At 45.4% G+C, this 1,153,433-nt stretch overlaps 1 protein-coding gene across 1 annotated transcript; it reads left to right on the top strand.

The window, feature by feature from the left end:
- Nucleotides 1-815,170: 815,170 nt before the first annotated feature.
- LOC141084438 (uncharacterized) lies at nucleotides 815,171-830,173 on the top strand. The gene is made up of 4 exons (XM_073569162.1): nucleotides 815,171-815,365; nucleotides 827,926-828,078; nucleotides 828,259-828,618; nucleotides 830,138-830,173. Exons 1-4 carry the CDS (start codon nucleotides 815,171-815,173, stop codon nucleotides 830,171-830,173), a joined length of 744 nt encoding a protein of 247 aa, XP_073425263.1.
- Nucleotides 830,174-1,153,433: the final 323,260 nt, after the last annotated feature.

The raw sequence follows: 1,153,433 nt of genomic DNA, 5'->3' as shown, positions 1-1,153,433 counted from the left end.
AGGGCCCCTCATAGTACGCCGGTGTGTCTGACAGCGAGTGGGCCCCCCACCGTCAGAGACACTTTATTGTACTACGAGGGGCCCTGTGCCAGTGCCATCGCCCAAGATTAGGCCCACCCACCTGTTCAGGGCAATGGCACTTGCCTGGGTGTGACCCCGGCCTTGGGGGGGGTCAGCCCAGTTAGGGTGGTTGAAAAAATGGCATATGTTGATGTGTAGGCTGTACATTCAGCCGCTGCAAATGGAGGAAGTTGAGAAGTACGAGGAAGAGGAGGACAAAAGAGAGACATTTTTATTGCCATCTATGTGTCATCAGGGGAAGGTGGGACAAAATCCTTTGAAACCCATGCATGGTTCATTTTAATGAAGGTTAGATCATCAACATTTTGGGTCAACAGATGGGTCTTTTTTTCTGTCAGGATTGATACAGCAGCACTGAAGACTCTTTCAGTTAACACACTAGCAGCAGGGCAAGCGAGCTCCTGTAAGGCATATTGTGCCAATTCAGGCCAGGTGTCCAGGTTACAGGCCCAATAGTCAAAGGGGAATAACCTGTGAGGGAGAACATCGATATGGGAGGAGAAGTAGTTTGTAACCATAGTTGACAAACTGCTGTCTCCTGTCACTTGCAATCGATTCTGTATTAGCAGTCGTGTGAGCGGTACTTGAAAAATCAGTCCACAACATGATCATGACACCCCTGTCTCCAACACCACTTCGGCTGTGTGCACCATGAACACCTCTTCCATATTGACCTCTACAGCTTGTGGGAGAACCAGCACCCCTGCTGTGTGCTGGGAATGCCTCCAACAAACGGTTTACCAGAGTTGCTTGTTTGTTAGGCAATATTATCTCTAGGTTCTCCTGTGGCATGATGCTCTATAATTTGCCTTTATACTGTGGGTCCAGGATGCTGGCCAACCAGTAGTCGGCATCCTTCATCATTTTCACAATGCGGAGGTACCGTTTTAGGATCCGCAAAGGCATAATAACACATGTGGGCCAATGTTCCAGGTGTCAATGATGCACTGTCAGTGGTGGGTGGAGGAGCACTTTCTTGGAAATACACATCCCTCCAGTCACACACAAACCCTGGACCTGACCTTGGCATGCCAACATTATCTCTTGCCTCCTGAGAAGCATCCTCCTCCCCAAAAAAATCATCCCCCTCATCCTCCTCCTCCTCTTCTTCCTCCACCTCATCCAGGTCAGTTGCCCTTGCTGACAATGGCTGACTGTCATCAAGGCTTCCCTCCTCCTCTTCTTCCTCCTCTGCTGCAGACGCATGATCCTTAATGTGCGTCTAAGTTTGCATTGGCTTGCAGGCTTTATCTATTTTGGCCAAAATATTAACCAATACCTCATTTAATGTACTCATTGTATGCATTAATTTTTTGCACCTATCATATCAGTTTTTGTAGGATGCAGCCAGGCCTCTTTCTGTTGGCTTGGTCTGGGGCGTCTGTCACTGTGTTTTGCATACTATAGTGCTGGAGCAGCCCGCCTGATAATACTATGGGCGTCATTAATAGGTTGCAAGTCAGACACTTTGCATCACATCTGCCTGTGTGACTGCCATCCAAAGCAAGCCTTTATCTATGTGTATTTTTTCTACTAGGCAGCTAACCCCTCCATGGTCTGGTAGGTGTGGGGTGGTTGTTTTATCAGTGGATTGCACCTGTGCTGCGCCTTGCCTTTATTAGAGGAGGCTGTCTGCATCCTGCTATATGTGCATTTGTTCTTCAGACAAGATTCAGGATTTGACTTGATAACCCTGGTATGGTATGTGAAAAGAGCTCCATGGAGTAATCTGAAGTGTGTGCTGCAGCATCCTTCACTTTTCGTGTGGGTGTGTGGGGAAAGGTGTTGTTCCTGACCAGAAGCCTGCATTGACGACTCTGTGCTTGCAGTATTTGTAACTTCAGAAGAGGAGGCAATAGAGCTGGAGGCTGTTTCGGCAATGTAAACCAAAACCTGTTCCTGATGCTCCGGCTTTAAAAGAGTTTTACCTACTCCCAGAAAAGGGAACCTTAAAGGCCTTCTTGTGCCAGATGATGACGCAGGCTCAACAACTGCTGCCTTAGCTACTATTGTGCTTTTGCCATAACCAGCAGATCCATCACCACCATCAGTACCAGCTGTGCCCCCACGCCCACGTATGCAGCCTCTTCCACCATACCTCCTCATGTTTGGGAAAATGTACCAAAAATACCAGCAGAGATATGGTACTGTATGAGGAGCGTACAGCTGTGTAAGGTGTATGTAAAAATGTAAATCTCTGTATATATTTCGTTACTCACAGATGCTCTCCCAGTATGTATTTGACCGTAATCCAACCAGCAGATATACGGCACTGTATCAGAAGTGTACAGCTGTATACGTTTTTGGTGAAACTGTCAATCTCCATATATTTGTTTCAGGAGTCACATACAGATGCTCTGGCAGTATGTATTTGACCGTAATACATCCAGCAGATATACGGTACTGTATGAGAAGCGGACAGCTCTATGCGGTGTATTGAAAAATGGAAATGTCCGTATATATATATTTCTGGAGTCTCACACACACGCTGTGTCTGTATAGATGTGACCGTAATGCAAACGACAGATATACGATACTGTTTGAGAAGCAGACAGCTCAATACGGCGTATGGAAAAATGGAAATGTCCGTATATGTATTTACGGAGTCTCACACACACACGATGACTCTGTATAGATGTGACCGTAAAGCGAACAGCAGATATACGATACTGTTTGAGGAGCAGACAGCTCAATGCGATGTATGGAGAAATGGAAATGTCCCTATATGTATTTATGGAGTCTCACACACACATGATGACTCTGTATAGATGTGACCGTAAAGCGAACAGCAGATATACGATACTGTTTGAGAAGCAGACAGCTCAATATGGTGTATGGAGAAATGGAAATGTATGTATTTGTATTTACGGAGTCTCACACACACACAATGACTCTGTATAGATGTGACCGTAAAGCGAACAGCAGCAGATATACAATACTGTTACAGAAGTGGACAGCTCTTATACGATGTATGCAAAAATGGAAATGCCCGTCTATGTATTTACGGACTCACACACACACGCTGTCTCTGTATAGATTGGACCATAATCCAAACAGCAGATATACGATACTGTTTGAGAAGCGGACAGCTGTATATGGTGTATGAATGGACAATTTTAAATCTCCGTCTATTTTTTTACGGAGTCAAACACAGATAGCATGTATTGGTCAATGATACCAGCCGGAACACGGTAGTGTGTGAGGAGCGTACAGCTCTATACAGTGTAGGTATGGAAAAATGAAAATCTACATCTATTTTTTCCGCAGTCACACACAGATGCTGTCTCTGTGTAGATTTGACCATAATCAAGCAGCAGATATACAATACTGTTTGACAAGCGGACAACTAGATACAGTGTATGTATGGAAAATTTTAATTCTCGGTCTATTTTTTTACGGACTCAAACACACACGCTGTCTCTGTATAGATTTGACCATTATCAAACAGCAGATATAGGATACTGTTTAACAAGCGGACAGCTCGATAGGTGTATGTATGGAAAAATTTTAATTCTCCGTCTATTTTTTAATGGAGTCACACACACACGCTGTCTCTGTATAGATTTGACCGTAATCAAACAACAGATATCGTATACTGTTTGACAAGCGGACAGCTCTATACGTTGTATGTAAAAATTGAAATGTCTATATATGTATTTACGTAGTCTCACACACACACACACACTGTCTCTGTATAGATTTGACCGCTATACAAACAGCAGATATACAATACTGTTTGAGAAGCGGACAACTCTATGTGGTGTATGTATGGAAAAATTAAAATCTCCGTCTATCTTTTTTACGGAGTCACACACAGCATGTATTTGTCCATGATACCAGCCGGTACACGGTAGTGTGTGAGGAGCGTACACCTCTATATGGTGTGTGAAAAAATTTATGCATAGTATCTACTCACTAACTGTGCAGACAAAAGGAATACAAGTTTTTTTTGCTTTGAAAAAAGCAGTCTGCACACCAGTGTGCACACAGCAGTGCAGCTATCAGGGAGCCATATAAGGCAGCATAATCACCAACAGAGCTGCTGCACACAAAAGTGTGAAAAAATAAGCGCTCGGTAACTGTGCAGACAAAAGGAATAAAATTATTTTTGCCTTGAAAAAAGCAGTCTGCACAGCAGTGTGCAAACAGCAATGCAGCTATCAGGTAGCCTTATAAGGCTGGTTTCACACTTGCGTTTGCTTTTTGCGCAAAAAAACGCATGCGTTTTTTTCCCCTATACTTTACATGGGTGCGCATACACATGCGTTTGTACATGTTTGTATGTTCATGCGTTTTTTTGTAGTGTGCGCTCGGGTGCACAAAATGCATCCGGTTGCATTTTTTCGTGCGTCCGACTTGTTCCAAAAAAACACATGCGCACGCAATGCGGTTTTTTTTCACCCAAACACCCATTATAGTCTATGGGTGCGCTGACATGCGCATGGTAATGCACACGTCAGCACAAAAAAATGCATGCATTTTTTTTTAAAAAATGCTCAAAACCACAAAAAACGCACACAAACGCATGATGCGTTTTTAATGTGCGTTTGCACTGCGCACGGTGCGCAGCACAAAAAAGTGCAAGTGTGAAAGTAGCCTTAGGCAGCCTAATAACCACCAGAGCTGCTGCACACAAAAATATCCTCCCCTCTCACTGTACACTAAGTGTTGTGTTGTACAGTGAAAATCGCTATTAGCAGAAGCACAGTTTTTTTTTTCCTGCCTAAACACTCTCCCTATTGAGAACGAGCAGCAGCAACCTCTCCCTATGCTAAGATCGGCAGAAGTAAGATGGCAGTCAGTGTTCAGGGCTTTTATAGCCACTGTGATGCCACACAAAGCCAGCCAATCACTGCAATGCCCTTCTCTAAGATGGTGGTGGCCGCCCCCATGTAATCACGTTGCCCACAGTGTGCGTCCTTGATCATTGGCTGAGAAGAGGTGCTGGAAGCATCATGGGAAACATGGCTTTGGCGCTCGAGTCGGCGACCTCATGGCCGACCTCACGTTATGGTCGGGTTTCAATCGGTGAAACTCGACTTTAGCGAAAGTCGGCGACTTTTGAATTTGACCGACACGTATCGCTCAACTCTAATTACCAGTACATAGCATTATAGGTACATAACATTACAGGTGCACAATATTACTGGTCCATAACATTACAGGTCTATAACATTACAGGTCCAATTAACTTAGCGGCTTAAACCATTTGTCTTGCCATGCCAAACTTCCAATGTCTGAAACAAAGTAGGCAGGAAATTTATCCCTCATTTGACCAACTTCCACTGTAGTGCTCAGTGGGTGAACTTGGTAATCCTGCAATGTGGTAGTAACAGGTTCATCAAGTTCTAAGTGGTGTCGCTCTTTCACCAGGATGTAATTGTGCAGAACAACACATGCTTTCACAACCTCATCAATTGTCTCAGTTTTTAGATTGATGGCTGTTCCAAAATGCACCATTTAGATACCAGCAATCCAAAGGCACACTCCACAAATCTTCGTGTCCTTATCAGTCGGTCGTTGTAAATCAGGGTCACCAACAAATGTTCCTCTGCAGGAATTGCTCAATGTAGCTGTGTGTCCTGCCTGGTGATGGATCCTCGGACACATTGCAGCAAGTTATCGAAGCTCTGGTCTGACATTCTCATGTACTCAAAAAAGTTCTCACGCAGCTCAGTGTACAATCAGTGGTAGGCTCCACGGCTCTCTCGGATTTCTAAGATGGGGTGTTGCCAAAAGTGATGACGACGTCTTCTCCATCTTTCTCTTCTTCTTTCTTCTTCACAAGCCTCAGCAAAGGCAAGAGCCAATTTCAAATCAAGATTAAAAAGGAAGCTCTCCACGCTAAGATCCATCTTGCAGCTGGATACAGCAGCAAAAGACGAGGATTTCATCAGTGCAGTGTGTCTATATATACAGTAGAAATCTCATGAAACATGCACATTGGGTGTCTGGTGTCAAGGAAATTCTACTGGAAAAGCACTGGAAATATCGAACGCATGCGCAGAAACAGCGCAAACACAGGCAAAAACGCATAGAAACGCAAGCACACGCAGCTTTTTTTGCCGTCATGCGTAAGATGATGAGGATAAAAACGCTGCATAAAGATGCGTTTTGCATGAGGTTTGCATGCATTTGTGCATGCGGAAGATACACTGCGGACTCAAACGCTAATGTGAACCTAGCCTAAGAAATGTTAAGTCACACGCTGCAATTCAAAATAGAATTAATAATTTTATATCACTAATGTCATTATATTATGTATCCAGATATACTGTATTATAGCAGTCAGAGGACTATGTTTCTCACAGAGGATTAAAAATCCCCAGCAGAGATATAAAGTTAAAGGGAATCTGTCACCAGGTGTTTGCTACATCATCTGAAATCGGCATAATGTAGGAAAAGAAACCCTGATTCCAGCGATTTATCACTTAGTTTACTGCGTAAAGCAGTTGTGATGCCATCAGAGTTTTTAAATGTAGCACAGTTCAGAAATCTGGCCCCTTCCACACCAGACTCTCTGTGTACATTGTATGCTGACAGTAAGCTGTTAATCAGTGGTGGGGGAGTGGTTAGACCATGAGGCATGTGGGCAACAAGTCTAGACAGTGATAATCTCCTGCTGATAAAACGCTTATTGTATTGAAACAACAGCACACACAGCCTAGTAAGTAACACCCCTGAAATCAGTGTCTCATCCCCTACCTCATGCTGCAATCTGCTGACTTGATTCCCTTTAATTTTTTACAATTATAGATGACTGCAACCACTACTCCAGAAGGCTCAGGAAATGACTGCTTACTGTGCTAGTATTGAGTTCAATGCACGTTTGCAATAGGCTCCTAGGCACCCTCCGGTGGTGGCTGCAGGCAATTGGAACTAATCTAACTATCCAGCAGATTTGGAACTTTGTATGGAAAACATAAAACTTCAATTAATATAAATTTTGGGCCTTCCGACAGGACAATAATCCCAACATACTTCAAAGTTCACCAAGCCATGGTTCCTGTAAGATTCTGGAGGGGTCTTCACATTTTTCTGAATTAAACCCCCATAGAAAATCAGTAATCATATTTGAAGAAGTTGGTTGCATCATATAAACCCTAGAATATTAGTGAACTGGGGGGCTTTGCCTTTGAGGAATGGACTAAGATGCCTCAGGAACCTGACATAAGTCTGTACCTGGTTATGCATCACATTTGTAGCAGATAATAGCCAAAGTTACTATACTAACTACTAAAGACACTTGTCATGAAGGGGGTGAATAATTCTGACACTGCAGTAGTCCGTAAAAGTGACATTTTGTTCTGTGTTCTCAAACCACCTGTTATATTAGTTGAGTCTTGCTATTTAAATTGCTCTGGCGTGATCAGCTTATTGCAAATACAAAAAGGTGCTAAATTTTGCTATTTACCATATTTTGCAATGGGGATTGAATAGTTTTCATTGCATACATATACTATATGTATATATGTAGCAGGTAAAGTAAGCATTGATCATGTCACCAATTTTCTATTTTCCTTGGTGCTATTGACATGAAATTCTCACCATATGTCACTAACAACCCATCCAATTTACACAGGCAAAGAAATCAAACCATACATATCCATAAATGAAGTTATGTGTAATATATTTATTAAAAAAGCAGGAGCAGCACCAGAGTTAGGTAGGTGATGAGCCTCTCTGGCAAAAACCAAACCGTCCAGATAAAAAATAGTGAATAGAGGCAGCACACCAAGGAATGTGGAAAAGAAAACAGTGCTTTATTAGCCCATATTGGCAGTGGCAAAGTTTCAGTTCAGAGATATGAAATTTTCTGAAGCTTGAGAAGTGTTCATACCTCAGAACCGAAACATTGCCATTCTATTATAGGCTAATAAAGCACTGTTTGTTTTTTGCCATTTTGCTTGGTGTGCTGCCTCCTTTCATTACTATATACAGTGGATTTTTATCTATTTTTTTTACTTTAGAACCTGTGATTACATATTTTTGTAATCCGTAGTAAATAGTTTAAGTTGGTGAAATGTGGAAAATATAGGCATAAATTAAATGTATGGGATCAAACAACTAAACATTAGCATGTGCAAATGCATTCACCCTTTTTGCGATGAAGCCCCTAAAAATTTCTGGTGCAAGCAATTACCTTCATATGTCACATGCTAAGAGAAAAGAAATCAACCTGTGTGCAATCTAAGTGTCACATGGTCTGTCTTTATATACACACCTATTCTGAAAGGCCACAGAGGCTGCCACACCATTAAGTAAGAGGGACCACCAACCAAACACCATGAAGACCAAGGAGATCCCCAAACAAGTCCGGGGCAAAGTTATTGAGAAGTACAAGTCAGGGTTGGGTTGTAAACTTAGTAACATAGTTAGCAAGGCCAAAAAAAGACATTTGTCCATCCAGTTCAACCTATATTCCATCAGAATAAATCCCCAGATCTACATCCTTCTAAAGAACCTAATAACTGAAATATACAATATTGTTAGCTCCAGGAGGACATCAAGGCCTCTCATGAACCCCTCTACTAAGTTCACCATCACCACCTCCTCAAGCAAGGAATTCCAGATTCTCATTGGCCTAACAGTAAAGAATCCTCTTCTATGTTGGTGGAAAAACCTTCTCTCCTCCAGACGCAGAGAATGCCCCCTTGTAACCGTCACCTTCCTTGGTATAAACAGATCCTCGGAGAGATATTTGTATTGTCCCCTTATATACTTATACATGGTTATTAGATCGCTCCTCAGTCGTCTTTCTTCTAGACTAAATAATCCTAATTTTACTAATCTCTCTAGGTATTGTAGTTCCCCCATCCCCTTTATCAATTTTGTTGCCCTCCTTTGTACTCGCTCTAGTTCCATTATATCCTTCCTGAGCACCGGTGCCCAAAACTGTACACAGTACTCTATGTGTGGTCTTACCAGGGATTTGTACAGAGGCAGTATAATGCTCTCATCATGTGTATCCAGACCTCTTTTAATGCAACCCATGATCCTGTTTATCTTGGCAGCTGCTGCCTGGCACTGGCTGCTCCAGGTAAGTTTATCATTAACGAGGAGTATTGTGTGCAATTTTGGACGCCGGTGCTCAAGAAAGACATTACTGAACTTGAAAGGGTTCAAAGGCGGGCTACTAAAATGATAAATGGAGTTGGTTCACTACAATACCCAGAAAGGTTATCAAAATTAGGTCTATTTACTCTAGAAAAGAGAAGACTTAGGGGAGACCTAATATATATATACAAGTATGTATATATGTGGGTTTTTTGCCTTCCCCAGGATCAACAATGCAGAACAACTGCACTAAAAATAGGCTGAACTAGATGGACATAAGGTCTTCCTTCAGCCTTCAAAACTGTTATGTTACTATGTTATGTTATGAGGATCCCTAAGTCCTTCTCCATGTCAGATTTACCCAGTAGTTTCCCGTTCAGTGTGTAATGGTGATATTGATTCCGTCTTCCCATGTGTATAACCTTACATTTATCAGTGTTAAACCGCATCTGCCACCTTTTGGCCCAAGTTTCCAAAAAAAATAACCTAATCTCTGATGATCCCCAGGAGCAACATCAAATCTATTATCATCAAATGGAAAGAACATGGTTCCACAACAAACCTGCTAAGAGAGGGCCACCCATCATAACTCTCAGCCCTGGCAAGGAGGTTATTAATCAGAGAGGCAGCACAGAGTCCAAAGGTAACACGGAAGGAGCTGCAGAGTTCCCAAGCAGAGACTGGAGTATCTGTCCATATGACCACATTAAGCCGTACACTCCATAGAGGTGGCCTTTATGGAAGAGTGGTAAGAAAAAAACCTTTACTTACACAGAAAAATTGTAAAGCTCATTTTGAGTTTGCCATAAGACATGTCAGAGACTCTTCAAATGTATGGAGGAAGGTGCTGTGGTCAGATGAGACCAAAACTGGCCCTTTTTTAGCCATCAAGGTAAACGCTATGTCTGGTGCCAAACAACAAATTCATCACCCCAAGGACACCATTCCCACGGTGAAACATTGTGGAGGCAACATCATGCTCTGGGGAGGTTTTTCTGTGGCAATTACAGGGAAAATGGTCTGAGTCAAAGGGAAGATGGATGGTGCAAATAACAGGGATATTCATGAGCAAAACCTGTTTCAGTCTGTCAATAATTTGATATTGTGACAGAGGTTTACCTAGAACAAGACAATGACCCAAAGAATACTGCTAAAGCAACACTCGAGTGATTTAAGGGGAACCATGCAATTGTTCTGGAGAGGCCGATTCAACGCTCAGACCTTCATCTAATCAGAATATGAGGTCTGACTTGAAGATTGCTATTCACCAGATGAAACCATCTAAAGGCCCCGTCACACACAGTGAGATCGCAGCGAGATCGCTGATTTTGTAACGCCACAGCGATCTCGCCAGCGACATCGCTGTGTATGACATGAATCAGCGACCGGCCCCCCTGCTGGGTATCGCTGATCGCGCTCGAACGTCCTGTGCCGTTTTTTGATCGTTGGTCTCCTGCTGGCCAGCATGCATCGCTGCGTGTGGCAGTGAGAGACCAGCGATCAGCGAAGCTGGGAGCAGGTATCTAGGGAAACCAGCGGGTATCCAAGAGCCGTGCGGCTCGCTGGTCCTGATCGCTGGAGGGGCTGTCTATGTGACAGCTCACCAGTAGAGTTGAGCGAAACAGGTCGGTCAGATTCAAAAATCGACGACTGTCGCCAAAGTCGGGTTTCGCTGATAGAAACCCGACCCTAGCGTGAGGTCGGCCATGAGGTCGCCGATCAGCGCGCCAAAGTCGCATTTCAAATGATGCTTTAAGCGCCTTTTCTCACCCAATGATGGAGGACGCACACTGTGGGCAACGAGATGACATGCACAGTGGCCAGCACCATCTTAGAGAAGGGCATTGAAGTGATTGGCTGGCTTTGTGTGGCATCACAGTGGGTATAAAAGGCTGTGAACGCAGACCGCCATCTTACTTCTGCCGATCTTACACTTAGGTAGGAAGGAAGGATCATCCCCGCGCTCCCGCAAGAAGATTCCAAAAATTGTAGAGGTTTCAGCGTGGTTTATTCTACGCGTTTCAGGGTTCAGGTGACCCCTTCATCTGGACATACCACAAATATTGTACAAGAGTCATAGGCATACAGGATTTAAGTACACATCAGCATTTGAAAACGACACCCAATGGATCAGATGACACCCAGTGTCAAAGTTCAGGCTCATCAGAAAGTTCACATGAAGATTAAAAGTCATCAGAGAAATACAAATTAATATCTTACACAGTTAACCTTATTTTTGTTTGTAGGATAACAAAATTGAAAAAGAGAGATATCATGGAAAGAGAAAAAAAAAGTGACGAGAAACAGTCTCACTGAGAAAAAAAGGTGGAATCAAACTCACATAGGAGTTATAGAAGAAATTCAGAGGTGAAGGCATTTACTTTGAGCTACTGAGCTGGAGGGATGGACTCTTGAAGAGCACAGATTGCCAACGTTGAACCATAGTTAAAATACTTTTTTATTAATAAATATTAAAAGAAATTTTTTATATATATTAAAAAGGATTTTGAGTTATTTTTAGATTTACAAATTTTCATAAGGAAATTAACCCTTAAAAGACATTTTTTAATGAAGGAAATTAAATCCACTCCTCTAACTAACACAGAAAATACTGAGGAAACACATGAATTTTTTCACCTGAATGTGCCTACTAAGTCTAAATTTTATTCTGTTGAGGACAAAAGTCAACATTTTAGCGACCTTGTATTGAAACAATTTGAGATCTCATTACTTAAGGGGTGGCTTCTAGTATTTTTAATAATAAAGAAAAAAATTTTCTGTGCATAAAAAACCCTAGTATTCCATTCTTCTACCACCTTCTCAAAGTGCACAAAAATTTGCATAATCCGCCAGGCAGACCCATTATTGCTGGCATCAACTCACTAACATCTAAAGTTGTGGCCAAAAGTATTGACACCCCTGCAATTCGGTCAGACAATAATCAGTTTCTTCCTGAAAATTATTGCAAACACAAATTCTTTGGTATTATTATCTTCATTTAATTTGTCTTAAATGAAAAAACACAAAAAGAATTGTCCTAAAGCCAAATTGGATATAATTCCACACCAAACATAAAAAAGAGGGTGGACAAAAGTATTGGCACTGTTCGAAAAATCATGTGATGCTTCTCTAATTTGTGTAATTAACAGCACCTGTAACTTACCTGTGGCACCTAACAGGTGTTGGCAATAACTAAATCACACTTGCAGCCAGTTGACATGGATTAAAGTTGACTCAACCTCTGTCCTGTATCCTTGTGTGTACCACATTGAGCATGGAGAAAAGAAAGAAGACCAAAGAACTGTCTGAGAACTTGAGAAACCAAATTGATCATGCTTCCTCACAATCTCAAGGCTACAAGTCCATCTCCAAAGACCTGAATGTTCTTGTGTCTACCGTGCGCAGTGTCATCAAGAAGTTTAAAGCCCATGGCACTGTGGCTAACCTCCCTAGATGTGGATGGAAAAGAAAAATTGACAAGAGATTTCAAAGCAAGATTGTGCGGATTTTGGATAAAGAACCTCGACTAACATCCAAACAAGGAGAGGGAGGACTGGGAGCTTGCATCACATCCAAATGAAAACCACTTTGGGCTGAGTTCATTAATCCACAGGTGGGTGCATGAATACACTGGTGAGCACACCTATGACTAAGGGTGCCTTTGTGCACCAGAAACGCGTCAGGTGTTTTTTGCATTCTAATATGGCATATTAGCCTAATAAAGTTTTTTTCATTTATGCCGGTGTGCTGAACGAACTTTCTTCTTCTTGTTAACATCCAAACAAGTTCAAGCTGCCCTGCAGTCCGAGGGTACAACAGTGTCAACCCGTACTATCCGTCGGCGTCTGAATGAAAAGGGACTGTATAGTAGGAGACCCAGGAAGACTCCACTTCTTACCCAGAGACATAAAAAAGCCAGGCTGGAGTTTGCCAAAACTTACCTGAAAAAGCCTAAAATGTTTTGGAAGAATGTTTTCTGGTCAGATGAGACAAAAGTAGAGCTTTTTGGGCAAAGGCATCAACATAGAGTTTACAGGATAAAAAAGAGGCATTCAAAGAAAAGAACACGGTCCCTACAGTCAAACATGGCGGAGGTTCCCTGATGTTTTGGGGTTGCTTTGCTGCCTCTGGCACTGGACTGCTTGACCGTGTGCATGGCATTATGAAGTCTGAAGACTACCAACAAATTTTGCAGCATAATGTAGGGCCCAGTGTGAGAAAGCTGGGTCTCCCTCAGGTCATGGGTCTTCCAGCAGGACAATGACCCAAAACACACTTCAAAAGCACTAGAAAATGGTTTGAGAGAAATCACTAGAGACTTCTAAGGTGGCCAGCAATGAGTCCAGACCTGAATCCCATAGAACACCTGTGGAGAGATCTAAAAATGGCAGTTTGGAGAAGGCACCCTTCAAATATCAGGGACCTGGAGCAGTTTGCCAAAGAAGAAGATGTCACCTTATTTATTGTAAATAATCAAGTATGTAGTAAAACGTTTTTTAAGAAAGTCGATACTAATGGGTACATTCATGTTAGCAGTGGGCATTACAAAAAATGGCTCAAAAATATCCCTAATAACTAGAGTTGAGCGAAACGGGTCGAAAAATTTCAAAAGTCGCCGACTTTTGGCAAAGTCGGGTTTCATGAAACGAAACCCGACCCTAGGATGAGGTCGGCCACGAGGTCGGCGACTTACGCGTCAAAGTCGCGTTTCAAAAGTTTGTTTTGCGCTCTTTTTCAGCCAATCAGGATCCACGGACACTGTGGGCAACGTGATGACATAGGCAGGGGTCACCACCATCTTTCAGAAGGGCATGCAAGTGATTGGCTTGCTTTGGTGGGCGTCACAGGGGGTATAAAAGGGCGTGCACGCCGACCGCCATCTTACTTCTGCCGATCTCAGTATAGGGAGAGGTTGCTGCTGATTTTGTAGGGAGAGCGTTAGGCAGGGAAGAAGACAAAAAAACTGCTTCTGCTGCTAGCGATTTGGCCTGCACAACACACCAGTCACTGTGTGTGCAGTGCAAGGGGAGGCTATATAGTGGTGTATCAGTGGTGTTGGTTGTTGGGCTGCCTTCTAAGGCTTCCTGACATTCCTGCATTGCTGTTTACCCACTGCTCCGCAAACTGCTTTTTTAAAAGCAATCCCAATTTTTTTTTTTTGTCCTGCTGAGAAGAAAAAAAAACTGCTTCTGCTGCTAGCAATTTGGCCTGCACAACACACCAGTCACTGTGTGTGCAGTGCAAGGGGAGGCTATATTGTGGTGTATCAGTGGTGTTGGTTGTTGGGCTGCCTTTTAAGGCTTCCTGACAGGCTGGCATTGCTGTTTACCCACTGCTCCGCAAACTGCTTTTTTAAAAGCAATCCAATCTCCCTTATCCTCTAGTCACTTTTGTCACAGCTGTGCCATCGAGCCTGTCACATAGCGCTCAGATATTCATTGGGCCTCACACAATCCAAAAGTGTCCAGTGTCCAAAAGTGTGTGCAGAGATTCAAAATCTCCCTTATCCTCTAGTCACTTTGGTCACAGCTGTGCCATCGAGCCTGTCACATAGCGCTCAGATATTCATTGGGCCTCACACAATCCAAAAGTGTCCAGTGTCCAAAAGTGTGTGCAGAGATTCAAAATCTCCCTTATCCTCTAGTCACTTTGGTCACAGCTGTGCCATCGAGCCTGTCACATAGCGCTCAGATATTCATTGGGCCTCACACAATCCAAAAGTGTCCAGTGTCAAAAAGTGTGTGCAGAGATTCAAAATCTCCCTTATCCTCTAGTCACTTTGGTCACAGCTGTGCCATCGAGCCTGTCACATAGCGCTCAGATATTCATTGGGCCTCACACAATCCAAAAGTGTCCAGTGTCCAAAAGTGTGTGCAGAGATTCAAAATCTCCCTTATCCTCTAGTCACTTTGGTCACAGCTGTGCCATCGAGCCTGTCACATAGCGCTCAGATATTCATTGGGCCTCACACAATCCAAAAGTGTCCAGTGACTAAAAGTGTGTGCAGAGATTCAAAATCTCCCTTATCCTCTAGTCACTTTGGTCACAGCTGTGCCATCGAGCCTGTCACATAGCGCTCAGATATTCATTGGGCCTCACACAATCCAAAAGTGTCCAGTGACTAAAAGTGTGTGCAGAGATTCAAAATCTCCCTTATCCTCTAGTCACTTTGGTCACAGCTGTGCCATCGAGCCTGTGACATAGCGCTCAGATATCAGTGGGCCTCACACAATCCAAAAGTGTCCAGTGTCCAAAAGTGTGTGCAGAGATTCAAAATCTCCCTTATCCTCTAGTCACTTTGGTCACAGCTGTGCCATCGAGCCTGTCACATAGCGCTCAGATATTCATTGGGCCTCACACAATCCAAAAGTGTCCAGTGTCCAAAAGTGTGTGCAGAGATTCAAAATCTCCCTTATCCTCTAGTCACTTTGGTCACAGCTGTGCCATCGAGCCTGTCTCATAGCGCTCAGATATTCATTGGGCCTCACACAATCCAAAAGTGTCCAGTGTCTAAAAGTGTTTGCAGAGATTCAAAATCTCCCTTATCCTCTAGTCACTTTGGTCACAGCTGTGCCATCGAGCCTGTCACATAGCGCTCAGATATTCATTGGGCCTCACACAATCCAAAAGTGTCCAGTGTCTAAAAGTGTGTGCAGAGATTCAAAATCTCCCTTATCCTCTAGTCACTTTGGTCACAGCTGTGCCATCGAGCCTGTGACATAGCGCTCAGATATCAGTGGGCCTCACACAATCCAAAAGTGTCCAGTGTTCAAAAGTGTGTGCAGAGATTCAAAATCTCCCTTATCCTCTAGTCACTTTGGTCACAGCTGTGCCATCGAGCCTGTCACATAGCGCTCAGATATTCATTGGGCCTCACACAATCCAAAAGTGTCCAGTGTCCAAAAGTGTGTGCAGAGATTCAAAATCTCCCTTATCCTCTAGTCACTTTGGTCACAGCTGTGCCATCGAGCCTGTCACATAGCGCTCAGATATTCATTGGGCCTCACACAATCCAAAAGTGTCTAGTGTCCAAAAGTGTGTGCAGAGATTCAAAATCTCCCTTATCCTCTAGTCACTTTGGTCACAGCTGTGCCATCGAGCCTGTGACATAGCGCTCAGATATCAGTGGGCCTCACACAATCCAAAAGTGTCCAGTGTCCAAAAGTGTGTGCAGAGATTCAAAATCTCCCTTATCCTCTAGTCACTTTGGTCACAGCAGCTGTGCCATCGAGCCTGTGACATAGCGCTCAGATATCAGTGGGCCTCACACAATCCAAAAGTGTCCAGTGTCCAAAAGTGTGTGCAGAGATTCAAAATCTCCCTTATCCTCTAGTCACTTTGGTCACAGCAGCTGTGCCATCGAGCCTGTCACATAGCGCTCAGATATTCATTGGGCCTCACACAATCCAAAAGTGTCCAGTGTCCAAAAGTGTGTGCAGAGATTCAAAATCTCCCTTATCCTCTAGTCACTTTGGTCACAGCTGTGCCATCGAGCCTGTGACATAGCGCTCAGATATCAGTGGGCCTCACACAATCCAAAAGTGTCCAGTGTCCACAAGTGTCTGCAGAAATTCAAAATCTCCCCTGTCCTATAGACACCTTGTACCTTGTTTTACATTACTATATAGTTTGTTGGATTTTGTCTACATTTCTACCAAAAATGAGGAAGGGTGGTGGAAGAGGCCGTGGAATTGGGCGGGGGTTGGCAGCTGGTAATGATGGTGTTGGTGGTGGATCTGATGGTAGTGGCAAGAGCAAAATAGGACCGAATGCAGGAGGTGTTGAGCCTGCGTCATCGTCTGGCTACATAAGGCCTCGAACGCTTAGTTTTCTAGGAGTTGGCAAACCGCTTTTAAAGCCAGAGCATCAGGAAAAAGTTTTGTCTTACATTGCTGACTCAGCCTCCAGCTCTATCGCCTCCTCTTCTTCAGTTGTAAAAAGTAAAAGCACTGAGTCGTCATTGGAGGCTCATGTTCATGAACCACACCTTTCCTTGTGTCCTTCACCCCAACCAAGATTGAAGGATGACACAGGCCATACTACTGATTACTCCATGGAGCTGTTTTCACATACCATGCCTGGATTATCAAGTGAAATGGTGAATTACCCAGGCCAAGATGAATCTGACATGGAGTGCACTGATGCACAGCCGCTGATGGATGATTCTGCTGGTACATTCACTCAGAGCACTACATTGTCCTCGCAGTGTACAGAGCCAGATTCTGACCCTGATGAGACTCAGGTGCCCCTTCCCGCACACTATACCACCATACACGGTGACACAGAGGAAGGTGCACATGACATAGAAGAGGAGGTGATGGATGACCCAGTTGTTGACCCAGATTGGCATCCATTGGGGGAAGAGGGTGCTGCTTCCAATAGCTCAGATGAGGAGCATCCACAGCAGACATCGACATCGCAACAGCTGTTATCTGGCAGGCCCGGAGCACTCCAAAGGCAGGTTCCAAACATCAAAAGAGTTGCTGGACAGCTTGTCCAGAGGGTCAAAAGATCACAGCGTGCTAGGCCGCAAAATGTCTGCCAAAGTAGGAAGAGTGCAGTGTGGCACTTTTTTGAACAAAATCCTCATGATCAGGCCAAGGTTATCTGTAAGAAGTGCGCAAAGACCTTTAGCCGAGGGAAAAATCTGAAAAATTTGAATACCAGTTGCATGCTTAGACATTTAACCAGCATGCACTTGCAAGCATGGACACAACACCAAACCTCAAGTGCCACATGTGCAACTGATCACAACGAAGGTAGTCAGCAACGCTACATTGTTTCCCCCACTGTAAGCCCACCGGTTAGCACAGCAGCAAATGTTGAGGTGTCGTTGCAAGGCCACAGCAGTCAGGGAATCCCACTGTTATATCAACGAAAGACTGATTCTAGGCCATCAGAAAGAACACCAACTCCATCACCATCATCAACCCTCTCTCAGTCCGCCCTGTCCACCGCTACTTCCACCATATGCAGCTCTCAAGTCCAGCTCACCCTCCCAGACACTATGAGTAGGTCAAGAAAGTACTCAGTCTCTCATCCGCGTACACTGGGTTTGAACGCCCACATTGCCAAACTAATCTCGTTTGAGATGATGCCCTTTCGGTTGGTGGAAAGCACAGCTTTCCGCGAACTCATGGCCTATGCAGTACCACGCTATGACCTACCCAGTCGCCACTTCTTCTCTCGCAAAGCCATCCCAGCCCTCCACCATCATGTGAAAGACCGCATTGTCCATGCACTCAAGCAGTCAGTGAGCGGAAAGGTGCACCTCACAACTGATGCATGGTCCAGTCGGCATGGCCAGGGCCGTTACATGTCCATCACTGCGCACTGGGTTAATGTGGTGGATGCAGGGTCCACAGGGGACAGCGGTGGTGGGACAGTGCTGCCTAGCCCACGGTATAGGAAACAGTTGGCTGTAGGCGTTCGACCCTCCTCCTCCTCCTCCTCCTCCAGAAGCGAAAGCTCGTCCACAGAGCGCAGTCGTACGAGCACTCCATCTGCAGCTGCCACTGTTGCACACGAGGTGTCCCCCTATCGAGCAGCTAGTGGAAAGCGTCAGCAGGCTGTGTTGCAGATGATGTGTTTGGGCGACAGACACACCGCCGAGGTGCTGGCCGAGTACTTGAAGCGACAAACTGAGTCATGGCTGGGCAGTGTACATCTTGAGGCAGGCAAGGTAGTTAGTGATAACAGCCGTAATTTTGTGGCAGCCATAGCCCTTTCAAAACTCAGCCACATACCTTGCTTGGCTCACACCTTGAACCTGGTGGTGCAGTGCTTCCTCAAAAATTATCCGGAGTTAACAGCCCTGCTCCAGAAGGTGCGAAGACTGTGCGCGCACATTGCCGGTCGCCTGTACACTCCGTTCGTATGCAGAAGCTGCAGCGATTGCTCCACCTTCCCAACCACCGCCTCATTATCGACATTGCAACAAGGTGGAACTCCACCCTGCACATGGTGGAGCGGCTGTGCGAGCAGAGGCAGGCCGTAATGCATTTGTGGGAGGATACACGGCCAGGCACTTTGAGAGCAGACATGGAGTTGACAGGTGTGCAGTGGTCGAAGCTGAAAGACCTCTGTAAAGTCCTTCAGTGTTTTGAGGAATGCACACGGCTGGTAAGCGCAGACGACGCCATCCTAAGCATGAGCATCCCACTTATGCATCTGCTCATGCAAACTTTGACGCACCTTAAGGAGCAGGCGTCTGCAGCCAATGTTGATGAGGAGGAAGAGGAGGAGGGAATCCTTGATGACATTCAGCCATTGTCTGCTCAGGGACCTCTCCTGGACGAGGTGGAGGAAGAAGAGGAGGAGGAGGAGGATGATGATGGGGATGATTACTTAGGGGAGGAGGATGCATCTCGTGGGGCAAGTGAAAATGTTGGCGTGGCAAGGTCTGGTACAGGGTTTGTGCGTGACTGGAGGGATGTGGATTTGCCAGAAAGTGCTCCTCCAACCAGCACTCGCAGTGCATCATTGACACCGGGAATATTGGCCCACATGTCAGATTATGCCTTGCAGATCCTAAAAAGAGACCCCCGCATTGCCAAAATGATGAACAATGACAACTACTGGTTGGCCAGCATCCTGGATCCACGCTATAAAGGCAAATTACAAAACATCATGCCACAGGAGAACCTTGACCTAATATTGGCTAATAAACAAGCAACTCTGGTAAATCGGTTGCTTGAGGCATTCCCAGCACACAGCAGCGGTGATGGTTCTCACACGAGCCGTACGGGCCGGGGGCAGCTTGGCAGAGGTGTTCGTGGTGCACACAGCAGAAGTGGCGTTGGAGACAGGGGTTTCATGACAATGTTGTGGACTGATTTTTCAAATACCGCTCACACAACTGGTAATACTGCATCGATGGAAAGTGACAAAAGACAGCAGTTGTCAACTATGGTTACAAACTACTTTTCCTCCCATATCGATGTTCTCCCACACAGGTCATTCCCCTTTGACTATTGGGCCGCTAAACTGGACACCTGGCCTGAATTGGCCCAATATGCCTTACAGGAGCTCGCTTGCCCAGCTGCAAGTGTGCTATCGGAAAGAGTCTTCAGTGCAGCTGGATCAATCCTGACAGAAAAAAGGACCCGTCTGTCAACCCAAAATGTGGATGATCTAACCTTCATTAAAATGAACCATGCATGGGTTTCCAAGGATTTTGTCCCACCTTCCCCTGATGACACATAGGGTGACAGAAAAATGGCTTGCTTTGGTCCACCTCTTCCTGGGACTTCACCTATTTCGCCTTTTGCATCAGCTGAATGTCCAACATCAACATATGCCACTTTCTAAAACTCCCTAACTGTGCTGCCTCCCCCCCATGGCCGGGGTCACCACCTAGCGCACGACACCGTGCGAGTGCCGTTGCCCTGGACAGGTGGGTAGGCCGACTCTTGGGCGCGGGCACTGGCACAGGGTCCCTCATAGTGCAATCAAGTGTCTCTGACGGTGGTGGTGCACACCCGCCGTCAGACACACCGCTGTACTATGAGGGGCCCAGTGCCAGTACCGACGCCCACGAGTGGGCCCCCCTTGCTTGGGCAGGGCCCCAGCATTTGCAATCTTTACCTCTCCCTGCTCCTCCGCTGTGTAATCTGGGCCGTCAAATCCATACTGTGCCTGACACCGTCTGAGCCTGCCTCCTGATGTATAGACATATATTTTGAATGTGTACGCTATCCATACATGTTATCCGGGGAAACGGTACCCTTTCTAACCTTTGTGCAATCACGTGCAATCCATACTGGGCCTAACACCGTCTGAGCCTGCCTCCTGATGTATAGACATATATTTTGAATGTGTACGCTATCCATACATGTTATCCGGGGAAACGGTACCCTTTCTAACCTTTGTGCAATCACGTGCAATCCATACTGGGCCTAACACCGTCTGAGCCTGCCTCCTGATGTATAGACATATATTTTGAATGTGTCGCTATCCATACATGTTATCCGGGGAAACGGTACCCTTTCTAACCTTTGTGCAATCACGTGCAATCCATACTGGGCCTAACACCGTCTGAGCCTGCCTCCTGAGACATATATTTTGAATGTGTACGCTATCCATACATGTTATCTGGGGATACGGTACCCTTTCTAACCTTTGTGCAATCACGTGCAATCCATACTGGGCCTAACACCGTCTGAGCCTGCCTCCTGATGTATAGACATATATTTTGAATGTGTACGCTATCCATACATGTTATCCGGGGAAACGGTACCCTTTCTAACCTTTGTGTAATCACGTGCAATCCATACTGGGCCTAACACCATCTGAGCCTGCCTCCTGAGACATATATTTTGAATGTGTACGCTATCCATACATGTTATCCGGGGAAACGGTACCCTTTCTAACCTTTGTGCAATCACGTGCAATCCATACTGGGCCTAACACCGTCTGAGCCTGCCTCCTGAGACATATATTTTGAATGTGTACGCTATCCATACATGTTATCTGGGGATACGGTACCCTTTCTAACCTTTGTGCAATCACGTGCAATCCATACTGGGCCTAACACCGTCTGAGCCTGCCTCCTGAGACATATATTTTGAATGTGTACGCTATCCATACATGTTATCTGGGGATACGGTACCCTTTCTAACCTTTGTGCAATCACGTGCAATCCATACTGGGCCTAACACCGTCTGAGCCTGCCTCCTGAGACATATATTTTGAATGTGTACGCTATCCACACATGTTATCTGGGGATATGGTACCCTTTCTAACCTTTGTGCAATCACGTGCAATCCATACTGGGCCTAACACCGTCTGAGCCTGCCTCCTGATGTATAGACATATATTTTGAATGTGTACGCTATCCATACATGTTATCCGGGGAAACGGTACCCTTTCTAACCTTTGTGTAATCACGTGCAATCCATACTGGGCCTAACACCGTCTGAGCCTGCCTCCTGAGACATATATTTTGAATGTGTACGCTATCCATACATGTTATCCGGGGAAACGGTACCCTTTCTAACCTTTGTGCAATCACGTGCAATCCATACTGGGCCTAACACCGTCTGAGCCTGCCTCCTGAGACATATATTTTGAATGTGTACGCTATCCATACATGTTATCTGGGGATACAGTACCCTTTCTAACCTTTGTGCAATCACGTGCAATCCATACTGGGCCTAACACCGTCTGAGCCTGCCTCCTGAGACATATATTTTGAATGTGTACGCTATCCATACATGTTATCTGGGGATACGGTACCCTTTCTAACCTTTGTGCAATCACGTGCAATCCATACTGGGCCTAACACCGTCTGAGCCTGCCTCCTGAGACATATATTTTGAATGTGTACGCTATCCACACATGTTATCTGGGGATATGGTACCCTTTCTAACCTTTGTGCAATCACGTGCAATCCATACTGGGCCTAACACCGTCTGAGCCTGCCTCCTGATGTATAGACATATATTTTGAATGTGTACGCTATCCATACATGTTATCCGGGGAAACGGTACCCTTTCTAACCTTTGTGCAATCACGTGCAATCCATACTGGGCCTAACACCGTCTGAGCCTGCCTCCTGAGACATATATTTTGAATGTGTACGCTATCCATACATGTTATCTGGGGATACGGTACCCTTTCTAACCTTTGTGCAATCACGTGCAATCCATACTGGGCCTAACACCGTCTGAGCCTGCCTCCTGAGACATATATTTTGAATGTGTACGCTATCCATACATGTTATCTGGGGATACGGTACCCTTTCTAACCTTTGTGCAATCACGTGCAATCCATACTGGGCCTAACACCGTCTGAGCCTGCCTCCTGATGTATAGACGTATATTTTGAATGTGTACGCTATCCATACATGTTATCCGGGGAAACGGTACCCTTTCTAACCTTTGTGCAATCACGTGCAATCCATACTGGGCCTAACACCGTCTGAGCCTGCCTCCTGAGACATATATTTTGAATGTGTACGCTATCCATACATGTTATCTGGGGATACGGTACCCTTTCTAACCTTTGTGCAATCACGTGCAATCCATACTGGGCCTAACACCGTCTGAGCCTGCCTCCTGAGACATATATTTTGAATGTGCACGCTATCCATACATGTTATCTGGGGATACGGTACCCTTTCTAACCTTTGTGCAATCACGTGCAATCCATACTGGGCCTAACACCGTCTGAGCCTGCCTCCTGATGTATAGACATATATTTTGAATGTGTACGCTATCCATACATGTTATCCGGGGAAACGGTACCCTTTCTAACCTTTGTGCAATCACGTACAATCCATACTGGGCCTAACACCATCTGAGCCTGCCTCCTGAGACATATATTTTGAATATGTACGCTATCCATACATGTTATCCGGGGAAACGGTACCCTTTCTAACCTTTGTGCAATCACGTGCAATCCATACTGGGCCTAACACCGTCTGAGCCTGCCTCCTGATGTATAGACATATATTTTGAATGTGTACGCTATCCATACATGTTATCTGGGGATACGGTACCCTTTCTCACCTTTGTGCAATCACGTGCAATCCATACTGGGCCTAACACCGTCTGAGCCTGCCTCCTGATGTATAGACATATATTTTGAATGTGTACGCTATCCATACATGTTATCCGGGGAAACGGTACCCTTTCTAACCTTTGTGCAATCACGTGCAATCCATACTGGGCCTAACACCATCTGAGCCTGCCTCCTGAGACATATATTTTGAATGTGTACGCTATCCATACATGTTATCCGGGGAAACTGTACCCTTTCTAACCTTTGTGCAATCACGTGCAATCCATACTGGGCCTAACACCGTCTGAGCCTGCCTCCTGATGTATAGACATATATTTTGAATGTGTACGCTATCCATACATGTTATCTGGGGATACGGTACCCTTTCTCACCTTTGTGCAATCACGTGTAATCCATACTGGGCGTGAGAACGGCTGGCGAGCTGTTAAGCAAGCTACAGCACCTGTGGTTTGCACACGTAATTTTTTCATTTTTTCAGGAATGACGGTTAGGCCTAATTCCGGAACTGCGGTTGACCTGCACTTACTGGGAAATCATTGTTCGCGGGTAATAATTGTAATCAGTGATCCCCATCATTAACGTTGTTCAGCGGGTTATCTGCACCTGTAAGCGACAAACGCTGGCCTTTTCAGTGTAGCACACATGCAGCCACGGACATGTAAGGGCATGACACACCAGTTATTGGCCAATCTCATGTGCCAGAGCCTCACGTGTCCCTCTAGTAAGCCGGACTCGGACCGCGGGGCATGACGGAGTCTCGTTCGTTAACGGAATTAAGCTTGCAATGTGTGCATCTGTTCTGTAGCTGGCATGGTTGAGGTTTCCCAGGTGGAGTCGAATTTAACCATAGGCTCCACTCCTGGTGGTGCCCTTCTTGACATTCCTTTAAGGTTCAGCTTTGCAACCATACTGCCCACGTAAAACAAACACTTTGCCTTCATGAACGCTGTTTGGAGGGTCATGACTCGTGGGAATAACGCCGCCCAATCAGTTAACCTGCTAGAGAGATCCTTCGTTGCTCCCAAGCATGACATCACACTCCCTAGGAAGAAGGTAATGCCACTGTGGCGACCGTACTCCTGGGGGCGACACAAGTGCACTGATGCCCAGCCACTGCTCGATGAATCTGCTGGTACATTGACCCAGACCACTACATTCCCCTCGCACGCTACACGACCTGAATCTGACCCTGATGAAACTCAGGTTACCCTTCCCATATACAGTTCCATCTTACATGGTGACAAAGAGGAAGCTGCAGATGAAAGTGCAGGTTCGGCCCACCCGCCATCAGACACACCACCGTACTATCAGGGGCCCTGTGCCAGTGCCGTCGCCAACGAGTGGGCCCCCCCTGCTTGCCCAGGATCACAGCACTTGCAAAGTTGAAATACTGTGCAGTGAGATGGAAGATGGGGACGACGAGGAGTCCAGACAAGTACAGGGATTCCCAAGCGAGGAGACTTATTTGATTGTTTTCAATGTTGGGACAGCAATTTTTGGGGAGCACTATACTCTGGAGAATGATAGATGGGGCCCACCATTCACTGGAACATTCCAAAGGTGGACATCAGACACTGGAGCAGCATTTACAGGGCCCATTATACACTAGAGCATTAGAAATGGGGCCCATTATGTTTGGAGCATTATTTGGGCCCATAAGACAGTGGAGCTTCATCCATGGGGACCAACATATACTGTAGCATTATGTGGAGCTCATCATATACTGTTTCAAACATTATATGGGACCAATGATTCTGTATGGAGAAATAGATGGGCCTCGTCATGAGATGTAAAAAGTGAGGTATTTTTCATTGTACTATACCGCTATTTCTCTGCCGTATCGGAGCATGATGAGTTGTGGTATGTGTTAAAGGGGCGCTCTTTCGCCCAGGGCACATGAAAACCTGCAGCCAGCCATCCCCCCCACAACTTTAGCCAAATAACCCCCATTTTTCAGTGCATAACTTGTATTATGAAGTTAATTAAGGTTGACAAGCTTAAGTAAGAAGAATTGATGCTTTTGGCATTCAAATGGGCACTGTAGGTGTGTTTCCTGTCCTCCTCTCACTGCCGACTTTTATTCCTCATTGACTTACATTGGATTTCGTGTTTCGGGACGACCCCGACTTTTCCCTATAATCGGACGATCTTGCTCGACCCGACTTTTGGAAAAGTCGGGTTTCACGAAACGAAACGCGACCCTAAAAAACCAAAAGTCGCTCAACTCTACTAATAACCACTTCCGCCGGATTAGAAAAAATTGTACCTCTGCTGATGATTTTAAGGAACAATCTAATTTATTGAAGAATAAATTTGCTCTCCAAAAATATCCTTCTTATCTTATTTCTAATGTCTTCAAAAACTTGGCAAAACTAGATCAGTTCTCGTTACTTGCACATAAATAAAAAAAAACATTCTGGACAAGCATGTATTAATAATAATAATCTCTATTTTTTTAATTTTTTTAATTTATTTTTTTTTATTTTTATATAGCGCTAACATATTATGCAGCGCTTAACAGTTTGCACACATTATCATCACTGTCCCCGATGGGGCTCATTACACGATATTCTGATGAGCACAAAAATATTCGTGATATTCTTAAAAAAATTGGCATATTTTGCTGAACGACCCTATATTGAATAAATTCCTCCCAAAGAATCCCTCTATCACATTCTGAAGGGCTTCCACCATCAGGGACCTAATAGCCCCCAGTCGCCTGAAAAGAAATATTAATGTTAATGAGGTTGCAAATAAGGGCATATTTAAATGTGGCACCAAGAATTGCCTTTGCTGCCTCAATATTAATCACAGAACTAAGAATATTATTTCTTTCACTACCAAAGAGAGTTTTGTGGTCCCCTTTTTCTTGAACTGCAACTACGACTTTGTGATTTATGTTATTGAATGCCCCTGCGGAAAAAAATATGTCGGGAGAACCACACAAGCATTACACCTCTGACTTAATTTGCATCAATATAATATCAAAAATGGTCTACTTACCCATGGCCTTTCTAGGCCCTATACCTTGTTACATAATAAAGATTTTAAAGCCCTAAAAATCAATCCTATTGATCACATCCCGGCACATATCCCCAACAGAGTCATGAAGCTGAACAGAAAAGCGGTTTATTGGATTTACAAGCTTGGCAGCCTGAAACCTCATGGTCTTAATGAAATTACTGAAGTTTTTATCTGATTTTCAATAATGTATGTGTGCTGACTATTTTTTCATATATATTGTTATTTTTTTATATATATATTTATTATTAACATTTTTATATATTTGTAGATCTAAATATTACACACATGATTTTAATACTAAGTTTTAATGGTTGTAAGGCTTTGCTTATATTTTTATGTGCTTCTCAGTGTGATGAATAAGTTTCTGTGCCTCTCTAGGAAGCCAAACCCTTTTTGCACTCTGCTGATGCTTGAACCTGTCAGCTCTATTCCATATGATTGGAGAAACATTTGTCCTCTGGACGCTCCATGAATTGATCAGATGTGCCTGTTTCCTCTCACTCCTAGTGAAGTGATCCTCTCTTTGGATCCTAATCCTTTTCTGCTAGTCTTTAAATTTACACCTCTCTGAGTGTTTACTCGAATGCTTCTAAATGGACATGCTCGGTCTTACTAAATATTGATACATACACATTAACCTTTTCGATATCTCCATGTGTTATATAAATAATTTCCGCATTAACCGGCTCCTTTATGTCTGCTCCTTATCAGTGACAAAATGAAATTAAGTTCTAGAGATCTTCGTATAGAAGTTTCCTCAGCTCAGGATGTCCCCTGACTTTGAAGTTGCTTCTTGGCAGCACGGAGAAGCTGTTTGCGCTTTCACATTTTAAAAGCTCTTTTTTTTTAAGCATCTCTCTCCTCAGTTTAATTCAGGATCCTATAAACTCATTTTATAATTGTTTTTTATATTCTAGACCAGAGCCTCATTTGGTGTATGCTTCAGTGTTTTAACTCCCCATTTCTTAATTATTAGTTTGTTTCAACTATATTCTCTCCCCTTTTCATTCAAGAAAATTTCTTTTTGTGGTATAATATACTTCCAAATAACTTGACAAACACATTTCCACTTTTAACATATAAAAAAATTCTGTTAATATTTATTACTAAAGTATTTTAACTATGGTTCAACGTTGGCAATCTGTGCTCTTCAAGAGTCCATCCCTCCCGCTCAGTAGCTCAAAGTAAATTCCTTCACCTCTGAATTTATTCTATTACTCCTATTTGAGTTCGATTTCACCTTTTTTCTCAGTGAGACTGTTTCTCGCCACTTTTTTTTCTCTTTCCATGATCTCTCTCTTTTTCAATTTTGTTATCCTACAAACAAAAATAGGGTTAACTGTGTAAGATATTAATTTGTATTTCTCTGATGACTTTTAATCTTCATGTGAACTTTCTGATGAGCCTGAACTTTGACACTGGGTGTCATCTGACCCATTGGGTGTCGTTTTCAAATGCTGATGTGTACTTAAACCCTGTATGCCTATGACTCTTGTACAGTATTTGTGGTATGTCCTGATGAAGGGGTCACCTGAACCCTGAAACGTGTAGAATAAACCACACTGAAACCTCTACAATATTTGGAATTCTTCTTGCGGCAGTGCGGGGATGATCCTTCCTTCCTACCTAAGTGTATGCTTCAACCAGGTCATAATAATAATATAATAATAAATTTTATTTTTATAGCGCCGACATATTCCGCAGCACTTTACATTTCAGAGGGGATTTGTACAGACAATAGACATTACAGCATAACAATAATCACATACAGTAGATTATAACAAATACCAAGAGGAATGAGGGCCCTGACATGCACTGACCTGTGGATCTGCAGCAGCCACCATTAATATATGTCTTTCATTCACTCTCACCAGGTGAGTAGTTCTCTTGGTGGGCAACTCTGTGTAATGTTTGATAAGACCCTATTTGCACTTTTGTGTCTCCCTCTTTTCTCTTCTGCCAATCTTACAATAGGGAGAGGTACTGCTGCTGATTCTGAACAGGGAGAGCGTTAGGCAGGGAAGAAGAAAAAAAAAACTGCTTCTGCTGATAGCGCTTTTCACTGTACAGTTAGTGTGCAGTGAAAGGGGAGGATTTTTGTTGTGTGCAGCAGCACTGGTGGTGATTAGGCTGCCTTTTAAGTCTACCTGCTAGCTGCATTGCTGTGTGCACACTGCTGATCAAACTGCTTTTTTCAAAGCACTCCAAATTTTATTATTTTGTCCTGGTGAGTTACTGAGCGTTCATTTTTTCACACTCCGTCTAGCGGTGTATGCTCCTCACACACTACCGTGTATTCCGGCTGGTATCACGGACAAATAGAAGCTACCTGTGTGTGACTCTGGAAAAAAAAGCCGAGGAGTTTTTCCGTTTTTCTAGACCTACACCTTAGAGTCGTGTCCGTTTTTCAAACAGTTTCGTATATCTGCTGTTTGAGTACGGTCAAAACTAGACAGAGACAGCGTGTGTCAGTCCGTATACAAATACATGGAGCTTGACAATTTTCCTTACACACATCGTATAGAGCTGTCCGATTCTCCAACAGTATTGTATATCTGCCGTTCGCATTACAGTCACTTTTATACCTAGTCAGCGTGTGTGTGACACTCCTTAAATACTTATACGGAGATTGTTAGTTGCACAAAAATCGTATACCGCTGTACACTTCTGATACAGTTCCGTATATCTGCTTGTTGGATTATGGTCCAATGCGTACTGTGAGAGCGTCTGTGACTAACATAATATATACGTTGATTTAATTTGTTTAATGCACCATACACAGCTGGACGCTCCTCATACAGTACCATCTCTCTGCTGGTATTTTTGGTACATTTTCCCAAACATGAGGAAGTATGGTGGAAGAGGCCTCGGACGTGGGCAGGGGGGCGCAGCTGGTACTGATGGTGGTGGTGTATCGGCTGGTTCTGGCAAAAGCACAATAGCAGCTAAGGCAGGAGGTGTTGAGCCTGCGTCATCCTCTTGCCCAAGAAGGCCTGTAAGGTTGCCTTTTCTTGGAGTAGGAAAACCGCTTTTAAAGCCGGAGCATCAGGAACAGGTTTTGGCGTACATTGCCGAAACCGCCACCAGCTCTATTGCCTCCTCCGGAGTCGTCAGTGCAGGGTTCTGGTCATGAAGAACCCCTTTCATTGTGTCGCTCACCCCCACCAAAAGTTGAGGATGCGGCAGGCAACACTTCAGATTACCTTATGGAGCTCTTTTCACATACCATGCCTGGGTTATCCAGTCAAATCCTGAATTCGCCAGTCCAAGATGAATCTTACATGGAGTGCACTGATGCACAGCCACTGCTAGATGATTCTGCTGGTACATTGACCCACAGCACTACATTGCCCTCGCAGTCTATTGAGCCAGAATCTGACCCTGATGAAACCCAGGTGCCCTTTCCCGCATACTATACCACCTTACATGGTGACACAGAGGAAGGTAAAGAGGAAGGTGCAGATGACTTTGAAGAGGAGATGATGGATGACCCAGTTCTGGACCCAGATTGGCATCCATTTGGGGGAGGCGGGTGGCGCTGGCAATAGTTCAGATAAGGAGAAGGATCCGCAGCAGGCATTGACATCACAGCAGCGGTTATCTAGCAGGCCCATAGCTGTCCTAAAACGTGGAACAAAAACTAAAAGAGTTGCAGGACAGCTTGACCAGACGCTCAACTTAGCACAGCGTGCAAGGCCAGAAAATGTTTACCATAGTAGGAAGAGTGCAGTGTGGCACTTCTTTGTCCAAAATCCTACTGATGAGGCAAAGGTTACCTGTAAGAAGTGCGGAAGGACCTTTAGCCGAGGTAAACAACTCAGAAATTTGAATACCAGTTGCATGCTTAGACATTTAATCAACATGCACTTGCAAGCGTGGATGGACTGCAAAACCTCAGGTAGCACATGTGCACCTGCTCCGACTGAAGGTAGCCAACAACGCTCCATCGCTACCCCCACTGTAAGACCATGGCCACCAATAAGCACACCACCAGCTCTAAATGTGGAGGTGTTGCCGCAAGGCCAAAGCACTCAGGGAATCACAATGGTTTTGTAACACAACACTGAATCTAGGCCATCACCACCAACCCCCTCTCACTCCATCCGGTCCACCGCTACTTCCCCCATATGCAGCTCTCCAGTCCAGCTCACCCTACCAGACACTCTGAGTAGGACAAGAAAGTACTCATCCTCTCATCCACGTACACTGTGTTTGAACGCCTACATTGCTAAATTAATCTAATTAGAGATGATGCCCTACCGTTTGGTTTAAAGCGAAGCTTTCCGCGACCTCATGGCCTACGCTGTCCCACACTATGACCTACCCAGTCGGCACTTCTTTTCTCGAAAAGTCATCCATGCCCTCCACCGGCATGTGAAAGACCGCATTGTCCATGCACTAAAACAGTCAGTGAGTGGAAAGGGGCACCTCACAATGGATGCATGGACCAGTAGGCATGGCCAGGGCCGTTACATGTCCATCACTGCGCACTGGGTTAATGTGGTGGATGTAGACTCCACTGGGGACAGCAGCGGTGGAACAGTGCTGCCTAGCCCACGGTATAGGAAACAGTTGGCTGTAAGCTTTCGATCCTCCTCGTCTATCAGCGAAAGCTCGTCCACAGAGCACAGTCGCACGAGCACTACATCCGCAGCTGGCAGTGTTGCACACGAGGTGTCCCACTATCGAACAGCTAATGGTAAGCGTCAGCAGGCTGTGTTAAAGATGATGTCTTTGGATGACAACAGACACACTGTGGAGGTACTGGCCGACTACTTGCAGCGACAAACAGAGTCATAACTGGGCAGTCTACATCTTGAAGCAGGCAAGGTAGTCAGTGATAACAGCCATAATTTTGTAGCAGCCATAGCCCGTGCAAAACGCACACACATACCTTGCCTGGCTCACACTTTCAACCTGGTGGTGCAGTGCTTCCTTAATAATTATCCAGAGTTAACATCCCTGCTCCATAAGGTGCGAAGACTGTGCTCGCACCTCCGTCACTCGGCCATACACTCCAGTCGTATGCAGAAGAAGCAGCGATTGCTCCACCTCCCCAAGCACCGCCTAATCATAGACGTTGCAACAAGGTGGAACTCCTCCCTGCACATGGTTCAGAGGCTGTGCGAACAGAGGCAGGCTGTAATGCATTTGTGGGAGGATACACGGGCAGGCAGTTTGAGGGAAGACATGGAATTGTCGGGTGTGCAGTGGTCAAAGCTAAAAGACATCTGTAAAGTCCTTCCGTGTTTTGAGGAATGCACACGGCTGCTAAGCGCAGATGATGCCATCATAAGCATGAGCATACCACTTATGCGTCTGCTCATGCAAACTTTGACGCACATTAAGGATCAGGCGTCTGCAGCGGAGGAGGAGGGAAGCCTTGATGACAGTCAGCCATTGTCTGGTCAGGGAACTGTCCTGGATGAGGTGGAGGAAGAAGAGGAAGAGGATGAGGAGGAGGATGAGGGGGATGATTATTTTGGGCAGGAGGATGTTTCTCAGGGGGCAAGAAAAATGTTGGCGTTCCAAGGTCAGGGACAGTGTTTGTGCGTGACTGTAGGGATGTGGATTTGCCAGAAACTGCTCCTCCACCTACCACGGGCAGAGCATCATTGACATCTGGAACATTGGCCCACATGTGCAATTATGCCTTGCGGATCCTAAAAAGGGACCCCCCGCATTGCCAAAATGATGAGGGATGACGACTACTGGCTTGCCAGCATCCTCGATCCACTCTACAAAGGCAAATTACACAACATAATGCCACGGGAGAACCTAGAGATAATATTGGCAAACAAACAAGCAACTCTGGTAAACCGTTTGTTGGAGGCTTTCCCAGAACACAGCAGCCAGTGCTGGTTCTCCCATGAGCCGTAGTGGGCACAATGGAAGAGGTGTTCGTGGTGCACACAGTAGAAGTGGCATTGGAGACAGGGGTTTAATGACCATGTTGTGGAATGATTTCTCAAGTACCGCTCACACGACTGCTAATACTGCATCGATTAAAAGTGACAGGAGGCAGCACTTGTCAACTATGGTTGCAAACTACTTCTCCTCCCATATTGATGTTCTCCCTCACAGGTCATTCCCCTTTGACTATTGGGCCTCTAAACTGGAAGCCTGGCCTGAATTGGCACAATATGCCTTACAGGAGCTCGCTTGCCCTGCTGCTAGTGTGTTATCTGAAAGTCTTCAGTGCTGCTGGATCAATCCTGACAGAAAAAAGGACCCATCTGTCGACCCAAAATGTTTATGATCTAACCTTCAATAAAATGAACCATGCATGGGTTTCAAAGGATTTTGTCCCACCTTCCCCTGATGACAAATAGGTTACCAGAAAAGTGCCTCGGTTTTTTCCTCCTCTTCCTCGGACTTGCCCAATTACGCCCTTTGCAGCAGCTGAATGTCCAGCCAACACATCTACATATGCCAATTTTTAAACCTCCCTAACTGGGCTGCCCAACCCTCCCCCAACAGCTGGGCTCAAGACCTGGCGCACCCGGGCAAGAGCCGTTGCTCTGAACAGGTGGATGGGCCCACTCATGGCCGACGGCAATGGCACAGGGCCCCTCATAGTACAATACAGTGTCTCAGACGGTGGGAGGGCCCACTCGCCATCAGACACACTAGCGTACTATGAGGGGCCCTGTGCCAGTACAGTCGACCACGATTGTGCCCCCCTGCTTGGTCATGGCCACTGCACTTGCAAGTTGCAATACTTACCTCTCCCTGCTCCATCCCTGTGTAGTCTGTGCAGTTAAATCCTTCACAGGGATGGCCACTAGAAATTTGGTGTATTGATCAATGATGGTTAAGATGTAGCTATGGCCTGTTCTGCTGGCCTCTACCTTCAGATGATCAATGGCTACCACTTGAAATGGACGTCAACTTACAAGTGGATGCAGTGGTGGTTTATGATCACCTTTCACAGTTGTGATAGTCACAGACGTGTGACATTCCTGCCACCATTTTTCAATGTCTCCTCTCATGCCAATCCAATAGAATCACCTACAGCCTGTGGCTTCTGTCTTTTGCACTCCAAAATGATCAGACACATCATGATAGGCAGTGAGGACCATGGGTACATCTCTCCCTTTGATCACAATTTGATGGAGACGAGTAACGGTGATGTGATCCACGCTACTGTGATAAAGCAATGCTTTCTTCACAAAGAATCTTTTTCACTTTCTACACAGACACAGTAATTGAGGGTCTGCATCGCCTCTGCAACATCTACCGGGAGGTTTTCCCGCTATGAGTAATTCCAAAATTTCTGCTAACACTCGACTTTGTGTCTATACTTGTATCCATGTATTTTCCAGTAGCGGAGATTCTTGACTGGCTTACTAAGATTGAAATATATACGAAGATTTAAAAGTACCACAACACTGTATACTGGTGTACGCTATGAATACCTTCCCCTTTTTCTCCTTTTTTAATTCTGGTGTAATACATAGTGAGCCTGTGAGTGTCTGTGTCTGACTCCGGAGGTATAGACGGAAATTTAACCCTAGACTGGACACACCTGGTATGTGCAGATACAGTACCTTGTTTCAAAAATTTGTATTAAGGTATCATCTGTAGGATAACCAACTGTGGGGGGACCCTCTTCTTGCCACAGACAAACACGAGACTGAGACAGAGTTTGTATTGATCAGGTCCGTTTTTAGTGCCCATCCTTCTGTCAACAACAGCAATTCACCACAGCCATTTCACATTTCTTTGTACACAGACCCCGGTACCTTCACTTCCTTTGTAACTATAATCGTGGCGTCCTCTGTGGCTCTTCCACTGTGGCTGGCCTAGGCCCAACCACCACAGCGCTGCACCAGTCTGAGCACACGTCTGTATGATAGCCCCAGGCCGTCTTTCTCTGCCGCTACCGTCCTCTGGGACAGTCCCCCCCATGACCGCCTCAACTGTCAGTCCTCTCTGGAGCCTTTCCACTGTCTCTATTTCCTCAGCAGAACTTTCTCTTTACTGTGCTCCTTTCACTGACTGACTCTTCCAGAACCTTCCCTCAGCCTTTTATATTTCCAGTTCTAGTAACTCCGCCCACCATCACCTAACCGTTTCTCTGACCAATGGGCAGTTATTCAGTCCCACTCCTACACTCTCCACTGCCCTCCAATGGGCAAGCTAAAACACTGCACCCTTTCTCTTTATCTTAGCGGTTTCAAACCTACATTGCGCTATACCTCTGCTTCTCACTACAGGCTGGTTTGTCTGTCAGTCCACCTTCCCTACATCATCCATAGTGAGTGAGCGTGTGTGGGTTACGCCTTCTATATATACAGTGAATCGGAGAAACAAATTTTTACACTATACTCGATACAGCTCGTATCTTGTTATACAGTACCTTTGTTCGACATTTAGCATTGCGGTCAAATCCATACTGTGTAAGCGTCTGAGAGTGACTACGGGACTATTTATATGGAGATTTCAATTTTACCCTAAAAATATATATACTTGCTATCTTGTTATCCAGGACCTTTTTTACAACATTTTTTATTATGGTCAAAACCAAACTGAGTGAGCCTCTGAGGGTGACTACGGAAATATATACCGATATTTTCAAATTGGCCAACACTGTATACAGCAGAACACTTCTGATACAGTAACCTTTTTAGCTATTTAGATTCTGGTGTAATCCATAATGAGTCTGTAAACGTCTGTCTGTTACTCCGGCAATATATTTGGAACTTTAAGATTACCCCAACACTGTATACAGCTGTACGCTTGTGTTACATAACCCATTTACAGCTTTTCATATTCTTGTGTAATCCATACTGGGACTGAGAGCGTTTGTGTCTGCCTCCTGAAATGTATATGGAGAATCAGAATGTTTACACTATACTATATACCATGTATCTGGTGATACTGTACCCTTTTTCAACTTGTTATTTTATTGGGTAATCCATACTGAGCCTGTGAGCGTCTGTGTATGCTTCATGAAATATATATGGAGATTTACTGTTATCCATAGACTATATAGAGCTGTATGCTTCTGATACAGTACCATATATCTGCTGGTATTTTAGGTCCATTTTCAAAAACATGAGGAAGTATGGTGGAAGAGGACACAGATGTGGGCATGGACGGCCACCTGGTACTGATGGTGGTAGTGGTGGTGCATCTGCTGGTAGTGCCAAAAATACAATAGCAGCTAAGGCAGGAGGTGTTGAGCCAGTGTCATGGTGTAGCTCTGGAAGGCCTGTAAGGCTCCCTTTTCTGGGAGTAGGTAGACTGCTTTTAAAGACGGAGTATCAGGAACTGGCTTACATTGCTGAAACAGCCTCCAGCTCTATCGCCTCCTCTTCTGAAGTTGTCAAAAATGCAAGCACTGAGTCGTAACTGCAGGCTTCTGGTCAGAAGCAACCCCTTTCCTTGTGTCCTTCACCCACACCAAAAGTGAAGGATGTGGAAGCACACAACTCATATTACTCCATGGAGCTCTTTTCACATACCATGCCTGGGTTAATTAAAAATAGGGCCCATCATGTACTGGAGAAATGTAAATGGGTCAGATCAGACACTGGAGCAGCATCTAAGGGGCACATTATACACTGGATCATTACAAATGGGGCCCATCATTTATGGAGCATTATTAGGGCCCATGATACACTGGAGCATCATCCATGAGGCCCATCATGCACTGGAGCATTGTAAATGGGGCAGAGCAGACACTGGAGCAGCATCTAAAGGGCCCATTATACACTGGAGCATTACAAATGGGGCCCATTTTATATGGAGCATTATTGGAGCCCATCATACACTGGAGCATCATCCATGAGGCCCATCATGTACTGGAGAATTGTAAATAGGGCAGATCAGACACTGGAGCAGCATCTAAGGGGCACATTATACACCGGAGCATTACAAATGGGGCCCATTATATATGGAGCATTATTGTAGCCCATCATACACTGGAGCATCATCCATGAATCCATGAGGCCCATCATGTACTGGAGCAATATAAATGGGGCAGATCAGACACTGGAGCAGCATCTAAGGGGCAAATTATACACTGGAGCATTACAAATGGGGCCCATTATATATGGAGCATTATGTGGAGCTCATCAGATACTGTATGGAACATTATATGTGACTAATTATTTGGTATGGAGAAATATATGGAGCTCATTATTCTGTATGGCGCACAATGTGGTGGTCATAACACTGTATGGAGTAATATACTATCCTGTTTTTGAGCTGTTGTACAATTTAAAATAGATCAGTCATATCATGTAAGCAGTGAAGTATGTGTCATTGTACTATACCTATATTTCTGTGGCGTATCGGAGCATCATGAGTTTTGGTATGTGTTAAAGGGGCGCACTGACACTCTTTGGCCCAGGGCACAAGAAAACCTGGAGCAAGCCCAACCCCCCCCAACAATTTTAGCCAAATAACCCCCTGTTTTCAATGCATAACTATTATTAGGAAGTAAATTAAGGTTGACAAGCTTCAGTTATAAGAATTGATGTTTTTGGCATTGAAATGGGTACTGTAGGTGTGTTTACTGTCTTCCACTCCCTGCCGACTTTGCTTCTCCATTGACTTGCATTGGGTTTCATGTTTCAGTTGGCCTCCGCCTTTTCCCTATAGTCGGCTGATTTCGTTTGACCCGACTTTTGCGAAAGTCGGGTTTCATGAAACCCGACTCGACCCGAAAAAAGGCAAAGTCACTCATCTCTACTCACCAGCGATCAGCTAACTATGTCCCAGTGATCCCATCCATGTTGGATCATTGGTGAGATCGCTAGGACATTGATAGGTGTAAGGGGGCCCTAACTTGAAGGAACTGGAGCAGTTTTGCCTTGAGAAATGGGCAAAAATACCACTGTTAAGATGTGGAAAGCTCATAGAGACTCAACAAAGTACTGACTTTAGGGGGATAAATATTTATACACAGTAAAGTTTTCAGGTATTTTGTCCTATTTGATGTTTGGTTTACCATCTCAATTGTAAGCATGTCCTTTACATGAAGTAATGTAAACCCTCAAAAGAACCAGCTAAATTCCAGGTTGTGAGGGAACTGTATATATATATATATACAGTCATATGTTAAAGTTTGGGCACCCCTATTAATGTTAACCTTTTTTCTTTATAACAATTTTGGTTTTTGCAACAGCTATTTCAGTTTCATATATCTAATAACTGATGGGCTCAGTTATATTTCTGGATTCAAATGAGGTTTATTGTACTAGCAGAAAATGTGCAATCTGCATTTTAACAAAATTTGACCGGTGCAAAAGTATGGGCACCTCAACATAAAAGTGACATTAATATTTCGTAGATCCTCCTTTTGCAAAAATAACAGCCTCTAGTCGCTTCCTGTAGCTATTAATGAGATCCTGGATCCTGGATGAAGGTATTTGTGACCATTCCTGTTTACAAAACAATTCCAGTTCAGTTAAGTTTGAGGGTCGCCGAGCATGGACAGCCCGCTTCAAATCATCCCACAGATGTTCAATGATATTCAGGTCTGGGGACTGGGATGACCATTCCAGAACATTGTAATTGTTCCTCTGCATGAATGCCTGAGTAGATTTGGAGCAGTGTTTTGGATCATTGTCTTGCTGAAATATCCATCCCCTGCGTAACTTCAACTTCGTCACTGATTCTTGCACATTATTGTCAAGAATCTGCTGATACTGAGTTGAATCCATGCGACCCTCAACTTTAGCAAGATTCCCGGTGCCGGCATTGGCCACACAGCCCCAAAGCATGATGGATCCTCCACCAAATTTTACTGTGGGTAGCAAATGTTTTTCTTGGAATGCTGTGTTTTTTAGCCTCCATGCATAACGCCTTTTTGTATGACCAAACAACTCAATCTTTGTTTCATCAGTCCACAGGACCTTCTTCCAAAATGTAACTGGCTTGTCCAAATGTGCTTTTGCAGACCTCAGGCGACTCTGTTTGTGGCGTGCTTGCAGAAACGGCTTCTTTCGCATCACTCTCCCATACAGCTTCTCCTTGTTCAAAGTGCGCTGTATTGTTGACCGATGCACAGTGACACCATCTGCAGCAAGATGATGCTGCAGGTCTTTGGAGGTGGTCTGTGGATTGTCCTTGACTGTTCTCACCATTCTTCTTCTCTGCCTTTCTGATATTTTTCTTGGCCTGCCACTTCTGGGCTTAACAAGAACTGTACCTGTGTTCTTCCATTTCCCTACTATGTTCCGCACAGTGGAAACTGACAGGTTAAATCTCTGAGACAACTTTTTGTATCCTTCCCCGGAAAAGCTATGTTGAATAATCTTTGTTTTCAGATCATTTGAGAGTTGTTTTGAGGAGCCCATGATGCCACTCTTCATAGGAGAATCAAATAGGAGAACTACTTGCAAGTGGCCACCTTAAATACCTTTTTTTATGATTTGATACACCTGGCTATGAAGTTCAAAGCTCAATGAGGTTACAAAACCAATTTAGTGCTTCAGGAAGTCAGTAAAAAGTAGTTAGGAGTGTTTAAATCAAGAAAATGATAAGGGTGCCCATACTTTTGCACCAGTCAAATTTTGTTTTAATGCAGATTGCACATTTTCTGTTAGTACAATAAACCTCATTTGACTCCAGAAATATAACTGAGTCCATCAGTTATTAGATATATGAAACTGAAATAGCTGTTGCAAAAAACAAAATTGTTAGAAAGAAAAAAGGTTAACATTAATAGGGGTGCCCAAACTTTAACATGTGACTGTATATATATATATTTTTATATATACACACACATATACAGTATATTTACAATAGGGTATGTGCATATGTCAAGTATTTGGATATTGCTGCAGCAAAAGCAGGTCTCCCGTCAGAAAAACGCTGTATGAAATCCCCAATTCTTGCATGAGATTTCAAAAATCTCATTCACTTTGCTGGTACAGTAAAGTGCATAATTTTTGCTGGGAAAAAAAGGCATGATAAACAAGGCAAAACAACAATGTATGAAATTACCCTAAAGATTGCCTCTAACAATTACGTGGATGATCATTTTAGCTATAGCACACGTCTTAAAATAAAGGTTCTTGTCAAATTTATAGTCGTATCCCTGGATTCAAAGCTGAAAACAATTCTACTTTGTGAAGACTCAAGGACGCGTAGTTTATTTCCGGTTATTATAAAACAAGCAGTGCTGTCTCTCGTCTTTCCTGTATGCAAAGCTTTGTTTTGACTTTTCAGTATTACCTGTAAAGTGAACACTGAAAACATGGCCACTTTGCAAGGTATTATCCTAGTCGATCTTTTCAGTAATTGCCTTGGCCTTCACTGGTTGTTCCACTGGATTCAGCGCATTCCCTTTCATAGCTCTGATGGTGTACACAATATTTCCTTTATGACACTATTCTATAGTCAGAGTTCTATCACCATTCATTCATTTCTTATGTCCTGTGAAATAGCTCCAGCACACACTGTGATTTGATACACTTCTCTCTAATGATACATGAAAATCTATATCATGTATCACAGAAAAGACACAATTTCATTTCGAAAAAGAAACCACCTCTAAAGCTACTTTTAAGGAACAGAATTCTTTTACCTAATATAATAACATTCGATAACATGCGGCACATTCTCCATAGGTCTTCATCTTGAAATCCAACTTTAGCAAATAAAGACAAGGTTATTGAGTCTTCAGGATAGGACTTATTAAGCGTTACAGGTTTTGAACATCTTAACCCCTTAACATATTTTTGGTTTAGCATTTTCATTTTTTGCTCCCCTTCTTCCCAGAGCCTTCTTCTTTATTTTTTGGTCAATATGGCCATGTGAGGGCTTGTTTTTTGCTGGACAAGTTGTACTTTGGAACGACACCATTGGTTTTGCCATGTTGTGTACTCAAAAATGGGAAAAAAATTCCAAGTGCACTGAAATTGCAAAAGAGGTACAATCCCACACTTGTTTTTTGTTTGTTTTTTTCCACCATGTTCACTAAATGCTAAAACTGACCTGCCATTATGATATCTCCAGGTCCTTACGAGTTCATAGATACCAAACATATCTAGGTTCTTTTTTATTTAAGTAGTGAAAAAAAATTCAAAAGTTTGTTAAAAAAATATCATCTCCATTTTTTGGGATCTCAGGTTGGGTCAGGGCTTATTTTTTGCATGCCAAGCTGCCGTTTTTAATGATTCCATATTGGTGCAGATATGATCTTTTGATCACCCATTATTGCATTTTAATGCAATGTTGTGGTAACCACAAAAACGTAATTCTGGTGTTTTGACTTTTTTTCCTGTTACACCATTTAGCGATCAGGTTAATTCTTTTTTTTATATTGATAAATCGGGTGGATCGGGTAATTCTAAACGTGGCGATACCAAATATGTGTATGTTTGATTTTTTTATTGCTTCATTTTGAATGGGGCGAAAGTGGGGTGATTTGAACTTTTATTTTTTAATATTTTTTAAAACATTTGTTTTTTCTTTTTGCATGCTTCAATTGTCTCCATGGGAGACTAGAAGCTGGACTTGTCTGATCAGCTTTGCTACATACAGGCGATGATCAGATCGCCTGTATGCAGCAGAATTGCTCACTTGCTATGAGCACCGACCAGCATCTGCTGGAGACCTCTGGTTGTCATGCCAACATGCAATTATGTGACAGGGTCACCAATGGGTGGGATTTCCTGAGCACTTGCCGGAAGTGCGATTTAAATGCCGCTGTCAGTGTTTGACAGTGACATTTAATGGATTAACAGCCGTGGGTGGATAACGATTCCACCTGCGGCTGTTAGAGGCACATGTCAGTTGTTCAAAACAGCTGACATGTGCCAGAAAAGATTTGTGCTCGGCGCCGGAGCCTTAAACAAAGGGAGGGATTTTGACATTGGCATACTATTGCGCCCGATATAGAAAGGGGTTAAAGGGATTCTGTCACCAGGATTTTGGTACTTAATCTGAGAGCAGAGTAATGTAGAGGTAGAGATCCTGATTCTAGCAATGTATTACTTACTTGGCTGCTTACTGTAGTTTATATAAAATGAATGCTTTATTAGCTGGAGATTATAACCACTAGAGGACTATTTGGCCTGCAGCCATGTAGTCAACCACGCCCTCAACATGGATTGGTAGCTTTCTGCCTAAGCACAGTGTACACCGAAAGCTGACAATAAGTGGTGAAGGAGGGTTTATACAGAGCTCAGCATTCAGAAAACTGGCAGATCTACAATAGATAAAACAGTTTTTAAATCAAAACTACAACACCCAGTAATGTAAGTGATATATTGCTAAAATCGGAGTCTCTGCTCCTAAATCATGCTGCTCTCAGAATTTTATACCACTGAGCAGTGAAGAAAGAATAAATTACATTTTTACCACTAAAATGTTGTTTTAGTCCCAAGTTTTTAATTTTTTAAGGGCTAATAGAAACAAAACTGAGGTCCATTTTTTCCTGAGTGCACTAATACCTTACTCGTAGTCGGGAAATATTTTTCAGGCACAGTGCAAAGCTCAGAAGGCAAGGAGCGCCAGATTTTCCTTTTATGGTTTGCAGGTGCCATGACCCACTGGGAGAGCTCATGAGGTGCCAGAACAGCAGAGCCCCCATTAGTGACCCCATTTTACAAACTACACCTCCCAATAAATTCATCTAGGGGGTGCAGTGTTCATATTGACACCACAGGTGTGTCACAAAATTTTATACCATTGGGCAGTGAAAAAAAAAATAACTACATTTTTGCCAAAAAAATTTTGTTTTAGCCCCATATTTTACATTTTCACACAAGAAGTGGGTAAAAATGGTAGCAAAATTTGTCCCACAATTTCTACTGAACATGTCAATACCCCATATGTGGCTGTACAGTGCTACTTAGCCATATGGAGAGACTTGGGAGGAATGGAGCGCTATTTGCCTCCTGGAGCGCAGATTTTCCTAGAACAGTTTGCTTTGCCATCTCCATATACAGAGCCCCTAATTGCTAGAAGAGCAGAATTCCCCCTCAAGTGACCCCATTTTGGAGACTATTCCCCTTGGAGAATTTATCTACAGGTGCAGTGACGATTTTGACTCCATGGGTATTTTCCAGAAACAAGCAGCAATGCATGTTGCAAAAATTGCAAACTGCCATTGTAGCGACCAGTACGCTGTGGTGACCAGTATGTTGCGGTCACCAGTACGTTATGCCCAGCGCGTGCTTCTGGTGACAGGCACCTGTAAGTTAGGCGGGCTCTCATCGCTTCAGAAATGTCAAATATTGGACGCAATATGTGCTTTAGGTAAACTGTGGGACTCAGAAAGAAGTAGATGGAGTGGTGATGCTTTACATCAATGAGCTTAGTCCTTGCACTAATCTTCTCATTGCTGGCAAGTTTAATGCATCCTTGGTTGTCCTGATAGATAACTGTTGGTTGAGCGAATGGCTTGCCGAAATCTTCCAAAAGTTGTTTCAAACAAATTACTTCTTGATTTGCATAAGCAGCAGACATATATTCTGCTTCTGTAGAAGATAATGCGACTGACACTTGTTTTCTGCTGGACCAAGAAATTGAATTTTCTCCTAACTTGATCAAGTAACCACTTGTTGATTTCCGATCACTTGAATCTCCAGCCCAATCTGCAACCATATAACCTCTGAGAGTGAGATCTCCTGATGTAGATATCTTAAGATTTAGCCTTTGAGTTTCTTTAAGATATTTAAAAATTCTCTTAATTGCATTCCAGTCTCTTTGGTGTTGCTTGCTTACACTTCGGCAGAGAATTCCAACTGAGGCTGTGATTTCCGGATGAGTTGTGATTGCTATGTACAGAAGTGCCCCCACTGCTTGTCTGTAACTCTCATTGCTCTGTAACAGATCTTCTTCTCCTTCCAACTTTAAGTAGGACGGATCCATTGGTGTTGACGCACCTTTGGCTTCTGACATTCCAAACTGGTTTAGGATTCCGGAAATTTTAGAACTTTTATTGAGAAGAAAACTCCCATCTTCCTCTCTCTGGATTTGGATTCCATAATAATATGTCACACTTTCAAGGTCCTTAGTCTCAAAGTGCTGTTTGAGAATTTCATCTAGCTTTGCAATTTCTTTAAATTGTGGTAGCTTAGTAAGCTCCCATGTCTGGAGTTGGTGAACGGACTCCATCTCTTCATTAGCAGCATTTATCTACTTCTGTTTCTCGTGGACAGGCAGTTTTTGCATCTCTTGCCATGACTGTGGCTCTGGTTCAGAAAGTGTTCTGACCATATAAGAAAGGCGTCTAGCTGAGATACCTTTGTTTGGCCTTTCTTATCTCCTGACTGGAGGTTGACTTGTTTCTTCTATGTCTTCCTTGGTGGCTTCAGAGCTTATCCACACTTCAGTGTTTTCTTTTTCTGTGCCTGGGTTTGGTGATTGCGATTCTTGTTCTTGCTTTTTAGGTTGAATAACTGGTGTAACTTCATGGAATTTGAGCGATATAGAGTTTTCATCAAGCACTACATCTTTGCTCATTGCTATTGTGTTGGTCTTTGAGTGCAGGATTCTGTATCCCTTTTGAGTTTCGATATAGTCCACGTGGACTCCATGCTTTGCGTGTGATTCCCACTTGGATCGTTTTTCTTTGGGCACATACATAAATCCTGAGGTGCTTCAGGTTAGGCTTCTCCCAGTTACATAGCTCATATGGAGTTTTATTTATGGCTTTACCTGGAACTCTATTTTGAAGATAGCAAGCTGTTATGATGGCTTCTCCCTAGTACGTTGTAGGTAGATTCGCATCAAACAACATACTTCTTCCACTTTCACAGAGAGTACAGTTCTTTCTCTCTGCAATGCCATTTTGTTCTGGGTTGTACGGAATGGTAGTCTGGAACACGATTCCATCCTTTTTCAAAATGGTTTGCAAAAATTAGGTCTATTTACTCTAGAAAAGAGAAGACTTAGGGGAGACCTAATATATATGTACAAGTATATCAGAGGGCAATACAGAGATCTCTCCAATGAACTGTTTGTACCAAGGACTGCGGCAAGAACAAGGGGGCATTCTCTTCGTTTGGAGGAAAGACAATTTCTGCACCAGCATAGAAAAGGGTTCTTCACAGTAAGAGCAGTGAGACTCTGGAATTCTCTTCCTGAGGAAGTGGTGATGGCCAAATCACTGAATGAATTTAAGAAAGGAATGGATGCTTTTCTTGTGAGTAACAGTATAGAAGTGTGAAGGGTTAATACTAAAATCAGAGTTGAAGTTTCGTTCTATCCATTCTCTGTAGGTTTTGTTTCTCCGTTTTTGTTGTTGTAAGATAAATTTTTGTAATTGGCATGGGCTGTCATGAAACCAGACTGTTCCCATCTGTATAAGATAAGGGAGGTGGGAATGTAAAACTCTGAAGAATATGCCATTATACTACTTTCTACGCTATCTAGGTACGGACATATATGTAGTTTCTGGTTTTCTTGCAATATTATTGGCTTATAAAGTGAAATGATGCTATTGGTACTTGAGAACCTTGCATAATTAAGCAAAAGATTATAAAAGATGTGACTAAAATAAAGGGGCTTAGTGATCTGCCTCGATCCTCCCGTACAGAGACCCCTGTCTCCGTGTGGTCATTTGAGTTGCTAGCAACACTGGAATAATTTGGAAATCACTGGCTCAACCGTGAAGGGTTAATTTAGCCCTCCCAAAATAGCTACCTCGACAGTGGCGCCCAAACGTGGGGCCCCCCGGACAGGGATGCCTCTGCCCCCGGAGGACAACAAGACAAAGGACCCTCGGAGCGGACACAGGTGTTGGAAAATTGGGACTGATCACCCCCCACAACCACGGTAAGTTGGCAGTTATACTGTTCAGACTGACCGTTGGTGTGGTTTTCCTGTGCTTGTTGCTACAAAGAGGATCTGAGGTTTGTCCCCTGGTGGGGTGATTCATGGGTGGAATCATATAGAGGTGCAGTCCCGTTGGGGGCCCAGTGCTCGAACCGTACCTCATAAGGGACGGACACCCCGGATTGACCAGTGATTGTGACTCTCTTTATAGTCAAAATATACTGAATTCCTGGTCATTGTTAGTTATCAGGCGTGGTCATGTGATCGAAGACTGGGTAGGATACGTAACTCAGGTATATATAGAAAGATATATATACCCAGAGGTGTCCGGAGGGATAGTCTGAGACGCCCTCCTCCTTTCACTGAGTACCGCGAATTTTGGGCTTCCCAGAGGGGGTTGACCCTGTGGAACAAACGGAGACGGCTGCTCCAGTATTGTGCACAATTTGTCAGGATATTTAGCTCTAAAGGAGAGAATTATGTTTCAGGTGAAGACTGTGGAAGAAAATGAAAAGTTTGGAATTGTGTGAAGGATCAGATACTGTTAGTCTTATGATTTAAAGACGAGGAAAGAAATGTGTCAGGAATGCAGGAAAAATATTTTCGATTCTGGGATTTCCTAAGGGCGGGAGGTTGCAGCCTACGCTATGGGACGAAGGAGTTAAAAGGTTGACTGATGATGGATTATTTAAAGGCGCTGAGGAATTCCATGGCTTGGCACATGAATTGTATAATGAAGGTTATGTGGACATTGAACAGCAAGTGAGTTCTGATTGTTTCTGTTACTATGTGGAAGAAAGAAAAATTGTCTATTATGACAGGGACGGGATGATTTGTGGTTCAAGCAAGTGACTGTGGTTTGACAATGTGATTGATTAAAGAAGGAACTAAGATTGATATTAATGTGTTAGGGAAATAGTTAAAAGTGATGATTTGAAACAAGAGGTCTCCCTGCTAGATGACAATTGTACAAGGAGACCGAGAGTTGCAGCCCCCACCTTTGCTGACAGCACCTATTATACGCAGCCAGCCTCAATCCCCGTTCACCCGATCCAGAGGAAAAAAAAAAGTTTTCAGAAGACTTTAACCTGCTGTTCAGAAGAGAGAGAGAAAAAAAAGGCAAGCTAGTAGCTGCAGCTGCTTCAGTACCCCCTCCCATCTTAGCCCACGCCATATCCCCCTTCGCCCCCACCGCAGCTGCGAGCACACAGCAAACTCTGCCCCCCCTCAGACTTCAGCTAGTGGGAATCTTGCTCCTCAGCCCCTCCCTGCTAATTCTCGTTACTGCTCAGTTTGTAATCTCTCTCATATGGCCTGTAAATTTACTAGGGGTAGATTTATTATCACAGTTCCGCTTCTGAATACAATTCCAAGATGATGGTCAGATGGTTTTTTTTTGTTATATTATCCCTATGTAGATGAAGACAGTGAGGAAATCTGTATTTTGCATGCCCTTCTTACAGTTATGATGGCCCTGATAGGCCAAGGTCCACCCCCAATATTGCCTGAGGATCAGTGACTCACCCCATACCTCTCAGAGATACCATCTAAATTCTGGTCAAAAGGGCGAAATGATATAGGGAAAATGCCAGTAGAACCAGTAATTGTTTCTCAAACCTGGTGCCTAATCCACATACTTTTTTGTCCCAAATACCCCAGGATGCTGCTTGGTTTACAGTTATTGATCTTACCAATGCCTTCTTTAGCATTCCGTTACACCCAGACTGCCAGTTTCTATTTGCATTCACTTAGCAGGGACGACAGTTAATATGGACAGTTATGTCACAAGGGGCCCAAAACAGTCCCAACCAGTTTGCAAAAAAAATATGAGCAGGTGTCTTTTGCCATTTCTGCCATTGTTAGCCTCCTTAAAGCATCTGGCAGCACTGAACTGTCGGGTTTCGGCCTCGAAACTTCGGTTCTGCCTTGGTCAAGTGATATTCTTGGGTCACTGTCTCCTTCAGGGTGCCAGACACCTCGCAGAAGAATAATAGCTGTCAGCTCCCTTCCTATCCCAAAAGATGAAGCTGAACTCCAGCGTTTTCTTGGACTATGCACTTATTGTTGTCAGTGGATACCGGATGCATCCCGCATAATGCAACCCCTTTACTACGCCTTGAAAGACGGTATAATGAACTATAAGGAAAGATGGCAGTGATGAGGATTACCTCCAATATGATTGTTCCCAACTTCTGACAGAAGAAACAGCTACTCCACCAAATGTCAGTGAGAATCCACTCCCAAATCCTGATCTGGTGTTATACACGGATGGTTCAAGATATGCTGACGAGTTTGGTAGATTCCACACGGGATATGCTGTTACCAGAGGACACTGTACTGCATGCAGCTGCACTCCCGCCTTCACAGTCAGCACAAGAAGCAGAACTCCAGGCTCTGTCTACTGCATGTACTTTGGCCAAGAACAGACGGGCTAATATATACACAGACTCACGGTATGCATTTGGTATTGCTCATGATTTTGGGGCTCTATGGGCCAATCAAGGGTTTATTACTACTGCCGGAACCCCAGTGAAAAATGCTGAAGATGTTAAAACCCTCATGGGCTCAATCAAATTACCTACTCAGGTGCCTATTATCAAAGTTAAGGCGCACGGTCCTAGGAACAGTCCACAGACTGTTGGCAACGCATTTGCAGATATGCAAGCAAAAGCCGCCGCTCTCTTACCCGTTGAACCAACCATACCAACTATGGTGACCACACGCTCTCAGCATAAACAGTTACAAGAAGCATTGACCCTACAAGAACCTGATGATCTACAACAGACTGAAGATTTCTGTCGGACCCCGCGAGACCGCTTAATGACGATGCAGAGAATGTCTCCAAAGGAAGAGGTGAAGCAATGGAAGACTGATGGGGCATGAATGGATAATGGTCTCTGGAAAAAGGACCAACTCATGTGTCTCCCTAAGCGGATGTACCCTGCTATTGCCATATGGGCACATGGACCTATATATCAAAGAAAGAATCAGGCCCTCGCACTGGTGCAAAAATTCTACTGGGCCCCGGTTCTCCAGTTGGAAGCATTCCCTGTTACCAACATGACTGCAAAGACCACAACGAAGAAACTGGTGATGGAAGTTATATGCAGATATGGGATTCTAGAAGTTGTTAAAAGTGATCAAGGCCCGGCCTTTTCTTCTCATGTGCACTAAGAAGTTCTGACAATGCTTGGATCCACTGTAGCCCTCCATACTCCATACCACGCACAATCCAGTGGGAAAGTTGAGAGGTTGAATGGCACACTGAGGGGACAACTGACCAAAATGATGCAGGAGACTACGGCTCCATGGCCAGAGCTCCTACCCACTGTACTATACCACATCCGTACTACCCCTATTGCAAAATATGGCCTGTCCCCATATGAGATATTGTTTGGTACTAGGCCCCCAGTTGCAAATTTCCAGCCTCAGCAGTTATCAGAAGAAACCGACCATGTTGTTCAATATGTTATTCTGCTTAGTAAAAATCTTGATAACACCTATGTTCTAGTTTCCATTTCTTTTCCAGATTCAGCAGAAACCGACACCTGTCATAACCTGAAGCCTGGTGATTTGGTAGTCGTGAAGAAGCATGTCAGGAAGCACGGACTAGAACCCTTGTATGACGGTCCCTATCAAGTTCTCCTCATCACCCAACAAGCCAATAGCAAATGAAGGGACATAATGTTTTGGTTTTTCGCATTTTCCATATTGTTATTATTGGTAGAAGTTAAAGTTAAAGTTAGAAAATATTCAATGACTCAGAGATCAATACGATAAAGACAATGATTGTAATAGGGACAGTTGGTGGTCAGACACTTTCTCCTTTCTCAATCCAGCCAATTGGTTTAAGGGAATTGGGGGCTGGATAGCTGGGATCTAACAAAGCTTGTTACACACTGCTGCCTGTATCCTTGTTTTATATGTGATACTAAAACTTGTTCTTTGGTGTATTTCTGTATGTATTAGGTAATTCTGCACCAAAACAGCTAATGATGATACCAAAGGCGTCGTTGTCCCTGCTCTTCTCTGCACCGATCTCAAAAGGCAACTTGATGAAGATGTTGAAGCTAAGCACATGGCTACCTACAAAAGATCCCCACCACTGTCATCAAAAATTGTTATTCGTGAACTGCCGTATACAGGGGGGACAGGTGCGCCGCGACAGCCATCACTGGTAACACGGCATCAGTCATGTGAAGACCAGTACCCCTCAAGCTGTTAGCTTGGGATAGCACCTCTGATGCTGCATATGTGTTAAAAAAATTTATCTAGGGGGAATGTGAAGGGTTAATACTAAAATCAGAGTTGAAGTTCGTTCTATCCATTCTCTGTAGGTTTCGTTTCTCCGTTTTTGTTGTTGTAAGATAAATTTTTGTAATTGGCATGGGCTGTCATGAAACCAGACTGTTCCCATCTGTATAAGATAAGGGAGGTGGGAATGTAAAACTCTGAAGAATATGCCATTATACTACTTTCTACGCTATCTAGGTACGGACATATATGTAGTTTCCGGTTTTCTTGCAATATTATTGGCTTATAAAGTGAAATGATGCTATTGGTACTTGAGAACCTTGCATAATTAAGCAAAAGATTATAAAAGATGTGACTAAAATAAAGGGGCTTAGTGATCTGCCTCGATCCTCCCGTACAGAGACCCCTGTCTCCTTGTGGTCATTTGAGTTGCTAGCAACACTGGAATAATTTGGAAATCACTGGCTCAACCGTGAAGGGTTAATTTAGCCCTCCCAAAATAGCTACCTCGACAGAAGGTTACGAATAACATAATATTATAGGTAGATGGTTGACCCAGCTTAGGGGAAGGAATTTTTTTCCCTATAGAGAGAATTGGTTTCTACTCTGTGGGTTTTTTGCCTTCCCCAGGATCAACAATGCAGAGCAGCTGCACTAAAAATAGGCCGAACTAGATGGACATAAGGTCTTCCTTCAGCCTTCAAAACTATGTTACTATGTTTCTATACCACTTGTATATTTGATTCCATTATCTGCACGCAGGGCTTTTGGTATTCTTCCAAATTTGTTAAACGCTACAGCAAGATATTCTTCAAGTTTCTGTGGAGCTTCATTTTTACTGTGAAGCAGGTAGGCGACAGTATATCTGGAGTAGTCATCAATAAATGTGAGTACATATCTCTTCTTGCTAGAAGTTTCAACACTCATTGGACAGCATACATCTGTATGTAAAGAGAAAACCTCAAAGGAATAAAGCACATAAGGTACATAACCGAGGATCAAAAAATGTATTCAAATGTTGTGCGCATATAATAATGTTATGGGATTACATGGACAGAATATTAGGACATAATCGGTATAGCTGAATATAGGAAACAAAGAAAATAAACAAAAACAACAGTCCAAGAAGTCAAAAGAATATTTAACTTTATTGCACAAGTAAGATAGATCAATGTGGTAAAGGTGGGAAAACACCGGAAGAAATTGGACACATCACAAGGGAGGACGGCAATATCTACACAAAAACAAATTAAGAATAAACCGACAACACATGACCATAGTCCTATCAGTAAAAATATTTTATTTAATAGTACCATAAAAACAAGGTTTAATTGGTAAAAAAGGCAAAGCATCAAGTATACATAATCATATAAATAGAAATTAAAGGGTCAACTAACCATATTGTTGAAAAGAGGTTACATATGTATGTAGGGTCCCATACCACAGAAAATTATTGAAAAAATATTGAAAAAATATATTATGTGACCGCTGGAGGCAGTGTACCAAAATCATGATATACTCATGATACAATAGTGTTGCATAAAAATATATATAATAGTGCCATAAAAATATGTGATTATAAACATGTGTTAACACAACAACATACCAATAAAATAAAGTGCAACATATGTGCAACCAAAAACACAATTTGTGTAATAAATGGACAATAAAGTGCAAAGTGCAATAGTGTCCAGCAGGGGTTGCTACACAGAGATGAAATTATGATCTTGTGACCATGAACGTATACCTCTTAACAAGTGAGAGCATGTAAGGGCGCAATTCGGAGATAAAAAACCACCACAAATAGTACTAGAACAATCAGAAAACGGAATGGTTGCTGCCAACAACCAGACTATACTGTTAAATAGTTATACCTGTGGACTTATAAATGCTCCTACACACCAGAGGTAGCTGCCCTTCCCCAACGCGCGTTTCGGCCAATTGCCTTCGTCAGGGGGTGGATACTGGCAGAAACCAATAGGTATTTATGTACCAAACAACCAATCATAACTCGTTAAACAAAATTTAGACCAATCACGGTCAAAAAGGCGTGGTGCTACAGTTATTATTAAAGTGTATGCATATAATGCATACGACCTATATAGAATGAAACTGCCACATCTAGCATTGAGATACTACATAATAATAAACTGCAGAACCGTCAAGTCATAAGACACTGCACAGATCGCAGTTTATATGATAGCTGACATTGTGTATCAGACAGCCAATCATAGTCCTTAAAACAGAAATTGGGCCAATCAACATCCAGGAGGTGTGGCGCTTCAAACAGTCACTCAGTTTGTACAACATTGCACCTATAACTGGTATCATACTAGACAACCAATCATAGCCCTTAAAACAAAAAATGGGCCAATCATAGTCTAGAAGGCGTGGAACTTCGAACGATATCTCCATTTAGGCAAAAGTGTAGAAGCTTATATACATACTTAGTAGTCACTGCATCAAGCAGATGAAAATCACAAATGACGCCACCTAGCACATGACTATGCAGTTTAGAGAAACCGCCACTGTATGATAACTAAAATCCTGCAAGGCTAAACCAAAGGCCACAATTAAGTCATACTGCCAGATAAATATTTCTCTTCCACCAAAAGGAGATCTATCACATGTATCACATAACTATACAAGTTATAATCAATAGAAATATATCATTTAATTACTATAAAAATGTAAATAGGAGAGGCATCTAGATGGTAATTAACACCGATAGTTGTAGTGTGCAAAAAAACTATACATCTGTAGGTCTAAATGAACTTAATAGCCAACGGTTGCTGCGTATTTGTACAAAACCGCAGTGTCTGAATATCACATCCATAACAATGTTAATTCACTTGCTACTTAAATATAGATACAACTGTCACATACCCCAAGAAAGATTATTGAAACCAAAATCTATTATGTCTACATATGCATATAACTTGAAATAATGTGGACCCATTGCATAAGAAATGTCAATCACAGACATAGCATAAGTTGAAATACTGCATTACTCAGTTGATGGCAGTGAGTCGACGCACATGACGCAAAGAACAGCAGGACACTCCAAAGAGCCACGTCAGCCTCCCCACTGAAACCATGTTGCAGAAGGGAAGTGAAAGACGCGACACAGTGGAGGCCCATGCATGCCCAATTGCAGCACGCGCGTACCTGACACAACAGATGTATATGCAGTACACAGACAATGATATTAGTGTTAATTGCACCTTATATAAAGAAAAATACAGAGAGAAAAATTTCATTCATCTTGAGGGACTTCAAAGATGTTCTCAAGGTCCATGTTGACAGTTGTAAACATTTGGATTATGTAGAGTTCTTCATATTATATAGTATGCATATAGTTCCAGCCTCCAGGCAAATATTTCATATAGAGACAACCACGTACTGAAAAAACTGTTAAAATAGATAAAAAGTATAAAATGTAAAAAACATATATTTTCATGTTGGTACATAAAAAAGAAGAAATATGATAAAAATAGTTATGAGAAAATACTAAACTAATGAATTCAGAGAAATGGAGCAAAACTATTATGCTCATTGAGACCAAATGGCTGGACCGTATTAAGTGTCCATATCCATTTGGTCTCACACTGTGCAAGTTTTTGACTGACCTTCGAACCTCTGATGTTAGTAATCAAAGTATCTATACCACAAACTCTTAATTGTGTACTATCACAGTTGTGGTATATTTTAAAATGTCGAGGAATAGTTTTCAAATTGTCCAAATTATCCTCTTTCTCAGCCGCCTTAATGCCGAGAACATGTTCTCGAACTCTAACTTTAAGTTGTCTCGTTGTCATCCCTACATATATTTTTTGACATGGACATACAGCAAAATACACCACCGCTTTAGATGCACAAGTGATATGGTGTCTGATCTTAAATATACGATCCCCCACCTGATTGAAAAACGTATTAGTACGTTCAATGTTGGTGCAGGCCACACATTCCCCACACGGAAAACAGCCAACATTAATTCTGGAGAAATTATCCAAAAAGGTTTTTTTGGGGACAGGTACATAATGGCTCTTAACCAACATATCACGTAAATTATCAGAGCGTCTAAATGTAATCTGCGGTTTTCCTTGCAAATAGTTAGCTAATATTGGATCAGCACAAAGCACTGGCCATGACTTCTCCAAACATCTTCTAATCACTTCAGACTGGGCATTAAATTTTGTGAAGAATCTCACTTTGTTGGATGTATTCTCCTTTTTACTGTTATATAATAGCGAATTCCTCGTTGAGTGTTTAGCTCTTAGGTCAGCTTTTTTCACCATCCGGTGGCTATACCCTCTAGCATAAAATCTGCTCTTAAGCTCACATGCCCTATCTTCAAAAACTACATCTGAGGAACAAATCCTCCTTAACCGGAGGAATTGGCCAGTGGGGACTGACCTAATGACAGATCGTGGGTGGGCTGATGTGGCATGTAGTAGAGAATTTACAGAAGTTGGTTTTCGAAAAATGTCTGTTTGTAGGACATCATTATAATCACGTTTAATAGAGATATCCAAGAAGTCAACACAATCAACTCGGGCTGAATAAGTCAAATGTATGTTGACCGCATTATCATTAAGGCTTAGCATAAAAGAATCTAAAGTATTCTGGGTACCCTGCCAGATCAAAAGGATGTCGTCAATGTACCGCGCCCAAAAGGGGACGCGGTCCATTGACGACAAACAATCTGACAAAAAGAGGTCCCTCTCCCACAGCCCCAGGAACAGATTAGCGTAGGCTGGCGCAAAGGCCGCACCCATCGCAGTGCCCTGGAGCTGCAGGAAGAAGGACCCCTTGAACGTAAAAAAATTATGCGATAAGGAGAATTCCAACAGCTGTAGGATAAATTTTACCATCTCACTTTCATAATTGGAGGTTTCAAGAAAGAATTGTACTGCTCGTATACCATCGACATGTTGTATATTAGTGTACAGTGATTCAATGTCACATGTCACTAATAAGGTATCTTTCCCAATGTGTAACCCATCTACCTTTTTCAGAATGTCAGATGTATCCTTTACATATGATGGGAGGGATTCAACCAATGTCTGAAGTTTAGCATCAATAAACCGATTTATTAGTTCCAAATAACTCCCTGTCCCTGATACAATGGGCCTACCAGGTGGTGATGTTTTATCTTTATGGATTTTTGGTAATAAATATAAAGTGGGGATGATGGGTTCAGAAACTCTCAGTGCCATATATAGTTCTTTAGATATCACCCCATCATTATGTGCTTGCTTCAATGTTCTATCCAATTCTGCTTCAAAACTATTAGAAGGGTTATAGGTTAATTTTTTATAATATTGCTGGTTCTTTAACTGGTGAAAAACCTCTTGCTCATACTGTTCAGATGGCCAGATGACAATGTTACCACCTTTATCTGAGGGTTTAATCACTACATCATCCCAACTGCGGATCTTCTCTATTGATCTACGTTCCTCACCTGATAGGTTATCCATTTTGGCATATCTTGGTATAGATTCCAAATCTTTAGATACGAGCTTGACAAATAAGTCTACATTAGGGCATGTTGATAGAGCTGGGAATTTCTTAGATTTTGGCTTAATAGAGGCTGGAATGATGTCACTCTCGAGAATATTGTGCTCTTCTGCCAATCCTTCAAGATTCCTTAAAGCCTCCTGCTCCTCTTCTGTGGGGAACATATTACACAAGGTTTGGTCATGAAAATATTTTTTATATATTAGTGCTCTGGCAAAAATGTGTAAATCTTTAATTACAGTAAATAATTGAAAATCAGTTTTAGGTGAAAAGGATAACCCTTTAGACAGGACACATATATCTGCTTGAGACAGTACATGTGTACTCAAATTGATTACCTTCATATCTCTTTTCTCCTTATTAGGGGAATCCTCATTGCTACGTTTCAATGAAAAATGTCTCTGTTCCCGATTACGTTTAGGTCTTGCTCCAAACCGTGTCATCATATTGAAGGAGGCTGAAGAATTGGCAGAAACATCACTCATTGAGGTACCAGATGATACTGATGGAGTCCTCTGATTTTTGAAATTAACTCTACGTTTCCTCCATCTATAGACATTATTTGTTTGAAAGTCTCTACTATCTCGATTATATTTAGTAATTTGAGATTCTTGTATATTCTTAACTAATGCTTCTACAGTATATGTTTGTCAACTTGTATATTCATTTCTTGAAAATGTTCCAAGGATAGCTCAGATTTCGCTTGTTTCAATAAATCTTCCAATTTGTTATCCAAATCTACCAATGTTTTGTTGTTGGACTCAATCAACATCTCCATAAACCGTTTCGACGTATTATTACATAGTTCCTCCCAATTTTTTATGAAGGTTTCGTCATCCACAGGATAAGACGGAATTACTTTAATCCGAAGACCTCTGGGGATTAACTGTTTGGTAATATAATTTTCCAAAAGTGTCTTATTCCACCAGAGTCTTGTTCTTTTAGATAATATTTGTTTAACAGAATTAATAAAATCCACATTTCTCTGAATTGTGTTACACGACTCTGGTGGAATAAGACATTTTTGGAAAATTATATTACCAAACAGTTAATCCCCAGAGGTCTTCGGATTAAAGTAATTCCGTCTTATCCTGTGGATGACGAAACCTTCATAAAAAATTGGGAGGAACTATGTAATAATACGTCGAAACGGTTTATGGAGATGTTGATTGAGTCCAACAACAAAACATTGGTAGATTTGGATAACAAATTGGAAGATTTATTGAAACAAGCGAAATCTGAGCTATCCTTGGAACATTTTCAAGAAATGAATATACAAGTTGACAAACATATAGAAGCATTAGTTAAGAATATACAAGAATCTCAAATTACTAAATATAATCGAGATAGTAGAGACTTTCAAACAAATAATGTCTATAGATGGAGGAAACGTAGAGTTAATTTCAAAAATCAGAGGACTCCATCAGTATCATCTGGTACCTCAATGAGTGATGTTTCTGCCAATTCTTCAGCCTCCTTCAATATGATGACACGGTTTGGAGCAAGACCTAAACGTAATCGGGAACAGAGACATTTTTCATTGAAACGTAGCAATGAGGATTCCCCTAATAAGGAGAAAAGAGATATGAAGGTAATCAATTTGAGTACACATGTACTGTCTCAAGCAGATATATGTGTCCTGTCTAAAGGGTTATCCTTTTTCACCTAAAACTGATTTTCAATTATTTACTGTAATTAAAGATTTACACATTTTTGCCAGAGCACTAATATATAAAAAATATTTTCATGACCAAACCTTGTGTAATATGTTCCCCACAGAAGAGGAGCAGGAGGCTTTAAGGAATCTTGAAGGATTGGCAGAAGAGCACAATATTCTCGAAAGTGACATCATTCCAGCCTCTATTAAGCCAAAATCTAAGAAATTCCCAGCTCTATCAACATGCCCTAATGTAGACTTATTTGTCAAGCTCGTATCTAAAGATTTGGAATCTATACCAAGATATGCCAAAATGGATAACCTATCAGGTGAGGAACGTAGATCAATAGAGAAGATCCGCAGTTGGGATGATGTAGTGATTAAACCCTCAGATAAAGGTGGCAACATTGTCATCTGGCCATCTGAACAGTATGAGCAAGAGGTTTTTCGCCAGTTAAAGAACCAGCAATATTATAAAAAATTAACCTATAACCCTTCTAATAGTTTTGAAGCAGAATTGGATAGAATATTGAAGCAAGCACATAATGATGGGGTGATATCTAAAGAACTATATATGGCACTGAGAGTTTCTGAACCCATCATCCCCACTTTATATTTATTACCAAAAATCCATAAAGATAAAACATCACCACCTGGTAGGCCCATTGTATCAGGGACAGGGAGTTATTTGGAACTAATAAATCAGTTTATTGATGCTAAACTTCAGACATTGGTTGAATCCCTCCCATCATATGTAAAGGATACATCTGACATTCTGAAAAAGGTAGATGGTTACACATTGGGAAAGATACCTTATTAGTGACATGTGACATTGAATCACTGTACACTAATATACGACATGTCGATGGTATACGAGCAGTACAATTCTTTCTTGAGACCTCCAATTACGAAAGTGAGATGGTAAAATTTATCCTACAGCTGTTGGAATTCTCCTTATCGCATAATTTTTTTACATTCAAGGGGTCCTTCTTCCTGCAGCTCCAGGGCACTGAGGTGGGCGCGGCCTTTGCGCCGGCCTACGCTAATCTGTTCCTGGGGCTGTGGGAGAGGGACCTCTTTTTGTCAGATTGTTTGTCATCAATGGACCGCGTCCCCTTTTGGGCACGGTACATTGACGACATCCTTTTGATCTGGCAGGGTACCCAGAATACTTTAGATTCTTTTACGCTAAGCCTTAATGATAATGCGGTCAACATACATTTGACTTATTCAGCCCGAGTTGATTGTGTTGACTTCTTGGATATCTCTATTAAACGTGATTGTAATGATGTCCTACAAACAGACATTTTTCGAAAACCAACTTCTGTAAATTCTCTACTACATGCCACATCAGCCCACCCACGATCTGTCATTAGGTCAGTCCCCACTGGCCAATTCCTCCGGTTAAGGAGGATTTGTTCCTCAGATGTAGTTTTTGAAGATAGGGCATGTGAGCTTAAGAGCAGATTTTATGCTAGAGGGTATAGCCACCGGATGGTGAAAAAAGCTTACCTTAGAGCTAAACACTCAACGAGGAATTCGCTATTATATAACAGTAAAAAGGAGAATACATCCAACAAAGTGAGATTCTTCACAAAATTTAATGCCCAGTCTGAAGCGATTAGAAGATGTTTGGAGAAGTCATGGCCAGTGCTGTGTGCTGATCCAATATTAGCTAACTATTTGCAAGCAAAACCGCAGATTACATTTAGACGCTCTGATAATTTACGTGATATGTTGGTTAAGAGCCATTATGTACCTGTCCCCAAAAAAACCTTTTTGGATAATTTCTCCAGAATTAATGTTGGCTGTTTTCCGTGTGGGTAATGTGTGGCCTGCACCAACATTGAACGTACTATTACGTTTTTCAATCAGGCGGGGGATCGTATATTTAAGATCAGACACCATATCACTTGTGCATCTAAAGCGGTGGTGTATTTTGCTGTATGTCCATGTCAAAAAATATATGTAGGGATGACAACGAGACAACTTAAAGTTAGAGTTCGAGAACATGTTCTCGGCATTAAGGCGGCTGAGAAAGAGGATAATTTGGACAATTTGTAAACTATTCCTCGACATTTTAAAATATACCACAACTGTGATAGTACACAATTAAGAGTTCGTGGTATAGATACTTTGATTACTAACATCAGAGGTTCGAAGGTCAGTCAAAAACTTGCACAGTGTGAGACCAAATGGATATGGACACTTAATACGGTCCAGCCATTTGGTCTCAATGAGCATAATAGTTTTGCTCCATTTCTCTGAATTCATTAGTTTAGTATTTTCTAATAACTATTTTTATCATATTTCTTCTTTTTTATGTACCAACATGAAAATATATGTTTTTTACATTTTATACTTTTTATCTATTTTAACAGTTTTTTCAGTACGTGGTTGTCTCTATATGAAATATTTGCCTGGAGGCTGGAACTATATGCATACTATATAATGTGAAGAACTCTACATAATCCAAATGTTTACAACTGTCAACATGGACCTTGAGAACATCTTTGAAGTCCCTCAAGATGAATGAAATTTTTCTCTCTGTATTTTTCTTTATATAAGGTGCAATTAACACTAATATCATTGTCTGTGTACTGCATATACATCTGTTGTGTCAGGTACGCGCGTGCTGCAATTGGGCATGCATGGGCCTCCACTGTGTCGCGTCTTTCACTTCCCTTCTGCAACATGGTTTCAGTGGGGAGGCTGACGTGGCTCTTTGGAGTGTCCTGCTGTTCTTTGCGTCATGAGCGTCGACTCACTGCCATCAACTGAGTAATGCAGTATTTCAACTTATGCTATGTCTGTGATTGACATTTCTTATGCAATGGGTCCACATTATTTCAAGTTATATGCATATGTAGACATAATAGATTTTGGTTTCAATAATCTTTCTTGGGGTATGTGACAGTTGTATCTATATTTAAGTAGCAAGTGAATTAACATTGTTATGGATGTGATATTCAGACACTGCGGTTTTGTACAAATACGCAGCAACCGTTGGCTATTAAGTTCATTTAGACCTACAGATGTATAGTTTTTTTGCACACTACAACTATCGGTGTTAATTACCATCTAGATGCCTCTCCTATTTACATTTTTATAGTAATTAAATGATATATTTCTATTGATTATAACTTGTATAGTTATGTGATACATGTGATAGATCTCCTTTTGGTGGAAGAGAAATATTTATCTGGCAGTATGACTTAATTGTGGCCTTTGGTTTAGCCTTGCAGGATTTTAGTTATCATACAGTGGCGGTTTCTCTAAACTGCATAGTCATGTGCTAGGTGGCGTCATTTGTGATTTTCATCTGCTTGATGCAGTGACTACTAAGTATGTATATAAGCTTCTACACTTTTGCCTAAATGGAGATATCGTTCGAAGTTCCACGCCTTCTAGACTATGATTGCCCCATTTTTTGTTTTAAGGGCTATGATTGGTTGTCTAGTATGATACCAGTTATAGGTGCAATGTTGTACAAACTGAGTGACTGTTTGAAGCGCCACACCTCCTAGATGTTGATTTGCCCAATTTCTGTTTTAAGGACTATGATTGGCTGTCTGATACACAATGTCAGCTATCATATAAACTGCGATCTGTGCAGTGTCTTATGACTTGACGGTTCTGCAGTTTATTATTATGTAGTATCTCAATGCTAGATGTGGCAGTTTCATTCTATATAGGTCGTATGCATTATATGCATACACTTTAATAATAACTGTAGCACCACGCCTTTTTGACCGTGATTGGTCTAAATTTTGTTTAACGAGTTATGATTGGTTGTTTGGTACATAAATACCTATTGGTTTCTGCCAGTATCCACCCCCTGACGAAGGCAATTGGCCGAAACGCGCGTTGGGGAAGGGCAGCTACCTCTGGCGTGTAGGAGCATTTATAAGTCCACAGGTATAACTATTTAACAGTATAGTCTGGTTGTTGGCAGCAACCATTCCATTTTCTGATTGTTCTAGTACTATTTGTGGTGGTTTTTTATCTCCGAATTGCGCCCTTACATGCTCTCACTTGTTAAGAGGTATACGTTCATGGTCACAAGATCATAATTTCATCTCTGTGTAGCAACCCCTGCTGGACACTATTGCACTTTGCACTTTATTGTCCATTTATTACACAAATTGTGTTTTTGGTTGCACATATGTTGCACTTTATTTTATTGGTATGTTGTTGTGTTAACACATGTTTATAATCACATATTTTTATGGCACTATTATATATATTTTTATGCAACACTATTGTATCATGAGTATATCATGATTTTGGTACACTGCCTCCAGCGGTCACATAATATATTTTTTCAATATTTTTTCAATAATTTTCTGTGGTATGGGACCCTACATACATATGTAACCTCTTTTCAACAATATGGTTAGTTGACCCTTTAATTTCTATTTATATGATTATGTATACTTGATGCTTTGCCTTTTTTACCAATTAAACCTTGTTTTTATGGTACTATTAAATAAAATATTTTTACTGATAGGACTATGGTCATGTGTTGTCGGTTTATTCTAGATTTGGTTTATGACTGTCCTTTTGTTGCTATAATATAGTCTGGGGTGGTGTATGCACCAATTATACCAAAATTGATTGGTCTCCCACTATATCCCCTTTTATTTGCTTATTTACAAAAACAAATTAATAAATAGAATGATAAAAAAATTAATTTAATGGATTAATAAGTGACTACAAGGTTGGCAGCAAAAGAATGAAAAATCAAAAAAATAAAAAAAAATCAGAAATTCAAAATTGAGGAATGAAGCGGTGCCTCTGTGCAAAAGAGCACTTCTGTATGTATCAGATCCAGTGGCTGTGCAGATCTAGTGGTGCTTATTTTAGGAAAGGATTTTCTGGACATTTTCCCTTTAAGACAGCTAGTGCACTTCATCACTTGACTACACTGGTTGATTTCAATACCATTTGCAAGTTGAGCTAGTACTTCAGAGTCTCTGTGCGCAAGACGTCTGTGTCATACATGAATACAGTTCTTATGTAGCTCTTGCCTAGCACTGTACACTCTTTCTTTGCATTTTAACTGATAAAGTTCATCTTGGATTTTTACTAATGCAAGAGTGTGACCCTTCTTTGAAATGTTGCAGCTGTTATCTCTAAGGGTATGTACACACGTTTCGGATTTAGATGCGGATCTGCAGTGTTTTTGGCAGCATGGATTCGCATCAAATCAAATTCAGGTTTGTTGCACACATGCTTCGGAAAAATCCATGCAGATTTGCAGCACTTTTTCCGCAGCATGTCAATTCTTTTTGTGGATCTGCAGCGTTTCTGCACCCATTGACTACCATTGAGTTAGGCACATCCGCAGCAAAACCACAGGAGTAAAAAAGATCTGCGGATTTGCTGAGGATGTGGGTGCGAGAAACGCTGCAGATCAGGAGGAGGGAAGTGTGTGGGGGGGTCTGCGTGTCTGTCTGTGTCTGTGTGTGTGGGTTTGTGTGTCTCTGTGTGCGCGTGGGTCCCTGTGTGTGTGCGGGTCTGTGAAAGCAGCCATTGTCTGATGGGACTACTGCTCCCATCTGGCTATGAATGCTCACAGTGATAGCATTGCCGATGATGGGACAGTAGTCCCATCAGACAATGCATGTGTTCAGTAGTAAAAAAACAAACAAAAACATACAGAACATACAGTACATATATACAGTATATACACATACATTACAGACAGTACATACAACATATAACATAGAGAACATACTCACCAATCACCTAGTCCCCAATGCCCTCAATCTCCTGTAATAAAAATAAAAAATAATAAACCAACCTATACATTACTGTTCTGCCATAGTCCAGTTAATAATGAGGGTCCAAAGACAATTTCCTTTGCAGAACACTGATATCAAGTGATGTCAGTGCTCTATGGGGGCTTCCGCGATGAACTGACAGGCAGAGGTAATCCTCCACATTGTATCCCTCCATCGCCGGGAGAGATGTCCCCTAACCCTAAGCTTATTCTCTCACTGGCAACGCTGTGTGAGAAAATTCTCATGCAGCATTGCCGTAAAGTGAGAGGATGAACTCAGGTAACCTCTTCAGTGATGCACTGCAGGAGCCATTGTCTCCTGTTAGTGAATCGTGAGAGGCCCTGTAGAGCAGTGACATCACCCAATGTCACTGTTCTATAGGGGACATCGTCGTGGAACGCTCATTATTAATTGGACTACGTCGGAACAGGGAGTATTTGTTTATTTTTTTGCAAGAGATAGAGGGAGCCACATGGATTAGGCATCTAATAAATATGGCAAAACTGTGTAGTGTTTTACTTCCTTAAAAGACTTTTTCTGTCTGTGTCTTTTTTAACCCTTAACAACGATAGGATTAGTAATGGATAGATGTCTTATTGATGTCTTATTGATGCCTCTCCAATACTAACCGGGCTTGATGTCACCTTTCAATACAAAGGTGACATCAACCCCATAAATATTACTCCATATGCCACCGCTATCTATCTTTCTATCTGTGTGTAAACATTATTCTTCAATGGAGTATGCAAAATAAGAGGTTGGACAAAGAAATGACATCACAACTCTTTTTTGTTGCATATTAGAGCTTTATTAAGCTTACAAAAACGCATACAAATCTGCATAAAAAAAAGTGTGAAAATCTGCATCAAAAATACATAAAAAATGCATGGATATTTTGCTGCATTTTCTGCCAAGAGATGCAGATTCTGTGCAAAATATTCCACAGGCAAATCTGCAGCATGTGCACATACCCTTAAAGTAACTAAATTCCCCTTTGGCTTGAGCATATTTACTGACAGAAGATTGCTTTCAAGGCTAGGAACATAGAGAACATCCTTTATTGGGATCTTTCTGCTTTGTGCTGTGGAATCTGGAAAGTGGAGCTACCGTAGCTATCTCCTACTCCTTCTGAAGTCATATAGTGACCTGTTGTGAGCTCATTTTCTCGTTCACCTTTGATGTCCGATGAACTCCCTCTGCAGGTGAAAGGAGGTGGTGAAACTGATTGGGATGGGAGAAACCTGTCACCTGAACAGGTGGATTGCGATTGGACATCTGGAATCTCTGAGTGGATATAAGGCAGCCGACGCACTGTAGGGTTGCTGGTGATTTCTCTGCTCTGAGCTCTGGCCTCCAGTTCAGTTCCTGTCTTCTAAAGCTAAGTTTTGCTCTGTTATTGTTCCATGAGATTTTGTCTGATTTGCTTAGTTTTGTGTTCTGCCAGCCCCGGCTGGGGCTCTGCTGAATTTCCATTTTTGTCCCTGATCGATTAAATCTCTTTTGCTCTGTCTTCAGAATATATCGGAGTGCTGATATAGGGATTTTGAAGTCTAGTGACTTCAGGGCCGTTTTTCCTATCAGACGTGTTGGGACATTTTTGGTAGGGTTTTTGCGGATTGCAGCCAGTATCTTTTCTGTCCTTTCCTATCTAGTTACTTGGGCCCCATCATTTGCTCTGCCTGTCTTTCTGTCTGTGTTTGTGTTTTCATCTGTTTTCACCGACAATACATGTTGGGGGCTGTCTACTGCTTTGGTGTCTGCTCTGGGGCAGTTTAGATTTCCCCTTTCTTTCTTTAGGCTTATTTAGTTCTCTGGCTGTGAAGAGGTGTCTAGGACCACCGTAGGAACGCTCCATGGCTACTGTTAGTTGTTGTGAATAGGATCAGGGGTCTGCAATCCGCTAGCTACCAACCTCTCTGGTTTTCTGGACTTAGCTTGCATTTTTGTTTTTTCCTCCTCCGGTGACTCATTCATAACAGTGACCATTAGCTAAGATGACCTTTTCTGACTTGCTTTCATTAAGGTCAGTGAAGAAATCCTTGTTATTTGTCATATGACTGCTTTCATCAGAATCTATACACATTATATGCTTTGCAGATGGGCCTGTACTGGCATTAAATGCAGTTTCAACAGATGCAGAATCTTCCTTTACAGCTGTTTTAACCCTTTGATGACTGTTCTACTTTTTAAGCTGAGTCATTCTTGCTTTCCAAATTCTGCAGTCTGCTTTAAGGTGGCCAGGCTTTTTACAGACAAAACATTCACGATTTTCTCTTAGATTGCTCTTATATTTATGGAAATTCTGTGTCTTTAATGCTGTTTCTGCTCTGTATTCATTAGTGCTGCATACATGCTGCGTTTTTCTCTTGAATTCATCCTCAAGTTTGCCTTTAACATACTCTAGTGTCAGCTCATCATCTGGCCGTGCATCTAGTGCAGTCATGAGTGTGTCTTAACTCTCTGGAAGACCACTTAATAGATATGCAGCAACATAAAAATATTCAATTTTTTCTCCAATACCCCTAAGATGCGCCACAATTTCTAAGGTGTTTCTTATATAGTCTTGCATATTCTGTCCATCACTTAGCTTAGACTAATGCAGCTTTCTCTTGAGACAAAGCTTATTGCTGAGATTTGATCTTTCATGCACTTTCTGTAACTCATCCCACATCTCCATTACAGTTGCATACTTGCAAATATGCACAATCTGATTATCACCTACACTGAGAGAGATCATGCTTTGTGCTTTCTGATCCTTCTCTAGCCAGTCATCTGGTAATGGATGATACACTTGTTCCTGAGTATATTTCCACGTACCTTCTCTTATGAGCAGCATCTTCACCTTGAATTTCCAGGACTGGTAGTTCTGGTTAGTGAGGCTTGGCACTGAGAACTTGACAGGACTGCTGCTAGTGGACATCTTCTATGTTGCTCTGTGCTGCTTTTGCTCTGGGCTTCTGTTGCTGTGTTACTCTGGGGTGGTATGTCACTCTGGGCCCATAACCTGTTGGCAGCGGATTATTCAGGTTATTATCCAAGCGTGTGACAACAGAACTTCTTTAATCAGGAACAGTCAGGAACAATATATGATAAGCTTAAAGGGAATCTGTCACCAGAAGCTGGCAGCCTATGTAAATGGCCTGTGTCCGGTCCGATGGGTGGTGTTTCTTCTTCTTTCTCCACCCCATGCATGGTCCATGGCCCCTGTCCACGATCTTTGCCGATATTAGAGAAGTTCAACTCCATAGTTTGCGTGTGCGCAAAGCAATCTTGCTTCGCACACGCGCAGTATGCTTTGTTCAACTGCGGACAAAGCCGAAAATCATTACTGCGCATGCGCTGGTACACTATGTCCTGGAGCACAACGAAATACTTCCGGGACATAGTGTACCGGCGCATGCCCAGTAATGATTTTTGGGTTTGCCCGCAGTTAGGCAAAGCATACAGAGCGTGCACAAAGAAAGATTGCTTTGCGCACGCGTGAACTATGGAGTTGAACGTCTCTAATTCTTGCAAAGATCGCGGATGGGGGCCACGGATGGGGTGGAGAAAGAAGAAGAAACACCGCCCATCAGACCGGACACAGGGCTTTTACATAGGCCTCCAGCTTCCGGTGAAAGATTCCCTTTAATAGATCAGGAATAAATCATTTGTGTGTCTCTATCTGTGCATCATCCTCCAGCAGGCTGCTTCCCTCATACACAGACACAGGAAAAACATGAAATGCAGTCACATGCTATCCCTGTGTGAGCCTCTGGGAGTTTTTTTTACTTTATAAACAGCATACAAATCTAGCAACTAAACACTCATAGACAGGAATGGAGTTGTTGCACCAAACATATTCCAACACTTTATCATGATCTTGACACAGAATGAGTACATCTTTTTAAAACAACTCAAGTAAAAGCTACTTTTTATATATTGAAAACCCTTCCCCTCCTCGCTGGATCAAACCCTTTTTACCTGTCTTGGAAATTTTGTTTCTCTTTCAAGTGCATCACATCATCAAATGAATGGTGTCATTTAAAAGTACAATTTATCCAACAAACAACAAATCCTCATGCAACTATGTGAAGAAAAATAGGTACCACTGTGCACTTCGAATCTTTTTTATTTCTATCTAACATTTCCTGATACTGTTTTGGCTTGTCCATCAGCAGACTACAGTTGTGCTCAAATGTTTACATACCCCAGCAGATTTTTTGCTTTCTTAGCCTTTTTTCAGAGAATATGAATGATAACTAGTGTTGAGCATTCTGATACTGCAAATATCGGCCGATATTCGCGGTATCGGAATTCCGATACTGAGTTCCTATACTTTTTGCATATCGAATACCGGAATCGGAAGTTCCCATAATGCTATGAGCCAGTTTGATTTGATTCAGCCAATGAGGAATCCTAAGAAGTGTGGGCACATCCTGTTAGGCATGTAGGCATGTTAACTAATGGCATGGCTGTGATTGGCTGTGAGCAGACCACCCAGCTGCTCCTCCCTCAGACACATGCTGAACAGTGATCTATGGAAAGTGAAACTAGTGAGGGAGGAGTAAACGACCAGTTCTCATTTCAATGCCAGAACACCCCCCTTGGACGTTTATCTTAGAAGCAAGAGATTATATCTTGGAAACCGTGCAGACTAGCCACAGAAGGTAAATTACTTATTGTCAGCATTCTGCAGCCTAGATATGCACTGAGATTATGTGAAAAGCCTCGGTACCGGGCCCGTTGGTTTCAATGGGAAATGTCATGGTAGCTGTTACCTGGTCCGTGACCCTGGGCGTCCATTGTAAAAGGGAAATGTTGAACGTGTGGATGACGATTAAAGTTTATGAGTGAATGATTCGTGACGCCACCTGTGGTGTTCGGCAATGAAGATGTTAAGCCGACGCTGCAGACAGATCCTCTAGGACAGATGGTGTGGTGCAGTTTTGATGTTGTGGCCCTCCACAGTTAGGGCTATAGTCCCAGGGCAGTGTAGATGGAGAGGTAGTGAAGAGACATAGATGGTGCAGTGCCAGGCACAGAGATGTAGCAGTGCTGAGTGTGTTGGCGCTGGAATAACTGGAGGACACCAGGGCATGTAGTTCCAAAGCTTTACTCACAGTCTGTTGTGCATACAGGGGCCCGCATCCGTGCCGTGTCCTCCGGGTCAGGGGCTCAGTCAACCTCCAAGCTAGATGAAGCACTCCACTCCAACACTCCGCTAACATGTGCCTTTTCTGAACGTCTCCCTCTATTGCTACACAACCCCTTTAACATAGTCAATATCTTTGTAACTCCGAACGTCTTAATAAAAAATTAATTCCTGCTATTCCATTTGATTGGGCTAAACCTCTATGCCTTTAATGTCTCCTCCACCTCCCCCAATACATTCTACATTATTCTTAGTTGTTTTCATTCATGTAGAATTAACCTACAAGGAAAGAAAGAGTTTATTTTAATTACGATATTTCTGTCCCATTGACTTGCATTGGTTTCCGGTATCGGAATCGGCGATATCTGATATTTTTGGGGTATCGGTCCGATCCAATCCGATCCGATATTTCCCGATATCGGTAGGTATCGCTCAACACTAATGATAACACCAAAACTTTTTCTCCACTCATGGCTAATGGTTAGGTGAAGCCAGGGCTGGAATGGGACAAAAATGCAGCCCTGCCACACAAACCCCACCATCCCACATACTATAGCACTCATCAGCCCCAGTGAATTTTTGCTACACTTTGTCGTCCCCTCATCACTCTATTAAAGGAGTTATTTGAAGAGCCACATGTTAATGGCGTCACAGTGCATATGATTGACCACAGCTCCATTTACATGGTGCTCTTCAAAGCTACGTTTCCTAGGATCATGAGGGTCCCAGCGGTCAGATCCACAACAAACAGAAAGTCATCCCCTATCCAAAAGATAGGGGAGAACTTCCGAATTTGCATTACCCTCCATACAGTATTATGGTATTGGTACCACATAGTAACATAGTAACATAGTTATTAAGGTTGAAGGAAGACTTTAAGTCCATCTAGTTCATCCCATATCCTATCCTAACTTGCCCTAACATGTTGATCGAGAGGAAGGCAAAAATAACCCATGTGGCAAACAGTAAGCTTCACATTGGGGAAAAAAAATTCCTTCACGACTCCAAATACGGCAATCAGACTAGCTCCCAGGATCAACGCAATATTAAGGAAACTAGTGTATATACCCTGTAATATTATACTTTTCAAGAAAGGCATCCAGTCCCTTCTTAAATTTTAGTAGGGAATCACTCATTACAACATCATATGGCAGAGTTCCATAGTCTCACTGCTCTTACAGTAAAGAATCCGCGTCTGTGAGTATGCTTAAACCTTCTTTCCTCCAGACGTAGAGGATGCCCCCTTGTCCCCGTCACAGGTCTAAGAGTAAAAAGATCATTAGAAAGGTCTTTGTATTGTCCCCACATATATTTATTCATTGTAATAAGATCACCCCTAAGCCTTCGATTTTCCAAACTAAATAACCCCAAGTGTAATAACCTGTCTTGGTATTGCACACCCCCCAGTTCCCTAATAACCTTGGTCGCTCTTCTCTGCACCCGCTCCAGTTCAGCTATGTCTTATACACCGGAGACCAGAACTGTACACAGTATTCTAAGTGTGGTCGCACTAGTGACTTATATAGAGGTAAAATTATGTTCTCCTCATGAGCATCTATGCCTCTTTTAATGCATCCTATTTTATTTGCCTTTGCAGCAGCTGCCTGACACTCGCCACTAAATGTGAGTTTGTCATCCACCCATACACCCAGGTCTTTTTCAGTGACAGTTTTGCCCAGTGTTTTACAATTAAGAACATAATTATACATCTTGTTTGTTCTACCCAAGTGCATGACCTTACATTTATCCCCATTAAAGCTCATTTGCCATTTATCAGCCCAAGCTTCTACTTTACATAAATCCTCCTGTAATATAAAATTGTCCTCCTCTGTATTAATTACCCTGCAGAGTTTAGAGTCATCTGCAAATATTGAAATTCTACTCTCTATGCCCCCTACAAGGTCATTAATAAATATGTTAAAAAGAAGTGGGCCCAAAACTGACCTCTGTGGTACCCCGCTGCTAACCGTGACCCAGTCCGAGTGTGCACCATTAATAACCACCCTTTGTTTCCTATCCCTGAGCCAGCTCTTAACCCACCTACACATATTTTCCCCTATCCCCATTGTTCTCATTTTATGTATCAACCTTTTGTGTGGCACTGTATCAAAAGCTTTTGAAAAGTCCATGTACACAACGTCCACTGCATTCCCTTGGTCCAGTCCTGAACTTACCTTTTCATAAAAGCTTATCAGATTAGTCTGATAGGAACGGTCTCTTGTAAACCCATGTTGATATTGGGTCATAAGGTTATTCTTCTCCAGATAATCCAGTATAGTATCTCTTAGAAAACCCTCCAGGATTTTACCCACAGTTGAGGTTAAACTTACTGGCCTATAATTTCCAAGTTCAGTTTTTGTCCCCTTTTTGAATATTGGCACCACATTTGCTATACGCCAGTCCTGTGGTACAGACCCTGTTATTATGGAATCTTTAAAGATTAAAAATAATGGTCTATCTATGACTGCTTAATTCCTGCAGTACTCGGGGGTGTATCCCATCCGGGCCCGGGGAATTGTCAATTTTAGTGATTTTTAGACGCCGCCCTACTTCCTGCTGGGTTAAGCAGGTGACATTTAATGGAGAATTTTTACCCCTGATCATGTTATCCGTCATGTGATTTTCTTGTGTAAATACTGTTGAAAAAAAGTCATTTAGCATATTGGCTTTTTCCTCATCCACCATTTCACCCAGACTATTTTTAACGGGACCAACACTATAATTTTTTAGTTTCTTCATGATTTGCTTTTTACAGAATGTATTTAATTTTCTGTATTTATTTAATGCCTCATCACTACTTGCTTTAATTCTCTAAATGCTTTATTTTTATCTTTTATTGCACCCCTTACAGCTCTATTTAGCCATAGTGGTTTCCTCCTATTTCTAGCATGTTTATTCCCATATGGTATATAGTGTGCACAGGTCCTATTCAGGATGCTAATAAACGTCTCCCATTTTCTTTGTGTATTTTTATGTCTCAGGATATCGTCCCAGTTAATTGCACCAAGATCATCTCTCATCCGTTGGAAATTTGCCTTCCTGAAGTTTAGTGTCCTTGTGACCCCTCTACTACACTTCTTACTAAAGGATACATGAAAACTTATTAATTTGTGATCACTATTACCCAATTGACACTCATCCCTTACATTTGATGTGTGGTCTGGCCTGTTGGTTATTATTAGGTCTAGCAGTGCCCCCCCTCTTGTTGGGTCCTGAACCAGTTGTGAAAGGTAATTGTCTCTCATAGTTGTCAAAAACCTATTACCTTTGCTGGAACTGCAGGTTTCGGTTCCCCAATGTATATCAGGGTAGTTGAAGTCCCCCATAATAATGACTTCTCCTTGAGTCGCAGCTTCATCTATTTGCTTTATGAGGATATTTTCTGTTGCTTCCATTATTTTTGGAGACTTATAACAAAGCCCTATCAGTAATTTATTATTTTTCCCCCTCCCCTTATCTCTACCCACAGGGACTCTACATTTTTATTAGATTCATATATATTATCACGAAGGATGGGTTTTAAGGATAATTTTACATATAAACACACGCCTCCCCCTCGCTTATTTGTTCGGTCATTTCTGAACAGACTATAGCCCTGTAAATTAACCGCTCAGTCATGGCTCTCACCCAGCCATGTCTCAGATATCCCCACCATGTCATAATTATGTTCCAACAACATTAACTCCAATTCCTCCATTTTGTTAGCGAGGCTTCTGGCATTAGTATACATGCACTTTATTTATCTCTCTGTACCTCTATTCTTTCTTAAATTATTAACTGTTCTAACCCCACCCCCAATTTCATTATTTGTGCCCAAGTCGCTATCTGCACTGTCTTCCCCTCCTATAAAAGGAATATCCCCCCGTCCCTAGATAAAACACTCCTCCAACCTTCTAGCCATTTTCTTCCCCAGCACAGCTGCACCCTCCCCATTCAGGTGCAGCCCATCCCTAGCGTAGAACCTGTAGCCAACTGAGAAGTCGGCCCAGTTCTGCAGGAACCCAAACCCCTCCTTCCTACACCAATTCCTGAGTCACTTATTAACCTCCCTAATCTCCCGTTGCCTCTCTGGCATGGCACATGGTGCAGGAAGTATTTCCGAAAATACCACCTTGGAGGTCCTTGCTTTAAGCTTACAGCCTAATTCCCTGAAATCATCTTTAAGGACCTTCCACCTATGTCTAACTTTGTCATTTGTGCCAATGTGCACCATGACCGCTGGATCCTCACCAGCCCCTCCCAGTAATCTGTCAACCTGATCAGCGATGTGTTGGACTCGAGCGCCAGGTAGGCAGCACACCGTTCGACGATCCCTGTCTTTGTGACAGATTGCCCTATCTGTTCCCCTGATAATTGAGTCTCCCACTACCAGAACCTGTCTGGCCTGCCCTGCTCTCCTATTTCCCCCCTTACTGGAGCAGACACTCCTCCGGCTTTCAGAGGACATGCCTTGCTGCAGCAGTGCTACTCCTGCACTAACACTCCCCTCATCTGCCAACTTAGCAAACTTATTGGGGTGTGCCAGATCAGGACTAGCCTCCCTGGTGCTCTTCCCTCTACCCCGCCTTCTAACTGTCACCCAGCTAGCTGCTTCATTGTCCTGCAGCTCCAACCTAGCATCCCCCCTCATCTATCCTATTGTGCGTCTGCTCAGTGAGCAGAAGACTCCTTTCCATATTGTCTATGGATCTCAGTGTTGCCAGCTGCACATTTAGATCCAGTATCTGGGCTTCCAAATGCACAACATGCTCATATCTCACACAGCAGTATGCACCCTCGACCGGCTGTTCAAGGATTTCATACCTGCGGCAAGACGTGCACTGGATGGCATTGGCAATAGTGGAGCACATCCTAATGGGGATTGCACCAGACAAAAAGATAAGCAAAAATAAATAAAAAGTATTTTTAAAATATAACAGCAATTCAGTAATACCTCCCTTGGAATCTCCCTGAATCCAAAGTCACTGAATCACAAGTCACACACTTACCACAGTTCGCACTTACACGGCAGTCACACTCAGCTCGTTCACACTCGCTCAGGCAGAAGATTTAAAAGATTTTTTTTCCCTTTTACCATCACACCACCCTGCTGCTCAATGCACTTCCAAAAGGAGTTGAGCCCCAGCCAGCTGCCCCTTATAAAGCCTTAATTATGAACTCCCACCCTTAATTAACCCTTAATTGCCCCATGTTAGGGCAAGTTAGGATAGGATATGGGTTGAACTAGATGGACTTAAAGTCTTCCTTCAACCTTAATAACTATGTTACTATGTTACTATGTAGAAAGAAAGAGGGGACAGAAAAAAAGAACAGAGAAAGAGAAAAAAAGAAAGAGGGGAAAGAAAGAATATAGAGAGAAAGAAAAAAACAGAAAGAAAGAGGGGAAGAAAGAAAGAACAGAGAGAGAGAGAAAGAAAGATGGGAAAGAAAGAGCAGAGAGAGAGAGAAAGAACAGAGAGAGAAAGAGGGGGAAAGAAAGAACAGAGAGAAAGAAAGGAAGAATAGAGAGAGAAAAAACAGAGCGAAAAAGAAAGAAAGATTACAGAGAGAAAGAAAGATTAGAGAGAGAAAGAATAGAGCGAAAGAAAGAAAGAAAGAAAGAGAGAAAGAACAGAGAGAGAGAAAGAGGGGAAAGAATTAAAGAAAGAAAAGAGAGGGAGAAAGAAAGAAAGAACAGAGAGAGAACGAGGGGAAAGAAAGAAAGAAAAGAGAGAAAGAAAGAGGGAAAGAAAGAACAGAGAGAAAGAAAGAAGAAAGAAAGAAAAAGAACAGAGAAAGAAAGAAAGAGTGGACAGAAAAAAAGAACAGCGAGAAAAAAGGGGAAAAAAGAACAGAGAGGGAGAGAGAAAGAAAGAGGGGAAAGAAATAAAGAGAGAACAGAGAGAAAGAAAGAGGACACAGAAAGAAAAAAAGAGAGAGAAAGAAAGATGGGAAAGAGAAAGAGATAGAGAAAGAAAGAAAGAGAACAGAGAGAGACAGAAAGAAAGATTAGAGAGAGAGAGAAAGGAAGAGGGGAATGAAAGAAAGAACAGAGAGAAAGAAAGAAAGAAAGGAAAGAACAGAGAGAGAAAGAAAAAAAGAAAGATGAGAGAGAAAGAAGGAAAGAACAGAGAGAGAAAGAAACAGAGAGAGAAAGAGATATTCTATAAAGATACTATAGCAGCCCGGCTCCCATTGTAGTGCCCACCTGAGCCTCCCGGTCCAGGACATATCATGATCCACTCACATGGCCGGCATCCCCGATTCCAAGGCAATCCTGCTGTCTGCGATGTTGGAGGAGGACACGTGATGGATCTGAAGCATTCCCTGAAGTGCCTCCATGGTTCCGTCACAATCTCCTCCCAAAATTACCTAATTTCCGGTCAGCTTCTAGCACATCACTTCCGGTAGAACATCACGTGCGAGTTTTAAAGTGCTCCTTGGGGCTCCGCTGTGTACTCCTGTGTCCACAGGAAAAGTAAGCTCACAGCTGGGGCAGTCTCTCTCTCAAAATCGGAACTGTCCCGCTGGATCCGGGACAGTTGTGATGTATTAATGCTCCCCACCATACACCTCGTACACGCATGGCTCCGCACGCCTCATACACACATGGTTCTGCTTTGTATGCCTCGCACACACGGCTCTGCTCCGTACACTTCACGCAAACACGGCTCCACTCAGTACACACATGGCTCCGCTCCGTAAAACTCGTACACTTGCGACTCTGCTCCGAACACCTTGTACACACACAGCCACGCCCTGTACACCACCTTGTACACACATTGCTCCACTCCGTAAACCTTGTAGACATGCAGCTTTGCTCCATACACCTCGTACACAAGCGGTTCCGCTCCATACACACAGCTCCACTCTGCTCCATACACACCCGTATCTGCTCCGCTCCGTAAACACAAGGCTCAGATTCGTAAACTTTGCACACACAGGACTCTGTTCCATACACCTTGTACACACACAGCTCCACTCCGTAGACCTTGTACACATCTCCATTCCATACACCTCGTACACCTCCGCCTCCACACACCTCGTACACATGCAGCTCCACTTTGTACACCCCGGACACACCTGGCTCAGCTCTGTACACCTTGTACACACCTCCGCTCCGTACACCTTGTAAACACATGGCTCCGCCCTGTGCATCTCATACACACCCGGCTCTGCTCCACTCCGTACACCTCGTACACATCTTACTCCGCTCTGTACACCTCGTACACCTCTGGCTCCGCTCCGTACACCTCGTATGCCTCCGGCTCTGCTCCATACACCTCATACACCTTCGGCTCCGCTCCGTACACCCGGCTCTGCTCCACTCCGAACACCTCGTACACACGGCTCCGCTCCGTACACCTCGTACACACACGGCTCCGCTCTGTACAGCACGTACACATCCGGCTCCGCTCCATACACCTCGTGCACATCTGGCTCTGCTCCGTACACTTCGTACACACATGGCTCCACTCCGTACACCTCATACACACACGGCTCCGCTCTTTACACCTTGTACACACCTCCGCTCCGTACTGTTGTGAGTTCATTTTTCCCTTCACCATTGAGGTCTGATGAACTCCCTCCTCTAGTGAAGGAAGGTAGTGAGACTGATTACCAAACACCTGGGCAGCTAGAGGATGACTGGGTGGCTGGAATTGAGGACTGGATATAAGGCTGCCGACGCCCTTCTTCCTGGCTGGTGATTTTCCTGCTGGATTCTTGGAGACCAGTCTGATTCCTGCATCTCAAAGCTAAGTTTTTCTTCTTTGCTTTGTACTCTTCAGTTTTGTTTTTGTTTTGCCTTGTTTTTTGGGAGTTCTGCCATCCCCGGCCGGGGGTGAGCTGAATTCCATTTTTGTCTTTGATCTGTTGATATTTTGCTCTGTCTTCAGAATATACAGTCATATGTAAAAGTTTGGGCACCCCTATTAATGTTAACCTTTTTTCTTTATAACAATTTTGGTTTTTGCAACAGCTATTTCAGTTTCATATATCTAATAACTGATGGACTCAGTTATATTTCTGGATTCAAATGAGGTTTATTGTACTAACAGAAAATGTGCAATCTGCATTTAAACAAAATTTGACCGGTGCAAAAGTATGGGCACCCTTATCATTTTCTTGATTTGAACACTCCTAACTACTTTTTACTGACTTCCTGAAGCACTAAATTGGTTTTGTAACCTCATTGAGCTTTGAACTTCATAGCCAGGTGTATCAAATCATGAGAAAAGGTATTTAAAGTGGCCACTTGCAAGTAGTTCTCCTATTTGATTCTCCTATGAAGAGTGGCATCATGGGCTCCTCAAAACAACTCTCAAATGATCTGAAAACAAAGATTATTCAACATAGCTTTTCAGGGGAAGGATACAAAAAGTTGTCTCAGAGATTTAACCAGTCAGTTTCCACTGTGAGGAACATAGTAAGGAAATGGAAGAACACAGGTACAGTTCTTGTTAAGCCCAGAAGTGGCAGGCCAAGAAAAATATCAGAAAGGCAGAGAAGAAGAATGGTGAGAACAGTCAAGGACAATCCACAGACCACCTCCAAAGACCTGCAGCATCATCTTGCTGCAGATGGTGTCACTGTGCATCGGTCAACAATACAGCACACTTTGCACAAGGAGAAGCTGTATGGGAGAGTGATGCGAAAGAAGCCGTTTCTGCAAGCACGCCACAAACAGAGTCGCCTGAGGTATGCAAAAGCACATTTGGACAAGCCAGTTACATTTTGGAAGAAGGTCCTGTGAACTGATGAAACAAAGATTGAGTTGTTTGGTCATACAAAAAGGCGTTATGCATGCGCTGTATTGTTGACCGATGCACAGTGACACCATCTGCAGCAAGATGATGCTGCAGGTCTTTGGAGGTGGTCTGTGGATTGTCCTTGACTGTTCTCACCATTCTTCTTCTCTGCCTTTCTGATATTTTTCTTGGCCTGCCACTTCTGGGCTTAACAAGAACTGTACCTGTGTTCTTCCATTTCCTTACTATGTTCCTCACAGTGGAAACTGACTGGTTAAATCTCTGAGACAACTTTTTGCATCCTTCCCCTGAAAAGCTATGTTGAATAATCTTTGTTTTCAGATCATTTGAGAGTTGTTTTGAGGAGCCCATGATGCCACTCTTCATAGGAGAATCAAATAGGAGAACTACTTGCAAATGGCCACTTTAAATACCTTTTCTCATGATTTGATACACCTGGCTATGAAGTTCAACGCTCAATGAGGTTACAAAACCAATTTAGTGCTTCAGGAAGTCAGTAAAAAGTAGTTAGGAGTGTTCAAATCAAGAAAATGATAAGGGTGCCCATACTTTTGCACCGGTCAAATTTTGTTTAAATGCAGATTGCACATTTTCTGTTAGTACAATAAACCTCATTTGAATCCAGAAATATAACTGAGTCCATCAGTTATTAGATATATGAAACTGAAATACCTGTTGCAAAAACCAAAATTGTTATAAAGAAAAAAGGTTAACATTAATGGGGGTGCCCAAACTTTTACATATGACTGTACCTGAGTGCTGATATAGTCTTTTGAAGCCTAGCGACTTCAGGGCCTGTTTTTCCTATCAGTCGGTTGGCTCATTTTGATAGGGTTTTTGCGGATGGCAGACAGCACCTTTCCTATCCTGTCCTATGTAGTTAGCTTGGGCCCCATCATTTGCTCAACCTATCTTTCTATCTGTGTTAGTGTTTTCATCTTGCTTCACCGTCATTATATGTTGGGGGCTGCCTATTGCTTTGGGGTCTGCTCTGGGGCAGTTTAGTTTTCCCCTTTCTGTCTTTAGGCTATATAGTTCTCCGGCTGTGATCGAGGGGTCTAGGGCACCATAGGAACCCCCCACGGCTACTGCTAGTTGTTGTGGATAGGTTCAGGGGTCTGCAATCCGATAGCTGCCATCCTCTCTGGTTTTTCTGGACTTAGCTGGTATTTTGTTTTTTCCTCCTTCGGTGACTCATCATAACAGAATCACCAGCCATACCGCAGATCCTAGGGTACTCAATAGCAGGAGAGAATTGTGAAAAAAAAAAAAGAAAAAAAAAAGTGTCAGAATTTTTTTTTTTTGTGTGCATATTTTTTCCTCTATATCTCTGAGGCCGTAGGGGGAATTTTTCTCTCAATAGAGTTGAAGCAATTGTCTGATCGTGTGGAGCAGCTCGCTGCTGAAGTGTGGGGAATTTCCGCCTATCTTGCTCATTCACATGCTGCTGAACCAAAGATTCCTTCTCCTGATGTATTTTTGGGGGATCGGTCTAAATTCTTGAATTTCAAGAATAATTGTAAATTATTTTTTGCCTTGAAGCCTAACTCGTCGGGGAACTCTGCGCAGCAGGTTAAAATTGTCATCTCTTTGCTGCGCGGCGATCCCCAGGATTGGGCGTTTTCTTTGAAACCTGATGATCCTATTCTGAATAATGTGAACGCATTTTTTCAAGCCTTGGGTTTGTTGAATGATGAACCTAATGCTATTGATCAGGCTGAAAAGACCCTGTTGGCATTAAGCCAGGGTCAGGATTCGGCAGAGTTGTACTGTCAAAAATTCTGAAAGTGGGCGGTCCTTACTACCTGGAATGATGGTGCCTTGGCAGCCCTCTTTCGGAAGGGTTTGTCAGAAACTGTGAAAGATACTATGGTGGGATTTCCTGTTCCCTCTGGTCTTGACGATTCTACGTCATTAGCCATTCAGGTGGATCGGCGTTTACGTGAACGCAAAACTACACGAGAGATGTTACCACCTGTTGAACAAATGTCTGAACCTATGCAATGTGATAGAGTTTTGTCTAGGGCGCAACATCAGGAGTTCAGAAGGCGTAATAAGCTGTGTTTTTTTTGTGGAGATGCTTCGCATATTATTTCTGTCTGCCCTAAATGAGAGAAACGTTGTGCACACACGTTTTTTGTGGGTGGTGTTCAACCTAAGTTTCTTCTGGCAATTACTCTGATCTGCTCCCTGTCCACATTTTCCACCAAGGCTTTTGTGGATTCAGGAGCAGCTCTGAACCTGATGGACTTGGATTTTGTAAAACGTTGTGGATTTCCTATGACACCTCTGCGGACGCCTATCCCTTTGAGGGGTATTGATGCTACTCCTTTGGCGAAGAATAAACCTCAGTTTTGGACCCAGGTGGTAATGCGGGTCGCCCCAGACCATCAAGAAAATTGCAGATTTTTGGTGTTGCATAATTTGCATGATACCATTGTTCTGGGGTTTCCCTGGTTGCAAATCCATAATCCAGTTCTGGATTGGAAATCTTTGTCTGTGGTGAGTTGGGGTTGTCGGTGTGCCTTAGTGATGCTCCTGTTTTCTCCACCTCTCCCCAGTCACATGATGTTCCTGACTATTTGGCTGACTTTTATGATGTATTTAGTGAGAATGAGTCTGCGTCTTTGCCTCCTCATAGGAGTTATGACTGTGCAATTGAGCTGAACCCGGGGTGTAAATTACCCATGGGTCGGCTTTTCAATTTATCTGTACCCGAGCACGAGGCTATGCGATCCTATATTAAGGAGGCATTGGAGAAGGGTCATATTAGACCATCCTCTTCACCCTTAGGTGCTGGGTTTTTTTTCGTGGCTAAAAAGGATGGTTCATTAAGGCCTTGTATTGACTATCGTGCCCTCAACAAAATTACTGTTAAATATCAGTATCCGTTACCCCTGATTTCTGATCTATTCTCCAGAGTTAAAGGTGCTTGCTGGTTTACCAAGCTTGACCTCAGGGGGGCGTATAATCTTATTCGCATTAAGCATGGGGATGAATGGAAGACGGCGTTTAATACTCCGAAGGGACATTTTGAGTACCTGGTGATGCCTTTTGAGCTCACTAATGCCCCTTCTGTCTTCCAGTGCTTCATGAACGATATATTCCGAGACTTTGTGGATAAATTTTTGATTATCTATCTGGATGATATTTTGATCTTCTCCAAGAATTGGGACTCTCATGTGGAACATGTTCGGACTGTGTTCCGGATTTTGAGGGAGAATTCCCTGTATGTCAAGGGATCGAAATGCCTTTTTGGGGTACAGAGGATTTCATTTTTGGGATTTATTTTGTCTCCGTCAACTATTGAAATGGACCCGGCCAAGGTACAGGCCATTTATGATTGGGTTCAGCCAACTTCTTTGAAGGCCCTCCAGAAGTTTTTGGGTTTTGCTAATTTTTATCGGAAATTTATTGCTAATTTTTCTGGTATTGCCAAGCCATTGTCGGATTTGACTAGGAAGGGTGCTGATGTGCTGAATTGGTCTCCGGAGGCTGTTTCTTCCTTTCCGGAGCTGAAGCGAAGATTCACTTCTGCTCCCGTTTTGCAGCAACCTGATGTCTCATTCCCGTTTCTGGTGGAGGTGGACACTTCTGAGATTGGTGCAGGAGCGGTGTTGTCCCAAAAAGATCCTGTGACATATAAAATGAATCCTTGTGCTTTCTTTTCCCGAAAGTTCTCCCCATCCGAACGTAACTATGATGTGGGGAATCGGGAACTGTTGGCCATGAAATGGGCATTTGAGGAGTGGAGACATTGGTTGGAGGGAGCCAAACACCAAGTCGTGGTCCTTACTGACCACAAGAATTTGATTTACCTGGAGTCGGCCAAGCGCTTGAATCCTAGACAGGCTAGGTGGGCCTTGTTTTTCACACGTTTTGATTTTGTGGTCTCTTTTCTTCCGGGCACTAAGAATGTCAAGGCAGACGCCCTCTCTAGGAGTTTCCTTGCTGATTCTCCTGTTGTGACTAAGCCTGATAACATCTTAGGCTAGGGGGTAGTTCTTTCTGCCATCTCGCCCGACTTGAGACGTGCTCTGGAAGAGTTTCAGGAGGACAAACCTGAGCGTTGTCCCAGTGGAAAGTTGTATGTTCCTGACCAGTGGAGGAAGAGAGTGATGTCTGAAGTTCATTGCTCTGCATTGGCTGGTCATCCAGGTATTTTTGGTACTAGAGATCTGGTGAGTTGATCTTTTTGGTGGCCCGCCTTGTCTCGTGATGTCAGGAATTTTGTGCAGTCCTGTGGGACTTGCTCCCGGTCTAAACCTTGTTCTCGCTCTAGTGGCTTGTTGATGCCTTTGCCGGTGCCCAGGAGGCCATGGACCCATATTTCAATGGATTTTATCTCTGATATGCCTGTCTCTCAGAGAATGACTGTTATTTGGGTGATTTGTGATAGATTCTCTAAGATGGTCCATCTTGTACCACTCCATAAGTTGCCATCTTCCTCTGAGTTGGTGCCCTTGTTTTTGCAACAGGTGGTTCGCTTGCACGGGATTCCTGAGAACATTGTATCTGACAGAGGAGTTGAGTTTGTGTCTAGATTTTGGAGGACTTTCTGTTCCAAGCTGGGAATTCAGTTGTCCTTCTCCTCTGCGTTTCACCCTCAGACCAATGGGCAGACGGAGAGAACAAACCAGACTTTGGAGTCGTATTTGAGATGTTTTATTTCTGCCGATCAGGATGATTGGGTTTCATTTTTACCCTTGGCCGAATTTGCTTTAAATAATAGAGCTAGTTCTGCCACTTTGATGTCACCTTTTTTTTGTAACTTTGGTTTTCACCCTCGATTTTCTTCAGGGCAGGTGGAGCCTTCTGCCTGCCCAGGTGTTGACACTGTGGTGGAGAGAATGCACCAGATCTGGGACCAAGTAGTGGATAAGTTGTCTCTCTCCCAGGAAAAGGCCCAGCGGTTTTCCAACCGGCGTAGGACCGTTGGTCCCCAGTTTAAGGTGGGTGATATGGTTTGGTTGTCATCAAAAAATATCGCTATGAAGGTGGCTTCTCCTAAGTTTAAGCCTAGATTTATTGGACCTTACATGATTTTGGAGATTATTAATCCGGTCTCTTTTCGGTTGGCTCTTCCTGTCACATTTAAAATTCATAATGTGTTTCATAAGTCCTTGTTGAAGAGGTTTGTTGAATCAGTAGTTCCTGTGGTGGCACCTCCTGACCCTATATTGGTTGAAGGTAACATGGAATATGAGGTAGAGAAGATACTGGATTCCCGTCTGGCTAGATGGAGACTCCAGTATTTGGTTAAGTGGAAGGGTTATGGTCAGGAGGATAATTCCTGGGTCTCTGCCTCTGATATTCATGCCGAAAGATTGGTGCATGCCTTTCATCGGGCTCACCCGGATCGCCCTGGTGGCATGGATGAGGGTTCGGTGACCCCTCCTCAAGGGGGAGGTACTGTTGTGAGTTCATTTTTCCCTTCACCATTGAGGTCTGATGAACTCCCTCCTCTAGTGAAGGAAGGTAGTGAGACTGATTACCAAACACCTGGGCAGCTAGATGATGACTGGGTGGCTGGAATTGAGGACTGGATATAAGGCTGCCGACGCCCTTCTTCCTGGCTGGTGATTTTCCTGCTGGATTCTTGGAGACCAGTCTGATTCCTGCATCTCAAAGCTAAGTTTTTCTTCTCTGCTTTGTACTCTTCAGTTTTGTTTTTGTTTTGCCTTGTTTTTTGGGAGTTCTGCCATCCCCGGCCGGGGGTGAGCTGAATTCCATTTTTGTCTCTGATCTGTTGATATTTTGCTCTGTCTTCAGAATATACCTGAGTGCTGATATAGTCTTGTGAAGCCTAGCGACTTCAGGGCCTGTTTTTCCTATCAGTCGGTTGGCTCATTTTGATAGGGTTTTTGCGGATGGCAGACAGCAGCTTTCCTATCCTGTCCTATGTAGTTAGCTTGGGCCCCATCATTTGCTCAACCTATCTTTCTATCTGTGTTAGTGTTTTCATCTTGCTTCACCGTCATTATATGTTGGGGGCTGCTTATTGCTTTGGGGTCTGCTCTGGGGCAGTTTAGTTTTTCCCCTTTCTGTCTTTAGGCTATATAGTTCTCCTGCTGTGATCAAGGGGTCTAGGGCACCATAGGAACCCCCCACGGCTACTGCTAGTTGTTGTGGATAGGTTCAGGGGTCTGCAATCCGATAGCTGCCATCCTCTCTGGTTTTTCTGGACTTAGCTGGTATTTTGTTTTTTCCTCCTTCGGTGACTCATCATAACACCGTACACCTCGTACACTTCATACACATGCGGCTCCGCTCAGTACACCCCGTACACACCCGGCTCTGCTCCACTCCATGCACCTCGTACACATCCGCCTCCGCTCTGTACACCTCTTACACACGTGACTCCTCTCCGTACACCCTGTACACACCCAGCTCTGCTCCACTCCGTACACCTCGTACACATCTGGCTTCGCTCCGTACACCTCGTACACACACGGCTCCACTCCGTACACCTCATACACACACGTCTCCGCTCTGTACACCTCGTACACACACGGCTCTGCTATATCCACCCTGTAAACTCCTCCTGACCTCACACAGAAACTTCCCTCATCCAGCACCATGACAACTGACACAGCAAACTCCTGCAGACCCCAAGAGGCAGGGCTGTGCACACAGGACCTGTGATGAGGTCACAGGAGGGGAGGAGTCAGGGTGTCACATGATCAGGGGTCTCAGACAGATGCCTTTGATCATATGACCCCCTGACTCTTTCCCTCCTGTAACCTCATCACAGGTCCTGTGCATAGAGAAGAGAGCCTAGCGACGCTGCGAGGGGCTGCGGGGGGATCTCTGTGAGGGCGAGGATGGGGTGCATGGGGGGGCGTGGCGGCTTATCTCCCTGCAGTGCGGGAAAGAAAAATCCCAGGAGGGTTGGGAAGCTATAACCACGCAGAGGGCCGGCGGCAGGAAGAACAGCCAGGTCAGTGGCCGCATCAGCTGGCAAGCGGCCAGATGAGCGGGCGCTGCCAGCCCACGGCCCACATGACAGCGACCCAGCGGGAAAATGCCCGCTTGGGCAGATTATCAATCCGGGCCTGGGTGAAGCCATTTATTGCCAAACTATTGTGTTTTCTCTTTTTAAATCATAATAACAACCCAAAACATCCAAATTACCCTGATCATATGTTTACATACCCTGGTGATTTTGGCCTGATAACATGCACAGAAGTTGACACAAATGGGTTTGAATGGCTATTCCCAACCACTAATCATGAGTGGAGAAAAAGTTTTGATGTTATCATTCATATTCTTTGAAAAAAGCCCAAGAAAGCAAAAATGTTGCCGGGTATATAAACTTTTGAGGACAACTGTATGTTTAATACCTTTTCCTAGACCTAGTTCCCACTAGGTATCCATTCTGAGTATTGTGACTGCATTTTATTGTGCACTCTTTTCTCAATCTGTATATTTACTTGTGGTTCTAGTATGTCAATACCCATTGGTCTGATATTTTGTGTCTTAACTTTTGTATATATCATTTTAATCATTATATAATTTAAATTGATTCAACTTATTTTCCATTGTTTTTTGTACCTTTCACTGTTTCATATAGTTTTCTCATATCATTGTGCTTATTGGCACGTCACTCTATTCTCACTATTCAAACTGTATGTAGGTTTGTCTTAATAAATATTCACTGGTAAGAGGAATAGATGTGGAACAAAAATATTCACCTAAATTTTGGCACAAATTTCTGGCACAAACTAAGTCAACTAATAGTTGGTGTAAACTTAGACCAGACTTTTGTTAAAAAATCACCAGGTTTGGGAGTAAGATTCATAATTGGTTCTATTGTTACCTTTATAAAAAGAAATTACTATTGCGATAGTAGTCAGATCACTTATTTCTTTGTTTTCCTTGAGATACAATTGTTACCAATATACTTTTTATTCTTAGATGTATCGTTATAAAATTGTGATTTTCCCACCAATCCAATCCTTTCCTTATATTATTGATTGATATTGGTATTTTTTGGATTACTCACAAATCATATTTTCAATTAAATTGATTGATTTCTTTTTTTTTTTGTAAATAACCCAATTTGTAATGTCACCACTGGCCGCTATAAAGGTAAGAGGTGATATCCTGTTTAAATGTATCTGATGAAGGACTAGGATAAACTCCGAAATGCGTTATTTCAATAAAAGCTCGATTTCACTCCATCTTTGCATACTTTGCATCCACTGGCAGTGCCCGGTATACACTGCACATTTTTATTGCCATTCCATGATATGATATGTATGTGGCCTGGTTGAATGATTGTCACATAAGAACAGACAAAAAGGTTGATTCATCAAAGCTTTTACATCAGAAAACTCATAAAACGCTTTGAAAAGTTGCAAAATTTTTGCACCAAAAATTTGCAACTTTTGTCATCTCTTTGCCCTTTCGAAGTAGGTCTTGCAAAATGGGTAAAACTGGAAGGAACTGGGGTGGGATGTAGCATGGCTTCTCCCACCCGTCAAGTGTGTCAGCGTTTCTTATGCCAGAAATACTACTCCAGTGAAAAGATATCTAGCACTCCGTGAGTGCACTATAATCTTCAAATTTATTTCAGGACCATAAGTATAGACAGGACAGCTCAGTAAAAGTAACGCATTTCGACCAGAAGGTCTTAATCATGGTACTTTAGTCTGTCACTGAGAAGATGCGCTGAATTCATTAAGTGATAGTGCCTCTTAATTAATTTGGTGCATGGTACTCCAGCCAGCTATTCTCAATGAATTGACCCTGTAGTAACTGTTTTTGTTCTGACCCAAAGTCACAATTTCCAGATCACCAATGAGGCCAAATTAAGAGATTAAACACTCAAATAATGAGCGCACGGAGAAAATATTATGCTCACAAGTGTGCATTCTTTTCTACAAGCAATCGTTCTTTGAGGGCCTAATCTCTTAATTCGGCCTCACTTGCGATACTGCACATACTGACTTTGGGTCAGGACAAAAAAACCTACAACAACTTTTTAGTTCATTAAAACTGTATAAAAGTAAAATTATTTTTGTTGCCCAGAACAGCCAATCAGAGCACTGCTTTTATCTCCTAAACTGCTCTGGTAATGTGAAAGCTATGCATTGATTGGTTCCTATGAGCGACAAAGGCAACTTGTCTGTTAAATAGCTGTGAGAAATCTTCCTCCAACTTTATACAAATATTGTGTACAATACCACCACTTGTCTTTTTCTCAGTGGAGTTTTAATCTTCCAATTAGAAATCGTCCAGACCTGAATAAGTAACATGATTCTTTATTGATCATGCCGGCATGGAGAGAGAATGACAGCCACACTAGATGTGAGCAGTCACCTGTATGACTCAATACATATTCTTAGAATTTAAATAGAACAAGAGGAGGGCGTTCAAAATACAACATTTGCAAAATAGTGCATGTGTTGGAATATGCTTAACTGACAGCAATCCTTATCTACGTTACCAGAGAAGTAAAGGAATGACAATTTATTTTGTACGTAAGATAAGGATAGCAAACTAAGCATTACACCCATGTCTTCACATTACATCAGCTGAAAAGAGTTTCTAAGTCAAGAAACTTAAATGTCATACATGCAATCATGTGCATATATATACACTCACACACATACACGTATACATTATACAATATATATATATATATATAAACATGCACATAAAAGAAAGAACTTTATTACAATTATAATAACATTCCCTCATCTTGTAATAAAATCTTTTATCTGTACACATTGGAGACAGATTTCTTTTTGTCAGACTTCACAGAAGATCTTCATATAATCTAGAGAGAGAGTAATATGTTCAGTATATTTATCATTAAGTCCCAAAATTGTCATTGTTTCGTTGGATTCCAAAGTCTCCATTCGTTGATACATAGTTTTTGTTATGGCAAAGTCAGTCAGTCTTTGAACAAGTCCTATAATGCATAGAATAGCACAGCATCCACAAACAATCAGAACTCTGGCCACAATTGTAAGAGATATCAACGCAGAAGTGAATAATCCGGACTCTTTCCCAAACCATCCTTCGGTCCAGGAAGTGAATATATCATCATATCCAGAGATTCCAGCTAATTCATTAGACAGGGCAGTCAGTCCATCAAGAGCTTTGGAGATACTTCAATCAGGATCTGTATTAGGGATAAAGGTGCAACAAAACCCTCCAAACATTTTATATACACCTCCCTTTTCTGCTATGAACTTGTCTAATGCCATCCTATTCTGCCAAGCCATGAGAGAAGTTGGTCCTAATTACTCAGCTATCCCTTTAACTAAATCTCGGGTATAATTAACAAATCTCTGCTGGTTATAGTATAAATAGGCATAAAAAACCTTGGTGGCAGAGAAAACGCCAGTTGGCAAAATGCCAATATAACCTCAGCAGGGAAGCACAATACCCACTCAAACAAGACATGTGTGCAGGAGAAAAAAAGAGCTACTAGATACAAATATAGATGTATACTAGAGGCAGATGCATAAACCATGCATGCATGCGTTACAGATACTCCCCTTGAGAAAGCGGTGCTTAATGCACGCGAAACGTGCGTTGGGGCTTCAATACCTGGTCCTGGGTCCTCATTCTGGTGTCCTTTACTTACTTGGTGAGTTCTCAGTCCTCTCTGGTCTCTTATTGTGTATGCTGTTCGTGGCTTTGGTTGGCATGGACAACCCATTAGAACTCTATTTCATGATATGCACTTGCTAGTAATCTTATTAACATATTGTTCTGATTCACAAATGAGTCCATTTTTTCTGAGCTCTCCCTTGGTATTAATATCTTTAATTGGTGTATGCATCTGCCTCTAATTATTTACTACGGCTTATTTGGGCACCATTGTTCCCCTTGCGATGCACCCCGGTTTTTTCCTGCTGCAATCCTATGTCCTAAATCGTATGCAATGATACTTTTGTATGTTTTGACTATTTGTCTAATAAAATGATACACTTTTATACATCTATATTTGTACCTAGTAGCTCTTTTTTCTCCTGCACACATGGTTATAGTATAAGTAGTTTATCCAATCTACATTTTTTTTTATAGTCACCCACCAAATTATGGATTCCCACCCGGCTGCTACCTGGTTCCTAGCCTTGTACTCGTTGGGCACTCCGCTGGGATCTCCAATGTCATCTATGTAGATACTAGGATGGAAGGATCCTTGCAGAGTTTCACGCTTCTGTCTCTTCCCACTATGTACCTTTGGCCATAACCCTGTTGACAACAGGTGGAACAACATGATTAGCTGGACCACCGCACAATCCCCTCAGGAACCATGTGGTAATCCGGCTCTTATCCTTTTATCACCGCATAACCATCATACATCTGCTCTCAGGGTAGTCTGGTTTGACTATATGGCTGAGTAGTTGGCCCTGTGGGAGACAATGATCCGTTCTCTACAAGAGTCGCCTTAGAACTCTCCGTAGTTGTGCCCATGCCCTGGAAGACTAAAACAAGTATAGTTACCAGGAAAAACAATCACCAGTAGTGTTGAGCGATACCGTTCGATACCCAAAAATATCGTATCGGATGGTATCGCCCAATACGAAAAAAATATCGGGTATCGCCGATTCCGATACCGGAAGTCCCATTCAAGTCAATGGGACTTCTGGTATCGGAATTAAAAAAAAGCCCTTTATTTCCTTGTTGGCTAATTCTACATAATTGAAAACAAATAAGAATCATGTAGAATGTATTGTGGGAGGTGGAGGAGACATTAAAGGCATAGTGGTTTATTCAAATCACATGGCATATCATTAATTCCAATTTTTTTTTCAAGACGTTCGGAGTTAAAAAGATATTGACTATGTTAACTTTTTTATATTTTGTATATGTACGTTTCACAACTTCCATGCTCTTCACCTTCTTTTGTACTTCTCCCACACTTTCTCCTTCATGATCCGCAGCAGTAGAATTTTTTTCATCAACTTTTTCTTCACCTTATTCATCTTCTTCTTCTTCACCTTCTTCCCATTATTTTTTTTTTCCATTCTTCATATTCTTCTTATTCAGCCATTATTAATTTTCATATGTTATTTCTTCATCTTCTTCCTATTCTTCTTTTTCTTCATTTTCTTATGGTGATAGGCATTCCTGTAGTACTTATCTATAAAAGTTATAAGATTACACCTTATGTTCTGCCTGTCACAAAAGATTTACAACAGGATTTGTCCGCATTCAGTTTGGCCTGCAGCAGCAGGCATTTTCCATGGGTACCACGAGGAGGAGCGGACTCACCCCCATTTACTGCTTAGTCTTCTTCTGCTTATAATTTTGATTTCTTCTATGCTGATTTTTAGTCTTATGCTTAATGTTCTTCTGCTTTCTGTTCTTCTGCTTTTGCTTCTTCTGCTTCTTGTTCTTCTGTCTTTTGTTCTGTATCTTGGTGGTTGTCTTCATGTTCTTTGTCCTCTTGGTCATATTATTTAGGGTCATATTTCTGGTCTTCTTTGGTGTGGTCTTCAGGGTCGTCGTCATCAGGGTCGTCGTCATGGAGATCAATAAGGATTAGCAAAGACAATTTCAAAAAGCTTGATCTTGGAAATGTAGCAGAAGGTACAAGGAGGCTGAGAAACTGGCGAGAACCAGCTGAAAGTACTGGAACCCATAGTGCAGCAGAAGGAACAAGAGCTGTTATGAACGAGTCACCGTAGGAGGCAGACACAAAAATAGAAGCTACGTCCAGAAAACCAGAGAAGTTGGCAACTATCAGATTGCAGACCCCTGAACCTATCAACACAACTAGCAGTAGCCGTGAGGGGTTCCTACGGTGCCCTAGACCCCTCGATCACAGCCGGAGAACTAAATAACCTAAAGACAGAAAAGGAAATCTAAACTCCCCCAGAGCAGACCCCAAAGTAAAAGGCAGCCCCCAACATATAATGACGGTGAAGCAAGATGAAAAAACACTCACACAGATAGAAAGATAGGCTGAGCAAACAATGGGGCCCAAGCTAACTAAAAATAGGACAGGATAGGAAAGCTGCTGTCTGCAATCTGCAAAAACCCTATAAAAGACAAAGCCAACAAGCTGAAATGGAAAAAAGCCCAGAAGCAGCTAGGCTTCAAAAACTAAATCAGCACTCAGGTATTTTCTGAAGACAGAGCTAAAGGAATTCAGCTCACCCCAGCAGAGAATGGCAGAAATCCAGCAAAACAAAGTCAAAGCACAAATGCAAAAGGCAGAGCAGAAAACTTAGCTTTAGAAGAGCAGGAATTCAGACTGGTATCCAAGGATCCCACAGAGAAATCACCCGCAGGGCAAAAGGGCGTAGGCAGCCTTATATCCAGTCAGTAACTCCACTCAGCCAGTCATCATCATTAGGCCCAGATGCTTGATAATCAGGCTCACTACCTTTCTTTACCAGAAGAGGGAGTTCATCGGGCCTCAGTGGTGAAGGGGAAAATGAACTCACAACAAAGAGCCAATGGCACTACTGAGGAACAGCTGACGGTGCTGGACCCCGGTTACTATGCAGGAGGTACCTGTGCTAGAAACCACTACCAAGGACCAGCTGACGTTGCTGGACCTCGGATACCGAGATGGAGGCACCTAGGCCAAAGGCGACTGGCGAGAACCAGCTGACAGTGCTGGAACCCGGATGGGTAGCAGAAGGAACAAGAGCCAATGGCACTACCGAGGACCAACTGACAGTGCTGGACCACGGTTACTAAGCAGAAGGTACCTGTGCTAAAAAACACTACCAAGGACCAGCTGACGGTGCTGGACCTCGGATACCGAGATGGAGGCACCTAGGCCAAAGGCTCTGGCGGGAACCAGCTGACAGTGCTGGAACCCTGATGGGTAGCAGAAGGAACAAGAGCCAATGGCACTACCGAGGACCAACTGATGGTGCTGGACCACGGTTACTAAGCAGAAGGTACCTGTGCTAAAGAGCACTACCAAGGACCAGCTGACGGTGCTGGACCTCGGATACCGAGATGGAGGCACCTAGGCCAAAGGCTCTGGCGAGAACCAGCTGACAGTGCTGGAACCCGGATGGGTAGCAGAAGGAACAAGAGCCAATGGCACTACAGAGGACCAACTGACGGTGCTCAACCACGGTTACTAAGCAGAAGGTACTTGTGCTAAAAAGCACTACCAAGGACCAGCTGACGTTGCTGGACCTCGGATACCGAGATGGAGGCACTTAGGCCAAAGGCTCTGGCGAAAACCAGCTGACAGTGCTGGAACCCAGATGGGTAGCAAAAGCTACAAGAGCCAATGGCACTACCGAGGAACAGCTGACGGTGCTGGACCACGGTTACTAGGCAGGAGGTACGTGTGCTAGAAACCACTACCAAGGACCAGCTGACGTTGCTGGACCTCGGATACCGAGATGGAGGCACTTAGGCCAAAGGCTCTGGCGAGAACCAGCTGACATTGCTGGAACCCGGGTGGGTAGCAGAAGGTACCCATCCAAAGCAAAGTAGCCAGGCCGCAAGCCGGCCACAGTTACCGAAACCCACAGTCCTACAGGGGGTCCATGTCCCATTGGCACTACGGATCCAGCCTTCAGTGCCAGATCCCGCAGTCCACATAGGAGTCACCTAAACTGCAGGCACCGTAGAGTCGGCTAACCCGGCCGCAAGACGACAGGACAACGGATTGGTGGCAAAGTGAAATTGACACTACCTGGAAACAGCTGGAGTGCTGGAACCAGGCTGGGCAACAGGGAGTACCCGTGCCAAAGACACTGCCGAGCACCAACTGGCGTTGTTGGAGCCCACTGACAATCATGGTGTAGGCCGAGGCCTACTTGGTGGTAGTTTTATATCGGTTCCGGACTACAGCTGACTGTCAACGTGCTCCAATTAGGCATCTGCCTCCATTCTGTTTCCAGGATTTCACGTGACCACCAACACCGCCAGTTTATGCGTACAGTAGCCGTCTGCCCAAACCACACGTGTTCCTGTGTTACTGGGATTCTGTAATGTCAGCAGATCCCCTGATGTGTGTCTGCAAATGTCTGCTGCTCTGTCCACATTCCCACCACTTGTAGTGAGAAGGTGGACAGCGCAGGAGACAGTGCCGGACACACATTGGGGGATCAGCTCACGTAACAGAACACCAGGAACACAGGAACAAGTGTGGAATGCGTGGACGGCAACTGTGAGCAGGAACTGGCGGTGTTGGAGGTCAGGGGAAATACTAGAGACAGAGCGGAGACAGAGGCCAAATCAGAGAATGTTTAAATCAGAAGTAGTTACAATTTGGTGGCAGCAGCAGTTTGCCCTCCACACAGCAGGGGATCAGCTGACGTTACTGACCCCCACTTTCACACGAACGAGTGTTTTTTTCTGTGTGGACAGCACTTCCGAGCAACAACTGACGATGTTGGAGCCCAGGGATAGTCATTTTGTAGGCTGAGGCCTACTTGGAGGCAGTTTAAGATAAGACGTTGTTTGAATTTGGAGGCAGCAGGAGAGTTTGCGTACACACAGCAGGGGGATCAGCTGACGTTACCGAACCCCACTTACACATGAGCGAGTGTTTTGTCTGTGCGTACAGCACTTCTGAGCACCAACTGGCGGTGTCAGAGCCCAGGGAAAATCAGGTAGTAGGCCGAGGCCTACTTGGAGCCAGGTGTAAATCTGAGGTACTTTGAGTTTGGAGGGAGCAGGACACTTTGCCATACACACAGCAGGGGATCAGCAGATGTTACCGAACTCCACTTACACATGAGCGAGTGTTTTCTCTGTGCGTACAGCACTTCTGAGCACCAACTGGCGGTGTCGGAGCCCAGGGAAAATCAGGTAGTAGGCCGAGGCCTACTTGGAGCCAGGTGTAAATCTGAGGTACTTTGAGTTTGGAGGGAGCAGGACACTTTGCCATACACACAGCAGGGGATCAGCAGACGTTACCAAACCCCACTTACACATGAGCGAGTGTTTAGTCTGTGTGGACAGCACTTCTGAGCAACATCGGGCGTTGCTGTAGCCCAGGAAAAAAAGTTCAGGTCATAGAAACATGAACACAACAGGAGACCTGGATCCTGTTGCCAGCCAATTATTTACTCTGGAAGAGGACTGGCAATTTCAGGTGAGATCCAGGCCTTGTTCATTTTCACAAAAGTAAGCCGGTCAACATTATCGGCGGATAGTCACGTGCGACGGTCTGTTACCACACCACCTGCAGCACTAAAGACACGTTCCGATAATACACTGGCAGCAGGGCAAGCCAGCACCTCCAATGCATACTGGCTAAGCTCTGGCCATGTATCCAGCTTAGAGACCCAAAACTTGAACGGGGAAGAGGCGTCTGGGAGTACACTAACAGGGCAAGACAAGTAGTCTTTCACCATCTGACGGAAACGTTGCCTCCTGCTGACTGGAGCCGTCTGTGATGGTGTAGCCGTTTGTGGCGGTCCCACAAAACTTTTCCACATTTGGGCCATACTGGCCTTGCCTTGTCCTGCGGCACTGCCTCTGCTACCTCTTTGTGCAGAGCTTCCTCCACTGCCTCTACCCACGTGGCTGCTTTGAAAAGCACTACCAGCAACACTTGCGGGGGGAATGGAGAACATGATGGCCTGCACAAGTGTTTCTTGGTACTCCCGCATTTTACGCTCCCGGTTCAACTGTGGTATGAGGCTTTGTAAGTTGTCCCGGTAGCGAGGATCTAAGAGGGTGTACACCCAATAATCAGCCGTGTGGAGAATGTTGGCGATGTGGCGGTCATTTAACAAGCACTGCAGCATGAAATCAACCATGTGCTGCAGACTGCCAACTGGACCGGAAACGCTGTCCCCAGCTTGAGGCAGCATCTCAGCCTGCTCAGCATCACCCCACCCTCGCTGTACACACTGACTACTAGAGCCTTGTGTATCTCCCTCCTCTGGAGAGATGTGTTCCTCCTCCTCCATTGACTCCTCGTCATCCTCCTCACTAAGTGTCCCCTGCCTGGGCCTTTGTGTGAAAGCACGTTGCGCAGACTTGCCAGAAGCAGATGGCATTTCTGACTCCTCATCCTCGACCTCTTCAAAAACCTCCTCACCTAGTGCTTGTAAGGTTTTTTGAAGCAGACAGATAAGGGGGACAGTCATGCTGACTAGTGCATCATCTGCACTGGCCATCCGCGTGGAGTCATCGAAGGCACGCAAAACTTGGCAGATGTCCCTCATAGTGGCCCACTCAGTGGTGGTGAAGTGTGTCCGGCGCACAGTGCGACTTGTTTGCGCCTGATGCAGCTGGTACTCCATTACTGCTGCCTGCTGCTCACACAACCGCTCCAACATATGTAACGTTGAATTCCACCTGGGTGGGGAGGTCACATATGATGCGATTCTCTGGCAGGCGGAATCGGCATTGCAGAGATGCAATGCGCGATCTTGCCATGCTGGAACGCCGCAAGTGAGCACACTCTAGGCGAACCTTGTGCAGCAGTACATCAAGATCCGGATAGTCCCTCAGAAAGCTCTGCACGACCAAATTGAGCACGTGTGCCAGACATGGTATGTGAGTGAGGTTGCCTAGGCCCAGAGCTGCCACTAGATTTTGGCCATTGTCACTCACTACTAAACCTGGCTGGAGATTCGCTGGCACAAACCACACATCACTCTCCTGCTTGATGGCATTCCAGAGCTCCTGTGCTGTGTGGCTCCGATTCCCCAATGAAATTAATTTAAGGACGGCCTGTTGACGTTTGGCCACACCTGTGCTCATATCTGGCCTAACAGGCTCATGCAGTGCTGATTCCGAGGAACTAGAGTAGGAGGAGGACTCAATATGTACAGACTGCATTCCTGCAATCCTTGGAGTTGGCAGAATACGTACAGAGCCACTCTCCATATCTGTACCCGGCTCCACAACATTGACCCAATGGGCAGTAAGGGACAGGTATCGTCCCTGTCCATGACTACTGGTCCACGCATCGGTGGTCAGGTGGACCTTGCTACTGACGGCGTTTAGTAGCGCATTTTTAATTTTTCCCTCCACATGCTTTTGCAGGGCAGGGACGGCTTGCCTGCTGAAATAAAAGCGGCTGGGCACATTGTATTGTGGAACTGCCAATGACATCAAGTTCCGGAATGTGTCAGTCTCCACCAGCCTGAATGACAGCATCTCAAGGGCCAGTAGTTTGGCAATGCCGGCATTCAGAGCCAGTGCTTGGGGATGGTTTGCCGAGTATGGCCGCTTTTTCTCCCATGCCTGTGCTACCGATTGCTGGTGAGTGGCCTTGGAGTGTGCTGATGACTGACAACATGGTTCAGTGGGTGGAATTTCACTGGGTCTCTGGACAACAGTGGCAGAGGTTCTTCCATGGCGTTCCAGTGAGGAAGCCGAACCAGCTGTGTGTGAGCTGGAGTAAGAGGCCCCAACACGAGCTGAAGAGGTGGTAGGTGCTGCTGAAGGTTGGCCTACATCTTCAGTGTGTCTGTGTAACTCCACCTCGTGCTTGGTACGCACATGTTTCCACATATTTGTGGTATTGAGGTTGCTCACATTTTTCCCTCGTTTAACTTTCTGATGACACAACTTGCATTTGACAAAGCAAATGTCATCTGCAACTGTGTCATAAAAAGACCACGCACTGCGGGGAGCACCCGTTTTGTGTTTTGGAAGAGGATTGCTCCTCACTAGTGTTGAGCATTCCGATACCGCAAGTATCGGGTATCGGCCGATACTTGCTGTATCGGAATTCCGATACCGACTTCCGATATTTTTTCAATATCGGAAGTCGGCATCGGAATCGGAAGTTCAAAGTTGATTGACAGCCTGACGTCATCATGATGCGCGGTGTGTGCGCATCATGATGCGCCGTCATTTCGGGCCTTCCGGGGGTCTCTGCCGGCCTGCCGGGGGGCTGTGCCGGCCTGCCGGGGGGCTGTGTGGACTGCCCGGGGTCTGTACCGGCCTGCCGGGGGGCTGTGCCGGCCTGCCGGTGGTCTGTGCACCCTGTGGGGGTCTGTACCGGCCTGCCGGGGGGCTGTGCCGGCCTGCCGGTGGTCTGTGCACCCTGTGGGGGTCTGTACCGGCCTGCCGGGGGGCTGTGCCGGCCTGCCGGGGGGCTGTGCTGATGTCCGGGGGTCTGTGCAAGCATCGTCCGATGGGACTACAAGTCCCATCTGGCGATGCCTGCTACCATGACAGTGATTGACACATTAGCCAATGATGGGACAGTAGTAGTCCCATCATCCGGCTAATGTGTTAAATGTTAAAAAAAAAAAAAAAAAAAATACTACATACATACTACATGCATGCTACATACATACTACATGCTACATACATACTACATACATACTACATACATACCACATATATACTACATACATACTACATACATAACACATATATACTACATACATACTACATATATACTACATGCATGCTACATACATACTACATGCTACATACATACTACATACATACTACATGCATGCTACATACATACTACATGCTACATACATACTACATATATACTATATGCATGCTACATACATACTACATGCTACATACATACTACATATATACTACATACATACTACATACATACTACATGCATGCTACATACATACTACATATATACTACATGCATGCTACATACATACTACATGCTACATACATACTACATATATACTACATACATACTACATACATACTACATGCTACATACATACTACATATATACTACATGCATGCTACATACATACTACATGCTACATACATACTTCATATATACTACATGCATGCTACATACATACTGCATGCTACATGCATGCTACATACATACTACATACATACTACATGCTACATACATACCACATATATACTACATACATACTACATACAATACATTCATACAATACATACATAGACATACAGTACATATAACATAGAGTAACATACTTACCAATACTTGTCACATTGTTCCCCGAAGCCATTGTCTTTTACGGAATAAATATTAACATAACAAACCACAAAAATACTCACCCACGATCTGAAGCAGTCCACGAGTGTGTCCCACGACGATCTTGGGTAGAGAACTGCAGCATCAGCTGTTGCTGCCGTTCTCTACGGGCTGCAGGAATCCAATGACGGAAGGTAGGTATCCTTCCGCACTGTATTCCTCCGCCACTTAAAAAAAAAAAAAAGTCCCTAGTCTCACTTTATGCCATTGCTGCGTGGGAATTTCACACACAGCAATGGCATAAAGTGAGACTAGGGACTTTTTTTTTTTTTTAAGTGGCAGAGGAATACAGTGCGGAAGGATACCTACCTTCCGTCATTGGATTCCTGCAGCCCGTAGAGAACGGCAGCAACAGCTGATGCTGCAGTTCTCTACCCAAGATCGTCGTGGGACACACTCGTGGACTGCTTCGGATCGTGGGTGAGTATTTTTGTGGTTTGTTATGTTAATATTTATTCCGTAAAAGACAATGGCTTCGGGGAACAATGTGACAAGTATTGGTAAGTATGTTACTCTATGTTATATGTACTGTATGTCTATGTATGTATTGTATGAATGTATTGTATGTAGTATGTATGTAGTATATATGTGGTATGTATGTAGCATGTAGTATGTATGTAGTATGTATGTAGCATGCATGTAGCATGCAGTATGTATGTAGCATGCATGTAGTATATATGTAGTATGTATGTAGCATGTAGTATGTATGTAGCATGCATGTAGTATATATGTAGTATGTATGTAGCATGTAGCATGTATGTAGCATGTATGTAGTATGTATGTAGTATGTATGTAGTATATATGTAGTATGTATGTAGCATGTAGTATGTATGTAGCATGCATGTAGTATATATGTAGTATGTATGTAGCATGTAGTATGTATGTAGCATGCATGTAGTATGTATGTAGTATATATGTAGTATGTATGTAGCATGTAGTATGTATGTAGCATGCATGTAGTATATATGTAGTATGTATGTAGCATGTAGTATGTATGTAGTATGTATGTAGTATGTATGTGGTATGTATGTAGTATATATGTAGTATGTAGCATGTAGTATGTATGTAGCATGCATGTAGTATATATGTAGTATGTATGTAGCATGTAGTATGTATGTAGCATATATGTAGTATGTATGTAGTATGTATGTAGCATGCATGTAGTATATATGTAGTATGTATGTAGCATATATGTAGTATGTATGTAGCATGTAGTATATATGTAGTATGCATGTTGCATGCATGTAGTATATATGTAGTATGTATGTTGCATGTAGTATGTATGTAGTATGTATGTTGCATGTAGTATATATGTAGTATGAATGTAGCATGTATGTAGTATGAATGTAGCATGTATGTAGTATGCATGTTGTATGTATGTAGCATGTAATTTTTTTTTTTTTTTTTTTTTTTTTACATTCAACACATTAGCCGGATGATGGGACTACTACTGTCCCATCATTGGCTAATGTGTCAATCACTGTCATGGTAGCAGGCATCGCCCGATGGGACTTGTAGTCCCATCGGACGATGCCTGCACAGACCCCCAAAGCCTGCACAGCCCCCCGGCAGGCCGGCACAGCCCCCCGGAGCCTGCACAGCCCCCCGGCAGGCCGGCACAGCCCCCCGGCAGGCCGGCACAGCCCACCGGAGCCTGCACAGCCTCCCTGGCAGGCCGGCACAGCCCCCCGAAAGGCCCGTACAGACCCCAGAGAGGCTGTACAAGGGAAAAACAGGATTTTTCTTATTCCGATACCGGAAGTCCCATAGACTTGAATGGGACTTCCGGTATCGGAATCGGCGATACCGATACTTTTTTTTTAAGATCGGCCGATCCATTCCGATCCGATACTTTGAAGTATCGGACGGTATCGCTCAACTCTACTCCTCACGGGTACCAAAGTGGAGGCCACAGGCAACCAAGTCTGCCCCCGCCCTCTCCCTCCTCTTTTGGCCGTTCCGTGATTCTCTTCCTCAGAGCTGCTCCCACCACCGTCCTGTGGCTGACGCCATGATGGGTCAAGGACCTCATCATCTCCACTCTCCTCTTCAAGCACCAGCTGGTCCTGGGTTGTCTCGCCAGCACCGTATGCACCAGAAATTGGCAACTGAGTCTCATCATCATCAGATGAGTACTGAGGTGTGCTGACAATAGGCACTGGCCCACCTCTTCAGATTCAGAGGGACAAATCAGTTGCGCATCACTGCATACTCCCTCTTCTTCACGCTCTAGAATGCTGCTTGGCTGGCCACCTCTTTCCAAGCCAACAGATTCTGAGAACAGAAGTAAAGATTGAGATGGCTCCTGTCCAGGGCTCTCAGACTGCCTGGGCAATTTGGCAGGTGGTGAAGAGACAGATGGTTGCTCTTCAGTGCTCTGGCCCTGGGAGGATGCGGAAGTCATTGAAGTGGATGCGTTAGCTGCCACCCATCCGACAACGGCTTCAATTTGTTCGTCACGCAGCAGTGGGGTACGGCGAGGTCCTACAAAGCTGCGCATGATGGACTGTTGCCTGGTAAAAGTGGGGGATGCCGGGTCACTGGTGGCTGCAGCAGACACCGAATCCCCACGTCTTCTCCCTGCTGAATCCCCCCAGTCCTCTCCCTGCTGAAACTCCACGGCCACGACCACGTGCCTTACTCCCTGCCTTCTTCATCTTGGTAGACTGATAAAGATAGGCAGAAAAGTAAAAAAGGGGGGGCTTAGTGTTCTGATTCCTGAACACCTGCTATCCAGTATAAGAAACACTAATTTTGCTAAGAGTGTGTGTACTACACTTTAATATGATCTAATGTGGCCTACACAACTCTAAAGTGGAGTGTTTGGTGAACTTTATTTCCTTTTTTTTTGGGGGGGGGAATAAAAGGATGTGACCAAAGTTTGAAAGCTATAGTATCACAAACTTTTTGGAGCGATTACAATGCAGGAAGCTAACCTACAATACAATTGATGAGGCTCCAAAAAATAGGGTAATACTAGTCTGGCTGACCCTGAAGGGCACAAGCCAGCAAAAAGGCTCCTCTATCTAATCCTATATAGTGTTTGCAACCAACCAATGACAATGGATGCGGATGGAAGCATACTAATATAGGAGCAAAAATCTGGACAAATTAGCTGTAAAAAAAGGACTATGTATGAGGCAGTGACGCACGCTGAGCGGACTACAACCAGCGGTGGCTGTAGAACACACTGCAACGTGAGCTGCACTCACACACAGAGAGACCTATCAGACAGCCAAAAACAGTGCAGAGAAATGGGCTATAGCACTGAAAGGCTGCTGAAAGGCTCCACTGTCCACTCCTTTAGTGTTTGCAACCAACGTATATGGATACGTATGGAAGCACACTATACAGGAGAAAAAAAAAGCAGCAATAAAAGAAAAATGTGTATGAGGCAGAGACTCACGCTGGGTGGCCTACAAGCAGACGTGCCTGCAGGACACACTACACAGCGTGGGTCTGCACTCACACAGCCCTTGCAGACAGCTATTAAAACAGCGCTGCTGGGCTACAAAAATGCTACAGTGGTGGATTATGTAGCCTGGGTAGAGCAATAGATATGTTTGATGATCGCTATTTCTAACTGTCCCTCACAGTCTTCAACAGTAGCCTGTCCCTAACTGAATTCACAGCAGAGTGAACCCGAAATGGCGGCTGCTGCGGTTTTTATAGTGCATCATGACATCTTTTCAGCAGCCAATCACAGCCATGCCAGTAGTTAACATGCCTACATGCCTAACAGGATGTGCCCACACTTCTGAGGATCCCCATTGGCTGAATCAAATCGAGCGGGCTCCTAGCATTATGGGAACTTCCGATTCCGGTATTCGATATGAAAAAAGTATCGGAACTAAGTATCGGAATTCCGATACAGCGAATATCGGCCGATACCCGATACTTGCGGTATCGGAATGCTCAACACTAATCACCAGTGGTGGGATATCCGGTTTCTCAAGTGGGGGAAATAAAAATGTTAATATTTTACATTTTCTTTCCCTTTCTTAGCAGATATAAGTTTTACTATATAACTTAATTTTTTAAGCCTTTTGAAATGTATTTAAGCCATTCTAACCATTCATTCTTCTCCTCACAGGCCTCTCTCTAGAGCTAGCTTATCTTCATAAGTTAGGTTGTAAAATCTAACTATGGGCCCTATGGGCTCTATTATGGTTCTCTCTGGCATACCTTGCTTGGATCTATGTATGCTATTATTCTGAACTTCTATGTAGAAATGTCCTATTGGGTCTGTTACTGATATATCAGCTCCTTTGATCCCTCATCTTAGGGTTTTTTAAAGTTCTCAGTAGATGAATACAATTATTCTTATTTGTGCAAGGGGATCTCCTTTTTCCTAATAGAGAATCTGGCTATTAAATCTGTGTAGCCATAAGGTTTATACCTATAGTCTCGGGCTACAGTTGTCCATGCTGCTTTACTCCAGTCACACACATTCATTCCCTCTGCTATTAGACTTCATAACACAAACATACTTATTGTATCAGACTGCTAGTTTGATAGCTTGCTCCCTATCTCTACATCCTTTATACAACAGACAGAAATGCACTAAGATGGTAGCTTCCTGTCCAATTTCAAAAGTAAGATTTAAAGTCTTAAATCTGAAACCATTCTGTCACCGTGGACTTTCCTCTCCTGCTGGGTCTATTACTCTCCAATCTCCCATCACTATGGTCACGAAGAATATACATGTGACTAACCCTGATGTATACATTCTAGATCTGACCGTCTTGTCCGGGTAGGGGAATGAATGGGAGTCTTCACCAGTTTGAGACAAGCTTTCCCTTGTGGAAAACCTCCCTTTGTAGCTGGATTTTCACAATCAAGTCAGATCCTACTCTGTCCCTACCTGTCTGACAAGTTTACAGTGTGAGAGATGGATCCAAGAATCTTGACCGCAGTAGGAGAAATCAACAGGACTTGGTAAGGACCTTCCCACTTAGGATGGTGTCAGTGTCTCTTCTTTCACACTTTCACAAGGACCCATCCTGCAGGTTTCACAATCTCAGGTTTTTTTAGTGGCTTTCCTGGAACAAAACTAAGAGTAGAAACTTCTTTGTGAGTTAATATCTTAGCCATATATTCTGCTAATGTAAAATCAACTTCCGAATCTATCCTTCTAAAGGGTTTTAGCTTAGGTAACAGAAAAGGTCTCTGTGTGACATGCATGTTTAGTACAATCAATAGGAGCCAGTACAACCAATTTTTTTCTGTTTCCTGCATGTTCTTTGTCAATTTATTTTTCAAGATCCCACTGTGTCTCTCAACCAGTCGGACTCACTGAGGATGATAGGCACAGTAGGCTTCTTTTTTTTTTTTTTTAATTCAGTTGACAATGTTCTGGCTAATAATGGCATAACTTAGTTTATTATATAGTTTCTGGAACCCCAAATCTGGGTATGATTTCCTTTAGAAGAGCCTTCGCTACCATTAATGCATCAGGGTGGACAGCTGGAAAAACTTCAATCCACTGGAGCGTGGCCTGGGATCTGAGCATGTAGGCAGCAAGAGCTCTAAGCTCCCACAGTCACATTCTAAACCTACAAAATAAGCATGCATAGGGTTAACCAAAATAACCTTGCTGGACCCTATTTTATTTATGAACTTTGGGTGCCCATTTTGAGACAAAACGCAGGACTCTGGTCCAAAGAGGACTGAAGAAATAAGCTTTTACATGTCTGGATGGCTGCGGTGCAGCAGAAGCTGAGGGACATCACCCCACATCATCTGCCCTCTTGTGAAGAGACTGGAGTGCAGGCGTGAGCTGTACTGAAGCCAGGATTGATCTGGAGTATCATTATTGGTACTGAGGACTTTATTTGGATCCCCCCCGAGTAAGGCACAACGGAAATCCAGCTGGCTGCATGGATTTCTGCCTTTGGTGTGTGGAGGATAACAGCGTGGCTGTGGCGGAGGGATACAGACTCCTGCATGTTCATCCCTGTTGATTTACGCCTGAGTGCTGCTGAATTCTAACTGCTGTAATATCGGGGTGAGGTTAGTGGGGACAGAGGAGCTTCTCTTGACATATTCTAGCATGGCACGCTGAAGAGGAAAATAAATACACCGGCGGGGACTCTTTCTTTGCCACGGAGCGGAAGGGCGGAGGGATACCACCTGACCTCTAGGACCAGACCCCGGAATCGGCCAAGAACAACACTATACAGCCTCATAAAGGACCGGATCAGACTAGCACCAGGGGAGCCACTAAAAACTGCTGAGGTGAGGCACAACTGAAATCCGGTCACTAGAACCGGACGCTGCCCACTGAGCATAGCCCCAATAGAACTCAATGGGAAGTAGCTCTGGCTGTGTCCAGCCTGTCAGCGTTGCAGAAAGTGGACGTCACAGCACCTGCATCACACAGCAAGCTGCCCCGGTTACAAAAGGTCAGCTATACTCCCGCTATACTGTGCGGTGCAGCAGGCAGTTAACCCCACGTGTACTGGGGAGAAGGATATAGCAATATATAACAATAACTATAACAATAAATAATAATAATAATAATAATAATATAGACAGCGGGGAGGGCCATCACTATCCCTACACAATAAAGGAATACTGACTATTCTACACTTACCAGTGGCGCAGACTTATAGCACAATAGTGACTGCAGTTTCTGGCTGGTGGCCCCCTATACTCATCTGTGCAGTGCACCATAATAAAGGATTATCCACTCTTCAAGCAAGGATCAGAGCTACAGTGGACTGCTTGCATTATTATTGAGGAATGGTGTGACTTTTAGCGCTCTTACTGCGGGTTTCTCAGTTGACTCCTTTTCTGAAACTTGTTTATAGACCATTTTACTTAACTTGTCTGATTGATCAAGCTAAAAGGGTCATAGACTTGAGGCCAGGGAAGGCTGCGTGGCAAATTAAGATGCAGTCGGGCAGGAGCAGAATTAATAATAGCTCACAAAGGGTGACGAGGTACAATTTGGGGGCATATTCAAAATCCTATGCGGATATCCCTAATGTGTTAAGCCCCACAAAATCTAGGTCACCTCTGAAAAGAGGTGAGCCAAAAATGCCTTATATAAAACAATCCCATAACCTTACACCTGTCAAAGCTACAAAAGGGGGGTCAGGTATCAAAACACTGCCTAAAACACAACCTGAAACACTTCAAAGAAAGAAAAATTTGGGGGGACACATTAAAACTCCACCTCCAAATCAGCCCCTCAAGGAGGAAATGGACACTTCCAAATCAAACAAAAGGAAGGGCCCAGACGATCAGGAAAACACCGGGAGTCTTTCTTCTGAGGACTCCGACAGTGTCTCAGCTGACTATACCCCAAACACAAGCCCTGAAAGGCAGAGGCCTAGAAGGGACACTGGGGGTCCATTTCCTTCATTTGAGATTCCACCTCCATCCATTAACCTGGGGGAATACAAGTGGTCCAATAAGCAAGCCACCGAAGGATTCATGGCGGATCTCTTCCATTCCTTCAGTGATGCCCTAAAAATAGGGTTTGAGACTCAGGCTAAAGCCCTACAGGAAACTTGCAGGAATCTTAGCCAAAAGGTTGAGAAATATGAGGTAAAGATGGTACAGGCGGAGAGAGACATAGTCTACCTCTCAAAGGAAAATTCTCTCCTCAAAACGGAGGTTATTTCCCTTAAAAACAAATTAACGGATCTGGAAGACAGAAGCAGGAGAAATAACTTAAAAATACAAGGTATTCCTGAGTCGGTCTCCCAGGCAGATCTTTCAGATTACACTAAATATTTATTCAAAAAACTATCGCCGAAATTGACAGAATTAGAAGTAAATATTGATTGTATACACCGCCTCCCACGTCCAAAAGGGGTCCCAAAGGAAAAGCCTAGGGACACTATCCTCAGAGTCCATTTTTTTGAAACCAAGAGGTATGCGATATGGAAGGAGATCAACCGAACCCGTGCCGAGTTGGTATGCTTCTAGGAGGTTAAACTGGCCTCCAATCGACAGCCAGTTTTCCACTACAAGAACTTTCCACACATGTACAAGTCACTGTCCACAAAGAAAAAGGCTGGGGTCATTACACTGGTAGGTGGCACCGTTCCTTTTCAGCTCATGAAAGAGATACCAGACTCGTTGGGCAGGTTTCATATACTCATATGCTTACTCCATGAAAGGCCATGCACAATAGTGAATGTATACGCACCTAACAAGGGACACATTCAATTCTTGAGCAAGCTAATCAAAAAAATAGACAGTCAAAACAGGCGATCTTATCTTACTAGGTGATTTTAATATTGTCCCAGATAGTAGCATTGATTCATCATTAGTTCGCCATAAGGTTCCAGCTTTAAAAAACTGGTTAATTCAAAATTAGCTTTATGATGCTTTTCGTTGCTTGAACACATCGTCTCGTGAGTATTCTCACTTTTCAGATGTACATAAGACAGCATCTAGAATCGATATACTACTTACTAATATATTTACTATAACCAAAATTAAGGATATACGGTTCATGCAAAAGACCATCTCAGATCATGTCCCGGTTCTCGCTGAGCTCCTCGTGGGTCCTCCCTCTGACAAGCCATCCCGCTAAAAACTTAACTTAGCCTTATTAGATATACCAGAGTACAAGCAAGAGACAGAAAACATTCTCTTAAACTACTTCAAGGAAAATGTATCTGGTGAAGTAGATCAGCAGATACAGCAAACAAGAACATGCAGCAAAAGGACAAACTAATCAAGGATACTAGATGTGGTAAAGAGGACTCAAGACAGGGTACAAAGAAGGAAGCTAAGAAAAATGAAGCAAAACTTCTTTCCTGCATGTTGACCAACGCAAGAAGCCTGACCAATAAGATTGAAGATCTGGAGTTGGTAATGTATGAGGAAAAATACGGCATAGTAGGAATAACTGAGACATGGTTAGATAACAGCTATGACTGGGCGGCTAACTTGCAAGGATATGATTTGTTTAGGAGGGATCGTAAAAAAAGGAAAGGGGGTGGAGTCTGTCTATATATAAAGTCCACTTTAAAGCCCACACTAAGAGAAGATATACAAGAGGGAAATGAAGAGGTGGAGTCTCTATGGGTGGAGATACACGGAGGGAAAAGTAATAAAATCCTCATAGGGGTTTGTTATAAGCCACCAAATATAACAGAAGACACTGAAAATGTATTATTGAAACAAATAGACAAAGCAGCAAATCACAATGAGGTGATTATTATGGGGGACTTCAACTACCCCGACATAGACTGGGAAACTGAACCCTGCGTATCTCAGAAAGGAAACCAATTTCTGTCAGTGACCAAGGATAATTATCTGTCACAACTTGTGCAGGGCCCAACTAGAGGGACAGCCCTTCTGGACTTAATTTTAAGCAACAGGCCAGATAGAATAACAGAAGTACGAGTCGATGGGCACCTAGGGAACAGTGACCACAATATAATACAACTCCACTTGTCCTTCAGTAAGGTTCCCTGGAAGGAGGTTACGGAAACGCTGAATTTCAGGAAAGCAAAGTTTGATCAGCTTAGAGAGGACCTTCGCCGAATTGATTGGGAAATTGTCCTCAAAAATAGGAGCACAGAAAATAAATGGGAAATATTTAAATCAGTTTTACACACCCACTGCGAGCTAGCCATACCGTACAGAAATAAAAGGGCTAGGAACAGGAGAACACCAATGTGGCTAAATAAGAATGTAAAAAGGGCAATAAATAACAAGAACAAGGCATTTAGGAAGCTAAAACAAGAAGGCAATGAAGAAGCATTAAAAAGTTATAGAGAAAAAAATAAAATGTGTAAAAAACAAATACATTTAGCAAAAGTGGAAACTGAGAGACTGATTGCTAAGGAAAGTAAAACAAACCCGAAACTATTCCTTAATTATATAAACAGTAAAATGATTAAAATTGATGGTGTCGGCCCTTTAAAGAACAGTGAGGGTGAAATCATAGAGAGCGATGTGGGAAAAGAAAATGTTTTAAATACTTTTTTCTCAACAGTGTTCACAAAGGAAAAGGATTTGCCAGGGGAAATGCAGAGTGATAAGGTAAACTCCCCATTAAGTATTACCTGCCTGAGGCTACTTTCACACTCACGTTTATTTGTGGTGCGTTTTTTACGCACACAGACGCATGAAAAAAACGCATCATGCGTTTGTGTGCTTTTTTTGTGGGTTTTGGTGCATTTTTTTAAAAAAGCATGCTTTTTTGCGCATACGTGCGCATTACAATGCGCACGTATGCGCACCCATAGACTATGATGGGTGTTTTGCTCTATGCGTGCGCATGTGGTTTTTTGGGGCAAGTCGGACGCACAAAAAATGCAACAGGATGCATTTTGTGCGCCCGAGCACACACTACAAAAAACGCATGCGCCTACAAACGCGTACAAACGCATGTGTATGCGCACCTAAAAGATAGGGGAAAAAACGCATGCGTTTTTTTGCGCTAAAAAACAGCGAAAAAAAACGCAAGTGTGAAACCAGCCTAACCCAGGAAGAAGTGCAGAACTGCCTTAGCAAGATTAAAATTGACAAATCACCAGGCCCTGATGGCATTCACCCTCGGGTATTAAGGGAGTTAAGTAATGTGATAGACAGGCCTCTATTCCTTATATTTAAAGACTCTATAGAAACAGGGTCTGTTCCTTTTGATTGGTGGCAAGCAAATGTGGTACCAATATTCAAAAAGGGGTGTAAAAGGGAACCTGGAAACTATAGGCCAGTAAGCTTAACATCTGTTGTGGGTAAAATTTTTGAAGGGTTTCTAAGGGATACCATTATGGAATATCTCAATGTTAATAAATGTTTAACTACATATCAACATGGATTTATGAAGGATTGCTCCTGTCAAACTAACCTGATCAGCTTCTATGAGGATGTAAGCTCTCAAATGGACCAAGGAGAATCATTGGATGTCATTTATCTCGACTTCTCTAAAGCATTTGACACTGTCCCACATAAAAGATTGGTAAGTAAGATGAGAAAGCTTGGGCTAGGGGAAAATGTGTGTAGATGGGTAGGTAGCTGGCTTAGTGATAGAAAACAAAGAGTGGTTATTAATGGTGCATACTCAGATTGGGCCAGGATTACTAGTGGGGTACCACAGGGTTCTGTATTGGGCCCCCTACTATTTAATATATTTATTAATGAGCTAGTGGATGGCTTACACAGTAAAATATCAGTATTTGCAGATGATACAAAACTATGTAAGGTAGTTAACACAAAGGAGAACAGTTTGCAACTACAGACAGATTTGAGTAAATTGGAGAATTGGGCTGAAACGTGGCAAATGAGGTTTAACACAGATAAGTGTAAGGTCATGCACATGGGAAGGAGAAACAGATGCTATAATTACATACTAAATGGGAAACTGCTGGGGAAATCAGACATAGAAAAAGACTTAGGCATCTTAGTCAATAAGAAGCTAAATTGGAGTGCCCAGTGTCAGGCAGTTGCCACCAAAGCAAATAGGGTCATGGGATGCATTAGAAGAGGCCTGGGGACACGAGATGAAAACATAATTCTCCCTCTGTACAAATCACTCGTCAGACCACACTTGGAGTATTGTGTGCAATTTTGGACGCCGATGCTCAAGAAAGACATTACTGAACTTGAAAGGGTTCAAAGGCGGGCTACTAAAATGATAAATGGAGTTGGTTCACTACAATACCCAGAAAGGTTATCAATATTAGGTCTATTTACTCTAGAAAAGAGAAGACTTAGGGGAGACCTAATATATATGTACAAGTATATCAGAGGGCAATACAGAGATCTCTCCAATGAACTGTTTGTACCAAGGACTGTGACAAGAACAAGGGGCATTCTCTTCATTTGGAGGAAGGACAATTTCTGCACCAGCATAGAAGAGGGTTCTTCACGGTAAGAGCAGTGAGGCTCTGGAATTCTCTTCCTGAGGAAGTGGTGATGGCCAACTCACTGAATGAATTTAAAAAAGGAATGGATGCTTTTCTTGTGAGTAACAGTATAGAAGGTTACGAATAACATAATAATATAGGTAGATGGTTGACCCAGCTTAAGGGAAGTAATTTTTTTCCTTATGGAGAAAATTGGCTTCTACTCTGTGGGTTTTTTGCCTTCCCCAGGATCAACAATGCAGAACAGCTGCACTAAAAATAGGCTGAACTAGATGGACATAAGGTCTTCCTTCAGCCTTCAAAACTATGTTACTATGTTATTATGTTAGTTCATGGTCTGGAACGCCCATAAGGCGGTCCTGAGGGGATGCCTTATGCAGATCCTCTCTAAACATAAGAAGAGAAATAGGGAAAAAAATTACAAACCTACAGGCCCAAATTAATTATCTGGAAAAAAAACAAACCAGCTTGAAAGTTCCTTCCTGAGATTTTGAGACTTAGACAGTGTCTGAGATCTGAAATCTACCAGGAATACGATGCAGCCATCAAAGCATCTAGGTATAAATTGTATGCATCTCTCAACAAGCCTACCAAGTTTATGATGAGGAAATTAAAAAGAGAAAGAATCAAGAAAAGGATAACTAAGATTGTATCTCCCTCAGGTGACTCCAAAATTCACCATAGGGACATTGTCAATTCTTTTGCAGATTTCTTTAAAAATCTTTATAACCTGAAAGATGACCCCCAAACACCGGTGGTTAACTCGAATTTTGTGGATTCTTTTCTACAGAGTATCGATTTACCAAGAGTTGATGAGCTGGACTTGAATTATGTCAATAACCCTTTTACAGAGAGTGAAATAGTTGACGTTATCAAGAAAATGCAGTCCCAAAAATCACCAGGGCCGGATGGCTTCTCTGGGGAATACTATAAATCCTTTTAAAAAATTCTGGCTCCACAGTTAGCTTCTGTCTTTGATCTGGCATCCTCTCGGGGCGCCTTCCCAAAGGAGATGTTAGAGGCAACAATTGTCATGATTCCAAAGGAGGGGGAGACCCCGAGAGGATACAGAACTATAGGCCAATCTCGCTCATAAACAGCGATATTAAATTCTCAAAGATCATCGCAAACCGACTAAAAAACATCCTTCCACGTCTGTTGATGGATGATCAAATAGGGTTCACAGAGGGCCGCCAGGCCTCAGACGGGACTAGAAGGGTGTTGAACCTGATAAATTTAGCTAACAACTCGAGAACCCAAACTGCTTTTCTGGCACTGGACGCCGAGAAGGCGTTCGATCGACTAAACTGGCTTTATTTAAAAGCATCTCTCGCTAGATTTGGCTTTGACGAGAAGTTTCTATCAACAGTCTTCGCCCTATACTCGGGTCCTAGTGCAAGGATCTATGCAAACAACTTCCTTTCCGACTCGTTTGACATTACTAATGGCATGAGACAGGGGTGTCCCCTGTCTCCCCTTCTATTTGTGCTTGCTATAGAGCCCCTAGCCGAAAAAATTAGATTAAACAATGATATTAAAGGCTTTGAACTGCCATCGCAAAATTTTAAAATTGGGTTATTCGCAGATGATCTATTCCTCACACTTCGTGATCCCGCAAATTCCATTAAAGCCCTTTCAGATGAACTAGAAAAATTCACTAGAGCATCCTATTTTAAGATAAACCCACACAAATCCAAATTTATAACTCTAAACATGAAACACTCCGAAATTAACGAAATAAAGACTCAAACCCAGTTAATTTGGGAGGAGAAAGAGATTGTCTTTCTAGGGATTAGAATAGCAGGATCAATCCAAGCCACAGTTAGGGCCAATTTAGACAGCATTATAAAGACTATTACAGGCAATCTACTCTTTTTGGGTCAGCTAGAGACTTCCATTTTTGGGAAGATACTGGCAGTCAAGGCCTTTATCCTTCCCAAAATTTTATACATATTTAGGACTTTGCCAGTTAGCTTTCCGCGACAAACCATTGATAAAATTCAAGAGCTCATCCGACTATTTATTTGGAAAGGTAAGAAACCAAGACTATCTGCAGACTTACCTTATAAAAATAAAAAACATGGGGGTGCAGGACTGCCCAACATATACGCTTATTATCAGGCCTCACTTATTAAACAGAGCTAGCACTGGTTTACGGAAAATATGACACATCCAGCTTGGTATGGCTTGGAGAGAGATGCTAGGGATAAAGGTTCCACGCAAAAGCTTTTCTTTTACTTCCTTCTGCAAAAGCCCAGTGCGAACTCATCGCATCCTATATTTCGGTCAATAATCTCAGCCTGGAGGGAACTCATTAAGACAACTAAAAATATCAAAAAAACAGAGCAAATCTTAAAACTACCCCTATCTTCATTGGCACTGATGGATGATCTCCCGATACCGGAGGTATGGGGGAAATCTGGAATTAAAAAGGTGGGGGATGTTTTTAGTGGAGTGGAGTTCTTGAAATTCAGTGAGATCAGGGCTAAATATAATCTACCGTCATCTGAGCTGGTCTTTTACACCATGTTGAAAGACAGAATTTGGAAAATCATAAAAGGGAAGACTTTAAATTATGAAATGCTATCTTCACTATTGTGCAACCTTAAAAATAAAAACCTCTGGAGTCTGCGTAATTTGTATAGATCTGTTGTCAAGGACCTAACGAGCCACAAAAGCATATAAATGAAGAGATGGGAGTCCGATTTAGGTGCTGATATCCGTCTTGAGAATTGGAACGATGCCATCAAAAACACAATTCCAACATATCAATGGGTCTTCACGAGGGTTATTTTAAACTGTTAAATAGGTGGTACTATACCCCGACAAGGTTATCACATTTTAACACAGAACTATCTTCCTTGTGCTGGAGAGGCTGTGGACATCAAGGGAACCTCTACCATATACTTTGGGTTGTTCAAAAATCAAAAACCTCCGGTTCCAGGTCACACAGCACATTAACCTCATTGCTAAGGACTTCACAATTACGCCTGAAAGAGCACTTCTTTCATTAGACATGGAACAATTTGACATTATTATACACATCCTCTTAGTGACTAAGACCATGCTAGCACAATGGTGGAAGAAAGTCGAGATTCCTAAGTTTTCGGACATACTTGATAAGATAGGCCAACATAACGATTTAGAACGCAGATTTGCAATTAACAACAATCACATCCACAAATATACAAAAAAATGAAAGGCTTGGAACAACAAATTCCATATCAAATAGACCTGTTAAGAGGTATTATATTTTGAGGCCTAAGCAAGGCTGTTGAAGTTCCGGGATGTTGCATTTCCTTCCAAGAATGTTAACCCATAATAAGGATTGGCGATTTTCTTTTCCTTTTATGTTGTTATTCGCTATATGCTATTTAATGCCTATTTGTGGGTTCTCTAGTTTTAAATTTTTTCCGTACCTGTACAAGGTTCTTTACTTTACATTCTCTTTCCTCCCTTCCTACCTTCCTTCCCTTACCCTGTTTAATTACTAAAAACCAATAAAATTATTTGAAAAGAAAAACTTCAATCCACCTGCTGAAAGCATCTATAAGTAATAACAAGGCAGTACTTTTTCCCTCACACTTGTTCAATCAAATCCATACAAATGTGTTGGAATAAGTATTTAGGGTGAATAAATTGTCCTCTCTTTGGTCTCAGGTTCCCTTAGGAATTATTTTTTTTGCACAAGTAATGTAGGTTATACAAAATTTTTTAATAGTTAGTAAAGCCATATGTCATAAATACCTAAGATATGATCTCTACCATCCCTCCTGTTGAGACATAGCTTATGCCATGGCTCAATACTGTGATATATCTTAGGAGGTTAATAGGCAGTTTATACATATAGGTCATCTTTAAAGATAACCCCTTTTTGTTACCAATTTATTTTTTTTATTTTTATTTTTTTATTATTTTTTTAAATGCCAATAGCATGTCATCCACATATAAGAGTATCTGGCTACCTTCTGGTGACTAACATGGAGCTAGGTTAGCTGACATTACCTGGGAAACAATAGTAGGTAATTCACAGTACCCTTGTGGGATTCTGGTGAATGTATACCTGCTCCCCTTATATGTGAATACAAACCAAAACTGGCTATCTGGATGTACCAGGATGCTGAAGAAGACATTACTGACATCTATCACTGTAAAGACCATATTTTCCGGCCTCCGGTCATTCAGCAGAGTATGGGGGTGTGGCACTGTGGGGGCTCTTGGAAACACAGCCTCGCTTACAGATGGGGGTGCCCTCCCTACTGGAAACAAGGCTGTGTTACAAGGTGAGCTGGACAGTGTATAATCACCTCTTTTATCAATCCCACATCTGCAGGTCATGTGGACCACAAAGATTCTGGGTATGTGGTCTATTCTTACTCTAATTCTAGGAAAGGAACACCATTTCTCACTCATTCCCCTGCCTCGCTGCAGGTGGACACTGGGTTTAGAAATGGTGTTCCACTTTAGTACTTGTGAACATGCCTGCAGTCTGGCAATGTAAAATGAGCCATCACCCAAATCCTCCCATTGTTATTTTCCTTACACTCTTCAACAAAATCACCAAGGAATTTCCATGATCTACTTTACATCTGGAGAGGGAAACATGTGGCACAGTGCCTCTAAAAAGCAAAAACAACAATTTAATTTGTTCTGAAAGTTTATACAACTGACGGCACAGTTCCCTTTATGATCTCAGTATAGAGTGTGAAAAGAACAATCTAGAGCATATTTTCATATTTACATCAGGACCCTTAAAATACCTATAGTACATGGTGCAGTGTAGTCTTGGGTAAAAAAATCTACATTTGTGTACCTTTTATCTCTTGCTTCCTTGATTATTAAGGACTCAGTAATTAAGGATGGTACTGCAGTTATTAGATCTAGACTGTAATAATATCTGGATTCCCCATACCCCTGGAGCACCATTGTCTCAGCTATGGATGTTACCTATAGTCCTGCAGCAGTAGGAATTATTCCCAGGCTCAGGGCTTGCATCATATCCCTCCCACACAGTTGATAATATAATTTGTGCAACTGCACTTTTACCTGTGCTGGAGACCGGTATCTGCACAGGCGTAGACAATGGTTCTGTGTGTCTTACCATGTGCTCCTTTTACCATTATGCAGGCAGCAGAGAGTCCAATAGTCGGCATCTCTTCTGGAAGCACTAAGGTTCGAGTGGCTCCTGAGTCAACAAGAAAAGTGACCTCATAGCTTCCAACAAGGAGAGTTACTTCTGGAAATACCGTGTTTTATAAATTTATTTCTACTTTAGTCAAATTAAATTTTTCCTCTCATTACACTTTTCCATTTCTTGTACCAAATCTTTACATTTTATCAAAGTAAGTTTATCATCAAATACAACCCATCTGTCAAGAGACACATTCAGCTCTTCTAGTGGTCCCTTCTTATCTTAAAACCACATTCCAAAACATTTCTCATGTTCACAGCTTATCTCACCACCTGAGGACTGTTTGCTCTTGGTGGTGCTTTCTCCTAGTTTTTCAAGATTAAAAAGTCATTGTCAGGGATATACAATTTTTACTCTCTATTTGTTATAATATATACAGTAAGAGTTAGGCCTATAAGTTACCAATAAGCGCACACATTTCACATCTGATCTGAAGACTTTTTTCTCTGGGTACCTGATGAAAAAGGACCATATCCGGTTTCATTCCAGGGATACCTTCTTGGTACAATCTTAATAACTTTCCAGACATCAGATGAAATGGTCAATAACAATCCTGCCTTACAATAAGGACAAGACCTTAAAGTATAGCTATGGGACAAAGTCCCATAAGGATGTTACATGAAATTCTTAAACACAAAAGAACAAACAAGATGAGGACTATACAATATACCGTTGTGGCCAAAAGTATTGACACCCCTGCAATTTTGTCAGATAATACTCAGTTTCTTCCTGAAAATGATTGCAAACACAAATTCTTTGGTATTATTTTCTTCATTTAATTTGTCTTAAATGAAAAAACACAAAAGAGAATGAAGCAAAAAGCAAAACATTGATCATTTCACACAAAACTCCAAAAATGGGCCAGACAAAAGTATTGGCACCCTCAGCCTAATACTTGGTTGCACAACCTTTAGCCAAAATAACTGCGACCAACCGCTTCCGGTAACCATCAATGAGTTTCTTACAATGCTCTGCTGGAATTTTAGACCATTCTTCTTTGGCAAACTGCTCCAGGTCCCTGATATTAGAAGGGTGCCTTCTCCAAACTGCCATTTTTAGATCTCTCCACAGGTGTTCTATGGGATTCAGGTCTGGACTCATTGCTGGCCACCTTAGAAGTCTCCAGTGCTTTCTCTCTTTTCTTTTCAAAATTCTTTTTATTAAAGAGTAAAAATAAGACATTCACATAAAGGTTACGATTCCTACACATGAAACGGGATTAAATAATGTGAAATGAGCAGTATGAGAACAATCAAGGTGAGAAAAGAGGTCCGCACCATGATAGTGATTCAGTCCTCAGAGAACCGGACGAACCGGTTATGGTGCGGAGGGTAAGTCCATTGCAAGAATAAAATAATACATATTTGAGTCCGTTCAGGTGTACCAATCTTGCCTGAAAATCAAAGTGTAGAGAATCATCTATAGATATAAATACGAAAAAAAAAAAAAAAGGAGAGCAGAGAGTAAGACTAAAGAGAGAGGAATGGAGATAAGAATAGGTACAGTAAGAGGGGAAATAGTTGGAAAGGGGGAGGAAGAGGATAGGAGGAGGGGGGTAGGCACGGTAGGTCGTGGAATGCGATAAAGTAAGATTTAATTTATTTAGTAAGGGATGAGGATCTATAGTTAACCCATGGTTGCCAAATGTCCAGGAAGGAAGCCTGAGCGTGGTTCACCAGGGACACCGTTTGTGCCACATGATAAAGCAAGTGAACCTTATCCTGGAGTTGCAGTAAAGTGGGAAGGTTAGTAGTTTTCCAGTGGACCGGTATTAACAATTTGGCTGCAGCAAGAATATGTTGGGCCAAAATCGATGCCTTTCTATGTTCAGGCCAGATCAAGAAATTCAATAAAGCTGTCTCTGGTTTCAGACTCAGTTTTTTCTGTACCACGTTATTAATAAGGCGCTCAACTTGTTGCCAGAATTTAAGGATGATGGGGCATTGCCACCAAATATGAAAATAGCTGCCAGTACCCGTTCCGCATCTCCAGCACGTAGGTGATGCATCTGCACTCCAACCAGAACTCCGGAGTGGTGTATGAAACCATCTCGTGATTATTTTGAAAGAGTTCGCCTGTGCTCGGACACACTGGATCGGGCCATGGGAGTGCTTATAAATATAAAGAGTCTGGGCCGGTGTGAAGTGATAACCTAAGTCTCGTTCCCAATGAGAAACATATGCTCTCTTCGGGCAGGTATCAGAGGGCAATAAGGTCCGGTACACAGTAGAGAATATTTTCCTTTGTCTAGAGATTCTGGTGCAAAGCATTTCATAGTTAGTTAGAACTCTGGATAGATTGGTATGTTTAATATGTCGTTTTATAAATTCTTTGATGGAGCCGTATTGGACAAAGTTTAAAGATGATAAACTTGGGTGATGCTGCAATTCCAGTAGAGGGGCGAGCGATCCCTCCTGTAGTAAATGATCAATAGAAATGTTAGAGTACTTTAGACAATCTCTAGTTTGCCCTGAGTGTGGCATTGAATGGGCTAGAATGTCCGAGAGTCTAAGTAAGGGGGAGAGAGGTGGGGTTAAGATGTCTATGGAGTCTTGCCATATTTTGAGTGTGGCTTTAGTATGTGAATTTAGTAGAGGAGTGTTAGGTCGATTATGGGACTGTATTAGGAAAAGGGATCTGAGAGGAAGGGGGGCAAGTGCCTCCTCAACCTCGATCCACTGCCTATCTTTGGATCCTCGTATGATGTCCACCGTAATAGACAAGATTGCAGCTCTATAGTAGCGTCTGATGTCTGGTGCGCCCATCCCCCCACATGTCCTTGGGAGCATCAGCAAGCGGTAAGATATGCAGGGCTTTTTACTCTTCCACATATATATGGAGAAAAGGGAGTTCACTTTCTGAAGATTAAACAATGGTATTTTTATGGGTAACATCTGAAATAAGTAGGTAAATTTAGGGAGAATCAGACTTTTCATTATATTCTTCCTCCCCATCCATGAAAGATAGGAGTCTCTCCACTGCTTAATGAGACTTACTGTGGAGTCAAGCAGAGGGAGAAAATTCAATTTAAATAAATCCCGGTCTGATCTACCTATCTTCACCCCAAGATATGTGATATGGGACTTAGGCCAAGTGAACCGGTATAAAGTTTTCAGTTTTGTTAGGGAGTGTGTGGGGACATGAAAGTCCAGAGCTTCCGATTTGGACAAATTTATTTTGAAATTAGAGAGGTTGCCATATTGCTCCACTAGCGCCATCAAAGCAGGGAGACCCTTTAGAGGATTGGATAAGAGGACTAGAAGGTCATCAGCAAAAGCTGCCGTTTTAAAATGAGAGTTGTATATTCTGATGCCCTCTATCCTCTGATTTTCTTGTATTGAAATCAATAAAGGCTCCATTGCCAGGACAAACGACAGTGGAGACAACGGGCATCCCTGTCTGGTCCCATTGTGGATGTTAAATGTGTTCGTCAATGAATCGTTAATCTTGATGTGTGCAGTCGGGTTTTGATACATAGCCATAATGGCTGTAACTAGCGCAGATGGCAAGCCGAAGCATAAGAGCGTCTCCTCGAAATAAACCCAGTCCACCCTGCCGAAGGCCTTTTCAGCATCTGTACCCAGCAAAACTAAAGGGATCTTGTGAGCTTTGGCATATTGAAGGAGGTGTAGAATTTTGTGAGTATTATCCTTTCCTTCTCTCCCGCCCACAAAACCAGTTTGATTCAATGAGATCAGATCTGGCAAGAACTCGGCAATCCTACGTGCAAACATGCTGGCCAGTAGTTTCAGGTCAACATTCAACAGAGATATGGGTCTGTAGCTGCTACATAAGGTCGGGTCCTTGCCATCTTTGTGTATTAATTATATTTTGGCTTCGACCATTTGTTGTGGAAGTGGTTGACCCTCAAGTGTATCGTTACAGATCTTCAGGAGATGGGGCAAGAGGAGGGGGGCGAAAGTTTTGTAATATTGTGCCGAGAACCCATCTGGGCCAGGGGCTTTGCCTTTAGGACACTTTGACAGGGTAGACTGGAGCTCCTCCAGAGTGAAAGGTTTAGTTAGTTTATTTTGTTGAGATATTGTTAATGTAGGGAGATTCAACATCTGCAGAAAGTGAGCAGTGTCTGACCTTCTCTGCAGCATATGAGCCCCCATGTCACTTGGACGAAGATTATAGAGCTGTGTATAGTATTCCAGAAAGGCCGTCTCAATATGGGTGGGGTTCTGTGCTGTAACACCATGGGAGTTCATGATGGAGTGGATTTGGGTACGGGCTTGCCTTTTACGGAGCTGGGATAGAAAGAATTTGGAGGCCTTATCTCCATGCGCAAACATTCTATTTTTCCATGACGTATACATTTTCGCCGAACTGGCATTAAGAATATCTTTCAATTTTTGTCTCTTGCGAGTGATGGAGGCTAGAGTTGTATGGGCAATGGTTTTTTTGTGTCGCATGTCCAGCTCAGCTATATCGTCGTTTAAGCTCTGGACTTCCTGATGTCTCTTTTTATTGTAATAAGATGCAATGGAGGTAAGTTCGCCTCTCAGCACTGTTTTATGCGCTTCCCAAAGGGTCTGGGTGGAGGTCCCATCTATTTCGTTTTGTTGGAAGTATTGATGAAGTCTTTTATTAAGTCGTGCCCGAATATCAGGTAAGCCCAGCAGTGATTCATTTATTTGCCAAGACCTGGTACCTGAGTGCATTCTGGGTGTAGAAATTGATAATAAAATAGTGGCATGGTCTGAGTAAGCGTTCGGGGTTATGTTTGCAGTAGACAGTCTTGGCAAGAGCGATCTCGGCACAAAAATGTAATCTATACGATGATAGGACTTATGGGGGTTGGAATAGAAAGTGTAATCTCGTGTGGAGGGGTTTAAGTATCTACATGAGTCAATTAACTGCATAGAATTAAGAATAGTACGCAGTCTCATCAGATCTCTAGGAGAGATAGCGCTTTTTTGTTTGGAACTGTCCAGCATAGGTTCCATTGCAATGTTTAGGTCTCCTCCGATCAAGGGCACACCCTCTCTAAAACTCTCTATCTTTTTTAGGGTCGATATTAACCATTATAACAGTTTTTTATTGGGTGCGTACAGGCTACAAAGAGTCATCAACGAGCCATTGAGTACACCTTTAACACTTACGTAACGCCCTTGAGGATCTATGAGGGATTCTCTGAATTGGAACGACACTCCCCTCAGTATAGCGACGCAAACTCCCCTCGAACCAGACTGGGTTGAGGTGGCATGATACCATGTGTCATAGCTTGATCGTTCAAAGTTCGGTAGTCTATTAGGTTTAAAATGGGTCTCTTGGACAAATATCATGTCCGCCTTTTGTTTTTTAAGTCTATATAGTGTGGGGTGTCTGGAGCCCGGTGAATTTAGGCCATGGGCGTTTAGGGATGCAAAAGTAATTACCTTATCGGTGTCCGGCATAGTGATATAGAACAATCTTGTCTGGTGTTTCCCATAAAAAGATGCTGTTTGTGCCTATAGGGATTAGGAGGTGGGAAGGGATAGGAAGAGTGGAAGGAGAAGAGAAAAGTCTAGAAACCATAGAGAGATGGAAAAGGAGAAACATTAGTTTTGTTAAAAGAAAACTATATATAACATTTTCAGATTCAAACTCAGATAACATATATAATGCGTGGCATTGGTAGCCAGTTTTGGGGACCACGTTCAACATACAAAGCTATATTTAACTAAGTCATCCTTGTTGAGCAATGCGTAACAGGAGCTACTTGAAGTAGCGAACAATGGAGCCAAGGACTGAAGGGGAAGGGGCAGAGCGAGACAAATAGCATACTTAGGGCTTCAAGAAAGAAGAAAAGCCGCAACCTGTTTTTGGATCCCTTGACCGAGACTAACAGCGTCCCAGGAGAAAGAATCAAAACAGTTTTCCCTTCCTTAAATGACTAGGAAAAGACAGGCGACAAAATGGAACAACATTGAGTGCAAATACCACTCAGGTGTCCTCATCAGGTATTTTAGGAGTTGGAGATTTAGCTGACTTTCTCCTCACACGCTGTGCCCTTGGGGTCGTTTGTTGCCAAGGGACTGGGCTCGGAAGAGGTTGAATCAGCGTCGCAGAACGGAATGTCTCCAGATCCGGGCAGGATTCAAGAGTTATGCCAAGTTTTTTGCAGGCAGCTCTAACATCTGCGGATGACCTGGCGACGATCTTCATGTCTCCTGCCATCACGTGGACTCCGAAAGGGAATAGCCAATGGAAATGGTGACCCCTCTGCAATATAGCCTCCGTGAAAGGTTTCAACAACCTTCGTTTTTTCAGAGTAATAGCCGACAGATCCTGAAAGAGCTGGATCCGTGTGCTCTCATAGATGATCTCCTGCTGTTCCCTTGCTCTACGCAGAATCAGATCCTTGACTCGGTAGTCCAGAAAGCGACATAATACATTTCGGGGCGCCTCTCCTTGGGGTGGTTTGGGGCGGAGGGCCCGGATTAGCTCAATATCTCGGGTATCGTCGTCAGCAAGCAGGCCCCTGAAAATCTGTAATGCAGCTTTGCCCAAAGCCTCAAATGCCACAGATTCGGGAAGGCCTTTAATCCTAATATTGTTGCGGCATTCTCGGTTCTCGTGATCTTCCAGGGTATTATGGATTAGATGTAGTTGCCGTTCATGAGTGTTCAGGCTATCAAGCAGCACATTGGATTGCTGTGAGAATGCAGTTTGGGACAGTTCAAGCGTTTCCAGTCTGTGGCCCTGTTGGGTTAGGTCATGCTTTATCTCTGCCAACTCACGACCAATTGGTTCAAGGGCTTTAAACAATATACACTTTATGAAGGAGCGGGTAACCATGGGGTCTTTAGATGAGCTCTCTCCATCTGTGTCACTCTCCACCTCAGAGTCAGAATCATCTATGTAGGACATTGACATTGTTGAGTTTGTTGTAGTGCCCTGTTTCTTTAAAAATTGGTCAACATCAGTTTGGGTAACAGATTTCACAGATTTAGATGTATTTTTGGGGGGTTTAACACTCGACTTCCCCATAGTGTTGCAGGAATGCTCTGTATAGGAGACTATAGTCAGGTTATGGTGCAATGGCTCCCCTTGCTGGCTAAGGGGTATTTAATACGACATTGTTTATCAGTCAATGCTTTATGGTATGAATCCGGGTATAATACTGGTAGATCCTACTGGTTAAAGTTTGGTACACCAGGAGTGGAGAATAAAAAGCTGTACAATCCACTAAGATGAGAGCTTATTATGGTGTGTAGTAAAGCTCTATGCACAGCTTCTCTATTGCCTCCTAAATACACAAGACGTCAGTCCAGGGACACAGCTTGCAATCCCAAAAGCAGCCCAAGCAGTGAGCTAGAGCTTCTCTGAGCAGGGCTATAAAGGGTTAATCTAGGTAACAGTGGCTCTGGTTACTGTCTGTCTCTGCCTTACACAGGCTGATAACCTTTGATGTTTATGGTCCCAGAGCAATTAGGAGAGAAAACAGACCTAGCAATATCAGTTGTCAGCCTGAATTTTCAGCAGTTTTAAGTGCCAGGGTCAGCGGTGTTGAAGTTCAGTAGCACTTCTGCTGTATCTCCCAACTGCTGTTAGCCTGTGCTCCTTGTGTTAATAGTGGTGGGACAGGAAGTGAGGGTCTCTCCCCCTGCTCTCCGTGCTTCTTTTATCTCCGCTTATCTTATCTCTGCTCTCCGCTGAACCACCCCAGACCCGACAGGTCCTGTGCACAGCTGCTGACGATAGCTCAGTATGTAACTGGAAATATGCGGGCTGGTGATGCTGGGTGTCAGGGAGCAGGGAGGAACCCAGACAGTCCAAGATGGAGAGGAGGGGGGGCGCAGCAGTCACCAACCTGGGGAGAGCGTGCAGAGGTTCGGCAGTCTACCAGATCCAAATCCTCCAAGACCCTGATGTTACAGGTGGCAGCTGGTGTATTTTTGATGGCAAAGTAGGTGTTCTCCAAGGCTGGATGGCTCGGATGGTGGAGTGTGACAGGAAGCTGTGTTAGATGCGACCTCCCTGGTAAGCGGCCTTCTTGGATCTCCCAGTGCTTTCTCTCAAACCATTTTCTAGTGCTTTTTGAAGTGTGTTTTGGGTCATTGTCCTGCTGGAAGACCCATGACCTCTGAGGGAGACCCAGCTTTCTCACACTGGGCCCTACATTATGCTGCAAAATTTGTTGGTAGTCTTCAGACTTCATAATACCATGCACACGGTCAAGCATTCCAGTGCCAGAGGTAGCAAAGCAACCCCAAAACATCAGGGAACCTCCGCCATGTTTGACTGTAGGGACCGTGTTTTTTTCTTTGAATGCCTCTTTTCTTCTCCTGTAAACTCTATGTTAATGCCTTTGCCTAAAAAGCTCTACTTTTGTCTCATCTGACCAGAGAACATTCTTCCAAAATGTTTTAGGCTTTTTCAGGTAAGTTTTGGCAAACTCCAGCCTGGCTTTTTTATGTCTCGGGGTAAGAAGTGGGGTCTTCTTGCGTCTCCTACCATACAGTCCCTTTTCATTCAGACGCCGACGGATAGTACGGGTTGACACTGTTGAACCCTCGGACTGCAGGGCAGCTTGAACTTGTTTGGATGTTAGTCGAGGTTCTTTATCCAATATCCGCATAATCTTGCGTTGAAATCTCTTGTCAATTTTTCTTTTCCATCCACATCTAGGGAGGTTAGCCACAGTGCCATGGGCTTTAAACTTCTTGATGACACTGCGCACGGTAGACGACACAGGAACATTCAGGTCTTTGGAGATGGACTTGTAGCCTTGAAATTGCTCATGCTTCCTCACAATTTGGTTTCTCAAGTCCTCAGACAGAGCTTTGGTCTTCTTTCTTTTCTTCATGCTCAATGTGGTACTCACAAGGACAAAGGACAGAGGTTGAGTCAACTTTAATCCATGTCAACTGGCTGCAAGTGTGATTTAGTTATTGCCAACACTTGTTAGGTGCCACAGGTAAGTTACAGGTGCTGTTAATTACACAAATTAGAGAAGCATCACATGATTTTTCGAACAGTGCCAATACTTTTGTCCACCCTCTTTTTTATGTTTGGTGTGGAATTATATCCAATTTGGCTTTAGGACAATTCTTTTTGTGTTTTCTCATTTAAGACAAATTAAATGAAGATAATAATACCAAAGAATTTGTGTTTGCAATCATTTTCAGGAAGAAACTGAGTATTATCTGACAAAATTGCAGGGGTGTCAATACTTTTGGCCACAACTGTAAATCCTTGAGCACAATGGATTTCTACCCACTTGTATGAAATCTAACAAATATCAGTGAAATTCATATGTCAACAAGAAGATAAGAAATCAATAGCAACAATTCAGTTACTAGTATCCAGGATCTAAATAATCCTCACTGATTACACTATGTCCTAGGTATTTACCAGCTTGTAGCTCTATATCTTGCCACCTCCATCCAGTGAAGGCCTGTAAGGGGCAAGTGTGACAACACAATGTAACAAACAAGAAAGATCCCCAAGGAAAGGGGTCACGATGGTAAATGTGGTCACTGATATGACAAAGATACATATGCTCACAAGGACTTTTGACTAGTGTAACAGTATAAACACACAACATACAACAACTTCCACGGTTAGGGACTGGACATACACATATACACAGAGAAATATAAGACAAGAGATTAAAGTTGGCTCTTACTCCTAGACCTGAAGTGCTGAGATAAAGACTAATGACACCGCCCCTTTATATCTAGAGACATTCCCGTTCTTAAAAACAGGTATTGAGAGCACCACAGGTGCACTCTCCTCAGTGATAATTATAAGATCTTAATTGACTGCCTCAAATTTGACTTTGTGTCGACGCTTTAAACATGGAGGTTTCAGTCACTCTGTTATTAAAAGAAAAACACATAGCAATACAACATGGAATATTCTCTATGGGGATCAGGTGGCATGTACCTAGGTGTTTTATACCACTATAATAACCTATGATTTGTCTCCAGTCCACACAGGACTGTCAACCACACCTACTGGACTCCCTTATACACTCAGGATTTTATATTTCAATCCTTATACATTCACTCAAGAGATCATTCAAGGAGTCTCATATGTAAAATAAAACATATAGTTATGGCATTTTAATTCTATATAATTTTACAAGTCAGACAAAACAGCACATTTAACAGAAAACAAAGTACAGAAGACAAAACAGAATACCGGCAAAAATTAATCTTATACCGGATTCCTTAATCCGATGAGAATCTCCCTCGATTCTTCCATCTAGATCAATTTAACGTGCACACGGAGTTTTTTATTCCACAGTATCCTTCTCACACTGGCTTTGTACCCATTCTATGGAATATCTTACAAGAACAAACAAACCCCAATCACTATGGAGCTTAGCAAATTACAGGAGTTTTATAACCCCAATTGCATGTAAACAACTTCCAACTTACAGGAGCCTACAAACCCCAATTGCAAAAGTCCACAATCACAGTCCCCATTCAATTTCTAGAATAACATTCACACTGAATTAACAAGGTTACCGAATATAATGAAAATTATTAAATGTTCTTTCCTGTATTCAGATACAGACGATTCCCAGAGATCCTTAGACTATACGAAATCCGTCACTATCCCTCAGTCCGGGATAACTGATAATGCCCCTGATGACGTCTAATGTTAAGGCGGAGGACTTACTTAAGGAGTTCCAGACTCCCCCGTGCACGGTTTACAGTCCTCACCGGTGAGGAAAAGATGTTGGATTTCCCGACCAACGCACCAAATGTCAGTGGAGTTTCAGTCTTCCAATTAGAAATCGTCCAGACCTGAATAAGTAAGATGATTCTTTATTGATCACGCCGGCATGGAGAGAGAATGACAGCCACACCAGATGTGAGCAGTCACCTGTCTGACTCAATACATATTCTTAGAGTTTAAATAGAACAAGAGGAGGGCGTTCAAAATACAACGTTTGCAAAATAGTACATATGTTGGCATATGCTTAACTGTCAGCAATTCTTATCTACGTTACCAGAGAAGTAAAGGAATGACAATTTATTTTGTACATAAGATAAGGATAGCAAACTAAGCATTACACCCATGTCTTCACATTACATCAGCTGAAGAGTTTCTAAGTCAAGAAACTTAAATGTCATACATGCAATCATGTATGTGTATATATTGTGGTGTAGAAACCACTGAGTCCGCTAGGGGACGCTGTGTGGATGTCCCAGGAGAAAGGATGAATGGCAGAATACTGAATGGCCGTTAAGTATCCCAAAGTGGGTGGCTTTGGGATGGAGACTTATGTGTTGATCAACAGTGGTACTGCTGAGTTGTTGTTTCAATATGTAAGGGAGAAGTCTCCAGGCAACTAGAGAGATGGGTGGGCCTGGTTACCTACAAACCCACCCAGGGGGTGTGTTTAAAGCAATATTGTAAAGAGTGTGTAAAGGCTTGAAGGACCAGTGACGAGGTCAGAGTCATGTGACCCGGTGGGCGTGGCTATGGACCATATAATGTGGCCAGGGTAGGTCACATGGGGGGGTGAATGCTGGGACCTGGTTGGTCCAGTGTGGAAGGTCCCGCTGAGATGGGGCTTCCTGCCTGACAGCACGTGTGGACGCTGGGTTTAATGGCTGCAAGTGCCTGAGAGTTCCCTGGAGGGAATGAATGTCTGCAGTATGGAGAAGAAGCCATGATAGAACCCTGACGGGGTTAGATACAACTGTGAGGCTGAAAAGCCTGCGTATTGGACATTGCTAACAGAGTGAAGCTCTGTCATTGATGCTATGCCGTTTATATATTGCTGGTCATGGTTTATGATGTTTAACAAACCGCATGGACCGTTCTGAGTTTATGGAAAACCTGTGCCGGATCTGATTTTGTGGCTGCCAAGCGAGTGATCCCCTACTTAAATGACAGCGCTACCTCACAATATATATATATATATATAAATATATATATACACATACAGTATATATACACACTCACACACATACACCTTTTGCTTTGATTACTGCTTTGCACACTCTTGGCATTCTCTTGATGAGCTTCAAGAGGTAGTCACCGGAAATGGTCTTCCAACAGTCTTGAAGGAGTTCCTAGAGATGCTTAGCACTTGTTGGCCCTTTTGCCTTCACTCTACGGTCCAGCTCACCCCAAACCATCATGATTGGGTTCAGGTCTGATGACTGTGGAGGCCAGGTCATCTGGCATAGCACCCCATCACTCTCCTTCTTGGTATATATATATATATATATATATATATATATATATATATATATATATAAACAAGCACATAAAAGAAAGGACTTTATTACAATTATTATAACACTTTTCTTTAATGTTTGTCTTTCCATTAGGTGTTCACCACATTGCATAGTCTTTAAAAATCAGATTTTATCTAATGAAGAAAGGATAGTCATACTAAAATGAAAAACTTTCAGAGTACTGTTTTACAGAAACATAACTGGGTGAAAATGAATTACACTGAGGGTGGACAGCATCAATCACTGTCATGTACTGGAGCGGTATATGGAAAAAAGAAAGCAGTATTGTCACCTTGGTTGTTCAAGCATAAAACCTACTTAAAATGATAATGAATAGCTCCAAGATAGGAAATAAATGGGGATTTCTGTTACACAGGTTTATTTAATAGTAATGTAAGATGTAATAATCATAGCTACAGAAAAAAAGGCTGGCACAACGAGTGCATAAAATAAATGGCAGAAATATTGTACAAGGAAATATAGTGGTGCAAAGCAGCAGCACATTGAATTCAAGAAATTAGATTTAAAATTTTGATCTTTGACCGTACCCAGAGAGTTGTGGTGAGTGACTGCTACTCTTAAAAGATTTTAAGGTTGAAGGTAGACTTAAAAGGGTGTTCCAATCTTCAGGATCCTATCCGAATATGTAGTAGATATTTTTATTTTAAAGATGAAAATAATCGGGTGCCTCTAGTGGTTACATACAATCCAAATCTAGAGGTGCTAAAGGGAGCTGCACAGAAATTACAGGCTTTACTACAAAAAGATGTCCGATTACAATCCATATTTCCTGAACTCCCACTGCTGTGTTTTAGGCAGCCCCCAAATTTAAGAAGATTCATTGTCAGAAGCTCCCTGTCCTCTCCAACAGCTGCAGGAACCTTTCCTTGCAACCAGAAAAAATGTAAAACCTGTCCATTTATAATGATCACGGACAAGATAAAGATCCCCAACTCACATCAGGACTACAAGATCCCAGGTACTTTCAGCTGCATCACATCTAATGTGGTATACTTAATTATTTGTACTAAATGTCCAACTGGGGGTCTGTATGTGGGGGAGACAGGGCAAAATGTTAAAACAAGGATGAATTCTCACTGCCACACAAAAAGAGAAAAAAGAATGGATCTACCTGTGGCCAAACATTTTTGTATGCCTGATCACAGCACCGTGGACATGAGATTACTTGTATTAAAAGGTAGCTTCAAAATTCAGAGAGTGACAATCTTTGACACACTCAGTGCAGGAATAAATGTGTTGCATGGATTTATGTCTTTTTACATCAATTAAGGAATTTGCTCTTCAGACCTTGTGGGGGCATCACAACACAGAACCAGACCCCAATCAGAGGACAATAAAACTTTCACACTTTTTATCTATGAACTGTTCCAATATTTATGACCACATCCCTCTCCCATAATGATAGCTCTGCTTCATGTCATTTGTCTTATCTTTTGCATTATTTCTCTGCTGTGTTGTGTATAAATATGTGATTCTTCAGATTTTGCATTAGTCAATGCCTCATGAAGAGACCTGAGTAGTCTCAAAAGCTTGCAATGTGTCACCATCTTTTTCAGTTAGCCATTACAAGGTATCAACCACTGAGGACTTTCAATTTCTCTATATAAAAATTAAAGTGTGTGTGTATCACCAACCAATCACAAAGCATCTTTTATTTCACCAGAGCTGTTCAAAAGAAGCTTAGCTGTGATTGGTTGCTATGACCAACAGTTTTCCCACTTGACAACACCTCAGCAGACACTGACATGGTGGGAGAAATCTAGCATCCCTGGCAACATAAGCTCCCAGCCATTGTCTGCCCCCCCTGAAAGGAGCAGAGAGCACATGACAGAAATGAATCCCCCCTCCCGTGCCCATATACCCATCACACATCCTCCATCCCGTAGGCATATCTTCCCTCTTAAAGGGATCATTGGTATGGAAGTCAGAGCAAATCCATCCAGCGCTTTGGTTTTGACCCCAGGCCTCTCTTAAAGGGATCCCTGGTATGGAAGTTAGGGTAATTCCCTCAGTGGTCTGATTCTCACCCCAGACTTCTATTAAAGTGATCATTGGTATGGAAGTTAGGGCAATTCCACTCAGCGCTCTGGTTCTGACCCCAGGCTGATGGGATGATGTGGGATATTAGGGGTAGTAGTCCGATGGCTTTGACGGGATGATGTGGGATATTAGGGGTAGTAGTCCAGTAGCTCTGGCTGATGGGACGATGTGGGATATTAGGGGTAGTAGTCTGGTGGCTCTGGCTGACGGGATGATGTGGGATATTAGTAGTCCGTGGCTCTGGCTGATGGGACGATGTGGGATATTAGGGGTAGTAGTCAGGTAGCTCTGGATGATGGGATGATGAGATATTAGGGGTAGCATTCCAGTAGCTCTGGCTGATGGGATGATGTGGGATATTATAGTGAATGTGGCTATGCGGAGTGGGCGGGGCTATACACTCAGCTATATATATAATTAACCAAACTCGGACTTACATAAACATTAGCCGAAAGAAGAGTTCCAGATTTCATTAAAAATTCATTTAATTTTATTAAATTATTAAAAATCCCATACAAATAATAAAATATACAAAGTATATATGAGCGCCCAATCTAGGAGGGAACAACCACAAGTGTAAAAATATCCACAAGTGTGAAAATATCCGGCTGCTCAAAACACCACTGCTAATACATCCACCATATACTGCAATTAAACATCCAGTAAAAACCATAAAGTAAAACGGGACTTATTACCAGGAAAGGCAGAAACCAGGCGAAGGCAGCAGCGACACTGTGGATGCGCGTCCCTCCTCACCCCGATGCGCGTTCCACATCCAGCTTCTTCCAGGGGCCCATATATATAAATATATATAATCATTATAATTTGCTATAATAACTAATCGTAGTTAGTTACTATGCCTGGGCAGCGCCAGGCTCTTCAGCTTGTTCTAAATATTTTTCTATATACTGGCTAACATGGTACAAAGATATATATCATTACTGTATCTTCATGTGCAGGCATTTCAGGACCTTAGGTATCCATGGTTTCAACCACTAGCAACTAGCTAACTAACTGTAAACATATCAGTGGTCTTAACCATGAATACCTAAGGTCCTGCAATGCCTGCACGAGGAAAGAGACATATCAAATCAGAAAAATTATGCAATATTTCCAATTGGAGGTGTTTGCTACTATTATTATTATTATTACACCTACTATGTATTGGAATAGGATCTTGGAGATGGGAATACTCCTTTAAGTCCATCAAATTCAGCCTATAGGCTAACATATTGTTCTTGAGGAAGGCCAAAACCGCAATGGGCGGATACTAATATTTTCATTCTTTCCTGACTCCACATATGGCAATCAGACTAGTTCTCTGCATCAATGTCCCATCACAGAATCTAATGTCCATAACCTGTAATATTATATTTGTAATGAAAGGCATCCAGGCCAGTCTCGAATTTTAATACTGATCCAACCATTACAACATTATGTGGCAGAGAGTTCTATAGTCTCAGAATGGTCTCTGGGGAACTCTGCAGGACTAGACAGAGATGGGAGGGACCCATGTTTACTTTGCACCAAGAACTTTGAAAACCCTATTTTAACATACAAGTGTAAAGTCCCCTGTGGAATTACTTGGAACAAACATGTCAGGATGTGCAATAAGTGAAAGTGGTGGTTCTCCGTTGTATGGACAGCTGTGGACTGTCAAGACCGGAGTACTTGGGGTTTGAGCCGTATGTAGCCACTATTGGGATCTGTAAGGCTAGATGGCACCCCTTTTTATCCTGGATGAATTCTACCAGGATGAAGTACACTTCCACCTGCGAGAAAGAACACGGAATGGGTGAAAACATTCCCTACTATAACTAACCATTGTGTGATTTACTGATTTGTACTGATTTGAACTCCTATGCTTGCCATTTGGCATGGTCTGATTTTGTTAATCATGATCTGACCAATGTCTGCACTTATCTCACGATATCATTGATATTTGGGTAGAAACAGAGATATATGAACAATTACAAATGTTATTGCAATAGAATATTTTTGTCTCAGCCGCAGCGTCCAGATGTTACAGCATAGTGGAGGGGATTTTAAATCCCGTCTTCACTATGCGTACAAACACGCAGGTGACACACCCACAAAACCGAACATGCGGCGCGTCTTTATAGACCGCAGCATGTCTATTTGGGTATGTTTCCATGGCGTGTATTAGCAGCATTTTGGACGCAGCGGAAAGCACCACTCCGCTCGAAGCCCTGCCCCCTTTTTGACAAGCTGTGATACAGCATGTGCTCATTGAACACATGTGGAATCACCGCATCCTATCCATAGACTGGGCTATTTATCTTGCAGAGACGGAGCGTCTCCATAAGATAAATAGACATGATGCGGTCTATAAAGACGCCCCACATGTCCGCTTTCGTGGGTGTGTCACCTGCATCTTCTTCATACGCATAGTGGAGATGGGATTTCATAAAATCCCCTCCACTATGCTGTAACATCTGGATGCTGCGGATTGAGCGCTGCGGCTGTACGCAGCGTTCAATCCACAGCAAATCCTGATGTATTACGCCACGTGGAAACATACCCTTTATCTTGCTGAGACGCTCCATCTCCGCAAGATAAATAGCCCAGTCTATGGATAGGATGCGGTGATTCCACATGTGTATAATGAGCACATGCGGTATCACCACGCGTAAAAAAGGGGCAGCGCTGCGTCCAAAGTGCTGCTACTACAGCGTGGAAACATACCCTTAATGTATAGAGCCTCTAAATGCTGATTTATGCTGTCCTAACCACTGGCACCATGAATCAGATGATGGTGACAAGGTGACTAGCCCAAGATGCAGGTGCCCACTTATTAGTCCACGTCACCTGAGCCAGACTGATAGGGAGTGACCTGTCAGTTTAGTTGAGCAGGTAAAAGTGAAAGGGTTCAGGCCACTTTGACTAGTCACCATGCCATTAGCCACACTTTATGTGGTACATAAAAGTGTGATACATTATGTTCTCTGAAATACCATAATGTATCAGAGGAAAACAAAGATGTTTATAATGTAGGAGATGGTCTCTGATTGTCAAAAATAATTATAGCGCCACATGCTACTTGTGATTTTACATAGTTTGTGTAGGGGCTATGGAGGTGTAGAAATTGGTACTTTGAAGGCCCAAAGTCCTATTTGCCACCTAAGGAGACATGAGTAAGATAAATGCCATTAGATAGGTGGAAGAGCTGCTCAAATTTTGAATTGATGCTCAAGAGTTACAAGTATTGTCTCTAGATTTGTGGAGATATACATATGCAAATTGCCTCTTCAGAGAGAAAGAGGACTTGAACTCTATAGTGCCACCTGTTGGAAGCAGCGATCTTACAAGTCACAATCAACCCTTTAACGAGTCTAGTAATATGACTTAGGCTATGTGCACACGTATGCAGAAAATTCCTGACTGAAAACCGGACTCCTTCCCAGAAGACGCATGGTTTTTTTTCCACGCGTTTTCCTTTTTTGCATAAAAAACACGCATTTTTTATGCGTTTTTTTCCGGAGCGTCCCCAGGCTCATTGAAAATAGTTAGGAACGTGGCTTTGTCCTCGAAATTAATGAGCATGCCGCGTCCTTTATCGTGATGCGGTTTTTTTTGCAGAAAAAAACGCAACAATATGCACAAAAAGTGCAGAATTCATTAAAATGAATGGGATGCTTCTTTTAAGCGTTTTTGCCGGTAAAAACGCTTGAAAAATGCAAAAAAAATGCTTACGTGTGCACACACCCCTAGGGTAAAAGCCAACTCAGTATCTCAATTTGCAGACATCGTGTTTCGAGCTATTGGCTCTCGTCAGTGCAAAGTATGAGGACTGATTTGGCTAGGTGAGAGGCTCTGGACTGAGGTCTAAGGGGTAAGGTTTCTCCTGGTGGAGAGTGACATACCAGCTCTGGCTTGTCAAGGTAAGGAGGCTTATTCCCCGTGCAATGCTCCTCTGGGAAATGTAATATGCAAATTGCCTCTTCAGGGAGAAAGAGGACTTGAACTCTATAGTAGCGATCCTACAAGTCACAATCGACCCTTTAACGAGTCTTGTAATATGACTTAGGATAAAAGCCAATCAGAATCTCAATTTGCAGACACGGAGACCATTGCAAAATAAATAGAATCCTCATCAAAATATTCATAACTTTAAATTGATTTGCAGCTAGAAGATTTTTATGTCAATAAGCTATTTTATATATTATACCTTTTATTCCTGCATTTCTATGAGCGGCAATGATTACTGTATTTCGATATGCAGCAGCATGTTCTAACACTTTGATTCTCAAGTGATTCAACTGTCAAGCTTAGGAGACATGTTAGAGATTAAGCATGGGAAAATAAAAAATGTCACAATCAGATAAAATCAAGTCTACATAACACATAAATTGGTGGAGCACCTGCTAATGAGGGATAAGTGGTAACGATTTCCAGAGTACATACTTATCCAAAGATTTATATTTATATGTCTATAACTATAACTATTGCATGGCAAAAGCTGAAAAACATTAATGAAAACATAGAAGCGAATTTATAGCAAACTGTAGACTCGTTAATTTGCTCGAAATGTGCATGATTTCCTATTAGCCCTTAAAGAGAGCCTGTCATCATGATTCAGCATGTTAAAGTAAAGGTATGGCCATAATAGTATGAAACCAAGAGAAACACACTGGAGTACAAAGTCCATAATTATAAAAATTAATAAATTTTATTATAATAATTTAAAATAATACAAACAATAAATACATATAATACAATATAGAGATCAGGCAATAATGGCTGGGGTCAATAATAATAAAGTTAGAGCAAATTTGCCTACAATACAGGCAGCATATAGGGCTTAATAAGCTCACACCTATAACAATAACAGTCTAAATACAAGTGTATAAACCATAATCTAAGGTGTAATGAAATGATCAAGCAAAGTGCTTACCCATGTAAACTGCCCAGGACCACAGACCGCCGCAACCGACGCGCGTTTCGCTCACTCTTTTTCAAGGTGCGATGAGGTTGTTGCTTAATCAGCATTTCAAGTTTGGGTTTCAAATATGCAAATTGCCTCTTCAGAGAAGAAGAGGACTTGAACTCTATAGCGCCACCTGTTGGAAGTAGCAATCCTACAAGTCACAATCAACCCTTTAACGAGTCATGTAATTTGACTTAGGATAAAAGACAAATCAGAATCTCAATTTTCAGACACGGTGTTTTGAGCTATTAGTAGTGTTGAGCATTCCGATACCGCAAGTATCGGGTATCGGCCGATATTAGCGGTATCGGAATTCCGATACTGACTTCCGATACTTTTGTCATATCGGATTCCGGAATCAGAATCGGAAGTTCAAAGTTGACTGACAGCCGAAATGACGTCATCATGATGCGCCGTCATTTCGGGCCTTCCGGGGGTCTCTGCCGGCCTGCCGGGGGGCTGTGCCGGCCTGCCGGGGGGCTGTGTGGACTGCCCGGGGTCTGTACCGGCCTGCCGGGGGCTGTGCCGGCCTGCCGGTGGTCTGTGCACCCTGTGGGGGTCTGTACCGGCCTGCCGGGGGGCTGTGTCGGCCTGCCGGTGGTCTGTGCACCCTGTGGGGGTCTGTACCGGCCTGCCGGGGGGCTGTGCCGGCCTGCCGGGGGGCTGTGCTGATGTCCGGGAGTCTGTGCAGGCATCGTCCGATGGGACTACAAGTCCCATCGGGCGATGCCTGCTACCATGACAGTGATTGACACATTAGCCAATGATGGGACGGTAGTAGTCCCATCATCCGGCTAATGTGTTAAATGTAAAAAAAAAATATATACTACATACATACATACTACATGCATGCTACATACATACTACATGCTACATACATACTATATATACTACAAGCATGCTACATACATACTACATGCTACATACATACTACATATATACTACATGCATGCTACATACATGCTACATGCTACATGCATGCTACATGCTACATGCATGCTACATACATACTACATACATACATACTACATACATACTACATGCATGCTACATACATACTACATGCTACATACATACTACATGCATGCTACATACTGTACATACTACATGCTACATACATACCACATATATACTACATACATACGACATGCATGCTACATACATACTACATGCTACATACATACCACATATATACTACATACATACGACATGCATGCTACATACATACTACATGCTACATACATACCACATATATGCTACATACATACTACATACATACTACATACATACTACATGCATACTACATACTACATGCTACATACATACCACATATATACTACATGCATGCTACATACATGCTACATGCTACATACTACATACATACTACATACATACTACATGCATGCTACATACATACCACATATATACTACATACATACCACATATATACTACATACATACTACATACATGCTACATACATGCTACATGCATGCTACATACAATACATTCATACAATACATACATAGACATACAGTACATATAACATAGAGTAACATACTTACCAATACTTGTCACATTGTTCCCCGAAGCCATTGTCTTTTACGGAATAAATATTAACATAACAAACCACAAAAATACTCACCCATGATCCGAAGCAGTCCACGAGTGTGTCCCACGACGATCTTGGGTAGAGTACTGCAGCATCAGCTGATGCGACCGCTCTCTACGGGCTGCAGGAATCCAATGACGGAAGGTAGGTATCCTTCCGCACTGTATTCCTCCGCCACTTAAAAAAAAAAAAAGTCCCTAGTCTCACTTTATGGTAAAAGCTGTGTGGGAAATTCCCACGCAGCAATGGCATAAAGTGAGACTAGGGACTTTTTTTTTTTTAAGTGGCGGAGGAATACAGTGCGGAAGGATACCTACCTTCCGTCATTGGATTCCTGCAGCCCGTAGAGAGCGGTCGCATCAGCTGATGCTGCAGTTCTCTACCCAAGATCGTCGTGGGACACACTCATGGACTGCTTCGGATCATGGGTGAGTATTTTTGTGGTTTGTTATGTTAATATTTATTCCGTAAAAGACAATGGCTTCGGGGAACAATGTGACAAGTATTGGTAAGTATGTTACTCTATGTTATATGTACTGTATGTCTATGTATGTATTGTATGAATGTATTGTATGTAGCATGCATGTAGTATGTATGTAGCATGTATGTAGTATGTATGTAGTATATATGTGGTATGTATGTAGTATATATGTGGTATGTATGTAGCATGCATGTAGTATGTATGTAGTATGTATGTAGTATGTATGTAGCATGTAGCATGTATGTAGCATGCATGTATGTAGCATGCATGTAGTATATATGTAGTATGCATGTAGTATGTATGTAGTATCATAGAATCATAGAATCATAGAATCATAGAATCGTAGAGTTGGAAGGGACCTCCTGGGCCATCTGGTCCAACCCCCTGCTCAAAGCAGGATTCGCTAAATCATCCCAGTCAGATGTCTGTCCAGCCTCTGTTTGAAGACTTCCATTGAAGGAGAACTCACCACTTCTCGTGGCAGCCTGTTCCACTCATTGATCACTCTAACTGTCAAAAAGTTTTTTCTAATATCTAATCTGTGTCTCCTCCCATTCAGTTTCATCCCATTGCTTCTAGTCTTTCCTTGTGCAAATGAGAATAAAGTTGATCCTTCTACAATGTGACAGCCCTTTAGATATTTGTAGACAGCAATTAAGTCTCCTCTCAGTCTTCTCTTTTGCAAACTAAACATTCCCAAATCCTGCAACCTTTCCTCATAAGACAGGGTTTGCAGACCGGTCACCATTCTGGTCGCTCTTTTCTGAACTTGCTCCAGTTTGTTGATGTCTTTTTTAAAATGTGGTGCCCAAAACTGGACACAATATTCCAGATGAGGTCTGACCAAAGAGGAGTAGAGGGAAATAATGACTTCACGTGATCTAGACTGTATGCTTCTGTTAATACATCCTAGAACTGCATTTGCCTTTTTTGCTGCTGCATCACACTGTTGACTCATATTCAGTCTGTGATCTATTAGTATACCCAAGTCTTTTTCACATGTGCTGTCACTTAGCCCTATTCCTCCCATTCTATATATGCTTTTTTCATTTTTATTGCCCAGATGTAGTACTTTGCATTTCTCCCTGTTAAAAACCATTCTGTTAGTTACTGCCCACTTCTCCAGTTTATTTAAATCTTTTTGAATCCTCTCTCTCTCTTCTCTAGTATTAGCTATCCCTCCTAGCTTTGTGTCATCAGCAAATTTAATCAGTTTACCCTCAATTCCTTCATCTAAATCGTTGATAAAGATGTTGAACAATACAGGGCCCAGGACAGAGCCCTGTGGTACCCCACTTGAGACATTCTTCCAACTGGATGTGCAGCCATTTACGACCACTCTTTGGGTCCGATCACTAAGCCAGCTATGAATCCACCTAACAGTTGCCTTGTCCATTCCATACTTAGTCATTTTTTCAATAAGGATTGTATGAGAGACTTTGTCAAATGCTTTGCTGAAGTCAAGATATACTATATCTACAGAATTTCCTTGATCCACCCAATCAGTGATACCGTCATAGAAGGAAATTAAGTTAGTCTGACATGACTTATTAGTTACAAACCCATGCTGACTCTGTTTGATCACTTCATTCTTATCCAGGTATTGACTTACATGTTGTTTAATAATTTGTTCAAAGATCTTTCCTGGTATAGAAGTCAGACTCACCGGCCTATAGTTGCCTGGGTCCACCTTCTTCCCCTTTTTGAAGATAGGAACAACATTTGCTCTTCTCCAGTCTTCTGGCACTTCTCCTGTTCTCCAAGAATTTTCAAAGATTATGGAGAGTGGTTCAGAAATTTCTTCTGCTATCTCCTTCAGTACTCTGGGGTGTAATTCATCTGGACCTGGAGACTTGAATTCATTTAGGTTAGCTAAGTGTTTCCTCACTATCTTTCTGTTTATAGATATCCTGGATTCTTCTATTCCCTTAATAGGACAGTGAATAACAGTTGGTGTTACATTTCCTTTCTGAGAGAAAACAGATGCAAAATAGGAATTTAAAAGTTCAGCCTTCTCAACATCCTGTCTTACCATTTCATCATTTTCATCCTGTAAAAATCCTATAGCATCTTTGACTTTTCTTTTACTTTTGACATATCCCCAAAATCCTTTATTATTGCTTTTGACATCTCTTGCAAGCCTCAATTCATTTTCAGCTTTAGCTAATCTGATTTGTGCCCTGCAGATTCTGCAGACAGCATTATATTCTTCTTTAGATATGCCTCCCTCTTTCCATTTTATAAACATTTTTTTCTTCCTTTTTAGCATGTGCTTAAGTTCTGTGTTCACCCATCCTGGTTTCCTTAAATGCTTCCTATTCTTCCCTCTTTTCGGAATTGTTAACAACTGTGCTTTGAGAATTTCATTTTTCAAGATTTCCCATCCTTCCTGGACATTTTTGTCTTTAAGGATATCCAGCCATTGGATCCCTCCAATTATCTTTCTGAATCCCTTAAAATCTGCCTTTCTGAAATCTAACCTTGACGTCTGAGTCTTCACAGGTCTTCCGCCTCTAGTTATCCAAAATTCTAAAATAGCATGGTCGCTACCTCCTAGGGTTCCAGCCACTTTTACCTCCTCAACCATTTCCTCCCTGTTTATAAGGATTAGATCCAAGGTAGCAGTTCCCCTTGTTTTCTCCCCTACCTTTTGGAAGATAAAGTTGTCAGCAAGAGAGGATAAGAATTTCCTTGACCTGTTAGTTTTGCCTGAGAGAGATTCCCAACAAATGTCTGGATAGTTGAAATCTCCCATGACAACTATGTCATATTTTTTGGAGAACTTGGCCATTTGATGCATAAAGAGTTCATCCATATCTTCAGCTTGCACAGGCGGCCTGTAGTAAATGCCTACAATGGTGTCCTTTCCATTGTTCTGTCCTTGTATTCTTACCCAAACAGTTTCCACAGAACTCCCAGTCTCTGAAGCTTCAATCTCTGTGCAGATATATGCATTTCTAACATACAATGCAACACCCCCTCCTCGTTTATCAAGTCTGTTTCTTGCAAATAAGTTGTATCCTTCTAGTCTTGTATTCCAATCATGTGTATCGTCCCACCAAGTTTCAGTGATTCCAATGACATCATATTTCTTTTCCTGTGTTAGTAGTTCCAATTCTCCTTGTTTGTTGCCCATGCTTTGTGCATTAGTATAGAAACATTTTAGTTTGTGATTGGTTTCTCTTTCTCCAATATTGTTATTAATTAGATTCTTTCGTCTTTGTTCTTCCTTTCCACTTCTATTAGCAGAGTTCTCAATAGCATTTGTCAGGTGTATGGCTTTTTCTGGTCTTTTGCTTCCCTTCCCATGTTGTTCTAGTTTAAAGCTCTCCTTACAAGTGTAGCAAGGCGACTTCCAAATACATGCTTTCCAGTCTTCGTAAGGTGCACCCCATCTCTAGCAAGTAGTCCATCGTATAAGTAGTTCACTCCGTGATCCAGAAATCCAAATCGTTGCTGACGGCACCATCGACGTAGCCAGTTGTTCACCTGCAGAATCTTATTCCACCTCCTTGTTCCATGGCCATCCACTGGGAGGATGGAAGAGAAGACCACCTGCGCTCCCAGTTCTTTCACTTTCTTGCCTAAGTCTTCAAAGTCTCTGCAGATGGTTTCCAGGTCGTTTCTTGCGGTGTCATTTGTCCCCACATGTAGTAGCAGGAATGGGTAGTCATCTGTAGGTCTGAAGAGTCCTGATATCCTGTCAGACACATCTTTAATTTTTGCACCTGGAAGACAGCACATTTCTCTTGAAGTTATATCCGGTCTGCAGATAGCGGCCTCTGTTCCTCTCAACAGGGAATCCCCCATGACCACCACTCTCCGTTTCTTCTTCACAACGTTTTTCTTTCTCCATCCAGGAGGACTCTGAAGGCGTACAAGGTTGCTGTTTGTTGGCAAAGTCTTATCCTGATGTATTTCTTCATCATTTTCCTGCGTGAGAGCCTGGTACTGGTTTCTGAGCAGTATGGGTGCTGACTGCCTCCTGATCCTCCTGCTTCTCTTGGTCACATGTCTCCATTCCTCTGTTTCTTCAGGTGCACTTCGAATTTCTTCTCTTTCTGTAACATGAAGAGATAATTCTGCTCTGTCCAAGAACTCTTCACCTTCCTTAATGATCTTCAACGTAGCCAACCTCTCTTCGAGATTTTGCAACTTTTCCTCCAACAGGGACACAAGCTTGCATTTGTGGCATGTGAAGTTTGGCTTTTCCACTGGTAAGTCTGTGAACATGTAGCAAGAAATGCAGCTCACCAAATGGCTCCTGGCCTCTTCCATCTTGAGATTTCTTAAAAACGATGAAAGATGAGCCAAATGATCTCCTCAAGACTCTTCCCCTGGTTTTCCGATTTCCTCTTTTCAGCTGCAACGGCCAAAACCCAGTGATCGTTGAGCTCGCGGAGACTCTTCACTTATCCCAGAAGGCACTGGGAATATGCAAATGATCTCCTCAAGACTCTTCCCCTGGTTTTCCGATTTCCTCTTTTCAGCTGCAACGGCCAAAACCCAGTGATCGTTGAGCTCGCGGAGACTCTTCACTTATCCCAGAAGGCACTGGGAATATGCAAATGATCTCCTCAAGACTCTTCCCCTGGTTTTCCGATTTCCTCTTTTCAGCTGCAACGGCCAAAACCCAGTGATCGTTGAGCTCGCGGAGACTCTTCACTTATCCCAGAAGGCACTGGGAATATGCAAATGATCTCCTCAAGACTCTTCCCCTGGTTTTTTAGTATGTATGTAGCATGTATGTAGAATGCATGTAGTATATATGTAGCATGTAGTATGTATGTAGCATGCATGTAGTATGTATGTAGTATATATGTGGTATGTATGTAGCATGTAGTATGTATGTAGCATGTAGTATGTATGTAGTATGTATGTAGCATGTAGTATGTATCATGCATGTAGTATGTATGTAGTATGTATGTAGCATGCATGTAGTATGTATGTAGCATGTAGTATGTATGTAGCATGCATGTAGTATATATGTACTATGTATGTAGCATGTAGTATGTATGTAGCATGCATGTAGTATATATGTAGTATGTATGTTGTATGTATGTAGCATGCATGTAGTATGTATGTATGTAGTATTTTTTTTTTTTTTCTTACATTTAACACATTAGCCGGATGATGGGACTACTACTGTCCCATCATTGGCTAATGTGTCAATCACTGTCATGGTAGCAGGCATCGCCCGATGGGACTTGTAGTCCCATCGGACGATGCCTGCACGGACCCCCGGACATCAGCGCAGCCCCCCGGCAGGCCGGTACAGACCCCCACAGGGTGTACAGACCCCGGGCAGTCCGCACAGCCCCCCGGCAGGCCGGCACAGCCCCCCGGCATGCCGGTACAGACCCCCACAGGGTGTACAGACCCCGGGCAGTCCGCACAGCCCACCGGCAGGCCGGCACAGCCCCCCGGCAGGCCGGCAGAGACCCCCGGAAGGCCCGTACAGACCCCCGAGAGGCTGTACAAGGGCAGGAAAGGGTTTTTCCAATTCCGATACCGGAAGTCTCATAGACTTGAATGGGACTTCCGGTATCGGCATCGGCGATACCGATACTTTTTTTTAAAGATCGGCCGATCCATTCCGATCCGATATTTTGAAGTATCGGACGGTATCGCTCAACTCTAGCTATTAGCTCTCGTCAGTGCAAAGTATGAGAACTGATTTGGCTAGGTGAGCACTGACAAGAGCCAAAATGTGCTTCTTTCTCCATGCCGTATGAGCCACATCTTTCCCCTGAGCCCATAATTTACCATGAAAACTTCTAAAATCTATCTTCATAGATAAGATGGATTATTAGCTCACTGAGGGATGATGTTTAAAGTGGATTTGTCAGCAGGATTTCACCCCAAAGCTATTTATATGCACATGTAGCTCTTTCAAAGACAAGTTCAGAAACACCTTTTCCTAGACAGTCCGTTGATCTATTACAGCAAAATCATCCTGTGAATTAATATACATATTTGGCTGTTGATTTAAAGCCTCTGTCACCCCAGCTCCTTCCCTTGCCCAGCTCCGCTTCCTCCTACTTGACAGGAATCTCCTTTCCCTGAAATCATACAGCATAGAGTCTGTCAGTTAGGCAGAAGGTGACGGTGCTGGGTGGGATTTAGAGCTGGAGTGACAGAGGCTTCATGTGTACAATAGTTCTTCAGCTTTATTTTCATATCAATTCAAAAGCTGATTTCTGAGTAACTGTCTAGCGGTATTGCTTGACTTGTGCTTGAAAAGGCTATTTGTTCATATGAAAAGTCTGGGGGTGAAATCACGCTGACAGATTGCCTTTAATACTGCCCATAAAATTCTTTAGAGCAGGGAGAGAAGGAGGAGGAGGTAAAATCAGCTCTACATAGACGCAGATGAGGAGAAACACAGACACGATGCTGCTTTCTAGTAAGTGTTTATGCCACCCTAGTGCTGGAATTAAGCTGTATAATGTCCTATATGCTGCTTTTGCTTTTTAGTATGTTCTAACGAAAAAGGAGAGCAGAAATCTCTAGTGTCTGTGTAGGATATATATGAGACAACATGGCAGCTTGTCACCATCCACTAAATCTGAGATGTCTGAAAGTCAGAGAGAGACCCTGCAAAGTGGAAAAGTGGTGAAAAGTCCAGGCTGCAAGTCATAAAATGACCAGAAATGGTGTTAGCACTTCATACACTCGTCAGCATAATCTGAAAAGTCTTCTGAACTGCCAGGAACAATTTAGTACCAATGTCAGTATGACACAAGACTGATTATAGAAGTGATTTCTTATCCAGAATATTCAGTGTAAAGAGGAACATTTCTCAGCTAAATCGACTATCAGCTGTAAAGTGAAATAGAAAAGGTTCCCTTTCTAAATAATTGACATACATTCATGAGTGTAGTTTTCCCTATTGTTTCTGTGCCTGCCAATTAAATATAATGAATATGTAGGGGACAGAGTTGAATGATGGACTACAATTGAACAGATGATAGGGGAAAATATAAGGGCTATGATTAGGAAAACAGTAAAAGGACAATTAAGCATGTTGGGGGCTCTAACTTGAGCCTGTAATCGTTATATAATCCACTATAATACAATATATACAGATTACTCTAGGTGTTATACAGTTCAGGCGATTCACTTCACTGTTCTGTTACTCATTTAAAGCAAACTGGAAGCGCCCAATATATTGAAAACTAAAGTATTCCCAAACCTCCACGGTTTCCGTTGATTTATTTTTTTACACCACGCATAGCTCTAATATATTGCCAATTTCCTCAATGTCACGCGCACTGCAGCTTCTCAGAAAGTAGAATTGTTCTACTTGATATCTTTGCTAGCAAGACAGACAGTCGACTGATGTTCAGACAGATTAAGCAATTTTCATATAAAAGGTGGGACTTAAATGCAATATTCACAGGCTTTTTGCTACCTTATCTCTGAGCCTCAAAATATAAGGACAGAGACCCTAATTCCAGTGATGTGTCACTTAATGGGCTGTTTGCTGAAGTTTTGCTACTGCAGATCTAGCGGTTCTCTGAATGCTGAGCTCTGTATTACTCCACGCACACCACTGATTGGCAGCTTTCCATGTGTACTGTACATAGGCCAATCAGTGGTGGGGGTGGGGTAAAACAGAACATATGAATATGGAGGACTAAATGGCAGCAGGTTTACTGGTCCTCTAGTGATAATCTCCTGCTGATAAAACAGGGATTTTATCAAAATTACAGCAAGCAGCCCAGTAAGTGATATCACTGGAAACAGGGTCTCTGTCTTTACATTATACTGCTATAAGATTAGATGGTAAAAATCTGGTGTGGATTAAGGCTGCATTCACACGTTGCGTTTTTGCGGCGTTTTTCCGCTGTGGAATCACCGCAAAAACACAAAAAAATGCATCCCATGCAATCCTATGGGATTCCGCAATGCTGTGCTAATGCTGCGGATTTTTCCGCTGCGGAATCGCATAGCAGAAAAATCCACAGCATGCCCATTCTTTCTACGGAATCCCGGCGATTCCGCATCCATAGGAATGTATTGATCGGCTTACTTTCCGCATGTTGCTATGCCCACCATGCGCAAAGTAAGCGGATCATGTGCGGATGCTACCCAGGGTCTGGAGGAGAGGAGACTGTCCTCCAGGCCCTGGGTACCATAATCCTGTAAAAAATAGAATAAAAATAAAAAATAGTGATATACTCCCCCTCCGGTGGCCCCCGAAGTCCTTCCCTCCCATCACCATGCTCCCGGCATCTTCCGGTCCCAGTAATTCTTTGCGCGAATGACCGCTGATGACGTCGCGCTCTTGCGAGAGTGATGTCATCTCAGGTCCTTCGCGCAAAGCATTGCTGGGACCGGAAGATGCCGGGAGCGCAGCAGAACAGATCGGGGGCCGTCGGAAGGTGAGAATAACAATATTTTTTATTAGTTTAATATCCTACCTAGCAAATTCCATGTGATGCTAATGCTTGTTTTCCGCGGGAAAAATGCATTCGAATTTGCATGCATTTTACCAGCGGCGGGAGTGCGGAAATGTTGCGGAAATTTCGGCAGCATTTCTGCAATGTGGGTACTTAGCCTAGGTGTGTCTCCCCTCATGCAGAAGGGAAACATGAAAACTATGAGGACTGCTGTTGTGTAATGCACTGATGTTGATTCTTGGTGCCTCCACTGCCCCTACTATCGGGTCCTCTGCAGTCAGCGGACTAGCAACTTATGGTCCATTACCTGCAAAGAGGAAAGTAAAGGTTTAATTTTACACACTTGGGGGTGCATGTGAGAAACACCCAATTACACTTTTGTGCACTAATAAGGAACACACAGCTAATTTAATACAGTAATGAGAGAGGGGGCAATTTTTTTACTAAGAAGGCCAAAATGATTCACTTGTAATGATTCATATGACTCATTTATTACTTACTTTCTCGTGCTGGAGATGGGGTTACTGTATAAGAGCCTAAGGAATTCACAATAATCCTTAATTATACCGGAGGATGACAATTCTCGGAGTTGTGACATTTCATACATTTGCTGAGACAGTAAAGGGCATGAGAAAAAAAAGCAGAGGAAGGTTGGGAAGGAGCAGTAGTGAAAACGCTGTAAGATTATTCTAATATGGATAAAGGTGTCATTATCTCTTTGATTAGTTATGACTCTATGAAAGCACGGAGATCGGCATCACTAGTCTCACATGTTTACTTTGATTTAGAAACGGATGCCACTTTCTGATCAGTTTCTCAGGTTCTTTTGGCCAAAAACTTACCAAGAAAAATGGTAAACTAAATATGATTGACTATGAATGCTCCCTATAGACTATTTATCCGAGAGCCTCATCTCATCTTATGTGGTGTACTAACTATTGGCAAAGAATATCTTCAATTACCTGTTGATTAATTCCAGTTGACGAGAAATGACAGAAGTCAGATTAGGATCCACGGTCCATAGTTTTACAAGGGTGTGAAATGGCTCGCACTAATATTCTGCATGAACGTACTGCACCACCATGATTGTGCAGAGAGAAAATATGAGCCATTTGTTTATGACGCCAGAGTGAAATTGAAAGTCATTTGTCCTAATTATGGACTCTCCCTCTTGTTACCCACAAATATATGAATAAATGTATTCAAAAGCTTTCATTAGTCACTTTTTCCATACAAAATTCCGACATAACAAGAATTTCCAGGATTTATTCATGTTTACAAATCGAAAAAAATTCATTACTGACCCCTAGTTAGACGAGGTCACCGTGATGTTCCATCAATAGTGCTATTCTATCACCAATCCACTAATTGTTACCTTGGAAGGGATGTGAAAATTAGATATTGGGGAAAGTTTATACATTTTGACAATAAGTATTGTGGTGTAGTAACCACTATGTCCACTAGGGGGCGCTGTGTGGAGGTTCCAAGGGAGAGGATGAGTGGCAGAACCCTAAAGGATGGTTGTGTATCTCAAAGGAGGTGGCTTTGAGATGGAGACTTAATTATGCGTATTGATCAGCAATGGTATTGCTGATCTGTTATTTCAAGGTATAAGGGAGAAGTCTCTAGGTAACTTGGGAGTTGGGCGGGCCAGTTACCTACAAACCCACCCAGGGGTGTGTCTGAAAACGCCTGTATTAATAGCTATGTGAGTGTGTGAAGGACCTGTGATGAGGTCATAGTCACGTGACCCGGTGGGCGTGGCTATAGACCATATAATGTGGCCAGGGTAGGTCACAGGTGGTGAATGCTTGGACCCGGTTGGTCCAGTGTGGAAGGTCCCGCTGAGACGGGGCTTCCTGCCTGACAGCACGTGTGGACGCTGTGTGTAATGGCTGCCAGCACCTGTTAGTTCCCTGGAGGGAATGAATGCCTGCTGCATGATAAAGGAACCGTGAGGTTACCCGGACGTGGGTGAGATAACTTGGGGCTAGGAACCCTGCACATTGGATACTGCACAGCTTATTTTACTATAGGACATTGCTAACATGGACGCTATGCAGTTAAGTGAACTTTCTGTTGCTGTCCTGGTTTATGAGGATTAATAAACCGAAAGGACTGTGTTATGGTTGATGAAAACCTGTGCCGGAACTGTTTTATCGCTGCCAAGCGACTGTCCCCCAACCATGAATGACAGCGCTACCTCACATTTGGTGGAGAAAGCTTTGGGCAATGTTGTAGCCTTGTTGCTGGGAGCAACGGAAGAGGACTGCAAAGTCAGTTGCTAAGGGCAACGGTTTGCAAAAAACGCATGTTGCAGTGCTGGCAACGCTGAGCCAGGAATGCTGACAGCCTAGTGAGTAAGGCACTGTCCGGATCGGTGAACCCAGTGCGGCCGTTTCCCCAGGGGAAAGAGACTGGTGTTTACTACAATACTCTGCTGTAGAGGGGTCCGAGAACCTGCGCGGCCAGCATGTGATGGTTGTGAGGAAAAAAAAAACGTGTTTACTGACCGGGCTCAGTGAGCAAGAGACTGGTGATTGCTATAGGGTGCCTCTGAAGAGAAGAGGTATCCGAGGACCTGTGTGGCAGACACAGGCAATGGACTGGTGTTCGTGGTGTACTGACCTGGGTCAGTGGTAAAGACTGTGTTCCTGGAGGGTCAGTGTTGGGAAGAGCCCTGGAGCACGTGGTATGACCTTGGACCTGGTGAGGCATAAGTGTTGGGCAGTCTCAGGCCAAGACGGATGTCCTAAATAGCACCCGCTAAGCCCCTGGACCTGGTGAGGCCGGTGTGTTGGGAAACCCTGGAAAGAGGGTCGGCCCTGAATAGCACCCGGGGCGCCCTGTGTGTTGTACAGACTCAGGCGGAGATGGTACGTCCTGAATAGCACACAGACAGTACACGTGAGCTTTGTGTTGGTGTGGCCGGCGTGTTGGGAAACCCTGGGAGGAGGGTCGCTCCCTGTATAGCACCCGGTGCCCTGTGTGTTGGACAGTCTCAAGTGGAGACGGTACGTCCTGAATAGCGCACAGAATGGACACGTGCGTTGAGTTTTTGTGTGGTTTTTCTTCTCAGCTCAGCCTGCGGTGGCTCAGTGGGAGTCAAGAAGGTGACAAGTGGCTTGATGTGGCTCAGTGGGGTCACGAAGGTAACAAGCGGCTTCCGGTAACTCGGCAGGGTTACGAAGGTGACAAGCGGCTTCTGGTGGATCGGCGGGTCCACAAAGACGGCGCAGCAGGAGCTGTAGTGACTCCAGCTGCTGTGTGTGTGTGAACAGCAGCCGGTGGTGTTGGTGATCGGTGACAGCATGAGCTGTGGTGGTGCCAACAAGGACTTGTGTGGTATCGTTAAGACATAAACTGTGTTGTGTGAACTTTGGTCTGAGAAGACCGGTATAACGGACATGGGGAGGTCCTGAAAGGGGGTGGAGTCCCAGAAGGGGGCGGTGGCCCAAATCGGGGTGGTAACCCAAAAAGGGGTGGAGTCCCAGGAGGGGGCGGTAACCCAAATTTGGGTGATTCAGGAAATGGCAGCACTGGTTGACTCAGTGGGTATGTCTGGAAAACTGCAGTGTTCATGTATGTCATTTCCAGAATGTGGGATATTCTTTCCGAATGATGATGGGCCGCAAGTGTGTACCGTGATGCTACACCAGAAAGGGATATCGGGATGGTTGGACTCAAAGAGTCAGGTGACTCTGGTAGGAACTCCTCTCACTCTCTATCTGACTGGGAAAATGGTCCAGGTTCGCTGTGCACATGGGGTCACAGTGAACTATGCGGTAGACAGAGTAATGTTTAAGGAGTTCGGAGGCAGTAAGTGCCACGGTGGCAGTATACCACCAGACTTAGTTTATGCCTTGGAGTGCGGACGGGACTTGGTCAGGTTTGATGACCTATGCCAGGAGGATAGAGACGTGTCTACTGTAGGGCTAGCAGACACTGAGACGCTGATGCCTCCTAACGTGGACAGGCCAGATGTAGGGGCGACCGGAGAAAGAATGGCGTCGGACGAATTTACTGACCTGACGTTACCTGAAGGGTACATCAGTGTGAATGAGAAGGGTGTGGTAAACCAAAAGAGCAGAGCTGACACACGGATAGAGAGTGCCTTGGGGGTTCACAGTACGGTGTGGTGTGACTGTGACGTGTTGTTGCCAGTAGCCACCCCTAGGACAGAATCTAGTGCTGTGCTGACTGAAACTCGTGACAGGACGGGTGGTAACCTGGTCGAGAAGATAACGGGAGTAGAGATGCAGTCAGAGGATAACTGGGGGGTTCACTTGACTGACGGGACTAACCCAGGGGTACCCTCAGACGATATGATTAAAGAAGTAATGGTGCAACACATACTGGCCAAAAGAGAACTAGAGCAGGAGATACAGTTAATAAAAGAGACAGTGAAGGAACAGCTTGAGCGAGAAAGTGTGATGAGACTAACGGCCAAGCACAGAGTGGAGGAGCTTGAGAAAGAAGTCCTTAAGCTCAGAGGTCACCTGTCAACGTGGCAAGGTGTGAACAACACCTTAAGAGAGGATGTGGTAGGGCTTGAGAAAGAAGTCTTGGAGCTCAGAAGTCATCTGTCAACGTGGCAAAATGTGAACAAGACCCTTACAGAAGAAATGGAAGAACTCAGAGGAGTATTTAAAAGTCTTCTGCGGGAGAAGTTGGATGAAGACTTACCGCGGGTGAGCGTAAGTGATAACAGGACTGAACGACCAGTAGCCCTTGGGGCAAAGGGTCTTGAAGGGACCAAGTCATATGAAATTGATGACTTAAGAACGGAAGAAGACAGTCACCTGGTCGGGTCAACGGCAGTGAGGGAAGTGTCCGTGGTAAAGCTAGAGACTTCGGTCCAGGAAGAGAGCAAGACCACAACCTTCCAGTTGGTGATTGACGTACCAGAGGACATGCGAGAAGTCTGTGCGGAGGAAGGTGTGCATGAGGCTTTCAAAGAAGCGGTCAAGGCGTGTGAGGTGCACTGGGCACCTGAGACTTGGCAGTTGGTGATAGTATCAGACAGAGAAGATATATCTAACCGAGTAGCTGTCCTAAAAGATATGCATCTGCAATGTCTCTACACCAAACAGTAGGTCAGGCAGAGTAATGTGAAGGCTGCTCGATGCCTAGAGATAACAAGGGAGGCTATGGATCAGCTGGGTTTACAGAAAGATGTGGTGCCGGTACCCAAAGCTCTGATTGGGAGAATCATTGGAAGATCCGGGAAGGTAATGCAAGACCTTGTAAATATCTCCGGTGTAGTGAGAGTAAGGATCCCTCCTGATGATGAAGACCAAGTATCTAGTGAAGTGGGTAGGATTCCCATCCTAGTGGTTGGCTCCGGGGAGAGCCTGAGAGACTTTCGGATGCTATTGGAGTATCGAGTGAGGTACCTGCAAGAGATTGAGCAGTTGAGGCAGGACCGCCGGCGAATTAATAAAGAAGTACGGAATACCAGGTGGCGGCCGCCTGCAACCCAACAAGATGTAAGGACCCAGAGAGTTCCGCCAAGAAGTGACAGGGCAGATGGCTGAAGAATGTCAGCAAGTGGTAGTTCGACTGGCAGGATAACGTTGAGAAACCGTAGTTCCTGTGAGACCCTGAATGAATCAGACTCAGGCCAGACAGTAGGCCTGATTAAGACTGATGACCGTACCAACCGGGGGAGCTGGTCGGGGAACGGAACAAACAGTGAGAGGAAGGTGGTGACTGGACTGTGTCTGATGACGAACTGTAACTGGAGGGTCAAAGAGCAGGACCGATATTCTGACCGCTGGGGACGGGGGAGGCCTAAAGTAGAGAGGGGGCCGTATGACAGGTGGAAAAGGTTCTCTCGATCTGTAGGGCAAGGTGTGGTGAGTGCCCGGTCTCGAGAGCCTGATGTAATGTTGTGTGTTCAACCCCACAAGTTTGAACAGAGGGGCAAGGTATGTGGTGTAGTAACCACTATGTCTGCTAGGGGGCGCTGTGTGGAGGTTCCAAGGGAGAGGATGAGTGGCAGAATCCTAAAGGATGGTTGTGTATCTCAAAGGGTGTGGCTTTGAGATGGAGACTTAGTTATGCGTATTGATCAGCAATGGTATTGCTGCTCTGTTATTTCAAGGTATAAGGGAGAAGTCTCTAGGTAACTTGGGAGTTGGGCGGGCCAGTTACCTACAAACCCACCCAGGGGTGTGTCTGAAAATGCCTGTATTAAAAGCTATGTGAGTGTGTGAAGGACCTGTGATGAGGTCATAGTCACGTGACCCGGTGGGCGTGGCTATATACCATATAATGTGGCCAGGGTAGGTCACAGGTGATGAATGCTTGGACCCGGTTGGTCCAGTGTGGAAGGTCCCGCTGAGACAGGGCATCCTGCCTGACAGCATGTGTGGACGCTGTGTGTAAGGGCTGCCAGCACCTGTTAGTTCCCTGGAGGGAATGAATGCCTGCTGCATGATAAAGGAACCGTGAGGTTACCCGGACGTGGGAGAGATAACTTGGGGTTAGGAACCCTGCACATTGAATACTGCACAGCTTATTTGACTATAGGACATTGCTAACATGGACGCTATGCTGATTGTGCGGTTAAGTGAACTTTCTGTTGCTGTCCTGGTTTATGAGGATTAATAAACCGAAAGGACTGTGTTATGGTTGATGAAAACCTGTGCCGGAACTGTTTTATCGCTGCCAAGTGAGTGTCCCTCAACAATGAATGACAGCACTACCTCACAGTATATAAAATCATTTTATTCTTTTTTTTACAGATTGCTATTTTGTATGTTTTCTTTAATATGGAATAAAAATCTCCTCAGTTTCAAAATTCCAAGCATTATATATTCAATTTTTGACCATCTACAGACAACACTATCACCACCACTATGTATGAATTTACATAGTTCTCATTGAGCTCATTTACAAGTTGAATAATGGCACATGACAGCAAAGCATAACTGTGACGGGTTTACCACAACAGAGAGGAGCCAGAAGACCACAGCGTCTGATTTCTCCTACTCCAGCACTGATTACAAGCACTTCACATTCTTATTAAATGGGGAAAATTTCTTTGGGCAGTGCAGTGGTTAATCTGCTCTGTTGAGAGCTCCTCAAGCTGTGCACTTTTAGCCACTTCCCTCTCCTATTTAATCTGGGACCTGGTTAGCACTTATTGTCAGAGCTAGCTTTTGCTGTATGGCTAGAGGTTGTTGTTGGTGGTTATTGGAGTAGGTGGCTTTCGAATTTATCTGTGACTTGTAGTGAAACCTCCACCAGTAGCTGGCGCTCATAGCAAGTGAGCATTTCTGCTACAGAGAGCATGGCTGCAAAAATGTTTAAATCACCCCCTTTCGCTTCATTCAAACATTCAGATAAAACACAAACAAACACAAATTTGGTATCACCGGATTTAGAATCGCTGAATCTATCAATATATAAAAAGAATTAATCCAAATGATAAACGGCATAACGAGAAAAAAAAAAAATCAAAGCGATAGAATTACTTTTTCTTGGTCGCCGCAACATTGCATAAAAATGATATAACAGGCGATCAAAAGATCGTTTCTACACCAAACTGGTATCAATAAAACCTTCAGCTTGATACACAAAGAATAAGCCCTCACCCAACCCGAGATCATGAAAAATGGAGACACTACGGGTCTTACAAAATGGAAACTTATTTTATAAAGTTTGCATTTTTTTTCGCCACTTAAATAAAAAAGAAATGAGTAAAAGGAACCAGGGACACTAACATAATCCAGGATATTTGCTGCAAATAATATGACAATACCACAATTTTGTCCAAGTAAAATTATTAAAATAAAATATCTAATTTGCGCTATATATAACCTTGATTGTAAAAAAGGTGGGGGGGTTAGAAATTAGCACTGACGGATGCAAAATCCTTAATTGCTATATGATGTAGTTTGTGCTAATATGTATCTTTTATGCCATGAAGAGGAAAGGGAAAATACAGCATGAATTATGCAAGACTCTATAAAAGCTGATTTCACATAAGGGATGAATACAAGTTCATAAGTAGTGTGACCTTTGTGGAAGCAAATGCGTTCACTGAATAGATAGTCCCAGCTTAAAGCAACATCCTTTCAGGGAAAGTAGTAAAAAGGGTCGTATATAGCCTTATGGGGCACTGTCCCGGCCGGTGACAGGCGTCTCTCCTGGAGTGTACCCCACTTGCCACGTGAGTGCAGCATCCGCGATCACAGACAGCAAGGTGCAATAGAAAAAAGTTCAGAAGAGCTGCAGGACTTGGCGTGACATCACGGTCTGTCTACGGAGCAGAAACAGGACCAAAATCGAACGTGTTTCGGAATTCACTGATTCCTTTGTCAGGGACGGTCCAGTAAATGTCATAGGCGCTTATAAAGCATATGGAACATATGACCCTACATTATGTATTGAAAGCAAACAATTCAATTTCACTGTTGAGGCCATTTGGTATTAACCCCTTCCTGACATCCGACGTACTATCCCGTCGACGGTACCCGGGCCCGTATGACCGTGGACGGGATAGTACGTCTACCGCGATCAGCGGCGCCCACGTGGTGAGCGCCGCTGATCGCGGCCGGGTGTCAGCTGATTATCACAGCTGACACCCGGCACAATGTGTCAGGGGCGGTCACGGACCGCCCCCGACACGTTAACCCCTTGCACACCACGATCAAACACGATCGCGGTGTACCGGGGGTTAAAGGGAAGCATCGGCAGGGAGGGGGCTCCCTCCGTGCTTCCCTGAGCCCCCCACGGCAGCGCAATGTGCAGCGCTGCTGCGGGGGGCTCCTTTCCTCCAGGCCCCCAAATCCAAGATGGCGACGGGGGCCTTCGGGGGCCTGAGGAAGCTGGCTTCCTCAGTGCCTGCAAAGTGCAGGCATGAGGAAGCCTTCTGCAGTGCCTGTGTCAGATCGCTGATCTGTCACAGTGATCTGTGATGTGACAGATCAGCGATCTGTCACAGGACAGTGATGTCCCACCTGGGACTATTTAATAAAGTAAAAAAAAAAGTGTAAAAATAATTTTAAAAAAATCGCCAAATATATTAGAAAAAAAAAAATATTCCCCCAATAAATCCATTTTTTGGAAATAATAAAAAAAAAAACAATAAAAGTACACATATTAGGTATCGCCGCGTCCGTAACGACCCGCCCTATAAAACTGTCCCATTAGTTAACCCCTTTAGCGAACCCCTTAAAAAATAAAAATAAAAAACGAAGCAAAAAATAATGATTTATTATCATACTGCCAAACAAAAAGTGTAATAACGCGCGATCAAAAAGACGCATATAAATATCCATGGTACCGCTGAAAACGTCATCTTGTCCCGCAAAAAATGAGCCACCACACAGCATCATCAGCGAAAAAATAAAAAAGTTATAGCTCGCTGAATAAAGCGATGCAAAAATAATTATTTTTTATATAAAATAGTTTTCATTGCATAAAACCGACAAAAACATAAAAAAACGACCTAAATGAGGTATCGCTGTAACCGTACTGACGTGAAGAATAAAACCTCTTTATCAATTTTACCGCACGTGGAACGGTGTAAACGCACCCCCCCCAAAAGAAATTCATGAAACGCTGGTTTTTGTTCATTCTGCGTCCCAAAAATCGGAATAAAAAGCGATCAAAAAATTCCACGTGCCCGAAAATGGTACCAATAAAAACGTCATCTCGTCCCGCAAAAAATAAGACCTCACATGACTCGGTGGGTCAAAATACGGAAAAATTATAGCTCTCAATATGTGGTGATGCAAAAACTATTTTTACAATAAAAAGCGTCTTTTAGCGTGCGACAGCCGCCAAACATAAAACCCGCCATAAATAGTAAATCAAACCCCCCGTTATCACCCCCTTAGTTAGGGAAAAATAATAAAATAAAAAAAATGCATTTCCATTTTTCCATTAGGGTTAGGGTTAGGGCTAGGGGTGTGTTGGGCTAGGGTTAGGGCTAGGGCTAGGGTTAGGGCTAGGGTTAGGGCTAGGGTTAGGGCTAGGGTTAGGGTTAGGGGCGTGTTGGGGTTCGGGTTGGAGTTAGAATTGGGGGTTTCCACTGTTTGGGCACATCAGGGGCTCTCCAAATGCAACATGGCATCTGATCTCAATTCCAGCCAATTCTGAGTTGAAAAAGTCAAATGGTGCTCCTTCCCTTTCAAGCTCTGCTATGCGCACAAACAGTGTTTTACCCCCACATATAGGGTATCAGCCTACTCAGGACAAATTGCAAAACCATTTTTGGGGTCCAATTTCTCCTGTTACCCTTAGGAAAATAAAAAATTGGGGGCAAAAATATCATTTTTGTGGAAAAAAATGATTTTTTTATTTTCACATCCGAGTGTTATAAACTTCTGTGAAGCACTTGGGGGTTCAAAGTGCTCACCACACATCTAGATAAGTTCCGTGGGGGGTCTAGTGTCCAAAATGGGGTCACTTGTGGGGAGTTTCAATAGTTTAGGTACATCAGGGGCTCTCCAAACGCACATGACACCCGCAGACCATTCCATCAAAGTCTGCATTCCAAAACGTCACTACTTCCCTTCCGAGCCCCGACGTGTGCCCATACAGTAGTTTTCTCCCACGTATGGGGTATCAGCATACTCAGGACAAATTGGACAACAACTTTTGGGGTCAAATTTCTCCTGGTACCCTTGGGAAAATAAAAAAATGGTGACTAAAATATCATGTTTGTGGAAAAAATACGAATTTTTTATTTTCACGCCCGGGCGTTGTAAACTTCTGTGAAGCACTGGGGGGGTCAAAGTGCTCACCACACATCTAGATAAGTTCCTTAGGGGGTCTAGTTTGCAAAATGGTGTCATTTGTGGGGGGTTCCACTGTTTTGGTACATCAGGGGTTTTCCAAACGCGACATGGTGTCCGATCTCAATTCCAGCCAAAAACGTCAAATGGCGCTGCTTCCCTTCCGAGCTCTGCCATGCGCCCAAATAGTGGTTTACCCCCACATGTGGGGTATCAGCGTACTCAGGACAAATTGCACAATAACTTTTAGGGTCCTGTTACCCTTGGAAAAATAAGAATTGAGGGTGAAAAGATCATTTTTGTGGAAAAAATATGATTTTTTAATTGTATGGCTTTATGTTATAAACTTCTGTGAAGCCCATGGGGGTTCAAAGTTCTCACCACACATCTAGATAAGTTCCTTAGGGGGTCTAGTTTCCAAAATGGTGTCATTTGTGGGGGGTTTCCACTGTTTTGGTACATCAGGAGTTTTCCAAACGCGACATGGTGTCCGATCTCAATTCCAGCCAAAAACGTCAAATGGCGCTGCTTCCCTTCCGAGCTCTGCCATGCGCCCAAATAGTGGTTTACCCCCACATGTGGGGTATCAGCGTACTCAGGACAAATTGCACAATAACTTTTAGGGTCCTGTTACCCTTGGAAAAATAAGAATTGAGGGTGAAAAGATCATTTTTGTGGAAAAAATATGATTTTTTAATTGTATGGCTTTATGTTATAAACTTCTGTGAAGCCCATGGGGGTTCAAAGTTCTCACCACACATCTAGATAAGTTCCTTAGGGGGTCTAGTTTCCAAAATGGTGTCATTTGTGGGGGGTTTCCACTGTTTTGGTACATCAGGAGTTTTCCAAACGCGACATGGTGTCCGATCTCAATTCCAGCCAAAAACGTCAAATGGCGCTGCTTCCCTTCCGAGCTCTGCCATGCGCCCAAATAGTGGTTTACTCCCACATGTGGGGTATCAGCGTACTCAGGACAAATTGCACAATAACTTTTAGGGTCCTGTTACCCTTGGGAAAATAAAAATTGGGGTGAAAAGATCATTTTTGTGGAAAAAATATGATTTTTTAATTGTACCGCTGTACGTTATAAACTTCTGTAAAGCCCTTGTGGGTTCAAAGTTCTCACCACATATCTAGATAAGTTCCTTGGGGGGTCTAGTTTCCAAAATGGGGTCACTTGTAGGGGGTTTCCACTGTTTAGGAACATCAGGGACTCTCCAAACGTGACATGGCGTCCAATCTGAATTCCAGCCAATTTTGCATTGAAAAAGTCAAACGGCGCTCCTTCCATTCTGAGCTCTGCCATGCGCCGAAACAGTCGTTCCCCCCCACATATCAGGTATCTGAGTACTCAGGACAAATTGCACAATAACTTTTGCAGTTCAATTTCTCCTGTTACCCTTGGTAAAATAAAAAAAATTGAACCTGAAGTATTTTTTTTTTTTTTTAAAAAGGTAGATGTTCATTTTTTTTTTAAATATTCAAAAAAATTCCTGTGACGCACCTAAAGGGTTAATAAACTTCTTGAATGTGGTTTTGAGCACCTTAAGGGGTGCAGTTTTTAGAATGGAGTCACTTTTGGGTATTTTCTATCATATAGACCCCTCAAAGTGGCTTCAAATGTGATGTGGTCCTAAAAATAAAATGGTGTTGTAAAAATGAGAAATCGTTGGTCAACTTTTAACCCTTATAACTTCCTAACAAAAAAAAATTTTGGTTCCAAAATTGTGCTGATGTAAAGTAAACATGTGGGAAATGTTAGTTATCAAGTTTTTTGTGTGCCGTATCTCTGTGATTTAAGGGCAAAAAAATTCAAATTTGGAAAATTGCGAAATTTTCAAAATTTTCGCGAAATTTCCGCTTTTCTCACAAATAAACGCAAGTTATTTGAATGAAATTTTACCACTAACATGAAGTACAATATGTCACGAGAAAACAATGTCAGAATCACCGGGATCCATAGAAGCGTTCCAGAGTTATGACCTCATAAAGGTACAGTGGTCAGAATTGTAAAAATTGGCCCGGTCATGAACGTGCAAACCACCCTTGGGGGTGAAGGGGTTAAGGTGTCAAGTTCAAAAATCCACCTGCTTTCCTCTCTAGACATTTGGTGGATATAGTTGCCTTTCCTCCAGCTTCTCTTAACTATTTTGTTGCCAGTAACTATGGTGCCTTTCACTGAGCCTCCATGATGATTCAAAAAAGATTAGATAATGGATGGCCGGTAAATTTGTTACTGATGTTGTGCAAGTGCTCACTTATTCTGACACACATTGGGCGTATAGATCGCCCTACATACAATTTGACGCAAGAGCATTTTATACAATATATTACCCCCTGCGTAACGCATGTAATGAAATCCTTAATTTCAATTTCAGTGGAATTATTGAAAATATTCAATTGTTTTTTAGTGTCCAATTTTTTACATGGTTGACATTTTTTTACATGGAAAGAAACTGGACTGTTAGAAGGCAGATGAAACTAGGGGTTCAGAAATAGTAAGGGCTATTAGATTGCCAAATTATTCACCTTTCTATTTATAAATATTGGCCGTTCTGGTAATTCTTCCCCAATAATTTTATCCTCCTTTAGGATACCCCAATGCCTATTTACAATTCTCCTAAGGATATTAGTATTGGCATTAAGTTGAGTTATATTGGGGACCTCATCAGTTAGTGAGTAGTTGCTTTTTTTTCACCTTGATTTGGAATAATTGTGTCCTTGGAAGTTTTCCCACTACCTGTCTTGTTTGGATCAGGGAATTTGTGTCACACCCTTTGTGAGAAAATTTTTTTATCAGAGTATCCGCCTCTAAGTTAAAATCATGCGTTTTTGAACAGTTTCTGAGAGCTCTTATAAGTTGGCTCTTGGGAACATTTACAAGCCAGTTGGGGAGGTGGAAAAATGTTCCCAAGAGCCAACTTATAAGAGCTCACAGAAACTGCTCAAAAACGCATGATTTTAACTTAGAGGCGGATACTCTGATAAAAAAAATTTCTCACAAAGGGTGTGACACAAATTCCCAGATCCAAACAAGACAGATAGTGAAAAAGCTTCCAAGACACAATTACTCCAAAACAAGGCGAAAAAATGCAGCTACTCACTAACTGATGAGGCCCCCAATATACCTTATATACTCGTGTATAAGCCGACCCCCCTAATTTTGCCACAGAAAGCTGAGAAAACGTATTGACTCGCGTATAAGCCTAGGGTTAATGGTGGTCCAAGAAGATGCTCCATAGATAAAACCCCCTCATACTGTATACTGCTGCACAAGGGTTAATGCTGGCCCAAGAAGATGCTCCATAAATACCCCCATATGTTACTGCACAAGGGTTAATGCTGCCCCATAAGATGCTCCATAAATACCCCCTATAACATGCTGCTGCACAAGGGTTAATGCTGTCCCATAAGATGCTCCATAAATACTCCCCATAGGCTGCTGCACAAGGGTAAATGCTGCCCCATAAGATGCTCAATAAATACCCCCCATAATATGCTGCTGCACAAGGGTTAATGCTGCCCCATAAGATGGTCCATAAATACCCCCCATACATTGCTGCTGCACAAGGATTAATGCTGCCCCATAAGATGCCCCATAAATACCCCCCATATGCTGCTGCACAAGGGTTAATGCTGCCCCATAAGATGCTCCATAAATACCTCCCATATATTGCTGCTGCACAAGGGTTAATGCTGCCTCATAAGATGCTCCATAAATACCCCTTATTTGCTGCTGCCGCTGCTGCTGCAATTAAAACAAAAAAATGACATACTCACCTCTCCGTCACTGGGGGCCAGGTGCCGGTGTTCTGAGCCCCCGGCACCGGCGATATTTACCAGTCCCTGTTCCATCACCATCCACTGCTCTGTCTCCCATTTCTCTGTAGTGACATTTAGCAGAGGACGAGCACTGACTACATCATCGTGCCCTCTGACCTGAATGTCACAGCAGGAGGACCCGGAGACACAGCGGTGCACAGCGATGGGACGGGGACAGGTGAAAATTGCTCTGCCCCGTCATACTCACCCCCTCCTGGCGCACAGTCTTCTCTGCAGCTCCTGCTTCTCCCTCGGTCGTCTGCTTCCTGCATTCAGCGGTCACGTGGTACTGCTCATTAAACTCATAAATATGCGCATATTCATGAGTTTAATGAGCGGTACCACGTGACTGCTGAATCCAGGAAGCAGACGGCCGAGGAAGAAGCAGGGGCCGCAAAGACATGCCAGGAGGGGGTGAGTATGGCATCTGATATCCCCGCTCCCCCTCCCCTGCCCACCCCCTCAGTATATGACTCGCGTATAAGCCGACAGGGGGACTTTCAGCCCCAAAAAATGGGCTGAAAATCTCGGCTTATACACGAGTAAATATGGTAACTCAACTTAATGCCAATACTAATATCCTTAGGAGAATTGTAAGTAGGCATTGGAGTATCCTAAAGGAGGATAAAATTATTGGGGAAGAATCACCAGAATGACCAAAATTTATATATAGTTATATATAGAAAGGTGAATAATTTGGGCAATATAATAGTCCCTACTATTTCTAAACCCCTAGTTTCATCCGCCTCCTATCAGCAACAACAGTCCAGCTTCTTTCCAAGTAAAAAATGTCAACCATGTAAAAAATTGGACACTAAAAAACAATTGAATATTTTCCATAATTCCACTGAAATTGAAATTAAGGATTTCATTACATGCGCTACGCAGGGGGTAATATATTGTATTAAATGCTCTTGTGGAAAATTGTATGTAGGGCGAACTATACGCCCAATGTGTGTCAGAATAAGTGAGCACTTGCGCAACATCAGTTACAAATTTACCGGCCATCCATTATCTAATCATTTTTTGATTCATCATGGAGGCTCAGTGAAAGGCACCATAGTTACTGCCAACAAAATAGTTAAGAGAAGCTGGAGGAAAGGCAACTATATCCACCAAATGTCTAGAGAGGAAAGCAGGTGGATTTTTGAACTTGACACCTTAATACCAAATGGCCTTAACAGTGATGTCACGCCAAGTCCTGCAGCTCTTCTGCATTTTTTTCTATTGCACTTTGCTGGCTGTGATCGTGAATGCTGTGCTCACGCGGCAAGTGGGGTACACTCCAGGTGGGACGCCTGTCACCGGCCCGGACAGCGCCCAATAAGGCTATATAAGACCCTTTTTATTACTTTCCCTGAAAGGATGTTGCTGTCATGGTCCTGTTGGGGTCGGCGTGCAGCCACCGCTGAGCAAGGACTCGCCCACACTGCAGAGGGGCCCTGGGTCAGACACGGCCAGACAGTTCAGGCAAACAGGACCTGGAGGAGCTGAAGTCAGTGAGCAGTGAAGGACCTACGGTCATGTGACTGCAAGGGGGGTGGCTTAGCATCCTGCTGCCAGAGATGGCAGGACACTAATACAGGAATACTCAAAGTCAGACAAAACTGGGTTATACACAGAGATAGCAATAAAGTACCAGGGATGAGACAGAACGGAGAGTCAGGGCCAGGCAGTGGTCAAAGTCAAACAGACATAGAAGGTACCAAGCAGAATCCAACAAGCAGTATCCAGAGAACAGACCGAGTCGTACACAGAGTATCAGGCAAACAAGAACACAGCACAAACACACTCAGGGGTCAAACACAACTCTGCCAAGGGCGAAAGTATAACTGACGGGGATGGGCGCGTCCTGAGGCTATTAGAAGCTTTGCCAGACCCAATGAGAGGCCACAATAATAGGCCCCAGGTGTGCAGGTAAGAGCCTGCACTGGGATCATAACATTTAACCCCAGAAGTGCCAGTCATCAGCACTGGTTCCAGATATTAACCCCAAGTGTGTGAGACAAACCCGCACTGAGATCATGACAGTTGCTTTAAGCTGGGACTATCTATTCAGTGAACGCATTTGCTTCCATAAAGGTAACACTACTTATGAGCTTGTATTCATCCCTTATGTGAAATCAGCTTTTATAGAGTCTTGCATAATTCATGCTGTATTTTCCCTTTCCTTTTCATGGCATAAAAGATACATATGAGCACAAACTACATCATATAGCAATTAAGGATTTTGCATCCATCGGTGCTAATTTCTAACCCCCCTCCCTCCTTTTTTTACAATCCAGGTTATATATAGCGCAAATTAGATTTTTTATTTGAAATAAAAAGAACCTAGACATGTTTGGTATCTATGAACTTGGAATGACCTGGAGAATCATAACTGCAGGTCAGTTTTAGTATTTAGTGAACATGTTGAAAAATGTTTTACAAAAATTATTGTGGAATTGCACTTTTTTGCAATTTCACCACACTTTGAATTTTTTTTCCTATTTTTCAGTACACAATATGGTAAAACCAATAGTGTAATTCAAAAGCACAACTCGTCCCGCTAAAAAACAAGCCCTCACATGGCTATATTGATGAAAAAGTAAAAAAAGTTATTGCCCTGGGAAGAAGGGGAGCGAAAAACATTTAGACTTTAGATAACTTGAAAAAAAACAAAGTTTGTCTTTCACTCTAAAGGGATTATGAGCTAGGCTGATAGAATTTGGCAGTAAAGTAACACTTTCAGTAAAAAGCTGCATTTAATTCCACAGGAATCATTACTAGATGTACCGCCACAAATTGGAAACACTAATAACTGCAGTTTAGGTGCTGTATTGAATGTAAAGTTATTCCCAAACTATTGTGTAACAAGCATAAAATATCATGACCTCCAGATTGTGAGGCTTGGCTATGGAACTTTGTAGTGGAGGAGAGCCCAGTGACAGATTGGAGCTATCCATGGTCCTGAATTAACACCATATCCTGTGTAGCAGAATACAATACACTATAGAAGTACTCGTTTTCTGAAGTTATAAAATATAACTGGCTGTGCTTCCAGGTTTTGGCTTTTTTTGTCTATGTTTAACATGGGCATTGTGGACTTTGTATTGGCTTGTTATGATTTTAGCCTTGTTTTTTGTGTTTTTGTTAAGCTGGCAATAACCACAGATGTCTAAGCTACACATCTCCTGGTGTTCAGAGCACAATGCAAGCTATGAACTACCCTTTTCCTTGAGAGGCAAAAATGGGTTCATTACTGCTTCCAGGTTTAAGTATATATCAATGACTTAACCATCTAATACCTGATAGGATCACCAGCCATTGTAAATTCATATGCAATCCATAATTGCATTGTCCTTGTTGTCTAGATTAAAAGATGTTCAATACATATCTCAAGTTTTCAAACTGATCATGGTAGAATATCTGTGATGGTCTTTGGAGCTTTTATACAGTTGATATTCCATTATGCCAGTGCTCACCTTCCTTCTAGATTTTTTTAGTTAGGACACTGACGATGAGTTGATCACAAGGTATCCTGAAGCTTGAACCCGCAGTCATCAGCTATAATCTGTAATGTGCAAAGCCAAAGAAAAGACAATGTGTGCACATACCCTAATGAAAATAAATAAGTAAAAAAGCAAGCGCATTAATTAACATAGGGTATTTAGTAAACCCTGTTTTTGAGCAAAAAAAGTATAAAGCTGTTGCACCGCGACAAGGTATACCCAATTGGGACAGTAACTACACTCTCTAATGTTAAAACCGACCTAGTGTGAACAGTGGCAGAGAGTCACCAGGTCCCAAACGGACACCCAGCTTTGGAAGGACTATATATGAACTGCCCAGTTCGGTGAAAAGAGGGCCACACCCTATTTGTACTGAATACAAAAATACTAAAGAAACAAAACAGAAAACTGAGCCGGAGTATGACTTGAAAACATGCATGATGTAAAGGCATGTTCACACTGGCCATAGAAACAAGCAAAACCAAAGAAAAGACAATGTGTGCATATACTCTAATGAAAATAAAGAAGTAAAAAAGCAAGTGGATTAAATAAATAAGATAGGGTATTTAGTAAACATTGTTTTTGATCAAAAAAAGCATAAAACTGTCCCACCGTGACAAGGTATACCCATTTGGGACAGTAACTACACTGTCTAATGTTAAAACCTATCTAGTGTGAACAGGGGCAGAGAGTCACCGGGTGCTGTAATGTGCAGCACCTACAGATGGAGTTGTGCTTGACTACTGCGGAGAAGTACACCGCTAGCATAGCACATGGTTGTTATTTGCATAGATGGCCACTTATTCTATTTTAATCAGCAATAGCCACTCTGCACACATAATGTAGGTTCTGTGTCCCAAAATGTTAATGATGTTGCCCTTCTCCTGTAATCAAGACATTACACTATGTTATTAAATTGAAAGTTAAATGCATGGGCGAGCCAAGTCCTCAAGAATAAAGATGCTGTTAAATTACAGCTGTTGATACTAAATATGTAACCACGTTATTGTGAGATTCGGCCAGGGCGGTAGTCGTGGCTGAGGTAAACGGCTTAGGGCCCAACTAGAGGGACAGCCCTTCTGGACTTAATTTTAACCCCTTCCTGACATCCGACGTACTATCCCATCCATGGGACCCGGGCCCCTATGCCCATGGACGGGATAGTACGTCTACCGCGATCAGCGGCGCCCATGTGGTGATCGCCGCTGATCGCGGCCAGGTGTCAGCTGATTATCACAGCTGACACCCGGCACAATGTGTCGGGGCAGTCACGGACCGCCCCCGACACGTTAACCCCTTGCACACCGCGATCAAACATGATCGCGGTGTGCCGGGGGTTAAAGGGAAGCATCGGCAGGGATGGGGCTCCCTCCGTGCTTCCCTGAGCCCCCCACGGCAGCGCAATGTGCAGCTAGGTTAGGGTTAGGGCTAGGGTTAGGGTTAGGGGTGAGATTAGGGTTAGGGGTGTGTTGGGGTTCGTGTTGGAGTTAGAATTGGGGGTTTCCACTGTTTGGGCACATCAGGGGCTCTCCAAATGCAACATGGTGTCTGATCTCAATTCCAGCCAATTCTGAGTTGAAAAAGTCAAATGGTGCTCCTTCCCTTCCAAGCTCTGCCATGCGCCCAAACAGTGTTTTACCCCCACATGTAGGGTATCAGCCTACTCAGGACAAATTGCAAAACAATTTTTGGGGTCCAATTTCTCCTGTTACCCTTAGGAAAATAAAAAATTGGGGGCAAAAATATTTTTGTGGAAAAAAATGATTTTTTTATTTTCACATCTGAGCGTTATAAACTTCTGTGAAGCACTTGAGGGTTCAAAGTGCTCACCATACATCTAGATAAGTTCCGTGGGGGGTCTAGTGTTCAAAATGGGGTCACTTGTGGGGAGTTTCAATAGTTTAGGTACATCAGGGGCTCTCCAAACGCACATGACACCCGCAGACCATTCCATCAAAATCTACATTCCAAAACGTCAGTGCTTCCCTTCCGAGCCCCGCTGTGTGTCCATACAGTAGTTTTCTCCCACATATGGGGTGTCAGCATACTCATGACAAATTGGACAACAACTTTTGGGGTCCAATTTCTCCTGTTACCCTTGGGAAAATGAAAAAATTGGGGACTAATTGATCATGTTTGTGGAAAAAATACGATTTTTTTATTTTCATGCCCTGGCATTATAAACTTCTGTGAAGCCCTTGGGGTTCAAAGTGCTCACCACACATCTAGATAAGTTCCTTAGGGGGTCTCGTTTCCAAAATGGGGTCATTTGTGGGAGTTTCCACTGTTTAGGTACATTAGGGGCTCTCCAAAGGCAACATGACACCCGCAGACCATTCCATCAAAGTCTGCATTCCAAAACGTCACTACTTCCCTTCTGAGACCTGATGTGTGTCCATACAGTAGTTTTCTCCCACATATTGGGTGTCAGCGTACTCAGGACAAATTGGACAACAACTTTTGGGGTTCAATTTCTCCTGTTCCCATGGGAAAATAAAAAAATGGTGACTAAAAGATCATGTTTGTGGAAAAAATACGAATTTTTTATTTTCACGCCCGGGCGTTATAAACTTCTGTGAAGCACTGGGGGGTTCAAAGTTCTCACCACACATCTAGATAAGTTCCTTAGGGGGTCTAGTTTCCAAAATGGTGTCATTTGTGGGGGGTTTCCACTGTTTTGGTACATCAGGGGTTTTCCAATCGCGACATGGTGTCCGATCTGAATTCCAGCCAAAAACGTCAAATGGCGCTGCTTCCCTTCCGAGCTCTGCCATGCGCCCAAATAGTGGTTTACCCCCACATGTGGGGTATCAGCGTACTCAGGACAAATTGCACAATAACTTTTAGGGTCTTGTTACCCTTGGAAAAATAAGAATTAAGGGTGAAAAGATCATTTTTGTGGAAAAAATATGATTTTTTAATTGTACGGCTTTATGTTATAAACTTCTGTGAAGCCCTTGGGGGTTCAAAGTTCTCACCACACATCTAGATAAGTTCCTTAGGGGGTCTAGTTTCCAAAATGGTGTCATTTGTGGGGGTTTTCCACTGTTTAGGTACATCAGGGACTCTCCAAACGTGACATGGCGTCCGATCTGAATTCCAGCCAATTTTGCATTGAAAAAGTCAAACGGCGCTCCTTCCATTCTGAGCTCTGCCATGCGCCGAAACAGTCGTACCCCCCCACATATCAGGTATAAGCATGCTCAGGACAAATTGCACAATAAATTTTGCAGTCCAATTTCTCCTGTTACCCTTGGTAAAATAAAAAAAATTGAACCTGAAGTATTTTTTTTGTGAAAAAAAGTTAGATGTTCATTTTTTTTTAAATATTCAAAAAAATTCCTGTGACGCACCTAAATTGTTAATAAACTTCTTGAATGTGGTTTTGAGCACCTTAAGGGGTGCAGTTTTTAGAATGGTGTCACTTTTGGGTATTTTCTCTCATATAGACCACTCAAAGTGGCTTCAAATGTGATGTGGTCCTAAAAATAAAATGGTGTTGTAAAAATGAGAAATCGCTGGTCAACTTTTAACCCTTATAACTTCCTAACAAAAAAAAATTTTGGTTCCAAAATTGTGCTGATGTAAAGTAAACATGTGGGAAATGTTAGTTATCAAGTTTTTTGTGTGCCGTATCTCTGTGAGATTTTCGCCAAATTTCCGTTTTTCTCACAAATAAACGCAAGTTATTTGAATAAAATTTTACCACTAACATGAAGTACAATATGTCATGAGAAAACAATGTCAGAATCACCGGGGATCCATGGAAGCGTTCCAGAGTTATGACCTCATAAAGGTACAGTGGTCAGAATTGTAAAAATTGGCCCGGTCATGAACGTGCAAACCACCCTTGGGGGTGATGGGGTTAAGCAACAGGCCAGATAGAATAACAGAAGTATGAGTCGATGGGCACCTAGGGAACAGTGACCACAATATACTACAATTCCACTTGTCCTTCAGGAAGGTGCCCTGGAAGGGGGTTACAAAAACGCTGAATTTCAGGAAAGCAAAGTTTGATCAGCTTAGAGAGGACCTTCGCCGAATTGATTGGGACAATGTCCTCAAAAATAGGAGCACAGAAAGTAAGTGGGAAATATTTAAATCAGTTTTTCACACCCACTGTGAGCTAGCCATACCGTACAGAAATAAAAGGGCTAGGAACAGGAGAACACCAATGTGGCTAAATAAGGATGTAAAAAGGGCAATAAATAACAAGAACACGGCATTTAAGAAGCTAAAGCAGGAAGGTAATGAAGAAGCATTAAAAAGTTATAGAGAAAAAAATAAAATGTGTAAAAAAACAAATACATTTAGCAAAAGTGGAAACTGAGAGACTCATTGTTAAGGAAAGTAAAACAAACCCCAAACTATTCTTTAATTATATAAACAGTAAAATGATTAAAATTGATGGTGGCGGCCCAAAAAAGAACAATGAGGGTGAAATCATAGAGAGCGATGTGGGAAAAGCAAATGTTTTAAATACGTTTTTCTCCACAGTGTTCACACAGGAAAAGGATTTGCCAGGGGAAATGCAGAGTGATAATGTAAACTCCCCATTAAGTGTTACCTGCCTAAGGCTGGTTTCACATTTGCGTTTTTTAGCGCTGGAAAAAAACGCATATGTGCGCATGCGGTTTTTCCCCTATATTTAACATGGGTGCGCATACCTGCGCGCATGTATGCGATTTTCATGCGCTGCGTTTTTTTGGGGTGTGCGTTTGTATTTTCCAGACGCAGCATGTTGCATTTTTTGGCCCTGCAAAAAAGCGCATGCGCACATATGCGCACGTTTTGCGCTAAAAATGGCCATTATAGCCTATGGATGCGCATATGTGCGCACTGGCATGCTCATGTATGCGTTTTTTTGCACATGCGTTTTTTTTTGTTAACCATGGAATTTAGGGGTTTGGGTTAGAGTTAGGGTTAGTTAAGGGGGTTTAGGGTTAGGGTCAGGGTCAGGGTTAGGGTTGGGGTTTGGGTCAGGGTTAGGGTTAAGTATGGTTTGGTTAAGGGTTAGGGTCAGGGTTAGGGTTAAGTATGGTTTGGTTAAGGGTTAGGGTCAGGGTTAGGGTTAGGGTCAGGGTTAGGGTTAAGTATGGTTTGGTTAAGGGTTAGGGTCAGGGTTAGGGTCAGGGTTAGGGTTAAGTATGGTTTGGTTAAGGGTTAGGGTCAGGGTTAGGGTTAGGGTCAGGGTTAGGGTTAGGGTCAGGGTTAGGGTTAAGTATGGTTTGGTTAAGGGTTAGGGTCAGGGTTAGGGTTAGGGTCAGGGTTAGGGTTAAGTATGGTTTGGTTAAGGGTTAGGGTCAGGGTTAGGGTCAAGTATGGTTTGGGTCAGGGTTAGGGTTAGGGTCAGGGTTAGGGTCAGGGTTAGGGTTAGGGTCAGGGTTAGGGTTAAGTATGGTTTTGTTAAGGGTTAGGGTTAGGGTCAGGGTTAGGGTTAGGGTTAGGGTCAGGGTTAGGGTTAGGGTTAGGGTCAGGGTTAGGGTTAGGGTTAGGGTCAGGGTTAGGGTTAGGGTTAGTTAGGGTTTAGGGTTTGGGTTAGGGTTAAGTATGATTTGGTTAAGGGTTAGGGTCAGGGTTAGGGTTAGGGTCAGGGTTAGGGTTAGGGTTAGGGTCAGGGTTAGGGTTAGTAAAGTCATGGTTTGGGTTAGTGTGAGGGGCCACCTAATGTTGGAAAAAAACGCAAACGCGGTAAAAACGCACTAAAAACGCATACAAACGCATAAAAACGCTGCGTTTTTTTCATGCATGCTCATAAAAATGCTTGAAAAAAACGCAGCAGTTGTATGCTTTTGTATGCGTTTTTTCAATGCGTTTTTTTTGCGGGAAAAACGCGCTGCAAAAAAAAGCAAGTGTGAAACTAGCCTAACCCAGGAAGAAGTGCAGAACCGCCTTAGTAAGATTAAAATTGACAAATCACCAGGCCCTGATGGCATTCACCCTCGGGTATTAAGGGAGTTAAGTAATGTGATAGACAGGCCTCTATTCCTTATATTTAAAGACTCTATAGAAACAGAGTCTGTTCCTTTTGATTGGTGGCAAGCAAATGTGGTACCAATATTCAAAAATGGGTGTAAAAGGGAAACTGGAAACTATAGGCCGGTAAGCTTAACATCTGTTGTGGGTAAAATTTTTGAAGGGTTTCTAAGAGATACCATTATGGAATATCTCAATGTTAATAAATGTTTAACTCCATATCAACATGGATTTATGAAGGATCGCTCCTGTCAACCTAACCAGATCAGCTTCTATGAGGATGTAAGCTCTCAAATGGACCAAGGAGAATCATTGGATGTCATTTATCTTGACTTCTCTAAAGTATTTGACACTGTCCCACATAAAAGATTGGTAAGTAAGATGAGAAAGCTTGGGCTAGGGGAAAATGTGTGTAGATGGGTAGGTAGCTGGTTTAGTGATAGAAAACAAAGAGTGGTTATTAATGGGGCATACTCAGTGTAACGGGGTCTTCCAATCTCAAGTACCTCTTTCAGTACCACCCCGTGTTTCCGGAGGTCCACTCTGCTTTGGCTGGAGTCTGAATGAAGGACGCTGGCTGGAATTCCTTTGTTACATGGGCGCATATAAAAGATCACTGCTTCTCCATGTATTTCCAGTCTGAAAACACTTTACTCACAGGACACAGAATATATCACACAGATACAGAGGGCAGGCCAATAGAAAAGCGGCAGGCCAGACATACATTACAATAGCCGCAGGTGGCCGGAGCCTGCTGATATTTACTGTGGGAATTACAATGGTGAGAGGGGGGCGGCTGGGCGCAGCCTGTGGGCTGATGCATTAGGGACATGCATCTCCCATGGAACCTATTATACATACATATAACTGCACAACATATTCTGGGTGCTGAGTGGTTCCATAACGCGGCTCCCCCTTTTCAGCGGCGCGATCGGCATACACAGTCTGATCCTTAACTGATCGGTTTGGGGATGACCGAAGTTTATGGGGTTGGTACAAGTTCCGTTTGTCGACTTAGTCCATCGGCGTTACCGTTTTGTTTGCCGGGTCTGTAGTGGATGGTGAAGCCCAGAGGTTGTAGGGCTAAACTCCACCGCAGCCATCTGGCGTTGTCTCCGGAGACCCGATTAAGCCAGACTAGGGGATTATGGTCCGTCAGGAGGGAAAACTGTCGGCCATACAAATATGGTTGCAACTTCTTGAGTGCCCATACTACAGCCAGGCACTCCTTCTCGATGGCCGCATAGCTTACTTCACGGGGCAGTAGTTTCCGACTCAGGTAAGCTACCGGGTGTTCTTGGCCGTCTGGCCCGACTTGGCCAAGAGTTGTTAGTCAGTACTGCCCCCAATCCAAACATAGAAGCATCTGTGTGAACAAGGAAACGTTTAGTTGGATCGGGTGCGGCCAATACAGGGGTATTGGTGAGGGCGTCCTCTAGTTGGCGGAAGGCTTCCTCACAGTCTGGGGTCCAGGTTACCTGGCGGGGTTGGTTCTTATGGGTCAGATCAGTGAGGGGCTTGGCTACGCTGCTGTAATTGGGAACGAATTTCCTGTAATACCCCGCTGTCCCTAGAAAAACGCCATGACCTGGGTTTTAGTGCGTGGGGTGGGTCATTTGGCTATGGCCTCAATCTTGGCTGGTTCTGGTCGCTGTTTCCCACTTCCCACTCAATGCTCTAAATACTGAACCTCTGCTTTGCCCACGTGACACTTGTTTGGGTTCAGGGTGATTCCGGCCTGGTGGATCCTGTCCAATACTGTCTCAATGTGATTTAGATGCTCTTCCCATGTCGCACTGTAGATGGCGATGTCGTCCAGATAGGCACAAGCATAGTCCTGGAGACCATCCAGAAGCCGGTCAGCCAGCCTCTGGAAGGACGCAGGGGCATTCTTCATCCCGAATGGCATAACTCGAAACCGGAATAAGCCTAATGGGGTGACAAATGCCGACTTGGGAATAGCATCAGGACTAAGGGGAATCTGCCAGTAGCCTTTGCATAGATCGATGGTGGTCAAATACTTTGCCCCCGCCAGCCGGTCTAACAACTCATCCACACGCGGCATGGGATATGCATCCGTCACTGTTTTCTCATTGAGCTTAGGATAGTCTACACAAAACCGGGTAGTCCCATCCTTCTTGGGCACTAACACTACGGGGGGGATGCCCAGGGACTGACTCTTCAATGACCCCTAAACGCAACATCTCTTGTTTCTCGTCGCATCCCCTCTCGTACAGACTCAGGGACGCGGAAGGGGTTTTGTCGCGGGGGGGTCTGATCCTGGGTCTCAACCTTGTGTTGTGCCAGGCGAGTGTACCCTGGTCTCCCCGAAAACATCCTCTGTCACTGCCTCAACAACTCCTCCACCTGCTGTCTCTCCCGGGGGCCTAGGTCTTCACCCAAGTGTACCTGGTCCCATGTTTTAGACTGAGTCCTTTCCCCTAAGACATCCGGCAAGGGAAGTCCGGCTAAATCCTCTGCTTCCGGTGCACAGATGGCCACTACCTCTTCAGGGCGCTCCCGGTAGGGCTTCAGCATATTCACGTGGAACATGCGGATAACCCTGGGGTCGTCACAATCGGCGACATTATAGGTTGTGTCGGCTATTTTCCCCACTACCTGGTAGGGTCCCTGCCATGCAGCTTGGAACTTGTTCTGCTTAGTGGGCTCTAACACCAGGACCTTCTGTCCTATTTCCAAGGTGCGCTCTCTGGCCCTCCGATCGTACCATACGCGCTTGTGCCGCTGGGTTGCCTGTATGTTCTCATGTACAGCCTGGGTCAGCTCCTGTAGTCGGTCCCGGAATTCCAGCACATAGGGTACAATAGGTACCCCTTCTATGAGGCCCTCCCCTTCCCAGTGTTCTAGCACTAAGTCTAGGGGTCCCCTTACCCGTCTCCCGTATACCAGCTCGAACGGGGAGAACCCCGTAGATTCTTAGGGCACCTCCCGATAGGCAAACAGGAGGTGTGGCAAGAATTTCTCCCAGTCCCTGTAGGTCCTGGTAAAAGTCCCAATGAGCTGTTTTAATGTCCCGTTAAAGCGTTCACACAACCCATTGGTTTGCGGGTGATACGGGGTGCTTCTAATGGACTTTACGCCGCACAGCTTCTGCAGTTGGTTGGTCACCTCTGCTTTAAACTGGGTACCCTGGTCCAAGATAATCTCCCGGGGAAATCCAACCCGTGAGAAAACATGAAGCAGGGCGGCCGCCATCGTCTCTGCCAGTATGTTAGGTAGCGCAACCGCCTCTGGATACCGTGTGGCGTAATCTACCACTGTTAATATATACCTTTTCCCTGACGGACTGGGTTTGGCTAACGGCTCTATCAGATCGACCGCTACTTGGCTAAATTGTTTCTCCACAATAGGGAGGGGGCGTAATTTGGCCTTGCATCGATCCTCCTCTTGCCAATGCGCTGACAACTGTCACAGGTCTGGCAGTACTGACGAACATCATAGGTTACCCACGGCCAAAAGAATTTGTGTCAGACGATGCCTGCTGCGACTGACGCCGAAGTGCCCGGCCAAGGGTATGTCACGAGAGATTCGCAGTAACTCCTGCCTATACTTCTTGGGAACTACCAGCTGTCGTTTTATAGTGGAGCTCGTCCCTGTGTGGTGCTGCTCTGTGATCCGGTAGAGGAGTCCCTGCTTCCATACAAACTGTTCCCCTTCCAGTACCCCTCTCCCCTCCTGTGCCTTCCCACGATATCCCTCCAATGAAGGATCCTCAAGTAACTCCCTCTTAAATTCATCTGGGGTGGCCCAAGAAATGTGTCTGGCTATGGGAATACGTGTAGGGCTGGGATGTCTTACCTGGACCTCCTCTGAGTGTGATTCCGCCTCCACAGCTCGAGCTTGTCTCCGGGTGGTCACAGGATATGTCTCAGCCAGAGGGGCAACCGAGAATGCAGACAACATGGGCCCCAAGTCATTTCCCAGCAAGACGTCTGCAGGCAAATCCTCCATCAAGCCGACCTCAGCAAGGCCATCCCCGACTCCCCAGTTCAGGTGAATCCTGGCAGTGGGCAGTCGATGTATAGCTCCCCCTGCTACACGGACTGCCACTGTCCGGTCCGTCTTCTCTTGGTCCCGGACGAGATGAGGCTTCACAAGGGTCAAAGTTGCCCCGGAATCTCTTAGTCCCTGCATACGTTTCCCATTAACCCACACGACCTGTCGATGCTGTTGTCGATTATCTGCCCGGGCTGCCTGCACGGGGTCTACTTCATGCAGCACTTCCTCCATCTCTTCTACCCCTTGGTTAGTCGTAGCCCCCAATGCCGGGTCAGCTTCACCTTGGTAGCAGTGTACAGAAGCCCGGCTGAAGGTAGCTGTTCCCGCCTTTGGCCACTGGGTATGCTGAGTCCGGTTGGGACATTGTCTTTGCAGGTGTCCCAGCTGATGGCAGGTGTGGCATCGCACCCCAGGGGGACTGTGGTAGGCCGGGTTTCTAGCTGGTCCCCCTACAATCTTCGGTGGTTTGGGGCCCTCCAGGTCCATGGGCGGGCCCCTAGTAACAATCTTTGATCCGGACAGCTGAGGCCTCCTGGCATCATGATGTTCATCGGCCAGATGAGCGGCTTCCTCAAGAGTCGTTGGCCGCCTGTCCCGAAGCCATTCCTGTGTCTTGGGCGTTAGTCCATTAAAGAATCGTTCTAACAAGAAGAGCTGGAGGACGTCCTCCTTAGTGGTTGCTTGGCTCCCTTGTACCCACTGTAGCAGTGACCGCCGTAATTTACAGGCCCATTCTGCGTGGGTATCAGTTATGCGTTTTATAAGTCCGCGGAACTTTTGGCGGTATGCCTCTGGTGTCAGCGCATACCGGGCCAAGATCACTTCTTTGATCCACTCATAGTCCATACAGTCCTCATCAGGTACCGTGCGATAGGCGTCCGCTGCCTGGCCTGTCAGCTTGCTGGCCAGAATCTGAACCCGTTCCTCCGGCTTTACTTGATGAAGGGCACACTGCCGCTCAAAGTCCTGCAGAAAGCCATCAATGTCTTCCTCTGCCTCCCCCAACTGTCGGAAGGCATTATACTGGATCTTTTTGTGGCTTACTGTTGAAGGTACCTGGTCGAAGGCCAGAGCTCCCCCTGCTCGCTGACTCTCCTCTCTCCGCTGTGCCATCTCCATCTTGGCCAGCTCCACTTTGGTCCGCTCTGCCATCTCCATCTTGGCTAGCTCTATCCTGGTCCGCTCGGCCATCTCTTCCTTCAGATCAGTACGCACATCAGCCATCACCTCTCGTATGATCTCTACTGCAGGGTTTGGGCCATAGAACGCCAGTCTGTTCTTTACCTCCCTCTGGAATTCAGTCTCCTCCACGTTCACATTGGGGGGCGCTGCACTGTCATGTTCCATGATGGCTGCTATCAAATCTGCTTTTGTTTTGTTGCTGGCGATCAACCCTCGGGCTTCCACCAGATCTTTTAATGTAGTCCTCTTTAACTTCTGGTAACACTCAGATTGGGCCAGGGTTACTAGTGGGGTACCACATGGTTCTGTATTGGGCCCCCTACTATTTAATATATTTATTAATGATCTAGTGGATGGCTTACATAGTAAAATATCAGTATTTGCAGATAATACAAAACTATGTAAGGTAGTTAACACAAAGGAGGACAGTTTGCAACTACAGACAGATTTGAGTAAATTGGAGAATTGGGCTGAAAAATGGCAAATGAGGTTTAACACAGATAAGTGCAAGGTTATGCACATGGGAAGGAGAAACAGATGCTACAATTACTTACTAAATGGGAAACTGCTGGGGAAATCAGACATGGAAAAAGACTTAGGCATCTTAGTCAATAAGAAGCTAAATTGGAGTGCCCAGTGTCAGGCAGCTGCCACCAAAGCAAATAGGGTCATGGGATGCATTAGAAGAGGTCTGAGGACACGAGAAGAAAACATAATTCTCCCTCTGTACAAATCACTCGTCAGACCACACTTGGAGTATTGTGTGCAATTTTGGACGCCGGTGCTCAAGAAAGACATTACTGAACTTGAAAGGGTTGAAAGGCGGGCTGCTAAAATGATAAATGGAGTTGGTTCACTACAATACCCAGAAAGGTTATCAAAATTAGGTCTATTTACTCTAGAAAAGAGAAATCTTAGGGGAGACCTAATATATATGTACAAGTATATCAGAGGGCAATACAGAGATCTCTCCAATGAACTGTTTGTACCACGGACTGTGACAAGAACAAGGGGGCATTCTCTTCGTTTGGAGGAAGGACAATTTCTGCACCAGCATAGAAGAGGGTTCTTCACGGTAAGAGCAGTGAGGCTCTGGAATTCTCTTCCTGAGGAAGTGGTGATGGCCAACTCACTGAATGAATTTAAGAAAGGAATGGATGCTTTTCTTGTGAGTAACTGTATAGAAGGTTACGAATAACATAATATTATAGGTAGATGATTGACCCAGTTTAGGGGAATTAATTTTTTTCCCTATGGAGAAAATTGGCTTCTACTCTGTGGGTTTTTTGCCTTCCCCAGGATCAACAATGCAGAACAGCTGCACTAAAAATAGGCTGAACTAGATGGACATAAGGTCTTCCTTCAGCCTTCAAAACTATGTTACTATGTTACACCCTGGTCTCCCGTCAAATACACATCACAGTTCTCTTTCAGCATACATGTTGCTCCATTCTTCTCATCATCAGGGCTTTCCCTAGGTGGCTGTATCCTTTTTCCAGAAATTCTGGTACAAACGGAGTCACAGTCCAATTTCAATTAGAAACAAGAAACTTTACACTGATACGTCCTCAGTCCGTTCACTTCAGTTGCAGCGTATACATCAGGTAACACACAGTTTGCCTTCTTCTCTTTCCCTATGTCCTCTCTGTCACCTTTCAGAACGTTTCCGGGTCGACCCATTTCGGTTAGAATCACAGCATCCTCCCTGTACAACTTTGCCATCTTTTGGAGTTCCCCTGTCTGTTTTGCCCCAGACAAAAGGGCATCTGCCCACATAGCAAGCTGACACATGATGAGCCAACTGTGTTACTGTATGGCTACCAACTAGTTTGGCAAAGCCTGACTTGCTGCAAACTCTGTTATTTTGAACTTCGTTGCTGCATACTACGCTTATATTCTCTTTGGGCCTCCAGCCTGGAACGATTGGGCTGCTATCTTCAAAATGTTATTGGGCTGACTGCCCTGTCAGGGCTCCCCTAGCCCAAATGACAAAAATGCCGAATGCTCCCTGGCTTACCCCCAGTTACCCCAAGTTACCACCTCCTACATTTAACTATATACATCCTGAGCATAACTCTACCCCCATCTAGAGGACTAAATAGGGTACTGCACTTTCAATACCATAAGGCAATTATCAATCAAGAAGTGATGTAATAGCCTAAGCATCCTAACTCACAATTTCCTAACAATCTATTTAAAATTGGTTATTCTAAACTAAGCAAGCGTTCATTCTTCAGTAGTTTAAAAATGTTCAGCAAAGGAGAAAATCCTACTAACCTGGCAATACAACACCACCCCATGCATGGCTGTTATAACTACAGCATGAAACACTGGTACTTCTTGGTTATACATTGGTGACATTATTGTGGTTGTGCAGGACTAAGATAATGATGACCTATACTCACAATAGGTTATTTCCATTATTTCAGATTGGTCTGGATGTGACAACTGTCACCCTGAACACTTAGCTGCTTCCTGGAGCCATGGTTGCCAGAAGTTCACAGTGTATGGAGTCAGAACACCACAGCCCATTAGATTGTGCAGTTGTGAGGGTGTAGAGGATGGCACTCCACCTCTGATAACTACTGATGTTTAATTTGTGTAAAATGTACAGTAGTTTACTGTTATCCTGCTGTAGGCTGCAGTTCCTATTAGGTATGACAGAGTTAAGGGCCCCGTCACACATAGCAACGCACCAGCGATCCAGACAACGATACGACCTTGTCAGGATCGCTGGTGTATCACTACATGATCGCTGGTGAGCTGCCAAACTGGCAGCTTCACCAGTAATCGGCACCAGCGACACGCGGGTAACAAGCGACGCACGTCGCTTAGTTACCCGCTGTGTATATTAGAAACCAGCGCGCTGGTGCAGAGAGCTGGTAACCAAGGCACACATCGGGTTTCTAAGCACTGCGCGGTGCTTAGAAACCCGATGTGTACCTTGGTTACCAACTCCCTGCACCAGCGCGCTGGTAACCAAGGTACACATCGGGTTTCTAAGGGCTGCGCGGTGCTTAGAAATCCGATGTTTACCTTGGTAACCAGCTCCAGCTCGCTGATCGCTGGTCTCCCGCCTGTCACACGCAGTGATGCGTGCTGGCCAGCGGGAGACCAGCGATCAAAAAATGTCCAGGCCATTCGAGGACGATCAGCAATACCCGGCAGGGGGGCAGGTCGCTGATAAGTGTCACACACAGCGATCTCACTGGTGAGATCGCTGTTGCGTCACAAAACTTGTGACTCAGCAGCGATCTCATTGTGTGTGACGGGGGCTTTAGTGTTGGGCTGGCCCACAGTGGGGAGGAGAATTGGTGATCTATGGTTTAGTTGGAAAGGGATTAGCTCAGATAAAGATTAGGAAGAGAAAAGACACCCTTCAAAATAGGTGATCAACACCGTGTGTGTGTGTGTGTGTGTGTGTGTGTGTGTGTGTGTGTGTGTGTGTGTGTGTGTGTGTGGTGTGCCAAAGACATTAGAAAGCAAAGAGAAAGAGATCAAGGAAAATTTCCATTGGTGACACTGGAATTTTGTTTAGCAGGCATGTCTAGGCGAACGTTCCACTTGGAACTTTATCAGAGTCCCTAAGAGCCTCAAGGAACCTACTAGTGCTGGCAAGGCCTTGGAAGCTGCAGGTCAGAAAGAGACAGAGTCAGCAAGGCTGGGGACACACTCAGTAAGGTGATATCCAGAGGTGCATCCTTACGTGGATTCCAAGAAGTGAATGGAAGGGTAGTGGTCACAGGAAAGCACAACTTAAAGTGACTCTATATACTGGAAGGATGAAGGTCCTCATCTCACTCTGCTATGTACCAAATGTGATGCTGATCATGCCTATCAAAACTGTGTCACTGTACTGTACCAAGGAAAATGATGACAACTGCATCTTCTGCTATTCATTGTGTACAAGACAAACTTTATTAAAGAAAGATTTTGTTTTATGGACTGGTCTGGTTTCCTTATTGTGGGGTCAATAGGAACCAGAGCTGTGCAATGTGTGGCAGACCAGGGATGGGAGGTGTCCATTACAGAAACATGGACACACACAGACACACCAAATCAAGCGGGTCGAGGCACGCAAAACAAGTACCTTGGCCTCTAGTACCGCCCTGAGCCACGTTACACAATGATCTTTTTTTAAAGGGACTCTGTTAGCACAGGATGACTGTTCATTCTAAAATCTGTCACTCAGTGCTTCATGGCAGGACCAATCTTTTAAATACACCTTCCCACCAGCTTGTTTTTCCTCTATCTCTACCCTCCCTTCTTTGATTGACAGCTCTGGATTCATAGGGTCAGAAAAGGGTGGAGATAGTTGGAAACCAAGCAGGTGTGAAGTTGTTTTTAAATGATTTGTCCCACCATGAAGCACCAAGAAGCTGTACTTGATTTTAACAGTCATTCTGTGCTGATAGAGGAGTCCCTTTAAAGTGAATGTGATCTGAGTATCCAAGAACAATCCCTATGTCATGCTGCTGCAATGCAGGTATAAGCAAGCTCCATTAGATGGTAATGGAGTGGAGGGAGGACTGCACACAGCAAGAGCAGAACTACAGTGCAGCAGTAAGGCCACCACTAGGTGGCAGCAGAATAGTCAATCAAGCCGGGTCGATATTAGTCTGTAGCGCAGAACCAAAGGAATAAACAAACAGAAACAAGTCAGAGTCAGAAACAAGCCAAAAGGGTCAGTACCGGTCAGGAGCGGATATGCCAAGAGACGGATAAGACGAGACAAAACAGCAGGTCAGAGTCCAAGCCATGTCAAATACCAGAGAGTCAAAACACGAGAAGAGGAACACAGAGACGGGAAGGGAAGAGGGGGAATAAACAGACATGGGTACAGTCAGCAAAAGCAGCAGGACAAATCAGGGCAAGCAGAGTCAGCTACTCACGCCGTAGGAAGAAACTATAACTGACACCACCTGCAGGATGCAGTGGAGAGAAATAGCAGGCCTGAAGCCAGAATGAGGCAGAGAAAAGTTAATCCTTGACATGATCAGACCCGTAAAGATAGACAGGATACAAATCCTGGCCTGGATCATGACACCCTACATAATAAGAAAAAATATAGCTGCACTCTAAAATACTAAGAATAATAAATTTAGAAACTTGTGTGGAAAGGAAAAAGTGGAAAAATCTGCTATTGCTATAGAAAATGTAGAGTAAAATTAAGGTACTACTAGCACATAAATTGGCCAATGTATGTGAGACAACAGCCATCATCAAGGCGTGCCTAATTGTTGGCTCTCTAACCTGACAAGTCACTTCTCCTGGGCTGAAAAGCCTACAATTGATAGGGCAGGAAGGCACCATCTAATTAAAATCACCTTAGCCTGATGGGAGTAGGAGCACACATGTTATAGGGGTGTGCTCACATTTAGAAAATTGGAAATGCATTACTGCCATATAAAAAAAGGTAAATGCTACATTATGTACATGTGGAATATTGGAAAAATGGAACTACACTATTGCTATAGAAAAATTACAGTAAAAAAGGTGCTTAGTGCATACATTAGTAAATTAGCCAATATATGTGATCCCAGCAGCCATAATCAAGGATTTCCTAATTATTGGGTGACAAACTAGTTTGAATGAGCTGTTCAGTTTTTCCCTTTGAAGCAAACTCCTATGAGATGCACTCCTACTTCCATCAACCTAAGGTGATTGTATTTAGCTGGTTCCTTCTTGCCCTATAAATTGTAGGCTTTTCAGACTAGAAGAGGTGACTTATCACGTTTGGCACCCAACAATTAGGTACGCCTTGGCAATGGCTGTTGGGCCCACTTATATTGGCCAATTTATGCACTAAATACCTTCTTTTACTGTAATTTTTTACAGCATTATTGCAGTTCCATTTTTCCAATATTCCATATGTACATAATGTAGTCTTTACCCATGTTCTACAGCAGTAATGCTGTTCCAATTTTCTGAATGTATTATTCTTAGTATTTCAGAGTGCATCTATATTTTTTCTTAGCATTATTGCTTTTGCTGACACTTTTACACACTAGTTTGGATGTTCTGGTCAGATTTTCTGATTACAGCAGATCCCTACATAGTTTATGGAGCTGCGGTGATACAGCTCTGTATGCTGTAAATCTCTATCCATCGTGGCCTCAGGTATCCGTTTAGTAGTTAGGGGTTCTGGGTGTGTGATCCTGATTGATCTGACATTTCTGACTTTTTAGCATTTGGAAGGTGATAAACCCTTTCAGTGGATAGAAAAAAAAAAATCACAGAAATTGCAAAAAACTGTTAGAAATTACAAAACAGCTGAATCCGCTTTGGTCGATAAATGTTTATTGATTGAGATATATGGCTAGCATAAAGGCTTTCTCTGCATAGACTCCAGATTGTACAAAGCCAAATGATAGCTCACTGCGGTCTCTGGCAAGGTTACTGTTTGCTACACAATTGGTCCCCGCTGTTGTAACCTCTAATCGACCAGTTTATAATTACCGCATTATTAAGCTTTAATGCTGAAGTCAAGGTTTATTACTTACTACAGGGCAATGCACTTCTGTATAGGCTTCATTGCCTCCAGCATATAAGCATGCTTGTTCTTTGACCACTGCGACAATAACGATTACTGGAGGCAAAGGAACATATAATAAAACAAGGTTTCTCGAACAATCCTTAGGGCAAGACTCGCTTGGCAGACGCGGACACTACAGCTATTAACTGCGCACGTTTTTTTTTGTTTTTCATTTACAGAGCAACGTTAATTAGTGAAATAGGGGATGCTAAGAATTAATTTGATGTATTGGCTGCAGGCTGGACCTTTGATGCAGAAAGCAGCATTGGACGGAGGTGGGTCGTGCGCTGTTACGAGATAAATATAGTGTATGTCAGAAAATTGCGGCCAACTGTGACAAAAGGCCAATAACTAAATACAAAGTCGACAACGTGGACAAATAGAGTGATTTTCTTTTTATTATGAATCTATGTTTTCATGGTTTATCCTTTATCGCTTTGTACGACCTGAGGCACACGGAGATACAATGCCGAGAATGGATTTCTTTAATTTGTTAAGATCTATTGTTGCTATTCACTGTTTGGGAATGTGCGCACATTGAATTTGATTTCTCGAGGCTTTTATGGCAGTGTTCTGTCGTAAAAAGCTGCATAATTTTGGCCCGACTTTAGGCTGTGCTAAAAATGTACGACTTTTGGCATTCTGATGCCATTTTTGTCCCGATCCAACAAGTTTAGAATGGCGACCACAGCTCTTCACATTCAAGAGGTGTGTGTCTCTTTGTGAACCAGGAGCATCAGATTCCAGCACGTCTCTTCATGAAGACATGCTTGAACAACGCTGGTCTTGACCAAATGGATTTTCCAAGGCGATGATGCTGCAGGAAAGCCCATATGATGTTTTTCTTGAAGTTTGTATTAGGGCTTATGCGCATAAAAATATGACGAATGCTGTAGGTTGTTTTGATGTCAACATGTTATTCTATGGGGCCGTACACATGTCTGATTTTGTTCTTGGACTTAGTCAGCCTGAGGAAAAAATTGGCAACATGCATGAGTTGCACTGTCTATGGGTCCGCGGAAAAAAAATTGGACTGCACTCGGATGACATTAGAGTCATCCAAGTGCCGTCTAAATTACACAGAATAACAGAATGGAGTAAGTGGAGACATTTTTTATTTTCTTCTCCGCATCTGAGAATTTCGGATGACAAGCTGATCAAACTCTGATGAAACTCTAATTAGAATTTTATCTGAGTGTGATTAGTACAATTGGATCGATTTTCTCTGATGAGAAAATACGTTTGTTTGGTCCTAGCCTCAAGATGCTGATGACATCTTTTTTCTACATTCTATGTAGAAAATAATGGCGGCTTCCAAGCCACCAGAAGAATGGACCTGTCATTTTTTTTTTTTTTACTGCATAACAACTTTCAAAGCCTGAAGTGGTTAAAAGAAGTGAGAAAAGACTCAATATATGCACATCAGGTCATTTTTTCAATGCAGTGTGTATATTCATTCTTTGTAGGCTTTTTAGTTTAGGTCCTAGGCAGTATCCACCTGAAAAAAATGTCATGTGAGCATATCCTTTATGTGGAAAGAATTTTTTCACTTACCAAAGCAATATAAAATACATTAGGAGGGTTGCTCATATTGGCAAATTCCCTTTAAGGCTATGTTAACACGTTGATTTTTTTGCTGCTAAAACCTGATTTCTTGGCAGTAAAAAAGCTGCAACCAAAAAGCTAGCTTCGCTGCGGTTTAGGATCCCAAGTTTAGCTGTGCTTCTAGCATACAAGCATGAAAAATGCATCGTGTTACGGTGCCAGGAGGTGGCAGAGACCCTCAGTCACCCCCTCCTTCCTTATACATTAGACATGTGTCCCCCTGTGGTGCTGCCAGTGTTAGTTATGTATTAATGTGTCTATATGTCTATTATGGTACTACTGTTTATTGTGTGAAGTTCCCTTTAATACTGTCTGTGAAGTGTACTGCAATATGATATATGTACCTATGTGTAGATTAGGGACACAAGTGGTTAACCAGAGGAGAGTGGGTCAGCAGCCTCAAAGGAACAGGAAGTTCCTGCTCCCCAGTCAGAGCCCGGGCAGAATTGCCTAAGGCAAGACATGTTTCCCCGTCCGGGACAGAAAGGACCCCCGGCTGGGGAATAAAGGCTGCCGCAGACTGCTGCTTTTACCTGCAAGGCAGAGTGGACAGACCCCGGGACCGTCTTCAGAAAAACTGTTGAGGCACTCCCAGTTTGAAGGGGAGTCACTTTTACTGACTGGCCTCAAGTAACTGCAGGGACAGAGCAGGAAGCATTATTTCATGTACAGTAAAGTTTCCCCTGTTGGATCAAAGCTGTGCCTGCTGTGTCTTTCCTGGATCTTCACCCTCAGTGACTGCAGAGAGAGTGGAAAGAAGGTAACTAGTTGACTGTGCTGTAGGATTGGGACCACACCTGTCTTTTTCGTGTGTAAGGTGCTGGGGTGCTTCTGGACTGTTGCTTTATGATACTCAGTCATGACTACCACCCTCGGTGACTGCAGAGAACGTGGAAAGAAAGTAACTGACTGTATTGTAGGATTGGCACCGCACCTGTCTTTTTCATGTGCAAGGGGCCGGGGTGCTTCTGGACTGTTGCTTTAAGAGACTTGGTCATGACTACCACCCCATGCCACTTTGTTACAAGGGCACCAATGCAAAATGTGTAAAGCCATAAAGCAATTTTAGAGAAAAAGGGAAAATTCTTAAAATTATTTAGTGGAAAAAGATTCTTATGTCTGAACAAAAAAGTTCATGAAAAAATAATTACAAATGTAACAACAGAAGGTTGGATTTAAATTGGTCTGGAATAGTTTACCTAAGACATTGGCAGAGCATTTTGTGGGAGCAGACACTGTTTACTTTTACGCATTGGCTAGGGCCATTGAATTGGTCAGGCAATGTTTAGTTTTAGGCTGGAGTCACACTAGCGAATAAATCGGACGAATGCAATGCGATAACAAATCGCATTGCTTTCGTCCCAATATTATTCTATGGTTTAGCTCCCATCATCCGATTTTTTTTTTTTTTTTATCGGATCTGTTCCTCGGACCGGACCGAGACAATCGCAGCATGCTGCGATTGTCAGCGATTTTCGGATCGGATTTGCCAATGCAAGTCTATGGGTGCGATTAAAAATCGGATTCAAAACGGACCACAAGTGTGACTTGCAATTAAATCGCAACACTTCTCCTGGTCCACAGGAAATAGCATCAGGCATTGGCAGGAAGCTTTGGGATGCAAATTTCACTTGCAGCATAAAAAATACCAGGAAGAACGCCTCCACCGAGTCCTCCATCATGTCCACGCCAGTCAATGTGGAAATGCTGATAGTTCTGGTCCAGGAGAGGCCAGAATTATGGGACCAGAGAGATCCCCACTGTGCTGACCGGACACGCAAGGAGGCAGCGTGGAGAAGAATCTGTGCCCAGATGTTAAGTGGCTATGCGGCAAGACCTCGGGAGGAGCAGGAGCAAATTAGTAAGTTAAATAATGTGTAGTGTTGAGCATTCCGATACTGCAAGTATCAGGTATCGGCCGATATTAGCTGTATCGGAATTCAGATACTAACTTCCGATACTTTTCTCATATCGGATACCGGAATCAGAAGTTCCCATAATGCTATGAGCCCGCTCGCTTTGATTCAGCCAATGGGAATCCTCAGAAGTGTGGGCACATCCTGTTAGGCATGTAGGCATGTTAACTATTGGCATGGCTGTGATTGGCTGCTAAAATGATGTCATGATGCACTATAAAAGCCGCCGCCGCCATTTCTGGTCACTCTGCTGTGAATTCAGTTAGGGACAGGCTGCTGTTGAAGACTGTGAGGGACAGTTAGAAATAGCGATTCTACCAAACATATTGTGCTTTTCCCTAGCAGCAGTGTTCACAGCTGTCTGCAAGGGCTGTGTGAGTGCAGCTCACGCTGTGGAGTGGGTCCTGCAGCCATGCCTGTCTGTAGGCCGCCCAGCGTGCCTCACTGTTGCCTCATACATATTTTTCTTTTTGAGCTGCTTATTTTTAAAAAATTCTATCTAGTGTGCTTCCATCCGTATCCATATACGTTGGTTGCAAACACTAGTAGTAGACAGCGGAGCCTTTCTGCAGCCTTTCAGTGCTAGTGCCCACTTAGCTGCACTGTTCACGGCTGTCTGAGAGGTCTCTGACTGTGTGTGAGTGCAGCTCATGCTGAGTAGTGTGTCCTGCAGCTACGTCTGGTTGTAGGCCACTGAGCGTGCGTCACTGCCTCACACATATTTTTCTTTAATTGCAGCTCATTTTTTCTTCTCCTATTAGTGTGCATCCATCCCTATCCATCTACATTGGTTGGTTGCAAACACTATATAGGAGTAGATAGAGGAGCCTTTTTTTCTGGCTTGTGCCCTTCATCTGCAGCCAGATTAGTATTACCCAATTTACTTGGAGCCTCATCTTTTGCATTGTAGGTTACCTGCCTGCATTGTAATAGCTCCAAAAAGTTGGTGATACTATCACTTTCAAATCTTTGGTCACATCCTTTTAGTTTTTTTTCACAAAAAAAAAAAACAATAAAGTTCACCAAACACTACATTTGAAAGTTGTGTAGGCCACATTAGCTCCTATTAAAGTGTAGTCCACACACACACACACACACTTCATAAAATTAGTGTTTCTTCTACCTGTAACCAGCTGTTCAGGAATAAGCACACTAAGCCCCCCCTTTGTACTTTTCTGCCTATCTTTATCAGTCTACCAAGATGAAGAAGGCAGGGAGTAAGGCACGTGGGCGTGGAGTTTCAGCAGGGAGAGGACGTGGGGATTCTGCAGGGAGAGGACGTGGGGATTCTGCAGGGAGAGGATGTGGGGATTCTGTGCCTGCTGCGGGCACCAGTGAGTCAGCAGCCCCCAGTTTTAACAGTCCTTTATGCGCAGCTTTGTAGGACCTCGCCGTACCCCACTGTTGGATGGCAGCTAACGGATCGACTCCAATGACTTCCACATCCTCTCAGGGCCAGAGCACTGAAGAGCAACCATCTGTCTCTTCACCACCTGCCAAAGTGCCAAGGAGTCAGAGAGCCCTGGACAGGAGCCATCACAGTCTCTACTTCTGTTCTCTGAATCTGTTGGCTTGGAAAGAGGGGTCCAGCCAAGCAGCATTCCAGAATGTGAAGAAGAGGGAGTATGCAGTGATGCGCAACTTCTTTGTCCCTCTGAATCTGAAGAGGCGGGTGGGCCAGTGCCTATGGTCAGCACACCTCAGTAGGCATCAGATGATGACGAGACACAGGTGCCACTTTCTGGTGCGTACGGTGCTGGCGAGACAACCCAGGAGAAGCAGCTGTTTGAAGAGGGGAGGGAAGATGATGAGGTCCTTGACCCATCATGGCGTGAGGAACAGGAAGGTGGTGGGAGCAGCTCTGAGGAAGAGATTCCTCGAATGGCCAAAACAGGAGGGAGAGGGACGGGGCAGACTTGGTTGCCTGTAGCCTCCACTTCGGCACCCGTTAGGAGCATTCCTCTTTCAAAAGGCAAAACGGGCGCTCCCAAGACTTGCAGTGCGTGGTCCTTTTTTGACACAGTTGCAGATGACATTTGCATTGTCAAATGCAAGCTGTGTCATCAGAGAATCAAAAGAGGGAAAAATGTCAGCAACCTCAATACCACTAATATGTGGAAACATGTGCGGACCAAGCACGAGCTGGAGTTACACAGACACACTGAAGATGTAGGCCAACGTACAGCACCACCTACCACCTCTTCAGCTCGTGTTGGGGCCTCTTCCTCCAGCTCACACACAGCTGGTTCGGCTTCCTCACAGGATCGCCAAGGAAGAACCTCTGGCACTGTTGTCCGGAGACCCTGTGACATTCCACCCACAGCACCACGTTCCCAGTCATCCTCACACTCCCAGGCCACTTGACAGCCATCAGTAGCACAGGCATGGGATAAAAGGTGGCCATACTCGGCAAACCATCCCTGAGCACAGGCTCTGAATGCTGGCATTGCCAAACTACTGGCACTTGAAATGCTCTCATTCAGGTTGGTGGAGACTGACACCTTCCGGGACTTCATGGCATTGGCAGTCCCACAATACACCGTGCCCAGCCGCTTTTATTTCAGCAGGTGAGCCGTCCCTGCCCTGCAGAAACATGTGGAGGGAAAAATAAAACATGCGCTACAAAACGCCTTTAGTAGCAAGGTCCATCTGACCACCGATGCATAGACTAGTAACCATGGACAGGGACGATACCTTCCCCTCACTGCCCATTGGGTCAATGTTTTGGAGCCTGGTACAGATCTGGAGAGTGGCGCTGTACGTGTTCTGACAACTCCACGGATTGCAGGAATCCAGTCTGTACACATAGACTCCTCCTCCTACACAAGTTCCTCAGAAACAGCGCAGCAGGAGCCTGTTATGACCGATATGAGCACAGCCGTGGCCAAACGTCAACAGGCCGTACTCAAAATGGGGAATCGAAGCCACACAGCGCAGGAGCTCTGGAATGCCATCAAGCAGGAGAGCGACGTGTGGTTTGTGCCAGCGAATCTCCAGCCGGGCTTGGTAGTGTGTGACAATGGCCGAAAGCTGGTGGCAGCTCTTGGCCTAGGCAACCTCACTCACTTCCCATGCCTGGCACATGTGCTGAACTTGGTCATGCAGAGCTTTCTGAGGGACTATCCGGATCTTGATGCACTGCTGAACAAGGTCCGCATAGAGTGCGCTCACTTGCGGCGTTCCAGCACGGCAAGATCGCGCCTTGCTGCTCTGCAGCGCCGATTACGCCTTCCGGAACATCGCATCATATGTGACCTACCCACCAGGTGGAATTCAACGTTACATATGTTGGAGCGGTTGTGTGATCTGCAGGCAGCAGTCATGGAGTACCAGCTGCATCAGGCGCAAACAAGTCGCACTGTGCGCCGGTCACACTTCAGCACCACTGAGTGGGCCTCTATGAAGGACATCTGCCTCGTTTTGCGTGCCTTCGATGATTCCACGCGGATGGCGAGTGCAGATGATGCACTAATCAGCATGTCCGTCCGCCTTATCTGCCTGCTTCAAAAAACACTGCAAGCACTAAGGGATGAAGTTTTGGAAGAGGTGGAGGATGAGGAGTCCCAAATGCCATCTGCTTCTGGACAGTCTGCGCTACGTGGTTCCTCACAAAGGCCTAGGCAGGGGACACTTTGTGAGGAGGAGTAGATGGAGGAGGAAGACATCTCTCCAGAGGAGGGAGGTACACAAAGCTCTAGTCAGTATGTACAGCGAGGGTGTGGGGTGATGCAGAGCAGGCAGAGATCACGCCACAAGCAGGGGACAGAGGTTCTTTGGCAGTTGGGAGTCTGCAGCAAATGGTTGATTTCATGCTGCAGTGCCTGAGAAACGACCGCCGCATCGCCCACATTCTCTATACGGCTGATTAATGGGTGCACACCCTCCTAGATCCTCGCTACCAGGACAACTTGCAAACCCTCATACCAACGTTGAACCGGGAGCGTAAACTGCGGGAGTACCAAGACACACTGGTGCAGTCCATCATGTTTTCCATTCCACCCGACAGCAGTGGTGCTAGTGCTTTACAAAGCAGCTCTGTGCCTCGAGGCAGTGGAGGACACTCGGCACAAAGAGGCAGCAGAGGCAGCGCCTCAGCACAAGGCAAGACCACTATGGCCCAAATGTGGCAAAGTTTTATGTGTCCGCCACAATTGTCTACACCATCACAGACGGCTTCAGTCAGCAGGAGGCAACGTTTCCATCAGATGGTGACAGACTACATGTCTTGCCCTGTCAGTGTACTCCCAGATGGCTCTTCCCCCTTCAAGTTTTGGGTCTCTAAGCTGTATACATGCCCAGAGCTTAGCCAGTATGCATTGGAGGTGCTGGCTTGCCCTGCTGCCAGTGTATTATCGAAACGCGTCTTTAGTGCAGCAGGTGGTGTACTAACAGACCGTTGCACGTGACTATCTTCCGATAACGTCGACTGGCTTACTTTTCTGAAAATGAAAAAGGCCTGTATCTCTCCAGAATGTGCCAGTCCTCTTCCCGACTAAATATTTGGTTGGCAACTGTATCCAGGTCTCCTGTTGTGTTCATGTTTCTACCACCTGAACTATAATCCCTGGGCTTCAACACAGCCAGTTGTCGCTCATATGTGTCGTCTGCACAGAGAAAAACACACTAGCTCCTGTGTTAGCGGGGTTCAGTAAAGCCAGCTGCTCCCCTGCTGTGTGGACGGCAATGTCTCCCTCTGACTTCACATGTCCAAAAGATCAGGCCTCAGCCTGCTCCATGCCTCAACCTGGGCTCCAGCAACGCTAGTTGGTGTTCAGAAGTGCCGTCTTCACAGAGAAAAACACACTAGCTCATGTGTTACTGGGGTTCAGTAATGCCAGCTGATCCCCTGCTGTGTAGATTGCAAAGTCTCCTGCTCCATCCACATGCCAACAACATCAGGCCTCAGCTTGCTCCATGCCTAATCCTGGGCTCCAACAATGCCAGTTGGTGTTCAGAAGTGTCGTCTTCCCAGAGAAAAACACACTAGCTCCTGTGTTAGTGGGGTTCAGAAACGCCAGCTGGTCCCCTGCTGTGTAGACGGCAATGTCTCCTGCTCCATCCACATTCAAACTCTTACTGATTTTTAACTGTGCTACACTTAGGCCTCTGGCTCTACTGTCTCTAGTATTTCCCCTTGGCCTCCAACCCCGCCAGTTGCTGCTCTGAAGTGGCGTCTGCACAATCCACACTTGTTCCTGGGTTACAGGGGCTCTGTCACGTCAGTGGATCCCCTGATATGTGTCCGGCAATGTCTCCTGCTCTGTCCACAGTCCCATTACTAGTAGTGGGAATGTGGACAGAGCAGGAGACCTTGCCGGACAAACATCAGGGGATCCACTGACGTGACAGAGCCCCTGTAACCCAGGAACAAGTGTGGATTGTGCAGACGCCACTTCAGAGCAGCAACTTGCAGGGTTGGAGGCCAGGGGAAATACTGGAGACAGTAGAGCCAGAGGCCTAAGTGGAGCACGGTTACAATCAGTTGTAGTGTACAACCGATCTAAAACTTGCTCCAAGTAGGCCTCAGCCTGCTCCGTGATTGATCCTGGGCTCCAACATCGCCAGTTGCTGCTCAGAAGTGTCTTTGGCATGGGTACTCCCTCCTGCCCAGCCTGGTTCCAGCGCGCCTGCTTTTTCCGGGTAGTGTCAACGTCACTTTGCCACCAATACGTTGTCCTGTCGTGTTGCGGTCGGGTTAGCAGAGTCTATGGTGCCTGCAGTTTTGGTGCATCCTATGTGGGCTGCGGGTTCTGGTAATAAAGGCTGGTTCCGTAGTGCCAATAGGACAAGCACCCCCTGTAGGACTGTGGGTTTCGGTAACTGCGGCCGGCTCACGGCCTTGCAACTTTGTTTTTTTCATGGGTACCTTCCGCTACCCATCCGGGTTCCAGCACCGTCAGCTTGGTCTCGGCAGTCCCTTTGGCCTAGGTGCCTTCTTCTCGGCATCTGAGTTCCAGCAACGTCTGCTGGTCCTTGGTAGTGCTTTGTAGCACAGGTACCTCCTGCTTAGTAACCGTGTTCCAGCACCTTCAGCTGTTCCACGGTTGTGCCATTGGCTGTTGTTCCTTCTGCTGCCACTCTGGCTTCTAGCACCATCAGCTGGTTCTCGGTAGTTCCATTGACTCTTGTAGCTAATGCTACCCATCCGGGTTCCAGCACTGTCAGCTGGTTCTCGGCAGTGTCTTTGGCACGGGCACTCCCTCCTGCCCAGCCTGGTTCCAGCACGCCTGCTGTTTCCGGGTAGTGTCAACGTCACTTTGCCACCAATACGTTGTCCTGTCGTGTTGTGGTCGGGTTAGCCGAGTCTATGGTGCCTGCAGTTTCGGTGCTTCCTATGTGGGCTGCTGGTTCTGGTAATAAAGGCTGGTTCCGTAGTGCCAATAGGACAAGCACCCCCTGTAGGACTGTGGGTTTCGGTAACTGCGGCCGGCTCACGGCCTTTCAACTTTGTTTTTTTCATGGGTACCTTCCTCTACCCATCCGGGTTCCAGCACCGTCAGCTTGTTCTCGGCAGTGCCTTTGGCCTAGGTGCCTCCTTCGTGGTATCTGAGTTCCAGCAACGTCTGCTGGTCCTTGGTAGTGCTTTGTAGCACAGGTACCTCCTGCTTAGTAACCGTGTTCCAGCACCGTCAGCTGGTCCTCGCTAGTTCCATTTACTATTGTTCCTTCTGCTACCCATCCGGGTTCCAGTACCGTCAGCTGGTTCTCGGCAGTTCCTCAGCCTTCTTGTACCTTCTGCTACTTTTCCAAGTTCAAGCTTGTGGAAATGGGTTTTGATTCTCACTCTGGATCTCCCTGACAATGACCCTGAAGACGACGACCCTGAAGACCACGCAGAAGAATACCTAAAAGATGACCCTGAAGAAGATGACCAAGAGGACAAGGAACATGAAGACAACCACCAAGATGCAGAACAACTAGAGACAGAAGAACACGAAACATAAAAACCAAAAGCAGAAGAACATTAAGCATAAGACTAAAAATCTGAGCAAATGTTATTATCTAATTTATAAGTAGAAGAAGACTAAGCAGTGTATGAGGGTGAGTACGTTTCTCCTCGTGGTGCCCCTGGAAAAGGCCTGCTGCTGCAGGCCAAACTGAACGCGGACAAATCCTGTTGTAAATCTTTTGTGACAGGCTGAACGGAAGGTGTAATCTTCAAACTTTTATAGATAACAACTACAGGAATGAAATAGAAGAAGAAGAAGAAGAAGATACTGCTGCTGAAGATGATGAAGTAGAAAGTGTGGGAGAAGTAAAAATGAAGGTGAAGAGCATGGAAGTAGTGAAACATACTGTACATATCTGACAAAATATTAAGGACTTTAACATAGTCAATATCTTTGTAACTACGAACGTCTTTAAAAAAAACAAATTACTGCTATTCCATTTGATTGGGCTAAAACTCTATGGCTTTAATGTCTCCTACACCTCCCACAATACATTCTACATTATTATTAGTTGTTTTTCTTCATGTAGAATCAACCTACAGGGAAAAAAAGGTTTTTTTTTTAATTCCGATATTTCTGTTCCATTGACTTGAATGGGACTTCCGGGATCGGAATCGGCGATACCCGATACTTTTTTTAGATCGGCCGATCCATTCCGATCCGATATTTTTCAGTATCGGGTGGTATCGCTCAACACTAATAATGTGTACACATAATCAAAAACCCTAATGTAATGTGCTCAATGTAAGTTACAAGATGTGGCGTCATTGCTCACATATCTGTACCAAATTCCTACGCCGTTTAATGTGTGCATATTTTCAACATCTAAATTACACCTCCCTGACTGGTGGCCCCATGACGATTTTTGGTCCTAAAAATTTAAACACTTAGCTAATTGTTCTGCCACCAAATGCAGTGCTCTCCTTGTTTTTTTGTCCGTATCTTAGCCAGTATATATCTTTTGTTTTTTGACTCAAAATATAATAGATGTTAGCATCATTACCACAGGTTTTTCTACATTTTCTTTGAAATTCGGTTGTTTAGAAGGTCCTTTGTAGTAGGCCTCAACCTGTTACTTATTTTGGTAGTATTGGTGTCGAGCCATCAGAAATATTCATATAAGTTTCAAAATGTGTGCCTAAGCATATGAAAACCGTTGATAACATAGCCATATGTGTGGTCTTAGGAAATCCTGTGTTTTGTTTCACATTGTAGTGACTGATGTGACAAGGCGTTGGTGCAGCTGTAGGGACACATATAGGTGGGAGAGACAGCTGAGGGCCCGAAGTGGAGCAGCCGGAACCACTAAGAGGAAATACCTCTACTTCGACCGCCTACATTTCCTTGCTCCTGTGATGGATCTGAGACCGTAAGTGCAGGGTTTAATGTAGTACTTTGTATTTTTGCTATGAAAACTCTAAATATTTTTATTTTTTTTAATTGTAGCACCGAGTCAAACCTCACAGAGAGGGAGACGGGTTCCGACTCTGAGGTGGTGATTGATCCAGAGTCGGATGTTGCTGCAGGGTCAGGCCCATCTGCAGGACTTCCCAGAGCCACACCACCACCACCAAGGTCACCACCACCAGAATCTGGTAGCCAGGCAGCACAGCATGATGACCAAGGCAACAGTAGCAGCCCCACCATGCCTCTGGATCCCTCTCCACAGCCTTCTGCCCTACCACGACGAGGCAGGCGCAGGAGAGAAGGAGCACCTTTGGGAACAAGGATGCAGGTTAACCGAGGTGTCTTGGACTACTTGTCCACAGCTGCTCATGATGATGTGGAGGAGGCTTATGGGCACAGTCTGGCACAGTACTTGAGGGCAATTCACCGTGGGTACAGGCTGCGTACCAGAGGGGCTTTCCAAATCGTTTTGGATGCCAGCACACCACCCAATAATCCCCACACTGTGTTTCAGTTTCTGGAAAGGTGGCAGCTGTCAGATGAAAATCAAATTGATAGGCTGGTTGGACTTGATGTGAGAATTTAACCATCCTTGGAACCTGTTCCTCCTCCTCCTCCTCCTCCGCCACGGGTGCCAAAACCTCCACCTCAGCCTGCACACATCACCAATGTGGCTCCACAGGTCCAATTTATGGGCCAGGGTGCACATGCCCAATATGGCCACTTTAACGTACCCAATGTTGGAGGGTGGCCCCAACATGGGTATGTTAGACATGGCCATATTGGGGGATATGGGCAATTAGGGCAGCCCTACCATGACTACCCCCACCAATTTCAAAATTACCCCTACCCAAACCCCCAAATAGATCCTGCCAGGATGCAACAGATGGCACAGCCAACTGGCAGCACACGGGGGGACAGAGATCTGGCCCAGCAACCAAGGGCAAATGTCCAAACTGGACCCCCACCTTCACCACCCCCAACCTACCATGACTTGTAGGTTTTCCTTTTGGCTTTTTTTTAAGGTTGTCTGTTTCTTTTTTGTGTCTGAATGTTAACTACTAATGTGCTGCTAACATGCCATATGGCATTAATAAGGTTATTTGCTTTCAGCATTCCCAAAAAACAAAAACAAGTAATAAACTTGTTAACATTCACAACTTGTGCCTGTTCCTGTTCGTACATGTTCTGTAATGTGTTAGCTAGATCTACTAAAAATTAGTCAGAAAAAAAACACAAAAGGCCAAGCAAAAAATCTTTATGAGAACACAACACAACCAAACCACTGCATAGATAAGGCATCATCTTGCCAGGGAGTAGCACCCTGAGGTGTTAGAAAATAAGTAGTGAACACATCACGTACTTTGAGTCCGAAAATTGGACGACAGGGTGGGATTACATGTGTCCTAGGCCTAGACACATTTGCAGACTCAACTTCAGCATCAACATGTGAGGGGCAGTCATGAATTCTTGTGAAGTTATGTAGGATCACACAGGCTTTAATAACTTCATTGACATTTGCTTCACTCAGTTGAATGGCGGACTGTAGGACCCTCCATTTTGCCGAAAGAATACCAAAGGCGCACTCCACCAGTCGCCGAGTGCATGATATTCGACGCCGGCGGTCAAGGGTTTGTCGAGGATATGGCCTCATGACATGTCTGGTCAATTGTAATGCCTCATCTGCTACAAGAACATAAGGCACTGGATCCAGATTTGAGTCTGGAAGCTGACGTGGTGGTGGTAGATCAAGCTCATTATTACGCAGCCGCCGACCCAAAATGGAAGAATTGAAGACTCTGGAGTCTCCAGTTCTTCCATAGGCACCAATATCTACAATTATAAACCTGTAGTGAGTGTCGACCAGAGCCAACAATACTACAGAAAAATATTGTTTATAATTATAGAATTGGGACCCTGAGTTCGGCGGCTTATGCACACGGATGTGCTTCCCATCCAGGGCTCCAATACATTGTGGAAACTGGCACGTGGCCTCAAATCCACGGGAGATATGCAACCAGTCTGCCATTTTGGGCTCCGGCATTACCACATGATGGAGTCTGGACCAGATTTCGGAGCATGTAGACCGGACAATGCCAGAGAGTGTTGATTTCCCAATTAAAAATTCTAAATGCAGACCAGCATATGAAAGGCCAGCTGAAAGGAAGCTAAAAAATAAAAAAAAAAAACCTTGAGTACACAGCCCAACAAACAACAGAGAAAGCTTAAATCACATTTAAAGTCTATGAATTCTAAAGTAGGAATGATCAACATTAAATTACATGCCATGGCTTGGTTCAGTAATACACAAGCATATAATGCTTATTTGGAAATGTGCTAGAAAAAATGTGATCAAAAATGGAAATAATAAATAAGGTTCAAGGTCTGGTAAGGAAATATGCTGCTTCACACATCATCAACATATTGCTTTAAGACATACCGTTAGGTGAGGAGTAGACGCTCCTCTGCAGAAATAGCTTTGCGCATCCTCATGTCCTGAAACGTGATCCCAGGGCGCACAATCTCGAGCAAAAGATCAAATGTAGCAAGGCTCATCCGACAATATTGAAAGAACTTCTCCGGATGGCTACGCAGAGATGTATAGAGACGATGGAAATGGCCTTTAGATATCCTGCGTATCAAAAGCGGATGGACCCACATTCATCTACGCCTCCTCAGATCCACATTCACAGGCTATTGCTCCCCAAAACATCGGGATTTAACCCAATAGAAAAGAACACGCTCAGTGGTGTTAAAAGTCAGCCTATCTGTCATGTTTAGCACAAAGCAGAGATAACAAAATCCAAGCACTGACTGTTTGGCAAAGGTAGCAGGCTCACACCTGTTGTAGAGCCCATAAATATAGGCGGGATGATTTTTTAAATTAGTTTCAGGCCTAAAAACCGTTATTTTTTCCATTTTTTAAGGCTCCGAAGAAAAATCGCCAGACGGATGTCAAACGGATGCTTACATGCGAATAAAATCGGATCAATGATGAAAAATCGGATCACAGACGGATCACAGGTCAAGAAACCTTGGTGCGATTTTGGTACGTAAAAATCGGACAGATTTTTTTATCGTTTAGTGTGACTCCAGCCTTACACATAAGTCGGCCACTAAATTGCTCAGGTAATTGTTTACTTTAACACATCACTAATTTAATTAATTTCTTCTAATCCTAACTGCCATTCTCAGGTGAGGAGAAAAAGACATTTTGGTTTAGGATATATTCACACGTTGCATTTTCATTATTTTTTTTAATGCAAATTTTAAGCTGCGTTTTACGGTACCAACAATAGCTTTGAGATTTCAGAAATCTCAGGCACACTCATTGTTTGTTTGTTTCTTCCTGAGTTGGAAAACTGCTGCATTTTTTTAAAACTGCAGCATGTCATTTCTTTCAGCTTTTTTGCAGCATTTATTCACCCATAGAATGCAATGAGTTGGTTGAAAAAAGCTTGTACAGCAGTACGTGAAACCCATTTATTTTTGTGATTTTCCAAAGTTTAAAACATAATGTGTCAGTCTCCTCACCTGAGAATGGCAGTGAGCCCATTTTTCTTCAAGAGCCTACTTATTTTTCAGAGAGTCAAGTATTTCAGCGGATATTATTTGTGGGTTTTTCTTTGCATCCTGAGCAATTTTCCTGGCATTTGTCACAGGTGAGGATGTTACCTTTAGCAGCGATTCAAACCCATTTGTGCCAACTTCTGTGCATGTTATCAGGCCAAAATCACCAGGGTATGTGAACTTTTGATCAGGGTCAATTGGATGCTTTGGGTTGTTATTATGATTTAAACAGAGAAAACACAGTAGTTTGACAATAAATGGCTTCACCCAACCACTAACCATGAGTAGAGAAAAAGATTTGGTGTTATCATTCATATTCTCTGAAAAAAGGCCAAGAAAATTATGCCGGGGTATGTAAACTTTTGAGCACAACTGTATGTCTTGCATTGATGACCTAACACCTTGCATTGTTCATGCTTTTGTGGTAGAGGCAAAGCTGATCTTTAGAATCCTGAAAAACATCAAGCATCAAAGCCAGCTTTTTGAAAGCAGCTTCTTTACTGCCAAGAGAGCAGGTTTTGCCTGCAGAGAAATGCAGCAAAAATGCAACATGCAAACATAGCCTAAAATTGAGAAAATCACAAAAACAAATCGGGTTCACATCCTGCTTTTTTGCACTAAAAACTCAGTAAAAACCGATGGAAATGTTTTTTTGCTGCATTTTTGCACTTATTCATTGCTTTTTATGGGTGAAAAACCACTGCAAAAATGCAGAAAGAAGTGACAGGATGCAGTTTTTAAAAAAAGCAGCAGTTGTTCAATTTAGTCAGGGAAAAAAAACAATGGGTGTGCATGAGATTTCTGACATCTCATAGCTTTTGCTGGTGCTGCATAAAGCTCCTTATAATATTTTATGATTTCTCCTCAATATCTCTGTTTTTCCATATGTTCTAGGCAGATTCATGGAATGTGACTTTTATGAAAAGTCACATGCTTTGTGGCGCATCACACTCCAGCCCCTGCCGGGAATAAGGTTTCTGGAGGAGTTTTCAATTTGGCTCATATTTGCGTCTTTTCAAAGGACTTGAGACATTTGGCGCTGAAACATCGGAACAAAACCAATGAAGACAAAAAATCAAGAGCATGTTTGAAGTTGTGGCGAATTCATGAACTGCAAGCGCTATTTTGAAGAACACAAAAAATATCAGCAAATACTACAAGACAACAAAAAAAAGTGACTTCAGTATATTGCAAATGATGGATAAGGCTCATAGCATTTATCAAGCTGGTCTGCAAACCATGCCCTATGGGGAATGGTTGCAGGATTCGGGAATGTTTAGCTTGCAAAAGAGAAGACTGAGAGGAGACTTAATAACTGTCTACAAATATCTGAAGGGCTGTCACATTGTAGAAGGATCATCTTTATTCTCATTTGCACAAGGAAAGACTAGAAGCAATGGAATGAAGCTGAATGGGAGGAGACACAGATTAGATAGAACTTTTTGACAGAGTGATCAATGAGTGGAACAGGTTGCCACGAGAGGTGGTGAGTTCTCCTTCGATAGAAGTCTTCAAACAGGCTGGACAATCTGTCTAGGATGATTTAGTGAATCCTGCTTTGAGCAGGGGGTTGGACCAGATGGCCCAGGAGGTCCCTTCCAACTCTACCATTCTATGATTCAAAGCTATTGTTGGAAAAATTAAATCACCTGTCAAGTTTAGAGCCTTTCCCCCTTCGAAGATATCCAAGTGGATCAGATTGTGTCTGGGAAGGCTTTCTCCTCACATGTGATCTGGCTCATTGGCCGACATGAGACTGGAAGCTTGAGTTGGAAGACCAGCAGTCAGTCCATGCCTTGCAGTCTGTGGGTGGACTCTAAAACCAACCTACCAAAACGCCAAAAATTTGTTATTTCCTCTGTACATGGAAAAGTTTTTTTTGCTTGCTCAGTGGATAGAACTGCAGCCTTGCAATGCTGGAGTCCTGGATTCTAATCCCACCAAAGACAACATCTGCAAGGAGTTTGTATGTTCTCCCCGTGCTTGCGTGGGGTTCCTCCAGGTTCTCCAGTTTCCTCCCACATTCCAAAGACATTCTGATAGGGAATCTAGATTGTGAGCCCCTATGGGACAGTGCCGATAATGTATGTAAAGCTCTGTAGAATAAGATAGCGCAATGTAAGCAAAGCATAATAAATAATAAAATGTTAATGAAGTCATCTAGTGAAAGTCAGTGCAGCAGAAAAAATAAGTAGCAATAGAGAATTGCAATATTTCGGCACTTTCTCCTAAAGACCATGTTGTCAGGTGTAATAATATAAGCAGATAAATTATACACTGATATAAAATTTAAAATTAATGCATAAAGTTACCTACACGGGCTTTTCATAGAAGATCGAATTAACCTTTTTTTTCCATGAGTCTCATTTTAGTGGTGTGACTTTATACTGAGGGCTGTCAAGTATGCAGATTGCGTGCAAGAAAATCCTCTTATCTCTAACAGCCTAGAGTCTAAAAGACCATTGCAATTACATTGAACATTCAAGTACATAATGTTATTCTTCTCCTCGTTTACCTGCTTGTTTTGTGGTGTTAAAATATTGCAACAGTGAATTTATTGTTTTTTCTTAAAGGGGTTGTCCCATAACTAACATTTCCTAACCTGCTTACAGGATAGCTGACAAATGGCTGCTTGATCCAGAGATCAGGGGTCTCAGTATCTTCCATGTGAATGAAGAATTACTGTGCATGTGAGACCACTATGACTACATTCAATCAGTGAACTTTTGGACCTTTGTCTTCATGATTTCCCTGTCCCAATTATCCTGCATTAGAGAAGTGCTTAACCCTTTCGCGCCTGAGCCTGTTTTTGCCTTCGTGACTAGGCCAATTTTTTCAATTCTGACCAGTGTCACTTTATGAGGCCATAACTCTAGAACGCTTCAACGGATCCTGCTGATACTGACATTGTTTTCTCATGACATATTGTACTTCAGGATAGTGGTAAAATTTCTTAGATATGAACTGCGCTTATATGTTAAAAAAATCGAAATTTGGCGAAAATTTTGAAAATTTTGCAATTTTTAAACTTTTAATTTTTATGCCCTTAAATCAGAGTGTGATATAAAACAAAATAGTTATTAAATAACAATTCCAACATGTCTACTTTACAACTGCACAATTTTAGAAACATAATTTTTTTTTTTTAGGAAGTTATAAGGGTTAAAAGTTGACCAGTGATTTCTCATTTTTACAACAAAATTTACAACACCATTTTTTTTTTAGGGACCACCTCACATTTGAAGTGAGTTTGGGGGGTCAATATGACAGAAAATACCCAAAAGTGACACTATTCTAAAAACTGCACCTCTCAATGTACTCAAAACCACATTCAAGAAGTTTATTAACCCTTCAGGTGCTTCACATGAATGAATGGAATGTGGAAGGAAAAAAAATAAGCATTTAACTTTTTTTCACAAACATTTTACTTCAGAACCATTTTTTTTATTTTCACAAGTGTAAAAACAGAAAATGAACCACAAAATTTGTTGTGCAATTTCTCCCAAATACGCCGATACCCCATATGTGGGGCTAAACCACTGTTTGAGCACACGGCAGAGCTCAGAAAGGAAGGAGTGCCGTTTGACTTTTTCAATGCAGAATTGGCTGGAATTGAGATAGGACGCGATGTCGCATTTGGAGAGCCCCTGATGTGCCTAAACAGTGGAAACCCCACAAGTGACCCCATTTTGGAAACTAGACCCCTTAAAGAACTTATCTAGATGTGTCGTGAGCACTTTGAACCCCCAAGTGCTTCACAGAAGTTTATAACGTAGAGCCATGAAAATAAAAAATCCACAAAATGATCTTTTAGCCGCCAATTTTTTATTTTCACAAGGGTAACAGGAGAAGTTGGACACCAAAAGTTGTTGTCCAATTTGTCCTGAATACACTGGTACCCCATATGTGGAAGAAAACTACTGTTTGGGCACACGGTGGGGCTCGGAAGGGAAGTAGTGACGTTTTGGAATGCAGACTTTGATGGAATGGTCTGCAGGTGTCATGTCGCGTTTGCAGAGCCCCTGATGTGCCTAAACAGTGGAAACCCTCCACAAGTGACCCCTTTTTGGAAACTAGACCCCCCCAAGGAACTTATCTAGATGTTTGGTGAGCACTTTGAACCCCCAAGTGTTTCACTAAAGTTTATAATGTAGAGCCGTGAAAATAAAAAAATCATTTTTTTTTCAATTTTTTATTTTCACAAGGGTAACAGGAGAAATTGGACCCTAAGAGTTGTTGTCCAATTTGTCCTGAGTACGCTGGTACCCCACATGTGGGGGGAACCACTGTTTGGGCACACGGTGGGGCTCGGAAGGGAAGTAGTGACGTTCTGGAATGCAGACTTTGATGGAATGGTCTGCAGGCATCATGTTGCGTTTACAGAGCCCCTGATGTACCTAAACAGTGGAAACCCCCAATTCGAATTCCAACCCTAACCCCAACACACCCCTAGCCCTAGCCCTAGCCCTAACCCTAGCCCTAACCCTAGCCTGCCTACCTGCTTTTTTTTTCTTTACTTTTTTTTTTATTTTTGTGTTTTTTATTTTTTGTATTTTTGACTCATAGTAATGCCACTTCTCCTCTGATCTCACACTGACAGATGATCAGAGGAGAAGCAGCATTACTATGTGACAAGATCGCTGCCCGGCACATAGTAACGCCACTTCTCCTCTGATCTCACACTGACAGATGAGCAGAGGTGAAGCAGCGTTACTGTGTGACAAGATCACTGCCTGGCACAGCTGTGCCAGGCACCGATCAGCTGTGCCAGGCAGCGATCTAGTCACACAGTAACACTGCTTCACCTCTGCTCATGTGTCAGCATGAGCTCAGAGGAAAAGTCGCGTTATAATGAGGGAGATCGCCGGGAAACAAGCAGCTTTCCCAGCGAGCTCTCTCATTGGCTGCTGTGACGTGACGTCATCAGGACCTGAACCAATCAGGTCTCGATGACGTCGGGGGTCCCAGCATGCATTGTGCACCGGGAGCCCCGCGTTATAAGGTATGAGGGGGTCCCGGGGGGCACAAAACCGCCGACAGTATATAAACGTCGGCGCTGCACAAAGCCCCGCAAGCGCCAACGTTTATCTACAGTGGGCGGTCGGGAAGCGGTTAAAGGCTCTATAGCAGAAAACTTGTAGCACTGCACTTATTACCTTGGATACAGGCCACCGATGATAGACTGCAGAGGTGTCCACTAACCAAGGCCTTAAAGAGGTAAAGGTCCTACAATGCTTGCACATGAGGAAAAAGACATAGCGAATCAGAAAAACTACACTACGTTGCTAATTGGAGGCATTTGCCAATATTAATATTACACCTTCTACATATTGGGATAGGATCTTGGAGATGGGAACACCCCTTTTATGCTGTAAACTATATAATTAAAAAATGCTGCATTCTTGAGAAAAAAAAGTTTTTTTCGTTTTTTTTGTGCAAAAGTTTCTCTTTTTCCATAAGCTTTTTGCAATTTTACCTACAAGATGATGAGAGAAAGAAAACAGTCATTTTTATACCTAAGAACTACTGTAGTTTTAGTGTATTAAAAACAGCTTTGCACAGGTAGGAGTAGTCATAACTAAGATCACCACCCCATATGTACACGAACCTTGCCTCTTCTATCAGAGATATTGGCCCAAGAATTAGAGCGAGCCATTAGGCATGACTGCTGGGCTGTGTCCTTGTAAGGAGACTTAAGGGCCTTTTACACATAGTGAGATCGCTAGCGATATTGCTAAAGTGTCACAGATTTTGTGATGCAACAGCGATCTCGCTTTGTGTGACACGTACCTGCGACCGCCCCCCTCCGCTGGATATCGCTGATCACGCTCGAATGTTCTGGGCCATTTTTTCCTCGTTGGCGTACCGCTGGCGCCAACTAGTGACGCATGGATGCAGGCGGAAGTTGTCATCATCGCTGCAATGTGACAGGTAAGAGCGGCCGCCGACGGATCGCTTATCGCTACTGCGTCGCTGGTGAGATCTGCCTGTGTGGCAGCTCACTGGTGACCATGTAGAGATGCACCAGCGATCCTGACCAGGTAGTATCGTTGTCGGGATCATCCTGTCATCCTCATCATCCTGTCAGGGGAACGAAGCTCCCACCCACCAGCCCCCTTTTTTAATGTTTATCTCCTTTGTCGTGTTTTATTTGAGTGAAAATCTCCCAGTTTTCTGGGTGGATAGGTTTAGTATTATGATTAATTTGTTGGTCTATTGGTTATTAATTTATTAATTTTTTAATGGAGTTTTCAGTTACCCTAAATAAACACCACGGCCATTATTCCTCCACATTTTGGTGTCTTGTGTTTTTACTATTTTATTTATGGGTTTTGTGTTACCATGTTCGCACTGACTTGGAACAGCTCAATAGATAAGGTATTTAGCACATAAAATCTGATCTCGTCCTACTCTCTCCTTGTCTTTGGACCTATCCCCAGCTTCCTAACTTGTAAAGAGATGTGGAATACGTTGGCGCTGTAGAAATAAAAATTATTATTATTATGTTTTATAAATATAAATCTGACATTGTTTAAGCATGAGATCCTCTGACTTTTGGGCGTTTTCCTCTTAACCACTTTAGGAAAAGCAATTTTCCATTTTTGCACTTTTTTTTTTCCTCCACTACTCCCAAGAGCTATGCTTTGTTTTTTGGGTGGCAATTATTAGTTTTGAAAGACATTATTCAGTTTACCATATAACGCACTGTATAACATGGAAAAGATCAGAGTTTGGTGAAAAACATACAATTCTGCCATTTTTGTGGGGGCTTTGTTTATACAGTGTTCATAATATGGTAAAAAGTGACAAGTAGTGGGATAGTCCAGGTCAGTAATATTACTGCAATTACCAGCCAAATTCCTTTTATTTAAGTGGTGGTGAAACAAGATTCTGAAGTTTGCAAAAAAAAAAAAAAATCATTTCTGTTGCTATTTTCTAAGACCTGTAATGCAGGTAAGGAGATGTTTGAAGGGTTTTTTTTTGTGTGGTGAGCTGTAATTTTTACTGATATCATTTTTGGATCAATGTGACATTTTGATCACTTTTCATTGTATTTATTTAGGCAGATGTGGTGACTTAAAGAACACATTTTTTATTTTTTTTTACTTTTTCTCATTAAAAGGTATTTACTAATCGAGTTAATCAATTTTAAATTTTGACAGCTCAGAGTTTTTGGATGTGGCCATACCAGACATGCTTTTTTCTATTCTTTTATTTTTAATGGGGAAGAAGAGCTGGTTCAATAATTTTTTTTTTTTCAATGAGTTTATTTAAAAAAAAAAAAACATTTTTAAAAGCATTTCTTTTTACTTTATCTGTTAGGCCGGGGTCACACTGGCGAGGAATACGGGAGAGTGAGAGGCGCAAAAAGCACGCATTACACACAGACAAATGATTCGCTATGAGGCAGCTCCCATCAGCCGTATATTTCTCCTCAGTATCCTACGCTCCGTGCCACTCGCAGCATGCTGCGATTGTCAGCGTACTACGCCCGTAGTACGCCAATGCAAGTCTATGGGTGCGCAAAAAATACGGATTACACACGGACCACACATGTGACTTGCGAGAAATATGCACCAGGTGTCTTTAGAAACCCTGTCATAGGGCTCCATTATATGTCCATTTTGCAAGCCTGCGAGAAAATCTCGCCATACGGATGCCATACTGATGCCATACGGATGCTGACATGCGCAAAATACGCGACCACACCTTGATTACGGATGACATACGGAGCACTATTTAGGGGTCTGTCATCCGTATTACGCATGTAAAATACTGACCGTATTTTGCGCAGGTTAGTGTGACTCCAGCCTAAGTCTCTTAACAATATTGCAGTATGTAATGAAGATCATGGCCTTCTTTGAAGCTCAGCACATAGTTGAGCTTCGAATGAGTACCAAAATGGCACCCTGCTGTCATAGTACCCTGGGCTAGATCACATCACAGGTGGGGCGATGGGAGTTTGAGCACATGCACCAGCTGTGGCATCATTAAAATACTGCTGTCAGAGATTGACAGTAGCATTTGAATTAAACAGCAGCGGCTGGAACTCTGTTCTGACCATGGCTGCTAAAGACAGATGCCAGCTATTTAATATAGCTGGTATTTGAAATATGTGGAGAGAGCTTAGCTCCCGATCCCCCTCCATGCAGGGCACCCAAGCCCAGGCTCCTTTCTGCAATAATGTCCCCCATCCTGGGCTCTTTTCCATCCTTGCTCTTTCCTGTAATAATATCCCATGTGCAGCCCCTTTCTGTAATAATATCAACTATTGTGGCCCAATTCTGCAATAATGTTCTCCGTTGTGGCTTCTGTCTGTAATAATGTCCCCCATCCTGGTATAATTAATTACCCCAATACTGGTAAAATGTCCACCATCCTGGTATGATGACCTTCCATTATGGTAAAATGACCTCCAGTGTGGTAAATTGTCCCCCGTCATGGTATAATGACCCCCATGTAGGTAAAATGTTCCCCATATTAGTAAAATGTCCTCCATCCTGGTAAAATGTCCATTCTGCAGCTCTTTTCCAATACATTAAAAGATATTCAAACCTTCCTCCACCCCCACGATGTGTGGCATCCTCCTTGGCATGCTGGCACAGGCAACACGTTACATCACTTGTATGCGCCGCCCATGACATGCTAGATGAAGTCAGCTGCTGGCCTCTGATTGGCCAAAGGCATGCATTGCAGTGCAGGGAGCTGGTGGGTCTCTGCAACGCAATACATTTCAGCTGAATGTACTGTATGTCTGAGGATGCACATCAAGGCTAAATAGGTGCTAGCGGGAACCATGACAGTACGGGCCCGGTCTCACTCTCTGCAACTGTGGTCATTACACCCCTGCCACCTGAGGTGCAATGGCAGTGTCACACAAGGTGCTTCATCTAGCCATATTAATCAACGTTCTACACCAGAAATGTTATTAGAGTGGTGTCCACTACCATAAACAACATGTCTGTTTTTCTGTGTATTTCATAGAATCATAGAATCATAGAATCGTAGAGTTGGAAGGGACCTCCTGGGCCATCTGGTCCAACCCCCTGCTCAAAGCAGGATTCGCTAAATCATCCCAGTCAGATGTCTGTCCAGCCTCTGTTTGAAGACATCCATTGAAGGAGAACTCACCACTTCTCGTGGCAGCTTGTTCCACTCATTGATCACTCTTAGTTTGAGTAGCTGTCACTAAGAAGAAGATGAACAAACTGAACAGCACAGAATGCCCCAACACTGGAAACCACTGACAAAGTTACAAGAGTACAAGCTCAACTCTACCTCATTTTGCACTTTGACCTTTATGACTATCCTGGCAAAATTAGGGCTTTTGGCAACCTGCATTCAGTGCCCAGATCATATTACTATAAAATGTTCCACATAGCATCAAAATACTACTGTGCTTATACATTATACTATTCAATGCCTACTGCCATCCATTGTACAAATGATATTGTAAAAACAACTAAATAGTACTGTATGGTGTTTGATGATAAAGTCCTTGGTGTTTAAACAAAATCTGTCAGCAGCTTTTTGCTATGTAACCTAAGGACAGCATGGGACAGGGTTTAATTCACAGATGTCAGTGATGTGTCACATATCAGGCTGTGTGCTGTTGTTTAAATAGACTGAAGGTTTGATCACCTGGTGATTATCATTGCTGTGACTAGTTGGCACCCTCATATGATAAGCACCTCACTGTCTATAGACTATGTATATAAAGAGTCTGATGTGGGCAGAGCAGATTTCTCACCTCTGCTACATTGCTAAATCTAAAAACTCTGATGTCAGAATCGATGCACCGAGTAAATTAAGTGATACACCATTGGAATCAGTGTATCTTTCTCTACATCATGCTGCTCTCAAATGAGGTAGCAAAAACTACATGATGGATTCACTTTAAGAGCACAGGAGGTTTGCATGCTATATTTACATGTTGCTCCATGTTATTGTTCTTGGACATCCTATGACACAAAGGTCTTGTCAATTTGCCCAGTTTGCTGCATTCAAAACCTAGAAAGTTAATCTTACAAGGGCCATCTGCTTTCTATGTCCATTCCAGTCTTTTGCTCTGATTTTTTTTCAGCTTTTAACAGAACTCATTTTTATGGAAAAGATAAAGTTATTTTGATGAAAAAAAAAATCCTATTTTATCGAAAGGGAACCTTATTCATGACACTATACATGGGATATGCTAAATGTATGTTGCCTTAACATTAAAATATTTTTTCCCTGGTGAATGGAATAATGTAAGCTATGAATGCGAAATATAAGGTATAATGTTCGCTATAGGATGCATGCTGAAAATTCCATATCAAAGAATTATCTGAAAGGCAAGACCATTTAAATGTATGCGAAGAATACAATGAGAATATATTTAAAGGAAATTATATGTGAAGCTATTCTGAATTCTAGCAGTATCCCAGCGCTCTCAGCTCAGTTTCTTTTCTAATATAACAGTGAGAATTATTTACAAACGCTGCATTATCCAAAGGAGAATATTTGCATGAACAATTATTTTTTATTTTCCTGGAGCAGTTTATAGGACAAGGGTCATTTACAAGCCACAAAGTCTGCAGATTCGCATTGCTATTTTATGAGTGTAAATATGCCTGTCACATTTTAATACTCATTTAAGTGTGTGAGCAAGTAACTCCTGTAATCTTAACAGCGGGAATCGTAGAAGATGTGATATGCTCCTAGCATTTTCTTTATGCACTGATACTTTATTCTTATATCACCATTTGGAGAGGCTTTTGTCAAGATATGTAACAACTTTCATACTGTCTCCAATAGCTCAATCGTCACCGCACACAAAGAACAACATAAAAAAAACATATCCAAAGTATGTACCATGGAGGGGGCTGGGACCCTCAATTGCCTTCTCTCTCCTATATACCAAGCATGTGTGTCACATGCGGCACCCTAGATGCTCACTAATGTCTTATACTGTTATGTCATGTATTAATGTTCTCATAATGTGTAATGTGACTGTATTTTTACTTATTTAGCTTAGGGACAGAATGAGTTAACAAGTTTGGAATAGCTAAAAAAAGGGGATTGAGCAACAGGCTTACAGGAAAAGGATTTCCTGTTCTTAATGCAGAGCCCGGGCAGGCTTGCCCAGGGCAAGACTCTCTCCACAGCCAGGAACAGAGGGTGCCCTGGTCAAGGGGAAAAAAGCTGCCATAGACTGTCAGGCAGTGTGGATGGGACCTGGTATTGTGGGAACGTCCCCAGAAGGAGTATGGGTTCCCAAACCTGGATGGGAGCCTTTGAGGTCATGCAGCCTACTGAAATTTCAGGGGCAGAGCAGGAAGCATTGTGCTGTTTGCAGTAAAATTTTCCCATTGGAACAGAACTGTGGCTTGTGGTGTTTTCTGAGTACTCATACCCAGCAACTGAAGTGAGCGTGTGATGAAGGTAAGTGACTGTACCGCAGGACTGGAATTCCAATTGTCTTTTCATGTGCAACATGCCAGGGGTGTTCACTGACTGTGACTTGGTAAACTCGCCCACAACTACCACCCCATGTTACCTTGTTACACATGTGTGGGCACAAAGTAAAGAGAGTCCCTGTGCAAAAGCAATATATGGGCTCTTTGCAGTGCAATAGCTCATCATAATGCACAACTTCACCTGCTTTGGAGGTGGAAGTGGCCCTTGTGCTGCTTCACATGTTGCACCAATGTTTGTCTGCCCCTGCAAATTGCACAGTGAAACAATTACCACAATTTAAACAACACACTGATTGTATCAAACAATGATACATTCCAAATACACATACTGATGGCTCAACTTATTAGACTTATTAAACTCAAGAAAAAGCAAAATGAGCATATACCCTGTAGTAAGTAAATAGTAATAGTACATGTAAATAACATAGGGTACTTAGTTAACACTATTTTGATAAAAATGTGTAGAAGCCATCCATCTGTTACAAGGTGTATCCAATTGGGACAGTCGTGCTTTATTTCTAGTATTAAAATCTTACCCTGTGTCAGCCGACCTCAAAGTAGATAAGAGACAGCAGGACAAGGGCTGACTGTTCAGACACCTTCCCATGTGAAGTTGTGGAGACATGGGGGTCAGCGGGTGCTCTAGTTCCCTGACCCGAGACTGCATAGACCAGGTCTAATCCCACTGAATGTCTGCTCTCCTTTTTACCATGGGCATAATACTATTCTGACAACACAGGGGAGGGTAAAACAGTATGGCAATACTTTATTGAACTACTAAACAATAACATTTAGAACAGTCCCAGCAAAATGTCAAAGATGATGCAAATTACAGAGTCTCATCCTTCCGCTGACTCGCTAGGATTAGAGTAGTTGCAAATTTGGGATTCCAGGGCTGACTACCCCCAATAGTGGCACACTGCTTTTGGCAGGCAGCCACAGAGAGGAGGTAACAACAAGCTTAGGAAGCTGACAGTCCAATGATGTACGTGGCCAGGTGACCAGAAGGTCATAACCTGGCTTCTCCAAACATCTCCATGGAGCCAGGTGACCAGAGGGTCCCAATCCTGGCTTTCCCAAACATATCCATCTGTTCAGTAATGGTTAATGCAGCAGATCTTTGTTCTTTTAGCTATGGTCCCCTAAGCTGACATCGTGTAGAATGTCAAATGTGTGTCCCTCTTGATGGAGCCATGTTGTCGTGGTAGAGTATTCACTTATGAAGTCATGGTGTCCTGGTGTTGATCTGTCAAGTCTCTTTATTCTTCTGGCAGAAAGATAGAAATCCCTTTTTATACCCACATCTGTGGCTCAGGTCATCATCCATAGGTCACGAGGGAGTTGGGATGAATTTAACTGTCACTGTTTTAGTATTTAATCAGTCTGCATACATTGTCCTTCTCTGTTTTGCAGGTCAACAAACTAGCTGTCCTGGTACAATGTGTAATCAACATATTAACAAACATCTAGTTTTCAATTACCCTGCATCCCTGTCATCCAAGTTAAAATACAATTCAACGTTAAAGTCTCATATAAATAATAGTCTGTGCTTCTGACCAATCAAAAAAAACATAAATTCAAAAGTCAACACCATCTGGATAATTAAGATTAAATGATGTGTCATCACAGAAGCTATATAGATGAGATGACTAGCTCAAAACGGAGGCCATGCCCCTGCTTGTGAGATGATTTTTACCATTGTTTGATCGCAGTAAAGTAACCAAAATACCCTATGTTATTTACATGTACTATTGCTATGTACTTATTTACTTACTACATGTTATATGTTCATTTAGTTTTTTCTTGCGTTTTGCCGGTGAAATGGCTCCACTGTGATCGTGGTCTTATACATTGCACATATACCAACTTATGCTCTGGCTCATTTCTTTGTTTTTTGCGAAAGTTTCTTGTACTTTGTACAAATGGCCCTTTTTGAGCTAGACATTTCATCTATATAGCTTCCTATTGGCAGATGTCTGAACAGTCGGGCTCTTGTTCTGCCCTGTCCTTATCTACATTGAAGTGGCTTGACACAAAGTAAGTTTTTAATACTAGAGACATAATTAGACCATCCCGATTGAGTACACCTTGTCACGGTGGGATTGCTTTTATGCTTTTTGATCAAAATAATGTTAACTAAGTACCAGAGGCGTAGCTAGGGTTTTTGGTTCAGGGGGTCGAAACTACTGAGTGGGCCCCTAACCAGATAGCCTTGATTATAACCGGGTGATGCACCCTAATAGTGGAGGAGAACCTCAGCAGATGACCACCCTGTTGCTGAAAATAATCTAATATAAAAAATTATTATTATATTATAATATATAAAGCTCAATGTGTGTATGTACAGTGGGGAAAAAAAGTATTTAGTCAGTCAGCAATAGTGCAAGTTCCACCACTTAAAAAGATGAGAGGCGTCTGTAATTTACATCATAGGTAGACCTCAACTATGGGAGACAAACTGAGAAAAAAAAATCCAGAAAATCACATTGTCTGTTTTTTTTTCATTTTATTTGCATATTATGGTGGAAAATAAGTATTTGGTCAGAAACAAAATTTCATCTCAATACTTTGTGATATATCCTTTGTTGGCAATGACAGAGGTCAAACGTTTTCTGTAAGTCTTCACAAGGTTGCCACACACTGTTGTTGGTATGTTGGCCCATTCCTCCATGCAGATCTCCTCTAGAGCAGTGATGTTTTTGGCTTTTCGCTTGGCAACACGGACTTTCAACTCCCTCCAAAGGTTTTCTATAGGGTTGAGATCTGGAGACTGGCTAGGCCACTCCAGGACCTTGAAATGCTTTTTACGAAGCCACTCCTTCGTTGCCCTGGCGGTGTGCTTTGGATCATTGTCATGTTGAAAGACCCAGCCACGTTTCATCTTCAATGCCCTTGCTGATGGAAGGAGGTTTGCACTCAAAATCTCACGATACATGGCCCCATTCATTCTTTCATGTACCCGGATCAGTCGTCCTGGCCCCTTTGCAGAGAAACAGCCCCAAAGCATGATGTTTCCACCACCATGCTTTACAGTAGGTATGGTGTTTGATGGATGCAACTCAGTATTCTTTTTCCTCCAAACACGACAAGTTGTGTTTCTACCAAACAGTTCCAGTTTGGTTTCATCAGACCATAGGACATTCTCCCAAAACTCCTCTGGATCATCCAAATGCTCTCTAGCAAACTTCAGACGGGCCCGGACATGTACAGGCTTAAGCAGTGGGACACGTCTGGCACTGCAGGATCTGAGTCCATGGTGGCGTAGTGTGTTACTTATGGTAGGCCTTGTTACATTGGTCCCAGCTCTCTGCAGTTCATTCACTAGGTCCCCCCGTGTGGTTCTGGGATTTTTGCTCACCGTTCTTGTGATCATTCTGACCCCACGGGGTGGGATTTTGCATGGAGCACCAGATCGAGGGAGATTATCAGTGGTCTTGTATGTCTTCCATTTTCTAATTATTGCTCCCACAGTTGATTTCTTCACTCCAAGCTGGTTGGCTATTGCAGATTCAGTCTTCCCAGCCTGGTGCAGGGCTACAATTTTGTTTCTGGTGTCCTTTGACAGCTCTTTGGTCTTCACCATAGTGGAGTTTGGAGTCAGACTGTTTGAGGGTGTGCACAGGTGTCTTTTTATACTGATAACAAGTTTAAACAGGTGCCATTACTACAGGTAATGAGTGGAGGAAAGAGGAGACTCTTAAAGAAGAAGTTACAGGTCTGTGAGAGCCAGAAATCTTGATTGCTTGTTTCTGATCAAATACTTATTTTCCACCATAATATGCAAATAAAATGAAAAAAAAACAGACAATGTGATTTTCTGGATTTTTTTTTCTCAGTTTGTCTCCCATAGTTGAGGTCTACCTATGATGTAAATTACAGACGCCTCTCATCTTTTTAAGTGGTGGAACTTGCACTATTGCTGACTGACTAAATACTTTTTTTCCCCACTGTATGTGTGTGTGTATGTATGTTCGTGTGTATGTCCAGGATTGGCATCCGCACCGTCGCAGCTACAGCCACAAAATTTGGCACAGTCGCACGTCTGGACCCCGAGAGCGTCATAGGCTATGTTGTGAGGCAAAACTTTAACCCCGCGCATTCCAATTCACCAAACAATTTTGCCCCTATCTACATAATGGGGAAAAAGTGTGCGTGAATCAAGCCCCACCCCTCATTATGATGTCATAATGGTTTCCATGGCGACACTGATTCATTATAGGTTGCAAGCCCGCCGCTCATTATGATGTCATAATGGTTGACTATGGGATGGAGGATGTATGATGGGTATATGGGCACTGGACTATGGGATGGAGGATATGTATGACGGGTATATGGGCACTCTACTATGGGATGGAGGATATGTTTGATGGATATATGGGCACCGGACTATGGGATGGAGGATGTGTATGATGGGTATATGGGCACGGGCCTATGGGATGGAGGATGTGTGATGGGTATATGGGCACGGGACTATGGGATGGAGAATGTGTGATGGGTGTATTGGCACTCGACTATGGGATAGAGGATATGTATGATGGGTATATGGGCACAGGCCTATGGGATCGTGGATATGTATGTTGGGTATATGGGCACGGGACTATGGGATGGAGGATAATTATAATTTGCTATAACTAACCACAGTTAGTTACTATGCCCGGGCAGCGCCGGGCTTTTTAGCTAGTCTCTATATAAAGACCAATATTGATATTACCGCCATATGGTCAGTGGTAGATACCAGTCATACAGAACATATAAGAGATCATAGCACAGTTACCGATAGTGACTTACAGCTGACGTTCTTTCTAATGGAATCGTTCATTTTTCACGCCTTTTCCATCTGGCCCAGACCAACATGACAACTCCTCCATCCAGGACTTGGCTACAGAGAATACAACAACACATTTCACATTTTCAGCACTGTCCAAAACGGGACTATTCCCAACCTACACAAACTCCTCATCCTTCTGATACACCAATTTTGAGTCTCTGCTGCCGTTTCTGTTCCTATTTCTTAACCTACTGTATGGTTCTGTGTGACCTCTAAATTCTAAAGCAACCCTCTAGAAAATAGTAATGCCGGGTGCAAGTACCTTTGAAAACAATGCCCACATTTTGTCCCCTAAAAAGTAATATTGTTGTGTGCCCCTTTGACAGTCACAATAACCTAAGTTCCCTTATAACAATAAGTGCCCACTTAAATTTAATAATGTCCCAAGTCTCCCCCTGTACAGCTCCCCTATACACAGTATGATGCCCTCTTATACACAACATAATGCCCCCTCACTGTGTGTGTATATGTGTATATATATATATAATATATATATACTGACCCCTCAATATCCCCAAACTAATGGCTCCAACACTGTATGATAGCCCCGTCACTATAATCCCCACACAGTATGATGGGCCCCTAGAAAGTCATCATATAGCATAATGCACCAGATAGTCCTCAATATAGTATAATGCATTTGCCATAGGTCTCCACCCTCTGTAGTATAATTCACCCCCATAGCCACCCTCTGTAGTATAAATCACCCCCATAGCCTCCCTCTGTAGTATAATGCACCCCCATAGTCACCCTTTGTAGTGTAATGCACCCCCATAGCCACCCTCTGTAGTATAAATGTAGCCCCATAGCCACCCTCTGTTGTATAATGCACCCCTATAACCACCCTCTGTAGTGTAATGTAGCCCCATAGCCACCCTCTGTAGTATAATGCACCCCCATAGTCACCCTCTGTAGTGTAGTGAAGCCCCATAGCCACCCTATTTAGTGTAATGTAGCCCCATAGCCACCCTCTGTTGTATAATGCACCCCTATAACCACCCTCTGTAGTGTAATGTAGCCCCATAGCCACCCTCTGTAGTATAATGCACCCCCATAGTCACCCTCTGTAGTGTAGTGAAGCCCCATAGCCACCCTATTTAGTGTAACGTAGCCCCATAGCCACCCTCTGTTGTATAATGCACCCCTATAACCACCCTCTGTAGTGTAATGTAGCCCCATAGCCACCATCTGTAGTATAATGCACCCCCCATAGCCACCCTCTGTAGTATAATGCACCCCTATAGCCACCCTCTGTAGTGTAATGTAGCCCAATAGCCACCCTCTATAGTATAATGCACCCCCATAAACTAAATTCTCACCTCTCTTCCTCCTGGTTCCTGCGCTGCTCCCGCTCATCTCTGACTGCAGGCATCGAGTACTGAAGTCATCGTGCCCGCTGTCAGTGTCGGCGTCGGTGATGTCAGACACAGACAGGAGGATGATGGGAGAGGCCTCTCTCATCACTGTGGTCAGCTGTATCGGCTAGATTTCGATACAGCTGAACCTGCGATGACTGGCGGGAGGCCCACTGCGGGCACCGGGCCCCCCTGGCTGCTCAGGGGACCATAGCAGCCGGAAAGCAGTGCAGAGAGATGGAATCTCCCCTCTGCAGCAGAATGTAACTGGGTCCCGGGGCTACCACACCCTCTTCCCGGCCGGTGGCTATGTTACTGCTAAGTACCCTATGTTATTTATGTGTACTATTTACTTACTACAGGGTATATGCTCATTTTGTTTTTTTGGGGGGGTTTGTATGTGACATGGCCAGAGTGTTAACGTGCTCTTATATATTGCAAGTACCCAGACTTATGTTGCGGGTAATTTTTTTTAGGTTTTATTAGACATATTAGTCTAATGATTCATGTTAAGGTGTTTAGATACCGAAAAGTATATTGATGGAGTGCTAGCCAAAATACATGTTATACAAATGCAATTAAAAAAAAGGAATGATGAATACAAAATATCGGTGGCACTTCATAAAATTTAAACTATGTAAATCTTTATTAAGTAGCTGAAAAGATGGTAACAAATTGCAAGCTTTCGAGACTACTCAGGTCTACGAAAGCTTGCAATTTGTTACCATCTTTTCAGTTAGCCATTAAAAAGTACCAACCACTGAGGACTCTCAATTCTGAATATTTTTCTTTCTTCTGGCTAACACGGTACAAAGATATATATCTTTCCTGTATTAAGCAACAAACACCTAGACAAAATAAATAAAACCATATAAAATCATGCACAATTCTAAAAGTTTTTATTGGTATTGTCTAGGTTTTTGTGCTATGTTACCTAATAAAAATGTACATTGTTTAAATTTAGAAAGTGCAAATGATCTTTTGTGCAAATGATCTTTTGTAAGTGTCTTCCTCTTTTTTTTAAATTGAAGATGTTGGATTTGCCTACACCACCCAAACTGCCCTCTGTTCTAACCAACTAACCAACCTCACCATTAAAAGCTTGTGAAAAAATTATTGACGTTTAACAGGGTGGTCACTTCCACTGAACCTGAATTCACAATATTACTATCCAGACGCAACCTGTTGCATTTTTGGGTCCGCCAAAAGGCGTCAAAATAACGCATTACAGTCTATGGGAACACAGGCGTGCACATGGACATGCGTTTGTCTGTGTTTTGGATGTTCTCAGAGTGTGGTAACGCCCTGACTGACTTCTGCAACGTATTTAAGGTTTCCTGGATCACTTTGTGTCACTTCCCCTGACGAAGCCGCACAGGTTACGGCGATACGCGTGGGATAATGGTCCTGGGTATGGCATCCGTGTATCTTTATTTCCATTGCGACTATTGATTGTCTTGGTGGCAGTTTTAGATACTGTTTTGCCTTACTACATGTCCTGGCACCACTGACATGTGGAGTTAACTTCTCTTTCCCCTTCTCCTTGCTATCTGGGCTTATTAGGGTCCTAGCATGAAAACTATATAACATGGATTTTTGTTTGTGGTTGCTTTATTATGGGCTGGGCTTTGTTTAGGGTTATTTAGTCCTCATGAGCCTTGGAATAGGGAGGTATACTGCTATAGTGCTATAGTGTCGCTGGATTATATGCTCACATTATATGTACTTATATGTATGACTTTTGTATTGATATGCATTTTAGGTACCATGGATGCCATAGTTTTGTGATTTTATCATGTTTTTATTGTGTATAACTCTTTTGTATCAATAAAAATTACTTATTTCAGTCGTCACTTTAATTGGTGCAGTGTGCGCTTTTTTTGCAGTGGTGATTTTTCTTTTCCTTGTTCTATTGTCTGTGTTTCCGTGCGCATGCGTTTTTGGCGTAAACATGTGTAGACACTGGTTTTAACCCCTAGAGAACGAATGCGCGTAAAAAACGCAAACGCATGCAAAAACGCATGATGTGTTTTTTGCATGTGTTTCTATTGAGCACGATGCGCTGTGCAAAAAAACGCTAATGTGAAATTAGCCTTATTCTGTCAAACTCCTGTTTTGACAAAGGAAGAAAATACATTTAAAACTTAACTGTACCTATAGTTTGGACTGATTAAATTGGTCACAAACCAGAATAGCGAAGCTAGATTGTAGAGTTTATCCCATCAAGTTATCACTGATATCCACAAAATAGTTGATAACTTTCTCATTACAGCGTGTTCATCAAACCCATGAATATAGCTCTGAAATAACGCATTTACTTGTTACGGTACTGCTGGAGAAGGCTGAGCACTGTACTCGTCCATCTCTGTCTGTCCCTTGATTATCAATAATAAATAGTCAAACGGCATCTCAGAGTCCCAGTCTAATACAGCTATCCTCTGCCAGCATTAATGCAGGCTCAGCTCCTGAGCCTGCATCAAACAAAGGGATGGCATACCAAAACATAATATGTCAGGAAAGGGTTGAATGGGTTTTTCACCTATGGGAACATTTTTTTTTTTATACTTGAATGCATTTTGGGCTAAAAATAATTTTTGCAATTGAGAATCATTAAAAAAAAATTCAATTTTTGCCTTCTATAATCTCTGTGTTGCATAGTTACATAAGTTGAAAAAAGACCTAGGTCCATCAAGTTGTACCGTCTATTGCTGGCTTCAAAACGAAAATTGAGAACCAGTCTGTCAGCCCACCATAACGGACTGAGAATTTGTAATGCTTTTATCTGATTTTTTTATGGAGCTATTAGCTGATTTATGTTCACAGACCACATCAAAGTTGAATGTGCAGGGAAACAAAGACTGGTATAAAATATTTACTGAAAGTCAAGTGAAATTTTTTTATTGCCCAAAATACATGATTTAAAGTAAAAAGAAATTGTCTCCACAGGTAGTTTCATTTTTATTGATATTATATGTTTCGCATTGAGGGAGTTAACTGACAATTTTTCTAAAACACAGCAAAAACCTGTTCTTTCCAAAGTGGAATAAGATACATTTAACAAAGACATTTCATGAAAATTATAGAGAAACACTAACAGCTCAGAGATCTGACTTATTTAATCATAAACATTAGGACCTGAAGCCAAATCTAACAATCCAATGAAAGGTCAATATCGCAAAGTACCTCAGTTTGGAAATGTAATACCTATGTCTGTCACATATCACTACAATTACACCTGAAATCTGAACTCTACAAACTATATGTTTTCCTATGCACCATATTCTAGGATTTTACATTAAGGTGACTGAAAAATTACAAACTAATTGTGCAAAAGCTGTATGACCGAGCCAAATGAAAGTGCAGATATAAAGCAACCACCTACCAGACATTAATGGTAGACTGAGGCATAGCTAGAGTTGTAGTTGTATGTGGGGGGTAATACTTCTGAATGGGCCCCTAACCAAGTAACCAGTAGTCTCCACACTATACGATGATTCCCCTTGTAGCCACCACATTGTATGGTGGCCTGCACTGTAGCCCACACGCTGTGTGGTGGACTCATAGTAGCTCTCACACTGTAGGATGGCCCCCTTACTAGCCCCCACATAGTTATGATGGCTCACATACTGTATGATGCCTCTTGCAGTAGCCAACACACTGTATGATGGCACCACACTAATCCCAACAGTGAATGATAGCTCCTTTAGCAGTCACTCTGTTCTATGATGTCCAACTCAGTAGCATCAAAACTGTATCATGGCCCCCTTAGCAACCCCCAATATGTATGGTGGCACCTTCAGTAGTACCCATTGTTACAGGTTCTGTAACACCCATGCTGTATCATGACCCTCTTAGTAGCCCCCACTATAAATGTGGACCTCCCCTTAGTAGGCCCCACTTTGTATGAGGGCTCACTTAGTAGTCCCAACTCTGTATGAAGGCCACGTTTTAGCACCCACCGTGTATCATGACCTCATTAGTTGTCCCAATGCTGCATGAAGAAGACCCTCTTAGTAATCCCCACACTGTATCGTGGCCCTTACATAATATTAAAATAAAGAATAAACATATATTCACTTAACCACAGCTACTCCACTGGCAGGTAGCGACAGGGCATGGCCTGACCGAAGAGGTGATATCATGACAAGCACAGGACATCAAAGTTTAGGTGTGATGATGTCATTACGGTGCTCCACTCGAGACCTGTCATTCTGCAGGCCATAGACCTAAAGCCACCTACAGAATGGAGAGCATTAGTGTAGGGAACTGTGTATCCCTGCTCTATGGTGTGTCATCAGAGAACAGCACTGAGGGAACAGCCTGTGGACAAAGAGGAGCGCTGAGATAACAGCTTGAGCTCAGAGAGGGGTACCAGTAAGACTGCTTGAGGGCAGAGAGCAGCGCTGAGGAGATGTCCTGAGAGCAGAGGATAGCGCAGAGCAGATGAACTGAGAACAGAGAGAATACTGAGAAGACAGTATGAAAGCAGAAAACAACACCGAGGATATGACCTAAGGGCAGGGAGGAGCACTGTGGAGAAGGCCTGTGAGCAGCGGATAGTGCAGAGCAGATGGTCAGAGAACAGAGGGAACGCTGAGAAGACAGTAGGAAAGCAGAAAACAACACCAAGGAAATTACCTAAGGGCAGGGAGGTGCACTGTAGAGAAGGCCTGAGAGCAAAGTGGAGCTTTTTGGTGACAGCCTGAGTGTGGACTGATACAAAGAAGAACTTCAGTTTGAAATGTTATGGACACCTAAACAGAAAGTTGATAGAGCTCTCATTATAGTCTGTGGAGACAGTCAGACTCTTCTGTGCATTAGATTACAATATTGCTATCCATTGTTCTACTACTATAATGGACAGGACAATCAAAAATGTTTAAAAGTAATGTGAACACAGTCTTCAAGGGGTTGCTAACACTTTTTAAATTTTTCTAATGTGACCAGGTGATAATGAAATCGTAAATGGGTGTTGCTGTGGCTGTAGTAAAGGGCATGTTCTAAAATGTTGCCAATTTTGCTATGCGCTCCACATATTCTATCCCTCTTTCTCATCTTCAAAAGATGGGAGGTGTACAATGTAATGCACAGCACAAATTCTTATTTAGATGGATTATCTTTTTATTTTATTTTGATCATGAGTAGTGATGGGTGAATACCTGGATGTTCTGGTCCGGTGAGTTCAGCCAAAATTTAAAAAAAAAGTTTGGTTTGAGTACCAGAACAGTACCCGAACCCAGGCCCCATTCATTGTTTGCCATGTTGTCATCTGCATGACAGTGCTGCAAACACTGCCTCTGATCGGTGGTAGCATTGTTACTGGTGGTTAGACAGCTGCAGTTCTCATGCTGTCAGATGACAGCGTGAGCCAGCAACTGTGACCGATGGTAAAAAGTTTACCTCTGTTCACAGAGGTGTTGGCTGAAGAGAAAGTGCTACCATCAGCCTACGCCTGTTGCCACTAATAACAGCAAGATAAGTTGCGGCTAATTGGAGTATTCATCAGCCAACGTCTGTGCTATAAATAAATAAATTTTAAAAGATGGCGTGGGTTTCCCTCTAATTTTGATAACCAGCATGGCAAAACTAACAGCTGAGGGCTGCAATCCTCAACTGTCAGCTTTATCACTGCTGCTTATCAAGAGGGGTCCCGGCACCTTTTTTTAAACATTTATTTCTTTAAATAAAGAATTTAAAAAAATGGCAAGGAGTCCCCCATTTTTGACAACCAACCAAGCTAAAGCAGACAGCTGGGGGCTGTTACTCTCAGGTTTCTTAAGGGGCCATAGTTATTGCCCCCTCAGCCTAAAAATAGCAGCCCCAGAAAAGGCATGCTTCAAACTTGACCTGTGGTGGTGGCAAGTGGGGTTCATATTTATGGGGTTGATGTCACCTTGGCATTTTCAGGTGAAATCAAGCCCACAGTTTAGTAATGGAGAGGCAGCCATAAGATACTAACCCCATAGTCATATAGTCATGGTCAGTAAAAAAAACACCCAGTATGAAAGCCCTTTATTTAAAAAAAATATACATTGTTTTATAAATTTATTAAAAAATAACAAACAGTAATACCCATCTTACACCCATTCTATTAAAGCTCTGGTTTCCTGTCCTGTAAAAAAACAGAAAATAGTAAACAACAAAAATACTTAATTAACGCCCATTTGATTGCAGCCCTAGTCTCCTGTAAAAAAAACAAAACAAAACAAAAATAAAAAACAATATCCCTCACCTGTCAGACATACTGTCCCACAGCATAATCCAAGTCTGCAGTAATTAGTTTTCAATCTGGACGGTGCCAAGATGCGACTGTTCAGACTGAAAACCATGGGAGAATGAGCTGCTGCGAGCTCCGTGTCAGTGACTAGTGGTGACATCATCAAGGTTACCACAGGTCACTGAGGCTTCTTTCCCAGATGGGCTGATGAACTGTGGTGGCATCAGTGAGATCACCGCCAGCACTGTGAGAAAAAGTCTCATGGCGCATCGCTGAGCTCAGTGAGTTCATGACAGTTCACCTAAGAATTTTCTCAAATGTCACTGCTATTTGACACACATCGATGTCAGCATGTGACCTCTGATGTGTCGTGGTCAAATTAAAGACAATGCTAATATGAAGCCACAGAAGGATGTCTCCAGGAGAGCGCAGGAAGATGAGAAGAATTTTTTTCCTATGTGAATGGGCAGGGTAGTGGACATAGGGACATAGGATGGGGCAGCACAGGAATGGGGAATACAGTTGAAACCAGGGTATTTGTCTTATTATATAGTGTAGGTAAACTTCTGTTTTACTGCTTGGGGCTTTCGGGTTTTAACGAAATGCAGGCGGAACCCCCCAAGCAGCACAGAGCCCCGCTGCAGCCACACTACAGAGTCCCGACACCACTACACCACAGAGCACAGGGAGGCTGCATTGGGACCGCCGCCACCGGACTGCCGCAACAAGATTTGTAAGTATTGTGACCAGAGCACAGCCACCTCATAGAGCACAGCCACCCCACAGAGCACAGCCACCCCATGGACACAGCCACTCCACAGAGCACAGCCACCCCACAGAATTTGGACTGTAAGACGGACCCCCATTTGACACATTATTTTTTTCCCCTATTTTCCACCCCAAAATTTGGGGTGCGTCTTATGGTCCGGTGCGTCTTATAGTCCAAAAAATACGGTATAAATTTATGGTAGAAATTAGCAAAACCCAAAAACTTCTGAAGAGCTTTCAGAGAAGTGGGCTGAACCCAATCATACATGGCCTGTACCTTGGCTGGGTCCATTTCAATAGCAGATGGGGACAAAATGAATCCCAAAAACGAAATCCTCTGTACACCAAAAAGACATTTCGATCCCTTAACATGCAGAGTATTTTCCCTCAAAATCCGGAACACAGTCCGGATATGTTCCACATGAGAATCCCAATCACTGGAAAAAATCAAAATATCATCCAGATAAATGATCAAAAAGTTATCCACAAGGTCCCGGAAAATATCTTTCATAAAAGTTTGGAAGGGGCAATAGTGAGCCCAAAAGGCATCACCAGGTACTCAAAATGTCCCTCCGGAGTATTAAACGCTGTCTTCCATTCATCCCCGTGCTTGATGCGTATAAGATTATACGCCCCCCCTGAGGTCAAGTTTGGTAAACCAGCAAGCACTTTTAACTCTAGAAAATAAATCAGAAATCAGGGGTAATGGGTACTGATATTTAACAGTGATTTTGTTAAGGGAACGATAGTCAATACATGGCCTTAATGAGCCATCTTTTTTGGCCACAAAAAAAAACAGCACCCAAAGGTGAAGAGGATAGTCTAATATGACCCTTCTCCAATGATTCCTTGATATAAGATCGCATAGCATCATGTTCAGGTACCGATAAGTTGAAAAGCTGACCCTTGGGAAATTTACAACCAGGCATTAACTCAATTGCGCAGTCATACCTCCTATGAGGAGGCAAAGACGCGGACCTACTCTCACTAAATATATCAGAAAAATCAGCCAAATAGTCAGGAACCGACCATGCTGAGACTGAGGAGAGGTGGAGAAAACAGGAGTGTCAAGAACACATTGACAACCCCAACTCACCACAGACACAGATTTCCAATCCAAAACAGGATTATGGGCCTGCAACCAAGGAAAACCCAGCTCAACAGTATCATGCAAATTGTTCAACACCAAAAATTTACAATTCTCTTGATGGTTCAGGGTGACCCGCATTATTACCTGGGTCCAAAACTGGGGTTTATTCTCCGCCAAAGGGGTAGCATCAACCCCCCTCAAGGGAATAGGGGTTCTCATGGGGCACCATGGGGAAACCACAACATTTGGCAAAGTCAAGATCCATCAGATTCAAGGCTGCTCCTGAATCAACAAAGGCTTTAGCAGAAAATGTAGACAAGGAGCAGATCAAGGTAACTGCCAACAGGAACTTAGGCTGTACACTGCCCACCGCAAATGCGTGAGCAAAACGTTTTTCTCGTTTAGGGCAGACAGAAATAACATGAGAGGTGTCCCCACAAAAGAAGCATTACCTATTACGCCTTCTGAACTCTTGACGTTGTTCCCTAGACAAAACCCTATCACATTGCATGGGTTCAGAGGTTTGTTCAAAAGGCTGCACCGCCTCTCGCGTACTTTTACGTTCACGTAAACGTCGAGCAATTTGAATGGCTAATGACATGGAATCGTTAAGACCAGAGGGAACAGGAAATCCCACCATAACATCTTTTACAGTTTCTGCCAGACCTTTCCGAAAGAGACCTGCTAGGGCATCATCATTCCATTTAGTAAAGACCGCCCACTTTCAGAACTTCTGGCAACTCCGCAGCATCCTGACCCTGGTTCAATGCCAATAAGGTTTTCTCAGCTTGATCAATAGCATTAGGTTCATCATATAACAATCCGAGGGCCTGAAAAAACGCATCTATATTAGCCAGACTAGGATCTCCAGGTGTCAGAGAAAAAACCCAATCCTGGGGATCGCCACACAGCAGGGAGATGACAATTTTAACCTGCTGCACCAAGCTCCCCGATGAAATAGGCTTCAAAGCAAGAAATAGTTCACAGTTATTCTTGAAATTCTAAAATTTTGACCGATCCCCTGAAAATACATCAGGAGTAGGGATCTTTGGTTCTACAGCAGATGATTGAGCGAGATAGGCAGAAATTCCCCAGACTTCAGCAGCGAGCTGTTCAACACGATCGGACAATTGCTTAATCTCTATTATGGAAAAAAATCCTCCCTCGGCCCCAGAGAAAAAGAGGAAAAAATGCATTAAAAAAATTTGACATCTTTTTTTTTTTTGTAATTCTTTCCTTCTTTTGAGTACCCTAGAGTCTACAGTTGGGCTGGTGATTCTGTTATGAATGGGTCACTGGGGAGGATGGCAGGAACAGGCTAAGCCACCAGAAAACCAGAGAGGTTGGTAACTAAGAGGATTGCAGACCCCTGATCCTATCAACACAACTAGCAGTAGCCGTGGAGCGTTCCTATGATGCCCTAGACTCTTCATGACAGCCGGAGAACTAACTAAGCCTAAAGCCAGAAAGGTGAAATCTAAACTGCCCTGGAGCAGATCTCCAAAGGAATAGACAGCCCCCAAACATATATTGTCGGTGAGACAAAATGAAACACAAACACAGGCAGAAAACAGACTGAGCAAACGGTGGGGCCCAAGCTGTCAAGCCAGGACAGAAAAGATACTGTCTGCAATCGTGCACAAAACCCTAAAACATTCCAACACTTCTGATATACAAAAAACCTGAGGCCACACGACCTCACCAGTCACCACCGCTAGATCAGCACTCTGGTATAAACTGGAAGCAAAGCAAAGATGCTAACATAACAGGGGACTGAACAAACTGACACAAGCTGTAACATATGAAGCAGGGCCCAGCGCTGCCCCCAGCAGGGAGTATGCTGAACCCTAGCAACAAAGCAGAAAGCAAAAAAAAGGCACAACCAGATTAGAAGCAAAGGATTAGCAAAAGAATCACTTAACTGAACCATGCAGATCAGGCAGGGGACAAAAGAACTCCAAATGCACAAGGAGGAAAATCACCAGCAACCTCCAAGATCAGCCAGCTCAATTATATGCTCCCAGCGAGTAATCCCAGGTTCCCAATTACCGTCGTCAGGTGGGGAACTTCCATCAACCTGGCCAGCTCCACTACTCTCAGTAACCACCAGAGGGAACAGAGGAAGCTTCGGCTCAGAAATTCGAGCAAGGAAATTCACAACATGCCCCCATTCATTCTTTCATGTACATGGATCAGTTGTCCTGGTCCCTTTGCAGAGAAACAGCTCCAAAGCATGATGTTGCTACTCCCATGCTTCACAGTAGGTATGGTGTTCTATGGATGCAACTCTGCATTCTGTCTACTCCAAACATGGCGAGTTTTGTTTCTACAAAACAGTTCTACTTTGGGTTCATCAGACCATATGACATTCTCCCAATACTCTTCTGGATAATCCAAATGTTCTCTATCAAACTTCAGGTGGGCCCGGACATGTACTGGCTTAAGTAGGGGGACACGTGTGGCACTACAGGATTGGAGTACTGGCGGCGTAGGGTGTTAGTGATAGTAGGCTTTGTTATGGTGGTCCCAGCTCTATGCAGGTCATTCACTAGGTTCCCCCCGTGTGGTTCTGGGATTTTTACTTACCTTTCTTGTGATCAGTTTGAACCCACAGGGTCAGATCTTGCGTGGAGCCCCAGATCGAGGGAGATTATCAGAGGTCTTGTATGTGTTTCATTTTCTTATTTTTGCTCCCACAGTTGATTTCATCACACCAAGCTGCTTGCCTATTGCAGATTGAGTCTTTCCAGCCTGGTGCAGGGCTGCAATTTTGTTTCTGGTGTCCTTCAACAGCTCTCTTGACTTCACCATAGCAGAATTTGGAGGGTGACTGTTTGAGGTTGTTGACAGGTGTCTTTTTATACTGATAATAAGTTAAAATGTGGCACCCCAGGCAGGGGCGTACAGTCAATAGTAGCAGACCACGCAGCTGCTATGGGGCCCGAGAGGTGTGGGGGCCCTAGGTGAGGGGTCCCGCGACAGCCGCTGCGGTTTGGCAGCTGTGCTGTGCTGACACAGTACTATCTCCTTTAATTAAATGTAAGTGATGGCTGACAGCCGCTGTATACCCCCCTGGTTGGGCCCCTTGAAGCTCTCCTTTCCTTGTTTCCTGGTCAGCAGTTGGCTGTAGTCTCTGGCTGGATTTGCATAAGAATGCCATGCCTGCATTGCCTGAAGCAGGAAGCAGAAAACATTCATCATGAGCCTCTCTCACTCAGGGACAGGGACACACACAAGACAGTGACTCGGTGAGCCTGGCTGGGGGTGGATTTTTTTGTTAAATGTGTCTCCTCACTGTGCTGTGTGTGATATATAGCGTCCTGTGTGCGATATGCAGCGTCCTGTGTGCGATATTCAGCGTCCTGTGTGAGATATACAGCGTCCTGTGTGAGATATACAGCGTCCTGTGTGCGATATACAGTGTCCTGTGTGCGATATACAGCGTCCTGTGTGCAATATACAGCGTCCTGTGTGCGATATACAGCGTCCTGTGTGCAATATACAGCGTCCTGTGTGAGATATACAGCGTCCTGTGTGCGATATACAGTGTCCTATGTGCGATATACAGTGTCCTATGTGCGATATACAGCGTCCTGTGTGCGATATACAGCGTCCTGTGTGCGATATACAGCGTCCTGTGTGCGATATACAGCATCCTGTGTGTGATATACAGCATCCTGTGTGCGATATACAGCGTCCTGTGTGCGATATACAGCATCCTGTGTGCGATATACAGCATCCTGTGTGCGATATACAGCATCCTGTGTGCGATATACAGTGATATACAGCGTCCTGTGTGTGATATACAGCGTCCTGTGTGCGATATACAGCGTCTGCTGGCAGCCTGGCACTTTACATTTACAATGGCTCTGGTTGCACTTTGCACCTTGGGGGGGGGGGCCCGGCTGCATGCACTGTGAAGGGTGGAGGGGACCCTGCATGCACTGCAGGTGTGTGTGTGTGTATGTATATGTATATATATATATATATATATATATATATATATATATATTACACACACACACCAGTGAACCACCAATGATTTATTCTGCCTTGCTAAATGTCTGTGATATATATTGACAATCAATCAGCTACTTGTTGGCCAATAGCTGATAGCCCATTTTGGCGTTTCTTATGCTCACAGGATGATCAGTATAGATTGTTTTGTGTGCATAGATTATTATTGTTCTCAGCAGCACATACTGGTTACAAAGAAGGATGTGTTACTGAGTGAGATTATTTTTAAGCCAGATTGAAAATCATTTTAGTGCAGTATTTATGAGTTCCTGGACAGTATTTGGGCCCTTGTGCAGTATATATGGGCTCCTGGACAGTACTTGGGCCCCTGTGCAGTTTATATGGGCTCCTGGACAGTATTTGGGCCCCTGTGCAGTATATATGAGCTCCAGGACAGTATTTGGGCCCCTGTGCAGTATATGTGAGTTCCTGGACGGTATTTGGGCCCTTGTGCGGTATATATGGGCTCCTGGACAGTACTTGGGCCCCTGTGCAGTATATATGAGCACCTTCCATTTTGACTTTTACAAGGAATATATCAAATTGGATGTAAGTGTTTTACTTTTTCTTTTACTCAAATGAGAAAAAAAATCAAAGACTAGCTGTAAAATTAATTGTTTGACCTATAACATGCATGCCTGGAGTTCAGAGCACCTGTTGATTTTTCTTTATTTTTTTTTGGGAGGGGGGCCCCATTCAGACTTTTGCTATGGGGCCCCATGATTTCTATGTACGCCCCAGACCACAGGAGTCCGGTTGCCACAGTGGCATTGCCTCCCTCACAGGGGGTGATGTCATGCCTGGAAGCAAGGAGGGCTTCCCTAGCCAGATAACACCAGCAAACAACACCTTTCCTGACTCCAGACCAGAAGGCGGAGCACAAACCCTGGTTTCAGGAAAGCTTCTGTATTAGTTTTGGTCTGGAGGCAGGGTTAGTCAGTCTGGGAGAGTCTGTACAGGGGACAGGAGCTGTGAGGAGCTTGTCCTAAGAGCAGAGTGAAGACAGAGGAAAGTGGAAGTTTAGGAAAGCCTGGGGATTGACGCTGTGACCAAGTTCACTCCAGAGTAGAGTGCTTGACATCGGACGCCGGAGTCCATTGCTGCACGGGTACAACAGTTCCAGCAGCCAAATCCAGAGGACAGGAGACTGCAGACCTCCTGGCCCCATCACCCACCTGAAGGCACAGCAGCATACCAGAGTCGGAGCCACCACGAAGTAGTGACACCTGTAAATGGCTCAAGCTGCCTGCCATACAGGCAAGGACTAAAGAACAGTAAGGATCAGAGGACTGAGCATAGCTTCAGGCAGCAAGGACCTCAGAAAACAGCGCAGTAAGGAGGCCTACAACACCATCTGGCTTAGGTGATCCTAAATTGCTTCCAGGCTGCCTGGATCTCCATTACCATCTGTAATCCGTGCCCTCGACTGCACCACAAACCATGAGTGAAAGTGTGAAGACTGCACCCTGCTGTGTCCTCAGAGTTATTTACTGCACCATCCCCTCAGCACTACAACCATCACTCTGCACTACAACCATCACCATTGTCTTTAACATCATAAGTGCCCTGGGACTTGGCTCTACTTGTGGAGAGCTGTACCAACTCTGCTGCATCACCATCAGCCCCAGCGGTCTCTTTAAGCAGCGTCGGCTATCCCTTGTCGAATACCACAGGTGGTGTCACGAACTATATCTTTTAAACTTTATTCCCCATTTATCATCATTTTCATTGGATGCCCAGGGCAACGGACCGGGTCACTGCTGCCGTGACACATCCCCTTAAGAACCGGCCCAGTACTGAGCACCCCACGGCCCTGGTGGGCGCTCCACAAACAGGTGCCATTACTACATTTACAGAGTGGAGGTCAGAGGAGCCTCTTAAAGAAGAAGTTACACATCTGTGAGAGCCAGAAATCTTTCATGTTTTTAGGTGACCAAATACTTATTTTCCACCAAAATTTGCAAAATAAGTCTTGCCAAATTAGACAAGGTGATTTTCTGGATTTGTTTTCTCATTTTGACTCTCATAGTTGTGGTCTACCTATGATGTCAATTACAGACTTCTCTCATCTTTTTAAGTGGGAGAACTTGCACAATTGGTGGCTGACTAAATATGGGTGTGGATACATAGAGGCACATGATGGGTGTGGATACATAGAGGTCCACGATAGGGCAGAGAAATAGGGTCCAGGATGGGTGTAGAAGCATAGAGGCCTAGGATGGTGGATACATAGGGGCCTAGGATAGGGAGATACATAGAGGCCCTGTATGAGGGGGGCACATAGAGGTCTAGGATGGGAGGAATACATAAAGGCCCAGGATAGGGGGATATATAGGGGCCCAGAACCCCAAGATGGGGGGATACATAGGGGCCAAGGATATAAGGGGATACATACAGATCTAGGATAGGGGGATACATAGGGGCCCAGGATGGCTGTGGATACATAGAGGCCCAAGATGAGGGGGATACACAGGGGACAAGGATCAAGGATGGGAAGGGAGGTGCATAGGGGACAAGGATGGGAGGGGGATACATAGGGAATCAGAATATTGTTAAAATCTAATTCATTTTGACCATCCGCCATCTTGTTGTGGTTTTCTGGCTGCTGGTCTTTTTTTCCTCTGGTCCTGGGATTGTCTTTGGTCAGGCAATTGCATCACCCTTTATTACCTAGCATCTGCCTCCCAGTCCTTGCTGGACAACAGTGTTAATCCGCTAGTGTTTTGGCTAGGTGCTTTGATTGCCCTCGGTGTGTGATTTTGTGCAGTTCTGGGTCCTCTAGTTCTGCCTGTTTTTGTTTTTCCGTTCATTTCTGCAGCTTCCACTATTTTCCTCCTAGGAGGTTACCTGTTTTGTTCCCAGTCCCTAGATCATACAGGGATCCCCTTCCCCCTACCTATAGGTCTTTGTTTGAGTTTAGCCTAGGAAACATCAGTGGATCTCTTCACAAGGAATAGGTCACCCACTCCATCGTAGGGTTCCAGCCTAGTCCTAGTACAGGGTCAACTTTTCCCCCTACTAGTGGACTTTCACAAGGGAAAAAAATCCACCAGTAGTGGTGAACATTCATGGAAATGACATTGAGATAGTTGACACCTATAAGTACCTTGGTGTGATTCTCAATAATAAGCTTGACTGGGCCCATCACTTGGATGCTGTGTACAGGAAGGGCCACAGTAGGCTTTATCTGCTCAGAAGGCTGAGAGCCTTCGGAGTTAGGGGGGCACTCCTTGCATCCTTCTTCAACTCTGTTGTGGCATCAGTCATTTTCTTTGGTGTGGCGTGCTGGGGTAGTGGCATATCAACCGGGGACAGGAATAGGCTGGACAAACTGATTAGAAGGGCCAGCTCTGTCCTGGGATTCCCATCCTATGCATGAGACCGTGACAAAGATGTGCAGTACTGTCAGTGACCGGCTACTTCATCCTAAATGTGAGAGGGAGCACAATCGAAAGTCCTTCCTTCCTGCTGCAGATAGGCTGGATAACCAGCACTGTCCAAAACGGAGGACGACCCAAACAGTGAACTGATAGATCCAAAGTTGTGATAGTCCGGTTATATCTTTTTTTTTTTTTTGTATATGTACCTACCTACTGTCAATGTAATGCCTTTATGCATCTGTATCTGTACTTGTTCCTGCCTTGCTGCTGTAATGCTCTGAATTTCCCCATGGTGGGACGATTAAAGGATTATCTTATCTTATCTTATCTTCTACCCTAGTCCGGAGTTGCAGATCCTTAACAGATATGGGGAATACATAGAGATCCAGGATAGAGGGGATACATAGAGGCTCAAGATGTGGGTGGATAAATAGAGGCCCAGGATGGTTGTGGATACATAGAGACCCAGGTTGGTGGGATGCATTGAGGCCCAGGATGGGGGTGACACAGAGGCCAATGATGTGAAGGAATATATATAGTCCCAGGATGGATGTGGATACATAGGGGTCCAGGATGGGTGTGGATACATAGGGGTTCAGGATATGGATGGGATACATAGGGGCTCAGGATGGGTGTGGATACATAGGGGCCCAGTATAGGGGAAATACATAGGGGCCTAGTATGAGAGATATAATTAAATAAAGGGGGCCAGGATGGGTGACAATTACAGTATGGCTAAAAAAGAAAAAAAGCACTACTGGAATAATGCACACCACAGAAAAATATATATAGAAAATATAAATCACAACAATTTTATTGACACACAATTACAATTAAAACACACTTAAAAACATAGAACTGTGTCCACAGAGAAAAAATGATTCAATAATGACTCCCATGCATGAGAGTGGGCAGTAAATGACCCCAAAATAAACTCTCTCCTAGCGGCTCATGAGGCTAAAGCAATACATATAAATGTAACCTGTCCAATAGGACCTGGAAAGCTTGGTGGGATTATTTTCCCTTTGGGATTATTATTCTAAGGGGACAGCAAGGAAAAATACAAACTGTCTCACCAATCTAATAACCGGAGGACAATTTGAACCCAAAAGGAAAGCTCAAACAATGAAGACACATTCCAAAAAAAGGCCCAGTGTCAGCATATTACCAGGAGAGAGTCAGGAACCCACTGCTCCCAAGGGTCAGAGATCTGAGTGGACCGCAGATGTAACCCCAGGCTTATCGTCCCCTCAAGTGAGGCTTCATCAGGGGAAGTCAGGGGAATTACTGTATGGGTGTCAGAATGAGGTACATACATTATTAGTTTATGGTGGCAAGCGGAGACATAATTACTGTAGGGGCCAATTAGGGGATATTACCGCTGTAATACCATTTACTTTTGAGGATACTGTCTTCCATGGAGGAACAAAAGGGGGGGTCCTGTTACTCTGCAGGACAGAACTATGTTGCTTTTTTTCTTCATCTGACGTAGTGTAGAAATTGAAGAAATATTGGAGAATGTGCTCTAGAAGCGATCAACTGTAGATAACTGATTATTATTTTCTACAGAGACAAGTCCTGGATGGGAGATGTGATGATGGTCTGTGCCAAATAAAGAAGAAAAGTGAAGATGAAGGGTTTGAACTAGAGATGTCACTGGTGAGTCAGTGTATTACATGTACACTTATATATTATATAGTATATACAGAGCTCCTGGGTATCACAGAATCATAGAATGTTAGAGTTGGAAGGGACCTTCAGGGTCATCAGGGGAAAACCACTGCTTAATGCAGGATTCACTAAACCATCTTAGACAGATGTCTGTCTAGCCTCTGTGTAAAAACTTCCATTGAATTAGAACTCACCTTCTCTCACGGCAGCCTGTTACACATATTGATCACTCTCACAGTCAAAAAGTTATTTCTAGTATTTAATCTGTATCTTCTGCCTTTCAGTTTTATTCTATAGCTTCTCGTGTTTTCATGTGCAAATGAGAATAAGGATGATCCATCAGCACTGTGACATCCTTTAAGATATTTGTAGAAAGCTATTAGGTCTCCTCGTAGCCTTCATTTTGCAAGCTAAATATTCCCAAATACTTTAACTGTTCCTCATAGGACACACTTTGCAGTCTGCTCATCATCCTGGCAGCTCTTCTCTGAACTTGTTCCAGTTTTTTAATGCTTTTTTTACAATGTGGTGCCCAGAACTGGACACTGTATTTCAGATGAGGCCTGACCACAGAGTAATAGAGGGTAATAATGACTTCATGTGATCTAGACTCTATACTAGGGGAAAATGTGTGTAGACGGGTAGGTAGCTGGCTTAGTGATAGAAAACAAAGAGTGGTTATTAACGGTGCATACTCAGATTGGGCCAGGGTTACTAGTGGGGTACCACAGGGTTCTGTATTGGGCCCCCTACTATTTAATATATTTATTAATGATCTAGTGGATGGCTTACACAGTAAAATATCAGTATTTGCAGATGATACAAAACTATGTAAGGTAGTTAACACAAAGGAGGACAGTTTGCAACTACAGACAGATTTGAGTAAATTGGAGAATTGGGCTGAAAAATGGCAAATGAGATTTAACACAGATAAGTGTAAGGTTATGCACATGGGAAGGAGAAACAGATGCTACAATTACTTACTAAATGGGAAACTGCTGGGGAAATCAGACATGGAAAAAGACTTAGGCATCTTAGTCAATAAGAAGCTAAATTGGAGTGCCCAGTGTCAGGCAGCTGCCACCAAAGCAAATAGGGTCATGGGATGCATTAGAAGAGGTCTGGGGACACGAGATGAAAACATAATTCTCCTTCTGCACAAATCACTCGTCAGACCACACTTGGAGTATTGTGTGCAATTTTGGACGCCGATGCTCAAGAAAGACATTACTGAACTTGAAAGGGTTCAAAGGCGGGCTACTAAAATGATAAAGGGAGTTGGTTCACTACAATACCCAGAAAGGTTATCAAAATTAGGTCTATTTACTCTAGAAAAGAGAAGACTTAGGGGAGACCAAATATATATGTACAAGTATATCAGAGGGCAATACAGAGATCTCTCCAATTAACTGTTTGTACCAAGGACTGACAAGAACAAGGGGGCATTCTCTTCGTTTGGAGGAAAGACAATTTCTGCACCAGCATAGAAGAGGGTTCTTCACGGTAAGAGCAGTGAGGCTCTGGAATTATCTTCCTGAGGAAGTGGTGATGGCCAACTCACTGAATGAATTTAAGAAAGGAATGGATCTTTTACTTGTGAGTAACAGTATAGAGGGTTACGAATAACATAATATTATAGGTAGATGGTTGACCCAGCATAAGGGAAGGAATTTTTTTCCCTATGGAGAAAATTTGCTTCTACTCTGTGGGTCTTTTGCCTTCCCCAGGATCAACAATGCAGAACAGCTGCACTAAAAATAGGCTGAACTAGATGGACATAAGGTCTTCCTTCAGCCTTCAAAACTATGTTACTATGTTACTTTTAATATAGCCAAGAACTATGTATGCCTTTTCTGCTGCTGCATCATACTGTTGACTCATATTCAGTCTGTGATCTATTAGTATTCCCGAGTCTTTTTCACAAAGGGAAGATTCTTAATTTCCAATAGAGATTAATTATTTGGACGTTTAACTCTTGACTGTCCTGTGTCTGATACACAGCAGTAAATATGTACTTACATACGAAAACGAGTAATTTCATATCCTAAGGCCACATTCAAATGTTCAGTATTTGGTCAGTATTTTACAGCAGTATTTGTAGCCAAAGCCAGAAGTGGGTGATAAGTACAGACGTGGTGACGTGTTTCTGTTATATTTTTCCTCTGATTATTTCACTCCTGTTTTTTGCTTACAAATAAGTTATGTAAAATACTGAACATTTGAACGTGGCATAAGGGTAAGTTATTGATTTGTGGTGGATGACTGCTGTGACCAGACTGCTCAGTAGAATCGGAAACTTTCATCGCCATTAGACTTGAGTGGCAGGTAAAACTTGACCACTGATCCATTCAGTCCCTCTGTGGATGCATGCACTGTGCTTGGCTTTTTCTGAAAACCCCAAAGAGGATGAATGGAGCTGCAGTAAGACATCTGACCTGCCTCTGCATTTTAAAATGGGAATAAAATGGGAATAAAAGTTCCCCATTCTTCTGATCAGTGTGGCTTCCAATGGTCCGATTCCACCAATCGATAAGTTATTATTACCCATCTAGCCTGTGAATCGTTGATTATTACGTGTTTTCACTAAAGAACATCTTTTAGTAAACTGCTGTAATTGTACATCCCATTTAAAGTATGTGCAGGAGCCTTCTGTGTTTTACCGCCGACGCTGCACTATAGCAGGGATAACAGCTAAAAGATATTTGGCATTTATGACATAATATTATTCATCTTTCAGCTCCCATTTTAACTGCCTGGTTGTTGCATTCTTTTGTCTCACTTCTCTTTCTGCTTTTTTATTATGATCTATTTCTTCTCACATCTACTAGCATTTGTCAGAACATTTTGTTGAACTCATTTACCTAGACCTTCCTACCACAAATGAATTGGCTCCTGCTGGGACATGTTTTTGAGTTTATTTCACTTAGACACTACTGTGCATATTTTACTCCAATGTGGTATATTATATGTCTTTTTGGCTGTATACACATATTTTAACCGATTTCTGACATCAGACGTACTATCCTGTCCATGGGACCCGGGCCCCTATGCCCATGGACGGGATAGTACCTCTAGCGCGATCAGCGGCGCTCACTTGGTGAGCGCCGCTGATCACGGCCGGGTGTTAGCTGATTATCACAGCTGACACCAGACACAATGTGTCAGGGGCGGTCACGGACCACCCCTGACAAGTTAACCCCTTGCACACCACGATCAAACACGATCGCGGTGTACCGGGGGTTAAAGGGAAGCATCGGCAGGGAGGGGGCACCCTCCATGCTTCCCTGAGCCCCCCACAGCAGCGCAATGTGCAGCGCTGCTGCAGGGGGCTGCATCCCTGCAGGTCCCCGAATCCAAGATGGCGACGGGGAGCTTCGGGGGCCTGCAGGGCGCTGGCTTCCTCAGTGCCTGCAAAGCGCAGGCACGAGGAAGCCAAGTGCAGTGCCTGTGACAGATCGCTGATCTGTCACAGTGATCTGTGATGTGACAGATCAGTGATCTGTCACATGACAGTTATGTCCCCCCTGGGACAATGTAATAAAGTTAAAAAAAAAGTGTAAAAAATAATTAAAAAAAAAACGCTAAATAAATTAAAAAAAAAATATTCCCTAATAAATTCATTTTTTGGAAATAATAAAAAAAAAACAATAAAAGTACACCTATTTGGTATCGCCGCGTCCGTAACGACCCACCCTATAAAACTGTCCCATTAGTTAACCCCTTTAGCGAACCCCTTAAAAAATAAAAATAAAAAAACGAGGCAAAAAATAATGATTTATTATCATACCGCCGAACAAAAAGTGCAATAACGCGCGATCAAAAAGACGCATATAAATATCCATGGTACTGCCGAAAACGTCATCTCGTCCTGCAAAAATGAGCCGCCATACAGCATCATCAGCAAAAAAATAAAGTTATAGCTCACAGAATACAGCGATACAAAAATAATTATTTTTTATATAAAATTGTTTTCATTGCATAAAAGCGCCAAAACATAAAAAAAACCTAAGTGAGGTATCGCTGTAACCGTACCGACCCGAAGAATAAAAACGTCTTATCAATTTCACCGCACGCGGAACGGTGTAAGCGCACCCCCCAAAAAATAAATTCATGAAACGCTGGTTTTTGTTCATTCTGCGTCCCAAAAATTGGAATAAAAAGCGATAAAAAGATGTCACGTGCCCAAAAATGATACCAATAAAATCGTCAACTTGTCCCGCAAAAAATAAGACCTCACATGACTCGGTGGGTCAAAATATGGAAAAATTATAGCTCTCAATATGTGGTGATGCAAAAACTATTCTTACAACAAAAAGCGTCTTTTAGCGTGTAACAGCTGCCAAACATAAAAACCGCCATAAATAGTAAATCAAACCCCCCGTTATCACCCCCTTAGTTAGGGAAAACTAATAAAATTAAAAGAAAATGTATTTATTTCCATTTTCCCATTAGGGCTAGGGATAGGGCTAGGGCTATAGTTAGGGCTAGGGTTAGGGCTAGGGTTAGGGTTAGGGCTAGGGCTAGAGTTAGGGCTGAGATTAGGGTTAGGGGTGTGTTGGGGTTATGGTTGGAGTTATAATTGGGGGGTTTCCACTGTTTGGGCACATCAGGTGCTCTCCAAATGCAACATGGCGTCTGATCTCAATTCCAGGCAATTATGCGTTGAAAAAGTCAAATGGTGCTCCTTCCCTTCCAAGCTCTGCCATGCACCCAAACAGTGTTTTACCCCCACATATAGGGTATCAGCCTACTCAGGACAAATTGCAAAACAACTTTCAGGGTCCAATTTCTCCTGTTACCAGTAGGAAAATAAAAAATTGGGGGCAAAAATATAATTTTTGTGGAAAAAAATGATTTTTTTATTTTCACGTCCGGGCGTTATAAACTTCTGTGAAGCACTTGGGGGTTCAAAGTGCTCACCACACATCTAGATAAGTTCCGTGGGGGGCCTAGCTTCCAAAATGGGGTCACTTGTGGGGAGTTTCAATAGTTTAGGTACATCAGGGGCTCTCCAAACGCACATGACACCCACAGACCATTCCATCAAAGTCTGCATTTCAAAACGTCACTACTTCCCTTCCGAGCCCCGACGTGTGCCGATACAGTAGTTTTCTCCAACATATAGGGTATCAGCGTGCTCAGGACAAATTGGACAACAACTGTTGGGGTCCATTTTCTCCTGATACCCTTGGGAAAATATAAAAATTGGCGACTAAATGATCGTTTGTGGAAAAAATACGATTTTTTTATTTTCATGCCCGGGCATTATAAGTTTCTGTGAAGCCCTTGGGGGTTCAAAGTGCTCACCACACATCTAGATAAGTTTCTTAGGGGGTCTAGTTTCCAAAATCATGTCATTTGTGGGGGTTTCCACTGTTTAGTTACATTAGGGGCTCTCCAAAGGCAACATGACACCCGCAGAGCATTCCATCAAAGTATGCATTCCAAAACGTCACTACTTCCCTTCCGAGCCCTGACGTGTTGCCATACAGTAGTTTTCTCCCACATATGGGGTGTCAACATACTCAAGACAAATTGGACAACAACTTTTGGGGTCCAATTTCTCCTGGTACCAATGGGAAAATAAAAAAATTTGTGACTAAAAGATCATATTTGTTGAAAAAATACGATTTTATTTTCACGCCCGGGCGTTATAAACTTCTGTGAAGCACTGGGGGGTTCAAAGTTCTCACCACACATCTATATAAGTTCCTCGGGGGGTCTAGTTTCCAAAATGGTGTAATTAGTGGTTTTTTTTTACTGTTTTGGTACATCAGGGGCTTTCCAAAGCGACATGGTGTCCGATCTCAATTCCAGCCAAAAACGTCAAATCGCGCTGCTTCCCTTCTGAGCTCTGCCATGCGCCCAAATAGTGGTTTACCCCCACATGTAGGGTATCAGCGTACTCAGGACAAATTGCACAATAACGTTTAGGGTCCTGTTACCCTTGGAAAAATAAGAATTGAGGGTGAAAAGATCATTTTTGTAGAAAAAATATGGTTTTTTAATTGTACGACTGTACGTTATAAACTTCTGTGAAGTCCTTGGGGGTTCAAAGTGCTCACCACACATCTAGATAAGTTCCTTGGGGGGTCTAATTTTCAAAATGGTGTCATTTTTGGGGGGATTCCACTGTTTTGGTACATCAGAGGCTTTCCAATCGCGACATGGTGTCCGATCTCAATTCCAGCCAAAAAAGTCAAATGGCGCTGCTTCCCTTCTGAGCTCTGCCATGCGCCCAAGTAGTCGTTTACACCCCACATATGATATATACGTATCAGCGTACTCAGGACAAATTGCACAATAACTTTTAGGGTCCTGTTACCCTTGGGAAAATAAAAATTGGGGGGGAAAAAACTTTTTTGGGAAAAAATATGATTTTTTAATTGTACCGCTGTACGTTATAAACTTCTGTGAAGCCCTTGTGGGTTCAATGTTCTCACCACATATCTAGATAAGTTCCTTGGGGGGTCTAGTTTCCAAAATGGTGGATTGTTTGTAAGAAGGTGTGCATATGGCAGTGGGTTTTTACACTGCACTTACAGTATTTAGCATATGAGTGTGCATGGTGTGTGCTAGTCTCAGGCTGGTTTCACATTTGCGTCTGTTTGCGCAGCGTTTTATCCTCAGATATCCGAATGTGTCATGTTTTCTTATCTTTAACATGGTGTACGCAGGGACATGCGTTTGCATCAGTTTGCATGCATCAGCGTACGCATGCATTGTTTTTCAGTGTGTCGTGGGGTCCGGCGAACGCAACATGTTGGATTTTTTTGTAGCGGCAAAAATCCGTCAAATATACGCATTCATGCGCATGCGGATGAGTGCGTCAAATATACGCATTGCTGTGTATGGTTCTAGACGCATGCACTTTTTTAATGAGTTGTTCCAGGAAGTGATTCAACCACCTGCTAATTGATAGCTCTATAAAAGGAAATGTGGACACAGCAAGGCCATAACTCTTTGGACTCTGAACGATACCACAACACTGGCTATTTAAGTGTAGAACCTTAGAAAATGTCTCTCTCACTGCTGTTTGTACTTTGTATTAATTTTTTTTCTGCTTACTTTTCAATGTGTCGATTGTCCTGGTGCAGTGGTTGGCTCCTGGTTGGCTCCTGGTGCAGTGGGTTTCTCCTGTTCATCTCCTGGTGCTGCTTTCTGTCATGGTGAGGACAACACTGTCTATGTAAGTATAGAAGTTTTGTAAATGTCTGTCTCTCTGAATGCTTTTTCTGTTCCTTGTAGAATGGCCGACTCTCTGGTGCCGTGGTTGTCTTCTGGTGTAGTGATTTTCTACTGGTTGTCTCCTGGTGCTGTGGTTGTCTCCTATTGCTGCCGTCTGTCCCTGGCCTGTGCTGACTGCTGTGCTGTTGGACTACTGCCTGTAGTGTAAGTATTGGTGTCCATGTTTTTTTTTGTCTACATTGTTTTTGGATCTTAAATTTAATTTTTCTTCTCTGTTCTTTTCTGTAGTGTTTCACTTGACTGCTACCTGCTCTTCAAAATGTCCTTAGGCGAAGAACTGACTTCTTCCCAGGGTGGACCCGACAAAGATTATGTAATCACTAGAGCTGAGCGACTTTGGTCGGATCGGGTTTCATGAAACAAAATTTGTTTCAGATGAAACTGGTCCGACTAGGGCAAAAAAAGTTGGAGCTTCGTCTGAAACCCGATCCCAATGCAAGTCAATGGGAAATAAAAGTTGGCAATGAGCGGATGACATTCATCCACTCAATGCCGACTTTTATTCCCCATTGACTTGCATTGGGGTCGAGTTTCGGACGAAACTCTGACTTTTTTTTGCCCTAGTCGGACCAGTTTCATCTGAAACAAATTTTGTTTCATGAAACCCGATCCGACCAAAGTCGCTCAACTCTAGTAATCACATTTGCTATACTGATTGGTGTGTATTTACTTGCAATACTACACATGTGTTAAATAATGTAATTCTTTTACAGTTACCTGCCACTGATGAAGAGCAGGAGCAGTCGAGTGGAGATGATTCTTCAAAGGGTTGTTGGGGTCATGTGTCTCAGGAGGAAAGACAGGGTGTAAGTAGTCTTTTCATCAGAGTTGTAATCGAATTTTTTTTTCAGTTTTACTTAAAAATTTGTTTTCCTATTTTATCTATAGGTTTCACAATGGGAAGAAGCCACACTCAACATTGACAACGAGCGACTTATTCATCTTGTGCAAGAGCGAGTAGCATTGTGGGACACCAGTGACCGTCAGCACTCCAACAACGTGGTGATTCGATGGCTCTGGGAAGAAGTGGCAACATCGCTGATGCCTAGTTGGGACCGTGCCACACTGCATGCCAGAACAGGTTTTGGTAAGTATTGCAATGTGGTCTGAACTTGCAGTGAACCTATGAATGGATGTGCATTGTTTTCTAATTTTTTTTTCCCCTTCACAGTGAAGCGAATCAAAATCCGTTGTCATTCGATGAAGACCGCTTCAACAAGGACATGACAGAGGAGGTTCGGGTTCAAAGTGGTTCTGCTGCAAGTTTCCGGAAATACATGTCCCACCGGTACCTTGCCTTTCTGAGGCCTGTGCTTGCTCAGCGAACGTAAGTATATTATTATTATTTTTTCTTTTTAATAATGTTTAATTTTTTTCCACACACAGAACCAGGAGCAGCACAACAGAACCTTGATTTTTGCACTAATGTTTTTCTCTTTTCCACACAGAACCTGGCGCAGCACCATACAACCTGGACCATTCTTTGTTGTAGCAGCCCCTCATCTACCAGCCACTGAACAGACGCAGTCCCAATCATCCACCAGCGATGGAGTAACCTTGCAGGCTTCACAGGCTGGGGAAGAGGCAGCCGGTCCATCAGATTTTCCCCTCTCCCAGCCCTCTGCCGCTGCTTTTGCTGGGTCTTCTCGTCAGCGGCAGGGGGCCTGAGAGAGATCAGGCATGCCCAAGTTTATGCAATTAAGCTCGGCCTTCCAGTATGGGATTAGGTTGATTGCTGACAGAGTGAAGAGTGGGTTCAAGGAAGTCAACAAACGCCTTGACAGCCTGGAAGCCGACCTTGAGAGACCTGCGCAACATTTTTGTTCTGCAATTGAGCAGAGTGTGTCGGAAAACCTTACGCCTCAGCTCCAGCTGAACGTCATGCAAGCCTGCCAGGTTGCTTACAGTCATATATTACAGCAGCAGCAGTCACAATACTACAATCAACAGGCCGAAGGATCCTACAATCAACAGGCTGAAGGATATTACTAGCAGCCAATCTACTTTCCAGCTCACACAGCACTGAACTATCCACCACCACCACTGAGCGACCACTATGCCAAGTTCATCAACCCTGCAGCCGACAGCATCCAACTTGCTCCAGAGTCTAGCACCCATGCAGCCAGCAGTATCAATGAAGCTGCCCAGTCCACCACCCCTGCCCAGTCCACCATCCCTGCCCACTACAACACCCCTGCAGCCAGCAGTATCCACAATGCGGCCCAGTCCAGCACCATGCCAGATGACTGCTACAGAACTCACCACTCCTACTCGGCCAAGAAAAGCGAGGTCCAAAAAAAACATCTTGCCACCAGGACCAAAACCAGGAGCCAAAAAACTATGCCCACATTGAACAAACCACCTCCACCCTCACCTACCAACTTGTCACTACCTTTCCTTATGTCTCTATCTGTTCCTTCCAGTTTGTCTATCAATTCCCATGTTTCCACTTTGTCATCTATCCTCAATGTCTCCACTGCCATTCCTGATCCAATCCTTCAATTTGTTGCCCCTTCCCTGTAACCCCTTCCTCATCAACTACCACCCAATCCTCACAGCTCCACACCCCCAAGGTCCACCCTATCTCACTCAACCCTCACGTATATCCCAAATAAAAAAACAATCACCCCAACCTTAACCCTTATGTTTTGTTAAAATTTTGAAAATAAAAGTTTTCTTTTATTTTGTTAGCACTATATCTTGTGTTATTTGTATCTTTATGTGCCGCCGCCGACACAAACACACTTTATTTTTGAGGGAAGGTAGTTTATTATTTAACTCAGCAAATGTTAGGGGTACATTTTTTACATTACATGTACATTTTTACATTACAGGTACATTTAAACATAACAGGTATGTAATATTTGACATTACAGGTATGTTTTAAACATAACAGGTACAAAACATAACAGGTACATTTTACTTAGTGGCTTAAATCATTTCGTCTTGCCATGCCGCACGTTCATTATCTGAAACAAAGTAAGCGGCAAACTTACCCCTCATCAGGGCAACTTCCACTGTGGTTCTCAGAGAGTGAAATTGGTAATCATGGAATGTAAAAGGTTCCTCAGGTTATAAGCTTGGTCACTCTTTTACCATAATGTAGTTGTGCAGAACAACACATGCTTTCACAACCTCATCAATAGTGTCAATTTTTACATTAATGTATGTGCACAAAATGCGCTATTTTGATACCAGCAATCCAAATGCACACTCCACAGTTCTTCGTGCCCTTGTCAGTCTGTAGTTGAAAATTTTTTTGTGTGATTTAACTTCCGACTTGAGTATGGCTTAATGAGTTTGTCACACATATGGAAAGCCTCATCACCAACAACAACAAAAGGCATTGGTGGTCCATCAGTGTTGGGAAGAGGTCATGGTGGCGGAAAATTAAAATCATTCCCATACAGACATTGGCCCATGTCAGAGTTTTTGAACATCTGCGAGTCATTTCCTCATCCAAATCTACATTCGGTATCAGCAATAGCCATTAGAACAATGGAAAAGTATTTTTTATAATTGAAGCACTCTGCTCTACTTTTAGCTGGTTTCATAATCCTAATGTGTTTTCCCTCCACAGCCCCCAAACAGTTAGGAAAATTACAAATTTCCTGGAATTTGGAAGCATTTTCAATCCTGAGTTCACTTGTGGGTTGGGGGAGGAATTCTTGACACAGAATGCCAACTAAAGCACGACAAGTGTCTACAATAATCACAGAAAAGGTTGATACTCTAATCCGGAATTGGAAATGTAGCGATGAAAATGTCTCTCCAGTAACCAGGAATCTGCGAAAAAGAAAATGAAAAACAAAAATTAGTACACTTCTTAGGGTTAGGGATTGGGTTAGGGATAGGGTTAGGGTTATTTGTGACAGGAGTTTCTTTTTCAACACTACGTACCTCAGGGTGACCAAGAGACGTTCCTCAGCAGGAATTGCTCGACGGGGCTGTGTGTCCTGTCTGGCGATGGGTCCTTGGACAGGTAGCAGCAAGTCATGGAAGCTCTGTTGCGACATCCTCGTGTAGTCAAAAAACTTCTCTGAGATTTGCTGCAGCTCGGTGTACAAAAAGTGGTAGGCTCCACTGCTCTCTCAGAGTTAAGGATGGGGTGTTGTCAATAGCGATGACAATGTATTCTCTGTCTTTCTCTTCTTCTTTGTTCTTGAGAAGCAAAAGCAAAGGCATCAGCCAACTTCAGTTGTAAACCCAGATCTTCTAGGAAGCTGTCCAGGTCAAGATCCATCTTGCAGCTAGATACAGCAGGCAAAGACAAGAATTTCATCAGTGCAGTGTATATATATATATATATAGAAATCCCATGAAACATGCCTACTGGGTGTCTGATGTCAAGGAAAAGCTACTGGAAGGCATTGGAAATTTTTAACGCATGCGCATAAACAATACAAACGCATGCAAAAACGCATTCACACGCATGCAAATGCAGCGTTTTTTGGCATCATGCGTAAGATGATGCGGATAAAAAACGCTGCGTAAACATGCGTTTGCATACATTTGGGAATGTGGATGATATGCTGCAGACTCAAATGCAAATGTGAACCTAGCCTAAATTAGTAAGCAAGGATATGAGCTGAATATGTGTGTGAAGGTATGTCTGTCCCTGACTGTCCATTTGAGTAGGGAAGAGATACCACTGGTGCAACTTCAGGACCAAGAAGTAACGAGACCCACTTCTATCGTTGAAACAGGTGGAATGGTGCATTATGATGAGCTGTTGGACTGCAATGCGCCCGTATATTGTTCTTGGACAGGGGTCCACTTCTGTCTGTGTCTTCTCTTACATATCAGTGAACTAGTTTAGCAGTGTCCTTAGTAAAGAAGTAAGAATTTAGTTTTCCTTATACTGTAGTTGGTTTATTTGATTTAAATGAAATCGATATAGCTGACAATGTGGGACACAACCTCATAAAAGTAGTAGGACATTAACAAATGTAACAGTTTTCCCGAACACTGTGAAGCACATATCCTGAGCTGATTTTTGTTCAGATCTCTAGGAATACATTATGTCTGTTACATTCCACAGATTAATCCAGCAAGCTCTGAGAAAAAAAACAATTATTTTCCTAGAAGCTTGTACACTGTATAACAGCATTATGCTCACCTAAGGGGGCGGATAGATATAATTTTCAAAAGGAGGATTAAGCAGCACGGTGACTGCAAAAAAATGAAATGTAGCATGAAAACAAGCAGATATCATTAAGAGCAACACTATTTTTGCAATTATATTTTCCAAACTCTAGGTGAGGTTATTCTAAAATCAATGACACAAGCAACATGAAATATCTTCTACACCAATTGCTGTCAGTGGAACTGTAATTGCGGAAACAATTCATGTAGCTTAGTAGGTTTCCAAATCAGTTCTTTAAACATTACTCAGTAGGCTGTGTTTAACCAATTTTGTGAACCTGCACTAGATACTGTATGTACTGTTTTAAGATCGCACCTATATGATTATAGCATCATAAACCATAGCTAACGACTTTTCCTTAATTGAAGAAAAAATTTAAGTTTTTCAAAGTTCAGCTCTGAGGGTGTTATTTGAGATCTAAGTTACTGTTATATTATTGAACAGGTTAAAAGTGTTGCTTGGTCTAAAACTACTGTACAAGTCTGCAGTCACTCTATAGTCACATTGCACACTGGGAAAATTCTATGGTGTCGGCACTAGTGATGAGCGAATTTGTTCAGAAAACAATAGCCAAACATAAATTCGGCACTAGTCAAGGGCGAGCACTAAAATGCTCGGGTGCTCGTTGCTCGGGTCAAGCAAACTGGAATGCTCGGGTGCTCGACCCGAGCAACTAGTCCAATGTAAGTCTATGGGAAATTCGAGCATTTTTCCGGCGGACCCTACGGCGGTCTGCAGAGGTACTAGAAATTGCGGAAATTGATGGGAACAGTGCTCAAATGACATGGGAACAGCATGAGCAAGACCCCTGGAAGCATTTCTGACTCCCAGGTCACTGCTGTGAACAATGTTGTCAGAGTCTTACGCCACTTTTACAGACTCACAATAAAACATACAAAAACTAAACCAAATTGGATTTTATATGTTAAGGAATATCCTTTCCAAGGTAATGGCTTGTATATAAGGCAAAATAAATAACCAAAAACAAAAATGCTCCTCCACACGTTGGGCTATGTTCACATGTAGCGTTTTTGATGCATTTTTTAACTTTAGCATTGCTTTCAACCAAGACAAATGTATTCACTGGGAAATGTCATTTTAACATTTTACAACATTATTTGGCCATGTGATGTGTGACACATCATCAGACACATCCTGTTTCATTTATGAAGGGACTCTGAAAGTCACAAAACCTATTTTTATAGGGCTCTCAGGCGGCCTTTACTATTCTTAAAGGGCCAGCAGCTAGCCCTCACTATTCTTAGAGAGCCATCAGCCAGCTATGCTTTGTTGTTCCCATTGTTAAACAGTGGGTCTCCTATACTGTTTTTGCGTATGCAGTGAGAGGCAGGGCTGCCCAAAATTTGAACGCACCTCAATACACCTTTGAAGAGACGTACATACCCATTATTAGAAAGTGGGTCTCCCATAGTGTTTGCCTATGTAGTGAATGCAAGGGCTGCCAAAAATTTGGAGGCACACCAATGCCCCTTGGAAGAAACGTGGAGGAGGGCCTCATAAAAAAAGTGCCCATTAGAAAGGAGCGGGTCTCCTATACTTGTAATGCCCATGCACTAAGTGTATGGGCTGACAAACATTTACCCCTAGAGGGTATACATGAACATACTGTATAACAAATTGTTTTTACGTGCATCATAAATACTCTTTAAAAAAATGATGTGGGCGTTGCATCATGGACCACAGTCACCCTGGTAATCTGGTGGTGTAGGATGAGGAGAAGGAGGAGGACAACAGCAAATAGCCAAAATCAGGAAGCATATACCCATGTGTGGGTGTGAAGAGGTGCATGGGAATAGATCTCCCAAAAAAAGACACTGGATTTGAGTTTATGTTACACTGCTATCATTCGGTGGTGTTGAGAAGTCTGGCCCAATCCAGCCCTTGTTCACTTTTATAAGTGTCAGCATTTTCAGTTGACAGGCAGATACTCTTATCAGTTATAATTCCCCAGCGGCACTAAAAACCCACTCTTACAAAATGCTAGCGGCAAGGAAGGCCAGGACCGCCAAGGCGTGGAGAACCAGTTCATGCCACATATCCTGCTTGGATACCCATTAATTATAAGGCACAGAGGAATCACGGAGGATGTTGGTACGGTCTGCAAGGTACTCCCTCAGCATCTTCCTAAACCTTGCACTCCTTGTGAGAGTACCCCGCACCTCAGGGCCTGTGTGATGGGAGGGTCTGAGAAAACTCTCAGAACTTTGACAGTGTACCCCTGCCTCTATAGAATTGGAGTTGTGTCTCTCTTGCCTGTACTCCTTTATTGTCCAACGAATTGTGACCTCTGCCACCAGCGTACTGCCCCATTTTAGTACACCTGTCCACCTCAGGAATAAGAAATAGAAAGTTCTCCTTGTAGCGTGGGTCTGGAAGTGTCACCAACCAGTATTGACTGTCACCCAAAATTTTGAGAACGCGAGGGTCATGGGAAAGGCAGCGCAACATAAACTCAGCCATGCATGCCAGACTGCTATCAGGCAAGTCTTCCATGTCCTCACCAAGAGTACAACTCACCATGCTCTCCTCCTCCTCCTCTTTCACACTGTCCTCAGGCCATCCACGCTGAACAGACTGTATGACCGTTGTACAGGTAGTAACATCTATAACGCATGAAACTAGCTCCTGTTCTTCCTCCTTTTCTTCATTGTGACCCAATCCACATTAACGTGAGATGAGGCTGGGCTGTGCGTAATAACCCTGTATGGTTCCTTGCTTCATCACATTGTGCTCCGCCTGCAATACATCCTCTTTGATTGTGAGCAGAGAGCATTTCAGAACACAGAGAAGTGGGATGGTGATGCTAATTGTAGGGTCATCGCCGCTCACCATCTTGGTGGAGTCCTCAAACTTTTGGAGGATGGTACATATGTCTGACATCCATGTCCACTCCTGAGGTCTTATGTGTGGAGTCTGAACTGAATTCTGACGGCCTTATTGATGCTGGTAGTCAACAACCGCCCTCTTCTGCAGTGTAGCGTTCCAACATGTGGGGACATCACGCACCAGTCGGTGAGCTGGAAGCTGTAAATGCTGCTGAAGCACGGAAGGGTGGCAGAAGCTGTAGCTAACTTTCTAAAATGGTGGCGTACTTTCACAAGCAGTTCCAGCAGCTCCGGGTAGGCTTTGAGAAACAGGTGAACCATGAGGATAAGCACATGGGCCTGGCAAGGTACTTGTGTGAGCTCGCCTCCCCTCAGAGCCATCACCAATTTCCGGCGATTGTCACACACGACCATGCCTGGCTGTAGGTTCAGCGGTGTCAGCCACAGATCTGCCTGCTCTTTCAGAGCTGTCCATAACTCTTCAGCATTCGGGGGTTTGTCACCTAAGTATATTAGCTTCAGCACAGCCTGTTGTCGCTTGGCTGAGGCAGTGCTGCAGTGCTTCCAGCTTGAGACTGATATCATTTTGGAGATGGATTTAGTAGAAAACACCGTGTGCACTACTGTAGTGGTGCCAAGTTAGGTTCCCAAACCATATAAGATAAAATGAAAACCTGGCACTCAACTTAATGCTTGGTGAGGCAGTTTATTGTAGTACCAGAAAACGTTTCGGTCGATATAGACCTTCATCAGTTACGTGCTAGTATGTTTGAAAGTAGCTTGAAGGAGGGCGCTTTTTATGTTATTCACTGCTAACGCCAGTAATCAAATGGTCAGAAAGCTGCTGTAACGCAGGATAATCTTAATAGCTGAAAATATCAGCGCAGCCTGTTCCTCCTGGACGTGGTTACCACGTCCAGGAGGAACAGGCTGCGCTGATATTTTCAACTATTAAGATTATCCTGCGTTACAGCAGCTTTCTGACCATTTGATTACTGGCGTTAGCAGTGAATAACATAAAGAGCGCCCTCCTTCAAGCTACTTTCAAACATACTAGCACGTAACTGATGAAGGTCTATATCGACCGAAACGTTTTCTGGTACTACAATAAACTGCCTCACCAAGCATTAACTTGAGTGCCAGGTTTTCATTTTATCATTTTGGAGATGGAGGCTGAAGATGAGGAGGAGGATGAAGTGCAGGAGCTGTAGTCTGTGGGGGCAACCCTGATTGACCTAGGGCCCGCAATCCTCGGCATTGGGAGGTCGTGTTCCATCCCAAGGTCGGACACGGTCCCGGCTTCCACTAAGTAAACCCAGTGTGCCATCAGCGAGCTGTACCGTCCCTGCCCACAAGCACTTGTTCACGTGTCTGTGGTTAGGTGGACTTTCCCAGTAACTGATTTGTTGAGGACATGGCTAATGTTGTGGGACACGTGCTTGTGTAATGCGGGGATGGCACACCAGGAGAAATTGTGGTGGCTGGGGACCGAGTACTGAGGGACGACTGCTGACATCAGGTTGTAGATAGCTTCCATCTCCATGAGCCAAAAAGGCAACATTTTGAGTGCAAGCAGTTGCGAAATGTGGAATTTTAGTAGTGTGGCCTGTGGGATGTTAGCTGTGTATTTGCACTTGCGTTCCAAGGACTGGGGTATGGACAACTGAATGCTGTGCTGGGACAAGGACATGCATGTGCTTGCTGATGGTGCTAGTTGAGTGTGTGCAACGACAGATGCAGGGCAGGAGGCATCTTCGCATGCACCATGGACAAGGGATTGGCTCTCACGCACAACAGCGGAAGAAGCAGTGGTGTCACCTGCAGACACTGTTCATGGACCCTGGAGTTCGGCCTACAAAGTCAGCTGTTTGCTGCCATGTGCCTGATCATGCTGGTGGTGGTCAGGCTGGTAGTTTTTCTACCCCTGCTGATGGCAGGTGGTGCAAATGGCCTTTTGGGGGTTATCGGCAGAGTGTCACAAAGTGACGCTTCCCTGCGAGTGGTCCGGCAGCGGATGGCGCAACGTACGGTGAGGAAGCCTCGAACCACCAGAGTTGACCTTTGCAGTCACCTGATCATCAGGTTTATGGGAAATGCAGCCCGATGAAGATGACAATAACATAGACTCTGGAGACGCCACAAATCTCCAGAGCGCCGACCAGTGAAATGTGTTGTGTACGTGCATTACTGGGGGTAACTCCAGCTGGAAAGTCCCCAGGCTGAGAATGGCCAACACCCGTTACGGCCTTATCACCCTAGAACTCCAGGTCCCAGTAGCATTCGTCCACCTGATGTTTTTGGTGGACACCCACACATACTCATTCACACACAGGTCCGGACCTGAACGTTTATTTCCATGCATGCGTTTGCCATAAGATGATGAACTCTTTGAGAAACTGACAACAGAGGTGTCTCCCTGCATCACTCGTACCCCCACTACCCACAGAGGGAACCACCACCCTTCCCTGACCCCTCCTCCTACGAGGACTCTGAGATGCAGGTTTACTTGTGGCAGCTCCTTAGCTTCCTCCAACGGAGGCAAAAGGGTAGGTTTAAGAAGGACGGTAGAGACAGTAGCTCTCAGGCAGCAGTCTTTGCAAGACTGATCCCAACTGACTACCTCCCTGGACTGCCAATCTATGACCCAGTTCTGTTTCTTCAGCCAGGAAAGGCCGAGGATGATGGGAGTTTGCATACCCTCCAAAACGTAGCATGACAGGGACTCCTCATGAAGAGTCCCTATACGTAGCTTAATATCTATGACTTGCGTCACTCTCCGCTGGCCAAGAGGAACAGAGTCAATTGTTTGAAGCTAAATGGGTCTCGCCAGCATCCTACCCACCAGGCCATGGGTCTGAACAAAGCGAACATCCACCAAATTGACTCCTGCTTCACTATCCACGAGCACCGGTACAGTCTCAGTAACCCCATCAAACACCACTTCAGCAGGTAAGGTACACTGAGGTGAAAAGAGGGAGGAAATATACAAACCCTGATCACCTCCGTCCACGTGACCAGGGGGACGCGGCTTCTTAGATGGTAAATGTACTTTGGCTCGAGCTGGACAGACATTGATAAAGTGACCAGTCTGACCACAGAAAAAACATGCCCCCATACCACGGTGAACCACAGGCAACTCTGTTTGACATGAGACTCCTCCCACCTGCATGGGTTCGTCTGCACCGATGTGTCTACCTCCCTAGTAAGGACAACAGGGGGCAGATTTGGTGTATGTCTCTCCCTGAGGTATTTATCCACCCAAATAGCAAGGGCCATGGTGGCTTCCAATGACCCGGGAGTAGTGTATGCACCAGAGTATCTTGTAGCCTAGGTGACATACCCTGACAACAATGGTTCCTACGGGCAGGGTCATTCCACTGCATGTCAGTGGCCCACCTCCTTATCTCTGAGCAGTACTCCTCAGCTGGCCAGGCCCCCTGCTTGATTTTACAGAGACGAGACTCAGACAGGGAGATGCCATCAGGATCCCCATACACCAGTGCCAATGCCGCTAAAAACTCATCCACCCACTGAAAAGAAGGGGAATCGGTCAGCAGGGAGAAGGCTCAGGATTGGGGATCACCCTTGACAAGGGAGACTATAATCCCCACACGCTGTTCCTCATTGTCTGAGAAACGAGGGCCTAGCCTAAAGTATAATTTATAGACCTCCTGAAAAATCAAGAATTTATCTCCCCCACCAGAGAACCTGTCAGGGAGAGATATCTTGGGTTCCGGCTGAGCATGCACCTGAGCCGAGGCACAGAACCCTGACAACTGCTGAATCTGCTGCACCACCTGACACCGCAGCTCCTTCACTTCATCAATGAGCATCTGGATCAGCTGGGCAAATGCCTGTATTTGAGCCAAGGGTTCACCAAGCAAAATTACAAAATTATTGGTTGGTGATAATGTCAAGAAGTGACACGACCCAACGGGTGGACGGCACAACGCACACACACAATGGGATGGTATTGGTGAGAGAAAGGCCATACTAATAGGGAAATGAGGGATGGTCACCACCTTAGCTCAAACCTGAGCATGTCCCTGCACTCCCCTAATGCCCTAAGTGGGTCCTTCCCCCCCACCGCCGTCAGGATACCTCATCCCTCGCTGTCACCTCACACTGCACTGGCCAGTGCATTGGTTGGCAAGGGGCGCTAGCCTCACCACTGCAGATAGTACACACAGGGGACATTGACAAACACGAAAGGGGACGAGGAAAAAACACCACACTTAGCTTCCAGACACCATTGCCAAGCTCCACACCGCATATGACAAAGAAGCCGGACTCCCAACTCCAAAAACAGCAGACACCAGAAAGCTGCCACTGCTAGGCTGGGCTCAATAGAGAAATTCTATCAACAACAGTCAGATGATGCATCAGGTGACCTTTTAAAGGATAGTGGGTGTGGTCATCATCCACATCAGCTGACCCAGCAGCAGTGCAGTTACACCAGATTGCCAGCGGGGAAAAACTGACATTAACCCCCAATGGACTGAAAGGAAAAAAGCTACAATTAAACAAAGTGGAACCAGAGTTGCCACAAATCCAAAAATGGATTGACACAGAGTCTTTAAAAAACAACCAGACTTGGGAAGACCTAACAGTTGTACTGGCAACTTCCGTCGTGTTGGTTTTGCGGGGAATGGTTGCCCACCTTCTGTCTGTGGCAGGACCGGTTTTAGGCAAAGTGGGGCCCTAGGCAAAGTTTAAAATGGGGCCCTAAATGCTAGCATATTGCACATCACACAGAAGCATTTTGGTTGTAGTTACATGCGCTGAGTTCAGGCCGCTAAACAAGCATGATCAACAATATTGAAATCATTCAACACTTGTTTCCCGGCCTCTTTCCACCGTCTGAGAAAGAATGATGGGGACAGAACAATCACTAATAGATCAATCTGTCCCCATAAAAAAATCATGTTATCAGCAGCACATCTACAGTTTACACTGGTGATGTGCTGCTGAGAACAATGATTTTTGTTCCGGCATAAACAATCCACTCACTCGATGAATAGGCAGCATTTTGCCTGTTTAGTGTAATACACCCCATAGTCCTCCATGTATTATAATGTGCACCACAGTACTCCATATTGTAAAATGCACACCCCATATTCCTCCATATAATATAATGTGCCCCATAGTCCTCCATCTAATACTGTATATAAAGCTCAATGTGGGTATGTATGTATGTGTGTGTGTATGTCCGGGATTGGCATCCGCACCGTCGCAGCTACAGCCACAAAATTTGGCACAGTCACACGTCTGGACCCCGAGAGTGTCCTAGGCTATGTTGTGAGGTGAAATTTTAACCCCGCACGTTCCAATTCACCAAACAATTTTGCCCCTATCTACATAATGGGGAAAAAGTGTGTGGGTATCAAGCGCCGGGCTCTTCAGCTAGTATATTATAATACACTTCCTGTAGTCCTCCATATATTAAAATACACTCTTCAGTCCTCCATATATTAAAATACACTGCTCAGTCCTCCACATTGTATAATAAATTCCTCATAGTACTCCATATAGTAAAATGCACTGCCATAGTCATCCATGTAGGACAATTCACTTCCCATAGTATAATGCACCCCATAGTTCTTCATATAGTATAATGTATTCCCCATAGTCCTTGATACAGTAAAATGCAGCCCACATATAGTATAATGCAGCCACCCCATAGAGCATAATGCAGCCACCTCACAGAGTATAATGCAACCACCCCACAGAGTATAATGTAACCCCCCATAGAATATAATGCAGCCTCACTCATACAGTATAATGCAATCACCCCTCATAGAATATAAGTATAATACAGCCCCCATAGAATATGATGTAGCCCCGAATAGAATACAGCCCACCTCCCATAGAATATAAAGTAGCCCCCATAATATATAACACAGCCACATAGTATATAACACATCCTCCCCTATATAATATACCCTCATAGTATATAGCACAGTCTCCCCATAGAATATAATATACCCCCCAATAGTATATAAGACACCCCACATAGTTTGTAACAAAGCCCACATAGTATATAACACAGCCCACATAGTATATAGCACAGCCCACATAGTATATAGCACAGCTGTGTAGTACCTAACTCAGCCCACATAGTATATAGCACAGCCCACATAGTATATAACACAGCTCACATATAGTATATAGCACAGTCACATAGTATATAACACAGCCCACATATAGTATGTAGCACAGCCCACATAGTGTATTGCACAGCCCACATAGTATGTAGCACAGCCCACATAGTACATGACACAACCCACAAATAGTATATAACACAACCCACAAATAGTATATAGCACAGCCCACATAGAGTATATAGCACAGCCCACATAGAGTATAGCACAGCCCACATAGTATGTAGGACAGCCCACATATAGCACAGCCATGTAGTATATAACACAGCCCACATAGTATATAGCACAGCCCACATACTATATAACACAGCCCACATACTATATAACACAGCCCACATACTATATAACACAGCCCACATACTATATAACACAGCCCACATCACCCCCCCAGAATGTCCCCACAGTCCAGTACTCACTGTTATAGTAAAAAGAAAAAACACACTCCTCACCTCTCTTCATACCCGCTATGTAATCGCGCACCCACAGTGTCAGAGGCAGAGTGGGGAATGATGGGAGAGGGAGCGTCAGCTGACGCTCTCTCCTCCATCATTACCTTGAACTGTACCGGCAGACGCCGGTATAGTTCAATGCAACAGCCCCTGCCTCATGGGTCCCATAGTAGCTGCGTGATGTTCCGCTAGCTGGGGACCCCTGGGGGGAGCGGGGGCCCTAGGCAACTGCCTGATCTGCCTTCCCCTAACGCCGGCCCTGGTCTGCATACACCACACTGCTTCTTCCTGCCTGTTGGGGTGCTACGCCTCCCTCCCCCTGTGTGCTGCTGTCCTCGCTCTGCATGTCCTCCTGCCAGGTTGGGTCAGTAACTATATCATCCAGCACCTCGTCTTCCACTTCCGCACCCTGGTCCTCCTCCTGACTTTCTGGCAATTGTGTCTCATCATCGTCCACCTCTTGTGACACTTTCCAACTGTTGTCTTCATGTGACAGTGGCTGCTCAAATATTTGGACATCGCTACATGCGATCTCCTCTTGCCCCGCTTCAAGTGGATCGTGCGAGAGGCCCCAATCTATAAATGGATATGTGAACAGCTCTTCAGAGTGTCCAAGTGTGGGATTAGTTGTCTCCAGGCACTCATCATGGTGGGAGGAAGGAGGATCAGGGTGAGGAATATGCAGTCCAGACTCACCGCTACTGAGACTTGACCGTTTGGAAGACAGGGTAGTGGTGGTGGCAAAGTGTCTGGAAGCATTAACTGCTATCCAACCAACAACCTTTTGACACTGCTCTGGGTTCAAAAGTGGTGTTCTACGTTTCCCCTAGTAATTGGGACAGGAAGGTCAGGCAAGAAGATGTGGGTGTTTGTTGTGGCACAATTTCAGCTTGCCCATGGCCTCGGCCTCTGCATGCACCATCCCCATCACGTCCAGTTCCCCGTCCCTTGCCACCCGCCTTGCCCATTTTAAATGGAGAACAGTATTTTCCACGTTCACTACAAATGGTTGAATTTGGAGTGAACTTATATGTGATCCCTGTGATGAAAAACCAGTTTTAAATAGCTTGCCTGTAGGTAACAATTTTTAACAGAAAACTGGTGTCAAAAACTTTGCTAACACACTGCACCAAAAGTTAAATGGAGGCCAGAAATGACAGAATTTGGAGTGCACTTATATGTGATCCATGTGATGGACAAACCACAGTTTTAAATAGATGAATTTTTAGCGCTGTATTATGGAAAGGATTTGGCTGTATTCTGCAGTGCCAAGAAGCAAATGGAGCAGGAAAACGGTGTTCTCTGGATTGCTTTTGAAGCAAATAATCAGGATTAAATCAGGATTCAAAAAAATATTCCTGGCCCCTGATACCTGGGGCTATGTCTAGAAATATCTGTAAAAGCAGCAGCAGCAGCAGACAAAACTTAAATGGACCCTCTTGCTATATGCACTGTAGTCTGCCACATACACTGCCTGCCTGCCTAGCACTGATATCTATGCAGCTGGATTAGTCCTCAGATGACTGTTAGTTGAGATGGATATGTGTATAATATGGTGTGGTATACCTAAACTAACTAAAAAACAAACAAATCTCTCCCTAGCTCAGCAGCACCTCTGCCTATACTGCCTGATTCCGGAGTTGACTGTGACGAGCATGGGGGTGCCAGGTCTGAAATAGACCTGATGACGCTGTGCGGCCAGCCAATCAATGTAATGCCACAACCAACATGGCTGCGGCATTACAGTGTATGGCAGGCAATCCATGCATGTTCATTGGCTCTCTAAAGAGTGCCAAACATGCAGGGAGGGGACACAATCTCCCGCCAAGCAACCCCAGAAATACTCGGCGAGCTTCAAGCATCTCAAGCAGCGAGATGTTCGGGCGAGCACCGAGTAGTGGCGAGCTTGCTCGCTCATCACTATTCGGCATGAATATGGAACATTTGGATTTTTGATCGTAAAAACGAGCCCAATTTTATAAAATTGGGAAAAATTGGTAACATTCGGTGAAAGTGCGGCAAAATATTTCCGTTGCCACAAAAGTATTTTCAGCAGTTTATCAACAGTAATGGTGATGTATCATGAGCGTTTGGCATGTGTTTGATGAGGGGAGGGGTTTGCAGAGCTCAGAGGTGCCGTGCTCTTGTAAGTAGTCATTTTTTTCCTATCTTTATGTGTGCGCATTGCGGCTAGCATATCAGGGCACAGGAAACACCCACAATGTCCTGACACAACAGCTTGTATCACTGGCTGCAGAAATCACATTTCCCTCTCCATATAATTAGCGGACATCTTGTTTTAGCGCCATTTTGACACTGTAACAATGCAGAGAGGCTGCTCCTGACGCTGGCACTGTTAAAAGCAAGATTTTAGCTAGTTAAGCAGTTGTATATCAGTCAGATAGTTTAGCTAGCTAGTGCGGCAGTTAAATTTGCCTTACAGCACTTTTTTTTGGCCATTACTGAGGCCCACAGACAAAGCCAGCAGGGCACATGTCCTACAAGTGTGTTGTGCACTGCTTCTATTGTGCTCCATGCACAAGTATATAATTCTAATTAATATTTTTTCACAAGCTAAATGTGAAACAGCCTGTTGTATCCCACCTTGTCATTTAGTGCTGTGGTGATATCAGGGCCGTATTTAGAGTTTATGCTGCCCTAGGCACTTTTAGTGCTGCCTCCCCTGTTGGTGGGAATGACTAAGGCTGGAGTCACACTAGCGAGGAATGCGGAAGAGTGCTATGTGAGAAAAAAATCACATAACACTCGGACCAGTATTAATCTATGGGACAGCTCACATGGCTCCTACTACCATATGGAGAACACTCATGTGATTCTTGACCATCAAAATCGGACCGATTTTTTTATACGTTAAGTGTGACTCTAGCCTAATTCAGACCCTGTCGGCAGTGACTTAGGCTACTTTCTCATCAGCGATTTTTTTTCCATTAGCGGCAGATCCGGCAGTTTTTCAGCATCTGCCGCATAACGGATCACTTACAGCAACACTGCGCTCGGCCTCATTCATTCCCTATGGGATTGCGGACATGTGCAGCACTTGCGGTTTTGCCACGATCCGGCAAATGCGGTACTTGCAGCAATGGAAAAAAATGCTGCTAGCGGTGGTTTTTTGTGTCACCGCAAGTTCAAAACCGCAAGTGCTGTGCATGTCCGCAAGTAGCCATCACTACCTGTCCCTAGTGAATCAACCACAGGGCATGCTGGGATTCACAGTCCCTACAGTATCAACCACTGGGCATGCTGGGATTTTTAGTTCTACAACATCCCCATTATTAGAATAACAGGACATGTTGTAACCTGTAGTTATCCTGCAGCTGCAGAATAAAAGGCAGGGCGTGAAAGGACAAGTCCCCCTTACACAAAGACTGTTTGGGAATGCTGGAACTTATGGCTCTACAGCAGCTCCAGAATCATAAAAACAAGACATGCTGGTACATATACAGGGGCGGACACATAATGCAGAGGCCCCCTTATAGTGATCAGGACATGGTTAAAGGGAATCTGTCACCCCTTTTTTTGCCCTATCAGCTGCCGGCATTGACATCAGGGGCTTATCTACAACATTCTGTAATGCTGTAGATAAGCCCCCGATGTAACCTGAAAGATAAGAAAAACACGTTAGATTATACTCACCGGAGGGGGCGGTCCGGTCTGATGGGTGTCGCGGTCCGGTCCGACGCCTCCCATCTTCCTACGATGCCGTCCTCTTCTTCCCTTCTTGTAGTAGCTCCGGCGCAGGCTCACTGCTCTGCCCTGTTGAGAGCAGAGCAGAATACTGCAATGCGCAGGAGTCAGACCTCTCCCGACGCCTGCGCACTTCAGGACTCTGCTCTGCCCTCAACAGGGCAGAGCAGTGCGCCTGCGCCGGAGCCACTAGAGGAAGGGAAGAAGAGGATGGCATCCCCAGTTACTAAGCAGGAGGTACCTGTGCTACAAAGCACTACCAAGGACCAGCAGACGTTGCTGGAACTCAGATACTGAGAAGGAGGCACCTAAGCCATAGGCACTGATGAGAACCAGCTGACGGTACTGGAACCCGGATCGTTAGCAGAAGGTACCCATGACAAACAAAGTTGCAAGGCGGCGAGCCGGCCGCAGTTACCGAAACCCAAAATCCTACAGGGGGTGCTTGTCCTATTAGCACTATGGAACCAGCCTTTATTGCCAGATCCTGCAGCCCACAGAGGAAGCACCTAAACTGCAGGCACCATAGAGTCAGCTAACCAGACTGAAGCACGACAGGACAAAGTTTTGGAGGCAAAGTGATGTTGACACTACCCGGAAACAGCTGGTGGGCTGGAAACAGGCTGGGCAGGAGGAAGTACCTGTGCCAAAGACACTACCGGGAGCCAGCTGGCAGTGCTGGAACCCAGGGTAAATACTATAAACAGAGTGGAGACAGAGGCCTAATTGGAGCAAGTTTAAAATCTGTAGTTGTGTGAGTGTGGACAGAGCAGGAGAAATTGCCGGACACACAGCTGTGGATCAGCTGACATTTCTGAACCCCAATAACACTGGAGCATATGTTGACTGTGCAGACGGCACTTCTGAGCAGCAACTGGCGGTGTTGGAGGCCAGGGTAAATACCAGAGACAAAGTGGAGTGTTTGGTTAACTTTATTTACGTGTTTTTTTTCACAAAAAAAAAAGGATGTGACCAAAGATGTCAAAGCGATAGTATCACAAACTTTTTGTAGCTATTACAATGCAGGAAGGTAACCTACAATGCAATAGATGAGGCTACAAAAATTAGGCTAATACTAATCTGGCTGGGGCTGCAGGGCACAAGCCAGCAGAAAGGCTCCTCTGTCTACTCCTATATAGTGTTTGCAACCAATCTACCTGGATACGGATGAAACCACACTAATAGGAGAAATTCAGGAAAAATAAGCAGCACTACAGCAAAAAAGGACAATGTATGAGGCAGTGACGCACGCTGAGCGGACTAAAACCAGAGGTGGCTGCAGAACACACTGCAGCGTGAGCTTCACTCACACACAGAGATCTCACAGACAGCCATGAACAGTGCAGAGAACTGGGAACTAGCACTGAAAGGCTGCAGAAAGGCTCCGCTATCTACTCCTATAGTGTTTGCAACCAACCAATATAGATGGATACGGATGGAAGCACACTAATAGGAGAAAAAATCAGGAAAAATGAGCAGCAATAAAACAAAAAAAGGACTATGTAGTATGAGGCAGTGACGCACGCTGAGCGGACTACAACCAGTGGTGGCTGTAGAACACTACAGCGTGAGCTGCACTCACACACAGACCTTGCAGACAGCTGTGAACAGCGCTGCAAGGCAAAAGAAAGCTACAGGGGTTGATAAAGTAGCTAGCCTGGTTAAAGCACTATATAGCAAATTGGTATCTCTAGCTGTCCCTCAGAGTCTTGAACAGCAGCGTCCTTTCCCTAACTGAATTCACAGCAGAGTGAACCCAAAATGGCAGCGGCGGCTTTTATAGTGCATCATAACATCATTTCAGCAGCCAATCACAGCCTTGCCATTAGTTAACATGCCTAACAGGATGTGCCCACACTTCTTAGGATTCCTCATTGGCTGACTCAAATCAAACTGGCTCTTAGCATTATGGGAACTTCTGATTCCGGTATTCGATATGCAAAAAGTATTGGAACTCAGTATCGGAACTCCGATACCGCGAATATCGGCCGATACCCGATATTTGCAGTATCGGAATGCTCAACACTTATCTCCACACTTTTTTTTATTAATTAAATAAATAAATTGAAAAAATGGCGTGGGGGTCCCCATCATTTTTTAGAATAATCACACTAAAGCAGACATCTGGGGAATGGTATTCTCAAACTGGTAAGGAGCCATGGATATTGGCTCCCTCAGCCTAAAAATAACAGCCTGCAACAGCCTCAGGAAAGGCTCATCTATTAGATGCACCATTTCTGGCTCTTTGCCTGGCTCTTGCCACTTGCCCTGTAGCGGTGGAAAGTGGGGTAATATTTCTGGGGTTAAGTTAATAATGGAGGAGCATCTATAAGACTCCTATACATTACTGATCCCATAGTCATATTGTAAATATACATACTGTGTTTGTTATTTTTAACCCTTTCCCGACCCATGACGCCTACGTAGGCATCATGAAAAGCTGTGCCATTATGTCCCATGAATGACGCCTACGTAGGCGTCATGGTATAAATCACCCTCCTGTGGGTCGGGTGACCAGGGTCAATGAAAGGTCACCTGACTCGCAGGCACAGGACCCTTTGTGCTTCACCACAGTGGGGGTGGCTTAGCCCCCTGCTGTTAGGCGTCAGATTCCTGCGTTGGCTCTGCAGGAATCCAGACCCTCACATTCTGCAGTCTCCTGCTGTTTATCTACTGCAGAGTAGATTGCAGAGGAGATTGCCTTGCAGCAAATCTCTCCAGAGGCTAAGTCCTTCTGTCCATCTTCTGAGCATGCTCATGAGATGATCTCCCATTGGAGATCGGGAGTCATGTGCTCAGGTCCTGCTTCAGATCTCATTGGTCCAGCTTGGAGATCTGGAGGCTTCCGGAAGGTCCCGGCTGCTATAAAAGGCGCGCATGGCTGTTCCGCCATGTGCTAGTATAGTGATACTTGCTGCTCTGTGAATGAGGATGGATGCATGATTCTGGTGAATGACTCAATTGAAACCCCTACAATCTGATATTACATTTGTGGTTAGAGATTGAGTTTAGTACCAGCGCCAGCGCGTCTCTGCTTCATCATTCCACAGTTGCTAGCGTCCGACATTGCGCTTGTGTACTAGCATTGTCGTGTAGCAGCAGTATCCCACGCCGCGCTGCCGTAGCAGCATTCCTTGGCATCCGCAGTTGCGACGTCGCACACATGGTAGGTCTAGAGGGGCGCAGTCCCGCTGTCCTTGGCTCTGCTCCTGTGACCTGATACCATGTGTGCAACTATGCTGGGCACTGTGACTTTAACAGGCTCAGCCCTATTGTATTTGTCTTGTGTTTGGCATCTCTGTGACTCAACAGAGATTGCTCTGTGCACCTGGGTGAAGTTTAACCCCATGCGCACCTCCGCCATATTGCTCCTGCCACCACTTAGCAGCAGTTATATCACCTACTGCACGGTGGATCCCGAGCAGCGAATGCACTTTATTAGTTTTTTTTTTATTTAGTGCGTTCCGCCGTTCCTAACATTATACTAGCGCTAGGGTCTGGCTAGTGATGGCAGAACAGCAGCAACTGTTACAGTGTATTCGGCAGCTTGAGGGCCGGTTGGCCACTCTTGAGAGGGCTCTCTCAGCTGCACAATCCACTGAAGCTGCTGTACAGGCAATTACAGACGCGGTTTCACGTATGTCCGCGCCCTCCCTCGCACCAACAGTTACCCGCCTCCCGTTGCCCGATAAATTTTCTGGTGATGGTGCCTCCTTTAGGGGTTTCATCAGCCAGTGCTCTATTCAGCTGTGTCAGGGTCCTGACAGTGCCGGCGTACAGCCTCCGCTAAGCAGGGACTCACCCGCACCGTAGGGACCCCTGTGGACAAGAACAGCCGGACAATAAAGATGCACGGGACCTGAATGTAGAAGTTTAGAAAGCAGGCACAGGACCTACGGCCATGTGAACGGTCATGTGACTGCAAGGGGACGGGGCTTAGCGTCCTGCTTTCAGAGGAGGAAGAAAACTCAGAGTCGGGCAAAGCAGAGGACAGGCACAATACAGGCAAGCGAGGTACAGGAGGGATAAACAGACAGGAGGTCAGACAAAGCCAAAGGTCATACACAAGATATCAGTACAGTACCAGGGATGAGACAGAACGGACAGTCAGGGTCAAGCAGAGATCAAAAACCAAACGGACATAGAAGGTACCAAGCAGAATCCAAAGCGATATCCAGAGAACAGACCGAGTCATACACAGGGAATCAAGCAACCAGAACACAGCACTAACACACTCAGGGGTCACCACACAATGCCAAGGGCAAAAGTATAACTGATGGGGGAATGGGAGCTTCCTGAGACTATAAGAAGCCTCTCCAGAACCAATGAGAGGCCACCCTAATAGGTCCCAGGTGTGCAGGTGAGAGTCTGCACTGCGATCAGAACATTAACCCCAGAAGTACCGGTCACCCAGCACTGGTATTATGACAGCTGGAGCTACTGGCTGCGCGATTCCCTACGGAGCGGGCCAAGGTGGGGTTTATTGTTTCCATTCTATCGGGCAAGGCATTGGAGTGGGCTACGCCACTGTGGGAGCGTGGTGACCCAGAGGTCCGGACTGCTACTCAGTTTTTAACAGCTATTAAGCAGGTCTTCCTCAGTCCACGGGTCATGCACAACACCTCTCTTCAGTTTCTTGTTTTAACTCAGGGTTCTCTCTCCGTTAGTCAGTATGCCGTCCGTTTTCGGACACTGGCTTCCGAGCTGGAGTGGTCTGACAAAGCCCTCATCCCTGTGTTTTGGAGAGGTTTGGCGGAGCATGTTAAAGATGCCCTCTCCACCAGAGAGGTTCCTGCAAGTTTGGAAGAGCTGATTGCCATTGCCACCCACATTGACCTCCGTTTTTCGGAGCGCGGTATGGAGCATGCTCAATCCAAGCGGAAGGTTACCTCAGCTCCCAATTTTTTTGAACCTCTGGAACAACCCGAGCCAGAGATTCCACTCCCGGAGCCCATGGCGGTGTCTCGCGCCATTCTCGAGGAGGTTCCGGCACAAAACTCCATTTGCGGTGGCCACCATCAACACGCTGTTTCCCAGGACAACAGTGCCCCGCAATGGCCAAATTCTGTGCCGCCGGGCAAGTCCTTTGTTCCTCCCCGCCATCGGCCGAGGGTTCTCGCGTGGACACACGCGTCAAGGATGGGTGGTCATTGCAGCTATATGCAGACCACAAAACTCCTGGCAAGGTCTTACTGGTGGCCGCATAGGGCTCGGGATGTTAAAAAATATATTCGGGCCTGTGCCTTTTGTTCCCGGAGTAGCCTCCTTAAACGGAGATTGGTGATGTCCACCGGCACACGGCGGCGTTCCACTTTAACTTCCGCTCCCGTTGTCTCCCACGTGTCCCTTCTCAAATATGGCGATCTTGCCGCCCCTGATGCCTTCCACGTGTCCCGGGTTTCTCTGTCATCTACCGGGACATCAGACTTGCCTTCGGACAAGTCTGAAGCCTATACCTCTGATGGGCACAAGCTGGTGGATCGGAAGGCTCAGGGAGGAGGGGGCCCTAGGAGGGGGGGGTAATGTTAGGCGTCAGATTCCTGCGTTGGCTCTGCAGAAATCCAGACCCTCACATTCTGCAGTCTCCTGCTGTTTATCTACTGCAGAGGAGATTGCAGAGGAGATTGCCTTGCAGCAAATCTCTCCAGAGATCGGGAGTCATGTGCTCAGGTCCTACTTCAGATCTCATTGGTCCTGCTTGGAGATCTGGAGGCTTCCGGAAGGTCCCGGCTGCTATAAAAGGCGCGCATGGCTGTTCCGCCATGCGCTAGTATAGTCATACTTGCTGCTGTGTGAATGAGGATGGATGCATGACTCTGGTGAATGACTCATTTGAAACCCCTACCCTCTGATATTACATTTGTGGTTAGGGATTGAGTTTAGTACCAGCGCCAGCACGCCTGTGCTTCATCATTCCACAGTTGCTAGCGTCCAACATTGCGCTTGCGTACTATCATTGTCGTGTAGCGGCAGTGTCCCACTTCATGCTGCCGTAGCAGCATTCCTTGGCATCCGCAGTGGCGACGTTGCACACACGGTAGGTCTAGAGGGACGCAGTCCCGCTGTCCTTGGATCTGCTCCTGTGACCTGATACCGTGTGTGCAACTATGCTGAGCACTGTGACTTTAACAGGCTCAGCCCTATTGTATTTGTCTTGTGTTTGGCATCTCTGTGACTCAACAGAGATTGCTCTGTGCACCTGGGTGAAGTTTAACCCCGTGCGCACCTCCGCCATATTGCTCCTGCCAACACTTAGCAGCAGTTATATCACCTACTGCACGATGGACCCCGAGCGGCGAACGCACTTTATTAGTTATTTTTATTTAGTGCGTTCTGCCGTTCCTAACACCCGTGGATACGATCGCTTTGATTGGCTGTTGAAAGTGAAACAGCCAATCAGAGCGATAGCAATATTTCATCAATGAAATTTGATGAAATATTACAATCCAGCCATTGCCGATGCTGCAGTAGGATCGGACATGGCTGGAGACCGCGATCAGACCCCCCCACACTGGCTGGGGGGGTGATCGGCCCCGGTGATGGACTGACGGCAGCCATGGACTGGCGACAGTGATCGGCTGCCGCCATCACTATCTGCTCCCCCTCCTCTTCACTCTGCTCCCCCCGCAATATGATCACCTCCCCTCCCCCCAGTACCCTTCGAGTCCCGCTCTGGCTCCTGGTGTCCCACCATCCCAGATCATGGGTGCCACCATCTTTGAAAATGTGCGCCCGCTGGAATCTGCCAGCTGCAGATCATTCAATTATTTTGATCACTGTGATAAACTCTCACAGTCATAAAAATAAAAAAAGTAAATAAACCACCCCCATTATCACCCCCAAAGGTAAGGACAAATAATAAAAGAAATAAAATATTTTTATTTTTCCATTAGGGTTAGAATTAGGGTTAGGGTTAGAATTAGGGTTAGTGTTGTAATTAGGGTTAGAATTAGAGTTAGGGTTGGAATTAGAGTTAGGGTTGGAATTAGGGTTAGGATTAGGGTTAGGGTGGGATTTAGGGTAAAGATTAGGTGTGGGTTTTGATTAGGGTTAGGCTTGTGGTTAGGGTTAGAGTTGGGATTAGGGTTAGGGGTGTGTTGGGGTTAGGGTTGGAGTTAGAATTGAGGGGTTTACACTGTTTAGGCACATCACGGGGTCTCCAAATGCGGCATGGCATCACCATTTATTCCAGCCAATTTTGCGTTCAAAAAGTCAAACAGTACTCCCTCAATTCCGAGCTTCTGTGAAGCACTTGGTGGTTCAAAGTGCTCACCACACATCTAGATAAGTTCCTTGGGTGGTCTAGTTTCCAAAATGGGGTCACTTGTGGGGGGGTTTCCACTGTTATGGCACATCAGGGGCTCTGCAAAAGTAACATGACGCCCGCAGACCATTCCATCAAGTCAGCATTTCAAAACGTCACTACTAGAGTTGAGCGACTTTTGGTTTTTTAGGGTCGCGTTTCGTTTCGTGAAACCCGACTTTTCCAAAAGTCGGGTCGAGCAAGATCGTCCGATTATAGGGAAAAGTCGGGGTCGTCCCGAAACACGAAACCCAATGTAAGTCAATGGGGAATAAAAGTCGGCAGTGAGAGGAGGACAGGAAACACACCTACAGTGCCCATTTGAATGCCAAAAGCATCAATTCTTCTTTCTTAAGCTTGTCAACCTTAATTAACTTCATAATACAAGTTACGCACTGAAAAATGGGGGTTATTTGGCTACAAACTGTGGGGGGGGAGGGCTGGCTCCAGGTTTTCATGTGCCCTGGGCGAAAGAGCGCCCCTTTAACACATACCACAACTCATCATGCTCCGATACGGCAGAGAAATAGCGGTATAGTACAATGAAAAATACCTCACTTTTTACATCTCATGACGAGGCCCATCTATTTCTCCATACAGAATCATTGGTCCCATATAATGTTTGAAACAGTATATGATGAGCTCCACATAATGCTACAGTATATGTTGGTCCCCATGGATGAAGCTCCACTGTCTTATGGGCCCAAATAATGCTCCAAACATAATGGGCCCCATTTCTAATGCTCTAGTGTATAATGGGCCCTGTAAATGCTGCTCCAGTGTCTGATGTCCACCTTTGGAATGTTCCAGTGTATGGTGGGCCCCATCTATCATTCTCCAGAGTATAGTGCTCCCCAAAAATTGCTGTCCCAACATTGAAAACAATCAAATAAGTCTCCTCGCTAGGGAATCCCTGTACTTGTCTGGACAGGTGCTGTAGCTTGCTTAACAGCTCGCCAGCCGTTCTCACACCCAGTATGGATTACATGTGATTGCACAAAGGTGAGAAAGGGTACCGTATCCCCAGATAACATGTATGGATAGCGTACACATTCAAAATATATGTCTCAGGAGGCAGGCTCAGACGGTGTTAGGCCCAGTATGGATTGCACGTGATTGCACAAAGGTTAGAAAGGGTACCGTATCCCCTGATAACATGTATGGATAGCGTACACATTCAAAATATATGTCTCAGGAGGCAGGCTCAGACGGTGTTAGGCCCAGTATGGATTGCACGTGATTGCACAAAGGTTAGAAAGGGTACCATATCCCCGGATAACATGTATGGATAGCGTACACATTCAAAATATATGTCTATACAGCATGAGGCAGGCTCAGACGGTGTTAGGCCCAGTATGGATTGCACGTGATTACACAAAGGTTAGAAAGGGTAACGTATCCCCGGATAACATGTATGGCTAGCGTACACATTCAAAATATATGTCTATACAGCATGAGGCAGGCTCAGACGGTGTTAGGCCCAGTATGGATTGCACGTGATTGCACAAAGGTTAGAAAGGGTACCGTATCCCTGGATAACATGTATGGATAGCGTACACATTCAAAATATATGTCTATACAGCATGAGGCAGGCTCAGACGGTGTTAGGCCCAGTATGGATTGCACGTGATTGCACAAAGGTTAGAAAGGGTACCGTATCCCTGGATAACATGTATGGATAGCGTACACATTCAAAATATATGTCTATACAGCATGAGGCAGGCTCAGACGGTGTTAGGCCCAGTATGGATTGCACGTGATTGCACAAAGGTTAGAAAGGGTACCGTATCCCTGGATAACATGTATGGATAGCGTACACATTCAAAATATATGTCTCAGGAGGCAGGCTCAGACGGTGTCAGGCACAGTATGGATTTGACGGCCCAGATTACACAGCGGAGGAGCAGGGAGAGGTAAAGATTGCAAATGCTGGGGCCCTGCCCAAGCAAGGGGGGCCCACTCGTGGGCGTCGGTACTGGCACTGGGCCCCTCATAGTACAGCGGTGTGTCTGACGGCGGGTGTGCACCACCACCATCAGAGACACTTGATTGCACTATGAGGGACCCTGTGCCAGTGCCCGCGCCCAAGAGTCGGCCTACCCACCTGTCCAGGGCAACGGCACTCGCACGGTGTCGTGCGGTAGGTGGTGACCCCGGCCATGGGGGGGAGGCAGCACAGTTAGGGAGTTTTAGAAAGTGGCATATGTTGATGTTGGACATTCAGCTGATGCAAAAGGCGAAATAGGTGAAGTACCAGGAAGAGGTGGACCAAAGCAAGCCATTTTTCTGTCACCCTATGTGTCATCAGGGGAAGGTGGGACAAAATCCTTGGAAACCCATGCGTGGTTCATTTTAATGAAGGTTAGATCATCCACATTTTGGGTTGACAGATGGGTCCTTTTTTCTGTCAGGATTGATCCAGCTGCACTGAAGACTCTTTCCGATAGCACACTTGCAGCTGGGCAAGCGAGCTCCTGTAAGGCATATTGGGCCAATTCAGGCCAGGTGTCCAGTTTAGCGGCCCAATAGTCAAAGGGGAATGACCTGTGTGGGAGAACATCGATATGGGAGGAAAAGTAGTTTGTTACCATAGTTGACAACTGCTGTCTCCTGTCACTTTCCATCGATGCAGTATTACCAGTTGTGTGAGCGGTATTTGAAAAATCAGTCCACAACATTGTCATGAAACCCCTGTCTCCAACGCCACTTCTGCTGTGTGCACCACGAACACCTTTGCCAAGCTGCCCCCGGCCCGTACTGCTCGTGTGAGAACCATCACCGCTGCTGTGTGCTGGGAATGCCTCAAGCAACCGATTTACCAGAGTTGCTTGTTTATTAGCCAATATTAGGTCAAGGTTCTCCTGTGTCATGATGTTTTGTAATTTGCCTTTATAGCGTGGATCCAGGATGCTGGCCAACCAGTAGTCGTCATCGTTCATCATTTTGGCAATGCGGGGGTCCCTTTTTAGGATCTGCAAGGCATAATCTGACATGTGGGCCAATGTTCCCGGTGTCAATGATGCACTGCGAGTGCTGGGTGGAGGAGCACTTTCTGGCAAATCCACATCCCTCCAGTCACGCACAAACCCTGTACCAGACCTTGCCATGCCAACATTTTCACTTGCCCCACGAGATGCATCCTCCTCCCCTAAGTAATCATCCCCATCATCCTCCTCCTCCTCCTCTTCTTTCTTCACCTCGTCCAGGAGAGGTCCCTGAGCAGACAATGGCTGAATGTCATCAAGGATTCCCTCCTCCTCTTCCTCCTCATCAACATTGGCTGCAGACGCCTGCTCCTTAAGGTGCGTCAAAGTTTGCATGAGCAGACGCATAAGTGGGATGCTCATGCTTAGGATGGCGTCATCTGCACTTACCAGCCGTGTGCATTCCTCAAAACACTGAAGGACTTTACAAAGGTCTTTCATCTTCGACCACTGCACACCTGTCAACTCCATGTCTGCTCTCAAAGTGCCTGGCCGTGTATCCTCCCACAAATGCATTATGGCCTGCCTCTGCTCGCACAGCCGCTCCACCATGTGCAGGGTGGAGTTCCACCTTGTTGCAATGTCGATAATGAGGCGGTGGTTGGGAAGGTGGAGCAATCGCTGCAGCTTCTGCATACGAACGGAGTGTACAGGCGACAGGCGGATGTGCGCGCACAGTCTTCGCACCTTCTGGAGCAGGGCTGTTAACTCCGGATAATTTTTGAGGAAGCACTGCACCACCAGGTTCAAGGTGTGAGCCAAGCAAGGTATGTGGCTGAGTTTTCAAAGGGCTATGGCTGCCACAAAATTATGGCCGTTATCACTAACTACCTTGCCTGCCTCAAGATGTACACTGCCCAGCCATGACTCAGTTTGTCGCTTCAAGTACTCGGCCAGCACCTCGGTGGTGTGTCTGTCGCCCAAACACATCATCTGCAACACAGCCTGCTGACGCTTTCCACTAGCTGCTCGATAGGGGGACACATCGTGTGCAACAGTGGCAGCTGCAGATGGAGTGCTCGTACGACTGCGCTCTGTGGACGAGCTTTCGCTTCTGGAGGAGGTGGAGGAGGAGGAGGGTCGAACGCCTACAGCCAACTGTTTCCTATACCGTGGGCTAGGCAGCACTGTCCCACCACCGCTGTCCCCTGTGGACCCTGCATCCACCACATTAACCCAGTGCGCAGTGATGGACACGTAACGGCCCTGGCCATGCCGACTGGACCATGCATCAGTTGTGAGGTGCACCTTTCCGCTCACTGACTGCTTGAGTGCATGGACAATGCGGTCTTTCACATGATGGTGGAGGGCTGGGATGGCTTTGCGAGAGAAGAAGTGGCGACTGGGTAGGTCATAGCGTGGTACTGCATAGGCCATGAGTTTGCGGAAAGCTGTGCTTTCCACCAACCGAAAGGGCATCATCTCAAACGAGATTAGTTTGGCAATGTGGGCGTTCAAACCCAGTGTACGCGGATGAGAGACTGAGTACTTTCTTGACCTACTCATAGTGTCTGGGAGGGTGAGCTGGACTTGAGAGCTGCATATGGTGGAAGTAGCGGTGGACAGGGCGGACTGAGAGAGGGTTGATGATGGTGATGGAGTTGGTGTTCTTTCTGATGGCCTAGAATCAGTCTTTCGTTGATATAACAGTGGGATTCCCTGACTGCTGTGGCCTTGCAACGACACCTCAACATTTGCTGCTGTGCTAACTGGTGGGCTTACAGTGGGGGAAACAATGTAGCGTTGCTGACTACCTTCGTTGTGATCAGTTGCACATGTGGCACTTGAGGTTTGGTGTTGTGTCCACGCTTGCAAGTGCATGCTGGTTAAATGTCTAAGCATGCAACTGGTATTCAAATTTTTCAGATTTTTCCCTCGGCTAAAGGTCTTTGCGCACTTCTTACAGATAACCTTGGCCTGATCATGAGGATTTTGTTCAAAAAAGTGCCACACTGCACTCTTCCTACTTTGGCAGACATTTTGCGGCCTAGCACGCTGTGATCTTTTGACCCTCTGGACAAGCTGTCCAGCAACTCTTTTGATGTTTGGAACCTGTCTTTGGAGTGCTCCGGGCCTGCCAGATAACAGCTGTTGCGATGTCGATGTCTGCTGTGGATGCTCCTCATCTGAGCTATTGGAAGCAGCACCCTCTTCCCCCAATGGATGCCAATCTGGGTCAACAACTGGGTCATCCATCACCTCCTCTTCTATGTCATGTGCACCTTCCTCTGTGTCACCGTGTATGGTGGTATAGTGTGCGGGAAGGGGCACCTGAGTCTCATCAGGGTCAGAATCTGGCTCTGTACACTGCGAGGACAATGTAGTGCTCTGAGTGAATGTACCAGCAGAATCATCCATCAGCGGCTGTGCATCAGTGCACTCCATGTCAGATTCATCTTGGCCTGGGTAATTCACCATTTCACTTGATAATCCAGGCATGGTATGTGAAAACAGCTCCATGGAGTAATCAGTAGTATGGCCTGCGTCATCCTTCAATCTTGGTTGGGGTGAAGGACACAAGGAAAGGTGTGGTTCATGAACATGAGCCTCCAATGACGACTCAGTGCTTTTACTTTTTACAACTGAAGAAGAGGAGGCGATAGAGCTGGAGGCTGAGTCAGCAATGTAAGACAAAACTTTTTCCTGATGCTCTGGCTTTAAAAGCGGTTTGCCAACTCCTAGAAAACTAAGCGTTCGAGGCCTTATGTAGCCAGACGATGACGCAGGCTCAACACCTCCTGCATTCGGTCCTATTTTGCTCTTGCCACTACCATCAGATCCACCACCAACACCATCATTACCAGCTGCCAACCCCCGCCCAATTCCACGGCCTCTTCCACCAGCCTTCCTCATTTTTGGTAGAAATGTAGACAAAATCCAACAAACTATAGTATGTAAAACAAGGTGTCTATAGGACAGGGGAGATTTTGAATTTCTGCACACACTTTTGGACACTGGACACTTTTGGATTGTGTGAGGCCCACTGATATCTGAGCGCTATGTGACAGGCTCGATGGCACAGCTGTGACCTAAGTGACTAGAGAATAAGTGAGATTTTGAATCTCTGCACACACTTTTGGACACTGGACACTTTTGGATTGTGTAAGGCCCACTGATATCTGAGCGCTATGTGACAGGCTCGATGGCACAGCTGTGACCTAAGTGACTAGAGAATAAGTGAGATTTTGAATCTCTGCACACACTTTTGGACACTGGACACTTTTGGATTGTGAGGCCCAATGAATATCTGAGCGCTATGTGACAAGCTCGATGGCACAGCTGTGACCTAAGTGACTAGAGGATAAGTGAGAGTTTGAATCTCTGCACACACTTTTGGACACTGGACACTTTTGGATTGTGTGAGGCCCAATGAATATCTGAGCGCTATGTGACAAGCTCGATGGCACAGCTGTGACCTAAGTGACTAGAGGATAAGTGAGAGTTTGAATCTCTGCACACACTTTTGGACACTGGACACTTTTGGATTGTGTGAGGCCCAATGAATATCTGAGCGCTATGTGACAAGCTCGATGGCACAGCTGTGACCAAAGTGACTAGAGGATAAGTGAGAGTTTGAATCTCTGCACACACTTTTGGACACTGGACACTTTTGGATTGTGTGAGGCCCAATGAATATCTGAGCGCTATGTGACAAGCTCGATGGCACAGCTGTGACCTAAGTGACTAGAGGATAAGTGAGAGTTTGAATCTCTGCACACACTTTTGGACACTGGACACTTTTGGATTGTGTGACGCCCAATGAATATCTGAGCGCTATGTGACAAGCTCGATGGCACAGCTGTGACCTAAGTGACTAGAGAATAAGTGAGATTTTGAATCTCTGCACACACTTTTGGACACTGGACACTTTTGGATTGTGTGAGGCCCAATGAATATCTGAGCGCTATGTGACAAGCTCGATGGCACAGCTGTGACCTAAGTGACTAGAGGATAAGTGAGAGTTTGAATCTCTGCACACACTTTTGGACACTGGACACTTTTGGATTGTGTGAGGCCCAATGAATATCTGAGCGCTATGTGACAAGCTCGATGGCACAGCTGTGACCTAAGTGACTAGAGAATAAGTGAGATTTTGAATCTCTGCACACACTTTTGGACACTGGACACTTTTGGATTGTGTGAGGCCCACTGATATCTGAGCGCTATGTGACAGGCTCGATGGCACAGCTGTGACCTAAGTGACTAGAGAATAAGTGAGATTTTGAATCTCTGCACACACTTTTGGACACTGGACACTTTTGGATTGTGTGAGGCCCAATGAATATCTGAGCGCTATGTGACAAGCTCGATGGCACAGCTGTGACCTAAGTGACTAGAGGATAAGTGAGAGTTTGAATCTCTGCACACACTTTTGGACACTGGACACTTTTGGATTGTGTGAGGCCCAATGAATATCTGAGCGCTATGTGACAGGCTCGATGGCACAGCTGTGACCTAAGTGACTAGAGAATAAGTGAGATTTTCAACCTCTGCACACACTTTTGGACACTGGACACTTTTGGATTGTGTGAGGCCCAATGAATATCTGAGCGCTATGTGACAAGCTCGATGGCACAGCTGTGACCTAAGTGACTAGAGGATAAGTGAGAGTTTGAATCTCTGCACACACTTTTGGACACTGGACACTTTTGGATTGTGTGAGGCCCAATGAATATCTGAGCGCTATGTGACAAGCTCGATGGCACAGCTGTGACCTAAGTGACTAGAGGATAAGGGAGATTGGATTGCTTTTAAAAAAGCAGTTTGCGGAGCAGTGGGTAAACAGCAATGCCAGCCTGTCAGGAAGCCTTAAAAGGCAGCCCAACAACCAACACCACTGATACACCACTATATAGCCTCCCCTTGCACTGCACACACAGTGACTGGTGTGTTGTGCAGGCCAAATCGCTAGCAGCAGAAGCAGTTTTTTGGTCTTCTTCCCTGCCTAACGCTCTCCCTACAGAATCAGCAGCAACCTCTCCCTATACTGAGATCGGCAGAAGTAAGATGGCGGTCGGCGTGCACGCCCTTTTATACCCCCTGTGACGCCCACCAAAGCAAGCCAATCACTTGCATGCCCTTCTGAAAGATGGTGGTGACCCGTGCCTATGTCATCACGTTGCCCACAGTGTCCGTGGATCCTGATTGGCTGAAAAAGAGCGCAAAACAAACTTTTGAAACGCGACTTTGGCGCGTAAGTCGCCGACCTCGTGGCCGACCTCATCCTAGGGTCGGGTTTCGTTTCATGAAACCCGACTTTGCCAAAAGTCGGCAACTTTTGAATTTTTTCGACCCGTTTCGCTCAACTCTAGTCACTACTTCCCTTCCACACACCGACGTGTGCCCAAACAGTGATCCCCCCACATATGGGATACCAGCATACTCAGGACAAACTGGACAACAACTTTAGGGGTCCAATTTCTCTTGTTATCATTGTGAAAATAAATAGCGGGCTAAAAAATCATTTTTTGAGGAAAAAATATTTTTATTTTGACGGCTCTGCGTTATAAACTTCTGTGAAGCACTTGGGGGTTCAAAGTGCCCCCTATGCATCTATATAAGTTCCTTAGGGGGTCTAGTTTACAAAATGGGGTAATTTGTGGGGGAGTTCCAAAGCTTAGGCACACAGGGGCTCTCCAAACAGGACATGGTGTCCGCTAACGATTGGAGCTAATTTTCCATTCAAAAAGTCAAATGACGCTCCTTCCCTTCTGAGCCCTGCCGTGCACCCAAACAGTGGTTCCCCCCACATATGGGGCACCAGTGTACTCAGGACAAACTGGACAACAACTTTTGGGGTCCAATTTATCCTGTTACCCTTGGGAAAATAAAAAATAGCGGGCTAAAAAATTATTTTTGAGAAAAAAAAAGTGATTTTTTTATTTTCATGGCTCTGCGTTTATAAACTTCTGTGAAGCACTTTTGGGTTCAAAGTGCTCACTACACATCTAGATAAGCTCCTTGGGGGTTCTAGCTTCCAAATTGGGATCACATGTGGGGGGTTTCTACTGTTTAGGCATATCAGGGGCTCTGCAAATGCAACATGACGCCCCCAGAACATTCCATCAAAGTCTGCATTCCAAAATGGCGCTTCTTCCCTTCTGAGCTCTCCCATGCGCCCAAACAGTGGTTCCACCCCCAGATATGGGGTAATAGGTATACTCAGGACAAATTGCACAACAACTTTTGTGGTCCAATTTCTCCTGTTAGCATGGGAAAATAAAAAATAGCGAGCTAAAAATAATTTTTGAGGAAAAAAAATGACTATTTTATTTTCACTGCTCTGCGTTATAAACTTCTGTGAAGCACTTGGGGGTTCAAAGTGCTCACCACACATCTAGAATAAGTTCCTTCGGGGGTCTAGTTTCCAAAATGGGGTCACATGTGGGGGAGCACCAAAGTTTAGGCACACAGGGGCTCTCCAAATGCGACATGGTGTCCGCTAACGATTGGAGCTAATTTTCCATTCAAAAAGTCAAATGGCGCTCCTTCCCTTCCTGGCCCTGTCGTGCGTCCAAACAGTGGTTTATGACCGCATATCAGGTATCGGTGTACTCAGGAGAAATTGCCCAACAAATTTTATCCTGTTGCCCATGTGAAAATGAAAAAACTGAGGCTAAAAGAAAATTTCTGTGAAAAAAAGCACTTTTTTTTATACGAATCAATTTGTGAAGCACCTGGGGGTTCAAAGTGCTCACTATGCATCTAGATAAGTTATTTTGGGGGTCTAGTTTCCAAAATGGGGTCACTTGTGGGGGAGCTCCAATGTTTAGGCATGCAGGGATTCTCCAAACATGACATGGCAACCGCTAAATAGTCGAGAATATTTTCCATTCAAAAAGTCAAATGGCACGCCTTCCCTTCTGAGCCCTGCCGTGTGCCCAAACAGTGGTTTATTACCACATATGAGGTATCGGTGTACTCAGGAGAAATTGCCCAACAAATTTAAGCATCCATTTTATCTTGTTACCCATGTGAAAATGAAAAAATTGATGCTAAAAGAAAATTTTTGTTGGAAAAATTAAAATGTCCATTTTTCCTTCCACGTTGCTTTAGTTCCTCTGTAGCACCTGAAGGGTTAATAACTTCTTGAATGTAGTTTTGAGTAGCTTGAGAGGTGCAGTTTTTAGAATGGTGTCACTTTTGGGTATTTTCTGCCATATAGACCCCTCAAAGTGACTTCAAATGTGAGGTGGTCCCTAAAAAAATGGTTTTGTAAATTTTATTGTGAAAATGAGAAATCGCTGGTCAACTTTTAACCCTTATAACTTCCTATAAAAAAAAAAATGTTGTTTCCAAAATTGTGCTGATGTAAAGAAAACATGTGGGAAATGTTATTTATTAACTATTTTGTGTCACATAACTCTCTGGTTTAACAGAATAAAAATTCAAAATTTGAAAATTGCGAAATTTTCTAAATTTTCGCCAAATTTCCGCTTATTTCACAAAAATTATTGACCTAAATTTACCACTAACATGAAGCCCAATATGTCATGAAAAAACATTCTCAGAATCGCTAGGATGCGTTGAAGCGTTCCTGAGTTATTACCTCATAAAGAGACACTGGTCAGAATTGCAAAAAATGGCCAGGTCATTAAGGTCAAAATAGGCTGGGTCATGAAGGGGTTAAATAAAAAAGTAAAATGGTGTGTGACGACACAGCATTTTTTCTTAACTAACCAGACATCTATTTTCAGCAAACAATTTATGTGTTTCTTCCTTGTTGGTCCAGTGTCCGAAATGTTGACCCTTCTTGTAGGTTAAACTTGATATTTTTAAATGTATGAATGGCTAAAGTTTTGCATCTATTATCAGCTCCTACAACTTCTCGCCTACTATCTTTTCAAGACAGTGATGCAGGGTCATTAAACATTGACGTTTGCTGATATGTTGATTACACATTGTCCAGGCCTGCCAGTTTATTGACTTGCAAACAGATGAGGAAAAACTATGCAAATAGATTACATAATCAAACAATGCGAGTTGGGCTGATCACCATTCTCCCCCTTCAACTGTGAATGCTGGTTTGAAGGACATTTGTTAACTATAAAAAGGATAGATACCGCCATTTGCAGAGATGTCTCCTGACATGCAGACGCCCAAGAGAGCAAAAGGACCAGACAGTCTCCACAGGACAGCAGCCAATACATCATGGCTCCATCACAAGGGACACAGATTTGTCATTCTACAGAATGCTAGCTTAGGGGACCATGGCCTCACCTGTAAAAATACAGAACTGCTCCATTGCTCCATTGCTGGGGATTAAGATGCGAGACTCATCCGAGTTTCTCAAATGTGTGATCCCGGCCTTAGGAGTATATGACAAATTATGTGTCAAAGTTTGCTTGGTAGATCTTCTATACCTAGTGAAAATAAATCTAGTTGTGCAGTAAGTGGGATATTAACATTCGCTAATTTAAAGAATAGGTTGAGCAAATCTATCCCCATCTTCCTCAAAACAGGACAATTCCAAAAAATATGAGATATGTTCCCAATCTCTCCACAGTTCCTCCAGCAGAGGGGAGAATGAGCAAGATATATATTAAACAGAGTTCTTGAGGAGTATAATACAATAGCATTGTTAGCAGTATAATGCGCAATTTTTTTTTTACTCAAATTTGTCGACTTTGTCAAATTTTGTCAAACAATTAGATTAATGCCAAATAAATTTATGTGAATGACAATACTGGAGAACTTAATAGTTGTAATTCCTCGGAAAATACACATAGGGTAGATGAGAGAGAGAGATCTCAGCTCACCATAACAGCTGACACTGTATGGGTGAGTGAGAGAGAGGACACTACTGACCATAAGAGCTTACACTCTTTGAGCAAGAGAGAGAAAGAGAACCCCACTGATCAAAGGATCTTATACTGTACAAGAGGTGGAGACTAAAGGTCCCATCTCACATAATGAGATCATTAGCAAGATCACTGAAAAGTCACCGATTTTGTGACGCAACAGTGACCTCGCCAGCGATCTTGCTAGGTGTGACACATAGCGGCGACTGGCCCCCGCTCTGGATATCGCTGAGCGTACTTGAATGTCCTATGCCATATTTTGATCGTTGGTGTCTCGCTGGACTGCATGCATCGCTGTGTTTGATGCCGATAAGCAACCTCGTTGGCAACGCAGAGCTCAGGGACGCAGGTGTGAGTAGTCAGATAAGCTGCTGTGTGACAAGGTACCAACGACCGCCGAGGTCGTTCTACGGATCGCCGTATTGTTGCTGCATCGTTGAAGAGATCTGCCTGTTTGGCAGCTTACTATTGACCATGTAGCGACGCACCAGCGATCCTTACCAGGTCTTATCGTTGTCGGGATCGCTGGTGCGTCGCTATGTGTAAAGGGACCCTTACACAGTGACTCTGGAGATGGAAAACGACTCTGTTGTACATACTGTGCTCCTATGGAAACTATTTCTCAGGTATTGACCACCACTGTACAAAGTATGATAATCCACCAGATGTTAAAGCTGTAGGGCATTATGGGGAAGTCCTGCACGGCAGTGCAAAATGACGTTATGCCACTCTCTGTCATTTCAATAGTGTAGAAAATGGTATTGGGCAAGTTTTGCTTTCCGATTCATGAATCAAATCCCCAAAATGTTTAGGAATCACGGAATGTAAGGAAATTCAACTGAAACTTGATCTTCCATGAATTTATCCACTTATCTCTAGTTAGCAGAGAAGGGAGTTAATAAAATGGTCAAGATATTTAAAAACCAGAACATAATGAGGAGAGCATTTTGATCAGTGCTATTTCTGTGCTTTATTTTACCTATGTCACTTCAGACAATCATAGCATAGTAATATTACTATATACATCCTGATTTTATACAGTGTATATAATAAATAAAATAATAAATAAATACCAATGCAACTGAATGTGTTTTTATGACTCTTTTATTATAAAATAATAAAGCAATATTATTAATAACAAGACAGAAGTTGTTTACCCCAGCATGGGAGGATCTACTGTACAATACACCACTGATTACAGAAAGCGAAGGTATTAAATGAGTGACACTCTAACAATACCATATAAACAGCATGACCTTTTTTATTCAGTGAGGTTTGATGTCAGTGGTAGATTTGACGTGCATGCAAATTTGGCCGCTTGAAAAACAAAACAGAGTCTAGAATCATATTCAATATGACCTGGAAAGAGTGAAAAAATGTTACTGTAGTGTTTGAGGTATAGAATGCACTGGATGATAAATACACTCCGTTCTTCTACTTTGTGTTATTTATTAATTTGGCACACGGTTGCCTTTAACCCCTTTACCCCTGAGGCTGTTATCAGCTTCCTGACCATTCCAAATTTTACAATTCTAACCAGTGTCAGTGTTTATGTGGTAACAATTCTGGAAAGCTCAATGTATCCCATTGATTCTAAGAATGTTTTTTCGCGACACATGGTAACATAGTAAACATAGTAACATAGTTAGCAAGGCCGAAAAAAGACATTTGTCCATCCAGTTCAGACTATATTCCTTCTAAAGAACCTAATCACTGTAAGATACAATATTGTTATGCTCCAAGAAGACATCAAGTCCTCTCTTGAACCATTCAACTGAGTTTGCCATCAGCACCTCCTCAGGCAAGAAATTCCAGATTCTCACTGCCCTAGCAGTAAAGAATCCTCTTTTATGTTGGTGAAAAAAACTTTCCTCCAGACGCAGAGAATGCCCCCTTGTGACCGTCACCTTCCTTGGTATAAACAGATCCTCGGAGAGATATTTGTATTATCCCCTTATATACTTATACATGGTTATTAGATCACCCCTCAGTCGTCTTTTATAATCTAAACAATCCTAATTTTGCTAATCTCTCTGGGTATTGTAGTTTCCCCATCCCCTTTATTAATTTTGTCACCCTCCTTTGTACTTGCTCTAGTTCCATTATATCCTTCCTGAGCACCAGTACACAAAACTGTACACAGTACTCCATGTGCGGTCTAACCAGGGATTTGTACAGAGGCAGTATAATGCTCTCATCATGTGTATCCAGACCTCTTTTTATGCACCCAATGATCCTGTTTGCCTTGGCAGCCGCTGCCTGGCACTGGCTGCTCCAGGTAAGTTTATTATTATCTAGGATCCCCAAGTCCTTTCTCCATGTCAGATTTACCCAGTGGTTTCCTGCTCAGTGTGTAATGGTGATATTGATTCCTTCTTCCCATGTGGATAAGACTTTGCCCACAAACAGCATCCTTGTACGCCCTCAGAATCCTCCTGGATGGAGAAAGAAAAATGTTGTGAAGAAGAAATGGAGAGTGGTGGTCATGGGGGATTCCCTGTTGAGAGGAACAGAGGCTGCTATCTGCAGACCGGATATAACCTCAAGAGAAATGTGTTGTCTTCCAAGTGCAAAAATTAAACATGTGTCTGACAGGATATCAGGACTCTTCAGACCTACTGATGGCTACTCATTCCTGCTAATACATGTGGGGATAAATGAAACAGCAAGAAATGACCTGGAAACCATCTGCAGTGACTTTGAAAACTTAGGTAAGAAAGTGAAAGAACTGGGAGCGCAGGCGGTCTTCTCTTCCATCCTCCCAGTGGATGGCCATGGAACATGGAGGTGGAATAAGATTCTTCAAGTGAACAACTGGCTACGTCGATGGTACCGTCAGCAAGGATTTGGATTTCTGAATCACGGAATGAATAACCTATACGATGGACTACTTGCTAGAGATGGGGTGCACCTTACGAAGATTGGAAAACATGTATTTGGAAGTCGCCTTGCTACACTCATCAGGAGAGCTTTAAACTAGAACAATGTGGGAAGGGAAGCAAAAGGCCAGAAAAAGCCATACACCTGACAAATGCTATTGAGATCTCTGCTATTAGAAGTGGAAAGGAAGAACAAAGACGAAAGAATCTAATTAATAAAAATATTGGAGAAAGAGAAACCAATCACAAACTAAAAAGTTTCTATACTAATGCACAAAGCATGGGCAAGAAACAAGGAGAACTGGAACTACTAACACAGGAAAAAAAATATGATGTCATTGGAATCACTGAAACTTGGTGGAATACAAGGCTAGAAGGATACAACTTATTTGCAAGAAACAGACTTGATAAACGAGGAGGAGGTGTCGCATTGTATGTTAGAAACGTGTATATCTGCACAGAAATTGAAGCTTCAGAGACTGGGAGTTCTGTGGAAACTGTTTGGGTAAGAATACAAGGACAGAACAATGGAAAGGACACCATTGTAGGCATTTACTACAGACCGCCTGTGCAAGCTGGAGATATGGATGAACTCTTTATGCATCAAATGGCCAAATTCTCCAAAAAATATGACATAGTTGTCATGGGAGATTTCAACTATCCTCCTGACATTTGTTGGGAATCTCAGGCAAAATTAACAGGTCAAGGAAATTCTTATCCTCTCTAGCTAACAACTTTATCTTCCAAAAGGTAGGGGAGAAAACAAGGGGAACTGCTACCTTGGATCTAATCCTTATAAACAGGGAGGAAATGGTTGAGGAGGTAAAAGTGGCAGGGACCCTAGGAGGTAGCGACCATGCTATTTTAGAATATTGGATAACTAGAGGAGGAAGACCTGTGAAGACTCAGACGTCAAGGTTAGATTTCAGAAAGGCAGATTTTAAGAGATTCAGAAAGAGAATTGGAGGGATCCAATGGCTGGATATCCTTAAGGACAAAAATGTCCAGGAAGGATGGGAAATCTTGAAAAATGCAATTCTCAAAGCACAATTGTTAACAATTCTGAAAAGAGGGAAGAATATGAAGCATTTAAGGAAACCAGGATGGATGAACACAGAACTTAAGCACATGCTAAAAAGGAAGAAATAAATGTTTCTAAAATGGAAAGAGGGAGTCATATCTAAAGAATATAATACTGTCTGCAGAACTTGCAGGGCACAAATCAGATTACTAAAGCTGACAATGAATTGAGGCTTGCAAGAGATGTCAAAAACAATAATAAAGGATTTTGGGGATATGTCAAAAGTAAAAGAAAAGTCAAAGATGCTATAGGATTTTTACAGGATGAAAATGATGAAATGGTAAGACAGGATGTTGAAAAGGCTGAACTTTTAAATTCATATTTTGCATCTGTTTTCTCTCAGAAAGGAAATGTAACATCAACTGTTATTCACTGTCCTATTAAGGCAATAGAAGAATCCAGGATATCTATAAACAGAGAGATAGTGAGGAATCACTTAGCTAACCTAAATGAATTCAAGTCTCCAGGTCCAGATGAATTACACCCCAGAGTACTGAAGGAGATAGCAGAAGAAATTTTTGAACCGCTCTCCATAATATTTGAAAATTCTTGGAGAACAGGAGAAGTCCTAGAAGACTGGAGAAGAGCAAATGTTGTTCCTATCTTCAAAAAGGGGAAGAAGGTGGACCCAGGCAACTATAGGCCGGTGAGTCTGACTTCTATACCAGGAAAGATCTTTGAACAAATTATTAAACAACATGTATGTAAGTACCTGGATAAGAATTAAGTGATTAAACAGAGTCAGCATGGGTTTGTAACTAATAAGTCATGTCAGACTAACTTAATTTCCTTCTATGACAGAATCACTGAGTAGGTGGATCAGGAAAATGCTGTAGATATAGTATACCTTGATTTCAGCAAAGCATTTGACAAAGTATCTCACAAAATCCTTATTGAAAAATTGGCTAAATATGGAATGGACAAGGAACTGTTAGGTGGATTCATAACTGGCTTAGTGATCGGACCCAAAGATTGGTCGTAAATGGCTGCACATCCAGTTGGAAGAATGTCTCAAGTGGGGTACCACAGGGCTCTGTCCTGGGTCCTGTATTGTTCAACATCTTTAGCAACAATTTAGATGAAGGAATTGAGGGTAAACTGATTAAATTTGCTGATGACACAAAGCTAGGAGGGATAGCTAATGCTAGAGAAGAGAGAGAGAGGATTCAAAAAGATATAAATAAACTGGAGCAATGGGCAGCAACTAACAGAATGGTTTTTAACAGAGAAAAATGCAAAGTACTACATCTGGGCAATAAAAATGAAAAAAAGCATATACAGAATGGGAGGAATAGGGCTAAGCAACAGCACATGTGAAAAAGATTTGGGTATACTAATAGATCACAGACTGAATATGAGTCAACAGTGTGATGCAGCAGCAAAAAAGGCAACTGCAATTCTAGTATGTATTAACAGAAGCATACAGTCTAGATCACGTGAAGTTATTATTGCCCTCTACTCCTCTTTGGTCAGACCTCATCTGGAATACTGTGTCCAGCTTTGGGCGCCACATTTTAAAAAAGACATCAACAAATTGGAGCAAGTTCAGAAAAGAGCGACCAGAATGGTGACCGGTCTGCAAACCCTGTCTTATGAGGAAAGGTTGCATGATTTGGGAATGTTTAGCTTGCAAAAAAGAAGACTGAGAGGAGACTTAATAGCTGTCTACAGATATCTAAAGGGCTGTCACATTGTAGAAGGATCATCTTTATTCTCATTTGCACAAGGAAAGACTAGAAGCAATGGGATGAAACTGAATGGGAGGATTAGATATTAGAAAAACTTTTTTGACAGTTAGAGTGATCAATGAGTGGAACAGGCTGCCACGAGAGGTGGTGAGTTCTCCTTCAATAGAAGTCTTCAAACAGAGGCTGGACAGACATCTGTCTGGGATGATTTAGCGAATCCTGCTTTGAGCAGGGGGTTGGACCAGATGGCCCAGGAGGTCCCTTCAAACTCTACGATTCTATGATTCTATAACCTTACATTTATCATTGTTAAACTGCGTCTGCCACCTTTCTGCCTAAGTTTCCAAGTTTTCTTATCCAGATCCATCTGCAGCAGGATACTATCTTCTCTTGTATTGACTGCTTTACATAGTTTTGTATCATCTGAAAATATCATAGCCTGATGAAGAGACCAGCGTAGTCTCGAAGGCTTGCAATTTGTTACCATCTTTTCAGTTAGCCATTAAAAGGTATCAACCACTGAGGACTCTCAGTTCTAAATATTCTTCCATCTACTGGCTAACACGGTACAAAGATATACATCTTTCCTATTCTTTTTACTGTTAATTGCTCCTCTAACTTCTTTGTTTAGCCACATTGGGTTTTTCCTATTTCTTGTCCTTTTATTCCCACAAGGTATAAACCACTTACAGTGCCTATTTAGGATGTTCTTAAACATTTCCCATTTATTGTGACTACACACAACCCCAGATATTACCGAGGGAGAAGACGATAAAGTGGCAAAAAAATTTTTTTTGTATAAAATACCTTTATTAGGAACAGACATAAAAATGGGTAAATTTCCACACAATGGAATGCAAAAAAAGAGCATACCAAAATCCAGGACTAAATCTATGACATGAATGTGAAAATGCAAATGAAGAAATATTTTTGAATGAAGAAATGTATCAAAGTGGGAGGCAATTATAATTCATAATATGCAAATCTGACAATTATGAAATAGTTATCACAACAATTTTAATGCAAAGTGCACTGTAAAATAAATCACAACTGATGAAATAGCAATGAATGTAACAATAAATAAATATAGCCATCCCTGAAAAAAGGAACATATATGAAATGCTCCTATGCTGCTTTATTAAACATGATTATATAATGTGAGCAAAAATACATGATTATGGTAAATATGCAAAAAAAATCAGAATAATCTGCAAAATTCACAAAGTGATTTGTGCAAAAAACACTATATAATCAGTAAGGCTGGTTTCACATTTGCGTTTTTTAGCGCTGGAAAAAAACGCTAACCTGCGCATGCGTTTTTTCCCCTATATTTAACATGGGTGCGCATACCTGCGCGCTTGTAAGCGCATGTATGCGATTTTCATGCGCTGCGTTTTTTTGGGGTGTGCGATTGGATTTTCCAGACGCATCATGTTGCATTTTTTGGCCCTGCAAAAAAGCGCATGCGCACATATGCGCACGTTTTGCGCTAAAAATGGCCATTATAGCCTATGGATGCGCATATGTGCGCACTGGCATGCTCATGTAAGCGTTTTTTTGCATATGCGTTTTTTTTTTTTAACCATGGAATTTAGGGGTTTGGGTTAGAGTTAGGGTTAGTTAAGGGGGTTTAGGGTTAGGGTTAGGGTCAGGGTCAGGGTTAGGGTTGGGTTTTGGGTCAGGGTTAGGGTTAAGTATGGTTTGGTTAAGGGTTAGGGTCAGGGTTAGGGTCAGGATTAGGGTTAAGTATGGTTTTGTTAAGGGTTAGGGTCAGGGTTAGGGTTAGGGTTAGGGTTAGGGTCAGGGTTAGGGTTAGGGTTAGGGTCAGGGTTAGGGTTAGGGTCAGGGTTAGGGTTAAGTATGGTTTTGTTAAGGATTAGGGTCAGGGTTAGGGTCAGGATTAGGGTTAAGTATGGTTTGGTTAAGGGTTAGGGTCAGGGTTAGGGTTAGGGTTAGGGTTAGGGTCAGGGTTAGGGTTAGGGTTAGGGTCAGGGTTAGGGTTAGGGTCAGGGTTAGGGTTAAGTATGGTTTTGTTAAGGGTTAGGGTCAGGGTTAGGGTCAGGATTAGGGTTAAGTATGGTTTTGTTAAGGGTTAGGGTCAGGGTTAGGGTTAGGGTTAGGGTTAGGGTCAGGGTTAGGGTCAGGATTAGGGTTAAGTATGGTTTGGTTAAGGGTTAGGGTCAGGGTTAGGGTTAGGGTTAGGGTTAGGGTCAGGGTTAGGGTTAAGTATGGTTTTGTTAAGGGTTATGGTCAGGGTTAGGGTTAGGGTTAGGGTCAGGGTTAGGGTTAGGGTTAGGGTTAGGGTTAGGGTCAGGGTTAGGGTTAGGGTTAGGGTCAGGGTTAGGGTTAGGGTTAGGGTTAGTTAGGGTTTAGGGTTTGGGTTAGGGTTAAGTATGATTTGGTTAAGGGTTAGGGTCAGGGTTAGGGTTAGGGTTAGGGTCAGGGTTAGGGTTAGTAAAGTCATGGTTTGGGTAGTGTGAGGGGCCACCTAAAAATGTTGGAAAAAAACGCAAACGCGGTAAAAACGCACTAAAAACGCATACAAACGCTTAAAAACGCTGCGTTTTTTTCATGCATGCTCATAAAAATGCTTGAAAAAATCGCAGCAGTTGTATGCTTTTGTATGCGTTTTTTCAATGCGTTTTTTTGCGGGAAAAACGCGCTGCAAAAAAAAGCAAGTGTGAAACTAGCCTAAGCACCATAAAAATAGCTGTGCAATAAAAGCAAAAAAATATCCGCATTGCTTGCAAAGTGGCGTGTGCAAAAAAAGGGGAACATGAAGGAAATGCTCCTGTGCTACTTTGTTAAACATGATTAAATCATGTGTGCAAATAAGCAAAATTATGGTGAATGATGATTCTATGATGGTGAATGTGCAACAAAGAGAACTCAGAAAAGTCTACAAAGTTCACAAAAGTAATTAGTGCAAAACACGCTCTGTATTCAATATCACCTTACTGATCATGTCCGTGATATGGTTAAATGTTAGCTGCTCTGGTGATGCGGCAGCTCCGGATTGGCACGCAGGCAATGCCTGGACCGACTGGGCGTGAGTGTTTGGGGTGGAGCCTAGCATATAAAAGGCTCTCAGTGGCACACGCGGGTGTGCTAGTGTAATTTTGTGTTTGGTGTGTGTGGGTGGATACTCTACCACTCTGTCTTCAAGTTTGTGTGTGTCTGTCTATGCTCTAAGACTGTACACGTTGGCACGCAGGTAGCACACCTGTGCGGTTTTGTACCCATGGCTCAACGCCTGAGTCTCTAACCTGCTACATGCATAGAGTGCCGGTCAGGCACAAGTTCAGTAGCATCAGGACTGGGGTAACTAGCCGCTTTTCTTTGCATCTGTTTCGTTCTTGTGTGTGGTAAGCACGGTTCAGTTACAGAGCAAACTCAACCCTTATGTTTTATTTCTCTTTGAAGGCAACAGGGTATTGTACCTATCGCCATAAGAGTCCTTTCTTTTGGCTCAGCATTTGCTTAATTTATGTGTGTGGTTAGCACAGTTTAGTTGCAGAGCTAGCTCAATCCACGTGCCCATATCCCTGTGACATCAACAGGGTAGAGTACTTACTATTCTTAGTGTAGCACCTCTCAGTAAAGTAAATGAGCTTGGTACTCTGCGCTCCGTTCACACTGTGTGACGTTAACACAGTGTGCTTTGGGTAACGCTTGCTGTTTTGGTCCATCATTATCCTCTCTAGCAGCAGGTTACATCTCTGCACGGTGGACCCCGGGTTGCGATTGCACTTTATTATATATTTTTGTTTAGTGCAATCCGCCAACACCAACAGACAAATTAGACAACAAAGTTAATATATAACATTTATCACATGTCTACAAAATTTAAAAAGCTAATTTTTTTAGGGACAATATCCCATTTGAAGTGACTTTGAGGGGCCTATTTGACAGAAAATGCCTAAAAGTGCCATTATTTTAAAACTGCATCCGTGAAAGTATTCAAAAGCACATTTAATAAGTTTATTAACCCTTCAGGTGTTTCACAGGAATTAAAGCAATATGGAAGGAAAAAAGAAAGTTTAACTAGTTTACCACTGGTTACAAGCATTAGTTGATGACAGAGTTCTACTCCCATCAGCCAGTGTGACATGACTTTACATCATGCATGTTTTCAAGTTATACTGCAGCTCAGTTTTCTGTTTTTTTCCCACTATATATACTAAGGGACTGTGCTATACATAATAAGTGAGTACACTATATACTAAGGGACTGTGCTATACATAATAAGTGAGTCCACTATATACTCAGGGACTGTGCTATACATAAATGAGTCCACTATATACTAAGGGACTGTGCTATACATAATAAGTGAGTACACTATATACTAAGGGACTGTGCTATACATAATAAGTGAGTACACTATATACTAAGGGAATCTGCAATACATAATAAGTGAGTCCACTATATACTAAGGGACTGCGCTATGCATAATAAGTGAGTACACTATATACTGAGGGGCTGTGCTATACATAATAAGTGAGTGCACTATATACTAAGGGACTGTGCTATACATAATAAGTGAGTCCACTATATACTCAGGGACTGTGCTATAAATAAATGAGTCCACTATATACTAAGGGACTGTGCTATACATAATAAGTGAGTACACTATATACTAAGGGAATCTGCAATACATAATAAGTGAGTCCACTATATACTAAGGGACTGTGCTATGCATAATAAGTGAGTACACTATATACTAAGGGACTGTGCTATACATAATAAGTGAGTACACTATATACTAAGGGACTGTGCTATACATGATAAGTGAGTACACTATATACTAAGGGAATCTGCAGTGCATAATAAGTGAGTCCACTATATACTAAGGGACTGTGCTATGCACAATAAGTGAGTATACTATATACTAAGGGGCTGTGCTATACTTAATAAGTGAGTACACTATATACTAAGGGACTATGTTAGACATAATGAGTGAGTACATAATAAGGCTACATCCCTGTATCTGTGTGCAGTGTTGGTGTGCTGCCCACTTTTACAGAAGCATTGAGCATGTCCTATTCTGATCTTCAAAATAGGATCAGAACAGAACATTCTCTGACCCTCATAGATTTCTTTCTCAGATCTGTGATTTTTATGAATGTGTGAATGGACTGATATAGAAGGTTAATGTTTTTCCTTCTCTGCTAGAATTTGTTTTTATATTGTTGTAGCCTTATAGTCTCCGATTCAAGGATTTTATACTTCTTATCTTATATAAATTTAAACCTCTATGAGTCCGTGCACCATCTGATAAAAGCAAACAGACATTTCACATAAATGTGAGAATGTAAAATAAGGGATTTTACAAAAATCACTATCACTCCACGTCACAAAGTGCAGATACAGAATAATATCTACATGCAGGCACTTACCGCTAATGTCTCGTCTGATTAGAGCCACTTTATCCTGTTTCTTCTCAATCTGGTCAGACCTTCATGTCGACAGCTCCCAGCCACGACTCGTCTTGTCACGATGATCTTCACAGCCCTGAAAATAACAAGGTCACATACAGTCGGGGAAATAAGTATTTGATCCCTTGCTGATTTTGTAAGTTTGCTCACTGTCAAGGACATGAACAGTCTATAACTTTAAGGGTGGGTTAATTTTAACATTGAGAGATAGAATATAAAAATTAAAATCCAGAAAATCACATTGTATAAATTATATACATTTATTTGCATTTTGCATTGAGAAATAAGTATTTGATCCCCTACCAACCATTAAGAGTTCTGGCTCCTACAGACCAGTTAGACACTCCTAATCAACATGTTACCTGCATTAAAGAAAGCTGTCTTACATAGTCACCTTTATAAAAGACTCCTGTCCACAGACTCAATTACTCAGTCAAACTTTAACCTCTACAACAAGGGCAAGACAAAGAGCTCCGGCCCCGCTGCACATGCGATATGTCCGCCCCAGTGCATATCCAAACGGCAAGACTTAGGAGGGGCAGAGCGCTATTTCACTTTTGGAAAGCACATTTTCATAGAAAAGAGCAGGATCCCCTCTATATTGACCCCATTTTGGAAATTACATCCCCCTGGGAATTTATCTTTAGGTGTAGTAATAATTTTCAATTTTGAAGCAAGCAGCAGTAGATGTTGCTGAGTGATAAATGCACATCTGCAATTGCAGTGTCCATACATTGCAGTGCCTAGTATGTTGTAGTGCCTGTACAGCTTTTACTTCTGGAGACACGCACCCTATAACTTAAACAGGCTCTCATGGCTACAGAAATTCCAAACATACGGATGCTAAATGTAGCTTAGACACACTGGGGCTCAGAAGAAAGAGAGGCATTTGGATTAAGGATGGCAGAATTCACTGGACTTGTTTTGTGGACGAGTAGACAAATCCCCTATTTGGGGATTTGTTCTTTTGAGAAATTGAGCTGAGGCTTTTATTAGGAATAGAGTTGAGCGAAACGGGTCGAAAAATATCAAAAGTCGCCGACTTTTGGCAAAGTCGGGTTTCATGAAACGAAACCCGACCCTAGGATGAGGTCGGCCACGAGGTCGGCGACTTACGCGCCAAAGTCGCGTTTCAAAAGTTTGTTTTGCGCTCTTTTTCAGCCAATCAGGATCCACGGACACTCTGGGCAACGTGATGACATAGGCAGGGGTCACCACCATCTTTCAGAAGGGCATGCAAGTGATTGGCTTGCTTTGGTGGGCGTCACAGGGGGTATAAAAGGGCGTGCACGCCGACCGCCATCTTATTTCTGCCGATCTCAGTATAGGGAGAGGTTGCTGCTGATTCTGTAGGGAGAGCGTTAGGCAGGGAAGAAGACAAAAAAACTGCTTCTGCTGCTAGCGATTTGGCCTGCACAACACACCAGTCACTGTGTGTGCAGTGCAAGGGGAGGCTATATAGTGGTGTATCAGTGGTGTTGGTTGTTGGGCTGCCTTCTAAGGCTTCCTGACATTCCTGCATTGCTGTTTACCCACTGCTCCGCAAACTGCTTTTTTAAAAGCAATCCCAATTTTTTTTCTTTGTCCTGCTGAGAAGAAAAAAAAACTGCCTCTGCTGCTAGCAATTTGGCCTGCACAGCACACCAGTCACTGTGTGTGCAGTGCAAGGGGAGGCTATATTGTGGTGTATCAGTGGTGTTGGTTGTTGGGCTGCCTTTTAAGGCTTACTGACAGGCTGGCATTGCTGTTTACCCACTGCTCTGCAAACTGCTTTTTTAAAAGCAATCCAATCTCCCTTATCCTCTAGTCACTTTTGTCACAGCTGTGCCATCGAGCCTGTGACATAGCGCTCAGATATCAGTGGGCCTCACACAATCCAAAAGTGTCCAGAGTCCAAAAGTGTGTGCAGAGATTCAAAATCTCCCTTATCCTCTAGTCACTTTGGTCACAGCTGTGCCATCGAGCCTGTCACATAGCGCTCAGATATTCATTGGGCCTCACACAATCCAAAAGTGTCCAGTGTCCAAAAGTGTGTGCAGAGATTCAAAATCTCCCTTATCCTCTAGTCACTTTGGTCACAGCTGTGCCATCAAGCCTGTCACATAGCGCTCAGATATTCATTGGGCCTCACACAATCCAAAAGTGTCCAGTGTCCAAAAGTGTGTGCAGAGATTCAAAATCTCCCTTATCCTCTAGTCACTTTGGTCACAGCTGTGCCATCGAGCCTGTCACATAGCGCTCAGATATTCATTGGGCCTCACACAAGCCAAAAGTGTCCAGTGTCAAAAAGTGTGTGCAGAGATTCAAAATCTCCCTTATCCTCTAGTCACTTTGGTCACAGATGTGCCATCGAGCCTGTCACATAGCGCTCAGATATTCATTGGGCCTCACACAATCCAAAAGTGTCCAGTGTCCAAAAGTGTGTGCAGAGATTCAAAATCTCCCTTATCCTCTAGTCACTTTGGTCACAGCTGTGCCATCGAGCCTGTCACATAGCGCTCAGATATTCATTGGGCCTCACACAATCCAAAAGTGTCCAGTGTCCAAAAGTGTGTGCAGAGATTCAAAATCTCCCTTATCCTCTAGTCACTTTGGTCACAGCTGTGCCATCGAGCCTGTCACATAGCGCTCAGATATTCATTGGGCCTCACACAATCCAAAAGTGTCCAGTGTCCAAAAGTGTGTGCAGAGATTCAAAATCTCCCTTATCCTCTAGTCACTTTGGTCACAGCTGTGCCATCGAGCCTGTCACATAGCGCTCAGATATTCATTGGGCCTCACACAATCCAAAAGTGTCCAGTGTCCAAAAGTGTGTGCAGAGATTCAAAATCTCCCTTATCCTCTAGTCACTTTGGTCACAGCTGTGCCATCGAGCCTGTCACATAGCGCTCAGATATTCATTGGGCCTCACACAATCCAAAAGTGTCCAGTGTCCAAAAGTGTGTGCAGAGATTCAAAATCTCCCTTATCCTCTAGTCACTTTGGTCACAGCTGTGCCATCGAGCCTGTCACATAGCGCTCAGATATTCATTGGGCCTCACACAATCCAAAAGTGTCCAGTGTCCAAAAGTGTGTGCAGAGATTCAAAATCTCCCTTATCCTCTAGTCACTTTGGTCACAGCTGTGCCATCGAGCCTGTCACATAGCGCTCAGATATTCATTGGGCCTCACACAAGCCAAAAGTGTCCAGTATCCAAAAGTGTGTGCAGAGATTCAAAATCTCCCTTATCCTCTAGTCACTTTGGTCACAGCTGTGCCATCGAGCCTGTCACATAGCACTCAGATATTCATTGGGCCTCACACAATCCAAAAGTGTCCAGTGTCCAAAAGTGTGTGCAGAGATTCAAAATCTCCCTTATCCTCTAGTCACTTTGGTCACAGCTGTGCCATCGAGCCTGTCACATAGCGCTCAGATATTCATTGGGCCTCACACAATCCAAAAGTGTCCAGTGTCCAAAAGTGTGTGCAGAGATTCAAAATCTCCCTTATCCTCTAGTCACTTTGGTCACAGCTGTGCCATCGAGCCTGTCACATAGCGCTCAGATATTCATTGGGCCTCACACAATCCAAAAGTGTCCAGTGTCCAAAAGTGTGTGCAGAGATTCAAAATCTCCCTTATCCTCTAGTCACTTTGGTCACAGCTGTGCCATCGAGCCTGTCACATAGCGCTCAGATATTCATTGGGCCTCACACAATCCAAAAGTGTCCAGTGTCCAAAAGTGTGTGCGGAGATTCAAAATCTCCCTTATCCTCTAGTCACTTTGGTCACAGCTGTGCCATCGAGCCTGTCACATAGCGCTCAGATATTCACTGGGCCTCACACAATCCAAAAGTGTCCAGTGTCCAAAAGTGTGTGCAGAGATTCAAAATCTCCCTTATCCTCTAGTCACTTTGGTCACAGCTGTGCCATCGAGCCTGTCACATAGCGCTCAGATATTCATTGGGCCTCACACAATCCAAAAGTGTCCAGTGTCCAAAAGTGTGTGCAGAGATTCAAAATCTCCCTTATCCTCTAGTCACTTTGGTCACAGCTGTGCCATCGAGCCTGTCACATAGCGCTCAGGTATTCATTGGGCCTCACACAATCCAAAAGTGTCCAGTGTCCAAAAGTGTGTACAGAGATTCAAAATCTCCCTTATCCTCTAGTCACTTTGGTCACAGCTGTGCCATCGAGCCTGTCACATAGCGCTCAGGTATTCATTGGGCCTCACACAAGCCAAAAGTGTTCAGTGTCCAAAAGTGTGTGCAGAGATTCAAAATCTCCCTTATCCTCTAGTCACTTTGGTCACATCTGTGCCATCGAGCCTGTCACATAGCGCTCAGATATTCATTGGGCCTCACACAATCCAAAAGTGTCCAGTGTCCAAAAGTGTGTGCAGAGATTCAAAATCTCCCCTATCCTCTAGTCACTTTGGTCACAGCTGTGCCATCGAGCCTGTCACATAGCGCTCAGATATTCATTGGGCCTCACACAATCCAAAAGTGTCCAGTGTCCACAAGTGTCTGCAGAAATTCAAAATCTCCCTTATCCTCTAGTCACTTTGGTCACAGCTGTGCCATCGAGCCTGTCACATAGCGCTCAGATATCAGTGGGCCTCACACAATTCAAAAGTGTCCAGTGTCCACAAGTGTCTGCAGAAATTCAAAATCTCCACTGTCCTATAGATACCTTGTACCTTGTTTTACATTACTATATAGTTTGTTGGATTTTGTCTACATTTCTACCAAAAATGAGGAAGGCTGGTGGAAGAGGCCGTGGAATTGGGCGGGGGTTGGCAGCTGGTAATGATGGTGTTGGTGGTGGATCTGATGGTAGTGGCAAGAGCAAAATAGGACCGAATGCAGGAGGTGTTGAGCCTGCGTCATCGTCTGGCTACATAAGGCCTCGAACGCTTAGTTTTCTAGGAGTTGGCAAACCGCTTTTAAAGCCAGAGCATCAGGAAAAAGTTTTGTCTTACATTGCTGACTCAGCCTCCAGCTCTATCGCCTCCTCATCTTCAGTTGTAAAAAGTAAAAGCACTGAGTCGTCATTGGAGGCTCATGTTCATGAACCACACCTTTCCTTGTGTCCTTCACCCCAACCAAGACTGAAGGATGACGCAGGCCATACTACTGATTACTCCATGGAGCTGTTTTCACATACCATGCCTGGATTATCAAGTGAAATGGTGAATTACCCAGGCCAAGATGAATCTGACATGGAGTGCACTGATGCACAGCCGCTGATGGATGATTCTGCTGGTACATTCACTCAGAGCACTACATTGTCCTCGCAGTGTACAGAGCCAGATTCTGACCCTGATGAGACTCAGGTGCCCCTTCCCGCACACTATACCACCATACACGGTGACACAGAGGAAGGTGCACATGACATAGAAGAGGAGGTGATGGATGACCCAGTTGTTGACCCAGATTGGCATCCATTGGGGGAAGAGGATGCTGCTTCCAATAGCTCAGATGAGGAGCATCCACAGCAGACATCGACATCGCAACAGCTGTTATCTGGCAGGCCCGGAGCACTCCAAAGACAGGTTCCAAACATCAAAAGAGTTGCTGGACAGCTTGTCCAGAGGGTCAAAAGATCACAGTGTGCTAGGCCGCAAAATGTCTGCCAAAGTAGGAAGAGTGCAGTGTGGCACTTTTTTGAACAAAATCCTCATGATCAGGCCAAGGTTATCTGTAAGAAGTGCACAAAGACCTTTAGCCGAGGGAAAAATCTGAAAAATTTGAATACCAGTTGCATGCTTAGACATTTAACCAGCATGCACTTGCAAGCGTGGACACAACACCAAACCTCAAGTGCCACATGTGCAACTGATCACAACAAAGGTAGTCAGCAACGCTACATTGTTTCCCCCACTGTAAGCCCACCGGTTAGCACAGCAGCAAATGTTGAGGTGTCGTTGCAAGGCCACAGCAGTCAGGGAATCCCACTGTTATATCAACGAAAGACTGATTCTAGGCCATCAGAAAGAACACCAACTCCATCACCATCATCAACCCTCTCTCAGTCCGCCCTGTCCACCGCTACTTCCACCATATGCAGCTCTCAAGTCCAGCTCACCCTCCCAGACACTATGAGTAGGTCAAGAAAATACTCAGTCTCTCATCCGCATACACTGGGTTTGAACGCCCACATTGCCAAACTAATCTCGTTTGAGATGATGCCCTTTCGGTTGGTGGAAAGCACAGCTTTCCGCGAACTCATGGCCTATGCAGTACCACACTATGACCTACCCAGTCGCCACTTCTTCTCTCGCAAAGCCGTCCCAGCCCTCCACCATCATGTGAAAGACCGCATTGTCCATGCACTCAAGCAGTCAGTGAGCGGAAAGGTGCACCTCACAACTGCTGCATGGTCCAGTCGGCATGGCCAGGGCTGTTACGTGTCCATCACTGCGCACTGGGTTAATGTTGTGGATGCAGGGTCCACAGGGGACAGCGGTGGTGGGACAGTGCTGCCTAGCCCACGGTATAGGAAACAGTTGGCTGTAGGCGTTCGACCCTCCTCCTCCTCCTCCAGAAGCGAAAGCTCGTCAACAGAGCGCAGTCGTACGAGCACTCCATCTGCAGCTGCCACTGTTGCACACGATGTGTCCCCCTATCGAGCAGCTAGTGGAAAGCGTCAGCAGGCTGGGTTGCAGATGATGTGTTTGGGCAACAGACACACCGCCGAGGTGCTGGCCGAGTACTTGAAGCGACAAACTGAGTCATGGCTGGGCAGTGTACATCTTGAGGCAGGCAAGGTAGTTAGTGATAACGGCCGTAATTTTGTGGCAGCCATAGCCATTTCAAAACTCAGCCATATACCTTGCTTGGCTCACACCTTGAACCTGGTGGTGCAGTGCTTCCTCAAAAATTATCCGGAGTTAACAGCCCTGCTCCAGAAGGTGCGAAGACTGTGCGCGCACATCCGCCGGTCGCCTGTACACTCCGTTCGTATGCAGAAGCTGAAGCGATTGCTCCACCTTCCCAACCACCGCCTCATTATCGACATTGCAACAAGGTGGAACTCCACCCTGCACATGGTGGAGCGGCTGTGCGAGCAGAGGCAGGCCATAATGCATTTGTGGGAGGATACACGGCCAGGCACTTTGAGAGCAGACATGGAGTTGACAGGTGTGCAGTGGTCGAAGCTGAAAGACCTCTGTAAAGTCCTTCAGTGTTTTGAGGAATGCACACGGCTGGTAAGCGCAGACGACGCCATCCTAAGCATGAGCATCCCACTTATGCGTCTGCTCATGCAAACTTTGACGCACCTTAAGGAGCAGGCGTCTGCAGCCAATGTTGATGAGGAGGAAGAGGAGGAGGGAATCCTTGATGACATTCAGCCATTGTCTGCTCAGGGACCTCTCCTGGACGAGGTGGAGGAAGAAGAGGAGGAGGAGGAGGATGATGGGGATGATTACTTAGGGGAGGAGGATGCATCTCGTGGGGCAAGTGAAAATGTTGGCGTGGCAAGGTCTGGTACAGGGTTTGTGCGTGACTGGAGGGATGTGGATTTGCCAGAAAGTGCTCCTCCAACCAGCACTCGCAGTGCATCATTGACACCGGGAACATTGGCCCACATGTCAGATTATGCCTTGCAGATCCTAAAAAGGGACCCACGCATTGCCAAAATGATGAACGATGACGACTACTGGTTGGCCAGCATCCTGGATCCATGCTATAAAGGCAAATTACAAAACATCATGCCACAGGAGAACCTTGAACTAATATTGGCTAATAAACAAGCAACTCTGGTAAATCGGTTGCTTGAGGCATTCCCAGCACACAGCAGCGGTGATGGTTCTCACACGAGCCGTACGGGCCGGGGTCAGCTTGGCAGAGGTGTTCGTGGTGCACACAGCAGAAGTGGCGTTGGAGACAGGGGTTTCATGACAATGTTGTGGACTGATTTTTCAAGTACCGCTCACACAACTGGTAATACTGCATCGATGGAAAGTGACAGGAGACAGCAGTTGTCAACTATGGTTACAAACTACTTTTCCTCCCATATCGATGTTCTCCCACACAGGTCATTCCCCTTTGACTATTGGGCCGCTAAACTGGACACCTGGCCTGAATTGGCCCAATATGCCTTACAGGAGCTCGCTTGCCCAGCTGCAAGTGTGCTATCGGAAAGAGTCTTCAGTGCAGCTGGATCAATCCTGACAGAAAAAAGGACCCGTCTGTCAACCCAAAATGTGGATGATCTAACCTTCATTAAAATGAACCACGCATGGGTTTCCAAGGATTTTGTCCCACCTTCCTCTGATGACACAAAGGGTGACAGAAAAATGGCTTGCTTTGGTCCACCTCTTCCTGGGACTTGACCTATTTCACCTTTTGCATCAGCTGAATGTCCAACATCAACATATGCCACTTTCTAAAACTCCCTAACTGTGCTGCCCCCTCATGGCCGGGGTCACCACCTAGCGCACGACACCGTGCGAGTGCCGTTGCCCTGGACAGGTGGGTAGGCCGACTCTTGGATGCGGGCACTGGTACAGGGTCCTTCATAGTGCAATCAAGTGTCTCTGACGGTGGTGGTGCACACCCGCCGTCAGACACACCGCCGTACTATGAGGGGCCCAGTGCAAGTACCGACGCCCACGAGTGGGCCCCCCTTGCTTGGGCAGGGCCCCAGCATTTGCAATCTTTACCTCTCCCTGCTCCTCTGCTGTGTAGTCTGGGCCGTCAAATCCATACTGTGCCTGACACCGTCTGAGCCTGCCTCCTGATGTATAGACATATATTTTGAATGTGTACGCTATCCATACATGTTATCCGGGGAAACGGTACCCTTTCTAACCTTTGTGCAATCACGTGCAATCCATACTGGGCCTAACACCGTCTGAGCCTGCCTCCTGAGACATATATTTTGAATGTGTACGCTATCCATACATGTTATCCGGGGAAACGGTAGCCTTTCTAACCTTTGTGCAATCACGTGCAATCCATACTGGGCCTAACACCGTCTGAGCCTGCCTCCTGAGACATATATTTTGAATGTGTACGCTATCCATACATGTTATCCGGGGAAACGGTACCCTTTGTAACCTTTGTGCAATCACGTGCAATCCATACTGGGCCTAACACCATCTGAGCCTGCCTCTTGAGACATATATTTTGAATGTGTACGCTATCCATACATGTTATCCGGGGATACGGTACCCTTTCTAACCTTTGTGCAATCACGTGCAATCCATACTGGGCCTAACACCGTCTGAGCCTGCCTCCTGAGACATATATTTTGAATGTGTACGCTATCCATACATGTTATCCGGGGATACGGTACCCTTTCTAACCTTTGTGCAATCACGTGCAATCCATACTGGGCCTAACACCGTCTGAGCCTGCCTCCTGAGACATATATTTTGAATGTGTACGCTATCCATACATGTTATCCGGGGAAACGGTACCCTTTGTAACCTTTGTGCAATCACGTGCAATCCATACTGGGCCTAACACCGTCTGAGCCTGCCTCTTGAGACATATATTTTGAATGTGTACGCTATCCATACATGTTATCCGGGGATACGGTACCCTTTCTAACCTTTGTGCAATCACGTGCAATCCATACTGGGCCTAACACCGTCTGAGCCTGCCTCCTGAGACATATATTTTGAATGTGTACGCTATCCATACATGTTATCCGGGGATACGGTACCCTTTCTAACCTTTGTGCAATCACGTGCAATCCATACTGGGCCTAACACCGTCTGAGCCTGCCTCCTGAGACATATATTTTGAATGTGTACGCTATCCATACATGTTATCCGGGGAAACGGTACCCTTTCTAACCTTTGTGCAATCACGTGCAATCCATACTGGGCCTAACACCGTCTGAGCCTGCCTCCTGATGTATAGACATATATTTTGAATGTGTACGCTATCCATACATGTTATCTGGGGATACGGTACCCTTTCTCACCTTTGTGCAATCACGTGTAATCCATACTGGGCGTGAGAACGGCTGGCGAGCTGTTAAGCAAGCTACAGCACCTGTGGTTTGCACACGTAAGTTTTTAATTTTTTCAGGAATGACGGTTAGGCCTAATTCCGGAACTGCGGTTGACCTGCACTTACTGGGAAATCGTTGTTCGCGGGTAATAATTGTAATCAGTGATCCCCATCACTAACGTTGTTCAGCGGGTTATCTGCCCCTGTAAGCGACAAACGCTGGCCTTTTCAGTGTAGCGCACATGCAGCCACGGACATGTAAGGGCATGACACACCAGTTATTGGCCAATCTCATGTGCCAGAGCCTCACGTGTCCCTCTAGTAAGCCGGACTCGGACCGCGGGGCATGACGGAGTCTCGTTCGTTAATGGAATTAAGCTTGCAATGTGTGCATCTGTTCTGTAGCTGGCATGGTTGAGGTTTCCCAGGTGGAGTCAAATTTAACCGTAGGCTCCACTCCTGGTGGTGCCCTTCTGGACATTCCTTTAAGGTTCAGCTTTGCAACCATACTGCCCACGTAAAACAAACACTTTGCCTTCATGAACGCTGTTTGGAGGGTCATGACTCGTGGGAATAACGCCGCCCAATCAGTTAACCTGCTAGAGAGATCCTTCGTTGCTCCCAAGCATGACATCACACTCCCTAGGAAGAAGGTAATGCCACTGTGGCGACCGTACTCCTGGGGGCGACACAAGTGCACTGATGCCCAGCCACTGCTCGATGAATCTGCTGGTACATTGACCCAGACCACTACATTCCCCTCGCACGCTACACGACCTGAATCTGACCCTGATGAAACTCAGGTTACCCTTCCCATATACAGTTCCATCTTACACGGTGACAAAGAGGAAGCTGCAGATGAAAGTGCAGGTTCGGCCCACCCGCCATCAGACACACCACCGTACTATCAGGGACCCTGTGCCAGTGCCGTCGCCAACGAGTGGGCCCCCCCTGCTTGCACAGGATCACAGCACTTGCAAAGTTGAAATACTGTGCAGTGAGATGGAAGATGGGGACGACGAGGAATCCAGACAAGTACAGGGATTCCCTAGCGAGGAGACTTATTTGATTGATTTCAATGTTGGGACAGCAATTTTTGGGGAGCACTATACTCTGGAGAATGATAGATGGGGCCCACCATACACTGGAACATTCCATAGGTGGACATCAGACAATGGAGCAGCATTTACAGGGCCCATTATACACTAGAGCATTAGAAATGGGGCCCATTATGTTTGGAGCATTATTTGGGCCCATAAGACAGTGGAGCTTCATCCATGGGGACCAACATATACTGTAGCATTATGTGGAGCTCATCATATACTGTTTCAAACATTATATGGGACCAATGATTCTGTATGGAGAAATAGATGGGCCTCGTCATGAGATGTAAAAAGTGAGGTATTTTTCATTGTACTATACCGCTATTTCTCTGCCGTATCGGAGCATGATGAGTTGTGGTATGTGTTAAAGGGGCGCTCTTTCGCCCAGGGCACATGAAAACCTGCAGCCAGCCCTCCCCCCCCACAACTTTAGCCAAATAACCCCCATTTTTCAGTGCGTAACTTGTATTATGAAGTTAATTAAGGTTGACAAGCTTAAGTAAGAAGAATTGATGCTTTTGGCATTCAAATGGGCACTGTAGGTGTGTTTCCTGTCCTCCTCTCACTGCCGACTTTTATTCCCCATTGACTTACATTGGGTTTCGTCGCTCAACTCTAGTAAACAATAATTTAACTTTTATTTAAAATATTTTTTTTGTAAACTGTTTTTAAAGTTAAAAAAACTTTTTTAATAAAGGTTTGAAACCAACTGGCATTTTTATTACAAAATACATCATAAATCTGTGTAGTGTGGGGTGGAAATACTGCTGGAGGGGCTGCGGGACACTTCGACAATGGGAGTGTGGAGAGAGGACTGGGATCGTGGTGGGGAAGGAACAGTTAGAGGTGATGGTGTGGAAAAAGCTACAGAATGGGTGGACATGTGGGAGGCAGAAGAGGTGGTGGGCGGTGGAGTGGAGGGTTGGGAAGGGACTGTAGGAGCAGATGATGTTGATGGAAAGTTGTATGGGGAAGGAGTTTGGTACGGGGAAGGAGTTTGGTATGGGGAAGGAGTTTGGTACGGGGCAGGTTGCTGGAAGTGGGGAGATGTCTGGTACTGGGGAGGTTGCTGGTACTGGGGAGGTTGCTGGTACTGGGGAGGCTGCTGGTATGTAATAGGAGGGGGAGGATGGAAAGTGGCTGGAGGGGGTGCAGATGTAATAGGAGGGGGAGGATGGAAAGTGGCTGGAGGGGGTGCAGGTGGAGGAACTACAGTGGTGGGAGGAGGAGGTTGGGAGGTAACCTGCTGTAGAGCACCGTGGCACGAATGCATTACATGCATCTGCTGGGTAGGAGATAGCGTTTCCATGCGCTCCACAACAGACCTGAAAAAGGTGTGGTTTGGCGAAGATCTTGCTTCTGAATGCATGGTTTGCAGAAGTGTCTTCACCTCCAGAATGCTGGAGTTGATCTGCTGATAGCCTGCGGAGATTTGCTCTGACAAGACTTTTAGACAGTTCTGGAAAGATGCATTCAGATGCAAGAACTCTGGCGCATAAGTCTTTTCCTGACCCCTCTGCCGCTGCCGCCCAGTACCCGCAGGTGTACTAGAGGTGGCAGGGGCAGAAGGGTGGGGTAAAGGGAAAGCGATCTCCTCACCAGCAGCTTCATGTAATGTAGGCGGCCACGATGCTCCTGTGCTGGTGGATGGGACAGATGGGTCGAATGTGTGGGAAGGCTGGGAAGGTGCAGATGTACCGGGGCGGTCGAAGTGTCCCTCGGTGCCGGTCTCCTCATGGATCGCCTCAGAAGGGTCCAATCGTGCAGGCTCCCGAGTGCTGCTCACCGTGCTCCTGCGTCCTCCAGATCCACTCGGGGCCCGCATCTCTTTATTGAACTCCTTCTTGAAACGATCCCTCACAGACCGCCACCGATTCACAATTCTGTTCCCTGAAACGAGAAAGGAGTGGTTAGTATACAACATCAGTGTTTCCCAAACTCCAGTCCTCATGGTCCCCAGGGGTCATGTTTTCAGGATTTCCATAGTAAATAGAAATCCTGAACACATGATCCGTGGGGAACACGAGGACTGGAGTTCGGGAAACACTGGTTTACATCAAGCAACCGGTACTGTATATACTTACGCTCTGTAATCTGGGCCCGAACATCGAGGTCCTCCCAGCGGCCCACAAGGAGCGAACAGATTTCCTCCCAGAGTCGTCGGGTAACGATAAGGTCAGCGTGGCGGCGGTCAGCCATATTCCAGAGCGGCTCCTTTTCTCTGACGAGATCGATGAGGTGGTCCACATCGAGTCCTCCATCCTCACCATCAGAGTCGGGAGCACGCTGTGAAGGCTGTTAAAGAAAAAGACAAAAATAACATAATTAGCCTCCACATAAGAAATGAAATAAAAAGTGCAAAAAAACAAAGCAAAAATATTTATACTTACACCCTGGTGACCGCCGCGTTGCTGTCGCCGACGACCCTGGGAGGCACTGCGAGGACCTCTTGGCCGAGCACCAGATTGGGAAGACTAGAGAAGAAAACAAAAAATGTTATGTCTTTGGATGTAGGCATTTGTTTGCTGTGTGTGGTCTGCAGAACATTGTTTTCTATATGTTGTGTGTAGTGTGATGTTGTGTTTCTGCGTTTGATGCAAAAAACTTACCAATTGTGAGCCCACTCCAGGTGTCTGTCCACCCCTTCCTTCTTCTTCTGGGAGCTCCTCTTCATCTTGTGAATCCTGTTTTGAAATAAAAGGCAATGAATAGACATATATTACAGAGAAGATGGATTTTGGAAATAAAAACTTACCGTCAAACGCTGACGATGCGAGGGAGGGCTACCAGAAGATGATGTGCTGTCTTCCTGGTGGCCACACTCCATGCCTGTGGGTGGTGTTCCAGCTGCTGCCATTGCTGCTGCTGCTGCTGCTGCTGCATCTATTGGGCGGCTGTTGAATAAAGAGAAACAAAGGGCCAATGAATATCTTGATATTCAATAGCCCTAGTTTGGAGGAATGGGGGATTTGATAATTACCGTCTCTCATCTGCTGCTGGCCTCCCCTCCTCAGCATGTTCCATTTGCTGCTCCATTTGGGGTGGTGGTGGTGCTGATGGTGCTGCAGTGGTCTCCTGCCTTCTCCTGCTTCGCTTGGTTGCTTTCTTGGGTGGCATGTTGGGTGTGGCTGTGGGTCCCACTGTCTTGCTTTTATATATGTCTTGTGGGCAGAGCTACTGAGCATGCTCAGACCAAAAAACTGGATCCGGCCGGCGCATTGCGGCGCTCATAGGCTTTCATTGTGTGAAAAAGCCGGACGCGCCGGATCCGGCGTGTCCGGCTTTTTCGCCGGAGACAAAAAAACGTTACAGTAGCCGTTTTTTCCAGACGCCGGATCGCGACACATTGCCGGATCCGGCGAAAACCGGATGAAACGCATGGCCATCCGGCGCGATCCGGCGCAAATGCAAGTCAATGGGGGGGAAACCGGATCCGGCATTGCATTTCGCCGGATCCGGTTTCTGTCAAAAGCGCCGGATCGCGCCTGACGGCGAAAACCTGATGTGTGAAAGAGGCCATACTTTTGTGAAAATGAACAAGGCCTGGATATCACCTGAATTTGCCAGTCCTCTTCCAGAATAAATAATTGCCTGGCAACAGGATCCAGGTCTCCTGTTGTGTTCATGTTTTTATGACCTGAACTTTATTTCCTGGGCTACAGCAATGCCTGTTGTTGCTCAGAAGTGCTGTCCACACAGACAAAACACTCGCTCATGTGTAAGTGGGGTTTGGTAACGTCAGCTGATCCCCTGCTGTGTGTATGGCAAAGTGTCCTGCTCCCTCCAAACTCAAAGTACCTCAGATTTACACCTGGCTCCAAGTAGGCCTCGGCCTACTACCTGATTTTCCCTGGGCTCCGACACCGCCAGTTGGTGCTCAGAAGTGCTGTACGCACAGACAAAACACTTGTTCATGTGTAAGTGGGGTTCGGTAACGTCAGCTGATCCCCTGCTGTGTGTACGGCAAACTCTCCTGCTGCCTACAACTTCTGACTACCTCTGATTTAATATGTTCTCTGATTTGCCCTCTGTCTCCACTCTGTTTTGAGTATTTCCTCCGGCCTACAACACCGCCTGTTTCTGCTCTCAAGTGCCGTCTGCACAATCCACACTTGTTCCTGTGTTACCTGGGTTCTGTAACATCTGCTCATCTTCAGAGGTGAGTCCGGCAATGTCTCCTGCTTTGTCTACATTCCCACTACTTGTAGTGGAAAAGTGGACAGAGCAGGAGACATTGCCTGACTCACCTCTAGGGAGAAGCTGCTGTTACAGAACCCCAGTAACACAGGAACAAGTTTTGGTTGTGCAAACGGCATTTCAGAGCAGCAAATGGCGTGGTTGGAAGCCAGAGGAAATACTCGAAACAGAGTGAAGCCAGAGGCCTAATTGGAGTACGTTGACAGTTAGTAGTAGTCTAGAAACAATCTAAAACTGCCACCAAATAGGCCTCAGCCTACTACCTGATTTTCCCTTGGCTCCGACCCCGCCAGTTGGTGCTCAGAAGTGCTGTCCACATAGAAAAAACACTTGTTCATGTGTAAGTGGGGTTCGGTAACATCTGCTGATCCCCTGCTGTGTGTACGGCAAACTCTCCTGCTGCCTCCAAATTCAAAAGTCTTATCTTAAACTGACTCCAAGTAGGCCTCAACCTACAAAATGACTATCCCTGGGCTCCAACATCATCAGTTGTTGCTCGGAAGTGCTGTCCACACAGAAAAAAACACTCGTTCATGTGAAAGTGGGGGTCGGTAACGTCAGCTGATCCCCTGCTGTGTGGAGGGCAAAGTGTCCTGCTCCCTCCAAAGTCAAAATACCTCCGATTTACACCTGGCTCCTAGTAGGCCTCAGCCTACACCATGATTGTCCCTGGGCTCCAACAACGCCAGTTGGTGCTCGGAAGTGCTGTCCGCACAGAAAAAAACAAACACTCGTTCATGTGAAAGTGGGGGTCGGTAACGTCAGCTGATCCCCTGCTGTGTGGAGGGCAAACTGCTGCTGCCTCCAAATTGTAACTACTTCTGATTTAAACATTCTCTGATTTGGCCTCTGTCTCCACTCTGTCTCTTGTATTTCCCCTGACCCCCAACACCGCCAGTTCCTGCTCACAGTTGCCGTCCGCGCATTCCACACTTGTTCCTGTGTTCCTGGTGTTCTGTTACGTGAGCTGATCCCCCAATGTGTGTCCGGCACTGTCTCCTGCGCTGTCCACCTTCCCACTACAAGTGGTGGGAATGTGGACAGAACAGGAGACATTGGCAGACACACATCAGGGGATCTGCTGACATTACAGAACCCCAGTAACACAGGAACACGTGTGGATTGGGCTGACGGCTACTGTACGCATAAACTGGCGGTGTTGGTGGTCAGGTTAAATCCTGGAAACAGAGTGGAGACAGATGCCTAATTGGAGCACGTTGACAGTCAGCTGTAGTCCGGAACCGATACAAAACTACCACCAAGTAGGCCTCGGCCTACACTATGATTGTCCCTGGGCTCCAACAACACCAGTTGGTGCTCGGCAGTGTCTTTGGCATGGGTACTCCCTGTTGCCCAGCCTGGTTCCAGCACCCCAGCTGTTTCCAGGTAGTGTCAATTTCACTTTGCCACCAATCCGTTGTCCTGTCGTCTTGCGGCCGGGTTAGCCGACTCTACGGTGCCTGCAGTTTAGGTGACTCCTATGTGGGCTGCGGGAACTGGCACTAAAGGCTGGATCCGTAGTGCCAATGGGACATGGACCCCCTGTAGGACTGTGGGTTTCGGTAACTGCGGCCGGCTTGCGGCCTGGCTACTTTGCTTTGGATGGGTACCTTCTGCTACCCACCCGGGTTCCAGCACTGTCAGCTGGTTCTCGCCAGAGCCTTTGGCCTAGGTGCCTCCATCTCGGTATCCGAAGGTCCAGCACCATCAGCTGGTCCTTGGTAGTGCTTTCTAGCACAGGTACCTCCTGCCTAGTAACCATGGTTCAGCACCGTCAGCTGTTCCTCGGTAGTGCCATTGGCTCTTGTAGCTTTTGCTACCCATATGGGTTCCAGCACCGTCAGCTGGTTCTCGGCAGTGTCTTTGGCAAGGGTACTCCCTGTTGCCCAGCCTGTTTTCAGCACGCCTGCTGTTTCCGGGTAGTGTCAAGGTCACTATGCCACCAATCCGTTGTCCTGTCGTCTTGCGGCTGGGTTAGCCGACTCTACGGTGCCTGCAGTTTAGGTGACTCCTATGTGGGCTGCGGGAACTGGCACTGAAGGCAGGATCCGTAGTGCCAATGGGACATGGACCCCCTGTAGGACTGTGGGTTTCGGTAACTGCGGCTGGCTTGCGGCCTGGCTACTTTGCTTTGGATGGGTACCTTTTGCTACCCATCCGGGTGCCAGCACTGTCAGCTGGTTCTCGCCAGAGCCTTTGGCCTAGGTGCCTCCATCTCGGTATCCGAGGTCCAGCAACGTCAGCTGGTCCTTGGTAGTGCTTTTTAGCACAGGTACTTTCTGCTTAGTAACCGTGGTCCAGCACCGTCAGTTGGTCCTTGGTAGTGCCATTGGCTCTTGTTCCTTCTGCTACCCATCCGGGTTCCAGCACTGTCAGCTGGTTCTCACCAGAGCCTTTGGCCTAGGTGCCTCCATCTCGGTATCCGAGGTCCAGCACCGTCAGCTGGTCCTTGGTAGTGCTTTTTAGCACAGGTACCTTCTGCTTAGTAACCGTGGTCCAGCACCGTCAGTTGGTCCTCGGTAGTGCCATTGGCTCTTGTTCCTTCTGCTACCCATCCGGGTGCCAGCACTGTCAGCTGGTTCTCGCCAGAGCCTTTGGCCTAGGTGCCTCCATCTCGGTATCCGAAGTCCAGCACCGTCCACTGCTGGTCCTTGGTAGTGCTTTTTAGCACAGGTACCTTCTGCTTAGTAACCGTGGTCCAGCACCGTCAGTTGGTCCTCGGTAGTGCCATTGGCTCTTGTTCCTCCTGCTACCAATCTGGGTTCCAGCACTGTCAGCTGGTTCTCGCCAGAGCCTTTGGCCTAGGTGCCTCCATCTCGGTATCCAAGGTCCAGCAACGTCAGCTGGTCCTTGGTAGTGGTTTATAGCACAGGTACCTCCTGCAAAGTAATCGGGGTCCAGCACCGTCAGCTGTTCCTCAGTAGTGCCATTGGCTATTGTTCCTTCTGCTGCCACTACGGGTTCCATTACTGTCCGCTGGTTCTCGCCAGTTTCTCAGCCTTCTTGTACCTTCTGCTACATTTCCAAGATCAAGCTTTTTGCAATTGTCTTTGGTAATCCTTATTGATCTCCATGACGACGACCCTGATGACGACGACCCTGAAGACCACACCAAAGAAGACCAGAAATATGACCCTAAATAATATGACCAAGAGGACAAAGAATATGAAGACAACCACCAAGATACAGAACAAAAGACAGAAGAACAAGAAGCAGAAGAAGCAAAAGCAGAAGAACAGAAAGCAGAAGAACATTAAGCATAAGACTAAAAATCAGCATAGAAGAAATCAAAATTATAAGCAGAAGAAGACTAAGCAGTAAATGGGGGTGAGTCCGTTCCTCCTCGTGGTGCCCCTGGAAAATGCCTGCTGCTGCAGGCCAAACTGAACACGGACAAATCCTGTTGTAAATCTTTTGTGACAGGCAGAACGTAAGGTGTAATCTTATAACTTTTATAGATAAGTACTACAGGAATGCCTGTCACCATAAGAAAATGAAGAAAAAGAAGAATAGGAAGAAGATGAAGAAATAGCATATGAAAATTAATAATAGCTGAATAAGAAGAATATGAAGAATGGAAAAAAAAATTAATGGGAAGAAGGTGAAAAAGAAGATGTATAAGGTGAAGAAAAAGTTGATGAAAAAAATGCTACTGCTGCGGATCATGAAGGAGAAAGTGTGGGAGAAGTACAAAAGAAGGTGAAGAGCATGGAAGTTGTGAAACATACATATCTGACAAAATATAAAAAAGTTAACATAGTCAATATCTTTTTAACTCCGAACATCTTGAAAAAAAAAATTGGAATTAATGCTATGCCATGTGATTTGAATAAACCACTATGCCTTTAATGTCTCCTTCACCTCCCACAATACATTCTACATGATTCTTATTTGTTTTCAATTATGTAGAATTAGCCAACAAGGAAATAAAGGGCTTTTTTAATTCTGATACCGGAAGTCCCATTGACTTGAATGGGACTTCCGGTATCGGAATCGGCGATACCCGATATTTTTTTTGTATCGGGCGATAACATCTGATACGATATTTTTGGGTATCGAACGGTATCGCTCAACACTACTTATCAAGAAGCACTGTGCCTAAGCAAAAATACTCTACAAACAGTAAAACATGCTCACCACACACGTGAAGGGAGGGAATAAGCGGGTGCTGTCATGGGTTCCTAGAAACATCATTATCGGTAAGTAACTAAGTTATTCTCTCTCACCCTTGACAGCACCACGAAGAGAATTACAGAGACTGGTAGTTTAGGGAGGGACCACAGCCTGAAGGACCCTTCTCCTGAAGGTCAAGTCAGACATAGAGGCTAGACCTAATCGATAATGTCTGAAAAAGGTTGAAAGTGATGACCAGGTGGCTGCCTTACAGATCTGTTTTATCAATACCTCAGATCTCTCAGCCCATGACATCGCCATTGCTCTTGTGGAATGGGCTCTCAACCCTTCCGGGATGGTATTCCAACTGGATTAATAGGCCAGGACAATCGCATCCCTTATCCACCTTGCCAGGGGTACTTTTGGATGCTTTGAGTCCCTTCCTGGACCCCTGGAAGCACACAAAGAGAGAACCTTCCTTCCTACACCCTTTGGTGGCCTCTAAGTACTGAACTAGGCACCTCTTCACATCTAGGATGTGAAATCTCTCCTCTGCCCTATTCCAAGCATTTGGGCAGAAGAAAGGAAGGACTACCTCTTGGTACCTATGAAAATGTGATGCCACTTTAGGTAGATAGGCCAGGTCAGGTTTTAAGATGACTCTATTTTCTAAACTTTTTGCAAATGGTGGCACTGCTGATAGAGCCTGAATATCGCTCACTCTATGAGCCGATGTTAGCTCCACCAGAAGCACAGTTTTTAATGACAAGATTTTTAGGGGTGCTGACTGAATAGGCTCATATGGGGAACCTGTTAGTGTGGATAATACAAGATTCAGGTCCCACGATGGTAACTTCCGGCTAACTATTGGCCTAGACCTGGTTGTGGCCTTAATAAATCGTGCTACCCAAGGGTTGCCTGCCACATCATGGTTATAAAGGGCACCTAAAGCTGCTACTTGTACCTTTAATGTATTAACCTCCAGCTCCTGCTCTAGGCCTCTCTGTAGAAATTCAAGAATTTTATCAATCTGGACCCCATCCTGGACTCTTACCCCGGAGGTGGACAGAAATTTTTCCAAGTTTTCCCATAAGCTCTTCTCATAACCAGTTTCCTACTCTTTTGTAATGTAGTAATCAGGTTCTCCGAGAACCCCCTTTCCCTCATCAGTGACCTTTCAAATTCCATGCTGTTAAATGGAGGTTTATTGCCCGAGGGTGTAACACCGGCCCTTGAGACAGTAGATCCGGGAGATCTGGTTGGATCCAAGGGTCAGTAACCGAGAGCATTCTCAATCCAAAGAACCAAGTTCTTCTGGGGCCTAAAGGGGCTATTAATATCATTCTTGTTCTGTCCTCTCTGTCTTTCCTTATGACTGCTGGAATGAGAATGATCGGGGGAAAGGCATATGTCAGGTTCTGGGTCCATGGAAGCCTAAAGGCATCCAGAGACCGAGGATTCCCAGTGGTGTTTAGGGAACAGAATGTTTCCACTTTTTTGTTTTTGAAGTCGGCAAACAGATCTATGTCTGGGGTTCCCCACATCTCTACAATCCGTCGAAAAATGGACTGCTTTATGACACATTCTCCCTGCCGCAATTGGGTGCGGCTCAGAAAGTCTGCTGTCATGGTTTATTCAGAATGCTGGGCAGGCGGTGTAGGGGATAATTGGTAGAGCCTCCTGTGTCTGGGGAGGGTTTTTATAGCTTCAGGTGAGGACCCTCCCCTGTCGTTTATACTCCTAGTTTGAGTGTGCCCGACCCTGCTCCGTTTGTGCTCTCGCCTGTCCTGGTAGGATTGTTTGGTGTATGATCTGGTTTGGCCTCGGTTTACGTCTCTTTGATTCTGATTTTGCACTTGTGTGTCCGTCCCGTGTATGACCCCTGGCTTTGTCCTGACCTCCCTGTGATCACCCCTCTGGTACTTCTGCCTCCATCTCGTGTGTGACCTCTGCTACGCCTGACTATTCTCTGACTCATGATTCTGTACCTTGTCTGCCCGTACTGTGTATGACTTCCGTTTTGCCCGACTCTAAGTTTTCTACCATCTCTGAAAGCAGGATGCTAAGCCCCACCCCCTTGCTGTCACATGACCGTAGGTCCTGTGCCTGCTTGCTAAAGCTTCAGCGTTCAGGTCCTGTGCATCTGTACTTTCTGGCTATTCATGTCCCCGGGGCCCCTACAGTATGGGTGAGTCCCTGCTCAGCGGAGGCTGCACGCCGGCGCTGTCAGGAGCCTGATATCTGCTCTCTGGTTCTCTGTCCCCTGAATATGTAATGCGGAGAGAGATAGTAGGTTTGCCTCTGTTAGACTGAGGATTTTGGAGGGCGTGTTCATTAGGGCTCGGGACCTGGTTTCCCCTTGATGATTTATATAGGCCACCATCACTTGATTGTCCAAAAATATGCAGACATGATGGCTCTGCAGCAAGGGTAGAAAATGTGCTAAGGCATAGCCTACTGCCAAAAGTTCCTTCTGGTTTGAGGAGGCTTCTAGTTCCTGACCTCCCCATTACCCCTGAGCAACCTTGCTCTCCATGTGTGCTCCCCAATACATGGGACTGGCATCCGTGGTAATTATGTGTGCTATTTTATCACCCAGGGGATCCCTTTGGATAGGTTGTCTGTTTCCCCACCAGGCTAGGGAATGAATAGTTTTGGAATTTAGGGTTATGTTACCCTGTAAGTGGCCTCTTATTGCTAACTGGTTGGCTAATACATCCCATTGGAGATCCCTCATGTGTAGCTGCGCCCATTGGACCGCCGGCAGGCAGGCGGAGAAAGTCCCCAGCAGTGACATTGCTTTTCTTAGTGTCATGGAGAGGTTCTGTATTGCTCTTGCCACTATTTGCGCAATTTCCTCTTTTTTTGTGATCTGGGAAGTGGCACTCTTGCTTGTTTGAGTCCAGCATTAGCCCTAGGAACTCCTGTACTTTGCTGGGCTCCAACCTTGATTTTTTTCAGGTTTAGAAGCCAGACGAGGTTTTGTAGAGTGTCCATCACCCTGTCTCTCTGTTGCTTGCATATTTGGGCCGAGTAGCTTGCTATTAAGAAGTCATCCAGACATGAGATTATTAATATGTCCTGCTCCCTTAGGTGGTCCATCATTTCTGCCACTAGTTTTGTGAATACCGTGGGGCTGTAGATATTCCAAATGGCAAGGCCCTATATTGGAAATTCCCTTATCTCGCCATCTATTGAGACAGCTAGTCTGAGGTATTTTTGGGAGTCTTTGTGAATGGGGACATGATAGTACGCATCGCTGAGGTCTAATACCATCATAAAGCAGTTCGGGAACAGGATTTTGATGGTGGACTTTTTTGTTTCCATTTTGAATCTTTGATTTTTGACGTATCTGTTTAATTTGCTGAGATTTATGATTGCTCAGAAGGTGCCGTCCGGTTTGGTCACTAGAAAAAGAGGGGACTAGAACCATCTGCCCGTCTCCTGAAGGGGAACCTCCTGGAAGACTCCTTTTTTAAATAAACTTAGGACCTCGCATTCCTGAGCTTTTTGCTCTCTTGTAGAGGATCTTAGTGGAGTCACCACGTATTTTTGAGGTGGGAGAGAAAGAAAGTCTATCCTTAGGGCCGACTTGATCAGATTTAATATCCAAGGGCTGTTTGAGATTTTCCTCCAGGCTGGAATGAAAAGGGTAAATCTCCCCCCCACCCTAGGCAAACTGTCACTTAGAGGGCTTCTTGTCTCGGGAAGAGTTACCGAAGAGGAACCCTCTATCTCTCCTTTTTCTCTTGTCCCACTTCTCTTCCCTGGGTGGCATTCTCTGAAAGAACTTTTTGTTCTGAAAGGACCTCTTAAACACTCCAGGCCCCAGGTTTTCAAACCCCTTCTTCTTATCCCCTGCCTTCTGGAGGATATCATCTAGCATCTCACCGAATGGGAACTTCCCTTCACAGGGGATTGAGCACAGCTTCATTTTAGTTTGTAAGTCCCCTGGCCAGCCTTTGAGCCATAATGTTCTTCGGGCTGCGTTCGACAGTGCTGCTGCTTTGGATGATAACTGTACTGAGTCGGCTTATGAGTCCGCCAAGAAGGCTGCAGCTCCCTTTATTACTGGGATAGATTCCATAAGGGCTCTGGAGGTACATGTTGCCGCTATGGCTGGCCTAAGATTTCCTCATGCTGATTCCCAAGCACCCTTCAGGAAGGTATCAGCCTTTTTATCTAAGGGGTCTTTAAGAGTACCCATGTCCTCAAAGGGGAGAGCAAAATTTTTGAGGCCTTGGCGACAGCTGCGTCGAGTTTCGGGGCCTTGTCCCAAGATGTTGCTGCCTCTTCATCGAAGGGATATTTTCTCTTAAGGGAAGGGACCATGGAGTTTTTCTTATCTGGCTTCTCCCATTCTTTTTTGATCAGTACGTTCTCATTCAGTGGGAACACCCTGTTTCTTTTGGCCCAGTCCCCCGGACATTATGTCCTGGACCGACCTATCAGGGCGAGGGTCCGACACCCCCATGGTAACCTTACTGCTTTTACTAGTGTGTCGACCTCCTCTAGGGGAAAACAATGATGCCCTCCCATTTCCTCATCTGAGGAGCAGGTGTCCGAGGTATGTGAGATAATTTTCCCCGATGTCGAGGAATCTGAATGGGAACCCACTACAGTGTCCTTTTTTACTTTTTCCCCCTGTTTTAGGGATGTAAGGGCACTCTGAACCTCCAATCTGATTATAGCTCTTAGGTCAGAGGTCAGAGGCGAAATCCAGGGTTTCCTCATAAAGCACCTCCTGTATGCATAATTCGCAGAGCTTCTTATCCCATGACACTAGTGAGGCTCTGCTGCAAGTGGGGAATTCCCTGTTCTTCCTTTTCTCCTTCTTTCCCTAATAAGGGAAAGGAAGCCTATTACAATGGTGAACATTCTCAAAGATCACTCACCAGATATGCGCGGTTGCAGGTACCGGTTCGGGAGATGGAATCAAGTCCTGTATAGGCTGATCCAAGGATGGTGACTTGCTCCTTGCAGCTAACCTGTTGTGCTGTGTGGAATGGTTGCTGCAACGGCCGTCACGCCTATCTCACTCCTTCTGCCGGTGATGGTGGTGCTGTTTCTGCTGCTTGGTCTGCTGCCTGGGCTGCTGCTCCTGCTCCTGATGCTGGTCGCTGTCCCTCCATTATGCACAGGACACTTCAGCCAGGAGTATTCTCAGCACTTCCTAATTGAATTTCCCCGTGTGTGACATCACATCGTCTCCCATGCTGCACCACTCTCTCCCGGGGAGCGCGTAATGCGCATGCACTGACCTGGGGACCCGGAAGTCGCCGTCCATTTCCAGGGCAGCGGCCATGTTGGTACACCTCTGTACCTGGCGCTGACCGCGCGTGTGCACTGGGTCCCGCCAGCCCCTACCTCTTTTCTGGAGTGGCGGCTCCATCCTCTCCCCCGCTCACCCCGCAGACAATATCGGCCCCAGCGGTGGCAGCTTCAGGCACTGCACCCATTGTGACAGGGGCCTCCCCGCTGTCAGTGCTGGGATGGGTCAGTCCCAGATCTTTTCCTTCTTCCCAGGTACGTTCATCTGTAGGTCACCCGTCAGGGACAGGAAGCCAACTGGGGGAGAGGAGAGGTGCCGCCCTTTTTATCTGTAGGTTCCTGTTCCTGAAGGGCAGATCCCCTCTCTCCATGGTGCTGTCATAGGTGAGAGAGAAAAATAAAAATTCAATAGCTCTCAGAATAAGTTACATCGAATTGTAAATAAGATGCATAACAATTTTTTAAATAATTTTTTTTATTGTTTAAAAGTAGCAAAATATAAAAAAAATGATGTTAATGTGACATAGCTGTAACCGTACTGACCCAAATAATAAATCTGCTTTATCATTTTAAGACAAGGTAAACAGCATTAAAAAAAACACACAAAACAATTCTTGAATTGCTGATCTTTGTTCATGCTGCATCCCAAAAATCGTAATAGAAAGTGATCAAAAAATATTCTGCACCTGAAAATGATACTAGAGTTAAGGAATTTATAAATCGCAACACCACTTATGTAGTATATTTATTAATTTGCTTAATTTGTAAAATCCAATATGTGAGATGTACCACTAATCAATTGAAAGTCAGGATTAGACCCCATCTATCTGATGCAGCTAATGTTAAGATGGTAAAATGCTCAGTGGCTTTTTCATTTTTCATTACACCCAAATGAAGACATCACTATGTGCAGGGTTATTGGAATAGAAAAGGTTTCTAAACTCTGGAGATGTGGGGACCATCATAGAAAATGTTTAAATATTCGAATTGTGGTGGATCTATATGTTGCAAACGAGAGCACCTTTAGGGATGAATATTAAACAGAATTTGACATATCATTATGTATAAATTTCTAAATTTATTGCAGCCGTCAAACAAAAAAAGAAAGTAGAAATTTTATATGTCTAGCCTGTATATGTGTGTTCTATTGTATTATTTTATTTAGCTTATATTGAAAGTTAATTAAGTAATGGATATTTATCAACTCGTGAAGAATGCTATTAGTGATTATGTGGTAACAATCACATGGCTGGTATAGGAGTTGATATAGAAGGTTGTTTTTTGGTCAGCATGGTATGCAAGGATTAAGGACTGCGTTCGAAACGCGTCTGCCCATAGAACTTTTCCCAGAGTGCGGGCTTTTGACTTTTATGCTAAATGGATTACCTATTTTAAATAATTTTCCTAATAAAATTTGAAAGCTGTGAACAAACTGACTGAGGTGAATTACCTATTGGACTGATTGCTTTTCCTGCTGCACTGCAGTTTCCATGCTCAGAGTTCTGGATATTTTGATGGTTGAGCTGACTTTTCTGTTTCTTCCCATTTTTATTTATGTTCTACTTTTTGATTGCGTTATATTCCACTTTTTGTTCAACAGCATGATTAAAAAGCATTTTTTGCCACTTTTTTATGGTGTTCACTAAAGGGGTTAACTAGTGTGACAGTTTTATAGGTTGGGTTGTTCCAGATGTGGCAATTCCAGATATGTGTACTTTATGTGTTTATTTTTGTGTTTAAATAAATATATGCATTTATTGTTATAATATTTTTTCTTTTTTTGTTCTTTATTTTGTGATTTTTCATATTTTTGCAACTTTTATTTTCTCTTTTTTACTGTGCCCCAGGATCGGACATAAACTTCCAGTTGTCTGATCGTTGATCTAATATTCTGCAATGCTTTTGCGCTGTACGGCATTAGATAAGGCAGTGTCACACAGGGAGGCATGTCAGCTCCTGCTCTCAGCAGGAAACTACAAGCCACTGTACCTGGGTGACCAGGGTGACCTTTGTCCCAGAGTCTCCAGGAAACCCATTGGCACAATGTGATCGCAATTATGTTGTGCTATTTGGAGCACAGAGGCAGCTCCCTCTGCTATGCCAATCGATGTCACTGTCACTATGGGCAACGGCATCAGAGGAGTTAATAGACCGCGATTGATGCTAGCACCAATCATGGGCATTGCCGCAGCGTGTCAGGTATGATGTATATGTATGTGTATGATGATTGCGCTGACTATGATAAAGAGCTAGGGTGATCATCGCGCCGTACTTGTAAGGTGGTTTGTGGGAACACACTTCCTGCATTGCAGTACATGAATGATGAATGTCATGAAGGGGTTAAATAACAAGGACATATATTTTTCTGAAGTTGGAAGAATAAATAAATGCAGAAGATATTGGTCATGTACTCATATGCTCCAGAAGAAATGGACAAAATGTAGCCATACCAGTAAAAGACATATTGGATGTTCCTAGTCTAAGAGGAGGACTTTTATCTGTAAAGCGTATGACAATTGGAGGACTAACTAGGAAATTCCAAGGCGTCAAGTGTGGTAACCCTGATGGAAATTGGGTGATCTTTGCCATAGTGGTTTAGCTCTTATAGCAAACACAGCAAAGGAACAGGAGAGTCTTAGCACACATAAACACAAATGGCTCAATTCTTTAAAGCTTTATATCAATTATCTGGCTAAATAAAGCTTTGAAAAGTTGTCTAATTTTGACTTGAGCCTGAGCTAAAAATTCTGAAAGTTTTGCTGTTTTATAGCCAAAAAGTGGGCAGAGCTGGGTTGGAAAAAGGGGTTGGTGTTTTCTTGGAGAATGATTTGCGGTGAGGCGCACACAAGGTGTTTGCCACTTATCCTGTGCTCCTGATTCATGAGGAGGAGTATGACTCCATGACATCTCCTTTTGTTTACGCCAGTCTTGATGAACAGGGCTTAACATTATGCAAATGTGGAATGGACTTCAAGGTCAAAAACATCGAGAAAACACTAAGGAACGGCAAAACAGAATTGCAGTGTTCATTAGAAATAACCGAATCTCATGAAATTTGCACAAATATAGCAGGAAATTCAACTCACATCTTATTTATGCACTAAGGTATTTCCAAATGGAGAGATTGAAAAGTAAAATAATATTATGCTGCCCTCACCTCTTACCTGACCTGGCATGATAGCTGCCCATCTGTACCTTTGGTGGCTTGTTTTCTCTCGCCGAGTCTGGTCTACTTTCCACCTTCAGTGTTCCTCACTCTTTGTTGCCTCCAAATTCATTATGAAGCGCTTCTTATTGGGTTTGGTGCCTCTTGTACGCCATCAAGACTGGCGTAGCGTGTGCGTGCTCTACGCCAGTCTGAATTAATCGGACACAATGTTTTTCTGTTTGTCCAGAAAAACGATAGCTGGTGAAACTGATGAATTCCCATGAATAAGTCATGTAATTGAACATTTTACGAAGTATTTCCATTTTTATGCCTCAGAACACAGATTATCATTCAAAATGATAGGGATGAACACAGCATGGTGATTGCTATTATCTTACATTTACCCTGCTAGAATCTCATTAAACTTTTATATTTAATTGAGATATATATATATATATATATATATATGTATAGGAATATGCAACTGTTACAGAACCACTCAGCACCCAGAATATGTTGTGCAGTTATATGTATATATAATAGGTTCCATAGAGATGCATGTCCCTAATGTGTCAGCAGTGTCCGCCCTCCCCCCACCTTTGTAATTCCCACAGTAAACATCCACAGGCTCCGGCCACCTGCGGCTTTTGTAATGCATGTCCGGCCTAAGGGGAGCCGTGTTACAGAACCACTCAGCACCAAGAATATGTTGTGCAGTTATATGTATATATAATAGGTTCCATGTGAGATGCATGTCCCTAAAGTATCAGCAGTGTCCACCCTCCCCCCACCTTTGTAATTCCCACAGTAAACATCTGCAGGCTCCGGCCACCTGCGGCTTTTGTAATGCATGTCTGGCCTGACTCTTGTCTATTGGCCGTGTGATATATTCTGTGTCCTGTGAGTAATGTGTTGTCAGACTGGAAATACATGGAGAAGCAGTCATCTTTTATACGCGCCCATGCACTCAGAGGAATTCCAGCCAGCGTCATTCATTCAGACTCCAGCCAACGCAGAGCGGACCTCCGAAAACACGGGGTGGTACTGAAAGAGGTACCCCAGCTTGGTAGACCCCGTTACACTGGTGGCAGCGACGGGATATGATACCCCTTCTACAGGAGAAAAGGAATGAATGGAAAACAACTACCAGAAGTTAAAGAGGACTACATTAAAAGATCTGGTGGAAGCCTGAGGGTTGATCGCCAGCAGCAAAACAAAAGCGGATTTGATAGCAGCCATCATGGAACACGACAGTGCAGCGCCCCCCAATGTGAACGCGGAGGAGACCGAAATCCAGAAGGAGGTAAAGAACAGACTGGCATTCTATGGCCCAAACCCTGCAGTAGAGATCATATGAGAGGTGATGGCTGATGTGCGTACTGATCTGAAGGAAAAGATGGCCGAGTGGACCAGGATAGAACTAGCCAAGATGGAGATGGCAGAGCGGACCAAAGTGGAGCTGGCCAAGATGGAGATGGCAGAGCGGAGAGAGGAGAGTCAGCGAGCAGGGGGAGCTTTGGCCTTCAACCAGGTATCTTCAACAGTAAGACACAAAAAGATCCAGTACAATGCCTTCCGACAGTTGGGGGAGGCAGAGGAAGACATTGATGGCTTTCTGCAGGACTTTGAGCGGCAGTGTGCCCTTCATCAAGTAAAGCCGGAGGAACGGGTTCAGATTCTGGCCAGCAAGCTGACAGGCCGGGCAGCGGATGTCTATCACACGGTACCTGATGAGGACTGTATGGACTATGAGCAGATCAAAGAAGTGATCTTGGCCCGGTATGCGCTGACACCAGAGGCCTACCGCCAAAAGTTCCGCGGACTTATAAAACACATAACCGATACCCACGCTGAATGGGCCTGTAAATTATGGCGAACACTGCTACAGTGGGTACAAGGGAGCCAAGCAACCACTAAGGAGGACGTCCTCCAGCTCTTCCTGTTAGAACGATTCTTTAATGGACTAAACCCCGAGACACAGGAATGGCTTCGGGACAGGCGGCCAACGACTCTTGAGGAAGCCGCTCGTCTGGCCGATGAACATCATGATGCCAGGAGGCCGCAGTTCTTCGGATCAAAGGTGGTCACTAGGAGCCCACCCATGGACCTGGAGGGCCCCAAACCCCCGAAGATTGTAGGGGGATCAGCTAGAAACCCGGCCTACCACAGTCCCCCTGGGGCGTGATGCCACACCTGCCGTCAGCAGGGACACCTGCAAAGACAATGCCCCAACCGGACTCAGCATACCCAGTGGTCAAAGGCGGGAACAGCTACCTTCAGCCGGGCTGCTGTACACTGCTACCAAGGTGAAGCTGACCAGGCATTGGGGCTACGACTAACCAAGGGGTGGAAGAGATGGAGGAAGTGCTGCATGAAGTAGACCCCGTGCAGGCAGCCCGGGCAGATAATCGACAACAGCATCGACAGGTCATGTGGGTTAATGGGAAACGTATGCAGGGACTAAGAGATTCCGGAGCAACTTTGACCCTTGTGAAGCCTCATCTCGTCCGGGACCAAGAGAAGACGGACCGGACAGTGGAAGTCCGTGTAGCAGGGGGAGCCATACATCGACTACCCACTGCCAGGATTGACCTGAACTGGGGAGTCAGGGATGGCCTTGTTGAGGTCGGCTTGATGGAGGATTTGCCTGCAGACATCTTGCTGGGAAATGACTTGGGGCCCATGTTGTCTACATTCTCGGTGGCCCCTCTGGCTGAGACCTATCCTGTGACCACCCGGAGACAAGCTCGAGCTGCGGAGACGGAATCACACTCAGAGGAGGCCCAGGTAAGACATCCCAGCCCTGCACGTATTCTCATAGCCAGACACATTTCTTGGGCCACCCCAGATAAATTTAAGAGGGAGTTACTTGAGGATCCTTCATTGGAGGGATATTGTGGGAAGGCACAGGAGGGGAGAGGAGTACTAGAAGGGGAACAGTTTGTATGGAAGCAGGGACTCCTCTACCGGATCACAGAGCAGCACCACACAGGGACGAGCTCCACTATAAAACAACAGCTGGTAGTTCCCAAGAAGTATAGGCAGGAGCTACTGCGAATCTCTCATGATATACCCTTGGCCGGGCACTTCGGCGTCAGTCGCACCAGGCATCGTCTGACACAAAACTTCTTTTGGCCGGGGGTAACCTATGATGTTCATCAGTACTGCCAGACCTGTGACAGTTGTCAGCGCATTGGCAAGAGGGGGGATCGATGCAAGGCCAAATTACGCCTCCTCCCCATTGTGGAGGAACCATTTAGCCGAGTAGCGGTCGATCTGATAGGGCCGTTAGCCAAACCCAGTCCGTCCGGGAAAAAGTATATATTGACAGTGGTAGATTATGCCACATGGTATCCAGAGGCGGTTGCGTTACCTAACATACTGGCAGAGACGGTGGCGGCCGCCCTGCACCAGGTTTTCTCACGGGTTGGATTTCCCGGGAGATTATCTCGGACCAGGGTGCCCAGTTTACAGCAGAGGTGACCAACCAACTGTGGAAGCTGTGCGGCGTAAAGTCCATTAGAAGCGCCCCGTACCACCCGCAAACCAGTGGGTTGTGTGAACGCTTTAACGGGACATTAAAACAGCTCATTGGGACTTTTACCAGGACCTACAGGGACTGGGAGAAATTCTTGCCACACCTCCTGTTTGCCTATCGGGAGATGCCCCAAGAATCCACGGGGTTCTCCCCGTTCGAGCTGGTATACGGGAGATGGGTAATGGGACCCCTAGACTTAGTGCTGGAACACTGGGAAGGGGAGGGCCTCATAGAAGGGGTACCTATTGTACCCTATGTGCTGGAATTCCGGGACCGCCTACAGGAGCTGACTCAGGCTGTACGTGAGACCATGCTGGCGACCCAGTGGCGCCAGCGCATATGGTACGATCGAAGGGCCAGAGAGCACACCTTGGAAATAGGACAGGTGGGGGGAGGGCGGACACTGCTGAAACATTAGGGACATGCATCTCACATGGAACCTATTATATATACTGTACATATAACTGCACAACATATTCTGACGGCTGAGTGGTTCTGTAACACGAACTATATAGGTTGGCACAGCCTATCTCCATTATCCTGAGCTGTATATTAAGCTAATTAAAATCCCCTTGCTTATTTCTTTTAATTCAGGACTGAGGTATTTCGGTTCAACATCGCAGATTTGAGTGTAATCATTTTTTTCACCATCGGTTTCTCGATTAAATTTATATTATATACATTTTATCTATTATATCAAGTGCAGTGATGGGAAAAAGTATTTCCAGACGTCCTTTGTTATCATATATTTGTCAAGTTTAATGGTTTCTATTCAATAAACTAATTAAATATAAAACAACCCTGAGTAAGTGCAGCTTAAGCAATGTTACTGCTTTTATTTAACATTCTGCTTTGAACATTATTTTATAGTTTTAATTTACATAAAAAGTTCTGCAACTTTGTAAATGCATGTATTACTTCCAGGAAGCACAAATAGAAAAAGGCATAATGGCATTCATTTTATGAAGTAATGGCTATGGCTTTTTACATTTAAAGGTTAATCTGGTTGGTTAGAATTATAGTTTTTAAATGTTACAGTTGTGTTTCTACTGGCGACAAATATGTAAATCTAGTGCTAAGAAGTTTGGTTAAAGGGGGAGTTTCAACCCTTTCTCATTAATGAATGTATTGTGCATATGGGCCATAAAAACTAAATAGCAAAAACTTATTCACACTTGGAGATGGTTGCAGAAAAACACAGCACCCACCGAAAATAAAACACTCCACAACCATGTGGCAGCATACAGTTTTGGGAACATGATAGGTCTCCTTTAACAGGAGTTTCTTCACCTTCCTTTTAGTTATGTATGGCCCGAGTGTGATTGATATATACATACAGGTGCTTCTCACAAAATTAGAATATCATCAAAAAGTTAATTTATTTCAGCTCTTAATACAAAAAGTGAAACTCATGTATAGAGTCATTACAAACAGAGTGATCTATTTCAAGTATTTACTTCTGTTAATGTTGATGATTATGGCTTACAGCCAATGAAAACCCAAAAGTCATTATCTCAGTAAATTAGAATAATTAACAAAAAAATCCTTCAAAGGCTTCCTAAGCGTTTAAAAAGGTCACTTAGTCTGTATCAGTAGCTCCACAATCATGGGGAAGATTGCTGACTTGACGACATATGTCCAGTAGGCAGTCATTGATACACTCCACAAGGATGGTAAGCCACAAAAGGTCTTTGATAAAGAAGCTGGCTGTTCTCAGAGTGCTGTATCCAAGCATATTAATGGAAAGTTGAGTGGAAGGAAAAAGTGTGGTAGAAAAAGGTGCACAAGCAACTGGGATAACCGCAGTCTTGAAAGGATTGCAAAGAAAAGGCAATTCAAAATTTTGATGAGATTCACAATGAGTGGACTGCTGCTGGAGTCATTGCTTCAAGAGCCATCACACACAGACGTATCCAGGACATGGGCAACAAGTGTCACATTCCTTGTGTCAAACCACTTATGACCAATAGACAATGACAGAAACGTCTTACCTGGACCAAGGAGAAAAAGAACTGGACTGTTGCTCTGTGGTCCATCAAGGTACCAGAGTCTGGAGGAAGAGTGGAGAGGCACACAATGCAAGCTGCTTGAGGTCTAGTGTAAAGTTTCCACAATCAGTGATGGTTTCGGGAGCCATGTCATCTGTTGATTTAGGTCCACTTTGTTTTATCAAGACCAAAGTTAGCGCAGCCGTCTACCAGGAAATTGTAGAGCACTTCATGCTTCCCTTTGCCGACAAGCTTTTTGGAGATGGAAATTTCATTCACCAGCAGGACTTGGCACCTGTCCATACTGCCAAAAGTACCAATACCTGGTTTAAAAACAACAGCATCACTGTGCCTGATTGGTCAGCAAAGTCACCTGACATTAACCCCATTGACAATCTGTAGGGTATTGTCAAGAGGAAGATGAGAGACACCAGACCCAACAATGCAAATAAGCTCAAGCCTGCTATCAAAGCAACTTGTGCCTCCATAACACCTCAGCAGTGCTGCAGGCTGATTGTCTCCATGCCACCCCGCATTGATGCAGAAATTGATGCAAAAGAAGCCTCGACCAAGTATTGACTGCATTTATTGAACATACATTTCATAGGCCAACATTTCGGATTTTAAAATAATTTTTCAAGTTGGTGTTATAAAGAATTCTAATTTACTGAGATAATGACCTCTGGGTTTTCATTGACTGCAAGCCATAAACATCACAATTAACAGAAATAAATACTCAAAATAGATCATTGCTTCACTTTTTGCATTGAAGAAGTGGAATAAATTAACTTTTCGATGATAATCTAATTTTGTGAGAAATATATATAAATTGTTGGTACCCTTTGTTTAAAGAAGGAAAAACCCACAATGGTCACAGAAATAACTTCAATATGATAGAAGTAATAACTAGAGTTGAGCGATTTTTGTTTTTTTAGGGTCGAGTTTCGTTTCGTGAAACCCGACTTTTCCAAAAGTCGGGTCGAGCAAGATCGTCCGATTATAGGGAAAAGTCGGGGTCGTCCCGAAACACGAAACCCAATGTAAGTCAATGGGGAATAAAATTCGGCAGTGAGAGGAGGACAGGAAACACACCTACAGTGCCCATTTGAATGCCAAAAGCATCAATTCTTCTTACTTAAGCTTGTCAACCTTAATTAACTTCATAATACAAGTTACGCACTGAAAAATGGGGGTTATTTGGGTAAAGTTGTGGGGGGGAGGGCTGGCTCCAGGTTTTCATGTGCCCTGGGCGAAAGAGCGCCCCTTTAACACATACCACAACTCATCATGCTCCGATACGGCAGAGAAATAGCGGTATAGTACAATGAAAAATACTTCACTTTTTACATCTCATGACGAGGCCCATCTATTTCTCCATACAGAATCATTGGTCCCATATAATGTTTGAAACAGTATATGATGAGCTCCACATAATGCTACAGTATATGTTGGTCCCCATGGATGAAGCTCCACTGTGTTATGGGCCCAAATAATGCTCCAAACATAATGGGCCCCATTTCTAATGCTCTAGTGTATAATGGGCCCTGTAAATGCTGCTCCAGTGTCTGATGTCCACCTTTGGAATGTTCCAGTGTATGGTGGGCCCCACCTATCATTCTCCAGAGTATAGTGCTCCCCAAAAATTGCTGTCCCAACATTGAAAACAATCAAATAAGTCTCCTCGCTAGGGAATCCCTGTACTAGTCTGGACTCCTCGTCGTCCCCATCTTCCATCTCACTGCACAGTATTTCAACCTTGCAAGTGCTGTGATCCTGAGCAAGCAGGGGGGCCCACTCGTTGGCGACGGCACTGGCACAGGGCCCCTGATAGTACGGTGGTGTGTCTGATGGCGGGTGGGCCGAAACTGCACTTTCATCTGCAGCTTCCTCTTTGTCACCGTGTAAGATGGAACTGTATATGGGAAGGGTAACCTGAGTTTCATCAGGGTCAGATTCAGGCCGTGTCGCGTGCGAGGGGAATGTAGTGGTCTGGGTCAATGTACCAGCAGATTCATCGAGCAGTGGCTGGGCATCAGTGCACTTGTGTCACCCCCAGGAGTACGGTCGCCACAGTGGCATTACCTTCCTCCTAGGGAGTGTGATGTCATGCTTGGGAGCAACGAACGATCTCTCTAGCCAGTTAACTGATTGGGCGGCGTTATTCCCATGAGTCACAACCCTCCAAACAGCGTTCATGAAGGCAAAGTGTTTGTTTTACGTGGGCAGTATGGTTGCAAAGCTGAACCTTAAAGGAATGTCCAGAAGGGCACCACCAGGAGTAGAGCCTATGGTTTAATTCGACTCCACCTGGGAAACCTCAACCATGCAAGCTACAGAAAAGATGCACAGATTACAAGCTTAATTCCGTTAACGAACGAGACTCCGTCATGCCCCGCGGTCCAAGTCCGGCTTACTAGAGGGACACGTGAGGCTCTGGCACATGAGATTGGCCAATAACTGGTGTGTCATGCCCTTACATGTCCGTGGCTGCATGTGCGCTACACTGAAAAGGCCAGCGTTTGTCGCTTACAGGTGAAGATAACCCGCTGAACAATGTTAATGATGGGGATCTGTGATTACAATTATTACCCGCGAACGCTGATTTCCCAGTAAGTGCAGGTCAACCGCAGTTCCGGAATTAGGCCTAACCGTCATTCCTGAAAAAATGAAAAACTTACGTGTGCAAACCACAGGTGCTGTAGCTTGCTTAACAGCTCGCCAGCCGTTCTCAGGCCCAGTATGGATTACACGTGATTGCACAAAGGTGAGAAAGGGTAGCGTATCCCTGGATAACATGTATGGATAGCGTACACATTCAAAATATATGTCTATACATCAGGAGGCAGGCTCAGACGGCGTTAGGCCCAGTATGGCTTGCAGGTGATTGCACAAAGGTGAGAAAGGGTACCGTATCCCCGGATAACATGTATGGATAGCGTACACATTCAAAATATATGTCTATACATCAGGAGGCAGGCTCAGACGGTGTTAGGCCCAGTATGGCTTGCAGGTGATTGCACAAAGGTGAGAAAGGGTACCGTATCCCCGGAAAACAAGTAAGGATAGCGTACACATTCAAAATATATGTCTATACATCAGGAGGCAGGCTCAGATGGTGTTAGGCCCAGTATGGCTTGCAGGTGACTGCACAAAGGTGAGAAAGGGTACCGTATCCCCGGATAACATGTATGGATAGCGTACACATTCAAAATATATGTCTATACATCAGGAGGCAGGCTCAGATGGTGTTAGGCCCAGTATGGCTTGCAGGTGATTGCACAAAGGTGAGAAAGGGTACCGTATCCCCGGATAACATGTATGGATAGCGTACACATTCAAAATATATGTCTATACATCAGGAGGCAGGCTCAGACGGTGTTAGGCCCAGTATGGCTTGCAGGTGATTGCACAAAGGTGAGAAAGGGTACCGTATCCCCGGATAACAAGTAAGGATAGCGTACACATTCAAAATATATGTCTATACATCAGGAGGCAGGCTCAGACGGTGTCAGGCACAGTATGGATTTGACGGCCCAGATTACACAGCGGAGGAGCAGGGAGAGGTAAAGATTGCAAATGCTGGGGCCCTGCCCAAGCAAGGGGGGCCCACTCGTGGGCGTCGGTACTGGCACTGGGCCCCTCATAGTACAGCGGTGTGTCTGACGGCGGGTGTGCACCACCACCGTCAGAGACACTTGATTGCACTATGAGGGACCCTGTGCCAGTGCCCGTGCCCAAGAGTCGGCCTACCCACCTGTCCAGGGCAACGGCACTCGCACGGTGTCGTGCGCTAGGTGGTGACCCCGGCCAAGGGGGGGGAGGCAGCACAGTTAGGTAGTTTTAGAAAGTGGCATATGTTGATGTTGGACATTCAGCTGATGCAAAAGGCGAAATAGGTGAAGTCCCAGGAAGAGGTGGACCAAAGCAAGCCATTTTTCTGTCACCCTATGTGTCATCAGGGGAAGGTGGGACAAAATCCTTGGAAACCCATGCATGGTTCATTTTAATGAAGGTTAGATCATCCACATTTTGGGTTGACAGACGGGTCCTTTTTTCTGTCAGGATTGATCCAGCTGCACTGAAGACTCTTTCCGATAGCACACTTGCAGCTGGGCAAGCGAGCTCCTGTAAGGCATATTGTGCCAATTCAGGCCAGGTGTCCAGTTTAGCGGCCCAATAGTCAAAGGGGAATGACCTGTGTGGGAGAACATCGATATGGGAGGAAAAGTAGTTTGTAACCATAGTTGACAACTGCTGTCTCCTGTCACTTTCCATCGATGCAGTATTACCAGTTGTGTGAGCGGTATTTGAAAAATCAGTCCACAACATTGTCATGAAACCCATGTCTCCAACGCCACTTCTGCTGTGTGCACCACGAACACCTCTGCCAAGCTGCCCCCGGCCCGTACGGCTCGTGTGAGAACCATCACCGCTGCTGTGTGCTGGGAATGCCTCAAGCAACCGATTTACCAGAGTTGCTTGTTTATTAGCCAATATTAGGTCAAGATTCTCCTGTGGCATGATGTTTTGTAATTTGCCTTTATAGCGTGGATCCAGGATGCTGGCCAACCAGTAGTCGTCATCGTTCATCATTTTGGCAATGCGGGGGTCCCTTTTTAGGATCTGCAAGGCATAATCTGACATGTGGGCCAATGTTCCCGCTGTCAATGATGCACTGCGAGTGCTGGTTGGAGGAGCACTTTCCGGCAAATCCACATCCCTCCAGTCACGCACAAACCCTGTACCAGACATTGCCACGCCAACATTTTCACTTGCCCCACGAGATGCATCCTCCTCCCCTAAGTAATCATCCCCATCATCCTCCTCCTCCTCTTCTTCCTCCACCTCGTCCAGGAGAGGTCCCTGAGCAGACAATGGCTGAATGTCATCAAGGATTCCCTCCTCCTCTTCCTCCTCATCAACATTGGCTGCAGACGCCTGCTCCTTAAGGTGCGTCAAAGTTTGCATGAGCAGACGCATAAGAGGGATGCTCATGCTTAGGATGGCGTCGTCTGCGCTTACCAGCCGTGTGCATTCCTCAAAATACTGAAGGACTTTACAGAGGTCTTTCAGCTTCGACCACTGCACACCTGTCAACTCCATGTCTGCTCTCAAACTGCCTGGCCGTGTATCCTCCCACAAATGCATTATGGCCTGCCTCTGCTCGCACAGCCGCTCCACCATGTGCAGGGTGGAGTTCCACCTTGTTGCAATGTCGATAATGAGGCGGTGGTTGGGAAGGTGGAGCAATCGCTGCAGCTTCTGCATACGAACGGAGTGTACAGGCGACCGGCGGATGTGCGCGCACAGTCTTCGCACCTTCTGGAGCAGGGCTGTTAACTCCGGATAATTTTTGAGGAAGCACTGCACCACCAGGTTCAAGGTGTGAGCCAAGCAAGGTATGTGGCTGAGTTTTGAAAGGGCTATGGCTGCCACAAAATTACGGCCGTTATCACTAACTACCTTGCCTGCCTCAAGATGTACACTGCCCAGCCATGACTCAGTTTGTCGCTTCAAGTACTCGGCCAGCACCTCGGCGGTGTGTCTGTCGCCCAAACACATCATCTGCAACACAGCCTGCTGATGCTTTCCACTAGCTGCTCAATAGGGGGACACATCGTGTGCAACAGTGGCAGCTGCAGATGGAGTGCTCGTACGACTGCGCTCTGTGGACGAGCTTTCGCTTCTGGAGGAGTAGGAGGAGGAGGGTCGAACGCCTACAGCCAACTGTTTCCTATACCGTGGGCTACGCAGCACTGTCTCCCACCACCGCTGTCCCCTGTGGACCCTGCATCCACCGCATTAACCCAGTGCGCAGTGATGGACACGTAACGGCCCTGGCCATGCCGACTGGACCATGCATCAGTTGTGAGGTGCACCTTTCCGCTCACTGACTGCTTGAGTGCATGGACAATGCGGTCTTTCACATGATGGTGGAGGGCTGGGATGGCTTTGCGAGAGAAGAAGTGGCGACTGGGTAGGTCATAGCGTGGTACTGCATAGGCCATGAGTTCGCGGAAAGCTGTGCTTTCCACTAACCGAAAGGGCATCATCTCAAACGAGATTAGTTTGGCAATGTGGGCGTTCAAACCCAGTGTACGCGGATGAGAGACTGAGTACTTTCTTGACCTACTCATAGTGTCTGGAAGGGTGAGCTGGACTTGAGAGCTGCATATGGTGGAAGTAGCGGTGGACAGGGCGGACTGAGAGAGGGTTGATGATGGTGATGGAGTTGGTGTTCTTTCTGATGGCCTAGATTCAGTATTTCGTTGATATAACAGTGGGATTCCCTGACTGCTGTGGCCTTGCAACGACACCTCAACATTTGCTGCTGTGCTAACCGGTGGGCTTACAGTGGGGGAAACAATGTAGCGTTGCTGACTACCTTCGTTGTGATCAGTTGCACATGTGGCACTTGAGGTTTGGTGTTGTGTCCACGCTTGCAAGTGCATGCTGGTTAAATGTCTAAGCATGCAACTGATATTCAAATTTTTCAGATTTTTCCCTCGGCTAAAGGTCTTTGCGCACTTCTTACAGATAACCTTGGCCTGATCATGAGGATTTTGTTCAAAAAAGTGCCACACTGCACTCTTCCTACTTTGGCAGACATTTTGCGGCCTAGCACGCTGTGATGTTTTGACCCTCTGGACAAGCTGTCCAGCAACTCTTGTGATTTTTGGAACCTGTCTTTGGAGTGCTCCGGGCCTGCCAGATAACAGCTGTTGCGATGTCGATGTCTGCTGTGGATGCTCCTCATCTGAGCTATTGGAAGCAGCACCCTCTTCCCCCAATGGATGCCAATCTGGGTCAACAACTGGGTCATCCATCACCTCCTCTTCTATGTCATGTGCACCTTCCTCTGTGTCACCGTGTATGGTGGTATAGTGTGCGGGAAGGGGCACCTGAGTCTCATCAGGGTCAGAATCTGGCTCTGTACACTGCGAGGACAATGTAGTGCTCTGAGTGAATGTACCAGCAGAATCATCCATCAGCGGCTGTGCATCAGTGCACTCCATGTCAGATTCATCTTGGCCTGGGTAATTCACCATTTCACTTGATAATCCAGGCATGGTATGTGAAAACAGCTCCATGGAGTAATCAGTAGTATGGCCTGCGTCATCCTTCAATCTTGGTTGGGGTGAAGGACACAAGGAAAAGTGTGGTTCATGAACATCAGCCTCCAATGACGACTCAGTGCTTTTACTTTTTACAACTGAAGAAGAGGAGGCGATAGAGCTGGAGGCTGAGTCAGCAATGTAAGACAAAACTTTTTCCTGATGCTCTGGCTTTTAAAGCGGTTTGCCAACTCCTAGAAAACTAAGCGTTCGAGGCCTTATGTAGCCAGACGATGATGCAGGCTTAACACCTCCTGCATTCGGTCCTATTTTGCTCTTGCCACTACCATCAGATCCACCACCAACACCATCATTACCAGCTGCCAACCCCCCCCCCAATTCCACGGCCTCTTCCACCAGACTTCCTCATTTTTGGTAGAAATGTAGACAAAATCCAACAAACTATATAGTAATGTAAAACAAGGTACAAGGTGTCTATAGGACAGGGGAGATTTTGAATTTCTGCAGACACTTGTGGACACTGGACACTTTTGGATTGTGTGAGGCCCACTGAATATCTGAGCGCTCTGTCACAGGCTCAATGGCAGAGCTGTGACCAAAGTCACTAGAGGATAAGGGAGATTTTGAATTTGTGCACACACTTGTGGACACTGGACACTTATGGATTGTGTGAGGCCCACTGAATATCTGAGCGCTCTGTCACAGGCTCGATGGCAGAGCTGTGACCAAAGTCACTAGAGGATAAGGGAGATTTTGAATTTCTGCAAACACTTGTGGACACTGGACACTTATGGATTGTGTGAGGCCCACTGAATATCTGAGCGCTCTGTCATAGGCTCGATGGCAGAGCTGTGACCAAAGTCACTAGAGGATAAGGGAGATTTTTAACTTCTGCACACACTTGTGGACACTGGACACTTATGGATTGTGTGAGGCCCACTGAATATCTGAGCGCTCTGTCACAGGCTCGATGGCAGAGCTGTGACCAAAGTCACTAGAGGATAAGGGAGATTTTTAATTTCTGCACACACTTGTGGACACTGGACACTTATGGATTGTGTGAGGCACACTGAATATCTGAGCGCTCTGTCACAGGTTCGATGGCAGAGCTGTGACCAAAGTCACTAGAGGATAAGGGAGATTTTTAATTTCTGCACACACTTGTGGACACTGGACACTTATCGTTTGTGTGAGGCCCACTGAATATCTGAGCGCTCTGTCACAGGCTCGATGGCAGAGCTGTGACCAAAGTCACTAGAGGATAAGGGAGATTTTTAATTTCTGCACACACTTGTGGACACTGGACACTTATGGATTGTGTGAGGCCCACTGAATATCTGAGCGCTCTTTCACAGGCTCGATGGCAGAGCTGTGACCAAAGTCACTAGAGGATAAGGGAGATTTTGAATTTGTGCACACACTTGTGGACACTGGACACTTATGGATTGTGTGAGGCCCACTGAATATCTGAGCGCTCTGTCACAGGCTCGATGGCAGAGCTGTGACCAAAGTCACTAGAGGATAAGGGAGATTTTGAATTTGTGCACACACTTGTGGACACTGGACACTTATGGATTGTGTGAGGCCCACTGAATATCTGAGCGCTCTGTCACAGGCTCGATGGCAGAGCTGTGACCAAAGTCACTAGAGGATAAGGGAGATTTTTAATTTCTGCACACACTTGTGGACACTGGACACTTATGGATTGTGTGAGACCCACTGAATATCTGAGCGCTATGTCACAGGCAGAAATTGGCTAGTGTATCACAAACTACAAGGTGTATGTAGAATTGGGCAGAATAGGAATCTCCCTAGAGTGCAGGTCTGTAAGAACGGACCATGTCCTCGACTTATTCTCACAGAGTGACACACTGATAGCTTCACTGTGGCTGTGATAACAGCCGTTACACGGTACTGTGTGAGGAGCGTACACCGCTGTATGGTGTGAAAAAATGCACGCTCAGTACCTCAGCAGGACAAAAATAAAAAATTGGGATTGCTTTTAAAAAAGCAGTTTGCGGAGCAGTGGGTAAACAGCAATGCAGGAATGTCAGGAAGCCTTAGAAGGCAGCCCAAAAACCAACACCACTGATACACCACTATATAGCCTCCCCTTGCACTGCACAGTGACTGGTGTGTTGTACAGGCAAAATCGCTAGCAGCAGAAGCAGTTTTTTTTTCTTCTTCTCAGCAGGACAAAAAAAAAAAATTGGGATTGCTTTTAAAAAAGTAGTTTGCGGAGCAGTGGGTAAACAGCAATGCAGGAATGTCAGGAAGCCTTAGAAGGCAGCCCAACAACCAACACCACTGATACACCACTATATAGCCTCCCCTTGCACTGCACACACAGTGACTGGTGTGTTGTACAGGCAAAATCGCTAGTAGCAGAAGCAGTTTTTGGTGTCTTCTTCCCTGCCTAACGCTCTCCCTACAAAATCATCATCAGCAGCTCTCTCTATTCTGAGATCAGCATGAGTAACATGGCGGTCGGCGTGCGCGCCCTTTTATACCCCCTGTGACGCCCACCAAAGCAAGCCAATCACTTGCATGCTCTTCTCAAAGATGGTGGTGACCCCTGCCTATGTCATCACGTTGCCCACAGTGTCCGTGGATCCTGATTGGCTGAAAAAGAGCGCAAAACAAACTTTTGAAACGCGACTTTGGCCGACCTCATCCTAGGGTCGGGTTTCGTTTCATGAAACCCGACTTTGCCAAAAGTCGGCGACTTTTGAAATTTTTCGACCCGTTTCGCTCAACTCTAGTAATAACTAAAAAAATCTATGATAATGAACAAATGAAACGACAGACATTGCTTTTCAACCATGCTTCCACAGAATTTTTTAACAAATAAAACTCATGAAAAAGGCCTGGACAGAAATGATGGTACCACTGAAAATAATGTGACAAAAGGGACATGCTAAATCACGGTGTGTCCTCTAATTAGCATCACAGGTGTCAACAATCTTGGAATTAGAGAGTCAGCCTGTATAGAAGACTACAGATACTCACTGTGTGTTGTTTGGTGACATGGTGTGTATCACACTCAACATTGACCAGAGGAAGCGAAGGAAAGAGTTGTCTCAGGAGATTAGAAAGAAAATTATAGACAAACACGTTAAAGGTAAAAGTTATAAGACTATCTCCAAGTAGCTTGATGTTCCTGTGACTACAGTTGAACATATTATTCAGAAATTTAAGATCCTTGGGACTGTAGCCAATCTCCCTGGACGTGGCTGCAGGAGGTAAATTGATGACAAATCAAAGAGATGGATAATACGAATGGTAACAAAACAGCCCAGAAAAGCTTCTAAACAGATTAAAGGTGAACTTCAAGCTCAAGGAACTTCACTGTCAGATCACACCGTCCGTCATTGTGAAAGCCAAAGTGGACGTCATCGGAGATGACCGTGGACACCATTGTTGAAAAAAATCATAAAAAAGCCAGAATAGAATTTGTCAAACTACATGTTGACAAACCACAAAACTTCTAGGAGAATGTCCTATGGACAGATAAGACAAAAATAGAACTTTTTGGCAAGGCACTTCAGCTCTATGTTCACAGACGGAAAGATGAAGCTTATCAAGAAAAGAACACTGTCCCTACTGTGAAACATGGAGGAGGCTCTGCTATGTTCTGGGTCTGCTTTGCAGCATCTGGCACAGGGTGTCTAGAATCTGTGCAGGGTTACTGAAATCTCAAGACTATCAAGGGATTCTAGAGAGAAATGTGCTGTCCAGTGTCAGAAATCTTGGTCTCAGTCACAGGTCATATGTCTTGCAATAGGATAATGACCCAAAACACACAGCTGAAAACACCCAAGAATGGCTAAGTGGAAAACATTGGACTATTCTGAAGTGGCTTTCTATGAACCCTGACCTAAATCCTATTGAGCATCTTTGGAAAGAGCTGAAACATGCCATCAGGAGAAGACAGCCTTCAAAAACGAGACAGCTGGAGCTGATTGCTCTTGAGGAGTGGGCCAAAATACCTGTTGAGAGGTGCAGAAGTCTCATTGACAGTTAAAGGAATCGTTCGATTGCAGTTGTTGCCTCAAATGGTTGTGCAACATTATATTAAGTTAAGGGTACCATCATTTCTGTCTAGGCCTATTTCATGAGTTTTATTTGAAAAAAAAAATTCTGTTGAAGCATGGCTGATTGGGCATAAGGTGAGTATGTGGTTGTTTATTGTCTTTTACAGGTGACAAGAGCTTCAATGGAATAGGCATAAGGTGAGTATAACTTTGTTTTTTATTTTAAAAAAAATTGTGTAAAACAGAGGGCTGATTTTTATTTCAAATATCAGATTTTAATAATGCTGTATGTTTATTTCCAAACTTACTATGGGGTTAGTAATGAGGCCGTCTTTTAGATGCCTCTTCATTACTAACCCCTGGAGTTGATGTCTCTGGAGAATACAAAGGTGACATCAACCCCACAAATATTACCCACTTACCACCGCCACAGGGGAAGTAGGAAGAGTGAGGCTATGTGCCAGATTTGGTGCATCTTATTGATGCAACATTTATGGGATGGCTGAGAGATGATGTTCTTAGCCTGAGAGGAGGGCCAATTTCACTGGCTATTAATATTAGTCCACAGCAGTCTGTTTAACCTTTGCTGGTTTGAAATTACAGAAGAACTCTATGACCCTATGTCATTTTTTTTCAGGGATCCTCCATAAAATGGCAGCTTTGAATTGTTGTGTAACTATGTGCAGCTGTAAGAAGACACCTGACTCTGAAGGTGGTCCCACCTTTCAGCTGCAAAGGCAGAATTCACAACCCCACCAACAAGCTAGAATCCATCTCCTACAGGAAGACTCCCTGTGGATTCAAACCATGAGGTTTGCTTTGTTCCAACAAGGATTTTAAAAGGAGTACATACGCTTATCTTATGTTCTGTCCAGACACCGGTTATATTTCCGAGATCCCCAGAACATGGCGAACGCCCAGCTGAGTCTCAACTCGTTCTAGCACCCAAGAGCATAGTGATTTCTAGAACAGTCTGGAATCATTAGTGGACTTCATGTCCAGATTGGAGAGCCAACGGTGTGCCTAAACAGTGTAAACTACAGACAAGTGACTCCATTTTGGAAAATAGACCCCTCAAGGAATGTATGTATTTACATGTATGATGAGCACCTTGAACCCCCAGATGCTTCACAGAAGTTTATAACGTTGAGCTGTGAAAATAATAAAATAACATTCTCCCCACAAAAATGTTGTTTTAGCCCCAAACTGTGCATTTTCATAAGGGTAACAGGATAAATTGCACCATGCAATTTGTTGTGCAATTTCTTCTGAGTATGCCAATGCCCCATACAGTATGTGGGGGAATATTACTTTTGAGGCACAGTGCAAAGCTCAGAAGGGAAGAGGCACCATATTGGAGTTTGGATTTTGATGGAATGTTTGAGGGTGCTATGTCACATTGGCAGAGCCCCTAAGGTGCCAGAACAACAGAATCCCCCATGTGAACTCATATTACAAACTACACTTCCCAATGAATTAATCTAGGGGTGCAGTGATCATACTGACACCACAAGTGCCTCACAGAATGTTATACCATTGAGCGGTGAAGAAAGAATAATTACAGTTCTTCCACGAAAATGTTGCTTTAGCCCCAAGTTTCTATTTTTTCTTACGGCTAATAGGAACTTTTTTTTCGACAACAAACTGAGGTCCATTGTTTCCTGACTGTGCCAATACCCTAAATGTAATCGGGAAATATTTTTCAAGCACAGTGCAAAGCTCAGAAGGCAAGGAGCGCCACATTTTACTAGTATGGTTTGCAGATGGCATGACCCACTGGTAGAGCCCATGAAGTGCCACAACAGCAGAACCCCCATAAGTCACCCCATTTTACAAAATAGACCTCTCGAAGAATTCATCTAGGGGTGCAGTGATCATATTGACACCACGGGTGTGTGTCACAGAATTTTATAACATTGGGCAGTGAATACAAAATAACTATATCTTTACCACCCAAATTTTGCTTGAGCCCCAGATTTTACATTTTCATGCAAGAAGTGGGTAAAAATGGCACCATAATTTGTACTACAATTTCTACTTAACGTGGCAATATACAATATGTGGCTGTACATTACTACTTTGCCATATGGAGAGACTCGGGAGGAATGGAGCGCCATTTGCATCCTGGAGCGCAGATTTATCTAGAAGTGTTTGCGGACTCCATATACAGAGCCCCAAATTGCTAAAAGAGCAGAATGCCCCCTCAAGTGACCCCATTTTGGAAATTATACCCCTTTGGGAATTTATCTACAGGTGTAGTGCCGATATTGACTCCATGGGTATTTTCCAGAAACAAGCAGCAATGAATGTTGCCAAGTGAAAATTGCTCTCTTTGCTGAGATCAGAACGCTGTAGTGACCAGTACATTGCAATCACAAGTATGTTATGCCCAGCCCGTGCTTCTGGAGACATGCGCCCATAAGTTAGGTGGGCTCTCATTGCTTCAGAAATGCCAAACATGTGGATGCTATATGTGGTTTATTTACACTGTGGGGCTTACAAGGAACGGGGTATTTGGATTTGGGAGCAGAGAATTTGCTGAATTTCTTTTGGAGGGTTAGGCGTTATTTCAGTAACAAGGAAGCCCCCTATATTTCCATTAACAGATGACAGATTTGAGTGAAGACCTACTTTTTTGTGGATTAAGTTGAAGCTTTTATTGGGAACATTTTACATAATGTTTGAGATCACATTTATCCGGCTCTGTACGCAGACCACTTTATTTGGGGTTTCCATCTAAATCTCTGAGTGACGTGATTCAGATGAAACCCCTGAGGGATCCATTCACTATAATGAGGCAGAAGAGTTACTCTGGACTCCATATGGCCTCTGTTCAGCGATGTCCTTTTCAAAAGTGCACAAAACTGTGGTCGACGGCACTACAATACCCAGAGAGATTAGCAAAATTAGGATTATTTAGTCTAGAAAAAAGACGACTGAGGGGCGATCTAATAACCATGTATAAGTATATAAGGGGGCGATACAAATATCTCTCCGAGGATCTGCTTATACCAAGAAAGGTGATGGTCACCAGGGAGCATTCTCTGCGTCTGGTGCGTCTGGAGGAGAGAAGGTTTTTCTACCAATATATAAGAATATTCTTTACTGTTAGGGCAGTGAGAATCTGGAATTCCATGCCTGAGGAGGTGGTGATGGCGAACTCAGTTGAGGGGTTCAAGAGAGGCCTGGATGTCCTCCTGGAGCATAACCATATTGTATCTTACAGTTATTAGGATCTTTAGAAGGACGTAGATCGGGGGATTTATTCTGATAAAGGCTGAACTGGATGGACAAATGTCTTTTTTGGGCTTTGCTAACTATGTTACTATGTTACTTTTAAGCAATCCTAAAAAGATAGAAACCGCCTCATTATAGGGAATCTTCCTCTAGGAGTTCAGTCTCAGTCACGTATTTCATAGATTTAAATGGAATCCCTGGTGTAAGCGTTCAGCGCAGAGAGCAAGATAAATGTGCGCTAAGCGATTTTTTTGGAGGCAAAATGAAAAAATCAACAGCAGGTGAACAATTGGTTTTATTTATTTTTTTTGCCATTCCTCGTGCGGTATAAGTGACTAGGCAACTTTATTCTTCAGGTCAGTGTGATTAGAGATACCAGATTTATATTTGTTTTTTATGTTTGGCTGCTGTCACACACTAAGCAATGCTTTTTACTGCAAAAACTATTTTTTAGCATCACCATATTTTGAGAGCTATAATTTTTATATATTTTTGCCGAAGGAGTCATGTGATGGCTTGTTTTTTTGAGGGACGAGTTGAGGTTTTAATTGGTACCATTTTCAGACACAACAATTTTTGATCATTTTCTATTCTGAGTTTTGGGAGACAGAAAGAACAAAAATCAGCCATTCAGGAATTTATTTGGTTGGTTATGTCACTCTGCATGTGGTAAAATTGATAGGGCAGTTTTATTCTTCAGGTCAGTACCATTACAGAGATATCTCATTTATATCTTTTTTATGTTTTGACGCTTTTACACAAAAACTATTTTATAGAAAAAATAATTATTTTTGCATCGCTTTATTCTGAGAGATATAACTTTTTTTAATTTTTCCGCTGATGGAGCTGTATGGGTGGCTTGTTTTTTGCGGGACAAGATGACATTTTCAGCGGTACCATATTTATTTATATCCTTTTTTTATTATGTTTTATTCCACTTTTTGATCAGCGGTATGATGATAAAGCATTTTTTCTGCTTTGTTTTTTTTATGGTGGTCACTAAAGGCATTAACTAGTGGGACAGTTTTATAGGTCAGGTCGTTAAAGGGAATCTATCACCCCATTTTCGGCCTATAAGCTGCGGCCACCACCATCAGGGGCTTATCTACAGCATTCTGTAATGCTGTAGATAAGCCCCCGATGTAACCTGAAAGATAAGGAAAACGAGTTAGATTATACTCACCGGGGCTGTAGATAAGCCCCTGATGGCGGTGGCCGCAGCTTATAGGCCGAAAATGGGGTGACAGATTCCATTTAATACCATACATACTTATACATGTCCAGGATTGGTCTGTGTGGGTTAGGTATTTAAGTATTATCCTATGCAGTGTTAGCAGCATAAGTATATTCAACAGTCTATAGATTGCTGGATTGTGTATTATCTAGCAGACTCTCATCTATTCATTACGGCCTGTGGGTATACTTTTTAAGTATTACACTTCTCATTTGTGGATCTCTTTCTGTATGATTTATCCCAAGTGGATTTTTAATTGTTTTTATTTTGTGTTTTCTTGTCTTCAAATGAAAACTTTGTATTTTATTATTCAATAATTTTTGATGATCCTTGTTTTCTTTGAATGTAATTTTCATTTTTTACTGATGTTTTGCGTGACATGCAATAGGTGATCCCAGTGTGCTTATTTGTGTTGATGGTGCCCACTTACACATTTTGTACATGAATGGCTTCAGGAATGTACACACATTAAGTTATTAAAGAAAAAAAAATGAAAAAAAATTACACTCCATAGCTCCTCCCACCTATACAGACCCCCACCCCTCATAAAACACGTCCTCCCTGCTCATCATACTGCATCACTATCCTAGACAAAGTCAAAACAAAAGCATTAGTGAAAACATATTCATTTACCGAACTGTGACCAAATTTTCTCGACTTTGAGGAAAAATGCTCAACTCTAATGGTCACCCATAGAGTGTTACATGATTTGTGGTGCATTTCTGCATTTATATAATATTTCAAAAGAGCATAGAAAGATGTTTCTGGATTCAATTACACACCCAAAGAGTATTATGTGCTTTTTGGTACATTTCATTAGTACATATTTATAGCACTCCAAAAAAGCATAACAATTTATTTCTTTATTCAGTTACTTACCTGTAGAGTATTAGATACTCTGTTATACATTTCTGTGGTATGTATTTATAACGCTCCAAAAAGGCACAGCAAAAAAAATTTCTGGACTCAATTACTCACCTATATAGAGTAGTATTATGTGATTTGTGGTACATTTCTGTGGTATATATTTATAACAATCCAAATAAGCATAGACATTTTTTTCTGGATTTAATTACTCACCCATATAGTATTACATGCTCTTCAATTACTCTTACACGTGCTACTGTATATGATACATTTCTGTGGTATTTATTTATAACACTTCAAAAAAAGCATACTGTAGAAAAATTCTTCAAGATTCAATTTATCACCCATAGAGTATTACGTGATTTATGGTACATTTTTTGTGGTATATATTATTCACCCATAGAATATTACAAGCTCTGTGGTACATAGCGGCGGTAAAGTCCCAAAAAGCGCTTAGACTGCTGCAGTTGACCAATTTCTTAATTTATAAAAATAAACTTGGTTTCAAGAGACCTAGCAATTAAAAAATGTTTAAAGCGTGCAGTAAGGGATGGGGAAGTGGAAGTAATGAAAATGGTGCACAGAGACGCCGAGTATTTATTGCAGATGCGACTATGGCAAATGCTGTAGCACAAGAAACACACCTATCCATAACACATACTTTCCTGTTCCACTTTGCAGGTGGGCACGCTACACCACTAGAGTTGAGAGACTTTTGCTTTTTTAGGGTCGAGTTTCGTTTCATGAAACCCGACTTTTCCAAAAGTCGGGTCGAGCAAAATCGGCCGACTATAGGGAAAAGTCGGGGGTCCGACCGAAACATGAAACCCAATGTAAGTCAATGGGGAATTAAAGTCGGCAGTGAGAGAAGGACAGGAAACACACCTACAGTGCCCATTTGAATGCCAAAAGCATCAATTCTTCTTACTTAAGCTTGTCAACCTTAATTAACTTCATAATACTAGTTACGCACTGAAAAATGGGGGTTATTTGGCTAAAGTTGTGGGGGGGTAGGGCTGGCTCCAGGTTTTCATGTGCCCTGGGCGAAAGAGCGCCCCTTTAACACATACCACAACTCATGATGCTCCGATACAGGAGAGAAATAGCGGTATAAAAAGTGAAGTATTTTTCATTGTACTATATCTCATGATGAGGCCCATCTATTTCTCCATACAGAATCATTGGTCCCATATAATGTTTGAAACAGTATATGATGAGCTCCACATAATGCTACAGTATATGTTGGTCCCCATAGATGAAGCTCCACTGTCTTATGGGCCCAAATACTGCTCCAAACATAATGGGCCCCATTTCTAATGCTCTAGTGTATAATGGGCCCTGTAAATGCTGCTCCAGTGTCTGATGTCCACCTTTGGAATGTTCCAGTGTATGGTGGGCCCCATCTATCATTCTCCAGAGTATAGTGCTCCCCAAAAATTGCTGTCCCAACATTGAAAACAATCAAATAAGTCTCCTCGCTAGGGAATCCCTGTACTAGTCTGGACTCCTCGTCGTCCCCATCTTCCATCTCACTGCACAGTATTTCAACCTTGCAAGTGCTGTGATCCTGAGCAAGCAGGGGGGGCCCACTCATTGGCGACGGCACTGGCACAGGGCCCTTGATAGTACGGTGGTGTGTCTGAAGGCGGGTGGGCCGAACCTGCACTTTAATCTGCAGCTTCCTCTTTGTCACCGTGTAAGGTGGAACTGCTTATGGGAAGGGTAACCTGAGTTTCATCAGGGTCAGATTCAGGCCGTGTAGCGTGCGAGGGAAATGTAGTGGTCTGGGTCAATGTACCAGCAGATTCATCGAGCAGTGGCTGGGCATCAGTGCACTTGTGTCACCCCCAGGAGTACGGTCGCCACAGTGGCATTACCTTCCTCCTAAGGAGTGTGATGTCATGCTTGGGAGCAACGAAGGATCTCTCTAGCAGGTTAACTGATTGGGCGGCGTTATTCCCACGAGTCACGACCCTCCAAACAGCGTTCATGAAGGCAAAGTGTTTGTTTTACGTGGGCAGTATGGTTGCAAAGCTGAACCTTAAAGGAATGTCCAGAAGGGCACCACCAGGAGTGGAGCCTACGGCGTAATTTGACTCAACATGGGCAACCTCAACCATCCAGCAACAAAAAAGATGCACACATTGAAAGCTTAATTCCGTTAACGAACGAGACTCCGTCATGCCCCGCGGTCCTAGTCCGGCTTACTAGAGGGACACGCGAGGCTCTGGCACGTGAGATTGGCCAATAACTGGTGTGTCATGCCCTTACATGTCCGTGGCTGCATGTGCGCTACACTGAAAAGGCCAGCGTTTGTCGCTTACAGGTGCAGATAACCCGCTGAACAACGTTAGTGATGGGGATCTGGGATTACAATTATGACCAGCGAACGATGATTTCCCAGTAAGTGCAGGTCAACCGCAGTTCCGGAATTAGGCCTAACCGTCATTCCTGAAAAAATGAAAAACTTACGTGTGCAAACCACAGGTGCTGTAGCTTGCTTAACAGCTCGCCAGCCGTTCTCACGCCCAGTATGGATTATACGTGATTGCACAAAGGTGAGAAAGGGTACCGTATCCCCGGATAACATGTATGGATAGCATAGTGTACATATTCAAAATATATGTCTATAGATCAGGAGGCAGGCTCAAACGGTGTCAGGCCCAGTATGGATTACACGTGATTGCACAAAGGTGAGAAAGGGTACCGTATCCCCGGATAACATGTATGGATAGCATAGTGTACACATTCAAAATATATGTCTATAGATCAGGAGGCAAGCTCAGACGGTGTCAGGCCCAGTATGGATTACACGTGATTGCACAAAGGTGAGAAAGGGTACCGTATCACCGGATAACATGTATGGATAACATAATGTACACATTCAAAATATATGTCTATAGATCAGGAGGCAAGCTCAGACGGTGTCAGGCCCAGTATGGATTACACGTGAATGCACAAAGGTAAGAAAGGGTACCGTATCACCGGATAACATGTATGGATAGCATAGTGTACACATTCAAAATATATGTCTATAGATCAGGAGGCAGGCTCAGACGGTGTCAGGCCCAGTATGGATTACACGTGATTGCACAAAGGTAAGAAAGGGTACCGTATCACCGGATAACATGTATGGATAGCATAGTGTACACATTCAAAATATATGTCTATAGATCAGGAGGCAGGCTCAGACGGTGTCAGGCCCAGTATGGATTACACGTGATTGCACAAAGGTAAGAAAGGGTAACGTATCACCGGATAACATGTATGGATAGCATAGTGTACACATTCAAAATATATGTCTACAGATCAGGAGGCAGGCTCAGACGGTGTCAGGCCCAGTATGGATTACACGTGATTGCACAAAGGTGAGAAAGGGTACCGTATCCCCGGATAACATGTATGGATAGCATAGTGTACACATTCAAAATATATGTCTATAGATCAGGAGGCAGGCTCAGACGGTGTCAGGCCCAGTATGGATTACACGTGATTGCACAAAGGTGAGAAAGGGTACCGTATCCCCGGACAACATGTATGGATAGCATAGTGTACACATTCAAAATATATGTCTATAGATCAGGAGGCAGGTTCAGACGGTGTCAGGCCCAGTATGGATTACACGTGATTGCACAAAGGTAAGAAAGGGTACCGTACCACCGGATAACATGTATGGATAGCATAGTGTACACATTCAAAATATATGTCTATAGATCAGGAGGCAGGCTCAGACGGTGTCAGGCCCAGTATGGATTACACGTGATTGCACAAAGGTAAGAAAGGGTACCGTATCACCGGATAACATGTATGGATAGCATAGTGTACACATTCAAAATATAATTGTCTATAGATCAGGAGGCAGGCTCAAATGGTGTCAGGCCCAGTATGGATTACACGTGATTGCACAAAGGTGAGAAAGGGTACCGTATCCCCGGATAACATGTATGGATAGCATAGTGTACACATTCAAAATATATGTCTATAGATCAGGAGGCAGGCTCAAACGGTGTCAGGCCCAGTATGGATTACACGTGATTGCACAAAGGTGAGAAAGGGTACCGTATCCCCGGATAACATGTATGGATAGCATAGTGTACACATTCAAAATATATGTCTATAGATCAGGAGGCAGGCTCAGACGGTGTCAGGCCCAGTATGGATTTGACGGCCCAGACTACACAGCGGAGGAGCAGGGAGAGGTAAAGATTGCAAATGCTGGGGCCCTGCCCAAGCAAGGGGGGCCCACTCATGGGCGTCGGCACTGGCACTGGGCCCCTCATAGTACGGCGGTGTGTCTGACGGCGGGTGTGCACCACCACCGTCAGAGACACTTGATTGCTGTCATGTCTCCGTCAGATTTGGGGCCTGCTGTTCCGGTCGCAGCCACTAGGAGGCACCGGGCCGCCACTTTGCCATCAGACTCGGGGATGGCTGTTCCTGCCTCGGCCACTGGGAGGCGCCGTGGTTCTATTACATCGCCGTCAGACTCAGGGCCTATGGTCCCAGCTTTAGCCACTAGGAGGCGCTGGTCTGTCACGTCACCGTTGGATTTGAGGCCTGCTGTTCCGGTCACGGCCACTAGGAGGCGCCAGACCGCCACTTCACTGTCAGACTCGGGGACGGCTGTTCCTGCCTCGGCCACTGGGAGGCGCCGTGGTCCGCCCGTGAGTTATGGTGGTGACAGAGAAGTGGCTCCTGCGCAGGCATCTGGTGGGTGCAGGCTCCGCCCCTCTGTCAGTCATCAGGGGGTTACTGCAACTCCATCTGGCCTGGTCCTGGGGGCGGCCCTAATGACATCACCAGTCCAGGAACCTGTGAGGGATGACCTGATCCCTCAAATACCTTGGGACTGGTCTTGCAAGCCGCCGGATATATTCTTGGTTCCCCTGTGTGTTACTTAGTGATTGATTTCTGTTTGACTCTGACCTCAGCCTGGATTTCTGACCCCTCTTTTGCCTGACGATTCTGTACTTCTGCTACTCTCCTGGTTTGTGACCTTGGCCTGGATATTCTGACTCTGCTACTTCCTAACGATTCTGTACCTCTGCTGCCCTCCTGGTTTTTGACTCTGACCTTGGCCTGAAATTGACTCTGCTATTGCCTGCCGTTTTTGTACTTCACTTTGACGACCGTCCTGCTCTGGCTGCTGCTCCTATTCAGACAGTACCTCCTGGGCTCTGTTGTAAATCCAGATCCCTGTATAGGGGTAAAGGGTATCAGTGTTTCTCGGGGTGTTGCCTGGCTGCAGCCCAGAACCGCAGACGGACGTTACATTATATCCGGCCATAAAATTAACTGCTTCTTGTGTATATACCCAACATATACAAAAGCAGTCTCCCTGAACTTTTTTTTTCTTCTTCTGACTGAGCTGATTTTTAGCCTGAACACCTGTTGCAGTGCACAGCCTGGAAGATCTCTCATTTTCTTGGACAACTATGCGGCAGTCTGGAGTCTTCAGGGAGAGAGCTGCACCTCAGAGATCCATGCTCCTGGCACGTCGACCTCTGGGCAACTATTCTGGCTATGGTTGCCCAGGGGCTCAGGTATTGCCCGCAGATGCGGCTAAAGTTTTATTACCCATTTCAGTTTCATGTGGTCAGAAATCGCTGTGTTTAAACGCGTATGTGGATAGTGGCTCTGAAGGAAATTTTATGGATTACTTGACTGCTAGGAATCTGGGTGTAACTCTACTAAAACTTAATGCCCCTATTAAAACCACGGCTATTAATGGCACGTCCATTATTCAGGAGGGGGTTAAGTTTGTTACTGCCAAGGTTGCTATGTCTGTGGGAGCCTTACACACTGAGCTGGTGTCATTTTTTGTGATGGACAATTTAACCTCTGCAGTTATTCTGGGTATGCCATGGCTACGCCAGCACAATCCTGTCATCGACTGGCACTTGGGTGACGTTGTACGCTGGAGCCCACAGTGTCAGAAAAATTGCATATCCTTGGCAGTAAACCAAGTTAAGGTTAAAACCCCCCACATACCATTTGCTTTCAGAGATTTTGAGGATGTCTTTTCTATTGTAGAATCTGAAAAGCTACCCCCTCACAGAGAGTATGATTGCCCTATTGATCTGATTCCGGATGCCCGTCTCCCTAAGGGAAGAATATTTAATCTCTCTGGCCCAGAGCGTCAGGCCATGAATGACTATATTGCAGATAGCCTAAGAAAAGGGTTTATCAGACCATCCATTTCTCCAGTTGGGGCCGGGTTCTTCTTTGTGGAGAAGAAAGATGGTGGTCTCAGACCCTGCATTGATTATCGGGAGTTGAATGCAATCACTATAAAAAACCAGTATCCGCTTCCACTCATCCCTGATCTTTTTAATCAGCAAAAAGGTTAAATCCTAGACAAGCAAGGTGGGCATTGTTTTTCTCTAGGTTTAATTTTATAATCACCTTCCGCCCTGGTACAAAAAATGTGAGGGCCGATGCCCTCTCTCGCAGTTTCTGCCCCTCACAAGCCGAGGACTGTGAACCAGTTCCGATATTGGCCACTGGGATTATTGTGTCCGCAGTGTCATTTGACCTTCTGGAGGAGATCCGTAAATCCCCAGAACAAGCCCCTGACACTACGCCACCCAACAAATTGTTCGTTTCGCCTGCATTTCGCCTACAAGTGCTTAGAGAATCACATGACTCTGTTTTGGCAGGCCATCCTGGTCTTAATAATACCGCCAGATTGATAACTAGGAATTTTTGGTGGCCGACGGTGGTTAAGGACTGCAAAGAATATGTCTTAGCATGTGAGGTCTGTGCCCGCGCCAAGTCCTCCCATACTCGCCCTGCCGGCTGGCTCCAGTCCTTGCCCACCCCCGAGAGTCCATGGACCCACATCTCCATGGACTTCATTACGGACCTTCCGTCCTCAGATGGAAAGACGTGTATCTGGGTGGTGGTGGACAGGTTCAGTAAACAATGTCATTTTGTCCCCCTGTCGGGGTTACCTAACTCGGAAACGTTGCGTAAACTGTTTATTGTACATGTGGTACGTTTACACAGTGCCCCGGTCAATATTGTGTCTGACAGGGGTACCCAATTCGTGTCAAAGTTCTGGAGGGCGTTCTGTAAACGCATTGGTATTGAGCTATCTTTTTCCTCGGCTTACCACCCTGAAACCAATGGGCAAACCGAACGTGTCAACCAGGCTCTGGAGCAATACCTTCATTGCTACATCTCAGAACACCAGTCCGATTGGGCAGAACATCTGCCACTAGCCGAGTTTGCCCTAAACAATCAGTATCAGGACTCCATTAAGTCTACCCCCTTTTTCTGCAACCACGGGCTGCATCCGCGCTTTGGCTCATTCTCGGCTAGAATGTCGGAGCTTCCTGGGGTAGAGAAAAATATTCATCGTTTAAAAACCATTTGGTCTGAGGTAAACTCTAACTTGAAAGGGGCCCGGGTTAGACAGTCCTCGGCAGCGAACAAACGGCGATCCAAAGGACCGCACCTGGGAGTTGGAGACAAGGTTTGGCTCTCCACCAAAAACATCAAGCTTAAAGTACCGTCTGCCAAACTGGGTCCCAGATTTATTGGTCCATACGAGATTATAGAGGTGATTAACCCGGTGGCCTTCCGTTTAAAACTCCCTCAGTCTTTCAAATTACCCAATGTCTTCCACAAGTCTCTCCTCAAGTTGTATCGCTCCCCAATTCACCCTGTCCCGTCCCCTCCTCCTCCCGTTTCGGTCGGAGGGTCCTTGGAGTATGAAGTCCAGGGTGTCCTTGACTCCCGCCTTGTAAGAGGGTCAGTACAGTATCTGGTACACTGGAGGGGCTACGGCCCGGAGGAGAGGTCCTGGGTCCCTGCGCGGGACATCCATGCAAAAGCACTAATTAGAAGGTTTCACCTCCTTCACCCTGACAAACCAGGTTTTGAGGGTCCGGAGGCCCCTCTTGGAAGGGGGGGTACTGTCACGTCTCCGTCAGATTTGGGGCCTGCTGTTCCGGTCGCAGCCACTAGGAGGCGCCGGGCCGCCACTTCGCCGTCAGACTCGGGGACGGCTGTTCCTGCCTCGGCCACTGGGAGGCGCCGTGGTTCTATTACATCGCCATCAAACTCAGGGCCTATGGTCCCAGCTTTAGCCACTAGGAGGCGCCGGTCTGTCACGTCACCGTTGGATTCGAGGCCTGCTGTTCTGGTCACGGCCACTAGGAGGCGCCAGACCGCCACTTCACTGTCAGACTCGGGGACGGCTGTTCCTGCCTCGGCCACTGGGAGGCGCCGTGGTCCGCCCGTGAGTTATGGTGCCCTATTGGTCAAACAATCAGTAGATTTGGTTTCCAGTACCATCTCTATGCTGATGACACCCAATTATACGCTTCTTCTCCTGACATCACGCCAGCCTTTCTAGAAAACACTGGCGATTGTCTAAATGCTGTGTCTAATATCATGTCCTCACTATATCTGAAACTGAACCTGTCAAAGACTGAACTCCTTGTGTTTCCTCCCGCTACTAATGTACCTACACCCGACATTGCCATTTCCGTCTGTGGTTCCACTATTACTCCCCAGCAACATGCCCGCTGTCTTGGGGTCATACTTGATTCCAAGCTTTCCTTTGCCCCCCACATTCGATCACTGGCTCGCTCTTGTCATCTGCACCTCAAAAACATTTCTAGAATTCGACCTTTTCTTACTTTTGACTCTGCAAAAACTCTTACTGTTTCTCTTATTCATTCTCGTCTCGACTATTGTAACTCTCTTCTAATCGGTCTCCCTCTTACAAAACTCTCCCCTCTCCAATCTGTCTTGAATGCTGCAGCCAGGATCATATTCCTCACCAATCGTTACACCGATGCCTCTACCTTGTGCCAGTCATTACACTGGCTACCCATCCACTCCAGAATTCAGTATAAACTTATTACCCTCACCCACAAAGCCCTCCATGGCTCAGCACCACCCTACATCTCCTCCCTTGTTTCAGTATACCACCCTACCCGCGCCCTCCGTTCTGCTGATGACCTGAGGTTAGTATCCTCAATAGTCAGAACCTCCCACTCCCGTCTCCAAGACTTTACACGTGCCGCGCCAATTCTTTGGAATGCACTTCCCAGGCCAATACGATTAGTCCCCAATCCCCACAATTTTAAGCGTGTCCTGAAAACGCATTTATTCAGACTGGCCTATCGCCTCAACACATTAACCTAACCTATCCCTGTGTGGCAGAGCCAAAAGTTTTACCATAACCAGGTTCCCAGCATCATGTTCCCACATGCTTTATGCATCCATTAGCCCTCTGTGTCTGTACTGTTACACACTTAACATTATGGCTGGTCCATACAATCAGGGCAACTGTTACCACCCACCTTTCGTGTCTACCTCTTTCCTCATAGACTGTAAGCTTGCGAGCAGGGCCCTCACTCCTCTTGGTATTTGTTATAATCTACTGTATGTGATTATTGTTATGCTGTAATGTCTATTGTCTGTACAAATCCCCTCTGAAATGTAAAGTGCTGCGGAATATGTCGGCGCTATAAAAATAAAATTTATTATTATTATTATTATGGTGGTGACAGAGAAGTGGCTCCTGCGCAGGCATCTGGTGGGCGCAGGCTCCGCCCCTCTGTCAGTCATCAGGGGGTTACTGCAACTCCATCTGGCCTGGTCCTGGGGGCGGCCCTAATGACATCACCAGTCCAGGAACCTGTGAGGGATGACCTGATCCCTCAAATACCTTGGGACTGGTCTTGCAAGCCGCCGGATATATTCTTGGTTCCCCTGTGTGTTACTTAGCGATTGATTTCTGTTTGACTCTGACCTCAGCCTGGATTTCTGACCCCTCTTTTGCCTGACGATTCTGTACTTCTGCTACTCTCCTGGTTTGTGACCTTGGCCTGGATATTCTGACTCTGCTACTTCCTAACGATTCTGTACCTCTGCTGCCCTCCTGGTTTTTGACTCTGACCTTGGCCTGAAATTGACTCTGCTATTGCCTGCCGTTTTTGTACTTCACTTTGACGACCGTCCTGCTCTGGCCGCTGCTCCTATTCAGACAATACCTCCTGGGCTCTGTTGTAAATCCAGATCCCTGTATAGGGGTAAAGGGTATCAGTGTTTCTCGGGGTGTTGCCTGGCTGCAGCCCAGAACCGCAGACGGACATTACAATTGCACTATGAGGGACCCTGTGCCAGTGCCCGCACCCAAGAGTCGGCCTACCCACCTGTCCAGGGCAACGACACTCGCACGGTTTCGTGCGCTAGGTGGTGACCCCGGCCATGGGGGGGAGGCAGCACAGTTAGGGAGTTTTAGAAAGTGGCATATGTTGATGTTGGACATTCAGCTGATGCAAAAGGCGAAATTGTTTAAGTCCCAGGAAGAGGAGGACCAAAGCAAGCCATTTTTCTGTCACCCTATGTGTCATCAGGGGAAGGTGGGACAAAATCCTTGGAAACCCATGCATGGTTCATTTTAATGAAGGTTAGATCATCCACATTTTGGGTTGACAGACTGGTCCTTTTTTCTGTCAGGATTGATCCAGCTGCACTGAAGACTCTTTCCGATAGCACACTTGCAGCTGGGCAAGCGAGCTCCTGTAAGGCATAATGTGCCAATTCAGGCCAGGTGTCCAGTTTAGCGGCCAAATAGTCAAAGGGGAATGACCTGTGCAGGAGAACATCGATATGGGAGGAAAAGTAGTTTGTAACCATAGTTGACAACTGCTGTCTCCTGTCACTTTCCATCGATGCAGTATTACCAGTTGTGTGAGCGGTACTTGAAAAATCAGTCCACAACATTGTCATGAAACCCCTGTCTCCAACGCCACTTCTGCTGTGTGCACCACGAACACCTCTGCCAAGCTGCCCCCGGCCCGTACGGCTCGTGTCAGAACCATCACCGCTGCTGTGTGCTGGGAATGCCTCAACCAACCGGTTTACCAGAGTTGCTTGTTTATTAGCCAATATTAGGTCAAGGTTCTCGTGTGGCATGATGTTTTGTAATTTGCCTTTATAGCATGGATCCAGGATGCTGGCCAACCAGTAGTCGTCATCGTTCATCATTTTGGCAATGCGGGGGTCCCTTTTTAGGATCTGCAAGGCATAATCTGACATGTGGGCCAATGTTCCCGTGTCAATGATGCACTGCGATTGCTGGTTGGAGGAGCACTTTCTGGCAAAACCACATCCCTCCTGTCACGCACAAACCCTGTACCAGACCTTGCCATGCCAACATTTTCACTTGCCCCACGAGATGCATCCTCCTCCCCTAAGTAATCATCCCCATCATCATCCTCCTCCTCTTCTTCTTCTTCCTCCACCTCGTCCAGGAGAGGTCCCTGAGCAGACAATGGCTGAATGTCATCAAGGATTCCCTCCTCCTCTTCCTCCTCGTCAACATTGGCTGCAGATGCCTGCTCCTTAAGGTGCGTCAAAGTTTGCATGAGCAGATGCATAAGTGGGATGCTCATGTTTAGGATGGCGTCGTCTGCGCTTACCAGCCGTGTGCATTCCTCAAAACACTGAAGGACTTTACAGAGGTCTTTCAGCTTCGACCAGTGCACACCTGTCAACTCCATGTCTGCTCTCAAACTGCCTGGCCTTGTATCCTCCCATAAATGCATTATGGCCTGCCTCTGTTCGCACAGCCGCTCAACCATGTGCAGGGTGGAGTTCCACCTTGTTGCAATGTCGATAATGAGGCGGTGGTTGGGAAGGTGGAGCAATCGCTGCAGCTTCTGCATACGAATGGAGTGTACAGGCGACCGACGGATGTGCACGCACAGTCTTCGCACCTTCTGGAGCAGGGCTGTTAACTCCGGATAATTGTTGAGGAAGCACTGCACCACCAGGTTCAAGGTGTGAGCCAAGCAAGGTTTGTGGCTGAGTTTTGAAAGGGCTATGGCTGCCACAAAATTACGGCCGTTATCACTAACTACCTTGCCTGCCTCAAGATGTACACTGCCCAGCCATGACTCAGTTTGTCGCTGAAAGTACTCAGCCAGCACCTCCGCGGTGTGTCTGTCGCCCAAACACATCATCTGCAACACAGCCTGCTGACGCTTTCCACTAGCTGCTCGTGTGCAACAGTGGCAGCTGCAGATGGAGTGCTCGTACAACTGCGCTCTGTGGACGAGCTTTCGCTTCTGGAGGAGGAGGAGGAGGGTCGAATGCCTACAACCAACTGTTTCCTATACTGTGGGCTAGGCAGCACTGTCCTACCACCGCTGTCCCCTGTGGACCCTGCATCCACCACATTAACCCAGTGCACAGTGATGGACACGTAACAGCCCTGGCCATGCCGACTGGACCATGCATCTGTTGTGAGGTGCACCTTTCCACTCACTGACTGCTTGAGTGCATGGACAATGCGGTCTTTCACATGATGGTGGAGGGCTGGGATGGCTTTGCGAGAGAAGAAGTGGCGACTGGGTAGGTCATAGCGTGGTACTGCATAGGCCATGAGTTTTCCACCAACCGAAAGGGCATCATCTCAAACGAGATTAGTTTGGCAATGTGGGCGTTCAAACCCAGTGTACGCGGATGAGAGACTGAGTACTTACTTGACCTACTCATAGTCTCTGGGAGGGTGAGCTGCACTTGAGAGCTCCATATGGTGGAACTAGCGGTGGACAGGGCGGACTGAGAGAGGGTTGATGATGGTGATGGAGTTGGTGTTCTTTCTGATGGCCTAGATTCAGTATTTCGTTGATATAACAGTGGGATTCCCTGACTGCTGTGGCCTTGCAACGACACCTCAACATTTGCTGCTGTGCTAACCGGTGGGCTTACAGTGGGGGAAACAATGTAGCATTGCTGACTACCTTCTTTGTGATCAGTTGCACATGTGGTACTTGAGGTTTGGTGTTGTGTCCACACTTGCAAATGCATGCTGGTTAAATGTCTAAGCATGCAACTGGTATTCAAATTTTTCAGATTTTTCCCTCGGCTAAAGGTCTTTGCGCAATTCTTACAGATAACCTTGGCCTGATCATGAGGATTTTGTTCAAAAAAGTGCCACACTGCACTCTTCCTACTTTGGAAGACATTTTGCGGCCTAGCACGCTGTGCTATTTTGACCATCTGGACAAGCTGTCCAGCAACTCTTTTGATTTTTGGAACCTGTCTTTGGAGTGCTCCGGGCCTGCCAGATAACAGCTGTTGCGATGTCGATGTCAGCTGTGGATGCTCCTCCTCCTCATCTGAGCTATTGGAAGCAGCACCCTCTTCGCCCAATGGATGCCAATCTGGGTCAACAACTGGGTCATCCATCACCTCCTCTTCAATGTCATGTGCACCTTCCTCTGTGTCACCGTGTATGGTGGTATAGTATGCGGGAAGGGGCACCTGAGTCTCATTAGGGTCAGAATCTGGCTCATTACACTGCGAGGACAATGTAGTGCTCTGAGTGAATGTACCAGCAGAATCATCTATCAGTGGCTGTGCATCAGTGCACTCCATGTCAGATTCATCTTGGCCTGGGTAATTCACCATTTCACTTGCTAACCCAGGCATGGTATATGAAAACAGCTCCATTGAGTAATCAGTTGTATGGCCTGCGTCATCCTTCAATCTTGGTTGGGGTGAAGGACACAAGGAAAGGTGTGGTTCATGAACATGACCCTCCAATGACGACTCAGTGCTTTTATTTTTTACAACTTCAGAAGAGGAGGCGATAGAGCTTGAGGCTGAGTCAGCAATGTAAGCCAAAACTTTTTCCTGATGCTCTGCCTTTAAAGCGGTTTGCCAACTCCTAGAAAACTAAGCCTTCGACGCCTTGTGGAGCCAGACGATGACGCAGGCTCAACACCTCCTGCATTCGGTCCTATTTTGCTTTTTGCCACTACCATCAGATCCACCACCAACACCATCATTACCAGCTGGCAACCCCCGCCCAATTCCACGGCCTCTTCCACCAGCCTTCCTCATTTTTGGTAAAAATGTTCACAAAATCCCACAAACTATATAGTAATGTAAAACAAGGTACAAGGTTTATATAGGACAGGGGAGACGTCGAATTTCTGAACACACTTGTGGACACTGTTGGATTGTGTGAGGCCCAGTTAATATCACACCGCTATGTCACAGGCTCAATGTCGCAGGTGTGAAAAATGTCACTATAGGACAGGGGAGATGTAGAATTTCTGAACACACTTGTGGACACTGTTGTGTGAGGCCCAGTTAATATCACACTGCTATGTCACAGGCTCAATGTCGCAGGTGTGAAAAATGTCACCATAGGACAGGGGAGATGAAGAATTTCTGAACACACTTGTGGACACTGTTGTGTGAGGCCCAGTTAATATCACACCGCTATGTCACAGGCTCAATGTCGCAGGTGTGAAAAATGTCACTATAGGACAGGGGAGATGTAGAATTTCTGAACACACTTGTGGACACTGTTGTGTGAGGCCCAGTGAATATCACACCGCTATGTCACAGGCAGAAATTGGCTAGTGTATGACAAACTACAAGGTGTATATAGAATTGAGCAGAATAGGAATCTCCCTAGAGTGTAGGTCTGTAAGAACGGAACATGTCCTCGACTTATTCTTACAGAGTGACACACAGATAGCTTCGCTGTGGCCGTGATAACAGCCGCTACACGGTACTGAGAGGGGAGCGTGCACGTACACCGCTGTCCGGTGTCCGTTAAATTGTCAAGCTCCGTGTTTTTTTAAGTATACGGACTGACACACGCTGTCTTTCTATAGTTTTGAATGTGATCAAACAGCAAATATACTTAACTGTTTGAAAAGCAGACAAAACCAGAAGGTGGAGGTCTGTAAGAATGGAACATGTCCTCGACTTTTTCTTAGAGTCACACACAGATAGCTTCACTGTGGACATGATAACAGCCGTTACATGGTACTGTGTGAGGAGCATACACCGCTGTATGGTGTGAAAAAATGCACGCTCAGTACCTCACCAGGACAAAAAAAAAATTTGGATTGCTTTTAAAAAAGCAGTTTGCAGAGCAGTGGGAAAACAGCAATGCAGCTATCAGGAAGCCTTATAAGGCAGCCTAACAACCAACACAGCTGATCCAGCAAAATATAGCCTCCACTTGCACTGCACACACAGTGACTGGTGTGTTGTACAGGCAAAATCGCTAGCAGCAGAAGCAGTTTTTGGTGTGTTCTTTCCTGCCTAACGCTCTCCCTACAGAATCATCATCAGCAGCAGCTCTCCCTATTCTGAGATCAGCATGAGTAACATGGCGGTCGGCGTGCATGCCCTTTTATACCCCCTGTGACGCCCCCCAAAGCAAGCCAATCACTTGCATGCCCTTCTCAAAGATGGTGGTGACCCCTGCCTATGTCATCACGTTGCCCACAGTGTCCGTGGATCCTGATTGGCTGAAAAAGGGCGGAAAACAAACTTTTGAAGCGCGACTTTGGCGCTAAAGTCGCCGAGCTCGTGGCCGACCTCACCCTAGGGTCGGGTTTCGTTTCATGAAACCCGACTTTACCAAAAGTCGGCCACTTTTGAAATTTTTCGACCCGTTTCGCTCAACTCTATACACCACTTCTGAAGCCAGAGCAGTGTGAACAGGTGGTCAGTTGGATAGCAGATAATGCTTTCAGCAGGCTTGGCAGCACCACTCAGTCTTACATGCGGTCCAGTCTCATCAGCCAACAGTTTGGATCACTTAATCCTCACCCTGATCCTCTTTACTCCCACCTTGTTGAGTGCCAGGAGACTTGTGATCCCACACTAGGACACTCAGAGGAGCTGTTTGCAACAACATTTCTTGCTTGTTTCCTCTCAATCTGCATGCTCCAAGAGGGACAGGAGGACATGCTATTTAGTGATGCCCAAAACTTAGAGCAGCCAAAGCCTCAAGAAGATAATGGTGAATAACAGCTTTGTCTAATATTCAAATTTGTTTGGTGATCTTAGACACTTAAGTGTGACAAATATGCAAGAGAATAGGAAATCAGGGAGGGGGGGAAAACACTTTTTATCAACTACATATTTGGGGTCATCGTCCTGTTGGAAGACCCATGACCTGGGTTGCAAACACAGCTTTTTGACACTGGGAACTACACTGCGACCTAAAATCTTCAGATTTCATGATGCCATACACACAGTCAAGTCACCCAGAGACAGATTAATAACCCTAAAACATGTTTGAATCTCCACCATATTTTATTGTAGGTACTGTGTTCCTTTCTTTATAGTATATCTTGACTTCAGCAAAGCATTTGACAAAGTCTCTCATACAATCCTTATTGAAAAAATGACTAAGTATGGAATGGACAAGGCAACTGTTAGGTGGATTCATAAGTGGCTTAGTGATCGGACCCAAAGAGTTGTCGTAAATGGCTGCACATACAGTTGGAAGAATGTCTCAAGTGGGGTACCACAGGGATCTGTCCTGGGCCCTGTATTGTTCAACATCTTTATCAATGATTTAGATGAAGGAATTGAGGGTAAACTGATTAAATTTGCTGATGACACAAAGCTAGGAGGGATAGCTAACACTAGAGAAGAGAGAGAGAGGATTCAAAAAGATTTAAATAAACTGGAGAAGTGGGCAGCAACTAACAGAATGGTTTTTAACAGGGAGAAATGCAAAGTACTACATCTGGGCAATAAAAATGAAAAAAGCATATATAGAATGGGAGGAATAGGGCTAAGTGACAGCACATGTGAAAAAGACTTGGGTATACTAATAGATCACAGACTGAATATGAGTCAACAGTGTGATGCAGCAGCAAAAAAGGCAAATGCAATTCTAGGATGTATTAACAGAAGCATACAGTCTAGATCACGTGAATTCATTATTTCCCTCTACTCCTCTTTGGTCAGACCTCATCTGGAATATTGTGTCCAGTTTTGGGCACCACATTTTAAAAAAGACATCAACAAACTGGAGCAAGTTCAGAAAAGAGCGACCAGAATGGTGACCGGTCTGCAAACCCTGTCTTGTGAGGAAAGGTTGCAGGATTTGGGAATGTTTAGTTTGCAAAAGAGAAGACTGAGAGGAGACTTAATAGCTGTCTACAGATATCTAAAGGGCTGTCACATTGTAGAAGGATCAACTTTATTCTCATTTGCACAAGGAAAGACTAGAAGCAATGGGATGAAACTGAATGGGAGGAGACACAGATTAGATATTAGAAAAAACTTTTTGACAGTTAGAGTGATCAATGAGTGGAACAGGCTGCCACGAGAAGTGGTGAGTTCTCCTTCAATGGAAGTCTTCAAACAGAGGCTGGACAGACATCTGACTGGGATGATTTAGCGAATCCTGCTTTGAGCAGGGGGTTGGACCAGATGGCCCAGGAGGTCCCTTCCAACTCTACGATTCTATGATTCTATGATTCTATGACCTCATTCCACTTTTGGTAAACAGTAGATTGATGTGCTTTACCCAAAAAGCTCTATCTTGGTCTCATCTGTCCTCAAGATGTGTTCCCAAAGGGATTTTGGCTTACTCAGTTACATTTTGGCAAACTACTGTTCCAAAAAGGATTTTGGCTTACTCAGGTACATTTTGGTTAAACTGTAGTCTAACTTTGTTATGTTTTTACATCAGCAGTGAGGTCCTCCTGGATCTCCTGCCATAGTGTTTCATTTCATTCAAATGTCGATGGATAGTTTGTGCCGACAGTGATGCACCCTGAAGCTGCAGGACAGCTGGAATTTGTTTGGAATTTGATTGGGCCTGCTTATCCACCATCAGGACAATCCTGATGTGTTGTAGCTTTTCATCAATATTTGTCTGCCGTCCAAATCCAGTGAGATAAACTTCTTGATTATGTTGTGGACCATGCACAAAGGAACATCAAGATCTCTGGAGATGAACTTGTAATCATGAGATTGTTGATATTGTTCAACAATTTTGGTTCTTCAGTCCTCAAACAGTTCTCTTCTCTTTCTGTTTTCTGTTATGATAGAGTGACCGTAGGAGGCAGACACAAAAATAAAAGCTGCGTCCAGGAAACCAGAGAAGTTGGCAACTATCAGATTGCAGACCCCTGAACCTATCAACACAACTAGCAGTAGCCGTGGGGGGCTCCTACAGAGCCCTAGACCCCTCGATCACAGCCGGAGAACTATATAGCCTAAAGACAGAAAAGGAAATCTAAACTGCCCCAGAGCAGACCCCAAAGTAAAAGGCAGCCCCCAACATATAATGACGGTGAAGCAAGATAAAAAAAACACTCACACAGATAGAAAGATAGGCTGAGCAAACGATGGGGCCCAAGCTAACTAAACAGGACAGGAAAGGAAGGTTGCTGTCTGCAATCTGCCAAAACCCTATCAAAGACATAAGCCAACAGGCTGATATGGAAAAAGACCCTGAAGCAACTAGGCTTCAAAAACTATATCAGCACTCAGGTCTTTTCTGAAGACAGAGCTAAAGGAATTCAGCTCACCCCAGCAGGGAATGGCAGAAATCCAGAAAAAACAAAGCAAAACAAAGTCAAAGCACAAATGCAAAAAGCTGAGCAGAAAACTTAGCTTTAGAAGAGCAGGAATTCAGACTTGTCTCCAAGAATCCCTCAGAGAAATCACCCGCAGGGAAAAGAAGGGCGTCGGTGGCCTTATATCCAGTCAATAACTCCACTCAGCCGGTCATCATCATTAGTCTCAGGTGCTTGATAATCAGGCTCACTACCTTTCTTTACCAGAAGAGGGAGTTCATTGGGCCTCAGTGGTGGAGGGGAAAATGAACTCACAACAGTACCTCCCCCATGAGGAGGGGTCACCGAACCCTCAACCACGCCACCAGGGTGATCAGGGTGAGCCCGATGAAAGGCACGAACCAATCTTTTGACATGAATATCAGAGGCAGAGACCCAGGAATTATCCTCCTGACCATAACCCTTCCACTTAACCAAATACTGGAGTCTCCGTCTAGCCAGACGAGAATCCAGTATTTTCTCTACCTCATATTCCATGTTACCTTCAACCAATACAGAGTCTGGAGGTGCCACCCCCGGAACAACAGGTTCAACAAACCTCTTCAACAAAGACTTATGGAACACATTATGGATTTTAAATGTGACAGGAAGAGCCAAACGAAAAGAGACAGGATTAATAATCTCCAAAATCTTGTAAGGTCCAATAAATCTAGGCTTAAACTTAGGAGAAGCCACCTTCATAGCAATATTTTTTGATGATAACCACACCATATCACCAACCTTAAACTGGGGACCAATGGTCCTATGTCGGTTGGAAAACCGCTGGGCCTTTTCCTGGGAGAGAGTTAACTTATCCACCACTTGGTCCCAGATCTGGTGCATTCTCTCCACCACAGTGTCAACACCTGGGAAGGCAGAGGGCTCCACCTGCCCTGAAGAAAATCGAGGATGAAACCCAAAGTTACAAAAAAAAGGTGACATCAAAGTGGCAGAACTAGCTCTATTATTTAAAGCAAATTCGGCCAAGGGCAAACACGAAGCCCAATCATCCTGATCAGCGGAAATAAAACATCTCAAATACGACTCCAAGGTCTGGTTTGTTCTCTCTGTCTGCCCATTGGTCTGAGGGTGAAAAGCAGAGGAGAAGGACAACTGAATTCCCAGCTTGGAACAGAAAGTTCTCCAAAATCTAGACACAAACTGAACTCCTCTGTCAGATACAATGTTCTCAGGAATCCCGTGCAAGCGAACCACCTGTTGCAAAAACAGGGGCACCAACTCAGAGGAAGACGGCAACTTAGGGAGTGGTACAAGATGAACCATCTTAGAGAACCTATCACAAATCACCCAAATAACAGTCATCCTTTGAGAGACAGGCATATCAGAGATGAAATCCATTGAAATATGGGTCCATGGCCTCCTTGGGGACAGGCAAAGGCATCAACAACCCACTAGAGCGAGAACACGATTTAGACCGGGAGCAAGTCCCACAGGACTGCACAAAATTTCTGACATTACGAGACAAGGAGGGCCACCAAAAAGACCGACTCACCAGATCTCTAGTACCAAAAATACCTGGATGACCAGCCAAAGCAGAGCAATGAACTTCAGACATCACTCTCTTCTTCCACTGGTCAGGAACATACAACTTTCCACTGGGACAACGCTCAGGTTTGTCCTCCTGGAACTCTTCTAGAGCACGTCTCAAATCCGGCGAGATGGCAGAAAGAACTACCCCTTCGCCTAAGATGGTAGCAGGCTTGGTCACCACAGGAGAATCAGCAAAGAAGCTCCTAGAGAGGGCGTCTGCCTTGACATTCTTAGTTCCAGGAAGAAAAGAAACCACAAAATCAAAACGTGTAAAAAACAAGGCCCACCTAGCCTGTCTAGGGTTCAAGCGCTTAGCCGACTCTAGGTAAATCAAATTCTTGTGTTCAGTGAGGACCACGACTTGATGTTTAGCTCCCTCCAACCAATGTCTCCACTCCTCAAATGCTCATTTCATGGCCAACAGTTCCCGATTCCCCACATCATAGTTACGTTCAGATGGAGAGAACTTTCGGGAAAAGAAAGCACAGGGATTCATTTTAGATGTTACAGGATCCCTTTGGGACAAAACAGCTCCTGCACCAATCTCAGAAGCATCCACCTCTACCTCGAACGGAAGTGAGACATCAGGTTGCCGCAAAACTGGGGAGGAGGTGAATCTTCGCTTCAGCTCCTGAAAGGAAGAAACAGTCTCCGGAGACCAATTTAACACATCAGCACCCTTCTTAGTCAAATCAGTCAATGGCTTGGCAATACTAGAAAATTTTGCTATAAATTTCCGATAAAAATTAGCAAAACCCAAAAACTTCTGGAGGGCCTTCAAAGAAGTGGGCTGAACCCAATCGTAAATGGCCTGTACCTTGGCCGGGTCCATTTCAATAGTTGACCGAGACAAAATAAATCCCAAAAAAGAAATTCTCTGTACTCCAAAAAGGCATTTAGATCCTTTGACATACAGGGAATTCTCCCTCAAGATCCGGAACACAGTCCGAATATGTTCCACATGAGAATCCCAATCCTTGGAGAAGATCAAAATATCATCCAGATAGATAATCAAAAATGTATAGACAAAATCTCGGAAAATATCATTCATGAAGCACTGGAAGACAGAAGGGGCATTAGTGAGCCCAAAAGGCATCACCAGGTACTCAAAATGTCCCTCCGGAGTATTAAACGCCGTCTTCCATTCATCCCCATGCTTAATGCGAATAAGATTATACGCCCCCCTGAGGTCAAGCTTGGTAAACCAGCAAGCACCTTTAACTCTGGAGAATAGATCAGAAATCAGGGGTAACGGATACTGATATTTAACAGTAATTTTGTTGAGGGCACGATAATCAATACAAGGTCTTAATGATCCATCCTTTTTGGCTACAAAAAAAAAAACGGCACCTAACGGTGACGAGGATGGTCTAATATGACCCTTCTCCAACGCCTCCTTAATATAGGATCGCATAGCCTCATGCTCGGGTACAGATAAATTGAAGAGCCGACCCTTGGGAAATTTACACCCCGGGCTCAGTTCAATTGCACAGTCATAACTCCTATGAGGAGGCAAGGACGCAGACTCATTCTCACTAAATACATCATAAAAGTCCGCCAAATAGTCAGGAACATCATGCGACTGAGAAGAGGTGGAAAACACCGGAGCCTCACTAAAGGCACACCGACAACCCCAACTCACCACAGACACAGATTTCCAATCCAAAACTGGATTATGAATTTGTAACCAGGGAAACCCCAGAACAATGGTATCATGCAGATTATGCAACACCAAAAATCTGCAATTTTCTTGATGGTCTGGGGCGACCCGCATTACCACCTGGGTCCAAAACTGAGGTTTATTTTTCGCCAAAGGAGTAGCATCAATCCCCCTCAAAGGGATAGGCGTCTGCAGAGGTGTCATCGGAAATCCACAACGTTTAGCAAAATCCAAGTCCATTAGGTTTAGGGCTGCTCCCGAATCCACAAAAGCCTTGGCGGAAAATGTGGACAGGGAGCAGATCAGAGTAATAGCCAGAAGAAACTTAGGTTGAACACCACCAACAGAAAACGTGTGTGCAAAGCGTTTCTCTCGTTTAGGACAGACAGAAATAATATGCGAGGCATCTCCACAGAAAAAACACAACTTATTACGCCTTCTGAACTCCTGACGCTGCTCTCTGGACAAAACTCTATCACATTGCATAGGTTCAGACACCTGTTCAACTGGTGGCAACACCTCTCGTGCAATCCCGCGTTCACGCAAACGCCGATCAACCTGAATGGCTAATGACATAGAATCGTCCAGACCAGAGGGAACAGGAAATCCCACCATAGTATCTTTTACGGCTTCTGACAAACCCTTCCGAAAGAGAGCAGCCAAGGCATTATCATTCCAGGTAGTAAGTACCGCCCACTTTCGGAATTTTTGACATTACAATTCTGCAGAATCTCGACCTTGGTTCAATGCCAGCAGGGTCTTTTCAGCCTGATCAATAGCATTAGGTTCATCATACAACAACCCCAAGGCTTGAAAAAATGCATTCACATTAGTCAGAATAGGATCATCTGGTTTCAAAGAAAACGCCCAATCCTGGGGATCGCCACGCAGCAAAGAGATGACAATTTTAACCTGCTGCGCGGAGCTCCCTGACGAGTTAGGCTTCAAGGCAAAAAATAATTTACAATTATTTTTGAAATTCAAAAATTTAGACCGATCCCCAAAAAATACATCAGGTGTAGGAATCTTTGATTCGGCAGCATGTGAATGAGCAAGGTAGGCGGAAATTCCCCGCACTTCCGCAGCGTGCTGCTCCACACGATCAGACAATTGCTTTATCTCCATTGAGAGAAAAAAAAATTCCCCCTATGGCCTCAGAGATATAGAGGAAAAAATATACACACTTTTTTTTTTTTTTTACAATTCTTTCCTGCTATTGAGTACCCTAGGATCTGCAGTAAGGCGGGTGATTCTGTTATGATAGAGTGACCGTAGGAGGCAGACACAAAAATAGAAGCTGCGTCCAGAAAACCAGAGAAGTTGGCCACTATCAGATTGCAGACCCCTGAACCTATCAACACAACTAGCAGTAGTCGTGGGGGGTTCCTACGGAGCCCTAGACCCCTCGATCACAGCCGGAGAACTATATAGCCTAAAGACAGAAAAGGAAATCTAAACTGCCCCAGAGCAGACCCCGAAGTAAAAGGCAGCCCCCAACATATAATGACGGTAAAGCAAGATGAAAAAACACACACAGATAGAAAGATAGGCTGAGCAAACGATGGGGCCCAAGCTAACTAAACAGGACAGGAAAGGAAGGTTGCTGTCTGCAATCTGCCAAAACCCTATCAAAGACATAAGCCAACAGGCTGATATGGAAAAAGACCCTGAAGCATCTATGCTTCAAAAACTATATCAGCACTCAGGTCTTTTCTGAAGACAGAGCTAAAGGAATTCAGCTCACCCCAGCAGGGAATGGCAGAAATCCAGAAAAACAAAGCAAAACAAAGTCAAAGCACAAATGCAAAAAGCTGAGCAGAAAACTTAGCTTTAGAAGAGCAGGAATTCAGACTTGTCTCCAAGAATCCCTCAGAGAAATCACCCGCAGGGCAGAAGGACGTCGGCGGCCTTATATCCAGTCAGTAACTCCACTCAGCCAGTCATCATCATTAGTCTCAGGTGCTTTATAATCAGGCTCACTACCTTTCTTTACCAGAAGAGGGAGTTCATCGGGCCTCAGTGGTGGAGGGGAAATGAACTCACAGCAGTTTTCCATGCTTATTGTGGCACACACAAACACACTTTAAATATTAAGTCAACTTCTCCCCTTTTATCTGGTTTTCAGGTGTGATTTTCATATTGCCCACACTTACTTGCAACAGGTGATTTTGAACGTATATAACAAAACATGTTTAAATTAATAATTTTCTTGGAGAAATATTTCTCTTCCTGGAACAATTTGAAGGGTGCCAACACTTTTGTCTATGACTGTATATGTTTTAAGTCCTCTATCATCTAGATTTATATCTTAGTTTTTTGCATATTTCCTGTTGTATAATCCAAATTCTTCTATAAAATGAGTATTCAAAACTCTGAAATTGTATTGCTGTTTTTGTCAGGGCTTTTTCTTGCCTTTTTCTTCTTAATTCTGGTTGCTTTGGATACAATGGCTCATCTTCACTGTGATATATGTATCCTAACATCTGTTCTAGCTTGTACTGTAGCTATGAATTGAGCACCCGTAATGAACTTCTCTCTGGTAATAGGAAAACAGCTGAATTCCAAATTTAGCTATATATATGAACTGAGCGGAATTCATTATGTAAGTCACCATCAGGAAAAGATAAGTAAATCAAAGTAACTTCAAATTACTCAGCTTTTACATATTACAGTTGTTTAAAATTGTTTTTCGAAAGTGGAAATTTTCTTTGAGAAATCTTTTTTAAATTAGCAACATATGAAAAATGGTCATTTTGTCAACACTTTAGTTAGTGTATCAGGGATGGACACAAAGGAGGGCCCTTGTTCAATAATAGTGTATGGAAACTTTTCAGTCTAATCGCCCAACATAATGCACAATTCCACCTACTTTAGAGGTGGGAATGGGCCTCGAGTCCTTACCTTTTGGGCCCCTGAGCAGCTACATTGGTGGCACCAATTATAAGTCCAGCCCTATTATGTACTGTATAGTGACCTATGGCCACAAAACTCTATAGCTTTGATTCATCAAAGCAATTTCTGGAGTAAATTGCTTTGAAAAGCTGCAAATTTGCTGTACAACTTGGAATAGTGCAAAAATGTGACTTTTGGTGTTTTGATTCCAGTCTCTATCAGTTATACTAAAATAGCCAGAGATGGGACGTGATAGATAAAAGTCTAAGGGAGTCAGATTGGGAGACCTTGGTGGCCATTCAACTGGCCCACGATGACCAATCCACTTTCCAGGAAACTGTTCATGTAGGAATGCTCGGACCTGACACCCATAATTCATGGTATGGTATGGTATATGGGGTACAAAGATAGTGGGGCCATTTTTCATCAATGGAAACCTCAGTGCCACTGGATATCTGAAATTGCTGCCTGATGATGTGTTGCCCTCTTTATACACGGAAGATGGCACGTTCCCTGAGCTTTTCCAGCAAGATTGTGCACCACCACAATATGGGTGTCAGGTCAGAGCATTCCTACAAGGACTAGACTAGCATTTCTTCTGCATTGATGCTATCAGTGTGTGAAGAGAGGGAGAAGAGGGTTGCATTAACAATCCAACACAATGGGCAGCACTTTGAACACATTTTATAAGTGGTCATAAACTTGAAAATAACTCATGAAAGAATAAAGTTACATTAAAACCAAGCACTCCATTGGTTTTCTTGTGAAATTCCCAATAAGTTTGATGTGTAACGTGACCCTCTACCCATTGGAAAAAATAAAGTTGGATCCAAAAAACGGCCGACTTCAAAATGACCACCCATCTTGAAAAGTTTCCCCTCTCCCATATACTAATGTGCCACAAACAGGAAGTTGATATTACCAACCATTCCCATTTTATTTAGGTGTATCAATATATCAATATAAATGGCCCACCCTGTACTTCAATCAATGGCCAGCAGTCATTCCATGAATGCAACCCAGGGGCTCGAACAGGTCTCAGTACAGGATTTGCATAGACACTGTTAAGGTAATAGCTTTCTCCAAGTCTGTTTGTGGAAGCTCAATTTTGAGTTGTTATATATATTACAGATTCAGGTCAGGGATGATTAGCAATGCAAAACACCAAAGAGAATCATTAGACCCCTATTGAATATCAGCCGTAGATAATTTACTGATGGGTGTTTTAACTCCTTCATAATGCTTTCAACACCAAACTGGATAATTCTGAGACTTAACATGAGTATTAAGGTAAAAAATGTCTGTGTGCTATAGCTATATCCTAATATAATGGATTGGGAGCCATAACTTTCAGAACATAGTAGGGCACGGAAATAAAAGACTAGATGTAGAAAGAAAGGTCACGCCAGGGTTGAAGAAAATAAGCTGCAGAAAAGGAGAACACAAATATGTAATCTGTGGATATAGATAAGCAAGAAAATTGTATTCCGTCTAATAAGGGCCCGTTGGTTGTAACAGGGGTTTCCAGGCTCTGGAGGACAAGTTGGTATTACATTTGAAGCCGAAGATACAGGCAATTTAAAATGATTGAGGCTCTCAGACAAATTATGCTGTCTCAAAGGTGTACTGTACTTGTATGGCCTGTGATGGCGTCACTGTGGTCATAGGTCATTACAAACCTCCTCTCTCTTTGAGACCTCAAATGTGATAGAAACTTTTAAATGTACAAGATGCATGAATTATTTATATTGCATGGGGTCAGGCACACAACTATATTATAGCTCCACTTTGAGAAAGGCCATAATTGGGCTTACAATTAAGTATATAGTGCTTCAGCTGTGCTTACTTATACATTTGATTTATTACAGTAGCATACTGATATGCTCTTTGCAATAATGGAATTCTTTGTGTCTGTATCTAGGAAAGTATAGTTTCGTACATTAGGTACCCAATTGGAGCCTTTAGTAAGTAGCGGTAAGAGCGAAATTCACTTTCTTCTATGCCTTTTGAACTCCAAATATTAAAGTATGTTTGAGAACATGAGGAAATCAATTTAGCACAACCATGAATGGTGTATTAAATAGGACTTCTGCTTTATTAGCACATGTTGGCATTTAAAGGAAAATGAGAAAGGAAAAGTTCCCTCTGAACTATAAGCCAAAAGCTAATAGGAACTTTTGGGGAGTGAATAGAAAAGTGTTATTTGATCACCATGACACAGAAGTTATAAGACAAGATGGATACCACAGTCACAAAATGGATTCTGTTCTCTCACAAGGGTATGAGTTTGTAATGATGCATTGTTTAACTGCAAAGGCATTTTTGGAAAACCCCATCCACTGGCTGCAGTTTGTTTAGAAAATCAATTTGTTCATTGTTCGTTGTCTGCGGGTTCAATACAGAGTTTCTGCTGTTGTTCCTGTGACTGTTATTGTCTGTGTTGCTAATGATCAATGACTCAGTGATCTGTTATGATTAGGTAACCGAGGAGGATAACGGGGAATAGATTAGGCAGATAACCAGAGAGGTTGGTAGCTAGCGGATTGCAGACCCCTAAACTGACAACACAACTAGAATTAGCCGTGGGACGTACCTACGATGTCCTAGACGCCTCGGCACAGCCACAGAATGAACTAAGCCTAAAGTGAGAAATGGGAAAGCTAAACTGCCCCGGAGTAGACCCCCAAAGGAATAGATAGCCCCCGAACGTATATTGCCGGTGAGAGACAAGATGAAGCACAAAACACAGGCAGAGAATAGAGTAAGCAAATGATGGGGCCCAAACTGTCTAGATAGAACAGGACAGGAAAGGATACTGTCTGCAATCATGCAAAAACCCTAAGAAAAGTCCAACACGTCTGATATGCAAAAATACTGAGGGCACACAACCTCTCCCCCACTAGATCAGAACTCTGGTGTGTACTGGTTACTAAAAAGACTAACATACGCTGTAGCATATGGAACAGGGTCCAGCACAGGTCCCACCAGGGAACCAGGCTGAACTAACACCAGCTAAGCAAATATCAGTGACTAGCAAAAATGGATACAATGCAAAAAAAGATTCAAGAAGACAAATAACTTATCTGAAAGATGCAGGACGGAGCAGGAGACAAGCAGACTTCAAAATATGCTCAGGGAGCAAACCAAATCACCGGCAAGAGCTGAGGGAAGGTTGTTCACTTAAATCTCCCCAGTCTGTAACACCTGACCTCCAATCATCCAGCTCAGGTGATTGACTTCTGTCAGCTAGACCAGCTCCATTACCAGGAGCAACCACCAGAGGGAGCCCAAACTCAGAAGCCATGTCAAAAGTGTTCACAACAGTGATCTCAGCGGCTCTGAGTGACCTCTGCTATCAACTTGGATAGAGCCACCAAGTCCAGTCATTGGCTGCAGCGCTGTCGAAGTAATGTCAGTGCTGCATAGGAAAACAGACACTCTGACCAGTGACCATGACTCTGTGATTTGCTCACCATCCCCAGGTCTAATGTTGATTTTTTTTTTTTTTAATTGCAGCTGGGGCAAAGGGGGTTTCCTAAACTGGAAAACTCATTTAATCAGCAATTGCTGTAGTGTACACTTGCATATTAGGGTCGAATCTTAGGTAATGTAGCTGGGAATATGGAAACTTGTGGCTACAAGTGTCAGTCAACAACAAGAGGGCACAGGACCAGAGTATGTTCACACAATATTAAGGGGTTAAAAGCAGTACAGTAGAACTGCAAGTTCCAGATTTGTTATCCTTATGGTAGGCCAGAAATGATGTATCAGATATTGTCCTAATTTCATAGTGAAAACTCAGAAGATTCTATTATAATTTTGATTCAATTTTCATCTGTGTTCCGTCTGCGTGTCTGTTTTTTCATACATGTGATGTCTGTGTGAGACTTATTTTTATTCAGCTATACAAAAAAGGACATAATCAAATACAGTTTCCTATGTTTAAAATAGAAATGTATCTATAAGAATGGATGCCACTCAGATATTCCATGAAAGTAGTGCATGCTGTGGTTTTTTTCTCCTGGACAGTTGGGCCTAGAGATAAATTGTTAACCTGAACAGCACTATTGAATAACATGGGTTTGTGTCCTGTCTGTGTTCTCTCCAATCAAATATCTGATTTATTCATCTGCATGAGATTTTTAGGTTGAGGTCAAGATCTGGGTGTAGATCTATAAGTCACAGAAAAATCAATAGGACAAGTCAATAGATAGAGCACACGAGCAGAACTAGAGACTATACAGGCAATCAAATAGGAATGAAACTGACCAGAAGCATAGAATCAATCCAACCAGATTTTTACTCTCCATTTTGCCAAATAATGTGAAACTGAAACTGTCAGCCAACTCTGCAAGCCAAGCAGAAATACGCCTTAAAACAACCCCACAAATGATGAATCGGGATCATCGAGCATGCATATTGTTGACAGTACAGTGCCTTTTAATATGGCTTGATTTGCCACCAACAATGATTGCTTTCATGTCTACATAATCAATCTATATCATAAAATTAGTATTTTGCTTGATCACCAAACCATAGAATGTTAGGGTTGTAAGGGACCTCCAGGGTCATCGTGTCCAACCCCCTGCTCAATGCAGAATTCCCTAAACCATCTCAGACACTTCTATGCCTGCTGGAAAAAAAAAAAACTTTAAGTGATCATGGATGACGTGATGGCACATGAGAAAGAGGAGCAGAAGGAACAGGTACCACTCACACCGTTACCAGGAATGCTGTCCACATATGACTCGGAGGGTGTGTTCCTATACCAACAGCAGCCAGGTACAAAACTGTCCAGCCAGAGAACAGTATTGGAGAATGAGAATAAGGAGGAACCATGTTCATAGCGTGGTGGCAGCTCATGGGCATCACTGGAGCGTGGCTGGAGGACCCAGACTCATATGGAGGACCCAGACTCATATAGAGGACCCAGACCATACACCTCCCAGCCAGGACTGCTGGTCGTTGCCTCTGTGCAGCTTGGCACACATGACAGCCGCGTTGCCCAGATTGTTACCACTGCTGATTAGTGGATGGCCACCCTGCTAGATTCCCGTTACAAAGACAATGTACCATCATTACTTCCTTTACTTCAGCGGGATTGAAAATGCGTGAAGACAAGCGCAAGGTGATAGAGACACTACTGACTGCGTTCCCACCTGACAGCTGGGGCTCAGTGAAAGAAAAAACCAGAGGAGGAGGATGTCGCCAACTAAACCATCTCATAAGTAGGTACAATCATGCAATCAGTGACATTACAGGCTATGGTTTTCAGGGTGAACGCTTTCAGATGCAAGTTGGTAGAACAGCAAAAACAGAACCCAGGAATCCAAGTTCCATCAATGTGTGCACCACAAGGGACCAGGAGATTAGAGTTGTTTTTTACCTGTCATGCATGTAATTTATTCTGCATAATTTATTGTCATTTGCGGTAGCCTATTTCCCCACTGACAGGAATGGCTGAAGGAAATGAAACATTAATATATTAATACAGAAATTCCTCAGCGTGCCTCTAAAATATTTGTATCTAAGGCTTTTATGAATTTGCTTTTTGTAAGCTTGTATATACATATCCAAATCTCTCTTGTATTCTTTAACCCTCCGTCAGGCGCAATAGATCTGACAGGCACACAGTAATTAGTTTCACTTCTCTCTCCTTGCCCACTTATCAGAAAACCCCACCCCTCCTAGTTATCTCCTGACTCTACAGGCTCTCTGAAACCTGATATCACAGTGACTCAGCAGACCTTCTAGTGAGCAGATATCAACACTTTGGCTTCTCAGGCACATTGCGCCTGATTTCAACACAAATTGAAAGGTTAGTATTTTCTTTTTTTATTCATCACGATTGTGTATTTAGCTTGTTTTATGAAGGATTAATGCTAAGTTAGTGTACATAAGTACTGTTTTCTTAGACAAAAGGAGGGTGGCTTCTAAGGCACATTGCGCCCTAACACATAGTCTTTCTCTCTTGCTTCAGATTTTCTGCTGCAATGGCCAGAAAACAGTATGATTCATCTAAACCCCTTCATTTAGAAGAAATGAAGATTTTTTTGTTAGAAGATGATGAGGAAGAACCAGCAGTAACTGAGGATTTAGAGGAATCTAGTGACATTTCATCTGAAGATGAGGTAGCAGAATGTAACACTGATTCTGGAACAGAGCAGGATGGTGATGACACTGATACAGAGGAAACAGACACAGATCTAGCTTATTATTTGGGCAAAGATAAAAATACAAAGTGGAACAAAAAGGCACCCAAGAACAAACAGCGCAGAGAATCCCACAATATTATTACACACCTTCCTGGAGTTATTGGTAGTGCTAGAAAAGCTAAAAACTGCAGTGGAATGTTGGAGTAATCTAATTACAGATAGCATGTTGGAAACTATTGTTCGGTTCACTAACCAGTATATTGACACAATCAAAGAGCAATTCTCCAGAGAGAGGGACATCAAAAACACTGATGTGATTGAACTCAAGGCATTTATTGGCTTGTTATACCTAGCTGGTGCTTTCAGAGCAAATAGGCAAAGTTTGGAGGAGCTGTAGGGGACAGACGGTGATGGCATCGAAAAATTCAGCCTTGTGATGAATCTGAAACGATTCAAAGTCCTGATCCGTTGCCTCCGTTTCGATGATCTTCTGCTGCAATTGAAACCACTGAAGATGAGTAGAAAATAATTAAGTAACATCTAAGTGCAATATCCTTTAAGTTTTTTTCCATAATTTTATATTTAAGCAATAGTTAAGTAAAGATAACTGGAGCCTATTTGGCGGTACTACCGAAAAGTGGTACTTTTAGTTTTAATAAGTTTATGGTTAATAAATGTTTTTTTTTGCATCTGATTTGGTGTAATCTCTTTTAATACATTCCTATGAAGGTCACTGACTACTTCTATAGTCCTGAAATTGAAATATGTAGCTACTATAGGTGGTTTTCTGACCTGTGCTTGTCAGGCACATTGCGCATGAACTGAGGAGAATCTATATTGCGCCTGACGGAGGGTTAAAGAACATCAAATCTCCCTGAGCAGAAAAACACCCAATTAGAGTGAAAAGTTCACACTGAACATGCCATTGAAGTGGGAAAAGATTGAAGGCCTCTCAATTGTTATAAATATATTAATGCCCTAGTTTCTACTCTCTGGCTCAGTGATTGTCTGATTTGTCCATTGATGGTAGGTAATCATGATGGAACGGATCGGAAGGTGCAATTATCTTTTCACATTGTTCTATACAAATCTCCCAAGAAGCATTTTAGGTCAAATGAAAAGTGAAACTCAATTCACTCAATCCATTGATTGCACAAATATCGCAAAACTGATGTGAAATGAGACCTTATCACTAAGTGAAAAGTAATTTATCGACCAAAGAAAATAGTTGCAAATGGTAAACTTACCGTAATTGACACAATTCTTTATACCTTTTTTACAAACTGAAACTCATCATGAATTATCAGAGTGTGACGTTAATAGAGTTGAGCGACTTTTGTTTTTTTATGGTCGAGTTTCGTTTCGTGAAACCCGACTTTTCCAAAAGTCGGGTCGAGCAAGATCGGCCGATTATAGGGAAAAGTCGGGGTCGTCCCGAAACACGAAACCCAATGTAAGTCAATGGGGAATAAAAGTCGGCAGTGAGAGGAGGACAGGAAACACACCTACAGTGCTCATTTGAATGCCAAAAGCATCAATTCTTCTTACTTAAGCTGGTCAACCTTAATTAACTTCATAATACAAGTTACGCACTGAAAAATGGGGGTTATTTGGCTAAAGTTGTGGGGGGGTAGGGCTGGCTCCAGGTTTTCATGTGCCCTGGGCGAAAGAGCGCCCCTTTAACACATAATACCACAACTCATCATGCTCCGATATGGCAGAGAAATAGCGGTATAGTACAATGAAAAATACTTCACTTTTTATATCTCATGACGAGGCCCATCTATTTCTCCATACAGAATCATTGGTCCCATATAATGTTTGAAACAGTATATGATGAGCTCCACATAATGCTACAGTATATGTTGGTCCCCATGGATGAAGCTCCACTGTCTTATGGGCCAAATAATGCTCCAAACATAATGGGCCCCATTTCTAATGCTCTAGTGTATAATGGGCCCTGTAAATGCTGCTCCAGTGTCTGATTCCACCTTGGAATCTACCAGTGTATGGTGGGCCCCATCTATCATTCTCCAGAGTATAGTGCTCTCAAAAATTGCTGTCCCAACATTGAAAACAATGAAATAAGTCTCCTCGCTAGGGAATCCCTGTACTAGTCTGGACTCCTCGTCGTCCCCATCTTCCATCTCACTACACAGTATTTCAACCTTGCAAGTGCTGTGATCCTGAGCAAGCAGGGGGGGCCCACTCATTGGCGACGGCACTGGCACAGGGCCCCTGATAGTACGGTGGTGTGTCTGATGGCGGGTGGGCCGAACCTGCACTTTCATCTGCAGCTTCCTCTTTGTCACCATGTAAGATGGAACTGTATATGGGAAGGGTAACCTGAGTTTCATCAGGGTCAGATTCAGGCCGTGTAGCGTGAGAGGGGAATGTAGTGGTCTGGGTCAATGTACCAGCAGATTCATCGAGCAGTGGCTGGGCATCAGTGCACTTGTGTCGCCCCCAGGAGTACGGTCGCCACAGTGGCATTACCTTCCTCCTAGGGAGTGTGATGTCATGCTTGGGAGCAACGAAGGATCTCTCTAGCAGGTTAACTGATTGGGCGGCGTTATTCCCAAGAGTCATGACCCTCCAAACAGCGTTCATGAAGGCAAAGTGTTTGTTTTACGTGGGCAGTATGGTTGCAAAGCTGAACCTTAAAGGAATGTCCAGAAGGGCACCACCAGGAGTGGAGCCTACGGCGTAATTTGACTCAACACGGGCAACCTCAACCATGCCAGCTACAGAACAGATGCACACATTGCAAGCTTAATTCCGTTAACGAACGAGACTCTGTCATTCCCTGCGGTCCGAGTCCGGCTTACTAGAGGGACACGTGAGGCTCTGGCACATGAGATTGGCCAATAACTGGTGTGTCATGCCCTTACATGTCCGTGGCTGCATGTGCGCTACACTGAAAAGGCCAGCGTTTGTCGCTTACAGGTGCAGATAACCCGCTGAACAACGTTAGTGATGGGGATCACTGATTACAATTATTACTCGCGAACGATGATTTCCCAGTAAGTGCAGGTCAACTGCAGTTCCGGAATTAGGCCTAACCGTCATTCCTGAAAAAAATGAAAAACTTACGTGTGCAAACCACAGGTGCTGTAGCTTGCTTAACAGCTCGCCAGCCGTTCTCACGCCCAGTATGGGTTACACGTGATTGCACAAAGGTGAGAAAGGGTACCGTATCTCCGGATAACATGTATGGATAGCGTACACATTCAAAAGATATGTCTATACATCAGGAGGCAGGCTCAGACGGTGTAAAGCCCAGTATGGCTTGCAAGTGATTGCACAAAGGTGAGAAAGGGTACCGTATCCCCGGATAACATGTATGGATAGCGTACACATTCAAAAGATATGTCTATACATCAGGAGGCAGGCTCAGATGGTGTAAGGCCCAGTATGGCTTGCAAGTGATTGCACAAAGGTGAGAAAGGGTACCGTATCCCCGGATAACATGTATGGATAGCGTACACATTCAAAAGATATGTCTATACATCAGGAGGCAGGCTCAGACGGTGTTAGGCCCAGTATGGCTTGCAAGTGATTGCACAAAGGTGAGAAAGGGTACCGTATCCCCGGATAACATGTATGGATAGCGTACACATTCAAAAGATATGTCTATACATCAGGAGGCAGGCTCAGACGGTGTCAGGCACAGTATGGATTTGACGGCCCAGACTACACAGCGGAGGAGCAGGGAGAGGTAAAGATTGCAAATGCTGGGGCCCTGCCCAAGCAAGGGGGGCCCACTCGTGGGCGTCGGTACTGGCACTGGGCCCCTCATAGTACGGCGGTGTGTCTGACGGCGGGTGTGCACCACCACCGTCAGAGACACTTGATTGCACTATGAGGGACCCTGTGCCAGTGCCCGCGCCCAAGAGACGGCCTACCCACCTGTCCAGGGCAACGGCACTCGCACGGTGTCGTGCGCTAGGTGGTGACCCCGGCCATAGGGGGGGAAGCAGCACAGTTAGGGAGTTTTAGAAAGTGGCATATGTTGATGTTGGACATTCAGCTGATGCAAAAGGTGAAATAGGTCAAGTCCCAGGAAGAGGTGGACCAAAGCAAGCCATTTTTCTGTCACCCTGTGTCATCAGGGGAAGGTGGGACAAAATCCTTGGAAACCCATGCATGGTTCATTTTAATGAAGGTTAGATCATCCACATTTTGGGTTGACAGACGGGTCCTTTTTTCTGTCAGGATTGATCCAGCTGTACTGAAGACTCTTTCCGATAGCACACTTGCAGCTGGGCAAGCGAGCTCCTGTAAGGCATATTGTGCCAATTCAGGCCAGGTGTCCAGTTTAGTGGCCCAATAGTCAAAGGGGAATGACCTGTGTGGGAGAACATCGATATGGGAGGAAAAGTAGTTTGTAACCATAGTTGACAACTGCTGTCTCCTGTCACTTTCCATCGATGCTGTATTACCAGTTGTGTGAGCGGTACTTGAAAAATCAGTCCACAACATTGTCATGAAACCCCTGTCTCCAACGCCACTTCTGCTGTGTGCACCATGAACACCTCTGCCAAGCTGACCCCGGCCCGTACGGCTCGTGTGGAACCATCACCGCTGCTGTGTGCTGGGAATGCCTCAAGCAACTGATTTACCAGAGTTGCTTGTTTACTAGCCAATATTAGGTCAAGGTTCTCCTGTGGCATGATGTTTTGTCATTTGCCTTTATAGCGTGGATCCAGGATGCTGGCCAACCAGTAGTCGTCATCGTTCATCATTTTGGCAATGCGGGGGTCCCTTTTTAGGATCCGCAAGGCATAATCTGACATGTGGGCCAATGTTCCCGGTGTCAATGATGCACTGCGAGTGCTGGTTGGAGGAGCACTTTCTGGCAAATCCACATCCCTCCAGTCACGCACAAACCCTGTACCAGACCTTGCCACGCCAACATTTTCACTTGCCCCACGAGATGCATCCTCCTCCCCTAAGTAATCATCCCCATCATCATCCTCCTCCTCTTCTTCCTCCAACTCGTCCAGGAGAGGTCCCTGAGCAGACAATGGCTGAATGTCATCAAGGATTCCCTCCACCTCTTCCTCCTCGTCAACATTGGCTGCAGACGCCTGCTCCTTAAGGTGCGTCAATGTTTGCATGAGCAGACGCATAAGTGGGATACTCATGCTTAGGATGGCGTCGTCTGCGCTTACCAGCCGTGTGCATTCCTCAAAACACTGAAGGACTTTACAGAGGTCTTTCAGCTTCGACCACTGCACACCTGTCAACTCCATGTCTGCTCTCAAACTGCCTGGCCGTGTATCCTCCCACAAATGCATTATGGCCTGCCTCTGCTCGCACAGCCGCTCCACCATGTGCAGGGTGGAGTTCCACCTTGTTGCAATGTCGATAATGAGGCGGTGGTTGGGAAGGTGGAGCAATCGCTGCAGCTTCTGCATACGAACGGAGTGTACAGGCGACCGGCGGATGTGCGTGCACAGTCTTCGCACCTTATGGAGCAGGGCTGTTAACTCCGGATAATTTTTGAGGAAGCACTGCACCACCAGGTTCAAGGTGTGAGCCAAGCAAGGTATGTGGCTGAGTTTTGAAAGGGCTATGGCTGCCACAAAATTACGGCCATCATCACTAACTACCTTGCCTGCCTCAAGATGTACACTGCCCAGCCATGACTCAGTTTGTCGCTTCAAGTACTCGGCCAGCACCTCGGCGGTGTGTCTGTCGCCTAAACACATCATCTGCAACACAGCCTGCTGACTCTTTCCACTAGCTGCTCGATAGGGGGACACCTCGTGTGCAACAGTGGCAGCTGCAGATGGAGTGCTCGTACGACTGCGCTCTGTGGACGAGCTTTCGCCTCTGGAGGAGGAGGAGGAGGAGGAGAGTCGAACGCCTACAGCCAACTGTTTCCTATACCGTGGGCTAGGCAGCACTGTCCCACCACCGCTGTCCCCTGTGGACCCTGCATCCACCACATTAACCCAGTGCGCAGTGATGGACACGTAACGGCCCTGGCCATGCCGACTGGACCATGCATCAGTTATGAGGTGCACCTTTCCACTCACTGACTGCTTGAGTGCATGGACAATGCGGTCTTTCACATGATGGTGGAGGGCTGGGATGGCTTTGCGAGAGAAGAAGTGGCGACTGGGTAGGTCATAGCGTGGTACTGCATAGGCCATGAGTTCGCAGAAAGCTGCGCTTTCCACCAACCGATAGGGCATCATCTCAAACGAGATTAGTTTGGCAATGTGGGCGTTCAAACCCAGTGTATGCGGATAAGAGACTGAGTACTTTCTTGACCTACTCATAGTGTCTGGGAGGGTGAGCTGGACTTGAGAGCTGCATATGGTGGAAGTAGCGGTGGACAGGGCGGACTGAGAGAGGGTTGATGATGGAGTTAGTGTTCTTTCTGATGGCCTAGATTCAGTATTTCGTTGATATAACAGTGGGATTCCCTGACTGCTGTGGCCTTGCAACGACACCTCAACATTTGCTGCTGTGCTAACCGGTGGGCTTACAGTGGGGGAAACAATGTAGCATTGCTGACTACCTTCTTTGTGATCAATTGCACATGTGGCACTTGAGGTTTGGTGTTGTGTCCACGCTTGCAAGTGCATGCTGGTTAAATGTCTAAGCATGCAACTGGTATTCAAATTTTTCAGATTTTTCCCTCTGCTAAAGGTCTTTGCGCACTTCTTACAGATAACCTTGGCCTGATCATGAGGATTTTGTTCAAAAAAGTGCCACACTGCACTCTTCCTACTTTGGCAGACATTTTGCGGCCTAGCACGCTGTGATGTTTTGACCCTCTGGACAAGCTGTCCAGCAACTCTTTTGATTTTTGGAACCTGTCTTTGGAGTGCTCCGGGCCTGCCAGATAACAGCTGTTGCGATGTTGATGTCTGCTGTGGATGCTCCTCATCTGAGCTATTGGAAGCAGCACCCTCTTCCCCCAATGGATGCTAATCTGGGTCAACAACTGGGTCATCCATCACCTCCTCTTCAATGTCATGTGCACCTTCCTCTGTGTCACCGTGTATGGTGGTATAGTGTGCGGGAAGGGGCACCTGAGTCTCATCAGGGTCAGAATCTGGCTCTGTACACTGTGAGGACAATGTAGTGCTCTGAGTGAATGTACGAGCAGAATCATCTATCAGCGGCTGTGCATCAGTGCACTCCATGTCAGATTCATCTTGGCCTGGGTAATTCACCATTTCACTTGATAATCCAGGCATGGTATGTGAAAACAGCTCCATGGAGTAATCAGTAGTATGACCTGCGTCATCCTTCAATCTTGGTTGGGGTGAAGGACACAAGGAAAGGTGTGGTTCATGAACATGAGCCTCCAATGACGACTCAGTGCTTTTACTTTTTACAACTTCAGAAGAGGAGGCGATAGAGCTGGAGGCTGAGTCAGCAATGTAAGACAAAACTTTTTCCTGATGCTCTGGCGTTAAAAGCGGTTTGCCAACTCCTAGAAAACTAAGCCATCGAAGCCTTATGGAGCCAGACGATGACGCAGGCTCAACACCTCCTGCATTCGGTCCTATTTTGCTTTTGCCACTACCATCAGATCCACCACCAACACCATCATTACCAGCTGCCAACCCCCGCCCAATTCCACGGCCTCTTCCACCAGCCTTCCTCATTTTTGGTAGAAATGTAGACAAAATCCTACAAACTATATAGTAATGTAAAACAAGGTACAAGGTGTCTATAGGACAGGGGAGATTTAGATTTTCTGCATACACTTGTGGACACTGGACACTTGGATTGTGTGAGGCCCACTGAATATCACAGCGCTATGTCACAGGCTCGATGGCACAGGTGTGAAAAAAGTGACTACAGGATAAGGGAGATTTTGAATTTCTGCAGACACTTGTGGACACTGGACACTTGGATTGTGTGAGGCCCACTGAATATCACAGTGCTATGTCACAGGCTCGATGGCACAGGTGTGAAAAAAGTGACTACAGGATAAGGGAGATTTTGAATTTCTGCAGACACTTGTGGACACTGGACACTTGGATTGTGTGAGGCCCACTGAATATCACAGTGCTATGTCACAGGCTCGATGGCACAGGTGTGAAAAAAGTGACTACAGGATAAGGGAGATTTTGAATTTCTGCAGACACTTGTGGACACTTGGATTGTGTGAGGCCCACTGAATATCACAGCGCTATGTCACAGGCTCGATGGCACAGGTGTGAAAAAAGTGACTACAGGATAAGGGAGATTTTGAATTTCTGGGAGATTTTGAATTTCTGCAGACACTTGTGGACACTGGACACTTGGATTGTGTGAGGCCCACTGAATATCACAGCGCTATGTCACAGGCTCGATGGCACAGGTGTGAAAAAAGTGACTACAGGATAAGGGAGATTTTGAATTTCTGCAGACACTTGTGGACACTGGACACTTGGATTGTGTGAGGCCCACTGAATATCACAGTGCTATGTTACAGGCTCAATGGCACAGGTGTGAAAAAAGTGACTACAGGATAAGGGAGATTTTGAATTTCTGGGAGATTTTGAATTTCTGCAGACACTTGTGGACACTGGACACTTGGATTGTGTGAGGCCCACTGAATATCACAGTGCTATGTCACAGGCTCGATGGCACAGGTGTGAAAAAAGTGGCTACAGGATAAGGGAGATTTTGAATTTCTGGGAGATTTTGAATTTTTGCAGACACTTGTGGACACTGGACACTTGGATTGTGTGAGGCCCACTGAATATCACAGCGCCATGTCACAGGCTCGATGGCACAGGTGTGAAAAAAGTGACTACAGGATCAGGGAGATTTTGAATTTCTGCAGACACTTGTGGACACTGGACACTTGGATTGTGTGAGGCCCACTGAATATCACAGTGCTATGTCACAGGCTCGATGGCACAGGTGTGAAAAAAGTGACTACAGGATAAGGGAGATTTTGAATTTCTGGGAGATTTTGAATTTCTGCAGACACTTGTGGACACTGGACACTTGGATTGTGTGAGGCCCACTGAATATCACAGCGCTATGTCACAGGCTCGATGGCACAGGTGTGAAAAAAGTGACTACAGGATAAGGGAGATTTTAAATTTCTGCAGACACTTGTGGACACTGGACACTTGGATTGTGTGAGGCCCACTGAATATCACAGCGCTATGTCACAGGCTCGATGACACAGGTGTGAAAAAAGTGACTACAGGATAAGGGAGATTTTGAATTTCTGCAGACACTTGTGGACACTGGACACTTTTGGATTGTGTGAGGCCCAATGAATATCAGAGCGCTATGTCACAGGCTCGATGCAGCAGGTGTGAAAAAAGTGACTACAGGATAAGGGAGATTTTGAATTTCTGCAGACACTGGACACTTTTGGATTGTGTGAGGCCCAATGAATGTCAGAGCGCTATGTCACAGGCTCGATGCAGCAGGTGTGAAAAAAGTGACTACAGGATAAGGGAGATTTTGAATTTCTGCAGACACTTGTGGACACTGGACACTTTTGGATTGTGTGAGGCCCACTGAATATCAGAGCGCTATGTCACAGGCTCGATGGCACAGGTGTGAAAAAAGTGAAGTGTAGAATTGGGCAGAATAGGAATCTCCCTAGAGTGTAGGTCTGTAAGAACGGAACAAGTCCTCCACTTATCCTTCCATAGTGACACACAGATAGCTTCACTGTGGCTGTGATAACAGCCGTTACATGGTACTGTGTGAGGAGCGTACACCGCTGTATGGTGTGTGAATAAATGCACGCTCTTTACCTTAGCAGGACAAAAAAAAAATTGGGATTGCTTTTAAAAAAGCAGTTTGCAGAGCAGTGGGGAAACAGCAATGCAGCTGTCAGGAAGCCTTAGAAGGCAGCCTAACAACCAACACCGCTGATCCACCACAATATAGCCTCCCCTTGCACTGCACACACAGTGACTGGTGTGTTGCACAGGCAAAATCGCTAGCAGCAGAAGCAGTTTTTTTGTCTTCTTCCCTGCCTAACGCTCTCCCTACAGAATCAGCAACCTCTCCCTATGCTAAGATCGGCAGAAGTAAGATGGCGGTCGGCGTGCACGCCCTTTTATAACCGCTGTGACGCCCACCAAAGCAAGCCAATCACTTTCATGCCCTTCTGAAAGATGGTGGCGACCCCTGCCTATGTCATCACGTTGCCCACAGTGTCCGTGGATCCTGATTGGCTGAAAAAGAGCGCTAAACAAACTTTTGAAACGCGACTTTGGCGCGTAAGTCGCCGACCTCGTGGCCGACCTCATCCTAGGGTCGGGTTTCGTTTCATGAAACCCGACTTTGCCAAAAGTCGGCGACTTTTGAAATTGTTCGACCCGTTTCGCTCAACTCTAGACGTTAATATTCCATGGCTCTCGTAGAATTACTCTTTCTTCATTTGCTTCAAGAATCCTAGCAAACAGAAAATGTATTAATGCAATGCATATTAAGCTGGATAGACAATTGGCACTTCCTACGGGATGTGCTCTTTTACTGTATTAAACAAGCAGCAGGCACACAGCGGGACATTTATGGCACATGGAAATGCAGGTGCATAGCAGATTTTGCAGAAAGCTTTATTATTATATTTGTGTAGTGACTAACAACCAAGTATAAAACATGAGTCTTTCTATATAATAATTGCGATTTCTATAATAAATCTAAATTACTTAAAGCAGCACTCCAGCGGTTTTTTTTTTTTCATTGTAGCACTGGAGTGGTGCCACTAATCTAAGCTCCCTGCCCCTAGTAATATACTTAGCAGCCGTCATCTTCATCTGTTATCGGCACTGCTCAGGTCGGTCTCCAGCAGTTTGTGACCTGCCGAAGCGCTCAAGTATTTGCTGGGCGATCCGGAAGTCACAACTCAACGTAAGTCTATGAGAGCCAGAATAAAGCCACAACGAGACTCTCACAGACTTACACTGAGATATTGTGACTGTAACTTCTGACTTGCGGTCAGTAAGCAATTGCAGTCACAAGATGGCAACACAGTACTGAAACGTCACCAGAAAGAGCTGAAGATGGCGACTGGAGTGGAGAGTATAATACTAGGGTCACAGAACTTACATTAATGTAGTTGCCCCACTCCAGAGCTGAAATAAAAAACGCTTGAATAGTGCTTTAAAACAGCAATCTAAACCTAGATATTAACTTTTAAACAAGAAACATAGGCCCCAATTCATCAAGACTAGCAATTTACATGACGGTGTTGGCAAGGGGACTTGGTGGAGTCAGAGGCACCTTCACACAAATCTTACTCTAGGCAGGGACAAACGTAAGATTAAGATTTGTGGAATATCCCACAGATCATCATGAACTACATGAGCACTGCCACACCCGATCCCACCTTCTTCCTGCCCAGCCAAGCCCATTTTGCCAAAACCCCAAAAGTCACAAATTTTTCATGAAGCATAATATTGTGGAAAGATTTTGCAAATTTTCAAAGTGTTTTATGTCAGATTTTTGGTGTTAACACTTTGATGAATTGGGGCCATGGTTTTTTAACTATTTGTTAATCTGTAACATTTTCTGAATCATCCTAATACAGTTTTATCTAAATCAGGCTGAAAACAAAGGGGTTCCATCTATTGAACTCTGCTGCAGTTATTTGTCTTACCGCCATACAAAAGTGTCACTTGTGTTTCACATCCTCCTGGGAGATCTGAGGTTAGAAGACCACTTCGTAATGTGGATCGCAGATCTTCCATTTAGGGAGGAGCCACACTACTGTAGAATACATGGGAGTGCTATGCTGTGTCCAGTATTGATCTATGGGGCAGCTCACATCACCGTTTATTTTCTTGGGCGTATTCAGCGGGTGTGTAAAATCGCAGCATGCTGCAAGTGTCACCGAGACTTGGCCGACACTCGCCAATACAAGTCTATGGGGGCGAGAAAAAAAAAAAATCACACAGCACTCGGACCATGCAAGTGCTGTCCAATTATTACGCACTGGTGTCCTTTGAAAAGCCGGAAATTCATATGCCGCATACAGTAAAATCACACTTACAAGTTGGAATAGAATAGATATATACATATAGAAAACATGGATACTGTATATAGATGTTAGTGACACACACATACAGTGGGGAAAAAAAGTATTTAGTCAGTCAGCAATAGTGCAAGTTCCACCACTTAAAAAGATGAGAGGCGTCTGTAATTTACATCATAGGTAGACCTCAACTATGGGAGACAAAGTGAGAAAAAAAAATCCAGAAAATCACATTGTCTGTTTTTTTTTTCATTTTATTTGCATATTATGTTGGAAAATAAGTATTTGGTCAGAAACAAAATTTCATCTCAATACTTTGTGATATATCCTTTGTTGGCAATGACAGAGGTCAAACGTTTTCTGTAAGTCTTCACAAGGTTGCCACACACTGTTGTTGGTATGTTGGCCCATTCCTCCATGCAGATCTCCTCTAGAGCAGTGATGTTTTTGGCTTTTCGCTTGGCAACACGGACTTTCAACTCCCTCCAAAGGTTTTCTATAGGGTTGAGATCTGGAGACTGGCTAGGCCACTCCAGGACCTTGAAATGCTTCTTACGAAGCCACTCCTTCATTGCCCTGGCGGTGTGCTTTGGATCATTGTCATGTTGAAAGACCCAGCCACGTTTCATCTTCAATGCCCTTGCTGATGGAAGGAGGTTTGCACTCAAAATCTCACGATACATGGCCCCATTCATTCTTTCATGTACCCGGATCAGTCGTCCTGGCCCCTTTGCAGAGAAACAGCCCCAAAGCATGATGTTTCCACCACCATGCTTTACAGTAGGTATGGTGTTTGATGGATGCAACTCAGTATTCTTTTTCCTCCAAACACGACAAGTTGTGTTTCTACCAAACAGTTCCAGTTTGGTTTCATCAAACCATAGGACATTCTCCCAAAACTCCTCTGGATCATCCAAATGCTCTCTAGCAAACTTCAGACGGGCCCGGACATGTACAGGCTTAAGCAGTGGGACATGTCTGGCACTGCAGGATCTGAGTCCATGGTGGCGTAGTGTGTTACTTATGGTAGGCCTTGTTACATTGGTCCCAGCTCTCTGCAGTTCATTCACTAGGTCCCCCCGCGTGGTTCTGGGATTTTTGCTCACTGTTCTTGTGATCATTCTGACCCCACGGGGTGGGATTTTGCGTGGAGCACCAGATCGAGGGAGATTATCAGTGGTCTTGTATATCTTCCATTTTCTAATTATTGCTCCCACAGTTGATTTCTTCACTCCAAGCTGGTTGGCTATTGCAGATTCAGTCTTCCCAGCCTGGTGCAGGGCTACAATTTTGTTTCTGGTGTCCTTTGACAGCTCTTTGGTCTTCACCATAGTGGAGTTTGGAGTCAGACTGTTTGAGGGTGTGCACAGGTGTCTTTTTATACTGATAACAAGTTTAAACAGGTGCCATTACTACAGGTAATGAGTGGAGGAAAGAGGAGACTCTTAAAGAAGAAGTTACAGGTCTGTGAGAGCCAGAAATCTTGATTGCTTGTTTCTGACCAAATACTTATTTTCCACCATAATATGCAAATAAAATGAAAAAAAAACAGACAATGTGATTTTCTGGATTTTTTTTTCTCAGTTTGTCTCCCATAGTTGAGGTCTACCTATGATGTAAATTACAGACGCCTCTCATCTTTTTAAGTGGTGGAACTTGCACTATTGCTGACTGACTAAATACTTTTTTTCCCCACTGTATATATTTATTTATATTGCACAGATAGATACAGTAGATAGATATCTAGATAGAAAGATAATAGATAGATAGATACACAAAAAAAACCTGACCAGCACATTCCAAGTGTGAATAGGTGCAAGCTGCAGTGACTGCAAAACATATAAAAAAAAGCACAGCAGCACCCTGTGGATGCAAAGATATATAATGTCAATGGAAATAAAAACTTCCAAACGCTCTGTCCCTCAGCAAGATGTACTTACAAAAGCGAAGGTTCTTAGCGCATGATTTGGCCAATTCATGTGTGCCCGTCAACCGCGGCAAGGTGACACTTCTCTGACGGGTCCTGTGTGAACCCTACCATATCCTACTCTATATGCCATTTTCAGGGTAAAAAAAAACAACATTCTATAAAGGACAAACATGTCTCTCCTGGGCTGCAAGCCTACAAGTGAATGGGCTAGTAGAACTGGTTGAGAACACCTGCAGGTTAACGGGAGGAGTGCAAAGGTCAAGCACACACTCCTATATTTAGCTATACAAAAAAACCTGACCAGCACATGCCAAGTGTGAATAGGTGCAAGCTGCAGTGACTGCAAAACATATATAAAAAAAAGCACAGCAGCACCCTGTGAATGCCAAGACATATAATGTCAATGGAAATAAAAACTTCCAAACGCTCTGTCCCTCAGCAAGATGTAGGGTTCAGACAGGACCCGTCAGAGAAGTGTCACCTTGCCCCGGTTGACGGGCACACATGAATTGGCAAAATCATGCGCTAAGAACCTTCACTTTTGTAAGTACATCTTGCTGAGGGACAGAGCGTTTGGAAGTTTTCATTTCCATTGACATTATATGCCTTGGCATTCACAGGGTGCTGCTGTGCTTTTTTGATAGATAGATAGATAGATAGATAGATAGATAGATAGATAGATAGATAGATAGATAGATAGATAGATAGATAGATAGATAGATAAGCCGGCAATTCATTTGCCGTGTTCTGTAAAATCACTGCAGGAGTCAACAAGAAGAGATGGATTACATAAAGTAAATACAAATAGAATAGGTAGATATATAGATGTCAGTGACATATACAATTAGTACAGTATGTGCAGCATACTGTACATGTATTTAATTAATAAAAAAATATTTTTTGGACTCCAGTGCATTTTTTGTAAACAGCAGAGGGAAGGTCAATAACTGGGGGCAGATGTTTACAGCTTGGGAAGGAGGTAATACCCGTGGAGCTTCCTAGGTTATTAATATCAGCTCACAACTGTATAATTAGCCTTTACTGGCTATTAAATGGGGGACCCCCAAAAAAAGATGTGGGGTCCCCCTATAATTAATAACCAGCAAAGGCTATGCAGACAGCTGTGTGCTGATATTAATAACCTAGGAAGGGGCCATGGATACTGGCCCCCTCAGGCTAAAAACATCAGCTCTCAGCCACCCCAGAAAAGGCGCATCTGTAAGATGTGCCAATTTTGGCACTTAGCCTTGCTTTTCCCTTTTGCACTGTAGCAGTGGCAAGTGTGGTGATAGTTGGGGAGTTGATGTCACCTTTGTATTGTCAGGTGACATCAGGTTAGTAATGGAGAGATGTCAATAAGACGCCCTCATTACTAACGCCATAGTCACATTGTAAGAAAGCACAGATACCCATAAAAAAGTTCTTAATTGAAAGAATAACATAGACTCCTTTAATATTCTTTATTAAACCATACTTATGACCACACCTATTTCCTCGATGCCCTTGTCAACTGCAAAAAAGGTAAAAAAACAAACAGTATTCCTCACCTTTTCGCAGAGATGCTTTTAATCCATTAGTCCCATGACGAGTCCAGCTCTGCTACATCTGATGCTCAGTGTCTCTCTGTAAATTACTATTTCCTGTGTGAAAGCACCGCTAGCGTGTGAAAGTTCTTCTGCTCTTGGTGCCATCTGACAGGTTCTGCGAGTTCACAGCAAATGAACTCACTTAAACTTTCTGACGTCATTGCGAGCACCATGCAATGATAGGAAGGTCACTAACATCCGTGTGTCAGATCAGTAAGAGTGTCTAGTGTTCCCTTTATTTTTTTGAGCAGTGTATATACATATACAGTATACATTTATTCTATGTGCATATATCTGTTCTGTCTATTCTATTCTAACTTGTCACTCTGTGATTATACTGTACGCGGCAAATGAATTGTCAGCTTTTCATCTATCTATCTATCTAATATATACACATGGTCAAAATTGTTGGTACTCCTTATTTAATGACAGAAAAACCCACAGAAATTACTTGAAGCTGACAAAAGTAATAATAAATAAAAAAAATCTATGAAATTGAACAAATCAAAGTCAGACATTGTGTGGTATCTCACAAAGTGGCCATTTGTATGGGATACCGGATATATAGTGTGTTGATATAAATACTGTGAATTTTTTTGTGGATTGTGCATTTTGAATGCATTGTGACACCTGCTGACATGCAACACAAAAAGGGTTCTATCCCCTCCCACGCTTGATCACGTGACCCAGCTCTGTGTTAATATGCAGAAGATTCTGGAAAAATTCCTCAGGGCAGTCAGCCAATGACTGCAGCTCTACAGTCACATAGAAGGGGGAGGAGCCAAGTCCTGGGGGAGAGTTTTAAAATTGAAGTGACAGTTGGTGGTCGGACATCTTAAGAGAAGGAAGCCATTTTGTAGAAAGAATTACCTCAGGGAAGAAACAGAGCACAGTGCTGAAGAGATATTCAGACTTAATAAAATAAGAGGTTACTAAGGTTTGCCTGTCTGCAGGTACATAGCTATCATCAACCATGAGTGTAATCCTCTACCTCAGTTTACAGCTGTTTGTAAATAATAATTTTCCCCATTAACATCAATAAAAAGTCTTCTGTTTCAAGTTCTTATGGCTGCTTCATGACTGGGACTCAAATGCACTAATTACTACCACCATCAACATCTTCTGCCTAGAGGCAGTTACTGTATACACATTGTATTGTGGCGTTTCCTGTGTGTGTGTGTAATCTGAGAAGGAAAGACTTTTCTTCTGACAGAAAGCTTGGCCACTGTGAGATACTTCATACCCTGTCAGGAGTACAACCCTCATTCATACACCACATGAGAATGCGACAATTGCTTTCAACCTTGCTTCCACATAATTTAAAAAAAAAATAAAACTCATGAAATAGGCCTAGACAGAAATGATGGTAACCCTGAAAATAATGTGACAAAAGGGACATGCTAAATCGCGGTGTGTTCACTAATTAGCATCACAGGTGTCCACAATCTAGGAATCAGTGAGTGGGCCTGTATAGAGGGCTACAGATACTATGCTGTTTGGTGGCATGGTGTGTATCACACTCAACACGGACCAGATGAAGCGAAGGAAAGAGTTGTGTCAGGAGTACTGTTGAGCATTCCGATACTGCTATATCGGGTATCGAATCCCATAAAAGATGATCTCTTTATTGAATACAAATTTTAAAATGCATCTACTACAATACATAGGAGCAAAAAATTGCACACAACAGGTGGTCACACAATATATAGAGGCATACAGTCCGAACCCTCCGCAACAACATATATTTACCTACATTTCCAAAAATTCGGTGTGGGCAAATAGAAATAGAATAAAGTGCACATGGCGCGTAGGTAGGATGACTATGGGTATGCTAAAAGTTATGATACTTAATAATAATCAATCAGCTAGTGCCCATATACCATAATAGGGAAATTACTATAACATAGAATTAGACTCCCAAATACCTCACATACACTAACCATAGCAATACAAAGGCACAGATGAAATACCGTTATTCAAACGGCACACAATTATTTATATACCATATGCTATAATGGCCAGAGCAATGCCCCCTTGGGGTAGGCTGACGGTCTGGTCCTCTGCAACATCTCCGGTCAATAGGTAATGTAGATTTTGGTGTTTGGTTGCTTTTTTACACTTGCGATCATTCTGGTGCTGCATCCAGCATGTGCAGGTGGACATTGTGGACACTATCTATTAATCACGTGCTACATTTATTGCTCTGGTGTGGTATTGAGCATTGCTCTGGCCATTATAGCATATAAATAATTGTGTGCCGTATGAATAATGGTATTTCATCTGTGCACATCCTGCTATGCATGTTAGGCATGTTAACTAAAGGCATGGCTATGATTGGCTGCTGAAATGATGTCATGATGCACTATAAAAGCCGCCGCCATTTTGGGTTCACTCTGCTGTGAATTTACTTAGGGACAGGACGCTGCTGTTCTGACTCTGAGGGACAGTTTGAGCTAGCGATTTGCTTTATTGTGCTTTACCCAGGCTACTTTAGCAACCGCTGTGTGAGAAGCTTTCTTTTGCCTTGCAGCGCTATTCACGGCTGTCTGCGAGGTCTCTGTGTGTGAGTGCAGCTCACGCTGTAGTGTGTTCTGCAGCCACCTCCGGTTGTAGTCTGCTCAGCATGCGTCACTGCCTCATACATTGTCCTTTATTGCATTAGTGCAGCTCATTTTTCCTGATTTCTCCTATTAGTGTGGTTCCATCCGTATCCAGCTAGATTGCTTGAAAACACTATATAGGAGTAGATAGAGGAGCTTTTCTGCAGCCTTGCAGCGCTGTTCACGGCTGTCTACGAGGTCTCTGTGTGTGAGTGCAGCTCACGCTGTAGTGTGTTCTGCAGCCACCTCCGGTTGTAGTCCGCTCAGCGTGCGTCACTGCCTCATACATTGTCCTTTTTTGCATTAGTGCAGCTCATTTTTCCTGATTTCTTCTATTAGTCTGGTTCCATCCATATGCAGCTGGATTGCTTGAAAACACTAGGGCATGTAAGGGCAAGTTAGGATAGGATATGGGTTGAACTAGATGGACTTAAAGTCTTCCTTCAACCTTAATAACTATGTTACTATGTTGCTATATAGGAGTAGATAGAGGAGCCTTTCTGCTGGCTTGTGCCCTGCAGCCCCAACCAGATTAGTATTAGCCTATTTTTTGGAGCCTCATCTATTGAATTGTAGGTTACCTTCCTGCATTGTAATAGCTACAAAAAGGTTATGATACTATCGGTTTTTCATCTTTGGGCATATCCTGTGTCTTTTTGTGAAAAAAAAAAAAGTTAATAAAGTTCACCAAACACTCCACTTTACAGTTATGTAGGCCACATTAGCTCATATTAAAGTGTAGTCCACACTTTATAAAATTAGTGTTTCATATACCTGTTAGCAGCTGTTCAGGAATAAGCACACTAAGCCCTTAGTATTTTTCTGCCTATCTTTATCAGTCTACCAAGATGAAGAAGGCAGGGAGTAAGGCACGTGGTCGTGGGCGTGGAGTTTCAGCAGGGAGAGGATGTGGGGATTCTGTGCCTGCTGCGGGCACCAATGACTCAGCATCTCCCAGTTTTACCAGAGAACAGTCCTTTATGCACAGCTTTGTAGGAGCTCGCGGTACCCCACTGCTGCGGGACGAACAAATTGAAGCCGTTGTCAGGTGGATTGCAGCTATAGCATCGAATTCAATTAGTTCCAGATCCTCTCAGGTCCAGAGCACTGAAGAGCAACCATCTGTCTCTTCACCACCTGCCAAATTGCCCAGGCAGTCAGAGAGCCCTGCACAGGAGCCATCTCTACTTCGGTTCTCTGAATCTGTTGGCTTGGAAAGAGGGGGGTCAGCCAAGCAGCATTCAAGAATTTGAAGAAGAGGTAGTATGCAGTGATGCGCAACAGCTTTGTCTCTCTGAATCTGAAGAGGCGGGTGGGCCAGTGCCTATGGTCAGCACACCTCAGTACGCATCTGATGATGAGACTCAGGTGCCACTTTCTGGTGCGTACTGTGCTGTCGAGTCTACCCAGGAGAAGCAGTCGTTTGAAGAGGGTAGTGTAGAGGATGAGGTCCTTGACCCATCATGGCGTGAGGTACAGGAAGGTGGTGGGAGCAGCTCTGAGGAAGAGATTCCCCGAACGGCCAAAAAAGGAGGGAGAGGGAGGGGGCAGACTTGGTTGCCTGTAGCCTCCACTTCGGCATCCATTAGGAGCATGCCTCTTCCAAAACCCAAAACGGGTGCTCCCAAGACTTGCAGTGCCTGGTCCTTTTTTGACACAGTTGCAGATGACATTTGCTTTGTCAAATGCAAGCTGTGTAATCAGAAAGTGAAAATAGGGAAAAGTGTCAGCAACCTCAATACCACAAATATGTGGAAACATGTGCGGACCAAGCACGTGGTGGTTACAAAGACACACTGAAGACCTAGGCCAACCTACAGCGCCACCTACCACCTCTTCAGCTCGTGTTGTAGCCTCTTCCTCCAGCTCACACACAGCTGGTTCGGCTTCCTCACAGGATCACCATGGAAGAACCTCTGGCACTGTTGTACAGAGACATAGTGTCATTCCACCTACAGCACCACATTCCCTGTCATCCTCACGCTCCCAGGCCAGTCTACAGCCATCAGTAGCACAGGCATGGGAGAAAAGGTGCCCATACTCGGCAAACCATGCTCGAGCACAGGCTCTGAATGCTGGTATTGCAAAACTACTGTCCCTTGAAATGCTCTCATTCAGGCTTGTGGAGACTGACACCATCCGTAACTTCATGGCATTGGCAGTCCCACAATACATCGTGCCCAGCCACTTTTATTTCAGCAGGCAAGCCGTCCCTGCCCTGCAAAAGCATGTGTAGGGAAAAATTAAACATGCGCTACTAAACGCTGTCAGTAGCAAGGTCCACCTGACCACCGATGCCTGGACCAGTAACCATGGACAGGGACGATATCTTTCCCTCACTGCCCATTGGGTAAATGTTGTGGAGCTGGGTACAGATCTTGAGAGTGGCGCTGTATGTGTTCTGCCAACTCCAAGGATTGCAGGAATCCAGCCTGTACACATTGACTCCTCCTCATACTCCAGTTCCTCTGAATCAGCGCTGCAGGAGCTGTCACAGTCTACCTCCACATGGACCCGTGAAGACTTACCTGTTACGACCGATATGAGCACAGCTGTGGCCAAACGTCAACAGGCTATATTGAAATTAATTTCTTTGGGGAATCGAAGCCACACAGAGCAGGAGCTCTGGAATGCCATCAAGCAGGAGAGCGACGTGTGGTTTGTGCCAGCGAATCTCCAGCCAGGCATGGTAGTGTGTGACAATGGCCGAAATCTGGTAGTAGCTCTGGGCCTAGGCAACCTCACTCACATCCCATGTCTGGCACATGTGCTTGACTTGGTCGTGCAGAGTTTTTTGAGGGACTATCCGGATCTTGATGCACTGCTGTACAAGGTCCGCATAGAGTGCGCTCACTTGCGGCATTCCAGCATGGCAAGATCGCGCATTGCAGCTCTGCAGCGCCGATTCCGCCTTCCGGAACATTGCATCTTATGTGACCTACCCACCAGGTGGAATTCAACGTTACATATGTTGGAGCGGTTGTGTGAGCAGCAGGCAGCAGTAATGGAGTACCAGCTGCATCAGGCGCAAACAAGTCGCACTGCGCGCCATTCACACTTCACCACCACTGAGTGGGCCTCTATGAAGGACATCTGCCACATTTTGCGTGCCTTCGATGATTCCACATGGATGGCGAGTGCAGATGATGCATTAGCCAGCATGACTATCCCCCTTATCTGCCTGCTTGAAAAAACACTGCAAGCACTAAGGAAGAAGGTTGTAGAAGTGGTGGAGGATGAGGAGTCACAAATGCCATCTGCTTCTGGACAGTCTGCGCAATGTGGTTCCTCACAAAGGCCCAGGCAGGGGACACTTTGTGAGGAGGATGAGGAGGAGTCAATGGAGGAGGAAGACATCTGTACAGAGGAGGGAGGTACACAATGCTCTAGTAGTCAGTATGTAGAGCGAGGGTGGGGTGATTCAGAGCAGGCAGAGATGACGCCTCAAGCAGGGGACAGTGTTTCTTGGCCAGTTGGCAGTCTGCAGCACATGGTTGATTTCATGCTGCAGTGCCTGAGAAATGACCGCCGCATCGCCCACATTCTCAACACGGCTGATTATTGGGTGTACACCCTCCTAGATCCTCGCTATCGGGACAACTTACAAAGCCTCATAACACCGTTGAAACGGGAGCGTAAAATGCGGGAGTACCAAGACACATTGGTGCATTCCATCATGTTCTCCATTCCACCCGAGAGCAGTGCTGCTAGTGCTTTACAAAGCAGCTCAGTGCATTGAGGCAGTGGAGGAAGCTCTGCACAAAGAGGGAGCAGAAGCAGCGCCTCAGCACAAGGCAAGACCAGTATGGCCCAAATGTGGCAAAGTTTTGTGTCCCCACCACAAATGTCTACACTATCACAGACGACTCCAGACAGCAGGAGGCAACGTTTCCGTCAGATGGTGACAGACTACATGTCTTGCCCTCTCAGTGTTCTCCCACACGGCTCTTCCCCCATCAAGGTTTGGGTCTCTAAACTGGATACATGGCCAGAGCTTAGCCAGTATGCATTGGAGGTGCTGGCTTGCCCTCCTGCTAGTGTATTATCGGAACGTGTATTTAGTGCCGCAGGTGGTGTACTAACAGACCGCCGCATGCGACTATCCTCCGATAGCGTTGACCGGCTTACTTTTCTGAAAATGAACAAGGCCTGGATCTCGCAGGAATTTGCCAGTCCTCTTCCAGATTAAATAATTGGTTGGCAACCGTATCCAGGTCTCCTGTTGTGTTCATGTTTCTACCACCTGAACTGTAATCCCTGGGCTCCAACACCGCCAGTTGCTGCTCAGAAGTGCCATCTGCACATTCAACACTTGCTCCTGTGTTATTGGGGTTCAGTAACGTCAGCTGATCACCTGCTGTGTGTCCGGCAATTTCTCCTGCTCCGACCACACTCACACTACTACAGATATTAAACTTGCTCCAAATAGGCCTCTGGCTACACTCTGTTTCTAGTATTTACCCTGGGCTCCAATACCTTCAGTTGCTGCTCAGAAGTGCCATCTGCACAGTCAACACTTGCTCCTGTGTTATTGGGGTTCAGTAACGTCAGCTGATCCCCTGCTGTGTGTCCGGCAATTTCTCCTGCTCCGACCACACTCACACTACTACAGATATTAAACTTGCTCCAATTAGGCCTCTGGCTACACTCTGTTTCTCCTGTAATCCCTGGGCTCCAACACCGCCAGTTGCTGCTCAGAAGTGCCATCTGCACAGTCAACACATGCTCCAGTGTAATTGGGGTTCAGTAACGTCAGCTGATCCCCTGCTGTGTGTCCGGCAATTTTGCTTGCTCTGTCCACATTCACACTACTACAGATATTAAACTTGCTCCAATTAGGCCTCTGTCTACACTCTGTTTCTACTGTAATCCCTGGGCACCAACACCGCCAGTTGCTGCTCAGAAGTGTCTTTGGCACGGGTACTACCTTCTGCCCACCTTGGTTCCAGCAAGCCAGCTGTTTCCGGGTAATGTCAACGTCACTTTGCCTCCAATACGTTGTCCGGTCGGGTTGGCCGACTCTATGGTGCCTGCAGTTTAGGTGCTTCCTATGTGGGCTGCGGGATCTGGCAATGAAGGCTGGTTCCATAGTGCCAATAGGACAAGCTCCCCCTGTAGGACTGTGGGTTTCGGTAACTCCGGCCGGTTCGCAGCCTTGCAACTTTTTTTTCATGTGTACCTTCTGCTGCCTATCTGAGTTACAGTACCATTAGCTGGTTCTTTAGAAGTCAATCTTGAATATGTCCCCCTGGGTTCCAGTAACGTCAGCTGGTTCCAGGCAGAGCCTTTGGCTTAGGTGCCTCCTTCTCGGTATCCGAGTTACAGCAATGTCTGCTGGTCCTTGGTAATGCTTTCTTGCACAGGAACCTCCTGCTTAGTAACCGGGTTCCAGTACCATCATCTGGTCTTCGGTAGTTCCATTGGCTCTTGTACCTTCGGCTACCCATTCAGGTTCCAGTACCGTCAGCTGGTTCTCAGCAGTTCCTCAGCCTTCTTGTACCTTCTGCTACATTTCCAAGTTCAAGCTTTTTGAAATGGTTTTTGGTAATCATTCTGGATCTCCCTGACGACGACCCTAAAGACGACGACCCTGAAGACCACCTCGAAGAATACGACAACCCCGAATATGACGACCCTGAAGACCACCCCGAAGAAGACCAAGAAGATGACCCTGAAGAGGATGACCAAGAGGACAAAGAACAAGTAGACAACCAACAAGATACAGAAGAACAAGAGACAGAAGACCAAGCAGCAGAAGAACAAGAAGCTGCAGAACAAAAAGCAGAAGAACATTAAGCACAAGACTAAAAATCAGAGCAAAAGATATTATCCAAATTATAAGCAGAAGAAAACTAAGCAGTGTATGGGGGTGAGTCCGTTCTTCCTCGTGGTGCCCCTGGAAAATACCTGCTGCTGCAGGCAAAACTGAACGCGGACAAATCCTGTTGTAAATCTTTTGTGACAGGCAGAGCGGAAGGTGTAATCTTCATACTTTTATAGATAACAACTACAGAAATGCCTGTCACAAATAAGAATATGATGAAGAAGAAGAATGAGAAGAAGATGAAGAAGTAGAATATGTAGAAGAATAATAGCTGAATAAGAAGAATATGAAGAATGTAAAAAAAAGAATAACAGGAAGAAGGTGAAGAAGAAGAAGATGAATAAGGTGAAGAAGAAGTTGATGAAAAAGATGTTGCTGCTGAGGATGATGAAGGAGAAATTGTGAGAGAAGTAAAAAAGAAGGTTAAGAGCATGGAAGTAGTGAAACATAAATATCTGACAAAATATAAAAAAGCTTAACATAGTCAATATCTTTGTAACTCCGAACGTCTTAAAAAAAAAATTTAATTCCTGCTATTCCATTTGATTGGGCTAAACCTCTATGCCTTTAATGTTTCCTCCACCTCCCCCAATACATTCTACATTATTAGTTGTTTTCCTTCATGCAGAATTAACCTACAAGGAAAGTAAGGGTTTATTTTCATTCCGATATTTGTGTCCCATTGACTTGCATTGGTTTCCGGTATCGGAATCGGCGATATCCGATATTTTTGGGGTATCGGTCCGATCCAATCCGATCCAATATTTCCCGATATCGGAAGGTATCGCTCAACATTAGTCAGGAGAATGGAAAGAAAATTATATACAAATATGTTACAGGTAAAAGTTGTAAGACCATCTCCAAGCAGCTTGATGTTCCTGTGACTACAGTTGTACATATTATTCAGAAATTTAAGATCCATGAGACTGCAGCCAACCTCCCTGGACGTGGCCGCAGAAGGAAAATTGATGACAAATCAAAGAGACGGATAATATGAATGGTAGCAAAAGAGCTCAGAAAAACTTCTAAACAGATTAAAGGTGAAATTCAAGGTCAAGGAACATCAGTGTCAGATCGCACCATCTGTCACTGTATGAGCCAAAGTGGACTTCATGAGAGACAACCAAGGAGAACACCATTGTTGAAAAAAAAATCATAAAAGAGCCAGACTGGAATTTGCCAAACTACATGTTGACAAGCCACAAAGCTTCTGGGAGAATGTTTGGACAGATAAGATGAAAATGGAAATTTTTGGCAAGGCATATCAGCTCTATGTTCACAGACGGAAAAATGAAGCATATCAAGAAAAGAAACTGTCCCTACTGTGAAACATGGAGGAGGCTTTGTTATGTTCGGGGGCTGCTTTGCTGCATCTGGCACAGAGTGTCTAGAATCTGTGCAGGGTACAATGAAATCACAAGACTATCCCCACTAGCCACGTTACAGGGCAAGTGTGAAGACCGAGGCTAAGTGCCAGAATTTGCGCATCTTAGAGATGCGTTTTTTCTGGGGTGGCTGAGAGCTGATGTTTTTAGCCTGGGGGGCCAGGATCCATGCCCCCTTCTTTGGCTATTAATATCAGGCCTGCAGCTGTCTGCATAGCCTTTGCTGGTTGTTAATTATAGGGGCACCCTACCTAATTTTTTTACGGTGCCCCATTTTAATAGCCAGTGAAGGCTAAGTATACAGCTGTGAGCTGATATTAATAGCCTGGGGAGTTCTATGAGTATTACCCCCTTCCCAGACTGTAAACATCGGTCGCCAGCTGTCGGCCATCCATCTCTTTTATCCTGTTGGCTCCTGCTGTGATTTTACACTACCACGACTGCTGAATTTGCCAGCTTTTCTTCTATCTATTCAATATACATACATATATATAGATGTCACTGACCGATCACAAATCCGAATGTAGCATATTCGTGTTAAATTCATGTTTGGCGATCATTTCTTTTGTGGTGTTGCTATCAGTGTGTCAAGTGTGGGAGAAGAGGGTTGCATTGACAATCAACACAATGGGCAGCAATTTGAACACATCTTATAAGTGGTCAAAAACTTGTAAATAACTAATGAAAAAATAAAGTTATGTTAAAACCAAGCACACCATTGTTTTTCTTGTGAAATTCTAAATAAGTTTGATGTGTCACATGACCCTTTTTCCATTGAAAAAAACAAACTTGGATTCAAAATGGCTGATTTCAAAATGGCCGCCATGGTCACCACCCATGTTGAAAAGTTTCCCCCTCCCATATACTAATGTGCCACAAACAGGAAGTTGATATCACCAACCATTACCATTTTATTTAGGTGTATCCATATAAATGGCCCACCCTGTAGTATTGGTATTACATGGAATGTACTATAAAATATCAATAATTATACTAAATGTTTATAATCAAATCGTCATTTCCGTTTTCCATTTGTATTTGTTTTGGTTTGTCAGCAGGGCCTAATAAGCCTTTCTTTCATTTCTTATGGTTTTACTTTTAAGTATCTTATTTTGCAGCATCTGGGGACTAACCATTGATTTCAAGATCATGAACGATGTTGTGTCTTCAACCATTCAACCCATAATGAGCATACTAACTATCATTGAGCTCCATTTTATTAATCCTCATGAGATTCAACACCTTGAAGCGCTGCAAACTGTAATAAGATTAGGATCCTACACTTCCAAATTAGATTACAATCCACAGTGCCATATCGATCCATAGGTTTGAGAATGATTGAGCGGCACGAAAAGGAATGGTTTAGCTGTCATATGAGCAATGATAAAAAATCAAGAATGACTTTCGAAAAGGTTCTAAATTGTTTGCTTCCACTTTTGCGCAACATATAAAATCAGTCCTAAAAAAAATCAATAATCACATATCAGTTCCTTGGTCTCCTGGGTCAGAAACAGGCCTGTATTTTGCAAAAATATGAAATGCTCTATATATCGGTAATTTTTTTGTGCTTCCATATATAACAGAAGTTATGACTTTCTATCAGGTCTGTTTTAATATATATACCAACAGTGCCCAATGGTGCCCATCGACTAATTGTGACACCTGCCATGGTTTCATGATAGTGTCTGTTACTTTTACGCATGTGTAGGGTTCTGCAGGTTCGCCGGATGCAGTGACGAGACACTAGACAGATGGTGGTTGGTGAAATAACCTTTTTTTATCAAACTAGCCGCTGGGGCATTAACTGAACAAACAAGTAATACAGGGACAAACAGTCCACGCAGGGACTCAACAATCTTAACAACACTATTGCGGTACTTAGCCTTCCAGGGGCTGACAGGTTCGTGAAAGTGGCAGCGTAGAGGTCGCTGAGGCGGCTGTCCTAACGCCTCGTTACTCCTGGGAGGGATGGGGCTCAACAGGCCCTGAAGAAAGCAATACTGTTGGGGCGCAACAGGCCCTGAAGAAAACGAGACCATTGGGGCGCAACAGGCCCTGAAGAAAACGAGACCATTGGGGCGCAACAGGCCCTGAAGAAAGCGCTGCCGCTGGGGCGCAACAGGCCCTGAAGAAAGCGCTGCCGCTGGGGCGCAACAGGCCCTGAAGAAAACGCTGCCGCTGGGGCGCAGCAGGCCCTGAAGAAAGCACTGCCGCTGGGGCGCAACAGGCCCTGAAGAATACGCTGCCGCTGGGGCGCAACAGGCCCTGAAGAATACGCTGCCGCTGGGGCACTACAGGCCCTGAAGAAAGTGCTGCCGTTGGGGCGCAACCGGCCCTGAAGAAAGCGATGGAGGAGGCGGGCGGTGATGATGCAGTTCCCCAGAAGACCTGTAGCCGTCTTTTATCAAGGAGTCTCTCCCAAAGCTAGGGCAGCGAGCCTTTTATCTCGCCTGTGATGAGGTGGCGTATCTTCAGGCCGGTGACGGCCGGGTCGGCGTGATGGGGGAAGGCTGGGGGCAAGTGCCCAGGCCTCTGTGGCCTGGTTACGGGTACTCACGGCCACAACCTGAGGTAAAGTTCCTCTCTCGCCAAGGCGGGGGGGTAGCGGGGATGATTTTCTCAGAACGGGAGCGGGGAGCAGTCTCTGGGAACAGTCTGTCAAGTCTCTCTTGTCGTTAAATGTTCAGCTTTCTCCTCGCAGCCTCCTCTCGGTGCCCCTGCAAGTCACCGTGCATCCTGCCTTCACTCTCTCTCTTCCCCAACTGCCACTTCTGCGCGTCCCCTGCTCCTTTTACCCTAGCCCCGCCCCCTGTTGCCCTGACAACCCCAGTCTCATGTCTCCCTTTGTAATCCTCCTGATGTGATTCCTTCAATAACTCTGATGGCGCTCCCCTTGGTTCCGGCCCAATCACTATATGGGGGTCCTCCTCCCCACATTCCTCCACCCTGTAAGCTCGCCAGTCCTCGGGCGAGGGAGTTAGTCTATTGAGATTGGGCTGTAAAGGTGTCAATATTCGTTGCCATACGAACTGGTCTTGTTCATACCGCTCGGGAGGTTTGCCGGCTGTTGACCGCTCGGAGCGTCTAAGTTCGACTGGGGTGGAATCTTCTGGGGTGGAAAATTCTGGGGTGGTGGACGTCGGTGGGCTGCAAGATGCCAGTGGGTTAATTGTGTCAACTGGCTCATTATTGGGTGGAGGGCCCTTGGGAACTGGAGGGAAATCCTCGTCGTCCAAGTCCCAGTATATGGACTCCGGTTCGGATGTCTTCGGGACGGGTTCCGGTTGCTTCGGGTCGGTGGAAATACACGGACGTAACATATTACGATGTACAATGCGGGTGGGCAGTGTTTCATCCTGCTCGGGCCATATTTCGTACACAGGTCCTTCTGGATGGATACGGCGTAGTACCCGATAAGGACTCTCTTCCCAATGTGACTCCAGTTTATTCTGGGGGCGTTGATCTAGTACAAGCACACGGTCTCCGCTTTGGAGATGGGGAGGGGAGGTTGTATTCTTCCCTGGGTGTTCCCAGTCTTGAAGTTTGGTATGTACAATTCGGTGAAGAGTTTGCAACCTGTGGCGATGATTTCGGACCCAAGACGACACTCCGGTCCAGGGCCGAGGCTCTTCGGGGTCCAACTCTACCTCCGTGATCCCTTTACCCTCTTGTCCGAACAGCAGGAAATAAGGAGTATAGCCCGTTACTCGATGTACCCGATTATTATAAACCCACACTAATTCAGAAACGTATTCAGGCCAACGAGCGTTCTTGTCACTCTCCAGAGTGCGTAGCATTTGAATCAATGTTTGATTAAATTTTTCACAAGCCCCATTCCCTTGCGGATGATATGGTGTGGTCCGGGATTTATCAATCCCATAAAGATGATGTAGTTCCTCCATAACTTTCCCCAAAAAACATGCTCCCTGGTCGGAATGTATACGTTGAGGACAGCCGTACACTTGTATAAAGTTTCTGCAAATTGCGGAGGCGGCTGACTCCGCGGTCTGGTCTCGAGTAGGGGTGACCACAGCGAATTTGGTGAAATGATCCACCATGACGAGGCAGTGTTCGTATCCCTGGAATGCGGGACCAATGTGCAGATAATCCACCGTCAGGAGCTCAAAGGGTTCTGAAGTCACAATCGTCTGTGTTGCGGCCCTCTGAGCAGGCGGTTTGGCCAATTCACATAAGCGGCAGGTTCGGCAAACTTCGTCCACAACAGCCGACAAGCGTGGGTGATAAACTTTCTGTTGTAACCATTGCAAAGTCTTTTTGACTCCAAAGTGGGCCCCTTTTTCGTGAGCCTCTCGAGCCAGTTTGTGTAGTTGTGCTCCGGGTGTAACCACCTGCCAAACCGTCGTTGAGATTGTTTGCGAAGTGATTTTACGGTACAGTAGTCCCTTTCGGATAATCAGTCTCTCCCATTGTCGCAGCATCAGCGACAGGTCTTGGGTCAAAGCTTGTCGTTGAGTATCAGTGGGTAATTGACCTGCGGTGACCCATGTCCGGAGAAGTCCAACTTCTTCATCTTCTTGTTGCTGTTGTATCCACTTATCACGAGATTGTTCCAGGATCCCCCTGTGGGCCTCTGGGGAAGATACTTGTGCATCAACATTGGTGAGCACGGCAGCGGTAAGAGCGAAAGGTATTTCCTCTCCTTCTAATTCTTCGTCTCGATTCTGTCCGGGAGTTGTATGTCGAATCCTAGAGAGAGCATCTGCATGAACATTCTCGGCCCCTCTTTTGTAAATAATCTTGTAATTGTACTTCGCCATTCGGGCCACCCATCGCTGCTCCAAAGCCCCCAACTTGGCGTTTTCCAAATGAGCCAGTGGGTTGTTGTCAGTTCGCACTACCACCTCGGAGCCCGCTAGGTACTCTGCGAATCTCTCCGTCATAGCCCACACCACTGCGAGGAGCTCGAGCTTAAAAGAGCTGTAATTGTCAGGGTTACGCTCGGAGTCATGGAGTGAACGGCTTCCATATGCGATCACCCTCTCCCGGCCATCCTGAACCTGTGACAACACAGCCCCTAGCCCGTGAAGACTCCCGTCAGTGTGCAGGATAAACGGCTGAGAGAAATCCGCATAAGCCAACACTGGGGCATCCGAGAGTGCAGCCTTGAGATCTTGGAAGGCCTCTTCCTGAGGGTGTTGCCACTGGATTTTTCGCCCATTGGCCCCAGCGGGAGCCCCCTTCAGCAGGTCATGCAGGGCTCGAGCTCGACATGCAAAATTCTTTACGAAACGATGGTAATATCCAGCTAACCCCAGAAAAGCCCACACGTCTTTCACCATCTCGGGGGTAGGCCATTCCTGGATAGCAGCAATTTTCTCCCGGGATGGCCTCACACCCTCTGCCGAAACGACATGACCCAGATACTCAATCTGAGAGCGAAATAGGTGGCATTTCTGAGGCTTCACCTTCAACCCGTACTTTTGCAGCCGGCTGAGTACCTGTCCCAACCACTTCAGGTGGTCCTCGAAGGAGGCGGCATAGACAATGATGTCGTCCAGGTAGATCAACATGGCCTCAAAATTGAGATCCCCTAGACATCGCTCCATCAATCGCTGAAATGTCCCGTGGGCGTTGGCCAGCCCGAATGGCATTCGATTAAACTCAAACAGTCCCATGGGCATTATGAACGCCGTCTTAGCTCTGTCCTCTTCTGACATGGGCACCTGCCAGTACCCACTAGCCAAGTCCAGGGTCGAAAAATATGTTGCTTTGCCCAATGCAGACAGAGATTCTTCTATGCGGGGCAGTGCGTATGAGTCTTTAATAGTGCAAGCATTTAATTTACGATAATCCACACAGAATCGTAGTGTACCATCTTTCTTCCGGACCAACACGATGGGGGCCGCCCAAGGGCTTTGACTTTCCCGTATCACCCCCTTTTGTAGCATCTGAGCCAGCAAAGTTTTCACCTCTTGATAGAGTTGTGGCGGAATCTGTCGTTATCATTCTCGGATAGGGGCCGCTCCTGCTGTGGGGATCTCATGAGTGATGGCGGTGGTACACCCAAAGTCGTCCTCATGACTAGCAAATACTTCATGGTACTGTCCCAGCAATGCTTTTGCTTGTGAAAGTTGGGCCGCAGTTAGTCCAGAAAGCTCGGCCCGCATCTGCTCCAAAATATTTCGGCCCTTCTCTTGTGTCGAGACTTCGTGGGCCTGTAAGGTTCGTATTGTTACCTCCCAAGGATCCTCGGGGTGTACTCGTAATTGAACCGCAGGAGCGGGCAGCACTTCTTCTAAAGGCTTTACTAGTTTGGCCAGTACAGTCCGTGCTTTCAGAATGGTATCTCGGTCTTCAAGGTTAACGCAGCGAACCAGGACAGTTCCTTTTCGCACCGTAGCGAGGGAACGGGCCACCAGTATGCCAGGACGTAAGTGCTCTGAGTGACACGGCTCCACCTGCACCTCTACGCCTTCCAAAGGTATCGGGGCCCAAATTGGCAGGGCTACCACTGTCTGTCCAGGAGGCAGCAGAAGCAGGGGTGCCGCTGACGTGATGACCTTGCCCAGAGCCTCACCCTCCTGGCAGTCCCGATGCACCCGCGCACCTCGCACCAGCTGCTGGAATACCTGTCCCTGAGCTGTGCGAGAACCCCACTGCTTCAGTGTCCTTTGTGTGGGATCATTAAGCAACAGGTTACCAAACTCTTTTAAAATATTCATGCCTAGGGTGACGGGGTGTCGTTGATCAGCTTCTCCTTGAGTCAGCACCACCCCTCTGCGGCCGAGGGGTTTACCACACAACATCACCTGCACCCACACTACCCCAGCAACTGGGACCGGCGGTTGGTTGGTGGCTACTAGTCTAATCATGGGCCCCCACTGAGGCCTTGCTGCCTCCGGAAAGTTTTGTTGAAAGTACACTGCGGGCATAGTTGTTACTTGTGACCCCGTGTCCACCAGACACCGGACGGCTCGGCCCTCTACTTCTGCCCAAACTACCGGACACTTTGCTACCAAATCTTCGGGACTTCCACCACCCCTAGTTGTGGTTTTCGGCTCCGAGCGACGTCCCCCCAGCACGGAGCCCTTTAGTTTAATGGCCGCCAGGGTGGGTATCTCCCACGCCGTGGACACTCTCGGGCGAAGTGGCCTGGTTCTCCACACTCATAACACCGGGCCGGTAGAAATTGACCACCCCTCGGAGAGCGTGACCCCAAGGGACCGGGATTAACACTGGATCGCCCAGTCTCCGGTTCGGTTCTTCTCTTTACTCCAGCCAACTCGCTCTTAATATTTTTCAATTCTCGCTTCATCTCCTCCACCCACTGAGGTTCCTCAACTGTGACCGAGGAGGCCTCCACACCTTGGACCTTCCCCACGGGGACCGCCATCCCCTGCTCTTGCTCCCGAACCCGTGCCTGACTTCCCACTTCTGAAAAGTCTATTTGGGGATTCATTCTGATCTGTTCCTGTAATGCCTGCTTTATCAGTGGATCTCGCAGTCCAGTCACCAGTAGGTCACGTAGGGTAATGTCAACAGTTCCTACCCCTACCCCGTCTTTTCTTTCAATAGCCGTATGCAACTCTTGGAGTACATTCATATACTGAGTAATCGTCTCCCCCACTGCCTGCATTCGGCTAAACAGACGGGTCCTTAACTCTCCCACATTAGTGGGATCCCCGTGGGTCTGTTCCACTATCTGCAACACCTTTTCAAAAGTGCTGCGGTGCCCTGGAGGTTTCAACATCACTGACCTCTGCACCTCCCCGTCTAGGGCCATGAGTGCCACTTCAGCTTCCAGGTCAGGGATCATTGGGTGCATCCGAAAGAGCCCCCGCATTCGCTCTGTCCAGCTCCATAGCATAGTATTGGGCTGGAGAATCTAGGCAGGTTGTTCAGCATGGCCCCCAATGAAATGCTAGTACAGGGGCCCTCATTATTTACAGAGTCTACAGCTTCCCCCTGACCTGCGCCACCACCGTCTACGCTCGGAGACTGCATCCTGCCGACTACGCCAAGTGTAGGGTTCTGCAGGTTCACCGGATGCAGTGACGAGACACTAGACAGATGGTGGTTGGTGAAATAACCTTTTTTTATCAAACTAGCCGCTAGGGCATTAACTGAACAAACAAGTAATACAGGGACAAACAGTCCACGCAGGGACTCAACAATCTTAACAACACTATTGCGGTACTTAGCCTTCCAGGGGCTGACAGGTTCGTGAAAGTGGCCGCGTAGAGGTCACTGAGGTGGCTGTCCTAACGCCTCGTTACTCCTGGGAGGGATGGGGCTCAACAGGCCCTGAAGAAAGCAATACTGTTGGGGCGCAACAGGCCCTGAAGAAAACGAGACCGTTGGGGCGCAACAGGCCCTGAAGAAAGCAATACTGTTGGGGCGCAACAGGCCCTGAAGAAAACGAGACCGTTGGGGCGCAACAGGCCCTGAAGAAAACGAGACCGTTGGGGCGCAACAGGCCCTGAAGAAAACGAGACCGTTGGGGCGCAACAGGCCCTGAAGAAAGCGCTGCCACTGGGGTGCAACAGGCCCTGAAGAAAGCGCTGCCGCTGGGGCGCAACAGGCCCTGAAGAAAACGCTGCCGCTGGGGCGCAGCAGGCCCTGAAGAAAGCGCTGCCGCTGGGGCGCAACAGGCCCTGAAGAAAGCGCTGCCGCTGGGGTGCAACAGGCCCTGAAGAATACGCTGCCGCTGGGGCGCTACAGGCCCTGAAGAAAGCGCTGCCGTTGGGGCGCAACCGACCCTGAAGAAAGCGACGGAGGAGGCGCGCGGTGATGATGCAGCTCCCCAGAAGACCTGTAGCCGTCTTTTATCAAGGAGTCTCTCCCAAAGCTAGGGCAGCGAGCCTTTTATCTCGCCTGTGACGAGGTGGCGTCTCTTCAGGCCGGTGACGGCCGGGTCGGCGTGATGGGGGAAGGCTGGGGGGAAGTGCCCAGGCCTCTGTGGCCTGGTTACGGGTACTCACGGCCACAACCTGAGGTAAAGTTCCTCTCCCCCTGCCAAGGCGGGGGGTAGCGGGGATGATTTTCTCAGAACGGGAGTGGGGAGCAGTCTCTGGGAACAGTCTCTCAAGTCTCTCTTGTCGGTAAATGTTCAGCTTTCTCCTTGCAGGCTCCTCTCGGTGCCCCTGCAAGTCACCCTGCGTCCTGCCTTCACTCTCTCTCTTCCCCAACTGCCACTTCTGCGCGTCCCCTGCTCCTTTTACCTTAGCCCCGCCCCCTGTTGCCCTGACAACCCCAGTCTCATGTCTCCCTTTGTAATCCTCCTAATGTGATTCCTTCAATAACTCTGATGGCGGTCCCCTTGGTTCCGGCCCAATCACTATATGGGGGTCCTCCTCCCCACACATGCGGTACTCGTCTTTCTAATAAATGTGAGAATAGCCAATGCAGTTCACTACACTGGTTTTACTATTAAACTCCTTGCGGTATCTCTTGTATTTTAAGGAATTTTAATATTTTGGAGAACATTACATAGTTATTTGTGACATAGTTATAGTAGCATGTGTTCCTGGTATAAATGTCTAATTTCCAGGTGGATAAGCTCATTGGGAGGGTTGTAGAGAACAGCTGGAGAATGCCTTGTTGATCCTCTGGTCTGATCTAAGATGATAAGTGCAATAAATAAATTGGCTTTCATTTAGTTTTTCATTATAAATCTCACAAAACTTTATGTAATGTGTATGGTGTTTCAGGTTTAGGCTGTATTTGGTTGACAAACCTATCTATAAAAATAAAAAATTCAACGGGTTGGTGTTTATAAAGTTGGGTTTGTAATATAGTGTAGGAATTAACAATAGTGGTAGAAGAATGGCTGAGAACTTGCTGCAGGAGAGCATGAGGAAGGAAAATGCTAATGGCCAACTATGAGGCATACATTACAGTGATTTTCTCTGCTTTAGAGGGACACTGAATAAGGGAAATTATGCAAGAAGAAAATGTGCCAGCTTCCAGTCCAATTATAGTTTAAAAAACATATGCTTTAATGTACTGTAAGTCAATTAAAATACATGCAACCCTGACCACACTTTGCAAAACAGTGTGTATGGGGCTGTGGGGAAACCTCCAGGAACACCAAACGCGTTTGTTCTTATATATGGTCTAAATCAACACCAAGTTTAAGAACGCAGTGTGTGTTCAAAACGTGTTCCTGGATATTCTCCCCAGAAGTCCATACACACCTTTTTCCAAAGTGTGTTCTGGGTTGCATGCATTTTAGTTGACCTACATTAAAGGGTATGTATTTTTTTTAACAATAATTGAATTGTAAACTGGATTGCTTTCTTCCTGCACCTTTACTGGATGTAGTGTGATCACGCTGATCCTCATCGTCTGGCTATACCGTCCTGGATACATCCTTAGGGATGAGCTGGTTACATTTTTCCTTTTCACTTGATTATATGGGATATTATGGCTGGTGCTGTTTTGGGGTAAAGTCGTTGATGCTGTGGAGCGCGGTGAATAAAACATTTTTGGAAGGCTTTTTGGACAGACACTGGAGCTTATTTTGTGAGACGCTTTTGGAGATTAATTGTGGCTGGTGTTAAATAAAGGTTCAAGAAGGACAGAAAATGACATTGTGCCTGGACATTGTTGTGGTAGGCACTGCAGCAAACATGGTGAAACATCAAAACCACATGTGGTTTGGTGAAATCCAACACACTAATCTTTCATCTGCTCTCTCTGTGTTTATCTGTGTTTCTTATTCATGTATTGAAAGTAACATGGTGGGGGCGTGGCCTAAGCTCAGCACCATGGCGGTTGTGTGAGATTGAAGCTCCCGTTGGACTATACAGTGAAGCGAAGACAGTTATTATAAAATTGATGGAAATACACTTAAAACGCTCCAAAAACGTTAACAACCACCAGTGAGTCTTTGGAATACTTTATTTAAAGCTTGTGACATTTTTTTTTTTTTTCTGATTGGCAGCCATAACTGACTGACAAGAATCGGTGTGGTGTGAGGTGATCCTGTCAGTGGGATGATACCAGGTGTGAAAGGATTCCCCAGGTGAAGAAAAACTTACATCAGCGCTATTTATTTCACAAAGGAATCTATATATTATATGCTGCCATTATCATTGACACCATTTGAATAAGGACGTTTGCTGAGGGGTCAGGCGCCATTTTGAAAGATTGGGCCCTCCCTGTCCGACGTTCATCTGCCTAGAAATCACCTTGTTAAGTCGTGGGACATCTGTCTTGGAGCTGCTGATGCTGCTGGGGGAGCTGTTGCAGTCTTTTCAGTGAGGCCGGCATCTCCTGAGGTGAGGACAAGCACTAACGCGGCTGAAAGACATAACCGGAAGTGACGCCGCAACCATTGTTTCTGTAACAGACCGCGAATTTTACCTCGCAGAAGAAACCAGAGGGAGCGCCTGAGGTGATGAGGTATACTTGCCCTGGACTCGTCGGGACCGTGGGGGAAGCTGCCGCAGCATTCTCAAGCTGCCTGGGAGTTTTTCTGAGGTAACGAAGCGGTGAGCGTCCAAACAACAAAACTGGAAGTGACGCGTCCGCCATTGCTGGAAAAGGGAGCGAAGTTTATTGCACTGAAGAGACCAGAGGTTGGAGTGTGCGAGGAGAGGTACCAGTGAGTGAGGAGCCAGGTAAAGCCGAATCTTAACTAAGACACAGAGGAAAGAAGAAGAAAGATAAAGAAGAAGATTAGAAGATAAGAAGAATAACAAGAAGTTTTTTTTTTTATGCAAAAGCAGCTATAATTTAACCTTTTAATAGTCCTGTTAGGGCTCTGGTAAACAAAGACTGAACTTTCTTGCTTGGTTATAGCCAAATACAGGAAACTTTTTATCTCTTTTTCCTTTTTTTATTTTTTTTATATATTTATCTATTTATTTTAGGGGACTCAGCATTAACTTCATGTTTTTACATCCACAAACTGGTCCATTAATTTATTGACTTGGACATTAAAGGGGGGTATTGTGCTGAGTTGCCTTATAGAGGAGAGTTCATTTCACACTTTGGGCATCATAGTATATGTCCCTATATATTTGGTTTGTGGGTAAAGCCCCCGTTACACACTGTGATATCGCTAGCAATATCGCTGTAAAGTTACTGATTTTGTGACGTAGCAGCGATATTGCTAGCGATATCGCTACATGTGATACTTACCTCCGACCCGATCCCCCGCTGATTATCGCTGATCGCGCAAGAAGCTCCTGGACCATTTCTCGTCAGGCGCTTCCTGCTGGGCTTCCTGTGGTGCCGATGAGCGACGCGTGGAGTCGGGCGGGAGGACGCAGGATCGCCGCGTCTGACAGGTAAGTAGCGACCCCTGACCCCTGCGATGTCGCTGGTGAGATCTGCCTGTGTGGCAGCTCACTAGCGACCACTTAGCGATGCACCAGCGATCCATATCGTTGTCGGGATCACTGGTGCATCGCTATGTGTAACGGTACCCTAAGTCTGGCCAAGGTTATTGATGCATATGTTTGGCCTCTCACTTCATATGTTGCCGGAAGTACCTCTAAAATAACTACAATACTATATATGCTCGCAAATTGTTGTCTCTCTCTTTTCTCGACTAACATATCACTAAAGAAGAGTCACCCGGCTGATAAACATTGGATGTAATTATATGCTTAAGTAAACTATTTTGTCATTGAGTTTTATAGATTTTTTATGCAAAAGCAGCTATAATTTAACCTTTTAATAGTCCTGTTAGGACTCTGGTAAACAAAGACTGAACTTTCTTGCTTGGTTATAGCCAAATACTGGGCACTTTTTATCTCTTTTTCCTTTTTTTTTTTTATATATATTTATCTATTTTTTTTAAGGGACTCAGCATTAACTTCATGTTTTTACATCCACAAACTGGTCCATTAATTTATTGACTTGGACATTAAAGAGGGGTATTGTGCTGAGTTGCCTTATAGAGGAGAGTTCATTTTACACTCTGGGCATCATAGTATATGTCCTTATATATTTGATTTGTGGGTAAGTCTGGCCAAGGTTATTGATGCATATGTTTGTCCTCTCACTTCATATGTTGCCGGAAGTACCTTTAAGATAACTACAATACTATATATCCTCGCAATTTGTTGTCTCTCTCTTTTCTCGACTAACATATCACTAAAGAAGAGTCACCCGGCCGATAAACATTGGATGTAATTATATGCTTAAGTAAACTATTTTGTCATTGAGTTTTATAGATTATAAACTGCTTATAGAAATCTCATCCTAGAGAGATAAATTGCTAGAAGTGTTCACCATTTAATATCTTTTAGTCTCCAGAGAGTTACTCAGTTAACTCTTTTCTGCAATTACATTTATATACTGGGTGATAATTCTCTTTATAGAAATCTCATCTTAGAGAGATACATTGCTAAAAGTGTTAATCATTTAATATATTTTAGTCTCTAGAGAGTTGCTCAGCTGACTCCTTTTTGCAATAACATTTACATATTGTGTGTTAACCCTTTTATATAATTCATTATATAAATTTCATCTTAGTGAAATAAATTGTTGGAAGAGTTGACCATTTCACAAGGCTTGAGGAAATCATGTTGAGTCATATCACTCAATTCTCTATTTTATTCCATGCCATAATTTAGTTTTAGTCTTCCTGTCATACTATCAGGCTCGGTCTGGCTTGGCGGGGTACCGGGAAATCTCCCGGTAGGCCCTCCCCTTGGCTGTGGGAAGGAGCCAGCCAGTAGGAGTAGAAAAAAAAAAAGGGCGCGGGCCCTTTAAAAGACCAGGGAGGTGCGCACGCAGCGTTCATTACCTGAACCGCTGCGGCGTAAGTCCCGATTGATAGTGGCATGTGTGCGCCCAGCGTATGACGTCAATTTCATGCGACGGGCGCACACATCCACCGCTGGCCTCTGCTATGTTGGCGGCCATTTTGCAATGAGCGCGCCGGCCGCCGACCTGCAGAGGAAGAGGATTACGCCAGTGCCACCACTGGGAGCGCAGGCAGGTAAGAGTGAAAGATTTTTTTTTTCCCTTCTCTCTCGGGAGGGGGGCCCTGGAAGGATGCACATAACGGGGGGCCTGCATGGATGCAAATAACGGGGGGCCCTGGAAGGATGCACATAACAGGGGGGCCTGGGAGGATGCACATAACGGGGGGCCTGCATGGATGCAAACAACGGGGGGCCTGGAAGGATGCACATAACGGGGGGGCCTGCATGGATGCAAATAACGGGGGGCCTGGAACGATGCACATAACGGGGGGCCTGGATGGATGCACATACAGGGGATGGGGGGTAGATGGATGCACATACAGGGGGGAGCCTGGAAGGATGTACATACAGGGGATGGGGGGTCCTGGAGGGATGCACATACAGGGGATGGGGGGCCCTGGAGGGATGCACATATAGGGGATGGGGGCCTGGAAGGATGCACATACAGGGGATGGAGGGCAGCTGGAAGGATGCACATACAGGGGATGGAGGGCGGCTGGAAGGATGCATATACAGGGGATGGGGGGCCCTGGAAGGATGCACATACAGGGGATGGGGGCCCTGGATGGATGCACATACAGGGGATGGGGGGCCCTGGAAGGATGCATATACAGGGGATGGAGGGGGGCTGGAAGGATGCACATACAGGGGATGGAGGGCGGCTGGAAGGATGCACATACAGGGGATGGGGGGCCCTGGAAGGATGCATATACAGGGGATGGAGGGGGGCTGGAAGGATGCACATACAGGGGATGGGGGGCCCTGGAAGGATGCACATACAGGGGATGGGGGGCCCTGGGTGGATGCACATACAGGGGATGGGGGCCCTGGAAGTATGCACATATAGGGGATGGAGGGGGGCTGGAAGGATGCACATACAGGGGATGGAGGGGGGCTGGAAGGATGCACATACAGGGGATGGGGGGCCCTGGAAGGATGCACATACAGGGGATGGGGGGCCCTGGGTGGATGCACATACAGGGGATGGGGGCCCTGGAAGGATGCACATATAGGGGATGGAGGGGGGCTGGAAGGATGCACATAAAGGGGATGGAGGGGGGCTGGAAGGATGCATATACAGGGGATGGGGGACCCTGGAAGTATGCACATACAGGGGATGGAGGGGGGCTGGAAGGATGCACATACAGGGGATGGGGGGCCCTGGAAGGATGCACATACAGGGGATGGGGGGCCCTTGATGGATGCTCATACCGGGGTGGAGGGGGGCTAGAAGGATGCATAAACAGGGGATGGGGGCCCTGGAAGGATGCACATACAGGGGATGGGGGGCCCTGCAAGGATGCACGTACAGGGGATGGAGGGGGGCTGAAAGGATGCACATACAGGGGAGGGGGGTCTGGAAGGATGCACATACAGGGGATGGAGGGGGGCTGGAAGGATGCACATTCAGGGGAGGGGGGTCTGGATGGATGCTCATATAGGGGAGGGGGGCCTGGATGCAGGCACATACAGGGAAGGGGGAGCCCTGGATGGATGCACATAAAGGGAGGCTAGAATGGATGAATGTACGGGGGGGCCAGAATGAATGAATGTACGGGGAGGCCAGGATGGATACACATATGGAAGGGAGCTAGGATGGATACACATGGGGGCCAGGGGTAGGACAAGGGGCCAGGATGGATACACACACAGGGGAGGGGCAGGACAAGGGGCCTGGATGGATACCCATTCGGGGGGGCAGGATGGATACATGTGGGGGGTCCAGATGGATACATATGGGGGGCCAGGATAGATACAGTATATGGGGGGCAGGATAAGAGACAAGGATGGATATATGAGGGAGCCAGAATGTATATATGTGGGGGGCCAGGATGGATTTATGGGGGACAGGACAAGGGACCAGGAAGCATATATATGGTGGGTCAGGATGCATATATGGAGCGGCTAGGATGGATATATGGGGGAGGGGCAGGACAAGGGACCAGTAAGCATATATATATATATATAGGGGGGCCTGTACGGATATAAATGGCAGGCCAAGATTCATTTATGGGGCAGCCAGGATGGATATATGGGGGAGGTGGTGGCCAGGAAGAATATATTGAGGGGGGCAGGATGGATATATATGAGTGGGCAAGAATTCATATATGGGGGGAAGGGACCAGGATGCAGATATATGGGGGCCCAAGATAGATTTATTGGTGAGGGGGGCAGGGCAAGGGACCAAGATGCAGATATATGGGGAGGGGCCAGGGTGGATATATATGGGAGGAAGGTTGCATATATGTGGGGCCAGGATGGCTATATAGGGGGCAGGACAAGGGACCAGGAAGGATATATGCGGGTCCAGGAGAGATATATGGTGAGACAGGGCAAGGGACATATGAGGGCCAGTATGTATACCTGGGGAAGCGGGATGGATATCTGGGGGCCTGTCTGGACAAGGGACATAGGGGTTCAGGCTGGGTGAGATTATAAAATAAAGGGGGCCAGGATGAGGGACTTTATAACTGTTTGGGGGCCAGAATGAGGAACATGCTATATTAGTTTATGGTGACAAGTGGGGAACATAATTTCTATAGGGTCCAATTAGGGACATTATTACTACTGTAATATAATTTACTTTTTAGGAAATGATTTTCCATGGAGGGAACAAAAGGGGATCTTGTTACTGTGCAGGGCGGTACTACATTGCTTTTCTTCTTCATCTGACATAGTGTAGAAGTCAGGGAAAAAGTAAGGAAAATGCTCTGGAAGCGATCAGCTATTGATGACTGTGTTATTTTTTGCAGAGACGAGTCCTGGCTGGAAGAAGTGACAGCTGTCTGTGCTGGATGAAGAAAAGCAAAGATGAAGGACTTCAACTACAGACGTCACTGGTGAGTCAGTGTATTACATGCACACACACACTATACACTATATACTGTGTACAGAGCTCCTTTGTATAATGTTACTGGTGATCACTGTATTACCTGCACACTGTCATGATCCAGGTTGAATCTGACAGATAAATGCGCAAAGTAACCTTTTTTCCCTTTGGCTGCGTGCCAAGGTTTGGTTTTTGCACCCGGTGGCCATTAGGATTATTGCACTGTGGTGTCTTTTGTTCTAAATTTGCCCCAACGGTGGTGGTGAGCATCATTGCACTTGGTTACTTTAGTTTGTGCACGCAATTATGTAACAGGTGTGATTGCTCTATAAGAGAGTATAACGTGTGTCAATCACGGTTGGTGATTAGTCCTCAGTTTCATGCAATCCTGGGTGAAGGATGGAGCTGAAGGAGAGACCCGGGCAGCTCATTGAGAGTCTTGCAGTAGCAGCTATGGTGTTTGCGAGGAGGGCTGGCATGGCTTGGTGGGGTTGCAGCTGTGGTGTCAGCAAGGAGTTCTTGCATGGCTTGGTGGAGTGGCAGCTATGGTGCAGAGCTGCACTCATGATGCTGGATTCGGCTGCTGGAAAACTGGACTCAACATGCTGGACTCTTGTGCGGGAAAGCTGGACTTATATGCTGGACTCTGTTTTCTGGACAGCTGCACACAGGTGGTGGACTCTGTTTGCTCCAAGGCTGCACTATGGTGTTGGATCCGGTCGGAGGAAAAGATGCACGCAGGTGGTGGGCTCTGTTGCTGGGAGCATATGCAACAGAGCAAAGCTAAGTGGTGTTCTCCTGTTTTGTCTCTTTCCTTGTGTGTGTTTAGTGCAGTGGTGGGATTAGTTTCCGCACCGTCCACTTCACTAGTGAAGGTTTAGTTGGAGGGCAAGCTAGGGTTTGAAGGTATCCTGAGCGGCGCCCGGTGCGGAACCGGCCTAGGGAACGTTAGGAGTGTAGAGACACTGACTCAGGGGAGTGCAGAAGGTCTCCTCTTCCCCGTTTCCCTATCGCAGGGCCACCATTGTTATTTTTACCCAGGTTTTCCCTTTATTGTTTAATTTCGCCTTACTGGAGGCGGGTTTTCCAGACTTACATGTATTTCCAAAATTCGCCTGTTGGAGGCGACGTATCCAGCTGCACGTGTTATTATTTAAATTGGAGGCGGTGTATCCAGGGTCACGCGTGTCATCTAAATCCGCCCTGCAGGAGGCACTGTGTCCAGCCACGCATGGCCATGACACACACTATAAGCTATATACAGAGGTCCTGTGTATAATGTCACTGGTGATCCCTTTTATTACCTGTACACTGACACTATATACAGGGGTCCTGTGTATAATGTCACTGGTGATCACTGTATTACCTGTACGCTGACACTTTAAATAGAGGTACTGTGTATAATGTCACTGGTGGTAATAAGTGTTGTTAGTATTGTGGTTTGTATTCATAATCAGTATTGTATTTGGTCACAATGTGGTGGTAATTTGTGGTCTGGTCATGGTGTGGCAGTATTTCTCCTTGTATGTGGTATTATTTGGTCCCTATATGCTGGTAATATGTCATATTATTCGGTCACTATGTGGTGGTAATATGTGGTCTGGTCATGGTGTGGTGGTATTTGTCCCTTGTATGTAGTATTATTCGGTCTCCATGTGGTCTGATCATGGTGTTTTGGTATTTCTTCCTGTATGTGGTGGTATTGGTCTTGGTATAGTGGATTGTGTTGTGTATGTTTGTCATTTGTTCTCTCTGATATTATTTAGGAGAAGATTCTTTATTTCAACTAGAGATTAAATACTGTTAGGCGTCGGATTCCTGCAGCTGCACAGCATGAATCCAGAGTCATACATCCAGCGGTCTCCCATTCCTTTCCGACGACTCAGGGACATGCATAGCAATCTCAGTGATCCAGGCGCTCTGCTCAAACCAGGTCTCTGGGTCTGTATGTTGCTGCCACCTATGGACCAGCAATGGTAGTGCAACCTGCTTTGCAAGCAACCACTCCAGAGGCTAAGTCCTCTCGCCGTGCTACTGGGCATGCCCACGAGACGATCTCCCAGTGGAGATCGGGGGTCACATGCTCAGGCCCTTGTCCTGATCTGATTGGCCCATCTCAGAGGTCTGGAAGGTCCTGGAAACGCATGGCTATAAAAGGCTAGTATAGGCTATACTTGCTATGTGTGAATGGTGACGGATGTATGAGTCTGGTGACTGACTCATTTGAAACCCCTTCCCTCTGATATTACGCATGTGGATAGGGAACTAGAGAGATAGTCAGCTCCAGTCAGTGGCAAGCTATAGGCCACAATGCATACCACACCTCTGCACTAGCATCCGATGGTGTCACGCCTCACGGCACTATCGTATAGCGGCAGTGGTTAACGCCGCGCTGCAGTTAGCAGCACTTACCGGCGTCCGCAGTTGCGACGCCGCACACATGGAAGGTCAAGACGGACACGGACCTCTGTCTTGGGCCATGTCCTGTGACCATATACTGTGTGTGCATGCCAGCTAAGACCTGTGAAGCTAACAGGCTTGACGTTTATGCTTTAGGGCCTCTGTGAGGTTAACAGAGTCTGCTCTGAGCACCCTGGGTGACGTTTAACCCGAGTGCAGTATACCGCCATATAGTGAGTCCGCCATTACTCAGCAGCGGTTGTTTCACCTACTGCACGGTGGACCCCGGGCGGCGAACGCACTTCCTATTATTTATACTTAGTGCGTTCCGCCGTCCCTAACATTATACTAGCGCCAGGGTCTGGTTAGTAATGGCGGATCTGCAGCAGCTGCAGCGGTACATTCGGCAGCTGGAGAGCAGGTTGGCGGCTATCGAGAGCTCCACCTCAGCTGCGAATGCTACGGTAGCCGCTGCTCAGGCAGTCGCAGAGGCTGTCTCACGCGTGCCCAAACTCACGCCTATGCCGACAATATCTCGCCTCCCACTTCCTGACAAGTTTTTGGCCTTTTCCGAGTGGAGACATCTCCTGTAGGGAGCCTGGTTTCCCTTCCAAGTGTATATGGACCATAAATATCTGGTCTATTTACAAACGGCCCAGCTCTTGAACTCTCGTCAAACTAGGTGGTCGCTCTTCTCCCACTTCTGCTTCACCTTGCACTATCTCTCTGGAGAGAATAACGTCCTTGCGGATGCTCTGTCGCACTCGGTGGTCTCAGCGGAGGAAGGGGAGGCTGAGCCATGGTTAATGCTCCCTCCGGAGAGCTTTACGGCCGTGGCTCCAGTTGCTCTCGAGTCAGTGCCACCGGGCAAGACCTTTGTGCCTCCTCAGCTACGGCCGGAGGTTCTCACCTGGGCGCACGCGTCCAGGGTGGGTGGTCACTTTGGCAATAAGGAGACCACAGAACTCCTGGCAAGGTCGTATTGGTGGCCGCACATGGCTTGAGACACTAAGGAATACATACAAGCATGCGTCTCGTGTGCACGGAACAGGTCCTCTAGACAGAGGTCGGCTGGGTTATTGTACCCTTTGCCGGTGGCGGATAGACCTTGGGAGATGGTTGGCATGGATTTTGTGGTTGGCCTGCCCAAGTCTGGTGGCAGTATGGTCATCTGGGTGGTCACCAACCATTTTTCTAAAATGGTGCATCTGGTGCCACTCGCATGGTTGCCTTCCGCTTGTGATCTTGACACACTGTTCATAAAGCATGTATTCCGTCTGCATGGCATGCCGGACAAAATTGTCAGTGACCAAGGTCCCCAGTTCGCGTCCCGGTTTTGGAGGGAGCTCTGCAGCCTACTCAGCATTAAGCTAAACCTGTCCTCCGCTTACCATCCCGAGACGAACGGCTTGGTTGAGAGAGCAAATCAAACCTTTGTCACGTACCTGTGGCATTTCATCTCTGCCAGGCAGGATGACGGGGCATCCTTGCTACCATAGGCTGAATTTGCCCTGAATAATGCAGTGGCTGATTCCACTGGTCAGATGCCGTTCGTTTTAAATTACGGCCAGCATCCGCGTGTCCCTGTCCCGATGCCAGTGTCATCCGCTGACTCCAGGGTGGCAGACTGGACAGTGGAGGCTCACAACATTTGGGATCGCACTCAGGATGCTATTCGTGCCTCTAAAGAAAGAATAAGGGCATCTGCCGACACACATTGGCGACCTGCTTCAACCTTTTCCCCCGGCGACTTGGTGTGGCTCTCTGCTCGAAACATCAAGCTGCGGGCCGAGTCCTCCCAGGTCGCGTCGCGAAACATCGGACCTTTTAAGGTTCTCGAGCGAATTAGCTCGGTGGTCTACCGCCTGGCTCTTCCTCCACATTTAGCCATTTCAGACGTTTTCCATGTGTCCCTTCTCAAACCTGTTCACATGGCCCGGTTCTCTGAGTCATCTGCCTGGTCATCAGACTTGTTTTTGGACGAGTTTGAGATTTACGCCATTGTGGGACGCAGGATTGTGCATGGCAAAAAGTTTTATTTGGTGGATTGGAAGGGTCATGGTCCAGAGGCCCGGACCTGGGAGCCAGTGGAGAGCATCCACGCTCCGCTCCTGATCGCAGCCTTTGAGCATAGCTGGGCTCAGAGGGGGGGGCCCGAGGAGGGGGGTAATGTTGTGCATCGGATTCCTGCAGCTGCATCGAGCGGTCTCCCATTCCTTTCCGACCGCTCAGGGACCTGCACAGCAATCTCGGCGATCCAGGTGCTCTGCTCAGACCAGCTCTCTGGGTCTGGTTATTGCTGCCACCTCTGGACCAGCAATGGTAGTGCAACCTGCTTTGCAGGAAACCACTCCAGAGGCTAAGTCCTCTCGCCGCACTACTGGGCATGCCCACGAGACGATCTCCCAGTGGAGATCGGGGGTCACATGCTCAGGTCCTTGTCCTGATCTGATTGGCCCATCTCAGAGGTCAGGAAGGTCCCGGAAGCGCATGGCTATAAAATGCCCGCATGGCCGCTCGCCCATGCGCTAGTATAGGCTATACTTGCTATGTGTGAATGGTGACGGATGGATGATTCTGGTGACTGACTCATTTGAAACCCCTTCCCTCTGATGTTACGCATGTGGATAGGGAACTAGAGAGATAGTCAGCGCCTTTCAGTGGCAAGCTATAGGCCACAGTGCATACCGCACCTCTGCACTAGCGTCCGATGGTGTCACACCTTACGGTACTATCGTATAGCGGCAGTAGTTACCGCCGTGCTGCAGTTAACAGCACTTACCGGCGTCCACGGTTGCAACACCGCACGCACGGTAGGTCAAGACGGACACAGACCTCTGTCTTTGGCCATGTCCTGTGACCATATACCGTGTGTGCACGCCAGCTGAGACCTGTGAAGCTAACAGGCTCGGCGTTTATGCTTTAGGGCCTCTGTGAGGTTAACAGAGTCCGCTCTGTGCACCCCGGGTGACGTTTAACCCGAGTGCAGTATACCGCCATATAGTGAGTCCTCCATTACTCGGCAGCGGTTGTTACACCTACTGCACGGTGGACCCTGGGCGGCGAACGCACTTCTTATTATTTATATTTAGTGCGTTCTGCCGTCCCTAACAAAATACTGTGTACACAGCGGCAGAGATGCACTTACAGGGGGGTTTCATATGGAAAAAAGTAATCATCTCTCTACAGGATAAATGATAAAGTATTGATTGGTGGGGGTCTGACTACTTGGACCTCTTCAGCAAAATGTGGAACTTTTTATCCCCATTAGACTGGAGTGGCATGTCCGACTTGACCACTGATCCATTCTTTCCCTCAGTGGCTCCACTTGTTTTTTTTGTAGACGCTCCAAAGAGAATGAATGGAGATTCGGTCAGATATCCCACCTGCCGCTTCATTTTAAAATGAGGATAAGTGTCCTATCAACGATAAAACTTTTTCATTCTTCCGATCGGTGCAGTTTCTAATGGTCGGAACTAAGCGATCACCTATCCTGTGGAGCCCATGGATCGGTGATAACTTGTTCTAACCAAAGGACCCCATTAAAGTAAACTACTGTAATTATACATCCCATTTGTGGTGGCGCACAGTAGATGTACAGGAGTCACCTGTATTTTACAGCCGATGCTCCACTATAATGGGGATAACGACTGACAGATATTTGTATATAGCTGCAAGGTGGGCCATACTGTTGATTAGTGCATAACAATCCTCATACTTTATGCTAATATGGTGTGGGAAGTTCTTTTCCTTAGCTATAATTTTTAACTTTATTTTGCTCACTGTACTTGCCATTTCTCAACATGGCCTCAGGTAATGCTAGATTCTAATCTTCAACTACTAAAATCCCCAAAACTTGGAGTTTTCCGCAAACTAGGCCAACAGCTGACCTATCTAATTTGGTCAGTCTGATTAAGTCTAGGTCCCCATTAAAAGGGGAGATGGTAAACAGGCTCCATTGGCGGGCACCTCCACTGCATGCCATGGTAAAACACCTAAGGGGAAACAGACACAGAGAGAGCTTCTTTCTGAGTTTCAAAATCTTTCGCCAAAGTCATCTCAAACCCCTGAGGTCCACGGGGATGAACTCCACAGTGACTTGTCACAATCCCATAAGAGGAAGAATTTGGAGGGGGGTAAACATGACAAAGGTGCTACTAATCCGGATTCCGATAGCACGTCAAGCGAATTCTCTCTAGCAGTCCAGTAAAGCCTCTCCCTAAAAAGGGATGTTCTGTGGCCACATGCCTTGATACCCAAACTCTCGACATAGTCAACAACGAAAGGTTTCTTAGCTCAAATAAGCCAGTATCTGAGGGGAGTTTGGCGAATTTCTGTAAGTCTCTTAAAGACACTATCGCTGACGGATTCGAGTCACAATTCAGGACGTATGTGATAAGTTTACTAGTAGATTTGAAATTAATAAAAGCAGGATATTGCAAGTCGAAGACAGGACGGAGACACTTGAGTGACAGAATCTGTCATTGAAGGAGGAAATCTGCTTTATAAAATCTAAGCTGACGGACTTGGATGACAGAAGCCGTCGCAATAATCTTAAATTTAGGGGGATTCCGGAGTCTGTTGCCCAGGGGGATCTCTCAGGATATGTTAAGTCCCTCTTCAAGAAAGCAATCACCTCACTGTCTGACATCCACTTAACAATAGACCAGATAAGATATATAGGCTGCCTCGGCCGAGGGGCATCCCTCAGGATAAACTGAGGGATACTATCTTGTGGCTATTGTTCTTCGAAACTAAAGAAAAACTCTTAAAACTGGTTAGGGATAGAGGGACACTCCCAGCCCCCTTTGAGCATATCAAGGTTTTTGCAGACTTTTCCTGCAATACGATGGAAGCAAGAAAAAGATTCATAGAGGTTATAGTTAAGCTACGAGAACTGGATATCTCTTATAGATGGGGTTTCCCCACAAGGCTCATAGTCTGGTACAAGGGGAAAAACATTTCCTTGTTGAACGATGAAGAAGGTAAAGACTTTCTTGCTCATGCTCAAAAGGAGCTGAAAGACAAAGGATGAACTAGGTAGATAAATTCCATTTTAAGAATTATAACTAAGTTAATGTGTCACGCTCGCGCCTTGGCTGATTGGCGCGAGCCGGGGAGTTGTGGCCCCACTGTGACACAAACCAGACTACCCTGGAAGGGACGTGACTACGACAGCTACCTCCGTCTTCACTGGAGCCTCTGATGGTGAGGTCAGGCTTGTGCGGCAGATAGCTGTCGGGTGCCACTCCAGGTTGGTGTCTGGCTGTGGCTACTGATCCCACTTGGGGACAAGTCACTTGGATAGAAGCTACAGACAGGCAGGCAGGTAGGCACGATTGGCACGGCTGAGACACTGGGCAAGCAGGCGTGGCTTGGAGACACTGGTTAAGCAGGCGTGACTTGGAGACACTGGGTAAGAAGGCGTTGCTTGGAGACTCTGGGCGGGCGGGCATGGCTTGAGACAGGACAGGCAGGCACAGCTTGAGACACAGGACAGGTGGGCACGGCTTGAGACACAAGACAGGCGGGCACGGCTTGAGACGCAGGACAGAAGGGCACGGCTTGAGACACAGGACAGGCGGGCACGGTATGAGAAGAAACAGGTAGGGGCCTGTTCACACAGCAGGTGCAGGTATCAGTATGGACAGGAAGGAGTGGAATATGAGGGACAGGTTTGGACCTGTTCACACAGCGGGTGCCGGTATGGATACAGGCAGGAAGGAGGAGTATGTTGGAACAGGTTAGGAACTGTTCACACAAGAGGTGTAGGTATGCATACAGGCAGGAGTGCGGAGTAGGTGGAGCCACAGGAGTGCAGAGTAGGCGGAGCCGCAGGAGTGCAGAGTAGGTGGAGCCACAGGAGTGCAGAGTAGGCGGAGCCGCAGGAGTGCAGAGTAGGTGGAGCCGCATGAGTGCAGAGTTAAGCTGAACCACAGGGTCTGCGGAGAGAAGCTGCAGCAAGAGGTTCTGCAGTGGCAGCAGGAGCGAAGCAAAGCGGAACCACAAGTTCTGTGGAGAGAAGCTGCAGCAAGAGGTTCTGCAGCAGCAAAGCAAAGCTGAACCACAAGGTCTGTGGAGAGAAGCCGCAGCACATGCTTACCTTTGAAGCGCACTTTGTAATTGCTTTTTTTATATGGTACAACCCAAAACTATATGGCTGTTGCTGCATGTTTATTAAACTTTATTTAAAAAAAATGAAAAAAAAGCAATAAGAGCAAAAGGTTAAAGGTTTATGAACTGCTTGGCTACATTTAATGATCGGAAGAGTCACAACGATGCTGCTGACTGTTGCCGCAAATTATTTTCAATGTGTGTACTTACATAGTGACCTCTTTATTTAGCATTAGGCTTTTCTGTCAAGGGTGGGTGATTTTAAAAATATTGGTTACACTTGTTAACAAAAGTTTACAGTGGCTACGGAAAGTATTCAGTAAATTCAAAAAAGTTATTTTTTTATCATTAATGTACACTCTGCACTCCATCTTGACTGAAAAAAAAACAGAAATGTAGAAAATTTGCAAATTTATTAAAAAAGAAAAAACTGAAATATCACATGGTCATAAATATTCAGATCCTTTGCTTGGTATTGAGTAGACGCACCCTTTTGAGCTAGTACAGTCATAAGTATTCTTGGGAATGATGTAACAAGTTTTTCCCACCTGGATTTGGGGATCCTCTGCCATTCTTCCTTGCAGATCTTCTCCAGTTCCGTCAGGTTGGATGGCAACCATTGGTAAACAGCCATTTTCAGGTATGTCCAGAGATGCTCAATTCGGTTTAGGTCAGGGCTCTGGCTGGGCCAGTCAAGAATGGTCACAGAGTTGTTCTGAAGCTATTCCTTTGTTATTTTAGCTGTGTGCTTAGGGTCATTGTCTTGTTGGAAGGTGAACCTTCAGCCAAGTCAGAAGTCCAGAGCACTCTGGAAGAGGTTTTCATCCAGGATACCTCTGTACTTGGCCACAATCATGTTTCCTTCAATTGCAACCAGTCGTCCTGTCCCTGCAGCTAAAAAACACCCCCATAGCATGATGCTGCCACCACCATGTTTCATTGTTGGGATTGTATTGGGCGGGTGATGAACAGTGCCTGGTTTTCACCACACATAGTAATGCAACCCATATCCCTCACGCTCAAACACATTGCACTATGCCTACAATGAAAATCAGCGAAAAATCATATAAGTATAACTTAGCTCATAGCCATTATGGTGTCGCCTCAACGCGTTTCCCTCCCACGCAAGGAGTTCATCAGGAGGCTCACGATGTCCTTAGATGCTCCCTCAGAGCATCGGTTGTTGCGCCTGGTTGCATGGGTTACATTATTAATGGCCTTTATTTCATGGGGGAAAAATGTTATTATCATGCAAATGACCTCTGAATTGGTTGAGACCTGTATTTAGAAAGAGATTTAATCTGATCTCCCATAGAAGCTATCAGTTGCAAATTTGATATATATTGGTAACTAGAGTTGAGCGAAACGGGTCGAAAAAATTCAAAAGTCGCCGACTTTTGGCAAAGTCGGGTTTCATGAAACGAAACCCGACCCTAGGATGAGGTCGGCGACTTACGCGCCAAAGTCGCGTTTCAAAAGTTTGTTTTGCGCTCTTTTTCAGCCAATCAGGATCCACGGACACTGTGGGCAACGTGATGACATAGGCACGGGTCACCACCATCTTTCAGAAGGGCATGCAAGTGATTGGCTTGCTTTGGTGGGCGTCACAGGGGGTATAAAAGGGCGTGCACGCCGACCGCCATCTTACTTCTGCCGATCTCAGTATAGGGAGAGGTTGCTGCTGATTCTGTAGGGAGAGCGTTAGGAAGGGAAGAAGACCAAAAAACTGCTTCTGCTGCTAGCGATTTGGCCTGCACAACACACCAGTCACTGTGTGTGCAGTGCAAGGGGAGGCTATGGTGTATCAGAGGTGTTGGTTGTTGGGCTGCCTTCTAAGGCTTCCTGACAGGCTGGCATTGCTGTTTACCCACTGCTCCGCAAACTGCTTTTTTAAAAGCAATCCAATCTCCCTTATCCTCTAGTCACTTTGGTCACAGCTGTGCCATCGAGCCTGTCACATAGCGCTCAGATATTCATTGGGCCTCAAACTGCTTTTTTAAAAGCAATCCCAATTTTTTTTTTTGTCCTGCTGAGAACAAAAAAAAACTGCTTCTGCTGCTGATAGCAATTTGGCCTGCACAACACACCAGTCACTGTGTGTGCAGTGCAAGGGGAGGCTATATTGTGGTGTATCAGTCGTGTTGGTTGTTGGGCTGCCTTTTAAGGCTTCCTGACAGGCTGGCATTGCTGTTTACCCACTGCTCTGCAAACTGCTTTTTTAAAAGCAATCCAATCTCCCTTATCCTCTAGTCACTTTGGTCACAGCTGTGCCATCGAGCCTGTCACATAGCGCTCAGATATCAGTGGGCCTCACACAATCCAAAAGTGTCCAGTGTCCAAAAGTGTGTGCAGAGATTCAAAATCTCACTTATCCTCTAGTCACTTAGGTCACGGCTGTGCCATCGAGCCTGTCACATAGCGCTCAGATATTCATTGGGCCTCACACAATCCAAAAGTGTCCAGTGTCCAAAAGTGTGTGCAGAGATTCAAAATCTCACTTATCCTCTAGTCACTTAGGTCACAGCTGTGCCATCAAGCCTGTCACATAGCGCTCAGATATCAGTGGGTCTCACACAATCCAAAAGTGTCCAGTGTCCAAAAGTGTGTGCAGAGATTCAAAATCTCACTTATCCTCTAGTCACTTAGGTCACAGCTGTGCCATCGAGCCTGTCACATAGCGCTCAGATATCAGTGGGCCTCAAACAATCCAAAAGTGTCCAGTGTCCAAAAGTGTGTGCAGAGATTCAAAATCTCACTTATCCTCTAGTCACTTAGGTCACAGCTGTGCCATCGAGCCTGTCACATAGCGCTCAGATATTCATTGGGCCTCACACAATCCAAAAGTGTCCAGTGTCCAAAAGTGTGTGCAGAGATTCAAAATCTCACTTCTCCTCTAGTCACTTAGGTCACAGCTGTGCCATCGAGCCTGTCACATAGCGCTCAGATATTCATTGGGCCTCACACAATCCAAAAGTGTCCAGTGTCCAAAAGTGTGTGCAGAAATTCAAAATCTCCCCTGTCCTATAGACACCTTGTACCTTGTTTTACATACTATATAGTTTGTTGGATTTTGTCTACATTTCTACCAAAAATGAGGAAGGCTGGTGGAAGAGGCCGTGGAATTGGGCGGGGGTTGGCAGCTGGTAATGATGGTGTTGGTGGTGGATCTAATGGTAGTGGCAAGAGCAAAATAGGACTGAATGCAGGAGAGTTGAGCCTGCGTCATCGTCTGGCTACAAAAGGCCTCGAACGCTTAGTTTTCTAGGAGTTGGCAAACCGCTTTTAAAGCCAGAGCATCAGGAAAAAGTTTTGTCTTACATTGCTGACTCAGCCTCCAGCTCTATCGCCTCCTCTTCTTCAGTTGTAAAAAGTAAAAGCACTGAGTCGTCATTGGAGGCTCATGTTCATGAACCACACCTTTCCTTGTGTCCTTCACCCCAACCAAGATTGAAGGATGATGCAGGCCATACTACTGATTACTCCATGGAGCTGTTTTCACATACCATGCCTGGATTATCAAGTGAAATGGTGAATTACCCAGGCCAAGATGAATCTGACATGGAGTGCACTGATGCACAGCCGCTGATGGATGATTCTGCTGGTACATTCACTCAGAGCACTACATTGTCCTCGCAGTGTACAGAGCCAGATTCTGACCCTGATGAGACTCAGGTGCCCCTTCCCGCACACTATACCACCATACACGGTGACACAGAGGAAGGTGCACATGACATAGAAGAGGAGGTGATGGATGACCCAGTTGTTGACCCAGATTGGCATCCATTAGGGGAAGAGGGTGCTGCTTCCAATAGCTCAGATGAGGAGCATCCACAGCAGACATCGACATCGCAACAGCTGTTATCTGGCAGGCCCGGAGCACTCCAAAGACAGGTTCCAAACATCAAAAGAGTTGCTGGACAGCTTGTCCAGAGGGTCAAAAGATCACAGCGTGCTAGGCCGCAAAATGTCTGCCAAAGTAGGAAGAGTGCAGTGTGGCACTTTTTTGAACAAAATCCTCATGATCAGGCCAAGGTTATCTGTAAGAAGTGCGCCAAGACTTTTAGCCGAGGGAAAAATCTGAAAAATTTGAATACCAGTTGCATGCTTAGACATTTAACCAGCATGCACTTGCAAGCGTGGACACAACACCAAACCTCAAGTGCCACATGTGCAACTGATCACAACGAAGGTAGTCATCAACGCTACATTGTTTCCCCCACTGTAAGCCCACCGGTTAGCACAGCAGCAAATGTTGAGGTGTCGTTGCAAGGCCACAGCAGTCAGGGAATCCCACTGTTATATCAACGAAAGACTGATTCTAGGCCATCAGAAAGAACACCAACTCCATCACCATCATCGACCCTCTCTCAGTCCGCCCTGTCCACCGCTACTTCCACCATATGCAGCTCTCAAGTCCAGCTCACCCTCCCAGACACTATGAGTAGGTCAAGAAAGTACTCAGTCTCTCATCCGCGTACACTGGGTTTGAACGCCCACATTGCCAAACTAATCTCGTTTGAGATGATGCCCTTTCGGTTGGTGGAAAGCACAGCTTTCCGCGAACTCATGGCCTATGCAGTACCACGCTATGACCTACCCAGTCGCCACTTCTTCTCTCGCAAAGCCATCCCAGCCCTCCACCATCATGTGAAAGACCGCATTGTCCATGCACTCAAGCAGTCAGTGAGCGGAAAGGTGCACCTCACAACTGATGCATGGTCCAGTCGGCATGGCCAGGGCCGTTACGTGTCCATCACTGTGCACTGGGTTAATGTGGTGGATGCAGGGTCCACAGGGGACAGCGGTGGTGGGACAGTGCTGCCTAGCCCACGGTATAGGAAACAGTTGGCTGTAGGCGTTCCACCCTCCCCCTCCTCCTCCAGAAGCGAAAGCTCGTCCACAGAACGCAGTCGTACGAGCACTCCATCTGCAGCTGCCACTGTTTCACACGATGTGTCCCCCTATCGAGCAGCTAGTGGAAAGCGTCAGCAGGCTGTGTTGCAGATGATGTGTTTGGGCGACAGACATACCGCCGAGGTGCTGGCCGAGTACTTGAAGCGACAAACTGAGTCATGGCTGGGCAGTGTACATCTTGAGGCAGGCAAGGTAGTTAGTGATAACGGCCGTAATTTTGTGGCAGCCATAGCCCTTTCAAAACTCAGCCACATACCTTGCTTGGCTCACACCTTGAACCTGGTGGTGCAGTGCTTCCTCAAAAATTATCCGGAGTTAACAGCCCTGCTCCAGAAGGTGCGAAGACTGTGCGCGCACATCCGCCGGTCGCCTGTACACTCCGTTCGTATGCAGAAGCTGCAGCGATTGCTCCATCTTACCAACCACCGCCTCATTATCGACATTGCAACAAGGTGGAACTCCACCCTGCACACGGTGGAGCGGCTGTGCGAGCAGAGGCAGGCCATAATGCATTTGTGGGAGGATACACGGCCAGGCACTTTGAGAGCAGACATGGAGTTGACAGGTGTGCAGTGGTCGAAGCTGAAAGACCTCTGTAAAGTCCTTCAGTGTTTTGAGGAATGCACACGGCTGGTAAGAGCAGACGATGCCATCCTAAGCATGAGCATCCCACTTATGCGTCTGCTCATGCAAACTTTGACGCACCTTAAGGAGCAGGCATCTGCAGCCAATGTTGATGAGGAGGAAGAGGAGGAGGGAATCCTTGATGACATTCAGCCATTGTCTGCTCAGGGACCTCTCCTGGACGAGGTGGAGGAAGAGGAGGAGGAGGAGGATGATGATGGAGATGATTACTTAGGGGAGGAGGATGCATCTCGTGGGGCAAGTGAAAATGTTGGCGTGGCAAGGTCTGGTACAGGGTTTGTGCGTGACTGGAGGGATGTGGATTTGCCAGAAAGTGCTCCTCCAACCAGCACTCGCAGTGCATCATTGACACCGGGAACATTGGCCCACATGTCAGATTATGCCTTGCGGATCCAAAAAAGGGACCCCCGCATTGCCAAAATGATGAACGATGACGACTACTGGTTGGCCAGCATCCTGGATCCACGCTATAAAGGCAAATTACAAAACATCATGCCACAGGAGAACCTTGACCTAATATTGGCTAATAAACAAGCAACTCTGGTAAATCGGTTGCTTGAGGCATTCCCAGCACACAGCAGCGGTGATGGTTCTCACACGAGCCGTACGGGGCGGGGGCAGCTTGGCAGAGGTGTTCGTGGTGCACACAGCAGAAGTGGCGTTGGAGACAGGGGTTTCATGACAATGTTGTGGACTGATTTTTCAAATACCGCTCACACAACTGGAAATACTGCATCGATGGAAAGTGACAGGAGACAGCAGTTGTCAACCATGGTTACAAACTACTTTTCCTCCCATATCGATGTTCTCCCACACAGGTCATTCCCCTTTGACTATTGGGCCGCTAAACTGGACACCTGGCCTGAATTGGCACAATATGCCTTACAGGAGCTCGCTTGCCCAGCTGCAAGTGTGCTATCGGAAAGAGTCTTCAGTGCAGCTGGATCAATCCTGACAGAAAAAAGGACCCGTCTGTCAACCCAAAATGTGGATGATCTAACCTTCATTAAAATGAACCATGCATGGGTTTCAAAGGATTTTGTGCCACCTTCCCCTGATGACACATAGGGTGACAGAAAAATGGCTTGCTTTGGTCCACCTCTTCCTGGGACTTGACCTATTTCGCCTTTTGCATCAGCTGAATGTCCAACATCAACATATGCCACTTTCTAAAACTTCCTAACTGTGCTGCCTCCCCCCCCATGGCCGGGGTCACCACCTAGTGCACGACACCGTGCGAGTGCCATTGCCCTGGACAGGTGGGTAGGCCGACTCTTGGGCGCGGGCACTGGCACAGGGTCCCTCATAGTGCAATCAAGTGTCTCTGACGGTGGTGGTGCACACCCGCCGTCAGACACACCGCTGTACTATGAGGGGCCCAGTGCCAGTACCGACGCCCACGAGTGGGCCCCCCTTGCTTGGGCAGGGCCCCAGCATTTGCAATCTTTACCTCTCCCTGCTCCTCCGCTGTGTAATCTGGGCCGTCAAATCCATACTGTGCCTGACACCGTCTGAGCCTGCCTCCTGAGACATATATTTTGAATGTGTACGCTATCCATACATGTTATCCGGGGATACGGTACCCTTTCTAACCTTTGTGCAATCACGTGCAATCCATACTGGGCCTAACACCGTCTGAGCCTGCCTCCTGAGACATATATTTTGAATGTGTACGCTCTCCATACATGTTATCCGGGGAAACGGTACCCTTTCTAACCTTTGTGCAATCACGTGCAATCCATACTGGGCCTAACACCGTCTGAGCCTGCCTCCTGAGACATATATTTTGAATGTGTACGCTATCCATACATGTTATCTGGGGATACGGTACCCTTTCTAACCTTTGTGCAATCACGTGTAATCCATACTGGGCGTGAGAACGGCTGGCGAGCTGTTAAGCAAGCTACAGCACCTGTGGTTTGCACACGTAAATTTTTCATTTTTTCAGGAATGACGGTTAGGCCTAATTCCGGAACTGCAGTTGACCTGCACTTACTGGGAAATCATTGTTCGCGGGTAATAATTGTAATCAGTGATCCCCATCACTAACGTTGTTCAGCGGGTTATCTGCACCTGTAAGCGACAAACGCTGGCCTTTTCAGTGTAGCGCACATGCAGCCACGGACATGTAAGGGCATGACACACCAGTTATTGGCCAATCTCATGTTCCAGAGCCTCACGTGTCCCTCTAGTAAGCCGGACTCGGACCGCGGGGCAAGACGGAGTCTCGTTCGTTAACGGAATTAAGCTTGCAATGTGTGCATCTGTTCTGTAGCTGGCATGGTTGAGGTTTCCCACGTGGAGTCGAATTTAACCGTAGGCTCCACTCCTGGTGGTGCCCTTCTGGACATTCCTTTAAGGTTCAGCTTTGCAACCATACTGCCCACGTAAAACAAACACTTTGCCTTCATGAACGCTGTTTGGAGGGTCATGACTCGTGGGAATAACACCGCCCAATCAGTTAACCTGCTAGAGAGATCGTTCGTTGCTCCCAAGCATGACATCACACTCCCTAGGAAAAAGGTAATGCCCCTGTGGCGACCGTACTCCTGGGGGCGACACAAGTGCACTGATGCCCAGCCACTGCTCGATGAATCTGCTGGTACATTGACCCAGACCACTACATTCCCCTCGCACGCTACATGGCCTGAATCTGACCCTGATGAAACTCAGGTTACCCTTCCCATATACAGTTCCATCTTACACGGTGACAAAGAGGAAGCTGCAGATGAAAGTGCAGGTTCGGCCCACCCGCCATCAGACACACCACCGTACTATCAGAGGCCCTGTGCCAGTGCCGTCGCCAACGAGTGTGCCCCCCCTGCTTGCTCAGGATCACAGCACTTGCAAGGTTGAAATACTGTGCAGTGAGATGGAAGATGGGGACGACGAGGAGTCCAGACTAGTACAGGGATTCCCTAGCGAGGAGACTTATTTGATTGTTTTCAATGTTGGGACAGCAATTTTTGGGGAGCACTATACTCTGGAGAATGATAGATGGGGCCCACCATACACTGGAACATTCCAAAGGTGGACATCAGACACTGGAGCAGCATTTACAGGGCCCATTATACACTAGAGCATTAGAAATGGGGCCAATTATGTTTGGAGCATTATTTGGGCCCATAAGACAGTGGAGCTTCATCCATGGGGACCAACATATACTGTAGCATTATGTGGAGCTCATCATATACTGTTTCAAACATTATATGGGACCAATGATTCTGTATGGAGAAATAGATGGGCCTTGTCATGAGATGTAAAAAGTAAAGTATTTTTCATTGTACTATACCGCTATTTCTCTGCCGTATCGGAGCATGATGAGTTGTGGTATGTGTTAAAGGGGCGCTCTTTCGCCCAGGGCACATGAAAACCTGGAGCCAGCCCCCCCCACAACTTTAGCCAAATAACCCCCATTTTTCAGTGCGTAACTTGTATTATGAAGTTAATTAAGGTTGACAAGCTTAAGTAAGAAGAATTGATGCTTTTGGCATTCAAATGGGCACTGTAGGTGTGTTTCCTGTCCTCCTCTCACTGCCGACTTTTATTCCCCATTGACTTACATTGGGTTTCGTGTTTCGGGACGACCCCGACTTTTCCCTATAATCGGACGATCTTGCTCGACCCGACTTTTGGAAAAGTCGGGTTTCACGAAACGAAACGCGACCCTAAAAAACCAAAAGTCGCTCAACTCTATTGGTAACCCACCCTCATTGGTCTGAGACTTGCGTGGGGGATATTTTTGTGTCAGCAATTTTTTAATAGGGTGTAATACAATTGCTGTTTTTTGGTCCTATATATACCCTTATAGAGAGAGATTGTTGATACCATCATCATGAGGGTCAGTAATGGATAGCCTACATGGAGCGGGGACACCAGAGTAACTTAGGGTGAAACAGCTCCGCTGTCAGGCAGGGATAGTTTTTCGCCCATACACTATGTTCCCATAAAATAATGATTGCTCCAGTTACTGTTTTCCATACGTATTTAGTTTTTTGGTGGTTTTTGGCATGAGTCTTACTAAATATGAATTGTTGTACTCAGCCATTTTTGCTCTGTAAATTGATATATTGTACATAGAGAAATTAACAGGGCGAGTAGGGATAGCCACCGTGGAGCGGGGGCGCCATTTTGCGTCCAAGAGGGTGCCAACCCCCGCTGTTAGGTAGGGACTAAGCACAGGGCCCCATAGGGTCAAAATAGAGTATATATTCCTACCTGACGTGGTAATACCATTCATTGGAAGGAGCTGGATCTTTTTGTAAAATTGATCCGTGTGTGTTTGTTTGTGCCTTGAGAGATTGTCAGTGTACTACGACCGTAATACGCCAATGCAAGTCTATGGGTGCACAAAAAAAACGCATTACACATGGACCACACGCGTGACTTGCGAGAAATACGCCAGACTTCTCCTGGTGACAGGAAATGGGCCAATCCATCATCAGGAAACTTAGACATGCAAATTAGCTCAAAAGCGCTCCAGAGATCCAGGAAGTACGACTCCACGGAGTCCTGCAGCATCATGTCTAGCCATATTAATGTGGAGCTCTTAATTGTGTTGGTCCAGGAAAGGCCCGAACTTTGGGACCAAAGAGATGCCCATTATTCAGACTGGGCCCGAAAAGAGGCGGCATGGAGGCGCATCTGTGTGCACATGTTTCCAGACTTTGCCCAATGGCCACGTGAGGAGCAACAACATATTCGTAAGTAATTGCCTTTTTTACCAATCAGCTTAAAGGCCAGAAGTGAGCTTTTAGAAAAGTAGCCCCTACAATCCTATACTGTGTATGTAGGTATCCCTATTTGAAAAATTTAGCTAAAAACCACCCCCTACTAGGCCACATGACTATGTGAAATGTTAGGAATATTGCTTGGCACATTTCACAAAGGTGAAAGTCCATTTTCACTTCACATTGCAGTTGAGGATGTGATGAGATGCTGGCACATCTGTGACCATTACCTGTGGGAAAGACAGCAGAGGGCCAGGAGTGGGGCAGCAGCACCGACCAAGCGTAAGTACAGACATCACACCACATGACACATATGCATTTTAGGGTCAGAGCTACATTTTTTTTTTTTTACATTTCCTAACAGAACTCAGTCCAACCTCACAGAGAGGGAGACAGGGTCGGATACTGAGCCCATTATAGATCCGGACGGGGGATATTGAAGAGGTGGCTGGCCCATGTTCTGACCCGAGCTTTTGCAACCCCCAAGCTCCACCAGCACTAGGACCAGCATCAGGTTCTGGACCTGGTCCAGAGTCAGCAGAGCCACCAGCAGCCAGCAACGTAGAAGACCCTGGCAACAGCAGCAGCCCTACTGGCCGTCTTGAGGGGTCCCCCCAGTCTGCAGCCATAGGCCGCCATGGGAGACGGAGAAGAGACAACACTGCCTCTGATACCTGGAGGCATGTAGACACAGGTGTCCTCAATTACCTGTCCAAGGCTGCCCAGGATGAGGGTGAAGAGGCATATTCCCGAAGCCTGGCCTGGTACCTCCGCCCCCTACCCCGTGAGGTGAGGCGACGTGTGCGAGGATCCATTCAGATCCTAATTCATGCATGCACACACCCCAATGACCCATATGGGTTGTTTGAGTATCTTGAGAGGTGGCAGCTCTCAACCCCTAACCGTCTCCGCCTTGCCCGACAACCAGATGTGCATGCTCAATTAGGATCTGAAGTTCCGCCTGCACGTGTGCCTACACCTCCATCCATTCCCCACCCCCAAACCAACCTTGGCAACAACAGGGCCAAATGACAGCCTATAATCAACCTGCCCAATATGGCCACTTGTACAGACCCGGTGTTGGAGGCTGGCCCCAACCTGGGTTTGGACAACATGGTCATATTGGGGGGTATGATGGATGTGGCTACAATCAGCCACAGGATTTTAATAGCCATTATTCTTATGGTGTCTTTGGTGCGCAGCTACATGACCATGGCCTCATATTCCCACAGGGCCAAGAACAAGCACCCCAACAGGGTGATGATCAAGCTGGGCACCCCAACCCCCAACAAAGAGATGAAGGCCTCCCGTCATCACCTCCGCCAAGCTACCAGCAGTTATAACAACAAAAAGTTGTTTATGTTTTTGTGTTAGAAAAATATTTTTTCTTGTTACCTATTTGGGTGTCCAAATAATATAATGTTCTATACAGAAAAGGCTAAATGGCCAGGGCAATATCTGCCATATGACCAAAATATGGTCAACAGTATTCTAAGTTATTTTTTGCATTTATAAAAAATTTGAAAATGCAACTTTGGCCCTCTTCTTGAATTATTTTAGGCATTTGAATAAGTAACTCAACTTTAGCCCATATAAACCAAACACACAAATCATAGAATAGCAAAAAAATAGATTTATAAACACACACACAAGAGCCTCACAACATACAGTTGTGGCCAAAAGTATTGACACCCCTGCAATCCTGTCAGATAATACTCAGTTTCTTCCTGAAAATTATTGCAAACCCAAATTCTTTGGTATTATTATCTTCATTTAATTTGTCTTAAATGAAAAAACACAAAAGAGAATGAAGCAAAAAACAAAACATTGATCATTTCACACAAAACTCCAAAAATGGGCCAGACAAAAGTATTGACACCCTCAACATAATACTTGGTTGCACAACCTTTAGCCAAAATAACTGCGACCAACCGCTTCCGGTAACCATCAATGAGTTTCTTACAATGCTCTGCTGGAATTTTAGACCATTCTTCTTTGGCAAACTGCTCCAGGTCCCTGATATTAGAAGGGTGCCTTCTGCAAACTGCTATTTTTAGATCTCTCCACAGGTGTTCTATGGTATTCAGGTCTGGACTCGTTGCTGGCCACCTTAGAAGTCTCCAGTGCTTTCTCTCAAACCATTTTCTAGTACTTTTTGAAGTGTGTTTTGGGTCATTGTCCTGCTGGAAGACCAATGACCTCTGAGGGAGACCCAGCTTTCTCACACTGGGCCCTACATTATGCAAGGAAACTATACTTGTTATCATATGTGTTCTCAACAATGTGTTCTGGGTACATTGTAAACAAGGTTCGACCCTGAGGTGATGGTGGGAACCAAATGAGCTCCATAGAGTCACATATTGCTGTAAATGGTATAAAAACATTCCTTGTATTTCCTTACGTCAGATAAAGTGATTTGACCACGGCTTGTGTGTTGAAGTCTCTTTGTCTCCAAGCGCTTGCAACAGGGCGAAAAACCTGGTAATTCGGACTCACTGGTGATCTGGCACAGCTTACGCTTGGTCAGAACAAAAGCAGCTACCAACGTGTGGCCATGGAAACCAGCCTATTCGGAATCGGTATGTGGGAGCTTCCTGGGAGGTTGAAAATGCAGATTCCAGGCTGCAGCAGGTGAGAACATTTATTCTTACATTGATTCTGCATCTGCAACCTTTCTAAGGATGTCTACATATCTCTGGGTAAGACTGTACAAACACGGTTCAAAAGAACCCACATCACCAGTGAGTGGTGAGTATGTCTGTATGAGAGTTGAATAATAGAGTAATAAGATAATAACTGTCATCTGTATTATCTGTTAAACTGTTCTGGCAATATACTAATATGCAAACTGGTTGTGTACTGGTGTACTGGGTAGCACAAAGTCTGGGATAGACTCTGTGCAGTGGTTATTTTGGATTGCCAGTAAATTTGTATAAGGCTGTGGTTTTTGGTTGCTCCGGTTTTCAATGTTTCTTGTTGTTTAAGAAGTTGGCTTTGGTGTTCTCGGAGTGTCAGTGGACACTGCTGCAGGTTAAAGTGTCAATCAAATCCAAAGTGCAAGATAGTCAGGCTGTGTGAATCCTTGTATATATGTCTATGAGAACCTCTGAATAAGATGAGAGATGAGTAATTGAGTATAAAAAATCCCTGAATGAGCACGTATGAATGAATCATCACACATCATTTTTGTGTCAAGAGATTTGTTACCTTTCTAGTTGTGGTGGAATCCCGGACAGATGCGTTATAGATATTTCAAATCTACATCTGAGACTGAATGAATTGAGTAATGATATAGCTTGTGTTATATGTGGCATTACATTGTAAAGTTTCCTGAATGCATTTGGCCAGAAAAAGGGCAAGACTCAGTTAATCTCATTATACAGTTATCTGCTCTTACAGTGAAATCCCGTGATTTTGAGTTTCTTTGTAGAAATTGATTTTGATAAGTCTAAAGAACTACGGAATTCTGTGAAGGACGCTGCATTCTGATGGGAGGGGGGAATGATACCGCTGCGCAGTTTTTCTTCTCCCTTCACTCTTATCTCTGCTGAGTGTGAGCTGCGCTCAAAATTCTCTGTAATTCTATCCGTAAGGTACGCGCTGAAAGATTTGTGCATTTTAAAGCAACAGTACTTAATTGTGGAATACTTAATAGCTCTTAATACTTAATTGTGGAATACTTAATACTTAATTAATGTACTTAATAGTGGAATGAAATTTTGTAAGTTGGAAGATTGAAAGTAAAATATGGTGCCTGATTTAGAAGGAAATTGTAAGTGATTGTTTGGTCATTAATGTTTTGAACCTGCTTCTAGTTGTGGCCTTCTTACTTTAGTCAGCGGGTTTTTTTGTTGTGGGTGAGAGGCGAGGGCAAGGAGCCCTCTGGACATACCTTGGCAGGCTCGCTCTGACTTGCTACGTGTGGCCGCCCGTAGATATGGTTAGGCACACTAGAGGGGCATTTCAGAATAAAGGTGAACTGTCTAAAGTTGAAGTAGCCTTCCCACAACAATCCATGGAGCTGGACTGGAAGGATGAAGGCGTGTTCCTATTCTAGCCAGCTGATCTAACGGGTGAGAGGCAGAGAGCCTTCTCGTTACATCCTGTAGATCTACCGGGTGAGAGGCAAGGAGCCTTCCCGCTACACCTTGGCAGGCTCGCTCTGACTTGCTACGTGTGGCCGCCCGTAGATATGGTTAGGCACACTAGAGGGGCATTTCAGAATAAAGGTGAGCTGTCGGTAGAAAAAAGGTTGAAGCCATGGCAACTTTTTCTGTGTACAGTTGGTGCCCCAATGGCATCCAAGACAGCTATGCAAATTGTAAAAGACAGAGACGAAAGGAAGCAGTGAAAACAAGTGGGACCAATATTGAAAAAGGCAAAAATACCAGAGTGTGAATGTTTGGATGTACAAAAAGGCACAGACAAGGGAAGAAAATAGCAAGTGAATGAATGATGCTTGAGAATGTGCAGCAGTATGGAAGGTGTATTATGAATGTTTTGATTGACAAAGTGTAACCAGAGACCCAGTCAAAACAGATGGACTTGTAAACATTGTGATCAGACTCAGACAAACCCAGACTTAATCACTACTTGTGTGACCTGTGCTACTGACCTAAGCGAATTGCACTAAATCCTATCCAGACAAGATCATAAGAAGCTGACATAATAGTGTGGATAGTGGGTAGTGGGGACATTGACCTTCGAGGAGTAAGCTGACAGTAGACATCAAACGACCAACCCCATCAGGACCTAGAAGTGCGACTAGAATAAGAAAGATGCAGGTGTATTATCCCTGGAGCCCCTCTGACCAGCTAGCTTTGTTGAAGCAGTTGCCTGACCCTGAGGACCAATCATTCCCGTTTTACAGACACATAAAGGAAATACAGCAGACATATAAGTGTACCTGGGCAGACCTAGAGAGGTTGGTGAGTTTAAAGGCAGGTGACGCACTAAGACATATAATTAAGACACACACAGATGTGGCAAAGAATCAGGCTTGGGGCATGGATGATAAATCTGCACGGTCTGGGGAGACGTACTGTGAGTCACTAAGACAATGGGCTACAGTGGAACAATCAGAGCAGTCCTTACTCCTGACTAATGTGACACAGCAAAAAGGAGAGAGTGTAGAGATGTACTTTGGAAGGTTACAGCTGAAATGGGCAGACATGGGGTACATTTGCATAAACCCACTTGATGTTAGAATACTGGTGAATGCATTCATTGACGGTATGAACAAAGACTTACGAGACGCAGTACAGACAACCAGACCTGAATGGAGATATGTAGATCCGAAAAGACCTCCTTAAGGTAGCTAAAGAAGTTGAGCAAACAAGGACAATAAGACAACCTGTCATGTATGCTGGAGCACAAGGAAAAAAGTGGAGACGTAATAAGGGACCTAAGGACATAGAAACAGTGAGGTGCTGGAATTGTGGTACTTACAATAATTATTGTTAGTGACAATACCCCTATGAATTTACTGGGAGCAGATGTGCTGAGTGCGATCCCAGCCACCATACAGTACTCTCCTGAGGGTATTACAGTCACAAGTCCCCTCTCAGATAAACATTTGTGTAAGATTGCGGCAATGGTGTATATGACAAAAGCGGTGAAACTAACACCTGACACCAAAATGCCTGAGGATGAAGAAATGGGACAGGTGCCCTACACTGTTTGGGCAAGGGGGGAAAAATGATGTGGGTAGGTTGCCCATTCCCCCTGTCATGATTAAATTGAAAAAAAAAAAAAGGAACCACTCCTCCTTGTTTTAAGCAATACCCCTTGAGCCTAGCCAAATCAATTGCCCCGAGCAGAGATATTAGAGAGCATATTAAGGCAGGGGTTCTGGTGCAAAGAAACCCCCCATGGACTGCAAAGATCTTCCCCCTGCGACACCACTTTGTATCCCATTAGGAAAAAAAGGACTCAAGGGTTTGCTGACACTTACAGAAAGGTTCATGACTAGTGTTGAGCGATACCGTCCGATACTTAAAAGTATCGGATCGGATGTTATCGGCCGATCTAAAAAAAATATCGGGTATCGCCGATTCCGATACCGGAAGTCCCATTCAAGTCTATGGGACTTCCGGTATCGGAATAAGAAAAACCCTATTTTTGCCTTGTACAGCCTCTCTTGGGTCTGTACGGGCCTTTCGGGGGGCTGTGCCGGCCTGCCGGGGGGTCTGTGCAGGCTCCGGTGGTCTGTGCCGGCCTGCCGGGGGGCTGTGCCGGCCTGCCGGGGGGTCTGTGCAGACTCCGGTGGTCTGTGCCGGCCTGCCGGGGGGTCTGTGCAGGCTCCGGTGGTCTGTGCCGGCCTGCCGGGGGGCTGTGCCGGCCTGCCGGTGGTCTGTGCAGGCTCCGGTGGTCTGTGCCGGCCTGCCGGGGGGCTGTGCCGGCCTGCCGGTGGTCTGTGCAGGCTCCGGTAGTCTGTGCAGGCATCGTCCGATGGGACTACAAGTCCCATCGGGCGATGCCTGCTACCATGACAGTGATTGACACATTAGCCAATGATGGGACAGTAGTAGTCCCATCATCCGGCTAATGTGTTGAATGTAAAAAAAAATAAAAATAAAAAATTACATGCTACATACATGCTACATACATACAACATGCATACTACATATATACTACATGTAACATACATACTACATACATGCTACATACTACATGCATGCTACATACTACATACATGCTACATACATACTACATACATAATACATATATACTACATGCATGCAACATACATACAACATATATACTACATGCATGCAACATGCATACTACATATATACTATATATACTACATGTAAAATACATACTACATATATACTACATGCATACTACATACATACTACATACATGCTACATACATACTACATGCATAATACATATATACTACATGCATGCAACATACATACAACATATATACTACATGCATGCAACATGCATACTATATATATACTATATATACTACATGTAACATACATACTACATATATACTACATGCATACTACATACATACTACATACATAATACATATATACTACATGCATGCAACATACATACAGCATATATACTACATGCATGCAACATGCATACTATATATATATACTATATATACTACATGTAACATACATACTACATATATACTACATGCATACTACATACATACTACATACATGCTACATACATACTACATACATAATACATATATACTACATGCATGCAACATACATACAACATATATACTACATGCATGCAACATGCATACTACATATATACTATATATACTACATGTAACATACATACTACATATATACTACATGCATACTACATACATACTACATACATAATACATATATACTACATGCATGCAACATACATACAACATATATACTACATGCATGCAACATGCATACTACATATATACTATATATACTACATGTAACATACATACTACATGCATGCTACATACATACTACATACATGCTACATACATAATATATATACTACATGCATGCAACATACATACAACATATACACTACATGCATGCAACATGCATACTATATATATACTATATATACTACATGTAACATACATACTACATATACACTACATGCATACTACATACATACTACATACATGCTACATACATACTACATACATAATACATATATACTACATGCATGCAACATACATACAACATATATACTACATGCATGCAACATGCATACTATATATATATACTATATATACTACATGTAACATACATACTACATATATACTACATGCATACTACATACATACTACATACATGCTACATACATACTACATACATAATACATATATACTACATGCATGCAACATACATACAACATATATACTACATGCATGCAACATGCATACTACATATATACTATATGTACTACATGTAACATACATACTACATATATACTACATGCATACTACATACATACTACATACATGCTACATACATACTACATACATACACTACATGCATGCAACATACATACTACATATATACCACATGCATGCAACATGCATACTACATATATACTGTATATATACTACATGCATGCAACATACATATATACTACATACAATACATACATATAGACATACAGTACATATAACATAGAGTACATACTCACCGTCACTTGTCACTTTGATCCCCGAAGCCATTGTCGCCTGAGGAATAAATATCAAAATAAAAAAACACCAATATACTTACCCCGATCCACAGAAGTCCACGAGGGTCCCACGTCCATCTTGCGTGGAGAACAGCAGCATCAGCTGATGCTACTGTTCTCTACCAGCTCCAGGAATACAATGACGGAAGGTAGGTATCCTTCCGCACTGTATTCCTCCACCACTTTAAAAAAAAAAAAAGTCCCTAGTCTCACTTTATGCCATTGCTGCGTGGGAAATTCAACACACTGGAGCAGACACCTGTGGTGAGGACAATAATTGCTTCCGCATATACACTCGCGATCAAACACATGTTAATGATATGGTGTACCAAGATGGTGTTGAAGGCTGTAAATCATCTACGGGTAAAATAATAAGGAAAGAAAGGGGTAAATGTACATCTGGTATAAGTGGAAAATAAATGAATAATACTTGGTGTGCCCGTAAGCCTACAGTAGGTCAGGACTTTTGAGTTTATACCAATGTATACAGACCCCTGGTAACGTTTGTGTTCTCCCTGACGGAGTATTCTTGGTTTGCGGACATCGTGCCTACAGGTGGGTGTGTCCGGACATAAGAGGGGTTTGCACTCTTGCTAAACTGACACCAGCCACTTTCATAGTTCCTCATAGTAAAATAGAGACTGCAGCAGTTCCAATTCATACCTTGCATAGAAGGACTGCAGACAATAAGCCCCGGCCAAATGGTAGGCCGCATCTAGTAGAAATGGGGATAACAAATAAAATATTCAGTAGTATGCTAATATACCCCTTCATAACACAACTGTGGGATAAATTAGTGGAAGCTACCGACTACCTGGACAATCAGATTTTCCAGATTCTTGAAGTTCTTAATGAAACTAATACAATACAGAGACAATTAATCGTAGTTACTAACCAACATACTATAGTACTAGATTACCTGACCGCAAAAGAAGGAGGCATGTGTCAAATAATTGGTCCCACCTGTTGTAATTATATCGACCCTGCTTGCAATCTCCAGATCAGGGCCAGTATAGACAAAATAGGTGAACTCAGAGACCAATGGTTAAAACAACACAGTGCAAACAGAGACTCCTGGTGGGGTTAAACATTCTTTTTTCTAAATCCAGCAAATTGGTTTAATGGCCTTGCAGGATGGATTTTTTTTTTGGCATTATATAGACTTGTATGCAAAGTTTATTGTTTTGCTTATTGCTTTATGTAGCCTTAAAAGCGCTAAAATATATGTATTACTTAAGCTACTGAATAATGTATGCGGAAAAAAAGGAATCTAAGGCTGAGCCTTCTGTAGTGTATCATAGACCCCAGGTGGCCATTGCTGATGGGGAAAGTGAGTGTCCACACTGAGGGTGGATGGGAGAAGCAGGTAGGAAGCCCCCTTATGGGTACTAGACTCATGAGACAGTAGCTCCTTTGTGGACATCAGCTGACCCTGTGGCAAAGGTTATACCATTTACAAAAGGGGGAAATCGATATAGAAGAGTTAATGGTTTGCCTTTATATCCCTTTAATTGCCTTTAAGACTTCAATTGCCTTTTGCCTTATTATTGCTATGTGTTATTCTTATGTAGACTACTAGTCTCTGTCTTCAAGGAAACTATACTTGTTATCATATGTGTTCTCAACAACGTGTTCTGGGTGCATTGTAAACAAGGTACGACCCTGAGGTGATGTGGGGGCCAAATGAGCTCCATAGAGTCACATATTGCTGTAAATGGTATAAAAACATTCCTTGTATTTCATTACGTCAGATAAAGTGATTTGACCACGGCTTGTGTGTTGAAGTCTCTTTGTCTCCTAGCGCTTGCAACAGAAAGGGCGAAAAACCTGGTAATTCGGACTCACTCGTGATCTGGCACAGCTGATGCTTAGTCAGAACAAAAGCAGCTACGACAATGCCATGCACACAGTCAAGCAGTCCAGTGCCAGAGGCAGCAAAGCAACCCCAAAACATCAGGGAACCTCCGCCATGTTTGACTGTAGGGACCGTGTTATTTTCTTTGAATGCCTCTTTTTTCTCCTGTAAACTCTATGTTGATGCCTTTGCCCAAAAAGCTCTACTTTTGTCTCATGTGACCAGAGAGCATTCTTCCAAAATGTTTTAGGCTTTTTCAGGTAAGTTTTGGCAAACTCCAGCCTGGCATTTTTATGTCTCGGGGTAAGAAGTGGGGTCTTCCTGGGTCTCCTATCATACAGTCCCTTTTCATTCAGACGCCGACGGATAGTACGGGTTGACACTGTTGTACCCTCGGACTGCAGGGCAGCTTGAACTTGTTTGGATGTTAGTCGAGGTTCTTTATCCAACATCCGCACAATCTTGCGTTGAAATCTCTTGTCAATTTTTCTTTTCCGTCCACATCTAGGGAGGTTAGCCAAAGTGCCATGGGCTTTAACCTTCTTGATGACACTGCGCACGGTAGACACAGGAACATTCAGGTCTTTGGAGATGGACCTGTAGCCTTGAGATTGCTCATGCTTCCTCACAATTTGGTTTCTCAAGTCCTCAGACAGTTCTTTGGTCTTCTTTCTTTTCTCCATGCTCAATGTGGTACACACAAGGACACAGGACAGAGGTTGAGTCAACTTTAATCCATGTCAACTGGCTGCAAGTGTGATTTAGTTATTGCCAACACCTGTTAGGTGCCTCAGGTAAGTTACAGGTGCTGTTAATTACACAAATTAGAGAAGCATCACATGATTTTTCAAACAGTGCCAATACTTTTGTCCACCCTCTTTTTTATGTTTGGTGTGGAATTATATCCAATTTGGCTTTAGGACAATTCTTTTTGTGTTTTTTCATTTAAGACAAATTAAATGAAGATAATAATACCAAAGAATTTGTGTTTGCAATCATTTTCAGGAAGAAACTGAGTATTATCTGACAGAATTGCAGGGGTGTCAATACTTTTGGCCACAACTGTAGATACAGCCTGATCTTGCCAGGTAGTAGCACCATGAGGCGAAACAAAATACTGGGTGAATACATCACGTACTTTGAGTCCTGAGAGAGGACGCCGTAAAGGGAGCACATGTGTCCTAGGCCTATCCCCATTGTCCACCACACCTTCAGTCACATCAGATGAGGAGCAATCATGCAGTCTAGTGAAGTTATGGAGGACCACACAAGCTTTGATGACCTCATTGACGTTGGCTTCACTCACCTGAATGGCAGACTGGAGGACACGCCATTTGGCATAAAGAATGCCGAAGGCACACTTCAAAAAATCCTGTGCCAGTGGTCAAGGTTTCTGCGTGGGTATGGCCTCTTGACATGCCTGGTCAATTTGAAGGCTTCATCCCCCACTAGGACATACTGCTTCTTGATTTGAGTCTGGCAGCTGACGTGGTGGTGGTAGGTCCAACTGGTTATTGCGCAGCCGCCAACCCATAATGGAAGATTTGAAGACTCGAGAGTCTCCAGTTCTTCCATAAGCCCCAATGTCTACAATTATAAACCTGTAGTTACTGTCAACCAGAGCCAACAAAACTACAGAAAAATATTGTTTATAATTATAGAATTGGGACCCTGAGTTCGGCGGCTTACGCACATGGATGTGCTTCCCATCCAGGGCTCCAATACAATTGGGGAATTGGCAGTGCAGCTCAAATCCCCTGGCAATCCTCAACCAATCTCCCATCTTTGGCTCTGTTATGACCAGATGATGACGTCTGGACCAGATTTCAGAACATGTAGCACGAACGATGCCAGATATTGTCGATCGCCCAATCAAAAACTCCAGATGGAGTGCGGCATAAGAATGGCCAGTTGTGAGGAACCTACAATTAAACAAATGTAGATAATATATACATTAATACATGCTAAAGGATATACACATTACATATAGATCAGCAGAACATTGTGTAAGTAAGAAGCTAGGCGAACAATACATATACACATGTACCACGGCTATGTAATGTGGAATAACGCATCAAAGTCTTCTAACTTTTAGAGCATATATTTAAACCAATTCATAATGTTACTTGGCCAAAAAGGTGTTACTGAGTAAGAGAATTCTTGGGGAAACTAATCATCTACATACATTCTGTAGCTGAGGAATACATACCGTAACGTAAGGAGAAGCCACTCCTCCGCAGAGATACATTTGTGCATCTGGGTGTCCTGGAAGGTGATCCCTGGGCGCACTGTCTCCAACAAAACATCAAAGGTAGAAACGATCATCCGACAATAGAGGAAAAACTTGTCGGGATGCGTCCTCAGACCTGCATAAAGCCTGTGAAAATGGCCTTTATTGAGGCGTTGTCTCAAATGCGGATGCACCCACATTCATCTCCTCCTCCTCAGATCCACAATCACGGGTTATGGCTGGCCAAAGCGCCGGGACAAAGTCCAGTTGAACAGAACATGGTCAGTTGGGGTGAACTGAAGTGTATCTGACATGTTTGCTAACAACCACCAAGACACCAAGCACAGCACCAAAATGGGCAGATTGGAGGCTGCCACCTGATGTTGAGGCAATAAATAGGGTTGGTGCTGATGATTTATATTATGTGCAGGCCTCAGAACCGTTAAATGTCCATTTTGCAAGGTTGCAAGAAAAAAACGCTATACGGATCACATACGGATTACATATGGATGCTTACATGAGAAAAATATGCGGCCACACCCTGACAATGGATGACATACTATTTAGGGACCATTTATGCTTATTACGGCCATACAATACGGTCCGTATTTTTCGACGTTGTGTGTGACTCCAGCCTGACTCTGAGATATTAGTGTCACGACTGCAGCCGCAGACGCGGCCTAGCAGGCGCCTCCACGCCGATGGCGAGGGGCGGGCATCCCCCGGGGACGCAATATGGACCCTCTATACCACAGAGGGGGACCCGGGCCTACCCGAAATAGGGAAGGGTAGCGACCGGGATACTGTGGCAGCTGAGCATGTGGACAAAGAGGACGTAGGACTTGATGACACCGCACAACTTCAGGTATAAATAAAGTAAAGTTTACTTAATGTAAAGTCACAGTACATAGACAAAACCAGGACACACAAGGTCATCAGGACATCAGGACACACGAGGTCATCAGGACATCAAGACACACGAGGTCATCAGGACATCAGGACACACGAGGTCATCAGGACATCAGGACACACGAGGTCATCAGGACACACGAGGTCATCAGGACATCAGGACACACGAGGTCATCAGGATGCACAAGGTGATCCAGATGCAGGCAGGACATCAGGGTCACCCACAGGACATCAGAGTCACCGGCAGACATCAGACGGGAGTCGTTTGGTTCCGGACATCCAACACGACCTTCAGGCACCACTGCAATCATCCAGCTCCAGGCAGCGGTCATCAGGTTCCAGACTGCGGTTGTCAGGCTCCGGGCATCGGACCTAGGAAGGAACTCAAGCGTTATGGTGCTAACACCGCAGGATTGCTGGGCCTGCATGGAGCTAGCACCGCATGGTAGTCAGAGCACAGCATAGTAGATGCTCAGCAGGAACACCGGTTACAAGAGTCTCAGAGTCACTGGGTGCAGGACTCCAAACACAGAGGGATTCCAGGAACACAACATAGCTGACAGTTCAGACATGGTCAGGTACAGGATCAAGGATTCAAGCCCGGATATACTGCCTCCGGGGTAGGGCGAAGGAACAGGACAAAGCAGGAATCAAGGCAGGGAATTTGGTACCATAACCGAGACAGACAAGGTCCACAGACATGAGACACACATGGCAAAGTCCAGGAGCTTTGTGAATGTGAGTAGCTCTGGCCCCACCCATAGGACAGGGTGAGCTTATAAAGGAGCTGCCCCTCAGCAATTGGCTGGGGACAGCATTTCAAGTACACACACTAACCCTGATAAAAGCAGGGAAGGTGTGGCTGCGCACGCCCTAAGCACACACAGAAACCACTGCAGCACAATCAGTGCAGGAACTGCAGCTTAGAGCACCTGGCCATGGCTGGCAGCCAAGACACATGTGGAAAGTCATGCACGAGCTGCAAATGACCTCACAACCCATAGACAGCTTCCACAGCGGCGACCAGGGACCGCACATGTGAATGGTCAGCAGCAGAGCAAAGACCTAACACCACATGTGCAGCTATGCAGCAGAGCAGGGAATTGAGCAGGCTCTATACAGGTAAAAGCCAGCAGTATCCCAGCTCAATTAGGGGGAAAGGAGTAAGGGGTTAAAGCAGAAAACATGCATTGTCACGCCGACAACCAAATACAAACAGAACGGCGTGACAATTAGCATGAGATCGTTCCTGCACTTTGTAGCAGTGATGTGAGAAAGGTAACCGGAGTTCATAGCTGATGAACTTGATCACCTCACTTGCGGCACCACTCGCTATGTGATAACTATATGACAGCATGAAAATCGCAGCGCTCTGATTGGCGGTAATGAAATTATCACCATTCAAAACTGACAGTGTTTCTTACACTGTCACACAGATGACAGCATGGGAAACAGCAGATGATTGGGGTGGAAAAACAGTAACACGGACTTCTTGGAGAAATTGTATGGAGGGAGGCCACGTCCACTAGACAAACAAAAAAGGCAGCTCTCTGTAGCGCCATAGAATGCAAATATGAAATAGGAACATTGAATTGCATTACTGCATTAGAAATATGAAAAATTGAGAATGTTTAGTGCTTAAATTGGCCAATTCATGTGCACCTGGTAGCCACTATAAGGTGATTCTTGTTTTCCAAGACCTAACCTAATGCCAATCCTCTCTTAGACTAAAGTCTTCATCTGTATGGGAACCTAATGTGAATCATCTCTTAGACTGAAATCTATATCTCTGTGGAGGGGTAGTGGCCCTGCTGTGATTAAAACACCTGAGGCTAAGAGGAAGAGTGCTCAGTCAGAAGGCTAATGAATACAAATTTCAAATTGCCTTAAAGTGTCTTCCAGGTACGCATGAATTGGCCAATTTATGCACTAAGCATTCTCAATTTTTCATATTTCTAATGCCATAATGCAATTCAATTTTCATATTTCATATTTGCATGCTATGGCGCTACAGAGTCCTGCCTTTTTTGTTTGAGTGCATATGAGTTGATGACTTTAGGTAAGTACCTGTTCACACTTAGTTTATGTTTGGATGTGATGGTCAGTTTTTAGAAATTTAGCAAGATCGTCCGATTATAGGGAAAAGTCGGGGTCGTCCCGAAACACGAAACCCAATGTAAGTCAATGGGGAATAAAAGTCGGCAGTGAGAGGAGGACAGGAAACACACCTACAGTGCCCATTTGAATGCCAAAAGCATCAATTCTTCTTACTTAAGCTTGTCAACCTTAATTAACTTCATAATACAAGTTACACACTGAAAAATGGGGGTTATTTGGCTAAAGTTGTGGGGGGGGGCTGGCTCCAGGTTTTCATGTGCCCTGGGCGAAAGAGCGCCTCTTTAACACATACCAAAATTCATCATGCTCCGATACGGCAGAGAAATAGCGGTATAGTACAATGAAAAATACTTCACTTTTTACATCTCATGACAAGGCCCATCTATTTCTCCATACAGAATCATTGGTCCCATATAATGTTTGAAACAGTATATGATGAGCTCCACATAATGCTACAGTATATGTTGGTCCCCATGGATGAAGCTCCACTGTCTTATCGGCCCAAATAATGCTCCAAACATAATTGGCCCCATTTCTAATGCTCTAGTGTATAATGGGCCCTGTAAATGCTGCTCCAGTGTCTGATGTCCACCTTTGGAATGTTCCAGTGTATGGTGGGCCCCATCTATCATTCTCCAGAGTATAGTGCTCCCCAAAAATTGCTGTCCCAACATTGAAAACAATCAAATAAGTCTCCTCGCTAGGGAATCCCTGTACTAGTCTGGACTCCTCGTCGTCCCCATCTTCCATCTCACTGCACAGTATTTCAACCTTGCAAGTGCTGTGATCCTGAGCAAGCAGGGGGGGCCCACTCGTAGGCGACGGCACTGGCACAGGGCCTCTGATAGTACGGTGGTGTGTCTGATGGCGGGTGGGCCGAACCTGCACTTTCATCTGCAGCTTCCTCTTTGTCACCGTGTAAGATGGAACTGTATATGGGAAGGGTAACCTGAGTTTCATCAGGGTCAGATTCAGGCCGTGTAGTGTGCGAGGGGAATGTAGTGGTCTGGGTCAATGTACCAGCAGATTCATCGAGCAGTGGCTGGGCATCAGTGCACTTGTGTCGCCCCCAGGAGTACGGTAGCCACAGTGGCATTACCTTCTTCCTAGGGAGTGTGATGTCATGCTTGGGAGCAACGAAGGATCTCTCTAGCAGGTTAACTGATTGGGCGGCGTTATGCCCACGAGTCATGACCCTCCCAACAGCGTTCATGAAGGCAAAGTGTTTGTTTTACGTGGGCAGTATGGTTGCAAAGCTGAACCTTAAAGGAATGTCCAGAAGGGCACCACCAGGAGTGGAGCCTACGGTTAAATTCGACTCCACCTGGGAAACCTCAACCATGCCAGCTACAGAACAGATGCACACATTGCAAGCTTAATTCCGTTAACGAACGAGACTCCGTCATGCCCCGCGGTCCGAGTCCGGCTTACTAGAGGGACACGTGAGGCTCTGGCACATGAGATTGGCCAATAACTGGTGTGTCATGCCCTTACATGTCCGTGGCTGCATGTGCGCTACACTGAAAAGGCCAGCGTTTGTCGCTTACAGGTACAGATAACCCGCTGAACAACGTTAGTGATGGGGATCACTGATTACAATTATTACCCGCGAACAATGATTTCCCAATAAGTGCAGGTCAACCGCAGTTCCGGAATTAGGCCTAACCGTCATTCCTGAAAAAATGAAAAACTTACGTGTGCAAACCACAGGTACTGTAGCTTGCTTAACAGCTCGCCAGCCGTTCTCACGCCCAGTATGGATTACACGTGATTGCACAAAGGTTAGAAAGGGTACCGTATCCCCGGATAACATGTATGGATAGCGAACGCATTCAAAATATATGTCTCAGGAGGCAGGCTCAGACGGTGTTAGGCCCAGTATGGATTGCACGTGATTGCACAAAGGTTAGAAAGGGTACCGTATCCCCAGATAACATGTATGGATAGCGTACACATTCAAAATATATGTCTCAGGAGGCAGGTTCAGACGGTGTTAGGCCCAGTATGGATTGCACGTGATTGCACAAAGGTTAGAAAGTGTACCGTATCCCCAGATAACATGTATGGATAGCGTACACATTCAAAATATATGTCTATACATCAGGAGGCAGGCTCAGACGGTGTCAGGCCCAGTATGGATTGCACGTGATTGCACAAAGGTTAGAAAGGGTACCGTATCCCCAGATAACATGTATGGATAGCGTACACATTCAAAATATATGTCTCAGGAGGCAGGCTCAGACGGTGTTAGGCCCAGTATGGATTGCACGTGATTGCACAAAGGTTAGAAAGGGTACCGTATCCCCAGATAACATGTATGGATAGCGTACACATTCAAAATATATGTCTATACATCAGGAGGCAGGCTCAGACGGTGTCAGGCCCAGTATGGATTGCACGTGATTGCACAAAGGTTAGAAAGGGTACCGTTTCCCGGATAACATGTATGGATAGCGTACACATTCAAAATATATGTCTCAGGAGGCAGGCTCAGATGGTGTTAGGCCCAGTATGGATTGCACGTGATTGCACAAAGGTTAGAAAGGGTACCGTATCCCCGGATAACATGTATGGATAGCGTACACATTCAAAATATATGTCTATACATCAGGAGGCAGGCTCAGACGGTGTCAGGCACAGTATGGATTGCACGTGATTGCACAAAGGTTAGAAAGGGTACCGTATCCCTGGATAACAAGTATGGATAGCGTACACATTCAAAATATATGTCTCAGGAGACAGGCTCAGACGGTGTTAGGCCCAGTATGTATTGCACGTGATTGCACAAAGGTTAGAAAGGGTACCGTATCCCCGGATAACATGTATGGATAGCGTACACATTCAAAATATATGTCTCAGGAGGCAGGCTCAGACGGTGTTAGGCCCAGTATGGATTGCACGTGATTGCACAAAGGTTAGAAAGGGTACCGTATCCCTGGATAACAAGTATGGATAGCGTACACATTCAAAATATATGTCTATACATCAGGAGGCAGGCTCAGACGGTGTCAGGCACAGTATGGATTGCACGTGATTGCACAAAGGTTAGAAAGGGTACCGTATCCCTGGATAACAAGTATAGGTAGTGTACACATTCAAAATATATGTCTCAGGAGGCAGGCTCAGACGGTGTTAGGCCCAGTATGGATTGCACGTGATTGCACAAAGGTTAGAAAGGGTACCGTATCCCCAGATAACATGTATGGATAGCGTACACATTCAAAATATATGTCTATACATCAGGAGGCAGGATCAGACGGTGTCAGGCACAGTATGGATTGCACGTGATTGCACAAAGGTTAGAAAGGGTACCGTATCCCCAGATAACATGTATGGATAGCGTACACATTCAAAATATATGTCTCAGGAGACAGGCTCAGACGGTGTTAGGCCCAGTATGGATTGCACGTGATTGCACAAAGGTTAGAAAGGGTACCGTATCCCTGGATAACAAGTATGGATAGCGTACACATTCAAAATATATGTCTCAGGAGGCAGGCTCAGACGGTGTTAGGCCCAGTATGGATTGCACGTGATTGCACAAAGGTTAGAAAGGGTACCGTATCCCCAGACAACATGTATGGATAGCGTACACATTCAAAATATAAGTCTATACATCAGGAGGCAGGCTCAGACAGTGTCAGGCACAGTATGGATTGCACGTGATTGCACAAAGGTTAGAAAGGGTACGTATCCCCAGATAACATGTATGGATAGCGTACACATTCAAAATATATGTCTATACATCAGGAGGCAGGCTCAGACGGTGTCAGGCACAGTATGGATTGCACGTGATTGCACAAAGGTTAGAAAGGGTACCGTATCCCCAGATAACATGTATGGATAGCGTACACATTCAAAATATATGTCTCAGGAGACAGGCTCAGACGGTGTTAGGCCCAGTATGGATTGCACGTGATTGCACAAAGGTTAGAAAGGGTACCGTATCCCCAGATAACATGTATGGATAGCGTACACATTCAAAATATATGTCTATACATCAGGAGGCAGGCTCAGACGGTGTCAGGCACAGTATGGATTGCACGTGATTGCACAAAGGTTAGAAAGGGTACCGTATCCCTGGATAACAAGTATGGATAGCGTACACATTCAAAATATATGTCTCAGGAGGCAGGCTCAGACGGTGTTAGGCCCAGTATGGATTGCACGTGATTGCACAAAGGTTAGAAAGGGTACTGTATCCCCAGATAACATGTATGGATAGCGTACACATTCAAAATATATGTCTATACATCAGGAGGCAGGCTCAGACGGTGTCAGGCACAGTATGGATTGCACGTGATTGCACAAAGGTTAGAAAGGGTACCGTATCCCCAGATAACATGTATGGATAGCGTACACATTCAAAATATATGTCTCAGGAGGCAGGCTCAGACGGTGTTAGGCCCAGTATGGATTGCACGTGATTGCACAAAGGTTAGAAAGGGTACCGTATCCCTGGATAACATGTATGGATAGCGTACACATTCAAAATATATGTCTATACATCAGGAGGCAGGCTCAGACGGTGTCAGGCACAGTATGGATTTGACGGCCCAGATTACACAGCGGAGGAGCAGGGAGAGGTAAAGATTGCAAATGCTGGGGCCCTGCCCAAGCAAGGGGGGCCCACTCATGGGCGTCGGTACTGGCACTGGGCCCCTCTTAGTACAGCGGTGTGTCTGACGGCGGGTGTGCACCACCACCGTCAGAGACACTTGATTGCACTATGAGGGACCCTGTGCCAGTGCCCGCGCCCAAGAGTCGGCCTACCCACCTGTCCAGGGCAACGGCACTCACACGGTGTCGTGCGCTAGGTGGTGGCCCCGGCCATGGGGGGGAGGCAGCACAGTTAAGGAGTTTTAGAAAGTGGCATATGTTGATGTTGGACATTCAGCTGATGCAAAAGGCGAAATAGGTCAAGTCCCAGGAAGAGGTGGACCAAAGCAAGCCATTTTTCTGTCACCCTATGTGTCATCAGGGGAAGGTGGGACAAAATCCTTGGAAACCCATGCATGGTTCATTTTAATGAAGGTTAGATCATCCACAGTTTGGGTTGACAGACGGGTCCTTTTTTCTGTCAGGATTGATCCAGCTGCACTGAAGACTCTTTCCGATAGCACACTTGCAGCTGGGCAAGCGAGCTCCTGTAAGGCATATTGGGCCAATTCAGGCCAGGTGTCCAGTTTAGCGGCCCAATAGTCAAAGGGGAATGACCTGTGTGGGAGAACATCGATATGGGAGGAAAAGTAGTTTGTAACCATAGTTGACAACTGCTGTCTCCTGTCACTTTCCATCGATGCAGTATTTCCAGTTGTGTGAGCGGTATTTGAAAAATCAGTCCACAACATTGTCATGAAACCCCTGTCTCCAACGCCACTTCTGCTGTGTGCACCACGAACACCTCTGCCAAGCTGCCCCCGGCCCGTACGGTTCGTGTGAGAACCATCACCGCTGCTGTGTGCTGGGAATGCCTCACGCAACCGATTTACCAGAGTTGCTTGTTTATTAGCCAATATTAGGTCAAGGTTCTCCTGTGGCATGATGTTTTGTAATTTGCCTTTATAGCGTGGATCCAGGATGCTGGCCAACCAGTAGTCGTCATCGTTCATCATTTTGGCAATGCGGGGGTCCCTTTTTAGGATCCGCAAGGCATAGTCTGACATGTGGGCCAATGTTCCCGGTGTCAATGATGCACTGCGAGTGCTGGGTGGAGGAGCACTTTCTGGCAAATCCACATCCCTCCAGTCACGCACAAACCCTGTACCAGACCTTGCCACGCCAACATTTTCACTTGCCCCACGAGATGCATCCTCCTCCCCTAAGTAATCATCCCCATCATCATCCTCCTCCTCCTCTTCTTCCTCCACCTCGTCCAGGAGAGGTCCCTGAGCAGACAATGGCTGAATGTCATCAAGGATTCCCTCCTCCTCTTCCTCCTCATCAACATTGGCTGCAGACGCCTGCTCCTTAAGGTGCGTCAAAGTTTGCATGAGCAGACGCATAAGTAGGATGCTCATGCTTAGGATGGCGTCGTCTGCGTTTACCAGCCGTGTGCATTCCTCAAAACACTGAAGGACTTTACAGAGGTCTTTCAGCTTCGACCACTGCACACCTGTCAACTCCATGTCTGCTCTCAAAGTGCCTGGCCGTGTATCCTCCCACAAATGCATTATGGCCTGCCTCTGCTCGCACAGCCGCTCCACCATGTGCAGGGTGGAGTTCCACCTTGTTGCAATGTCGATAATGAGGCGGTGGTTGGGAAGGTGGAGCAATCGCTGCAGCTTCTGCATACGAACGGAGTGTACAGGCGACCGGCGGATGTGCGCGCACAGTCTTCGCACCTTCTGGAGCAGGGCTGTTAACTCCGGATAATTTTTGAGGAAGCACTGCACCACCAGGTTCAAGGTGTGAGCCAAGCAAGGTATGTGGCTGAGTTTTGAAAGGGCTATGGCTGCCACAAAATTACGGCCGTTATCACTAACTACCTTGCCTGCCTCAAGATGTACACTGCCCAGCCATGACTCAGTTTGTCGCTTCAAGTACTCGGCCAGCACCTCGGCGGTGTGTCTGTCGCCCAAACACATCATCTGCAACACAGCCTGCTGACGCTTTCCACTAGCTGCTCGATAGGGGGACACATCGTGTGCAACAGTGGCAGCTGCAGATGGAGTGCTCGTACGACTGCGCTCTGTGGACAAGCTTTCGCTTCTGGAGGAGGAGGGTCGAACGCCTACAGCCAACTGTTTCCTATACCGTGGGCTAGGCAGCACTGTCCCACCACCGCTGTCCCCTGTGGACCCTGCATCCACCACATTAACCCAGTGCGCAGTAATGGACACGTAACGGCCCTGGCCATGCCGACTGGACCATGCATCGGTTGCGAGGTGCACCTTTCCGCTCACTGACTGCTTGAGTGCATGGACAATGCGGTCTTTCACATGATGGTGGAGGGCTGGGATGGCTTTGCGAGAGAAGAAGTGGCGACTGGGTAGGTCATAGCGTGGTACTGCATAGGCCATGAGTTCGCGGAAAGCTGTGCTTTCCACCAACCGAAAGGGCATCATCTCAAACGAGATTTGTTTGGCAATGTGGGCGTTCATACCCAGTGTACGCGGATGAGAGACTGAGTACTTTCTTGACCTACTCATAGTGTCTGGGAGGGTGAGCTGGACTTGAGAGCTGCATATGGTGGAAGTAGCGGTGGACAGGGTGGACTGAGAGAGGGTTGATGATGGTGATGGAGTTGGTGTTCTTTCTGATGGCCTAGAATCAGACTTTCGTTGATATAACAGTGGGATTCCCTGACTGCTGTGGCCTTGCAACGACACCTCAACATTTGCTGCTGTGCTAACCGGTGGGCTTACAGTGGGGGAAACAATGTAGCGTTGCTGACTACCTTCGTTGTGATCAGTTGCACATGTGGCACTTGAGGTTTGGTGTTGTGTCCACGCTTGCAAGTGCATGCTGGTTAAATGTCTAAGCATGCAACTGGTATTCAAATTTTTCAGATTTTTCCCTCGGCTAAAGGTCTTTGCGCACTTCTTACAGATAACCTGGGCCTGATCATGAGGATTTTGTTCAAAAAAGTGCCACACTGCACTCTTCCTACTTTGGCAGACATTTTGCGGCCTAGCACGCTGTGATCTTTGGCCCTCTGGACAAGCTGTCCAGCAACTATTTTGATATTTGGAACCTGTCTTTGGAGTGCTACGGGCCTGCCAGATAACAGCTGTTGCGATGTCGATGTCTGCTGTGGATGCTCCTCATCTGAGCTATTGGAAGCAGCACCCTCTTCCCCCAATGGATGCCAATCTGGGTCAACAACTGGGTCATCCATCACCTCCTTTTCTATGTCATGTGCACCTTCCTCTGTGTCACCGTGTATGGTGGTATAGTGTGCGGGAAGGGGCACCTGAGTCTCATCAGGGTCAGAATCTGGCTCTGTACACTGCGAGGACAATGTAGTGCTCTGAGTGAATGTACCAGCAGAATCATCCATCAGCTGCTGTGCATCAGTGCACTCCATGTCAGATTCATCTTGGCCTGGGTAATTCACCATTTGACTTGATAATCCAGGCATGGTATGTGAAAACAGCTCCATGGAGTAATCAGTATTATGGCCTGCGTCATCCTTCAATCTTGGTTGGGGTGAAGGACACAAGGAAAGGTGTGGTTCATGAACATGAGCCTCCAATGACGACTCAGTGCTTTTACTTTTTACAACTAAAGAAGAGGAGGCGATAGAGCTGGAGGCTGAGTCAGCAATGTAAGACAAAACTTTTTCCTGATGCTCTGGCTTTAAAAGCGGTTTGCCAACTCCTAGAAAACTAAGCGTTCGAGGCCTTATGTAGCCAGACGATGACGCAGGCTCAACACCTCCTGCATTCGGTCCTATTTTGCTCTTGCCACTACCATCAGATCCACCACCAACACCATCATTACCAGTTGCCAACCCCCGCCCAATTCCACGGCCTCTTCCACCAGCCTTCCTCATTTTTGGTAGAAATGTAGACAAAATCCAACAAACTATATAGTAATGTAAAACAAGGTACAAGGTGTCTATAGGACGGGGAGATTTTGAATTTCTGCAGACACTTGTGGACACTGGACACTTTTGGATTGTGTGAAGCCAACTGATATCTGAGCGCTATGTGACAGGCTCGATGGCACAGCTGTGACCAAAGTGACTAGAGGATAAGGGAGATTTTGAATCTCTGCACACACTTTTGGACACTGGACACTTTTGGATTGTGTGAGGCCCACTGATATCTGAGCGCTATGTCACAGGCTCGATGGCACAGCTGTGACCAAAGTGACTAGAGGATAAGGGAGATTTTGAATCTCTGCACACACTTTTGGACACTGGACACTTTTGGATTGTGTGAGGCCCAATGAATATCTGAGCGCTATGTGACAGGCTCGATGGCACAGCTGTGACCAAAGTGACTAGAGGATAAGGGAGATTTTGAATCTCTGCACACACTTTTGGACACTGGACACTTTTGGATTGTGTGAGGCCCACTGATATCTGAGCGCTATGTGACAGGCTCGATGGCACAGCTGTGACCAAAGTGACTAGAGGATAAGGGAGATTTTGAATTTCTGCACACACTTTTGGACACTGGACACTTTTGGATTGTGTGAGGCCCACTGATATCTGAGCGCTATGTCACAGGCTCGATGGCACAGCTGTGACCAAAGTGACTAGAGGATAAGGGAGATTTTGAATCTCTGCACACACTTTTGGACACTGGACACTTTTGGATTTGTGTGAGGCCCAATGAATATCTGAGCGCTATGTGACAGGCTCGATGGCACAGCTGTGACCAAAGTGACTAGAGGATAAGGGAGATTTTGAATCTCTGCACACACTTTTGGACACTGGACACTTTTGGATTGTGTGAGGCCCACTGATATCTGAGCGCTATGTCACAGGCTCGATGGCACAGCTGTGACCAAAGTGACTGGAGGATAATGGAGATTTTGAAATTCTGCAGACACTTTTGGACACTGGACACTTTTGGATTGTGTGAGGCCCAATGAATATCTGAGCGCTATGTGACAGGCTCGATGGCACAGCTGTGACCAAAGTGACTAGAGGATAAGGGAGATTTTGAATCTCTGCACACACTTTTGGACACTGGACACTTTTGGATTGTGTGAGGCCCACTGATATCTGAGCGCTATGTCACAGGCTCGATGGCAGAGCTGTGACCAAAGTGACTAGAGGATAAGGGAGATTTTGAATCTCTGCACACACTTTTGGACACTGGACACTTTTGGATTGTGTGAGGCCCAATGAATATCTGAGCGCTATGTGACAGGCTCAATGGCACAGCTGTGACCAAAGTGACTAGAGGATAAGGGAGATTTTGAATTTCTGCAGACACTTTTGGACACTGGACACTTTTGGATTGTGTGAGGCCCAATGAATATCTGATCGCTATGTGACAGGCTCGATGGCACAGCTGTGACCAAAGTGACTAGAGGATAAGGGAGATTTTGAATATCTGCACACACTTTTGGACACTGGACACTTTTGGATTGTGTGAGGCCCACTGATATCTGAGCGCTATGTGACAGGCTCGATGGCACAGCTGTGACCAAAGTGACTAGAGGATAAGGGAGATTTTGAATTTCTGCAGACACTTTTGGACACTGGACACTTTTGGATTGTGTGAGGCCCAATGAATATCTGAGCGCTATGTGACAGGCTCGATGGCACAGCTGTGACCAAATTGACTAGAGGATAAGGGAGATTTTAAATATCTGCACACACTTTTGGACACTGGACACTTTTGGATTGTGTGAGGCTCACTGATATCTGAGCGCTATGTCACAGACTCGATGGCACAGCTGTGACCAAAGTGACTAGAGGATAAGGGAGATTTTTAATTTCTGCAGACACTTTTGAACACTGGACACTTTTGGATTGTGTGAGGCCCACTGAATATCTGAGCGCTATGTGACAGGCTCGATGGCACAGCTGTGACCAAAGTGACTAGAGGATAAGGGAGATTTTGAATCTCTGCACACACTTTTGGACACTGGACACTTTTGGATTGTGTGAGGCCCAATGAATATCTGAGCGCTATGTGACAGGCTCGATGGCACAGCTGTGACCAAAGTGACTAGAGGATAAGGGAGATTTTGAATCTCTTCACACACTTTTGGACACTGGACACTTTTGGATTGTGTGAGGCCCAATGAATATCTGAGCGCTATGTGACAGGCTCGATGGCACAGCTGTGACCAAAGTGACTAGAGGATAAGGGAGATTTTGAATCTCTGCACACACTTTTGGACACTGGACACTTTTGGATTGTGTGAGGCCCAATGAATATCTGAGCGCTATGTGACAGGCTCGATGGCACAGCTGTGACCAAAGTGACTAGAGGATAAGGGAGATTTTGAATCTCTGCACACACTTTTGGACACTGGACACTTTTGGATTGTGTGAGGCCCAATGAATATCTGAGCGCTATGTGACAGGCTCAATGGCACAGCTGTGACCAAAGTGACTAGAGGATAAGGTAGATTTTGAATCTCTGCACACAGTTTTGGACACTGGACACTTTTGGATTGTGTGAGGCCCAATGAATATCTGAGCGCTATGTGACAGGCTCGATGGCACAGCTGTGACCAAAGTGACTAGAGGATAAGGGAGATTTTGAATCTCTGCACACACTTTTGGACACTGGACACTTTTGGATTGTGTGAGGCCCACTGATATCTGAGCGCTATGTCACAGGCTCGATGGCACAGCTGTGACCAAAGTGACTAGAGGATAAGGGAGATTTTGAATTTCTGCAGACACTTTTGGACACTGGACACTTTTGGATTGTGTGAGGCCCAAAGAATATCTGAGCGCTATGTGACAGGCTCGATGGCACAGCTGTGACCAAAGTGACTAGAGGATAAGGGAGATTTTGAATCTCTGTACACACTTTTGGACACTGGACACTTTTGGATTGTGTGAGGCCCAATGAATATCTGAGCGCTATGTCACAGGCTCGATGGCTCAGCTGTGACCAAAGTAACTAGAGGATAAGGGAGATTTTGAATTTCTGCAGACACTTTTGGACACTGGACACTTTTGGATTGTGTGAGGCCCAATGAATATCTGAGCGCTATGTGACAGGCTCGATGGCACAGCTGTGACCAAAGTGACTAGAGGATAAGGGAGATTTTGAATCTCTGCACACACTTTTGGACACTGGACACTTTTGGATTGTGTGAGGCCCACTGATATCTGAGCGCTATGTGACAGGCTCGATGGCACAGCTGTGACCAAAGTGACTAGAGGATAAGGGAGATTTTGAATCTCTGCACACACTTTTGGACACTGGACACTTTTGGATTGTGTGAGGCCCAATGAATATCTGAACGCTATGTGACAGGCTCAATGGCACAGCTGTGACCAAAGTGACTAGAGGATAAGGGAGATTTTGAATTTCTGCAGACACTTTTGGACACTGGACACTTTTGGATTGTGTGAGGCCCAATGAATATCTGAGCGCTATGTGACAGGCTCGATGGCACAGCTGTGACCAAAGTGACTAGAGGATAAGGGAGATTTTGAATATCTGCACACACTTTTGGACACTGGACACTTTTGGATTGTGTGAGGCCCACTGATATCTGAGCGCTATGTCACAGGCTCGATGGCACAGCTGTGACCAAAGAGACTAGAGGATAAGGGAGATTTTGAATTTCTGCAGACACTTTTGGACACTGGACACTTTTGGATTGTGTGAGGCCCACTGATATCTGAGCGCTATGTGACAGGCTCGATGGCACAGCTGTGACCAAAGTGACTAGAGGATAAGGGAGATTTTTAATTTCTGCAGACACTTTTGAACACTGGACACTTTTGGATTGTGTGAGGCCCACTGAATATCTGAGCGCTATGTGACAGGCTCGATGGCACATCTGTGACCAAAGTGACTAGAGGATAAGGGAGATTTTGAATCTCTGCACACACTTTTGGACACTGGTCACTTTTGGATTGTGTGAGGCCCAATGAATATCTGAGCGCAATGTGACAGGCTCGATGGCACAGCTGTGACCAAAGTGACTAGAGGATAAGGGAGATTTTGAATTTCTGCAGACACTTTTGGACACTGGACACTTTTGGATTGTGTGAGGCCCAATGAATATCTGAGCGCTATGTGACAGGCTCGATGGCACAGCTGTGACCAAAGTGACTAGAGGATAAGGGAGATTTTGAATCTCTGCACACACTTTTGGACACTGGACACTTTTGGATTGTGTGAGGCCCACTGATATCTGAGCGCTATGTGACAGGCTCGATGGCACAGCTGTGACCAAAGTGACTAGAGGATAAGGGAGATTTTTAATTTCTGCAGACACTTTTGAACACTGGACACTTTTGGATTGTGTGAGGCCCACTGAATATCTGAGCGCTATGTGACAGGCTCGATGGCACATCTGTGACCAAAGTGACTAGAGGATAAGGGAGATTTTGAATCTCTGCACACACTTTTGGACACTGGTCACTTTTGGATTGTGTGAGGCCCAATGAATATCTGAGCGCAATGTGACAGGCTCGATGGCACAGCTGTGACCAAAGTGACTATAGGATAAGGGAGATTTTGAATCTCTGCACACACTTTTGGACACTGGACACTTTTGGATTGTGTGAGGCCCAATGAATATCTGAGCGCTATGTGACAGGCTCGATGGCAGAGCTGTGACCAAAGTGACTAGAGGATAAGGGAGATTTTGAATCTCTGCACACACTTTTGGACACTGGACACTTTTGGATTGTGTGAGGCCCAATGAATATCTGAGCGCTATGTGACAGGCTCAATGGCACAGCTGTGACCAAAGTGACTAGAGGATAAGGTAGATTTTGAATCTCTGCACACAGTTTTGGACACTGGACACTTTTGGATTGTGTGAGGCCCAATGAATATCTGAGCGCTATGTGACAGGCTCGATGGCACAGCTGTGACCAAAGTGACTAGAGGATAAGGGAGATTTTGAATCTCTGCACACACTTTTGGACACTGGACACTTTTGGATTGTGTGAGGCCCACTGATATCTGAGCGCTATGTCACAGGCTCGATGGCACAGCTGTGACCAAAGTGACTAGAGGATAAGGGAGATTTTGAATTTCTGCAGACACTTTTGGACACTGGACACTTTTGGATTGTGTGAGGCCCAAAGAATATCTGAGCGCTATGTGACAGGCTCGATGGCACAGCTGTGACCAAAGTGACTAGAGGATAAGGGAGATTTTGAATCTCTGTACACACTTTTGGACACTGGACACTTTTGGATTGTGTGAGGCCCAATGAATATCTGAGCGCTATGTCACAGGCTCGATGGCTCAGCTGTGACCAAAGTAACTAGAGGATAAGGGAGATTTTGAATTTCTGCAGACACTTTTGGACACTGGACACTTTTGGATTGTGTGAGGCCCAATGAATATCTGAGCGCTATGTGACAGGCTCGATGGCACAGCTGTGACCAAAGTGACTAGAGGATAAGGGAGATTTTGAATCTCTGCACACACTTTTGGACACTGGACACTTTTGGATTGTGTGAGGCCCACTGATATCTGAGCGCTATGTGACAGGCTCGATGGCACAGCTGTGACCAAAGTGACTAGAGGATAAGGGAGATTTTGAATCTCTGCACACACTTTTGGACACTGGACACTTTTGGATTGTGTGAGGCCCAATGAATATCTGAACGCTATGTGACAGGCTCAATGGCACAGCTGTGACCAAAGTGACTAGAGGATAAGGGAGATTTTGAATTTCTGCAGACACTTTTGGACACTGGACACTTTTGGATTGTGTGAGGCCCAATGAATATCTGAGCGCTATGTGACAGGCTCGATGGCACAGCTGTGACCAAAGTGACTAGAGGATAAGGGAGATTTTGAATATCTGCACACACTTTTGGACACTGGACACTTTTGGATTGTGTGAGGCCCACTGATATCTGAGCGCTATGTCACAGGCTCGATGGCACAGCTGTGACCAAAGTGACTAGAGGATAAGGGAGATTTTGAATTTCTGCAGACACTTTTGGACACTGGACACTTTTGGATTGTGTGAGGCCCACTGATATCTGAGCGCTATGTGACAGGCTCGATGGCACAGCTGTGACCAAAGTGACTAGAGGATAAGGGAGATTTTTAATTTCTGCAGACACTTTTGAACACTGGACACTTTTGGATTGTGTGAGGCCCACTGAATATCTGAGCGCTATGTGACAGGCTCGATGGCACATCTGTGACCAAAGTGACTAGAGGATAAGGGAGATTTTGAATCTCTGCACACACTTTTGGACACTGGTCACTTTTGGATTGTGTGAGGCCCAATGAATATCTGAGCGCAATGTGACAGGCTCGATGGCACAGCTGTGACCAAAGTGACTAGAGGATAAGGGAGATTTTGAATTTCTGCAGACACTTTTGGACACTGGACACTTTTGGATTGTGTGAGGCCCAATGAATATCTGAGCGCTATGTGACAGGCTCGATGGCACAGCTGTGACCAAAGTGACTAGAGGATAAGGGAGATTTTGAATCTCTGCACACACTTTTGGACACTGGACACTTTTGGATTGTGTGAGGCCCACTGATATCTGAGCGCTATGTGACAGGCTCGATGGCACAGCTGTGACCAAAGTGACTAGAGGATAAGGGAGATTTTTAATTTCTGCAGACACTTTTGAACACTGGACACTTTTGGATTGTGTGAGGCCCACTGAATATCTGAGCGCTATGTGACAGGCTCGATGGCACATCTGTGACCAAAGTGACTAGAGGATAAGGGAGATTTTGAATCTCTGCACACACTTTTGGACACTGGTCACTTTTGGATTGTGTGAGGCCCAATGAATATCTGAGCGCAATGTGACAGGCTCGATGGCACAGCTGTGACCAAAGTGACTATAGGATAAGGGAGATTTTGAATCTCTGCACACACTTTTGGACACTGGACACTTTTGGATTGTGTGAGGCCCAATGAATATCTGAGCGCTATGTGACAGGCTCGATGGCAGAGCTGTGACCAAAGTGACTAGAGGATAAGGGAGATTTTGAATCTCTGCACACACTTTTGGACACTGGACACTTTTGGATTGTGTGAGGCCCAATGAATATCTGAGCGCTATGTGACAGGCTCAATGGCACAGCTGTGACCAAAGTGACTAGAGGATAAGGGAGATTTTGAATTTCTGCAGACACTTTTGGACACTGGACACTTTTGGATTGTGTGAGGCCCAATGAATATCTGATCGCTATGTGACAGGCTCGATGGCACAGCTGTGACCAAAGTGACTAGAGGATAAGGGAGATTTTGAATATCTGCACACACTTTTGGACACTGGACACTTTTGGATTGTGTGAGGCCCACTGATATCTGAGCGCTATGTGACAGGCTCGATGGCACAGCTGTGACCAAAGTGACTAGAGGATAAGGGAGATTTTGAATTTCTGCAGACACTTTTGGACACTGGACACTTTTGGATTGTGTGAGGCCCACTGAATATCTGAGCGCTATGTGACAGGCTCGATGGCACAGCTGTGACCAAAGTGACTAGAGGATAAGGGAGATTTTGAATTTCTGCAGACACTTTTGGACACTGGACACTTTTGGATTGTGTGAGGCCCAATGAATATCTGAGCGCTATGTGACAGGCTCGATGGCACAGCTGTGACCAAATTGACTAGAGGATAAGGGAGATTTTGAATATCTGCACACACTTTTGGACACTGGACACTTTTGGATTGTGTGAGGCCCACTGATATCTGAGCGCTATGTCACAGACTCGATGGCACAGCTGTGACCAAAGTGACTAGAGGATAAGGGAGATTTTGAATTTCTGCAGACACTTTTGGACACTGGACACTTTTGGATTGTGTGAGGCCCAAAGAATATCTGAGCGCTATGTGACAGGCTCGATGGCACAGCTGTGACCAAAGTGACTAGAGGATAAGGGAGATTTTGAATCTCTGTACACACTTTTGGACACTGGACACTTTTGGATTGTGTGAGGCCCAATGAATATCTGAGCGCTATGTCACAGGCTCGATGGCTCAGCTGTGACCAAAGTGACTAGAGGATAAGGGAGATTTTGAATTTCTGCAGACACTTTTGGACACTGGACACTTTTGGATTGTGTGAGGCCCAATGAATATCTGAGCGCTATGTGACAGGCTCGATGGCACAGCTGTGACCAAAGTGACTAGAGGATAAGGGAGATTTTGAATCTCTGCACACACTTTTGGACACTGGACACTTTTGGATTGTGTGAGGCCCACTGATATCTGAGCGCTATGTGACAGGCTCGATGGCACAGCTGTGACCAAAGTGACTAGAGGATAAGGGAGATTTTGAATCTCTGCACACACTTTTGGACACTGGACACTTTTGGATTGTGTGAGGCCCACTGATATCTGAGCGCTATGTCACAGGCTCGATGGCACAGCTGTGACCAAAGTGACTAGAGGATAAGGGAGATTTTGAATTTCTGCAGACACTTTTGGACACTGGACACTTTTGGATTGTGTGAGGCCCAAAGAATATCTGAGCGCTATGTGACAGGCTCGATGGCACAGCTGTGACCAAAGTGACTAGAGGATAAGGGAGATTTTGAATCTCTGTACACACTTTTGGACACTGGACACTTTTGGATTGTGTGAGGCCCAATGAATATCTGAGCGCTATGTCACAGGCTCGATGGCTCAGCTGTGACCAAAGTGACTAGAGGATAAGGGAGATTTTGAATTTCTGCAGACACTTTTGGACACTGGACACTTTTGGATTGTGTGAGGCCCAATGAATATCTGAGCGCTATGTGACAGGCTCGATGGCACAGCTGTGACCAAAGTGACTAGAGGATAAGGGAGATTTTGAATCTCTGCACACACTTTTGGACACTGGACACTTTTGGATTGTGTGAGGCCCACTGATATCTGAGCGCTATGTGACAGGCTCGATGGCACAGCTGTGACCAAAGTGACTAGAGGATAAGGGAGATTTTGAATCTCTGCACACACTTTTGGACACTGGACACTTTTGGATTGTGTGAGGCCCAATGAATATCTGAGCGCTATGTGACAGGCTCAATGGCACAGCTGTGACCAAAGTGACTAGAGGATAAGGGAGATTTTGAATTTCTGCAGACACTTTTGGACACTGGACACTTTTGGATTGTGTGAGGCCCAATGAATATCTGAGCGCTATGTGACAGGCTCGATGGCACAGCTGTGACCAAAGTGACTAGAGGATAAGGGAGATTTTGAATATCTGCACACACTTTTGGACACTGGACACTTTTGGATTGTGTGAGGCCCACTGATATCTGAGCGCTATGTCACAGGCTCGATGGCACAGCTGTGACCAAAGTGACTAGAGGATAAGGGAGATTTTGAATATCTGCACACACTTTTGGACACTGGACACTTTTGGATTGTGTGAGGCCCACTGATATCTGAGCGCTATGTCACAGGCTCGATGGCACAGCTGTGACCAAAGTGACTAGAGGATAAGGGAGATTTTGAATTTCTGCAGACACTTTTGGACACTGGACACTTTTGGATTGTGTGAGGCCCACTGAATATCTGAGCGCTATGTGACAGGCTCGATGGCACAGCTGTGACCAAAGTGACTAGAGGATAAGGGAGATTTTGAATTTCTGCAGACACTTTTGGACACTGGACACTTTTGGATTGTGTGAGGCCCAATGAATATCTGAGCGCTATGTGACAGGCTCGATGGCACAGCTGTGACCAAAGTGACTAGAGGATAAGGGAGATTTTGAATATCTGCACACACTTTTGGACACTGGACACTTTTGGATTGTGTGAGGCCCACTGATATCTGAGCGCTATGTCACAGGCTCGATGGCACAGCTGTGACCAAAGTGACTAGAGGATAAGGGAGATTTTTAATTTCTGCAGACACTTTTGAACACTGGACACTTTTGGATTGTGTGAGGCCCACTGAATATCTGAGCGCTATGTGACAGGCTCGATGGCACATCTGTGACCAAAGTGACTAGAGGATAAGGGAGATTTTGAATCTCTGCACACACTTTTGGACACTGGACACTTTTGGATTGTGTGAGGCCCAATGAATATCTGAGCGCAATGTGACAGGCTCGATGGCACAGCTGTGACCAAAGTGACTAGAGGATAAGGGAGATTTTGAATCTCTGCACACACTTTTGGACACTGGACACTTTTGGATTGTGTGAGGCCCAATGAATATCTGAGCGCTATGTGACAGGCTCGATGGCACAGCTGTGACCAAAGTGACTAGAGGATAAGGGAGATTTTGAATCTCTGTGCACACTTTTGGACTCTGGACACTTTTGGATTGTGTGAGGCCCAATGAATATCTGAGCGCTATGTGACAGGCTCAATGGCACAGCTGTGACCAAAGTGACTAGAGGATAAGGTAGATTTTGAATCTCTGCACACAGTTTTGGACACTGGACACTTTTGGATTGTGTGAGGCCCAATGAATATCTGAGCGCTATGTGACAGGCTCGATGGCACAGCTGTGACCAAAGTGACTAGAGGATAAGGGAGATTTTGAATCTCTGCACACACTTTTGGACACTGGACACTTTTGGATTGTGTGAGGCCCACTGATATCTGAGCGCAATGTCACAGGCTCGATGGCACAGCTGTGACCAAAGTGACTAGAGGATAAGGGAGATTTTGAATCTCTGCACACACTTTTGGACACTGGACACTTTTGGATTGTGTGAGGCCCAATGAATATCTGAGCGCTATGTCACAGGCTCGATGGCTCAGCTGTGACCAAAGTGACTAGAGGGTAAGGGAGATTTTGAATTTCTGCAGACACTTTTGGACACTGGACACTTTTGGATTGTGTGAGGCCCAATGAATATCTGAGAGCTATGTGACAGGTTCGATGGCACAGCTGTGACCAAAGTGACTAGAGGATAAGGGAGATTTTGAATCTCTGCACACACTTTTGGACACTGGACACTTTTGGATTGTGTGAGGCCCAATGAATATCTGAGCGCTATGTGATAGGCTCGATGGCACAGCTGTGACCAAAGTGACTAGAGGATAAGGGAGATTTTGAATTTCTGCAGACACTTGTGGACACTGGACACTTTTGGATTGTGTGAGGCCCAATGAATATCTGAGCGCTATGTGACAGGCTCGATGGCACAGCTGTGACCAAAGTGACTAGAGGATAAGGGAGATTTTGAATCTCTGCACACACTTTTGGACACTGGACACTTTTGGATTGTGTGAGGCCCAATGAATATCTGATCGCTATGTGACAGGCTCGATGGCACAGCTGTGACCAAAGTGACTAGAGGATAAAGGAGATTTTGAATATCTGCACACACTTTTGGACACTGGACACTTTTGGATTGTGTGAGGCCCACTGATATCTGAGCGCTATGGGACAGGCTCGATGGCACAGCTGTGACCAAAGTGACTGGAGGATAATGGAGATTTTGAATTTCTGCAGACACTTTTGGACACTGGACACTTTTGGATTGTGTGAGGCCCAATGAATATCTGAGCGCTATGTGACAGGCTCGATGGCACAGCTGTGACCAAAGTGACTAGAGGATAAGGGAGATTTTGAATCTCAGCACACACTTTTGGACACTGGACACTTTTGGATTGTGTGAGGCCCACTGATATCTGAGCGCTATGTCACAGGCTCGATGGCAGAGCTGTGACCAAAGTGACTAGAGGATAAGGGAGATTTTGAATCTCTGCACACACTTTTGGACACTGGACACTTTTGGATTGTGTGAGGCCCAATGAATATCTGAGCGCTATGTGACAGGCTCAATGGCACAGCTGTGACCAAAGTGACTAGAGGATAAGGGAGATTTTGAATTTCTGCAGACACTTTTGGACACTGGACACTTTTGGATTGTGTGAGGCCCAATGAATATCTGATCGCTATGTGACAGGCTCGATGGCACAGCTGTGACCAAAGTGACTAGAGGATAAGGGAGATTTTGAATATCTGCACACACTTTTGGACACTGGACACTTTTGGATTGTGTGAGGCCCACTGATATCTGAGCGCTATGTGACAGGCTCGATGGCACAGCTGTGACCAAAGTGACTAGAGGATAAGGGAGATTTTGAATTTCTGCAGACACTTTTGGACACTGGACACTTTTGGATTGTGTGAGGCCCACTGAATATCTGAGCGCTATGTGACAGGCTCGATGGCACAGCTGTGACCAAAGTGACTAGAGGATAAGGGAGATTTTGAATTTCTGCAGACACTTTTGGACACTGGACACTTTTGGATTGTGTGAGGCCCAATGAATATCTCAGCGCTATGTGACAGGCTCGATGGCACAGCTGTGACCAAATTGACTAGAGGATAAGGGAGATTTTGAATATCTGCACACACTTTTGGACACTGGACACTTTTGGATTGTGTGAGGCCCACTGATATCTGAGCGCTATGTCACAGACTCGATGGCACAGCTGTGACCAAAGTGACTAGAGGATAAGGGAGATTTTTAATTTCTGCAGACACTTTTGAACACTGGACACTTTTGGATTGTGTGAGGCCCACTGAATATCTGAGCGCTATGTGACAGGCTCGATGGCACAGCTGTGACCAAAGTGACTAGAGGATAAGGGAGATTTTGAATCTCTGCACACACTTTTGGACACTGGACACTTTTGGATTGTGTGAGGCCCAATGAATATCTGAGCGCTATGTGACAGGCTCGATGGCACAGCTGTGACCAAAGTGACTAGAGGATAAGGGAGATTTTGAATCTCTGCACACACTTTTGGACACTGGACACTTTTGGATTGTGTGAGGCCCAATGAATATCTGAGCGCTATGTGACAGGCTCGATGGCACAGCTGTGACCAAAGTGACTAGAGGATAAGGGAGATTTTGAATCTCTGCACACACTTTTGGACACTGGACACTTTTGGATTGTGTGAGGCCCAATGGATATCTGAGCGCTATGTGACAGGCTCGATGGCACAGCTGTGACCAAAGTGACTAGAGGATAAGGGAGATTTTGAATCTCTGCACACACTTTTGGACACTGGACACTTTTGGATTGTGTGAGGCCCACTGATATCTGAGCGCTATGTCACAGGCTCGATGGCACAGCTGTGACCAAAGTGACTAGAGGATAAGGGAGATTTTGAATTTCTGCAGACACTTTTGGACACTGGACACTTTTGGATTGTGTGAGGCCCACTGAATATCTGAGCGCTATGTGACAGGCTCGATGGCACAGCTGTGACCAAAGTGACTAGAGGATAAGGGAGATTTTGAATCTCTGTACACACTTTTGGACACTGGACACTTTTGGATTGTGTGAGGCCCAATGAATATCTGAGCGCTATGTCACAGGCTCGATGGCTCAGCTGTGACCAAAGTGACTAGAGGATAAGGGAGATTTTGAATTTCTGCAGACACTTTTGGACACTGGACACTTTTGGATTGTGTGAGGCCCAATGAATATCTGAGCGCTATGTGACAGGCTCGATGGCACAGCTGTGACCAAAGTGACTAGAGGATAAGGGAGATTTTGAATCTCTGCACACACTTTTGGACACTGGACACTTTTGGATTGTGTGAGGCCCACTGATATCTGAGCGCTATGTGACAGGCTCGATGGCACAGCTGTGACCAAAGTGACTAGAGGATAAGGGAGATTTTGAATCTCTGCACACACTTTTGGACACTGGACACTTTTGGATTGTGTGAGGCCCAATGAATATCTGAGCGCTATGTGACAGGCTCAATGGCACAGCTGTGACCAAAGTGACTAGAGGATAAGGGAGATTTTGAATTTCTGCAGACACTTTTGGACACTGGACACTTTTGGATTGTGTGAGGCCCAATGAATATCTGAGCGCTATGTGACAGGCTCGATGGCACAGCTGTGACCAAAGTGACTAGAGGATAAGGGAGATTTTGAATATCTGCACACACTTTTGGACACTGGACACTTTTGGATTGTGTGAGGCCCACTGATATCTGAGCGCTATGTCACAGGCTCGATGGCACAGCTGTGACCAAAGTAACTAGAGGATAAGGGAGATTTTGAATTTCTGCAGACACTTTTGGACACTGGACACTTTTGGATTGTGTGAGGCCCACTGAATATCTGAGCGCTATGTGACAGGCTCGATGGCACAGCTGTGACCAAAGTGACTAGAGGATAAGGGAGATTTTGAATTTCTGCAGACACTTTTGGACACTGGACACTTTTGGATTGTGTGAGGCCCAATGAATATCTGAGCGCTATGTGACAGGCTCGATGGCACAGCTGTGACCAAAGTGACTAGAGGATAAGGGAGATTTTGAATATCTGCACACAGTTTTGGACACTGGACACTTTTGGATTGTGTGAGGCCCACTGATATCTGAGCGCTATGTCACAGGCTCGATGGCACAGCTGTGACCAAAGTGACTAGAGGATAAGGGAGATTTTTAATTTCTGCAGACACTTTTGAACACTGGACACTTTTGGATTGTGTGAGGCCCACTGAATATCTGAGCGCTATGTGACAGGCTCGATGGCACATCTGTGACCAAAGTGACTAGAGGATAAGGGAGATTTTGAATCTCTGCACACACTTTTGGACACTGGTCACTTTTGGATTGTGTGAGGCCCAATGAATATCTGAGCGCAATGTGACAGGCTCGATGGCACAGCTGTGACCAAAGTGACTAGAGGATAAGGGAGATTTTGAATCTCTGCACACACTTTTGGACACTGGACACTTTTGGATTGTGTGAGGCCCAATGAATATCTGAGCGCTATGTGATAGGCTCGATGGCAGAGCTGTCACCAAAGTGACTAGAGGATAAGGGAGATTTTGAATCTCTGCACACACTTTTTTACACTGGACACTTTTGGATTGTGTGAGGCCCAATGAATATCTGAGCGCTATGTGACAGGCTCAATGGCACAGCTGTGACCAAAGTGACTAGAGGATAAGGGAGATTTTGAATTTCTGCAGACACTTTTGGACACTGGACACTTTTGGATTGTGTGAGGCCCAATGAATATCTGATCGCTATGTGACAGGCTCGATGGCACAGCTGTGACCAAAGTGACTAGAGGATAAGGGAGATTTTGAATATCTGCACACACTTTTGGACACTGGACACTTTTGGATTGTGTGAGGCCCACTGATATCTGAGCGCTATATGACAGGCTCGATGGCACAGCTGCGACCAAAGTGACTAGAGGATAAGGGAGATTTTGAATTTCTGCAGACACTTTTGGACACTGGACACTTTTGGATTGTGTGAGGCCCACTGAATATCTGAGCGCTATGTGACAGGCTCGATGGCACAGCTGTGACCAAAGTGACTAGAGGATAAGGGAGATTTTGAATTTCTGCAGACACTTTTGGACACTGGACACTTTTGGATTGTGTGAGGCCCAATGAATATCTGAGCGCTATGTGACAGGCTCGATGGCACAGCTGTGACCAAATTGACTAGAGGATAAGGGAGATTTTGAATATCTGCACACACTTTTGGACACTGGACACTTTTGGATTGTGTGAGGACCACTGATATCTGAGCGCTATGTCACAGACTCGATGGCACAGCTGTGACCAAAGTGACTAGAGGATAAGGGAGATTTTTAATTTCTGCAGACACTTTTGAACACTGGACACTTTTGGATTGTGTGAGGCCCACTGAATATCTGAGCGCTATGTGACAGGCTCGATGGCACAGCTGTGACCAAAGTGACTAGAGGATAAGGGAGATTTTGAATCTCTGCACACACTTTTGGACACTGGACACTTTTGGATTGTGTGAGGCCCAGTGAATATCTGAGCGCTATGTGACAGGCTCGATGGCACAGCTGTGACCAAAGTGACTAGAGGATAAGGGAGATTTTGAATCTCTGCACACACTTTTGGACACTGGACACTTTTGGATTGTGTGAGGCCCAATGAATATCTGAGCGCTATGTGACAGGCTCGATGGCACAGCTGTGACCAAAGTGACTAGAGGATAAGGGAGATTTTGAATCTCTGCACACACTTTTGGACACTGGACACTTTTGGATTGTGTGAGGCCCAATGAATATCTGAGCGCTATGTGACAGGCTCGATGGCACAGCTGTGACCAAAGTGACTAGAGGATAAGGGAGATTTTGAATCTCTGCACACACTTTTGGACACTGGACACTTTTGGATTGTGTGAGGCCCAATGAATATCTGAGCGCTATGTGACAGGCTCAATGGCACAGCTGTGACCAAAGTGACTAGAGGATAAGGTAGATTTTGAATCTCTGCACACAGTTATGGACACTGGACACTTTTGGATTGTGTGAGGCCCAATGAATATCTGAGCGCTATGTGACAGGCTCGATGGCACAGCTGTGACCAAAGTGACTAGAGGATAAGGGAGATTTTGAATCTCTGCACACACTTTTGGACACTGGACACTTTTGGATTGTGTGAGGCCCACTGATATCTGAGCGCTATGTGACAGGCTCGATGGCACAGCTGTGACCAAAGTGACTAGAGGATAAGGGAGATTTTGAATTTCTGCAGACACTTTTGGACACTGGACACTTTTGGATTGTGTGAGGCCCAAAGAATATCTGAGCGCTATGTGACAGGCTCGATGGCACAGCTGTGACCAAAGTGACTAGAGGATAAGGGAGATTTTGAATCTCTGTACACACTTTTGGACACTGGACACTTTTGGATTGTGTGAGGCCCAATGAATATCTGAGCGCTATGTCACAGGCTCGATGGCTCAGCTGTGACCAAAGTGACTAGAGGATAAGGGAGATTTTGAATTTCTGCAGACACTTTTGGACACTGGACACTTTTGGATTGTGTGAGGCCCAATGAATATCTGAGCGCTATGTGACAGGCTCGATGGCACAGCTGTGACCAAAGTGACTAGAGGATAAGGGAGATTTTGAATCTCTGCACACACTTTTGGACACTGGACACTTTTGGATTGTGTGAGGCCCAATGAATATCTGAGCGCTATGTGACAGGCTCGATGGCACAGCTGTGACCAAAGTGACTAGAGGATAAGGGAGATTTTGAATCTCTGCACACACTTTTGGACACTGGACACTTTTGGATTGTGTGAGGCCCAATGAATATCTGAGCGCTATGTGACAGGCTCGATGGCACAGCTGTGACCAAAGTGACTAGAGGATAAGGGAGATTTTGAATCTCTGCACACACTTTTGGACACTGGACACTTTTGGATTGTGTGAGGCCCAATGAATATCTGAGCGCTATGTGACAGGCTCAATGGCACAGCTGTGACCAAAGTGACTAGAGGATAAGGTAGATTTTGAATCTCTGCACACAGTTATGGACACTGGACACTTTTGGATTGTGTGAGGCCCAATGAATATCTGAGCGCTATGTGACAGGCTCGATGGCACAGCTGTGACCAAAGTGACTAGAGGATAAGGGAGATTTTGAATCTCTGCACACACTTTTGGACACTGGACACTTTTGGATTGTGTGAGGCCCACTGATATCTGAGCGCTATGTGACAGGCTCGATGGCACAGCTGTGACCAAAGTGACTAGAGGATAAGGGAGATTTTGAATTTCTGCAGACACTTTTGGACACTGGACACTTTTGGATTGTGTGAGGCCCAAAGAATATCTGAGCGCTATGTGACAGGCTCGATGGCACAGCTGTGACCAAAGTGACTAGAGGATAAGGGAGATTTTGAATCTCTGTACACACTTTTGGACACTGGACACTTTTGGATTGTGTGAGGCCCAATGAATATCTGAGCGCTATGTCACAGGCTCGATGGCTCAGCTGTGACCAAAGTGACTAGAGGATAAGGGAGATTTTGAATTTCTGCAGACACTTTTGGACACTGGACACTTTTGGATTGTGTGAGGCCCAATGAATATCTGAGCGCTATGTGACAGGCTCGATGGCACAGCTGTGACCAAAGTGACTAGAGGATAAGGGAGATTTTGAATCTCTGCACACACTTTTGGACACTGGACACTTTTGGATTGTGTGAGGCCCACTGATATCTGAGCGCTATGTGACAGGCTCGATGGCACAGCTGTGACCAAAGTGACTAGAGGATAAGGGAGATTTTGAATCTCTGCACACACTTTTGGACACTGGACACTTTTGGATTGTGTGAGGCCCAATGAATATCTGAGCGCTATGTGACAGGCTCAATGGCACAGCTGTGACCAAAGTGACTAGAGGATAAGGGAGATTTTGAATTTCTGCACACACTTTTGGACACTGGACACTTTTGGATTGTGTGAGGCCCAATGAATATCTGAGCACTATGTGACAGGCTCGATGGCACAGCTGTGACCAAAGTGACTAGAGGATAAGGGAGATTTTGAATATCTGCACACACTTTTGGACACTGGACACTTTTGGATTGTGTGAGGCCCACTGATATCTGAGCGCTATGTCACAGGCTCGATGGCACAGCTGTGACCAAAGTGACTAGAGGATAAGGGAGATTTTGAATTTCTGCAGACACTTTTGGACACTGGACACTTTTGGATTGTGTGAGGCCCACTGAATATCTGAGCGCTATGTGACAGGCTCGATGGCACAGCTGTGACCAAAGTGACTAGAGGATAAGGGAGATTTTGAATTTCTGCAGACACTTTTGGACACTGGACACTTTTGGATTGTGTGAGGCCCAATGAATATCTGAGCGCTATGTGACAGGCTCGATGGCACAGCTGTTTCCAAAGTGACTAGAGGATAAGGGAGATTTTGAATATCTGCACACACTTTTGGACACTGGACACTTTTGGATTGTGTGAGGCCCACTGATATCTGAGCGCTATGTCACAGGCTCGATGGCACAGCTGTGACCAAAGTGACTAGAGGATAAGGGAGATTTTTAATTTCTGCAGACACTTTTGAACACTGGACACTTTTGGATTGTGTGAGGCCCACTGAATATCTGAGCGCTATGTGACAGGCTCGATGGCACATCTGTGACCAAAGTGACTAGAGGATAAGGGAGATTTTGAATTTCTACAGACACTTTTGGACACTGGACACTTTTGGATTGTGTGAGGCCCAAAGAATATCTGAGCGCTATGTGACAGGCTCGATGGCACAGCTGTGACCAAAGTGACTAGAGGATAAGGGAGATTTTGAATCTCTGTACACACTTTTGGACACTGGACACTTTTGGATTGTGTGAGGCCCAATGAATATCTGAGCGCTATGTCACAGGCTCGATGGCTCAGCTGTGACCAAAGTGACTAGAGGATAAGGGAGATTTTGAATTTCTGCAGACACTTTTGGACACTGGACACTTTTGGATTGTGTGAGGCCCAATGAATATCTGAGCGCTATGTGACAGGCTCGATGGCACAGCTGTGACCAAAGTGACTAGAGGATAAGGGAGATTTTGAATCTCTGCACACACTTTTGGACACTGGACACTTTTGGATTGTGTGAGGCCCACTGATATCTGAGCGCTATGTGACAGGCTCGATGGCACAGCTGTGACCAAAGTGACTAGAGGATAAGGGAGATTTTGAATCTCTGCACACACTTTTGGACACTGGACACTTTTGGATTGTGTGAGGCCCAATGAATATCTGAGCGCTATGTGACAGGCTCAATGGCACAGCTGTGACCAAAGTGACTAGAGGATAAGGGAGATTTTGAATTTCTGCAGACACTTTTGGACACTGGACACTTTTGGATTGTGTGAGGCCCAATGAATATCTGAGCACTATGTGACAGGCTCGATGGCACAGCTGTGACCAAAGTGACTAGAGGATAAGGGAGATTTTGAATATCTGCACACACTTTTGGACACTGGACACTTTTGGATTGTGTGAGGCCCACTGATATCTGAGCGCTATGTCACAGGCTCGATGGCACAGCTGTGACCAAAGTGACTAGAGGATAAGGGAGATTTTGAATTTCTGCAGACACTTTTGGACACTGGACACTTTTGGATTGTGTGAGGCCCACTGAATATCTGAGCGCTATGTGACAGGCTCGATGGCACAGCTGTGACCAAAGTGACTAGAGGATAAGGGAGATTTTGAATTTCTGCAGACACTTTTGGACACTGGACACTTTTGGATTGTGTGAGGCCCAATGAATATCTGAGCGCTATGTGACAGGCTCGATGGCACAGCTGTGACCAAAGTGACTAGAGGATAAGGGAGATTTTGAATATCTGCACACACTTTTGGACACTGGACACTTTTGGATTGTGTGAGGCCCACTGATATCTGAGCGCTATGTCACAGGCTCGATGGCACAGCTGTGACCAAAGTGACTAGAGGATAAGGGAGATTTTTAATTTCTGCAGACACTTTTGAACACTGGACACTTTTGGATTGTGTGAGGCCCACTGAATATCTGAGCGCTATGTGACAGGCTCGATGGCACATCTGTGACCAAAGTGACTAGAGGATAAGGGAGATTTTGAATCTCTGCACACACTTTTGGACACTGGACACTTTTGGATTGTGTGAGGCCCAATGAATATCTGAGCGCAATGTGACAGGCTCGATGGCACAGCTGTGACCAAAGTGACTAGAGGATAAGGGAGATTTTGAATCTCTGCACACACTTTTGGACACTGGACACTTTTGGATTGTGTGAGGCCCACTGATATCTGAGCGCTATGTCACAGGCTCGATGGCACAGCTGTGACCAAAGTGACTAGAGGATAAGGGAGATTTTGAATCTGTGCACACACTTTTGGACACTGGACACTTTTGGATTGTGTGAGGCCCAATGAATATCTGAGCGCTATGTCACAGGCTCGATGGCTCAGCTGTGACCAAAGTGACTAGAGGATAAGGGACATTTTGAATTTCTGCAGACACTTTTGGACACTGGACACTTTTGGATTGTGTGAGGCCCAATGAATATCTGAGCGCTATGTGACAGGTTCGATGGCACAGCTGTGACCAAAGTGACTAGAGGATAAGGGAGATTTTGAATCTCTGCACACACTTTTGGACACTGGACACTTTTGGATTGTGTGAGGCCCAATGAATATCTGAGCGCTATGTGATAGGCTCGATGGCACAGCTGTGACCAAAGTGACTAGAGGATATGGGAGATTTTGAATTTCTGCAGACACTTGTGGACACTGGACACTTTTGGATTGTGTGAGGCCCAATGAATATCTGAGCGCTATGTGACAGGCTCGATGGCACAGCTGTGACCAAAGTGACTAGAGGATAAGGGAGATTTTGTATCTCTGCACACACTTTTGGACACTGGACACTTTTGGATTGTGTGAGGCCCAATGAATATCTGATCGCTATGTGACAGGCTCGATGGCACAGCTGTGACCAAAGTGACTAGAGGATAAGGGAGATTTTGAATATCTGCACACACTTTTGGACACTGGACACTTTTGGATTGTGTGAGGCCCACTGATATCTGAGCGCTATGTGACAGGCTCGATGGCACAGCTGTGACCAAAGTGACTAGAGGATAAGGGAGATTTTGAATTTCTGCAGACACTTTTGGACACTGGACACTTTTGGATTGTGTGAGGCCCACTGAATATCTGAGCGCTATGTGACAGGCTCGATGGCACAGCTGTGACCAAAGTGACTAGAGGATAAGGGAGATTTTGAATCTCTGCACACACTTTTGGACACTGGACACTTTTGGATTGTGTGAGGCCCAATGAATATCTGAGCGCTATGTGACAGGCTCGATGGCACAGCTGTGACCAAAGTGACTAGAGGATAAGGGAGATTTTGAATCTCTGCACACACTTTTGGACACTGGACACTTTTGGATTGTGTGAGGCCCACTGATATCTGAGCGCTATGTGACAGGCTCGATGGCACAGCTGTGACCAAAGTGACTAGAGGATAAGGGAGATTTTGAATTTCTGCACACACTTTTGGACACTGGACACTTTTGGATTGTGTGAGGCCCACTGATATCTGAGCGCTATGTCACAGGCTCGATGGCACAGCTGTGACCAAAGTGACTAGAGGATAAGGGAGATTTTGAATCTCTGCACACACTTTTGGACACTGGACACTTTTGGATTGTGTGAGGCCCACTGATATCTGAGCGCTATGTCACAGGCTCGATGGCACAGCTGTGACCAAAGTGACTGGAGGATAATGGAGATTTTGAATTTCTGCAGACACTTTTGGACACTGGACACTTTTGGATTGTGTGAGGCCCAATGAATATCTGAGCGCTATGTGACAGGCTCGATGGCACAGCTGTGACCAAATTGACTAGAGGATAAGGGAGATTTTGAATATCTGCACACACTTTTGGACACTGGACACTTTTGGATTGTGTGAGGCCCACTGATATCTGAGCGCTATGTCACAGACTCGATGGCACAGCTGTGACCAAAGTGACTAGAGGATAAGGGAGATTTTTAATTTCTGCAGACACTTTTGAACACTGGACACTTTTGGATTGTGTGAGGCCCACTGAATATCTGAGCGCTATGTGACAGGCTCGATGGCACAGCTGTGACCAAAGTGACTAGAGGATAAGGGAGATTTTGAATCTCTGCACACACTTTTGGACACTGGACACTTTTGGATTGTGTGAGGCCCAATGAATATCTGAGCGCTATGTGACAGGCTCGATGGCACAGCTGTGACCAAAGTGACTAGAGGATAAGGGAGATTTTGAATCTCTGCACACACTTTTGGACACTGGACACTTTTGGATTGTGTGAGGCCCAATGAATATCTGAGCGCTATGTGACAGGCTCGATGGCACAGCTGTGACCAAAGTGACTAGAGGATAAGGGAGATTTTGAATCTCTGCACACACTTTTGGACACTGGACACTTTTGGATTGTGTGAGGCCCAATGAATATCTGAGCGCTATGTGACAGGCTCGATGGCACAGCTGTGACCAAAGTGACTAGAGGATAAGGGAGATTTTGAATCTCTGCACACACTTTTGGACACTGGACACTTTTGGATTGTGTGAGGCCCAATGAATATCTGAGCGCTATGTGACAGGCTCAATGGCACAGCTGTGACCAAAGTGACTAGAGGATAAGGTAGATTTTGAATCTCTGCACACAGTTTTGGACACTGGACACTTTTGGATTGTGTGAGGCCCAATGAATATCTGAGCGCTATGTGACAGGCTCGATGGCACAGCTGTGACCAAAGTGACTAGAGGATAAGGGAGATTTTGAATCTCTGCACACACTTTTGGACACTGGACACTTTTGGATTGTGTGAGGCCCACTGATATCTGAGCGCTATGTCACAGGCTCGATGGCACAGCTGTGACCAAAGTGACTAGAGGATAAGGGAGATTTTGAATTTCTGCAGACACTTTTGGACACTGGACACTTTTGGATTGTGTGAGGCCCAAAGAATATCTGAGCGCTATGTGACAGGCTCGATGGCACAGCTGTGACCAAAGTGACTAGAGGATAAGGGAGATTTTGAATCTCTGTACACACTTTTGGACACTGGACACTTTTGGATTGTGTGAGGCCCAATGAATATCTGAGCGCTATGTCACAGGCTCGATGGCTCAGCTGTGACCAAAGTGACTAGAGGATAAGGGAGATTTTGAATTTCTGCAGACACTTTTGGACACTGGACACTTTTGGATTGTGTGAGGCCCAATGAATATCTGAGCGCTATGTGACAGGCTCGATGGCACAGCTGTGACCAAAGTGACTAGAGGATAAGGGAGATTTTGAATCTCTGCACACACTTTTGGACACTGGACACTTTTGGATTGTGTGAGGCCCACTGATATCTGAGCGCTATGTGACAGGCTCGATGGCACAGCTGTGACCAAAGTGACTAGAGGATAAGGGAGATTTTGAATCTCTGCACACACTTTTGGACACTGGACACTTTTGGATTATGTGAGGCCCAATGAATATCTGAGCGCTATGTGACAGGCTCAATGGCACAGCTGTGACCAAAGTGACTAGAGGATAAGGGAGATTTTGAATTTCTGCAGACACTTTTGGACACTGGACACTTTTGGATTGTGTGAGGCCCAATGAATATCTGAGCGCTATGTGACAGGCTCGATGGCACAGCTGTGACCAAAGTGACTAGAGGATAAGGGAGATTTTGAATATCTGCACACACTTTTGGACACTGGACACTTTTGGATTGTGTGAGGCCCACTGATATCTGAGCGCTATGTCACAGGCTCGATGGCACAGCTGTGACCAAAGTGACTAGAGGATAAGGGAGATTTTGAATTTCTGCAGACACTTTTGGACACTGGACACTTTTGGATTGTGTGAGGCCCACTGAATATCTGAGCGCTATGTGACAGGCTCGATGGCACAGCTGTGACCAAAGTGACTAGAGGATAAGGGAGATTTTGAATTTCTGCAGACACTTTTGGACACTGGACACTTTTGGATTGTGTGAGGCCCAATGAATATCTGAGCGCTATGTGACAGGCTCGATGGCACAGCTGTGACCAAAGTGACTAGAGGATAAGGGAGATTTTGAATATCTGCACACACTTTTGGACACTGGACACTTTTGGATTGTGTGAGGCCCACTGATATCTGAGCGCTATGTCACAGGCTTGATGGCACAGCTGTGACCAAAGTGACTAGAGGATAAGGGAGATTTTTAATTTCTGCAGACACTTTTGAACACTGGACACTTTTGGATTGTGTGAGGCCCACTGAATATCTGAGCGCTATGTGACAGGCTCGATGGCACATCTGTGACCAAAGTGACTAGAGGATAAGGGAGATTTTGAATCTCTGCACACACTTTTGGACACTGGACACTTTTGGATTGTGTGAGGCCCAATGAATATCTGAGCGCAATGTGACAGGCTCGATGGCACAGCTGTGACCAAAGTGACTAGAGGATAAGGGAGATTTTGAATCTCTGCACACACTTTTGGACACTGGACACTTTTGGATTGTGTGAGGCCCAATGAATATCTGAGCGCTATGTGACAGGCTCGATGGCAGAGCTGTGACCAAAGTGACTAGAGGATAAGGGAGATTTTGAATTTCTGCAGACACTTTTGGACACTGGACACTTTTGTATTGTGTGAGGCCCAATGAATATCTGAGCGCTATGTGACAGGCTCAATGGCACAGCTGTGACCAAAGTGACTAGAGGATAAGGGAGATTTTGAATTTCTGCAGACACTTTTGGACACTGGACACTTTTGGATTGTGTGAGGCCCAATGAATATCTGATCGCTATGTGACAGACTCGATGGCACAGCTGTGACCAAAGTGACTAGAGGATAAGGGAGATTTTGAATATCTGCACACACTTTTGGACACTGGACACTTTTGGATTGTGTGAGACCCACTGATATCTGAGCGCTATGTGACAGGCTCGATGGCACAGCTGTGACCAAAGTGACTAGAGGATAAGGGAGATTTTGAATTTCTGCAGACACTTTTGGACACTGGACACTTTTGGATTGTGTGAGGCCCACTGAATATCTGAGCGCTATGTGACAGGCTCGATGGCACAGCTGTGACCAAAGTGACTAGAGGATAAGGGAGATTTTGAATTTCTGCAGACACTTTTGGACACTGGACACTTTTGGATTGTGTGAGGCCCAATGAATATCTGAGCGCTATGTGACAGGCTCGATGGCACAGCTGTGACCAAATTGACTAGAGGATAAGGGAGATTTTGAATATCTGCACACACTTTTGGACACTTTTGGATTGTGTGAGGCCCACTGATATCTGAGCGCTATGTCACAGACTCGATGGCACAGCTGTGACCAAATTGACTAGAGGATAAGGGAGATTTTTAATTTCTGCAGACACTTTTGAACACTGGACACTTTTGGATTGTGTGAGGCCCACTGAATATCTGAGCGCTATGTGACAGGCTCGATGGCACAGCTGTGACCAAAGTGACTAGAGGATAAGGGAGATTTTGAATCTCTGCACACACTTTTGGACACTGGACACTTTTGGATTGTGTGAGGCCCAATGAATATCTGAGCGCTATGTGACAGGCTCGATGGCACAGCTGTGACCAAAGTGACTAGAGGATAAGGGAGATTTTGAATCTCTGCACACACTTTTGGACACTGGACACTTTTGGATTGTGTGAGGCCCAATGAATATCTGAGCGCTATGTGACAGGCTCGATGGCACAGCTGTGACCAAAGTGACTGGAGGATAAGGGAGATTTTGAAACTCTGCACACACTTTTGGACACTGGACACTTTTGGATTGTGTGAGGCCCAATGAATATCTGAGCGCTATGTGACAGGCTCGATGGCACAGCTGTGACCAAAGTGACTAGAGGATAAGGGAGATTTTGAATCTCTGCACACACTTTTGGACACTGGACACTTTTGGATTGTGTGAGGCCCAATGAATATCTGAGCGCTATGTGACAGGCTCAATGGCACAGCTGTGACCAAAGTGACTAGAGGATAAGGTAGATTTTGAATCTCTGCACACAGTTTTGGACACTGGACACTTTTGGATTGTGTGAGGCCCAATGAATATCTGAGCGCTATGTGACAGGCTCGATGGCACAGCTGTGACCAAAGTGACTAGAGGATAAGGGAGATTTTGAATCTCTGCACACACTTTTGGACACTGGACACTTTTGGATTGTGTGAGGCCCACTGATATCTGAGCGCTATGTCACAGGCTCGATGGCACAGCTGTGACCAAAGTGACTAGAGGATAAGGGAGATTTTGAATTTCTGCAGACACTTTTGGACACTGGACACTTTTGGATTGTGTGAGGCCCAAAGAATATCTGAGCGCTATGTGACAGGCTCGATGGCACAACTGTGACCAAAGTGACCAGAGGATAAGGGAGATTTTGAATCTCTGTACACACTTTTGGACACTGGACACTTTTGGATTGTGTGAGGCCCAATGAATATCTGAGCGCTATGTCACAGGCTCGATGGCTCAGCTGTGACCAAAGTGACTAGAGGATAAGGGAGATTTTGAATTTCTGCAGACACTTTTGGACACTGGACACTTTTGGATTGTGTGAGGCCCAATGAATATCTGAGCGCTATGTGACAGGCTCGATGGCACAGCTGTGACCAAAGTGACTAGAGGATAAGGGAGATTTTGAATCTCTGCACACACTTTTGGACACTGGACACTTTTGGATTGTGTGAGGCCCACTGATATCTGAGCGCCATGTGACAGGCTCGATGGCACAGCTGTGACCAAAGTGACTAGAGGATAAGGGAGATTTTGAATCTCTGCACACACTTTTGGACACTGGACACTTTTGGATTATGTGAGGCCCAATGAATATCTGAGCGCTATGTGACAGGCTCAATGGCACAGCTGTGACCAAAGTGACTAGAGGATAAGGGAGATTTTGAATTTCTGCAGACACTTTTGGACACTGGACACTTTTGGATTGTGTGAGGCCCAATGAATATCTGAGCGCTATGTGACAGGCTCGATGGCACAGCTGTGACCAAAGTGACTAGAGGATAAGGGAGATTTTGAATATCTGCACACACTTTTGGACACTGGACACTTTTGGATTGTGTGAGGCCCACTGATATCTGAGCGCTATGTCACAGGCTCGATGGCACAGCTGTGACCAAAGTGACTAGAGGATAAGGGAGATTTTGAATTTCTGCAGACACTTTTGGACACTGGACACTTTTGGATTGTGTGAGGCCCACTGAATATCTGAGCGCTATGTGACAGGCTCGATGGCACAGCTGTGACCAAAGTGACTAGAGGATAAGGGAGATTTTGAATTTCTGCAGACACTTTTGGACACTGGACACTTTTGGATTGTGTGAGGCCCAATGAATATCTGAGCGCTATGTGACAGGCTCGATGGCACAGCTGTGACCAAAGTGACTAGAGGATAAGGGAGATTTTGAATATCTGCACACACTTTTGGACACTGGACACTTTTGGATTGTGTGAGGCCCACTGATATCTGAGCGCTATGCCACAGGCTCGATGGCACAGCTGTGACCAAAGTGACTAGAGGATAAGGGAGATTTTTAATTTCTGCAGACACTTTTGAACACTGGACACTTTTGGATTGTGTGAGGCCCACTGAATATCTGAGCGCTATGTGACAGGCTCGATGGCACATCTGTGACCAAAGTGACTAGAGGATAAGGGAGATTTTGAATCTCTGCACACACTTTTGGACACTGGACACTTTTGGATTGTGTGAGGCCCAATGAATATCTGAGCGCTATGTGACAGGCTCGATGGCACAGCTGTGACCAAAGTGACTAGAGGATAAGGGAGATTTTGAATCTCTGCACACACTTTTGGACACTGGACACTTTTGGATTGTGTGAGGCCCACTGATATCTGAGCGCTATGTGACAGGCTCGATGGCACAGCTGTGACCAAAGTGACTAGAGGATAAGGGAGATTTTGAATCTCTGCACACACTTTTGGACACTGGACACTTTTGGATTGTGTGAGGCCCAATGAATATCTGAGCGCTATGTGACAGGCTCAATGGCACAGCTGTGACCAAAGTGACTAGAGGATAAGGGAGATTTTGAATTTCTGCAGACACTTTTGGACACTGGACACTTTTGGATTGTGTGAGGCCCAATGAATATCTGAGCGCTATGTGACAGGCTCGATGGCACAGCTGTGACCAAAGTGACTAGAGGATAAGGGAGATTTTGAATATCTGCACACACTTTTGGACACTGGACACTTTTGGATTGTGTGAGGCCCACTGATATCTGAGCGCTATGTCACAGGCTCGATGGCACAGCTGTGACCAAAGTGACTAGAGGATAAGGGAGATTTTGAATATCTGCACACACTTTTGGACACTGGACACTTTTGGATTGTGTGAGGCCCACTGATATCTGAGCGCTATGTCACAGGCTCGATGGCACAGCTGTGACCAAAGTGACTAGAGGATAAGGGAGATTTTGAATTTCTGCAGACACTTTTGGACACTGGACACTTTTGGATTGTGTGAGGCCCACTGAATATCTGAGCGCTATGTGACAGGCTCGATGGCACAGCTGTGACCAAAGTGACTAGAGGATAAGGGAGATTTTGAATTTCTGCAGACACTTTTGGACACTGGACACTTTTGGATTGTGTGAGGCCCAATGAATATCTGAGCGCTATGTGACAGGCTCGATGGCACAGCTGTGACCAAAGTGACTAGAGGATAAGGGAGATTTTGAATATCTGCACACACTTTTGGACACTGGACACTTTTGGATTGTGTGAGGCCCACTGATATCTGAGCGCTATGTCACAGGCTCGATGGCACAGCTGTGACCAAAGTGACTAGAGGATAAGGGAGATTTTTAATTTCTGCAGACACTTTTGAACACTGGACACTTTTGGATTGTGTGAGGCCCACTGAATATCTGAGCGCTATGTGACAGGCTCGATGGCACATCTGTGACCAAAGTGACTAGAGGATAAGGGAGATTTTGAATCTCTGCACACACTTTTGGACACTGGACACTTTTGGATTGTGTGAGGCCCAATGAATATCTGAGCGCAATGTGACAGGCTCGATGGCACAACTGTGACCAAAGTGACTAGAGGATAAGGGAGATTTTGAATCTCTGCACACACTTTTGGACACTGGACACTTTTGGATTGTGTGAGGCCCAATGAATATCTGAGCGCTATGTGACAGGCTCGATGGCACAGCTGTGACCAAAGTGACTAGAGGATAAGGGAGATTTTGAATCTCTGTGCACACTTTTGGACTCTGGACACTTTTGGATTGTGTGAGGCCCAATGAATATCTGAGCGCTATGTGACAGGCTCAATGGCACAGCTGTGACCAAAGTGACTAGAGGATAAGGTAGATTTTGAATCTCTGCACACAGTTTTGGACACTGGACACTTTTGGATTGTGTGAGGCCCAATGAATATCTGAGCGCTATGTGACAGGCTCGATGGCACAGCTGTGACCAAAGTGACTAGAGGATAAGGGAGATTTTGAATCTCTGCACACACTTTTGGACACTGGACACTTTTGGATTGTGTGAGGCCCACTGATATCTGAGCGCAATGTCACAGGCTCGATGGCACAGCTGTGACCAAAGTGACTAGAGGATAAGGGAGATTTTGAATCTCTGCACACACTTTTGGACACTGGACACTTTTGGATTGTGTGAGGCCCAATGAATATCTGAGCGCTATGTCACAGGCTCGATGGCTCAGCTGTGACCAAAGTGACTAGAGGGTAAGGGAGATTTTGAATTTCTGCAGACACTTTTGGACACTGGACACTTTTGGATTGTGTGAGGCCCAATGAATATCTGAGAGCTATGTGACAGGTTCGATGGCACAGCTGTGAGCAAAGTGACTAGAGGATAAGGGAGATTTTGAATCTCTGCACACACTTTTGGACACTGGACACTTTTGGATTGTGTGAGGCCCAATGAATATCTGAGCGCTATGTGATAGGCTCGATGGCACAGCTGTGACCAAAGTGACTAGAGGATAAGGGAGATTTTGAATTTCTGCAGACACTTGTGGACACTGGACACTTTTGGATTGTGTGAGGCCCAATGAATATCTGAGCGCTATGTGACAGGCTCGATGGCACAGCTGTGACCAAAGTGACTAGAGGATAAGGGAGATTTTGAATCTCTGCACACACTTTTGGACACTGGACACTTTTGGATTGTGTGAGGCCCAATGAATATCTGATCGCTATGTGACAGGCTCGATGGCACAGCTGTGACCAAAGTGACTAGAGGATAAGGGAGATTTTGAATATCTGCACACACTTTTGGACACTGGACACTTTTGGATTGTGTGAGGCCCACTGATATCTGAGCGCTATGGGACAGGCTCGATGGCACAGCTGTGACCAAAGTGACTGGAGGATAATGGAGATTTTGAATTTCTGCAGACACTTTTGGACACTGGACACTTTTGGATTGTGTGAGGCCCAATGAATATCTGAGCGCTATGTGACAGGCTCGATGGCACAGCTGTGACCAAAGTGACTAGAGGATAAGGGAGATTTTGAATCTCAGCACACACTTTTGGACACTGGACACTTTTGGATTGTGTGAGGCCCACTGATATCTGAGCGCTATGTCACAGGCTCGATGGCAGAGCTGTGACCAAAGTGACTAGAGGATAAGGGAGATTTTGAATCTCTGCACACACTTTTGGACACTGGACACTTTTGGATTGTGTGAGGCCCAATGAATATCTGAGCGCTATGTGACAGGCTCAATGGCACAGCTGTGACCAAAGTGACTAGAGGATAAGGGAGAATTTGAATTTCTGCAGACACTTTTGGACACTGGACACTTTTGGATTGTGTGAGGCCCAATGAATATCTGATCGCTATGTGACAGGCTCGATGGCACAGCTGTGACCAAAGTGACTAGAGGATAAGGGAGATTTTGAATATCTGCACACACTTTTGGACACTGGACACTTTTGGATTGTGTGAGGCCCACTGATATCTGAGCGCTATGTGACAGGCTCGATGGCACAGCTGTGACCAAAGTGACTAGAGGATAAGGGAGATTTTGAATTTCTGCAGACACTTTTGGACACTGGACACTTTTGGATTGTGTGAGGCCCACTGAATATCTGAGCGCTATGTGACAGGCTCGATGGCACAGCTGTGACCAAAGTGACTAGAGGATAAGGGAGATTTTGAATTTCTGCAGACACTTTTGGACACTGGACACTTTTGGATTGTGTGAGGCCCAATGAATATCTCAGCGCTATGTGACAGGCTCGATGGCACAGCTGTGACCAAATTGACTAGAGGATAAGGGAGATTTTGAATATCTGCACACACTTTTGGACACTGGACACTTTTGGATTGTGTGAGGCCCACTGATATCTGAGCGCTATGTCACAGACTCGATGGCACAGCTGTGACCAAAGTGACTAGAGGATAAGGGAGATTTTTAATTTCTGCAGACACTTTTGAACACTGGACACTTTTGGATTGTGTGAGGCCCACTGAATATCTGAGCGCTATGTGACAGGCTCGATGGCACAGCTGTGACCAAAGTGACTAGAGGATAAGGGAGATTTTGAATCTCTGCACACACTTTTGGACACTGGACACTTTTGGATTGTGTGAGGCCCAATGAATATCTGAGCGCTATGTGACAGGCTCGATGGCACAGCTGTGACCAAAGTGACTAGAGGATAAGGGAGATTTTGAATCTCTGCACACACTTTTGGACACTGGACACTTTTGGATTGTGTGAGGCCCAATGAATATCTGAGCGCTATGTGACAGGCTCGATGGCACAGCTGTGACCAAAGTGACTAGAGGATAAGGGAGATTTTGAATCTCTGCACACACTTTTGGACACTGGACACTTTTGGATTGTGTGAGGCCCAATGGATATCTGAGCGCTATGTGACAGGCTCGATGGCACAGCTGTGACCAAAGTGACTAGAGGATAAGGGAGATTTTGAATCTCTGCACACACTTTTGGACACTGGACACTTTTGGATTGTGTGAGGCCCACTGATATCTGAGCGCTATGTCACAGGCTCGATGGCACAGCTGTGACCAAAGTGACTAGAGGATAAGGGAGATTTTGAATTTCTGCAGACACTTTTGGACACTGGACACTTTTGGATTGTGTGAGGCCCAAAGAATATCTGAGCGCTATGTGACAGGCTCGATGGCACAGCTGTGACCAAAGTGACTAGAGGATAAGGGAGATTTTGAATCTCTGTACACACTTTTGGACACTGGACACTTTTGGATTGTGTGAGGCCCAATGAATATCTGAGCGCTATGTCACAGGCTCGATGGCTCAGCTGTGACCAAAGTGACTAGAGGATAAGGGAGATTTTGAATTTCTGCAGACACTTTTGGACACTGGACACTTTTGGATTGTGTGAGGCCCAATGAATATCTGAGCGCTATGTGACAGGCTCGATGGCACAGCTGTGACCAAAGTGACTAGAGGATAAGGGAGATTTTGAATCTCTGCACACACTTTTGGACACTGGACACTTTTGGATTGTGTGAGGCCCACTGATATCTGAGCGCTATGTGACAGGCTCGATGGCACAGCTGTGACCAAAGTGACTAGAGGATAAGGGAGATTTTGAATCTCTGCACACACTTTTGGACACTGGACACTTTTGGATTGTGTGAGGCCCAATGAATATCTGAGCGCTATGTGACAGGCTCAATGGCACAGCTGTGACCAAAGTGACTAGAGGATAAGGGAGATTTTGAATTTCTGCAGACACTTTTGGACACTGGACACTTTTGGATTGTGTGAGGCCCAATGAATATCTGAGCGCTATGTGACAGGCTCGATGGCACAGCTGTGACCAAAGTGACTAGAGGATAAGGGAGATTTTGAATATCTGCACACACTTTTGGACACTGGACACTTTTGGATTGTGTGAGGCCCACTGATATCTGAGCGCTATGTCACAGGCTCGATGGCACAGCTGTGACCAAAGTAACTAGAGGATAAGGGAGATTTTGAATTTCTGCAGACACTTTTGGACACTGGACACTTTTGGATTGTGTGAGGCCCACTGAATATCTGAGCGCTATGTGACAGGCTCGATGGCACAGCTGTGACCAAAGTGACTAGAGGATAAGGGAGATTTTGAATTTCTGCAGACACTTTTGGACACTGGACACTTTTGGATTGTGTGAGGCCCAATGAATATCTGAGCGCTATGTGACAGGCTCGATGGCACAGCTGTGACCAAAGTGACTAGAGGATAAGGGAGATTTTGAATATCTGCACACAGTTTTGGACACTGGACACTTTTGGATTGTGTGAGGCCCACTGATATCTGAGCGCTATGTCACAGGCTCGATGGCACAGCTGTGACCAAAGTGACTAGAGGATAAGGGAGATTTTTAATTTCTGCAGACACTTTTGAACATTGGACACTTTTGGATTGTGTGAGGCCCACTGAATATCTGAGCGCTATGTGACAGGCTCGATGGCACATCTGTGACCAAAGTGACTAGAGGATAAGGGAGATTTTGAATCTCTGCACACACTTTTGGACACTGGTCACTTTTGGATTGTGTGAGGCCCAATGAATATCTGAGCGCAATGTGACAGGCTCGATGGCACAGCTGTGACCAAAGTGACTAGAGGATAAGGGAGATTTTGAATCTCTGCACACACTTTTGGACACTGGACACTTTTGGATTGTGTGAGGCCCAATGAATATCTGAGCGCTATGTGATAGGCTCGATGGCAGAGCTGTGACCAAAGTGACTAGAGGATAAGGGAGATTTTGAATCTCTGCACACACTTTTTTACACTGGACACTTTTGGATTGTGTGAGGCCCAATGAATATCTGAGCGCTATGTGACAGGCTCAATGGCACAGCTGTGACCAAAGTGAATAGAGGATAAGGGAGATTTTGAATTTCTGCAGACACTTTTGGACACTGGACACTTTTGGATTGTGTGAGGCCCAATGAATATCTGATCGCTATGTGACAGGCTCGATGGCACAGCTGTGACCAAAGTGACTAGAGGATAAGGGAGATTTTGAATATCTGCACACACTTTTGGACACTGGACACTTTTGGATTGTGTGAGGCCCACTGATATCTGAGCGCTATATGACAGGCTCGATGGCACAGCTGCGACCAAAGTGACTAGAGGATAAGGGAGATTTTGAATTTCTGCAGACACTTTTGGACACTGGACACTTTTGGATTGTGTGAGGCCCACTGAATATCTGAGCGCTATGTGACAGGCTCGATGGCACAGCTGTGACCAAAGTGACTAGAGGATAAGGGAGATTTTGAATTTCTGCAGACACTTTTGGACACTGGACACTTTTGGATTGTGTGAGGCCCAATGAATATCTGAGCGCTATGTGACAGGCTCGATGGCACAGCTGTGACCAAATTGACTAGAGGATAAGGGAGATTTTGAATATCTGCACACACTTTTGGACACTGGACACTTTTGGATTGTGTGAGGACCACTGATATCTGAGCGCTATGTCACAGACTCGATGGCACAGCTGTGACCAAAGTGACTAGAGGATAAGGGAGATTTTTAATTTCTGCAGACACTTTTGAACACTGGACACTTTTGGATTGTGTGAGGCCCACTGAATATCTGAGCGCTATGTGACAGGCTCGATGGCACAGCTGTGACCAAAGTGACTAGAGGATAAGGGAGATTTTGAATCTCTGCACACACTTTTGGACACTGGACACTTTTGGATTGTGTGAGGCCCAGTGAATATCTGAGCGCTATGTGACAGGCTCGATGGCACAGCTGTGACCAAAGTGACTAGAGGATAAGGGAGATTTTGAATCTCTGCACACACTTTTGGACACTGGACACTTTTGGATTGTGTGAGGCCCAATGAATATCTGAGCGCTATGTGACAGGCTCGATGGCACAGCTGTGACCAAAGTGACTAGAGGATAAGGGAGATTTTGAATCTCTGCACACACTTTTGGACACTGGACACTTTTGGATTGTGTGAGGCCCAATGAATATCTGAGCGCTATGTGACAGGCTCGATGGCACAGCTGTGACCAAAGTGACTAGAGGATAAGGGAGATTTTGAATCTCTGCACACACTTTTGGACACTGGACACTTTTGGATTGTGTGAGGCCCAATGAATATCTGAGCGCTATGTGACAGGCTCAATGGCACAGCTGTGACCAAAGTGACTAGAGGATAAGGTAGATTTTGAATCTCTGCACACAGTTATGGACACTGGACACTTTTGGATTGTGTGAGGCCCAATGAATATCTGAGCGCTATGTGACAGGCTCGATGGCACAGCTGTGACCAAAGTGACTAGAGGATAAGGGAGATTTTGAATCTCTGCACACACTTTTGGACACTGGACACTTTTGGATTGTGTGAGGCCCACTGATATCTGAGCGCTATGTGACAGGCTCGATGGCACAGCTGTGACCAAAGTGACTAGAGGATAAGGGAGATTTTGAATTTCTGCAGACACTTTTGGACACTGGACACTTTTGGATTGTGTGAGGCCCAAAGAATATCTGAGCGCTATGTGACAGGCTCGATGGCACAGCTGTGACCAAAGTGACTAGAGGATAAGGGAGATTTTGAATCTCTGTACACACTTTTGGACACTGGACACTTTTGGATTGTGTGAGGCCCAATGAATATCTGAGCGCTATGTCACAGGCTCGATGGCTCAGCTGTGACCAAAGTGACTAGAGGATAAGGGAGATTTTGAATTTCTGCAGACACTTTTGGACACTGGACACTTTTGGATTGTGTGAGGCCCAATGAATATCTGAGCGCTATGTGACAGGCTCGATGGCACAGCTGTGACCAAAGTGACTAGAGGATAAGGGAGATTTTGAATCTCTGCACACACTTTTGGACACTGGACACTTTTGGATTGTGTGAGGCCCACTGATATCTGAGCGCTATGTGACAGGCTCGATGGCACAGCTGTGACCAAAGTGACTAGAGGATAAGGGAGATTTTGAATCTCTGCACACACTTTTGGACACTGGACACTTTTGGATTGTGTGAGGCCCAATGAATATCTGAGCGCTATGTGACAGGCTCAATGGCACAGCTGTGACCAAAGTGACTAGAGGATAAGGGAGATTTTGAATTTCTGCACACACTTTTGGACACTGGACACTTTTGGATTGTGTGAGGCCCAATGAATATCTGAGCACTATGTGACAGGCTCGATGGCACAGCTGTGACCAAAGTGACTAGAGGATAAGGGAGATTTTGAATATCTGCACACACTTTTGGACACTGGACACTTTTGGATTGTGTGAGGCCCACTGATATCTGAGCGCTATGTCACAGGCTCGATGGCACAGCTGTGACCAAAGTGACTAGAGGATAAGGGAGATTTTGAATTTCTGCAGACACTTTTGGACACTGGACACTTTTGGATTGTGTGAGGCCCACTGAATATCTGAGCGCTATGTGACAGGCTCGATGGCACAGCTGTGACCAAAGTGACTAGAGGATAAGGGAGATTTTGAATTTCTGCAGACACTTTTGGACACTGGACACTTTTGGATTGTGTGAGGCCCAATGAATATCTGAGCGCTATGTGACAGGCTCGATGGCACAGCTGTTTCCAAAGTGACTAGAGGATAAGGGAGATTTTGAATATCTGCACACACTTTTGGACACTGGACACTTTTGGATTGTGTGAGGCCCACTGATATCTGAGCGCTATGTCACAGGCTCGATGGCACAGCTGTGACCAAAGTGACTAGAGGATAAGGGAGATTTTTAATTTCTGCAGACACTTTTGAACACTGGACACTTTTGGATTGTGTGAGGCCCACTGAATATCTGAGCGCTATGTGACAGGCTCGATGGCACATCTGTGACCAAAGTGACTAGAGGATAAGGGAGATTTTGAATTTCTACAGACACTTTTGGACACTGGACACTTTTGGATTGTGTGAGGCCCAAAGAATATCTGAGCGCTATGTGACAGGCTCGATGGCACAGCTGTGACCAAAGTGACTAGAGGATAAGGGAGATTTTGAATCTCTGTACACACTTTTGGACACTGGACACTTTTGGATTGTGTGAGGCCCAATGAATATCTGAGCGCTATGTCACAGGCTCGATGGCTCAGCTGTGACCAAAGTGACTAGAGGATAAGGGAGATTTTGAATTTCTGCAGACACTTTTGGACACTGGACACTTTTGGATTGTGTGAGGCCCAATGAATATCTGAGCGCTATGTGACAGGCTCGATGGCACAGCTGTGACCAAAGTGACTAGAGGATAAGGGAGATTTTGAATCTCTGCACACACTTTTGGACACTGGACACTTTTGGATTGTGTGAGGCCCACTGATATCTGAGCGCTATGTGACAGGCTCGATGGCACAGCTGTGACCAAAGTGACTAGAGGATAAGGGAGATTTTGAATCTCTGCACACACTTTTGGACACTGGACACTTTTGGATTGTGTGAGGCCCAATGAATATCTGAGCGCTATGTGACAGGCTCAATGGCACAGCTGTGACCAAAGTGACTAGAGGATAAGGGAGATTTTGAATTTCTGCAGACACTTTTGGACACTGGACACTTTTGGATTGTGTGAGGCCCAATGAATATCTGAGCACTATGTGACAGGCTCGATGGCACAGCTGTGACCAAAGTGACTAGAGGATAAGGGAGATTTTGAATATCTGCACACACTTTTGGACACTGGACACTTTTGGATTGTGTGAGGCCCACTGATATCTGAGCGCTATGTCACAGGCTCGATGGCACAGCTGTGACCAAAGTGACTAGAGGATAAGGGAGATTTTGAATTTCTGCAGACACTTTTGGACACTGGACACTTTTGGATTGTGTGAGGCCCACTGAATATCTGAGCGCTATGTGACAGGCTCGATGGCACAGCTGTGACCAAAGTGACTAGAGGATAAGGGAGATTTTGAATTTCTGCAGACACTTTTGGACACTGGACACTTTTGGATTGTGTGAGGCCCAATGAATATCTGAGCGCTATGTGACAGGCTCGATGGCACAGCTGTGACCAAAGTGACTAGAGGATAAGGGAGATTTTGAATATCTGCACACACTTTTGGACACTGGACACTTTTGGATTGTGTGAGGCCCACTGATATCTGAGCGCTATGTCACAGGCTCGATGGCACAGCTGTGACCAAAGTGACTAGAGGATAAGGGAGATTTTTAATTTCTGCAGACACTTTTGAACACTGGACACTTTTGGATTGTGTGAGGCCCACTGAATATCTGAGCGCTATGTGACAGGCTCGATGGCACATCTGTGACCAAAGTGACTAGAGGATAAGGGAGATTTTGAATCTCTGCACACACTTTTGGACACTGGACACTTTTGGATTGTGTGAGGCCCAATGAATATCTGAGCGCAATGTGACAGGCTCGATGGCACAGCTGTGACCAAAGTGACTAGAGGATAAGGGAGATTTTGAATCTCTGCACACACTTTTGGACACTGGACACTTTTGGATTGTGTGAGGCCCACTGATATCTGAGCGCTATGTCACAGGCTCGATGGCACAGCTGTGACCAAAGTGACTAGAGGATAAGGGAGATTTTGAATCTGTGCACACACTTTTGGACACTGGACACTTTTGGATTGTGTGAGGCCCAATGAATATCTGAGCGCTATGTCACAGGCTCGATGGCTCAGCTGTGACCAAAGTGACTAGAGGATAAGGGACATTTTGAATTTCTGCAGACACTTTTGGACACTGGACACTTTTGGATTGTGTGAGGCCCAATGAATATCTGAGCGCTATGTGACAGGTTCGATGGCACAGCTGTGACCAAAGTGACTAGAGGATAAGGGAGATTTTGAATCTCTGCACACACTTTTGGACACTGGACACTTTTGGATTGTGTGAGGCCCAATGAATATCTGAGCGCTATGTGATAGGCTCGATGGCACAGCTGTGACCAAAGTGACTAGAGGATATGGGAGATTTTGAATTTCTGCAGACACTTGTGGACACTGGACACTTTTGGATTGTGTGAGGCCCAATGAATATCTGAGCGCTATGTGACAGGCTCGATGGCACAGCTGTGACCAAAGTGACTAGAGGATAAGGGAGATTTTGTATCTCTGCACACACTTTTGGACACTGGACACTTTTGGATTGTGTGAGGCCCAATGAATATCTGATCGCTATGTGACAGGCTCGATGGCACAGCTGTGACCAAAGTGACTAGAGGATAAGGGAGATTTTGAATATCTGCACACACTTTTGGACACTGGACACTTTTGGATTGTGTGAGGCCCACTGATATCTGAGCGCTATGTGACAGGCTCGATGGCACAGCTGTGACCAAAGTGACTAGAGGATAAGGGAGATTTTGAATTTCTGCAGACACTTTTGGACACTGGACACTTTTGGATTGTGTGAGGCCCACTGAATATCTGAGCGCTATGTGACAGGCTCGATGGCACAGCTGTGACCAAAGTGACTAGAGGATAAGGGAGATTTTGAATCTCTGCACACACTTTTGGACACTGGACACTTTTGGATTGTGTGAGGCCCAATGAATATCTGAGCGCTATGTGACAGGCTCGATGGCACAGCTGTGACCAAAGTGACTAGAGGATAAGGGAGATTTTGAATCTCTGCACACACTTTTGGACACTGGACACTTTTGGATTGTGTGAGGCCCACTGATATCTGAGCGCTATGTGACATGCTCGATGGCACAGCTGTGACCAAAGTGACTAGAGGATAAGGGAGATTTTGAATTTCTGCACACACTTTTGGACACTGGACACTTTTGGATTGTGTGAGGCCCACTGATATCTGAGCGCTATGTCACAGGCTCGATGGCACAGCTGTGACCAAAGTGACTAGAGGATAAGGGAGATTTTGAATCTCTGCACACACTTTTGGACACTGGACACTTTTGGATTGTGTGAGGCCCACTGATATCTGAGCGCTATGTCACAGGCTCGATGGCACAGCTGTGACCAAAGTGACTGGAGGATAATGGAGATTTTGAATTTCTGCAGACACTTTTGGACACTGGACACTTTTGGATTGTGTGAGGCCCAATGAATATCTGAGCGCTATGTGACAGGCTCGATGGCACAGCTGTGACCAAATTGACTAGAGGATAAGGGAGATTTTGAATATCTGCACACACTTTTGGACACTGGACACTTTTGGATTGTGTGAGGCCCACTGATATCTGAGCGCTATGTCACAGACTCGATGGCACAGCTGTGACCAAAGTGACTAGAGGATAAGGGAGATTTTTAATTTCTGCAGACACTTTTGAACACTGGACACTTTTGGATTGTGTGAGGCCCACTGAATATCTGAGCGCTATGTGACAGGCTCGATGGCACAGCTGTGACCAAAGTGACTAGAGGATAAGGGAGATTTTGAATCTCTGCACACACTTTTGGACACTGGACACTTTTGGATTGTGTGAGGCCCAATGAATATCTGAGCGCTATGTGACAGGCTCGATGGCACAGCTGTGACCAAAGTGACTAGAGGATAAGGGAGATTTTGAATCTCTGCACACACTTTTGGACACTGGACACTTTTGGATTGTGTGAGGCCCAATGAATATCTGAGCGCTATGTGACAGGCTCGATGGCACAGCTGTGACCAAAGTGACTAGAGGATAAGGGAGATTTTGAATCTCTGCACACACTTTTGGACACTGGACACTTTTGGATTGTGTGAGGCCCAATGAATATCTGAGCGCTATGTGACAGGCTCGATGGCACAGCTGTGACCAAAGTGACTAGAGGATAAGGGAGATTTTGAATCTCTGCACACACTTTTGGACACTGGACACTTTTGGATTGTGTGAGGCCCAATGAATATCTGAGCGCTATGTGACAGGCTCAATGGCACAGCTGTGACCAAAGTGACTAGAGGATAAGGTAGATTTTGAATCTCTGCACACAGTTTTGGACACTGGACACTTTTGGATTGTGTGAGGCCCAATGAATATCTGAGCGCTATGTGACAGGCTCGATGGCACAGCTGTGACCAAAGTGACTAGAGGATAAGGGAGATTTTGAATCTCTGCACACACTTTTGGACACTGGACACTTTTGGATTGTGTGAGGCCCACTGATATCTGAGCGCTATGTCACAGGCTCGATGGCACAGCTGTGACCAAAGTGACTAGAGGATAAGGGAGATTTTGAATTTCTGCAGACACTTTTGGACACTGGACACTTTTGGATTGTGTGAGGCCCAAAGAATATCTGAGCGCTATGTGACAGGCTCGATGGCACAGCTGTGACCAAAGTGACTAGAGGATAAGGGAGATTTTGAATCTCTGTACACACTTTTGGACACTGGACACTTTTGGATTGTGTGAGGCCCAATGAATATCTGAGCGCTATGTCACAGGCTCGATGGCTCAGCTGTGACCAAAGTGACTAGAGGATAAGGGAGATTTTGAATTTCTGCAGACACTTTTGGACACTGGACACTTTTGGATTGTGTGAGGCCCAATGAATATCTGAGCGCTATGTGACAGGCTCGATGGCACAGCTGTGACCAAAGTGACTAGAGGATAAGGGAGATTTTGAATCTCTGCACACACTTTTGGACACTGGACACTTTTGGATTGTGTGAGGCCCACTGATATCTGAGCGCTATGTGACAGGCTCGATGGCACAGCTGTGACCAAAGTGACTAGAGGATAAGGGAGATTTTGAATCTCTGCACACACTTTTGGACACTGGACACTTTTGGATTATGTGAGGCCCAATGAATATCTGAGCGCTATGTGACAGGCTCAATGGCACAGCTGTGACCAAAGTGACTAGAGGATAAGGGAGATTTTGAATTTCTGCAGACACTTTTGGACACTGGACACTTTTGGATTGTGTGAGGCCCAATGAATATCTGAGCGCTATGTGACAGGCTCGATGGCACAGCTGTGACCAAAGTGACTAGAGGATAAGGGAGATTTTGAATATCTGCACACACTTGTGGACACTGGACACTTTTGGATTGTGTGAGGCCCACTGATATCTGAGCGCTATGTCACAGGCTCGATGGCACAGCTGTGACCAAAGTGACTAGAGGATAAGGGAGATTTTGAATTTCTGCAGACACTTTTGGACACTGGACACTTTTGGATTGTGTGAGGCCCACTGAATATCTGAGCGCTATGTGACAGGCTCGATGGCACAGCTGTGACCAAAGTGACTAGAGGATAAGGGAGATTTTGAATTTCTGCAGACACTTTTGGACACTGGACACTTTTGGATTGTGTGAGGCCCAATGAATATCTGAGCGCTATGTGACAGGCTCGATGGCACAGCTGTGACCAAAGTGACTAGAGGATAAGGGAGATTTTGAATATCTGCACACACTTTTGGACACTGGACACTTTTGGATTGCGTGAGGCCCACTGATATCTGAGCGCTATGTCACAGGCTTGATGGCACAGCTGTGACCAAAGTGACTAGAGGATAAGGGAGATTTTTAATTTCTGCAGACACTTTTGAACACTGGACACTTTTGGATTGTGTGAGGCCCACTGAATATCTGAGCGCTATGTGACAGGCTCGATGGCACATCTGTGACCAAAGTGACTAGAGGATAAGGGAGATTTTGAATCTCTGCACACACTTTTGGACACTGGACACTTTTGGATTGTGTGAGGCCCAATGAATATCTGAGCGCAATGTGACAGGCTCGATGGCACAGCTGTGACCAAAGTGACTAGAGGATAAGGGAGATTTTGAATCTCTGCACACACTTTTGGACACTGGACACTTTTGGATTGTGTGAGGCCCAATGAATATCTGAGCGCTATGTGACAGGCTCGATGGCAGAGCTGTGACCAAAGTGACTAGAGGATAAGGGAGATTTTGAATCTCTGCACACACTTTTGGACACTGGACACTTTTGGATTGTGTGAGGCCCAATGAATATCTGAGCGCTATGTGACAGGCTCAATGGCACAGCTGTGACCAAAGTGACTAGAGGATAAGGGAGATTTTGAATTTCTGCAGACACTTTTGGACACTGGACACTTTTGGATTGTGTGAGGCCCAATGAATATCTGATCGCTATGTGACAGACTCGATGGCACAGCTGTGACCAAAGTGACTAGAGGATAAGGGAGATTTTGAATATCTGCACACACTTTTGGACACTGGACACTTTTGGATTGTGTGAGACCCACTGATATCTGAGCGCTATGTGACAGGCTCGATGGCACAGCTGTGACCAAAGTGACTAGAGGATAAGGGAGATTTTGAATTTCTGCAGACACTTTTGGACACTGGACACTTTTGGATTGTGTGAGGCCCACTGAATATCTGAGCGCTATGTGACAGGCTCGATGGCACAGCTGTGACCAAAGTGACTAGAGGATAAGGGAGATTTTGAATTTCTGCAGACACTTTTGGACACTGGACACTTTTGGATTGTGTGAGGCCCAATGAATATCTGAGCGCTATGTGACAGGCTCGATGGCACAGCTGTGACCAAATTGACTAGAGGATAAGGGAGATTTTGAATATCTGCACACACTTTTGGACACTTTTGGATTGTGTGAGGCCCACTGATATCTGAGCGCTATGTCACAGACTCGATGGCACAGCTGTGACCAAATTGACTAGAGGATAAGGGAGATTTTTAATTTCTGCAGACACTTTTGAACACTGGACACTTTTGGATTGTGTGAGGCCCACTGAATATCTGAGCGCTATGTGACAGGCTCGATGGCACAGCTGTGACCAAAGTGACTAGAGGATAAGGGAGATTTTGAATCTCTGCACACACTTTTGGACACTGGACACTTTTGGATTGTGTGAGGCCCAATGAATATCTGAGCGCTATGTGACAGGCTCGATGGCACAGCTGTGACCAAAGTGACTAGAGGATAAGGGAGATTTTGAATCTCTGCACACACTTTTGGACACTGGACACTTTTGGATTGTGTGAGGCCCAATGAATATCTGAGCGCTATGTGACAGGCTCGATGGCACAGCTGTGACCAAAGTGACTGGAGGATAAGGGAGATTTTGAAACTCTGCACACACTTTTGGACACTGGACACTTTTGGATTGTGTGAGGCCCAATGAATATCTGAGCGCTATGTGACAGGCTCGATGGCACAGCTGTGACCAAAGTGACTAGAGGATAAGGGAGATTTTGAATCTCTGCACACACTTTTGGACACTGGACACTTTTGGATTGTGTGAGGCCCAATGAATATCTGAGCGCTATGTGACAGGCTCAATGGCACAGCTGTGACCAAAGTGACAAGAGGATAAGGTAGATTTTGAATCTCTGCACACAGTTTTGGACACTGGACACTTTTGGATTGTGTGAGGCCCAATGAATATCTGAGCGCTATGTGACAGGCTCGATGGCACAGCTGTGACCAAAGTGACTAGAGGATAAGGGAGATTTTGAATCTCTGCACACACTTTTGGACACTGGACACTTTTGGATTGTGTGAGGCCCACTGATATCTGAGCGCTATGTCACAGGCTCGATGGCACAGCTGTGACCAAAGTGACTAGAGGATAAGGGAGATTTTGAATTTCTGCAGACACTTTTGGACACTGGACACTTTTGGATTGTGTGAGGCCCAAAGAATATCTGAGCGCTATGTGACAGGCTCGATGGCACAACTGTGACCAAAGTGACCAGAGGATAAGGGAGATTTTGAATCTCTGTACACACTTTTGGACACTGGACACTTTTGGATTGTGTGAGGCCCAATGAATATCTGAGCGCTATGTCACAGGCTCGATGGCTCAGCTGTGACCAAAGTGACTAGAGGATAAGGGAGATTTTGAATTTCTGCAGACACTTTTGGACACTGGACACTTTTGGATTGTGTGAGGCCCAATGAATATCTGAGCGCTATGTGACAGGCTCGATGGCACAGCTGTGACCAAAGTGACTAGAGGATAAGGGAGATTTTGAATCTCTGCACACACTTTTGGACACTGGACACTTTTGGATTGTGTGAGGCCCACTGATATCTGAGCGCCATGTGACAGGCTCGATGGCACAGCTGTGACCAAAGTGACTAGAGGATAAGGGAGATTTTGAATCTCTGCACACACTTTTGGACACTGGACACTTTTGGATTATGTGAGGCCCAATGAATATCTGAGCGCTATGTGACAGGCTCAATGGCACAGCTGTGACCAAAGTGACTAGAGGATAAGGGAGATTTTGAATTTCTGCAGACACTTTTGGACACTGGACACTTTTGGATTGTGTGAGGCCCAATGAATATCTGAGCGCTATGTGACAGGCTCGATGGCACAGCTGTGACCAAAGTGACTAGAGGATAAGGGAGATTTTGAATATCTGCACACACTTTTGGACACTGGACACTTTTGGATTGTGTGAGGCCCACTGATATCTGAGCGCTATGTCACAGGCTCGATGGCACAGCTGTGACCAAAGTGACTAGAGGATAAGGGAGATTTTGAATTTCTGCAGACACTTTTGGACACTGGACACTTTTGGATTGTGTGAGGCCCACTGAATATCTGAGCGCTATGTGACAGGCTCGATGGCACAGCTGTGACCAAAGTGACTAGAGGATAAGGGAGATTTTGAATTTCTGCAGACACTTTTGGACACTGGACACTTTTGGATTGTGTGAGGCCCAATGAATATCTGAGCGCTATGTGACAGGCTCGATGGCACAGCTGTGACCAAAGTGACTAGAGGATAAGGGAGATTTTGAATATCTGCACACACTTTTGGACACTGGACACTTTTGGATTGTGTGAGGCCCACTGATATCTGAGCGCTATGCCACAGGCTCGATGGCACAGCTGTGACCAAAGTGACTAGAGGATAAGGGAGATTTTTAATTTCTGCAGACACTTTTGAACACTGGACACTTTTGGATTGTGTGAGGCCCACTGAATATCTGAGCGCTATGTGACAGGCTCGATGGCACATCTGTGACCAAAGTGACTAGAGGATAAGGGAGATTTTGAATCTCTGCACACACTTTTGGACACTGGACACTTTTGGATTGTGTGAGGCCCAATGAATATCTGAGCGCAATGTGACAGGCTCGATGGCACAGCTGTGACCAAAGTGACTAGAGGATAAGGGAGATTTTGAATCTCTGCACACACTTTTGGACACTGGACACTTTTGGATTGTGTGAGGCCCAATGAATATCTGAGCGCTATGTGACAGGCTCGATGGCACAGCTGTGACCAAAGTGACTAGAGGATAAGGGAGATTTTGAATCTCTGCACACACTTTTGGACACTGGACACTTTTGGATTGTGTGAGGCCCAATGAATATCTGAGCGCTATGTGACAGGCTCAATGGCACAGCTGTGACCAAAGTGACTAGAGGATAAGGTAGATTTTGAATCTCTGCACACAGTTTTGGACACTGGACACTTTTGGATTGTGTGAGGCCCAATGAATATCTGAGCGCTATGTGACAGGCTCGATGGCACAGCTGTGACCAAAGTGACTAGAGGATAAGGGAGATTTTGAATCTCTGCACACACTTTTGGACACTGGACACTTTTGGATTGTGTGAGGCCCACTGATATCTGAGCGCTATGTCACAGGCTCGATGGCACAGCTGTGACCAAAGTGACTAGAGGATAAGGGAGATTTTGAATCTCTGCACACACTTTTGGACACTGGACACTTTTGGATTGTGTGAGGCCCAATGAATATCTGAGCGCTATGTCACAGGCTCGATGGCTCAGCTGTGACCAAAGTGACTAGAGGATAAGGGAGATTTTGAATCTCTGCACACACTTTTGGACACTGGACACTTTTGGATTGTGTGAGGCCCAATGAATATCTGAGCGCTATGTGATAGGCTCGATGGCACAGCTGTGACCAAAGTGACTAGAGGATAAGGGAGATTTTGAATTTCTGCAGACACTTGTGGACACTGGACACTTTTGGATTGTGTGAGGCCCAATGAATATCTGAGCGCTATGTGACAGGCTCGATGGCACAGCTGTGACCAAAGTGACTAGAGGATAAGGGAGATTTTGATTCTCTGCACACACTTTTGGACACTGGACACTTTTGGATTGTGTGAGGCCCACTTATATATCTGAGCGCTATGTCACAGGCTCGATGGCACAGCTGTGACCAAAGTGACTAGAGGATAAGGGAGAATTTGAATCTCTGCACACACTTTTGGACACTGGACACTTTTGGATTGTGTGAGGCCCAATGAATATCTGAGCGCTATGTGACAGGCTCGATGGCACAGCTGTGACCAAAGTGACTAGAGGATAAGGGAGATTTTGAATCTCTGCACACACTTTTGGACACTGGACACTTTTGGATTGTGTGAGGCCCAATGAATATCTGAGCGCTATGTGACAGGCTCGATGGCACAGCTTTGACCAAAGTGACTAGAGGATAAGGTAGATTTTGAATCTCTGCACACACTTTTGGACACTGGACACTTTTGGATTGTGTGAGGCCCACTGATATCTGAGCTCTATGTCACAGGCTCGATGGCACAGCTGTGACCAAAGTGACTAGAGGATAAGGGAGATTTTGAATTTCTGCAGACACTTGTGGACACTGGACACTTTTGGATTGTGTGAGGCCCAATGAATATCTGAGCGCTATGTGACAGGCTCGATGGCACAGCTGTTACCAAAGTGACTAGAGGATAAGGTAGATTTTGAATCTCTGCACACACTTTTGGACACTGGACACTTTTGGATTGTGTGAGGCCCAGTGATATCTGAGCGCTATGTCACAGGCTCGATGGCACAGCTGTGACCAAAGTGACTAGAGGATAAGGGAGATTTTGAATTTCTGCAGACACTTGTGGACACTGGACACTTTTGGATTGTGTGAGGCCCAATGAATATCTGAGCGCTATGTGACAGGCTCGATGGCACAGCTGTGACCAAAGTGACTAGAGGATAAGGGAGATTTTGAATCTCTGCACACACTTTTGGACACTGGACACTTTTGGATTGTGTGAGGCCCAATGAATATCTGAGCGCTATGTGACAGGCTCGATGGCAGAGCTTTGACCAAAGTGACTAGAGGATAAGGTAGATTTTGAATCTCTGCACACACTTTTGGACACTGGACACTTTTGGATTGTGTGAGGCCCACTGATATCTGAGCTCTATGTCACAGGCTCGATGGCACAGCTGTGACCAAAGTGACTAGAGGATAAGGGAGATTTTGAATTTCTGCAGACACTTGTGGACACTGGACACTTTTGGATTGTGTGAGGCCCAATGAATATCTGAGCGCTATGTGACAGGCTCGATGGCACAGCTGTGACCAAAGTGACTAGAGGATAAGGTAGATTTTGAATCTCTGCACACACTTTTGGACACTGGACACTTTTGGATTGTGTGAGGCCCAGTGATATCTGAGCGCTATGTCACAGGCTCGATGGCACAGCTGTGACCAAAGTGACTAGAGGATAAGGGAGATTTTGAATTTCTGCAGACACTTGTGGACACTGGACACTTTTGGATTGTGTGAGGCCCAATGAATATCTGAGCGCTATGTGACAGGCTCGATGGCACAGCTGTGACCAAAGTGACTAGAGGATAAGGGAGATTTTGAATCTCTGCACACACTTTTGGACACTGGACACTTTTGGATTGTGTGAGGCCCACTGATATCTGAGCGCTATGTCACAGGCTCGATGGCACAGCTGTGACCAAAGTGACTAGAGGATAAGGGAGATTTTGAATCTCTGCACACACTTTTGGACACTGGACACTTTTGGATTGTGTGAGGCCCAATGAATATCTGAGCGCTATGTGACAGGCTCGATGGCACAGCTGTGACCAAAGTGACTAGAGGATAAGGGAGATTTTGAAACTCTGCACACACTTTTGGACACTGGACACTTTTGGATTGTGTGAGGCCCAATGAATATCTGAGCGCTATGTGACAGGCTCGATGGCACAGCTGTGACCAAAGTGACTAGAGGATAAGGGAGATTTTGAATCTCTGCACACACTTTTGGACACTGGACACTTTTGGATTGTGTGAGGCCCAATGAATATCTGAGCGCTATGTGACAGGCTCAATGGCACAGCTGTGACCAAAGTGACTAGAGGATAAGGTAGATTTTGAATCTCTGCACACAGTTTTGGACACTGGACACTTTTGGATTGTGTGAGGCCCAATGAATATCTGAGCGCTATGTGACAGGCTCGATGGCACAGCTGTGACCAAAGTGACTAGAGGATAAGGGAGATTTTGAATCTCTGCACACACTTTTGGACACTGGACACTTTTGGATTGTGTGAGGCCCACTGATATCTGAGCGCTATGTCACAGGCTCGATGGCACAGCTGTGACCAAAGTGACTAGAGGATAAGGGAGATTTTGAATTTCTGCAGACACTTTTGGACACTGGACACTTTTGGATTGTGTGAGGCCCAAAGAATATCTGAGCGCTATGTGACAGGCTCGATGGCACAACTGTGACCAAAGTGACCAGAGGATAAGGGAGATTTTGAATCTCTGTACACACTTTTGGACACTGGACACTTTTGGATTGTGTGAGGCCCAATGAATATCTGAGCGCTATGTCACAGGCTCGATGGCTCAGCTGTGACCAAAGTGACTAGAGGATAAGGGAGATTTTGAATTTCTGCAGACACTTTTGGACACTGGACACTTTTGGATTGTGTGAGGCCCAATGAATATCTGAGCGCTATGTGACAGGCTCGATGGCACAGCTGTGACCAAAGTGACTAGAGGATAAGGGAGATTTTGAATCTCTGCACACACTTTTGGACACTGGACACTTTTGGATTGTGTGAGGCCCACTGATATCTGAGCGCCATGTGACAGGCTCGATGGCACAGCTGTGACCAAAGTGACTAGAGGATAAGGGAGATTTTGAATCTCTGCACACACTTTTGGACACTGGACACTTTTGGATTATGTGAGGCCCAATGAATATCTGAGCGCTATGTGACAGGCTCAATGGCACAGCTGTGACCAAAGTGACTAGAGGATAAGGGAGATTTTGAATTTCTGCAGACACTTTTGGACACTGGACACTTTTGGATTGTGTGAGGCCCAATGAATATCTGAGCGCTATGTGACAGGCTCGATGGCACAGCTGTGACCAAAGTGACTAGAGGATAAGGGAGATTTTGAATATCTGCACACACTTTTGGACACTGGACACTTTTGGATTGTGTGAGGCCCACTGATATCTGAGCGCTATGTCACAGGCTCGATGGCACAGCTGTGACCAAAGTGACTAGAGGATAAGGGAGATTTTGAATTTCTGCAGACACTTTTGGACACTGGACACTTTTGGATTGTGTGAGGCCCACTGAATATCTGAGCGCTATGTGACAGGCTCGATGGCACAGCTGTGACCAAAGTGACTAGAGGATAAGGGAGATTTTGAATTTCTGCAGACACTTTTGGACACTGGACACTTTTGGATTGTGTGAGGCCCAATGAATATCTGAGCGCTATGTGACAGGCTCGATGGCACAGCTGTGACCAAAGTGACTAGAGGATAAGGGAGATTTTGAATATCTGCACACACTTTTGGACACTGGACACTTTTGGATTGTGTGAGGCCCACTGATATCTGAGCGCTATGCCACAGGCTCGATGGCACAGCTGTGACCAAAGTGACTAGAGGATAAGGGAGATTTTTAATTTCTGCAGACACTTTTGAACACTGGACACTTTTGGATTGTGTGAGGCCCACTGAATATCTGAGCGCTATGTGACAGGCTCGATGGCACATCTGTGACCAAAGTGACTAGAGGATAAGGGAGATTTTGAATCTCTGCACACACTTTTGGACACTGGACACTTTTGGATTGTGTGAGGCCCAATGAATATCTGAGCGCAATGTGACAGGCTCGATGGCACAGCTGTGACCAAAGTGACTAGAGGATAAGGGAGATTTTGAATCTCTGCACACACTTTTGGACACTGGACACTTTTGGATTGTGTGAGGCCCAATGAATATCTGAGCGCTATGTGACAGGCTCGATGGCACAGCTGTGACCAAAGTGACTAGAGGATAAGGGAGATTTTGAATCTCTGCACACACTTTTGGACACTGGACACTTTTGGATTGTGTGAGGCCCAATGAATATCTGAGCGCTATGTGACAGGCTCAATGGCACAGCTGTGACCAAAGTGACTAGAGGATAAGGTAGATTTTGAATCTCTGCACACAGTTTTGGACACTGGACACTTTTGGATTGTGTGAGGCCCAATGAATATCTGAGCGCTATGTGACAGGCTCGATGGCACAGCTGTGACCAAAGTGACTAGAGGATAAGGGAGATTTTGAATCTCTGCACACACTTTTGGACACTGGACACTTTTGGATTGTGTGAGGCCCACTGATATCTGAGCGCTATGTCACAGGCTCGATGGCACAGCTGTGACCAAAGTGACTAGAGGATAAGGGAGATTTTGAATCTCTGCACACACTTTTGGACACTGGACACTTTTGGATTGTGTGAGGCCCAATGAATATCTGAGCGCTATGTCACAGGCTCGATGGCTCAGCTGTGACCAAAGTTACTAGAGGATAAGGGAGATTTTGAATCTCTGCACACACTTTTGGACACTGGACACTTTTGGATTGTGTGAGGCCCAATGAATATCTGAGCGCTATGTGATAGGCTCGATGGCACAGCTGTGACCAAAGTGACTAGAGGATAAGGGAGATTTTGAATTTCTGCAGACACTTGTGGACACTGGACACTTTTGGATTGTGTGAGGCCCAATGAATATCTGAGCGCTATGTGACAGGCTCGATGGCACAGCTGTGACCAAAGTGACTAGAGGATAAGGGAGATTTTGATTCTCTGCACACACTTTTGGACACTGGACACTTTTGGATTGTGTGAGGCCCACTTATATATCTGAGCGCTATGTCACAGGCTCGATGGCACAGCTGTGACCAAAGTGACTAGAGGATAAGGGAGAATTTGAATCTCTGCACACACTTTTGGACACTGGACACTTTTGGATTGTGTGAGGCCCAATGAATATCTGAGCGCTATGTGACAGGCTCGATGGCACAGCTGTGACCAAAGTGACTAGAGGATAAGGGAGATTTTGAATCTCTGCACACACTTTTGGACACTGGACACTTTTGGATTGTGTGAGGCCCAATGAATATCTGAGCGCTATGTGACAGGCTCGATGGCACAGCTTTGACCAAAGTGACTAGAGGATAAGGTAGATTTTGAATCTCTGCACACACTTTTGGACACTGGACACTTTTGGATTGTGTGAGGCCCACTGATATCTGAGCTCTATGTCACAGGCTCGATGGCACAGCTGTGACCAAAGTGACTAGAGGATAAGGGAGATTTTGAATTTCTGCAGACACTTGTGGACACTGGACACTTTTGGATTGTGTGAGGCCCAATGAATATCTGAGCGCTATGTGACAGGCTCGATGGCACAGCTGTTACCAAAGTGACTAGAGGATAAGGTAGATTTTGAATCTCTGCACACACTTTTGGACACTGGACACTTTTGGATTGTGTGAGGCCCAGTGATATCTGAGCGCTATGTCACAGGCTCGATGGCACAGCTGTGACCAAAGTGACTAGAGGATAAGGGAGATTTTGAATTTCTGCAGACACTTGTGGACACTGGACACTTTTGGATTGTGTGAGGCCCAATGAATATCTGAGCGCTATGTGACAGGCTCGATGGCACAGCTGTGACCAAAGTGACTAGAGGATAAGGGAGATTTTGAATCTCTGCACACACTTTTGGACACTGGACACTTTTGGATTGTGTGAGGCCCAATGAATATCTGAGCGCTATGTGACAGGCTCGATGGCAGAGCTTTGACCAAAGTGACTAGAGGATAAGGTAGATTTTGAATCTCTGCACACACTTTTGGACACTGGACACTTTTGGATTGTGTGAGGCCCACTGATATCTGAGCTCTATGTCACAGGCTCGATGGCACAGCTGTGACCAAAGTGACTAGAGGATAAGGGAGATTTTGAATTTCTGCAGACACTTGTGGACACTGGACACTTTTGGATTGTGTGAGGCCCAATGAATATCTGAGCGCTATGTGACAGGCTCGATGGCACAGCTGTGACCAAAGTGACTAGAGGATAAGGTAGATTTTGAATCTCTGCACACACTTTTGGACACTGGACACTTTTGGATTGTGTGAGGCCCAGTGATATCTGAGCGCTATGTCACAGGCTCGATGGCACAGCTGTGACCAAAGTGACTAGAGGATAAGGGAGATTTTGAATTTCTGCAGACACTTGTGGACACTGGACACTTTTGGATTGTGTGAGGCCCAATGAATATCTGAGCGCTATGTGACAGGCTCGATGGCACAGCTGTGACCAAAGTGACTAGAGGATAAGGGAGATTTTGAATCTCTGCACACACTTTTGGACACTGGACACTTTTGGATTGTGTGAGGCCCACTGATATCTGAGCGCTATGTCACAGGCTCGATGGCACAGCTGTGACCAAAGTGACTAGAGGATAAGGGAGATTTTGAATCTCTGCACACACTTTTGGACACTGGACACTTTTGGATTGTGTGAGGCCCAATGAATATCTGAGCGCTATGTGACAGGCTCGATGGCACAGCTGTGACCAAAGTGACTAGAGGATAAGGGAGATTTTGAATCTCTGCACACACTTTTGGACACTGGACACTTTTGGATTGTGTGAGGCCTAATGAATATCTTAGCGCTATGTGACAGGCTCGATGGCACAGCTGTGACCAAAGTGACTAGAGGATAAGGGAGATTTTGAATCTCTGCACTCACTTTTGGACACTGGACACTTTTGGATTGTGTGAGGCCCACTGATATCTGAGCGCTATGTCACTGGCTCGATGGCACAGCTGTGACCAAAGTGACTAGAGGATAAGGGAGATTTTGAATTTCTGCAGACACTTTTGGACACTGGACACTTTTGGATTGTGTGAGGCCCAATGAATATCTGAGCGCTATGTGACAGGCTCGATGGCACAGCTGTGACCAAAGTGACTAGAGGATAAGGGAGATTTTGAATCTCTGCACACACTTTTGGACACTGGACACTTTTGGATTGTGTGAGGCCCAATGAATATCTGAGCGCTATGTGACAGGCTCGATGGCACAGCTGTGACCAAAGTGACTAGAGGATAAGGGAGATTTTGAATCTCTGCACACACTTTTGGACACTGGACACTTTTGGATTGTGAGGCCCACTGATATCTGAGCGCTATGTCACAGGCTCGATGGCACAGCTGTGACCAAAGTGACTAGAGGATAAGGGAGATTTTGAATCTCTGCCCACACTTTTGGACACTGGACACTTTTGGATTGTGTGAGGCCCAATGAATATCTGAGCGCTATGTGACAGGCTCGATGGCACAGCTGTGACCAAAATGACTAGGGGATAAGGGAGATTTTGAATCTCTGCACACACTTTTGGACACTGGACACTTTTGGATTGTGTGAGGCCCACTGATATCTGAGCGCTATGTCACAGGCTCGATGGCACAGCTGTGACCAAAGTGACTAGAGGATAAGGGAGATTTTGAATTTCTGCAGACACTTTTGGACACTAGACACTTTTCGATTGTGTGAGGCCCATTGAATATCTGAGCGCTATGTGACAGGCTCGATGGCACAGCTGTGACCAAAGTGACTAGAGGATAAGGGAGATTTTGAATCTCTGCACACACTTTTGGACACTGGACACTTTTGGATTGTGTGAGGCCCACTGATATCTGAGCGCTATGTCACAGGCTCGATGGCACAGCTGTGACCAAAGTGACTAGAGGATAAGGGAGATTTTGAATTTCTGCAGACACTTTTGGACACTGGACACTTTTGGATTGTGTGAGGCCCAATGAATATCTGAGCGCTATGTGACAGGCTCGATGGCACAGCTGTGACCAAAGTGACTAGAGGATAAGGGAGATTTTGAATCTCTGCACACACTTTTGTACACTGGACACTTTTGGATTGTGTGAGGCCCAATGAATATCTCAGCGCTATGTGACAGGCTCGATGGCACAGCTGTGACCAAAGTGACTAGAGGATAAGGGAGATTGGATTGCTTTTAAAAAAGCAGTTTGCGGAGCAGTGGGTAAACAGCAATGCCAGCCTGTCAGGAAGCCTTAAAAGGCAGCCCAACAACCAACACCACTGATAAACCACAATATCGCCTCCCCTTGCACTGCACACACAGTGACTGGTGTGTTGTGCAGGACAAATTGCTATCAGCAGCAGAAGCAGTTTTTTTTTCTTCTCAGCAGGACAAAAAAAAAAATTGGGATTGCTTTTAAAAAAGCAGTTTGAGGCCCAATGAATATCTGAGCGCTATGTGACAGGCTCGATGGCACAGCTGTGACCAAAGTGACTAGAGGATAAGGGAGATTGGATTGCTTTTAAAAAAGCAGTTTGCGGAGCAGTGGGTAAACAGCAATGCCAGCCTGTCAGGAAGCCTTAAAAGGCAGCCCAACAACCAACACCACTGATACACCACTATATAGCCTCCCCTTGCACTTCACACACAGTGATTGGTGTGTTGTGCAGGCCAAATCGCTAGCAGCAGAAGCAGTTTTTTTGTCTTCTTCCCTGCCTAACGCTCTCCCTACAGAATCAGCAGCAACCTCTCCCTATACTAAGATCGGCAGAAGTAAGATGGCGGTCGGCGTGCACGCCCTTTTATACCCCCTGTGACGCCCACCAAAGCAAGCCAATCACTTGCATGCCCTTCTGAAAGATGGTGGTGACCCGTACCTATGTCATCACGTTGCCCACAGTGTCCGTGGATCCTGATTGGCTGAAAAAGAGCGCAAAACAAACTTTTGAAACGCGACTTTGGCGCGTAAGTCGCCGACCTCGTGGCCGACCTCATCCTAGGGTCGGGTTTCGTTTCATGAAACCCGACTTTGCCAAAAGTCGGCGACTTTTGAAATTTTTCGACCCGTTTCGCTCAACTCTAGTTGAAACCAAGCTCTGGCGCCGGCACTCCGGAGCAGAGCGTGCAGCCGCACAGCAATACATGGAGCTGCACGCTCCGCTCCGGAGTGCCGGTGCCAGAGCTTGGTTTTAACCTGCGGACTCGGCCGTATATCGCTGTAGTGTGACTCCAGCCTCACACATACATACCCATTTGGTCCCAGGTCAGAAATTGGCGAATCCACACAGCACACAGGGTATGCATTGATGGGATTCATAAGTCTGCAGTCACACAAAAGTATCGATTTGGACCAGACAATCCCTTTAATGTTTTATCACCTAGAGATTATCATTGACAAGAGTACAGCTTCTGAGCTTGCTAGTTTGGCCTCGCCCCCTCCTCTAATAAGCAGCTTACTATAAATAGACAATATCAGTAGAAAGCTGTAGGGTGGGTGGGGTCAGCTCCCTGAGCTCTGCAAGATGCTACATCTAAAAACTCTCATTGTGGCACAACTGCTGCATCAAATAAACTAAGTGATACATCGCTAGAATCATTGTCTCTTTTCCTTCATTATGCTGCTCTCAGATGAGGTAGCAAAATGTGCTGCCAGATTCTCTTTAAGTTATTTTACACTATTTTGTATTTACTTAATTATTTAAGATTTTTCTTGAATTCTGTACTTAGAACACAGGTAATCTGATGTGGACTTGATGGAGCAAAGGGAGATGTTATCCGTTGAGCATCTAATTAGTATTACAACTTGCTACAACTAAGAGGAATTCATAGCAATAAAGGCTCTCAACAAATTACTTTACTTTTTCAATTCGTTTGTAAACTAAATCATATATTATGTTTTTATTATATGTATCTTCTATTTTCCCTATGAGAAAAAACAGGAAATCACCTGTGTACATGCAGGACATCAAAACAAATGGATTCCATGCAGCTACTGTAATAGTTCTTAGGAAAATGGACAAATATTTTGGGTCATACCTGACAATGTTCTGGGTGCCCTGTTCTATAGAAGTGAGAAAATGGAAAACGGTCTGAGTAGCGCAGGAAAGAGACTCAGACAAGAGATTGGGTTAAACCACAACGTGTTTCGACGGAGGATTCGTCTTTATCAGGTGGAAACTTCCTCTTGATGAAGACGGATCCTCTGTCGAAACGTGTTGTGGTTTAACCTCATCTCTTGTCTGAGTCTCTTTCCTGCGCTCCTAAGACCGCTTTTCATTTTCTCATTGCTCCTATCCTCCATTGGAGGTTTTCGGCTGGAGCTGCGGTGGAGACCTGACATCCTTGTCTGCCCCTGGGTTGCTTCCTAAGTGCTCCTTTATGACCGCTTATCACTGACTCCTGTTCTATAGAAGATCCCATTTCTGAATATTTTGTAATTGCAAACATATCGGCACCAGCTGTGATTATATTGGCATAAGTAAGGGATCCTTGGTGGAAACCAGTAACATGAATTATAAGCAGCTGGTACCAATGTTATTGCCCCCACTTACTATCCATGTAGATACCAGCAGTCTCTTCCATCAAAGCAACATCTGTTTTCACTCTTCCTGTTGTGCTCTTTTAAAGGGAATCTGTCACCCCATTTTTGCTGTATGAGCTGCGGCCACCGCCATCAGGGGCTTATCTACAGAATTCTGTAATGCTGTAGATAATCCCCCGATGTAACCTGAAAGAGAAGAAAAACAAGTTAGGTTATACTCACCGGGGGGCAGGGGCGGGTGTGGTGGGTGTCGAAGTTCGGTCTGGCGCCTCCCATCTTGTAGCGATGATGTCCTCCATCTTACTTCTGCCTCGGCTCCTGTGCAGGCATACTTTCTCTGCCTTGTTGAGGGCAGAGTAAAGTATTGCAGTGCATAGGCGCCGGGAAAGGTCAGAGAGGTCCGGCGCCTGCGCACTGCAGTACTCTGCTCTGACCTCAACAGGGCAGATAAAGTACGCCTGCGCAGGAGCTGTGGCAAAAGTAAGAAGGAGGACGTCATCGTATGAAGATGGGAGGCGCCGGACCAGACCGTGACACCCATCGGACCGGACCTACCCCTCCCCCCGGTGTGTATAATCTAAATCGTTTTTCTTATCTTTCAGGTTACATCAGGGGCTTATCTACAGCATTACAGAATGCTGTAGATAAGCCCCTGATGATGGTGGCCGCAGCTCATAGAGCAAAAATGGGGTGACAGATTCCCTTTAATATAGTGTTCACATTTTCAGCTGCTTAATGATCTGTTGGTTTGTAGTTGGTAACTACCAGATTATTTGTAATAACCCCTTGAGGATGCAGACAATTTTGTTATTGTTTTTCCTTTTTCAGGTACCAACAAACACAATTACATCCTTTTATGGGGGAGTAAATGTGCCAAGCCATGTCACTTTGAAAGGAGTTGTAGTTTCAATTATGTCATTTTGGTGTGCAAAAAAAAATCAACTTTGAAAGGCTACCTATATCTTATTGTCATAGTCCCCCCAAAAAATTCATAAAAAAACATTTACAGTTGCAGTAACTTTAAGGAGAGAAAACAGTCAGTTGTACCAATGGATGCCACCAACTTTACAGATCATAGCATTTAAGGGGTTAATCATCCATGCTCTTAGTCCTGGCCCTTTCACGATTTTTATGGGTTCTACAGAAAATTTCTACAGCAAAGCTGTAAAATGTGTAAGAAATCTCCATTGCTAAATCGTGTAGCGTTACCTACTGCAGAAAGGATGATTGTTTAAAACAAATAAATATTTAACAGTAAAGGCCCCATCTCACATAACGAGATTGTTAGCGAGATCGCTGAAATGTCACAGATTTTGTGACGCAACAGCGACCTCATCAGCCACCTCGCTACGTGTGACACATAGCGGCGACCGACCCCCCCCGCTGAATATCGCTGATCATGCTCGAATGTCCTGGGCAATTTTTTGATCGTTGGTGTCCCGTTGGCCGGCATGCATTGCTGTGTTTGATGCCGACGAGCGACCTCGTTGGTGACGCAGAACTCAGGGACGCAGGCGTGAGTCGTCAGAATAGCTGCTGTGTGACAAGGTACCAACAACCGCTGAAGGTCGTTCTACAGATCGCTGTATCGTTGCTGCGTCGTTGAGGATATCTGCCTGTTTGACAGCTTACTATCGACCATGTAGCGACGCACCAGCGGTCCTTACCAGGTCGTATCATTGTCGGGATCGCTGGAGCGTCGCTATGTGAAACGGACCCTAAGACTATTAGTTGTATTGTAAGGGGTACATGGGCCAGTTTAATGCCCTGCACTCCTTGCATACATCTCCAGCGTGCAAATATGTTCCTGACAGAACCAGTATATTTCATGTGTCATGTAATATATATAGCTTGAGTAGTGTTGAGCATTCCGATACTGCAAATATCGGGTATCGGCCGATATTCGCTGTATCGGAGTTCCGATATTTTTACAATATCGAATACCGGAATCGGAAGTTCCCATAATGCAATGAGCCAGTTGTGTTAGCCATGTTAAGTAATGGCATGGCTGTGATTGGCTGCTGAAATGATGTCATCATGATGCGCGGTCTTTGCGGGCCTGCCGGTGGTCTGTTCGGGCCTGCCGGGGGTCTGTGCGGGCTGCCGGGGGTCTTTACGGTCCTGCCGGAGGTCTGTGCGGGCTGCTGGAGGTCTGTGCGGGACTGCCGGGGGTCTGTGCGGGCCGCCGGGGGTATGTGCAGGCCTGTTAGGGGCCTATGTGGGCTGCCAGGGGTCTGTGCGGGCTGCCGGGGGTCTGTGCGGGCCTGCCGGTGGTCTGTACGGGCCTGCCGGGGGTCTGTGCGGGCTGCCGGGGATCTGTGCGGGCCTGCCGGGGGTTGTGTGTGTGTGCAGGCATCGTCCGATGGGACTACAAGTCCCATCGGGCGATGCCTGCTACAATGAGAGTGATTGACACATTAGCCAATGATGGGACAGTTGTAGTCCCATCATCCGGCTAATGTGTTGAATGTAAAAAAAAAAACATACATACTACATACAGATTTGAGTAAATTGGAGAATTGGGCTGAAAAATGGCAAATGAGGTTTAACACAGATAAGTGTAAGGTTATGCACAAGGGAAGGAGAAACAGATGCTATAATTACTTACTAAATGGGAAACTGCTGGGGAAATCAGACATGGAAAAAGACTTAGGCAACTTAGTCAATAAGAAGCTAAATTGGAGTGCCCAGTGTCAGGCAGCTGCCACCAAAGCAAATAGGGTCATGGGATGCGTTAGAAGAGGTCTGGGGACACGAGATGAAAACATAATTCTCCCTCTGTACAAATCACTCGTCAGACCACACTTGGAGTATTGTGTGCAATTTTGGACGCCGGTGCTCAAGAAAGACATTACTGAACTTGAAAGGGTTCAAAGGCGGGCTACTAAAATGATAAATGGAGTTGGTTCACTACAATACCCAGAAAGGTTATCAAAATTAGGTCTATTTACTCTAGAAAAGAGAAGACTTAGGGGAGACTTCATATATATGTACAAGTAGAGTTGAGCGACTTTGCCTTCTTTCGGGTCGAGTCGGGTTTCATGAAACCCGACTTTCGCAAAAGTCGGGTTGAACGAAATCGGCCGATTATTGTGAAAAGTCGAAGGCCGACTGAAACACGAAATCCAATGCAAGTCAATGGGGAAGCAAAGTCGGCAGGAAGTGGAGGACAGGAAATACACCTACAGTGCCCTTTTGAATGCCAAAAACATCAATTCTTATTACTGAAGCATTTCAAACTTAATTTACTTCATAATACTAGTTACGCACTGAAAAATGGGGGTTATTTGGCTAAATTTGTGGGGGGGTAGGGCTGGCTCCAGGTTTTCATGTGCCCTGGGCCAAAGAGCGCCCCTTTAACACATAGCACAACTCATGAGGCTCCTATACGGCAGAGAAATAGCGGTATAGTACAATGAAAAATACTTCACTTCTTACATTTCATGACTGATATCCATTTTAAATTCTCCAATACCTCCCAAAACGGACAGTATATTACTCCACACAGTATTATGGCCACCGCATAGTGCGCTATACAAAGTAATGAGGCCCATATATTTATCCATACAGAATCATTGGTCCCATATAATGTTTGAAACAGTATATGATGAGCTCCACATAATGCTACAGTATATGTTGGTCCCCATGGATGAAGCTACACTGTCTTATGGGCCGAAATAATGCTCTATATATAATGGGCCCCATTTCTAATACTATAGTGTATAATGTGCCCTGTAAATGCTGCTCCAGTGTGTGATGTCCACCTTTGGAATGTTCCAGTGTATGGTGGGCCCCATATATCATTCTCCAGAGTATAGTGCTCCCCAAAAATTGCTGTCCCAACATTGAAAACAATTAAATAAGTCTCCTCAAATAAGTCTCCTCACTACACTAGGGAATCCCTGTACTAGTCTGGGCGTACAGACGTGATGTCATTGCGCTCTCTGATCAGAATATCACTGTCAGGAAACGCGGAAGACGTCATGGCGGTGGAGCAGGGAGAGGTAAGTATCTCAACTTTGCAAGTGCTGTGATCCTGAGCAAGCAGGGGGGGGCCCACTCGTTGGTGACGGCACTGGCAAGGGCCCCTCATAGTACGGCGGTGTGTCTGACGGCGGGTGGGCCGAACCTGCACTTTCATCTGCACCTTCCTCTTTGTCACCGTGTAAGGTGGTACAGTATAAGGGAAGGGTAACCTGAGTTTCATCAGGGTCAGATTCTGGCTGTGTAGAGTGCGAGGGGAATGTAGTGGTCTGGGTCAATTTACCAGCAGAATCATCTAGCAGTGGCTGGGCATCAGTGCACTTGTGGCGCCCCCAGGAGTACGGTTGCCACAGTGGCATATCCTTCCTCCTAGGGAGTGTGATGTCATGCTTGGGAGCAGCGAAAAATCTCTCTAGCAGTTAAACCAACACGCAACACATTTCCCACTTCAGGCCAGCAGGGAGACCTCTGAACCTGACTGCTGAGGAGCTACTCTCTGTGGTCGGGTGGAGGTAAGTTAGGGCAGTCTGTGAAGGGAAGGGGAAGTGTGTGGACGTGAGAAGGGGAGCTGGAGGATGAGCAGAGTTAAGGCTCACTCCTAGCTGGAGCGCATGGTACGGATTCCGGTCTCCGAGTTTGTAGGGACACTGACGTTCCAGCAGCAGAAACCGGAGGAAGTAGCAGCTGTAAAAGCTCTGTACCCAACTAAGGCTCAGAGGCCCCAACAGCGACGTGTGGGAGCCAGAAGGAAAAGGCTACGGCTGCCTGCCATACGAGAAAGTTCCAAGAGAGAGTCAACAGGGGGAACTTCATTGAACTCAGCACTGCGAGTACCTCAGATAAGCGCTAGAACGGAGGCCGCACTACCTATCTGCAGAGAGAGAATTCCAAATTGGCTTTCAGGCTGACCAACTCCTTCTCCATCTGTACTCTGGGTCCTGGACGGCATTTACCAAGTCCAGGTAAAGGAACTGCATGACTGTGTCTGTCCTCTTTCTCCTGCGCCTGGCGCACGGCTCTGCTACATCCTGCACTGCACACCATCTACCAACTCTTTCATCTGCCCTGCGACAACGGCCCTACCTGTGCAGGGCTTCTACATCTTACCTGCAGCACAACATCTGTCCCAGAGAAGCGCCACTGCAGCGCTGGTCAATCTAATCAGAAGTCACAGGTGGCGTCACGTATCATTCACCTATAAACGTAATTCACCCCTTTGCATGGATGCCCAGGGCCACGGAATGGGTCACCACCACCGTGACACATCCCTGTGAGACATCGGCCCGGTACCGATTAACCCCTCTGCCCTGGCTAGCCACCCACACTCCATGTCAGATTCATCTTGGACTTGGGAATTCACGATTTGACTTGATAACCCAGGCATGGTATGATAGAAAGAGCTACATGGACTAATGTGAAGTGTGGCCTGCTGCATCATTCACTTTGGGTGGGGGTGCAGGACACAAGGAAAGGGGTTCTTCCTGACCAGGAGCCAGCAGTTGACGACTCAGTGCTTGCATTTTTTTAAACTTCAGAAGAGGAGGGCATATTTGCTGGAGTCTGTTTCGACAATGTAAGCCCAAACCAGTTCCTCATGCTCTGGCTTTAAAAGCGGTTAACCTACTCCCAGAAAAGGTAGCCTTCCAGGAGTTCCAGAGCCAGACCATGACACAGGCTCAACACCTCCTGCCTTAGCTGCTATTGTGCTTTTGCCACTACCAGCAGATGCACCACCACCATCAGCACCAGCCGGCCCCCCCACGCCCACGTCCGCGGCCTCTTCCACCAAACTTCCAAATTTAGCACAAAATAGACACAAAATAACATCACATATATGGCAATGGCATTGTATCAGAAGCGTACAGCTCTATTCAGTCAAAGGATAATTGTCAATCTCCATATAGCTCACAGGCTCAGTATGGATTACACAAGAATATAAAAAGTAGACAAAGTGTACAGTATCATCAGATAGCAGGTATATATAGCATAGTTTAAACATTAACAATGTACGTCTATATATCAGGAGTAGTGTTGAGCCACCCCGCTAGTGTTTTGGTTCGTCGCACAGGAGGCAAGTTCGTTGAATGTTCATCGAACCACATTGAAAACAATGGCAGGCAAACACAAACACATACAAACACATAGAAAACAATTACAAAACACCTTAAACGGTGTCCCAAAGCCGACAAAATGATCAGAAGACAAAAATAACATATGGAAAAGGGCAACTACATTTAGAAAAGAGGTGGAGGAGTAAAAGGAGGAGGTGGAGGAGACACAGATATAGGCTTGTCATGCCCTTATGAAGTCAAGAAAGGCTGGACTAAAAATGTAAAAAACAAACCAAAAAAAAAAAAAAAATGAAATCGAACACGATCATATACCATCGGACTTCCCACCAATAAATTATGCCAACTGGTGATCGGGCAGCATTATTCCCACGAACATCCAAACAGCGTCCATGAAGGCAAAGAGTTTGCTTTCCGGGGGCAGTATGATTGCAAAGCTGAACCTTAAAGGAATGTCCAAAAGGGCACCACCAGGAGTGGAGCCGGCGGCTTCATTGGACTCCACCCGGGAGACCACTATCATGCAACCTCAAGAAAAGATGCACACATTGAAAGCTTTGTCAATTCTGTGTGTGGTGTGGTATGTCCGTTTGTAGTTGTGCTAGCGATTTGTCAGCTTTATTCTGTTAACGAACGAGACTCCGGCATGCCCCCGCGGTACGCATCAAGCTTACTAGAGGGATACGCGAGGCTCTGGCACGCGAGATCGAGCAATATCAGGTCTATCATGGCCTTACATGTCCGGGGCTGCATGCGCGCTACACTGAAAGGACCAGCTTTTGTCGCTTACAGGTGCTGATAACTCGCTCAACACCGTTAGTGATGGGGATCTGTGATTCCAATTATTCCCCGCGAACAATGATTTCCCAGTAAGTGCAGGTCAACCGCAATTACGGAATTAGGCCTAACCAGCATTCCTGACAAAATGAAAAAATTACTTGTCCAAACCAAAGGTGCTGTAGCTTGCTTAACAGCTTGGCCGCCGTTCTCAGGCCCAGTATGGATTCGACAAGATTCTAGAAAGTTAATAAAGGGTACAGTTTCACCGGATAACACGTATATATGTAGCATTGTTTACACATTAAAAACCTATGTCTATAGATCAGGAGGCAGGCTCAGACGTTCTCAGGCCCAGTATGGATTTGACGTGATTGGACAAAGGTGAGAAAGGGTACAGTTTCACCGGATAACACGTATATATGTAGCATTGTTTACTCATTAAAAACCTATGTATATAGATCAGGAGACAGGCTCAGACGTTCTCAGGCCCAGTATGGATTTGACGTGATTGGACAAAGGTGAGAAAGGGTACTGTATCACTGGATAACAGGTATGTATAGCATAGTTTACACGTTAAAAACCTATGTCTATAGATCAGGAGGCAGGCTCAGATGCTCTCAGGCCCAGTATGGATTTGACCAGATTGTACAAAGTTGAGAAAGGGTACATTATCACTGGATAGCAGGTATATATAGCATAGTTTAAACATTTAAAATCTCCGTGTTCTCAGTATGGATTAGACAATAGTCTAAAAACTCGAAAAAAGGAAATATATTTGAAGACTAGACCAGTATACACTTTTGGTGGTATTTTTTAATCTTCATTTATATTTCTGTCTCAGTAAGACAGTCCAGACTCTCCGCAATAGGAAATGAAATGCATGCAATTACTGACATAAAGTCTAGTGATTGCAGAAATCTAGGAATTACTATTCACAGGAAAAACTTCCGTCACAATTCTCAGAGGCGATGCTGACCCTCAATTAATTAGTGTGTGGACACAGCAAAAACCTTTGTTTGTGAAGAAAGTCTTGCTGTATCGCAGTACCGTTGATCCCATCGCCGTTACTCATATCCATCCAATTTTGATCACAGGGAGAGATGTAAACATGGTGCTCACTGCCTATCATGATCTGTCACATAACTTTGGAGTGCAAAACACAGAAGCCACAGGCGGTAGGCGATTAAATTGGATTGGCATGAGAGGGCACATTTAAAAATGTGCGCTGGAATGTCACACGTCTGTGGGTAGGAAAACTGTGAAAGCTGATGACAAACCACCACTGCATCTCATTGCGAGTTGACGTCCATAAGAAATGGAAGCCGTTGATCATCTGAAGCTAGATCCCGGCCAGCGGGACAGGGCATAGCTACGTCTTAACCATCATCTTCTATCAGTTCACCAAATTTGTAGTGGCAGTCCCAGTGAAGGATTTGACAGCCCAGAATACACAGCGGAGTGTTGTGAGTTCATTTTCCCCTTCATTACTGAGGCCCGAGGAACTCCCTCTTCTGGTAAAGAAAGGTAGTGAGCCTGATTATCAAACACCTGAGGCTGATGATGATGACTGGCTGAGTGGAGTTACAGACTGGATATAAGGCTGCCGACGCCCTTCTGCCCTGCGGGTGATTTCTCTGTGGGATCCTTGGAGACCAGTCTGAATTCCTGCTCCTCTAAAGCTAAGTTTGCTGCTCGGCCTTTTGCTTTTGTGCTTTGACTTTGTTTTGCTTTGTTTTTCTGGATTTCTGCCATTCCCTGCTGGGGTGTGCTGAATTCATTTAGCTCTGTCTTCTGAAAATACCTGAGTGCTGATTTAGTTTTTGAAGCCTAGCTGCTTCAGGGCCTTTTTCATATCAGCTTGTTGGCTTATGTCTTTGATAGGGTTTTGGCAGATTGCAGACAGCAGCCTTCCTGTCCTTTCCTATCTAGATAGTTGCGGGCCCCGTCTTTGCTCAGTCTATCTTTCTGTCTGTGTTAGTATTTTCATCTTGCCTCACCGTCATTATATGTTGGGGGCTGCCTATTGCTTTGGGGTCTGCTCTGGGGCAGTTTAGATTTCCCCTTTCTTTATTTAGGCCTATGTAATTCTCCGGCTGTGATCGAGGGGTCTAGGGCTTCGTAGGAACCCCCCACGGCTACTGCTAGTTGTGTTGATAGGTTCAGGGGTCTGCAATCTGATAGTTACCAACTTCTCTGGTTTTCTGGACTTAGCTTGTATTTCTGCTTTTGCCTCCTACGGTGACTCATTCATAACAGTGGAGGAGCAAGGAGAGGTAAACATTGCAAATGCTGGGGCCTTGCCCAAGCAAGGGGGGCACACTCGTGGGCGTCGATACTGGCACTGGACCCCTCATAGTACGGCGGTGTGTCTGACGGCAGGTGTGCACCCCCACCGTCACAGACACTTGATTGCACTATGAGGGACCCTGTGCCAGTGCCCGTGCCCAAGAGTCGGCCCACCCACCTGTCCAGGGCAACGGCACTCGCACGGTTGCGTGCGCTAGGTGGTGACCCCGGCCATGGGGGGAGGAGGCAGCCCAGTTAGGGAGGTTTACAAAATGGCATATGTTGATGCGGGACATTCACCTGCTGCTAAAGGCGAACTTGGTCAAGTCCCAGCAAGAGGAGTACCAAAGAAAGCCATTTTTCTGTCAACCTATGTGTCATCAGGGTAAGGTGTGACAAAATCCTTGGAAACCCATGCATGGTTCATTTTAATGAAGGTTAGATCATCCACATTTTGGATCAAGAGACGGGTCCTTTTTTCTGTGAGGATTGATCCAGCAGCACTGAAGACTCTTTCCAATAGCACACTTGCAGCTGGGCAAGCAAGCTCCTGTAAGGCATATTGGGCCAATTCAGGCCAGGCGTCCAGTTTAGCGGCCCAATAGTCAAATGGGAATGACCTGTGAAGGAGAACATCGATATGGGACGAGAAGTATTTTGTAACCATAGTTGACAACTGCTGTCTCCTGTCACTTTCAATGGATGCAGTATTACCAGTCATGTGAGCGGGACTTGAAAAATCAGTCCACAACATGGTCATGAAACCCCTGTCTCCAACGCCACTTCTGATGTGTGTACCACCAACACCTTTTCCAAGTTGCCCCCGGCCCTTACGGCTCGTGTGAGAACCATCACCGCTGCTGTGTGCTGGGAATGCCTCAACCAACCGGTTTACCAGAGTTGCTTGTTTGTTAGCCAATATTAGGTCAAGGTTCTCCTGTGGCATGATGTTTTGGAATTTGCCTTTATAGCGTGGATTCAGGATGCTGGCCAACCAGTAGTCATCATCGTTCATCATTTTGGCAATGCGGGGGTCCCTTTTTAGGATCTGCAAGGCATAATCTGACATGTGGGCCAATGTTTCCGGTGTCAATAATGCACTGCGAGTGCTGGGTGGAGGAGCACTTTCAGGCAAATCCACATCCCTCCAGTCACGCACAAAGCCTGTACCAGACCTTGCCACACCAACATTTTCTCTTGCCCCACGAGAAGCATCCTCCTCCCCTAAATAATCATCCCCATCATCATCCTCCTCCTCCTCTTCCTCTTCTTCCTCCACCTCGTCCAGGATAGGTACCTGAGCAGACAATGGCTGACTGTCATCAAGGCTTCCCTCCTCCTCTTTCTCATCATCCTCGGCTGCAGACGCCTGCTCCTTAATGTGCGTCAAGGTTTACATGAGCAGAAGCAAGTGGGATGCTCATGCTTATGATGGCGTCTTCTGCGCTTACCAGCAGTATGCATTCCTCAAAACACTGAAGGACTTTACAGAGGTCTTTCAGCTTCGACCACTGCACACCTGACAACTCCATGTCTGCCCTCAAAGTGCCTGCCCGTGTATCCTCCCACAAATGCATTATGGCCTGCCTCTGTTCGCACAGCCGCTCCACCATGTGCAGGGTGGAGGTCCACCTTGTTGCAACGTTGATAATTAGGCTGTGCTTGGGAAGGTGGAGCAATCGCTGCAGCTTCTGCATACGATTGGAGTGTACGGGCGACCGGCGGATGTGCGAGCACAGTCTTCGAACCTTATGGAGCAGGCCTGTTAACTCCGGATAATTATTGAGGAAGCACTGCATCACAAGGTTCAAGGTGTGAGCCAAGCAAGGTATGTGTCTGCGTTTTGAAAGGGCTATGGCTGCCACAATATTCGGCCGTTATCACTAACTACCTTGCCTGCCTCAAGATGTAGACTGCCCAGTCATGATTCAGTTTGTCGCTGAAAGTAGTCGGCCAGTACCTCCACGGTGTGTCTGTCGCCCAAACTCATCATCTTCAACACAGCCTGCTGACGCTTTCCACTAGCTGATCGATAGGGGGACACCTCGTGTGCAACACTGGCAGCTGCGGATGGAGTGCTCGAGCGACTGCGCTCTGTGAACGAGCTTTCGCTTCTGGAGGAGGAGGAGGAGGGTCGAACGCCTACAGCCAACTGTTTCCTATACCGTGAGCTAGGCTGCACCGTCCCACCACCGCTGTCCCCTATGGACCCTGCATCCACAGCATTAACCCAGTGCGCAGTGATGGACACGTAATGGCCCTGCCCATGCCTACTGGACCATGCATCAGTTGTGAGGTGCACCTTTCCACTCACTGATTGCTTGAGTGCATGGACAATGCGGTCTTTCACATGAAGGTGGAGGGCTGGGATGGCTTTGCGCGAAAAGAAGTGGCGACTGGGTAGGTCATAGCGTGGTACTGTGTAGGCCATGAGTTCGCAGAAAGCTGCGCTTTCAACAAAGCGATAGGGCATCATCTCTAACGAGATTAGTTTGGCAATGTGGGCGTTCAAACCCAGTGTACGCGGATGAGAGGATGAGTACTTTCTTGTCCTACTCATAGTCTCTGGTAGGGTGAGCTGGACTTGAGAACTGCATATGGTGGAACTAGTGGTGGACATGGCGGACTGAGAGAGGGTTGATGATGGTGATGGAGTTGGTGTTCTTTCTGATGGCCTAGATTCAGTCTTTCGTTGCAAAAAGAGTGTGATTCCCTGACTGATTTGCCCTTGCGACAACAACTCAACATTTGCTGCTTGGGGTGTGCTAACTGGTGGGCTTACAGTGGGGGAAACAATGTAATGTTGCTGACTACCTTCTTTGGGAGCAGTTGCACATGTGGTACGTGAGTTTTGGTAGTCCGTCTATGCTTGCAAGTGCATAGTGGTTAAATGTCTTAGCATGCAACTGGTATTCAAATTTCCCAGATTTTTCCCTCGGCTAAAGGTCTTTGCGCACTTCTTACAGATAACCTTTGCCTGATCATTTGGATTTTGTTCAAAAAAGTGCCACACTGCACTCTTCCTACTAGGGAAGACATTTTGAGGCCTTGCATGCTGTGCTATTTTGACCGTCTGGCCAAGTTGTCCTGCAACTCTTTTGGCTATTGTAACCTGTTTTTGGACTGCTCCAGGCCTGCCAGATAACAGCTGTTGCATTGTCGATGCCCGCTGCGGATGTTCCTCCTCCTCTTCTGGGCTATTGGCAGCGGCACCCTCTTCCCCCAATGGATGCCAATCTGAGTCAACAACTGGGTCATCCATCACCTCCTCTTCAATGTCATGTGCACCTTTCTCTGTGTCACCGTGTACGGTGTTATAGTATGCGGGAAAGGGCACCTGAGTTTCATCAGGGTCAGATTCTGGCTCAGTACACTGCGAGGAAAATGTAGTGCTCTGAGTGAATGTACCAGCAGAATCATCTATCAGTGGCTGTGCATCAGTGCACTCCATGTTAGATTCATCTTGGCCTGGGTAATTCACGATTTGACTTGATAACTCTGGCATGGTATGTGAAAACAGCTCCATGGAATAATCTGTAGTGTGGCCTGCCTCATCCTTCGATTTTGGTTGGGGTGAAGGACACAAGGAAAGTTGTGGTTCATGACCATGAGCCTCCAATGACGACTCAGTGCTTTTATTTTTTTAAATTTCAGAAGAGGAGGCGATAGAGCTGGAGGCTGGGTCAGCAATGTAAGCCAAAACTTGTTCTTGAAGCTTCGACTTTAAAAGCGGTTTACCTACTCCCAGAAAAGGGAGCCTTCGAGGCCTTGTGGAGGCAGACGATGACGCAGGCTCAACACCTCCTGCATTAGGTGCTAATTTGCTTTTGCCACTACCAGCAGATCCATCACCAACACCAACACCATCATTACCAGCTGCCAACCCCCGCCCACTTCCACGGACTCTTCCACCATACTTCCTCATATTTGAGGAAAATGTCCCCAAAAAACCAACAACTCTATGGTCCTGTAAAACAAGGTACAAGGTGTATATAGCAGTGGGGAGAATTGGAATCTCTGTAGACTTCAGGACACAGTTGGATACTGTCAGGCCCTGTTTATATTACACCGCAATGTGACTGTCAGATTCTGGATGGTCTTAGAAAGTTGTATAGAGGACTGTTGAGAATTGGAATCTCTCTAGACTTCAGGACACAGTTGGATTCTGTCAGGCCCTGTATATATTACACCGCAATATGAGAGGCAGAAATTGCCTAGTGTATGACAGACTACAAGGTGTATATAGAATTGGGCAAGAATTAGAATCTCCCTAGAGTGTAGGTCTGTAAGAACAGACAAACTCTTCGGCTTTTCCTTACAGAGTCACACACGTATATAGCTTCAATTTGGCCGTGATAACAGATATTACACGGTACTGAGAGAGGAGCGTACACGTACACCGCTGTACGGTGTATGTAAAATTGTCAAGCTCCGTGTTTTTGTATACGGACTGACGCACGCTGTCTCTCTCTAGTTTTGAATGTAATCAAACAGCAAATATACTAAACTGTTTGAAAAATGGACAAAACTCTAAGGTGTAGGTCTGTAAGAACTGACAAACTTGTCGACTTTTCCTTACAGAGTCACACACGTATATAGCTTCAATTTGGCCATGATAACAGCCATTACACGGTACTGAGAGAGGAGCGTACACGTACACCGCTGTACGGTGTATGTAAAATTGTCAAGCTCTGTGTTTTTGTATACGGACTAATGCACGCTGTCTCTCTCTAGTTTTGAATGTAATCAAACAGCAAATATACTAAACTGCTTGAAAAAACTCTAAGGTGTAGGTCTGTAAGAACGGACAAACTCCTCGACTTTTCCTTACAGAGTCACACACGTTAATAGCTTCAATTTGGCCGTGATAACAGCCGTTACATGGTACTGTGTGAGGAGCGTACACCGCTGTACGGTGTGTGAAAAAAATGAACGCTCACTACCTCACCAGGGCAAAACAATACAATTTGGATTGCTTTTAAAAAAGCAGTTTGAACACCAGTGTGCACACAGCAATGCAGCTAGTCATAAAAAGCAGGCTAATCACCACCAGCGCTGCTGCACAAAAGCAAAAATCTTCACCTTTCGCTGCACAGTAACTACAGTGAAAAGCGCTATCAGCAGAAGCAGTTTTTTTTTTCTTTTTGCCTCCCTAACGCTCTCCCTACAGAATCAGCAGCAGCAGCAGCTCTCCCTATTCTGAGATCAGCATGAGTAACAAGGCGGTCGGCGTGCACGCCCTTTTATACCCCCTGTGATGCCCCACAAAGCAAGCCAATCACTTGCATGCCCTTCTCCAAGATGGTGGTGACCGCTGCCTATGTCATCACGTTGCCCACAGTGTCCATTCTTCCTGATTGGCTACAAAAGGGCGCTAAAGCATCTTATGAAGCACGACTTTGGCACTAAAGTTGCCGACCTCGTGGCCGACCTCACGCTAAGGTCGGGTTTCGTTTCATGAAACCCGACTTTGGCGAAAGTCGGCGACTTTTGAATTTGTTCGACCCGTTTCGCTCAACTCTATGTACAAGTATATCAGAGGGCAATACAGAGATCTCTCCAATGAACTGTTTGTACCAAGGACTGTGATAAGAACAAGGGGTCATTCTCTTCGTTTGAAGGAAAGACAATTTCTGCACCAGCATAGAAGATGGTTCTTCACGGTAAGAGCAGTGAGGCTCTGGAATTCTCTTCCTGAGGAAGTGGTGATGGCCAACTCACTGAATGAATTTAAGAAAGGAATGGATGCTTTTCTTGTGAGTAACAGTATAGAAGCTTACGAATAACAGAATATTATAGGTAGATGGTTGACCCAGCGTAGGGGAAGGAATTTTTTCCCTATGGAGAAAATTGGCTTCTACTCTGTGGGTTTTTTGCCTTCCCCAGGATCAACAATGCTGAACAGCTGCACTAAAAATAGGCTGAACTAGATGGACATAAGGTGTTCCTTCAGCCTTTCAAACTATGTTATGTTACTATGTTATGTTACATACATACTACCTACATACTACATATATACTACATTCATACAACATACATACATACTACATACTACATATATACTACATATATACTACATTCATACAACATACATACATACATACATACTACATTCTTACTACATACATACAACATACATACAACATGCTACATACATACAACATACACACAACATACATACTACATACATACTACATACAATACATTCATACATTCATACAATACATACATATAGACATACAGTACATATAACATAGAGTACATACTCACCATCACTTGTCACTTTGATCTCCGAAGCCAGTGTCATCTCACTGTAAAAAATATTAAAATAACAAACAACCAATATACTCCCTGATCAGCAGAAATCCACGAGTGTCCCTCGACGATCTCCTGCAGTGCATCACTGAGAGGTTACTATAGTTCACTGGTCTCACTTTATGGCAAAAGCTGCTTGGGAACTTTCTCACACAGCAATGCCAAAAGTGAGACTAGGGACTATGATTTACAGTGGCGGAGGAATACAGTGCGGAAGGATACCTTCCTCCCATCATTGTATTCCTGGAGCCCCTAGAGAGCGGTCGCATCAGCTGATGCTGCTGTTCTCCACGGGAGATCGTCGTGGAACACTCGTGGATTTCTGCGGATCAGAGAATATATTGGTTGTTTGTTATTTTAACATTTTTTACAGATGACACTGGCTTCGGGGATCAAAGTGACAAGTGATGGTGAGTATGTACTCTATGTTACATGCACTGTATGTCTATATGTATATATTGTATAAATGTATGAATGTATTGTATGTAGTATGTATGTTGTATGTCTGTTGCATGTTTTATGTATGTTGTATGTATATAGTATGTATGTAGTATGTACTATGTACGTATGTATGTTGTATGAATGTAGCATGTATGCAGTATGTATGTATGTTGTATGAACGTAGGATATATGTAGTATGTATGTATGTTGTATGAATGTAGTATATATGTAGTATGTATGTAGTATGTATGTATGTTGCATGAATGTAGTATATATGTAGTATATATGTATGTTGCATGAATGTAGTATATATGAAGTATGTATGTAGTATGTTTGTATGTTCTATGAATGTTGTATATATGTAGTATGTATGTAGTATGTAGCATGTATGGTTTTTTTTTACATTCAACACATTAGCCGGATGATGGGACTACTACTGTCCCATCATTGGCTAATGTGTCAATTACTGTCATTGTAGCAGGCATAACCCGATGGGACTTGTAGTCCCATCGGACGATGCCTGCACACACACACAACCCCCGGCAGGCCCGAACAGACCCCCGGCAGCCCGCACAGACCCCCGACAGGCCCGCACAGACCCCCGGCAGGCCTGCACAGACCCCTGGCAGCCCGCACAGACCCCCGAGAGGCCCGTACAGACCCCGCCCGCACACACACGCACAGTCTTCGCCCACGCACTGCCCACACTCTTCCCCCCTCCCGAACTGGATGTGCAAGCAAAGAAAGGGTTTATTTTCATTCCGATATTTGTGCCCCATTGGCTTGCATGGGTTTCCGGTATCAGAATTGGCAATACCCGATATTTTTGGGGTATCGGTCCGATCCAATCCGATCCGATATTTCCCGATATCAGAAGGTATCGCTCAACACTAATCTTGAGTATTACATTGTACTTGTGCTTATATATTAGGGTGTGTGCACACGCTGCGGATTCTCCTGCAGTTTCACAGCGGATTTGGCTGCTGCGGATCCGCAGCAGTTTCTGCTGCAGTGTACAGTACATAATATCCTATGGATATTAAAGACCGCAGTGCAGACGGTGCAGATTTTTCCGTGCGGTTTTCCTGCGGTTTCTAAACGGCAGAAAGAACTGACATGTCAATTCTTTCTGTGGATTCCGCTGCGGTTTGCCATCTCCTCCATTGTGGAGATGAAAAACCGCAGGGCAAAACCGCAGGCTAATCCGCAGGTAAAACTGCAGGTCTTTTGACCTGCAGATTTACCTGCAGATTTTACAAAATCCGCGCGGCCAAATCCGCACCCCAATCCGCACATACCCTTAGAAATGTACTGAGGATCATGTGTAGAATAGATATAGGGATAATATAGGATGTAGCTCAATAGGGGGAGCACCATAGAATAGAATAGGGATTAGATAGACCAAAAGGATTAGATTAGTTAGGAGGGGTTAGGAAGAAAGACTAGTTGGGAAGCTTCCTGGAAAGCGTCAGTTGGAGTGTGGAGAAGGAGGAGTGTGAGCCAGAAGCAAGGACAGGACAGTCATGTCCAGGGGGGAAATGATTAAGCAAGGAGCCCAGCAGTCCAGGGCCTAGAGCTGACAGTAACACATGGTGAGGAATTTCATGGCAGCATAAGAATGGTAGCAGCTAACTTCGTGGGAATAGCCCTAAAGTTATGTGCACACGTTGCGGAACTCCCGCGGAAGTTACCACGAGAATTCCGGCATTCCATTCCATGGGAAAATCGCATTTTAAATTCCCACGGAAAAACTAGCATTTTGCAAGCGTAATTAGCTTGCAGAATGCTAGCATTTTCTAAGCGATCTGTAGCATCGCTTGGAGAACTGATTGACCGGTTGGTCACACTCCTCAAACATAGTGTTTGACGAGTGTGACCAACTTTTTACTATTGAGGCTGCCTATGCAGCATCAATAGTAAAAAGATCTAATGTTAAATATAATTAAAAAAAATAAAAAATTGGGTTATATTCACCTTCCGACATCCCGCGCAGCATCCCCAGGCCTCCGCGATGGTCCGACAGGTCCCATTCCCAGTGATGCATTGTGGCAATGACCTTTGATGACGTTGCGGTCTCGGGAGACTGCTAAAGCATGGCGAGACGCGACGTCAGCAAAGGTCATCGCAATGCATTACTGGGAACGGGAGCTGCCGCGTGTATCGCTGAAGCCTGGGGACGCTGCACGGGACGTCAGAAGGTGAATATAACCCGATTTTTTTTATTTTAATTCTATTTTTTACAGGGATATGGTACCCACAGCCCGGAGGACAGTCTCCTCTCCTCCGGACCGTGGGTACCATCCGCAAATGTTCTGCTTACTTTTCGCATGGTAGCACAGCCACATGCGGAAAGTAAGCAGAACAATGCATTTCTATGTGGATGGAATCGCCGCGATTTCGCAAATTAATGAGCATGCTGCAGATTTTTCCGCGCTGCGGGAAAATCCGCAGCATTAGCACAGCATTGCGGAATCCCATAGGAATGCATGGGATGCTGTTTTTTTGCGTTTTCGCAGCAAACTCGTGCGGTAAAAACCGCCGCGAAAACACGAGAAAACCAGAACGTGTGAACGCAGCCTAAATGTCTGAGGCCTAGGGCCTGGTAAGGAATGGAAGAGCCATTTCTCAACTTCACGTCTGGAAATGGAAGCAGGTGGGGACCTCCTGAAGCAGGTTAGTCTGACCAGTAAGGAAGCTGCGGGACCGGCGGATCCCGTGGATATTCTCGAAGGAGAGAGGGACAGTACAGGGAACGGAATGGTGATATTCTGCAAAGAACTTTGTGCTGTTTCTGTGACTAAACTGGATGAGCTGAGTAAAATTGTTTTGTTGAAGATGATCCTGGACTCTGACTGTCATTGTGTGATGTTAAAGGAAAAGGACTCCCGGCACTGTGAAATGGACCCTGACTTGCAAGTGAGTGAAGTACCATGTGTTAATAGAGCTGAGGGCCAGTTTATGCCAGTGCTGCCACTCTCAACCGTAACTACCCCCCTGGCCTCCGTTTCAGTATCAACCAATCAAAGCTCAGCTTTCTTTTTTCCAGAGTAGTTTAATAAATAAAAGCTGAGCTCTGATTGGTTGCTATGGGCAATAAAGATAGTCTTATTATTAGTTTTGATATATAAGGCATAATTTTATTTTTATTGTGACTCACTTTTTGCAATGCTGCATACTAGCCTCTGTAAGAGAATGGTTAGCCATGATGTACTGAACAGCCATGATAGAGCGAGGCAGCCATTTTGTCAGTATTACACAAGTTGTAAAGGATCTACTTCTACAAAAGAACTAATAAATGGAGGATGGAAAATGAGATCATGTCTCCTAGCAACCTCAGCAGATGTGCATAGAGGAAGATTGGATCAATAGGGGAATAGGGTCACCAAATATATGGACAGTATGCTTATACGTGATAGTGTGGTAGCGAAGTGTAGAGTAGTTAAAATGTCAGGATGTAAGAATTTATGGACCTAGACTGGAGACAATGATAAGATTTTAGGACAGTAGCCATAGATACCAATGACTTATGGGTTTTAGTGTTGCTTGGAGAAATGTTAATTAATATCTTCGTATTATGTCATTATATTCTCTTTCCTAAACCACGTTTCTGTAGATTACCATGAAAACGCCTTAGAATTATAATGTTAACGCCCTCTGCGGCAAAATGCAGCTTTCTTTGTTCTGATAATGTATAAGAAGCCCCTGTTACTGTCGATCGGGGCCATTCCATCGCCATCATGCCACTGTGCCTCACCATGGCCAGGGCACAGAGCCTTATCATCGCCAGACTTCCTAGCGAATCTCTGCCTGTCTGTATTCCTGTTTTTGCCCGCATATTCCAACTCCTCTGTTATTCTGTATCTGTTTTGCCGTGTATCTCCGAATAAACCTTCAACCTCAGCTTGATAAGAGATTGTCTGTGGAACTTCTTCCCGACTCTTCCAGCTCTCAATAGAACTTTTTCTTACAAGTGGTGAGCCAGCCAGGAGGAGCAGCTCCGGAGAGCTGCCTCCAGAAGACCCACCGGAAGAAGCTGCAGATGAGGGCTTGGAGGTGGGAAGATGAAGAGAAAAAATAAAAGAAATGCGTGTGGCCACACGTGAAACCGATCAAAGTAAGCCAGCCTGAAGGAGAACCTCTCGTGATCGCTCCGAGACTGCCTGCCCGATTTTTTTTATAAGAAAACGTCGGACAAAAAAAAAAGACTATAAAAAGATGAGTAAGTAAGAATAAGCTATCTACAAGGACGTGAGAATTTTTTTGTGTGCCCGGTAGCAAGAAGCTTTAAAAGGGCGTGGGGAGATGCCTGGCAAGCTAACGAGTGAGGCTGGAATCACGGCTGCACCTCTTTTGATATCTGGTCGACTTCCAAACAGCCGGCAGGAGGTCTTCCATTCGAGAGAGGTGTGAGTATCTAACTTTGCTTAAATTGCATTTGTTGATACTAGAACAGAGTAAAACTCGTCCTTGTAGACCACTGTAAATATGGAGTGGTTACGGAAGCAGGCAGAGAAATATGCTGGCACACCCCAGCTGGAGGGGGTTAATGTGGAAACCACGTGGTTAAATTGTATGCGATGGTTTACCACAGAGAACAGGGAACTAGATAGAAAAAATTTGCTAGGTTAAGCTAATAGCCAAGTAGTGGCTTTGTGTAAGACAGTCATAACTTTTGATCAGGCTCTTGATAGGTAGCTTACACAGCAATATGTTAACATGATCACCCGGGGAGGGGCAGCGTATAGAGAGAGATTAGAAAAGCTGAGTGAGATGCTGGAGCTAGCACGGAAGCACAGAGAGGAAGGGTGCGAGCAGCAGCTGAGAGCAGTTATGTCACAGATGGACACTGCATCTTCGAGACACAGTGCTGATGTAAATACAGTTGTAGACAGGAGTAGAGAGTTAGGAGAATGAGTGAAGTAGTACATAACCAGATATAGTGTCCCAACAGCTCCAGCTTATGCAGACACAGTTGAGGAAAGATATATTGTCCCGACAGCTCCAGCACATGCAGACCCTAGGTTAGGTGTGATGCTGCTTCTACCCCGAGAGAAAAAATCCCAGGCCAAATGTTCCTGGTCCATCTTAAATTTATTTAAAAAATGTTGCCTAATTGGGAGGAAAGTAAGTGAGTGTTTTGTTAGGACGATGCAATCCGAGGTGAAGGGTGATGAGCCTAATGTTTTTGCGTGCCACTCTCCTCGGGGTGTATCTGCTGATTCCGGGAGGCCAGGAGTTCCGGGGGGTACGGCCAGCTGCCGAGAATGGGCAGGTCCCGTTCGGCAGAGCCCCCACGGGATCCCATGAGAGTTCCTCCCTTGTGTTATTTTTGTGGACATCTGGGACATGTTAGACGTTTTTGTCCCAGCCTTGTGCCAGGGATTGTTCCCCGAGAACCCCGGGCACCATTTAACCCCCAACAGACCCGGGAGTTCTCTAGACCACCTTTCGGAGCTAGACCTCCGTATCCAGCAGTGAATGACCCTAGGCAGTATCAGCAGTACAACGGTCTTCAAATGGTTAACCCATTCTCACAGGAGCCTTCTGCTCCTGCTCCCTCCCCAATAGCTTTCACTCATCCGCGCCCGGAGGTCCATGCTATTCAGGGAGGGGTCACTCCTCCTCGTCCCTATGCTCCGCTGATCACGGAGCTACGGGAACATGAGGACCGGACCCTGACTAAGGATCTCTTTGGGGCGGAGGTGGAGGCTGTTGGACGGAAGCCGTGTTCAGATGGGGATGATGTATTTTTCGGGCTTCCCATGACAGGTAACACTGATTGATGGAGTGCTCCCCCTGTTCCCCTTACCCTCCTTGCCACCCTTTCCCTGGGCAGGGACGGTAGACCTTATGTCAGAAGGAGAATAGAGGGGCTGCCTTGGGAAGACATCCTCATCGATACAGGAGCCTCAGTTTTAGTAACAAGACACAAATTGCAGTCACCCCCTGGACTGCCTGAGACTACCAATTTTGGTAGAATTTGGGGGCTCCTATATTCAAGCAGTAATAAGTCGTCCAGTGAACCTGAGATTTCAGGACACAGGGGGATCGAAGCAAAGGGGTCTTCGATGCGCTTTTTGGGTAAACCCACAGTTACGGTCCACTATTCTGGGTACTGATGTTTTGGGAGCAATGGGAATTGTTGTTGATTTATGTAACAAAGTTCTGTGGCGGAACAAAGAAGCCACTATCTGTTCTGTAATTGTCCCTGTGGAGGAGGAGGAGAGTCATAAATTACCCATTGCTAGTTTCAGAGCATGTACTGGTGAAAATGTTGAAAATGCTGACAATGATGCTTTAAAGAATGAATTGAAGCAAAAGTTCCCTGAATTGTGGATCTCAAAGAAAACTGATTGTGGGTTAATGCAAACTCAGGTTAAAATTGATGGTGAAAAACTGCCACCTTTCCAGCATCAGTACCGTATTCCTGAGGACGCAATCCCTTACATAAGGGTAGCAGTCAGTGAATTGGAGAAACAAGGTGTTGTTGTGAAAGGTAATTCTCCATGTAACAGTCCTATTTTACCTGTAAAAAAGGAAGATGGCAGTTTTCGAATGGTAGTAGACCTGAGACTTGTAAATAAGTACACTCCCTCAGCTGCTCACCTTGTTGCATCTGTCCCTGAAGTTATGTCGCAGCTGAGGAGTGGTTGTAAAGTATTTTCTTGTTTGGATATTGCACATGGCTTTTTCTCAGTACCCCTAACACCTGAATCTGCCCTCCGCTTCGCATTCACTTTTGAAAATGTGCAATACTTGTTCACGCGGCTGCCCATGGGATTTCACAGTTCTCCTGTGTATTTCCATCAGGCATTGGCTCAGATATTAGAACCCCTCGGGTATGGAGACAAAGTCTTACAGAATGTGTATTATTTATTGATTCAAACTGTCGATGAATGTGAACACAGAGAAACCCTTGAAAATGTTTGTCAGGCTTTACAAAATGCAGGACTCAAAATGAGTCTGGATAAAGTACAATTGATGAAATCAGAGGTTAAATTTCTGGGTGTGTCTGTCTCAGCAGAAGGAAAGAAGCCCATGCATGATAGGGTTAAAGCTATTCAGGCTGTCCCCCATACCAACTAACATTACTGAACTCAGAAAATTTTTGGGTCTTATTAATTTTTCCAGAGATTTTATTGAAGATTTTGCTTATTTGGCTAAACCACTGTATGATTTATTGGAAAATGTTGATAATGACTTTGACCTTGTTAATGTAGAGGGAACCGCCTTACAGGCTTTTGAGGGATTGAAGCGCGCCCTTACGGCAGCTGCTGCATTGATTAACCCTGACCCTTCCCAGCCTTTCTACATTCAGACTCACACCGGTGATATCTCTATTTCTTCGGTGCTTCTACAAAAATGGCCCAAAGAAAGCCCAGAAGTGTCTAGTCAGTTGTATGCCTTAGGTTATTACTCTAGGTTGCTTACTCCCGTGGAAAAAGGATTCACTCAGTGCATGAAGCACCTACTGGGCGTGCACTGGACTATGAATCAAGTGAGACATATAGTGGGATTTGCTCCTTTAAGTTTACAAACCACGCATGTCACTTTAAGAACTTTGCTGAAAGGAAAAGCTTCAGGGATTAATTCACAGAGAATGGCCCAATGGATCATTGATTTTGAGACTAGAGACTTACAAGTCGAAGTGGGTGAGAAATATCACTTAGCCCAGATGATGCAGTATGCAGGAAAAAGTCACGATTGTCAAATTGAACAGGCTAATGTTACTCCCTCTCCCTTCCGAGCAGACTTTCAAGAGGGAATCCCCTGTGCCTATATTGACGGAGCTCGCTATTGGCATGAGGGGCATTACGTCACAGGCTTCGCTGTGTGGTTTCCAGCTAAGCCATTGCTGCTGCAGTATAAACTCCCAGGTCATTTCTCCGCTCAAAGAGCTGAGTTGGAAGCAGCTTTACAGGTCATTCTCGTGTGTCCAGGGCCAATGAATATCTTCAGTGATAGCGCATATGTCGTGTCGTCACTCACTCTATATCTTAATGTATGGGCCCTTAGGGGTATGGTTGATTCTCAGAACAAGCCCTTGCAGCATGCAGACATTCTAAAACAAATTGAGCAACAGGGTAAAGAATTCCCAAAATTATGGTCCTTCTGTAAAATCAAGGGACACCAGAGGTTGATTCCTGACCCCCACATCCTTGGCAATGCATATGTAGATCATGCGGCAAAGGAGGCTGCACTTACAGGCGATGACAAATATCCTCAAGAAGTCATCGCTGCAGTCACTGAGAAACCCCAAGAGCCCCCCCTTGTCTTTTCTCCTCTGCAAGATCTCATAAAGGCACAGGAGAAGGAGGGTGACTCATCCCTGTTCAATTCCCTCGAGTCCCTGCCCATTGAGGGGGAGTGCTTGTACTACAAACGGGTTAATGATAGACTTGCGCCTTACATCCCAACAACAATGATTAAGTCTTTGCTCAAATTTTCAAGCTAAAAAGGTGATTAAAATGGTTCATATCAATCAGTGTAGACTTCTTAATTATTTTACTGAGATTTCTGGTAAGGACTGATACTCCACTCTTAATTTTCTATTTCCTCCAGGTCCGCTGAAGATTTTCATATTTGACTCCTGGGACCATGAACCTATTGGATGATCAGGAGAAGATGTTTCACACTATAACAGTGGTACTCTGATAGTGTGAGAGGGGGAGAAGATCAGGAAAATCCAGAAGACAAAGAATGAGAAGAAAAAGACCAAAAGACTTGACTATTGTGCAACTTATTTTTTTCGGGACTATTTGAATTATTTTTTTATTGTGCTTGTGCTATTTTTAGGGACATTTGCCTTACACACACGTGCATAAAGTGCTGAATTACCTCAATATTCTTATTTTCAGTAATTCACCCATGAATATTACAGTACTGTATGTTGTACTCTGGATAGAGTACAAGAGGGGGACTTGTAAGAGAATGGTTAGCCATGATGTACTGAACAGCCATGATAGAGCGAGGCAGCCATTTTGTCAGAATTACACAAGTTGTAAAGGAATCTACTTCTACAAAAGAACTAATAAATGGAGGATGGAAAATGAGATCATATCTCCTAGCAACCTCAGCAGATGTGCATAGAGGAAGATTGGATCAATAGGGGAATAGGGTCACCAAATATATGGACAGTATGCTTATACATGATAGTGTGGTAGTGAAGTGTAGAGTAGTTAAAATGTCAGGATGTAAGAATTTATGGACCTAGACTGGAGACAATGATAAGATTTTAGGACAGTAGCCATAGATACCAATGACTTATGGGTTTTAGTGTTGCTTGGAGAAATGTTAATTAATATCTTCGTATTATGTCATTATATTGTCTTTTCTAAACCACGTTTCTGTAGATTACCATGAAAACACCTTAGAATTATAATGTTAACGCCCTCTGCGGCAAAATGCAGCTTTCTTTGTTCTGATAATGTATAAGAAGCCCCTGTTACTGTCGATCGGGGCCATTCCATCGCCATCATGCCACTGTGCCTCACCATGGCCAGGGCACAGAGCCTTATCATCGCCAGACTTCCTAGCGAATCTCTGCCTGTCTGTATTCCTGTTTTTGCCCGCATATTCCAACTCCTCTGTTATTCTGTATCTGTTTTGCCGTGTATCTCCGAATAAACCTTCAACCTCAGCTTGATAAGAGATCGTCTGTGGAACTTCTTCCCGACTCTTCCAGCTTTCAATAGAACTTTTTCTTACAGCCTCCAGTGATGATGGGTCATCATATGTGACCACTATAGTCTGTGGTCATGTTTTGATAAGGACAGTCATTGGTGAAGCCAAGTATTCAGAATTTGGTACAAGACTAGCATCAACATAAGTAGGCCAAGGGATAGGTGCAGTGATTATTCTGTTTTTCTTTGTTATAGGATGACTACACCTGACAATTTAACTTCAGTTCTGCAGGTAATCTTCAGCAAAGTCTGCAACAAAATTATATGTTTGTGGATTTTTACTTCCCCATTGAGGAAAAGTGTGAAAATTCATAACAAATCTTTGCAGCAGAAATTGTTTCCATGGTGAAATTTTTTTAACTGTCATGATTCCTCTGCTCAGAGTGTCTGGGACTGTGATGGGCAGCTCTGGCATGCTATCCTGTACTGGGGTGTGCTGAGCTGTCAGTGCTTTGATTGACAGCTCGGTTGACCTATCTGACTGGAAGGTGCAGAGACTTCCGCAGGTGCTCCATATTCTTGGTAATTGCCTTGTTATTTAGGTGAGCTGCCTGGCCCAGATCATCGCCAGTCAAAAGCTTTTTCTAGGCTGGAGCTCTCTGGTGTGTTCGCCTGTACTGTAAGTTCTGATCTTCTTCTGCTGCTGACCTTTGGACCGTGTTCAGACTACCCATTTATCATTACCCCATTGCATCTGATATTCTGCTGCTGACCTTTGGACCGTGTTCAGACTACCCGTTTATCATTGCCCCATTGCATCTGATATTCTGCTGCTGACCTTTGGACCGTGTTCAGACTACCCGTTTATCATTGCCCCATTGCATCTGATATTCTGCTGCTGACCTTTGGACCGTGTTCAGACTACCCATTTGTTATTGCCACTTTGCATCTGATATTCCATTGCTGACCTTTGGATCATGTTCAGACTACTTGTTTGTTATTGTCCCTTTGCTTATCTGCTGTTTCCCTGGCATTCTGAGTGACCCTGGCATGTGACCTGGTTTGCGACTTCCTATATTCCCTTTGTTTACTACGTGATCTTTTGGTATTGACCCCGGAACGTCTGACTGAGCTTATTCACGGCCTAGCCGTGGGTTGTGACTAGCGTCACATTAGCAATCAGAGGTTGTAGTTTTATATATAAATGTAAAAAAATGAAAAAAAAAATCAATCCTTTATTAAGTTTATGGAAAGAGTACAGATGAGCAGATCAGGCAAAATTATAATTCGCCTGTTATATAGGCAAAAAAAGACCTACTTCAACCTTTCTCCACCAATTGTACATTTTATCACTAATTTAACTATAATGTTATGAGTATCCAGGAAATCATCCAGCCCTTTTTTAAAAGCTGTCATAGTGTCTGCCATTACTACCTCCTGTGGTTGGGCATTCCACAGTCTGATTGCTCCAACTGTAAAGAACCCTTTCTTATTTAGCTGCCCCCTGGATGCCCCCTGGTCCTTAGTATGGTCCATGGAAGGAATAAGTCACGTGCCAGTCCTTTGCACTGACCACGCATATATTTATACATGTAGTATGCATGTAAATTAGATCTCCTCTGAAGAGTATTTTTTGTAAACTACAGCTATTTTTGTTGACGATGCGGCGAACAAAACAAGTTGCAACACAGTGCGTTCGACGCAGTTCGCCGCATCGTCAAAACGACGCATCCGCATACATCAGTGCGGCCTGTGTGCCCAAAGTTAAAGATAGGTACACAGGCTGCATGCAGACATAGGCGGAGCTGACCGGAGGAGGTGCGGCAGTGGGCGGAGCTTCACGAAGGAAGTCCGCAGCCCTCCGCCGCTCTGAGGAATGGTAATGTGAACCTAGCCTAAAGAAGCCCAACTTTTCCAAGGTCTCATCACATGAGAGACCTTTCATCCCGTGTAATAATCTAGTTGCCCGTCTTTGAACTGACTAACTTCTGAATGTCCTTTCTAAAATGTGGAGCCTAAAACTGAATCCCATACCTCACCAGTGATTTGACAAGTGGTAATAATTAGGGATGATCGAATAGCTTGGGATAAGTCTTATCTGAATAGCTATAGTGCTTACCAAATAGCTGCATTGGGAACCCTGATACCTGGAGTGCTCCATAATGAGCTGTTCAGTGCCGCAGCTGCATGTGTCACGGCTATGTAACAGTCACAACACATCCATGAAGACCCTGATTGCAGTCTCTCTAATTTAATTATTATTACAGGTATAGTCAATCAATAAATTAGATTATTTTAATTGTTTTAAGAATCAGGCAGCAAAGAAGCAGAGAACAGAAGCAAAAAGTGCTATTTAGGCTAGGGATACACATAAAATATACCTGCAAGCAAGTCACGTAGATAACGTTTGTGAGAGCAGAAAACATTTTTGTGACTTGTTGTTATGCAACCACTTAAGGCTACAGGATGGCTTCATTATTGCATAATAAGGTGTGTAAAGTTGAAAAATGCTTCATCTGTAAATTTTCAGGGAATTGAACGGAGAAAAATATTTTAGTCCAGATACACAAATGTGCAAAGTTTGTGCAGCTCACTACTATGAAGCTGTGCCTCTTCGGTTTGCTGTCGTGCAGATTCCATCATGTCCCATATGCAGTGAGAGAAATAAGTATTTGATCCCTTGCTGATTTTGTAAGTTTGCTCACTGACAATGGCATGAACAGTCTATAATTTTAAGGGTAGGTTAATTTTAACATTGAGAGACAGAATATCAAAAATAAAATCCAGAAAATCACAGTGTATAAATTATATAAATTTATTTGCATTTTGCAGTGAGAAATAAGTGTTTGATCCCCTATCAACCATTAAGAGTTCTGGCTCCTAGAGACCAGTTAGACGCTCCTAATAAACTCGTTACCTGTATTAAAGACAGCTGTCTTACATAGTCACCTTTATCAAAAAAACCTCCTGTCCACAGACTCAATTAATCATTCAGACTCTAACCTCTACAACAAGGGCAAGACCAAAGAGCTTTCTAAGGATGTCAGGGACAAGATCATAGACCTGCACAAAGCTGGAATGGGTTACAAAACCATAAGTAAGACGCTGGGTGAGAAGGAGACAACTGTTGGTGCAATAGTAAGAAAATGGAAGAAATACAAAATGACTGTCAATCGACATCGATCTGGGGCACCATGCAAAATGTCACCTCGTGTGGTGTCCTTGATAATGAGTAAGGTGAGAGATCAGCCTTAAACTACACATGGGGAACTTATTAATGATCTCAAGGCAGCTGGGACCACATTTACTAAGAAAACCATTGGTAACACATTACACCATAAAGGTTTAACCCCTTAAAGACCGTCGATATGCCTTTTAATGGCGGTAATTGAGTGTACTAAAACCACAGCGCCGTTAATTCACGGCGCTGTGGAGAAAGTACATAGCGCCCCCCAGTGTCGGTTTTTCTCCGGGGTCTCGGCTGCCAGGGGTAGCAGAGACCCCAGAGAACACCACTTTTGCGATCGCCGTTATTAACCCTATAATGGTGACCGCAAAAAAAAAAAGAACCCGCGATTATGCATTAAATTTCTTTTTCCTCTGATGTGATTGCACATCAGAGGAGAGAGAAATAGGGTCCCCGATTCCCCACGGTACCTCTCTGTGGTCCTCACTTCCCTCCCGGTGGTCCCGTGTCCCGTCGGCGTCCTCCGATGGGCGCCGCCATCTTGAAAATGGCAGGCGCATGCGCAGTGCGCCCGCCGGGAATCTGCCTGCTCTGGCTGGCAGATTCCATTCATTATTTTGATCACTATGATAAATGATCATAGTGATCAAAATAAAAAAAATAGTACATAACCCCCCCGTTTATCACCCCCTTATATAGGCAAACATAATGAAATAAAGAAAATATTTTTTTTTTCAGTTTTCCATTAGGGTTAGGGCTAGGGTTAGGGTTAGGGTTAGGGTTGGGCTAGGGTTAGGGCTAGTGTTAGGACTCGGGTTAGGGCTAGGGTTAGAATTAGGGTTAGGGCGAACTAGGATTAGGTTTAGAATTAGGATTAGGGTTGAGATTAGGGTTAGGGTTGGGATTAGGGTTAGGGGTGTGTTGGGGTTAGGGTTGGAGCAAGAATTGAGGGGTTTCCACTATTTACCAACTTTTGGGGTCTAAAAATTGGGGTCTAAAAATCACTTTTGTGGAAATAAAAAAGACTTTTTATTTTCACGGCTCTGCGTTTATAAACTTCTGCGAAGCGCTTGGGGGTTCAAAGTGCTCACCACACATCTAGATAATTTCCTTAGGGGGTCTAATTTCCAAAATTGGGTCACTTGTGGGGGGTTTCCACTGTTAGGCCCATCAGGGGCTCTGCAAACACAACATGATGCCCACAGACCATTCCATCAAAGTCTGCATTCCAAAATGGCACTCCTTCCCTTCCAAGCTCTCCCATGTGTCCAAACAGTGGTTCTCCCACACATATGGGGTATCAGTGCACTCAGGACAAATTGCACAATAACTGTGGGGGTATGATTTCTCCTGTTACCCTTGTAAAAATAAAAATTTGGTGGCAAAAAGATCATTTTTGTGGAAAAAAAATGGATTTCTTATTTTCATGGCTCTACGTTATAAACTTCTGTAAAGTACTTGAAGGTTCACAGTGCTCACCACACATCTGGATAAGTTCCTTAATGGGTCTAGTTTCCAAAATAGGTTCACTTGCTGGAGTTTTCCACTGTTTAGGCACATTAAGGGCTCTCCGAATGCAACATGGCATCTGATCTCAATTCCAGCCAATTCTGTGTTGAAAAAGTCAAACGGCGCTCCATCCCTTGCGAGCTCTGCCGTGTGCTGAAAAAGTGGTTTACCCCCACATATGGGGTATCAGCATATTCAAGAGAAACTGTACAACAAATTTTGTGGTTGATTTTCTCTTTTAACACTTGTGAAAATAAAAAAAATTGGTTCTGAATTAAATTTTTTGCAAAAAAAAGTTAAATGTTAATTTTTTCCTTCCACATTGCTTTAGTTCCTGTGAAGCACTTAAAGGGTTAATAAACTTCTTGAATGTGGTTTTGAGCACCTTGAGGGGTCTAGTTTTTAAAATGGTGCCACTTTTGGGTATTTTCTGTCATGTACACCCCTCAAAATGACTTTAAATATGATGTAGTCTCTAAAAAAAAATGGTTTTGTAAATTTTGCTGTAAAAATGAGAAATCATGGTCAACTTTTAACCATTATAACTTCCTAACAAAAAAAAATTTGCTTCCAAAATTGTGCTGATGTAAAGTAGACATGTGGGAAATGTTATTTATTAAGAAATTTGTATGACACATCTCTCTGATTTAAGGGCATAAAAATTTAAAATTTTAAAATTGCAAAATTTTCAAAATTTTTGCCATATTTCCGTTTTTTTCATAATAAACACAAGACTTATCGAAGAAATTTTACCACTAGCACGAAGTACAATATGTCACGAAAAAACAATCTCAGAATCAGCTGGATCCATTAAAGCGTTCCAGAGTTATAACCTCATAAAGGGACAGTGGTCAGAATTGTAAAAATTGGCCTGGTCATTAAGCTGCAAACTAGCTCTGTCGCTAAGGGGTTAAAATCCTGCAGTGCCCGCAAGGTCTCCCTGCTCAAAAAGGCCCTTCTGAAGTTTGCCAATGAACACCTGGAAGATTCGGTGAATGATTGGGAGAAGGTGTTGTGGTCATATGAGGCAAAAATTGAGGTCTTATGCATTAATTCAACTTGCCGTGTTTGGAGGAAGAGAAATGCTGCCAATGACATAAAGAACACTGCCCCACTGTCAAACATGGAGGTGGAAACATTATGTTTTGGGGCTGTTTCTCTGCTAAGGGCACGAGACTACTTCACCGCATCAATGGGAGAATGGATGGAGCCATGTACCAAATAATTCTGAGCAACAACCTCCTTCCCTGGCAGGACATTAACCCCTTTACCCCCAAGGGTGGTTTGCACGTTAATGACGTTAATGACCGGGCCAATTTTTACAATTCTGACCACTGTCACTTTATCAGGTAATAACTCTGGAATGCTTCCATGGATCCCGGTGATACTGACAGTTTTCTCATTACATATTGTACTTCATGATAGGGGTAAAAATTCTTTGATATGATTTGCGTTTATTTGTGAAAAAAAATGGAAATTTGGCAAAAATTTTGAAAATTTCACAATTTTCCAAATTTTAATTTTCATGCCCTTAAATCACAGAGATATGTCACACAATATCCTTAATAAGTAACATTTCCTATGTTTACTTTACATCACCATGATTTTGGAACCAATATCTTTTTTCGTTAGGAAGTTATAAGGGTTAAAAGTTGACCAGCGATTTCTCATTTTTACAACACCATTCTTTTAAGGATCACATCACATTTGAAGTCACTTTGAGGGGTCTATATGACAGAAAATACCCAAAATTGATACCATTCAAAAAACTGCACCCTTCAAGGTACTCAAAACCACATTCGAGAAGTTTATTAACCCTTCAGGTGTTTCACAGTAATTTTGGAATGTTTTAAAAAAAAAAATGAACATTTAACTTTTTTCACAAAAAAATTACTTCAGATCCAATTTTTTTTATTTTCCCAAGTGTAACAGATGAAATTGGACCCCAAAAGTAATTGTGCAATTTGTCCTGAGTATGCTGATACCCCATATGTGGGGGTAAACTATTGTTTGGGCATATGGCAGAGCTCGGAAGGGAAGGAATGCCGTGTGACTTTTTCATCGCAAAATTGGCTGGAATTGAGATCGGACGCCATGTCGCCTTTGGAGAGTCCCTGATGTGCCTAAACAGTGGAAACCCCCCACAAGTGACCCCATTATGGAAACTAGACCCCCAAGGAACTCATCTAGATGCGTGGTGAGAACTTTAAACCCCCAAGTGCTTCACAGAAGTTTATAATGTAGAGCCATAAAAATTAAAAAATCATATTTTTTCCACAAAAATGATTTTTTGCCCCCAATTTTTTATTTTCCCCAGGGTAACAGAAGAAATTGGACTCCAAGAGTTATTGTGCAACTTGTCCTGAGTATGCTGATACCCCATATGTGGGGGTAAACCACTGTTTTGGTGCATGGCAGAGCTCGAGAGGAAAGGAGGACAGTTTGACTTTTTCAACGCAGAATTGACTGGAATTGAGATCAGGTGCCATGTCGCATTTGGAGAGCCCCTGATGTGCCAATGTAGGGGGGTGAAGTATAAGAAGGACAAGAAAGGGTTTACCTCCTCTGCTCCATTCCCGTAACCATATAGCTGCGCAGTAGGGTTGCCAGGGGGAAGACTCTTGGACCTGGACCGACTGCATCTCTTCAGGACGAAGAAGCAAAACATGCGTTGGGGCGACGGGGAAGCCAGTGTGACCTATACACATTATGTAAGTCCACTAAGGAATACATGCGTATTTAATTAGTGGCATAGTATGGTTTTATCCATGGTGTTAGTTGATACACATATACTAGCGGCATGTTCTGAGACTAGAATCTCTATGTACTTGTACACAGGCTATGCCTGTTTGAAAGAAAGAGGTTTTTCCTTTTATTTGGACAAGCTTATCTAGTTAATTATACATTACAATTGCCCATAGATGCTGTCTATATATGCTAATTGGTGGCATGTTTTGAGATTGAACTCTGTATGTACTCATTCACAGGCTGTGCCTGTTTGAAACAATTTAACTGTGCATGTTAATTTTTTTACCCTGGGCAAACATGCAGTATGGCTCCCTGTTTGGATCGCAGTATTCCTATTATGTAATTGTATCTGAACATTATCCTGATTGTATTTAATAAAATTTGTAATTTTTGGCAATTTAAACTGTGCTCTGTGGTGGTTGACTAATATTGATTGGAGTTTTTGCCGTTCTAAAAATTGATTTGGGTTGCTTTTGTGTTATTATCACGTTATTGACTTGCATCCTACCTCATGTTGAAATGTGAGGTCTTGTCAGCAGGAGAAGATCCAGAAGAGACTAAGACTATTGGAGTCATGGTGAAAAGTTGGTTAGTCTTAATTGTAGATAAAACAATAATTAACAAACTACTTCGTATTAATTTTGAAATTCAACTCTATTGAATCACACAATGGGAGCTTTTTTTGTGATAGGAGTTCACATTGAAATTTTTAACATGTTGTCCCATAGGATGTGTATTTGTAGCTTGACATTTATATTATCCCAATTCAGGGTTAACATATTTTCTTATTGGTGTGATCAATATGTGACTTTACTAGATTAATGACTAATAAAATAAAGTAGCACTCTGTAGCACTATAGCATGCAAACATGAAATATATGAAATTTGAATTGCATTACTGCTCTAAAAAAAATAAAAAATTGAGAATACGTAAAGCATAAATTGGCCAATTCATGTGTACACGGCTACCGCGTTAAGGCGATTCTGATTGCTGGGGCCTATCCTATTTGAAACTTCACTCATGGGCTGATAGCCTACATTTATATGGGTAGGTAGGATTCTGCTGTAATTAAAACCAGCAGAGGCTGAGGGGTGGAGTGCTCAGTCAGAGAGCCTATGTATACTAATATCGTCACTTCCAAACAGAAATCAGTTGTGTACAGGTGCTTACTAAGAGTAGCCATCTCTCTATATAACTAACAAAATAAAATAATTCAAATTTCATGTTTGCCTACTATAGTTCAACAGATTGCTAAGTTATTTTGATAGTTATATATAGAGATGGCTACTCTTACTAAGCACCTGTACACACCTGATTTCTGTTTGGAGTTATAGTCTTTTTATATTACATTACTAGATTATTGGGTGTTGTATTACTATATTAGTAATTGTGTTAGTTTTTGTATTATATACGATTAAGAGTCAGTTAGACATGAAACGCGTCAGAAATACCTTTTGTATATCTACGCTACATATTGCAGTTTAATACAGTTAAGTATGAGCCCTAATATATTATTAAAGTAGTAATACAAACTTGGGCATGAGTCCTGAATGTATTTGAGCGGACTCCAAGACTTGGTCGGTCTAAGAAGAAACAGTGCACCAACTAAGATACAAGATCTATATAGCAGTGTAAAGAGTTAATGTGTAGTTGGACTTAGCTCTGAAATCACAATGATGGATTAATCCTTTAAAGCAGCAGTGCAAAGGTTTTATTATTAATCAGCCGTAACACAGGTCTTCCCATTCCATTCAAGAAGTTATTAATCAGAGTACTCAGTCAGATAACCACTGCTGTGAATAGCTGGAAAGCGCACTTTTCAGTTTTCAATTTCTATGTGACAAATTTTCCAAGCAATCACCTGGAATTTACTTGGAGAAAAAGCTCAGCAGGAGGCAAATCTAACATCATTTTCCTTTTAACAACTTTCATTAAAACCGCATAGCAGTTTTATGTCCATATTAATAAATGTTTTAAAACAAGTAACACAGAACAACTGAGCCACTTTACTACGGATGAACATTAAAATAGTGAAATAAAATCAAAGTGTATGTGTCAGCACTAGAGTTGAGCGAAACGGGTCGAAAAAATTCAAAAGTCGCCGACTTTTGGCAAAGTCGGGTTTCATGAAACGAAACCCGACCCTAGGATGAGGTCGGCCACGAGGTCGGCGACTTACGCGCCAAAGTCGCGTTTCAAAAGTTTGTTTTGCGCTCTTTTTCAGCCAATCAGGATCCACGGACACTGTGGGCAACGTGATGACCTAGGCACGGGTCACCACCATCTTTCAGAAGGGCATGCAAGTGATTGGCTTGCTTTGGTGGGCGTCACAGGGGTTATAAAAGGGCGTGCACGCCGACCGCCATCTTACTTCTGCCGATCTTAGTATAGGGAGAGGTTGCTGCTGATTCTGTAGGGAGAGCGTTAGGCAGGGAAGAAGACAAAAAAACTGCTTCTGCTGCTAGCGATTTGGCCTGCACAACACACAAGTCACTGTGTGTGCAGTGCAAGGGGAGGCTATATAGTGGTGTATCAGTGGTGTTGGTTGTTGGGCTGCCTTTTAAGGCTTCCTGACACGCTGGCATTGCTGTTTACCCACTGCTCCGCAAACTGCTTTTTTAAAAGCGATCCAATCTCCCTTATCCTCTAGTCACTTTTGTCACAGCTGTGCCATCGAGCCTGTCACATAGCGCTCAGATATCAGTGGGCCTCACACAATCCACAAGTGTCCAGTGTCCAAAAGTGTGCGCAGAGATTCAAAATCTCCATTATCCTCTCGTCACTTTTGTCACAGGCAGCTGTGCCATCGAGCCTGTCACATAGCGCTCAGATATCAGTGGGCCTCACACAATCCACAAGTGTCCAGTGTCCAAAAGTGTGCGCAGAGATTCAAAATCTCCATTATCCTCTCGTCACTTTTGTCACAGACAGCTGTGCCATCGAGCCTGTCACATAGCGCTCAGATATCAGTGGGCCTCACACAATCCACAAGTGTCCAGTGTCCAAAAGTGTGCGCAGAGATTCAAAATATCCATTATCCTCTCGTCACTTTTGTCACAGGCAGCTGTGCCATCGAGCCTGTCACATAGCGCTCAGATATCAGTGGGCCTCACACAATCCACAAGTGTCCAGTGTCCAAAAGTGTGCGCAGAGATTCAAAATCTCCCTTATCCTCTCGTCACTTTGGTCACAGCTGTGCCATCGAGCCTGTCACATAGCGCTCAGATATCAGTGGGCCTCACACAATCCAAAAGTGTCCACTGTCCACAAGTGTGTGCAGAAATTCTAAATCTCCCCTGTCCTATAGACACCTTGTACCTTGTTTTACATTACTATATAGTTTGTTGGATTTTGTCTACATTTCTACCAAAAATGAGGAAGGCTGGTGGAAGAGGCCGTGGAATTGGGCGGGGGTTGGCAGCTGGTAATGATGGTGTTGGTGGTGGATCTGATGGTAGTGGCAAGAGCAAAATAGGACCGAATGCAGGAGGTGCTGACCCTGCGTCATCGTCTGGCTACATAAGGCCTCGAACGCTTAGTTTTCTAGGAGTTGGCAAACCGCTTTTAAAGCCAGAGCATCAGGAAAAAGTTTTGTCTTACATTGCTGACTCAGCCTCCAGCTCTATCACCTCCTCTTCTTCAGTTGTAAAAAGTAAAAGTACTGAGTCGTCATTGGAGGCTCATGTTCATGAACCACACCTTTCCTTGTGTCCTTCACCCCAACCAAGATTGAAGGATGACGCAGGCCATACTACTGATTACTCCATGGAGCTGTTTTCACATACCATGCCTGGATTATCAAGTGAAATGGTGAATTACCCAGGCCAAGATGAATCTGACATGGAGTGCACTGATGCACAGCCGCTGATGGATGATTCTGCTGGTACATTCACTCAGAGCACTGCATTGTCCACGCAGTGTACAGAGCCAGATTCTGACCCTGATGAGACTCAGGTGCCCCTTCCCGCACACTATACCACCATACACGGTGACACAGAGGAAGGTGCACATGACATAGAAGAGGAGGTGATGGATGACCCAGTTGTTGACCCAGATTGGCATCCATTGGGGGAAGAGGGTGCTGCTTCCAATAGCTCAGATGAGGAGCATCCACAGCAGACATCGACATTGCAACAGCTGTTATCTGGCAGGCCCGGAGCACTCCAAAGACAGGTTCCAAACATCAAAAGAGTTGCTGGACAGCTTGTCCAGAGGGTCAAAAGATCACAGCGTGCTAGGCCGCAAAATGTCTGCCAAAGTAGGAAGAGTGCAGTGTGGCACTTTTTTGAACAAAATCCTCATGATCAGGCCAAGGTTATCTGTAAGAAGTGCGCAAAGACCTTTAGCCGAGGGAAAAATCTGAAAAATTTGAATACCAGTTGCATGCTTAGACATTTAACCAGCATGCACTTGCAAGCGTGGACACAACACCAAACCTCAAGTGCCACATGTGCAACTGATCACAACGAAGGTAGTCAGCAACGCTACATTGTTTCCCCCACTGTAAGCCCACCGGTTAGCACAGCAGCAAATGTTGAGGTGTCGTTGCAAGACCACAGCAGTCAGGGAATCCCACTGTTATATCAACGAAAGACTGATTCTAGGCCATCAGAAAGAACACCAACTCCATCACCATCATCAACCCTCTCTCAGTCCGCCCTGTCCACCGCTACTTCCACCATATGCAGCTCTCAAGTCCAGCTCACCCTCCCAGACACTATGAGTAGGTCAAGAAAGTACTCAGTCTCTCATCCGCGTACACTGGGTTTGAACGCCCACATTGCCAAACTAATCTCGTTTGAGATGATGCCCTTTCGGTTGGTGGAAAGCACAGCTTTCCGCGAACTCATGGCCTATGCAGTACCACGCTATGACCTACCCAGTCGCCACTTCTTCTCTCGCAAAGCCATCTCAGCCCTCCACCATCATGTGAAAGACCGCATTGTCCATGCACTCAAGCAGTCAGTGAGCGGAAAGGTGCACCTCACAACTGATGCATGGTCCAGTCGGCATGGCCAGGGCCGTTACGTGTCCATCACTGCGCACTGGGTTAATGTGGTGGATGCAGGGTCCACAGGGGACAGCGGTGGTGGGACAGTGCTGCCTAGCCCACGGTATAGGAAACAGTTGGCTGTAGGCGTTCGACCCTCCTCCTCCTCCTCCTCCTCCTCCTCCTCCTCCAGAAGCGAAAGCTCGTCCACAGAGCACAGTCGTACGAGCACTCCATCTGCAGCTGCCACTGTTGCACACGAGGTGTCCCCCTATCGAGCAGCTAGTGGAAAGCGTCAGCAGGCTGTGTTGCAGATGATGTGTTCGTATGCAGAAGCTGCAGCGATTGCTCCACCTTCCCAACCACCGCCTCATTATCAACATTGCAACAAGGTGGAACTCCACCCTGCACATGGTGGAGCGGCTGTGCGAGCAGAGGCAGGCCATAATGCATTTGTGGGAGGATACACGGCCAGGCACTTTGAGAGCAGACATGGAGTTGACAGGCGTGCAGTGGTCGAAGCTGAAAGACCTTTGTAAAGTCCTTCAGTGTTTTGAGGAATGCACACGGCTGGTAAGCGCAGACGACGCCATCCTAAGCATGAGCATCCCACTTATGCATCTGCTCATGCAAACTTTGACGCACCTTAAGGAGCAGGCGTCTGCAGCCAATGTTGATGAGGAGGAAGAGGAGGAGGGAATCCTTGATGACATTCAGCCATTGTCTGCTCAGGGACCTCTCCTGGACGAGGTGGAGGAAGAAGAGGAGGAGGAGGAGGATGATGGGGATGATTACTTAGGGGAGGAGGATGCATCTCGTGGGGCAAGTGAAAATGTTGGCGTGGCAAGGTCTGGTACAGGGTTTGTGCGTGACTGGAGGGATGTGGATTTGCCAGAAAGTGCTCCTCCACCCAGCACTCGCAGTGCATCATTGACACCGGGAACATTGGCCCACATGTCAGATTATGCCTTGCGGATCCTAAAAAGGGACCCCCGCATTGCCAAAATGATGAACGATGACGACTACTGGTTGGCCAGCATCCTGGATCCACGCTATAAAGGCAAATTACAAAACATCATGCCACAGGAGAACCTTGACCTAATATTGGCTAATAAACAAGCAACTCTGGTAAATCGGTTGCTTGAGGCATTCCCAGCACACAGCAGCGGTGATGGTTCTCACACGAGCCGTACGGGCCGGGGGCAGCTTGGCAGAGGTGTTCGTGGTGCACACAGCAGAAGTGGCGTTGGAGACAGGGGTTTCATGACAATGTTGTGGACTGATTTTTCAAATACCGCTCACACAACTGGTAATACTGCATCGATGGAAAGTGACAGGAGACAGCAGTTGTCAACTATGGTTACAAACAACTTTTCCTCCCATATCGATGTTCTCCCACAATGGTCATTCCCCTTTGACTATTGGGCCGCTAAACTGGACACCTGGCCTGAATTGGCACAATATGCCTTACAGGAGCTCGCTTGCCCAGCTGCAAGTGTGCTATCGGAAAGAGTCTTCAGTGCAGCTGGATCAATCCTGACAGAAAAAAGGACCCGTCTGTCAACCCAAAATGTGGATGATCAAACCTTCATTAAAATGAACCATGCATGGGTTTCCAAGGATTTTGTCCCACCTTCCCCTGATGACACATAGGGTGACAGAAAAATGGCTTGCTTTGGTCCACCTCTTCCTGGTACTTCACTTATTTCGCCTTTTGCATCAGCTGAATGTCCAACATCAACATATGCCACTTTCAAAAACTCCCTAACTGTGCTGCCTCCCCCCCCATGGCCGGGGTCAAAACCTAGCGCACGACACCGTGCGAGTGCCGTTGCCCTGGACAGGTGGGTAGGCCGACTCTTGGGCGCGGGCACTGGCACAGGGTCCCTCATAGTGCAATCAAGTGTCTCTGACGGTGGTGGTGCACACCCGCCGTCAGACACACCGCTGTACTATGAGGGGCCCAGTGCCAGTACCGACGCCCACGAGTGGGCCCCCCTTGCTTGGGCAGGGCCCCAGCATTTGCAATCTTTGCCTCTCCCTGCTCCTCCGCTGTGTAATCTGGGCCGTCAAATCCATACTGGGCCTAACACCGTCTGAGCCTGCCTCCTGAGACATATATTTTGAATGTGTACGCTATCCATACATGTTATCCAGGGATACGGTACCCTTTCTAACCTTTGTGCAATCACGTGCAATCCATACTGGGCCTAGCACCGTCTGAGCCTGCCTCATGCTGTATAGACATATATTTTGAATGTGTACGCTATCCTTACATGTTATCCAGGGATACGGTACCCTTTCTAACCTTTGTGCAATCACGTGCAATCCATACTGGGCCTAACACCGTCTGAGCCTGCCTCCTGAGACATATATTTTGAATGTGTACGCTATCCATACATGTTATCCAGGGATACGGTACCCTTTCTAACCTTTGTGCAATCACGTGCAATCCATACTGGGCCTAACACCGTCTGAGCCTGCATCATGCTGTATAGACATATATTTTGAATGTGTATGCTATCCATACATGTTATCCAGGGATACGGTACCCTTTCTAACCTTTGTGCAATCACGTGCAATCCATACTGGGCCTAACACCGTCTGAGCCTGCCTCCTGAGACATATATTTTGAATGTGTACGCTATCCATACATGTTATCCAGGGATACGGTACCCTTTCTAACCTTTGTGCAATCACGTGCAATCCATACTGGGCCTAACACCGTCTGAGCCTGCCTCATGCTGTATAGACATATATTTTGAATGTGTACGCTATCCATACATGTTATCCAGGGATACGGTACCCTTTCTAACCTTTGTGCAATCACGTGCAATCCATACTGGGCCTAACACCGTCTGAGCCTGCCTCATGCTGTATAGACATATATTTTGAATGTGTACGCTATCCATACATGTTATCCAGGGATACGGTACCCTTTCTAACCTTTGTGCAATCACGTGCAATCCATACTGGGCCTAACACAGTCTGAGCCTGCCTCATGCTGTATAGACATATATTTTGAATGTGTACGCTATCCTTACATGTTATCCAGGGATACGGTACCCTTTCTAACCTTTGTGCAATCACGTGCAATCCATACTGGGCCTAACACCGTCTGAGCCTGCCTCCTGAGACATATATTTTGAATGTGTACGCTATCCATACATGTTATCCAGGGATACGGTACCCTTTCTAACCTTTGTGCAATCACGTGCAATCCATACTGTGCCTAACACCGTCTGAGCCTGCATCATGCTGTATAGACATATATTTTGAATGTGTATGCTATCCATACATGTTATCCAGGGATACGGTACCCTTTCTAACCTTTGTGCAATCACGTGCAATCCATACTGGGCCTAACACCGTCTGAGCCTGCCTCCTGAGACATATATTTTGAATGTGTACGCTATCCATACATGTTATCCAGGGATACGGTACCCTTTCTAACCTTTGTGCAATCACGTGCAATCCATACTGGGCCTAACACCGTCTGAGCCTGCCTCATGCTGTATAGACATATATTTTGAATGTGTACGCTATCCATACATGTTATCCAGGGATACGGTACCCTTTCTAACCTTTGTGCAATCACGTGCAATCCATACTGGGCCTAACACCGTCTGAGCCTGCCTCATGCTGTATAGACATATATTTTGAATGTGTACGCTATCCATACATGTTATCCAGGGATACGGTACCCTTTCTAACCTTTGTGCAATCACGTGCAATCCATACTGGGCCTAACACCGTCTGAGCCTGCCTCATGCTGTATAGACATATATTTTGAATGTGTATGCTATCCATACATGTTATCCAGGGATACGGTACCCTTTCTAACCTTTGTGCAATCACGTGCAATCCATACTGGGCCTAACACCGTCTGAGCCTGCCTCCTGAGACATATATTTTGAATGTGTACGCTATCCATACATGTTATCCAGGGATACGGTACCCTTTCTAACCTTTGTGCAATCACGTGCAATCCATACTGGGCGTGAGAACGGCTGGCGAGCTGTTAAGCAAGCTACAGCACCTGTCCAGACAAGTACAGGGATTCCCTAGCGAGGAGACTTATTTGATTGTTTTCAATGTTGGGACAGCAATTTTTGGGGAGCACTATACTCTGGAGAATGATAGATGGGGCCCACCATACACTGGAACATTCCAAAGGTGGACATCAGACACTGGAGCAGCATTTACAGGGCCCATTATACACTAGAGCATTAGAAATGTGGCCCATTATGTTTGGAGCATTATTTGGGCCCATAAGACAGTGGAGCTTCATCCATGGGGACCAATATATACTGTAGCATTATGTGGAGCTCATCATATACTGTTTCAAACATTATATGGGACCAATGATTCTGTATGGAGAAATAGATGGGCCTCGTCATGAGATGTAAAAAGTGAGGTATTTTTCATTGTACTATACCGCTATTTATCTGCCGTATCGGAGCATGATGAGTTGTGGTATGTGTTAAAGGGGCGCTCTTTCGCCCAGGGCACATGAAAACCTGCAGCCAGCCCTCCCCCCCACAACTTTAGCCAAATAACCCCCATTTTTCAGTGCGTAACTTGTATTATGAAGTTAATTAAGGTTGACAAGCTTAAGTAAAAAGAATTGATGCTTTTGGCATTCAAATGGGCACTGTAGGTGTGTTTCCTGTCCTCCTCTCACTGCCGACTTTTATTCCCCATTGACTTACATTGGGTTTCGTGTTTCGGGACGACCCCGACTTTTCCCTATAATCAGATGATCTTGCTCGACCCGACTTTTGGAAAAGTCGGGTTTCACGAAACGAAACGCGACCCTAAAAAACCAAAAGTCGCTCAACTCTAGTGGTGTGTAATATTTACCTTCTAGTGACCATTTTTTCCCGGAGGAACGACAGGGCTTGTGCGTACTTGTACTTGCTCCTGCGTCCTCCAGATCCACTCGGGGCCCGCATCTCTTTATTGAACTCCTTCTTGAAACGATCCCTCACAGACCGCCACCGATTCACAATTCTGTTCCCTGAAACGAGAAAGGAGTGGTTAGTATACAACATCAGTGTTTCCCAAACTCCAGTCCTCATGGTCCCCAGGGGTCATGTTTTCAAGATTTCCATAGTAAGTAGAAATCCTGAACACATGATCCGTGGGGACCACGAGGACTGGAGTTCGGGAAACACTGGTTTACATCAAGCAACCGGTACTGTATATACTTACGCTCTTTAATCTGGGCCCGAACATCGAGGTCCTCCCAGCGGCCCACAAGGAGCGAACAGATTTCCTCCCAGAGTTGTCGGGTAATGATAAGGTCAGCGTGGCGGCGGTCAGCCATATTCCAGAGCGGCTCCCTTTCTCTGACGAGATCGATGAAGTGGTCCACATCGAGTCCTCCATCCTCACCGTCAGAGTCGGGAGCACGCTGTGAAGGCTGTTAAAGAAAAAGACAAAAATAACATAATTAGCCTCCACAAAAGAAATGAAATAAAAAGTGCAAAAAAACAAAGCAAAAATATTTATACTTACACGCTGGTGACCGCCGCGTTGCTGTCGCCGACGACCCTGGGAGGCACTGCGAGGACCTCTTGGCCGAGCACCAGATTGGGAAGACTAGAGAAGAAAACAAAAAATGTTATGTCTTTGGATGTAGGCATTTGTTTGCTGTGTGTGGTCTGCAGAACATTGTTTTCTATGTGTTGTGTGTAGTGTGATGTTGTGTTTCTGCGTTTGATGCAAAAAACTTACCAATTGTGAGCCCACTCCAAGTGTCTGTCCACCCCTTCCTTCTTCTTCTGGGAGCTCCTCTTCATCTTGTGAATCCTGTTTTGAAATAAAAGGCAATGAATAGACATATATTTACAGAGATGATGGATTTTGGAAATAAAAACTTACCGTCAAACGCTGACGATGCGAGGGAGGGCTCCCAGAAGATGATGTGCTGTCTTCCTGGTGGCCACACTCCATGCCTGTGGGTGGTGTTCCAGCTGCTGCCATTGCTGCTGCTGCTGCTGCATCTATTGGGCGGCTGTTGAATAAAGAGAAACAAAGGGCCAATGAATATCTTGATATTCAATAGCCCTAGTTTGGAGGAATGGGGGATTTGATAATTACCGTCTCTCATCTGCTGCTGGCCTCCCCTCCTCAGCATGTTCCATTTGCTGCTCCATTTGGGGTGGTGGTGGTGCTGATGGTGCTGCAGTGGTCTCCTGCCTTCTCCTGTGCTTGGTTGCTTTCTTGGGTGGCATGTTGGGTGTGGCTGTGGGTCCCACTGTCTTGCTTTTATATATGTCTTGTGGGCAGAGCTACTGAGCATGCTCAGACCAAAAAAACCGGATCCGGCCACCGGATCCGGCTTTCGCCGGATCAGGCGCATTGCGGCGCTCATAGGCTTTCATTGTGTGAAAAAGCCGGACGCGCCGGATCCGGCGTGTCCGGCTTTTTCGCCGGAGACAAAAAACGTTACAGTAGCCGTTTTTTCCAGACGCCGGATCGCGACACATTGCCGGATCCGGCGAAAACCGGATGAAACGCATGGCCATCCGGCGCAAATGCAAGTCAATGGGGGGGAACCGGATCCGGCATTGCATTTTGCCGGATCCGGTTTTTGTCAAAAGCGCCGGATCGCGCCTGACGGCGAAAACCTGATGTGTGAAAGAGGCCTAATAGAATTAGAAGGGTTATATTGGGCGTCGGATTCCGGCAGCTGCACAGCAGGAATCCAGAGCCATACATCCAGCGGTCTCCCATTCCTTTCCGACCGCTCAGGGACCTGCACAGCAATTTCGATCCAGACACCCTGCTCAGACCAGCTCTCTGGGTCTGGATGTTGCTGCCACCTCTGGACCAGCAATGGTAGCGCAACCTGCTTTGCAGGAAACCACTCCAGAGGCTAAGTCCTCTCGCCGCGCTACTGGGCATGCCCACGAGATGATCTCCCAGTGGAGATCGGGGGTCACGTGCTCAGGTCCTTGTCCTGATCTGATTGGCCCATCTCAGAGGTCTGGAAGGTCCCGGAAGTGCATGGCTATAAAAGGCCCGCATGGCCGCTCGCCCATGCGCTAGTATAGACTATACTTGCTATGTGTGAATGGTGACGGATGTATGATTCTGGTGACTGACTCATTTGAAACCCCTTCCCTCTGATACTACGCATGTGGATATCTGCACCTTCAACCCAATTCCACCTCTTCCCTCCCTAATCCTCACCTCTTTTGAAGTCCACTCTGTCCGCATCTACTCTCCCTCCAAACTCCAAGTGGCCGTCATATACCGACCTCCAGGCCCGACCACTGCCTTCATTGACCAATTCTCTACCTGGCTTCTTCATTTTCTTTCAACTGACACCCCCACTATCATCATGGGTGACTTCAACATCCCCACTGATACCCTTCAGTCAGCAGCCTCCAAACTCCTGTCCCTTACTTCATCCTTTGGACTTACTCAGTGGTCCTCCTCAGCCACACACACAGATGGACACACATTAGTCCCGTCTCTGCTCTCTTTCTAACTTCACCAAATCCCCTCTCCCTCTGTCTGACCATCGTCTACTCACTTTCTCATCCCTGTCCTCCTCACCTGGCATCCATGTCCAGCAATATGCACACCCCTGCAGAAACCTTGCACACCTAGACACCCACGCGCTCTCTGACTCTATTCTACCACTGGCATCCATATCCTCACTCCATGACACAGACAGTGCCACTGCTTTCTACAATGCCACTCTCGCATCAGCTCACGGTTGCCCCTCTCGTTCATGGCAGAATGCGGCGTATCAACAGACAACCCTGGCACAATAACACCACTAAAAAGCTCCAGCAAGTGTCCAGGATTGCAGAGCGGCGCTGGAAAAAAAACAAATTCGCAAGATGACTTCACCACATTCAAACAGGCAACACTCGATTTCAAATCTGCCCTCACCTCTGCTAAACAGGCTTACTTCACAACCCTCGTATCTTCCCTATCTTACAACCCAAAACAGTTATTCAAAACTTTTAACTCCCTCCTCCGCCACTGCCTCCTCCAACCTCCCTCATCTCTGCCGAGGACTTTGCCACACACTTCAAAAATAAGATTGACCAAACAAGGCAAGTCTTCATCACTCAACCACCACAAGCCCTTTGTATACCAGACCAATGCCCAAACCCCATAACCTCACTCTCCAACATCACTGAAGGGGAGCTTAATCGCCTCTTCTCCAAATCGCACCTCACAACCTGTGCACTTGACCCCATCCCATCCCACCTCCTCCCCAACCTCACCACCACACTTATCTCATCCCTAACCCACCTCTTCAACCTATCACTAACGTCCGGTACCTTCCCTTCTGCTTTCAAGCATGCCACAATCACGCCTATCCTTAAAAAGCCAACCCTCGACCCAACCGCTATGTCCAGCTATCGCCCAATATCGTTGCTCCCATTCACTTCCAAACTCCTGGAACAGCATGTCCATGCTGAACTTTCCTCCCACCTATCATCTAACTTGCTCTTTGACAATCTACAATCTGGTTTCCGCCCCCATCACTCCACTGAGACAGCCCTGACCTACTTACAGCCAAATCAAATGGACAATACTCTATATTCCTGCTTCTAGACCTGTCCGCTGCATTTGACACAGTTGACCACTGCCTCCTACTACAGATCCTCTCCTCCTTCGGCATCAAAGGCCTTGCCCTATCCTGGATCTCCTCATACCTTTCCAACCGCACATTCAGCGTCTCCCACTCCCACACCACCTCCTCATCCCACCCTCTCTCTGTTGGAGTCCCCCAAGGCTCTGTTTTAGGACCCCTACTCTTCTCAATCTATACACTTGGTCTGGGGCAACTCATAATGTCCCACGGATTCCACTACCACCTTTATGCTGATGACACTCAGATCTACCTCTCTGGCCCAGATGTCACCTCTCTGCTGTCCAGAATCCAAGAGTGTCTATCAGCCATATCATCCTTCTTCTCCTCTCGCTTCCTCAAACTCAATGTAGACAAATCTGAACTCATCATCTTTCCTCCATCTCACAGATCTTCTTTACCCGACCTAGCTATAACAATTAATGACATCACACTTTCCCCAGTACCAGAAGTCCGCTGCCTCGGAGTAACCTTTGACTCTGCCCTGTCCTTCAAACCGCACATCCAAGCTCTTTCTACCTCCTGTCGCCTCCAGCTCAAAAATATTTCCAGAATCCGTCCTTTCCTCAACCCTCAATCTACTAAAATGCTTGTGCATGCCCTCATCATCTCCCGCCTCGACTACTGCAACATCCTTTTCTGTGGCCTCCCTGCTAACACCCTCGCATCTCTCCAGTCCATCCTTAACACTGCCGCCCGACTAATTCATCTCTCTCCTTGCTACTCCTCCGCTTCTCCCCTCTGCAAATCTCTTCACTGGCTCCCATTCCCTCAGCATATCCAGTTCAAATTACTAATTCTGACCTACAAGGCCATCTATAACTTGTCTCCCCCATATATCTCTGAACTAATCTCCCGATACCTTCCCTCACGTAATCTCCAGTCCTTTCAAGACCTCCTTCTCTCCTCCACACTTATTCGCTCCTCACCCAACCGCCTCCAAGACTTCTCCCGAATAGCCCCTATTCTCTGGAATTCTTTGCCCCAACAAGTCCGACTATCAACCAGATTCGGATCCTTCAGACGGAACCTGAAAACCCACCTCTTCAAGAAAGCCTACAGCCTGCAATTACCCCGCTACCTCCTTCTCTCTCACCACTACCGGTGATATCACCTCAACCAATACCGGAACTGCTGCAACCCACCAACCTACTGTCTCCTTCCTCACCATCCTGTAGCATGTAAGCCCGAAAGGGCAGGGTCCTCTCTCCACTCTGTATCAGTCTGTCATTGTTAGTTTGTTTACTGTAAGTGATATCTGTAATTTGTATGTAGCCCCTTCTCATGTACAGCACCATGGAATCAATGGTGCTATATAAATAAATAATAATAATAATAGGGAACTAGAGAGATAGTCAGCGCCAGTCAGTGGCAAGCTATAGGCCACAGTGCATACCGCACCTCTGCACTAGCGTCCGATGGTGTCACACCTGACGGCACTATCGTATAGCGGCAGTAGTTACCGCCGCGCTGCAGTTAGCAGCACTTACCGGCGTCCGCGGTAATGACCCCGCGCGCACGGTGGGTCAAGACGGGCACCCCGGGTGACGTTTAACCCGAGTGCAGTATACCACCATATAGCGAGTCCGCCTTTACTCAGCAGCGGTTGTTACACCTACGGCACGGTGGACCCTGGGTGGCGAACGCACTTCCTATTATTTATATTTAGTGCGTTCCGCCGTCCCTAACATTACACTAGTGCCAGGGTCTGGCTAGTAATGGCAGACCTGCAGCAGCTGCAGCGGTACATTCGACAGCTGGAGAGCAGGTTGGTGGCTATCGAGAGCTCCACCTCAGCTGCGAATGCTACGGTAGCCGCTGCTCAGGCAGTTGCAGAGGCTGTCTCATGCGTGCCCACACTCACACCTATGCCGACAATATCTTGCCTCCCGCTCCCCGTCAAGTTTTCGGGTGACAGTGCCACCTGTAGGGGATTCGTGAGTCAGTGCTCTATCCAGCTTGAGTTACTGGCTGCACGGTTCCCTACAGAGCGGGCTAAGGTGGGGTTTACTGTTTCTCGTTTATCTGGCAGAGCATTAGAGTGGGCTACGCCATTGTGGGAGCATGATGATCCCGTGGTTCAGGGGGCTGCTCAGTTCCTCGCGGCTCTGAAGCAGGTATTTTTGGGAACACGGATCACGCACGACACCTCTCTCCAATTATTGGCCCTAACACAGGGGTCTCTCTCGGTCAGCCATTATGCCATCCGATTCCGGACATTGGCTTCCGAACTAGAGTGGCCCGATAAAGCACTCATCCCTGTGTTTTGGAGAGGGTTAGCTGAGCATGTCAAAGATGCTCTAGCAACCAGAGAGGTCCCCACAAGTCTGGAGGAAGTGATTGCCATCTCCACCCGCATTGATCTCCGGTTTACGGAGCGCGGGCTGGAACGTGCACAATCCAGACGAAGAGTTAACTTGGCTCCCACCTTCACCGAGCCGCTAAGATCTTCCGCTCAGGAGCTTACATCCTCCAAACCTATGGAGGTGTCTCGCGCCGGCTCCAAGCCACGTCCGGTGCGAAGCTCCGCACGTTGTTACCAATGCCGGCTGTTTGGTCACTCGGCTAGTACGTGTCCTCTGTGGTCAGAAAAACGATCATGTCCAGTGGTCGTAGGTGGTGGTCAGACAAATATGAAACCCTTTTCTCCCAAAGCGGTATTCCGAGGGACATTAGATAGTGGGGCCTCTACCTGGGAGGTAGAGGTTACCATGGATTCCAGGACTGAGGGGAACTTTATGTCTTCGACCTTCGCTTTTCCACTGGTGTTACTGCCTCAACCTCTGACCATCAGGGTGGTTAATGGTGCACCTTTACCATCTCAGGTGACCCACCAGACAGCCCCACTCGGGCTCTCAATCTCACCCTCTCATCGTGAGATTCTGTCCTTGTTCATTTTGCCAGATGGCATCGACCAGGTGCTTCTCTGAGTTCCCTGGCTCCATTGTCACTCCCCTCATATTGATTGGGCTTCGAGGAATAAACTGGGCTGGAGCAAGGACTGTGAGGGAAGGTGCCTGAAGGGCAGTGTTCAGGTAGCTTCCACTGAAGAGCCCGCGGATCTTTCCGCTCTTCCTAAACCATACCACCAGTACGCGGACGTCTTCTCTAAAAAATCTGCAGAGACGCTCCCGCCGCACCGTCCTTACGATTGCCCGTTAGATCTTGTGCCAGGCATGGAACCTCCTAGAGGCTGTGTGTATCCGCTGTCACTCCCTGAGACATAGGCTATGTCTCAATATATCCGGGAGAACCTGGCTAGAGGTTTTATCAGAAAGTCGGTGTCGTCGGCTGCTGCAGGGTTCTTCTTCGTGCAGAAGAAAAGCAGAGAGTTACGTCCCTGCATTGACTACAGAGGTCTTAACGCCATTACAGTTAAAACAAATACCCTCTCTGGTTGATCTCTGAGCTATTTGACAGGTTGCAAGGGGCCCGGATCTTTACGAAATTAGATCTACGGGGGGCGTACAACCTTATCCGCATTCATGAAGGAGACGAGTGGAAGACAGCCTTTAATACCAGGGATGGCCACTATGTATATCTGGTCATGCCCTACGGCCTTTGTAATGCGCCTGCTGTCTTCCAGGATTTCATGAACGATGTGTTCCGCGATATGCTCTCCACCTTGGTGGTGGTCTATCTGGATGATATCCTCATCTTCTCGCCAGATTTGACTTCCCACCGAAGAGACGTCTGCAGGGTCTTCGATTGTCTGCGGGCGAACTCTCTTTTCGCCAAGCTGGAGAAGTGCCAGTTTGAGCAGGAGTCCTTGCCGTTCCTGGGCTACATCATCTCAGCCCAGGGGTTGGCTATGGATCCGTCCAAACTGCAAGTGGTAATGGACTGGCAGGAACCACACTCACTCAAAGCGGTGCAGCGCTTTCTAGGGTTCGTCAACTATTACCGCCAGTTCATACCTCACTTCTCCACACTGGTAGCTCCTTTGGTTGCTCTCACAAAGAAAGGAGCTAATCCTAACGCTTGGTCTGAACAGGTCTCCAAGGCCTTCTCGTCTCTAAAATCCCATTTTGCAGGTGCTCACATCTTACACCATCCCGATGTGGATAAACCGTTTATCCTGGAGGTGGATGCCTCTTCCGTCGGTGCAGGAGCAGTCCTTTTCCAGAAGGATGCTCAAGGTCGGAAGCATCCCTGCTTCTTCTTCTCTAAGACCTTCTCACTGGCGGAGAAGAATTACTCCATCGGGGACAGGGAGCTCCTAGCAATGAAGTTGGCCTTTTCCGAGTGGAGACATCTCCTGGAGGGAGCCCGGTTTCCCTTCCAGGTGTATACGGACCATAAAAATCTGGTCTATTTACAAACGGCCCAGCGCTTAAACTCTCATCAAGCTAAGTGGTCGCTCTTCGTCTCCTGCTTCTACTTCACCTTGCACTGCCACTCTGGAGAGAAGAACATCCGTGCAGATGCTCTCTCGCGCTCGGTGGTCTCAGCAGAGGAAGGTGAGGCTGAGCCACGGTTAATTCTCCCTCCGGACAGCTTTACGACCGTGGCTCCAGTTGCTCTCAAGTCAGTGCCACTGGGCAAGACCTTCGTGCCTCCTCAGATACGGCCGCAGGTTCTCACCTGGGCGCACGCGTCAAGGGTGGGTGGTCACTTTGGCAATATGCGGACTACAGAACTCCTGGCAAGGTCGTATTGGTGGCCGCACATGGCTCGAGACACTAAGGAATACATACAAGCATGCGTCTCGTGTGCACGGAACACGTCCTCTAGACAGAGACCGGCTGGGTTATTGTACCCTTTGCCGGTGGCGGATAGACCTTGGGAGATGGTTGGCATGGATTTTGTGGTTGGCCTGCCCAAGTCTGGTGGCAGTACGGTCATCTGGGTGGTCACCGACCATTTTTTTAAAATGGTGCATCTGGTGCCACTCGCACGGTTGCCTTCCGCTCATGGTCTTGCCACACTGTTCATAAAACATGTATTCCGTCTGCATGGCATGCCGGACAAAATTGTCAGTGATCGAAGTCCCCAGTTGACATCCCGGTTTTGGAGGAAGCTCTGCAGCCTACTCAGCATTGAGCTAAACCTGTCCTCCAATTACCATCCCGAGACGTATGGCTTGGTTGAGAGAGCCAACCAAACCTTGGTCACGTACCTGCGGCATTTCGTCTCTGTCAGGCAGGATGACTGGGCATCCTTGCTATCATGGGCTGAATTTGCCCTGAATAATGCAGTGGCTGATTCCACTGGTTAGACGCCATTCCTTCTAAATTACGGCCAGCATCCGTGCGTCCCTGTCCCGATGCCAGTGTCCTCCGCTGACTCCAGTGTGGCAGACTGGGCAGTGGTGGCTCGCAACATTTGGGATCGCACTCAGGATGCTATTCGTGCCTCTAAAGAAAGAATGAGGGCATCCGCCGACACACATCGGCGACCTGCTCCAACCTTTTCCCCCGGCGACTTGGTGTGGCTCTCTGCTCTAAACATCAAGCTGCGGGCTGAGTCCTCCAAGTTCGCGCAGCGATACATCGGCCCTTTTAAGGTTCTCGAGCGAATCAGCTCGGTGGTCTACCAACTGGCTCTTCCTCCACATTTAGCCATTTCCGATGTTTTCCATGTGTCCCTTCTCAAACCTGTTCACATGGCCTGGTTCTCTGAGTCATCTGCCGGGTCATCAGACTTGTCTTCGGACGAGTTTGAGGTTAACGCCATTGTGGGACGCAGGATTGTGCGTGGCAAAAAGCTTTATTTGGTGGACTGGAAGGGTCATGGTCCAGACCTGGGAGCCTGTGGAGAACATCCACGCTCCGCATCGTGGCCTTTGAGCGTAGCAAGGCTCAGAGGGGGGCCATGTTAGGAGTTGGATTCCTTCAGCTGCACAGCAGGAATCCAGAGCCATACATCCAGCGGTCTCCCATTCCTTTCCGACCGCTCAGGGACCTGCAAAGCAATCTTGGCAATCCAGGCGCCCTGCTCAGACCAGCTCTCTGGGTCTGGATGTTGCTGCTACCTCTGGACCAGCAATGGTAGCGCAACCTGCTTTGCAGGAAACCACTCTGGAGGCTAAGTCCTCTCGCCGCGCTACTGGGCATGCCCACGAGACGATCTCCCAGTGGAGATCGGGGGTCACATGCTCAGGTCCTTGTCCTGATCTGATTGGCCCATCTCAGAGGTCTGGAAGGTCCCGGAAGCGCATGGCTATAAAAGGCCCTCATGGCCGCTCGCCCATGCGCTAGTATAGACTATACTTGCTATGTGTGAATGGTGATGGATGTATGAGTCTGGTGACTGACTCATTTGAAACCCCTTACCTCTGATACTACGCATGTGGATAGGGAACTAGAGAGATAGTCAGCGCCAGTCAGTGGCAAGCTATAAGCCACAGTGCATACCGCACCTCTGCACTAGCGTCCGATGGTGTCACGCCTGATGGCACTATCATATAGCGGCAGTAGTTACCACTGAGCTGCAGTTAGCAGCACTTACCGGCGTCCGCGGTAGCGACGCCGCATGCACGGTGGGTCAAGACGGACACCGACCTCTGCCTTGGGCCATGTCCTGTGACCATATACCGTGTGTGCACGCCAGCTGAGACCTGTGAAGCTAACAGGCTCAGCGTTTAAGCTTTAGGGCCTCTGTGAGGTTAACAAAGTCCGCTCTGCGCACCCCGGGTGACGTTTAACCCGAGCGCAGTATACCGCCATATAGCAAGTCCGCAATTACTCAGCAGTGGTTGTTACACCTACTGCACGGTGGACCCCGGGCGGTGAACGCACTTACTATTATTTATATTTAGCGCGTTCCGCCGTCCCTAACAGGTTAGAGAAACTTAAAATTATGTCGTCTGCAAAAAGACCTATTTTATATTGATTAGCTTGGTTGGATCTTATATATTCGACCAATGGTTCATCACTAAAGCGAATAACAATGGAGAGAGTGGGCATCCTTGTCTAGTACCATTTGTTATCGACACTGGATTAGAAAGATGATTGTTCACAAAAAATTTTGCTGAAGCACACGCATATAATGCCAAAATCGTTTTAATTATTTGTGAATTGAATCCAAATTTAAAAAGAGTGGTAGTCAAAAAGTCCCAATTAATCCTATCGAAGGCTTTTTCTTCATCTAAAGCCAGTAATATAGAAGGAATTTTGTTATGTTTAATAATTTTAAATAAGAATCCTTCTAGTTCCATCGCTGGTTTGTCAGCCTTCAAAAAACCCCAACTGATCTTTATGGATGATTTCTGGTAGGATTTTCTTAAGTCTATTTTCTATTATTTTTTAATAGATTTTCACATCGGTGTTGATTAGTGAAATGGGTCTGTAGTTCTTAACTGATTCCAAATCACCCTTAGGTTTTGGTATTAAAGTAATAGTGGCCTGGAGCATCACCGGGGGAAATTCTCCAATTTTTGATGCTTTATTCAAAACATCTACCAAATGAGGCACCAGTAAGGATGCAAAGAGTTGGTAATACTCATTGCAGTATCCGTCGGGTCCTGGAGATTTTTTTTGTTTCTAATTTTTTAATAACTTCCTAAACTTCAGATTCAATGAAAGGAAGATTCAAAAGAGACAATTGCTGATCAGATAGAGTGGGTAGTTTTATACGGGAAGAAACATATTATTTGTTTGTTAGGTTGTTGGGTATCTTCCTCAAATTTGAGGGTATTTAAGGTCATATAATATTCTGCAAATGCATTAGCAATGTCTTGGGGGTGTTCTACCAGGGAACCTTTGTGCTTAATCTTATTAATTCTATTTTTAACTCTTAAGGATTTAAATTTTTGGGCCATTAATTTTCTCAGTTTATTAAAAGAGGAATAATAATTGGATCTCATAGTACTAGCAAACTTCTCATATTCACTGAAAAGGGCTGATCTTAATTGAATTCGTAGCCTAAGAATTTCTGAATGAATATCTGCTGAGGGGGAGGTTAATTTCTGCTGCATCTTTTCCATATTATTTTACGTCGTGAGCGCCGCTGATTGCGGGAGGGTGTCAGCTGATTATCACAGCTGACACCCGGCACAATGTGTCAGGGGTGGTCACGGATCGCCCCCGACACGTTAACCCCTTGCACACCGCGATCAAACACGATCGCGGTGTACCGGGGGTTAAAGGGAAGCATCGGCAGGGAGGGGGCTCCCTCCGTGCTTCCCTGAGCCCCCCACAGCAGCGCAATGTACAGCGCTGCTGCGGGGGGCTCCTTCCTTGAAGGCCCCCGAATCCAAGATGGCGACGGGGACCTTCTGGGGCCTTCAGGGAGCCGGCTTCCTCAGTGCCTGCAAAGCGCAGGCACGAGGAAACCTGCTGCACTGCCTGTGACAGATCACTGATCTGTCACAGGACAGTGATGTCCCACCTGGGACAATGTAATAAAGTTAAAAAAAAGTGTTAAAATAATTTAAAAAAAATCGCCAAATAAATTAGAAAAAAAAATATTCTCCCAATAAATTCATTTTTTGGAAAAAAAAATGAAAACAAAATAAAAGTACACATATTTGGTATCGCTGCATCCGTAACAACTTGCCCTATAAAACTGTCCCATTAGTTAACCCCTTTAGCGAACCCCTTAAAAAATAAAAACAGAAAACGAAGCAAAAAATAATGATTTATTATCATACTGCCGAACAAAAAGTGCAATAACGCGCAATCAAAAAGACGCATATAAATATCCATGGTACCTCTGAAAACGTCATCTTGTCCCGCAAAAAACGAGCTACAATACAGCATCATCAGCAAAAAAATAAAAAGTTATAGCTCGCAGAATAAAGCGATGCAAAAATAATCATTTTTTATATAAAATAGTTTTCATTGCATAAAACCGACAAAACACAAAAAAACGACCTAAATGAGGTATCGCTGTAACCGTACTGACCCGAAGAAAAAAACCGTTTTATCAATTTTATCGTAAGCGGAACGGTGTAAACGCCCCCCCCTAAAAGAAATTCATGAAAAGCTGGTTTTTGTTCATTCTGCGTCCCAAAAATCGGAATAAAAAGCGATCAAAAAATGTCACGTACCCAAAAATGTTACCAATAAAAACGTCAACTCGTCCTGCAAAAAATAAGACCTCACATGACTCAGTGGGTCAAAATATGGAAAAATTATAGCTCTCAATATGTGGTGATGCAAAAACTATTTTTACAATAAATAGCGTCTTTTAGCGTGTGACAGCCGCCAAGCATAAAAACCTGCCATAAATAGCAAATCCTACCCCTCGTTATCACCCCCGTAGTTAGGGAAAAATAATAAAATTAAAAGAAAATGTATTTATTTCCATTTTCCCATTAGGGTTAGGGCTAGGGTTAGGGCTAGGGTTGGTTTAGGGCTAGGGCTAGGGTTAGGGCTAGGGTTAGGGCTCAGATTAGGGTTAGGGGTGTGTTGGGGTTAGGGTTGGAGTTATAATTGCGGGTTTCCACTGTTTGGGCACATCAGGTGCTCTCCAAATGCAACATGGCATCTGATCTCAATTCCAGCCAATTCTGAGTTGAAAAAGTCAAATGGTGCTCCTTCCCTTCCAAACTCTGCCATGCGCCCAAACAGTGTTTTATCCCCACATATGGGGTATCAGCCTACTCAGGACAAATTGCAAAACAACTTTTGGGGTCCAATTTCTCCTGTTACCCTTAGGAAAATAAAAAAATTGGGGGCAAAAATATCATTTTTGTGGAAAAAAATGATTTTTTTATTTTCACGCCCGGGCGTTATAAACTTCTGTGAAGCACTTGCGGGTTCAAAGTGCTCACCACACATCTAGATAAGTTCCGTGGGGGGGGTCTAGTTTTCAAAATGGGGTCACTTGTGGGGAGTTTCAATAGTTTAGGTACATCAGGGGCTCTCCAAACGCTCATGAAACCCGCAGACCATTCCATCAAAGTCTGCATTCCAAAACATCACTACTTCCCTTCCGAGACCCGACGTGTGCCCATACAGTAGTTTTCTCGCACATATGGGGTATCAGCGTACTCAGGACAAATTAGATAACAACTTTTGCTGTCCAATTTCTCCTGTTACCCTTGGGAAAATAAATAAATTGGGGACTAATTGATCATATTTGTGGAAAAAATACGATTTTTTTATTTTCATGCCCGGGCATTATAAACTTCTGTGAAGCACTGGAGGGGTCAAAGTGCTCACCACACATCTAGATAAGTTCCTTCGGGGATCAAGTTTCCAAAATGGTGTCATTTGTGGGGGGTTTCCACTGTTTTGGTACATCAGGGGTTTTCCAATCGCGACATGGTGTCCGATCTCAATTCCAGCCAATAACGTCAAATGGTACTACTTCCCTTCCGAGCTCTGCCATGCGCCCAAATAGTGGTTTACCCTCACATTTGGGGTATCAGCATACTCAGGACAAATTGCACAATAACTTTTAAGGTCCTGTTACCTTAGGGAAAATAAAAATTGGGGGTGAAAAGATCATTTTTGTGGAAAAAATATGATTTTTTAATTGTACTGCTGTACTTTATAAACTTCTGTGAAGCCCTTGTGGGTTCAAAGTTCTCACCACATATCTAGTTAAGTTCCTTGGGGGGTCTAGTTTCCAAAATGGGGTCACTTGTGGGGGGTTTCCACTGTTTAGGTACATCAAGGGCTCTCCAAATGTGACATGGCATCCGATCTGTATTCCAGCCAATTTTGCATTGAAAAAGTCAAATGGAGCTACTTCCCTTCTGAGCTCAGCCATGCGCCAAAACAGTGGTTCCCTCCCACATATCAGGTATCAGCGTACTCAGGACAAATTTCACAATAAATTTTGCAGTCTAATTTCTCCTGTTACCCTTGGTAAAATAAAAAAAATTGAACCTGAAGTATTTTTTTGTGAAAAAAAGTTAAATGTTCATTTTTTTAAATATTCAAAAAATTGCTGTGACGCACCTAAAGGGTTAATAAACTTCATGAATGTGGTTTTGAGCACCTTAAGGGGTGCAGTTTTTAGAATGGTGTCACTTTTGGGTATTTTCTATCATATAGACCCCTCAAAGTGGCTTCAAATATGATGTGGTCTGTAAAAATAAAATGGTGTTGCAAAAAATGAGAAATCGCTGGTCAATTTTTAACCCTTATAACTTCCTAACAAAAAAAAATTTGGTTCTAAAATTGTGCTGATATAAAGTAAACATGTGGGAAATGTTACTTATCAAGTTGTTTGTGTGCCGTATCTCTGTGATTTAAGGGCATAAAAATTCAAAGTTGGAAAATTGCGAAATGTTCAAAATTTTTGCCAAATTTCCGTTTTTTTTCACAAATAAACGCAAGTTATATGAATGAAATTTTACCACTAACATGAAGTACAATATGTCACGAGAAAACAGTGTCAGAATCACCAGGATCCATGGAAGCGTTTCAGAGTTATTGCCTCATAAAGGGACAGTGGTCAGAATTGTAAAAATTGGCCGGTCATGAACGTGCAAACCACCCTTAAGGGGTTAATATGAGAAATACGAAGCAGAAGGCCTCTAATTACCACTTTATGAGCGTTCCATATAATAAATGGACACATCTTGTCCGTTTTAGTTTCTTGGAAGTAGTTAGACATGGCTGAATCAATTTCTTCCATGAATTTTGGTTAATGTATCAGGAAGGAATTGCACTTCCAAGAAAACTAGACTGAGTTGGTCTACCCAGTACAATTTCACAGACCATTGGCGAATGGTCTGAAAACATTTTAGGAAGAATCTCTACTTTTTTGAATTTAGATATTGAAAAGAAATCCGTTAAGATTAAATCGATTCTGGAAAATGTCTTATGAGCTTCCGAGTAAAAGGTGTATTCTAAAGATGAGGTATTTAGACATCTAAAAACATCCAAATACTCCTGCCTTTGCAGCCAGTTTTTCAAAGTTGGAAATAAACCTCTTGAGGGGGAAGTGGAATCAAGCAAGCTGTCTGGGACGATATTAAAGTCTCCCAGCAATATAGTTGTACCTTTTTTAACCTCTTGGATTTTCTCATCAAATTATCAAAAAATGCATCTGAGCCTTATTGAGTGCATAGATATTGACAATTGTTGTTAGGTGGTTATTAATTAAACATATGATAATCAAATATCTGCCTTCATCATCTGTAAACTCATTCATTTGTTCAAAAGATATAGAGTTTTTAACTAATATAATTATTCCTGCTTTTTTTCTTTACATTTAAAGATTTATAAATATACAGATAGTTTCTATTTTCTATTTTCGGATGTCCATCCCTGGCTAACTTAACCTCCTGAAGGCATATTACATCTGCCTTACTATTCCTAATCTCTCTCCATTTAACATGTCTCTTCCTTGGACTATTTTAACCCCCTTACGTTTAACAATAAAAATTTTATATTCATTAATTCTTAAATAAACCTGTAAGGATAGTTCAATTCACTATCCTATTTAAACCAAATAACTAACACAAACACTTAACCGCAAGTAAGGGTCCCGTTTCACTTAGCGACGCACCAGCCATCCCGACAACGATATGACCTGGTAGGGATCGCTGGTGCTTAGCTAAATGATCGCTAGTAAGCTGCCAAACAGGCAGATCTCTTCAGCGAAGCAGCAACGATCCGGGGATCAAACACAGAGATGGATGCATGCTGGCCAGCGGGACGCCGACGATGAAAAAATGGGCCAGGACATTCCTGCATGATCAGCGATATCCAGCAGGGGGGCCGGTCGCTGCTGCGTGCCACATGTAGCGAGATCACTGTTGCGTCACAAAATCGTGACGCATCAGCGATCTCGCTATGTGAGACGGGGCCTTAAGAATAGTTCAATTCACTATTCTTGATAAAGAGGAAGAAACCACTGCCTTGATGGATATTCTTCCTAATGGGAAAAGTTCCACACTCCAAGGTTTCATCTGCATTATTATAAGAGTTCTTGACTTATAGAAAAGTTCCAAAAAAGACAAATAAAAAGGATTCAGTTCTTATAGCTTATCCTGGTGGTCCTTCTTCTTTGTCCAGAGATTACAAAAAGGACCTTCCCTCTTGTGGAGAAAAGATTGGAATAGTTTTTTCCTTATAGTTAACCAATAGCTTAGTTGGAAATCCCCATCTATATATAATTCCCCTTTTTATTAAGGCTACTTTCACACATCAGGTTTTCGGCGTCAGGCGCGATCCGGCGTCGTGCCGGAATGCCGGATCTGGCAAATGTTTTGTAAAACCTGATGTGCCGGATCCAGTTTTCTGCCGGATCCGTCTTGTTCTTGACAGACAAAACCGGATCCGTCTCATCCGGTTCATCCGTTTTTCTATCCGTTTTTCGACGGATTACGCCGGATCTGGTTTTTAAAATTGACCCTTGTGGCCTTCCGAACGGGATTGGCTACTGGAAAACTATATATAGCATGTTCCTACAGCCCTTCTTTGACAGGTTGTAGAGGAGAAAGTGCAGGTTGGAGAGAAGAGCAAGTTACTGGCGAAGATGGATGTTGTCATTGGAAATATTACCACTAGAAGTTCTGTGACGGTTTCAGTAATGAGGGACAATTTTGCACTATACTTTATGTCACCTCAAGGCAGAGTACACTGGCAGGATGACAGAGTGTGAAAGATTTGTGCCCTAACCAAACTTGTGTACCTTCTGGACCAACAGTATATACCTTTGCCAACCAAAGTTGGCTATCTTGTCATGGTCTTACTATTTTTAGCTTTAGGCCACAGGTGTGTACCTGGTTGTGTTTTATGCAAAGTATTTCACCTTTTAACAAAAGTTGTGTACATTGTTAGGAAATCACCAACAATAAACACAACTTTTCAGGTGAAATACTTTGCTTCAAACACAACCAGGAACACAACTGTGGCAAAAAGCTAAAATTTACCCACAGTTATATACCTGGTTTTGAATACCTTTTTACCTTTTAAATACCCTGTATTTAACCTTTTTATTAAACATATTTCGCCGCAGAAAGAAATGACAGACAACCAGTGTAAACAATAATTTAACTTTTATTTAAAATATTTTTTTGTGTAAACTGTTTTTAAAGTTAAAAAAACTTTTTTAATAAAGGTTTGAAACCAACCAAATGGGCATTTTTATTACAAAAAAAACATTATAACTCGGTGTAGTGTGGGGTGGAAATACTGCTGGAGGGGCTGCGGGACACTTCGACAATGGGAGTGTGGAGAGAGGACTGGGATCGTGGTGGGGAAGGAACAGTTAGAGGTGATGGTGTGGAAAAAGCTACAGAATGGGTGGACATGTGGGAGGCAGAAGAGGTGGTGGGCGGTGGAGTGGAGGGTTGGGCAGGGACTGTAGGAGCAGATGATGTTGATGGAAAGTTGTATGGGGAAGGAGTTTGGTACGGGGAAGGAGTTTGGTACGGGGCAGGTTGCTGGAAGTGGGGAGATGTCTGGTACTGGGGAGGTTGCTGGTACTGGGAAGGTTGCTGGTACTGGGGAGGTTGCTGGTACTGGGGAGGTTGCTGGTGCTGGGGAGGTGGATGGTGCTGGGGAGATGTCTGGTACTGGGGAGGTTGCTGGTACTGGTGAGGTTGCTGGTATGTAATAGGAGGGGGAGGATGGAAAGTGGCTGGAGGGGGTGCAGATGTAATAGGAGGGGGAGGATGGAAAGTGGCTGGAGGGGGTGCAGATGTAATAGGAGGGGGAGGATGGAAAGTGGCTGGAGGGGGTGCAGGTGGAGGAACTACAGTGGTGGGAGGTGGAGGTTGGGAGGTAACCTGCTGTAGAGCACCGTGGCACGAATGCATTACATGCATCTGCTGGGTAGGAGATAATGTTGCCATGCGCTCCACAACAGACCTGAAAAAGGTGTGGTTTGGCGAAGATCTTGCTTCTGAATGCATGGTTTGCAGAAGTGTCTTCACCTCCAGAATGCTGGAGTTGATCTGCTGAAAGCCTGCGGAGATTTGCTCTGACAAGACTTTTAGACAGTTCTGGAAAGATGCATTCAGATGCAAGAACTCTGGCGCATAACTCTTTTCCTGACCCCTCTGCCGCTGCCGCCCAGTACCCGCAGGTGTACTAGAGGTGGCAGGGGCAGAAGGGTGGGGTAAAGGGAAAGCGATCTCCTCACCAGCAGCTTCATGTAATGTAGGCGGCCACGATGCTCCTGTGCTGGTGGATGGGACAGATGGGTTGAATGTGTGGGAAGGCTGGGAAGGTGCAGATGTACCGGGGCGGTCGAAGTGTCCCTCGGTGCCGGTCTCCTCAGGGATCGCCTCAGAAGGGTCCAATCGTGCAGGCTCCCGAGTGCTGCTCACCGTGCTGTGGAATAAAGAGAAAAAAAAACAATTAAAATACTGACATGGTATGGCCCTGGCTGAAAAAAAAAAGTTACATCTAACATTTTTTTTCACATGTGGTGTGTAATATTTACCTTCTAGTGACCATTGTTTCCCGGAGGAACGACAGGGCTTGTGCGTACTTGTACTTGCTCCTGCGTCCTCCAGATCCACTCGGGGCCCGCATCTCTTTATTGAACTCCTTCTTGAAACGATCCCTCACAGACCGCCACCGATTCACAATTCTGTTCCCTGAAACGAGAAAGGAGTGGTTAGTATACAACATCAGTGTTTCACAAACTCCAGTCCTCATGGTCCCCAGGGGTCATGTTTTCAGGATTTCCATAGTAAATAGAAATCCTGAACACATGATCCGTGGGGACCACGAGGACTGGAGTTCGGGAAACACTGGTTTACATCAAGCAACCGGTACTGTATATACTTACGCTCTTTAATCTGGGCCCGAACATCGAGGTCCTCCCAGCGGCCCACAAGGAGCGAACAGATTTCCTCCCAGAGTTGTCGGGTAACGATAAGGTCAGCGTGGCGGCGGTCAGCCATATTCCAGAGCGGCTCCCTTTCTCTGACGAGATCGATGAAGTGGTCCACATCGAGTCCTCCATCCTCACCGTCAGAGTCGGGAGCACGCTGTGAAGGCTGTTAAAGAAAAAGACAAAAATAACATAATTAGCCTCCACAAAAGAAATGAATTAAAAAGTGCAAAAAAACAAAGCAAAAATATTTATACTTACACGCTGGTGACCGCCGCGTTGCTGTCGCCGACGACGCTGGGAGGCACTGCGAGGACCTCTTGGCCGAGCACCAGATTGGGAAGACTAGAGAAGAAAACAAAAAATGTTATGTCTTTGGATGTAGGCATTTGTTTGCTGTGTGTGGTCTGCAGAACATTGTTTTCTATGTGTTGTGTGTAGTGTGATGTTGTGTTTCTGCGTTTGATGCAAAAAACTTACCAATTGTGAGCCCACTCCAGGTGTCTGTCCACCCCTTCCTTCTTCTTCTGGGAGCTCCTCTTCATCTTGTGAATCCTGTTTTGAAATAAAAGGCAATGAATAGACATATATTACAGAGATGATGGATTTTGGAAATAAAAACTTACCGTCAAACGCTGACGATGCGAGGGAGGGCTCCCAGAAGATGATGTGCTGTCTTCCTGTTGGCCACACTCCATGCCTGTGGGTGGTGTTCCAGCTGCTGCCATTGCTGCTGCTGCTGCTGCATCTATTGGGCGGCTGTTGAATAAAGAGAAACAAAGGGCCAATGAATATCTTGATATTCAATAGCCCTAGTTTGGAGGAATGGGGGATTTGATAATTACCGTCTCTCATCTGCTGCTGGCCTCCCCTCCTCAGCATGTTCCATTTGCTGCTCCATTTGGGGTGGTGGTGGTGCTGATGGTGCTGCAGTGGTCTACTGCCTTCTCCTGCTGTGCTTGGTTGCTTTCTTGGGTGGCATGTTGGGTGTGGCTGTGGGTCCCACTGTCTTGCTTTTATATATGTCTTGTGGGCAGAGCTACTGAGCATGCTCAGACCAAAAAAACCGGATCCGGCCACCGGATCCGGCTTTCGCCGGATCAGGCGCATTGCGGCGCTCATAGGCTTTCATTGTGTGAAAAAGACGGACGCGCCAGATCCGGCGTGTCCGGCTTTTTCGCCGGAGACAAAAAACGTTACAGTAGCCGTTTTTTCCAGACGCCGGATCGCGACACATTGCCGGATCCGGCGAAAACCGGATGAAACGCATGGCCATCCGGTGCGATCCGGCGCAAATGCAAGTCAATGGGGGGGAACCGGATCCGGCATTGCATTTCGCCGGATCCGGTTTCTGTCAAAAGCGCCGGATCGCGCCTGACGGCGAAAACCTGATGTGTGAAAGAGGCAATGTGATGTCATTAAAATTCCTTCTCAAAACATGAATCTAGCAATGAGTGCATGGTAAAAAGGAGCAGGAAAGATTATAATTCATAAGGCAATAATACCTGACTAGATGACTGTAATATACTGTCCCTACTGCGACAGCTCACTTTACACGAATTGCAGATAAGAGTACTATTATTAGAGAATAGAATAAAATGTAATTAGCACTGGGGAATATAGTGGAACGTTTTGCATCTACTCACCCTGATATGGAGGAGACCAAGATCTTCTTTACTTTCTGTACAATGTCTCCTGTCCCAGCTGTGAAATCCTCTATACAGTGTGAGCATTCCCTATGTGACGACCACCTGACAGCCCACAACAAGGCACTGGATCATATAATATTAGAACAGACTGACTCTTTTGGTTTCCAAAAATGGTTGCTCTACTAGAGCGTGGTGAGCGCCGCTGATCGCGGCCGGGTGTCAGCTGATTATCACAGCTGACACCTGGCACAATGTGTCAGGGGCGGTCACGGACCGCCCCCGATACGTTAACCCCTTGTACACCGCGATCAAACACGATTGCGGTGTACCGGGGGTTAAAGGGAAGCATCAGCAGGGAGGGGGCTCCCTCCGTGCTTCCCTGAGCCCCCCACAGCAGCGCAATGTGCAGCGCTGCTGCGGGAGTCTCTTCCCTACAGGTCCCCGGATCCAAGATGGCGACGAGGACCTTCAGGGGCCTGTAGAGAGCTGGCTTCCTCAGTGCCTGCAAAGCGCAGGCATGAGGAAGTCTGCGTCTATGCCTGTGACAGATCGCTGATCTGTCACAGTGATCTGTGATGTGACACAGTCACAGGACAGTGATGTCCCAACTGGGACAATGTAGTAAAGTTAAAAAAAAAAAAAAGTGTCAAAATAATTTTAAAAAAATCGCTAAATAAATTAGAAAAACAAAATATTCCCCAATAAATTCATTTTTTGAAAATAATTAAAAAAAACAATAAAAGTACACATATTTGGTATCGCCGCGTCCGTAACGACCCGCCCTATAAAACTGTCCCATTAGTTAACCCCTTTAGCGAACCCCTTAAAAAATAAAAATAAAAAAGGAAGCAAAAAATAATGATTTATAATCATACCACCGAACAAAAAGTGCAATAACGCGCAATTAAAAAGACATATAAATATCCATGGTACCACTGAAAACATCAGCTTGTCCCGCAAAAATCGAGCTGCCAAACAGCGTCATCCGCAAAAAAATAAAAAAGTTATAGCTCGCAGAATAAAGCGATGCAAAAATAATTATTTTTATATAAAATAGTTTTCATTGCATAAAACCGCCAAAACATAAAAAAACGACCTAAATGAGGCATCGCTGTACCGTACTGACCCGAAGAATAAAATGGCTTTATCAATTTTACCGCACGCGGAACGGTGTAAACGCAGCCCCCCAAAAGAAATTCATGAAACGCTGTTTTTTGTTCATTCTGCGTCCCAAAAATCGGAATAAAAAGCGATCAAAAAATGTGACATGCCCAAAAATGGTACCAATAAAAACGTCAACTCGTCCCGCAAAGAATAAGACCTCAAATGACTCGGTGGGTCAAAATACAGAAAAATTATAGATCTCAATATGTGGTGATGCAAAAGCTATTTTTACAATAAAAAGCGTCTTTTAGCGTGTGACAGCTGCCAAACATAAAAACCGCTATAAATAGTAAATCAAACCCCCCATTATCACCCCCTTAGGCTAGTTTCACATTAGTGTTTACGGCCGCAGCGTCGGGCTGCGCATAGCCGCCACTAAGCCCCGCGCCCTGCCGCGCCTCCGCCGGTAGCTTCGCCTACGGGCACATGACGCTGCATGCATCCTGCGTCCCCTATCTTTATCACTGGGGACGCAGGACGTGCGCAGTATGCGTTTGGCGGCACATGCGTCCTTTTGATGGTGCGCCGACCAGCGCCAAACGCAACCTGTTGCAATTTAGCTGCTCTCGGTGCACTGTCAAAAGGACGCATGTGCCGCCAAATGCATACTGCGCAGGGCCTGCGTCCCCAGTGATAAAGATGGGGGACGCACGACACATGCAGCGTCATGCGCCCATAGGCGGAGCTAAAGGCGGAGGCGCGGCAGGGGGCGGGGCTTATCGGTGGCTGTGCGCAGCCCGACGCTGCGGCCGTAAATGCTAATATGAAACTAGCCTTAGTTAGGGAAAAATAATAAAATAAAAAAAATGTATTTATTTCCATTTTCCCATTAGGGTTAGGGTTAGGGCTAGGGTTAGGGCCAGGGCTAGGTTTAGGGCTAGGGTTAGGGCTACGGTTAGGGCTAGGGTTAGGATTAGGGCTAGGGTTAGGGCTAGGCTTAGGGCTGAGATTAGGGTTAGGGGTGTGTTGGGGTTAGGGTTGGAGTTATAATTGGGGGGTTTCCACTGTTTGGGCACATCAGGGGCTCTCCAAATGCAACATGGCGTCTGATCTCAATTCCAGCCAATTCTGCATTGAAAAAGTCAAATGGTGCTCCTTCCCTTCCAAGTTCTGCCATGTGCCCAAACAGTGTTTTACCCCCACATATAGGGTATCAGCATACTCAGGACAAATTGCAAAACAACTTTTGGGGTCCAATTTCTCCTGTTACCCTTATGAAAATAAAAAATTGGGGGCAAAAATATCATTTTTGAGGAAGAAAATTATTTTTTTATTTTCACGCCCAGGCGTTATAAACTTCTGTGAAGCACTTGGGGGTTCAAAGTGCTCACCACACATCTACATAAGTTCCGTGGGGGGTCTAGTTTCCAAAATGGGGTCACTTGTGGGGAGTTTCAATAGTTTAGGTACATCAGGGGTTCTCCAAACGCACCTGACACCCGCAGACCATTCCATCAAAGTCTGCATTCCAAAACGTCACTACTTCCCTTCCGAGCCCCGACGTGTGCCCATACAGTAGTTTTCTCCCACATATGAGGTATCAGGGTACTCAGGACAAATTGGAAAACAACTTTTGGGGTCCAATTTCTCCTGTTACTCTTGGGAAAATAAAAAAATTGGAGACTAATTGATCATGTTTGTGGAAAAATACAATTTTTTTATTTTCATGCCTGGGCATTATAAACTTCTGTGAAGCCCTTGGGGGTTAAAAGTGCACACCACACATCTAGATAAGTTCCTGAGGGGGTCTAGTTTCCAAAATGGTGTCATTTGTGGGGGGTTTCCACTGTTTAGGTACATTAGGGACTCTCCAAAGGCAACATGACACCTGCAGACCATTCCATCAAAGTCTGCATTCCAAAACGTCACTACTTCCCTTCCGAGCCCCGACGTGTGCCCATTAGGGTGACCGGATCTCACATGGGGGGGAAAAAAATGTCAGAATCTTGTTCGTCTGGACCCCACAAAACGATTCCCCTTTCCAGATATTGAGAGAGCCAAAATTTGAGCTCGATCAAACGACGTTAACCCGTGCCGCTCGTCGCTCAAAGTTTGAAAAAATCCAAATTGAGGTATTTTAAGATTTAGGTATTTTGCATAGTCTGTTAGACTATAAAGAATGTGACGACAACATTGCAGAAATAGCCCTGACCAAATTTTCGAACCATTTGTGGTATTTGAATGCAGAGTTGGTGGGATTATCGTTTTTTGATCCCACCATTACAGACAATGAAAAGTTGTTAATGGCTAATAAATTGCTCAGTAGCACAGATGAACCATCAGAGCACGCTAACCTACATGAGTTGATAATTTTACATAGTTATCTAATCTATTCTAGAGCTTTTGTTAAAGTAGTTTTTGAAACGTCAGAATATAATGCTCGGCATTTGCTTACAACTTGCAGGACATATTGCTTTTGTTCTTCATCTTTTGTCAGAAGGTCGTTAAAGTCGGTTACTTCCTAACTCTTTTAATTTTTCTTTCCTAACTTTTGGATTTACAACCCTAGCGTGCTCTGATGGTTCATCTGTGCTACTGAGCAATTTATTTGCCACTAACAACTTTTCATTGTCTGTAATGGTGGGATCAAAAAACGATAATCCCACCAACTCTGCATTCAAATACCACAAATGGTTCGAAAATTTGGTCAGGGCTATTTCTGCAATGTTGTTGTCACATTCTTTATAGTCTAACAGACTATGCAAAATACCTAAATCTTAAAATACCTCAATTTGGATTTTTTCAAACTTTGAGCGACAAGCGGCACGGGTTAACGTCGTTTGATCGAGCTCAAATTTTGGCTATCTCAATATCTGGAAAGGGGAATTGTTTTGTGGGGTCCAGATGGACAAAATTCCGACATCGATTTTTTCGGTCACCCTCGTGCCCATACAGTAATTTTCTCCCACATATGAGGTATCAGTGTACTCAGGACAAATTGATCAACAACTTTTGGGGTCCAATTTCTCCTTGTAACCTTGGAAAAATAAAAAAATTGGTGACTAAAAGATCATGGTTCTGGAAAAAATATGATTTTTTTATTTTCACGCCAGGGCGTTATAAACTTCTGTGAAGCACTGGAGGGTTCAAAGTGCTCACCACACATCTAGATAAGTTCTTTGGGGGGTCTAGTTTCCAAAATGGGATCACTTGTGGGGATTTTCACTGTTTAGGTACATCAGGGGCTTTCCAAACGCGACATGGCGTCCGATCTGAATTCCAGCCAATTTTGCATTGAAAAAGTCAAACGGCGCTCCTTCCCTTCTGAGCTCAGCCATGCGCCGAAACAGTGGTTCCCCCACATATCAGGTATCAGCGTACTCAGGACAAATTGCACAATAACTTTTGCAGTCCAATTTCTCCTGTTACCCTTGGTAAAATAAAAAAATTTAACCTGAAGTATTTTTTTTGTGAAAAAAAGTTAAATGTTTATTCTTTTTAAATATTCTAAAAATTCCTGTGACGCACCTAAAGGGTTAATAAAGTTCTTGAATGTGGTTTTGAGCACCTTAGGGGGTGCAGTTTTTAGAATGGTATCACTTTTGGGTATTTTCTATCATATAGACCCCTCAAAGTGGCTTCAAATGTAATATGGTCCGTAAAAATAAAATGGTGTTGCAAAAATGAGAAATTGCTGGTCAATTTTTAACCCTTATAACTTCCTAACAAAAAAAAATTTTGGTTCCAAAATTGTGCTGATGTAAAGTAAACATGTGGGAAATGTTAGTTATCATGTTTTTTGTGTTCCGTATCTCTGTGATTTAAGGGCATAAAAATTCAAAGTTGGAAAATTGCGAAATTTTCGAAATTTTCACCAAATTTCCGTTTTTCACAAATAAACACAAGTTATTTGAATGAAATTTTACCACTATCATGAAGCACAATATGTCACGAGAAAACATTGTCAGAATCACTGGGATCCATGAAAGCGTTTCAGAGTTATAACCTCATAAAGGGACAGTGGTCAGAATTGTAAAAATTGGCCCGGTCATGAACGTGCAAACCACCTTTGGGGCTTAAGGGGTTAAGGAGTGAATATCCTAGATTGGTAATATGCATGCACTTAGTATATGGACAGTATAACATTTACCCCTGGGGAGTATACATATATATAAAAGAATGTTAGAGGTGGGCCTCTCAAAATTCTTCATGCGGGCATCATAAACACCCTTACAAAAATTATAGTGAGGGTAGCATGATCACCTTGTTGATATGGTGGTGGAGGAAGAGAAGGAGGAGGATGACACAAAAAAAGCAAAATCCTGATGCGTATACCCATGTTTGAGTAGGAAGAGGTGCATGGGAATAGACGAAAAAAAAAAAAATAAAAACACTGTATCTGAGAAGTCTGGGCCAATTCAGCCTTTTTTAATTTTGATAAGAGTCAGCCTGTCAGCATTTTCTGTTGGCAGGCAGAAGCGCCTATCGGTTATAATACCCCTGGCGGCACTAAAAACTTGGCCTCTGACAAAACACTGGCATCAGGGCAGGCTAGGACCTCCAAGGTTTAGAGAAATAGTTCATGCCATGTGTCTAGCCTGGAAAACCAATAGTTGTAAGGCACAGAGGAATCACGGAGGACATTGTTACGGTCAGCATGGTACTCCTTCAGCATCTTCCAAAACTTTTCACTCCTTGTCAGAGTACCTCATGCATCAGGGCCCTGGTGAAGGGAGGGTCTGAGGAAACTGACCCGACTTTTGATAGTATTCCCCTGCCTCTGCTTCATCTGGTGAGTGTCTCTATCATCTCTATTCCTTGGTTGTCCAAGGAACTTTTACCTCTACCACCAGAGTTGTCAGATGGGAGTTTTCTTAATAAGTCTTCAATTGGGCTTTCTGGTACTGCAACATTTTATTAGACCTCTTCACCATTGGAAGAAGAGATAGAAAGTTCTCCTTGTAGCATGGATCTAGAAGGGTGAACAACCAGTAACTATCATTGGCCAAAACGCGTACAATGCGAGTTTTATGATTTTTATGGCATTGGAGCATAAACTCAGCCATGTGTGCCAGATTGCCAACTGCCAAGACTTCCCTGTCCCCATCAACAAGATGACTGTGCATCTTCTCCTCCTCCTCCTCCTCCCTCTCCTGCTCATCTTCAGGCCATCCACGCTGAACAGACAGGATGAAGGTGGTGTGAGTAGTACCATCTGTATTGCAGGCAACCAGCTCCTCCTCCTCATTATCACCAAATCCGCTTTGAGAAGATTAGATGAGGCTGGGCTGTGTAGCATCATCCTGTATAGTTTCTTGCTCCTTCTCAACTTGCTCTGCCTACAAAGCCTCCTCTTTAATTGTGAGCAGCAAGTATTTCAGTAGAAAGAGAAGAGGGATAGCTATGCTGATTATGTCATCGTAACCGTTCAACATCTTGGTCGAGTCCTCAAAGATTTGGAGAACCACACAGATCCATGTACATTCAACACCTCTTATGTGTGGGGGCTGACCGGAATACCGACGGGCATGTTGCGGCTGGTATTCTACTACAGCCCTTTGCTGCTTACAAAGGCTTGCCAACATATGTAAAGCTGCCAACATATGTAAAGTTGAGTTCCAACAAGTGGTGACATCGCACACCGGTCGGTGAGCTGTAAGTTGCAAATGCTGTTGCAGCATAGCCAGTGTGGCGGCAGCTATAGCTGACTTGCAGAAATGGGCATACACGTGGCATATTTTCACAGGCAGCTCAGGAAATCTGGGTAGGTTTTGAGAAACCGCTGAACCATTTAGTTGAGCACGTGGCCATGACATGGAGTGTGTGCAAGGTTGCGAAGTTTAAGAGCCGCCTCCAGGTTATTGCCATTGTCACACAAAACCATGCCTGGTTGTAGGTTCAGCGGTATGGTTTGTTAGACCTTTCAACAACTCTGCGGTGGTGTGTGGTTTGTCAAGATTAGCTTCAGCAGCTGCTTGGCTGAGGCAGTGCTTCCAGCTTGCGACTGATGTTGACGTTTCTGAGATGAAGGGTGAGAAGGAGGAGGTGCAGGAAGTGCTGTAGAAGGTGGGAGAAACCCTGATTAAGCCAGGGTCCCCAATCCTCAGTGTCGGCAGCAAGTGTTCTGTTCCAGGGTCGAACTGGATCCTGGCTTCAATAATGTTCACCCAGTGTGACGTCAGGGAAATGTAGCATTTGAGGTTAAATGGGAAAGGAGGATGAAACTCAGCAAAGACTCCTAGTGAATAAAATTCCAAAATGTATTAAGTGAAAAACATAATTAAAAACAAAACCTGAAACTTTTCTGGCATCTCAGTGCCATTAGTCATAGGAGACATAATAATATCAGCATGGCTATATATATACAGTGGGGCAAAAAAGTATTTAGTCAGTCAGCAATAGTGCAAGTTCCACCACTTAAAAAGATGAGAGGCGTCTGTAATTTACATCATAGGTAGACCTCAACTATGGGAGACAAACTGAGAAAAAAAAATCCAGAAAATCACATTGTCTGGTTTTTTTTTCATTTTATTTGCATATTATGGTGGAAAATAAGTATTTGGTCAGAAACAAGCAAACAAGATTTCTGGCTCTCACAGACCTGTAACTTCTTCTTTAAGAGTCTCCTCTTTCCTCCACTCATTACCTGTAGTAATGGCACCTGTTTAAACTTGTTATCAGTATAAAAAGACACCTGTGCACACCCTCAAACAGTCTGACTCCAAACTCCACTATGGTGAAGACCAAAGAGCTGTCAAAGGACACCAGAAACAAAATTGTAGCCCTGCACCAGGCTGGGAAGACTGAATCTGCAATAGCCAACCAGCTTGGAGTGAAGAAATCAACTGTGGGAGCAATAATTAGAAAATGGAAGACATACAAGACCACTGATAATCTCCCTCGATCTGGTGCTCCACGCAAAATCCCACCCCGTGGGGTCAGAATGATCACAAGAACGGTGAGCAAAAATCCCAGAACCACGCGGGGGGACCTAGTGAATGAACTGCAGAGAGCTGGGACCAATGTAACAAGGCCTACCATAAGTAACACACTACGCCACCATGGACTCAGATCCTGCAGTGCCAGACGTGTCCCACTGCTTAAGCCTGTACATGTCCGGGCCCGTCTGAAGTTTGCTAGAGAGCAATTGGATGATCCAGAGGAGTTTTGGGAGAAAGTCCTATGGTCTGATGAAACCAAACTGGAACTGTTTGGTAGAAACACAACTTGTCGTATTTGGAGGAAAAAGAATACTGAGTTGCATCCATCAAACACCATACCTACTGTAAAGCATTGTGGTGGAAACATCATGCTTTGGGGCTGTTTCTCTGCAAAGGGACCAGGACGACTGATCCGGGTACATGAAAGAATGAATGGGGCCATGTATCGTGAGATTTTGAGGGCAAACCTCCTTCCATCAGCAAGGGCATTGAAGATGAAACGTGGCTGGGTCTTTCAACATGACAATGATCCAAAGCACACCGCCAGGGCAACGAAGGAGTGGCTTCGTAAGAAGCATTTCAAGGTCCTGGAGTGGCATAGCCAGTCTCCAGCTCTCAACCCTATAGAAAACCTTTGGAGGGAGTTGAAAGTCCATGTTGCCAAGCGAAAAGCCAAAAAAATCACTGCTCTAGAGGAGATCTGCATGGAGGAATGGGCCAACATACCAACAACAGTGTGTGGCAACCTTGTGAAGACTTACAGAAAACGTTTGACCTGTCATTGCCAACAAAGGATATATCACAAAGTATTGAGATGAAATTTTGTTTCTGACCAAATACTTATTTTGCACCATAATATGCAAATAAAATGAAAAAAAAACAGACAATGTGATTTTCTGGATTTTTTTTTCTCAGTTTGTCTCCCATAGTTGAGGTCTACCTATGATGTAAATTACAGACGCCTCTCATCTTTTTAAGTGGTGGAACTTGCACTATTGCTGACTGACTAAATACTTTTTTGCCCCACTGTATATATATATATACGTATAAGAATGAAAAACACAAGTGTGATGGTAATTGGGGATTGATGAAAATGAAAATGATGTTGTGTGTGGACTGATGTGTAATTGGGTGTATTGAGCTGTCAGCTTTAAAAAGGAGCAGGTGTTCATGAAATGCAGGAAAGATGGAGATCTTGGTGCAGAGATCTTCAACTGTGCATGCACTTCCCCCGGCAGCCATTTTCCTTGAGTCCACCACAATGTAAACCAAGGAAGTGCGGGGGCTCCGGGCTTTCACAAAATGTTGGCGGAGCCCCCGCATCACCGGACACCCACAGTGTCTCATCTCCAAACACAGCCTCATCCCAGCCTGCAGCAATGAGCCACTCTTGCCTCCTCCAGGAGCGACCCTGGGACCCTGCTTCACCGCGGCCGGTAAAGCGGTAAGGTATATTCGAATTATAAAATGCACCCCCATTTTTCCACCAAATTTGGTGGAAAAAAGTGCGTCTTAGGCTGGTTTCACACTAGCGTTTTTTAGCGCAGCGCATCATGCGCATGAGTCCTGTGCCCTATCTTTAACATGGGGGCACATGGTCTAGCGTTTGTATGTGTTTTTGTGCGCATGCGTTTTTTTGTAGTGTACGCCTAGGTGCGCCGGACGCAACCTGTTGCATTTTTGGTCAGTCCGACCTGTGTAAAAAAACGCATGTGCACGCTTGCGCACGGAATGTGCAAAAAAAACACATTACAGTCTATGGGACTGCAGGTGTGCGCATGGCTACGAACTGGTTAAAACGCATGCGCCTAAAAAAGCAAACACATGCAAAAGGCATGATGCGTTTTTTGCATGCGTTTCTATTGCACACTGTCATGATCCCACCGCAGCCACCAATATGTCAGCGGACGGAGGGACGCGACGCACTGCCGGCACATGGCTATCACAGGCACAGTGGGGGCTTATCTTAGTTATCCCACCACTGGCACCATGTGACAAAAATACAGCAAGCTAATCTTGCCCCAACAATTTATCGCAGGAGGGTTATTTTAGATGCCCCACCACTGCTAACAACCTTCCAAGAACTGCAGGGATTTATGGATATCCCACTTTCTCAGTTCCACTTTGGAACTTGCAGCTCTCCGGCGCCCCCTTATCCTCTGGTCAGTCAGGGAACTACACCTAGGATAATTAGTCACTGGCCGGCTGCTTCAATGAGGTCTGGCCACCCAGCACGCTGCAGTGAGGGAATTATCAATGCTCTGGCCGCAGCCACCCAATTAGCTTATCAAATCCCTTTCTGTTACAGCCAGCTGTACCTGGGGCCCAAATCACACTTTGCCGCCACCAGCTGCGTTTTACTTAATCAGTGAGTTAATTAAGAGGGTCTGTAGCAAACCCCCAAATTAGTGGTGATTATCTAAAAAAAGCGCATAGTTCGTTTCTTAGAGCATTATGACAGACTGATAATTTTACGATTTATTCCCCAAAGAGGACAGTGATTACATAGATAAAAAGTTGATACAAAGTTGAGACATTAAATATGTACAAGGCAAATATAAAATAACAGCGATGAAAGCAGAAAGTACACTTACAGTTGCTCAATTGTCCTTAGGCAAGCCATGTGCTAGAGGGATGGACAGCCAGCCACACATCCCCAGACATCTGCAGGTCTTTTCAGCATGAAAACTCCAGCTCAACTGACTCTCTTGCTCACTGGCATGCTTTATGACCTCTGCTGATTGACCTCACAAAAGAGGTCGTTTGCATAAGTTCAGCCCCCCTTTCTTCAAGTTATGATTTGGCTACAAAACTTATCATGACTATATCTAGCTGAGGAAAGCTCATATAAACATGCATATGGTATCATTGGTTGTAGTGTATCGAATACAATACAACAAAATCAAACATGCAGTAGATGGGACACACCGTTTGGAAGTAATTCATATCTCAGTTTCTGAGGGTCCGAGAACTTCGCAAGAGCTACCGTAGCGAAGCTGGGTCCGCTCAGATCACAGAAATGTCTGTTTCATTTTTCTGCTGCGACCGGAGCCCGTGCTAGCTTAGTTTACTATCTCTCATAGTTTTATTCAGCCGCATGTCTCAAACAAAGAAATTCATTTCACTTAGCTGTGTGGGTGCGGGGAGAGAAGGGGGAGAGAAGAATGTACACTGAAGCTTCAGGTTTCACCGAGATGCAGGCAGGCAGATAGCTGTGATAGGCAGATTTTCTCATCAGTGAGTAGAGGACTGGAAGATTCTATAAAGTACCAGCAAAATCATACCTTACTACAACATTACACCATGCGCACCTCAGCTGGTTCACCTCAGCGAGTTCACCCCGGTGGGACAACCCATCGGCATTACCATGTTCGTTAACCTTTGCGTGTTGTACGGTAAAGTCGTACTGTTGAGGGGCAAGGCTCCAGCTGAGCAACCTTCCGTTGGTTCCAGACACTGTGTGCAGCCAGCTCAGAGGGTTGTGGTCAGTTACCACCCTGAAGGTGCGCCCATACAGGTAGGGCTGCAAATGCTGAAGTGCCTACACCATGGCCAGGCACTCCTTCTCAATGGTGGAGTAGGCCACTTCCCTCTGCAAAAGTTTCCAGCTCAGGTACAGCACGAGGTGCTTCTGGTTCCCCGAGTAGACCTGGCTGAGCACAGCACCGAGGCCAAACTCGCTGGCGTCGGTCTGTACCAGAAACGGGTGACTGCTGTTGACTGCTTTCAACTCTGGAGAGTTGCACAGGGCTGTTTTCAAAGCTTGGAAGGCCGCCTCACAGTCATTTGTCCAGTTGACTGTTTGGGGTAGCCTCTGCTTGGTAAGGTCGGTCAATGGTTTTTGTTATGAATGGGTCACCGAGGAGAAAAAACCTAAACAAGCTAAGCCCCAGAAAAAACAGAGAGGTTGGTAACTATGCAGATTGCAGATCCCTGATCCTAACCACACAACTAGCAGCAGCCGTGGAGCGTGCCTACGATGAACCTAGACGCCTCATCATGGCCGGAGGACTAAATAAGCCTAAAGCAAGAAAACGGGAAAACTAACTGCCACAGAGCAGACCCCAAAGGAATAGACAGCCCCTACACATGTACTGACGGTGAAACAAGATGAAAACACAAACACAGGCAGGAAAATAGGCTGAGCAAACGATGGGGCTCAAACTAACTAGAAAGGATAGGAAAGGAAAGACACTGTCTGCAATCTGCCAAAAACCCTACAAAAATAATGTCCAACACGTCTGATAACAAAATTAACCCTGAAGTCACTAGACTTCTCCCACTATATCAGCACTCTGAAATATTCTGAGACAGAGCCAATCTAGTAAGGGACAAAAATGCAAATTGGCAAATACACATAAACAAGAGTGGAAATTCAGCCGGGGCTGGCTGACCACACAAAAAACTGAATAGACCAACAAAATCAAGTGTGAACATTAGCAGAAAAACTTAGCTTGAGCTGACTGGAACAGAGCGGAGAACCAAGACCTGACAAGCCAGAAGGAATCATCAGCACCAGAATAGGGCGTCAGGTGTCTTAAATCCAGTCTGAGATTCCTGAGGTCCAATCGTCATCCTCCTTATCAGGTGGCAGATCTCCACTGATTAACCTTCGTCAGGCTGCATCATTTTACAATGTTAACAGGCTGCAGAGGTACAATTGTACCTTCATATATACCTCCACTGTGGGAAGACTTTCTCCTTTACTTGGTTTCAGAAACTATAGTTCATTCAGCTACAAATGTTATGCTGATATCTATTGGCCAGTGTTGCTACTGCTCACTTATGTTGCTGTCAATTAAGTTGATTCAAACTGGGAGTGGCTTCTACTTCTCTTCCTGCCTCCCTCCTCTCAGTAGCCATTTTGCTGTTCATCTCATTGCTGTGAGCACACACATTTCTAGGCTTGTTAAGTCATCAATTTCTTGGATGCAAAGGTAGGAAAGTCTCACAGCATCTAACAGCCAGTTATACCTTCATTCGCCTTATGTGGGGACAGAACAGTCAGAAATTGTCTTTGAGCCTGGACTTGGCTTACATATATTTTGTATGAAACTTATCACTATAGGTATGATTTTTATACGAAAAATGGATAATAATTAGTATCTACATATTGTTTTACAATGTTTTACTTATATTCAGCACAAAATAAAGATGGTGGCTCTGTTACAATTTTCCTATTGGTCGAAAAAACAGTCGAAGATGGAATGAAAATTGTGAAACTGTATACGGTTTACATAATATATAAATGACATTTATAAATAATTATCACTAGAAATAATTTACTTTTTTATCTGCACTTTAGAATCGAGTTTCATTCTACTTGCCACGTGTTACTGAACTAAATTACGAAGCCAAAATTCATCTACCAAGTCATCATGAGTGATAGTGATGCTGGATCTAGTTTCCGCCATAGTCCAAGAAAACGTGTTTGCAGGTTAGTATCATTTTGTGAAAAGCCAATAATGTAGTATTGTGTAGTATTTCGGAAAATTATTTATTTTTCATTTTTTCATATTTACAGATTTACGTCTGACGAAATAATGCAAATGCTAGAAGAATCTGATTCTGAGCATGAGGAAGAACCATATGTTGCATCTGATGATGAAAACTATGTACCACAAGTGGATGTTACTGAACAAGATTCAGACATTGAACAAGAAATGGTCATAGAGCAGGAAAAAGAATACGACTCAGACGAAAGTGTTGAGGATGAGTCTGTGCCTCAAAGTGCAGGCGACATTTGGACTGCTAAGGATAAAACTCAATGGTGTAGTGATCCACTGCCAAATGCACAAACAAAATCTCGTAATGTCCTACGACAAAGAGGTGGCCCAGCAGCAATCAGCAACCTGTATACAGCAAAAGAGATATTCAAGTCAATCATGACTCCTGAGATGTGTGACATCATATTATGAGAAACGAATCGAAAGGCCAAGAGAGTTTGTGATGCTTACAACAACGAACTGGTACAACGTTTTCCTAATTCTTCTGAACGGCCACCACAAAAAACATTCAAGCAATTTACTGAAACTGAACTCCATGCATTTTTGGGCATACTGATTGCTGCTGGTGTGCACAGAGACAACAAAGAGAATCTGGAGGAAATGTGGAATGTTGTTGCTCTGCCTCTTATACGTGCAGCCATGTCTCATGACCGCTTCAAGATGATACTCAGATTTATCAGATTTGACAGCAAAAATACACGTGCAGAACGTGTGCAAACAGATAAAGCTGCACCAATACGGGACATCTGGACAATGCTGAACAGAAATCTGAAGAGCGCCTACAAGCCATATAATTGTATCACCGTCGACGAGCAATTATTTCCATTTAGAGACCATACTAAATTTACCCAGTATATACCTTCAAAACCAGCTAAATATGGCATAAAGATTTTCTGGGCTTGTGACTCGTCAAACGCCTACCCATTGCAAGGTCAGCTCTACACTGGGAAACCAAATGATGGTCCTCGACAAGTAAACATTGGTGAACGAACAGTATTGGACCTAGCAAGCTCGTATAAAGGCTCTGGAAGAAATGTCACCACTGATAACTTCTTTACAACCATGGAACTAGCTAAGGTATTGAACTCCTGGAACATGACACTAGTTGGTACAGTGAGAAAAAACAAAAGGTTCCTACCTAGCAACATGCAGCCTGCCAAAGAAAGGCCTGTAAACTCGACAAATTTTGCCTACAATCATGATGCAACAGTCTGTTCATATGTACCAAAGAAGAACAAATCAGTCGTGCTTCTATCATCTATGCACATGACGGGAGAAGTTGAAGAGACACTAGCAGCCAAGCCAGAGATAATAAAATACTACAACAAAACAAAAGGCGGAGTTGATGTTATGGATAAAATGTTGGGAGAGTACACTGTGAAACGACGAACATTGCGTTGACCTCTGGCATTTTTCTACAATATGATTGATGTCACTGGGTTTACATCCTACATCAGCTACAGAGAACACAATCCAAGCTTCAGGACAAAGGATCAACGAAGAAAGTTCCTGAAAGATCTCGCAAATCAGCTGTGTATGCCTGCAATTGAAGATCGTAGTACAAACCGAATGATGATGAGAAACCATTTTCTTCGAGATGCAGTAGAAATGGTGCTTGGACGATGCATTCTGGTAGCATCGCAAGCAGCAGCTGGCCCTCAAATACCTCATGGTAGTCGTGGACCCTCCCCTGTTGTTGGTAGTTGCTATGTCTGCCGAGACTTGAGGCGAAAACAACGTAAGACTAGAAAGTCTTGTGTGGTTTGTGTGAAACCCATTTGCGATGAACACTCGGTAGCAAAGACAACATGCATTACTTGCGAAGAAAATCAATAAAAAAAGTTTCTTACATTTTCTTTTATAATGTAAATGAACAGTTTTTTTACTTGTTTATAATAATAAAATAGCATTATCATTAAAAAAAATATTATTCTTTTTCCCTTGCATTATCTTCATTCAAAATATATGAGGGTACATTTGTAACTATGCAGCTTGTTATGGATGCAAAAATATCTCGACCCCTTATCTCGGAAGGGGGTGGAGATATTTTATTGAAATTTGGCCAATATATTCTGGACCAAAACTGCAGAGATGTCACGAAATTTCAGCCCTCTACGGCTTTTCGAAAAAAAGTTATTGCAATTTTAAAACGGAATAGGTACAATTGTACCTACTCAGTCGGACAAAGGTTAAATCAGCCTCACTACCTCCTGTTACCACCAGAGGGAGCCTGGAAGGAGAACTCACAACTGGTAGACCAGAAAATGAACTCACAACAGGTAGGATTTCCCAGGGAGATGCTTACCGATCAAGGGACCCAATTCATGTATCACCTAATGGAGGCTCTCTGTGAGAAAACCAGGTGAAGCACCTGGTATCGAGTGCGTATCATCCACAGACCAATGGTTTGTGTGAATGCTTCAATGGTACCCTCAAACAGATGCTCCGCATGCTGGTTGAGACCCAAGGGTGCGACTGGGAGTGGTACCTCCCACACCTGCTGTTCGCTTACAGAGAAGTTCCGCAGGCCTCGACGGGGTTCTCTCCCTTCAAGCTCCTGTATGGCAGGCGTGTCCGGGGACCCCTTGGGTTGATAAGAGAATCCTGGGAAGATGAGCCAAACCCCACAGAAGTGTCCATCGTGGTTTATGTCATGCGCTTCCGTGACAAGATGCAGACCTTGACGCAGTTGATGCATGACAACATGACGCAGGCTCAGGCTGACCAGAAGCACTGGTACGACCAGAACGCCCGGGAGCGGACCTACCAGGTGGATCAAAAGGTGTGGGTGCTGGTCCCCGCACCAACGGATAAGCTTCAGACAGCCTGGCAAGGCCCATACGTCGTCCACCAACAACTCAACCCGTCACCTACGTGGTCATGCTTGACCGTGCTCAGGGTAGGCGTAAGACCTTTCACGTCAATATGCTGAAGGCTCACGACGAACGTGAAGCTTGAGTCCTACCGATCTGCAACCTGTCCGAGGATGGGGAGGAAGATCCCCTCCTGGACATGCTGGCCCAAGTCACGGCCAATGGGTCCATTGAGGACATGGAGATAAGTGATTTGTTAAGCGTACCCTAGCGGTCGCAGTTGTTGGCCACCCTGGAACCCTTCCGGGTCGAATTCACCTACCGACCTGGGAGGACGGAGTTGGTGGTTCATGAGGTGGACACCGGGAATCACGCCCCACTACGGCAAACACCTTATCGGATCTCTGAGGTGGTGCAACAAGTCATGCGCCAAGAGATCGATGAGATGTTAAGGCAGGGGAATCAGACCACCCAGTTCTGCGTGGACTACAGGGGGCTCAACGCCATCACAACCTCTGATGCCGCGCATCGAGGATCTGCTTGAGCGGTAGGCAAAGTACATATCAATCATGGATTTGAGTCGGGGATACTGGCAGATCCCCCTGAGCCCTGTGGCGCAGGAGAAATCCACCTTTATCACTCCCTTTGGACTGTATGAGTCCACAGTCATGCCCTTCGGCATGAAAAATGCCCCTGCCAATTTCCAGCGGAGAGTCAACCACCTGCTCCGGGGACTGGAAGAGTACACGGTGGCGTACTTGGATGACATTGCCATCTTCAGTTCCACCTGGGAGGAACACCTTCAGCATCTCCAGGAGGTGCTCAAGCGTCTTCATCAGGCAGGCCTGACTATCAAGCTGGGAATGTGCCAGATGGGCATGAGCGAGGTCCACTATCTGGGGCACCGGGTAGGTGGGGTTTCCATGAGTCCGGATCCGGAAAAGGTGGACACAATTGTGTCCTGGCCCACCCCCAGGACCAAGAAACAGGTGAAGTCCTTCTTGGGCACTGTAGGGTACTCTAGGCGGTTTGTACAGGACTATAGCGCCCTTGCAAAACCTGTTGTGAGTTCATTTTCTGGTCTATCAGTTGTGAGTTCTCCTTCCAGGCTCCCTCTGGTGATAACAGGAGGTAGTGAGGCTGATTTAATCAGTAGAGATCTGCCACCTGATAAGGAGGATGACGATTGGACCTCAGGAATCTCAGACTGGATTTAAGACAGCCGACGCCCTATTCTGGTGCTGGTGATTCCTTCTGGCTTGTCAGGGCTTGGTTCTCAGCTCTGTTCCAGTCAGCTCAAGCTAAGTTTTTCTGCTAATGTTCACACTTGATTCTGTTGGTCTATTCAGTTTTTTGCGTGGTCAGCCAGCCCCGGCTGGGGCTGTGCTGAATTTCCACTCTTATTTATCTGTATTTGCCAATTTACTTTTTGTCCCTTATTAGATTGGCCTCTTTTTGCTCTGTCTCAGAATATTTCAGAGTGCTGATATAGTTGTGCACTGTAAACAGTATGTGATAAGACTCTTTGTTAGGGTCCCAGCACACCAAGCGATATAAAGCAGGTAAAGTGCAGCCCCCCTCCTCTTACCTCCAACAGATCACTTTCTTGTAGTGCAGTAGAAGCCTCTGGTTTTGGAGCTCAGAAAGTTTCTATTTCCAGACAAAAGAAAGCTGACTTCTTCCTCCAAAGTCTCTCCAGCAATTAGGACAAAAAGACCTGCGATGAGGTCAGAGACACATGACTTTGTGAGGGAGCCTCCCTTCCAAGATCACATGATCATGTTGTCATGCAGAACCCACACTGTTCCCAGCAATAGCAGAGTCATAAAAGTTCTTCCCCAGCAACAATACAGACAAAAAGAAAGACTGAGTATCACATGTAAACCTAGTACATGCCTAAAAGGCCCCAGGTGCGTGAATATGGGGTAGTCCCCAAAAAAGGTTGTTATACCGAAATGTCTGTAACATAAAAATATATGAATAACTGGAAATTACTAACAACTATATACCTGAGGATTACCTAGAATTTCCAAATTCTAACTAAAGTTCTTTTACAGAAAATAGAAAACAAGTAACCTGGCAGGCCTGCGAGGCCCCAGGTATGCGTTCTAGGGTTAAATATCAGTACCCGTTACCTCTGATGTCTGATTTATTCTCCAGAGTTAAGAGTGCCTGCTGGTTTACTAAGCTTGACCTCAGGGGGCGTATAATCTTATTCGCATCAAGCACGGGGATGAATGGAAGACGGCGCTTAATACTCCGGAGGGACATTTTGAGTACCGGGTGATGCCTTTTGGGCTCGCTAATGCCCCTTCTGTCTTCCAGTCCTTTATGAATGATATTTTTTGTGACTTTGTGGATAAGTTTTTGATCATCTATCTGGATGATATTTTGATCTTTTCTTGTGATTAGGATTCTCATGTGGAGCACGTCCGGACTGTGTTCCGGATTTTGAGGGAGAATTCTCTGTTTGTTAAGGGATCGAAATGCCTCTTTGGTGTACAGAGGATTTCATTTTTGGGATTTATCTTGTCTCCGCCGACTATTGAAATGGACCCGGCCAAGGTACCAGCCATTTATGATTGGGTTCAGCCTACTTCATTGAAGGCCCTCCAGAAGTTTTCGGGTTTTACTAATTTCTATCGTAAATTTATAGGTAATTTTTCTGGTATTGTCAAACCACTGACTGATCTGACCAAGAAGGGAGCTGATGTGCTGAATTGGTCTCCTGAGGCTGTCTCAGCATTTCAGGTGCTTAAGTGGAGATTTACTTCAGCTCCAGTTTTACGGCAACCTGATGTCTCACTTCCATTTCAGGTGGAGGTAGATGCTTCTGAGATTGATGCAGGAGCTGTTTTGTCCCAAAAAGACCCTGTGACTTCTAAGATGAATCCCTGTGCCTTCTTTTCTCGAAAGTTCTCCCCATCTGAACGCAACTATGACATGGGGAATCGGGAATTGTTGGCCATGAAATGGGCATTTGAAGAGTGGAGACATTGGTTGGAGGGAGCTAGACATCAAGTTGTGGTCCTCACCGATCACAAGAATCTGATATATCTGGAGTCGGCCAAACGCTTGAATCCTAGACAGGCTAGATGGGCTTTGTTTTTCACGTGTTTTAATTTTGTGGTCTCTTTTCTTCTGGGCACTAAGAATTTTAAGGCAGACGCCATTTCTAGGAGTTTCTTTGCCAATTCTCTTAATGTGACCGAGCCTACTACCATCCTAGCTGAGGGGGTAGTTCTTTCTGCCATTTTGCCCGATTTGAGACGTGCTCTGGAGGAATTTCAGGAGGACAAACCTGAGCGTTGCCCTATGGGAAAATTGTATGTTCCTGACCAGTGGAGAAAGAGAGTGATGTCTGAAATTCATTGCTCCGCAATGGCTGGTCATCCAGGTATTTTTGGTACTAGAGATTTGGTGAGTCAGTCTTTTTGGTGGCCTGCCTTATCTCGTGATGTCAGGAATTTTGTACAGTCCTGTGGGACTTGTTCTCAGTCTAAACCCTGTTCTCATTCTGGTGGGTTGCTGAGGCCCCTGCCGGTGCCCAAGAGGCCATGGACCCATATCTTAATGGATTTTATTTCTGATCTTCCTGTCTCTCAGAGAATAACTGTTATCTGGGTGATTTGTGATAGATTTTCGAAGATGGTCCATCTTGTACCACTCCCAAAGTTGCCATCTTACGCTGAGTTGGTACCCTTGTTTTTACAACAGGTGGTTCGGTTACATGAGATTCCTGAGAACATTGTGTCCGACAGTGGAGTCCAGTTTGTTTCCAGATTCTGGAAAGCCTTTTGTTCCAATCTGGGAATTCAGTTATCCTTCTCCTCCGCGTTTCATCTCCAGACCAATGGACAGACTGAGAGAACAAACCAGACCTTGGAGTCTTATTTAAGAAGTTTTATATCTGCTGATCAGGATGATTGGGTCTCATTTTTGCCCTTGGCCGAATTCGCACTGAACAATAGAGCTAGTTCTGCCACTTTGATGTCACCCTTTTTCTGTAATTTTGGGTTTCATCCTCGATTCTCTTCAGGGCAAGTGGAATCTTCGTCCTGCCCAGGTGTGGACACTGTGGTTGAGAGAATGCAGCAGATATGGGACCAAGTGGTGGATAAGTTGTCACTCTCTCAGGAAAAGGCCCAGCGTTTTTCCAACCGGCATAGGACCATTGGTCCCCGGTTTAAAGTGGGTGATATGGTTTGGTTGTTGTCTAAGAATATTCCTATGAAGGTTGCATTTCCAAAATTTAAGCCAAGATTTATTGGACCTTATAAGGTTTTGGAGATTCTTAATCCTGTCTCTTTTCGATTGGCTCTTCCAGTTACGTTCAAGATCCATAACGTATTTCACAAATCTCTGTTGAAAAGGTTTGTTGAGCCAGTGGTTCCTATGGCAGCACCTCCTGACCCTGTGTTGGTTGAAGGCAATGTGGAATATGAGGTAGAGAAAATATTGGATTCTCGTTTGGTTAGACGGAGACTCCAGGATTTGGTCAAATGGAAGGGTTATGGCCAGGAGGATAATTCTTGGGTCTCTGCCTCTGATATTCATGCCAATAGATTGGTTCGTGCTTTTCACCGGGCCCATCCTGATCAGCCTGGTGGCGTGCATGAGGGTTCGGTGACCCCTCCTCAAGGGGGGTACTGTTGTGAGTTCATTTTCTGGTCTACCAGTTGTGAGTTCTCCTTCCAGGCTCCCTCTGGTGGTAGTGGTAGTGAGGCTGATTTAATCAGTGGAGATCTTCCACCTGATAATGAGGATGACGATTGGACCTCAGGAATCTCAGACTGGATATAAGACAGCCGACGCCCTATTCTGGTGCTGATGATTCCTTCTGGCTTGTCAGGTCTTGGTTCTCAGCTCTATTCCAGTCAGCTCAAACTAAGTTTTTCTGCTAATGTTCACACTTCATTTTTTTGGTCTATTCAGTTTTTTGTGTGGTCAGCAAGCCCCGGCTGGGGCTGTGCTGAATTTCCTCTCTTATTTATCTGTATTTGCCAATTTGCTTTTTTTGTCCCTTATTAGATTGGCCTCTTTTTGCTCTGTCTCAGAATATTTCAGAGTGCTGATATAGTGGGAGAAGTCTAGTGACTTCAGGGTTAATTTTGTTATCAGAAGTGTTGGACATTATTTTTGTAAGGTTTTTGGCAGATTGCAGACAGTGTCTTTCCTATCCTTTCTTGTTAGTTTGTGCCCCATCGTTTGCTCAGCCTATTTTCCTGCCTGTGTTTGTGTTTTCATCTTGTTTCACTGTCAATACGTGTGTGGGGGCTGTCTTTCCTTTGGGGTCTGCTTTGGGGAAGTTAGTTTTCCCCTTTTCTTGCATTAGGCTTATTTAGTCCTCTGGCTGTGACGAAGCGTCTAGGTTCATCGTAGGAACACTCCACGGCTGCTGCTAGTTGTGTGGTTAGGATCAGGGATCTGCAATCTCCATAGTGACCAACCTCTCTGGTTTTCTGTGTCTTAGCTTGTTTTGTTTTTTCCTCCACGGTGACCCATTCATAACACCTACCCTTGAAAAGATGGTCACCAGTGTATCAGCCACCATATCCGCCCTGGTTGAAGACAGAGCTACTGCCTCTGGGTACCGGGTAGCATAGTCTACCATGGTGAGAATGTATTGCTTTCCAGAGCTGCTGGGGATGGCCAGCGGTCCTACAATGTCTACCGCAATTCTCTGGAAAGGCTCCTCTATCACCGACAAAGGGATAAGGGGAGCCTTAAGAGCAGGCCCGGCCTTACCCACTTTTTGACAGGTGTCACAGGAGCGGCAGTATTGTGTTACATCCGTCCACATCTTGGTCCAATAGAAGTGTTGAGACAGCCATGCCTTTGTTTTGCTGATCCCCAAGTGTTCGGCGAGTGGAATCTCATGGGCAATCCGCAACAACTCAGTTCTGAACTGATAGGGGACAACCAGCTGTCTTTCCCTCAATCACTTCTTTTCGGATTCTCCGGGTACTGTCTCCCGGTACAACCTTCCTCGTTTCCATAACACCCTCTCCTTATCAGGCTCAGAGGTGGGAGTCTTGGCGAGATCTCTCAATTTCTCCAGACTCGCATCTGAGTGCAGAGCAGCCTGGAAACTCCTTGCTGGAGGCTGCCAGAAGTGACGTCAGGGTCCCTTCCTCACTGGGACCCTCTGGAACCTGCTCTGGCTTCACCTCTGGTTCAGTCTCTCCTGTAGCAGAAGAGGGTCCAGAAGACAGGGCGCTACCTGTGATCTGGGCACTCTGACTGCGTGTGACAGCTGCTACGTATGCTGTCTCCCTGGGGATTTCTACAGACCCACCCGTCGGCGCTGCTATGGGCTCTACCTCCCCATCCACCCCCAACACTTCAGCAGCAGTGCTACTTATAGGCCAGTTACCTTCCTCGGTGGCACTGGTCAGTTGCATGGCATTACCTTCCTCATGGTCCCCATGCACCTCCCCATTTCCTTGAGCACTGTTGCTTGCTCCTGCCAGGGGTTCCTCAGCCGTCTCACTCCGCAGAGTGATGGGGCTGAGCACTCCGGTAACTGTGGACATATCTACCGTTTCAAAGAAATGGTTAACAGGTTCAGTCGGCACAGATACATTATCTTCATCATTCCTAGGGAAAGAATGGTTATCAGATTTCTTTGGAACAGTTACATCACAATCAGCATCATTCCTGGGGAAAGACTGGTTATTAGTTGCATCATTACTCATCAAGGCATTAGCAGGTAACACATTCAGTTTCCCATCATAATCAACATCATCGTCATCATGGCTAATGTTACCCTTATCATCAGATTGGGGAGGGGTGTCAGGGACATAGTATACAACCATCCTCCCCAAGTCAGTCCCCAATAAAACATCAGTGGGCAGGTTTTAAAACACTCCCACTTCCCTCACCCCGCTCCCAGCACCCCAATCAAGGAATACCCGGACCACTGGCAAGGGACAACGGGTGCCTCCAATCCCGGTAACCGTCAGGGTTTTCCCCTCTACAAACTCTTCAGGGGCCGCCAGTCCAGGACGGATGAGGGTTCGTTCAGCCCCGGTGTCCTTGAGGCCTTTAGCAAGATGGGTCCCCACCTGAACAGATTGAACATTGTCGCCAATCCTCTCAACCACACCTCCCACCAAAAGAACAGAGGTGTTGGGCCCAGAGGCCTTGTCTGGGGGGTTCTTCGGCCTTTCCGGACAGGTGAACCTGAGGTGACCAGTCCGATCACAGTTGAAACACTTGCGACTGTCAGTAGTAGGTCTGGTTTTGGCAACAGGGAAAGGGCCTCCGGAGGGATGGCTAGCTGGGGTACTGGGGTTGGTTGTAGGCTTAGCTCCTCTCCAGCTGGTGGTGACTGGCCTCCGCGTCTCTGGCTTCCAGTTGGCCTCATAGTTGTCGGCGTTCTGCGCCGCTTTGTCCACATTCGTTGGTTCACGGTCCAGGATGAACTGTTGGACCTCAGCTGGGCAAAGATGCACGAACTGGTCTTTGATCATCAGGTCCCGTAGCAGCTTAAAGGAGTTAACTGACAGTCCATGGATCCACTGGTCAAAGTGGGTCCTGAGTCCTTGCACCACATCGCTATAGCTATCGTGTGGGCCACGTTGGAGGTTCCGGAACTTCTTTCGGTAGACCTCAGGTGTCAGACGGTATTTGGCGATCAGAGCTTGCTTGATGGCATCATAGTCGTCATCGTCTTCTGGCGGAAGAGAAGCAAATGCCTCCAGAGCTTTGCCTTTTAGCCCTGGGGTCAAGTACCGGGCCCATTGGGCCTTGTCCAGACGGTACTGTCTGCAGGCTTTCTCAAAGGCTCGCAAAAACGTGTCCAAGTCACCGTCCTTTTCCATCAAGGGAAAATGCTCTGGCCGGGGTTTAGGACACTGGACGCTGCTGGGCTCACTGCTTCGGGCTGTGGGGGCATTCCCCCCCGCTGGAGCACCTCCAGTTCATGGGCCCTCTGCACCTGGTGCTCGGCTCTCTCAGCTTCTCTTTCGACCTGTGCTTGGCGCTCAGCTCTCTCCTGAGCATGCTGGATCAGCTTCAGACGTCCATCATGGTCTTCGGCAGGGAGCTGCTGTAGAGCCATTTGCAGATAGCGGTCCAAAACTTCCTGGCTGCTGGTCCGGCCGACCTGCACCATCTGGACCTCTGCGGCCGCATGTTGTGAGTTCATTTTCCCCTTCACTACCGAGGCCCGAGGAACTCCCTCTTCTGGTGAAGAAAGGTAGTGAGCCTGATTGTCAAACACCTGGGGCTGATGATGATGACTGGCTGAGTGGAGTTAATGACTGGATATAAGGCTGCCGACGCCCTTCTGGCCTGCGGGTGATTTCTCTGTGGACTTCTAGGAAACCAGTCTGATTCCTGCTCATCTAAAGCGAAGATTTCTGCTTTGCCTTTTTGCATTAGTGTTTTGTTTTCCTTGCTTTTCTGGATTCTGCCATTCCCTGCAGGGGTGAGCTGAATCTCCTTTTGCCTGTTGCTCTGTCTTCAGAATATTCCTGAGTACTGACATAGCCTTTTTTGAAGCCTAGCGTCTTCAGGGCCTTTTTTACTGTCAGTTTGTTGGCTCTTATTTTCATAGGGTTTTTTCACGGATTGCAGACAGCAGCCTTCCTGTCCTTTCCTATCTAAGCTAGCTTGGGCCCCATCTTTGCTCAGTCTATCTTTCTGTCTGTGTTTTGTTCTTTCTTCTTGCTTCACCGTCATTATATGTAGGGGGCTGCCTTTTGCTTTGGGGTCTGCTCTGGGGCAGTTTAGATTTCCCTTTCTGTCTTTAGGCTATGTAGTCCTCCGGCTGTGATCGAGGGGCCTAGGGCATCGTAGGAGCCCCCCACGGCTACTGCTAGTTGTGTTGATAGGTTCAGGGGTCTGCAATCCGATAGCTGCCAACTTGTCTGGTTTTCTGGACTTAGCTAGCATTTCTATTTTTGCCTCCTACGGTGACTCAATCATAACAGAATCACCCGCCATACCGCAGATCCTAGGGTACTCAATTGCAGGAAAGAATTGTATAAAAAAAAAAAAAAAAGGTGTGTATATTTTTTCCTCTATATCTCTGAGGCCGTAGGGGGAATTTTTTTTTCTCTCAATGGAGATAAAGCAATTGTCTGATCGTGTGGAGCAGCTCGCTGCGGAAGTGCGGGGAATTTCCGCCTACCTTGCTCATTCTCATGCTGCTGAACCAAAGATTCCTACACCTGATGTATTTTTTGGGGATCGGTCTAAATTTTTGAATTTCAAAAATAACTGTAAATTATTTTTTGCCTTGAAGCCTAACTCATCAGGGAGCTCCGCGCAGCAGGTTAAAATTGTCATCTCTTTGCTGCGTGGCGATCCCCAGGATTGGGCATTTTCTTTGAAACCAGATGATCCTATTCTGACTAATGTGAACGCATTTTTTCAGGCCTTGGGGTTGTTGTATGACGAACTTAATGCCATTGATCAGGCTGAAAAGACCCTGCTGGCATTGAACCAGGGTCGTGATTCTGCAGAATTGCACTGTCAAAAATTCCAAAAGTGGGCAGTACTTACTACCTGCAATGATAATGCCTTGGCTGCTCTCTTTCGGAAGGGGTTGTCAGAAGCCGTAAAAGATACTATGGTGGGATTTCCTGTTCCCTCTGGTCTTGACAATTCTATGTCTTTAGCCATTCAGGTTGATCGGCGTTTGCGCGAACGCAGAGCTGCACGAGAGGTGTTGCCACCTGTTGAACAGATGTCTGAACCTATGCAATGTGATAGAGTTTTTTCCAGAGAGCAGCGTCAGGAGTTCAGAAGGCGTAATAAGTTGTGTTTTTTCTGTGGAGATGCCTCGCATATTATTTCTGTCTGTCCTAAACGCGAGAAACGCCTTGCACACACGTTTTCTGTTGGTGGTGTTCAACCTAAGTTTCTTCTGGCTATTACTCTGATCTGCTCCCTGTCCACATTTTCCGCCAAGGCTTTTGAGGATTCGGGAGCAGCTCTAAACCTAATGGACTTGGATTTTGCTAAACGTTGTGGATTTCCGATGACACCTCTGCAGACGCCTATCCCTTTGAGGGGGATTGATGCTACTCCTTTGGCTAAAAATAAACCTCAGTTTTGGACCCAGGTGGTAATGCGGGTCGCCCCAGACCATCAAGAAAATTGCAGGTTTTTGGTGTTACATAATCTGCATGATACTATTGTTCTGGGGTTTCCCTGGTTACAAATTCATAATCCAGTTTTGGATTGGAAATCTGTGTCTGTGGTGAGTTGGGGTTGTCGGTGTGCCTTTAGTGAGGCTCCGGTGTTTTCCACCTCTCCTCAGTCGCATGATGTTCCTGATTATTTGGCGGACTTTTATGATGTATTTAGTGAGAATGAGTCTGTGTCTCTGCCTCCTCATAGGAGTTATGACTGTGCAATTGAACTGAGCCCGGGGTATAAATTTCCCAAGGGTCGGCTCTTCAATTTATCTGTACCCGAGCACGAGGCTATGCGATCCTATATTAAGGAGGCGTTGGAGAAGGGTCATATTAGACCATCCTCGTCACCCTTAGGTGCCGGGTTTTTTTTGTAGCCAAAAAGGATAGATCATTAAGACCTTGTATTGATTATCGTGCTCTCAACAAAATTACTGTTAAATATCAGTATCCGTTACCCCTGATTTCTGATCTATTCTCCAGAGTTAAAGGTGCTTGCTGGCTTACCAAGCTTGACCTCAGGGGGCGTATAATCTTATTCGCATTAAGCATGGGGATGAATGGAAGACGGCATTTAATACTCGGGAGGGACATTTTGAGTACCTGGTGATGCCTTTTGGGCTCACTAATGCCCCTTCTGTCTTCCAGTGCTTCATGAACGATATTTCCCGAGATTTTGTCGATAAATTTTTGATTATCTATCTGGATGATATTTTGATCTTCTCCAAGGATTGGGATTCTCATGTGGAACATATTCGGACTGTGTTCCGGATCTTGAGGGAGAATTCCCTGTATGTCAAAGGATCTAAATGCCTTTTTGGAGTACAGAGGATTTCTTTTTTGGGATTTATTTTGTCCCCGTCAACTATTGAAATGGACCCGGCCAAGGTACAGGCCATTTACGATTGGGTTCAGCCCACTTCTTTGAAGGCCCTCCAGAAGTTTTTGGGTTTTGCTAATTTTTATCGGAAATTTATAGCAAAATTTTCTAGTATTGCCAAGCCATTGACTGATTTGACTAAGAAGGGTGCTGATGTGTTAAATTGGTCTCCGGAGGCTGTTTCTTCCTTTCAGGAGCTGAAGCGAAGGTTCACCTCCGCCCCGGTTTTGCAGCAACCTGATGTCTCACTTCTGTTCCAGGTAGAGGTGGATGCTTCTGAGATTGGTGCAGGAGCTGTTTTGTCCCAAAAGGATCCTGTAACATCTAAAATGAATCCCTGTGCTTTCTTTTCCCGAAAGTTCTCTCCATCTGAACGTAACTATGATGTGGGGAATCGGGAACTGTTAGCCATGAAATGGGCATTTGAGGAGTGGAGACATTGGTTGGAGGGAGCTAAGCATCAAGTCGTGGTCCTCACTGACCACAAGAATTTGATTTACCTAGAGTCGGCTAAGCGCTTGAACCCTAGACAGGCTAGGTGGGCCTTGTTTTTTACACGTTTTGATTTTGTGGTTTCTTTTCTTCCTGGAACTAATAATGTCAAGGCTGACGCCCTCTCTAGGAGCTTCTTTGCTGATTCTCCTGTGGTGACCAAGCCTGCTACCATCTTAGGCGAAGTGGTAGTTCTTTCTGCCATCTTGCCTGATTTGAGACGTGCTCTGGAAGAGTTCCAGGAGGACAAACTTGAGCGTTGTCCCAGTGGAAAGTTGTGTGTTCCTGACCAGTGGAAGAAGAGAGTGATGTCTGAAGTTCATTGCTCTGCTTTGGCTGGTCATCCAGGTATTTTTGGTACTAGAGATCTGGTGAGTCGGTCTTTTTGGTGGCCCTCCTTGTCTCGTGATGTCAGGAATTTTGTGCAGTCCTGTGGGACGTGCTCCCGGTCTAAATCGTGTTCTCGCTCTAGTGGGTTGTTGATGCCTTTGCCTGTCCCCAAGAGACCATGGACCCATATTTCAATGGATTTCATCTCTGATATGCCTGTCTCGCATAGGATGACTGTTATTTGGGTGATTTGTGATAGGTTCTCTAAGATGGTTCATCTTGTACCACTCTCTAAGTTGCCGTCTTCCTCTGAATTGGTGCCCCTGTTTTTACAACAGGTGGTTCGCTTACACGGGATTCCTGAGAACATTGTATCTGACAGAGGAGTCCAGTTTGTGTCTAGATTTTGGAGAACTTTCTGTTCCAAGCTGGGAATTCAGTTGTCCCTCTCCTCTGCTTTTCACCCTCAGACCAATGGGCAGACAGAGAGAACAAACCAGACCTTGGAGTCATATTTGAGATGTTTTATTTCTGCAGATCAGGATGATTGGGTTTCATTTTTGCCCTTGGCCGAATTTGCTTTAAATAATAGAGCTAGTTCTGCCACTTTGATGTCACCTTTTTTTTGTAACTTTGGGTTTCATCCTCGATTTTCTTCAGGGCAGGTGGAGCCCTCTGCCTGCCCAGGTGTTGACACTGTGGTGGAGAGAATGCACCAGATCTGGGACCAAGTGGTGGATAAGTTATCTCTCTCCCAGGAAAAGGCCCAGCGGTTTTCCAACCGACATAGGACCATTGGTCCCCAGTTTAAGGTTGGTGATATGGTGTGGTTATCATCAAAAAATATTGCTATGAAGGTGGCTTCTCTTAAGTTTAAGCCTAGATTTATTGGACCTTACAAGATTTTGGAGATTATTAATCCGGTCTCTTTTCGTTTGGCTCTTCCTGTCACATTTAAAATCCCTAATGTGTTCCATAAATCTTTGTTGAAGAGGTTTGTTGAACCTGTTGTTCCGGGAGTTGCACCTCCAGACCCTGTAGTGGTTGAAGGTAACATGGAATATGAGGTAGAGAAAGTACTGGATTCCCGTCTGGCTAGACGGAGACTCCAGAATTGGGTTAAGTGGAAGGGTTATGGTCAGGAGGATAATACCTGGGTCTCTGCCTCTCATATTCATGCCAAAAGATTGATGCGTGCCTTTCATCGGGCTCACCCTGATCGCCCTGTTGGCGTGGTTGAGGGTTCGGTGACCCCTCCTCAAGGGGGAGGTACTGTTGTGAGTTCATTTTCCCCTTCACTACTGAGGCCCGAGGAACTCCCTCTTCTGGTGAAGAAAGGTAGTGAGCCTGATTGTCAAACACCTGGGGCTGATGATGATGACTGGCTGAGTGGAGTTAATGACTGGATATAAGGCTGCCGACGCCCTTCTGGCCTGCGGGTGATTTCTCTGTGGACTTCTAGGAAACCAGTCTGATTCCTGCTCATCTAAAGCGAAGATTTCTGCTTTGCCTTTTTGCATTAGTGTTTTGTTTTCCTTGCTTTTCTGGATTCTGCCATTCCCTGCAGGGGTGAGCTGAATCTCCTTTTGCCTGTTGCTCTGTCTTCAGAATATTCCTGAGTACTGACATAGCCTTTTTTGAAGCCTAGCGTCTTCAGGGCCTTTTTTACTGTCAGTTTGTTGGCTCTTATTTTCATAGGGTTTTTTCACGGATTGCAGACAGCAGCCTTCCTGTCCTTTCCTATCTAAGCTAGCTTGGGCCCCATCTTTGCTCAGTCTATCTTTCTGTCTGTGTTTTGTTCTTTCTTCTTGCTTCACCGTCATTATATGTGGGGGGCTGCCTTTTGCTTTGGGGTCTGCTCTGGGGCAGTTTAGATTTCCCTTTCTGTCTTTAGGCTATGTAGTCCTCCGGCTGTGATCGAGGGGCCTAGGGCATCGTAGGAGCCCCCCACGGCTACTGCTAGTTGTGTTGATAGGTTCAGGGGTCTGCAATCCGATAGCTGCCAACTTCTCTGGTTTTCTGGACTTAGCTAGCATTTCTATTTTTGCCTCCTACGGTGACTCAATCATAACAGCCGCACCATTGGCACTGGTGCTGCCTTCTGCACCCTGGCTCTCATTCCGTTGCACTAGAGCCGCGACCAATTGGGCTTTGGTCTTGTCGGTGACATCAATCTGGCTTTCCCTGCACAGGGACCTCAGGGTGTCCTTATTAAGCTGCTTATAATGTGATTCTCCCCAAGTAGCCATGGTTGCCAAATAAAAGATAGAAAAGAAAATCGGAGAGAAGGAAGGGGATACTCGCAAGTACACACAAATGTCTCAGGACCAGTAAACACTGAGTCTGTTCTCCAAAACCTATGATGCAGGATTCCTGCAGGAACCATGCAGGTTTTTAGTGAGAGGAAAGATCACTCAAACCAAATCACTAATGCTCTATGATTATCCCACCACTGCCACCAATATGTCACGATCCCACTGCTGCCACCAATATGTGACGATCCCATCATTGACACCAATATGTCAGCGGACGGAGGGATGCGACGCACTGCCGGTACACGGCTATCACAGGCACAGTGGGGGCTTATCTTAGTTATCCCACCACTGGCACCATGTGCCACTGGCACTTGCCCCAACAATTTATCACAGGGGGGTTATTTTGGATGCCCCACCACTGCTAGCAACCTTCCAAGAACTGCGGGGATTTATGGATATCCCACTTTCTAAGTTCCACTTTGGAACTTGCAGCTCTCCGGCGCCCCCTTATCCTCAGGTCAGTCAGGGAACTACACCTAGGATAATTGGTTACCGGCCGGCTGCCTCAATGAGGTCTGGCCACCCGGCATGCTGCAGTGAGGGAATTATCAATGCTCTGGCCGCAGCCACCCAATTAGCTTATCAAATCCCTTTCCATCACAGCCAGCTGTACCTGGGGCCCAAATCACATTTCGCCGCCACCAGCTACGTTTTACTTAATCAATGAGTTAATTAAGAGGGTCCGTAGCAAACCCCCAAATTAGTAGCGACTATCTAAAAAAAGGCGTATAGTTTGTTTCTTAGAGCATGAAGACAGACTGATAATTTTGAGAATTATTCCCCAAAGAGGGCAGTGATTACATAGATAAATAGTTGTTACAAAGTTGAGACATTAAATATGTACAAGGCAAATATAAAATAACAGGGATGAAGCAGAAAGTAAACTTACAGTTGCTCAATTGTCCTTAGGCAAGCCATGTGCTAGGGGGATGGGCAGCCAGCCACACATCCCCAGACATTTGCAGGTTCTTTCAGCATTAAAACTCCAGCTCAACTGACTCTCTTGCTCACTGGCATGCTTTATGACCTCTGCTGAGTGACCTCACAAAAGGGGCCGGCTGGAGAAATTCAGCCCCCCTTTCTCCAAGTTATGATTTGGCTACAAAACTTATCATGACTATATCTAGCTGAGGAAAGCTCGTATAAACACGCATATGGTATCATTGGTTGTAGTTTATCAAATATAATACAAGAAAATCAAACATGCAGCAGATGGGACACACCGTTTGGGAGTAATTCATATCTCAGTTTCTGAGGGTCCGAGAACTTCGCAAGAGCCACCGTAGTGAAGCCGGGTCTGCTCAGATCACAGAAATGTCCGTTTCATTTTTTTGCCGCGACCGGAGCCCATGCTAGCTTAGTTTACTATCTCTCATAGTTTTATTCAGCTGCATGTCTCAAACAAAGAAATGCTCTCCACTCAGCTTAATTAACATTCCATTCACTTAGTTGTTCGGGGAGGGGGGGAGAGAAGAATGTACACTGAAGTTTCAGGTTTCACTGAGCTGCAGGCAGGCAGATAGCTGTGACAGGCAGATTTTCTCATCAGTGTGTAGAGGACTGGAAGATTCTAGAAAGTACCAGCAAAATCATACCTTACTACAACATTACACGCATGAAGCGCAGCGCTAAAAAATGCTAGTGTGAAAATAGCCTTATAATCTGAAAACTACGGTAATCGAAATAACAGAGTAAAAATATATATTTTATTTTTTAAGGGGAACTAATAAAATAACAGAAATTAATTACAAAAACAAAGTATTATCTTGAAATAGGAGGCCAAGCTCCAAGTGGAATTTGAGGAAGACGTTGTCATATAGGTTTCACAATCGAAATAGGAGTTATCCAACACTGTTACTTTTTGGGGGGAGGGTTGGTTATTTTTAAAAAATATGGTTATTTTTTAAATTTTTAAATGGGAACTAATGAAAATAACTGAAATTAAATACAAAAACAAACTATTATCTTCAACCAGGAGTTCTGGCTTCAGAAGTGGTGTACTGTGCCTCTCTACAAAGTGGGACAGGAACTTATGTGTCATGGATGGGCATATTTCTTCTGCTCCTGCAACAGGCATCAGCAGCACTTCCACTTTCCCGTCCCTTATTGCATGCCTTATGCATTTTGTAATTGCTAGTTCTCTTGAAGCCAAGTTTATTTCTAATAACAGAAAAGAAGTGGTCACCTGCTGCAATCAAAGCAGTTTTTAGGAGTTTACTCACAATGTAACAGAAATAGCGCAAAAAAAGTCTGAATGACAATCAAAATCAATGCAGAAAAATTTTTCAATGCTTTTTTTCAGTTTTAGAGATCTCAGACATGTTCACAGAGTATGTGACACTGTAGGGCTGAGAAATGGAAGCCTACAAATCTTTTAAAAGCTTTTTTCAGTTTTAGGGATCAAGAAATATTCACAGACCATGTAATACTGTACGGCTGATAAATTGATTCCTATCAAATTTTTGAAATCTTTTTTCAGCTTTAGAAATCACAGAAATGTTTACAGGTCTTTTAACATTTTATGGCTGAGAAATGGAAGCCTACCAAATTTTGAAAAGCTTTTTCTCAGTTTAAAGATCACAGAAAAGTACTCCACACTATGGAATAGTGTGTGGCTGAGAAATGTAGTCCAGGAAAATGTTTCAACGATTTTTGGACCTCAAATCACGTAAACTTAATGGATCAAAATATATTTAATATTCAGCCACCACTAAAAATGGCTATAGCTGCATATTTTCTGACAAACTGCACAGGCCTAATCCCTGTCTACAGACTGAATTCTAAGTGAAGATTGTATGTGATCCAAACTGCAAAGCAAACAATTAGTCCTTAGAAGGGCTTAGAAGTATTAACACTACAGGCCTCTGATTCGTTATACTGTGCACACAGGCCTAGGCAAGCACTCTATTCCTCCAATACGAAGTGTCACAGAGCTGTGGATTGGCTTCAATGTGCCAAGCTGGGCGGAGCCTGTCCTTTTATAATCCCTGATGATGTCTGACGGACAGCCAATCACAGTAATGGCACAACTAAGATGGCTGCAGCATTTCAGTGAGTTACAGGCAATCCCTGCATGCTTATTGGCTGTATAACAGGTGCCAAAGATGTGGGGTGGGGATTCAAGTTTTATATCTAGAACCACCCATTGCTCACCGAATAACGAGCACATCCGAGCACCATGATACTCGAGTGATAACTGAGTATCACCGGGCACGTTTGCTAATCTTTATTATATATAAGGCTACTCATTTCCCACTGCTCTATAACATGGTGCCTTCAGATTGGGGGTGCATTTTCATGGTGACAAGTTCCCTTTAAAAAGCTTTTCTCAAGTAATCAAGCAGGCTACAGCTCTGCATCCTCTTTACAGTCTGTTCACTTCATGGTCTCTGACCGGGTGGGCATTCCTCTTTGAGTGATAGTCTTGGTGACTAGCTGAGCTGTAGTATATGTAGTAAATTTGCAGTAAATTTCAGCACAAGTTCTGTTGCAACACAATCATCTATCAATGGTTTGGTCTGAGTCTACACTATAATCACTATATGTACACAAAGAGATAATAGCACATTTGAGAGAACACTTAGCTCAGGAAAGTGAGTCATGATTAGGAGACCTGCTCTGAAAGCTGTGGTGCTAATAATTTTGCAAAATATATGTTAGCAGCTTGGACGTTCCAACATGACAGTGATCCAAAACACAAGGCCAAGTCGACCTGTCATTGGCTACAGCAGAACAAAGTGAAGGTTCTGGAGTGGCCACCTCTCTCTCCTGACCTCAATATCATTGAGCCACTCTGGGGAGATCTCAAGCACGCAATTCATGCTAGACAGCCCAGGAATTTACAGGAACTGGAGGCTTTTTGCTAAGAAGAGTGGGCAGCTTTACCATCTGAGAAATTAAAGAACCTCATCCACAACTACCACAAAACACTTCAAGCTGTTATTGATGTTAGAGGGGGCAATACATGGTATTAAGAAATGGGGTATGTGAACTTTTGATTAGGTTCATTTGGATGTTTTGGGTTATCATTATGATTTAAAAAGAGAAAACACAGTAGTTTGACAATAAATGGCTTCACCCAACCACTAACGATGAGTGGAGAAAAAGTGATGGTGTTATCATTAGTGTTGAGCGATACCGTTCGATACCCAAAAATATCGTATCGGATGGTATCGCCCGATACGAAAAAAATATCGGGTATCGCCGATTCCGATACCGGAAGTCCCATTCAAGTCAATGGGACTTCCAGTATCGGAATTAAAAAAAAGGCCTTTATTTCCTTGTTGGCTAATTCTACATAATTGAAAACAAATAAGAATCATGTAGAATGTATTGTGGGAGGTGGAGGAGACATTAAAAGCATAGTGGTTTATTCAAATCACATGGCATAGCATTAATTCCAATTTTTTTTTCAAGACGTTCGGAGTTAAAAAGATATTGACTATGTTAACTTTTTTATATTTAGTCAGATATGTATGTTTCGCAACTTCCATGCTCTTCACCTTCTTTTGTACTTCTCCCACACTTTCTCCTTCATGATTCGCAGCAGTAGCATTTTTTTCATCAACTTTTTCTTCACCTTATTCATCTTCTTCTTCTTCACCTTCTTCCCATTAATTTTTTTTTTCCATTCTTCATATTCTTCTTATTCAGCTATTATTAATTTTCATATGCTATTTCTTCATCTTCTTCCTATTCTTCTTTTTCTTCATTTTCTTATGGTGACAGGCATTCCTGTAGTACTTATCTATAAAAGTTATAAGATTACACCTTACGTTCAGCCTGTCACAAAAGATTTACAACAGGATTTGTCCGCGTTCAGTTTGGCCTGCAGCAGCAGGCATTTTCCAGGGGCACCACGAGGAGGAACGGACTCACCCCCATTTACTGCTTAGTCTTCTTCTGCTTATAATTTTGATTTCTTCTATGCTGATTTTTTGTCTTATGCTTAATGTTCTTCTGCTTTCTGTTCTTCTGCTTTTGCTTCTTCTGCTTCTTGTTCATCTGTCTTTTGTTCTGTATCTTGGTGGTTGTCTTCATGTTCTTTGTCCTCTTGGTCTTATTATTTAGGGTCATATTTCTGGTCTTCTTTGGTGTGGTCTTCAGGGTCGTCATCATCAGGGTCATCGTCATGGAGATCAATAAGGATTACCAAAGACAATTTCAAAAAGCTTGATCTTGGAAATGTAGCAGAAGGTACAAGAAGGCTGAGAAACTGGCGAGAACCAGCAGACAGTGCTGGCACCCGGATGGGTAGCAGAAGGAACAAGAGCCAATGGCACTACCGAGGACCAACTGACGGTGCTTGACCACGGTTACTAAGCAGAAGGTACCTGTGCTAAAAAGCACTACCAAGGACCAGCTGACGGTGCTGGACCTCGGATACCGAGATGGAGGCACCTAGGCCAAAGGTTGTGGCGAGAACCAGCAGACAGTGCTGGCACCCGGATGGGTAGCAGAAGGAACAAGAGCCAATGGCACTACCGAGGACCAACTGACGGTGCTGGACCACGGTTACTAAGCAGAAGGTACCTGTGCTAAAAAGCACTACCAAGGACCAGCTGACGGTGCTGGACCTCGGATACCGAGATGGAGGCACCTAGGCCAAAGGCTGTGGCGAGAACCAGCAGACAGTGCTGGCACCCGGATGGGTAGCAGAAGGAACAAGAGCCAATGGCACTACCGAGGACCAACTGACGGTGCTGGACCACAGTTACTAAGCAGAAGGTACCTGTGCTAAAAAGCACTACCAAGGACCAGCTGACGGTGCTGGACCTCGGATACCGAGATGGAGGCACCTAGGCCAAAGGCTCTGGCGAGAACCAGCAGACAGTGCTGGAACCCGGGTGGGTAGCAGAAGGTACCCATTGAAAGCAAAGTAGCCAGGCCGCAAGCCGGCCGCAGTTACTGAAACCCACAGTCCTACAGGGGGTCCATGTCCCATTGGCACTACGGATCCAGCCTTCAGTGCCAGTTCCCGCAGCCCACATAGGAGTCACCTAAACTGTAGGCACCGTAGAGTCGGCTAACCCGGCCGCAAGACGACAGGACAACGGATTGGTGGCATAGTGACCTTGACACTACCCGGAAACAGCAGGCGTGCTGGAACCAGGCTGGGCAACAGGGAGTCCCCGTGCCAAAGACACTGCCGAGAACCAGCTGACAGTGCTGGAACCCAGATGGGTAGCAAAAACTACAAGAGCCAATGGCACTACCGAGGAACAGCTGATGGTGCTGGACCACGGTTACTAGGCAGGAGGTACCTGTTCTAGAAAGCACTACCAAGGACCAGCTGACGGTGCTGGACCTCGGATACCGAGATGGAGGCACCTAGGCCAAAGCCTCTGGCGAGAACCAGCAGACAGTGCTGGAACCCGGGTGGGTAGCAGAAGGTACCCATTGAAAGCAAAGTAGCCAGGCCGCAAGCCGGCCGCAGTTACCGAAACCCACAGTCCTACAGGGGGTCCATGTCCCATTGGCACTACGGATCCAGCCTTCAGTGCCAGTTCCCGCAGCCCACATAGGAGTCACCTAAACTGTAGGCACCGTAGAGTCGGCTAACCCGGCCGCAAGACGACAGGACAACGGATTGGTGGCATAGTGACCTTGACACTACCCGGAAACAGCAGGCGTGCTGGAACCAGGCTGGGCAACAGGGAGTCCCCGTGCCAAAGACACTGCCGAGAACCAGCTGACAGTGCTGGAACCCAGATGGGTAGCAAAAGCTACAAGAGCCAATGGCACTACCGAGGAACAGCTGATGGTGCTGGACCACGGTTACTAGGCAGGAGGTACCTGTTCTAGAAAGCACTACCAAGGACCAGCTGACGGTGCTGGACCTCGGATACCGAGATGGAGGCACCTAGGCCAAAGCCTCTGGCGAGAACCAGCAGACAGTGCTGGAACCCGGGTGGGTAGCAGAAGGTACCCATTGAAAGCAAAGTAGCCAGGCCGCAAGCCGGCCGCAGTTACCAAAACCCGCAGTCCTACAGGGGGACCATGTCCCATTGGCACTACGGATCCAGCCTTCAGTGCCAGTTCCCGCAGCCCACATAGGAGTCACCTAAACTGTAGGCACCGTAGAGTCGGCTAACCCGGCCGCAAGACGACAGGACAACGAATTGGTGGCATAGTGACCTTGACACTACACGGAAACAGCAGGCGTGCTGGAACCAGGCTGGGCAACAGGGAGTCCCCGTGCCAAAGACACTGCCGAGAACCAGCTGATGGTGCTGGAACCCAGATGGGTAGCAAAAGCTACAAGAGCCAATGGCACTACCGAGGAACAGCTGACGGTGCTGGACCACGGTTACTAGGCAGGAGGTACCTGTGCTAGAAAGCACTACCAAGGACCAGCTGACGGTGCTGGACCTCGGATACCGAGATGGAGGCACCTAGGCCAAAGGCTCTGGCGAGAACCAGCAGACAATGCTGGAACCCGGGTGGGTAGCAGAAGGTACCCATTCAAAGCAAAGTAGCCAGGCCGCAAGCCGGCCGCAGTTACCGAAACCCACAGTCCTACAGGGGGTCCATGTCCCATTGGTACTACGGATCCAGCCTTCAGTGCCAGTTCCCGCAGCCCACATGGGAGTCACCTCAACTGCAGGCACCATAGAGTCGGCTAACCCGGCCGCAAGACGACAGGACAACAGATTGGTGGCATAGTGACCTTGACACTACCCGGAAACAGCAGGCGTGCTGGAACCAGGCTGGGCAACAGGGAGTCCCCGTGCCAAAGACACTGCCGAGAACCAGCTGACGGTGCTGGAACCCAGATGGGTATCAAAAGCTACAAGAGCCAATGGCACTACCAAGGAACAGCTGACGGTGCTGGACCACGGTTACTAGGCAGGAGGTACCTGTGCTAGAAAGCACTACCAAGGACCAGCTGACGGTGCTGGACCTCGGATACCGAGATGGAGGCACCTAGGCCAAAGGCTCTGGCGAGAACCAGCAGACAGTGCTGGCACCCGGATGGGTAGCAGAAGGAACAAGAGCCAATGGCACTACCGAGGACCAACTGACGGTGCTGGACCACAGTTACTAAGCAGAAGGTACCTGTGCTGAAAAGCACTACCAAGGACCAGCTGACGGTGCTGGACTTCGGATACCGAGATGGAGGCACCTAGGCCAAAGGCTCTGGCAAAAACCAGCAGACAGTGCTGGAACCCGGGTGGGTAGCAGAAGGTACCCATTCAAAGCAAAGTAGCCAGGCCGCAAGCCGGCCGCAGTTACCGAAACCCACAGTCCTTCAGGGGGTCCATGTCCCATTGGCACTACGGATCCAGCCTTCAGTGCCAGTTCCCGCAGCCCACATAGGAGTCACCTAAACTGCAGGCACCGTGGAGTCGGCTAACCCGGCCGCAAGACGACAGGACAACGGATTGGTGGCATAGTGACCTTGACACTACCCGGAAACAGCAGGCGTGCTGGAACCAGGCTGGGCAACAGGGAGTCCCCGTGCCAAAGACACTGCCGAGAACCAGCTGACGGTGCTGGAACCCAGATGGGTAGCAAAAGCTACAAGAGCCAATGGCACTACCGAGGAACAGTTGACGGTGCTGGACCACGGTTACTAGGCAGGAGGTACCTGTGCTAGAAAGCACTACCAAGGACCAGCTGACGGTGCTGGACCTCGGATACCGAGATGGAGGCACCTAGGCCAAAGGCTCTGGCGAGAACCAGCAGACAGTGCTGGAACCCGGGTGGGTAGCAGAAGGTACCCATTCAAAGCAAAGTAGCCAGGCCGCAAGCCGGCCGCAGTTACCGAAACCCACAGTCCTACAGGGGGTCCATGTCCCATTGGCACTACGGATCCAGCCTTCAGTGCCAGTTCCCGCAGCCCACATTGGAGTAACCTAAACTGCAGGCACCGTAGAGTCGGCTAACCCGGCCGCAAGACGACAGGACAACGGATTAGTGACCTTGACACTACCCGGAAACAGCAGGCGTGCTGGAACCTGGCTGGGCAACAGGGAGTCCCCGTGCCAAAGACACTGCCGAGCACCAACTGGCGTTGTTGGAGCCCAGGGACAATCATGGTGCAGGCCGAGGCCTACTAGGAGCCAGGTGTAAAGCTGAGGTATTTTGACATTGGAGGGAGCAGGACACTTTGCCCTCCACACAGCGGGGGATCAGCTGACGTTACTGACCCCCACTTTCACATGAACGAGTGTGTTTTTCTGTGTGGACAGCACATCTGAGCACCAACTAGCGTTGTTGGAGCCCAGGGAGAACCAGGGTGCAGGCCGAGGCCTACTTGGTGGCAATTTTACAGTGTTTGTAGGCTACAACAGACTGTCAACGTGCTCCAATTAGGCATCTGTCTCCACTCTGTTTCCAGGATTTCACGTGACTACCAACACCGCCAGTTTATGCGTACAGTAGCCGTCTGCCCAATCCACACGTGTTGCTGTGTTACTGGGATTCCGTAATGTCAGCAGATCCCCTGTTGTGTGTCTGCCACTGTCTCCTGCTCTGTCCACATTCCCACCGCTTGCAGTGGGAAGGTGGACAGCGCAGGAGACAGTGGCGGACACATATTGGGGGATCTGCTGACGTTACAGAACCCCAGTAACACAGGAACACGTGTGGAATGCGTGGACGGCAACTGTGAGCAGGAACTGGCGGTGTTGGAGGTCAGGGGAAATACTAGAGACAGAGTGGAGACAGAAGCCAAATCAGAGAATGTTTAAATCTGAAGTAGTTACAATTTGGAGGCAGCAGCAGTTTGCCCTCCACACAGCAGGGGAACAGCTGACATTACTGAACCCCACTTTCACATGAACGAGTGTGTTTTTCTGTGTGGACAGCACTTCCGAGCACCAACTAGCGTTGTTGGAACCCAAGGACAATCATGGTGCAGGCCGAGGCCTACTGGGAGCCAGGTGTAAAGCTGAGGTATTTTGACTTTGGAGGGAGCAGGACACTTTGCCCTCCACACAGCAGGGGATCAGCTGACGTTACTGACCCCCACTTTCACATGAACGAGTGTGTTTTTCTGTGTGGACAGCACTTCTGAGCACCAACTAGCATTGTTGGAGCCCAGGGAGAACCAGGGTGCAGGCCGAGGCCTACTTGGTGGCAGTTTTACAGTGTTTGTAGGCAACAAAAGACTGTCAACATGCTCCAATTAGGCATCTGTCTCCACTCTGTTTCCAGGATTTCACGTGACTACCAACATTGCCAGTTTATGCGTACAGTAGCTGTCTGCCCAATCCACACGTGTTGCTGTGTTACTGGGATTCTGTAATGTCAGCAGATCCCCTGTTGTGTGTCTGCCACTGTCTCCTGCTCTGTCCACATTCCCACCGCTTGCAGTGGGAAGGTGGACAGCGCAGGAGACAGTGGCGGACACATATTGGGGGATCTGCTGATGTTACAGAACCCCAGTAACACAGGAACACGTGTGGAATGCGTGGACGGCAACTGTGAGCAGGAACTGGCGGTGTTGGAGGTCAGGGGAAATACTAGAGACAGAGTGGAGACAGAAGCCAAATCAGAGAATGTTTAAATCTGAAGTAGTTACAATTTGGAGGCAGCAGCAGTTTGCCCTCCACACAGCAGGGGATCAGCTGACGTTACTGAACACCACTTTCACATGAACGAGTGTGTTTTTCTGTGTGGACAGCACGGTCCGAGCACCAACTAGCGTTGTTGCAACCCAGGGACAATCATGGTGCAGGCCGAGGCCTACTATGAGCCAGGTGTAAAGCTGAGGTATTTTGACTTTGGAGGGAGCAGGACACTTTGCCCTCCACACAGCGGGGGATCAGCTGACGTTACTGACCCCCACTTTCACATGAACGAGTGTGTTTTTCTGTGTGGACAGCACTTCTGAGCACCAACTAGCGTTGTTGGAGCCCAGGGAGAACCAGGGTGCAGGCCGAGGCCTACTTGGTGGCAGTTTTACAGTGTTTGTAGGCTACAACAGACTGTCAACGTGCTCCAATTAGGCATCTGTCTCCACACTGTTTCCAGGATTTCACGTGACTACCAACACCGCCAGTTTATGCGTACAGTAGCCGTCTGCCCATCCACACGTGTTGCTGTGTTACTGGGATTCTGTAATGTCAGCAGATCCCCTGATGTGTGTCTGCCACTGTCTCCTGCTCTGTCCACATTCCCACCGCTTGCAGTGGGAAGGTGGACAGCGCAGGAGACAGTGGCGGACACATATTGGGGGATCTGCTGACGTTACAGAACCCCAGTAACACAGGAACACGTGTGGAATGCGTGGACGGCAACTGTGAGCAGGAACTGGCGGTGTTGGAGGTCAGAGGCCAAATCAGAGAATGTTTAAATCTGAAGTAGTTACAATTTGGAGGCAGCAGCAGTTTGCCCTCCACACAGCAGGGGAACAGATGACGTTACTGAACCCCACTTTCACATGAACGAGTGTGTTTTTCTGTGTGGACAGCACTTCCGAGCACCAACTAGCGTTGTCGGAACCCAGGGACAATCATGGTGCAGACCCAGGTACCACAGGATCAAGTGTGGATTGTGCAGCCGGCACTTGAGAGCAGAAACAGGCGGTGTTGTAGGCTGGAGGAAATACTCAAAACAGAGTGGAGACAGAGGGCAAATCAGAGAACATATTAAATCACCGAACCCCACTTACACATGAGCGAGTGTTTTGTCTGTGCGGACAGCACTTACGAGCACCAATTGGCGTTGTCGGAGCCCAGGGAAAATGAGGTAGTAGGCCGAGGCCTACTTGGAGCCAGGTGTAAATCTGAGGTTGTTTGACTGTGGAGGGAGCAGGACACTATGCCATACACACAGCAGGGGATCAGCTGACGTTACCGAACCCCACTTACACATGAGCGAGTGTTTTGTCTGTGCGGACAGCACTTCTGAGCACCAACTGGGGGTGTCGGAGCCCAGGGAAAATCAGGTAGTAGGCCGAGGCCTACTTGGTGGCAGTTTGCGATTGTTTCTAGACTACTACTAACTGTCAGCGTACTCCAATTAGGCCTCTGTCTTCACTCTGTTTCGAGTATTTCCGCTGGCTTCCAACCACGCCAGTTGCTGCTCTGAAATGCCGTCTGCAGAACCCACACTTGTTCCTGTGTTATTGGGGTTCTGTAACAGCAGCTTCTCCCTAGAGGTGAGTCAGGCAATGTCTCCTGCTCTGTCCACATTTCCACTACAAGTAGTGGGAATGTAGACAAAGCAGGAGACAATGCTGTGCTCAACTCTGGAGATGAGCAGATGTTACAGGACCCAGGTACCACAGGATCAAGTGTGGATTGTGCAGACGGCACTTGAGAGCAGAAACAGGCGGTGTTGTAGGCCGGAGGAAATACTCAATACAGAGTGGAGACAGAGGGCAAATCAGAGAACATATTAAATCAGAGGTAGTCAGAAGTTGTAGGCAGCAGGAGAGTTTGCCGTACACACAGCAGGGGATCAGTTGACGTTACCGAACCCCACTTACACATGAGCGAGTGCTTTGTCTGTGCGGACAGCACTTCTGAGCAACAACGGGCGTTGCTGTAGCCCAGGAAATAAAGTTCAGGTCATAGAAACATGAACACAACAGGAGACCTGGATCCTGTTGCCAGCCAATTATTTATTCTGGAAGAGGACTGGCAAATTCAGGTGAGATCCAGGCCTTGTTCATTTTCACAAAAGTAAGAAGGTCAACATTATTGGCGGATAGTCGCGTGCGACGGTCTGTTACCACACCACCTGCAGCACTAAAGACACGTTCCGATAATACACTGGCAGCAGGGCAAGCCAGCACCTCCAATGCATACTGGCTAAGCTCTGGCCATGTATCCAGCTTAGAGACCCAATACTTGAACGGGGAAGAGCCGTCTGGGAGAACACTAACAGGGCACGACAAGTAGTCTGTCACCATCTGACGGAAACGTTGCCTCCTGCTGACTGGAGCCGTCTGTGATGGTGTAGCCGTTTGTGGCGGTCCCACAAAACTTTTCCACATTTGGGCCATACTGGCCTTGCCTTGTCCTGCAGCACTGCCTCTGCTACCTCTTTGTGCAGAGCTTCCTCCACTGCCTCTACCCACATGGCTGCTTTGAAAAGCACTACCAGCAACACTTGTGGGGGGAATGGAGAACATGATGGCCTGCACAATAGAGTTGAGCGAAACGGGTCGAAAAAATTCAAAAGTCGCCGACTTTTGGCAAAGTCGGGTTTCATGAAACGAAACCCGACCCTAGGATGAGGTCGGCCACGAGGTCGGCGACTTACGCGCCAAAGTCGCGTTTCAAAAGTTTGTTTTGCGCTCTTTTTCAGCCAATCAGGATCCACGGACACTGTGGGCAACGTGTTGACCTAGGCACGGGTCACCACCATCTTTCAGAAGGGCATGCAAGTGATTGGCTTGCTTTGGTGGGCGTCACAGGGGGTATAAAAGGGCGTGCACGCCGACCGCCATCTTACTTCTGCCGATCTTAGTATAGGGAGAGGTTGCTGCTGATTCTGTAGGGAGAGCGTTAGGCAGGGAAGAAGACAAAAAAACTGCTTCTGCTGCTAGCGATTTGGCCTGCACAACACACAAGTCACTGTGTGTGCAGTGCAAGGGGAGGCTATATTGTGGTGTATCAGTGGTGTTGGTTGTTGGGCTGCCTTTTAAGGCTTCCTGACACGCTGGCATTGCTGTTTACCCACTGCTCCGCAAACTGCTTTTTTAAAAGCAATCCAATCTCCCTTATCCTCTCGTCACTTTGGTCACAGGCAGCTGTGCCATCGAGCGTGTCACATAGCGCTCAGATATCAGTGGGCCGCACACAATCCACAAGTGTCCACTGTCCACAAGTGTACGCAGAGATTCAAAATCTCCATTATCCTCTCCTCACTTTGGTCACAGGCAGCTGTGCCATCGAGCGTGTCACATAGCGCTCAGATATCAGTGGGCCGCACACAATCCACAAGTGTCCAGTGTCCAAAAGTGTAAGCAGAGATTCAAAATCTCCATTATCCTCTCGTCACTTTGGTCACAGGCAGCTGTGCCATCGAGCGTGTCACATAGCGCTCAGATATCAGTGGGCTGCACACAATCCACAAGTGTCCAGTGTCCAAAAGTGTACGCAGAGATTCAAAATCTCCATTATCCTCTCGTCACTTTGGTCACAGGCAGCTGTGCCATCGAGCGTGTCACATAGCGCTCAGATATCAGTGGGCCGCACACAATCCACAAGTGTCCAGTGTCCAAAAGTGTACGCAGAGATTCAAAATCTCCATTATCCTCTCGTCACTTTGGTCACAGGCAGCTGTGCCATCGAGCGTGTCACATAGCGCTCAGATATCAGTGGGCCGCACACAATCCACAAGTGTCCAGTGTCCAAAAGTGTACGCAGAGATTCAAAATCTCCATTATCCTCTCGTCACTTTGGTCACAGGCAGCTGTGCCATCGAGCATGTCACATAGCGCTCAGATATCAGTGGGCCGCACACAATCCACAAGTGTCCACTGTCCACAAGTGTACGCAGAGATTCAAAATCTCCATTATCCTCTCGTCACTTTGGTCACAGGCAGCTGTGCCATCGAGCGTGTCACATAGCGCTCAGATATCAGTGGGCCGCACACAATCCACAAGTGTCCAGTGTCCAAAAGTGTACGCAGAGATTCAAAATCTCCATTATCCTCTCGTCACTTTGGTCACAGGCAGCTGTGCCATCGAGCGTGTCACATAGCGCTCAGATATCAGTGGGCCGCACACAATCCACAAGTGTCCAGTGTCCACAAGTGTACGCAGAGATTCAAAATCTCCATTATCCTCTCGTCACTTTGGTCACAGGCAGCTGTGCCATCGAGCGTGTCACATAGCGCTCAGATATCAGTGGGCCGCACACAATCCAAAAGTGTCCAGTGTCCAAAAGTGTACGCAGAGATTCAAAATCTCCATTATCCTCTCGTAACTTTGGTCACAGGCAGCTGTGCCATCGAGCGTGTCACATAGCGCTCAGATATCAGTGGGCCGCACACAATCCACAAGTGTCCAGTGTCCACAAGTGTACGCAGAGATTCAAAATCTCCATTATCCTCTCGTCACTTTGGTCACAGGCAGCTGTGATATCGAGCGTGTCACATAGCGCTCAGATATCAGTGGGCCGCACACAATCCACAAGTGTCCAGTGTCCAAAAGTGTACGCAGAGATTCAAAATCTCCATTATCCTCTCGTCACTTTGGTCACAGGCAGCTGTGCCATCGAGCGTGTCACATAGCGCTCAGATATCAGTGGGCCGCACACAATCCACAAGTGTCCACTGTCCACAAGTGTACGCAGAGATTCAAAATCTCCATTATCCTCTCGTCACTTTGGTCACAGGCAGCTGTGCCATCGAGCGTGTCACATAGCGCTCAGATATCAGTGGGCCGCACACAATCCACAAGTGTCCAGTGTCCAAAAGTGTACGCAGAGATTCAAAATCTCCATTATCCTCTCGTCACTTTGGTCACAGGCAGCTATGCCATCGAGCGTGTCACATAGCGCTCAGATATCAGTGGGCCGCACACAATCCACAAGTGTCCAGTGTCCACAAGTGTACGCAGAGATTCAAAATCTCCATTATCCTCTCATCACTTTGGTCACAGGCAGCTGTGCCATCGAGCGTGTCACATAGCGCTCAGATATCAGTGGGCCGCACACAATCCACAAGTGTCCAGTGTCCAAAAGTGTACGCAGAGATTCAAAATCTCCATTATCCTCTCGTCACTTTGGTCACAGGCAGCTGTGCCATCGAGCGTGTCACATAGCGCTCAGATATCGGTGGGCCGCACACAATCCACAAGTGTCCACTGTCCACAAGTGTACGCAGAGATTCAAAATCTCCATTATCCTCTCATCACTTTGGTCACAGGCAGCTGTGCCATCGAGCGTGTCACATAGCGCTCAGATATCAGTGGGCCGCACACAATCCACAAGTGTCCAGTGTCCAAAAGTGTACGCAGAGATTCAAAATCTCCATTATCCTCTCGTCACTTTGGTCACAGGCAGCTGTGCCATCGAGCGTGTCACATAGCGCTCAGATATCAGTGGGCCGCACACAATCCACAAGTGTCCAATGTCCAAAAGTGTACGCAGAGATTCAAAATCTCCATTATCCTCTCGTCAGTTTGGTCACAGGCAGCTGTGCCATCGAGCGTGTCACATAGCGCTCAGATATCAGTGGGCCGCACACAATCCACAAGTGTCCACTGTCCACAAGTGTACGCAGAGATTCAAAATCTCCATTATCCTCTCGTCACTTTGGTCACAGGCAGCTGTGCCATCGAGCGTGTCACATAGCGCTCAGATATCAGTGGGCCGCACACAATCCGCAAGTGTCCAGTGTCCAAAAGTGTACGCAGAGATTCAAAATCTCCATTATCCTCTCGTCACTTTGGTCAGAGGCAGCTGTGCCATCGAGCGTGTCACATAGCGCTCAGATATCAGTGGGCCGCACACAATCCACAAGTGTCCAGTGTCCAAAAGTGTACGCAGAGATTCAAAATCTCCATTATCCTCTCGTCACTTTGGTCACAGGCAGCTGTGCCATCGAGCGTGTCACATAGCGTTCAGATAACAGTGGGCCGCACACAATCCACAAGTGTCCAGTGTCCAAAAGTGTACGCAGAGATTCAAAATCTCCATTATCCTCTCGTCACTTTGGTCACAGGCAGCTGTGCCATCGAGCGTGTCACATAGCGCTCAGATATCAGTGGGCCGCACACAATCCACAAGTGTCCACTGTCCACAAGTGTACGCAGAGATTCAAAATCTCCATTATCCTCTCGTCACTTTGGTCACAGGCAGCTGTGCCATCGAGCGTGTCACATAGCGCTCAGATATCAGTGGGCCGCACACAATCCACAAGTGTCCATTGTCCACAAGTGTACGCAGAGATTCAAAATCTCCATTATCCTCTCGTCACTTTGGTCACAGGCAGCTGTGCCATCGAGCGTGTCACATAGCGCTCAGATATCAGTGGGCCGCACACAATCCACAAGTGTCCACTGTCCACAAGTGTACGCAGAGATTCAAAATCTCCATTATCCTCTCGTCACTTTGGTCACAGGCAGCTGTGCCATCGAGCGTGTCACATAGCGCTCAGATATCAGTGGGCCGCACACAATCCACAAGTGTCCAGTGTCCAAAAGTGTACGCAGAGATTCAAAATCTCCATTATCCTCTCGTCACTTTGGTCACAGGCAGCTGTGCCATCGAGCGTGTCACATAGCGCTCAGATATCAGTGGGCCGCACACAATCCACAAGTGTCCAGTGTCCAAAAGTGTACGCAGAGATTCAAAATCTCCATTATCCTCTAGTCACTTTGGTCACAGGCAGCTGTGCCATCGAGCGTGTCACATAGCGCTCAGATATCAGTGGGCCGCACACAATCCACAAGTGTCCACTGTCCACAAGTGTACGCAGAGATTCAAAATCTCCATTATCCTCTCGTCACTTTGGTCACAGGCAGCTGTGCCATCGAGCGTGTCACATAGCGCTCAGATATCAGTGGGCCGCACACAATCCACAAGTGTCCAGTGTCCAAAAGTGTACGCAGAGATTCAAAATCTCCATTATCCTCTCGTCACTTTGGTCACAGGCAGCTGTGCCATCGAGAGTGTCACATAGCGCTCAGATATCAGTGGGCCGCACTCAATCCACAAGTGTCCAGTGTCCAAAAGTGTACGCAGAGATTCAAAATCTCCATTATCCTCTCGTCACTTTGGTCACAGGCAGCTGTGCCATCGAGCGTGTCACATAGCGTTCAGATAACAGTGGGCCGCACACAATCCACAAGTGTCCAGTGTCCACAAGTGTACGCAGAGATTCAAAATCTCCATTATCCTCTCGTCACTTTGGTCACAGGCAGCTGTGCCATCGAGCGTGTCACATAGCGCTCAGATATCAGTGGGCCGCACACAATCCACAAGTGTCCACTGTCCACAAGTGTACGCAGAGATTCAAAATCTCCATTATCCTCTCGTCACTTTGGTCACAGGCAGCTGTGCCATCGAGCGTGTCACATAGCGCTCAGATATCAGTGGGCCGCACACAATCCACAAGTGTCCACTGTCCACAAGTGTACGCAGAGATTCAAAATCTCCATTATCCTCTCGTCACTTTGGTCACAGGCAGCTGTGCCATCGAGCGTGTCACATAGCGCTCAGATATCAGTGGGCCGCACACAATCCACAAGTGTCCACTGTCCACAAGTGTATGCAGAGATTCAAAATCTCCATTATCCTCTCGTCACTTTGGTCACAGGCAGCTGTGCCATCGAGCGTGTCACATAGCGCTCAGATATCAGTGGGCCGCACACAATCCACAAGTGTCCACTGTCCAAAAGTGTATGCAGAGATTCAAAATCTCCATTATCCTCTCGTCACTTTGGTCACAGGCAGCTGTGCCATCGAGCGTGTCACATAGCGCTCAGATATCAGTGGGCCGCACACAATCCACAAGTGTCCAGTGTCCAAAAGTGTACGCAGAGATTCAAAATCTCCATTATCCTCTCGTCACTTTGGTCACAGGCAGCTGTGCCATCGAGCGTGTCACATAGCGCTCAGATATCAGTGGGCCGCACACAATCCACAAGTGTCCACTGTCCACAAGTGTACGCAGAGATTCAAAATCTCCATTATCCTCTCGTCACTTTGGTCACAGGCAGCTGTGCCATCGAGCGTGTCACATAGCGCTCAGATATCAGTGGGCCGCACACAATCCACAAGTGTCCACTGTCCACAAGTGTACGCAGAGATTCAAAATCTCCATTATCCTCTCGTCACTTTGGTCACAGGCAGCTGTGCCATCGAGCGTGTCACATAGCGCTCAGATATCAGTGGGCCGCACACAATCCACAAGTGTCCACTGTCCACAAGTGTGTGCAGAAATTCTAAAACTCCCCTGTCCTATAGACACCTTGTACCTTGTTTTACATTACTATATAGTTTGTTGGATTTTGTCTACATTTCTACCAAAAATGAGGAAGGCTGGTGGAAGAGGCCGTGGAATTGGGCGGGGGTTGGCAGCTGGTAATGATGGTGTTGGTGGTGGGTCTGATGGTAGTGGCAAGAGCAAAATAGGACCGAATGCAGGAGGTGCTGACCCTGCGTCATCGTCTGGCTACATAAGGCCTCGAACGCTTAGTTTTCTAGGAGTTTGCAAACCGCTTTAAAAGGCAGAGCATCAGGAAAAAGTTTTGTCTTACATTGCTGACTCAGCCTCTAGCTCTATCGCCTCCTCTTCTTCAGTTGTAAAAAGTAAAAGCACTGAGTCGTCATTGGAGGCTCATGTTCATGAACCACACCTTTCCTTGTGTCCTTCACCCCAACCAAGATTGAAGGATGACGCAGGCCATACTACTGATTACTCCATGGAGCTGTTTTCACATACCATGCCTGGATTATCAAGTCAAATGGTGAATTACCCAGGCCAAGATGAATCTGACATGGAGTGCACTGATGCACAGCCGCTGATGGATGATTCTGCTGGTACATTCACTCAGAGCACTACATTGTCCTTGCAGTGTACAGAGCCAGATTTTGACCCTGATGAGACTCAGGTGCCCCTTCCCACACACTATACCACCATACATGGTGACACAGAGAAAGGTGCACATGACATAGAAGAGGAGGTGATGGATGACCCAGTTGTTGACCCAGATTGGCATCCATTGGGGGAAGAGGGTGCTGCTTCCAATAGCTCAGATGAGGAGCATCCACAGCAGACATCGACATCGCAACAGCTGTTATCTGGCAGGCCCGGAGCACTCCAAAGACAGGTTCCAAACATCAAAAGAGTTGCTGGACAGCTTGTCCAGAGGGTCAAAAGATCACAGCGTGCTAGGCCGCAAAATGTCTGCCAAAGTAGGAAGAGTGCAGTGTGGCACTTTTTTGAACAAAATCCTCATGATCAGGCCAAGGTTATCTGTAAGAAGTGCGCAAAGACCTTTAGCCGAGGGAAAAATCTGAAAAATTTGAATACCAGTTGCATGCTTAGACATTTAACCAGCATGCACTTGCAAGCGTGGACACAACACCAAACCTCAAGTGCCACATGTGCAACTGATCACAACGAAGGTAGTCAGCAACGCTACATTGTTTCCCCCACTGTAAGCCCACCGGTTAGCACAGCAGCAAATGTTGAGGTGTCGTTGCAAGGCCACAGCAGTCAGGGAGTCCCACTGTTATATCAACGAAAGACTGATTCTAGGCCATCAGAAAGAACACCAACTCCATCACCATCATCAACCCTCTCTCAGTCCGCCCTGTCCACCGCTACTTCCACCATATGCAGCTCTCAAGTCCAGCTCACCCTCCCAGACACTATGAGTAGGTCAAGAAAGTACTCAGTCTCTCATCCGCGTACACTGGGTTTGAACGCCCACATTGCCAAACTAATCTCGTTTGAGATGATGCCCTTTCGGTTGGTGGAAAGCACAGCTTTCCGCGAACTCATGGCCTATGCAGTACCACGCTATGACCTACCCAGTCGCCACTTCTTCTCTCGCAAAGCCATCCCAGCCCTCCACCATCATGTGAAAGACCGCATTGTCCATGCACTCAAGCAGTCAGTGAGCGGAAAGGTGCACCTCACAACTGATGCATGGTCCAGTCGGCATGGCCAGGGCCGTTACGTGTCCATCACTGCGCACTGGGTTAATGTGGTGGATGCAGGGTCCACAGGGGACAGCGGTGGTGGGACAGTGCTGCCTAGCCCACGGTATAGGAAACAGTTGGCTGTAGGCGTTCGACCCTCCTCCTCCTCCTCCAGAAGCGAAAGCTCGTCCACAGAGCGCAGTCGTACGAGCACTCCATCTGCAGCTGCCACTGTTGCACACGATGTGTCCCCCTATCGAGCAGCTAGTGGAAAGCGTCAGCAGGCTGTGTTGCAGATGATGTGTTTGGGTGACAGACACACCGCCGAGGTGCTGGCCGAGTACTTGAAGCGACAAACTGAGTCATGGCTGGGCAGTGTACATCTTGAGGCAGGCAAGGTAGTTAGTGATAACGGCCGTAATTTTGTGGCAGCCATAGCCCTTTCAAAACTCAGCCACATACATTGCTTGGCTCACACCTTGAACCTGGTGGTGCAGTGCTTCCTCAAAAATTATCCGGAGTTAACAGCCCTGCTCCAGAAGCTGCGAAGACTGTGCGCGCACATCAGCCGGTCGCCTGTACACTCCGTTCGTATGCAGAAGCTGCAGCGATTGCTCCACTTTCCCAACCACCGCCTCATTATCGACATTGCAACATGGTGGAACTCCACCCTGCACATGGTGGAGCGGCTGTGCGAGCAGAGGCAGGCCATAATGCCTTTGTGGGAGGATACACGGCCAGGCACTTTGAGAGCAGACATGGAGTTGACAGGCGTGCAGTGGTCGAAGCTGAAAGACCTTTGTAAAGTCCTTCAGTGTTTTGAGAAATGCACACGGCTGGTAAGCGCAGACGACGCCATCCTAAGCATGAGCATCCCACTTATGCGTCTGCTCATGCAAACTTTGACGCACCTTAAGGAGCAGGCTTCTGCAGCCAATGTTGATGAGGAGGAAGAGGAGGAGGGAATCCTTGATGACATTCAGCCATTGTCTGCTCAGGGACCTCTCCTGGACGAGGTGGAGGAAGAAGAGGAGGAGGAGGATGATGGGGATGATTACTTAGGGGAGGAGGATGCATCTCGTGGGGCAAGTGAAAATGTTGGCGTGGCAAGGTCTGGTACAGGGTTTGTGCGTGACTGGAGGGATGTGGATTTGCCAGAAAGTGCTCCTCCACCCAGCACTCGCAGTGCATCATTGACACCGGGAACATTGGCCCACATGTCAGATTATGCCTTGCGGATCCTAAAAAGGGACCCCCGCATTGCCAAAATGATGAACGATGACAACTACTGGTTGGCCAGCATCCTGGATCCACGCTATAAAGGCAAATTACAAAACATCATGCCACAGGAGAACCTTGACCTAATATTGGCTAATAAACAAGCAACTCTGGTAAATCGGTTGCTTGAGGCATTCCCAGCACACAGCAGCGGTGATGGTTCTCACACGAGCCGTACGGGCCGGGGGCAGCTTGGCAGAGGTGTTCGTGGTGCACACAGCAGAAGTGGCGTTGGAGACAGGGGTTTCATGACAATGTTGTGGACTGATTTTTCAAATACCGCTCACACAACTGGTAATACTGCATCGATGGAAAGTGACAGGAGACAGCAGTTGTCAGCTATGGTTACAAACTACTTTTCCTCCCATATCGATGTTCTCCCACACAGGTCATTCCCCTTTGACTATTGGGCCGCTAAACTGGACACAAGGCCTGAATTGGCCCAATATGCCTTACAGGAGCTCGCTTGCCCAGCTGCAAGTGTGCTATCGGAAAGAGTCTTCAGTGCAGCTGGATCAATCCTGACAGAAAAAAGGACCCGTCTGTCAACCCAAAATGTGGATGATCTAACCTTCATTAAAATGAACCACGCATGGGTTTCCAAGGATTTTGTCCCACCTTCCCCTGATGACACATAGGGTGACAGAAAAATGGCTTGCTTTGGTCCACCTCTTCCTGGTACTTCACCTATTTCGCCTTTTGCATCAGTTGAATGTCCAACATCAACATATGCCACTTTCTAAAACTCCCTAACTGTGCTGCCTCCCCCCCATGGCCGGGGTCACCACCTAGCGCACGACACCGTGCGAGTGCCGTTGCCCTGAACAGGTGGGTAGGCCGACTCTTGGGCGCGGGCACTGGCACAGGGTCCCTCATAGTGCAATCAAGTGTCTCTGACGGTGGTGGTGCACACCCGCCGTCAGACACACCGCTGTACTATGAGGGGCCCAGTGCCAGTACCGACGCCCACGAGTGGGCCCCCCTTGCTTGGCCAGGGCCCCAGCATTTGCAATCTTTACCTCTCCCTGCTCCTCCGCTGTGTAATCTGGGCCGTCAAATCCATACTGTGCCTGACACCGTCTGAGCCTGCCTCCTGAGACATACTGTATATTTTGAATGTGTACGCTATCCATACATGTTATCCGGGGATACGGTACCCCTTCTAACCTTTGTGCAATGACGTGCAATCCATACTGGGCCTAACACCGTCTGAGCCTGCCTCATGCTGTATAGACATATATTTTGAATGTGTACACTATCCATACATGTTATCCGGGGATGCGGTACCCCTTCTAACCTTTGTGCAATGACGTGCAATCCATACTGGGCCTAACACCGTCTGAGCCTGCCTCATGCTGTATAGACATATATTTTGAATGTGTACACTATCCATACATGTTATCCGGGGATACGGTACCCCTTCTAACCTTTTTTGCAATGACGTGCAATCCATACTGGGCCTAACACCGTCTGAGCCTGCCTCATGCTGTATAGACATATATTTTGAACGTGTACGCTATCCATACATGTTATCCGGGGATACGGTACCCCTTCTAACCTTTGTGCAATGACGTGCAATCCATACTGGGCCTAACACCGTCTGAGCCTGCCTCATGCTGTATAGACATATATTTTGAATGTGTACGCTATCCATACATGTTATCCAGGGATACGGTACCCTTTCTAACCTTTGTACAATGACGTGCAATCCATACTGGGCCTAACACCGTCTGAGCCTGCCTCATGCTGTATAGACATATATTTTGAATGTGTACGCTATCCATACATGTTATCCGGGGATACGGTACCCCTTCTAACCTTTGTGCAATGACGTGCAATCCATACTGGGCCTAACACCATCTGAGCCTGCCTCATGCTGTATAGACATATATTTTGAATGTGTACACTATCCATACATGTTATCCGGGGATACGGTACCCCTTCTAACCTTTGTGCAATGACGTGCAATCCATACTGGGCCTAACACCGTCTGAGCCTGCCTCATGCTGTATAGACATATATTTTGAATGTGTACGCTATCCATACATGTTATCCGGGGATACGGTACCCCTTCTAACCTTTGTGCAATGACGTGCAATCCATACTGGGCCTAACACCGTCTGAGCCTGCCTCATGCTGTATAGACATATATTTTGAATGTGTACGCTATCCATACATGTTATCCGGGGATACGGTACCCTTTCTAACCTTTGTGCAATGACGTGCAATCCATACTGGGCCTAACACCGTCTGAGCCTGCCTCATGCTGTATAGACATATATTTTGAATGTGTACGCTATCCATACATGTTATCCGGGAATACGGTACCCCTTCTAACCTTTGTGCAATGACGTGCAATCCATACTGGGCCTAACACCGTCTGAGCCTGCCTCATGCTGTATAGACATATATTTTGAATGTGTACACTATCCATACATGTTATCCGGGGATACGGTACCCCTTCTAACCTTTGTGCAATGACGTGCAATCCATACTGGGCCTAACACCGTCTGAGCCTGCCTCATGCTGTATAGACATATATTTTGAATGTGTACGCTATCCATACATGTTATCCGGGGATACAGTACCCCTTCTAACCTTTGTGCAATGACGTGCAATCCATACTGGGCCTAACACCGTCTGAGCCTGCCTCATGCTGTATAGACATATATTTTGAATGTGTACGCTATCCATACATGTTATCCGGGGATACGGTACCCCTTCTAACCTTTGTGCAATGACGTGCAATCCATACTGGGCCTAACACCGTCTGAGCCTGCCTCATGCTGTATAGACATATATTTTGAATGTGTACGCTATCCATACATGTTATCCGGGGATACGGTACCCCTTCTAACCTTTATGCAATGACGTGCAATCCATACTGGGCCTAACACCGTCTGAGCCTGCCTCATGCTGTATAGACATATATTTTGAATGAGTACGCTATCCATACATGTTATCCAGGGATACGGTACCCTTTCTAACCTTTGTGCAATGACGTGCAATCCATACTGGGCCTAACACCATCTGAGCCTGCCTCATGCTGTATAGACATATATTTTGAATGTGTACGCTATCCATACATGTTATCCGGGGATACGGCACCCCTTCTAACCTTTGTGCAATGACGTGCAATCCACACTGGGCCTAACACCGTCTGAGCCTGCCTCATGCTGTATAGACATATATTTTGAATGTGTACGCTATCCATACATGTTATCCGGGGATACGGTACCCCTTCTAACCTTTGTGCAATGACGTGCAATCCATACTGGGCCTAACACCGTCTGAGCCTGCCTCATGCTGTATAGACATATATTTTGAATGTGTACGCTATCCATACATGTTATCCGGGGATACGGTACCCCTTCTAACCTTTGTGCAATGACGTGCAATCCATACTGGGCCTAACACCGTCTGAGCCTGCCTCATGCTGTATAGACATATATTTTGAATGTGTACGCTATCCATACATGTTATCCAGGGATACGGTACCCTTTCTAACCTTTGTGCAATCACGTGCAATCCATACTGGGCGTGAGAACGGCTGGCGAGCTGTTAAGCAAGCTACAGCACCTGTCCAGACAAGTACAGGGATTCCCTAGCGAGGAGACTTATTTGATTGTTTTCTATGTTGGGACAGCAATTTTTGGGGAGCACTATACTCTGGAGAATGATAGATGGGGCCCACCATACACTGGAACATTCCAAAGGTGGACATCAGACACTGGAGCAGCATTTACAGGGCCCATTATACACTAGAGCAGTAGAAATGGGGCCCATTATGTTTGGAGCATTATTTGGGCCCATAAGACAGTGGAGCTTCATCCATGGGGACCAACATATACTGTAGCATTATGTGGAGCTCATCATATACTGTTTCAAACATTATATGGGACCAATGATTTTGTATGGAGAAATAGATGGGCCTCGTCATGAGATGTAAAAAGTGAGGTATTTTTCATTGTACTATACCGCTATTTCTCTGCCGTATCGGAGCATGATGAGTTGTGGTATGTGTTAAAGGGGCGCTCTTTCGCCCAGGGCTAGAGTTGAGCGATACCGTCCGATACTTCAAAGTATCGGATCGGAATGGATCGGCCGATCTTAAAAAAAAGTATCGGTATCGCCGATTCCGATACCGGAAGTCCCATTCAAGTCTATGGGACTTCCGGTATCGGAATAAGAAAAACCCTGTTTTTGCCTTGTACAGCCTCTCTGGGGTCTGCACGGGCCTTTCGGGGGGCTGTGCCGGCCTGCCAGGGGGTCTGTGCAGGCTCCGGTGGTCTGTGCCGGCCTGCCGGGGGGCTGTGCCGGCCTGCCGGGGGGGCTGTGCAGGCTCCGGGGGGCTGTGCCGGCCTGCCGGGGGGCTGTGCAGGAATTTCCCACGCAGCAATGGCATAAAGTGAGACTAGGGACTTTTTTTTTTTTAAGTGGCGGAGAATACAGTGCGGAAGGATACCTACCTTCCGTCATTGGATTCCTGCAGCCCGTAGAGAACGGCAGCATCAGCTGATGCTGCAGTTCTCTACCCAAGATCGTCGAGGGACACACTCGTGGACTGCTTCGGATCGTGGGTGAGTATTTTTGTGGTTTGTTATGTTAATATTTATTCCGTAAAAGACAATGGCTTCGGGGAACAATGTGACAAGTATTGGTAAGTATGTTACTCTATGTTATATGTACTGTATGTCTATGTATGTATTGTATGAATGTATTGTATGTAGTATGTATGTAGTATATATGTGGTATGTATGTAGCATGTAGTATGTATGTAGTATGTATGTAGCATGCATGTAGCATGCAGTATGTATGTAGCATGCATGTAGTATATATGTAGTATGTATGTAGCATGTAGTATGTATGTAGCATGCATGTAGTATATATGTAGTATGTATGTAGCATGTAGTATGTACTGTATGTAGCATGCATGTAGTATGTATGTAGTATGTATGTAGTATGTATGTGGTATGTATGTGGTATGTAGTATGTATGTAGCATGCATGTAGTATATATGTGTTATGTATGTAGCATGCATGTAGTATGTATGTAGTATGTATGTCGTATATATGTAGTATGTATGTAGCATGTAGTATGTATGTAGCATGCATGTAGTATATATGTAGTATGTATGTAGCATGTAGTATGTATGTAGCATGCATGTAGTATGTATGTAGTATGTATGTAGTATGTATGTGGTATGTATGTAGCATGTAGTATGTATGTAGTATGTATATAGCATGCATGTAGCATGCAGTATGTATGTAGCATGCATGTAGTATATATGTAGTATGTATGTAGCATGTAGTATGTATGGAGCATGCATGTAGTATATATGTAGTATGTATGTAGCATGTAGTATGTATGTAGTATGTATGTAGCATGTAGTATGTATGTAGTATGTATGTAGCATGCATGTAGCATGCAGTATGTATGTAGCATGCATGTAGTATATATGTAGTATGTATGTAGCATGTAGTATGTATGTAGCATGCATGTAGTATATATGTATTATGTATGTAGCATGTAGTATGTATGTAGCATGCATGTAGTAAGTATGTAGTATGTATGTAGTATTTTTTTTTTTTTTTTAACATTTAACACATTAGCCGGATGATGGGACTACTACTGTCCCATCATTGGCTAATGTGTCAATCACTGTCATGGTAGCAGGCATCGCCAGATGGCACTTATAGTCCCATCGGACGATGCTTGCACAGACCCCCGGACATCAGCACAGCCCCCCGGCAGGCCGGGACAGCCCCCCGGCAGGCCGGTACAGACCCCAACAGGGTGCACAGACCACCGGCAGGCCGGCACAGCCCCCCGGCAGGCCGGTACAGACCCCGGGCAGTCCACACAGCCCCCCGGCAGGCCGGCACAGCCCCCCGGCAGGCCGGTACAGACCCCGGGCAGTCCAATCAGCCCCCCGGCAGGCCGGCAGAGACCCCCGGAAGGCCCGAAATGACGGCGCATCATGATGCGCACACACCGCGCATCATGATGACGTCAGGCTGTCAATCAACTTTGAACTTCCGATTCCGATGCCGACTTCCGATATTGAAAAAATATCTGAAGTCGGTATCGGAATTCCGATACAGCAAGTATCGGCCCATACCCGATACTTGCGGTATCGGAATGCTCAACACTACCCAGGGCACATGAAAACCTGCAGCCAGCCCTCCCCCCCCCACAAATTTAGCCGAATAACCCCCATTTTTCAGTGCGTAACTTGTATTATGAAGTTAATTAAGGTTGACAAGCTTAAGTAAGAAGAATTGATGCTTTTGGCATTCAAATGGGCACTGTAGGTTTGTTTCCTGTCCTCCTCTCACTGCCGACTTTTATTCCCCATTGACTTACATTGGGTTTCGTGTTTCGGGACGACCCCGACTTTTCCCTATAATCGGACGATCTTGCTCGACCCGACTTTTGGAAAAGTCGGGTTTCACGAAACGAAACGCGACCCTAAAAAAGCAAAAGTCGCTCAACTCTACTGCACAAGTGTTTCTTGGTACTCCCGCATTTTTCGCTCCCGGTTCAACTGTGGTATGAGGCTTTGTAAGTTGTCCCGGTAGCGAGGATCTAGGAGGGTGTACACCCAATAATCAGCCGTGTGGAGAATGTTGGCGATGCGGCGGTCATTTAACAAGCATTGCAGCATGAAATCAACCATGTGCTGCAGACTGCCAACTGGACCGGAAACGCTGTCCCTAGCCTGAGGCAGCATCTCTGCCTGCTCAGCATCACCCCACCCTCGCTGTACACACTGACTACTAGAGCCTTGTGTACCTCCCTCCTCTGGAGAGATGTGTTCCTCCTCCTCCATTGACTCCTCGTCATCCTCCTCACTAAGTGTCCCCTGCCTGGGCCTTTGTGTGGAAGCACGTTGCGCAGACTTGCCAGAAGCAGATGGCATTTCTGACTGCTCATCCTCGACCTCTTTAAAAACCTCCTCACTTAGTGCTTGTAAGGTTTTTTGAAGCAGACAGATGAGGGGGACAGTCATGCTGATTAGTGCATCATCTGCACTGGCCATCCGCGTGGAGTCATCGAAGGCACGCAAAACTTGGCAGATGTCCCTCATAGTGGCCCACTCAGTGGTGGTGAAGTGTGTCCGGCGCACAGTGCGACTTGTTTGCACCTGATGCAGCTGGTACTCCATTACTGCTGCCTGCTGCTCACATAACCGCTCCAACATATGTAACGTTGAATTCCACCTGGTGGGGAGGTCACATATGATGCGATGTTCTGGCAGGCGGAATCGGCGTTGCAGAGATGCAATGCGCGATCTTGCCATGCTGGAACGCCGCAAGTGAGCACACTCTAGGCGAACCTTGTGCAGCAGTGCATCAAGATCCGAATAGTCCCTCAGAAAGCTCTGCACGACCAAATTGAGCACGTGTGCCAGACATGGTATGTGAGTGAGGTTGCCTAGGCCCAGAGCTGCCACTAGATTTCGGCCATTGTCACTCACTACCAAACCTGGCTGGAGATTCGCTGGCACAAACCACACATCGCTCTCCTGCTTGATGGCATTCCAGAGCTCCTGTGCTGTGTGGCTCTGATTCCCCAAAGAAATTAATTTAAGGACGGCCTGTTGACGTTTGGCCACACCTGTGCTCATATCTGGCCTAACAGGCTCACGCAGTGCTGATTCCGAGGAACTAGAGTAGGAGGAGGACTCAATATGTACAGACTGCATTCCTGCAATCCTTGGAGTTGGCAGAATACGTACAGAGCCACTCTCCAGATCTGTACCCGGCTCCACAACATTGACCCAATGGGCAGTGAGGGAAAGGTATCGTCCCTGTCCATGGCTACTGGTCCACGCATCGGTGGTCAGGTGGACCTTGCTACTGACGGCATTTAGTAGCGCATTTTTAATTTTTCCCTCCACATGCTTTTGCAGGGCAGGGACAGCTTGCCTGCTGAAATAAAAGCGGCTGGGCACATTGTATTGTGGAACTGCCAATGACATAAAGTTCCGGAATGTGTCAGTCTCCACCAGCCTGAATGACAGCATCTCAAGGGCCAGTAGTTTGGCAATGCCGGCATTCAGAGCCAGTGCTTGGGGATGGTTTGCCGAGTATGGCCGCTTTTTCTCCCATGCCTGTGCTACCGATTGCTGGTGAGTGGCCTGGGAGGGTGCTGATGACTGCGAACGTGGTTCAGTGGGTGGAATTTCACTGGGTCTCTGGACAACAGTGGCAGTGGTTCTTCCATGGCGTTCCAGTGAGGAAGCCGAACCAGCTGTGTGTGAGCTGGAGGAAGAGGCCCCAACACGAGCTGAAGAGGTGGTAGGTGCTGCTGAAGGTTGGCCTACATCTTCAGTGTGTCTGTGTAACTCCACCTCGTGCTTGGTACGCACATGTTTCCACATATTTGTGGTATTGAGATTGGTCACATTTTTGCCTCGTTTCACTTTCTGATGACACAGCTTGCATTTGACAAAGCAAATGTCATCTGCAACTGTGTCAAAAAAAGACCACGCACTGCAAGTCCTGGGAGCGCCCGTCTTGTGTTTTGGAAGAGGATTGCTCCTCACGGGTGCCAAAGTGGAGGCTACAGGCAACCAAATCTGCCCCCGCCCTCTCCCTCCTCTTTTGGCCGTTCGGGGAATCTCTTCCTCAGAGCTGCTCCCACCACCTTCCTGTGGCTGACGCCATGATGGGTCAAGGACCTCATCATCTCCACTCCGCTCTTCAAACACCGGCTGGTCCTGGGTTGTCTCGCCAGCACCGTACGCACCAGAAATTGGCAACTGAGTCTCATCATCATCTGATGCATACTGAGGTGTGCTGGCCATAGGCACTGGCCCACCCGCCTCTTCAGATTCAGAGGGACAAAGCAGTTGCGCATCACTGCATACTCCCTCTTCTTCACGCTCTAGAATGCTGCTTGGCTGGCCACCTCTTTCCAAGCCAACAGATTCTGAGAACAGAAGTAAAGATTGAGATGGCTCCTGTCCAGGGCTCTCAGACTGCCTGGGCAATTTGGCAGGTGGTGAAGAGACAGATGGTTGCTCTTCAGTGCTCTGGCCTTGGGAGGATGCGGAAGTCATTGAAGTGGATGCGTTAGCTGCCATCCATCCGACAACGGCTTCAATTTGTTCGTCACGCAGCAGTGGGGTACGGCGAGGTCCTACAAAGCTGCGCATGAAGGACTGTTGCCTGGTAAAAGTGGGGGATGCTGGGTCACTAGTGGCCGCAGCAGATACTGAATCCCCACGTCCTCTCCCTGCTGAATCCCCCCTTCCTCTCCCTGCTGAAACTCCACGGCCACGACCACGTGCCTTACTCCCTGCCTTCTTCATCTTGGTAGACTGATAAAGATAGGCAGAAAAGTAAAAAAGGGGTGGCTTAGTGTTCTTATTCCTGAACACCTGCTAACCAGTATAAGAAACACTAATTTGGCTAAGAGTGTGTGTACTACACTTAAATATGATCGAATGTGGCCTAGACAACTGTAAAGTGGAGTGTTTGGTGAACTTTATTTCCTTTTTTTTTTTTGGGTGGGGGGAAAGGAAAGGATGTGACCAAAGTTTGAAAGCTATAGTATCACAAACTTTTTGGAGCGATTACAATGCAGGAAGCTAACCTACAATGCAATTGATGAGGCTCCAAAAAATAGGGTGATACTAGCCTGGCTGGCCCTGAAGGGCACAAGCCAGCAAAAAGGCTCCTCTATCTAATCCTATATAGTGTTTGCAACCAACCAATGACAATGGATGCGGTTGGAAGCACACTAATATAGGAGCAAAAATCTGGCTAAATTTGCTGCAAAAAAAGGACTATGTATGAGGCAGTGACGCACGCTGAGCGGACTACAGCTAGCGGTGGCTGTAGAACACACTGCAACGTGAGCTGCATTCACACACAGAGAGACCTATCAGACAGCCAAAAACAGTGCAGAGAAATGGGCTATAGCACTGAAAGGCTGCTGAAAGGCTCCGCTGTCCACTCATTTAGTGTTTGCAACCAACGTATATGGATACGTATGGAAGCACACTATACAGGAGAAAAAAAAAGCAGCAATAAAAGAAAAATGTGTATGAGGCAGAGACACACGCTGGCCGGCCTACAAGCAGACATGCCTGCAGGACACACTACACAGCGTGGGTCTGCACTCACACAGCCCTTGCAGACAGCTGTGAAAACAGCGCTGCTAGGGAAAAGCAAGCTACAGTGGTGGTTTATGTAGCCTGGATAAAGCACAATATTGTTTTTAGAATCGCTATTTCTAACTGTCCCTCACAGTCTTCAACAGCAGCCTGTCCCTAACTGAATTCACAGCAGAGTGACCAGAAATGGCGGCTGCAGCGCTTTTTATAGTGCATCATGACATCATTTCAGCAGCCAATCACAGCCATGCCAGTAGTTAACATGCCTACATGCCTAACAGGATATGCCCACACTTCTGAGGATCCCCATTGGCTGAATCAAATCGAGTGGGCTCCTAGCATTATGGGAACTTCCGATTCGGGTATTCGATATGAAAAAAGTATCGGAACTAAGTATCGGAATTCCGATACAGCTAATATCGGCCGATACCCGATACTTGCGGTATCGGAATGCTCAACACTAGTTATCATTCATATTCTCTGAAAAAAAGGCCAAGAAAGCAAAAACTCTGCCGGGGTATGTAAGCTTTTGAGCACAACTGTAACTGCTATATAGAAATCAATGGGCTGAAGAAAGCTGACTAGTAGTAGCAGCAGGGAGTTAGCACCTCTCCTAAAATATAACCACTGCATACTCACCAGAGCCTGTGCAGTCTCTAGTGGCCAAGCTCCATGGAAACCAGTTTTACACTATGTAAGATGAAAGGTCTCACAGCAAGAGAATGACAGCAGCTAGAAAAAGCAAGTAAATTGCAAACATGCTTATATTCATACTAACTACAGCAATTTAATGATTTGAGAATACCCCTTTAATATCTAAATAGCAAAACTGATTACTGTAACTTTCTTTTCGATGAAAACTGAGCTGAAATATTTGATTTTTTTTACCATACGCAGCATCTCAGAAAATACCCTGTGTGTGATGGTAATAGTTCAGCATGCATATCAGCAAGTCCTATAACAATTACAAATAAGTACCGTTATTATAGGACTAAAGGTTATTTTTATCATTAAAAACAGAAATTATCTTGATATAAATATTCAGCTTATTTAGTTTTCCATGTTTTGCATTTATTGGGTGGCTGTTGTCGGGGATTGTACAGTCGTAATGCAACCTCTAACCAATAATATCCCATTCCCAAGCCAACACAAATTCGAAAGTGTCAGTTACCCAAGCAACCTCCATTCATTCTAAGGGATGTGATTGTAATGCAATATTACTGTTTATATCACTGTATATTTTACTCCATCAATATCAAAACCTTTTTTACAGAATCTCATAATTGGGAATGTGTTTTTATGACATGCAGTCCTCAGACTAACACATGTATGACTGACTAACATATATTCATTCCTGAGTCATTCAGATCAAATGTCACAAGTTAAAATATAAATCTTTCTTGTCCAGTATAACCCAGAATCCCTTATGAATGCTCCACAGAAATAGATTGGATTCTACGTAACCGCCTGGCACAATTCGCTCTACACTCTATTTATATGGATTTAAGGAAAGAACCTATTTGTGTGGATTGCCTGAGGTACAGAGCAATATTGTATGCTCCATATAAGATTTGTTTTCCAGCATGCTCTGATGAGTAAATTTCAAGTTAGAAATAAAAAAAGAAGGAAAAATTTTATTGAATGCAAAACCTCTCAGAGAATGAGAAGAGCGTACTTTAACCCCTTTCTGACATGGTCAATTTCCATTTTCCAATTTCCAATTTCCATTTTTGTATTTTTGCTCTTTCCTCCCTTTCTTCCAACAGCCATAACTTCTCTTTTTATTTTTCTACTCACATAGATGTAGGTGATATTATTTTTTGCAAAATAAGTTACATAGTTACATATAGGGTCGGACTGGGGTGTCTGGGGCCCACAGGGGGAATTGACTCTAGGGGCCCACCCTACAGCTATATGGAAATATCTGTTAGCCGTTATCCCCCATATAGCGGAGCATCGACTGGAAATACAGGCTGCTCCTGCACATCTACTGTGCACATAGCATATCTAGGATGTACAATTAAGGTAGGTTGCATTAATGGTTCTTTAATATCGGAAGAATGGTGAACATTTATCCCTGACAGGACACTTTTATTCCCATTTTAAAATGGAGTAGCAGGTGGGATGTCTGATCGCACTACTTTCATCCTCTTTGGGGGCTTCCAGAAAAAGCCAAGAGCAGCCACTTAGGGAATGAATGGATCAGTGGTCGAGTCGTACATGATGCTCCATGTTAATAGGGATAAAAGTTGCACATTCTGCAGACTGGTGCAGGCTCCATCAGTTGGACCCTCACCAATCTATAACATATCTCTTATTCTTTGGCCACATTCACACATTCAGTATTTAGTCAGTATTTTACATCAATATTTGTAAAGCAAAACCAATTAGTGGAACAATCAGAAGAAAAGCAGAATATAAACACGTCACCACCTCAGCATTTATCACCCACTCCTGGTTTTGCTTACAAATACTTAGACAAAATTCTGAACAAATACTGAATGTGTGAACATGGCCTTAAATAAGTGATTACTTGTTTTCACCATAAAACCCCTGTAAGTGCATATTTGCTACTGTGTACAGTAATAGTCACAGGACAGGGAGGACTTAAACATCCAAGTATTTAATATCTATTGGAAATTAAGAACCTTCTCCTTATTGATATCAGAGAGAACAAGTGACCTCCATACACAACACAATTGTCACGGGGGCTTAGTTCAACTAAGGCTGAAATACCCGGGGCCCCTGTGGTGTCCCTTTACTAGGGGAAACCCTGTCTGACCCTCAACCCAGGGTTTTTGCTGAAGGTGCAAATGCCTGAGCCTCCGACCTTTCCTTATCTCCTGCTCAGCCCTGCACTTAACCCTCCACCCTCCACCCAGTGAGAAGTCACCACCAAAGCTCCCACACAAATAATGACAGACAGGGAGAACTTAAACTGCACTGCGCCGCACGCACACAGGAATAAACAGTAATGTGAACAGGGCACAACTAAACACAAATATGGGAAGGAGAAAGGATAACGACGGATCATACGACACCAGATATGAATCTCTCTCTCTTGAACACCTCCACTCCAGACCGGAACCACTTGGTATGAAACACAAGCTATAATCGGCGACGCCCATAGGCCAGCATGACTATTTAAAGACCGTGGGCGTGACTAACCATCCAACCTGGTCTCCAGCAGGATTAACCCCCGAGAGCCTGAAGATCAGGCCGGCGCCACTGAGGCTATAGTGGCTGGAGGTGGAACTACCTCTGCCTGCCGGATGCTGTGGTGTGAACAGCGTCCGACATGACAGTACCCCGTCTTCTACGAGGGACCCCAGGGCCCTCAAGACTCATAGGACCCGGCTTGTCCGGATAACGACGGTGAAAAGAACTGACCAGCCGATCCGCATGTATGTCTGAGGCTGGAACCCAAGACCTCTCCTCTGGACCATACCCCCGCCAGTGCACCAAATACTGAAGAGTACGGCGTACTACTCGAGAGTCCACTACCTTGGCGACCTCGAACTCTAACTCGCCATCCACCATGACTGGAGGTGGCATCGGCGTTGTGTCCACAGAGCCTACCACCTTTTTCAATAAAGCCCTGTGAAACACGTTGTGTATCTTGTACACTGCGGGAAGTTCCAACCGATAAGCCACTGGGTTAATAATGGCAGAAATCCTAAAAGGCCCAATAAACCTTGGACCCAGTTTTAAAGAAGGGATTTTGAGTTTTATGTTCTTCGTAGCTAACCACACCCATTCACCCACACACAGGTCCGGACCTGGCACGCGTCTACTGTCAGCCACCCGTTTGTACCTGGCACTCATGCTCAACAAACGCTGTTTCACCCGCCTCCAGACTGATGACAATTGGGCTCCTAGCTGATCCTCCTCCGGGACACCCCCGGAGTCACCCTGACGTAAGGTACAAAACTGAGGATGTTGACCGTACACACAAAAGAATGGAGACTCTCCTGATGACTCTTGGCGGTGATTATTTAATGCGAATTCGGCCAGAGGAAGGAAAGTAGACCACTCCTCCTGGTTGTCGGACACAAAGCATCGTAAATACTGTTCTAGATTTTGGTTCATGCGCTCAGTTTGTCCATTAGACTGTGGATGAAACGCCGATGAATGTGACAACTTGATCCCCAACCTTGAGCAAAAAGCTTTCCAAAACCTCGCCACAAATTGCGTACCCCTATCAGATACTATGTCAGATGGTACTCCGTGGAGTCTGACCACCTCCTTCACAAATACCTGAGCCAACGTCTTAGCATTGGGCAAAGAGGACAACGCCACAAAATGCGCCATCTTTGAAAAACGGTCAACCACCACCAGGATGACCGTGTTCCCTGCCGAGGCTGGCAAGTCAGTGATAAAATCCATGGAGATTTCTGTCCATGGCCTATTGGGTACCCCCAGAGGCTGTAGCGTGCCAGCAGGACGGGTTCGGGGTGACTTAGCCCTAGCGCACGTGATGCAAGCTGCCACGTACGAGACCACGTCCTGCCGGATTTTGGGCCACCAGAAACGACGCGATACCAGCTCTAAGGTGCCCTTCACCCCTGGGTGACCAGCCAGTACCGAATCGTGGTGTTCCTTCAACACCTTAGGCCGAAGATGCAGGGGTACAAATGATTTGTTGGCGGGAAGTCCTGGTGGTACCTCCTCTTGGGCCTCGGCAATCTCCGCCTCTACCTCAGTCGTGAGAGCCGAGACCACTACCCCTTTCTGGAGGATGGGTACCGGCTCTTCCCGAGGTTCTCCCCCCGGAAAACACCTAGACAAAGCATCCGCCTTGGTGTTTTTAGCCCCGGGACGGTACGTCACAAGAAAATTGAAACGAGTAAAAAACAATGCCCAGCGAGCCTGCCTAGGAGACAGACGCTTGGCCGACTCCAGGTAGAGCAGATTCTTATGGTCGGTGATAACTGTGACCTGGTGAGCCGCCCCCTCCAAGAAGTGTCGCCATTCCTCAAAAGCCAGTTTGATGGCCAACAACTCCCTGTTGCCGATATCATAATTCCGTTCGGCCGGCGACAACTTCTTGGAGAAGTAGGCGCATGGATGCATCTCGCTCAAGGACGAGCCTTGAGACAGTACTGCCCCCACTCCCACCTCCGACGCATCAACCTCTACCACAAAAGGTTTAGACACGTCTGGTTGCACCAGAATGGGGGCTGAAGCAAAACTATTCTTCAGACGCTCAAATGCACGTATAGCCACCTCAGGCCAGTTCACCAGATCGGCACCCTTTTTTGTCATGTCCGTGAGCGGTTTGGCGACAGTCGAAAAGTGTTTTATAAATTTCCTATAATAATTCGCAAACCCAAGGAACCGCTGGAGTGCTTTCAGACTCTCCGGCCTCTCCCATTGCAACACCGCTTGCACCTTAGCGGTGTCCATTTTAAAACCAGCTGCGGACACAATATATCCCAAAAAGGGCAACTCCTGGACAAAAAATAAACATTTTTCCAGCTTAGCATAGAGCTGGTTCTCCCGGAGCAACTGTAACACCTGCCTAACATGCTGCAAATGAGTGTCCCGATCGCTAGAATAAATGAGGATATCATCCAGGTATACAATCACAAATCTCCCCAGGACATGAGCAAAGACATCATTAATAAAATGTTGGAAAACGGCAGGCGCGGTGGTCAACCCAAACGGCATAACCAGACTCTCAAAATGACCCTCAGGAGTGTTAAACGCCGTCTTCCACTCATCCCCCTGACGGACCCTTATGAGGTTATACGCCCCCCTGAGGTCCAGCTTGGAAAACCATTTTGCCCCCGCTACCTGGTTGAACAAATCCGGGATCAACGGCATTGGGTAGGGATCACGGATAGTAATCTGGTTTAACTCTCGGAAATCCAGACACGGGCGTAACCCCCCATCTTTCTTCTTAATGAAGAAAAACCCCGCGGCTACAGGCGAGGACGAAGGCCGGATGTGACCTTTACTCAGACTCTCCGCGATGTAGTCTTTCAGAGCTTGTCTCTCAGGACCAGAAATATTAAACATCCTGGCCTTAGGTAATTTGGCCCCGGGTTTTAACCTAATAGCACAGTCATAGGCTCTATGTGGAGGCAGTTCTGAGCAACCCTTCTCAGAGAAAACATCCGCGAAATCCTGCAAAGCCTCCGGCAGGCTGGGAGTCACGGCGGACACACATGTGGCCAAGCAATTGTCTTGGCAGAAACCACTCCATTGGACTATGTCCTGAGTTTTCCAATCAATTACCGGGTTGTGCCTGGACAGCCATGGAAAACCCAGGACCATTTGAGCTGGGAGATTACGGAGGACCCTACATGTAACCGACTCAGAATGTAGGACCCCAATGTGGAGTTTCACCTCTGCCACAAACTCAGTAATCTCCCCTTGAGGGAGGGGAACAGCATTAATGGTCACCACCTGTATGGGGTGAGGAAGTTTTTCAATCTTAAACCCGGCGGTGTGTGCAAACTCCTCATCTATGAGATTGGTGGCGGAACCGCTATCCACGAACACTGATATTGGTAGCTCTCTGCCGGCGACAATAACCTTGGCAGGGAGCATACATTGAGATACCATCATGGAGGATATGCATACGCTCAGTTGGGTCTCCTCCATACCCTCTGAGCTTAACAGTTTTCCGCCGGTGTGACCCTCTTAGGTAGTACCGGGCAAACGTTAACATAATGACCACCTTTACCACAGTAGAAACATGCTCCGGACTTCCGGACTCCCGGAGCGCGAGGCTGAACCTGTGCCACGCCAGCAATCTGCATAGGTTCAGGGGACTCATCTACTTCAACCACACCTGCACCTCTGTTTTCCCCCAGAGGCAGCGTCTCCTGCGCCCCCTGACGAAAACGGCGACCAATACGTATCACCAAACTCATGGCAGACTCCAATGATGCCGGAGTCTCATACATCAGGAGGGCTTGTTTCACCCTCCCTGATACCCCATGAATAAACTGGCTCCGCAGTGCTGGGTCATTCCACTGTGTGTCTACAGCCCAGCGGCGAAATTCCGAACAATAGTCTTCTGCCAAGCGCTCCCCCTGGCGGAGGGCGCGGATCTTAGATTCCGCTAGAGCCAGTCGGTCAGGGTCATCGTAAATGAGCCCGAGGGCAGAAAAAACATTATCGACCGAATGAAATGTAGCAGAGTCAGGTGGTAAGGAAAATGCCCATGCTTGGGGGTCACCACTCAGTAATGACAACACCAGCCCTACTCGCTGGGCCTCATTACCTGAGGATATTGGCCGCATGCGGAAGTATAATTTGCAGGCCTCCCGAAATACAACAAATTTGCTGCGATCGCCTGAAAATCGTTCTGGCAGCGGAAACTTCGGCTCTGCACCGATACCTGCAGATGCCGTTTGCACCTTTGCTACTACCAGGCCCTGCTGCTGAACTGCCCCATTCAACTCGGAGACCTGTATGGACAGCGCCGCCAACTGGCGGGTTATGGAATCTAATGGATCCATGGACTCCTGAAAAAATGTGGGCCGATTATAATGTCACGGGGGCTTAGTTCAACTAAGGCTGAAATACCCGGGGCCCCTGTGGTGTCCCTTTACTAGGGGAAACCCTGTCTGACCCTCAACCCAGGGTTTTTGCTGAAGGTGCAAATGCCTGAGCCTCCGACCTTTCCTTATCTCCTGCTCAGCCCTGCACTTAACCCTCCACCCTCCACCCAGTGAGAAGTCACCACCAAAGCTCCCACACAAATAATGACAGACAGGGAGAACTTAAACTGCACTGCGCCGCACGCACACAGGAATAAACAGTAATGTGAACAGGGCACAACTAAACACAAATATGGGAAGGAGAAAGGATAACGACGGATCATACGACACCAGATATGAATCTCTCTCTCTTGAACACCTCCACTCCAGACCGGAACCACTTGGTATGAAACACAAGCTATAATCGGCGACGCCCATAGGCCAGCATGACTATTTAAAGACCGTGGGCGTGACTAACCATCCAACCTGGTCTCCAGCAGGATTAACCCCCGAGAGCCTGAAGATCAGGCCGGCGCCACTGAGGCTATAGTGGCTGGAGGTGGAACTACCTCTGCCTGCCGGATGCTGTGGTGTGAACAGCGTCCGACATGACAACAATCCCCTATACCAAGACCAATAATACCACATACAAGCAACACATAGGACAAACTGCATATTATTACCACATAGTGACAGAATAATACCATATAAAAGAAACAAATACCACCACACCATGACCGGATCACATACTACCCTGCATAATGATAGAATAATGCTCCATACAGGACAAATACTGCCACACAATGACCAGACTACATACTACCACCACATATTGACCGAATAATACTCCATACAGCGGACAAATACAGTCACACTCTGACCAGACCACATAGTGACTGAATAATACCACATTAAGAGGATTAATACAGTCACACCATGACCAGACCACATAGTAACCAAATATTACCACATACAAGATAGAAATACCACCACATCATGACCAGATCACATATTACAATCGTATAGTGACCAAGTACTCCAATACTGATCATTTAAAAAAAACACAATACTAATAACACTAATATTACCACTGGTGACATACACAGGAGCTCTGCATATACAGTAGTTTCAGTGTACAGGTCATATGCTCCTACATATAGTCTATAATAGGCCCATGTAATGCTCCTCCATACAGTCTATAGTAGGCCCCATATAATGCTCCTCCATACAGTATATAATAGACCCCATATAATGCTCCTCCATACAGTATATAATAGACCCCATATAATCATTCTCCATACAGTTTATAACGGGACCCATAAAATACTCAATAAAGTATATAATGGGATCCATATAATGCTCCGTTCATAAAAAAATCTAACATTCACCACTCCTATTCCTGCCACAAGTCCGGTATACTCATTGCCTCTTCTATTCTCTGCAGTGCTCAGGTCAGAGAGCGCGCTGTAGTGACGCCATCGCACCCTTTTACCTGAGACGTTACAGAGTCAGAGGGCGCTGAAGACACAGCAGCCACTGGGAATGAGGAGGTGAGTATTTGAGGGGAGGCACCAGGCTCCCTCAACTCATGGGAGCATATACCCATAGCATATGTCCCCCTCATTTGATCAGGGCTCCAGCACTTGATTGGGTTCGCCGGGTGATGACACCAGCTCTGGTTATGTTGGTGGGTCAAGTCTGCGTGCCCACGCACCTCTGCCTCCTCTGCTTTTTAAAGGCCCATGTCCCTAAAACCTTTTTTTCCTTCCTCCCTCTCTCTCTGAGGCTCACTGGGATTTCATCAGTACCCTGCCAGGCCAGTCTTACCCTGGTTACAGAGATTGAAAAAAGACATAGGTAAATCAAGTTTTACCTTTCTCCACCAATTACACATTTTCACTAAATTAGCTATAAACCACAATGTTATGTGTATTGAGTAAATCATCCAGCTCTTTTTTAAAAGCTTTTATAGAGTATGTCATTACTACCTCTTGTGGTAGGGCATTGCACATTCTGAGTGCTCTAACTGAAAAGAACCCTTTCCTATTTAGCTGCCAGAATTGCCTTTCTTCCACCTGATTTATAAGGGGTAACAATATGTTGAGATTGCAGGATTTTATCTCTTTTTATACACTCTAAAATCTTTTGTGCTTTTGCGGCTGCTGCTTGACATTGAGTAGTACTGCTCAGCTTACTTGTAACTAGAATACCGAAGTCCTTCTCTTGTTCTGTAGATCTTTAGTATGCTCCTATTTAATGTATATGCATCAATAGGATTACTCCATCCTAGGTGCATTACTCTACATTTATCTACATTAAACCTCATTTGATGCACTCTTGGGAAAATGAGGGGATAGTCTACCACCACGGAGAATAATCCTTAAAATTCAACTATTTTTATTCAAATAAATGACATTAAATAGATATTGTAAGAAATAAAGGGCTGCTAAGCACTAAATTGCAGGGGCACAGGTTACAATATAAAGTCAAAAGTGCACATCAATATACTACCAACAAGTAAGTAAAAAGTAATAAATTTCTTTAGTAGAAATACTAAGCCATTTGATCCTAGTGATTAGAGTTAAATGTAACTAATAGACATAATAAATTTAATATTAGTCAAAATTAAGATCAAAAGAACAGTGTAAATGACGCATATAGAAAATACAATTAAAAAGCTCAGTGTGCAAACAGGATGAACCAAAGTGACGGTGCAGTCATAGGTACAAGCGGTGGCAAGAAAACTGTCTAACCGCTGTCTAAGCACAAGGCAAAAGGAAAATAACTTACTGAGGTAGACAGAAGGTAACCAAAGTGTCCCCACCGCCCCAACGCATGCTTCATTTGGACATCTCCAGGAGGCGTGTTGGGGAAGGATTTCATGACCTTATACAGGAGACTCGTCAAATAAATGAACTCATAGACGGGTGTGTGTGGATAATATTCTGATGTACTGAGGTTCGACTGCACATGAGCAAGTGTCCAAGGAGATGTCCCAACAAAATGGCGCAGGCATTCTTGAACCCGCATCCAGTAAGGATCTTTTCAGATACACAGTGCCGGAGTGAGCAACACCACTGCCGTCATAGAGACAGCATGTTCACTATTCTGCAATCCTATGTCCGTGCCTTCAAAGATCACTGACTGGGCTGGCGGCGCATGCGCATGGAGGACAAAGGAATCACTTAGAGAAACATAGTGAAAGTCAGACTGTGCAGTGAACGGGGGAGGAGGTATAAAACTAGGTAAATGTGAATGGGGCAGTGACAAGTGCATACAAGCAGGGAAAAGAAGTAGAAATGTTTTCTATTTGTACCTGTGTGTTACTCACATGACCTATCAGATGATCTAACAGAGGGGATCATGTGACATGTCACATGACACATTAGGGATCTGGGAAGGCATGATTTCTAAACTGCCCAGGACCTTGTCTACTCTTAATCCCCACCTGATCAAATGCCTTTGCAAAGTCCAGCTAAATCGCATTAGCTGCATTGCTAGCATCCAGGTTTGCACTTACCACCCCGTAGAAACCCAACATGTTAGATAGACACGACTTATTCTTCATGACTCCATGCTGGTTGTCATTTATTGCATTATTCTCTGCAATATTGTATTTTTCAATGACACCATTCATTTTACCACATAATGTAGTGGAAGACAGAAATTCAGTTCTAACATTGTTTTTTTGGAAAATGATTTTATGGTGTACATTGTTTAGTAAAAAGGACCTGACATCATGACTGTCCAGGTCAGTGCGATTACATTATTATCAAACCTTTTTTTATTTTTTTCTTGGTGAAAAAAATGGAAATTTGAAGACAAATTTTAATTCTGTAGCTATTATCCGAGACCTGTAACATTTTAATTTTTGGTCAATGGTGCGGTGTGAGGGCTTACATTTTTAGAGCATAAACCCAATAGTTTTATTCATACCTAGTGTTGAGCATTCCGATACCGCAAGTATCGGGTATCGGCCGATATCAGCGGTATCGGAATTCCGATACTTAATTCCGATACTTTTTTCATATCGGATTCCGGGATCGGAATCGGAATAGGAAGTTCCCATCATGCTATGAGCCTGCTTGCTTTGATTAAGCCAATGGGAATCCTCCGAAGTGTGGGCACATCCTGTTAGGCATGTAGGCATGTTAACTATTGGCATGGCTGTGATTGGCTGCCGAAATGATGTCATGATGCACTATAAAAGCCACCGCAGCCGCCATTTCTGGTCACTCTGCTGTGAATTCAGTTAGGGACAGGCTGCTGTAGAAGACTGTGAGGGACAGTTAGAAATAGCGATTCTAAAAACAATATTGTGCTTTATCCAGGCTACATAAACCACCACTGTAGCTTGCTTTTCCCTAGCAGCGCTGTTTTCACAGCTGTCTGCAAGGGCTGTGTGAGTGCAGCTCACGCTGTGGAGTGGGTCCTGCAGCCACGTCAGGCTGTAGGCCACCCAGTGTGATCACTGCTGCCTCATACATCTTTTATTTTTTGAGCTGCATTTTTTAAATAATTTCAATCTAGTGTGCTTCCATCCGTATCCATATACGTTGGTTGCAAACACTAGTAGTAGACAGCGGAGCCTTTCTGCAGCCTTTCAGTGCTAGTGTCCACTTTGCTGCACTGTTCACGGCTGTCTGAGAGGTCTCTGACTGTGTGTGAGTGCAGCTCATGCTGAGTAGTGTGTCCTGCAGCTACGTCTGGCTGTAGGACGCTCAGCGTGCGTCACTGCCTCACACATATTTTTATTTGAGTGCAGCTCATTTTTTCTTCTATTAGTGTGCATCCATCCGTCTCCATCTACGGTGGTTGCAAACACTATATAGGAGTACACAGCGGAGCCTTTCTGCAGCCTGTCAGTGCCAGTGCCCACTTAGCTGCACTGTTGACGGCTGTCTGAGAGGTCTCTGACTGTGTGTGAGTGCAGCTCACGCTGAGTAGAGTGTCCTGCAGCTACGTCTGGTTGTAGGACGCTCAACGTGCGTCACTGCCTCACACATATTTGTCTCTGAGTGCAGCTCATTTTTTCTTCTCCTATTAGTGTGCATCCATCCGTATCCATCAACATTGGTTGGTTGCAAACACTATATAGGAGTAGATAGAGGAGCCTTTTTTTCTGGCTTGTGCCCTGCCGGCGCAGCCAGATTAGTATTACCCAATTTTTTTGGAGCCTCATCTTTTGCATTGTAGGTTACCTGCCTGCATTGTAATAGCTCCAAAAAGTTGGTGATACTATCAGTTTCAATTCTTTGTTCTCATACTTTGAGTTTGTTTCAAACAAAGAAACCACATAAAAAGTTCACCAAACACTACATTTTGAACTTGTGTAGGCCACATCAGCTCCTATTAAAGTCTAGTCCACACACACACACTTCATAAAATTAGTGTTTCTTGTACCTGTAACCAGCTGTTCAGGAATAAGCACACTAAGGCCCCCCTTTGTCCTTTTTTGCCTATCTTAAGCAGTCTTGCAAGATGAAGAAGGCAGGGAGTAAGGCGCGGGGGCGTGGGCGTGGGCGTGGAGTTTCAGCAGGGAGAGGACGTGGGGATTCTGCAGGGAGAGGACGTGGGGATTCTACAGGTAGAGGACGTGGGGATTCTGGGCCTGCTGCGGGCACCAGTGGATCAGCATCCCCCAGTTTTAGCAGGCAACAGTCCTTTATGCGCAGCTTTGTAGGACCTCAACGTACCCCACTGCTGCGGGAGGAACAAATTGAAGCCGTTGTCGGATGGATGGCAGCTAACGCATCGACTTCAATTACTTCCGCATCCTCTCAGGGTCAGAGCACCGAAGAGCAACCATCTGTCTCTTCACCACCTGCCAAAGTGCCCAGGCAGTCAGAGAGACATGGACAGGAGCCATCACAATCTCTACTTCTGTTCTCGGAATCTGTTGGCTTGGAAAGAGGGGGCCAGCCAAGCAGCATTCCTGAATGTGAAGAAGAGGGAGTATGCAGTGATGCGCAACTTCTTTGTCCCTCTGAATCTGAAGAGGCGAGTGGGCCAGTGCCTATGGTCAGCACACCTCAGTACGCATCAGATGATGACGAGACTCAGTTGCCACTTTCTGGTGCGTACGGTGCTGGCGAGACAACCCCGGAGAAGCAGCTGTTTGAAGAGGGGAGGGAAGATGATGAGGTCCTTGACCCATCATGGCGTGAGCAACAGGAAGGTGGTGGGAGCAGCTCGGAGGAAGAGATTCCCCTACCGGCCAAAACAGGAGGCAGAGGGAGGGGGAAGACTTGGTTGCCTGTACCCTCCACTTCGGCACCCGTTAGGAGCATTCCTCCTTCCAAAGGCAAACCGGGCGCTCACAAGAGTTGCAGTGCGTGGTCCTTTTTTGACACAGTTGCAGATGACATTTGCTTTGTCAAATGCAAGCTGTGTCATCAGAGAGTCAAAAGAGGGAGAAATGTCAGCAACCTCAATACCACAAATATGTGGAAACATGTGCGCACCAAGCACGAGTTGGAGTTGCATAGACACCCTCAAGACGTAGGCCAACGTACAGCACCACCTACCACCTCTTCAGTTCGTGTTGGGCCCTCTTCCTCCAGCTCACACACTGCTGGTTCGGCTTCCTCACAGGATCGCCAAGGAAGAACCTCTGCCACTGTTGTCCGGAGACCCTGTCAGATTCCACCCATAACAGCACGTTCCCATCCATCACAGCCATCGGTAGCACAGGCATGGGATAAAAGGCGCCCTTACTCGGCAAACCATCCCCGAGCACAGTCTCTGAATGCTGGCATTGCCAAACTTCTGGCAGTTGAAATGCTGTCATTCAGGCTGGTGGACACTGACACCTTCCGGGACTTAATGGCATTGGCAGTCCCCCAATACAACGTGCCCAGCCGCTTTTATTTCAGCAGGCGAGCCGTCCCTGCCCTGCAGAAACATGTTGAGGGCAAAATAAAACATGCGCTACTAAACGCCGTTAGTAGCAAGGTCCACCTGACCACCGATGCGTGGACCAGTAACCATGGACAGGGACGATACCTTTCCCTCACTGCCCACTGGGTCAATGTTGTGGAGCCGGGTACGGATCTGGAGAGTGGCGCTGTACGTGTTCTTCCAACGCCACGGATTGCAGGACTCCAGTCTGTACACATAGACTCCTCCTCCTACTCAAGTTCCTCAGAAACAGCAGAGCAGGAGCCTGTTACGACCGATATGAGCACAGCCGTGGCCAAACGTCAACAGGCTGTACTCAAATTAATTTCTTTGGGGAATCGAAGCCACACAGCGCAGGAGCTCTGGAATGCTATCAAGCTGGAGAGCGATGTGTGGTTTGGGCCAGCGAATCTCCAGCCGGGCTTGGTAGTGTGTGACAATGGCCGAAATCTGGTGGCAGCTCTTGGCCTAGGCAACCTCACACACATCCCATGTCTGGCACATGTTCTTAACTTGGTCGTGCAGAGCTTTCTGAGGGACTATCCGGATCTTGATGCACTGTTGCACAAGGTCCGCATAGAGTGCGCTCACTTGCGACGTTCCAGCACGGCAAGATCGCGCCTCGCTGCTCTGCAGCGACGATTTGGCCTTCCAGAACATCGCATCATATGTGACCTACCCACCCGGTGGAATTCAACGTTACATATGTTGGAGCGGTTGTGTGAGCAGCAGGCAGCAGTCATGGAGTACCAGCTGCATCAGGCGCAAACAAGTCGCACTGTGCGCCGTTCACACTTCAGCACCATTGAGTGGGCCTCTATGAAGGACATCTGCCTCGTTTTGCGTGCCTTCGATGAATCCACGCGGATGGCGAGTGCAGATGATGCACTAGTCAGCATGACTGTCCCCCTTATCTGCCTGCTTCAACAAACACTGCAAGCACTAAGGGATGAGGTTTCAGAAGAGGTGGAGGATGAGGAGTCCCAAATGCCATCTGCTTCTGGACAGTCTGCGCTACGTGTTTCCTCACAAAGGCCTAGGCAGGGGACACTTTGTGAGGAGGATGAGGAGGAGTCGATGGAGGAGGAAGACATCTCTCCAGAGGAGGGAGGTACACAAACCTCTACTCAGTATGTACAGCGAGGGTGGGGTGATGCAGAGCAGGTCGAGGTCACGCCTCAAACAGGGGACAGCGGTTCTTTGGCAGTTGGGAGTCTGAAGCACATGGTTGATTTCATGCTGCAGTGCCTGAGAAACGACCGCCGCATCGCCCACATTCTCGTCTCGGCTGATTATTGGGTGTACACCCTCCTAGATCCTCGCTACCGGGACAGCGTACAAAGGCTCATACCAACGTTGAACCGGGAGCGTAAAATGCGGGAGTACGAAGAGTCACTGGTGCAGTCCATAATGTTTTCCATTCCACCCGACAGCATTGTTGCAAGTGCTTTACAAAGCAGCTCTGTGCGTCGAGGCAGTGGAGGAAACTCTGCACAAAGAGGGAGCAGAGGCAGTGCCGCAGCACAAGGCAAGACCACTATGGCCCAAATGTGGCAAAGTTTTGTGTGTCCACCACAATTGTCTACACCATCAGCGACGCCTCGAGTCAGCAGGAGGCAACGCTTCCGTCAGATGGTGTCAGACTACATGTCTTGCCCTGTCGCTGTACTCCCAGATGGCTCTTCCCCCTTCAAGTTTTGGGTCTCTAAGCTGGATACATGGCCAGAGCTTAGCCAGTATGCATTGGAGGTGCTGGCTTGCCCTGCTGCCAGTGTATTATCGGAACGTGTCTTTAGTGCCGCAGGTGGTGTACTAACAGACCGTCGCACGCGACTATCTTCCGATAATGTTGACCGGCTGACTTTTCTGAAAATGAACAAGGCCTGGATCTCCAAAGACTTTGCCATTCCTCTTACAGACTAAATTAGTGGTTGGCAACTGTATCCAGGTCTGCTGGTGTGTTCATTTTTCTACCACCTGAACTATAATCCCTGTGCTTCAACACAGCCAGTTGTCGCTCAGATGTGTCGTCTGCACAGAGAAACACACTAGCTCCTGTGTTACTGGGGTTCAGTAATGCCAGCTGATCCCCTGCTGTGTGGACGGCAGAGTCACCAGCTCCATCAACATTCAAACCACTACTGATTTTTAACCGTGCCCAACTTAGGTCTCTGGCTCCACTGTCTCTACTATTTCCCCTGACCTCCAACCCCGCCATCTACATCTCTGAAGTGGCGTCAGCACAATCTACACTTGTTCCTGTGTTCCTGTGGCTCAGTCCCATCAGTTTATCCCCTGATGTGTGTCCGGCAAGGTCTCCTGCTCTGTCCACATTCCCATAACCAGTAGTGGGAATGAGGACAGAGCTGGCGAACTTGCCGGACAAACATCAGGGGATCAACTGATGGGACTGAGCACCAGTAACACAGGAACAAGTGTAGATTGTGCTGACGCCACTTCAGAGATGTAGCTGGCGGGGTTGGAGGCCAGGGTAAATAGTAGAGACAGTGGAGCCAGAGGCCTAAGTGGAGCATGGTTAGAATCAGTAGTAGTCCACAACCTCCATAAAAACCGCTGCCCATTGGCCTCTGCATGCGGCATGCGTAATCCTGGGCACCAACAGCGTCAGTTGGTGTTCAGAAGTGTCGTCTCCACAGAGCCAAACACATTCGTTCAAGTGTTAGTGGGGTTCAGCACTGCCAGCTGTTCCCCTGCTGTGGAGATGGCAAGTCTCCTGCTGCCTTCACCTGCCCAAATCCAGTAGGCCCCAGCCTGCTCCTCGCCTAATCCTGGGCTCCAACAGCGTCAGTTGGTGTTCAGAAGTGTCGTCTCCACAGAGCCAAACACATTCGTTCAAGTGTTAGTGGGGTTCAGCACTGCCAGCTGTTCCCCTGCTGTGGAGATGGCAAGTCTCCTGCTGCATTCACCTGCCAAAATCCAGTAGGCCCCAGCCTGCTCCTCGCCTAATCCTGGGCTCCAACAGCGTCAGTTGGTGTTCAGAAGTGTCGTCTCCACAGAGCCAAACACATTCGTTCAAGTGTTAGTGGGGTTCAGCACTGCCAGCTGTTCCCCTGCTGTGGAGATGGCAAGTCTCCTGCTGCCTTCACCTGCCAAAATCCAGTAGGCCCCAGCCTGCTCCTCGCCTAATCCTGGGCTCCAACAGCGTCAGTTGGTGTTCAGAAGTGTCGTCTCCACAGAACCAAACACATTCGTTCAAGTGTTAGTGGGGTTCAGCACTGCCAGCTGTTCCCCTGCTGTGGAGATGGCAAGTCTCCTGCTGCCTTCACCTGCCAAAATCCAGTAGGCCCCAGCCTGCTCCTCGCCTAATCCTGGGCTCCAACAGCGTCAGTTGGTGTTCAGAAGTGTCGTCTCCACAGAACCAAACACATTCGTTCAAGTGTTAGTGGGGTTCAGCACTGCCAGCTGTTCCCCTGCTGTGGAGATGGCAAGTCTCCTGCTGCCTTCACCTGCCAAAATCCAGTAGGCCCCAGCCTGCTCCTCGCCTAATCCTGGGCTCCAACAGCGTCAGTTGGTGTTCAGAAGTGTCGTCTCCACAGAGCCAAACACATTCGTTCAAGTGTTAGTGGGGTTCAGCACTGCCAGCTGTTCCCCTGCTGTGGAGATGGCAAGTCTCCTGCTGCCTTCACCTGCCAAAATCCAGTAGGCCCCAGCCTGCTCCTCGCCTAATCCTGGGCTCCAACAGCGTCAGTTGGTGTTCAGAAGTGTCGTCTCCACAGAGCCAAACACATTCGTTCAAGTGTTAGTGGGGTTCAGCACTGCCAGCTGTTCCCCTGCTGTGGAGATGGCAAGTCTCCTGCTGCCTTCACCTGCCAAAATCCAGTAGGCCCCAGCCTGCTCCTCGCCTAATCCTGGGCTCCAACAGCGTCAGTTGGTGTTCAGAAGTGTCGTCTCCACAGAACCAAACACATTCGTTCAAGTGTTAGTGGGGTTCAGCACTGCCAGCTGTTCCCCTGCTGTGGAGATGGCAAGTCTCCTGCTGCCTTCACCTGCCAAAATCCAGTAGGCCCCAGCCTGCTCCTCGCCTAATCCTGGGCTCCAACAGCGTCAGTTGGTGTTCAGAAGTGTCGTCTCCACAGAGCCAAACACATTCGTTCAAGTGTTAGTGGGGTTCAGCACTGCCAGCTGTTCCCCTGCTGTGGAGATGGCAAGTCTCCTGCTGCCTTCACCTGCCAAAATCCAGTAGGCCCCAGCCTGCTCCTCGCCTAATCCTGGGCTCCAACAGCGTCAGTTGGTGTTCAGAAGTGTCGTCTCCACAGAACCAAACACATTCGTTCAAGTGTTAGTGGGGTTCAGCACTGCCAGCTGTTCCCCTGCTGTGGAGATGGCAAGTCTCCTGCTGCCTTCACCTGCCAAAATCCAGTAGGCCCCAGCCTGCTCCTCGCCTAATCCTGGGCTCCAACAGCGTCAGTTGGTGTTCAGAAGTGTCGTCTCCACAGAGCCAAACACATTCGTTCAAGTGTTAGTGGGGTTCAGCACTGCCAGCTGTTCCCCTGCTGTGGAGATGGCAAGTCTCCTGCTGCCTTCACCTGCCAAAATCCAGTAGGCCCCAGCCTGCTCCTCGCCTAATCCTGGGCTCCAACAGCGTCAGTTGGTGTTCAGAAGTGTCGTCTCCACAGAACCAAACACATTCGTTCAAGTGTTAGTGGGGTTCAGCACTGCCAGCTGTTCCCCTGCTGTGGAGATGGCAAGTCTCCTGCTGCCTTCACCTGCCAAAATCCAGTAGGCCCCAGCCTGCTCCTCGCCTAATCCTGGGCTCCAACAGCGTCAGTTGGTGTTCAGAAGTGTCGTCTCCACAGAACCAAACACATTCGTTCAAGTGTTAGTGGGGTTCAGCACTGCCAGCTGTTCCCCTGCTGTGGAGATGGCAAGTCTCCTGCTGCCTTCACCTGCCAAAATCCAGTAGGCCCCAGCCTGCTCCTCGCCTAATCCTGGGCTCCAACAGCGTCAGTTGGTGTTCAGAAGTGTCGTCTCCACAGAGCCAAACACATTCGTTCAAGTGTTAGTGGGGTTCAGCACTGCCAGCTGTTCCCCTGCTGTGGAGATGGCAGTCTCTCCTGCTGTCTCCGCATTACAAAGACAGTAGGCCTCTGCCTACACCCTCCTATTTCCTGGGCTTCAACACAGCCAGTTGTAGTTCGGAAGTGCCGTCCACACGGAAAGAGATACTTGCTCCCGTGTCTCAGTGGGGTTCAGTAACGTCAGCTGATCCCCTGCTGTGTGGATGGCAGTCTCTCCTGCTGTAAACTCATTCAAAATACAGTAGGCCTCTGCCTACACCCTCCTATTTCCTGGGCTTCAACACAGCCAGTTGTAGTTCGGAAGTGCCGTCCACACGGAAAGAGACACTTGCTCCCGTGTCTCAGTGGGGTTCAGTAACGTCAGCTGATCCCCTGCTGTGTGGATGGCAGTCTCTCCTGCTGTAAACTCATTCAAAATACAGTAGGCCTCTGCCTACACCCTCCTATTTCCTGGGCTTCAACACAGCCAGTTGTAGTTCGGAAGTGCCGTCCACACGGAAAGAGATACTTGCTCCCGTGTCTCAGTGGGGTTCAGTAACGTCAGCTGATCCCCTGCTGTGTGGATGGCAGTCTCTCCTGCTGTCACCTCATTCAAAATTCAGTAGGCCTCTGCCTACACCCTCCTATTTCCTGGGCTTCAACACAGCCAGTTGTAGTTCGGAAGTGCCGTCCACACGGAAAGAGATACTTGCTCCCGTGTCTCAGTGGGGTTCAGTAACGTCAGCTGATCCCCTGCTGTGTGGATGGCAGTCTCTCCTGCTGTCACCTCATTCAAAATTCAGTAGGCCTCTGCCTACACCCTCCTATTTCCTGGGCTTCAACACAGCCAGTTGTAGTTCGGAAGTGCCGTCCACACGGAAAGAGATACTTGCTCCCGTGTCTCAGTGGGGTTCAGTAACGTCAGCTGATCCCCTGCTGTGTGGATGGCAGTCTCTCCTGCTGTAAACTCATTCAAAATACAGTAGGCCTCTGCCTACACCCTCCTATTTCCTGGGCTTCAACACAGCCAGTTGTAGTTCGGAAGTGCCGTCCACACGGAAAGAGACACTTGCTCCCGTGTCTCAGTGGGGTTCAGTAACGTCAGCTGATCCCCTGCTGTGTGGATGGCAGTCTCTCCTGCTGTAAACTCATTCAAAATACAGTAGGCCTCTGCCTACACCCTCCTATTTCCTGGGCTTCAACACAGCCAGTTGTAGTTCGGAAGTGCCGTCCACACGGAAAGAGATACTTGCTCCCGTGTCTCAGTGGGGTTCAGTAACGTCAGCTGATCCCCTGCTGTGTGGATGGCAGTCTCTCCTGCTGTCACCTCATTCAAAATTCAGTAGGCCTCTGCCTACACCCTCCTATTTCCTGGGCTTCAACACAGCCAGTTGTAGTTCGGAAGTGCCGTCCACACGGAAAGAGATACTTGCTCCCGTGTCTCAGTGGGGTTCAGTAACGTCAGCTGATCCCCTGCTGTGTGGATGGCAGTCTCTCCTGCTGTCACCTCATTCAAAATTCAGTAGGCCTCTGCCTACACCCTCCTATTTCCTGGGCTTCAACACAGCCAGTTGTAGTTCGGAAGTGCCGTCCACACGGAAAGAGATACTTGCTCCCGTGTCTCAGTGGGGTTCAGTAATGTCAGCTGATCCCCTGCTGTGTGGATGGCAAAGTCTCCTGCTGCCTACACAGTCGTACCACTACTGATTTTTAACCGTGCTCCAATTAGGCCTGTGGCTCCACTGTCTCTCGTATTTCCCCTGTCCTCCAACCCTGCCAGTTACAGCTCCGAAGTGGCGTCTGCACAATCCACACTTGTTCCTGTGTTACAGGTGTTCAGTCCGATCAGTTAATCCCCTGATGTGTGTCCGGCAATGTCGCCTGCTCTGTCCACATTCCCATTATCGGAATGTGGACAGAGCAGGCGACATTGCCGGACACACATCAGGGGATTAACTGACCGGACTGAACACCTGTAACACAGGAACAAGTGTGGATTGTGCAGACGCCACTTCGGAGCTGTAACTGGCGGGGTTGGAGGACAGGGGAAATACGAAAATCAGTGAATCCACAGGCCTAAGTGGAGCTTGGTTCAAATTAGTAGTCTACAACCGATCTTAAAATTTCTTCAATGCAGCCTAAGCCTGCTCCGTGCTTGTCCCTGGGCTTCAACACAGCCAGTTGTTGCTCGGAAGTGCCGTCTTCACAGAGTAAAACACTAGCTCCTGTGTTTGTGGGGTTCAGTAACGTCAGCTGTTCCCCTGCTGTTTTGATGGCAATCTGTCCTGCTGCCTCCCAATTGACAGCACATCAGGCCTCAGCCTGCTAAGTGCTTGTCCTGGGCTCCAACATCGCCAGTTGCTGCTCATAACTGACTTTGGCACGGGTACTCCCTCCTGCCCAGCTTGGTTCCAGCCCTGCCTGCTGTTTCCGGGAAGTGTCAATGTCAGTTTGCCACCCCAAGTTGCCATGTCGTGTTGCGGTTGGGTTAGCCGAGGCTAGGGTGCCAGCAGTTTAGGTGCTTCCTATGTGGACTGCGGGTTCTGGTAAGAAAGGTTTGTTCCATAGTGCCAGTAGGACAAGCACCCCCTGTAGGACTGTGTGATTCGGTAACTGCGGCCAGCTTGCGGCATGCCAACTTTGCTTTTCAGGGGTAACTTCTGATACCCCTCCGGGTTCCAGCACCGTCAGCTGGTTCTCATCAGAGCCTTTGGCCTAGGTGCCTCCATCTCGGTATCCGAGTTCCAGCAACGTCTGCTGGTCCTTGGTAGTGCTTTGTAGCACAGGTACCTCCTGCTTAGTAACCGGGTTCCAGCACCGTCAGCTGGTCCTCGGTTGTGCCATTGGCTCTTATTCCTTCTGCTGCCCCTCCGGGTGCCAGCACTGTCAGCTGGTCCTCGCTATTTCCATTTGCTCTTGCAGCTTATGCTACCCCTCCGGGTTCCAGCACCGTCAGCTGGTTCTCGTCAGAGCCTTTGGCCTAGGTGCCTCCATCTCGGTATCCGAGTTCCGGCAACGTCTGCTGGTCCTTGGTAGTGCTTTGTAGCACAGGTACCTCCTGCTTAGTAACCGGGTTCCAGCACCGTCAGCTGGTCCTCGGTTGTGCCATTGGCTCTTATTCCTTCTGCTGCCCCTCCGGGTGCCAGCACTGTCAGCTGGTCCTCGCTATTTCCATTTGCTCTTGCAGCTTATGCTACCCCTCCGGGTTCCAGCACCGTCAGCTGGTTCTCGTCAGAGCGTTTGGCCTAGGTGCCTCCATCTCGGTATCCGAGTTCCGGCAACGTCTGCTGGTCCTTGGTAGTGCTTTGTAGCACAGGTACCTCCTGCTTAGTAACCGGGTTCCAGCACCGTCAGCTGGTCCTCGGTAGTGCCATTGGCTCTTGTTCCTTCTGCTGCCCCTCCGGGTGCCAGTACCGTCAGCTGGTTCAAGAGGACAAAGAACAGGAAGACAACCACCAAGATGCAGAACAACAAGAGAGAGAAGACAAAGAAGCATAAAAAAAACAAAGCAGAAGAACATTAAGCATAAGACTAATACTCTGAGCAAATGATATTATCTTATTTATAAGCAGAAGAAGACTAAGCAGTGTATGGGGGTGAGTCCGTTCCTCCTCGTGGTGCCCCTGGAAAAGGCCTGCTTCTGCAGGCCAAACTGAACGCGGACAAATCCTGTTGTAAATCTTTTGTGACAGGCAGAACGGAAGGTGTAAACTTCTAACTTTTCTAGATAACAACTACAGGAATGCCTGACACAAACAAGAATATGATGAAGAAGAATAGGAAGAAGATGAAGAAGCTGAATATGTAGAATAATAATTGTTGAATAAGAAGAATATGAAGAATGTAAGAAAAGGAAGAAGAAGAAGAAGAAGAAGAAGAAGAAGAAGAAGAAGAAGAAGAAGAAGAATGTAAAAAAAGGAAGTAGAAGAAGAAGAAGAAGAATGTAAAAAAAGGAATAAGAAGAAGAATGTAAAAAAAGGAAGTAGAAGAAGAAGAAGAAGAATGTAAAAAAAGGAAGTAGAAGAAGAAGAAGAAGAATGTAAAAAAAGGAAGTAGAAGAAGAAGACATACATGTCTGGCAAAATATAAATGAGGCTAACATAGTCAATATCTTTGTAACTCCTAACATCTTTAAAAAAAAAAGTTTAATTCCTGCTATTCCATTTGATTGGGCTAAACCTCTATGGCTTTAATGTCTCCTCCACCTCCCACAATACATTCTACATTATTCTTAGTTGTTTTTCTTCATGTAGAATTAACCTACAAGGAAAGAAAGGTTTTTTTTTAATTCCGATATTTTGGCCCCATTGACTTGCATTGGTTCCCGGTATCGGAATCGGCGATACCGATACTTTTTTTTAAGATCGGCCGATCCATTCCGATCCGATATTTTCAAGTATCGGCTGGTATCGCTCAACTCTATTCATACCACTTTGCGGTACATATGATATTTTGATCGCTTCTTACTACAAGTTTTTAAGCTTTGTGGCAACTCATAAAATACAATTTTTTCCTTTTGAATTTTTTATGTTTGCCACTTTAACCAATTGGGTTAATTAAATTTGTATTTTTATAGATCATAGCTTTATGGACTCGGTGATATCTCATATGTGTATTTTTAAAATGTTTCTAATATTTTTATTTTTAATTTGGGATAAAGGTGGTGGATTCAAACTTTTTCATATTTTTTTGAAACTTTTCCTTTTTCCTGTATTTCTTTCTTTCTCTTAAGGGGATTTGAACCTTATTGCCTGTACTATATATTGCAATTGCATATGATTGCTGTATTTAATAAAAGATACAGTCTCATTTAATGCCCGGTTACAGGCTTGGTTTCAATGGAGCTCCGTGATGGCAGACCTGGAAGTCTTCAACAGATACCTGGCTGTCATTGCAACCCATTGGCACCCGCTATCAAATCGCAAGGTGGCCGATGGGTACATAGAAAGATGTGTCCCCAATCTGGGGAGCTGTTAGAGATTGACAGTGGCATTTAACAGATTACCAATCACAAACTCCACTCCACCCAAGGCTGTTAGGGGCAGATCCTCATTGTGACTTGCAGCCATTATATGCTAGGCACCCCTGGCTGACATGTACAGGGGATGTTGGTAAGGGGATAAATATTTTACATTTTGAGGGCCTACTGTCAATCTGCTAGGACTGAGTTTTGGTTATTGGAAGCTCATAGACAAATATTTAGAAGATTAAACTTAACCCACCCTCTCCTCACTGGAGAATGGAAGTTAAAGAGACAGCTAAGACTCAATGGAGAGAGTTGCATGCATACATGACCACTTATCTACAAATTGTTGGTTAGATTTTTCCTAAAAATGGGCAGTATAAACATTCATAAAGCTTCCCTTGCATATTCTGAATAAAATGTTCTTGTGATGTGTTTGTAAACCACCATGGATAGAGAAAATGGGAGGTGAACTGGACGCCTTAGGCAGTGGAGGCCCTAAGATACGTGTCCTATGTGCCCTACATAAAGTCTGACCTTTAAAAGTAAACTGTAAATTTACATATCTACACTTAACTACATTTAAAATTAGGCCTCTTTCACACTTCCGTTTTTTACAATCAGTCACAATCCGCCAGGTTTTGAAAAAAAACGGATCCTCAAATTTTTTTTGCAGATCCGTTTTTTTCCCATTGACTTGCATTAATGGCGGATTGTGACGGATTGCTCTCTCTCTCCTTCCCGGCCAGCGATTCCTTTAAATTTCTTCATTTTCAGGATCCGTCTGAATACGGATCCTGTGCCATCCGTTCACATCAGTTGAGAACGGATCCGCTTGTCCGCCTTTTTGGCGGATTATAACTGATGCAAAAAACTGAAGTGTGAAAGAGGCCTTATGCATTTACCGTTGCCAATACAGATAATATAATACATACATTCCCGTGAGATTATTTTTCCTAGAAGCAAGTTACAGGCTCCAATTCAAATTCTAATAGGGTTGTTTTCTGCTGTACCTTTGGGGCTGGTTATTGTGTCAGAACATGGTTCCACCAGGGGATCCGCTGACTTTGCCCATTAGACTGCCCTGTCTATATGAAATGGAAACAGTTTTGTAACCTTTGCACAGTTATTACGTTTTCATTCTGTATCTAATTTCAAGGCACAGAAGCAAATCAGAAACATTTACACTTTATCACGCTGGTTACAGGATATATTAAAAGCCTATATGCTGTACAGTATGTGGATTTTTGTTACTTTTGTGACTACTAAAAGTATTAGTTCATAAATACAGTTGTGCTAAAAAGTTTACATACCCCGGCGTAATTTTTGCTTGCTTTGCCTTTTTCCAGGGAATATGAAAGATAACACCAAAATATTTTCTCCAGTCATGGTTAGTGATTGGGTAAAGCCATTTATTGTCAAACTACTGTGTTTTCTCTTTTAAAATCATAATGACAGCCCAAAACATCCAAATGACCCTGATCAAAAGTTCACATATCCTGGTGATTTTGGCATAATAACATGCACAGAAGTTGACACAAATGGGTTTGAATGGCTACTAAAGGTAACATCCTCACATGTGAGCTGTTTGCTTGTACTCAGTGTGTGTTTAAAAGCTGAGTGAGTTTCAGGGATCCAGACATACTGACGTTTCTGATTGTGAGTTATGGGAAAAGCAAAAGAATTGTCAACGGATCTACGGGAAAAGATAGTTGAGCTGCATAAAACAGGAAAGGAATGCAAAAAGATGTCCAAGGGGTGGATAATGCCAGTTAGCAGCATTAAAACTGTGATTAACAAGCGGAAAATTTGGGGCTCTGTAAAATCAAAACCACGGTCAGCAAGACCAACAAAAATTTCATCCAAAAACTGCCAGGAAAATTTTTCGAGATGCAAAGAAAAACCCACAATTAACATCAGCTGAAATACTGGACTCTCTGAAAACTAATGGTGTGGCTGTTTCAAAATGCACAATAAGGAGGCACTTGAAGAAAAATTGGCTGCATGGTCGAGTCGCCAGATGAAAGCCATTACTGCGCAAATGCCGCAAAGTATCTTGCCTACAATATGTAAAACAGCACAGAAACAAGCCTCAAAACTTATGGAACAAGGTAATTTGGAGTGATGAGAACAAAATTGAACTTTTTGGCCACAACCATAAATGTTATATTTGGAGAGGGGTCAAAAGGCCTATGATGAAAGGAATCATAGAATCATAGAATCGTAGAGTTGGAAGGGACCTCCTGGGCCATCTGGTCCAACCCCCTGCTCAAAGCAGGATTCGCTAAATCATCCCAGTCAGATGTCTGTCCAGCCTCTGTTTGAAGACTTCCATTGAAGGAGAACTCACCACTTCTCGTGGCAGCCTGTTCCACTCATTGATCACTCTAACTGTCAAAAAGTTTTTTCTAATATCTAATCTGTGTCTCCTCCCATTCAGTTTCATCCCATTGCTTCTAGTCTTTCCTTATGCAAATGAGAATAAAGTTGATCCTTCTACAATGTGACAGCCCTTTAGATATTTGCAGACAGCTATTAAGTCTCCTCTCAGTCTTCTCTTTTGCAAACTAAACATTCCCAAATCCTGCAACCTTTCCTCATAAGACAGGGTTTGCAGACCGGTCACCATTCTGGTCGCTCTTCTCTGAACTTGCTCCAGTTTGTTGATGTCTTTTTTAAAATGTGGTGCCCAAAACTGGACACAATATTCCAGATGAGGTCTGACCAAAGAGGAGTAGAGGGAAATAATGACTTCACGTGATCTAGACTGTATGCTTCTGTTAATACATCCTAGAATTGCATTTGCCTTTTTTGCTGCTGCATCACACTGTTGACTCATATTCAGTCTGTGATCTATTAGTATACCCAAGTCTTTTTCACATGTGCTGTCACTTAGCCATTTCTACTGTAAAGCATTGAGGTGGATCACTGATGTTTTGGGGATATGTGAGCTAGAAAGGCACAGGAAACTTGGTCAAAGTTGGAGGAAAGATGAATGCAGCACATTATCAGCAAATAGTGGAAACAAATTTGCAATCATCAGCCCAGTAGCTGAGCCTGGGACGTACTTAGACGTTCCAACATGACAATGATCCAAAACTCAAGGCCAAGTTGACCTGTCATTGGCTACAGGAGAACAAAGTGAAGGTTCTGCAATGGCCATCTCAGTCTGCTGACCTCAATATCTTTGAGCCACTTTGGGGAGATTTCAAGCATGCAGTCCATGCTAAATAGTCCAGGAATTTACAATAACAGGAGGCTTTTTGCCAAGAATAGTGGGCAGCTTTGCCATCTGAGAAAATAAAGAACCACATACACAACTACCATAAAAGGCTTCAAACTGTCATTGATGTTAGAGAGGGCAATACAAGGTATTAAGAAATAGGGTATGTAAACTTTTGATCAGGGTCATTTGGATGTTTTGGCTTGTTATTATGATTTTAAAAGAGAAAACACAGTAGTTTGACAATAAATGGCTTCACCCAACCACTAACCATTAGGGGAGAAAAAATGTTGTGTTATCATTCATATTCTCTGAAAAAAAGGCCAAGAAAGCAAAAATTCTGCCAGGGTATGTAAACTTTTGATCACATCTGTATATGTCTGTATACGTAACTGTATATGTATTCTTCTATGACAGAATAACTGACTGGGTGGATCAGGGAAATGCTGTTGATATATGTAGTATATCTTGACTTCAGCAAAGCATTTGACAAAGTATCACACCATTCTTATTGAAAAAATGACTAAGTATGGAATGGACAAGGCAACTGATAGGTGGATTCATAATTGGCTTAGTGATCAGACCCAAAGAGTGGTCGTAAATGGCTGCACATCCAGTTTGAAGAATGTCTCAAGTGGGCTACTACAGGGTTCTGTCCTGGGCCCTGTATGGTTCGACATCTTTAGCAATGATTTAGATGAAGGAATTGAGGGTACACTGAATAAATTTGCTGATGACACAAAGCTAGGAGGGATAGCTAATACTAGAGAAGAGAGAGAGGATTCAAAAAGATATAAATAAACTGGAGCAGTTGGCAGCAACTAACAGAATGTTTTTTAACAGATAAAAATGCAAAGTTCTACATCTGGGCAATAAAAATGAAAAAAAACATATACAGAAAGGGAGGAATAGGGCTAAGCAATTGCACATGTGAAAAAGACTTACTAGTTTACTAATAGATAAGCTGAACATGAGTCAACAGTGTGTTGCAGGAGCAAAAAAGGGAAATGCAAGTCTGGGATGTATTAACAGAAGCATACAGTCTAGATTACGTGAAATCATTATCCCCTCTACTCCTCTTTGGTCAGACCTCATGTGGAATACTGTGTCCAGTTTTGGGCACCGCATTTTAAAAAAGACATCAGCAAACTGTAGCAAGTTCAAAGAAGAGCAACCAGAATGGTGACCGGTCTGCAAACCATGTCCTATGAGGAATGGTTACAGGATTTGGAAATGTTTAGCTTGCAAAAAAAGAAGACTGAGACGAGACTTAATTGCTTAAGGGCTGTCACATTGTAGAAGGATCATCTTTATTCTCATTTGCACAAGGAAAGACTAGAAGCAATGGGATGAAACTGAATGGGAGGAGACACAGATTAGATATTAGAAAAAACTTTTTGACAGTTAGAGTGATCAATGAGTGGAACAAGCTGCCACGAGAAGTGGTGAGTTCTCCTTCAATGGAAGTCTTCAAACACAGGCTGGACAGACATCTGACTGGGATGATTTAGTGAATCCTGCTTTGTGCAGGGGGTTGGACTAGATGGCCCAGGAGGTCCCTTCCAACTCTACCATTCTATGATTCTATGATTCTATGTAAAAATGTGATGTTTTAGATGCAAAATTAACCTGCAATTCATAGATGTATAAATCATTTAATATAACCAAGACTAAGAACAAAAATATATGCTTAGGCAATGTCCTTGCTTTATGAAGGTTAGGCTAGTTTCACACTTGCTTTTTTTTGCAGCGCGTTTTTCCCGCAAAAAAACGCATTGAAAAAACGCATACAAAAGCATACAACTGCTGCGTTTTTTTCAAGCATTTTTATGAGCATGCATGAAAAAAACGCAGAGTTTTTATGCGTTTGTATGCGTTTTTACTGCGTTTTTACCGCGTTTGCGTTTTTTTCCAACATTAGGTGGCCCCTCACACTAACCCAAACCATGACTTTACTAACCCTAACCCTGACCCTAACCCTAACCCTAACCCTAACCCTGACCCTAACCCTAACCCTAACCCTGACCCTAACCCTTAAACAAACCATACTTACCCCTAACCCAAACCCTAAACCCTAACTAACCCTAACCCTAACCCTAACCCTGACCCTAACCCTAACCCTGACCCTAACCCTAACCCTAACCCTGACCCTAACCCTAACCCTAACCCTGACCCTAACCCTTAACCAAACCATACTTAACCCTAACCCAAACCCTAAACCCTAACTAACCCTAACCCTAACCCTAACCCTAACCCTGACCCTAACCCTTAACCAAACCATACTTAACCCTAACCCAAACCCTAAACCCTAACTAACCCTAACCCTAACCCTAACCCTAACCCTGACCCTGACCCTAACCCTAACCCTAACCCTGACCCTAACCCTTAACCAAACCATACTTAACCCTAACCCAAACCCTAACTAACCCTAACCCTAACCCTAACCCTAACCCTGACCCTAACCCTAACCCTAACCCTAACCCTGACCCTAACCCTTAACCAAACCATACTTAACCCTAACCCTGACCCTAACCCCAACCCTAACCCTGACCCTGACCCTTAACCAAACCATACTTAACCCTAACCCTGACCCTAACCCCAACCCTAACCCTGACCCTGACCCTAACCCTAACCCTAAACCCCCTTAACTAACCCTAACTCTAACCCAAACCCCTAAATTCCATGGTTAAAAAAAAAAAACGCATGTGCAAAAAAACGCATACATGAGCATGCCAGTGCGCATGTATGCGCATCCATAGGCTATAATGGCCATTTTTAGCGCAAAACGTGCGCATATGTGCGCATGCGCTTTTTTGCAGGGCCAAAAAATGCAACATGCTGCGTCTGGAAAATCCAAACGCACACCCCAAAAAAACGCAGCGCATGAAAATCGCATACATGCGCTTACCAGCGCGCAGGTATGCGCACCCATGTTAAATATAGGGGAAAAAACGCATGCGCAGGTATGCGTTTTTTTCCAGCGCTAAAAAACGCAAATGTGAAACCAGCCTTATTTCTTGACAAGAGAATGTTTACTGCTTCCCCAAAATGCAAATGTTTCTTTTCCAACTAATCACGCATCTAGTCAATATACTAATCATGCATCTAGAGAATACATTATTTTAGCTATAGTTTGCAGTTTTCATTTAATTAAAAGTTTTTATTCTTTTTTGTAAAAATGTTTTATTGTATTCTCAAATCACAAATGTTTCAGATTCTTTATCATGGCAATTCAGGCTGGTCTACTAATTAAAAGGATTGTCTTATAATTGGATCTAAAGCAAAAAGCATGCAAGAGAGCACTCCTTGCCTAGGAAACTGGACACCTAAACTCCAGGCGCAGCTTGTATCCTTGACAATATGAAGTATAAAATAGAATTAAGAATCATTTGGTTTTTATGGGCAGTGAATTTTTATAAAAGGTAAATTTCAAAGTTGTTTGTCTTTACAAGTACTTTGTAATTTTAGCTATGTAAAAATAAATAACTCTTTAATCATGCATCCTGAGATTATTTGAGATTCTGCTGTAAGTGCTATACACTAAAATCGCATCAGAGTGCACTCTTCAAGGTCCACACAGGTTTCTATATCCTTTCCATACGTGCCTTTGACTGCCTTGCACTTTATTCATTTACACATAGGTATTTTTTTACGATTGATTTTCTTTACTGTGGTGACATATATTACGTCTTGTCCAGACCCTCAAATTATGGGGTTCCAGCATTAATATACACATGCAGTAGTGTAGGGGGGGCAGAGAGGGCAGTGGCCCCAGGCCCCGCGCTCTGAGGAGGCCCACCCGGGCTACGCTGCTGTAACTATCTGCGGCAGAGCAAGGAAAATCGATCATCTCCCTGCTCTGCTGCTATGTTCTCTTCTCTGCAATAGGACCTGTGATGAGGTCACAGGAGGGGAGGAGTCGAGGTCACATGATCAGGGTCCTCAGTGTGTGAAGGACTCTGCCGTGCTAGTTGTCATGCGGCTGGATGAGGGGAAGTTTATGTGTGGGGTCAGGAGGGGTTTACAGGGTGCATGTAGCAGAGCTGTGTGTGTACGAAGTGTACAGAGCAGAGATGTGTGTGTACGAGGTGTACAGAGCGGAGCCGCGTGTGTACGAGGTGTACGGAGCCGTGTGTGTACGAGGTGTACGGATCAGAGCCGCGTGTGTATGAGGTGTGCGGAACGGAGCCTTGTGTGTACAGAGCAGAGCTGTGCCTGTACGAGGTGTACGGAGTGGAGCCGTGTGTGTACGAGGTGTATGGAGTGGAGCCGTGTGTGCACGAGGTGTACAGAGCGGAGCTGCGTGTGTACAAGTTGTACGGAACAGAACCGCATGTGTATGAGGTTTACGAAGTGAAGCCATGTGTGTACTGAATGGGGCCGTGTGTGTGTGAGGTGTAAGGAGCGGAGCCGTGTGTGTACGAGGCATAGAAAGTGGAACCATGTGTGTATGAGGTGTGCAGAGCTATGTGTGTACAAGGTGTATGGAGGGGAGCATTCATACTTCCCAACCGCCTCGATTTTGAGAGAGAGTCTGCCCCATTCGGGAGCTTACTTTTCCCGTGGACACAGGAGTACACGGCAGAGCCTCGAGCAGCACTTTAAAATTTGCACGTGAAGTTCCACCGGAAGTGACGTGCTGAAAGCTGACCAGAAATGAGGTAATTTCGGGAGGAGATTGTGGCAGAACCGTGGAGGCACTTCAGGGAATGCTTTAGATCCATCACCGTGTCTCCTCCGAAAGTGTGGACAGTGGGATCGTCTTGGACTCGGGGATCTCGGCCATGTGAACAGATCATGATATGTCCTGCACCGGCAGGCTCAGGTGGGCACAACAATGGGAGCCGGGCTGCTATAGTATCTTTATAGAATCTTTGTTTCTTTCTCTCTCTGTTTCTTTCTCTCTCTCTGTTCTTTCTCTCTCTCCGTTCTTTCTTTCTTTCTTTCTTTCTTTCTTTCTTTCTCTTTCTGTTCTTTCTTCCTCTCTCTAATCCTTTTTCTTTCTCTCTCTCTGTTGTATATCTCTTCTTTCTTTCTGTCTTTCTTTCTTTCTTTCTCTCTCTCCTCTTTCTTTCTTTCTTTCCCCTATTCCTTTCTCTCTCTTTGTTCTTTCTTTCACTCTGTTCTTTCTTTCCCCTCTTTCTCTCTAATCTTTCTTTCTTTCTCTCTCTAATCTTTCTTTCTCTCTAATCTTTCTTTCTCTCTCTCTGTTATTTCTTTCTTTCTCTCTCTCTGTTCTTCCTTTCTCTGTTCTTTCTTTCCTCTCTTTCTCTCTCTCTGTTCTTTCTTTCTCTCTGTTCTTTCTCTCTCTCTGTTCTTTCTTTCTCTATAATACAGCCCCCCAAAGAATATAATGCAACCCCCCTCATAGGGTATCATGCTGCCCCCTCATGGGGTATCATGCTGCCCCCTTCATGTGGGGGTATCATGCTGCCCCCATCATACGGGGTATCATGCTGCCCCCTCCTCATAAGGGGTACCATACTACCCCCATCATGCAGGGTATCATGCTGCCCCCATCATATGGGGTATCATGCTGCCCCCTCCTAATACGGGGTATATCATGCTGCCCTGTTATGATGAGTCACCGAAGGAGGAAAAAACAAAATACCAGCTAAGTCCAGAAAAAAACAGAGAGGTTGGCAGCTATCGGATTGCAGACCCCTGAACCTATCCACAACAACTAGCAGTAGCCGTGGGGGGTTCCTACGGTGCCCTAGACCCCTCGATCACAGCCAGAGAACTATATAGCCTAAAGACAAAAAGGGGAAAAACTAAACTGCCCCAGAGCAGACCCCAAATCAATAGGCAGCCCCCAACATATAATGATGGTGAAGCAAGATGAAAACACTAACACAGATAGAAAGATAGGTTGAGCAAATGATGGGGCCCAAGCCAACTACATAGGACAGGATAGGAAAGCTGCTGTCTGCCATCCGCAAAAACCCTATCAAAATGAGCCAACCGACTGATAGGAAAAACAGGCCCTGAAGTCGCTAGGCTTCAAAAGACTTTATCAGCACTCAGGTATATTCTGAAGACAGAGCAAAATATCAACAGATCAGAGACAAAAATGGAATTCAGCTCACCCCCGGCCGGGGATGGCAGAACTCCCAAAAAACAAGGCAAAACAAAAACAAAACTGAAGAGTACAAAGCAGAGCAGAAAAACTTAGCTTTGAGATGCAGGAATCAGACTGGTCTCCAAGAATCCAGCAGGAAAATCACCAGCCAGGAAGAAGGGCGTCGGCAGCCTTATATCCAGTCCTCAATTCCAGCCACCCAGTCATCATCTAGCTGCCCAGGTGTTTGGTAATCAGTCTCACTACCTTCCTTCACTAGAGGAGGGAGTTCATCAGACCTCAATGGTGAAGGGAAAAATGAACTCACAACACGGCCCCCTCATACGGGTATCATGCTGCCACCCCCCCCATACGGGGTATCATAATCATGCAACCAGGACTCACTATATAAATAAAAAAACTATACTGACCTCTCCTCTTCGCTTCCACGCTGATTTCGGCGACGGATCTGCTCTGAGTCAGGAGCTGCGCTGCAGTCATACCGGCACACAGCAGGGACGCGATGAAGTGACGTCATCGCGCACCCGCTGTGTGTCAGAGGAAGAGGGTGATGATGGGAGAGGGAGCATCATGTGACACTCTCTCTTCCATTATTGCGGCGCGCACTTGGGTGGCCATGCTGACGCCGCAATAATGGAATATATATATAGATTATATAGATTATTTTTGGTAACAGCACGGTCATCTGCTGAGGTTCTCTGGTTAGGGGCCCACTCAGAAGTTTCACCCCCCCCAAACCAAAACCCTAGCTACGCCTCTAATAGTAGGATTGTATCCACTGTGATGCAGTTGCCTAATTTTATTTATTTGTGTGCCACTTACCATTATCCTTTATATTGGCTATTTAAGCCTTAGGTGCTCTGAATAATGATGCATGCTCCTATTTCTACTTTATATGTATGTGACCATTTTCATTTAAGTGTTCTTGGTGTCACCATACTTATTTATATTAATTTTGGCTAGGCCCAACCAGGAATTTCAATGTATTTATGCAATATGGTATTTATGTGCACAGATGAAGTTTTTTAACCTATTTTAGGGTATCCTGTGTGGTCCCTGCATCTGTCTAATGTTTTTAGGTATTTTTGTATCTTATAAAGATTGAATACTTTAAAGTAGGCTTGGTACTCCTGTTATTGTAGCTTATTATTGTAAATGCTATTGTGCCTACTGAATAAGATTTGGACAATTTCAAGAGTTATTGTATTTTCAAATGTTGGCAGTTTTATGCTTGTAGAAAGTCCTGCAGGCATGGAGGATAAATTAAAACTACTTTTTCCACCTTAAAAGTCAATGGAAGCAATGCTTTTCTCAGATAATTATATTGATGCCTTCAAGTTTTCTTCATAATGTGTCTATTCTTTCTGTATGTACTGTACAGTAAATAGAACATTTATTGGGAAAATCTAAACAACTTCATTGTGATCAGGCCCTCAATAGCACACAACTCTATTGTTAGCTGGCCACTCTTGTAGGTGACACAGCTGGCCATCCACTATAACACTACCCCCTAGGTCAGTGGCATCTGTGCAGCAAAGGAGTCAGAGTTGGTTTCACGATTCCACCATTCATTGTGTCCTATTGATGCTGTGGATGACAGCTCTGTCACCCTGTGGGATCGAGGGCTTGCTGAGCTTTCAGGATTGTGAGTGACAGCTCTGCTGCTCAATCTGAGGCAGAGGTGTGAATATTGTGAATGACAGCGCAGTCGTCCTATTTGGGTTTGGGTCTGTGGGATCTTCTCTAAGTGTCATCTGTCCTGAATGATTACAGGGCTATTTAGCACTCTGACAATGGCCAGACTAATGTATTGCTAGTTGTAGCTTTACTCAAGTTGTGTTTTTGCTCTGTGATTTCATTTGTCTTCTGATCTCCATTGTTGACCTTGGATTTACCTTTAACCATCCATTTGACTTACTTCTTTGTCTTGATCCACTACCTTTATGTTACTCTAACCTCAAACTTTGACCTGATTACACTTTTGTCTTTTTGTTTTGTTTATTACAAGCCCTCTTAGTGTAAACACCAGACTTCTTGACTAGAGCTGAGCAAACGTTTCAAAGTTCGGTGTGGGTCCAATCACCGAAAGCTTAGACATTCATACGGTTTGACAAACATTCGCGAATTACAGTAAATTCATGGGAAGCCAAACCAAACATATACTCAACACCTTAAGGGGGGACAAAAAGCTTCCCAAACTGCCAAAATTAGGGTCAAACATCATGAAAAGTGGCAACAATTGACCCACAGTAGAAATTTGCAAATGACACAGCAGCAGTCAGCCATGGGCCATGCATGAGGTATCAGGGTCTGGCCCAGTATTTAATGCATGGAATTTAAGTTTCAATGGAGACCTGATAGTACAACCATCAGTGTCATACAGTAGTATTGGTAGAAACATGTAAGGAATGAAACACAGATTGTTTACTGGTCAATTGACCCACAGTAGAAACTTTTATAATGGCACAGAAGCAGTCAGTCATGGGCCATGCATGAGGTATCAGGGTCTGACCCAGCATGTGCAGCTTAGAATTGAAGTTTCAATGAGGACCTGATGGTCAAGGGAGCGGTGTAAAGGTACTGTCACACTTAGCGATGTACCAGCGATCCCGACCAGCGATATGACGTGGTCAGGATCGCTGGTACATCGCGAAGTGGTCACTAGTGAGCTACAACACAGGCAGATCTCACCAGCGACATCGCAGGGGATGGGGGTCGCTACTTACCTGTCACACTAGGCGATCCTGCGTCCTTCTGCCCGGATCCACGCTCGTCGCTCATCTCTCCACAGGAAGCGCCACAGGAAGCTGACGACGAGAAACGGTCCAGGACGTTCTCGCGCGATCAGCGATAACCAGCGGGGGAGCGGGTTGTAGGTAAGTATCACACACAGCGATATCGCTAGCAATATCGCTATAACGTCACAAGTTATAGCGATATTGCTAGCGATATTGCTTAGTGTGACAGTACCTTAAGCCTTCTTAGCAGGGAGCCCTGATACCTCATGTAACACTTCGCTAGAGAGTGTCAGAGCATTTTGCAAGGATACCCAGAACTGCCATTAAACTTCTGGCCCCTGCAATAGTGAGTCTTTCTGCAGGAGCGAGAAAAGAACAAGCTACCCAGCACAACTCTGAACATGTTGCTGCAAGTTGTTCCATTCGGCAAGCTGAGTTTGAAGGCATGAAAGTGGACTGTTTGGTGGATACCGGGTCACAGGTAATAACTATGCCCGAGTCGTACTTTATAAATTACTTTCAAGCAATGGCCAAGCCAGAGTGGGAGACATTGATCTGAGTAACAGCGGTTAATCAGCATCCATTCCTCGTCACAGTGGTCATGTGGATGAATGCGCGACTAAGTGGATAAGATATGGGAAGAAAAAACATCCGGTTGGTGCCCGAGGCATTTAAAGAAGATGTACAGGTGATAATGGGCATGAATATCCTGCCAAAATTGAACCAGATCATGTTCACTAAAAGGGGGCCTGACTAATGAAAACCGGCCACGCCGCACAAACCCACCCAGAAAGAGTTCCAGTGGCTGATTCGTGTCTGTGAGACACAGAAGAGTGTCCCAATGCACCAGTCTGTGGGAGTCATCCAAGTGCCAGAAAGGGTGTCCCTCACCCTCCCTCCTTGTTAGGAGACCATCATGTCACTGCCTGTGGGAATCTTCCGCAACCTTGAAGGTATGGAGGTGGTAACTGAATCGGTAGGCCTAGGAAAGGTAGGCTAGAATTCCCTCATAGTTCGTACATTAGCAGTGGTCAATAATGGATCCCCATCAGAGCAATGAATGTGGGACAGAGAGAAGTCTTCTTAACCCCAGAAATGGAGCTGGCTCATGCGTATCTGCATTGAAGCGAAGTGCTGTGTCAGAAAGAAATGACACTGGCCCCAGTAGATGATGCAGTCTTGACCATGGTTGTCACTATTGAAATGGAAGAGGCCCTGACCCCAGAATAAAATGGGTGAGCCATCTTGGCCCAAATGGGGGTGGGTGGAAAGGCCCTTGATCTGGATAATATGCGAGCAGTTTAAATAATGCTTTGGGAGAATCAGGCCTCGTTTTACCGCCATACTGATGACTTCGGCTGCACAGACAATATCACCTATAAGATACCAAAGTTGGACACAGATACCTCCCAGACTGTACCAGGAGGTGAAGACCTTGTTGAAACAGATATTGGGTACGGGTGTGGTGCAGAGTAGTCAGAGTCCCCGAGTAGCCCCTGTGGTGCATATCAAGAAGAAGGACGGAATGATTTGTTTGTGCATGGACTACCGGCGGTTGAATGCTTGCACTGTCCAGGACTGGTAGTTACCAGTAGCAGAAAAAGACAAGGCAAAGGCAGTGTTCATACTTCTCTTTGGACTGTTTGAATTTAAAGGGGTTGTCCGGGCTTTTCACATAATCTCAGTACATATCTGGGCTGCAGAATTATGACAATAAGTAATTTACTTTCTGTCATTAGTTTGCACGGTTTTCTAGATATTCTGAACAGAATGTCCAAGGGGGGGGGTGTGTTATTGCATTGAAATGAGAACTAGTGTTGAGTGATACCACCCGATACTGAAAAATATCGTATCGGAATGGATCGGCCGATCTAAAAAAAGTATCGGGTATCGCCGATTCCGATCCCGGAAGTCCCATTCAAGTCAATGGAACAGAAATATCGGAATTAAAAAAAAACCTTTCTTTCCCTGTTGGTTAATTCTACATGGAGAAAAACAACTAATAATAATGTAGAATGTATTGTGGGAGGTGTAGGAGACATTAAAGCCATAGAGGTTTAGCCCAATCAAATGGAATAGCATGATTTTTTTTTTTTTAAAGACGTTCGTGGTTACAAAGATATTGACTATGTTAAAGTATTAAATTTTTTGTCAGATATGTATGTTTCACTACTTCCATGCTCTTCACCTTCTTTTTTACTTCTCCCACACTTTCTCCTTCATCATCTTCAGCAGCAGCAGTATCTTCTTCTTCCTATTCTTCTTCCTATTCTTCTTCTTCTTCTTCTTCCTATTCTTCTTCTTCTTCCTATTCTTCTTCTTCTTCTTCTTCCTATTCTTCTTCTTCTTCCTATTCTTCTTCTTCCTATTCTTCTTCTTCAGTTTGGCCTGCAGCAGCAGGCCTTTTCCAGGGGCACCACGAGGAGGAACGGACTCACCCCCATACAATGCTTAGTCTTCTTCTGCTCATAAATTTGATAATCTCATTTGCTCAGATTTTTAGTCTTATGCTTAATGTTCTTCTGCTTTTGGTTTTTATGCTTCTGCATCTTGGTGGTTGTCTTCCTGTTCTTTGTCCTCTTGGTCATCTTCTTCAGGGTCATCTTTTAGGTATTCTTCTGTGTGGTCTTCAGGGTCGTCGTCTTCAGGGTCATTGTCAGGGAGATCCAGAGTGAGAATCAAAAACCATTTCCACAAGCTTGAACTTTGAAAAGTAACAGAAGTTACAAGAAGGCTGAGGAACTGGCGAGAACCAGCTGATGGTACTAGAACCCGGAGTGGCAGCAGAATGAATAAGAGCCAATGGCACAACTGTGGACCTGCTGATGGTGCTGGAACACAGTTACTAAGCAGGAGGTACCTGTGCTCCAAAGCACTACCAAGGACCAGCAGACGTTGGTGGAACTCGGATACCGACAAGGAGGCACCTAGGCCAAAGGCACTGCCGAGAACAAGCTGACGTTGCTGGAACCCGGATGGGTAGCAGAAGGTACCCATGATTAACAAAGTGTCGCGTCCGTGAGCAGGCCGCAGTTACCGAAACCCACAGTCCTACGGGGGGTGCTTTTCCTATTGGCACTAATGAACCAGCCTTTGTTACCAGAACCCGCAGTCCACATAGGAAGCACTGAAACTGCAGGCACCATAGACTCGGCTAACCCGACCGCAACACGACAGGACAGCGTATCAGTGGCCAAGTAACGTTGACACTACCCGGAAACAGCAGGCGTGCTGTAACCAGGCTGGGCAGGAGGGAGTGCCCATGCCAAAGACACTTCCAAGAACCAGATGACGGTGCTGGAACCCGGAGGGGTAGCATTAGCTACAAGAGTCAATGGAACTACCGAGAACCAGCTGACGGTGCTGGAACCCAGAGTGGCAGCAGAAAGAACAACAGCCAATGGCACAACCGTGGACCAGCTGACGGTGCTGGAACACGGTTACTAAGCAGGAGGTACCTGTGCTAAAAAGCACTACCAAGGACAAGCAGACGTTGCTGGAACTCAGATACCAAGAAGGAGGCACCTAGGCCAAAGGCACAGCTGAGAACCAGCTGACGGTGCTGGAACCTGGAAGGGTAGCAGAAGGTACCCAGGAAAAAGCAAAGTTGCAAGGCCGTGAGCCGACCGCAGTTACCGAAACCCACAGTCCTACAGGGGGTGCTTGTCCTATTGGCACTTTGGAATCAGCCTTTATTACCAGAACCCGCAGCCCACACAGGAAGCACCGAAACTGCAGGCACTATAGACTCGGCTAACCCAACCGCAACACGACAGGACAACGTATCAGTGGTAAAGTGACGTTGACAGTACCCAGAAACAGCAGACGTGCTGGAACCAGGCTGGGCAGGAGGGAGTGCCCGTGCCAAAGACACTTCCGAGAACCAGCTGACGGTGCTGGAACCCGGATGGGTAGCATTAGCTACAAGAGTCAATGGAACTACCGAGAACCAGCTGACGGTGCTGGATCCCGGAGGGGCAGCAGAAGGAACAACAGCCAATGGCACAACCGTGGACCAGCTGACGGTGCTGGAACACGGTTACTAGGCAGGAGGTACCTGTGCTCCAAAACACTACCAAGGACCAGCAGACGTTGCTGGAACTCGGATAACGAGAAGGAGGCACCTAGGCCAAAGGCTCTGCTGAGAGCCAACTGACGGTGCTGGAACCCGGATGGGAAGCAGAAGCTGCAAGAGCAAATGACACTAGCGAGGACCAGCTGACGGTGCTGGAACCCGGAGGGGCAGCAGAAGGAACAAGAGCCAATGGGACAACTGTGGACCAGCTGACGGTGCTAGAACACGATTTCTAAGCAGGAGGTACCTGTTCTAAAATGCACTACCAAGGACCAGCAGACGTTGCTGGAACTCTGATACCATGAAGGAGGCACCTAGGCCAAAGGCTCTGCCGAGAACCAGCTGACGGTGCTGGAACCCGGATGGGTAGCAGAAGGTACCCAGGAAAAAAACAAAGTTGCAAGGCCGTGAGCCGGCCACATTTACCGAAACCCACAGTCCTACAGGGGGTGCTTGTCCTATTGGCACTACGGAACCAGCCTTTATTACCAGAACCCGCAGCCCACATAGGAAGCACCGAAACTGCAGGCACCATAGACTCGGCTCACCCGACCGCAACACGACAGGACAACGTATCGGTGGCAAAGTGACGTTGACACTACCCGGAAACAGCAGGCGTGCTGTAACCAGGCTGGGCAGGAGGGAGTACCCGTGCCAAAGACACTGCCGAGAACCAGCTGACGGTGCTGGAACACGGAGGTGCAGCAAAAGGAACAAGAGCCAATGGCACAACCGTGGACCAGCTGACGTTGCTGGAACACGGTTACTAAGCAGGAGGTACCTGTGCTAAAAAGCACTACCAAGGACCAGCAGACGTTGCTGGAACTCGGATACCATGAAGGAGGCACCTAGGCCAAAGGCTCTGCTGAGAAACAGCTGCTGTTGCTAGAACCCGGCTGGGCAGGAGGGAGTAACCGTGGCAAACACACTTCTGAGAAGCAACATGCGATGTTGAAGCCCAGGGGTCAATCAGGCAGCAGGCTGAAGCCAACTTGGAGCGAGTTTTATATTGGTTGTACACAACTACTGATTGTAATCGTGATCCACTTTGGCCTCTGTCTCTACTGTCTCTAGTATTTCCCCTGGCCTCCAACCACGGCAGTTGCTGCTCTGCAGAGTTGTCTGCACAATCCACACTGTGTTGAAGCCCAGGATCAATGCTCCGAGCAGGCTGAAGCCTACTTGGAGCAAGTGGAAAATAACATGTAGTGTGATGTTGGAGGCAGCAGGACACTTTGCCATCCGCACAGCAGGGGAACAGCTGGCGTTACTGAACGCCACAGACACAGGAGCGAGTGTTTCTATCTGTGCGGATGGCACTTCCAAGCTACAACTGGCTGTGTTGAAGCCCAGGATCAATGCTCCTAGCAGGCTGAGGCCTGCTTGGAGCAAGTGGAAAATAACATGTAGTGTGATGTTGGAGGCAGCAGGAGACTTTGCCATCCGCGCAACAGGGGAACAGCTGGCATTACTGAACCCCACTAACACAGGAGCTAGTGTGTGTTTCTCTGTTAAGACGGCACTTCTGAACACCAACTGGCATTGTTGGAGCCCAGAATGAGGCATGGAGTTGGCTGAGGCCAACTTCCAGCACGTTTTATAGAGGTTGTAGACTACTACTGATTGTAACCGTGCTCCACTTAGGCCTCTGGCTCCACTGTCTCTAGTATTTCCCCTGGCCTCGAACCCCGCGAGTGACAGCTCTGAAGTGGCGTCAGCACAATCCACACTTGTTCCTGTGTTACTTGGCCTCTGTCCCGTCAGTTGATCCCCCGATGTGTGTCCGGCAAGGTCTCCTGCTCTGTCCTCATTCACACTACTAGTAATGGGAATGTGGACAGAGCAGGAGACCTTTACGGACACACATCGGGGGGGATCAACTAACGTGACTGAGGCCAAGTAACACAGGAACAAGTGTGGATTGTGCTGACGCCACTTCAGAGCTGTCACTCGCGGGGTTGGAGGCCAGGGGAAATACTAGAGACACGGGAGCCAGAGGCCTAAGTGGAGCAGGGTTAAAAATCAGTTGTAGTTTGAATGTGGATGGAGCAGGAGACTTTGCCGTCCACACAGCAGGGGAGCAGCTGGCATTACTGAACCCCACTAACACAGGAGCGAGTGTTTCTATCTGTGCGGACGGCACTTCCGGGCTACAACTGGCTGAGTTGTAGCCCAGGATCAATGCTCCGAGCAGGCTGAGGCCTACTTGGAGCGAGGAGAAAAAGCGTTGTAGTGTGAGTTTGGAGGCAGCTGGAGACTTTGCCGTCCACACAGCAGGGGAACAGCTAGCATTACCGAACCCCACTGACACAGGAGCTAGAGTGTTTTTCTCTGCGGAGACGGCACTTCTGAACACCAACTGGCGTTGTTGGAGCCCAGGATGAGGCATGGAGCAGGCTGAGGCCTGATGGTGTTGGTATGTGTATGGAGCAGGAGACATTGCCGTCCGCACAGCAGGGGAACAGCTGGCATTACTGAACCCCACAGACACAGGAGCGAGTGTTTCTCTCTGTGCGGACGGCACTTCCAAGCTACAACTGGCTGTTTTGAAGCCCAGGATCAATGCTCCGAGCAGGCTGAGGCCTACTTGGAGCAAGTGGAAAATAACATGTAGTGTGATGTTGGAGGCAGCAGGAGACTTTGCCATCCGCACAGCAGGGGAACAGCTGGCGTTACTGAACCCCACAGACACAGGAGCGAGTGTTTCTATCTGTGCGGACCGCACTTCCAGGCTACAACTGGCTGTTCTAGTCCAGGATGAAGCATGCAGCAGGCGGAGGACAACTTGCAGCTGGTTTTATAGAGGTTGTAGACTACTACTGATTGTCGCCGTGCTCCACTATGGCCTCCGGCTCCACTGTCTCTAGTATTTCCCCAGGCCAACAACCCCGCCAGTTACAGCTGTGAAGTGGCGTCTGCACAATCCACACTTGTTCCTGTGTAACTGTGGCTCAGTCCCGTCTGTTGATCCCCTGATGTGTGTCTGGCAAGCTCTCCTGCTCAGTCCTCATTCACACTACTAGTAATGTGAATGTGGACAGAGCAGGAGACCTTGCCGGACACACTTCAGGGGATCAACTGACGGGACTGAGCCACAGTAACTCAGGAACAAGTGTGGATTGTGCAGACGCCACTTCACAGCTGTAACTGGCGTGGTTGGAGGCCAGGGGAAATACAAGAGACAGTGGAGCCAGAGGCCTAAGTTGACCAAAGTTACAAATCTGTAGTAGTTTGCATGTGGAGGCAGCAGGATGAGGCATGGAGCAGGCTGACGCCTGCTGTTTTTTTAATGTGGAGGCAGCAGGAGACATTGCCGTCCACACAGCAGGGGAACAGCTGGCATTACTGAACCCCACTGACACAGGAGCTAGAGTGTTTTTCTCTGCGGAGACGGCACTTCTGAACACCATCTGGCGTTGTTGGAGCCCAGGATGAGGCATGGAGCAGGCTGAGGCCTGATGGTGTTGGCATGTGTATGGAGCAGGAGACATTGCCATCCACACAGCAGGGGAACAGCAGGCATTACTGAACCCCACTGACACAGGAGCTAGAGTGTTTTTCTCTGCGGAGACGGCACTTCTGAACACCAACTGGCGTTGTTGGAGCCCAGGATGAGGCATGGAGCAGGCTGAGGCCTGATGGTGTTGGCATGTGTATGGAGCAGGAGACATTGCCGTCCACACAGCAGGGGAACAGCTGGCATTACTGAACCCCACTGACACTGGAGCTAAAGTGTTTTTCTCTACGGAGACGGCACTTCTGAACGCCAACTGGCGTGTGTGTCTGGCAAGGTCTCCTGCTCTGTCCTCATTCACACTACTAGTAATGGGAATGTGGACAGAGCAGGAGACCTTGCTGGACACACATCAGGGGATCAACTGACGTGACTAAGGCCAAGTAACACTGGAACAAGTGTGGATTATGCAGACGCCACTTAAGAGCTGTCACTGGCGGGGTTGGAGGCCAGGGGAAATACTAGAGACAGTGGAGCCAGAGACCTAAGTGGAGCAGGGTTAAAAATCAGTAGTAGTTTGAATGTGGATGGAGCAGGAGACTTTGCCGTCCACACAGCAGGGGAGCAGCTGGCGTTACTGAACCCCAGTAACACAGGAGCTAGTGTTTTTCTCTGTGCAGACGACACATCTGAGCAACAACTGGCTGTGTTGAAGCCCAGGGATTATAGTTCAGGTGGTAGAAACATGAACACAACAGGAGACCCGGATACAGTTGCCAACCAATTATTTAGTCTGGAAGAGGACTGGCAAATTTTGGGGAGATCCAGGCCTTGTTCATTTTCAGAAAAGTAAGCCGGTCGACGTTATTGGAAGAAAGTCGCGTTCGACGGTCTGTTAGTACACCACCTGCGGCACTAAAGACGCGTTCCGATAATACACTGGCAGCAGGGCAAGCCAGCACCTTCAATGCATACTGGCTAAGCTCTGGCCATGTATCCAGCTTAGAGACCCAAAACTTGAAGGGGGAAGAGCCATCTGGGAGTACACTCACAGGGCAAGACATGTAGTCTGTCACCATCTGACGGAAACTTTGCCTCCTGCTGAGTGGAGCCGTCAGTGATGGTGTAGACAATTGTGGCGGACACACAAAACTTTGCCACATTTGGGCCATAGTGGTCTTGCCTTGTGCTGAGGCGCTGCCTCTGCTCCCTCTTTGTGCCGAGTTTCCTCCACTGGGTCGACGCACAGAGGTGCTTTGTAAAGCACTAGCACCACTGCTGTCGGGTGGAATGGAAAACATGATGGCCTACACCAGTGTGTCTTGGTACTCCCGCAGTTTACGCTCCAGGTTCAACGTTGGTATGAGGGTTTGCAAGTTGTCCCGGTAGCGAGGATCTAGGAGGGTGTACACCCAATAATCAGCCGTGTAGAGAATGTGGGCGAAGCAGCGGTCGTTTCTCAGACACTGCAGCATGAAGTCAACCATGTGCTGCAGACTGCCAACTGCCAAAGAACCGCTGTCCCCTGCTTGAGGCGTGATCTCTGCCTGCTCTGCATCACCCCACCCTCGCTGTACATACTGACTAGAGCTTTGTGTACCTCCCTCCTGTGGAGAGATGTCTTCCTCCTCCATCGACTCCTCCTCATCCTACTCACAAAGTGTCCCCTGCCTAGGCCTTTGTGAGGAAGCACATAGCGCAGACTTTCCAGAAGCAGATGGCATTTGGGACTCCTCATCCTCCACCTCTTCCAAAACCTCCTCCCTTAGTGCTTGCAGTGTTTTTGAAGCATGCAGATAAGGGGGACAGTCATGCTGACTAGTGCATCATCTGCACTCGCCATCCGCGTGGAATCATCGAAGGCACGCAAAACGAAGCAGATGTCCTTCATAGAGGCCCTCTCAGTGGTGCTGAAGTGTGACCGCGCACATTGCGACTTGTTTGCGCCTGATGCAGCTGGTACTCCGTGACTGCTGCCTGCTGCTCACACAACCGCTCCAACATATGTAACGTTGAATTCCACCTGGTGGGTAGGTCACATATGATGCGATGTTCCCGAAGGCGTAATCGGCGCTGCAGAGCAGCAAGGCGCGATCTTGCCGTGCTGGAACGCCGCAAGTGAGTGCACTCTATGCGGACCTTGTGCAGCAGTGCATCAAGATCTGGATAGTCCCTCAGAAAGCTCTGCACGACCAAGTTTAGCACATGTGCCAGACATGGGTTGTGAGTGAGGTTGCCAAGGCCAAGAGCTGCCACCAGATTTCGGCCATTGTCACACACTACCAAGCCCGGCTGGAGATTCGCTGGCAGAAACCACACGTCGCTCTCCTGCTTGATGGCATAACAGAGCTCCTGCGCTGTGTGGCTTCGATTCCCCAATGAAAATAGTTTCAGTACGGCCTGTTGACGTTTGGCCATGGCTGTGCTCATATCGGTCGTAACAGGCTCCTGCTGCGCTGTTTCAGAGGAACTGGAGTAGGAGGAGGAGTCAATGTGTACAGACAGGATTCCTGCAATCCGTGGAGTTGGCAGAACACGTAGAGCGCCACTCTCCAGATCTGTATCCGGCTCCACAACATTGACCCAATGGGCAGTGAGGGAAAGGTATCGTCCCTGTCCATGGTTACTGGTCCACGCATTGGTGGTCAGGTGGACCTTGCTACTGACGGCGTTTAGTAGCGCATGTTTTATGTTTGCCTCCACATGTTTCTGCAGGGCAGGGACGGCTCACCTGCTGAAATAAAAGTGCTGGGCACAGTGTATTGTGGGACTGCCAATGCCATGAAGTCCCGGAAGGTGTCAGTCTCCACCAGCCTGAATGACAGCATTTCAAGGGCCAGTAGTTTGGCAATGCCAGCATTCAGAGCCTGTGCTCGGGGATGGTTTGCCGAGTATGGCCGCCTTTTCTCCCATGCCTGTGCTACCGATGAGTGCCGAGTGGCCTGGGAGTGTGAGGATGACTGGGAACGTGGTGCTGTGGGTGGAATGTCACAGGGTCTTCGGACAACAGTGCCAGAGGTTCTTCCTTGGCGAACCTGTGAGGAAGCCGAACCAGCTGTGTGTGAGCTGGAGGAAGAGGCCCCAACACGAGCTGAAGAGGTGGTAGGTGGTGCTGTACGTTGGCCTACATCTTCAGTGTGTCTGTGTAACTCCAGCTTGTGCTTGGTCCGCACATGTTTCCACATATTAGTGGTATTGAGGTTGCTGACATTTTTCCCTCTTTTGACTCTCTGATGACACAGCTTGCATTTGACAAAGCAAATGTCATCGGCAAATGTGTCAAAAAAGGACCATGCACTGCAAGTCTTGGGAGCGCCCTTTTTGCCTTTTGAAAGTGGAATGCTCCTAACGGGTGCAGAAGTGGAGGCTACAGGCAACCAAGTCTGCTCCCTCCCTCTCCCTCCGGTTTTGGCCGTTCGGGGAATCTCTTCCTCAGAGCTGCTCCCACCACCTTCCTGTTCCTCACGCCATGATGGGTCAAGGACCTCATCATCTACACTCCCCTCTTCAAACACCTGCTTCTCATGGGTTGTCTCGCCAGCACCGTACACACCAGAAAGTGGTATCGAAGTCTCGTCATCATCTGATGCGTACTGAGGTGTGCTGACCATAGGCACTGGCCCACGCCCACCCGCCTCTTCAGATTCAGAGGGACAAAGAAGTTGCGCATCACTGCATACTCCCTCTTCTTCACATTCTGGAATGCTGCTTGGCTGGCCCCCTCTTTCCAAACCAACAGATTCCGAGAACAGAAGTAGAGACTGTGATGGCTCCTGTCTAGGGGTCTCTGACTGCCTGGGCACTTTGGCAGGTGGTGAAGAGACAGATGGTTGCTCTTCTGTTCTCTGGCCCTGAGAGGATGTGGAAGTAATTGAAGTCGATGCGTTAGCTGCCATCCATCCGACAACGGCTTCAATTTGTTCCTCCCGCAGCAGTGGGGTACGGTGAGGTACTACAAAGCTGCGCATAAAGGACTGTTGCCTGCTAAAACTGGGGAATGCTGACTCACTGGTGCCAACAGCAGGCACAGAATCCCCACGTCCTCTCCCTGCAGAATCCCCACGTCCTCTCCCTGCAGAATCCCCACGTCCTCTCCCTGCTGAAACTCCACGCCCACGGCCACGTGCCTTACTCCCTGCCTTCTTCATCTTGCTAGATTGAGAAAGATAGGCAGAAAAGTACAAAGGGGGGCCTTAGTGTACTTATTCCTGAACAGCTGGCTACAGGTATAAGAAACACTAATTTTATGAAGTGTGTGTGTCGACTACACTTTAATAGGAGCTAATGTGGCATACACAGCTTTCAAATGTAGTGTTTGGTGAACTTTGTTGTTTTTTTTTGGGGGAAAAAAAACTAAAAGGATGTGACCAAAGATTTGAAAGTCAGAGTATCACCAACTTTCTGGAGCTATTACAATGCAGGCAGGTAACCTACAATGCAAAAGATGAGGCTCCAACAAAATTGGGTAATACTAATCTGGCTGCAGCTGAAGGGCACAAGCCAGAAAAAAGGCTCCTCGATCTACTCCTATATAGAGTTGAGCGAAACGGGTCGAAAAAATTCAAAAGTCGCCGACTTTTGGCAAAGTCGGGTTTCATGAAACGAAACCCGACCCTAGGATGAGGTCGGCCACGAGGTCGGCGACTTACGCGCCAAAGTCGCGTTTCAAAAGTTTGTTTTGCGCTCTTTTTCAGCCAATCAGGATCCACGGACACTGTGGGCAACGTGATGACCTAGGCACGGGTCACCACCATCTTTCAGAAGGGCATGCAAGTGATTGGCTTGCTTTGGTGGGCGTCACAGGGGGTATAAAAGGGCGTGCACGCCGACCGCCATCTTACTTCTGCCGATCTTAGTATAGGCAGAGGTTGCTGCTGATTCTGTAGGGAGAGCGTTAGGCAGGGAAGAAGACAAAAAAACTGCTTCTGCTGCTAGCGATTTGGCCTGCACAACACACAAGTCACTGTGTGTGCAGTGCAAGGGGAGGCTATATTGTGGTGTATCAGTGGTGTTGGTTGTTGGGCTGCCTTTTAAGGCTTCCTGACACGCTGGCATTGCTGTTTACCCACTGCTCCGCAAACTGCTTTTTTAAAAGCAATCCAATCTCCCTTATCCTCTAGTCACTTTTGTCACAGCTGTGCCATCGAGCCTGTCACATAGCGCTCAGATATCAGTGGGCCTCACACAATCCACAAGTGTCCAATGTCCAAAAGTGTGCGCAGAGATTCAAAATCTCCATTATCCTCTCGTCACTTTGGTCACAGGCAGCTGTGCCATCGAGCGTGTCACATAGCGCTCAGATATCAGTGGGCCTCACACAATCCACAAGTGTCCAGTGTCCAAAAGTGTGCGCAGAGATTCAAAATCTCCATTATCCTCTCGTCACTTTGGTCACAGGCAGCTGTGCCATCGAGCGTGTCACATAGCGCTCAGATGTCAGTGGGCCTCACACAATCCACAAGTGTCCAGTGTCCAAAAGTGCGCGCAGAGATTCAAAATCTCCATTATCCTCTCGTCACTTTGGTCACAGGCAGCTGTGCCATCGAGCGTGTCACATAGTGCTCAGATATCAGTGGGCCTCACACAATCCACATGTGTCCAGTGTCCAAAAGTGTGCGCAAAGATTCAAAATCTCCATTATCCTCTCGTCACTTTGGTCACAGGCAGCTGTGCCATCGAGCCTGTCACATAGCGCTCAGATATCAGTGGGCCTCATACAATCCACAAGTGTCCAGTGTCCAAAAGTGTGCGCAGAGATTCAAAATCTCCATTATCCTCTCGTCACTTTGATCACAGGCAGCTGTGCCATCGAGCGTGTCACATAGCGCTCAGATATCAGTGGGCCTCACACAATCCACAAGTGTCCAGTGTCCAAAAGTGTGCGCAGAGATTCAAAATCTCCATTATCCTCTCGTCACTTTGGTCACAGCTGTGCCATCGAGCCTGTCACATAGCGCTCAGATATCAGTGGGCCTCACACAATCCACAAGTGTCCAGTGTCCAAAAGTGTGCGCAGAGATTCAAAATCTCCATTATCCTCTAGTCACTTTGGTCACAGGCAGCTGTGCCATCGAGCGTGTCACATAGCGCTCAGATATCAGTGGGCCTCACACAATCCACAAGTGTCCAGTGTCCAAAAGTGTGCGCAGAGATTCAAAATCTCCATTATCCTCTCGTCACTTTGGTCACAGGCAGCTGTGCCATCGAGCCTGTCACATAGCTCTCAGATATCAGTGGGCCTCACACAATCCAAAAGTGTCCACTGTCCACAAGTGTGTGCAGAAATTCTAAATCTCCCCTGTCCTATAGACACCTTGTACCTTGTTTTACATTACTATATAGTTTGTTGGATTTTGTCTACATTTCTACCAAAAATGAGGAAGGCTGGTGGAAGAGGCCGTGGAATTGGGCGGGGGTTGGCAGCTGGTAATGATGGTGTTGGTGGTGGATCTGATGGTAGTGGCAAGAGCAAAATAGGACCGAATGCAGGAGGTGCTGACCCTGCGTCATCGTCTGGCTACATAAGGCCTCGAACGCTTAGTTTTCTAGGAGTTGGCAAACCGCTTTTAAAGGCAGAGCATCAGGAAAAAGTTTTGTCTTACATTGCTGACTCAGCCTCCAGCTCTATCGCCTCCTCTTCTTCAGTTGTAAAAAGTAAAAGCACTGAGTCGTCATTGGAGGCTCATGTTCATGAACCACACCTTTCCTTGTGTCCTTCACCCCAACCAAGATTGAAGGATGACGCAGGCCATACTACTGATTACTCCATGGAGCTGTTTTCACATACCATGCCTGGATTATCAAGTGAAATGGTGAATTACCCAGGCCAAGATGAATCTGACATGGAGTGCACTGATGCACAGCCGCTGATGGATGATTCTGCTGGTACATTCACTCAGAGCACTACATTGTCCTCGCAGTGTACAGAGCCAGATTTTGACCCTGATGAGACTCAGGTGCCCCTTCCCGCACACTATACCAACATACACGGTGACACAGAGAAAGGTGCACATGACAAAGAAGAGGAGGTGATGGATGACCCAGTTGTTGACCCAGATTGGCATCCATTGGGGGAAGAGGGTGCTGCTTCCAATAGCTCAGATGAGGAGCATCCACAGCAGACATCGACACCGCAACAGCTGTTATCTGGCAGGCCCGGAGCACTCCAAAGACAGGTTCCAAACATCAAAAGAGTTGCTGGACAGCTTGTCCAGAGGGTCAAAAGATCACAGCGTGCTAGGCCGCAAAATGTCTGCCAAAGTAGGAACAGTGTGGCACTTTTTTGAACGAAATCCTCATGATCAGGCCAAGGTTATCTGTAAGAAGTGCGCAAAGACCTTTAGCCGAGGGAAAAATCTGAAAAATTTGAATACCAGTTGCATGCTTAGACATTTAACCAGCATGCACTTGCAAGCGTGGACAAAACACCAAACCTCAAGTGCCACATGTGCAACTGATCACAACGAAGGTAGTCAGCAATGCTACATTGTTTCCCCCACTGTAAGCCCACCGGTTAGCACAGCAGCAAATGTTGAGGTGTCGTTGCAAGACCACAGCAGTCAGGGAATCCCACTGTTATATCAATGAAAGACTGATTCTAGGCCATCAGAAAGAACACCAACTCCATCACCATCATCAACCCTCTCTCAGTCCGCCCTGTCCACCACTACTTCCACCATATGCAGCTCTCAAGTCCAGCTCACCCTCCCAGACACTATGAGTAGGTCAAGAAAGTACTCAGTCTCTCATCCGCGTACACTGGGTTTGAACGCCCACATTGCCAAACAAATCTCATTTGAGATGATGCCCTTTCGGTTGGTGGAAAGCACAGCTTTCCGCGAACTCATGGCCTATGCAGTACCACGCTATGACCTACCCAGTCGCCACTTCTCTCGCAAAGCCATCCCAGCCCTCCACCATCATGTGAAAGACCGCATTGTCCATGCACTCAAGCAGTCAGTGAGCGGAAAGGTGCACCTCACAACTGATGCATGGTCCAGTCGGCATGGCCAGGGCCGTTACGTGTCCATCACTGCGCACTGGGTTAATGTGGTGGATGCAGGGTCCACAGGGGACAGCGGTGGTGGGACAGTGCTGCCTAGCCCACGGTATAGGAAACAGTTGGCTGTAGGCGTTCGACCCTCCTCCTCCTCCTCCTCCTCCTCCTCCAGAAGCGAAAGCTCGTCCACAGAGCGCAGTCGTACGAGCACTCCATCTGCAGCTGCCACTGTTGCACACGATGTGTCCCCCTATCGAGCAGCTAGTGGAAAGCATCAGCAGGCTGTGTTGCAGATGATGTGTTTGGGCGACAGACACACCGCCGAGGTGCTGGCCGAGTACTTGAAGCGACAAACTGAGTCATGGCTGGGCAGTGTACATCTTGAGGCAGGCAAGGTAGTTAGTGATAACGGCCGTAATTTTGTGGCAGCCATAGCCCTTTCAAAACTCATCCACATACCTTGCTTGGCTCACACCTTGAACCTGGTGGTGCAGTGCTTCCTCAAAAATTATCCAGAGTTAACAGCCCTGCTCCAGAAGGTGCGAAGACTGTGCGCGCACATCCGCCGGTCGCCTGTACACTCCGTTCGTATGCAGAAGCTGCAGCGATTGCTCCACCTTCCCAACCACCGCCTCATTATCGACATTGCAACAAGGTGGAACTCCACCCTGCACATGGTGGAGCGGCTGTGCGAGCAGAGGCAGGCCATAATGCATTTGTGGGAGGATACACGGACAGGCACTTTGAGAGCAGACATGGAGTTGACAGGCGTGCAGTGGTCGAAGCTGAAAGACCTTTGTAAAGTCCTTCAGTGTTTTGAGGAATGCACATGGCTGGTAAGCGCAGACGACGCCATCCTAAGCATGAGCATCCCACTTATGCGTCTGCTCATGCAAACTTTGACGCACCTTAAGGAGCAGGCGTCTGCAGCCAATGTTGATGAGGAGGAAGAGGAGGAGGGAATCCTTGATGACATTCAGCCATTGTCTGCTCAGGGACCTCTCCTGGACGAGGTGGAGGAAGAAGAGGAGGAGGAGGAGGATGATGGGGATGATTACTTAGGGGAGGAGGATGCATCTCGTGGGGCAAGTGAAAATGTTGGCGTGGCAAGGTCTGGTACAGGGTTTGTGCGTGACTGGAGGGATGTGGATTTGCCAGAAAGTGCTCCTCCACCCAGCACTCGCAGTGCATCATTGACACCGGGAACATTGGCCCACATGTCAGATTATGCCTTGCGGATCCTAAAAAGGGACCCCCGCATTGCCAAAATGATGAACGATGACGACTACTGGTTGGCCAGCATCCTGGATCCACACTATAAAGGCAAATTACAAAACATCATGCCACAGGAGAACCTTGACCTAATATTGGCTAATAAACAAGCAACTCTGGTAAATCGGTTGCTTGAGGCATTCCCAGCACACAGCAGCGGTGATGGTTCTCACACGAGCCGTACGGGCCGGGGGCAGCTTGGCAGAGGTGTTCGTGGTGCACACAGCAGAAGTGGCGTTGGAGACAGGGGTTTCATGACAATGTTGTGGACTGATTTTTCAAATACCGCTCACACAACTGGTAATACTGCATCGATGGAAAGTGACAGGAGACAGCAGTTGTCAACTATGGTTACAAACTACTTTTCCTCCCATATCGATGTTCTCCCACACAGGTCATTCCCCTTTGACTATTGGGCCGTTAAACTGGACACCTGGCCTGAATTGGCCCAATATGCCTTACAGGAGCTCGCTTGCCCAGCTGCAAGTGTGCTATCGGAAAGAGTCTTCAGTGCAGCTGGATCAATCCTGACAGAAAAAAGGACCCGTCTGTCAACCCAAAATGTGGATGATCTAACCTTCATTAAAATGAACCAGGCATGGGTTTCCAAGGATTTTGTCCCACCTTCCCCTGATGACACATAGGGTGACAGAAAAATGGCTTGCTTTGGTCCACCTCTTCACCTATTTCGCCTTTTGCATCAGCTGAATGTCCAACATCAACATATGCCACTTTCTAAAACTCCCTAACTGTGCTGCCTCCCCCCCATGGCCGGGGTCACCACCTACCGCACGACACCATGCGAGTGCCGTTGCCCTGGACAGGTGGGTAGGCCGACTCTTGGGCGCGGGCACTGGCACAGGGTCCCTCATAGTGCAATCAAGTGTCTCTGACGGTGGTGGTGCACACCCGCCGTCAGACACACCGCTGTACTATGAGGGGCCCAGTGCCAGTACCGACGCCCACGAGTGGGCCCCCCTTGCTTGGGCAGGGCCCCAGCATTTGCAATCTTTACCTCTCCCTGCTCCTCCGCTGTGTAATCTGGGCCGTCAAATCCATACTGTGCCTGACACTATCTGAACCTGCCTCCTGAGACATATATTTTGAATGTGTACGCTATCCATACATGTTATCCAGGGATACGGTACCCTTTCTAACCTTTGTGCAATCACGTGCAATCCATACTGTGTCTGACACCGTCTGAGCCTGCCTCCTGAGACATATATTTTGAATGTGTACGCTATCCATACATGTTATCCAGGGATACGGTACCCTTTCTAACCTTTGTGCAATCACGTGCAATCCATACTGGGCCTGACACCGTCTGAGCCTGCCTCCTGAGACATATATTTTGAATGTGTACGCTATCCATACATGTTATCCGGGGATACGGTACCCTTTCTAACCTTTGTGCAATCACGTGCAATCCATACTGTGCCTAACACCGTCTGAGCCTGCCTCCTGAGACATATATTTTGAATGTGTACGCTATCCATACATGTTATCCAGGGATACGGTACCCTTTCTAACCTTTGTGCAATCACGTGCAATCCATACTGGGCCTGACACCGTCTGAGCCTGCCTCCTGAGACATATATTTTGAATGTGTACGCTATCCATACATGTTATCCAGGGATACGGTACCCTTTCTAACCTTTGTGCAATCACGTGCAATCCATACTGGGCGTGAGAACGGCTGGCGAGCTGTTAAGCAAGCTACAGCACCTGTCCAGACAAGTACAGGGATTCCCTAGCGAGGAGACTTATTTGATTGTTTTCAATGTTGGGACAGCAATTTTTGGGGAGCACTATACTCTGGAGAATGATAGATGGGGCCCACCATACACTGGAACATTCCAAAGGTGGACATCAGACACTGGAGCAGCATTTACAGGGCCCATTATACACTAGAGCATTAGAAATGGGGCCCATTATGTTTGGAGCATTATTTGGGCCCATAAGACAGTGGAGCTTCATCCATGGGGACCAACATATACTGTAGCATTATGTGGAGCTCATCATATACTGTTTCAAACATTATATGGGACCAATGATTCTGTATGGAGAAATAGATGGGCCTCGTCATGAGATGTAAAAAGTGAGGTATTTTTCATTGTACTATACCGCTATTTATCTGCCGTATCGGAGCATGATGAGTTGTGGTATGTGTTAAAGGGGCGCTCTTTCGCCCAGGGCACATGAAAACCTGCAGCCAGCCCTCCCCCCCCCCACAACTTTAGCCAAATAACCCCCATTTTTCAGTGCGTAACTTGTATTATGAAGTTAATTAAGGTTGACAAGCTTAAGTAAGAAGAATTGATGCTTTTGGCATTCAAATGGGCACTGTAGGTGTGTTTCCTGTCCTCCTCTCACTGCCGACTTTTATTCCCCATTGACTTACATTGGGTTTCGTGTTTCGGGACGACCCCAACTTTTCCCTATAATCGGACGATCTTGCTCGACCCGACTTTTGGAAAAGTCGGGTTTCACGAAACGAAACGCGACCCTAAAAAACCAAAAGTCGCTCAACTCTACTCCTATATAGTGTTTGCAACCAACCAATGTAGATGGATATGGATGGATGCACACTAATAGGAGAAGAAAAAATGAGCTGCAATTAAAGAAATATATGTGTGAGGCAGTGATGCACGCTGAGCAGCCTACAACCAGACGTAGCTGCAGGACACACTACTCAGCGTGAGCTGCACTCACACACAGTCAGAGACCTCTCAGACAGCCGTGAACAGTGCAGCTAAGTGGGCACTAGCACTGACAGGCTGCAGAAAGGCTCCGCTGTCTACTACTAGTGTTTGCAACCAACATATATGGATATGGATGGAAGCACACTAGATAGAATTTTTTTAAAATAAGCAGCTCAAAAAGAAAAATATGTATGAGGCAGCAGTGAGGCACGCTGGACGGCCTACAACCAGACGTGGCTGCAGGACACACTCCTCAGCGTGAGCTGCACTCACACAGCCCTTTGCAGACAGCTGTGAACACTGCTGCTAGGGAAAAGCAAGCTACAGTGGTGGTTTATGTAGCCTGGGTAAAGCACAATATTGTTTTGAGAATCGCTATTTCTAACTGTCCCTCACAGTCTTCAACAGCAGCCTGTCCCTAACTGAATTCACAGCAGAGTGACCAGAAATGGCGGTGGCAGTGGCTTTTATAGTGCATCATGACATCATTTCAGCAGCCAATCACAGCCATGCCAATAGTTAACATGCCTACATGCCAAACAGGATGTGCCCACACTTCTGAGGAATCCCATTGACTGAATCAAAGCGAGCGGGCTGATAGCATTATGGGAACTTCCGATTCCAGTATCCGATATGAAAAAAGTATCGGAAGTCAGCATCAGAATTCCAATACAGCAAATATCGGCCGATACCCGATACTTGCGGTATCGGAAATCTCAACACTAATGAGAACTAGTCGTAACCTCCTACAATACTCCAAACATGCCCTCTATAGCAACAACCCCACCCTCAATAGCTACAGGCCCTCCCCGTCTACATGAAGAAGCCCTCATCACACAGTAACAAATCCTCCCCCTCTAGCAGCCTCACTGCAGAGAGCAGCTGCTCCTCCCCCAGACACACATTGTCCTGTATTCTGGGACAGGCTGCTCCCATCAGTATTTGTGTCATTAGAGACACAGTGCTCACATATACACTGCACCAAATCTGCTGCTGTGTGAAGACATCAGTGACACAGAGCTGTCTCATTCACACAGCAGAGGCTTTGTCACACAACAGATTACATCAGTGACTGCCATCCCCTGTGCAGATTAGAAGCTGCAGACCCCCATCACTGGCCATCACACAGTCTTTTCTCACTGCTGCCAGCAGCCTGGGACAGTGAGGGAAGGAATTACTGATAATTAGTTATGTATTGTAATCATGGAGTGGCCCAGAATACAGGACGATTTTCCCTCCTTCTCACTAGTATCACTTTCCACAGATCAGTGTTCAGCGTGTGTCTGGAGGAGGAGCAGCTGCTCTCTGCAGTGAGGCTTCTAGAGGGGGAGGATTTGTTACTGTGTGATTAGGGCTTCTTCATGTGGATGGGGAGGGTCTGTAGCTATGGAGGGTGGGGTTGTTGCTACAGAGGGCATGTTTGGAGTAGAGTAGGAGGTTATGACTAGTTCTCATTTCAATGCCATAACACCCCCCCTTGGACGTTCTGTTCAGAATATCTAGAAAACCGTGCAAACTAGTGACAGAAAGTAAATTACTTATTGTCATAATTCTGCAGCCCAGATATGTACTGAGATTATGTGAAAAGCCCGGACAACCCCTTTAACAGAATGCTATGAGGACTATCTAATTCCCTGGGTACATTTCAGCAGCTGATGGAGAAGTGCCTGGACTATCTAAACTTTGAAGCTACTCTGATATACCTGGACGATATCATTGCCTACTCTGCTACCTTTCAGGAACATCTAAAGATACTCAGGCAGGTACTAGGATGATTACAGGCCCATGGCTTGAAGGTAAAGCCAAAGAAATATAATTTCAAGAAGGAGATAGAGTTCCTGGGCCATAACGTGTTCCAGGCTGGAGTCCCATTTTCCTAAGACAAAGTAGCCTCAATACAGCAATGGCCAGCACATAAAACCCTATGAGAGTTGAAAATCTTCCTTGGATTCACCGGGTACTATCGGTGGTTCATCAAACACTATGCAAAAATAGCAAGCCAGTTGAACGAACTGCTAAGAGCAACAGCTGCGGTACCCAAGAAACAAAACAAACCCTGGGAACAGAAGTAGGAGGAGGCCTTTCAGACTTTGAAAGAAGCCCTAGTAGAGAACCGTATGCACTACTAAGGAAGGTGCTGAAGTAGGATCCCACACCATGAATAAAAATAAACTAGGCACTCAACTTAAAGATAATTTTTTATCTACTTTTAATGTAGTCAAGGCAAAACGTTAAATTCATAATGAGAACAACAAAAAGAAAGTATATTCAGAGATGGGTAATATTGGTCCGAGTCAGATAAATATAATAGTACCAACATATAGAGGTCCAAAATACAGTGCTCAACTTTATATCTCATTATATCAGTTAAAGGAGGAAAGAGGAAGAAACATACCAAACTATACCGGAGTGTTGGATTCGTGGGAATCCTGTGGCTATTTAGTGAGGCACTTCTCTATGGTGGAAAACAGATATAATTTCTATTATATGGTGAATAAGGGACAAAGTCCCTATAGTGGAAGAGTAATATGTAAGAATGCCTACATATTAGGCATTCATCTTGGAAGTGGGACCTGTTCAATGACTTGAAAACGGAGTTGAGAGATTTTATGGTTGTGGGTAATGAAATGATGGGGGATTGGTAATAAAAGGTTCATACAGCACCAGGCTTGTTTACCATTGGGGATTTTCCTCTTTTAACGCCACATACTCTTGTGAAAGTGACCATACCGGTAGGCATTCTTACAAGTTCATCTCCAAAGACCTGAATTTTCCTGTGTCTACCGTGCGCAGTGTCATCAAGAAGTTTAAAGCCCATGGCACTGTGGCTAACCTCCCTAGATGTGGACGTAAAAGAAAAATTGACAAGAGATTTCAACGCAAGATTGTGCGGATGTTGGATAAAGAACCTCGACTAACATCCAAACAAGTTCAAGCTGCCCTGCAGTCTGAGGGTACAACAGTGTCAACCCGTACTATCCGTCTGCGTCTGAATGAAAAGGGACTGTATGGTAGGAGAGCCAGGAAGACCTCACTTCTTACAACGAGACATAAAAAAGCCAGGCTGGAGTTTGCCAAAACTTACCTGAAAAAGCCTAAAACGTTTTGGAAGAATGTTCTCTGGTCAGATGAGACAAAAGTAGAGCTTTTTGGGCAAAGGCATCAACATAGAGTTTACAGGAGTAAAAAAGAGGCATTCAAAGAAAAAAACACGGTCCCTACAGTCAAACATGGCGGAGGTTCCCTGATGTTTTGGGGTTCATAGAATCATAGAATCATAGAATCGTAGAGTTGGAAGGGACCTCCTGGGCCATCTAGTCCAACCCCCTGCACAAAGCAGGATTCGCTAAATCATCCCAGTCAGATGTCTGTCCAGCCTGTGTTTGAAGACTTCCATTGAAGGAGAACTCACCACTTCTCATGGCAGCTTGTTCCACTCATTGATCACTCTAACTGTCAAAAAGTTTTTTCTAATATCTAATCTGTGTCTCCTCCCATTCAGTTTCATCCCATTGCTTCTAGTCTTTCCTTGTGCAAATAAGAATAAAGATGATCCTTCTACAATGTGACAGCCCTTTAGATATTTGTAGACAGCTATTAAGTCTCCTCTCAGTCTTCTCTTTTGCAAACTAAACAATCCCAAATCCTGCAACCTTTCCTCATAAGACAGGGTTTGCTGACCGGTCACCATTCTGGTTGCTCGTTTCTGAACTTGCTCCAGTTTGTTGATGTCTTTTTTAAAATGTGGTGCCCAAAACTGGACACAATATTCCAGATGAGGTCTGACCGAAGAGGAGTAGAGGGAAATAATGACTTCACGTGATCTAGACTGTATGCTTCTGTTAATACATTTGCCTTTTTTGCTGCTGCATCACACTGTTGACTCATATTCAGTCTGTGATCTATTAGTATACCCAAGTCTTTTTCACATGTGCTGTTGCTTAGCCCTATTCCTCCCATTCTGTATATGCTTTTTTCATTTTTATTGAACAGATGTAGTACTTTGCATTTTTCCCTGTTAAAAACCATTCTGTTAGTTGCTGCCCACTTCTCCAGTTTATTTATATCTTTTTGAATCCTCTCTCTCTTCTCTAGTATTAGCTATCCCTCCTAGCTTTGTGTCATCAGCAAATTTAATCAGTTTACCCTCAATTCCTTCATCTAAATCGTTGATAAAGATGTTGAACAATACAGGGCCCAGGACAGAGCCCTGTGGTACCCCACTTGAGACATTCTTCCAACTGGATGTGCAGCCATTTACGACCATTCTTTGGGTCTGATCACTAAGCCAGTTATGAATCCACCTAACAGTTGCCTTGTCCATTCCATACTTAGTCATTTTTTCAATACGGATTGTATGAGATACTTTATCAAATGCTTTGCTGAAGTCAAGATATACTATATCTACAGCATTTCCTTGATCAACCCAATCAGTGATTCCGTCATAGAAGGAAATTAAGTTAATCTGACATGACTTATTAGTTACAAACCCATGCTGACTCTGTTTAATCACTTCATTCTTATCCAGGTACTGACATATATGTTGTTTAATAATTTGTTCAAAGATCTTTCCTGGTATAGAAGTCAGACTCACCGGCCTATAGTTGCCTGGGTCCACCTTCTTCCCCTTTTTGAAGATAGGAACAACATTTGCTCTTCTCCAGTCTTCTGGGACTTCTCCTGTTCTCCAAGAATTTTCAAAGATTATGGAGAGGGGTTCAAAAATTTCTTCTGCTATCTCCTTCAGTACTCTGGGGTGTAATTCATCTGGACCTGGAGACTTGAATTCATTTAGGTTAGCTAAGTGTTTCCTCACTATCTTTCTGTTTATAGATATCATGGATTCTTCTATTCCCTTAATAGGACAGTGAAGAACAGTTGATGTTACATTTCCTTTCTGAAAACAGATGCAAAATAGGAATTTAAAAGTTCGGCCTTCTCAACATCCTGTCTTACCATTTCATCATTTTCATCCTGTAAAAATCCTGTACCATCTTTGACTTTTCTTTTACTTTTGACATATCCCCAAAATCCTTTATTATTGCTTTTGACATCTCTTGCAAGCCTCAATTCATTGTCAGCTTTAGATAATCTGATTTGTGCCCTGCAGGTTCTGCAGACAGCATTATATTCTTCTTTAGATATGCCTCCCTCTTTCCATTTTATAAACATTTTTTTCTTCCTTTTTAGCATGTACTTAAGTTCTGTGTTCATCCATCCTGGCTTCCTTAAATGCTTCCTATTCTTCCCTCTTTTCGGAATTGTTAACAATTGTGCTTTGAGAATTTCATTTTTCAAGATTTCCCATCCTTCCTGGACATTTTTGTCTTTAAGGATGTCCAGCCATTGGATCCCTCCAATTCTCTTTCTGAATCCCTTAAAATCTGCCTTTTGCTTTGCTGCCTCTGGCACTGGACTGCTTAACCGTGTGCATGGCATTATGAAGTCTGAAGACTACCAACAAATTTTGCAGCATAATGTAGGGCCCAGTGTGAGAAAGCTGGGTCTCCCTCAGAGGTCATGGGTCTTCCAGCAGGACAATGACCCAAAACACAGTTCAAAAAGCACTAGAAAATGGTTTGAGAGAAAGCACTGGAGACTTCTAAGATGGCCAGCAATGAGTCCAGACCTGAATCCCATAGAACACCTGTGGAGAGATCTAAAAATGGCAGTTTGGAGAAGGCACCCTTCAAATATCAGGGACCTGGAGGAGTTTGCCAAAGAAGAATGGTCTAAAATTCCAGCAGAGCATTGTAAGAAACTCATTGATGGTTACCAGAAGCGGTTGGTCGCAGTTATTTTGGCTAAAGGTTGTGTAACCAAGTATTAGGCTGAGGGTGCCAATATTTTTGTCTGGCCCATTTTTGGAGTTTTGTGTGAAATGATCAATGTTTTGCTTTTTGCTTCATTCTCTTTTGTGTTTTTTCATTTAAGACAAATTAAATGAAGAGAATAATACCAAAGAATTTGTGTTTGCAATCATTTTCAGGAAGAAACTGAGTATTATCTGACAGAATTGCAGGGGTGTCAATACTTTTGGCCACATCTGTAACTACAGCTCCTTTTGGCTGGAAAGCCTTGACTTTTTGTGTATAATGATGGAGAAGCTTGCGGGATACCTGACAATGGCCAAGATCCTTGTATGGACTAACAACAATCCGCTGGCTCATCTGCACAATGCCAAGCTGGGAACCCTGGAACAATGTTGGGTTGCTCTCCTTGCAGAATGTGATTTCTCGATCCACTACCGCTCTGCCACGGAGAACACTAACACTTATGGCCTGTCAAGGGTGACCTTCGAAAGTCTGGAAAAAGATATTGATGAACATCTGGAGGAAGAAGAAATTACAGATTTCAGCAAATTCACATCCCCAGCAGTAGTGGCACAGTCAAATGGGGAGGCCTGCTCTCTACCCTAGTCACTAGGGAGAACTAAGGAAAATTGGGGTCAATTACAAGATGAAGATGCAGGTTTACAGCAAATAAAAGGCTGGGTGACCCACCGAAAAGTATCCAAAAAAGAAGAAAGTGCTGTCCTAGATGCCAAGATGAAGTTTGCTTGTGTTGCACCAGTGGAAGAAATTGGAAATTTGAGGCGCCATTCTATACCGCAAGTGGCAGCAGCCTGCTGACCTAGAGGCAAGGTGGCAAGTATTAATCCCTGAAAATGTGGTATGAGAAATTGCCAAAGAAGCTCATGAATTCGAAACCCAATACGGACCAAAGAAGACTTAACAGTGGCTGTGACGCTACATATATTGCCCACGGCTGAAGGCCACTGTTGAGGAAGTTTGCAGACAGTGCGGAGTGTGTGACCTCACCAAAAGTACAGAACAAAGGGCACCCATATATACTATACAGGCCAAAGAACTGCTTGAAGTGTTAATGATAAACTACCTCCTGGTGGGACAATTGACTAGAGGTCCCCAGTACTGCATGGTCATTACTGACCCCTTTTCCAAATTCGCAATGGTCACTCCAACTCAGGATCACACAGCTGAGTCCGCTGCATGAGCCATCTGTCAAGATTTCATCCTGGTCTACGGGGGTCAAGCAGATCCACTCAGAGCAGGGACCGTGACTTCAGGGTAAAGTGATGGAGAAACTGTACCAGCTGTATATCATCAAAAGGTCCAGGACAACCCCAAGGGAATGGGGCTTGTGTGTGCTTTAACTGGACTTTGCTTTAAATGTTGAGAACATTACAGGAAGACAAGAAAGCACATTGGCCTGACTATGTGCCGAATTGGTCTGGACCTATAGCAATCAGGTCCACACCACCAAAAGTTATACTCTGTACACAATATTATTTGGTAGAGCTGGGCGAGAAATCATCAAAAAAATCTGGAACAGCCAAATGATCCATTCAAATGATCTACCCACTTATGGGTGAAATAACATCATCAACGACTTCAGACCTTGTGCCGACTAGCAGGCCAGCAGTTACAGGAAAACACATATAACAACCGACCTGCAATTCAGGAAGTTCCGTTCCAGCCTGGAGACCAGGTGCTGGAGTGGGAAAAAATGTTGAGTGAACATTGGGAGATGCAACCATATAAAGTGATCAAGAGAGTGCACCCCAACGGTCTGTTGTACGAAGTACAAGCACAGAGAATGAGGAATCTGGGCCATGAACTCTACACAGTAATATGTTATGGCCATGCCGGGTTGAAAATCCTACACCTATCCTGAGAGCTACTCCTCCTGTTCCTTCATCAAGGCTCATTTTCCCTGACAGTAACTCTAGTGAAGACTGGTGGACCGTTCCTGGGCCTGAAGAAGGTCAACATTCCATGGATGCTGACATTCCCATCACAAAACCAATACTAGCTCACAGTGGAGAGGAACCGCAGGCTTCTTCGATCCTCCAGCTGAAGAGGACAGTTCTATTGTTACTGTTCCCATTGTAGACAGCCAAGACCTCCAGGAATCCAGTATGCCTAATTCAGAGGTTCCACCAAACTGGTACGATGCTGATCAGTTTATTTGGTCCACTTGTATGAATTGTGGGCAACGGTGCACTGCTTTGTAAACAGTTGCATAGAGGCTTTAATCCTTCTCTTTGGACTACTCAACTAGGCCTAGGATGACAGGGGTGGCCCTTGAAGACACTAAATGACACCCTTATTTTTAGAGACCATGCTTCCTTCTGATTTGTGTGCACTTGGACTAGTCATTTCTCCCCCTGCAGTTTGGCTTTGTTTTGTTTTTGGAGTAGCAGGAAGTGAGAAAGCTTCATGTCTGAGGGAGTTTGGCAAGATGGGCTTTGCTGTGAGAGACTGATTAAAGTAAATTAACCCCTTTCTGACATCAGACGTACTATCCCGTCCATGGGGCCCGGGCCCCTATGCCCATGGACGGGATAGTACGTCTAGCGCGATCAGCGGCGCTCACTTGGTGAGCGCCGCTGATCGAGGCCGGGTGTCAGCTGATTATCACAGCTGACACCCGGCACAATGTGTCAGGGGCGGTCACGGACCGCCCCAACATGTTAACCCCTTGCACACCGCGATCAAACAAGATTGCGGTGTACCGGGTGTTAAAGGGAAGCATCGGCAGGGAGGGGGCTCCCTCCGTGCTTCCCTGAGCCCCCCACAGCAGTGCAATGTGCAGCGCTGCTGCGGGGGGCTCCATCTCTGCAGGTCCCCGAATCCAAGATGGCGACGGGGACCTTCAGGGGCCTGCAGGGAGCAGGCTTCCTCAGTGCCTGCAAAGCGCAGGCACGAGGAAGCCAAGTGCAGTGCCTGTGACAGATCGCTGATCTGTCACAGTGATCTGTGATGTGACAGATCAGCGATCTGTCACATGACAGTTATGTCCCCCCTGGGACAATGTAATAAAGTTAAAAAAAAAAAGTGTAAAAATAATTTTTTAAAAATCGCTAAATAAATAAAAAAAAAAAATATATTCTCTAATAAATTCATTTTTTGGAAATAAAGAAAAAAGAACATATAACAGTACACATATTTGGCATCGCCGCGTCCGTAGCGACCCGCCCTATAAAACTGTCCCATTAGTTAACCCCTTCAGCGAACCCCTTAAAAAATAAAAATAAAAAACGAGGCAAAAAATAATGATTTATTATCATACCACCGAACAAAAAGTGCAATAACGCGCGATCAAAAAGACGCATATAAATATCCATGGGACCACTGAAAACGTCATCTCGTCCCGCAAAAAACGAGCTGCCACACAGCATCATCAGCAAAAAAATAAAAAAGTTATAGCTTGCAGAATAAAGCGATTAAAAAATAATTATTTTTTATATAAAATTGTTTTCATTGCATAAAAGCGCCAAAACATAAAAAAAGACCTAAATGAGGTATCGCTGTAACTGTACCAACCCGAAGAATAAAACCGTCTTATCAATTTCACTGCACGTGGAACGGTGTAAACGCACTCCCCCAAAAGAAATTCATGAAACGCTGGTTTTTGTTCATTCTGCGTCCCAAAAATCAGAATAAAAAGCGATCAAAAGATGTCACATGCCCAAAAGTGATACCAGTAAAAACATCAACTCGTCCTGCAAAAAATAAGACCTCACATGACTCGGTGGGTCAAAATATGGAAAAATTATAGATCTCAATATGTGGTGATGCAAAAACTATTTTTACAATAAAAAACGTCTTTTAGCATGCGACAGCTGCCAAACATAAAAACCTCCATAAATAGTAAATCAAACCCCCCGTTATCACCCCCTTAGTTAGGGAAAAATAATAAAATTAAAAGAAAATGTATTTATTTCCATTTTCCCATTAGGGCTAGGGTTAGGGATAGGGCTAGGGTTAGGGCTAGGGCTAGGGTTAGGGCTAGGGCTATAGTTAGGACAGAGATTAGGGTTAGGGGTGTGTTGGGGTTAGGGTTGGAGTTAGAATTGGGGGGTTTCCACTGTTTGGGCACATCAGGTGCTCTCCAAATGCAACATGGCGTCTGATCTCAATTCCAGCCAATTCTGCGTTGAAAAAGTCAAATGGTGCTCCGTCCCTTCCAAGCTCTGCCATGTGCCCAAACAGTGTTTTACCCCCACATATAGGGTATCAGCCAATTCAGGACAAATTGCAAAACAACTTTTGGGGTGCAATTTCTCCTGTTACCCTTAGGAAAATTAAAAATTGGGGGGCAAAAATATCATTTTTATGGAAAAAAATGATTTTTTTATTTTCACGCCCGGGCATTATAAACTTCTGTGAAGCCCTTTGGGGTTCAAAGTGCTCACCACACATCTAGATAAGTTCCTTGGGGGGTCTAGTTTCCAGTATGGTGTCATTTGTGGGGGTTTCCACTGTTTAGGTACATTAGGGGCTCTCCAAACGCAACATGACACCCGCAGAGCATTCCATCAAAGTCTGCATTCGAAAACGTCACTACTTACCTTCCGAGCCCCGACGTGTGCCGATACAGTAGTTTTGTCCCACATATAGGGCATCAGCGTACTCAGGACAAATTGGACAACAACTTTTGGGGTCCAATTTCTCCTGTTACCCTTGGGAAAATAAAAAAAATGGGGATTAAAAGATCATTTTTGTTGAAAAAATACAATTTTTTTATTTTCACGCCCGCGCGTTATAAACTTCTGTGAAGCACTGGGGGGTTCAAAGTGCTCACCACACATCTAGATAAGTTCCTTGGGTGGTCTAGTTTCCAAAATAGTGTCATTTGTGGGGGGGTTTTCACTGGTTTGGTACATCAGGGGCTTTCCAAACGCGACATGGTGTCCGAATTCAATTCCAGCCAAAAATGTCAAATGGCACTGCTTCCCTTCCGAGCTCTGCCATGCACCCAAATAGTGGTTTACCCCCACATGTGGGGTATCAGCTTACTCAGGACAAATTGCACAATAACTTTTAGGGTCCTGTTACCCTTGGAAAAATAAGAATTGAGGGTGAAAAGATCATTTTTGTGGAAAAAATATGATTTTTTAATTGTACGGCTGTACGTTATAAACTTCTGCAAAGCCCTTGGGGGTTCAAAGTGCTCACCACTAGAGTTGAGCGACTTTTGGTTTTTTAGGGTCGCGTTTCATTTCGTGAAACCCGACTTTTCCAAAAGTCGGGTCGAGCAAGATCGTCCGATTATAGGGAAAAGTTGGGGTCGTCCCGAAACACGAAACCCAATGTAAGTCAATGGGGAATAAAAGTCGGCAGTGAGAGGAGGACAGGAAACACACCAACAGTGCCCATTTGAATGCCAAAAGCATCAATTCTTCTTACTTAAGCTTGTCAACCTTAATTAACTTCATAATACAAGTTACGCACTGAAAAATGGGAGTTATTTGGCTACAGTTGTGGGGGGGAGGGCTGGCTCCAGGTTTTCATGTGCCCTGGGCGAAAGAGCGCCCCTTTAACACATACCACAACTCATCATGCTCCGATACGGCAGAGAAATAGCGGTATAGTACAATGAAAAATACTTCACTTTTTACATCTCATGACGAGGCCCATCTATTTCTCCATACAGAATCATTGGTCCCATATAATGTTTGAAACAGTATATGATGAGCTCCACATAATGCTACAGTATATGTTGGTCCCCATGGATGAAGCTCCACTGTCTTATGGGCCCAAATAATGCTCCAAACATAATGGGCCCCATTTCTAATGCTCTAGTGTATAATGGGCCCTGTAAATGCTGCTCCAGTGTCTGATGTCCACCTTTGGAATGTTCCAGTGTATGGTGGGCCCCATCTATCATTCTCCAGAGTATAGTGCTCCCCAAAAATTGCTGTCCCAACATTGAAAACAATCAAATAAGTCTCCTCGCTAGGGAATCCCTGTACTTGTCTGGACTCCTCGTCGTCCCCATCTTCCATCTCACTGCACAGTATTTCAACTTTGCAAGTGTTGTGATCCTGAGCAAGCAGGGGGGGCCCACTCGTTGGCGACGGCTCTGGCACAGGGCCCCTGATAGTACGGTGGTGTGTCTGATGGCGGGTGGGCCGAACCAGCACTTTCATCTGCAGCTTCCTCTTTGTCACCGTGTAAGATGGAACTGTATATGGGAAGGGTAACCTGAGTTTCATCAGGGTCAGATTCAGGCCGTGTAGCGTGCGAGGGGAATGTAGTGGTCTGGGTCAATGTACCAGCAGATTCATCGAGCAGTGGCTGGGCATCAGTGCACTTGTGTCGCCCCCAGGAGTACGGTCGCCACAGTGGCATTACCTTCTTCCTAGGGAGTGTGATGTCATGCTTGGGAGCAACGAACGATCTCTCTAGCAGGTTAACTGATTGGGCGGCGTTATTCCCTCGAGTCATGACCCTCCAAACAGCGTTCATGAAGGCAAAGTGTTTGTTTTACGTGGGCAGTATGGTTGCAAAGCTGAACCTTAAAGGAATGTCCAGAAGGGCACCACCAGGAGTGGAGCCTACGGTTAAATTTGACTCCACCTGGGAAACCTCAACCATGCCAGCTACAGAACAGATGCACACATTGCAAGCTTAATTCCGTTAACGAACGAGACTCCGTCATGCCCCGCGGTCCGAGTCCGGCTTACTAGAAGGACACGTGAGGCTCTGGCACATGAGATTGGCCAATAACTGGTGTGTCATGCCCTTACATGTCCGTGGCTGCATGTGCGCTACACTGAAAAGGCCAGCATTTGTCGCTTACAGGTGCAGATAACCCGCTCAACAACGTTAGTGATGGGGATCACTGATTACAATTATTACCCGCGAACAATGATTTCCCAGTAAGTGCAGGTCAACCGCAGTTCCGGAATTAGGCCTAACCGTCATTCCTGAAAAAAAGGAAAAACTTACGTGTGCAAACCACAGGTGCTGTAGCTTGCTTAACAGCTCGCCAGCCGTTCTCACGCCCAGTATGGATTACACGTGATTGCACAAAGGTGAGAAAGGGTACCGTATCCCCAGATAACATGTATGGATAGCGTACACATTCAAAATATATGTCTATACATCAGGAGGCAGGCTCAGACGGTGTTAGGCCCAGTATGGATTGCACGTGATTGCACAAAGGTTAGAAAGGGTACCGTATCCCCTGATAACATGTATGGATAACGTACACATTCAAAATATACGTCTATACATCAGGAGGCAGGCTCAGACGGTGTTAGGCCCAGTATGGATTGCACGTGATTGCACAAAGGTTAGAAAGGGTACCGTATCCCCAGATAACATGTATGGATAGCGTACACATTCAAAATATATGTCTATACATCAGGAGGCAGGCTCAGACGGTGTTAGGCCCAGTATGGATTGCACGTGATTGCACAAAGGTTAGAAAGGGTACCGTATCCCCAGATAACATGTATGGATAGCGTACACATTCAAAATATATGTCTATACATCAGGAGGCAGGCTCAGACGGTGTTAGGTCCAGTATGGATTGCACGTGATTGCACAAAGGTTAGAAAGGGTACCGTATCCCCAGATAACATGTATGGATAGCGTACACATTCAAAATATATGTCTATACATCAGGAGGCAGGCTCAGACGGTGTTAGGCCCAGTATGGATTGCACGTGATTGCACAAAGGTTAGAAAGGGTACCGTATCCCCAGATAACATGTATGAATAGCGTACACATTCAAAATATATGTCTATACATCAGGAGGCAGGCTCAGACGGTGTTAGGCCCAGTATGGATTGCACGTGATTGCACAAAGGTGAGAAAGGGTACCGTATCCCCAGATAACATGTATGGATAGTGTACACATTCAAAATATATGTCTATACATCAGGAGACAGGCTCAGACGGTGTTAGGCCCAGTATGGATTGCACGTGATTGCACAAAGGTGAGAAAGGGTACCGTATCCCCAGATAACATGTATGGATAGCGTACACATTCAAAATATATGTCTATACATCAGGAGGCAGGCTCAAACGGTGTCAGGCACAGTATGGATTTGACGGCCCAGACTACACAGCGGAGGAGCAGGGAGAGGTAAAGATTGCAAATGCTGGGGCCCTGCCCAAGCTAGGGGGACCCACTCGTGTGCGTCGGTACTGGCACTGGGGCCCTCATAGTACGGCGGTGTGTCTGACGGCGGGTGTGCACCACCACCGTCAGAGACACTTGATTGCACTATGAGGGACCCTGTGCCAGTGCCCGCGCCCAAGAGTCGGCCTAACCACCTGTCCAGGGCAGCGGCACTCACACGGTGTCGTGCGCTAGGTGGTGACCCCGGCCATGGGGGGGAGGCAGCACAGTTGATGCAAAAGGTGAAATAGGTCAAGTCCCAGGAAAAGGTGGACCAAAGCAAGCCATTTTTCTGTCACCCTATGTGTCATCAGGGGAAGGTGGGACAAAAGCCTTGGAAACCCATGCGTGGTTCATTTTAATGAAGGTTAGATCATCCACATTTTGGGTTGACAGACGGGTCCTTTTTTCTGTCAGGATTGATCCAGCTGCACTGAAGACTCTTTCAGATAGCACACTTGCAGCTGGGCAAGCGAGCTCCTGTAAGGCATATTGGGCCAATTCAGGCCAGGTGTCCAGTTTAGCGGCCCAATAGTCAAAGGGGAATGACCTGTGTGGGAGAACATCGATATGGGAGGAAAAGTAGTTTGTAACCATAGTTGACAACTGGTGTCTCCTGTCACTTTCCATCGATGCAGTATTACCAGTTGTGTGAGCGATACATGAAAAATCAGTCCACAACATTGTCATGAAACCCCTGTCTCCAACGCCACTTCTGCTGTGTGCACCACGAACACCTCTGCCAAGCTGACCCCGGCCCGTACGGCTCGTGTGAGAACCATCACCGCTGCTGTGTGCTGTTAATGCCTCAAGCAACCGATTTACCAGAGTTGCTTGTTTATTAGCCAATATTAGGTCAAGGTTCTCCTGTGGCATGATGTTTTGTAATTTGCCTTTATAGCGTGGATCCAGGATGCTGGCCAACCAGTAGTTGTCATCGTTCATCATTTTGGCAATGCGGGGGTCCCTTTTTAGGATCTGCAAGGCATAATCTGACATGTGGGCCAATGTTCCCGGTGTCAATGATGCACTGCAAGTGCTGGTTGGAGGAGCACTTTCTGGCAAATCCACATCCCTCCAGTCATGCACAAACCCTGTACCAGACCTTGCCACGCCAACATTTTTACTTGCCCCACGAGATGCATCCTCCTCCCCTAAGTAATCATCCCCATCATCCTCCTCCTCCTCCTCTTCTTCCTTCACCTCGTCCAGGAGAGGTCCCTGAGCAGACAATGGCTGAATGTCATCAAGGATTCCCTCCTCCTCTTCCTCCTCATCAACATTGGCTGCAGAAGCCTGCTCCTTAAGGTGCGTCAAAGTTTGCATGAGCAGACGCATAAGTGGGATGCTCATGCTTAGGATGGCGTCGTCTGCGCTTACCAGCCGTGTGCATTCCTCAAAACACTGAAGGACTTTACAGAGGTCTTTCAGCTTCGACCACTGCACACCTGTCAACTCCATGTCTGCTCTCAAAGTGCCTGGCCGTGTATCCTCCCACAAATGCATTATGGCCTGCCTCTGCTCGCACAGCCGCTCCACCATGTGCAGGGTGGAGTTCCACCTTGTTGCAATGTCGATAATGAGGCGGTGGTTGGGAAGGTGGAGCAATCGCTGCAGCTTCTGCATACGAACGGAGTGTACAGGCAACCGGCGGATGTGCGCGCACAGTCTTCGCACCTTCTGGAGCAGGGCTGTTAACTCCGGATAATTTTTGAGGAAGCACTGCACCACCAGGTTCAAGGTGTGAGCCAAGCAAGGTATGTGGATGAGTTTTGAAAGGGCTATGGCTGCCACAAAATTACGGCCGTTATCACTAACTACCTTGCCTGCCTCAAGATGTACACTGCCCAGCCATGACTCAGTTTGTCGCTTCAAGTACTCGGCCAGCACCTCGGCGGTGTGTCTGTCGCCCAAACACATCATCTGCAACACAGCCTGCTGACGTTTTCCACTAGCTGCTCGATAGGGGGACACCTCGTGTGCAACAGTGGCAGCTGCAGATGGAGTGCTCGTACGACTGCGCTCTGTGGACATGCTTTCGCTTCTGGAGGAGGAGGAGGAGGAGGAGGGTCGAACGCCTACAGCCAACTGTTTCCTATTCCGTGGGCTAGGCAGCACTGTCCCACCACCGCTGTCCCCTGTGGACCCTGCATCCACCACATTAACCCAGTGCACAGTGATGGACACGTAACGGCCCTGGCCATGCCGACTGGACCATGCATCTGTTGTGAGGTGCACCTTTCCGCTCACTGACTGCTTGAGTGCATGGACAATGCAGTCTTTCACATGATGGTGCAGGGCTGGGATGGCTTTGCGAGAGAAGAAGTGGCGACTGGGTAGGTCATAGCGTGGTACTGCATAGGCCATGAGTTCGCGGAAAGCTGCGCTTTCCACCAAGCGAAAGGGCATCATCTCAAACGAGATTAGTTTGGCAATATGGGCGTTCAAACCCAGTGTACGCGGATGAGAGACTGAGTACTTTCTTGACCTACTCATAGTGTCTGGGAGGGTGAGCTGGACTTGAGAGCTGCATATGGTGGAAGTAGCGGTGGACAGGGCGGACTGAGAGAGGGTTGATGATGGTGATGGAGTTGGTGTTCTTTCTGATGGCCTAGAATCAGTCTTTCGTTGATATAACAGTGGGATTCCCTGACTGCTGTGGCCTTGCAATGACACCTCAACATTTGCTGCTGTGCCTTGCAATGACACCTCAACATTTGCTGCTGTGCTAACCGGTGGGCTTACAGTGGGGGAAACAATGTAGTGTTGCTGACTACCTTCGTTGTGATCAGTTGCACATGTGGCACTTGAGGTTTGGTGTTGTGTCCACGCTTGCAAGTGCATGGTGTTTAAATGTCTAAGCATGCAACTGGTATTCAAATTTTTCAGATTTTTCCCTCGGCTAAAGGTCTTTGCGCACTTCTTACAGATAACCTTGGCCTGATCATGAGGATTTTGTTCAAAAAAGTGCCACACTGCACTCTTCCTACTTTGGCAGACATTTTGCGGCCTAGCACGCTGTGATCTTTTGACCCTCTGGACAAGCTGTCCAGCAACTCTTTTAATTTTTGGAACCTGTCTTTGGAGTGCTCCGGGCCTGCCAGATAACAGCTGTTGCGATGTCGATGTCTGCTGTGGATGCTCCTCATCTGAGCTACTGGAAGCAGCACCCTCTTCCCCCAATGGATGCCAATCTGGGTCATCAACTGGGTCATCCATCACCTCCTCTTCAATGTCATGTGCACCTTCCTCTGTGTCACGGTGTATGGTGGTATAGTGTGCGGGAAGGGGCACCTGAGTCTCATCAGGGTCAGAATCTGGCTCTGTACACTGCGAGGACAATGTAGTGCTCTGAGTGAATGTACCAGCAGAATCATCCATCAGCGGCTGTGCATCAGTGCACTCCATGTCAGATTCATCTTGGCCTGGGTAATTCACCATTTGACTTGATAATCCAGGCATGGTATGTGAAAACAGCTCCATGGAGTAATCAGTAGTATGGCCTGCGTCATCCTTCAATCTTGGTTGGGGTGAAGGACACAAGGAAAGGTGTGGTTCATGAACATGAGCCTCCAATGACGACTCAGTGCTTTTACTTTTTACAACTGAAGAAGAGGGGGCGATAGAGCTGGAGGCTGAGTCAGCAATGTAAGACAAAACTTTTTCCTGATGCTCTGGCTTTAAAAGTGGTTTGCCAACTCCGAGAAAACTAAGCCTTCGAGGCCTTATGTAGCCAGACGATGACGCAGGCTCAACACCTCCTGCATTCGGTCCTATTTTGCTCTTGCCACTACCAACAGATCCACCACCAACACCATCATTACCAGCTGCCAACCCCCGCCCAATTCCACGGCCTCTTCCACCAGCCTTCCTCATTTTTGGTAGAAATGTGGACAAAATCCAACAAACTATATAGTAATGTAAAACAAGGTACAAGGTGTCTATAGGACAGGGGAGATTTTGAATTTCTGCTCACACTAGTGGACACTGTACACTTTTGGATTGTGTGAGGCCCACTGAATATCTGAGCGCTATGTCACAGGCTCGATGGCACAGCTGTGACCAAAGTGACTAGAGGATATGTGAGATTTTGAATTTCTGCAGACACTTGTGGACACTGGACACTTTTGGATTGTGTGAGGCCCACTGAATATCTGAGCGCTATGTCACAGGCTCGATGGCACAGCTGTGACCAAAGTGACTAGAGGATAAGTGAGATTTTGAATTTCTGCTCACACTAGTGGACACTGGACACTTTTGGATTGTGTGAGGCCCACTGAATATCTGAGCGCTATGTCACAGGCTCGATGGCACAGCTGTGACCAAAGTGACTAGAGGATAAGTGAGATTTTGAATTTCTGCAGACACTTGTGGACACTGGACACTTTTGGATTGTGTGAGGCCCACTGAATATCTGAGCGCTATGTCACAGGCTCGATGGCACAGCTGTGACCAAAGTGACTAGAGGATAAGTGAGATTTTGAATTTCTGCTCACACTAGTGGACACTGGACACTTTTGGATTGTGTGAGGCCCACTGAATATCTGAGCGCTATGTCACAGGCTCGATGGCACAGCTGTGACCAAAGTGACTAGAGGATAAGTGAGATTTTGAATTTCTGCTCACACTAGTGGACACTGGACACTTTTGGATTGTGTGAGGCCCACTGAATATCTGAGCGCTATGTCACAGGCTCGATGGCACAGCTGTGACCAAAGTGACTAGAGGATAAGTGAGATTTTGAATTTCTGCAGACACTTGTGGACACTGGACACTTTTGGATTGTGTGAGGCCCACTGAATATCTGAGCGCTATGGCACAGGCTCGATGGCACAGCTGTGACCAAAGTGACTAGAGGATAAGTGAGATTTTGAATTTCTGCAGACACTTGTGGACACTGGACACTATTGGATTGTGTGAGGCCCACTGAATTTCTGAGCGCTATGTCACAGGCTCGATGGCACAGCTGTGACCAAAGTGACTAGAGGATAAGTGAGATTTTGAATTTCTGCAGACACTTGTGGACACTGGACACTATTGGATTGTGTGAGGCCCACTGAATTTCTGAGCGCTATGTCACAGGCTCGATGGCACAGCTGTGACCAAAGTGACTAGAGGATAAGGAAGATTTTGAATTTCTGCAGACACTTGTGGACACTGGACACTTTTGGATTGTGTGAGGCCCACTGAATATCACAGCGCTGTGTCACAGGCAGAAATTGGCTAGTGTATCACAAACTACAAGGTGTATGTAGAATTGGGCAGAGTAGGAATCTCCCTAGTGTGCAGGTCTGTAAGAACGGAACATGTCCTCGACTTATTCTCACAGAGTGACACAGATAGCTTCACTGTGGCTTTGATAACAGCCGTTACACGGTACTGTGTGAGGAGTGTACACCGCTGTATGGTGTGAAAAAATGCATGCTCAGTAACTCAGCAGGACAAAAAAAAAAATTGGGATTGCTTTTAAAAAAGCAGTTTGCAGCTCAGTACCTCAGCAGGACAAAAAAAAAATTGGGATTGCTTTTAAAAAAGCAGTTTGCAGAGCAGTGGGTAAACAGCAATGCAGCTGTCAGGAAGCCTTAGAAGGCAGCCCAACAACCAACACCACTGATACACCACAATATAGCCTCCCCTTGCACTGCACACACAGTGACTGGTGTGTTGTACAGGCACAATCGCTAGCAGCAGAAGCAGTTTTTTTTTCTTCTTCCCTGCCTAACACTCTCCCTACAGAATCAGCAGCAACCTCTCCCTATGCTAAGATCGGCAGAAGTAAGATGGCGGTTGGCGTGCACGCCCTTTTATACCCCCTGTGACGCCCACCAAAGCAAGCCAATCACTTGCATGCCCTTCTGAAAGATGGTGGTGACCCGTGCCTATGTCATCACGTTGCCCACAGTGTCCGTGGATCCTGATTGGCTGAAAAAGAGCGCAAAACAAACTTTTGAAATGCGACTTTGGCGCGTAAGTCGCCGACCTCGTGGCCGACCTCATCCTAGGGTCGGGTTTTGTTTCATGAAACCCGACTTTGCCAAAAGTCGGCGACTTTTGAAATTTTTCGACCCGTTTCGCTCAACTCTACTCACCACACATCTAGATAAGTTCCTTCGGGGGTCTATTTTCCAAAATGTTGTCATTTGTGGGGGTTTCCACTGTTTTGGTACATCAGGGGTTTTCCAATTGCGACATGGTGTCCGATCTCAATTCCAGCCAAAAAAGTCAAATGGCGCTGCTTCCTTTCTGAGCTCTGCCATGCGCCCAAATAGTTGTTTACACCCACATATCAGGTATCAGCGTACTCAGGACAAATCGCACAATAACTTTTAGGGTCCTGTTACCCTTGGGAAAATAAAAATTGAGGGTGAAAAAACCTTTTTTTGGAAAAAATATGATTTTTTAATTGTACCGCTGTACATTAGAAACTTCTGTGAAGCCCTTGTGGGTTCAAAGTTCTCACCGCATAACTAGATAAGTTCCTTGTGGGGTCTAGTTTCCAAAATGGGGTCACTTGTGGGGGGTTTCCACTGTTTAGGTACATCAGGGGCTCTCCAAACGTGACATGGCGTCCGATCTGAATTCCAGCCAATTTTGCATTGAATAAGTCAAACGGCACTCCTTCCTTTCTGAGCTCTGCCATGCGCCAAAACAGTGGTTCCCCCCCACATATCAGGTATCAGCGTACTCAGGACAAATTGCACAATAAATTTTGCAGTCCAATTTCTCCTGTTACCCTTGGTAAAATAAAAAAAATTGAATCTGAAGTATTTTTTTTGTGAAAAAAAGTTAAATGTTCATTTTTTTTTTCAAAAAATTCCTGTGGCGCACCTGAAGGGTTAATAAACTTCTTGAACGTGGTTTTGAGCACCTTAAGGGGTGCAGTTTTTAGAATGGTGTCACTTTGGTGTATTTTCTATCATATAGACTCCTCAAAGTGGGTTCAAATGTGATGTGGTCTGTAAAAATAAAATGGTGTTGCAAAAATGAGAAATCGCAGGTCAACTTTTAACCCTTATAACTTCCTAACAAAAATAAATTTTGGTTCCAAAATTGTGCTTTTGTAAAGTAAACATGTGGGAAATGTTACTTATTAAGTTTTTTGTGTGCCATATCTCTGTGATTTAAGGGCATAAAAATTCAAAGTTGGAAAATTGCAAAATTTTCAAAATGTTCGCCAAATTTCCATTTTTTTCACAAATAAATGCAAGTTATTTGAATGAAATTTTACCACTAACATGAAGTACAATATGTACTGAGAAAACAATGTCAGAATCACAGGGATCCATGGAAAAGTTTCAGAGTTATAACCTCATAAAGGGACAGTGGTCAGAATTGTAAAAATTGGCCCGTCATTAACATGCAAACCACCCTTGGGGGTGAAAGGGTTAACATCTTCAAGGTAAAAGTTAGTGCCCTTCCACAGCAGGAATCATCACCAGGACGTTGTTCAAAGAAGGAAAGAGTCACATTGTACATCCAGGACAGTCTTGTTGAAACACTTGTAACCTGAGAGGAAAATAACACTGTGGTACCAGCCATCTCTCCACATTGAAAGAGGGCACTAGACTTGCCCAGATGCAGGAAAGAGAGATCTGTTAACATGAAGGAAGAGCTCAACACAACCAACTTGGTTCAGCTGCACGAGGACCAAGTAACAGCTATCAGATTTTCTTCTAAATCTACAGAACTGCGAGTTACATCGGTGTTAAGGAAAAGAGAAGTCTTCTTTATCGAGGACGCTGTAGCAGCATGGCCAAATTATCGGAAGCCAGGTAGAAAATTAGAATAGATTAGTTTGTGAAACTTGTATATACTGTTTGTATTGAACTTTGCATTGCCATAGCTGGAGCGCAGCTTGTGTGACATGCTCCAGCTATCTCCCTTTGGATCTACTGTAATATCACTGTTTTCATTACAAAAACTGTTAGCCGTATTACCCAGCATATAATCCTCTGTTTTTCAATAAAGCCGTAGTTTTGTCTCTGTCTCCTTGTTAACTGTACCGCATTTGAGACCTGTCTGGTGGTGTCATTCAGTCACCGTTTTACTGAAGCATTAGCATAACCGACCATTCACCAGACGGCTCTCTCTGCCTAGTATGCACTTACTGTATGTACTATAACTGTAGCAGCAGCAGCAGCAAATTGCACCTACCTATACAGGGGGATGCTGCAAAGGGATGTATACCATACAACATACGTCTCTATGCAGTGGATCCCTCTGGTGGATGAATGTTTTGGGATCCATCCTACAAGTGAACACTGATGGCATATCTACCAAGCATATTTCTGCTGTTTTGGAAGCTTAGGGGCTCTGCAAATGGTGCCCACAAACTACTCCAGGAAACTTTGCTCCGTAAAAGCCAAATTGCACTCTATCTCATCTGAGCCCTCTCATATGCCAAAACAGAAATATATGATCACATACATGGTACTGCCTTACTTGGTAAAAATTGTGTAATAGTTTTCAGGGTGCATTTTATTATAGCCATAATAAAGATTAAACATTTTGATTTAAATATTTAGATCTACTTTTTTATTGCAACAAATGTCATATTTAATTTTCTTACATCCAAATGGTAAAGAAATTGGTAATACACTTATGAGATAAAAATATTTATTACATCCCAAGTTGAACTCTTTGAGGGGTGTAGTTTCCAAAATAGGGTGAGTTGTGGGGGTTTTCTCCTCTTCTGGCATCTTAGGGGCACAAACTATTACTGCCAAATTTGTGCTCCAAAATCCAAATAGTGATACTTACCTTCTGAGCTCTGCCATGTTCATAAGTAGTAGTTTCCGACCACATATTGAGTCTTGCTGTGGAGCTCCCGCCAGGGCTGTGGGGTACTTGGTACTGGGCAGATCTTAAAGGGGAAGTGTCACAACAGCGGTGACTGAGTCCGTGGCCCTGGGTGTCCAAAAAAAATATGTGGAATAAAGTTTATAGGTGATGATTTAAAAGGGAATTAGTTTGTGATGCCACCTGTGGTAATCAGCAAATTAGGTGTTAGCCGACGCTGATTCAGCGTCCGCTGGGGCTTATGGAGATGCAGCAGAGTTGTTACAGCTCTCCACAGGTAGAGCAGGGCCCCAGAGCAACTGTATATGTAAGTGATGAGATGATGATGGTGGTTGTAGTGCAGGGCAGATGGTATAGCAAACAAATCTGAGGACACAGCCGGGTTGTAGATTTGTTTACCTTTACTGGATGTATAGAGGTGCAGACCGGAGCACTGGTTACAGATGACAACGGAGATCCGGGCAGCCCGAAGCAACTCAGGATCCACTCAGCCAGGTGGGTTGGAGGCCTCCTTACTGCGCTGCTCTATTTGAGATCCTTGCTTCCTAAAGCTCGGTTGAGTCCTCTGTTCCTCTCACTGTCTGTCAGAAAATGTTAGCCGCATGGCAGGCAGTTTGATCCTTTCACAGGTGTTGCTTCTCGTGGCGTCTCCGGGCTCTAACCTGCTGCTGTGCCTTCAGGTGTGTGATGGGGCCAGAAGACGTGCAATCTTCTGCCCTCCGGATTTAGCTACTGAGACCATAGTGCTCTGCAGCCATGGACTCTGGTGTCTAGTTCTCGCGCTGAGCTCTGGGATGAGTGTGGTTCACAGCTCATCTTCCCAAGCTATGATATGTGGCGCCGGATCCATTTTTTTCCTCCATTGACGTACATTGTTGCTGCATTGTGCCGCATGGATAGGCGGCGCGTCCGGCTTTTGCCGGATATGGCAAAGAGTGACGGTGCAGTGTCAGGAAATGTTGTATGTAACTTTTTTTTCTGCGCCGGACAGCTTTTTTAAACAGCGCATGCCCGGAAGATTTCCTCTGGCATGCATGTTAACCCTTGAAGTGGCAAAAATCTCTCTCCCTCTCTCTGAATCACTGCTCCGGATCACTGCTCCTTTAAATTTCTAGGGCGCCGTATCTGTCCAAAAACGGATCCGATTGCATCAGGTTGTTGCAAAAAGGAAATGGATCAATTTTTTCACCCTCTGCTGGTTTGCAACTGATGGCAAAAACTTGAAGTGTGAAAGTAGCCTTACCCTTGGGAAAATAAAAAATGTGGGGCTAAAGCAACATTTTAGTGAGTAATATGTAATTTTTCTTTATTTAATTCCACTTTGCTATTATTCTTGTGAAGCACTTGAAGGGTTAACAAACTTCATGAATACAGTTTTAAATACCATAAAGGGTGCAGTTTTTACAATGGGATTTCAGTTGAGGGTTTTCAGACAAATAGGACCTGCAAAGTCACTTTAATAGGGAAGTGGTACTTAAAAGAAAAGGAAACTCTGTAGGAAAAATGAAATATTATTGCTAAAATTTAACCTTTCTAACTTCCTAACAAAAAATGTTACAAAAATGATGTTGAAATAAGGAAGACATATGGTAAATCTTATTTATTATCTTGTGCTGTATTCAAATTTTAAAAATTGCAAATGTTTAAATTTTTTTCATATTGGCCTAAATTTACTACTAACATGAAGTACAATATGTCACGAAAAAGCAATCTCAGAATCACTGGTATATGTTGAAGCATTCCAGAATCATTACCACATAAAGTGACAGTGGTCAGAAATGAAAAATTTGGCATGGTCAGGAAGGTGAACTCAGGCTTCCACTGTTAAGTAAATATTTCAGTTTATTTGCTTTTGCATTTACAAATTAATCCAATTTGTATTAATCCTTATATTAGGATTTCAAATTGATCACTAGGTTTATTTAGAAAGATATGCAATAAAGGCTTCACGTAAAATCTAAATAGGACACTGTTTGGTATGAAAGACTTTAGAAATAAATCACAACTAAATGAGAAAATGAATTGAATCACCATAAGAAGTTATTTCAAGATCTAAAGGTTTCATCCAAATTAGAAGACGAAGTGACACAATTTATGCTTGCCAATAGGCCTTTAAGAGGAAATTCACCCTAGTGTTGGTCTGTAATTTTTAGACATGTATTTTTGTTATTATCCAATTTTAGCATAAAGGTAAAAACTAAAATGCCTTTAATTAGCTTTAAAATCAGAAAAAATATATCCACTTTACAATTACAATATGTGTCCCAAAAACCAAGACGTAAAGAGTTCTTTTGGCTACGGTTATAATTGTGGTTCTCCTCTTTTATTCCATTAACTCTAAATGATTTCCACTTATAGTGTTTTGCACGGTTTGTCTTCCTCAGCCATCTAATGCTCCTTTAATCATTGGCAAATGTCAAGGGAACAAAGTTGAGCAGGAGTTGATGGCAAAGGCTTTGAAAATAGACTGAAAGGATTAACATCCCCCTCACGGGTGGGTGAAGTGGCTTCCAATTTGTTTTGTTTTGTTTCAATACTAAATGATCATTTTTATTCACATGGCACTATTCGTTGGATGGCACGCTCGTGGCTATTGCAAGGGTTTTGAATTTTCTTTGAACAGCTAAGTAGTAATGTAGAGTTGAGGAAAAACACACATGAAAGACAATTTAACGTACGACTTAAAAAGTGGCAATTTCTGTATATTCATCAGAATATTCATATCAAAGCAAATACTGTCACACAAATGTAATGCTTCTTTTGTCATTTCTTAATTTCTTCTGTAAAGTTTAAGACCATACATTAGACTTATCAACTCTCCAATTCTACTTTAGGAGAGGAGACAAGGGCAGATGCTGAGATAAGGTATTTATAGATGATGTGAATCTGAACTTTCATGTTATTCTTGTAAGCTCTTTAACTGCTGCTTGGTCTCCTATACAAAGTCACTAATTCAGAATTCCCACTCGCACTTTGATCAATTGATAGATTTTCATGTATTAGTTTATATGCAAGGAAAGCTGCTAATCACTCGGTGTTGGTGGAGGAAGCATGATTCTTACCTTTGCAGTAGTATTTACATACATTGAAGCTAATTGATTGTCATGGCAGTTGGGGGAATGCTCCAGCTGCCACCTGCCATCTTTGTCTTCCTCTGAAGCACAACCCATGATTTGGCATTATAGGATAATGAAATTTTGTCTATATGGGTCACCCTCCCAGGGCTGTGGGGTACTCGGTACCGGGCCGGTGTCAGGGCAATGTGTCACAGCAGCGGTGACCCAGTCCGTGGCCCTGGGCGCCCAAGTAATGGGGGAATGTAGTTAATGGAATGGAATAGTTCGTGACGCCACCTGTGGTGCTCGGCAAGGGAGGTGTTAAGCCGACGCTGCATGCAGATCCGCTGGGACTGATGGTAGGGTGCAGCAGGATGTAAAAGCTCCCCACAGGTGAAGCTATAGTCCCAGGGCAGTGTAGAGGTGGTTGGCACAGGGATGTAGCAGTGCCGTAAGGGTAGGAAGCAGACAAGACACAGCGGGGTGCAATTTCTGTACCTTTACTTGATAACTGCAGTCCAGGGTCCTGATTACAGATGGTAACGGAGCAGGCTAGCCTGGAAGCAACTCAGGGATTCTCTCTCAGTAGACGGGCTGTGCAGTCTCCTTCCCAGCGCTTGTTTGAATTAAGTACTCCTAGTACCGAGCTACACTGAAGTTCCTCCTGTCAGATGTTCTCAAGAACCTTACTTGCATGGCAGACAGCTGTAGCCTATCTCGGGGGCTCCTTTCTCCTGAGTCCCGGCTCTCTATCCAAGCTGCTGTTCTGCCCTCAAGTCTTAGATGGGAGTAGGGCATTTACAGCCTCCTACTCCTCTGGTATCTGTTGTAGGACCGTTGGTATCCGTACAACCATGGAGACCAGGCTCCAGCTCATGCGCTCACTGTGAGGGAGCTCTCCTTTCCTAGCTCAACCTCCAGCTTCTCTCTACACTTCTGCACACTTCACCCTTTGCAGACTAACTGACTACTCCTTCCTCTTGGCCCTCAGAGAGCACTCCTCCCCTTAATCCCGGTTCATAGTTCCCCCTACTGGCCTGGAGTGGAACTGTGTTGCTTGCATGGATTGACTGCGAGAGAGACCCATCATTGCCTCCAAGCCTGGCATTACCCTCCACTGGAGGAAGGCAAAGCCACTGTGACGACCCTACTCCTGGGGGTGCCACATTCCCCCCTAGTGCAAGTCAGCACTCCTGGGCTGAACAAAAACATGAACATATAAACAGTTAGACTATAACAATTGTACAAGAGTTAAAAAATGAAAAATTTACAAAAACCAAGAGCTTCAAAAATGGTCCTATGATGATAAGTCCAGCATCAATGTCCATGGTCCATTCCTGGGCAAATGGTGAAATATTTACACGGAAAATTTTTGACCACACACAAGTCCTGTGGTACAATGTCCATAAGATAAAACTGGCAATTGCAAAGGAAACTCTTACTGGTTACCTATAAGCACAAAACTTGAAAAACAGTTACATATATACACATACAATTTCAACATTTACATTTATCTATATACGATATCTAATGGGTGGTATCCCTTGTGTAATGCGGGTAGACCTGCGTAAGACTGGTGTAGTGGGTAATGTACTGGATACGCTACTGGGGGTTCTGCATGGCACAGGGATCCTAGATTGTCTGTGAACTTTTAGACTCACCAGGGGCATAACAGGTTCACCACTGGCAGGACGAGGGTTCTCTGGCTCCACTGCTGGTGTGGCATCTGCAACCCGATTTTCCTGATTCTCTTGAGTCACTTCTCCCTGTACTACCAGTTAGGGAAATGTCAACACTGGCACCACTATAGCATCATTCACTTTAGTCCAATTTGCAGGGAATTCTCCAAGCACTGTGCTGACCTTCTCTTCTTCCACTATGGGTTGGATGTTATCTGGTTCTTCTTTTCTTTCTTTTAACTGGTAAGGGCATAACTTCAAATGATCTCTTGATACCGCTGCTGAGGTCTCTCCTCCATCTTTACTAACAAGGAATACCTTAGTATTATCAAAGTTCAAGGGCAGAATGGTATAAGGTTCAGCTTCCCATTGATCATCCAATTTGTGCAATCTTCTCTTCCTTTTCAAGACTTGCCTTCTCGGCGACAAAGGAACAGCAGGTGCATTTTGATTTTAAAGCTTCTCCTGCTTTTGTCTTCCCTGAGCCAGACTCCTTTCCATGCATTCTTGAACTCTCCTGTACTGTTGCTGCCTCTCCGTGTCCCAATCAGCATCTGGTGATGCTACTTCAGGTGTCAGGACTCCCATGTCTAAGTCAATAGGCAGCTTACCAGGTCTTGCTCTCATTAAATAGGCTGGGATACAGTTGGTAGAGTTCACTGGAATATGGTTGTAGAGGTCTACCAGATCAGGCAACTTCTCTGGCCACAGATTCCTCTCCTCCAAGGGCAAAGTCTTCAGGAGGTCAATCACTACCTGGTTCATCTTCTCACACATGCCATTGGTCTGTGGGTGGTACAGTGTTGTCCTGATCTTCTTACAACCATACAGGTTACAGAATTCTTTGAACACTACTGCCTCGAAAGCTGGACCTTGATCCGTAAGCACTCTTTCAGGATACCCATGTGATCTACAGAAGTGCTGTTGGAATGCTCAGGCTGCCGTCCTGGCCATCTGATCTTTGATGGGCACAACTACCAGGAATCTTGAGTAGTGGTCCACAATGGTAAGAGCATAGATGTAGCCTGATCGGCTTGGAACCAGCTTCACATGGTCCAGGGCTACCAACTCAAGGGGCTGTTTGGTGATGATTGGCTGCAGAGGAGCTCTCCAGCTGTCCCGATCCTTTCTGCGCAGGTTACATTGTCTACACTCCCGGCTTCACCTCTCAATGGCTTTCCTCATACCAGCCCAGTAGAACCTCTCTCGGAGCAATGCTTCCAACTTCTTCCATCCGAAATGTCCAGCTCCATTGTGGTATGTTTCCAGGACCATTGATGCCTCTCTCTTTGGGACTATCACCAGCCAAACCAGCTCATGTGTGCGGGCATTGACACTCCTCCGACACAGCTTCCCTTCATAAATGTGTTAGGCGTCGGATTCCTGGCACTGCACAGCAGGAATCCAGAGCCAGACATCCTGCGGTCTCCCATTCTCCTCCGACCGCTCGGACTCCTGCTCAGCAATGACAGCAAGCCAGGCATTCTCCTCAGACTCGTTCTGTGAGCCTGGATGTTGCTGCCACCTCCGGTGCAGCAATGGTAGCGCAACCTGCTTTGCAGGGAACCGCTCCAGAGGCTAAGTCCTCGTGCCGTGCTACTGGGCATGCCCACAACGTGCCCTCTCAGTGGAGAGCAGGGGTCACATGTGCAGGTCCTGTGTCGGATCTGATTGGTCCTTCCCAAAGTATTGGAAGGTCCCGGAAGCGCATGGCTATAAAAGCCCCGCATGGTGGCTCGGCCATGCGCTAGTGTAGCATATTATTCTGTGTGTGTATGGTGATGGATGCATGGACTGGTGTCTGACTCATTATGAAACCCCTACCCTCTGATATTATGAGTGGTGACTGAGTGTGTATAGTCAGCTCCAGGGTTGTGGCAAGCTACACGCCACTTGCTCCACGCCTACACTAGCGTCCGTCGGCGCCCGGTCCTCGGCGCCGACGCTTGCGGCTTACTCTGCCGCTGCGCTGTAGTAACAGCAGCTATTGGTGTTCGCAGCTGCGACGCCACACGCAGGCCTCTGTGATGCTAACAGGGCCCATGCCTTTGCTTTAGTGTTCGCTAAGCGACTCTGTGTTTGTACGGAGCCGCCCTTAGCGTTCGGGTGACGTTAACCCGAGCGCAGTACCGCACCTACTAGGTGCATCTGCCATTGTTCAGCAGCGGTCTTGTCACCTCCGCACGGTGGACCACGGGCTGCAAACGCACCTACTATTATTTATATTTGGTGCGTTCCACCGACCCTAACAAAATGAACAGCCGGCCTCTCTCCTTACACAACTGCTGAGTTTCTTCAGGAGCATCCGACTCTGGACGTGTAAGCTCGTGTCAGCAGCTCCTTCACCAGGCGGACTGCAGGGTCACTATCTTGCATTTCTGCCCAACCATGATGGGGCAATGGATTCAGGGTGACCTTCTTCAAGCCAGACTGTCGGTTTCTCACTCCTTGAGCACGTTGGGCCGCAAGTGGCCGATGGAAGGGAGGTAACTCTATTTCTTCAAGAGCCTCAGGGTCTTCTCCTGCATCTGGTAGGTTAGGCATTCTGGACAGCGCATCAGCATTGGCATTCTTGTGCCCTGCCCGGTACTTGATAGTAAACTCATAGTTAGATAGCCAAGCCATCCATCGCTGTTCCAGTGTACCTAGTTTTGCAGTGTCCAAGTGCGTCAACGGGTTGTTGTCCGTGAAGATTTTGAACTTGGCGGAGGCTAGGTAATGTTTGAACCTTTTGGTGACAGCCCAGACTATGGCAAGGAACTCCAGCTTGAAAGAACTGTAGTTGTCAGGGTTCCATTCAGTGGGGCGCAGCTTCCTGCTGGCGTAGGAGATCACTCTTTCTTTCCCATTCTGTATGACAGTACTGATTCTAGTCCCACGTTGCTGGCATCAGTGTACAGCACAAAGGGTTTGTCATAATCTGGGTAGGCCAGAACTTCATCTCCTGTGAGAGCCATCTTCAATCTGGTGAAGGACCTTTCCAACTCTTCAGTCCTTTCAAAGGTGGAATTTTTCTGTTTGGTCTTCTTGGACTGCCCCACCAAAAGATTTTGCATAGGGGTGGCTATTTCAGTAAAGCCTTTGATGAATCTTCGGTAGTAGCCTATCAGTCCAAGGAGTTAGCGTACTTCATGAAGGTTGCTGGGTTTCGGCCAGTCCCGGATGACTGTGACCTTATCAGGATCTGGTGCCACACCTTCTGCACTGACCACATGACCGAGATACTGCACCTTGGGCTTCAGGAGGTGGCACTTGGAGGGCTTCACCTTCAGGCCAAAATTGGACAAAGCTTCAAACACTTCGGCCAGGTGTTCCATATGATCTTCATAGGTTTTGGAGGTTTTGTTCTTTTATTGTATATATTGTAGTCATATCCCTGATGAAAGCTCGAGAAGTAGAGCTGAAACGTTGGATTGTAACACCACCCTTTTTTGGATTGTTACACCACCCTTTTTTTCACAATCAATAAAATCACAACAATTAAAGACTGTCGTTGAGAAGACTTTACTTTCATGTTATTAGTGTGCCGGGGTTACTCCTATACTTTGGAGAAAACAATGACATCCTCCAGATACAACAGGACCGTCTCAAAGTTTATGTGTCCCAGGCAGCACTCCATCAGCCGTTGAAATGTTCCTGGGGCTGTGCAGAGCCCGAATGGCATATAATTGAACTCACAGAGACCCATTGGAGTGGTAAATGCTGTTTTCTCCTTGTCTGCCTCTGCCACGGAAACCTGCCAATACCCACTAGTGAGATCTAAGGTGGAAAAGTAGTTATCAGTTTTAAGTGCAGCTAATGATTCCTCAATTCTAGGTAGTGGGTAGGCGTCTTTATGTGTAATGCTGTTAATTTTCCTGTAATCAACACACATTCTCATGGTACCATCCTTTTTCTTTACAAACACTATTGGAGCTCCCCTGGGGCTACAACTGTCTCTGATGACCCCTGCCTCCTTCATCTCTCTCAACATACTCTTAACACATTGGTATTGTGTTGGGGGTATAGGTCTGTACCTCACCTTTATGGGTGGATGGTCTCCAGTGGGGATATGATGTTGAACCCCTTTTGCCTGCCCAAAATCTAGTGGGTGTTTGCTGAATACCCGCTCATACTCTTGTGTCACTCTGTAAACCCCATTTTTCTGGTAGGAGGGCATATAGTCAGTTCCCACCTGCAGTTGCTGGCACAACTCTTCCATCTGCTTCACAGAGCCATTGTCCCCCACCTGATCGGATGAGACCAAGGGCTCTGCTGCCTGCAAAGAGTTGTTAATGACAGTGAGCAGCTTAGCAACTGTGGCGTACCGAGGTATCATGGCCTTCTCTTCCCCACAATTCAAAAGACGTACAGGTACTCTCCCCTTTCGTACATCAACCACCCCTCTGGCTGTCAGGACAGTGGGCCTGCTATCGGAGTATACTGGTTCTACCAATGCCTGGTAATCTCTCCCTCTAAGACCTATAGCTGCCCGACACCAAACCAACATTTCACATCTGGGGGGTACTGCAATGGGGAAGGGATCACTCACTCTGACACTGCCAGTTTCTCCGCCAGAGAGTTCTACCTGTTGTTGTCTTTGCATCAGGGCTCTGATCTCCTTCTGCAGGACTCTTTGTTCACTGGAACCAGCAGTCTCCGCCACCTGTTGCAACAGACAATAACCTCGGACAGACAGTTTTCAATTACATTTGTACCAAGAGTCATCATGGGATTACATTCACGTCGGTCAATATCAACAACTATCAGACCTTGAGACTTTAGCTCTACCCGACCCACTTTAACAGTAATTTCTTTACATCCTATCTTCAGCAAAGACTGATCATTACTGGCAACTACTGTCAGTTCATCAGTTGGGCCACGGGTAAGTTCTGAATCAGCCCAATACCTCTTATAAAGAATGTATGGCATAGTGGTCACCTGGGAGCCAGTGTCCAGCAAAGCGGGATACCGTCAATCACCACTGGAAGGATTGGTCTCCCTCCAACATACTTGGCTCTCCAGTTCTTTGGGCCTGGGGATCCTATTCCTGGGGGTTGGCCCTGTGCCCCAGGGGTTGCTCGTTTAAAGGACAAAATCTTGCAAGATGAACTGCCTTGTAGCAGCGACGACAGATGGGGCGTCCGTCCTGGTCATAGCGATCGTTGCTCCTTCCTCGAAGTGGCAGGGTTCTCCTCCTCCGGAGCCGCGGGACATCCTCTGGACTGGAAGCAAGCTGGATCTTTTCTTTGGAGGACACTTGCAGGGACTGCACGGTTTTCCTATGTGGAGCCATCCCTTTGGTCAACTCCTGGACCTGAAGACGCAGCTCCTCAGTTGGATCTTTATCCAGAGTCTGTGCATCAGCCTCCACAGGGATGGAAGGAAAAGATGTTGCTTCCTGATGGTAGGTGATCGCTGGGCGCCTAGGGGGCACTGGACGGCTGTCAGTGGATTCCTGCAGTACCCGAATAGCCCTGTCCTTAAAATCAGCAAAGTCCAGATCAGGGTTTTGCAGGGTTATGATACGCAACTGTCCTCTGTGGGTACTGGATAGGAGTCCTTCAATGAACTGCTCCTTTAACAGTTTATCTTCCTCCTTCACACTGTCAGGATCAACTTGCTTAACTGCTCGCAGCGCCTCCTGCAGGTTGAGAGCATAGTCCCTGATACTGTCCTGTGCCTTCTGTTTACAGCCAAAGAACCTCATCTTGATTTCAGCGGCAGTACGGGTGTCAAAGGTGCTTCTCAACTTGGCCAGGATCTTTGCAACAGTCTCTATATCAGTATCCTGCCAGGCCTTCACTTCTTTCTGTGCTGCACCTGATAGCTGTCCAATCAGGATATTCACTTTCTGGCTTTCAGACAGAGGGTATACTTTAAACAAACTGCACAGTCTCTCTTTAAATTCACTCAGGGTATGCGACTCACCCGAGTACGGCGGTAGCCAGGCCGCTCCCGGTATGTAGAGCATGGACAGCGGCATTATGGAGACTGCTGCGGCGGGCGCTCCTCCTTGCGGTGCTGCGGGGTTGGCAACGGCGCCTGCCGCTGCATTGCCGTCTGGCGTGGACATCCTCTTCCCTCCGTAGTTAACGTTAGCCAGTGCCGGGGGGTTATGTGAGCTCACCGGCGGCCGTTTCACAGGCCCGAAGCTGAGGGCTGTAGGCCTCAGCTCCTCCTTCTCTAGCGGGCTGTCCTCTCTTCCCGCGCAGCACTTCACTTCTTCGCGCTCTGCGGCAGGCTCCGCCCATGAAGGCCTGCTCCTTCTTCCCGCGCGTGCCAAGCAGCGCGGCAATGGCGGCAATTGGCACCATTTTCACACACAGTCTATGGCACACAGGACCTGGGGGTACCGGGCTCTGTAATCCTGTTCGTGATGCCAAGTTGGGGTACTCCGTACCGGGCTGGTGTCAGGGGAATGTGTCACAGCAGTGGTGACCCAAGTAATGGGGAATGTAGTTAATGGAATGGAATAGTTCATGATGCCACCTGTGGTGCTCGGCAAGGGAGGTGTTAAGTCGACGCTGCATGCAGATCCGCTGAGACTGATGGTAGGGTGCAGCAAGGATGTAAAAGCTCCCCACAGGTGAAGTTATAGTCCCAGGGCAGTGTAGAGGTGGTTGGCACGGGGATGTAGCAGTGCCGTAAGGGTAGGAAGCAGACAAGACACAGCGGGGTGCAATTTCTGTACCTTTACTTGATAACTGCAGTCCAGGGTCCTGATTACAGATGGTAACGGAGCAGGCTAGCCTGGAAGCAACTCAGGGATTCTCTCTCAGCAGACGGGCTGTGCAGTCTCCTTCCCAGCGCTTGTTTGAATGAAGTACTCTTAGTACCGAGTTACACTGAAGTTCCTCCTGTCAGATGTTCTCAAGAACCTTACTTGCATGGCAGACAGCTGTAGCCAATCTCGGGGGCTCCTTTCTCCTGAGTCCCGGCTCTCTATCCAAGCTGCTGTTGTGCCCTCAAGTCTTAGATGGGAGTAGGGCATTTACTGCCTCCTACTCCTCTGGTATCTGTTGTAGGACCGTTAGTATCCGTACAACCGTGGAGACCAGGCTCCAGTTCATGCGCTCACTGTGAGGGAGCTCTCCTTTCCCAGCTCAACCTCCAGCTTCTCTCTACACGTCTGCACACTTCACCCTCCGCAGACTAACTGACTACTCCTTCCTCTTGGCCCTCAGAGAGCACTCCTCCCCTTAATCCCGGTTCAGAGTTCCCCCTGCTGGCCTGGAGTGGAACTGTATTGCATGCATGGATTGACTGTGAGAGGGACCCATCATTGCCTCCAAGCCTGCAAGCCTTGCATTACCCTCCCCTGGAAGAAGGCAAAGCCACTGTGGCGACCATACTCCTGGGGGCGCCACATATACACTAGAGTATATAGAAAAAGCTTTAACAAACTTAAGTACCCAATGGAAGTAGTCAAACAGAAACTGAACAGACATCTGTCTGATATGGTTTAGTGAATCCTGCATTGAGGAGGGGGTTGGCCACAATAACCCTCTAGGTCCCTTCCAGCTCTAACATTCTATGATTCTACCCTGCTTGGACTAAAAAAAATGTTTTAAAAATTACAGCTCTGGCAAAAATTAAGTGGCCACTGTAATGCCGCTGTGTTTGGACATTGATTCACGGTGTTACTCTGCATCTCTGCTTTAACCCTTTGCTCTTTTTCCTTCTAATGTCCTGGAATGCTGTTGTCAGTTATCTCTGTGGATGCTGCCCAGTGTCCGGCACCGCCGCATAGCCGTACATGCGTGCGTGGTTCCTCTGCGCTGCATGACCACCCGTGTGTGCGGTCCCTGGCAGCCACCCGTGGGTTAATAGGTCTGCTACATATTGTGAGTCTTACCATGTGTGTTCAGGCTTCAGCTTCTTCTAGGTGTCCTTTGCATTTCTCATTATGTTCTGTCTTGCTTAGGGCACACGCGGCCACATCTCTCTTCCTTTTATCAGGAAAGGGTGTGTGCTACAATTGCTGCTCCAGCCTATGGCTGTGTGGCAGCTCTTATATAAAGGTCCCTCCCCCATTGGGGCCTTGCCAGAGTTTCGCATTGAGTTCCTGAACCTTGCCAGGTGAGTCTGTGTTCTGCTCCTGCTCTGATTCTGTTCAGCTCTGGGGGAGCTGTTGCTCTTTATCTCTTTGTGAACTGTGTCTTGTATCTTGGCCTGCTCTGGGGGCATAATACTCAGATCGCCTTTCCTGGAGGCTGCATATCCAGGCCTGTTGGAATTGTGTCTTGTTTCTCCACCTGCTCTGGGGACAGTAATACTCAGATCGCCCTTCCCGGTGGCTGCATATCCAGGCCCCGTGTATGGTATGTGTGGTTTCCTGAACCCTGGATCTGCTCCTTTACATGACCCTGTCTGAACTGTGTTCACTGTGTGATGTTCCTGAGGTCCTTCCGTGCCTTGAACCCTGTGCCCAGTGACTGTGACTCTTTGCTACCTGACTTTCCATGATCTAACCAGGGTTCATCTAGGAAGTAGGAGTCCAGTGTGTCCCCTGAGTTTCTGCTACTCTGTGCTCAGCTGGGGATTCTGTGCAATTCCCTGCCGGCTCCTGTCCAACTCGGCAGGGTTTGCACCAGACCACTTGGGTTCCTTTCTAGGTCACTTCCAGATGTCCGGAGCCTGATGACCGTGGCCTCTCGTCCGGAGCCTGACATCCACAGCCTGAAGTCCGGTGTCTGACGACCTTTTCCAGATGTCCACCTGATGTCCTGATGTCCACCCGGCATCCGGATGTCCTGATGTCCAGATGTCCTGATGTCCACCAGATGTCCACCAGATGTCCTGATGTCCACCAGATGTCCACCAGATGTCCTGATGTCCACCAGATGTCCTGATGTCCACCAGATGTCCTGATGTCCACCAGATGTCCTGATGTCCACCTGATATCCACCTGGTGCCCTGATGTCCGACCCGGTGTGACGGACTCAGCTCCTGCTGAGCCCATTTTTTGAGTTGACCCTCTTCGTCGTGGCACCCACCCACCGAGGGCGAGCTGACCTTGTGAGAATCCACTCCCTATACAGGGAGTGTCAGGGGCAAAACCAAGGGGGTGAGCCACCACGACTGCTGGGACCAGACGGCCGGCTCAGAGGACACTAGATGAGTGTCTGACGACAAGGATGAGCAGGAAGCAAGACAAGACAAAACGTAAGTGCAAGGTATCTTCATTAAGATCTTCAGGATTACATTCAGTGAAAACAAGCAAAACATGCAAGGTGTGCGCATGTGCACGCCAAGGTCCATAGCATAGTATGTGCCAGGTGGCACGCCTAGGTACATGTAAAGGCACAATGGCATTGGACTCCGGACCGCTGGCGACGATCGACATGATCTAGGCATCAGGCTGCGGACATCAGCTCCGGACATCAGGCCACAGTCATCCAGCTTACGATCTCTGGCAGCGATCGGCAGGTTCCGGGCATCCGGCAGGCAAACCAGGGTTCAGGCAAGGAGGCACGACAGATATCCAGGCATGGTGCATGTTAGGGAACACGCCAAGGTCCAAGGCTAGGTGCAAGGCAAGGTGCGTGTGTAGGGGACATGCCAGGGTGCGTGTGTAGAGACACGCCAAGGCACAAGGTACAAGACAGATTGCGTGTGTAGAGACATGCCAATGCACAAGGTACAAGACAGAGTGCGTGTGTAGAGACACGCCAAGGCACAAGGTACAAGACAGAGTCCTGCGCGTGCAAAGAAACATGCCAGGGACAGGGTTCAAGGCAGGGTGCGTGCTAGGAGCCACGCCAGGGTTCAAGGCAGGGTGCATGCTAGGAGCCATGCCAGGGTTCAAGGCAGGGTGCGTGCTAGGAGCCACGTCAGGGTTCAAGGAAGGGCTGCGTGCTAGTAGCCACACCAGGGACGCACACCTCACTGGCCAATGCACACGGCTGTAACGCCAGCACGAGGCACGACTAAAGCACAGGAGGCGGACAAAGGAACTTTCGTGCTAGGAGCCACGCCAGGTTCAGGGCAGGGTGCGTTCTAGGAGCCACGCCAGGGTTCAAGGCAGGGTGCGTGCTAGGAGCCACGCCAGGGTACAAGGAAGGGCTGCATGCTAGGAGCCACGCAGGAGGCACGCCACACTGGCCAGTGCACACGGCTGTACACAAACACGAGGCACTTACCACGGCACAGGAGATGGCCAAGGGGAACCCAAGCCGGGGTTCAAGGCAAGGAACAAGGTATGGAAAACGGAGTGGAACATAGGCAGAAACAGAGTCAGGTCAGAGCGAGGACAGAGTCTAGCAGCGGAGCGTAGGCCGAAACCCAGAGCTGGGCCAAGGGAGAACCTTGGGACTAGACTTGGAAATGTGCAAGAGAGCACTAGAGAACAGAGTCCGGAAAACCAGGCTGAGACCAGAACATGAGAAGTACTACAAGGCTCAGAATAGCAAAGACCAGAGATAGCAAAACAGGCAAGGCAGAGAACAGAGGAAGGACTACAAGTCAAAGAATAGCTAAGGCGAGACATAGCAAAACAGACTAAAGCAGAGAACAGCGGAAGGACTACAAGGCAAAGCAAGGCAAAGACAAACATGGCACGAGAGACAACACAAGACATGGCACAAGACAAGAGACGGAATACGAGCACGGAGCGTGTGCAGAGACGCACTACAGAGCAAAGTGCAAGGGCACAGAATAGAGGGAGCAACCCCACAGACCAAGAGCCGTGCAGGGAAGCAACACAATAATCAGGCCCTGAGCAAAGGAAGGGGTGGTCTGATATAGGGCACAGCACCTCCTCTTCCAGGTCAGGACCAGGGGAGAACTTCCTAGTTCAGATGCTCCAGGATCACAGAGCACAGTCACATGATCAGGGTTTCAGACATGACGAGATGATCACCGAACCAGACAGTGCAGGATCCTAGGAAGGGTCACATGATCAGAGTTTCAGACATGATGAGATGATTGCAGAACCAGACAGTGCAGGATTTAGGAAACGTCACATGATCAAGGTTTCAGACATGACGAGATGACTGCAGAACCAGACAGTGCAGGATCCCAGGAAACATCACATGATCAGGGATTCTAGACATGACGAGAAGATCACAGAAGGCAAAGCAGAAACGCAAGCATCTTGCAGCTCAGCAGACATGAGGTGAGTGTGCACACTGCTCTAGGGAACAAGCAAGATAGCAGACACAAGGTGCGCATGCACACCGCTCCAGGGGTTCATGAGGCAAAACAGACATGGCGGACGTGACACCCGGTGTTCCTGATGTCCACTCCGTGTTCCTGATGTCCGCTCCATGATCCTGATGTCCGCTCCGTGATCCTGATGTCCGCTCCGTGATCCTGATGTCTGCTCCGTGATCCTGATGTCCGCTCCGTGATCCTGATGTCCTCTCCATGATCCTGATGTCCGCTCCATGATCCTGATGTCCGCTCCATGATCCTGATGTCCGCTCCGTGTTCCTAATGTCCACTCCGTGTTCCTAATGTCCACTCTGTGTTCCTAATGTCCACTCTGTGTTCCTAATGTTCACTCCGTGTTCCTGATATCTGACCTGAGTCCGGATGTCTCTCTGAGTTCTGATGTCCAGTCTGCGTCCAGATTTCCAGTCCGTGGTTCTGGTGGTCCAAGTTGTGGTCTTAAGCTGGTCCCGTTTTCCTTCCTGGATGGAATCCTCCTCCATGGTTTCCGGGAGTCTCCAGCTCTGCTCCCCTTGACCTCTGCCATCATCCGAAGTCCGCCTGAGGTCGGCGTCTGACGTTCTCCTGCTGCACCTGTGCTACGCCCGTTGCCGTACTTGCGTGTGTGGATCCGCTGCGCTGCATGACCACCCGCATGTGCGGTCCTCCTTTGTAAGCCTGTGCCAGACAACCCTGGACTTTGTCAACCCATGATGACCTCCTGCTTCGCCTGTCACCCTGAGATGGGTTTCGTTCATGATGTGCATATTCCGGAACCTGGTGTTCCTATGTTTTTGCCTTATTTCAGTAAACTTTATTTTTTCTTCATACCTGAAGTTGTGCTGTGTCTTTTAGTCCTGCTTATGGCCATCTTGTCCACAAGCTCAGCTGCCACAGACCCGGTCGCTACCCTTCCCTAGTCCGGGTAGGTCTGGGTCCCCCCTGTGGTCCAGTGGGTCAACATTCCACGATCACCTGGGACTCATACCCCATCGTCGTTTTAGCTCGACGACACGGGAGCGTTGGCTATAAGCCACGCTGCGTCCGCAATCGTAACAGACACCACATCAAAACCCTGTCATGGGCAGCCCATTCTCCAGACCTGAACCCCATTGACAACCTCTGGAATGTAATCTAGAGGGATGATGGATAGTCACAAGCCATCTCAAACAAAGGGGAACTGGTTAAATTTTTGTGCCAGAAGCAGTGTGAAAGACTGATGGCAAGCATACGAAGGCGCTTGTAAACTGTTTTTAAAAATCATGGTTATTCCACATATTATTAATTTCTGAACTCTTCCTGAGTTAAAACATTAGTATTGTTGTTTTTAAATGATTATGAACTTGTTTTCTTTGCATTATTTGAGGTCTGAAAGCACTGGGTATTTTTTAATTTTGACCATTTCTCCTTTTCAGAAAAACAAAACAAAATTTATTGCTTGGAAATTCAGAGACATGTTGTCAGAAGTTTGTAGATTAAAAGAACAATTTACATTTTACTCAAAATATACCTATAAAGAGAAAAATCAGACAAACTGAACATTTGAAAGTGGTCTCCTAATTTTTGCCAGAGCTGTATATCATAAATATAAATTATATATAATCATATATATAAATTTCAAATCACATTCATATAAAATTAAAAAATATATGTGATATTTTAAAGTCTGTAATAGTCTTATCTATCAACGCATAAAATGAATTAGTCTACATGGTAAATGCTATAGTAAGAAATAAATTGAAATGCCAGAAATGCGTTTTGTTTTTTGTCAATGCACTTCCATAAAAATGCCTATAAAAAGCTGTCAAATTGTTGCAACTACCCAATAATGAAAATATTAAAAGCTTTCAGACAACGGCATTGAGGAAAAGTAAAAAAAAAGTTTCAGGCCTCAGAAAATGGCAACACAAACCAAATTTTTTAATAAAAAAACTATACCTGTTTGGTATCACCATAATCTTACTAACATGTAAAATGATCTTGCCAAGTTTTTTTTTCCTTCATAATAAACACTGTAAAGACAACTGCCCCTCCAAAAAACAATATATATTTGTGTCGATTTCACTGTGTTTCTATATATTTTCTTGTTTTCCATTACATTACAAGGTAAAAAAAGGTTCAAATTTACAACTTACCCTCCAAAAAAAGCCCTGGCATAACTTTGTTGCCAGAAAAAAACTTATAGCTCTTTGAAAAAGGGGAGGAAAAACAAAAGTGCAAAAATAAAAAATTACATTGCCTAAACAGATTAGGGTCTAGGGACTGTCAAAGCCCTGCCAGTGTAATGTATAGGTGTCCTAATACATCTGTTCAAAATATTCTTGACCTGACAAGCTGTTGAGAATAATCCCTGCTTTAAAGCAAAAAAAAAAATTCAAAACTTCTCATATTCATCACAATGATGATCATGGATAGCACATCAACTGCAATTGACATCATCCGTGTTCTGCTGGTGATTTTAGCGACGCCTAGAGTTGCATGGGTTATTTTCACCAGTGATGTGGATATAAAACAGACATGTATCGATGATTAGATTTGCCAGACATATGATCAACAAATAAACATGGACATGTGAACAGACTCTTACAGTGCCTTGCAAAAGTATTCGTCCCCCTGAAACTTTTCAACCTTTTCCCACATATCATGCTTCAAATATAAAGATACCAAATGTAAATTTTTGGTGAAGAATCAACAACAAGTGGAACACAATTGTGAAGTTGAACGAAATTTATTGGTTATTTTAAATTTTTGTGGAAATTCAAAAACTGAAAAGAGGGGCGTGCAATATTATTCGGCCCCTTTAACTTAATACTTTGTTGCGCCACCTTTTGCTGCGATTACAGCTGCAAGTCACTTGGGGTATGTCTCTATCAGTTTTGTACATCGAGAGACTGAAATTCTTGCCCATTCTTCCTTGGCAAACTGCTCGATCTCAGTGAGGTTTGATGGAGATCGTTTGTGAACATCAGTTTTCAGCTCTTTCCACAGATTCTTGATTAGATTCAGGTCTGAACTTTGACTTGGCGATTCTAACACATTGATATGTTTATTTGTGAACCATTCCATTGTAGATTTTGCTTTATGTTTGGGAACATTGTCTTGTTGGAAGACAAATCTCCGTCCCAGTCTCAGGTCTTTTGCAGACTCCAACAGGTTTTCTTCAAAAATAGTCCTGTATTTGGCTCCATCCATCTTCCCATCAATTTTAACCATCTTCCCTGTCCCTGCTGAAGTAAACAGAGGCTGGACAGACATCTGACTGGGATGATTTAGCGAATCCTGCTTTGAGCAGGGGGTTGGACCAGATGGCCCAGGAGGTCCCTTCCAACTCTACGATTCTATGATTCTATGAAAAGCAGGCCCAAACCATGATTCTGCCACCACCATATTTGATAGTGGGGATGGTGTTCAGGGTGATGAGCTGTGTTGCCTTTACGCCAAACATATCATTTGGCATTGTTGCCAAAAAGTTTGATTTTGGTTTCATCTGACCAGAGCACCTTCTTCCACATGTTTGGTGTGTCTCCCAGGTGGCTTGTTGCAAACTTTAAATGACACTTTTTATGGACATCTTTGAGAAATGGCTTTCTTCTTGCCACTCTGCCATAAAGGCCAGATTTGTGCAGTGTACGACTGATTGTTGTCCTATGGACAGACTGTCCCACCTCAGCTGTAGATCTCTGCAGTTCATCCAGAGTGATCATGAGCCTCTTGTCTGCATCTCTGAGCAGTCTTCTCCTTGTTTGAGATGAAAGTTTAGAGGAACAGCCAGGTCTTGGTAGATTTGCAGTGGTATGATACTCCTTCCATTTCAATATGATCGCTTGCACAGTGCTCCTTGGGAGGTTTAAAGTTTTGGAAATCATTTTGTATCCAAATCCGGCTTTAAACTTCTCTACAACAGTGTCACGGGCCTGCCTGTTGTGTTCCTTGGTCTTCATGATGCTCTCTGTGCTTCAAACAGAACCCTGAGACTATCACAGAGCAGGTGCATTTATACGGAGACTTGTTTACACACAAGTGGATTATATTTATCATCATTAGTCATTTAGGACAACATTGGATCATTCAGAGATCCACAATGAACTTCTGGAGTGAATTTGCTGCGCTGAAAGTAAAAGGGCCGAATAATAGTGCACGCCCCACTTTTCAATTTTTGCATTTCCACATAAATTTAAAATAACCAATACATTTTGTTCAACTTCACAATTGTTTTCCACTTGCAGATGATTCTTCACCAAAAATTTACATTTGGTAGCTTTTTGCTTGAAGCTTGATATGTGGGAAAAGGTTGAAAAGTTCCAGGGGGTTGAATACTTTAGCAAGGCACTGTAGACTAAGGCTAAGATCACATTAGCGTATCTGTGTGCAGCGTATCATCTACATGCACAAACACATGCCAAAACACATTTAAACGCATGTTAAAGCTGCTGTGTTTTTTCCACGTCAGCTCACGCATGACGCCAAAAAAAGCTTCATGTGCATGCATTTGTATGAGTTTTTGCATGCGTTTGCGTTGTTTATGCGCATGCGTTCTATATTTCCAGGAGGATTTGGGTATTCGGACAATGCTTTTCCAGTAGAATTTCCTTGACACAAGCCACACTCAATGGGCATGTCTCATGGGAATTCTATATATAGACTCTGCAGAGATGAAATCCTCGTGTTTTGCTGCTGTATGCAGCTGCAAGATGGATTTTAATTTGGACATTGTAGGGATTGTACTCATTCAGGTGCAAACGGGAGTCAATCAGGCGGTGCGCTCCTTTAAAGTTCATAAGGTTTATTGCTTCATAAACCAAAAACAACACATCACCAAAAGAACTAGCCTTCAGCTTAGGAGGAAAAAAAAACATAACTGTCCATTTCTTCAGGCTCAGTCCTGGAGCCTCAACACACACAGAAGGCTTGTCCTTCCCCACATACAGCACTGTGTTTCAGAGTAGTCTACATTATAAAGGTATAGCCACACCCACGAACTCAGCAGCTGACTGGTCACATGATTATGACCTCACTACAGGTCCTTGCAATACATTAGAATTATAGTGATATCCATTAGAGCTTATGTGTACTAAAGAAACACTCTGGGCTTACATTACAGAGAAAAGCCATCTCTGAGACACATACCTCCCATCGACTATACGACCCTTAGCCACGCCACAACAGCATCAATTTTAATCTTTGCCACTGAAATTGGCTTTTGCATTCGCTGTGGCTTGTGAAGAAAGAAGAGAAACATGGAGAAGACATCGTCGTCGCTATTTGCAACACCCCATTGTTGAAGTCTGAGTGAGCCGTGAAGCCTACCACTCATTGTACACCGAGCTGCGTGAAAACCAGCAAAAGTTTTTCGACTACACAAGGATGTCGAAACAGAGCTTTAATACTACGTGTCCGAGGATCCATCACCAGGCAGGACATACAACTACGTCGAGCAACTCCTGCTGAGGAATGTTTGTTGGTGACCCTGAGGAACGTAATTTTGAAAAAAAACAAAAACATGTCATTAGTATTATTGTTATAAAAGCCATATACTCATTTTTTTTTCCATTTTCTGTTTGGCAGATTCCTGGCTACTGGGGAGACCTTAAGATATCTACATTTTCATTTCCGAGCTTGATTGACCTCTCCCAGGCCCTCTGCCGCTGGCGAGCAGACCCAACAAAACCAGGGGCAAAGGGCTGGGAGAGGGGAAAACCTGATGGACCGGCTGCCTGTTCCCCAGCCTGTGAAGCCTGCCTGGTTGCTCTTTCTCTGGTGGATGATTGGGACTGTTTGTGTACGATTCAGGTTCTGTGGTGCTGCTCCAGGTTCTGTGTGGAAAGTAAATTAAAAACATTACTAAAAAAATAAAAAATAAGTTTATATAGTAAAAAAATTACACATGGCCATGACTAAAGTTTACAGTAATACAACACAAAAGATACTCACAACCGCAGGCCTCAGGAAAGACAGCAGGCAATGGTATTTGTATTTTGATTAGTGTTGAGCATTCCGATACCGGGTATCGGCCGATACTCGCTGTATCGGAATTCCGATTCTTAGTTCCGATACTTTTTTCATATCGAATACCGGAATCGGAAGTTCCCATAATGCTAGGAGCCCGCTCGTTTTGATTCAGCCAATGGGGATCCTCAGAAGTGTGGGCACATCCTGTTAGGCATGTAGGCATGTTAACTACTGGCATGGCTGTGATTGGCTGCTGAAATGATGTCATGATGCACTATAAAAACCGCAGCAGCCGCCATTTCGGGTTCACTCTGCTGTGAATTCAGTTCGGGACAGGCTGCTGTTGAAGACTGTGAGGGACAGTTAGAAATAGCGATCATCAAACATATCTATTGCTCTACCCAGGCTACATAATCCACCACTGTAGCATTTTTGTAGCCCAGCAGCGCTGTTTTAATAGCTGTCTGCAAGGGCTGTGTAAGTGCAGACCCACGCTGTGTAGTGTGTCCTGCAGGCATGTCTGCTTGTAGGCCGCCCAGCGTGTCTCTGCCTCATACACATTTTTCTTTTATTGCTGCTTTTTTTTTCTCCTGTATAGTGTGCTTCCATTCGTATCCATATACGTTGGTTGCAAACACTAAAGGAGTGGACAGCGGAGCCTTTCAGCAGCCTTTCAGTGCTATAGCCCATTTCTCTGCACTGTTTTTGGCTGTCTGATAGGTCTCTCTGTGTGTGAGTGCAGCTCACGTTGCAGTGTGTTCTACAGCCACCGCTGGTTGTAGTCCGCTCAGCGTGCGTCACTGCCTCATACATAGTCCTCTTTTTGCAGCTAATTTGTCCAGATTTTTGCTCCTATATTAGTGTACTTCCATCCGCATCCATTGTCATTGGTTGGTTGCAAATACTATATAGGATTAGATAGAGGAGCCTTTTTGCTGGCTTGTGCCCTTCAGGGCCAGCCAGGCTAGTATCACCCTATTTTTTGGAGCCTCATCAATTGCATTGTAGGTTAGCTTCCTGCATTGTAATCGCTCCAAAAAGTTTGTGATACTATAGCTTTCAAACTTTGGTCACATCCTTTTCTTTCCCCCCCCCAAAAAAAAAAGGAAATAAAGTTCACCAAACACTCCACTTTACAGTTGTGTAGGCCACATTAGATCAGATTAAAGTGTAGTACACACACTCTTAGCCAAATTAGTGTTTCTTATACTGGTTAGCAGGTGTTCAGGAATAAGAACACTAAGCCACCCCTTTTTTACTTTTCTGCCTATCTTTATCAGTCTACCAAGATGAAGAAGGCAGGGAGTAAGGCACATGGTCGTGGCCGTGGAGTTTCAGCAGGGAGAGGACGGGGGGATTCAGCAGGGAGAAGACGTGGGGATTCGGTGTCTGCTGCGGCCACCAGTGACCCGGCATCCCCCACTTTTACCAGGCAACAGTCTTTCATGCGCAGCTTTGTAGGACCTCGCCGTACCCCACTGCTGCGTGACGAACAAATTGAAGCCGTTGTCGGAGGGATGGCAGCTAACGCATCCACTTTAATGACTTCCGCATCCTCCCAGGGCCAGAGTACTGAAGAGCAACCATCTGTCTCTTCACCACCTGCCAAATTGCCCAGGCAGTCTGAGAGCCCTGGACAGGAGCCATCTCAATCTTTACTTCTGTTCTCAGAATCTGTTGGCTTGGAAAGAGGTGGCCAGCCAAGCAGCATTCTAGAGCGTGAAGAAGAGGGAGTATGCAGTGATGCGCAACTGCTTTGTCCCTCTGAATCTGAAGAGGCGGGTGGGCCAGTGCCTATTGTCAGCACACCTCAGTGCTCATCTGATGATGATGAGACTCAGTTGCCAATTTCTGGTGCGTACGGTGCTGGCGAGACAACCCAGGACCAGCCGGTGCTTGAAGAGGGGAGTGGAGATGATGAGGTCCTTGACCCATCATGGCGTCAGCTACAGGAAGGTGGTGGGAGCAGCTCTGAGGAAGAGATTCCCTGAACGGCCAAAAGAGGAGGGAGAGGGCGGGGGCAGACTTGGTTGCCTGTAGCCTCCACTTTGGCACCCGTGAGGAGCAATCCTCTTCCAAAACACAAAACGGGCGCTCCCAGGACTTGCAGTGCGTGGTCTTTTTTTGACACAGTTGCAGATGACATTTGCTTTGTCAAATGCAAGCTGTGTCATCAGAAAGTTAAACAAGGGAAAAATGTGACCAACCTCAATACCACAAATATGTGGAAACATGTGCGTACCAAGCACGAGGTGGAGTTACACAGACACACTGAAGATGTAGGCCAACCTTCAGCAGCACCTACCACCTCTTCAGCTCGTGTTGGGGCTTCTTCCTCCAGCTCACACACAGCTGGTTCGGCTTCCTCACTGGAACGCCATGGAAGAACCTCTGCCACTGTTGTCCAGAGACCCAGTGAAATTCCACCCACTGAGCCACGTTCTCAGTCATCAGCACACTCCCAGGCCACTCACCAGCAATCGTTAGCACAGGCATGGGTGAAAAAGCGGCCATACTCGGCAAACCATCCCCGAGCACTGGCTCTGAATGCCGGCATTGCCAAACTACTGGCCCTTGAGATGCTGTTATTCAGGCTGGTGGAGACTGACACCTTCCGGAACTTGATGTCATTGGCAGTTCCACAATACAATGTGCCCAGCCGCTTTTATTTCAGCAGGCAAGCTGTCCCTGCCCTGCAAAAGCATGTGGAGGGAAAAATTAAAAACGCGCTACTAAACGCCGTCAGTAGCAAGGTCCACCTGACCACCGATGCGTGGACCAGTAGCCATGGACAGGGACGATACCTTTCCCTCACTGCCCATTGGGTCAATGTTGTGGAGCCGGGTACAGATCTGGAGAGTGGCTCTGTACGTATTCTGCCAACTCCAAGGATTGCAGGAATGCAGTCTGTACATATTGAGTCCTCCTCCTACTCTAGCTCCTCGGAATCAGCACTGCATGAGCCTGTTAGGCCAGATATGAGCACAGGTGTGGCCAAACGTCAACAGGCCGTCCTTAAATTAATTTCTTTGAGGAATCGGAGCCACACAGCACAGGAGCTCTGAAATGCCATCAAGCAGGAGAGCGATGTGTGGTTTGTGCCAGCGAATCTCCAGCCAGGTTTGGTAGTGAGTGACAATGGCCAAAATCTAGTGGCAGCTCTGGGCCTAGGCAACCTCACTCACATACCATGTCTGGCACACGTGCTCAATTTGGTCATGCAGAGCTTTCTGAGGGACTATCCGGATCTTGATGCACTGCTGCACAAGGTTCGCCTAAAGTGTGCTCACTTGCGGCATTCCAGCATGGCAAGATCGCGCATTGCATCTCTGCAACGCCGATTCCGCCATGTTCCGCCAGAACATCGCATCATATGTGACCTCCCCACCAGGTGGAATTCAACTTTACATATGTTGGAGCGGTTGTGTGAGCAGCAGGCAGCAGTAATGGAGTACCAGCTGTATCAGGTGCAAACAAGTCGCACTGTGCGCCGGACACACTTCACCACCACTGAGTGGGCCACTATGAGGGACATCTGCCAAGTTTTGCGTGCCTTCAATGACTCCACACGGATGGCCAGTGCAGATGATGCACTAGTCAGCATGACTGTCCCCATAACCTGTCTGCTTCAAAAAACCTTACAAGCACTAAGTGAGGAGGTTTTTGAAGAGGTCGAGGATGAGCAGTCAGAAATGCCATCTGCTTCTGGCAAGTCTGCGCAACGTGCTTCCACACAAAGGCCCAGGCAGGGGACACTTAGTGAGGAGGATGACGAGGAGTCAATGGAGGAGGAGGAACACATCTCTCCAGAGGAGGGAGGTACACAAGGCTCTAGTAGTCAGTGTGTACAGCGAGGGTAGGGTGATGCTGAGCAGGCTGAGATGCTGCCTCAAGCTGGGGACAGCGTTTCCGGTCCAGTTGGCAGTCTGCAGCACATGGTTGATTTCATGCTGCAGTGCTTGTTAAATGACCGCCGCATCGCCAACATTCTCCACACGGCTGATTATTGGGTGTACACCCTCCTAGATCCTCGCTACCAGGACAACTTACAAAGCCTCATACCACAGTTGAACCGGGAGCGTAAAATGCGGGAGTACCAAGAAACACTTGTGCAGGCCATCATGTTCTCCATTCCCCCCCGCAAGTGTTGCTGATAGTGCGTTTCAAAGCAGCCATGTGGGTGGAGGCAGTGGAGGAAGCTCTGCACAAAGAGGTAGCAGAGGCAGTGCCGCAGGACAAGGCAAGGCCAGTATGGCCCAAATGTGGAAAAGTTTTGTGGGACCGCCACAAACGGCTACACCATCACAGACGGCTCCAGTCAGCAGGAGGCAACGTTTCCGTCAGATTGTGACAGACTACTTGTCTTGCCCTGTTAGTGTACTCCCAGACGGCTCTTCCCCGTTCAAGTATTGGGTCTCTGAGCTGGATACATGGCCAGAGCTTAGCCAGTATGCATTGGAGGTGCTGGCTTGCCCTGCTGCCAGTGTATTATCGGAACGTGTCTTTAGTGCTGCAGGTGGTGTGGTAACAGACCGTCGCACGTGACTATCCGCCGATAATGTTGACCGGCTTACTTTTCTGAAAATGAACAAGGCCTGGATCTCACCTGAATTTGCCAGTCCTCTTCCAGAATAAATAATTGGCTGGCAACAGGATCCAGGTCTCCTGTGGTGTTCATGTTTCTATGACCTGAACTTTATTTCCTGGGCTACAGCAACGCCCATTGTTGCTCAGAAGTGCTGTCCACACAGACAAAACACTCGCTCATGTGTAAGTGGGGTTCACTAATGTCAGCTGATCCCCTGCTGTGTGTACGGCAAACTCTCCTGCTGCCTACAACTTCTGACTACCTCTGATTTAATATGTTCTCCGATTTGTCCTCTGTCTCCACTCTGTTTTGAGTATTTCCTCCAGCCTACAACACCGCCTGTTTCTGCTCTCAAGTGCCGTCTGCACAATCAACACTTGTTCCTGTGTTACCTGGGTCCTGTAACATCTGCTCATCTCCAGAGGTGAGTCCGCCAATGTCTCCTGCTTTGTCTACATTCCCACTACTTGTAGTGGAAATGTGGACAGAGCAGGAGACATTGCCTGACTCACCTCTAGGGAGAAGCTGCTGTTACAGAACCCCAGTAACAAAGGAACAAGTGTGGGTTGTGCAGATGGCATTTCAGAGCAGCAACTGGCGTGGTTGGAAGCCAGAGGAAATACTCGAAACAGAGTGAAGACAGAGGCCTAATTGGAGTACGTTGACAGTTAGTAGTAGTCTAGAAACAATCGAAAACTGCCACCAAGCAGGCCTCAGCCTACTACCTGATTTTCCCTGGGCTCCGACACTGCCAGTTGGTGCTCAGAAGTGCTGTCCACACAGACAAAACACTCACTCATGTGTAAGTGGGGTTCAGTAACGTCAGCTGATCCCCTGCTGTGTGTATGGCAAAGTGTCCTGCTCCCTCCACAGTCAGACAACCTCAGATTTACACCTGGCTCCAAGTAGGCCTTGGCCTACTACCTGATTTTCCCTGGGCTCCGACACCACCAGTTGGTGCTCAGAAGTGCTGTGCGCACAGACAAAACACTCGCTCATGTGTAAGTGGGGTTCGGTAATGTCAGCTGATCCCCTGCTGTGTGTATGGCAAAGTGTCCTGCTCCCTCCACAGTCAAACAACCTCAGATTTACACCTGGCTCCAAGTAGGCCTTGGCCTACTACCTGATTTTCCCTGGGCTCCGACACCGCCAGTTGGTGCTCAGAAGTGCTGTACGCACAGACAAAACACTCGCTCATGTGTAAGTGGGGTTCGGTAACGTCAGCTGATCCCCTGCTGTGTGGAGGGCAAACTGCTGCTGCCTCCAAATTGTAACTACTTCAGATTTAAACATTCTCTGATTTGGCCTCTGTCTCCACTCTGTCTCTAGTATTTCCCCTGACCTCCAACACCACCAGTTCCTGCTCATAGTTGCCGTCCACGCATTCCACACTTGTTCCTGTGTTCCTGGTGTTCTGTTACGTGAGCAGATCCCCCAATGTGTCCGGCACTGTCTCCTGTGCTGTCCACCTTCCCACTGCAAGCGGTGGGAATGTGGACAGAGCAGGAGACAGTGGCAGACACACATCAGGGGATCTGCTGACATTACAGGACCCCAGTAAAACAGGAACACATGTGGATTGGGCAGACGGCTGCTGTACGCATAAACTGTCGGTGTTGGTGGTCACGTGAAATCCTGGAAACAGAGTGGAGACAGATGCCTAATTGGAGCACGTTGACAGTCTGTTGTAGCCTACAAACAATCTAAAACTGCCACCAACTAGGCCTCGGCCTACACCATAATTGTCCCTGGGCTCCAACAACGCCAGTTGGTGCTCGGAAGTGCTGTCCACACAGAAAAACACACTTGTTCATGTGAAAGTGGGGTTCGGTAACGTCTGCTGATCCCCTGCTGTGTGTACGGCAAACTCTCCTGCTGCCTCCAAAGTCAAAATGCCTCCGATTTACACCTGGCTCCTAGTAGGCCTCGGCCTGCACCATGATTGTCCCTGGGCTCCAACAACGCCAGTTGGTGCTCGGAAGTGCTGTCCACACAGAAAAAAACACTCGTTCATGTGAAAGTGGGGTTCAGTAACGTCAGCTGATCCCCTGCTGTGTGGAGGGCAAACTGCTGCTGCCTCCAAATTGTAACTACTTCAGATTTAAACATTCCCTGATTTGGCCTCTGTCTCCACTCTGTCTCTAGTATTTCCCCTGACCTCCAACACCGCCAATTCCTGCTCACAGTTGCCGTCCACGCATTCCACACTTGTTCCTGTGTTCCTGGTGTTCTATTACGCGAGCTGATCCCCCAATGTGTGTCCGGCACCGTCTCCTGCGCTGTCCACCTTCCCACTGCAAGTGGTGGGAATGTGGACAGAGCAGGAGACATTGGCAGACACATCAGGGGATCTGCTGACATTACAGAACCCCAGTAACACAGGAACATGTGTGGATTGGGCAGACGGCTACTGTACGCATAAACTGGCGGTGTTGGTGGTCACATGAAATCCTGGAAACAGAGTGGAGACAGATGCCTAATTGGAGCACGTTGACAGTCTGTTGTAGCCTACAATCTAAAACTACCACCAAGTAGGCCTCGGCCTTCACCATAATTGTCCCTGGGTTCCAACAACGCCAGTTGGTGCTCGGCAGTGTCTTTGGCATGGGTACTCCCTGTTGCCCAGCCTGGTTCCAGCACGCCAGCTGTTTCCGGGTAGTGTCAAGGTCACTATGCCACCAATCCGTTGTCCTGTCGTCTTGCGGCCGGGTTAGCCGACTCTGCGGTGCCTGCAGTTTAGGTGACTCCTATGTGGGCTGCGGGAACTGGCACTGAAGGCTGGATCCGTAGTGCCAATGGGACATGGACCCCCTGTAGGACTGTGGGTTTCGGTAACTGCGGCCGGCTTGCGGCCTGGCTACTTTGCTTTGGATGGGTACCTTTTTCTACCCACCCGGGTTCCAGCACTGCCAGCTGGTTCTCGCCAGAGCCTTTGGCCTAGGTGCCTCCATCTCGGTATCCGAAGGTCCAGCACCGTCAGCTGGTCCTTGGTAGTGCTTTCTAGCACAGGTACCTCCTGCTTAATAACTGTGGTCCAGCAACGTCAGCAGTTCCTCGGTAGTGCCATTTGCTCTTGTAGCTTTTGCTACCCATCTGGGTTCCAGCACCGTCAGCTGGTTCTCGGCAGTGTCTTTGGCACGGGTACTCCCTGTTGCCTAGCCTGGTTCCAGCACGCCAGCTGTTTCCAGGTAGTGTCAAGGTCACTATGCCACCAATCCGTTGTGCTGTCATCTTGCGGCCGGGTTAGCCGACTCTACGGTGCCTGCAGTTTAGGTGACTCCTTTGTGGGCTGCGGGAACTGGCACTGAAGGCTGGATCCGTAGTGCCAAAGGGACATGGACCCCCTGTAGGACTGTGGGTTTCGGTAACTGCGGCCGGCTTGCGGCCTGGCTACTTTGCTTTGGATGGGTACCTTCTGCTACCCACCCGGGCTCCAGCACTGTCAGCTGGTTCTCGCCAGAGGCTTTGGCCTAGGTGCCTCCATCTCGGTATCCGAGGTCCAGCACCGTCAGCTGGTCCTTGGTAGTGCTTTTTAGAACAGGTACCTTCTGCTTAGTAACCGTGGTCCAGCACCGTCAGTTGGTCCTCGGTAGTGCCATTGGCTCTTGTTCCTTCTGCTACCCATCCAGGTTCCAGCACTGTCTGCTGGTTCTCGCCAGAGCCTTTGGCCTAGGTGACTCCATCTCGGTATCCGAGGTCCAGCAACATCAGCTGGTCCTTGGTAGTGGTTTCTAGCACAGGTACCTCCTGCATAGTAACCGGGGTCCAGCACCGTCAGCTGTTCCTCAGTAGTGCCATTGGCTATTGTTCCTTCTGCTGCCACTAGGGGTTCCAGTACTATCAGCTGGTTCTCGCCAGTTTCTCAGCCTTCTTGTACCTTCTGCTACATTTCCAAGATCAAGCTTTTTGAAATTGTCTTTGGTAATCCTTATTGATCTCCATGACGACGACCCTGATGACGACGACCCTGAAGACCACACCAAAGAAGACCAGAAATATGACTCTAAATCATAAGACCAAGAGGACAAAGAACATGAAGACAACCACCAAGATACAGAACAAAAGACAGAAGAACAAGAAGCAGAAGAAGCAAAAGCAGAAGAACAGAAAGCAGAAGAGCATTAAGCATAAGACTAAAAATCAGCATAGAAGAAATCAAAATTATAAGCAGAAGAAGACTAAGCAGTTAATGGGGGTGAGTCCGTTCCTCCTCGTGGTGCCCCTGGAAAATGCCTGCTGCTGCAGGCCAAACTGAACGCGGACAAATCCTGTTGTAAATCTTTTGTGACAGGCAGAACGTAAGGTGTAATCTTATAACTTTTATAGATAAGTACTACAGGAATGCCTGTCACCAAAAGAAAATGAAGAAAAAGAAGAATAGGAATAAGATGAAGAAATAGCATATGGAAATTAATAATAGCTGAATAAGAAGAATATGAAGAATGGAAAAAAAAAATTAATGGGAAGAAGGTGAAGAATATGAATAAGGTGAAGAAAAAGTTGATGAAAAAAATGCTACTACTGCGGATCATGAAGGAGAAAGTGTGGGAGAAGTACAAAAGAAGGTGAAGAGCATGGAAGTTGTGAAACATACATATCTGACAAAATATAAAAAAAGTTAACAGTCAATATCTTTTTAACTCCGAACGTCTTGAAAAAAAAAATTGGAATTAATGATATGCCATGTGATTTGAATAAACCACTCTGCCTTTAATGTCTCCTCCACCTCCCACAATACATTCTACATGACTCTTATTTGTTTTCAATTACGTAGAATTAGCCAACAAGGAAATAAAGGGCTTTTTTTAAATTCCGATACCGGAAGTCCCATTGACTTGAATGGGACTTCCGGTATCGGAATCGGCGATACCCGATATTTTTTTCGTATAGGGCGATACCATCCGATACGATATTTTTGGGTATCGAACGGTATCACTCAACACTAATTTTGATATCTTTGGAGCAGCACCACTTCCAACCCGAATCTCCTCTCTCATATCCTTATTGAAGCAATCCTTCATCGAACACCAACAGACTTTTACTCTCTTCACTGTGAAGGGGGAATTAAAAAAATAAATAAATAAATTGTAAAGCAAGACACCTACATTTACAGGTTCACTGATGCGTCAGACCACGTTGCAATACTTACAAAAATCCTTTCTGTCTTGTGGGGTGGCATGGTCCTAATCAACCAATCTGGCCACTTCTTCCCAGAGTTGTGGAATCAATCGTGAGTCAGAGTGCTGACGATCACGGGTGTCCCACAACGCTACTCGCTCTTGCTGGAATCAATTTGTCATTGTCAATAAAGGGTTTTTCTTCCTCACGTTGAGGAACCTACAGTATACATCAAAGAAACAAAAAAAAAAAAAAACAAAGCAAAAAATAAATAATACGTCATATAGTTTTAAAAATACAACACTTAAACTAAATTCAATTACAACTCTGAAAATGAAAAGACTACTTACAAACTGTCTTTACTCCTCACGAAATTGAGTTCGACGACCCCGGGAAGATCTATTTCCACTTGACTGCTCCTGCTATTCCGCACTGGAATGTTCCTGTAAAGAAAATACATGATTTACCACTGGTGTAGTATTGAAAGTCAATACATACCAATCAGTATAGCAATTGTGCTTACATAATCAGTGTCATGTCCACTCTGGGAAGCATTCTGGTCTTCACTGGAGGACATGTTGGAATACTAGGCATCAGTCAAGTGAAACACTAGATACATAACAGAAAAGAACAGATAAGAAAAAAGAGCCGACAACAAAGTAGCCAAAGGAAAAAAAAGGCAAAATTCAATGGACGCCAAGACTTACATTAAAGGCAGTAGTCCAACAGCACAGCAGTCAGGCAGCACAGAACCAGGGCAGCAGCACAGCACTGGACACTATAAATCAGGGACAGGACTAAAAATCCAGGACAGGAGAACCGCACAGTCCCACACCACCAGACACGAGAAATCAGGCACAGGAGAAATCCGGGACTGGACGAAAAATCCAGGACAGGAGCAACGCATAGTCCCACACCACCGGACACAAGAAATCAGGCACAGGAGAAATTCAGGACAGGGAATCCAGGACAGGAGCAAGTGAGAGGGCAAGTACCAGACCACTGGATATGAGAAATACAGGGAAGGATAAATCCAGGACAGCAACACTGTACAGTCAACAAGGAACAGAAAGCAAAACATAGGTACAGAGTACAGACTGCAGTGAGAGAAACAGACAGACATTTTCAAAGGTTTTATACTTACATACAGAGTCTTGAGATTACATCCGAGGTCTTGAGAGTCCTGGACTTCCAGTGCCCACACCCCCTTTTAGACACTTGAGATTTAGGAGGTGCTGTAATCAGTTCCTGGACATGCTTAGTCTGAAATACGCATGCGCATTGAACGCATCCATGCGCATGTCCTTGCGTACCAATGCGTTCACATAGACAGTAATGCGCTTTTTTGACGCACTCAACCACATGCACATGCCTGCGCATATTTGACACCTCAAAAAATGCAACATGTTGCATTCGCCACGACGCAAGGGTACGCATCCACATACAAACTGATGCCAACGCATATCCCTGCGTACACAATGTTAAATGTAGGTACGCAAGACGCATGCAGATCTTAGGAAAGGAGAACTCAGGCCTACGCTGTGCACAGATACGCCAATGTGAACTTAGCCTAAAATGGATAAAACACATACATGAAAAACGATTGTCTGAATCAGGCTTTATTAAGTATTTTTAACATTTACACAAGAGAAATCACCTGTTAAAAAGCATCATATTCCTTTGTTAGTCAGTCAACGCTGCGATTACACAGTGATACATTCATGAGAGCACTATGATTTAATTTAAAATGTCATTATTATGGTAATTTACTTAAGAAGGCATGTAGCTGAAAAAATGTAAAAAAAAAAATTAAGATTTAAATTGCGTAATTTTATTGAAATCAGTCATTTTTATAACATTAACACGATTGAATATAAAACTTGACAAATTCAGAGGTACCTAATGATCATAAAAAAAAAGTGTACGTAACTAGCAATTTATTTAGTCAATATGTCCTGATCAAGAAGTCTGTAGTACTTTGGAATGTGTTGACTAAATAATACTTTCGGTCTGGATTTGGATTTATTATAAGGGATGACAGCAGCGCACATTATCCGCAAATCCTCCTTATCTGTAATTAATGTAATCTGAGTGTGAAGATATACTGACCTACGCTGTCTTCTCCAGTGTCCAGTGCAGCTCCGCTTCTCTTCTTAGTGATGGCGCCACTCTTTGGATTGTCCAAGTCACACGGCGCTCTGTGTGACCAAGAAGTGGCTTTTACAATGTACGCCTATGTAGCTGAAGAGCGAGGCTCCATAGATTTTCATAGTGAAACAAGCTTCTGGCTCAGGCATAGAACATAGAGTGAGTAGGATATCACTTAGAAAAGGGCCAGAACAGTGCTGGAGGCCTTTTCAATGTGCAAGCGCGGAAACACTACGTGACCGCAGGAAGAAGAATGAAGAAATGTGTAGAGCAAGATGGAGGGGGGAGAAGGTGAATAAGCCCCGCCCATCGGATCAGACCGCGGCGATTTACATGCATCTCAACCGAGATAAAAAAAGGTACTTATGCATCAAAGGTGCGGGGTCGGGGGGAATCAAAAGTCCTAGTAGAATCCGTTTGTGACACACAATTGAATGATATCATTATATGATATCACTAAAAATGGGTGACAGATTCCCTTTAATTCTCCCTTATTGGAGGAAAGTAATTTCTTTCCTGGAGACTACGCTCCCTGAATTCAGTTATGTAAAACATGTGCACCCCAGCTTAAATATGAGGTGTCTAACGTGAAGACTAGGTGATAATGAGGAAGATTTTTATCAATAAAACAACAGCCACAGCAGGATACACAAGGCTGAGGGACCATGATACCATTGTATGCAACCAGGCAGACCAAATGTAAGCAATATAGTGCAATTCAGACTAAAGGGTACGATTAGCTTCTGGAGGAAAGCAGATTTCTCATTCTTCATGTAATCTTTTAGTGATGGAGCCAATTTTTACTTTAATAACCGTGCCCCATTTTTCAAATCTGACCAATGTTACTTTATGTAGGACCATGAGGTGAGCATTATATTCTATGGATGACCATGGGGGTGCATTTTATTGTATGGAGGACCACAGCGAGTGCATTGTATTGTATGGAGGACCATGGGGGGTGCATGATACTGTATAGACAACCATGGGGAGTGCATTATACTGTATAGAAGACCATGGAGAGTGCATTATATGCTATGGAGGACCATGGGGGGTGCATTATAATGTATAGAGAATTGTGGGGGGTGCATTATATTCTGTGGAGGACCATGCATTATACTATATGGAGGATTCTGTGGGCACAATACACTATATGGAGGATTATGGGGACACATTATAATGTATGGAGGATCATGGGGGTGCATTATATTGTATGGAGGACCATGGGGGTGCATTGTATGGAGGACCATGTGGGGAGTGAGTTTTATTCTTTGGAGGATAATGGAGTGTGCATTATATGCCATTATATTCTATGGAGGACCATGGGGGCACATTGTCTTCTATGGAAGACCATGGGGTGCATTATAATGTATTGAGGCCCATGGGGTGTGCATTATACAATTATACAGTATAGAGGACCATGGGGAGTGCATTATACTGTATAGAGGATCATGTCACGTGCATTATACTCTATGGAGGACCATGGGAAGTGCATTATATTCTATGGAGGACCATGTCAAGTGCATTATACTCTATGGAGGACCATGGGAAATGCATTGTATTCTATGGCGGACCATGGTGGTACATTATACTGTATAGAGGACCATGGAGTTGCATTATATTCTATGAAGGACTATGGGGATTGCATTATACTATATAGAGGATTATGGGGTGCATTATACTATAAGGAGGATTATGGGGGGCACATTACATTGCATAAAGGACCATGTGGGGTGCATTATATTCAAGGGAGTACCATGGGGGGTGCATTATATTGTATGGATGACCATGAGGGTGCATTATATTTTATGGAGGACCATGCAGGGGGTGCATTATATTTTATGGAGGACCACAGCGAGAGCATTACATTCTATGAAGGACCATGGGGAGTGCATTATATTGTATGGTGGACCATGGGGAGAGCACTATATTCTATGGAGGACCATGGGGAATGCTTTATACTACATGGAGGTTTACGGAGGGTGCATTAAACTATATGGAGGATTATGGGGCACATTATATTTTATAGAGGACCATGGGGAGTGCATTATATAGTTTGGAGGACTATGGGGAGAGCATTCTACTCCATGGAGGACCATGGGGGTGCATTTTACTATGTGCAGGCTTATGGAGGGCGCATTATACTATGTGGAAGGTTATATGGGGTCTTTATAATATTTGGAGAGCTAACGAAGAAAGGGTGAAACAGGGACTGCACTCTATCAATTATAACACATGTAAGTATTTCATTCTGCACTGCACTGAGCCACCATGCCCCCCATGCACCCCATCCTCGCCCTCCCAGATAAACCCACCGCAGCCCCACACAGCCTGCAATTACGTCCTTGGCTGTGTTCTTTTCTGTGCGCACAGGACTTGTGATGAGGTCACAGGAGGGGAGGAGTCTGGAGTCAAATGATCAGGGGCCTCCGTGTATGCAGGACTCTGCTGTGCTGGTTGTCATGGTCCTGAAAGAGGGTAAGTTTCTGTGTGGGGTCAGGACTCAGGGTTTACAGTGTGGCTGTGGCAGTGCCATGTGTGTGCGAGGTGTGCAGAGCGGAGTCGTGTGTACGAGATGTACGGAGCGGAGCCATATGTGTGTATGGAGCGGAGCCGTGTGTGTACAAGGTGTACGGAGCGAAGCCCTGTGTGTACGAGGTGTAGGGAGCGGAGCCTTGTGTGTACGGGGTGTACGGAGCGGAGCAGTGTGTGTATGAGGTGTCCGGAGCGGAGCCGTGTGTGCACGAGGTGTACGGAGCGGAGCCGTGTGTGCACGAGGTGAGCGGAGCCCTTTGTGTATGAGGTGTATGGAGCAGAGCCCTGTGTGTATAAGGTGTACAGAGCGGAGCCGTGTATGAGGTGTAAGGAGCAGAGCTGTGTGTGTGCGAGGTGAGCGGAGCTCTGTGTGTAAAAGGAGCATGGAGCAGAGCCCTGTGTGTACGAGGTGTATGGAGCGGAGCCGAGTGTGTACGAGGTGTACGGAGCGGAGCCGCGTGTTTGCGAGGTGTACGGAGCGGAGCCGCATGTGTACAAGGTGTATGGAGAGGAGCCGTGTGTGTACGGAGCAGAGCCCTGTGTGTACGAGGTGTATGAAGTGGAGCCGCATGTGTACGAGGTGTACGGAGCAGAGCCGCGCATGTACGAGGTGTACAGAGAGGATCCACATGTGTACAAGGTGTATGGAGAGGAGCCGTGTGTGTACGGAGCAGAGCCGTGTGTTTATGTGGTGTGCGGAGCGGAGATGTGAGTGTATTTTGGCATGGTGAGGGGGACCCATTTGAAAGTTCGCACCAGGGCCCATAACTTTGTAGTTACGCCACTGGCAGGATGTTATTATCTTTGACAGCGACACTGTCAGTTTCAGTTAATGTACTGCATAGAAAAGTTTGACTGATCACAAATGACTAAAATTATATTGTATAGCCATTTTTTTTTATTTAAAAAAATATGAAAAACCTGTCATTGGACTGTCTTATTAAATGGGCTCTTGGTTGCTACTGGGTTACCATTCATCTCTATAGTGAGTTTGCTCTGATATTATTAAGGCTGTGTTTGTGTTACAGTAAGTGCACATGACTTAGGTATGTATGAGTAACCGGCCTTCTACACATAACCATCTGAAACCCCACTTATTCCCACTTAACTATAAATAAAACACCATACTGCGTGACATTGGATATAAAGGCACAGCAGCCCCATTTATTAAATAACATTTAAACATAAATAACATTAAATAACATCAAAAATATCAATTTCTTGTCTCTGAAAAGGAGGAGGGGAATTGAACGCTCAAACATTTTGAAGATTGCAACAAACAGCTCCACCATGCCACCCCCAGCCGCACCACAACCGGCCCAGGGGGACCCAGCAGGACATTGCCCATACCAAAATGTCCAGCTGAGACCTCTCTCAGCAGGGACCGATTTTAATTCAAACACCCGCTTAACACCGATGGGAGTCACCCATCCCTGCAATGGGGTTCCGCCGATCTCCTTTGGTTAAAGCAATCTCTTTCAAAACCTCCCTCCTTTTCCGCCACACGAACAGGCATGACCCCTTATGCCTGTGAGTCCCACCACACCAAGAGAGCCTTTTCGACTCCCCCCATCAATGCTTAAGCCAAATCCGGATTAATGCCATCATTAACAGAACTGACCTGAGGGTAAGACAAGTGGTGAATTAAGCGGAATTTGTTAGGCTCCTTCTTGGGCACAACACCAAGTGGCGAAACACATAAAAATGGTAACGGGGGCTCCAAAAACGGATCCACCATGTGACCCAAAGCATTCTCCATATCCAATTTCTTTCCTAACCACTGCCGCATGCTTCTATTAGAATTTTTCCGTAAGACTATTCAGGACACACCATTGTCTTTCTTGTTGAAGCGTCTTTTTGGCATCTTTTTAGTTTTTTTGCTTCTTCTTTGAAGCTGACTTTCTTTCACATTTCAGTGGATAAACCAAGTAAGTGGCTTTCAAACATAAGCCATCTGAAGAATAGCCAGGTCATTTCTTTTAACTACTTTCCCTTTTTGAAACATGAAGGGGTTAAAAGAAGACCTAAGCACTGAACATATGCACAGAAAGTTGTTTTTACATTGTAATGAATACAATTATTCTTTTTAGCATTTAGCTTGCACATTTTCAGTTGTGTCATGTATCCTACCTGCCTGGAGTGTTAGACATGTCTTTTCAAGCTAATTAAAGGCATTGCATTAGGCCACGTTCACACGTTCAGTATTTGGTCATTATTTTACATCAATATTTGTAAGCCAAAACCAGGACCAAATACTGAACGTGTAAATGTGGCCTCGTTGCGATTTACAGATCTCTGAGGGGGCTGGTTAAATCAATATCAAATTGCCTAATCCTATGCATTAAGCACAGATAGTGTATAAGCTTTCACATAGTGTTCCTATAAGAACATTGTAACGATAATGTAAAGTGTCATGTATTTTTCCCTATTATCACACCTTCGGACCATTCCAGAATCTTCTATTCACATACTGAACTCTGCTATGCCAGTGGTGAGGGTTTGACCCCCCTGTTCTTTTCCCTTTGCCTGTCATGCCTGCAAATTTCTGCTCACTCATAGCCTGTGACACTGTCCACCCCCCTTGCTCCACCCCTCAGCCTGCACACACACTCAGTGTAACCCCTGAGATACCAGTGAGTGATTTCCTTCCTCCCAGCAGGGAGCCCCTTTGTCTTCCCATATGCTCTGACTTCCTATAGACAATAATGAGAATCTAAACATTTGGTCATAAAGCGATGTGAGGGTGTGATAGAAAAATATAAACTACATATCCGGGACGTTCTTTAACGAGACTATTTAGCCTGTGCTTTTCCAAATTCTAGCTTCAGCGGAATCCGAGAAGAGGATTCCTGTGCAGCCGGGGCAGCCCGATGCTTCATGTTTGGTTTTGAATGAACGCCAGCGACAAGCTGAATAAGATGATACTATGTGTGTTTCTATATGAGGTACCATCTGCGAGATATGATTATTGGGAACCTACATAGAATACCGGAGTCAAATTGCCCCAACAAAGACTAATTTTCAAAGTCACACTTGTCAGTAAAAATATTCAATTTTATTACACATTTCTTACAAAAGCATAATACAAAAAAGTATCTAACAAAATGAGTCAATATCCAAGGTGGAGACACATTAGAGGGGCGAGTCAGGTAAAAGATATGGATCACATATCAATATTATACCCCTAGAAAGGGGTTTGTCACACCTAATTAAAACATAGAGGAGAATGAAATGGAAGCAGGCTTTTATGTAAAATACTATATCCAGCAACACGTGATGGTGTCTCCGCAGTGTTGGATGTTGATCTCCATGGGTTCATTCATCCTCAATTTCACAGTCTTTTACTAGGCATTGCTCCTACCAGCCAGTTTCCTACTCCACACTGATGAGGGGCAATACCCCGAAACAGCTGTCTGTGGATGGATACCATGTTTTGGCATAGGTGGTTTCCTTCATTGGAGATTGCCCTTCCCATGGTTGTTCCTTCCCGGGGAAAGACCTGGCTGGTCATTGCTTGCATTGAGAAACATGTGATGGTGTCTCCGCGGCTTCTGTTTTGCATGTTTTGCATATTTCCCATAAGGGATGGGGGCAGTGCTCTAGAATCACTGCGTTGAGAAACACGTGATGGTGTCTCCGTAGTGTTGGATGTTGATCTCCATGAGTTCATTCATCCTCATTTTCACAGTCTTTTACTAGGCATTGCTCCTACCAGCCAGTTTCCTACTCCACACTGATGAGGGGCAATACCCCGAAACAGCTGTCTGTGGATGGATACCATGTTTTGGCATAGGTGGTTTCCTTCATTGGAGACTGCCCTTCCCGTGGTTGTTCCTTCCCGGGGAAAGACCTGGCTGGTCATTGCTTGTGTTGAGAAACATGTGATGGTGTCTCCGCGGCTTCTGTTTTGCATGTTTTACAATCCCATTATACAGAAGCCACTCTCCTACCATCCATTATCAGAGAACAGCTAAAGTGCCATCGATAGTGCTATATTGTGCGTCACCTTACCCATGTGGGGTCCTGAAAAGCCTTTCTGCTGCCCGATGCGTTTCGCCCTGCTGGGCTTCTTCGGGGGGCTGTGTTGGGTGCTATATTGAGCCACCTGCATCCTTAAATAGGGGGATAAGTAATTGAAAATGGCGCGCACCATCTTTAAAAAGCTGCGCATGCGCAGAAGCTCTCCTGGGTCCCGTCACGTCACTACCGGTCCTCCCGGAAGCCGATGCGAGTCATCGCAGTGGCTGTTGCCATAGCTGCATGCACACACAACGGGACCGTAAGGAAGACCGCAGCGGCGCGACAGGACACTCATGCGCATGCGTGGAGCAGATAAACTCCTGTGAACATTAGTATAGTAAAAAGAATGTCTGTTAACAAATCAAAATTTTAACCCCATAATGTACTAATGCAGCCAAAGAATAGCAAAATATAAAAATACATTCCAGCACAAAGGGTTTTAACCCCTAACTGTCTATTTTACCACATAGTAGAAAATATCATATTCACGGCTGGTGCCAAAATCAGTACAAAATGCGCAACAATATCAAAAAAGTCAGATTAATATACAAGGGTAAATTACAAAGAATTTTTTTTTTTTTTTTTTTTTTTAACTATAACACAGACAAAAATTACAGCGAAGATCAATTGACTCCAGGGTTTTGCGCACGTCTTCCATAGATTTCTTACATTTCTTCATTCCCCAATATATGATCGTAATACAATACTGAGACGTATAGGAAGATAGAGATCCCATATGGAAACTAATAAAACTAAAGATTAAAATATAAAACATACAAAAAAATACAGGTAAGAATTTAAAAACGAGAAAAGAGGACAATTTAGAGGAATGGCGTGAATGATAGCTGCTCATTAAGCCCTGCTGGGGACATTGTGCCTAGGGTCACTATCCACCGGCACTCAAGCTGTGCCAATGCCTCTTTATAATCACCCCCTCTGGCTCCACAATGAATGCGGTCTATGCCGCGACCGAGAAGCCTGTCGGGTTTGAATTATGGCTCAGCCTGAAGTGCCTAGGGATTGTCTTCAGACCAGAAATGTCTTGTGATTCCTTTGCCGCCACTATGTCCCTCACATGTTCGCGTGTGCGAACACGAAGTTCGCGAGATGTTAAGCCCATGTAAATTAACTTGCACGGACATAGTGCATAATACACCACATATCTTGTACAACATGATATATATGACAAGATTTGATATTCGTTCATACCATCTGCTGATAAAAATGCAGTTGCTCAGCAAATATATACAAAGGCTCGACATGAGCCACAAGGAAAACAACCCCATTTCTTCTTTGGTTGCTGTGACCTGAAGAAGTCCCTTGAAGGGGCTGCCACATAATGACTTCTTACCAACAGGTCTTTGAGGTTTTCCCTCTTCTAGCTGTCATTAGTGGATTAGGAGGCAAAACCTTATTCAGACATGGGTCGGTCTGGAGCACGGACCAGTGCTTCCGCATGATCTGGCGCATATTATCCCACTGATTGTTAAACGTGGAAATATATCTTAGGGCAAAGTCCTTTTTACCATGTGTATTAACTCGACCAGACCCCCCAAGCAGTTGATCACGGGGTGTTGCCCAAGCTCGACGATAGCCTTTTTTAATACATCGATTACTATACCCGCGCTCGCTGAATCTGGAGCTCAGGTCACGAGCCTGGCCCTCGAAAGCCCCATCGGTAGAGCATACCCTTTTCATTCTTAAAAATTGCCCAATGGGCACTGCTTGAATGGTGAATGATGTATGGGCAGATGTGTAGCAATGACTTTACCGAGGTCGACGTATTAAAAAAGGCTATCGTCGAGCTTGGGCAACACCCCGTGATCAACTGCTTGGGGGGTCTGGTCAAGTTAATACACATGGTAAAAAGGACTTTGCCCTAAGATATATTTCCACTTTTAACAATCAGTGGGATAATATGCGCCAGATCATGCGGAAGCACTGGTCCGTGTTCCAGACCGACCCATGTCTGAATAAGGTTTTGCCTCCTAATCCACTAATGACAGCTAGAAGAGGTAAAAACCTCAAAGACCTGTTGGTACGAAGTCATTATGTGGCAGCCCCTTCAAGGGACTTCTTCGGGTCACAGCAACCAAAGAAGAAATGGGGTTGTTTTCCTTGTGGCTCATGTCGAACCTGTGTAAATATTTGCCGAGCAACTGCATTTTTATCAGCAGATGGTATGAACGAATATCAAATCTTGTCATATATATCATGTAGTACAAGATATGTGGTGTATTATGCACTATGTCAGTGCAAGTTAATTTACGTGGGCTTAACATCTCGCGAACTTCGTGTTCGCAAACGCGAACATGTGAGGGACATAGTGGCGGCAAAGGAATCACAAGACATTTCTGGTCTGAAGACAATCCCTAGGCACTTCAGGCTGAGCCATAATTCAAACCCGACAGACTTCTCGGTCTGCGGCATAGACCGCATTCATTGTGGAGCCAGAGGGGGTGATTATAAAAAGGCATTGGCACAGCTTGAGTGCCGGTGGATAGTGACCCTAGGCACAATGTGCCCAGCAGGGCTTAATGAGCAGCTATCATTCACGCCATTCCTCTAAATTGTCCTCTTTTCTCGTTTTTAAATTCTTACCTGTATTTTTTTGTATGTTTTATATTTTAATCTTTTGTTTTATTAGTTTCCATATGGGATCTCTATCTTCCTATACGTCTCAGTATTGTATTACGATCATATATTGGGGAATGAAGAAATGTAAGAAATCTATGGAAGACGTGCGCAAAACCCTGGAGTCAATTGATCTTCGTTGTAATTTTTGTCTGTGTTATAGTAAAAAAAAAAAATTCTTTGTAATTTACCCTTGTATATTAATCTTTTTTGATATTGTTGAGCATTTTGTATTGATTTTTGCACCAGCCGTGAATATGATATTTTCTACTATGTGGTAAAATAGACAGTTAGGGGTTAAAACCCTTTGTGCTGGAATGTATTTTTATATTTTGCTATTCTTTGGCTGCATTAGTACATTATGGGGTTAAAATTTTGATTTGTTAACAGACATTCTTTTTACTATACTAATGTTCACAGGGGTTTATTTATCTGCTCCACGCATGCGCATGAGTGTCCTGTCGCTCCGCTGCGGTCTTCCTTACGGTCCCGTTGTGTGTGCACGCAGCTATGGCAACAGCCACTGCGATGACACGCGCCGGCTTCCGGGTGGACCGGTAGTGATGTGACGGGACCCAGGAGAGCTTCTGCAGATGCGCGGCTTTTTAAAGATGGCGTGCACCATTTTCAATTACTTATCCCCCTATATAAGGATGCAGGTTTCTCAATATAGCACCCACACAGCCCCCCGAAGAAGCCCAGCAGGGTGAAATGTGTCGCGCAGCAGAGAGGCTTTTCAGGACCCCACATGGGTAAGGTGACGCACAATATAGCACTATCGATGGCACTTTAGCGGTCCTCTGTTTATGGATGGTAGGAGAGTGGCTTCTGTATAATGGGATTGTAGGCATAGATTCACTACATATATTTCTTCACCTTCTACTCTGACTGTTGTGTGAATAACTCTGGGTCGTGTTTTTGACCCCCACTTGGGAATTGACAGTTACTGATAATAAGAGTAGTTCCCAGACGAATCTGTAAGGAAGGTGTGCTGGATATAGTATTTTACATAAAAGCCTGCTTCCACTTCATTCTCCTCTATGTTTTATTTGGGTGTGACAAACCCCTTTCTAGGGGTATAATATTGATATGTGATCCATACCTTTTACCTGACTCGCCCCTCTAATGTGTCTCCACCTTGGATATTGACTCATTTTGTTAGATACTTTTTTGTTTTATATTTTTGTAAGAAATGTGTAATAAAATTGAATATTTTTACTGACAAGTGGGACTTTGAAAATTAGTCTTTGTTGGGGCAATTTGACTCCGGTATTCTATGTAGGTTCCCATGCTTATGGGGAGTTGCCCATTAATTTTGATGTTCTGAATAACATCACTTTTAGCAGGTATGAGATTATCTGAGATATGATTATTATAGTTTTCTTAGCCAGATTGTAACTCGGAAAGCAGGGGGAGGACTGCCCCTTTAGTGATGTCACAAGCCCAGGGGTATAAGTCACCTGCACTCAGGACAGGCCTCATTCTAGCCTGGGAAACTGCTGCATCCAGGCCCCTCAATGTACTGTGATGTCTGGTTCCTCCCACCAGCATGGTTTTGCCTGAAATAATCTAAGTAACATGTGAGTGCCTCTTTTCTTCTGTTAAATCCTTTTTTATTTGTAATTGCTGTGTACATAATTTAATTGTCTCATTCTGTAAAATCTTTTTATGCCTTCTGTAAACACTGCCTATCTTTTGGGAGTAAAACATAAAATTATTAGTTCCGTCTCCATGTTCTATTACTGAACTTTTACGTGCCGGAAGTAATTACGCTACAAATTTGGGTTGGCTTTGGACCCCTTTATTAATTTTATATATTAATATAGAAATCTGAAGCTGGTGGCAGCAAAGTGTGCTCTGGGCTAGGTGGGCTAGCTTTCAGTGACGGAAGGGGTTTTATAAGCTGTTTGTCTGGCTGTGGCCAGAGCCTTTATAATTCACTCGCTGCAGCGGGCCTAATAGCCAGTGCAAAACAAGTAGCCCGTCTGGTGACTAATTATCCTAGGTGCAGTTCCCTGGCTGACCTGAGGGTAAGGGGGGCACCAGATAGCTGCAAATTCCAAAGTGGAACTGAAAGTGGGATATACATAAATCCCTGCAATTCGTGACACATAGCGGAGAGCAGTGGGATAACTCCAATAAGCCCCTGCGGTAAATTATTAGGGCAAGACTAGCTTGCAGTTGTCGGCAGAGGTGGGATAACTAAGATAAGCCCCCCTGCACATGTGATAGCCGTGTGCGGCCAAAGGTCACACCCCTGATCGTGACAAACATAAACAAGTACAGAAATTTTGTAAGCCTAGATTCTAATTCAGTTAGTCTCTGATCTTCTAGTGTTCATTAATGTTCGGTATAATAGGTAATTTGGATTAACATATGAGTAAAGTTTTGATCATGACTGATATGTGCCATTTGAGGATTTGATGATAACATAGCAAACTATTATAATGAATATGAATATAAAGATTAGTTACTATCTAGGAAAGGAACCTCAAAGACAACGTGCCCATTGATGTAAAACATAATGTCCAAAAGTAAAATCTAAAATGACTTCTGAGAGACCATGGATTGGAAAGAAAAGTAGACCGTTTTCTTCTATTCATCTGGCCATTGGAAATAATAGCCCTTCCTGCCCCCAGAAAGGTCCTCATTATTCTTATTACCTTATAAACTTCTCTAAGGATTGTTATTAAAACTGGCCTTGGTGGCTCACAGAAACTCATTGTTCACTTTTTATATTTTATATTTTATTTTATATGCAATCCCTTGGTAAAAGAGCAAAACAACACCATCTTAAAGTCATAGTATGACTGCAGTAAACCCCAAAATCTCATTCCAGCACCATGTCATACTTCGCACGCTTGTAACAATGTTGAGATAGTGCTTAGGTCTTCTTAGGTGTCATCTTAGGTGTCTTCCAGAGATGAGTGTCTCTTTTGAAATTCAAATTCGCCCATTTCTCAGAATTGTCTCCAAAAAATCAATTTGCGTCCAATAAGGTTGTGTGAATCCTAATACTGGAAAGCTTGAAACTGCTTGTAAATTACACATGGGGTTGAGGATAGAGAGAGAGGACACTACACTGTTCCTAAAAGTGTACATTCTAAAGAAGACAGAAGACTCCTCTGTCCATAAGCGCTTACACTTTTAGAGAAGAGAGAAAGAGAGGACCCCGCTGACCATCAGAACTTAAATTCTATAAGGAGAAAGACTTACACAGTGACTCTGGAGATGTTAAAAGACTCACTGCTGAACACACTGTGCCCCATTGGGAATGGCTGATTTGTGATGGCCCAAGTATTGACCACCACTGTACAAGATATGATAATCCGTGAGGTGACATAGTTGCACAGCATAGGGAAGGTCCACACAGTCATGCAAAATGATGCTTGCCTGCTCTCTGATTTTTCAGCTTTGTGGTAGAATGATGCCAACCAATACTTGATTTTTTTTTTTTTTTTTGCAAAATATGAATTTTCAATAAGTTCAAATTTGCTCAGCATTATAGACGGCTGTCAATCAATGCTAAGGGTGCGGTCACAGCTGTCGCTCTCTATACATTGAGCTGCATATACCAGTGCCAGTGGCCAGCCACTTGTTCTATTTGAGGATGAGTACCAAAGATGGGTACTGCAAAGTGTCAGCGGAGCTCCGCAGCACATCTCTGATGATGACGAAAGAGAGGTGCCAACTGCTGCTGCCTTCTGATGTGTGCAGACCAGCAAGGAGGCCAGGGATGAGGACTAGGTGGAAGGTAATGCGGTGGACTATGATTATTATTTACATTTAGATCACCATTGATTCCATGGTGCTTTACAAGAGTAGGTGTTACATACTCATACATCGCACATCAGAAGAGAGAGAAATAGGGTCCCCCGATCAACCCGGTACCTCCAGTGTCCCTGCATCCCCCCATGAAGTCCCCTGGGCCGCCAGTGTCTTCTTCCAGGAGAAAATGGTTGGCACATGCGCTGTGTGCCTGCCGAGATCTGCCGGCCGGCACACAGCAACAATAGGAAATGTTTCCTATTGCTTCATTTTGATCACTGTGATAGACGCTATCACAGTGATCAAAATGAAAAAAAAAAAAGTAAATCAAACCCCCCTTTATCACCCACTTAGTTAGGTAAAAATAATAAAATAAAAAAAATGTATTTACATTTTCCCATTAGGGTTAGAGTTTGGCTAAAGTGAGTTGGGCTAAAGTTAGGGTTAGGTTTGGGGCTAAAGTTAGGGTTGGGGCTAAAGTTTGGGTTGGGGCTAGGGTTAGGGTTGGGACTAGGTTAGAGGTGTGTTAGGGTTGAGATTTCGGGTTAGGGGTATGTTGGGGTTAAGGTTGTGGTTAGCCTTCTGGTTAGGGTTGGGATTAGAGTTAGGGATGTGTTGGGGTTAAGGTTGGAGTTAGAATTTGGGGGTTTCCACTGTTTAGATAGATCAGGGGGTCTCCAAATGCGACATAGCACCACCAGTGATTCCAGCCAACTTTGAGTTCAAATAGGCAAATTGCACTCTCTCCCTTCTGAGCCCTGCCATGCACCCGAACAGTGGCTTTTCCCCACCTATGGGGTATCTGCATACTCATGGGAAATTGCACAACAAATTTTTTGGTCCATTTTCTCCTGATACCCTTGTGAAAATAAAAAAATGTTTCCAAAGTAAACATTTTGTGAAAAATGTAAAAACTTCATTTTTTCCTTCCACATTGCTTTAGTTCTCGTGAAGCACCTGAAAGGTTAATAAACTTCTTGAATATGGTTTTGAGCACCTTGAGGGGTGCAGTTTTTAGAATGGTGTCACTTTTGGGCATGTTCTGTTATATTGACCCCCAAACTCACTTCAAATGTGAGGTGTTCCCTAAAAAAATTGTTTTGTAAGTTTTGTTAGAAAAATACGAAAACGCTGGTCAACTTTTAACCCTTATAAATCCTAACAAAAAAAAATTGTTTCCAAAATTGTGCTGATATAAAGTAGACATGTGGGAAATGCTATTTAACTATTTTGTGTGACACCACTCTCTGATTTAAGTGTACAAAAAGTCAGGGGCAGACACAGACTGCAGAGTGCCCCTGTGCAAGAAATCTTCCCGGGACCCCCCCCCCATACTGCAACAAATACTGTATGAGTAAATATATAGGTTGTATGAGCACGGGACTATGGGATGGAGGATAATCAATATAATTTGTTATAACTAACCACAGTTAGTTACTATGCCCGGACAATGCCAGGCTCTTCAGGTAGTATATTTATATACAGCACAGAATGAATTAAATTACAATGCAAAGAAGCAGTGTTATCACTCACCAGTCTGCAAATGTTGGCTGTAATCCTGCTGTATGGAGGAAGAATGGGGTTTTAGGCCTGTAGTATAATGATCCCTGGCTTTAACCTATCAGTTTCCGTATATATATATATATATATATATATATATATATATATAGTAAGTAAAACATCGCATAGCACTCGGACCAGTATTCATCTATAGGGCAGCTCCCATCAACGCTTTTTTCCTCGGCCGTATTGTATGTGCGAGTGAAATTTGAGCATGCTGCGATTGTCACCGACAAAACTCGGCGCACTCGCACCCATATATGTCTATGGGTGCGAGTGACAGCGCACATCACTCTGATATCATCCAAGTGCTGGGCAATATACGCCGACGCTGGCAATGGAGGAGATGGAGAAATTAGTTTCTCTGCTTCCTCAGCAGCTGTGCTCCGATCCGCTCAAACACAAGGATGTCAGAGCCATCACATGCACATACAATAACAACACAGAAGTATCCAGGACAAGGGTCATTAATGGCAATGGTAAGCCTTGCACAGGGCCGGACTGGGACAAAAATGCAGCCCTGCCACACAAATCCCACCAGCCCACAAACTATAACACTCATCAGCCCTGATCAGTGAATTTTTGCTATACTTTGTCGTCCCCTCAACACTCTATTATAGGAGTTATTTGAAGAGCCACATGTGAATGGCACCACAGTGCATATGATCGACCACAGCTCCATTTACATGGGCCCCTTCTCTTCAAAGCTACGTTTCCCAGGATCATGGGGGTCCCAGCGGTCAGATCCACAACAAACAGAAAGTCATCCCCTATCCCCACATAATGCGCCATACAATATTATGGGCCCCATATATTACTGCATACAGTATTATGGGCCCCATATAATGCTCCATACAGTATAATGGGCCCCATATATTACTTCATACAGTATAATGGGCACCATATATTACTTCATACAGTATAATGGGCACCATATATTACTTCATACAGTATAATGGGCACCATATAATTCTTCTCCCCAAACGCCGCTGCTCAGGTCTCCTCAGTGTATTTTGATCCTCCGCACTGCTTGGCACAGGGACTTCATTAACTTTACGTATATAATTGTCCACTTGGACTGATAGTAATAATGATTTGTTTGTACTCTGTTATCTGGGGCTGGCCCACTTTATGGGGGTGCTCACGGCATATGATTATACATCAGTAAAAAGTATCAGAGACTCAATGTGACCAGTGCCACCTAGCTTCCTACCCCTCTTATTCTACTGGTACTGTGGGCACACTGACTGGTACTGAGGAGAAGAAAGAAAGAACAGAGAGAGAGAGAGAAAAGAAAACAGAGAGTGAAAGAAAGAACAGAGAGAGAAAGAAAGAGGGGAAAGAAAGAAGGAAAGAAACAGAGAGAGAGAATGAAAGAACAGAGAGAGAGAATGGAAAAAAAGAAAGATTAGAGAGATAAAGAAACAGAGCGAGAAAGAAAGATTCTATAAAGATACTATAGCAGCCCGGTTCCCACTGTAGTGCCCACCTGAGCCTCCCGATGCAGGACATATCATGATCCACTCACATGGCCGGCATCCCCGAGTCCAAAGCGATCCTGCTGTCTGCTCTGTTGGAGGAGTACACGATGATGGATCTGAAGCATTCCCTGGAGTGCCTCCATGGTTCCGTCATAATCTACTCCCGAAATTACCTAATTTCCGGTCAGCTTCTAGCATGTCACTTCCGGTGGAACATCACGTGCAAATTTTAAAGTGCTCCTCGGGGCTCCACTGTGTATTCCTGTGTCCGTGGGAAAAATAAGCTCCCAGCCAGGGCAGTGGCGCAAACTCTCTCTCAAAATCGTGACTGCCCCACTGGGAGGTATGAATGCTCCCCACCATACACCTTGCACACGTATGGCTCCACACACCACATACACACACGGTTCCGCTTTTAATGCCTCGTACACACACGGCTCCGCTCTGTACACCTCGCACACACAGCTCCACTCAGTACACACATGGCTCCACTCCGTAAACCTCGTACACATGCGGCTCTACTCCGTACACCTTGTACACACGTGGCCACGCTCCGTAAACCTTGTACACACATCGCTCCACTCCGTAAACCTTGTACACTTGCGGCTTTGCTCCATACACCTTGTACACACGCTGTTCCGCTCTGTACACCTCGCACACACGCGGCTCCACTCTGTAAACATGCGGCTCCGCTCTGTACACACACGGCTCCGCTCCGTACACCTCGTACACACACACAGCTCCGATCCGTACACATCTCTGCTCCATACACCTCATACACGTGCGGCTCTGCTCCGTATACCTCGTACACGTGCGGCTCTTCTTCGTACATGTGCGGCTTTGCTCCATACACCTCGTACACACGCGGCTCCGCTCCGTACACCTCACACACACGGCTCCGCTCCTTACACCTCATACACACACGCATCTCCGCTCCGTACACCTCACACACACACACAGCTCTGCTCCATACACCTCGTACACACACACGGCTTCACTCCGTACACCTCACACACACATGGCTCCACTCTGTACACCTCACACACACACATATGACTCCGCTCCGTAAACCTCACACACACATGGCTCCGCTCCGTACACCTCACACACACGGCTCCGCTCCTTACACCTCATACACACACGCATCTCCGCTCCGTACACCTCACACACACACAGCTCTGCTCCATACACTTCGTACACACACACGGCTTCACTCCGTACACCTCACACACACACGGCTCCACTCTGTACACCTCACACACACACATATGACTCCGCTCCGTGAACCTCACACACACACGGCTCCGCTCCGTACACCTCACACACACGGCTCCGCTCCTTACACCTCATACACACACGCATCTCCGCTCCGTACACCTCACACACACACACAGCTCTGCTCCATACACCTCGTACACACACACGGCTTCACTCCGTACACCTCACACACACACGGCTCCACTCTGTACACCTCACACACACACATATGACTCCGCTCCGTAAACCTCACACACACATGGCTCCGCTCCGTACACCTCACACACGGCTCCGCTCCATACACCTTGTACACATACGAATCCGCTCCGTACACCTCGTACACCCACACGGCTCCGCTCCATACACCTCGTACACACACATGGCTCTGCTCCATACATCTTGTACACAAACAGCTCCACTCCATACACCATGTACACACAGCTCTGCTACATCCACCCTGTAAACTTCCTTCATCCAGCACAATGACAACCAGCACAGCAGAGTCCTGCATAAAACCAGGCCTAGGGCTGTGGCACAGGACCTGTGATGAGGTCACAGGAGGGGCGGAGTCAGGGGTCACATGATCAGGGGGCCCTGACTCCTTCCCTCCTGTGACTTCATCAATTACAAGCCTCTTGCAGGACCGCAGCACCAGCGTGCAGAAGAGGCTAAATTGTAGGTGCTGCGGGTAGAGGAGCGCATAATGCCGCCCCCTGCTGCCTGCCGCTTGACAAGCTGGCTCAATTCGCCTCATTATAGCTGCGCCCCTGCATGTGGTGCTGGAGGCTGGAGGGGCCCCCTCTCCCCCAGGTCCCCTGTTCAATGAACAAGCTACACGGGTGGTAGGTCCACCCCTGCCAAAATTAAAAGTTTGAAAATTGCAACATTTTCAAAATTTTTGCCAAATTTCCATTTTCTTCATAAATAAACACAAGTTATATAGAAGAAATTTTACCACTGACATGAAGTACAATATGTCACAAAAAACATTCTCAGAATAAATGGGACACATTGAAGCGTTCCAGAGCTATAACCTCATAAAGTGACAGTGGTCAGAATTGCAAAAATGGGCTTGGTCATTAAGTACCAAATTGGCTCTGTCATTAAGGGGTTAAATACCCTGCAGCAAATAAATAAACAGCATAGTGCATTAAAATAATATATGGTACTTAGGCCTCTTTCACACTTCCGTTTTTCACAATCAGTCAAGATCCGCCGATTTGGAAAAAAAACGGATCCGCCATTTTTCTTTGCGGATCCGTTTTTTTCCCCATTTGACTTTCATTATTGGCGGATCTTGACGGATTGCCGTCCGTTGCATCCGTTTTTGTGCGGATCCGCCAAAATGTTGGTGTCCGTCAACATCCTCAAAGATTTCCAAACGGAGCTTGCAACTTTTTTTGGGCGGCGGATCCTCCAGACACTGATTTAACCCGAAATTCTGTCTGGGTGCCGGACAAAAAAAAAAAATCTCTCTCTCTCTCTCTCTCTCCCCCTCTCTCCTTCCTTCCTTTCTCTCTCTCTCTCTCTCTCCCCTTCCCGGCCAGCGGTTCCTTTAAATTTCCTCATTCTGCGGATCCATCAAAAAACAGATCCTGTGGCATCGGTTCACATCAGTTAGGAACGGATCCGCTTTTCTGTGTCTCAGCACTGAGAACATGGAGGTTTATTTAATTTGCACTGTCATTGCCCAAAACCGGTAAGTACATACCTCTGTATGAGACAAAAGAAGTTGCAAAGTGTGCTGCCTTGTGTACCTAAGTGTGTTGCCAAGTAAAGACAACAACTTGCTTGTTGTCCTTGTCTTGAAGTCTAACAAACCTGGTGAGTAGTGGAATGGGACAACTTGATGATGAATGTACCAATAGGAATTTTGCCAGCTCACTCACAGTTCTCTCTTTCTTTCTGTTAGAATGTTCTGGGATGTCGTACTCATGATACCCGCACACAGCTACCTCCCCAGGCATAGTTTCACATGATTCCCTGTCACCACCACTTTTCCGGGCTGTCTATCCCTGCCATGCACGAATATGTTGGGGAAAAAAATCAGGTGTGCACTGCGCAACGTCATCAGTGTCAAGCTCCACATAACATGTGGCCTGTAAGAATTGACAGAGACATTTTATTTCCCCAATTGTCCGCTGGGTAAATGTAGTGGCAGCTTTCCCTAAGGGGGAAAGCTTTTTGGCTCATGTCTTACCACTACGGATGCTTGCTGGCTGTTTCTCTGTTCATATTGTCTCTTCCTCACACTCTGCTTCCTCCATCCCCTTCTTATCTGGAGGGCACTGTACTGCTTAAGGAAAGTGCCCCTGACTGGGGTGCCTTTCCTCCCCTCCCCTTAGGGTTAATTGAGCTGGCCCACCCACGTTGTGTTGGGGCAGGTTTAGTATTGTAGGGCCAATGGGATCAGGAAGGGGTTAGTGCAGCCCCTTCCTGTAATTATATAGCTCCAGTCACCAGGCCGCCCTCCCTCTTTCTCATGGCAGCTGATCCTGGAAGTGCTTGTCGAGCACTGTCTGGCGGTATTATGGCAGACCCTCTTTTGGAGGCCCTGCGATTGCGTGTGCTGCAAGAGGGAGAGTCCTGGCTGCAGAGTTTCCTGGCGGGGATTGACACTTACCAGGGATCCCCACGGGCTGCGGCTTCTCTGGGGGCGCCTGGTCTTGGTGGGGTTTCACCGCGGTCGGGTCTCGCTGCCGCCGCGGTGATACAGGAGGATCGGTCGGCGGCGGTGGTGGTGAGTGGAGGCAGGCGGTCCGGGCGTCGATCCCGCCCTCCATTAAGATTGCGAGACGCCTCGCCGCCGCTGGCTGGGGTTTCCCAGGGGCGCGCGGCTAGGCGGAAGTCGCCGCCCCCGGACTTCCTGTCCCGGGACACTGATCGTGCAGTGGCGCCTGCACGTGGGGCACAGAAGCGCGGATCCAGGGTTAGGGAGGCTGAGGGTCCCGGGCACGTGAGCGGCATAGCGGCGGTGATTGGGAGGGAGCAGGGCCAGTCGGCGCGGGGGAGTAATTTAGTGGGGGAAGTGGGATCAATAATGGGAGGGAGGCAAAGTGCGTCCTCCTCTGGGTCACCTGAGGACCAGTTTATTGAGCAGCCCATTGCGCCCAGGGTGGAGGAACGGAGGAGGGGTAGCGTTTCCCAGATTGCTGTGGCGGGGGTTCAGGCGTCCTCGCCGCTCGTTGGTTTGTGTGTGCCGAGCACTGCAGTGCTTACTCCTGCGCCGCAGGGAGGTGGTGTTCCGGGGGATGCTGGTCTGGGCCAGGCTTCGGCTACTGCCGTAGCTGGTGAGGGCAGGGAGACTTCTGGGGCTGCTCCAAGGGCTGATTACTCCCCAAAAGGGAGGAGAGGCAGGCGTAGACGCCGGGGATCCTCCTCCTCCTCTTCCACTTACTCATCTTCCCCGCAGCCGCGTCGGCATGGGCACCACGCATCGCAGCGTCGCCATAAGAAATCTAGGCACTCAGGCCGCAGAGCGTCCTCTCGCGGTCGTCATCACCCCCGGTCCTCGAGACGTGGCTCTCCATCTTCAATGTCAGAGGTGTCCAGCGCGTCTGTGAGTCCCGAGCGGATCCGTGGCCCTCCTCCCGAGCGGCGGGAGTCGAGGGCTCGATCAAGGGCTCTCAGCCTGGTCGAGACGGGCGCGACTCCCGAGGCTACGAGTCACGGCATCAATGTTCTGGCGGGTCGTCCGGGAGCCGGAGTTCCTCCATCTATGGGAGTCCCTCCTCCAACGGTGCATCCGGGTGAGTTTTCCCTGTCGGGATCTTCAAGTGTGGATAATGCAGCTATGGTTTCTGTATTGCGAATGTTGTTAGGGCAATTGCCCCCTACAGCTGGAAGAGCAACGGAGTGTCAAAAGGTGGATTCCCCGTTAGCGGGGGTGTACAAGGATACCATGTTTTGTGGGGTTAGTGCGTTAGGGTCGCACATTGATGATGATACCAAAAAGAAGATTTGGGGTAATGACTATATTGATATTTGGTCGCTGGTCTCGGTGGATCAGCACACCGTGGATAAAGAAAGAAGGCCGGGTGAGAGGTTTTCAGAGAGAGTGCGTCCCAAAGTGGCTAAGACAATGAATAATTGGTTGCAAGCTTAAGCCGTTCTGGGTTGCATTATGGGGCTGAAGCACCCGAGCCACTGCTCCGAGCTGTTTATTTATCAGGATAAGATTTACAATTCATATAAGGCTCATGGTGGTTCAGCTTGTTGGAAGTAGGATGAGGAATTCAGGAGACGTTTAGCCCTTCACCCGGAGATTGGCTGGGGAGTGAAGGCGACTGAGGTGTGGCTGCGCCTTATGATGATGCAGAAGCAGTATCCCTTTCCGTCAGCGGCTGCTGGACAAGGATCAACAGGTTCCGGTTCAGTGGTCGTGCAGAGACCGGGTACCTGTTGGTTGTTCAATGAGGGACACTGCCAGTTTACGGCCTCTGCAAATTCCGACATGAATGTTCAGCTTGTGGAGGATCCCATCCGGCGTCCAGGTGTTCCCGCCCTGCGGGAAAGCTGCCAGTCAAGCCGCAGCAAACTGAAAGGAAAGACGCCAGTGAACGTGGTCGCGATGGAGCCATGGTTAGACAGTTATCATAATAAGGAGGCTGCAGGTATGCTGCGTTTTGGTTTTTCGGAAGGTTTTTTCATCCCTTTTAAATTGCATAGGTCCCCCGGTTTTGCGTCAAACTTGAAGTCTGCTCGGGAACACCCAGAGGTCCTGGTGGCGAAAGTGCAGAAGGAGGTAGCGTTGGGTAGAATGGCTGGTCCATTTGTATCCCCGCCTTTTCAGGATTTTAGAGTATCACCTTTGGGAGTGGTGCCAAAGAAAGACCCAGGTTCCTTTCGTTTGATTCACCACTTGTCTCACCCGAAGGGGTCTTCGGTGAATGATGGTATTTCCCCTGAGGATGCTTCAGTATCGTATGCATCTTTTGACAGGGCTGTGGCTTTGGTCAGGGACGCGGGTAAAGGAGCCTGGTTGGCGAAGTCTGATATCGATTCGGTGTTTCGTTTGCTGCCGGTGCACCCGGATTGCTTTCATTTGTTAGGTTGTCAGGTAGACGGTGAGTTCTATTTTGATATGTCTTCCCATGGGATGTTCTATTTCATGCTATTATTTTGAACTTTTTAGTTCATTTTTGGAGTGGGTAGTGAGGTGGGAGTCAGGAATGAGGTCTGTCACTCATTACTTGGATGATTTCCTTTTTGTCGGCCCCGAGGACTCGGAGGTGTGCAGCACTTCGCTTTCAACATTCACATCTATTTGGTGTACCTTTGTCACCAGAGAAGACCATCGGTCCGGTTCAAACCTTGTTGTTTTTAGGCATTGAAATTGATACGGTGGCAATGGTGTATCGATTGCCAGGCGACAAGATTCAGAAGTTGGTCTTGTTGATTGAGGGTTTCATGTCTGTTTGGAAGGTTACACTTTTGCAGATGCAATCATTGTTGGGGTTGTTGGTCTTTGCGAGCAGAGTTATGCCGGTAGGTAGGGCATTTTCACGTCGGTTGTCGTTGGCTACGAAAGGGGCCTCTAGCGGGTGACGAGGGCCATGAAGGCGGATTTGGAGGTATGGCTTTCCTTTTTGCACACCTTCAACGGGCATACTTGTTTTATGTTACCGTGCCGGACGGCACAGGATTTGTTCTTGTTTACGTCAGTGGATGGAGTTGCTGGTTTCACGTCAGGCTTTGGGAACCGTCGGTGTCGGGAGTCTTGGCCGGATTTTTGGACCAGGTCGGGTTTTGATCAGGACAGGACCCTGTGCGAGATTTTTTCAATTGTTGTATTGATTGAGTTGTGGGGCTATTTGCTGTGCAATCAGGAGATTCAATGGAAGACAATTACTCCAGGGGTGTCTCGCTGTCTCAATCATATGTCGTCTAGGTCTCCTCCGGTCTTGGGCCTTCTTCGTCGGTTGGCTTTGCTCTGTTTGAAATTCAATATTTGGCTTCGGGCTCAATTGGTACAAGGCCCCGATGTTTTGTTGCTTAACTTTTTCGATTCCTCTGATTTGCAGGTTTCCACGGTCCCTGGTCCCAATGCCCTTCCGGAAGTTTTCAGCTGCCCGCGGATTCTGTGGGATGCGGTCGGGAACAGTTGATGTCCCTCGTTCGTTCCTCTGTGTCCCAGTCGACGTGGAGAGCATATGGTAAGGCGTGGACGGAATGGTGTCAGTTGGCTGGTTGCAGACTTGTTCAGTCATGTGAGGCTTTGAGATTGCAAGTCACGGTTGAGTACTTGTGTCATTTGTGTAGTAAAGGTTTATCGGGCACGTCGGCACAGCAACGCTTGTCTGGCATTGCTTTTCATTTTCAGTTATTGGGTTGGTCTGATGTTACGAAATGTTTCATAGTCCGGCAGGCTTTGAAGGGTTGGAGGAGGGTTCAGCCTAGCAACGAGTGTAGGCATCCGGTGTCCCTGACCCTCCTTGGTCAACTCATAGGTATTGCTGGTAACGTGTGCAGTTCGGCGTTTGAAGCGGCCCTTGTGTCCGCCGCTTTTAGATTGGCATTCTTTGGGGCCTTAAGGGTAGGGGAGTTGGTTCCACGTTCAAAGTTTGATTCGGGGTGTGGGTTGCGTTTGGAGGATGTGGTTTTCTTGGAAGACTCCGTGCGAGTGAGAATACGTAAGTCAAAGACTGATCCTTTGGGTAGGGGTTCCTGGGTTTTGCTGCGTGCTTCCAGATTCTCGTTATGCCCGGTTGCTTTGCTTCGGTCGTATGTAGCTGTTCGGGCCGGAGGTAAATTTTTCTTTCGCATGCGGATGGTGTGCCTTTAACGAGGTATCAATTTCAGGCCGTGTTTAATAGATGCTTGGAGAGGTTAGGAGTTCCAGCTGGTGAGTATGGCACTCATTCTTTTCGCATTGGGGCGGCTACGGAAGCGGCAAAGGAGGGTCTTCCTGATGTCGAAGTGCAAAGAATTGGGAGGTGGAAGTCAGCATGCTTTGCTCGTTACATTCGTCCGGATTTGTTATATTAACAATTTCTTTTCCCGCAGATTCCGTCAGACCGACTGTATGGTTGCTGGGACATTCCTACATCTTCTGGGCGGCGCAACGAGCTGAGTGTCGCCCAGGTGGACGGCACCTTGGATTTCGAGACGTAGCGTTCATGTGGAAAGGCATTAGGGGCCTGCAGTGGCCGCAAGTTTTACCGGAGGTGGTCTCAATTGCAAGGGGAGCTCGGGGGCCGAGCATCCTGGTGCTACATGCGGGGGGCAACGATCTTTGCTCGTACAAGGTGGCGGAGCTCCTGACTATGATGCGGGCTGATATGGAACGCTTTCATAGTTTTTTCCAGGAACTGGTGCTAGTTTGGTCAGAGATCGTCCCGAGGGCGGTGTGGCAAGGGGCCCGAGATGGTATGGCAGTTGAACGCTCGAGGAGGTCTATCAATGCCCGTATCTCTAAGTTCGTGCGTGAGAGGTTCGGTGTGGTTGTTCGTCATAGACAACTGGAAGGAAATAACAGTGCTCTGCTAAGGCCTGACGGGGTGCATTTGAACGACATCGGGCTCGATATCTTCTTATCCGGTTTACAGGATGGGGTAGAGCAAGCTTTGCTATTGATGGGTGGGGGTCGGAGTCCTGTTTAGATAACAGGATCCTCCGTGGCGGTGTAAGAAGGAATGGCACAAAGCTACGGCTCGCTGGCTGACTTGCCTGCGAATACAGAGCAGGGCATTTGCGGCGAGCGCGGTTTAAGAGAAGCTAAGTGCCTCTAAATTTGTTGTTTGAAATACATTCAATAAAGCTGTGACCGACCTTCACCCATCATTTGTTTTCCGAGTTTGATTTATTAATGGTTAAGTGGGGTAGAGGAAATGCTATGGGGTTTTTAGCCCTGAGTCACAACAGTCTGGACAGTATAGCACTTACAGGACAAACTTCAGCACAATCAGGAGGAAACGACAGCAGGCTATTCTGAAACTCATCTGTTTGTGGAAAAAATCCCACACTGCACTGGAGCTGTGGATGGGGTGAAACAACAGACCGATGAGTGTTTAGGGCCACTGATCCTCAAGCCCGGCCTGATGATGTGCGATAACGGGCAAAATCTCATAGCAGCTCTGAGCTTAGCCGATTTGACGCACATTCCTTGCCAGTCATATGTGTAGAATGTATTGGTAGACAGCGTCCTGAAAAATTACTCAGAGATATCAGAGCTGCTGCAGAAAGTGCAGGCCAACAGTATGTGCATTTGGCATTCTCACCCTGCTGTTGCTTGCCTGTCTGGCTGCTGCATGACTTCTGTCTTCCCGCTTGTCACCTCATATGCGACGTACCCACAAAGTGAAACTCCACCTTCCATATGCTGGAGAGACTGTGAGTACAGCAGCAGGTGATAGTGGAGTTTCAGCTGCAGCGCGCATGGTTCAGATACTCTGTGGAACAACCCCACTTCACCACCAATGACTGCGCCTCTGTATGGGATGTGGGTGCTGTGTTGTGCTGCTTCGAGTGTTTCACAAACATGGCCAGTGCTCATGAAGCCATCATCAGTATTATTATCCCACTTCTATGCCTGCTTGAAAAAATGCTTCAGGCAATGATGGATGAGGTGAGGGAATAGGAGAAAGAGGCTCAGAAACAGGAACCATTTACATCGTTATACGGCCAGTCGTCCATACATGGCTTTGTCTTGCTAAATTTTCTCCCAAATTAGGTTATTTACCTTAACTTACGTAGCGCTCACTGGCATCCCAACCAGGCAAAGATTATTGACAATCTTTTATTTTAGCAAGCAATCATTTTGTTTTACATAGCACATGAATAGTCTCACTGATTTAAAAACGACAGTTATGACATGAAAGATTTCAGCATCAATAATAATTACCGAGTTATTGTAGCATCACCCTTCACATCGGGGGACCTCGATCAGCGGGAAGGGGTTTTCCTCGGTAAGCATCACAGACTAAGTGCGTCCACTTGAATCGTCTGGAAAGTCCCTACCCGCTGAGGAGGTCAGTACTTTTTATAATATTAATTGGAATGATCACGCACTGACATGCGCAGTGAATCAGGTTTCACCTTGATCACGCGCTGTCATGCGCAGTAACTTGTTTTTTTTCACATTCCTCCTTTATCTCAGTTGGTTTGGTTCTCACATTCCTCCCTTCCAACTCCCACAACAATGCGAAAGCAGGTGGTTGCTTTTCACATTCCTGAGTGTGTGCTCTCCTCATGGTAGGAAAAGTTCACATTCTGGTCACAATCCATAGTATCCAAATGGATGTTTCAATGTACTGCAATCACTATCTTATTGACTGGATGCCTATCTATACCAGTCTCTCACTCATGCATATCCCATTTGTATCACAGGCTTGGAGGGTGTTTTCCTGTACCGACATCGGCCAGTTACACAACCGTGCAGCCAGGGGGCAGTTTTGGTGAATGAGGAGGAACTGTAGCCAGCAGGGTGTCACTCAAAGCAGCTCACGGTCATCACTGGAGCATGGCTGGGGGATACAGACGATACAGCTACAACTGAGGACAGCTTGTCATTGCCTCTGGGCAGCCTGGAACATATGTGCGAATACAGGCTGCGGGGCCTGTTCAACAAGTTGCATGGATTGTTACCAGTGCTTATTACTGGGTAGTCACCATGCTGGATTTCCACTACAAGGACAACATACCATCCTTACTTCTGTCACTGGAGAGTGATCCGAAAATGCAAGAATACAAGCACATGCTAGTAGACACACTACTGACAGCATTCCCACCTGACAGCAGGGGCTCAGTGGAAGCACAAGGCAGAGGATGAGGAAGTTGCCAATGCAGCTGGGGCACCGGCACCACCCAAAAGGGAGGGTTAGCTTAGCTGAAATGTGGAAAATCTTCCTCAGCATGCCACAACATTCACCACCGCCATCTGATACGGTCCGTATTAGCAGGGGGCAACGTTTCATCAACTTGGTGTAAGAGTATGTGTCCACACATCTCAACATACTGAGTGATGGGTTTGCCACATGTAATTTCTAGGTCTCCAAATTGGACACAAGGCCTGAGCTTGCCCTTTATGCCTCGAAAGTGCTGGCCTGACCTGCGGCAAGTGTACTGTCGGAACACATGTTTAGTATGGCAGGGGGTATGATCACAAAAAGGTGCATACTCCTGCCTACAGCCAATGTGGGCAACCTCATATTCATTAGAGTGAACCAGGTGTGGATCTTACAGGACTTGTCTGTACCTTAGGCTGAATAAAGAAGTATACCAACCGCTCTCAGCCATTGTTATACTCCACCGCAGTTTGTTCTCTCTATTTGTCATTTCCAATGTTTTGGGGTCTCACCAATTTTTAAAAAAAATAAACAAAACAAAAAACAACAAGGCTGTTTTGCAGTGTAGACTCACAGGTGCTGTTTTGCAGACTCCCCCCACACAGGCTGTTTTGCAGAGTACACCCACACAGGCTGTTTTTCATATTACACTCACAGAGGCTGTTTTGTAGAGTACATACACAGTTTTCAGAGTACCCCAACAGAGATGGGTGCAGAGTACATACACACATGATTTTTTTTAAGTGTACTCCCACAGAGACGGGTGCACAGTACACAGACAGGGCCTGTTTTCAGAATACTCCGACAGAGGCTTTTTTGCAGAATACTTCAACAAAGATGGATGCAGAGTACACACAAAGGCATTTTTGCATAGAACCCTCACAGAGATGGATACAGAGTATTTGAGGGAATGCCAGGGCCGTAGTCATGACCGAGGCTGGTTGTGTTTTCGCGCCCTTGGTTCCCATCACATATAAAGAACATCCATTACTCAGCCTACCTGTGTCTTCACTTTCTGCACTGTTGGAGACTCCTCTTAGCAGCTGGAAGCTCCCGCTGTCCAGTGTTGTATAAATTGAGACACAATCCATTTCAACTTTTAAACGCATAACTTTACTGGTCTTCATACCCATCACAGCAATATTCATATTCATCACAGCATCAAAATCAGATTTCACACAGTGCGTTTCCTTTTATCCTTGTCTTTCCCTGTACCCCTCTCCTGGTTATCCAGCACGTTCCTGGGTCAGACTATATCAGATGGTTCCTCTGTGACCTCCCTGTTCAGAATCTCTGCGCTTGGGTGTTCCCTCAGCCATTTCGCCCCTGATCTGAGGGCATCAGCCCATGTGATGTTCTGCCACATGATGAGCAACCTGCCCATCTAATCTTGTTCGGAAAACGTTCGCCAACCTCAAATTTGGCACAAACGTAGCTCATTCGGTTTGATTCCTGACCATTTTTCCTCAAGGTCGGTTAAATTTGGGAGCAGTTTTGTAAATGATCACATTTACACTAATGCTTTTGTTAGGACCTTGGCTAGGATGGTGGTGCTGTATGGTGAGGGAAGAGGGTGGGTATAGGTCAGTGGAGTGTCGGACTGGTTTTTTTTTTTAAATTAACTTAAAGTGTGTAGAGTCCAGCATCCATTCAGGGTCTAGAAACCATCCACAATGTCCAGCCACAAGGGATTCTGTGATTGACTGCCAAAGTCACATATAAAAGTCTCCATATAAAAAGCGGACATGTGGTTTATCTGGTGCCATCAAACTATATGACAAATTGTAAGTGTAACAGTGCAGAGAGGCTGCTCCTGCTGAAATTTGCCATATAGTTTTATTGGATCCTGTGTGAAATATACCTTCCAGAATCTAACAATTTTTTGCTTTTTTGTTATGAGCAGGCAGAAGTCCACATTTCCTAATCAAAATCGTTTAGGCTAATACTGTCTTACAGTCAGGAAGTCATGTTTCCTAATCAAAATCATTTGGCTAATATTGGGGTGCAGATAAGAGGCCCTATATTCTAATCAAAATTATACTGGTAACACTCCCTTTCCCTTTGAAATAAACTCTGGAGCCAGATCCTCAGAGAGATCTGTGTCTTGTCCATAGATCTTAATAGCTCATTTACAGATTAAGAAAAACATTCAGCTTCCTATGACCTGCATGCACATATAAATGGCTTAAGAAGTTTGATCCTGCTCACAGATGTCATTTATAGGGAAAAACATACCAAGTAATGCAAAGTTACATCTCAACTTTAAACGCAGAGTGGGAATGAGCATGCAAGAAGTCATATTCCCTTTGCTTGAAAATAAAATCAGCAGATTTTGTGCACAAGATATGCTTAGGAAAAAAAATGTAATATTTCTTCTTTATGAAAACTTGTCCTTACATTAAGTTCTAATGTTATTTGTGAATAGCCTCACATCGACACCAATGAAAACCTAACAAAGTTTGGTTCTCAGGAATGCGGCAAGACAAAAGTAGAAAATTACATGAAAATCAAAGTTAGGCATGTCCTTAAATGGTTAAAGTCTTTTATGCCTTCATTTTTGTCTTTTTTATTGCCTTGAAATTTCTGTAAATCCATTCGTACGTCTGTATATAGCATAGGTACAAAATAATTAGAATATGTGCTTTACACCCACTCTCTCTATATCGCCTGTATTTATCTAACTTCTTATTTTGCCCCAGAAAGGACAAAGTTATCAAACAATTAATTATCTTTTGAAGGTAATAGGAGATAATTACTACATCATTTAATTGCCTGGAATTGTACTGTCTCTAGCCTATGTTATGGTACTCGTGAGTTTTATTTCTATTTATGCTGCTTTTAAGAAAGGTACATGTGATTGCTTGCTAAGTGGTTATGTATGGCATGATTAGTTTAAGTTTAGCCAGAATGAACAATGAGAATTTTTCAACCAGATTCTACTTTTCTGTAGTGAACCAATAATAGATGACCTTTAAGGGTATATGGACATGGCAACTTTCAGGTGAAGCTTCTTCTCTGTCGACTTTGTTATTGTTTTTGCAGCAGATATGCCACAGGATTTTTTTTTTTGTTTCCTTTGTATGTTATGGTCCTCTACAATTCAGAAGAATGAGGGCCAAGGGCCGACATTTTGCTGAATCCGCATGGAAGTAAATTAGAAAAAATCCCCTTTTTAGTATAGCACCTTTTTTGTTAAACTCATGTAAAACTCAATTCCCTTCAAGTATATTCACTCATCTCAATGTTTCAACATTGCGGTTCATAAATTCATTATTTCTTTTGCATGCTTTTGCACATGTTGAGGTGGGTTCCAGGTAGAAACCACCTGAAAAAGACGCTGTATTTACATGCCCTAAGGTCTCACAAGAATCAACTAAAGATTATGGTTGATAAATGAGGGTTTCAGCACTAGTGTACCAAGCGATTAAATTGACTTTGGACGATTCCTTTAACAAAAGATGTTTAAAGCGAAGAAAAAGTTTCAATTGCTACCATTAGGACATTTCATGTATTTAATACTTTGTAAGATGGTCGCTGGACAGGTCCTTGAGAGGAGATATGTATCACAGAGGTTGGTAGCCTCGGTGATGTAAGCTTGGAAAAGCAGGCTCCAGCACATATAGTGCTGAGACAGTTAATAGGGTGTGCCAGGGCAGGGTTTAGGAGCAGTTAGAGAGATGAGTGGGACTGGCTGCTCAGATATCTCCATCCCGGCACATGGTTCAGCAGATTAAAAGGAGACCAGTTGTCTTATTCAGTGTCTGTGAGATGAGGTGTGCAGACCTTTAGTGTAGTTTGTCTTTGCAATGGACTAAAGAGCTAGACTCTTACCAGATAAGGTGAACCTGCACTACTGTATGGACTATTTACTTTATGTTTTCACCTTGTGCTGGAAAACGCTGATTTTGCTTTGTTATCCTGAGCAGTTTATGGAGTCTTAATCAACCAGCCGTAATGTTCACTTATATTGCTTCCCATACCTACCTAAAAATGCAATGAAGTGAGTAGAAACCCTACACCTTCCATAGCATCTGAAAAGGTAGGGCAAATGTCAGGTGTGCATGAATGAAAAAGACCAACAGATCCACCTTGATCTTGCGCGCTGGCTGTAACATACTGTTGGCATCCGTCTACAACTCCAATGGTTGAACCAAATCTCAGTCACGGTAGTTGAACCTACCATAATTGCTGTTTTCAACAATGACTGCAATATCTAAGTGGTAGAAACTTTTTACCAATGACTTCATAAAAAATGACAATACACTACAAAAGTGAAAGATGACAGCATGCTGTACAAGCAGCCAAGTGGTCACAGATTGACAAGATAATATTGCACAATATTTTTCCCACATGGTAAACAGCATAACAAAAATCTTGGCACTACTTTTCTCTGGTTACCCTGTTTTGCCAAGAAAAAAAAAATGGTTTTCCTGGATTAACCCCTTTACCCCCCAAGGGTGGTTTGTACGTTCATGACCGGGCCAATTTTTACAATTCTGACCACTGTCCCTTTATGAGGTAATAACTCTGAAATGCTTCCATGGATCCCAGTGATTCTGACATTGTTTTCTTGTGACACATTGTACTTCATGTTAGTGGTAAAATTTCATTCATATAACTTACATTTATTTGTGAAAAAAAACGGAAATTTGGCGAAAATTTTGAAAATTTTGCAATTTTCCAAATTTGACTTCTTATGCCCTTCAATCACAGAGATACAGCACACAAAAAACTTACTAAGTAACATTTCCCACATGTTTAATTTACATCAGTACAATTTTGGAACCAAATTTTTTTTTTTGTTAGGAAGTTATAAGGGTTAAAAGTTGACCAGCGATTTCTCATTTTTACAGCACCATTTTATTTTTACAGACCACATCACATTTGAAGCCACTTTGAGGGGTCTATATGATAGAAAATACCCAAAAGTGACACCATTCTAAAAACTGCACCCCTCAAGGTGCTCAAAATCACATTCAAGAAGTTCATTAACCCTTCAGGTGCTTCACAGGAATTTTTTGAATATTTAAAAAAAAAAAAAAAATGAACATTTAACTTTTTTTCACAAAAAAAATATTTCAGGTTCAATTTTTTTTATTTTACCAAGGGTAACAGGAGAAATTGGACTGGAAAAGTTATTGTGCAATTTGTCCTGAGTACGCTGATACCTGATATGTGGGGGAACCACTGTTTCAGCGAATGGCAGAGCTCAGAAGGGAAGGAGCGCCATTTGACTTTTTCAATGCAAAATTTGCTGGAATTCTTATCGGACGCCATGTCACGTTTGGAGAGCCCCTGATGTACCTAAACAGTGGAAACCTCCCACAAATGACACTATTTTGGAAACTAGACCCCCCAAGGAACTTATCTAGGTGTGTGGTGAGCACTTTGAACTCCCCCAGTGCTTCACAGAAGTTTATAACGCCCAGGCGTGAAAATAAAAAGATCATATTTTTTCCACAAACATGATGTTTTAGTCCCCATTATTTTATTTTCCCAAGGGTACCAGGAGAAAATGGACCACAAAAGTTGTAGTCCAATTTGTCCTGAGCACCCTGATACCCCATATGTTGGAGAAAACTACTGTATGGGCCCACGTCGGGGCTCGGAAGGGAAGTAGTGACGTTTTGGAATGCAGACTTTGATGGAGTACTCTGCGGGTGTCATGTTGCCTTTGGAGAGCCCCTGATGTACCTAAACAGTGGAAACCCCCCACAAATTACACCAGTTTGGAAACTAGACCATGTGTGGTGAGCACTTTGAACCCCCAAGGGCTTCACAGAAGTTTATAACACCCGGGGAAGAAAATAAAAAAATCATATTTTTTTCCCACAAAAATGATATTTTTGCCCCCAATTTTTTATTTTCCTAAGGGCAACAGAAGAAATAGGACCCCAAAAGTTGTTTTACAAGTTGTCCTGAGTAGGCTGATACCCCATATGTGGGGGTAAATCACTGTTTGGGCGCATGTCAGAGCTTGGAAGGAAAGGAGCACCATTTGACTTTTTCAATGCAGAATTGGCTGGAATTGAGATCAGACACCATGTTGCGTTTAGAGAGCACCTGATGTGCCCAAACAGTGGAAACCCCCCAATTCTAACTCCAACCCTAACCCCAACACACCCCTAACCCTAGCTCAGCCCTAACCCAAACCCTAGCGGGAAAATGGAAATAAATACATTTTTTTAATTTTATTATTTTTCCCCTAACTAAGGGGGTGATAACGGGGGGTTTTGATTTACTATTTATGGTGGTTTTTATTTTTGGCAGCGGTCACATGCTAAAAAGACACTTTTTATTGTAAAAATAGTTTATGCATCACCACATAGAGAGCTATAATTTTTCCATATTTTGACCCGAGTTATGTGAGGTCTTATGTTTTGCGGGACGAGTTGACGTTTTTATTGGCATCATGTTCGGGCACGTGACATTTTTTGATCGCTTTTTATTCCGATTTTTGGGACGCAGAATGAACAAAACCCAGCGTTTCATGAATTTCTTTTGGGGGGTGCGTTTACACCATTCCGCGTGCGGTAAAATTGATAATGCGTTTTTATTCTTCGGGTCAGTACGGTTACAGCGATACCTCATTTATGTCTTTTTTTATGTTTTGGCGCTTTTATGCAATAAAAACAATTTTATATAAAAAATAATGATTTTTGCATCGCTTTATTCTGCGAGCTGTAACTTTTTTATTTTTTCTCTGATGATGCTGTGTGGCAGCTCGTTTTTTGAGGGACAAGATGCCATTTACAGCGGTCACATGGATATTTATATGCGTCTTTTTGATCGCGCGTTATTGCACTTTTTGTTCAGCAATATGATAATAAATCATTATTTTTTGCTTCGTTTTTTATTTTTATTTTTTAAGGAGTTCGCTAAAGGGGTTAACTAATGGGACAGTTTTATAGGGCAGGTCGTTACGGACACGGCAATACCAAATATGTGTACTTTTATTTTTTTCTTTTTATTTCCAAAAAATGAATTTATTAGGGAATATTTTTTTCTTTAAATTTATTTAGCGATTTTTTAAAAATTATTCTTACACTTTTTTTTTTTAACTTTATTAGGTTGTCCCAGGGGGGACATCACTGTCCTGTGACAGATTGCTGATCTGTCACATCACAGATCACTGTGACAGATCAGCGATCTGTCACAGGCAGTGTGCAGGTTTCCTCCTTGCCTGCGCTTTGCAGGCACTGAGGAAGCCAGCTACCTGCAGGCCCCCGAAGGTCCCCGTCGTCATTTTGGATCCGGGGACCTGCAGGGAAAGAGCCCCTCGCAGCAGTGCTGCACATTGCGCTGCTGTGCGGGGCTCAGGGAAGCCCTCTCCCTGCCGATGCTTCCCTTTAACCCACGTACACCGCGATCGTGTTTGATCGCGGTGTGCAAGGGGTTAATGTGTCGGGGGCGGTACGTGACCACCCCTGACACATAGTGCCGGGTGTCAGCTGTGATAATCAGCTGACACCCGGCCGCGATCAGCGGCGCTCACCACGTGGTTGCCGCTGATCGCGCTAGACGTACTATCCCATCCATGTTCATAGGGGCCCGGGTCCCATGGACGGGATAGTACGTCTGATGTCAGAAAGGGGTTAACATCTAATTTGCCAGGCTTGCCCATGGTGTAGAAGAGAGGATCGGGCTGCAAGGGCGTCTGAAACGCCGGGTTCGGAACTGCTGGGGCCAAACTTCCTGTTGCTGGAGGGTATGAGATTGCAGACGGATCGAGCTGGTAACCTGGGTGAGGGAGGCGTGGCCAAGAGTAGTAAGTTAAAAGGGGTTGCGCGGGAACACAAGGGGGCTTCCCGCCAGAACACTGAGCAAATGCGGACTGCGGCTGCAGTGAGGGGAGCGATAGGCCGCAGCGTGCAGAGACAGGTCAGCAGGGTGAGAGACTCTCCCACATCGGCGGGTGCACAGGGGAATGCACGGCAAACAGAGCATCACAGTATGGATGTTTCAGTGTCGGCTGACACAGAGAGGCGCATGCCGGGCAGAGCATTGCAGAGCAGCCATTCAGGTGATGGCAGTTGTTCAGGGAGACACGTGCCACGTGGAGTCTTGTGGAAAGCTCTACCCTTTTGCTCTGCAGTTAAATGGACTAGGGGCTCAGCGGGCAAAACAGGAGACTGCCCGCTGCCGCCAGAAGCAGGACCGTGTGTTGGGCAGGGATGCCTGAAAACGCTACACCTACATCCGCCGGCATTCTATTACCCACCGGACCTTCAGAGTGTGACGGGCTGCGGAGCCACAATACGTGAATCTGTTAACAAAATACTGTCTAGTTAAACAACCTTTATACAGTTTAGTTTTGTATCCCCTTTTTTCCTGTTATATCCCTGTGAGGAGTTAATTGCTGTTGAACCATTAAATATAGTTAATCTCTGCTCTGCAGCATTTATGTTACTGCATCCCAGCACCTGCATTTTACAACTGTGATAATAAAACAACATGCTTAACCCACCCACCAGTTCTCTAGTGCAGCTATTCTGCTGCTGCCCCCAGAATTTGTTGAACGGCTGCGGTAGTGATGCCAAAGCATCATGTGGCCCAGCAGCCAAATATAGGGCTCAGTGCTGCTGTAGTTGGAAGGAAACTACTTAGCCTAGAGATTGGCTGTTGTGGTCATGTGCTGAAGTCAAGTTGCAGTGGTCATAGAGATTCACCATAGAAGTCTGGGTAGGATCGAGAAGAAAATGCTGGAAAAGTTCTACAATCAGAATTAACATCCCTTGTAAATCAATGGACTTATTGAAGAGCTGTCCCTGTTCCTGACTTTTATTGTAGTGACAAAGAAAATAATCAATACAGCTATTATAATCTATAATTTTCCATTATGTTATATTACTTGTTATATACAAGCTTTATAAAATCATGCTTTGTTTCAGCTAAAAGAAACCAAGGCTAAGCTTGCTAATATTGTTACAATGCTCTTCAAGACGTTGTTTCATAGATAATATCTTCTCCCAGGAACCACAGTCAAGAGTTTTGAGACAATGATCCTTGAAAACTTCTAATTGTTTATGTTCCTGACATTTAACCCCTTAACGACCAGGGGTATTTTTGATTTTTCATTTTTTGCTCCCCTTCTTCCCAGAGCCATAACTTTTTTATTTCTGCATCAATATGGCCATGGGAGGTCTTATTTTTTGTGGGACAAGTTGTACGTTTGAACGACATCATTGGTTTTACCATGTTGTGTAATAGAAAACAGGAAAAAATTGCAAAATAAGTGCAATCCCACATTTGTTTTTTGTTTGACTTTTTTACTAGGTTCACTAAATGTTAAAACTGATCTGCCATTATAATTCTCCAGTTTATTACGGGTTCATAGACACCAAACATGCCTAGGTTCTTTTTTATCTAAGGCCTCTTTCACACTTCCGTTTTTTACAATCAGTCACAATCCGCCAGGTTTTGAAAAAAACGGATCCTCAAATTTTTTTTGAGGATCCGTTTTTTTCCCCATTGACTTGCATTAATGGCGGATTGTGACGGATTGCTGTCCATTGCATCCGTTTTTTTTGAGGATCCGCCAAAAATTGCTGTCCGTCACCATCCTCAAAGATTTCAAAACGGAGCTTGTAACGTTTTTTTCTCTGGCGGATCCTCCACACACTCATTTAACCCGAAATTCTTTCTGGGTGCCGGACAAAAAAAAATTCTCTCTCTCTCCCAGCATTTCCTTTAAATTTCCGCATTTTCAGGATCCGTCTAAAAACGGATCCTGTGCCATCCGTTCACATCAGTTAACAACGGATCCGCTTGTATGACTTTTTGGCGGATTTGAGCTGATGCAAAAAACTGGTGTGAAAGAGGCCTAAGTGGTGAAAAAAAATTCCAAAGTTTGTTAAAAAAAAAACAAAAAAAAAACAAAAAACTTTTGAATGGGACAAAAGAGGGGTGATTTGAACTTTTTTTTAAAAAATATTTTTAAAAACTTTTTTACTTTTTGCATGCTTCAATAGTCTTCTTGGGAGACTAGAAGCTGCACTTGTCTGATCGCCTCTGCTACGTAGAGCTGGGCTGCAGTCCTGCTCTATGTAGTAGATATGCTCACTTGCTATGAGCGCCAACCACCAAACTGTGCTCATAGCTATCCAGCAAGGACAACCACAGGGGTCTCCTACTGACCCCGGGTTGTCATGCCAACTCATTGGCGATCCGCGGTCATGTGACATGGGTGCTGATGGGAGGAGGCAATGATGTGCTTCCTTCATGGGTATGTTAAATGCTGCTGTCAGCATTTGACAGAGGCATTTAGCATGTTAACAGCCGGGGTGAATTGTGGAAAAAGTGCGGGCTCATTGCTGGAGCCTGCACTAAACAGGGGGAGGCATCCAATAACAGACTGTGTCCATCATTGGAAGTTAAAGGGTTAATTATTGCTGATGTAAAACAATCTTAGCATTTAGCAGGTGCCGAAAACCAACAGCTAAGAGCCACAATTTTGATTTAAATGCTGCACCCTTTTAAGCCATGGCAGATCCCTTCCTTATGTTTATAGGGGTCCCGTATGCGCCTTTTATATTTTATCTTTAGCTATCGTTTTTAGTTGTAAATTTTAGTCTAAATAAATGTTCCATTTATTCAAATGCTTTGTACAGCTACACTTAATAGACTATCCAGACAAATGGGCATCACATCACATCATTTATACAACATATTAACCAGGCTATCCTTATATAAATGTCATAAAGAAGCAGTCGGAGACCACTCAATATCCTCCCTTCGCAAGCCGTGCCTTTTTTCAACATAGTCACATCACTTAATTTCAATGTGGGATCCTATATTATCAACTGTATATACGGTATAGTGGCTTGTAAAAGTTTGGGATCCCCTGGTCAAAACTACCGTTATTGTGAACAGTAAAGCAAGTTGAAGATGAAATTATCTCTAAAGATAAGTTAAAGATTAAATTTTTTTTGTTGCATTTTAGGCCAAAATAATATATGTTTTCATATTTTACATTTTAAAAATTACAAAAAGGAGAATGGGCCAATGCAAAAGTTTGGGTATCCTGCATGGCTAGTACCTAGTAGCACCCTCCTTAAAAGTATCACAGCTTGTAAACTGCTTTTGAAGCCAGACTTTCTGTCATGGACGTGGTTTGTGGAACCACTGTGCCACGGACCCTGGAGAGCCTGGAGGGGTGTGACTAAGCAAACACTTGACTATTCACTAGAGCCCCTGATGGTGAGGATAGACTTGGCTCCCGATGAATGCCAGGTGCCACTCTAGGACCGATCAACAGACATGCAGCAGCTGGACCTAGAGGAAAGACTGGAGGGAGCAGCTGGCAGAGGTTGTATTAGAATGCTGCAAACCGAGTTCACATCAGAGTGCAGCAGACAGAGTTTGCATCAGAGTGCAGCAGAGTTCGCATCAGAGTGCAGCTGGCAGTGTTAGTATCAGAGTGCAGCAGGTAGGATCTGCACCAGTGTGCAGCAGGCAGGATTTGCACCAGAGTGCAACAGACAGGATTTGCACCAGAATGCAGCAGGGACTGGTATGCAACCTTACACAACTTAGACTGCAAAACAGGAAGGTTGCTCAGGCACCTCCCCAGTGGAGAGGAAGCAATATATACGTAATGCTTCTCACACATTGGCTGGAGAGGAAATAGCAAGTGCACGTGCTGGCCCTTTAAGAGGGTGGGAGCGCATGCACGCATACCGTAAGGACACGGCTGGAACTGCTGCTGGAAGCATGCAGAGTAGAGTTGAGCGAAACGGGTCGAAAAAATTCAAAAGTCGCCGACTTTTGGCAAAGTCGGGTTTCATGAAACGAAACCCGACCATAGGATGAGGTCGGCCACGAGGTCGGCGACTTACGCGCCAAAGTCGCGTTTCAAAAGTTTGTCTTGCGCTCTTTTTCAGCCAATCAGGATCCACGGACACTGTGGGCAACGTGATGACATAGGCACGGGTCACCACCATCTTTCAGAAGGGCATGCAAGTGATTGGCTAGCTTTGGTGGGCGTCACAGGGGGTATAAAAGGGCGTGCACGCCGACCGCCATCTTACTTCTGCCGATCTTAGCATAGGGTGAGGTTGCTGCTGATTCTGTAGGGAGAGCGTTAGGCAGGGAAGAAGACAAAAAAACTGCTTCTGCTGCTAGCGATTTGGCCTGCACAACACACCAGTCACTGTGTGTGCAGTGCAAGGGGAGGCTATATAGTGGTGTATCAGTGGTGTTGGTTGTTGGGCTGCCTTCTAAGGCTTCCTGACAGGCTGGCATTGCTGTTTACCAACTGCTCCGCAAACTGCTTTTTTAAAAGCAATCCAATCTCCCTTATCCTCTAGTCACTTTGGTCACAGCTGCGCCATCGAGCCTGTCACATAGCGCTCAGATATTCATTGGGCCTCAAACTGCTTAAGCAATCCCAATTTTTTTTTTTTGTCCTGCTGAGAAGAAAAAAAAACTGCTTCTGCTGCTGATAGCAATTTGGCCTGCACAACACACCAGTCACTGTGTGTGCAGTGCAAGGGAGGCAATATAGTGGTGTATCAGTGGTGTTGGTTGTTGGGCTGCCTTTTAAGGCTTCCTGACAGGCTGGCATTGCTGTTTACCCACTGCTCCGCAAACTGCTTTTTTAAAAGCAATCCAATCTCCCTTATCCTCTAGTCACTTTGGTCACAGCTGTGCCATCGAACCTGTCACATAGCGCTCAGATATTCATTGGGCCTCACACAATCCAAAAGTGTCCAGTGTCCAAAAGTGTGTGCAGATATTCAAAATCTCCCTTATCCTCTAGTCACTTTTGTCACAGCAGTGCCATCGAGCCTGTCACATAGCGCTGAGATATCAGTGGGCCTCACACAATCCAAAAGTGTCCAGTGTCCAAAAGTGTGTGCAGATATTCAAAATCTCCCTTATCCTCTAGTCACTTAGGTCACAGCAGTGCCATCGAGCCTGTCACATAGTGCTGAGATAACAGTGGGCCTCACACAATCCAAAAGTGTCCACTGTCCAAAAGTGTGTGCAGATATTCAAAATCTCCCTTATCCTCTAGTCACTTTTGTCACAGCAGTGCCATCGAGCCTGTCACATAGCGCTGAGATATCAGTGGGCCTCACACAATCCAAAAGTGTCCACTGTCCAAAAGTGTGTGCAGATATTCAAAATCTCCCTTATCCTCTAGTCACTTTTGTCACAGCAGTGCCATCGAGCCTGTCACATAGTGCTGAGATATCAGTGGGCCTCACACAATCCAAAAGTGTCCAGTGTCCAAAAGTGTGTGCAGATATTCAAAATCTCCCCTGTCCTATAGACACCTTGTACCTTGTTTTACATTACTATATAGTTTGTTGGATTTTGTCTACATTTCTACCAAAAATGAGGAAGGCTGGTGGAAGAGGCCGTGGAATTGGGCGGGGGTTGGCAGCTGGTAATGATGGTGTTGGTGGTGGATCTGATGGTAGTGGCAAGAGCAAAATAGGACCGAATGCAGGAGGTGCTGACCCTGCATCATCGTCTGGCTACATAAGGCCTCGAACGCTTAGTTTTCTAGGAGTTGGCAAACCGCTTTTAAAGCCAGAGCATCAGGAAAAAGTTTTGTCTTACATTGCTGACTCAGCCTCCAGCTCTATCGCCTCCTCTTCTTCAGTTGTAAAAAGTAAAAGCACTGAGTCGTCATTGGAGGCTCATGTTCATGAACCACACCTTTCCTTGTGTCCTTCACCCCAACCAAGATTGAAGGATGACGCAGGCCATACTACTGATTACTCCATGGAGCTGTTTTCACATACCATGCCTGTATTATCAAGTGAAATGGTGAATTACCCAGGCCAAGATGAATCTGACATGGAGTGCACTGATGCACAGATGCACAGCCGCTGATGGATGATTCTGCTGGTACATTCACTCAGAGCACTACATTGTCCTCGCAGTGTACAGAGCCAGATTCAGACCCTGATGAGACTCAGGTGCCCCTTCCCGCACACTATACCACCATACACGGTGACACAGAGGAAGGTGCACATGACATAGAAGAGGAGGTGATGGATGACCCAGTTGTTGACCCAGATTGGCATCCATTGGGGGAAGAGGGTGCTGCTTCCAATAGCTCAGATGAGGAGCATCCACAGCAGACATCGACATCGCAACAGCTGTTATCTGGCAGGCCCGGAGCACTCCAAAGACAGGTTCCAAACATCAAAAGAGTTGCTGGACAGCTTGTCCAGAGGGTCAAAAGATCACAGCGTGCTAGGCCGCAAAATGTCTGCCAAAGTAGGAAGAGTGCAGTGTGGCACTTTTTTGAACAAAATCCTCATGATCAGGCGAAGGTTATCTGTAAGAAGTGCGCAAAGACCTTTAGCCGAGGGAAAAATCTGAAAAATTTGAATACCAGTTGCATGCTTAGACATTTAACCAGCATGCACTTGCAAGCGTGGACACAACACCAAACCCCAAGTGCCACATGTGCAACTGATCACAACGAAGGTAGTCAGCAACGCTACATTGTTTCCCCCACTGTAAGCCCACCGGTTAGCACAGCAGCAAATGTTGAGGTGTCGTTGCAAGACCACAGCAGTCAGGGAATCCAACTGTTATATCAACGAAAGACTGATTCTAGGCCATCAGAAAGAACACCAACTCCATCACCATCATCAACCCTCTCTCAGTCCGCCCTGTCCACCGCTACTTCCACCATATGCAGCTCTCAAGTCCAGCTCACCCTCCCAGACACTATGAGTAGGTCAAGAAAGTACTCAGTCTCTCATCCGCGTACACTGGGTTTGAACGCCCACATTGCCAAACTAATCTCGTTTGAGATGATGCCCTTTCGGTTGGTGGAAAGCACAGCTTTCCGCGAACTCATGGCCTATGCAGTACCACGCTATGACCTACCCAGTCGCCACTTCTTCTCTCGCAAAGCCATCCCAGCCCTCCACCATCATGTGAAAGACCGCATTGTCCATGCACTCAAGCAGTCAGTGAGCGGAAAGGTGCACCTCACAACTGATGCATGGTCCAGTCGGCATGGCCAGGGCCGTTACGTGTCCATCACTGCGCACTGGGTTAATGTGGTGGATGCAGGGTCCACAGGGGACAGCGGTGGTGGGACAGTGCTGCCTAGCCCACGGTATAGGAAACAGTTGGCTGTAGGCGTTCGACCCTCCTCTTCCTCCTCCAGAAGCGAAAGCTCGTCCACAGAGCGCAGTCGTACGAGCACTCCATCTGCAGCTGCCACTGTTGCACACGATGTGTCCCCCTATCGAGCAGCTAGTGGAAAGCGTCAGCAGGCTGTGTTGCAGATGATGTGTTTGGGCGACAGACACACTGCCGAGGTGCTGGCCGAGTACTTGAAGCGACAAACTGAGTCATGGCTGGGCAGTGTACATCTTGAGGCAGGCAAGGTAGTTAGTGATAACGGCCGTAATTTTGTGGCAGCCATAGCCCTTTCAAAACTCAGCCACATACCATGCTTGGCTCACACCTTGAACCTGGTGGTGCAGTGCTTCCTCAAAAATTATCCGGAGTTAACAGCCCTGCTCCATAAGGTGCGAAGACTGTGTGCGCGCACATCCGCCGGTCGCCTGTACACTCCGTTCGTATGCAGAAGCTGCAGCGATTGCTCCACCTTCCCAACCACCGCCTCATTATCGACATTGCAACAAGGTGGAACTCCACCCTGCACATGGTGGAGCGGCTGTGCGAGCAGAGGCAGGCCATAATGCATTTGTGGGAGGATACACGGCCAGGCACTTTGAGAGCAGACATGGAGTTGACAGGTGTGCAGTGGTCGAAGCTGAAAGACCTTTGTAAAGTCCTTCAGTGTTTTGAGGAATGCACACGGCTGGTAAGCGCAGACGACGCCATCCTAAGCATGAGCATCCCACTTATGCGTCTGCTCACGCAAACTTTGATGCACCTTAAGGAGCAGGCGTCTGCAGCCAATGTTGATGAGGAGGAAGAGGAGGAGGGAATCCTTGATGACATTCAGCCATTGTCTGCTCAGGGACCTCTCCTGGACGAGGTGGAGGAAGAAGAGGAGGAGGAGGATGATGATGGGGATGATTACTTAGGGGAGGAGGATGCATCTCGTGGGGCAAGTGAAAATGTTGGCGTGGCAAGGTCTGGTACAGGGTTTGTGCGTGACTGGAGGGATGTGGATTTGCCAGAAAGTGCTCCTCCACCCAGCACTCGCAGTGCATCATTGACACCGGGAACATTGGCCCACATGTCAGATTATGCCTTGCGGATCCTAAAAAGGGACCCCCGCATTGCCAAAATGATGAACGATGACGACTACTGGTTGGCCAGCATCCTGGATCCACGCTATAAAGGCAAATTACAAAACATCATGCCACAGGAGAACCTTGACCTAATATTGGCTAATAAACAAGCAACTCTGGTAAATCGGTTGCTTGAGGCATTCCCAGCACACAGCAGCTGTGATGGTTCTCACACGAGCCGTACGGGCCGGGGGCAGCTTGGCAGAGGTGTTCGTGGTGCACACAGCAGAAGTGGCGTTGGAGACAGGGGTTTCATGACAATGTTGTGGACTGATTTTTCAAATACCGCTCACACAGCTGGTAATACTGCATCGATGGAAAGTGACAGGAGACAGCAGTTGTCAACTATGGTTACAAACTACTTTTCCTCCCATATCGATGTTCTCCCACACAGGTCATTCCCCTTTGACTATTGGGCCGCTAAACTGGACACCTGGCCTGAATTGGCCCAATATGCCTTACAGGAGCTCGCTTGCCCAGCTGCAAGTGTGCTATCAGAAAGAGTCTTCAGTGCAGCTGGATCAATCCTGACAGAAAAAAGGACCCGTCTGTCAACCCAAAATGTGGATGATCTAACCTTCATTAAAATGAACCACGCATGGGTTTCCAAGCATTTTGTCCCACCTTCCCCTGATGACACATAGGGTGACAGAAAAATGGCTTGCTTTGGTCCACCTCTTCCTGGTACTTCACCTATTTCGCCTTTTGCATCAGCTGAATGTCCAACATCAACATATGCCACTTTCTAAAACTCCCTAACTGTGCTGCCTCCCCCCCCATGGCCGGGGTCACCACCTAGCGCACGACACCGTGCGAGTGCCATTGCCCTGGACAGGTGGGTAGGCCGACTCTTGGGCGCGGGCACTGGCACAGGGTCCCTCATAGTGCAATCAAGTGTCTCTGACGGTGGTGGTGCACACCCGCCGTCAGTCACACCGCTGTACTATGAGGGGCCCAGTGCCAATACCGACGCCCACGAGTGGGCCCCCCTTGCTTGGGCAGGGCCCCAGCATTTGCAATCTTTACCTCTCCCTGCTCCTCCGCTGTGTAATCTGGGCCGTCAAATCCATACTGTGCTTGACACCGTCTGAGCCTGCCTCCTGATGTATAGACATATATTTTGAATGTGTACGCTATCCATACATGTTATCCGGGGATACGGTACCCTTTCTAACCTTTGTGCAATCACGCGCAATCCATACTGGGCCTAACACTGTCTGAGCCTGCCTCATGCTGTATAGACATATATTTTGAATGTGTACGCTATCCATACATGTTATCCGGTGATACGGTACCCTTTCTAACCTTTGTGCAATCACGTGCAATCCATACTGGGCCTAACACCGTCTGAGCCTGCCTCATGCTGTATAGACATATATTTTGAATGTGTACGCTATCCATACATGTTATCCGGGGATACGGTACCCTTTCTAACTTTTGTGCAATCACGTGCAATCCATACTGGGCCTAACACCGTCTGAGCCTGCCTCCTGAGACATATATTTTGAATGTGTACGCTATCCATACATGTTTTCTGGGGATACGGTACCCTTTCTAACCTTTGTGCAATCACGTGCAATCCATACTGGGCCTAACACCGTCTGATCCTGCCTCTCGCTGTATAGACATATATTTTGAATGTGTACGCTATCCATACATGTTATCCGGTGATACGGTACCCTTTCTAACCTTTGTGCAATCACGTGCAATCCATACTGGGCCTAACACCGTCTGAAAAGAAAAGAATCATAGAAGAATCATAGAATCATAGAATCGTAGAGTTGGAAGGGACCTCCTGGGCCATCTGGTCCAACCCCCTGCTCAAAGCAGGATTCGCTAAATCATCCCAGTCAGATGTCTGTCCAGCCTCTGTTTGAAGACTTCCATTGAAGGAGAACTCACCACTTCTCGTGGCAGCCTGTTCCACTCATTGATCACTCTAACTGTCAAAAAGTTTTTTCTAATATCTAATCTGTGTCTCTTCCCATTCAGTTTCATCCCATTGCTTCTAGTCTTTCCTTGTGCAAATGAGAATAAAGTTGATCCTTCTACAATGTGACAGCCCTTTAGATATTTGTAGACAGCTATTAAGTCTCCTCTCAGTCTTCTCTTTTGCAAACTAAACATTCCCAAATCCTGCAACCTTTCTTCATAAGACAGGGTTTGCAGACCGGTCACCATTCTGGTCGCTCTTTTCTGAACTTGCTCCAGTTTGTTGATGTCTTTTTTAAAATGTGGTGCCCAAAACTGGACACAATATTCCAGATGAGGTCTGACCAAAGAGGAGTAGAGGGAAATAATGACTTCACGTGATCTAGACTGTATGCTTCTGTTAATACATCCTAGAATTGCATTTGCCTTTTTTGCTGCTGCATCACACTGTTGACTCATATTCAGTCTGTGATCTATTAGTATACCCAAGTCTTTTTCACATGTGCTGTCACTTAGCCCTATTCCTCCCATTCTATATATGCTTTTTTCATTTTTATTGCCCAGATGTAGTACTTTGCATTTCTCCCTGTTAAAAACCATTCTGTTAGTTGCTGCCCACTTCTCCAGTTTATTTAAATCTTTTTGAATCCTCTCTCTCTCTTCTCTAGTATTAGCTATCCCTCCTAGCTTTGTGTCATCAGCAAATTTAATCAGTTTACCCTCAATTCCTTCATCTAAATCGTTGATAAAGATGTTGAACAATACAGGGCCCAGGACAGAGCCCTGTGGTACCCCACTTGAGACATTCTTCCAACTGGATGTGCAGCCATTTACGACCACTCTTTGGGTCCGATCACTAAGCCAGTTATGAATCCACCTAACAGTTGCCTTGTCCATTCCATACTTAGTCATTTTTTCAATAAGGATTGTATGAGAGACTTTGTCAAATGCTTTGCTGAAGTCAAGATATACTATATCTACAGCATTTCCTTGATCCACCCAATCAGTGATACCGTCATAGAAGGAAATTAAGTTAGTCTGACATGACTTATTAGTTAGAAACCCATGCTGACTCTGTTTAATCACTTCATTCTTATCCAGGTATTGACATACATGTTGTTTAATAATTTGTTCAAAGATCTTTCCTGGTATAGAAGTCAGACTCACCGGCCTATAGTTGCCTGGGTCCACCTTCTTCCCCTTTTTGAAGATAGGAACAACATTTGCTCTTCTCCAGTCTTCTGGCACTTCTCCTGTTCTCCAAGAATTTTCAAAGATTATGGAGAGGGGTTCAAAAATTTCTTCTGCTATCTCCTTCAGTACTCTGGGGTGTAATTCATCTGGACCTGGAGACTTGAATTCATTTAGGTTAGCTAAGTGTTTCCTCACTATCTTTCTGTTTATAGATATCCTGGATTCTTCTATTCCCTTAATAGGACAGTGAATAACAGTTGATGTTGCATTTCCTTTCTGAGAGAAAACAGATGCAAAATAGGAATTTAAAAGTTCAGCCTTCTCAACATCCTGTCTTACCATTTCATTTTCATCCTGTAAAAATCCTATAGCATCTTTGACTTTTCTTTTACTTTTGACATATCCCCAAAATCCTTTATTATTGCTTTTGACATCTCTTGCAAGCCTCAGTTCATTTTCAGCTTTAGCTAATCTGAATTGTGCCCTGCAGGTTCTGCAGACAGCATTATATTCTTCTTTAGATATGCCTCCCTCTTTCCATTTTATAAACATTTTTTTCTTCCTTTTTAGCATGTGCTTAAGTTCTGTGTTCATCCATCCTGGTTTCCTTAAATGCTTCCTATTCTTCCCTCTTTTCGGAATTGTTAACAACTGTGCTTTGAGAATTTCATTTTTCAAGATTTCCCATCCTTCCTGGACATTTTTGTCTTTAAGGATATCCAGCCATTGGATCCCTCCAATTCTCTTTCTGAATCCCTTAAAATCTGCCTTTCTGAAATCTAACCTTGACGTCTGAGTCTTCACAGGTCTTCCACCTCTAGTTATCCAAAATTCTAAAATAGCATGGTCGCTACCTCCTAGGGTCCCAGCCACTTTTACCTCCTCAACCATTTCCTCCCTGTTTATAAGGATTAGATCCAAGGTAGCAGTTCCCCTTGTTTTCTCCCTTACCTTTTGGAAGATAAAGTTGTCAGCAAGAGAGGATAAGAATTTCCTTGACCTGTTAGTTTTGCCTGAGAGAGATTCCCAACAAATGTCTGGATAGTTGAAATCTCCCATGACAACTATGTCATATTTTTTGGAGAACTTGGCCATCTGATGCATAAAGAGTTCATCTATATCTTCGGCTTGCACAGGCGGCCTGTAGTAAATGCCTACAATGGTGTCCTTTCCATTGTTCTGTCCTTGTATTCTTACCCAAACAGTTTCCACAGAACTCCCAGTCTCTGAAGCTTCAATCTCTGTGCAGATATACGCGTTTCGAACATACAATGCGACACCCCCTCCTCGTTTATCAAGTCTGTTTCTTGCAAATAAGTTGTATCCTTCTAGTCTTGTATTCCAATCATGTGTATTGTCCCACCAAGTTTCAGTGATTCCAATGACATCATATTTCTTTTCCTGCGTTAGTAGTTCCAATTCTCCTTGTTTGTTGCCCATGCTTTGTGCATTAGTATAGAAACATTTTAGTTTGTGATTGGTTTCTCTTTCTCCAATATTTTTATTAATTAGATTCTTTCGTCTTTGTTCTTCCTTTCCACTTCTAATAGCAGAGTTCTCAATAGCATTTGTCAGGTGTATGGCTTTTTCTGGTCTTTTGCTTCCCTTCCCATGTTGTTCTAGTTTAAAGCTCTCCTTACAAGTGTAGCAAGGCGACTTCCAAATACATGCTTTCCAGTCTTCGTAAGGTGCACCCCATCTCTAGCAAGTAGTCCATCGTATAAGTAGTTCACTCCGTGATCCAGAAATCCAAATCGTTGCTGACGGCACCATCGACGTAGCCAGTTGTTCACCTGCAGAATCTTATTCCACCTCCTTGTTCCATGGCCATCCACTGGGAGGATGGAAGAGAAGACCACCTGCGCTCCCAGTTCTTTCACTTTCTTGCCTAAGTCTTCAAAGTCTCTGCAGATGATTTCCAGGTCGTTTCTTGCGGTGTCATTTGTCCCCACATGTAGTAGCAGGAATGAGCCTGAGTCTGAGCCTGCCTCATGCTGTATAGACATATATTTTGAATGTGTACGCTATCCATACATGTTATCCGGTGATATGGTACCCTTTCTAACCTTTGTGCAATCACGTGCAATCCATACTGGGCCTAACACCGTCTGAGCCTGCCTCCTGAGACATATAATTTGAATGTGTACGCTATCCATACATGTTATCCAGGGATACGGTACCCTTTCTAACCTTTGTGCAATCACGTGCAATCCATACTGGGCCTAACTCCGTCTGAGCCTGCCTCATGCTGTATAGACATACATTTTGAATGTGTACGCTATCCATACATGTTATCCGGGGAAACGGTACCCTTTCTAACCTTCGTGCAATCACGTGCAATCCATACTGGTCCTAACACCGTCTGAGCCTGCCTCCTGAGACATATTTTGAATGTGTACGCTATCCATACATGTTATCTGGGGATACGGTACCCTTTCTAACCTTTGTGCAATCACGTGCAATCCATACTGGGCCTAACACCGTCTGAGCCTGCCTCATGCTGTATAGACATATTTTGAATGTGTACGCTAACCATACATGTTATCCGGTGATACGGTACCCTTTCTAACCTTTGTGCAATCACGTGCAATCCATACTGGGCCTAACACCGTCTGAGCCTGCCTCCTGAGACATATATTTTGAATGTGTACGCTATCCATACATGTTATCTGGGGATACGGTACCCTTTCTCACCTTTGTGCAATCACGTGTAATCCATACTGGGCGTGAGAACGGCTGGCGAGCTGTTAAGCAAGCTACAGCACCTGTCCAGACAAGTACAGGGATTCCCTAGCGAGGAGACTTATTTGATTGTTTTCAATGTTGGGACAGCAATTTTTGGGGAGCACTATACTCTGGAGAATGATAGATGGGGCCCACCATACACTGGAACATTCCAAAGGTGGACATCAGACACTGGAGCAGCATTTACAGGGCCCATTATATACTAGAGCATTAGAAATGGGGCCCATTATGTTTGGAGCATTATTTGGGCCCATAAGACAGTGGAGCTTCATCCATGGGGACCAACATATACTGTAGCATTATGTGGAGCTCATCATATACTGTTTCAAACATTATATGGGACCAGTGATTCTGTATGGAGAAATAGATGGGCCTCGTCATGAGATGTAAAAAGTGAGGTATTTTTCATTGTACTATACCGCTATTTCTCTGCCGTATCGGAGCATGATGAGTTGTGGTATGTGTTAAAGGGGCGCTCTTTCGCCCAGGGCACATGAAAACCTGGAGCCAGCCCTCCCCCCCCACAGTTTGTAGCCAAATAACCCCCATTTTTCAGTGCGTAACTTGTATTATGAAGTTAATTAAGGTTGACAAGCTTAAGAAAGAAGAATTGATGCTTTTGGCATTCAAATGGGCACTGTAGGTGTGTTTCCTGTCCTCCTCTCACTGCCGACTTTTATTCCCCATTGACTTACATTGGGTTTCGTGTTTCGGGACGACCCCGACTTTTCCCTATAATCGGACGATCTTGCTCGACCCGACTTTTGGAAAAGTCGGGTTTCACGAAACGAAACGCGACCCTAAAAAACCAAAAGTCGCTCAACTCTAATGCAGAGCATTAGAAAGAGAGGAACCTACCGCATGGCGGGTAAGTGAAATGACACGCTGGAGACTCTGCCTGTCAGAGCAGGGTTCCAACATGATGCTAACACTTTCATTTCTTGTTTGAGGGATTTTCATCCATTTTTCCTTAGAAAATTCTTCTAGTTGTGTGAGATTCCTAGTTTGTCTTTCATGCACTGCTATTTTGAGGTCTAGCCACAGATTTTCAATGAAGTTGGGGACTGTGCATGCCATTGTAAAACCTTCAGCTTGCACCTTTTGAGGCAGCCTATGGTGAATTTTGATGTATGTTTAAGAAAAGCCATCCTCTTTTCAATTTCAGCTTTTTTTATAGATGGTGTTACGTTGGCATCAAGAATTTTTTGACATGTCACCATTCTTACCTCTATCTTTGCCATTGGTTGCAACACAACTCCAAAGCATAATTAATCCACCCCCAAGCTTAATGATTGGCCTGATGTTCTTTTCCTGAAATTCTTTGCCATTTTTTCTTCACACCTCATTGTTCACTGAGGCCAAAGAGTTCTAATTTAACCCCTTCCTGACATCAGACGTACTATCTCGTCCATGGGAGCCGGGCCCCTATGCCCATGGACGGGATAGTACGTCTAGTGCGATCAGCGGCGCCCACGTGGTGAGCGCCGCTGATCGCGGCCGGGTGTCAGCTGATTATCACAGCTGACACCCGGCACTATGTGTCAGGGGCGGTCACGGACCGCCCCCGACACGTTAACCCCTTGCACACCGCGATCAAACATGATCGCGGTGTACCGGGAGTTAAAGGGAAGCATCGGCAGGGAGGGGGCTCCCTCCGTGCTTCCCTGAGCCCCCCACGGCAGCGCAATGTGCAGCGCTGCTGCGGGGGACTCCTTTCCTCCAGGCCCCCAGGTCCAAGATGGCGACGGGGGCCTTCAAGGGACTGGAGGAAGCTGGCTTCCTCAGTGCCTGCAAAGCGCAGGCATGAGGAAGCCTTGTGCACTGCCTGTGACAGATTGCTGATCTGTCAGTGTGATCTGTGATGTGACAGATCAGCAATCTGTCACAGGACAGTGATGTCCCACCTGGGACTATGTAATAAAGTAAAAAAAAAAATTAAAAAAAAATGTAAAAATAATTTAAAAAAAATCGCCAAATAAATAAGTAAAAAAAAAAAAAAAAAAAAATATTCCCCAATAAATTCATTTTTTGAAAATAAAAAACCCCCAAAACAATAAAAGTACACATATTAGGTATCGCCGCGTCCGTAATGACCCGCCCTATCAAACTGTCCCATTAGTTAACCCCTTTAGCGAACCCCTTAAAAAATAAAAATAAAAAACGAAGCAAAAAATAATGATTTATTATCATACCGCCAAACAAAAAGTGTAATAACGCGCGATCAAAAAGACACATATAAATATCCATGGTACCGCTGAAAACGTCATCTTGTCCTGCAAAAAACGAGCTGCCACACAGCATCATCAGCAAAAAAATAAAAAAGTTATAGCTCGCAGAATAAAGCGATGCAAAAATAATTATTTTTTATATAAAATAGTTCATTGCATAAAACCCGACAAAACATAAAAAAACGACCTAAATGAGGTATCACTGTAACCATACTGACCCGAAGAATAAAACCGCTTTATCAATTTTACCGCACGCGGAACGGTGTAAACGCACTCCCCCAAAAGAAATTCATGAAACGCTGGTTTTTGTTCATTCTGCGTCCCAAAAATCGGAATAAAAAGCGATCAAAAAATGTCACGTGCCCGAAAATTGTACCAATAAAAACGTCAACTCGTCCCGCAAAAAATAAGACCTCACATGACTCGGTGGCTCAAAATACGGAAAAATTATAGCTCTCAATATGTGGTGATGCAAAAACTATTTTTACAATAAAAAGCGACTTTTAGCGTGCGACAGCTGCCAAAAATAAAAACCGCCATAAATAGTAAATCAAACCCCCCGTTATCACCCCCTTAGTTAGGGAAAAATAATAAAATTAAAAAAAGTATTTATTTCCATTTTTCCATTAGGGCTAGGGTTAGGGCTAGGGTTAGGGCTAGGGGTGTGTTGGGGTTCGGGTTGGAGTTAGAATTGGGGCTTTCCACTGTTTGGGCACATCAGGGGCTCTCCAAATGCAACATTGCGTCTGATCTCAATTCCAGCCAATTCTGAGTTGAAAAAGTCATATGGTGCTCCTTCCCTTCCAAGCTCTGCCATGCGCCCAAACAGTGTTTTACCCCCACATGTAGGGTATCAGCCTACTCAGGACAAATTGCAAAACAATTTTTGGGGTTCAATTTCTCCTGTTACTCTTAGGAAAATAAAAAATTGGGGGCAAAAATATCATTTTTGTGGAAAATGATTTTTTTATTTTCACGTCCGAGCGTTATAAACTTCTGTGAAGCACTTGGGGGTTCAAAGTGCTCACCACACATCTAGATAAGTTCCTTAGGGGGTCTAGTTTCCAAAATGGTGTCATTTGTGGGGGGTTTCCACTGTTTAGGTACATTAGGGGCTCTCCAAAGGCAACATGACACCCGCAGACCATTCCATCAAAGTCTGCATTCCAAAACGTCACTACTTCCCTTCCGAGCCCCGACGTGTGCCCATACAGTAGTTTTCTCCCACATATGGGGTATCGGCATACTCAGGACAAATTGGACAACAACTTTTGTGGTCCAATTTCTCCTGGTACCCTTGGGAAATTAAAAAAAATGGTGACTAAAAGATCATGTTTGTGGAAAAAAATACAAATTTTTTATTTTCACGCCCGGGCGTTATAAACTTCTGTGAAGCACTGGGGGGTTCAAAGTGCTCACCACACATCTAGATAAGTTCCTTAGGGGGTCTAGTTTCCAAAATGCTGTCATTTGTGGGGGGTTTCCACTGTTTTGGTACATCAGGGGTTTTCCAAACGCGACATGGTGTCCGATCTCAATTCCAGCCAAAAACATCAAATGGCGCTGCTTCCCTTCCGAGCTCTGCCATGCGCCCAAATAGTGGTTTACCCCCACATGTGGGGTATCAGCATACTCAGGACAAATTCCACAATAACTTTTAGGGTCCTGTTACCCTTGGGAAAATAAAAATTGGGATGAAAAGATCATTTTTGTGGAAAAAATATGATTTTTTAATTGTACCGCTGTACGTTATAAACTTCTGTAAAGCCCTTGTGGGTTCAAAGTTCTCACCACATATCTAGATAAGTTCCTTGGGGGGTCTAGTTTCCAAAATGGGGTCACTTGTAGGGGGTTTCCACTGTTTAGGTACATCAGGGACTCTCCAAACGTGACATGGCGTCCGATCTGAATTCCAGCCAATTTTGCATTGAAAAAGTCACACGGCGCTCCTTCCATTCTGAGCTCTGCCATGCACCGAAACAGTGGTTCCCCCCCACATATCAGGTATCTGCGTACTCAGGACAAATTGCACAATAACTTTTGCAGTCCAATTTCTCCTGTTACCCTTGGTAAAATAAAAAAAATTGAACCTGAAGTATTTTTTTTATGAAAAAAAGTTAGATGTTCATTTTTTTTTTAAATATTCAAAAAAAATTCCTGTGACGCACCTAAAGGGTTAATAAACTTCTTGAATATGGTTTTGAGCACTTTAAGGGGTGCAGTTTTTAGAATGGTGTCACTTTTGGGTATTTTCTATCATATAGACCCCTCAAAGTGACTTCAAATGTGATGTGGTCCTAAAAATAAAATGGTGTTGTAAAAATGAGAAATCGCTGGTCAACTTTTAACCCTTATAACTTCCTAACAAAAAAAATTTTGGTTCCAAAATTGTGCTGATGTAAAGTAAACATGTGGGAAATGTTAGTTATCAAGTTTTTTGTGTGCCGTATCTCTGTGATTTAAGGGCATAAAAATTCAAAGTTGGAAAATTGCAAAATTTTCAAAATTTTCGCCAAATTTCCGTTTTTCTCACAAATAAACGCAAGTTATTTGAATGAAATTTTACCACTAACATGAAGTACAATATGTCACGAGAAAACAATGTCAGAATCACCGGGATCCATGGAAGCGTTCCAGAGTTATGACCTCATAAAGGTACAGTGGTCAGAATTGTACAAATTGGCCCGGTCATGAACGTGCAAACCACCCTTGGGGGTGAAGGGGTTAAACTCATTGGTCCACAAAACTTGTTTCCAAATTTCATCAGGCTTATTTAAATGTTATTTTGCATACTTCTGGTGCTGAATGTTAGGTTGAGGACAAAGGAGAGGTTTTCTTCTGAAGACTCTTCCATGAAGCCATATTTGTGGAGGCTTCTCTGAACAGTAGAACAATGTACAACCACTCCAGAGTCTGCTAAATCTTTCTGAAGGTCTTCTGCAGTGAAGCGGGGGTTCTGTCATCAGAGGTCTTTCTTGCCTATGATGACGAGACTTTTGCAAACTCTTCTTTAAGCAACAGGAAATATTAGTCTAAAATGGCTCCAGTGACCAGTGTGAAAATTGCAAAATTTATCCTTTGTTGTACAGATTGAAAAAATGACACTTTTAAAAATACTAGATGGTGGCCCGATTCTAACGCATCGGGTATTCTAGAATATGTACAGGACTGTGCCTGTGTAATGAGCGATGCAGCAGTGATGCCTTTAACGGCTGTAATGTGCCTGTACAATAAGTGATGCGGCCGTGTTGCCGCGACGACTAAGCAACTGTCAACAAGCGACCAATCAGCGAGGCAGGATTTCCGTTACAGACAATTATATAGTAGATAATAATCTTTAATAATCTTTATTTTTATATAGCGTTAACACATTCCGCAGCGCTTTACAGTTTGCACACATTTTCATCACTGTCCCCGATGGGGCTCACAATCTAAATTCCCTATCAGTATGTCTTTGGAGTGTGGGAGGAAACCCACGCAAACACGGGGAGAACATACAAACTCCTTGCAGATGTTGTCCTTGGTGGGATTCGAACCCAGGACCCCAGCGCTGCAAGGCTGCAGCGCTAACCACTGAGCCACCGTGCTGCCCTTGATATACATATTATGAACAAATCTGTTTTAAAGAATAGGTCATTTTCTCATTACCGTATATACTCGTGTATAAGCTTAGATTTTCAGCACATTTTTTGTGCTGAAAACACCCCCAATCGGCTTATACACGAGTCACTGTAACTGTAACTAACTGTCCCCGCTGCTAAAGAGAAATGAATATTCATTTCTCTTATAGCAGTGACAGCTGCAGCCACCGGCTTCCAGAAGACATCATACTCACCCTCCTCTGCGCCATCGCTGTATCTCCGTTGGTCCCGGCACCAGCAGCTCTTCCTGTGCTGAGGATCACGTGGCACCGCTCATTAAGGTAATGAATATGCACGCATCACCACTCCAATGAGTGGAGAGCATATTCATTATCCTAATAGGCGGGGCCATGTGATCACAGGAAGAACTGCTGGCACCGTAACGAGATCCAGTGACAGTGCTCAGGCAGGACATGGACTGGGGGAGCCATGCATATCAGGACAGTTACAGGGGGAGCCATGCATGCAATGACAGGGACTGTGGTAGTCGTGCATACAATGACAGGGACCAGGGGAAGCGTGCATACAATTACAGGGGCCAGGGAGCCATGCATACAATGACATGGAATGGAGGAGCCGTGCATGCAATGACAGGGACCAGAGGAGCCATGCATTCAATGACAGGGACTGGGGGAGCAGTGCATACAAGACTAAGAGCACTACACGTGTTTGAAACGCGTCCAGTTATCTAGGACATTCCTTCCTCCAGTATACACTGGTTATCAAGCAGCTTATTACCTTTCAATTTGCTTCAATAAAGATTTTGGATTTTATCTCCGGAGCAGGATACTTTTTTTTTTTTCACAAGTACCTGACGTCAAGCAGAGACGCTTCCTTGCTCGGATAGAACTACTCATGTGCGGTGTGGACATCACTATAAGGGTGAGCTGAATCAACTTTTTTCTAGTGCATACAATGACAGGGACTGGGGGAGCCGTGCATACAATGACAGGGACCGGGGGAGCCGTGCATACAATGACAGGGACCAGAGGAGCTGTGCACATAATGACAGGGACCGGGGGAGCCGTGCATATAATGACAGGGACCGGGGGAGCCGTGCATATAATGACAGGGACCGGGGGAGCCGTGCATACAATGACAGGGACCGGGGGAGCCGTGCATACAATGACAGGGACCGGGCGAGCCGTGCATACAATGACAGGGACTGGGAGAACCGTGCATACAATGACAGGGACTGGGGGAGCAGTGCATACAATGACAGGGACCGGGGGAGCCGTGCATATAATGACAGGGACCGGGGGAGCCGTGCATATAATGACAGGGACCGGGGGAGCCGTGCATATAATGACAGGGACTGGGGGAGCCGTGCATACAATGACAGGGACCGGGGGAGCCGTGCATACAATGACAGGGACCGGGGGAGCCGTGCATACAATGACAGGGACCGGGGGAGCCGTGCATACAATGACAGGGACCAGGGGAGCCGTACATACAATGACAGGGACCAGGGGAGCCGTGCATATAATGACAGGGACCGGGGGAGCCGTGCATGCAATGACAGGGACCGGGGGAGCCATGCATGCAATGACAGGGACCGGGGGAGCCATGCATATCTGGCTTATAATCGAGTGAATAAACTTACCCAGTTTTTCTTGGCAAAATTAGGTGCCTCGGCTTATACTCGGGTCGACTTATACTCAAGTATATACGGTATATATTCTTTTCAAATGTCTAAGCTAGATAGTGTTTTCATGTTGGGTTTGCACTCAGATACAGTTAGGTCCATATATATTTGGACAGAGACAACATTTTTCTAATTTTGTTTCTAGACATTACGACAATGAATTTTAAACAAAACAATTCATATGCAGTTGAAGTTCAGACTTTCAGCTTTCATTTGAGGGTATCCACATTAAAATTGGATGAAGGGTTAAGGAGGTTCAGCTCCTTAACATGTGTCACCCTGTTTTTAAAGGGACCAAAATAATTGAACAATTGACTCATGGACACGTGTGGGCAATCCCTTTGTTATGTCATTCTCAATTAAGCAGATAAAAGGCCTGGAGTTGATTTGAGGTGTTGTGCTTGCATTTGGAAGGTTTTGCTGTGAAGGAAACAGCGGTCAAAGGAGCTCTCCATGCAGGTGAAACAAGCCATCCTTAAGCTGCAAAAACAGAAGAAACCCATCCGAGAAATTGCTACATTAGGAGTGGCAAAATCTACAGTTTGGTACATCCTGAGAAAGAAAGGAAGCACTGGTGAACTCATCAATGCAAAAAGACCTGGGCGCCCACGGAAGACAACAGTGGTGGATGATCGCAGAATAATCTCCATGGTGAAGAGAAACCCCTTCACAACAGCCAACCAAGTGAACAACACTCCCCAGGAGGTAGGCGTATCAATATCCAAATCTCCCATAAAGAGAAGACTGCATAAAAGTAAATACAGAGGGTTCACTGCACAGGGCAAGCCACTCATAAGCATCAAGAATCAAAAGGCTAGACTGGACTTTGCTAAAAAAAAAACATCTAAAAAGGCAGCACAGTTATGGAAGAACATTCTTTGGACAGATGAAACCAAGATCAACCTCTACCAGAATGATGGAAAGAGAAAAGTATGGTGAAGGCGTGGTGGAGCTCATGATCCAAAGCATACCACATCATCTGTAAACCACAGCGGAGGCAGTGTGATGGCTTGGGCATGCATGGCTGCCACTGGTACTGGGTCACTAGTGTTTATTGATGATGTGACACAGGACAGAAGCAGCCGAATGAATTCTGAGGTATTCAGAGCCATACTGTGTGCTCAGATCCAGCCAAATGCAGCCAAACTGATTGGTCGTCGTTTCATAATACAGATGAACAATGACCCAAATCATGAAGCCAAAGCAACCCAGGAGTTTATTAGAGCAAAGAAGTGGAATATTCTTGAATGACCAAGTCAGTCACCTGATCTCAACCCAATTGAGCATGCATTTCACTTGTTAAAGACTAAACTTCAGACAGAAAGGCCCACAAAACAAACAGCAACTGAAAACCACCGCAGTGAAGGCCTGGCAGAGCATCAAAAAGGAGGAAACACAGCATCAGGTGATGTCTATGAGTTCAAGACTTCAGGCAGTCATTAACAACAAAGGGTTTTCAACCAAGTACTAGAAATGAACATTTTATTTACAATTACTTAATCTGTCCATTTACTTTTGGTTCCTTTAAAAACAGGGTGGCACATGTTAAGGAGCTGAAACTCCTAAACCCTTCATCCAATTTTAATGTGGATACTGTCGGGATCCCTCAGATTACTCTTTCATCTGAAGGACCGATGTTCTTGGGTGTGAAGCATCATATGTCTCTAATTAAATCAGCTCCGTGGAGAAGAACTACACAGACACCAGCTGTATGGTACAACTCAGGATGCCTCCAAGACGCCTCTGGCTTATCAGTTAGGCTTCCGTCTTTTATAGTAAAGAATTTAAACATTTTACAGACATGCGCAGTACAAATGATTTTACAACTTGTTTTCGACAAAGAAAGTCATTTAGGCGAAAAAGCAGAGGTATTTGACCTTGGTTCACAAGGGAGATGTCTGAGACATCTCCTCGAAGAACAGATAAGGTTTTAAACAAGAGAATGCAACATAGACAGAACTCAATTTAACTCCTTCAGTTCCTATTATACCCCCCTTTGACATCTTCATTTTCCACAATCTGGAACACTGGATCCTGCAACAACAGCGGATAGTGGCTCGTTCACCAGGTACTATCCCAGGCCGACGGGTTGCCCAAGGGAGACAGGTCTTCTACCTTCTCCATCCCCCAGATACTGAAGCCACGTCCATCATTGCAAGAGTACGCTCCTTCATGCCAGAAATGAGATGTCAATCTAGGACTCAAAGGAATAATAGTTAAATTCTTGTTGTTTACAGTCAAACTTCCTTATCTATTTCTACATCTTTTCTTGCATACAGAGATACACCAAAAAACAAGTTTCAATAGCACATATATTACGAAGATACAAACAACAATACGTAATAGACTTAGTATAATCCCAGTTATCCAGCCTCCAATACCCTTAAACCAATTAGCTGGATTAAGAAAGGAGAATGTATCTGACCACCAACTATCCTTAGTACGATCATTGTCTTTATTGTACTGATCTCTAAGTTTTTGAACATCCTCTATTTTTGATCTTAACTTTAAACTACTGTTGGGATCTATATAATGACAGCAAGCTGGTCCGATGACTTGACACATACCTCCTTGCGCTGCAGTTAAATAATCTAATACTATGGTATGCTGATTAGTGACTATAATAAGCTGATTTTGGACAGCAACGGTGGTGTTCAATATATCCAATATATCCCATATTTGGTCATCTAAGTAATCTGTAGCCCTGACTAATTTATCCCACATTTGAGTAATCATAGGATAAATAAAAATAGAGCTGACAATTTTATTGGCCACACTCATCTGCACTATATGTGGTCTCCCAGAGGGACGAGGTGTATTGTCAGCAGCTCTTTTGTACAACGTGTGTTTAGGTATGCTCTGAGTATTCAACTGGTCATTCGGAATAACAAAGGTAGCTGGAGTCAAACGACCCAGAGTACAAGCACCTTTTACCCCTACTGGCAACCATTTATATGCATTGTCTCCACATACCCAGTACATGTCACTAGGTAGGTCCCATAGGGCTGAATGTTGTAATACCAGTCTATGAACTAAATCTATGAACGCAGATACATTCTGAACCATACACCAATTTGGAAGTTGTCCTAAAGGGCTACACTACCCTACATCGGGATTTCCACAGGTGGGAGTTCCTTTCTCATATCCAGATGACTCGTTGCAAGGTATATTACCTGAAATATTAAAACAAGTTTCATTATTGCCCTGGGGAAATAAATTGGAATACTCCCAGGACGTGTTATGCAACCTTCTTTCTAGCAGTATTGGTTTGAAGGCATCAGTAGAGTGGGAAGTTACATTAAAACTAACTTGTAGGCCATACATTGGAATTTGCCCCAGGTAGGTTAATCGAGTTCTATTCCTGGGTACCCAAGCCCCCCCTTTATATGCCAGATATTGAAGGTATGTATTACTTCCTGAAAGATTACCCTGCCACCAAGGGTATCCTACCCATCCCACAATAGGTATTCCAACAATTGTGTTCCATAACTTCACATTATTTGTGGCATTATTAGCAAGTGTATCAGAACAACTGGTCCAGGCAAATAATTCCTCGGGTGGCATAGGAATAACAAGGAACGGAATACTAGTGGCTGATACTGGTGAATGTGTGCAGATCCAGCAAATGATTTGACCAATCATTTAGTATTTTTTCATGATGTTGTATAAACTTATTATTCAAGGACATTGGAGAATTTAGATTGTCCCACGCAGCTACCATTATTACAGATAATGCAACAAAACCAAACCAAAACATTATGCACTCTTATGCTTTGTTAACTCCTGTGGCTAGTTTGCAATGCGATGCGTGGATCCAGGTTGGTCGTCCTTCCAACTTAACAGAAGTAGGCGTTGTTAGGAGTACTTGGTAAGGTCCTTGATATCGGGGTTCAAGGGTCTTTCTGGAGTGTTTCTTGACATATACGTAATCACCAGGTTGTAGACAGTGATTCCTTCCACACTATCTGGATCTGGAGTGGAAGAGAAAACTAGAGAATGCATTTGAGTTAAATGCTTTTGCAACTGGATTACATAACTTGTCAAATTATCCACATTGAGTGTTAAGACCTGTGGGTAGTACAACCCTGTGTTCGGTGGTCTTCCAAACAGTATCTCGAAGGGTGACAGTTTAGTTTTCCCCGTGGGTGTGTACCTTACTGAGAATAATGCTAATGGGAGACACTCGGGCCATGGTCTATGGGTCTGCTCCATGGTTTTCTGTATTTTCAATTTCAGTGTCCCGTTCATTCTTTCTACCTTCCCTGAACTCTGTGGGTGGTAGGGTGTATGAAATGCCTGTTCTACACCTATCATTTGCATGACATTTTGCATTACCTCAGCAGTAAAGTGTGTACCTCTGTCTGATTCAATTGTTTCAGGGACACCGAATCGTGGTACTAGTTCCATCACCAGTTTCTTTGCAGTGGCTCGAGCTGTAGCCGTTTTCACCGGGTAGGCCTCTGGCCATCCAGAGAAGAGATCTACACATACTAGGATATTTGCATACACTCCTACCTTGGTAGCTGTATGTCGTCAATCTGCCGTCTCTGAAACGGGTAGAGAGGCCTAGGTGTCGCTTTCTTAGGGACTTTTACTGTTTTACCTGGGTTGTGCTGTGCACAGATGAGGCATGATTGCACAAATGTTTCGCGGCTGCGCAACTGAAGCCAGGAGCGATCCAGAAGGCATCTACCATGGCACACATGTGACTTTTTGAGGTGTGATTGGGGCCATGTGCTGCTTGCGCCATGATTGGGAACAGGGACTTTGGTGGGCACATTTTATCCTTATTCTCCCATACTCCATTTGAGTTCAGCTCAGCTCCCAGTCTCCCCCGGTGTACCTTCTCTGTTTGGGCAGCCTTTTGCTGGAGGGATTTCAGGACATCTAGACCCAATGTGGCTGGAATACGCTGACTCCCCGCCACCGTCCACTGCTCTCTCTAGGCCGCCTTGTGCTATTTTAGCAGCCTCGTTCGCCCTTCTATTGCCCTCTACCTCCACGGAGTCACCTTTGTGTGTGCTTTTACCTTGACAATGCCAACCTGGACTGGTAACATCAATGCCTCCATCAATTGTTTCACCAGCTCTGCATTTTTAATGGGCTTCGAATCTGTGAAAATATTAGCGACTTTACCTGCAGCGGCTCTACACGCCTCAGTGAGTGCCTTCAACTCTGCCTCCTGCGCCGACATGTGAGGAGAGAGTGGTTCCGCTCGGATTACCTCATGTGAGGATACTACTGCATATCCAGTGTAGAATCGTCCATCCTGGTGGTATCTGGGGCCATCTACAAAAAAGAAACTCAAAGTCTGCATTAGGAACAGGTTTTTCATGAATGTGTGCAAACCCAACTGTCTCCTGACTCATCAGTTCTATGCAGACATGTTCATGCGTCATGTCAAAGTATCCTTCCTCACTTGCCAATACGGTCACCAATTCCCCCTTTTCTGAATCCATAGGCAGGAGGGTGGCTGGATTCAGAACGTTACATCTTTTGAGGAGTGACATACTCAGGAATTAGTAGAGCACACTCAAGTCGGAGCTGTCTGGCCATAGACAGATGTTTTGGTTGAACTTGTAGGAGTATGGCATGGATGTCATGTGGGGAATAGATTGTCAAAAGAAACGTCAGTGTCATCTCACATGCCTTCCCTATTACGTCTCCACTTTTTTCCTTGTGCTCCAGCATACATGACAGGTCGTTTTATTATCCTTGTTTGCTCAATTTCTTTAGCTACCTTAAGGAGGTCTTTCGGATCTACATGTCTCCATTCAGGTCTGGCTGTCTGTACTGCGTCTCGTAAGTCTTTGTTCATACCGTCAATGAATGCATTCACCAGTATTCTAACATCAAGTGGGTTTATGCAAATGTACCCCATGTCTGCCCATTTCAGCTGTAACCGTCCAAAGTACATCTCTACACTCTCTCCTCTTTGCTGTGTCACATTAGTCAGGAGTACAGACTGCTCTGATTGTTCCACTGCAGCCCATTGTCTTAGTGACTCACAGTACGTCTCCCCAGATTGTGCAGATTTATCATCCATGCCCCAAGCCTGATTCTTTGTCACATCTGTGTGTGTCTTAATTATATGATCTAGTGCGTCACCTGCCTTTAAACTCATCAACCTCTCTAGGTCTGCCCAGGTACACTTATATGTCTGCTGTACTTCCTTTATGTGTCTGTAAAACGGGAATGGTTGGTCTTCAGGGGCAGGCAGCTGCTTCAGCAAAGCTAGCTGGTCAGAGGGGCTCCAGGGATAATACACCTGTATCTTTCTTATTCTAGTCACACTTCTAGGTCCTGCTGGGGTTGGCCGTCTGATGTCTACTGTCAGCTTACTCCTCAAGGGCCAATGTCCCCACTACCCACTATCCACACTATTATGTCAGCTTCTTATGATCTTGTCTGGATAAGATTTAGTGCAATTCTCTTAGGTCAGTAGCACAGGTCACACAAGTAGCTATTCAGTCTGGGTTTGTCTGAGTCTGACCACAGTGTTTACAAGTCCATCTGTTTTTTCTGGGTCTCTGGTTACACTTTGTCAATCAAACATTCATAATACACCTTCCACACTGCTGCACATTCTCAAGCATCATTTATTCACTTGCTATTTTCTTCCCTTGTCTGTGCCTTTTTGTACATCCAAACATTCACACTCTGGTATTTTTGCCTTTTTCAATGTTTGTCCCACTTGTTTTACTGCTTCCTTCCTTCTCTGTCTCTTGTAATTTGACACAATTTGCTATACAAATCAATCACACAACTAGAAGCAGGTTCAAACACATTAATGACCAAGCAATCACTTACAATTCCCTTCTAAATTAGGCACCATATCTTACTTTTAACTTCCAATCTTCAATTAAGTACTGTTGCTTTAAAATGCACAAATCTTTCAGCTTGTACCTTACGGATAGAATTACAGAGAATTTTGAGCACAACTCACACTCAGCAGAGATAAGAGCGAAGGGAGAAGAAACTACGCAGCGCCATCCTTCACCCCTCCCGTCAGAATGCAGCGTCGTCCTTCACAGAATTCTGTAGTTATTTAGACTTATCAAAATCAATTTCTACAAAGAAACTCAAAATCACGGGATTTCACTGTAAGGGCAGATAACTGTATAATGAGATTAACCATGTCTTGCCCTTTTTCTGGCCAAATGCATTCAGGAAACTTTACAATGTAATGCCACATATAACACTAACTATATCATTACTCAATTCATTCAGTCTCAGATGTAGATTTGAAATATCTATAACGCATCTGTCCGGGATTCCACCACAACTAGAAAGGTCACAAATCTCTTGACACAAAAATGATGTGTGATGATTCATTCATACGTGCTCATTCACTGATTTTTTTTTTTTTTTTATACTCAATTACTCATCTCTCATCTTATTCAGAGGTTCTCATAGACATATATACAAGGATTCACACAGCCTGCCTATCTTGCACTTTGGATTTGATTAATACTTTTTCCAGGTTCTTTGCTGCACTACTTCCATATCTATCCTCAATTATATCACATAACCGATTTCCTTCTTCAGGTATCTTTCCCTGACTGTTCCCCATCTTATCTTTTATTCTTATCCTGTCTCTCTTGTTGTCTTCCTGTTAGTCCCCTGCCTTAGGTGGTGTATTGGGTAAGCTCAAGACTAGGCTCTACTATACCTCGTTACCTTCTTCCTAAGGTGCTAACAGGCTAAATGGAGTGTCTGTTCCTCGGTGTACTACGTGTTTCGTGTACTTATATGCTATGTAGCATCCGAACAGAAATACTCCCACAACACACAGGATTGTAAATAAAGTGTCCATCTACTGGGGTTCTTCAGTCATATCCTGTCACAGGCTCATTTCACGGTCCTGTGCTCATTCGGTCACACTCTTATCTGTCACAAGGTTTATTCGTAAAGGGTGTTGATTTAAGCTTAGGCGGTGACCTCCCCGAAAGGACGCTGTCACATGACCCAGTTAGGCAATATCACCACTCTTTGAACGAATACCTACTGTGCAGCTTATTTTTCTACTTTCCACAACCTTTCAAATCAAAGTAGCCATTCAACAACCTCCTGTATTCCTAGTGCGGAACCGTCTATTGTGAAAAACTTGTCCGTCCGGGCTGCGCAGTATGAACTGTTCACCCAGCCTTATATTCCGTAATGTCAGACCTCTCCCATTTTGATTTGCATCAGCTCTTTTTCTAAAAATAGCTGTGCACACACAGAACCTACAGTAACCTCTCATTCGAGCAGAAATTACATATGCGTGTCACACCCGATTTCCTCAGAGTTCTTATATGGACCTGATTTTACGGCCCCCTCCTCTACTAGATTCCCCTTTATACGGACCTTAGTTATAATGATAGATTATGAAGAGCAGAGAAGAGAAAAATTGATCTCTTACCTGGCCAGGTGTTTAGGTCTGCTGTTCATAATTTCATCAGTAACTGGAGTGGTCTGTAGATCGGGTAGTCTTGGAGAGGTGCCTATATCAATACCTTCAAATGAAAGCTGAAAGTCTGAACTTCAACTGCATATGAATTGTTTTGTTTAAAATTCATTGTGGTAATGTCTAGAACCAAAATTAGAAAAATGTTGTCTCTGTCCAAATATATAAGGACCTAACTGTAAGTAACTCCAGATACAGGATCAAATTCAGATGGGGAATATCAGAATTCCAAGCAGAAATCTAGCAGTAGTCTCCTACTAAAAGATTCAATACTAATATTGAATAATAATCAGGAAACTTTATACATCAAACTGAATTTATATAGAAACATGTACACCAAATGTATATCACTAACTGTACATAGAAACAGTAACAATACTAAGGTAATTGCATAGACACGGCAACACAATCTTACAGAGCCAGATCCATGAGATCACCAAGAGATCTTCCTCAGCTGAAGACACTGGTTAGTATCCAGAACAGGAAGAAGAACGATTAAACAGTTGAGAATGTACAGCTTTTTTGACTAAAAGAGAAACAAGACTTGTCCTTCACCGCCAACCCTGCTAAAAGTAAACTTCACTACATGTCACCTAGATTCCATGTGGGTATTAAGATGGTGAGCATTTCTCAACTTAAAACCCAACCTATCAGAAGCCAAGGTTGGCAACCTAAGCTGCTGTAATTATATGTCAATCAATCCCGATTGTTCACTGGGTGGTCAGCCTGGGATGCACTTGCCACCCTTCTTTCATGTGCGAAGATTCTCCTTCCATTATATTTCACTGGTCTTGTGGCATGTACTGTATGTGTATTCCTAAATGGAATATACAGTGGGTATGGAAAGTATTCAGACCCCTTTACATTTTTCACTCTTTGTTTTATTGCAGTCATTTGGTAAATTCAAAAAAGTTCATTTTTTCCTCATTAATGTACACTCTGCACCCCATCTTGACTGAAAAAAACAGAAATGTAGAAATTTTTGCAAATTTATTAGCAAAGAAAAATTGAAATATCACATGGTCATAAGTATTCAGACCCTTTGCTCATTATTGAGTAGAAGCACCCTTTTGAGCTAGTATAGCCATGAGTCTTCTTGGGAATGATGCAACAAGTTTTTCACACCATTCTTCCTTGCAGATCGTCAGGTTGGATGGTGAACATTGGTGGATAGCCATTTTTCAGGTCTCTCCAGAGATGCTCAATTAGGTTTAGGTCAGGGCTCTGGGTGGGCCAGTCAAGAATGGTCACAGAGTTGTTCTGAAGATGACTTGCACCCATTCACCCATTTCTGTAAGTCATCTACAGCTGCCACTGCTCTGTCTGCATGCAAGTGCCAGCTCACCGACTGGTGTGCGACGTGACCACTTGCTGTAACTCCACACTGCATATGCTGGCGAGGCTTTGTGAGCAGCAGAGGCCAGTTGTGGAATACCAGATACAATACACCCATTCAATACTCGCTATTCTCTAGTAAAGGTGAGGGTTTTTTTTACCTTAGAGTACAATAGAAACGTGCATGACTTCTGTTTTTGTTTTTATACACTCCTGGTTTTGGCTTACAAATACAGAGATAAATACTCACCAAATACTCAATATGTGACCTTGAGGTGTTTAAAAGGGTAATGAAGCTCACAAAAGTTCAAACCCCTAAGTGGGATAACTAATATACAGGACATTAAATTATAAATTACAAATTCACACTAAATGCACATTGCCCCATTTTTTTTCCTAAAATCCCAATAAAGAGTGAATTCCCACTTTTATCCAAGTCCTGTAAGTTGGCATGTTCATTAGAAGATACTGAAGTTGCAATGTAGTTGTTTGCAATTTTAGCACTCCATTTGTTGGTAAACTAAAACTTCAGAGCATGGTGCGAGTTTTCCACAGAGGACAACATAGTGGACAGCTGGATTTATCTGTTGTAAGGGCCAAACAGAGTCAGAGGAGAACTGCTGGGCCAGCAATGTTAGACAACTTAGAGGTCATTTGCACCTTAGAAAGAGCCCCTGGTGTACCAGTAATATGATTAATTTTAAAAGGAATTTGTCACCAGATTTTTGCTTTGTAATTTGAGCCCAGCATACTATAGAGACAGAGACCCTAATGTGTCACCTACTGGGTTGCTTGTCATTTCAATAAAATCAATGCTTTCTCTTAGTAGATCTAGCAGCTCTCTAAATGCTGAGCTCCATATAACCCTGCCTACACCACTGGTTAGCAGCTTTCTGTGTATGGGGTCAGTGTTACACAGAACAGGAGGATTACATGGTACATACAAGCAGGGCAGTATGTTGGCATCAAGAAGTGGGTCACCCCCCCATCCCGGCTGGTCTCCCTCTTTCATCATCTCCTCTACCCCAGTCCGGCCCTAACCCTACATTTGGCGTAGTCGGCAGGATCGTTGCTGCCAATACAACATCTTCAGCGGCAAGCCTGCCACCAAGTAACAGAGGCCCCCAAGTTGTGAGGGGTGAAGAAACTTTTTTTTTTTCCTCTCTCACCATTCCCTGTGGATTACAATTTAAAACTGGACTGTGGATTGCTGGCTGCCAATAAGTACAACCGGAGCAGGAAAGTGTACTGTTTAAAAAAAAAAATATGGCTGTGGTGATTTAGCGTCCAAAGAAAGAGATACAGACATTGCTGATTGTACTGGATGATCCGGGGCTATATCAAGTCCGTCCCTGGGGGGAGTGGTGTTCATCTGGTGAAAACTGCCCCCTCATGTTGGACCCTGGAAGATGGGTGGAGAAGCTCACCGCCGCACCACCCAAGAAAGGGAGTGGCCCGGGTGGAGAGACCTGTTGCGGCTGTTTGGCGCCATTCAGCTACTGGACCTCGGACGGCATCAGACACTGCAGCTGTCGGGGTATCCGATGCCAGGAATGGCGGTGGCACCAAGAATTGGAGACTCGTCGAGAGACCTGCCCAGAGAGCCTCCCCGCGGAGCTGTCGGGCCTGGAGGCCGGCCCTGTCGGACAGCAGGGTGAAAATCCATGGCCGAAATAGGAGTGGTGGAAGAGCCTGCTGGGAGCCGCGGCAGCTGGGAAGGTGAGCATCTCCCCGGCCCCGCCGGTGACACCCCGGGCCAACCCCATCCCCACGCACCATGCAGCGGACAGACCACGGGGCCTTGACAATGGTCCTCGGCCTCCCCGCCCGCCTCCTTACGCGGTGGTGCCTCCCGCTCTGAGCGACGGCGTGGCCCCATCAAGCTGACTGCCACCGCATCGGTCCCACTCCCGGTCACTGCTGAAATTGGGCAATCAGCTGCAGTGTCTGACTCACCGGCAATTATGGCTGCTGCGTCATCTGCGGCCCTACCTGTGGTTGATCTGCCGGAGCCCGTGGACACCTTGGTACCAGCTGCGGCCTCCCCTGCGGCCACGCCGATGTCGCTGTCAAAGCCGGCTGTGGCCTACTCACCACCAGAGCCTGCGGCCACTTCTGCCCTGCCCCCGACTGCGGCCCGCCCATCGGACTCTGCAGCCTATACCGGACCCTCTGCCTGGGTTGCGGAGGTCATCGAAGGAAAGAAGGCCAGAGAGCGGGAGATCTGGGGGCTGCTACATGAAAAAGGAGAGGTTGGTATGGCGGTTCCACATTCCATCGGGAGGCTGGTGCACGCTAATCGGGAGAAAGGGTATGGCTTTATCTGGGATCGCACCACTGGAGAAAAAGTGTATTTAAATGTGGCGTCCATCCGTCACGGCCAGGCTCTACAGGAAGGAGACTGGGTCTCTTATTATAAGGAGTATTACTCCCGAGGATACTACGCTGTTGCAGTAATTGCTTGCCCTGATGACTACGTGCCCCCGTAAAAGGGACTCAGAGACACCTCAAGAATCCTGGGACTTCACGGCTGTGGAGTCCCTTGCTGAGTTGGCGGACCACTGGCCGTTGGGAGATGGCCCGGACTACCAGGAATTCGATGCACCGTTGTGCTATTCAAAGGACAGTTCGACATCCAAGTATTAGAAATGTTTTGTTTGATAAAGAATGTTCTCTCCTAACACAGCAGGGACGCACAGGGGAGGTGCTCATGGCAAAGGAAGGGGGAGTATGCCCGTTTTGTGTTTGAAGTTTAAAAAAAAAAAAAAAATCTGCCTTGATAAAAATGTATTGCAGCAAAGATGGTAAAGTGTGTGGTAGATGTGACATGTTGAAATGTTAAAATGTTATAGAAAAAAAAATGTGTGTTCAACAGGTCCCGGGTACGTGGAGTATGACGACCACGACTTACTCAAGTTGACAGGACGACGAGACAGGAAGAAGGTAGACAGACAGACAAAGGGTCTATGTGACCAAGACGCCGACCATGACTTGTTTTACAGTGCCAGGTCCCTGACACCACATACACCCCAGGAGATTAGGACGAGATTGTCGAGGACGACAATGGTTAAAGGAAGGGAGAATGTGGGGAGGTTGAGCTGACTGACAGGTCTGTCTGTAGTAAGAGACAGAGAGATAGCGCAGTGTAGGTTGAGATAAAGAGAAAAGGGTGTTATGTGGTAGTTTGACCATTGGAAGGCAGTGGGGAGTATAGGAGAGTGACTGTGTAACTGCCATGGGTCAAGGTAACTGCCATTGGTCAAAGGTTACTGTCAGGTGATAGTGGGCGGAGCTACTGGGACTGGGAGTATAAGAGGTCAGGGAAGGTTCCAGAAGGTCCAGTCAGCCAGGGGAGCTCACTAGATAGGAGGGTCTGCTGTGAAGTGAAAGGCAAGTGAAGTGAGGGCCCTCAGAGAGGATCTGACAGAAGAGACGGTCACAGGGGGTGGCCCAAAAAACAGCAACGACAGACAGAGACGGTCTGTGGGTGAAAAGTAACGGTGTACTCTGGACGGTGAAGCACTTTGGTGGAAGTGCCTAGGGCAGCCACAGTGAGGAGAGCCACAGAGGATGCCACGATAGTGAAACAGAGGAAGTGAAGGTACCCGGGTCTGTGTGAGAAGGGAGGTGTGAAATTCCTGTGACAAAGTCTGGAAGTCGTCAAGGAACGGTGAATAAACACGGACCTGTTGAACTCAATTTCTGTCTCAAGTCTCCAGTCTGTCGGCATCAAGAAGTGGGTCACCCCCCCCATCCCGGCTGGTCTCCCTATCTCTTTCATCATCTCCTCTACCCCAGTCCGGCCATAACTGTACACTGGCAGTCACCTAGCAAGAAGTACATCATATTGTGTAGAGCACTATTGCTGTGGTAACTCACTGTGTCGGCGCTGGAGTCTGAGAGGCAGGAAACTCATCACTGAGTGGGCAGGCAGGCAGCAATGGAAGCCATGCCCACTATGCAAGTGCCAGAAGTAGAGCAGAAAAAAGCGCGTCATAATACACAGGCTGCGTTAATGTAGTAGCTGGTACCCCGGTGTACGTGCCAAGAAATAAGGGAGTAAGAGGCATGTCATAGAATAAACCACATCATTACTAAGGTAACAGAAACCTCTGCTCTCCCACCGACCAGAGCCAGAATGGAGAGCAAAGTAACTAGAGATAAATATGAATTGTTATAACCACAACCAATAAATGTGCTACAGTGGCACGTATACACAAACCTTAGGATAGATTAGTATTTAATCAGAACAGGCCCCCCATACATAAGCGCCGAGAATTAAGCGCATAATGTGCAGCAGTGCCATTGTAGTGAGTAATTCCACCGCACACATGCCCCCAGAGACCAAAACAGGTAGCACAGCATGATGTTAGCACGAGCAGTATCGTAGTAGCCCCACTCTCCTGTCAATCTAGATACAAAGAGGGGAGTCCTAAAAGCTGGATATACAGTAAATTTACTCTATCCACATCAAATAAGAAAATATTAAAAAAAAAATGTATATATATATATATATATATATATATATATTGTGATGTGCGCATGTCCATAAAGACCAGAACCAGATGACATATATCCAAGACTGTGTGCAGATCAATGAAAGCACAGTATATCTGCTAAACGATGCTATTGTAGCTCAGGTCCCAATCGGGGATGGATTGGAACGCCTAGGCACTCAGCATAGTAATCCTAGCTGATAGCGCATAATGCAAATGCAATAACTGTGCAACTGTGTGTAATGACGGCTCAGGCCAAAAAGTGCATATAGTTATTAAGATGACGCATAACACAAATAATTATGATCATAACTATTAATACAAAACAGTACCTATGCAACTGAATCTTATAATGGCGCAAATCAAATCATGCATATGGTTGTTATAGCAACAAACAGTGCTAATCATGTCTGTATGCGTATGGTACAAGCACAAGTCGGAATGGCGCATGTAGCTGTAATTGCAATAGCGACGCATACCACCAGGCGTTTTTGGGATAGAAATGAATTTAGGAGACCAACACCAGCACATGATAGCCGTAACTAGATCACACATATTGCTGTAATGACGACGCATGTCATATGAATGCCTTACAGTGAGAGTTCACAGCATATAATAGCTGCAATCAAAGCTGCACTCAAAAGGAGAGGCAACCCAGAGGATGAAGGGATGTACTGAGAAAGGAAGAAAAAATCCATGGCACCATGACACATAAATACATGTAAAGTCCACATAGGATAAAGATAGAACAGAACATAAACGAAATTGTTCAGAAATCCACACCTTGGTGACCAATTGGCAGTAATATTCCCAATGGTGGAAGAGACCCACTTCCCGGATTATCATATGGGTGCAGAAACGGAGAAGACTGATTTGATAATGCCCTGTGGCAATCAATGTGTTTATTACACTGATCAAAAAGAAGGTATATCAATAGGCATAGCAAATACCCCACAAGAGCAGCCCTGATCTGCTATAGGTCCATAAAATGGTGATGAAAAGCAATATACTGTGTATATAGAAACCCCCCCATACTCAAAAAGACCCATACCAAAATTATATTTTGAAGAGAGCAGAATAATGAGGATAATAATAATGGAGGAGGGAAGCAACCCTTTCATCACCCTTTTATGGACCTATAGCAGATCAGGGCTGCTCTTGTGGGGTATTTGCTATGCCTATTGATATACCTTCTCCGTTTCTGCATTGACATAGTTGACTGGCAGTAAGCACCCCTGGTCTATTATATTCTGGTGGCTGGCCATTTAAGCCTGTCATTCCTGACACTTATGTAATGCATATGGATAAGCTGCTCTTTGATAACACAGATTCATTTGACATTTTCTTTGTACTATCCATATTATGTGTGTGCCCTGCTCATAGTGACCCCTAGTGACCAATTTCAGTTACGTGCTATTAGGCATTTGAACTATTTCTTGTAGGTATATTTGTGTGTGGGTCATTTTTATATTCTCTACACAGGTCATGCATTAACTGTTTAAATGGTCCACACCAGTGTTGAGCATTCCGATACCGCAAGTATTGGTTATCGGACGATATTAGCTGTATCGGAATTCCGATACTGACTTCCGATACTTTTTTCATATCGGATACCGGAATCGGAAGTTCCCATAATGCTATGAGCCCTCTCGCTTTGATTCAGCCAATGGGAATCCTCAGAAGTGTGGGCACATCCTGTTAGGCATGTAGGCATGTTAATTATTGGCATGGCTGTGATTGGCTGCTGAAATGATGTCATGATGCACTATAAAAACCGCAGCAGCCGCCATTTCTGGTCACTCTTCTGTGAATTCAGTTAGGGACAGACTGCTGTTGAAGACTGTGAGGGACAGTTAGAAATAGCGATTCTACAAAACATATTGTGCTTTAACCAGGCTATATAAACCACCACTGTAGCTTTCTTTTCCCTAGCAGCAGTGTTCACAGCTGTCTGCAAGGGCTGTGTGAGTGCAGCTCACACTGTGGAGTGGGTCCTGCAGCCACGTCTGGTTGTAGGCCGCCCAGCGTGCCTCACTGCTGTCTCATACATATTTTTCTTTTTGAGCTGCTTATTTTTCAAAAATTCTATCTAGTGTGCTTCCATCCGTATCCATATACTTTGGTTGCAAACACTAGTAGTAGACAGCGGAGCCTTTCTGCAGCCTTTCAGTGCTAGTGCCCACTTAGCTGCACTGTTCTCGGCTGTCTGAGAGGTCTCTGACTGTGTGTGAGTGCAGCTCACGCTGAGTAGTGTGTCCTGCAGCTACGTCTGGTTGTAGGCCGCTCAGCGTGCGTCACTGCCTCCACATATTTTTCTTTAATTGCAGCTCATTTTTTCTTCTCCTATTAGTGTGCATCCATCCGTATCCATCTACATTGGTTAGTTGCAAACACTATATAGGAGTACATAGAGGAGCCTTTTTTCTGGCTTGGGCCTTCATCTGCAGCCATATTGGTATTACCCAATTTTTTTGGAGCCTCATCTTTTGCATTGTAGGTTACCTGCCTGCATTGTATTAGCTCCAAAAAGTTGGTGATACTCTGACTTTCAAATCTTTGGTCACATCCTTTTAGTTTTTTTTTCACAAAAAAAAAAAAAAACCACACACAATAAAGTTCACCAAACACTACATTTGAAAGTTGTGTAGGCCACATTAGCTCCTATTAAAGTGTAGTCCACACACACACACTTCATAAAATTAGTGTTTCTTCTACCTGTAACCAGATGTTCAGGAATAAGCACACTAAGCCCCCCTTTGTACTTTTCTGCCTGTCTTTATCAGTCTAGCAAGATGAAGAAGGCAGGGAGTAAGGCACGTGGGCACGGGCATGGAGTTTCAGCAGGGAGAGGACGTGGGGATTCTGCAGGGAGAGGACGTGGGGATACTGTGCCTGCTGCGGGCACCAGTGAGTAAGCATCCCCCAGTTTTAGCAGGCAACAGTCCTTTATGCGCAGCTTTGTAGGACCTCGCCGTACCCCACTGCTGCGGGAGGAACAAATTGAAGCCGTTGTCAGATGGATGGCAGCTAACGCATCGACTTAAATGACTTCGACATCCTCTCAGGGTCAGATCACCGAAGAGCAACCATCTGTCTCTTCACCACCTGCCAAAGTGCCCAGGCAGTCAGAGAGCCCTGGACAGGAGCCATCACAGTCTCTACTTCTGTTCTCTTAATCTGTTGGCTTGGAAAGCAGCATTCCAGAATGTGAAGAAGAGGGAGTATGCAGTGATGCGCAAATTCTTTGTCCCTCTGAATCTGAAGAGGTGGGTGGGCCAGTTCCTATGGTCAGCACACCTCAGTACGCATCAGATGATGACGAGACACAGGTGCCACTTTCTGGTGCGTACGGTGCTGGTGAGACAACCCAGGAGAAGCAGGTGTTTGAAAAGGGGAGAGTAGATGATGAGGTCATTGACCCATCATGGCGTGAGAAACAGGAAGGTGCTGGGAGCAGCTCTGAGGAAGAGATTCCCCAAACGGCCAAAACAGGAGGGAGAGGGAGGGGGCAGACTTGGTTGCCTGTAGCCTCCACTTCGGCACCCGTTAGGAGCATTCCTCTTTCAAAAGGCAAAACGGGCGCTCCCAAGACTTGCAGTGCGTGGTTCTTTTTTGACACAGTTGCAGATGACATTTGCTTTGTCAAATGCAAGCTGTGTCATCAGAGAGTCAAAAGAGGGAAAAATGGCAGCAACCTCAATACCACTAATATGTGGAGACATGTGCGGACCAAGCACGAGGTGGAGTTACACAGACACACTGAAGACGTAGGCCAACGTACAGCACCACCTACCACCTCTTCAGCTTGTGTTGGGGCCTCTTCCTGCAGCTCACACACAGCTGGTTCGGCTTCCTCACAGGATCACCAAGGAAGAACCTCTGGCACTGTTGTCCGGAGACCCTGTGACATTCCACCCACAGCACCATGATCCCAGTCATCCTCACACTCCCAGGCCACTCGACAGCCATCGGTAGCACAGGCATGGGATAAAAGGCGGCCATACTCGGCAAACCATCCCCGAGCACAGGCTCTGAATGTTGGCATTGCCAAACTACTGGCACTTGAAATGCTCTCATTCAGGCTGGTGGAGACTGACCCCTTCCGGGCCTTCATGGCATTGGCAGTCCCACAATACACCGTGCCCAGCCGCTTTTATTTCAGCAGTCGAGCCATCCCTGCCCTGCAGAAACATGTGGAGGGAAAAATAAAACATGCGCTACTAAACGCCGTTAGTAGCAAGGTCCACCTGACCACCGATGCATGGACCAGTAACCATGGACAGGGACCATACCTTTCCCTCACTGCCCATTGGGTCAATGTTGTGGAGCTGGGTACAGATCTGGAGAGTGGCGCTGTACGTGTTCTGCCAACTCCACGGATTGCAGGAATCCAGTCTGTACACATAGACTCCTCCTCCTACTCAAGTTCCTCAGAAACAGTGCAGCAGGAGCCTGTTCCGACCGATATGAGCACAGCCATGGCCAAACGTCAACAGGCCGTTCTCAAATTAATTTCTTTGGGGAATCGAAGCCACACAGCGCAGGAGCTTTGGAATGCCATCAAGCAGAAGAGCGACGTGTGGTTTGTGCCAGCGAATCTCCAGTCGGGCTTGTTAGTGTGTGACAATGGCTGAAATCTGGTGGCAGCTCTTGGCCTAGGCAACCTTACTCACATCCCATGTCTGGCACATGTGCTGAACTTGGTTGTGCAGAGCTTTCTGAGGGACTATCCGGATCTTGATGCACTGCTGCACAAGGTCCGCATAGAGTGCGCTCACTTGCGGCGTTCCAGCACGGCAAGATCGCGCCTTGCTGCTCTGCAGCGCCGATTACGCCTTCCGGAACATGGCATCATATGTGACCTACCCACCAGGTGGAATTCAACGTTACATATGTTGGAGTGGTTATGTGAGCAGCAGGCAGCAGTCATGGAGTACCAGCTGCATCAGGAGCAAAGAAATCGCACTGTGCACCGGTCACACTTCAGCACCACTGAGTGGGCCTCTATGAAGGACATCTGCCTTGTTTTGCGTGCCTTCGATGATTCCACGCGGATGGCGAGTGCATATGATGCACTAGTCAGCATGACTGTCCCCCTTATCTGCCTGCTTCAAAAACCACTGCAAGCACTAAGGGAGGAGGTTTTGGAAGAGGTGGAGGATGAGGAGTCCCAAATGCCATCTGCTTCTGGACAGTCTGCGCTACGTGGTTCCTGACAAAGGCCTAGGCAGGGGACACTTTGTGAGGATGATTAAGAGTCGACGGAGGAGGAAGACATCTCTCCAGAGGAGGGAGGTACACAAAGCTCTAGTCAGTATGTACAGCGAGGGTGAGGTGATGCAGAGCAGGCAGAGATCACACATCAAGCAGGGGACAGCGGTTCTTTGGCAGTTGGGAGTCTGCAGCACATGGTTGATTTCATGCTGCAGTGCCTGAGAAACGACCGCCGCATCGCCCACATTCTCTACATGGCTGATTATTGGGTGTACACCCTCCTGGATCCTCGCTACCGGGACAACTTACAAAGCCTCTTACCAACGTTGAACCGGGAGCGTAAACTGCGGGAGTACCAAGACACACTGGTGCAGTCCATCATATTTTCCATTCCACCTGACAGCAGTGGTGCTAGTGCTTTAGAAAGCAGCTCTGTGAGTCTAGGCAGTGGAGGAAACTCGGCACAAAGAGGGAGCAGAGGCAGCACCTCAGCACAAGGCAAGACCACTATGGCCCAAATGTGCCAAAGTTTTGTGTGTCCGCCACAATTGTCTACACCATCACAGACGGCTCCAGTCAGCAGGAGGCAACGTTTCTGTCAGAAGGTGACAGACTACATGTCTTGCCCTGTCAGTGTACTCCCAGATGGCTCTTCCCCTTTCAAATTTTGGGTCTCTAAGCTGAATACATGGCCTGAGCTTAGCCAGTATGCATTGGAGGTGCTGGCTTGCCTTGCTGCCAGTGTATTATCGGAACGCGTCTTTAGTGCCGCAGGTAGTGTACTAACAGACCATCGCACGCGACTATCTTCCGATAACGTCGACCGACTTACTTTTCTGAAAATGAACAAGGCCTGGATCTCTCCAGAATTTGCCAGTCCTCTACCCGACTAAATAATTGGTTGGTAACTGTATCCAGGTCTCCTGTTGTGTTCATGTTTCTGCTACCTGAGCTATAATCCCTGGGCTTCAACACAGCCAGTTGTCGCTCAGATATGTCGTCTGCACAGAGAAAAACACACTAGCTCCTGTGTTAGTGGGGTTCAGTAACGCCAGCTGCTCCCCTGCTGTGTGGACGGCAAAGTCTCCTGCTCCTTCCACATTCAAACTCCTACTGATTTTTAACCGTGCTCCACTTAGGCCTCTGGCTCCACTGTCTCTAGTATTTCCCCTGGCCTCCAACCCCGCCTGTTACAGCTCTGAAGTGGCATCTGCACAATCCACACTTGTTCCTGTGTTTTTTGGGCTCAGTCACGTCAGTTGATCCCCTGGTGTGTTTCCAGCAAGGTCTCCTGCTCTGTCCACATTCCCATTACTAGTAGTGTAAATGAGGACAGAGCAGGAGACATTGCCGGACACACATCAGGGGATCAACTGACGGGACTGAGCCCCAGTAACACAGGAACAAGTGTGGATTGTGCTGACGCCACTTCAGAGCTGTAACTGGTGGGGTTGGAGGCAAGGGGAAATACTAGAGACAGTGGAGCACGGTTACAATCAGTTGAAGTCTACAACCTCTATAAAACCAGCTGCAAGTTGGCCTCAGCCTGCTCCATGCCTCATCCTGGGCTCCAACAATGCCAGTTGGTGTTCAGAAGTGTTGTCTTCCCAGAGAAAAACACACTAGCTCGTGTGTTTGTGGGGTTCAGTAATGCCAGCTGTTCCCCTGCTGTGTAGATGGCAAAGTCTCCTGCTGACTCCACATGCCAACAACATCAGGCCTCAGCCTGCTCCATGCCTCATCCTGGGCTCCAACAACGCCAGTTGGTGTTCAGAAGTGTCATCTTCCCAGAGAAAAACACACTAGCTCCTGTGTTAGTGGGGTTCAGTAATGCCAGCTGTTCTCCTGCTGTGTAGATGGCAAAGTCTTCTGCTCCATCCACATTCAAACTGCTACTGATTTTTAACCGTGCTCCACTTAGGCCTCTGGCTCCACTGTCTCTAGTATTTCCCCTGGCCTCCAACCCCGCCAGTTGCTGCTCTGAAGTGGCATCTGCACAATCCACACTTGTTCCTGAGTTACTGGGGCTCAGTCACGTCAGTTGATCCCCTGATGTGTGTCCGGCAATGTCTCCTGCTCTGTCCACATTCCCATTGCTAGTAGTGTGAATGAGGACTGAGCAGGAAACCTTGCCAGACACACATCAGGGGATCAACTGACGTGACTGAGCCACAGTAACACAGGAACAAGTGTGGATTGTGCAGACGCCACTTCAGAGCTGTAACTGGCGTTGTTGGAGGCCAGGGGAAATACTAGAGACAGTGGATCCGGAGGCCATAGTGGAGCAAGGTTACAATCAGTAGTAGTCTACAACCTCTATAAAACCAGCTGCAAGTTGGCCTCCACCTGCTGCATGCTTCATCCTGGGCTCCAACACAGCCAGTTGTAGCTTGGAAGTGCCGTCCGCACAGATAGAAACACTCGCTCCTGTGTCTGTTGGGTTCAGTAACGCCAGCTGTTCCCCTGCTGTGTGGATGGCAAAGTCTCCTGCTGCCTCCAAAATCACGCAACATCTTATTTTCTACTTGCTCCAAGTAGGCCTCAGCCTGCTCGGAGCATTGATCCTGGGCTCCAACACAGCCAGTTGTAGCTTGGAAGTGCCATCCGCACAGATAGAAACACTCGCTCCTGTGTCTGTGGGGTTCAGTAACGCCAGCTGCTCCCCTGCTGTGTGAATGGCAAAGTCTCCTGCTGCCTACACCGTCACACTACTAGTGATTTTTAACCGTGGTCCACTTCGGCCTCTGGCTCTACTGTCTCTAGTATTTCCCCTGGCCTCCAACCCCGCCTGTCACTGCTCTGAAGTGTCGTCTGCACAATCCACACTTGTTCCTGTGTTACTGGGGCTCAGTCACGTCAGTTGATCCCCTGATGTGTGTCCGGCAATGTCTTCTGCTCTGTCCCCATTCCCATTACTAGTAGTGGGAATGTGGACAGAGCAGGAGACCTTGCCGGACACACATCATGGGATCAACTGACGTGACTGAACCCCTGTAACCCAGGAACAAGTGTGGATTGTGCAGACAACACTTCAGAGCAGCAACTGGCGGGGTTGGAGGCCAGGGGAAATACTAGAGACAGTAGAGCCAGAGGCCGAAGTGGAGCACGGTTACAATCAGTAGTTGTGTACAACCAATATAAATCTCGATCCAAGTAGGCCTCATCCTCCTGCATAATTGACCCCTGGGCTCCAACATCGCCAGTTGCTGCTCAGAAGTGTCTTTGCCACGGGTACTCCCTCCTGCCCAGCCGGGTTCCATCACCGTCAGCTGTTTCTCGGCAGAGCCTTTGGCTGAGGTGCCTCCTTCTCAGTGTCCGAGTTCCAGCAACGTCTGCTGGTTCTTGGTAGTGCTTTAAACGCACAGGTACCTCCTGCTTAGAAACCGTGTTCCAGCACTGTCAGCTGGTCCACAGTTGAGCCATTGGCTCTTGTTCCTTCTGCTACCCATCCGGGTTCCAGCACCATCAGCTGGTTCTCAGCAGTGTCTTTGGCACGGGTACTCCCTCCTACCCAGCCAGGTTCCAGCACCGTCAGTTGTTTCTCGGCAGTGTCTTTGGCACGGGTACTCCCTCCTGCGCAGCCGGGTTCCAGCACCATCAGCTGTTTCTCGGCAGAGCCTTTGGCCGAGGTGCCTCCTTCTCGGTGTCCGAGTTCCAGCAACGTCTGCTGGTTCTTGGTAGTGCTTTAACGCACAGGTACCTCCTGCTTAGAAACCGTGTTCCAGCACCGTCAGCTGGTCCACAGTTGTGCCATTGGCTCTTGTTCCTTCTGCTACCCATCTGGGTTCCAGCACCGTCAGCTGGTTCTCGGCAGTGCCTTTGGCACGGGTACTCCCTCCTGCCCAGCCGGGTTCCAGCACCGTCAGCTGGTCCACAGTTGTGCCATTGGCTCTTGTTTCTTCTGCTACCCATCCGGGTTCCAGCACCGTCAGTTGGTTCTCGGCAGTGTCTTTGGCACGGGTACTCCCTCCTGCCCAGCCTGGTTCCAGCACGCCTGCTGTTTCTAGGTAGTGTCAACGTCACTTTGCCACCAGTACGTTGTCCTGTCGTGTTGCGGTCGGGTTAGCCGAGTCTATGGTGCCTGCAGTTTCGGTGCTTCCTATGTGGGCTGCGGGTTCTGGTACTAAAGGCTGGTTCCATAGTGCCAATAGGACAAGCACCCCCTGTTGGAATGTGGGATTCGGTAACTGCATCCTGCTCGCGGCCTTGCAACTATGTTGATTATGGGTACCTTCTGCTACCCATCCGGGTTCCAGCACCGTCAGCTGGTTCTCGACAGAGCCTTGGGCCTAGGTGCCTCCTTCTCGGTATCCAAGTTCCAGCAACGTCTGCTGGTCCTTGGTAGTGATTTGTAGCACCGGTACCTCCTGCTTAGTAACCGTGTTCCAGCACCGTCAGCTGGTCCACGGTTGTCCCATTGGCTCTTCTTCCTTCTGCTGCCCCTCCGGGTTCCAGCACCATCAGGTGGTCCTTGCTTGTTTCATTTGCTCTTGCAGCTTCTGCTACCCATCCGGGTTCCAGCACCGTCAACTGGTTCTCAGCAGAGCCTTTGGCCTAGGTGCCTCCTTCTTGGTATCTGAGTTCCAGCAATGTCTGCTGGTCCTTGGTTGTGCTTTGTAGCACAGGTACCTCCTGCTTAGTAACCGTGTTCCAGCACCGTCAACTGGTCCACAGTTGTGCCATTGGCTCTTGTTCCTTCTGCTGCCCCTCCGGGTTCCAGCACCATCAGCTGGTCCTCGCTAGTTCCATTTGCTATTGTTCTTTCTGCTACCCATCCGGGTTCCAGTACCGTCAGCTGGTTCTCGGCAGTTCCTCAGCCTTCTTGTACCTTCTGCTACTTTTCCAAGTTCAAGCTTGTGGAAATGGTTTTTGATTCTCACTCTGGATCTCCCTGACAATGACCCTGAAGATGACGACCCTGAAGACCACACAGAAGAATACCTAAAAGATGACCCTGAAGAAGATGACCAAGAGGACAAAGAACATGAAGACAACCACCAAGATGCAGAACAACAAGAAACAGAAGAACAAGAAGCATAAAAACCAAAATCAGAAGAACATTAAGCATAAGACTAAAAATCTGAGCAAATGATATCTAATTTATAAGCAGAAGAAGACTAAGCAGTGTATGGGGGTGAGTCCGTTCCTCCTCGTGGTGCCCCTGGAAAAGGCCTTCGGCTGCAGGCCAAACTGAACGCGGACAAATCCTGTTGTAAATCTTTTGTGACAGGCTGAACGAAAGGTGTAATCTTCAAACTTTTATAGATTACAACTACAGGAATGCCTGACACAAATAAGAAAAGGAAGAAGAAGTAGTAGAAGTAGTACAAGAAGTAGTAGAAGTAGTACAAGAAGTAGTAGAAGTAGTACAAGAAGTACAAGAAGTACAAGAAGTACTAGAAGTAGAAGTAGAAGAAGAAATAGAAGAAGAAGTACAAGAAGTACAAGAAGTAGAAGTAGAAGTACAAGAAGTAGAAGTAGAAGAAGAAATAGAAGAAGAAGTACAAGAAGTACAAGAAGTACAAGAAGTAGAAGTAGAAGTCGAAGTAGAAGAAGAAATAGAAGAAGAAGTACAAGAAGTACAAGAAGTACAAGAAGTACAAGAAGTAGAAGTAGAAGTACAAGAAGTAGAAGTAGAAGAAGAAATAGAAGAAGTACAAGAAGTACAAGAAGTACAAGAAGTGCAAGAAGTAGAAGTAGAAGAAGTAGAAATGGAAGAAGAAGTAGAAGAAGAAGTAGAAGAAGTAGAAGAAGTACAAGAAGTACAAGAAGTACAAGAAGTACAAGAAGTAGAAGTACAAGAAGTAATAGAAGAAGAAGTACAAGAAGTACAAGAAGTACAAGAAGTAGAAGTACAAGAAGTACAAGAAGTACAAGAAGTACAAGAAGTAGAAGTACAAGAAGTAATAGAAGAAGAAGTACAAGAAGTACAAGAAGTACAAGAAGTAGAAGTAGAAGTACAAGAAGTAGAAGTAGAAGAAGAAATAGAAGAAGAAGTACAAGAAGTACAAGAAGTACAAGTAGAAGAAGTAGAAATAGAAGAAGTAGAAGAAGAAGTACAAGAAGTACAAGAAGTACAAGAAGTACAAGAAGTAGAAGTACAAGAAGTAATAGAAGAAGAAGTAGAAGAAGTACAAGAAGTAGAAGTACAAGAAGTACAAGAAGTACAAGAAGTACAAGTACAAGAAGTAATAGAAGAAGAAGTACAAGAAGTACAAGAAGTACAAGAAGTAGAAGTAGAAGTACAAGAAGTAGAAGTAGAAGAAGAAATAGAAGAAGAAGTACAAGAAGTACAAGAAGTACAAGAAGTACAAGAAGTAGAAGTAGAAGAAGTAGAAATAGAAGAAGAAGTAGAAGAAGAAGTACAAGAAGTACAAGAAGTACAAGAAGTACAAGAAGTAGAAGTACAAGAAGTAATAGAAGAAGAAGTAGAAGAAGTACAAGAAGTAGAAGTACAAGAAGTACAAGAAGTACAAGAAGTACAAGTACAAGAAGTAATAGAAGAAGAAGTACAAGAAGTACAAGAAGTACAAGAAGTACAAGTAGAAGTACAAGAAGTAGAAGTAGAAGTACAAGAAGTAGAAGTAGAAGAAGAAATAGAAGAAGAAGTAGAAGAAGTAGAAGTACAAGAAGTACAAGAAGTAGAAGTACAAGAAGTACAAGAAGTACAAGAAGTACAAGAAGTAGAAGTAGAAGAAGTAGAAGTAGAAGAAGAAATAGAAGAAGAAGTAGAAGAAGTACAAGAAGTAGAAGTACAAGAAGTACAAGAAGTACAAAAACATAAATGATAAAAAGATATGGGGTCCTATGCAAGCCTTATTAGTGTGCATTTCCCACTAGGCAGCCAGACCTTCATGGGTTAACTGGCTGTCTTCATCAGTGGAATGCACCTGTGCGGCCCCAGCTTTTATCATTGGGGCTTTGCTGTATCCTGCCAGTGCATTAGTCAGGGTTTGGTGAGTTACCCAACAATTGTTCGTTTTTTGTAAATTTTTGGAAAATTTATTTTCCTTTTTGTTCGCCATTAAGATTTAGTGTTAGGGACTCACAATATCTGGGGACCCTTGACAGTGGGTTGTGAGCTTATCTGCTTTGGCCAAAATAGTAACCAATACCCCATATCTTTTTATCATTTATCTTTTTGAACTTTTTATCATTTTTACAGGATACAGCTTAGCCCTTCATGTTGGCTTGGTTTTTTGGTGTGATGCATGTATATAGTGCTGAGCGGCCCGCCTATTATTGGCGTCATTGATAGGCTGCTCAGACACTATGCATCACACCTATTAGTGTGACTTATGTCCTATGCAAGCCTTATTAGTGTGCATTTCCCACTAGGCAGCCAGACCTAGATGGGTTAACTGGCTGTCTTCATCAGTGGAATGCACCTGTGCTGCCCCAGCCTTTATCATTGGGGCTTGCTGTATCCTGCCAGTGCATTAGTCAGGGTTTGGTGAGTTACCCAACAATTGTTCGTTTTTTGTAATTTTGTAATTCATTTTGTTCGCCATTTAGATCATTAGACACAGCATGTCCGAAACTCTTTACTAACACATCAGGAGGATAATAAGAATGTCAGATGTTAAAAGTGAAGCACGATTGGATTTTGTGTGGTAATCTGCTGTATAAAAACGAGATGTGGGATTCAAACCCATGTTTCCTATTCCATAAACCAGTTGCTTAACCACTCAGCCAACAGCTTAACAGGCTGTGAGAGGATGCTTTTTCTTCCCTTATGAGATGAACCATGCAAGTACTGTAGTGAGGTGTATCTGAAAAACATATTGATTTTGATCTTTGACTGGTCAAGTATCAGGTCTCAGACAAAAACATTTTGATGTTTGATGACGTATCAGGTGAAAAAAATTTTGATGTTTGATGTTTGAATGAATTAAGTCAAGTATCAGACTCATTCTTAACAACTGGGTAGTTGCCACTATAGTGGCAACTTAATTTTTTATTTTTTTATAATTTTTCTTATTTTAACCAAAACTATGTTTCATGCAGATACTTCACCCTTAGGCTATAGATTATTTAATTAGAAATCAGGAGGATAATAAGAATGTCAGATATTAAAAGTGGAATGCAGATGGTTCACCCTTAGACTAGATTATTTTGTTAAAAGAGAGGAAGATAGTAAGAATGTCAGATATTATAAGTGAAGCACGATAGGATTTTGTGTGGTAATTGCTAGTTAAAAAAAAAAATAATAATAATTTGATATGGGATTTGAACCCACAAATTTCCTATTCCATAAAACATTTGCTTAACCAGTCAGCCAACAGCTCTACAGGATGTTTGAGCATCCTTTTACTTCCCTTATGAAATGAACCACTCAAGTACTGTATCTGAAAAGCATTTTGATGTTTGATTTTTGATAGTAATCAAGTCTCAGACATCAGACATCAGGTATCAGACATCAGGTATCAGACATCAGGTATCAGACATGAGAATCAGGTATCAGACAGAGTATTTCTGATGTATGATTTTGATATATGATCATGTCCTAAAATGGACACTGTACGCATGTGTTTGTTACCTCTATTTAGTGTCTGCCATTACCGAGCAGCAGGTAACATCTCTGCACGGTGGACCTCTGGCTGCGAACGCACCTCATACCATCTTTATTCGGTGCATTCCGCTAGCCCTAACATAATATGATGCGGACATAGTTTGGGAAGCGAGGGAGAATGGGAAGTGAGTGAGGATGAGTTCGGAAACCATATTGGGAGCAGGAGGGATATATCAGGAAACTATTGAGGTGAATTGTGTGAGGAGATAGAAGGGGATCAGAAAAATGTGAGGGGCAAAGAATAGGGTCTAGGTAGTGTGGTGAACATTATAGAGAGGGGGCAACATGTGGGGACAGTGTGAGAAGACAGTGTGAACATGGAGCCAAGTATGAAAAGAAGATGGTATTGTGGAGGGCATATACCATAAGAGAGACGGTGGGTAATATTTTGTGCAGTGAACACAATGAGAAGCAATTATTTATTCAGGGGCACATTGTAGGGCAGATATTTTATTCAGGAGTAGAGATGGGCGAACCTGAACAGTAAAGTTCAGCGTCCGTATCGAACACCTACTGTTCGGGCATGGACACCGAACACGGACTTCACCAGGAAGTCTGTGTTACTGTTCGGGTTCAGCTGCCTGAACACCAGGTATTTGTTGCGCTGTCATGTGCATTGCAGTGCAGCAAACACCGCTTGATGAAATCATCCCCGCTGGTCAGAGAGCCATAGTTCCCACACTGTCATAAGATATTGACTCTTATCGGATAGGTGTTTGCAAAGTTTTTGTCCTCCTACGGGCAAACTCCCTCTACGCCAAGTTGGAGAAGTGTGTGTTTGAGCAGGAGTCCTTGCTTTTCCTGGGCTATATCATCTCCGCCCAGGGATTGGCCATGGATCCTGCCAAGCTACAGGTGGTGATGGATTGGCAGGGGCCCCATTCTCTCAAAGCGGCGCAGCGCTTTATGGGGTTCATAAATTATTACCGCCAATTCATCCCCCACTTCTCGACATTGGTAGCCCCCTTGGTGGCCCTCACCAAGAAGGGTGCAAATCCCAAGTTGTGGTCAGAACCTGTCTCCAAGTCCTTCTCCTCCATTAAGTCCCATTTCACTAGCGCTCCCATTCTACATCGCCTCGATGTAGATAAACCCTTCATTCTGGAAGTGGATGCCTCTTCCGTTGGTGCTGGAGCAGTCCTGTTTCAGAAGGACACGCAAGGTCGGAGGCACACATGCTTCTTTTTCTCCAAGACCTTCACACCAGCGGAGAGGAACTATTCCATCGGGGACATGGAGTTGCTAGCGATGAAGTTGGCCTTCTCGGAGTGGAGACACCTCCTGGAGGGGGCTCGCCACCCTATCCAGGTGTTCACTGACCACAAGAACTTGGTGTATTTGCAAACAGCCCAGCGGCTAAATTCTCGCCAGGCCAGATGGTCCATATTCTTCTCCAGGTTCCACGTCACCCTCCATTTTCTCTCTGGGGAGATGAACGTCCGGGCAAATGCTCTCTCCTGCTCCGTGGTGTCATCGGAGGAAGAGGAGGAGGAGCCTTGGCTGATTGTCCCATCCGAGAGCCTGAGGACTGTGGCTCCGGTCGCCCTTGAGTCAGTACCTCCGGGCAAGACATTTGTCCCTGCCCGTCTGTGACCGGAGGTCCTCTCTTGGGCTCATTCGTTCAGGGTGGGTGGACATTTCGGGACAAAACGGACATCTGAGCTTCTGGCGAGGACTTACTGGTGGCTGCATATGGCCCATGACATCAGGGACTATATTCAGGCATGTGTATCTTGCACCCAGAATAGGTCCTCTCGGCAGCGGCCTGCTGGACTTCTTTACCCCCTGCCGGTAGCGGACAGGCCCTTGGAAATGGTCGGTATGGACTTTGTGGTTGGGCTACCCAAGTCCAGTGGCAGCACAGTCATTTGGGTTGTCACCGACCATTTCTCCAAGATGGTGCACCAGGTACCTCTCTCCCGGTTACCTTCTGCGCGGGGCCTGACAGCGTTGTTCATTAAGCACATTTTCCGCCTGCACGGCATGCTGGACAAGATTGTCAGTGACCGGGGTTTCCAGTTTGTGTCTCGGTTCTGGAGAGAGCTCTGTAGCCTGCTCAGCATTGAGCTAAATCTCTCCTCAGCCTATCATCCCGAGACGAACGGGTTGGTAGAGAGAGCCAATCAGACCCTGGTCATATATCTATGACATTTTTTTCTCAGGCAGTCAGGATGACTGGGCATCCTTGCTGCCGTGGGCGGAGTTCGCTTTGAACAATGCTGTGGCCGACTCCACCGGCCAGACCCCATTCCTCCTAAATTACGACCAGCATCTGTGCGTCCCTGTGGCCATGCCCGTGTTGCCCACTGATTCCAGGGTGGCAGACTGGGCGGTGGAGGCACGTGACATTTGGGATCACACTCAGGATGCTATCCGGGCCTCCAAGGAGAGAATGAGGGCCTCCGCCGACACGCATCGGCGCCCTGCTCCGACCTTTGCTCCTGGCGATTTGGTGTGGCTCTCCGCCCATAACATCAGGCTGCGGGTCGAGTCCACAAAATTCGCACCTCGCTACATTGGCCCCTTCAAGTTCCTTGAGCAGATCAACCCTGTGGTCTACCGTCTGGCCCTTCCACCACATTTGGCTATCTCTGAAACCTTCCATGTGTCCCTACTTAAGCCTGTCCTCATGTCCCGGTTCTCCGAGTCATCTGCCGGGACATCTGACCTGTCCTCGGACGACTTTGAGGTTAATGCCATCGTGGGATGTAGGGTGGTGCGTGGTAAAAATTTTTACTTGGTGGACTGGAAGGGTCATGGCTCAGAGGCTCAGACCTGGGAGCCAGTGGAGAACATCCGCACTCCACTTCTCATTGCGGCATTTGAGCATAGCGAGGCTCAGAGAGGAGGGGGGTAATGTTAGACATCGGGTTCCTGTCGCTGCAACAGCAGGAATCCTGAGCCTTGCATTCAGCAGTCTCCCATTCCTCTCTGGCCATCGTGGAGGCTGCTCAGCAGACTCGTCGATCCCTGCACTCTGCTCAGACCAGCTCTGTGGGTTTGGTTGCTGCTGCCACCTCTGATCCAGCTATAGCAACGCATGCTGGTCAGCAGCGAGCTACTCCAGGGACTAAGTCCTCCTTTCGGTCCACTGAGCATGCCCGTGGGACGATCTCTCATTGGAGATCGGAGGTCACGTGCTCAGGTTCTTCTCCAGCTCGGATTGAACCATCAGAAAGGTCAGGAAGGTCCCGGGAAGGACGCTGCTATAAAAGGTTCGCATAGCCGCTCGGCCATGCGCTAATATAGACTGCATTACCAGACTATGAGGAGTGAGTGTTGTAAGCATGCATGAATGTCTCTGGTGAATGACTCATTAAGAAACCCCTACCCTTGGTATACATGTGTTGTGCAGCCTAGCCTGTTAACCCCTTCATGACCCAGCCTATTTTGACCTTAATGACCTGGCCATTTTTTGCAATTCTGACCAGTGTCCCTTTATCAGGTAATAACTCTGGAACGCTTCAACGGATCCTAGCGATTCTGTTTTTTCATGACATATTGGGCTTCATGTTATTGGAAAATTTAGGTCGATAATTATTGCGTTTATTTGTGAAAAAATTGGAAATTTGGCGAAAATTTTGAAAATTTTTCAAATTTTGAATTTTTATTCTGTTAAACCAGAGAGTTATGTGACGCAAAATAGTTACTAAATAACATTTCCCACATGTCTACTTTACATCTGCACAATTTTGGAAACAAAATTTTTTTTGTTAGGAAGTTATAAGGGTTAAAAGTTGACCAGCGATTTCTCAGTTTTACAACAAAATTTACAAAACCATTTTTTTTAGGGACCACCTCACATTTGAAGTCACTTTGAGGGGTCTATATGGCAGAAATACCCAAAAGTGACACCATTCTAAAAACTGCACCTCTCAAGCTACTCAAAACTACATTCAAGAAGATTATTACCCCTTGAGGTGCTTCACAGGAACTAAAGCAACGTGGAAGGAAAAAATGGACATTTTAATTTTTCCAACAAAAACTTTCTTTTAGCATCAATTTTTTCATTTTCAGATGGGTAACAGGATAAAATCGATACTAAAATTTGTTGGGCAATTTCTCCTGAGTACACCGATGCCTCATATGTGGTCATAAACCACTGTTTGGGCGCACGGCAGGCCTCAGAAGGGAACGAGCGCCATTTGACTTTTTGAATAGAAAATATGCTGGAATATTTAGCAGTTGCCATGTCACTTTTGGAGAGCCCCTGTGCACCTAAACATTGGAGCTCCCCCAAAAGTGACCCCATTTTGGAAACTAGACCCTCCAAGTAACTTATCTTAATGAGCAATTTGAACCCCCAGGTGCTTCACAAATTCGTCCGTAAAAAAAAGTCCTTTTTTTTCACAAAAATTTTGTTTTTGCCTCAGTTTTTTTCATTTTCACATGGGCAACAGGATAAAATGGATCATAGAATTGGTTGGGCAATTTCTCCTGAGTGCACCGATACTTCATATGTGGTCATAAACCACGGTTTGGGCGCACAGCAGGGACCGGAAGGGAAGGAGCGCCATTTGACTTTTTGAATGGAAAATTAGCTCCAATCGTTAGTGGACACCATGTCATGTTTGGAGAGCCCCTGTGTGCCTAAACTTTGGAGCTCCCCCACAAATGACCCCATTTTGGAAACTAGACCCCCTAAGGAGCTTATCTAGATGTGTCGTGAGCACTCTGAACCCCCAAGTGCTTCACAGAAGTTTATAACGCAGAACTGTGAAAATAAAAAATATTTTTTCCCCTCAAAAAATGATTTTTAGCCCACTATTTTTTATTTTCACAAAGGTAACAGGATAAATTGGACCCCAAAAGTTGTTGTCCAGTTTGTCTTGAGTGCGCTGGTACCCCATGTGTGGGGGGGAACCACTGTTTGGGCACATGTTGGGGCTCGGAAGGGAAGTAGTGACGTTTTGAAATGTCGACTTGATGGAATGGTCTGAGGGCGTCATGTTATGTTTGCAGAGCCCCTGATGTACCTAAACAGTGGAAACCCCCCACAAGTGACCCCATTTTGGAAACTAGAACACCCAAGGAACTAATCTAGATGTGTGGTGAGGACGTTGAACCCCCAAGTGCTTCACAGAAGTTTATAACGCAGAACAGTGAAAATAAAAAATATTTTTTTCCCTCAAAAAATGAATTTTAGCCCACTATTTTTTATTTTCACAAGGGTAACAGGATAAATTGGACCTCAAAGTTGTTGTTCACTTTGTCCTGAGTATGCTGGTACCCCATATGTGGGGGGGGACCACTGTTTGGGCACACGTTGGGGCTCGGAAGGGAAGTAGTGATGTTTTGAAATGCCGACTTGATGGAATGGTCTGCGGGTGTCATGTTACGTTTGCAGAGCCCCTAATCTACCTAAACAGTGGAAACCCCACACAAGTGATCCCATTTTGGAAATTAGACCACCCAAGGAACTAATCTAGATGTGTGGTGAGCACTTTGAACCCCCAAGTGCTTCACAGAAATTTATAACGCAGAACCGTGAAAATAAAAAATAATTTTTTTCCCACAAAAATAATTTAGGCCCCAATTTTTAATTTTCCCAAGGGTAACAGGAGAAATTATACCCCCAACGTTGTTGTGCAATTTTTCCTGAGTACGCTGATACCCCATATGTGGGGGTAAACCACTGTTTGGGCACATGTCGGGGCTCGGAATGGAGGGAGCACTGTTCGACTTTTTGAATGCAAAATTAGCTGGAATAAATGGTGGTGCCATGTCGCGTTTGGAGCCCCCGTGATGTGCCTAAACAGTGGAAACCCCTCAATTCTATCTCCTACCCTAACCCCAACACACCCCTAACCCTAATCCCTACCCTAATCATAACCCTAGCCACAACCCTAACCCAAACCCACCCCTAACCCTAATCTTATCCCTAACCCTAATTGAAAAATAAAAATATTTTATTTATTTTATTATTTGTCCCTATGGGGGGTGATAAGGGGGCGGTGATTTACTTTTTTTATTTTGATCACTGTGAGAGTTTATCACAGTGATCAAAATAAAAAAAAAATGAATCCTGCTGCCGGGAAATGCCGGCAGGTGCACTGCGCATGCGCCCGCAATTTTCCAAGATGGCAGCTGCCATGAATCAGGACAGTGGGACACTGGGACGGCAAGGGGGGCTTTGTAAGTATCGTGGGGGTGAGGGGGGGATCGGAAGGTGGGGGGGCGGAGTGAAGGGGGAGGGGGGCACACTATGACAGCGGCGGCCGATCGCCGTCGTTTGGCGCCGTCAGTCGATGTGGGGGGGGTTAAATTAGTGTCTCCAGCCATGGCAGATGCTATTTCAGCATCGACCATGGCTGGATTGTAATATTTCAATGATGAAATATTACTATCGCTCTGATTGGTTGTTTCACTTTCAACACCCAATCAGAGAGATCGTAGGCACGGGGGGGCTAAGCCACCCCCCTGTGGTGAAGCACAAAGCCTCCTGTCACTGCGGGTCAGGTAACCTTTCAGTGACCCCAGTCATCTGACCCGCAGGGGGGCTTTGAAGTCGTGACACAGCATATGCGTCATGGGTCAGATTGGCACCAACTTTCATGATGCATACGCTGTGTCACAGGTCGGGAAGGGGTTAAGCGCCCAGGCTTAGGTGTAGGAAGAGGCAGAGTCTGAGACTGGTATCAGTGTCCACCACTGGCTCTGCACGCCACGATGCACGTGCTCGACTCTCCACCATAGTCAGCGTCTATTGTGGCGTCCGCAGGTGCGACGCCACATGCCCAGAAGGTCTAGAGGGACTCTGACCCCGTGTCCTTGGGGCAAAGTTCAGTGACTGCATTCTGTACGCTCCCTTGCCGAGCTCTGTGAGCTTTAAACAGGCTCCGGCATTTATGTTCTGCGGTAGTGAGGCTCTGTGAAGCAACAGAGTCCGCCCCTGTACACACCGAGTGACGCTAACCCGCGTGTGTTTTTTCTATTATACCGCCATACAGCGTCCGCCATTAATGAGATGCAGTTTACTACCCCTGCACGGTGGACCCCGGGCTGCGAACGCACCTTATTACCATCTTTTAATATTTGGTGCGTTCCAGCAGCCCTAACACCCAGGCATTGTAGGGAGGTCATACAGGCACATGGAGGCCCCACACAATACTGAGAGGCACGTGGAGGCCACACACAATACTGAGCATAATTTTGACTTGTTTTAAGGACATTACATTCCACTTTAATTTTGTGTGGGACTCCAAATCCAGGCCTCCATTGGTTAATAAATTTGATTTCCATTGATGATTTTTGTGTGATTTTGTTGTCAGCACATTCAACTTTGTAAAGAACAAAGTATTCAATGAGAATATTTAATTCATTCAGATGTAGGATGTGTTATTTGAGTGTTCCCTTTATTTTTTGAGCAGTGTATTATATATAGAGTCATTACAAACAGAGTGACTATGACCCAAGAATGCAGACGAGCTGAAGGCTGCTATCAAAGCAACCTGGGCTTCCATAACACCTCAGCAGTGCCACAGGCTGATCGCCTCAATGCCACGTCGCATTGATGCAGCAATTGATGCAAAAGGAGCCCCAACCAAGTACTGAATGCATTTACTGAATATACATTTCAGTAGGCCAGCTTTTCAGATTTAAAAATCATTTTTCATCTGGTGTTGTAAAGTATTCTAATTTACTGAGATAGTGACTTTTGGGTTATCATTGGCTGTAAGCCATAATCACTACCATTAACAGAAATAAACACTTGGAATAGATCACTCTGTAATGACTCTATATAATATGAGTTTCACTTTTGTATTGAAGAACTCAAATAAATTAAATTTTTGAGGATATTTTATGAGATTCTCCTGTACATGTCCCAGATGACCTACTGCAACATTTGGCTCCTCCCCCGTGGCTCACCGTACAATATTAACATGAACAGGAAAAACAGCGCTTGAGATTAGAGTCATATGTTGAGCATAACTGGTTTAAATGTAGCCGACAGCAATATTCATGAAAAAAATGTAATAGATGTGGGTGACAATCAACAAAGTCTTTATCTCTCATGCAGTGTCTAATACACAGACATGTCTTTTGTAAAAGTAGGCAAAAGATAATCTGCTGGTATACCAAACTATTTCTCTACTTTGCTGCCTGATATTTTCTACTGGCTGCCTTTTATTTTTCATATGGTGTGATCCATCATGAAGCTCTCGGAAACTTCTGCTTGGCCTAAATGACTGCTGGTATATAGCTGTATTATATTATTGATCTGCCTTTTTACGTATAAATTTTGCTCAATTTAGTAGTTCTACATGCTATCTGACCCCTAGAGATAATAATGATAATCACAGGAGAAAATGTATAAACGGGAACCTGTCACCAAGAAAATGCAGACCAATCGGCATTTATTTTTATGTTATAGTGTATTGCTGCTATAGAGCAGGGGGTGATGAGCAGATTGATATATAATTTTGTGAGAAAAGATAACCTGAGGTTTAGTCATTTAATCCTCTGCTCTTTCTGGGATTTTCAGTCCAGTGGGCAGTCCTATCTGTGACTGACAGCTCTATTTCTAGTAGTCTGCTTGCAGAGATAGCTGTCAGTCACTGAAAGGACCGCCCACTGGGCTGAAAATCCCAGAAAGAGCAGAGGATTAAATGATTAAAATGAAAGTGATACTGAATCTTTTCTCACAAAACTATATATCAATCTACTCAGCTCCCCCTGCTCTATAGCATGCTGCCCATGGATTGGACGTCATTTTCTTGGTAACAGGTTCCCTTTAAGGCTTTTGAAACAAATTTTTGAGGCATAAAAAAGTTTTATCTTTCAAGATCTGCAAACAAACCAAACATCATGGCACATTTAGTGCAAATACCAGCAAAGATTTCAACAAAAACTATGATAAAAATAAATGTCCTCATAATCATCTATCTACATAAAAGATAGGTGATAATTTGCTGAGCTCTGGTGAGACTCCAATGATCCCGAAAACCACTGTTTAAACAGTGCAATGGTGCCATGTGCGGGTCTGCGCATCATTCATTCTCTAAGGAACTGCTGGACATAGCCGTATGCTGCAGTAGACTAATTCAGTAGCATAGACTATGAATAGCGTCTTGACATGTAGATCATTACTCCATTTTTGGGTGTTGCAGTCGCAGGACATGTGTTGAAGTCTCAATTTATTGTTAGAGGACCATTCTAAAAAATAGCTCCAAATTGGTCAGACGCTTGTATACCATATTGCAGAGGTTACCATAGTGTGATCATACCATTTGTTTTCCAATGGGCCAATTATTTAATCAAAGACATTGTCCAGGCTTGGGACAAAAGTCTGCAGTCATCTATTTGCCTAAATATATATATAAAAAAAAAAACTCGGCACTCAACGTGATCAAGCAAATTTTAATGGTGTCCACAAAGTAGTAACAGACGGAAACATTTCGGTCCTAATAGCAGACCTTCAACAGTCACCATTAAAGTTTACACAGGGTTATGGGTGGACCCATGAGATCACTTCATAACTAGACTTAATCAGGGTATTTAGGATAATGCCACCCTTTAAAGTGTTGCCAAATTCACATTAGAGAAAACCAGACAACCAGACTTATTAGACAAACTGTTGTCTGTGCTAGCAGGTCAGGTAGAGGCAAAGAGGAAGTGTGGCAGGTCAGACCATATCACAGCTTACTGCCTGCATGTGATGACTGCGCAGACCTGTTTTGGTGTAGATGGTGCATTCTCCCCTCCCGCTAGACCCCCACCCCCCAATAAAACAAACACAGGCCAGGGATGGGTTGAACAGGTCACAGTTTATTAATTAAATTATACCATGCAGGGAGGGTCAAATTACTCTCCGCAACTGGCTCAATCGCCGCAGACCCCGTCTGTGATAGACATGTGAACCAGGCCAATGAGGGTTACGAACCCTTGCCCCTCGCGGGCTTTTCCGCTGTGACTTCAAACAAAACAAACACAATAAAAGGAATTAAATTATTATTATTTTTTAAAAAAGTAAAACGTTTGTACAAACAAAGCCAAAACGATGACATATATACATAAGGGAGGGAGGGTGGGACCAAAGCTACCAGGGGTCAGCCGAGGAGAAAGAGGAAGCACTGACCCCTGGTACCTGGATTTAACTCCCATTGGTCATTAGGGGGTCCCAATAGAGCATCACCTGGGAGGGAATAGTGGGAGGGGGGAATTCTAGCACCGTAATCTGACCCTCTAGCTAAATAATGGGGGCTATGCAGTCAGTGGCACGATCCTTAGTCAGTGCCGTACCTGCCAGACTGCGCGGACCTGTTTTGGTGTAGACGGTGCATTCCCCCCTCCCGCTAGACCAGCCCCCAAATAAAACAAACACAGGCCAGGGATGGGTTGAACAGGTCGGTCATAGTTTATTAATTAAATTACACTATGCCGGGAGGGGCAAATTACTCTCCGCAACTGGCTCAATCGCCACAGGACCCGTCTGTGATAGATATGTGAACTGGCCAAAGAGGGTTATGAACCCTTGCCCCTCCCAGCATTTCTGCCAAAAAGCTACCTGGGGTCAGCCGAGGAGAAAGAGGAAGCACTGACCTCTGGTACCTGGATTTAACCCCTGTGGCTCACCGTAATATGACCCTCTAGCTAAATAATGGGGGCTACGCAGTCAGAGGCACGATCCTTAGTCAGTGCTGTGCCTGCCAGACGTTATGCCGGAGTCAGAGCTGGTAAGTCTTGGGGAGCCGGGTGCTGTGTATCGTGCCAGGGCAGCGTGGGAATGCGGTATCCACTGCTCGTCCATGCTATTTGCCTAAAGACTGACAAATTGTTTAGCTTCTCTAAGTAAAAGCGAGAGAACCAGGTGAATTTTGTTGGTAAGTCATCACACTGTAGAATTGTGACAATGTGCACCAGACTTTTGTCCTGAGATTGGACAAACCTTTAAATAAGAAATTAAGGGAAAAAAATGCTTTTTTTCTCTTCAGGGTATCTTATTTAAGATAAGAGAATAAGGGAATCATATTTTCTTCTATGAATTTCACATCTCAGCTGTTTTATTGATTCTCACTTAGAGTATTGGCAGAGAACAACTTATTTCCTAATTTCTTTAATGAATAATTAATGGTTGTAATTAAATAGACAATAAACTGTGATTAAAGGCATAAATCTAAAATGATAGGTCCCCAGGAAAAATAATATTTACATATGCAGTGTAGAGGATTCACAATAGGAACAAGAACAGTACAATTCCATTACATCAATATCAATGATACTTAAAAAATTATAAAATATTTTGCTCTGTTAAAAAGGTTGTCTCAAGTTGATTAACAGATTTCTTTCTTGCCAAAGGGTGGATGTTGTACTCTTGAGTCATTGATCATTCGGACTAGCAGCATCGTTGCCCCACTGGCCTAAAATATGTGTAGGGGTCGGCCAGGTCAGTAGTCGTGGCTGAGCTTAACAGGCTTTGTGTGCCCTGGCCTTCCTTTAAATAAAAATCACGTTTCACTTTCAGCTTACTTGCCTCTGCATTCTCGGAGGCTTCAGGGTTTTTCCTTTGCTCTCTAAGGTCACCTTTGGCCCTTTGTACAATAACAGAGACACAGTCAGCTTGTAACTTGAAACACAAAACTTTACTTTCGGGAATTTGCAGGGCATCCAGACTTAACACAGCATTCACAGCAGTTTCCACATTATACTTCACTTCAACTTTCCCTTCTCTGCTCTCCCTGTCACATGGCTCGAGATCGAGTTGTACCGTGCTGTACGTTTTCCTGGCATCCTCCCTGTGCAACCTTGCCTGCTGTGGGGGTTCCCTCAGCCTCCGGTTCACCCCAGGGCTGAGGGCATCAGCCCATGCAATGATCTGCCACATGGTGAGTGACCTGCCCGCCTATCCTTCCGTGTCCTTCTCTGTAGCCTTTCTCTCTCTTTCTGCAGCACCTGCGGTATTGTCTTTGTAGTACCCCATGTTCGGGATGTCTGGGCTCTCACTTAGAAGAAACCTGATGGGGTCTTTTCTGCTACTCAGACCTTTGCCCACCCGAGCTCTATGGGCTCCCTTACCCTTCTCCCCCTAATCAGGAAGCTCCCTTCCTCTAACCAAAAGTGACCCCTCCTACAGATAACTATTTACACTATTGTTAAAACTTTATCCTATATTAAGCTCACTATCTACATCTAGTGATCCCAAACTAATATTACACTTTCCCTGTATAAAACATATGTTACAACATAGTTACACATACAAATAACATTATGGAGCAACAGGATATATGCATACAGCAGCATAATGTACACCTGTTAAACACAGGATAAAATACATGCCCTAGTGATATTATGCAGCTATATAAACTAGCTGAAGAGCCCGGTGCTGCCAGGGCATAGTAACTAACTGTGGTTAGTTATAGCAAATTATAATTATCCTCCATCCCATAGTCCCGTGCCCATATACCCATCATACATATCCTCCATCCCATAGTCGAGTGCCCATATACCCATCACACATCCTCCATCCCATAGTCCCATGCCCATATACCCATCACACATATTCGCCATCCCATAGTCAAGTGTCCATATACCCATCACACATCCTTCATCTCATAGTCCCATGCCCATATACCCATCATACTTATCCACCATCCCATAGTCCCGTGCCCATATGCCCATCACACATCTTCCATCCCATAGTCTTGTGCCCATATACCCATCATACATATCCTCCATCCCATAGTCCAGTGCCCATATACCCATCACACATCCTCCATCCCATAGTCAGCCATTATGATATCATAGTGAGCGACGGGGCTTGCAACCTATGATGACATCAGCGTCGCCATGGCAACCATTATGACATCATAATGAGGGGCGGGGCTTGATACACACACACACACACTTTTTCCCCATTATGTAGATAGGGGCAAAATTGTTTGGTGAATTGGAACGCGCGGGCTTAAAATTTCGCCTCACAACATAGCCTAGGACACTCTCGGGGTCCAGACATGTGACTGTGCCAAATTTTGTGGCTGTAGCTGCGACGGTGCGGATGCCAATCCTGGACATACATACATACACACACTTGAGCTTTATATATTAGATGTACATTATATACATTTTAGATCGGGAAATGCTTAGGGGTTCAGGATGGCCACTATGACCCTCTTACATATGCACTGTCTGATACTGTAAGCCTAAGCAGCTGTACTTCTACAGCATCGGAGAAGGGCAGGGGCATTGAAGCAGGTTGGATCCAGGAATCTGTCATTAGTGCTTTAAATCAGCACTTACAAGCTCTATGGCAAGCACGCGCTCCTTGCTTAGGAGAATGGCCAGTGGTGATGGACTGAAAAGGTTTCCAGTAAACATGTAAAGGAGCATTAAACCATACAATTAAAAATCCTTCCAGTCTTGAGAATGGTGAGATTTTTTTTATAAGAATTAATTTGCAAACTTGCTTATTTTTACCTGCACTTTGCAATTTTACCCATTAAAGATTGTAGCTGAACCTCTATAATGCACCCCTATAATGCCATTCTATATATTATTAATATTAATACAAGGCTGAAATAAGGTAAACCTAGAAAGAACAAGCTGCCTTAATGGGGTGTTCTCAAATTGTTTCATGATTAGCTCACAGTTGTGCATTTGCCTTACTTCTTAATTGCTTGAAAGGGAGGGGTACTGACAGTTCTGATAAGAAGCATCATCCTCCCGGAGTGCCCCTAGGGCTGTGGGTTACTCGGTACCAGGCCGGTGTCTTAAAGGGATGTGTCAGGGAAGCAGAGACCCGGTCTGTGGGCCTGAGTGTCCATGAAATAAGGTTTTATGAGGAATAAAGTCTATATATAGATAAGTTCGTGCTGCCACCCGTGGTACTCGGCAATAAAGGTGTTAGCTGACGCTGCAGATCAGACCGCTGGGGATGGTGGTGATGCAGCAGAGTTGGTTCAGCTCCCCACAGGTGGAGTTAATCCCAGGGCAGTGTGACTGTAGATTAAAAGGTAGATGGTGGTCGTCGTAGATATTGGAGTGCAGTATGGGGCAGACAAGATGGAAAGGACTCAGGCCACACAGTAGATGCAGTTTCCAAAGCTTTACTCACAGTTCTCAAGAGCCGGTGATGCCTGCTTGATGCTGCGTCCTCCAGGTGAGGGGTCCAGCAAACTCCTATCTAGATGGAGAACACCCTTCCAGGACTCCCTTCAGTATATGCCTTTCCTGGCCGTCTCACTGTGCTGATTTCCTCCCTCCTGTCCAGCACCTTCACAAGCAGTGTCCCAAGCCAACAAACTCGGATCTTGTTGGGAATAACCTCTAGGTCCCTGGATCCTATGTGTCTGCCTTTTCAGCGAATGATTGTGGATTTGGCTGCAGCACTTCCTCGTAGCCTCTGGTTGAGCTAGCTGAGTCTGTTGTTCACTCCACTAGTTTTAGGGCCAGTCCCTATACTGCGACCTGATTCCTCCACCCGACGTTAGACGGCATGGAATGAGCACCATGGGCAGTATGGTCGCTGCCCGTGCCTCTAGAATCTCTTCCCTCTTCAGGGAGCTTCCTTCTGTCTCTTTCCTTCCCTGCAGCTCCTCCTTACAGGGAGCTGCTTCACACATGTCTTTCCACTTCCTCTCCTCCTGACGTTTCTCCTAAACTCTCTCTTCTCCCACTCTCATCCTACTGGCTCCACCCACCTCCCAACACCCTTTACTACCCAGGCAGGGTTGAGATCCTCCTCCCATAGGGTACATCCAGATGCCCTGCTGCTATAGGGTGTGTGTTGGGTGCAGGTGTTAGAGTCCTGTCGGGTGCCTCCAGCTTACCTGGGGAGTGGGATACCACTCCTCTGGGTGAGGTGCAGTATCTCTGTGGAGACTGGACTCCCCTGGGGTGCCACACTCCTACTACACATAAAGGGGCTCTATCAACACAATCACTGTTCAAACTAAGGACAGGTGCTTCGGGCACCATGGGGTGGCCAAGCAGTTCAGTGCACCTTCCCAATTAATTGCTTTTTTTTTTCTCTGCACTCTCTTGTCAGCTCTGGCTTCACAGAGTCAGGGAAGGGTGGACATAGATGGAAAACAATTAGGTTGGTGCACTTAAATGTTTAGCCATGCCGTGGTGCATGGAGTGCCTGTACTTGGCTTGAACAGCTATTCTTTGCTGACAAAGTCCCTTTAATAGAGCTACAGTGTTTATGTATTTGTTATAAGTTTACATTGCTACCACTATATATATATATATATATATATATATATATATATATAGTAGATTAAAAAATTACTATTATACCGCATAAATTATTCAAAAAATAGTAAAAGTGGACACAACTCAGAATAGGTCAAAATATGTACACTTTATTAGAATAAATTTAAACATGATACAACAGCTATAAAACCTCGAGTGTGAGGGACTGGAAGGATGCGCCTGAGGAAGAGTTGGATGAAACATGCGTCGGGGCTAAGGGATGGAGGAGAGACAGCTTCACTACACAATACTTGTAAGCTCACCTAACAGGGCTCCACACTATTTATATGGACTTATAAGAATCAAAAAACACTGCAGGTGTTACTTTACTTACATGTATTTTTAGATGCAATAAACTCTGATTATTTTTTACTCTGCACAATTATTGACCTAGGATCCATGTGCAATAATATATGGCAAAAACAGGGGTTATATGCAATAATAAATTATCATGGCTAAAAATTAATTCCTATCAGCAAAATAAGCACCTGCACTCTAAAATCCACTTAAGCAGCGTGGATAGAGAATTCAATCTATTTTAGATATACATAACTAACTCTAGTATATAATGCAGTATTAAATTGGTGGCTTTTTCCAAGCATTGTATAAACTTGCCCTATACCTATGTATGCAATCTTACAAATATATGGTTCTTTAATGTGAATTAGGTCTTAATCTTTCCCGTCCCTCACACTAGAGGTTTTGTAGTTGTTGTATCATATGTTTAATGTTACTTTAATAAAGTATACGTATTTTGGCCTATTCTGAGCTGTGTCCACTTTCATTATTTTTCACATAATTTATGCAATATAATAGTAATTTTTTGACGAAGCAGAAGCGAAATGCGCGTTGGAGTGGTGTGTGCAGGGGCAGAGGTGTGTCAGCACTGGTTGGTACTTGTTGTACCCATATATATAAATGCTGAATCATAGTTGTTCAAATTTTTTGGCAGCACCTTTTTTCTCATGTATGAAATTCACTTGATTATTAATCATGTCATTTTCCTCATATATAAATGCACTTTTATGCACTGAAGCACTTTATTTACTTTTATTACGAGGGATTAGTTTGCATCATTGATTTTATTCACTTTTATACATTTTTCTTTTGCCCAATGATTGAAAAATAAGATATATATATGCAGCCCTGGCAATAATTCAGTGACCACTTTCAAATGTTCTGTTTGTCTGATATTTCTCTATATAGGTATATTTTTGAGTAAAATGTAAATTGCTCTTTTATTCTATAAACTACTGACAACATGTCCAAGCACTACATTTTGTATTTATTTTTAGAAAATGGGAAATGTTCAAAATAACAAAAAAATCCATTGCTTTCAGGCCTCAAATAATGCAAAGAAAACAAGTTCATAATCATTTAGAAACAACAATACTAATGTTTTATCTCAGGAAGAGTTCAGAAATCAATATTTTGTGGAATAACCATGATTTTTAATCACAATTTTCATGTGTCTTGGCATGCTTTCCTCCAGTCTTTCACACTGCTTCTGATGCAAAAATTTAAGCAGTTCTTTGTTTTATTGCTTGTGACTATCTATCATTCTCTTGATTACATTCCAGAGGTTTTCTAAGTGGTTCAGGTCTGGAGATTGGGCTGCCCATAACAGGGTTTTGATGTGGTGGTCTTTTGCCAGAGCTGTATATTTATATATACTATATTATATATTTTTTTGTCTATTTGAGTAGTAATTAATTTAGATTGTATACCACAATTAATTATGACACATTTTATATATTTTTTTAATTTATGTATGATATTTTTACATACCCTGCTCTGCACAGTGTTATTTTATATAACATTTTTTATTTTTACAATTTTCTTTTTTAATAATTATTTTAATAAAAAGTATCTTGTTTTTAATATGATTTATTGTGATACCATGTCATTTATATATTAATAAAGCTATTATTATACTCTATTTTGAGATGAATACTTTTTCTTGGATTTACAAATCTAATCTATGTCAGCTTTTCAGCAGGGAGTTCAGCCAGCGGTGGACTATAGCTCTGAAGTCCGTAGGTGGTCCACAGATACTAAGTGCAATGACGTTGCGCTGTGTATTCATTTCTGTCAGGGATTTTTTGTGAGGGTAAAGGATGCCCATTTGCCCTGTATGAGACCATGGTTTCCTGGAGGCAGCCATGTCCTTGGCTTTCTGTATGGACTGCCATCTTTACCAGAGACAGACACCCCAATTTTCCGGGGGCCCAGAGTCAAGGAAACATAAGGCTGAGTCAGCTGAGGAACCCATGCAGTTGGATCGGATGACTCATTTTATTGGTCCTCCTGCAGTTAGTCGTAAAGGGGGATTGTGTTTTTTCTGTGGTGGGAAAGGTCATTTTGTGGGTGTTCATCCATCCATCCATAACTGCAAACAGCTGCCGGAAAACTAAGGAGCCCGAGTTGCGGGGAGGTTAGCTACCTGGGTGCACATATTTCCTCTGTGGGTACTTCACAATTTTTTTTACCTGCCAAGATCCATTTTGGCAAAAGTATGGTGGTTATTTCAGCCTACCAGGACAGTGGGGCGAGATTTAATCTAATTGATGCCAGGTTCATCTAGGACCAGGGTCTAAAGCCACATAAACTGTCTTGACCAACACCCATAATCGCCATTGACTCTGCACCCTTCAGCCATGTTTTTTCTTACTCAGGTCGTTAGAGTGATACATCTGCAGGTAGGGGCCATGCACTTGGAATTGATTGTCATGTGCTAGAGGGCTTGCCCTCTCCTGTGGTTCTTGGACTACCTTGACATATATACCAAGATGGGAGATATACACTCACTGGCCACTTTATTAGGTACACCATGCTAGTAACGGGTTGGACCCCCTTTTGCCTTCAGAACTGCCTCAATTCTTCGTGGCAGAGATTCAACAAGGTGCTGGAAGCATTCCTCAGAGATTTTGGACCATATTGACATGATGGCATCACACAGTTGGCGCAGATTTGTCGGCTGCACATCCCTGATGCGAATCTCCCGTTCCACCACATCCCAAAGATGCTCTATTGGATTGAGATCTGGTGACTGAGGAGGCCATTTGAGTACAGTGAACTCATTGTCATGTTCAAGAAACCAATCTGAGATGATTCGAGCTTTATGACATGGCGCATTATCCTGCTGAAAGTAGCCATCAGATGCCTGTTCTTAGCTGAGAGGAGTGGTACCCAGTGTGGTCTTCTGCTGCTGTAGCCCATCTGCCTCAAATTTCGACGCACTGTGCGTTCAGAGATGCTCTTCTGCCTACCTTGGTTGTAACGGGTGGCAATTTGAGTCACTGTTGCCTTTCTATCAGCTCGAACCAGTATGCCCATTCTCCTCTGACCTCTGGCATCAACAAGGCATTTCCGGCCACAGAACTGCCGCTCACTGGATTTTTTTTCTTTTTCGGACCATTCTCTGTAAACCCTAGAGATGGTTGTGCGTGAAAATCCCAGTAGATCAGCAGTTTCTGAAATACTCAGACCAGCCCTTCTGGCACCAACAATCATGCCACGTTCAAAGGCACTCAAATCACCTTTCTTCCCCATACTGATGCTCGGTTTGAACTGCAGGAGATTGTCTTGACCATGTCTACATGCCTAAATGCACTGAGTTGCCGCCATGTGATTGGCTGATTAGAAATTAAGTCTTAACACACAGTTGGACAGGTGTACCTAATAAAGTGGCCAGTGAGTGTATATACCAGGATGTAGGACATATATACCAGGATGGGCCCAGATGAGTAACATATAGGAACATATATACCAGGATGGGACAAGATAGAGAACATATATGACAGGATGGCCCAGATGGAAGACATATAAATCAGGATTGGCCCAGATGGGAGCCATATATACCAGGATGGGGGACAGATATTCCAGGATGGGAGCCATAAACACCAGGATGAACCCATATGAGGCAAATATATACCAGGATGGGACCTTGTTTTTGTTTTCGTAGTGATTTTGGAAGGTAGGCTCATAAAATAAAAAAGAGTGTGTCAGAAAGTGGATAAATCAGCCTTGGGACTGGGATACTTTGAACCTGATTCGTTATTGCATTTGCACCTGTTTTCTGTTTAGATTTTAGTGTTTTTCTCATGTTTTTCACTTGCACCTTATTGTCAGACTGAATAAATGTATTACAATTTTGAGAGCGCCCATATGTTATTAACAGTTTGCAGTATTCGAGTGCCATCTAGTGGTAAAAAGATTGTTTTTTATCACCAACCATTTTTAGAAGAGATTAGTATTAGTAATGTGGGCTTTCCTAAAGTTTTAAAGAGTATATTTTTAATTTTATGCTGAAAAGTTTTTTTCATTATGCATATGTGATTGGTCCACACTTACAGTATGATGCAGACACACCTGACAGCCACAATCAGAGATGAAATCATTGTACAGTAGTTAAAGGGAATCTGTCACCCCTTTTTTTGACTATTAGCTGCCGGCACCGACATCAGGGGCTTATCTACAGCATTCTGTAATGCTGTAGATAAGCCCCCGATGTAACCTGAAAGAGAAGGAAAGGGAGTTATATTTTACTCACCGGGGGGGTCTGGTCTAGGTTCAATGGGTGTTGCTGTCCGGCGCCTCCCATCTTCTAACAGTGACGTCCTCTTCTTTGCTGCCTGTCGTGTCGCACTGCTCTGCCCTGTTGAGGATAGAGCAGAATATTGCAGTGCGCAGGCGCTGGCCCTCTCCCGGCGCCTGCGCACTGCAGGACTCTGTGCAGTGCGCCTGCGCCGGAGCCACTACAGGGAGCAATGAAGATGATGGCATCGTATGAAGATGGGAGGCACCGGACTGGACACCAGGGTGAGTATAATCTAACTTGTTTTTCTTATCTTTCAGGTTACATCGGGGGCTTATCTACAGCATTACAGAATGCTGTAGATAAGCCCCTGATGGCGGTGCCGGCAGCTCATAGTTGAAAAAAGGGATGACAGATTCCCTTTAATCACTGTTACCTTTGGGTGTAAATAGATAATGTGGCCATATTGTTCACATAAATTATTCTGCCATCCAATACCCATAAATGTAACACCGGCACAGGGAACTGTCAGAGCATCTACCTGCATGCTGGAGTGTTATGAATGAGTCACCGAAGGAGGAAAAAACAAAAATACAAGCTAAGTTCAGAAAACCGGGGAGGTTGGTACCTATCAGATTGCAGACCCCTGATCCTATTCACACAACTAACAGTAGCCGTGGGGGGTTCCTACGGTGCCCTAGACCCCTCGTTCACAGCCGGAGAACTAAATAAGCCTAAAGAAAGAAAAGGGAAATCTAAACTGCCCCAGAGCAGACCCCAAAGCAAAAGACAGCCCCCAACATGTATTGTCGGTGAAAAGCAGATGAAAACACAAACACAGACAGAAAGACAGGTTGAGCAAACGATGGGGCCCAACTAACTAAATAGGACAGGACAGAAAAGATGCTGGCTGCAATCCGCAAAAATTCTGCCAAAATAATGGCCAACACGTCTGATAGAAAAAAGGCCCTGAAGTCACTAGACTTCAAAATCACTATATCAGCACTAAGGTATATTCTGAAGACAGAGCAAAAGATCAACTTGACCAGAGACAAAAATGGAGCTCAGCCTGTACCAACAAGGGCAGGCAGAACACAAACACTAAGTAAACAGACACAAACTCATGGAAAAATAAGAGAGCAAAAGCTTAGCTTTCAGAAGACAGGTACTGAACTGGTTTGCAAGAGCTCAGAGCAGAAAGGATCACCAGCAACCCTGCAGGGCATCAGCTGCCTTATATCCACTCAGTGATTCCGGGTGTCCAATCACGCTCCGCCTGTTCAGATGACAGGTTTTTCCCATCCCAATCAATTTCACTACCTCTCTTCACCAGCAGAGGGAGTTCATCAGACATCAACAGTGAAGGGGAAAATGAACTCACAACAGTACCTCCCCCTTGAGGAGGGGTCACTGAACCCTCATCCATGCCACCAGGGCGATCAGGATGGGCCCGATGAAAAGCACGAAACAATCTTTCGGCATGAATATCGGATGCAGGGACCCAAGAATTATCCTCCTGGCCATAACCCTTCCATTTAACCAAATACTGGAGTCTCCGTCTAGCCAGGCAAGAATCCAGTAGCTTCTCAACCTCATATTCCACATTACCTCCCACCAATACAGGGTCAGGAGGTGCCACCACAGGAACTACTGGCTCAACAAACCTCTTTAACAGAGACTTATGAAACACGTTATGGATCTTAAATGTAACAGGAAGAGCCAATCGAAAAGAGGCAGGATTAAGAATCTCCAAAATCTTGTAAGGTCCGATAAATCTAGGTTTAAACTTTGGAGAAGCCACCTTCACAGAGATATTCTTTGATGACAACCAATCCATATCACCCACTTTAAACTGGGGACCAATGGTCCTATGACGGTTGGAAAACCGCTGGGCCTTTTCCTGGGAGAGAGATAACCTATCCACCACTTGGTCCCAGATCTGGTGCATTCTCCCCACCACAGTGTCAACACCTGGGCAGGCAGAAGACTCCACCTGCCCTGAAGAGAATCGAGGATGAAACCCAAAGTTACAAAAAAAAGGTGACATCAAAGTGGCAGAACTAGCTCTATTATTTAAAGCAAATTCGGCCAAGGGCAAAAATGAAACCCAATCATCCTGATCAGCAGAAATAAAACATCTCAAATACGACTCCAAGGTTTGGTTTGTTCTCTCCGTCTGCCCATTGGTCTGAGGGTGAAACGCAGAGGAGAAGGACAACTGAATTCCCAGCTTGGAACAGAAAGTCCTCCAAAATCTAGACACAAACTGAACTCCTCTGTCAGATACAATGTTCTCAGGAATCCCGTGTAAGGGTGGTTTCACATTAGCGCTTTTTAAGAGCACGCACGGCCGGGGGTAGCTCCGCCCCCGAGCCGGCTCTCTGCCCGGCGTGCCCGCCCCTTGCTTGTAGCGCCGCCTCCTAGCGGACAGCGGCGCCTGCGATCGGCGCACCCTATCTTTAGCATAGGGTGCGCAGATCGTGCGCAGGCCGTGCGCTAGTTGCGCTTTGACCTGCGCTACGCACTTTTGACGGTGCGCCGTGCGCGCCAAAATCTCCTGCACCAATCTCAGAAGCGTCCACCTCTACCTGGAACGGGAGTGAGACATCAGGTTGCCGCAAAACCGGAGCAGAAGTGAACCTTCGCTTCAGCTCCTGAAAGGAAGAAAAAGCCTCCGGAGACCAATTCAGCACATCAGCACCTTTCTTAGTCAAATCAGTCAATGGTTTGGCAATACCAGAGAAATTAGCTATAAATTTACGATAAAAATTAGCAAAACCCAAAAACTTCTGGAGGGCCTTCAAAGAAGTGGGCTGAACCCAATCATAAATGGCCTATACCTTGGCCGGGTCCATTTCAATAGTTGACGGAGACAAAATAAATCCCAAAACTGAAATCCTCTGTACCCCAAAAAGGCATTTCGATCCTTTAACATACAGGGAATTCTCCCTCAAAATCCGGAACACAGTCGGAACATGTTCCACATGAGAGTCCCAATCCTTGGAAAAGATCAAAATATCATCCAGATAGATGATCAAAAATTTATCCACAAAGTCTCGGAAAATATCATTCATGAAGCACTGGAAGACAGAAGGGGCATTACTGAGCCCAAAAGGCATCACCAGGTACTCAAAATGTCCCTCCGGAGTATTAAACGCCGTCTTCCATTCATCCCCATGCTTAATGTGAATAAGATTATACGCCCCCCTGAGGTCAAGCTTGGTAAACCAGCAAGCACCCTTAACTCTAGAGAATAGGTCAGAAATCAGGGGCAACGGATACTGATATTTAACAGTAATTTTGTTGAGGGAACGATAGTCAATACAAGGCCTTAATGAACCATCCTTCTTGGCCACGAAAAAAAACCCAGCACCTAAGGGTGAAGAGGATGGTCTAATATGACCCTTCTCCAACGACTCTTTAATATAGGATTGCATAGCCTCGTGCTCGGGTACAGATAAATTGAATAGTCGACCCTTGGGAAATAATAATAATAATAATAATAATAATAATAATAATTTTTATTTATATAGCGCCAACATATTCCGCAGCACTTTACAATTAAGCGGGGACATGTACAGACAATAAATTCAATACAAGTTAAGACAATTCAAACAATGACATTAGGAGTGAGGTCCCTGCTCGCAAGCTTACAATCTACAAGGAAATGGGGGGACACAGTAGGTGAGAAATGCTTGTTAATTCAGGTCTGGCAATTATAATAGGGATTTTCATATAAAGCTGCATGATCCAGTCATCAGCCCGTGTGTTTAAGCGCAATAGACAAGTATCAAGTGCAGTTATCATGTGCATGAAGGGTGTGGAGACAGATGAATAGTAGGGTGCAGATTCAGAATAATATTTGGAAGGAGGGAACAGGGCAAAGTTAGCTTGCTGAGTAGTTGATGTGATAGGCTTCTTTGAAGAGATGGGTTTTCAAAGCGCGCTTGAATAGGTCAGGGCTAGGTATCAGTCTGATCGTCTGGGGAAGTGCATTCCAGAGAGCTTACACCCCGGGCTCAGCTCAATTGCACAGTCATAACTCCTATGAGGAGGCAAAGACGCAGACTCATTCTCACTAAATACATCATAAAAATCAGCCAAATAGTCAGGAACATCATGCGACTGGGGAGAGGTGGAGAAAACAGGAGTGTCACTAAGGGCACACCGACAACCCCAACTCACCACAGACACAGATTTCCAATCCAAAACTGGATTATGGCTTTGCAACCAGGGAATCCCCAGAACAATGGTATCATGCAAATTATGCAACACCAAAAATCTGCAATTTTCTTGATGATCTGGGGCGACCCGCATTACCACCTGGGTCCAAAACTGAGGTTTATTCTTCGCCAAAGGAGTAGCATCAATACCCCTCAAAGGGATAGGCATCCGCAGAGGTGTCATAGGAAATCCACAACGTTTAGCAAAATCCAAGTCCATCAGGTTCAGAGCTGCTCCCGAATCCACTAAAGACTTAGCGGAAAATGTGGACAGGGAGCAGATCAGAGTAATTGCCAGAAGAAACTTAGGTTGAACACCACCCACAGCAAATGTGTGTGCAAAACGTTTCTCTCGTTTAGGGCAGACAGAAATAATATGTGAGGCATCTCCACAGAAAAAACACAGCTTATTACGCCTTCTGAACTCCTGACGTTGCGCCCTAGACAAAACTCTATCACATTGCATAGGTTCAGACATTTGTTCAACAGGTGGCAGCACCTCTCGTGCAGTTTTGCGTTCGCGCAAACGCCGATCCACCCGAATGGCTAATGACATAGAATCGTCAAGACCAGAGGGAACAGGAAATCCCACCATAGTATCTTTTACGGTTTCTGACAAACCCTTCCGAAAGAGAGCTGCCAAGGCACCATAATTCCAAGTAGTAAGGACCGCCCACTTTCGGAATTTTTGACAGTAGAACTCTGCAGAATCCTGACCCTGGCTCAATGCTAACAGGGCCTTTTCAGCCTGATCAATAGCATTAGGTTCATCATACAACAGCCCTAAGGCTTGAAAACATGCGATCACATTAGCTAGAAAAGGATCATCAGTAGAGTTGAGCGAAACGGGTCAAAAAATTTCAAAAATCACCGACTTTTAGCAAAGTCGGGTTTCATGAAACGAAACCCGACCCTAGGATGAGGTCGGCCACGAGGTCGGCGACTTACGCGCCAAAGTCGCGTTTAAAAAGTTTGTTTTGCGCTCTTTTTCAGCCAATCAGGATCCACGGACACTGTGGGCAACGTGATGACATAGACAGGGGTCACCACCATCTTTCAGAAGGGCATGCAAGTGATTGGCTTGCTTTGGTGGGCATCACAGGGGTTATAAAAGGGCGTGCACGCCGACCGCCATCTTACTTCTGCCGATCTTAGCATAGGGAGAGGTTGCTGATTCTGTAGGGAGAGCGTTAGGCAGGGAAGAAGAAAAAAAAACTGCTTCTGCTGCTAGCGATTTTGCCTGTACAACACACCAGTCAATGTGTGTGCAGTGCAAGGGGAGGCTATATTGTGGTGGATCAGCGGTGTTGGTTGTTAGGCTGCCTTCTAAGGCTTCCTGACAGCTGCATTGCTGTTTACCCACTGCTCTGCAAACTGCTTTTTTAAAAGCAATCCCAATTTTTTTTTTTTTGTCCTGCTGAGGTACTGAGCGTGCATTTTTTCACACCATACAGCGTCAGTGGGCCTCACACTATTCAAAAGTGTCCAGTGTCCACTAGTGTCTGCAGAAATTCAAAATCTCCCTTATCCTGTAGTCACTTTTTTCACACCTGTGCCATCGAGCCTGTGACATAGCGCTCTGATATTCAGTGGGCCTCACACAATCCAAACGTGTCCAGTGTCCACTAGTGTCTGCAGAAATTCAAAATCTCCCTTATCCTGTAGTCACTTTTTTCACACCTGTGCCATCGAGCCTGTGACATAGCGCTCTGATATTCAGTGGGCCTCACACAATCCAAAAGTGTCCAGTGTCCACTAGTGTGTGCAGAAATTCAAAATCTCCCTTATCCTGTAGTCACTTTTTTCACACCTGTGCCATTGAGCCTGTGACATAGCGCTCTGATATTCAGTGGGCCTCACACAATCCAAAAGTGTCCAGTGTCCACTAGTGTGTGCAGAAATTCAAAATCTCCCCTGTCCTATAGACACCTTGTACCTTGTTTTACATTACTATATAGTTTGTTGGATTTTGTCTACATTTCTACCAAAAATGAGGAAGGCTGGTGGAAGAGGCCGTGGAATTGGGTGGGGGTTGGCAGCTGGTAATGATGGTGTTGGTGGTGGATCTGATGGTAGTGGCAAAAGCAAAATAGGACCGAATGCAGGAGATGTTGAGCCTGCGTCATCGTCTGGCTCCACAAGGCCTCGAAGGCTTAGTTTTCTAGGAGTTGGCAAACCGCTTTTAAAGCCAGAGCTTCAGGAAAAAGTTTTGTCTTACATTGCTGACTCAGCCTCCAGCTCTATCGCCTCCTCTTCTGAAGTTGTAAAAAATAAAAGCACTGAGTCGTCATTGGAGGCTCATGTTCAAGAACCAAACCTTTCCTTGTGTCCTTCACCCCAACCAAGATTGAAGGATGACGCAGGCCATACTACTGATTACTCCATAGAGCTGTTTTCACATAACATGCCTGGATTATCAAGTGAAATGGTGAATTACCCAGGCCAAGATGAATCTGACATGGAGTGCACTGATGCACAGCCGCTGATAGATGATTCTGCTGGTACATTCACTCAGAGCACTACATTGTCCTCGCAGTGTACAGAGCCAGATTCTGACCCTGATGAGACTCAGGTGCCCCTTCCCGCACACTATACCACCATACACTGTGACACAGAGGAAGGTGCACATGACATTGAAGAGGAGGTGATGGATGACCCAGTTGTTGACCCAGATTGGCATCCATTGGGGGAAGAGGGTGCTGCTTCCAATAGCTCAGATGAGGAGGAGCATCCACAGCAGACATCGACATCGCAACAGCTGTTATCTGGCAGGCCCGGAGCACTCCAAAGACAGGTTCCAAAAATCAAAAGAGTTGCTGGACAGCTTGTCCAGAGGGTCAAAAGATCACAGCGTGCTAGGCCGCAAAATGTCTGCCAAAGTAGGAAGAGTGCAGTGTGGCACTTTTTTGAACAAAATCCTCATGATCAGGCCAAGGTAATCTGTAAGAAGTGCGCAAAGACCTTTAGCCGAGGGAAAAATCTGAAAAATTTGAATACCAGTTGCATGCTTAGACATTTAACCAGCATGCACTTGCAAGCTTGGACACAACACCAAACCTCAAGTGCCACATGTGCAACTGATCACAAAGAAGGTAGTCAACAACGCTACATTGTTTCCCCGACTGTAAGCCCACCGGTTAGCACAGCAGCAAATGTTGAGATGTCGTTGCAAGGCCACAGCAGTCAGGGAATCCCACTGTTATATCAACGAAATACTGAATCTAGGCCATCAGAAAGAACACCAACTCCATCACCATCATCAACCCTCTCTCAGTCCGCCCTGTCCACCGCTACTTCCACCATATGCAGCTCTCAAGTCCAGCTCACTCTCCCAGACACTATGAGTAGGTCAAGAAAGTACTCAGTCTCTCATCCGCGTACACTGGGTTTGAACGCCCACATTGCCAAACTAATCTCGTTTGAGATGATTCCCTATCGGTTGGTGGAAAGCGCAGCTTTCTGCGAACTCATGGCCTATGCAGTACCACGCTATGACCTACCCAGTAGCCACTTCTTCTCTCGCAAAGCCATCCCAGCCCTCCACCATCATGTAAAAGACCGCATTGTCCATGCACTCAAGCAGTCAGTTAGTGGAAAGGTGCACCTCACAACTGATGCATGGTCCAGTCGGCATAGCCAGGGCCGTTACGTGTCCATCACTGCACACTGAGTTAATGTAGTGGATGCAGGGTCCACAGGGGACAGCGGTGGTGGGACAGTGCTGCCTAGCCCACGGTATAGGAAACAGTTGGGTGTAGGCGTTCGACCCTCCTCCTCCTCCTCCTCCTCCTCCAGAATCGAAAGCTCGTCCACAGAGCGCAGTCGTACGAGCACTCCATCTGCAGCTGCCACTGTTGCACATGAGGTGTCCCTCTATCGAGCAGCTAGTGGAAAGCATCAGCAGGCTGTGTTGCAGATGATGTGTTTGGGCGACAGACACACCGCCGAGGTGCTGGCCGAGTACTTGAAGCGACAAACTGAGTCATGGCTGGGCAGTGTACATCTTGAGGCAGGCAAGGTAGTTAGTGATAACGGCCGTAATTTTGTGGCAGCCATAGCCCTTTCAAAACTCAGCCACATACCTTGCTTGGCTCACACCTTGAACCTGGTGGTGCAGTGCTTCCTCAAAAATTATCCGGAGTTAACAGCCCTGCTCCAGAAGGTGCGAAGACTGTGCGCGCACATCCGCCGGTCGCCTGTACACTCCGTTCGTATCCAGAAGCTGCAGCGATTGCTCCACCTTCCCAACCACCGCCTCATTATCGACATTGCAACAAGGTGGAACTCCACCCTGCACATGGTGGAGCGGCTGTGCGAGCAGAGGCAGGCCATAATGCATTTGTGGGAGGATACACGGCCAGGCACTTTGAGAGCAGACATGGAGTTGACAGGTGTGCAGTGGTCGAAGCTGAAAGACCTCTGTAAAGTCCTTCAGTGTTTTGAGGAATGCACACAGCTGGAAAGCCCAGACGACGCCATCCTAAGCATGAGCATCCCACTTATGCGTCTGCTCATGCAAACTTTGACGCACCTTAAGGAGCAGGTGTCTGCTGCCAATGTTGATGAGGAGGAGAGGAGGAGGGAATCCTTGATGACATTCAGCCATTGTCTGCTCAGGGACCTCTCCTGGACGAGGTGGAGGAAGAAGAGGAGGAGGAGGATGATGATGGGGATGATTACTTAGGGGAGGAGGATGCATCTCGTGGGGCAAGTGAAAATGTTGGCGTGGCAAGGTCTGGTACAGGGTTTGTGCGTGACTGGAGGGATGTGGATTTGCCAGAAAGTGCTCCTCCACCCAGCACTCGCAGTGCATCATTGACACCGGGAACATTGGCCCACATGTCACATTATGCCTTGCAGATCCTAAAAAGGGACCCCCGCATTGCCAAAATGATGAACGATGACGACTACTGGTTGGCCAGCATCCTGGATCCACGCTATAAAGGCAAATTACAAAACATCATGCCACAGGAGAACCTTGACCTAATATTGGCTAATAAACAAGCAACTCTGGTAAATCGGTTGCTTGAGGCATTCCCAGCACACAGCAGCGGTGATGGTTCCCACACGAGCCGTACGGGCTGGGGGCAGCTTGGCAGAGGTGTTCATGGTGCACACAGCAGAAGTGGCGTTGGAGACAGGGGTTTCATGACAATGTTGTGGACTGATTTTTCACGGACCGCTCACACAACTGGTAATACTGCATCGATGGAAAGTGACAGGAGACAGCAGTTGTCAACTATGGTTACAAACTACTTTTCCTCCCATATCGATGTTCTCCCACACAGGTCATTCCCCTTTGACTATTGGGCTGCTAAACTGGACACCTGGCCTGAATTGGCACAATATGCCTTACAGGAGCTCGCTTGCCCAGCTGCAAGTGTGCTATCGGAAAGAGTCTTCAGTGCAGCTGGATCAATCCTGACAGAAAAAAGGACCCGTCTGTCAATCCAAAATGTGGATGATCTAACCTTCATTAAAATGAACCATGCATGGGTTTCCAAGGATTTTGTCCCACCTTCCCCTGATGACACATAGGGTGACAGAAAAATGGCTTGCTTTGGTCCACCTCTTCCTGGGACTTGACCTATTTCACCTTTTGCATCAGCTGAATGTCCAACATCAACATATGCCACTTTCTAAAACTCCCTAACTGTGCTGCCTCCCCCCCCATGGCCGGGGTCACCACCTAGCGCACGACACCGTGCGAGTGCCGTTGCCCTGGACATGTGGGTAGGCCGACTCTTGGGCGCGGGCACTGGCACAGGGTCCCTCATACTGCAATCAAGTGTCTCTGACGGTGGTGGTGCACACCCGCCGTCAGACACACCGCCGTACTATGAGGGGCCGAGTGCCAGTACCGACGCCCACGAGTGGGCCCCCCTTGCTTGGGCAGGGCCCCAGCATTTGCAATCTTTACCTCTCCCTGCTCCTCCGCTGTGTAGTATGGGCCGTCAAATCCATACTGTGCCTGACACCGTCTGAGCCTGCCTCCTGATGTATAGACATATATTTTGAATGTGTACGCTATCCATACATGTTATCCGGGGATACGGTACCCTTTCTCACCTTTGTGCAATCACGTGCAAGCCATACTGGGCCTAACACCGTCTGAGCCTGCCTCCTGATGTATAGACATATATTTTGAATGTGTACGCTATCCATACATGTTATCCTGGGATACGCTACCCTTTCTAACCTTTGTGCAATCACGTGCAAGCCATACTGTGCCTGACACCGTCTGAGCCTGCCTCCTGATGTATAGACATATATTTTGAATGTGTACGCTATCCATACATGTTATCCGGGGATACGGTACCCTTTCTCACCTTTGTGCAATCACGTGCAAGCCATACTGGGCCTAACACCGTCTGAGCCTGCCTCCTGATGTATAGACATATATTTTGAATGTGTACGCTATCCATACATGTTATCCGGGGATACTGTACCCTTTCTCACCTTTGTGCAATCACGTGCAAGCCATACTGGGCCTAACATCGTCTGAGCCTGCCTCCTGATGTATAGACATATATTTTGAATGTGTACGCTATCCATACATGTTATCCTGGGATACGGTACCCTTTCTCACCTTTGTGCAATCACGTGCAAGCTATACTGGGCCTAACACCGTCTGAGCCTGCCTCCTGATGTATAGACATATATTTTGAATGTGTACGCTATCCATACATGTTATCCTGGGATACGGTACCCTTTCTCACCTTTGTGCAATCACGTGCAAGCCATACTGGGCCTAACACCGTCTGAGCCTGCCTCCTGATGTATAGACATATATTTTGAATGTGTACGCTATCCATACATGTTATCCGGGGATACTGTACCCTTTCTCACCTTTGTGCAATCACGTGCAAGCCATACTGGGCCTAACACCGTCTGAGCCTGCTTCCTGATGTATAGACATATATTTTGAATGTGTATGCTATCCATACATGTTATCCGGGGATACGGTACCCTTTCTCACCTTTGTGCAATCACGTGCAAGCCATACTGGCCCTAACACCATCTGAGCCTGCCTCCTGATGTATAGACATATATTTTGAATGTGTACGCTATCCATACATGTTATCCGGGGATACGGTACCCTTTCTCACCTTTGTGCAATCACGTGCAAGCCATACTGGGCCTAACACCGTCTGAGCCTGCCTTCTGATGTATAGACATATATTTTGAATGTGTACGCTATCCATACATGTTATCCTGGGATACGGTACCCTTTCTCACCTTTGTGCAATCACGTGTAATCCATACTGGGCGTGAGAACGGATGGCGAGCTGTTAAGCAAGCTACAGCACCTGTGGTTTGCACACGTAAGTTTTTCATTTTTTCAGGAATGACGGTTAGGCCTAATTCCGGAACTGCGGTTGACCTGCACTTACTGGGAAATCATCGTTCGCGGGTAATAATTGTAATCAGTGATCCCCATCACTAACGTTGTTCAGCGGGTTACCTGCACCTGTAAGCGACAAACGCTGGCCTTTTCAGTGTAGCGCACATGCAGCCACGGACATGTAAGGGCATGACACACCAGTTATTGGCCAATCTCATGTGCCAGAGCCTCACGTGTCCCTCTAGTAAGCCGGACTCGGACCGCGGGGCATGACGGAGTCTCGTTCATTAACGGAATTAAGCTTGCAATGTGTGCATCTGTTCTGTAGCTGGCATGGTTGAGGTTTCCCAGGTGGAGTCGAATTTAACCGTAGGCTCCACTCCTGGTGGTGCCCTTCTGGACATTCCTTTAAGGTTCAGCTTTGCAACCATACTGCCCACGTAAAACAAACACTTTGCCTTCATGAACGCTGTTTGGAGGGTCATGACTCGTGGGAATAACTCCGCCCAATCAGTTAACCTGCTAGAGAGATCCTTCGTTGCTCCCAAGCATGACATCACACTCCCTAGGAGGAAGGTAATGCCACTGTGGCGAACGTACTCCTGGGGGCGACACAAGTGCACTCATGCCCAGCCACTGCTCGATGAATCTGCTGGTACATTGACCCAGACCACTACATTCCCTTCGCACGCTACACAGCCTGAATCTGACCCTGATGAATCTCAGGTTACCCTTCCCATATACAGTTCCAGCTTACACGGTGACAAAGAGGAAGCTGCAGATGAAAGTGCAGGTTCGGCCCACCCGCCATCAGACACACCACCGTACTATCAGGGGCCCTGTGCCAGTGCCGTCGCCAACGAGTGGGCCCCCCCTGCTTGCTCAGGATCACAGCACTTGCAAGGTTGAAATACTGTGCAGTGAGATGGAAGATGGGGACGACGAGGAGTCCAGACTAGTACAGGGATTCCCTAGCGAGGAGACTTATTTGATTGTTTTCAATGTTGGGACAGCAATTTTTGGGGAGCACTATACTCTGGAGAATGATAGATGGGGCCCACCATACACTGGAACATTCCAAAGGTGGACATCAGCATTTACAGGGCCCATTATACACTAGAGCATTAGAAATGGGGCCCATTATGTTTGGAGCATTATTTGGGCCCATAAGACAGTGGAGCTTCATCCATGGGGACCAACATATACTGTAGCATTATGTGGAGCTCATCATATACTGTTTCAAACATTATATGGGACCAATGATTCTGTATGGAGAAATAGATGGGCCTCGTCATGAGATGTAAAAAGTGAAGTATTTTTCATTGTACTATACCGCTATTTCTCTGCCGTATCGGAGCATGATGAGTTGTGGTATGTGTTAAAGGGGCGCTCTTTCGCCCAGGGCACATGAAAACCTGGAGCCAGCCCTACCCCCCCACAACTTTAGCCAAATAACCCCCATTTTTCAGTGCGTAACTTGTATTATGAAGTTAATTAAGGTTGACAAGCTTAAGTAAGAAGAATTGATGCTTTTGGCATTCAAATGGGCACTGTAGGTGTGTTTCTTGTCCTCCTCTCACTGCCGACTTTTATTCCCCATTGACTTACATTGGGTTTCGTGTTTCGGGACGACCCAGACTTTTCCCTATAATCGGCCGATCTTGCGCGACCCGACGTTTGGAAAAGTCAGGTTTCACGAAACGAAACCCGACCCTAAAAAACCAAAAGTCGCTCAACTCTAATCATCGGGTTTCAAAGAAAACGCCCAATCCTGAGGATCGCCGCGCAGCAAAGAGATGACAATTTTAACCTGCTGCGCGGAGCTCCCTGATGAGTTAGGCTTCAAGGCAAAAAATAATTTACAATTATTCTTAAAGTTCAAAAATTTAGACCTATCCCCAAAAAACACATCAGGAGTAGGGATCTTTGGTTCAGTAACATGTGAATGAGCAAGATAGGCGGAAATTCCCCGCACTTCAGCAGCGAGCTGCTCCACACGATCAGACAATTGTTTCATCTCCTTTGAGAAGAAAAAAAATTCCCCCTACGGCCTCAAAGACACAGAGGAAAGAATATACACAAAAAAAAAATTCTGACACTTTTTTTTTTTTTTTTACAATTCTTTCCTGCTCTTGAGTACCCTAGAATCTGCGGTATGGCTGGTGATTCTGTTATGAATGAGTCACCGAAGGAGGAAAGAACAAAAATACAAGCTAAGTCCAGAAAACTGGAGAGGTTGGTAGCTATCGGATTGCAGACCCATGATCCTATTCACACAACTAACAGTAGCCGTGGGGGTTTCCTACAGTGCCCTAGACCCCTCGTTCACAGCCGGAGAACTAAATAAGCCTAAAGAAAGAAAGGGGAAATCTAAACTGCCCCAGAGCAGACCCCAAAGCAAAAGACAGCCCCCAACATGTATTGTCGGTGAAAAGCAGATGAAAACACAAACACAGACAGAAAGACAGGTTGAGCAAACAATGGGGCCCAACTAACTAAATAGGACAGGACAGAAAAGATGCTGGCTGCAATCCGGAAAAATCCTGCCAAAATAATGGCCAACACGTCTGATAGAAAAAAGGCCCTGAAGTCACTAGACTTCAAAATCACTATATCAGCACTCAGGTATATTCTGAAGACAGAGCAAAAGATCAACTTGACCAGAGACAAAAATGGAGCTCAGCCTGTACCAACAAGGGCAGGCAGAACACAAACACTAAGTAAACAGACACAATCTCATGGAAAAATAAGAGAGCAAAAACTTAGCTTTCAGAAGACAGATACTGAACTGGTTTGCAAGAGCTCAGAGCAGAAAGGATCACCAGCAACCCTGCAGGGCATCAGCTGCCTTATATCCACTCAGTGATTCCGGGTGTCCAATCACGCTCCGCCTGTTCAGATGACAGGTTTTTCCCATCCCAATCAATTTCAGTACCTCTCTTCACCAGCAGAGGGAGTTCATCAGACATCAACGGTGAAGGGGAAAATGAACTCACAACACTGGAGCTTACACACTCTAAGAAGAGTTTTGCAGTGGCTGTTAAACAGGGACCTACAGACACTAATCGTTTTTCTCCTGAGTGGCAGAAGACTACAACTCCCAGGAATCCTTATTCCAGTGAGATGGTAGAAGAAGGGAGGAGGAGAGACTTGGGGGAGGACTCTGTGGAGAAAGTGAAAGGAAATGTGCAGAGGAGAGAGAACATGGCTGCTGCTGGTTATGAGAGACAGAGCGGTGTGGATCTTGATTCCCCTAAGTTGCAGATTGTGGGGGACCCCGTGGAGATACCTGTGTTGCTGGAGAGAGCAAAGATCCAGAGAGTCCGGCCGGCACTCCCATTGGATAAAGGTCTAAATCCTGCAGCCCCCAGCTGGAGTCCCAAAGAATCCTCCGGTCATTAGAAACACAGTGAGTGCCCTTATGAGACTTGTGGTTCTATCAGCGCTATTTACAGTGAGTACAAGGCAACATAAACTATTGACATCAATGTTCATCTAAGTGCACCCACGATTGTTACTTTGCGCGCCAACATCCGCGGCAACTGGGCCCCAACGTTTGGACTGAGTAAATACAGAAGAGGGGGACTTTGCCACGTTATATTTGCAGGGTTGTAGTTTAATTAGACGGTGATGTGTATATGACTTTTATAGCGCACAGTTAATTGCATTGTATGTTTATTCCTTTAAACCCACCTCAGTTCTGCTTTATAGCAATAAATCTGTTAAACTGTTTTACTCCTGCTCCCTGAGGGTGTACCGAGCTGTGGCAGGCGTTTCCCGAATCAGCCCCCAGCAGAAGATAACTGTCCTTCTGCAGCCCAGAGACAGAGCTCCAATCAAGATTCGGGTGTAGCTCCAAAGGGGTGTTACATAATTATCAGTGCCCAGAAGCAGACATAGATAGAAAAGGGCCCTCTGTGAAAGAACAGTACGGTATATGGGCTTTTTGTAGTCTAATATCTCTGTCTGTGACAGAAGCTGCTTGCTGCTTTGGAGGTGGAAATGGGATCCATTACCTCTTGAGACATTGTGCAGCTGCAGAGGTTTACCAATGGTATGTCCCCTCCCCCAGCCAGTGCCATATTCCAAATATAACACGTACAAAGTGATAATAGCAACATCAGAATGATGAATATCTTATTTATTGTATAGAATATGAAAAATTGCAATTTTTACATGCGGTTAAAGGGTTGGTCTGAAAGCAAATAATTTTTCTCCTAACCCCCAAGGGTGGTTTGCACATTAATGACCAGGCCAATTTTTACAATTCTGACCACTGTCCATTTATGAGGTAATAACTCTGGAACACTTCCATGCATCACGGTGAATCTGACATTGTTTTCTCCTGACATATTGTACTTCATGTTAGTGGTAAAATTTCTTCAATGTAACTTGCGTTTATTTATGAAAAAAATGGAAGCTTTGAATTTTTATGCTCTTAAAACAGAGAAATATGTCACATAAAATAGTTACTAAATAACATTTCCCACATGTCTACTTTACATCAGCACAATTTTGGAAATAATTTTTTTTTTGTTAGGAAGTTACAAGGGTTAAAAGTTGACCAGCGATTTCTCATTTTTACAACAAAATTTACAAAACCATTTTTTTTAGGGACCACCTCACTTTTGAAGTTACTTTGAGGGGTCTATATGGCAGAAATTGCCCCAGAGTGACACCATTCTAAAAACTGCACCCCTCAAGCTACTCAAAACCACATTCAAGAAGTTTATTAACCCCTCAGGTGCTTCACAGGGATTTTTGGAATGTGGAAGAAAAAAATGAACATTTAACTTTTTAGTCACAAAAATGATTTTTACAAAAAATTTCTTTATTTTCACAAGGGTAAAAGGTGAAAATTGACAGATAAAGTTGTGCAATGTCTCCTGAGTAGAGTTGAGCGAAACGGGTCGAAAAAATTCAAAAGTCACCGACTTTTGGCAAAGTCGGGTTTCATGAAACGAAACCCGACCCTAGGATGAGGTCAGCCACGAGGTCGGCGACTTACGCGCCAAAGTCGCGTTTCAAAAGTTTGTTTTGCGCTCTTTTTCAGCCAATCAGGATCCACAGACACTGTGGGCAACGTGATGACATAGGCACGAGTCACCACCATCTTTCAGAAGGGCATGCAAGTGATTGGCTTGCTTTGGTGGGCGTCACAGGGGGTATAAAAGGGCGTGCACGCCGACCGCCATCTTACTTCTGCCGATCTTAGCATAGGGAGAGGTTGCTGCTGATTCTGTAGGGAGAGCGTTAGGCAGGAAAGAAGACAAAAAAACTGCTTCTGCTGCTAGCGATTTGGCCTGCACAACACACCAGTCACTGTGTGTGCAGTGCAAGGGGAGGCTATATAGTGGTGTATCAGTGGTGTTGGTTGTTGGGCTGCCTTCTAAGGCTTCCTGACAGGCTGGCATTGCTGTTTACCCATTGCTCTGCAAACTGCTTTTTTAAAAGCAATCCAATCTCCCTTATCCTCTAGTCACTTTGGTCACAGCTGCGCCATCGAGCCTGTCACATAGCGCTCAGATATTCATTGGGCCTCAAACTGCTTAAGCAATCCCAATTTCTTTTTTTTGTCCTGCTGAGAAGAAAAAAAAACTGCTTCTGCTGCTGATAGCAATTTGGCCTGCACAACACACCAGTCACTGTGTGTGCAGTGCAAGGGGAGGCTATATAGTGGTGTATCAGTGGTGTTGGTTGTTGGGCTGCCTTTTAAGGCTTCCTGACAGGCTGGCATTGCTGTTTACCCACTGCTCCGCAAACTGCTTTTTTAAAAGCAATCCAATCTCCCTTATCCTCTAGTCACTTTGGTCACAGCTGTGCCATCGAGCATGTCACATAGCGCTCAGATATTCATTGGGCCTCACACAATCCAAAAGTGTCCAGTGTCCAAAAGTGTGTGCAGATATTCAAAATCTCCCTTATCCTCTAGTCACTTTTGTCACAGCAGTGCCATCGAGCCTGTCACATAGCGCTCAGATATCAGTGGGCCTCACACAATCCAAAAGTGTCCAGTGTCCAAAAGTGTGTGCAGATATTCAAAATCTCCCTTACCTCTAGTCACTTTTGTCACAGCAGTGCCATCGAGCCTGTCACATAGCGCTGAGATATCAGTGGGCCTCACACAATCCAAAAGTGTCCAGTGTCCAAAAGTGTGTGCAGATATTCAAAATCTCCCTTATCCTCTAGTCACTTTTGTCACAGCAGTGCCATCGAGCCTGTCACATAGCGCTGAGATATCAGTGGGCCTCACACAATCCAAAAGTGTCCAGTGTCCAAAAGTGTGTGCAGATATTCAAAATCTCCCTTATCCTCTAGTCACTTTTGTCACAGCAGTGCCATCGAGCCTGTCACATAGAGCTGAGATATCAGTGGGCCTCACACAATCCAAAAGTGTCCAGTGTCCAAAAGTGTGTGCAGATATTCAAAATCTCCCTTATCCTCTAGTCACTTAGGTCACAGCAGTGCCATCGAGCCTGTCACATAGTGCTGAGATAACAGTGGGCCTCACACAATCCAAAAGTGTCCACTGTCCAAAAGTGTGTGCAGATATTCAAAATCTCCCTTATCCTCTAGTCACTTTTGTCACAGCAGTGCCATCGAGCCTGTCACATAGTGCTGAGATATCAGTGGGCCTCACACAATCCAAAAGTGTCCAGTGTCCAAAAGTGTGTGCAGATATTCAAAATCTCCCTTATCCTCTAGTCACTTTTGTCCCAGCAGTGCCATCGAGCCTGTCACATAACGCTGAGATATCAGTGGGCCTCACACAATCCAAAAGTGTCCAGTGTCCAAAAGTGTGTGCAGATATTCAAAATCTCCCTTATCCTCTAGTCACTTTTGTCACAGCAGTGCCATCGAGCCTGTCACATAGCGCTCAGATATCAGTGGGCCTCACACAATCCAAAAGTGTCCAGTGTCCAAAAGTGTGTGCAGATATTCAAAATCTCCCCTGTCCTATAGACACCTTGTACCTTGTTTTACATTACTATATAGTTTGTTGGATTTTGTCTACATTTCTACCAAAAATGAGGAAGGCTGGTGGAAGAGGCTGTGGAATTGGGCGGGGGTTGGCAGCTGGTAATGATGGTGTTGGTGGTGGATCTCATGGTAGTGGCAAGAGCAAAATAGGACCGAATGCAGGAGGTGCTGACCCTGCGTCATCGTCTGGCTACATAGGGCCTCGAACGCTTAGTTTTCTAGGAGTTGGCAAACTGCTTTTAAAGCCAGAGCATCAGGAAAAAGTTTTGTCTTACATTGCTGACTCAGCCTCCAGCTCTATCGCCTCCTCTTCTGAAGTTGTAAAAAGTAAAAGCACTGAGTCGTCATTGGAGGCTCATGTTCATGAACCACACCTTTCCTTGTGTCCTTCACCCCAACCAAGATTGAAGGATGACGCAGGCCATACTACTGATTACTCCATGGAGCTGTTTTCACATACCATGCCTGGATTATCAAGTGAAATGGTGAATTACCCAGGCCAAGAGGAATCTGACATGGAGTGCACTGATGCACAGCCGCTGATGGATGATTCTGCTGGTACATTCACTCATAGCACTACATTGTCCTCGCAGTGTACAGAGCCAGATTCTGACCCTGATGAGACTCAGGTGCCCCTTCCCGCACACTATACCACCATACACGGTGACACAGAGGAAGGTGCACATGACATAGAAGAGGAGGTGATGGATGACCCAGTTGTTGACCCAGATTGGCATCCATTGGGGGAAGAGGGTGCTGCTTCCAATAGCTCAGATGAGGAGCATCCACAGCAGACATCGACATCGCAACAGCTGTTATCTGGCAGGCCCGGAGCACTCCAAAGACAGGTTCCAAACATCAAAAGAGTTGCTGGACAGCTTGTCCAGAGGGTCAAAAGATCACAGCGTGCTAGGCCGCAAAATGTCTGCCAAAGTAGGAAGAGTGCAGTGTGGCACTTTTTTGACCAAAATCCTCATGATCAGGCCAAGGTTATCTGTAAGAAGTGCGCAAAGACCTTTAGCCGAGGGAAAAATCTGAAAAATTTGAATACCAGTTGCATGCTTAGACATTTAACCAGCATGCACTTGCAAGCGTGGACACAACACCAAACCTCAAGTGCCACATGTGCAACTGATCACAACGAAGGTAGTCAGCAACGCTACATTGTTTCCCCCACTGTAAGCCCACCGGTTAGCACAGCAGCAAATGTTGAGGTGTCGTTGCAAGGCCACAGCAGTCAGGGAATCCCACTGTTATATCAACGAAAGACTGATTCTAGGCCATCAGAAAGAACACCAACTCCATCACCATCATCAACCATCTCTCAGTCCGCCCTGTCCACCGCTACTTCCACCATATGCAGCTCTCAAGTCCAGCTCACCCTCCCAGACACTATGAGTAGGTCAAGAAAGTACTCAGTCTCTCATCCGCGTACACTGGGTTTGAACGCCCACATTGCCAAACTAATCTCGTTTGAGATGATGCCCTTTCGGTTGGTGGAAAGCACAGCTTTCCGCGAACTCATGGCCTATGCAGTACCACGCTATGACCTACCCAGTCGCCACTTCTTCTCTCGCAAAGCCATCCCAGCCCTCCACCATCATGTGAAAGACCGCATTGTCCATGCACTCAAGCAGTCAGTGAGCGGAAAGGTGCACCTCACAACTGATGCATGGTCCAGTCGGCATATCCAGGGCCGTTACGTGTCCATCACTGCGCACTGGGTTAATGTGGTGGATGCAGGGTCCACAGGGGACAGCGGTGGTGGGACAGTGCTGCCTAGCCCACGGTATAGGAAACAGTTGGCTGTAGGCGTTCGACCCTCCTCCTCCTCTTCCTCCTCCAGAAGCGAAAGCTCGTCCACAGAGCGCAGTCGTACGAGCACTCCATCTGCAGCTGCCACTGTTGCACACGATGTGTCCCCCTATCGAGCAGCTAGTGGAAAGCGTCAGCAGGCTGTGTTGCAGATAATGTGTTTGGGCGACAGGCACACCGCCGAGGTGCTGGCCGAGTACTTGAAGCGACAAACTGAGTCATGGCTGGGCAGTGTACATCTTGAGGCAGGCAAGGTAGTTAGTGATAACGGCCGTAATTTTGTGGCAGCCATAGCCCTTTCAAAACTCAGCCACATACCTTGCTTGGCTCACACCTTGAACCTGGTGGTGCAGTGCTTCCTCAAAAATTATCCGGAGTTAACAGCCCTGCTCCAGAAGGTGCGAAGACTGTGCGCGCACATCCGCCGGTCGCCTGTACACTCCGTTCGTATGCAGAAGCTGCAGCGATTGCTCCACCTTCCCAACCACCGCCTCATTATCGACATTGCAACAAGGTGGAACTCCACCCTGCACATGGTGGAGCGGCTGTGCGAGCAGAGGCAGGCCATAATGCATTTGTGGGAGGATACACGGCCAGGCACTTTGAGAGCAGACATGGAGTTGACAGGTGTGCAGTGGTCGAAGCTGAAAGACCTTTGTAAAGTCCTTCAGTGTTTTGAGGAATGCACACGGCTGGTAAGCGCAGACGACGCCATCCTAAGCATGAGCATCCCACTTATGCGTCTGCTCATGCAAACTTTGACGCACCTTAAGTAGCAGGCGTCTGCAGCCAATGTTGATGAGGAGGAAGAGGAGGAGGGAATCCTTGATGACATTCAGCCATTGTCTGCTCAGGGACCTCTCCTGGACGAGGTGGAGGAAGAAGAGGAGGAGGAGGATGATGATGGGGATGATTACTTAGGGGAGGAGGATGCATCTCGTGGGGCAAGTGAAAATGTTGGCGTGGCAAGGTCTGGTACAGGGTTTGTGCGTGACTGGAGGGATGTGGATTTGCCAGAAAGTGCTCCTCCACCCAGCAGTCGCAGTGCATCATTGACACCGGGAACATTGGCCCACATGTCAGATTATGCCTTGCGGATCCTAAAAAGGGACCCCCGCATTGCCAAAATGATGAACGATGACGACTACTGGTTGGCCAGCATCCTGGATCCACGCTATAAAGGCAAATTACAAAACATCATGCCACAGGAGAACCTTGACCTAATATTGGCTAATAAACAAGCAACTCTGGTAAATCGGTTGCTTGAGGCATTCCCAGCACACAGCAGCGGTGATGGTTCTCTCACGAGCCGTACGGGCCGGGGGCAGCTTGGCAGAGGTGTTCGTGGTGCACACAGCAGAAGTGGCGTTGGAGACAGGGGTTTCATGACAATGTTGTGGACTGATTTTTCAAATACCGCTCACACAACTGGTAATACTGCATCGATGGAAAGTGACAGGAGACAGCAGTTGTCAACTATAGTTACAAACTACTTTTCCTCCCATATCGATGTTCTCCCACACAGGTCATTCCCCTTTGACTATTGGGCCGCTAAACTGGACACCTGGCCTGAATTGGCCCAATATGCCTTACAGGAGCTCGCTTGCCCAGCTGCAAGTGTGCTATCGGAAAGAGTCTTCAGTGCAGCTGGCTCAATCCTGACAGAAAAAAGGACCCGTCTGTCAACCCAAAATGTGGATGATCTAACCTTCATTAAAATGAACCACGCATGGGTTTCCAAGGATTTTGTCCCACCTTCCCCTGATGACACATAGGGTGACAGAAAAATGGCTTGCTTTGGTCCACCTCTTCCTGGTACTTCACCTATTTCGCCTTTTGCATCAGTTGAATGTCCAACATCAACATATGCCACTTTCTAAAACTCCCTAACTGTGCTGCCTCCCCCCCATGGCCGGGGTCACCACCTAGCGCACGACACCGTGCGAGTGCCGTTGCCCTGGACAGGTGGGTAGGCCGACTCTTGGGCGCGGGCACTGGCACAGGGTCCCTCATAGTGCAATCAAGTGTCTCTGACGGTGGTGGTGCACACCCGCCGTCAGACACACCGCTGTACTATGAGGGGCCCAGTGCCAGTACCGACGCCCACGAGTGGGCCTCCCTTGCTTGGCCAGGGCCCCAGCATTTGCAATCTTTACCTCTCCCTGCTCCTCCGCTGTGTAATCTGGGCCGTCAAATCCATACTGTGCCTGACACCGTCTGAGCCTGCCTCCTGAGACATATATTTTGAATGTGTACGCTATCCATACATGTTATCTGGGGATACGGTACCCTTTCTAACCTTTGTGCAATCACGTGCAATCCATACTGGGCCTAACACCGTCTGAGCCTGCCTCATGCTGTATAGACATATATTTTGAATGTGTACGCTATCCATACATGTTATCCGGTGATACTGTACCCTTTCTAACCTTTGTGCAATCACGTGCAATCCATACTGGGCCTAACACCGTCTGAGCCTGCCTCCTGAGACATATATTTTGAATGTGTACGCTATCCATACATGTTATCTGGGGATACGGTACCCTTTCTCACCTTTGTGCAATCACGTGTAATCCATACTGGGCGTGAGAACGGCTGGCGAGCTGTTAAGCAAGCTACAGCACCTGTCCAGACAAGTACAGGGATTCCCTAGTTAGGAGACTTATTTGATTGTTTTCAATGTTGGGACAGCAATTTTTGGGGAGCACTATACTCTGGAGAATGATAGATGGGGCCCACCATACACTGGAACATTCCAAAGGTGGACATCAGACACTGGAGCAGCATTTACAGGGCCCATTATACACTAGAGCATTAGAAATGGGGCCCATTATGTTTGGAGCATTATTTGGGCCCATAAGACAGTGGAGCTTCATCCATGGGGACCAACATATACTGTAGCATTATGTGGAGCTCATCATATACTGTTTCAAACATTATATGGGACCAATGATTCTGTATGGAGAAATAGATGGGCCTCGTCATGAGATATAAAAAGTGAGGTATTTTTCATTGGACTATACCGCTATTTCTCTGCCGTATCGGAGCATGATGAGTTGTGGTATGTGTTAAAGGGGCGCTCTTTCGCCCAGGGCACATGAAAACCTGGAGCCAGCCCTCCCCCCCACAGTTTGTAGCCAAATAACCCCCATTTTTCAGTGCGTAACTTGTATTATGAAGTTAATTAAGGTTGACAAGCTTAAGAAAGAAGAATTGATGCTTTTGGCATTCAAATGGGCACTGTAGGTGTGTTTCCTGTCCTCCTCTCACTGCCGACTTTTATTCCCCATTGACTTACATTGGGTTTCGTGTTTCGGGACGACCCCTACTTTTCCCTATAATCGGACGATCTTGCTTGACCCGACTTTTGGAAAAGTCGGGTTTCACGAAACGAAACGCGACCCTAAAAAACCAAAAGTCGCTCAACTCTACTCCTGAGTATGCTGATACCCCACATATGGGGGAAAACCACTGTTTGGGCGCACAGCAGGGCTCGGAAGGGAAGGAGCGCCGTTTGACTTTTTCAAACCAAAATTGGCTGGAATTGAGATCGGACGCCATATTGCGTTTGGAGGGCCCCTGATGTGCATAAACAGTGGAAAACCCCCCACAAGTGACACCATTTTGAAAAGTAGACCCCCTAAGGAACTTATCTAGATGTGTGGTGAGCACTTTGAACCCCCAAGTGCTTCACAGAAGTTTATAACGTAGAGCCGTGAAAAAAATCATTTTTTTTCCACAAACATGATCTTTTAGTCCCCAATTTTTTATTTTCCCAAGGGTAAGAGGGGAAATTGGACCCCAAAAGTTGTTGTACACTGATACCCCATATCTTGGGGGGGGCTCTGTTTGGAAGGGAAGGAGCGCCATTTAACATTTTCAAACCAAAATTGGCTGGAATTGAGTTCGGACGCGATGTCGCATTTGGAGAGCCCCTGATGTGACTGTCACCATCACGCTGGCACCTTGGCAGGTTGGCGCGAGCGAGGGGGTTGTGGTCCCACTGTGCCACAAACCAGACTACCCTGGAAGTGTCGTGACTAGGACAGCTACCTCGGTCTTCGCTGGAGCCTCTGATAGTGAGGTCAGGCTTGTGCGGCAGGTAGCTGCCAGGTGCCACTCCAGGGTGGTGTCTGGCTGTGGCTGCTGATCCCACTGGGAACAGGATGCTAGGGCAGGTGTGACTGACAGACAGGCAGGTGAGCACGGCAGGCACGACTGGTACTCTGGCAAGCAGGCATGGCTGAGACACAGGCAGGTGGGCACAGCTGAGACACTGGCAAGCGGGCAAGGCAGAGACACTGGCAGGCAGGCACGGCTGAGACACTGGCAGGCGTGCACAGCTGAGACACTGGCAAGCGGGCACGGCTGAGACACTGGCAGGCAGGCACACCTAAGAGACTGGCAGGTGGGCACAGCTGAGACACTGACAGGCGGGCACAGCTGAGACACTGGCAGGAGGGCAAGGCTTAGACACAGGCAGGGATAAACTTGAGAGGCACAGGGACATGGGCAGGAAAGAGTGGTGCATAGAATATGTAGGGTCCTGTTCACACAGCAGGTGCAGGTGCTGGTACTGGCTGGAAGGAATGGTGTATGAAGTAGCAGGTAGAGACCTGTTCACACAGGATGTGAACCGCAAGACTGCAGAGAGGTGCTGCAGTTTGCAGAAGCGGGGCACAGGCAGAACCGCAGGAGTGCGGAGCATAAGCTGAGCCACAAGAGTACGGAGCAGGCAGAGCCACAAGAGTGTGGAGCACAGGCAGAGTCACAAGAGTACGAAGCAGGCAGAGCCGCAAGAGTACGAAGCAGGCAGAGCCGCAAGAGTACGAAGCAGGCAGAGCCGCAAGAGTACGGAGCAGGCAGAGCCGCAAGAGTACGGAGCAGGCAGAGCCGCAAGAGTACGGAGCAGGCAGAGCCGCAAGAGTACGTAGCAGGCAGAGCCGCAAGAGTATGGAGCAGGCAGAGCCGCAAGAGTACGGAGCAGGCAGAGCCGCAAGAGTACGGAGCAGGCAGAGCCGCAAAAGTACAGAGCAGGCAGAGCCACAAGAGAACGGAGCATAAGCAGAGCCGCAAGAGTACGGAGAGGACACAAGGATAGACACATCAGAGAAAGTAGCCACAGGCGAGGAGACTGAGAGACAGAGGTAGGACTGAGTACAGACAAGGTAATGGTACGAGGCAAGGTACAAGTACAAAGACACAGGGACCAGGATATTCTGCCTCCTGGAGGGCAGCAAGACAGGCACAAGACAAGGCTAGAACAAAGACACAGAGACCAGGATATTCTGCCTCCTGGAGGGCAGACAGACAGGTACAAAGCAAAGCCAGGAATCACGCCTCCAGAGAAGGCGAAACACAGGACAGGACTTGGCAACTTAGTAGCAAGACACTAACTGAGTTAATAGACAGAACCGTTGGCACAACCCTAAGAAGTGGTGCACAAGTAGGATCCCAATCCGTGAACTTTAATGTATAAACTTGGCACACACAAGTGGATTTCCAATGCAAAAGGTGATTTAATGAAGTACAGTACAAACATTCAGACGTTTCGGTCAATATGACCTTCATCAATGTATCCTATGTTGTGCTGTGAGCTCATAGAAATTGAATATATATCAGGCCAGAAGTAAATGAGGAGGCACCTGGAGCCGTCTCTCGTTAAACAGTGAACGTTCTGTATGCCATCTGGGACGTGATATCCGCCGGGCGCTCAGGACTCGCGGCATATACCGCGTCCCTGATGGCATACAGAACACTCACTGTTTAACGAGAGACGGCTCCAGGTGCCTCCTCATTTACTTCTGTCCTGATATATATTCAATTTCTATGAGCTCACAGTACAACATAGGGTACATTGCTGAAGGTCATATTGACCGAAACGTCTGAATGTATGTACTGTACTTCATTAAATCACCTTTTGCATTGGGATCCACTTGTGTGGGCCAAGTTTATACTAACTGAGTTACGACATTGCACAGGCAGCTACCACCTGGTGGAGCTGCCCTAACTACTAAAGGCCTCTTGGTAATTGGTCAGGGACACATTAGACAGGTGCACCCTGATTCCATAAGAAACAGAGAGTTCTGGTGCCGCCCCCCTATGCACACAGCCAGGAAGCATGCAGAGAGCAGACAGTAAGCAAGAGGCACACAGCATGGAGCTGGCAGCTGACAGAAGTCACAGCATGGCCTGGAGCAGTGAGTAAGTTGGTGTGTGGGGGATGGGAGGCCATGCAGTGATGCCGGCAGAGTTGTTACACTTGTGACATTATAATGTTACATCGTGATGCTTGTCATGATGTCATAAAGGTCTAGTGATAGCCAAAAATGCTGCATTCAAGAGCTGGATGAAGTCCGTATTGTCCTGATCGAACTGTCATGGAGTACTGAAGTGCATGCCGGACCATACTAGTGTAAATCTTTTTGCTTATTTCTTCAGTCATAGAAATAGACATCATTATGCAGCAATGTATACAATCTATATATGAAAAAATAAGTGATTAAATGAATGATTAAGTTCAGATACATAAAAAAGTGATTTAATAGTCTAGCTGTAGGTCTCTTGACCCAAATTCAATACCCTCATGTACTCCTAAAAGGCTCTTGAGCTTGGGGTAGGGGACCCGTGGCTGGCAGTACTCGGACCTGAAAACACAGATGTGTGAATCCAGCCTAAGTCTATGTACATATAGGAGAAGAATTTATCAGATGAGTCATGTTTGCAAATGATGGATGTGGCTGGGTCTGTGTGCTTGGAGCTGTCTGCTATTTAAATGCACTTTTCTGTAAATCATTGCAGATTAGAGCATGCTGCAATTCTTTTTGAAGTCTGTATGAAAAATAACGCATGTTCCCGAACACATAGGCTAACTTTAGGTCTTTGTGCAGTCTATTTTACACATGGGAAACATATAAGAAATACATTCATAGGAGATACATTGCTGGAAATATGGAAGCTGCATTGTGCAAAATAGTTATTCATGAATAGAACAAATGGACTCTTAACTTTCCTCAAGTCCCTGCTTCGCCCTGGAGTTTAGCTTGCATTACCACTGTTTGTCCACATGGTGTCACTGTCCCTTCTATTAACTGCACAGAAGAGTTTTGAAAATTTCATTTAATACATAAAGCTAGAAGGTTTGCAAATCAAAAATCTTAAATAATTCTATTTTTTGCAGTATTTAAATCCACACTAAGCGGATGAAGGAATGGGATCGATTGGGAAAACTTTTATTGACCTAACTTTATTTGCATACAGTAAAGCCCAATTTTCTGGCAGCCTGTGCTTCTTATGCTTGAGTGGCTCTGCCCCTGCCCCTCTATAGGTGGCATTTGATTTGACAAGACCTGGAACTTTCCATCTCAAATTCCTCATTTTTTTGAGTAGATTTTGTTACATTGTGGTTCATTGTCTTGAAACTTAATAATTAGTTCTGTTCAATTTCCCCATTTGAAGCTTCCAGATGCCAATACATTTCTACAAAATGGAGACACAGACTTATTAAGCAAAATTATGGATGTAATTATTAACATAATGGGAATTTTACATAGACAATGTTAGTTTGGGGTGTAAAAAACAGCAGACGGGTTCCCTTTAAAATCAGCGCTCTATAATAAGTAATAGTCAGCATCAGTGGGAGTATTGAGCTGGGAGATATCCTATCATTTGTTCTGGAATCTACTTGCACATATTATCTTTCTTTAAACTTTATAACCTTTTCTCTTTTTGATACATCCTGTGATGAGAGAGGGATGTAGATCTGTTTAAGGAAGTAGTTATTAGTTGACTTGGATAGACTTGATAATGGGAGCATTTTTAAAGGGGTTTTCTACTTTTCAGACAACCCCTTCTGAATCCCTGTTTCCCCCATTAAAATAATAACAGCTATACTCACCTCCGGTGCTGGCAGTGCTCCAGCGGTGTCGACTCTGACTTTCCCAGGGATTGCATGACATTGTTATGTCATGCTATCACTGTGGCCAATCAGCGCTGGTTTTACTTTCCCCTCCTTCAAACAAATCAAGACACGCAGGCGCAGCTCTCACTTCCTCCGGATGTCAGTTAAGTCCATAAGAGGGAGAGTGAAGCCAGCGCTGATTGGTTGCCTGGATCATGTGACAATGTCACATGAGCCCTAAAAGATGCAGGGTCGATACCACTGGAACAACATCAGCACCAGAAAGGAATATAAGTGTTATTTTACTGCGGGGAACATAAGGATTCAGAAGAGGTTGTTAGAGTAGTGGACAGCCCCTTTTAGGATGTTAGCTTGTTTCCTAAAGATTTTGTTAGCAGTCATTTTATATTAGCTTTATTGGACTTTTGCAAACCATTTTCATAGTTCACGTTCACTAAACTAAGGTAGCTGTTTCCATTTCTTTAACCTGATAATGACCATCACCTCTGCCTTGTATTTTGCCATACTGCTTAGTGAGTGCTATGTTATAAAATGATTAAAACAGTATATGATCACAGTAAATTTTAATACATATGACAATCTTCCCCTTCCTCCCCTCTTTTTCCCCACTCCTTTTTGTTTTTTGGCGCTCTAATTTGAAAATGTCTTGTGTTTAAACCACATGGATGTTATGTTGCCACTTTTACATGTGGCTGTCCCGAGAAAGGAGTTAGATTTGACTCCGAAACACAGAGCAGTTGTGTTTTATTAAATCCAGATCATTTCTGACAGTGATTTATGCTTTTTATTTCCCTGTAGCTGGGGTTACTATGGATGCCATTGTTCCAGCTGGGAAAATAGATAGTAAAGAGAAAAAAATATGTCCGCAGAGAGGTAAAATCATGTAAAAAATATCACATGAATGTGAAAAAGTGAAATAGATGAGCTGATAGGCGCTCCTGAAATAGAGAACAATATAGGAAATGAAAAAAAATGAGTGGCTCTATAACCAACATAAAAACAGTAAGTGGCTTAATTGAAAAATATGATGTGTTTCATCTGCATCCACCCTTCATGATATATACAGGCTTTTCAAACTGAAAATGCATATCTTAAAGTGGGTGGGAGGAGCTGTCATTGGAAGAAAGGAAATTTTTTGCATATACAGATATTCCAGTAATATGATAAAAGACATGTAATATCTACTAATATAAAATAAATATATATATATATATAGAAATATGAGGAGATTGGGATCCAGCAAAAGGATGAAAGTTTATGGTGAGCTGGCTATATGTTTTTTACATTGTTTGAATATGTGTATATATACAGTGGGGAAAAAAAGTATTTAGTCAGTCAGCAATAGTGCAAGTTCCACCACTTAAAAAGATGAGAGGCGTCTGTAATTTACATCATAGGTAGACCTCAACTATGGGAGACAAACTGAGAAAAAAAAATCCAGAAAATCACATTGTCTGTTTTTTTTTCATTTTATTTGCATATTATGGTGGAAAATAAGTATTTGGTCAGAAACAAGCAATCAAGATTTCTGGCTCTCACAGACCTGTAACTTCTTCTTTAAGAGTCTCCTCTTTCCTCCACTCATTACCTGTAGTAATGGCACCTGTTTAAACTTGTTATCAGTATAAAAAGACACCTGTGCACACCCTCAAACAGTCTGACTCCAAACTCCACTATGGTGAAGACCAAAGAGCTGTCAAAGGACACCAGAAACAAAATTGTAGCCCTGCACCAGGCTGGGAAGACTGAATCTGCAATAGCCAACCAGCTTGGAGTGAAGAAATCAACTGTGGGAGCAATAATTAGAAAATGGAAGACATACAAGACCACTGATAATCTCCCTCGATCTGGTGCTCCACGCAAAATCCCACCCCGTGGGGTCAGAATGATCACAAGAACGGTGAGCAAAAATCCCAGAACCACGCGGGGGGACCTAGTGAATGAACTGCAGAGAGCTGGGACCAATGTAACAAGGCCTACCATAAGTAACACACTACGCCACCATGGACTCAGATCCTGCAGTGCCAGACGTGTCCCACTGCTTAAGCCTGTACATGTCCGGGCCCGTCTGAAGTTTGCTAGAGAGCATTTGGATGATCCAGAGGAGTTTTGGGAGAATGTCCTATGGTCTGATGAAACCAAACTGGAACTGTTTGGTAGAAACACAACTTGTCGTGTTTGGAGGAAAAAGAATACTGAGTTGCATCCATCAGACACCATACCTACTGTAAAGCATGGTGGTGGAAACATCATGCTTTGGGGCTGTTTCTCTGCAAAGGGGCCAGGACGACTGATCCGGGTACATGAAAGAATGAATGGGGCCATGTATCGTGAGATTTTGAGTGCAAACCTCCTTCCATCAGCAAGGGCATTGAAGATGAAACGTGGCTGGGTCTTTCAACATGACAATGATCCAAAGCACACCGCCAGGGCAACGAAGGAGTGGCTTCGTAAGAAGCATTTCAAGGTCCTGGAGTGGCCTAGCCAGTCTCCAGATCTCAACCCTATAGAAAACCTTTGGAGGGAGTTGAAAGTCCGTGTTGCCAAGTGAAAAGCCAAAAACATCTCTGCTCTAGAGGAGATCTGCATGGAGGAATGGGCCAACATACCAACAACAGTGTGTGGCAACCTTGTGAAGACTTACAGAAAACGTTTGACCTCTGTCATTGCCAACAAAGTATATATCACAAAGTATTGAGATGAAATTTTGTTTCTGACCAAATACTTATTTTCCACCATAATATGCAAATAAAATGAAAAAAAAACAGACAATGTGATTTTCTGGATTTTTTTTTCTCAGTTTGTCTCCCATAGTTGAGGTCTACCTATGATGTAAATTACAGACAACTCTCATCTTTTTAAGTGGTGGAACTTGCACTATTGCTGACTGACTAAATACTTTTTTTCCCCACTGTATATATATATATATATATATATATATATATATATAATATATAAATAACATTAGGTACATTCAAAATCCATGTGATCTGCCTACAAAAATAAACAATGATCATCTGACATACACTGTACCTAAATGACACAAGATGAAAAATAGTTGACCAAAGAAAACAACGTACATATATAGTATACCAATGGATTCATAGTTTTATTCATGGTTTATATATCTTCCTTAGGTGTGGCGCCCCTGAGGGTTCAGTCGCCACAGAGGTACTGCACCTCCTCCTGAGGTGTGGTGCCCCACCATTCAGGTAAGGTGGAGACCCCTGACCACACTCCAACACCTGCATCCCACACAACACAGTAGTGTAGCAAAGCACCCTTTGGTGGCTCCCTGCTTGGAACACGAAGCGTGCTGGGAGGCGGTTGGAGTTTAGTTTGCACTAAAGAGCGGGAAGAGGATAGGATATAGGGAGTTAATCACAGGAGTCTGACGAGGTCGGACCTGTGTAAGGAGATCCCCTGAGAGGGATGGAGGAAGGAAAGTGCTGCAGCCGACCTCAGTGATCTGTGTCCGCTGGCACAGGAAAGGAACACTGAAAGAAAGCCTGACTCTCCATAAGAAGGAAAGGATTAGTACGGAACGTGAGGAGAGGAAGAGAACAGAGGATTGAGGGTTAGAAGAGAACCCCTCTCAAGTTCTAGGCATAAGGCCGGGGTCCGGTCCTCGAGGTTGTTTGGATACTTATGGCCCCGCATCAGACATCGGAGTAATAGAAGTTTGTCATCACTTTATTCCCACATCAGACATGGGGGCACAACAGCAATGGGATAGAGAGCCGGGACTTGGTAGCAGAGAGTCTCCGAAGCAGGCTACAGCTTTCTGCCGTACAAGTAGAGTTCATAGGAACATCTGACAGGAGGAACTCCAGTGTAACTCAGTACTAGGAGTATTTCATTCAAAGGCGCTAAGAGGGAGACGTTCAGCAAAGGCACATATGTTGGAGGGGTGTTGGTAAGGAGTGCTTAATCTTGCCTGGAGGTTGACTGAGCTCCTGACCCGGAGGATACGGCATTGATGCGGGCTCTTGAGCCACCATAGACTGTGAGTAAAGCTTTGGAACTACATGCCCTGGTGTTCTCCACTTATTCCTGCGTCAACGTGCCCCGCACTGCTACATCCCTTGCGTCCGACACTACACCATCTAAGTGTCGCCTCATTCACTCTGCCCTGGGACTACAGCCCTGCCTGTGGAGGGCTATACCATCACTGCTGCCCACACCATCTGTCCCAGAGGAACTGTCTGCAACGTCGGCTTAACATCTACAGTTGTGGCCAAAAGTATTGACACCCTTGCAATTCTGTCAGATAATACTCAGTTTCTTCCTGAAAATGATTGCAAACACAAATTCTTTGGTTTTATTATCTTCATTTAATTTGTCTTATATGAAAAAACACAAAAGAGAATGAAGCAGAAAGCAAAACATTGATCATTTCACACAAAACTCCTAAAATGGGCCAGACAAAAGTACTTGCACCCTCAGCCTAATACTTGGTTGCACAACTTTTAGCAAAAATAACTGCGACCAACCGCTTCCGGTAACCATCAATGAGTTTCTTACAATGCTCTCCTGGAATTTTAGACCATTCTTCTTTGGCAAACTGTTCCAGGTCCCTGATATTTGAAGGGTGCCTTCTCCAAACTGCCATTTTTAGATGTCTCCACAAGTGTTCTATGGGATTCAGGTCTGTACTCTTTGCTGGCCACCTTAGAAGTCTCCAGTGCTTTCTCTCAAACCATTTTCTAGTGCTTTTTGAAGTGTGTTTTGGGTCATTGTCCTGCTGGAAGACCCATGACCTCTGAGGGAGACCCAGCTTTCTCACACCGGGCCCTACATTATGCTGCAAAATTTGATGGTAGTCTTCAGACTTCATAATGCCATGCACATGGTCAAGCAGTCAAGTGCCAGAGGCAGCAAAGCAGCCCCAAAACATCAGGGAACCTCCGCCATGTTTGACAGTAGGGACCATGTTCTTTTCTTTGAATGCCTCTTTTTTTCTCCTATAAACTCTATGTTGATGCCTTTGCCCAAAAAGCTCTACTTTTGTCTCATCTGACCAGAGAACATTCTTCCAAAACGTTTAAGGCTTTTTCAGGTAAGTTTTGGCAAACTCCAGCCTGGCTTTTTTATGTCTCGGGGTAAGAAGTAGGGTCTTCCTGGGTCTCCTACCATACAGTCCCTTTTCATTCAGACGCCGACGGATAGTACAGGTTGACACTGTTGTACCCTCGGACTGCAGGGCAGCTTGAACTTGTGTAGGGTCGTGGGCCGGGCTGGGGGGTGGTCCCTCTTCTTACCGTGCAGAGACGACACAGAGACAAGATGGAGACAGATTCTGGGTGCAACAGGTCCAAGCTTTATTCTCTGGCCGTCCACTTGACAGCCTCCACACAGTATACCGCACTTCAAAGCAATACACTTTACTTCGCTTCCCTTGTCGGCCCTCCGTTTCCAGAGCCGCTTCTCACACCATACTTTATACTAGGGATGTGTCTGCACACACTGTCCCCTCCTCACTCGTCGACGCTCCTGACAGGTCCGTTACTGTGGCCGCCTTAGGCCCGTAAACCAACAGCGCTTCCACTGATCAGTCGTCGTGTCAAATACGGTGTCTCACACCCAGCGCCTCGTCCCTTCTGCGGTTCTTCCTGTCAGGACCACCCCCCTGACGTTCTCTCTCCTCAGTCCCCCTGGTTTAGATTCTCCTCACAGCGCAGAGACTGTCGCAGTCCTCCTGTCACTGGAGCTCCCCCTGGGGACTGGAACTTTCTGGAACCCTCCCTCAGTATTTATAGCTCTCCCGGTCCCCTGTCACTGTAACCACGCCCCCCATGACCAACGGTTTCTAAAGCCCTAAACTGTAGTCAAGTCCTTTGCTCACACTCCTCCCTGCCATCTAATGGTCAACCCAAGGTACTGCACGTCCACTACACTTTCCTAGCTGTTTCCCCACTGTAATAACTAACACCTACCTACACTGTGCAAACCTTTCATTCTTCACTCTGACTAGTCCGTCCGTCCGTCAGGTCACCTTCCCTACACTTGTTTGGATGTTAGTCGAGGTTCTTTATCCAACATCCGCACAATTTTGTGTTGAAATCTCATGTCAATTTTTCTTTTCCGTCCACATCTAGGGAGGTTAGCCACAGTGCCATGGGCTTTAAACTTCTTGATGGCACTGCGCACGGTAGACACAGGAACATTCAGGTCTTTGGAGATGGACTTGTAGCCTTGAGATTGCTCATGCTTCCTCACAATTTGGTTTCTCAAGTCCTCAGACAGTTCTTTGGTCTTCTTTCTTTTCTCCATGCTCAATGTGGTACACACAAAGACACAGGACAGAGGTTGAGTCAACTTTAATCCATGTCAACTGGCTGCAAGTGTGATTTAGTTATTGCCAACACCTGTTAGGTGCCACAGGTAAGTTACAGGTGCTATGAAGACCAAAAAAGAAGACCATAGAGGTCAAAAAAGAATCAAGGGTGGATGTGGTTATGGTAGGGGAGGAGGATATATGTATCTGTCAAGAGTTATCAATAAAATCTCAAAAATAAATATCCTTCACCAATTCATAACCATAAGTATAGATGTATAGTAACATTACTCCTTGAAACAATGGAGGCTCCATACACAATAAGTAATTAGCATAAGAAAAACAATTTTTTATTTAAACATTATGCATAAATAGTGACAACATGAGAGCAAAAAAGACACAGGACAGTGAAAAATATATAGATAGGGTTATGATGAATAACCAAGACAAGGAGGAAATATATGTCCTATATATACAGCAATGTGCTGACGCACAGCAAATAAATGCACAAAATGTTCGCAAAAAAGTACAGGCTCAAATAGCTAATTGTACATATAAAAACCAGCAACATGTAAAAAGGACATATGTCTCCCTATACAAGGTACAGTATATGAAAAAGGAAGGGAAACTGTCTCACACTGCCTAACATAATCACTGCAGCCACTCTCAATGGGGTAAAGTGCTCCCCTTTAACATGTCTGACATAGCTGTTGTAAGAAACACATAGGTAAATAAAGTAATAGCTATGGCATACGTAATATAACATAGGTAGCATAGGTAGGAGCAGATGAGTCGGTATACTCATTTATTAAATACCTTCGGTCATGGTGTCCTTCCACTTGACCATGTGGAATTTTGTTTTGGTTATATAAGTTACAGGTGCTGTTAATTACACAAATTAGAGAAGCATCACATGATTTTTCAAACAGTGCCAATACTTTTGTCCACCCTCTTTTTTATGTTTGGTGTGGAATTATATCCAATTTGGCTTTAGGACAATTCTTTTTGTGTTTTTTCATTTAAGACAAATTAAATGAAGATAATAATACCAAAGAATTTGTGTTTGCAATCATTTTCAGGAAGAAACTGAGTATTATCTGACAGAATTGCAGGGGTGTCAATACTTTTGGCCACAACTGTACCTTGCCGAACACCACAGGTGGCGTCACGACTTACACATTGACACAATATTTACAATGGGCGCCCAGGGCCACGGGCCGGGTTCCAGCTACTGTGACATCTCTCATTGAGACCATCGGGCCTGGCACCGAGTACCCACTGCCCTGTGTGTGAGGGCGACTCATAGGCAACCCATATACAATGGGACATGAGATGACCATTGTGAATATGGAAAATGTTGTAGATTTAATCACACAGGAGAACTGTCTCTTCACAAAGACTTTATCATGAGATGTTTTTCACCGAATCATTGAGGCCGTCGGGGTGCATGCTTTGTAATTTATAGATCCATTACAATTCTTTCATATTTAATGTTTTTGGCCCTTATGATTATTACAGCTACAGTAACTTGCTCCAATATGCTTACTTTAACCTCATCGAAATTACTATTGTGTTTAGTAGATATAACGTATATACACAAAAATCACCACATCCCATGTTAAGTGACTTGAAGGATCTATATGACAGAAAGTAACCCAAAGTGACACCATTTTATAATCTACACCCCATAAAGGGCTCAAACCCAAATTCAAGAAGTGTATTAACGCTTTAAAAGCTTCAAAGGAATTAAACAAATGTGGAAGAAAAAAATAAAAATTTTAATTTTTCCCACAAAAATATTGCTTGTGCATTTTCAAAAGGGTAACAGTAGAAAATGAAACATACAATTTATTGTGCAGTTTCTCCTGAGTACGCCGATACCCTATATGTGGTGAAAACTTCTGTTTGGGTGCACAGTAGGGCTCAGAAAGGAAGGAACATCATTTGACTTTTGGAGCGCAAAATTGTCTGGGATAGATAACGGACACCACGTCACATTTGCAGAGCCCCTAATGTGCCTAAACAGTGGAAACTCCCCCACAAATTATCCCATTTTGGAAACTGTACCCCTCACTGCACTTATCTAGAGGTAAGGTGAGCATCTTGGGTTAGGTCCTTAAAAGAATTTATAATGCTGAGCTGTGAAAATGAAAAAAATAAATTTTTCTGGCAAAAATGCTGCTTTAATCCCAAATTGTTACTTTTTACAAGGATAACAGAAAAAAAATGGACCCCAAAATGTGTTGTGCAATTTCTCCTGAGTGCACTTATGCCCAATCTGTGGTGGAAAAGTACTGTTTTGGCACACGGCAGGGCTTGGAAGGGAAGAAGCGTCAATTGAATTTTGGAGCACAATTTTGGCTGGTATAGATTGCAAAGCCCCTGAGATGCTAGAACAGAACACATCCATAAGTGACCCCATTTTACAATCTGTACACTGAATTCATCTAGGGGGCAGTGATCATATTGACGCTACATGTGCTTAACAAAGTTTTAAACCATTGGGTGGTGAAGAAAGAATAATTACGTTTTTAACACTTAAATGTTGTTTTATCCCCAAGTTTTTAATTTATATAAGTGCTAATAGGAAAGCGTAGACAGAACGGTTTGTTATGCAATTTCTCCTGAGTACGCCAATAACCTACGTGTAATCGGAAAATACATTTCAGGCACAGTGGAAAGCTTAGAAGGGAAGGAGGGCTATGACAGGCTGGAAGAGCCCCTGAGGTGTCAGAACAGCAGAAACCCCCATAAGTGACCCCATTTAACAAACTACATCTCTCAATTAGTTCATCTAAGGGTGCAGTGATCAGAATAACACCACAGGTGTGTCATAGAATTTATACTATTGGGCAGTAGAGAAAACATAATTATATTTTTACCACATAAATTTTGTTTTAGCTCCAGATTTTACATTTTCACACACAAAAATGGGTAAAAATGGCACCAAAATTTGTCCCACAATTTCTGTTGAACGTGACAATACCTTATTTGAGCGACTCGGGAGGGACAGCGTCCTATTTGCCTCTTAGGCCGGGGTCATATTTGCGAGAAACTCGCACAAGTCTCGCATCTCAATACCTGGCACTGCCGCTGGCACTCGGGACCAGAGTATGTGACTGCATGTATTTCTATGCAGCTGTGCACTCTGGTCCGAGTGCTGGCAGCAGTCCCGGGTCTTGAGACACGAGACTCGTTTGAGTTTTTCTCAAGTGTGACCCTGGCCTTAAAGAACAGATTTTCCTAGAATAGTTTGCGGACTACATGTACAGAGCCCCTTAGTACCAAAAGAACAAAATCTCCCCTCAAGTGACCCTATTTTGATAATTGTGCCACTCTGAGAATTTATCTACAGATGAAGTGATGAGTTTGACGCCATGGGTGTTTTCCAGAAATAAGAAACAGTGGATGTTGCTGAGTAAAAATTGCAAATCTGCAATTGTATTGCCCATATGTTGTAGTGTCTAGAACTCTAATGCCACCTATTAGAAGTAGCAATCCTAAAAGTCAATGTCGACTCTTTAACGAGCCTTGTTACATGACTTAGGATAAAAGCCAAACCAGAATCTCAATTTGCAGACACTGTGTTTCGGGGTAGAATTCTAGTCCTCTTCCTCTCTGAAGAGACAATTTGCATAATTAGCATATTTCCCAGAGGAGCATTGCGGCTTTCAGTCTCCTCATCTCGACATGCTTAGCATGTCATTCTCCGCAAGGAGAAATGATACTTCTTGGATATCAGTCAACTCCTCTCTCACAGCCAAACCAGATCTCACACTTTGCACTGACGAGGGGCAGTACCCTGAAACACAGTGTCTGCAATTGAGATTCTGGCATGGCCTTTATCCTAAGTCATGTAACAAGGCTCGTTAAAGGGTCGACATTGACTTTTAGGATTGCTACTTCTAATAGGTGGCACTAGAGTTTTAGTCCTCTTCCTCTCTGAAGAGACAATTTGCATAATTAGGCAACTAGGTCTAATGGATGAGCATGAATGTTGTGCTCCTGCAGTAGGCAGTGTCACCTGGCCCATGGCATCGACCTCGGCGTGCGTCATCAGCAGCATGTCCACTTCCCTGCCCCTTACAGCACACTTTGCGCATTTTAAATTTGGAATACAATATATGCCTGGAGAATTTCCAGTATTAATAGGCAAAACAAAATATGTAGCCCTGAATAGGACTTGTGTTTTTAGGCTGTAGCAGCACTATACTTTTTAGAAGGACTGTAAGGCAATAAACCCTGTCTATATGCCTCTAATCCAAAACTATCCCTCCTCCTCCAGCTATCCTAACACTGAATGCAGGTATCAGCGATTTTACTAGAGAAAGGACATTATGTAGCCCTGAACATTTAGTTTTAATGGTGCAGCAGAGGTATGCAAGTACTTCAATATCAATTAACACTGCCTATATGCTTGCTCTAATCTAAGCTCACCATCCTAGATTAACTCTCCCTGAACTGCTTCCAGAGGAGAGTGTGCTTAGCATCGTGTCACCAGGTCTTATATTTCTGTGTATCTGTATTTCCCATTTTCTCTGATTTATTGTGATATTGTTCTTATATTTCTTATTAATAGTGTATAATAAAGATGTTTTTAGCTCCTTGCAAAGAAGCCTTATATTTCTAAGTGTTTTTGTTCCTTTCTCACTGTATTGGTTCGGGATTGAGAAATTTAGTGTAGTCAAGTTAGCCCACATTTTTCCCAGGACATGTCAGCTGTTTTGAACAGCTAACATGTGCCCGCATGAGCTGCGGGTGGAATCCCGATCCACCCATGGCTATTAACTAGTTAAATGCTGCTGCCAAATGCTGACAGCAGCATTTAAATGGCACTTCCAGCCATCGGGCCGGAAATACACATAACGGTGACTCACATCACATGATCGTGGGTCACTGGTGTGTCAGCATGACAACCCGAGGTCTCCTGGAGACTTCTATGGTTGTCAGTGCCAGATTGTTATGAGCGCCACCCAGTGGTCGGAGCTCATAACAAGTCAGTAATTCAGCTACATAGAGGCAATCTGCTCATCACCTCTATGTAGCTGAGTTGATCGAGTTGTGCCAGCTTCTAGTCTCCTATGGATACTATTGAAGTTTAGCAAAAGTAACAAAAAAGTGTTTATAAATATATATATAAAAAAATATATATAAGTTCAAATCACCCCCCTTTCACCCCATTCAAAATAAAGAAATAAAAATAAAATCAAACATACACATATTCGGTATCGCCGCGTTCAGAATCATCCGATCAATAAAAAATAGATTAACTTGATCACTAAACGGCGTAGTGAGGAAAAAAAAGTCAAAACCCCAGAATTACATTTTTTGGGTCGCTGTGACATTGCATTAGAGTGCAATAACGGACGATCAAAAGATGGTATCTGCACCAAAATGGTATCGTTAAAAATGTCAGCTCAGTGCGCAAAAACTAAGCCCTCACCCAACCCGAGATCACGAAAAACGAAGACGTTATGGGTATCAGAAAATAGCAAAACTTTTTTTTAGCAAAGTTTGGAATTTTTTTTCACCACTTAGATAAAAAAGAACCTAGACATGTTTGGTGTCTATGAACTCGTAATGACCTGGAAATTTATAATTGCAGGTCAGTTTTAGCATTTCGTGAATCTAGCAAAAAAAGCCAAGCTAAAAACAAGTGTGGGATTGCACTTTTTTTTTTGCAATTTCACTGCACTTGGATTTTTTTTTCCTGTTTTCGAGTACATTACATGGTAAAACCAATGGTGCAGTTCAAAAGTACAACTCGTCCTGCAAATTATAAACCCTCACATGGCCATATTGACAGAAACATAAAAATGTTATGGCTCTAGGAAGAAGGGGAGTTAATAACGAAAACGCAAAACCGAAAAAAGCTGCGGGGAGTTAAGGCCTTTTCAGATTTGAGATAACACAAGCTGTCTGTGTTGCATTTACTGTCATGATGTGAAACTAGTAAATCGAGCAGCCTTATATAATTTATACCACACATTAGGGTCATCTTTTTGCCCCAGCTCTTCATACTACTGTAATAGGACCAATAGCCAAAGTTTTTCACTTCTCGTTTCCTGCATCCAGAGCCGGTGTTTTATGTGACTGTTGTAAGTGTTTGTATGGTTATGACAGAAGTTACTCATTCACAGAAATCTTTTTAGATTTTGGTTATAGAGTATGCTATATCTCCAGATAGATGACAGAATAGCAACACTACAGAATTCCGGTAGTGGTATAACATCCTGTCTGCTGATGTGGCCAAATACAATGGGATCTAGATGATGTGCCAGTGCCTCCATCTCTGGAGGCTTCAAACATTATGCTCCATCTTAGTGAGTAAACTATGTGATTGCTCAATTACTTGATTTGCTGTACTGTCTTTGTGATGTGATGAGGTAATTGAGAAAAGCAAGTTACTTCAGTCATGTCCAACAAACATTTACACGTCAGATTTGCTAGGTGGGCAACCCTTCCTAAATGCAGTTAGGCTACTTGTTCAAATATTGAAGACATATTCAGTCCTCCTTCCCCCAAGAGAAAACTATGGATATATTTCCATAAGTTCAAGTACTCGGGAAAGATCTATTCATGCCTGATGGGCACTGTTTTCTAACATATGGGTCTTCAACCAATGGCTCGCAGCCAGGCACATGATGTTTGGCTTGTGACTGTCTACCAGCTTTGCACATTACCAACAGACCTAACAAACAGTTATGAAGAGAACATCTCTATATGGTGAGTTTTGTCACAGAAGATCTAGAGCTGGTTTCCTCACTGATAAAGATGCATTACAACATGGAAACGTGTAGTGGACGATAAAGAACCTTCAAATATTACCGCAGCAAGGGACTTTTTCCAGCAGTGCAGCTAAATTTTAAACATGTTTTTATCCTGGTTTGGTAAAACAAAAATATTGTTGTTGCATAAGTGTGAACACACTCTTATAATTGGGGATGTGGATGTGTTCAGAATTAGTCAATCACATTTACATTTAAGGTAAATAGTTAGTACACAGTTGCCATCATTTATTATGATTCTAATTAGCCACATACAAAGGTTAGCTGTTGTAGTAGGATTTTCCTGCTATTTTCTTAGTTGCATTTTGCATTTTACAGCAAAAACTATGGTCCATAAACAGCTTACAACACAGCAAAGAGATCTTGTTTTTGTAAAAGAGCAGGGTACAAAAAAATACAAGGCATTAAAATACCATTGGACACTATTAAGACAGTAATCCACAAGTGGTTTAAATTTGGCACAATAGTGACATTATTAAATTGATGAAACAATGAAAGATGGTATGGAAAGGCTGCCAAGGCGTTGCAGGAATTTCTGGAAAGTAATGGTTATTTATGGCATGTGACAACCAGTGGTGGATTAAGTGGACCATGGGCCCGGGGCTGTTCATAAAACCTGGGCCCCAGTACCCCCCTTCCCAGGAAAACATTTTCTGTCAAAAATTTGTGGCTCTTCTCACAAAAACACTGCATATGCTGATTTTTAGGTATACAAATTGTAACATTTATTAGACCATAAAAACAAATAAAAATTACTTTTTTCTCACAAGAAATTATATTGTATGGTCAAACAATATAAATAATATTAAATATTCCTCAAAATCAAAAGTCAAAATATATAATGTGGTATATACTGGCCTGTATTTCTTCATACAAGGTAAACATAAGGCTACATTCACCGTACCACATGTAAGTGCAAATAAGAACATGTAAACATAATATTAAAAAATAATTCAACATAATTATTTATCTATACAGATGTATATCTGTGTGGGTGGTAACCTAACAGGAAAAGTGCAATGAGCACAGGCAACAATTTCTTAATGGACTAGAAACTCAGATTTTTTTTGACACTGAAGATCATAAACTGCTCACATACTTTTTCGGCGAGATTTTTTGGTGCTAAAGTCGTTGATGATTTCTGAAAGGTCTAGACTCTTCAAAAGCTCTTGTTCAATGCTCATTAAAGAGAGATGATTGAGTCTGTCTTGTCCCATTTGACTCCTCCACTCATTTTGAATTTGTTTAAGTTTTGAAAAGGATCTCTCACCTGTGCAATTTGAAACCATCATGCATAAATACAGCTAGCTGAGCGCTGCGGTCCCCGTGCGGGAATTGACAGCCGTACGGACCGCAGCACTTGGTTTGCTGCAGGTCCATACGGAAAACCCGCCACCATTCCGACACTTGTGGACATGGCCTAAAAAGACGTTGCACATAAGCTGTAGGCCTACGGCCAATACGCACGAAATCACCCAACGTGAACCTGGCCATAGGGGACGGGACGTGAGGACCTGAATGTGTTACGTTACATAATGCGTGCAGTGCACAGCTCACTGGTCCGAGGCTGTTCCTAAAGTCTGGTCACCCGGCACCCCTCTTGACCAAGGCCCCCCCTGCCCACCCCCCCATGCCCCCCACATCCACATAAAGTAGGTGAGAGAAAGATGTGGTAGGCAACTAAGGGCTAAAACACGTGTGCCAGAGATCAAGGACGGAGGCCCAGATGTTATGCGGTGTACTCTTAGAGGGTAATCATCAATAGGCAGGAAATGTACATTCAGTTTATAATATTTAATGAGCAATCAACATAGGGCTAAAATACATGTATAACAAAGAGTGTTTTTCCCCACATCCACATGAGTCAGTCAAGACATACCTCCGCCCCACCCTGCTGCGACTTACCCCCAAGTTCGGAGAGGTGAGGAACAGGCAGTGCTGCTGCTGCAACACTGTCCACCAGGCACCAGAGAGTTCTTCTTCCTCCTGTGATACACGGCGTCGGCTGGGCTGTCAGTTGCCGGGCCCCGCTGTATCTATGGACACCAACGAAGGGGAGGGAACAGAGGTGCTGCTGCCAGAGTGTGAGTGGCCAGCGTCACTCTGATGCAGCCGCGTGATGCCAGTTGCTGGCCGGAATGAGTGCGGACGCTGCGGAGAGAGGGGAGGAGGATCAGGTGACTGAGCCAGCCATTCAGCGCAGCGCAGCCGCAGACAATTGCCGCGACACGCGACTATTGGGGGAAGCCAAAATTGCGCTGCGGCGGCGGCAGTTCCGGATTGGCCCCTGGGCCCCCAAAAAACCTTGGGCCCGGGGCGACCGCCCCATCCGCCCCTATTAAGATCCGCCACTGGTGACAACAATCTCACATATTTCTCATATGTCTGGCCTATAGGGTAGGGTGGCAAGATGGAGGCCTTTTCTTACAAAGAAAAACATCCGAGTCAATTCTGCTAAAAGCATGTGGGAAAAGGTTGAACTTTTTGGCCTTAATTCCAAAAGGTATGTTTTGCCCAAAGCCAATACTCTACATCACCCAAAAAACACCATACCTATAGCAAAGCATGGTGGAGGCAGCATTCTGTTTGGGCATTCTGTTTGGGGGCTTTTTTCAGCAGCAGAAACTAAAGCTGTAGTCAAGTTGACAGGAACTATGAACAGTACCAAATATCATTACATTTTGCAACAAAGGCTTGAGGCCTCTGCTAAAAGGTTGAAGATGAAAAGGAATTTCACTGACCCTAAACATAGCTGTATATTAACAAAAGAATGGCTTTGCCAGAAGAAGATCAATGTTTTAGAATCATAGAATCGTAGAGTAATGGATCAGCTACAGCCCAGACCAGAATCCAATTTAAAATCTGTGGTTGACCTTAAGAGGGTACTGTATATAGGGAATGCCCCAAAAAACTGACAGATTTGGAGTGCTACTAAAAGGAACAGTGGGCAAAGATTGCCAATTCTAGTTGTGCCATTCTGATAGACTCCTACCCACAAAGATTGCATATTATCAAAATTCAAAGGGTGCTTCAACAAAATATTAGTTTAAGAGAGTAAATATTTAAGCAACTACATTATTTTAGGTCTTTATTTTTCTTTTTCCTCCAAAAAAGACTTTACTTTGTCTTTCAATTGATTTGTACAGATTCTGGGTGACATTAATGGTGGAAAAAGTTTTGAAATGATTCTTCTTGACTTGATTTTCTTGTACATTACAAAAGCCTGGCATTTTAACAAGGGTGTGTAGACTTTTTGCACCCACGGTATAGAGGTTGATGAAAACATAAGGGGCTAAATAGGGGAAGCTGTACATAAATAATGTTGAGTGAAGGTATGGGTAGTGCCATAACTTTAAGCTTATGAACCCCAATGCAAAATCTCTATCAGAACCCAAATGGGTATTTCATGGTGTTTGTCTTCTCTTATGGGCCAAAGTGACTCTTTGGGCTTCTCTAGGCTCCATGGCTTGGGTGCGACAGCAACCCCCACACCTACCATACCTCCACCTCTTGGGTATAGGGTTACAGGTCAAATATATGACTGCTAGCGTTTTCCATATTTATGGAGCAGCACTGAATTGTATAAGCAGTGCCAATTTTATGGCTGCCATATGTCTGAGACTCTGCATGCCACAGATAACACTCACTATAAAAATGCTTACAAAGTAAACCTGTGATGAAAACAAACTGCCTCTATTACATTCTACACCAGAGAATCACCTTGGGGTAAGGTATAATATAAATTGTAAATTTACTCCGTGTTTGAGCCAAATTTAAAACTTTAATAGATGACACCTTTCTCTTGTAACCTCCGGAACATTGTGATGAAAGTCACCACTTTATGGAAGGAGTTATTTCTGGAACAGTATCATCGGGAAATCAAGTATTTACATAAAAAGCACATTGCATGCAAATATGGTACTGTGCTGTGCCAGCAGCATACAAATACAAGAGAGGGAGTCTGGGCATTAAAACAAGCCAAGTCGGTGGGTGACTATGTCACTGGTTTGGAAATCGTGCAGAATATCTATTAACACATTAGTTAGAAATGCAAATGACAGCAATTTACAAACAATCTACTGAATGTGAGGGACACATTGGACATGCAGCGGCATTTTAGCACTAGCATTGTGCATGTGATTTTATATATCCTTGACTACATTCTATGGAGAATATATGCAGTATAAATGGCGCTCGGATGCACATTCCGTGGAAAAGTATTGCGAGGCAAAGAGCCACTAGCTACTTGCACCTGCTGGCATTGGCGTCTCATCGCCGGTGGCGCAATGATGTCACTGCAGTGCACCGCCCGCCTGTGACAGCTATGGATTCGGAAGAAGATGCTGTTCTTCATGTGAGCGGGTATAGGCGAGAGGAATCTTTTCTTTGTTTTATTTTTTTATGCATGTGAAGAGAAACAGGACAGGTAACAATATTACTATGTTCGAGCAAGAATATAGGACATTATTACTATGTCCCGGCAAGAATTTGGGGCATCATTACTATATTTGGGTCAGAATCGGGGACATTATTACAAGATGGGCACCAGTATGGGGGACATTATTACTGTACGGGTGTCAGGACAGGAGACATTCCTAATATACTTGGGCCAGAATATAGGACATTATTGTTATATTGCGGTCAAATTGAGAATCATTACTGTATTAATGGCATGACAGAGGACATTATTACAGAATTAGGGCCAGAATGTTTTTTAATAAGTGTAAGTTGGGCTAATTGGGTGACATTATTACTATACAGCTCCACATTAGGAACATTATTACTATACAGCTCCAAATGGGGAACGTTATTACTATATAGGGCCAATTGGGTGACATAATTACTATATAGGGCTAATTGGGTGACGTTAGTACTATATAGGGCCAACTATAGTACACTATTACTATATAGGGCCCATTAGGGGCATTATTGCTGTATAGGGCCAATTGAAGGATAGAATTACTCTATGGGTTCAATTTTATTATTGTATGGGGACCAGAATGGCACCTGTGGCCTTTTTAATTGCAGCAGGATTCAACCTACCCATAAATTCAGGTTTTAACCTAGCAAAAATATTCACATTAGGCAGGTTCCCAGCAAACACTATTTATTAGTGTCACAGGTGGCATTATTATTATTACGATTTATTTTTAGAGAACCATTGATTCTATGGTGCTGTACATGAGAAGGGGTTACACACAAAATACAAATATAAATTGCAATTTCTCTTCTTCATCTGGTGCAGTGTATGTTTTGCCAAGTACTTAAAGGGCTCGGATGTGGCTTTAAAGAAGGCGATTACCTTATTTTCAGACTATAAGACGCACTGGACCATAAGACATGCTCCAAATTTTCAGAAGGAAACTGGGGAAAAGAAATTAATGCTTCAAATGGGGGTCCGCCTTACAGTCCTGAATTCATCTTACCCGGGGGGATCGGCAGCGCTTTCGGGGGTCCAACGCTGCAGGATGATGATCTTACTCCCTTCCTAGCCTGCTGCAGCTGATGTGGCAGTTTCGGCGGTGCTCGGTGCTGCGGAGGGCTCCGGCAACATTATGTGAAAGCCAGAAGCCCCCTCAGTTCTATTGCTTTGATGCTGTGGCTTCCAGGAAAATAGCCGCCGAAGGCGCTGCATGTGGATATTGAGATCTCGACAGACGAGATCTCGGAGTCGAGATCTCAATCTGCGCATGCGCTGCTTTCATGTAATGTCGCTGGAACCCCCTGCAGCACCGAGCACCGCCGAAACTGCCGCACCAGGCTGGGATGAGAGTGAGATCATTGCCCTGCAGCATCAGACCACTGGAAGAATTGCCTGATTCCTGCTGCCACAACGCTAACTGTAAGCACATTCTGACTATAAGACGCACCCCCGTTTTCCAAATATCGGGGAAAAAAGTGCCTCTTATAGTCTGAAAAATATGGTAATTTTAAAACAATAATTAAATGATTACAGAAAACAGGAAATAATGTGATATTGCATACACTTTTGCATAATACAAATCACAAAGGTAAAGTACTTACATTGCACAACAAAAGCAAAACTTCACCAGTAATAGCGACATCTTCTGTCCGGAAACATCAACCGTGAGAAGCGAACGGTGAATACAGAGAAATTCCAGGGATATCCACACTGCAGACCCACACGGGCATCCCCTCCAGTCTACAGGTCAACAGGCTTCTGTCTTAGCTGAAATCTTCCCCAGCTTATGTATTTTTTAGAAACAACAATACTTGCATAACCAAATGTTACACAAGCTCTAACAAATTCTATTTGTCCAGTATAGTATCTCTCTTCTGAGTGGCCAGCTCTTCAGATGTCAATCTACCCCGGACAAATACATCACCCAGGATAAAGGGGTTTTCAAAGACAGGCTATCTTATAGGGGTCTTTAAAGACAGGCTACCGATATGGGTTCCCAATGGTCATTAATATCTTAGCACTGCAATCCACCCTTGACCATCAGGAAACCATTTATCATTTATATACAACTAGCTGAAGAGCCCGGCGCTGCCCGGGCATAGTAACTAACTGTGGTTAGTTATAACAAATTATAATTATCCTCCATCCCATAGTCCCGTGCCCATTTACCCATCATACATATCCACGATCCCATAGGCCCATGCCCATATACCCATCATACATATCCTCCATCCCATAGTCGAGTGCCCATATACCCATCACACATCCTCCATCCCATAGGCCCATGCCCATATACCCATCACACATACTTCATCTCATAGTCCAGTGCCCATATACCAATCACACATCCTCAATCCCATAGTCCCATGCCCATATACCCATCATACATATTCGCCATCCCATAGTCGAGTGCCCATATACCCATCACACATTCTTCATCTCATAGTCCAATGCCCATATACCCATAATACATACCCTTCATCCCATAGTCCTGTGCCCATATACCATCATACATATCCACCATCCCATAGGCCCGTGCCCATATACCCGTCATACATATCCTCCATCCCATAGGCCCATGCCCATATACCCATCACACATCCTTCATCTCATAGTCCAGTGCCCATATACCCATCACACATCCGCCATCCCATAGTCCCATGCCCATATACCCATCCTACATTCTCCATCCCATAGTCCCGTGCCCATATACCCATCATACATATCCTCCATCCCTTAGTCGAGTGCCCATATACCCATCACACATTCTCCATCCCTTAGTCCCGTGCCCATATACCCATCACACATCCTTCATCTCATAGTCCCATGCCCATATACCCATCATACATATCCTCCATCCCATAGTCCTGTGCCCATATACCCATCATACATATCCTCCATCCCATAGTCCAGTGCCCATATACCCATCACACATCCTTCATCTCATAGTCCAGTGCCCATATACTCGTCATACATATCCTCTATCCCATAGTCCCGTGCCCATATACCCGTCATACATATCCTCCATCCCATAGTCCCGTGCCCATATACCCATCATACATATCCGCCATCCCATAGTCCCGTGCCCATATACCCATCATACATATCCTCCATCCCATAGACCAGTGCCCATATACCCATCACACATCCTCCATCCCATAGTCAACCATTATGACATCAAAATGAGTGGCAGGGCTTGCAACCTATGATGACATCAGCGTCGCCATTGCAACCATTGTGACATCATAATGAGGGGCGGGGCTTGACACGTACACACTGTTTCCCCAGTATGTAGATAGGGGCAAAATTGTTTCGTGAATTGGAACGCGCGGGGTTAAAATTTCACCTCACAACATAGCTTAGGACGCTCTCGGGGTCCAGACGTGTGACTGTGCCAAATTTTGTGGCTGTAGCTGTGACGGTGCGGATGCCTATCCTGGACACACACAGACATACACACACACACACACACATACACACTTTGAGCTTTATATATTAGACTAGATTAAGGCCCGATGCTATCGCATCGAGAGGATAGTGACACACCTCTTGCCATGTTAACCCTCAATACACACACACCTCCTCAACACACACTCCTCTCACCTTTCACCATCTCCACTCACATCCACTCACTCTTTCACTCCACATACGACCCTTTCTCTCACTCCGTCTCTCATACTCACACTGTCATCGTCGCTGCTCCATGATCCCCGACATCTTCTTCCGCCGGCGCCATCCTGGATCCCGACGTTGTCCACGCCGGCGACATGTTCTTGCGGCCATGCCATCTTGAGTATTCTGAAATCCTGCGAGTGGACATTAGTGGAGATAGTGAAAGGTGAGAGGAGTGTATGTTGATTAGTGGTGTGTTGAGGGTTAACATGGCAAGAGGTGTGCTGTGACGTCACCAGTTACAACTGGACGGAAGTTGTTACAACCCGGAAGCTGCTTAGCGCATTTATTATAGTAGATTAAGGCCCGATGCTATCGCATCGAGAGGATAGTGACACACCTCTTGCCATGTTAACCCTCAATACACACACACCTCCTCAACACACCACACCGCCTCAACACACACTCCTCTCACCTTTCACCATCTTCACTCACGTCCATTCACTCTTTCACTCCACATACGACCCTTTCTCTCACTCCGTCTCTCATACTCACACCGTCATCGTCGCTGCTCCACGATCCCCGACATCTTCTTCCGCCGGCGCCATCCTGGATCCCGACATTGTCCACGCCGGCGACATGTTCTTGCGGCCATGCCATCTTGAGTATTCTGAAATCCTGCGAGTGGACATTAGTGGCTCACCATTGTCATTTTGAAACACGACTGCTACTTCACTGACAGTGGGATTATTGTAGCGTTGAGGGTCTTGAGTACGATCTTGTTTAATAGCCATAGTGATGTTTGGCATGACAGTTCCGTTTTGTAGAGATTTAATTTTTTCTTGTTCTTCCACATCACGTAACATTTGATAAGCTTCCACAAAAGGATTAATAGTTTGGATTTGAAGGGCAATAATGTTCATCAATGTAGGATGACATTTTTGATTTTCTTTACATCGTAAGCGTTGTTCGTTTGCGGTAGTGGTATCGAGAATGTAAAGTTGGGCAAATGCGCGTTGCTGGTCATCTGAGGGATGTAGTGTTTCAGTTCTATGATAGATCTGGCCATGTATGCGGAAACAGTATGGGCCATATCCAGGAGGTGGTGAAATATTTGCACCCATGGAGGCAAAAGCAAAGGAACTGTTAATACTTCGAATATTATCCATGAAATATTTGCTAAATTCACTTTGCCCTTTCAGCAAACGTGTAAAGACATCAGGATATTGTAGTATGGGTACATGGACTTTACCCTTCTGACAGCAGAGCGTAAAGTTGTTCTCAGAAGGTATCTCTGCTACAAAATGCAAAGCTTCGCAATGCTCACATACATGGGTCATGTCACCACAGCTGTGTTCGGTAATACTATTTTCATCATTAGTGAAAATGTGAGGTTGTAGTAGAAGTGCATGTCCAACCGATGGGGTGCGCCTAGTTTTGAGACCAACGTATATTTGTCTTGGTTGCACTTTCTGCGGGCTAACTGCAGCTTGTATGTGAAGAAACTGTGCGTTGGTATTGACTAATGGTGGTATTGATAGGGAAGAAACAGATTGCTGATTAGTTATGTCAGTGAACGGCATATAGGATGAAGTGTGGTAGTAACTTCTTCCACATGCTGATGTGGAAGCATCCTGTTGTGAGTCTACTAATAATGATGAGGAAGAAGCCATCTGTTGTTGGCGGTGATGGCGTGTAGAGGCTTCTTCAGCCAATGTAATAGATTTAGAGTTAGGGGATTCGTGTGTGAGACGACGGCGTTTATAAGCCTTAATCTTGTCAAGTCGATGCTGTTTTTCCTCAGGAGTCTCATTAGCACGGCGTTGTTTTTGTCGTAGTGCTAAAGCTGCTTTCCTTTCACTGGCATTGGCATACTGTGCATCGGTATTGAATGGTGGTATTGATAGGGCAGAAACAGATTGCTGATTAGTTATGTCAGTGAACGGCATATGGGATGAAGTGTAGCAGTAAATTGTTCCACATGCTGATGTGGAAGCATCCTGTTGTGAGTCTAATAATAATGATGAGGAAGAGGCCGTCTGTTGTCGGCGGTGACGGCGTGCAGAGGCTTCTTCAGCCAATCTTATGGATTTAGAGTTAGGGGATTCGTGTGTGAGGCGACGGCATTTATAAGCCTTAATCTTCTCAAGGCGATGGTGTTTTTCCTCAGGAGTCTCATTAGCACGGCGTTGTTTTTGTCGTAGTGCTAAAGCTGCTTTCCTTTCACTGGCATTGGCATACTTTTTGTTATGACTCATGTTGGCACAGGTAAAGGAGTCTATTTGGCAGTTATCTGGCAGTGAAGAAGGCGTCCTGGAGTATTGTAGAGTAAACAGATACTAATTGACCCTGTAATTGCCCAGCAGTAGTTATGAAGTGGTAGTGGCAAATTGGCCCTGTAGTTAGACACCGTCAGAGGAGCAAGGCAGCAGTAGTTATGGCGGTAGAGGCAAATTGGCCCTGTAATTAGACACCGGCAGAGGAGCAAGGCAGCAGTAGTTATGGCGGTAGAGGCAAATTGGCCCTGTAATTAGACACCGGCAGAGGAGCAAGGCAGCAGTAGTTATGGCGGTAGAGGCAAATTGGCCCTGTAATTAGACACAGGCAGTGAACAGTCAGAGGAGCAAGGCAGCAGTACTTATGGCGGTAGAGGCAAATTGGCCCTGTAATTAGACACCGGCAGAGGAGCAAGGCAGCAGTAGTTATGGCGGTATTGGCAAATTGGCCCTGTAATTAGACACCAGCAGAGGAGCAATGCAGCAGTAGTTATGGCGGTAGAGGCAAATTGGCCCTGTAATTAGACACCGGCAGAGGAGCAAGGCAGCAGTAGTTATGGCGGTAGAGGCAAATTGGCCCTGTAATTAGACACCGGCAGAGGAGCAAGGTAGCAGTAGTTATGGCGGTAGAGGCAAATTAGCCCTGTAATTAGACACCGGCAGAGGAGCAAGGCAGCAGTAGTTATGGCGGTATAGGCAAATTAGCCCTGTAATTAGACACTGGCAGAGGAGCAAGGCAGCAGTAGTTATGGCGGTAGAGGCAAATTGGCCCTGTAATTAGACACCGGCAGAGGAGCAAGGTAGCAGTAGTTATGGCCGTAGAGGCAAATTAGCCCTGTAATTAGACACCGGCAGAGGAGCAAGGCAGCAGTAGTTATGGCGGTATAGGCAAATTAGCCCTGTAATTAGACACCGGCAGAGGAGCAAGGCAGCAGTAGTTATGGCGGTAGAGGCAAATTGGCCTTGTAATTAGACACCGGCAGTAAACAGGCAGATGACCAAAGCAGCAGTAGTTATGGCGATAGAGGCAAATTGGCCCTGTAATTAGACACTGGCAGAGGAGCAAGGCAGCAGTAGTTATGGCGGTAGAGGCAAATTGGCCTTGTAATTAGACACCGGCAGTAAACAGGCAGATGACCAAAGCAGCAGTAGTTATGGCGGTAGAGGCAAATTAGCCCTGTAATTAGACACCGGCAGAGGAGCAAGGCAGCAGTATTTATGGCGATAGAGGCAAATTGGCCTTGTAATTAGACACCGGCAGTAAACAGGCAGATGACCAAAGCAGCAGTAGTTATGGCGATAGAGGCAAATTTGCCCTGTAATTAGACACTGGCAGAGGACAAAGGCAGCAGTAGTTATGGCAGTATAGGCAAATTGGCCCTGTAATTAGACACCGGCAGAGGACAAAGGCAGTAGTTATGGCGGTATAGGCAAATTGGTCCTGTAATTAGACACCGGCAGAGGAGCAAGGCAGCAGTAGTTATGGCGGTACAGGCAAATTGGTCCAGTAATTAGACACCGGCAGTAAACAGGCATAGGACCAAGGCAGCAGTAGTTATGGTGGTACAGGCAATGCCAAGCGTCCGCACAGCAAGTCGGCGTGAGGTAAATGACGCAATTTCACGAATGCAAGATGGCGTCGGCGAAATCTCGCGAGATTTCGCCGACGTCGTTAACACCTCTTGCCATGTTAACCCTCAACACACCACACCGCCTCAACACACACTCCTCTCACCTTTCACCTCCACTCATGTCCACTCACTCTTTCACTCCACATACGTTCCTTTCTCTCACTCCGTTTCTCATACTCACACCGTCATCATCGCTGCCCCGACATCTTCCTCCGCCGCCGCGATCCAGGATCCAGACGTTCTCCAGGCCGCCGACATGTTCTTGCGGGACGCCATCTTGGATTTCGTGAAATCCCGCGATATTCAAGATAGCGTCGCCGCAACAACATGTCGCTGGCGTGGACGACATCGGGATCCAAAAGATGGCGTCGGCGAAATCTCGCGAGATTACGCCAACGCCATTTTGGATCCCGATGTTGCCCACGCCAGCGACATATTCTTGCGGGACGCCATCTTGGATGTCGTGAAGTCCCGCGATATTCAAGATGACGTCGCCGCAACAACATGTCGCTGGCATGGGCGACATCGGGATCCAAAATGGCGTCGGCGTAATCTCGCGAGACTTCGCCGACGCCATCTTTTTGGACATCCAAGATGGCGTCCCGCAAGAACATGTCGGCGGCCTGGAGAATGTCTGGATCCTGGATCGCGGCGGCGGAGGAAGATGTCGGGGCAGCGACGATGACGGTGTGAGTATGAGAAACGGAGTGAGAGAAAGGAACGTATGTGGAGTGAAAGAGTGAGTGGACATGAGTGGAGGTGAAAGGTGAGAGGAGTGTGTGTTGAGGCGGTGTGGTGTGTTGAGGGTTAACATGTGCGTGTGTGTGTGGTGACGTCACCGGTTACAACTGGATGGAAGTTGTTACAACCGGAAGCTGGTTAGGGCATTTATTCTTATAGATACCATACCCAAAGGGAATAGCTTCAGCAGATACACTATACATTGATATGCATAAGGCAATACAAGCACAGATTATAGCAAAAATTACTCCTAAAATATAGTGTAAATAACCAAGATCAGGCAACCAGGAAAATAGCCAGTCCCACCATTTACCATTACTTTTTGTGATGTGATCAATGCCATCATGTAACTGGTCTATCTGAGACTGCAAATCCTGACTATGATCTGACAAGTTAAAACAACACATACCTTCAAACTCTTGAAATTAGTAACAAATAATATATAATTGCTCTGTTCTGTAAGATAGCTTTCCGGTAACTTTGTATATCTAATAATATATCTTCTAAGGCTCTACTGGTAGTTGCAATATAGCAATATGGGTTCCCGATGGTCATTAATATCTTAGCACTACAAGGCCCAGGTCGAAATTTTTCACTGGGGCCCATAGGACCCTAGTTCCATTTTTTACTTCAGTTTACTGAAAAGACTAAGCCATCAGGAAATGTAATATTTCAGCACAGCAATAATCCCCAGCCAGAGACGTAGCTAGGAGTTGAGCACAGAGAAGGAAAACACATTTCAGTGATACTATAACCTAAGTAACAAATCTTACAACTATGGAGGTCCACCATAATTATTTTGGGCACCTCATCAAACGGCAATTATGCTGAATAAAAACTACTATGCAAGGACCAAGAGCAATATTGCTACCAAACAAGTAACCATATAGTGGCACAATCCAGTTCTTTAGACCATAAAAGGGATTACAGTTAGTTATGTATAGAGACCTACAAGTGACTTTCTAATTGGTGATTTTTTTCCATATTTTACATCTGGTCCAGACCACCACGACAGCTTCTTCCATTTCTTCTGCAAAGCTTATAACAAAAAGATGCTCAACTTCTCATATTTGTAACACCCTCATTCATTTCATATCTATACATACTCACTATCCTGCCAATACCCCCATTGTTGAGCCTTTTGCCATTCCATATGTGATAATTATTGCACATACTGTGTTGTGTGGTAACAGTGCTCCACCTGGTGCCTTATATAGAAATAATAACACATATTCATGAACTGTGAAATATTTACCAGGCAGAGATTCATGAATAGTGGTGGTGGTATTCACGCCAGAAATGCCACTTCATTCCTTGACTGGCGTGATGCATGGAAGTGCGCAGCAACTCGGAAGAAGTGCCAGATTCATTAAGTGGCATGTGCTTCTTAATGAGGTCAGCGCCTCTTCTACTCCATCAACACTGGAGTGGCACACCAGTCTTAATTGATTATTGTGGACATGCTGTTCTTCAAACAAGCAGCACGGGATCCCATCACAGTCTCCTGCAACTGCAAGTAATAATCCTAAAAAACCTAAAGCAGTTCTTGGTAAGGATGATTTCTAGGAATGACTTTAGGAAACTGATCTTCTCTTTAAACAGAGTACTGTATTGTTGTAATTTGTTCCTAAATGCCGTCAGGTCTTCAGTTGGACATCTCAGAGAATTTTCAATATTTTTATGTATCTTGGAAAATAAATATAAAATAGAAGTAAATGTTTTAAGTGTTTAATCAATCACAATTGAAACAAAAGTTTCAAACTTCCCATTTAATACTCAATGTTCGATCGATCACCAATCAATTTTATTTTAACCTTAGTGTCAGTCAACTGAAGAAGCACAGTCTGAATGAACTAGAGCATGCATACTTCTGCTCCATTCTGTGATGCTGAGTAGTGATGAGCGAGTATACTCGTTGCTCGTGTGTCCTCTGAGTATTTTGGTGTACTCGGAGATTTAGTTTTCATCGCTTCAGCTAAATCTCCGAGTACACCAAAATACTCAGAGGACACTCGAGCAACGAGTATACTCGCTCATCACTAATTCTGAGTCATTACTCACAGACAAGCCATGAGGCTGGGTAGTAAATAGGTCCAGGGTCAAATACCTAGAGAGCTCATCATAAACAGAGGGGTGAGACAAAAGAGTTGTCAGGTCACAGTCCGGGGTCAAAATTCCAAGACATCAGAAAACAGGAACTTAAAACTGAAAATGCATACGACTTGAGCTAAGCTACAACTGACAAGGTCTGGTAATAGCTAGCAAGTTATATATCCAGGCAATCACCTAGAACGGGTGACACCTGGATGACCCTGAAGGCAGGCCACATTGGGCTGTCAATCACAATACTGACAACCCAACATGCCTCAGATTGAGCCATTGAGGTGTCAGTCAGAATATTTACAGATCAGCACTCCCTTTTCCAAAAGAGCGGCTGAGCTGTCACTCACAGCATGGTGGAACCATGACAGTTATCTATTGGAATTATTAGAGAAAGACAATATGTAAATTGCTTCTTCAAAGAGGACTTGAACTCCTTAGTGCCACTTGTTGGAAGCAGCAATTGGTAGCGATATAGAGTTCAAGTCCCAGTGGAGCATTGCACGGCATCGCATTGGCATGCCAGAGCCAGTATATCACTCTCCACAAGGAGAAACGTTACCCCTTGGAAAAAGCCAGGCATTGTACTCGGCTTTATTCTTCAGTCTCATGCATAATAAAGTTGAACGCATGTGCTAGACCTCTGCTTCATTCAGATGGGGCAGTATAGTATCCAATTTTTCAGAAAAGTTAGAGTGTCAGAGGTTGAACCCCAGTGATTAGTAATCTTCTATTTTAGATATGGGATAACTATCTAAAGAAAACCCTTTTAAGGCTATTAATAAAATAATTACTGTATGCACAACTGTTTTTTTTTTAGATATTTATTATTTTTTAGTTTATTCTTTTTTTTTTAAATCTTATGAAAATTATTGGAAGTTTCTACCAGCTTGGCCTAATGTGGAAATGATGCTAACTCATTCTACCTGGTAGATTGGCAGATTTGTTTGTCTTCTTTCTGGATGATTCACACAGCTAACATATTTAGGAACGAAAAATAAAATAAATGCTAAAGAATATAAGATATATATGTCTTTTTAGGTATTTACTTTATTTATTATTTAACCTGCTGACAATAGCATAAATAAATAAATTCACACATTTAGGAACATGTTTGTGTAGAGTGTATAGTATAAATTCTAGACTGGAAGAAAAACAGATACAAAAACAGCATCCATCCATCCAAAAAAAAAAATCATACGTATGAAACTGTAAATGCATATGTCTAATAAAGGTGACCCACACTGCATGAACCTAGTATGAGGACACAAAACGAAAGCAATGGAGAAGCGTTATAATTTTCTATTCACCACTAGAAGGAGCTGTACAGCAATAAAACTGTGTGTTAGAATCTAGCAACCAGAAAAAAGTTTCACAACAGAGCTCACTTTTTTCATCACACGTTTATTAGATCTATTTTCATCTATTTGTTTAGTATATTGATGTATTATTAAAGCTCACTGCATGTGATGAGGCAATTTTGCCATGATGCAAAGTTGCTCTATGCCAGATGTAAAACAACCTATGCCCACCCAATTGGAGATACAGTGCCTTGCGAAAGTATTCGGCCCCCTGGAACTTTTCAACCTTTTCCCACATATCATGCTTCAAACACAAAGATACCAAATGTAAATTTTTGGTGAAGAATCAACAACAAATGGGACACAACTGTGAAGTTGAATGAAATTTATTGGTTATTTTAAATTTTTGTGGAAATTCAAAAACTGAAAAGTGGGGTGTGCAATATTATTCAGCCCCTTTACTTTCAGTGCAGCAAACTCAGTCCAGAAGTTCATTGCGGATCTCTGAATGATCCAATGTTGTCCTAAATGACTAATGATGATAAATATAATCCACCTGTGTGTAATCAATTCTCCGTATAAATGCACCTGCTCTGTGATAGTCTCAGAGTTCTGTTTGAAGCACAGAGAGCATCATGAAGACCAAGGAACACAACAGGCAGGTCCGTGATACTGTTGTGGAGAAAATTAAAGCCGGATTTGGATTCAAAATGATTTCCAAAGCTTTAAACATCCCAAGGAGCACTGTGCAAGCGATCATATTGAAATGGAAGGAGTATCATACCACTGCAAATCTACCAAGACCCGGCCGTCCCTCTAAACTTTCATCTCAAACAAGGAGAAGACTGCTCAGAGATGCAGCCAAGAGGCCCATAATCACTCTGGATGAACTGCAGAGATCTACAGCGGAGGTGGGACAGTCTGTCCATAGGATAACAATCAGTCATACACTGCACAAATCTGGCCTTTATGAAAGAGTGGCAAGAAGAAAGCCATTTCTCAAAGATATCCATAAAAAGTGTCATTTAAAGTTTGCAACAAGCCACCTGGGAGACACACCAAACGTGTGGAAGAAGGTGCTCTGGTCAGATGAAACCAAAATCGAACTTTTAGGTAGCAATGCCAAATGACATGTTTGGCGTAAAGGCAACACAGCTCATCACCCTGAACACACCATCCCCACTGTCAAACATTGTGGTGGCAGCATCATGGTTTTGGCTTGCTTTTCTTCAGCAGGGACAGGGAAGATGGTTAAAATTGATGGGAAGATGGATGGAGCCAAATACAGGACCATTCTTGAAGAAAACCTGTTGGAGTCTGCAAAAGACCTGAGAAAGGGATGGAGATTTGTCTTCCAACAAGACAATGATCCCAACATAAAGCAAAATCTACAATGGAATGGTTCACAAATAAACGTATCCAAGTGTTAGAATGGCCAAGTCAAAGTCCAGACCTGAATCCAATCGAAAATCTGTGGAAAGAGCTGAAAACTGCTGTTCACAAACAATCTTCTTCAGACCTCACTGAGCGCGAGCTGTTTGCCAAGGAAGAATGGGCAAGAATTTCAGTCTCTCGATGTACAAAACTGATAAAGGCATACCACAAGTGAATTACAGTTGTAATCGCAGCAAAAGGTGGCGCAACAAAGTATTAAGTTAAAGGGGCCAAATAATATTGCACGCCCCACTTTTCAGTTTTTGAATTTCCACAAAAACTTAAAATAACCAATACATTTCATTCAACTTCACATTTGTGCCCCACTTGTTGTTGATTCTTCACCAAAAATTTACATTTGGTATCTTTATGTTTAAAGCATGATATGTGGGAAAAGGTTGAAAAGTTCCAGGGAGCCGAATACTTTCGCAAGGCACTGTAACTACTGGATGTCAATGTTTGACCATTGACAAACTTTACACATTGACAAGAGACATTAACCAAGTCACAAACTTATGAGACAGATGCTTGAGGGCACACACTGGTTATTTGTCCACATAAGGTTTTGGCTGGTTAAGTGAGACAACTTTGATACCTCTTTGGAAGAGATTGGCTGCCCTTTAAGCCATTATTCCACAAACAAAGTACATTTTAGTCAATGGATCTTGGACTAAAAATAAGTTCTACAAATTAAATATTAACAAAATGTTCCTGTGCTGAGATAATCTTATAAATGTGCCCCTGCTGTGTACTGTGTAATGGCCGTGTCTGACCATGCAGGAACATGGTCTGATCATACCACAGCTCCTGGGCAGGGGAGGATGTAAGAGAGTATATAGATATTACAGCACTGGATAACAGATGATTCTTTCTGTGAGGTAAAACAGACAGTAAAAGGTTTTACCTCACAGAAAGAATCAGCTGTGATCCCCTGCTGTCCTGTCTGTACAGTCTTTTGCTTCCTCCCTGCCCATTAGCTGTGGTATGATCACACCATGTTCCTGCACGATAAGACACAGCCATTACGCAGTACACAGCAGGGGACATTTGTAATATCGGAAAACAGGAAAAAATAACACATCATATTGAGGAAGTTATTTTTATTCCAAGATTGATTGATTACAATGTACTTGTTTAAGTTCATGGGACAACTCCTTTAAGGTGAATTTCACACATCCTTGTCCTGCGTTCTTTACTCAGACTGCGCAAAATGGACAAGATTTGGGTTTCCTGATTCTAACTTGACAGCCCCATAAGCAAATATGAGACTGCCGAATTTGGACCAAGATATCGCGAAACATGAATTTCTGAAACAAGCCTAATGAGGTCAACTATTTAAAAAAATCTTAGTAAATGTATCATGGATAAAAATATGCAAATTTTACAGATGGAAATACTGCCATCTATGGGTTGTCTAATTACAATAATGAGGGACACGTACCCCTGCAATGCTGTAAGTAGGTGTCTGACTTGTCTAATACCTTTAACATGGCTCAGTAAAGATTTGGGCACACAACGTAACTAACCTCCAATAGGTGACACTGGTTTTCTTTTGATCAGGAAAAGGGATAATTTGAACTTTTTCCTGTGGAGAATTGCAAATATTATTCCATACACAGCTGGACTCCTCATGCAGGCCCAGTCCCCTCAAAGCTCATGGAATATGCCCAGATTTAATGTTTGTAGATTGTGCACAAGACTCTGCTCCAAGACGACATAAATTTCAGTCCTTTTTGCGCAGCTTCACTTATTCCCCAGGACTAGAGTTGAGCGACTTTTGCTTTTTTAGGGTCGCGTTTCGTTTCGTGAAACCCGACTTTTCCAAAAGTCGGGTCGAGCAAGATCGTCCGATTATAGGGAAAAGTCGGGGTCGTCCCGAAACACGAAACCCAATGTAAGTCAATGGGGAATAAAAGTCGGCAGTGAGAGGAGGACAGGAAACACACCTACAGTGCCCATTTGAATGCCAAAAGCATCAATTCTTCTTACTTAAGCTTGTCAACCTTAATTAACTTCATAATACAAGTTACGCACTGAAAAATGGGGGTTATTTGGCTAAATTTGTGGGGGGGGAGGGTTGGCTGCAGGTTTTCATGTGCCCTGGGCGAAAGAGCGCCCCTTTAACACATACCACAACTCATCATGCTCCGATACGGCAGAGAAATAGCGGTATAGTACAATGAAAAATACCTCACTTTTTACATCTCATGACGAGGCCCATCTATTTCTCCATACAAAATCATTGGTCCCATATAATGTTTGAAACAGTATATGATGAGCTCCACATAATGCTACAGTATATGTTGGTCCCCATGGATGAAGCTCCACTGTCTTATGGGCCCAAATAATGCTCCAAACATAATGGGCCCCATTTCTACTGCTCTAGTGTATAATGGGCCCTGTAAATGCTGCTCCAGTGTCTGATGTCCACCTTTGGAATGTTCCAGTGTATGGTGGGCCCCATCTATCATTCTCCAGAGTATAGTGCTCCCCAAAAATTGCTGTCCCAACATAGAAAACAATCAAATAAGTCTCCTCGCTAGGGAATCCCTGTACTTGTCTGGACAGGTGCGATAGCTTGCTTAACAGCTCGCCAGCCGTTCTCTCGCCCAGTATGGATTGCACGTGATTGCACAAAGGTTAGAAAGGGTACCGTATCCCTGGATAACATGTATGGATAGCGTACACATTCAAAATATATGTCTATACAGCATGAGGCAGGCTCAGACGGTGTTAGGCCCAGTATGGATTGCACGTCATTGCACAAAGGTTAGAAGGGGTACCGTATCCCCGAATAACATGTATGGATAGCGTACACATTCAAAATATATGTCTATACAGCATGAGGCAGGCTCAGACGGTGTTAGGCCCAGTATGGATTGCACGTCATTGCACAAAGGTTAGAAGGGGTACCGTATCCCCGGATAACATGTATGGATAGCGTACACATTCAAAATATATGTCTATACAGCATGTGGCAGGCTCAGACGGTGTTAGGCCCAGTATGGATTGCACGTCATTGCACAAAGGTTAGAAGGGGTACCGTATCCCCGGATAACATGTATGGATAGCGTACACATTCAAAATATATGTCTATACAGCATGAGGCAGGCTCAGACGGTGTTAGGCCCAGTATGGATTGCACGTCATTGCACAAAGGTTAGAAAGGGTACCGTATCCCTGGATAACATGTATGGATAGCGTACACATTCAAAATATATGTCTATACAGCATGAGGCAGGCTCAGACGGTGTTAGGCCCAGTATGGATTGCACGTCATTGCACAAAGGTTAGAAGGGGTACCGTATCCCCGGATAACATGTATGGATAGCGTACACATTCAAAATATATGTCTATACAGCATGAGGCAGGCTCAGACGGTGTTAGGCCCAGTATGGATTGCACATCATTGCACAAAGGTTACAAGGGGTACCGTATCCCCGGATAACATGTATGGATAGCGTACACATTCAAAATATATGTCTATACAGCATGAGGCAGGCTCAGACGGTGTTAGGCCCAGTATGGATTGCACGTCATTGCACAAAAGTTAGAAGGGGTACCGTATTCCCGGATAACATGTATGGATAGCGTACACATTCAAAATATATGTCTATACAGCATGAGGCAGGCTCAGACGGTGTTAGGCCCAGAATGGATTGCACGTCATTGCACAAAGGTTAGAAGGGGTACCGTATCCCCGGATAACATGTATGGATAGCGTACACATTCAAAATATATGTCTATACAGCATGAGGCAGGCTCAGACGGTGTTAGGCCCAGTATGGATTGCACGTCATTGCACAAAGGTTAGAAGGGGTACCGTATCCCCGGATAACATGTATGGATAGCGTACACATTCAAAATATATGTCTATACAGCATGAGGCAGGCTCAGACGGTGTTAGGCCCAGTATGGATTGCACGTCATTGCACAAAGGTTAGAAAGGGTACCGTATCCCTGGATAACATGTATGGATAGCGTACACATTCAAAATATATGTCTATACAGCATGAGGCAGGCTCAGACGGTGTTAAGCCCAGTATGGATTGCACGTCATTGCACAAAGGTTAGAAAGGGTACCGTATCCCTGGATAACATGTATGGATAGCGTACACATTCAAAATATATGTCTATACAGCATGAGGCAGGCTCAGACGGTGTTAGGCCCAGTATGGATTGCACGTCATTGCACAAAGGTTAGAAGGGGTACCGTATCCCCGGATAACATGTATGGATAGCGTACACATTCAAAATATATGTCTATACAGCATGAGGCAGGCTCAGACGGTGTTAGGCCCAGTATGCATTGCACGTCATTGCACAAAGTTTAGAAGGGGTAGCGTATCCCCGGATAACATGTATGGATAGCGTACACATTCAAAATATATGTCTATACATCAGGAGGCAGGCTCAGACGGTGTCAGGCACAGTATGGATTTGACGGCCCAGATTACACAGCGGAGGAGCAGGGAGAGGTAAAGATTGCAAATGCTGGGGCCCTGGCCAAGCAAGGGGGGCCCACTCGTGGGCGTCGGTACTGGCACTGGGCCCCTCATAGTACAGCGGTGTGTCTGACGGCGGATGTGCACCACCACCGTCAGAGACACTTGATTGCACTATGAGGGACCCTGTGCCAGTGCCCGCGCCCAAGAGTCGGCCTACCCACCTGTCCAGGGCAACGGCACTCGCACGGTGTCGTGCGCTAGGTGGTGACCCCGGCCGTGGGGGGGGAGGCAGCACAGTTAGGGAGTTTTAGAAAGTGGCATATGTTGATGTTGGACATTCAACTGATGCAAAAGGCGAAATAGGTGAAGTACCAGGAAGAGGTGGACCAAAGCAAGCCATTTTTCTGTCACCCTATGTGTCATCAGGGGAAGGTGGGACAAAATCCTTGGAAACCCATGCGTGGTTCATTTTAATGAAGGTTAGATCATCCACATTTTGGGTTGACAGACGGGTCCTTTTTTCTGTCAGGATTGATCCAGCTGCACTGAAGACTCTTTCCGATAGCACACTTGCAGCTGGGCAAGCGAGCTCCTGTAAGGCATATTGGGCCAATTCAGGCCAGGTGTCCAGTTTAGCGGCCCAATAGTCAAAGGGGAATGACCTGTGTGGGAGAACATTGATATGGGAGGAAAAGTAGTTTGTAACCATAGTTGACAACTGCTGTCTCCTGTCACTTTCCATCGATGCAGTATTACCAGTTGTGTGAGTGGTATTTGAAAGATCAGTCCACAACATTGTCATGAAACCCCTGTCTCCAACGCCACTTCTGCTGTGTGCACCATGAACACCTCTGCCAAGCTGCCCCCGGCCCGTACGGCTCGTGTGAGAACCATCACCGCTGCTGTGTGCTGGGAATGCCTCAAGCAACCGATTTACCAGAGTTGCTTGTTTATTAGCCAATATTAGGTCAAGGTTCTCCTGTGGCATGATGTTTTGTAATTTGCCTTTATAGCGTGGATCCAGGATGCTGGCCAACCAGTAGTCGTCATCGTTCATCATTTTGTCAATGCGGGGGTCCCTTTTTAGGATCCGCAAGGCATAATCTGACATGTGGGCCAATGTTCCCGGTGTCAATGATGCACTGCGAGTGCTGGGTGGAGGAGCACTTTCTGGCAAATCCACATCCCTCCAGTCACGCACAAACCCTGTACCAGACCTTGCCACGCCAACATTTTCACTTGCCCCACGAGATGCATCCTCCTCCCCTAAGTAATCATCCCCATCATCATCCTCCTCCTCCTCTTCTTCCTCCACCTCGTCCAGGAGAGGTCCCTGAGCAGACAATGGCTGAATGTCATCAAGGATTCCCTCCTCCTCTTCCTCCTCATCAACATTGGCTGCAGACGCCTGCTCCTTAAGGTGTGTCAAAGTTTGCATGAGCAGATGCATAAGTGGGATGCTTATGCTTAGGATGGCGTCGTCTGCGCTTACCAGCCGTGTGCATTCCTCAAAACACTGAAGGACTTTACAAAGGTCTTTCAGCTTCGACCACTGCACGCCTGTCAACTCCATGTCTGCTCTCAAAGTGCCTGGCCGTGTAGTGTATCCTCCCACAAATGCATTATGGCCTGCCTCTGCTCGCACAGCCGCTCCACCATGTGCAGGGTGGAGTTCCACCTTGTTGCAATGTCGATAATGAGGCGGTGGTTGGGAAGGTGGAGCAATCGCTGCAGCTTCTGCATACGAACGGAGTGTACAGGCGACCGGCGGATGTGCGCGCACAGTCTTCGCACCTTCTGGAGCAGGGCTGTTAACTCCGGATAATTTTTGAGGAAGCACTGCACCACCAGGTTCAAGGTGTGAGCCAAGCAAGGTATGTGGCTGAGTTTTGAAAGGGCTATGGCTGCCACAAAATTACGGCCGTTATCACTAACTACCTTGACTGCCTCAAGATGTACACTGCCCAGCCATGACTCAGTTTGTCGCTTCAAGTACTCGGCCAGCACCTCGGCGGTGTGTCTGTCGCCCAAACACATCATCTGCAACACAGCCTGCTGACGCTTTCCACTAGCTGCTCGATAGGGGGACACATCGTGTGCAACAGTGGCAGCTGCAGATGGAGTGCTCGTACAACTGCGCTCTGTGGACGAGCTGTCGCTTCTGGAGGAGGAGGAGGAGGGTCGAACGCCTACAGCCAACTGTTTCCTAGACCGTGGGCTAGGCAGCACTGTCCCACCACCGCTGTCCCCTGTGGACCCTGCATCCACCACATTAACCCAGTGCGCAGTGATGGACACGTAACGGCCCTGGCCATGCCGACTGGACCATGCATCAGTTGTGAGGTGCACCTTTCCACTCACTGACTGCTTGAGTGCATGGACAATGCGGTCTTTCACATGATGGTGGAGGGCTGGGATGGCTTTGCGAGAGAAGAAGTGGCGACTGGGTAGGTCATAGCGTGGTACTGCATAGGCCATGAGTTCGCGGAAAGCTGTGCTTTCCACCAACCGAAAGGGCATCATCTCAAACGAGATTAGTTTGGCAATGTGGGCGTTCAAACCCAGTGTACGCGGATGAGAGACTGAGTACTTTCTTGACCTACTCATAGTGTCTGGGAGGGTGAGCTGGACTTGAGAGCTGCATATGGTGGAAGTAGCGGTGGACAGGGCGGACTGAGAGAGGGTTGATGATGGTGATGGAGTTGGTGTTCTTTCTGATGGCCTAGAATCAGTCTTTCGTTGATATAACAGTGGGATTCCCTGACTGCTGTGGCCTTGCAACGACACCTCAACATTTGCTGCTGTGCTAACCGGTGTGCTTACAGTGGGGGAAACAATGTAGCGTTGCTGACTACCTTCGTTGTGATCAGTTGCACATGTGGCACTTGAGGTTTGGTGTTGTGTCCACGCTTGCAAGTGCATGCTGGTTAAATGTCTAAGCATGCAACTGGTATTCAAATTTTTCAGATTTTTCCCTCGGCTAAAGGTCTTTGCGCACTTCTTACAGATAACCTTGGCCTGATCATGAGGATTTTGTTCAAAAAAGTGCCACACTGCACTCTTCCTACTTTGGCAGACATTTTGCGGCCTAGCACGCTGTGATCTTTTGACCCTCTGGACAAGCTGTCCAGCAACTCTTTTGATGTTTGGAACCTGTCTTTGGAGTGCTCCGGGCCTGCCAGATAACAGCTGTTGCGATGTCGATGTCTGCTGTGGATGCTCCTCATCTGAGCTATTGGAAGCAGCACCCTCTTCCCCCAATGGATGCCAATCTGGGTCAACAACTGGGTCATCCATCACCTCCTCTTCTATGTCATGTGCACCTTTCTCTGTGTCACCGTGTATGGTGGTATAGTGTGCGGGAAGGGGCACCTGAGTCTCATCAGGGTCAAAATCTGGCTCTGTACACTGCGAGGACAATGTAGTGCTCTGAGTGAATGTACCAGCAGAATCATCCATCAGCGGCTGTGCATCAGTGCACTCCATGTCAGATTCATCTTGGCCTGGGTAATTCACCATTTGACTTGATAATCCAGGCATGGTATGTGAAAACAGCTCCATGGAGTAATCAGTAGTATGGCCTGCGTCATCCTTCAATCTTGGTTGGGGTGAAGGACACAAGGAAAGGTGTGGTTCATGAACATGAGCCTCCAATGACGACTCAGTGCTTTTACTTTTTACAACTGAAGAAGAGGAGGCGATAGAGCTGGAGGCTGAGTCAGCAATGTAAGACAAAACTTTTTCCTGATGCTCTGCCTTTAAAAGCGGTTTGCCAACTCCTAGAAAACTAAGCGTTCGAGGCCTTATGTAGACAGACGATGACGCAGGGTCAGCACCTCCTGCATTTGGTCCTATTTTGCTCTTGCCACTACCATCAGATCCACCACCAACACCATCATTACCAGCTGCCAACCCCCGCCCAATTCCACGGCCTCTTCCACCAGCCTTCCTCATTTTTGGTAGAAATGTAGACAAAATCCAACAAACTATATAGTAATGTAAAACGAGGTACAAGGTGTCTATAGGACAGGGGAGTTTTAGAATTTCTGCACACACTTGTGGACAGTGGACACTTGTGGATTGTGTGCGGCCCACTGATATCTGAGCGCTATGTGACACGCTCGATGGCACAGCTGCCTGTGACCAAAGTGACGAGAGGATAATGGAGATTTTGAATCTCTGCGTACACTTGTGGACAGTGGACACTTGTGGATTGTGTGCGGCCCACTGATATCTGAGCGCTATGTGACACGCTCGATGGCACAGCTGCCTGTGACCAAAGTGACGAGAGGATAATGGAGATTTTGAATCTCTGCGTACACTTGTGGACAGTGGACACTTGTGGATTGTGTGCGGCCCACTGATATCTGAGCGCTATGTGACACGCTCGATGGCACAGCTGCCTGTGACCAAAGTGACGAGAGGATAATGGAGATTTTGAATCTCTGCGTACACTTTTGGACACTGGACACTTGTGGATTGTGTGCGGCCCACTGATATCTGAGCGCTATGTGACACGCTCGATGGCACAGCTGCCTGTGACCAAAGTGACGAGAGGATAATGGAGATTTTGAATCTCTGCGTACACTTTTGGACACTGTACACTTGTGGATTGTGTGTGGCCCACTGATATCTGAGCGCTATGTGACACGCTCGATGGCACAGCTGCCTGTGACCAAAGTGACGAGAGGATAATGGAGATTTTGAATCTCTGCGTACACTTGTGGACAGTGGACACTTGTGGATTGTGTGCGGCCCACTGATATCTGAGCGCTATGTGACACGCTCGATGGCACAGCTGCCTGTGACCAAAGTGACGAGAGGATAATGGAGATTTTGAATCTCTGCGTACACTTGTGGACAGTGGACACTTGTGGATTGTGTGCGGCCCACTGATATCTGAGCGCTATGTGACACGCTCGATGGCACAGCTGCCTGTGACCAAAGTGACGAGAGGATAATGGAGATTTTGAATCTCTGCGTACACTTGTGGACAGTGGACACTTGTGAATTGTGTGCGGCCCACTGATATCTGAGTGCTATGTGACACGCTCGATGGCACAGCTGCCTGTGACCAAAGTGACGAGAGGATAATGGAGATTTTGAATCTCTGCGTACACTTTTGGACACTGGACACTTGTGGATTGTGTGCGGCCCACTGATATCTGAGCGCTATGTGACACGCTCGATGGCACAGCTGCCTGTGACCAAAGTGACGAGAGGATAATGGAGATTTTGAATCTCTGCATACACTTTTGGACACTGGACACTTGTGGATTGTGTGCGGCCCACTGATATCTGAGCGCTATGTGACATGCTCGATGGCACAGCTGCCTGTGACCAAAGTGACGAGAGGATAATGGAGATTTTGAATCTCTGCGTACACTTGTGGACAGTGGACACTTGTGGATTGTGTGCGGCCCACTGATATCTGAGCGCTATGTGACACGCTCGATGGCACAGCTGCCTGTGACCAAAGTGACGAGAGGATAATGGAGATTTTGCATCTCTGCGTACACTTGTGGACAGTGGACACTTGTGGATTGTGTGCGGCCCACTGATATCTGAGCGCTATGTGACTCGCTCGATGGCACAGCTGCCTGTGACCAAAGTGACGAGAGGATAATGGAGATTTTGAATCTCTGCGTACACTTTTGGACACTGGACACTTGTGGATTGTGTGCGGCCCACTGATATCTGAGCGCTATGTGACACGCTCGATGGCACAGCTGCCTGTGACCAAAGTGACAAGAGGATAAGGGAGATTGGATTGCTTTTAAAAAAGCAGTTTGCGGAGCAGTGGGTAAACAGCAATGCCAGCGTGTCAGGAAGCCTTAGAAGGCAGCCCAACAACCAACACCACTGATACACCACAATATAGCCTCCCCTTGCACTGCACACACAGTGACTTGTGTGTTGTGCAGGCCAAATCGCTAGCAGCAGAAGCAGTTTTTTTGTCTTCTTCCCTGCCTAACGCTCTCCCTACAGAATCAGCAGCAACCTCTCCCTATACTAAGATCGGCAGAAGTAAGATGGCGGTCGGCGTGCACGCCCTTTTATACCCCCTGTGACGACCAACAAAGCAAGCCAATCACTTGCTTGCCCTTCTGAAAGATGGTGGTGACCCCTGCCTATGTCATCACGTTGCCCACAGTGTCCGTGGATCCTGATTGGCTGAAAAAGAGCGCAAAACAAACTTTTGAAACTCGACTTTGGCGCGTAAGTCGCCGACCTCGTGGCCGACCTCATCCTAGGGTCGGGTTTTGTTTCATGAAACCCGACTTTGCCAAAAGTCGGCGACTTTTGAATTTTTTCGACCCGTTTCGCTCAACTCTACCCAGGACGCAGCGCACACAGAAGTATTTTCCCATTATCTCTGGTGAGTCGGAGGACTTGCACAGGGCAGCGCGCTGCAGAATGAGCTCTGGGATGATGAGACCTCATTTTATGTGAATAATCTAATTTCTCGCTGTGTCATCCAATTCACAGCATCCATAAACCACAGTTCTAATATTTCATCTTGCATGATTGAGAAGATGAGAGCCATAACTTACTGTTATGTGCAGCAGTGTCATATACCTTAAAACCACTCAGTGACTTTCATTTTCTCGTTCATGATAATATAATTGCAAGATTTTGCAACCCGCTTCTTTCTATTCACCTTTATCCATAAACAGGAATGCTCATGGATGGTGCCCACCGAGTGACCGCTTACGCCTATGTAGACATGAGAATTTATACCGCTGAGATTCTCCATGCAAAGTAAGAGCTAATGATGCAAATAGGTAAAGCGCATTAAGTAGTAACTGATGGAAAATGAAATCGATGTATTACAGTATTAGGGAATAAAATTATATTTAGTGCTAAATTGACCTGTGAAAACCTCAAATGTGAGAATTTCGACATAGAAAAAGCTGCTGGGCTAAGAGTAATATCCTGATTTATCTGGGAATAATAACTAAAACAGAGTAATGTAATAATGCAGGAGTCACATTATACAATTTTAAAACAAATATGACATATTGCTAAAAGCCATAGCCAAACATATCCATTTACAATATGACTATGAAGCCAGTATTCCCTAATTGTCTTGTACCACATTCTTCGGTTTCGTGTAGACAGCTCCGATGTAGATCTATGTGGTCATGACTACAGACTAGCAGGAAACCCTACATGATGTGTTAGGGTACAGTTACACTTAGCGATGCACCAGGGATCCCGACAACGATATGGATCTCTGGTGTATCGCTAAGTGGTCGCTAGTGAGCTGCCACACAGGCAGATCTCACCAGCGACATCGCTGGGGTCGGGGGTCGCTACCTACCTGTCAGACGCGGTGATCCTGACGTCCTCCCGCCCGCGTCCACGCGTCGCTCGTCGGCGCCATAGGAAGCCCAGCAGGAAGCGCCCGACGAGAAATGATCCAGGACCTTCTCGCGTGACCAGCGATAATCAGCTGGGGAGCCGGTCGGAGGTAAGTAACACATGTAGCGATATCGCTAGCAATATCGCTGCTGCGTCACAAAATCGGTGACTTTACAGCGATATTGCTAGCGATATCGCAGTGTGTAACGAGGGCTTTATCCTGCTGCCATTTAGTCAGACAACCTGTTGACCACATTAATTTCCGGCCTGTGTAAACATGCAGCTGATCAAATGACAATGCTCAGTTGACTCTTAATCACATTAACTTTAAAATCATTATTTGTTGGCATTAGTGATGAGCATGCTCTGATAAGGTGCTACCCGACTATCTTGGGCATGCTCAGATAATATGTTCGAGTCCCCGCAGCTGCATGTCTTGCAGCTGTTTGACAACCTCAACACATGCATAGATTGCCTGTTTGTTAGGCAATCCGCGCATGTGTTGCAGCTGTCTAACAGCCGCAAGACATGCAGCCGCGGGGACTCGAACATATTATCTGAGCATGCCCAAGATAGTCGGATAACACCTTATCCGATCACGTTCACTCATCACTTGTTGGCATCACATCACCCCATGTAAGCAGGGATGTGCTGCCGATATTAATAAAAATCTATGTGAATGAACAATTACACTAGTAATTGGCAGTCATATGCAGTGTGGATGATTAGCTTATGTAAATGAATCGTTTCATTTATACATTTTTGATTTTCAGCAACTATTACATCTTGAACACATTTATTTTATGCCTGAAAGGGGAAATGTAATGTACTTCCTTTTATTGTTTAACAGTAATGAACTTGTATATGCTCGTACATTAATCCATTTTGCATTGCAAAGGCTGAACGATGAGGCATATTTGCAATGTCACTCACTCAGATATTTGTCAAACTCATGAATCTATTATGAGCTTTGTGCCCTGATGTAGGTTTTGAGCAAAGATATGAGCAATCTGAATAAATGCGAATATGTTTATTAACCTGATAACGCCGGAGATCTGCGTATTTACGGCTCATGGTACTACTCTTTTATTCTCCGTCACTTTAAATTTATAGTACAGGATTAAAGCTCTTTCTCCAGAAATTTGACAAGAGCAGGTCTGATTTACAGCTGTTAGATACTGTACAGCTGCGGACACAGAGTTGAAGACAAATGTTTTTACAGTGTTTTTACAGCATTTGTCTTTTATTTAACTGGCTACATTGTGCTCAATGAGCGCTATACAGTGTATAGAGAGACACATTAGCATCCCCATCTGTGGGACCTGGCAATCACATGATTTTGGCACTGTAGTGTGCTGTTTTCAACTGTAACTGGGCCGCCTACAAATATCCCAGGTACAGTAGGAAAAATTGTTGCATCATTCCTCTAGCACGGAGTCTCCAGTCCATACAGACGGCCTGCATCATGGCATCCTCCAAGGTATCGGGAAGAGGATGTAATGCCAGAGCGTCCTGCAAACAGTCAGACAGGCCCCTGCGGAACAACCCCCTCAGGGGGGCATCTTTCCAGGATACTTCGGCTGCCCAACGTCTAAATTCTGAGAAGAATTTTTTAGCAGAGTGCCTGCCTCCCCTGTGTCACACTCATCACCATATCCTCTGCAGGACATACTCTATCAGGCTCGTCGTAGATGTGCCCCAGAGCCTCAAAGAACAAGTTCACTGAAACACGTTCAGGAGCAGAGGAAGAGAGAGAGAAAGCCCATGCTTTCAGAACCCCCTTAACAAGGACTTTACGATCCCCACCCTATGCCTTTCATTTCCAGAAGTCCGAGGACGCAATTCAAAGATCAACTTGCAACCCTCCTTAAAGACCCTAAACAATTTTTTATCTCCGGAAAATTGTCGGGTAACTTAACAGATGGGTCGGGGTCCGCAAGAGATACATCAGTGGGGCCCCCTCCTGGAACCCTGACAGAACAGACCACTGTAGAGCATCTGCCACATCTCTCTGCACCCGTTGTTGCGAATGAACCAAGTCTTGCTGCTCCATAGACAGCTTCTGCATAAGCTGGGAGAGCTCAAAAACCTGGTCTGCGAGAGCCCATACCAGATCCATAATGTGCTAACACCCCACCACCAGCGGAAGACTGTAGGCTCAGCTATAATGTCATGACTCCTGGGTATTACTGCTGCGGGGAGAGCTGCACACAGCAGCAGGGGAGCTGAGAGCAGAGCGGTGGGGAACTCACCAGGTACAAACAGGACCTAAACAATGTAACAGAGTAGGAGGTGGTCAGGGGTGGAGCCAGATGCCGGGGTGCAGAGGAGACGATAAACACAGGAGAATTATCAGATAAGCTAAGATCAGAACCAGGAGATCACGAGGTACCAATGGGGTGAGACTGGATTGTCAGAAGGGAAGCCAGAGGTCAAAAGCCAGAACGAGCAGTGCAGTACAATAGGGACAAACTGTAACAGAGTAACAATAGTCAAGCCAGGTCAAAACTGAAGAAGACATTAGTACCAAAATGTGAGACAGAGAACAGAGTAAATGGACAGACCAGGTCATACACGGGAGGCAATCAAGTAATGCAGTATACACGCACACCAGGGGGTCAGACACACAGTCAAAATAACAGTATAGCTGACAGGTAATTCTAGTCTGGAGTGGGAATAAATACCCCTCCCAGATCCAAAGGGATGCAAGCAAAAGTTAACCCTGAGAGAGCAGGACATTAACCATGTTCTATGCCATGACATCCCGTATTCAATGGGGAGAGGGAGTAGGGTGCCCTGCGCGCCTGACTGCGCACTGCCATGGGTGGGTTGCCAAACTGCACTGCTGTGCGCACTTTTTCTTTATATCTCCCCACCCCCTTCGGTCAGGAAGAAGGTCCGGCTTGCCAATGCTTCCCCCAGACAACAGGGGATGCAGCATCAACAGCTCCGGACCTGGCACTCAGGTACCCTCGGTCCTGTCGTCCCCCTTACATTCTCATCCTCACAACCATCATTATTGTCATTATTTTAAACTGCATCTAGTATCAAGTATACCTCCTCTTCCTTATTGTCCATCACATCAAAAATATCCATCTGCAATTGGGCATCAAGCGAACAATCGTATGCTCCTAGTTATCCTCTGGTTTGCAACTAAACTTGCACCTTATCAAGTTGCTGGTGGTGAAGTCTCTGCATTAACCACTTATGGATGCATGTGCTCAGCCTCGCTCGAAGATTCCAAGCTGCCATTATTTGTCACAGAAAGGGGTACCTGCTCTCAGTTCTCACAGTGTTGCAACCCCCTGGAAGGTGACACTATACATTTTACAGTGTTTGTTCAAACAGTGTAAAGTAGTGATGGACTTTATTATGCAGCAGTCAAACTGAAGCATGGGTTACTTTGTTTCAAAATTTGCAGCTAATGAGAGATGCTTGTCTCACACTAAAGCCCACTGAAAAGACGACAAATTTGTCAGTAGACATGTATGGAATCAATAGTATAGTCCTGCTAATATTTAGTCTTGAAAAACACTTGCATCCAAAAGGGATGTAGGATGAGCACCAATTTACACTTATTCAGTGCTGCTTTCTGTCTGTAGGTTACTCTCGAGGTCAGTGTTACACACTGCAGCATTTGGAGGAGGACGATCATCAGCTGATGGATGTGGAGGGAGATATACTGTATACTCTGGCACAGAAGGGATGAGGCAGACAGTAAGAGTAAAAATGATGATGACTGTGACACTGGCCATGATAATCATCGATTAAAGTGGGGTGATGACTAGAGTTGGGCAACTTTTGGTTTTTTAAGGGTCGCGTTTCGTTTCGTGAAACCCGACTTTTCCAAAAGTCGGGTCGAGCAAGATCGTCCGATTATAGGGAAAAGTCGGGGTCGTCCCGAAACACGAAACCCAATGTAAGTCAATGGGGAATAAAAGTCGGCAGTGAGAGGAGGACAGGAAACACACCTACAGTGCCCATTTGAATGCCAAAAGCATCAATTCTTCTTACTTAAGCTTGTCAACCTTAATTAACTTCATAATACAAGTTACGCACTGAAAAATGGGGGTTATTTGGCTAAAGTTGTGGGGGGGTAGGGCTGGCTCCAGGTTTTCATGTGCCCTGGGTGAAAGAGCGCCTCTTTAACACATACCACAACTCATCATGCTCCGATACGGCAGAGAAATAGCGGTATAGTACAATGAAAAATACTTCACTTTTTACATCTCATGACGAGGCCCATCTATTTCTCCATACAGAATCATTGGTCCCATATAATGTTTGAAACAGTATATGATGAGCTCCACATAATGCTACAGTATATGTTGGTCCCCATGGATGAAGCTCCACTGTCTTATGGGCCCAAATAATGCTCCAAACATAATGGGCCCCATTTCTAATGCTCTAGTGTATAATGGGCCCTGTAAATGCTGCTCCAGTGTCTGATGTCCACCTTTGGAATGTTCCAGTGTATGGTGGGCACCATCTATCATTCTCCAGAGTATAGTGCTCCCCAAAAATTGCTGTCCCAACATTGAAAACAATCAAATAAGTCTCCTCGCTAGGGAATCCCTGTACTTGTCTGGACTCCTCGTCGTCCCCATCTTCCATCTCACTGCACAGTATTTCAACTTTGCAAGTGCTGTGATCCTGAGCAAGCAGGGGGGGGCCCACTCGTTGGCAATGGCACTGGCACAGGGCCCCTAATAGTACGGTGGTGTGTCTGATGGCGGGTGGGCTGAACCTGCACTTTCATCTGCAGCTTCCTCTTTGTCACCGTGTAAGATGGAACTGTACATGGGAAGGGTAACCTGAATTTCATCAGGGTCAGATTCAGGCCGTGTAGCGTGCGAGGGGAATGTAGTGGTCTGGGTCAATGTACCAGCAGATTCATCGAGCAGTGGCTGGGCATCAGTGCACTTGTGTCGCCCCCAGGAGTATGGTCGCCACAGTGGCATTACCTTCCTCCTAGGGAGTGTGATGGCATGCTTGGGAGCAACGAACGATCTCTCTAGCAGGTTAACTGATTGGGCGGCGTTATTCCCACGAGTCATGACCCTCCAAACAGCGTTCATGAAGGCAAAGTGTTTGTTTTACGTGGGCAGTATGGTTGCAAAGCAGAACCTTAAAGGAATGTCCAGAAGGGCACCACCAGGAGTGGAGCCTACGGTTAAATTCGACTCCACTTGGGAAACCTCAATCATGCCAGCTACAGAACAGATGCACACATTGCAAGCTTAATTCCGTTAACGAACGAGACTCCGTCATGCCCCGCAGTCCGAGTCCGGCTTACTAGAGGGACACGTGAGGCTCTGGCACATGAGATTGGCCAATAACTGGTGTGTCATGCCATTACATGTCCGTGGCTGCATGTGCGCTACACTGAAAAGGCCAGCGTTTGTCGCTTACAGGTGCAGATAACCCGCTGAACAACGTTAGTGAAGGGGATCACTGATGACAATTATTACCCGCGAACAATGATTTCCCAGTAAGTGCAGGTCAACCGCAGTTCCGGAATTAGGCCTAACCGTCAATCCTGAAAAAATGAAAAACTTACGTGTGCAAACCACAGGTGCTGTAGCTTGCTTAACAGCTCGCCAGCCGTTCTCACGCTCAGTATGGATTGCACGTGATTGCACAAAGGTTAGAAAGGGTACCGTATCCCCGGATAACATGTATGGATAGCGTACACATTCAAAATATATGTCTGTACATCAGGAGGCAGGCTCAGACGGTGTTAGGCCCAGTATGGATTGCATGTGATTGCACAAAGGTTAGAAAGGGTACCGTATCCCCGGATAACATGTATGGATAGCGTACACATTCAAAATATATGTCTGTACATCAGGAGGCAGGCTCAGATGGTTTAGGCCCAGTATGGATTGCACGTGATTGCACAAAGGTTAGAAAGGGTACCGTATCCCCGGATAACATGTATGGATAGCGTACACATTCAAAATATATGTCTGTACATCAGGAGGCAGGCTCAGACGGTGTTAGGCCCAGTATGGATTGCACGTGATTGCACAAAGGTTAGAAAGGGTACCGTATCTCCGGATAACATGTATGGATAGCGTACACATTCAAAATATATGTCTATACATCAGGAGGCAGGCTCAGACGGTGTTAGGCCCAGTATGGATTGCACGTGATTGCACAAAGGTTAGAAAGGGTACCGTATCCCCGGATAACATGTATGGATAGCGTACACATTCAAAATATATGTCTATACATCAGGAGGCAGGCTCAGACGGTGTTAGGCCCAGTATGGATTGCACGTGATTGCACAAAGGTTAGAAAGGGTACCGTATCCCCGGATAACATGTATGCATAGCGTACACATTCAAAATATATGTCTATACATCAGGAGGCAGGCTCAGACGGTGTTAGGCCCAGTATGGATTGCACGTGATTGCACAAAGGTTAGAAAGGGTACCGTATCCCCGGATAACATGTATGGATAGCGTACACATTCAAAATATATGTCTATACATCAGGAGGCAGGCTCATACGGTCTTAGGCCCAGTATGGATTGCACGTGATTGCACAAAGGTTAGAAAGGGTACCGTATCCCCGGATAACATGTATGGATAGCGTACACATTCAAAATATATGTCTATACATCAGGAGGCAGGCTCAGACGGTGTTAGGCCCAGTATGGATTGCACGTGATTGCACAAAGGTTAGAAAGGGTACCGTATCCCCGGATAACATGTATGGATAGCGTACACATTCAAAATATATGTCTATACATCAGGAGGCAGGCTCATACGGTCTTAGGCCCAGTATGGATTGCACGTGATTGCACAAAGGTTAGAAAGGGTACCGTATCCCCGGATAACATGTATGGATAGCGTACACATTCAAAATATATGTCTATACATCAGGAGGCAGGCTCAGACGGTGTTAGGCCCAGTATGCATTGCACGTGATTGCACAAAGGTTAGAAAGGGTACCGTATCCCCGGATAACATGTATGGATAGCGTACACATTCAAAATATATGTCTGTACATCAGGAGGCAGGCTCAGACGGTGTCAGGCACAGTATCGATTTGACGGCCCAGATTACACAGCGGAGGAGCAGGGAGAGGTAAAGATTGCAAATGCTGGGGCCCTGCCCAAGCAAGGGGCGCCCACTCGTGGGCGTTGGTACTGGCACTGGGCCCCTCATAGTACGGCGGTGTGTCTGACGGCGGGTGTGCACCACCACCGTCAGAGACACTTGATTGCACTATGAGGGACCCTGTGCCAGTGCCCGCACCCAAGAGTCGGCCTACCCACCTGTCCAGGGCAACGGCACTCGCACGGTGTCGTGTGCTAGGTGGTGACCCCGGCCATGGGGGGGGGGCAGCACAGTTACGGAGTTTTAGAAAGTGGCATATGTTGATGTTAGACATTCAGCTGATGCAAAAGACGAAATAGGTGAAGTCCCAGGAAGAGGTGGACCAAAGCAAGCCATTTTTCTGTCACCCTATGTGTCATAAGGGGAAGGTGGGACAAAATCCTTGGAGACCCATGCATGGTTCATTTTAATGAAGGTTAGATCATCCACATTTTGGGTTGACAGACGCGTCCTTTTTTCTGTCAGGATTGATCCAGCTGCACTGAAGACTCTTTCCGATAGCACACTTGCAGCTGGGCAAGCGAGCTCCTGTAAGGCATATTGGGCCAATTCAGGCCAGGTGTCCAGTTTAGCGGCCCAATAGTCAAAGGGGAATGACCTGTGTGGGAGAACATCGATATGGGAGGAAAAGTAGTTTGTAACCATAGTTGACAACTGCTGTCTCCTGTCACTTTCCATCGATGCAGTATTACCAGTTGTGTGAGCGGTATTTGAAAAATCAGTCGACAACATTGTCATGAAACCCCTGTCTCCAACGCCACTTCTGCTGTGTGCACCACGAACACCTCTGCCAAGCTGCCCCCGGCCCGTACGGCTCGTGTGAGAACCATCACTGCTGCTGTGTGCTGGGAATGCCTCAAGCAACCGATTTACCAGAGTTGCTTGTTTATTAGCCAATATTAGGTCAAGGTTCTCCTGTGGCATGATGTTTTGTAATTTGCCTTTATAGCGTGGATCCAGGATGCTGGCCAAACAGTAGTCGTCATCGTTCATCATTTTGGCAATGCGTGGGTCCCTTTTTAGGATCTGCAAGGCATAATCTGACATGTGGGCCAATGTTCCCGGTGTCAATGATGCACTGCGAGTGCTGGTTGGAGGAGCACTTTCTGGCAAATCCACATCCCTCCAGTCACGCACAAACCCTGTACCAGACCTTGCCACGCCAACATTTTCACTTGCCCCACGAGATGCATCCTCTTTCCCTAAGTAATCATCCCCATCATCCTCCTCCTCCTCCTCTTCTTCCTCCACCTCATCCAGGAGAGGTCCCTGAGCAGACAATGGCTGAATGTCATCAAGGATTCCCTCCTCCTCTTCCTCCTCATCAACATTGGCTGCAGACGCCTGCTCCTTAAGGTGCGTCAAAGTTTGCATGAGCAGACGCATAAGTGGGATGCTCATGCTTAGGATGGCGTCTTCTGCGCTTACCAGCCGTGTGCATTCCTCAAAACACTGAAGGACTTTACAGAGGTCTTTCAGCTTCGACCACTGCACACCTGTCAACTCCATGTCTGCTCTCAAAGTGCCTGGCCGTGTATCCTCCCACAAATGCATTATGGCCTGCCTCTGCTCGCACAGCCGCTCCACCATATGCAGGGTGGAGTTCCACCTTGTTGCAATGTCGATAATGAGGCGGTGGTTGGGAAGGTGGAGCAATCGCTGCAGCTTCTGCATACGAATGGAGTGTACAGGCGACCGGCGGATGTGCGCGCACAGTCTTCGCACCTTCTGGAGCAGGGCTGTTAACTCCGGATAATTTTTGAGGAAGCACTGCACCACCAGGTTCAAGGTGTGAGCCAAGCAAGGTATATGGCTGAGTTTTGAAAGGGCTATGGCTGCCACAAAATTACGTCCGTTATCACTAACTACCTTGCCTGCCTCAAGATGTACACTGCCCAGCCATGACTCAGTTTGTCGCTTCAAGTACTCGGCCAGCACCTCGGCGGTGTGTCTGTTGCCCAAACACATCATCTGCAACACAGCCTGCTGATGCTTTCCACTAGCTGCTCGATAGGGGGACACATCGTGTGCAACAGTGGCAGCTGCAGATGGAGTGCTCGTACGACTGCGCTCTGTGGACGAGCTTTCGCTTCTGGAGGAGGTGGAGGAGGAGGAGGGTCGAACGCCTACAGCCAACTGTTTCCTATACCGTGGGCTAGGCAGCACTGTCCCACCACCGCTGTCCCCTGTGGACCCTGCATGCACCACATTAACCCAGTGTGCAGTGATGGACACGTAACGGCCCTGGCCATGCCGACTGGACCATGCATCAGTTGTGAGGTGCACCTTTCCGCTCACTGACTGCTTGAGTGCATGGACAATGCGGTCTTTCACATGATGGTGGAGGGCTGGGATGGCTTTGCGAGAGAAGAAGTGGCGACTGGGTAGGTCATAGCGTGGTACTGCATAGGCCATGAGTTCGCGGAAAGCTGTGCTTTCCACCAACCGAAAGGGCATCCTCTCAAACGAGATTAGTTTGGCAATGTGGGCGTTCAAACCCAGTGTACAGGATGAGAGACTGAGTACTTCCTTGACCTACTCATAGTGTCTGGGAGGGTGAGCTGGACTTGAGAGCTGCATATGGTGGAAGTAGCGGTGGACAGGGCGGACTGAGAGAGGGTTGATGATGGTGATGGAGTTGGTGTTCTTTCTGATGGCCTAGAATCAGTCTTTCGTTGATATAACAGTGGGATTCCCTGACTGCTGTGGCCTTGCAACGACACCTCAACATTTGCTGCTGTGCTAACCGGTGGGCTTACAGTGGGGGAAACAATGTAGCGTTGCTGACTACCTTCGTTGTGATCAGTTGCACATGTGGCACTTGAGGTTTGGTGTTGTGTCCACGCTTGCAAGTGCATGCTGGTTAAATGTCTAAGCATGCAACTGGTATTCAAATTTTTCAGATTTTTCCCTCGGCTAAAGGTCTTTGCGCACATCTTACAGATAACCTTGGCCTGATCATGAGGATTTTGGTCAAAAAAGTGCCACACTGCACTCTTCCTACTTTGGCAGACATTTTGCGGCCTAGCACGCTGTGATCTTTTGACCCTCTGGACAAGCTGTCCAGCAACTCTTTTGATGTTTGGAACCTGTCTTTGGAGTGCTCCGGGCCTGCCAGATAACAGCTGTTGCGATGTCGATGTCTGCTGTGGATGCTCCTCATCTGAGCTATTGGAAGCAGCACCCTCTTCCCCCAATGGATGCCAATCTGGGTCAACAACTGGGTCATCCATCACCTCCTCTTCTATGTCATGTGCACCTTCCTCTGTGTCACCGTGTATGGTGGTATAGTGTGCGGGAAGGGGCACCTGAGTCTCATCAGGGTCAGAATCTGGCTCTGTACACTGCGAGGACAATGTAGTGCTCTGAGTGAATGTACCAGCAGAATCATCCATCAGCGGCTGTGCAACAGTGCACTCCATGTCAGATTCATCTTGGCCTGGGTAATTCACCATTTCACTTGATAATCCAGGCATGGTATGTGAAAACAGCTCCATGTCAGTAGTATGGCCTGCGTCATCCTTCAATCTTGGTTGGGGTGAAGGACACAAGGAAAGGTGTGGTTCATGAACATGAGCCTCCAATGACGACTCAGTGCTTTTACTTTTTACAACTTAAGAAGAGGAGGCGATAGAGCTGGAGGCTGAGTCAGCAATGTAAGACAAAACTTTTTCCTGATGCTCTGGCTTTAAAAGCGGTTTGCCAACTCCTAGAAAACTAAGCGTTCGAGGCCTTATGTAGCCAGACGATGACGCAGGCTCAACACCTCCTGCATTCGGTCCTATTTTGCTCTTGCCACTACCATCAGATCCACCACCAACACCATCATTACCAGCTGCCAACCCCCGCCCAATTCCATGGCCTCTTCCACCAGCCTTCCTCATTTTTGGTAGAAATGTAGACAAAATCCAACAAACTATATAGTAATGTAAAACAAGGTACAAGGTGTCTTTAGGACAGGGGAGATTTTGATTTTCTGCAGACACTTGTGGACACTGGACAGTTTTGGATTGTGTGAGGCCCACTGATATCTGAGCGCTATGTGACAGGCTCGATGGCACAGCTGTGACAAAAGTGACGAGAGGATAAGGGAGATTTTGAATTTCTGCAGACACTTGTGGACACTGGACACTTTTGGATTGTGTGAGGCCCAATGAATATCTGAGCGCTATGTCACAGGCTCGATGGCACAGCTGTGACAAAAGTGACGAGAGGATAAGGGAGATTTTGAATTTCTGCAGACACTTGTGGACACTGGACACTTTTGGATTGTGTGAGGCCCACTGATATCTGAGCACTATGTGACAGGCTCGATGGCACAGCTGTGACCAAAGTGACTAGAGGATAAGGGAGATTTTGAATTTCTGCAGACACTTGTGGACACTGGACACTTTTGGACTGTGTGAGGCCCAATGAATATCTGAGCGCTATGTGACAGGCTCGATGGCACAGCTGTGACAAAAGTGACGAGAAGATAAGGGAGATTTTGAATTTCTGCAGACACTTGTGGACACTGGACACTTTTGGATTGTGTGAGGGCCACTGATATCTGAGCGCTATGTCACAGGCTCGATGGCACAGCTGTGACAAAAGTGACGAGAGGATAAGGGAGATTTTGAATTTCTGCAGACACTTGTGGACACTGGACACTTTTGGATTGTGTGAGGCCCACTGATATCTGAGCGCTATGTCACAGGCTCGATGGCACAGCTGTGACAAAAGTGACTAGAGGATAAGGGAGATTGGATTGCTTTTAAAAAAGCAGTTTGCAGAGCAGTGGGTAAACAGCAATGCCAGCCTGTCAGGAAGCCTTAAAAGGCAGCCCAACAACCAACACCACTGATACACCACAATATAGCCTCCCCTTGCACTGCACACACAGTGACTGGTGTGTTGTGCAGGCCAAATCGCTAGCAGCAGAAGCAGTTTTTTTTTCTTCTCAGCAGGACAAAAAAAAAAAATTGGGATTGCTTTTAAAAAAGCAGTTTGCGGAGCAGTGGGTAAACAGCAATGCAGGAATGTCAGGAAGCCTTAGAAGGCAGCCCAACAACCAACACCACTGATACACCACTATATAGCCTCCCCTTGCACTGCACACACAGTGACTGGTGTGTTGTACAGGCCAAATCGCTAGCAGCAGAAGCAGTTTTTTTTTCTTCTCAGCAGGACAAAAAAAAAAAATTGGGATTGCTTTTAAAAAAAGCAGTTCGCGGAGCAGTGGGTAAACAGCAATGCAGGAATGTCAGGAAGCCTTAGAAGGCAGCCCAACAACCAACACCACTGATACACCACTATATAGCCTCCCGTTGCACTGCACACACAGTGACTGGTGTGTTGTGCAGGCCAAATCGCTAGCAGCAGAAGCAGTTTTTTTGTCTTCTTCCCTGCCTAACGCTCTCCCTACAGAATCAGCAGCAACCTCTCCCTATACTGAGATCGGCAGAAGTAAGATGGCGGTCGGCGTGCACGCCCTTTTATACCCCCTGTGACACCCACCAAAGCAAGCCAATCACTTGCATGCCCTTCTGAAAGATGGTGGTGACCCCTGCCTATGTCATCACGTTGCCCACAGTGTAAGTCGCCGACCTCGTAGCCGACCTCATCCTAGGGTCGGGTTTCGTTTCATGAAACCCGACTTTGCCAAAAGTCGGCGACTTTTGAAATTTTTCTACCCGTTTCGCTCAACTCTAGTGATGACAATAAATAACTGGGCCCTTGTTTGTACTGGTAGGCTGTATGCTGCAAAGATTGTGTTAGGACAGGTGTATTGTTTACATGCAGCATGGGAGTCTAAGTAGGCTGTTACCTAGATAATTATAATTATCTATAATTATAATCTATGTTACCTGCAAAGCTTTTGCTGAATGAACACCTGCCACCTCTATGACTGATTGGCAAACCCTTCTGGGATCCAGGCATACACAATGTTCTTCCACTTGTGCAAATGTTATGGTCACAACTAATAGCCAAAGCAGCAGCAAGACATTCCGTATTCTTGTCATACAGTGCATTCACACTCATTGGCTTTTTTCTTATTTTGCTACATTAAAACCTATGTTAAAAGATTTTGTAAACAGACTTGTGTGTGATGTGTGAGATCAAATAACTAAAAATTGGCATGTGCACATAGATTCATCCCTTTTGCTATAATGTCCGTAAAAAGTGTCACAACATGATCTGTCAGTATATTCACACCTATTATGAACAGCCAAAGAGGCTGCAACACCTTTAACCCCTTTAATCCCAAGGGTGGTTTGCACATTCATGACCGGGCCAATTTTTTAAATTCTGACCACTGTCCCTTTATGAGGTAATAACTCTGGAACGCTTCCATGGATCCCGGTGATTCTGTCACTGTTTTCTCGTGACATATTGTAATTCATGTTAGTGGTAAAATTTCACTCAAATAACTTGCGTTTGCTTGTAAAAAAAAAATGGGAATTTGGTGAAAATTTTGAAAATTTTGCAATTTTCCAAATTTGAATTTTTATGCCCTTAACCCCTTCACCCCCAAGGGTGGTTTGCACGTTCATGACCGGGCCAATTTTTAACAATTCTGACCACTGTACATTTATGAGGTCATAACTCTGGAACGCTTCCATGGATCCCGGTGATTCTGACATTGTTTTCTCGTGACATATTGTAATTCATGTTAGTGGTAAAATTTCATTCAAATAATTTGCGTTTATTTGTGAAAAAAACAGAAATTTGGCAAAAATTTTGAAAATTTTGCAATTTTCCAACTTTGAATTTTTATGCCCTTAAATCACAGAGATACAGCACACAAAAAACTTGATAACTAACATTTCCCACATGTTTACTTTACATCAGCACAATTTTGGAACCAAAATTTTTTTTTGTTAGGAAGTTATAAGGGTTAAAATTGACCAGCGATTTCTCATTTTTACAACACCATTTTATTTTTAGGACCACATCACATTTGAAGCCACTTTGAGGGGTCTATATGATAGAAAATACCCAAAAGTGACACCATTCTAAAAACTGCACCCCTCAAGGTGCTCAAAACCACATTCAAGAAGTTTATTAACCCTTTAGGTGCGTCACAGGAATTTTTTTGAATATTTAAAAAAAAAATGAACATCTAACTTTTTTTCACAAAAAAATAATTCAGGTTCAATTTTTTTTATTTTACCAAGGGTAACAGGAGAAATTGGACTGCAAAAGTTATTGTGCAATTTGTCCTGAGTAGGCTGATACCTGATTTGTGGGGGGGAACGACTGTTTCGGCGCATGGCAGAGCTCAGAATGGAAGGAGCGCCGTTTGACTTTTTCAATGCAAAATTGGCTGGAATTCAGATCGGACGCCATGTCACGTTTGGAGAGTCCCTGATGTACCTAAACAGTGGAAACCCCCTACAAGTGACCCCATTTTGGAAACTAGACCCCCCAAGGAACTTATCTAGATATGTGGTGAGAACTTTGAACCCACAAGGGCTTTACAGAAGTTTATAACGTACAGCGGTACAATTAAAAAATCATATTTTTCCACAAAAATGATCTTTTCACCCCAATTTTTATTTTCCCAAGGGTAACAGGACCCTAAAAGTTATTGTGCAATTTGTCCTGAGTATGCTGATTCCCCACATGTGGGGGTAAACCACTATTTGGGCACATTGGAAGAGCTCGGAAGGGAAGCAGCGCCATTTGACGTTTTAGGCTGGAATTGAGATCGGACATCATGTCGCGATTGGAAAGCCCCTGATGTACCAAAACAGTGGAAACCCCCCACAAGTACACCATTTTGGAAACTAGACCCCCTAAGGAACTTATCTAGATGTGTGGTGAGAACTTTGAACCCCCAAGGGCTTCACAGAAGTTTATAACGCCCGGGCGTGAAAATAAAAAATTCGTATTTTTTCCACAAACATGATCTTTTAGTCACCATTTTTTTTATTTTTCCAAGGGTAGCAGGAGAAATTGGACCCCAAAAGTTGTTGTCCAATTTGTCCTGAGTATGCTGATACCCCATATGTGGGAGAAAACTACTGTATGGGCACACGTCGGGGCTCGGAAGGGAAGTAGTGACGTTTTGGAATGCAGACATTGATGGAATGGTCTGCGGGTGTCATGTTGCCTTTGGAGAGAACCTAATGTACCTAAACAGTGGAAACCCCCCACAAATGACCCCATTTTGAAAACTAGACCCCCTAAGGAACTTATCTAGATGTGAGGTGAGCACTTTGAACCCCCAAGGGCTTCACAGAAGTTTATAATGCCAGGGCATGAAAATAAAAAAATCGTATTTTTTCCACAAACATGATCAATTAGTCCCCAATTTTTTTTTATTTTCCCAAGGGTAACAGGAGAAATTGAACCCCAAAAGTTGTTGTCCAATTTGTCCTGAGTAAGCTGACACCCCATATGTGGGAGAAAACTACTGTATGGACACACGTCAGGGCTCGGAAGGGAAGTAGTGACGTTTTGGAATGCAGACATTGATGGAATGGTCTGCGGGTGTCATGTTGCCTTTGGAGAGCCCCTAATGTACCTAAACAGTGTAAACACCCACAAATGACCCCATTTTGGAAACGAGAACCCCTAAGGAACTTATCTAGATGTGTGGTGAGCACTTTGAACCCCCAAGAGCTTCACAGAAGTTTATAATGCCCGGGCATGAAAATACAAAAATCGTATTTTTTCCACAAACATGATCAATTAGTCCCCAATTTTTTCATTTTCCCAAGGGTAACAGGAGAAATTGGACCCCAAAAGTTGTTGTCCAATTTGTCATGAGTACGCTGACACCCCATATGTGGGAGAAAACTACTGTATGGACTCACGTCGGGGCTCGGAAGGGAAGCAGTGCCATTTTGGAATGCAGACTTTGATGGAATGGTCTGCGGGTGTCATGTGCGTTTGGAGAGCCCCTGATGTACCTAAACTATTGAAACTCCCCACAAGTGACCCCATTTTGGACACTAGACCCCCCCCACGGAACTTATCTAGATGTGTGGTGAGCACTTTGAACCCCCAAGTGCTTCACAGAAGTTTATAACGCTCGGACGTGAAAATAAAAAAATCATCTTTTTCCACAAAAATGATAATTTTGCCCCCAATTTTTTATTTTTCTAAGGGTAACAGGAGAAATTGGACCCCAAACATTGTTTTGCAATTTGTCCTGAGTAGGCTGATACCCTACATGTGGGGGTAAAACACTGTTTGGGCGCATAGCAGAGCTTGGAAGGGAAGGAGCACCATATGACTTTTTCAACTCAGAATTGGCTGGAATAGAGATCAGACGCAGTGTTGCATTTGGAGAGCCCCTGATGTGCCCAAACAGTGGAAACCCCCAATTCTAACTCCAACCCGAACCCCAACACACCCCTAACCCTAATCTCAGCCCTAACCCTAGCCCTAACCCAAGCCCTAACCCTAGCCCTAACCCTAACCCTAACCCTAACCCTAGACCTAACCCTAATGGAAAAATGGAAATAAATACATTTTTTTAATTTTATTATTTTTCCCTAACTAAGGGGATGATAACGGGGGGTTTGATTTACTATTTATGGTGGTTTTTATTTTTGGCAGCTGTCGCACGCTAAAAGACGCTTTTTATTGTAAAAATAGTTTTTGCATCTCCACATATTGAGAGCTATAATTTTTCCGTATTTTGACCCACCGAGTCATGTGAGGTCTTATTTTTTGCGGGACGAGTTGACGTTTTTATTGGTACCATTTTCGGGCACGTGACATTTTTTGATCGCTTTTTATTCCGATTTTTGGGACGCAGAATGAACAAAAACCAGCGTTTCATGAATTTCTTTTGGGGGAGTGCGTTTACACCGTTCCGCGTGCGGTAAAATTTATAAAGTGGTTTTATTCTTCGGGTCAGTATGGTTACAGCGATACCTCATTTAGGTCTTTTTTTATGTTTTGTCGGTTTTATGTAATGAAAACTATTTTATATAAAAAATAATTATTTTTGCATCGCTTTATTCTGCAAGCTATAACTTTTTTATTTTTTCGCTGATGATGCTGTTTCGTAGCTTGTTTTTTGCGGGACAAGATGACGTTTTCAGCGGTACCATGGATATTTATATGCGTCTTTTTGATCACGCGTTATTACACAATTGGCGGTATGATAATAAATCATTATTTTTTGCTTTGTTTTTTATTTTTATTTTTTAAGGGGTTCGCTAAAGGGGTTAACTAATGAGACAGTTTTATAGGGCGGGTCGTTACGGACGCGGCGATACCTAATATGTGTACTTTTATCGTTTTGGTTTTTTTTTATTTTCAAAAAATGAATTTATTGGGGAATATTTTTTTTTTGTTTTACTAATTTATTTGGCGATTTTTTTTAAATTATTTTTACACTTTTTTTATTTTTTTTTTACTTTATTACATAGTCCCAGGTGGGACATCACTGTCCTGTGGCAGATCGCTGATCTGTCACATCACAGATCACTGTGACAGATCAGCAATCTGTCACAGGCATTGAAGAAGACTTCCTCTTGCCTGCGCTTTGCAGGCACTGAGGAAGCCAGCTTCCTGCAGGCCCCCCAAAGGCCCCCGTCGCCATCTTGGATTTGGGGGCCTGCAGGAAAGGAGTCCCCCGCAGAAGCGTTGCACATTGCGCTGCCGTGGGGGGCTCAGGGAAGCACGGAGGGAGCCCCCTCCCTGCCGATGCTTCCCTTTAACTCCCGGTACACCGCGATCGTGTTTGATCGCGGTGTGCAAGGGGTTAACGTGTCGGGGGCGGTCCGTGACCGCCCCTGACACATTGTGCCGGGTGTCAGCTGTGATAATCAGCTGACACCCGGCCGCGATCAGCGGCGCTCACCACGTGGGCGCCGCTGATCGCGGTAGACGTACTATCCCATCCATGGGCATAGGGGCCCGGGTCTCATGGACGGGATAGTATGTCGGATGTCAGGAAGGGGTTAAATCACAGAGATATGACACACAAAACACTTATTAAGTAACATTTCCCACATGTTTACTTTACATCAGCACAATTTTGGAACCAAAATTTTTTTTTTTAGGAAGTTATAAGGGTTAAAAGCAATTTCTCATTCTTACAACACCATTTTCTTTTAGGACCACATCACATTTGATGTCACTTTGAGAGGTCTATATGATAGAAAATAGCCAAATGTGACACTATTCTAAAAACTGCACCCCTCAAGATCCTTAAAACCACATTCAAGAAGTTTATTAACCCTTCATGTGCGTCACAGGAATTTTTTTAATGTTTAAAAAAATAAACAATTAACTTTTTTTCACAAAAAAATTACTTCAGGTAAAAAATGTTTATTTTACCAAGGGTAACAGGAGAAATTGGACTGCAAAAGTTATTGTACAATTTGTCCTGAGTACGCTGATACCTGATATGTGGGGGGAAACCACTGTTTCGGCGCATGGCAGAGCTCAGCAGGGAAGAAGCGTCGTTTGACTTTTTCAATGCAAAAATGGCTGGAATTCAGATTGGATGCCATGTCACATTTGGAGAGCCCCTGATGTGCCTAAACAGTGGAAACCCCCCACAAGTGACCCCATTTTGGAAACTAGACCCCCCAAGGAACTTATCTAGATATGTGGTGAGAACTTTGAACCCCCAAGGCCTTCACAGAAGTTTATTACGAACAGCCGTACAATTAAAAAATCATATTTTTTCGCAAAAATGATCTTTTCACCCCAATTTTATTTTCCCAAGTGTAACAGGACCCCAAGAGTTATTGTGCAATTTGTTCTGAGTACGCTGATACCCCACATGTGGGGGTAAACCACTATTTGGGCGCATGGCAGAGCTCAGAAAGGAAGCAACGCCATTTGACTTTTTTGGCTGGAATTGAGATCAGATGCCATGCCGCGTTTGGAAAGCCCCAATAAATGATACCATTTTGTTGTCCAATTTGTACTGAGAACACTAATATCCCATATGTATGAGTACACATCCGGGCTCGGAAGGGAAGTAGTGACGTTTTGGAATGCAGACTTTGATGGAATGGTCTGCGGGTGTCATGATGCCTTTGGAGAGCCCTTGATGTGCCTTATCTGTTGAAACCCCCCCACAAGTGACCCCATTTTGGAAACTAGACCCCTCAAAGAACTTATCTAGATGTGTGGTGAGTACTTTGAACGACCAAGTGCTTCACAGAAAGTTTAAAACGTAGAGCCATAAAAATAAAAAAAATCATTTTTTTTCCGCAAAAATGATATTTTTGCCCTCAAATTTTTATTTTATCAAGGGTAACAGGAGAAATTGGACCCCAAAAGTTGTTGTGCAATTTATCCTGAGTAGGCCGATACCCCAAATGTGGGGGTAAACCACTGTTTGGGCGCATGGCAGAGCTTGGAAGGGAAGGAGCATCGCTTGACTTTATCAACACAGAATTGGCTGGAATTGAGATCAGACATCATGTTGCGTTTGGCGCTCCCCTGATGGGCCTAAACAGTGGAAACCCCCCAATTCTAACTACACCCTAACCCCAACACACCCCTAACACTGATCTCAGTCCTAACCCTAGCCCTAACCCAAGCCCTAACCCTAATCCTAGCCCTAATGGGAAAATGGAAATAAATATTTTTTTTAATTGTATTATTTTTCCCTAACTTAGGGGGTGATAAAGTGGGGCTTGATTTACTATTTATGGCGGGTTTTTATGTTTGACAGCTGTCAAAACGCTAAAAGACACTTTTTATTGTAAAAATAGTTTTTGCATCACCAAATTTTGAGAGCTATAATTTTTCCATATTTTGACCCACCGAGTCATGTGAGGTCTTATTTTGCGGGACGAGTTGACGTTTTTATTGGTTGGGCACGTGACTTTTTTATCACTTTTTATTCTGATTTTTGGGACGCAGAATGACCAAAAAACAGCATTTCATGAATTTCTTTTGGGGGGTGTGTGTTTACACCGTTCCGCATGTGGTAAAATTGATAACACGGTTTTATTCTTCGGGTCAGTACGATTACAGCGATACCTCAATTATGTATTTTTTATGTTTTGGCGCTTTTATGCAATAAAAACAGTTTTATATAAAAAATAATTATTTTTGCATCACTTTATTCTGCGAGCTATAACTTTTTTATTTTTTGTTGATGATGCAATATGGTGGCTCGTTTTTTGCGGGACAAGATGACGTTTTCAGCGGTACTATGTTTATTTATATATTTTTTTGATCGCGCGTTATTGCACTTTTTATTCGGCGGTATGATGATAAAGCATTGTTGTTTTGCTTAGTTTTTCATTTTTATTTTATAAGGGGTTCACTAAAGGGGTTAACTAGAGGGACAGTTTTATAGGGAGGGTTGTTACGGACGCGGCGATACTAAATATTAGAGATGAGCGACTTTGCCTTTTTTAGCGTCAAGTCGGGTTTCATGAAAGCCGACTTTCTCAAAAGTCAAGTGGAATGAAATCGGCCGACTATGGGGAAAAGTCGGAGGTCCGACTGAAACATGAAACCCAATGCAAGTCAATGGGGAAGCAAAGTCGACAGGGAGTGGAGGACAGTAAATACACCTACAGTGCCCATTTCAATGCCAACAACATCAATTCTTATTACTTAATCTTGTCAACCTTAATTTACTTTATAATAATAGTTAAGCATTGAAAACTGGGGGTTATTTGGCTAAAGTTGTGGGGGGGTAGGGCTGGCTCCAGGTTTTCGTGTGCCCCGGGTCAAAGAGTGTCAGTGGGCGCCTTTAACACATACCACAATTCATGATGCTCCGATATGGCAGAGAAATATTGGTATAGTACAATGAAAAATACTTCACTTCTTACATGACATGACTGATATCTATTTTAAATTCTACAATAGCTCAAAAAATGGACAGTATATTACTCCATACAGTATTATGGCCACCACATGGTGCGCCATACGGAATAATGAGCCCTACTGTATATATTTCTCCATACAGAATAATTGGTCCCATATAATGTTCCATACAGTATATGATGAGCTCCACATAATGCTCCAGTATATGATGGGCCCCATGGATGATGATCCAGTGTCTTATGGGCCCAAATAATGCTCCATATATAATGGGCCCCATTTCTAATGCTCCAGTGTATAATGGGCCCCATAGATGCTGCTCCAGTGTCTGATCTGCCCCATTTAGAATGCTCCAGTATATGATAGGCCCCATGGATGATGCTCCAATGTCTTATGGGCCCAAATAATGCTCCATATATAATGTGCCCCATTTAGAATGAACCTAGGCATGGTATGTGAAAAGAGCTCCATGGAGTAATCTGAAGTGTGGGCTGCTGCATCCTTCACTTTTGGTGTGGGTGAAGGACCCAAGGAAAGGGGTTGCTCCTGACCAGAAGCCTGCACTGACGACTCAGTGCTTGCATTTTTTGAAACTTCAGAAGAGGAGGCGATAGAGCTGGAGGCTGTTTCAGCAATGTAAGCCAAAACCAGTTCCTGAAGCTCCGGCTTTAAAAGCAGTTTACCTTCTCCCAGAAAAGGGAGCCTTACAGGCCATCCGGAGCCAGACCATGACGCAGGCTCAACACCTCCTGCCTTAGCTACTATTCTGCTTTTGGCACTACCAGCAGATGCACCACCACCATCAGTACCAGCTAGCCCCCCATGCCCACGTCCGTGGCCTCTTCCACCATACTTACTATTTTTTTGTGAAAATGGACCCAAAATACCAGCAGATATATGGCCAGCAGATGCACCACCACCACCATCAGTACCAGCTAGCCCCCCATGCCCATGTCCGTGGCCTCTTCCACCATACTTACTATTTTTTTGTGAAAATGGACCCAAAATACCAGCAGATATATGGTACTTTATCAGAAGCGCACAGCTCTATACAGTCTAGGGATAATTGTAAATCTCCGTATATATTTCATGAGTCATACACAGATGTTCACATGCTCAGTATGGATTCCACAATAATATAAAAAGTTGAAAAAGGGTACAGTATCACCAGATACAAGGTATATATAGTATAGTTTAAACATTCTGAATCTCCGTATATATTTCAGGATTCAGACACAAATGCTCTCAGGTCCAGTATGGATTAGACAAGAATGTAAAAAGCTGTAAATGGGTAATGTATCACAAGCATACAGCTGTATACAGTGTTGGGGTAATTTTTAAATCTACATATATATTTAATGAGTAACACACAAACTCTCACCGGCTCAGTATGGATCACACCATAATATAAAAAGAAGATCCACAAGAAATAATCACACATGTGGGCCAATGTTCAAGGTGTCAATGATGCCCTTAGAATGGTGGGCGGAGGAGGACTTTCTGGCTCAAAGGGTACTGTATCAGATACAAGGTATATATAGTTTAGTGAAAGTAGAAAAAATATCTGTATGTATTTCAAGAGGCAGACACAGACGCTCTCAGGCCCAGTATGGATTCGACAAGAATATAGAAATTTGAGAAAGGGTACAGTATCAGCAGATAATAGGTATATATAGTATAGTTTAAACATTCTAAATCTCAGTATATATTTGAGGAGGCAGACACAGATGCTCTCAGGCCTAGTATGGATTACTCCACAATATAAAAAGCAGTAAAAGGGTAATGGATTAGAAGCATACAGCTGTATACAGTATAGGGGGCATTGTAAATCTCCATATATATCTCCATTGTCAGAAACAGACTCTCACTGGCTCAGTATGGATTATACCAGAATATAAAAAGCAGTAAATGGGTAATGTATCACAAGCGTACAACTGTATACAGTGTTGGTGTAATCTTAAATCTCCAAATATATTTCCGGAGGAACAGACAGACGTTCATAGGCTCATTATGGATTACACCAGAATCTAAATAGCAAAAAAGGGTGCTGTATCAGAAGCGTACAGCTGTATACAGTGTTGGGCAAATTTGAAATCTCGGTATATATTTCCGGAGTCACCCTCAGATGCTCACTCAGTCTGGATTTGACCATAATACAAAATGTTGAAAAGCAGTACTGGATAACAAGATAGCAAGTATATACTGTATATTATAGGGTACAATTTAAATCTCCGTATAGATATTCCCGTAGTCACCCTCGGACACTCACTCAGTATGGATTTGACCGTAATACTAAATGTCGAGCAAAGGTACTGTATATCAAGATAGAAGCTGTATATAGTATAGGGTAAAATTTTTATCTCCGTATATATAGAAGGAGTAAACCACACCCGCTCACTCAGTAAGGATTATGCCTACCCTAATAAAAAATTTAGAACAAAGGTACTGTATCAGCAGATACCAGGTGTATCCAGTCTAGGGGTAATTGTAAATTTCCGTCTATATATCCGGAGTCAGACACAGACACTCACAGGCTCAGTATGGATTACACCAGAATATAAAAAGTAGAAAAAGGGAAATGTATTCAAAGCGTACACTAGAATACAGTGTTGAGGTACTTTTAAATCTTAGCATATATTTCAGTCTCAGTAAGACAGTACAGACTCTCCGCTACTGGAAACTAGATGGATACAAGTACAGATGGAAAGTTGAGTGTTTGCAGAAATTTGGGAACTACTAATCACGGGAAAACCTCCCGGTAGATTTCGCAGAGGCAATGCTGACGTTCAATTACTTTGTCTGTGGAGACAGCGAAAACGGTTATTTGAGAAGAAAGGATTGCTGTATCGCAGTAGCGTGGATCCCATCACCATTACTCGTCTCCATCAAATTGTGATCACAGGGAGAGATGTAGACATGGTCCTCACTGCCTATCATGATGTGTCTGGTGACTTTGGAGTGCAAAAGACAGAAGCCACGGGCCGTAGGCGATTCTATTGGATTGGCATGAGAGGAGACATTGAAAAATGGTGGCAGGAATGTCAAACGTCTGTGACTAGGAAAACTGTGAAAGCTGATCATAAAGCACCACTGCATCTGATTGTGAGTTGACGTCCATTACAAATGATAGTCATTGATCATCTGAAGGTAGAGGCCATAGCTACATCTTAACCATCATCGATCAATTCACCAAACTTGTGGTGGCCGTCCCTGTGAAGGATTTAACTGCCCAGACTACACAGCGGTGGAGCAGGGAGAGGTAAATATTGCAACTTGCAAGTGCTGTGGCCATGAGCAAACATGGGGGGCCCACTCATGGGCAACGGTACTGGCACAGGGCCCCTCATAGTACGCAGGTGTGTCTGACAGCGAGTGGGCCCCCCACTGTCAGAGACACTGTATTGTACTATGAGGGGCCCTGTGCCAGTGCCGTCGGCCAAGAGTGGGCCCACCCACCTGTTCAGAGCAACGGCACTTGCCTGGGTGTGCAAGGTGGAGACCCCAGCCCTTGGGGGGGCAGACCAGTTAGGGAGGTTTAAAAAATGGCATATGTTGATGTGTAGGCTGTATATTCAGCAGCTGCAAATGGAGGAATTGGACAAGTCCGAGGAAGAGGAGGACAAAAGTGAGCCAATTTTCTGGCAACCTATGTGTCATCAGGGGAAGGTGGGACAAAATCATTTGAAACCTATGCATGGTTCATTTTAATGAAGGTTAGATCATCAACATTTTGGGTCGACAGACGGGTCCTTTTTTCTGTCAAGATTGATCCAGCAGCACTGAAGACTCTTTCAGATAGCACACTAGCAGCAGGGCAAGCGAGCTCCTGTAAGGCATATTGTGCCAATTCAGGCCAGGTGTCCAGTTTACAGGTCCAATAGTCAAAGGGGAATGACCTGTGAGGTAGAACATCGATATCGGAGGAGAAGTAGTTTGTAACCATAGTTGACAACTGCTGTTTCCTGTCACTTGCAATCGATGCAGTATTACCAGTTGTGTGAGCGGTACTTGAGAAATCAGTCCACAACATGGTCATGAAACCCCTGTCTCCAACGCCACTTCGGCTGTGTGCACCACGAACACCTCTTCCATTTTGCCCACTATGGCTCGTGGGAGAACCTGCACCGCTGCTGTGTGCTGGGAATGCCTCAAACAAACGGTTTACCAGAGTTGCTTGTTTGTTAGCCAATATTATCTCTAGGTTCTCCTGTGGCATGATGTTGTGTAATTTGCCTTTATAGCGTGGATTGAGGATGCTGGCCAACCAGTAGTCGTCATCCTTTATCATTTTGGCAATGCGGGGGTCCCTTTTTAGGATCCGCAAGGCATAATCACACATGTGGGCCAATTTTCCAGGTGTCAATGATGCACTGGCAGTGGTGGGTGAAGGAGCACTTTCTGGCAAATCCACATCCCTCCTGTCACGCACAAACCCTGTACCTTGCCTTGCCACGCCAACATTTTCTCTTGCCCCCCGAGAAGCATCCTCCTTCCCAAAATAATCATCCCATCCTCCTCCTCTTCCTCTTCTTCCTCTACCTCGTCCTGGACAGTTCCCTGACCAGACAATGGCTGACTGTCATCAAGGCTTCCCTCCTCCTCCTGTTCATCCTCCACTGAAGACGCCTGATCCTTAATGTGTGTCAAACTTTGCATGAGCAGACACATAAGTGGGATGCTCATGCATATGATGGTGCCGTCTGTGCTTACCAGCCGTGTGCATTCCTCAAAACACTAAAGGACTTTACAGAGGTCTTTCAGCTTCGACCACTGCACACCTGACAACTCCATTTCTGCCCTGAAACTGCCTGCCTGTATATCCTCCCACAAATACATTGCAGTATGCCTCTGTTCGCACAGCCTCTCAACCATGTGCAGGGTGGAGTTCCACCTTGTTGCAATGTCTATGATTAGGCGGTGCTTGGGGAGGTGGAGCAATCGCTGCAGCTTCTGCATACGACTGGAGTGTACGGGCGAGCAACGGATGTGCGAGCATAGTCTTCGCACCTTATGGAGCAGGGCTGTTAACTCCGGATAATTATTTAGGAAGCACTGCACCACCAGGTTCAAAGTGTGAGCCAGGCAAGGTATGTGTGTGAGTTTTGCAAGGGCTATGGCTGCCACAAAATTCCAGCCGTTATCACTGACTACCTTGCCTGGTCAAGATGTAGACTGCCCAGCCATGACTCAGTTTGTCGCTGCAAGTAGTAGGCCAGTACCTCCCCGGTGTGTCTGTTGTCACTCAAAGACATCATCTTTAAAACAGCCTGCTGCCGCTTACCACTAGCTGTTTGATAGTGGGACACCTCATGTGCAACATTGGCAGCTGTGGATGGATTACTTGTGTGACTGCGCTCTGTCGGCGAGCTTTCGCTTCTGGAGGAGGGTCGAATGCCTACAGCCAACTGTTTCCTATACCGTGGGCTAGGCAGCACTGTTTCACCGCCGCTGTCCCCTATGGAGCCTGCATCCACCACATTAACCCAGTGCGCAAAAATGGAAAATTTTAAATCTCCGTCTATTTTTTTACAGAGTCAAACACTTATAGCATGTATTTGTTCGTGATACCAGCCGGTAAACGGTAGTGTGTGAGGAGCGTACAGCTCTATACGGTGTATGCATGGAAAAATGAAAATCTATGGCTATTTTTTTCCGTAGTCACACACTGACGCTGTCTCAGTATGGATTTTACCGTAATCTAAACAGCAGATATACGGTACTGTATCAGAAGCAGACAGCTCTATATGGTGTATGTATGGAAAAATGAAAATCTCTGTCTATCTTTTTACGGTGTCACACACAGATAGCATGTATTTGTCCATGATACCAGCCGGTACACGGTAGTGTGTGAGGAGCGTACAGCTCTATACGGTGTATGTATGGAAATTTTTAAATCTCTGTCTAATTTTTGCCAGAGTCACACACACACGCTGTCTCTGTATAGATTTGACCGTGATCAAACAGCAGATATTTGATACTGTTTGAGAAGCGGACAGCTCTATACGGTGTATGAAAAATGGAAATGTCCGTATATGTATTTACGGAATCTCACACACACACGCTGTCTCTGTATAGATTTGACCGAATAACAAACAGCAGATATACGATACTGTTTGAAAAGCGGACAGCTGTACACGGTATATGTATGGAAAATTTTAAATCTCTGTCTATTTTTTTACGGAGTCACACACACAAGCTGTCTCTGTATAGATTTGACCGTTATCAAACAGCAGATATACGGTACTGTTTGACAAGCGGACTGCTCTATATCGTGCATGTATGGAAAATTTTAAATCTCCGTCTATTTTTTTACGGAGTCGCACACACACGCTGTCTCGGTTTAGATTTGACAGTAATCAATTTTGTTTGTTGCCTAACGCTCTCCCTATTGAGAATCAGTGGCAGCAACCTCTCCCTATGCTAAGATCGGCAGAAGTAAAATGGCTGTCGGCGGTCAGGGCTTTTATAGCCACTGTGACGCCACACAAAGCAAGCCAATCACACGAATACCCTTCTCTAAGATGGTGGTGGCCGTTGCCCATGTCATCGCGTTGCCCACAGTGTGCGTCCTTGATGATTGGCTGAGAAAAGGCGCTGGAAGCATTATGGGAAACGTGACTCTGGCACGCGGGTCGGCGACCTCATGGCCGACCTCACGCTATGGTCGGGTTTCGATCGGCGAAACCCGACTTTAGCAAATGTTGGCGACTTATGAATTTGACTGACCCATTTCGCTCAACTCTATTAAATATGTGCACTTTTATTGTTTTTTTTTATTTCCAAAAAAATGAATTTATTAGAGAATATTTTTTTTTTATTTATTTAGGGATTTTTTTATAAATTATTCTTACACATTTTTTTTATTTTTTTTTGCTTTATTATTTTGTCCCACAGTGTGGGACATCACTGTGAAATGTCGGATCGCTGATCTAACACTTTGCAGTGCAGTGTCAGGTCAGCTATCTGACACAGGCACTGCAGCAGGCTTTCTTGGCACCTTCTCTCTGCTGGCACTGAGAAAGCCACCTCCCTGCAGGCCCCCGAAGGCCCCCGTGGCCATCTTGGATCTGGGGGCCTGCAGGGAAGGAGGTCCTCGGAGCAGCACAGCACATCGCGCTGCTTTGGAGGTCTCTGGGAAGCGTGCAGGGAGCCCCCTCCCTGCGCGATTCTTCCCTAATCCCCCGGTACACTGCGATCATGTTTGATCACAGTGTGCCAGGGATTAATGTACCAGGGGCGGTCCGTGACCGCCCCTGACACATAATGATGGGTGTCAGCTGAGATAATCAGCTGACACCCGGCCGTGATCAGCGGCGCTCCCCCTTAGGGAGCACTTTTGGGACAATTAGCCTGTTAGGGTTATGGTTTGCTAACTATCATCATTAGGAAAGGCCAGGTGATGCATATTTGTCAGCTTTATAAAAACCCAGCTTCCTATAACCTTGTGGCAAAAAAACAGCAGCCATGGTTTCTTCTAAGCAGCTGCCTAGTGCTCTGAAATTGAAAATGGTGGAGGCCCACAAAGCAGGAAAAGGCTATTAGAAGATATCCAAGCATTTTCAAGTTGCCCTATACTCAGTTTGAAATGTAATTAAGAAATGCCAATTAACAGGAACAGTGGAGGTCAAGATAAGTTCTGGAAGACCAAGCTAAATTTCAGTGAGAACTGTTTGTAGGATTACTAGAGAGGCAAATCAGAACCCCTTCTTGATTTCAAATTGTTCTATTGTTCAGAGACACCTGCACAAATAATGTCTTCATGGAAAAGTCATCAGAAGAAAACCTCTCCTGCATCCTCAACAAAAAATTCAGCGTCAGAAATATGCAAAAGAACATCTAAATAAGCCAGATGCAAATCGTGTGAACTGAAGCGGTTAAGATAGAACTTTTTGGCCACAATGATCACAAGGTATACGTGTAAACAATAGGGCACATAATTTGAGGAAAATAATATGTCGCCAACCACAATCATGTTTTGGGGTTGTATTGCAGCCATTGGCATGGGAAACATTTATCTGGTAGAGGGAAAATATATTCAATGAAATTTCAGCAAATTCTTGATGCAAACATAATACCATCTCTAAAAAAGTTGAAGTTGAAAAGAGGATGGCTTCTACAAATGGATAATGATCCTAAACACATGTCCAAATCCACAATAGGCTACCTCAAAAGACAAAAGCAGTCAGTTTTTCAATCGCCCTCACAGTCTCCTGATCTGGACATCATTTAAAATCTGTGCTAGACCTTAAAATAGCAAGAAAACCCAGGAATCTCACAGAAATGGAAGAATTTTCCAAGGATGAATGGATGAAAATCTCTCAAACACGAATTGAAAGACTCTTGGTTGGTTAAAAAAAAAAACATTTACAAGCTGTGATACTTGTAAAAGGGGGTGTTACTAGGTACTAACCATGCAGGGTGCCAAACATTTGCATTGGCTCATTTTCTTCTTTGTAACTGTAAAATGTCAAAAATGACAAAATATTTTTTTGCCTAAAATTTGAAGTAAATTTGTCACTTTTAATTTTAGCCTTTTTAGAGATCATTTATTCTTTTACTTGCTTAACTGTTTGCAATAACAGTAATTTTGGCTAGAGTTGCCCAAACTGTATATCATCACTACAGAACCCTGATCACAACATCATCGCAACCTCCCGGTGAGTTGCTTCAAAAATGTTTACATAATTTTTACCCCAAAAGAGTATAAAACATTTTTAGGAAGCAACTCATTGGTTCCCAAGAACCTGACAGGTATATTTCTTGCATTCTGGCATACACAGGCTATACTTTCCCTCCTAAAGGTTGTGGGTTTATTTAGTAAAACAATGAACAAACGTTTTACATTTTTGATTTAAAATAGGAAAAAATGCTTTAAAAGTTAGAAAAATCTGAAAAAACAATAGATACATAAAAGTAAATATTATAAAATAAAAAGGGATAAATGAAGAAAGAGCTTACAATTTGAACAGAGAGCAAATATTTGCAAATGAGTCTCTGCAGAAATTAGGACAAATCTTTAATAAACATTGTCCTCCTGGGATTTAATCATTAGTTTTTGCAGAGGAGATATATAAAGATTTTAAAGAGTCTCATCTACACCCCTCCTCCTGGTCATTATATGAACGGATCATGAGAGCAAGGAGATAATTCTAGTTTACATGACATTTTCTCAGAGGAAGCTCCTAGTGGAATAATATAACAGTCAAATTTCTGAGTATGCTTTCATCATCCAAGACACATCAAAAAAATTGAAAATTGATATTTCATTTCTGTGGCTTCCCAAATCCAAGGGCTTTAACCCACTGAAGTTAATATGTCTACTAATCACATGGCCAAGACATCATTGGTGCAACCTAAGGAGCCAAAAACCAGAACACTTTTGCTCATCTCTCGTGACAGGTCTTCTTTAATTAATAGACCTCACTGAATATATTAAAATATTTTACCAACTTCAGCACAATAGAAGTGATGCCGGAAAAAGTGTACAATATGGATTTTAAAAAAATTCTTTCTTTAACTCTTTTATCTAACAATAGAATAACTGTAAAATTTTAAAAAAAGCTACACAAACAATTGGTCGTAAAGAGTACAGCAGATAACAGAATTGACAAATTCATTGTATACACCAAACATTTGTTAAGGCTCTAAATATTAGATCAGAAAACAGTAATGTATATATGGCACCCGATTCATTAATAGATGTATACAACTATGAAATGGTTTTACCACTTTTTGGAATCTTTTGAAAGGACAATACAGTGATGCATCTTGAGTCAATGTCTACAAGTCTGATAAAGGAGAAGCCATTGCATTTATCACTGTAGATATGTGAGGCCGGGGAAACTTGCAGTGGACTGTTTCCCATACAAGTAGTTTGCTAGGTTTACATCTTTCACGTCTGCTAAAAGTCAGTAGTTATGGTAATTTCTATGTATCATGGACAGAGACATCTACACATAAACAGAAGCCCTGAGAAAGCCAATATATTCACCCAGATCTTCGTGAGATGTGACCTTTTTAGGATTTAAGGCTTTACTAAACATCTCTGAGGTTACTTATTCCCCACATATGTGGCAAAGTTTACATTATTTTATTTACTAATATATAAAAAATGTTTATATTGCAGTTCTAGTAGAGTGAGCTGGAATTGAGACTGGTTATGACTTTAATAAAGACCATGAAAATATTCTATGTATCAATCATGAAGTTTTCAATTTGAAGGGTGGAATCTACTGTAGACTGAGTTGAAAAAGAACAAGAAGTATTATGTCTGTATTGTTATTATGTCTGTAAACACAGGCGGTCCTATTTAGAGAGGTTCTCTGGTAATAAAAGAAAAAGCTAAATAAACTTTACATTATAACCAAAAAAATTAAGTAATCAATATGCAAATAAAATGTTAGGGCTCATCCTCATCTGCGTTTAAAACGGACGGGTGGAATCCGATAAAAAATCTGAAGGCATCGCCTGTATGTAACAGAGCTGATGGGTTATGGCAGCTTTTAGTCTACCGTGGAGACTATTGAAGCATGCCAAAAGTAAAAAAGAAAGTTTTAAAAAATATTAAAAAAATATAAAAGTTCAAATCTAGAGATGAGAGAATATGTTCGGAAAACGATCGCCGAATCCGAATGTGCCATATTGGTGCCGAATTTATGTTTGATGATCGGTTCAGAACATATTTGTTCATTTCTCCTTCCAATGACTCCAATGACGTTCCACTATGTTCGGCGAATATTGATAAAACAATATTCGGAGTCGATAACAATCGGAACCGAATTTTGAAAAATTCGCTCAACTCTATTCAAATTTCGCCCCACTCAAAATAAAACAATAAACATATTTGGTATCGCCACGTTCAAAATCGCCCGATCTATAAAAAAAAGGATTAAACTGATCGCTAAACGATATAGCAAAAAAAAGTAAAAGCCAGGATTATGGGGTTTTTTGGTAGCCGCGACGTTGCATTTAAATGCAATAACGGGCGATAAAAAGATCATATCTGCACCAAAATGGTATAATTAAAAACATCAGCTCAGCTCACAAAAATTAAGCGCTCACCCAACCCGAGATCATGAAAAATTGAGACGCTGCAGGTATCGGAAAATGGTGCAATTTTTATTTTTTTAACAAAGTTTGGATTTTTTTTCATCACTTAGATAAAAATGAACCTAAACATGTTTGGTGTCTATGAACTCATGATGACCTGGAGAATCATAATGGCAGGTCAGTTTTAGCATGATGTGAAAACAAAAAACAAGTGTGAGATTGCACTTTTTTGCACTTTCACTGCAGTTGGAAATTTTTTCTCATTTTTGAGTGCACGACATGGTAAAACCAATGATGTCGTTCAAGAGTATAACTCATTCCACAAAAAACAAGCCCTCACATGGCCATTTTGACCAAAAAATAAAGTTATGGCTCTGGGAAGAAGGGGAGCAAAATATGAAAATGCTAAATCAAAAATACCTCTGGTCGTTAAGGGGCTAAGACACTTGTGTCAGTGAATTCACATAATAACTAATAAAAAAATTTCTTTACTCAAACTATTGGAATGCTGCCTGTTTTTCTCTTTTGTATCTATCTATCTATCTCTGTATATAAGATTGTTTTATTAGTAATCTAGCTTGAAATGACATAGAGTATTCCTGTATGTAAAAGCTGAAGTTAATGCATTGCATACGGATGGCATATGTATGTCATATAGATGCTGTTAAGGGTTGATAGGTTACACTGACTAAATTAAATGTCAGAGTGAAATCACAACCCGGGGTCCACTGTGCAGAGGTGTAAAACTGCAGCTAATGAGAACAATGGCAGAGCACAAAGCGAGCTAATGCTCATACTCACTGAGTTCAAGTCACTCAGAGAAGCAGAGCTCCAAGCCCTGTTACTCCACAGGGAAGAAAGGAACAATTAGGTACAAAGTACTATGTCCTGTTAACAGGCCAAAGCATGTGGACTGAACCCGCTCTGCAACAGAACCGCATAAAGACAAGGTAATAGAACAGGCATAGACTATAAAACCCTGACTATGGGTTGGACATGCTCCATGAAGTCCGGATGTTACACCAAGCACCTAATTGCCCCCACTGACGCTAGTTGCCTGCCTATCAGTTCAGTCCCCAACTACATGCATGAGAAGCACATGCAGGCAGAGTGGTAGAGACTTCACACACAGCCACACATTAACCCCTTCATGACCAAAGCCTATTTTGACCTTAAGGTCGGGGTCACACTGGCGATTAAATCGGACGAATGTAATGCGACAAAAAATCGAAATTGTATTTGTCCCAATGTTATTCTATGGGGCAGCTCACATCATGCGATTTTTGATCGGATCCGATCCTCGGACCGAGACAATCGCAGCATGCTGCGATTGTCACCGATTTTCGGATCAGATTCGACAATACAAGTCTATGGGGACAAGAAAAAATGGGACTAAAAACGGACCAGATGTGTGACTTGCGATAAAATCGCACCCGGTGTCCTTTAGCAAAAGCCGGCAATTCTTCCAATACAGTAAAATCCCAGAGACCGGTTAAATAAAGAATGAATAGATCTAGACACATATATAAATAAATACATATATATTTTATACATGTCATAGAGACACATTAATATATATATTACAAATTCATACAGTTCATCATAGCAGAATAGCCGCAGAAACATTTGCCGGCTTTTGTATAATTATTCTCCTGCCCGACATGAAATGACACATGGTTTACATATAGCTAACCATTTCATTTCATGTTTTTTTGTTATGTCTATCACAATTAATTAGATGAGGGTTTGTTGGTAAAATTTTGGCCTTGTAGGGGTTAATTTAAGGGGTTAATTCGTTGTATGAAATTACGGGGACTCCCTGCAGCCTCAGTGACATCAGCAGGAGTCCCTGCAATTTAATACAACGAATTAACCCCTTAAATTAACCCCTACAAGTCCAAAATTTTAATCACAAACCCTCATCTAATTAATGTGTGGGGAAACCTGTCATTGGGCTCCATTAGATGTCCATTTAGCTATCCTGCGAGAAAATCTCGCCAGACGGATGTCAAAAGGATGCTTACATGTGATTAAAATCGCATCAATTAAGAAAAATCGCATCAAAAACGGATCAATGGTTAAGATACCTTTGTGCGATTTTGGACCGTTAAAATGGGACCTTTTTTTAATGGTTGTGTGTGACTCCAGCCTAATGACCAGGCCATTTTTTGCAATTCTGACCAGTGTCCCTTTATGAGGTAATAACTCTAGAATGCTTCAACGGATCCTAGCGATTCTGAGACTGTTTTTTCGTGACATATTGGGCTTCATGATAGTGGTAAATTTAGGTTGATAATTGTTGCTTTTTTTGTGAAAAAAAAACAGAAATTTCGCAAAAATTTTGAAAATTTCGCAATTTTCAAATTTTTAATTTTTATTCTGTTAAACCAGAGCGTTATGTGACACAAAATAGTTAATAAATAACATTTCCCACATGTCTACTTTACATCAGCACAATTTTGGAAACAAAATTTTTTTGTTAGGAAGTTATAAGGGTTAAAATCTGACCAGCGATTTCTCATTTTTACAACAAAATTTACAAAACCATTTTTTTTAGGGACCACCTCACATTTGAAGTCACTTTGAGGGGTCTATATGGCAGAAAATACCCAAAAGTGACACCATTCTAAAAACTGCACCCCTCAAGCTACTCAAAACTACTTTCAAGAAGATTATTAACCCTTCAGGTGCATCACAGGAACTAAAGCAACGTGGAAGTAAAAAAATGGACATTTTAATTTTTCCAACAAAAAATTTTTTTTAGCATCAATTTTTTCATTTTCACATGGGTAACAGGATAAAATGGATCCTAAAATTTGTTGGGCAATTTCTCCTGAGTACACCGATACCTCATATGTGGTCATAAACCACTGTTTGGGTGCACGGCAGGGCGTGGAAGGGAAGGAGCACCATTTGACTTTTTGAATGGAAAATTAGCTCCACTCATTAGCAGTTGCCATGTCGCATTTGGAGAGCCCCTGTGAGCCTAAACATTGGAGCACCCCCACAAGTGACCCTATTTTGGAAACTAGACCCCCCAAGGAACTTATCTAGATGCATAGTGAGCACTTTGAACCCTCAGGTGCTTCACAAATTGATCCGTTTAAAAAAAAAAGTACTTTTTTTTCACAAAAATTTTCTTTAGTCTCAATTTTTTCATTTTTTCATGGGTAAAAGGATAAAATGGATCCTAAAATTTGTTGGCCAATTTCTCCTGAGTACACCGATACCTCATATGTGGTCATAAACCACTGTTTGGGCACACGGCAGGGCCCAGAAGGGAAGGAGTGTCATTTGTCTTTTGAATGGAAAATTAGCTCCAATTGTTAACAGACGCCATGTCGTGTTTGGAGAGCCCCTGTGTGCCTAAACATTGGAGTACCCCCACAAGTGACCCCAATTTGGAAACTAGACTGGCAGATTCGCGGGCGCACTGCGCATGCGCCCGCCTATTTTGTAAGATGGCGGCACCCATGGAAAGAAGATGGAGGGACACCGGGGGGGCTATAGGGGGGATCGGAAGGCAGGGGGAAGCGGGGGGAAGCAGAGGGGGAGCAAATAATGGCGGCGGCCGATCGCCGCCATCAGTCGGTGGCGGCATATCGCCGCTGTTAGTCGTGGGGGGGTCAGATCACGGTCTCCAGTCATGTCTGATGTTATTGCAGCATCAGCCATGGCTGGATTGTAATATTTCACCAAATATCATTGGTGAAATATTACTATCGCTCTGATTGGCTGTTTCACTTTCAACAGCCAATCAGAGCGATCGTAGGCACGGGGGCTAAGCCATCCCCCCTGTGGTGAAGTACAAAGGGTCCTGTCACTGCGGGTCAGGTGACCTTTCAGTGACCCCGGTCACCCGACCCGCAGGAGGGCAATTAATTCATGAAGCCAAATAGGTGTCACTGGTCAGATTGGCACCATTTTTTCATGATGCCTATGTGGCGTCATTGGTCGGGAAAGCGTTAAAGATACTAACATGCCGGCAAGTGCCTCTGAGAACTTTTTATACTTGCGGTTCATGTCCAGTCAGACAGGACCTGGCCCGTGGGCCAATCCGGCACTGCTACATCGCCAGAGCAGCTGACATCTGACCACCAATGAGAAGATGCCAGACCACAGACATGCTCAGTACATTGATCTCCGGACTTAGTCTCCAGAGCATCAGTTTGCATCTGCCCATTGGTGGCTACTTGGCTGGAGAGCCAGCAGTAACCAAATGAATACCTCGAGCCTGAGCAGGATGCTGGGACTGACATCTCTGCTAAGCAGCTCCTGCAGCAGCTGAAGCCGAATAGGAGACCGCTGAGGCAGACAAGGCTTGGGATCTACCCTGTACAGTGGGAGAATCCTGGCACCTAGCATCACACCCCTGGCGACATTCGCCATGCTCGAAAGCCGCAATTAGCTGAGGGGCATGAATGCGCTCTATAGGTTCCCAGGTCCTATCCTCCAGGCCATGACCCTTCCAGTCAACCAAAAAAATTTTTTTGCCACGCATCACTTTAGACCCGACAATGGCATTGACCTCGAAATCATCCAAGGATGCATCTGAGCTCCCAGCAGGAGTCCCAGAAGACCGGGTCTTATATACGGGCTTTAACAAAGACACATGCAAGGTGTCAATGATGTTCAGATGTGGTGGAAGACTGAGGCTATAGACTACAGCATTTACCTGTTCAAGGATCTTGAAAAGACTTACCTAGTGGGGAGCAAATTTAGTGGACTCTACTCGCAGCTTGATATTATGAGCTGACAGCCACACTAAATCGCCAGGAGAAAAGACCGGGGCAGGCTGACGATGCATGTCGGCGGAGGTGGAGACCCTCATTTTCTCTTTGTAAACCTTGATGGCATCCTGTATGCAATCCCAGATGTCACGAGCCTCCACTGCCCATTCCACCACCCTACGGTCCAAAGATGAGATGGGCATGGGAACGGGGATACGCAGATGCTAACCATAGTTTAAGAGAAACGGCGTCTGACCCGTAGAGTCATAGATGGCATTATTTAGAGCAAACTCTGCCCAAAGTAGTAAAGACACCCAGTCGTCGTGCCTGGCAGACACAAAATGCCGTAAATATGTGATCAAAGTCTGGTTGGTCCTCTCCACCAACCTATTCGAAATGCAAACTGGGGACCCTGGTCACTAACAATCTTGTCAGGGATCCCAAACAATCTTGTCAGGGATCCCATGAAGGCGGAAAATATGCTTCATGAATAATACCACCAAGGCCCGCACAGATGGCACGTGTGGAAGAGGGACCAGATGTACCATTTTGGAAAATAGTTGGTGACCACCCAAATAGCCCTGTTGTTACGGGACTTAGGCAGGTCCTCAATGAAATCCATCACAACCATCTCCCAGGGCCTATCTACAATGGGTAAGGGATGAAGCAAGCCTGCAGGTCTCTGCCTGGAAGGCCAATTCCTAGCACATGAGACACAAGCTTGAATATAGTCCCTTACGTCACATGCCATCTGAGGCCACCAATAAGACCTTGCCAGAAGTTCAGTGGTCATCTTGATGCTGAAATGGCCACCCAGATTGGAAGTGTGTGCCCAAGAGAGTACCACCGGCTGCAAGTTAGGTGGTACATAGGATTTGCTCAGAGGCATCTGCTCTAGCGCCAGTGGACTCTCCAAAGGGACAATTGACCATGGCTCGTCCCCCTCTTCGGTTGAGATTACAGAATGTAACAGGGCATCAGCATGTAAATTCTTACCCAGGCAGAAAATGGATAGTGAAGATAAATCTGGTGAAGAATAAGGAACACCTGGCCTAGCGAGAATTCAGCAGTTGAGCCGTCGGCAAGCAGAGCAGATTCTTGTGATCCGTGAAAACCTTGAAGTGGTGCCAAGCCCCCTCAAGAAGGTGTCTCCACTCTGAGAAGGCCAATTTCATGGCCAGCAACTCTCTGTCCCTGATAGAATAATTTGTCTCTGCCGGTGGGAAGGTCTTGGAGAAAAAGAAACAGGGATGTTTCTGACCATGAGCATCTTTCTGGTACAGGACTGCTCCTGCACCAATGGAAGAGGAGTCCACTTTCAGGATGAAGGGCTTATCCACATCGGGCCGATGTAGCACTGGCACCCTAGTGATATGAGACTTTAGGAAATTAAATGCCTTAGAAACCTCCTCAGACCACTGCTCAGGGTTAGCTCCGTTCTTGGTGAGGGCTACCAATGGAGCTGCTAGGGTAGAAAAGTGGGGAATTAACTGGCGGCAGCAGATAATAAACCCCATTAAGAGTTGCACCACTTTAAGGGAATGTGGTTCCTGCCAATTCATCATTGACTCTAGCTTGGTGGGGTCCATTGCCAAACCTTGGGCACAAATAATATACCCTAGAATCGGTAGCGACTCCTGCTCAAACACGCACTTTTCCAATTTGGCAAAAGCGGAATTGGCTTGTAAGAGTTTGAAAACCCTACTGACATTTTTTCGGTGCTTGTCAAGATCTGGAGAGTAGATAAGGATGTCATCCAGATACACCACTACAGATATGGATAACAGCTACCGAAAGATGTCATTAACAAAATCCTGGAAGACTGCGGAAGCATTACAGAGACCAAACGGCATCACAAAGTACTCATAATGATCGTCCTGAGTATTAAATGCAGTCTTCCAATCGTCTCCTTCACATATGCGATTTAAACTATACGCCCCACCCAGATCCAATTTAGTGAAAATCCTAGCACCTTGTAGCATATTGAAGAGCTTGGAGATGAGTGGCAAAGGATATTTATTTTTAATGGTGATGGAATTCAAACCCCTATAATCTATGCAAGGACCAAGTTCTCTGCTCTTCTGGACAAAGCAGAACCCGGCCGCCGGAGGAGACACTGACTTCCTAATAAACCCTCTCACCAGGTTCTTCTTGATATACTCCTTATTCTGCCTTCAGGCACGCTGACACGATGTGCAATCCAGCATACAGCATAAACCACAGCTCTGTCTTCCAAAATAAGCAGACTGTTCTCTGTAGTCTAACTTGTTTATTTGTGAAGAGTATAGAACATGAGCGGTAAAACTACAAGGAATGCAAATAACATGCATAAGTATTGGGCAGATGCTAACACAATCACAGAAGTGTACATTCTGATGCAAACATTACATAGGAATACATTAGTTTATGATTACATTTACTGAGAACTGGCAACTAAAGGGTTAATGATATCTCTTGGCTGCTAGACAGTAAATAACACCTCTCTGAATCACTGCATTGCAAGAAAGATTACGCTTACCACATATGCTTTAACTCCTTTCTGTCATGTGATGTACTATCCCATCCATGTGCCCTGGGACTTAATTCCCAGGGACGGGATAGTACGCCACAGCGATCAGCGGCGCCCACGTGGTGAGTGCCGCTGATCGCGGCCGGGTGTCAGCTGATTATCATAGCTGACACTCGGTACAATGTGTCCCGACACGTTAATCCCTTGCACACCGCGATCAAACAAGATTGCGGTGTACCGGGGGTTAAAGGGAAGCATCGGTAGGGAGGGGGCTCCCTCCGTGCTTCCAGAGCCCACCACAGCAGTGCAATGTGCAGCGCTGCTGTGGGGGGCTACATCCCTGCAGGTCCCCGAATCCAAGATGGCGACGGGGACCTTCGGGGGCCTGCAGGAAGCTGGCTTCCTCAGTGCCTGCAAAGCGCAGGCATGAGGAAAGCCTGTGCAGTGCCTGTGACAGATCGCTGATCTGTCACAGTGATCTGTGATGTGACAGATCAGCGATCTGTCACATGACAGTTATGTCCCCCCTGGGACAATGTAATAAAGTTAAAAAAAGTGTAAAAATAATTTTTAAAAAATCGCTAAATAAATTTAAAAAAAAAATTCCCTATTTTGGAAATAAAAACAAAACAATAAAAGTACACATATTTGGTATCGCCGCGTCCGTAACGACCTGCCCTATAAAACTGTCCCATTAGTTAACCCCTTTAGCGAACCCCTTAAAAAATAAAAATAAAAAACTAAGCAAAAAATAATGATTTATTATCATACCGCCAAACAAAAAGTGCAATAACGCGCAATCAAAAAGATGCATATAAATATCCATGGTACTGCTGAAAACGCCATCTTGTCCCACAAAAAACGAGCTGCCACACAGCATCATCAGCAAAAAAATTAAAAAGTTATAGCTCGCAGAATAAAGCGATGCAAAAATAATTATTTTTTATATAAAATTGTTTTCATTGCATAAAAGCGCCAAAACATAAAAAAGACCTAAATGAGGTATCGCTGTAACCGTACCGACCTGAAGAATAAAAGGGCTTTATCAATTTTACCGCAGGCGGAACGGTGTAAACGCACCCCCCAAAAGAAATTCATGAAACGCTGTTTTTTGTTCATTCTGCATCCCAAAAATCGGAATAAAAAGTGATCAAAAGATGTCACATGCCCAAAAATGATACCAATAAAAACTTCAACTTGTCCCGCAAAAAATAAGACCTCACATGACTCGGTGGGTCAAAATATGGAAAAATTATAGCTCTCAATATGTGGTGATGCAAACACTATTTTTATAATAAAAAGCGTCTTTTAGGCTAGTTTCACACTTGCTTTTTTTTGCAGCGCGTTTTTCCCGCAAAAAAACGCATTGAAAAAACGCATACATAAGCATACAACTGCTGCGTTTTTTTCAAGCATTTTTATGAGCATGCATGAAAAAAACGCAGCGTTTTTATGCTTTTGTATGCGTTTTTAGTGCGTTTTTACCGCGTTTGCGTTTTTTTCCAACATTTTTAGGTGGCCCCTCACACTACCCAAACCATGACTTTACTAACCCTAACCCTGACCCTAACCCTAACCCTAACCCTGACCCTAACCCTAACCCTGACCCTAACCCTTAACCAAATCATACTTAACCCTAACCCAAACCCTAAACCCTAACTAACCCTAACCCTAACCCTAACCCTGACCCTAACCCTAACCCTAACCCTGACCCTAACCCTAACCCTAACCCTAACCCTAACCCTGACCCTAACCCTAACCCTAACCCTGACCCTAACCCTTAACAAAACCATACTTAACCCTAACCCTGACCCTAACCCTAACCCTAACCCTAACCCTAACCCTGACCCTAACCCTAACCCTAACCCTGACCCTAACCCTAACCCTAACCCTGACCCTAACCCTTAACAAAACCATACTTAACCCTAATCCTGACCCTAACCCTGACCCTAATCCTTAACAAAACCATACTTAACCCTAACCCTGACCCTAACCCTAACCCTGACCCTAACCCTAACCCTAACCCTGACCCTAACCCTTAACAAAACCATACTTAACCCTAATCCTGACCCTAACCCTGACCCTAACCCTTAACAAAACCATACTTAACCCTAACCCTGACCCTAACCCTAACCCTGACCCCAACCCTAACCCTAACCCTGACCCTAACCCTAACCCTAACCCTAACTCTGACCCTAACCCTTAACAAAACCATACTTAACCCTAATCCTGACCCTAACCCTGACCCTAACCCTTAACCAAACCATACTTAACCCTAACCCTGACCCAAACCCCAACCCTAACCCTGACCCTGACCCTAACCCTAACCCTAAACCCCCTTAACTAACCCTAACTCTAACCCAAACCCCTAAATTCCATGGTTAAAAAAAAAAAACGCATATGCAAAAAAACGCATACATGAGCATGCCAGTGCGCACATATGCGCATCCATAGGCTATAATGGCCATTTTTAGCGCAAAACGTGCGCATATGTGCGCATGCGCTTTTTTGCAGGGCCAAAAAATGCAACATGCTGCGTCTGGAAAATACCAACGCACACCCCAAAAAAACGCAGCGCATGAAAATCGCATACATGCGCTTACAAGCGCGCAGGTATGCGCACCCATGTTAAATATAGGGGAAAAAACGCATGCGCAGGTATGCGTTTTTTTCCAGCGCTAAAAAACGCAAATGTGAAACCAGCCTTAGCGTGTGACAGCTGCCAAAAATAAAAACCTGCTATAAATAGTAAATCAAACCCCCCCGTTATCACCCCCTTAGTTAGAGAAAAATAATAAAATTAAAAGAAAATGTATTTCCATTTTCCCATTAGGGTTAGAGCTAGGGTTAGGGCTATGGTTAGGGCTAGGGCTAGGGTTAGGGTTAAGGGTGTGTTGGGGTTAGCGTTGGAGTTATAATTGGGGGGTTTCCACTGTTTGGGCACATCAGGTGCTCTCCAAATGCAACATGGCGTCTGATCTCAATTCCAGCCAATTCTGCGTTGAAAAAGTCAAATGGTGCTCCTTCCCTTCCAAGCTCTGCCATGCGCCCAAACAGTGTTTTACCCTCACATATGGGGTATCAGCCTACTCATGACAAATTGCAAAACAACTTTTGAGGTCCAATTTATCCTGTTACCCTTAGGGAAATAAAAAATTGGAGGCAAAAATATCATTTTTGTGGAAAAAAATGATTTTTTTATTTTCACGCCCGGGCATTATAAACTTCTGTGAAGCACTTGGGGGTTCAAAGTGCTCACCACACACCTAGATAAGATCAGAGGGGGGTCTAGTTTCCAAAATGGTGTCACTTGTAGGGGGTTTCCACTGTTTAGGTACATCAGGGGCTCTCCAAAAGCAACATGACACCCGCAGACCATTCCATCAAAGTCTGCATTCCAAAACGTCACTATTTCCCTTCCGAGCCCTGACGTGTGCCCATACAGTAGTTTTCACCCACATATGGGGTATCAGCATACTCAGGACAAATTGGACAACAACTTTTGAGGTCTAATTTCTCCTGGTACCCTTGGGAAAAAAAAATTGGTGACTAAAACTTCATGTTTGTGGAAAAAATACGATTTTTTTTATCTTCACGCCCGGGTGTTATAAACTTCTGTGAAGCACGGGGGGGTTCAAAGTGCTCACAACACATCTAGATAAGTTCCTTGGGGGGAATAGTTTCCAAAATGGTGTCAGTTGTTGGGGGTTTTCACTGCTTTGGTACATCAGGGGCTTTCCAAACGCGACATGGTGTCCGATCTCAATTCCAGCCAAAAACGTCAAATGGTGCTGCTTCCCTTCCAAGCTCTGCCATGCGCCCAAATAGTGGTTTACCCCCGCATGTGGGTTATCAGCGTACTCAGGACAAATTGCACAATAACTTTTAGGGACCTGTTACCCTTGTAAAAATAAGAATTTAGGGTGAAAAGATCATTTTTGTGGAAAAAATATGATTTTTTAATTGTACGGCTGTACGTTAAAAACTTCTGTGAAGCCCTTGGGGGTTCAAAGTTCTCACCACACATATAGATAAGTTCCTTGGGGGTCTAGTTTCCAAAATGGTGTCATTTGTGGGGCGTTTCCACTGTTTTGGTACATCAGGGGTTTTCCAATCACGACGTGGTGTCCGATCTCAATTCCAGCCAAAAAAGTCAAATGGCGCTGCTTCCCTTCTGAGCTCTGCCATGCGCCCAAATAGCCATTTACACCCACATATGGGGTATCAGCATACTCAGGACAAATTGCACAATAACTTTTAGGGTCCTGTTACCCTTGGAAAAATAAAAATTGGGGGGTGAAAAAGTCATTTTTGAGGAAAAAATATGATTTTTTAATTGTACCGCTGTACGTTATAAACTTCTGTGAAGCCCTTGTGGGTTCAAAGTTCTCACCACATATCTAGATAAGTTCCTTGGGGGTCTAGTTTCCAAAATGGGGTCACTTGTGGGGGGTTTCCACTGTTTAGGTACATCAGGGGCTCTCCAAATGTGACATGGCGTCTGATCTGAATTCCAACCAATTTTGCATTGAAAAAGTCAAACGGCGCTCCTTCCCTTCTGAGATCTGCCTTGCGCCGAAACAGTGGTTCCCCCCATATATCAGGATCAGCGTACTTAGGACAAACTGCACAATAACTTTTGCAGTCCAATTTCTCCTGTTACCCTTGGTAAAATAAAAAAATTGAACCTGAAGTATTTTTTTTGTGAAAAAAGTTAAATGTTCATTTTTTTAAAAATATTCAAAAAATTCCTCTGACGCACTGAAGGGTTAATAAACTTCTTGAATGTGGTTTTGAGCACCTTAAGGGGTGCAGTTTTTAGAATGGTGTCACTTTTGGATATTTTCAATCATATAGACCCCTCAAAGTGGCTTCAAATGTGATGTGGTCCATAAAAATAAAATGGTGTTGCAAAAATGAGAAATCGCTGGTCAACTTTTAACCCTTATAACTTCCTAACGAAAAAAATGTTGGTTCCAAAATTGTGCTGATGTAAAGTAAAGATGTGGGAAATGTTACTTATTAAGTTTCTTGTGTGCCGTATCTCTGTGATTTAAGGGCATAAAAATTCAAAGTTGGAAAATTGCAAAATTTTAAAAATTTTCGTCAAATTTCTGCTTTTTTCACAAATAAACGCAAGTTATTTGAATGAAATTTTACCACTACCATGAAGTACAATATGTCACGAGAAAACATTGTCAGAATCACCAGGATCTATGGAAGCGATTCAGAGTTATTATCTCATAAATGGACAGTGGTCAGAATTGTAAAAATTGGCCCGGTCATGAACGTGCAACCCACCCTTGGGGGTTAAGGGGTTAAGCGGATAACGAATTCAAGTTGGAGAATTAAGATGGAGAACAGGTAAACACGTGCAACCTATGATATACACAGAAGCAAAATGACCCTTCTTCATCCCAGAATACATTGCTTCCTTCCCAAAAAGCACTGCTTCAATCCCATAGTGCATTGCTTCTCTTAAAGGCACAGTGTTATGAGCTCATTTTCTCCTTCACCTTTGATGTCCGATGAACTTCCGCTGCTGGTGAAAGGAGGTAGTGAAATTGATTTGGATGGGAAAAACCTGTCATCTGAACAGGTGGAGTGTGATTGGACATCCGGAATCTCTGAGTGGATATAAGGCCGCCGACGCCCTGCTGGGTTGCTGGTGATCCTCTCTGCTCTGAGCTCTGGCCTCCAGTTTAGTCCTGTCTACTAAAGCTAAGTTTTTGCTCTGCTATTGTTCCATGAGATTTTGTCTGTTTACTTAGTGTTTGTGTTCAGCCAGCCCTGGTTGGGACTGGCTGAACTCCATTTTTGTCTCTGATCAGTTGATCTCTTTGCTCTGTTTTCAGAATATACCTGAGTGCTGATAAAGTGATTTTGAAGTCTAGTGACTTCAGGGCCTTTTCTATCAGACGTGTTGGACATTATTTTTGGCAGGGTTTTTGCGTGATTGCAGACAGTTGCTTTTCTTTCCTGTCCTATCTAGTTAGTGATGGCCCCATCGTTTGCTCAGCCTGTCTTTCTGTCTGTGTTTGTGTTTTCATCTGTTTTCACCGTCAATACATGTTGGGGGATTTCTATTGCTTTGGGGTCTGCTCTGGGGCAGTTTAGATTTCCCCTTTCTTTCTTTAGGTTTATTTAGTTCTCCGGCTGTGAACGAGGTGTCTAAGACCACCGTAGGAACACAACATGGCTACTGTTAGTTGTTGTGAATAAGATGAGGGGTCTGCAATCTGCTAGCTACCAACCTCTCTGGTTTTCTGGACTTAGCTTGTATTTTTGTTTTTTCCTCCTCCGGTGACTCATTCATAACAGCACAGACTATATAATGCTATCAAAGACACTGCTATAAATTCAGCCACCACTAGATGGTGCTATAATTAACCCAGCACATAATGCAAACATATTGCTTTATTCAGAGCACATAACACAAACAGACTGCCCTATATCAGAGGGCAGAACACTCCGACATAGCCTCAGTCTCCGTGAGAGACAACAGGTAGACCCACCCCCAAGGAGGCTCTGCTCCTGGAATGAGGTCTATAGGGCAATCGTAGGGGCGATGGGGAGAAAGAGTCTCTGCTGCCTTCTTTGAGAACACATCTGCATATTGCCACTAGTGCCTAGGAAGAGAGGTTATATCTGAACTGAACTCAGATGACCCAACCTGAACGTGAAGCCTAAGACACTGTCCCTCACATGACCTACTCCATCCCAATATACTCCCAGTTGCCCAATCTATATTAGGTGAATGGTGGCACAACCAGGGTATGTCTTACAGTACCTCATCAATACCCTCGGGTATGACCAACAAGGAAATTATCTCCTGCTGTTTTGGAGAGAATGTGACTGTAAGAGGGACAGTTTGATGAGTGATTTGGGTGGAAAGGGCAGACCCATTAACCACCCGAATGGTGATTGGCTTCGGGAGCATTACTAGGTGTATTGCATGCCGTCTGACGAAGGTGGAAGACTGAAGTTGTCCTCATCCCCGGAATCCACGCAGGCCTCAGTAATGTGAGTGGTCGATCTATAAGACAGAGTCACCTTATAGGTTAATTTGAAGGACACATCTGCCGTGTCTAGTGAGCCTCCTCCGATAGCCACTAGACGCAGTCATTTCCCTGCCACCTGGGACACTTGTCGGCGTAATGACCTGCCTGCCCACAAACAAAGTTGATCGGCCGTGGATGAACCGAATGTGACCTGTGTTCCGCTTGACGTACCTCCATGGCCTCCACTGGCTTGGTAATCTGAGAAGGAGACTCCAAAGGATTGGTAAAATTTGGAGCCAACCGATTCCTTTGTCTACACTGAGCGCGCTCCAATCTTCGTTCAACATACTGAAAATCGATGCGAGTGGACACCGTTATCAAGTCCTCCAGTGTTCTGAGAATTTCCCTAGTGGACAGGGCATCTTTTATGTGGTCATCAAGACCTTGCCAGAACACGGGAAACAAGACCTTATCTGGCCACTCCAGCTCGGACGCTAAAGTCTAAAACTGGATGGCAAATTGGCTGATTAAGGAAGAGCCCTGGGTTAACGCCAGGAGTTGGAGCGCGGTGTCATGAGTCACTTGAGGACCCAGAAAGTCATGTTTCAGAGCATCCAGAAAACGAGAGACGCTCTGAATCAGCTGGTCATTATGCTCCCACAGCGGCGTAGCCCACTCCAATGCCCTGCTTGTCAATAGAGATACCACAAATTCCACTTTGGCCCATTCAGATGGGAAACATGAGGCCAGCAGCTCCAACTGAATAGCGCACTGGTTCACGAATCCCCTGGAAGCCTTGCTATCCCCTGAGAACTTATCAGGGAGCAGAACACAAGGAAAAGACTGGACAGGCATTGCAGCAGCGACCCTGGTAGTGGTCTCACTGGCAGCTTGTGCCACTACTGCTGTAAAATCCATTGCTGAAGTTGTCCGCTCAAGAGTGGACAATCTGCCCTCCAGCTGTTGGATGTACCACTGTATACACTGCTCATCCAGATCCTGGCACTAGTATACTGTTAAGGGTTGACAGATTGCACTGAATAAATTAAATGACAGAGTGCAATCGCAACCCGGGGTTCACTATGCAGAGGTGTAAAACTGCAGCTAATGAGAACAATGGCAGAGCACAAAGCGAGCTAATGTTCGTACTCACTGAGTTCATGTCACTCAGAGAAACAGAGCTCCTAGCCCTGTTACTCCACATGGAGGAATGGAACAAACGGGTGCAAAGTACTAAGTCCTGTTAACAGGCCAAAGCATGTGGACTGAACCTGCTCTGCAACAGAACCGTGTGAACACACGGTAATAGAACTGGCGTAGACTATAAAGCCCTGACTATGGATTGGAGATGCTCAGAGAAGTCCGGATGCTACCCCAAGCTATTCAAGCAAGAATAGAAAGACTCTTGTCTGGCTACAAAAAGCATTTACATACTTTCAAAATGGGTTGCTACTATGTATTAACCGTGCAGGTTGCTCAAACTTTTGGATTGACCCATTTTCCTTTTTGTAATTTTTAAAATGTAAAAGATGAAAATATACATACTGTACATATTTTTTTGCCTAAAAATCAAAGGAAAGCGGTCATCTTTAACTTTAGGCCTTTTAGGGATTATTTCATCTTCAACTTGCTTAACTGTTCACAATAACAGTAATTTTGAACAGGTGCCCAATCTTTTATATGGTACTGTACAATATATTGCTATTCAGAAAGACAGGATGGACAGTGTGACTAGCATCTTCTTACCTCGTAATCCCCGGTGCCCAAACTTTTACATGCCACTGTATAGGTACAGTATCTCCCAGACACTGCAGCAGAGCTTCTTAGGCTAGTTTCACACTTGCGCCTTTTTGCGTAGAGTTTCGAGTGCACATGATACGCATGCAAAAAACGCTTACAAACGCTTGTAAACACTGCTATTTTTCATCGCATCATCATGCGCATTACGACAAAAAACACTGTGTTTGTTTGCGTTTTCATGCATTTTCCATGCATTTGCATTTTTTATGCGCATGGTGTCACAATCACAGGAGAAAAATCCTTGAAAAATTCTTGCAACAGACTCGACCAATGGGACAGCAGTGGGCTTGTGTTATGGGAATTCTTTATATAGACCCAGTTTACAGCTGAATTCTACACATTTGCTTTAATTTTCTCTTGACAACATGGATCTGCGCTGGAAGAGTTTTCACTTCAACTTGGACCTGGACATCAGGATGGCTCAGGCTTATGCAGTTGCTTGCCATCAACAAAGGGAGAGAGAGACAGCGAAGATGGCAGCAGCGGTGTGTGTGGATACATCCAATTATTGAGCTCCGGGTGAGCCGTGGAGCGTACCACGCCCTCTACAGCAAGCTCCAGGCAAACCCGGATAAATTTACTGATTACTCGCAGATGTCCCAACAAAGCTTCAGGTATTTGCTTGGTCGTGTCCAAGATGCCATCCGGAGACAGGACACACAGCTCCGTCATGCGATTCCTCCTGAGGAACGACTCCTGGTCACGTTACGGTACGTAGTATTGTAAAAACAATGCCTGCATAATTTTCTATGTTCTCACATGTACTATTCCAAAGCTGACAGAATTATTGTTCTGCCATGTAGTTAACCAAAGTTTGCAGTATTATTTTTATGCCATGTAGTAAAGAAAAGGCTGCATATTTATTTGTATACCATTTTTTTTTCTTGTTTTAAATTTTATTTTTTGGTGTTGTAAAAATCCATATACACAAATATTAATTTTTGTTGTTTCTCGGTTTCCCAGATTCCTGGCTACTGGAGAGAGCCTCTCTTCACTGCACTTCCAGTACCGGATTGGAATATCAACCTTGTCTGGAATAGTTGTGGACACCTGCCGGGCTTTGTGGGACATTCTCTGTCCTGAATTTATGCCCCTGCCCACAGTGGAAACGTGGATTGAAATTGCTGAAAGATTCTGGACAGTCTGCAATTTCCCAAACTGTTTGGGTGCCGTTGATGGGAAACACATCCGTATTATAAAACCAAAAAGAACAGGCTCTGAGTACTATAACTGTAAAAAAGTACTTTTCTACAGTAGTCATGGCCATTTTGGATGCAGAATGTATGTTTGTTGCAGTTGACATTGGTGAATTTGGCATGGGAATGACTCCAAGGCTTTTAAGAACTCTGACATGGGCCAGAGGTTGTATGGCAACCATTTCCATTTCCCCATGCCATGGCCTCTTCCCAACACTGAAGGTCCGCCACCGCCCTTTGTAATGGTTGGGGATGAGGCATTCCAAATATGCCAAAACCTGCTCAAACCCTACTCCAGCTGGGACTTTGACCACACCAAAAGAATTTTTAATTACAGGCTGACCAGGGCCAGAAGAACTGTTGAGTGTGCCTTTGGTATACTTGTCTCCAGATGGCACATTCTCGGCAAAGCCATTAATCTGAAACTGGAAACAATGGATGAGGTGGTGAAGGCCTGTGTGATTCCACATAATTTTGTGATGGTTAGAGAGCACCCGAACTTTGAACTCGATGATGCAGCTTCTAACCCATTGCCTGAATTTACCCAGCACCCTCTCAGGTCATCTGTTGAAGTTGGCCAAATGAGGGACCAATTTGCGGCCTACTTCAACTCAGATGTGGGACGGGTGGAATGGCAAGAGCAAATGGTGTAACAATGTTTTCTTTTGTGTGTATGCTAATAAAAAACCTGTGTTAATACCTGTACCGAGTGCACTCTTTCTTTTTACACTTCAATACAATAATCAACTGGCCAGGTGTACCAGTGAATTCATGATGCTGTGTTTTGTGCATCATGAATTTACTAGTACTCCTGACAAGGTGACTATACATACACACAAGTTGTATGATCTTTATCATCTCTACACTTTGAGTTCAATTTGCTGCGATGGTGGAGCTAATACAACTAATTTTTGTGTCACCTGGCCTGATGTTAAAAATAGTGATTTGGGAATGCAGCAGCATCCCTCACTATTTATGACACCTAACACTGTGACTATAAATATTATTTGCAGTATCATCACTGTGGCTTCAGTTTGAACGCAGACTATAGACATAATAAAGTTTATACAACTTCTACAATACCCAGGCCTGGTGTCATGCTGAAGTGAGGATGCCAAAAGTAACGCATCCTGACTTCAGAAGGTTATTACACATGGGCAGGAGAATACACATAAGAGGTAAACTGCAGCATCGCTAGAGTCTGATAGAAATATATGCAGACTGAAGCGATGCTGCAGGTTAAAACTCATGTGTATTCACCTGCCCAGGTGTGATAGTTATGATACAAGGGCAGGGTATTGTACATATGGTGTGTATTTTCCCCATCATCTCTTCAGTTTATCAACGCACACTGATTAAAGGATGTGGTTAATTACAAGATATATCTAGAATCACCTTGCCTTGTATCACAAAAAGTTAAATGATGATGGTAAAAAAACACACCATAGTCAATTAACTTTTTATGATACCTGGCAATGTAACAATAGACACGCCTTGCACTCAACGCCATCCTCTATTCAGTCTGTGTAATATTAGCTGACTGAATAGACTGGTGGGGAAAATACAAGTCATATAGATTTGTATTTTTGACTACACATATCTCCAAGACTGACACAAGAAACGTGTCAGTAATGGAGCTATGTGGTGGCAAAAACGCAAAGTGTACGGCGCAGTGTGTGTATGGCGCAGTGTGTGTAGGCGGCGAAAGACACATTAATGAAACCGTATTTTGTGAAAGCATAATTGCACATTCATTTTAAAAAAAAAATAAATTAATTAATTTTATTTTGAAGGACGTTTGGGGGAAGAGTGGGATACTTTGGGGGTGTGGAGAAACGAGGAACAGCTGGAAGTTGAGGAAGGGCTTCTAGGTGAAGGGGCGACTAAAGTAGTGGGGGAAGGGAGCTCAGGGATGGAAATGGAGGCAGGTTGAGAAACATTAGAAGGAGAGGGGGGAGTGACAAAGTATTTTGTTTCTTGTGCTTCTTTGGGGCAGGAGTCACCTGCCTGTACCGACTACCATCATGTGACCACCTTACATTGCTTGACCGCCTGGAGATGGTGGACCGTGTCCGTGATGAGAAAAAGAGGGAATGTGGGTCACCCCTCTGCTGCTCGGTGGTGGCGGTGCTCCTTGAAGGAGAATATGCAGTGTCGGTGCTCCTAGAAGGAGAAGTGTTGTCATGCTTCTTGTGGGAGAAGTGGTGGCAGTGCTCCTAGTAGGAGAAGTGGTGGCGGTGCTCCTAGGAGGCAAAGTGGTGGCGGTGCTCCTGTGATGAGGAGTGGTGGCAGTGCTCTTAGGAGGTGAAGTGTTGGCGGTGCTCCTATGATGAGGAGTGGTGGCGGTGCTCCTAGGAGGTGAAGTGGTGGCGGTGCTCCTTTGATGAGGAGTGGTGGTGGTGCTCCTAGGAGACGAAGTGGTGGCGGTGCTCCTATGATGAGGAGTGGTGGCAGTGCTCCTGGAATGATGAGGAGTGGTGGCGGTGCTCCTAGGAGACGAAGTGGTGGCGGTGCTCCTATGATGAGGAGTGGTGGCAGTGCTCCTGGAATGATGAGGAGTGGTGGCGGTGCTCCCATACTGATGCTGAGTGGTGGCGGTGCTCCTAGACGGAGATGTTGTGTTGGTGCTCAAAACAGGAGAATAGATGGCGGTGGCCCAAGTTGGTTGTGCGGTGGCGGTGTGCCAAGATGGTGGAACGGTGGCAGTAGTGGTGCTCCAGACAGGAGCAGCACTTGCCATGGTGATGGTGGGGGTGGAGTGTCCAGCAGCACTCAGCATTGGTGTAGTGTATTGGTGTCTGGCTTGGCTAGGAATGCAAGTGGCCAAGCAGTGTTATGCAGCAGAAGTCGGTACTGTGGTGAAGCGAGTCAGTGGTGGCACAGGTGGGAATGACACCACTGACTGCGGCACATACTGATTCTGCTGCATAGCCTGTAAGTAAGCAGTGTTGCAGGCCTGTAACACATTCAGCTGTTGCTCAGGACTAAGGTGTTCTGCCATGCCTCATTCAAGTTTACTAAAGAAATGGTGCGCTGGTCTGTTGGGGTCAGCCTCCAGCCGGTCAAGGTGCTGGTCGACAGAGTAGAAGCGGTGTTCCATTTGGGTAAAACCGCATTCCATGAGTGAAAAACTGCTTTCCACTGTCTGACAGAGACTTGAGGCTGGCATGAAAGGCCTCGCTCAAGTGCATGAACTCGGGCAAGACAGGCCTGTCTGAGGCCCTCTGCCGCTGGCGGGTAGTGCCCGCATAACCAGTGGCAGAGACCTGGGATAGGGGAACACCTGATTGACCAGCTTCCTGGTCACCAGCTGTCCATGTTGCTCACCTGCGAGGTGCTTCCTGGCTGTCGGATGGCTGGGACGGGTCCGAGGTCGATCGATGAAGGACCGCTCCAGGGACAGGTTGCAGGGTGCTGCTCCCGGTGTTGTGGAAAGAAAATAAAACATTACTATCAAGCATTTACAAGAAGCATCAGCTGTGGAATAGAAAAGCACAGGTTATTAAAAAAAATATATATATATATATATATATATATACACTCACTGGCCACTTTATTAGGTACACCATGCTAGTAAGGGGTTGGACCCCCTTTTGCCTTCAGAACTGCCTCAATTCTTCGTGGCAGAGATTCAACAAGGTGCTGGAAGCATTCCTCAGAGATTTTGGACCATATTGACATGATGGCATCACACAGTTGGCGCAGATTTGTCGGCTGCACATCCCTGATGCGAATCTCCCGTTCCACCACATCCCAAAGATGCTCTATTGGATTGAGATCTGGTGACTGAGGAGGCCATTTGAGTACAGTAAACTCATTGTCATGTTCAAGAAACCAATCTGAGATGATTCGAGCTTTATGACATGGCGCATTATCCTGCTGAAAGTAGCCATCAGATGTTGGGTACATTGTGGTCATAAAGGGATGGACATGGTCAGCAACAATACTCAGGTAGGCTGTGGCGTTGCAACGATGCTCAATTGGTACCAAGGGGCCCAAAGAGTGCCCAGAAAAAATTCCCCACACCATGACACCACCACCACCAGCCTGAACCGTTGATACAAGGCAGGATGGATCCATGCTTTCATGTTGTTTACGCCAAATTCTGACCCTACCATCCGAATGTCGCAGCAGAAATCGAGACTCATCAGACCAGGCAACGTTTTTCCAATCTTCTACTGTCCAATTTCGATGAGCTTGTGCAAATTGTAGCCTCAGTTTCCTGTTCTTAGCTGAGAGGAGTGGTACCCAATGTGGTCTTCTGCTGCTGTAGCCCATCTGCCTCAAAGTTCGACGCACTGTGCGTTCAGAGATGCTCTTCTGCCTACCTTGGTTGTAACGGGTGGCAATTTGAGTCACTGTTGCCTTTCTATCAGCTCGAACCAGTCTGCCCATTCTCCTCTGACCTCTGGCATCAACATGGCATTTCCGGCCACAGAACTGCCGCTCACTGGATTTTTTTTCTTTTTCGGACCATTCTCTGTAAACCCTAGAGATGGTTGTGCGTGAAAATCCCAGTAGATCAGCAGTTTCTGAAATTCTCAGACCAGCCCTTCTGGCACCAACAATCATGCCACGTTCAAAGGCACTCAAATCACCTTTCTTCCCCATACTGATGCTCGGTTTGAACTGCAGGAGATTGTCTTGACCATGTCTACATGCCTAAATGCACTGAGTTGCCGCCATGTGATTGGCTGATTAGAAATTAAGTCTTAACACACAGTTGGACAGGTGTACCTAATAAAGTGGCCAGTGAGTGTATATATGTATATATATATATATATAATACTTACGCTCTGGTGGCAAGGACCGGTCTTAGGAATGCCAACTTGTGATGATAACGATACTTTGTTCTGGTCCTTGCCGCTGATCCACTGCGAACCTGACCCTCAGCAGGTACATCAGTGCTGAAGCGGTCCTTCATCGAGCGCCAACGTGTGCGGACTTTGTTCACTGTTGAAAAAACAAAGAAAAAACGTTATACAGTGCACTGATGGCAAGATCTGTATCATCACACACCTGAGTGAACTTGGCAAACATTCAGTGCGGCATCACAAAAGAATTCAATACACAATGCAGTCACTGAGGTCACTGGTGTGTTTCCTACAAGAATATATCTTGCAAGAAACACACCAGTATCATCAGCAGCAAGAGTTAAAGCATGATCAATACAGCATTACAATACACAATGCATTTCACATCCCATATACAATCTCTTGCCCGCTCTTGCCGCTTACACCTAAAGAACATCTCTAGAATCCGCCCTTTTCTCAACATGGAAACAACAAAAACCCTCACTGTTGCATTGATCCACTCCCACCTGGATAACTGCAAAGCTCTATTAATTGGCCTCCCCGTCGCTCGACTATCCCCTCTCCAGTCAATGCTTAATGCAGCAGCCAGGGTGATCTAGCTGACTAATCGGTACTCGGACACGTCCGGTCTTTGCCAGTCATTACATTGGCTACCCATTCATTATAGGATCCAATTCAAAGTACTTGTTCTCACCCACAAAGCTCTCCACAATGCAGCACCCCCTACATCTCCTCCCTCATTTCTGTCCATCAGCCTAACCGACCGCTGCACTCTGCAAACAGCGTTTGACTAACCTCTGCACTAATCTGTACCTCCCACTCCCGACCCCAAGACTTCTCCCGTGCTGCTCCTATCCTCTGGAATGCTCTACCCCAAGAAATCAGGACACAACTTGCATAGTTTCAGGCACCCCCTCAAAACACACTTGTTCAGAGCGGCCTATCACGTTCACTAATCAAAGTCATTCTATGTGTAAGTGTGCGTGTATAGCCCATTCACTATCTCTATCCATCCCTCACTCCCTCAAGATGGCTGGACCATCATTGTAAATACACCATTGTAAATACACACCTGTACTTTGTATCTCCCTCACCTCATTGTAGATTGTAAGCTCTCACGAGCAGGGTTGTTTTATTTAGTCTTATTTCATCTTATTTTGCTTTAATTATTGTGTTGTTAACGTTACTTATGACTTGTGTTTTGAAACTGTTAAACTGTAAAGCGCTGTGGAATATGCTGGCGCTATATAAATAAAGATTAGTATTATTATTATTATTATTATGCATTCACTGTTGATCCTGAGGAGGACACTGGTGTGTTTACTGCAAGAATATATCTTGCAAGAAACAAACCAGTATCAGCAGCAGCAACAGTTAAAGCATGATCAATGCAGCATTACAATACACAATGCATTCACTGTTGATCCTGAGGACACTGGGGTGTTTACTGCAAGAATATATCTTGCAAGAAACACACCAGTATCATCAGCAGCAACAGTTAAAGCATGATCAATGCAGCATTACAATACACAATGCATTCACTGTTGATCCTGAGGACACTGGTGTGTTTACTGCAAGAATATATCTTGCAAGAAACACACCAGTATCATCAGCAGCAAGAGTTAAAGCATGATCAATAAAGTATTACAATATGCAATGCATTCACTGTTGATCCTGAGGACACTCGTGTGTTTACTGCAAGAATATATCTTGCAAGAAATACACCAGTATCATCAGCAGCAACAGTTAAAGCATGATCAATGCAGCATTACAATACACAATGCAGTAACTGTTGTTCCTGAGGACACTGATATGTTTCCTGATAGAATATATCTATCAAGAAACACAACAGTATCCTCATGAACAAGATTCTTGCCATGATCAATACAGCAGTAAAAAACACAAAGCAGTCACTGTTGATCCTGAGGACACTGTTATGTTCCCTGAGATTATATATCAGGAAACACAACAGTATCCTCAGGAAAAAGAGTCAATGCGGTATCACACAGCAGAGAAATACTTACTAAACTCCTTTTTGGAAGCTGCAGAGGCGTTATCCCAGCCTTCCATCAACACTGTGGCCACCTCATTCCAGAGCTGCCGGGTCACCACAATGTTCTTGTACTGCTGGTCATGGCTGTCCCACAACGGATCAGGTGTAAAAAAAAAATATTATAATCTTGGAAATTGAGGAGAATCAAATAGGAAAAAAAGAAAGCATAGAAGAAGAAAGATACTCATATAGAAGATGAAAAATAGGACAGAAAAAAAGGAATAGAAAAAAAATGTTAAAAAAAGGGACCTTCAAAGACTGGATATTTATATTGCGTCTAATCACCGTGACTTGGCTAGGCTGCTCCCGCAGTCCCGCCTCACTTGCCGGGTCCGATGATGAGGTCTGTAAAAGAACACAAATTATTACCCATTCGCAGAGGCAGCTATACTTGCACAAAGGCAGCAAAATCCTCACCTCATGCTCTGCTTGGGCCAGTTCTTCTTGAGATGGCGAATACTCAGATCCAGAAGACATGCTGGAATAAAAAAAAAAACATTAGTACATAATATATTTTAAAGGACAGGCACACATATATAGATTTTAGAATACTCACATTTTAGCCGCTGAAGCGGTTATCCAAAGTTGTGTTTTGTCTCTGGTTGGGTGGGTGTATTCTCTCTTCCAGGGCTTCTTATCTCTTGCAGACTGTCTGTATAGTAAGTGGTCTGGCACTACAGACCCCTTCTTTTATGTACACTCCTCCAAATCAATGTTGCTTGTTTAGAGGGTGGATTAAACAAGTGTCTAGACATTGTTTACTCTGAAATCGCGCACGCTCACAAAGCACTGACGTGCGCACTTCACAGCGCACGTCAGCGACCCCATTGACTATAATGCTATTTTTTTGAACATTGCGTGCTCACACGCGCTCATGAGATCTTTTAACGATGTTGGGCGGAACGAAAAATGCAACATGTAGCGTCCGGCGCGTCTGGTTGCACACCTAGAAAAGCGCACGAAAACGCTTAGGCATGCTTGCAATTGCTAGACACTGCACCAGCCATTTTAAAGATAGGGGACCATTGCGCGTGCGACCAATAGTGCACGATGCACTGCGCGATAAAACGCTAGTGTGAAACCAGCCTTACTGCACATTTTTCCAAAGCGGACTTGGTATCTCTCCATAATTCAGAAAATTCTTCCGCAAGGGCATCAGGTGCTGGAATGCCTGAAGGACCAAAGATGGAAAGAGGGATTCCGGGTTGAAGGCTAAAGAAAATCTGGAAGGAAGACCTTCCAGAGGATTCACTTGCATGATTATTATAGGAAAATTCCACTCATGGCAGTAATTTAATCCAGTCATCATTATGCACGTTGACGAAATGACGCAGGAATCCTGACAGGATTTGATTGGTCCTCTCCACCTGCCCATTGGTTTGAGGATGATAAGCAGAAGAAAAATCCAGCTCCACCTTCATTAGTTTACAGATCACCCTCCAAAACTTCTCTGTCAGACACAATGGGGAGAGGAAACCCATGGAGATGGAAAATATGCTGTACGAAGTAGTCTCCAAGCTCAGGATCAGATGGAAGATCAGACAGAGGAACGAAGTGAGCCATTTTCGAAAAGTGATTCAACGCAAGCCAGATGGCAGATCCAGATGTTCCATAATAAAGTCCATAGCAATGTGCTGCCAGGGAATGGAAGGGACAGGAAGTGACAAGTGATTCCTGGCTGGAAGATGCTTTGTAGTCTTGTTACAGGCACACGAAGGGCAGGCTGCAGGATATCTATCCCCATGGTTGGCCACCAGTAATAACGGGAAATAAGTTGCAAAGTTTTCTTTTGTCCGACATGACCACCCAACTTGGAGGAGTGGCCCCACTGAAGGACATGATTCCTGTTTGAGGCGGACACAAAACTTTTTGTGGGAGGAAGCCAAGAAAGATTGACAGAGGCCACCGACACTAACCTGGATGGCTCAATGATATGTTGAGGTTCTTCAAAATCGGGAGGCAGGAAGGCTTTAGAGAGGACATTGGCCTTGACGTTCTTATCAGCTGGGCGAAAGTGAAGAACAAAGTTAAATCTAGCAAAGAACAAGGACCACCTCAGCAGACTGGAGGTAGGCAAGGTTTTTATGATCGGTGAATATGGCAACCTAATGGACTGTTCCATTGAGGTAATGCCGCCATTCTTGCAGAGCCAACTTGATTGCCAACAATTCCTGATCTCCAAAGAAATAATTCCTTTCTGAGGAGGAAAAATTTTTCGAGACAAAACCACAAGAGACCATACGACCGGTGGAAGCCTTCTGAGAGAGAACGGCTCCAGCGCCTATGGAGCATGTATCCACCTCGAGAAAAAATTGTTTATCAGTATCTGGTCGATGGAGAATGGGCGCGGAAGAGAAGGCTACCTTCAATGAAGTAAAGGCCTCCTCCGCCTCCGGAGTCCAATCCTTGGGGTTAACACCTTTCCGTGTCAAAGCCCCTGAAGAAGGAGTTCCACTCCGAAACACGCATTGGGGTGGGCTGGTGGACCACGGGACATCTCTGCTGTTGCACTTTATCAGGTATTTGCCTCTGTTACCCATGTGGTCTCGTTATTCCTGTTTGACTGGTAGATATATATTTCTATGATTTATGGACCACTATTTCTTTGAAAAGACATCAAGGGTACAGTAATGCATATCTATATATATAATCTGTATTAATATGTGGTTTTCACCAGCCTGTTTATGGGTGCTGGTTTTACGTGCACATTTAATCCCCCTTCCTAGTCTTTGTACTTGTTCCATTTAATATATGATAACGTTTTTGATAGTAACTAAATCTAGGTGGACTTTATGACTGCGTTTCTTCCTTGTCTGCCATCGAGTCTGCCAAAAGATTGACTCCTAGGCAGGCCCCGTGGTCACTTTTTTTCTCGGTTTCAGTCTTCCATTACAATTCGTCCTAGTTCAAAAACGTTAAGTCAAAAAACGTTAAGGCCAATGCATTGTCCCAAAGTTTTGACCCTTTGTCCCCTCCCGAGCCTCCATCCTCCATTCTTCAACCTGGGGTGGTTGTGGCTGATATCTCATCTGAATTGGAGCAGGAGATCATGTAGGCCCAATCTCTTGATGGTAGGTCTAAACCAGTTGGCAACTTGTTTGTCCCTGAACAATTTCATTTAAGACTCCTTCGGGAGTTCTATGAGTCTGGTTTGAGTGGGCATCCTGGGATCTCGGCCACTTGTGGGGAGGTGGCAAGGGTCTTTTCGTGGCCTTCACTGATTGCTGATGTCAGAAAGTTTGTGTCTGCGTGCATGATCGCACTAAGAGTCCTCACAGCTGGCTGGCTGAGGAATTGGTGCCTTTGCCAATTCTTGATAAACCATGGACTCATCTGTCCATGGATTTTATCACCAATCTCCCCTCATCCAGAGGTAATACTGTTGTGTGGGTGGTAGTGAACAGGTTCTCTAAGCAAGCCCATTTTGTACCTTTATCTGCGCCACCTTCCGCAGAGACATTGTCCAGGTTATTTGTGCAACATGTGGTGCGTTTGCATGGTGTGCCGTTGAATGTGGTGTCTGACAGAGGTGTCAAATTTGTCGCTAAGTTTTGGAGGGCGTTTTGTAAAAAATTGGTTGTTTCTTTGTCCTTTTCCTCTGCATATCATCCGGAGTCAAATGGCCAGACAGAACGTACGAATCAGCCTGTGGAACAAATTTTGCGATGTCTAACCTCCTCTCGACAAGAGGATTGGTGTGACGCTTTCCCTTTAGCTGAGTTCGCTTTTAATAATCATGTTAGCCAGGCCACTGGCATGTCCCCCTTTTTGCCAATTATGGGTTTAATCCACATTTTGGGGAGTTCTTTCATTTGTACTCTGGTAGTCCTGGGGCTGTGGGGGCTGCGCAGCATCTAAAGGAGTTGTCGACCGAGGTTCGACAAAACATTACCAAGGCACAGAAAAATTACAAATTTTTTGCAGATAAGAAGCGAGTGTCTAGTCCTACTTTCCAGGTTGGGGAGAAGGTGTGGTTGTCCACTCGAAACATTAAACTTAAGGTTCCCTCTGCTAAGCTGGGTCCTAAGTTTATTAGCCCATATGAAATTATTGAGATTGTTAATCCAGTTGCCTTTAGGTTGCACCTCTCAGACTCCTTTAAGATTTCCAATGTGTTTCACAAATTTCTTTTGAAGCCTTTGGGAACTGTGGATGAGGGGTCTTTGTCTGCTGCTCCCTGGGTACTTGTTTATGGCCACATGGAGTACGAGGTGGGAGACGCATTTTGGATTCTCAGAGAGTGCATGGTACTTTGCAGTATATCGCTCATTGGAAGGGGTATTGTTTGGAGGATCGGTCATGGGTGCCGGATCGTTCTGTTCATACTGTTCGGTTGGTTCGAGTGTTTCATATCAGACATCCTGAGAATCCTGGAGGTCCGGTGGCCCCCCCATTGAGAGGGGGTTACTGTCATGGTTCTGAATGGGAATTCCTTTCCCTGTCCTGGACTTTACGGAGTTAACTTTGCTGCCCTCCTTTTGGTTTGAAGAGGGCTATTTTAACCTGCTCTCCTGTGGGGGTTTTGTCAGTGATAGTTCTGTCCTCGGCTGAGCAGCTGACCTTGCTATACCTGTGCATACCATTTGTGCTTGTCCGTTGTATGATTCGACTTGTCCCTCATTTTATGTCTGCGCTCTGATTCTGTACCTCTGCTATTTCTCTGGTTCTGATCTCTGCCTTGTCCTCTGACTGCAATCCTTGTCTGTGCCCTTGGTTACTGCATTCCTGTCCGGCTTTTCTGACTTCGGCCTGTATTTGACCATTCTTTTGTCTGTGCCCATGGATACTGCGTTTCCCTCTGGTTATTGAACCCGGCTTGTCTGACCACTCTCTATCTCCCTTGCACGGAGCTTTGCTCCTTCTCCAGCCACTCCCCCTGAGATCACGTGTCTCAGGTCCTATTTAGTGCAGCTTGCTCTCAGCAGCAGCCATACACTTCTATTAGTTACTGCTGTCTCCTCATTTACTCCCCCTAGTGTTCATTCCCTGGACACATCTTGTGTGTCTGTCACAGAATTACACTGATACTGTTTTTTCTAGTATCAGAAACATCAGAACGTGTGACGGGGGCCTTAGGCTCTATGTGAGAGCTTATACTGATTTTTCCCCATAAAACTACATAACAAAGTGCTCAGTTCCTCCTGTACTAAATGGTAGTATGTACAGAAAGATGTAATTTTTTTAAATGTGTCAGCTCTGCATTAATTAAAAGGTTCACAGGAATATAAAAAATTGTCTCTTGATTCCAATGACAGCTACACACCTCACATGTGTATGGGATTTTACTTGTAGTCTAGTCCATCCGCATTTGTAATTCTGGGCAACCCCTTTAACAGTTAAAAAAAAGCTTTAATAAAGCAGTACTATAACAATACAGTCATTACATATAATACTTTAGTTTAACATTTTTTCTTTCCTTCAAAACACATTTTGAAGTTTAATAGCTAGCTTGACCATGGCTACAGACCACTGCTGGCTCTGGTTAATTACCAAATTCTTATCCAAGCACTTACTTACATCTTGTTTAATAATTTGTTCAAAGATCTTTCCTGGCACAGAAGTATGGATCGCCGGCTTGCAATTTCCTGGCTCCTTCTTTTTTCCTTCTTTGAAGATAGGGACAACATTTGCCCTTCTCCAATCTTCTGGGACTTCTCCTGTTCTCCAGGATTTTTCAAAGATTCTGGCTAGTAGTTTTGCAATTTCCTCTACTAACTCTTTCAGTACCCCAGGATGTAATTAATTTGGACAAGGAAAATTTTAATTAATATAAAATAGCTAAGTGCATCCCCACCATATCTCTGTTTATAAAGATTGTGGATTCTTTTATTCTTTTGATGGCACCTTGAAGATCAGTTGATGTTACTATTGCTTTCTTAGAAAATGCAGATGCAAAATAGGGATTTAAAAGTTCGTCATTCTCAACATAATTTTTGTGCACTTCAACCTTTTCATCCTGTAAAAGTCATATGGCAATTTTGACTTTTCTTTTGCTTTTAACATACCACCAAAATCATTTCTTACCGCTTTTTGCCTCCCTTGCAAGCCTCACTTCGTTACTGGCTTTAGCTCTTCTAACACTTGCCCTGCATTCCCTGTAGACAGCATTACATGGCCCCCTATTTCCATTTAATATACATTTCTTTTTTCCTTTTAAACAAGTGATTAAATTATGTGTTCATCTATCCTGGTCTCTTTAAATGCTTCCAATTTTTTGTTCTTTTCAGGGTTGTTACTGATTGTACAGTGAGAATTTCATTTAGCAAAATCTCCCGTTGTTCTTGGACATTTCTGTCGTTTAGAACATCCAGCCATTGAACTCTTTCTACTCTCTTTCTGAGTCCCTTAAAATTTGCCTTTCTGAAGCCCAACCTTAATTTCCTTCTTGGACATTTCTGTCGTTAGGGACATCGAGCCATTGAACCTTTCCTACCCTCTTTCTGAGTCCATTAAAATCTGCCTTTCTAAGTCCAACCTTAAAGTCTGAGTCATCACTGGTCTTCCTCCTCTAGTAATCCAAAACAGAAGATAGTATGATTGCTGCTTCTTAAATTCCCAGCCACATTTACTTCGTCAATGATTTCCTCCTTGTTGTTATGAATTAGGTCCAAGATTGAAGATCTTCTTTTTCTCTCTTCTACTTTTTGAAAGAGAAAATTGTCAGCAAGAGAAGATAAGAATTTTCTGGACCCATTTCTTTTGCCTGAAAGAGATTCCCAACAAATATCTGGATAGTTAAAATCTTCCATGTTCTCTATGTCACACTTTTTTGAGAACAGAGATATCTGATTTAAAAAGAGTTCATCCATATCTTCAGTCTGTTAAGGTGGTCTATAGTAAACATGTACAACAGTGTCCTTTCTGTTCTTCTCTCCTTGGATTCTTACCCAACCAGTTTCTACAGAGCTACCAGTCTCTGAAGATTGGATCTCTGTGGAGATATACATTTTCCTAATATAAAATGCGACACCTCCTCCCCTCTTGTTAATCCTGTTTCTAATAAATTAGTTGCAAGGTTTGAATTACAATCATGTGTATCATCCCATCAAGTTTCAGTGATGCCTATGACATCATATCTCTCTTCCTGTCTTAGGAGATCCAATTCTCCTTGTTTGTTTCCCATGCTCTGTGAATTTGTATTTTAGTTTGTAGTTGGTTTCTCTTGTTCCTCTATTTTCATTCGGAATTTGATGTTTTTGTTCTTTATTTCCACTTCTAATAGCAGGATTCTCAAAAGTATTAATTATGTCATGGTTAGGACATGGTTAACGTCCTGTTCTGACAGGGTTAACATTGCCGGCCTCTCTTTGGATCTGGGAGGGGTATTTATGCTCACTCCATACTGGCATTCTCTGTCAGTTATACTGCTATTCTGGTGTGTCTGACCCCTGGTGTGTGTGTACTCTGCATTGTTTGTTTGCTTCCCGTGTATGAACCGGCTTGTTCCTTCACTCTGTACTCCGTCTCTCGTTTTTGGTACCATTGTCTTTTCTGGTTCTGACCTCCTGGCTTGGCTATCGTTACTCCGTTACAGTTTACCCCTATTGTACCGTCTAATACCTGTTCTGGTTTTCTGATCTATTGCTACGTCCTGACTATTCTTTCTGTCTAAGCCCTTTGGTACTGTCCTGCTATCTCATGCTTTGACCCGGCTTGATCTGGTGTCTGTCTCTGTCTATGCTCCTTGGTAACATTGTCCTGTAGTTACCCTTCTAGGAGTTTCCCTGCAGCTCCTAGCTCTGTGGAGCTTAGGCCACGCCCCCCGCAGTCAAGTGTTTCAGGTCCTGGAGCATGCATTGTCACCACTGCTGCTCGCTCCGCAGGTATCTTTGTGCACAGTCTTTGTACTCAGGACACGCGCCCTGGCTCAGTGAGCACGTGCAGTGCGGTGTTCCTGACAAATTAGCTGCATATTTTTTTTCCAGACTGTATATTTCCCATCCAATATTGCTCTAATTTAAAGCTCTCCTGATGAGTGAAGCAAGGCATCTACCAAATACGTAATTTCTTGTTTTTGTAAGATGCAACCCATCTCTAGAAAGGAGTCCATCCTACAGGTAATTTACTCCGTGATCAAGAAACCCAAAATGTTCAATCCTGTTCAATCTCTTTTGTCTATGCCCACTGGGAGGATGGATGAGAAGACGTCCTGTGCTCCCAGTTTCTTGACTTTCCGGCCTAGCAAATATAATTTTATTGCAGATCTTCACCATTAAAGGGATACGCGGTTTTGTAGGAAAAAACACCCTGAAAGAAAAATGATTGCCTCCCTGCCTCTGTGGTTTTTGGCTATGACACAGAATCAGGGAGCATGAGCTTGTGACCTTACCTTTCAAATCAGAGCATTCCAGTAGCTAGGGCAGGACGATGGCTCAGTGCTGGCATCCTGGGTTCAAATCCCACCAAGGACAACATTTGCAAGGAGTTCTCCCCTTGTTTTCGTGGGTTTCCTCCAGTTACTCCGGTTTCCTCCCACATTCCAAAGACATACTGATAGGGATTCTAGATTGTGAGCCCCATTAGTGACAGTGATGATGATGTCTGTAAAGTGCTGTGGAATTAATGGCGCTATATAAATGGGTAAAATAAATAAATAAGCTTATATTGGGTATGGCATGTGCTGTAAAATTTTGAGTTGTGAAGAACGAAATTAATTTTGTTTTTCTTACTACATAACATTGTTTCCATCCACAAACTATGGCACAACTTCATTCAAGTCATTAGGAGGACAATATCACCATGCCGAGTACAATTATGAGGAGTTATAACAAATATGTGAGACTCTTACATGTTGGGAATAGAAGCATTTTGTGTGTGTACTGTACAAGCTAATGACATGTGCTCAAGAAGAGTTCACTAGAAGCACATGAAAATAATTGTTGTTTAAAAAAAAGTACATATTGGCAATCCTTCTTCACTAAACGTGTATGTTACTACGATTCTCACTGGGTGTGGGCTATACAACTGTGGAAAACTATGTTCTAGGAAGATGCTACAAGCACATCTTCTTCATCCCATACCAGATCAAACCCATTATTCTCAAGCCAGGAAGAAAGCGTGTGTGGTATCTGTTCTTACATATCCCATCTGGAATCCACTGGATTATTAAGATGTTTTATCCAAGTTGTGAGTTCTTCACTTTGGACGTTCACACAGCGCTGATGGTTTAATAACCCCTACCCTCCCATCCCTTTCTATATTTAGAAAGTGTTCCATTAAAGTCCAGAGGAAATTGTAAGATCACAGAGTCAGATTAGCCACAAATGTTCTCAGGCTGAAAAACCAACCTGGGAAAAATATTATTACCATCAGGATTTACACATAATCACAATCACACACTCATCACATACAGTATGTCTCCCACACTGCCAAGAAAAAGGCACAACTCTGGGTTATGAATGCATATTGTCTACACATAGAATCATGTTTCATAATAGCCAAGCAGCTTCCAAAATATTACATAATAAAAGCACAACTTCTCAATAAACTTTCTGTATTTTTTCTTCCGATTTTCAAAATAATTTTGGATCAGGCTGCATACAGTATATGCTATGTCTGCCCTCAGAGCTGTGCCGCTAATAACAATAGACCACACGGTTGCTATAGGGTTTGTAAGTCGGGAGGACTTGGTGCCAGAGTCTGAGCTCTGATATCACGGTGCAGCAGCGCAATGATGTCACTCTGAGGAAGTGTACTGTCTTACCGTCCCTACCCTGTAAACAACTGGCGTATGTGCAACGTGAACAGTGTTATGCTTTTTATGCTTATAACCAGTATAATCTTTATGTAATATCACTATCACTATGTAATATGTCTTGGTAATGTGTAGAATAACGGGGCAAATGCGGAAACCCCATGATAGTGTAAAAAGATAAGTGCTTTATACATAAAAGCGAATAATGATTATTAGTAATGTACTGTGAGGATAGGAAACAGATAAGGAACAGTTAATATTAAGTACAGGCCAATAGATGTGAGGGCGATAGTATTAAAAGGAGAAGCACTTCTTGGTTACAGTGAGTTGGAAGTAGTGGAAGGTTAAAGCAAGTTCATCATGAAGTGAAAGTGCAGTGGGCTGCTAGAGCCAACATGGACCTATCACTTGGGGCAGTGGGTTGCCATACAACTCCTCTATTTGGATGCTTTCGTTGGGCCCGGTACCTCGAGAATGGCATTGGGGCCATCGGGCACATCATGTCTGCAGGACTGCAGAGGAAGATGGATACAGATCCACAAAGGCAGTGGTTGATGAAATCCGGGTGAACTGCCATAGGTGGAGAGGGATCCCTAGTGGTAGTGGAGATAACAGCAGGAAAAAGGATGCTCTATCGGGAATGAGTGCCAGGGCAGAAGTTATGTCCGCTACCTTAGGGAAAGACTGTAACCTGTTGTGCCCTATCTCACATGCTCCACTGTAGTTTCTGTGAACTGTTTGAACTGTTTAGTAAAAGTTTGTCCGATGAAAAAGCACTTGATGCCCCCTGGATTGTGTGTGACGGTGATAGGGTTGGCGGATTGCACAGAATGAAAATAAATAATAAATCACAACCTGGGGTCCACTGTGCAGAGATGTATAACTGCTGCTAGTGTACAATGGTGGAACTAAACAGTGAGCAATCACCTTAAAGGCTGTGTTAAACGCCACACAGTGTGAACAGAACTCAGAGTTCCCAGCTCAGTTACTACACAGAGTGGAACTGCAAACAGAAAACAAGGTACTAAACCCTGTTGAATGTCACAGAGGAAGTAGCACGTGGATTGAGCTCGCTTAGAAAGCCAATTGTGCTAACCGCACACATGTAAAAAGCAGAGGCTGAGTCAAGGAAAATAACTCATTTGACGCTAGATGCAAGACCCTGTTGCATTCCCAGAGAGGTATAGCCTGAGGGTTGGACTTGCACTGTAACTAAACTGTGCTAACCACACACATGAAGGAAACAGATGCTAAGCAAAGGGAAAGTTACCCAGTCTTAACCCTACTTGCCTAGGGCAGAACTGTCAGAGTATAGCGCGACATGTGCAAAGAGAGTGGTAGAGTATCCACTCACATACTCCACACATGAATGATACTAGCGCACCTGCGTGCGCCGCTTGGAGCCTTTTATAAATTAGGTTCCACCCCAAGCACTCACACCCAGTCGGCTGAGATGTCGCTAGCAGGCCACTCCTGAGCTGCCACCCCACCAGAGCAGCAAACGTCCAACCACCAATGAGCAGATACCACATCACGGACATGCTCATTCAGATGAACTCTGGACTTAAACTCCCAAGCGTCAGGCTGCACTTGCATCTCGCTGGTTACCATAGACTTGGCTGGAGAGCCAGCAGTAACCAAATGAATAGCATGAGCCTGAGCAAGATACTGGGACCGATGTCTGTGCTGAGCAACACTCGCAGCAGCTGGGCCATAAAGGGAGACAACAGCACAAGGAAATGCTTGGGAATAGAGATGAGCGAGTATACTCGTTGCTTGGGTTTTCCTGAGCATGCTTGGGTGTGAGATGTGGGTGTAGATTGTGAGCCCTCGCGGGCAGGGTCCTCTCTCCTCCTGTACCAGTTATGACTTGTATTGTTTAAGATTATTGTACTTGTTTTTATGTATACCCCTCCTTACATGTAAAGCGCCATGGAATAAATGGCGCTATAACAATAAATAATAATAATAATAATAATAATAATAATAATCTCCGAGTATTTTGGCATGCTCAGAGATTTAGTGTTTGTCGACACAGCTGCATGATTTGCAATCACAGTAGGAGTCAGATGAAGTGTTAGTACATTGGGATTCACAAGTACTGTGATATCCCCAGCTGTGTGAAATACAGCACCAGGACAGACAGCCATAAAGGGGCAGCACGCTCTGGCATTGTGACGGAGTCAGCTTTAGCTGAGTCGATCTTTCTGAGTGGACCTTCTGGGTCATGTCACCCACCCCAGGGCGAGCTGACCTTGTGAGGAACCACCCCCTATACAGGGAGTGTCAGGGGCAAGACCAAGGGGGTGAGCCACCACGTCTGCTGGAACCAGACGGCCGGCTCAAGGAAGACACAATGTGTGAGTGTCTAATGCCAAGGGACGTGCAGGAAACAAGACAAGGCGTGATTTCAGGGTATCTTCATTAAAGCGAACTCAGGGTAACACCAGGTGCAAGACGTGATAACAGGGAAAGCATAGCAAGGTGCGTGCGTGGGCACGCCAAGGTCCATGGCATGGTACGTGCCAGGTGGCACGCCTGGGTACAGGCAAGGGTTCGATGGCATCGGACTCCGGACAGCTGGCAACGATCGACAGGATCAGGGCATCAAGCTGCGGACATCAGCTCCGGACATCAGGCCACAGTCGTCAGGCTTAGAATCTCTGGCAGCGATCGGCAGGTACCGGGAATCCGGCAGGCAAACCAGAGTTCAGGCAAGGAGGCACGACAGAGCTCCAGACATTGTGCATGTTAGGGAACACGCCAAGGTCCAAGGCAAAGTTCAAGGCAGGGTGCGTGCAAGGGGGCACACCAGGGTCCAAGTCAAGGTGCAAGGAAGGGTGCGTGCTAGGGGCACACCAGAGACCAAGTCAGGGTGTGTGCTAGGGGGCACACCAGGGTACAACCTAGGGCCTGTGCATGCTAGAAGGCACGCCAGGGTACAGGCTAGTATAAAAGAACTTGGCACACACACGTGAATGATTGCAAGTGAAAAGGGGGTGTTTTAATAAGATGCAGTACATACAGTAAATGACCTTCGTCAGTGTACTGAAAATAAAAATTACAAAATTTCAAATAAATCAAACAAAGTATATACAATATAGATAATCTTGGGTACAAGTATATGCAAAAATTGAAATTATACCGTATACCAATAACAGCTTATAGCAAAAATTGTAATACAGAATTTAATGATTACAGACACCCTGAAAGACTCAAAATTATATGTACGCACGTACCTATATAATGTACTGACTGCACTTGTATATAGGGCAACCTGTTCTATAAAGAGAAGATATTATATTGTAGACGTTTAATATGTATGCCCATACCTAAGTCACCATGTGCCCATAATATCAAAAAGGATGCTACATACCATCGAGAATAATGCTAGAGCATGGAGGGTTAATTGTCTCCTTAAAAAGAGCCTGAAAATAAGATGTACTCAGGTGACCTATATGCGCCATGCTGCTGGTCAAGAGGTATGTGACAGTAATAAGGTATCTTACCGGTGGTGATAGCGTGGAACAGTAAATAGCCTGGACGCGGTTTCCACCGCTTGTCTCCCGTGGTGTGAGGGTTGCGCAGGACCGTGTTATATACACGGTGATAATCACTGCTAACCGGAAGTTCTAGGGCGGAAGTGCCTTAGCGTGCGGTCCAGCAGTACCCTCCAGTGTGTTCCACAGGCAGGAAGGACGTGGACAAGGGGGCGTGCTCAATATCCGTCAATCATGGGTTACCAACGCAGGCACTGCTATACTTAGCGTGCTGATGTATACAGGATGTGACTTAGTGCAGCGGTACAAAGGCTCTCTATCATTGTGCTGATCAAGTGGGAAGGTGATCATTGTGATTCCATGTTTTACTGAGAATAAGTTCAATTCCGGGGGTTCTGTAATGAAGATTAATAATGTTAGTATGATGTACGTTACAACTGTGTCACAATCTTATTGCATACAGAGAATTAAATAAACATCACAAAACAGCCATTTATTGAAAATGATATTTATGATGATAAAAAGGATTGCACGTCATACTCCTTATTTAACCCTTTAGGTGCTAGTGTGTTCAACTCATGAATCCAAAACGCCTCTCTTCTTTTGAGTAACAAAAGGCGGTTGCCTCCCCTGCGTGGTGCATGGACCTGCTCTATTATTTGAAATTTTAATTGAACAATGTTATGGCCTGCTGTGATAAAGTGGAATGGAATAGGGAGGAGTAAATTTTTACACCTGATTGTGGATTTGTGTTTAGAAATCCGGTCCCTGATGGGTTGTGTGGTTTCTCCTACATAGAGTAGCCCACAGGGACATTTAATCAGATATACCACAAAAGACGTGCTACAGGTATAATAGTCCTTAATATTGTATCTTTTGCCAGTATAAGGATGAAGGAATTGGTTGCCTTTGAGTACATTATTGCACTGTGAGCATTGCAGGCAAGGAAAGGTACCAAATTTTGGATTCATGAGGAAACACTGTTTTTTGGGAGGTTGTGATGAGCCAATATCTGCTCTTATTAAATGGTCACGTATATTGCGTGGGCGCCTATACTATCACCCCAGTATTTCAAATAATAGAGCAGGTCCATGCACCACGCAGGGGAGGCAACCGCATTTTGTTACTCAAAAGAAGAGAGGCGTTTTGGATTCATGAGTTGAACACACTAGCACCTAAGGGGTTAAATAAGGAGTATGACGTGCAATCCTTTTTATCATCATAAATATCATTTTCAATAAATGGCTGTTTTGTGATGTTTATTTAATTCTCTGTATGCAATAAGATTGTGACACAGTTGTAACGTACATCATACTAACATTATTAATCTTCATTACAGAACCCCCGGAATTGAACTTATTCTCAGTAAAACATGGAATCACAATGATCACCTTCCCACTTGATCAGCACAATGATAGAGAGCCTTTGTACCGCTGCACTAAGTCACATCCTGTATACATCAGCACGCTAAGTATAGCAGTGCCTGCGTTGGTAATCCATGATTGACGGATATTGAGCACGCCCCTTGTCCACGTCCTTCCTGCCTGTGGAACACACTGGAGGGTACTGCTGGACCGCACGCTAAGGCACTTCCGCCCTAGAACTTCCGGTTAGCAGTGATTATCACCGTGTATATAACACGGTCCTGCGCACCCCTCACACCACGGGAGACAAGCGGTGGAAACCGCGTCCAGGCTATTTACTGTTCCACGCTATCACCACCGGTAAGATACCTTATTACTGTCACATACCTCTTGACTAGCAGCATGGCGCATATAGGTCACCTGAGTACCTCTTATTTTCAGGCTCTTTTTAAGGAGACAATTAACCCTCCATGCTCTAGCATTATTCACGATGGTATGTAGCATCCTTTTTGATATTATGGGCACATGGTGACTTAGGTATGGGCATACATAATAAACGTCTACAATATAATATCTTCTCTTTATAGAACAGGTTGCCCTATATACAAGTGCAGTCAGTTCATTATATAGGTACGTGCGTACATATAATTTTGAGTCTTTCAGGGTGTCTGTAATCATTAAATTCTGTATTACAATTTTTGCTATAAGCTGTTATTGGTATACGGTATAATTTCAATTTTTGCATATACTTGTACCCAAGATTATCTATATTGTATATACTTTGTTTGATTTATTTGAAATTTTGTAATTTTTATTTTCAGTACACTGACGAAGGTCGTTGTGAGCGAAACGTTTACTGTATGTACTGCATCTTATTAAAACACCCTCTTTTCATTTGCAATCATTCACGTGTGTGTGCCAAGTTCTTTTATACTAGCATACTGATTGGGACCCTACTTGTGCACCACCACTTTGAAGTTGTGACAAAACGTCTTTATATATTAGGGTACAGGCTAGGGCCTGTGCATGCTAGAGGACATGCCAGGGTTCATGGCAGGACCTGCACGTGCTTTAGAGAAGCACGGGGAGGTATGCCAAGGAGCAGGCTAGGGCCTGCGTGTGCTAAGAGGGCACGCAATGCACAGTGCAGGGACAGTGTGAGTGCAAGGAAGCACAGAGCACGGCTGAGGCACTGGCTAGCTGGTCAGGCTGAGGCTCAGACAGGCGGGCAAGACTGAGACGAGCACGGCTGAGGCACAACAGACGGACACAGTTAAGTCACTGGCTGACGAGCAAGGCTGAGGCACAAGCAGGCGGGCACGGCTAAGGCGGGCACGGCTGAGGCACAAACAGGCGGGTGAGGGAAGACCAGGCACATGCAAAGGGCACGCGAAGAAACAAGGCAAGGCTAGGCAAAGTACAGAACAAGGAGTGGAATGTAGGCAGAAGCACAGAGCCGGGTACAAGAAAGAGAAGCGGAGTATATGCCAGAGCCCAGAGCCAAGTCAGAAACATAAAGCAGAGTACAGACATGTAGCGGAACATATGCTGAGGCACAGAGCCGGGTACAAGGGAAAAGCGGAGCGTATGCCAGAGCACAGAGCCGGGTCAGACAGAATATAGAGCTAGCAGCGGAATGTAGGCTGAAGCCCAGAGCCGGGTCAAGGCAGAACCTTGAGACTAGATAGGGAATGTGCTAGAGAGCACCATAGAGAGCTGGGTCAGAGACATAGAGCAGAGTACAGAGCTAGCAGCGGAACGTAGGCCGAAGCCCAGAGCTGGGTCAGAGAGAGTATAGAGCTAGCAGCAGAACGTAGGCCGAAGCCCAGAGCCGGGTCAAGGCAGAATCTTGAGACTAGACAGGGAATGTGCAAGAGAGCACCATAGGACAGAGTATAGAAAAGGAACAGAGGTTGTGCTAGAGAGCACAAGAAGACAGAGGATAGGAAAGCCAGGCAGAGACAGGGAAACATAGGAAGTACTACAAGGCTAAGGATAGCAAGGACAAAACATGGCATAACAGGTAAAGACAGAGAACATAGGAAGTACTACAAGGCTAAGGATAGCAGAGACAAAACTTGGCACAAAAGACAATACAAGACATGGCAGGAGACAAGAGGCAAAATACAAGCACAGAGCGTGTGCAGAGAAGCACAACAGGACAGAGTGCAGGGGCACAGAATACAGGGAGCGACCGAGCAGACCAAGCAGCCATGCAGGGAAGCAAGATGATACTCAGGCCCCGACCATAAGAAGGGGCGGTCTGACGTAGGGCATTATCACCTGGGATTCCGGGTCAGGACCATGGGAAGGACTTCCGGTTCAGTCCTCCAGGATCATAGAGAGGATTGCTGGATCAGGTTCTGCTGGACCATAGAGAGGATCACATGGTCGGGTCCTCCAGGACCATAGAGAGGATCACAGCAGGCAGAGCAGAGACGGGTGCGCACATTGCAACGGCATGCAGCCATGAGGAGGTACGCGTGCACACTAGTGATGGCGCACAGCCATGAGAGGTAGCACGTGTGTGCACAAGCAATGGCGTATAGCCATGAGGTGAGAGGTAGCACATGTGCACACCAGCAAAGGCAGGCAGCCATGAGGTGAGGTGCGCATGCACCCTGCTCCAGGGGTCACGCAACACAACAGTCAAGAGGTGCACATGCACATTGCTCCAGGGATCACACAGCATAACAGTCATGAGGTGCGCGTGCACACAGCTCCAGGGGTCATGCAGCATAACGGACATGACAGGCATGACAGGCATGCTATTCAAGAAGAGCCAGTAAACCTTCAGGGCACCAATGACCCTATTATACTCACTCCTGTGCTTAACCACTGTGCCCACCCCTGATTGACGATACAGTTACAACGTCCTTGAGGCTGGCCACCAAAGCCTAGCCTGTTCACCTCCATGAGGTTTTACATCCTCTATTAGTTAAAATGAGTCTACCTTAACTTGTCTGCAACTTCCATCTGTCTCCTAAACCGCAAAGCTGTGACGGGTTATAAATTCAAATTTGACACTGTTTGTTTTTTTTTTTGTTTTTTTTTAAACAAATCACTTTTGTAAACTTATAAACTAGAAGTCCCTGCAAAAGCATTAAGGGGACTAACTTTGCAAACCTCCAACTCACCAAGAGTCTTCCTGCTGCACTCAGGAAAGGAAACCCCCCGTGGAGGAAACCTCTAGGGCAGGGTTCCCAAACTCCAGTCCTCAAGGCCCACCAGCAGATCATGTTTTCAAGATTTCCTTTGTATTGCACAGGTGAAATCCTGAAAACATGATCTCTTGGTGGGCCTTGAGGACTGAAGCTGGGGAACCCTGCTCTAGGGAACCATAGCTGAAGGATCGCCCTTCCCTTGGTCTTAGAAGCTTAATGCTGTTTTCTCTTTATAGCCATGATAAAATTGAACCTGGTACAAAATATACAATGGTAATTTCAAAAATACAATAAAGCATTAAAGTAGTGGTTCTGCAGGAGGGGACCACAGACCACATCTCAGTACCAATGCTTTCTGGCTGATGCTTTGGTCACTTTTGAATGTTGGTTGTGCTTTCACACTCGTGGTAGCATGAGACAGACTCTACAACACACACAAGTGGCTCAGGTAGTGCAGCTCATCCAGGATGGCACATCAATGCGATCTGTGGCAAGAAGGCTTGCAAAATGACCTCCAACAGGCCACAAATGTGCATGTTTCTGCACAAACGATTAGAAACCGACTCCATGAGGATGGTCTGAGTGCCCGACGTACACAGATGAGGGTTGTGCTCACAGCCCAACATCGTGCAGAAGACTTGGCATTTGCTACAGAACATCAGGATTGGCAAATTCACCACTGGCACACTGCTCTTCACAGATGAAAGCAGGTTCACTCTCTATGCCGTGGAAAGTGATCTGCTGCCTGAAACATCCTTCAGCATGACCGGTTTGGCAGTGGGTCAGTAAAGGTGTGGGGTGGCATTTCTTTGGAGGGCCGCATGGTGTTGGGCTGTGAGCACAACCCCCATCTCTGGACGTCGGGCACTCAGACCACCCTCAAGGAGTTGGATTCTAACCGTTGTGGCCTGCTGGGGGTCATTTTGCAGGGCTCTGGCAGTGCTACTCCTGTTCCTCCTTGCACAAAGGCTGAGGTAATGTTCCTGCTGCTGGGTTGTTGCCCTCCTACGGCCCCCTCCACATCTTCTGGTGTACTGGTCTGTCTCCTGGTATACTCACAGACACAGCAAACTGTTATGAATAGGTCACCGAGGAGGATGGCAGGAATAGTCTAGGCCACCAAGAAACCAGAAAGGTTGGTAACTTAGTGGATTGTAGACCCCTAATCCTAACAACACAACTAGCAGAAGCTGTGGGGCGTACCTACAATGCCCTTGATGCCTGTAATGTCACGTGTGACTGGATACACTGCCTCCAGCAGGGCGAATTTCTATAACACCCGTGAACCTGGATACACAGCCTCCAGCAGGGCGAATTTAAGCAGAGTTAAGAGAAACACCGGGGAAACCGTTACAATGGAGGGCCCTGCAATAGAGAACGGGGACATGGAGACCTCCTGCACTCCCCTGAGTCAGTGTTCTTACACTCCTGACGATCCCTAGTCAGGTACCGCATCTGGCGACGAGCTGGATACCTCAAATCCCTAGCTCGCCCTGCACCTATCCCTTTCTAGTGAACTGGACGGTGCAGAAACTAATCCCAGCACTGCACTAATACACACACAAGGAAAGTAACAAACAGGGAAAAACACCACTTAGCTTTGCTCTGTTGCTATTGCTCCCAGCAACAGAGTACAACACCAAAGTTCAGCTTCACCCCTGAAGCTCGACAGCTGAATTCAGCTTCCTCCTGAAGCTATTACACCAGAGCTCCCCTGAGCTGCCAGGAACTCCTCTCTTTAGTTCCTTCCTTCACCAGACTTGGTTGGAAATGAGCAATAAACACCAACCGTGAGCGAGACCACCTGCTACTCCTTTATAGGTAGGAGCCAGGGAATCACACCTGCTTCAAAATCACATGCAATAACACTAGCGGCCACCGGGGGCAACTAAACTAAAGTAATCAGAGTGTAATGACCTTAACGTCCACCGGGGGCAAAACTAGAACTAAAACAACCACAGTGTAATGACCCTAATGGCCACCGGGGGGCAAAACTAACTTTATGCCAACAGCTTAAAGGAAAAAAAGGTTACTTGTGCAAAATCTGTCATAATCCAACCTTAATCATGACAGTACCCTCCCTCAATGAGGGGCTTTCTTCACGAAAAAAAAAACACATACACCGGGGACGCCCAGATCCAGAGTTCACCCCAACAACTACCTGAACTTCAGGTTTATGACAAACTAGCACCGCTGATATTGGCAATGTATGTTCCGGAGGCACCACCCCTCTCCAAAGCGCCGATCTGGGGAACGAGTGGTGTTTGGGCAAGTTTGTGGGTAACTCCAGCTGGTATGTCTCCGGGCCGATGATGGCCGACACGAGATACGGCCCGATCACCTGAGAATTCCAGACCCCCACAACACACTTCCACTGGATGTTTTTGGTGGCCACCCATACATGCTCGTTCACACACAGGTCCGGACCTGAACGTTTATTGCCACACATTCGTTTGTCACAATACGGTGAACTCTTTCTGGAACTGACAACAGAGGCATCCCCCTGTGTCACCACACTCACACCCCCGCAATTCACCAAGGGAAACACCACCCTCCAACCCCTCCCACTACGAGGTCTGCGCCTCTCAGGGTTGGCTAATGGCGAGGGTTGAGCCTTGCCCCTACTCTCCTGCAGCACCTCAGCCGCTACCACTGGAGAGGAAGGGGATGTTTGTAGAGAGACGGCAGAGACAGTAGACCCTAGGCAGCAGCCCTCACACAACTGTTCCCAGCTGACTACTTCCCTAGTCTGCCAATCTAAGACTGCGTTGTGTTTTTTAGACCAAGGGGGGCCCACAACGATAGGTGCTGGCTTTCCCTCCAAGACATAGTATGACTGGGACTCATCATAAAGTCCACTATGCAGCACAATGTCTTCTACAACTTGGTTTAACCCCCCTGGCTCAGTGGGACAGAGTTAATGGCCTGGACGCTTATGGGTTTGTCCGGCGTCTCACACCTCTGACCATGAGTCTGGACAAACTGAGCATCCATCGGACTGACCTCTGCTCCACTGTTAACAGGTAGAGTTGAGCAAAACGGGTCGGTCAATTTCAAAAGTCGCCGACTTTCGCAAAAGTCGGGTTTCATGAAACGAAACCTGACCATAGCGTGAGGTCGGCCACAAGGTCGACGACCATGGCACCAAAGTCGCGTTTCAAATGATGCTTCAGCGCCCTTTTTCAGCCAATGATGGAGGACACACACTGTGGGCAACGCGATGACATAGGCAGCGGTCAACAACATCTTTGAGAAGGGCATGCAAGTGATTGGCTTGCTTTGTGTGGCGTCACAGGGGCTGTAAAAGGGCGTGCACGCCGATCGCCATCTTACTTCTGCTGATCTCAGAATAGTGAGAGCTGCTGCTGCTGATTCTGTAGGGAGAGAGTTAGGCAGGGAAGAAGATACAAAAAAACTGCTTCTGCTGCTAGCGATTTTGCCTGTACAACACACCAGTTAGTGTGCAGTGCAAGGGGAGGCTATATTTTGGTGCATCAGCTCTGTTGGTTATTAGGCTGCCTTATAAGGCTCCCTGATAGCTGCATTGCTGTTTTCACACTGCTCTGCAAACTGCTTTTTTTCAAAGCAAAAATACTTTTCATCCTCTTTTTTGCCGAGTTACCAAGCGCTCATTTTTACACACTTTTGTGTGCAGCAGTCCTGCTTATTAGGCTGCCTGCTGCCATACTTGGGACTGAGAGCATCATTGTCAGCTTGCTAAAATCTCTAGGCAGATTCAAATTCTCCCCAGTCCTATATAGACATTTTATACACCATCCAATTTCAGCCTGTTATATTGAGGTGTAATGTACACTGGGCCTGAGATAATAGTTCAGTGTCCTAAAGTCTGTAGGGAGATTCAAATTTTCCCCAGTTCTATATAGACATTTTATACACCATCCAATTTCAGCCTGTTATATTGAGGTATAATCTACACTGGGCCTGAGATAATAGTTCAGTGTCCTCAAGTCTGTAGGGAGTGTCAAATTCTTCCCAGTCCTATATAGACATTTTATACACCATCCAATTTCAGCCTGTTATATTGAGGTGTAATCTACACTGGGCCTGAGATAATAGTTCAGTGTCCTCAAGTCTGCAGGGAGATTCAAATTCTCCCCAATACTATATACACCTTGTACCTTGTTTTACAGTACAATATTGCTGGTGGTATTTTGGGTACATTTTCCCAAAAATGAGGAAGTGTGTTGGATGAGACCGTGGAAGTGGGCGGGGGTTGCCAGCTGGTAATGATGGTGTTGGTGGTGGTGGTGGATCTGCTGGTAGTGGCAAAAGCACAATAGCACCTAATGCAGGAGATGTTGAGCCTGCGTCTTCATCCGGCTCCACAAGGCCTCGAAGGCTCCCTTTTCTGGGAGTAGGTAAATAGCTTTTAAAGCCGGAGCTTCAGGAACAAGTTTTGGCTTACATTGCTGACACAGCCTCCAGTTCTATCGCCTCCTCTTCTGAACTTTCAAAAAATAAAAGCACTGAGCCGTCATTGGAGGCTCATGGTCTGGAACCACACCTTTCCTTGTGTCCTTCACCCCTACCATAAGTAAAGGATGTGGCAGGCCACACTACAGATTACTCCATGGAGCTCTTTTCACATACCATGCCTGGGTTATCAAGTCAAATCGTGAATTACCCAGTCCAAGAAGAATCTGACATGGAGTGCACTGATGCACAGCCACTGCTAGATTTATCTGCTGGTACATTCACTCAGAGCACTACATTGTCCTCGCAGTGTACTGAGCCAGAATCTGACCCTGATGAAACTCAGGTGCCTCTTCCCGCATACTATACCACCTTACATGGTGACACAGAGGAAGGTGCACATGACATTGAAGAGGAGGTGATGGATGACCCAGTTGTTGACCCAGATTGGCATCCATTGGCGGAAGAGGGTGCCGCTGCCAATAGCTCAGAAAAGGAGGAGGAGCATCTGCAGCAGGCATTGACATCGCAACAGCTGTTATCTGGCAGGCTCGGAGCAGTCCAAAAACGGGTTACAAAAAAACAAATGAGTTGCAGGACAGCTAGGCTAGACGGTCAAATTAGCACAGCGTGCAAGGCCTCAAAATGTCTTCCATAGTAGGAAGAGTACAGTGTGGCACGTTTTTGAACAAAATCCTAGTGATCAGGTAAAAGTTATCAGGAAGAAGTGTGCAAAGACCTTTAGCCAAGGGAAAAATCTGAGAAATTTGAATACCAGTTGCATGCTTAGACATTTAACCACCATGCACTTGCAAGCGTGGACAGACTACCAAACCTGTGCAACTGCTCCCAATGAAAGTAGTCAGCAATGCTACATTGCTTCCCCCACTGTTAGCACACCACCAGCAGCAAATGTTGAGGTGTCGTTGCAAGGCCAAAGCAGTCAGGGAGTCACAATGTTATTGCTATGAAAGACTGAATCTAGGCCATCAGAAATAACACCAACTCCATCACCATCATCAACCCTCTTTCAGTCTGCCATGTCCACCGCTAGTTCCACCATATGCAGCTCTCAAGTCCAGCTCATGCTACCAGAGACTATGAGTAGGACAAGAAAGTACTCATCCTCTCATCCGCATACACTGGGTTTGAATGCCCACATTGCCAAACTAATCTTGTTAGAGATGATGCCCTACCGGTTGGTTGAAGGCGAATCTTTCCGCGAACTTATGGCATACGCAGTACCACGCTATGACCTACCCAGTCGGCACTTCTTTTCTCGCAAAGCCATCCCAGCCATCCACCTTCATGTGAAAGACCGCATTGTCCATGCACTCAAGCAATCAGTGAGTGGAAAGGTGCACCTCACAACAGATGCATGGTCCAGTAGGCATGGCCAGGGCCATTAGGCGTCCATCACTACGCACTGGGTTAATGTGGTGGATGCAGGGTCCACAGGGGACAGCGGTGGTGGGACAGTGCTGCCTAGCCCACGGTATAGGAAACAGTTGGCTGTAGGCATTCGACCCTCCTCCTCCTACTCCTCTAGAAGCGAAAGCTCGTCCCCAGAGCGCAGTCGCAGCAGCACTCCATCCGCAGCTGCCAGTGTTGCACACGAGGTGTCCCCCTATTGATCAGCTAGAGGAAAGCGTCAGCAGGCTGTGTTGAAGATGATGTGTTTGGGTGACATACACATAGCGGAGGTACTGGCTGACTACTTTCAGCAACAAACTGAGTCATGGCTGGGCAGTCTACATCTTGAGGCAGGCAAGGTAGTCAGCGATATCGGCCGTAATTTTGTGGCTGCCATAGCCCTTTAAAAATTCAGACACATACCTTGCTTGGCTCACACCTTGAACCTGGTGGTGCAGTGCTTCCTCAATAATTATCCAGAGTTAACATGCCTGCTCCAGAAGGTTCGAAAACTGTGCTCGCACATCCGCCGGTCACCCGTACACTCCAGTCGTATGCAGAAGCTGCAGCGATTGCTACACCTTCCCAAGCACCGGCTAATTATCGACATTGCAACAAGGTGGAACTCCACCCTGCACATGGTTGAGCGGCTGTGAGAACAGAGGCAGGCTGTAATGCATTTGTAGGACGATACCCGGACAGGCACTTTGAGGGCAGACATGGAGTTGACAGGTGTGCAGTGGTCAAAGCTGAAAGACCTCTGTAAAGTCCTTTAGTGTTTTGAGGAATGCACACGGCTGGTAAGCGCAGACGACGCCATCATAAGCATGAACATCCACTTATGCGTCTGCTCATGCAAACTTTGACGCACATTAAGGAGCAGGCGTCTGCAGCCGAGGAGGATGAGGAAGTGGAGGAGGAAAGCCTTGATGACAGTCAGCCATTGTCTGCTCCGGGACCTCTCTTGGACGAGGTGGAGGAAGAAGAGGAAGAGGAGGAGGAGGATGATGATGGGGATGATTATTTAGGGGAGGAGGATGCTTCTCGTGGGGCAAGAGAAAATGTTGGTGTGGCAAGGTCTGGTACAGGGTTTGTGCGTGTCTGGAGGGATGTGGATTAGCCAGAAAGTGCTCCTCCACCCAGCACTCGCAGTGCATCATTGACACCTGGAACATTGGCCCACATGTCAGATTATGCCTTGCAGATCCTAAAAAGGGACCCCCGCATTGCCAAAATGATGAACAATGATGACTACAGGTTGGCCAGCATCCTGGATCCACACTATAAAGGCAAATTCCAAAACATCATGCCACAGGAGAACCTTGACCTAATATTGGCTAACAAACAAGCAAATCTGCTAAACCGTTTGTTTGAGGCATTCCCAGCACACAGCCGCGGTGATGGTTCTCCAAAGAGCCGTAGGGGGCAACATGGAAGAGATGTTCGTGGTGCACACATCAGAAGTGGTGTTGTAGACAGGGGTTTCATGACCATGTTGTGGACTGATTTTTCAAGTCCCGCTCACACGACTGGTAATACTGCATCGATTGAAAGTGACAGGACACAGCAGTTGTCAACTATGGTTACAAACTACTTCTCGTCCCATATCGATGTTCTCCCTCACAGGTCATTCCCCTTTGACTATCGGGCCTCTAAACTGGATGCCTGGCCTGAATTGGCACAATATGCCTTACATGAGCTCGCTTGCCCTCCTGCTAGTGTGCTATCGGAAAGAGTCTTCAGTGCTGCTGACTTAATCCTGACAGAAAAAAGGACCCGTCTGTCGACCCAAAATGTTGATGATCTAACCTTCATTAAAATGAACCATGCATGGGTTTCAAAGGATTTTGTCCCACCTTCCCCTGATGACACATAGGTTGCCAGAAAAATGGCTCGCTTTTGTCCTCCTCTTCATCGGACTTCTCCATTTCCTCCATTTGCAGCTGCTGAATGTCCAACATCAACATATGCCATTTTTTAAACCTCCCTAACTGGGCTGCCTCCCCCCCCATGGCCGAGGTCACCACCTAGCGCACACAACTGTGTGAGTGGCATTGCCCTGGACAGGTGGGTGGGCCGACTCTTGGGCGCCAGCACAGGAGTCGGCCAGCACAGGGTCCCCCATAGTGCAATCAAGTGTCTCTGATGGTGGGGTGCACACCCGCCGTCAGACACACCGGCCTACTATGAGGGGCCCGGTGCCAGTATCGACGCCCATGAGTGGGCCCCCCCTTGCTTTGGCAGGGCCCCAGCATTTGCAATATTTACCTCTCCCTGCTCCTCCGCTGTGTTGTCTGGGCTGTCAAATCCTTCCCTGGGACTGCCACTACAAATTTGGTGAACTGATAGATGATGGTTAAGATGTAGCTATGCCCTGTCCTGCTGGCCGGGCTCTAGCTTCAGATGATCAATGGCTTCCATTTCTTATGGACGTCGACTCACAATGAGATGCAGTGGTGGTTTATCATCAGCTTTCACAGTTTTCCTACTCACAGATGTGTGACATTCCTGCCCTCATTTTTAAATGTGCCCTCTCATGCCAATCCAATAGAATCGCCTACAGCCTGTGGCTTCTGTCTTTTGCACTCCAAAGTTACCTGACAGATCATGATAGGCAGTGAGGACCGTGTCTACATCTCTCCCTGTGATCAAAATTTGATGGAGATGACTAACGGTGATGGGATCAACGGTACTGCGATACAGCAACCCTTTCTTCACAAAGAACTGTTTTCGCTGTCTCCACACACAAAGTAATTGAGGGTCAGCATCGCCTCTGAAAATTCTCCCGGGAGTTTTTCCCTTGATTAGTAATTCCTAAATTTCTGCAATCACTCGACTTTTTGTCTGTACTTTTATCCATCTCGTTTCCTCTTGCAGGGAGTCTGGACTGTCTTACTGAGACAGAAATATATATGAAGATTTAAAAATACCCCAACAGTATATACTGGTGTACGCTTCAAAAACATTTCCTTTTTTCTACTTTTTAGATTGTTGTCTAATCCATACTGAGGCTGTGAGTGTCTTTGTCGGTCTCCGGACATAAACACGGAGATTTTAAATGTTTAAACTATGCTATATATACCTGTTATCCGGTGATACTGTACCCTTTCTCAACTTTCTGCAATCTTGTTGAATTCATACTGTGCCTGAGACCATCTGAGTCTGCCTCCTGATTACAGATGAGTGGTCTTTGAGTGGAACTGTTGGCCAAGTTCAAATTCTAGCTGTTTTGGGAGGTGTTTTATCCGTTCGTCGAACTACAACACTTTGATTAAAATTCGGCTGTTCGAGTTTCCATTCGAGAACGTTTCGTTAAACAAAAGTGTATCTTTTTTTCACATTAATAATGGTTTTCAATGATAATAGACAGTTTTAGGGCATAGTAGCGGTGTCTGGTAGCCAGCGGTGTAGTACACCTGTGAAGGAGCAACATCGTGTGTGTTTCTAATAATTTTTTACCGCATTTTGTCCTGAAAATCATTTTGGGCCTAGTAACTGTGTCTGCTACTCAGAAGAGGAGCCCACCCGTGAACCGAGCTATGCCGCCTGTTTATGAAAGAACCAGTTTTTGACTGCATTTAGACCACTTAATACTTTGGGCCTAGTAACTGTGTATGCTACTCAGCAGAGTTGGCCACCCATGAACCAAGCTATGCCGCCTGTTTGTGTAAGAACTGTGTGCTACTCAGCAGAGGAGCCCAGCTGTTAAGCAAGCTACAGCACCTGTGGTTTGGACACTTAAATTTTTCACATTCTTTCTGGAATGCCGTTTAGGCCTAATTCCGGAATTACGGTTGACCTGCACTTACTGGGAAATGCTTGTTCGCGGGGAACAATTGTATTCCCAGATCCCCATCACTAACGGGGTTCAGCGTGTTATCCGCACCGGCAAGCGATACACGCTGGTCCTTTCATTGTAGCACGCGTGCAGCCCTGGACATGTAAGGGCATGATAGACCTTTTATTGGCTGATCTCGCATGCCAGAGCTTCGCGTGTCCCTTTAGTAAGCTGGACGCGGACCGCGGGGGCATGCCTGAGTCTCGTTCGTAAACGGAATTAAGCTTGCAATCTGTGCAGCTTTTTTGTGGAAGGCATGGTTGAGGTTGCCCGTGTTGAGTCCAATTAAGCAGCAGGCTCCACTCCTGGTGGTGCCCTTCTGAACATTCCTTTAAGGTTCAGCTTTGCAACCGTACTGCCCCCGGAAACCAAACACTTTTCCTCACAGTGACATTCTGGTCAAAGAGCGTGATGACTAGTGTTGAGCTTTCCGATACCGCAAGTATCGGGTATCGGCCGATATTTGCCGTATCGGAATTCCGATACTGAGTACCGATACTTTTTTCGTAAATTCCCACGCAGCAATGGCATAAAGTGAGACTAGGGACTTTTTTTTTTTTTTTTTTTTTAAAGTGGTGGAGGAATACAGTGCGGAAGGATACCTACCTTCCGTCATTGTATTCCTGGAGCTGGTAGAGAACGGTAGCATCAGCTGATGCTGCTGTTCTCCACGCAAGATGGACGTGGGACCCTCGTGGACTTCTGCGGATCGGGGTAAGAATATTGGTGTTTTTTTATTTTGATATTTATTCCTCAGGTGACAATGGCTTCGGGGATCAAAGTGACAAGTGACGGTGAGTATGTACTCTATGTTATATGTACTGTATGTCTATATGTATGTATTGTATGTAGTATATATGTATGTTGCATGCATGTAGTATATATGCAGTATATATGTAGTATGAATGTTGCATGCATGTGGTATATATGTAGTATGTATGTAGCATGTATGTAGCATGTATGTAGTATGGAGCATGTATGTAGTATGTATGTTGCATGTATGTAGCATGTAGTGTGTATGTATGTAGCATGTATGTAGTATGTATGTTGCATGTATGTAGCATATAGTGTGTATGTTGCATGTATGTAGCATGTAGTATATACAGTGGGGCAAAAAAGTATTTAGTCAGTCAGCAATAGTGCAAGTTCCACCACTTAAAAAGATGAGAGGCGTCTGTAATTTACATCATAGGTAGACCTCAACTATGGGAGACAAACTGAGAAAAAAAAATCCAGAAAATCACATTGTCTGTTTTTTTTTCATTTTATTTGCATATTATGGTGGAAAATAAGTATTTGGTCAGAAACAAGCAATCAAGATTTCTGGCTCTCACAGACCTGTAACTTCTTCTTTAAGAGTCTCCTCTTTCCTCCACTCATTACCTGTAGTAATGGCACCTGTTTAAACTTGTTATCAGTATAAAAAGACACCTGTGCACACCCTCAAACAGTCTGACTCCAAACTCCACTATGGTGAAGACCAAAGAGCTGTCAAAGGACACCAGAAACAAAATTGTAGCCCTGCACCAGGCTGGGAAAACTGAATCTGCAATAGCCAACCAGCTTGGAGTGAAGAAATCAACTGTGGGAGCAATAATTAGAAAATGGAAGACATACAAGACCACTGATAATCTCCCTCGATCTGGTGCTCCACGCAAAATCCCACCCCGTGGGGTCAGAATGATCACAAGAACGGTGAGCAAAAATCCCAGAACCACGCGGGGGGACCTAGTGAATGAACTGCAGAGAGCTGGGACCAATGTAACAAGGCCTACCATAAGTAACACACTACGCCACCATGGACTCAGATCCTGCAGTGCCAGATGTGTCCCACTGCTTAAGCCTGTACATGTCCGGGCCCGTCTGAAGTTTGCTAGAGAGCATTTGGATGATCCAGAGGAGTTTTGGGAGAATGTCCTATGGTCTGATGAAACCAAACTGGAACTGTTTGGTAGAAACACAACTTGTCGTGTTTGGAGGAAAAAGAATACTGAGTTGCATCCATCAAACACCATACCTACTGTAAAGCATGGTGGTGGAAACATCATGCTTTGGGGCTGTTTCTCTGCAAAGGGGCCAGGACGACTGATCCGGGTACATGAAAGAATGAATGGGGCCATGTATCGTGAGATTTTGAGTGCAAACCTCCTTCCATCAGCAAGGGCATTGATGATGAAACGTGGCTGGGTCTTTCAACATGACAATGATCCAAAGCACACCGCCAGGGCAACGAAGGACTGGCTTCGTAAGAAGCATTTCAAGGTCCTGGAGTGGCCTAGCCAGTCTCCAGATCTCAACCCTATAGAAAACCTTTGGAGGGAGTTGAAAGTCCGTGTTGCCAAGCGAAAAGCCAAAAACATCACTGCTCTAGAGGAGATCTGCATGGAGGAATGGGCCAACATACCAACAACAGTGTGTGGCAACCTTGTGAAGACTTACAGAAAACGTTTGACCTCTGTCATTGCCAACAAAGGATATATCACAAAGTATTGAGATGAAATTTTGTTTCTGACCAAATACTTATTTTCCACCATAATATGCAAATAAAATGAAAAAAAAAACAGACAATGTGATTTTCTGGATTTTTTTTTCTCAGTTTGTCTCCCATAGTTGAGGTCTACCTATGATGTAAATTACAGACGCCTCTCATCTTTTTAAGTGGTGGAACTTGCACTATTGCTGACTGACTAAATACTTTTTTGCCCCACTGTATGTAGTATGTATGTTACATGTAGTATATATAGTATATATGTAGTATGCATGTTGCATGCATGTAGTATATATGTTGTATGTATGTTGCATGCATGTAGTATATATAATAATAATAATAATAATAATAATAATAATAATAATCTTTATTTATATAGCGCCAACATATTCCGCAGCGCTTTACAGTTGAACAGTTTCAAACACAACAGTCATAAGTAACAACGTTAACAATACAATAATTAAAGCAAAATAAGACGACCCTGCTTGTGGAGCTTACAATCTACAATGAGGTGGGGGAGATACAAAGCATAGGTTTGTATTTACAATGATGTATTTACAATGACGGTCCAGCCATCTTCAGGGGGTGGGGGTTAGATGGAGATAGTGAATGGGCTACACACACACAAACATAACATGACTTTGATTACTGAATGTGATAGGCCGCTCTGAACAAATGCGTTTTGAGCGAGCGCCTAAAACTATGCAAATTGTGGATGATCCTAATATCTTGGGGTAGAGCATTCCAGAGGATTGGCGCAGCACGGGAGAAGTCTTGGAGTCGGGAGTGGGAGGTACGGATTAGGGCAGAGGTTAGTTGAAAGTCATTTGCAGAGCGCAGCGGTCGGTTAGGCCGATAGACAGAAATGAGGGAGGAGATGTAAGGGGGTGCCGCACTGTGGAGAGCTTTGTGGGTGAGAACAAGTACTTTGAATTGTACCCTGTAATGAATTGGCAGCCAGTGTAACGACTGGCGAAGAGCGGACTCGTCTGAGTAACGATTAGCCAGATGGACAACCCTGGCTGCTGCATTAAGGATAGACTGGAGAGGGGAGAGTCGAGTGAGAGGGAGGCCAATTAATAGAGCATTACAGTAGTCCAGGCAGGAGTGGATCAGGGCGACAGTGAGAGTTTTTGTTGTTTCCATGGTGAGAAAAGGGCGGATTCTAGAGATGTTCTTTAGGTGTAAGCGGCATGAGTGGGCAAGAGATTGTATATGGGAGGTGAAGGAGAGATCGGAGTCGAACATAACACCCAGACAGCGTGCCTGCTGTCGGGGTGTTATTATGGTGCCACCCACAGAGAGGGAAATGTCAGATTTAGGGAGGTTAGTAGATGGTGGGAGCAGAAGAAGTTCAGTTTTGGAGAGGTTGAGTTTCAGATAGAGAGCAGACATGATGTTGGAGACTGCAGACAGACAGTCAGTGGCGTTCTGTAGTACAGCGGAGGTAAGGTCAGGGGATGATGTGTACAGTTGTGTGTCATCAGCATAAAGATGGTACTGAAAGCCAAATCTGCTGATGGTCTGTCCAATTGGGGCCGTATAGAGAGAGAAGAGAAGGGGGCCAAGGACTGAGCCCTGAGGTACCCCAACAGTGAGGGGAAGAGGAGATGAAGTGGAGCCAGAAAACAGAACACTGAAGGAGCGGTCGGAAAGATAGGAGGAGAACCAGGAAAGAGCAGTGTCCTTAATGCCTAGTGACTGGAGCCTAGAGAGTAGGAGAGGATGGTCAACAGTGTCGAAAGATTCAGAAAGGTCGAGAAGAATGAGCAGAGAGTGGTCACCATTACGTTTTGCTGTCAGAAGGTCATTGGTCACTTTGATGAGTGTAGTTTCTGTCGAATGTAGGGTGTATTATGTATGTAGTATGTATGTAGCATGTATGTAGTATGTATGTTGCATGTATGTAGCATGTAGTATATATGTAGTATGTATGTTACATGTAGTATATATAGTATATATGTAGTATGTATGTAGCATGCATGTAGTATATATGTTGTATGTATGTTGCATGCATGTAGTATATATGTATTATGTATGTAGCATGTATGTAGTATGTATGTTGTATGTATGTAGCATGTAGTATATATGTAGTAAGTATGTTACATGTAGTATATATGTAGTATGCATGTTGCATGCATGTAGTATATATGTTGTATGTATGTTGCATGCATGTAGTATATATGTATTATGTATGTAGTATGTAGCATGTATGTAGTATGTAGCATGTATGTAGCATGTAGTATATATGTAGTATGTATGTTACATGTAGTATATATAGTATATATGTAGTATGCATGTTGCATGCATGTAGTATATATGTTGTATGTATGTTGCATGCATGTAGTATATATGTATTATGTATGTAGCATGTATGTAGTATGTATGTTGTATGTATGTAGCATGTAGTATATATGTAGTAAGTATGTTACATGTAGTATATATGTAGTATGCATGTTGCATGCATGTAGTATATATGTTGTATGTATGTTGCATGCATGTAGTATATATGTATTATGTATGTAGTATGTAGCATGTATGTAGTATGTAGCATGTATGTAGCATGTAGTATATATGTAGTATGTATGTTACATGCAGTATATATAGTATATATGTAGTATGCATGTTGCATGCATGTAGTATATATGTTGTATGTATGTTGCATGCATGTAGTATATATGTATTATGTATGTAGTATGTATGTAGTATGTAGCATGTATGTAGCATGCATGTAGTATGTAGCATGTATGTAGTATGCATGTTGCATGTAGTATATATGTAGTATGTATGTTACATGTAGTATATATGTAGTATGCATGTTGTATGTATGTAGCATGTAAACTTTTTTTTTTTTTTTTTTTACATTCAACACATTAGCCGGATGATGGGACTACTACTGTCCCATCATTGGCTAATGTGTCAATCATTGTCATGGTAGCAGGCATCGCCCGATGGGACTTGTAGTCCCATCGGACGATGCCTGCACAGACCCCCGAAGCCTGCACAGCCCACCGGCAGGCCGGCACAGCCCCCCGGCAGGCCGGCACAGACCACCGGAGCCTGCACAGCTCCCCGGCAGGCCGGCACAGACCACCGGAGCCTGCACAGACCACCGGCAGGCCGGCACAGCCCCCCCGGCAGGCCGGCACAGACCCCCGGAGCCTGCACAGACCACCGGCAGGCCTGCACAGACCACTGGAGCCTGCACAGACCCCCCGGCAGGCCGGCACAGCCCCCCGAAAGGCCCGTACAGACCCCAGAGAGGCTGTACAAGGCAAAAATAGGGACTTGAATGGGACTTCCGGTATCGGAATCTTCGATACCCGATATTTTTTTTAGATCGGCCGATACCATCCGATACGATACTTTTAAGTATCGGACGGTATCGCTCAACACTAGTGATGACATCACGTCTGTACGCCCTCTGCCTAAACAGTCCAAGTGCAGAGAGATGGAAGATGGGGACGACGAGGAGTCCAGAGTACAGGGATTCCCTAGCGTGGAGACTTATTTAATTGTTTTAAAGGTTGGGAGCAATTTTTGGGGAGCACGATACTCTGGAGAATGATATCTGGGGCCCACCATACACTGGAGCATTCCAAAGGTGGACATCAGTCACTGGAGCAGCATTTACAGGGCCCATTATACACTGGAGCATTAGAAATGGGGCTCATTATGTATGGAGCATTATTTTGGCCCATAAGACACTGGAGCTTCATCCATGGTGAACAACATATATTGTAACATTATGTGGAGCTCATCATACACTGTATGGAACATTATATGGGACCAATGATTCTGTATGGAGAAATATATGGGTTTCATTACTCTGTATGGCGCACTATGCGGTAGCCATAATACTGTATGGAGGAATATACTGTCTGTTTTGGGAGCTATTGGAGAATTTTAAATGGATATCAGTCATGTGATGTAAGAAGGGAAGTATTTTTCATTGTACTATACAGCTATTTCTCTGCCTTATCAGAGGATCATGAAATGTGGCATGTGTTAAAGGAGCCCAGTGACACTCTTTGGCCCCGGGCCCACAAAAATCTGGAGCCAGCACTACCCCCCCCCACAACTTTAGCCAAATAACCCCCAGTTTTCAATGCCTAACTAGTATTATAAAGTAAATTAAGGTTGACAAGATTAAGGAATAAGAATTGATGTTTTTGGCATTAAAATGGGCACTCTAGGTGTGTTTCCTGTCCTTCACTCACTGACGACTTTTCTTCCCCATTGACTTACTTTGGGTTTCGTGTTTCAATCGGACTTCGACTTTTCACAATAGTCGGCCGATTTCGTTCGACCCATCTTTTGCGAAAGTCGGTTTTCGTGAAACCCGACTCGCCCCGAAAAAAGGCAAAGTCGCTCATCTCTATTAACAAGCACTGGTATGCCCTCGGGTACCTCGCCAACCATCACCTCTGCTGACATAGTACCTTCTGAGGGCGAGGAGGAAATATACACTCCCAGGTCATCTTCCTCCACACGACCAGGGGGACATGTCTTCTCTGATATTACCGAAGTTTTGGCGTGAGGGCCAAGGACTAAATCATTAGTCTGCTCTCTACAGGGACGTACCCCTTCACCTTGGGAAACACCAGGCAGCACCATGGGGACACCAACTCCTCCCACCTGCCTAGGTATGCCTGCCTGTATAAGCAAGTCCTGCTCCCCAGCAGGGACTCCAAGGCGCATCTTCGCCAAAGCCGCAAATGGACCCTCTAGTTGAGGCAGAGGGTAGGCCTGAGACCCATAATTCCGCTGCAGGTGCTGCTTAAACACATCATTCAGTTCCTCACTCATCTCAGTGAGGGCCAGCAGCAACTGCTCTCTGGTCTGAACTTGGCCCATGGCTCACCAGAGAGAAATGTTATGGTTGGTGATAATGTAATGTCACGTGTGACTGGATACAACGCCTCCAGCAGAGCGAATTTCTATAACATCCGTGAACCTGGATACACCGCCTCCAGCAGGGCGAATTTAAACAGAGTTAAGGGAAACACCGGGGAAACCATTACAATGGAGGGCCCTGCAATAGGAAATGGGGACGTGGAGACCTCCTGCCCTCCCCTGAGTGAGTGTCCCTACACTCCTGATGATCCCTAGGCAGGTTCCGCATCTGGCGTCGAGCTGGATACCTCAAATCCCTAGCTCGCCCTGCACCTATCCCTTTCTAGTGAACTGGATGGTGCAGAAACTAATCCCACAACTGCACTAATACACACACAAGGAAAGTAACAAACAGGGAAAAACACCACTTAGCTTTGCTCTGTTGCTATTGCTCCCAGCAACAGAGTACAACACCAAAGTCCAGCTTCACCCCTGAAGCTCGACACCTGAATTCAGCTCCGCCTGAAGCTATTACACCAGAGCTCCCCTGAGCTGCCAGGAACTCCTCTCTGTAGTTCCTTCCTTCACCAGACTTGGTTGGAAATGAGCAATAAACACCAACCGTGAGTGAGACCACCTGCTACTCCTTTATAGGTAGGAGCCAGGGAATCACACCTGCTTCATAATCATGTGCAATAATACTAGCGGCCACCGGGGGCAACTAAACTAAAGTAACCAGAGTGTAATGATCCTAACGGCTACCAGGGCAAAACTAGAACTAAAACAACCACAGTGTAATGACCCTAATGGCCACCGGGGGCAAAACTAATTTTAAGCCAACAGCTTAGAGGAAAAAAAGGTCACTTGGGCAAAATCTGTCATAATCCAACCTGGATCATGACAATGCCTCGGCACAGCCGGAGAGCTAACTAAGCCTAAAGCAAGAAAGGTGAAACCTAAACTGCCCCGGAGTAGAACCCCAAAGGAATGGATAGCCCCCAACATATATTATCGGTGAGACAAGATGAGGCACAAACACAGGCAGAAAATAGACTGAGCACAAATAGACTGGGGCCCAAACTGGCTAGACAGAAAAGGACAGGAAAGACACTATCTGCAATCACGCAAAACCCCTAAAAAATCCAACACATCTGATGTACAAAAACACTGAATTCTTGCGACCTCTCCCCCACTATATCAGCATTCCGGTGTGAACTGGCAGCAAAGCAAAAGAGACTAATATAACAGGGGACAGAACAAACTGACACAAGCTGTAACATATGGAGCGGGGTCCAGCACTGCCCCAGCAGGGAGCACGCTGAACCCTACAGCAAAGCAGAAAGCAGAAAAAGGCAAAACCAGATCAGATGCAAAGGATTAGCAAATGAACAACTTAACTGAAAAATGCAGGATCAGGCAGGAGACAGCAGACCTCAAAATGCACAGGAAGAAACAATCACCAGCAGCAACTGAGGGAAGCCTGCTCACTTAAATACTCCAAGTCAGTAACCCCTGACTTCCAATCATCGTCGTCAGGTGGCAGACTTCTATCAACCCAGCCAGCTCCACTACCCGCAGTAACCACCAGAGGGAGCCCTGACTTAGAAGTCAGATCAAGAGAGTTCACAACAGCAAACCTTCTTGCCACAGCTCGCATTGATGTGCCATTCTGGATAAGCTGCACTACCTGAGCCAATTGTGTGGGTTGTAGAGTCCGTCTCATGCTACCACAACTGTGAAAGCACAACCAACATTCAAAACTGATGAAAACATCAGCCAGAAAGCATTGGTACTGAGATGTGGTCTGCGGTCTCCACCTGCAGAACCACTCCTTTATTGAGGGTGTCTTGATAATTGCCAATAATTTCCATCTGTTCTCTATTCCACTTGCACAACAGCATGTGAAATTGATTGTCAATCAGTGTTGCTTCCCAAGTGGATAGTTTGATTTCACAGAAGTTTGATTTACTTGGAGTTATATTCTGTTCTTTAAGTGTTCCCTTTATTTTTTTGAGCAGTGTATATATATATATATATATATATATATATAGAGAGAGAGAGAGAGAGAGAGAGAGAGAGAGATACATATACAGTGCTGTGCAAATTAATTGAGACAAAGCATTTTTTAAGTAAAATTGTAAGTTGGTTACCAGTCAGTGATTCAAACAAGTTTTAACTGCTTTGAACAGGCACTCACACCTGTTCAAAGCAGTTAAAACTGGTTTGAATCACTGACTGGTAACCAACTTATGATTTTAATTAAAATAATGCTTTGTCCCAATTAATTTGCACAGCACTGTATATACATACACACACACACACATACAGTTGTGCTCAAAAATTTACATACCCTGCAGAATATTTGCTTTCTTGGCATTTTTTAGAGAATATGAATGATAATACCAAAACTTTTTCTCTACTCATGGTTAGTGGTTGGGTGAAGCCATTTATTGTCAAACTACTGTGTTTTCTCTTTTTAAATCATAATGACAGCCCAAAATATTCAAATGACCCTGATCAAATGTTCACATACCTCATTTCTTAATACCATGTATTGCCCCCTCTAACATCAATGAAAGCTTGAAGTCTTTTGTGGTAGTTGTGGATGAGGTTCTTTATTTTCTCAGATGGTAAAGCTGCCCACTCTTCTTGGCAAAAAGCCTCCAGTTCCTCTAAATTCCTGGGCTGTCTATCATGAACTGCGTGCTTGAGATCTCCCCAGAGTGGCTCAATAATATTGAGGTCAGGAGACTGAGATGGTCACTCCAGAACCTTCACTTTGTTCTGCTGTAGCCAATGAAAGGTCAACTTGGCCTTGTGTTTTGAATCTTTGTCATGTTGGAACGTCCAAGTAAGTCCCATGTGCAGCTTCTGGGCTGATGATTGCAAATTTGCCTCCAGTATTTGCTGATAGCGTGCTACATTCATCTTTTCTTCAACTTTGACCAAGTTTTCTGTGCCTTTGTAGATCACACATCCCCAAGACATCACAGATCCACCTCTGTGCTTTACTGTAGGAATAGTGTTTCTTTCATCATAGGCCTTGTTGACCTCTTTCCAATTGTAAAGTTTATGGTTGTGGCCAAAAAGTTCAATTTTGGTCTCATCACTTCAAATTACCTTGTTCCAGAAGTTTTGAGGCTTGCCTCTGTGCTGTTTTGCAAATTGTATGAGAGATACTTTGTGGCATTTGTGTAATAATAGCTTTTTTCTGGCGACTCGACCATGCAGCCCATTTTTCTTCAAGTGACTCCTTATTGTGCATCTTCAAACAGCCACACTTCTAGCTTTCAGAGAATCCAGTATTTCAGCGGAAGTTATTTTTGGGTTTTTCTTTGCATCCCAAACAATTTTCCTGGCAGTTGTTGACAAAGTTTTGGTTGGTCTACCTGACGGTGGTTTTGTTTTTACAGAGCCCCTGATTTTCCATTTGTTAATCACAGTTTTAATGCTGCTGACTGGCATTATCAATTCCTTGGATACCTTTTTGTATCCTTTCCTGTTTAAAACAGTTCAACTACCTTTTCCCATAGATCTGTTGACAATTCTTTTGCTTTCCCCATGACTCACTATCCAGAAATGTCAGTTGTTGTCTAAAAGTTGCAAGCGTCTGTCTGGATCCCAGAAACTCAACCATCTTTTATGCATAAATACTGATTACAAGCAAACAGGGCACAGGTGAGGATGTTACCTATAGTAGCTATTTAAACCCATTTGTGTCAACTTCTGTGCATGTTATCTGGCCAAAATCATTAGGGTATGTGAACTTTTGATCAGGGTCATTTGGATGTTTTGGGTTGTCATTATTATTTTTATTATTATTTATTTATATGGCACCATTGATTCCATGGTGCTGTACATGAGAAGGGTTTATATACAAATTTCAAATATCGCTTACAGTAAACAAACTAACAATGACAGACTGATACAGAGGGGAGAGGACCCTGCCCTTTCGGGCTTACATGCTATAGGATGGTGGGGAATGAGACAGTAGGTTGGTGGGTTGCAGCAGTTCCGGTGTTGGTTGAGGTGATATCTCCGGTAGTGGTGAGGAGGTAGCGGGGTCATTGCAGGCTGTAGGCTTTCTTGAAGAGGTGGGTTTTCAGGTTCCGTCTGAAGGATCCAAATTTGGTTGATAGTCGGACATGTTGGGGCAAAAAATTCCAGAGCATAGGGGCTATTCAGGAGAAGTCTTGGAGGCGGGTAGGTGAGGAACGAATAAGTGTGGAGGAGAGAAGGAATTCTTGGGAGGACCGGAGATTACTTGAGGGAAGGTATCAGGAGATTAGTTCAGAGACATATGGGGGAGACAGTTTAAAGATGGCCTTGTAGGTCAGTATTAGTAATTTGAACTGTACAGGCTGAGGGAATGGGAGCCAGTGAAGAGATTTGTAGAGGGGAGAAGCGGAGGAGTAGCGAGGAGAGAAACAAATTAGTCGGACAGCAGAGTTAAGAATGCACTGGAGAGGTGCGAGGGTGTTAGCAGGGAGACCACATAAAAGGATGTTGCAGTAGTCGAGGCAGGAGATGATGAGAGCATGCACAAGCATTTTAGTAGATTGAGGGTTGAGGAAAGGACGGATTTTGGAAATATTTTTGAGCTGGAGGCAACAGGAGGTAGAAAGAGCTTGGATGTGCGGTTTGAAGGACAAGGCAGAGTCAAAGGTTACTCCGAGGCAGCGGACCTCCGGTACTGGGGAAAGCATGATGTCATTAATTGTTATATGTAGTTCGGGTAAGGAAGGTCTGTGAGATAGAGGAAAGATGATGAGTTCAGATTTATCCACACTGAGCTTGAGGAAGCGAGAGGAGAAGGAGGATATGGCTGATAGACACTCTGGGATTCTGGTCAGCAGAGTGGTGGCATCTGGGCCAGAGAAGTAGATCTGAGTGTCATCAGCATAAAGGTGGTACTGAAATCCATGGGACTTTATGAGTTGCCCCAGACCAAGTGTATAGATTGAGAAGAGTAGGGGTCCTTAAACAAAGACTTGGGGTACTCCAACAGAGAGAGGGTGGGATTAGGAGGTTAAAGGTGCAGTTGGGTTAAAAGTGCAGTTGGAAGAAAGGAGAAGACCCACTCCTCCACCATGTCTTTTGCCAGGGCGAGGAGTGTGGGTGAAGTGGAGGCAGCCGTAACACAGCGCAGCATGGGAGGCAGTTTCAGAGGGTGTCAACCATGTTTCTGTGAGGCCGAGGAATGCAAGATTGCGAGAGAGAAAGAGGTCATGAATCACATTAAGCTTATTGCAGATGGAGCGGGCATTCCAAAGTGCTCCAGAGAGAGGGAGCAGGGGGATGGGTGTCAATGGCACAGGTTTTAAGTTGGAAAGATTGCGGTAGTTTTTATTAGATAGGGAGCAGTAGGAAGGGGTAGTAATGGGGGGTAGGAGCTGTGGGGTCCGGGATTGGGAGATATGTCTTCAGCAGTGAGGAGAAGCAGAGAAAGGGAGAGCAGATGGGAGGAGAGTGGGCAGCTTGTTTTATGTTTCATTAGGACAGAATTGAGGTTGAGGAGCAGGTCAGCAGAGGAGGTCAGGTGAGGAGGGAAGGGGAGATGATTATTTGGTTAGAGGGTGCAGGGGTTTGGGGATAGCGAAGGAGAGTGAGGATTAAAGGAGCAAACACTGTGAGGGCATATGTAAACATGGTGAAGGAGTAGGTGGATTAATAGAAAAGCTTGATCCAAGAAATAAGAAGTGCTTACTCAGCAAACATACCCAAAAGAGACAGTTACATAGTGTGGGGTCCTGACTCCTGCCGTGACTAACTGCCGTTGTAGTAACTGCATCTTCCAGATACTTTTGCTGCAGTGATACTTATGCTGCAGGGAGACACTTGCCAGACCCCACACACGTACCCCCCTTAGGATACATCTAAATATATAGGACTGAGTAGAGGATCAGGTGAGAGGGATTATGGGAACTGATTTGGGATAAATTAGCAATTGGCTACCATACCAAGGGAGGTTACACAATCAAAGGCACAGGGCCTGGCTACATCCATATGCTAGTAACACCTTGCACCTGTTAACATCTCTAATGGCCCCAACATGGATACACAGCCGTAAGTATTGAGTTGAATGCAACAAATGAATTTAGCGAACATTCAGCATGTACTGTTATATACCATTGTAGCATTAAAGGAAATGTTGCAGTAGACAGCAAGCAGGGATTGTAGCAGAGATTGCACCTGTATGAAGAGAGGAGAGGAGGTGGATGTTAATTATCGGCCATTTTAATAGCTGCATCTTCAAGATACTTTTGCTGTAGTGATACTTATGCTGCAGGGAGACACTTGCCAGACCCCACACACGTACCCCCCTTAGGATACATCTAAATATATAGGACTGAGTAGAGGATCAGGTGAGAGGGATTATGGGAACTGATTTGGGATAAATTAGCAATTGGCTACCATACCAAGGGAGGTTACACAATCAAAGGCACAGGGCCTGGCTACATCCATATGCTAGTAACACCTTGCACCTGTTAACATCTCTAATGGCCCCAACATGGATACACAGCCGTAAGTATTGAGTTGAATGCAACAAATGAATTTAGCGAACATTCAGCATGTACTGTTATATACCATTGTAGCATTAAAGGAAATGTTGCAGTAGACAGCAAGCAGGGATTGTAGCAGAGATTGCACCTGTATGAAGAGAGGAGAGGAGGTGGATGTTAATTATCGGCCATTTTAATAGCTGCATCTTCAAGATACTTTTGCTGTAGTGATACTTATGCTGCAGGGAGACATGTGCCAGACCCCATTATAATTTATAAAGAGAAAGCACAGTAGTTTGACAATAAATGGCTGCACCCAACCACTAACCATGAGTGGGAAAAAAGTTTTGTTGTTATCATTCATATCCTCTGAAAACAGGCCAAGAAAGTCAAAATTCTGCTGGGGTATGTAAACTTTTGAGCACAACTGTATGTATATGTGGGAGGCATGGTGGCTCAGTGGTTAGCACTGCAGCCTTGCAGCACTGTAGTCCTATGTTCAAATCCCACCCAGGACAACATCTTCAGAGAGTTTGTATGTTCTCCCCGTGTTTGTGTGGGTTTCCTCCAGGTACTCCAGTTTCCTCCCACATTCCAAAAGCATACTGATAGGGAATTTAAATTGTGAGCCTCATTGGGGTAAGCATTGATAATGTGTGTAAACTGTAAAGCACTGCAGAATATGTTAGCGCTATATAACAATAAAGATTATGAAAGATTATTACCGTATTTTTCGGACTATAAGACGCACCAGACCATAAGACGCACACCAATTTTCAGAAGGAAAATAGGGAAAAAAATAATAATGAGTCAAATGGGGGTCCGTCTTACAGTCCGAATTCAGCTTACCTGGGAAGGGATCAGGCACAGGTGGAGAAGTGGTCACAGTGGTCATTTAGTGGTCCAGGCTGGGGCGGTGGCGGTGGCTCTGTGCTGGGGCAGGTTGGTTGTGCTGGGGCAGGTTGGTTGTGCTGGGGCAGCTGGGCTGTGCTGGGGCAGGTTGGTTGTGCCCGGGCAGCTGGGCTGTGCTGGGGCAGGTGGGCTGTGCTGGGCTGGGGCAGCTTTTCTGCGACAGGTGGGCTGTGCTGGGGCAGCTTTTCTGCGACAGGTGGGCTGTGCTGGGCTGGGGCAGGTGGGCTGGGCTGGGGCACTTGGGCTCTGTGGGGTGAGGGTGGCGGCAGGCTGTGCTCCGGTGCAGGGGCGGCGACTCCGCTGGCATTTCCTTGAAGCCCGGAGGCCCCCGCACATCCGTTGCTGGCTGGGACGAGATTTGAACCTGCGCATGCGCCGTCCCTGGACCGGCGGCCATCTTCCCGGCGTCCATGTTCCCGGAGGCCACCGCAACATGGCAGCAGCTAGCAACGGGGGCCTCCGGGCTTCAAGGAAATGCTGGCAGAGCCCCCCACGGAGCACAGAGAGCCGCTACCCCTGCACCGGAGCACAGCCCGCTGCCACCACCGCAGCACAGAGCCCCGCGGCACCCGCACCAGCCAGTGATGGACGGATGTAAGTATATTGCGACCATAAGACGCACCCCCCACTTTCCCCAAAAATTTTGGGGGAAAAAAGTGCACCTTATGGTCCGAAAAATACGGTATATACAGCTCTGGAAAAAAATAAGAGACCACTGCACAGTTTTATAAAAATCAGCTTCTCGACATGTCTGACAGTCATTCCATTCCAGAGTCAGTTGAATTCCAACCAGCGGACACCTCATTCTACTTAATGTGCTTCTGATTAGGTGATCACCTGAACCAAATCTTATTTAATGAAGGAAAGTATAAAAAAAACCCTGCTGTGGTGTTCACAATCCTCTTGCAAAAGGACAAGCTGTATGGCAAAACAAGTGCTAGTAATATCCCAAAAGTAATAGGAATGAAAAAATAACTTTTAACCATGCCAAAGGAGTTGAAAAGAAAAGCCTTGAGTGAGGAAATGAAGGGCTCAATTCTTGCTTTACTAGCAGAGGGATACAGTTAGCGTCATGTTGCATCCATCCATGTTGCCTCCATGTTGTCATTTATAAGATGGCAGTCCATTACAACAAGGTCTAGCAGCAGAGATTGGGGACAACAAAGCTACAGATCAGCAGAGGGTGAAAACGACTCTCCAATTACTGGGATGACCATCATCTTATTCGAATGGCAACTGGCAGCTGGGGTGAAGTGCACGGCAAGACCAGTTAGTATCAGGCTTCTAGAGGCAGGGCTCAAGTCATGTAGAGCTAGAAAAAAGCCTTTAATCAATGAGAAGCAAAGGAGAGCCAGGCTGAAGTTTGCCAAAGACCTTAAGGATTGAACCACAGAATACTGGAGTAAGGTAATCTTCTCTGACGAGCCTAATTTTCAGCTTTGCCCAACACCTGGTCGTCTAATGGTTAGACGGAGACCTGGAGAGGCATACACGCTACATTGTGTTGCACCCACTGTGAAATTTGGTGGAGGATCGGTGATGATCTGGGTATGCTTCAGCAAGGCTGGAATTGGGCAGGTTAATCTTTGAGAAGGACATATGAATCAAGCCGCATACAAGGTTTTCTTAGAAAAACAGTTGATTCCTTCTGCTCAGGCAATGTTCCCCAACTCTGGGGACTGTTTTTTCCAGCAGTACAATGCGCCATGCCACACAGCTAGGTCAATCAATGTTTGGATGAAGGACCACCACATCAAATCCATGTCTTGGCAAGCCCAATCTCCAGACCTGAACCCCATTGAAAACCTATGGAATGTAATCAAGAGTAAGATGTATAGTCACAAGCCATCAGAAAAAGAAGAACTGCTTAAGTTTTTGCACCAGGAGTGGTGTAAGGGGGTGATCAGGACCCGTGTCATCGGTCAGAAATACGCTCTGGAGCCTGAACTATCGGGGCTGTCATCACTGCTGCAGGGGGTGACTTGGCTTGCCTGGGCGGGGAGAGCTCGAGCACCTGACAGAAAGGGGTGTTGGGAGACTTAAAAGGAGTGGATTGCGGGAAGGAGAGGTGCTTGGCGAGAAGGTGACTACAGAGCAGGACGAAGGTTGACTCCCTCTCCTCAACTACCTCCACTGACGTCAGCCCTTTACAGACTGTCCTCCTTTTATACCCTTTACCCAGTGCCCCTCCACGAAGGAGACACGTAATGGGTAGTGCAGCAGACGTACCAACCTTTCCTGAATGTTGTGATTCTGTTCGAGGCCTTGTCACCCCTGCGGCCTGTACGGTATTGTGCTCCCAGTGTACTACGTCACACTTTAGGAACCCACAGAAGGAACGGTCCCCCCTCTCCAACAGACCCAAGTTCAATGGAAGACCAACAGATCTGGATGACAGTGCATCTCGTTTCTACACAGCAGAGACAGAGATTTTGTTCACGGACTGCAATGCCGTCGGGAGCTATTCCAACCACTCCCGAACAAAACCTCCAATTGATAATTCATTACCTTCATTTTTTTCCTTCTTGGGTGGCAAAAAGAGAAAATGGGAGTACTAAATCCACCAAAGAATTTTTAAAAATACATTGATTTTTATTATTAATCTCACATAGAAGAGATACCAAAATACATAGAGACAATTTCATAACATGATAGAGTAATCAATACAAGATCCAAGGTGCAGGAAAAAAGTGCAGAAGTTCTGAGGTCTCAGCCCCCTGACGAAGCCTACTCGACACGCACGTAGGGGCTTGCTGTGTGGTGTGCCGTGCATCCATGGGTAAGATACTCTGAACGCTGGGTGATCAATTGTAGTCTTTATGGGGTTACTACTGCTACTATGCTTTAATAACTGAACACTTCTTCTTGGGACCTCCATTAACCCCTTTACCCCCAAGGGTGGTTTGCACGTTCATGACCGGGCCAATTTTTACAATTCTGACCACTGTCCCTTTATGAGGTAATAACTCTGAAACGCTTCCATGGATCCCGGTGATTCTGACAATGTTTTCTCATGACATATTGTACTTCATGTTAGTGGTAAAATTTCTTTCATATAACTTACATTTATTTGTGAAGAAAACAGAAATTTGGGGAAAATTTTGAAAATTTCGCAATTTTTCAAATTTGAATTTTTATGCCCTTAAATCACAGAGATACAGCACACAAAAAACTTAATAAGTAACATTTCCCACATGTTTACTTTACATCAGCACAATTTTGGAACCAAAATTTTTTTTTGTTAGGAAGTTACAAGGGTTAAAAGTTGACCAGCGATTTCTATTTTTACAACACCATTTTATTTTTACGGACCACATCACATTTGAAGCCACTTTGAGGGGTCTATATGATAGAAAATACCCAAAAGTGACACCATTCTAAAAACTGCACCCCTCAAGGTGCTCAAAACCACATTCAAGAAGTTTATTAACCCTTCAGGTGCTTCACAGGAATTTTTTGAATATTTAAAAAAATGAACATTTAACTTTTTTTCACAAAAAAAATATTTCAGATTCAATTTTTTTTATTTTACCAAGGGTAAAAGGAGAAATTGGACTGGAAAAGTTATTGTGCAATTTGTCCTGAGTACGCTGATACCTGATATGTGGGGGGAACCACTGTTTCGGCGCATGGCAGAGCTCAGAAGGGAAGGAGCGCCGTTTGACTTTTTCAATGCAAAATGTACTTAAACAGTGGAAACCCCCCACAAGTCACCCCATTTTGGAAACTAGACCCCCCAAGGAACTTATCTAGATATGTGGTGAGAACTTTGAACCCACAAGGGCTTCACAGAAGTTTATAACGTACAGAGGTACAATTAAAAAATCATATTTTTTCCACAAAAATGATCTTTTCACCCCCAATTTTTATTTTCCCAAGGGTAACAGGAGCCTAAAAGTTATTGTGCAATTTGTCCTGAGTACGCTGATACCTTATATGTGGGTGTAAATGACTATTTGGGCGCATGGCAGAGCTCGGAAGGGAAGCAGCGCCATTTGACTTTTTTGGCTGGAATTGAGATCGGACACCATGTCGCGTTTGGAAAGCCCCTGATGTACCAAAGAAGTGAAAACCCCCACAAATGACACCATTTTGGAAACTAGACCCCCCCAAGGAACTTATCTAGATGTTTGGTGAGAACTTTGAACCCCCAAGGGCTTCACAGAAGTTTATAACGTACAGCCGTACAATTATAAAATCATATTTGTTCCGCAAAAATGATCTTTTCACCCTCAATTCTTACTTTCCCAAGGGTAACAGGACACTAAAAGTTATTGTGCAATTTGTCCTGAGTATGATGATACTCCATATGTAGGGGTAAACCACTATTTGGGCACATGGCAGAGCTCGGAAGGGAAGCAGCGCCATTTGACTTTTTTGGCTTGAATTGAGATCGGACACCATGTCGCGTTTGGAAAGCCCCTGATGTATCTAAACAGTGGAATCCCCCCACAAGTGACCCCATTTTGGAAACTAGACCCCCTAAGGAACTTATCTAGATGTGTGGTTAGCACTTTGAGCTCCCCCAGTGCTTCACAGAAGTTTATAACGCCCGGGCGTGAAAATAAAAAAATTGTATTTTTTCCACAAATGTGATTATTTAGTCCCCATTTTTTTATTTTCCCAAGGGTACCAGGAGAAAATGGACCCCAAAAGTTGTTGTCCAATTTGTCCTGAGTACCCTAATAACCCACATGTGGGAGAAAACTACTGTATGGGCACACATCGGGGCTCGGAAGGGAAGTAGTGATGTTTTGGAATGCAGACTTTGATGGAATGGTCTGCGGGTGTCATGTTGCCTTTGGAGAGCCCCTGATGTACCTAAACAGTGGAATCCCCCCACAAGTGACACCATTTTGGAAACTAGACCCCCTAAGGACCTTATCTAGATGTGTGGTGAGCACTTTGAACCCCCAAGGGCTTCACAGAAGTTTATAATGCCCGGGCGTGAAAATAAAAAAATCGTATTTTTTCCACAAACATGATCATTTAGTCCCCAATTTTTTTATTTTCCCAAGAGTACCAGGAGAAATTGGACCCCAAAAGTTGTTGTCCAATCTGTCCTGAGTACCCTGATACCCCATATGTGGGAGAAAACAACTGTATGGGCCCACGTCGGGGCTCGGAAGGGAAGTAGTGACGTTTTGGAATGCAGGCTTTGATGGAATGGTCTGCGGGTGTCATGTTGCCTTTGGAGAGCCCCTAATGTACCTAAACAGTGGAAACACCCCACAAATGACAACATTTTGGAAAATAGACCCCCTAAGGAACTTAGCTAGGTGTGTGGTGAGCACTTTGAACTCCCCCATTGCTTCACAGAAGTTTATAACGCCCGGGCGTGAAAATAAAAAAATCGTATTTTTTCCACAAACGTGATCATTTAGTCCCCATTTTTTTATTTTCCCAAGGGTACCAGGAGAAAATGGACCCAAAAAGTTGTTGTCCAATTTGTCCTGAGTACACTGATACCCCATATGTGGGAGAAAACTACTGTATGGGCACACGTCGGGACCCGGAAGGGAAATAGTGAGGTTTTGGAATGCAAAATTTGATGGAATGGTCTGCGGGTGTCATGTTGCCTTTGGAGAGCTCCTGATGTACCTAAACAGTGGAAACCCCCAAAAATGACACCAATTTGGAAACTAAACCCCCTAAGGAACTTATATAGATGTGTGGTGAGCACTTTGAACCCCCAAGGGCTTCACAGAAGTTTATAATGCCTGGGCGTGAAAATAAAAAAGTCGTATTTTTTTCCCACAAAATTGATATTTTTGCCCCCAATTTTTTATTTTCCTAAGGGCAACAGGAGAAATAGGACCCCAAAAGTTGTTTTGCAATTTGTCCTGAGTAGGCTGATACCCCATATGTGGGGGTAAAACACAGTTTGGGCGCATGGCAAAGCTTGGAAGGGAAGGAGCACCATTTGACTTTTTCAACGCAGAATTGGCTGGAATTGAGATCAGACGCCATGTTAGAGTTACTGCTAACAAGAAAAAGAATCGCACACGAGCCCCCTGTAATAATTATGACCGTCCTATAGTTAGTTTTTCTACCATGTACAGTCCACAATTCAATAAGATAACGGACATTGTCAAAAAATATTTACCTATTTTACACAATGATAATAAACTTGGTCAAATTCTGGACAATACCCAGATACGATACATAGCCAGGAAAGCTCCTGCTTTGAGCGATATCTTATCCCCCAGTCTTTTTATCAGTAATAGGAGAACTAAAAATAATACTTGGTTGTCATATAAAGGCTTTTCCAAATGTGGACATCATCCCTGTAAAGTCTGCAACTATGTGGTTAAAACCAGCAGATTCACTTCTAGTGTTACTGGCATATCATACCCTATTCAGTCTCACATAAATTGTAATTCAGAAGGAGTAATATATGTTATTGAATGCGTTTTTTGTAACCTACAATATGTAGGCTGTACAATAGGACCTCTTAAAAAGAGAATTAGGAAACACTTGTCAGAAGCTACTAGCAACAATTATAATATCTCAGCAGTTTCTTATCATTGTAAAACTGTTCATGGAGGTAATACTGATAGTCTCAAAATTATAGCAATAGAGAAAGTCTATAGATCTACTAGGGGAGGTGATTTCAGGAGAAAATTATTAAATCGTGAATCCTTTTGGATTTTTAAATTAAATACAAGAGTACCATTAGGTCTGAACAAACGACTTGATTTAATATTGCAATTAGATTGATATTTTCTTCTGTATATTTACATTCTACTAAGTCCTATTCAATTCTGGTTATTCTGATAATTTTTGTGATTGTTATTATATTCTTATGATATCTTTTTATTAGTTTTTTCTTTTTTTTTCCTGTTTTTCCGACTAGTTTTTGTTTCAGCTCCACATTAGGCTGAGTGTTTGCAAGAGTTAACTGGTAGGGATACTCCCTATTTTCATTAATTCTTTTGTCCAACACCTGTGATTTACTAGTTTTTGTACTATTTGTAGTCGTCAGTATTGGTCTAGTGTGAACCATGAGTAAGACCCTCTAGGTCGAAACGCATTGGTTGGAGACCACCAGAGACCCCATCTGCCTGTATGTCCTTATCCACACTTTTTTCTGTTCGATTTTAAGAATTTACAATAAATGATGTATTTTTAACTGAAGTCCAGCGCTGGAGATTCCATCCTTTATGTTGCGTTTAGAGAGCACCTGATGTGCCCAAACAGTGGAAACCCCCCAATTCTAACTCCAGCCCTAAACCCAACACACCCCTAACCCTAATCTCAGCCCTAACCCTAGCCCTAGCCCTAACCCTAGCCCTAACCCTAGCTCTAACCCTAGCCCTAATTCGAAAATGGAAATAAATACATTTTTTTAATTTTATTATTTTTCCCTTACTAAGGGGGTGATAACGGGAGGTTTGATTTACTATTTATGGCGGGTTTTTATATTTGGCAGCTGTCACACGCTAAAAGACGCTTTTTATTGTAAGAATAGTTTAAGCATCACCACATATTGAGAGCTATAATTTTTCCGTATTTTGACCCACTAAGTCATTTGAGGTCTTATTTTTTGCGGGACGAGTTGACGTTTTTATTGGTATCATGTTCGGGCATGTGACATTTTTTGATCGCTTTTTATTCCGATTTTTGGGACGCAGAATGAACAAAAACCAGCGTTTCATGAATTTCTTTTGGGGGGTGCGTTTACACCGTTCCACATGCTGTAAAATTGATAAAGCTGTTTTATTCTTCGGGTCAGTATGGTTACAGCGTACCTCATTTATGTCTTTTTTTATGTTTTGGCACTTTTATGCAATAAAAACAATTTTATACAAAAAATAATTATTTTTGTATCGCTTTATTCTGCGAGCTATAACTTTTTTCCTTTTTCTCTGATGATGCTGTGTGGTGGCTTTTTTTGCTGGACAAGATGACGTATTCAGTGGTACCATGGATATTTATATGCGTCTTTTTGATCACGCGTTATTGCACTTTTTATTCGGCAGTATGATAATAATTAGAGTTGAGCGAAACGGGTCGAAAAATTTCAAAAGTCGCCGACTTTTGGCAAAGTTGGGTTTCATGAAACGAAACCCGACCCTAGGATGAGGTCGGCCACGAGGTCGGCGACTTACACGCCAAAGTCGCGTTTCAAAAGTTTGTTTTGCGCTCTTTTTCAGCCAATCAGGATCCACGGACACTGTGGGCAACGTGATGACATAGGCAGGGGTCACCACCATCTTTCAGAAGGGCATGCAAGTGATTGGCTTGCTTTGGTGGGCGTCACAGGGGGTATAAAAGGGCATGCACGCCGACCGCCATCTTACTTCTGCCGATCTCAGTATAGGGAGAGGTTGCTGCTGATTCTGTAGGGAGAGCGTTAGGCAGGGAAGAAGACAAAAAAACTGCTTCTGCTGCTAGCGATTTGGCCTGCACAACACACCAGTCACTGTGTGTGCAGTGCAAGGGGAGGCTATATAGTGGTGTATCAGTGGTGTTGGTTGTTGGGCTGCCTTCTAAGGCTTCCTGACATTCCTGCATTGCTGTTTACCCACTGCTCCGCAAACTGCTTTTTTAAAAGCAATCCCAATTTTTTTTTTTGTCCTGCTGAGAAGAAAAAAAACTGCTTCTGCTGCTTGCTATTTGGCCTGCACAACACACCAGTCACTGTGTGTGCAGTGCAAGGGGAGGCTATATTGTGGTGTATCAGTGGTGTTGGTTGTTGGGCTGCCTTTTAAGGCTTCCTGACAGGCTGGCATTGCTGTTTACCCACTGCTCTGCAAACTGCTTTTTTAAAAGCAATCCAATCTCCCTTATCCTCTAGTCACTTTGGTCACAGCTGTGCCATCGAGCCTGTCACATAGCGCTCAGATATTCATTGGGCCTCACACAATCCAAAAGTGTCCAGTGTCCAAAAGTGTGTGCAGAGATTCAAAATCTCCCTTATCCTCTAGTCACTTTGGTCACAGCTGTGCCATCGAGCCTGTCACATAGCGCTCAGATATTCATTGGGCCTCACACAATCCAAAAGTGTCCAGTGTCCAAAAGTGTGTGCAGAGATTCAAAATCTCCCTTATCCTCTAGTCACTTTGGTCACAGCTGTGCCATCGAGCCTGTCACATAGCGCTCAGATATTCATTGGGCCTCACACAATCCAAAAGTGTCCAGTGTCCAAAAGTGTGTGCAGAGATTCAAAATCTCCCTTATCCTCTAGTCACTTTGGTCACAGCTGTGCCATCGAGCCTGTCACATAGCGCTCAGATATTCATTGGGCCTCACACAATCCAAAAGTGTCCAGTGTCCAAAAGTGTGTGCAGAGATTCAAAATCTCCCTTATCCTCTAGTCACTTTGATCACAGCTGTGCCATCGAGCCTGTCACATAGCGCTCAGATATTCATTGGGCCTCACACAATCCAAAAGTGTCCAGTGTCCAAAAGTGTGTGCAGAGATTCAAAATCTCCCTTATCCTCTAGTCACTTTGGTCACAGCTGTGCCATCGAGCCTGTCACATAGCGCTCAGATATTCATTGGGCCTCACACAATCCAAAAGTGTCCAGTGTCCAAAAGTGTGTGCAGAGATTCAAAATCTCCCTTATCCTCTAGTCACTTTGGTCACAGCTGTGCCATCGAGCCTGTCACATAGCGCTCAGATATTCATTGGGCCTCACACAATCCAAAAGTGTCCAGTGTCCAAAAGTGTGTGCAGAGATTCAAAATCTCCCTTATCCTCTAGTCACTTTGGTCACAGCTGTGCCATCGAGACTGTCACATAGCGCTTAGATATTCATTGGGCCTCACACAATCCAAAAGTGTCCAGTGTCCAAAAGTGTGTGCAGAGATTCAAAATCTCCCTTATCCTCTAGTCACTTTGGTCACAGCTGTGCCATCGAGCCTGTCACATAGCGCTCAGATATTCATTGGGCCTCACACAATCCAAAAGTGTCCAGTGTCCACTAGTGTCTGCAGAAATTCAAAATCTCCCCTGTCCTATAGACACCTTGTACCTTGTTTTACATTACTATATAGTTTGTTGGATTTTGTCTACATTTCTACCAAAAATGAGGAAGGCTGGTGGAAGAGGCCGTGGAATTGGGCGGGGGTTGGCAGCTGGTAATGATGGTGTTGGTGGTGGATCTGATGGTAGTGGCAAGAGTAAAATAGGACCGAATGCAGGAGGTGTTGAGCCTGCGTCATCGTCTGGCTACATAAGGCCTCGAACGCTTAGTTTTCTAGGAGTTGGCAAACCACTTTTAAAGCCAGAGCATCAGGAAAAAGTTTTGTCTTACATTGCTGACTCAGCCTCCAGCTCTATCGCCTCCTCTTCTTCAGTTGTAAAAAGTAAAAGCACTGAGTCGTCATTGGAGGCTCATGTTCATGAACCACACCTTTCCTTGTGTCCTTCACCCCAACCAAGATTGAAGGATGACACAGGCCATACTACTGATTACTCCATAGAGCTGTTTTCACATACCATGCCTGGATTATCAAGTGAAATGGTGAATTACCCAGGCCAAGATGAATCTGACATGGAGTGCACTGATGCACAGCCGCTGATGGATGATTCTGCTGGTACATTCACTCAGAGCACTACATTGTCCTCGCAGTGTACAGAGCCAGATTCTGACCCTGATGAGACTCAGGTGCCCCTTCCCGCACACTATACCACCATACACGGTGACACAGAGGAAGGTGCACATGACATAGAAGAGGAGGTGATGGATGACCCAGTTGTTGACCCAGATTGGCATCCATTGGGGGAAGAGGATGCTGCTTCCAATAGCTCAGATGAGGAGCATCCACAGCAGACATCGACATCGCAACAGCTGTTATCTGGCAGGCCCGGAGCACTCCAAAGACAGGTTCCAAACATCAAAAGAGTTGCTGGACAGCTTGTCCAGAGGGTCAAAAGATCACAGCGTGCTAGGCCGCAAAATGTCTGCCAAAGTAGGAAGAGTGCAGTGTGGCACTTTTTTGAACAAAATCCTCATGATCAGGCCAAGGTTATCTGTAAGAAGTGCGCAAAGACCTTTAGCCGAGGGAAAAATCTGAAAAATTTGAATACCAGTTGCATGCTTAGACATTTAACCAGCATGCACTTGCAAGCGTGGACACAACACCAAACCTCAAGTGCCACATGTGCAACTGATCACAACGAAGGTAGTCAGCAACGCTACATTGTTTCCCCCACTGTAAGCCCACCGGTTAGCACAGCAGCAAATGTTGAGGTGTCGTTGCAAGGCCACAGCAGTCAGGGAATCCCACTGTTATATCAACGAAAGACTGATTCTAGGCCATCAGAAAGAACACCAACTCCATCACCATCATCAACCCTCTCTCAGTCCGCCCTGTCCACTGCTACTTCCACCATATGCAGCTCTCAAGTCCAGCTCACCCTCCCAGACACTATGAGTAGGTCAAGAAAGTACTCAGTCTCTCATCCGCGTACACTGGGTTTGAACGCCCACATTGCCAAACTAATCTCGTTTGAGATGATGCCCTTTCGGTTGGTGGAAAGCACAGCTTTCCGCGAACTCATGGCCTATGCAGTACCACGCTATGGCCTACCCAGTCGCCACTTCTTCTCTTGCAAAGCCATCCCAGCCCTCCACCATCATGTGAAAGACCGCATTGTCCATGCACTCAAGCAGTCAGTGAACGGAAAGGTGCACCTCACAACTGATGCATGGTCCAGTCGGCATGGCCAGGGCTGTTACGTGTCCATCACTGCGCACTGGGTTAATATGGTGGATGCAGGGTCCACAGGGGACAGCGGTGGTGGGACAGTGCTGCCTAGCCCACGGTATAGGAAACAGTTGGCTGTAGGCGTTCGACCCTCCTCCTCCTCCTCCAGAAGCGAAAGCTCGTCCACAGAGCGCAGTCGTACGAGCACTCCATCTGCAGCTGCCACTGTTGCACACGATGTGTCCCCCTATCGAGCAGCTAGTGGAAAGCGTCAGCAGGCTGTGTTGCAGATGATGTGTTTGGGCAACAGACACACCGCCGAGGTGCTGGCCGAGTACTTGAAGCGACAAACTGAGTCATGGCTGGGCAGTGTACATCTTGAGGCAGGCAAGGTAGTTAGTGATAACGGCCGTAATTTTGTGGCAGCCATAGCCCTTTCAAAACTCAGCCATATACCTTGCTTGGCTCACACCTTGAACCTGGTGGTGCAGTGCTTCCGAAAAAATTATCCGGAGTTAACAGCCCTGCTCCATAAGGTGCGAAGACTGTGCGCGCACATCCGCCGGTCGCCTGTACACTCCGTTCGTATGCAGAAGCTGCAGCGATTGCTCCACCTTCCCAACCACCGCCTCATTATCGACATTGCAACAAGGTGGAACTCCACCCTGCACATGGTGGAGCGGCTGTGCGAGCAGAGGCAGGCCATAATGCATTTGTGGGAGGATACACGGCCAGGCACTTTGAGATCAGACATGGAGTTGACAGGTGTGCAGTGGTCGAAGCTGAAAGACATCTGTAAAGTCCTTCAGTGTTTTGAGGAATGCACACGGCTGGTAAGCGCAGACGACGCCATCCTAAGCATGAGCATCCCACTTATGCGTCTGCTCATGCAAACTTTGACGCACCTTAAGGAGCAGGCGTCTGCAGCCAATGTTGATGAGGAGGAAGAGGAGGAGGGAATCCTTGATGACATTCAGCCATTGTCTGCTCAGGGACCTCTCCTGGACGAGGTGGAGGAAGAAGAGGAGGAGGAGAAGGATGATGGGGATGATTACTTAGGGGAGGAGGATGCATCTCGTGGGGCAAGTGAAAATGTTGGCATGGCAAGGTCTGGTACAGGGTTTGTGCGTGACTGGAGGGATGTGGATTTGCCAGAAAGTGCTCCTCCAACCAGCACTCGCAGTGCATCATTGACACCGGGAACATTGGCCCACATGTCAGATTATGCCTTGCAGATCCTAAAAAGGGACCCACGCATTGCCAAAATGATGAACGATGACGACTACTGGTTGGCCAGCATCCTGGATCCACGCTATAAAGGCAAATTACAAAACATCATGCCACAGGAGAACCTTGACCTAATATTGGCTAATAAACAAGCAACTCTGGTAAATCGGTTGCTTGAGGCATTCCCAGCACACAGCAGCGGTGATGGTTCTCACACGAGCCGTACGGGCCGGGGGCAGCTTGGCAGAGGTGTTCGTGGTGCACACAGCAGAAGTGGCGTTGGAGACAGGGGTTTCATGACAATGTTGTGGACTGATTTTTCAAGTACCGCTCACACAACTGGTAATACTGCATCCATGGAAAGTGACAGGAGACAGCAGTTGTCAACTATGGTTACAAACTACTTTTCCTCCCATATCGATGTTCTCCCACACAGGTCATTCCCCTTTGACTATTGGGCCGCTAAACTGGACACCTGGCCTGAATTGGCACAATATGCCTTACAGGAGCTCGCTTGCCCAGCTGCAAGCGTGCTATCGGAAAGAGTCTTCAGTGCAGCTGGATCAATCCTGACAGAAAAAAGGACCCGTCTGTCAACCCAAAATGTGGATGATCTAACCTTCATTAAAATGAACCACGCATGGGTTTCCAAGGATTTTGTCCCACCTTCCTCTGATGACACATAGGGTGACAGAAAAATGGCTTGCTTTGGTCCACCTCTTCCTGGGACTTGACCTATTTCACCTTTTGCATCAGCTGAATGTCCAACATCAACATATGCCACTTTCTAAAACTCCCTAACTGTGCTGCCTCCCCCCCCATGGCCGGAGTCACCACCTAGCGCACGACACCGTGCGAGTGCCGTTGCCCTGGACAGGTGGGTAGGCCGACTCTTGGGCGCGGGCACTGGTACAGGGTCCTTCATAGTGCAATCAAGTGTCTCTGACGGTGGTGGTGCACACCCGCCGTCAGACACACCGCCGTACTATGAGGGGCCCAGTGCCAGTACCGACGCCCACGAGTGGGCCCCCCTTGCTTGGGCAGGGCCCCAGCATTTGCAATCTTTACTTCTCCCTGCTCCTCCGCTGTGTAGTCTGGGCCGTCAAATCCATACTGTGCCTGACACCGTCTGAGCCTGCCTCCTGATGTATAGACATATATTTTGAATGTGTACGCTATCCATACATGTTATCCGGGGAAACGGTACCCTTTCTAACCTTTGTGCAATCACGTGCAATCCATACTGGGCCTAACACCGTCTGAGCCTGCCTCCTGAGAAATATATTTTGAATGTGTACGCTATCCATACATGTTATCCGGGGATACGGTACCCTTTCTAACCTTTGTGCAATCACGTGCAATCCATACTGGGCCTAACACCGTCTGAGCCTGCCTCCTGAGACATATATTTTGAATGTGTACGCTATCCATACATGTTATCCGGGGAAACGGTACCCTTTCTAACCTTTGTGCAATCACGTGCAATCCATACTGGGCCTAACACCGTCTGAGCCTGCCTCCTGAGAAATATATTTTGAATGTGTACGCTATCCATACATGTTATCCGGGGATACGGTACCCTTTCTATCCTTTGTGCAATCACGTGCAATCCATACTGGGCCTAACACCGTCTGAGCCTGCCTCCTGAGACATATATTTTGAATGTGTACGCTATCCATACATGTTATCCGGGGATACGGTACCCTTTCTAACCTTTGTGCAATCACGTGCAATCCATACTGGGCCTAATATCGTCTGAGCCTGCCTCCTGAGACATATATTTTGAATGTGTACGCTATCCATACATGTTATCCGGGGATACGGTACCCTTTCTAACCTTTGTGCAATCACGTGCAATCCATACTGGGCCTAACACCGTCTGAGCCTGCCTCCTGAGACATATATTTTGAATGTGTACGCTATCCATACATGTTATCCGGGGATACGGTACCCTTTCTAACCTTTGTGCAATCACGTGCAATCCATACTGGGCCTAACACCGTCTGAGCCTGCCTCCTGAGACATATATTTTGAATGTGTACGCTATCCATACATGTTATCCGGGGATACGGTAACCTTTCTAACCTTTGTGCAATCACGTGCAATCCATACTGGGCCTAACACCGTCTGAGCCTGCCTCCTGAGACATATATTTTGAATGTGTACGCTATCCATACATGTTATCCGGGGAAACGGTACCCTTTCTAACCTTTGTGCAATAACGTGCAATCCATACTGGGCCTAACACCGTCTGAGCCTGCCTCCTGATGTATAGACATATATTTTGAATGTGTACGCTATCCATACATGTTATCTGGGGATACGGTACCCTTTCTCACCTTTGTGCAATCACGTGTAATCCATACTGGGCGTGAGAACGGCTGGCGAGCTGTTAAGCAAGCTACAGCACCTGTGGTTTGCACACGTAAGTTTTTCATTTTTTCAGGAATGACGGGTAGGCCTAATTCCGGAACTGCGGTTGACCTGCACTTACTGGGAAATCATTGTTCGCGGGTAATAATTGTAATCAGTGATCCCCATCACTAACGTTGTTCAGCGGGTTATCTGCACCTGTAAGCGACAAACGCTGGCCTTTTCAGTGTAGCGCACATGCAGCCACGGACATGTAAGGGCATGACACACCAGTTATTGGCCAATCTCATGTGCCAGAGCCTCACGTGTCCCTCTAGTAAGCCGGACTCGGACCGCGGGGCATGACGGAGTCTCGTTCGTTAACGGAATTAAGCTTGCAATGTGTGCATCTGTTCTGTAGCTGGCATGGTTGAGGGTTCCTAGGTGGAGTCGAGTTTAACCGTAGGCTCCACTCCTGGTGGTGCCCTTCTGGACATTCCTTTAAGGTTCAGCTTTGCAACCATACTGCCCACGTAAAACAAACACTTTGCCTTCATGAACGCTGTTTGGAGGGTCATGACTCGTGGGAATAACGCCGCCCAATCAGTTAACCTGCTAGAGAGATCCTTCGTTGCTCCCAAGCATGACATCACACTCCCTAGGAAGAAGGTAATGCCACTGTGGCGACCGTACTCCTGGGGGCGACACAAGTGCACTGATGCCCAGCCACTGCTCGATGAATCTGCTGGTACATTGACCCAGACCACTACATTCCCCTCGCACGCTACACGACCTGAATCTGACCCTGATGAAACTCAGGTTACCCTTCCCATATACAGTTCCATCTTACACGGTGACAAAGAGGAAGCTGCAGATGAAAGTGCAGGTTCGGCCCACCCGCCATCAGACACACCACCGTACTATCAGGGGCCCTGTGACAGTGCCGTCGCCAACGAGTGGGCCCCCCTGCTTGCCAGGATCACAGCACTTGCAAAGTTGAAATACTGTGCAGTGAGATGGAAGATGGGGACGACGAGGAATCCAGACAAGTACAGGGATTCCCTAGCGAGGAGACTTATTTGATTGTTTTCAATGTTGGGACAGCAATTTTTGGGGAGCACTATACTCTGGAGAATGATAGATGGGGCCCACCATACACTGGAACATTCCAAAGGTGGACATCAGACACTGGAGCAGCATTTACAGGGCCCATTATACACTAGAGCATTAGAAATGGGGCCCATTATGTTTGGAGCATTATTTGGGCTCATAAGACAGTGGAGCTTCATCCATGGGGACCAACATATACTGTAGCATTATGTGGAGCTCATCATATACTGTTTCAAACGTTATATGGGACCAATGATTCTGTATGGAGAAATAGATGGGCCTCGTCATGAGATGTAAAAAGTGAGGTATTTTTCATTGTACTATACCGCTATTTCTCTGCCGTATCGGAGCATGATGAGTTGTGGTATGTGTTAAAGGGGCGCTCTTTCGCCCAGGGCACATTAAAACCTGCAGCCAGCCCTCCCCCCCCCCACAACTTTAGCCAAATAACCCCCATTTTTCAGTGCGTAACTTGTATTATGAAGTTAATTAAGGTTGACAAGCTTAAGTAAGAAGAATTGATGCTTTTGGCATTCAAATGGGCACTGTAGGTGTGTTTCCTGTCCTCCTCTCACTGCCGACTTTTATTCCCCATTGACTTACATTGGGTTTCGTGTTTCGGGACGACCCCGACCTTTCCCTATAATCGGACGATCTTGCTCGACCCGACTTTTGGAAAAGTCGGGTTTCACGAAACGAAACGCGACCCTAAAAAAACAAAAGTCGCTCAACTCTAATAATAATTCATTATTTTTTGCTTCGTTTTTTATTTTTTAAGGGGTTCGCTAAAGGGGTTAACCAATGGGAAAGTTTTATAGGGTGGGTTGTTACGGACGCGGCGATACCAAATATGTGTACTTTTATTGTTTTTTTTTTTATTTCCAAAAAATGAATTCATTAGGGAATATTTTTTTTTTATTATTTATATAGCGATTTTTTAAAAAAAAATTTTACACTTTTTTTTTTTTTTTAACTTTATTAGGTTGTCCCAGGGGGGACATCACTGTCCTGTGACAGATCGCTGATCTGTCACATCACAGATCACTGTGACAGATCAGCAATCTGTCACAGGCAGTGTGCAGGTTTCCTCCTTGCCTGCGCTTTGCAGGCACTGAGGAAGCCAGCTCCCTGCAGGCCCCCGAAGGTCCCCGTCACCATCTTGGATCCAGAGACCTGCAGGGAACGAGCCCCCCGCAGCAGCGCTGCACATTGCGCTGTTGCGGGGGGCTCAGGGAAGCACGGAGGGAACCCCCTCCCTGCCGATGCTTCCCTTTAACCCCCGGTACACCGCGATTCGTGTTTGATCGCGGTGTGCAAGGGGCTAACATGTCGGGGGCGGTCCGTGACTGCCCCTGACACATAGTGCTGGGTGTCAGCTGTGATAATCAGCTGACACCCGGCCGCGATCAGCGGCGCTCACCACGTGGGCGCCGCTGATCGCGCTAGACGTACTATCCTGTCCATGGGCATAGGGGCCCGGGTCCCATGGATGGGATAGTATGTCTGATGTCAGAAAGGGGTTAATGGCCGTAATTGGTGACCAGTTCTTATTATGATTTATGACTTTATTGTATGGAATGATTTAAAGCACTGTCACTTTACTATAATCTACATACTTAGCTATTAACTCCTGTATGGATTGCTGGGCACTTCTGCATTTTTTGCTGCACATTGGATCTTGTGTTGATTACTCTATCATGTTTTGAAATTGTCTCAATGTATTTTTGTATCTCTTCTATGTGAGATTAATAATAAAAAATCAATGAATTTTTAAAAATTCTTTGGTGAATTTAGTACTCCTATTTTCTCTTTTTGTCGCCCAGTATTATGGGGAGTAATTCCATGGCTAATGCATGCGGTGGTTTGGGCACTATGACCTAAGGCCGTCTTATAACATGTGTTCTGTTCCAAAGATTTTGTTTGCTATTTTTTCCCTTCTTGTAGTGTTTATTGTATAGTTCACTAGTTGCCTTAACACCTCCCTGCGCTGTGGTTTCTTTGAATACATATTCAGTAATTGCTTAAGTAAACTTTTGTTAACCCCTTCTCTGACTCCTGCTGTTTCCTGAATCCAACGGACCTCAACAGTGGCATAAGGTCACCCAAAAGCAGTGTGAAAGACTGGTGGCAAGCATGCCAAGATGCATGAAAGATGTGATCAAAAATCATGGTTATTCCACAAAATATTGATTTCTCAACTCTTCCTGAGTTAAAACATTAGTTTTTTCTGTTCTTTTGACTATTTCTCATTTTCTGAAAATAAATACAAAATTTAGTGCTTGGAAATTCAGAGACATGTCAGTAGTTTATAGAATAAAAGAGCAATTTACATTTTGCTCAAAAATATACCTATAAAGAGAAAAATCAGACAAACTGAAAATTTTGCAGTGGTCTCTCATTTTTTGCCAGAGCTGTATAAATATATATTTTTTCTTTTTAACTTTGTCTTATTTAACCTGCGATCATCTGGTTACTTGATTGCTTATACTACATAGTGCAATACCATACCATGCACAAAGGGGTTAAAAGGGTGGGGATAATCTGGCATCATTTGTACAAAACAAATGACTAAAGCTAAGCTAGAGTACCAGGCAAAGTCACAGATATTCACAAGGTACCATGCCTGCATATTCTGTGGTCATTCATTCTACTGATTGTTGGGATTCTGCAATCGATATTTAGTCATAAATCCATTTAATCTGTTCCTATCATTTTAGGTCGCTTTTCAGAATAAGTTGTTCTGTGTATACATGACTAATGGCAATATCTCTGGCATTATATGCCTTCTATCCTGCATTTTTCATCAGTTTGCCCTTTGGCTGGCTGTTTTTTTTTTTATTTCTGAGCTAGTGGATGGAGAATAACTGCTATGCTATCTGCCACATATATTACACAGGGAGTAGTCTTCCTGCTCTGCAGCACACAGCAGAAGCATTAATCGTATGTAAAACATTATACCCCAGTACTGAGCTGTGTGGCTGTTAATCCAGCAATGGAGTGAAATATATAAGCTGATAGCTACAGCAAAATCTGCCCTTGCCTGCCTTGCTTCTCATGGTGATGAGTTCTTCTTACTCCTCCTCCTCCCCTCTCCTCTACATAAAATATGATAGAAGCTGTACCCTGACACCTTAGTGTCCATTTTCTTTGAACAAGATGAATTTGAGCTATTTTTTAAAGTGGATGGTGAGTTTATGATAGAGGAGAGGAAGATTTCACTCATAAGTGCATAAAGTTAGAAAAAGCATATTTCCCGGTATTATATTTACAAAGCTTACTTATTTTCTACTATTGGTTTAGGCAAAGTTTTTTGAAACTACTGTGACAATTTAACTGAAGTTTCTGCTTCCCCATAAATAATGAAGTTCTGCTATTTTGATCCATATACTCATGAGCTTAGAAAACGACATGTGCAATTTGGAATTGTGAAGCAAAAGCAGAAATACAATTTTCAAACTTGTCTCAGTATTCACTGTACTTAGCTAAAATCCAATGGAGTGTAACATATTAATTAATTTAATTTTATGGTTTAAGATTCAATAAAAGCAAATACTATGCAGGGAGAAGAGTAGAGAGCTCTATCATTGAATCCTCTCATATAAGGAAATGTATTTTAAAGGAATTTAATATTAAAGGATTTTCCTGTTTTTAGGAAATTTGTGTGACAAGGTGAAGTGTGTTGTAAAAAAAAGCAAACTGGGCTTTACTTACCCTGCCTGGGTTCAGCACAAAATCTTTGCCATTGCTCCCAGTATGCGCTGTTGTCTGTAGCTGAAGGGGGGTACAGGGCCGACTTGCTGTGGGCTGGAACTGAGTTCTCCTTGCCCTGAAACCCCTCTTCTAAACCAGATTTATACAGGTGTAGGGTGTTGTGCTGTGAAGTTTGTACGTTACTCACTTTTCGTTCGGGAGTCCTTGTTATCTCCCCGTCCATGCGACCAGATCCAGCTACAGACAACACAGGAGACCTTGGGTCTGGATTTAATTAAAACAATGGGAGGTATCACTCATGCGCTGCTGAGATAGAATCCTTAAAATAAAAACGTTTATTAGAACAGGTTAACAAGTCAACGCTATTCGAGGTCACGCCGAACATCTTCATCAGGACAAACCTGGACCAGTGGTCATCCTGTCGACCGGTATCTGTGTAGAAGCTGTTACATACCGTTCATGTGATGCCAATGAACAACTCAGTAAGGTGAGTGTATCTCACTTTTTCCCGACACCCTACTGTTATTCTTCCCAGTTTTTTTCCTGTTATTGGGTCTGGATTAACAGTTGCAACTTTACTGTGCAATTTGGTTACACATGGATGTAACATACAGATTGAGTCAGAGTCCCTTTTCGGTGATGTTCCCTTTGTGCTGTGTACTATCAGTCCTTGCCTCTGTTCTGCTCCCGCCTCAACCTTCACTGTTGGTACCAGGGACCTCCTATCCAGCAGTACAGCTTTCATGAGATACACCATCTTTCCTTTCCGCTGAGACCCGGCCGACATCTTCCTCACAGGGGAGGCAGAGATATGACACTGAATACCTCTTTCGGATGCTAGGTCCAAACTGCCTTAGTATCCTCATGAACCTTCAGATGTGTCCTCAATAGATTGTGAGAAATGGCACCAGTAGAACTTTTTCACCTCTGCTGCATTCACTGTCTGAGAACCTGTTAACACAGTGGTGTCTAGCCTTCCTCTGAACTCCACTGACACCTGTAACTCTGAACTGGACTAGACTCCAAACTCTACTAACTCATCTATATCCCTTCAAAACCAGTGGGCTAATCCCTTGTGTTAACTGTATACTTCCCTGTGTAATATAAACTATATCCCTATGCTGGTAATGGTTCCCTTCGTAGACAGACCTTCCCCATTCTCAGGGATGGCTTTGAGGGAGAGCTTCCAGGACAAACGATACACAAACCGGCCATAAGGATAAAATTCAACACCCTTGATCAAACACATAACATTTCACACTTTACATTAACCCTCACCCTCTTGCTGCCTAACCCCATGGCTGTGTCGTCAACTTGCACTGAATCGCTACTGATCTTGCATTCTCGGCCTCGCTGGGGATTTTGCCACCGGCAGCACCTGGGGTTTTAAGAAAGATGGTTTCTTCATCATACGAGCAGTCCATCTTCTCGGCATTCATAATTTCACAGTATTCTTGGCTTATCTTCAGGGAAGAATTAAGTGTGTCTTCACTGCACCGATGCTGGAAGCAAAATGGAGCCATCGAGTCACTTCCAGTACATCTTACACCAGGCTGATTCCATCCTTGTGGCAGTTGCATCATTGATGCAGCTGAGACCTCCGCTTTCATTCCCCATAACTCTGCCTCTAGACACACCTACCCCTCTCATCGACTCTTACTAGGTGAGGCATGTCTATTATTGGATCGCGCCTTCTGCTGTGCCGCTTCATCTTTTCTGGGTTGGATCTGGTCGTCACTTCGATGGGCTGAGCACACTGTTTTCGTGTCATTGGACGATGAACACTGACACTGTGTGAAGTATCTTCCTTCTTCAGACTCCCCCATAGTCACCAGGGCTGCTTAAAGGGGATTACAGGGCCGGTTTGCTGTGGGCTGGAACTGAGTTCTCTTTGCCCGAAAACCCCTTTTCTAAACAGTATCAGACAGATGTAGAGTATTGTGCTGTTGAGTTCATGTTTTACTCACTTTTTTTTTGTTAGTCCCTGTTAACTCCTCATCCAATGGGACCACATCTGGCTACAGACAAGACATGAGATCTTGAGTTCTGTTTAACAGATTCAACACACAGTTGCAGCATACAGATTGTGTCAGAGTCCCATTCTAGTGTTGTACCCTTTGTTCTATGTACTATCAGTCCTTGCATCCTTTCTGCCCTTAACTAAACCTTCAATGTTGGTACCAGGGACTTCCTATCCAGCAGCACAGCTTTCGTGAGATACACCATCTTTCCTTTCCACTGAGACCCGGCCAACATCTTCCTCACATGGGAGACAGAGAAATGACACTCAATACCTCTTCCAGTCCCTAGGCCCAAACTGTCCCATAGTCCCCACAAACCTTCAGATGTGTCCTCAATCTGCTGGGAGACTTGGAACTGATAGAACCGTTTCACCTCTGCTGCATCCACTATCTGAGAACCTGTTAACACTGTGGTATCTATCCTTCATCTGAACGCCACTCACACCTGACTCTGAACTGGACTAGGCTCCAAACTGATGTAACCACACCCAACTAGTGGGCTAATCCCTTGTGTTAACTGTATACTTCCTTGTGTAATGTAAACTATATGCCTACGCTGGTAATGGTTTGCTTAGTGGACAGACCTCCCTCCCATTCCCAGGGACTGCCTTGAGGCAGAGCCTACAGGAGAACCAAGACTCAAACCGGCCATAAAAATAAAATATTACACTCTTTACCAAACACACAACATATCACACTTCACACTAACCCTCTTGCTGCCACAATGTCTTCATCTACCCCCTATATAGCGATGATTACTGCTAGAGACGGCGGAACGCACTAATAAATAAATAATAAGTGCGTTCGCCGCCTAGGGTCCACCGTGCAGTAGGTGTTACACCGCTGCTAGATAATGGCAGACGCACAATATGGCGGTATATCGCACATGGGTTGAACGTCACCCGGTGTGCACAGAGCGTACTCTGTTATCTCCACAGAAACGCTTGGAACATAAACGTAAGTACTGAGCCTGTTGGACTCACAGGTCTCAGAGAACTGCACGCACAGTATATGGTCACAGAAGCTGAACCCAAAGCAGAGGGTCAGGGTCCGTCTAGACCTACCGTGTGTGCGGAGTCGCTACCGCGGACGCCCACAGACGCTGCTGATTGCAGCACGGCGACTGACTCAGCCGCTATACGACAGTGCCCAGAGGAGGTGCACTGTCGGACGCTAGTTAGGTGAAGATATGCACTGTGGCCTGTATCATGTCACTGACTGGCGCTGACTCTAATACTAAGTCTTATCCACACACGTAATATCAGAGGGAGGGGAGTCTTAATGAGTCATTCGCAGGCACATGCATCCATCATCATTCACACAGGTAGCAAGTAGAGTCTATACTAGTGCATAGCCGAGCGGCCATGCGGACCTTTTATAGCCGTGTGCTTCCGGGACCTTCCAGATCTTTGAGATGGACCAATCAGATCAGGAGAAGGACCTGAGCACGTGACTCCCGATCTCCAATGGGAGATCGTCTCATGAGCATGCCCAGTAGCGCGACGAGAGGACTTAGCCACTGGGGTGGCTTGCTGCAGGACAGCTTGCGCTGCTATTGCTGACCCAGAGGTGGCAGCAACAACCAGTCCTACAGAGCAGGTCTGAGCAGAGCATCTGGGACGCCTAGATTGCTGTGCAGGCTCCTGAGCGGTCGGTGGAGAATGGGAGACCGCTGGATGCAAGACTCTGAATTCCCGCTGTGTAGCTGCAGGAAACCGACGCCTAACATTTACTTATCCACACCGATGCAGCCAATAAGTGAGCTCATTGGCTTTACTCATGTAGAATGCATGAGCCATTAAACTCCCTAAATGGTTGTAACGCTGTAGACATGATGATGGTGCTGTTGACAACAACGGGCATTGGGATCAGCAGCAGAGACACAGTGTTGGACCTGTGGATGGTGAGTAATATTCAGCTATTTTTCTTGCAACTGGAAACACAACTTTCCTGAAATGGAAAACCCCTTAAAACTTTTTAAACTGGTCTATAATGATATGTTGGTGTAATACTTAGATTTGTTTAGTGCTTAGGACAAGATCGCTAGGGTCTATTTAGAATGTGCATATTTTGCATAGATTTAAAGGAACAGACTCAAATCAATTTTTCATTTTTTTTTACCAGTCTGGAACAGTTTCACATGCACATTAACACAGGTACAGTAAATCTCTACTAAGGCTGAAGGTCAGAACATATCACTCCAAAATGGTTGCTTCCCACGATGAGATACAATTTTTCATTTTCCTGGTGTCCCTGCTGCTTACTGTCAGTGAGAAGTAACAGAGACTCCGCGGAGACTGTTGAAGTATTTTCTGATGTTTATATACACAAAGATGGAAGATCTAGTGAAAAACACTGTAACATCCCAGAATAAAACTCTACTGTTATCTAATATCCCACAGGCCTTTACCTGTTGGCTGCAAGTTTTGAATGTATTCCAATGTCTGTGACTGTGATGATTTATATGCATGTAGCCTGTATATTGGAAACTTACAGAAAAATATGAGTTATTAAAGGACATAATTCCAAAAAGGCATTTGGCAGTGATACTTCTTTGTATACTGTTCTCTACCACTACATTTACTGTATATATCAGTGAAATTTTGTAGAAAAAACGTAATTACTTACAGGATTTTCCAGAACCCATGACAACACCATGGAAACGGGGTTCTGCCATTCAAAGACAGGAAATCTACAGAATAAAAGTGCGGAGCCTCACCAATACATCAGCTTTACACTCACTGGCCACTTTATTAGGTACACCATGCTAGTAAGGGGTTGGACCCCCTTTTGCCTTCAGAACTGCCTCAATTCTTCGTGGCAGAGATTCAACAAGGTGCTGGAAGCATTCCTCAGAGATTTTGGACCATATTGACATGATGGCATCACACAGTTGGCGCAGATTTGTCGGCTGCACATCCCTGATGCGAATCTCGCGTTCCACCACATCCCAAAGATGCTCTATTGGATTGAGATCTGGTGACTGAGGAGGCCATTTAAGTACAGTAAACTCATTGTCATGTTCAAGAAACCAATCTGAGATGATTCGAGCTTTATGACATGGCGCATTATCCTGCTGAAAGTAGCCATCAGATGTTGGGTACATTGTGGTCATAAAGGGATGGACATGGTCAGCAACAATACTCAGGTAGGCTGTGGCGTTGCAACGATGCTCAATTGGTACCAAGGGGCCCAAAGAGTGCCCAGAAAAAATTCCCCACACCATGACACCACCACCACCAGCCTGAACCGTTGATACAAGGCAGGATGGATCCATGCTTTCATGTTGTTTACGCCAAATTCTGACCCTACCATCCGAATGTCGCAGCAGAAATCGAGACTCATCAGACCAGGCAACGTTTTTCCAATCTTCTACTGTCCAATTTCGATGAGCTTGTGCAAATTGTAGCCTCAGTTTCCTGTTCTTAGCTGAGAGGAGTGGTACCCAGTGTGGTCTTCTGCTGCTGTAGCCCATCTGCCTCAAAGTTCGACGCACTGTGCATTCAGAGATGCTCTTCTGCCTACCTTGGTTGTAACGGGTGGCAATTTGAGTCACTGTTGCCTTTCTATCAGCTCGAACCAGTCTGCCCATTCTCCTCTGACCTCTGGCATCAACATGGCATTTCCGGCCACAGAACTGCCGCTCACTGGATTTTTTTTCTTTTTCGGACCATTCTCTGTAAACCCTAGAGATGGTTGTGCGTGAAAATCCCAGTAGATCAGCAGTTTCTGAAATTCTCAGACCAGCCCTTCTGGCACCAACAATCATGCCACGTTCAAAGGCACTCAAATCACCTTTCTTCCCCATACTGATGCTCGGTTTGAACTGCAGGAGATTGTCTTGACCATGTCTACATGCCTAAATGCACTGAGTTGCCTCCATGTGATTGGCTGATTAGAAATTAAGTCTTAACACACAGTTGGACAGGTGTACCTAATAAAGTGGCCAGTGAGTGTATAACAAAGCAGGAGAGGACATCCTTTACCAGAATTATACAACATTGAACATCAACACAAAAATTGCTTACCCAGGCGCTATGTAACATCGACACTATGAAGGAAACAAGTGTTCACCCATTAGCAATGATGGGAGGGTATATAAGAGTGCTGCCAGTGGTTCTGAATAATCCTATTATTGGCAAGCAATTACGTCATTTATTTTCACCCATGTCAGGGCCAAGGAGGGATTTACAGAGAAATTCAATTTTACAGTGGGACCAAAGCCTGTAGAGCCCTTTCTACAAAAGGATAGATCAACAGAAGATCCCAAATCAAGCCTACACGGTTTATAGAAGGTGGAAGATGAGGACTAGAGATGAGCAAATATTTGAATGTTTGGTTCGGATTACAATCGCCGATTTTGCAATATTTACCCGATTATTCGTCAAATATTCTCCGAACATAGCCAAACTCCATTGGAGTCAATGGGAGGCAAAAACAAACAAATACACAGCACATTCAAATGGGCCCAAAAGCTGCCAAAACACATCAAATTTAGGGCAGGCACCAGGAAAGTCGCCACAATTGACCCACAGTACAAATTTTAGAATGGCATGGCAGCAATCAGCAGTGCATGAGGTATCAGGGTCTGGGCCAGCTTTTATAGCTTTGAATTGAACTTCAAATCAAGATGAAGTGGGTGAGACATTGGTGTAGGCCTGCTGTGCTGGGAGCCCTGATACCACATGCAACAGCTCAATCTGCTTTCATGCTCAGCTATACTCAGGTGGCACAAATATCAGTTTTGTAGACTACTATTGTCAGAAAATGTAAGGATATGTAACATGGGTAGTTGACTCAAAGGAGGTAGAGACCTGCCGGTCTACTGCAACAGGCAACACACTTGAAGGGGACTCAACCAGGAGTCTACACATTTCCAAAAATTAGTGGCAGACAACACCAAAGTGGCATCAATTGCATTAGAGTAGACCTAGTATAATGGGGACCTACACCTCTTTCACTACAACTAACCCAGCAGATAGAGACTGTAATGGGCAAGGTAGTGTAACCACTATGCCATAGCCCTTGGAAAACCTGGAGAGGCGTATCTAGGTGGCCTACCAAATCCGATCTTGGATAAATGGCAGCAGGTGACACCATGACCAAAGGAGGGACAAAGAGGTGGTACTAGGTGCTACTCCAGGGCTGACCTATAAAGGGTGGCAGCTGACCCTCTATAGTGGGTAAGCTTGTACAGCTCGAAGGAGGGATGAATAATGCAGGCAGGATCTGTAGGGACACTGGAACCACATGTGCAAATGGGACTAGCTGAGGAGCAGAAAAGCACTGGCAGGTGCGGACTGGACCGGATGTTAGACAGATGGGCTCTGGCAGGTGTGGGCTGGACTGGCAAAGGAACAGGAGAGCGCTGGCAGATGTGGATTTGACCGGGTGTTAGACAGATGCACACTGACAGGGGCAGGATGGACCAGGTGTTAAAAAGATGGGCCCTGGCAGGTGTGGGCTGGACCGGCAGAGGAACAGGAGAGAACTGGCAGGTGCAGACTGGACCGGGTGTTAGGCTGGTTTCACCTTTGCGTTTTTTTGCGCTTGAAAAAAATGCATACGTGCGCATGCGTTTTTCCCCTATATTTAACATGGGTGCGCATACCTGTGCGCTGGCATGCGCACGTATGCGATTTTCATGCGCTGCGTTTTTTTGGGGTGTGCGTTTGTATTTTACAGACGCTACATGTTGCATTTTTTGGTCCTGCAAAAAAGCGCATGCGCACGTATGCGCACGTTTTGCGCTAAAAATGGCCATTATAGCCTATGGATGCGCATACGTGCGCACTGGCATGCGCATGTATGCGTTTTTTTAGCGCTGCGTTTTTTTGGTGGTGTCCACTTGTTGTACTAGTTATAAACTTCTAAAGTAAAAAAAAAAAAAGTCTATATAAAGGAGGTGCCTGCCAAAACTCTGCCACTACTACACTGACAGATTGGAGAGCAGACAGTCACCAAGGAACCCATCTTCTATCAGCGTCAAGAATGTGAGTATATTACATTATATGCCTGTCCTTTTAAATTATGTATGTACTAATGATTTTTATTATTTTTACATGCAGTATGTCTTCAGAATCCGAATATTCCCCATCGTGGCAGGAATTGGCGCAAGCAGGTGATTATTTTCGTGCATCTGGTAAGTATATCTGCTGCTACTCCAAATCTCTTACGTTTTTTTCAACTTTTTTAAGACACCATCATCATCATCTTCTGCGGACGGGACTACTGAGGGCGAAGAGCAGGAGCAGCGAAGCCAAGTCCCGGTGGTGATACGGAATGTATGTATCAAATGATTTGTAATGTTCTTTATTTTTTATCTTCTATTTTTACTCTTTTTTATGTTTCTTTTTTTTGTAACTTTTTATTCAATTTAAATTTGATTATTCTAATGAATGTGTTTTGTCTAGGTTCCACAACGGGATGAAGACGTCTACCTGGATAATGAGCAGCTCATCAGCCTGGTCCAGGAGCGTGCGCCGTTGTGGGACAGCCGTGACCGGCTGTACAAGGACAATGTGGTGACCCGGCGGCTATGGAATGAGGTGGCCGCAGCGTTGATGGATGGCTGGGACAGCGCCACAGCATCCTCCAAAAAGGCGTTTAGTGAGTATTTCCCTGCTCTGTATTGTGCCGCAGTGACTGTTGTCCTTGACGGCACTGTTGGGTTTCGTGCTAGGTATATTCTAGCACAAAACCCAACAGTGTCATCGGGCTCTACAGTGACTGCTTTGAGTATTGTATTGCTATACAGATACATATACATATACATATACATATACAGAGACCAAATTCCTTGGTGTTATCATCTCTCATGATCTTAAATGGGGGAAAAACGTGGATGCTGTTATAAGAAAAGCACAACAGAGGATGTTCTTCCTGCGTCAGCTGAAAAGATATGGTTTGTCTAAGAATCTGCTGATCTTATTCTTTAATGCTGTCATCAGATCTGTGATTTGTTCCTCTCTGATAGTCTGGTATGGGGGAGCCACTGCGCATGACAAACTCCGCTTACAAAGGACTTTCAGAACAGCAGAGAGAATTATAGGTTCCCCCCTGCCTAAAATCCAGGATCTTTATGATAAGAGTATTCGATCCCACGCATTGAAAATTTCATCCGATCCCTCTCACCCGGGACACTCCTCATTCCAACTACTCCCTTCAGGACGTCGCTTCAGAGTCCCCAAATGCAGCACCAACCGCCATATGAACAGCTTCTATCCACTCTCTGTTCAACAATTAAATCGTCATGTGTAGACTATATACTGTATCTGTCTTGTTAGATGTTACTTGTTGTATCTGTTGTTATATATTATGTTGCCTCTTTGCCACAAAGAATTCCTTGTATATATGTAATATGTACTTGGCGATAATAAATTTGATTTGATTTGATTGATTTGATTTGATTTGATTATATTGTGCCGCAGTGACTGTTGTCCTTGACGGCACTGTTGGGTTTCGTGCTAGGTATATTCTAGCAGGAAACCCAACAGTGTCATCGGGCTCTACAGTGACTGCTTTGAGTATTGTATTGCTATATTGTGCCGCAGTGACTGTTGTCCTTGACGGCACTGTTGGGTTTCGTGCTAGGTATATTCTAGCAGGAAACCCAACAGTGTCATCAAGCTCTACAGTGACTGCTTTGAGTATTGTATTGCTATATTGTGCCGCAGTGACTGTTGTCCTTGACGGCACTGTTGGGTTTCGTGCTAGGTATATTCTAACAGGAAACCCAACAGTGTCATCGGGCTCTACAGTGACTACTTTGAGTATTGTATTGCTATATTGTGCCGCAGTGACTGTTGTCCTTGACGGCACTGTTTTTTTTTTCCCAACAGTGGACAAAGTCCGAACACGTTGGCGTTCGATCAAGGACCGCTTCAACAGTGATGTTCGTGCTGAGGGCCAGGTTCGCAGTGGATCTGCGTCAAGGACCAGAACTAGATACCGTCACTATCACGCGTTGCAGTTCCTAAGACCGGTCCTTGCCACGAGATCGTAAGTATTATAAATTTTGGGTTTTTATTTTTATTAATCTGTGTTTTTCTAATCCACAGCTGATGCGTCTTGTAAAGGCATGGTAGTAATGATTTTCCTTTCTTCCACAGCACCTGGAGCAGCACCCTGCAACCTGGCCCTGGAGCGGTCCTTCCTCGGACGTCCTCTGACCCGTCCCAGCCATCCGACAGCTATGAAGCACCTTGCAGGTCAGCCACACACACAGCTGGTGACCAGGAAGCTGGGCCATCAGGTGTTCCCCTGTCCCAGGTCTCTGCCACTGGTTATGCGGGCACTACCCGCCAGAGGCAGAGGGCCTTGGACAGGAATGTCTTGCCCGAGTTTATGCATTTGAGCGAGGCCTTTAATTCCAGCCTCAAGTCGCTGTCCGACAGAGTTGAAAGCGGTTTTGCACTCATGGAACGTGGTTTTAACCACTTTGAACACCGCTTCAATTCTGTAGAACAGCGCCTTGACCGTCTGGAGGCCGACCTCAACAGACCAGCACACCATTTTTTTAGTAAGATTGAAAAGGGCATGGCGGAACACCTTAGTCCTGAGCAACAGCTGAATGTGCTGCAGGCCTGCAACAATGCTTTCTTGCAGGCTATGCAGCATAATCGGTACGGTCAGCAGTCAGTGGTGTCATTTCCACCTGTGCCACCATTGACTCGCTTCACCTCACTACCGACTTGTGCTGCATACCACTGCACGGACACCTCTATTCAAAGCCAGGACACCCACCGTTACACCACCACAAGTCTGAGTGCAGCTGGTCACTTCACCGACACCACCATGGCAAGCACTGCTCCTGTCTGGAGCACCACCGCCACTCCCATGCATGCGTGGAGCTCAGCCACCACTAGGCAAACATGGAACAGCCCTGCCGCTACAACAACATGTAGTAGCCCTGCCACCACCACTCCGCAAACCTGGACCATCACTGCCGCCACCAGTCCTCCTGCAAGGACGAGCACTGCCAACCAAGAGCAGCAGCAGCAGCCACCTCAGCAGCAGCAGCAGCCACCTCAGCAGCAGCCACCTCAGCAGCAGCCACCTCAGCAGCAGCAGCAGCCACCTCAGCAGCAGCAGCCACCTCAGCAGCAGCAGCCACCTCAGCAGCAGCCACCCCAGCAGACAGGGGACCTACACTCAATATTTGCCCCAAGTTCAAGGCGAAATCAATCAAGGCGGGCATTGGGCCAAAGTCGGTCCAGGCACACAAGCCTATGGCGACATGCCATTACAACAAATGTACCTGAACAGATTTCCTCTCCTCCAAGTGTTCCTAGTTTAATTCCCTTAACTGGACTACCTTCCCCCACAAGTTTTGTTGCCCCTTCCCCTCAAACACCGTCTTCAACTGCAAGTGTTGCATATTCCCTGCACACCCCCAAATTGAAACCATCTGCCCCCAAACGCCGGAAAAAATAATTTTTTGGTTTATTTTTGTGATTAAAAATAAATTTACATTTGTGGTTCACCATTACAAAGTTTCATTAATGTTGTTTGCGCCGCTCACACACACTGATGGGTAAATACATGTTAAAAACCAACCCAAGGCCTAGTATAGTCATATGTGAAATAACACGGACTAGTATAGTCATACCAAGGCCTAGTGTAATAACTCGAGTTTTACCAACTTGGATCTGGTTTCATGAAAAACAAACAGTTGAAACTTGTCTAAAAAATAAGTTTCTTTCTTAAAAAGTTTCACCAGTTTGTTTTTTGTGAAACAAGATGCTAGTTGGTAAAAATCGAGTTATTACAGTAGGCCTTGGTATGACTATACTAGGCCGTGGTATTTCACATATGACTATACTAGTAGGCCCAAGGCCTACTATACTCATATTTGAAATACCACGGCCTAGTATAGTCATTCCAAGGCCTAGTGTAATAACTCTAGTTTTACCAACTAGAATCTGGTTTCATGAAAAACAAACTGGTGAAACTTGTCAAGTTTCACCAGTTTGTTTTTCGTGAAACAAGATCCTAGTTGGTAAAAATCGAGTTATTACAGTAGGCCTTGGTATGACTATACTAGGCCGTGGTATTTCACATGACTATACTAGTAGGCCCAAGGCCTACTATACTCATATTTGAAATACCACAGCCTAGTATAGTCATTCCAAGGCCTAGTGTAATAACTCTAGTTTTACCAACTAGAATCTGGTTTCATGAAAAACAAACTGTTGAAACTTGTCAAGTTTCACCAGTTTGTTTTTCATGAAACAAGATCCTAGTTGGTAAAAATCGAGTTATTACAGTAGGCCTTGGTATGACTAACTAGGCCGTGGTATTTCACATGACTATACTAGTAGGCCCAAGGCCTACTATACTCATATTTGAAATACCACGGCCTAGTATAGTCATTCCAAGGCCTAGTGTAATAACTCTATTTTAACAACTAGAATCTGGTTTCATGAAAAACAAACTGTTGAAACTTGTCAAGTTTCACCAGTTTGTTTTTCGTGAAACAAGATCCTAGTTGGTAAAAATCGAGTTATTACAGTAGGGCTTGGTATGACTATACTAGGCCGTGGTATTTCACATATGACTATACTAGTAGGCCCAAGGCCTACTATACTCATATTTTAAATACCACGGCCTAGTATAGTCATTCCAAGACCTAGTGTAATAACTCTAGAAACTTGTCTATTTATACACTACCACAATTTTAAATAAAAGTTGGAATTGAGCTGATTACATTCATCCACTCAATGCTGACTTGTATTCCCCATTGACTTTCATTGGGTGGGGTTGGGTTTTGAGGGTTGGGTTTTGAAAAAATCACATACTTTTTTTTCAACTAGTTGGACAATTTTCTCTTGAAAAAAATTGGTTTCCTGATTCATGGCCTGCAGCTTTGCTCGTTCCAATATATTTCACGCAGACTAGCAATGCTGCATTTTAACTCATATGTGTATTTACCTGCCCAGGTGTGTGAACATCAAAAAATTCAGTTATACATGGGAAGTTTTTTATTTAATTGGATTTTAAAAAATATAGTGCACTCAGTAATGGTATCAAATAAGGTTTTTTATTACCATAAACAAACAAAAACATTTCACCATTTCATCTTGCCAGTGCACCCGTCCTACATCAGAAATAAAGTAGGCCGCAAATTGGTCCCTCATTTGGCCAACTTCAACGGATGACCTGAGAGTGTGCTGAGTGAATTCAGGCAATGGGTTAGGAGCATCATCGTCCAGTTCAAAGGTCGGGTGCTCTTTAGCCATCACAAAGTTATGTAGAACCACACAGGCCTTCACCACCTCATCGACTGTTTCAAGTTTAAGATTAATGGCCGTGCCCAGAATTCGCCATCTGGAGACAAGAATCCCAAAAGCACACTCGACAGTTCTTCTGGCCCTGGTCAGCCTGTAATTAAATATTTTTTTGGTGTGGTCCAAGTCCCGGCTGGAGTAGGGTTTCAGTAAGTTTCCGCACATTTGAAAAGCCTCATCGCCAACCATTACAAAGGGCAGTGGCGGAGCTTCGGTGTGAGGAAGAGGCCGTGGCATAGGGAAATTAAGTTGGTTGCCATACAACCTCCGGCCCATGTCTGAGTTTTTAAAAGCCTGTGAGTCATTACCACGGCCAAATGCTCCAATGTCCACTGCTACAAACATACATCCGGCATCCGCAATGGCCATGAGTACTATTGAAAAGTACTTTTTGTAATTATAGTACTCAGATCCCGTTCTTTTGGGTTTGATGATCCGTATGTGTTTACCATCAACAGCTCCCAAACAGTTGGGAAAATTGCATACTGTCCAGAATTTGTCAGCAATTTCCATCCACTTTTCAGCGGTGGGCAGGGGCAGAAATTCTGGACAAAGAACATTCCAGAGAGCCCGGCAGGTGTCAGCAACAATTCCAGACAAGGTAGAGATTCCAATACGGTACTGGAAGTGTAGTGAAGATAGGGTTTCTCCAGTCGCCAGGAATCTGTGAACAGACAAAGAAGTAAAATTAATATTTATGTATATTATTTTAAAAAACTATAAAATAAAATATTATTACATTCACAAAAACTAATTACCCAATGTTTTGAATACTAAATTTTAAAAAAAAACATCAGACCGCACCCCTTGGTTTAATATTACATACCGTAATGTCACCAGTAGCCGTTCCTCAGGAGGAATCGCACGACGGAGCTGTGTGTCCTGTCTCCGGATGGATTGTTGGACACGAGCAAGCAAATCCCTGAAACTTTCTTGGGACATCCGGATATAATCTATAAATTTCTCCGGGTTTGCCTGGAGCTCGCTGTAGAGGGTGTGATATGCCCCACGGCTCTCCCGGAGTTCAACAATCGGATGTATCCACATACGCCGCCGCTGCCGTCTTCGCTCCCTCTCTCTCTTCCTTTGTTCATGGCAAGAAACTGAATACGCCTGAGCCATCGCGATGTCCAAATCCAAGTTGAAGTGAAAACTCTTCCAGCGCAGATCCATGGTCACGAGAAGAATCAAGCAAATGTGAAGAATACTGTAGACAGGGTCTATATATTAACATACCACACCCACAATGAAGTCCCATTGGTCTTGTGTGTTGTTGAATGTTTTTTTTTTCTTTTTTGGGGGTTTTTCCAAAATCTGTAAAAAAACGCAAACGCACAAAAAACGCATACAAACGCACAAAAACGCTGCGTTTTTTTCCTGCATGCGCATAAAAATGCTTGAAAAAAACGCAGCGTTTGTATGCATTTGTATGCGTTTTTTCAATGCGTTTTTTTGCGGGAAAAACGCGCTGCAAAAAAAAGCAAGTGTGAAACAGTCCTTAGACAGATGCACAGTGGCAGGTACAGGCTGGACCAGGTGTTAAACAGATGGGCCCTGGCAAGTGCAGGCTGGACCAGCAAAGGAAAAGGAGAGCACTGGCAGGTGCGGATTGGACCGGGTGTTATACAGATGGGTGTGGCAGGTGCTGGCTGGACAGGGTATTGAACAGATGGACTCTGGCAGGTACAGACTGGACGGGGTTTTAGACAGAAGAGCACTGGCAGGTTCAGGCTGGACCGGGTGTTGAACAAATGTACACTGACAGGTGCGGGCCGGATGGGGTTTTAGACAGAAGAGCACTGGCAGGTGCAGGCTGGAAAGGGGGTTGAACGGATGGGCACTGTCAGATGTGGGCTGGACCGGCAGGTGAACAGATAAACCCTGGCAGGTGCGGGCTGGACTGGCTGAGGAACAGGACAGCAATGGCAGGTGTGAACTGGACAAGGTGTTAGACAGATGGGTGTGGCAGGTGCTGACCGGACCAGGTGTTTAACAAATGGGCACTGGCAGGTCTGGACTATACTAGGTATTAGACCAAGGACGACTGTCAGGTGCAGGCTGGACCAAGTGTTGAACAGATGGTCTCTGGCAGGTGCAGACTGGACTAGGTGCTAGCAGAGGAGCACTGGTAGGTGCAGGCTGGCCCAGGTGTTGAACAGATGGTCTTTGGCAGGTGCTGACTGGACTGGGTGTTAGACAGAGGAGCTCTGGTAGGTGCAGGGGGAACCGACTGACAGAAATAAGAGCACAGATAGGTATGAGCAGACAAGTACAGTGCAGAATCTAATCCTTATAAACAGGGAGGAAATGGTTGAGGAGGTAAAAGTGGCTGGGACCCTAGGAGGTAGCGACCATGCTATTTTAGAATTTTGGATAACTAGAGGAGGAAGACCTGTGAAGACTCAGATGTCAAGGTTAGATTTCAGAAAGGCAGATTTTAAGGGATTCAGAAAGAGAATTGGAGGGATCCAATGGCTGGATATCAGTAAAGACAAAAATGTCCACGAAGGATGGGAAATCTTGAAAAATGAAATTCTCAAAGCAAAATTGTTAACAATTCTGAAAAGAGGGAAGAATAGGAAGCATTTAAGGAAACCAGGATGGATGAACATAGAACTTAAGCACATGCTAAAAAGGAAGAAAGAAATGTTTATAAAATGGCAAGAGAGAGATATATCTATAGAAGAATATAATGCTGTCTGCAGAACCTGCAGGGCACAAATCAGATTTTCTAAAGCTGACAATGAATTGAGGCTTGCAAGAGACGTCAAAAGCAATAATAAAAGGATTTTGGGGATATGTCAAAAGTAAAAGAAAAGTCAAAGATGCTATAGGATTTTCACAGGATGAAAATGATGAAATGGTAAGACAGGATGTTGAGAAGGCTGAACTTTTAAATTCCTATTTTGCATCTGTTTTCTCTCAGAAAGGAAATGTAACATCAACTGTCCTTCACTGTCCTATTAAGGTAATAGAAGAATCCAGAATATCTATAAACAGAAAGATAGTGAGGAAACACTTAGCTAACCTAAATGAATTCAAGTCTCCAGGTCCAGATGAAATACACCCCAGAGTACTGAAGGAGATAGCAGAAGACATTTTTGAACCCCTCTCCATAATCTTTGAAAATTTGTGGAGAACAGGAGAAGTCCCAGAAGACTGGAGAGGAGCAAATGTTGTTCCTATCTTTAAAAAGGGGAAGAAGGTGGACCCAGGCAACTATAGGCCGGTGAGTCTGACTTCTATACCAGGAAAGATCTTTGAACAAATTATTAAACAACATGTATGTTAGTACCTGGATAAGAATGATTAAACAGAGTCAGCATGGGTTTGTAACTAATAAGTCATGTCAGACTAACTTAATTTCCTTCCATGACGGAATCACTGATTGGGTGGATCAGGGAAATGCTGTAGACATAGTATATCTTGACTTCAGCAAAGCATTTGACAAAGTATCTCACACAATCCTTATTGAAAAAATGACTAGGTATGGAATGGACAAGGCAACTGTTAGGTGGATTCATAACTGGCTTAGTGATCAGACCCAAAGAGTGGTCGTAAATGGCTGCACATCCAGTTGGAAGAATGTCTCAAGTGGGGTACCACAGGGTTCTGTCCTGGGCCCTGTATTGTTCAACATCTTTATCAATTATTTAGATGAAGGAATTGAAGGTAAACTGATTAAATTTGCTGAAGACACAAAGCTAGGAGGGATAGCTAATACTAGAGATGAGAGAGAGAGGATTCAAAAAGATATAAATAAACTGGAACAGTGGGCAGCAACTAACAGAATGGTTTTTAGCAGGGAAAAATGCAAAGTACTACATCTGGGCAATAAAAATGAAAAAGCATATACAGAATGGGAGGAATAGGGCTAAGCAACAGCACATGTGAAAAAGACTTGGGTATACTAATAGATCACAGACTGAATATGAGTCAACAGTGTGATGCAGCAGCAAAAATGGCAACTGCAATTCTAGGATGCATTAAAAGAAGAAATCATATAGCATACCCTAAAACTAAAATTTTATTAATAAAAAACCCACCAGGGTTACACCACAAGTGAACACAAAAGACAAAACAAAAAAAGTGTCCAAAAGTAAATATTTTAAAATGATTTGTGGGGAATGTCCTAGGAGTCCCTATTGAGGTAACCTATTTTCACCTTCCTAACCGAGGAGGTTGGCACCCTAGGGGGAACGTTGTGGCGCCCCCGCTCAACGATGGCTGTCCCTAGGGGCCCTATTGTACCCTAGCACCACTAATGAAGTCCCTTCCCCGATGCTAAGGGAACCCCTGCCAAATAACAGAGACAAACCTACGATGAGGGGGACCCTAGAACCCACAAAATGTTACACATAAAAAGGAACACATGAATAGATAGGCCTATGGGGAGACAGTGCTGTCCTGACTCATGGCTCAGGCATATAAATATGACTGACAAAAGTACAATACATCATGACTCATCAGCTGCAAACAGTATGTGTCAATCCACCTAATTATCGCAGCATGTGTATTGCTTTACAGACATGTATATGTATAGTCCAAAATACCACATCCTCATAGGTCATGATTAATAAACTTAGCCAGGGTCGAAAAACACATATAGAGCTTATATCCACACCATCAGTTTTCAGATCTCATCATATTATCAAAAAGCGGATAGAACATATCATCGGTGGAAAGCTCAAAATAAAAATGGGATACTCATCGTATACTCCAACAGCCTCCCCATAGCCTAAATATGCCTCGACGCGTTTCACCCCTCTGGGATCATCGGGAGGCTCGATAGCAACCTTACTAGTGTCCTAGTGTGGTAAAGTGGCCACACTTTCAGAGGGGTGAAACGCGTCGAGGCGTATTTAGGCTATGGGGAGGCTGTTGGAGTATACGATGAGTATCCCATGAGTATCCCATTTTTATTTTGAGCTTTCCACCGATGATATGTTCTATCCGCTTTTTGATAATATGATGAGATCTGAAAACTGATGGTGTGGATATAAGCTCTATATGTGTTTTTCGACCCTGGCTAAGTTTATTAATCATGACCTATGAGGATGTGGTATTTTGGACTATACATATACATGTCTGTAAAGCAATACACATGCTGCGATAATTAGGTGGATTGACACATACTGTTTGCAGCTGATGAGTCATGATGTATTGTACTTTTGTCAGTCATATTTATATGCCTGAGCCATGAGTCAGGACAGCACTGTCTCCCCATAGGCCTATCTATTCATGTGTTCCTTTTTATGTGTAACATTTTGTGGGTTCTAGGGTCCCCCTCATCGTAGGTTTGTCTCTGTTATTTGGCAGGGGTTCCCTTAGCATCGGGGAAGGGACTTCATTAGTGGTGCTAGGGTACAATAGGGCCCCTAGGGACAGCCATCGTTGAGCGGGGGCGCCACAACGTTCCCCCTAGGGTGCCAACCTCCGCGGTTAGGAAGGTGAAAATAGGTTACCTCAATAGGGACTCCTAGGACATTCCCCACAAATCATTTTAATATATTTACTTTTGGACACTTTTTTTGTTTTGTCTTTTGTGTTCACTTGTGGTGTAACCCTGGTGGGTTTTTTTATTAATAAAATATTAGTTTTAGGGTATGCTATATGATTTCTACTTGAGACCCTTTAGTATTTAAATTGATTTTTGTTACTTATTCGGGATGCATTAACAGAAGCATACAGTCTGGATCACGTGAAGTCATTATTGCCCTCTACTCCTCTTTGGTCAGACCTCATCTGGAATGCTGTGTCCAGTTTTGGGCGCCACATTTTAAAAAAGACATCAACAAACTGGAGCAAGTTCAGAAAAGAGCGACCAGAATGGTCACCAGTCTGCAAACCCTGTCTTATGAGGAAAGGTTGCATGATTTGGGAATTTTTAGCTTGCAAAAGAGAAGACTAAGAGGAGACTTAATAGCTGTCTACAAATATCTCAAGGGCTGTCACATTGTATTAGGATCATCTTTAATCTCATTTGCACAAGGAAAGACTAGAAGCAATGGGATGAAACTGAATGGGAGGAGACACAGATTAGACAGTAGAAAAAACTTTTTGACAGAGTGATCAATGAGTGGAACAGGCTGCCACGAGAAGTGGTGAGTTCTCCTTCAGTGGAAGTCTTCAAACAGAGGCTGGACAGACATCTGTCTGGGATGATTTAGCAAATCCTGCTTTGAGCAGGGGGTTGGACCAGATGGCCCAGGAGGTCCCTTCCAACTCTACGATTCTATGATTCAGAAAAGCAAACGGGCGGACATGGAGAACCTGACAACTATCAAGCATACTAGGCAAACTAATAACATTGCTCAGGCACCTGCATATTGGAGTAGGAGCCTCAAATAGAAGGTGTCACCCAGCTATTGGCTAGGGACACCTTACGGTGACATGTGTGGTCCCTTTAAGATGGAGGGAGCGCGCATGCCATAAGCATGGTGACCGGGACTACAACTGAACCTTGGGGGACACAGGCACATAGGGGGCAAGATGAGGAGGTGATGTGTGAGTGGGAGACACATAATAATGATAATAATTTTATTTCTACAGCGCCAACATATTCTGCAGCACCTTACATTTTAGAGAGGACTTGTACAGACAATAGACATTACAGCATAACAATAAACAGATAGATGAAAACAGATACCAAGAGGAATGAGGGCCCTGCTCGCAAGCTTACAATCTATGAGTAAAAACATAGACACGAAAGGTGGATGGTAACAATTGCTTCCGTTGTTCGGATCAACCATAGTGTAAGAATCGGGTGTTCGTGTAATGCTGCATGAACTGGTTATCAGCCTAAGTACATAACAGTACAGACACAGAGGGCTATTAAATGCAAAAGCATGTGAGAACATGATGCGAGGAACCAGCTTATGGCAAAAAATTTGAATAGGCAACACAGGGACAGTTAGGTTAATGCGTTGAAGTGGTAGGCCTGTCTGAATAAATGCATTTTGAGGGCAAGCTTAGAACTGTGGGGATTAATCGTATTAACCTGGGTAGTGCATTCCAAAGAATTGGCGCAGCACGTGAAAAGGATTGGAGACGGGAGTGGGAGGTTCTGATTATTGAGGATTTTAACCTCAGGTCATTAGCAGAACGGAGGGCACGGGTAGGGTGGTAAGCTGAGACAAAGGTGGAGATGGAGGGTGGTGCTGAGCCATGGAGTGCTTTGTGGGCAAGAGTAATACATTTGTACTGGATTCTGGAGTGGATGAGTAACCAGTGTAATGAATGGCACAAGGTAGAGGCATCGGTATAGCGACTGTGAGGAATATGATCCTGGCTGCAGCATTCAAGACAGATTGGAGAGGGGAGAGTTTGGTAAGAGGGAGATCGATTAGTAGAGAGTTACAATAGTCCAGACAAGAATGAATTAGAGAAACTGTAAGAGTTTTTGCAGAGTCAAAAGTAAGAAAGGGTTGAATTCTAGAAATGTTTTTGAGATGCAGATAACGTGAGCCAGTTATTGATTGTGGGGGGGTGAATGAAAGCTCAGAATCAAGTATGACCCCAAGACAGCGGGAATGTTGCTGTGGAGTAATGGTGGAACCACACACGGAAATGGCAATATCAGGCATAGGTAGGTTAGTAGAGGGAGAAAACACAAGGAATTCAGTTTTTGACAGGTTCAGTTTCAAATAGAGGGAGGACATGATGTTATAGACAGTGGTAAGACAATCACTGGTGTTTTCTAAAAAGGCAGGTGTGATATCAGGAGAAGTGTATAACTTGGTGTCATCAGCATAGAGATAGTACTCGAAGCCAAATCTACTGATTGTCAAATCTGAAAAGTATACAAAGAGAAGAGAAGGAGACCTAGAACCGATCCTTGAGGAACCCCAACAGTAAGGGGAAGATGAGCAGAGGAGGAGTCAGCAAAAGATACAGTGAAGGAACAGTTAAGTGCAAGTGGTAAAGCAAGAAGATGCAAGGAGCCTGATTACTTCTTCTTCTGTGACTGGTTCAAAATCAGAGAGTAAGCTAGATGCAGTGGGGGAGGAAAGACAGTACATGGCATGAGTGGATTGGAAGATAATTTGGAAGATAATTTTCTGTCGGATATGGTCAATTTTTTTCTTTGAAATAATTGGCCAGATTGTCATCGCGGAGATCCGTGTTTGGGGCCTGCGTGTTTGGGGCCCAGTAGGGAATGAAAAGTGTCAAAGAGACATTTAGGGTAATTGGATAGTGAGGTGATAACAGTGTTGACATAGTTTTGTTTGGAGAGGTGAAGGGCAGTGCTGTATGTTTTAAGCATAAACTTATAATGGATGAAATCTTCGGGTACATTGGATTTTCTAAACAGATGTTTGGAGCACCGCTGTAGGAAACGTGTTTGCAGCGTGTGCCAGGGTTGTAGCCATCTGTGCCGAGTTATTCTATGTATTGGAGGTGCAGTTTCATCCAGGGCACTTTGAAGTGTTTCAATGTAATGCTTAAGTGCAGAATCAGGACATGAGAGGGAGGAGATAGGGGCCATTGATGACTGCAAGTTCTTCATAAGTTTCTGGGTGTTAATAGCCTGTATATTTCTATAAATGTGGAAAGTGGGGTTGACCTGAGTGGAATGGCAATTCTTGATAGAGATTTAAAGAAGGTTGTGGTCAGAGAGCAGGAGAGGGGAGTTTCTGAAATCATCCACTGAGTAAAGCCGGGATAAGGCCAAATGCAGGGAGTTTCCGTCTTCATGCGTAGGAGAGTTAGTAAGCTGCGAAAGGCCGAAAGAGGACATTAGAGATAAAGGTGAGTGGCAGATGGGGAGAGGGGAAAAGCAATGGGGATGTTGAAATCACCCATGAGGAGTGTGGGGATGTCACAGGAGAGAAAATATAGAAGCCAGGTGGCAAAGTGATCAAGGAAATGATGGGAGGGGCCAGAGGCTGATACATCACCGCCACTCCCATGGAGATGGGGATGTAGCGTCTGACAGCATGGACGTCAAAAGAAGGGATGACAAGTGAGGGTACTTGGGGATAACCTGTAAGGTAAATTTGGAAGATAGGAGCAGACCAACGCCTCCACCTGCTCTGTTGCCTGATCTTGGGGTAAGAGAGCAGTGTAGTCCACCATATGAGAGAGCAGCAGCAGCAGCAGTGTTGTCTGACTGCTGGATACAGGTTTCAGTAAAAGCCAGAAGGTTAAGAGAATCAGAAACAAAGAAGTCATGGATGAAGTAGAGTTTATTACACACTGAGCAAGCATTCCAAAGTGCACAATTAAGAGACAGGAGGCATCCAGGGAATATTAATGAGATTTGAGGGGTTTGATTTACTGAAAGATGGGGGACAGGGTTAGGAGAGACATCTCCTGCAACTAGGAGAAGGAGGATAGATAGAGTAAGCAGCTGGTTAAGTGATTTGTGAGAGCATCTCTTGCGATGGATGGTGGGACAGAATGGATCTTGTCATGATCTCAGTGCGGGTTTGACTCGCACACGTGGGGTTAATGTTTGGAACCAGTGCTGATGACTGGCATTTCTGGGGTTAAAGGTTGTGATCCTGATGCAGGCTTACCTGCACACCTGGGGCTATGATTGTGGCCTCTCCCTGGTTCTGGGGAGGCTTCTTATAGCTTCAGGACGCTCCCATCCCTGTCAGTTATACTCTTGCCCTTGGCATTGTGTGGTGACCCCTGAGTGTGTTAGTGCTGTGTTCTGGTTGCTTGATTCTCTGTGTATGACTCGGTCTGTTCCCTGGATATCGCTTTGGATTCTGCCTGGTACCTCCTATGTCTGTTTGGTTTTGATCTCTGCTTGGCCCTGATTATCCGCTCTCTCTCATCCCTGGTACTGTACTGTGATCCTGTGTATGACCTTTGGCTTTGTCTGACCTCCCGTCTGTTTGTCCCTCCTGTACTCCGTTTGCCCGTACTGTTGTGACCTCCGTTTTGCCTGACTCTGAGTTGTACTGTCATATCTGAAAGCAGGACGCTAAGCCACGCCCCCTTGCAGTCACATGACCATAGGTCCCGTGCAAGCTTGTTCATTGTCAGTGTCCGCAGGTCCCGTGCCTCCTTACTTTCCAGCGCTGACTGGACCCTGACACTATTAGCTTGTAGCATGCATTGTCACCTCTGCTGCCCTGCTCCCCAGGTAACTCTTAGCACTGCTTCTGTACTCAGGACACGCACACTGGCTCTATGAGCAAGTGTAGTGCGGTGTCTCTGACATTATAACTGACCATTTCAGTTTTTTTTTTTTTTTTTTCTGAAGAAAAAGAAAAGAAAAAAAAAGTGTGTTATCCTCATGGATCCCATACAAGCCTTGTCTGATCAGGTCAAGCACCTGACCCAAATGTTCCATAAGCTCAATGTGGAACAACGCACGATGGCCCAGACCCAGCAACAGTTGGTGGTTACTGTGCAGGAGGCTGTCGATGCAGGGGGTAGGGATGTGTCATTAGCGTCCCCCAAATCTCCGGTCAAATTACCAGACCTTTTCTCAGGGGATAAAAAGGAGTTCAGGTCTTTCAGAGAAGGATGCAAGCTTTTTTTTTCTCTAAGGCCCCACTCCTCCGGGGATGAGTTCTAGAGGGTGGGGGTCATTATTTCCCTACTTCGGGGGGCTCCGCAAGCATGGGCTTTCTCTCTGTCTTCCTCTGCTCCTGAACGTATGTCAGTGAACGCATTCTTTGAGGCCCTTGGGCACATTTATGATGAACCTGAGCGAGTGCGATTGGCAGAGGACATGTTGATGAGTGTCTGTCAGGGGACACACTCAGCTGAGTGGTTTTGTTCTGAGTTCCGCCGCTGGGCGGCAGAGGTCTCTTGGAGCAACGCCGCACTCTGAGGACTCTTTCGCAGAGGCTTGTCCGAGCGGCTGCAGGATGCCTTGGCGTTACATCCCCCACCTAACTCTCTCGAGGACGCCATGACCCAGGCCGTCCGGATGGACCGCAGGCTGCGGGCCAGAGGGGTAATGCAGGTGGATACTCCATTATTCCCCAGTGGAAAAGAGACTGCCCCTGAGCCCATGGATGTAGGCGCCCTCTCCCTGAAGGATACGGAGAGGAAACGCCGGAAGGACATGCAGTTATGCTTTTACTGCAGTAAAACGGGACATTGGAAAAGGGAGTGCCCAAATTGCCTGTCTTCAAACCCGGTCGGCGGGAAACAACTAGGTCTGGGTAGTCAACGGGGAGGCTGCTCAGACCCTCAGGTACCATTTTCCTCGTTTTCTAAAGTAGTACTGCCTGTGGAACTGTTTGTGGATGGTAGTTCTTTTTTCTCTACAGCCTTCGTGGACTGCGGATCATCTATTAATCTTATTGACTCCCAATTGGTCACACACTGCAAGATAGGGACAGTTAGGCTCAAGGTTCCGATCAAGGTGATGGCCATTGACTCCTCTCCCCTCACTAAGGAGGGAATTCGCTTTATGTCTGATGTGTTTTCGCTCAGAGTGGGCGCTACTCATGTGGAAAACATAAGTTGTTTTGTGCTGGACAATCTACCTGCAGGGTTGGTGTTGGGCATGCCCTGGTTACAACACCATAACCCAGTTATTAACTGGAAAACGGGGGAGATTGTACAATGGGGGTTTAATGATTTTGAGTTGCATGATAAATCCGCACTGCTGGTTGAACCTGTTAAATCTGTGTCTGTATCATCTGTCGAGCTGGAAGGTATTCCGGAATGCCTGACGGACTTCGAAGATGTATTCTCCGAAAGCGAGGCCGAGACGTTACCGCCACATAGACCCTTTGACTGCGCTATTGAGCTGGTCCCGGGGGCTAAATTACCCAAAGCCCGTCTGTTTAATTTGTCCGGTCCTGAGCGCTTGGCTATGAAGGAGTACATTACTGAAAGTCTGCGCAAAGGACACATACGTCCTTCAGTCTCACCTGTGGCGGCAGGTTTCTTTTTTGTAAAGAAAAAAGATGGCGGGTTACGTCCCTGTCTCGACTTCCGGGAGCTTAATCAAATTACTGTACGGAATACGTACCCCCTTCCGTTGATTCCCGATTTATGTAACCAACTATCAGGGGCAAAGTGGTTTTCTAAACTGGACCTTCGGGGGGCATATAATTTGATAAGGATCCGAGAGGGGGATGAATGGAAAACCGTGTTCCTCACGACCGAGGGACTATTTGAAAATTTAGTCATGCCGTTTGGTCTTACCAACGCCCCTGCCATATTTCAGAATTTCATCAACGTGGTATTCTCGGATCTCATTGGTCGTTTTGTCGTTATCTACTTAGATGATATTTTGATATATTCCCCTGACCAGTATTCTCATTTGGAACATGTACGAACTGTGCTCCAAAGGCTGAGAGAAAATCATTTGTATGCCAAATTGGAAAAATGTGTATTCTGTGTACAAGAGTTGTCCTTTTTGGGGTTAATTGTATCCGGTGAGGGTTTTCGCATGGACCCCAAGAAGGTGCAGGCCATTGCGGATTGGGTGCAACCCCAAGATCTTAAGGGTCTTCAGCGCTTCTTGGGGTTCGCCAATTATTACCGCAAATTTATCCGGGGGTTTTCGCAAGTGGTCAAACCTCTCACGGATCTAACATGCAAAGGTGTGGATGTGAGAAATTGGTCCTCGCTCGCAAAAGAGGCCTTTGCAACGCTGAAAAAATGTTTTATGTCTGCTCCTGTGTTAGTGCAGCCAGATCCGTCCAAACCATTCGTCGTGGAAGTGGACGCTTCTGAGGTGGGGGTGGGGGCGGTGTTGTCCCAAGGGCCTGCCACTCTAACCAACCTCAGGCCATGTGCTTTCTTTTCCAAGAAGTTCTCTGCTGCGGAAAGAAATTACGACGTAGGCAATAGAGAGCTTCTTGCGGTCAAACTGGCGTTTGAAGAATGGAGGCACTTTTTGGAGGGGGCCAGTCACCCGGTTACGGTGATCACGGATCACAAAAATTTGCCGTACATTGAATCTGCTAAAAGACTAACGCCCAGACAAGCCCGTTGGTCACTTTTTTTCCCGTTTTCAGTTTACGATTACATAGGGCAGCACGGTGGCTCAGTGGTTAGCGCTGCAGCCTTGCAGCGCTGGAGTCCTGGGTTCGAGTCCCACCAAGGACAACATCTGCAAGGAGTTTGTATGTTCTCCCCGTGTTTGCGTGGGTTTCCTCCGGGCACTCCGGTTTCCTCCCACACTCCAAAAAACATACTGATAGGGAATTTAGATTGTGAGCCCCATCAGGGACAGTGATGAAAATATGTGCAAACTGTAAAGCGCTGCGGAATATGTTAGCGCTATATGAAAAATAAAGTATTATTATTATTATTATTATTTCATCGAGGGTCTAAGAATGTCAAGGCTGACGCCTTATCACACAGTTTTCAGCCGGTGTCACCCCCTGAGCCACCGTCCTCCATTCTTCACCCTGGGGTTGTGAAAGCAGAGGTCTCATCTGAATTGGAATGGGAGATTCAGGGGGCCCAGTCGCAGGCCTTGGCGGCCAAGCCAGAGGGGAAGTTGTTTGTCCCAGAGCAACTTCGCCTGAAACTCTTGCAGGAGTTCCATGAATCCAAGCTGAGTGCTCACCCTGGTATTTCAGCCACACGTCTGGCGGTGGCTAGGATCTTTTGGTGGCCTACCCTTGGTTCGGACATAAAAAAATTCATTGCTGGTTGTGGGGTCTGCGCTCATTCTAAAAGCTCTCATAGCCGGCCGGCAGGGGAGCTGATACCCTTGGCAGTGCCCGAGAGGCCATGGACTCACTTGTGCATGGATTTTGTTACCAATCTCCCTCCATCTAAGGGTAATACAGTGGTATGGGTAGTGGTGGACAGGTTTTCTAAGCAGGCTCATTTCGTACCCCTGTCCGCACTACCGTCAGCTGAGACTTTGTCCAGGTTGTTTGTGCAGCATGTGATCCGGTTGCATGGGGTACCCCTGAATGTGGTGTCTGATCATGGTGTGCAGTTTGTGGCTAAGTTTTGGCGGGCTTTCTGCAAAAAATTAGGTATGTCTCTGTCCTTTTCGTCTGCATACCATCCTGAGAGCAATGGGCAGACGGAGCGCACTAACCAGTCCCTGGAACAGATCCTCAGGTGCCTAACCTCTGCTAGACAGAGTGACTGGTGCGATGCACTGCCGTTGGCTGAATTTGCCTTCAATAGTCGGGTGAGTCAATCTACTGGTAGGTCCCCTTTCTTGATTAACTATGGGTTCAGTCCTCATTTTGGTGAGTTTTCTCGTCTGGATTCGGGGTGCCCTGGGGCTGAGGACTCTGTTCAGCGGTTAAAAGATACATGGGCAGAAGTCCAGCGGCGTATATCCAGGTCTCAAGGCAGGTATAAGTTTTTCGCGGACAGGAAACGAACACCTGGTCCCACGTTTCAGGTTGGAGAGAAAGTTCGGCTCTCCACGCGAAACATTAAGTTAAAGATTCCGTCAGCCAAGTTAGGACCCAAATTCATTGGCCCGTACAAGATTGTGGAAAAAAATCAATCCAGTGGCGTATAGGCTGTGCCTTCCACCCTCTTTCAAGATCCCTAACGTCTTCCACAAATCTCTACTGAAACCTTTTGAAGCAGTCCGGGGAGACTCAGAGTCTGCTGCTTCTCCTGTTTTGGTCGAGGGGCAGGTGGAGTACGAGGTTGGTCATATCGTAGATTCCAGGTTGGTACGGCGGTCGGTACAGTACCTGGTTCTTTGGAAGGGGTATGGACCGGCCCGGTTGATGCATGCTGATCGCCTGGTACGGGCTTTCCATGCTAAGTACCCGGGCAAGCCCGGGGGTCCAGAGGCCCCCCGTTGAGAGGGGGGTACTGTCATGATCTCAGTGCGGGTTTGACTCGCACACGTGGGGTTAATGTTTGGAACCAGTGCTGATGACTGGCATTTCTGGGGTTAAAGGTTGTGATCCTGATGCAGGCTTACCTGCACACCTGGGGCTATGATTGTGGCCTCTCCCTGGTTCTGGGGAGGCTTCTTATAGCTTCAGGACGCTCCCATCCCTGTCAGTTATACTCTTGCCCTTGGCATTGTGTGGTGACCCCTGAGTGTGCTAGTGCTGTGTTCTGGTTGCTTGATTCTCTGTGTATGACTCGGTCTGTTCCCTGGATATCGCTTTGGATTCTGCCTGGTACCTCCTATGTCTGTTTGGTTTTGATCTCTGCTTGGCCCTGATTATCCGCTCTCTCTCATCCCTGGTACTGTACTGTGATCCTGTGTATGACCTTTGGCTTTGTCTGACCTCCCGTCTGTTTGTCCCTCCTGTACTCCGTTTTCCCGTACTGTTGTGACCTCCATTTTGCCTGACTCTGAGTTGTACTGTCATATCTGAAAGCAGGATGCTAAGCCACGCCCCCTTGCAGTCACATGACCATAGGTCCCGTGCAAGCTTGTTCATTGTCAGTGTCCGCAGGTCCCGTGCCTCCTTACTTTCCAGCGCTGACTGGACCCTGACACTATTAGTTTGTAGCACGCATTGTCACCTCTGCTGCCCTGCTCCCCAGGTAACTCTTAGCACTGCTTCTGTACTCAGGACACGCGCACTGGCTCTATGAGCAAGTGTAGTGCGGTGTCTCTGACAGATCTGTGCTACTTTGCAATGTGAAAAGAGCATGAGTGCTATACATAGGAGAGGAGAGAACTGAGTGCCGATATGGATGGAGTGTAAAGAGATAATGCAAGGTTGGTGGATGTGAATGAATTCAGCATCCAGGGTGTAAATGATACCAATGCACAAGGTGAATATTTGTGGTAATCCAAATGTACTGGGAATAGATTTGTTTAATTGTGTTACCTATCTCCTGCCCTGTCTAACTGCTGTGGTATAATTGCTAGGTACTTTGATAAATGTACTTTGATTAAATGTACATAAATGCTACCCCTGCATAAATGCTTCCACAGGCTATGTCTGAATATATAGGAGGTTTGCTCTTAGATCTATCACTATTTTACCTCTCTAGCATTCAATCAAACTAGGTTAAGACAGCAGGGCACAATAAATGTAGTGAACAGATAAACAAGTGTCCAGGCCTACATGAATCATAAACCTCTTTGAAAAAAGTTAGATGACCTCACAGCGTTAAGGGATAAGTAAAGTAAGATGAATAAGCTAAATACCATTACTTATGCTTGCTGACATGAAGAGAGATGACTGGACACATGCAGGATTATGCAGAAGTTGAAATGAGATAAATACCATTACATATGCTTGATGACATGAATAGAGATGACTAGACACATGCAGGATCTATGCAGAAGTTGAAATGATATAAATACCATTAGATATGCTTGCTGATGTGAATAGAGATGACTGGACACATGCAGGATCTATGCAGAAGTTGAAATGAGCTAAATACCATTAGATATGCTTGCTGACATGGACACATGCAGAAGTTAAAATGAGCTAAATACCAGTATGAAGAGAATAGAGATGAGTGTTAGATTCTGCCATGGTATAAATGCCAGGTACTTTGATAAATGTACTTCAATTAAATGTATGTTATGAATGAGTCACCGAAGGAGGAAAAAACAAAAATACAAGCTAAGTCCAGAAAACCAGGAGAGGTTGGTAGCTATCGGATTGCAGACCCCTGATCCTATCCACAACAACTAACAGTAGCCTTGGGGGGTTCCTACGATGCCCTAGACCCCTCGAACACAGCTGGAGAAATAAATAGGCCTAAAGAAAGAAAGGGGAAATCTATACTGCCCCAGAGCAGACCCCAAAGCAATAGGCAGCCCCCAACATATAATGACGGTGAAGCAAGATGAAAACACTAACACAGATAGAAAGATAGGTTGAGCAAACGATGGGGCCCAAGCTAACTAAAAAGGACAGGATAGAAAAGCTGCTGTCTGCAATCCGTAAAAAACCCTACCAAAAAATGTCCCAACTGTCTGATAGGAAAAACAGGCCCTGAAGTCACTAGGACTACAAAAAGACTATATCAGCACTCAGGTAAATTCTGAAGACAGAGCAAAGAGACAAACTGATCAGAGACAAAAATGGAACTCAGCACACCCCCGACCGGGGATGGCTGAACTCCAAAAAACAAGGAAAACAAAACAAAACTAATAAGTTCAATAGCAGAGCAAAAACTTATCTTTGGGAAGCAAGAATCAGACTGGTCTCCAAGAATCCAGCAGAGAAATCACCAGCGACTCAGAAGGGCATCGGCTGCCTTATATCCAGTCAGAATTTCCTGTTACCCAGTCATCACCTTCCTTCACCAGAAGAGGGAGTTCATCAGACATCGACGGTGAAGGGGAAAATGAACTCACAACAGTACCTCCCCCTTGAGGAGGGGTCACCAAACCCTCATCCACGCCACCAGGGCGATCAGGATGGGCCTGATGAAAGGCACAAACCAATCTTTTGGCATGAATATCGGATGCAGGGACCCAAGAATTATCCTCCTGGCCATAACCCTTCCATTTAACCAAATACTGGAGTCTCCGTCTAGCCAGGCGAGAATCCAGTATCTTCTCAACCTCATATTCCACATTACCTTCAACCAATACCGGGTCAGGAGGTGCCACCACAGGAACTACTGGCTCAACAAACCTCTTTAACAGAGACTTATGAAACACGTTATGGATCTTAAATGTAACAAGAAGAGCAAATCGAAAAGAGACTGGATTAAGAATCTCCAAAATCTTGTAAGGTCCATTAAATCTAGGTTTAAACTTTGGAGAAGCCACCTTCATAGCGATATTCTTTGATGACAACCAAACCATATCACCCACCTTAAACTGGGGACCAATGGTCCTATGCCGGTTGGAAAACCGCTGGGCCTTTTCCTGGGAGAGAGACAACTTATCCACCACTTGGTCCCAGATCTGGTGCATTCTCTCCACCACAGTGTCAACACCTGGACAGGCAGAAGGCTCCACCTGCCCTGAAGAGAATCGAGGATGAAACCCAAAGTTACAAAAAAAGGTGACATCAAAGTGGCAGAACTAGCTCTATTATTTAAAGCAAATTCGGCCAAGGGCAAAAATGAAACCCAATCATCCTGATCAGCAGAAATAAAACATCTCAAATACGACTCCAAAGTCTGGTTTGTTCTCTTCGTCTGCCCATTGGTATGAGGGTGAAACGCAGAGGAGAAGGACAACTGAATTCCCAGCTTGGAACAGAAAGTCCTCCAAAATCTAGACACAAACTGAACTCCTCTGTCAGATACAATGTTCTCAGGAATCCCGTGCAAGCGAACCACCTGTTGCAAAAAACAAGGGCACCAACTCTGAGGAAGATGGCAACTTAGGGAGTGGTACAAGATGGACCATCTTAGAGAATCTATCACAAATCACCCAAATAACAGTCATTCTCTGAGAGACAGGCATATCAGAGATAAAATCCATTGAAATATAGGTCCATGGCCTCCTGGGCACCGGCAAAGGCATCAACAACCCACTAGAGCGAGAACAAGGTTTAGACCGAGAGCAAGTCCCACAGGACTGCACAAAATTCCTGACATCACGAGACAAGGCGGGCCACCAAAAAGACCGACTCACCAAATCTCTAGTACCAAAAATACCTGGATGACCTGCCAATGCAGAGTAATGAACTTCAGACATCACTCTTTTCCTCCACTGGTCAGGAACATACAATTTTCCAATGGGACAACGCTCAGATTTGTCCTCCTGAAACTCTTCCAGAGCACGTCTCAAATCGGGCGAGATGGCAGAAAGAACTACCCCCTCACCTAAGATGGTAGCAGGCTTGGTCACAACAGGAGAATCAGCAAAGAAACTCCTAGAGAGGGCGTCTGCCTTGACATTCTTAGAGCCCGGAAGAAAAGAGACCACAAAATCAAAACGTGTGAAAAACAAGGCCCACCTAGCCTGTCTAGGATTCAAGCGTTTGGCCGACTCCAGGTAAATCAAATTCTTGTGGTCAGTAAGGACCACAACTTGATGTTTAGCTCCCTCCAACCAATGTCTCCACTCCTCAAATGCCCATTTCATTGCTAACAGTTTCCGATTCCCCACATCATAGTTACGTTCGGATGGGGAGAACTTTCAGGAAAAGAAAGCACAGGGATTCATTTTAGATGTTACAGGATCTTTTTGGGACAAAACAGCTCCTGCACCAATCTCAGAAGCGTCCACCTCTACCTGAAACGGGAGTGAGACATCAGGTTGCCGCAAAACCGGAGCAGAAGTGAACCTTCGCTTCAGCTCCTGAAAGGACGAAACAGCCTCAGGAGACCAATTCAGCACATCAGCACCCTTCTTAGTCAAATCAGTCAATGGTTTGGCAATACCAGAAAAATTAGCTATAAATTTACGATAAAAATTAGCAAAACCCAAAAACTTCTGGAGGGCCTTCAAAAAAGTGGGCTGAACCCAATCATAAATGGCCTGTACCTTGGCCGGGTCCATTTCAATAGTTGACGGAGACAAAATAAATCCCAAAAATGAAATCCTCTGTACATCAAAAAGGCATTTCAATCCCTTGACATACAGGGAATTCTCCCTCAAAATCCGGAACACAGTCCGAACATGTCCCACATGAGAGTCCCAATCCTTGGAAAAGATCAAAATATCATCTAGATAGATGATCAAAAATTTATCCACCAAGTCTCGGAAAATATCATTCATGAAGCACTGGAAGAAAGAAGGGGCATTAGTGAGCCCAAAAGGCATCACCAGGTACTCAAAATGTCCCTCCGGAGTATTAAATGCCGTCTTCCATTCATGCCCATGTTTAATGCGAATAAGATTATACGCCCCCCTGAGGTCAAGCTTTGTAAACCAGCAAGCACCTTTAACCCTGGAGAATAGATCAGAAATCAGGGGTAATGGATACTGATATTTAACAGTAAGTTTGTTGAGGGAACGATAGTCAATACAAGGCCTTAATGACCCATCTTTCTTAGCCACGAAAAAAAAACTAGCACCTAAGGGTGAAGAGGATGGTCTAATATGACCCTTCTCCAACGACTCCTTAATATAGGATCGCATAGCCTCGTGCTCGGGTATAGATAAATTGAAAAGTCGACCCTTGGGAAATTTACACCCAGGGCTCAGCTCAATTGCACAGTCATAACTCCTATGAGGAGGCAAAGACGCAGACTCATTCTCATTAAATACATCATAATAATCAGTCAAATAGTCAGGAACATCATGCGACTGGGGAGAGGTGGAGAAAACAGGAGCATCACTAAGGGCACACCGACAACCCTAACTCACCACAGACACAGATTTCCAATCCAAAACTGGATTATGGATTTGCAACCAGGGAAACCCCAGATCAATGGTATCATGCAAATTATGCAACACCAAAAATCTGCAATTCTCTTGATGGTCTGGGGCGACCCGCATTACCACCTGGGTCCAAAACTGAGGTTTATTCTTCGCCAAAGGAGTAGCATCAATACCCCTCAAAGGGATAGGCGTCTGCAGAGGTGTCATAGGAAATCCACAACGTTTAGCAAAATCCAAGTCCATCAGGTTCAGAGCTGCTCCCGAATCCACAAAAGCCTTAGCGGAAAATGTGGACAGGGAGCAGATCAGAGTAATTGCCAGAACAAACTTAGGTTGAACACCATCCACCGCAAATGTGTGTGCAAAACGTTTCTCTTGTTTAGGGCAGACAGAAATAATATGCGAGGCATCACCACAGAAGAAACACAGCTTCTCACGCCTTCTGAACTCCTGACTTTGCGCCCTAGACAAAACTCTATCACATTGCATAGGTTCAGACATTTGTTCAACAGGTGGCAACACCTCTCGTGCGGTTTTGCGTTCACGCAAACGCCGATCAACCTGAATGGCTAATGACATAGAATCGTCAAGACCAGAGGGAACAGGAAATCCCACCATAGTATCTTTTACGGTTTCTGACAAACCCTTCCGAAAGAGAGCTGCCAAGGCACCATCATTCCAGGTAGTAAGGACCGCCCACTTTTGGAATTTTTGACAGTACAACTCTGCAGAATCCCGACCCTGGCTCAATGCCAACAGGGCTTTTTCAGCCTGATCAATACCATTAGGTTCATCATACAACAACCCCAAGGCTTGAAAAAATGCGTTCACATTAGTAAGAATAGGATCATCAGGTTTCAAAGAAAACGCCCAATCCTGAGGATCGCCGCACAGCAAAGAGATGACAATTTGAACCTGCTGCGCGGAGCTTTAACCTGCTGCGCGGAGCTCCCCGACAAGTTAGGCTTCAAGGCAAAAAGAAATTTACAATTATTCTTAAAATTCAAAAATTTAGACCGATCCCCAAAAAACACATCAGGAGTAGGGATCTTTGGTTCAGCAGCATGTGAACGAGCAAGATAGGCGGAAATTCCCCGCACTTCAGCAGTGAGCTGCTCCACACAATCAGACAATTGCTTCATCTCCATTGAGAAAGAAAAAAAAAATTCCCCCTACGGCCTCAGAGACATAGAGGAAAAAATATATAAAAATAAAATTCTGACAAACTCTTTTTTGTTTTTTACAATTCTTTCCTGCTATTGAGTACCCTAGGATCTGCGGTATGGCTAGTGATTCTGTTATGAATGAGTCACCGAAGGAGGAAAAAACAGAAATACAAGCTAAGTCCAGAAAACCGGAGAGGTTGGTAGCTATCGGATTGCAGACCCCTGATCCTATCCACAACAACTAACAGTAGCCGTGGGGGGTTCCTACGATGCCCTAGACCCCTCGATCACAGCCGGAGAACTAAATAGGCCTAAAGAAAGAAAGGGGAAATCTAAACTGCCCCAGAGCAGACCCCAAAGCAATAGGCAGCCCCCAACATATAATGACGGTGAAGCAAGATGAAAACACTAACACAGATAGAAAGATAGGTTGAGCAAATGAAGGGGCCCAAGCTAACTAAAAAGGACAGGATAGAAAAGCTGCTGTCTGCAATCCGTAAAAAACCCTACCAAAAAATGTCCCAACCGTCTGATAGGAAAAACAGGCCCTGAAGTCGCTAGGACTTCAAAAAGACTATATCAGCACTCAGGTAAATTCTGAAGACAGAGCAAAGAGACAAACTGATCAGAGACAAAAATGGAACTCAGCACAACCCCAGACCGGGGATGGCTGAACTCCAAAAAACAAGGAAAACAAAACAAAACTAATAAGTTCAATAGCAGAGCAAAAACTTATCTTTGGTAAGCAGGAATCAGACTGGTCTCCAAGAATCCAGCAGAGAAATCACCAGCAACTCAGAAGGGCGTCGGCTGCCTTATATCCAGTCAGAATTTCCTGTTACCCAGTCATCATCTACCAGATCAGGTGTTTGGTAATCAGCCTCACTACCTCCCTTCACCAGAAGAGGGAGTTCATCAGACATCGACGGTGAAGGGGAAAATGAACTCACAACAAATGTACATAAATGATACCACTGCAATGTCCTGTCTGTTAGGTACAAGAAAATCCAACAAAGGGCGAAGTCTGTAATGCCAAGAGATCAGAATGTCTGTAGTAAGAGGGGATGGTCCACTGTGTCAAAGACAGATGCCAGGTCCAGGAGGAGGACAAACTAGCGTCGCTTAGATTTGGTGTTTAGTAGGACATTGGTGACTTTAGTCAGGGCAGTTTCAGTGGAATAGTGTGGTCAGAAGCCAGCTTGTAAGCAGTCAAAGAGGGAACAAGAGGAGATGTGGGAGGACAGTTCCAAATGGATGTGTTGTTCCAGTAGTTTGGAGGTATAGAGGAGAATTGAGATGGGGCGACAGCTAGACACAAAGGATGGGTCAAGGGAGGGCTTTTTGAGGATAGGTGTGATCGAGATATGTTTGACTCATGAGGGAAAGACACCAGTTGTTAGTAACAGGTTGAAGAGTTGTGTTAGGCATGTGATGAAGACTTTGGTAAGGGGTGGAATGAGGAGGGACAGTATTAGTTCAAGTTCACAGGTGGTGAGACATGCTTTGAAGAGTAAAGAGGAAAGTTGATATTTCCATGATGGTGAAGTTGGTTTTGGAGGAGAGATGAGTACTTATGAGGGGCTGTGGGGACTTTAAGCAAAACCTTTGCCTTACGTTTTCCATCTTCTGCTTGAAGAATGAGATAAAGTCTTCAGCTGAGATGATGAGAGGGAGGGGGAGTTGGTTGACAGAGGAGAGAATTGGAAGTACTGAATAGCTGTTTAGGGTTGTGAGACGGGTATGATATGAGAGATGAGAAGTAAGTTTGTTTTGCTACAGTGAGCAATTGCACAACATTTTTACAACTTCTGTGACTGGACAGGCTACTCCCCTGTCCACTTTGATGAGGGCAAGAAAGAACAGGTGCTTCAGTAGATGGCAAGCGCTGCATCAATTGACCTCTTCTCCTCTTCCTCCACCTTAACATTACACACAGTACAGTCCTCAGAGGTGGCTCCCCAATAACCCTTTGTTTCCCCAGTGTGACAACTCTCCAACCACCCAACTGACTATAAGAAACACAGATGACTGAGTCTGCAGATATGTTAACACATTCTATGCCATGGGCATCAGAAATGTACTCCAAAGATTCAGAGTCAAGAGGACAAAATCATCTTCACCAATGCCCAAATTTTTTTCAGTTTGATCCAGGGCCGGAAGATGTAGGGTCTGAGCATAATTCAAACCCTTGTCAACAGACATTAACCCTGGGGGGTGGAAGTGATGCCGATGAGACTCAGAAACTAGAGGCGCACGTGGACTGTACTGTGGTGTCAGGTCAGGAAGAGGAGGAGGGTGACTCTCAAGGCGAGGAGTGGAAAAACAGAGAGAATGATGATGAGGTAGTAAATCACACTTTGTGTAAAAACAGAGGCATGCAGCTGAGTAGCTCAGTAGAGGAGGAGGAGGTTACGTTGCAGATTCTGCACAGACACAGAGTTATGAAACCACTACAAACACTGCATCCTCAGCCCCAAATGTGTCGGTTGCCAACAGCAACTAGCCTGGATCTTTTTTTCAGACCGTCAAAAATGACACAACTCACATTTTCTGGCAACTTTGCTAAAAACAAGTGTATATTTTAAAAAATGCAATAATTTGACAACTATATGCCTGAACGGGCACATGCACGATCAGCATGTGTTAATCTGGGAATCTCACTGTGCTAAAATGCAGACTAGCGGGCCTCACCAACCACCGTCCACCCCAACAACTGCATCTTCTGATTCTTCCTCCTCACTCACCATGGCAAATGTTATCACACAGGTCTCTGGCCACAGAACCTCCACTTGTTTACCTGCTACAGTCCGGTTGAGTGAGAGCCCACCAGCTGATACGGAAGTGGACATGCCTGCTGTTTTTGACTGATCTTAGATACCAAGCACACCCCATTTTTCTCAATACACCATGACATCTCCGCCTGCACCTCTCTCACAATCCAGCAGCTTGACGTGTTCTCCCTGCTCCACCCTCTGTTAGCACAGCAGCATGTCCTTAAAGGACAGTTCCCCTCTCTCCGTAGGCTTTTTCAGTCAATGCTAGAAAGAATGAAATCTTCTGAAATTTAAGTTCACAAGAATCGACAAAGTAAAAATAAAATAATTTTAGGTCAAATAAATGTGCATTGAACATCACCCTAAAACTGCTGCATCTCCCTCTTTTATACAGTCTGTGATAGGTAATCCTGATTGGTTGCACTATACTATGTGATGTGATAGCTGCAAGGCATTATGTGCAAGCTGGCATGGTCATGCCAAAATTAATTCAAATTTCTGCCATGTAAATAAATGCGGCAGGCAACTCATGCGAAACAAATCTCAAATTATTTGAATACACATTGACCTGCAAATGTCAAATAATTCTACACAAATTAGTCTTTAATTAAAACTTAAAGAGTGAACGTAAAGATAGAAATGGTTGAATTGAAGCCACATTCATAAATGATATGGATCTTTACATTAAATTAGGATTTTTAATGTGAACTTTTTCTGTGCTGGAGTCCTAAGGGTGGTTTCACATTAGCGCTTTTTAAGCGCACGCATGGCCGGGGGTAGCTCCGCCCCCGAGCCGACTCTCTGCCCGGCGTGCCCGCCCCTTGCTTGTAGCACCGCCTCCTAGCGCACAGCGGCGCCTGCGATCGGCGCACCCTATCTTTAGCATAGGGTGCGCAGATCGTGCGCAGGCCGTGCGCTAGTTGCGCTTTGACCTGCGCTGCGCACTTTTGACGGTGCGCCGTGCATGCCAAAATCCGAAAAGTTTGATTTTGGCGCGCACGGCGCACCGTCAAAAGTGCGCAGCGCAGGTCAAAGCGCAACTAGCGCACGGCCTGCGCACGATCTGCGCACCCTATGCTAAAGATAGGGTGCGCCGATCGCAGGCGCCGCTGTGCGCTAGGAGGCGGCGCTACAAGCAAGGGGCGGGCACGCCGGGCAGAGAGCCGGCTCGGGGGCGGAGCTACCCCCAGCCGTGCGTGCGCTTAAAAAGCGCTAATGTGAAACCACCCTTAGATCAGCAAATCACTTCAAAGTGACAAGTGACTACAAAGGATATTATCTCCATGTGATGTTACATCTCCGTTCCAAGATATAACATTTTTTCAACATGACTCTGTCACACCCTGTGGTTTCCCGGTCAAGTTAGCATAGCAGTTGTTTTGCTGGAGGCATTATTGACAAATCTTTCAATCTGAGATAACTGATGTGAACGTTCATGAATTGCATACCAACCAGCAGAAGACAAAGCAGCTGAATTTCCTGATTACAAACTTGTGGTAATTGCCTTAGAGGATTACACTTTCTAATAAATTATATGTGTAGAAATGCAGAACATGAAACGCTAAGAGGAAGAAACATTAAAAGTTCAGAGTAGGGATTATGCTGTTCAACACAGTCCAGTGGATGAGAGGCAGTGGTGTAGAAAATGTAATGCCTTGTATCTGGTAGATTTTCTGTCAAAATCTGAATGCCAAGGATAGAGAGGAAAAATGTTAGACTTTTTGCCAAGTGATCTCGCAATATCTTCAACTTTCATAGGTTTGCGGTAATGGGTAGAAATGCATCCACTAACATTGTCCATATTTGAGAGGAGAGTGCTGTCTTTAAAATGATGCTTGAACATCATTTTGTGTGATTTTCTAATTTTAAGTTCAAATTTCTAAGGTTCTTAATTCTTTAAGGTATCTCTATATCAGTTAGGGTCTCATTTTACTCATAGAGAGCTCTATATTCCTTACATCTACATAGATTTCAGTGTAATGATTAGGATTATTGAAACGAAACTTAGACCTCCTTCACATGTCCTGGTGATACTTGTACAGGAAAAACCAATACTGGTGAGATCCATGGTCCATGTCAGTGGACGTATGTGACATCCGTGTATCTGTTTTGCTGTCCATGTTTCACATCCGTGTGCCTTCTGTGTCCGTGTGACACATATCGGCACCTGGAAAAAGCAGTACAATTTGTGCTTAATACAGGCGCCGCCTGCTGAAGGCAACTCTCATCATTGTCTCTTGGTATCCCTGAGATTATTGACAAAATGGGAAGAACCTCCAATAGATATTCCTCTCTGTTAGGCCATAAAACTTAACTTTTATTAATTAACCATATTAAAATGCATAGATTATATTAAATTATTGTCCCTAATCTGCTTGTTTCATTATATTTATATTATAGCCACTTATATTCATCTAATGATACTCTGGTGTGCCACTTATTAACCCCTTCATGACCCAGCCTATTTTGACCTTAATGACCTGGCCATTTTTTGCAATTCTGACCAATGTCCCTTTATGAGGTAATAACTCAGGAACGCTTCAACGCATCCTAGCGATTCCGAGATTGTTTTTTCGTGACATATTGGGCTTCATGATAGTGGTATATTTAGGTCAATAATTTTTGCGTTTATTTGTGAAAAAAATGGAAATTTGGCAAAAATTTTGAAAATTTTGCAATTTTCAAATTTTGAATTTTTATTCTGTTAAACCAGAGAGTTATGTGACACAAAATAGTTAATAAATAACATTTCCCACATGTCTACTTTACATCAGCACAATTTTGGAAACAACATTTTTTTTCGTTAGGAAGTTATAAGGGTTAAAAGTTGACCAGCAATTTCTCATTTTTACAACAAAATTTACAAAACCATTTTTTTTAGGGACCACCTCACATTTGAAGTCACTTTGAGGGGTCTATATGGCAGAAAATACCCAAAAGTGTCACCATTCTAAAAACTGCACCCCTCAAGCTACTCAAAACTATATTCAAGAAGATTATTAACCCTTCAGGTGCTTCACAGGAACTAAAGCAACATGGAATGAAAAAATGGACATTTTAATTTTTCCAACCAAAATTTTATTTTAGCATCAGTTTTTTCATTTTTACATGGGTAACAGGATAAAATGTATCCTAAAATTTGTTGGGCAATTTCTCCTGAGTACACTGATACCTCATATGTGGTCATAAACCACTGTTTGGGCGCACGGCAGGGCTCAGAAGGCAAGGAGCGCCATTTTACTTTTTGAATGTAAAATATGCTTGAATGTTTAGCGGTTGCCATGTCTTGTTTTAAGAGTACCTGTGTGCCTAAACATTGGAGCTCCCCCACAAGTGAGCCCATTTTGGAAACTAGACCCTCCAAAGAACTTATCTAGATGCATAGTATGCACTTTGAACCCCCAGGTGCTTCACAAATTGATCTGTAAAAAAAAAAAGTACTTTTTTTTTCACAAAAATTTTATTTGGCCTCAGTTTTTTCATTTTCACATGGGCAACAGGATAAAATGGATCCTAAAATTTGTTGGGCAATTTCTCCTGAGTACATCAATATCTCTTATGTGGTCATAAACCACTGTTTGGGCGCACCGCAAGGCCCGGAAGGGAAGGAGCGCCATGTGACTTTTTGATTGGAAAATTAGCTCCAATCGTTAGCGGACACCATGTCGCATTTGGAGAGCCCCTGTGTGCCTAAACATTGGAGCTTCCCCACAAGTGACCCCATTTTGGAAACTAGACCCCCGAAGGAACTTATCTAGATGTGTGGTGAGCACTTTGAACCCCCAAGTGCTTCACAGAAGTTTATAACGCAGAGCAGTGAAAATAAAAAAATATTTTTTTTTTCCTCAAAAATGATTTTTTAGCCCGCTATTTTTTATTTTCCCAAGGGTAACAGGATAAATTGGACCCCAAAAGTTGTTGTCCAGTTTGTCCTGAGTACACAGGTACCCCATATGTGGGGGAAAACCACTGTTTGAGCGCACGGCATGACTCAGAAGGGAAGGAGCGTCATTTGACTTTTTGAATGGAAAATTAGCTCCAATCGTTAGCGGACACCATGTTGTGTTTGCAGAGCCCCTGTGTGCGTAAACTTTGGAGCTCCCCCACAAATGACCCCATTTTGGAAACTAGACCCCCTAAGGAACTTATCTAGATGCATAGTGAGCACTTTGAACCCCCAGGTACTACACAGAAGTTTATAACGCAGAGCCATTAAAATAAAAATATTTTTTTTCCCTCAAAAAATAAATTTTTAGCCTGCTATTTTTTATTTTCACAAAGGTAACAGGATAAATTGGACCCCAAAAGTTGTTGTCCAGCTTGTCCTGAGTACGCTTGTACCACATATGTGGGGGGGACCACTGTTTGGGCACACGTTGGGGCTCAGAAGGGAAGTAGTGACGTTTTGAAATGCCGACTTGATGGAATGGTCTGTGGGCGTCATGCTACATTTGCAGAGCCCCTGATGTACCTAAACAGTGGAAACCCCCACAAATGACCCCATTTTGGAAACTAGATCACCCAAGAAACTAATATAGATGTGTGGTGAGCACGTTGAACCCCCAAGTGCTTCACAGAAGTTTATAACGCAGAGCCGTGAAAATAAAATATTTTTTTTTCCTCAAAAAATTATTTTTAGTCCACTATTTTTTATTTTCACAAGGGTAACAGGATAAATTGGACCCCAAAAGTTGTTGTCCAGTGTGTCCTGAGTACGCTGGCACCCCATAAGTGGGGGGGGACCACTGTTTGGGCACACGTTGGGGCTCGGAAGGGAAGTAGTGACGCTTTGAAATGAAGACTTGATGGAATGGTCTGTGGGCGTCATGCTACATTTGCAGAGCCCCTGATGTACCTAAACAGTGGAAACCCCCCACAAGTGACCCCATTTTGGAAACTATATCACCTAAGGAACTAATCTAGATGTGAGGTCAGCACTTTGAACCCCCAAGTGCTTCACAGAAGTTTATAACGCAGAGCTGTGAAAATAAAAAAATATTTTTTTTTCCTCAAAAAGTGATTTTTAGCCCACTATTTTTTATTTTCACAAGGGTAACAGGATAAATTGGACCCCAAAAGTTGTTGTCCAGGTTGTCCTGAGTACGCTGGTACCCCATATATGGGGGGGGGACTACTGTTTGGGCACACGTTGGGGCTCGGAAGGGAAGTAGTGACGCTTTGAAATGCCGACTTGATGGAATGGTCTGTGGGCGTCATGTTACGTTTGCAGAGCCCCTGATGTACCTAAACAGTGGAAACCCCCCACAAGTGACCCCATTTTGGAAACTAGACCCCCCAAGGAACTTATCTAGATGTGTGGTGAGCACGTTGAACCCCCAAGTGCTTCACAGAAGTTTATAACGCAGAGCTGTGAAAATAAAAAAATATTTTTTTTTCCTCAAAAAGTGATTTTTAGCCCACTATTTTTTATTTTCACAAGGGTAACAGGATAAATTGGACCCCAAAAGTTGTTGTCCTGAGTACGCTGGTACCCCATATATGGGGGGGGACCACTGTTTGGGCACACGTTGGGGCTCGGAAGGGAAGTAGTGACGCTTTGAAATGCCGACTTGATGGAATGGTCTGTGGGCGTCATGTTACGTTTGCAGAGCCCCTGATGTACCTAAACAGTGGAAACCCCCCACAAGTGACCCCATTTTGGAAACTAGACCCCCCAAGGAACTTATCTAGATGTGTGGTGAGCACGTTGAACCCCCAAGTGCTTCACAGAAGTTTATAACGCAGAACCGTGAAAATAAAAAATCTTTTTTTTCCACAAAAATAATTATTTTAGCCCCCATTTTTTTATTTTCCCAAGGGTAACAGGAGAAATTAGACCCCTAAAGTTGTTGTGCAATTTTTCCTGAGTACCCTGATACCCCATAAGTGGGGGTACACCACTGTTTGGGCACACGTCGGGGCTCGAAATGGAGGGAGCACCGTTTGACTTTTTGAACGCAAAATTGGCTGGAATAAATGGTGGCTCCATGTCGCGTTTGGAGAGCCCCTGATGTGCCTAAACAGTGGAAACCCCTCAATTCTATCTCCAACCCTAACGCCAACACACCCCTAACCCTAATCCCAACCCTAATCATAACCCTAACCACAACTCTAATCCCAACACACCCCTAACGAAATCCCAACTCTAACCCTAACCACAAGCCTAACCGTAATCCCAACCCCAACCCTAATCCCAATTCCAACCCTAACCCTAAATTCAACCCTAACCCTAAATTCAACCCTAACCCTAAATTCAACCCTAACCCTTAGTCCAACCCTAACCCTTAGTCCAACCCTAACCCTTAGTCCAACCCTAACCCTTAGTCCAACCCTAACCCCTAGTCCAACCCTAACCCCTAGTCCAACCCTAACCCCTAGTCCAACCCTAACCCCTAGTCCAACCCTAACCCTTAGTCCAACCCTAACCCTAACCCTAGCCCTAACCCTAGCCCTAACCCTAGCCCTGGACCTAACCCTAATGGAAAAAAAAAAAAAAAAAAAAATTATTATTTGTCCCTACCTATGGGGGTGATAAAGGGGGCGGTGATTTACTTTTTATTTATTTTGATCACTATGAAAGTTTATCATAGTGATCAAAATAAATGAATGAATCTGCAGCATTGCAGATTCGATTCGGCGCACTGCGCATGCGCCCGCCATCTTGCAAGATGGCGGCGCCCATGACGCTGGACGGCAGGACACCGGGACGGATAGCGGGAGATCGGAGGCACAAAGGAGGGTGAGGGGGTGATCGGAGGGTGTGAGGGGATGATCGGAGGGCTGGGGGGGTGGAGAGAAGGCGGGGGGGCAGATCATGACGGCGGCTGCCGATCGGTGCCGTCAGAAGGTGGCGGCAGCCGATCGGTGCCGTCAGTCGGTGTGGGGGGGGTCGGGTCTCGGTGTCCAGCCATGTCCGATGCTATTTCAGCATCGGCCATGGCTGGATTGTAATATTTCACCAATTTTCATTGGTGAAATATTACAATCGCTCTGATTGGCAGTTTCACTTTTAACAGCCAATCAGAGCGATCGTAGGCACGTGGGGGCTAAGCCACACCCCCAGGTGTTAACTCTGAATGGTCCTTTGTGTGCGGGTCGGGTGACCTTTCAGTGACCCCGGTCACCCGACCCGCAGGGGGGCTATTTATAGCATGACGCCTACGTAGGCGTCATAGGTCGTTTGGGCACTGCTTTTCATGACGCCTACGTAGGCGTCATAGGTCGTGAAGGGGTTAATGGCTGAATAGCACAATTGTTTAAAATAGCCCCCATCCCCCAACATGTTTCACCACACATGCAATGTCATCAAGGGATATGATACTGGTTTATTGATCTCTCATGATCTAACTTAACTAGATTATTCATTCTTATGGTGTCACATGCATGTAGCATTTAGCACATCAGTAGAGCTTGCAACAAAATAATGTACTTTTGAAGAATATATATAGATATTTTTTAATATATACACATAGGGCAGCATTAGGGAATTACAGTGCTTAATTAAAACAATAAAAACAAAATACCCAATAGGTTGCATACAGTTTTACCATTTTCAAAACTTCTTACTGATAGAATAGCTAATAGACTGGATTTAAACCTTCCATCTACAAACACGCGCCATATGAGAATCCCTCTTTCATACCATCTGGACTTAAGACTTTAATATATATACATTTTGCTTCCTCTCTTAACAAAATTTGATCCCAACTACCTTTCCAAAAGGTAGTTTTTTTTTAGTTGGTGCCGCTTTACTCTTCCACATGGTCTAATATTTTAAAACCTAAAGTCTTTTTAAGAGAGCACAATTTTTCTGCTAATAAAGAGCATAATGTCATTGAGACACTTAACAATGGATTGTGATTCTTCTGAAAATATATCTACAACTTCTGATACAAGAAGCGGCTTACCAGCAGGAAAATGCAGGGTTATTTTTTACAGAGTGTAATATAAAGGATGAACTACATGTAATGGACACAAGATCACTGGAAAATATAATTACCTTGCTTTCTGAAAAGGAAATTAGATTGCTCTGGACACTAAATTCCCTAAAATCATATATAGAATCTGATCGGGTTCCAAGAGGTTTGAGAGTCTTTAAAGAAATTTCACTATTTAAAGAAGGCAAATAATTTCAAATTGAATGGGAGCGAATACATCTTGAATATTCACCAAAATTGTTAAAACTTGTCGTAACCAAAGATGAACAAGAATTCAGTAATATAAGTCAATATAAGTCAAGAATTGGATAAAGCAAAGAATGATTTAAAAGAAACAGAAAATCAACAAAATACATTTCTCAATAAATTTGATAAAAAAAATTAATACCATTACAAGCTGAAATAAAACGAAAAAGAAAGAAAAGTTACCGAGAGACAAAAGGCACTATGAAATGAAAAATATATTTACCATAATAAGAACAGAATGCAAAAGAAAAAAAATATAGAAACAACGGATATATGCATAAAAATTGTCCTGCTAATAATTACAGAAAGAAAAGATGCACAGATCCGGATGGATGGGCTAGAGATTCGGACACTAGTTATTATGAAGACTCCAATGGAGATCTATTTCCATTAGAACAAATTAAATTATCCACATGTCTTTAGAAAATACACAAGAAGGGGCGGTAAACGGTTGCAACATAAACACATGCACCAAGAGGAAGAATATATCCTGGAGGTAATAGCAGGGATTAAACCTGCTCCAGGAGAAGTAATTAATCTCAAGGAGCATCACGTAGACCAAAGTCAAGTCGAGTTCAAGATAGACTTATTTAAGGTCACTCTGAAAGTACATCTTCATAAAATCTTTAATGAAAGTATAACTGAACAAGAGATAAGCAATACAAAAAATGAACCTAAAGATGGATACAAAATATCCATCACCACTTGCACAAAAAATAAAATTAATAAAGTTTATTGAACATAAGTTTAAAACCATATATTACAAGAATATGGGACATATGCATGAGGTTTATAACAAAGATGATATGTCAAGTATAAAAAGATGCAGCAGTGGCGAGTCAAAAATGTAATGTAAGGCAATAGTGCCACATCAGACCAAAGTGCGCTTCATCCAAAAAACAATATAATTGCCAGTGAACATTTCAAGAATGTATCTCTAATGTAGTTCAATGATATACCGATTGAGTCATGCAGGTGAAAATGTTAAAAACTCATTGCTTACCCATGGTATTAAATTCCAGGTCACAAACACCACTACAAAGGCCCCGACGCACGTTTCGCCCACGTGCTTTCTCAAGGGGAGTGTCAACGTTAGGTGTAGGTTTTATAGCGTCAATCTCAGGTGATAAGACAGATATATCTGATGTAGACTTCTATTAAGCATTAATGATGAGTCATTTGAGTTACTCAGTCAGTTTAAACTGAAACGTCCATTCCATTCACAGTTGGAATAAAATCGACATACATGTCCCCTGTAAACCCAAGGAATTTAATAGATCTGTTCTTTGACAGAGTAGTTACTGACATGAAATCTCAGATATATGATAAAACAGTAGATAACTTGACTAGTAGAGAACAAGCAGCCCTGAATGAAGAGAGAAACTAGAAAGACACTATAGTGCATAAAGGAGATAAGGGAAATAATATAGTATTATTATCCACTCCACTGATTATTATTAAAAAAAGAGTCATTAAGACAACTTTCAGATGTGTGTACCTACTATGAATTAAAACAAGATCCAACATGTAAATATGTTGAACATTTGCGAACATTAATAAGACCGCGAGTAGAAAAAATGGCTTTTTGCCTAAAAAACATCAGAAAAAATATTGCCCGATTTCCCACAAAAACCGCGTTGGTACCATATACTGAAAATACACAAAAATATAACTCCACGTGGACTCCCTATTGAGTCTGGAATTGGGTCAGTCACGGAGCCACTTTCTAAATATTTAGACTGGTGTTTAAAACCTTTCTTAAAAACAATTTGAGCATATGTGAAAGATACCGGGGATTTCCTAACAATGTTGGCAGGAATAGAATGGCAGGAAGGTTTTCATCTAGCCTCAGTAGATGTGGAGAGCTGGTACACCCGCGTCCCACAAGAGGTGAGTGTGCAAGCCCTAAAAAATTTATTGGAAAAAACTAACATCAGTGTAAAATAAATAAACTTTCTAACAGAGGGTTTAACCCCTTAATGACAGCCAATACGTCTTTTTACTGACCTGAGATATAAGAGAATATCATCCCCATACAGGTGACAATTCAGCAGCTGTCAACTGTACACTATAGCTGACAACTTGCTGTATCACAAACGATCAGTGTGGTCACCGTCCATATCTGTTTAACCCCTTAGTTGCTGCTGTTAAAAGTGACCACATGAAATAAATGGTTAATAGATTGTGGGGGCTTCTGCTTTAATCTAATTGACACACCGAGATCATGATTGTGTGGCCCTGATGTTTGCCATAGCAGTTCATGGCCAAATAGCGGCCTTAGAGTCTCCCGGCTGTAGCGGTCAGTTCAGAAGTTAGTGACATTTAGGTGGTAAACAAACACTTTTTCATTCCTGCTATACCACATTGCATTAATTCCTGAAAATCACCTGAAGGGTTAATAAACTATCTGACAGAAGTTTTCAATATGTCAGAGAGTGCTGTTTTTAAAATCATAGAATCATAGAATCATAGAATCGTAGAGTTGGAAGGGACCTCCTGGGCCATCTGGTCCAACCCCCTGCTCAAAGCAGGATTCGCTAAATCATCCCAGTCAGATGTCTGTCCAGCCTCTGTTTGAAGACTTCCATTGAAGGAGAGCTCACCACTTCTCGTGGCAGCCTGTTCCACTCATTGATCACTCTAACTGTCAAAAAGTTTTTTCTAATATCTAATCTGTGTCTCCTCCCATTCAGTTTCATCCCATTGCTTCTAGTCTTTCCTTGTGCAAATGAGAATAAAGTTGATCCTTCTACAATGTGACAGCCCTTTAGATATTTGTAGACAGCTATTAAGTCTCCTCTCAGTCTTCTCTTTTGCAAACTAAACATTCCCAAATCATGCAACCTTTCCTCATAAGACAGGGTTTGCAGACCGGTCACCATTCTGGTCGCTCTTTTCTGAACTTGCTCCAGTTTGCTGATGTCTTTTTTAAAATGTGGTGCCCAAAACTGGACACAATATTCCAGATGAGGTCTGACCAAAGAGGAATAGAGGGAAATAATGACTTCACATGATCTAGACTGTATGCTTCTGTTAATACATCCTAGAATTGCATTTGCCTTTTTTGCTGCTGCATCACACTGTTGACTCATATTCAGTCTGTGATCTATTAGTATACCCAAGTCTTTTTCACATGTGCTGTCACTTAGCCCTATTCCTCCCATTCTATATATGCTTTTTTCATTTTTATTGCCCAGATGTAGTACTTTGCATTTCTCCCTGTTAAAAAACCATTCTGTTAGTTGCTGCCCACTTCTCCAGTTTATTTAAATCTTTTTGAATCCTCTCTCTCTCTTCTCTAGTATTAGCTATCCCTCCTAGCTTTGTGTCATCAGCAAATTTAATCAGTTTACCCTCAATTCCTTCATCTAAATCGTTGATAAAGATGTTGAACAATACAGGGCCCAGGACAGAGCCCTGTGGTACCCCACTTGAGACATTCTTACAACTGGATGTGCAGCCATTTACGACCACTCTTTGGGTCCGATCACTAAGCCAGTTATGAATCCACCTAACAGTTGCCTTGTCCATTCCATACTTAGTCATTTTTTCAATAAGGATTGTATGAGAGACTTTGTCAAATGCTTTGCTGAAGTCAAGATATACTATATCTACAGCATTTCCTTGATCCACCCAATCAGTAATACCATCATAGAAGGAAATTAAATTAGTCTGACATGACTTATTAGTTACAAACCCATGCTGACTCTGCTTAATCACTTCATTCTTATCCAGGTATTGACATACATGTTGTTTAATAATTTGTTCAAAGATCTTTCCTGGTATAGAAGTCAGACTCACCGGCCTATAGTTGCCTGGGTCCAACTTCTTCCCCTTTTTGAAGATAGGAACAACATTTGCTCTTCTCCAGTCTTCTGGCACTTCTCCTGTTCTCCAAGAATTTTCAAAGATTATGGAGAGGGGTTCAAAAATTTCTTCTGCTATCTCCTTCAGTACTCTGGGGTGTAATTCATCTGGACCTGGAGACTTGAATTCATTTAGGTTAGCTAAGTGTTTCCTCACTATCTTTCTGTTTATAGATATCCTGGATTCTTCTATTCCCTTAATAGGACAGTGAATAACAGTTGATGTTACATTTCCTTTCTGAGAGAAAACAGATGCAAAATAGGAATTTAAAAGTTCAGCCTTCTCAACATCCTGTCTTACCATTTCATCATTTTCATCCTGTAAAAATCCTATAGCATCTTTGACTTTTCTTTTACTTTTGACATATCCCCAAAATCCTTTATTATTGCTTTTGACATCTCTTGCAAGCCTCAATTCATTTTGAGCTTTAGATAATCTGATTTGTGCCCTGCAGGTTCTGCAGACAGCATTATATTCTTCTTTAGATATGCCTCCCTCTTTCCATTTTATAAACATTTTTTTCTTCCTTTTTAGCATGTGCTTAAGTTCTGTGTTCATCCATCCTGGTTTCCTTAAATGCTTCCTATTCTTCCCTCTTTTCGGAATTGTTAACAACTGTGCTTTGAGAATTTCATTTTTCAAGATTTCCCATCCTTCCTGGACATTTTTGTCTTTAAGGATATCCAGCCATTGGATCCCTCCAATTCTCTTTCTGAATCCCTTAAAATCTGCCTTTCTGAAATCTAACCTTGACGTCTGAGTCTTCACAGGTCTTCCGCCTCTAGTTATCCAAAATTCTAAAATAGCATGGTCGCTACCTCCTAGGGTCCCAGCCACTTTTACCTCCTCAACCATTTCCTCCCTGTTTATAAGAATTAGATCCAAGGTAGCAGTTCCCCTTGTTTTCTCCCTTACCTTTTGGAAGATAAAGTTGTCAGCAAGAGAGGATAAGAATTTCCTTGACCTGTTAGTTTTGCCTGAGAGAGATTCCCAACAAATGTCTGGATAGTTGAAATCTCCCATGACAACTATGTCATATTTTTTGGAGAACTTGGCCATTTGATGCATAAAGAGTTCATCCATATCTTCAGCTTGCACAGGCGGCCTGTAGTAAATGCCTACAATGGTGTCCTTTCCATTGTTCTGTCCTTGTATTCTTACCCAAACAGTTTCCACAGAACTCCCAGTCTCTGAAGCTTCAATCTCTGTGCAGATATACGCGTTTCTAACATACAATGCGACACCCCCTCCTCGTTTATCAAGTCTGCTTCTTGCAAATAAGTTGTATCCTTCTAGTCTTGTATTCCAATCATGTGTATTGTCCCACCAAGTTTCAGTGATTCCAATGACATCATATTTCTTTTCCTGTGTTAGTAGTTCCAATTCTCCTTGTTTGTTGCCCATGCTTTGTGCATTAGTATAGAAACATTTTAGTTTGTGATTGGTTTCTCTTTCTCCAATATTTTTATTAATTAGATTCTTTCGTCTTTGTTCTTCCTTTCCACTTCTAATAGCAAAGTTCTCAATAGCATTTGTCAGGTGTATGGCTTTTTCTGGTCTTTTGCTTCCCTTCCCACGTTGTTCTAGTTTAAAGCTCTCCTTACAAGTGTAGCAAGGCGACTTCCAAATACCTGCTTTCCAGTCTTCGTAAGGTGCACCCCATCTCTAGCAAGTAGTCCATCGTATAAGTAGTTCACTCCGTGATCCAGAAATCCAAATCGTTGCTGACGGCACCATCGACGTAGCCAGTTGTTCACCTGCAGAATCTTATTCCACCACCTTGTTCCATGGCCATCCACTGGGAGGATGGAAGAGAAGACCACCTGCGCACCCAGTTCTTTCACTTTCTTGCCTAAGTCTTCAAAGTCTCTGCAGATGGTTTCCAGGTCGTTTCTTGCGGTGTCATTTGTCCCCACATGTAGTAGCAGGAATGGGTAGTCATCTGTAGGTCTGAAGAGTCCTGATATCCTGTCAGACACATCTTTAATTTTTGCACCTGGAAGACAGCACAGTTCTCTTGAAGTTATATCCGGTCTGCAGATAGCGGCCTCTGTTCCTCTCAACAGGGAATCCCCCATGACCACCACTCTCCGTTTCTTCTTCACAACATTTTTCTTTCTCCATCCAGGAGGACTCTGAAGGCGTACAAGGTTGCTGTTTGTTGGCAAAGTCTTATCCTGATGTATTTCTTCATCGTTTTCCTGCGTGAGAGCCTGGTACTGGTTACTGAGAAGTATGGGTGCTGACTGCCTCCTGATCCTCCTGCTTCTCTGGGTCACATGTCTCCATTCCTCTGTTTCTTCAGGTGCACTTCGAATTTCTTCTCTTTCTGTAACATGAAGAGATAATTCTGCTCTGTCCAAGAACTCTTCACCTTCCTTAATGATCTTCAATGTAGCTAACCTCTCTTCGAGATTTTGCAACTTTTCCTCCAACAGGGTCACAAGCTTGCATTTGTGGCATGTGAAGTTTGGCTTTTCCACTGGTAAATCTGTGAACATGTAGCAAGAAATGCAGCTCACCAAATGGCTCCTGGCCTCTTCCATCTTGAGATTTCTTAAAAACGATGAAAGATGAGCCAAAATGTTTTCCGATTTCCTCTTTTCAGCTGCAACGGCCAAAACCCAGTGATCGTTGAGCTCGCGGAGACTCTTCACTTATCCCAGAAGGCACTGGGAATATGCAAATGATCTCCTCAAGACTTTTCCCCTGGTTGTCAGCAAGAGAGGATAAGAATTTCCTTGACCTGTTAGTTTTGCCTGAGAGAGATTCCCAACAAATGTCTGGATTGTTGAAATCTCCCATGAAATCTCCCAAGGCACTGGGAATATGCAAATGATCTCCTCAAGACTTTTCCCCTGGTTGTCAGCAGAGAGGATAAGAATTTCCTTGACCTGTTAGTTTTGCCTGAGAGAGATTCCCAACAAATGTCTGGATAGTTGAAATCTCCCATGACAACTATGTCATATTTTTTGGAGAACTTGGCCATTTGATGCATAAAGAGTTCATCCATATCTTCAGCTTGCACAGGCGGCCTGTAGTAAATGCCTACAATGGTGTCCTTTCCATTGTTCTGTCCTTGTATTCTTACCCAAACAGTTTCCACAGAACTACCCCAGAAATACCTGGGGTATCACGTTTGGGGTTTTCCAATATAGGACCTCCAAAGTCACTTCAAACCTGGATAGGTCCCTCAAAAAAATAAATATTGTAAATTTCCTTGAAAGAATGAAAAATTACTGCTACATTTTAAACCTCCTAAAAGGCTAACAAAATAAACTAGTTTTCTAAATAAGGTGCTGATGTAAGGCAGACATGTGGGAAATGTTATTTATTAATGTTTTTCTGTGGTATGACTCTCTGGATTAAAGGGATAATCATTCAAAGTTTGAAAATTGTAAATTTTTTTACATTTTTGTCAAGTTTCGGATATTTTTTATAAACGCAAAACATATCAACCTAAATTTGCCATTATCATAAATTATAATGTGCCACAAAAAAACAGTCTCAAAATCAATGGGATTTGTTGAAGCATTCCAGAGTTATCACCACATAAAGTGACATTGGCCAGAATTTTAAAAACTGGCCTCATCACTAAGGGGTTAAAATTAGTGTTGAGCTTTCCGATTCCGCAAGTATCGGGTATCGGCCGATATTAGCTGTACCGGAATTCCGATACTGACTTCCGATACTTTTTTCGTATCGGATACCGGAATCGGAAGTTCCCATAAAGCTATCAGCCTGCTCGATTGGATTCAGCCAATGGGAATCCTCAGAAGTGTGGGCACATCCTGTAAGGCATGTTAACTATTGGCATGGCTGTGATTAGCTGCTGAAATGACGTCATCATGATGCGCGGTCTGTGCGCATCATGATGCGCGGTCTGTGCCGACTGCGGGGAGTCTGTGCCGACTGCCGGTGGCCTGTACGGGCCTCTCGGGGGTCTGTGCCGACTGCCGGGTGCCTGTGCCGGCTGCCGGTGGTCTGTGCGGGCTGCCGGGGGTCTGTACGGGCCTGCTGGGAGGCTTGTGCCGGCTGCCGGTGGTCTTTGCAGGCCTGCCTGAGGTCTTGTGTGTGTGCAGGCATCGTCCGATGGGACTACAAGTCCCATCGGGCGATGCCTGCTACACTGACAGTGATTGACATATTAGCCAATGATGGGACAGTAGTAGTCCCATCATCCGGCTAATGTGTTAAATGTAAAAAAAAAACATACTACACACATACATACTACATACATACAACATACATAAATACTACATACATGCTACATGCATACTACATGCATACATGCTACATACTACATACATATATACTATATGCATACTACATACATACTACATATATACTACATACATACATCATACATATATACTATATACATACTACATACATGCTACATACTACATACATATATGCTACATACATACTACATACATGCTACATACATGCTACATATATACATACTACATACATACTACATACATACTACATACATACGACATATATATATATATACTACATACATACTACATACATGCTACATACATACTACATACATACATACTATATACATACAACATACATATATACTACATACATACTACATACATGCTACATACATGCTACATATATACATACTACATACATACTACATATATACTACATTCATACAACATACATATATACTACATACATACTACATACATGCAACATACAACATACATATATGCTACATACATACTACATACATGCTACATACATGCTACATATATACATACTACATACATACTATATACATATTACATACATACTACATACATACATACTACATACTACATACATACAACATACATGCTACATACTACATATATACATACTACATACATACTACATACATACTACATACATGCATACTATATACATACAACATACATATATACTACATACATACTACATACATGCTACATACATGCTACATATATACATACTACATACGTACTACATATATACTACATTCATACAACATACATATATACTACATACATACTACATACATACATCATACATATATACTACATACATGCTACATACATACTACTTATATACATACTACATATATACATACTACATATATACATATTACATACATACTATATACATACTACATACATACTACATTCATACAACATACATATATACTACATACATACTACATACATACTACATACATGCTACATACATACTACATATATACAACATTCATACAACATACATACATACATGCTACATATATACAACATACATATATACTACATACTACATACATGCTACATATATACTACATTCATATAACATACATATATACTACATACTACATATATACTACATACAACATACATACATACATACTACATACTGCATACATGCTTCATATGTACTACATTCATACAACATACATATATACTACATACATGCTACATATATACTACATTCATACAACATACATACTGCATACAACATACATACATACTACATACATACTACATACATACATACTACTTATATACTACATTCATACAACGTACGTACATACTACATGCATGCTACATATATACTACATTCATGCAACATACATACATACTACATACATGCTACATATATACTACATTCATGCAACATACATACATACTACATACATGCTACATATATACTACATTCATGCAACATACATATATACTACATACATGCTACATACATACTACATACATGCAACATGCTACAGACATACAACATACATACTACATGCTACATACATACAACATGCTACAGACATACAACATTAATACAATACATACATACATACTGCATACAATACATTCATACAATACATACATATAGACATACAGTACATATAACACAGAGTACATACTCACCAATACTTGTCACATTGTTCCCCAAAGCCAGTGTCATCTAAGGAAAAATATGAAAATAACAAACAAGCCATATACTCCCTGATCCGCAGAAATCCACGCGTGTCCCACGCCGATCTCCCGTGGAGAGCAGCAGCATCAGCTGATGCGACCGCTCTCTAGGGGCTCAAGGAATCCAGTGTCGGGAGGTAGGTATCCTTCCGCACTGTATTCCTCCACCACTGTAAAAATTAGTCCCTAGTCTCAGTTTTGGCATTGCTGTGTGAAAAAGTTCCCACGCAGCATTTGCCATAAAGTGAGACCAGGGACTATTTTTTTACAGTGACGGAGGAATACAGTGCGGAAGGATACCTACCTCCCAACACTGGATTCCTGAGCCCCGTAGAGAGTGGTCACATCAGCTGATGCTGCTGCTCTCCACGGAAGATCGGCGTGGGACACGTGGATTTCTGCGGATCAGGGAGTATTTGTTGGCTTGTTATTTTCATATTTTTCCTTAGATGACACTGGCTTCGGGGATCAAAGTGACAAGTATTGGTGAGTATGTACTCTGTGTTATATGTACTGTATGTCTATGTATGTATTGTATGAATGTATTGTATGCAGTATGTATGTTGTATGTCTGTAGCATGTTGTATGTATGTATGTATGTATGTATGTATGTAGTATACAGTCATATGTTAAAGTTTGGGCACCCCTATTAATGTTAACCTTTTTTCTTTATAACAATTTTGGTTTTTGCAACAGCTATTTCAGTTTCATATATCTAATAACTGATAGACTCAGTTATATTTCTGGATTCAAATGAGGTTTATTGTACTAACAGAAAATGTGCAATCTGCATTTAAACAAAATTTGACCGGTGCAAAAGTATGGGCACCCTTATCATTTTCTTGATTTGAACACTCCTAACTACTTTTTACTGACTTCCTGAAGCACTAAATTGGTTTTGTAACCTCATTGAGCTTTGAACTTCATAGCCAGGTGTATCAAATCATGAGAAAAGGTATTTAAGGTGGCCACTTGCAAGTCGTTCTCCTATTTGATTCTCCTATGAAGACTGGCATCATGGGCTCCTCAAAACAACTCTCAAATGATCTGAAAACAAAGATTATTCAACATAGCTTTTCAGGGGAAGGATACAAAAAGTTGTCTCAGAGATTTAACCTGTCAGTTTCCACTGTGAGGAACATAGTAAGGAAATGGAAGAACACAGGTACAGTTCTTGTTAAGCCCAGAAGTGGCAGGCCAAGAAAAATATCAGAAAGGCAGAGAAGAAGAATGGTGAGAACAGTCAAGGACAATCCACAGACCACCTCCAAAGACCTGCAGCCTCATCTTGCTGCAGATGGTGTCACTGTGCATCGGTCAACAATACAGTGCACTTTGCACAAGGAGAAGCTGTATGGGAGAGTGATGCGAAAGAAGCCGTTTCTGCAAGCACGCCACAAACAGAGTCGCCTGAGGAATGCAAAAGCACATTTGGACAAGCCAGTTACATTTTGGAAGAAGGTCCTGTGGACTGATGAAACAAAGATTGAGTTGTTTGGTCATACAAAAAGGCGGCGTTATGCATGGAGGCTAAAAAACACAGCATTCCAAGAAAAACACTTGCTACCCACAGTAAAATTTGGTGGAGGTTCCATCATGCTTTGGGGCTGTGTGGCCAATGCCGGCACCGGGAATCTTGTTAAAGTTGAGGGTCGCATGGATTCAAATCAGTATCAGCAGATTCTTGACAATAATGTGCAAGAATCAGTGATGAAGTTGAAGTTACGCAGGGGATGGATATTTCAGCAAGACATTGATCCAAAACACCGCTCCAAAACTACTCAGGCATTCATGCAGAGGAACAATTACAATGTTCTGGAATGGCCATCCCAGTCCCCAGACCTGAATATCATTGAACATCTGTGGGATGATTTGAAGCGGGCTGTCCATGCTCGGCGACCATCAAACATAACTGAACTGGAATTGTTTTGTAAACAGGAATGGTCACAAATACCTTCATCCAGGATCCAGGAACTCATTAATAGCTACAGGAAGCGACTAGAGGCTGTTATTTTTGCAAAAGGAGGATCTACGAAATATTAATGTCACTTTTATGTTGAGGTGCCCATACTTTTGCACCGGTCAAATTTCGTTAAAATGCAGATTGCACATTTTCTGTTAGTACAATAAACCTCATTTGAATCCAGAAATATAACTGAGACCATCAGTTATTAGATATATGAAACTGAAATAGCTGTTGCAAAAACCAAAATTGTTATAAAGAAAAAAGGTTAACATTAATAGGGGTGCCAAAAACTTTAACATATGACTGTATATGTATGTTGTATGAATGTAGTATATATGTAGTATGTATGTACTATGTATGTATGTTGTATGTAGTATATATGTTGTATGAATGTAGTATATATGTAGCATGTATGTAGTATATATGTATGTTGTATATATGTAGCATGTATGTATGTATGTTGTATGCATGTTGTATATATGTAGTATGTATGTAGCATGTATGTAGTATGTATATATGTAGTATGTATGTTGTATGTATGTATTATATATGTATGTTGTATGAATGTAGTATATATGTAGTATGTATGTAGTATGTATGTAGTATGTATGTAGTATGTATATATGTAGTATGTATGTAGTATGTATATATGTAGTATGTATGTAGTATGTATGTAGTATGTATATATGTAGTATTATGTAGTATGTATGTAGTATGTATGTAGTATGTATATATGTAGTATTTATGTAGTATGTATGTAGTATGTATGTAGTTTATATGTAGTATGTATGTATGTAGTATATATGTATGTAGCATGTATGTAGTATGTATGTAGTATGTATGTAGTATGTTTTTTTTTTACATTCAACACATTACCCGGATGATGGGACTACTACTGTCCCATCATTGGATAATGTATCAGTCACTGTCAGTGTAGCAGGCATCGCCCGATGGGACTTGTAGTCCCATCGGACGATGCCTGCACACACACAAGACCCCCATCAGGCCCGTACAGACCACCGACAGCTGGCACAGGCCCCCGAGAGGCCCATACAGACCACCGGCAGCCGGCACAGGCCCCCGGCAGGCCGGCACAGGCCCCCGAGAGGCCCATACAGACCACCGGCAGCCGGCACAGGCCCCCGGCAGGCCGGCACAGGCCCCCAAGAGGCCCATACAGACCACCGGCAGCCTGCACAGGCCTCCAGCAGGCCGGCACAGGCCCCCGAGAGGCCCATACAGACCACCGACAGCCACACAGGCCCCCGACAGGCCGGCACAGGCCCCCGAGAGTCCCGTACAGACCACCGAGAGGCCCATACAGACCCCGCCCGCACACACAGACACGCACAGTGTCCGCCCACGCACCGCCCACACTCTTCCCCCCTCCCGAACAGGCTGTACAAGGCAAGAGAGGGGTTTTTTCAATTCCGATATTTCTGTCCCATTGGCTTGAATGGGACTTCCGGGATCGGAATCGGCGATACCCGATACTTTTTTAGATCGGCCGATCCATTCAGATACGATATTTTTCAGTATCGGCTGGTATCGCTCAACACTAGTTAAAATTCATTCTAACACGTAATGCATTCATTTTTTTATGGTAAATGATTTGTCCAGACCACTTGAACAGCTATGGGGATCCCAGTAGCTTGTACCTTTGGAAATTTAGTTTTAGCAGACTTTGAAAATAAATATATTTAGAGTACTAGCAATCCATATGTCAAACATCTCCGTATATACTTTCAATACGTGGATGATATATTTGTCGAATTTGTCGAAGGAAGAATTTGATGAATTTGTGAATGCCACCAATAAAATGAACATGAAGTTCACATGACAATTTGGAGGTGGCACGCTGCAATTTTTAGAGGTAAAAATAAGGATTGAAGAAGGGAAAATTATGACAGAAAGATTCAAAAACCAAGTAACATGCTACTGCATTATAATAGTGCACATCCAGGGCACATAAAAAGAGGTTTACCATACTGTATAGCCAATATTTAAGGTTAAAGAAAATTAACAATAGCAACGAAGGATTTCATATACAAGCTGAAGAATTAACAGACTGTTCTAAAATGAAGGTATCCTCTCCCTCTCCTAAAAGAAACACAAAGTAAAGCAGAAATAAAAATACAATTAGAGCTACTTAAAAAATGCCAATGTCATGCTGTGATATGGAGGGTTTAAATAGAGTACACCAACTCCTCTAGATGGCAGCAGAGATGAGAGAGGGCTGAATATCCAGCTCAGAAGTAGACCAGCAGTAACACAGCAAAACAACCACTAGGTGGCAGCAGAATAGTCAGAAAGCCAATTAGTAACCAGGAAATAAGGTAGTACAAAGGGGGAAATCCAAAACACTGTATCAGGAGAGAGAAATAGGTCAGTACCAGTCAGTAGCAGAGGTATCAGAGGGGAGAGACAAGTTAAGTCAGGGACGAGCCAAAGTCAAATACCGGGTAATCCAAACACACAGAGATAAGAAGCAGGGGCAGAAGGAAGGTAAACAGACGCAGGTAGGGTCATTTGTACGCAGCAGAACAAATAAGGAACTCACCTGAGCCAGCTACACATGCCAAAGGCAAGCACAGGTTGCAGCACAGATATATAGTGGGTCTAACACCGGAACGAGGTAGGGAAAATTAACCCCTGATATGACCAGACCGGGAAAGGAGAGACAAAACAAAACCCGGCCTGGATCATGACAACCTTAATAAAGAATGTAAAAAATGGAAGGAGCGAAAAATAAAAGATTCATTTTTAGCTTCAAACAAAATTCCAGTGTGCACCTGATTCAGAATTCAATTAGACGCAATTGGCATCTTATTGAAATTGACAAAGATTTTACACATGTAGCACAAAATAAACCTCTTTTCTCCTACAAAAGGAGTAAAAATTTGGGAGATGTGTTGGTACAAAGAACATTGTTACACCCGGTCCCCGTCCTGGTGCTGCGCCCATGTCTGTTGCTGTTACACCTGGCCCCCGTCCTGGTGCTGCGTCCAGGCCTGCCGCTGCTTTCCATTCTGGGCACTCACCTCGAGCCTCTCATAGGCAGCAGCCGGCCTCCTCTGGATCTCATGCTGCTGCTCTACGTTCTGTCCTCCCTCCTGCCTCCTCTTCCTGGCGCCCTGTGAGGAGATCTGTAGCTAAGACTATTAGGGCACGGCTGCCCACTCTCTTGCCTTCTTAAAGGGGCGGTGCGCATTTTTCAAAAAATACAATTAACCAATGGCAGCTCGCTGGCTGCTATTTCTGGCCTCTCCTCCTGTTAGGGCTGGCGGAACGCACCAGATTATAAAATAGTAGAGAGTGCGTTCGCAGCCCGGGGTCCACCGTGCAGAGGTGGTAGACTGCTGCTAGGTAATGACGGAAGGGAAGAGCAGCGTGAAAACAGTCACACATGGGTTACGTCACCCAGTGTGAACAGGAGCGGATTCTGTTACTTCACAGAACCGCACAGCCGCTTTAAAGTGAATGCCGGAGCCTGTTTAGCTCACAGAGCCCGGCCACAAAGCGCACAGCAAACAGCCACAGAACTCCACCCCAAGGCACGGGGTTAGAGTCCTTCTAGGCCACTGAGCGTGCGGCGGCGCTGCCACGAACACTGCTATAGACGCTGGCTAAGGAGTGCGGAGCACTTGCTCTGAGGCGTGCCGAGTCACTGATAGTGACTAATATCTGACTCAACTCTGTCCTACCTACGCCTAAGCCTGGGCACTAGCAGACAAGGCTGCACAACACATGCGTGCCAAGGGTAGGGGTTTCATAATGAGTCAGTCACCAGAGGCATTCATACGTGCATCCATCACTCACTCCTTATAGTCAGAAAATACAGGCTATCCTAGCGCATGGCCGAGCGGCCATGCGAACCTTTTATAGCCGCGAGCGTCCGGGACCTTCCTGGCTTCTCGGATGGGCCAATCTGAACACGAGCAGGACCTGAGCACGTGACCTTCGATCTCCAATGGGAGATCACACCATGGGCATGCTCAGTGGCCCGACACGAGGACTTAGTCCCTGGAGAATCTCGCTGCTGAGCAGCATGCATTGCCATAGCTGTGCCAGAGTTGGCAGCAGCAAGCAAACCCACGGAGCTGGTCTGGGCAGAGCGCCGGGACCGACGAGTTTGCTGAGCAAGCTCCTCTGCGGCTGGAGAGGAATGGGAGACTGCCGAAAGTAAGGCTCAGGATTCTCGCTGTGCAGCGACAGAAATCCGACCCCTAACATTACCCCCCTCCTCTCTGAGCCTCACTCCGCTCAAACTCCGCAATGAGAAGAGGAGCATGGATGTTCTCCACTGGCTCCCAGGTCCGACCCTCTGGACCATGACCCTTCCAATCCACCAAGTAAAACTTTTTGCCCCACATCACCTTGCATCCCACGATGGCATTGACCTCAAACTCATCAGACGACAGGTCTGATGTCCTGGCAGATGGCTCAGAAAACCGGGACATGTGAACCGGCTTAAGGAGAGACACATGAAACGTGTCTGAGATAGCCAAATGTGGTGGAAGGGCCAAACGGTAGACCACAGGGTTAACCTGCTCGAGGACCTTGAAAGGGCCAATATAGCGCAGTGCGAACTAAGCGGATTCCACCAGCAGCCTGATGTTTCGAGCGGAGGGCCACACTAAGTCGCCAGGAGCGAAGGTCAGAGCAGGGCGCCGGCGAGAATCAGCGGAGGACCTCATTCTCTCCTTGGAGGCCCAGATAGCATCCTGCGTGTGATCCAAATGTCACGTGCCTCCACCGCCCAGTCTGCCACCCTAGAGTCGGTGGACGACACGGGCATGGGCACGGGGACGCGCTAATGCTGACCGTAATTTAAGAGGAATGGGGTCTGACCGGTGGAGTCGGCCACAACATTGTTTAAGGCGAACTCCGCCCATGGCAGCAAGGATGCCCAATCATCCTGCCTGGCCGAGACAAAATGTTGCAGATATGTCACCAGGGTCTGGTTGGCTCTCTCAATCAACCCATTCATCTCGGGATGATAGGCCGAGGAGAGATTTAGCTCAATGCTGAGCAGAGAGCAGAGCTCTCTCCAGAACCGAGACGCAAACTGAGGACCCCGGACGCTGACAATTTTATCCGGCATGCCGTGCAGGCAGAAAACATGTTTAATAAACAACACTGCCAGACCCCGTGCTGATGGTAGCCGAGAGAGTGGTACCAGATGCACCATCTTGGAGAAATGATCGGTGACCACCCAAATGACAGTGCTGCCGCTGGACTTGGGCAGACCCACCACAAAGTCCATACCGACCATCTCCCAGGGCCTGTCCGCAACTGGCAGAGGATAGAGTAACCCAGCAAGCCGCTGCCGAGAGGATGGATTCTGGGCACAAGAAACGCACGCCTGAATATAGTCCCTGGCGTCACGGGCCATATGCGGCCACCAGTACGTCCTCGCCAGGAGTTCTGAGGTCCGTTTGATCCCAAAATGGCCACCCACCCTGGACGAATGGGCCCAAGAGAGGATCTCCGGTCGTAGATGGGCAGGAACTAAAGTCTTGCCCAGAGGTACAGACTCGAGAGCAACTGGAGCCATGGTCCTCAGGCTCTCTGATGGGACTATCAACCGAGGCTTCTCCTCCTCCGATGACACCACGGAGCGGGAAAGAGCATCGGCCCAGACGTTCTTCTCCCCGGAGAGAAAATGCAGCGTGAAATGGAATCAGGAGAAGAACGAGGACCATCTGGCCTGGCGAGAATTCAGCCGCTGGGCTGTCTGTAAATAGACCAAATTTTTGTGGTCGGTGAACACCTGGAATGGGTGGCGAGCGCCCCTCCAGTAGGTGTCTCCACTCTGAGAAGGCCAGCTTCATTGCTAGCAACTCCCTGTCCCCGATGGAATAATTCCTCTCCGCCGGTGTGAACGTCTTAGAGAAGAAGAAGCATGGGTGCTTCCAACCTTGCGAGTCCTTCTGAAAAAGGACCGCTCCAGCACCGACGGAGGAGGCATCCACCTCCAGGATGAAGGGCTTATCTGCATCAGGGTGATGTAGAATGGGAGCGCTAGCAAAGTGGGTCTTAATGGAGGCAAAGGCCTTGGAGACAGTCTCCGACCACAGTTTGGGATTTGCACCCTTCTTGGTGAGGGCAACAAGGGCGCGACCAAAGTTGAGAAATGGGGAATGAATTGGCGATAGTAATTTATGAACCCCATAAAGCACTGCACCGCTTTGAGAGAATGGGGTTCCTGCCAATCCATCACTGCCCGTAGCTTGGCAGGATCCATGGCCAAACCATGGGCTGAGATGATGTAGCCCAGGAAAGGCAAGGACTCCTGCTCAAACACACATTTCTCCAATTTGGCATAAAGAGAGTTGGCCCGCAGGAGATAGAAAACTTTGCAAACATCTCTCCGGTGGGAGTCAATATCTGGAGAGTAAATGAGAATATCATCCAGATAGACTACTAGCGAGGTGGTAAGCATATCCCAGAAGATGTTGTTCACAAAGTTTTGGAAGACGGCTGGCACGTTACATAGTCCAAAGGGCATCACTAGGTATTCATAGTGCCCGTCTCTGGTGTTAAAAGCCGTCTTCCATTCGTCCCCCTCACGGATGTGAAGCAGGTTATAGGCTCCCCGCAGATCGAGCTTAGTAAACACTCTCGCTCCCCGTAGCCTATCAAACAGTTCCGATATCAGGGGCAAAGGATACTTGTTCTTAACGGTTATAGCGTTAAGACCCCTGTAATCGATGCATGAACGTAATTCTCCATTCTTCTGTTGGACAAAGAAGAATCCTGCACCCGCCGGAGACACCGACGTCCTAATGAATCCTCTTGCCAGATTCTCCCTGATATACTGAGACATGGCCTCTGTCTCTGGAAGAGATAGTGGATATACTCGACCCCAGGGAGGCTCAGCACCGGGCAAGAGGTCAATAGAACAGTCATATGGGCGGTGCAGTGGAAGGGTCTCTGCCGCCTTCTTGGAAAATACATCTGCATACTGTCGATATGGCTTGGGAAGCGAGGAGAGATCTGCAGGAATCTCAGAAGGGGTGACCTGTACGCAGTCCCTCAGACACCTACCCTCGCAGGCCTTGCTCCAACTGAGGATTTTTCCCAAAGACCATTCTATATGGGGAGAGTGAGATCGCAACGGGCATAACAAGGAGAGACAGCATCTCCTGATGAGAAGGAGGCAAAGAGAGTCTCAGTGGAGACGTCTGGTGGGTGATTTGGGACGGGAGTGTCGCCTGTTGTGAGTTCATTTTCTCCTTCATTACTGAGGCCCGAGGAACTCCCTCTTCTGGTAAAGAAAGGTAGTGAGCCTGATTGTCAAACACCTGAGGCTGACGATGATGACTGGCTGAGTGGAGTTACGGATTGGATATAAGGCTGCCGACGCCCTTCTGCCCTGCGGGTGATTTCTCTGTGGGATCCTTGGAGACCAGTCTGAATTCCTGCTCCTCCAAAGCTAAGTTTGCTGCTCGGCCTTTTGCTTTTGTGCTTTGACTTTGTTTTTGCTTTGTTTTTCTGGATTTCTGCCATTCCCTGCTGGGGTGTGCTGAATTCTTTTAGCTCTGTCTTCTGAAAATACCTGAGTGCTGATTCAGTTTTTGAAGCCTATCTGCTTCAGGGCCTTTTTCATATCAGCTGGTTGGCTTATGTCTTTGATAGGGTTTTGGCAGATTGCAGACAGCAGCCTTCCTGTCCTTTCCTATCTAGGTAGTTTTGGGGCCCCGTCTTTGCTCAGTCTATCTTTCTGTCTGTGTTAGTATTTTCATCTTGCTTCACCGTCATTATATGTTGGGGGCTGCCTATTGCTTTGGGGTCTGCTCTGGGGCAGTTTAGATTTCCCCTTTCTTTCTTTAGGCCTATGTATTTCTCCGGCTGTGATCGAGGGGTCTAGGGCATCGTAGGAACCTCCCACGGCTACTGCTAGTTGTGTTGATAGGTTCAGGGGTCTGCAATCTGATAGTTGCCAACTTCTCTGGTTTTCTGGACTTAGCTTGTATTTCTGCTTTTGCCTCCTACGGTGACTCATTCATAACAGTCGCCCCATTCACCACTCTGATCGTGACTGGTTGAGGTAGCAGTGACTGATGGTGACTGGTTGATGGTGAGATACCCATTGATTTTAAAGGGAACCTGTAACCCCCTAGGGCGTTTTTAACTAAAAGAGCCACCTTCAGCAGCACTAAGGCTGCATTCTGTGAAGGTGGCTCTTCTGTTTCTGACCTCCATTAACGCCAAAATATAGACTGTTATAAATAGGTCCTCATACCTGGATTCGGTCACAGAGGTATGGAGTGTCCTTCTGTTTAAGCCGCCTTAAAAATGCCCTGGGGGGATGACAGGTTCTCTTTAAGTTTTAAATCCTTATCCTCTCGCAAGAGGTAACAATATTTAGTCAATATCTTCTTGACTTCAGATACCCCTTGATCAAATATACTTATGCATCTTATCATTTGTTCTTCTTTATTTTGCAAATAGGATTTTTGTGTATCACATGATGAAAAGCCTTCTTAAGAGGTTTGCTAAAATAGCCTCTCTCTTTAAAGCGTTTATAAAGACCAGAACATTCCTCCAGGAAGTCCTCATCTCTCAAACAATTTTGTCTTGCTCTTAAGTATTACGTGGTTGGGATACTTTTCTTTAGAGAAGATGGGTGAAAGCTATCCCAATGAAGAAGACTGTTGGCTGAAGTTTCCTTTCTGTAACTCTTAGTTTGCATATTTACAATTGAATCAATCCAACTAGTAAGATCGAGGAAATTGATAGCTCTAGCATTTATTTCATTGGTAAATTTCAAACCAAGATTATTATTGTTTAGTATGTAGACAAAATAAAAATTAAACAGTGATTTGGCTCCTTTCCAAAAAATCAAAATGTCATCTATAAAATATTCCCAAAATAAAATATGACTAGGAAAAAATGAAAGATCCTCATTAAGCACACATTGATACTCCAACCAACCCAGGAATAAATTGGCATATTAGGGCACACAAACGATCCCCATAGCAGTACCCCTGAGTTGATGAAACATGTCCCCATTAAACAAGAAAAATGTGTGCTCTAAAACAAACGTAAGATGCTTAAGTACAAATTAATTGTGTTCACAATAATATGAACCACGTGATTTCAGAAAAAAATTAACCCCTTGTATGTGAGATTGTGTTTGATACTTCTATAAAGCATTTCAACATCTAAGCTAGTTATAAAGGTATTTTCTGAAAGAGAAAGATTTTGTAACTTATATACCATGTCTTTAATATCTTTTAGAAAAGAAGGGAGTGTACAAACAAAGGGCTGAATGATTTTGTCCACATACATACTGCCTTTGTTATACATTCGTTTTCAGAGGCTATTAGTCTCTGCAGGGTCGATCTTATTCTTGTGCACTTTTGGTAGTGCATAGAAGGTTGCAATGGTGGGATGTTTATTTAGAATAAATTTATATTCTTCAACACTTATAATAATAATACATTTTATTTCTATAGCGCCGACATATTCCGCAGTGCTTTACATTTCAGAGGGGACTTGTACAGACGATAGACATTACAGCATAACAATAATCACATAGATCATAACAGATGCCAAGAGGAATGAAGGCCCTGCTCGCAAGCTTACAATCTATGAGGGAAAAAGGGGAGACACGAAAGGTGGGTGGTAACAATTGCCCTGATTGTTTGGACCAGCCATAATGTTAAGTGTGTAACAGTACGGACACAGAGGGCTATCAGATGCATAAAGCATGTGGGAACATGATACGGGGAACCTGGTTATGGTAAAACATTTGACTGTGCCACACAGGGATAGTTAGGTTAATGTGTTGAGGCGGTAGGCAAGTGTGAATAAATGAGTTTTCAGGGCACGCTAAAAATTGTAGGGATTGGGGACTACTTGTATTGACCTGGGAAGTGCATTCCAAAGAATTGGCGCAGCACGTGTATAGTCTTGGAGACGGGAGTAGGAGGTTCTGATTATCGAGGATGCTAACCTCAGGTCATCAGCAGAACGGAGGGCACGGGTAGGGTGGTAGACTGAAACAAGGGAGGAGATGTAGGGTGCTGCTGAGCCATGGAGTGCTTTGTGGGTGAGGGCAATATGTATGTACTGGATTCTGGATTGGATGGGTAGCCAGTGTAAGGACTGGCACAAGATAGAGGCATTGGTGTAACGATTGGCGAGGAATATGATCCTGGCTGCAGCATTCAAGACAGATTGGAGGGGAGAAAGTTTGGTAAGAGGGAGACCGATTAGAAGAGAGTCACAGTAGTCCAGACGAGAATGAATAAGAGAAACAGTAAGAATTTTTGCAGAGTCAAAAGTAAGAAAAGGTCAATTTCTAGAAATGTTTTTGAGATGCAGATAACAAGAACGAGCCAGTGATTGGATGTGGGGGGTGAATGAAAGCTCGGAGTCAAGTATGACCCCAAGACAGCGGGCATGTTGCTGGGGAGTAATAGTGGAACCACACATGGAAATGGCAGTGTCAGGTATAGGTGCATTAGGTGAGGGAGAAAACACAAGGAGTTCAGTCTTTGATAGGTTCAGTTTCAGATATAGTGAGGACATGATGTTAGACACAGCGTTTAGCCAATCACCGGTGTTTTCTAGAAAGGCTGGCGTGATGTCAGGAGAAGAAGCATATAATTGGGTGTCATCAGCATAGAGATGGTACTGGAAACCATATCTACTGATTGTTTGACCAATAGGGGCAGTGTACAAGGAGAAGAGGAGGGGGCCTAGAACCAATCCTTGAGGAACCCCAACAGTAAGGGGAAGATGAGAGGAGGAGGAGCCAGCAAAAGATACAGTAAAGGAGCGGTCAGAGAGATAGGAGGAAAACCAGGAGAGAACGGTATCCTTGATGCCGATGGAACGGAGCATAGTGAGGAGGAGCTGATGATCCACCATGTCGAATGCTGCAGAGAGATCCAAGAGAATTAGCATGGAGTAGTGATTTAGCTGTTAGTAGATCATTAGAGACTTTAATGAGGGCAGTTTCAGTAGAGTGTAGAGAGCGGAAACCGGATTGGAGAGGGTCGAGAAGAGAGTTATCAGAGAGATAGCGGATCAGACGGGAGTGGACCAGGCGTTCCAGGCCTTATATGGCCTCCTCTTTTTCCCTTCTCCAAGATACTTATTAACTCATTTGTGGGGTGGGATCTATCTTCAATTTTTCGTATGTGTCTAAATCAAGCAAAATTCCGTCTACCATACGGATATTGAATTTTTCTCCATGACAATAATGTTACCCCTTTACCTGCTGCTTTTATTACTAAATTCTTATTTAGATGGAGTTTGTCAATATCTTTTTGTTTTTCAGTGGTAACTAGAGTTGAGCGACTTTTGGTTTTTTAGGGTCGCGTTTCGTTTCGTGAAACCCGACTTTTCCAAAAGTCGGGTCGAGCAAGATCGTCCGATTATAGGGAAAAGTCGGGGTCGTCCCGAAACACGAAACCCAATGTAAGTCAATGGGGAATAAAAGTCGGCAGTGAGAGGAGGACAGGAAACACACCTACAGTGCCCATTTGAATGCCAAAAGCATCAATTCTTCTTACTTAAGCTTGTCAACCTTAATTAACTTCATAATACAAGTTACGCACTGAAAAATGGGGGTTATTTGGCTACAAACTGTGGGGGGGGAGGGCTGGCTCCAGGTTTTCATGTGCCCTGGGCGAAAGAGCGCCCCTTTAACACATACCACAACTCATCATGCTCTGATACGGCAGAGAAATAGCGGTATAGTACAATGAAAAATACCTCACTTTTTACATCTCATGACGAGGCCCATCTATTTCTCCATACAGAATCATTGGTCCCATATAATGTTTGAAACAGTATATGATGAGCTCCACATAATGCTACAGTATATGTTGGTCCCCATGGATGAAGCTCCACTGTCTTATGGGCCCAAATAATGCTCCAAACATAATGGGCCCCATTTCTAATGCTCTAGTGTATAATGGGCCCTGTAAATGCTGCTCCAGTGTCTGATGTCCACCTTTGGAATGTTCCGGTGTATGGTGGGCCCCATCTATCATTCTCCAGAGTATAGTGCTCCCCAAAAATTGCTGTCCCAACATTGAAAACAATCAAATAAGTCTCCTCGCTAGGGAATCCCTGTACTTGTCTGGACAGGTGCTGTAGCTTGCTTAACAGCTCGCCAGCCGTTCTCACGCCCAGTATGGATTACACGTGATTGCACAAAGGTGAGAAAGGGTACCGTATCCCCAGATAACATGTATGGATAGCGTACACATTCAAAATATATGTCTCAGGAGGCAGGCTCAGACGGTGTTAGGCCCAGTATGGATTGCACGTGATTGCACAAAGGTTAGAAAGGGTACCGTATCCCTGGATAACATGTATGGATAGCGTACACATTCAAAATATATGTCTATACAGCATGAGGCAGGCTCAGACGGTGTTAGGCCCAGTATGGATTGCACGTGATTGCACAAAGGTTAGAAAGGGTACCGTATCCCTGGATAACATGTATGGATAGCGTACACATTCAAAATATATGTCTCAGGAGGCAGGCTCAGACGGTGTTAGGCCCAGTATGGATCGCACGTGATTGCACAAAGGTTAGAAAGGGTACCGTATCCCTGGATAACAAGTATGGATAGTGTACACATTCAAAATATATGTCTCAGGAGGCAGGCTCAGACGGTGTTAGGCCCAGTATGGATTGCACGTGATTGCACAAAGGTTAGAAAGGGTACCGTATCCCCAGATAACATGTATGGATAGCGTACACATTTAAAATATATGTCTCAGGAGGCAGGCTCAGACGGTGTTAGGCCCAGTATGGATTACACGTGATTGCACAAAGGTTAGAAAGGGTACCGTATCCCTGGATATCATGTATGGATAGCGTACACATTCAAAATATATGTCTCAGGAGGCAGGCTCAGATGGTGTCAGGCACAGTATGGATTTGACGGCCCAGATTACACAGCGGAGGAGCAGGGAGAGGTAAAGATTGCAAATGCTGGGGCCCTGCCCAAGCAAGGGGGGCCCACTCGTGGGCGTCGGTACTGGCACTGGGCTCCTCATAGTACAGCGGTGTGTCTGACGGCGGGTGTGCACCACCACCGTCAAAGACACTTGATTGCACTATGAGGGACCCTGTGCCAGTGCCCGCGCCCAAGAGTCGGCCTACCCACCTGTCCAGGGCAACGGCACTCGCACGGTGTCGTGCGGTAGGTGGTGACCCCGGCCATGGGGGGGGGGGGAGCACAGTTAGGGAGTTTTAGAAAGTGGCATATGTTGATGTTGGACATTCAGCTGATGCAAAAGGCGAAATAGGTGAAGTACCAGGAAGAGGTGGACCAAAGCAAGCCATTTTTCTGTCACCCTATGTGTCATCAGGGGAAGGTGGGACAAAATCCTTGGAAACCCATGCGTGGTTCATTTTAATGAAGGTTAGATCATCCACATTTTGGGTTGACAGACGGGTCCTTTTTTCTGTCAGGATTGATCCAGCTGCACTGAAGACTCTTTCCGATAGCACACTTGCAGCTGGGCAAGCGAGCTCCTGTAAGGCATATTGTGCCAATTCAGGCCAGGTGTCCAGTTTAGCAGCCCAATAGTCAAAAGGGAATGACCTGTGTGGGAGAACATCGATATGGGAGGAAAAGTAGTTTGTTACCATAGTTGACAACTGCTGTCTCCTGTCACTTTCCATCGATGCAGTATTACCAGTTGTTTGAGCGGTATTTGAAAAATCAGTCCACAACATTGTCATGAAACCCCTGTCTCCAACGCCACTTCTGCTGTGTGCACCACGAACACCTCTGCCAAGCTGCCCCCGGCCCGTACGGCTCGTGTGAGAACCATCACCGCTGCTGTGTGCTGGGAATGCCTCAAGCAACCGATTTACCAGAGTTGCTTGTTTATTAGCCAATATTAGGTCAAGGTTCTCCTGTGGCATGATGTTTTGTAATTTGCCTTTATAGCGTGGATCCAGGATGCTGGCCAACCAGTAGTCGTCATCGTTCATCATTTTGGCAATGCGGGGGTCCCTTTTTAGGATCTGCAAGGCATAATCTGACATGTGGGCCAATGTTCCCGGTGTCAGTGATGCACTGCGAGTGCTGGGTGGAGGAGCACTTTCTGGCAAATCCACATCCCTCCAGTCACGCACAAACCCTGTACCAGACCTTGCCACGCCAACATTTTCACTTGCCCCACGAGATGCATCCTCCTCCCCTAAGTAATCATCCCCATCATCCTCCTCCTCCTCCTCTTCTTCCTCCACCTCGTCCAGGAGAGGTCCCTGAGCAGACAATGGCTGAATGTCATCAAGGATTCCCTCCTCCTCTTCCTCCTCATCAACATTGGCTGCAGACGCCTGCTCCTTAAGGTGCGTCAAAGTTTGCATGAGCAGACGCATAAGTGGGATGCTCATGCTTAGGACGGCGTCGTCTGCGCTTACCAGCCGTGTGCATTCCTCAAAACACTGAAGGACTTTACAAAGGTCTTTCAGCTTCGACCACTGCACACCTGTCAACTCCATGTCTGCTCTCAAAGTGCCTGGCCGTGTATCCTCCCACAAATGCATTATGGCCTGCCTCTGCTCGCACAGCCGCTCCACCATGTGCAGGGTGGAGTTCCACCTTGTTGCAATGTCGATAATGAGGCGGTGGTTGGGAAGGTGGAGCAATCGCTGCAGCTTCTGCATACGAACGGAGTGTACAGGCGACCGGCGGATGTGCGCTCACAGTCTTCGCACCTTCTGGAGCAGGGCTGTTAACTCCGGATAATTTTTGAGGAAGCACTGCACCACCAGGTTCAAGGTGTGAGCCAAGCAAGGTATGTGGCTGAGTTTTGAAAGGGCTATGGCTGCCACAAAATTACGGCCGTTATCACTAACTACCTTGCCTGCCTCAAGATGTACACTGCCCAGCCATGACTCAGTTTGTCGCTTCAAGTACTCGGCCAGCACCTCGGCGGTGTGTCTGTCGCCCAAACACATCATCTGCAACACAGCCTGCTGACGCTTTCCACTAGCTGCTCGATAGGGGGACACATCGTGTGCAACAGTGGCAGCTGCAGATGGAGTGCTCGTACGACTGCGCTCTGTGGACGAGCTTTCGCTTCTGGAGGAGGTGGAGGAGGAGGAGGGTCGAACGCCTACAGCCAACTGTTTCCTATACCGTGGGCTAGGCAGCACTGTCCCACCACCGCTGACCCCTGTGGACCCTGCATCCACCACATTAACCCAGTGCGCAGTGATGGACATGTAACGGCCCTGGCCATGCCGACTGGACCATGCATCAGTTGTGAGGTGCACCTTTCCGCTCACTGACTGCTTGAGTGCATGGACAATGCGGTCTTTCACATGAAGGTGGAGGGCTGGGATGGCTTTGTGAGAGAAGAAGTGGCGACTGGGTAGGTCATAGCGTGGTACTGCGTAGGCCATGAGTTCGCGGAAAGCTGTGCTTTCCACCAACCGAAAGGGCATCATCTCAAACGAGATTAGTTTGGCAATGTGGGCGTTCAAACCCAGTGTACGCGGATGAGAGACTGAGTACTTTCTTGACCTACTCATAGTGTCTGGGAGGGTGAGCTGGACTTGAGAGCTGCATATGGTGGAAGTAGTGGTGGACAGGGCAGACTGAGAGAGGGTTGATGATGGTGATGGAGTTGGTGTTCTTTCTGATGGCCTACAATCAGTCTTTCATTGATATAACAGTGGGATTCCCTGACTGCTGTGGCCTTGCAACGACACCTCAATATTTGCTGCTGTGCTAACCGGTGGGCTTACAGTGGGGGAAACAATGTAGCGTTGCTGACTACCTTCGTTGTGATCAGTTGCACATGTGGCACTTGAGGTTTGGTGTTGTGTCCACGCTTGCAAGTGCATGCTGGTTAAATGTCTAAGCATGCAACTGGTATTCAAATTTTTCAGATTTTTCCCTCGGCTAAAGGTCTTTGCGCACTTCTTACAGATAACCTTGGCCTGATCATGAGGATTTTGTTCAAAAAAGTGCCACACTGCACTCTTCCTACTTTGGCAGACATTTTGCGGCCTAGCACACTGTGATCTTTTGACCCTCTGGACAAGCTGTCCAGCAACTCTTTTGATGTTTGGAACCTGTCTTTGGAGTGCTCCGGGCCTGCCAGATAACAGCTGTTGCGATGTCGATGTCTGCTGTGGATGCTCCTCATCTGAGCTATTGGAAGCAGCACCCTCTTCCCCCAATGGATGCCAATCTGGGTCAACAACTGGGTCATCCATCACCTCCTCTTCTATGTCATGTGCACCTTCCTCTGTGTCACCGTGTATGGTGGTATAGTGTGTGGGAAGGGGCACCTGAGTCTCATCAGGGTCAGAATCTGGCTCTGTACACTGCGAGGACAATGTAGTGCTCTGAGTGAATGTACCAGCAGAATCATCCATCAGCGGCTGTGCATCAGTGCACTCCATGTCAGATTCATCTTGGCCTGGGTAATTCACCATTTGACTTGATAATCCAGGCATGGTATGTGAAAACAGCTCCATGGAGTAATCAGTAGTATGGCCTGCGTCATCCTTCAATCTTGGTTGGGGTGAAGGACACAAGGAAAGGTGTGGTTCATGAACATGAGCCTCCAATGACGACTCAGTGCTTTTACTTTTTACAACTGAAGAAGAGGAGGCGATAGAGCTGGAGGCTGAGTCAGCAATGTAAGACAAAACTTTTTCCTGATGCTCTGGCTTTAAAAGCGGTTTGCCAACTCCTAGAAAACTAAGCATTCGAGGCCTTATGTAGCCAGACGATGACGCAGGCTCAACACCTCCTGCATTCGGTCCTATTTTGCTATTGCCACTACCATCAGATCCACCACCAACACCATCATTACCAGCTGCCAACCCCCGCCCAATTCCACGGCCTCTTCCACCAGCCTTCCTCATTTTTGGTAGAAATGTAGACAAAATCCAACAAACTATATAGTATGTAAAACAAGGTGTCTATAGGACAGGGGAGATTTTGAATTTCTGCACACACTTTTGGACACTGGACACTTTTGGATTGTGTGAGGCCCACTGATATCTGAGCGCTATGTGACAGGCTCAATGGCACAGCTGTGACCTAAGTGACTAGAGAATAAGTGAGATTTTGAATCTCTGCACACACTTTTGGACACTGGACACTTTTGGATTGTGTGAGGCCCAATGAATATCTGAGCGCTATGTGACAAGCTCGATGGCACAGCTGTGACCTAAGTGACTAGAGGATAAGTGAGAGTTTGAATCTCTGCACACACTTTTGGACACTGGACACTTTTGGATTGTGTGAGGCCCAATGAATATCTGAGCGCTATGTGACAAGCTCGATGGCACAGCTGTGACCTAAGTGACTAGAGGATAAGTGAGAGTTTGAATCTCTGCACACACTTTTGGACACTGGACACTTTTGGATTGTGTGAGGCCCAATGAATATCTGAGCGCTATGTGACAAGCTCGATGGCACAGCTGTGACCTAAGTGACTAGAGGATAAGTGAGAGTTTGAATCTCTGCACACACTTTTGGACACTGGACACTTTTGGATTGTGTGAGGCCCAATGAATATCTGAGCGCTATGTGACAAGCTCGATGGCACAGCTGTGACCTAAGTGACTAGAGGATAAGTGAGAGTTTGAATCTCTGCACACACTTTTGGACACTGGACACTTTTGGATTGTGTGAGACCCAATGAATATCTGAGCGCTATGTGACAAGCTCGATGGCACAGCTGTGACCTAAGTGACTAGAGAATAAGTGAGATTTTGAATCTCTGCACACACTTTTGGACACTGGACACTTTTGGATTGTGTGAGGCCCAATGAATATCTGAGCGCTATGTGACAAGCTCGATGGCACAGCTGTGACCTAAGTGACTAGAGGATAAGTGAGAGTTTGAATCTCTGCACACACTTTTGGACACTGGACACTTTTGGATTGTGTGAGGCCCAATGAATATCTGAGCGCTATGTGACAAGCTTGATGGCACAGCTGTGACCTAAGTGACTAGAGGATAAGGGAGATTGGATTGCTTTTAAAAAAGCAGTTTGCGGAGCAGTGGGTAGACAGCAATGCCAGCCTGTCAGGAAGCCTTAAAAGGCAGCCCAACAACCAACACCACTGATACACCACTATATAGCCTCCCCTTGCACTGCACACAGTGACTGGTGTGTTGTGCAGGCCAAATTGCTATCAGCAGCAGAAGCAGTTTTTTTTTCTTCTCAGCAGGACAAAAAAAAAAATTGGGATTGCTTTTAAAAAAGCAGTTTGAGGCCCAATGAATATCTGAGCGCTATGTGACAGGCTCGATGGCACAGCTGTGACCAAAGTGACTAGAGGATAAGGGAGATTGGATTGCTTTTAAAAAAGCAGTTTGCGGAGCAGTGGGTAAACAGCAATGCCAGCCTGTCAGGAAGCTTTAGAAGGCAGCCCAACAACCAACACCACTGATACACCACTATATAGCCTCCCCTTGCACTGCACACACAGTGACTGGTGTGTTGTGCAGGCCAAATCGCTAGCAGCAGAAGCAGTTTTTTGGTCTTCTTCCCTGCCTAACGCTCTCCCTACAGAATCAGCAGCAACCTCTCCCTATACTGAGATCGGCAGAAGTAAGATGGCGGTCGGCGTGCACGCCCTTTTATACCCCCTGTGACGCCCACCAAAGCAAGCCAATCACTTGCATGCCCTTCTGAAAGATGGTGGTGACCCGTGCCTATGTCATCACGTTGCCCACAGTGTCCGTGGATCCTGATTGGCTGAAAAAGAGCGCAAAACAAACTTTTGAAACGCGACTTTGGCGCGTAAGTCGCCGACCTCGTGGCCGACCTCATCCTAGGGTCGGGTTTCGTTTCATGAAACCCGACTTTGCCAAAAGTCGGCGACTTTTGAATTTTTTCCACCCGTTTCGCTCAACTCTAGTGGTAACATTCTTGCCATGTTTTAGGGAGAAGTGACATACTTTTTCCAGATCCCTTGTCACCAAATTCACAAAAGTAGCAAAGGAGGGATACATAGAAAAGGAAGGGTTCGTTACTGACTTGGATTTAAGGGATGTAAATGGCCCTGAGCAAATTATGGTAACAACTTCATTTTCAAACAATAGTTTGTGAAGTGCATCCGTTTATTCTTGTTACCATCTTATAAGTTGATTAAGATATTTGATACAATGTTTATGTAATTTATGACGTGCAACCAGGTTTATGTCTTTCGCCCAATTAAAGGGGTCCACTTTCTGAGTCATAGTTAAGAATAATCCCTTACACAGAAAATTTTTCTGATTTACAGTTAATACAGTTGAGGACAGATTGAAAATTGTAATCTTATTTTCTCAAAGGATTTGGACATTTGATGATTTCCCCATTTGTTTCTGTTGCGTAGCTGTGCCTGGCATACTCCTTAAAAAGATCAAAAAGATTAAGTAGGGGTCACACATGATTCTATAGGTGTTTTTGAATTTGGCAGGTATAAACAGGGAGCTCGGGTCGCTGAGGAGTACTGCTCTGAGTTTAGGAGATGGGCCACTAATACTCAGTGGAATGACCCTGCTCTTAGGAGTCAATTTGTGCAGGGTTTGTCTCCAAAGTTGCAGGATACTCTGGTGCAGTATACCGCCCCCAGGTCGCTGGAGGCCGCCATGTCCCTTGCCATCCAGGTGGATAGACGTCTTAGGGAAAGACATATACAAAAGTGCCCCCTGATGTCCTCGCTAGGGAGGAGGACCCACCAGTGCGGACAGGGGAACCCAGACAGCCCGGTGTTGTTGATACAAAAAATGGGGTGTCTGTGGCTCGTCGTGGTGGGGGGGTATGCTTTTCCTGTGGGAAGTCTGGCCATTTTATGAGAGCCTGCCCAGTTCATGCTAAGTCTCCTGACGAACCCATGCAAGTAGGAGGAGCTAGTTTGTTTTCGGAGCTGCCTACAGTTCGGGGAGTGGTGTCGGCATGTTTGTACTGTGGGCAGACTGGTCATGTCCTGAAGGCTTGCCCATTGCGTGCCAAATTATCTGTGCCATCTGAGAAGCCGCATTTCCCTGGTCGCTTGGAAGGAGGCGACCAGGGAGTATACATTTCCTCCATTTTGCCTTCCCAAAGTACCATGTCAGAGGTCTTGGCTTGCGGGGTAATGGAGGTGATACCGGTGTTTGAGGACAGCGGAGCAGGAGTCAGTCTAGTGGATGCTCGCTTTGTCCAGACTCATGGTCTGAGGTGTAGGACGCTAGCCCAGCCTATAAGCGTCCGGGCCATAAACTCTGTTCCACTGAGCCAGGTGAGCTTGACCAAGGTCGTAGAGAATATCCATCTGCGTATAGGACATCATGAGGAGTCCTTGTCCTGCCACATCTTGGAGGGAGTGCCAGTACCTATTATTTTAGGCCTCCCTTGGCTGAAGAGACACAACCCGGCAATAGATTGGCGGGCGAGGAAAGTGGTCAGCTGGGGGCACTCGTGTGAGGGCTGCTGCCTAGGAACTACTGTCTCTGCCGTATCTCTTCAACAGACCCGTTCCTCTCCGGTGAGGGCAGCAGATGTGCTGCAGGAGAGTAGGGTCAAGTCTCATTGGCCAACCCTTGGAGGTGCAGACCTCGTGGTGGAAGGGGTTGGAGGGTGGTGCACCCCTTGGTGAGGTGCGGGGGTGTGAGTGTGGTGACACAGGGGGATGCCTCTGTTGTCAATCCCAGAAAGAGTTCTCCAAGTGGTGACAAACGAACAAGTGGCAATAAACGTTAGGTCCGGACCTGTGTGTGAACGAGCGTGTATGGGTGGCCACCAAAAAACATCCAGTGGAAGTGTGTTGTGGAGTGTTACCAGCTCATATCAAACATACACATACACAACCCGTTCCCCAGGTTAGCACTTCGGAGATGTGTGTTGCCTCCAGAACATATGTTGCCAATACCAGCGGGCTCGTTTCTCATCAACCTGACATGCAGGTACTTGCTGGGGTGAACTCTGGGTCTGGGCGTCCCCGCCATAGGTGGTTCCCTGATGGGGAGCGGTCTTGAGGGTCCAGAGGCTCCTCATTAAGGGGAGGGTACTGTCATGATCCATGCTGGATCAGGACATATAAAAAGCACAGGTAACCTTTTTTTTTTCCTAAGCTGTGCTTAAGGTTGGTTTTTGCCCCCGGTGGCCATTAGGATTATTGCACTGTGGTGTCGTTTGTTCTAAGTTTGTCCCCGGTGGTGGTGAGCGTCATTGCACTCTAGTTTCTTTAGTTAAGTGCACATGATTATAATGCAAGTGTGATTGCTGGCTCTGCTATAAAAGAGTCAGGTGTTGCAATCAGTGTTGGTGATAGTGTTCATTTCAACCATCCTTGGTGGAGGAAGGAGCTGGAGAGCATTCCTTGCAGCACTGTCTTAGCCCTGGTGTGAAAGGAGTCATAGGGGATTTCCTTGTAGCTCTGACAGAGCTTGGTGGCAGCGATTCAGGAGGAGAGCTGCATGCTGGTGGTGGACTCTGTTGCCGGGAGCAAGTGCAGCAGAGTAAAGCTAAGTGGTGTTTCCCTGTTTGTGTTTTTCCTTAGTGTGTATTAGTACAGTGGTGGGGCCAGTTGCTGCGCCACCCAGCTCCCTAGCAAGGGATAGTTGTAGGGTGTGCTAGGGCGACAGGTTCCTGATCACCGCCCGGTGCGGAACCGGCATAGGGAACGTTAGGAGCATTAGGGACACTGACTCAGGGGAGTGCAGAAGGTCTCCACGTCCCCTTTCCCTATCGCAGGGCCCACCGTTGTAACTGTTTCCCTTCCCTTTGTCTTGTTGTTTTAGTTACCAGCCTGCGAGCCATGTCACACAGGACAGTATCACGTGCCGCGTCCTGTTGTTCTAGTTACTGGCCTGCTGGTCGCATCACACAGGACGGGTCCACGTGACAGAATAATGTTTGGGCCATTTTAAAATTTTAAAAGTAATTTTAAAAATAATGAAATGTCTGTGATGTGTTATGAAATAGGCTGGCTATAGGGTGCTGCCCGGTGCTTAGCATCCATTTCTATGCCGAGTTTGCAAAAATCATACTTGAAAGGGGCTGGATAGTGCCCTAGTAAAAACACCTCAGGGTGTTGAATGTATCTTATTGAGATGATTTGAGGATTTGCAGTATTAATATAGCAATAAATAGATTCACTGCAAATTTAATTTAAAAAAAATTCAAACATAATTAATTTGAATTTTAAAAGATTTGATCATCTCAGTTTCTAATCTATCTTGTATGCTGTTCAATTAGGGTTCCTAAATCCTAATCTATCTTGTATGCTATTCAACTAGATCAACCATCTTACATAATTTTATGATTTTTCATGAAAAGTAGGTATCATGCTTCATCTGAGGGTATGTTCATAAGGGGCGTTTAAACAGAAGATTTTTCATCTATTTTTTTCTATGCAAAAAATTCAGAGAATTGCAACAGTAACAAAGTGGATTTGATTTTACAAAGTGATATTCACACCTAACTTAAAAAATCTGTACATAATCTTTGTGGAAATGTAAAATGCAGTGCATATTGGACATTTTTAGCATACCAATTTATACTGTAGATTTTTACCACAGATTCTACCTTTTGCAGTGTGTAGTGTGAAATCCATGGCAATTTGCAGAAAAATTTGGGCCAAACCTGCATGTAACGGGGTCTTCCAAGCTGGGGTACCTCTTTCAGTGCCACCCCGTGTTTTCGGAGGTCCGCTCTGCGTTGGCTGGAGTCTGAATGAATAACTCTGGCTGGAATTCCTCTGAGTGCATGGGCGCATATAAAAGATCACTGCTTCTCCATGTATTTCCAGTCTGACAACACTTTACTCACAGGACACAGAATATATCACACAGATACAGAGGGCCAGCCAATAGACAAGCGTCAGGCCAGACGTGCATTACAAAAGCCTCAGGTGGCCGGAGCCTGCGGAGGTTTACTGTGGGAATTACAAAGGTGGGGGGAGGGCGGACACTGCTGATACATTAGGGACATGCATCTCACATGGAACCTATTATATATACATATAACTGCACAACATATTCTGGGTGCTGAGTGGTTTTGTAACACGGCTCCCCTTTTCAGCGACGCGATCGGCATACACAGTCTGATCCTCAACGGATCAGTTTGGGGATGACCGAAGTTTATGGGGTTGGTACAAGTTCCGTTTGCTGACTTAGTCCATCGGCATTACCATTTTGTTTGCCGGGTCTGTAGTGGACGGTGAAGTCCAGAGGTTGTAGGGCTAAACTCCACCGCAGCAATCTGGCGTTGTCTCCAGAGACCCGATTAAGCCAGACTAGGGGATTATGGTCCATTAGGAGGGAAAACTGTCGGCCATACAAATATGGTTGCAACTTCTTGAGTGCCCATACTACTGCCAGGCACGCCTTCTCGATGGCCGCATAGCTTACTTCACGGGGCAGTAGTTTCCGACTCAGGTAAGCTACCGGGTGTTCTTGGCCGTCCGGCCCGACTTGGCTCAGTACTGCCCCCAATCCAAACATAGAAGAGTCTGTATGAACAAGGAAACGTGTAGTTGGATCAGGTGCGGCCAATACAGGGGTATTGGTGAGGGCGTCCTTTAGTTGGCGGAAGGCTTCCTCACACTCTGAGGTCCAGGTTACCTGGCGGGGTTGGTTCTTACGGGTCAAATCAGTGAGGGGCTTGGCTACGCTGCTGTAATTGGGAACGAATTTCCTGTAATACCCCACTGTCCCTAGAAACGCCATGACCTGGGTTTTAGTGCGTGGCATGGGCCATTTGGCTATGGCCTCAATCTTGGCTGGTTCTGGTCGCTGTTTCCCACTTCCCACCCAATGCCCTAAATACTGAACCTCTGCTTTGCCCACGTGACACTTGTTTGGGTTCAGGGTGATTCCGGCCTGGTGGATCCTGTCCAATACTGTCTCTAGGTGATTTAGATGCTCTTCCCATGTCGCACTGTAGATGGTGATGTCGTCCAGGTAGGCACAAGCATAGTCCTGGAGACCATCCAGAAGCCTGTCAGTCAGCCTTTGGAAGGTCGCCGAGGCATTCTTCATCCCGAATGGCATAACTTGAAACTGGAATAAGCCGAACGGGGTGACAAATGCCGACTTGGGAATAGCGTCAGGACTAAGGGGAATCTGCCAGTAGCCTTTGCATAGATCGATGGTGGTCAAATACTTTGCCCCCGCCAGCCGGTCTAACAACTCATCCACACGCAGCATGGGGTATGCATCCGTCACTGTTTTCTCATTGAGCTTACGATAGTCTACACAAAACCGTGTAGTCCCATCCTTCTTGGGCACTAACACTACGGGGGATGCCCAGGGACTGACTCTTCAATGACCCCTAAATGCAACATCTCTTGTATCTCTTGTTGCATCCCCTCTCGTACAGACTCAGGGACGCGGAAGGGGTTTTGTCGCAGGGGGGTCTGATCCTGGGTCTCAACCTTGTGTTGTGCCAGGCGAGCGTACCCCGGTCTCTCTGAAAACATCCTCTGTCGCAGCCTCAACAACTCCTCGGCCTGCTGTCTCTCCCGGGGGCCTAGGTCTTCACCCAAGTGTACCTGGTCCCATGTTTTAGACTGAGTCCTTTCCCCTAAGACATCCGGCAAGGGAAGTCCGGCTAAATCCACTGCTTCAGGTGCACAGATGGCCACTAACTCTTCAGGGCGCTCCCGGTAGGGCTTCAGCATATTCACGTGGAACATGCGGATAACCCTGGGGTCGTCACAATCGGCGACATTATAGGTTGTGTCGGCTATTTTCCCCACTACCTGGTAGGGCCCCTGCCATGCAGCTTGAAACTTATTCTGCTTAGTGGGCTCTAACACCAGGACCTTCTGTCCTATTTCCAAGGTGCGCTCTCTGGCCCTCCGATCGTACCATATGCGCTGGCGCCGCTGGGTCACCTGCATGTTCTCACGTACAGCCTGAGTCAGCTCCTGTAGGCGGTCCTGGAATTCCAGCACATAGGGTACAATAGGTACCCCTTCTATGAGGCCCTCCCCTTCCAAGTGTTCCAGCACTAAGTCTAGGGGTACCCTTACCCGTCTCCCGTATACCAGCTCGAACGGGGAGAACCCCGTGGATTCTTGGGGCACCTCCCGATAGGCAAACAGGAGGTGTGGCAAGAATTTCTACCAGTCCCTGTAGGTCCTGGTAAAAGTCCCAATGAGCTGTTTTAATGTCCCGTTAAAGCGTTCACACAACCCATTGGTTTGCGGGTGGTATGGGGTGCTTCTAATGGACTTTACGCCGCACAGCTTCCACAGTTGGTTGGTCACCTCTGCTGTAAACTGGGTACCCTGGTCCGAGATAATCTCCTGGGGAAATCCAACCCGTGAGAAAACCTGGAGCAGGGCGGCGGCCACCGTCTCTGCCAGTATGTTAGGTAACGCAACCGCCTCTGGATACCGTGTGGCATAATCTACCACTGTCAATATATACTTTTTCCCGGATGGACTGGGTTTGGCTAACGGCCCTATCAAATCGACCGCTACTCGGCTAGATGGTTCCTCCACAATGGGGAGGGGGCGTAATTTGGCCTTGCATCGATCCCCCCTCTTGCCAATGCGCTGACAACTGTCACAGGTCTGGCAGTACTGACGAACATCATAGGTTACCCCCGGCCAAAAGAAGTTTTGTGTCAGACGATGCCTGGTGCGACTGACGCCGAAGTGCCCGGCCAAGGGTATATCATGAGAGATTCGCAGTAGCTCCTGCCTATACTTCTTGGGAACTACCAGCTGTTGTTTTATAGTGGGGCTCGTCCCTGTGTGGTGCTGCTCTGTGATCCAGAAGAGGAGTCCCTGCTTCCATACAAACTGTTCCCCTTCTAGTACTCCTCTCCCCTCCTGTGCCTTCCCACGATATCCCTCCAATGAAGGATCCTCAAGTAACTCCCTCTTAAATTCATCTGAGGTGGCCCAAGAAATGTGTCTGGCTATTGGAATACGTGCAGGGCTGGGATGTCTTACCTGGGCCTCCTCTGAGTGTGATTCCGCCTCCGCAGCTCGAGCTTGTCTCCGGATGGTCACAGTATAGGTCTCAGCCAGAGGGGCCACCGAGAATGCAGACAACATCGGCCCCAAATCATTTCCCAGCAAGACGTCTGCAGGCAAATCCTCCATCAAGCCGACCTCAGCAAGGCCATCCCCGACTCCCCAGTTCAGGTGAATCCTGGCAGTGGGTAGTCGATGTATGGCTCCCCCTGCTACACGGACTGCCACTGTCCAGTCCTTCTTCTCTTGGTCCCGGACGAGATGAGGCTTCACAAGGGTCAAAGTTGCTCCGGAATCTCTTAGTCCCTGCATACGTTTCCCATTAACCCACACAACCTGTCGATGCTGTTGTCGATTATCTGCCCGGGCTGCCTGCACGGGGTCTACTTCATGCAGCACTTCCTCCATCTCTTCCACCCTTTGGTTAGTCGTAGCCCCCAATGCCGGGTCAGCTGCGCCTTGGTAGCAGTGTACAGCAGCCCGGCTGAAGGTAGCTGTTCCCGCCTTTGGCCACTGGGTATGCTGAATCCGGTTTGGGCATTGTCTTTGCAGGAGGCCCAGCTGATGGCAGGTGTGGCATCGCACCCCAGGGGGACTGTGGTAGGCCGGGTTTCTAGCTGATCCCCCTACAATCTTCGGTGGTTTGGGGCCCTCCAGGTCCATGGGCGGGCCCCTAGTGACCACCTTTGATCCGGAGAACTGCGGCCTCCTGGCATCATGATGTTCATCGACCAGACGAGCGGCTTCCTCAAGAGTCGTTGGCCGCCTGTCCCGAAGCCATTCCTGTGTCTCGGGGTTTAGTCCATTAAAGAATCGTTCTAACAGGAAGAGCTGGAGGACGTCCTCCTTAGTGGTTGCTTGGCTCCCTTGTACCCACTGTAGCAGTGACCGCCGTAATTTACAGGCCCATTCAGCGTGGGTATCGGTTACGAGTTTTATAAGTCCGCGGAACTTTTGGCGGTAGGCCTCTGGTGTCAGCGCATACCGGGCCAAGATCACTTCTTTGATCCGCTCATGGTCCATACAGTCCTCATCAGGTACCGTGCGATAGGCGTCCGCTGCCCAGTCTGTCAGCTTGCTGGCCAGAATCTGAACCCGTTCCTCCGGCTTTATTTGATGAAAGGCACACTTCCTCTCAAAGTCCTGCAGATAGCCATCAATGTCTTCCTCTCCCTCCCCCAACTGTCGGAAGGCATTGTACTGGATCTTTTTGTGGCTTACTGTTGAAGGTACCTGGTCGAAGGCCAGAGCTCCCCCTGCTCGCTGACTCTCCTCTCTCAGCTCTGCCATCTCCATCTTGGCCAGATCCACTTTGGTCCGCTCTGCCATTTCCATCTTGGCTAGCTCTATCCTGGTCCGCTCGGCCATCTTTTCCTTCAGATCAGTACGCACATCAGCCATCACCTCTCGTATGATCTCTACTGCAGGGTTTGGGCCATAGAACGCCAGTCTGTTCTTTACCTCCCTCTGGAATTCGGTCTCCTCCACGTTCACATTGGGGGGGCGCTGCACTGTCGTGTTCCATGATGGCTGCTATCAAATCCGCTTTTGTTTTGTTGCTGGCAATCAACCCTCGGGCTTCCACCAGATCTTTTAATGTAGTCCTCTTTAACTTCTGGTAGTTATTTTCCATTCATTCCTTTCCTCCTGTAGAAGGGGTATCAAATCCCGTTGTCTGCCACCAGTGTAACTGGGTCATCTATTTTTTTCTATGCAAAAAATTCAGAGAATTGCAACAGTAACAAAGTGGATTTGATTTTACAAAGTGATATTCACACCCAACTTAAAAAATCTGTACATAATCTTTGTGGAAATGTAAAATGCAGTGCATATTGGACATTTTTAGCATACCAATTTATACTGTAGATTTTTACCACAGATTCTACCTTTTGCAGTGTGTAGTGTGAAATCCATGGCAATTTGCAGAAAAATTTGTGCCAAACCTGCATGTAACAGGGTCTTCCAAGCTGGGGTACCTCTTTCAGTACCACCCCGTGTTTTCGGAGGTCCGCGCTGCGTTGGCTGGAGTCTGAATGAATGACGCTGGCTGGAATTCCTCTGAGTGCATGGGCGCATATAAAAGATCACTGCTTCTCCATGTATTTCCAGTCTGACAACACTTTACTCACAGGACACAGAATATATCACGCAGATACAGAGGGTCGGCCAATAGACAAGCGTCAGGCCAGACATGCATTACAAAAGCCGCAGGTGGCCGAAGCCTGCGGAGGTTTACTGTGGGAATTACAAAGGTGGGGGGAGGGCGGACACTGCTGATATATTAGGGACATGCATCTCACATGGAACCTATTATATATACATATAACTGCACAACATATTCTGGGTGCTGAGTGGTTCTGTAACACTGCATGTAAGGCCTCATTCAGATATCTTTTTTTTCGCTTATGAAGACAAAACCAATGATTTTCATCAGCGTTTTGGAACAGATTTTCATAAATGTTTTGTGAGTGTCCATTGTTACCATCAGCATGCTATCATTTCCAAACTTTTACCTATTAAACATTGAAATCTGGAAAGCATATAAATTGCATCTGTGTGCTATCCAATTCCTTCCTGGACCCATACATTTGTATTAGAGAGTTTTCTTAGTGACTCAAAAGCAGACATGTCTTGTTAGGCGTCAGGTTCCGGTCACTGCACAGCAGGAATCCCGAGCCTTGCATTCGGCAGTTTCCCATTCCTCTCAGGCCGCACAGGAGGCTGCTTAGCAGACTCGTTGATCCAGGCGCTCTGCTCAGACCAGCTCTGTAGGTTAAATTGCTGCTGTCACCTCTGGTCCAGCTATAGCAACGCAGGCTGGTCAGCAGCGAGCTACTCCAGGGACTAAGTCCTCCTTTCGGTCCACTGAGCATGCCCGTGAAACGATCTCTCATTGGAGATCTGAGCTCACATGCTCAGGTCCTTCTCCAGCTTGGATTGGACCATCAGGAAGATCAGGAAGGTCCCGGAAGGACGCTGTTATAAAAGAATCACATGGCCGCACGGCCATGCGCTAGTATAGACAAAGATTAGACCATGTGGAGTGAGTGTTATATGCATGTATGAATGTCTCCGGTGAGTGACTCATTGGAAACCCCTTCCCTTGGTACGCATGTGTTGTGCAGCCTAGCCTGTCAAGAGCCCAGGTCTAGGTGTAGGTAGAGGCTAAGTCAGAGACTAGAATCAGTGTCCACTGCTGGCTCTACACGCCACGGTGCACGTGCTCGACACTTCTCCAAGATCAGCGTCTATAGTGTTGTCCGCAGGTGCGGCGCCACATGCTCCGAAGGTCTAGAGGCACTCTGACCCCGGGTCCTTGGGGCAGAGTTCCGTGACCACATTCTTAGCGCCCCCTTGCTGAGCTCTGTGAGTGCTAACAGACTCCGGCATTTAAGTTTCGCTGTAGTGCGGCTCTGTGACGTAACAGAGACTGCTCCTGTTCACACCGGGTGACGTTAACCCATGTATGACCTCTGTATACCGCTATATACATCTGCCATTACTAAGCAGCAGTTTACCACCTCTGCACGGTGGACCCCGGGCTGCAAACGCACCTACTATCATTATATTATTTGGAGCGTTCCGCCAGCCCGTAACATGTCTTTACTTTTGGTGTGGGGTTTTGCAGACACACAATGCACAAAAACATTGTGCCACATATTTGCTGCAGATTTTGCCTCAAAGTTAAGGATTCAGTGGGGACTTTTCCATGCAGTTTGTTCCCTTTCTGTACATATTCTAATGGATTTGATAAGGAATATAACTAGTATTCACAGGGCTTCACTGAAGAATGAGTCAATAATCGTTCTGTCTCTGACACAGTTAATGACTCTTAACTGTTTATTGTATAATGCTCAGTTTGCCATACATTTTAATGTTTATTGTTTCCAGCTCCATCTAGTGGCCAAAAATAATAACTGCAGTGTTATTCGGTTTCTGGTTTCCTTGATTTCCCTCCAATTCCCAATGCATCCTGGGTAGGTTTGCAAGGGATTGTGGGTTAGCTCAGCCCATTTCCCTCCAGTCCATCATTTTCCCTTCTGTCTGCATACTGGAAACACCTCATCCCTCTTCTCCCCCTGCGTCAGCATCGTCAGTGAGTAACCACGCTCTCACATTTATCCCTGTCCTAGATCACCTTCTTTAGTTAGCTCTCCCCTGGTTAGCTATTAGTGCAGGTAATCTGTATAATGTATATTATGTATTTTTTTTGTATTTTTATGTACCCATACTGACTGATTGTATTATACGTTTATTTGTAGTTTCACCATCTATATACCTTCGCTCAATAAACCACAGATTCAACTATAGTCTCCCTTATTGGACCCCGGTATAGCGGTTTAGCTGCTTGTTAAGCGATATGAATCCCGTTCATTTAGCTGAAGACAGGACAGTGAAACGACGGCTCTCCAACTAGTGTTAATACAGAGAGAAGAGCTTTCCATCTTGCAGATCGCAGTGAACAGCAGCTGTCCAGCTAGTGCAATTCAGGGAAAGGCATCCCTTCATCCAGCTTGCAGGAGCTTGTAAACTGCAGAAATCCATCTAGTGAGATTCAAGTCACCGGCTACACAGAGACTAACACAGCTACAGAAATCTCTGCACAGCCAAGCATCCCTCCAAGACACTATGTCCCACAAATCACACAGGGCAAAATCTGCTACATCCTTCTCCTCAAAGACTGTATCTATCAGCAGCTCGGTCGCTATTGCACGCGCAAATGCTGAAGCCGCCAAAATGCGAGCAAGCTTTGCTGTAGAAGAGATGGAACTTAAATTAGAGAAAGCATGCTTAGAAGACCAAGAGAGAAGGTCACGCATAGAAAGAGAAGACCAAGAGAGAAGGTCACACATAGAAAGAGAAGACTGAGAGAGAAGGTTATGCTTAGAAAGAGAGGAGCAAGAGAGAAGGTTATGCTTAGAAAGAGATGAGCAAGAGAGAAAGATGCAGTTAGAAAAGAAGCATGTGGATGCTGCCTTAGAGAGCCTAGCAATAAAAAGAGAGGCTGCTGCAGCACTGGCCGATGCAGAATCACTAGAAGCTGCTCACAATTCTGAGCTGCATAGCCGTAACAGTGCGTCAAGTCTGAAATTGCCATTTCAAGATTCACCACAACGCACATCTCAGTATGTAAATGAACTTCCTGATCCAAACAATAACCAAGAACATGACACATCCAGTGAAGCGAGTAAGAGTTATCATGAGGCTCAGCTCCCGGAAAATGTGGAGCAAAACAAATCTGCTGATGTCTACCTTGCCCCTCACAAGGTATCCAACGTGAATCACCTTGCTGACACACTACACGTCAGACCGAAGCAATATGACACTGGCTGGCACCACCCTGAGGATACTAACAGGTATGAACGCACCTCACATCACTATCAGTGCGACCCATGACCAGTATACTCCGCTGAAAACCGGTTCACATCAGAACTTGCTAGGATCTTCACACGATGCAATCTGGTTACCAAGGGACTCATGAAATTCACTGACCAGGCTGAAGGTTACAGAGCTTGGAAAGCTTCATTCCAAAATGTTACTAGAGACTTGGGGCTACAATGCAGGGAAGAGATAGACCTCTTAGTCAAATACCTGGGAGAAGAGTCAGTCAAACACGCAGTAAGGATCAGAGACATTAACATAAACCACCCTCAAATCGGCCTTAAAGAGATCTAGAAGAGGCTAGATGAGTGTTACGGCTCTGCAGAGTTCATAGAGAGAGCCTTGTTCAAAAGAATCGAGGGCTTTCCTAAAATATCTAACAAAGGTCTCCCAAAACTTAGAGTGCTAGGTGACCTGCTACAAGAGGTCCTAGTTGCCAAATGTGAAGGTGACCTACCAGAACTTGCATACCTTGACACAGCCAAAGGTGTTAACCCTATAGTCCAAAAGTTGCCCTACAATCTACACGAGAGGTGGCTCACACGTGGTTCCACGTACAAATACGAACACAGTGTTTCATTCCCTCCATTCTCCATTTTTGTAGACTTTATACACAAACAAGCGACAATCAGAAATGATCCCAGCTTTGACTTTGCAATGTCATGTGACGCACCACCACCAGCTGCAAACCCACGCAGAACATCTGTGGCAGTGCACAAGACTAATATTTCTTCTCCAAGTTCCAATTACAGGTTTGCTGGCCGGTCTCAATCAGAGACAAAGGTACAAGAAGCTGACAAGCAGTACCTGCTCCATCAGAAGCCTCATATTCTCCTGAAATGCAGAGCCTTCAGAAGAAAATCTATGCCAGAAAGCAGAAGCTTCCTGAAAGAGAACGGTATCTGCTACAAGTGCTGCTCATCCTCCACTCATCTCGCCAAGGATTGTAAGGTCAGCATAAAATGCACAGAATGTGGTACCACAGATCATAAAACTGCCCTACACCCTGGCCCAGCTCCATGGAGTGCACAGAATATGCCAGCTGACAGTGAGCATGGTGGGGAGGAAAAGAGCACTGATGCAGTTATGCCAGAGATCACTTCACAATGTACCGAAGTCTGTAAAGGGACAATAGACAGTAGATCTTGTTCAAAAATATGCCTCGTCAGAGTGTACCCAAAGGGCCATAGAGACAAAGCTGAGAGAATGTATGCTATCTTGGATGATCAAAGTAATCGATCCCTGGCTAGATCAATATTCTTTGACCTAGTCAACATTAAAGGACCAAGCACTCCTTACTCATTAAAGACATGTGCAGGTACTGTGACAACAGCGGGCAGGAAAGCCACTGACTACCAAATTGAGTCCTTAGACGGACAATTCTGATTGCCACTACCTACAATCATTGAGTGTAACCAGATCCCAGACAATAGATCTGAAATCCCTACACCAGATTTGGCATTCCATCATGCTCACTTAAAATGCATAGCACACCTTATACTGGAACTCGACCATCAGGCACAGATAATACTGTTGTTGGGAAGAGATATCCTACAGGTTCATAAAGTGAGAAGTCATATCAATGGACTCCACAATGCTCCCTATGCCCAAAAGCTAGACCTAGGATGGGTCATAATAGGAAATGTATGCTTGGGACACATGCACACCCCATCTTCTGTGACAAGACTGCTAACAAATACATTGGAGAAAGGATGCCCATTTCTGTTTCAACCTTGCAACAATGAGTTTCATGTCAAGGAACTGCCACACAGCATCCAACTGCCCAATCATTTAATAGACTTTACTCATGACAGCAGTATGATGTCAGGAAGCTATGATGATCAGTTGGGGTGCACAGTTTTCCAAAGAACTAAGCAAGACAACCAAGTAGCAATGTCAGTAGAGGATAAGTTGTTCTTATAGGTAATGGCAAAGGACTCGTAAAAGATGAGACCAAGAGCTGGGTCGCACCTCTCCCCTTCAGAACCCACAGACCACGTCTACTAAACAACAGAGATGAGGCATTCAAACGTTTCTCCTCTCTCAAACATAATCTGCAAAAGAAGCCAGAGATGAGAGATCACTTCTTCTCCTTCATGTCAAAGATATTTGAGAACTGCCAAGCAGAAACAGCTCCCACTCTCAAAGACTCTGAAGAATGCTGGTTCCTACCCATGTTTGAAGTATACCACCCTAAGAAACCGGGCCAGATTAGAGTGGTGTTCGACTCCAGTGCTAAATTTGACGATGTCTCCCTGAATGATGTTCTACTGACAAGACCAGACCTCAATAACAAACTGCTCGGAGTACTTATGCGCTTCTGTAAGGATTCCATTGCTTTCATCGCTGACATCCAGCAAATGTTCCATTGTTTCTTTGTGAGAGAGAGAGACAGGAACTTCCTAAGATTCTTCTGGTACAGAGACAACGATGCTACTAAAGAGGTCACAGAGTACCGCATGAGAGTGCACATCTTTGGCAATAGCCCTTCTCCTGCAGTCGCCGTCTATGGACTCAAAAAGTCAGCTCTAGAAGGAGAATCAGAATACGGATCAGATGTCAGACAATTCAAAGAAAAAGACTTTTATATTGATGACTGTCTGAAAGCCATGCCTTCAAATGAGACTGCCATCAGTCTTCTCAGGAGAGCCCAAGAGATACTTGCTTGCTCTAACCTCAGGCTTCACAAAATAGCCTCAAACAGACTAGAACTCATGAAAGCATTCCCTTCACAAGACTTGTGTAACGGTCTCAGAGACTTGGACCTGGGGTCAGACCCCACACCAATGCAACGCAGCCTCGGGCTTCTCTGGAATCTACAGTCAGACACCTTAACCTTTCAGGTCAGCCAGGAAGAAAAGCCTTTCACACACAGAGGTGTCCTATCTACTATCAACAGCCTGTACGATCCCTTAGGTTTTGCAGCTCCTGTTACTATACAAGGCAAAGCCATACTTAGAGAATTAACTAAGGAGACTTCTGACTGGGATGCACCTCTGCCACCTGAAAAGAGAACCCAGTGGGAAGCATGGAAGAACTCTTAAGCAGCCCTCTCCAACCTGAATGTGCCAAGGCCATACACCCCTGTGCCGTCTACAGAGATACAGAACCAAAGACTGTATGTATTTGCAGATGCTTCTGTCAAAGCAATTGCTGCTGTTGCTTATCTCAAAACTGTGGACTCTAAATGTCAGAGCCACATTGGATTCGTCATGGGGAAGGCCAAACTTGCTCCACAATCAGAGCACACCATACCGAGGTTAGAACTTTGTGCTGCAGTCTTAGCCGTCGAGTTAGCAGGGTTCATCGCATCTGAGATGGATATCGACCTGACACAAGCCAAGTTCTACTCAGACAGCAAACTAGTCCTGGGATACATCCATCATCCAAAACAGTGGCATTACATCCCCACGGACCAAAACCATGCAGATCATGCAACTAGTGCAGTTGACGCAAGTCGACTAGAGAGCACAACATAGCTCTCAGGACCACAACTATTGTACACTGAGGAACGTTGTCCAGACACCTTTGAACTTGTGAGAGAGGACTCAAGTGTTGAAATCCCCCCTCACGTGTCTACACTTCATAGAAAGACTCCAGCTACTCTTCTAACCCAGAAAACAGGACTATCCAGTGCCCCTCCAGGAGGATTTGACACTAAAGACCTCTACAAGTGCCAATGGAGGCAGGTACAAAGTCTTGCCAATGCATTCTGGGACAGGTGGCGCAAACGACGCTTGTCTACCCTGCAGCCACGGACAAAGTGGAAATCTATTTTGTAGCAGATTGGTAAGGACCAGTTTAATTAAAACTTAATTTTTAGTCAACCTTTAAAAACATATATCAACAAAAAGTGCCATACAAAGTGCTCGTGCTGAAGTGAATAAAAATTGTTCAATGCCGCCTGAAATAAACCATATAGGACAATAGGGCACTCGTTATATCATTTAGAGCAGCCTCTTGGTGTTGCATACCCATAGGGCCTCAGTCCCTCAACCCAGATATGATGTAGAATAGCCTATGGCTCCACATTTAAGTTGTCCTTTTATGGTTATTACTATTTTCTAGGCTCCAATATAGTCCGTATAGGACATTAATAAACCAAAAAGTGAGCCACTGTACACATATCCAACACCCTCAGAAAGAGATTATATGAAGTCTCCTTTAAATTACTGACCACATATCTCCTTTCTAGTGTATAAATAGATCATGTACTTATCTCAGATATCGTTGTTTTTCATAGCGATACCCGAATACTGCTCACAGCAAGGGGGCTCCACATGTCAGCGAATCGCTGGGTAGCTCGATTCCCTCTGTGTATCTCTCAACGCGTTTCATCTACCACAAATTCATCAGGGGAGTAGTGGCATTTGTGTCCGGTGGCATTGCGCGCCATATCGCGCTCTCATTATCCTTTATGTACATTCAGAAGTCCCGCGGTCTATCCCCATTTCCGGACGCCGGGGCTGGCACTTCCGGTTTTCATCTTACTTAGACCCTTAGACTCCTCTCCTGCCCCACTTCCTGGGCGTGTCTAAGGGCCGAAGACGTCACATCCGGTGACGCATATTAGCCGGATCATATGCCCCACTTCCTGGGTTCGTCTGAGTATCGGCGGCGTCACATCCGGTATAAACAGCGATGTAAACACATCGCGTTCATGTGACTCGCCCGTGCCCATGGCAACCAGACGCTGTTGTGCATTTTGTTGATATATGTTTTTAAAGGTTGATTAAAAGTTAAGTTTTAATTAAACTGGTCCTTACCAATCTGCTACAAAATACATATCTCGTTATTGGTAGAGATACCCCTGCTATTATTGTTTGATATATGAGGACATGGCAGGATTCCTGTCCACAGGAATAGACACCAATCAATGGATAAATGAAGCGAAAGACGTATTTTCAGATGGTAACTTCACTCAGAAAAAATATATACCATCGTTTAATGCAGCCTTTAAGGAATTGACTAAGGTGTATAAAGAACAGATCACATCCTGGTGGGAGGTGCAAAGCTTGGAGAGTTATATTAAGGCAGGGATAGTACCCCGACATCTCAGAATCTCAGTGAATTTCGGTTACAGATATAGAAATTCAGCTTTACTAGCAAAACTTAAAAAAGAGGCAACAGATAGTTCACTGAGGCTGATGAAGATACTCCTCGATGAGGAGAAATCTATGTTAAATAACATTAATGAACGCCTCAGGGAACAGATTGAGGTAACCAAGAAATTTTCAACAGAAACAGACTTTGCCCTAAAGGAGTCTAACCTGCAGGGCATAATAGAGAAATTTCAATATCATTTAAAGGAGAGGAAACACAAGTTTTTTATTTGAGATTTACAGGAGTTCCGTGAAAACAAAGCCTATACAGTTACTAAAACTAACCGTACACAAGATACCGATATATCTTCCTCGGAGGCAGAATATTCTGACTCAGAAGTTAGATTTAAACACGGTAGAGGAAGAGCCAGTGGGAGAGGTGGCTCACGCGGTGGGAGGGGAGTGGGTCGAGGCTCACCACAAATAAATAAGTTTATGCTTAGAACATACAACACTGCCCTTCACCACTCAAAACAAACCTATTTCAACACCTTTATCACCTCACTGTCCAATAACCCTAAATGTCTCTTTGACACTTTTCTGTTGTGAGCTCATTTTCTCGCTCACCTTTGATGTCTGATGAACTCCCTCTGCTGGTGAAAGGAGGTGGTGAAACTGATTTGAATGGGAGAAACCTGTCACCTGAACAAATGGATTGCGATTGGACATCCGGAATCTCTGAGTGGATCTAAGGCAGCCGACGCCCTGTAGGGTTGCTGGTGATTTCCCTGCTCTGAGCTCTGGCCTCCAGTTCAGTTCCTGTCTTCTAAAGCTAAGTTTTGCTCTGTTATTTTTCCATGGGATTTTGTCTGATTTGCTTAGGTTTGTGTTCTGCCAGCCCCGGCTGGGGTTCTGCTGAATTTCCATTTTTGTCCCTGATTGGTTAAATCTCTTTTGCTCTGTCTTCAGAATATATCGGAGTGCTGATATAGGGATTTTGAAGTCTAGTGACTTCAGGGCCGTTTTTCCTATCAGACGTGTTGGGACATTTTTGGTAGGGTTTTTGTGGATTGCAGCCAGCATCTTTTCTGTCCTTTCCTATCTAGTTAGTTGGGCCCCATCGTTTGCTCTGCCTGTCTTTCTGTCTGTGTTTGTGCTTTCATCCGTTTTCACCGACAATACATGTTGGGGGCTGTCTATTGCTTTGGGGTCTGCTCTGGGGCAGTTTAGATTTCCCCTTTCTTTCTTTAGGCTTATTTAGTTCTCCGGCTGTGAAGAGGTGTCTAGGACCACCGTAGGAACGCTCCACGGCTACTGTTAGTTGTTGTGAATAGGATCAGGGGTCTGCAATCCGCTAGCTACCAACCTCTCCGGTTTTCTGGACTTAGCTTGCATTTTTGTTTTTTCCTCCTCCGGTGACTCATTCATAACACTTTTCATTCCCTACTCAACCCAAGAGTACAGGCCCCAACCTGGAGCTTCAAACTGACGATCTGGTCAATTACTTCAAAGAACAAATTGACCAGATCCAACAGGAAATTATCTCCCAATCACCTCATACCATGCACTGTCATCCCTCCCCCACTGCATCTAGCTCACTCTCTGATTATGAACCAGTCACAGAAGAAGAAGTAATCAGGCTCCTTGCATCTTCTCGCCCAACCACTTGCACCAGTGACCTATTTCCGTCACATCTCCTCCAGTCCCTTTCCCCTGTTGTCACCACTCACCTAACTAACATTTTTAACCTCTCTTTCTTTTCTGGTATCTTTCCCTCCCCATTTAAGCATGCCATCATACATCCACTACTTAAAAAAACCATCCCTCGACCAAAACTGTGCCGCAAACTATAGACCTTTTCTCTAATCTTCCATTCATCTCTAAACTCCTGGAACGCCTGGTCCACTCCCGTTTTATCTGCTATCTCTTTGATAACTCTCTTCTCGACCCTCTCCAATCCGGTTTCCGCTCTTTACATTCTACTGAAACTGCCCTCACTAAAGTCTCTAATAATCTACTAACACCTAAATCAAATGGTCATTACTCTATGCTAATTCTCTTGGATCTCTCTGCAGCATTCGACACAGTGGATCTTCAGCTCCTCCTCACTATGCTCCGTTCTATTGGCCTCAAGGACACCGTTCTCTCCTGGTTCTCCTCCTATCTCTCTGACTGCTCCTTTACTGTACCTTTTGCTGCTTCCTCCTCCTCTCATCTTCTCCTTACTGTTGGGGTTCCTCAAGGATCAGTCCTAGGCCCCCTCCTCTTCTCTTTGTACACTGACCCTATTGGTCAAACAAACAGTAGATTTGGTTTCCAGTACTATCTCTATGCAGATGGCACCCAATTATACGCTTCTTCTCCTGACATCACGCCTGCCTTTCTAGAAAACACCAGTGATTGTCTAAACGCTGTGTCTAACATCATGTCCTCACTATATCTGAAACTGAACCTGTCAAAGACTGAACTCCTTGTGTTTCCTCCCTCTACTAATGTACCTATACCCGACATTGCCATTTCCGTGTGTGGTTCCACTATTACTCCCCAGCAACATGCCCGCTGTCTTGGGGTCATACTTGACTTCGAGCTTTCCTTTGCCCCCCACATCCGATCACTGGCTCGCTCTTCTTATCTTCACCTCAAAAATATTTATAGAATTCGACCTTTTCTTACTTTTGACTCCGCAAAAACTCTTACTGTTTCTCTTATTCATTCTCGTCTCAACTATCGTAACTCTCTTCTAATCGGTCTCCCTCTTACCAAACTCTCCCCCCTCCAATCTGTCTTGAATGCTGCAGCCAGGATCATATTCCTTGCCAATCGTTACACCGATGCCTCTACCTTGTGCCATTCATTACACTGGCTACCCATCCAATCCAGAATCCAGTACAAACTTATTACCCTCACCCACAAAGCTCTCCATGGCTCAGCACCACCCTACATCTCCTCCCTTGTTTCAGTATACCACCCTACCTGCACCCTCCGTTCTGCTGATGACCTGAGGTTGGCATCCTCAATAATCAGAACTTCCCACTCCCGTCTCCAAGACTATGAACGTGCTGCGCCAATTCTTTGGAATGCACTTCCCAGGTCAATACGATTAGTCCCCAATCCCTACAATTTTAAGCGTGCCCTGAAAATGCATTTATTCAGACTGGCCTACCATCTCAACACATTAACCTAATCTATCCCTGTGTGGCACAGTCAAAAGTTTTACCATAACCAGGTTCCCCGCATCATGTTCCCACATGCTTTATGCATCTATTAGCCGTCTGTGTCTGTACTGTTACACACTTAACATTATGGCTGGTCCATACAATCAGGGCTATTGTTACCAACCACCTTTCATGTCTACCTTTTTCCTTAGATTTTAAGCTTGCAAGCAGGGCCCTCATTCCTCTTAGTATGTGTTATGATCTATGTCATTTTTGCTATGCTGTAATGTCTACCATCTGTCCAAGTCCCCTCTGAAATGTGAAGTGCAGCGGAATCTGTCAGTGCTATAGAAATAAAATGCATTATTTATTATATTATGCTTAAGGTGTCAATGCCTCTCCCCCTTTAGAACTGATAACATCAAGGTTACATGGCTTGCGGCACCTCCTCTAACCCTCACTACCTTTTACACCTGTTTAGTGTTTTAATGGATTTTTTTTCTTGTTGTCTGACCCTCTCTCTCACCTATTTTAACCTTTAACCTCACCTCTTTGGGTGGGTGCATTTGGTATTCCACTTCTAGATTATTCTTATAAGTTGTCAGCTGATTATGATAACAGTGGTCCCATCTTTGATTCAGTGACGGGAACATAATGAATGCTAAAAATCCAACCGTCCAGTCCTTGCTGTCAAGCCAGCTCATCACCTTCCCTATGGTTACTTTTACTGTGGTCATGTTGATGGGTGGTTGTTTTGAAAAGTCACAAAAGTTTGGAGCAACATAGCATTACTGAAAACTGAAAAACTGACAAATTTTTCATGTGCAGTTGATGACCTCTTCCTTCCCGGAAGCCTCCTGAAAAACAAGTTTTAAGGAGTGTGAGGCAGTGACTGGTGTCATATGTGAGGGTCGCTATGTGTCCCCCGGGATGTGCTCTGAAATGTATTAGATCCGCTGGAGTGCCTTGTGATCACAGCAATGGACCTGTGACTCGCAGGGCAGAATAAAAGTAAGTTTGAACCTGGTCAAGCTATTTGACCAAGAAGTTTGTTGACGAAAAACCCGGTATGGGCTTTTATTTTTGAAACGGACTGCAGGAAGGTAGTGGGGTCCGGTCCGTTGCCTCCAGCCCAGGTCTTATGAGTGGCCTATGGCCACAGATTGAAAAAGGAAGAAAAACCCTGCTGGGAGGATTGATTTAGTTAGTGTTGCTCTGGTGAGGAAACAGAGCAGGTGATCTGCAGAGCACGCCCTGTGTGAGTTAACACAGGGCCAGTGGAGCCAAAGGGACTGGCAACCCTCCCTGCATACCCGGCAGTATGTCGCTCATGGCAACTGCCCTGGACTGGCATTTTGTTTACCTAGCTGCGATCTGGAAGATACAGCGTGCTGTGCACTGAGTGAGTTTTTGCTGGACATTAAAAATCTTTTTGTTTTGAACTTGCTGGGTCACTGCCTCATAACTGAACAGCGTGGACACCGCTGCTTTACATATGGTTGGAGAATGCGGGCAGTGTCAACTCAGGCATACCCAAAGTGTGCTGCATGTTGTATATTAGGCCTGCAAAGCTGCAGCTTAAGTCAACTGATAAGATGGAGGAAATACTGAGACTGTTGGCTGCCTCGCAAGTGCGACAGCAGAAGCTGCAAGAGGTACAGCAGCAGCAGCAACATGAGCAGCAACAGACCAACAATTATTATTCTGCAGCAGATTGTGGCTCTGCAAGAGGCAGGATCTCCAGCCACCACATACCGATCGGAAGCCCGGTACAAGGTCCGTTCAGCATTGAGGAAAATGGCACCTGAGGATGACATGGAGGTGGAAGATCTTGCCGGTGGCTCAGTGGGCTGAGGTGGTCTCCAACTTCTTGACAGGAGATGCACAAAAGGCCTACCTGGACCTCAGTCGGGACGATGCCCTGGACTATGGGAAGCTGAAAGGTGAGATCCTTGCTCGACTGGGGGTTAATACATATGTGCGGGCCCAACGGGAGTTCCAGTGGTCCTTTTCAGAGACCTGCCCGGCTCGGTCTCAAGCTTATGACTTACTGCAACTGGTAAAAAAATGGCTACAGACTGAGACTTTAACCCCGATCCAGATGGTAGAGAGGATGGTGGTCGACCGGCTGGTGAGGGCCCTTCCAGCCGCCATACAGCGTTGGGTGGGGCAAGGGGACCCGGGCACTCTGGACCAGCTGGTAGGACTGGTTGAGCAGTATACAGCCACTCAAGACTTTATACGGGACACTGCCCCACTTCGGCGGTCACACAAGGCCACATCAGCTCAGGAGCCTGGGAAAAGTCTACAACCCTCCACCAAGGCCAATACAGATCGTGCCCGTACTGAGGAGAGTGTCAACTGCCCCGTGTCCCCTAGCGTAGCCCCAAGGTTCCCTCGGGCCCCAGTCCTTAAGTGTTGGTGGTGCTAAGAGCCTGGACATGTGATTGCTAACTGCCCCCTAACAACCGAACCTCAGCGGTGCGAGGTACTCGTCAGTGGGTACCAGATGGACGCTCTCTTGGACTCAGGGAGTTTGGTGACCCTGATACACGGGTCCCTGGTTGCCGGGGATAGACCTAATGGACGGAAGGTGGGGATAGTGTGCATACATGGGGACCTCCGTGAGTACCCGACTGAGGAGGTCACGCTCTCCAACCCGTGTGGGGAGATAAAACATGTAGTGGGAGTGGTAAAGACTCTTCCATATGGGACTGTAATAAGAAGAGACTTTCCCCTGTTCTGGTCCCTATGGGAGACCAGGGTTAACCCTCTCAGGGTAAAAAGTATTCCGGGCGCTGAACCTGAAGATCCCGAGTCAGGGATTCCTGCCGTAGGGGTAACCAATAAAGGGACAGAGTGTAACCCAGATAGGTTTCCCCTAGAGGTGTTGGCAGGAGAATTTGAGGAGAACTCACCGATTCCTGAACTAGAGTTGTCCTCTGGTAAGTTCGGGACAGCTCAGCTCCAGGATCCCACTTTGGCATGGGCACGGGAAAGAGTACTTGAGATAAATGGGTGGCTCAGCTACCGGGTGCGGAGATGGAGTTCCCACGGATGGTAATCAACCAGGAGCTACTGTACAGGGTGGATAAAATCAGGGGTGAGGTGGTAGAACAGCTGGTAGTGCCCCAGCCCTACCGCCGGGTGGTGCTCGACATGGCTCACACTTACATGCTGGGAGGGCATTTGGGAGCCAAAAAGACTCAGGAGCGCATACTGCAGCTGTTCTTCAGGCCAGGTGTCTACGCTGAGGTCCAAAGGTATTGTGAGACTTGTCCGGAGTGCCAACTGACCTCACCCACCATGAACTACCGGAGCCCATTGGTGCCTCTGCCCATTATAGAGGTACCTTTTGAGCGGATTGCGATGGATCTCGCAGGGCCTGTAGTAAAATCCACTCGGGGTCACCAACACATATTGGTAGTCGTAGACTACACTACCCGATATCCAGAGGCGATACCACTCCGCCACACCTCAGCTAAATTAATAGACAGGGAACTGTTGCCATGTTTTGTCACCTTGGGCTACCCAAGGAGATCTTGACAGATCAGGGAACCCCTTTTATGTCTAAGGTGACCAAGGAGCTGTGCAAGTTGCTCCAAATTAAACAGCTACGTACATCGGTGTATCATCCACAAACCGACGGGTTGGTGGAGAGGTTCAATAAGACCCTCAAAGCCATGCTAAAAAAGGTGGTCACCAAGGATGGAAGGGATTGGGACATGTTACTGCCCTATCTCATGTTCGCCATCCGCGAGGTACCGCAGGCATCCACGGGGTTCTCCCCATTTGAGCTACTGTATGGCAGGCACCCAAGGGGACTGCTGGATATCACCAAAGAGACGTGGGAACAGGAGCCCACTCCCCATAAGAGTGTCATCAAATATGTGGCAAAAATGCAAGATAGGATTGCAGTCGTGCTGCCTATAGTAAAGGCGCATCTGTTGGATGCGCAGGCCGCTCAGAGCCGTAAGTATAATAAAAGGGCCACGGTCAGGACCTTTAAAGAAGGGGAGCGTGTGTTGGTACTAGTACCCACCCCAGAGAGTAAACTCATGGCCAAGTGGCAAGGGCCTTATGAGATATGGGGAAAAGTGGGGGAAGTGAACTATAAAGTTTACCAACCCGGACAAAGGAAACCCGAGCAGTTGTACCGTGTAAACCTGCTAAAGGCCTGGAAGGACCGGGAATGTTTGGTCACAGAGGTGACTCCAGTTGTACCAACAGAGGGCCCTCTGGCACTGGCCAAGGACACAGCCGGGGGACAGGTTAAAATAAATGACTTTCTCAACAAACAGCAGCGGCGGGAGGCTCGGGCCCTCGTGCAGAGGAATACGGACGTATTCTCAGAGCTGCCAGGCCGGACCTCAGTGATACAACAGGACATTATCACTGAGCCCCAGGTAAGGGTGCGGATGAAACCGTACCGAGTGCCAGAAGCCAGGAGGCAAGCGATAGCGGCTGAAGTGAAGCAAATGCTTCAATTGGGAGTCATTGAAGAGTCCCGGAGTGAGTGGGCTAGCCCCATTGTGCTAATCCCGAAACCGGACGGGATCACCACGCTCAACCTCACTAAAAGGTACTGGCAGGTTCCCCTGACAGAATCGGCTAAAGAGAAGACCGCATTTATCACGCCAGAGGGTTTGTTTCACTATGTTGTCTTACCCTTTGGGTTACATTGGGCTCCAGCCACATTCCAGAGGCTGATGGACATAGTATTAGAACCTCATTGGAAGTACGCATCGGCCTATTTAGATGACATAGTCATCTTTAGTACCAACTGGGAGACCCACCTGTCCCAGGTACAAGCTGTGTTAGACTCGCTCTGAGTTGCGGGGTTAACAGCAAACCCAAAGAAATGTGCGATAGGGCTCACGGAAGCTCAGTTCTTGGGTTACATGATCGGTCGCGGGGTGATCAAACCCCAAGTAAACAAGATTGAGGCCATCCAAAACTGGCCCAAGCCCTTAAGTACTAAGCAAGTGATGGCATTCCTTGGCATCATTGGTTACTACCACCAGTTTATACACAATTTTGCGGGGGAATCAGCACCCCTAATGGACCTCTTAAAAGGTAAAAGGACAATGATGGTCCGATGGAATCCTCAGACAGAAAAAGCATTCGAGTCTCTGAAGTCGGCGTTGTGTGGACAGCTGGTCCTCATCAGACCCGACTTCAAAAAGACCTTTATTGTACAAACCGATGCCTTGGAGGTAGGTCAAGGAGCCGTGCTGTCGCAAGAGGTGAACGGGGATGAGCATCCAGTCACCTACTTGAGCAGGAAACTGACCCCGGCAGAGAAAAATGATAGCGTAGTGGAGAAGGAGTGCTTGGCGATTAAATTGGCCTTGGAGTCCCTACACTATTATTTGCTTGGGCGTCCGTTTCATTTGGTAACAGACCATTCCCCCCTCGTCTGGATGAGAAATGCAAAAGAGAGGAATGCCCGAGTGACCAGATAGTTCCTGTCCCTACAAAACTTCAGTTTCTCAGTGGAACATAGGGTGGGGAAGGCACAGGGAAATGTGCATGCCCTGTCACGGGCCCCCTGTATGGTGACAAATGTTCAACCCCACAAGCTTGAACAGAGGAGGGGGAAATGTGAGGCAGTGACTGTTGTCTTATGTGAGGGTCACTATGTGTTCCACAGGATGTGCACTGAAATGTATTAGATCCGCAGGAGTGCCTTGTGATCACAGCAACGTGTCTGTGACTCGCAGGGCAGAAAAAAAGGAAATTTGAACCTGGTCAAGCTATTTGAACCAAGGAGTTGTTTAGGAAAACCCGGTATGAGCTTTTATTTTTGAAACGGACTGCAGGGAGGTAGTGGGGTCCGGTCCTTTTCCTCCAGCCCAGGTCTTATGAGTGGCCTATGGCCACAGGTTGGAAAAGGAAAAAAAAAACCCTGCTCGGAGGATTGATTTAGTCAGTGTTGCTCTGGTGAGGAAACAGAGCAGGTGATCTGCAGAGCATGCCCTGTGTGAGTTAACACAGGGCCAGCAGAGCCAAAGGGACGGGCAACCCTCCCTGCATACCCGGCAGTACTTCGCTCACGGCAACTGCCCTGGACTGGCGTTTTGTTTACCCGGCTGCGATCTGGAAGATACAGCGTGCTGTGCACTGAGTGAGATTTTGATGGACATTAAAAACCTTTTTGTTTTGAACTTGCTGGGTCACTGCCTCATAACCTGCACAGCGTGGACACTGCTGCTTTACAGGGAGCTTGTAGATATATGATATTCTTAACACTAGAAGTCCCAGAAATTTCGAGCTACCCCCTGAAGTCCTGAAAGAGGGTCAAATGACCCTTAAGGCCCTTTTACATTTAGCGATGCACCAGCGATCCGACCAGCGATCCGACCCGGTCAGGATCGCTGGTGCATCGCTAAATGGTCGCTAGTGAGCTTTCACACAGAAAGATCTCACAGCGATGCAGCAGCGGCGCAGTGCACGATACTCACCTTTCACAAACAGCGATCCTGACGTCCTCCCGCCCGCGTCCAGCGTCGCTCGTCGTCACAGCAGGAAGCTCAGCAGGAAGCACCCGACGAGAAATGGAGCCGCCCGATCTCGCGCGATCAGCGATGGACAGCGGGGGAGCCGGTCGTTGGTAAGTATCACACATAGCGATATCGCTAGCAATATCGCTATAACGTCACAAAACCGCTAGCTAGCGATATCGCTTAGTGTAAAACCCCCTTTAGTCCAAAACTGACAACTCTGATGGCTCCAATTAGCATCCTTTCATTTGTAAATGTGGCCATTGCCTGAGGAATCTGCAGGGGGCAATTATGTTGATCCACCTCAACAAAGGTCTTGTAAGAGAGTGTAAACAAAAGAATGTAAGCTGCTCCTGAGTGTGTCTGCCCACCCCCCAGCTGCATTGTCCTTTTGTGCTTGTGGGGGATAGATAGGTGACTGCTTCACCTTTTTTGCTCACAAGAAACAAAATGCAGAGAAGGCACACCATTCAACAGGCATTGGAACTGATCCTGAGCAACACCAACCCTTCAACCGGATTCGGACTCTGAGCTGTCTTCAGGTTAGATTTTTCAAATTACCTATTTTTATTTCCGGACTATCTTTTTTATTTATTATTATTATTATTATTATTTATTTATATAGCACCATTGGTTCCATGGTGCTGTACATGAGAAGGGGTTACATACAGATTACAAATATCACTTACAGCAAACAAACTAACCATCACAGACTGATACAGAGGGGAGAGAGGATCCTGCCCTTTCGGGCCTACATGCTACAGGATGGTGGGGAAGGAGACAGTAGGTTGGGGGGTTACAGCAGTTCCAGTGATGGTGAGGCGGTAGCTCCAGTAGTGGTGAGGAGGCAGCGGGGGATCACTTTAGGCTGTAGACTTTTCTGAAGAGGTGGGTTTTCAGGTTCTGTCTGAAGGATCCGAGTGTGGTTGATAGCTGGACGTGTTGGGGCAGGGAATTCCAGAGGATGGGGGCTATTCGGGAGAAGTCTTGTAGGCAGTTGGGTGAGGAGCAGAGCCTTGGGGGACTCCAACAGAGAGAGGGTGGGATGAGGAGGTAGTGTGGGAGTGGGAGACGCGGAATGTGCAGTTTGAAAGGTATGAGGAGATCCAGGATAGGGCTAGGTCTTTGATGCCAAAGGAGGAGAGGATCTGTAGTAGGAGGCAGTGGTCAACTGTGTCGAAAGCAGAGGACAGGTCTGGAAGCAGGAGTATAGAATATTGTCCATTTGTTTTGGCTGTAAGTAGATCATTAGTGATTTTGGTCATGTCTGCTTCAGTAGAACCAAAACAAAATGTTAATTTGAAATTATTTATCTTGCACATGATGAGACTCCTCCTCTACCAAAAAAGAGAGCTCGGTTGGCAAGTGAGCCGACAGAGACCGCAAAAGATGGCACAGTGTGGCATGAAATACAAGTGGGGAAACGTCTCCATTTCACCCCAATAGAACCATACCCTTCAGATGGAGAGCCAAGTGCTAAGGCCAGACAAAGTGTCCGGAGTCGCCTTCAGAGCTTCCTCTATTTTATCACTCTTGACAAGCTTCGTAGCATTCAAGAATGGACTACTCAACATGCACGTCACACGGAGCAGGTGGATTGGTTCATGGGTCTCCCGGAACTAATGGCATTTATTTCAGTCATTATCTTGCGGGGGGTGACCAAGGTTCCATCACTACATGACAGCTGGTCAGCAAACCTGGCAAACCCAAGGATCATTGCAACTATGGCCCGAAACCGCTTCCAAGACATCATGCAACACCTACGCTTTGATGACATGTTCACACGCAGCGAGCGAGCAGAGACCGATAAGTTTGCTGCAATCTCCGATGTGTGGAGATCGTTTGTCACCATCTGCATCGCATCCTACAACCCTGGTCGACACATCACTATTGATGAACAGCTTTTCCCGTCAAAGACTCGCTGCTGTTTTCTGCAATACATTACAACAAAACCAGGCAAGTTTGGCCTCAAGTTTTGGGTGGCTTGCGACTTGAAATCAAAGTACATCTGTAGTGTCCTCCCATATCTTGGCAAGGACCCCAGTCATCCCAGCGGGGAGAGACTGTCCGAAACTGTAGTGATGAGGCTGATGGAACCATTCATGGACAAGGGCAGAACTGTAACCACGGACAATTTCTTTACATCATTGTCACTTGCACAACGACTGCTTAGCCGGAAAACCACTATCCTCGGTACAGTCAACAAGAGTCGCCGGGAAATTCCTCAATCTGCTAGACAGATGGACCCCACTGAATTCACCACTCAGGTATTTTCAACCACTGGTGCCACACTGACAGTGTATGTACCCAAACGAAAGAAGGCCGTCTACATTCTCAGCAGTATACACAGCATGGTTGAGACTGAGGATACCAACAAAAGGAAGCCAAACACGGTCACACAATACAACCACACAAAGTGCGGTGTGGATGTAATGGACCAAATGGTGCGGGAGTACAGTGTGCGTGCAGGAGCACAGAGATGGCCAGTCTCCGTGTTCTGCAACATGATTGACATGGCAGCACTGAATGTGCATGTTCTTTATCAGGCATGCACTGAAGTGCAGGAGAGACGGATGAACTTCCTGGTTGAGCTTGCAAAAGAGTTAGGTGGCTCTCATGTGAGTGAAAAGAAGGCACACAAGGAGAAACTCCTTCGGCAACAACCTTCCACACCCAGCCCTGGCAAAAGGGCGAAGTGTCAGGTCAACCATCGATGCACGAACAATTGTGAAACTGAGAGATGTGTTGACTGCTACAAATACACGTGTGGCAAATGTACCAGGGACATACCCAGGCATTGCCAGGTATGTTCCGACAGTGCAGTCAGACTTCTCTGTGAGTGCTGAAATGCTAGTCACACAAGAAGGACATGCCACTCACACACATGCAGCCCCGCCACTGTAGCCTATTGTAAATACAGTCATATGTAAAAGTTTAGGCACCCCTATTAATGTTAACCTTTTTTCTTTATAACAATTTTGTTTTTTGCAACAGCTATTTCAGTTTCATATATCTAATAACTGATGGACTCAGTTATATTTCTGGATTCAAATGAGGTTTATTGTACTAACAGAAAATGTGCAATCTGCATTTAAACAAAATTTGACCGGTGCAAAAGTATGGGCACCCTTATCATTTTCTTGATTTGAACACTCCTAACTACTTTTTACTGACTTCCTGAAGCACTAAATTGGTTTTGTAACCTCATTGAGCTTTGAACTTCATAGCCAGGTGTATCAAATCATGAGAAAAGGTATTTAAAGTGGCCACTTGCAAGTAGTTCTCCTATTTGATTCTCCTATGAAGAGTGGCATCATGGGCTCCTCAAAACAACTCTCAAATGATCTGAAAACAAAGATTATTCAACATAGCTTTTCAGGGGAAGGATACAAAAAGTTGTCTCAGAGATTTAACCTGTCAGTTTCCACTGTGAGGAACATAGTAAGGAAATGGAAGAACACAGGTACAGTTCTTGTTAAGCCCAGAAGTGGCAGGCCAAGAAAAATATCAGAAAGGCAGAGAAGAAGAATGGTGAGAACAGTCAAGGACAATCCACAGACCACCTCCAAAGACCTGCAGCATCATCTTGCTGCAGATGGTGTCATTGTGCATCGGTCAACAATACAGCGCCTGCATAATGCCTTTTTGTATGACCAAACAACTCAATCTTTGTTTCATCAGTCCACAGGACCTTCTTCCAAAATGTAACTGGCGTGTCCAAATGGGCTTTTGCATACCTCAGGCGACTCTGTTTGTGGCGTGCTTGCAGAAACGGCTTCTTTCGCATCACTCTCCCATACAGCTTCTCCTTGTGCAAAGTGCGCTGTATTGTTGACCGATGCACAGTGACACCATCAGCAGCAAGATGATGCTGCAGGTCTTTGGAGGTGGTCTGTGGATTGTCCTTGACTGTTCTCAGCATTCTTCTTCTCTGCCTTTCTGTTATTTTTCTTGGCCTGCCACTTCTGGGCTTAACAAGAACTGTACCTGTGTTCTTCCATTTCCTTACTATGTTCCTCACAGTGGAAACTGACAGGTTAAATCTCTGAGACAACTTTTTGTATCCTTCCCCTGAAAAGCTATGTTGAATAATCTTTGTTTTCAGATCATTTGAGAGTTGTTTTGAGGAGCCCATGATGCCACTCTTCATAGGAGAATCAAATAGGAGAACTACTTGCAAGTGGCCACTTTAAATACCTTTTCTCATGATTTGATACACCTGGCTATTTAGTTCAAAGCTCAATGAGGTTACAAAACCAATTTAGTGCTTCAGGAAGTCAGTAAAAAGTAGTTAGGAGTGTTCAAATCAAGAAAATGATAAGGGTGCCCATACTTTTGCACCGGTCAAATTTTGTTTAAATGCAGATTGCACATTTTCTGTTAGTACAATAAACCTCATTTGAATTCAGAAATATAACTGAGTCCATCAGTTATTAGATATATGAAACTGAAATACCTGTTGCAAAAACCAAAATTGTTATAAAGAAAAAAGGTTAACATTAATAGGGGTGCCCAAACTTTTACATATGACTGTATGTGTGGAATTGTTTTACTCCTTGTATTTTTTTTATCATTTTTATATAAAAAATAAAAAGCATGGAGACAAATAACAGTTGTTCTTTTGTATATTTTTCACACTGAAATTTCAGTCCTCTTGACTTAGACACAAATGCTTCTGGTCATTACTCACAGCTGTACCTTGCTCTAAAATTTCTAATTCTCTATTTAAAATATATAAAAAATGATTCATTGTTTCAGTGCTTTTCTGCTCAAATGACTGTGCACTATATGGCGGTACAGACACCTTACAGCTGTGTGACTGTGCACTATATGGTGGTACAGGCCCCTCATAGCAGTGTGACTGTGCACTATATGGTGCTACAGGCCCCTCATAGCAGTGTGACTGTACACTATATGGTGCTACAGGCCCCTCATAGCAGTGTGACTGTGCACTATATGGTGCTACAGGCCCCTCATAGCAGTGTGACTGTGCACTATATGGTGGTACAGGCCACCCACAGCAGTGTGACTGTGCACTGTATGGCGGTACAGACACCTTACAGCTGTGTGACTGTGCACTATATGGCGGTACAGGCCCCTCATAGCTCTGTGACTGTGCACTATATGGTGGTACAGGCCCCTCATAGCTCTGTGACTGTGCACTATATGGCAGTACAGGCCACCCATAGCAGTGTGACTGTGCACTATATGACGGTACAGGCCACCCATAGCAGTGTGACTGTGCACTATATGGCGGTACAGACACCTTATAGCTGTGTGACTGTGCACTATATGGCGGTACAGGCCCCTCATAGCAGTGTGACTGTGCACTATATGGTGGTACGGCCCCTCATAGCTGTGTGACTGTGCACTATTTGGCGGTACAGGCCCCTCATAGCTTTGTGACTGTGCACTATTTGGCAGTACAGGCCCCTCATATCTCTGTGACTGTGCACTATATGGTGCTACAGGCACCTCATAGCAGTGTGACTGTGCACTATATGGTGGTACGGCCCCTCATAGCAGTGTGACTGTGCAATATACGGTGGTATGGCCCCTCATAGCTCTGTGACTGTGCACTATATGGTGCTACATGTCCCTCATAGCTCTGTGACTGTGCACTATATGGCGGTACAGGCCCCTCATAGCTCTGTGACTGTGCACTATATGGTGCTACAGGCCCCTCATAGCTCTGTGACTGTGCACTATATGGCGGTACAGGCCCCTCATAGCTCTGTGACTGTGCACTATATGGTGGTACAGGCCCCTCATAGCTCTGTGACTGTGCACTATATGGCGGCACAGGCCACCCATAGCAGTGTGACTGTACACTAAATGGTGGTACGGCCCCTCATAGCTGTGTGAATGTGCACTATTTGGTGCTACAGGCCCTTCACAGCTGTGTGACTGTGCACCATATGGTGCTACAGGCCTCTCATAGAAGTGTGACTGTGCACTATATGGCGGTACAGGCCCCTCATAGCTCTGTATATATATAAAAAATGATTCATTGTTTAAGTGCTTTTTTGCTCAAATAAAACTAAATACAATATGTAAAGTCTTTATATTATCAAATACAATAAACTGAATAGAACTAACTAGAAACTAAATGGTTAAACTCAGTGGAAAACAACCTCCTGTGGTGCTACAGTAGTGGACTTATTACATAACAAAAGACGGTGATTATAGGATGTTAGATAAAATCCTTCAGGTCATTCGACCTGTCTCTGGGTTCCAAAGGTAGAAATGTTAAATGACCCCTCTCTGGGACTTCTAGTGTTAAGATCGGAATTAAGCATGGAGTGGCACAGTCAAGGCATCTAAAGAACATGGTCAAGAAAAGTAGCTTTAATTCTGTGTGTCCACGTAGCGATTTTTAAGCGTTTTTGCAGCGATTTTCGGCGCGAAAACGCTGTGAAAACGTTTAAAAATCGTGTACAGAACGCCCCCCATGCATTCCTATGGCATTCCGCACATGCTGTGCTAATGCTGCGCTTTTTTCCACGGCGGAATCGCATCGCGGAAAAAATCGCAGCATGGTCATTATTTTGTGCGGAATCGCAAAGAATTGCCACGATTCCGCACCCATAGGAATGCATGAGAATCGCTTACTTCCCGCATGTGGCTATGCCCACCATGCGGGAAGTTAAGCGTCTCATGTGCGGTTGGTACCCACGGTGTGGAGGAGAGGAGACTGTCCTCCAGGCCCTGGGTACCATACCCCTGTAAAAAAAGAATAAAAAATAAAAAATCGGGGTATATTTACCTTCCGGCATCACGCGCTGCATTCCCGGCCTCAGCGTTCCCAGTAATGCCTTGCGGCAAGGTCCTGTGATGACGTGGTCTCGCAAGATCGCTATAGCAACGCGAGACCAACGTTATCACAGGTCTCTCAAGGCATTACTGGGAACGCTGAGGCCCGGGATGGCAGCGCGTGATGCCGGAAGGTAAATATACCCCGATTTTTCATTTTTCTTAGCATTTTAACATTCTATCTTTTACTATTGAGGCCGCATAGGCGGCCTCAATAGTAAAAAGCTCCTCACACTTGTCAAACACTATGTTTGACGAGTGTGACCAACCTGTCAATCACTTTCCAAGCGATGCTTCAAATCGCTTGGAAAGTACTTGAATATCGCACGCGAAAATCACGGCAAAATCGCGCGGAAAAAAACCAAGCGATTTCTGGGAAGGAGTCCGGTTTTTAGTGTCCGGAATAAAACACTACGTGGGCACATAGCCTAAGGAAATCCCAAAGTGCAAGAGAAATGCTTTTCTCCTAGCATTTTCCAGATTTTTTTTAAAGTCCATTTAACAATGAAGAAACTGCTAATTGTTTTTCATGCAAAAATGCTAGCAAAACACTCAAAAGATGACCAGGTGTTTTCTGGGCATCTTTTAAGCCTTCATATTGACTTGCACAGTAAAGTATAGAGAGTCTTCAGAGTGGAAAATGCCAGAAGAATGGTCTGCTCACTTCTTTTAACTATTTAGCTTCTTTGGAAGCTTGAAGTGGTTAAAAGTCGCCCAAAAGCCTGAACATATGAACAGCTAGTCATTTTTTCAAAGTTATCAATTCATTCATGTATGTGGAAAAAAAATCTAAGACTGAACCTTCCATAGTGTATCATAGATCCCAGATAACCACTGCTGACGGGGGAAGTGAGTGTCCACACTGAGGGTGGATGGGCGAAGCAGGTAGGAAGCCCCCTTATGGGTACTAGACCTATGAGACAGTAGCTCCTTTCTGGACACCAACAGACCTCGTGGCAAAAGGTTATACCATTTACAAAAGGGGAAATTGATATAGAAGGGTTAATATTTTTCCTTCTATTGCTAGAATTTGCTAGAATTTGTTCTTGTAATGTAGTTGTCTAGTAGTCTCTGATTCAAGGATTTTATACTTCTCATGATCTGGGTACATGGTAAATAAAGCATGATACTGGGTAACGGGGGGGCTACATGAATTACAAGGAGTTACATTGCTGTAAATGGTATAAAAAACTGCCTCTTGTTTCATTAAATCAGGAAAGTGATTTGCTCACAACCAGTGTGCATGCTTTTCTCTGAGCTCGTTATCTGGGGCGTAACTTCTTAATTTGGCCTCACTGGTGATCTGGCATATCTGACTTTGGGACAGAACAAGTGTCTTCAGAGTGGAAGATACCAGAAGAATGGTCTGCTCTCTTCTTTTAACTATTTAGCTTATTTGGAAACTTTAAGTGGTTAAAGTCGCCCAAAAGCCTGAACATATAAATATCAAGTCTTTTTTTCATAGATATGAATTCATTTTTCTTAGCATTTAGTTTGTGCTTGAAACCTGTCAAAAAAATACTTTGCGTGCACATTCCCTTGCAGTTTATAATAATCTGCCCCATACTGTTTTACTAATAAAATTAGCCTTTCAATTGCTTGCAACAAAAATATGATGGCAGGTTTAGAGTTTATTAAGAGATTTCCTCATGTAAAAGCATCATTTAGGCTGCACAAAAGATGTATTAAAATGAAATGGTAATTGTAAGAGAAAGGTCACTGCATTCACAGATGTTCATTAGTTATTCTCCTGTCTCTGTTTCAAAGACTGTCTGACTGTATTTTTTATCCCTTACATTTGCCACCTTGGCTTTCCAAATTTCAATTATTAGTCCAGATGATACAAGTTTTCAGTCATTTGTTCATTCATTCTGTTCCTAAGACATAATTGGGTATGATTCTAATCAAGATAAAGCTTTGCATGATATTGTAATCAATCATTTACTAAAGTGTATTAAATAATAGTCCTACTAACAACTTTACAACTTTATTGATTATGAAGTACCTCTAAAGTCGTCTTCTTTGTTGATCATGACCAGAATAATAGGTAGCTTATTCTCCTGATTAAAAGTGGTCTATTTTGACAAATTTTCAGGTAACTCCATTTTTACTACCTTAGAATTGTCCATCCTTAAGAACATTCTTTTTCCTCTCTTAAATGCATGTTTTTGGGGCTAAAAATCATTTTTGCCTTTGGTTTCATTAAATATTTTGCAACACTAGACTTTTAACCCCTTTACGACCTTAGATGTATCCATACGTCCAGGTCGCCTTGCACTTACCGACCTTGGACATATGGAAGCATCATGGTGATTTTGCGGCACAAAGGCTGTGCACGCGCCATCACTGTCGGTTGTCACTTGATTATGACTAGTGCTGAGAGAATACATTCTGCACTCTTCATTATTCACATGAATAGTACGATATTCGGGCTATTCATTACTCGGCGAGTAATTTGGTATTCGCCTCAGTATTTACCAGTGACTTGCCCAGCATGTTTGGTGCTTTATTTGCAGCCAATGAACACGCTGGGCTGGCTTGCCAAAAACAGTAATGTTGGCAACATCTTTGGTATGGAATTCCTGTGATTGGCTGGCTTTCAAATGTCATAGGGACTATTTAAAGGCTGCCGGCACCATGTTGCGCACATGGCCGCCGAAAACAATGTAGGGAGAGTGTAGTTTGAGTGTAGGGATAGTGAAAGTAGTGTAAGGAAGTGATAGAAGTTTATACGGAGCATTTATTCATTCCGAAAGAGCTAAAGACTGTAAAGATTACTTTTTTTTGCTTGTTAGGTGGGGATTTAGTAGTGAGAGATTTAATAGCAGGGAGGGGGGGAGAGAGGGTGGGTAAAAGGCAGGCACCTGGGTATTCTGATCACTGCAATTACATGCTGCAGCTCTCTGCTATTTTCCACTTAAAACACCTAATATTTGTCTAGCAGTTGTGTGACTGGTGTAATACGGGTACTGATAATCATACGTGGCAATTTATCAGGGGCAATAATCTTCATTACTTCGCATTTGCAGTGTGTCAGCAAGCTGATTTTAAAATAATCTTAATTTTCTATTGTTCTTAAAAAAATAGCGTATTTTTTTCTAGCAATTGTCTGACTGGCGCTATGCAGAAACAGATAATCTTACATGACAATTAAGCAAGGGCAATAATCTTAATTACTACGCATTTGCGGTGTGTCAGCAAGGCTATTTAATAAAAAAAAAATTAATTTTCCGCTATGCGGATACATATAATCGTACATGACAATTTAGCAGGGGCAATAATCTTCATTACTCTGCATTTGCAGTGTGACAGCAAGGGAATCAATAGGGAGTACAAGTTTCACCATTGCACAACATGCCAAGTTTTCACAAAGTACAAAACATTAGCCACGTGGAGAATATA

The sequence above is a fragment of the Dendrobates tinctorius genome, unplaced genomic scaffold, assembly GCF_039654945.1.
Source record: "Dendrobates tinctorius isolate UK_male_01 unplaced genomic scaffold, ASM3965494v1 ptg000022l, whole genome shotgun sequence".
NCBI lineage: Eukaryota > Metazoa > Chordata > Amphibia > Anura > Dendrobatidae > Dendrobates > Dendrobates tinctorius.
This window is presented reverse-complemented; position numbering and strand designations above follow the sequence as displayed.

What these genes read in the sequence shown, in the direction of transcription:
- LOC141084438 (XM_073569162.1), top strand. Translation starts at nt 815,171, where the DNA reads ATGGCGGTTCCACATTCCATCGGGAGGCTGGTGCACGCTAATCGGGAG. An exon ending in GAGGATACTACGCTGTTGCA is followed by an intron (nt 815,366 to 827,925) that starts GTAATTGCTTGC and finishes AAATAAGAAAAG; the next exon opens with GAAGAAGAAGTAGTAGAAGT. An exon ending in AAGAAGTACAAGAAGTAGAA is followed by an intron (nt 828,079 to 828,258) that starts GTAGAAGTACAA and finishes GAAGTAGAAGTA; the next exon opens with GAAGAAGAAATAGAAGAAGT.